Source organism: Ranitomeya variabilis, chromosome 2, assembly GCF_051348905.1.
Source record: "Ranitomeya variabilis isolate aRanVar5 chromosome 2, aRanVar5.hap1, whole genome shotgun sequence".
In the NCBI taxonomy this organism is placed as follows: domain Eukaryota; kingdom Metazoa; phylum Chordata; class Amphibia; order Anura; family Dendrobatidae; genus Ranitomeya; species Ranitomeya variabilis.
Genome location: NC_135233.1, coordinates 453,025,828 through 454,127,252, shown reverse-complemented (window position 1 = coordinate 454,127,252; position 1,101,425 = coordinate 453,025,828). Strand labels below are relative to the sequence as shown.

The 1,101,425-nt window shown below is 42.5% G+C and overlaps 3 protein-coding genes and 2 long non-coding RNA genes across 29 annotated transcripts; 2 read left to right on the top strand and 3 right to left on the bottom strand.

Moving 5' to 3' along the window:
* Window positions 1–29,555: 29,555 nt before the first annotated feature.
* Window positions 29,556–153,638, top strand: RASGRP2 (RAS guanyl releasing protein 2). Of its 2 annotated transcripts, none has more exons than XM_077287322.1 (17): window positions 29,556–29,676; window positions 83,585–83,713; window positions 90,770–90,872; window positions 94,246–94,296; window positions 94,394–94,525; window positions 97,957–98,107; window positions 113,472–113,645; window positions 114,430–114,546; window positions 117,584–117,865; window positions 122,622–122,699; window positions 128,803–128,916; window positions 140,156–140,271; window positions 142,662–142,803; window positions 147,017–147,053; window positions 148,481–148,639; window positions 149,489–149,555; window positions 152,164–153,636. In XM_077287322.1, the coding sequence occupies exons 2-16, from the start codon at window positions 83,644–83,646 to the stop codon at window positions 149,545–149,547; spliced, it is 1,785 nt and encodes a 594-aa protein (XP_077143437.1). In that variant the 5' UTR covers window positions 29,556–29,676; window positions 83,585–83,643; the 3' UTR covers window positions 149,548–149,555; window positions 152,164–153,636. The 2 variants fall into 2 exon arrangements, with proteins under 2 accessions (XP_077143437.1, XP_077143436.1); XM_077287321.1 differs by lacking the exon at window positions 29,556–29,676 and adding an exon at window positions 36,559–36,651 and having other exon boundaries at window positions 152,164–153,638.
* A 57,475-nt stretch (window positions 153,639–211,113) lies between these two features.
* On the top strand, window positions 211,114–1,056,592 carry NRXN2 (neurexin 2). Of its 24 annotated transcripts, none has more exons than XM_077287306.1 (23): window positions 211,114–211,376; window positions 435,297–435,390; window positions 481,600–482,919; window positions 504,913–504,930; window positions 557,385–557,414; window positions 574,940–575,241; window positions 581,455–581,478; window positions 613,810–613,971; window positions 615,756–616,227; window positions 626,909–627,292; window positions 631,395–631,598; window positions 640,752–640,778; window positions 643,333–643,452; window positions 646,859–647,246; window positions 670,961–671,151; window positions 691,732–691,905; window positions 719,380–719,499; window positions 870,669–870,850; window positions 901,811–901,982; window positions 905,487–905,576; window positions 960,053–960,375; window positions 1,040,305–1,040,383; window positions 1,050,315–1,056,592. In XM_077287306.1, the coding sequence occupies exons 3-23, from the start codon at window positions 482,178–482,180 to the stop codon at window positions 1,050,617–1,050,619; spliced, it is 4,509 nt and encodes a 1,502-aa protein (XP_077143421.1). In that variant the 5' UTR covers window positions 211,114–211,376; window positions 435,297–435,390; window positions 481,600–482,177; the 3' UTR covers window positions 1,050,620–1,056,592. The 24 variants fall into 24 exon arrangements, with proteins under 24 accessions (XP_077143421.1, XP_077143411.1, XP_077143420.1 ...); XM_077287296.1 differs by having other exon boundaries at window positions 1,049,730–1,056,592; XM_077287305.1 differs by having other exon boundaries at window positions 581,455–581,499.
* Window positions 318,927–319,757, bottom strand: LOC143809579 (uncharacterized). Its single transcript, XM_077292623.1, has 4 exons — window positions 319,745–319,757; window positions 319,597–319,654; window positions 319,438–319,521; window positions 318,927–319,236 (listed from the first exon to the last, which is right to left on the bottom strand). The coding sequence occupies exons 2-4, from the start codon at window positions 319,651–319,653 to the stop codon at window positions 319,021–319,023; spliced, it is 357 nt and encodes a 118-aa protein (XP_077148738.1). The 5' UTR covers window position 319,654; window positions 319,745–319,757; the 3' UTR covers window positions 318,927–319,020.
* On the bottom strand, window positions 921,406–927,968 carry LOC143806595 (uncharacterized). Its single transcript, XR_013221515.1, has 3 exons — window positions 927,844–927,968; window positions 926,984–927,136; window positions 921,406–921,861 (listed from the first exon to the last, which is right to left on the bottom strand). It is a non-coding gene; the product is annotated as an uncharacterized LOC143806595 (long non-coding RNA).
* Window positions 988,517–1,046,621, bottom strand: LOC143806596 (uncharacterized). The gene is made up of 3 exons (XR_013221516.1): window positions 1,046,332–1,046,621; window positions 990,961–991,034; window positions 988,517–988,608 (listed from the first exon to the last, which is right to left on the bottom strand). It is a non-coding gene; the product is annotated as an uncharacterized LOC143806596 (long non-coding RNA).
* Window positions 1,056,593–1,101,425: the final 44,833 nt, after the last annotated feature.

Sequence of the window (1,101,425 nt, the reverse complement as noted above, 5' to 3'; positions counted from 1 at the left end):
CCTCATGTACAATGACTGATAACACCTCTATATACAGTAGATAACACAGGATTCACCATTCACAATAGGTGACGTCACAGCTCCCCTCCTCCTCCTGTACAATGACTGATAACACCTCTATATACAGTAGATAACACAGGATCCACCATTCACAATAGGTGATATCACAGCTCACCTCCTCCCCCTGTACAATGACTGATAACACCTCTATATACAGTAGATAACACAGGATCCACCATTCACAATAGGTGATGTCACAGCTCACCTCCTCCTCATGTACAATGACTGATAACACCTCTATATACAGTAGATAACACAGGACCCACCATTCACAATAGGTGATGTCACAGCTCACCTCCTCCTCATGTACAATGACTGATAACACCTCTATATACAGTAGATAACACAGGATTCACCATTCACAATAGGTGACGTCACAGCTCCCCTCCTCCTCCTGTACAATGACTGATAACACCTCTATATATAGTAGATAACACAGGATCCACCATTCACAATAGGTGATATCACAGCTCACCTCCTCCCCCTGTACAATGACTGATAACACCTCTATATACAGTAGATAACACAGGATCCACCATTCACAATAGGTGATGTCACAGCTCACCTCCTCTTCCTCCTGTACAATGACTGATAACACCTCTATATACTGTAGATAATACAGAATCCACCATTCACAATAGGTGATGTCACAGCTCATCTCCTCCTCCTGTACAATGACTGATAACACCCCTATATACAGTAGATAACAGAGGATCCTCCATTCACAATAGGTGATGTCACAGCTCACCTCCTCCTCCTGTACAATGACTGATAACACCTCTATATACAATAGATAACATAGGATCCACCATTCACAATAGATGGTCACAGCTCACCTCCTCCCCCTCCTGTACAATGACTGATAACACCTCTATATACAGTAGATAACACAGGATCCACCATTCACAATAGGTGATATCACAGCTCACCTCCTCCCCCTGTACAATGACTGATAACACCTCTATATACAGTAGATAACACAGGATCCACCATTCACAATAGGTGATGTCACAGCTCACCTCCTCTTCCTCCTGTACAATGACTGATAACACCTCTATATACTGTAGATAATACAGAATCCACCATTCACAATAGGTGATGTCACAGCTCATCTCCTCCTCCTGTACAATGACTGATAACACCCCTATATACAGTAGATAACAGAGGATCCTCCATTCACAATAGGTGATGTCACAGCTCACCTCCTCCTCCTGTACAATGACTGATAACACCTCTATATACAATAGATAACATAGGATCCACCATTCACAATAGATGGTCACAGCTCACCTCCTCCCCCTCCTGTACAATGACTGATAACACCTCTATATACAGTAGGTAACACAGGATCCTCCATTCACAATAGGTGACATCACAGCTCACCTCCTCCTCCTCCTGTATAATCACTGATAACACCTCTATATACAGTAGATAACACAGGATCCTCCATTCACAATAGGTGATGTCACAGCTCACATCCTCTGCCTCCTGTACAATGACTGATAACACCTCTATATACAGTAGATAACACAGGATCCACCATTCACAATAGGTGATGTCACAGCTCACCTCCTCCCCCACCTGTACAATGACTGATAACACCTCTATATACAGTAGATAACACAGGATGCTCCATTCACAATAGGTGATGTCACAGCTCACCTCCTCCCCCTCCTGTACAATGAATGATAACACCTCTATATACAGTAGATAACACAGGATCAACCATTCACAATAGGTGATGTCACAGCTCACCTCCTCCTCCTGTATAATCACTGATAACACCTCTATATACAGTAGATAACACAGGATCCACCATTCATAATAGGTGATGTCACAGCTCACCTCCTCCTCCTGTACAATGACTGATAACACCTCTATATACAGGAGATAACACAGAATCCACCCTTCACAATAGGTGATGTTACAGCTTCCTTTCCCTTTAAGGTGGCAGGACCTTACAGAGTAAGCTATGAGGATCTGTCAGTCATGCTCCAGACTATTTTTCTTTTTAATTAAAGTTGCACAAATTTGATTCTTGGTAACTAATTTAGGTCTATGGCTCCGTCAGGGGGCACTTCTTAATCTGTTTTTTTTTGGACTTCAGACAGAAACCGTGATGGAGTCACGAACATTGGTTCAACATTAAGAAGGGAAAAGAAGGCTTCCCAAGTTGTCACTATGCCACAACCTTAACGACGCAAAGAAATGGAGGCTAAAAAGATGGAATATGGACATTGACACTAACGAATTCCTTATCAAATTTAATGTAAATAACCCTGGAGAAATCCGAGGGCTGAACCACAACTGAACGTGTAAAGTGAGGCTCAGATCTCATGTGTGGGACATGGGGAGGGAAAGCCAGTGAGAAGCTGCCGTGGTTAGGGTTAAGGTTAGGGTTAAGGTTAGGGTTAGGTTAGGGTTATTAGGTGCACAAAAGTTATTAGTAGCAGCGGCCACTTTAGTTTTGGGGAGCAGCTCCGTTGTGGCAGATTTCGCAAACTTCTGTCTGCCGCTGACAGCGGCTGATCAGCGGGGGTGCAGGGTGTCGTACCCCCTCCCAGATGACGTGAATGATGTCTATCAAAACGACAACTTGTTCGCAACAAAAGAAAAAAACAACAATCAGTCATACGACTATGTTAATGGGGATATAAAAAAGTTTTGACTCTTAGAAGATGGGGAGGAAAAAGACAAAAGCGCAAAAATGAAAATTTGCTGCATTTACAAGGGCATACAATGACATATCATCTTAATTTCATATTCCAGGATCCGGGAAGAGTTGTTACTGTCGTAGCCTTTTGCTGCAATTATTAATAAAACTGTTTTTTAAATGCAGGATGTGTTGATAATCGTTAATATTGATACAATGTATATCTTGGGGGCTTAGGAAGCGAATAAGGGGAATGTATCATAAGTAAAAGTCAGATAGAGAGAAGCTTATGATAATTCAATAAATAATTAATATTTGTAAACATTGTAACAAAGGGGAAAACATCAGATAAATCCCATCTTCCTACTTTATTTTACGTGTTTCTGCACCATCACCATTTTTCCGCAGCTCCACACTTGACCTGTACGCTGCCAATTCTCTCTCCCCTCCTGCTCAGTTTATTTAACCCATCTCCAACCATAAGCCTAAGGCCTCGTGAAGAGACAAAGTTACAGATCAGAGACACAGATTCCAGCTCTGACCTTTCCCATGAGCTATTAATACAGTCACTTCCCACACAGCGAAGCTCGGAGAGTCATTAAAGGGTTTCCTCCCCCTTGTTGATGCCCCTTCAAACTGTGGTAATTGCCTCCTGGGTGGTATGTACCAATTCATGCATAAGTTACATCATAGAAGAGAAAGATACAGGAAAAGTAAGTAAAATAAATAAATAAAAAACTGCGCTGGGAAAAGAGAACTAAAATAGAACTCAAAACGAGAAGAAGCACACAAAAGAAGAACCAAAACAAGTCAACAAGGAAAGGGTCAAGAGTCCGGTCCGATTCACTGCTGAACTTATGCCTATTTTCTGTCTATTTTTTTGCTTTTCGAGTTGTTATGAGCGAGTGTGCTGGGATAAGGTGTTATCTGAGCATGCTCAGGTGCTAACCGAGTGTCATCGGCGTGCTTGAAAAATGTGATCAAGTCCCCGCGGCTGCATGTCTGTATTGTGCTAAAATGTTGCAAAAAAGGTAAAGAAAAAAGTAAAACACATTTTTAATTTTGCACAAAATTCATGAACTGCTTGCGCCATTTTGAAGGATTTGGGGAAACAAAAAAGGCAACAAATGTCACAAGACAAAAAAGAAAAGTGACTTAAAAAAAAGAGTTAGATTTGGAAGGGACCTCCGCGGTCATCATGACCAGTCCTCTGCTCAATGCAGGATTCACTAAATCATTCCAGACTGATGTCTGTCCAGCCTCTGTTTGAAGACTTCCATTGAAGGAGAACTCACCACTAGAGATGAGCGGTGTTCGAGTCGAACTGTTCGCCAATTTCAAATTTGAGCTGTTTTGGGTGGTGTTCGAGTCGTTTGACGAACCCGAACAATTTGCTTAAAATTCGGCTGTTCGAGTTTCTGTTCAATAACTGTTCGTTCACCAAAAGCCTAGCTTGATTTGCCCATTAAAACTGTTTATCATTGTTAATAGACTGTTTCAGTGTATAGTGGGTGGGGGGGGGGGGATTGGGCGGGGGATAGATCTGTGCTGAAATAACGCCGATCTCCATTTTTTCTTTCTTTCCCGCATTTACAGAGGGGCGGTGCAGTCTCTCAGCTTATGAGCAGTGCACACACACACAGCAATGTGCAAGTGATGCACGCAAGCATGGGCATTTGTCATTGGCTGTGTATGTCACATGTCCTTGCCCTATAAGAATCAGCCATTTGCCCCGTCGCCACCATTTCCTCACTGCTGCAGCTTAGTGTTAGGCTGGTTTCACACGTCAGTGGCTCCGGTACGTGAGGTGACAGTTTCCTCACGTACCGGAGCCACTGACACACGTAGACACATTGAAATCAATGCATCTGTGCAGATGTCATTGATTTTTTGCGGACCGTGTCTCCGTGTGCCAAACACGGAGACATGTCAGTGTTCGTGGGAGCGCACGTATTACACAGACCCATTAAAGTCAATGGGTCCGTGTAAAACACGTAACGCACACGGATGTTTTCCGTGTGCAGTCCGTGTGCCGTGCTGGAGACAGCGCTTACAGTAAGCGCTGTCCCCCCAGCATGGTGCTGAAGCCGCCATTCATCCGTTCTCTCCAGCGCTCGCTGGGGAGAAGGGATGAAAAATCTTTTTTTTTTATGTGTTTAAAATAAACTTTAGGGCATCCTCCCCCTCCCACCCCCTGTGCGCCCGGCCGCCAGCATTAAAATACTCACCCGCCTCCCTCGACGCTTGCTCTCTGCCCCGCAGCTTCGCCTGTATGAGCGGTCACGTGGTGCCGCCCATTACAGTGATGAATATGCAGCTCCACCCCTATGGGAGGTGGAGCCGCATATTCATCAACTGTAATGGGCGGCACCACGTGACCGCTCAGTGCAGGAGAAGCAGCGGGGCGGAGAGCAAGCGTCGAGGGAGGCGGGTGAGTATTTTAATGCCGGCGGCCGGGCGCACAGGGGGTGGGAGGGGGGAGGATGCCCTAAAGTTTATTTTAACCCCTTTCTGCCAGCTGATGGAATAGTACGTCAGCTGGCAGATCCCCTGCTTTAAGGTGGGCTCCGGCAGCGAGCCCACCTTAAAGCCGCGACATGTCAGCTGTTTTGTACAGCTGACATGTGCGCGCAATGAGCGCGAGCGGAATCGCGATCCGCCCGCGCCCATTAACTAGTTAAATGCCGCCGTCAAGCGCTGACAGCGGCATTTAACTAGCGCTCCCGGCCGCGCGGCCGGAAGTGCTTGCACTGCTGACCCCCGTCACATGATCGGGGGTCAGCAGTGCATCGCCATAACAACCAGAGGTCTCCTTGAGACCTATATGGTTGTTGATGGCCGATTGCTTTGAGCGCCACCCAGTGGTCGGCGCTCAAAGTACACCTGCCTTTCTGCTACATAGAGGTGATCTGTATGTCACCTCTATGTAGCAGAGTCGATCGAGTTGTGCATGCTTCTAGCCTCCTATGGAGGCTATTGAAGCATGCCAAAATTAAAAAAAAAAAGTGGTTAAAAATATAAAAAAATAAAAAATATATAAAAGTTCAAATCACCCCCCTTTCGCCCCAATCAAAATAAAACTATTAAAAAAAAATCAAACCTACACATATTTGGTATCGCCGCGTTCAGAATCGCTTGATCTATCAATAAAAACAAAGGATTAACCTGACCGCTAAATGGCGTAGCGAGAAAAAAAATCAAAACGCCAAAATTACGTTTTTTTGGTCGCCGTGACATTGCATTAAAATGCAATAACGGGCGATCAAAAGAACGTATCTACACCAAAATGATATCATTAAAAACGCCAGCTTGGCACGCAAAAAATAAGCCCTCAACCGACCCCAGATCATATAAATTGGAGACGCTACGGGTATCGGAAAATCGCGCAATTTTTTTTTTTTTCTAGCAAACTTTTGAATTTTTTTTCACCACTTAGATAAAAAATAACCTAGACATGTTAGGTGTCTAAGAACTCGTAATGACCTGGAGAATCATAATGGCAGGTCACTTTTAGCATTTGGTGAACCTAGCAAAAAAGCCAAACAAAAAACAAGTGTGAGATTGCACTTTTTTTGCAATTTCATCACACTTGGAATTTTTTTCCCATTTTCTGTTACACGGCATGGTAAAACCAATGGTATCGTTCAAAAGTACATCTCGTCCCGCAAAAAATAAGCCCTCACATGGCCATATGGACGGAAAAATAAAAAAGTTATGGCTCTGGGAAGGAGGGGAGCAAAAAACGAAAACGAAAAAACGGAAAAAGCTCCGGGGGTGAAGGGGTTAAACACATAAAAACAAAAACAAAAAAAAGATTTTTCACCCCTTCTGGAGAGAACGGATGAATGGCGGCTTCAGCACCATGCTGGGGGGACAGCGCTTACTGTAGCTCTGTCTCTCCTGCACGGTCCGTGTGGTACCCAGGCGGCACACGGCTGCCGCACGTGTGCCACACGGATGGCCTACGTGAGCTCACGGACACGGATAACTCCGGTACCGATTTTTTCCGGTACCGGAATTATCTGGACGTGTGGGACAGGCCTTAGACAGCACCGCTGCTGCTGTGGGCGCTATACAGACTAAGAGTGTTTTTTGGAGCGAATTGTCAGAGAGATAGGTTTCGGGAGGAGTCGGGACTAGTTGTAATATCAGCCCTTTTCAGGGTAGGTTACAGCAGTTATTATTATTATTATTATTTATTGTTATAGCGCCATTTATTCCATGGCGCTTTACATGTGAGGAGGGGTATACAAAATAAAAACAAGTACAATAATCTTAAACAATACAAGTCATAACTGGTACAGGAGGAGTGAGGACCCTGCCCGCGAAGGCTCACAATCTACAAGGGATGGGTGAGAATACAGTAGGTGAGGATAGAGCTGGTCATGCAGCGGTTTGGTCGATCGATAATTACTGCGGGTTGTAGGTTTGTCGGAAGAGGTGGGTCTTCAGGTTCTTTTTGAAGGTTTCGATGGTAGGCGAGAGTCTGATGAGTTGTGGTAGAGGGTTACAGAGTAGGGGTGATACGCGAGATAAATCTTGTATACGATTGTGGGAAGAGGAGATAAGAGGGGAGTAGAGAAGGAGATCTTGTGAGGATCGGAGGTTGCGTGTAGGTAAGTACCGGGAGACGAGTTCACAGATGTATGGAGGAGACAGGTTGTGGATGGCTTTGTACGTCACAGTTAGGGTTTTGTACTGGAGTCTCTGGGCAATGGGGAGCCAGTGAAGGGATTGACAGAGGGGAGAGGCCGGGGAATACCGGGGAGACAGGTGGATTAGTCGGGCAGCAGAGTTTAGAATAGATTGGAGGGGTGCGAGAGTGTTCGAGGGGAGGCCACAGAGCAGGAGGTTGCAGTAGTCAAGGCGAGAGATGATGAGGGCATGGACTAGGGTTTTTGCAGATTCTTGGTTGAGGAATGAACGGATTCGTGAAATATTTTTGAGTTGAAGTCGGCAGGAAGTGGAAAGGGCTTGGATATGTGGTTTGATGGAGAGATCAGCGTCAAGGATTACCCCGAGGCAGCGAGCTTGTGGGACTGGGGAGAGTGGGCAGCCATTTACTGTAATGGTTAGGTTCGTTGGGGGGGTCGAGTGAGATGGGGGAAAGATGATGAATTCTGTTTTGTCCATGTTAAGTTTCAGAAATCTAGAGGAGAAGAAGGATGAAATAGTGGACAGACATTGAGGGATTCTGGTTAGTAGGGAGGTGATATCTGGTCCAGAGATGTAGATCTGTGTGTCATCAGCATAGAGGTGATACTGAAAGCCATGAGATTCTATGAGCTGTCCCAGGCCAAAGGTGTAAATGGAGAAGAGCAGGGGCCCAAGGACTGAACCTTGTGGGACTCCGACAGATAGGGGGCGAGGTGAGTTCATAGCACTGTTTGCCAGGCAGGTCTGAGCCAGTGCTGTGCAAGTGTTTGTCACAGCATTTGGTGTAATCTAGCTCAGCCAATCCTTTTGGGCTAGTAGCATTGTCTGATAGTCATCTGAGTAGCCCGCCTGTGAAGCTAGCTACACCGCCTGTGTATCTCAATTTTTACTGCATCTAACCCAGTAAATCGTTTTGGGGTTTTGGGCTTAGTAGCAGTGTCTGCACATCAGCGGTGTAGCCCGCCTGTGAAACTAACTACACCGCCTGTGTATCTCAATTTTCACTGCATCTAATCCAGTTAATAGTTTTGGGCCTAGTACCACAGTTTGGCCACTCAGTTCTGCTCGGTTTTCATCCATCGGTTGTTGTGCAAACAACTACAGATACAGAGTTGCCAATTAGTTAAGCACTAAAATGAGTGGCAAAAGGCCTGCTGCTGGTGGAAAGGGGAATAGGCGTGTTGGAAAGGGAAAAAAAGGTTGTGTCCGTGGGGTAGGTGGTAAAGCAACAGTAAAATCTGCAGAAGAAAGACCATCTTCCAGCCAAAGTAAGATGTCTACTTCTTTTCGTGGACAATCTGATATGATCCCTTTCTTACGACCATCGCTACAAGCATCGCCAAAAATTCCAGATGAGGCACAAAAACAGCAGGTGCTTGAACGGATATCAAGTGCTCGTTCAAGTGGGCTCTTCTCCATGTCAACTTCAACATCACAACTACTCCAGTCCTCAGAGTTGTCACCCCAATCGCACTTGCTTCCTCACAGCTCCCAAGTCTCCAGCTGTCCGTCTGAGCATAGGGTAACACACATGGTTGAGTCTGTAGGGCTGTTTACGCATACTATAGCCTGGGAATCAGAGGTCTGCTCCAGAGCTTCTGTGAATCCAGACGAGGAAATGATCTGCACTGATGCCCAGAATCTTTGTGAGTCGGATCCAGGCCCAGATGAAGAAGGTTCTGAGCATAATGCAGACCCTCGTTCCCAAACTGTAACTCCTGTTGGTGGAGACTGAGATACCTAATTGGAACGAAAACTTGACTTTTCGGTCGGGGCAGGAAGAGGTTGGCTCTGAGGACGACGGGTGTGAGAGCACACAGGATGATGATGACGAGGTTGTAGACTGTTGTGAATTCCGTTCTCGGGCTCCCTCCTGTGGTTGTGAATGGTACTTTGGTGAGTTCTGTCCTTGGACACCTTCTGGTGGCTTTGAGTGGAACTGCTGATCTTTGAGGTTGGCTTTCTCAGCTGCCCTCGTTTATTGCTGCTGCTGGCTTCCCTATTTAACTCTGCCCAGGTCGTTAGTTCATGTCAGCTATCAATGTCTCAGTACTGGTTCAGATCTCTCTTGGATTTCTCAGATGACCTGTCTACTCCAGCAGAAGCTAAGTCCTTGCTAGTCCATTTGCTGTTCATTGGTTTTTGAATATATTTCTCAGTACATGCTATGTTTCTAGTCCAGCTTGCTATTGTGATATTTCCTTGCTAGCTGGAAGCTCTGGGGGTGCAGAGCTGCACCTCCACACCGTGAGTCAGTGTGGAGGTCTTTTTGCACACTCTGCGTGGTTTTTGTAGTTTTTAATACTGACCGCATAGTTCCCTTTCCTATCCTCTGTCTATCTAGAGAAGATTCGGCCTCCTTTGCTAAAATCTGTTTCATTCCTGTGTTTGTTACTTCCCTCTTAACTCACAGTCAATATTTGTGGGGGGCTACCTTTACTTTGGGGAATTTCTCTGAGGCAAGGTAGGCTGCTATTTCTATCTTTAGGGGTATTTAGCTCTTAGGCTGTGAAGAGGCGTCTAGGGAGAGTTTGGTACGCTCCACGGCTATTTCTAGTGTGTGTGATAGGATTAGGGATTGCGGTCAGTAGAGTTACCACTTCCTCAGAGCTTGTCCCAGGTTTTCCATTTTAACCATCAGGTCATTTCGGGTGCTCCTAACCACCAGGTCCATAACAGTACAGCTGGCCCACAAAGTGTTAATGCATCTCAAAAGAGGGAAAAGAGAAGTTCTGAGTCAATTTTTTTTTTTTGCAGCTTGTTTTGTCTTTCTTTTCCCCTTAACCTCTGGGTGGTTCAGGACTCAGGTGTAGATATGGATATTCAAGGTTTGTCCTCTTGTGTGGATCAACTCGCTGCTAGGGTACAGAGTATTCAAGATTATGTAGTTCAGAATCCGATGTTAGAGCCTAGAATTCCAATTCCTGATTTGTTTTCTGGGGATAGATCTAAATTTTTGAATTTCAAAAATAATTGCAGACTGTTTCTTGCTCTGAAACCCCGCTCCTCTGGTGACCCCATTCAGCAAGTAAAGATTGTTATTTCTTTGTTGCGTGGTGACCCGCAAGACTGGGCATTCTCCCTTGAGCCAGGAAATCCTGCATTGCTTAATGTAGATGCATTTTTTCTAGCGCTTGGATTGCTTTATGACGAACCTAATTCTGTGGATCAGGCAGAAAAGATCTTGCTGACTCTATGTCAGGGTCAGGATGAAGCAGAAGTATATTGCCAGAAGTTTAGAAAGTGGTCTGTGCTTACACAATGGAATGAGTGTGCCCTGGCAGCAATTTTCAGAAAGGGTCTTTCTGAAGCCCTTAAAGATGTTATGGTGGGGTTCCCCACGCCTGCTGGTCTGAATGAATCAATGTCTTTGGCCATTCAGATTGATCGGCGTTTGCGCGAGCGCAAAGTTGTGCACCATTTGGCGGTGTCCTCTGAACAGAGGCATGAGCCTATGCAATGTGATAGGACTTTGACCAGAGCTGAATGGCAAGAACACAAACATCAGAATGGGCTGTGTTTTTACTGTGGTGACTCCTCTCATGCTATCTCTGATTGTCCTAAGCGCACTAAGAGGTTCGCCAGGTCTGTTACCATTAGAAATGTGCAGCCTAAATTTCTCTTATCTGTTACTCTGATTTGCTCATTGTCGTCCTAGTCTGTTATGGCATTTGTGGATTCGGGCGCTGCTCTGAACTTGATGGACTTGGAGTTTGCCAGGCACTGTGGTTTTTCCTTGGAGCCTTTGCAGAGTCCTATTCCCTTAAGGGGGATGGATGCTACGCCATTGGCCAAGAATAAACCTCAGTACTGGACTCAGCTGACCATGTGCATGGCTCACGCACATCAGGAAGATATTCGCTTTTTGGTGTTGCATAATTTGCATGATGTTGTCGTGTTGGGTTTGCCATGGTTACAGGTTCATAATCCAGTACTGGATTGGAAATCAATGTCTGTGTCTAGTTGGGGTTGTCAAGGGATACATAGTGATGTTCCTTTGATGTCAATTTCTTCTTCCACTCCTTCTGAAGTTCCTGAGTTTTTGTCGGATTACCAGGATGTATTTGATGAGCCCAAGTCCAGTGCCCTACCTCCTCAGAGGGACTGTGATTGCGCTATTAATTTGATTCCTGGTAGTAAGTTCCCTAAGGGCCGACTGTTTAATTTATCTGTGCCAGAACATGCCACTATGCGGAGTTATGTAAAGGAGTCCTTGGAGAAAGGGCATATTCGCCCGTCTTCGTCACCGTTGGGAGCAGGGTTCTTTTTTGTGGCCAAGAAGGATGGCTCTCTGAGACCCTGTATAGATTACCGCCTTCTCAATAAAATCACGGTCAAATTTCAGTACCCTTTGCCTCTGTTGTCTGATTTGTTTGCTCAGATTAAGGGGGCTAGTTAGTTTACCAAGATTGACCTTCGAGGGGCGTATAATCTTGTGCGTATTAAACAGGGCGATGAATGGAAAACAGCATTTAATACGCCCGAGGGCCATTTTGAGTACCTGGTGATGCCATTCGGGCTTTCTAATGCTCCATCTGTGTTTCAGTCCTTTATGCACGACATCTTCCGGAAGTATCTGGATAGGTTCATGATTGTATATTTGGACGATATTTTGGTCTTTTCGGATGATTGGGAGTCCCATGTGAGGCAGGTCAGGATGGTGTTCCAGGTCCTTCGTGCTAATGCGTTGTTTGTGAAGGGGTCGAAATGCCTCTTTGGAGTTCAGAAGGTTTCCTTTTTGGGCTTCATTTTTTCCCCTTCTACTATCGAGATGGACCCTGTTAAAGTTAAGGCCATTTATGATTGGACTCAACCTACATCTGTGAAGAGTCTTCAGAAGTTCCTGGGCTTTGCTAATTTTTACCGTCGCTTCATCGCTAATTTTTCTAGTGTGGTTAAGCCTTTGACTGATTTGACGAAGAAAGGCGCTGATGTGGTGAATTGGTCCCCTGCGGCCGTTGAGGCTTTTCAGGAGCTTAAACGTCGTTTTACTTCGGCCCCTGTGTTGCGTCAGCCAGATGTTTTGCTCCCTTTTCAGGTCGAGGTTGATGCTTCTGATATTGGGGCAGGGGCTGTTTTGTCTCAGAGAAGTTCTGATGGCTCTTTGATGAAGCCGTGTGCTTTCTTTTCTAGAAAGTTTTTGCCTGCTGAGCGTAATTATGATGTCGGCAATCGGGAGTTGTTGGCTATGAAGTGGGCATTCGAGGAGTGGCGACATTGGCTTGAGGGAGCCAAACATCGCGTGGTAGTCCTGACTGATCACAAGAATCTGACTTACCTCGAGTCCGCCAAGCGGTTAAATCCTAGACAGGCTTGATGGTCACTGTTTTTCTCCCGTTTCGATTTTGTGGTCTCATACCTTCCGGGATCTAAGAATGTGAAGGCTGATGCCCTTTCTAGGAGTTTTTTGCCTGATTCTCCGGGAGTCTCTGAGCCGGCTGGTATTCTCAAAGAGGGGGTGATTTTGTCTGCCATCTCCCCTGATTTGCGGCAGGTGCTGCAGGAGTTTCAGGCTGATAGACCTGACCGCTGTCCAGTGGAGAAACTGTTTGTCCCTGATCGATGGACTAGTAGGGTTATTTCTGAGGTTCATTGTTCAGTATTGGCTGGTCATCCTGGGATTTTTGGTACCAGAGATTTGGTTGCTAGGTCCTTTTGGTGGCCTTCCTTGTCACGGGATGTGCGTTCTTTTGGGCAGTCCTGTGGGACTTGTGCTCGGGCCAAACCTTGCTGTTCTCGTGCCAGTGGGTTGCTTTTGCCTTTGCCTGTCCCGAAGAGGCCCTGGACGCATATTTCCATGGATTTTATTTCTGATCTTCCTGTCTCTCAAAGGATGTCTGTCATCTGGGTGGTTTGTGATCGGTTTTCTAAGATGGTCCATTTGGTACCCTTGCCTAAATTGCCTTCCTCCTCTGATTTGGTTCCATTATTTTTTCAGCATGTGGTTCGTTTGCATGGCATTCCGGAGAACATTGTGTCGGATAGAGGTTCCCAGTTTGTTTTTAGGTTTTGGCGGTCCTTTTGTGCTAAGATGGGCATTGATTTGTCTTTTTCTTCAGCGTTCCATCCTCAGACAAATGGCCAAACCGAACGAACCAATGAGACCTTGGAGACCTATCTGAGATGCTTTGTTTCTGCTGATCAGGATGATTGGGTGACCTTCTTGCCATTGGCCGAGTTCGCCCTTAATAATCGGGCTAGTTCTGCTACTTTGGTTTCGCCTTTTTTTTGTAATTCTGGTTTTCATCCTCGTTTTTCTTCAGGGCAGGTTGAGCCTTCTGACTGTCCTGGTGTGGATTCTGTGGTGGACAGGTTGCAGCAAATTTGGACTCACGTGGTGGACAATTTGATGTTGTCTCAGGAGAAGGTGCAACGTTTTGCTAACCGCCGTCGCTGTGTTGGTCCCCGACTTCGTGTTGGGGATTTGGTTTGGTTGTCTTCTCGTTATGTTCCTATGAAGGTTTCTTCTCCTAAGTTCAAGCCTCGTTTCATTGGTCCTTATAAGATTTCCGAAATTATCAATCCTGTGTCATTTCGTTTGGCCCTTCCAGCTTCTTTTGCCATCCATAATGTGTTCCATAGGTCGTTGTTGTGGAGATATGTGGCGCCTATGGTTCCTTCCGTTCATCCTCCTGCTCCGGTGTTGGTTGAGGGGGAGTTGGAGTATGTGGTGGAGAAGATTTTAGATTCTCGTTTTTCGAGACGGAAGCTTCAGTACCTGGTTAAATGGAAGGGCTATGGTCAGGTGGATAATTCCTGGGTTGTTGCCTCCGATGTCCATGCTGCCGATTTGGTTCGTGCCTTTCATTTGGCTCGTCCTGATCGGCCTGGGGGCTCTGGTGAGGGTTCGGTGACCCCTCCTCAAGGGGGGGGGTACTGTTGTAAATTCCGTTCTCGGGCTCCCTCCTGTGGTTGTGAATGGTACTTTGGTAAGTTCTGTCCTTGGACACCCTCTGGTGGCTTTGAGTGGAACTGCTGATCTTTGAGGTTGGCTTTCTCAGCTGCCCTCGTTTATTGCTGCTGCTGGCTTCCCTATTTAACTCTGCCCAGGTCGTTAGTTCATGCCAGCTGTCAATGTCTCAGTACTGGTTCAGATCTCTCTTAGATTTCTCAGATGACCTGTCTACTCCAGCAGAAGCTAAGTCCTTGCTAGTCCATTTGCTGTTCATTGGTTTTTGAATATATTTCTCAGTACATGCTATGTTTCTAGTCCAGCTTGCTATTGTGATATTTCCTTCCTAGCTGGAAGCTCTGGGGGTGCAGAGCTGCACCTCCACCCCGTGAGTCGGTGTGGAGGTCTTTTTGCACACTCTGCGTGGTTTTTGTAGTTTTTAATACTGACCGCATAGTTCCCTTTCCTATCCTCTGTCTATCTAGAGAAGATTCGGCCTCCTTTGCTAAAATCTGTTTCATTACTGTGTTTGTTACTTCCCTCTTAACTCACAGTCAATATTTGTGGGGGGCTACCTTTACTTTGGGGAATTTCTCTGAGGCAAGGTAGGCTGCTATTTCTATCTTTAGGGGTATTTAGCTCTTAGGCTGTGAAGAGGCGTCTAGGGAAAGTTAGGTACGCTCCACGGCTATTTCTAGTGTGTGTGATAGGATTAGGGATTGCGGTCAGTAGAGTTACCACTTCCTCAGAGCTTGTCCCAGGTTTTCCATTTTAACCATCAGGTCATTTCGGGTGCTCCTAACCACCAGGTCCATAACAGTAGACCCCACTTACTGTCAACCCCCAGTCCGCCAGTCCATGAGGTCAGCAGAGGAGGTGGAGGAGGATGCTAGTGACGAGTCTGAAGACGAGGTAACGGTGCGCCTTCCAGGACAGAGACGGAGTACTGGAAGCACGTCAACAACTGCATCCTCAACCTCAACTGTGCCTCAGACCAGAAGTCGTGGTGGCTCTTCAGGTTGCACGGGCTCTAAGCCTTGCATAGCCTGGGCATTTTTTGACATCGCAAAGGATGACCCAACTCTTGTTGTCTGTAAGATTTGTCAACAAAATCTCAGTAGAGGCCAAAAAATCACTAGCTTGAGTACTTCATGCATGAACCGTCACATGGATATGAGGCATAAGTTGCAGTGGGAAGCTCACTGTGCTACAATGCGGCCTAGTGGGCCGGGTCAACCACCGTCTGTTTACCTAAGTACTATTTTTAACGGCATCTGGCCCAGGAAATCCTTTTGGGCCTAGTAGAATTTAGTACTACTCAGCAGCGTACACCACCCATGAAGCAAGCTACACCGCCTGTTTACCTAACTACTATTTTGTAACGGCATCTAGCCCGGGAAATCCTTTTGGGCCTAGTAGAATTTTGTGCTACTCAGCAGCGTACCCCACCCATGAAGCTAGCTACACCGCCTGTTTACCTAACTACTATTTTGTAACGGCATCTAGCCCGGGAAATCCTTTTGGGCCTAGTAGAATTTAGTGCTACTCAGCAGCGTACCCCACCCATGAAGCAAGCTACACCGCCTGTTTACCTAACTACTATTTTGTAATGGCATCTAGCCCGGGAAATCCTTTTGGGCCTAGTAGAATTTGGTGCTAATCAGCAGCATACCCCACCCTTGAAGCAAGCTACACCGCCTGTTTACCTAACTACTATTTTGTAACGGCATCTAGCCCAGGAAATCCTTTTGGGCCTAGTACAATTTGGTGCTACTCAGCAGCGTACCCCACCCATGAAGCTAGCTACATCGCCTGTTTACCTAAGTACTATTTTTTAACGGCATCTGGCCCAGGAAATCCTTTTGGGCCTAGTAGAATTTAGTGCTACTCAGCAGCGTACCCCACCCATGAAGCAAGCTACACCGCCTGTTGATCTAATTACTAATTTTTAACTGCATCTAGCCCAGGAAATCGTTTTGTACCTAATAGCATTTTGTGCTACTCAGCACAGTACCCCACCCATGAAGCAAGCTACACCGCCTGTTTACCTAAGTACTATTTTGTAACGGCATCTAGCCCAGGAAATCCTTTTGGGCCTAGTAGAATTTAGTGCTACTCAGCAGCGTACCCCACCCATGAAGCAAGCTACACCGCCTGTTTACCTAACTACTATTTTGTAATGGCATCTAGCCCAGGAAATCCTTTTGGGCCTAGTAGAATTTAGTGCTACTCAGCAGAGTACCCCACCCATGAAGCAAGCTACACCGCCTTCTTTCTTTCTCAATGTAACCCCTCGGCTCTGGGGTGTCCACTCTCCCTCCAGCTCTCTCCTTCTCACAGGTGGACTACCGCGTGTTTTCACACTGTGGCAAATCTTTTGGGCCCAGGCATAAGAAGTTGTCGAGGTAATGGATAATATGTGCCGCCTTACAAACGTCCATGACGACACATTCGAGGAAGCAACTAAACGCCTCAAATAGTGAGCAGGATATGGAGCACCCCATGGGCAAACAGCGATCTATGTAGTATGCTCCTTCACAGAAGCAGCCCAATGGGAGGACATAATTCGGAGGCACAGGTAGTAACTGGAACGCCCCCGCAATGTCTGTTTTGGCCATTAGGGTGCCCCTTCCCAACTTCTTGACCTGCCTGATTGCCTCGTCAAAGGAGGTACAGTACATAGTACTGTACTTGGTTCCACGTCGATGTTGTCGTTTACTGACCTGCCCCTTGGATATGACGGTGGATTAGTCTGAATGTATTGGGTTCATTTTTTGGCACAACTCCCAACGGGGGTACCACTACGTCTTCTAAGGAAAGTGTTCTTAATGGACCCGACGCCATTCTACCTAAAGATATTTATTTTTTTATTTTTTTGTCAAGACGTCTGGGTGTTGGTAGAGTAAGTTTAGATTTTTACTCCAGCCTTTCTTGATTTTAGAAGGGCATCACATGCCTATATCTGTGTCTCCTCCTCCTTTTACTCCTCCACTTCTTTTCTTTTCGCATGACTATATGTAGTTGAGACTTTTCCATGTGTTTGTTGTGTCTTCTGAGCAGTTTGTCAGCTTTTGGACAACTTTTAAGGTGTTTTCTATGTGTTTTCCATGTGTTTGTATGTGTTTGTGTTTGCCTGCCATTGGTTTCAATGGGGTTCGATGGTGTTCGACGAACAGTTCGTCGAACACGTCCCTGTTCGACGAACCGAACCGAACCCAAACACTAGGGAGGTGGTGCAGCGCCCCAGAGTCCTGGTCGTTGCAGTACTGTGGCTCCGCCACTATGGGGAGCTATGGTGCATCTGATGGCACTGAAGGAGTTCATCGGATCAGGTATCACAGACACCAATACATTTCACAGTCGGGCCTCCGGGGGGAGCTAAGGGTTCTATTCACTAGGCCACTCCCCACCATAGTGGGTAAACTGGGGGTCAGGCAGGAAGTTAGAGGAGAAAGCTGACTGGGTTGGAACCAGGCAACACCTTGTGGCAGAGGGTGTTGTGGGGGAAGATACAGTAGGGTCTCTGTCAGGGGTGGGATCCTGACAGAGGCTTGGCAACTTGAACGAACGTAACGGGACCGCGCCTGCTCCGGGTAGCGGCGGTGCCCAAGGAAGGATTAGAAGTGAGATAGATTGTGCTGAGTGAGAAACGAGATCACGCAAAAGGAGAAATACCTGTAGGAGTCGTGCTGTAAGACCGAAGCAACATCCTACTGAGGCGCACTACCGGTGGCCGGAACGCCGAGGGAGTATCATAACATTCAGCTTCAAGCAATACTCCAAACAGCGGCAGGACAGTCAGTCTAAGGCGGGCTGTCTAACTTTAATCACCTATGCAGTCTTGGGGGGCAACTTGTGGAGAGGGGCGACTCTAGGGTCCCGGAAGAGCTCCGAGCCTACCCGTCAAACGGGTGCCATCCCAACCAGAACACCAGGGAGGGACGGAGGATTAGCAGAACATCATCTAATCGAGTTGTGAGGGAACTTAAGAAACAGACACAACAGTTGTGGGGACTTTCTGTAAGCACAGCAGGGAAGGACCACAACACATAGCGCTAGAAGGAAGGCACAGATTTCCACCTGCTAAGAGAACTCTGGAGGTGCCATTGAGCCGGCCGGACTTGCGCAGCCTGGTTATCCGGATTCCGGACTGAGGACCTAGAGACCTTCAGTAAAGAGGTAAAGAGACTGCAACCTGGTGTCCTCGTTATTTACTGCACCGCACCACCACAGCATCACCACCATCTACATCTATCAGATACTGTGCGCCCTTCGGCAGGGTCACGGACCGGGGCCTCGCCACCGTGACAACCCCAGAGCAGAGACTCAGAGGCCCGGTACCGGGTACCCCTCGGCCCTGCGGCAGTGGGGGCGCTACAACTTGGCGTCACGAACAGGATCAACTTAAGCCTGAAGAATCAGGTCATGTGTGCCTTGGGACTGTGATTTGTTGTGCTTGGACTGTACTTTATTACAAAGGCTGGGCTGCGCCATTTACCACCAAAATCCGCCGCCATTGCAGCCCTGAGGAGAGCGCAGGAAAAGAAGAGGGGCGTGGAGTGGGCTTAGGCAAGCTGGAGAGCGCGAACAGCCATGGCCGCCCAGTCTAAATATTTCTGTGTCCTGAGGACGTGTCCGTCAACAGCTGAGGTCCGCCTCCTGATCCTGTTTGGAGGGTGGAGACCATGGAGACGGGGCCGCCCACGAAAAAGACCGCGGGAAGAAGACACTGGAGAAGGAGAAAAGATGGCGACACCGGGAACACCGCGTGGGACTGACCCGATCCAGCCTGAGGCTGCGCCACTCGACACAGCCCCGGATGCGCCGACGTTGCGGGGACTGACCCTCACGGAGCCACCGATGGGCCGACCCCCCTTGCCACCGTCTGAGGAGTGTGTAGCTGCAGCCGAGGCCCGCCGGATAGCACGCCGCTTGGAGGCTGATGCCCACGTGCTCGCTCGGCTGGGCCAGCCCACGGAGGTCCGTTTGTCTCCGGTGTCCCCTGCTCCTCCCAACCCGGCCGCGGCTGAAAGTGCGCTGCAGGTGCAGGGCCTGAAAATCATGCCAGAGGCCGAACACCTGCGGCGCTTGGTGGCTGCATGGCGAGACCGACCACAACCGGCAACCCAGGTTGATCTGACCTGCGTCGCAGAGGTCCCATCGTCCCACTGGGGTGTAGTGGTCTCCTTCAACCCCCGACATGGAAGAGGGGTTATACAGGAGATTGGGGAGCCGTTACAAGTCCACGTGGAGCGGGAGGAAGTAGAGCCCTGCGGAGGAAGGTTCGCTCGCGACCTGGAGTCAGGTGATGCCGTAACCTACACCAGGTGGAGGAGAGCAACAGGCGAAGCTGGCTGGATGGCGCGGGGCGTTCAGCGGTGCGTCGCGCTCCAGGCCGCTGCTGCAACATCCGAGGATGAACCTCCTGCTGCAAAAGCCACAGAACCTGTCCCTGCGGAGCGGCGGGGAACCCGGACCCACCATGTACCTTGGGGGCGTGCGGGATCATCAGCGAAAAGAGCATCGCGGCGAGGGATCCTGTCATTGCTGGGACCAGAACCGCTTCCTGGATCAGCAGCACGACCCGTTGGTCTGGTGAGGCCCGGAAGGAAACCACCTTCTTCCCCGAAAAATGAGTAAGCATGAATGCTTTGAATATGTACATAGTTTCTTGAACTGCTTGTTTGTTTCCTGATTTTTGCTGCTGAACCCGTCCAGGGTTAACTTTTAAAGGGATTCCTTGTTGACCCGGGATCCCTATTGTTTTGTTTGTTTTTTCTAAAGTTTTGCACAAGTTTCCAGAACTGCCGCAATCATGAACAGTGCATGATACAAACTTTTTGTACATAGTTTGCACCTTATTAAAGGTGCTCCCTACTGGTTTTACTTCAAAAAGGACTCTTTGTGAAGATACCACACTGGAACCTTTGCTGAGTACGGACTGGTAGCTTGAGAAGATATGCTACCTCATAGAGACTTGTTCCCCTCTTAAAGGGGATGTTCATTTGTTGCACGTAAATGGTGATATTGCTTAAAGACAGATAGCAATAATGTTTGATGAAAGAAAGTGATGATAATGTTTATATGAGAAAGTTGTATGTATCCAACCAGTTAATTGTAAAGAAATGCTGATGAGGTTCTCCGAAAGAAAGTGAAAGATAGAAGAAGGATGCAGTGGGCCCGTAGGGGTAGACGTGGTGTCCAGCATGCATGTTAGTGAGAAAGATAATGAGAAGGCTTAATGTTTGATAAAAGAAACTGTTTTGATAATGTTGATAGATAGTGGGGATAGAAGGTGAACCCTGAGTCCTCAGAGGAGTCATGTAAAAATGGCTCGGTGCTCTTAAACTGAAAGTAATGTTATGTTCTATACTGTGTATAGTAGTTGAAAAGGCAGTAGGCCCGGGCTGAACGGGGCGGTCCTGCATAGAAGGGAGAGGCAGTAGGTCTGGTGCCGTTAGGACAGGCGGTCCTGCAGATTTTAAGACGGAGAATGTAAAAGTTAAATTGCCTTATAATGTGATTATAAGAAGGTCTTTAGTGGATACAGAGTGTATGTCCTTAAAGGCAATGTTAAATTATTGTTCAACAATTTTACACTTAGTAGAATACCCGGTTGGGTAAGAAAAGTTATTTATAGCATGTTGCTATGATATCTAACCATGTTTGTAACGTTCAAGTGTCCTCACCTCCCATAAAGGGAAGCTCTGTTTAAGTATACTTAATGTTCTTGCACTCAACAAAACTGTATGTCTTTTTGCTAACTTGTATTGTTGTTTTCTTCTCAGTCCCGGAGTACTGTGTTTAACCAGGGGGGAGTGCAGCGCCCCAGAGTCCTGGTCGTTGCAGTACTGTGGCTCCGCCACTATGGGGAGCTATGGTGCGTCTGATGGCACTGAAGGAGTTCATCGGATCAGGTATCACAGACACCAATACATTTCACAGTCGGGCCTCCGGGGGGAGCTAAGGGTTCTATTCACTAGGCCACTCCCCACCATAGTGGGTAAACTGGGGGTCAGGCAGGAAGTTAGAGGAGAAATCTGACTGGGTTGGAACCAGGCAACACCTTGTGGCAGAGGGTGTTGTGGGGGAAGATACAGTAGGGTCTCTGTCAGGGGTGGGATCCTGACAGAGGCTTGGCAACTTGAACGAACGTAACGGGACCGCGCCTGCTCCGGGTAGCGGCGGTGCCCAAGGAAGGATTAGAAGCGAGATAGATTGTGCTGAGTGAGAAACGAGATCACGCAAAAGGAGAAATACCAGTAGGAGTCGTGCTGTAAGACCGAAGCAACATCCTACTGAGGCGCACTACCGGTGGCCGGAACGCCGAGGGAGTATCATAACATTCAGCTTCAAGCAATACTCCAAACAGCGGCAGGACAGTCAGTCTAAGGCGGGCTGTCTAACTTTAATCACCTATGCAGTCTTGGGGGGCAACTTGTGGAGAGGGGCGACTCTAGGGTCCCGGAAGAGCTCCGAGCCTACCTGTCAAACGGGTGCCGTCCCAACCAGAACACCAGGGAGGGACGGAGGATTAGCAGAACATCATCTAATCGAGTTGTGAGGGAACTTAAGAAACAGACACAACAGTTGTGGGGACTTTCTGTAAGCACAGCAGGGAAGGACCACAACACATAGCGCTAGAAGGAAGGCACAGATTTCCACCTGCTAAGAGAACTCTGGAGGTGCCATTGGGCCGGCCGGACTTGCGCAGCCTGGTTATCCGGATTCCGGACTGAGGACCTAGAGACCTTCAGTAAAGAGGTAAAGAGACTGCAACTTGGTGTCCTCGTTATTTACTGCACCGCCCCACCACAGCATCACCACCATCTACATCTATCAGATACTGTGCGCCCTTCGGCAGGGTCACGGACCGGGGCCTCGCCACCGTGACAACCCCAGAGCAGAGACTCAGAGGCCCGGTACCGGGTACCCCTCGGCCCTGCGGCAGTGGGGGCGCTACAACGGCTCATCTCTACTCACCACCTCTCGTGGCTGCCTGTTCCACTCATTGATCACCCTCACTGTCAGAAAGTTTTCTCTAATATCTAATCTGTATCTTCTCCCTTTCAGTTTCTTTCCATTGTTTCTCGTGTTTCCATGTGCAAATGAGAATAAGGATGATCCCTCTACAATATGACCGCCCTTCAGATATTTGTAGACAGCTATTAAGTCTCCCCTTAGCCTTCTTTTTTTGCAGGCTAAACATTCTCAGATCCTACACCACTTTTTACTTAGGACACACCACTATGCAACAAATTTTGCAGTCTAAAAACTGGTTAAATGTAAACTATCCAAGAGATAAAAAATCAGACATTGTTCTATAGATCTAAAGACACAGCCCTCAACCATCACGTAAGACTCACACTTGACTGTCAGGGAGGAGAGGAGAGGCAGCAAGCACTGGAGCATGGACTAGGAAGCACTGATGTTCTAACGCTGAACCGTGTGACTTGTCCTGGTGAATGTGTAGCATAGAATGGAGACGACGAGGTGGGGAATTGGCCGAATATGAGCTGCATCTGTTGTCGGTCATGGGAGAAGGTTGCTTAAGTGTCTCGCCATTGAGTTGCATGGTCTCTTCCTTTCTAGATTGTGAATGGGGTAGAAGGTTGTCTCCTAAAATGCAACCAGCAACTGCACAATATAGACAAAAGTATGTGCCCCGTGCACACTCCACCTACAGAAGTTTTTCTGACCTCCCATCCTGCATCCATAGACCTTTATAAGGAGTTGGCTCCTCTGCCACTATAACACTATAACACCTTCTGTTTTCTGGGACAACTTTCTACAAGATTTTGCAGGACGTTGTAGGAATTTTTGCCCTTTCGTCCATAAGATCATTTGTGAGGTCAGACCCTGGTGTTGGGGAGAGGTCAAACTCCAAATCTCCATTCTAGATCATCCCAAAGGTGTTGGATGGGGTTGAAGTCCAAGCTTTGTGTGGCCGGTTATATTCTTCCTCCAATCTCTCCATCTATGACTTTATGGAGATTGTGCATGGGGCACTGTCACGGGAACAGACAAGGGTCTTCCCCAAACTGTTCCCACAAAGCCTTGTCTTGTACTGAAAAATTATGATTTCATTTCCTTGGAATTAAAGGGAACCTGTCACCTGAATTTGGCGGGACCGATTTTGGGTCATATGGGCGGGGTTTCTGGGTGTTTGATTCACCCTTTCCTTACCCGCTAGCTGCATGCTGGCCGCAATATTGGATTGAAGTTCATTCTCTGTCCTCCGGAGTACACGCCTGCGCAAGGCAATACTGCCTTGCACTGGCGTGTACTCCGGAGGACAGAGAATGAACTTCAATCCAATATTGCGGCCAGCATGCAGCCAGCAGGTAAGGAAAGGGTGAATCAAACACCTGAAAACTCCGCCCATTTGACCCAAAACCAGTCCCGCCAAATTCAGGTGACAGGTTCCCTTTAAGGAGCCATGACTGAGACCTGAAAAACAAGTCCATAGCATTATCCTTCCTCCACCAAACTGTACAGCGGGCACAATGCAGTCAGGCGGGTAACGTTCTACTGGTATTAACCAAACTCAGACTCATCCATCGGATGCCAGATGTAAAATCGTGATCCGTCACTGCACAGAACACATCTCTTCCAGAGTCCAGTGGTGGTGGCTTTACACCACTCCATCCAACGCTTGGCATTGTGCTTGCTGATGTACGGCTGCATGCAGCTGCTCGGCCATGAAGAACATACTTGAAGTCTGGAGGAAAAAACTTTTATACACCCGGGTCGAGGGACCAGATATTATACACTGTGAGCGATAGAGCCCGAGGTTATACACCTGGGACAAGGGGCCGGATGTTCTGAAAACAGCCTACAATTTTACGACAAAAAAATAAAAATACAAATTTATTTTACCAAGATAACCCCATAATCCAGCTTGGTCCCCAGCAGCCAGGCATAGTACTCTCCACAGCTAATCATGTGTCACTCGTGTCTATTGTAGCCAACCAATGATTGGCTGCAGCTGCAGTAGTCACTTAGCGGCACATGAAAAATAAAGGCTGTATATAAAGAAATATAGAGACTGGTGAAGAACCAGGAGGGGTCAGGAGCGGACGGCTGCAGGGCAGACGTAAGGAGAGTTTACCTACCATTTTATTTTTAGATTTTGTTTTCAGATTTTTTTTTTAAGGCTGAATAACACATTTAATATGATAATGTAAATACTCTGCCGTCAGGATTACTGATCGTGGCCTCTAAAAGGATTAAAAAAAAAAAACAGGTGGGGAAAAAAAAAAGCTTGAAAAAATGTTCAAAATTATAAAATACTAAATAAACATGACAGTGACAAAATAAAGTTTTCTTTTGTTATGCAAAGAATCAAAACAATAAAAAATATATAATTTGTATTGACTGTAGGTGAGTGTGAGAGTGTAAGAGTTGTAATAGGGGAGTGTGAGAGTTGTACTACATGAGTGTGAGAATGTGAGAGTTGTACTAGGTGAGTGTGAGAATGAGAGTTGTACTAGGTGAGTGTGAGAATGAGAGTTGTACTAGGCGAGTGTGAGAGTGTAAGGCCGGGGACACACATAACGTATAAAAAAAACGGTCCGTTTTTCACGGACGAGAATCGCACAAATGTTTCAAAAACAGTGATCCGTGTGCAGTGCGAGGATGCGATTTCCTCGCATCAAATGATCCGTGTGACATCCGTATGGCATCCGTATGCCGAGATTTTCTCGCAAGCTTGCAAAACCGACATCTAATGGATTTATGTGCTCAAATGTTCGGGAAAACATATATACAGTATATATATATATATATATATATATATATATATATATATATATATATATATATATATATATATATATGTCATTGAGACACATATATATATATTCTGTATTTATATTTCATTCAGCGCGATATCTGTGAAAAGCCGGTAATTCAATTGCCGGCTTTTCATTTCTCCTTCCCAAACCCGACAGGATATGAGACATGGTTTACATACAGTAAACCATCTCATATCCCCATTTTTTTTGCATATTCCACACTACTAATGTTAGTAGTGTGTATGTGCAAAATTTGGCCGCTGTAGCTGCTAAAATAAAGGGTTAAATGGCGGAAAAAATTGGCGTGGGCTCCCGCGCTATTTTCTCCGCCAGAATGGTAAAGCCAGTGACTGAGGGCAGATATTAATAGCCAGGAGAGGGTCCATGGTTATTGCCCCCCCCCCCGTGGCTAAAAACATCTGCCCCCAGCCACCCCAGAAAAGGCACATCTGGAAGATGCGCCTATTCTGGCACTTGGCCACTCTCTTCCCACTCCCGTGTAGCGGTGGGCTATGGGGTAATGAAGGGTTAATGCCACCTTGCTATTGGAAGGTGACATTAAGCCAGATTAATAATGGAGAGGCGTCAATTATGACACCTATCCATTATTAATCCAATTGTATGAAAGTGTTAAAAAACACACACACACATGATTTAAAAGTATTTTAATGAAATAAACACAGAGGTTGTTTTAATATTTTATTGCTCTCTCAATCCATTTTCAGACCCTCGCTTGGCAAAACAATAAACACACAATATACATACCATCCGAGGATCTGTCAGGTCCTACGAGGTAATCCATCTGAAGGGGTTAACTAATATTACAGGCACAGCTGCGATAAACCACTCGCTCGTGCCTGTAATCCCCGGGTGCTGAAAGGAAAGCTGAGTGATCTATACTTACATTCAGTCGCGGTGATGCGCCCCTGCTGGATGTTCTCATGAACTGCAGCCTGGGAAATTTTTCCCACGCTCCAGGTCATATGAGGACATCCACCAGGGGGCGCATCACCGCGACTGAAGGAAATGTAGGTCAATGACCTACATTTCCTTCATTCGCTGGGGAATTACAAGCACGAGCACAGCTGCTTTTGCAGGGCTCCTGCTTGTAAATTATTTTAACCCCTTCAGATGGATTACCTCGTTGGACGTGACGGTTCAACAGAGGGTATGTATTTTGTGTGTTTATTGTTTTGCCAAGCGAGGGTCTGAAAATGGATTGAGAGAGCAATAAAATATTAAAACAACCAGTGTGTTTACTTCATTAAAATACTTTGAAATCATGTGTGTGTGTGTTTTTTAACACTTTCAAACAATTGGATTAATAATGGATAGGTGTCATAATTGACGCCTCTCCAATATTAATCTGGCTTAATGTCACCTTCCAATAGCAAGGTGGCATTAACCCTTCATTACCCCATATCCCACCGCTACAGGGAGTGGGAAGAGAGTGGCCAAGTGCCAGAATAGGCGCATCTTCCAGATGTGCCTTTTCTGGGGTGGCTGGGGGCAGATGTTTTTAGCCACGGGGGGGCCAATAACCGTGGACCCTCTCTAGGCTATTAATATCTGCCCTAATTCACTGGCTTTACCATTCTGGCGGAGAAAATTGTGCAGGAGCCCACGCCAATTTTTTCCGCCATTTAACCCTTTATTTTAGCAGCTACAGCGGCCAAATTTTGCACATACACACTACTAACATTAGTAGTGTGGAATATGCAAAACAAAAGGGGGATATGAGATGGTTTACTGTATGTAAACCATGTCTCATATCCTGTCGGGTTTGTGAAGGAGAAATGCAAAGCTGGCAATTGAATTACCGGCTTTTCTATAGAACACCGCTGCGTATTTCTCGCAATGCACACGCATGGTCCGTGTGTAATCCGATTTTTTCTCGCACCCATAGACTTGCATTGGCGAGTCTCGGCCGAGATACGCTGACAATCGCAGCCTGCTGCGAGTTCCCTCGGATCCGAAATACGGTGGAGAAAATATCGGATGATGGGAGCTGAACCATAGATTAACATTGGGCCGAGTGCTATGCGATTTTTTATCGCATAGCACTCGTCCGTATTACGGTCTAGTGTGACCCCGGCCTAAGAGTTGTACTAGGTGAGTGTGAGAATGAGAGTTGTACTAGGTGAGTGTGAGAGTTGTACTAGGCGAGTCTGAAAGTGTGAGAGTGTAAGAGTTGCACTAGGTGAGTGTGAGAATGTGAGAGTTGTACTAGGTGAGTTGTGAGAATATGAGAGTTGTACTAGGTGAGTGTGAGAATGTGAGAGTTGTACTAGGTGAGTGTGAAAATGAGAGATGTACTAGATGAGTGTGAGAATGAGAGTTGTACTCGGTCAGTGTCAGAATTGTACTAGGCGAGTCTGAGAGTGTGAGAGTTTTACTTGGTGAGTGTGAGAATGAGAGTTGTACTAGGTGAGTGTGAGAGTTGTACTAGGCGAGTCTGAAAGTGTGAGAGTGTAAGAGTAGCACTAGGTGAGTGTGAGAATGTGAGAGTTGTACTAGGTGAGTTGTGAGAATATGAGAGTTGTACTAGGTGAGTGTGAGAATGTGAGAGTTGTACTAGGTGAGTGTGAAAATGAGAGATGTACTAGATGAGTGTGAGAATGAGAGTTGTACTCGGTCAGTGTCAGAATTGTACTAGGCGAGTCTGAGAGTGTGAGAGTTTTACTTGGTGAGTGTGAGAATGAGAGTTGTACTAGGTGAGTGTGAGAATGGGAGAGTTGTACTAGGCGAGTCTGAGAGTGTGACTTGTACTAGGTGAGTGTGAGAATGAGAGTTGTACTAGGTGAGTGTGAGAATGTGAGAGCTGTACTAGGTGAGTGTGAGAATGAGAGCTGTACTAGGTGAGTGAGAGAGTGGGAGAGTTGTACTAGGTGAGTGTGAGAGTGGGAGAGTTGTACTAGGCGAGTCTGAGAGTGTGAGTTGTACTAGGTGAGTGTGAGAATGAGAGTTGTACTAGATGAGTGTGAGAATGTGAGAGTTGTACTAGGTGAGTGTGAGAGTGGGAGAGTTGTACTAGGTAAGTGTGAGAATGAGAGTTGTACTAGGTGAGTGTGTGAATGTGAGAGTTGTACTAGGTGAGTGTGAGTGGGAGAGTTTTACTAGGTGAGTGTGAGAGTGTGAGAGTTGTACTAGGTGAGTGTGAGAGTGTGAGAGTTGTACTATGTGAGTGTGAGAGGGGGAGAGTTGTACTAGGTGAGTGTAAGAGTGGGAGAGTTGTACTAGGTGAGTGTGAGAGTTGTACTAGGCGAATCTGAGAGTGTGAGAGTGTAAAAGTTGTACTAGGTGAGTGTGAGAATGAGAGTTGTACTAAATGAGTGTGAGAGTTGTACTAGGCGAGTCTGAAAGTGTGAGAGTGTAAGAGTTGTACTAGGTGAGTGTGAGAATGTGAGAGTTGTACTAGGTGAGTGTTAGAGTTGTACTAGGTGAGTGTGAGAATGAGAGTTGTACTAGATGAGTGTGAGAATGAGAGTTGTACTCGTTCAGTGTCAGAATTGTACTAGGCGAGTCTGAGAGTGTGAGAGTTTTACTTGGTGAGTGTGAGAATGAGAGTTGTACTAGGTGAGTGTGAGAATGTGAGAGTTGTACTAGGTGAGTGGGAGAGTTGTAGTAGGCGAGTCTGAGAGTGTGAGTTGTACTAGGTGAGTGTGAGAATGAGAGTTGTTCTAGGTGAGTGTGAGAATGTAAGAGTTGTACTAGGTGAGTGGGAGAGTGGGAGAGTTGTACTAGGTGAGTGTGAGAGTGAGAGTTGTACTAGGCGAGTGTGAGAATGTGAGAGTTGTACTAGGTGAGTGTGAGAGTTGTACTAGGTCACTGTGGGAGTTGTACTAGGCGAGTATGAGAATGAGAGTTGTACTAGGTGAGTGTGAGAGTTGTACTAGGTGAGTGTGAGAGTGTGAGAGTTGTAGTAGGTGAATGTGTGAGTTGTACTAGGTGAGTCTGAGAGTGTGAGAGTTGTACTAGTTGAGTGTGAGAGTTGTACTAGGTGAGTCTGAGGGTGTGAGAGTTGTAGTAGGTGAATGTGAGAGTTGTACTAGGTGAGTCTGAGAGTTGTGCTAGGTCAGTGTGAGAGTTGTAGTAGGTGAGTCTGAGAGTTGTGCTAGGTCAGTGTGAGAGTTGTAGTAGGTGAATGTGAGAGTTGTGCTAGGTCAGTGTGAGAGTTGTAGTAGGTGAATGTGAGAGTTGTACTAGGTCAGTGTGAGAGTTGTAGTAGGTGAATGTGAGAGTTGTACTGGGTCAGTGTGAGAGTTGTACTATGGCTTATTTTGGGACAGAGGAGGTCACTGCTGATACAGGCACTGAGCTGATTATTGAATTGTAGCTTGTGCCCTCAGGGTGTTGGTGTCAGTGTGACTGGCACAGGGCTGGGCACACACACTGGCTGCTGCTGTGTCTGCTGGGTGGCACTGGCTTTGCTCCTCACATACCAGAAAAGGATGTTGTTGTGTTGGGGTTAAACGCAATATGTTCATTATCTGTTGCTGTTTCCTGGCCAGATGCTGCACAGGGAGGAAGTGCAACTCTCATTCTACCACAGGAGGGGGAGGCTGGGCGCTGAAAAGTGACACAGAGGGGCAGAGTCCCATCACAAGCTCTGGGCTGAGGTAGGTACAATGCTGCTCTGCTGTCAGGCTGCATGCTGGGGGTTGTAGTCCCTGGCTGCTCCCCTCTGCTATGCCTGCATCCCATCACTGCTACATTCCTCTGGGATCCACTGTCTTTATGGCTTTCTGTGAGTTATTTGTACACAGATCTCTATGTGATACAGTTACACTAATATTGAGACAGTGTGTTATACACAGGCATTTCTTCTAGTTTAACCCTCGGGGGGCTGCTTTTTTTTTAAATTTAAATCTATATAAAACAACAGCTAAGACATGGAACCTGATGACAGAATTAACTCTTCTACATCACTAAACCTAGGTTAAAATTAGGCTGCGTTCACACTTTGCCAAAAAATAATAATAATAATAATAATAATAATGAACGCAACCTTTTTATTTTTACACAGCATGGGACACACTGTCATGTAGTTTTTTTGTTTTTTAGCCAATACATCCAGCAGAATGCGATGTATAAATGTGAACTGGGGCTTACTGGTAAAAAAAAAAAATTATAGTGGTATCAGAATTAGGGCTCGTGCACACGACCGTGAAAATCCGTCATTTTGACAGGTAGCACTCATCCCCGTGTTGTTCAGTGAGGCCGGTCATGTACGATTTGCCTCCGATTCTCGACCCATTTAAGTTTATGGGTCCGTTGCAAAAAATCAGACCGCACTCACGTGACCTCCGTGTGTGCTAAAATTTTCACGGTCTGAGTGAATGGAAAAGATGGAGAAATTTTTTTTTATTCTCTACATACGAGAAAGTTGGGTCGTATCCCTGTATGTGGTTGTCAAAAAGCCATGAGACGTGCAGCCGCGGGGACTCGAGCATATTTTTCAAGCACCCGAGCATGCTCAGATAACACCTTATCCCAGCACGTTCGCTCATCACCACTTCTTTTTATAGTTATTTTTTTTCTGATCAGTGGCACAAGTGGCAATACATTGGTGTAAATTCTTTGGCACCGACCACTGCTTCCACCACAAATAATATTACCCTGTACCTGCTGCTAGCTTTTATACTGGTCACAGTGGGAGTTACATGGATCTATGCTGTGAGCGCCAGCTAGTGGTGACCGTGGGCTTTCTGAATTGTGTCCTATGAAGGCTATTTATTTATTATTTATTTTAAAATATTTAATATAAAAATTAAGCAACTTTCAAAAAGGAAAAATAAAAACTATTGATTAATGCCAGGGGCACATGGTTATTCGCTAACCGTAGATCATTCGGACATCAGTGACTTTTCTTGTATGCAACAATCGGTCCGAGTTTCACCAGAGTTTTTTTTATCAGAGTTTCCTCATAGTTTAGTCAGTGTCAGTTTTTACCAGCAAAAATTGGTCAGAGTTTCATCAGTTTTCCTCAGATGAAAAAAACCAAAACAAACTGAGAAAAACTGACTTCTGAAGGGGCCCTAAGGTGCGGAATAATTAAATTGATGGGGTCTATTCTTTAGTATGATAGAATAGAATAGCTTAGCATTTGGTGTAATATGTTTCTCCAAAAACTATGGCACCTCTGAGGCTCCGACACAGATGTGAACCTCGTCTAAGATCTTGCGCTCCTTTTAGTCCACTTTTTTTTTTTCAGTGAGATATTGTGCTGATTTGGGGAAGGTCTCGCTTGACATAACTTTAGAAGTTTACTCTCTGCTCTTTTGCACTTTTAATTTGCTCAATTACCAAAACAAACATATATTTCTTGATCCTCTCTTTCCCTGGTAAATTTGTATTTTATGTGCGGGAAAAATGCTGAAAACTTAAGATAGGTTTTCCTAGATGGGAAAAAAATGCCTAAGGGTATGTGTCCACGTTCAGGCTTGCTTCAGGCTTTGGTCAGGATTTTATGCAGGTAAAATCCTGACCAAAACTGCACCTGAGGTCACTGGCAGGTCACCTGCGGTGTTCCTACGTGTTTTGCTCATTGTAGCAACATGCTGCGTTTTGAAAAAACGCACCACGCATGCGTTTTCGCGGCAAAAACGCATGCGTTTTTTAACGCATAGTGGAGTTGGGATTTCATGAAATCTCCTCCACTATGCTGTAACATCTGGACGCTGCGTTTTTGACGCTGCGGCCCAACGCTGCATCAAAAACACAGCGTTTCCTGAACGTGGACACATACCCTAAAGGGGAGGAATAGCATAAAGTAAAAAAAAAACCAAACCTTCCTTTACTAACTTAATAAGTCCCCCTGCGGCCTAGCGACATCTCTCTCCAAGGTAATGGTTCTTTTATTATTTTTTGGGCATTTTTTTCTGATCTGGAAAAAACTCCTGTATGTTTGACCGCTCACTATCTGTCATTTGTAGTGGACAGCCGGCAAACAACCCAAAAAGTTATAAGCATATTGACATCCAAGCCAACTGCCCCAAACGTGCAGGGACTGTCCCAACTAGGCCGGCGTCACACTAGCGAGTTTTACGGACGTATGAGCGCAGAAAATACGCATTGCACACGGCCCAATGAATCTCTATGGGGCAGCTCCTATCTGCCGTATATTACACATCCATAATATACGGCATGTTACGGGCATAGAAAATCTCAGCATGCTGCGTTTGTCAGCGTATTGCGCAAAAAATCCGCCAATGAAAATCTATGGGGGCGAGAAAATTACGGATTACACACGGACCATGCGCGAGAAATACGCAGCGGTGTTCTCTAGAAAAGCCGGCACTTCAGTGCGGTGTACAGTAGAATCACAATGACAGAATAGAATAGAATAGGTAGAATAAATGTGTACACATAGAATAGGTATATATATATATATATATATATATATATATATATATATATATATATATATACACATGTCAGTGAGACACATATATATATTTATATTTAATTCAGCGCTAGATAGCAGAAAAGCCGGTAATTCAATTGCCGGCTTTTGCTATCTCCTTCACAAACCTGACAGGATATGAGACATGGTTTACACAAGATATGAGACATGATACACAAGTGAACACTCGCAACCTCGTGGCACGCTGAGACTCCGTTACCCCGACGCGCGTTTCGCATCTGCTTCTTCCTGGGGGCGTCTCAGCGTGCCACGAGGTTGCGAGTGTTCACTTGTGTATCCAGGTAATATGTATTGCATCGGACATTGCTTCCATGTTTGATTCTCCATAGTGAGATGTGTTTTCCGGATTCCGGGTTTAATTTGCATGAGGTGCGGGTGACTACTGTGTGATCTGGCCATTGTGAGGCTATAAGGCTCAGGAGTATATTGGGTGCAAACTCATACAATATTGAATGTCGGGCAATTGCCCATTATAACTGTGGGATTATTTATTACTGCGTTATGATCCATCATAGGCCTCAGTATGGGGAGATAGGAATGCACAGTATATATTGGCACTTCTAGGGGCCTTACTGGCTAGTTAGTCTGCACTGTCACTTTAATTCAATTGCTCCTTGTGTTACATTGTATTTGGTGCAATACTAATTATATTAATCATGCATATTATGCAAGGAGATTGTGTTTTACCTGAACTTGCATAAGTCAATTTTCGCTGGTCTCTGTACTGGTATTAATATCTTTGATTGAGAGGCATTTTTTAAACTATGTGTATTTTATGTGTTAATAAAGGTATTTGTTAGAAATTCAACGCTTCTTGACTATGGGAGTCTAATAACTCTAGTGTCAGTATGTTTTCATTAAGTTTGAAGTGTTTCCCATTCTAGGTGTAGAAGAAATGGGTTGGTGCTTTGTGTTTATTATTTACTATATATATAATTGTCTAAGGGTTTTTCCATCTGTCTGTCTGTCTGTCCCGTTTATTCATTCGCTGATTGGTCGAGGCCGCCAGGCCTCAACCAATCAGCAACGGGCACAGCATGGCGACGATGATGTCATAATGGAAATGCCGCGTCTCTAATTGGTCGAGGCCGCCAGGCCTCGACCAATCAGCGACGGGCACAGTATCGACGTAGATGTCATAATGGTTGCCATGGCGACGATGATGTCATAAAGGTTGCCTCGACCAATCAGCGACGGGCATAGTCTGCCGCGAATTCTGGAATCATCATTGTCTATATACTACGAGGACATGCATATTCTAGAATACCCGATGCGTTAGAATCGGGCCACAGTCTAGTTATTACATATTCCTCTTTACTAATGTAACAAGTGTCTCTGTGTAAAATTTGGGGTCTCTAGCTATTAAATTAAATGGTTAAATCCCGGAAAAAATTGGCGTGGGCTCCAGCGCAATTTTCTCCGCCAGAGTGGGAAAGCCAGTGACTGAGGGCAGATATTAATAGCCTAGAGAGGGACCATGGTTATAGGACCCCCCCTGGCTAAAAACATCTGCCCCCAGCCTCCGCAGAAAAGGCACATCTGTAAGATGCGCCTATTCTGGCACTTAGCCACTCTCTTCCCACTCCCGTGTAGCTGTGGGATATGGGGTAATGAAGGGTTAATGTCACCTTGCTATTGTAAGGTGACATTAAGCCAGTTTAATAATGGAGAGGCGTCAATTATAACACCTATCCATTATTAATCCAATAGTACGAAATGGTTAATAAAACACACACACTTTATTAAAAAGTATTTTAATGAAATAAAGACACAGGGTGTTTTAATATTTTATTATACTCTTAATCCACTTGAAGACCCTTGTCACCTGAAATGAAGTTAAAAAAAAAACAACAATATTCCATACCTTCCGTCGTTCAGTATTGTCCCACGCTGTAAATCCATCTGAAGGGGTTAAATCATTTTACACCCAGGAGCTCTGCTAATGCGGCTGTGGTCCTGACTGTAAAATCTGGGGAATGAATGGAATGCAGGGGAATGTACTGTAGTTACCTCGAGTCGTGGTGATGCGCCCCCTGCTGGATGAACTCATATGAACTCGAGCGTGGGAACTTTTCAGAATATTTTCTCTCGCTCGAGTTCATATGAGTTCATCCAGCAGAGGGCGCATCACCATGACTTGAGGTAACTACAGTACATTCCCCTGCATTCCATTCATTCACCAAGTTTTACAGACAGGAGCACAGCTGCATTAGCAGAGCTCCTGGGTGTAAAATGATTTAACCCCTTCAGATGGATTTACAGCATGGGACAAGACTGAACGACGGAAGGTATGGAATATTGTTGTTTGTTTTTTTAACTATTTCAGGTGACAAGGGTCTTCAGGTGGATTAAGAGTATAATAAAATATTAAAACACCATGTGTCTTGATTTCATTAAAATACTTTTTAATAATGTGTGTGTGTGTTTTATTAACCATTTCGTACTATTGGATTAATAATGGATAGGTGTCATAATTGACACCTCTCCATTATTAACCTGGCTTAATGTCACCTTACAATAGCAAGGTGACATTAACCCTTCATTACCCCATATCCCACCGCTACATGGGAGTGGGAAGAGTGAGCCTAAGTGCCAGAATAGGCGCATCTTCCAGATGTGCCTTTTCTGGGGTGGCTGGGGGCAGATGTTTTTAGACAGGGGGGTCCTATAACCATGGTCTATCTCTAGGCTATTAATATCTGCCCTCAGTCACTGGCTTTCCCACTCTGGTGGAGAAAATTGCGCGGGAGCCTAAGCCAATTTTTTCCGGGATTTAACCCTTTAATTTAATAGCTAGAGACCCCAAATTTTACACAGAGACACTTGTTACATTAGTAAAGAGGAATATGTAGAAAAACAAGGGATATGAGTTGGTTTACTGTATGTAAACCATGTCTCATATCCTGTCTCCTTTGTGAAGGAGATAGCAAAAGCCGGCAATTGAATTACCGGCTTTTCTGCTATCTAGCGCTGAATTAAATATAAATATATATATATATATATATATATATATATATATATATATATATATATATGTGTCTCACTGACATATATATAGACTATATATATGTTTTTAAGAATATTTGAGCCGATGGATCCATGATATGTCCATTTTGCAAGCCTGCGAGAAACAAATCGCCGTGCGGAAGCCATACGGATGCCATACGGTTGACACACGGATAAATTTGTGCGTAAAAATCGCATCCTCGCATTGAATACGGAACAGTGTTTTGGGACAATTACTGCGTATTACGGCCGTAAAAAACGGACCGTATTTTCATATGCCTAGTGTGAAGCGGGCCTTAGAAACAATCATGACATCTGTCCAGAGATTAAAAAAGGCTTTGTCCACACAAACCCAACTTAAAATTGTTGGGTTTAGTTGAAAATTGGTGGCTGACTCAGACAGGAATAAAGGCAGAACTAAAACATCTCTGAATTTCCAACACCAAAGTTCATAACCATACCGTGGTCATCTTATGGGATAGTAAACCATAAACACTCAACATCTATGTTTAAATATCCTAATTCCCTTCAGCAAGGTGCGGTGTTACCTATATGTACCTCTGTCTGTTGGAAGTGCCAATAGTCAACTAGTTTCTTCTTGGAGGATTGATGTCATGAGCTCTTGTGTCATTTTAAGATAAGTGTATTCCCTCGTTTGTCCTCCTGCTTAGTGTTTAGTTGTAGTGGGGGCTGACTGGCGCTCACCCCGTCGCCTCCCTATCCAGGGTGTATCGCTAGGGGCAGTCAGGGATTCTGTTCCTGCTGAGCGATAGGTGCTTAACCTATTTAGGGACGTTTAGGGCAGACAGGGTGTTGTCAGATCTGCCTAGGGGTCTCCACTCCCCCCTTTCCTAGTGTCTGAGATTCCCCACCTTCTTCCCGTTATTGTGCACCTAGCTTCTCACCCAGAATGACAGCTACATGTCAATAGTGAATAAACTCCATAGAATGAAACTTGACTTGAACTTTAGTAATATTTTTATGTAGTCTGGCATTATATGAGAATTCTGATGCTGAAATAAAAATACTGACTTACCAAGATAAATTTTTCTTCTTTTCGGGTTGTCGCAGGGATTTGCTGTTCTGCAAACATGGACGTTTCTGTGACAGTTCTCATGATTTAATTTCCATGTCATGTCTATGAGAAGGTAAAATTCTAAGGGTAAGTTCCAATATCATTGGTGAGGAAGCAGAAAGTCTCATTGTTACCGCCTAGAAAAACTGCAGTCATGACCCGTACCCCTTTCCCGCTTAGGCTACTTTCACACTAGCGTCGGGAAAGACCCGTCGCTGTGCGTCGGGCCGACGTTCCCGACGCTAGCGTGGTCTCCGCCGCACAACGGGGGCAGCGGATGTATTTTTCCAACGCATCCGCTGCCCCATTGTGAGGTGCGGGGAAGTGCGGGGAGGTGGGGGCGGAGTTCCGGCCGCGCATGCGCGGTCGGAAAAAGCGGACCGTCGTGAGCAAAAAACGTTACATGTAAGGTTTTTTTCTCCCGACGGTCCGCTAACACACGCCCAAGCGTCGCAAAACGGACGCAACGTTTGGCAATGCGTTGCTAATGTTAGTCTATGACGAAAAAACGTATCCAGCAAGAACTTTTGCTGGATGCGTATTTTCGGCAAAACGACGCATTTGCGACGTATTGCAGTTAACGGTAGTGTGAAAGTAGCCTAAGTGGCACAGTATACACAGTGATAGAGAAAATGTCTTGGGTAGGAAGTTGTTCTATCACTAAGGTCGGTTTCATCCAACATTTATGGCTCCATTTTGGACCACAATGTATTGACTGGTCGTGGATCTCCTTATCTGAGCTTTAAGGGGTTGTCCAGACTTGAGGTTCAAGTCTTCATAACTGTAGATTTGAGGGAATCCTCTCTGTGTACACGGTGCGCTCTGTCAGGATTAGTCAGTGCCACAGGCGACATTCCGACTAGACGTGTTCATCTTTGCTCATTTCACTTGTAATGAATGGGGCCGAACACGTCTAGTGGGCATATGACCGCATGTATGCGAAATGCATATTTGCGGTCATGGGCTCGCTCGCGGTTGTGCTGGCACTGTAAAATCCTGACTGTGTGCACACTGGGTGCTATGAGGATTCACAAGACTGCAATCACATAGAGGGACTCCAGACTTGAACCCGAAGCATGGACAACATCTTTAACAGCCTCATATTTGCATATGAGGCTTTTGAGTCCAGGTCAGGAGACCCGCCTCCAGTCTGCACATTATGGACCTGGAATGTTTGATGTGTGAAATCAGCTCAATTTACTATATACTATACTATATACTATATATTCAAGGGATCGTGTACAGCACGAGACCACTGTAACGAGTGACCTCATTGGTCCTGTAAATGTATCGCATGTTAATTGAGAAGGAAAATAAACAAAAATGTGCAAAATCTACAAGTGATAAAGGGAACTTATTCTAATACTTTGCTTTATTATAAATCTAGAATTCTTAAGGAATAAAAACTATAAATAACAAAGAAAACTTTGTTGTATTAATTGTCAATAATAAAATTAAAACAGAGGAAAAAAATATATTTCCATAAAAAAAGGTAACAGGGATAACAGCCCTATGTGTCCTGAGAGAGAAAAATGCAAAATAATTTTAATAGTCCTTAAAATAAAAAGTTATGTGCTTCACACAACCACGTATGCAAAATATACAGTGGAATTTCTGGGTGGAGCGGATCTGCTTAAAAAGTGCTTTAAATCAGGACCATGGAGCTTTTTTTAAGGTGGTTTTGGACTAGAAAGTGGCAATGTATTCCGACAGCAGAGCCACTGGGGTTTTCTTTCACAAAACCGCTTAAGTAAAAAGCCTTTTTCCTGTAATGGCTCCTCCAGCAATTTTGTTTTAGTTTTTGCAGTGGCATCTTTTTCCTATATCGTCTAAACAAAGTCGCCCAAAGAATGAGTATGTGCCTTTTTTTAACTGCTCCAGGGTTTCAGAACTATGAAGCGGTTAGAAGACGTAACAAAAGACTGAACATGTGCACAGCAATGTCGTTTTTACATTGCTGTGGATTCTTACCATTTTTTTGAGAGTTTCACAATGCCTTTTCAGGCGGAATCATCCTGAAAAAGATGTCATGTACACACAGCAAAGAAGGGGAAACTCTTCAAATGCTGCTCGAAAACTCAAAACTTCTCAAAAACTTGGAGTTTCTGCTCAGAAGCTGCTTCCAAAACTTTGCAAAAATACTCTGCGTGCGTAAAGCCAAAGAGTAAGCATTTTCTGAAGCAGTTTCCACTAGAAAACTTGTTGTTGTTGACCTCCTCAAAAATTTGTTGTTTTTAACCACCTCAAACATTCGTTGTTTTTAACCTCCTCAAAAATCTGTTGTTTTCGACCTACTCAAAAACTTGTTGTTTTTAACCTCCTCATATTCTAAAAGTATAAAAGTAGCAGGACTATGGAAGAGATTTTGCAAAATCTCATCTGCATGCTGTAGAGAAAATCTGCAACTGTAAATTAACCGGTGCTGTAGAACTGAAATTCGCAGTATGCCAATTTTTGTTGTCGATTACCTCGCAAGTTTCAAGATACAGCAAATCAAACAGCATTTTTGACACTGCTTTTTCTCTGTGGAGTTTTCTCTGTGGAAAGTTGTGTGTGCACATACCCGCACAAAAGGCATGGCAGGGACCAGGGAAGTAAAATGGCACATATAATATGGTTTATTATTTTACCCTACTGGAACCTGTTGGGGGTTATCTCCAGCGTTTCGCATTATCATGTAAATTACACTTTTGAAACACTCGGCGTTCACACATACAAAGTAGATCATTGCTTGCAGAGTGACATGGCATTTTTGGAAACATGATTATTTTTATTAGGCTGGTGCATGCTGGAAATGATTCGAGTACGGCAATGTTTTGCTGTCATGTATTTGAATGGTAGGAGCAATCAGATTTAAGGCTTTGTTACACTTTTTAGCAACGTCTGTTTTTAGTCCGCAACAAAAAACCCCACTGTGAATTGTATAAATTTTTTCCTGTTTCTTGTGCCGTTCTGTTTGTTGACTCATGTTTTTCATCACACGTAATTTTATTTTTTCCTATAGAGAAGCCTTTGGAGTAATGCATGACACACACCCCTGTGTTTTCAGAAAAAATGGCCAAAATGGTGCAATAGTAAAAATACCAACGTGCGTTCAAGCTAACATTCGGCTGTAGCATTGTTAAAACATGGCAAAAAATGTAGGAAAATATACCCAAAAAAGCATCATTTTTCAACTATGTACAATGACGAAAAAAAATTTAATTTGTTTTTCACTTTTTTTGCCGTATTTTTTATCATTTTTAGGGTAAGTTCACACTAGGCGTTTTTTCTCCCACAGCAAAACCTGATCTTTTGGCAGGAAAGATGCTGACAATAGTTGGGTTGCCGGGTCAGAATCAGGAGGTTGGCGTAGGGACCAAATCATGAAGAAGGAGACTAGTCAAAAAACAAGCCAAGGCCAAAAATAAAAAATGTCCAGTAAGAAGCAAGTCAGATTATAACTGCTGCAGTGGACTGCAGGATTTCAGGAGTTTAAGTAGCTTGCAGTCCCACCAAAACCACAGAGCAGTTAACACTATATCTTTCAGTATCTATGTCAGAGACGACACACAACTAGAATTGTCGTCTGCATCAAGAGCGTGGCGCCATTTGGCAATTGAAACAGAGGCAGCAAAGGCAGGTACCGGTACAGATGTCCCCATTTTTTGTCTCTCTTTTTGTGACAAAAGCCATAGTGGTCAGATCATGGCTATAAATATGAACCACAGTTCAAACAGTCTTCTTTTAAAGAATATTTTTCAGTTTTGGTGCCTTTTTCATGTCTTTGGTATTTTTTTCCCCCAAACACAGCATGGCCTAAGTTGATTTATAATGATATAAAAGTTGAATTTTGATGTGGTCATAAGGAGTGTAGAAGAAGAGAGATAAGGGTTATGTACTGGTGTGCATAGAGGATGGGTTATGTACTGGTATACATAAAGGATGTAGAAGTGATAAGGTTAGAAAAAAAACCTGCAAAAATAATTTTTAGCCAAAACGACTTGCATTAAAAAAAATGCCCCCAAATGTTTTGAAGACCTGAAAAAACACTTTAATGTTCACCCATTTATTGAAAGCCCTCAATAGCCACCCAGAAGGATGAGCATTGCCGCCCTGACTGTATACATTACATAGTATAAAACTTGCTTATTTGTGCTGGTAAAATGTAATTTCATAGCTTTCATAATATACATTTTTTCTGGTCTACATCTGGTTTGCTGAACACCACAGTGGTGACTTTATACATGCACTGTGGTTTAGGACTAGTTTTTGTACCTTTTAAAGCTGTGAAGTAAAGAAAGCAGCGGCTCAACCGTTGAGTAAGCCAAAGTGGTTACAAGTGCAATTTGTATGACTTTTCCTGTTTAATCTTTCCTTACTATATACAGTATGTAGCAGTATATTGTCTAGTTCTTAAAGGATTATTACCAAAAACACAAGTTATTCCTCATCCACATGATAGTGGATAACCTGCTTACTGCTCTGGGTTCTGACTGCTGGGATCCCTGTAATCCCAAGATCAGGGAGAATAGGTCTTTTCAACTCTGTGTTGAATGGAGCAGATGTGCACATGCTCGATATTCACTCTATTTATTGGCTATGGGACTGCTGAAGAAAGCTGAACGCAGTCCTCTGCTATTGTCTACAGCCCATTGACAGTCAATGGAGCGGGGGTCTAGCGTGTGCATCTCTACTCTATTGAAGATGGGGCTCTCAGTCTCAGGATTCAAAATCCTCAATCCTGAGAACAATGTAGATCCCAGTGGTCGAATCCCCACTGATCAGCAAGTAATCCTTTTTCATTTAAAGGGATATTCCCAAAATAGTGTGCTACTGCCTATCTATAACTTGGTAGAGATAAGCAAATACATTCACAGGTTAGAATTCTGTGGCTGCTGGATGGAAACCCTGCTATTCGCCTTTTACTTGTCGGCATCTCCCACTCTTTCTTATCTGGCCTGGTATGATGTCAAATGTGAATCACACCACAACGATGACATCTGCCCAGACCAGTTAAAGGCCAGTCCAGGCTTGAATCTCTAGTCTGCATCACTCTATGTGACTGCAGGCTTGTGAATCCTCACAGCACGGACTGGGCGGCCATGTATCTGCTGGTATGCGATATGCATTCTACAGCCACATTCCGGCTAGACATGTCTGCACTCACTCAATTAATGCATTGAGGGAGGTTGCATACGTCTAGTCGGCATGTATCTGCGTGTATGCAAATTGCATATTTGCGGTCACGCGTCTGCCCGCCACTGTACAGAGTGACTGCAGACTTGAACCCCAAGCCTGGATAACCCTTATTTAAAAAAGGAACAGGTAACATTGGTAGGTAGTAGGTGATCTACAGGGCTCTCACCCAGCAGCCATGGGTTACTGACCTGGCCAAAGGAGAAGTGTCCTGCTAATCTGGTACGTAGTAGGTGATCCACAGGGCTCTCACCCAGTAGCCGTGGGTTACTGACCTGGCCAAAGGACAAGTGTCCTGCTAATCTGGTACATAGTAGGTGATCTACAGGGCTCTCACCCAGTAGCCATGGGTTACTGACCTAGCCAAAGGAGAAGTGTCCTGCAAATCTGGTGCATAGTAGGTGATCCATAGGGCTCTCACCCAGCAGCCATGTGTTACTGACCTGGCCACGGTAGAAGTGTCTTGCGAATCTGGTAGGCAGTAGGTGATCCACAGGGCTTCCATCCAGTAGCCATGGGTTACTGACCTGGTCAAAGTAGAAGTGTTCTGCGAATCTGGTAGGCAGTAGGTGATCCACAGGGCTCCCATCCAGTAGCCATGGGTTACTGACCTGGCCAAAGTAGAAGTGTCTTGCGAATCTGGTAGGCAGTAGGCGATCCACAGGGCTCCCATCCAGTAGCCATGGGTTACTGACCTGGCCAAAGTAGAAGTGTCCTGCGAATCTGGTACGTAGTAGGTGATCCACAGGGCTCCCAACCAGTAGCCATGGGTTACTGACTTGGCCAAGGGAGAAGTGTCCTGCGAATCTGGAACATCGTAGGTGATCCACATGGCTCTCACCTAGCATCCATGGGTTACTGACCTGACCAAGGGAGAAGTGTCCTGCGAATCTGGTGGGAAGTAGGTGATCCACAGGGCTGCCACCCAGCAGCCATGGGTTACTGACCTAGCCAAAGGAGAAGTGTCATGCAAATCTGGTACGTAGTAGGTGATCCACAGGGCTCCCACCCAGCAGCCATGGGTTACTGACTTGGCCAAGGGAGAAGTGTCCTGCGAATCTCTATAAATGACTGATTGCCTAGTTCTGTCTGCTGGGACACCCAAGGGACTAGAGAATGGGCCTCTGTAACCTTGCAGAATCCTGTTTTGAATGTAGCGGTGATGCACATGCTCGACCTCTTCTCCATTCATTGTCTATGGGACGTCAGGGAAACCCAAGCACGGCAGCTTTGAAATTAATATAAGCTGAACTGCAGGATCCGGGAGTGGCTACTACACAGTATACGCAACCATGATGCTCTGCTCCATACATTGTTAGAATCCAGCTACCGCCAGACCTGCCAACAGCCGGACAGTGCGTATGTCAACTGCTGGACCCCCACTGACCTAAGGGTCATCAATATCGTATTAGTGGACAACCCCTTTAAGGTCTAATCAGATTTATATACTTTACTATTTACATGAGATTAGGTAGTCTACTGAAGGAAGTTATCGTCCTATCTACAGAAGTGGCAGCCTCCCTTCCAGCCTCCATCACTAAGTGCGCACTTGTTGGTCAGTGGGATGAGTTGTTTTGTTCACGTCACCTCCTTACTTCTTACAATCTAATACTTAACACTTGTTTCTTTGGTACATTTTATGCAAGTCATATGAGCTACAGACTTTCGGCTTCCAAAACAGGAAGCGATAAATGGAGAGTATGCAGTTCACATGAATCCGCTGAACAGCAACTCAGCAGTAGCGTGTAAATTTATTATAAAAGTGTAACTTGATTACCGAGTCAACTGAAGTTTGTTTTTCAATTTTCAATCAGCCTCGATGGACAGATTTGGTCTCATGATTCTCCATCGATGGCCATATTGTGGACTGTACAGCTGGTCAGGCAGTGAGGAAGGAAGCACTAATAAGTGTAGGAGGAAAACCTGCCCCCAACATATCGGTTAAACTATAATGGACAATCCCTTTAAAAAAAAAAAAAAATTATTGTGGAGAGATATCAGTTTATACACTGAATCACAGTCAATGGGTGGCTTTTCATGCAGAGGAGCTCCAATGGCGAAGTTTGGCACAAATTTCTGATGAAGTGGCCATTTATTATCTATCACAGTTCATTGTGCGTCCAACAAGAGGAAGAAGAACTTGGCAATGATAGAACAAAAGGAGCTTTCATTTTTTTGGAGGTTTTAACAAGTTTTATACTTTAAAGGGAACCTGTCTGGTCGGATAGTGATATTAGTCTGCAGATATGGGGTTAATCTGAAAGTTAATAGTGTTCGAAAGGTGTCTGACCACCGCTCTGAAAGGCTATGCTCCCACCATGAGCTTTTGATGAGTTTTTGTTGTTGCAGATTTTCTTTAGCATTTCTGCACCTAATAAGTAAAATAAGTTACTTGCGTTTTTTGAAAATCTACAAAATTGAAAATCTTCCAAAAGCTCATGGTGGGAAAAAAATGTCAACAGCTTAAAAGGCTTGTGCTACCAACAAAGTACATTTTAATTAATAGATAGTAGAATAAAATATTGGAATACGGTAATATAATATGTTAAGTAAGAGCAGTAAAAAGCATATGACCCAATGGCCTAATTTAAATAAGTAATAACAAAGGATTAAAAAATGTTGAATAATGCACATAAAGTATGATGCAAACAAAAGTGCCCCCAAACACAGTATGATGCCCCCACAGAGAATTCCTCCACAGGACCCTCCACATTCATGATATGATGACCCTACTGTACCTCTCCTCCCTTAATTACCCCCGCAAAGTATGGTGATCTCATCACAGTATGATTCCTCAACTATAATCCTCACTCAGTGTAATGGTCCCCACATAGTCCTCAATACAGTATAGCGAGCCCTGCCTTGCCTTCCATACAGTATAATGGTCCCACGTAGTCCTCCATACAGTGTAATGGCCCCACATAGTCCTCCATACAGTATAATGGCCCCACATAGTCCTCCATACCGTATAATGAGCCCTGCATTGCCTTCCATACAGTATAATGGCCCCACAAAGTCCTCCATACCGTATAATGGTCCCTGCATTGCCTTTCATGCAGTATAATGGCCCCACATAGTCCTTCATACCGTATAATGGACCCTGCATTGCCTTCCGCACAGTACAATGGCCCCACATAGTCCTTCATACAATACAATGGGCCCTGCTTTGCCTTCCATACAGTATAATGGCCCCACATAGTCCTTCATACCATATAATTTGCCCTGCATTGCTTTCCATATAGTACAATGGCCCCACATAGTCCTCCATACCATATAATGAGCCCTGCATTGCCTTCCATACAGTATAATGGCTCCACATAGTCCTCCATACAGTATAGTGGTCCCTGCATTGCCTTCCATGCTGTATAATGGCTCCACATAGTCCTCCATACAATATAATTGGCCCTGCATTGCCTTCTATACAGTGTAATGGCCCCACATACTCCTCCATACTGTATAATGGGCCCTGAATTGCCTTCCATACAGTATAATGGCCACACATAGTCCTCCATTCAGTATAGTGGGTCCTGCCTTGCCTTCCATACAGTATAATGGCTCCACATAGTCCTCCATAGCGTATAGTGAGCCCTGCATTGCCTTCTATACAGTATAATGGCCCCACATACTCCTCCATACCCCATAGTGGGCCCTGCATTGCCTTCCATACAGTAATGGCTCCACATAGTCCTCCATACAGTATAATGGGCCCTGCATTGCCTTCTGTACAGTATAATGGCCCCACATACTCCTCCATACTGTATAGTGAGCCCTGCATTGCCTTCCTACAGTATAATGGCCCCACATAGTTCTCCATACCATATAATGGGCCCTGCATTGCCTTCCAAATAGTGTATTGGCCCCACATAGTCCTCCATACAGTATAATGGGCCCTGCATTGCCTTTCATACAGTATAATGCTCCCACATAGTCCTTCATACAGTATAGTGGGCCCTGCATTTCCTTCCATACAGTATAATGGCCCCACATAGTCCTCCATACAGTATAACGGGCCCTGCATTGCCTTTCATACAGTATAATGGCCCCACATAGTCCTCCACACAGTATAATGGGCCCTGAATTGCCTTCCATATGGTATAATGGCTCCACATAATCCTCCATACAGTATAATGGGTCCTGCATTGCCTTCCAAACAGTATATTTGCCCCACATAGTCCTCCATACAGTATAGTGGGCCCTGCATTGCCTTCTATACAGTATAATGGCCCCAGATAGTCCTCCATACAATATAATGGGCCCTGCATTGCCTTCTATACAGTATAAAGGCCCTAGATAGTCATCCGTAAAGTATATTGGGCCCTGCATTGCCTTCCATACAGTATAATGGTCTCACGTAGTCTTCTATACAGTATAATGGCCCCACATAGTCATCCATACAGTATAATAGGCCCTACATAAGGAAACAAAAGATACTTACCTCTGCTTTTTCCTCCGCTGCTCCGGTCTCTACATTACTTGGCACAGTGGGCGCATTGTAATGGCGTAATTCTGCCCGCTGTGCTGAGACATTAGATGCAGAGGGAGAATAATGGCGGAGGGAGCGTCAGCTGACGCTCCCTCCTCCGTCATTGCTTTCAACTGTATCAGCATCCAGTCATCCATACAGTATAATGGGCCCTTCATCCTGCATTGCCTTCTATATAGTGTAATGGCCCAACATAGTCCTCCATACAGTACAACGGGCCCTGCATTGCCTTCCATACCGTATAATGATCCCACATAGTCCTCCATACAGTATAATGGGCCCTGCATTGCCTTCCATACGGTATAATGGCACCACATAGTCCTCCATACAGTATAATGGGCACACATAGTCTTCTGTACTGTATAATGGGCCCGGTATTGCTTTCCTTACAGTACAGAGTGCTCCATTCAGTATAATGGTCCCCCATAAAGAAACAAAAAATACCTCTGCTTGTTTCTCCGCTGCTCCGGTCTCTGCATATTCTGATCCCCTGCACTACTTGGCACAGTGGGGGTGTTTTCATGATGTATTTGTGCCCGATGTGCTGAGACGTTAGATGCAGAGGGCAAATGATGGCAGAGGGAGTGTCAGCTGACGCTCCCGTCTTTATCATTGCTTTCTACTGTATCTGCATCCAGGGTACCGATACAGTAGAAAATACCATGCTGGGCGGGGGTATTGTCCGGCATCGCAGGCCCCACCTGGCGTCGCGGGCCAGATATACTTCCCCTTCAGGCCAGAGTTTGACATGTATGATCTAAACTAATATGTAAGCTTCAACTTCATAACGGATCAGCATGGAATGTTACATTAATTCTGCATTTGTGCAAAAGGTAATATCAGCATGATTTTATTTATTTTTGCTCTACAATTAGTAATTCCAACAGTGAACTGACAGTGTGGGAACGTGGGGTTGGCATAGAGGTGAAATGTTTTTGCAAACACGTCCTGATCTGGCGTCAGCCCAGTCATTCATGACTAACTTGAGTAGAGCTGTAAATGCAAATCGCCTTCCGAGATAGAAACAACAGGTTAGTGTTCGGAAAACTTTGTAAAAAAAAAAAAAAAGAAAAACAACAACAAACAATAAATATTTAAACATGTTTTTATACATTGTTTCTGTTGAGAGCATTTTAGCCACCGGAAGTGAAAGGTGCAGATTGGCCGATCACTTGATACATCTATTAAGTAGATTTATGAAAATGTGAAACTTATCTGGTGCAGTTATGGTGATGCCGGGTTGAGGTTGGGCTGCTATGGGGCGATGTGTTTGGCTTTCTTATCAGGACACCCTTGGCCGTGGCTCATATTGCTATTACAGCACTGTGCCTGACACTGCTATGAGAATATCATGGCTCTCTATTATGGGGACATAAACCTCATTTATTAAAGCAGTCTAAAAGAAAGACATCAACTAATCAGGGCTCAGGAGAATGTCATCAGCATTTGTCCTACTGTTTAAATTACGGTATGTTGCATGCATTTTTTATTTATATTTTTTTCATATCACTGTGTTATCTACTGTATATAGAGATGTTATCAGTCATTAAACATGAGGAGGAGGAGAGCTGTGACATCACCTATTGTGAATGGTGGATCCTGAGTTATCTATTATTATTTATTGTTATAGCGCCATTTATTCCATGGCGCTTTACATGTAAGGAGGGGTATACATAATAAAAACAAGTACAATAATCTTAAACAATACAAGTCATAACTGGTACAGTTATCTACTGTATATAGAGGAGTTATCAGTCATTGTACAGGAGGAGGTGAGCTGTGAAATCACCTATTGTGAATGGTGGATCCTGTGTTATCTACTGTATATAGAGGTGTTATCAGTCATTATACAGGAGGAGAAGCTGAGCTGTGACATCACCTATTGTGAATGGTGGATCCTGTGTTATCTACTGTATATAGAGGTGTTATCAGTCATTGTACAGGAGGAGGTGAGCTGTGACATCACCTATTGTGAATGTTGGATCCTGTGTTATCTACTGTATATAGAGGTGTTATCAGTCATTGTACAGGAGGAGGAGGTGAGCTGTGACATCACCTATTGTGAATGGTGGATCCTGTGTTATCTACTGCATATAGAGGTGTTATCAGTCATTGTACAGGAGGAGGAGGAGGTGAGCTGTGACATCATGTGTTGTGAATGGTGGATCCTGTGTTATCTACTGTATATAGAGGTGTTATCAGTCATTATACAGGAGGAGGAGGAGGTGAGCTGTGACATCACGTTGTGAATGATGGATCCAGTGTTATCTACTGTATATAGAGGTGTTATCAGTCATTGTACAGGAGGAGGAGGTGAGCTGTGACATCACCTATTGTGAATGATGGATCCTGTGATATCTACTGTATATAGAGGTGTTATCAGTCATTGTACAGGAGGAGGAGGTGAGCTGTGATATCACCTATTGTGAATGGTGGATCCAGTGTTATCTACTGTATATAGAGGTGTTATCAGTCATTATACAGGAGGAGGAGGAGGTGAGCTGTGACATCACCTATTGTGAATGGTGGATCCTGTGTTATCTACTGTATATAGAGATGTTATCAGTCATTGTACAGGAGGAGGAGGTGAGCTGTGACATCATCTATTGTGAATGGTGGATCCTGTGTTATCTACTGTATATAGAGGTGTTATCAGTCATTATACAGGAGGAGGAGGAGGTGAGCTGTGACATCACCTATTGTGAATGGTGGATCCTGTGTTATCTACTGTATATAGAGATGTTATCAGTCATTGTACAGGAGGAGGTGAGCTGTGACAATCTATTGTGAATGGTGGATCCTGTGTTATCTACTGTATATAGAGGTGTCATCAGTCATTATACATTATCAGTGTAATAATGATAATAAAGACTACCAAAAAGTGATCTGTACAAAGCTGGAAATGTGAGTCTAGTTTTAGACCTAGTGGCCAATAAAAGATTTATATATGTATGTACACTCACCGGCCACTTTATTAGGTACACCATGCTAGTAACGGGTTGGACCCCCTTTTGCCTTCAGAACTGCCTCAATTCTTCGTGGCATAGATTCAACAAGGTGCTGGAAGCATTCCTCAGAGATTTTGGTCCATATTGACATGATGGCATCACACAGTTGCCGCAGATTTGTCGGCTGCACATCCCAAAGATGCTCCATACAAGGCAGGATGGATCCATGCTTTCATGTTGTTTACGCCAAATTCTGACCCTACCATCCGAATGTCGCAGCAGAAATCGAGACTCATCAGACCAAGCAACGTTTTTCCAATCTTCTACTGTCCAATTTCGATGAGCTTGTACAAATTGTAGCCTCAGTTTCCTGTTCTTAGCTGAAAGGAGTGGTACCCGGTGTGGTCTTCTGCTGCTGTAGCCCATCTGCCTCAAAGTTCGACGCACTGTGCGTTCAGAGATGCTCTTAGGCCTACCTTGGTTGTAACGGGTGGCGATTTGAGTCACTGTTGCCTTTCTATCAGCTCGAACCAGTCTGCCCATTCTCCTCTGACCTCTGGCATCAACAAGGCATTTCTGCCCACAGAACTGCCGCTCACTGGATTTTTTTTCTTTTTCGGACCATTCTCTGTAAACCCTAGAGATGGTTGTGTGTGAAAATCCCAGTAGATCAGCAGTTTCTGAAATACTCAGACCAGCCCTTCTGGCACCAACAACCATGCCACGTTCAAAGGCACTCAAATCACCTTTCTTCCCCATACTGATGCTCGGTTTGAACTGCAGGAGATTGTCTTGACCATGTCTACATGCCTAAATGCACTGAGTTGCCGCCATGTGATTGGCTGATTAGAAATTAAGTGTTAACAAGAAGTTGGACAGGTGTACCTAATAAAGTGGCCAGTGAGTGTATATGTATATATATATATATATATATATATATATATATATATATATATATATATATATATATATATATATATATATATATATGTATGTATATATATATATACATATATATATATATATATATATTATTTTTTTCTTAACATAGTGGTATGGAAAATTGAAAAGAATCTTATCAAAATATAAAAAAATGCTATTTACGGTACATTAAAACCAATTTTAAACAACATGTCATTTTCTATTCAGACATTCTCTTTAAAAAGCAATGGAAAAGTGAATTCTGCGCTGTGATTGATTGTTATGTTGAACACCAGACAGGTTTTACTAGGAGGCACTGTGTCTGGACCTGTTATGAGGGCACTATGGCCGGGCTCTATGTCTGCCAACCATACATGTGTCATGGTAGACATCTGCCGATGCAATGATATCTACGCCGCTCACCTTTGTTGCAAAAGTGGATGGCGCTGGAGAAATCCTTTAGATAAGCCTGTTTATCTTAGCTCCTTCTAATACAACAGAAATGCATTCAGACATCAATATTTTGAGGAACACTATAACTGTAATGATACTGCACTAAAACAGGAAGGTTTGTCGATGTTTTTCACCTGTACAGTTCCTGTAGGGGAAGTTTGGTACATTTGTGCTACAGAGTCAGGTTGTTTAGCATGATAGTTTTGGCTTGTTAATCAATGTTAGTGTTTAGTAACTACACATAGGAAACCAAAATAACAAATACAGCCCAGGTCGTGTCTGAGCAGCTTAAGGCTGTGTTCACACCTCTGTGTTTCTTAATCCGAGTTCTGATGGTAAAGTACAGACTGACCGTTGGTCTTCTGACACAAACTCAACAATCCCATGTATGCTAGTAAGACTAGTGAGGTCATGTTGGGAGACCCGCGGTCCACACATCGCGGCCCAACTCTGACCTAACACTGCCCTGTGACTCAGCCTTGTCACCATCATCTTAATGGCTAACTCTTTAAAGGACAGCACAACCACCAGTCCAAATCACACTCATGACAGGCACTTCAGACAGTGTTATAGAATGTGTGACCAGTGGAGGCAAGGCAAGTATTTGGTGCCCCTTAACCCACAAACCTGAATCCCTTCCACAAGTCCAGTATAGTACCCCTTATCCCTCAAGCTCAAACCCCTTAACCCCAACCCCTTATTTCTCAAGAATTTGGCGCCCCTTAACCTACGAACGTGAATCCCTTCCACCAGTCCAGTATGGTGCCCCTTAACCCATGAACCTGAATCCCTTCCACCAGTCCAGTATGGTGCCCCTTAACCCATGAACCTGAATCCCTTCCACCAGTCCGGTATGGTGCCCCTTATACCTCAAGCTCAAACCCCTTAATCCCCAACCTCTTATTTCTCAAGAATTTGGTGCCCTTAACCCATGAACCTGAATACCTTCCACCAGTCCAGTATGGTGCCCCTTATCCCTCAAGCTCAAACCCCTTAACCCCCAGCCCCTTATTTCTCAATAATTTGGTGTCCCTTAACCCATGAACCTGAATCCCTTCCACCAGGCCAGTATGGTACCCCTTATTCCTCAAGCTCAACCCCTTAACCCGCAACCTCTTATTTCTCAAGAATTTGATGCCTCTTAATCTATGAACCTGAATCCCTTCCACCAGTCCAGAATGGTACCCCTTATCCTATTATTTTCTTTTCCATTAGGTCTATGACATCATGTGATTAAAAACTGACTAGCTGAATCCTTCTAAGCTCTATGTTGGAACAGGGAGCTGTAGCGGTGCGCCCCCCATCCTGTACTTCCTCCTTCCTCTCCTGCTGCTACTCGGGGTCCGTGCACTGCATGCAGATCCCCAGGCACTGTGCCTAGGGCGGTCTCCCTCCTCCTTAAAGGGTGGTTCCACCACTTTCATTACAGAAGTCTATTTTCCCTGTATGAGTCATCATTAGAACTGCAATTCTATGTCACTGAAAACACTTTGTAGTTGTATTGATGACTCGTGCTGGGAAAAGAGACTTCCATGTTTCTACATAGAGCTGACGGAGGTCAGTGGTGTGCGTATTTCCGGCCTGATGGCCGGAAGCGAGCGTTAAATGCCGCTGTCAGAGTTTGACAGTGGCATTTATCTAGTTAATAGGCGCGGGTGGATCGCTATTCCACCTGCTCCTGTTGTGGGCACATGTCAGCTGTTCAAAACAGCTGATGTAGCGCCCCCACTGCCGCAGGGCCGAGGGGTACCCGGTACCGGGCCTCTGAGTCTCTGTTCTGGGGTTGTCACGGTGGCTAGACCCGGTCCGTGACCCTGCTGAGGGGCGCCCAATAATAGGTGTGGATGGTGGTGGTAGTGCGGTGCAGTGCCGGTCACAGTAAATAACGAGGACACCAGGTTGCAGTCTCTTTACTTCTTTACTGAAGGCTTCGAGTTAGCCAATCCAGAGCACTGTTAACCGGGCTGTCTGAGACCGGCCGGTCCAAAGGCACATTAGGAGTTCCCCTTGACAGGTGAGAATCAGCGTCTACCTGCTAGCGCCTATGTGTTGTAGTCCTTCCCTGCTGAGCACCCCGGGATAGTCCTCACAACTGATTCTGTCTGTCTCTGATGTTCGTTCTCTCCGTCCCCCAGATGATATGGCTAGGACGCACCCGTATGACGGGGTAGGCCTGGAATTCTTCCGGGACTCTAGAGTCGCCCCTCTCCCACAGCTGCCTCCGTTGTCTGCTTAGGTGTTTAAGTGAGACAGCCAACCTATAATTGGCTGTCCTGCCGTGGTTTGAAGTAATGCTTAAAGTCTCTTACTTTCTCGGCGTTCCGGCCACCGACTGTTTGCGCCTCAGAAGGATGTTGCCTCGATCTTTCAGCACGACTCCTTCTGGTCCTATTGCCTCCTTGCTGTATTCCCGTTGCTCACTTGTTGCGTTGTTCTCTTAGGAGTCTGCCAGGATCCCATCCCTGACAGGTCCTCTCTCTAGCACTTCCCAGTTACTTCTCTCTGTCTTGCTGTCCAACCCCCAGTTTTACCAGAGTGTGAGGAGTGGCCTACTAGATAGAACCCCCCCCCCCCTGGTGGCCGGAGTGTGAAGTGTAGTGTGTGATACCTGATCAGGCGAACTCCCTTAGTGCAATCAGACGCAACATCACTCCCCTTAGCGGCAGAGCGACGTTACTGCAACGACCAGGACTCTGGGGCGCTGCACTCCCCCCCGATTAAATCCAGTACTCCCGGACTGGGAAAAGAAAAACAACAATACATGTTAACAGAAAACACACAACATTTTGAAATATTGTAAACAATTAAACATAACAGTGCTTCCCTCTATGGGAGGTGAGGACTCTTGAACGTTGCGAAAGTTAGGTCATGCACAGTTTATGACTCTCAGTTCAGTGGTTGAAACCGCGGGGACCCCGGGTAAACAAAGGGGTCCCCTTTTAGAAGTTTTTGGAGTAATTCACTGTCCATTACTCCTTTGTCCATTTTAAAACCTGCAACAAAAGATATGCACACAAACAATTGTTGACTAAATAGCAGCCCTCACTAATACCTCCAAGTTTTGTAGCGGAGGGGAGTTTGATTCTGAGTGCTGCGCGTAGACCTTCGCAGCGTAGGGGTTACTACTGGCCTAACAGGGCCCACTATGCTTGCTACTGCTGGTGTAGTGCACTGCCTTCTAGCTACACTTCTAGTGAGTCTGGGTAGCACTGGTAGGCTGGGGCTCTCAGGGCTGCTGCTAGCAACAGTGGGTACGGCAGGCTCGCCGATAGCAGAGGGAGGATTTGCCAGATCAACGGTCGGCACGGCATCTTCACGTAGGGCTTGTTGAGGTTGCGGGGCCGGATGATCTGGTACCACCATTGATTCTGGTGGGTTCGGCTGTTGGAACATTAGAACAGGTACCACGATGGCCTGATTTATCTGAGTCCATGACTGGGGAAAGTCACCAAGGACAGTGTGGATCATCTTCTCTGTTTCTACAGGTGGGGAGGTTCCTGGATCCATTTCCCTCGCTCTCAGTTTATCAGGGCAGGCTTTAAGGTGGTCCCTGGATATCACCGTCGAGGTCTCCCCTCCATCCTTGCTGATGAGGCAAACCTTCGTGTTGTCGAAATCGGATGGCAGGACAGTATACGGTTCCGCTTCCCATTGGTCGTCGAGTTTGTGTAGCCTCCTCTTTCGTTTGAGTACGTGCTCACCAGGTGGCAAGGGAATTGCAGGGGCATGCTGGTTGTAGTCCCTTTCCTGTTTTTGCCCGGCCTGGGCAAGGCTTCTTTCCACGCACTCCTGTACCTTGCGGTACCTTTGCCGCCTCTCGGTATCCCAATCGGCATCCTGCGAGGTATCCTCGGGGGTTAGGACCCCCATGTCCAGATCAACGGGTAACTTGCTAGACCTTCCTCGCATCAGGTATGCTGGAGTGCAGTTGGTGGAATTTACTGGGATGTGATTATATATGTCCACCAAGTCAGGCAACTTCGTTGGCCACAGGCTCCGTTCCTCTACGGGCAAGGTCTTTAGTAAGTCGATCACCACCTGGTTCATCTTTTTGCACATCCCATTGGTTTGGGGATGGTACGGTGTGGTTCTGATCTTCTTACACCCGTACAATTGGCAGAACTCTTGGAACACTTCCGCTTCGAATGCTGGTCCCTGATCGGTCAGTACCTTCTCCGGGTAGCCATGGGGCCTACAAAAGTACTGCTGGAAAGCCTTGGCGGCCGTCCTGGCCGTTAGGTCCTTGACAGGCACAACCACCAAAAATCTAGAGTAGTGATCCACGATGGTAAGAGCGTAGACATAGCCTGACCGGCTAGGTGTCAGCTTCACATGATCCAGCGCGACCAGTTCGAGCGGCCGCTTGGTGATGATAGGCTGCAAGGGAGCCCGTTGGCTGCCACGGTCCCTCCTGCGTAGGCTACATGGACCGCACTCTCGACACCACTTTTCAATGGCTCTCTTCATGCCAATCCAATAGAACCTCCCTTGGAGTAGCCTCTCCAGCTTCTTCCATCCGAAGTGTCCGGCTCCATCGTGGTAGGCTCCCAGAACCATGGTCGCATCTCGCCTTGGCACTACTATCTGCCATACCAATTCGTGAGTACGTGGGTCGATGCTTCTCCGGCACAGCTTGCCATCATGGATAAACAGTTTACTTCTCCCCTTCCACAGCTGTTGGGTCTCCTGTGGATCGTCTGGGCCGGGATGCAACCCTGCCTGCGTCAAGAGCTCTTTCACCCGACGGACCGCGGGGTCACCATCCTGGGTCTCCGCCCATCCATGGTGGGGCAGGGGATTCAGCATGGCATCCGGTTGGTTCTTGTGCCTGTTCTTCACATGATGGGAGTTCTGAGTGGCTTTGGGGCGATGGAATGCAGGCAGCTCCCCCTCTTCAAGTGCCTCCGGGTCTTCTCCCGTTTCTGGCAAATTGGGCATTCGGGACAGGGCATCGGCATTCGCATTCTTGCGTCCTGCCCGGTACTTGATGGTGAAGTCGTAGTTGGACAGTCGGGCCATCCACCGCTGTTCCAAGGCCCCGAGTTTGGCGGTATCCAGATGCGTTAGCGGATTGTTATCCGTGAAGACGGTGAATTTCGCTGAGGCTAGGTAGTGTTTGAACCTCTCTGTCACTGCCCAGACGATGGCAAGGAATTCCAGCTTAAAGGAACTGTAGTTGTCAGGGTTCCTTTCCGTGGGACGAAGCTTCCTGCTGGCGTAAGCGATTACCCTCTCCTGGCCTTTCTAGACCTGGGACAGCACGGCCCCCAATCCTACATTGCTGGCATCCGTGTACAGCACAAACGGTTGGTCGTATTCGGGGTAGGCCAGTACCTCTTCTCCCGTCAGTGCCGACTTTAAGCAAGTGAAGGATCCCTCCAGCCCCTCGTTCCAATCAAATGGGGTGTTCCTCCCCTTGGTCTTCTTCGATTGGCCCACCAACAGGTCTTGCAAGGGCGCGGCCTTCTTGGTGAAGTCCTTAATGAACCTCCGGTAATAGCCTACCAGCCCGAGGAACTGCCGGACTTCGTGGAGGTTGCTGGGCTTTGGCCAGTCCTGGATCACCGTGACCTTGTCGGGGTCTTGGGCCACTCCTTCGGCGCTCACCACATGGCCCAGGTACTGCACTTTAGGTTTCAGCAGATGACATTTGGACGGTTTCACCTTTAAGCCAAAGTTGGACAGGGCTTCAAACACCTCAGCCAGGTGCTTCAGATGGTCTTCGTAGGTCTTAGAGAAGACAATGACATCATCCAAATACAGCAGTACGGTTTCAAAGTTCTTGTGCCCCAGGCAGCACTCCATCATCCTCTGAAAAGTCCCCGGGGCATTGCACAGTCCGAAGGGCATGTAGTTAAATTCGCAGAGACCCATCGGTGTCGTGAAGGCCGTCTTCTCCTTGTCCGCCTCCGCCACGGGAACCTGCCAGTACCCACTGGTGAGATCTAAGGTAGAGAAGTAGTTAGCAGATTTTAAGGCAGCCAGAGACTCCTCTATCCTGGGCAGTGGGTATGCGTCCTTATGTGTAATGCGATTCAACTGCCTGTAATCAACACACATCCTCATTGTACCATCCTTTTTTTTAACAAGGACTAATGGAGCTGCCCAGGGGCTACAACTGTCTCTCACCACCCCGGCCTCCTTCATTTCTCGCAACATGTCCTTGGCACACTGGTAATGAGCTGGGGGTACAGGGCGATATCTCTCTTTTATGGGTCGGTGATCTCCCGTGGGGATGTGATGTTGGATCCCTTTCACCTGTCCAAAATCTAAGGGGTGTTTGCTGAATACCTGCTTGTACTCGTGAACCACCCTGTAGGCCCCCTGTTTCTGATGGGATGGGGTAGAGTCAGTGCCCACATGCAATTCCCGACACCAATCTTTCGAGTGCCCTGCAGAACCGTTGTCCTCCGCCACGTTTGACGGGACCAAGGGTTCAGGTGTCTGTATCACACTATTATTGACAGCGAACAGTTTGGCGAGCGTGGCATACTTGGTGAGGTGGACCTCTTCCTCCCCACAATTGAGGACACGTACGGGCACCCTCCCCTGGCGGACGTCGACCACCCCCCGGGCTGTCAGGATAGTAGGCCTATTGTCTGAATATACGGGTTCTACCAAGGCCTAGTAGTCCCTACCCCTGAGGCCTATGGCTGCCCGACACCATATTAACATCTCACTCCTGGGGGGTATCGCGATGGGGTTGGAATCACTCACAGTGACACGACCAATCTCACCACCAGTCAGCTCTACCTGCTGTCTCTGCATCAGAGCTCTGATTTCTTTTTGCAGGGCGCGTTGTTCACTGTGGCCAGCGGTTTCTGCTACTTGTTGCAACAAAACAATAACTTCTGCAAGACAATTTTCTATAACATTAGTACCGATAGTCATCATGGGATTACATTCTCGGCGGTCAATATCAACAATTACAATCCCTTGGGCTTCCAATTCCACCCGCCCCACCTTGATGGTGACCTCTTTATACCCCACTTGTGGCAACGGCTGACCATTACTAGCTATTATGGTGAAATCGTCATCGGGGCCAAGAGTAATATCAGTGTCCTCCCAATACCGTTTATAAAGCACGTAAGGCATAGTCGTCACCTGAGAACCGGTGTCCAGCAAAGCGTTCATGGGGATACCGTCAACCACTACAGGAAGAACTGGTCGCCCTCCAATGTATTTGGCTCTCCAATGCTGCGGGCCTGATCGTCCTACTCCTGGGGTTCGGCCCTTTGCCCCAGGGGTTGCTCGTTTAAAGGACAGTACCTTGCAAGGTGGCCCACCTGATGACAGCGGCGGCAGATGGGTCGTCCGTCCCGATGGAAGCGATCGTCGTCCCGGCCTCTGGTCGGCGGAGTCCTCCTCTGTCGCATCCAAGGGACATCCTCTGGTCTGGAGGCCAGCTGGATCTTCTCCTTGGGGGCCTCCTGTAGGGACTGCACCATCCGGGCCAGGGCAGCAACACTCTTGGTCAGCTCCTGCATCTGGAGGCGGAGTCCTGCAGGGGAGTCGTCCTCTAGGCTCTGGGCATCGGCCTCGGCGGCGACTGGGGCATCTGACGCCACCTCCTGGTGGTATGTGAGACCGGGACGCCTGGGAGGCACTGCACGGCTGGGCTGTTGCTCCTGCAACGCCTGGATAGCTTTATCCTTGAATTGCGCAAAAGTCAAGTCTGGATTTTGCATGGCCAGGAAGTGCAATTGGCCCCATTGGTGACTGCACAGGAGCCCCTCAATGAATCGCTCCTTCAGGAGTTTATCCACATCCTGCATGCTGTCGGGGTCACTCTGCTTAATGGCCCGCAGCGCCTCCTGGAGATTAAGGGCATAGTCCCGTAAGCTATCCTGCGGTCTCTGTTTGCATCCATAGAAAGTCAGTTTAATTTCTGTAGCAGTGCGGGTATCGAAGGTGGCTTTAAGCTTTGCAAAAACCTGCTGTGCAGTTCCGTTATCCGCGGCGGGCCAGGACTTTACTTCTCTCAGAGCTGCTCCAAAGAGTTGGCCGATTATCATATGAACCTTCTGAGGCTCGGTCAGGGGATAGAACTCGAGCAGGCTGCAGATTCCCTCTTTAAAATCAGTTAAGGTGTGCGACTCCCCGGAGTATCACGGGAGCCAGGCCGCCCCGGGCAGGTATGGCATAGAGAAGGGCATTATGGCCTTTGTGGTAGCGGCAGTGTCCGACTGGCTGATGGGGGCAGCGGGCTCTGCGGCCAGCGGTGGTGGTATTAGGGCCGCGGCTACATCCGCTAAGGGGACCGGAGCTGCCTCTGCATTCACGGCTGCGACCGCCGCCTCCGCTTCCCCTGACTCAGACATGGCTGTCCCTTCTTCCCACTAACCTGCTGGAGGTCGGAGTTCCTCTTCCGGGGTTGGCACTTTACCACGCTTTCTCGTTCCGCGCTTCTTTTTGACCGGTTCCGCCCACGAAGCTAAGGCTCCTCCCTCCGTGCGCGGCGATGGCGAATTGTGGCGGGAACTCTTGGCGCAATAACAATGCGCAGTCTTTGCAATAAGTCACAGTCCAAGCACAATAAATCACAGTTCCAAGGCACACATGACCTGATTCTTCAGGCTTAAGTAGATCCTGTTCGTGACGCCAAGTTGTAGCGCCCCCACTGCCGCAGGGCCGAGGGGTACCCGGTACCGGGCCTCTGAGTCTCTGTTCTGGGGTTGTCACGGTGGCTAGACCCGGTCCGTGACCCTGCTGAGGGGCGCCCAATAATAGGTGTGGATGGTGGTGGTAGTGCGGTGCAGTGCCGGTCACAGTAAATAACGAGGACACCAGGTTGCAGTCTCTTTACTTCTTTACTGAAGGCTTCGAGTTAGCCAATCCAGAGCACTGTTAACCGGGCTGTCTGAGACCGGCCGGTCCAAAGGCACATTAGGAGTTCCCCTTGACAGGTGAGAATCAGCGTCTACCTGCTAGCGCCTATGTGTTGTAGTCCTTCCCTGCTGAGGTCCCCAGGATAGTCCTCACAACTGATTCTGTCTGTCTCTAATGTTCGTTCTCTCCGTCACCCAGATGATATGGCTAGGACGCACCCGTATGACGGGGTAGGCCTGGAGTTCTTCCGGGACTCTAGAGTCGCCCCTCTCCCACAGCTGCCTCCGTTGTCTGCTTAGGTGTTTAAGTGAGACAGCCAACCTATAATTGGCTGTCCTGCCGTGGTTTGAAGTAATGCTTAAAGTCTCTTACTTTCTCGGCGTTCCGGCCACCGACTGTTTGCGCCTCAGAAGGATGTTGCCTCGATCTTTCAGCACAACTCCTTCTGGTCCTATTGCCTCCTTGCTGTATTCCCGTTGCTCACTTGTTGCGTTGTTCTCTTAGGAGTCTGCCAGGATCCCATCCCTGACAGGTCCTCTCTCTAGCACTTCCCAGTTACTTCTCTCTGTCTTGCTGTCCAACCCCCAGTTTTACCAGAGTGTGAGGAGTGGCCTACTAGATAGAACCACCCCCCCTGGTGGCCGGAGTGTGAAGTGTAGTGTGTGATACCTGATCAGGTGATATCCCTTAGTGCAATCAGACGCAACATCACTCCCCTTAGCGGCAGAGCGACGTTACTGCAACGACCAGGACTCTGGGGCGCTGCACTAACATGCCCCGGCTTTGATTCAGACTCACCGCCGGAGCCCACATCAAAGCGGGGGTTCTGCCATCGGACATACTATGCCATCCGATGTCAGTAAGGGGTTAAATGTTCACTGTTGTTTTAACAAAAATTTGCATAAATCAATAATGCAAGCAAATATAAGAAACTTTGTGGTGTACTATATCTTATTAGAGAAGTATTCTTCTGTCTCCACTTATGAGCCAGTCTCCTGAACTCCTCATTCACTTTGAATAATTGGTAAAGACAGTCTTGCTCAAGATAACACAGACGGCCATGTCACTGAGTAATCAGATGGTGAACGAAAGGAAAAGGAGGAGGATCAGCGTGAACTAGGCAGAGAGACTGATTGTGCTACTGCTTTTATAGAAAGTGTTTAATCTCATCCCAATGCTGGATTCACAGCTACACTGCTCTCATACTGCTGTATAACATTCTCCATATTGCTGCTGCTTCTGAACATGAGAGTAGAAATCCCTCATGTCTCTGTACACTTTGTATAAGAGACATCAAAGTGTTAACTAAAATGTTCACTGTTGTTTTAACAAACTTTGCATAAATCAATAGTACAAGCGAATGTAAGAAACTTTGTAATAAACCTTATCAGAGAAATATATTCTTCTGCCTTTACTTTTAAGACTCTTCTTTCTTTCCCCTTGCCCCTTATACTCATCTTTCACTGTGAAAAACTGTTAAAGTCAGTCCTGGTTAAGACAACTTAGACTGGCAGGTCTCTAAGGGATCAGATGAAGAGGAGAAAAAGGAGGAGGATGAGGAGAGAGGCATTGGTTACTGTTTTTATGGTAAGCAGCAATCTCTCATGTGTCTGTGTACACAATATGGGAGGCAGAGAGGCTGATTGTTGGACTGGTTTTATATTAAGTGCTTTATCTCACCCAACTGATGGATTCACAGCTATACTACTCACTAATGTTGCATAACGTTCTTCATGCTGCTACTTCTGAACATAAGACACAGGGGAGCAGGAATATGTCATGTGCTTGTATGCACTGTCTGGGAGGCAGAGAAGCTGATTGTTGTAGTTCTGGATTCACAGCTGTACTGCTCAGTACTGCTGTATAACATACTCCAGGCTTCTGCTTTTGAACATAATCCCATAGAATGTAAGTCCGTAAGGACAGGGTCCTCTCCCCTCTGTACCAGTGTGTCACTGTAAACCTGTTTACTGTAAATGATATCTATAACTCTGTATGTAACCCCTTTCTCATGTACAGCACCATGGAATTAATGGTGCTATATAAATAAATAATAATAATAATAATAAGACACAGGAGAGCAGGAATCCCTCATGTCTCTGTGTACATTGTATGACAGTCAGACAGGCCGATTTATGTACTACTTTTATAGTAATTGTTTTATCTCACCCAGCTGCTGGACTCACAGCTAAACTGCTCAGCACTGCAATATAACATTTTTCATGCTGCTGCATTTGAACATAAGACACAGCAGAGCAGGAACCTCTCATGTCTCTGTTTATGCTGTATGGGAGGCAGAGAAACTGATTGTTGTACTGCTTTTATAGCAATTGTTTTATCTCAGCCAACTGCTGGGTTCCCAGCTATATTACTCACTACTGCTATATAACATACTCCAGGCTGCTGCTTTTGAATATAAGACACAGGAGAGCAGGAATCCAACATGTCTCTGTGTACACTGTATGAGAGGCTGATTGATGTACTGCTTTTATAGTAAGTGTTTTATATCACCCCACTTCTGGATTCACAGCTGTACTGCTCAGTACTGTTGTATAACTTTCTTCATGCTGCTGCTTTTCAACATAAGACACAGGTGAGCAGGAATCCCTTATGTCTCTATCTACTCTGTATGGGACACATCAAAGCAGTAGCTGAAAATTACGGATAAATCGTGTCGAAGGCAAAAGTTTTGAAAAATGCAAGATACAAGTCATGTAATATCACTAATCCTCATGTACACACACGACAGCTTAATCTGAGACAGTCACCTGAAATGACACTGACGTTTTAATAACTGGTGCACTAGAAGAGGCTTCTTTTTACCAGCGCTGAATATATTAGGTGGACATTATGACAGGGAAATAAAAAAAATGGAATGGTGGTGATGAAACAAATACTAAACAGCAAGTACTAAACATATGAGCGCTTTTTAAATGATTCCAATTGAAAAATTGTTCTTTGCAAAATTTCACAGTAAATTAATATTTAATCAGTTTAGACGTAAAAAAACGATATGTGCTTAAATTACATATCTGGTAGCTAAGCAGTCGGTACTCTCGAGGCTAGAAATGTATAGTACAGACCAAAAGCTTGGACACACCTTCTCATTTAAAGATTTTTCTGTATTTTCATGACTATGAAAATTCTACATTCACAATGAAGGCATCAAAACTATGAATTAACACATGTGGAATTATATACTTAATAAAAAAGTGTGAAACAACTGAAAATATAATAATAATTTTATTTATATAGCGCCAACATATTCCGCAGCGCTTTACAAATTATAGAGGGGACTTGTACAGACAATAGACATTACAGCATAACAGAAATCACAGTTCAAAACAGATACCAGGAGGAATGAGGGCCCTGCTCGCAAGCTTACAATCTATGAGGAAAAGGGGAGACACGAGAGGTGGATGGTAACAATTGCTTTCGTTGTTCGGACCAGCCATAGTGTAAGGCTCGGGTGTTCATGTAAAGCTGCATGAACCAGATAACAGCCTAAGTATGTAACAGTACAGACACAGAGTGCTATTAACTGCATAAAGTGTATGAGAACATGATGCGAGGAACCTGATTATGTTTGTTTTTTTTTGAATGGGCCACACAGGGATAGTTAGGTTAATGCGTTGAGGCGGTAGGCCAGTCTGAACAAATGAGTTTTTAGGGCACGCTTAAAACTGTGGGGATTGGGGATTAATCGTATTAACCTAGGTAGTGCATTCCAAAGAATCGGCGCAGCACATGTAAAATATGTCTTATGTTCTAGGTTCTTCAAATTAGCCACCTTTTACTTTGATGACTGCTCTGCACACTCTTGGCATTCTGTTGATGAGCTTCAAGAGGTAGTCACCGGGAATGGTTTTCAATTCACAGGAGTGCCCTGTCAGGTTTAATAAGTGGGATTTCTTGCCTTATAAATAGGTTTGGAACCATCAGTTGTGTTGAGCAGAAGTCTGGTGGATACACAGCTCATAGTCCTACTGAATAGACTGTTAGAATTTGTATTATGGCAAGAAAAAAGCAGCTAAGTAAAGAAAAACGAGTGGCCATCATTACTTTAAGAAATGAAGGTCAGTCAGTCCGAAAAATTGGGAAAACTTTGAAAGTGTCCCCAAGTGCAGTTGCAAAAAACATCAAGCGCTACAAAGAAACTGGTTTACATGAGGACCGCCCCAGGAAAGGAAGACCAAGAGTCACCTCTGCTTCTGAGGATAAGTTTATCCGAGTCACCAGCCTCAGAAATCGCAGGTTAACAGCAGCTCAGATTAGAGACCAGGTCAATGCCACACATTGTTCTAGCAGCAGACACATCTCTACAACAACTGTTAAGAGGAGACTTTGTGCAGGCCTTCATGGTAAAATAGCTGCTAGGAAACCACTGCTAAGGACAGGCAACAAGCAGAAGAGACTTGTTTGGGCTAAAGAACACAAGGAATGGACTTTAGACCAGTGGAAATCTGTGCTTTGATCTGATGAGTCCAAATTTGAGATCTTTGGTACCAACCACCGTGTCTTTGTGTGACGCAAATAAGGTGAACGGATGGACTCTACATGCCTGGTTCCCACCGTGAAGCATGGAGGAGGAGGTGTGATGGTGTGGGGGTGCTTTGCTGGTGACACTGTTGGGGATTTACTCAAAATTGAAGGCATATTGAACCAGCAGATCTACCAAAGCATCTTGCAGTGGTATGCTATTCCATCCGGTTTGCGTTTAGTTGGACCATCATTTATTTTTTAACAGGACAATGACCCCAAACACACCTCCAGGCTGTGTAAGGGCTATTTGACCAAGAAGGAGAGTGATGCGGTGCTACGCCAGATGGCCTGGCCTTCACAGTCACCAGACCTGAACCCAATCGAGATGGTTTGGGGTGAGCTGGACCGCATAGTGAAGGCAAAAGGGCCAACAAGTGCTAAGCATCTCTGGGAACTCCTTCAAGATTGTTGGAAGACCATTCCCGGTGACTACCTCTTGAAGCTCATCAAGAGAATGCAAAGAGTGTGCAAAGCGGTCATCAAAGCAAAAGGTGGCTACTTTGAAGAACCTAGAATATAAGACATAATTTCAGTTGTTTCACACTGTTTTGTTAAGTATATAATTCCACATGTGTTAATTCATAGTTTTGATGCCTTCAGTGTAAATGTACAATTTTCATAGTCATGAAAATACAGAAAAATCTTTAAATGAGAAGGTGTGTCCAAACTTTTGGTCTGTACTGTATATTTTAATAAACTAGTGGGAAAACGTATCCAAGTAAATGATTGCTGCTTGGCAGTAGATACAGAAAGTAACAGAAGCACTACAGGAAAATAGATTGTACTGAATGTACTACTTGCTGTTTTCTACAGCCGTATGTAATTTATGAAATATGCCTTGTGTGTTATATACACTTGATAGTCTATATCAGGGCCACTGTTAGATACGTATACACCTAGAACAACCTTGGGCACCATGATTGGAAGCAGTGGTGCAAAGAGTGAATAGTTATGTTATACCTCTTGCTTCTACACTCCATGACACTTGGATCTCTAGGTAATATTAGTTATCCCATATATATTATTCTTACATCACATATAAAAGCATAGACTGGGATAATTAAGAGCAGAATAATAATATTCAATTTAGCTATGAAGGTAATATGTAGTCCCTGGCGATGTGTACCTGCAGCTACGTGGTTGTATGAAGGTAATATGTAGACCCTGGTGATGTCTACCTGCAGCTACGTGGTTGTATGAAGGTAAAATATGTAGTCCCTGGTGATGTCTATCTGCAGCTACGTGGTTGTATGAAGGTAATATGTAGTCCCTGGCGATGTCTACCTGCAGCTACGTGGTTGTATGAAGGTAATATGTAGACCCTGGTGATGTCTACCTGCAGCTACGTGGTTGTATGAAGGTAAAATATGTAGTCCCTGGTGATGTCTATCTGCAGCTACGTGGTTGTATGAAGGTAATATGTAGTCCCTGGCGACGTCTACCTGCAGCTACGTGGTTGTATGAAGGTAATATGTAGTCCCTGGTGATGTCTACCTGCAGCTACGTGGTTGTATGAAGGTAAAATATGTAGTCCCTGGTGATGTCTATCTGCAGCTACGTGGTTGTTTGAAGGTAATATGTAGTCCCTGGCGATGTCTACCTGCAGCTACGTGGTTGTATGAAGATAATATGTAGTCCCTGGCGATGTCTACCTGCAGCTACGTGGTTGTATGAAGGTAATATGTAGTCCCTGGCGATGTCTACCTGCAGCTACGTGGTTGTATGAAGGTAATATGTAGACCCTGGTGATGTCTACCTGCAGCTACGTGGTTGTATGTGCCGATTTATGCAAGTGTGTCCAAAAAAACGCAAAATATGGATCAGCGTAGATCTTCACAAATGTAGAGACTCGTTTTCTTTTAAGTTATGCGAGGAATTTACCCTTTGCTTTAAGATTTGGTATGATAATAATTGACTTAATTCTAGTTTAAAAATGGCTCACCACCTCTTCACTTTGTACGGCACAACGCTCAAACAGTTGCAATAAATACATTTCCTGATTACGTAGTCTGAGCTTAGCTTTTCACAATCAGATGACACAATAACATGGGAGAATCTCATCATAGGCTGAGCTGTCACATAGATTTCTTCTTTTTTTGCCCATGAATTTTATTTGGTTGCCAACTGTACAATTCAATACTGCAGTATTTGTCTCATTGGCTCTGTCCAACCAGAGCTGCCAATATTGGGCAACCTTTCAAATGACTTCCTCGGAGAGGAGCACCTTTAGTTTTGGCCCAAGTGGATGGCATCACTAGCGCTTCCATGCATTAGTTAGGTGCAGCTAAAGTTGCTTCTTACTTGTGTGTAAAAAAATACTTTCTAGAAAAGTCAGTCTTGAAAGTCAGACCAGATAGTAGTGTAGTCATGCCCCATGCTTCGAATCATTAATGGTGAACAGACGTGGTCAATATTATTTGGACCCTAGAATGTTATAACAAATCTTGGAATTTCACAAAGAAGTGCTACGGAACAACTATGTAACTTTAGAATATTTTAATAGCATGTTCAAATACATTACACAAAAAAAAGTTGATCGGTCAACATACATAAAAAGAAAAATAATAGATACCATGTCAACCTTTGGTAACAATAACAGCTTCCATACTTTTTTCTCACCATGTGTGAGCTTCTTGCACCGTCTGCTGGTAGTTTCTTCCACAACAGTACTATTAACTCTTTAAGGGAATCTGTCATCACAATTTAGTATGTTAAAATAAAGGTATGGCCATACTGGCGCGAATATACTGATTTAATAGGTACCACTAGGGAAGAAATCCGCATCCTGGTTCTTGTGTAATTCACATTAGAATTTTTGCTGTAATATTCTTTTGGGTATTATGTATTATGCATTTGGGTGGGACTGTAGGCAGGGTTTTCAGCTCTGCAGTAGTCCCTCTGCATTGTTACAAGCCTCCCTTTTTTTTAAAGTTCTTACTTACACCACCTTTGGCGCTGGCGATGCTTCCGCACATTCATGTCCTGGTTGTCTTGAGCAAAATGACAGTGCATATTCAGATTGACATCCAATGGTTTTCAGCAAAATGGCGCCGTAGCGGCGCATGTTTAGATTCAGACCTCAGCCCAATGACGAGCCAAGATCTCCATCTGCACATGCGCCGTCACCGACATTTTTCTAAAGATCATCGGAAGTCAAAATGCGCATGTCACACCACTGTCGTCATTTTGCAAATGATCATTGGATGGCAATCTACAGATTTGCCGCCACCAGCGCCATTTTGCTGAAGACCACCCCGGCAAGGGCAGTGCTAGTGCAAACTTTAAAAAAAAAAACGTTTGTACAAACGCAGAGGTGCCACAGGAGAGCAAAAAACACTGCCCACAGTCCCATTCTACATTCTGCCCCAATGCACGAAAAGGATATTGCACCAAAACGCCTAACGTGAATTAAACAAGAGCCAGGATGCAAATTTCTTCTCTACAGGTATCTATTAAATCATTATATCAGAGTCATTATGACCATACCTTTATTTTAACATACTAAGTCATGATGACAGGTTCCCTTTAAGTATTTCCTGGGTTCCCTTTCCCAATTGGAGATCTCGGTTTTCTGCTAACTTTTTTAATTGGATTAGAAGAAGGATTCATTGCTGGCCAGTTCACGATGGTGCGTTTTTTCTTCTTAACCATTACTTTTGGACATTTTTAAATCATCCCCCCAACATTATGGATCCTCCACCATGTTTCACTGTGGGTAGGCAGAACTTTTCATTATAGGCTTCATCTTGTCGTCTATAAACATAAGGCTGGTATGCATTATCAAAGAACTGTAGTTTGATTTCATCTATCCATAGAACATTTTCCCAGAAGGATTCAGATTTGTTATGTAACTGTTTGCAGTTTTTCAGTGTGTAATGTATGGTACTGGTTGAAATCATCTTTGCAGATTTCTCCAGCATGTTCTGAAGTTATTTGGATGTAGTATGTATTTTTGCCACATTTATAGCCAACTTTTCTTGCTTCTCATCAATGCTCCTCTTTAAAGGTTCTATACTGTTCCCTGGGTAATTAACTCCTTCATAACATTTTGATCCATGAAGAAAAGGACTATGGAGATAGTCTCTTGATACATTTAGACTGTTTGTAGTAATAACATTTCTAATCTGCTAAGACAACTCTCTTGTCCTTGCCATTTGGAGCAAGGAACACAGAGTAAAACAAATGTCACAACACAGCTGTCAGGTGACCCGGGACCAGGGGCTCTTCCCTTTCCCTAACACTCCCTGCTCCCCGGGATACTTCAGATGGTGAAGTTGCTGGGGCCTCGACCCTTGCCTCATCTCCTAAGTTAGCTCCCCGTCTGTTCTCTTCCCCCACCCAGGGAAGAGGGACGCTACTGTGCACCATAGTACACCAACCTGACAAATAAGGCAACACAGACAAGGGTTAACAGAAAACTCCAGGCATACAAAATATTCACTCACATATAACAGAGGAATACACTGGGACATGGAGGTAGGGGAATAAACCAAAATAGAGAAGTATAAGGAATTGCCACACATACAAACCAAGCAGTTGTCACTAATAACTCCTTAAACTCTCCTTCTCATAAGTATTCCACTCCCTCTCTTAGCCATGCAGCAAATGCTAGCTCTGACAAGGATTAGTAACAGAGCCCAGATTATAAAGGGAAAAGAAGTGGCTAACCGAGCATAGCAGTGAGCACAGAGATTTCCAACATGGCTAATTAGTCCCTGTTCTGCCTGAAGAAATAAACACATTTAAAATGAAGGAGAAGTGATTCTTCTTAGCGCCGGAGTGTGGAGCAATCGGACGCTGAAGTCTTCTGGCTCCACACTGTTGGGGTAACCCCATGACAACAAGGTTTCCTAAGCATTAAAAATCACCATTCATAGGCTTTTAAAGTCATCAGAGCGCTGGCAAGGTGGGGACAGATGAGTCTTCTATCGAATTAATAATAGGTTAATCTGATTTTGTCCTTTGCTTCAAACTGAACAGTGGGTACTATTAATTGGTACATTGTTTTCAATTTTATTTTTTCTCTGCTAAATTTTTATTATGTTATTTTAGTGTCTTCTCCTTTTCTGTATTAAACATATGAGTTTATATATATCCAAACAGTTTCACTAAATACTTCCTTTTTTAGGAGATTTATTACATTGTGTGCTTAATATTCAGAGGTGCCAATATTGTTGCCCGAAAATGTAACTTGCCAACTGGCATCTAGTTCACTTGGCGCCAAGGTCAGTGAGACTCCGTCTGCCTTGAAAAGACATTACTCAAACTTTTCACCATAACATGTCCCAAATAAAACATTTTCTAACCACTAAAACAATTTAATAAAGCTAGACAACCTCTTTAAGAGTGATCTCGATGCCTCCAAGAACATCAGACTGTATCTCCCGGACTATTATGTAATAAGTATAAGCCAACTACAAATCCACATAAAACTCATTGGTCTTTTTTTACTCCAGATGTCGATCCGGTATCGTTCTTGGAAACAAATATTCAAGTAAAAATGTTTCCTGAAAGTTGGCAACAACTGTTAGAAGAATCATTATTAAAGCAGATTTTCACTCAACGTCTATTGCCAGCTACTTGAGACGGAAAGATTTTGCCATGTGTTCCTTCATGTAATTAAAGCTGCTCCGAGTTTCGTAGCTTTTCGTTTTCTGTGTTAGGTCTTTATTTGTAGTGCTAGCATTGTGTAAATGTGTAGATATTTAAATATGTCTCCTATAAAGTATAATATAAGTGGCCATGGTTTTGCATTTCACACCATAGTGTTATATGGCTCTGACACTGCACTAATGGGACAGCCAACCATCTGGTACTCTTGTGTGTGTATATATATATATATATATATATATATATATATATATATATATATATATATACATAACTGTCCTATAAAATTATGGAGGCTGTAATTTGATTGAATAGTCAAGTGCCGCATGAAAAAGTGCAGTGAGTATTAAGAGGAAAAGTTTCTTCTTGTGGAGAGCAAAAAGTTGACATAGGGAGAATTGTAGACCATGCAATGATGCCTTGGAAATTAAAAAAGTCAATATCAAACCTTTAAGGAGCTTGGCCACATAACTTAGGATGAGAAACCAAACCAGAAAATCCATATTCAGACACGTGTTTCAGGGTGTTTGCACCTCATCAGTGCAAAACAGGAGAAATGGTTAGAGTGGCTGGGTGAGAAGGCCTATGACAGGAGGTCGAACAGGTAAAGGCTGCAACTGACATATAGTCTTCACTGAGCATGTGCTGACAGTCTGATCAGTGAGAATTAAAAGTCAGTTGCAGAGGGCACTGCAGCCGCAGGCATCGGTGATGTGAGGCAGTAGGATGGGAGAGCAGAAAATGGGTACTCAGCAGTGCATGGGTACGGGAGGAGATGACCAAGCATGTGTCAGAAAAACAGACTGGCGCCTTCTCACTGTACATAGGACTAAATCGCTATGAAATTTATGAAGTCTGCAAATTTTTGCAGTGTGACTGAGATCATTAAGCATTTTTTATCTGCAAATCTGACGCAGCAGAGATTCTCTTTCACTGGATCAGATGCCAATGTGGATCCTAATTTTTGGATTCCTTAACTTCTACAAGTCCTGTAAGGTCTATAGATCTGATCTTATTTACTGGACTTACTATACATCGAAGGAACTCTTCCAAGGTCTTCTCATTTCTACAACCACAAAGCCATAAGGAAGGACAGCTGGCACATGCACAGTGTGCACTCTTGCTCTGCCGATCACGGTGCACAGCCATAAGCTCGATCACTTGGCTGCCTGATTGGTTGATGAAAGGAGCTAGTCATCCAGGCTGTATGTGAATGTGTAGTTTAATCTCTGCACTGCCATTTATTGGTGGTATTGACCTTCTGACCCTGAGATTTAATCAATCCCATCACTCAACTGCACACTCTCTGCATTGTGACAATACCAGTTTCTAACCCTTGGCTAGAACCTGACCAGATTCTTGCCTTATCTTCAGACTTCATACTTGGTTTCCGTAATGTCTCTCCTGGTTCTGACCCATGTACACGTGACAACGCACCCATCCCTACTGTAACTTTTCTTCAGATCAACTATGGCTAACTTGTTTCTGACCCAAAATATTTCTGACTTTTCTACTTCTGAGGTAGAGTTCATCTTCTAGTCCACTTGCTTGATCATCATCCTGACACCACATGATGACTACTTTGTGGTTCGCTATGTAAGGAATCCATTACATTCTGCACTTCCAATTAGTCAAGGTGACTTTGGCACTCAGGTCTTCGTACAGTAGATACAGGTGAGCAATAGTTATATACATCATAATGAAGAGGTATGGTGGGGTAAGATGTGCCGAATTCAGCAGGGTATGCCAACCACTAATGGATAGAGTGCATCTTCTCAGTAGCTTGGGCCTCCATGACCCTCACCAGAAGTGCTACTCCAGGAACTGGAGTACATTTAGGGCATAAAGTAGGCCACTAAAGTGGTCTAGCTCGCGATCAATTCGACGGGCCAATGCCACCCTACTTCTTCCCACTTTGATGGAGTTTGCCAAGACTAATGTCAAAACGGCAAGAGTGGTAAAATTTTGCTACTTTTCATAGTTTTTCACGCTAGAAAACTGTCGAGAACACTTGGATGGATTGGCCCCTATGTTTTACCTAAATAGTTGTAGTTTTTCTCTATCACTATAAATATTGTAGTCCTTAGGTCACCGGAGCACTTCATCTCAGGTGTTCAGGTGTCCTTGCTGTGTAGAAGTGAGACTTCACGTTTTATAAGCCTCGCAGACTTATGGAACAATTAGAATTTCCATAACCATGGACGTTATTCTTACATTATTCTTTTTACAGTCAGTTACTTACGTACATTGTAATTTATTGAAGTGAATTATATGTTTCCTAACCAGTTAGTCTATTGACAGATGCAGTCCTTGTCTGATTAAGTGCTAGACTGTAAGGAGCTGCCATGAATGCAAGAAATATAATGGTTTGCGCTACCTTTATGCTACAATACAGAATTACTGTAATTAGGGAAAAGTTGAGATTTCGTAGCCTGCAAATTTTGTACAAAAGAATTTCACATTTACACAATTAAAATTATAACTAATCATTGCAATTATACCTTTTATATATTGGTTTTATTGATTGATATTAATACAATGCAATAGTGAGACCTGACTTTTCAATAAGAGTTTCCTATTACGGGTCAATTTGTTTAATTTTTGATCTCCATCTATTAAAATGTACGTAATTTCAGGCAACCTTTTAGAACAATCTGTCATTTGTGTGTACATGAAGAATAACACTATTTATATGACTTGTATCTTGAATTTGTATCTGTTTTCCCCTTTATTGCCTTGATCTTTAATTTTCAGTTCTCTCTGAGCTGGTAGGTGTAGACTATCTTCCATACGCAGTACACAGAAACAGAATGATTTCTGCTTCTTTCTCTTTGTAGTACATCTTCTAAAGCAATAACAACATAAAAGACAATATACAGCAGTACCAAGTTGTGTAGCTGTGAATCCAGCACTGAGATTTAACAGGTGTTGGATCTGTAGGGCAGTTCTGTGTGTGTCTTACTGTGCGGAGTGCTTGTTATGATAGTGTAGCTACTCACTCAGGAAAGTAGGTAACACACTAAAAACCGCAACTGACCCTGCAACTTCCTGTACAGACTAGAAATCTGACTGAAAGACCGACGATGACGTCATGTTTCTCCTAAAGAACCCGGAGGGCAGAGTGCAAATTACCTACAGAAGGGAAAGTTTGCTGAAATAGAAATAGATCCCAAAGTGAGAAAAACAAACCACGAGAAACAAAATAAAGGATTAAGTACATACCACTAGAGGATATGCGGCCTACTTCCTAAAAAGAAACATTAGATAGGTGCAGGGTAAAGAACATAAACTTCAGAGAGATAAACCCTAGCTGGTCTTTCACTGATTGGCTTAAACTACAGCAGTATGGCTGGACAGCCAAATGAGACTATCACCAGCAGGAGGAAAATATATAAAGTCGCACCCGAAAGGTGATAGGGAAGACAAATGAGTAAACGAAAACAGTTGTTACTCTAAAACGACTGAAGCAAGGGTAACCTAACCTGAACACCAGGAGAAAAGGTGTATCTGCTGTGACTCGACAGACAGAGATGCCGACCACAAAGCACAAGCTTAAGAGGTTAAACCCAGACCCATGACAATGCTCCGCTTCCCTACCCACCCCATAGAATTTTATTGGGGCTGTAATCTGACACCTCACTGTGCTGGCAGCCCTCTTTGAGATATTTTTCCAAAGTGCCTTATGAATTCAGATAAGAGGGGAGAAAGGAAAGAGAGGTGGCTCATAAATGGAGAAACAAACAGATTTCTTTGATAAGATGTATTATAAAGTTTCTTATATTAGCCTGTACTATTGATTTCTGCATTTTTTTTAAACCATTATGATAATTTAAGGATGATTGGGCATTGAAATTTCAACAGCCTGATTCTTTTCACTGTTGGAGGACAGTCGGGATCCCCCCACATACACACCAGATGGTGGGCCGGTCCCTGTATGTATTTTGTTCCTACAGGCTTCAGAGATAAAAATCTGATACTGTCACCATAATGAAGATTAAGATTTAGCCTTGTCACCAAGTAATGCGTGTCTACGGGCCCCTGGTGCTGTACCCATTATTAATATTTTTGGTTTCTAAACTATTAGTTTCTTCCAAAATGTTACTAGTTGTTATCCAATTATGGTACTTGCTCTTTATCTGACGTTCCAGATTTTTGGATTGTACAATAGAAATATTAGTTTATGAGTCATTGTTATAATACTTGTGCCTCCTGACTAAATTACGTGCACCAATGGTGCTCGTGGAACCCTGTTGACTATAACGGGCCTGAAGGGGCTCTGTAATTGTGTTCTTCTTTTTTTCCAAGAAATATGACGAAGCTTCCAATGTGGATGAAAATTTACGCCTACAGGCATAATGAAAATTTTACTGGGGGCAGAAATGTAGCTAAAATAGCAATCGGAGCTATACTCACCTGCTGTTACCTCTGTTAGTCTAGCACAGGCTACTCTGGTGAGCTACACCTGACCCGGAAGTTATTATGACTGTTCTTCTGTCACATGACTGCTGAGGCCAGTGATTGGTTGCAGCTGTCAGGTGATGAGACCATATATATCTGGTGCCATGCTGCAGCTAATCACAGACCTTAGTCCTCCTTTGATTTTAGAAAGATCACTTTCGAGAATGGTCTCTGCTAGATCCAAGGGGTTGACAGCAAATTAGTATGGCTTTGTTAAATCCATGACTCCTGTAATGGTTTTATGTAGCCGGACACAACCCCTTCAATTTGCGGTATCTAAGTGGATTGTTTCTAATTATGCATTAGATACAATTTTTCATGTAATATCATGATATATTTTCAATTTATGTATCCAAATAATTTTTTGTGTTAATTAAAATAAAAAGAAATGGATTTTTTACATAGTCCTTGCTATGTAGAAGTAAAAGTAGCGTAATGTAAAACCTCCTGTCTTAAAGGGAACCTGTCACCCCCAAAATCGATGGTGAGGTAAGCTCGCCGTCATCAGGGGCTTTTCTACAGCATTCTGTAATGCTGTAGATAAGCCCCCGATGTTACCTGAAAGAGGAGAAAAAGAGGTTAGATGATACTCACCCAGGGGCGGTCCCGCTGCGGTCTGGTCAAATGGGAGTCTCAGGTCCGCTCCAGCACCTCCTATCTTCATTCCATGACGTCCTCTTCTGGTCTCTGCACCACGGCTCCGGCTCCGGCGTACTTTGTCTGCCCTGTTGAGGGCAGAGCAAAGTACTGCAGTGCGCAGGCGCCGGGCCTCTCTGACCTTACCGGCGCCTGCGCACTGCAGTACTTAGCTCTGCCCTCAACAGGGCAGACAAAGTACGCCTGCGCCGGAGAAGCGGCGCGAAGACCAGAAGAGGACGTCATGGAATGAAGATGGGAGGCGCCGGAGCGGACCTGAGACGTCCATCGGAGCGGGACCGCCCCTGGGTGAGTATAATCTAATTTCTTTTTCTCCTCTTTCAGGTAACATCGACGGCTTATCTACAGAATTACAGAATGCTGTAGATAAGCCCCTGATGCCGGTGAGCTTACCTCACCATCGATTTTGGGGGTGACAGGTTCGCTTTAGAAGAATCAGAATTTTTATAGAATAATTATAATTTGTTGCGTACCATCCATGGATGTTATTCTTGCATTCATCGTTTCGATCGCAGTTTCCTCTTCTTTCTGTCAATCACCTACAAACATCATAATCCTCGCTTGAAGAAATGGAATAGTGTAAGAAAATGTAACGGTTTAACGCTATGTTCATGCTATAATAAAGAATTACTGTCATTAAGGGAAAAGGTGAGAATTCATAGCTTGTAAGGTTTATTGAAAAGAATTTCACACTTTCACAATTACAGTTATATCTACGTGAAGGGATTTCCTCTTCGACGGTAGATTTTTTCTAGTGATGTTAATACAATTTAATGCTGGATTTTTCAGTAGGAAGACCCCGGTGAGGGTAGACCTCTTACATTTTTTGGATTTCCATCTATTAGTACATATGTAAGTATGTCGTTATAGTACATGTAAATAACATAGGGTACTTAGTTAACACGATTTTTATAAATGAAGCGTAAGAGCCATCCTACCATGACAAGGTGTACCCAATCAGGACAGTCCTATCCTCTCATATTAAAACCCTCACCTTGTGTCACCTCACTATAATAATAATAAATAATAATAATCTTTATTTTTATATAGCGCTAACATTCCGCAGCGCTTTACAGTTTGCACACATTATCATCGCTGTCCCCGATGGGGCTCACAATCTAAATTCCCTATCAGTATGTCTTTGGAATGTGGGAGGAAACCTGAGAACCCGGAGGAAACCCACACAAACACGGGGAGAACATACAAACTCCTTGCAGATATAGACTGGGGTACAGCAGGACCCAGGTCCGACTGTTCAGACACCTAATCACGGGAAGCTATATAGATTAAATGCACAGTTCAGAAAGGGTGACCACGTTTCTGTTTGTACAAAGTACAAGAAACTACAGCAAAACCAAATAAATGAGCCGGAGCGTAAGTTGGTATACATGAGTATGTTCACACTGTGGCCATTTAATAGACAAAATCCAAGAAAAAAACAAATTGTCCAAATAACCTACAGCAAAGTAAGTATGGGTATACAGCAGATCGTAGTTCTTACATGTATACTGTTACTACAACCCGTTTCATTATTGAATTTGCTCCTGATTTTTGTTGAGTTTTGGATATGCCCCTTTTTTTGCACCAAATTTCTCTTTCCATTTGAAGTCTATTTTATATGTGGTCACTTTTGTTTGTTTGTTTTTTGCGTGCAGTTTAGGGTTTCCAGATTTTTTCGCCTGATTCATCATTTGCAAATTTTGTAACAAATTTACAAAATTTGTCACACACATGCTCCAGCCCCCCAGAGTGATTTTATGTTTGAAAAACAAGTGACTTTTTTGCTATAAAAAGATCACAAAAATAGTTAATCAGAATAAGTTACTATTTTTGACATTTTGCAAAACATGCCTCCTTTTATTTTAAAAAGTCCCAAAAATTGATAAAGACAGAAAAAATTATCGTTTTTAACTTTTACGCGAAATCCCTGAATTCATCCATATTGAAGAATTTGGTACAAAAGGCGTCAAACAATACCATAAGATTAAAAAAAGTGACTTTTTAAATTATGAGAATATGTCCTCAGTGAAACACTGTTAATAAAATTAATCTTCTTGCCCTCCCTCCCACAAAAAAAAGTCATTTACATTTCAGTTGGAATTTGGAAATGTTTCACCAGAATATATCTGATACTTTTTTTTCACTTTTTCAAGGGTTAGAAGACCATCTAGGGCACCACACACAAGTAGTGTATTTTTAAAGTATGTGGAATATAGAGAAAATGTGTCTTTTTCTTAGAATGTATATGTTATGGCCATACATTTTAGGCTAAATAGTGTGTTGTTGCTTTTTATTTTATTTTTTTGCAAATTTTCAAGGGTTAGAAGTTAAAAGACCATCTAGGGCATAGAACATGAGTAAGTTATTTTTAAAGCATGTGTGATATACTTCAAATACATTTTAGGTTAAATATATATTTCTTAATATTTTGATAAAGTTTTTTGTTTTTATTTTTCATTTTCCAAGTGTTAGAATTAGATGAAATATCATCTAGGGCACAGATTCAAAATAGTCTATCGGAATATAGAGGACAAGCGTATTTTTCCTTGAATTTCTGTGTATTTATAGCCATACATTTTATGCTATATAATGTGTATTCTTTTTTATTTGACAATGTTTTTTTTTTTTTTTTTAAATTTTCCAAGGGTTAAATGTTGAAATTACAATGTACGGCACAAATCCGCAATACTGTGTCTTAAAATAATATGGACTATAGAGGAAAGATGTTTGTTTCTTCCATTTTACATAACGTTATATTTCCATTTTTTGACATTGTTTTTTTCTACAAGTGTTAAAAGTTGAAATACCATCTAGGGTATAGAACACGGGCAGGGAATCTTTAAAGCCTGTGAGATATAGGTGAAATAATTATTTTTCTTTTAATCTTTATGTTATTTTCTATATATTTTACTTACTCATATATTGTGTTATGACCATACATTTTATGTTTAATGTTTTTTTTTGGATCATCTAGGGCACAAATCTGCAATAGTTTATCTTTAATAGATGTGAAATATAAAGGAAAAGCAACTTTTATCTCCAATTTCTGTGTCAAGGCCATACGTATTATGTTGTATGATGAGTTCTTGGTTTTAATTTCACTATATATATATATATATATATATATATATATATATATATATATATAACTTTTTTATTTTTTATTTTCCAAGGGTTAAAAGTTGAAAAACCATCCATGCAGTGTGCCTTTAAGGCATATGGAGTATAGATGAAAGAAGTCTTTTGCTTTGAAATACTGTGTTAGGGCTGTCCCACACGTCCAGATAATTCCGGTACCGGAATAAATCGGTACCGGAGTTATCCGTGTCCGTGTGCCTGGGAACTCACGGAGGCCATACGTGCGGCACACGTGTGCCGCCCGTATGGCGAGTGGGTACCACACGGAGCGTGTGGTACCCACGCTGCATGGTGCTGAAGCTGCTGAAGCTGCGATTCATATCCTCTCTGCAGTAGCGTTTGCTGCAGAGAAAATATGAAGAATAGTGTTAAAAATAATGATTTAGGTGTCCGCCGCCCCCCCACCCCCTGTGCGCCCCCCCGCTGGTTAGAAAATACTTACCCGGTTCCCCCGTCGGCTGTCGCTCCTTCCTGGTCTGGCCGCGGCTTCTCCTGCATGCGGTCACGTGGGGCCGATCATTTACAGTCATGAATATGTGGCTCCACCTCCCATAGGGGCGGAGCCGACTATTCATGATTGTAAATGATCGGCCCCACGTGACCGCATACAGTAGGAGGCGCGGCCAGACCAGGAAGGAGCGAGGGAGCGGGTAAGTATTTTCTGACCAGCGGGGGGGCGCACAGGGGGTGGGGGGGCGTCGGACACATGGATCTTTATTTTTAACACTATTCTTCATATTTTCTCTATAGCAAGCGCTGCTACAGGGAAGATATGAATACCGGCTTCAGCACCATGTGGGGGGGACAGCGCTTACTGTAGCGCTGTCTCCGGCACGCCACACGGACCCCAGACGGAGAATGTCCGTGTGAGGTCCGTGTTTTACGCGGACCCATTGACTCTATTGGGTCCGTGTAAAACGTGCGCTCCCACGAACACTGACATGTCTCCGTGTTTGGCACACGGAGACACGGTCCGCAAAAAATCAATGACATCTGAACAGATGCATTGATTTTTATGGGTCTACGTGTGTCAGTGTCTCCGGTACTTGAGGAAACTGTCACCTCACGTACCGGAGCCACTGACGTGTGAAACCGGCCTTATGGCCATTCATTGGTTTTATGCGATTTTTTTTTTTGACTATGTTATTTTTTTCCAAGGTTCAAAAGTTGAAATACCATATAGGGCATAAAACATGAGTACGATATCTTTAAAGCATGTGGGATATAGGTGAAATTATTATTTTTTCTTTGAAATCTTTATTTTATTTTTTACTTACTTAGATATTGTGTTATGACCATATGTTTATGTGAAATGTTTTCATTCTTTTATTTTATATTTTCATTATGTTTTTATTTTTTTTTTAATTTTTCAAAGGTTAGAATAAGAAACTGAAAGATCATCTAGGGCACAAATATGCAATGTGGAATTTAGAGGAAAGACGTCTTTGGCCATAAGCATCTTCTTTGATTCTCTCTCGTATCACTAGTTATTATCGTTCTATTTTCCGGAGCTGACAACTGAGATGACAACATTGTATTTACCCAGGCTCCTGCCTGTCAGTGTAGTCGCATAAAGGAAATCATTACCGCAGATCCGCGATGCTATTAGCGTTCAGTAAGGCACTTTACCCACCGGTATGATTGTCAATGGTCCTGTTAACAACAAAAAAAAAAAAAGAAAAAACTCTCGGAAGCTTTTTTATTGGTTTGCGGCAAATCATTCCGCGATCTGTATCTTCAGTCTTACGGATTGAATCATGTATCAATGTCATGAGACGTTGCCATGTCTGGGATATACTGCGACCTTCCGTTGGTCACGCTTATATGTCAACGCTATCCTGAAAGAGGAAGTAAAAGTAATTTCGGAGGCGGAAAAAGTTAGTGACTTTGCAGAGTTATTTCCATACATTGATCCATTGTGCCGCATTGTTTCGACACGTTCTTTATCACCGTATTCTTCGGAAAACTCTTGAGGATTTCTCCAGTGAATGAAGATCTGACTATTTTAGGATGTCGGCGGAAAATAAGAACCCATTTAAAATAGCTGTTCATTTCCTTAAATTATTGTATCTTTTCTCGATATTGTTAGTAGCGCAATAAACAAACTCATTCATCACTATTAATGCGAATTCCGAAAATACAGCACCAGATTCGTGTGCCGCGCAACGCTGGGAATCCTGACGACTTTGCTATATAAAAAATGTACAAAAGCCAGAGGGGAATTAATGTATATCATGTGAGCTGAAAAAAGTGCATAGAGCGGAGGAGGTGGAGAGAAGAATTAGGCTTAGTTCACATTGGCTTCCGTTTTTCTTTTTAATTTATGACAAACGCATTATAATCTCTTATCTTTCGGGTTGACAGATCTGTTATAACACATAAAAATCATTTTTTTCCCCCATGGACTTATGATGTGTCTGTTATGATGTGGTATTGTGACCATCAGAAAGCAATGGAAAAGAACGAAAGCGTAGGAGCAGAGGCTTATTGCTGTTCTTCATCAATGTCAGGACTGTCCATGATGGAGCGCCGTAGTCTCGGAGTCCTCCACATATATTGCGTCCGTACATAAAGATGCTCGCGTGTACATTAGGTCATTTTTATTAGTCCCCAATCTGCTCTTTGATTATCTCACATCCTGAGGACGACCTCGGACACTTGTTTCCTTCTTCAGTTTGGACACATTTATATCTTATACTGTCTGGACCTGGACATTAGCATATTATTTGTATTATTAAAAAAATATTATTAGAATAGAATTAGAATTAGAATTATTAGAAAAAAAAGGGAAAAATTAAATGGATTTTCATCACAGAGAAGATTACAGTAGATAACGCAAGATCCACCATTCACTATAGCTGGTGTCACAGCTAACCTCATCCTCCTTTATACTGTAGATCACACAGGATCGGCCACTTACAACAGGTGATGTCACAGCTCACCTGCTCCTCTTGTACATTGACTGATAGCACCTCTATATACATTAGAAAACAATGGATCCACCATTCACAACAGGTGATGTCATAGCTCACCTTCTCCTCCTCCTGTACAATGACTGATAGCACCTCTATATACAGTAGATAACACATGATCCACCGTTCACAATAGATAATGTCACAGCTCACCTCCTCCTCCTGCATAATGACTGATAACACCTCTATATACAGTAGATAACACAGGATCCACTATTCACAATAGGTGATGTCACAGCTCACCTCCTCCTCCTGTACAATGACTGATAACACCTCTATATACAGTAGATAACACAGGATCCACCATTCACAATAGGTGATGTCACACCTCACCTCCTCCTCCTCCTGTACAACGACTGATCTATATACAGTAGATAACACAGGATCCACCATTCACAATAGGTGATATCACAGCTTACCTCCTCCTGTACAATGACTGATAACCTCTCTATATACAGTCGATAACACAGGATCCTCCATTCACAATAGTTGATATCACAGCTCACCTCCTCCTCCTGTACAATAACTGTTAACACCTCTATATACAGTAGAAAACACAGGATCCACCATTCACAATAGGTGCTGTCACAGCTCACCTCCTCCTCCTGTACAATGACTGATAACACCTCTATATACAGTAGATAACACAGGATCCACCATTCACAATAGGTGATGTCACAGCTCACCTCCTCCTCCTGTACAATGACTGTTAACACCTCTATATAGGGTAGAAAACACAGGATCCACCATTCACAATAGGTGATGTCACAGCTCACAATAGGTGATGTCACAGCTCACCTCCTCCTCCTGTACAATGACTGATAACACCGCTATATACAGTAGATAACACAGGATCCACCACTCACAATAGGTGATGTCACAGCTCACCTCCTCCTCCTGTACAATGACTGATCTATATACAGTAGATAACACAGGATCCACCATTCACAATAGGTGATGTCACAGCTCACCTCCTCCTTCTCCTGTACAATAACTGATAACACCTCTATATACTGTAAATAACACAGGATTCAACATTCATAATCGGTGATGTCACAGCTCACCTCCTCCTCCTGTACAATGACTGATCTATATACAGTAGATACCACAGGATTCAACATTCACAATAGGTGATATTACAGCTCACCTCCTCCTCCTCCTGTACAATGACTTATAACACCTCTATATACAGTAGATAACACAGGATTCAACATTCACAATAGGTGATGTCACAGCTCACCTCCTCCTCCTGTAAAATGACTGATAACACCTCTATAGACAATAGATAACACAGGATCCATCAATCACAATAGGTGATGTCACAGCTCACCTCCTCCTCCTGTACAATGACTGATAACACCTCTATATACAGTAGATACCACAGGATTCGACATTCACAATAGGTGATATCACAGCTCACCTCCTCCTCCTCCTGTACAATGACTGATAACACCTCTATACACAGTAGATAACACAGGATCCACCATTCACAGTAGGTGATGTCACAGCTCACCTCCTCCTCCTGTACAATGACTGATAACACCTCTATGCACAGTAGATAACACAGGATCCACCATTTACAATAGATGATGTCACAGCTCACCTCCTCCTCCTGTACTATGACTGATAACACCTCTATGCACAGTAGATAACACAGGATCCACCATTTACAATAGATGATGTCACAGCTCTCCTCCTCCTCCTGTACACTGACTAATAACACCTTTATATACAGTAGATAACACAGGATCCACCATTTATAATAGGTGATGTCACAGCTCACCTCCTCCTCCTGTACAATGACTGATAACTCCTCTATATACAGTAGATAACACAGGATCCACCATTCACAATAAGTGATGTCACAGCTCACCACCTCCTCCTCCTGTACAATAACTGATAACACCTCTATATACAGTAGATAACACAGGATCCACCATTCACAATAGGTGATGTCACAGCTCACCTCCTCCTCCTGTACAATGACTGATAACACCTCTATATACAGTAGATAACACAGGATCCACCATTCACAATAGGTGATGTCACAGCTCACCTCCTCCTCCTCCTGTACAATGACTGATAACACCTCTATATACAGTAGATAACCCAGGATCCACCATTCACAATAGGAGATGTCACAGCTCACCTCCTCCTCCTGTACAATGATGATAACACCTCTAAATACAGTAGATAACAGTATTTTTGATTAAATATTACGCTAACGAGGTGACTGGTCCAATAGGTGTGCCCACACCAACTCGTCCACACCCAACTGACTGATGGGTCTCTCCTTACACACAGAGGTAATAACCTGTCAGTGTAGTTGAGTGGGTGAGGAGAAGAATCATGGACCTTCCTCTTGGCCTGGTACTTTGTCCTTGGTCGCGCTTCCAATTATATTTTTCTCTTAAATGCTGCAGCGTTCCAGAGTAAAACATAGATTTTGGTAATGTCGGAGACGGTCTCCGAGTCTTGCCCTTGGGATCCGGACATCACTAATATGGACAGGTTCCCTTTAGTGATATGAAATACTGCTGATGTCCCAAGAAACCCCACGGGATAAGAATTGAGGGCTCTGAAATGCCAGAGGAAGTAAGCAATGAAAACAGGAAGATACATCAGAGAAATCACAACTGACAGAGGAAGAGGTTACCCAAAATCTGGGAGGGGTCGTGTTACTGCATGTTTACACTTCACTTCACCATGTAAAAGGAGAAATAATACAGAATCTGTCGTACGAAACACTCGCGACTCGTCACTTTCTAAACTAAAGTTTCATGCAAAAATTAAAAGTAACAAAAACTTTTTTTTTACAACTTGATTGACAGTCCTTCATCAGTCCAAATCATCATTCAAGATCATTGCTGCAGTCAATGAAAAGGCAGAAATGGACAACTTGGATCTGGAGAAAGGCCATACCATTGATGAGATGATAGAAATCTGCATCCAAAACTTTGGTAAGTGCCCGAGTATGTGCAATGTTCGATTTCCTAGATAGAATGTAAGTTTTCTTCTTTCTTTTATGGTCTCTTTACTGTAACGGTTTTCGAAGATTAGCTCGTAAATGGAAGAATTAACAACTGCACTTCTGACTCGGAAAAATGATTTTTACTTATGTTAGTCGTTACCTTTAGTTAATAAATCTGCGATAAGTTTCAGTCTGCAATCTCAATTCCTGTATTCATTTTCACACCCCTAATTTGCAGCCTGATCCAAGATTTTTTTTTTCTTGCGGGAGTGTCTCTCCCAGGAATATAGGCTGGATCAGGTCTTTTTGTATCCAGGGGACTGCTGCCTTCATTTGCTTTTATGGATCAACACTAAGGGCACAGTTAGGTGGTCGTATAACTCCGGCTGAGATCAGACTGGCCGGCGGCACTACCCACCTGAGCGTGACAGCCTCATATATTTTTATGTAGCTGTCAGGCTTGGGTCGGAAGAGCCGCCGACCAGTCCGAGCATTGCCGTCCGATCTCGGTCTGATTTATACTGCTGTCCTAAGCAAAACTTCTAAAAGTCGACAGGTTTGCTCAAATTTGACCAGTAAATTTAAAAAGTGTCTGTTTGGTGTTAAAAAAAAGCTAATGTCTCTCAACCGTAATATTTTATGTTTTTTTATTAAATATTTTATCGGATTTTTTTTTTACCCTTTTCAAGCCCATTTCTAAAAATGTGCTCAGCCTTTAAAGGGAAAGGGGACATTGAATTCTGCCGCCAAGAGTTTTCAGTCAGTAGACTGACCGTATGGCAAAATTCACCGCAAACTACCGTAATTAACAAAACAAATAACATATTTAGAATATTAATCTTACCTGTTCAGCTCATTGTTTTTTGCGCCTTAGCATTTAGGGTGCATTTAGCACCAATCAGCTTTATTCAAGTGTTCTGACCCTTGTTTATCTGCCTTTTTACACAGACTGACAAAGAATGATTGGGCCTGAACGAGTGCTAATAGGTTGCTCATCCCCATACAGGGTCATATTGTCGGCAGCTCAATTCCTATACACACTTCAAAACTTCAAAAATTATGAAGAAGAATTATGATCTTTGTTTCAGTGTAAATGATCCAACTGTCCAACATTTTGCTCCTTTCTTGGGTGATTGCTGGCATGTTTACCCCTACAAACGCTCAGCGGCATTGCTAGTGTATGAACATGTGGATGGTATAAACACACTGTGTGTTACACACAAACATAAACACAAACTTTATGCTACACACAATGGATGTTACACACACATACATGTACTCTGCTACACACACTTACTGTATGCTACACACACCCCATGCTACCCCCACATACAATACATGTTACACATACATACACACACTTACTGTATGCTACACATACACTCCATGATTCTCCCACATACAATACATGTTACACATACATACACACACTTACTGTATGCTACACACACACTCCATGATTCTCCCACATACAATACATGTTACACATACATACACACACATACTGTATGCTACACACACACCCCGTGCTACCCCCACATACAATACATGTTACACATACATACACACACATACTGTATGCTACACACACACTCCATGATTCTCCCACATACAATACATGTTACACATACATACACACACATACTGTATGCTACACACACACTCCATGATTCTCCCACATACAATACATGTTACACATACATACACACACATACTGTATGCTACACACACTCCATGATTCTCCCACATACAATACATGTTACACATACATACACACATACTGTATGCTACTGTACACACACACTCCATGATTCTCCCACATTCAATACATGTTACACATACATACACACACATACTGTATGGTACACACACACTCCATGATTCTCCCACATACAATACATGTTACACATACATACACACATACTGTATACTACTGTACACACACACTCCATGATTCTCCCACATACAATACATGTTACACATACATACACACACATACTGTATGCTACACACACACTCCATGATTCTCCCACATACAATACATGTTACACATACATACACACATACTGTATGCTACACACACACTCCATGATTCTCCCACATACAATACATGTTACACATACATACACACACATACTGTATGCTACACACACACTCCATGATTCTCCCACATACAATACATGTTACACATACATACACACATACTGTATGCTACTGTACACACACACTCCATGATTCTCCCACATACAATACATGTTACACATACATACACACACATACTGTATGCTACACACACACTCCATGATTCTCCCACATACAATACATGTTACACATACATACACACACATACTGTATGCTACACACACACTCCATGATTCTCCCACATACAATACATGTTACACATACATACACACATACTGTATGCTACACACACACTCAATGCTACTCCCACATACAATACATGTTACACATACATACACACACATACTGTATGCTACACACACACTCCATGCTACCCCCACATACAATACATGTTACACATACATACACACACTTACTGTATGCTACACACACACTCCATGATTCTCCCACATACAATACATGTTACACATACATACACACACTTACTGTATGCTACACACACACTCCATGATTCTCCCACATACAATACATGTTACACATACATACACACACATACTGTATGCTACACACACGCTCCATGATTCTCCCACATACAATACATGTTACACATACATACACACACATACTGTATGCTACACACACACTCCATGCTACCCCTACATACAATACATGTTACACATACATACACACACTGTATGCTACACACACACTCCATGCTACCCCCACATACAATACATGTTACACATACATACACACATACTGTATGCTACACACACACTACATGATTCTCCCACATACAATACATGTTACACATACATACACACACATACTGTATGCTACACACACACTCCATGCCACCCCCACATACAATACATGTTACACATACATACACACACTGTATGCTACACACACACTCCATGCTACCCCCACATACAATACATGTTACACATACATACACACACATACTGTATGCTACACACACTCCATGATTCTCCCACATACAATACATGTTACACATACATACACACACATACTGTATGCTACACACACACACACCCCATGCTACCCCCACATACAATACATGTTACACATCCATACACACACATACTGAATGCTACACACACACTCCATGCTACCCCCACATACAATACATGTTACACATACATACACACACTTACTGTATGCTACACACACACTCGATGCTACCCCCACATACAATACATGTTACACATACATACACACACATACTGTATGCTACACACACACTCCATGCTACCCCCACATACAATACATGTTACACATACATACACACACATACTGTATGCTACACACACACTCCATGCTACCCCCACATACAATACATGTTACACATACATACACACACTGTATGCTACACACACACTCCATGCTACCCCCACATACAATACATGTTACACATACATACATACACACACATACTCTATGTTACACACACACTCCATGCTACCCCCACATACAATACATGTTACACATACATACACACACATACTGTATGCTACACACACACTCCATGCTACCCCCACATACAATACATGTTACACATACATACACACACATACTGTATGCTACACACACACTCCATGCTACCCCCACATACAATACATGTTACACATACATACACACACTGTATGCTACACACACACTCCATGCCACCCCCACATACAATACATGTTACACATACATACATACACACACATACTCTATTTTACACACACACTCCATGCTACCCCCACATACAATACATGTTACACATACACACACACATACTCTATGTTACACACACACTCCATGCCACCCCCACATACAATACATGTTACACATACATACACACACACATACTCTATGCTACACACACAGCCCATGCTACCCCCACATACAATACATGTTACACATACATACACACACCCACATACTCTATTCTACACACACACATTCCATGATTCTCCCACAGACAATACATGTTATGCTACGTTCCTATTTGCGTTGTTGTGCGCAGCGTCGGCGACGCACCGCACAACGCATGCATAACGCAGCGTTTTGTGACGCATGGGTTCATTTTTTTGACGCCAAAAAACTGCATCATGCAGCGTTGTCTGCGCCCTGACAGTTGCGCCAAAAATGATGCATGCGTCACAAAACGCTAGACAACGCATGTCCATGCGCCCCCCATGTTAAATATAGGGGCGCATGACGCATGCGTCACCGCGGCTGCACCCAACGCAACGCAAATGTGAACGTAGCATAACACATACATACACACAAACTCTATGCTACACACAATGTATGTTACACACACATACATGTACTCTGCTATACACACTGACTGTATGTTACACACACATACACACACACCCCATGCTATCCCACATACAATACATGTTACACATACACACACATACTGTATATTACACACACATTCCATGATTCTCCCGCATACAATTCATGTTACACATACACACACATACACTTACTCTGCTACACACACAGACTATATGCTACAAACACATATACACACACTCTCCATGCTACCCCATATACAATACATGTTACACATACATACATACACACACACTCCTTGCTACCCCCACAAATAATACATGTTACACACACATGCATACACTTACTCTGCTAAACACATCGACTGTATGTTACACACAGATATACACACAGTCCATGCTATCCCAACATATAATACATGTTAACATACACACACACATACTCTATGCTACACACACACTTCATGCTACCCCCACATACATGTTACCCATAAGCACACACACACATACGCTATGCTACACACTATGTTTCACACATACTGCAGACATATGTTATACACAAACTGTATATTACACACACACACATACTATATGCTGCACACTGTATGTTACAAACACGCATGTTACACACACACGAACACACTGCACTGCAAGTTTCAGGAACAAATGCGTGGAAATACAGCTGCATATAACGCACAGTACATTTTACAAATACACTGCTTGTTATACACACACTGTGTATTGAGAACACACACACACACGCTGCATGCTAGACACCCAGACACATTGCATGTCACACACACATTACATGTTATACACACACTGCATCTTACACACAGACACACGTTACACGGACTGCATGTTATACACACTACATGTTACACATATGCTGCATATTATACACACAAACACAAGACGCACGCACAGTACTGAGGATATAAAAAGCTCTCTCCTCCCCTTTAACGCCTCCGTACTGATATCACCAGGACCTTCCACATTTCTAACCTTGGAAACTGCACTGATAATATGGGACTGGCGTTATCACCTGTCAGCCATCCTGTATATATACCAGAATGATGAAGATGGCAGTACCTATTTAAAGGGATCAGCTGAAAGCAAGACCCGACACTGTGGGGATATAGAAGTTGGCGTGTCCACCAAGCCACATAAAGAAGCTATTTCTGGTCTCTTTTTAGTACCGGGCCTTCTCATCTCTCTATTAAAATAAATTGGATTTAGGGATTCCTATGAGAGTTATCAGAAATTCGGAGTCTGCAGTAAATATTACTTTGGTGTAGAGTAATAAAATGTCCCAAAAATAGAAGCAAAATTTGATGCAAAAAGAAGCCATGAAATATATATGTCTGGCCCAAATCTATCGTTTATCTACCATGCTTTACACTGCAGCGCGGTCCCAAGCAGTCTCTCATTTTCCGATGCTCCTGTATAGTCCGCGCACCACTTAGGACAGTGTCATGATGGGATCCATCAGAAGGGAAGCAGAGAAGAATGAGTTTCTATGATATCTTTAGTCCCTTCATTAATTTTATTTACTGGGACTCTCTGTAGCCTGCAGTGAAATTGTTCTGCTCAGTTGGAGAAGCTTTTTTTCCCCTCTAAACTGTCGTTCTGCTGCAGCCGAGTAATACAGAGCGCAGTGGACATATTTTGCTAGTGATGTAATTGCTTAGCCGAACTAAAAAAAAAATCAGAAAAAATATTTGCTTTCATGTGGACCATGCGGGGAAGCATATGCACTAACTTTATCCAGTGCCAAGATTCTGTGACATGTATACGCATAATTATACCGTACGTCATCACAGTACGGGAACTCCGGTTTAGAGATTATCTTGCAGAAAAGCTTTACTTACCGCCTTTACAAATAGGAATTATTGTCTTTCGGAATACAGATTCCTAAATAAAGGCGTAATTGCCTTGTACTATCCAATATGCTCCATGAAATCAGCGGCTGTTGGGGCCAGACGAGACCATACAGAGCGCGGATGGCCTTTAATTTCATAACAGCTTAAAGGAAGCAGGTTTTTGACACCTAATTTGAGAGAAGCATGATGTAGGGACAGAGACGCTGATTCCAGTGATGTATCACTTACTGGGCTGCTACATGTAGTTTTGATAAAATCACAGTTTTATCAGCTACAGGACAAGTAAATCAAATGCCCTGTAGTCCAACCACGCCCCCCATCACTGATTGGCAGATTGTGCACAGGAAGCTGCCAATCAGTGATGTAGGCGGGGTTATACAGAGCTCAGCATTCAGAGAACGGCAGAATATGCAGCAGCTAAAACAGGGATTTTATCAAAACTGTAGCAAGCAGCCCAGTAAGTGATACATCGCTGGAATCAGGATCTCTGCCTCTACATCATGCTGCTGTCAGATGGGACATGCTGATAGATTGATTTTAAAGAATTTGGGTTTAGGAAACCCATTGCAATCTCTGATTTTCTAAGACAACTCTACATGCAGGGATCACCTGTATGTTAGGCAATCTTATAATAATAATAATAATAATAATAATAATAATAATAATAATATTATAATCTTATTTTTTAATTCTTTTCTTGTTTAGACTCAGATGGGAATCCTAAAGATCGGGAACTGGTTCAGATGTTTCTCATGATGCATCCTTGGTACATCCCATCTGGGGATCTTGCCAAGAAGCTCTTTGCTCTATATCCTTTTAAAATATTTGATATTTTGCATTCTGATGTAACTTGTTTATTATTACGGAAACTTTAGAACTTTCCTAGTTGTATCACCTCTGACCGGTGATGCTCCTAACTTCTGATATCTGGATACATCCCTTATTATTTGAGACTTTGGAGCCATCTTTTGTTTTCTTAATTCCCTTGCTCCTCTGTGGCTGACAACTGACAACTTTAGCATCTTGATTTAAGAATAACTAACTCTTATAGATACTATAGAAGTGTGTCTGCAAAAGGCAGGAACGGTGATACCACTCATTGATAGACTCAATTGGAAGGTTGTCAGGAGAAACCGCTCATTGGACTTCAGTTTTTGACAATGTTCATACATCCGTTTTGTTATGTTTTTTGGGGAAGATAAAATAATGTCAAAAACTGATCTGTTGCATAACCATGGCATTGATTTTTATGTGGGTCTGTAAGGGTTATGTTATGTGTCAATTATGAGAATGGAAGAAAAAGTTTTGCATGCTGCCCTTTTCCTTCCATTCAAAAAAAATGGAAATGTAGCCTGATTGACAGATCCTCAGTGTCCCTCTTCCCTGCTGAGATCTCACACTGCTCAGTTCAAACTTCAGCTGCCTGTTAGGGTGGGTGGACGAATGTATGCATTTTGAATGAAATAGTGGTACTTAGGTTGACAGCTGGTGCACGTGTATGGCCACCTTTAATAATAATAATAATAATAATAATAATAATATAAAGTTTTTTTTTTCTTTCTGGAAACCCCTGCCTCTTGGCTGCAGTACTTTTTTGAAAAAAAAAAAAAAAAAATACTTTACTCATCCTCCCCAGTTCCAGAGCTAAGTCTTCTTCGCTGCTCCCAATGTCTGTTATTGTCTTCAGCATTGACGTCACGTCTAAAGAGCTTTACACATCCTCCACAGGTCCAGTGCTAATTCTCCTCCGCTGCTCCCGGTGTCTGTTATTGTCTTCAGCATTGACGTCACGTCTAAAGAGCTTTACACATCCTCCACAGGTCCAGTGCTAAGTCTCCTCCGCTGCTCCTGGTGTCTGTTATTGTCTGCATTAATGATGTCGCGTCGACAGTTCTTTACTCATCCTCCCCAGGTCCAGTGCTAAGTCTCCTCCACTGTTCCTTGTGTCTGTTATTATCTGCAGCATCGATGTCACGTCTAAACTGCTTTACACATCCTCCCCAGGTCCAGTGCTAAGTCTCCTCCGCTGCTCCTGGTGTCTGTTATTGTCTGCAGCATCGACGTCATGACAACGGCATTTAATCATCCTCCCCAGGTCCAGTGCTAATTCTCCTCCGCTGCTCCCATTGTCTGTTATTGTCTACACCATTGACTTCACATTGACAGCAGACAGCGCTGCAGCCAATATCTGAGCTCAGAGGCTGTGCTTAAATTGACTACCTTGAGCAGCTGATCTCAATAATTGGCTGCAGCATTGTCGACTGATGTCAGACAATAAAAGATCAGCAGAGGAGCCTCAGCTTTGGACCTGGGGAGGTTGAGTAAAGGATTTTTTTAATATATATATACACTGCTCAAAAAAATAAAGGGAACACTAAAATACCACGTCCTAGATATCTCTGAATGAAATATTCCAGTTGCAAATTTTTATTCATTACATAGTGGTATGTGTTCAGAACAATAAAATATAACAATTATCAATGTAAATCACAACTAATATCCCATGGAGGTCTGCATTTGGAATGATACTCAAAATCAAAGTGGAAAATCAATTTACAAGCTGATCCAACTTCAGTGGAAATGCCTCATGACAAGGAAATGATGCTCAGTATTGTGTGTGGCCTCCACGTGCCTGTATGATCTCCCTACAATGCCTGGGCATGCTCCTGATGAGGCAGCGGATGGTTTACTGAGGGATCTCCTCCCAGACCTGGACTAAAGCATCCACCAACTCCTGGACAGTGTGTAGTGCAACATGATGTTGGTGGATGGTGCGAGACATGATGTCCCAGATGTGTTCAATCAGATTCAGGTCTGGGGAACGGACGGGCCAGTCCATAGCTTCAATGCCTGCATCTTGCAGGAACTCCAGCCACATGAGGTCTGGCATTGTCCTGCATTATGAGGAACCCAGGGCCAACCGCACCAGCATATGGTCTCACAAGGTGTCTGAGGATCTCATCTCAATACCTAATGGCAGTCAGGCTACCTCTGGCGAGCACATGGAGGGCTGTGCGGCCCTCCAAAGAAATGCCACCCCACGCCATTACTGACCCACTGCCAAACCGGTCATGCTGAAGGATGTTGAAGGCAGCAGATCGCTCTCCACGGCATCTCCAGACTCTGTCACATGTGTCACATGTGCTCAGTGTGAACCTGCTTTCATCTGTGAAGAGCATAGGGCGCGTGGTGAATTTGCCAATCCTGGTGTTCTGTGCCAAAGCCAAGCATCCTGCACGGTGTTGGGCTGTGAGCACAACCCCCATTTGTGGACGTCGGGCACTCAGACCATCCTCATGGAGTCGGTTTCTAACCGTTTGTGCAGACACATGCACATTTGTGGCCTGCTGGAGGTCATTTTGCAGGGCTCTGGCAGTGCTCCTCCTGTTCCGACTTGCACAAATGCTGAGGTAGTGGTCCTGCGGCTGGGTTATTGCCCTCCTATGGCCCCCTCCACATCTCCTGGTGTACGGCCTGTCTACTGGTAGCGCCTCCAGTCTCTGGACACTATGCTGACAGACACAGCAAACCTTCTTGCCACAGCTCGCATTGATGTGCCATCCTGGATGAGCTGCACTACCTGAGCCCCTTGTGTGGGTTATAGAGTCCGTCTCATGCTACCACGAGTGTGAAAGCACAACCAACATTCAATAGTGACCAAAACATCAGCCAGAAAGCATTGGTACTGAGATGTGGTCTGTGGTCCCCACCTGCGGAACCACTCCTTTATTGAGTGTCTTGATAATTGCCAATAATTTCCATCTGTTGTCTATTCCATTTGCACAACAGCATGTGAAATTGATTGTCAATCAGTGTTGCTTCCTAAGTGGACAGTTTGATTTCACAGAAGTTTGATTTACTTGGAGTTAGATTCTGTTGTTTAAGTGTTCCCTTAATTTTTTTGAGCAGTGTATATACAAATTGAAGCCAGGGAAAAAAAAAAACTTTACGTGTCACATTTAGCAGAGGAAGGCGAGTGACAGATTATTAGTTTTGCATCTTGTATATCTATTCATATAATTCATATTTTCTCTCTATATCTTCCGGCAAAATCTTGCTTAATCAGGTTGCGCTGGGGAATTAATATGTGCAGTATTTTAAGTGTTAGATTTCGCACATTTCTCCTTTCATGCGAGTTCTCCCCCAAAGTGAAAAATCTATTTTCCTTGACCATTTTCTACTTCAGAGGCCGGCGATAATGCAGAACGGGAACGCATCTGTCACCTTGTCAGGTAGCCGCACATTTCACCGCCATTAGCATTAATTAAATGCTTGTTGTGTTTCCTCGGCCGGTCACATAACGCGGGATTATTTCTCTTGTATCCGCAGGTTCTGGATAGCGGAGTACCCGGCTGAGTTCGACTTAAATCCAGAATTGGGGGAGCAGATTCGGGATCTGAAGAGGGCCCTGGAAAACAAAGGGAACCGGCGGGAGAGCAGCCTGATAGACATTGAGAGTGTGTATGTAATTGTCGTCCTGAGATCAGGGAAAGTGTAATGATCACGTTTGTGTTGGCAACTAAAATGTATATAAGGGGTTCTGCAGGGGCGGACATATCATTGGTGCAACCACAGGGGCCCAAGAGGTAAGGGGGCCACTACCAGCCCCAGACTAGGTGGAATTGTGCATTATGATTAGCTGTTGGGCAGTAAGGGGCCCATACTGTTCTTGAACAGGGGCCCTTTTCCGTCTGTGTCTGCCACTGGCTTCTTGTGTCATGTCACAAGTCCTTCTGCCGGGATATTTTTGACAAAGTGGAAAGGTCCTTCATGCTGCCTGTTGGGAAACTGGCTCCTCTTATTTAAGGGTATTCTTAAAAATGGATGGGAACGCTAATTTGCTGCCATTAAAATGGAAGAGATTTTGAAAGGGATTGAACCAAATTTCAACGTTATCCCCCATCCTGATCGCTGGGGGTTCAACTTAAAAAAAAAAAAAATACATATCACATAAAAACCTCTATTTAAAGGGGTTGTCCAGGCCTGGAGTACCAACCTGTGACTGCAGACTTGTGAATCCTCACATCACAAGCGTGACGCTCTATGAGGATTCTCCCGTGCCGCTGTCGGAAGCGGGCGGTCATGTGATCACGAGTATGTGATTTGCATACATTCCAACTAGACTTTGTCCGGCCTCTCTCAATACACTTGCATTGAGTGAGGCTGATCACTAGGGTTGAGCGAAATGGATCGGTCAATTTCATAAGTCGCCGACTTTCGGCAAAGTCGGGTTTCGTGAAACCCGAGTCGATCCCAGTGTGGGATCGGCCACGCGGTCGGTGATCTTTGCGCCAAAGTCGCGTTTCGTATGACGCTTTAACCGCCATTTTTTCAGCCAATGAACGAGTGTGGGCAGCGTGATGACATAGGTCTCGGCTTGCTTTCTGCGGCATCACAGGGGGTGGGGGTATAAATGCCATCTTACTGGTTTGGATAGAGAGAGAGAGAAAAAAAAAAATCCCCATTGACTTGCATTGGGTTTCGTGTTTCGGTCGGCCCCCCGACTTTTCACAATAATCGGCCGATTTCACACGATCCGACTTTTGAGAAAGTCGGGTTTCACGAAACCCGACTCGATCCTAAAAAAGTAAAAGTCGCTCAACCCTACTGATCACGTCTAGTTGGCATGTGACCGCTTGTATGCAAATCCCGTGCCCGCTGCTCCTGTGCAGTGTGCGCGATGTGAGGACTCACGAGTCTGCAGTATGGTCTATAGAGTGACTGCAGACTTGTTGCCTAAGGCCGGACGACTTTTTAAATAATAGATCATTTTCTGATGATAGTTTCCCTTTAATTGCAAAGTTAGAGGATCACTTTTTTAAGGTTGTGTTCACACAATGCGATTCTACTACGTTTTTTTGTGGCGATAACACAGATTTTGTTTTAAACCAATTTTTGAAAATCATAGGAAAAGCGATGTGTTTTTACTGCAATTTTGGAAAATCACTGCAATTAAAGGGAGCGTTTTCGCTTTGTATGAACAGACCGTACGTGTATTTTTATACACTTATTCCCATATGTAACGGGATCTGTCAGGGTTCTCTGTATTTTCAGCTAGAATACAGGATGGAATACAGCCTAACATGACGAGATGAACAAAGCCTAAAAACAAATGAAACGCCCCAATATAGTGTAAGACCCACTGATGACATTTTAGTTCTTAGAAACTTAATATTGGTACTCACCATTGTGAAATCTCTAGCAGAGAATAGTGGAACAGGTTTCTTTTATTTTGCAATATTTTTATATGTTAGACCTTGTTCGCATAAGTCTAGGTTTTGTGAACTTTTGGTCAACGGGTGATCATGAGAAATTCGGAACTTCATGAGAGTTCCAGAATTGAGGGGAACGGACAGGATGCAAAGTGTTGTGGTGCTTTTCTGTGACTGCTGTCCATTCTTAATAAAAACCCTGATGTTCCTCTCGGGAATCGTCTCAGTCATCTTTAGAAGCTGCCGGCCTTTGAACTGATGGAAAGGTCTTCTTTATATAGAAGCTTCTATTCCTAGAGGCAGCCAGAAGAGTGGGCGAGTCACAGACTACGTCCTGTAAGGAACAAAAGCTAAACCTTCAGTTGTCTGACAAGTGGGTAACTTGGCACATACAGAGCCTGCAGACTCGTAGCCTAAGGCCGGTCAATACACAACTCCCGCCCACTTATTTATTTTATTCTCTTATATGGCAAGATAGTGCTAACCACTGAGCCACCATGCTCTTGATTGACGGTTTTATCATGCAACTAGGAGCCCATGCCACCGTCACTCAAGAGATACCAGAAAGCATATCAGTAATAAAATTTTCCACTGGAATACATACACAAACCAGAATAAAACTTCATTCCGACTCCTTTTGACAAGGGTTTTCTGGCTTTTTTTTGGTCCTTTAGTGATGACGTGATGACCAACAGTCATCTGATTGCGGTAGCCACTGGTGGTCGGGATGTCATCACTAACGGTCCTGTGGTGGCCTTCTGAGCACCAGTGCTGGAGCATGAAGCCGATTCCTGGGGTGTACATTACTTATTTTCTACTTTTATCCCGATGGCTTCCCTGGGTAATATTTTTTTCAAAAATTAAATAAAGTACCTTTAATTTTTACATTACGGTTACAAGTAATTTTTCTTTTCCTGTGTGCAGTTCTGCAGCATCTAGAAATATATTTTTGCCTTTTTTTCATTCTGCAAAGCTGTCTTGTATCCTAGGTTAGCAATTAAAAAAATTATCAATGCTGCCATGCAAGAAAATGCCTGTCTTTGATTTTGTTAAAAAGTCCAACTTATTTCTCTTTATGAATACTGTTCCATTTTTATGGATTGTGTGCGTGTGTTAGCATGATCTGACTTCTATACCTGCTCCTACGAGTTGGTGTCTTTTTAATTGTCTGTGCCCTTTGTAGAGAAATGACTATATACATATAGTTAATCAATCTCACCCGAACTCGTGTAGAATTAGGCCATGAATGAGTTTCAGAGGAATGCGAGAGGAGCGGCACTCACCACCGGCAATTTCAATCGCAGGGTTACAGACAGAGATATCAATGAAATGAGCAACAGCTTTTTCGCATGAGTACATGCTTCTTCTGGCTCACAGTGTGATCCAGAAGAAGCATGTACTCACGCGAAACAACTGTTGCTCATTTCATTGAAATTGCCCGTGATGAGGGTTGATTTTCTATGAAACCCATGATTTAATACATGTTTTAAGCCGAGTACCACAAAATATGCCAATTATAATCTGAATTTTTTTTGTTTGATCCCATGTTTCTTTGAATCGAGTGTGGTAGTAATGCCAGCGTTTTTTCTTTCTGGTCTCTGTAGAATAAGTCTTTTTTAGAAAAATGTCTATATGATGTAAGATGTTATGTGAATTATCTCATATTGTTTTATCTTACAGTCCTTCTTATGGCTGGAAAAGACAAGTTACACAACGAGGGCAAGGAAGTGGCCGAATAAGGAAAACTTCTTTGCTGTTTGATCACTTGGATCCTGCTGAACTGGCAGAACATTTAACGCATCTAGAATTTCACTCGTTTTCCAAGATCTTGGTAAGAAGACTTTCTTTGTTGCATTCCATGTGTGAAAATGAAATAACTTTTAACTCATCCATGATCGACAATCGCCATTAAGATGTGTAGAGAAATTTATTGCGATACTATCAGTGTTCAGTATTTCTTTTTTGTTTTAAGTTAAAACTTACTGAAAACACCATCGTTTATCAGTAGAAGTGTATTGTGATGCTGGTCATTCTCAAGACCAAGCCGTGAGTCAGAATAGTCAAGGAGTCCAAGTTCAGACAGAAGCCAGAAGGGGGCATCATAAACAGAAGTAAGAGACAAAGGCATAGTCAGGTATCGTTCCGAGGTCAGAAGCCAGGAGGATAGTGGATCAGAGGAGAAGGGGTTAAACAGACTGATAGTCAGAACAAGGTCCAAGGTCAGGCAATGAAAGATCTGCAAACAGAACGCAAGGCACAGAGACAAACCACACAATTGCTTAATGTATGTCTGGGAGTAACAGCCCAGTTAAGTAGCATGGCAATCATCTGGGACAATGAACACCTGGAGACAGTCAGCGCCTCCCAGCCTCAGATTGGTCGGCTGAGCTGTCAATCAACAGACTGACAGCTCAGCACATCACTGCACCAGACTGGATGACTGTACTGTGAATCAAAGCACCGAGAGCTTCGGCACGCCCCTGTACCATATTGCACGGCTGAGCTGTCAGTAACTGCATCCCAGACACACTGAGAGGTGGAACCGTAACATTTATCTGGTAGTCCTTCCTTATGGTTGTTGAACTTGTTATCCTCCTTACATTTCTGGCTAATAGGAGGTGGTGTCTTTATTAGGAAAACCCCTTTAGTAAAAAGATGTTCTAAAATACCATAGAGTTGGTTTGCCGGAAGCTGAACGATGAGTGTGCCATAACTGTGTGCTGATTTATTCATATACTTATGTGAGCTGACAAATAAAAAAAATTCTATTTAATCCAGATGAATTTTCCAGAGTACTGTTAATGCAATTAGCCCTTTGATCTAGTAGACCGTGAGGAGCATATGACTTTATTCCAGCTCCTGGAGGCCGGAGATCCTAGAATTTTGCATTAGGTCCCAGACATTTTTAATTTGACTGTCAGCACTGACAGACCAAAAGGCAATTCACCTGGGTAAGCGCATTTACATAAGTAGTAATGCCGGTGGGCTGAAATCACATAATAACCTCATCAACCACCTTTTTTCTTTTTAGAGCTAATTTCCTTTTTTATTACACAAATTAGTATAAAAAGAAATGCTGATGTTCTGTGAAGTAGGAGATGGATGGAGGTGAGGAGGTTATAGCTAGGACAGCATGGTGCGGTTGGGTGGAGGGTCACACATCACATTGCAGCTTTTGTAAAGTTTCCTGAATTCTAGTTAAGCTAATGATGAATGCAGAGGAAGCACAAGGCACGGTGTATCTATATTTAGGAGAAAGGGGAAGAGGAAGGATAAGGCCTTTACTATGCAATTCCTCCAATGTGGCACCACTTATATCGCCTGGATGTGAATGTTCATTGCTTTGACATTAAAATCATACGAATCTGTTCTTTAAAAGAGAATAAAAAAATAATAAAAATGTAATATAGTGTATATACAATATATATATATATATATATATATATATATATATATATATATATATATATATATATATTGTAGTACAGCCTTGTCCACACTGTGCATTGATGAGGCAGTGACACAGCAAAGTTCAAAACAAAACGTGTTTAATGTCCAAAAACTCACACCCAGATCGCAGCCGGGAAAACAAAGACAATCCGTGACCTGTTGCTGTGGGCGACTGCACCGCCGTGTACACTGAGGATGCCAGACCTTTTGGCTCCACTTTGCCCTGTGTTGCCTCATACTGGTTGAGCTTTGCAGAGCTGACTGCTCTGCCTATTTGCAAGACCAAAACCGACACACCCAACCCTCTGCTGCAAGGGTTTTTGCAATAACCTGTGGCCATAGGCCACATGGAAAACCCAGCCCAGGGGAGGAAATGGCTGTGGGCTGCGTTTTTTATCCTGGGTGGGACCTGTATCAATAGCCTCTTACCAGCCAGAGAATACCATCCCAAAGCTGCCTTCTTTAGCTTGGCTGGTTGTCAAAAATGGGGGGTCCCCACTCCAGTTTTTAAATTATTTATTTAAATAATTAAAAAAAAACAGTGTAGGGACTCCTCTAGTCTTGATAACCAACCTTGCTGAAGATGACAGCTGAGTGTTGCAGCCCCCAGCTGTGAGTTTTGTCTGACTAGTTATCAAAAATATAAGGGAACCCACAACAGATTTTTTATTTATTTATTCATAATGCAGGCGTCGGCTGATGAATATTCCCATCACCTGCCACCTGCTCTCGCTGTTATTAGCGGTAGCAGGTGTAGGCTGATGGGAGTAATAGTCCCATCAGCCGCCACCTGGTCTTGCTGTTATCGGTTGAATATAACTCTTATCATTCTACCCTGCTCTCGCTGATCCCCGGCAGAGCATGGGAGAATGATGAGAGCTGTCTTCAGCACATGGCGCCGGGGAACAGCGCTAACTGTGCCGCTGCTTCTGACGCCGGTACGTGTCACACGGATGACATCCATGTGTACGTGTGTGGTACGTGCTGCTGTTAAAAAACTGGCATGTCTGCATATTTTGCCCACGGACACATGGTTCATTGAAACATTGACATGTGCACAGACCTATTCACTTGAACATGTCTACGTGTGTAAGTGTCTCTGGTACGTGTGAAAACTGTCACCACACGTACCGGACACACTGACTTCTGAAAGAGGTTTTATATAAAGCTAATTTATTTTTAGCCAAGTGGGTGTGGTCCTCAAATCTTTTCTATGCCTGTCTTTTTAGGACTTAGCAAAGTTGTCTAAAAAGGTTAAATTGATGTCTAGGGAAGAGGGGGGGCCAATATCTCCGGAAAGGAAAAGCACAGGAACAAAAAATAAACAACGCCAGATTTAGGAGAAGAGCAGTGAAACAAAATACATATTTTTAGCAAGAGATCGGTCTTCTCTCATGTACAGAGGAACTAAGAGAATGTACAAGCAAAACGAGACAATATTTTGAATAAAACCCAATTGCAAAAAATATTTTTAGCCTAAAATACAAGCAAAAAAAGACAAAGTGTCCATATCCGATAAAGGAAAAATATATATCTTTGTACCATGTTAGCCGGAAGAGAGAGAAATATTAACATTTGACAGGTATCAGCCATGAGACATGCCGCCGCGGGCACTCGAACTTAGTTTTCGAGCACGCTGGAAATACTCCGTTAGCACGCTCAGATAACTCCTTATCCGAGGACGTTCGCTCATAACTAGTAATAATCAGTAATATTACTATTGTTCCAGATATGTGCTCAGGTTTTCCATTTTTCTAGTGTTTATGCTTTTTATTTCTAGCCGTGCTCGTGGGTGTCGAAGTGTTCAGTGTAGTGCAATAATTCACCGTTACTGTATGCACAGCATGGAGGACAAGATGTATGTGCTCACCACTGAAATACATTTGCTTTTATTTTATCGGAAGCTATCATTTCATGTTACTGTACTAATCCGATTTTTCATGGCGCGTACTCCGCGTGTAAACAGCTTACTCCACGGAACAATCTGTTAAACGGAATAACCAACTCTAGTCAGCTGCAAGCTGTCTTGTAGTTTTTTTTCGCACTTTTTTAAAGGTTTGCACTATAAGACATTTACCTTTCTTAACATTTGCTACTTTATTCCGTAAGCTTTTCGTGCTTCTTTCGATTTACGATCTGTAATAATTGTGCTCCGTACTATTGAGCCAAACTAAAGCCATTTACATTCAGAGGCAACTGAACACGTGAACGGAGATTGAAAACATCTCGTAGCAATTTCTCCCTTCATCTCTTCCTTACCTTTTATGTTATTTTTTCTTTTACGCTGTTAGAAATGGAGAAATAAATAAATGAATCCGCTCTGTGTATCTCAAGCTCAGGCACAGCCCCACTCATCCTCAATGTCCTGTGTGCAGCTGCAAGACAACTAACTGCAGCAGAAGCCTCCCCCCACTGCCATATCAGACCCAACCCCTTGAGTAAGGGGGCTGGTCTTCGACGACCACTAGCCCAAAGATTTTAAGGAACTGCTCAATTCCAGCTGATTTGGAGGTGGTAATGGCCTCCTTACCCCTTGGACCTCTAGGTTGCAGCAACGGTATGTCCTGCGTGCAGCTGCAAGACAACGAACTGCAGCAGAAGCCTCCCCCCACTGCCATATCAGCCCCAATCCCGTGAGTAAGGGGGCTGGTCTTCGACAACCAGCCACCCAAGGATTTTAAGGAACTGCTTAATTCCACCTGATTTGGAGGTGGTAATAGCCTCCTTACCCCTTGGGCCTGTAGTCTGCAGCAACCGTATGCCCGCCCTTGGCATCATAGAGTAATACCTCCTTCTCAGGACATCCGATGAGAGTTGGAGCTAATTGTCTATATGTCAGGCTAATAGAGAAAGGATTGTCTCCATGAAAGAAACCCTCGAAGGAGTCACAAATTGTAAAGTATTCACTCTTATCCCCTGATGATATGGCTTTTATCTCATATTTGGCAAACGGAATGGTCTTTGATCAATTTTTAGACTAAATTGAATAAATAATTTACATAGTTTTTTTTTTATTTTTGGGAAAAGGAGATAATAAACAAAAGGACATTTGGTGAACATAACAGCTTTTGAAGTAATTTGGAAAGTTGCCACCATAGACCCCAAATGCCAAAATAGTGTCCTTCTGGCACACACTGGGTTGGTAAGCGTCAGCAATCTATTTTTTGCTAGTGCAGTATAGTCAGCTGCGCTATTATATAAAGAGGAACACATTAAAAAAATACCAATTTATTTATTTTTTACAATGGAAATCAATGGCCGACATATGACATTGTGTGTTTATACAGTGGTGTACATTCTTAGGCTTTCGTCACTGGTATATGTAGGGGAATTCTCCTGATGTTGGGACCTAAAAAATAAGGGAATATGGGCAGATTCTAATCCAACAAATATCATCAGTGTAAAAAGTATTAAAAAAGCAAAACAAATAAAAAACTATTAAAGGAAATCTGTGAGCAGGATTTTGCCAACTCATCTGGGAGTAGCATGATAGAGGCAGACAGGCTAAATCCAACTATGTATCACTTAGTTTACTGGCTTTAGTGGCTCTGACACAATCAGAGTTTTTAGTTGTAGCCTGCAGCAGAGCTCAGAAAGCTAACCCCGCCCACACCAGGCTTTCTTTGTGCCTTGTCTATAGACAGTGAGCTGCTGATCATAAGAGGGGGCAGAGTTCGATGAGAGCCTAGTCACAACAATGATAATAACAAGGTGATAAAACCTTCAGCATAAATAAACAACATCACATAGCCTAATAAGTGACACATTGTTGAAATCAGTGTTTTAACCCCTATCTCATGCCATCCTCAGATTACATAGCAAAAACCTGCTGACAGATTGCTTTTAATGGTAGTTTTACCAAAAGCTGAAACAGTCTTTTCCATGACTGTTCAGAAACTTAAGCCAATCTTCTTAGTCTAAATGTTTTAACTTAACTTTTTGGGCATCAACTTCCTATATTGGTACACATTAGTCTAATGTTGGCCAAACCTGTCAATATCAAGAAGTTCAGATACAATTTAACATGTATGAGGTCCCCAGACAGATGACGGTTGGAGAAGTTAAGGATTTGGCATGTCCTATTTCGGACTGCTCATCCTTTTTGTTCTCCGTGATATAATCCACCTACAGATTTCTCTAATAGAGACCATTGGCCGAGCACTCCTGTGTATGGGAGAGGCTGCCAAGATAGCTATTGGGAGAGGCGACCAAGATAGCTGTTGAGAGTGGCGGCCAAGACAGCTGTTGGGAGAGGCGGCCAAGATAGCTGTTGGGAGAGGCGACCAAGATAGCTGTTGGGAGTGGCGGCAAAGACAGCTGTTGGGAGAGGCGACCAAGATAGCTGTTGGGAGTGGCGGCCAAGACAGCTGTTGGGAGAGGCGACCAAGATAGCTGTTGGGAGAAGCGCCCAAGATAGCTGTTGGGAGAGGCGCCCAAGATAGCTGTTGGGAGAGGCGGCCAAGATAGCTGTTGGGAGAGGTGACCAAGATAGCTGTTGGGAAAGGCGACCAAGATAGCAGTTGGGAGAGGCGGCCAAGATAGCTGTTGGGAGAGGCGGCCAAGATAGCTGTTGGGAGAGGCGGCCAAGATAGCTGTTGGGAGAGGCGGCCAAGATAGCTGTTGGGAGAGGCGGCCAAGATAGCTGGTCGGAGATGCGGCCAAGATAGCTGTTGGGAGAGGCAGCCAAGATAGCTGTTGGGAGAGGCAGCCAAGATAGCTGTTGGGAGAGGCGGCCAAGATAGCTGTTGGGAGAGACGGCCAAGATAGCTGTTGGGAGAGGTGACCAAGATAGCTGTTGACGAAATGATCTTACCAATTATTGTTTGGCCAACTGCCATCTAAGGTTCATGGAAAGTGGAGTAAGACTGTAGGATATTTACCAATTTTCATTTATTTTTACCACAATAATTTAGATATAAAAGTAGCTGTAAATGCTACCTATCCCCATACTAAGACTTAGCTGCCACAGGCGGTCCTGCGAATGTAAAGTTGGAAAATGAAGAAAAGTTGATTAGCCTTGTAGTGTTTTATAGTAAACCTTTAGTGGATTCAGCTTATACGTCCTTAGAGGCAAAGTTAAATTATTATTCAGAAGTTGCACTAAGTAGAATACTCGGTTGGGTAAGAGAAGTTCTTTATAGTATGTTATTTAAAATATTTAACCATGTTTGTAACGTTCAAGTGTCCTCACCTCCCATAAAGGAAAGCTCTGTTCAAAATTTACTTGTTATTGCATTTCAAAAAGTGTATGTCTTTTTGCTGACATGTATTGTTGTTTTCTTCCCAGTCCAGGAGTACTGGATTTAACCGGGGGGGAGTGCAGCGCCCCAGAGTCCTGGTCGTTGCAGTACTGATGCTCCGCCACTAAGGGGGGTGTTGGTACGTCTGATGGCACTGAAGGAGTTCACCTGACCAGGTATCACAGACACCAATACACTTCACAGTCTGGCCTCCAGGGGGAGCTAAGGGTGCTATGTATTAGGCCACTCCTCACAATCTGGTAAAACTGGGGGTTAGATAGGAAGTTAGACAGAAGCTGACTGGGTTGGAACCAGGCAACATCCTGTGGCAGAGGGTGTTGCAGGGGAAGATTCAGGGGGGTCCCTGTCAGGGGTGGGATCCTGACAGAGGCCTAGCGAACAGAAAGAACGTTACGGGACCGCGCCTGCACTTCATTGCGGCGGTACCCAAAGAAAGGACAAGAAGCGAGGTTTATTGTGAAGAGTGAGAAACGAGATCAACACAACAAGGAGAAGACACCAGTAGGAGTCGTGCTGTAAGACGAGGCAACATCCTACTGAGGCGCGTAGCCGGTGGCCGGAAACACCGAGGAAGTATTGTGCTCCAGGCCTTACTTCAAACCTACGGCAGGACAGTCAGTTATAGGCGGGCTGTCTCACCCAAAATCACCTAAGCAGACATAGGGGGCAACAGTTGGAGAGGGGCGACTCTAGGGTCCCGGAAGACCTCCAGGCCTACCCGTCATACGGGTGCGTCCTAGCCATATCATCTGGGGGACGAAGGATAACATCAGAATCAGTTGTGAGGGAACTTCAGAAACAGACACAACAGTTGTGAGGACTATCCCGTGGTGCTAAGCAGGGAAGGACTACAACACACAAGCGCTAGAAGGTAGGCACAGATTTCCACCTGCAAAGGGAACTCTGGAAGTGCCATCGGACCGGCCGGTCTCAGACAGCCCTGTTAACCGTATTCCGGATTGAGGATCCTGAAGCCTTCAGTAAAGAGGTAAAGAGACTGCAACCTGGTGTCCTCGTTATTCATCGCGACCTGCACCACACCACAACACCGTCACTCTCCACTTTCACTGGACGCCCCTCAGCAGGGTCACGGACCGGGTCTAGCCACCGTGACAACCCCAGAACCGAGACAGAGAGGCCCGGTACCGGGTACCCCTCGGCCCTGCGGCAGTGGGGGCGCTCCAGATATATTGCAGTTCTGTAACATAGAAAACTGTAAATGATTAACAGCTGCTGTAAAAAAAACAGATTGTACATGGATGACAAGTGAGAAAAAAACAGACTATAGAGGTTTTTGGATGAACGATTTTTTTACACGCTGTGTGAACTCTCAAGAAGATGTGACAACCCTGATAAGGATAAAACCGGGATTATCCATGTGAGTTCTTACCTGATATCATCTTTTTTTTGCTTTTTGCACGTCAAGATATCGTCTGAAATTTTCCTAAGTGTTTGGATAACGGCGGTCAGTAGAGACCATGACAACTCCAGATCTCCTCATACAGGCGCTTCTCACTAAATTAGAATATCATCAAAAAGTTAATTTATTTCAGTTCTTCAAAACAAAAAGTGAAACTCATATATTATATGGAGTCATTACTAGAGATGAGCGGTGTTCGAGTCGAACTGTTCGCCAATTTCAAATTCGAGCTGTTTTGGGCGGTGTTCGAATTGTTCAACGAACCCGAACAATTTGCTTAAAATTCGGCTGTTCGAGCTTCTGTTCGATAACTGTTCGTTCACCAAAAGCCTAGCTTGATTTGCACATTAAAACTGTTTATCATTGTTAATGGACTGTTTCAGTGTATAGTGGGCGGGGGATAGATCTGTGCTGAAATAACGCCGATCTCCTTTTTTTTTTTTCTTTCCCGCATATACAGAGGGGCGGTGCAGTCTCTCAGCCTATCAGCAGTGCACACACACAGCAATGTGCATGTGATGCACACAAGCAAGGGCATGTGTCATTGGCTGTGTATGTCACATGTCCTTGCCCTATAAGAACCAGCCATTTGCCCCGTTGCCACCATTTCCTCACTGCTGCAGCTTAGTGTTAGACAGCACCGCTGCTGCTGTAGGCGCTATACAGACTAAGAGTGTTTTTTTGGAGCGAATTGTCAGAGAGATAGGTTTAGGGAGTCGGGAGGAGTCGGGACTAGTTGTAATATCAGCCCTTTTCAGGGTAGGTTACAGCAGTTCATAGCACTGTTTGCCAGGCAGGTCTGAGCCAGTGCTGTGCAAGTGTTAGTCACAGCATTTGGTGTAATCTAGCTCAGCCAATCCTTTTGGGCTAGTAGCATTGTCTGATAGTCATCTGAGTAGCCCGCCTGTGAAGCTAGCTACACCGCCTGTGTATCTCAATTTTTACGGCATCTAACCCAGTAAATCGTTTTGGGGTTTTGGGCTTAGTAGCAGTGTCTGCATGTCAGCAGAGTAGCCCACCTGTGAAACTAACTACACCGCCTGTGTATCTCTATTTTCACTGCATCTAATCCAGTTAATAGTTTTGAGCCTAGGAGCAGTGTCTGCACGTCAGCAGAGTTGCCCGCCTGTGAAACAAACTACACCGCCTGTGTATCTCAATTTTTACTGCATCTAATCCAGTTAATAGTTTTGGGCCTAGAAGCAGTGTCTGCACATTAGCAGAGTAGTCCTCCTGTGAAACAAACTATACCGCCTGTGTATCTCAATTTTTACTGCATCTAATCCAGTTAATAGTTTTGGGCCTAGGAGCAGTGTCTGCACGTCAGCAGAGTAGCCCGCCTGTGAAACAAACTATACCGCCTGTGTATCTCAATTTTTACTGCATCTAATCCAGTTAATAGTTTTGGGCCTAGGAGCAGTGTCTGCACATCAGCAGAGTAGCCCACCTGTGAAACTATACCGCCTGTGTATCTCAATTTTTACTGCATCTAATCCAGTTAATAGTTTTGGGCCTAGGAGCAGTGTCTGCACGTCAGCAGAGTAGCCCACCTGTGAAACAAACTATACCGCCTGTGTATCTCAATTTTTACTGCATCTAATCCAGTTAATAGTTTTGGGCCTAGGAGCAGTGTCTGCACGTCAGCAGAGTAGCCCGCCTGTGAAACTAACTATACCGCCTGTGTAACTAACTATACCGCCTGTGTATCTCAATTTTTACTGCATCTAATCCAGTTAATAGTTTAGGGCCTAGGAGCAGTGTCTGCACTGTTATGACGTATAGCCTGGGCCAACGAGCTCAAGAGATGGGGCAAATCACGCTGCAGGAGTGGTCTCAGATCAGGGACCTATGCACCCTTCTGCACAGTTTTGAAATAGCAACGAAGATGTTTAGTGCTGACGATGCCATTATCAGCATTACCATTCCGGTGATTTACATGCTGGAGCACACCTTACACAGTGTTTGGAGGCAGGTGGTGGAACAAGAGGAGGAGGAGGAACAGGAGGAGTCATGTGCGGAAGGGATCATATCTTCAAGGTCAAGAAGGTTGGCAGCACCAAGGCGGCTGGCATTGAAGGCTGAGGGAGTGGGATTACCGAGGGCGCATGGTAGCAGCCAAACTGTTGAGGAAGGTGCAGGAGGCGAGGAAGACTCATCAGATGAGGGAGACCTTGATCAAATTTCTGTTGTGCGAGGTTGGGGGGAGAGGGCAGACGAAGGAAGCATGATTCTCACCTCGCCACCACCAAGACAACAAGGACTTGTTCCTGATGGATGCGCAAGACACATGAGTGCCTTCTTGCTGCACTACCTGCAACATGACCCTCGGATTGTCAGAATCCAAAGTAATGCCGACTAATGGGTTGCCACACTCTTAGATCCCCGGTACAAAAGCAAATTTGGCGAAATAATTCCTGCCATAGAAAGGGATTCACGCATGCAGGAGTATCAGCAGAGACTGTTACAGAATCTAACATCTGCTTTTTCACAAAACACCAGTGGTGCACGTAGTCAATCTCTGAGTTTTAACTTGCCAACCGTGGGACTATCGAGTCATCACTCTAACCGTAACAGTAACATCGTATCTGGTGATAACAACAATTTTTTCCAATCGTTTCAAGATTTTTTTAGACCATCCTTTGCAAGGCCACAGGAGACAAGAAGTCTGACGCACAGCCAACGCCTAGAGAGGATGGTACAAGAGTATCTCCAAGTTAACATCGATGCCATGACTGTGGAACTGGACCCTTGCTCATTTTGGGCTTCCAATCTTGAAAAATGGCCTGAGCTCGCCACTCACGCCTTGGAGATCTTGTCGTGCCCCGCAGCCAGCGTTCTCTCTGAACGTGTGTTCAGCGCTGCTGGTGGTGTGCTGACAGATAAGCGCACGCGGCTGTCCAGTGACAATGTAGACAGACTAACGTTCATCAAGAAGAACAAATCCTGGATCCTCAAGGACTTTTCTACCCCTGTGTCATCTTGGGGAGACTAAAAGCTTGATGATTTTTGAAAATCACCTCACCAACCATTTTAAAAAACTCTGGCGAAATTGATGCCACTTAAGTGGTGTCTGTGGCCGAATTTTTTGAAAAAATGGAGACTCTTTTATTTAGTCCCCTTGCTGAGTTTTAGATGACGTTGCCATCGTCAATTCCAGGTGGGTGGGGTCGTCTGCAGAGTTGTTTACTTATACTATGGCCTGGGATTCAGAGGTCTGCTCCAAAGCTTCAGTGTCTGCTAGTCAGCAGAGTAGCCCAGCCAACCACCGCCTGTTTACCTAAGTACTATTTTGTAACGGCATCTGGCCCAGGAAATCCTTTTGGGCCTAGTAGAATTTGGTGCTACTCAGCAGCGTACTTCACCCATGAAGCAAGCTACACCGCCTTTTTACCTAACTACTATTTTGTAACGGCATCTAGTCCGGGAAATCCTTTTGGGCCTAGTAGAATTTAGTGCTACTCAGCAGTGTACCCCACCCATGAAGCAAGCTACACCGCCTGTTGATCTAATTACTAATTTTTAACTGCATCTAGCCCAGGAAATCGTTTTGTACCTAATAGCATTTTGTGCTAATCAGCACAGTACCCCACCCATGAATCAAGCTACTCAGCCAGTTTACCTAAGTACTATTTTTTAACGGCATCTAGCCCAGGAAATCCTTTGGGGCCTAGTAGAATTTTGTGCTACTCAGCAGCGTACCCCACCCATGAAGCAAGCTACACCGCCTGTTTACCTAACTACTATTTTGTAACGGCATCTAGCCCAGGAAATCCTTTTTGGCCTAGTAGAATTTAGTGCTACTCAGCAGCGTACCCCACCCATGAAGCAAGCTACACCGCCTGTTTACCTAACTACTATTTTGTAACGGCATCTAGCCCGGGAAATCCTTTTGGGCCTAGTAGCAATTTCTGCTACTCAGCAGAGTACCCCACCCATGAAGCAAGCTACACTGCCTTCTTTCTTTCTCAATCTAACCCCTCGGCTCTGGGGTGTCCACTCTCCCTCCAGCTCCTTCCTTCTCACAGGTGGACTACCATGTGTTTTCACACTGTGGCGAATCTTTTGGGCCCAGGCATAAGAAGTCGTCGAGGTAATGGCTAATATGTGCCGCCTTACAAACGCACCATGACGACCCATTCGAGGAAGCAACTAAACGCCTCAAATAGTGAGCAGGATATGGAGCACCCCATGGGCAAACAGCGATCTATGTAGTATGCTCCTTCACAGAAGCAGCCCAATGGGAGGACACTACTCGGAGGCACAGGTAGTAATCGGAACGCCCCCTCAATGACTGTTTTGCCCATTAGGGTGCCCCTTCCCAACTTCTTGACCCGCCTGAATTGCCTCGTCAAAGGAGGTACAGTACATAGTACCGTACTTGGTTCCGCGTCGATGTTGTCGTTTACTGACCTGCCCCTTGGATATGACAAATGGTGGATTAGTCTGAATGTATTGGGTTCATTTTTTGGCACAACTCCCAATGGGGGTACCACTGCGTCTTCTAAGGAAAGTGTTCTGAATGGACCCGCCGCCATTCTACCTAAAGATATTTATTTTTTAATTTTTTTTGTCAAGACGTCTGGGTGTTGGTAGAGTGAGTTTAGATTTTTGCTCCAGCCTTTCTTGATTTTAGAAGGGCATGACATGCCTATATCTGTGTCTCCTCCTCCTTTTACTCCTCCACCTCTTTTATTTTCTTGTAGTTGTGACTTTTCCATGTGTTTGTTGTGTCTTCTGAGCAGTTTGTTAGCTTTTCGACACCTTTTAAAGGGACTCTGTCACCTGAATTTGGAGGGAACAATTTTCAGCCATAGGGCGGGGTTTTCGGGTGTTTGATTCACCCTTTCCTTACCCGCTGGCTGCATGCTGGCTGCAATATTGGATTGAAGTTCATTCTCTGTCCTCCATAGTACACGCCTGCGCAAGGCAAGATTGCCTTGTGCAGGCATGTACTACGGAGGACAGAGAATGAACTTCAATCCAATATTGCAGCCAGCATGCAGCCAGCGGGTAAGGAAAGGGTGAATCAAACACCCGAAAACCCCGCCCCTATCGCTGAAAATTGTTCCCTCCAAATTCAGGTGACAGAGTCCCTTTAAGGTGTTTTCTATGTGTTTTCCATGTGTTTGTATGTGTTTGTGTTTGCCTGCCATTGGTTTCAATGGGGTTCGACGGTGTTCGTCGAACGTTCGACGAACAGTTAATCGAACACGTCCCTGTTCGACGAACCGAACCGAACCCGAACGCTAGGGAGGTGGCTCATCTCTAGTCATTACAAGCAGAGTGATCTATTTCACGTGTTTCTATCTGTTAATATTGATGATTATGGCTTACAGCCAATGAAAACCCAAAAGTCATTATCTCAGTAAATTAGAATACTTTATAACACCAGCTTGAAAAATGATTTTAAAATCCGAATTGTTGGCCTACTGAAATGTATGATCAGTAAATGTACTCACTACTTGGTCGGGGCTCCTTTTGCACCAATTACTGCATCAATACAGCGTGGCATGGAGGCAATCAGCCTGTTGCACTGCTGAGGTGTTATGGAAGCCCAGGTTTCTTTGATAGCAGCCTTCAGCTCATCTGCATTGTTGGGTCTGGTGTCTCTCATCTTCCTCTTGACAATGCCCCATAGATTCTGAGTTTGCTGCCAATCAAGCACAGTGATGTTTGTAAACCAGGTATTGGTACTTTTGGCAGTGTGAACAGGTGCCAAGTCCTGCTGGAGAACGACATTTCCATCTCCAAAAAGCTTGTCGGCAGAGAGAAGCATGAAGTGCTCTAAACATGATTTCCAAATGAAATGCAAAATTTAATTTAATCTGAAAACAACACCTTGGACCACTGACAACAGTCCAGTTCTTTTTCTCCTTGGCCCAGGTAAGACACTTTTGGCGTTGTCTATTGGTCATGAGTGGCTTGACACAAGGAATGTGACATTTGTAGCCCATGTCCTGGATACGTCTGTGTGTGATGGCACTTGAAGCAATTACTCCAGCAGCAGTCCACTCCTTGTGAATCTCCCCCAAATTTTGAATGGCATTTTCTTAATAATCCTTTCAAGGCTGCAGTTATCCCGGTTGCTTGTGCACCTTTTCTACCACACTTTTTCCTTCCACTGAACTTTCCATTAATATGCTTGGATACAGCACTTTGATCAGCCAGCTTCTTTAGCAATGACATTTTGTGGCTTACCCTCCTTGTGGAGTGTGTCAATGACTGCCTTCTGGACATCTGTCAAGTCAGCAGTCTTCCCCATGATTGTGTAGCCTACTGAAACAGACTAAGGAACCTTTATAAATGCTTAGGAAGCCTTTGCACTTGTTTTTGTTAATTATCCTAATTTACTGAGATAATGACTTTTGGGTTTTCATTGGCTGTAAGCCATAATCATCCACATTAACAGAAATAATCACTTGAAATAGATCACTCTGTTTGTAATGACTCTATATAATATGAGATTCACTTTTTGTATTGAAGAACTGAAATAAATTAACTTTTTGATGATATTCTAATTTAGTGAGAGCACCTGTATGTAGTTGTCATCAGGCATCTTCTTGTACTTGATTGTTCTCTTTTTCTAAAATAAACAACTATCCATCCTCAAAACCGAGTGGCAAGAAATGATGTTGTTTTTTTTAATGTAGTTTATGTAGTTTTACATTTTTCATTGCATTGCTTCAGTATCTATAAAGCAGTTTACAACTTGTAGAGTTGAGAGAATATGTTTGGAATCGTTCTCTGAATCTGGATTTGCCATATTCGTGCCATACTGGTACCCTATTTGTGCCAAATTTATGTTTGACTATCAATTCCAAACATATTCGGAGATTTTTATTTCCATTGACTCCAATGACGTTCGGTTGTGTTTGGCGAATATTGCAAATACAATATGTGTCGCCGATAGTAATCGGAACCGAATTTTGAAAAATTTGCTAAACTCTATTTACGAGTCACATGGAATAAATAATAAATGTCTGATACTTGTTGCAGTTGGGGAGAGTATTGCACATGATTGTGCCATGTATGATTTTTTCCTTTGCACATGTCTTCCATTGCAGTTTCAAGATTATCACAGCTTTGTTCTTCATGGCTGCACTGTTGGGAACCCTGTGTTAGAAAGATTCATAGCCCTGTTCAATGGTGTTTCCCAGTGGATCCAACTCATGGTGCTCAGCAAACCTACCCCACAACAAAGGGCAACAGTGATCAAACAGTTCGTACAGGTGGCGGAGGTATGAATCGCAGCTGCATTGGGAGGATGTGTCTCATTGTAATCTCTTGGATTTGTGGAAGTTATCAGGTTACTTTAGAAGATGTCTACCTTACTTTGGGATTTTAGTTTAAGTTTAAAGGGAATCTGTCTGCAGATTTTTTTTAATGTAATCTGAAAACAGCGTAATATAGAGGCAGAGACCCTGATTCCAGTGGTGTGTCACTTACTGGCCTGCCTGGTGTAGTTCTGATAAAATCATTGTTTTATCTGCTACAGCTCTACCAGCTCTCTGAGTGCTGAGCTCTGTATAACGCCGCCCACATCATGATTTGCTTTCTGTTCATAGGTAGAAAGCTGCCAATCAGTGGTGGGGGCGGGGTTACACAGAACAGGTGGACAAGACATGAGTAAGCTAGTCCTGCAGTGATAATCTCCTGCTAATAAAACACTGATTCTATTGAACCAACAATGCACAGCCTAGTGAGTGATATTTTGTGGGAATGAGGCTCGCTGCCCCTACATCATATTACTCTCAAAAAACAAAAAGGGTTGAGCAACTGAATTCAAACTGCCCAACCTCATTAGATGGCCATTTTGTTATTATCGAAGGGTTCACCTGACTTTATATTGCTCTATTTATGGGCCGTAAGTCCCTTTAAAAATATATATATATATATATATATATATATATACAATATATATATATATATATATATATATATATATTATTTCTCATGATATTACACTTGTTTATTCCATAAGATGATACAATTGTAAATACTCAACCTATTTTCCTTCTATAGAGGCTTCTTGACCTACAAAACTTCAACACACTTATGTCCGTTGTTGGCGGTCTTAGTCATAGCTCCATTTCTCGCCTGAAAGAAACTCATTCACATGTCAGTGCAGAGACTACAAAGGTGGGTGCTAAAAATATCGCAATGGAGTGCTCCCTACACACAGAAAGGCCGGGCTCAAGTTTGCACCCCCCATTCATTCATGGTAAGAACTTGGCCCTCAAAGATGCAAACTTGATTTTTTTTTATTAATGAATGTAGTCCATGACAAATTACAACGTTTTGGTCAAAGATCTGACTATCAGATAAATGGACTGAAGAGAGAATGTTTATAACCTGGTACCTAGGACCGGTGCCATCTACATAGCGGGATCACAGCTTTACACAGAGCACCATTCTCCTACCATCTTCACGCTATTCTCAAAGTCTCTCGGCCATTTGTTTTCCTGATGATGAAGGTCGAAGCCTTGACTGAAACATTCTGATTTTATGTGGATTACAAAATTTAAATTTGCATCTTTAATTGAGAACCAAACTCTTCCCATAAATTTCCATAAGTGGTGGGACACTAATTGAGCACCGTTTCCTCAGGAGTGCACTTTTCTATTCAAGACTGCTGTCCCCTCGTTCATGATTCAATAGGGGGCTTCCATTCGAAACCTAGAAAAGTGGGATGCATATATGCCCCAATGGAACCATTGACTTCACCATTGACTTCACTTAGACAAAGGGAGTCCAAAAAAACTCGGACTCAGTTTCACCTTCTTATAGGCATTGTCTGTCTTTTTTGCCCGATACCATAGTGTAGATGGAAGCAAGTTGCACTGAGCAAATATTCTGGTAACATAATTGTTAAAGGGGTTGACCAGGTTTTCGTTTTTAGGCCCTTAGGTTAAAAAGTTAACAGAGGCAACTACCTGCCTGTTCCACCCAGTGTGAGAAAATAGTGGTGATTTACCACTCCTGTCGGCGATACAGCTGCTCTTTTCTCTTCTAGGCTGCTTTGTCTTTGGGGCATGACTTGACTTGACGCACTTAGGCAGTATGACTTCAACAGTCATTCCCCGTCAACAGTGCAGAGCGGACGAGAAGCCACTCCTCTGCTGACGAGAAGTCAGTGGAAGCTGCTGAATCGCTGGCAGAAGAGGTCGATGACCACTCTATGCCGGCAGAGATTGGCACCGGGCACAACACGCAGTTGGTTAACAACTATCTGCTTGTTAATTCTCAGGCACATTGTTAATAAAAAAATAGTCTCGAATAACCCCTTTAAGTGAAGCTGTCAGGAGCTTTATGATCACTAAACTAATTACATTGCTGGTTAGGGTGATTAAAGACAAGCTCAAACCTACCTTCCTGATTACAAATTGATATTCTGATACTGAGAAAATCAACTTTTAATTTTCATGTAAATGAAGCTGTTCCTCTAGGGCGGGGAGATTCCGGGCTAGTGCACCGATCCTCACAATTATTCGATAGCGCCACTACGTTGTGTCTGACTGCTGTCTCTTTAGTGCTCCTTATAACAGGGACATAGTGGCACGAAACAGCCAACAATCAATATCATGAGGGTCCCGTTAGGAGGGGAATAATGTGGAGGATTGATGCACTTGCCGAGTATCGTCCCACTTGTATCTTCATTTACATATAGAATTTTTTTTTTATCGTGTTAACCAGTAGATTGAAAAAAAAATCAAAATTAAGTCCTCACTTGTTGATACCTTTTAATGGATGGTGACAAATAGCAAGCTTTCAAGACTACTCTGGTCTCTTCACTGGGCATAAATGATATCTGATGAAGAGACCTGAGTAGTCTCAAAGAAAGCTTGCTATTTGTTACCATCTTTTCATTTCGCCAATAAGGTATCAACTAGTGAGCGCTCTCAATTTTGATCATTTTTCTCTTTTATATGAAAAATTCAAAGCTGATTTTCCCATTGATGGATTATTCATTTGTAGCCTTGTAGTGTGAACTTGTCTTTTACTGCCCTAATTACTTTGTTGACCCTAAAATTTCTTTAAAGTTCCCTTTGTTTTTGGGTTTATGGTAAAAAAAAATGAGTTTGATCCGTTAAAAGAATGACCATAATAAGATCAACTTCAGACGCCATGAAGACAACATTTGCTGCATCTTTTACTTTTTTATCCAACCCTTTAAAACTCAACTATTGAAAACAGATGCAACATTGTTCAAGGATATTGCAAACGCGACACTACGGCCTTATCCCTGCCAAATCATTGGGAATTAATGACATAGATAATGACCTCCAGCATTGATCTTTGCTGCCTACAAAGTGGATAGACAGTATCTGAGTGTGAGCTGTTCACTGACCCCCGTCAGTCACATGATCGGAATCCAATTGAACATCTTTTGGATGAACTAGACCATCACATGCAACCATTAGAATAAAGATGATTTGTTTTATAACTTACAAAAATGTACAGGAAAAAAAAAATTATATTGTCCACAATGGCCATTTAAAATCTCATCGTATTCCCATCATTGCTTAGGTTGCTAAGGAATAATATCCGACCTAATGTTAATACTGTTAAATTTCAATTTTAGGAATACATTTTATTTATTTTTTATTTTATATTCTAATTTTATACATTCTGCACATTTGCTCTTACAGTTGTTTTTAGTTAATTGTATAAATATATGTTAAACATCAATTTGGATGATTGTACCATACATACACACTGCATACATTACTCAATAGTTCTTTTAGACCTAATGGGAATGTTGTGTTTACTTCAAATTTCCATCTTTAAATGGATGTATAATCCTTTTATTTCAAACTCCATATACCAAGCCTGAGTGACAGATCTTCAGTGTCCCTCCTCCCTGCTGAGATCTCACACTGCTTGGTATAAGCTGCAGCTGTCAGTCAGGCTGGCTGGATGGGGACTTAAGAAACTGGAGCAATTTCATTCTATATCTGGACTCATAAAAGGCTTGTCTTAATATTGGGATGCTAGAGCCATGCTTAGATAACTTTTCATAGTTTGTACACAAGTGTCACCAGAGATCTATTTAGTAATTTAATATGAAATTTGGTGAAAGACCCTTTTTTAAAGATGTATATGTTGAAAGTCACAAAACCAACTGTGATTTTATACCTCCTTCTCATTAAATTCTTTCATTTTTTCCCATTACAAGGTGTACGATTCTCTTTTGGAGCTTCTTACCTCGTCAGATAACTACTCGCGATACAGGCGCAGGTTTGCATTTTGCGAAGGTTTTCGATTTCCTGCCCTCGGCGTTCACTTAAAAGACCTGATGGCGTTGCATGTAGCGCTGTCTGACTGGACAGATAAAGCGAGAGGTGCGATCAATGTCTCCAAAATGCGTCAGGTCTATAAAGTGGTTCACGAACTAACAGAAGCTCAGAGACGGGAACCTCCGGTAAAAGCCAATCCGGATCTTCTAAACTTGTTAACGGTAAGTTATTCTAAAAATGCAAAACATTTATTGAGAGAATAATGTAAAATCTGGTATCGTTGTAATTAATTCCTGTTTTATTTTTTTTTGCTGTTTTACTTAGTTTTTTTTTCAGTTTTTCCTTTAGTATAGGAAAAATCTACTGTTTTGATACCTGTGAACAATCCACGAGCTTCTTTATTATGAATGGGAACCTGACTGTTTCATGCTGCCCGAACAACGAGCTTCAAGAATCAAAGTCCGAGTCCGATATTTTTGCCTCGTATGTTTTATTCTGAAGCACTGAGACATTTCAGAGAAAGCATACTTTTATAAGTTGACGATGCCACCTGGGTAACTAAATTTGTAAAGGCTGCAGCCGATCAGTGGCCGCTGGTGATATGGTGGATACAGGGCTCAGAGTGGAGGATCGGCGAAAAAATGTATGCAGCATATTTCAGCTTTTTCTAAGTGCCCAGTAGTGGACAACCCATTTCTAGGATTTTTTTTTTAAACTAGTTTGTTCATTAGAGTCTCACTGTCTTGCATGTCAACTTCTTGGTTGTTGGGCGAGCGCGTGTTCCTGCTTGAATGCAATGAGTTGGTTGCATTATTTCGCCGCCCGCTTAGATGCATGTGATCCTGGTGCTGCAATACGAGCCAATATATAAAGGTTAGAAGATCTTGACCACTGTGTGTAGTCAGCCGGTGTTCAGAGGAGGATCTGGACTATTTTACATTCCAAGGACTCAACGAAAAAAGAATGAACGAGCTAACTTTTAACTCATCTTATAGCCCTCATTTGAGAAGAGGAGAGGTTGTCTGGGACGGGAACTATTGCGCATGTGCGACCCTGGCCAGACTGTATAGGAATAGTAGTAGGGTGAAATGATATGTGCATGAATGGCTATTTAGTTATTAAAGGGGCTGTCCAGGACTTTAATATTCATAGCCTATCTTTAGGATAGATCATCAATGTCCGATCGTTGGGGGTGCGATCAACAGTTCGGCCAGACCTGCTCAGTTACGAAGCTGCACAGCCCAGATCCGTCAGCAGAGCAGTGGCCCCGGCTGTGTACTGCACATCCAATATGTGGCGGATGTGCAATACCTAGCCATTGCCACCCTTCCGTTGTTGAAGCTGTGCAGCTCCGTAACTGAGCTGTTCCGGCCACCGCCATCATTGGGAACAACTGCACTCCCACTGATCAGGCATTGATAACTTATACTAAGGATAGGCCTTCAATGTTAATGTGCCGGACAAGATGGCACTTATTATTCAAGGTTTATCAAGTTGGTGTTAGTCCTCATGTGCATGGCAGAGTTGTACGAAGCTGGCTGTGCAGAACTACATCATGTCCTTGCAGATCTGTATTCTGGAGCTCTCCAAAAACTGCTGCACGGACACATTACAGACAGAACGCTGAAATCGAAGCGTCTGTCACTACCATATGCCGCCTTCACGGAGAACTCCATGAAGGTGGTGACAGATTCCCTTAATATGCTAGTGGCTTACTGTCTGTAATTTTTCGCTCTTGACGTATGCACAGTTTCCTGGACTGTTCCCGTCGTCCATTTCACTATTACATCCTCATACCAGGATCTCTATCTCTGTGATGAACATTATCATCACTACCATTGCTGAAGATCTAGGTATTGATCCTAGACCTACGACACTGGCAGACACAGACAGAAGAGGCCCCTGTGCAAGAACAATATATGGGCCCTTTACCGTCCAATAGCTCATCATAATGCACAATTCCACCTGCTTTGGAGGTGGTGCAGACCCCCTTACTTCTTGAACCCCTGTTGCGGCTTTACCAATGATATGTTCACTCATGACCTACGGGTCGCTTGCTCTTATGATTCTTTTCTCAGCTGCTGCAACAAATGGTTTCTCTAGGAGAAGCTGATTGCCGGCATCCGGCGGATGAAGACTAGTTGTTACCAAACAGACGTACATCGTTTGCATATTCCCTTCCTCTATAAGTGCATGTTTTCTCTGTGGTGTGGATTGATTTCCAGGGACTCCTGTGGTCCTTAAGAGCTTGTAGTAATGGAAAGAGGACGCGATTAGGCTTGACATGGCTAGTAGGGTGAAATATCAAGTGGGTGTCTAAACCCAACTTTTCTAGTCGGCCGTCTTGGCGAATAGTGAAGAAGGCGTTGAGAATGTTCTCACCGATGACCACACCATGTTTTGACCCCACGCTCTTTCCAGGCCTATTTCATGCCACCAAGAAACAGGCATTCCAAGAACAGGACTGGCTACGTGTAATGATGGAATATCAGGCAAAGGGCAATTTATGAAAAGGTTTGTTTCTTGGAGGTTCTCAGAGTTTTTTGAGGTGTCTAAGAGTTCGTCAACATCTCCAGGAGCCCGAGAGGTCTTTCCATTTTTGGATCTAGCTGGATCTTTTGGGAGAGTTGGCAAATAAGTCTTTAGCTAATGTTTTAGAACTTCCTATGGCTACAGATAGTGCCGTTAATACATTCTTTCAGCTGGATCATGCGGCATATCTGCCTTGTGTCTCGCTGCTCATCTTATTTATATCTTTCATGTGTCAGACACTGATAGTTCTTGAAATATTGTAATTGGGTAATTAAATGCTGTTTATATACCCTGCAATTTCATTTCACATCAAGCCTGCTGATAAGAATATGCTTGCAATGAAAAGACAAGACGGGAAAGTAAACTTCATTGTAGCCATTTTATCCAGGGAGCGGAAGAAAACTCTGGAGTTACAGAAACCGAAAGAAAGCACATTTTGCAAAACCTATTAAAGAGAATCTGTCAGCAGTTTGTATATAATCCGAGAGTAGCATGATGTAGGGTCTGAGACCCTGATTCCATCGATGTATCACTTACTGGTCTGCGTGCTGTCATTTTGATACAATCACAGTTTTCTCTCTGCAGATCTAGCAGTTCCCGGAATGCTGAGCTGTCTATAACATGGTGGCTTTCTGTGTACAAAAGGTGCTAATAAGTGGTGTGGGCGTGGTTACACAGAGCAGGATGACTAGGAGGCACAAGACACCTAGTCCTGTAGTGATAATCTCCTGCTGATAAAACACTGATTTTATCTAAACAGCAACACGCAACCTAATAAGTGACACATTGCTGGACTCAGGGTCTCAGCCCCTACATATTACCGTACTGTTCTCAGATTACATAGCAAATACCTTTTTGACAGATTCTCTTTAAGACTGGTATTTAATACTTTACTCTTAAGGCATGTGGACATGACGCCTCAAGAAAACGATGGCGGTATTTTCCCTGAAGTGTCTTTTCTGATTTAGTTTTGAAGGTCTTTTCCGGCAGTTTTGTTTTGTTTTATTCACATATAACATAGTGGCGTCTCCAAGGCAAGAGCTACCATAAGAACGGATCGGTTACTTCTTTTAGCGGCTTCATGGCTGTCGAAAAAAAATGGAACATATGCACAGCAAGTCGTTTGGACATTGCTGTGCATATGATCATTCTCTTTGTCTTTTTTTAGCACTTTCCAGTAGGAATCTACCTAAAAAAGAATTCGTGCACATGTACCCAAAATTTGGCATATTTGACACTAGCTAAGTCCGAATACCCACATCCATTGTACCCATTTTTGTGCTGTCTGGTTTTCTTAGGCGACGGACCCAAAGAGTTTAATTGATCCATAAATACATCTGTTTTAAGGTTGAATCCGTCTTTCCGATCTGTGAAGTTCGACAGATCCTATACTTATCCGTTTAGAAGCAGCCATAAAAGTTTATGGACAAGCTTTAAAAATGGATGAAAAACGGAGGATACACTTTTTACTTCAACGTTCCACCAGTGTTTCATCTGTTTCCAATTGATCTATTGCTACAAGTCAATGGATAAAAAAAAAGTTTAGTTTGCCTCCTTCAGTTTTTGGAAACGGACCAGAAGAAAACAGAGGCAACATGGATGAAGAAAGTAGGTAAAATAGAGGAATCATGAGAAGAAAACCCCCAAGAAAATGGCATTTCGAGAACAGGACTGTCTACGTGTAATGATGCAATATCAGGCAGAGGACAATTTATGAAAAGGTTTGTTTCTTGGAGGTTCCCAGAGTTTTTTGAGGTGCCTAAGAGTTTGCCAACATCTCTGGGAGTCCGAGAGGTCTTTCCATTTTTGGGAGCTAACTGAATCTTTTGGGAGAGTTTGCAAGTACTGTAAGTCTTTAATATTTTAGAACTTCCCATGGCTACAGATAGTGTCGCTAATACATTCTTTCAGCTGGATCATGTGGTACACGGATGAAGAAAGTAGGCAAAATAAAGGAAGCATGAGAAGAAAACAGTTCTTTTACAAGGATGCAAAAAAAAAAATGGAAACAGATGTGTAAGTGTCACCTAAAATGGAATTTATGCCAGCTACGGAGTGATGTTTCCAGCTTTCGGAATAACACTTTTCCTTTTAAATTAGCAAATCATTAATAAAGTTTAAGACGTGACAGATTGAGGTTGCCACCCAAATCTGAATGTGAAAAAAAAAACGCATAGTATTTTGAATGTATTGGTTAATAACTGTTGGCACCTAATAAATTAAGCCTGCTGTTTGATATTTTCCCTTGGCAAAAGCTCATTGGCAACGACTGAAACACAGAACTTGATCACATTTTCATTTATCTGGAGAAACTGTGGGAAATGTTCAAAACTGGTGGAAGATTTTATTAAAGAGCTCGGTGTGAAATATTGAAATAAACTTTTCGTTAGAAATAAAATATTTCATTGTTTTGATTTTGATTGCCCATTTTCTCTGCTTTTGTAGGTTTCTTTGGATCAGTATCGATCAGAGGAAGAGATTTACCAGCTGTCACTTCAAAGGGAACCAAGGGCACGTACATCGGTGAGATTTAGGCATAAGGATTGTATTCAATTAGATGTTCCTGTTGCACCTTTGAGATGTCCATGATGAGTTTTCATGTCAGCCTCCATGTTCCTGCTACGACCTCCAACGGTTCAATTGGACCAAATGTCCATCACCATAAACCCTTGTGAAGATCCAAATTCCTTTCATTGTGAATCATGGGTGGTTCGGAAGTTGTGACTCTAATACAAAGGTTTAAAGGGCTTGTCCATGCATTCCATGCTTGCCGTATTGCCTTGAATTGATCAAGACAATCTCATGAAGAAGACTAAAAAAAACGGGACAACATTTAGGCAAACTCTGCTAAAAAGTATTGGAAGTTTTTGGAAATTCCTGCAACGTCCCAATTTTGGCCATTGACATTTTAGTTAAAATTTGTCACATCTGGACTGTTATAACTAAAGGGTGTCTTAAATATGCCAACTTTGAGGTGATACAGAGCTGTAAAAATTAAGGGAGAATTAATTAAGACTGTGATTTTGTACGCCACTCTAAATCTAAAGGCATGCACTTCATAATGAATTTGGTGCATTTTTGGGCTGCATATGCACCAACTTGAGAAAAATGTCCTCAAGTTGTGGACCACACTAAATTTCTGTGCTACACCCTGTCCTGCTAAACAATTTTCAAAAACTTGGCTTCCAAAACACTAACCTTTTTTGTGAAAAATACACATTTTTAATTAATTTATTTTCCCAAGTCTTTGGGTTTTCTGACTACTAGAGATACCGTAATCGAAATTGAAGTTTTAATTCAGCAGTTTGATCAAATTTGGCCGGAAAACTCGATTCTCATTGAATTTATTTGATGCAAAACGAATCTGTCATTTTATGCTGTGGGGTTTGTTCAGATCTCGGAACATAATAAAAATTGGGTGAAGAATATTTTCTTAAAAATTAATTAAATTCTTATTAGCCCTTGCCCTGTATGTGAATCCCCATGCTTGGTCTGCCCAGTGTGGTCTTCATGCCCAGGCCACCAATCTTTCTTCATGCCACACGTCCTGTTGGGTCTTTGGTTCCTCTGGTGCCCACTAGGTGACGTGACATTATGAAATCATGAACTGGGGCAAACATCATGACATTGTATAAGGTCTAGGCCACATGGGACATAATATCATGAATATGTCATGACGTACGTCGGATCGTGACATCATGATCTTGGACGACTTACCGGGGCACTGGACTTGCCGAAGACCCTAAGGATCTTTGATGTGAAGAAGACCAACAATCTGCGAATGACTACCGGATGAGGACGACCAAGTCGGGAACAACACGAACAAGAGGCTAGGGACAGATGAATACTACTTTTTATTTTTTTAATACTTTCTTTTAAAACAAGCAAATTCAAATTTTGCCTGAAATTTGAGACAAATCCATCTTGACCCGACGCAATTCGGTCATCTTTATTACCTACAATTTAATTTTTTTTTTTAACTTTTTCTTTCCATAAAATGATACAGATATGCAGTACAGGTTTCTATTTGTCCACCAACCTTGCTTTGGTATCTTGTCCTGTAATCCTGTGAGCCCTGGTTCATATCTATCAATTTGCCACATGTAGAAAAAAATCTGAAAATCTCTGCTTTTTTTTATATTCAAGGCGCTCACACATAGCATTCAGCTCAGCGTGTATAATTTTCTCCATGATGTGAAACTCACACCGTGACAGAGACAATGCAGACAGTGTAAATCTCTGCCATTCTGCATGAAAACAAGAAGAACAGCCTGTGCGCCTGTAATGACATAGCATAGAAGAGACATACGACTGTCAGGTGTAATCTTTCATCCTGAAAGAAATCCACTGTTTGATCCACTGGAAGATAAAATAGAGAAAACAAAGCTTAGTTCAGCTCGTCTTTAAGGGAGAAAATTCCGCCCTGATCCCATGCTGGCACTTGGACAGATCTTTGGATCAGCATTGTATTGTGTTATATTCTGTGTGGTAGGAATGTATTTAGGCTTTTGTAGTGTGTGCCAATGCTACATTTTGTGGTTGTGCTTTTTTCAGTTTCATAACTGCCATTTTTCTTCATAGCTTGGAGGAATTTTTCAACCTGGTTTTGGTAATTTTTTTTTTTTGTCCTCAGAATCCCAAATCTTTAAAAAACAAATAAATAAATAAAAATAGACCTTTATTTCTATTCTTTTGTGTAATATATATATATATATATATTATTTATATCGATACTTATTTATTTATATTTATTTTATTTTTTTCAACCTGCTTTTGGTGATTTTTTTGTTTTGTCCTCAGAATCCAAAATAAAAAAAAAAAAAAAAGAATAGGCGTTTATTTTTATTCATATCTACACTGTGTTCCAAATTATTATGCACAAAGAGTTTAGGAGTGATAAGGTTAGAATTTTTTTGTTTGTCATATAAACTCATTGATGGTGATGTGTGTCAGGGCTCTTTATATCACTGAAAGCAATTGCAGATACCTGTGCAAATTAGTTTGGCAGGTGTGTCCAAATAAAGGCAAGACTACTTAAAGGGAAGGTGCCACCAGTTTTCTTGTAGTTTGTTTTTTTGTGAAATTAAGCTGAAAATAGTAAATAAAATGTACTAATGCAATGTTTGCACTGTTTGCAAACATTTCTATATGAAAAATATTATATATTTTCTTACAAATATATATATTGACCACTAGGGGGAGCATTTTCCGTTTTAGACCTCAAGCAGCTATAGTAAGACTTACCAGCTTTACTGTTAGCTGGAAAATTGGGGCAGTAACTGCTGACATCACCATTTCCTTCCCCTTTTGGGTGGTCTAATATCCCTGGGGCAGAATGAAGAGCAGCATCACAGGGCAGAGCCATTTTGTGTGTGACTGCCCTGTGATCTGCTATCACCAGCAGTTACTGCATCAGAAGCACAGATAGTTTATGTGGTGTGTATGGAGCAGCATTGTCTGTGCAGAGCTGTCTGTGACTCATCCCTCAGTAAGATAAGAAGGAGCTCCAGGTCTGCAGTGAATGGCCGGGCATTGTGGAGGGAGGGGAGAGATACATTGTATGGCAGAGACAGGTGTCAGGTGTCACCTCTCTCTGCAGGCTGGGAATGCAGCTTAATGGAGTGAATGGAGCTCCTGTGATAGAGAGTAAGTGGAGCTTGGCAGAAAGCACTGGGCTATAATAAAATGGCGGCTAGTCACACCTACAGCAGTGAGTTGTGCAGCCCACAGAGGCGTGCCCAGCTCACTGCTAACGCCTCTCCAATGTTAAAGATAGGGTCAGCGCCGGTCTATTATCTCCTATGTCCATGGGGTGCTGTAAAATGACACTGTTAGTGTCCTGCTACTGCTGCAAAACCAAGATGTCAGCCCCCAGTTCCTTCTTCAAACACATATAACACACGAAATCTGTTTCACATGCATTTAAAACTTGGTTATAGCTGCATGTTATGCTACATTACAGTGATTTATTAATGATCTACAAACGCGGTACCTTACCTTTAAGAAGGCTGTTCCACATTATTAAGCAGCCTACATTTTTGGCCAAAATGGGAAAGAAAAAGGATGTGTCGGCTGCTGAGAAGCAACAAATTGTGGAGTATTTAGGTCAAGGCATGACTACAATCAACATTGCCAAGACACTTCATCGTGATCATCGCACAATCAAGAAGTATGTAGCTGATTCCCAGCACACACGTGTGCGTGCTGATAAGGAAAAATTGAGGACCCTTTCCAACAGGCAATTGCGTAAGGTTACAAGAGCAGCTGCAAAAATGCCTTGTCATAGCAGCAGACAAGTTTTTGAAGCTGCTGGTGCCTCCAACGTCCCCAGAACAACAAGATGCAGGGTCCTTCAGAGGTTTGCAGCTGTGCGTAAGCCATCCTGTCGACCACCTCTATCCACTGCACACAAGCAGAAACAGCTCCAGTGGGCCAAACGATACATGAAGACTGACTTCCAAACTGTTTTGTTCACCAATGAGTGCTGTGCAACGCTTGATGGTCCAGATGGATGGAGTGGAGGATGGCTGGTTGATGGACACCCCATGGAAACACGGCTAAGGCGCCAACAAGGAGGAGGTGGTGCAGTAATGTTTTGGGCTGGAATCATGGGGAGAGAGATTGTCGGCCCCTTTATGATCCCTGAAGGGGTAAAGATGAACTCCATAATCTATGTGGAGTTTCTAAAAACACTTCCTGCCATGGTTCAAGAGGAAGAACCGTGATTTCCGCAGCAAGATCATTTTCATGCATGATAATGCACTGTCTCATGCTGCAAAAAACACATCTGCATCTCTGGCTGCTATGGGCATAAAAGAGGACAAACTTATGGTGTGGCCACCATCTTCCCCTGACCTCAACCCCATTGAGAACCTCTGGAGCATCATCAAAAGGAGTGTCTATGATGGCGGGAGGCAGTTCACATCTAAGCAACAGCTCTGGGAGGGGATTCTGTCCACATGCAAAACAATTGAAGCAGAAACCATCCAAAAACTGAGAAATTCAATGGACGAGAGAGTTCAGCAGCTTCTTTCGAACAAGGAGTCCTATGTGCAAATGTAACGTCACCTAGAATAAAGTTTTCACTTGAAAACTGTTTGACTTCATTTTGTAATAAGCTGATAATGCTTATAACTTCACAATTCACCATTTTTTTGTTCAATATAAAATAAAAAAGGTTGAAAACTCTGCTGTGCATAATAATTTGGAACATGCATTTTGAGTGTTTATTTTTTTTTTTTAAAGATACTGTTTTCATAGGCAGTTTGTTCCAAAACAAGCAATTATACTAGAATAGTAGATGACTATAAAATAACAATGACTGCAATTCAGATAGGTAATTTAGAGAAAATATGAGGAAATATTATTTGCATAATAATTTGGAACACAGTGTATACTTATTTATATTTATTTTATTTTTTTCAACCTGATTTTGGTGATTTTTTTGTTTTGTCTGCAGAATCCCAAATCTTAAAAAAAAAAAGAATAGGTGTTTATTTTTATTCTTTTGTGTAAAATATATACATATATATATATATATATATATATATATATATATATATATATATATATGGTATATACAGTACATATATACACACACACACACATACATGCTGTACATACATGCACAACTTGGAAGTGCACACAATTACTCAGATTAATATTTAATGAGGCCTGAAGATTTTTTTTTATCATTGGCACAGGAGTTTTGTTTTTTAGATAATTTAGGTCTTAATATTTTAAAATGAAAAAATAATAATAAAAAATAATAATAATAAAAAATATATATATATATATATATATATATATATATATATATATATATATATATATATATATATCTCAAATTATATCTCAAATGGAGCGCTTCATATTGGTAAACCAAGCAAGTAAAATGCAAGTAGGGCTGATGTATCTGGATATCTGTATCTGTAGCTGGATAATCAGATTTCCTGCTCCTTTCCACCTATGAAACCAACCGAGGGGCAAACTTCTGTGTAGCACAGTAAGAAAAAAAGAAACAGGAACTGAAGGGGCGCTGCCAGCGGGAGCAATCGGAGGGTTGCCAAAAATATATTATTTTTTAAAATTCGATTTAAACATGCCATGCGTTTCCAAACTGATCAGGTCTCATCATCCAACATAGTGGCAACATTTTTATTTTTTTTGCAAAACCTCTGAATACTCTCACTGGCAGCGCCCCTTCTATTCCTGTTTTTTTTTTTTCCTGTACTTTCCGTATATTAAAATGTATAACCTTTGCATTTAAAAAAAAGATAATGAATTAACTCATAATTAAAATACTATCAATAATACAATCGATACGCAAGGCAAGGTCCACCGGCCACAGATTACTTATGTAATGGGAGTCATCTTACCAGACGGCATCCAGCGCTCTTCTTTTGATTAGCTGGCCCGGCACGATGTCACACGTGCGTCATTCCACAATGATGATGTTGCACCAGTCCGGCTAATTGGTTCTGTTAAGTAAGAGCCAGTGCTCAGCGCTCCGATCCATCAGTCATGGAATACTGACGTGGCCGCCGGACCCGATTTTGCGAATTGTGGCACGCCATCTCTACTAATGATCCTAGTAATGTATGAGATTTCCATGCATCTCTTTTAGCAAGCCACTATCAAGTCACCTCCATCTCCATCACCTCCTTTGGAGGAATGGGCTTCCTTAAAAGCAAAACCGGACCAAGCTCTGTTGTGCCAACACATAGAGAAGATGGTGGAGGTAAGTCGATTATTAGGTTTTGCTGAACATGTCTACAAAACAAATAAAGCTCTCGCATTTTGGTTCTGGTGTTCATCTGAAATAAACATAATTATGACATATATCCAGTGTTTAGATGAGTTGGATATGTGGGCGATATGGAATGGGGGGCAGCAGTACCCTGCAATAGGGAACATGTCATCAGGAGCGGACCTTGCACTCTACTTGATGGCAGGACTCGGAAACCTCAGGCATGAGTATGACATGCCGGCTATCCTACCATGAGGCGTGATTGCCTTTCCCTGTGTAATCCACTTCATGATAGAACTGCCAGTAGATTTTGGACATGAGCAAGATTTCTGGTGGTCCTGCCATGATGTAGATTGAATGAAAGATGCCAGTCATTCCCAGGGGTCATGTAACAAGACAAAGCACTTCTGGAAAAACTGTGGTGCACAAGTAGGATACCGGATCCGACCACTATAATGTACAAAAAATTGGCATTCTTATTTGATGTGTTTGACAAGAAAATGTAATAATCGCAGTAAATCCAGAAACAACGATCATAGACTTTTCGGTCAAAATGAGACCTTCATCAATTTACTAAAAAGGCTTACAAACAAAATGTAAAAGAAAGTAAAATCAAGAAAGAACACCCTTCATCGTTCTCAGGGGTCATGACTAAATGATTGGGGTAAGGTCTACACTGGGGGAAGTGATGCCCTGCCGAACTAGTCCTGGCTCCTATATGTGACAAGTTGCATGGATGAATGGATGGATGGATATATACAGTGGCATGTAAAAGTTTTTGTAATTTTTAAAATGTAAAAAATTACGATATAATTTATAGATTTTGTTGCCTAAAATACAAAGAAAATGTGTGATCTTTAACTTGAGGCCTTTTAGAAATCAGTTCATCTTCAACTTGCTTAACTGTTCACAATAACAGTAATCTTGACCAGGGGTGCCCAAACTTTTACATGGCACTTTAAATGGATGGATGGATATATAAGTGGATGGATGGAGGGATATATGTATGTATGGATATATGTATGTATGGATGGAGGGATGTATGGATGGATTAATGGATATATAAATGGATATATAGATGGATGGATGGATATATAGGTGGGTATATGGATGTATGTATGAATGGAAGGAGGGATATATGGATGGATGGATCTATGGATGGATGGATCTATGGATGGTTGGATATATGGATGGATGGATATATGGATGGATATATGGATGATGGATGAATGAATAGATGGATATAGGTATGGTTGTATATATGGATGGATGGGTACATAGATGTTTGGATGGATGGATACATGTATGGATGTATGTATGGATGTATGGATATATGTATGTATGGAAGGAGGGATGTATGGATGGATTAATGGATATATAAATGGATATATAGATGGATGGATGGATATATAGGTGGGTATATGGATGTATGTATGAATGGAAGGAGGGATATATGGATGGATGGATCTATGGATGGATGGATCTATGGATGGTTGGATATATGGATGGATGGATATATGGATGGATATATGGATGATGGATGAATGAATAGATGGATATATGGATATAGGTATGGTTGTATATATGGATGGATGGGTACATAGATGTTTGGATGGATGGATACATGTATGGATGTATGTATGGATGTATGGATATATGTATGTATGGAAGGAGGGATGTATGGATGGATTAATGGATATATAAATGGATATATAGATGGATGGATGGATATATAGGTGGGTATATGGATGTATGTATGAATGGAAGGAGGGATATATGGATGGATGGATCTATGGATGGATGGATCTATGGATGGTTGGATATATGGATGGATGGATATATGGATGATGGATGAATGAATAGATGGATATATGGATATAGGTATGGTTGTATATATGGATGGATGGGTACATAGATGTTTGGATGGATGGATACATGTATGGATGTATGTATGGATATATGTATGGATGTATGCGTGGATGGATGGATATATATACGTATGGATACATATATGGATGGATATATGGGTGTATGGATGGATGTATGGATGGATGTATGGATGGATGTATGGATGGATATATGTATGGATGTATAGATGGATGGATTGATGGATATATGTATGGATACATGTATGGATGTATGTGTGGATGGATGGATAGATAAAATTCAAAAAAAGAGGCAGGACTCCATTGTTCCAATATAAATGTGCAGGGTTTAATCTACCCACATGTCTGGGCAACGTTTCAGCTCAAAGTGAGCCTTTCTCAAGCCTTGAGAAAGGCTCACTTTGAGCTGAAACGTTGCCCAGACAATGGAATGCTGCCTCTTTTTTTGAATTTTATGAAGTCTGGATGATTGGTGGATGGATTGTCTGGGGGCCTTGCACCTGAAGATAAGTATACTGTGCTGTTCCTTCTTTTTTTCTATATGGATGGATAGATATACGTATGGATGTATATATTGATGTATGTATGGATGAATGGATATATAGACGTATATATGGATGGATGGATATATGTGTGGATGGATGGCTGGATGGCTGGATATATGTATGGATGGATATATGTATGTATGTATGTATGTATGGATATATGTATGGATATATGTATGGATGTATGCAGGGCCGGACTGGGACTAAAATTCAGCCCTGGCATTTGAAGTTACACAGGCCCACTTGTCACATGGTGACTGTATAATATCTTTGTACACTTGTAGGCAGGGCCGGTTTTAGGCAAAGTGGGGCCCTAGGCAAAGTTTAAAATGGGTCCCCAAATGCTAACATATTGCACATCACACAGAAGCCTTTCTGTTGTATTTACGTGCGCTGAGTTCAGGCCGCTAAACGAGTTTGATCGACAATACTGAAGTTGTTCAACGCTTGTTTCCCGGCCTCTTTCCACCAGCTGAGGAATAATGATGAGACAGAACGATCACTAATAGATCACCATACAGTATCATGTTTTCAGCAGCACATCTACAGTTTACACTGGCAATGTGCTGCTGACAACAAGGCTTTTTGTTCCAGCAAAAACAATCCGAATATGCAGCATTTTACTTGTTTAGTAAAATACACCCCATAGTCCTCCATATATTATAATGTGCTCCATAGTCCTCCATATAGTATAATACACTCCCTATAGTCCTCCATATATTAAAATACACTGCTCAGTCCTCCACATAGTATAATACACTCCTCATAGTCCTCCATATAGCATAATACAATCCTCATAGTCCTCCATATAGCATAATACAATCCTCATAGTGCTCCATATAGTATAATGCACCGCCACAGTCATCCATGTAGTACAATTCACTTCCCATAGTATAATGCACCCCATAGTTCTTCATATAGTATAACGTATTCCCCATAGTCCTCGATACAGTATAATGCAGCCCACATATAGTATAATGCAGCCACCCCAGAGTATAATGCAGCCACCCCAGAGTATAATGCAGCCACCCCAGAGTATAATGCAGCCACCCCAGAGTATAATGCAGCCACCCCACAGAGTATAATGCAGCCACCCCAGAGTATGTAACCCCCATAGAATATAATACAGCCCACCTCCCCATAATATATAATGTAGCCCCCAATAGAATATAATGCAGCCCCCCATAGTATATAACGCAGCCTCCCCCATAGAATATAATATACCCCCACAATAGTATATAACACAGCCACATAGTACATAACATGGCCTCCCCCATAGAATATAATATACTCCCCATAGTATATAGCAAAGCCCGCATATTATATAGCACAAACCGCATAGTATACAGCACAGCCTGCATACTATAGCACAGCTCGCGTAGTAGATAACACAGCCCACACAGCAGTATTCAGCACAGACCACACAGTAGTATACAGCACAGACCACACAGTAGTATACAGCACAGCCCACGTAGAAGTATACAGCACAGTCCACACAGTAGTATACAGCACAGCCCACAGAGTAATATATACAGCACAGCCCACAAAGTAATATATACAGCACAGCCCACAAAGTAATATATACAGCACAGCCCACAGAGAACTATATACAGCACAGCCCACAGAGAACTATATACAGCACAGCCCACAGAGAACTATATAAAGCACAGCCCAGAGTACTATATACAGCACAGCCCAGAGTACTATATAAAGCACAGCCCAGAGAGTACTATATACAGCACAGCCCAGAGAGTACTATATACAGCACAGCCCAGAGAGTACTATATACAGCACAGCCCACAGAGTACTATACACAGCACAGCCCACAGAGTACTATACACAGCACAGCCCACAGAGTACTATATACAGCACAGCCCACAGAGTACTATATACAGCACAGAGCACAGCCCACAGAGAACTATATACAGCCCACAGTAGCATACAGCACAGAGCACAGCCCACAGAGAACTATATACAGCCCACAGTAGTATACAGCACAGAGCACAGCCCACAGAGAACTATATACAGCACAGAGCACAGCCCACAGAGAACTATATACAGCCCACAGTAGCATACAGCACAGAGCACAGCCCACAGATAACTATATACAGCCCACAGTAGTATACAGCACAGAGCACAGCCCACAGAGAGCTATATACAGCCCACAGTAGTATACAGCACAGAGCACAGCCCACAGAGAACTATATACAGCCCACAGCAGTATACAGCACAGAGCACAGCCCACAGAGAACTATATACAGCCCACAGCAGTATACAGCACAGAGCACAGCCCACAGAGAACTATATATAGCACAGAGCACACAGTAGTATACAGCACAGAGCACAGCCCACAGAGAGCTATATACAGCCCACAGCAGTATACAGCACAGAGCACAGCCCACAGAGAACTATATACAGCCCACAGCAGTATACAGCACAGAGCACAGCCCACAGAGAACTATATACAGCCCACAGTAGTATACAGCACAGAGCACAGCCCACAGAGAACTATATACAGCCCACAGCAGTATACAGCACAGAGCACAGCCCACAGAGAACTATATACAGCCCACAGTAGTATACAGCACAGAGCACAGCCCACAGAGAACTATATACAGCCCACAGCAGTATACAGCACAGAGCACAGCCACAGAGTACTATATACAGCCCACAGCAGTATACAGCACAGAGCACAGCCACAGAGTACTATATACAGCCCACAGCAGTATACAGCACAGAGCACAGCCCACAGAGAACTATATACAGCCCACAGTGGTATACAGCACAGAGCACAGCCCACAGAGAACTATATACAGCCCACAGTGGTATACAGCACAGAGCACAGCCTGTTGTGAATTTGCTTTTTGCTCCCTCTAGTGGTTACTAGTTTTTTGACTCTGGTTTTTCTGTCATTCCTTTTATCCGCACCTGGGTCGTTAGTTAGGGGTGTTGCTATATAAGCTCCCTGGACCTTCAGTTCAATGCCTGGCAACGTAGTTATCAGAGCTAGTCTGCTGTGCTCTTGTCTACTGATCCTGGTTCCAGTTATATCAGCTAAGTCTGCCTTTTGCTTTTTGCTATTTGTTTTGGTTTTGTATTTTTGTCCAGCTTGTTCCAAATCTATATCCTGACCTTTGCTGGAAGCTCTAGGGGGCTGGTGTTCTCCCCCCGGACCGTTAGACGGTTCGGGGGTTCTTGAATTTCCAGTGTGGATTTTGATAGGGTTTTTGTTGACCATATAAGTTACCTTTCTTTATTCTGCTATCAGTAAGCGGGCCTCTCTGTGCTAAACCTGGTTCATTTCTGTGTTTGTCATTTCCTCTTACCTCACCGTCATTATTTGTGGGGGGCTTCTATCCAGCTTTGGGGTCCCCTTCTCTGGAGGCAAGAAAGGTCTTTGTTTTCCTCTACTAGGGGTAGCTAGATTCTCCGGCTGGCGCGTGTCATCTAGAATCAACGTAGGAATGATCCCCGGCTACTTCTAGTGTTGGCGTTAGGAGTAGATATATGGTCAACCCAGTTACCACTGCCCTATGAGCTGGATTTTTGTATTCTGCAGACTTCCACGTTCCTCTGAGACCCTCGCCATTGGGGTCATAACAGTTTGCCAGGCCAGTATTAAATGTTTAATGCATTGCAGAAGAGGGATTATAAGAAAGAAGATTCTGAGTTTTTTTTTTTTTTCTTTCTCCTTCCCCTTTACCTCAGAGTGGCTATGCTTGCTGCAGACATGAATGTCCAGACCTTGATTACAAGTGTGGACCAGCTGGCTACTCGTGTGCAGGGCATACAAGACTATGTTATCAGAAATCCTAGGTCAGAACCTAAAATACCGATTCCTGAACTGTTTTCCGGAGACAGGTTTAAGTTTAGGAATTTCGTGAATAATTGTAAATTGTTTTTGTCCCTGAGACCCTGTTCATCTGGAGATTCTGCTCAGCAAGTAAAAATTGTTATTTCGTTCTTACGGGGCGACCCTCAGGATTGGGCTTTTTCGCTGGCGCCAGGAGATCCGGCATTGGCTGATCTTGATGCGTTTTTTCTGGCGCTCGGTTTACTTTATGAGGAACCCAATCTTGAGATTCAGGCTGAAAAGGCCTTGCTGGCTATGTCTCAGGGGCAGGACGAGGCTGAAGTGTATTGCCAAAAATTTCGGAAATGGTCCGTGCTGACACATTGGAACGAGTGTGCACTGGCCGCTAATTTTAGAAATGGCCTTTCTGAAGCCATTAAGAATGTTATGGTGGGTTTTCCCATTCCCACAGGTCTGAATGATACTATGGCACTGGCTATTCAAATTGACCGGCGGTTGCGGGAGCGCAAAACCGCAAATTCCCTCATGGTGTTGTCTGAACAGACACCTGATTTAATGCAATGTGATAGAATCCTGACTAGAAATGAGCGGAAAATTCATAGACGCCGGAATGGCTTGTGCTACTACTGTGGTGATTCTACACATGTTATCTCAGCATGCTCTAAACGTATAGCTAAGGTTGTTAGTCCTGTCACCGTTGGTAATTTGCAACCTAAATTTATTCTGTCTGTAACTTTGATTTGCTCACTGTCATCTTATCCTGTCATGGCGTTTGTAGATTCAGGTGCTGCCCTGAGTCTCATGGATCTCTCATTTGCTAAGCGCTGTGGATTTACTCTTGAACCATTAGAAAATCCTATTCCTCTTAGGGGTATTGATGCTACACCATTGGCAGCAAATAAACCGCAGTATTGGACTCAGGTTACCATGTGCATGACTCCTGAACACCGCGAGGTGATACGTTTCCTGGTTTTACATAAAATGCATGATTTGGTTGTTTTAGGGCTGCCATGGTTACAGACCCATAATCCAGTCCTGGACTGGAAGGCTATGTCAGTCTCAAGTTGGGGCTGTCGTGGTATTCATGAGGATTCCCTTGCCTGTCCCGAAGAGACCTTGGACACATATCTCCATGGATTTCATTTCTGATCTTCCGCTATCTCAGGGCATGTCCGTTATCTGGGTGATATGTGATCGCTTCTCCAAGATGGTCCATTTGGTTCCTTTGCCTAAGCTGCCTTCCTCTTCCGATCTGGTTCCTGTGTTTTTCCAGAACGTGGTTCGTTTGCACGGCATCCCTGAGAATATTGTGTCAGACAGAGGATCCCAGTTCGTTTCCAGGTTCTGGCGATCCTTTTGTAGTAGGATGGGCATTGATTTGTCGTTTTCGTCTGCTTTCCATCCTCAGACTAATGGACAGACGGAGCGAACCAATCAGACTTTGGAGGCTTATTTGAGGTGTTTTGTCTCTGCTGATCAGGACGATTGGGTGACATTCTTGCCGTTGGCTGAGTTTGCCCTTAATAATCGGGCTAGTTCCGCCATCTTGGTTTCGCCTTTTTTCTGCAACTCTGGTTTCCATCCTCGCTTTTCTTCGGGTCATGTGGAGCCTTCTGACTGTCCTGGGGTGGATTCTGTGGTGGATAGGTTGCAGCAGATCTGGAATCATGTGGTGGACAACTTGAAGTTGTCACAGGAGAAGGCTCAGCGCTTTGCCAACCGCCGCCGCGGTGTGGGTCCCCGACTACGCGTTGGGGATTTGGTGTGGCTTTCTTCCCGCTTTGTTCCTATGAAGGTCTCCTCTCCCAAATTTAAACCTCGTTTTATTGGGCCTTACAAGATATTGGAAATCCTTAATCCTGTATCTTTTCGTCTGGATCTTCCTGTGTCGTTTGCTATTCACAATGTATTTCATAGGTCCTTGTTGCGGCGGTACATTGTGCCTGTAGTTCCTTCTGCTGAGCCTCCTGCTCCGGTGTTGGTTGAGGGCGAGTTGGAGTACGTGGTGGAGAAGATCTTGGATTCTCGCCTCTCCAGGCGGAGGCTTCAGTACCTGGTCAAGTGGAAGGGCTATGGTCAGGAGGATAATTCCTGGGTGGTCGCCTCTGATGTTCATGCGGCCGATTTAGTTCGTGCCTTTCATGCCGCTCATCCTGATCGCCCTGGTGGTCGTGGTGAGGGTTCGGTGACCCCTCACTAAGGGGGGGGTACTGTTGTGAATTTGCTTTTTGCTCCCTCTAGTGGTTACTAGTTTTTTGACTCTGGTTTTTCTGTCATTCCTTTTATCCGCACCTGGGTCGTTAGTTAGGGGTGTTGCTATATAAGCTCCCTGGACCTTCAGTTCAATGCCTGGCAACGTAGTTATCAGAGCTAGTCTGCTGTGCTCTTGTCTACTGATCCTGGTTCCAGTTATATCAGCTAAGTCTGCCTTTTGCTTTTTGCTATTTGTTTTGGTTTTGTATTTTTGTCCAGCTTGTTCCAAATCTATATCCTGACCTTTGCTGGAAGCTCTAGGGGGCTGGTGTTCTCCCCCCGGACCGTTAGACGGTTCGGGGGTTCTTGAATTTCCAGTGTGGATTTTGATAGGGTTTTTGTTGACCATATAAGTTACCTTTCTTTATTCTGCTATCAGTAAGCGGGCCTCTCTGTGCTAAACCTGGTTCATTTCTGTGTTTGTCATTTCCTCTTACCTCACCGTCATTATTTGTGGGGGGCTTCTATCCAGCTTTGGGGTCCCCTTCTCTGGAGGCAAGAAAGGTCTTTGTTTTCCTCTACTAGGGGTAGCTAGATTCTTTGGCTGGCGCGTGTCATCTAGAATCAACGTAGGAATGATCCCCGGCTACTTCTAGTGTTGGCGTTAGGAGTAGATATATGGTCAACCCAGTTACCACTGCCCTATGAGCTGGATTTTTGTATTCTGCAGACTTCCACGTTCCTCTGAGACCCTCGCCATTGGGGTCATAACAACAGCCCACAGAGAACTATATGCAGCCCACAGTAGTATACAGCACAGAGCACAGCCCACAGAGAACTATATACAGCCCACAGCAGTATACAGCACAGACCACAGCCCAGAGAACTATATACAGCCCACAGCAGTATACAGCACAGAGCACAGCCCACAGAGAACTATATACAGCCCACAGCAGTATACAGCACAGAGCACAGCCCACAGAGAACTATATACAGCCCACATCTCTTCTCTTCCTCCCCTCACCTCCTCCGAGAATGGCCCCACAGTCCAGAAAAAAAACAAACTCTCCTCACCTCTCCTCGTGCCCAGCGTTGCTTCCTGGTTCCTGCTCCTGTCTGAGCAGCTGCAGTCTGCCCGGGACACAGCAGGTGCGTGATGATATGACGTCATCGCGCACCCGCAGTGTCAGAGGCAGAGCGGGGAATGATGGGAGAGGAGCGTCTGTAGACGCTCTCTCCTCCATCATTGCATTCAACTGTACCGGCGTCTATACGCCGGTATAGTTGAATGCGACGGCGGGGGCGGCGGATTGAGCGGCCCACCACTGGCACCGGCCCTTCTGGCATTTGCCAGAAGTGCCCTATGGCCAGTCCGGCCCTGGATGTATGTATGGGTGGATAGATATATGTATGTATGTATGTATGGGTGGATGGATGGATATATGTATGTATGGATATAAGTATGGATATATGTATGGATGTATGGGTGGATGGATATATGTATGGGTGGATGGATATATGTATGTATGGATGTATATACTGTATGGCTATATGTATGGATGGATGTATATACTGTATGGATAGATAAATCAATAGGTAAATGGAATAGGTACAAAGTGAATAGGTGAAATAGCTTTAATACCGTACCCTAATAGACAATTATAAGCTGTGTGTGTTTGCAAAGAAACCTTGGGCGATCACAAAGTTGTTGCTAGAAGTGCAGTTTGACATGACCTTAGACCTGTGGCTCTCCATTGCTTGCCATTAGTGGAGACTCACACAGTTTTCTATATAATCCATGTTCCTCCCCAGGCTTTTTAAACACAGCGCTCTCAAAATAAACTTAACTGTACAACCCAGACGCCAGTAGGATATTTTTTTTTACTTTTCAGATAATATTTTGAACAATTGAATTGAGAAGGAAATAAAAGTCGTACGTGGAAAAACTCTTCGATCTTCTATGTGGATTTTAATGTGATCAGTCCACACTCAAAATTAATTTTCTTTGTCACCAATTGTTACATTCTTCACTATGCGAACCAAAATTGTGTTTCTACTATTTAGCACCATTGGATTGTTTGCAGTGATACATTATGCTTGAAAGGATTAGTATCTTTGTTGCTCACATTTATGGCCAGTCCCTTTGTATATCCTATACTGTCATTTACGGTGACTTTTCAGAAACAACTGCTATGCGATTGTACATACACTTTCTGGCTATTATATGGCTTGTATCCTGCATTTATCAGCAGTATTCCCCTCTCCAGGAACTATGTCTAATTTTCAGTTGTCTCTTAGCTAATGAGGGAGACAAGTTATTACAATGTCTCCAATACAGAGTACACACAGACATGGGGAATTCCTGCTGCTCTGTCTTTGGTAGTACACATCCAGAAATTAAGCGCATAATGGAAGACATTAGACAGTGGTACTGAGCAGTGTAGCTGTGAATTCAGCACATTGATGAGATAAAACACTTACTGTTTGATAATAAAACAGTGATTTTATTAAAACTGATGCAAGCAGCCCAGTAAGTGACACAGTACAGTAGGTAGCATCCTGCTAGGCTGCAGTCTTTATTACAGGAGTGAGCATTGTGAGATTTTATAGCGCTCATTCCCGCACTGCCGACGATAGATATGAACATCAAATGTTCGTGGACCTAAACTCCTCTCTGAGTATTTTTTTTAGGATGTTTCCCATTTGGATAAAAGGAATAGATATTAAAAACAATTGTAATTTGTTAGTTTCTTATGTGATGCCCCATAGACCTCTTCACCTTCTTCCCTCAGTCTGTGTTTCGACTCTTTGATGAAGATGGTGATGGCCACATCTCCCAAGAAGAGTTCTGCAGTGTCCGGAGCAACTTTCCTTACTTATGTGCATTCGATGAGATAGACCAAAATCAGTAAGTGTGAGTTCACTTTTTTGGGTGAGTCGGGGGGAAGGAGAATAATAAAAAGGATTGAACGAAGCAGAGTAAGAGCAACATATGAAGAAACTGAACCTGTGTTCGGGAAGCGGAGTTGCTTTTAAGAGAGACACATAATACTGCATCTTACCCTTTACTAACCTTACATTACTTTGGAAAAAGGACCAAAAAAGAAGCGCCAATTTACTATAAGTATTTGTGAAAGTGTTCAGCGTGCAGCAATCTGTCTTGGCCGTTCAGCGGTGATGGAAGAGGTCACTTGATCTGTGATTTTGTGAATGAGGTTTCTTATGAATCACAGACCGTATTTCACACTCCTTCTAAATTTTAGTATCTGGTTGAGAAGAATTGATTTACCAGGTAGCGCACTTCATTAAAGAAAGGGATGATCAGTGGGTCCCGTTGGAAATGTATTTGCAGATTGTCATCAATTAGTGATTAGTGATTGTCCAGTGGTGGCTGTACTACAACCTGCAGCTGCATGAGTCCCTCAGCCTCTTTGTTCTGCCAGTTGTGGTCTTCCTAGGTGGACCGTCACCGATAATACATTGATGTCTGGGTGCCTTTGGAAATGTATTTGCAGATTGCCATCAATTAGTGATTGGTGGAGGTCCAGTGGTGGCTATACTACAACTTGCAGCTGCATGAGTCCCTCAGCCTCTTTGTTCTGCCAGTTGTGATCTTCCTAGGTAGACCGTCACCAATAATACATTGATGTCTGGGTGCCTTTGGAAATATATTTGCAGATTGTCCTCAATTAGTGATTGGTGGGGGTCCAGTGGTGGCTATACTACAACATGCAGTTGCATGAGTCCCTCAGCCTCTTTGTTCTGCCGGTTGTGGTCTTCCTATGTGGACCGTCACAGATAATACATTAATGTCTGGGTGCCTTTGGAAATGTAGTTACAGATTGTCATCAATTAGTGATTAGTGATGGTCCAGTGGTGGCTATACTACAACATGCAGTTGCATGAGTCCCTCAGCCTCTTTGTTCTGCCGGTTGTGGTCTTCCTATGTGGACCGTCACAGATAATACATTAATGTCTGGGTGCCTTTGGAAATGTAGTTACAGATTGTCATCAATTAGTGATTAGTGATGGTCCAGTGGTGGCTATACTACAACATGCAGTTGCATGAGACCCTCAGCCTCTTTGTTCTGCCGGTTGTGGTCTTCCTAGGTGGACCATCACTGATAATACATTGATGTCTGGGTGCCTTTGGAAATGTAGTTGCAGATTGTCATCAATTAGTAGTTAGTGGGGGTCCAGTGGTGGCTATACTACAATATGCAGTTGCATGAGTCCCTCAGCCTCTTTCTTCTGCCGGATGTGGTATTCTATCTATCGTAAAGAGTTGTCACTAGTGATGAATGATAAGGTGTTATCCGAGCATGCTCAGTGCTAACTGAGGGACTTCGGCGTGCTCAAATAATATGTTCGAGTCCCTGCAGCTGCATGTCTCCTGACTGTTTGACAGCCACAACACATGTAGGGATTTCCTGTTTGTTAGACAATCCCTGCATGTGTTGCTGCTGTTTAACAGCTGCAAAATATGCAGCCCCGGGGTCTCAAACATAGTATTCGAGCACGCTGCAGTCACTAGGTCCGCACACGTGCATGCTGAGATTGCACCTTATCCGAGAACATTCGCTCATCACTAGTTGTCTCCTTTCGACAAACATCTGCTCATAGTTATGTATAAAAAAAAAAATGAACTGAGCTTTACTAATCTTCTCCATATCCAGCATTGCATCTCTGTCCTTGCCCCGGTTTCTGCTGTTTGGCTGCAGTGGTGAAATAACATAGACAGCACTTCAGACAATCACTGAGCTCAATTTCTCCACCGATGTAGTCAGCACCAGCTCCTGAGCTCAGTGATTGGTTGCAGCACTGTTGTGTTGACATTACTGCTGCAGCCAAACAATCGAGATGTGGCTTCAGTGGAGACTCGTCTTTTCTTTTACATGTATCTGAGCCTGATCAGAAGTTTGTTGAAGAGGGACAACCCCTTAACAGGATTATAAATTCATCCTTTTTTATGCTTTTAGTATATTTTGGATGAAATAAACAACGTCCATAAATAACATCCAGATTTTGTTTGCGTCCCTCTTCATTTCACCCTCGCTCAGATAATGACATTACAGACATTTCCTCTGCCCTTAACAAATGTGTTCCTCCAACGTGAGATGTGTGGTTTTGGCTAGTAAGGGTAGCGCGGAGGTCCTGTTTTTAGTCACATCCCGTAGTTTCTTGTTTTTGCGTTGTTTATCTTCTTTGTGTTGTTGCGTTATATGCAGAGAAACGTGAGACTTCTCCACAGGTCTCGTCTACAGTGATGCTGCTTTTTCTTTTGTGTCTTTGGTGCAGGGATGGAAAAATCAGTAAACAGGAGATGACTTCATATTTTCTGAAAGCCAGCTCCGTGTTGGATTGCAAAATGGGATTTATCCACAATTTCTCGGAGAGGACATTCCTTCGACCTGTGTCATGTCAGCACTGCGGAAATCTGGTGTGTGTCTGTGCCGTAAGATATGTCAGCGAGAACGACGATGTAAAAACAACTCAGTTATGAAAAATACGTATCTATTTGGAAATATGGAAAATTTTTTAGAAAATTCTCCGTTCGTTATCAGTACATTCCAGTTACTAGTGGAGGAACTAGTGTACAGCCGTGCTGCAGTATCCAGTTATTCTTAATGACACCCTAAAGGGGTTGTCTGGCCTTAGGCTACAAGTCTTCAGTCACTCTGTGTGACTGCAGACTTGGGAATCCTCACATCGCACAGACTGTGCCGTGTGAGGATTCTCCTTTGTCGGGAGCGGTGGGCGTATGACAGCAAGTATGTCATTTGCATACGTGCAGTCACATGCTGACTAGACGTGCGTGGCCTCGCTCAATGCAAGTGTATTGTGTGAAGCCAGACACGTCTAGTCGGAATGTGGCCGAGAGTATGCAAATTGCATACTCGCGAACACATAATTGCATTACATTATATTTAACTGTCCTTATGCCTCTGTGGCTGATCCATCTCCTCGGTCCTCCACAACTGGTCTGTGGTTTCTTTCAGTGTTCCCTTTTTTGATGCTGAAGCCAGTGATTGGCCTTAGGCTGTTACAATGAGGGCCACACACATCACTGATGTCAATGAGGTCCGGAGCCTTCCTTCCCACCCCTTGTGACCTCGTGAGGCCATTGATTAGCCTTTCATGTCAAAAAGGGAACACTGAAAGAACCAAAGACCCGTTGTGGAGGACCGAGGATATGCAGCATTGGCGACATAAGGATGGGTGAGTGTAATGTATTTTTTATTCCCTTCCCTCCCCTCGATTTACTATACATTGGGGTCTTTTCTCTGCATCCGGAGCACTTTCCATTTGGAATGATTTTTGTTTGAGACCAAATCGAATCTGCTGGCCGAAGTGGGAGAATCTGATTGAAATGAATTTCGAGAGGTTCCCTGGTCTGTATTTACCGTACATGCAAGACACAATGAGAAACTCAACGGATTGTTAAAATCCTCCTAACTCCAGCAGCATTCTGACTAAACAAAGGCATTCATGCATAAAAACTGTCCAAAACTAGCAAAAAGCTTCAGTGTTGCCTGTAACAATCAACCAGTCCAGTTCCAGCTTTCTTTTCTTTCATTTTTTCTGAGAAAATAGGAAATTCAAGGAAGTGACATTGTCTTGTTAGAATAGATTGTATGCAAGGGATCCAACATTTACTTATTCAGAGCCAATAATTAGGAAATGGCAAAGAAAAAGTAAATAATGTTTCGCCCTTTGCTGTGCAACAAGATATATATACATACAGCTCTGGCAAAAATTAAGAGGCCACTGCAAAATGTTCAGTTTGTCTGATTTTTTCTCTTTATAGGTACAGTATATTTTTGAGTAAAATGTAAATTGTTCTTTTATTCTATAAACTTCTGACAACATGTCTCTGAAGTTCCAAGCAATAAACTTTTTATTTTTTTTCTGAAAAGGGGAAGTGGTCAAAATAACAAAAAAAAATGCATTGCTTGCAGACCTCAAATAATGCAAAAAAAAGTTTGTAATCATTTAGAAACAACAATACTAATGTTTTAACTCAGGAAGAGTTCAGAAATCAATATTTTATGGAATAACCATGATTTTTAATCACAGCTTTCATGCGTCTTGGCATGCTTTCCACCAGTCTTTCACACGGCTTCTGGGTGACCTTCTGCCACTCCTGGTACAAAAATGTAAGCAGTTCTTCATTGTTTGATGGCTTGTGACTATCCATCTCCCTCTTGATTACATTCCAGAGGTTTTCAGTGGGGTTCAGGTCTGGAGATTCGGCTGGCCATGACAGGGATGTGATGTTTTGGTCCTTCATCCACACCTTGGTTGACCTAGCTGTGTGGCATGGCACATTGTCCTGCTGGAAAAAACAGTCCTCAGAGTTGGGGAACATTGCCTGAGCAGAAGGAATCAACTGTTTTTCCAGGATAACCTTGTATGCGGCTTGATTCATACGTCCTTCAGAAAGAACAACCTGCCCAATTCCAGCCTTGCTGAAGCATCCCCTGATCATCACCGATCCTCCACCAAATTTCACAGTGGGTGCAAGACACTGTGGCTTGTACGCCTCTACAGGTCTCCATCTAACCATTAGACGACCAAGTGTTGATCTGGGGATGCTTCAGCAAGGCTTGGAACTTCGGAGACATGCTGTCAGTAATTTATAGAGTAAAAGAGCAATTTAGATTTTACTGAAAAATATACCTATAAAGAGAAAAATCAGACAAACTGAAAATTTTGCAGTGGTCTCCTAATTTTTGCCAGAGCTGTATATAGATAGATAGATATAAACCATAGAGTACATAATGCTCTAATTAAAAAAAGTCAAGTAGACATATTTAGCATTGTCATGTCCATAATAGTCCAGTCCATTAAAATATAAAATTATTTAAACCATTTGTTAAACGCCAGAATGAAAAAAAATTGTAACACTAGAGTTGTGTTTCTTTTTGCTCGCCGCATTTCCCCCATCCCCCAAAATACAAGAAAAAGCAATCTGAGCATCATATATTACCAATAAAAACGTCAGTGCTCTATGCAAAAAACTTGCCTCAACAGAGGTCCATGGATGGAAAAATAAGGAAAGGGCGACACAAACCAACTTATTTTTTTTCGAGAGTTAAAAAAAAAAATTTGCCCGCCAAAATCTATATAGAAGTAAAATACTAATTTAGTACTGGCAGGAATCATGTGATCAGGTCATTCTAACCTTATAACGTATATATGCTGTAGAAGCAAAAACGCCAAAAATGAATGGTGGAGTTGCAGTTTTTCACAATTTCATTGCACTTTATTTTGAGTGGTGTAATTTATAATTACAACTTATCCTGCCCAAAAATTAGCCCCCGTTCGGCTATGTCATTGGAGAATGACGTTTGCTCGGGGTCATGACGAGGTTAATAATGTGTGCAGTTTGTATTGAGAAATCTGGTGACAGAACCACTTTACGCGCTGTAGAATAGCTGTGATGTTACCGCTCAGGGTATAAGTAATAAGCTCACCTTAAGGGATGTGCTAATGACAGGGACAACTCTATCTAATCACCTTTTTGAAGGTAATGCAATGTCAGCTGCCGCTTCTTTCCCTGGGGTGATGCTTCTTCCGCCTGTATGTAGTGCAAAAGAGAGGTCTGCCACGCTCTCGTGATTGACTCCGAGAGACTACTCAATACAGAAGCGACAATGCATCTCGGTGTCCTACTCACACAGTCCTCAGATCAATACATGAACTAAATACACGTGAGCAGTTAAGTAGGTGAAAATCGCAAAAATGTAAGGTGTTACGAATTTTTAGAAATTTCTGGAAATTTTAACAATTTGCCATTCAGTTTGAAAATATTACATCAGCCAGAAAAGGATCACATGACATCAGGCTCGCCTGGGTAGGCTTCCCCATATTGCCTAGCAGGCATCACATGGTCTAGCGCATCCAATCAGGAGGGTGTCATGGTTAGGACAAGGTTAATATCCTGTGCTCTCAGGGTTAATGTTGTTAGCCTCTCTTTCAAGATGGGAAGCTATTTATGCTCACTCCTAACCTGGTATCCTTGTCAGCTATAGGTTTTTCTGCAGTCTGTATGCTTGACCTCTGAAGTGTGTGCTGGCTTGCTTAGTGTCTTGCTGTCACTTGCTTTATTTGTTTTCCTGGATTACTGACCCCTGGCTTGGCTTCTGACTATTCCCTGACTCTCCCTGTTGGTATCTTGTGATCTCTTGGCTACGACCTCTGCTTGATTCACTATTCTTTTATGCTTGTTCCTTCTCTGTTTCCTGGCATCTGGCTCCACCCCCTGACCGCTTCCCACTCTGTCACATAATCTTAGGTCCTTTTGCTTTTTTGCTTTACCTGATCACTCTGTCTCATGTGGAAGGTCCCGTTGGTGATCAAGTTAGTTACCCGGTGTTTGGTCCAGCTCCGTTGATGCTGGGTGCAGTTTCCCCTGCAGCATTAATACCGGGTATTGTGACAGAGGGACTATGTAGCCTGTATAAAAGCTAAGTCAGGGAATGCAGCAGCCTTTGTTTTATGTATTACTAATTTAGTTTATCTCTTTAATGAATTAATTTGTTCCAATTCACAGAAGTTCTTTTATGAATTAATTATTTTATTTTAGCGGTGTATTATGATCATCTGTTATTAACACATTATTTTTGTATTATCAAAACTTTCTCTCCCAGATACTCGGCTTATATAAGAAAGGACTGAAATGTCGAGGTAAGACTTAAAGGAGGAATATAAGATACCATGTGCCAAAAATGTGGAGCAAATTTCTGGCACAAAGTAAGCTACCGTAAATAGGAAGTGGTGTAAACTTAGGGACTGATTCATTAATGCTTGTGTGCTCTTTTTCTGGAGTAAAAAAAGGTTCCTATTTGTGCTTTATTTATTATTTAATTTGCTTGTTGTTTTTTTATTTGACGTTTTTTTTTAGTTGGGCATCGCAGGTGTACTTTTAGTTTTCCAGATATTTTTAGGCTAATTCATAATTTTCCACTTTTTTTTAAATGTTGTAAAATATTTGTACCCAAGTGGAGTACAGAATCTTTTTTTTAATTCATGTTTTTATGTGTTTATCACTTTGTTGTTTTTTTCATGTCTGCCATTGGGGGAAAAGTTTAGGCTTTCCAGTTTTAATTTTCTTGTTTCATCATTTGCAACATATCATACAGTTAATTTTTTTTTCACAAATGTACCCCATTTTACCCTGGAGATATTTTATGTATGTCAGATATTTTTTCAAAAAATATTTTGCAAACTTTTAGCAGAACATTCAATTTTTTGTGCCAACAAGTTGCAAAATAGGTTATAGACAAAAAAACAAAGAAGATTTTCGATTCTGTGCCAAATTCATGTTATTGAAGTCCACAATACGTAAAAAGTGTCTTCGAATGATGAATCGTGGACTCTGCTTTTAGAGGGTGATGTAGCCCGACATATGGCATCCAATCCTACTCGCGCTGCATAAAATTTGATATATTTCCCCATATAGAAATACATATCTATGAGAACTAGCATCGTCAATGCTACATATTTGGTTTTTCAGTATAGGCTCATCCAGATGTCTGTGCAAATCGGTCCAAGATCAGACCACAATGCATGGACTGGCCGCGAATCTCCTGCCCAGAGCACGTTTTCGTGTATTTCTATGGTCGGGAGAGCCGTCGCCAGTACGTGCATTGCAGTCCAATCTCAGACCGATTTGCACAGTCTACTTTAGCCCTTAATTTCGAGGTTTTTCGGGATTTAGCTATAGTGTGCAGAGGTAGCAGTAACACTCTGACCCTAGACCAGATAAGCAGTGGTAGGTGGACAACCTGTTACCGATTTTGTACCCGGGACTATGAACTTTAAGTTTTTCTTCAGCTGTTCATCCATAATAATAAAATTTTACAATATAAACTATCACAGCCCACATATCAATAAATTTCTAGTACAAATCAAAATTAATCTTTGTATCTTTGGTCACTGGGGTTAGGCTCATACATGATGATCATGTGATCGATGGTCCAACCTATTGGCATTGTGGGAAGACAGATGCAAAGAAATGCATATGATAATTGCAGACCCATAAGAGTTGATAGTTTATGGCACAAAAAATGAGAAATTTCTGAGCTTCTCTTTGTGATACTTTTCATTGGCAGCCTGTGGGGTCACTTGTCACAAGCACTGTAAGGATCGACTCTCTGTAGAGTGCAAGAAAAGATCGAAAAGTTTCAGCGAGAAGCGGGAAAGTTCTCACCAAGGACTGCATTTTTCCTTCACTCTTCCAAGATCATTTAAGAGATCCTCATTGCCACCAGGTATTTCATCATACTTAGCCCATATTATTTATTGCCTCCGTTATTTCCACATCAAAAACTACTCCAAATACTCCAAATATTCTTTGAATAGGGGAACTATCGAGTCTAAAAGGAAAACATAACTACAGTGCACATAGGGCAGTTTTCTTCATGCTTTTTTTCACATGGAAAAAGAAGAAATATGTAAATTCTTAAGGCATTCACAGCATGTGACAGCCACAGACAGGAGCCAGAGATCATTACCGGCTCACTCCTGGGCTTCTGTCAGTGTGAACACACAGGAATGTACAAAATATGTCTAATTTTTTTCTTCAACATTTTAGAGCTCATTAAAAAAAGATTATGTATTGTTTTACTCTAAAAAAAACTCAAAAAAGCAATAGAGTAAAAAAAAAAAAAAAAAAAGCATCTTTCAATTTCTGCCAGATCAAACGTTATGCGCCATTTTGATGAATCTGGCATAAAGTCCACCGACGAAAACAGAAAAATAAGACTTAAAAATGACTCATGAACAATTTAATTGATCAATCAAGGCCAGATGTTTGTTTTTAAAGTGACACTGCTGTTTTTGATGAAGTTTTTTCCAAAAAATGAGACGTCCTTCCTTTATATTTCCCATTCCTCCGGACTCCACTCCTGGCTTTGGTTCAAAAATCTGCATAAAAAAGTAACTTTTAAATTCTGACTTTTGCAGTGAATAAGCTTTATTCCTATAAAACTAGAAAACCCCTTTCACCTTGTCAACCTTGACTGTGGCATCATCTATTATTGTCCCTCAGTATAAGCTCATTATATAAGATGTATTCCGGAGCAGCTAATCACTCAAACATGTTTTTTTTTGTGGTCTAGAGCTGAAAGAAGAAGATCCGCAGGTGGAGGATGATGGAGTTTTTGATGATCATTTATAACCAGAACAGTGAGTAATACTATTGACAAGGAAATACAATGATTTGTGCAGTAGATGATTTCAGAGGAATATGAGAAATGTCCAGGATTTAATCTCATATAAAAACAATATAAATATACACTCCTATATATACAGTACACATACTCTCAGGCCAGGATTACACTGAAAGGTAAAACCTCTATATACAGTAGATAACACAGGATCCACCATTCACAATAGGTGATGTCACAGCTCACCTCCTCCTCCTGTATAATGACTGATAACACCTCTATATACAGTAGATAACAGGATCCACCATTCACAATAGGTGATGTCACAGCTCACCTCCTCCTCATCCTGTACAATGACTGATAACACCTCTATATACAGTAGATAACACAGGATCCACCATTCACAATAGGTGATATCACAACTCACCTCCTCTTTCTGTACAATGACTGATAACACCTCTATATACAGTAGATAACACAGGATCCACCATTCACAGTAGGTGATGTCACAGCTCGCCTCCTCCTCCTGTACAATGACTGATAATATTTCTATATACAGTAGATAACACAGGACCCACCATTCACAATAGGTGATATCACAGCTCACCTCCTCCTCCTGTACAATGACTGATAACACCTCCATATACAGTAGATAACACAGTATCCATCATTCACAATAGGAGATGTTACAGCTCACCTCCTCCTGTACAATGACTGATAACACCTCTATATACAGTAAATAACTCAGGATCCACCATTCACAATAGGTGATGTTACAGCTCACCTCCTCCTTCTCCTGTACAGTGACTGATAACACCTCTATATACAGTAGATAGCACAGAATCCAACATTCACAACAGGTGATATCACAGCTCACCTCCTCCTTCTTCTGTACAATTACTGACAACCCCTCTATATACGGTAGATAACACAGGATCCACCATTCACAGTAGGTGATGTCACAGCTCACCTCCTCCTGTATAATGACCAATATCACCTCTATATACAGTAGATAACACAGGATCCACCATTCACAATAGGTGATGTCACAGCTCACCTCCTCCTCCTGTACAATGACTGATAACATTTCTATATACAGTAGATAACACAGGACCCACCATTCACAATAAGTGATGGTCACAGCTCACCTCCTCCTGTACAATGACTGATAACACCTCCATAGACAGTAGATAACACAGTATCCATCATTCACAATAGGAGATGTTACAGCTCACCTCCTCCTGTACAATGACTGATAACACCTCTATATACAGTAAATAACTCAGGATCCACCATTCACAATAGGTGATGTTACAGCTCACCTCCTCCTTCTCCTGTACAATGACTGATAACACCTCTATATACAGTAGATAGCACAAAATCCAACATTCACAACAGGTGATATCACAGCTCACCTCCTTCTTCTCCTGTACAATTTACTGACAACCCCTCTATATACAGTGGATTACACAGAATCCACCATTGACAATAGGTGATGCCACAGCTCACCTCGTCCTCCTCTTCCTGTACAATGACTGATTTTTTATTTCTTTATTGTTTTTTATTCTTTATTGTTAATAGGGGAGAAGAGAGGTGATTCAAATTTTTTATATATATATATATATATATATATATATATATATACATATATATATATATATATATATGTACATAATTTTTTTAAATTAACTTTGCTTTTTAGTCCTCTCATTGGACTTGAACCTTCTATCATTCGATTTCATATAGTAAAATACCACAGTATTGCCAGTCTTCTATGAAGCTTAGAAGCTTCTTCCATGGAGCGCAGACTAAGATGCTAGTTATGAGAGGGTTCAGCAGGCCCCTGGGTGCCATGGTATTCCATTGGTTGCCCCACATTCGCGTCTCAAGTTGCTAATGGAGGCCAGATACGCGCATCGGTGATCGTGATGTGTAAATAGTTAAACAGCAGTGATCGTGACCATGGAAGCACATTTAGGCCACACAAGCTGCTCACATTAACATGAGCAATATACGGCGTGGTGTCGTGTTGAAAATCGGCTCCTGTGACGTGTTGATATTCCCTCGTGAAGGCCTCTTCATGGTTTGCCCACATGGTCTCCAGATTAATGTCTGGCTATCTCAGCATCAAAGCTGGACTCATTAATGAAGAGGATAGACTGCCATTTTATTTCCATTGCCTTCTTGCTCTGTGCTATGATGGCCTTTGAGAGCCGTGGTGTGAGGTCAATGGATAACTTGTAACTTGGGAGATTGTTTGTCTATTTTTTTGTACATTTTTTCATAATTTGCATTTCATTAACATGCCTATGAATCCGATCTGATCCAATATTGTTTTTATTGAGGGACGAGCACCTGTACAGCACTGAGTGGTTTTGAAGCTTCAGCTGTACCCATAATGCTTCACCACAGATGCATCTCTCTAGGAATTCTTACTCTAATGATACAGTCACACATTAAAAGTGTGTGAACATGAGCATTTGTGTTAACCAATTAATTATGTGACTTTGTTACAGATTATAATTAGTATACATATTGCACTTGTCCCATTCAATTAGACCTCCAACTATCCAACTATCCTCTCTATGTCTATGTGATACATTAATATTCCTTGTTTTATATTTTAGGTGGCTACATTTTTTAGTTGAAGTCATTGCAACGAAAAGTTTACTAAGAACGATCTTCAGAAACACTGATGTCTTATCTGCTCATTGCACAGCTCTTCCAATGTCATTGCTCGATGAAACGTCACAACTCTACCAATGGTATCTCAAGATGAAACGTAATGACTCTCCTAGTATCATTGCTTTGCTAGAGGAAACGTTACCACACTCCCATTGTCATTGCAAGATAAAACTTCACAACTTTCCCAATGTCATCGCTAGATGAAACGTCACAATTCTCTCAATATTTTCACCAAATAAAACGTCACAACTTTCCCAATGTCATCGCTAGATGAAACGTCACAACTTTCCCAATGTCATCGCTAGATGAAACGTCACAACTCTCCCAATATTTTCACCAAATAAAATGTCACAGCTCTCCCAATGTCATCGCTAGATGAAACGTCACAACTTTCCCAATGTCATCACAAGATGAAGTGTCACAACTCTCCCATTGTCATCGGAAGATGAAATGTCACAACTCCACCAATGTCATCACAAGATGTAACGTCACAACTCTCCTAATGTCATCGGAAGACAAATCGTCACAACTCTCTCATTGTCATCAGAAGATGAAATGTCACAACTCTCCCAATGTCATTACTAGAGGAAGTGTCACAAATCTCCCCATGTCCTTACAAGAAGAAACATCAAAACTCACCCCATGGCATTGCTAGCTGAAAATTCACAACTCCTCCAGTCTCATCACAAGAAGATACATCACAACTCTCCAAATGTTATCGCAAAATAAGACGTTACAACTCTCCCAATGTCCTCACAAGGTGAAATGTCACAACTCTCTGAATGTCATCGGAAGATGAAAGTTCACCACTCTCCCAGTGTCATTGCAAAATGAGACATCACAACTCTTCCAATGTAATCGCAAAATGAAATGTCACAACTCTCCCGATGTCCTCACAAGATGAAATGTCACAACTCTCCCGATGTCCTCACAAGATGAAATATCACAACTCCCACAATGTCATCGCAAAATGAGATGTCACAACTCTCCCAATGTCCTCACAAGATGAAATATCACAACTCTCCCAATGTCATCGCAAAATGAGATGTCACAACTCTCCCAATGTCCTCACAAGATGAAATGTCACAACTCCACCAATGTCCTCACAAGATGAAATGTCACAACTCCACCAATGTCCTCACAAGATGAAATGTCACAACTCCACCAATGTCATTGCTACAGTAGACGAACGTCACAACTCTCCCAATGTCATCGCAAGATAAAATGTCACAACTCCACCAATGTCATTGCTACAATAGACGAACGTCACAACTCTCCCAATGTTTCCTGATTTATCATAGGACAGAAGACTCCAATGACACTCAGAGTATTTCAGATGGAAGTCAGATAAAACATGTATAAATATGAAATGAGATGTACTTGACAAATCCTCATATAATAAATGTACAGATCTGCTTTGTCTCAGTCTTTTATTCCACCTAGAATTATAAGTATACGCTACAAAACATCAGAGCCCAATCTCTGGTTTCTATTCACTACTGATATTAATATATTACTTTTCATTTTATGATTGTCTGATTTTATACAAACCCCTAATGAAATGATTGAAACATAAAAAAAATAAAGACAAGGAAGGATGAAAATGAACAGAGCAGAAAATTTGTCTTTAGAAATAGGTGATTATATGGTATTAACTGCCAATAATAGAAAGCTCAGCTGCAGCTTTATTAAACCCTAATACTGTTTTCAGTAAAATTTTAATAAGTAGATTCTTCAGTAACACATCAATAATGTGATTGCCCCAATCTCAAAAAATAAATAAATAATTTATAAAATCAAGTTTTAGCATTTTTTTCATTCTGTTTCTATTTTTTTATTCTAAAGATCAGCCCAAGACCCTAACCTTAAAGGAGTTGTTCGGCCTTAGACTGCAAGTCTGAAGTCACTCCATGTGACTGAAGACTTGTGAATGCTCACATTGTGCACAGTGCACTTTGAGGATTCTCTGGGTGGGTACAGCTGAGTGTGGGCGGTGATGTGACTGCAAGTATGTTATATGCTTACATGAGGTCACAGACCGACCAAATGGGAGCGGCCTCACTCAATACAAGTGTATTGAGAGAGGCCAGTCTGGTTGGAATGAAGTATGCAAATCGCTCTGGTGCCGCTCATCACACTATGTGTGGATTCACAAGTCTACAGTCACATAGGGTGACTGCAAACTTGTAGCCTAAGGCCGGACAAGCTCTTTTACCTTCTACTATGCCAATCTTTGACAATGGTCATACCTTGCAAATGTATTGAAATCCCTTTTGGCAACCATTTCAGGAGCAGGCACTAACTTCTTGCAGGTCTTTGATTGGCCATACATATTAGACTTATGTCGGCCAAATTCACCAATATCAACAGGTTCCACCAATGATCTAATGTTTATGGGGGCGACGGCCAAAATGGTCTTTGGGAGTGATGTCATTAAGGTATGTCTGATTTTGGGTGAAGGCTTTCTCATAGAGAACTCAGGAGCACTCTGCCGAATGAGACCTCCTGTGTATGGAAAAGTTGTCTGAGATGGCTGTCAGCCAAAAGATCTTTTGTCTGACCGCCATCTAATGTGTATGGCCGGCACTCTCTTGAGTTCCACGTAATGTAAAGTTTTAGTAATAACATTTTTTAATTGTTATCTCAGTAGGGAAGTTTAAAACATATGGATATCTGGTGACTAAAAATAATTTTTGCAATTGGGTTTTATTAAATACCATACAAGCCTTTTGTACACTGATTAGACAAAATCCTGAGGGTTGGTGTTATTAGGCTGGGAGGGGGTAATATACATGATGCCTTCCCAGTCTATTAATATCAGCCAGCAGCTATCTGCTTTGCCTTATTTGGTTATTGAAAATGGAGGGGGAGCGTACATAATTTATTTTAGGGTCCATCCTTTTTAATAACTTGCTTGCTAAGGGAAATCTGACAACTATGGGCTGACTTTAAAAGCTGTGCAGCTCTATGGATATTAGCAATTTTGCAATCTAAAAATACCAATCCTCAGCTGTTTTCCCTCGGCTGGTTTTAAAAAGTAAGGGGACCACAAGTCAGTTTTTTTAAAACAATTATTTATTTATTTTAACTGTCCAGCCAATCACAGCCATACCATTACTTTACATGGCTGTGATGGAGCCATGAGTGCCCATAGCCTTAAAACTTGTTGATTGTCTGTGCTGCAGACTGTCAACAAGCTTTATTAGACTCCAGACCCAAACAGGACACCAGACATACAGTAAGAAGTCCAGTACCAGGCACTAGAAGTCTGATACGAACCCTGAACTTTCCAGTTCAGGTTTCCTCATCCCTAGTAAGTGATTGACAGTCTTCCCTGTATGAGCAACATTCTTAAAAGAAGCAGATTAGATATTAGAAAAAACTTTTTTACAGTGAGGGCGATCAATGAGTGGAACAGGCGGCCACGAGAGGTGGTGAGTTCTCATTCAATGGAAGTCTTCAAACAGAGGCTGGACAGACATATGTCTGAGATGGTTTAGTGAATTCTGCATTGAGCAGAGGGTTGGACACGATGACCCTTGAGGTCTGTTCCAACTCTTAACATTCTAGGATTCTATGATTCTATGGCTCCAATCATTGATTAGGTCTCCTAAGCATAGAAAGAACAGGGATTGAATAGTTAAAATACAAGTTAAACTAAATATTTTCCCACAATCCTATATATCAATCAGTTCAGCTTTTTCTGTTCTAAAACATTTTGCTGGCAGACTTGACACCATGTTCAACATGGCAACTTCTTTTTAAAACATTTTTTTTCAAGGGTCTTATAGATAGATGAGATAAGCGTGATGCATCAGATGGCTGACTTTGGATCACTGCAAGACGTGGTTGACCAGCTGAGTCCGGTGATAGCAATGAAAAGAAGGGGTAATAGTTTGGGCTGCCTTCAGCTAGTTTGACCTTTTTTCCAGTTGTACCGGAACACACTCTCTGCGAACAGTGGCACTGTATGAAACCAATGACATTTACGGAGGACATAGTTTCATCGCATATGTCCAATTACCGCATCACTAGGCTATAGCCAGAACAGATTTGAAGGATGACTGATTATCAGATCTGGCACCTTTCTTGAGTTGAACCCTTCTCAAGGGTGAGATTTACAGTGAGGAAAAATAAATATACTTTAAATGCCACCAGGTAGGCTCTGGTTACTGCCTTCGTTAAAATATTCTATGGGAGGATAGAAAACTAAAAAAAAGAAGAAAAAGAAAGAACTGGCTATGGTAGCCACTCAATATTTGAAAATATAAAAAAAATGTTGTTTAATTTACGACATTTCATATTCATAATTAGCAATTGTTTTTATTGGCAAGTAGTAAATGGAGAATTGAAAATGTTCAAAGAATAATATATATCGTGTACATGATGGGACACATCCAGTGAAATCTCATTGTATGAATTATATAATAAGTCCTGCTTTACAATGAATCTTTGCTAATAGATCATGAATAGGGATGAGTGGACCCGTGGAAGTTTGGGTTCTGGTACCCTACCTGGACTTTATTCCAAAGTTCAGTCCTGGTAACAGAACTTTATCTGAACTTCAACCAGAATCCGAACCCTATTGAAAACAATGAGGGCCCAAAATTTTGAGTAGGAAAATTCTCTCTTTCCCACAGATTTTCCCCGGAATTTCGAACATTGCAATGGACTTTAGGGAGAAATCTGTGTTCGGCGTTTACCACCAGACCCTAACTGTCCGGTACGGACCCCGAACATTTCGGGTTCGTTCATCTCTAATCACGAAGGCTGAAGGCACATTAAACTTCTAAAAATTCTTTGTATTCATTTTTGATCAGAGTCTTTTTTTATAAATCCTTCTACAAAATATGAATTATCTTGGTATTTACATCTATTTTAGCTTTAGCGCCCCAGACCAACCCATTCAAGCTTCTGACATGTCACTTTGATGTGTCAAAAATATAATTATTAACTTGGAGTGTTAGCAGCGACCTATTAGGGCTCAGTTTTTCTAGTACAAGCGCTACCCTTCTTTTAGCACTCGTACCTATAATAGTCTGTGGGGTTGTTCACATGTCTGATTTTTTCCCATGGACCGAGTAGACTGCGCAAAAGCACAGAGACTTGTTCAGTATCTATCCAAATGTCATATCGAACTGGTCAATTCAAGTCTTTAGACCCGTGAAAAAATTGGATAGTCCTTGGTCGTCATCCTTGTGCTGTACGTTTTTAATGGACTGTTAGATAGGAGAAGCTTGAGAAACTTACATCAGTTTGTTTTTTTAATCTGATAAAAACTGATAAAAATGGATGAGTCTCTGATGAAACTCTAAGGGCAGGTGCAGAGGACCGTTTTCTCCACATCCGAGAAAATTGGTCCAATTATGCTGACTGCTCAGAGTTTGATCAAAGTGTGATCCGATTTTCTTGGAGGTGGAGAGACAAAAAAAGTTTATCTTCCTTTCCTATAATGTCAGGCTGTGATAATCGGACCCGCTCGGATGTCATCCAAATGCCATCTGATTTTGTTCCACAGACCCATAGAGTTGAATGGGTGAGTGCTGTTTGATTCTCAGAGGCAAATTGTGCATGCTACAATTTTTTCTTTGGACCGACTCAGGAAAAGATGTTACATGTGCACGTCCCTATAGAATAACGTGCTATTGGTTAAAACAGTGGATAGCACTCGTCTGAGATATACGGTCGTCTGCCCAACCCCTCATGGTAATATCTGACACTGATCGAACTACGATGGCACTCTGATCAAAAATACCGATGAAACCTGGACCGTTTCTTTTTTTGCTTATGAGAAAAAACACTGACGTGCGAATGAGCCCTTAGAATGGCACAAAAAATATATGATATGATAGGATTTAAATTCATGCTTAATAATCAAATTCAATATTGATGATAACAATTTAAGGGATTGTTCAAATACAGAATTATTTCAGTCTACTATTACTTTAAAGTAAAGAATTATCACCTTAATTGAGACGCTACCCTATAGTCTGTTAACTTTGAGTGAAGCAGCTTCTGGGAATTTGATTTCCCCAGCCTGCTCTTTCCAGTTACCTAAATTGCCTTGTTATAGGATTGTTTAGCAATCTAAGAGATCCTCCTGTTTCTCACCCTTTACTCTCTGATTGACTTTCCTATTTAGGTCCTTAGGTCGCAGAACTTAGAATAGTCAGCAGTTGGCAGCAGGTGCGCTGCCGAGGATGTTGGACACGGTTGGTGTGATGAAATGTATGAGTACATCTCCATAGCCGAGGGACAATACCAGGAAGGCAGAAGTCAGCCAAAAGTACCAGATGGGGTCACCGATATAACCAGATGTAACGGTGGACTTTCTTTATGTGGTGAAAGGCAGGAAACTACTTTATAAAACATGTTAAACATTCTTCTAAAAAAAGCAGCACAAGAAGGTAAGGCCGTTCAATTAAAGAGGATCCATCACCAAATCAGGAGCGACCAGTTCTTGCCCTTATTTTATTCCCACTGCTCCGCTGAGTAATCCAATTTTTTTTTATTTAATCCACCATACAGTTACACAGATATGTACCTTTTTTATTTAGAGCTGATTTTTATGATCCTTACTAATGGGGCGTGGCTTACAGGGTAATAATCCAGAGGAGCCTAAAGACACGCCCCCAAGGAATCCCTTTTGGCAAAAAACATAAAAATTAGCCGAATACAAGCCTAACAGAGGTCTGTGCCAGTGAGTTACATCATTGCTCGGATCAATATCATTCCACTAATGTAGCTAAATTAGCTGGGCCGCTAAAAAATAATTGCAGAAATTAGAAGTTGCCAGTCCCCTCATTATGCTTAGAGGTCGGGCAAATTGGACATACTAAATCTGAACACTTGACCCTGCCAATGGAAAGAGGGAACCATACTTTCCGAGAGTAAAAATGTTTTTTGTAGGGATCATAACCAGAGATAAATGTACCGTAATAAAAATATAACATTTGGGCAGGTATATCATATTGAAAAGGTTTATACACCCTGTAAGGTCCAAGGTCAAATGTTGCTGTGATTTAAGCTGTTGCTCTGTCGCAGCTATCAGGGGATCAATATTTATAACAGAGAAATGTACTAGAGATTGTAATACCAAGGTATTTGAATTGATTGATGATATATGTATAGGGACTTCCAATGGTCGTGAGCGGGAATAATTTGTCAAATGTGGAATGAGAACAGATGTGTTCCAGTTTACTTTAAGCCCAGATAATGGCCCAATTCTCTCTAACAATCCTAGAATGGAAGCTAAGAAAAGACCATCAGCATATTTTCTGTTGTAGGCCCATGGAACAATGTCTTTATTATCTTGAGCTTGGAGATGTAGCCAATGCCACTGGTTTGATGACCATAATAAAAAGAAGAGGGGACAATGGACACCCATGCCATATTACCGTGCTTAGGGGGAAATGATTCAGATATACTGTATCTGAATTATTTTATTTCCTGGGTCTAGATGAATCATATAATAGCTGAACCCATGCACAAAATGTAGGGCCAAATGTCAGTTGGGTTAGGTGTGTTTCGAGTTATTACCACTCAACCAAGTGAAAGGTCTTGCATATTTCGAAAGACAATGCGAAACCTGGAGATGGATCATCCATGAATTCTGTCTGAATCAAGTGATTTACAAAAGAATAATGGGGCAATTGGAATCTGAAGATGAACAATCCTTCCCAGGCTTCAGCAGTACCACCACAGGAGGCATTCAATGTCATAAGATGATTTGGATGGTTGATATTATGAGCCCAGTAGTCTACATTTTTGGCATGTACCACAGTAGACACTGCCAGTGACTCAAGCCATGATGGGGCATATGCCATATTTTGGAATTATTCAGAGGGCCTTTAACTTTAACAATGGTGTATATTTAACATTTACAATTGATGGAAGCAGATCAGAAGAAGCCAAGGTCAAATTGTTGTAGAAAAAGTCTTTGTGCACAGTTGAGTAATAGGAAAACACTTGTTGGCCTGTGAATTTCCAGCACCAAACATTGGTTAGGTGGAGGGCTGCACATAAGGAGTTTAGGTCCACAGATGCAGCATCAGGGCCCCAACGCAGTCCACCGAAGCATCAGGGATTGCTTTGATGTCCCCTGTACAGTCAGGAAAAGAAGGAACTTTTGGGGAGGTAAGTTCCAGGAAAGCTGGAGCAAATAGAGGGTAAGTAAATAGGTCTATGAGTAAGAGAGAAACATTACTTAACGTCAAAATATATCTCTCAAAATTATTACATGCTTCCTCTGTAATTTGTAACTGGAGGCTCTGCAGAATATACTGTACTGCGTCTTTTAACATTCCAGGCCTGCTTAAGGATTTTCTAACCTTTTAGATGGGTCTCCTGCCAACTCATTATATGTGACGGTTGCTTGAGGTGGTTTGCACCATTAAAAGTATAGGATACAGTAGCCCATGGTGGAGGAGTTGTTTTCAAGAATGAAACAACGTTACTCAACGAGAAGCAACAAGCTTGATAGTTACATAATTTCACATGAGGCCACAGGTTTCAACAGAGGCACACATTTAGTTTCCAGAAATGGAATGACTGCGTGTACACTTGTAGCAGTCTGCTGGCAATGATCTCAGCAGCACTTCCTTCATTTTTGCACAGTGTCGGTGTCTGTTGCATTGAAGCATAAACAGCGCTGGTCACAGTCCCTTTTCACAGATACTTTTATCAATAGCAATATCCTGCAGTAGATCTTGCCTGGCAATTTGTGCACTCTTGTGGTCTGCCCCTCAGTTATTGCATTTCAGCTGCTAACACACACAGAAATTAGTCTCCAGCCCTTTGGTGTGGAAATCCACTTCACATTCAGGGATCAGCACTCATACTCCTTTTATGTGGAGATACTCTCAGTTAGGAATAAACCTCTATGCTCCCTTCTGCTGTGGGCAGTAATTGGACGCAGTCGCCAATTATGTAGCGTCTCCCTTCTGAGTGAAACTTATACAGCTGCAATAAGCCAGCTAGTCTCTAACAGACTTTTCACAAGAACTGGTACTATTCTTGGAAAATCATACTACATACAACTGTACGGTGGATCATAGCAGAAAAACACTATTTTCCCCAACTGTCTACTTCCTCTCACTTCCCAATTTAGTGTTTTCATTTTTCCATCTGTTAGGGGTTTTTTTTAGCAAAAAAAATTAAAAAGTTTATCTCTAATATTTATCTATGGGGCCTTTCTGTTACTACTGTATACTGTATACTAACATTGAGAAAAAAGTGGCTGACTTTAAATCTCTTCTTGTTTCCAGTTACTAATATTTTTACGTGATCTTTACATTATATGCATTATATGTTGTATAATTAAACGAAAATGAAAATTTGTGAACCTGGCATCCTCTTTGACTGTCTACACAAAGAAATGTATGCATATATTATAGGTTTAATTTTAAATAGATTTCTGTTATATTACTTTGGTACCCTTCCCTTAGAATAGATTATCAGAATGTGATCTGACCCCTGGCGCTCCCTAGCAATCACCAAAAGGTCCCCTTCATGGCAAGACAAAACTGAGCTGCTCTGCATGATCGGAGAAAGAGGGATTTCTCACTCACCTTCGTAGAACTTACATTAACTAGAACTTTCAATAAAATCCACCAAGGAATTAAATAAAAAGCCGACAGGTTTTTATGGCCACATTAACCATAAATAGTTAGCCACAATAGTTGAGGTCCCCATCTTCCACCATTGACCAAGAGTAACTATCTCCTGCTTCGTCTCCTTCATTCACATTCCATGGGTTGGAATCCACTGATCACACATTGGTTGTCTATCCTGAGGATCTACACTTCTCTTAGTCTTTCTGTTCTTGTTCTTAGTACCTGATATTGACTGACTAATGGAAGATGAGACAACATCCTATGATCATTATAGGTCAAGTAGGCAAAAAACTGTTTTATCAAACACCAACCCTCTTTGGTAACTAAAGATGTTCATACACTTTAGATATTATAGCTTTAAGGTGAACACTTGTTTGACAGACAACTGTCTATCCCCACACACCCCGACACCTGAACATGGAGAAAAGCATAGTAAGCCACTGACAGACACCTTTGATGAAAAGATTCTACTTCTTGGTGGAGAGTCGAAAGGTCAACCATACATTCGATGGTTGGAGGGTCCTGCTGAAAGCAGCTAGTTTAGCTAACTTTTTTCTAATGTGTATTGTGGGGTCTTCAAAACTATTCCTGATAAAGTCTGTGGATAGAGATGAGCTAACTGATCCAATGCCATTCAAATTAATATCACATTTTTTAAGAATTTGCTTAAAACAGTGGATTCAAACAATTTTTGATTTGAGTGGAATGAATAATTTAAATTGGCTGCTGCCATTTTACATATTACAGAAGATTGGATTAGCCAAAGGAAGGATCACATAACCTTGAATGGGCTTCCCCATAATCCTTGCAGCTATCACACTACATGGCACACCACAGCCAGTCAGGAGTTTCTATCATAGTAGTCTGTATAAAAGCTGGAGCAGGGAATACAGTAGCCCTTTTGTGGTGTATCTGTATAGTGAGAGGACATCACAGCTTTGCAATAGAGATAAGCAGAGAAAGATATAAAACACTGACTAAACTGTACAAATAGTGTGTGACAGCATAGCAGTGAAGAAGATTAATGTGGGAGGAAAAGAGAATTGTGTCATACGTGTGTTTTCAAGGCAATTAGCACCTTTAAAGTTCTTTAAATTTACCACAAAACAATTTGCCACAAATCCAAGTTTCCTGGGAAAATTTGGCAAAAAAAAAAATCACTTATCTCTTTCTATCAGTCATCGGGTTTTGCTCAGTGATGTCTCAGTACAGTATGTTTGAGGACCTCCAAAGTAGAACATACATCTCTTGTGGAAAATCTCACACTCAGATAATTATATCCATGGACTATGTTTAAATTTTTAATAAATATTTGCCGGCTACTTGCTATCAGAAAACTGTGAAGTAGGACATATCCTAATTAAAACTGAGACTTACTTTTCGACAAATGTTTTAATATTTAAGTACATTTTTATAAACGTGGGTTGTGGTGTGAATGTTGCTGAGATGTGCTTCAGGGAAGGGGAGGAATAAGCAACAAGCCTAAGTGAGAAAAATAATTCAATCTTGCACTTTTAGATCTTTTCACAGTTTACGAGAACATCTGGAAAGTTTATTTAGTCGGGGAACTGAGCTTCAAGATTTTTCTTTTGCATGTATTTAGACCACAAAGTAGAAATTAAATAGAGCTACAATTGCATTCAGTTGGTCTTGTTCACCATGGGTAGGATGTACAAGTTGACAATATTGTAGAAGTGCTTACAATTTTGAGTGACTTTCGTACAGTATTCTTCTGCAATTACATTCTAAAATTCAGTTGCAAGATCATGCAACTGCATGCGCAGGAATCCAGCTCTCAGACAAAGGCAGACTTCCCTTATAGAAGGCAGATATGTTTTATTACCATCTCTGCTTTCCTGATCACTGTATAAACAGTGCTGAAGGAGCACTGTGTACGCGGCACGGTGGCGCAGTGATTAGCACTGCAGCCTTGCAGCGCTGGAGTCCTGGGTTCAAACCCCACCAAGGACAACATCTGCAAAGAGTTTGTATGTTCTCTCCGTGTTTGTGTGGGTTTCCTCCGGGCACTCTGGTTTCCTCCCACATTCCAAAGACATACTGATAGGGAATTTAGATTGTGAGCCCCATCGGGACAGTGATAATGTGTGCAAAATGTAAAGCGCTGCGGAATATGTTAGCGCTATATAAAAATAAAGATTATTATTATTATTAAGAAGCACTGACAGTAGGGTTGAGCGAAACGGATCGTTCATTTTCATAAGTCGCCGTCTTTTGGCAAAGTCGGCTTCTCATGAAACCGAGCCGATCCCTGTGTGGGGTCTGCCATGCGGTACGCGACTTTCGCGCCAAAGTCGCGTTTCAATGACGCTAAAAGCGCCATTTCTCAGCCAATGAAGGTGGACGCAGAGTGTGGGCAGCGTGATGACATAGATCTCAGTCCCCACCATCTTAGAGAAGGGCATTGCAGTGATTGGCTTGCTTTCTGCGGCATCACAGGGGCTATAAATGGGCGTTCCCGCCGACCGCCATCTTACTGCTGCTGATCTGAGCGTAGGGAGAGGTTGCTGCAGCTTCTTCGGAAGCAGGGATAGTGATAGGCAGGGTACATAAAGCCACAAACCGCTTGTGCTGTAGCGATTTCCACTGTCCAACACCACCTTTTGATTGCAGGGACAGTGGAAGCTACATTTTTTTTCCCTCAGCGCTGTAGCTCATTGGGCTGCACTAGAAGGCTCCCTGACCCTGATAGCAGCGTTGCTGTGCCTGTGTGTACGCCGCTGTGCAAAACAACTGCTTTTTTCAAAGCACAAATCCTGTTTTTCCTTCCTTTCTGCACAGCTATCTTGTGTGTTTGTCCACACTTTTGTGTGCAGCAGTCCATTTTATAGCTGCCTGCCATACTTTTCTGAGATAACTGCAGGGAGATAAATATTGGCAAGTCTGCCTCCGTGCCATTGCTGTGTGTGGTATCTGTCTCTCATTGTGTGCCACTGAAAACACTGTGTAATACTTGGCCATTTTTTTTTTTTTTTTGCTAAATTCTCCCTTTTCCAAAAAAAAAATTAGTGGGAGATAAATATTGGCAAGTCTGCCTCCGTGCCATTGCTGTGTGTGGCATCTGTCTGTCATTGTGTGGCACCGAAAACACTGTGTAATACTTGGCCATTTTTTTTTTGGGGGGGGATACATTCTCCCTTTTCCAAAAAAAAAATTAGTGGGAGATAAATATTGGCAAGTCTGCCTCCATGCCATTGCTGTGTGTGGCATCTGTCTCTCATTGTGTGGCACCGAAAACACTGTGTAATACTTGGCCATTTTTTTTTTTTTTGCTAAATTCTCCCTTTTCCCCCCAAAAAAATTAGTGGGAGATAAATATTGGCAAGTCTGCCTCCGTGCCATTGCTGTGTGTGGCATCTGTCTGTCATTGTGTGGCACCGAAAACACTGTGTAATACTTGGCCATTTTTTTTGGGGGGGGGGGTACATTCTCCCTTTTCCAAAAAAAAAATTAGTGGGAGATAAATATTGGCAAGTCTGCCTCCGTGCCATTGCTGTGTGTGGTATCTGTCTCTCATTGTGTGCCACTGAAAACACTGTGTAATACTTGGCCATTTTTTTTTTTTTGGGGGGTACATTCTCCCTTTTCCAAAAAAAAAAATTAGTGGGAGATAAATATTGGCAAGTCTGCCTCCGTGCCATTGCTGTGTGTGGTATCTGTCTCTCATTGTGTGCCACCGAAAACACTGTGTAATACTTGGCCATTTTTTTTTTTTTTTTTGCTAAATTCTCCCTTTTCCCAAAAAAAAATTAGTGGGAGATAAATATTGGCAAGTCTGCCTCCGTGCCATTGCTGTGTGTGGTATCTGTCTCTCATTGTGTGCCACCGAAAACACTGTGTAATACTTGCCCATTTTTTTTGGGGGGGGGTACATTCTCCCTTTTCCAAAAAAAAAATTAGTGGGAGATAAATATTGGCAAGTCTGCCTCCGTGCCATTGCTGTGTGTGGCATCTGTCTCTCATTGTGTGGCACCGAAAACACTGTGTAATACTTGGCCATTTTTTTTTTTTTTCGGGTACATTCTCCCTTTTCCAAAAAAAAAATTAGTGGGAGATAAATATTGGCAAGTCTGCCTCCGTGCCATTGCTGTGTGTGGCATCTGTCTCTCATTGTGTGGCACCGAAAACACTGTGTAATACTTGGCCTTTTTTTTGGGGGGGGGGTACATTCTCCCTTTTCCCCAAAAAAAATTAGTGGGAGATAAATATTGGCAAGTCTGCCTCCGTGCCATTGCTGTGTGTGGTATCTGTCTCTCATTGTGTGCCACCGAAAACACTGTGTAATACTTGGCCATTTTTTTTTTTTTTTGCTAAATTCTCCCTTTTCCCAAAAAAAAATTAGTGGGAGATAAATATTGGCAAGTCTGCCTCCGTGCCATTGCTGTGTGTGGCATCTGTCTCTCATTGTGTGGCACCAAAAACACTGTGTAATACTTGGCCTTTTTTTGGGGGGGGGGGTACATTCTCCCTTTTCCCCAAAAAAAATTAGTGGGAGATAAATATTGGCAAGTCTGCCTCCGTGCCATTGCTGTGTGTGGCATCTGTCTCTCATTGTGTGGCACCGAAAACACTGTGTAATACTTGGCCATTTTTTTTTTTTTTTGGGTACATTCTCCCTTTTCCAAAAAAAAAATTAGTGGGAGATAAATATTGGCAAGTCTGCCTCCGTGCCATTGCTGTGTGTGGTATCTGTCTCTCATTGTGTGCCACCGAAAACACTGTGTAATACTTGGCCATTTTTTTTGGGGGGGGGGGTACATTCTCCCTTTTCCCAAAAAAAAAATTAGTGGGAGATAAATATTGGCAAGTCTGCCTCCGTGCCATTGCTGTGTGTGGCATCTGTCTGTCATTGTGTGGCACCGAAAACACTGTGTAATACTTGGCCATTTTTTTTTTTGGGGGGGGGGTACATTCTCCCTTTTCCAAAAAAAAAATTAGTGGGAGATAAATATTGGCAAGTCTGCCTCCGTGCCATTGCTGTGTGTGGTATCTGTCTCTCATTGTGTGCCACCGAAAACACTGTGTAATACTTGGCCAGTTTTTTTTTTTTTTGCTAAATTCTCCCTTTTCCAAAAAAAAATTAGTGGGAGATAAATATTGGCAAGTCTGCCTCCGTGCCATTGCTGTGAGTGGCATCTGTCTGTCAATGTGTGGCACCGAAAACACTGTGTAATACTTGGCCATTTTTTTTTTTTTGCTAAATTCTCCCTTTCCCCCCAAAAAAATTAGTGGGAGATAAATATTGGCAAGTCTGCCTCCGTGCCATTGCTGTGTGTGGTATCTGTCTCTCATTGTGTGCCACCGAAAACACTGTGTAATACTTGGCCAGTTTTTTTTTTTGCTAAATTCTCCCTTTTCCAAAAAAAAAATTAGTGGGAGATAAATATTGGCAAGTCTGCCTCCGTGCCATTGCTGTGTGTGGCATCTGTCTGTCATTGTGTGGCACCGAAAACACTGTGTAATACTTGGCCATTTTTTTTTTGGGGGGGGTACATTCTCCCTTTTCCAAAAAAAAAATTAGTGGGAGATAAATATTGGCAAGTCTGCCTCCGTGCCATTGCTGTGTGTGGTATCTGTCTCTCATTGTGTGCCACCGAAAACACTGTGTAATACTTGGCCAGTTTTTTTTTTTTTGCTAAATTCTCCCTTTTCCAAAAAAACAAATTAGTGGGAGATAAATATTGGCAAGTCTGCCTCCGTGCCATTGCTGTGTGTGGCATCTGTCTGTCAATGTGTGGCACCGAAAACACTGTGTAATACTTGGCCATTTTTTTTTTTTTGCTAAATTCTCCCTTTTTCCCCAAAAAAAATTAGTGGGAGATAAATATTGGCAAGTCTGCCTCCGTGCCATTGCTGTGTGTGGTATCTGTCTCTCATTGTGTGCCGCCGAAAACACTGTGTAATACTTGGCCAGTTTTTTTTTTTTTTGCTAAATTCTCCCTTTTCCAAAAAAAAAATTAGTGGGAGATAAATATTGGCAAGTCTGCCTCCGTGCCATTGCTGTGTGTGGCATCTGTCTCTCATTGTGTGCCACCGAAAACACTGTGTAATACTTGGCCATTTTTTTTTTTTGGGGGGGGTACATTCTCCCAGAAAAAAAAAAAAAATAGTGGGAGATTAAGATTGGCATTTCTGCTTGAGTGCTGGTCCTGTGGGTGCCATCTGTCTCAAATTATTGGGGCACAGAAAACCTAGTGTGTAACATTGGGCCTGATTTTCCTTTAAGTGTCAGGCACCTATAAAGGTATATATAAATCCTACAGAAGTTTGAGTTCACCTGATAAGTTGTTTTACAGTAACAAATAGCGTTACTTTGGTTACGTTTTGCAAACAATGAGGAAGTCTAGTGGAAGAGGTCGTGGCCGTGGGCGGTCATTGTCAGCTGGTAATGATGGTAGTGGTGGTGGAGCATCAGGTGGTTGTGGTAAAAGCAGTACAGCACCTAAGTCTCGAGTTGTTGAGCCAGGTTCGTTGTCTGGCTACACAAGGCCTCGAACGCTCTCTTTTCTGGGAGTAGGAAAACCACTTTTGAAGCCGGAGCAGGAGGAACAATTATTGGCTTTCATTGCTGACTCTGCCTCTAACTCTTTTGCCTCCTCCTCGGAAAGTGCCAAATGTCAGAGCAGTGCATCGTCAGTGGATGCTCCCGGTCAGGAACAAGTCGCTTCCTTGTGTCCTTCGCTAAAAACAACAGTGAAGGATGCGTCAGTCGACACAACAGGTTACTCCATGGAGCTCTTTACACATACTGTTCCTGGGTTACACAGTGAAACAGTTAACAGGCTATGCCCATTAGAAGTTGAATCGGACATGGAGTGCACAGATGCACAGCCACAGCCAGATTACTATGCTGTTCCTTTGACTCAGACCAGAACATTGCCCTCGCAGTGTACTGAGGCAGAATCAAAACCAGCGGAGACTATGGTGCTCCGTCACGAACGCAATACCACCGGCTTACACGGTGACACAGACGAAGTTGCACACAACATAGAAGAGGAGGTCATAGATGACCCAGTTGTGGACCCCGATTGGCAGCCATTGGGGGAACAGGGTGCAGGCGGCAGTAGTTCTGAAGCGGAGGAGGAGGAGCCGCAGCAGGCATCAACATCACAACAGGTTCCATCTACCGGGCCCGTATCTGGCCAAAAAACGCGTGGCAAAACCAAAACCAGTTGGAGGACAGCGTGGCCATCCGGTTAAAGAAGCTCAGTCTGCAATGCCTGAAAAGGTATCCGATAGTAGAAAGAGTGCAGTCTGGCATTTTTTTAAACAACATCCAAATGATCAGCGCAAAGTCATCTGTCAAAAATGTTCAACTACCTTAAGCAGAGGTCAGAATCTTAAAAGTCTAAATACAAGTTGCATGCATAGACATTTATCCACCATGCATTTGCAAGCCTGGACTAACTACCAAACGTCCCTAAAGGTTGCAGCACCCTCGGCCAATGAAGCTAGTCAGCAACGCTACATCCCTTCCCTCCCTGTAAGCCGACCATTTCCCACACCACCTGCAGTATCTGTGCAGCTTTCGTCGCCAGGCCAAAGCAGTCAGGGAATCACCAGGTTAGTAGTAGGAAACACTGCATGTAGGGCACCGGCAAGAATACCATCTCCAACCCTCTCTCACTCACCCATGTCCACCGGCACCACCGCAAGTTCCACGATCTCCAGCTCTCCAGTCCAGCTCACCCTACATGAGACTCTTGTTAGGAAAAGGAAGTACTCATCCTCGCATCCGCGTACACAGGGTTTGAACGCCCACATTGCTAGACTAATCTCATTAGAGATGATGCCCTACCGGTTAGTTGAAAGCGAAGCTTTCAAAGCGCTGATGGACTACGCTGTACCACGCTACGAGCTACCCAGTCGGCACTTCTTTTCTAGAAAAGCCATCCCAGCCCTCCAACAGCATGTTAAAGACCGCATTGTCCATGCACTCAGGCAGTCTGTGACTACAAAGGTGCACCTGACAACAGATGCATGGACCAGTAGGCATGGCCAGGGACGTTACGTGTCCATCACGGCACACTGGGTGAATGTGGTGGATGCAGGCTCCACAGGGGACAGCAATATTGGGACAGTTCTGCCTAGCCCACGGTCAAGGAAAGAGTTGGCTTAGGCGTTCGCCCCCCCTCCTCCTCTTCCTCCTCCTCCTGCAGAAGCGAGAGCTCGTCCACAGACCGCAGTCGCACATCCACTCCATCCGCAGCTGCCACTGTTGCACACCAGGTGTGCCATTATGGGACAGCTAGTGGCAAGCATCAGCAGGCTGTATTGGCAATTAAGTGTTTGGGCGACAACAGACACACCGCGGAAGTTCTGTCCGAGTTCTTGCAGAAAGAAACTCAGTCATGGCTGGGCACTGTACATCTTGAGGCAGGCAAGGTAGTGAGTGATAACGGAAGGAATTTCATGGCTGCCATAGCCCTTTCCCAACTGAAACACATTCCTTGCCTGGCTCACACCTTAAACCTGGTGGTGCAGTGCTTCCTGAAAAGTTATCCGGGGTTACCCGACCTGCTCCTCAAAGTGCGCAGACTTTGCTCGCATATCCACCGTTCGCCTGTACACTCCAGCCGTATGCAGAACTATCAGCGTTCTTTGAACCTTCCTCAGCATCGCCTAATCATCGACGTTGCAACAAGGTGGAACTCCACACTGCACATGCTTCAGAGAGTGTGCGAACAGAGGCGTGCTGTTATGTATTTGTGGGAGGATACACAGGCAGGCAGTTGGATGGCAGACATGGAGTTGTCAGGTGTGCAGTGGTCGAAGCTACAAGACCTGTGTCAAGTCCTTCAGTGTTTTGAGGAATGCACACGGCTGGTTAGTGCAGACAACGCAATAATAAGCATGAGCATCCCCCTAATGCGTCTGCTGATGCAAAGTTTGACGCACATAAAGGAGCAGGCGTCTGCAGCCGAGGAAGAGGAAAGCCTTGATGACAGTCAGCCATTGTCTGGTCAGGGCCGTGTAGAGGACGCGGTAGCGGGCGAAGAGGAGGAGGAGGACGAGGAGGATGATGGGGATGAGTACTTTTTTACTGAGGAAGCTTCTCCTGGGCCAACAGAAATTAGTGGCGTTGCAAGGCAGGGTTCTGTTTTTGTAAGGGAGACAAGTGACGTAGATTTGCCTGTAACTGCCCCTCAACCCAGCACAACCGCAGATTTGCCAACTGGAACTTTGGCCCACATGGCGGATTATGCCTTACGTATCCTCAAAAAGGACCCACGCATTATTAAAATGATGAGCGATGACGATTACTGGTTGGCCTGCATCCTTGACCCTCGCTATAAAGGCAAATTGCTAAATATTATGCCACATGAGAACCTCGAACAAATATTAGCAACCAAACAAGCTACTCTTGTAGACCGTTTGATTCAGGCATTCCCAGCACACAGCGCCGGTGATGGTTCTCACACGAGCTGCAGGGGGCTACAGGGCAGAGGTGTTAGAGGTGCACAGATCAGAAGTGGCGTTGGACAGAGGGGTTTTCTGACCAGGTTGTGGAGTGATTTCGCAATGACCGCAGACAGGACAGGTACTGCAGCATCTATTCAAAGTGACAGGAGACAACATTTGTCCAGTATGGTTACTAACTATTTTTCAGCCCTTATTGATGTTCTCCCTCAATCGTCATTCCCATTTGATTACTGGGCATCCAAATTAGACACCTGGCCTGAATTGGCAGAATATGCGTTGCAGGAGCTTGCTTGCCCAGCAGCTAGTGTGCTATCAGAAAGAGTATTCAGTGCTGCTGGTTCAATATTAACCGAAAAAAGGACTCGTCTGGCTACCCAAAATGTGGATGATCTCACCTTCATTAAAATGAACCACTCCTGGATTTCAAATTATTTTGCCCCACCTTTCCCGGCTGACACCTAGCTTTCCTATAAAAAGGTCTTGCTTGTGGACTGGTCTTACTGAGTGTTAAAATCTCTTAATTTGCAGCAGCTCTTTGACCAGCATACGACATGTTTACACATCCCCCAATGGGAAAACTCCCCCCACGGGGCCGTTGTCTCACTCTCGACACTTGGCGCAAGCACCCGTTAGTTACAGTGCTGTTTGTCAGAAGAGGTGGGTGTGCTCGCTTTTGGTCGACGGCACTGCCACTGGGTCCCTCATAGTACAATGTAGTGTCTCTGGCGGTGGTGGTGCGCACCCAACGTCAGACACACCGTTGTAACATGAGGGGCCCTGGGGCGGTACCGCCGGCCACAAGAGAGTCCCCCCCCCCAGCTCAAACTGTGCTCTACCACGTGCCAAATTATCTCGCACAGCTCCACCAATGTTTAGTCTATGCGCTGACATCATTCAATGCCTGGCACTGACAATCAATACCAATTTGTTGACATCTATGATGATAGTTACAGTAGTCTGGGTCAGTGTCCTATATTGACACCAGTAAATACTAATTTACTGCCAAATTACTTTGTCATAAACTCTGCAGATGAGCCCACCCCTGTACCTAAGCATGCCACCCTTTTTTTTATTTATAGTTGTTTTGCGAGACATTAACATCTATTTATTTTTTGGGAGTACTAACTGTGTCAGACACTTCTTGCAATACTCCTCCACTGACCACAATGCTGCCTGCCTGTGTATCCATGTAACCGATTTAAAACTGCCATGCCTGCCTATTGTTTGTTATTTTAGGCCTTTGATAGCCTGTCTGCGGCCCCTACTTGCAATACTCCTCCACTGACCACAATGCTGCCTGCCTGTGTATCCATGTAACCGATTTAAAACTGCCATGCCTGCCTATTGTTTGTTATTTTAGGCCTTTGATAGCCTGTCTGCGGCCCCTACTTGCAATACTCCTCCACTGACCACAATGCTGCCTGCCTGTGTATCCATGTAACCGATTTAAAACTGCCATGCCTGCCTATTGTTTGTTATTTTAGGCCTTTGATAGCCTGTCTGCGGCCCCTACTTGCAATACTCCTCCACTGACCACAATGCTGCCTGCCTGTGTATCCATGTAACCGATTTAAAACTGCCATGCCTGCCTATTGTTTGTTATTTTAGGCCTTTGATAGCCTGTCTGCTGCCTATACTTGCAATACTCCTCCACTGACGACAATGCTGCCTGCCTGTGTATCCATGTAACCGATTTAAAACTGCCATGCCTGCCTATTGTTTGTTATTTTAGGCCTTTGATAGCCTGTCTGCGGCCCCTACTTGCAATACTCCTCCACTGACCACAATGCTGCCTGGAGTGCCTGCCTGTGTATCCATGTAACCGATTTAAAACTGCCATGCCTGCCTATTGTTTGTTATTTTAGGCCTTTAATAGCCTGTCTGCGGCCCCTACTTGCAATACTCCTCCACTGACCACAATGCTGCCTGCCTGTGTATCCGTGTAACCGATTTAAAACTGCCATGCCTGCCTATTGTTTGTTATTTTAGGCCTTTGTTAGCCTGTCTGCGGCCCCTACTTGCAATACTCCTCCTCTGACCACACCAATGCTGCCCGTGTACCCCTGGAACCTATTTAAAAGTTCATAGAGCCTAGTTATATATTTTATTTACTATTAATAAGGCCATGATGGACTACGCTGTACCACGCTACAAGCTAACCAGTCGACACTTCTTTTGCGAGAAAAGCCATCCCAACCCTCCACCAGCATGTAAAAGACCGCATTGTCCATGCACTCTGGCAATCTGTGAGTACAAAGGTGCACCTGACAACAGACGCATGGACCTGTAGGCATGGCCACGGAGGATTACGTGTCCATTAAGGCGCAATGGGTTAATGTGGTGGATGCATGGTCCACAGGGGACAGCCTACTAAGTCTGTCTGCAGTCCCTAATTCAAATTGTCCTCCACTGTCTAAATCGGAGCTTCCACCTTCTGGCTTTCGGCCTATAGTATCAGAAATTAAACTGCATTTGGCCTTCAACTTTGGTTACGGCCTACTAACGGTGTCTGCCCCTGCCTGGTGTTTGTCCTCAACTGAATAAAGCTGAGCTTCAACCTTCTGGCTCTCATTAAGTGCTGTGTTTTTAAAAATTGGTGGTTAGGGCCTACAAACGGTGTCTGCCCCTCCCTGGTGTTTGCCCTCAACTGAATAAAGCTGAGCTTCCACCTTCTGGCTTTCGGCCTATAGTATCAGATATTAAACTGCATTTGGCCTTCAACTTTGGTTACGGCCTACTAACGGTGTCTGCCCCTGCCTGGTGTTTGTCCTCAACTGAATAAAGCTGAGCTTCAACCTTCTGGCTCTCATTAAGTGCTGTGTTTTTAAAAATTGGTGGTTAGGGCCTACTAACGGTGTCTGCCCCTCCCTGGTGTTTGCCCTCAACTGAATAAAGCTGAGCTTCCACCTTCTGGCTTTCGGCCTATAGTATCAGATATTAAACTGCATTTGGCCTTCAACTTTGGTTACAGCCTACTAACGGTGTCTGCCCCTGCCTGGTGTTTGTCCTCAACTGAATAAAGCTGAGCTTCAACCTTCTGGCTCTCATTAAGTGCTGTGTTTTTAAAAATTGGTGGTTAGGGCCTACTAACGGTGTCTGCCCCTCCCTGGTGTTTGCCCTCAACTGAATAAAGCTGAGCTTCCACCTTCTGGCTTTCGGCCTATAGTATCAGATATTAAACTGCATTTGGCCTTCAACTTTGGTTACGGCCTACTAACGGTGTCTGCCCCTGCCTGGTGTTTGTCCTCAACTGAATAAAGCTGAGCTTCAACCTTCTGGCTCTCATTAAGTGCTGTGTTTTTAAAAATTGGTGGTTAGGGCCTACTAACGGTGTCTGCCCCTCCCTGGTGTTTGCCCTCAACTGAATAAAGCTGAGCTTCCACCTTCTGGCTTTCGGCCTATAGTATCAGATATTAAACTGCATTTGGCCTTCAACTTTGGTTACGGCCTACTAACGGTGTCTGCCCCTGCCTGGTGTTTGTCCTCAACTGAATAAAGCTGAGCTTCAACCTTCTGGCTCTCATTAAGTGCTGTGTTTTTAAAAATTGGTGGTTAGGGCCTACTAACGGTGTCTGCCCCTCCCTGGTGTTTGCCCTCAACTGAATAAAGCTGAGCTTCAGTCTTAGGCTTTTGGCCTAAAGTATCAGATATTAAACTGCATTTGGCCTATTAGTGTGTTTGGGCCCTTAAATCAGTGTCTGCTGCTCCTGGGTTTGCTACTCCACTGAACAAAGCAATGCCGCCTGTTTAGTCCTGTTACCAATTTTGAACTGCATTTAGCCTACTTTATTCTTTGGCCCTATATCTGTTTCCTCCTCATCCTGCCCATTGCCCAGCCACTGCTAGATGAGTCTGCTGGTACATTGACCTAGACCACTACATTCCCCTTGCACTCTACACAGCCAGAATCTGACCCTGCTGAAAGTAAGGTTCCCCTTCCCGCATGTTATACCACCTTACACAGGGACAAAGAGGAAGGTGCAGATGAAAGTGCAGGTTCCTTCATCAGGTGGGGGGGGCATACTCGTTGGCGACGTCACTGGCACAGGGCCCCTCAGAGTACGCAAAAGTGTCGCTGCTGGTGGGAGGTGCCCCCGCCGTGCAAACACACCGCTGTACTTTGAGGGGCCCTGTGCCAGTGCCAATGCGAACAAGTGTGCCCCCCTGCTTGCTCAGGATCACAGCACTTGCAACGTTTAAATACTTACCTCTCCCTGCTCCACCGCCGTGACGTAGTCCACGATTCCTGGGCCCACTAAAACCTTGAACCAGCCCTACCCCCCACAACTTTTGCCAAATGACCCAAGTTCCATTGAACAACTATTATTATAAAGTTAATTAAGATTGACAAGCTTCAGAAACAAGAATGGATGTTTTTGGCATTAAAATGGGCACTGTAGGTGTTTTCCTGGCCTCCACTCACTGCCGACTATGCTTCCCCATTGACTTGCATTGGGTTTCGTGTTTCGGTCGATCCCCGACTTTAAGCGATAATCGGCCGACTGCACTCGACTCGACTCTGGACAAAGTCGGGTTTCACAAAACCCGACTCGATCTTTAAAAAATGAAAGTCGCTCAACCCTAACTGACAGTGCTTCCTCCGCCAGACTCAGTTGTCATGTGATGACTGGGTATCGGAAGGGAACAGAAGCTGCTGGTTCCTAACAAGCCCAGATCAGCTCTGCACTGCGGTCAAGAAGCTGAATTTGCTCTGCAACTAGAGTTAATATGTCAGCTTCAGTTACAGAGGGAATCAGATGGAAAAAAATGTATTATAAAGTTGTGATGCCTCAAAAGGCTTTTTATGACCTTATGTGTCGCAAACAATGTCGCAAATGGATTTGTGAACCCACTGTGCCACAGGTCCGGGCCTGCCTACGAAGGGGCATATATACATGGCTACCTGGTATTCACTGAAGCTCTTAATGGTGCAGGCAGTCATCAGGTACCACTCCTAGACAGATCCTGGTACTGCAGCTGCTGACCCAAGGGTTGACTAACATGGACTAGGGCTACATTCAGAGACACCGGTCTAGGACACTGAGTCAGGGACTGTGTACTCACTCGAGTACACACGAACAGGGGAAAAATGTTCAGGCACTGGCCGCACTGGGACCAGGGGTCTTTGGGAACAGGACTGGCTGCACCGAGACCAGGGGACAATGTCCAGGCACTGTCCACATGGGAAATCAGGACCAGAGATTCGGGTTCAGGATTCTGGCCACACTGGGACCAAGGGACAACATTAAGGACACTGGTCACACCGGGACCAAGAGATTCGGGTAAAGGTCTCTGACCACACTAGGACCAGGGTTTTGGGTTCAGGACCCTGGCTACACTGTGACCTGGGGACCTCACAACTGCACTGGTAGAAGACCACACTACCTAATGACTAAATGCATTGTTTGGCAACTCCCTAAGTGAGAGGGAGTCTTTGATACTGGATGGCTCCCAGCGATAGGCTGAGAGCCATCCGGCAGGTGAAGTCATTATACTAAATGCCTCTCAGCAACGGCTGAGGGCATTTTACTATATGCATGCGATGCCCCTTTAAGAGCATGGGAGCACGTGCACTAGGAACTCAGTACAGAGCAGGAAGCAGGGAACACCAGGGACCATGCTGGGGGACCAGGGTTGTGAGTAAGCTGGCGTCCCTGCATGGAGGGAGAAGGGGATGCCATGCAGGGGTGCTGGCCATAGTGCTACATTATGTAGAGCACAATGTGTTAAATAAATGACAAAAAATAAATCTCTGAAAATAGAAGTTAAAAATTAAAAGCAGTACTAAAGCCACTGTCGGTGCAATTCGCTGATTCTAGCTCCATACCTGTAAAAATAAACATTTGTCCAAAACAAGACTGACAACTTTCCAGTAATTCCAGTACATTCCGTAAAAATTGGAGGTGTTTTTTTCCCCTGTCTGTAAAAAACAATTAAGGCATCCTTGATATTTTGGAAGCTGAAGAAACGTAATTATTTTCACTGTAATTATCATAATTTTACAGTTTACAGTGAATGCAGCTGATGTCTTCATATCAGAATTATGGGCTGTAGACATGTATCACTTATATCACTTATATCATAATGATCCTTTATGGTTTTTCAATGTGTTGGTAAAAAATATTGTCTGTCCCTAATTTTTTGATAAGCTGTCCAGAAAAAATAAAATGTCAATTTGACAATGGTCAGAGGACCCTTCTGACCATGAGAGTTTACACTCTACAGGAGAGAGATGACCCCACTGACCATAAGAGCTTACACTCTATAGGAGAGAGAGAGGACCCCGCTGACCATAAGAGCTTACACTCTACAGGAGAGAGAGAGGACCCCGCTGACCATAAGAGCTTACACTCTACAGGAGAGAGAGAGGACTCCGCTGGCCATAAGAGCTTACACTCTACAGGAGAGAGAGAGGAGCCCGCTGGCCATAAGAGCTTACACTCTACAGGAGAGAGAGAGAACCCCACTGACCATAAGAGCTTACACTCTACAGGAGAGAGAGAGGACTCCACTAACCATAAGAGCTTACACTCTACAGGAGAGAGGACTCCGCTGGCCATAAGAACTTACACTCTACAGGAGAGAGAGAGGAGCCCGCTGGCCATAAGAGCTTACACTCTACAGGAGAGAGAGAGGACCCCACTGACCATAAGAGCTTACACTCTACAGGAGAGAGAGAGGACTCCACTAACCATAAGAGCTTACACTCTATAGGAGAGAGAGAGGACCCCGCTGGCCATAAGAACTTACACTCTACAGGAGAGAGAGAGGACTCCACTAACCATAAGAGCTTAAACTCTACAGGAGAGAGAGAGGACCCCGCTGGCCATAAGAGCTTACACTCTACAGGAGAGAGAGGACCTTGCTGGCCATAAGAACTTACACTCTACAGGAGAGAGAGAGGACCCCGCTGGCCATAAGAGCTTACACTCTACAGGAGAGAGAGGACCCCGCTGGCCATAAGAACTTACACTCTACAGGAGAGAGAGAGGACCCCACTGACCATAAGAGCTTACACACTACAGGAGAGAGAGGACACCACTGACCATAAGAGCTTACACTCTACAGGAGAGAGGACCCCGCTGGCCATAAGTGTTTACACTCTACAGGAGAGAGAGAGGACCCCACTGACCATAAGGCCAGCGTCACACTCAGCGTATGAAAATACGGTCTGTATTTTACTGCCGTAATACGCAGAAATGTTCCCAAAATAGTGATCCAGATGTTATCCGTAGGCAGGGTGTGGCAGCGTATTTTGCGCATGGCATCCTCCGTATGTAATCCATATGGCATCCATGCTGCGATATTTTCTCGCAGGCTTGCAAAACCGACATCTAATGGATTTATGTGCTCAAATGTTCGTTAAAATATATATACAGTATATATATATATATATATATATGTCATTGAGACACATATATACATATATATATATATATATATATATATATATATATATATATATATTTATATTTCATACAGCGCTAGATATCATAAAAGCCGGTAATTCAATTGCCGGCTTTTGCTCTCTTCTTCCCAAACCCGACATGATGTGAGACATGGTTTACATGCAGTAAACCATCTCATATCCCTTTTTTTTTGCATATTCCACACTACTAATGTTAGTAGTGTGTATGTGCAAAATTTGGGCCCTCTAGCTGTTAAATTAAAGGGTTAAATCGCGGAAAAAATTGGCGTGGGCTCCCGCGCAATTTTCTCCGCCAGAGTGGTAAAGTCACTGACTGAGGGCAGATATTATTAGCCTAGGGAGGTACCATGGTTATTGGCCCCCCCTGGCTAAAAACATCTGCCCCCAGCCACCCCAGAAAAGGCACATCTGTAAGATGCGCCTATTCTGGCACTTGGCCACTCTCTTCCCACTCCCGTGTAGCGGTGGGATATGGGGTAATGAAGGGTTAATGTCACCTTGCTATTGTAAGGTGACATTAAGCCAGATTAATAATGGAGAGGCGTCAATTATGACACCTATCCATTATTAATCCAATAGTATGAAATGGATAATAAAACACACACACATTATTACAAAGTACTTTAATGAAATAAAGACACAGGGTGTTTTAATATTTTATTAGACTCTTAATCCACCTGAAGACCCTCGTTCTGTGAAAAAGGAAAAATAAAAAAACAACAATATCCCATACCTTCCGTCGTTCTGGTCACGTCCCATGATGTAAATCCATCTGAAGGGGTTAAAGCATTTTACACCCAGGAGCTCTGCTAAAGCATTGCTCGTGGTTGTAAAAAGACGGGGAATGAATAGAGTGCAGGGGAATGTCCTGTAGTTACCTTGATTCGCGGTGATGCGCCCTCTGCTGGATGTCCTCATATGAACTCGAGCGTGGGAACTTTTCCCAGGCTCGAGTTCATATAAGGACATCCAGCAGGGGGCGCATCACCGCGAATCAAGGTAACTACAGGACATTCCCCTGCACTCCATTCATTCACAACATTTTACAGACAGGAGCGGGTGCATTAGCACAGCTCCTGGCTGTAAAATGATTTAACCCCTTCAGATGGATTTACATCGTGGGACTGACGGAACGACGGAAGGTATGGAATATTGTTGTTTTTTTTTTTTTTTACTTTATTTCAGGTCATAAGGGTCTTCAGATGAATTAAGAGTCTAATAAAATATTAAAACACCCTGTGTCTTTATTTCATTAAAATACTATTAAATAATGTGTGTGTGTTTTATTAACCATTTCGTAGTATTGGATTAATAATGGATAGGTGTCATAATTGACGCCTCTCCATTATTAACCTGGCTTAATGTCACCTTACAATAGCAAGGTGACATTAACCCTTCATTACCCCATATCCCACCGCTACATGGGAATGGGAAGAGAGAGGCCAAGTGCCAGAATAGGTGCATCTTCCAGATGTGCCTTTTCTGGGGTGGCTGGGGGCAGATGTTTGTAGCCGGGGGGGGGCAATAACCATGGACCCTCTCTAGGCTATTAATATCTGCCCTCAGTCACTGGCTTTACCACTCTGGCGGAGAAAATTGTGCGGGAGCCCACGCCAATTTTTTCCACGATTTAACCCTTTATTTTACAAGCTACAGCGCCCAAATTTTGCACATACACACTACTAACATTAGTAGTGTGGAATATGCAAAAAAAAGGGATATGAGATGGTTTACTGTATGTAAGCCATGTCTCATATCATGTCAGGTTTCTGAAGGAGAAATGAAAAGCCGGCAATTGAATTACCGGCTTTTCTATAGAACACCGCTGCGTATTTCTCGCAAATCACACTGCTGGTCCGTGTGTAATCCGCAGTGGCGTATCTAGGGGGGGGGGCAGCTGGGGCATGTGCCCCGGGCGCAGCCGGCAGGGAGGCGCAGTCGGGCCGCCTAATTCGGCGGTCCGCAGTGTCTCCCCCGGCGGCGGCATTCTGCCGCCCCCGGTCTGGGAGTCAGCTGTTCTCTGTGCCGACTGTCAAGCTGACAGCCGGCACAGAGAAGCTGCAGAGTGCCAGCTCCCAATGTGTGCAGAGGGGGAGGGGAGCCCCTGCAGAGTGGCTGCGGCGGGCAGGGAGAAATCCCTGCAGCTCCACTGCCCAGCGATCTGTCTTCCTGCTTCCTCTTGCTTCCTCTCACACAGACGCGCCACTGGATGACGTCATCATTCAGCGGCCGGCTGTGTCAGAGGAAGGCGATGGAGCTGCTGCGGCAGAGCGCGAGGAGAGGTGAGAGGTGTGTGTGAATGTGTGTGTGTGTGTATGTGTGTGTGTGAATGTGTGTGTGTGAATGTGTGTATGTGAGTGTGTGTATGTGTGTGTGTGAATGTGTGTGAATATGTGTGTGTGTGTATGTGAGTGTGCGTGTGTGTGTGTGTGAATGTGTGTATGTGTGTGGCTCAGTATTGGGTGTGTGTGTGTGTGTATCGCGCTGCAGGGGAATGTGCAGAGAAGTGAATGGCGTGTGTGTGGGGGAGGAGAGGGCAATGATGGGGCTGACGGGGAGAGAGCAATGATGGGGATGGTGGAGGAGGAGAGGACAATGATGGGGCTGACGGGGGGCATATGTCCTTGGGGGGGGGGCGCCAAATTGAATTCTTGCCCCGGGTGCCAGAAACGCTAGATACACCTCTGGTAATCCGTATTTTTCTCACCCCCATAGACTTTCATTGGCGATTTTTTTGCGCAATACGGTGACAAACGCAGCATGCTGTGATTTTCTACGGCCGTAGAAGACCGTATAATACGGATCCGTAAAATACGGCTGATAGGAGCTGGGCCATAGAGAATCATTGGGCCGTGTGTTATGCGTATTTTACGGATGTATTTTCTGCGCTCATACGTCCGTAAAACTCGCTAGTGTGATGCTGGCCTAAGAGCTTACACTCTACAGGAGAGAGAGAGAGGACCCCGCTGGCCATAAGAACTTACACTCTACAGGAGAGAGAGAGAGGACCCCGCTGGCCATAAGTGTTTACACTCTACAGGAGAGAGAGAGGACCCCACTGACCATAAGAGCTTACACTCTACAGTAGAGAGAGAGAGGACCCCGCTGGCCATAAGTGCTTACACTCTACAGGAGAGAGGACACCACTGACCATAAGAACTTACACTCTATAGGAGAGAGACGACCCCACTGACCATAAGAGCTTACACTCTACAGGAGAGAGAGAGGACCCCACTGACCATAAGAGCTTACACTCTACAGGAGAGAGAGGACACCACTGACCATAAGAGCTTACACTCTACAGGAGAGAGGACCCCGCTGGCCATAAGAGCTTACACTCTACAGGAGAGAGAGGACACCGCTGACCATAAGAGCTTACACTCTACAGGACAGAGGACCCCGCTGGCCATAAGAGCTTACACTCTACAGGAGAGAGAGGACACCGCTGACCATAAGAGCTTACACTCTACAGGACAGAGGACCCCGCTGGCCATAAGAGCTTACACTCTACAGGACAGAGAGGACACCACTAACCATAAAAGCTTACACTCTACAGGAGAGAGGACCCCACTGGCCATAAGAGCTTACACTCTACAGGAGAGAGAGGACCCCGCTGGCCATAAGAGCTTACACTCTACAGGAGAGAGAGGACACCACTGACCATAAGAGCTTACACTCTGCAGGAGAGAGAGGACCCCGCTGACCATAAGATTTTACACTCTACAGGAGAGAGAGGACCACGCTGACCATAAGAGCATACACTCTACAGGAGAGAGGACCCTGCTGGCCAAAAGAAATTACACTCTTCAATCTGTATTTCTTCTCTTGAATTTGCCTCTTAAAATTTGTTGGTTTCTGGAGTCGTTTTTGCATCTGCTCTCTAAACTTGTAATTGATTTTACAAATGCTTTCGATAAATGGGTTCTAATCGGAGAGGATGTAGTAGGGAATTACATACATAGAACATATCTAATACAACATTTTTTTTGCATTCGTTCCTTTCAGTCATGAGAGTGGTTGGATACACATGTGGTTGAGCAGATCCATTATCCATGATTCTTAGCTGTTACAATGTTTATTGGCGGAGTTTGGGCAACCTCTGTTCAGTCTGTTGATGGATTTCTAATCCAGGTCCTATTTCGGTGAACTGATTGTGAAATTATAAATAAGACAAGTATGATAAATGGAAGCTTCAGTGGTGATGATCCTAGGAAAGGTCTGTTGTATGATGTGGTTGGGTGGTGGTATGTTCTTATAAATATTACTTAGCGTGTAGTGGCTTCTGGTGGTCAAGTGGTTCCCCACTCTGGCATGGTGGAAGATGTACAAATGAGAGAATTCGAGAACAGCCTTGCTAACGAAGAATCAAATAACTTTGTAGTCACTGCTTTTTACAGGAAGCAACAAGCTTGAAAGTTTCAATAATCTCACAAGAGGAGGAGGCTTGGTATAAAGGAAAAGAGACTTGATGATTACCACAAAGCTTGGCTGTCACTTGCTACACTATGTGCAGCCTGCTTTCATCCTGGCACACACTCTCAATGCTTATCAAAGCCCTTCTTTCGGTCACCTCCCTATTTGGCAATCCTTCGCACTCCTGTGGTCTACTCTCACAATTACTACATAGCAATACTACAGGCTCAGGCACTGGTTGCCTTGTTGTCTTTGTCGTAGAAATCCCATTCACTCACAGGTATCAGGTGCGTATAACCTTGTGCGCATTAAGCAGGGAGATGAATGGAAAACAGCATTTAATACGCCCGAAGGCCATTTTGAGTACTTATGATGCCTTTTGGACTCTCTAATGCTCCTTCTGTGTTTCAGTCCTTCATGCATGACATCTTCCGAGAATATCTGGATAAATTTATGATTGTTTATTTGGATGACATTTTGGTCTTTTCTGATGATTGGGAGTCCCATGTGAAGCAGGTCAGGATGGTGTTTCAGGTCCTGCGTGCTAATGCTTTATTTGTGAAGGGCTCAAAATGCCTCTTCGGAGTACAGAAGGTCTCCTTTTTGGGTTTTATTTTTTCTCCTTCTACTGTGGAGATGGACCCAGTCAAGGTCCAGGCTATTCATGACTGGACTCAGCCCACGTCTGTTAAGAGTCTTCAGAAGTTCTTGGGTTTTGCTAATTTTTACTGTCGTTTCATTTTTCTAGCATGGTTAAACCTTTGACGGATTTGACCAAGAAGGGTTCTGATGTGACTAATTGGTCTCCTGCGGCCGTGGAGGCCTTTCGGGAGCTGAAGCACCGGTTTTCTTCAGCTCCAGTCTTATGTCAGCCAGATGTCTCTCTTCCCTTCCAGGTCGAGGTTGATGCTTCTGAGATTGGAGCAGGGGCTGTCTTGTCGCAGAGAAGCTCTGATGGCTCTGTGATGAAGCCATGTGCTTTCTTTTCAAGAAAGTTTTCGCCTGCCGAGTGGAATTATGATGTTGGTAATCGGGAGTTGTTGGCTATGAAGTGGGCATTTGAGGAGTGGCGACATTGGCTCGAAGGAGCTAAACATCGTGTGGTGGTCTTGACTGATCACAAAAATCTGATTTACCTTGAATCTGCCAAGCGCCTGAATCCTAGACAGGCTCGTTGGTCGTTGTTTTTCTCCCGTTTCAACTTCGTGGTCTCATACCTGCCTGGTCCGAAGAACGTGAAAGCTGATGCACTTTCTAGGAGTTTTGTGCCTGACTCTCCGGGAGTTTCTGAGCCGGCTGGTATTCTCAGAGAGGGAGTGATTTTGTCTGCCATTTCCCCAGATTTGCGACGAGTGCTGCAGAAATTTCAGGCGGATAGACCTGACCGTTGTCCACCAGAGAGACTGTTTGTCCCGGATAGATGGACCAGCAGAGTTATTTCCGAGGTTCATTCTTCGGTGTTGGTGGGTCATCCTGGGATTTTTGGTACCAGAGATTTGGTGGCTAGGTCCTTCTGGTGGCCTTCCTTGTCGCGGGATGTGCGTTCCTTTGTGCAGTCTTGTGGGATTTGTGCTCGGGCTAAGCCTTGCTGTTCTCGTGCCAGCGGTTTGCTTTTGACTTTGCCTGTTCCGAAAAGGCCTTGGACGCACATTTCCATGGATTTTATTTCGGCTCTTCCAGTATCTCAGAAAATGTCTGTCATCTGGGTGGTGTGTGATCGTTTTTCCAAGATGGTCCATTTGGTGCCCTTGCCTAAGTTGCCTTCTTCCTCCGATTTGGTTCCTCTATTTTTTCAGAATGTGGTTCGCTTGCACGGCATTCCTGAAAATATTGTGTCTGATAGAGGATCCCAGTTTGTGTCCAGGTTTTGGCGGACTTTTTGTGCTAAGATGGGCATTGATTTGTCTTTTTCGTCGGCCTTCCATCCTCAGACTAATGGCCAAACCGAGCGAACTAATCAGACGTTGGAAACTTATTTGAGATGTTTTGTTTCTGCTGATCAGGATGATTGGGTGACTTTTTTGCCTTTGGCCGAGTTTGCCCTTAATAATCGGGCTAGTTCTGCTACTTTGGTTTCACCTTTTTTCTGCAATTCTGGTTTCCATCCTCGTTTCTCCTCGGGTCAGGTTGAGTCTTCTGACTGTCCTGGGGTGGATTCTGTGGTGGATAGGTTGCAGCAGATTTGGAACCATGTGGTGGACAATTTGAGGTTGTCACAGGAGAAGGCTCAGCGCTTTGCCAACCGCCGCCGCGGTGTGGGTCCCCGACTTCGTGTTGGGGATTTGGTGTGGCTGTCTTCTCGGTATGTTCCTATGAAGGTCTCCTCTCCTAAATTCAAGCCTCGCTTCATCGGTCCTTATAAGATCTTGGAAATCCTTAACCCGGTGTCTTTTCATTTGGATCTCCCAGCATCGTTTGCCATTCATAATGTGTTCCATAGGTCTTTGTTGCGGAGGTATGTGGTACCTGTGGTTCCTTCTGTTGAGCCTCCTGCTCCGGTGCTGGTCGAGGGTGAATTGGAGTACGTGGTGGAGAAGATTTTGGATTCTCGTATCTCTAGACGGAGGCTTCAGTATTTGGTTAAGTGGAAGGGTTATGGTCAGGAGGATAATTCCTGGGTTGTCGCCTCTGATGTTCATGCGGCCGATTTGGTTCGTGACTTCCACGCGGCTCATCCTGATTGCCCTGGGGGTCTTGATGAGGGTTCGGTGACCCCTCCTCAAGGGGGGGGGTACTGTTGTGAACTCTATTTTGGGCTCCCTCTAGTGGTCACAAGCGGTACTGTGTAGTGTTGTCTTTCTGCAGGTTGCAGCATCAGCTGGTTCGTTATCCTTGGTTGGTTTCCTATTTAGCTCACCTGGATACTCAGTTCCTTGCCTGCTATCAATGTATTCAGTGCTCTTCAGATTCCTTGTGTCTACCTTGCTCCCAGTCTCTCCAAGACAAGCTAAGTTTTTGTTTGATCATTTTTTGATTATCAGTGTTCATTATGTTTTTTGTCCAGCTCGCTAAAATGTGATTTCCTCGCTTGCTGGTTGCTCTAGGGGACTGAGTTTCTCCCCCCACACCGTTAGTTGGTGTGGGGGTTCTTGAAATCTCAGAGTGGATATTTTGTAAGGGTTTTTTACTGACCGCATAGATTCCCTTTTCTATTTTCTTCTATCTAGTATTAGTGGGCCTCATTTGCTGAATCTGCTTTCACCACTGTGTATGTGCCTTCCTCTTACCTCACCGTTATTATCTGTTGGGGGCTTCTATATCTTTGGGGATTATTTATCTGGAGGCAAGAGAGGTCTTTCTTTCTCTCTAGGGGTAGTTAGTTCCTCAGGCTGGCTCGAGACGTCTAGGATTTTTAGGCACGTTCACCGGCTACTTCTAGTGTGTTTGGATAGGTTCAGATTGGCATCGGTGGCATCACAGAACTCCAGCACTCAGTCAGGTATTATTCCTATATTCACTTCAGACCTCAACGGTTCTAGTTGGCTTTCATCTTTAGGGGCGGTGTACAGCCTTCCCTTATATTCTCATTAATTATGTATATGCACTACTACTTAGAGCCTGGGAGTGTCTTTCCTCTGGTTTTTACTATTACATATGTCTGACTGCTTGTCTGGTTTCTGTGGAGCCATCCACCACTGGTGTACTCTGTCATATCCCTATTTTATTCTCTTGTTGTTTGTATTATTTTCAACAATATCCATAGTGTTGAGATACTTCTGCATGTATGCCGCTTGGGAACCATACTAGTAGTAGTATGCAAGAGCAACACCAGTGATACAGTATCTGGTTGGCGGGTCCTATCATCGGACCCTCGAAGTTTATAATTCCACATATGACGTTTATTTTCTATTTGTACTGGTAAAGCACGAATGGCGGTATTGAGAACTGTGTACATGGCAATCTATTTTACAATCTATTTTACATATAACTATAGAGGACGGCATACTTACTCACTTTGTGTTTTGTTATCTGGCAGAAACTGACAGCTTCTCCCAGAAATGACTGAGCACTGCGTTCCGTGAGTAGGTGTAACATTATCCGGAATACTTTTGAAAATCTCATAAAATGCCTTCAAATTTGGTGTAATTTTTATTATTAAAATATTTTGTTCGAAGCAACAACATCATGTAGTCATTTTAAAGTGCAACATTAGGCTATGTTCACACGTTGCCTTTTTGCAGCGTTTTTTTAATGCACATTTTTAATGCAAATTTTAAGCTGGGTTTCACAGTACCGGCAAAGTCTATGAGATTTCAGAAATCTCATGCACACACCTTGTTTTTTTTTCCAGATTGTTTTGTAAAAAAAAAAGCTGCGTTTTTTTCAAAATGCAGCATGTTACTTATTTCAGCTTTTTTTTCTGCCTTTTTAAAAGCACTGGGTGGGACAAAAAAGTTGCAAAAACGCAGGTATCAGGTTTTGCTGCGTTTTTAGTGCCAAAACCAGATGAAGTTGAATCAGATTATTTTTTGTTAACTAAACTTTATCAGCATGCACAAGAGACAAATGTACCCTGGCGAAAGCGCATTAAAAAATGCACCGAAAAAGCAGCAAGCAGTGAGCAAAATCTGCTTTTTTGATGCTTCTTTATTGCCAAGAGAGCAGTTTTTGCCCATTCATCAAGTTTATATAATGTTTACAATATTTTTATATTTTTTTTTTCTGACTGTTTAGCTAATAGTATAATTATTTTAAGTTTTTTTTCATGATTCTGGCTATGTGTATATAAATGGCAGTACTTAGTTGGCTTAGGCTTTGTTCGCATCTGCACTGTGGATTTCGTTTGTAAAGAAAGCTATAACATTATGATGGATACACCTCGCCAAACGATGTCCATCGGACTACGTGACTTATAATGGGGCTCATTGACTTTTGCTGAAAAGTCATTTTTGCAAGAAAGTTGCTGAATGCAGCAGTATTATTCCAATTAAAAAAGATGTAAGTTGCCATAGAGGCTTCTAATGGGGTCTCTAATGCAAATATGAGAGTAATAGTGAGCTTAGAGGTTATAGACGTTGGTTTTACATTTTTACATTGAAAAATTATTTTTACACGTGTTAGTGATTACCTTAATTTATAATGTTACACAGTTTGTCTGCAGTCATCATTCCTTCAATGCATATTTAGACACCCTAATATACCCTGATCAAATTTTTCATTTTTTCTTTTCTTGTGGGAGTGTCTCTCCCAGTAATATAGGCTGAATGCGAGCTCTGTGTGCATCCAGAGGACTGCTGTCTTCATTATCTCATATACAGTATGTGCACAGCTTCTATACTGCACTCATTTTTTACTATAATTCTGGAGTGAGCCCTCTGGCAGCTCCACTCCCAGTATCTTTTCTCTCCTTTGCCTCTTCTCCCCTCACAGACTCCTACAGACTACTCTGTCAGGAGCTGCAGAACCTCGTGTCTGCACGGCTCCAGCTCTTCTCTAGACTGATCTCCAAACTCCTCCTCCAGCCAGAATATATAGGGAAGCCACCCTATAAACGGGAGAAAATGGGAGAAAAGCGGACTCTAGCTGCTGCGAAACGCACGTCGGGACCCTCCATCCACCCTCCTCCTTGTTTCCACTCATCTGTTGGTAAGCGCTGCATTTCTTGCCATGCACTATTGCACCTTAGATGTTAGATAGACGGGTGTAACTTTATTCCCGATCATCTGGTTCATGCAGGCTGCTTCCCTGACGTCCATGTTTGGACGCACTATCTTTTCCCTGAGTTACGGTCTTTGGACCTTTATTTATTTATCTTTCCAGAGACTGAAGTGTATATGTGGGGTGGGGATAGGTGTGGGTGGGGTTCATAACAGTCTGCATTGTTTTTTTGGTGTTCTATATATTGTTGTGACATTTTACCTTTTCTATGATATATGTCATGAATCCCCAATGGCTAGGGATAGCACAGGACAAGCAAAGTATAACAAATATCGGACGAGCTCTAGGGTGATGGAACCTGGGCTGACCGCTGCCCTACGCCTGACAAACGCAACTAGAGATAGCCAGGGAGCGTTCCTACGTTGGTTCTAGACGCCACGCACCAGCCTAAGAGCTAACTAGTACTGCAGAGAAAACAAGACCTCACTTGCCTCCAGAGGAGTTAACCCCAAAGGTAGAGTTGCCCCCCACATGTATTGACGGTGAAATGAGAGGAAGGCACACACATAGAGATGATGTATATAGCTTTAGCAAATAGAGGCCCGCTGAAAACTAGAAAGCAGAATGATACAAAAGGGGACTGAGCGGTCAGCAAAAAACCCTAATCAAAAAAACCATCCTGAGATTACAAGAACCCATGTGCCAACTCATGGCACATGGGGAGAACCTCAGTCCACTAGAGCAACCAGCTAGCATAGAGACATTCTAAGCAAGCTGGACCAAAAACCAAACAACTGAAAATCAGCACTTAGCTTATCCTGAAAGATCTGGGAGCAGGGAGGCAGGAACCAAACAGAGCACATCTGAACACATTGATAGCCGGCAAGGGAAATGACAGAAAGGCCAGGTAAAATAGGAAACACCCAGCCTCTGATGGACAGGTGGAAACCAAAGGCCGCAACCCACCAAAGTCACCCAGTACCAGCAGTAACCACCAGCGGGAGCCCACCAACAGAATCCACAACAGTACCCCCCCCTTGAGGAGGGGTCACCGAACCCTCACGAGAACCCCCAGGGCGATCAGGGTGAGCTCTATGGAAGGCGCGGACCAAATCAGTCGCGTGAACATCGGAGGCGACCACCCAGGAATTATCCTCCTGACCATAACCCTTCCACTTAACCAAATACTGGAGTTTGCGTCTGGAAACACGAGAATCCAAGATCTTTTCAACAACATACTCCAATTCTCCCTCCACCAGCACCGGAGCAGGAGGCTCGACCGAAGGAACAACGGGCACCTCATACCTCCGCAACAACGACCGATGGAACACATTATGAATAGCAAACGATGCTGGGAGATCCAAACGAAAAGATACAGGGTTAAGAATCTCCGAGATCCTATAAGGACCGATGAACCGAGGCTTGAACTTAGGAGAAGAGACCTTCATAGGGACAAAACGAGAAGACAACCACACCAAGTCCCCAACAAGAAGTCGGGGACCCACGCGGCGACGGCGATTAGCAAACTGCTGAGTCTTCTCCTGAGATAACTTCAAATTGTCCACCACCTGATTCCAAATCTGATGTAGCCTGTCCACCACCACGTCCACTCCAGGACAATCCGAAGATTCCCCCTGACCAGAGGAAAAACGAGGATGAAACCCCGAATTACAAAAAAAAAGAAGAGACCAACGTGGCAGAACTAGCCCGATTATTAAGAGCAAATTCGGCCAGTGGCAAAAAAGCAACCCAGTCATCCTGATCAGCAGAAACAAAACACCTCAAATAAGTTTCCAAGGTCTGATTAGTTCGCTCCGTCTGGCCATTCGTCTGAGGATGGAATGCAGACGAGAAAGACAAATCAATGCCCATCTTGGCACAAAACGTCCGCCAAAATCTAGACACAAACTGGGATCCCCTGTCAGAAACGATATTCTCCGGAATCCCATGCAAACGAACCACGTTCTGAAAAAACAAAGGAACCAACTCAGAGGAGGAGGGCAACTTAGGCAAGGGCACCAAATGAACCATCTTAGAAAAGCGGTCACACACAACCCAGATAACGGACATTTTCTGTGAAACCGGGAGATCAGAAATAAAATCCATGGAAATGTGCGTCCAAGGCCTCTTCGGGATGGGCAAAGATAACAACAACCCACTAGCCTGTGAACAGCAAGGCTTAGCTCGAGCACACACTTCACAAGACTGCACAAAGGTACGCACATCCCTAGACAAGGAAGGCCACCAAAAAGACCTGGCCACCAAATCTCTTGTACCAAATATTCCAGGATGACCAGCCAACACAGAAGAATGGACCTCGGAGATGACTCTACTGGTCCAATCATCCGGAACAAACAGTCTTTCTGGTGGACATCGATCCGGTTTATCCACCTGAAACTCCTGCAATGCGCGTCGCAAGTCTGGGGATACGGCGGACAATATTACCCCATCCCTAAGGATACCAGCAGGCCCAGTGTCTCCAGGAGAATCAGGCACAAAACTACTGGAAAGAGCATCTGCCTTCACATTCTTTGAACCTGGCAGGTATGAAACCACGAAATTGAAACGAGAAAAAAATAATGACCAACGAGCCTGTCTAGGATTCAAACGCCTGGCAGACTCAAGGTAAATGAGATTCTTGTGATCAGTCAAGACCACCACGCGATGTTTAGCACCCTCAAGCCAATGACGCCACTCCTCAAATGCCCACTTCATGGCCAAAAGCTCCCGATTACCCACATCATAATTGCGCTCGGCGGGCGAGAATTTTCTAGAGAAGAAAGCACATGGCTTCGTCACCGAGCCATTAGAACTTCTCTGTGACAAAACCGCCCCCGCTCCAATCTCGGAAGCATCAACCTCCACCTGAAAAGGAAGTGAAACATCTGGTTGACACAACACAGGAGCAGAAGAAAACCGGCGCTTAAGTTCCCGAAAGGCCTCCACGGCCGCAGGAGACCAATCAGCAACATCAGCACCCTTTTTAGTCAAATCAGTCAAAGGTTTAACAATACTGGAAAAATTAGCAATGAACCGACGATAAAAATTAGCAAACCCCAAGAACTTCTGAAGGCTCTTAACAGATGTAGGTTGTGTCCAGTCACAAATAGCCTGAACCTTAACGGGATCCATCTCAATAGTAGAAGGAGAAAAAATGTACCCCAAAAAAGAAATCTTCTGGACTCCGAAGAGACACTTTGAGCCCTTCACAAACAGAGAATTGGCCCGCAAAACCTGAAACACCTTCCTGACCTGTAGAACATGAGACTCCCAGTCATCAGAAAACACCAAAATATCATCCAAATACACAATCATAAACTTATCCAGATATTCACGGAAAATATTGTGCATAAAGGACTGAAAGACTGACGGAGCATTGGAGAGTCCAAAAGGCATTACCAAATACTCAAAATGGCCCTCAGGCGTATTAAATGCGGTTTTCCACTCATCACCCTGTTTTATCCGCACCAGATTATACGCACCACGAAGATCTATTTTAGTGAACCACCTAGCCCCCTTAATGCGAGCAAACAAATCAGTAAATAATGGCAATGGATACTGGTATTTGACTGTAATCTTATTCAGAAGGCGATAATCTATACAAGGCCTCAGGGAACCATCTTTTTTTGCCACGAAAAAAAAACCTGCTCCCAGAGGGGACGAAGATGGACGAATATGTCCCTTTTCCAAGGACTCCTTAATATAATTCCGCATAGCAGTATGCTCTGGCAGTGACAGATTAAATAAACGACCCTTAGGGAACTTACTGCCAGGAATCAATTCTATAGCACAGTCACACTCTCTATGAGGAGGGAGCGAATTGAGCTTAGGCTCCTCAAAAACATCCTTATAATCTGACAAAAACGCAGGGATCTCCGAAGGAGTCGATGAAGCGATAGAAATCGGAGGTGCATCATTATGAACCCCCTGACATCCCCAGCTTAGCACAGACATTGTTTTCCAGTCCAGGACAGGATTATGAGTTTGTAACCATGGCAGACCAAGCACTAGTACATCATGTAAATTATACAGTACAAGGAAGCGAATCACCTCCTGATGAACGGGAGTAATGCGCATGGTCACTTGTGTCCAATACTGCGGTTTATTCATAGCCAATGGTGTAGAATCAATTCCCTTCAGAGGAATAGGAACTTCCAGAGGCTCTAGACTAAAACCGCAGCGTTTAGCAAATGACCAATCCATAAGACTCAGGGCAGCGCCTGAATCCACATAGGCATCGACGGAAATGGAAGACAGTGAAAAAATCAGAGTCACAGACAAAATGAACTTAGACTGCAGAGTATCAATGGCAAAAGATTTATCAACCCTTTTTGTGCGTTTAGAGCATGCTGATATAACATGAGCTGAATCACCACAATAAAAACACAAACCATTTTTCCGCCTATAATTTTGCCGTTCACTTCTGGACTGAATTCTATCACATTGCATAGTCTCAGGTGCCTGTTCAGAAGACACCGCCAACTGGTGCACGGGCTTGCGCTCCCGTAAACGCCGATCAATCTGAATGGCCATAGCCATAGACTCATTCAGACCTGTAGGCGCAGGGAACCCCACCATAACATCCTTAATGGCCTCAGAAAGACCATTTCTGAAGTTTGCAGCCAGGGCGCACTCATTCCACTGAGTAAGCACCGACCATTTCCGAAATTTCTGACAATATATTTCCGCTTCCTCATGCCCCTGAGAGAGGGCTAATAAAGCCTTTTCAGCCTGAATCTCTAGGTTAGGTTCCTCATAGAGCAATCCCAATGCCAGAAAAAACGCATCCACACTGAGCAACGCAGGATCCCCTGGTGCCAATGCAAATGCCCAATTCTGAGGGTCGCCCCGTAGGAACGATATAACAATCTTGACCTGTTGAGCAGGGTCTCCAGAGGAGCGAGATTTCAAAGAGAGAAACAATTTACAATTGTTCCTGAAATTCAGGAAGGTAGATCTATCTCCAGAAAAAAACTCTGGAATAGGAATTCTAGGTTCAGACATGGGAGTGTGAACAACGAAATCCTGTATGTTTTGAACCTTTGCCGCGAGATTACTCAGGCTGGAAGCCAAACTCTGGACATCCATGATAAACAGCTAAGATCAGAGCCATTCAAGGGTTAAGAGGAGGTAAGAAGCAGCTAGACAGCAATTAAGGGCTAGGCAGCAAAACTCTGAAGGGAAAAAAAAAAAAAAAAATTTTCCTTGAACACTTCTTTTCCTCCTGCTTCAGCCCAAACAATTAACACTTTGTGGGCCGGCTATACTGTCATGAATCCCCAATGGCTAGGGATAGCACAGGACAAGCAAAGTATAATAAATATCGGACGAGCTCTAGGGTGATGGAACCTGGGCTGACCGCTGCCCTACGCCTGACAAACGCAACTAGAGATAGCCAGGGAGCGTTCCTACGTTGGTTCTAGACGCCACGCACCAGCCTAAGAGCTATCTAGTACTGCAGAGAAAACAAGACCTCACTTGCCTCCAGAGGAATTAACCCCAAAGGTAGAGTTGCCCCCCACATGTATTGACGGTGAAATGAGAGGAAGGCACACACATAGAGATGATGTATATAGCTTTAGCAAATAGAGGCCCGCTGAAAACTAGAAAGCAGAATGATACAAAAGGGGACTGAGCGGTCAGCAAAAAACCCTAATCAAAAAAACCATCCTGAGATTACAAGAACCCATGTGCCAACTCATGGCACATGGGGAGAACCTCAGTCCACTAGAGCAACCAGCTAGCATAGAGACATTCTAAGCAAGCTGGACCAAAAACCAAACAACTGAAAATCAGCACTTAGCTTATCCTGAAAGATCTGGGAGCAGGTAGGCAGGAACCAAACAGAGCACATCTGAACACATTGATAGCCGGCAAGGAAAATGACAGAAAGGCCAGGTAAAATAGGAAACACCCAGCCTCTGATGGACAGGTGGAAACCAAAGGCCGCAACCCACCAAAGTCACCCAGTACCAGCAGTAACCACCAGAGGGAGCCCACCAACAGAATCCACAACAGATATAATAAAATGATATGATATCTTTTAGATATAATCATTTTGCTCTTTTTGTCCTCCTGCTGTTATCTCCTACAGACAACTCTGTCAGGAGCTGCAGAACCTCGTGTCTGCACGGCTCCAGCTCTTCTCTAGAATGAACTACCAACTACTACTCCAGCCAGAATATATAGGGAAGCCACCCTATAAACGGGTCTAGAGCTCCCCCTTCTGGCCTGGAGTCAGAAAAGTGTTGTGTGTACATGTTACCTGTTAAAGGGATCCTCATCGCTTCCAGGCATGGCATCACCCTCCCCATGAGGAAGGCAATACCATTGTAACAACCAGCTTCCTGGGGTGTTACACATGTCTGCAGTCTACAGGACATCACCTGTCTGCATGTGGCTTCCAGTCCCTGAGTTACCTTTCCGCATGCCGCCTTCAGTAAATCTGTTAATAGTGATGAGTGAGTCTACTCGTTGCTTGGGTTTTCCCGAGCACGCTCAGGTGATCTCCGAGTATTTGTGACTGCTCAGAGATTTTGTTGTCGTAGCTGCATGATTTACAGCTGATAGACAGCTTGAATACATGTGGGCATTCCCTAGCAACCAGGCAACACCCACAAGTACTCAGGCTGGCTAGCAGCCGTAAATCATGCAGCTGTGTCAACAAAAACTAAATCTCTGAGCAGTTACAAATACTAGGAGACCACCCGAGCATGCTCGGGAAAACCCGAGCAACGAGTACACTCGCTCATCACTATCTGTTAACAATCTCCAGTCTGCTATCCGTGTCCTGTGTGCCCCACCCATCTGCTGCATTGATGCCCGTGGCCCGGGTCACATAGGGAACTCCCCTTTTTATGACACTCTGCCCTCCCGGACACTGTGTATGCTTTCTCCCATCTCCACAGTGTAAAGATCTTTGTACAGCTCCATCCCCCTAATACTGCTATTTCTAACACTTGGAGAAGGAAAACTTGAAGAAGAGAGCCATCATGAGCAGGAATAGGAGCTCTGATAGATTTTGCATCATTTTTGCAAAGCATTTAGCTAGATCAAGAACTTACAGATTCTCTGCAGCAGCAAAAATTGTAGAACATTTGTAATGAAGATTACAACATATACAGTAGTTGACTTCGCATTTTGGATGCAAATGAACAATAAAAAAAAATCTGTGCAAAAGTTTACTTAGCCTTTAAGGTCTGATTACACTTGGAAAATATTTTAACACATTTTTAATATTTTTTAGTTATAAATTTACTCAATGAGAATAGTTTTTTGACAACTCCATTGTTAAATGTCCCTGCTCAAAGTATATATACAGTATATATGCCTTCCTGGTGCACAACTGTGAGAGCGATCACCGTGAACCATGAAGCTGCCCTTTGGGGACAGAAAACTCCTCTACGATGATTGGTCTCATGGAAAATATCCATTACATACGGAACGATTTTTCTATCCTCTGATGGTTTGTTGGCAGTGTGAGAAATATTCCTGTATAAACAGGACCCTTACAGATTGAGATGAAGTGATGATAGTAGGCGTCACTGCTGGGAGCTCCAGTAATCAGCTGCTATCTGTGCTGTGCAGTTTCCCTTTTTTTTACAGTCTTTCCACTAAAATCAATCGATGTTCATTGTCACTACTGAAGACTTCCTGCATCAATAGCTGCATTTACATGGGCCTCCCGATCAGGGCACCACTTCCATTAACGCTTAAAATGCCATTATAAAATATATATACAGTGCCTTGAAAAAAAGTATTCATACCCTGTGATATTTTCCAAATTTTTTCACGCCATATCTACAAACTTAAATATATTTTGGGGGGATTTTACTCGATATTCCATAACAAAGTAGCAAATATTTATGGTGTGTAAAGAAAATTTTACATAGTTGTCGAATTATTAAAAAAAAAAAAAATCCAAAAATTGTGAGGTGCATAATCAGGCACAGGAGAACAGGAGAATCCTCCGGTGGGCCACCACCCTCGTATATGAGCAGTACTTGGCACTATATACTTGCATCACTATGTACAGACAGAGGCGGCATCTTATTAATTAACAATCTAACCAGTTCCTTGTTATATAAATTTGTGATCCAGGATAATGTCACATTTGCATGTAGCTGAAAAGTGGGGCCCTGGAGCTGGTTACTTGTGGGCCCTTGGCTCCCCAGTCTGACACTCGGTGCATTTGCATTCAGTCAATACGTTGTAAAACCACCTTTCGCTGCAAGTACTGCTGCAAGTGTTTTCAGGTCTGTCTCTACCAGCTTTGTACATCTAAAAGCTGAAGTTTTTGACAGATCTTCGTTGCACCCTTGCTCTAGCTCAGTGAGATTGGATGGAGGTGACTGTGTTCAGCTTCTTGCCACAGATTCTGAATGGGATTTAGGTCTGGACTGTGACTGGGCCGTTCATACACATGAGTATGTTTTGATCTAAATCATCCATTGTAACTCTGGCAGGATGTCTAGGGTAATTATCCTGCTAGAAGATGAATCTACGCCCCAGTCAAAAGTTTTTTGTAACCTCTAACAGGTTTTCCTTCAAGATTGCTCTGTATTTATGGCCATCCATCTTCCCACAAACTTTGACCTGCTTTCTTGTCTCTGCTGAAGAAAAGCCTCGCTACAGCATGATATTGCCACCACCATATTTGACGGTGGGGATGGTGTTTTCAGGGTGATGTGCCGTGTTAGTTTCCCGACACACATAGCTTTTTGCATTTATCCCAAAAAGTTCTACTTTGGTCTCATCTGGCCAGAGCACCTTCTACTTGCTCACTGTGTCCCCTACATGGCTTTTTCCAAACTGCAAACAGGACTTCCTATGGCTTGCTTTTAAAAATGTCTTTCTTCTTGCTATTCTTCCAAAAAGACTAGATTTGTGTAGTACACAACTAATAATTGTCCTGTAGACAGATTCTTCTATCTGAGCTGTGGATTTCTACAGCTCCTCCAGCGTGACCATGTGCTTTTGGTTGCTTCTCTAATTAGTGCTCTCCTTCCTTGGGGTGTCATTTTAGGTGGACGGCCATGTCATGGTAGATTTGCAGTTGGTTCATACTCCAACCATTTTTGGATGATGGATTGAACACTGCTCCATGAGATGTTCAGAGCTTGTGCTATTTTTTTTTAGAACCTAACCTTGCTTTACTCTTTCCACAACTTTATCCTTGGTCTGGTGTGTTCCTTGGTTTTCATGATGCTGTTTGATTCCTAATGATTTCAAACAAACCTCTGAGGCTTTCACAGAACAGCTGTAGTTATACTGAGAATAAACTACACACAGGTGGACTCAATTTACTAATTATGTGACTTCAAGAGGTAATTGGTCACTCAGGATTTTGTTTAGGGGTATCAGACTACAGGGGGCTGAATACAAATTATCAGATTCATATTTTATAAATAGTTAGAAAACCCTGCATCATTTCCTTTACACTTCACAAACACTTGCTACTTAGCTGTCATATACCACATAAAATACCAATAAAATGCATTTAAGTTTGTGATTGCAGTGTGAAAAATGTGGAAAAGTTCACGGGGTATGAATACTTTTCCAAGGCACTATAGTTAAAATCGAAATTATACAACCTGCGTTGCAAAGTAGGTTCATCACCAAAATTTACAATCAATGAAACAAGAACAATCTAAATAGTTCAACACAACCAATATGTGGTTTTTCTACATTTATCACAAAATTCCACTTCTAATGATTCTTGCAGTTAGAGGAACATTGACTGTACTCCATGAATGTGACTGACAGAAGAAGCTGTCACAGGGGCTGCCACCAGATTCCTGAGAAGGCCACAAACCCTTGAATGACTGCAAATTACCTACAGCAGACTTGCTGGCAGCAGTACTGAGGGATCAGTTTGTACAGTGAGGTGCCTCCTAAATGTTGAAGGTCTCCACTCCAATTCCAAGATGTCAACGCTACTGACATACAAGCGCAAGAAAAGCCTGCTCTAATATGGTCAAAACCATATAAATAATCTGGTATTCTGTTCTGTGAAGTGATGAAGCAAAACTGGGACTTTTCAGGCACACAAGTTAATGATATTTCTAGAGGAGGAATCGTGAATCATACACTAAAAAGAACACCCTGCCTACTGTAAAGCATGGTGGTGACTTGGTGATTCCTACAAAGAAGCATGATGGGGACTCGGTCAGGCCTACACTGATGCTTAGCAGGGGCTCGGAGATGCATACAGTGAAGCATGATGGTGGCTTGGTGATGTCCACAGGGAAGCATGGCGGTGGCTCGGTGATGTCCACAATGAAGTACAATGGTGGCTCGGTAATGTCAATGGTAAAGCATAGTGGCGCTTGGTGATGCCTATAGTGAAGCATGGCGGTAGCTTTGTGATGAATACAGTGAATCATGGCTGTGGCTTGGTGATGTTCACAGTGAAGCATGACAGTGGCTCAGTGATGCCTACAGTGAAGCATGACAGTGGCTCGGTGATACTCTGAGGCTGCTTTGCTCCTTTTGTTGCTGGAAACCTGCAAAGTGTGAAAGGAAAGATGTATTCAATCAAGTAACAGGAAATTTTAAGAGAAAATGTCATGCCTTCTATGAGGAAGCTGAAGCTTGAGCGTCAATGGATCTTTCCACCTGTGTATCTCAATGTCCACCAAGACTTGGTTTCAGAAGAAGTCCTGGAAGCTTATAAGGACTGGGCTAAGAATCCTAAGGAATGCAGCCAGAAGCAGGTATTGGGCTATGCATCATGTTTGCAGCAGGTCATAACAGCCAGAGGTGCTCTGTTAAGTGCTAAGCGCACTCGTTATCAAGGGGTGAATAATTCTACACTGCAGTAATGAGTAAAAGTGACATTTTGCGTTGAATTTGGAAAAACCACTTGTATTTTGTGTTCAGCTACTTATATTGTTCTTGTTTTATTGATTTATTGCAATGTTTGCACATTTTGCTAATAAATCAATGCATTGGGGAATGGATACTTTGATTATAACTATATACAGTATATACAAACTATTCTGGTGCTCTGGCATAGTGATGATTGCCAGCAGTCATAGTCATTGGGACATCCTGTTGGCTATAAACACTGTGGAGAACTGAAATCACTGGGTGTCCTAGTAATGCACAGAGGTGATGAGTCCTCCTGGGCAGGCGGTATCCCACAATTTCCGGGGACACAGAGGAACGTCCTTTCCAACGTAGACAACCACCTAGCGGACACGTACTTGTGAGTATGTCCTGTAAAGCAGAGTCTATGGCTTACCCTTATAGGCCCTAAATGTGGGGACGTTTTATAATTGGATATCAATGATTGCAGGCAAAGTGGTGCTGTCTCCAGACATAAGATGTGACGAGTGTTTATCCGTGTGTCCATTGGGGGGCAGTACCATCCTAATTATAACCCAGACATATGGCTCTGTAGTGAGGAGTGGGCACCATCACATCTGTCTCTCCTTTATGCCCCTGTCCCCTTCTTGCATATGCCCGGCCTGTTATTTTTCTCAGTCTCCTCCACCCACTACCTCCACTCGCTCTCGCCTTCCCTCCCTCATTTTCTCTCCCTGACAGACATTCCCTCATGGATCAATACACCGGTTCTTCGCTTTGTCACTCTGAGTCACAATCCTGGTCTTATCATGTCCAGCAGCTGACAAGTCTCCTACCTCCCTCCTTAGCACCTTCTCTCCTCCCTGCTGCATCCATCCATGTGTCCCTCACCCTCTCACCTGCAGTGCGCTCAGTGCCGGGTACATGGGCAGCACTTCCCACATCCTAGTCCTCACACGAAGAAATATCTGTGCTGCCAGTGAGCATGCTACTGTTTAACACTGATAAGGGAATTATTGTCATTTAATGATCAATATTTCATTTTCACTCTGCCTGTCTGTGTATTTGATGGATTTGGTCCCTGCATAATGTCTCTCCTCATTGTGAGCATTACCTGCCATCCTCTCTGTGCTCTCCTCATCCCCACTCACATCTCTCCCCTGCCCGAAACAATGGTCTGAAGAGATCTATCTATCTATTTATTATCTATCTATCTATCTATCTATTTATTATCTATCTATCTATCTATCTATCTATCTATCTATCTATCTATCTATTATCTATCATCTATATATCTATCAATCTATCTATCTATTATCTATCTATATCTATCATCTATCTATCTATTATCTATCTATCTATCTATCTATCTATCTATCTATCTATCTATCTATCTATCTATCTATCTATTTATTATCTATCTATTATCTATCTATCTATCTATCTATCTATTATCTATCTATCTATCTATCTATCTATCTATCTATCTATTATCTATCTATTTATCTATCTATCTATCTATTATCTATCTATATCTATCATCTATCTATCTATTATCTATCTATCTATCTATCTATCTATCTATCTATCTATCTATCTATCTATTTATTATCTATCTATCTATTATCTATCTATCTATCTATCTATCTATCTATCTATTATCTATCTATGTATCTATCTATTATCTATCTATCTATCTATCTATCTATATATTATCTATCTATCTATCTATCTATTATCTATCTATCTATCTATTATCTATCTATCTATCTATCTATCTATCTATCTATCTATCTATCTATTATCTATCTATCTATCTATCTATCTATCTATTATCTATCTATCTATCTATCTATCTATCTATCTATCTATTATCTATCTATCTATTATCTGTCTATTATCTATCTATATCTATCATCTATCTATCTATCTATCTATCTATCTATAAACAAAAAAAGGAACAGCACAGTATAAATACTTATCTTCGGGTGCAAGGCCCTTAGACAATCTGTCCAATGATTATCCAAACTTCATAGAAATTTGAGATAAGGCTCATTTGTAGCCGAAATATCGCCCAGACATGTGGGTTGATTAAAATCCTGCACATTTTTCCACTGAAACAGTGGAGTGCTGCCTCTTTTTTGGAAATCTATCTATCTATCTATCTATCTATCTATCTATCTATCTATCTATCTATCTACCATCTATCTATCTATCTATCTATCTATTACACTGGTCAACAGCATTTTTGGTGCCAAAGATATTTCATCGAATTTAGGGTATTTTTGGGGTGCTGATTCTGAATATGCTATCAGTTTTGCCAGATTGGCTCAAGTTTTTGAGATTTTTGGTATCTTATTTATAGCACTTGTTGGTAAATGCGACGCATCATCTCATTAATTTCTTTGGATTAGTACTTGAACTGAGCAGTTCTCAATATAGTTTTGTGTTAATTAGTGTTCTAAAAGTTTGTTCATAGCTTGATTTTTGCACTAACTTTATGTTGTTGTCTGTTTTCCAGTGAAAAGCATGAACTCATCAAGAAGAAGTTGTCTTAACGATCCAGACTCATTCTGTTACATTTGTGGTGAATACACACTGCCAAAACATAGAAGAAACATAACAGACTTCGTAAAAAAAAGTGTATTTTGCCTATTTTGGGGTTATGCTTGGGGACCAAGACAAGTTTTGGGCACCACACATAGTGTGCAAAGCATGTATCGAATTATTACGAAAATGGAGCAAAGGACAAAGAAAAAGCTTCAAATTTGGTGTTCCAATGGTGTGGAGAGAGCCAAAAAATCATCATGATGACTGTTATTTATGGTAAACACAGGTACAGGCACATCTTCACAATGAGGGACAGGCCTTCTTGCAGATTCCATGTTACTCCCATTTTCGTTTCTTATGCTTATTGAATCCTTGCACTTGCACTGCACAGAAATAACAGTCATCATGATGATTTTTTGGCTCTCTCCACACCATTGGAACACCAAATTTGAAGCTTTTTCTTTGTCCTTTGCTCCATTTTCGTAATAATTCGATACATGCTTTGCGCACTATGTGTGGTGCCCAAAACTTGTCTTAGTCCCCAAGCATAACCCCAAAATAGGCAAAATACACTTTTTTTTACGAAGTCTGTTATGTTTCTTCTATGTTTTGGCAGTGTGTATTCACCACAAATGTAACAGAATGAGTCTGGATCGTTAAGACAACTTCTTCTTGATGAGTTCATGCTTTTCACTGGAAAACAGACAACAACATAAAGTTAGTGCAAAAATCAAGCTATGAACAAACTTTTAGAACACTAATTAACACAAAACTATATTGAGAACTGCTCAGTTCAAGTACTAATCCAAAGAAATTAATGAGATGATGCGTCGCATTTACCAACAAGTGCTATAAATAAGATACCAAAAATCTCAAAAACTTGTGCCAATCTGGCAAAACTGATGACATATTCAGAATCAGCACCCCAAAAATACCCTAAATTCATTAAAATATTTTGGACACCAGAAAAAAAATTTTTTTTTGTTGACCTGTGTTATCTATCTATAGTCTATCTATCGACTATTATCAATCTATCAGCTATCTATTATCTATCTATCTATTATCTATCTGTCTATGCACAAGAAAAGACTAGAAGCAATGGGATGAAACTGAATGGGAGGAGACACAGATTAGATATCAGAAAAAACTTTCTGACTGAGGGAGATCAATGAGTGGAACAGGCTGCCATGAGAGGTGGTGAGTTCTCCTTCAATGGAAGTCTTCAAACAGAGGCTGGACAGACATCTATCTGAGATGGTTCACTGAATCCTGCATTGAGCAGGGGGTTGGAGATGATGACCCAGGAGGCTCCTTCCAACTCTACCATTCTAGGATTCTATGGTTCATTCTATTATCTATCTATCTATCTATCTATTATCTATCTATTATCTATCTATCTATCTATCTATCTATCTATCTATCTATCTATCTATCTATCTATCTATCTATTATCTATCTATCTATCTATCTATCTATCTATCTATCTAGCAGTAAAAAAACAGAAGGCAGTACTCCAAAAATTGTTTCAAATAAGGTTGACTTTATTGGGTCCACATGGCGTGGCGACATTTCGGCTCCAAGCCTTTTTCAAGGCTTGAAAAAGGCTTGGAGCCGAAACGTCACCACGCCATGTGGACCCAATAAAGTCTACATGGCGTGCTGCCTTCTGTTTTTTGACTGCTATATATTGGCAAGTATGGATTGATTGCTGGGAGGCTGTGCACCCATCCAATATTAGTGCTGTTCCGTTTTTTCTAACTATCTATCTATCTCTCTATCTATCTATCTATCTATCTATCTATCTATCTATCTATCTATCTATCTATCTATCTATCTATCTATCGATCTATCTTATTCTATCTATCTATAGCTCTACTGTATCTTAAATCTTTCTCCCTTTCCTTTTTTCTCTTGCTTTTTTTGTTTTCTCATATCTATCTTTGTAACTCATATTTAATGCTTTCATTTTCTTTATTTTTTCCTTTCTTCCTTTTTTTTTCTTTCATTCCTTTTTTTTGCCTTCCTTCCGTCCTTCTTTTTTTATTTCCTTCCGTCTCCTAGGTTTTAATACTAGAGGTTAGGACCATCCCGATTGTTGTACACCTTCAAATTCAAAATGTTGTTTATTACGTCCCCTGTGCTATTTCTGTGCACTATTACGTTTACTTCTTTACTTCCAGCAGGGGATCTGCTCATTTTGTTTCTGTCTTTGGTTTCATCTGACTTTGTATTTTCTATTGCACACGTCTTCCTTCCTACCATCCTTTCTTCTCTATGTTATGACTATCACATATCTATAGATTTCTGTATTTTATCTATCATCTATCTATATCTATTTATCTATCTCATATATTTCTTTCTAAGTATCTATCGTTGTATTCCATATCTATTGCATATCTTTCTCTCTCCTTGCTCCTTCCACGTTCTCCTGGCACAGCCTCCACTCTCTCTTTTCATGGTACACACATTATTCTAGATGTTACAGTGTTACTGGCAGGTGTCTGGATCTGTCATGGGACAGGTTACAGGGTCTCGGAGGACAAGGGACACTGGCTGCCTTGGTGACAGTGTGAGAATTCAATGTACTGTGTAATTGTGACAGTGACAATATGGGAGGCATTCTGTGTGAGGAAAGAACAGATTGCTAAGTGTTTGGGGGAAGAGAGCGGCCCAGGCAGAGAGAACAAGGAACAGATGCAGTAAAAGATAGGGAGAGAGGAGGAAAGAGAAAGACAGAGAAGAGGGAGAGAGGAGGAAAGAGGAAGACAGGAAAGAAGGAGGGAGGAGAAGGAAAGAGGAAGACGGAGAAGAGGGAGATTAAAGAAAGGAGGGAGAGAGGAGGAAAGAGGAAGACAGGGAAGAGGGAGAGAGAAGAAAGGAGGGAGAGAGGAGGAAAGAGTAAGACAGGGAAGAGACAGAGAAAAGAAAGGAGGAAAAGAGGAGGAAAGAGGAAGACGGGAAAGATGGAGAGAGAAGAAATGAGGTAGAAACTAGGAAAGAGGAAGAGGGGGAAGATGGAGAGAAAAGAAAGGAGGGAGAGAGGAGGAAAAAGGAAGACAGAGAACAGGGAGAGAAAAGAAAGGAGGGAAAGAAGAGAAAAGAGGAAGACAGGGAAGAGGGAGAGAGAAGAAAGGATGGAGAGAGGAGAAGAGAGGAAGACAGGGAAAAGAGATAGAAAAGAAAGGCGGAAGAGAGAAGGAAATAGGAAGACATGGAAGAGAGAAAAGAAAGGAGGGAGAGAGGAGGAAAGAGGAAGACGGGGAAGATGGAGAGAAAAGAAAGAAGGGAGAGATGGGGAAAGAGGAGGACGGGGAAAATGGAGAGAAAGGGAAGAGGGAGAGAGGAGGATTGAGGAAGACAGAGAAGAGGGAGATAAAAGAAAGGAGGGAGAGAGGAGTAAAGAGGAAGACAGGGAAAGGGAGAAAGAAGAAAGGAGGTAGAGAGGAGGAAATAGGAAAAGACAGGGAAGAGGGAGAGAAAAGAAAGGAGGGAGAGAGGAGGAAATAGGAAGACATGGAAGAGAGAGAGAAAAGAAAGGAGGGAGAGGAAAGAGGAAGACAGGATGAAGGAGAGAAAAAAGGAGCCAAATGGAGGAATGAGGAAGACAGAAAGAAAGGAGCCAAAGGGAGGAAAGAGCAAGATGGGAAGATGGAGAGGAAAGAAAGCAGAAAGAGAAAATAAAGAAGGGAGAAGGGAGGGAAGAGGAAAACTGGGAAGAAGGGAGTGAAGGAAAGAGAAATAATGAACAAGAGAAGGGGCTTGGAGAAGCCAGCTCCTGCCTGATATGCACAGAATGGCAGACTATAAGCCTGTGTGGGAAAGGGAACCATACACACACATACAGAAATACACACAGATAGTCATACACACATTCAAACACAGATACACACACAAACACAAATATAGAGATGCACACACATACAGATTCACACACATATACATACAGATGCACACAGATACACACACACACAGATACACACACACATACACACACATACACACACACACATATACACACAGAAGCATGCACAGGCATATACACAAACATAGATACACACACACACAGATACACACACACATACACACAGATACACACACACACATATACACACAGAAGCATGCACACGCATATACACAAACACAGATACACACACATACACACATATACACACATATACACACACATATACACACACAGAGATACACACACAGAAGCACACACACACACACACACACAGAAGCACACACATATACACACACATACAGATATACACAAATATACACACAAATATACACACATTCATATACATACACACAGATACACGCACATATACACACATATACACACACATGCAGATACACACACACATACACACACACACATGCACACACATGCACACACATATACACACACACATACACACACAGATGCACACACACATACAGGTACACACACAGATACACATACACACATACAAATACACACACATATACACACACATACAGATACACACACATATACACACATATGCACACACATATACACACACATATACACACACACATACACACACACATGTACACACATACAGGTACACACACACAGATACACATACACACACATATACACACATACAGATACACACACATACACACATACAGGTACACACACAAATACACATACACACACATACAAATACACACACATATACACATACAGATACACACACATACATACACACAGAAGCACACACACACATATACACATACACACATATACATACACACAGATACACACACATATACATACACACAGATACACACACATATACACATATACACACACAGAAGCACACACACATATAGACACACATATAGACACACATATACACATAAATATACACACATTCATATACATACACACATATACACACATATACACACACAGAAGCACACACACATATACACACACACATGCACACACAGATGCACACACACATACAAATACACACACATATACACACACATACAGATACACACACAGATACACACACATACATACACACAGAAGCACACACACAGATACACACACATATACACACATACACACGCATACAGATACACATATACACACACAGAAGCACACACACATATACACACACATATACACACATACACACGCATACAGATACACATATACACACACAGAAGCACACACACATATACACATATATACACACAGATACACACACATATATACACACACATATACACACACAGATACACACATATACACACACATATATACACACAGATACACACATACACGGATACACACACACACACACACATATATACACACACATACACATATACAATCGCATACAGATACACACACACAGATACACATATACACACACACAGAAGCACACACACAGATACACACATATACACATATACACATATATACACACACAGATACACACACACATACACACACACATATATACACACATATATACACACATACACAGATACACACACATATACACACACATATACACACACATATACACACACACAGATACACACACATATATATATACACACACACACACACGGATACACACACACAGATACACACACATACACACACACAGATACACACACTTATACACACACACATATATACACACATATACACACACAGATACACACATATGCACACACACATATACACACACAGATACACACACACACATATACACACACATATATACACACACATGCACACACACGGATACATATACACACACATACACACACATACACACACAGATACACACACATATACACACACAGATACACACACACATATATACACACACATATACACACATATACACACACACAGATACACCCACACACATATATATATACACACACACACATGCACACACACAGATACATATACACACACATACACACACAGATACACACACATATACACACACACAGATACACACACATGCACACACACGGATACATATACACACACATACACACACACATATACACACACAGATACACACACACATATATACACACAGATACACAGATATACACACACACAGATACACACACACACACACATATATATATACACACACACACGGATACATATACACACATACACACACACATACAGATACACATATACACACACACAGATACACACACACACACATATATATATACACACACACATATACACACGGATACACACACACAGAGATACACACACATACACACACACACAGATACACACACTTATATACACACACACACAGATACACACACATATATACACACACACATACACACGGATACATACACACGCATATACACACACATATACACACACATATACACACACACAGATACACACACACACATATATATATACACACACACACACACACACACACACACATATACACACGGATACACACACACACACAGATACACACACATACACACACACAGATACACACACTTATACACACACACACAGATACACACACATATATACACACACACATACACACGGATACATACACACACACACACATATACACACATACAGGTACACACACACAGATACACATACACACACATATACACACATACAGATACACACACATACACACATACAGGTACACACACAAATACACATACACACACATACAAATACACACACATATACACATACAGATACACACACATACATACACACAGAAGCACACACACACACATATACATACACACAGATACACACACATATACATACACACAGATACACACACATATACACATATACACACACAGAAGCACACACACATATAGACACACATATAGACACACATATACACATAAATATACACACATTCATATACATACACACATATACACACATATACACACACAGAAGCACACACACATATACACACACACATGCACACACAGATGCACACACACATACAAATACACACACATATACACACACATACAGATACACACACAGATACACACACATACATACACACAGAAGCACACACACAGATACACACACATATACACACATACACACGCATACAGATACACATATACACACACAGAAGCACACACACATATACACACACATATACACACATACACACGCATACAGATACACATATACACACACAGAAGCACACACACATATACACATATATACACACAGATACACACACATATATACACACACATATACACACACAGATACACACATATACACACACATATATACACACAGATACACACATACACGGATACACACACACACACACATATATACACACACATACACATATACAATCGCATACAGATACACACACACAGATACACATATACACACACACAGAAGCACACACACAGATACACACATATACACATATACACATATATACACACACAGATACACACACACATACACACACACATATATACACACATATATACACACATACACAGATACACACACATATACACACACATATACACACACATATACACACACACAGATACACACACATATATATATATACACACACACACACACGGATACACACACACACAGATACACACACATACACACACACAGATACACACACTTATACACACACACATATATACACACATATACACACACAGATACACACATATGCACACACACAGATACACACACACACATATACACACACATATATACACACACACATGCACACACACGGATACATATACACACACATACACACACATACACACACAGATACACACACATATACACACACAGATACACACACACATATATACACACACATATACACACATATACACACACACAGATACACCCACACACATATATATATACACACACACACATGCACACACACAGATACATATACACACACATACACACACAGATACACACACATATACACACACACAGATACACACACATGCACACACACGGATACATATACACACACATACACACACACATATACACACACAGATACACACACACATATATACACACAGATACACAGATATACACACACACAGATACACACACACACACATATATATATACACACACACACAGATACATATACACACATACACACACACATACAGATACACATATACACACACACAGATACACACACACACACATATATATATACACACACACATATACACACGGATACACACACACAGAGATACACACACATACACACACACACAGATACACACACTTATATACACACACACACAGATACACACACATATATACACACACACATACACACGGATACATACACACGCATATACACACACATATACACACACATATACACACACACAGATACACACACACACATATATATATACACACACACACACACACACACACACACATATACACACGGATACACACACACACACAGATACACACACATACACACACACAGATACACACACTTATACACACACACACAGATACACACACATATATACACACACACATACACACGGATACATACACACACACACACATATACACACACACAGATACACACACACAGATACACACACACTTATACACACACACACAGATACACACACACACGGATACATACACACACACGGCATACGGTGAGCATCCAAGTGGAGCACTCAGCAGAGAAAGCAATGTGCCTATAAGACAGAGCTGGGCAGGGAGATGGTTGCCAGCTCCTCCAGGACTGACTGCCAGCTGCCAGGGACCTGCGAGTTGTATTGCTGCCTGTGTTTGTCTCTCTGTGTCTCTTTTCTATCTTTCTACCTTCTCCCTGCTTCCTCCTCTCCCTCCCTCCTCCCTTTCCCTCTCCTCTGGCACTCAGTCTCTGTCTCCCCAGCCCCCTGGTCCCCTCCCATAGGCCTCCCGGGCTGTCAGTCATGGCTGCCATCATCACAGCCCTCACTCGCTCCTGCTGCCTCTGTCTCTGGTGCTGAAAAGGAGCAGCCATAATCCCCCCTCCAATCCGGGCAGAGAAGCCCTGAGGTGGGCGTGGCCTGTGCTGGTCCTGATGCTGGCATAGTCTCCATTGCTGTGATACAGAGAGGTAGCAGCATCGCCTATTGTGAGCCATCTATGGGCCTGCACTCACTTCTAAAGGATCCATCCCTGCCAGACTGCAGTCCTTGTGTGGATCAGGTACTGTGCTGGGGATGGGGCAGCGCATGCATGGATGATGATGATGATGATGATGATGCATCTGGGGAATGACATGCACCTCTTGCATCATACTCAGTGATAGGGGCAGATTTGCAGGAAAGCTTTGTTAATTGCCAGACTCGAGATTACCTTGGCCATGTTGCTTTGGAGACTCAGGCTGTAGTATGGAGAAGGCTGTCTGCAGTGATGCGTTAGGCCAGATGCATCAGACCTTTCTGCAATGTTGTATGGAAGATCAGATTATTTCCAGCGGTAGGATGAAATATGTGTCATGTAGCCTGCAGGTTTACAGACGTGTCCAAGGGGGTGACGGCTACAAGACCAGATCCCCCTCATCCACTGTAGTGGAGAAATAAATGTGGAGATTTATTGTGGATTTATTGTGGATTTTTCTATGGTTGTTGTAGTACATCCCGCAGATCTGTTACATTAGATCCCAATATATAGACCTGGTCGATGCCAAACTGGGTGTAGTCAATGATGAACCCCCCGAACCCAGGTCACAAGCACAATTATCATGTAGGAAAGTTTATAAAAATAAAATCTGGAGGAAAATAAAGACACAAAGGGAAGGATGGAGGAAGACGAAAGCGGAACGTTCCCCGGGAATGATTTGCTAATGAAAACATATCGACTTGTGGATAGGAAGGACTCTGCAGAAATTTACCTTTGCAGCATACGGCGACCCTTCTGCAGGTCTACAGCGTCTGCTCCAAGGTAACATGGAGAATCAGAGGAACCTTCTGTGAATCGAGGAGAATGCAAAATAGTCAACACCTTGCTGTGGAAAGAGATTTGATATGGCTTTTTTTGTGGTTGGGGTTATTCACCCTGTGGGGGAGTGTGATGGGATTAGGGGTCAAATAACGTTAGGATGGGTGGTAAAAAAATCCGAGCCAATAGTGTGAAATGTGCTCGGCTGTCAATGTGTCTTGTGTTGGGCAGTCACATAGTCGCTTTATTGCTACCATGTACATACATACAAGTATACACAGATACACACATACATATATATATATACAGTATATATAAATATACAACATACACATATACACAGATACACACATACATATAGATATATACACAACATACACATGTACACACATATACACACATATATACAACATACACATGTACACACATTACACATATACACACATACATATAGATATATATACAACATACACATGTACACACATATACACATATATACAACGTACTCGTGTACACACATTACACATATACACAGATACACACATACATATATATACACAACATACATATTTACACACATTGCACATATATATATACACAACATACACATGTACACACATTACACATATACACACATACAGTATATACAACATACACATATACACACATTACACACATATATATATATATATATATACAACATACACATGTACACACATATACACATATATACAACGTACTCATGTACACACATTACACATATACACACAGTTGCACACATGCATATACATATTTACATATATACACACATACACATATACAGATACACAAGATCCACATATTTACACACATGCATAAACATGTACACACATTACATATATACATTTAGATATATACACACATATACAGATACACACATATTTACACACATACATACACATGTACACATATTACACATACACATTTACATACATACACAGATACACAAATATACACATATTTACACTCATACATATGCTAATCTATCTATCTATCTATCTATCTATCTATCTATCTATCTATCTATCCCATATCTATCTACCAGCTGTTATCTATCTATTTATCTATTATCTATCTATTATCTATCTATTTATAGCTATTATCTATCTATTATCTATCTATCCATCCATCCATCCATCTATCTAGACACACACTATCTATCTACCTTCCTAAAGGAGCTTTGCTTGCAGTCTGGCCATCGATCACACACATGTAGACAGACTGTGTCCGTGTTCCTTTTGCTTATTCTATGCTGTATACAGGGGTGATCTGTTATATATTGGGGGGTGATACAATTCATATCCCAGTAGGCGTCCATATAGATGGCCAATGTCAGCAGCCACACAGAGACGGGGAACACCAGCTTTCTAGTAGCATAGAAATGATGGAACATCTCTTGCCTCCAGTGAGGAGCAGGCCAGTGCACTGCAGAGGATTTCTCTATAGAAGCTTTTTCATTTTATGGGAGTTATTAGGGCTGAAGTTGTCGGACTTCCTACAGCTTTTTTGTTCCTTACTAGCATCTCTACAATAGTCCTAGCATTTGATGATTGCATTGGAATGTAGAGGCGAGTAACACCAGTCGTTTCCTATTCCTGTAAGCTATGAATATTGGGAAATTGTATCTGCAGATGACTTCACGGCCAAAAAAAACGAATTAGTGCAACTGTTGCATTTTAGACAATGAGGGTATATAAGAAGGTCAAGTCTGCGTCCACAGGCGTGAATGCTCCATCGTGTCACGCTGCAAGGAACAAAGGTCTTCATGTATTTAATAAGTATATGTTACATGTGCAGCATATTTATGCAAGAAGGGAGCTGGGAAATCATTTAATTTGCTGTTTTTCTTGTTTTTTTGCATTTTTCATCAGTGCATTGAGCATAAGGACGATGCAGAAGCCCCAGCGATTTCAGTTCTCTTGAAATCTTGCTTTTTCTGTGCTTCAAATGGCAATATCAGTGAATGGGATTGTGGTGTGCAATGCCGTGGACACAGGGGGAGCCTCCTTGCAGGCTCCATAAACAATTATATTAGGCAAGAAGTGGCAAATATCGCTATATATGGCAAGAATCCTATGCATTGGTGTTTTTGTTAAAAGCTAAGAGGAACTGGGATTTTTTTTAGTTATTTATGCAATTGCAATAGATTACGTGCCATAAAATATGAATAACCGAGACTTTTACGTTTCGTAAAATAGCTGATGATTAATGGCGTTTTCTGTCATTAAAACAGAAATCAGATAAATTGGGTTTATTTATTACATTTCGCTGTGACACCGGGGCATGGAAATGTTGCAGCTGTGATGTTTGACAGCCTTTGGTGCAGTTTATAGGGGGAGGCGGCAGTGGTAGAGACAGGGAGAGGGAGAAACATAGAAACATACGGAATGGGAGAAGAGGGAGAGAGGAGAGAGGAGAGAGGAGAGGGGGAGGGGAGAGACAGACAAACACGGAGAAACAGACATAGGAGAAAGAGTGGAGGAAGAGGAGGGAAAAGGGAGAGGAGCAGGAGAGAGGGCGGGATGGAGGTAGATAAGACAATGATGGCACATCCAGATGCTAAAGATTGTCCAGATAGAATGTTGCCATTTGTGTCGGTTAGAACATTTTGTTTATTTATCAGTAGAGTTTGTTTATAAACAAGATGATACATTAATAGATACAATGACACACAAGATTTGTCATTTGCTAAAACAGCAGGGACATTTTGCACATGCATTTGCCTTCCTCAGGTGTAAAAAGGAGGGATATGTTGCACATGCCTCTGCCTTGGTCAGGTGTGAAAAGGAGGGATATGTTGCACATGCATCTGCCTTGGTCATATGTAAAAAGGAGGGAAATGTTGCACATGCATCTGCCTTGGTCAGGTGTGAAAAGCAGGGAAATGTTGCACATGCATCTGCCTTGGTCAGGTGTAAAAAGCAGGGAAATGTTGCACATGCATCTGCCTTGGTCAGGTGTAAAAAGCAGGGAAATGTTGCACATGCATCTACCTTGGTCAGGTGTGAAAAGGAGGGAAATGTTGCACATGCATCTGCCTTGGTCAGGTGTGAAAAGGAGGGAAATGTTGCACATGCATCTGCCTTGGTCAGGTGTAAAAAGCAGGGAAATGTTGCACATGCATCTGCCTTGGTCAGGTGTAAAAAGGAGGGAAATGTTGCACATGCATCTACCTTGGTCAGGTGTGAAAAGGAGGGAAATGTTGCACATGCATCTGCCTTGGTCAGGTGTGAAAAGGAGGGAAATGTTGCACATGCATCTGCCTTGGTCAGGTGTAAAAAGCAGGGAAATGTTGCACATGCATCTGCCTTGGTCAGGTGTAAAAAGGAGGGAAATGTTGCACATGCATCTACCTTGGTCAGGTGTGAAAAGGAGGGAAATGTTGCACATGCATCTGCCTTGGTCAGGTGTAAAAAGCAGGGAAATGTTGCACATGCATCTGCCTTGGTCAGGTGTAAAAAGGAGGGAAATGTTGCACATGCATCTACCTTGGTCAGGTGTGAAAAGGAGGGAAATGTTGCACATGCATCTGCCTTGGTCAGGTGTGAAAAGGAGGGAAATGTTGCACATGCATCTGCCTTGGTCAGGTGTAAAAAGCAGGGAAATGTTGCACATGCATCTGCCTTGGTCAGGTGTAAAAAGGAGGGAAATGTTGCACATGCATCTACCTTGGTCAGGTGTGAAAAGGAGGGAAATGTTGCACATGCATCTGCCTTGGTCAGGTGTAAAAAGCAGGGAAATGTTGCACATGCATCTGCCTTGGTCAGGTGTAAAAAGGAGGGAAATGTTGCACATGCATCTACCTTGGTCAGGTGTGAAAAGGAGGGAAATGTTGCACATGCATCTGCCTTGGTCAGGTGTAAAAAGGAGGGAAATGTTGCACATGCATTGGCCTTGGTCAGGTGTATAAAGGAGGGAAATGTTGCACATGCATTGGCCTTGGTCAGGTGTATAAAGGAGGGATATGTTGCACATGCATCTGCCTTGGTCATATGTAAAAAGGAGGGAAATGTTGCACATGCATCTACCTTGGTCAGGTGCAAAAAGGAGGGAAATGTTGCACATGTATCTACCTTGGTCAGGTGTAAAAAGGAGGGATATGTTGCACATGCATCTGCCTTGGTCATATGTAAAAAGGAGGGATATGTTGCACATGCATCTGCCTTGGTCATATGTAAAAAGCACGGAAATGTTGCACATGCATCTACCTTGGTCAGGTGTGAAAAGGAGGGAAATGTTGCACATGCATCTACCTTGGTCAGGTGTGAAAAGGAGGGAAATGTTGCACATGCATCTGCCTTGGTCATATGTAAAAAGGAGGGAAATGTTGCACATGCATCTGCCTTGGTCAGGTGTAAAAAGGAGGGAAATGTTGCACATGCATCTGCCTTGGTCATATGTAAAAAGGAGGGAAATGTTGCACATGCATCTGCCTTGGTCAGGTGTAAAAAGGAGGGATATGTTGCACATGCATCTGCCTTGGTCATATGTAAAAAGCAGGGAAATGTTGCACATGCATCTACCTTGGTCAGGTGTGAAAAGGAGGGATATGTTGCACATGCATCTGCCTTGGTCATATGTAAAAAGGAGGGAAATGTTGCACATGCATCTGCCTTGGTCATATGTAAAAAGCAGGGAAATGTTGCACATGCATCTGCCTTGGTCATCTGTAAAAAGGAGGGATATGTTGCACATGCATCTGCCTTGGTCATATGTAAAAAGGAGGGATATGTTGCACATGCATCTGCCTTGGTCATATGTAAAAAGCACGGAAATGTTGCACATGCATCTACCTTGGTCAGGTGTGAAAAGGAGGGAAATGTTGCACATGCATCTACCTTGGTCAGGTGTGAAAAGGAGGGAAATGTTGCACATGCATCTGCCTTGGTCATATGTAAAAAGGAGGGAAATGTTGCACATGCATCTGCCTTGGTCAGGTGTAAAAAGGAGGGAATGTTGCACATGCATCTGCCTTGGTCATATGTAAAAAGGAGGGAAATGTTGCACATGCATCTGCCTTGGTCAGGTGTAAAAAGGAGGGATATGTTGCACATGCATCTGCCTTGGTCATATGTAAAAAGCAGGGAAATGTTGCACATGCATCTACCTTGGTCAGGTGTGAAAAGGAGGGATATGTTGCACATGCATCTGCCTTGGTCATATGTAAAAAGGAGGGAAATGTTGCACATGCATCTGCCTTGGTCATATGTAAAAAGCAGGGAAATGTTGCACATGCATCTGCCTTGGTCATCTGTAAAAAGGAGGGAAATGTTGCACATGCATCTGCCTTGGTCATATGTAAAAAGGAGGGAAATGTTGCACATGCATCTGCCTTGGTCAGGTGTAAAAAGGAGGGAAATGTTGCACATGCATCTGCCTTGGTCATATGTAAAAAGGAGGGAAATGTTGCACATGCATCTGCCTTGGTCAGGTGTAAAAAGGAGGGAAATGTTGCACATGCATTGGCCTTGGTCAGGTGTAAAAAGGAGGGATATGTTGCACATGCCTCTGCCTTGGTCATATGTAAAAAGGAGGGATATGTTGCACATGCCTCTGCCTTGGTCATATGTAAAAAGGAGGGAAATGTTGCACATGCATCTGCTTTGGTCATATGTAAAAAGGAGGGAAATGCTGCACATACATCCGCCTTGGTCGGCTGTTGCCCCCCCAATAGTTGTGGCTGCAGATTTGCTCCAGCGCGCTGTGACTTTCACCAGAGTCCGCCCAGCTGGCACTGCCTCTCCAAGCTGCCACCTTCCACAAGCCAATGCGTTTCGTTTGTCACCTCCCCTGCCCAGAATCAGTAGTGGTGACTCCAGATGCCAAATTGCAGTAAGATTTCTTTCTTTCTTGTTCTTTTTTTTCTTTGCACCCTCGTTAGCTGAATGTGTCAAGGAGAACACATTAATGAGTGAGACATCTTAGTATCCATGAGTGTGAATGATGCTGCTAAATCCCAGATTCACTGTCATTTTTACTCCTATTGCTTGCAGCAACCGGACAGACAGCCAGTTGCACCTAGGACCTCGGCCAAGTTGATTGGCTAATGTCCTGGGAACATTAAAAATGCTTGGTGGATATCTGAGCTGCTGAATTAGAAGCAATTATGTTATCATTTCTTTGCAATAATCCGTAGTAAAGGTCGTTTTGTGGAGTATAGTAACGTAAAGATACATTATTTCTTTCTAGAGCGTAAGGCTGCGTTCACACGGTGTTTTTTAATGACTATTTTGGAGAAGATCTACTCCTTAATCCTCCTGAAATCTCACTTTAAAATACTTGGAAAACTCTCCCTATTAATTCCTATGGGAAATTCACTTTCAGAAAAACTGTTCCAAAAACGGTTCAGTTTTGTGCAGCATATTTTTTGTGTGCGAATAAGAAGCTGCTCTTTATAGTACCAGTAAAAGTTATGAGATCTCAAAAATGTTATGTGCACACTTTTTATTTTTCCTGAATGAATTTGAGAACTTTAGCATCTATTAAATTTGTCAATTCTTTCAGTGTTTTTGCAGCCATTTTTTAACCCATAGAAAGTAAGGGCAAAAACTGCTGCCAAAATAGTTGCAGGACACAATGTTGTTTTGAACTTAGCACTTTTACTGCCAAGAGAGCAGGTTTTGGTTGCAGAAAAACAATGCTACAAAAATGCTGCATGGGTGCACACGACTTCATTTAGACGAAGCCACCGAGTTTTCTCAGGCAAAGCTGCCACAAGAAAACGCAGGTGGTCACTTTCCTATACTGTTAAGAATGAACATATCACTAGTTTAATCCGCTCCAATGTCATTTTGACATTGCTGTGCACTTTGTTAATTTTATTGCTGTACACTTTATTCATTTTATTGCTGTGCGCTTTATTAATTTTATTGCTGTGCACTATATTCTTTTTTATTGCTGTGCACTTTGCTCATTTAATTGCTGTGCACTATGTTCCTTTTTATTGCTGTGCACTATATTCTTTTTTATTGCTGTGCACTTTGCTCATTTTATTGCTGTGCACTACGTTCCTTTTTATTGCTGTGCACTATTCCTTTTTATGCTGTGCACTATATTCTTTTTTATTGCTGTGCACTTTGCTCATTTTATTGCTGTGCACTATGTTCCTTTTTATTGCTGTGCACTATATTCTTTTTTATTGCTGTGCACTTTGCTCATTTTATTGCTGTGCACTATGTTCCTTTTTATTGCTGTGCACTATATTCTTTTTTATTGCTGTGCACTTTGCTCATTTTATTGCTGTGCACTACGTTCCTTTTTATTGCTGTGCACTATGTTCCTTTTTATTGCTGTGCACTATATTCTTTTTTATTGCTGTGCACTTTGCTCATTTTATTGCTGTGCACTATGTTCCTTTTTATTGCTGTGCACTATATTCTTTTTTATTGCTGTGCACTTTGCTCATTTTATTGCTGTGCACTACGTTCCTTTTTATTGCTGTGCACTATGTTCCTTTTTATTGCTGTGCACTATATTTTTTATTGCTGTGCACTTTGCTTATTTTATTGCTGTGCACTATGTTCCTTTTTATTGCTGTGCACTATGTTCCTTTTTTTTGCTGTGCACTCTTCTTTTTATTGCTGTGCACTTTGCTCATTTTATTGCTGTGCACTATGTTCCTTTTTATTGATGTGCACTCTTCTATTTATTGCTGTGCACTTTGCTCATTTTATTGCTGTGCACTATGTTCCTTTTTATTGCTGTGCACTATATTCTTTTTTATTGCTGTGCACTATGTTCATTTTATTGCTGTGCACTATGTTCCTTTTTATTGCTGTGCACTAAGTTCCTTTTTATTGCTGTGCACTTTGCTCATTTCATTGCTGTGCACTATGTTCCTTTTTATTGCTTTGCACTACGTTCCTTTTTATTGCTGTGCACTGTTCCTTTTTATTGCTGTGCACTATATTCTTTTTTATTGCTGTGCACTTTGGTCATTTTATTGCTGTGCACTATGTTCCTTCTTATTGCTGTGCACTATGTTCCTTTTTATTGCTGTGCATTATATTCTTTTTATTGCTGTGCACTTTGCTCATTTTATTGCTGTGCACTACGTTCCTTTTTATTGCTGTGCACTATGTTCCTTTTTATTGCTGTGCACTATATTCTTTTTTATTGCTGTGAACTTTGCTCATTTTATTGCTGTGCACTATGTTCCTTTTTATTGCTGTGCACTATATTCTTTTTTATTGCTGTGCACTTTGCTCATTTTATTGCTGTGCACTACGTTCCTTTTTATTGCTGTGCACTATGTTCCTTTTTATTGCTGTGCACTATATTCTTTTTTATTGCTGTGCACTTTGCTCATTTTATTGCTGTGCACTATGTTCCTTTTTATTGCTGTGCACTATATTCTTTTTTATTGCTGTGCACTTTGCTTATTTTATTGCTGTGCACTACGTTCCTTTTTATTGCTGTGCACTATGTTCCTTTTTATTGCTGTGCACTCTTCTTTTTATTGCTGTGCACTTTGCTCATTTTATTGCTGTGCACTATGTTCCTTTTTATTGATGTGCACTCTTCTATTTATTGCTGTGCACTTTGCTCATTTTATTGCTGTGCACTATGTTCCTTTTTATTGCTGTGCACTATATTCTTTTTTATTGCTGTGCACTATGTTCATTTTATTGCTGTGCACTATGTTCCTTTTTATTGCTGTGCACTAAGTTCCTTTTTATTGCTGTGCACTTTGCTCATTTCATTGCTGTGCACTATGTTCCTTTTTATTGCTGTGCACTACGTTCCTTTTTATTGCTGTGCACTACGTTCCTTTTTATTGCTGTGCACTATATTCCTTTTTATTGCTGTGCACTATATTCTTTTTTATTGCTGTGCACTATGTTCATTTTATTACTGTGCACTACGTTCCTTTTTATTGCTGTGCACTAAGTTCCTTTTTATTGCTGTGCACTTTGCTCATTTCATTGCTGTGTACTACGTTCCTTTTTATTGCTGTGCACTACGTTCCTTTTTATTGCTGTGCACTTTGCTCATTTCATTGCTGTGTACTACGTTCCTTTTTATTGCTGTGCACTACGTTCCTTTTTATTGCTGTGCACTACGTTCCTTTTTATTGCTGTGCACTATATTCCTTTTTATTGCTGTGCACTATATTCTTTTTTATTGCTGTGCACTTTGCTCATTTTATTGCTGTGCACTACATTCCTTTTTATTGCTGTGCACTGTTCCTTTTTATTGCTGTGCACTATATTCTTTTTTATTGCTGTGCACTTTGCTCATTTTATTGCTGTGCACTATGTTCCTTTTTATTGCTGTGCACTATATTATTTTTTATTGCTGTGCACTTTGCTCATTTTATTGCTGTGCACTGCATTCCTTTTTATTGCTGTGCACTACGTTCCTTTTTATTGCTGTGCACTATGTTCCTTTTTATTGCTGTGCACTTTTCTCATTTTATTGCTGTGCACTATGTTCCTTTTTATTGATGTGCACTCTTCTTTTTATTGCTGTGCACTTTGCTCATTTTATTGCTGTGCACTATGTTCATTTTTATTGCTGTGCACTATATTCTTTTTTATTGCTGTGCACTATGTTCCTTTTTATTGCTGTGCACTAAGTTCCTTTTTATTGCTGTGCACTTTGCTCATTTCATTGCTGTGCACTAAGTTCCTTTTTATTGCTGTGCACTACGTTCCTTTTTATTGCTGTGCACTACATTCCTTTTTATTGCTGTGCACTATATTCCTTTTTATTGCCGTGCACTTTGCTCATTTTATTGCTGTGCACTATGTTCCTTTTTATTGCTGTTCACTATATTCTTTTTTATTGCTGTGCACTTTGCTCATTTTATCGCTGTGCACTATGTTCATTTTTTCAGGTGCATTCTGGGCAAAATCTGCATGAAAAAGACACCGTGTTCACATTTATTTACGGTATGTGCACACAGCGTCTTTTAACCTCGGGCGTACTCGCTGGGTTTTTCAAGCAGAAGACGCTTCTTTTTCCTGAAGCGTCTTTTTTGTTGATTTTTCAGTCGTTTTGCCTTTTTTTACTGGCATTATCCCGGTATTTTTTTTCACTCCAGTAAATAAAGAAGAAACTGTTAGCGATTTTTTTTAAAGGGGTTGACCACTACTAGGACAACCCCTTCTTGATCAAAATATTTGCCTCCCATAAAATAATAAAGCCTATACTCGCCTCCTGTGTTGGTGCTGTTCCTGCGGTGTCGGCACTCATTCTCCCTGGGGCACTGGTCCGGTTTTGTGACATGTGATTCCGGTGCCCAATCAGCACTGGTGTCACCTTCCTCACCTTCGGACACATCGAACATGAAGAGGAAGTTCGGGCTGCAGCTGATCTCGGACTTCCTGTTCATGTTCGATTTGTCCGAGGGTGGAGTCAGTGACGCCAGCGCTGATTGGGCGTTAGGGTCACATGTCACAACACCGCTCGAGAGCCCCAGGGAGAACGAGTGGCAACACCATGGGAACTTCGCTTTTATCGGGGCCAAGCGAGGGGTATGAGAATAGGGCTCATCCGGAGTCCATAAACGACTGACATAACTACTGGACCAGCGTCCTGCAAATGTATTCGCTCATGTTTAGTGGTGGCAGCGTCTAGCCTGAATCCTAAATGAGATCCAAATTAGATAATGTGAGCCACTGTAATGTTTTGTGACTTTTTTAATGGTTTTTCGCATGGTTTTACAGTAGACCTCAATGATTTGCATGATGTGGAATAGATAGATAGGTTTTTTATTATAGGGCATGTGGGATTGAAAATTTTATACTCGCATATTATGATATGCCAAAAGAAATAAAATGTCAAAAGAAATAATAGGGATTTGGGCAGAGAGCAAAGGCTAAATGTTTTATGGAAATAGTGAGAACTCGAAAAAAAAAAAGATTGCAAGGCTGTAATCGAGAAAATTGCTGGTTTTATTATGGAAAATATTTAAGGTTTGAGATAATGGGATTCATGTTCAAGTACATAAAAGTAAATAAATGCACATAGTAAATATGTCTACGGGCACCTTACGTGAGGTTTCATTATCCGTTTTAATGACACTAGAAAGGTGGTGTATATATAGAGGTATTCCCCAGTGGAAGAGGGTAGGTGAGGTAATAGCTGTGGTGGCTTTTTGCAGCTGACTGCTGTGTGCTGAAGATTTGCTAGCGACATTGCACTATGTCCCACGGTCTAATAGGCAGTCTATGTCCTGACGCTAATGTCCATGACCAATGACTTTTGGCCTGGTTGGCCTTCTCTCATACCAGTCTGTCAGATAGTAATCTGACCACCCAGATAGTAATCAACCACCCAACAACCTGCTCAGCAGTAGATGAGCAGGTTGTTGGGTAGTCGAGAAGGCACAGGAGGCAGTGGTGCAAAATTCAAGACCTATCCCTTTCTCTCCCATACGATGGCTCCTAGGAGTAATGGTTTTAGAAGAGTGGGCACCACTAGAGTGGACGCAGCCTTTTAAACTGGTTCATGGGTTGAGCTGGACATGGTGCAGCCTTTACAGCTCTCTCTTCTCCATCGTTGGTTGCAACGTCATACTTTTCGTAGAGTTTGGCTCTACCAACTTGAAACAGCTAAGTCTCTACTATTTTCGACCCATCATCACAGTAGATAGAGATCCTTTTTCGCCAACCTGTCTGCATCCTGATCAAGCCACTTCTAACCTCAAGTTTCATTTTGCCTGACCAATTCTGGTCCTCCACACATTAACGTCTAAAGAAGGCCTGCCTCTTATATGGCATTACTCCCAGTCATGTGCTAATCATTAACCCTAGCCCTCAGCTGAAAATAGATATTAGCACTCCACTTCACTATGTCTGAGCTCTTCCAAGGTAAGAGAGTCATATGTACAAGACCTATGTGTATTAAAGGGCTTTTTGTCCTCTAAACACAATTTACAAGTGATAGGGATAGCTTCAAAATGCTAAAATCAGACATTCTCTTCTTTCTTACCCATGTTGGTCCAGTGCTAGCCAATCTGGAAAAGCTCTTATATATTTTTATTTTCTAGTACCTGGAATGTCCTGTTTTATCCAAATTTACAAGAAAATTTTTGCACATTTTTTATTAAAAAAAAAGTCTAGATTCCTTCTATATTCTATTTCATTTGCTACCACTGAGCTGGGGTGTGTTCCTATCCGAGCGGTGGATCAGTGGTAACTTTAGCCTGGGTTAGCTGGATCGTACTTTATCTTCTGGCCATTCTGGTGGTCTTCACCAGGACTGGAAGCAGTGATGTCCTGTTCTTCTGTTGCCTGTAAGTGGATATCATAGTGTATCATTCACTAAATAGTAGCCAATTGTTAGCCCAAACCCAACTGGAAGGGAGAATGAGTTTGCCTTCATGTCTTACGACTGCTCCAAAAGACATTTACATTGTTGATATTTGCATGGATTCCCATAGATCCTTGACATTTTAAACATGTATTAATCAACTCGTTTCTGTACCAGAGACCAATATTTTATAGGAAAATTGACTTTTGTGAAGCGTCAAATCACAATTAAAAAAGGTTGACCAGCATTAGAAAAATGGATCTTTCGTATCTGTTCATAGGTTGTGGGCAATTCTGACCAGTTCCTGGTCCTTTGGCTTCACACTATTTACATCATACATATTGAACTTGAGACTAATTACACATTCTCTCTGTCCTTTTTGGCCCTTTTCGAGCTCAAGGTCACCCATTCATTATTGCTCAGAAATGAAATGGGATTGTGTCCACGCCGTGGAATCTGTAGCTGACAGAAAACTAATTTGACACTATAGGCATGGTATATTTATTATATTTATTTAGCATCTGATGTCATTGTGATTTATGCTGCATAAAAGCTTTCTTTAGATCTTGTTTAACATCGTTATGAGTTGTTCTCGGGGCCGGTGTTTGCAGTGTAATATATTTATTGCAGTCAATAATGGAAAGGAATCTCTCTCTTGTGTTGAAAAGTTAAGGGGTATTTACTAGTATTGATCAATGGTGCAAATGTACATTAAGCCGTAACATCAGTCAGCCCATTGACTTTATTGCTTAAAGATGACTATAGAAACGCCAAACCCACCACTCAATTGATGACCGAATTACACAAGAGTCAACATTACAGACCCATCTACTGAGAAGATGGAAAGCCAAAGTCCTCGGTCGTCTTCTGGTAAATTACAGTCTCAAATATGAAATCTGATTCATTTGGTTACTTTTTAAAATATACTATTTTTTATAATTTCCGACTTAAGGATGGTGTTGGTGCCAGTCTGTAGCATAGAAGGGGGGGGGGACCACCATTGCGAATTCCCTTGGTGCAAAATTCTATAAAGTGACAACATTTCTACCCCCACCCCCAATGCCACCTCTTTTTAGAGTGGCACAGAGTGGCAGTGAAATATTCAGGGGCTTCATTGACATCTAGGTTAGTACTACAGGTTGCTATGCAGAGCGCGCCATTGGAATTAACTTAAATAACAGAGCTCTCAGTATGATGAAATGAGCTTTGTCATCTCAGACTGGCTATGCAGAGTGCATCAGTCATTGACAAACTCATACAGACTACTGGGCTCTGCATAAGCAGAAAGTAAAATGAAAAAAACACTGTGCTCATTGTGTATTCTCTCATGAGGAAAGATAGAGGCCAGCTGGGGGAACAGTTACAAATTAAAAATATTGTCTCCTGTAAAAACAAACAAAAGGATTATAATAATCGCTCACATTTTACATAGCTTTTTTATCTCTAACTAGGGTTAGGGCTAGATTTAAGGATACCATGACAAACAGGGTTAGAGTTATGGCTAGAGTAATAACATAGTTTATTAACAAAAACTAAAAACTGTAATAAACAATAGAAAGTATAAAAATATAACAATTTATAACTTTAATCTTTACATTTTTTTGTCTAACATTCCAATGGTTAGGGGAAACAAAATACTTGCCTATCCACAAGCGCTCTTGCCTATCCACAAGCGCTGGCAACCCATGCTGCTCATTGATGCCAATGAGCTTGGCTAAGCATGGGCTGAAAGCTGAAAATAAAAATAGAGGTTTCCATACACATTAGACTTTGGTTGGTTGAACCCTCTGACTTCTGAACATGTAATGTATATGAGATATTTGGCTAACATTTTTATCTAATAGCAAGGAGAAAAAAAAGACCAGTCATGTATTTCTAAATACCCAATACTTTATTCTCTAATGAGAAGAGATAACTCTGACCAGAGGTGTCTGGTAGTGGTTTCCTGTCCCTTTCCCCATTGACAGCACATTCAGAGTTTGCCAAACCCAGAGTGCACTTGAATAACTGCAGCCTGTAAAATTAGTCCCTAATATCATTCATAATTGTTTCTGTAAGTATGTGAAATAAAGTAGTGATAATTTTTACAGTGGAAAAAAATAGGGCATCTTCACGCCCCCATTACGGTGCCAGGTTTTTCAACCCTCCTCTATACTTTTTATATGGTCCTTTGACTAATTCTCCACCTCCATGTGCACTACAATTCAGGTCTTTTGAAGAACAAAATCCTGAATAGATGCTTGCAGCCAATAACTACAAGAATAGATGCTGTAGCTGCTGTAGATTATGTATGTCATTGCATATTTCTGGGCTTACCAGTACCAGTAAAAAACTGAATACTATAGTCTTCATCTGAATTGGCTGTTTATAGGCTACGACTGATTGAGCTCAACATATAATTTAGGCTTGTTGTCCCTTAAAAAACGCTGTAACTTGGAAGGATGGGGAAAAAATCCTATTGATTGCATGGAAAGGATTACTACTGTATACAGATACTAGGTGATGTATTGAAGCTGATCAATTTTATGGGCGTTTTAAGGTGAGTTTGTACACAACATATAATTTAGGCTCGGTGTCCCTCAAAAAGGCTGTATCTGGGAAGGATACTGTAGATCAAATTATATAGGTTTGCGTGTAAACCAGAATGAACTTGCAATCAGTGGCATGGAGAGAAGCCAATCAGCCCACAGCTCCATCTATGTTTTCCGTCGTTCTAAGCCCCCGTTAGTGTGGACAGATCTTCATGTTCGGAATGAATTATGAAGCTTATTTGCACATAAATAGGAAAACCAGTAAAGAATTTCTCCTAACCATTTATACATCACCAGTATCAAACAAAGATATTTTTTGCCACTGTTACGATTACCACGTGTTCACAATAGGCACAAGGACAACTCTGTGACTGCAGCACAGTCTGCTTCGTCCTCGGATCCTTCTTACTTTTCAGCAAGAGCGCAAATCCTGGAGAGCCGACACAAAGCTCTAAGAACAATTAAGTTTAACACATCGTTATTACTAAAGATACATTCGTTGGCATTAAATGTTTGGAAACATCTCCGGTAAAATTCAAGGCAGGTTTCCCGCAGAGCAGCCGGTTTTTGATCCATTTGTTGGAGTGCGACCTACACATTGTAGTTCCATTTCACCACATATGATAACAGTGGTCTTATAGAAAAGTAACTGCGGACCACTCAAGGTAACATGGATACACTGTGTGATGCCAAGATGGCTGTGATGTGCATTATTTAAAGGGAATTTGATCCATTGTTAGAGTGTAGCTTTTATGCTACCTGTTTTTAGTTTTGACATATTTTTGTAGCAGACTCCTACTTCCTGATTTGTACTGACGACTTTTTCAGCGATCTCATTATCATCACAGACAGAATTATAATATAAGGTATCATATTTATATAATACAGGTTGACACTATTCACAATGTAAGGTATCATATTTACATAATACAGGTAGACACTATTCACAATAATAATAATAATAATAATTTTATTTATATAGCGCCAACATATTCTGCAGCGCTTTACAAATTATATGTAAGGTATCATATTTATATAATACAGGTTGACACTATTCATAATGTAAGGTATCATATTTATATAATACAGGTAGACACTATTCACAATGTAAGGTATCATATTTATATAATACAGGTAGACACTATTCACAATGTAAGGTATCATATTTATATAATACAGGTTGACACTATTCACAATGTAAGGTATCATATTTATATAATACAGGTTGACACTATTCACAATGTAAGATATCATATTTACATAATACAGATAGACACTATTCACAAGAGGTGATGTTCACAGCTCTAATCCTCCGCCCTCCATGCACAGTGACCTCTGCACAGATCACAGAGCATGTGTAAAAAGCTCTCCTAATGAAGATATTGAGTTAGATCTCGTTAATATAGTCCATGAGGCTGTTAAACGGCAGTCCAGACCTGATGGTCACCCCCATAATTAAGTAAAGGAATAAATCTGCTTTTAAATTAAGCAAAATGCTACATAGAAGCAAACCTGTTGGAAGCTAATTGAATTTGTTTCAATTTTTTTCAAAAATTAAAATCCTCCAGAATTTGCGTTTTTGGAGATTCATTTTCCTTGGCCGCCATTTTGCTTCATTTGTAGAGAGTAAAGTGGTAAAAATGAAAAGTATTCAGCTGACCGCTTGCGTGTCCTGCGTGTTTAAGTGTACTTACTACTTTAAGGTCTACTATCAAATCTTTTTTTTTCGGCCTTTTAAAGCCAAGTGGATTGTCGCTCCATTCTGCATGTTGAAGCAGGCAAGGGAGTTTAAGTCTTTGATAAAAGATATCATCGCACAGAAGACTGTTTTTCCCAATTCACATGCCAGTTGCTTTGCGAATTTTAACCTTTACTACCGAGACCTGATTTTTAAGAGGCAACATCAATGCCAGCACTTGACCGTTCAGGTTGAGTTCAGTCTTATCTTGCTTGTTGAGGAGAATCGAATTTCCCTTCCAAATCTGAGTGATCTGCTGATTTTATTCTTGGAAGATTCGCTCATCTCTAAAAAATATCTCATGGGAGGCATTACTGGATGTCCAGCCATTTGGATAATGACAACATGGGTACTCAAGTCCTCTCTATGAATGAAGTGTTAGTGTGCACGAACGACCATTACTCACTAGTCGGATAGCCAGTGAGTGGAATACCGGTATCCATTCACATTACCACCCCATTGACACGTAGGACTCACAGATCCTCGTTTAGCTCAAGCATGCTAAATAGGAAAGTCATGTATCCCATGCATCCCGGCTGAACCTACAATTAGGCCATACGACCATAGATTGACTCTTTCAAATGACACTGATCAGAGTTTGATCAGAGTGTCAGCACAGTGTGATCTGATTCTTTTGGATGAGGAGATGATTGAATAAAATTATCCATCTTCTCCATTGTGTCAGTGCGTGGAAAGCGGACCGCACTGAGATGTAATCCGCGTACAGTCAAATGATTTCCAGGTACTCATTGACTTGCATGGCCGAGTGCAATTCGAATACAACTTGGACATGCAGCGATTTAGAGCGGACCAGTTTGAAAAAATTAGACATTTGAAGGGGCCTCATAGAATAACATTGGTTCCAGTGACATCCAATGTTTTATCGGATGACACTTGGACAGAAAATACGGTGGTGTGAGCGAGCACTTAGATCGGAAAAACATGTTCAACTTTGTGTGTGGCCTCTTCTTTCTTCACAGAGGTGACCACCTCAACCACTGATTGGTTGACAGTGAATTTCCTGGCATTTCCTATAGCAATACAGTCAAAGAGAGGAAATAGAGACCAGCAGGGATTCTTCGGGAACCATGCGAAGCGGCAGAGGATCGGTGAGGCTGATAATTGCTATTTTCTTTTTTAAACCACTTTGTGCCTTTTGCCCAGTTCTACGACAATCAAAAATATCTTGACTATCAACGTCTATGTCCATGCAACATTAGAAGCCATTTAAAGACATGTTTTATTTATTTACTTATTTTTTGCAAAGGTCTCAAAGTGGTTTAAATGTTTAAAAAAAAACCCTAAAACAATACCCACCCATCTCTTGCCAATCCCATCACATTTCTTACCACTAGTCTCTGGTTTCTGGTTGATACAAATAATGCCTTCTCAGCCAATCACTGGTCACAGAGGTGACCCGCCCTGGCCAGTGATTGGCTGAGCAGGAATTGGATTTCCTGTATGTTATAGGGAACCTGTCACCAGATTTTCTCCATATACAATATGGCCAGCACCATTAAGGACTCTTTTACAGTATAGTAGAATGCTATTAAAAGTCCCAAATCCCCTCTGCAGAGCTCAAAAAAGACCTTTTATTATACTCACAGACACCGCTGCCTGGACCGATGGGCATCTCTGGTCTGGGTCCGGCACCTCCTTTCTTGCGATCACCATCCTCCTTCCCTGCTTCATGTGGATGATACATCCTACATGATCCACACAGTGTCCCTCATTGTGCTCCCGTGCAAGCGCACTACTCTCTGTGCATGAGAAAGGCAAAGATGACCTGGAAGTAAAGACGGCACATGCTCACTATAGTAGTTTGCTATGCCCTCGGCAGGGCAGGGAGAAGAGCGCCTGCGCAGGAGCACGATGAGAGACACTGTGTGGATGATGAAGGACCCATCAACCACACAAAGCAGGGAAGGACGATCATAAGAAAGGAGGAGACATGGGATTTAGACCAGAGACGCCCATCAGACTGGACCGCCCATATGGGAGTATAATAAAAGGTCTTTTTATGGGATCTACTGACTTTATTGGGAATGTTTTTTAACGGAATTCTTGTATGCTTTAAAAAAGGCCTTACTGTACTTTATAAGGGAAAAACCTGGTGACAGGTTCCCTCTACATCAGAAAGAAGCAGAGATCAGCGGTCATTTGGGAGTGTCAGGAAATTGGAGAGGTTAAACATTGCTTCTATTTTTGTTTAGCAAAAAATTTTTTTTACCACTGGATAACCTCAGCATATCACCACGTAGGAAACCAAGGGGGGGGGGAATAATCCGGCACTCCCATCCTGATTAAAATAGTAATCCCCCCTTGGTTTCTCATTGTGGCTGTTTTCACCAGCTGGATCGGCACCCTCCTATAATTACCAAACCACCCTGTACATTTTCAGGCAACGGCTGCAGCCCCCGGGACACCCTCCATATCACCACTTAATCCAGGATAAATATCGTATAACAAAAGTCCGTAGTGCTCTCCTGTCCAACCTACACTGTTTTCCAGAAATATGCTAATTTAATCTTTAATCTAATGAATTACTTATCTGCGATGACATTTTATGTAAGTGGGTGAGTAGTGTAAAATCATTTTGTGCGTGTGGTTTATTCCTACCCCGCACATTCTAAATGCTAAACCCCCGACATTCTCACTATTATTGGCACATCTGCTTCATAGGTGACTGATCCTTTATAAAATATCATACCCCATGATTGCCCCATGAGTTCCCAGCATTCAGCATCATCTGTAGGATGAGATAAATGCTTCTAGTAACTGTGGAATGTATTAGGTCTGACAATATGTGTATGGGTGTAAGTATACATAATAAATGCTGATAAATCTAAGGAGTAATACTAATATTTTCATGATCAATGTTTGCTTCCGGGCAGGAGTACATCATTAACGCATATGAGTAACACAAATGATGGTAGGTTCTCTTAGATGCCAAACTTGGCTGCGGTAAAAGTCTTATTCTTCCCTTCTGTTTTGTGTCTCGGAGAAAAATTGCCGCAGGAGCGGGAACCTTAAAGGGTGTAAGTTAGAGGTAGAAAAATGTATTACCGAGTCAGTAGCCATAGAATTGAGACACATTTAGGGATCAGCGATTTTATGACAAATAGGTTGGACATTCAATTTCGGTCATTATCAGACTTGTAATTTTAATCAGTGTCTAATGGCATTTGGAATTTCCGACGACAATGGGTTTATAGGTTTTCATGGTACATGTGTGGGAAAGATTCTATGAAGTGTATGGAAAATGCAGTATAAGGGCTCGTGCACATGGCCGTATTTTCGGTCAAACAAAACATCAGATCGCACTCGGACTAATGTTAATCTATGGGGCCGTACACATGGCATATTTTTTTTCCTTGGACTGAGACGGTTCAAGGTAAAAATTGCTGCATGCTCGAGTTGGATCCGATATTCAGATCGCACTCGGCCAATGCAAGTCAATGAGTCTGTAGAAATCATCAGACTGCACTCGGATGATAACTGAGTTCTCATTTCCACGGACTGACAGAATGGAGAAGATGAAAAAATATTTTTGTCCCATCTTCTCCATATCCCAAAAAATTGGAGGAAGCAGGGTGAAACGCACGTTGGGGCTCAGCTCATGTGGGTCAGCCAAACTGTAAGGTTAGATTTTCCTTTTGGTTATTCCATCCTCCATTCTAATAACTACTATTTTCACTTTATGAGATATTGCTCAACGATTAGCATATTTAGCACTTAGAGGATATATGCACTTGTACTTTATTGTGATATTAATTAGGGAGTTTTTTTGAGGTAATGTATTCTTTTTTACCATTGGTATGTATATTTCATTATTATAGTCCAAATATAAGGAAAAAAGATGAAGGCACTCACCAATCTTCTCAGGATTCAAAACTTTATTGAAAAAATATTCACGGGACCGTAGAAGTGCAGGCACAGCACGAAACGGCCGTCGTCTTGGTTCTCCCCTGCTCACACGAGCTGAGGCTCAAGTAGCTCTGGCCATGGAATTGATGTGAATATTTTTTCAATAAAGTTTTGAATCCTGAGAAGATTGGTGAGTGCCTTCATCTTTTTTCCTTATATTTGGACTACCGATGACTTTTTGTAGAAGTGCACCCTAAGCCAGGATTTCGAAGGCTGCTGTGTTCACTGCTTGATTGCAACACACCCTGTAGTAGTGGACATTAACCGTTGCAGGCAGTGCCACCCATTGCTTCATGTTCTTATATTTCATTATTATACTTGTATACTTACGTTTACTAATATATATAGAAATGATATGATAAATTGCTATATCATCTCCCATATTTTTCGATGGTGAATGAACTTCAATCCAATATTGCAGCCAGCATGCAGCCAGCGGGTAAGGAAAGGGTGAATCAAACACCCGAAAACCCCGCCCCTATGGCTGAAAATTGTTCCCTCCAAATTCAGGTGACAGAGTCCCTTTAAATCCATGCCACAATGGGTCAGAGCTATTTTGAGACGTCAGCAATATTTGGTTAGCGATTTTAATTTTGTGACTTCTATACATCACCGAAAACACCATACTGGTCCACAGACTTAAATTTTTCAGTAAGAAGTGGATTCTACATGATTTGTGATGTCATAATTCACTGATAATAATTGTTGTTCTGTTTGGGAACCATTCACTTGCTCGTAGACGCTGAAGGAACCCGTCTCTTTGTTACAAATGATGCAATTCAGTAATCCTTCAGGCGGAAAAAGCACACATAACAGCTGCATATTACTCTGCCCATCCTACTGTGTTTCTCGGAAAATCAACCATAGTTAAGGGTGATCAGAGCCATCAGCATCCGGTGTGACAAGTACTTGATTTCCCATCAGTAAATACCTTTGTGTAGCTTTTTCTTTAACAGCCCAAGACTATACATTCTGGTGAATTTTACTTGCTCAAAGGATAGAGATCATAAAAACATGCGAGATATAAGATCTGAGCGTCAAGTCACTGAACAGCAACACAGCATTGATCTTCTCTTTCATTTCTAATACTTCTCTGTTCTTAATGTAGCAGTCTCTAAGACAAAGAGCTGGCCTTTGACTGCTCTGTAATTTTTGCATGAAAGTGCCGACACTATAGGATCATGTGCTATGTGGTCATTAACCTGGTAACTTACCGTACTATACATGATATAAAGACTGCTACAACACTAAATGACAAGCTATTTGCTACTTTTTAAAGACTTTCATATAGTATCGTGTTGGACCTCCTTTGGCCTCCAGAACCGCAGTAATTTGTTGTGGCACAAATCCCGCTTGTAATGGTTCTGCAGGAATATTGGCCATGTGGACAGGATAACTTCTGACACGCTCTGAGCAACCTGTTCTACCTCATCCCAGAGATGCCCTTTAGGATTAAGATGTAAGGACTGTGAAGTCCAGGAAGCAAAGAATACCCTCAGACATGTTCCTCTAACCAATCCATGTGGATATACAACCCTTGTGGCATGGGTCATTGTCTTGTTGTCATTGGTTAAACATCTGGCAAGTAGGGATGTTCTTGTTTGGTCACAATATTTAGGTAAGCTCTACTGTCCGTCCAAACATCCAAGTATCCAAGGACCAAGGTGCACCCAGAAAACCTCCCATTATTACTCCACCACCGCCAGCCTGAATGTAATGGGTCATCCATCAACAGGTATTAGGGGAGCCAAAGTTTCTAGATCATTTTCCTTCATCATTACTCCACCTCCACAAACCTGACAGGAAGAGATCATCCATGAACAGTTGAGAGAGGGACGAGGTGTACAAAAAAACATTCCAAACTATTACTTCATCTCCAAGAACATGACAGGAAGGAGTAACCCATCCACAGGTATCAGAGAACAAAGGTGTGCCAACAAAACAGTGTCCCATTATTTCTCTACCTCCACAGGAAGAGATCATCCAACTACAGATCTCAGAGGAGCCAGGGTGTCTAAAAACATTTCCCCACCTCCACCAACCTGACAGGAAGGGATCATCCATTCACAGGTAACAGAGAACCAAGGTGTGCCAACAAGACATTCCCTCATCATTGCTTCATCTCCATCAACGTGACAGGAAAGGGTCATCAACCCACAGAGGACCAAGGTGTGCCAAGCAAACAATGCTCCACCATTGCTCTACCTCCACCAGCCTGAAAGGAAGGCATCAGCCATCCACAGGTATTAGGGGAGCTAGAGTGTCAAGAAAACATTCCCTCACCCACCAGTACTCCAGTTTCTTAGTCTGGATATTAAGGAATCATCCATCCATAGATAACAGAGAATCGGTGTATGTTAAGAAAACATTCTCCGTAACATTATTCCAACTGCACGAATCTGAACTGCTCACATCTTATAGTAAGGGTTTACTCAAATCCAACTACGTGTACCAAATTCTGACCATTTCCATCAGCTTGGAGCAAAAATATCTGGATCCATGTGACCAAGCAACGTAGCCTTTTGTGCTACTCATTGATATATTTTTTGTTATTTTATGCACCAGAATCGCCTTCCTGTTTCTATTAGACATCAATGGCACTTGCACTACTTATCTGCTGATAGAGCCCATCCATGGAGAACCTGTGTTGTATTCTTCTGCAATTTGCTTGATTTGATGAATAAAGTGGTTATTCAGTGTGTATAATCTATATCACACTCTAAATTATACATTTTACAATCTATACATATTCATACGTATCCATAGAAAAAAATTACACTATATCATTAATACTATATAGGGCATTATACTATTCTGCCTGTTACTTTATACACTAATTATACTATACTCCATATTAAAGGGGTTGTCCTGTCATATGATATCGATGACCTATCCTTAGGAAAGGTCATCAATATCAGATCAGTAGGATTCCGACACCAGCGATCAGCTGTTATTAGCTCCATCAGCTGGATGTAAACATTGAAGGAAACTGTACAGAACAGCTCCAATAAATGTATTGTGCTGCCATTGAGTACTAGAGATCAACTATTTCAAGATAATTTTTTAATAAGATCAACCCCCTTCAATCTCCATATATGAAAATACAAGCTAAATCCATGGGTATTTTCTATTTGTTGCTGCATTTTGAGTAATCAGCATTTTAATTCATATACAAATGAGGCATTAAGTGCTCTGGTAGTGACATAGAACTTTCCAAGCATCTGCCTCCTGAAAATAGTTCTCCACCCATTCCGAAAATGGTTCTACGCAATGTGTGCTCCATCCCCAGTTAGATTTTTCTCCGATAGAGATATGTGAATCTTCTCAAAATAGAATTTGCAAGTTTTGTAGAATTTTTTCCCCAAAAATTAGATTCATGGTGAATCGATTCACCACAAATTTCATGATCTTCAACTGCATATTGTATACGGGTAAACAGATGGGACCTGTTCTTCTGTGCTGTCACACACTATCTGTTCAGTTTATTCAGTGTTTTATGACTAAGATGTGAGCAGTGAAGTCTTCTCACTATCCAGAGTCACCCCAAAATGGCTGCATTTCCTGCCTCAGCTTTTATACAGGCTGTGATAGTGATTCCTGATTGGCTGTGCTGTGTTATTTGGTGTTTCAGCTGCACGGCATTATTGGGAACCACCATTCCCCCTTTTTAGTGATTAGCCCAAATTGAGTTCAAATTGTTTGAATTTTCCACGTTTAGCACATTTTAAAAATTCAACAAAAATTAAATTTTCATCAAATCGATGTCTTGTATTTGACCAATGCTTAGGACTGACTGTGGCCTACAAGAAGGTAGTAGAGGTTGGAATCATCTGCACTATATAATGCATTCCAGAAGTTATATTAAACATTATACCTTTTATATGAAGATCTGTTAGTTTTTTTCCCCATATTTTATACATCTTTGTAGAAAGAACGTCTCTGTTTCAAGACATTATCCCTTGTTTCTATTAGCAGTTATCCTTCGTTAATCGTTTTCGCTTTTGATACATCTTTAGTTATTATGCCTGTGAGTGGAGGTAATGGGCACAAGTTGATATAAAATATGTATTAATTACATAAACAGAGGATGTGGCACGGGTCCAGATACCTACATTTGGATCTGCACCCAGTGTACCATGTATAAATATCAGATAACGTAATATTTAATGGCTGTAACCCAGTTTGCTGTCTACGGCTACCATTACTGTTGCTATTCCAGACAGAAGAAATGTTTCTCTACATATTGTGAGTCTCTTTTACAACATCTTCTGGTTTATATTTTTTCCAAAAATTGAATTTCACCCCATGAAAGAAAATGAGGACAAATTTCTCCAATAGTAATGATATGTGCACACCACTTTTTTTTTAGACAACTGCGAATACGGTGAGTTTTTCAGGGGAAAGTCATCTCAAGACAAGCTGGTGCATATTGCCCTGAAGCATCTTTTTTTTTTTTTTAAATCGTATACACTAATGAATGTCCAAGTTGAAGTCGTCTGAAAAATTGACCGGTCCCTTTTTTTTACACCGCTTAATGTCTTTGGAAACCTGAGGTCCAAAGACTGAACACATGTAGAGCAAATGTTTTTTTAAATTGCTATGCATACGTACATTCGTTTGAATGTTTAGAGCTTTTTCTGGTGGTTTACTGAGCGTACCCGCCTGAAAAAGCTGATGTGTGCACATACCCTAAGGGTGCGCTTCTGTAAATGAGTAATTAGGGAGACCCTAGAACTGGAGCTAGGCTTTCATTCACCGGATTTAAAAGACTCAATATATAATATTGTCTACTTGTGTTTGGAATAGGCAAAGTGGAATGTTGGTGTCCACCCTCCTCCGATACTCAAAACCTTGGGCAAATGCCTGGATTGCCTTCCCCGATCTGTGCATTGGAAACTTTTTGGTAGAGAAGATATATATTTGTTTTTCGTCATGTTTCATAGGCATATGAGAAGATGCCTTTTGACCATATTTAATGATGTACAATAACAAATTGTATTGTGGTACCGTGTTAGCCAGAAAAATCGATGTGAATACTTTTCTGCCCAATGATGACATAAGTATTTTAGGAGTGATACCTTTATTGGCTACAATTTTCTGGTTAGCCAATAAAGGTATCACTCCTAGAATACTTCTGTCATCATTGGGGCAGAAAAGTATTAACATCGACCATATTTAATAAAATTTCTATTCTTTGAAACACATCAGTTGAATGGAGCAATTGTAGGGTGCCTGTGGACATTAGTGTGCCTCTTACTGGTTCTGATCTCACATGGAGAAATGCATATTTTTTTCTGTTGCATATCATAGGTATCACGGCATGCTAGGAGATGAATGAATATTCTTTGAGAATCTGACTACTCAGACCCCTCCCTTCCAAATCTGGAGTGGTGACCAATTATTCATTCATAGTCTATGGGAAAGCTGATCACACTTGCCACTATTATTCCATCTACCAAAAAAAGAGGGGTACTCCAAATTACAACAGTGCCAACAAGTTACATTGATACCAAAAATATCATGTTCCATCAATATCAAAAAGGTTCTTGCAAAATGTGTGTGTATCACTTCTCCAATTTGCAGCTTCAACTTTACGTTATTCTATCTTTACTCAGAAAACAAGGAATTGTCGTCAGAGCCCATCCAATCTTGTTCATCACCTGTTCTGTGCATCAGTGATGAAAATTATTGATAACATAACCCGTTTAACTTCTTTCGAAAATGGTACATATGGGTACGTCCTATGCCGGGCATGGGTTTGTGGAGAACACTCCGAAGCTGAGCACTCTCCTTGTAGGGCAGGTGTTGGCTGTGTTAAACTGCCAGCACCTGTCTATCACAGCAGCGATCGGAGCTAGCTCAATCTCTGTCAGTGGCATCATTATGGGGTGTCAACTCGGGGTCAAATCAGCTCCCGTAATGTGATCACGAATTGCCGAAGGGTCACCATTGCAGCCTAGAGTCTAATGAAGGTCCATGTTGCCACTCCAATGAAGCCTATGAAGCCTGGTAGAAGTGGGCAAATGATAATCAGTTCAAGCCCCCTAGGGAAGCTAAAATAAATAAATAAAAAGTTTTAAAAAATATATATATATATAAAAAAAGTTTAAGTACAAAATTAAACTTGGTATCACAATGTCTGAAAAAGTCTGATTTATCAAAATATAAACATGTTTAATTTGTAAGGTAAAGGCCATAGGGGAAAAAAAAACAGAATTGCTGTTTTTTTTGGCTGCAGAACCTTCTCAATAGAAATGTAATAAAAAGCAACCAAAACACTGTTTCTACTCCAAAGTTGTATCAAAGACTAAACCTAGTCACGGAAGCTCTCACGGAGTCCATCAACTGAGCAATAAATATGTTATGGGTCTCGAAAAATAGTTGCACAAATCATATTTTTTTTTTCTTACAAAGTTATACAAGATTGAGATCGTCGTAATTGTACTTACCGGCAGCATCGTGCTGACAGGTCATTTTTACTGCACAGTAAACACTGTAAAAACAAAACCCGAAATATAACAACGGAATTCCATTTTTCACAATTTTATTGCACTTAGAATTTTTTTTTTACCATATTTTATAACATTATATGGTAAAATGAAAGGTGTCATTCAAAACTATACACTAACAAATCCGATAAAAGAAGTGGATATTTTGTGTCCTCCAGAAAGTGAAGTTTTATTGAATTTTTCAAAAATAAAGTTACGGAATGAGAAACAAAAATACTCAAAATATCAGCAAAAAATGTGATGTAGTAGTTTTTAGTCATCTGTATGCCTGTTTGTGATCAGCTCTTCTTTGTGGCTAATGAAGAGAAGATCACCAGTTTACGACATCCATTTAGACATATGAAGCGGAATCATGTTTGTGAGACAACCCCCTATAATATAACCACTGTGTTTTAATTTTTTTTGGTGTTGGTTGACGTCTTAACGTCATCCGAGAACAAATCTTTGTGTAAGGCTTTAGACGTAAACCATTAAATCAATGCAAATTAAATAATTACACGCAGAGTACATTGCAAAAACATCAAATGCTTTGACCGTTGCGGAATATAAATTCCCATTGCTCATCTGTGCATGTCCATATTGTGCAAATCTGGAGCCAGAAGGTTTTTCGCTTTGACAACACATCTTTCATGGTTCAGCAGTGACCTGAGTGCTTGATTGTATTTGTTGACTGGGCATCATAACCTTCTCATAGTAATGACATGGAAACCGTACGACGCTCATCGTTCCGAATTTGTCAAAGGTCCTCTGGCAAAAAAAAAAAATACCCCCCCCCCCAAAAAAAAAAATCACAATGATTTGCAAGATTGCACCTTTCATGTCATAATCTGTAGCTGGAAGATTAAAATCTGGATTCAAATTGTTATTATCAGACACTTCCCACTTTTGTGTTATCGCCTACTTTTTGGACATAAAGCCAATTGCACTTATCGGTTTTCACAAACTAATTCCTCCAACTTCTGTGATTTAACAGTCTCTGAAAATAACTTGTATAAATTAATAAGTCACAGTCTCATCGCAAACAAAATATGCCACAATTTGATTACCAGCTCACCTACTCGTTGAGTCAAACGCCAACAGATAATTGTGCTGTGAAAACCTATTGGCACATTTACACATGTTGCACATTTCTCTCACTGATACTTTTCTGATCCTTACAGTGAACCTCCTGAGAAATCATCAGCATCCAAGATTGGACCTAACATGCTTGATAAGGGTTCCATGCTGCTTTTCGTTGAAATAGAGTAGAATGGATCCATCTTTGGTGCCAATTTTTCCTCCTTGCTGTAACTTTATTTTTTTCCGTTGATACAGATGTATCAGGGTTCGATTTTTAACGGCACATGCTGTAGTTTTTCTCATTACTATTTGAGGGTTATATCACTTTTCTGATCTCTATTTTTGGGGAGGTGAAGTGACCAAAAAACAGCGATTCTGCCATTTAAAGAGTCTTGTCTATTACTTTAACATTGATGTTCTATCCTTAGGATAGATCATTAATGTCTGATCGGTGGGGGTGCGACACCCAGCACCCCCTGCAATCAGCTGCTCTTGGTGCCGTCGGCTGGAAGTGCTCAGTTACAGAGCTGCTCCGTCTACAGATAGTGGCCGCGGCCGGGTACTGCACATCCGCCCCTTATTCAAATCGGGGGGCAGATGTGCAGAACTGGACCGTGGCCATTATTACTAGACAGAGTAGCTCCATAACTGAGCCCTTCCAGCCACCGCCGGCACCCAGAAAAGCAAATCGGTGGAGTTATAGATTCTGGCACCCCACCGATCAGACATTGATAATCTATTCTGAGTTAAAGTAGTGGAAAACCTCTTTATTTTTTATTTTCTTTGTTTTGGCATCCACATTATTGGATACATATTATATTATATTAGTCTGGACCTTTTCGCATGTTGCAACACCAAATATGTTATTTTATTTACATTCTGGGAATGGGAGTGATATGAAATTTTTTTAGGTTCTTAAAACCAAATATATATATTTTTTATTGCATCCTGATTGCTTGGACAATATATTGCAATACTACAGTTTTGCAGTGTATTGTAAAATTGTCTATCTCCTATTAAGCCTATGCTAGATCTTTATAGGTGTACAAATATGGCAGACACGGGAGCCTTCAGTAGGCTTCACAACTGCCATAACTACACTATCCTTGCTTTGCAATCATGTTGCATCAAAGGGGTTGGGTGATGGGTGTCGCAACATCTAAGAGGTGAAACTGCTGTAGTCGCAGCTAACTCTGATCATAGCAGTTAGATTCACATGTTGGCTGTATAAAGATCTCCTGCATTGGCTCCATAGATGCAGTGCACATATGTGCTGTAAATGTGCAGTGGATGAATGCTGATCAGAGTAAACTTCTTAGGCACTCTGGGTCTCGTCACTTCCTCAAGTTCACCGGGGTGGTGCTTGTGTCGACCTTTCTATGGAGCACTGTTTCTTTGTTCAGTATAGTCTCTCCTGCGTGATGTTACCCTTGAAGAATCCATCTACTATGTCTCCAATTCAGGTTAATAGGGATCATATACATGTTACAAATCAGTTCTGGAACACTATTAAATGACAGTGACAGACAGTAGTAAATGTTTATTGGAGTGACTGGACTTTCATAATCCCTGCAATATAAGAACTCATCCGGGAAGTCAAAACATACATTTAAAGATCAGACCCAGAACAGTAGTCTTTCTTAGAATTATCTAAGGTCAATATTAATAATATTTAACAATAATAAAAGGGCAAGGAATTCACAGAGTGAATCCACACCTATTGTAGCAATAATGGTCATGGTTCTGTGTAACTTGCTGTCTACTGACTGTTGTGTAGCGCCCCCACTGCCGCAGGGCCGAGGGGTACCCGGTACCGGGCCTCTGAGTCTCTGCTCTGGGATTGTCACGGTGGCTAGACCCGGTCCATGACCCTGCTGAGGGGCGCCCAATGAAAGGTGTGGATGGTGGTGGTAGTGCGGTGCAGTGCTGGTCACAGTAAATAACGAGGACACCAGGTTGCAGTCTCTTTACCTTTTGTTTACTGAAGGTTTGGAGGCACCCGATCCAGAGTACTGTTAACTGGGTTGTCAGAGACCGGCCGGTCCAACAGCACATCCGGAGCTCCCTTTTCAGGTGGGAATCAGTGTCTACCTTCTAGCGCCTGTGTGTTGTAGTCCTTCCCTGCTGAGCACCCCGGGATAGTCCTCACAACTTATTCTGTCTGTCTCTGATGTTCGTTCTCTCCGTCCCCCAGATGATATGGCTAGGACGCACCCGTATGACGGGGTAGGCCTGGAGTTCTTCCGGGACTCTAGAGTCGCTCCTCTCCCACAGCTGCCTCCATTGTCTGCTTAGGTGTTTAAGTGAGACAGCCAACCTATAATTGGCTGTCCTGCCGTGGTTTGAAGTAATGCTTGAAGTCCCTTACTTTCTCGGCGTTCCGGCCACCGACTGTTTGCGCCTCAGAAGGATGTTGCCTCGGTCTTACAGCACGACTCCTTCTGGTCCTATCGCCTCTTTACTGTATTCCTGTTTCTTCTCACTTTTTGTCCTTTCTTAGGAATCTGTCAGGATCCCATCCCTGACAGGTCCTCTCTCTAGCTCTTCCCAGTTACTTCTCTCTGTCTTCCTGTCCAACCCCCAGTTTTACCAGAGTGTGAGGAGTGGCCTACTAGATAGAACCACCCCCCCTGGTGGCCGGAGTGTGAAGTCTAGTGTGAGTGTTACCTGATCAGGTGAACTCCTTTAGTGCAGTCAGACGTAACATCACTCCCCTTAGTGGCAGAGCGACATTACTGCAACGACCAGGACTCTGGGGCGCTGCAGTTGTAAAGTGTAATCTGTCTCTAATAGAAAAAAAATACTGAGGTTAGATACAGGACACAGTGGCAGGTCTTTGTCTCCCCACAGGAAATAGGAGTGACCCTTCGTCTATCAACTGGAAGCAAGGTCAGGTCGGTCCATGTTTCTCTACAGAAAGTTGGTGTGACCCTTTGTCTCTTTACAGAAAGTAGGAGTAGGAATTTGTTGTTCTACAGGAAGTGAGGGTGAGCCTTTGTCTCTATAGAAAGCAGGGATGAGCCTTTGTCTCTTTACATGGAGTGGAGGTGGGTCTTTTTCTCAACAGGAAGTGGGGCGGGTCTTCGTTTTTCTACTGGTAGTGTGGTGGGCCTTTGCCTCTCAATTGGAAGCAAAAACAAGTCATTGTCTCTTTTGAGGAAGTGCGGGTGAGCCTTTGTCTCTTTACAGAAAGTAGGGTTGGGTATCTGTTGCTCTACAGGATCTTTGTCTCTCTATAAAAAGCAGGGATGGATCCTTGTCTCTCTACAGGAAGTGGGAGCAGATCTTAGTTTCTCTACAGGAAGTCGGGGCAGCCCTTTGTCTCTTCATGAACTGAGGACATGTCTTTGTTTCTCTACAGGAAGCGGGGGCAGGTCTTTGTTTCTCTACAGGAAGTGGGGGCAGGTCTTTGTTTCTCTACAGGAAGTGATGGAGAGCCTTTCTCTCTATAGGAACTGTGGGTCTTTGTATCTCTAGAAAAGAGTAGGAATGGGTCTTAATTTCTCTACAGTAAGTGGGGGCATGCTTTGTCTGTCTACAAGAAGTCGGGGCAGGTCTTCATTTCTCTACAGGAAGTGGAGGAGGGTCTTTGTCTCTCTGCTCCTGCTCTCCTGTCTTCAAACTAAATACAGGCCAAACAAATGGGAGAACCTTGAGTTCCGGACAGTCAAGCTTCTGAACAACAGTGAGAACAATGGGAACAAAGAAATTCAGTTTCAGCACCTATAGTGTTGGTAGAATGGTGATGGATAGGAGCTGCCCACCAAACAGGAATGGCAAGTTACAGAGAATGAGAATCAAGACAAATTCTGGACATAGTAGGCTACAGTAGTATGTGCACTGATACCAGTTTTTAACTGTTGGCAGGAAAGTCATGCTTTTTTAACACAACGCTTTAAAGTATTTTTATGAAACAATATATTTCATATTCCGTTTTCATATTAACGTTTTTGCAGAAGACACATGGCCCTACCAAGCTCTCCAGGTCTCTTTCGAGATCTTGTATTTAGTTGATTATAGGGGGCTTCCGAGTGAAGAATGGAGGAATATCCAAAAGGCACAAAGAGTATAGCCGGTTTTCGATTCCTATGTCAAGATTTATAAATTACACTTACTAATTTCATAATTTAATTTAGTTATTTTTAATTATTATTATTATTTTTTATAATTATTACTTTACGCTTGTTATAAAACGTTCTGTGACTAAATGACAGAACATCATTAATATGAATATACATAGAAGTTGGAGAAAATATATTTAGTATTCTAGCATCTAGCTATGTCCCTAAAGCGGAGCCACCCCGTAGGCATCTGCTTGCTTTTGTCCGTGATTATACAACATGTTTGAGTATGTGTTAACATAATAAACAGACCCAGCTCCGGCCCAGGAGGGCTGACAGTCTGCCCTACAGCAAGTATTTGTTGCTGTTCCACAAGTGTCAGCATATTAAGCAACAATCTGAAACAGATTTAAAAAAAATTGGGGAATAAAATAAAAGAAAAATCTCATATTCCCATCTGGTGACACTTCGCACAAATGAGGACCATAGGTGTGACATCAGAGGGAAACCAATATTATTTTCTCCAAACATTTCCAAGAACTCTTATTGACTTGTTTGGATTCTCTATTAAAGTGCAACATTTTATACCTGACAGTAAACATTTGAAGGTTAATATAACTTTTGCTGTCTTAATGCATTGAGATGAAACTGATAAATTTAGATACCAGTTGGCGTGGGAGGAAGATAAATGGCCACAGTTGGACATTGATTAGTGGGCAGTGACATGGCCAGCTTATATAATATAACCTATCGTTTTCTGTAAGTTTGTGTCATCAAGTAGAGAATATTGTAGAGTTCTAAAAAAAAAGGATCTTTGTCTTCGTCTCATGTGCAAATATTACCGTTTGACATTTCTGTATGTCTAGGTATATTATATGCACCATTTTTATCGAGCATTTAGATTTATTAGCTTCATACGTCTGAGATAGACATTAGATTTTCATCAGCAGATTCGGATTTAGCCTAACACCTTTGGGAATAGCCCAATGGAAAGAGAAATTGGACAGCTTGGATTTTTTTGCCTGCTCAATATAATTTCTCTACATAATCCCTAATTCCCCATATCATCTTTCAAGTTTTTCTGAAGGTGAAAATTTGCTTTAGAAAAAATGGGAAAGTGCTTTGTGTTAAGTGTTTGGTATTTTATGCCTATATTGAATATATATTATTAGTGGTATACTTTTTGCTTGGGCATTGTAATAATTTAAGATTAGAAATTAGTCAAAAGCTTGGCATTGCCCTGGTGTAGCGTCCACTTTAGTACTTCTTGGCAGCTGGACCAGGGCAATGTTTTTGGCAATTATTAGGCAATGCAACATCATGATGGCATGTGAGGCCAATGTCATGACGTGACTCGAGCTGTTACATCATGACATATTAGGGTTCTAGTAATAGCAAGAGGCCACCCCTGGATGTCGGTATTCAGGCGCTAGCAAAAGAAGTTCACACCGCCCTGGGACAACTGCCATGGAGTGCCAAAGTGGATGCTGGACCAAGATAGTGTAAATCTTTTTGCTCTTGTCTAACTAAGATGTATAAACGCATAGTCAGGGATACCTATAAGGATAAACCCTATCTGGAGAGTAAAAATTGCGGTCACAGAGGGTGCGACTGCACCAGACCTATTTTGGAGGGAGGCCCGCCGGCACCAATTTCAGCTGGATGTGCATCCTCAGATGGGGATTATTATTCCACAATGGGTACATCATACCAGAATGGGGGGACATACCAGGATGAGGACATTATACAAGAATGGGGGGTATTATACCAGGATGAGGACATTATACCAAAATGGGAGATATCATACCAGGATGGGGACATTATACCAGAATGGGGGACATTATAACATTTTTGGGGCATTATACCAAAATGGGGACATTATACCAGGATGGACGACATTATACCAGAATGTGGACATTATACCAGAATGTGGGACATTATACCAGAATGTGGACATTATACCAGGATGGGGACATTATACCAGAATGGAGGACATTCTACCAGAATGGCGACATACCAGAATGTGGAAATTATACCAGAATAGGGGAAAGTATACTAGGATAAGGATAACATACCAGGATGGTGACATTATTCCAGAATGTGGACATTATACCAGAATGGGTGACATTATACCAGGATGGGGACATTATACCAGAACGGAGGACATTCTACCAGAATGGACGACGTTATACCAGAATGGGGGAAGTATACTAGGATGGGGATAGCATACCAGGATGGTGACATTATGCCAGAATGTGGACATTATACTAGGATGAGGTTAGTATACCAGCATGTCAATATACCAAAATGGGGGATGGTATACCAGGATGGAGGACATTATACTAGGAAGGTGTCCAGTATGAGGGCATTACTACAAGAAGGAGCCAGGACATTGGACATTATTACATGAAGGGTGAACACATATGTCTTAATAAGATCTAAAATGCTATAAGTGCCTATACAGCTGACCAACATGTAGGGGGGCTCAGGTTCAAATTTACACAGTGGTCAGAGTTTAGTTACACCACTGACCCTACCATTATTATGCTTTAACATAGGATATAATTAACATTAAATAATACAAGTCAGCTTAAACTCTAACCTTTTGGAATCTACTTGTGTTTTGGGTGAAACCCTTCTTGCAATATTTCTTACATTTCTGATAGTTGTAGTTTCCACTTTGGAGACAAACATCTACGCCGGTGCAGCTCTCTTCATTCACTCTTCCAGGATTATCATTCCCGAGCATATGCAGCCTCCTCCAACATCGAGAACGCCATTCCACCATCGAGGGCTCCAGCGAAGGCACCATTCTAGATAGGTGGATGTCCAATCTATTAACAGACATATCCATTGAGGACTTCAACGTTGGCACCATTCTAGATAGGCGGTGGTCCAATCTACAGTATAAACAGACATATCCATTGAGGACTCCAGCGCTGGCACCATTCTAGATAGGCGGTGGTCCAATCTATAAACAGACATACTCGCACATATAACAGCACACTCACAAATAGGCACATACTCTTATTTGGACCCAAAACAATCATCTCACAGTTTTGTAAATGAAACCAATAGCATGAATAGCATGAAACAGTTACTTGCCAAAGAGTTGTCCTCTATTTCTTTCGCTTCCATTCATGTCTACCCTTTTAACACAGCGGCTCCTCTCAGATGTAAAAATTCTCCAACCCATGGAAAGCCCAAGGGAGCAGTTTTATAGCAGTTACTGCTCTTAGTTCCTCACCCGCCTGCTGGGGTATTGTGGCGCTTTCTCTGTGTTTCTTACCTACCGGCTGACACATTGGTTCGCCGGGTCACATGCCACCCTGCCCTTACTACCTTATTACAGTATCAATATTCCTTTTTCCATTGCAGTGAACATCGCGGTGATCGTCCATGTGTTGTTTCCTCCCCATCTTCCTCCAAGCAGGGTGACGTGGATGATCATGAGATGAAGACTGATAGCGTTGCTCAGATTCTAGTTAAACGCACCATAAAAAAGCAATGTGAACCTGAAAAAGATGATTTAATACTGACAGCTATAACGAGTGGAAAAAGGCAATTTTTTTTTTAAACATTTGGGCTGCAGCCGTTTACCTTCCAGAGTCTGACCGTCGTGACCGTAGATATTTTCATGTTGTAGATAGGGAGCAATCATCTTTCAAAACGATGGTGCAGCCATATAGAAACACTCGAGTCTCATAAAAAAATTATTTAAAAAGAAAGAAACAGTGGATAAGAAAGAGGAATTACAAAAATCATTATATCAATAAATGACCTTGAGGTTCGATTTGCATATAATGTTGTCTAGCACAAAAAATGTTAAGAGGAATTGATTTGATTAACCACCAAACACACTGACATTCATCTTAAGAAGGTTGAATTTCACAGGTATATGGTGAAGGCAGACACAGTTTATGAAAGTAGATTCTTACTGCTGTCCAAGCTACATGAAAATGTAAAATTCTTGAAAGAGAAAGTCTGGTTCAATAAAACCTTGATGCCAAGGCGGTGGTGCATGGTCGACAGGCGGGAAGAGAAATCATGCAAAAAATAATTTGAAGGAATGGAATTCACTAAGCTGCAAATATTCGGGAAGGCAGAAAAATGTATTCTGTTTAGGGCCAAATTGGATTTGAATGTTTTGCCCCCTTGATCATAGTGAATGCTGATCACTAAGGCAGAGAACCTGATTTTTAATACAACGCTCTTTGTGCATACACAGGATCTACTTTTTAATTGGTGGGTCAACAGCGTAGATGACTGAACCTTTTGAAATTTGAATTTGCTAACTTTGGCAAATTTTTCGCAAAATTTCAATTCATGGCAAATTAATTCCATTTGCCCTGTTGAGATGGTTTTAACTCTTAGTGCTCTCCACTTTTTTAAATGTGTCTAACGGAAAAGCAGACAGGAGAGCACGAGAGAGCGAGATTTAGAGAGCCTGCACAGCAGTTGATGCATCCAAAGTGCCGGATTACTGCCATCAGAAACACCAGGTATGATAATTCCTCCCGGTTGGAGGTGCTACACCATGTGATAGAATGGCTGTAAGATATTTTGGGGAAGACCTAGTAATCTGTAATTCAGGCAGTCTTCTCCAATGTGTAAAATGGTGCTGGACTTTTTGACTAATTTTTTGCATTCACTGGGGCCTGTAGATTTTAGGAAATTCTACTCAAATTCGATTCTCAAAGAACCGATTTAATCATCTCTTGTCAACATGGTTCTAAGATTGGTTGTATTTCTTCTCTCAAGAGTAAATGGAATATAAGGTCAGTGTTACACACCTATCCTTTGTTTCCTTCCCCTGGGTCCACTGCCTTGTGTTGTGCTCCACGTCGAGTTTTGAAGGTTGCCCGGCATGTATCAATGACATAATCTCCCTTGACTTATTTAAGGCCCATTGATACACACACCTGTGTCTTGGGATTAAGACTCTACTCCTATGTTTGCTGAACTCCACCATCTGTGCTTTTGTGTTTATGTTTGTGCTGGGATCCACTTCATCCATCCTGCTGCTCCTGAGATATCTTCACGTGCCAAGTCCTCACTGCTCACGTATCTTCCTGCTTGCTGCATCAACGCCCAGGGTCTGTGTGCCCACCTGGACCCAAGGCTTAGATGATCCTCCTTACCTGGTGAGTCCTTACACTTATGCGTCTACCGGATACTTTTGTCTGATATAAGCAACCGACGTCTAGATATAGCTCTTCTGCTAAAATGATTTTTATAGGAGTGGTAGACGAAACTATAGTTGGCATACTGTGTTGCATTTCTTCGCTTTGGTCAATTGCCCATTGTCATGGGCCCCTTGGTTCTGCTCTTGGATGACATCTGTAAGGTGCCTTAATTCACAGGGACATGTTCTATTGACAATTTATCTTTAGGATGAAAAACTAAAGCAATCATTCAGATATCTTATGTCACTGGTAGCAATTTTGCTGCCACAGAGAAGTTGATAACAATGAAAGATGGCAGCATGTTCATAGGTTAAAGAAGATGGCTCCTGGCAGCTTCAGTTTAGCTTTTCCATATTCTACTCAAAATATTATTTGGAGCAGGGAGATTATTGTACATTTCAAGAGGAGCGACGCAGTTTTCAGTGGGTCTTATGCCCAACTGCACTAGACAAATTGACACCAAATTTTCATAATCTCCCATGTAATGGTTTTAGGTTTTATCCCCAGGATTATAATCAGGTGTCATTTACATACGTTTGGTACCTTGGAAGCTTCAGATGCACATTTTCTAGACATGATACTGTGTAATAAAGTATGTTATGAACAAAAAAAAGTCTGTTCAAGTTTTACCTATGCAGGGAGGTCTGCTAAGTGAATTTACAGGGGTTTTTTAGGATTTCTAAAAATGTGCTTTAGAATAGTGATTGTTAAAAAAATATGTAAATCCCAGTCAGCCCCGACGGTCCTCATGTTCCTGCAGTAATGATGTCCCATCCATCAGGGACTTGACTGCTCAGAGGTCATGTGCCAAACGTGCAAACATCACCATTGAGACCAATAATTTACTGGAACATCATTATAGCAGGGACAGCGCTGACAATCGGAGCGGTGATGTTGGCATAAACATGGATTCAACAAGTAAAGAATTAGTTCTTAATTTTTTCCCTAGGAAAGATTTTTTTTTAAATCCCATAAAACAAGTTAAACTAGAATTACCCATCTCTATCCTATCAAGGAACAATTTTCCCTTTTAGAATGTAGGTGTATTGAGCTGGTGCGCCATATCTATTTTGCTATCTGTAACTGAAAGCGTAATGGCTTAATACAATGTCACACAGAATATTTTTATTGCTGATTTTATTCCTAAATACAAAGCTAATTAACTTTCTAAATAGTGTGTTCATTTCAACATTTTGACTATTTTGCTGCTGCAGTGTGTCTGTAAGTCCATTATCTAGCGGAGGGATCAGCAAATTTTCAGAGCTCCTGCTCCTATTAATGGCTCCCTGCTATATGATTCCCTTCTCTCATTGTTAGAGATAGCAGGAGGGAGATAGAAGGGATTGTATGCTGAGAAGGTGGAGTGGAGAAGGGTAAAGTTTCCACAGTCTCTTGGGGGGCAAAGATGAAAGGGAAAAAGTAAGGAGAAAAGCAGTTAAGGAGGAAATAAGTGCAGGATAGAAGCTGTGCTTCTGATGATATATGAGATGGTGAAGACAGCAGAACCTCACATCCAGCCTATATTACTAGGAGGGAAACTCCCAAAAGATGAAAAAATCAAACTTGGGATCAGGACGCAAACTGAATATCAGTAGGATGGAAAAAGAATAAAGAGACGACGATTGCAGACTGAAAGTGCAATTTTATTCGCTGGAAGGTAATCACTAACTTATGTAAGGTTTTCTAAGTCATAGGTATCCAAAGGGGTTGTCCAGGCTTGGCACTTAAGTATGCAGTCATCTGTTTTGTGACTGCAGACTTGTCAATCCTCACATCACATGCACTGTAAGGATTCTCCAGTGTCAGCACCAGGAGTGGTCGATCGTACGACAGCAAATATGCGATTTGCATACTTCCGGCCACATTCCAACTAGATGTGTCCGGCCTCACTAAATTCACTTGTCTTGAGTGAGGCTAGTTGGCATGTGACCGCATGTATGCAAATCGAATACTTGCAAAGACACGTCCGACTGCTCCCGCTGCCGGAGAATCCTGACAGCCCGCACTGTGCACGCTGTGAGGATTCACAAGTCTGCAGTCACAGAGAGCGACTACATACTTGAACCCTAAGCCTGGACAACCCGTTTAATATTTCTGACTGACAGTCTATAGAAGAATATGATGCGATAGTGCTTATACCCCAGTCCACATGATGTAGTCTACCCATGATGACCCCCATATTTAAAAAAAAAATACTAAATGGCTGGCTTTGTTATTATTTTTATATTTATTTTTTATATTACTATATTTTTATTTACATCTCCAAAATTTCGGATGTTTTTAAAGGAAAAAGTGTTTTTTTTTTTGGCAGAAATAGCGCATCAAAGTCAAGGGCTCGGAAGCACTTCAGCCGGTTCACCTTTATCCATCTGTATGATTTCAAGGACAGGGATATCCTTAGTGAAGAGCAAATCTGGTCATAATACACTATATCAAAAATGTTAGCATCTCCTTTTAGCTTCCCAGAGATGGATTAAAGAAGATTTAGGTCAATTGTACTCAGTTTTTAAAGCACATAAAACTGATAATTGTAATAGAATATACAACCACATACATGGTACAGTAACGCTCTAGTGTTCAGGATTAGGCTGGTAAGACTAAAAGCTCCGTGCCTGTTTTGAATTGTTCTGCTCTCAGCCATCCCTAGGTGAGGATCTGTATCCCCGTAGTAGCACATAAACAGGAACTTTATCCCTGCAGGGAGCATAAGAAATAAGCAAGCAATTAGGTGAGCTATAAAAGCGCGTCTTCCCTGTCCTGCTGCAGGTGGAACAGCAGAAATGTTCCGGGAGGCGGCTGCAGCAATTCTTCAGGATTTCAATGATAGGGAGAATTTTGGTGAAGTTTCCTCCTTCTACAAGCGTATTATAACTCACTATATGCGTAGCTTGATTTATTTCCTTTTAGTATTTTTTTGACCTCCGCACTCTCCTGTGCATTTTTTTTCTGGTTCTTTATTTTCACAAGTGTCTGCGCTTTGCTGCATTTTTCACTCACTGTATGCTGCATTTTTAACTTGATTTTCTTTTCGTATTTTCTTCACCCCCGTTCCCATGTGTGAAAACGCTGCTTTTTTTTTTCTGGCACATAATTTTTACAGATGTTTGCATTTTGCTTCATATTTATGAGTTTTCCCTTTTTTGATGCACTTTTGTTACATATTTGACGCTGCATTTCCCCCCCACTTTTTAGAGCAAGAAGTGTTGCTGTTCTCTACTGAAAAATAAATTTTTTACTTGAATTATTTCAGGCTTCTCCCATTTAAAAAAATACATAAAAACGCACAGTTCCAAAGCATCTTTAAAGGGTTTGTCCACTACTTAGATTACCCCTTTTTATCTCTATGTTTCTCTCTTGTAAATTGTAACACCTATCACTCACCTCTGGTGCCACCGCTGGAACAGCAGTGTTGAAAAAGGCTCTCCCGGGGATTGCGTGACATTGTTATGTCACACAATCCCTGTGGCCAATCAGTGCTAGCTTCACACTCACATTTCGACATACCACATACATTCAGAGGAAGTGAGAGAACATGTTTTCCTGATGTTTTGATTTGTCTGAAGGAGGGAAGAGTGAAGCCAACTCTGATTTGCCACAGGGATCGTGTGACATAACGTTACACAATCACCGGGACAGCCTGTGCCAACTCTGCTGGAACAGCGCCAGGTAAGTATAGCTGCTTATTTTACCAGGGGGAAACATAATGTTACGGAACTGCAACACAGAACTAGGATAGAAGGGGGAAAACTGACCCTGCACTGAGACTAGGCTGATACCCTACGATAGAGTGGGCGACCCATTCCTTACGAATAGACCCACCGACGATCCTAGGTTAATCTCAGCGAAGACCTATAGATTGGGGGAAGGGGTACCCTAAAAGATCTGAGGACTGGGTATAAAAAACAGGTCACCTCCTAATAGAAAACAGAGATGGCTGCAGAAACCAACTGAAAACAGAAACTAAGGATACCAGAACCAGAGGTGCCAGAACTGCATAAAATCCAGCACAGAAAGCTATCAAAGCACCTAGCCAGAACTCTAGCGGATTAACACTGTTGTCCAGCAAGGACTGGGAGGCAGGTGCTGGGTAATAAAGGGTGATACAATCACCTGACCTAAGACAACCCAGCACCAGGGGAAAAAGACCAGTTGCCAGAAAACCACAACAAGATGGCGCATGGTCAAAAACAAAACAGATTCTAACACATAGGGGTTGAGAAGGGGTTGTCCGAGAAGTCGAGAACCCCTTTAAATGCACCGCTTCGACCTACACTGTTGGCATAACTACCGGATTGCAGAAACAGCATAATGTTACTTAGTTGTATCTAAAATGCCTATATATTTTATGGGGATTCTACAAACAGCATAGAGCTGTTGTGCTTGGCTGTTTTTGTAAACCAGGACCAGAAGCAGTTATTTCCATTTTGACCAATTCAAGACAAAGATGGTAATAACCTTTTAACAACATTTCAAATTTTGCTTTAAAGCTACATGGACAATGGGGATGTTCATTGATTTTTATAGTAGAGTTTACTGGGCATGTGCTGTGAGCTGCGCAGAAGTCTCTGTGCAGAGAGGAGGGAGGAAAGTAGCTGTGACATTACCTATGGCAAAAGGAAAATCCTGTGTTATCTTTATTTAGAAGATTCCAGATTTTTCATTTAATACGCAATATATATATAAATTAATATATGTAATAAAAACCCCACTCTAAATATATCTTTTTATTATTCATTTTAACATATAAGCTAGATTAAAAAATAGATCATTTTATGATGACACTTTTTTTCACGTTATTTTAGTTTCCTTACTCATATCCATAGAAGGTATTGAATTCTGTGAAATAGGCTGTTATGTAATTCAGTAATTGCACCAAATTTTATTAGCCACACAACAGGTTTATTATTTTTAATATCGAGCACTTTGCAAAGAGTTGGGAACATATGGGCAGAATGACATAAAAAGTTAATTATAGACCGTGGGAAGTGAAAGCGTAGTTGCTAAATCTCATCCCAATAATGATCCTACACTGACAAAAGACATGAGCTCTTCAGGCTGAATTTTACATGATGGATAAACTAGCGGGAGAAGAAAAAACGTATCTATAGGTTTCTTTTTCCCTAAACTCCAGTTTTCGACATATGGTGGTTTTCTAAAACAGTATTCACTATAATGGTTTTATATTGATTCATACTGATTCGAGCAATAGGGACCATGTCCACACATGTTGTAGTCCGTAATGTAACCAGACCAAAACACAATGCTTAAAGGTGATGTCTACCTACGCAACAAAATTATTAAACAAAAAGTAAAAAAGAAAGAGACATGCTAAATTAATCGGACACAAAAAGCTGTATCTAAGGTAATATAAACCCAATCATGATGAATAAGACCAAGTACACACAGGTAGGTTCACAAAAAATAGACAGAAGTTAAATTGTACATAAACTCATATATACACAGGATTAGTAGCTAAAAGACAAAAAGGAGCCTAGTTCCACTCAGGTACAAGAAAAGTCAAACAAAAATATAAATGTATAAACTTGCAAACCTGAAGTATAATAGTACAAGCCAGGAAATAGAGCTCCCGTTGCACGTTTCGCATAACTCGTGTGCTTTGTCAGGGGGTCAGTAATGAAAAATAAAATGGCTCTGTTAATTGTCTTACTAAAAAAATGATATCATTTTGAGTCTATAGCTGTTATACAGACCTATGTATCTCAATGGTATTAGACTAGAAAAAAAGTTTTACCCTGTAAACAAACCCAGGACTAAAAACCCCACTAAATTAGTAAATCTTTATGAGTAATTAAATTATAAAAATCACACCAGTAAATACTCTCGATAATTAATTTTGTAATGTAGGCCAAAAAAGATCCATTATTTAGAAATATATGTACAAGACTTACTATTTTAGTAGGGTTTTTTTGTCCTGGGTTTGTCCTGGGTTTGATTTTTGCTCTGTCACTCTATGGTTTCTATAATAAATTTTTTGTGAGTTAATTTTTGATTTTTACCCTGTGGCGTAACTTGAAACTCATGGGCCCCAATGCAAATGCTCCAACAGACCTCCAGTTATTGCAAGATTTTTAATAGCATTGGTCTTTTCATATGGACCAAAGGGGTCTTTTGGGTTCCCTAGACTCCAGGGCTCGGTTGCGATAGAGACCCCTGCATCTATTGTAGTAATCCCCCTGCCTGCAATTATATTTTCCACCATCACTTATCTGTTTGGTAACATACAGTCGGTAGGTTAGTTAGGGGGGTCAGATAAAATAGACTTTGACTACAAGAGGTTTTTTTGTAGTCTGTCGCCATGGAAACACAAAGCTTTTCTCAGGCACTGTAGACACATGATGATATACCATTTTTTTTAATGAAGGCAGTTTGTAAAGCCTCATTTTTCATTCTAGGTGCAATAAACATTGATTGTAAAGGTTGACATACCCTTTAAATGCCACGCAGTAAGGCAATTGCTATATGGTAATGTAGTAGCGGTGGTTTCCTATTTTTTTTGGACTAACTAAGGATTTTTTTTTTTTGGTACAGTTTTAAGCAAGAAAAATCTAAAATAATGTGATGACTTGTCCACCATCATTTATTTATTTATTTTAATTATAATCCGCATATTTACATCCTAAATAGTAATTAATTATGATGATTTATGATGTAATCTATTCGAGCATGAAGGCTAGCAAAAAGATCGCATTACAAGTGGTTGGAAATGAATTGACTGTAAATGAGGGCTAGTGAGCGGAGACACTGACAAATCTGCAGAAATGGAGTCGGGAAGGCAGCAGGGTGGGATAGGGGAAGCCGAGGACTGGTAAAAGTGGAAATAAGCGAAGGGTCAAGAAACGGAGCAAGATAGTTAGGAAGAAAATTACATAGTAGAGATGAATACAAATGCAGCCGAGCTTTTACAGAAGATGCATTAAATGCTCATGATACATCCCCAGCTGGATTTCTATGACCATATTGCTGTCAGTAAATACCATATACAGGGATCGGATTGCGGCTTTATTTACTAGATGTAGAGATGATGGAAGTGTAGACTTCAGATGGATATTATTTGTAATTGTACTGCGCTCTGAAGTGCTTTAATTCCTCGTTAGTATTCAGTAAGCATTACCCAAGTGTTTCATTGAAAATATATGTGAAATTATGTCTTCATCATTGAGTTTTGACAGTCTATGCCCAGACGATAAAGGGAACGTCATATAGTCATATGCAAGTCATGGTGAAATGATGGGACTGGTATGCAGGCTCGGACTGGCCCATAGGGTAACAGGGAAATTCCCCGGAGGGCCCCGATGCAGATCTGGGCAGTACTTTGCATAATTCACTTGATTCACTCTGTACAGAAAAAATGCAGCATCTCATCATTCATTAATCAAACTACCCAGTGTATGTATTATTACATAGATATATAGGTAAGTTTGTGAATGAGAGTAGTGTGATATTTGTATGCAGGTAAAAAGTGCCCCCCCCAAGTCAATGTTACTGGTGGGCCCTTGGCAACCTAGTCCAACGCTGCCCGTATGGCTGCACCCATTATGGTTTCCTATGGTGAAAAGTATTACAATAGACCCTACAATACTCGGTCCAATATGAGAGCCACACTCTTATACATCTTCGTCTCCGATCCTTCAGCTCTAGGCCCACACTATACACATACACTATATCGATAATATTATAAGGGCTAGTCCACCTGACTAAATTATTGATCTGAGCGCAATCCAACAAAACATCAGATCACATTAGGGCTAATGTTAGTCTATGGGGTCAGACATGTCTGATATTTTTCTCAGATCTAGGGAAAAAAATCGCAGCATGCCTGAGTTTGATCTGACATTCAGATCACACTCGGCCATGCAAGTCAATGAGGGCTGGGAAAACTTCCAACTGCTCGTAGATGACATCTGAGTGTAGGTTGATTTTTACGGTCTGACAGAATGGAGAAGAAGGAGACATTTTTTTCTCCATCTCCTCATCATCTGAGATAATTGGATCACACTATGATCACATTCTGATCAAATTCTGATCAGAGTTGGATCAGGGTGTAGTGTTGAGCATTCCGATACTGCAAGTATCGGGTATCGGCCGATATTTGCTGTATCGGAATTTCCGATACCGAGATCCGATACTTTTGTGGTATCGGGTATCGGGTATTGCAACAACATTAATGTAATAATGTGTAAAAGAGAGAATTAAAATAAAAAATATTGCTATACTCACCTCTCCGACGCAGCCTGGACCTCAGCGAGGGAACCGGCAGCGTTGTTTGTTTAAATTTCGCGCTTTTACTTGGTTACGTGAAGTCCCGGCTTGTGATTGGTCAGGGCGGCCATGTTGCCGGGACGCGGACCAATCACAGCAAGCCGTGACGAAATTACGTCACGGCTTGCTGTGATTGGTCCGCGTCCCGGCAACATGGCCGCCATTAACCAATCACAAGCCGTGACGTCACGGGAGGCTGGACATGCGCGTATTTTAAAAAGCGTGCGTGTCCAGCCTCCCGTGACGTCACGGCTTGTGATTGGTTAATGGCGGCCATGTTGCCGGGACGCGGACCAATCACAGCAAGCCGTGACGTAATTTCGTCACGGCTTGCTGTGATTGGTCCGCGTCCCGGCAACATGGCCGCCCTGACCAATCACAAGCCGGGACTTCACGTAACCAAGTAAAAGCGCGAATTTTAAACAAACAACGCTGCCGGTTCCCTCGCTGAGGTCCAGGCTGCGTCGGACAGGTGAGTATAGCAATATTTTTTATTTTAATTCTTTATTTTACACATTTATATGGATCCCAGGGTCTGAAGGAGAGTTTCCTCTCCTTCAGACCCTGGGAACCATCAGGAATACCGTCCGATACTTGAGTCCCATTGACTTGTATTGGTATCGGGTATCGGTATCGGATTGGATCCGATACTTTGCCGGTATCGGCCGATACTTTCCGATACCGATACTTTCAAGTATCGGACGGTATCGCTCAACACTAGGGTGTGTTTTTCATAATCAACCTGATTCTCTCGTATGAGAAAATATACGATTGTGTGACCGTAGTCTAAAAGTATGTTAGTCTATGATATCTGGCACCAAAACGCTTAGTGAGGTTCTCAAAGAATGTGTTAAAATGCCCTCTGTTACATGCATTAAATGGCAGCCCGTCTTAGTCATGTGTCAGGATGGGCTGCATTATGACGAAACACAGATCCCAAGATCTCACTTACCAATATTGCCAGAAAAGAGTTGTGACAGGAGAAGAAATACATTTTCTGCTCAGCTGACTGAGCATGTAGGACTAAGGCTGGAGATAAAAATCCTTTGCGCTCATTCAGCAGAGTAGATGATTTATTTCTTCTCCTGTCTCAGCCCTTCATTGGCAGCTCACTGGTATGTTTACTTATGATCCAGCTCCTCTGTCAATTGAGACACAGGATTCAAGCTCTGTTTCATCAGACTGCAGCCCATCCTGACAAGTGGCTAGGATGAACTGCTGCTTGGATTATGTGACAGGGCCATTTAGTTACATTCTTGAAGAACCCTTTTAAATTCTGCATGGATTGAGCCTATTTTATATTGTATCTGGAGCGCCCCCACACCGCCGCAGGGCCGAGGGGCACCCGGAGCCGGGCCTCTGGGTCTCAGTCCTGGGGTTGTCACGGTGGCTAGACCCGGTCCGTGGCCCTGTCTGTCAGTGGGGGACGTCCGGTGCAGTAAGTGGTGTTGTAACGGTGCAGTTGTGGGGTGCAGGTCGCGGTAAATAACGAGGACACCAGGTTGCAGTCTCTTTACCTCTTTACTGGAGATCTCTGAGTCCTCAGTCCAGAATACGGTTCACCAAGCTGCGCAAGTCCGGCCGGTCCAATGGCACCTCCAGAGTTCTCTTCACAGGTGGAAATCGGTGCCTTCCTTCTTAGCGCTATGTGTTGTAGTCCTTCCCTGCTGTGCTTACGGAAAGTACCCCACAACTGTTGTGTCTGTTTCTTAAGTTCCCTCACAACTCGATTAAATGATGTTCTTCTAATCGTCCGTCCCTTCCTGATGTTACAGTTAGAACGGCACCCGTTTGTCGGGTAGGCCTGGAGTTCTTCCGGGACCCTAGAGACGCCCCTCTCCCGCAATTGCCTCCCAAGACTTCATAGGTGATATGTGTTAGACAGCCCGCCTTAGACTGACTGTCCTGCCGCTGTTTAGAGTATTGCTTGAAGCTGAATGTTATAATACTCCCTCGGCGTTCCGGCCACCGGTAGTGCGCCTCAGTAGGGTGTTGCTCCGGTCTTACAGCACGACCCCTACTGGAATTCTCCCATCGCTTGATCTCGTTTCTCACTCAGCACAATCTATCTCGCTTCTAGTCCTTTCTTGGGCCCCGCAGCTTCCCGGAGCTGGCGCGGACCCGTTACGTTCTTTCCAATGCCAAGCCTCTGTCAGGATCCCACCCCTGACAGAGACCCTACTGTCTCTTCCTCCACAACACCCTCTGCCACTAGGTGTTGCTTCGTCCAATCCAGTCAGCTTTCTGATCTAACTTCCTGCCTGACCCCCAGTTTACCCACTATGGTGGGGAGTGGCCTAATGAATAGAACCCTTAGCTCCCCCCGGAGGCCCGGCTGTGAAATGTATTGGTGTCTGTGATACCTGATCAGATGAACTCCTTCAGTGCCATCGGACGCACCATGGCTCCCCATAGTGGCGGAGCCACAGTACTGCAACGACCAGGACTCTGGGGCGCTGCACTCCCCCCTGGTTAAACACAGTACTCTGGGACTGGGAAGAAAACAACAATACAAGTTAGCAAAAAGACATACAATTTTGTTGAGTGCAATGACAATAAGTATACTTGAACAGGCTTCCCTTTATGGGAGGTAAGGACACTTGAACGTTACAAACATGGCAAAAATATCATAGCAACATGCTATAATTAACTTTTCTTACCCAACCGGGTATTCTACTAAGTGCAAACATTATTAACCAATAATTTAACTTTGCCTTTAAGGATATACACTCTTAGTCCGCTAAAGACCTTCCTATAATCACATTACAAGGTATTTTTAACTTTTTCATTCTCCTACTTTGGATCTGCAGGACCGCCTGTCCTATCGGCACCAGACCTACTGCCTCTCCTTTCTGTTACAGGACCGCCCCGTTCAGCCAGGGCCTACTGCCTTTTCAACTACTATACACAGTATAGAACATAACTTTTCTTTCAGTTTGAGAGCACCGAGCCGGCTCTACTTGGCTCCTATAAGGACTCACCCACTAACCCTTACGGGTTCACTTTCTGTCCTTAGTAACACATTACTAACTTTTCGATGGGGAACGCAGGGTTTACCTTCTATCCCCCCCCTTTTCTTATCAACATTATCAACTATCTTCTTTTCACAACATTAAACTTTCTCATTACTTCCTTTTACTTTTTCTTTCAGAGAACATTATCAGCATTCCTTTGCAATTAACTAATGGCATACATATAACTTTTACATGTAAATATTATCATCATTTTCTTCCATTGACATTATTGCTACCGGTCTTAAAGCAATATCACCATTTACGTGCAACAAATGAACATCCCCTTTAAGAGGGGACCAAATCTCTGTGAGGTAGCACATCTTCTCAAGCTACCAGTCCATACTCATCAAAGGTTCCAGTGCGGTATCTTCGCAAAGAGTCCTTGTTTAAGTAAAAACCAGTAGGGAGCGCCTTTAATAAGGTGCAAACTATATACAAAAGAGTTCGGATCATGCACTGTTCATGATTTCAGCAGTTTTTAAAACTTGTGCAAAACTTTTGGTAACAAAAACAAACAATAGGGATCCCGGGTCAACAAAGGGATCCCTTTAAGAGTTTACCCTGAACGGGTTTAGCAGCCCAACAGGAAACAGTAACTATTTACAGATTCATGGTATCGAGGTTTATTCTTTTAAGTCTGGGGGCGATCCCTGTCCCCCAGCCAACGTGGCACCCGTACTGGTAGTTGGTCTCTCAGATGCCATCAGATCAGCCGGTGCCTGGACTTGAAGGCTAATCCTGCTTGCGAGTTCGGTAGCCGCTACAAGACGTACCGTGGTGATGGGAACGAGGTCCGGCAAATCGGGATCAGTCATGATCGGGACAACAGGGGGCGCTTTCTCAGGCTCACACCGTCGAACGTTCCGGGCACACCATCCTTGTGCACTCCGATGGCGGGTGTAAGTCACCTGATCCCCTCTTTGTAACGGGTCACCATTTCGACTGCAGCAGGGGGTCTTCACATTATAGCTAGTGACAAAGACATCAGTTGGTAGCCCCGGTTCCTGTATGGAGCCCCATCCCCTCTTCGGGTGGTAGGCCAGTACAGTTCCCCGCTTTACCACGTCTTTCCTGCCGGGAGCAGACTTCTTACGTGGCGTGTCAGGTGGTTCGGTCTCGTCCCGATCTTTCCAGTGTTGGATCAGACATTGCTTATACTGCTCCCAGGTAAGTACCGCAAGGGTGAGGCCATCCTCCCGGGTCCCATCCGGCCCTGTCCAGGGGGTGTCCCACCGAAGGATCACCCCGTCTAGGCCCACACCTATGGGTTCTCCCATCTTGGTTGGTAGCGGAGGCACTAGCTTCCCCATCGCGTTGGAGGTGAGGATAACCCGCTCCACCAAGAAGGAACGATCATTGCCGGGGTGGGGAGCGGTCACGGGAGTGGGATCGATCAGGGGAGCCGGATCGGTCGGGAGAGCAGAATTGGCCAGGGGAGTAGGGATGTCGTCCATACCTGCACCTGATGTGATTCCACCGATGTCGCTCCGGTCCGTTGACAAGGACACTGGAATCGGCTGCAGCCCGGACCACGGCTCCTCCGGAGTCATCTCTTGACGTAACTCCGCCCTCCATGATTCCGTGACTAGGATAGGCAGGCTCGGCTCCTCCACTGGTGTCTCCAAGGAGTCCAGGTCCCTCACCGGCGGTGGACGCGAGTCCTCTTCTGATGGGTGAGGACAAACTGGAATCACCTCGCCGTTGTTCGGGCACCTGCTGTTCATCGTCGCTGTCCGGCATTCGGCGGCAATGCATGCATCTGACCCTGCCATTTCTCCAAGGTCGAGCTCCTCCTTCACCTCGTTCCCGCCATCGCAAGTCAGGGGGCGGTTCTCTGCTTTGAGGCAGGTCATCGCTTTGCAACAAGAGGCGCAGGGGGCGATCACCGTTTCTGGCGCCACTTTGGTAGTCTCCTCCCATGGCACGCCCTCCTGTCTCTCTGGCGTAGCAATGGCGGCGGTTTTTGGCGGGAACTTTTGGCGGTAAATGGCGCAGCACAGTCTTTGCAATAAAGTACAATCCAAGCACAATAAATCACAGTTCCAAGGCACACATGACCCGATTCTTCAGGCTTAAGTAGATCCTGTTCGTGACGCCAAGTTGGAGCGCCCCCACACCGCCGCAGGGCCGAGGGGCACCCGGAGCCGGGCCTCTGGGTCTCAGTCCTGGGGTTGTCACGGTGGCTAGACCCGGTCCGTGGCCCTGTCTGTCAGTGGGGGACATCCGGTGCAGTAAGTGGTGTTGTAACGGTGCAGTTGTGGGGTGCAGGTCGCGGTAAATAACGAGGACACCAGGTTGCAGTCTCTTTACCTCTTTACTGGAGATCTCTGAGTCCTCAGTCCAGAATACGGTTCACCAAGCTGCGCAAGTCCGGCCGGTCCAATGGCACCTCCAGAGTTCTCTTCACAGGTGGAAATCGGTGCCTTCCTTCTTAGCGCTATGTGTTGTAGTCCTTCCCTGCTGTGCTTACGGAAAGTACCCCACAACTGTTGTGTCTGTTTCTTAAGTTCCCTCACAACTCGATTAAATGATGTTCTTCTAATCGTCCGTCCCTTCCTGATGTTACAGTTAGAACGGCACCCGTTTGTCGGGTAGGCCTGGAGTTCTTCCGGGACCCTAGAGACGCCCCTCTCCCGCAATTGCCTCCCAAGACTTCATAGGTGATATGTGTTAGACAGCCCGCCTTAGACTGACTGTCCTGCCGCTGTTTAGAGTATTGCTTGAAGCTGAATGTTATAATACTCCCTCGGCGTTCCGGCCACCGGTAGTGCGCCTCAGTAGGGTGTTGCTCCGGTCTTACAGCACGACCCCTACTGGAATTCTCCTATCGCTTGATCTCGTTTCTCACTCAGCACAATCTATCTCGCTTCTAGTCCTTTCTTGGGCCCCGCCGCTTCCCGGAGCTGGCGCGGACCCGTTACGTTCTTTCCAATGCCAAGCCTCTGTCAGGATCCCACCCCTGACAGAGACCCTACTGTCTCTTCCTCCACAACACCCTCTGCCACTAGGTGTTGCTTCGTCCAATCCAGTCAGCTTTCTGATCTAACTTCCTGCCTGACCCCCAGTTTACCCACTATGGTGGGGAGTGGCCTAATGAATAGAACCCTTAGCTCCCCCCGGAGGCCCGGCTGTGAAATGTATTGGTGTCTGTGATACCTGATCAGATGAACTCCTTCAGTGCCATCGGACGCACCATGGCTCCCCATAGTGGCGGAGCCACAGTACTGCAACGACCAGGACTCTGGGGCGCTGCATATCCTACTGTGCATCCCTTCCTCACTGACACAAATTCACCTGCTGTCTACATGATGTAAGAGAAAAAGTGATTTTTTTTTATACATATGCATTTTTGGCACTTTTTTGGGTAGATGGGGATCAGCATGGGCACTCTGACCGGTCTGTTTGATTCTTTCAAACTCAAAATGAACCTTTTCAGCAATTTGCGCTATCATAGTTCCTAAGTTTGATCATAGACAGCCTTCTCTTCGCTCATACATTATGAAATCTTGGTTACCCATGGCCTGTCTCTGATTTCCTGGTTGTCCTTCCTTGACCACTTTTGGAAAATACTAACCACTGAATACCCAACAAGCCTCAATAACAATTGGCTCCTGTCAAAGTCTCTCAGATCCTTACGATTTTCCATTTTTCCCTATTTCCAACATCGACTTACAGTCTTCTTTCAACCTTAATAACTATGTAACTATGTAACCTCAAGATCTGAGTCTTCACTTGCCGCTTAACATATCCCACCCCTGAACACGTGCCATAGTCACGAGATAATAGATGTTATTCATTCCCCTCTCGGTGGCTTTGATGTTTGGTCTGATCGGTGTACATTGGTAGGCATATTAACAATAATATCATTTATCGAAACAGAAAATCTATGTTTGTTTGCATGATTGCCCTCTATACTAATGTATGCTCCCAAGCCAGTTATCCTGGTAAGTGATATGTCATCTGTATGCATCATTAACTCTGGAAAGTACTTGGAAAATATTCTGCTCAGTAATCCTGAAAAATAATCAAGGATGTCAAAGGAGAACGCTGCCCAGTTAGAGGTTTCCATTAGTTTGAAAGGATGCATGCACACATCATCGATGTAGACGTTGGCGCCTTACCTTTCTTTTAATTGTGACCACATTTATGAAATAACACAATTTATGAGGATGACAATTTGAGGTAAACCAGACCAGAGTTTAGGGGTCATCATTTGAGGGAGCCAAAGAGTAACCTTTAACACCTTGGCCCAGTCCACGGCTGGCTTCAGACCCAGTGAGCCCCTTTTCCCGTTTTATTTTTCCTTAACTTTTTTTTAATTTTTCCATCAAAATTGTGGTTTTGTAGGACACCATTCACTCTACCATATAAAATACAGAAAAATGGAAAAAATGTCAGTATTGTTTTTTGAGGATTCTTTTTCACTTTATGGTAAAAAAAAGACGCATTAGCTTTGTTCTACAGGTCACTATATTTATGGTAATGGCAGAGTTTCTAGAAATTTTGTCCTATTTCCTGTTAACAGTATAGGAAAAAAATAGAATATTTTTTTTAACAAATATGCAATTTTTAAAATTTGTTTTAGATTTTATTTATGTTTTGTGAAAATCATTTTTTTTTATAATTTTCATAATTTTTTACATTTATTTAGTAGTTCCATTAGATTACTTGCATCTGCGATAGCTTGTAGAATGAAAAACAATGCTGTAATATGGCCTGCACAGGCGCTGTATGAAGCTAGCCCGCCATTGTACCCGCTCCATACATGCACTGCACACCTCCACCATACATTGGCAGTTGATGACAATGGATATCTGTGCCAAGTGGACCCACCATCCTCAATGAACCCCAACACTTGCCTGGGTCTGCCGGATCTTGAGCCTACCGCCTTACTTAGTGTCTTAGCCCTTTGTCTGCTGACGAGCAGTGCATATGGACAAGGTACTCATTGGCAAAGAACTTGGCAGGTGGTGGCAGCGAGTAGTATATTTCAGGCGTGTGGACTTTGTTGGGATATAACTTATGTTAAGCTCGCGATCTGAGTGGACGATTTAGTGGAAATATACTTTATTTTTACAACCACTTCACATGTTATGAAGGTTTGAATGTGACTGTGCTCCTTGATAAGAAGCCTGTGGCCCAATGAGGTGCACTGTGACGAAATAATAGTCATTTGTGGGATTATGTATAAAGAGTAAATGATGGCTGCTCACTACATGATTACTAGGTGGGCTGATATATTTATGTCATGTTTCCTTTGTTCATTCATTCATTACAATCTACTTATCTAATGTACACACTGCTAATTATACATATAAGGATTACAATTTAAAAAGAACCTGTCAAAAGTTCATCAGTGGCCAGTGTTTGCTCTTGTTTTATTCCCGCTACTCTCCTGAGTATTTTGTTTTTTTCTTTTTTTAAATCCGCAATACGGTTCAAGAGATATGGACCTTTTTAATTTAATGCTGAAATTTATGGGCAGAAATGCAGAGCAACCTAAGGACACGCCCCCGAGGATCCTCAGAGCACCACCACCTTGGCAAAGAGCCTAAAATTGTGCAGATTGGGTACAATAAATAAAAAGGTTCCATATCTCAGGAGGATTTAACAAAAAGAAATAGCAAATAGCCACTTTTTGATCTGGTCACAGGCTGTTTACAGTACGGATTTTTGGTTATTTTTTACAGTCAGTGACAAAACTGCTGAACATAGTAGCTGCAGTGGACTCTGTGTCCCAGAAGTCAATAATTCAATTTTGGAGGACTGATGAAATGGCTCTGCCACTGCTGTAGACATGCACCACCATTTCTTTCACACAAGGGACTTTGGGACCCCTATCTCAGGATTGTAAGGGGTCACAATGACCAGAACTGCAAACTATCCTACATTTACTATCCTCCCAAAATACAGTTAGTGGAAAAAAAACCCTTTTAATGATCAAAGTTATAGAGAACTGGTCAATTTTAGGGCTTGTTTTGATCCTTCCTTTCAGACACTCGATATTCGATGAACACCGCTGCCTTTATGCAATGACACTATTGCAATAAATGATATGCCATGTTTAATTTTTGCATACATTTAAAGGGATTGTCCACTTTCACTTTTTTTTTAACCACATGCTCTAGGAACATCATGGAGGCTGAGTCAGACATCTAAGATCACTGAGCCCAGTGATTGGCTGCAGCGGTGACGTCCCAACTGCAGCACATGACTGGTGCAGCCAGTCACTGGAATCAATTGTATAAGACAGCTAAGCACCGTGATTGGCTACAGTCTTGTCATTATTGCTGTAGCCACATCAACAAAGATCGAGAGCAGTGGAGGTGAGGCAGTATTGGAGTACTACAGTAGCAAGGGGTAAGTAACGGCGATTTTGCTATTTTCAACCAAATCATTTCTGTGAACTAGAAGAAAAATTAAAGTGGACAACCCCTTTAACACTTTTTCTTTTATATTCTGTAGGTAGCTCCTTTTCTCCTCACACCCAATGCAGTGATGTTTTTCAGCCAATGGTTTTATGATGTGCACCCTGTGTGACTGAGGTCCAAATAACAGAAGTCTATGCTTTCTTAGGCTATGAGGCTTTTTCCTGAGATTTTGGGGCAGAAACTGAGTTTTGAGATTTGGAGGAGTATTTGGAAATTTTCCGGGCTCAGTTTTCTGAATCCTCATTAACTTTGTGTGCATATAGCCTTAGGCTACATTCATACTTTTGTTCATCGTGATTCTCTGTTCCCTTTTTCTGAACAGGCAAACCGAATTAATGTAAAGGACTGATGCAAATGCTAGCCGAGTGACCCCATCAATTATTGTAGAGTCCATCTGGGATCAGTTGCGTGTCCATTTTTAGAATGGAAGAAAACATTATTTATGATGAATCTTTTCTTTCCTTCTAAAAATAGACACATAGTGGAACCCAGACCAGCATTTCCACCGCGAGTGATGTCATTTGTGGGGACAGCACTAGTCTCTGCAAACCGGGTATTCGTTTTACAATGCACACTGACAGTGCGCTCTGTTGCTGTCTCGTTACTACTGATATTTGCCAGAGAAAGAGTGCACTGTCATTGTGAACATTGAAAATTGATAGAGCAGGGACCCAGCCTCGGAAACTAAGGTCACTAATGACTCTTTGTTTCAGGGTGATGACAGTGACTTAAGCCTCTGCCTAATGATGACGGTTTGCTTGAGTATGCATCAAAAAGAAAATTGTAAAAAAAAAAAGTGTAGATAGAGAAGGATAGGGATTTTTTAGATTATGGCATTTAATAGATAGAGATTGGGGAGAAAATTAATTTGCATTTCGGAACAACTCTTTTTTTCTGTTTTTTTTCTGAAATGGAACAGATATTTGAAACATCCTAATTTTTTTTTTTTTAAAAAGGGAATAAACTGGAAACTATTTTCTAAGGCTACTTTCACACTAGCGTTAACTGCATTACGTCTCAAAACGTCTTTTTTCAGAAAAAACGCATCCAGCAAAACTTTTTGCTGGATGCGTTTTTTTCCCATAGACTTGTATTGGCGACGTATTGCGACGGATTGGCATACGTTGTGTGCGTCGTACGACGGATGCGTCGAAATTTGGCGACACGTCGTCGGCAAAAAACGTTGCTTGTAGCGTTTTTTGTCTCCGCCTAAAAAACGTGTCACGACGCATCCTGCGGCATGCGTCGTTGGCTACAATGGAAGCCTATGAGCGACGGATGCGTCGGGACACGTCGTACGACGCAATGCAGCGCTGCAATACGTTTTTTTACACTGAGCATGCTCAGAAGCTGGATTTTGTTGCCAATTGGCCAGACACCCCCAAATCTATATAAACCTGGCCTGGGCCTTCAACCCCACATATATGGCCACGTACTTAAGTGCCATGTATATAAGTGCCACGTATATAGGTGGCACTGAAATATCGTGGCACGTAAATACGTGGCACTTAAATGCGTGGCACTGAAATATCGTGGCATTTACGTGAAATACGTGGCACTTCTGTACGTGGCACTTCTGTACGTGGCACCTATACACGTGGCACCTATACACGTGGCACCTATATATACGTGGCACCTATATATACGTGGCACTTTTATACGTGGCACTTATATACGTGGCACCTATATACGTGGCACGCATATACGTGCCACGTATATAGGTGCCACGTACAGAAGTGCCACGTACAGAAGTGCCACGTACAGAAGTGCCACGTATTTCACGTAAATGCCACAATATTTCAGTGCCATGTATTTCAGTGCCACGCATTTAAGTGCCACGTATTTACGTGCCACGATATTTCAGTGCCACGTATAACCACGTAGTTATAGTATTTATAGTACGTGGCACTTAAATACGTGGCACTGAAATACGTGGCACTATGACTGTCAGAAAATGTTCATTAAACGGTTAGGTGTGAGGTTAGGGGTAGGGTTAGGGTTTGGATCCCTTTATCATCATCCGTAGTTCATTAATCTGATGTATCCAGAGTCGCCTCCGTTGCTGCAGAAGCATCCTACGTCTTTCCGCTGCCGCCTCCTTCTCCCGCACTATGATATCCAGGCGATTCGTCTCAAAGATAACGTCGGTAACCAAGCTAGCAATCCTCACAAGAACACCTTTCATCGCTGCCACAAAACTAAAACCCTCAAAGATGGGCTGTAAAAACAGTAACTATATAGTTTTCCATATTTTCCAGTAGCCAATCAAATTTGCGAGCCTCCCATTTTAAAAACGGATCCGTCGTAAAAACGGATGCAACGGATGGTAAAAACGGATGCAACGTATGCAACGCATCCAGTATTTCGACGGAAACGTTTAGCGGATTTGCGACGGATCCGTCGAAATGCTGTATGCGTTGCATACGTTTTTCACTTTTTTTGACGCATCCGTTTTTTCGGTAAAAAACGGATTTGCGACGTAATGCAGTTAACGCTAGTGTGAAAGTAGCCTTAGTTGTTACAGCAGGTGATTGTACTGATAGATAGAAACAGGGACTATTGTGCAGTTATACAATTGTAAAAATGGACTGGCTAATGGGGACAAATCTTCTGAAATGCTTTTCTATAATGCTTTATACACAGATAACCGTTTGTCTGCAAACTGTGATAAACTAGTTGTGTGTACGGACAGGCAGCGCTCACACAACGGTCCGAAGAGAAGGAACACGCGGTATTCTAATGTCGTGTTTAAACAGATCCATTGATGAAGATGTCAGGATAAGTGCCTCTAAGTGCTGGTCTGAAACCATTGTGATAGATTAGAAGCTCTCCCCAACCAATTCTCACCTGTGTTTGTAACATTCGGCTTTTGCATCCATTATCGTCAGGTTTTGCATAGCAAAATAGCAAGTAGGAGATCCAAATGTAAAAACTACAAATTTGAATGTCACACAGTGAAGTATGGTTAAATTAATAAATTATTACATATCGGCATTTATTGCCGCATGTAAACAATACATTGCTCGTCTGCGCCACTTAATGGAAATATATCAGTTTTTGCTATTTCATCTGAAAGAAACGCGATGTAGGGGCCGAGACCCTGATATCACTTACTGGGCTGCTTTATGTAGATTTAAAAAAAAAATCAGAGTTTTATCAGCAGGAGATTATCATTACAGGACTAGTTGTCTTGTGCCTCCTAGTCCTCTGTGTAACCACACCCCCAACACTGGGATTTTTCTGCCCATCAGTGGCATGGGCGGGGTTATATAAAGCTCAGTATTCAGAAAAGTGGAAGATCTGCAGAAAAGAAAACTGTGATTTTATCAAAACTACAGCCACCAGCCCAGTAAGTCACACATCACTGGAATCGTAGTATTTTTGCTATCAAATTAGATAGCAAAAACCTGATGACAGATTGCTTTTAAATGGGTTTTTCCCCATTTCAGTAAATCCCAGTTCTCAGGTGCAGTTAGTTAATAGAAAAAAAGTTCTTTACTCTCAGTCCCCAGGTCCATCAGTCAATCTCTGTAGCTGCTCCCAGTGTCAGTTATTGGCTACAGTGCTGACTTCACAATGACAGCACTGCAGCTAATCACTAAGCTCAGTGGCTCTGAGAACATTTTTCTCAGAGCTGTGAAACCGTGAAACTCACTGATTGGCTGCAGCGCTGTCATCGTGACATCAGCACTGCAGTCAATAACTGACCTCGGGGGTGTCAGTTATTGGCTACAGTGCTGACTTCACAATGACAGCGCTGCAGCTAATCACTAAGCTCAGTGGCTCTGAGAACGCTTCTCTCAGAGCCGTGAAACTCACTGATTGGCTGCAGCGCTGTCATCGTGACATCAGCACTGCAGCCAATAACTGCAGTGGAGACTAAGTGGTAGACCTTGGTAAAGGTGAGTAAAGAGCTGTTTTTTTTTCTTCTTTTTTTTGTTATAACAAACTGCGCCCGAGGGCCTGAATGTTCTGAAATGGGCTATACATTTTTAAAAAGCAAGAATAATTCAGTCATGTCTTTTTTTTCACATTTTTTAGCACAAGGATTTTGTCTTTTTTTTCTGCCATACTGGAAGCTTTTGGTGCTGACCGTTATTCTCACGGCTTCCTATTTCATGGTCTGATCATGAATTGTCAATGTCAAATAATCCCACCTAGGTAAAAATTTTCTTTTTAAAGGGGGGAGTTTATCTTCTGCACTTCTTTTCTTTGCTGCCTATAAATTATTCAGGTACAAACCTGGCTTCTATGCTTTCTCCATCCCTAGACGGAGACCTCTGATTCATAATGCTTTAACTGGAGGGAATACATATCCCGAGCGCGGGTTATTGTGATCTAGAATTCTGATTAACAAGCCAGTGATATAGAGGCCAGAGAAAAGGAAATTAGCTGGAGAGAATCCCACTGATTAGAGAAGCTCGTGGTCCTACATGCAGGATATGAAACAAACCGCAGGTAGACACGTTATAGGTCCCGTTATTCCAAAAGCCAAAGTCTCTGAGCGTTAACTAGACATCAGCCTCCCGGTCTATCCCGGCGACCTACTACCAACCACCCGTAAAGGGAAAAAAAAGGTTGTCCTCCTCGGTCCTCAGTGATAGAGTCTCTTGAACAGTGACACTTTCTTTCCCTTTAGATTTCCTCCAAATAGTCTTTTTTTTGTACTTGTATTTGAAGCTATAAATCATTTTTGGTATTTTTTTTTTTTTTTAAATGTGGATTTTACAAACGTTTTGTTTTCTTGTACATTCAACTGAGCAAATACTCAACTTACCAATCCCTGCTGCTCAGGTGCTACCACGTGATGTGGTCCATGGTGATATATCATCTGAGAGGAGCTTAGAAAAAAATAGACAAGAGAGCTACAAATTCAGACTGTGCGAAATTTGTAATGAATCCTCATTACAAAAATATGATTTTTAGCTAAAAAATGCATACATTCCTAGAAATATTAATGGAACCCCTTTATGATCATCACTTTCATGTGCAACTGATAAAAGAGGTATTTTTTTACCTTCATGTCCTTTTTGTGATCCTTGTATTTATTTTCCCCACTGTTGGTCACAGGAACTGTGTACAAGGGGATCTCTTCACAGGACCTGGGATCAAATTAATGGTCTTGGACCCCTTTTGGTATTGCCCGCCGCTATGGCACATATGTCTTTGGCAACTGTGCTACTAACGTTTGTCTTTAAACCTTTGACCATATAAGTGTGACAGATTATGATCTTGTTCATACAAAGGGTTAAAATTAATCGCAAATGAAAAGGTAACTCCTTTCAAAGCTAATCATTTCCCTAATAATATGTTATCAGGGTACACCAACAAGGGAATGGATGCGTAAGAGCTTTGGGAACAGTCATGAACAATAATTTGTTTCTATGTAGCCATTATGTCACATTGTAAAGTTGTTTTCCCACATAAAGGAGATTTCCCACTATCATGAGATTCGTGCTCCCCAAACCATGAGCTGTATTAAATAATGACAAGCTTTCTTGGGACAAACAGCCATGTTGTACTTTGAAAGTTGGAAAAAACAATCTGAAAGGGTGGAGAAGAGTCACCTGGAAGCCTCCCAGCCGGTTTCTCCCCACCAGGCTCAGCATGATTGACAGCTCACTTGTTGTTGAATATAGGAAAAGATGTGTCAATCAGGCCAAGCTGCCGAGATGACCCTTCTGCCCATTCCAAGCTTGTTTTTGAATTATGTTCTCTCTGAAAAGCCAAAGTATTTCAGAATAAAGTATAGATATCTGTGATGAGCAGGTTTGGACTGGCCCACAGGAGAAGAGGAGAATCCTCCGGTGGGCTCCTGTGCAAAAGTGGGCCACCACCCTCTTATATGAGCAGTACTTGGCCCAATATACTTGAATCACTATGTGTCGACAAAGACAGCATCTTATTCATTTATCGATCTACCCAATTCATTGTTATAAATTTGTGATTGAGGATTGTGGAGAAACGAGGGTTAATGGGTGCTCTAGTCCACTGGCCCAGCTGTCTTTAGAAAGATCACATGGACAAGGGCTCATCCCACTGAATGCCGACCCCCTTTCTTGTGGGTAGAATACTACTCAGACAACACAGGGTAAGGGTAAAGCAGTGTGGCAATACTTTACTGAACCACCAACAGACAATAACATATATTACAGTCCCAGCAAGTCCATAAATTGTGCAAATTACAAAGTCTCTCCCTTCTGCTAGCTCGCTGGGATTAAAGCAGTTGTGACTTTGGGGCTTCCAGGGCCGACTACTCCCACCAGAAGCACCCCACTTTTGAAGAGCACCCAGAGAGGAGATAACGACAAGCTTAATAAGCTGACAGTACATGGAGGTACATGGCCATGTGACCTGATTGTCCCAAGCTGGCTTCTCTGAATATCTCCAACATGGCTTCTCTGAACATCTCCATAGGGCCAGGTGACCAGATAGTCCCAACCTGGCTTCTCCGATTGTCTTCATGGGGCCAGGTGACCAGATGGTCCCAACCTGGCTTCTCCGATTGTCTTCATGGGGCCAGGTGACCAGATGGTCCCAACCTGGCTTCTCTCAACATCTCCATGGTTTCAGTGATGGTCAATGTATAAGATCTGTATTCCTCCAGCTGGAGCCATGGTCCCTTAAGCTGACTTCCTGTAGAGTGTCTCAAATCTGTATCCCTCTGATTGGAGCCATAGTGTTCTGGCTGCTGTTCTGTAGAGTCTCTCTGCAGAAGACTAAAGGTCCTTTTTATACCCACATCTGTCATTCAGGCCATCATCTACAGGTCGGGGTGAAGCTGGTATGAGGTTAACTCTCATTGTTTGAGTATTTAATCAATCTGCATAGTTTGCCTTCACCTTTTTCAGGTCAATAAGCTACATTGACTTATACAATTGATAATCAACGTATTAGCAAACATTGATTGTTCAATGATCCTGCGTCCCTGTCCTCCAATGATAACAGACAAAAACCTGTAGGAACTGATATATGAGGTAAACAGCAGTCATTCAACAATTCACAAACATCAATTCAATCTACAAGAGTCATCGTTCAGACTCGTATGAACAATAGTCTTTGTCTCCTGACCTCCATCAACCCAAAGTATGAAGGTAGAAAAAGATTATCTCACTTTATCCTCATCTCCATTATTTTCAAAGTTTATATGGCCAACTCATACAATCAGTAGCCAACCATTTAGCCTCCTAAAAAGCTTGGCTTTAACCGTCATGAGTATGGGGCTTTACTAGCAACTTTGCTACATCTTATACTAGCTATTGATGTGCATCATAGAGGTCATACCCCTACTAATTGGACTTACCGTAAATGGAATTTTAAATCAGAATAGCATCAATGTCTTGAATGCATATTTACCAGGATTTCCAATTTCTTACAACTGTACCATACCCACCTTTTAAATGTGTTGTCCATCCCATCAAAATTCTTTAGAAACATCACATTCTGTAAGGAATACCACACTGATCTCCCAATGCTTCCATGCTGCCTTTTACTTGGTCCCCCACTCTCTTTGTTTGCCGACCTCCAATAATGATGATTATAAACACATGCATTTGCTGATGCTGCCATTCACTGCCAGCAGCAGACAACTCTGAGGTCACTTCTGAGGCCAGTCATTACTTGAATCATTTACATGTCTGTGTCGAAACATCAAGTGGTAGCACAGGAGCAGCAGGAATTGGTAAGGCGAGTGTTACACAGGTTGTTATTTTATACCACTGGACAACTGCTTTAGGTTCTATGACATTTTAAAAGCATTATTGCTGTGGTCCCCCTTTGGATCTTGAGCAGAGAAATGTTGAACCATAGAGGCCAGGTGTCCGTGGCAGTAAATCACAGACTTTATATAAACCGAAGAGAAAAATACGGAGTTGAAGTCCCATTTAAGGATTTATAAAATACAAATTTTATTAGTAAATTAATACATCACAATAAATAGAAACACATAACTGAAAACAGTGAGAAGACCTTCATAGAACACTGAAAAATAGCAGCAGTGAAACCCACTATAACACTGGCAGTATTGCTCATAAAGTGCTATTAGTGCATATTTACGGTAGAAGAGCCCACTATATTACCTCACTAGTGTGAGGGGATGTACCTGGACCCCACGAGGGAATCCATTAGCCCAATCAGCTCATATACCATCCAGCGCGGTAGGCATCACTCTTACCCATAAAAGAGCCGGTGTTAGGGGAGTCACCGCCGCAGCCCCAACGCACGTTTCGCGTCGGCTTGCTTCTTCTGCCAGTGTTATAGTGGGTTTCACTGCTGCTATTTTTCAGTGTTCTATGAAGGTCTTCTCACTGTTTTCAGTTATGTGTTTCTATTTATTGTGATGTATTAATTTACTAATAAAATTTGTATTTTATAAATCCTTAAATGGGACTTCAACTCCGTATTTTTCTCTTCGGTTTATATGTATGCTTTTGGAGTGTCCTATAGTGACTTATCCTGTTCTCCTATACGAGTATCTAAATCACAGACTTTAGTAGTGACATCAGTGGTAACAAGTATGCTCAATGCACTCACAAGACCAATCAATGTGATAAATACAGTTGTTTTTATAAAATAAGTAGACATTTGTTCAGTTTCTGTGACACCTGATTGCTACAGAGGCTCAAATTCTCTTTTGTTCAATTTAGGTTTCGAGCCAGTCTTCCCTCCAAGGAAGATGCTCATATCAAGGGCGTATGCCTGACAGAGGCTTAGGCACCAGCCAACTCTCCAAAAGCAATTATTTAGCCATCATCCTAAACGGAATGCATATAAAATCGACAAAACAGCCTAAACTATAGCAGATATAAAGAAACAATCAGGATAATAGACTTTGCAGGTTCAGTTTGGTATTAGGCCTTCTTCTACTTCTTATACTTCAAATCTTCAAGGTGTTATGTGATGATAAAGTTATTCAGTTTGATAAGCGTTCATGTAAAATTATTATATTATTATTATAGTACATTTTTTTTGTAGGGGCAGAGTATTTTCATTATTGTAATTTTTTCTTCTACTTAGAAAAACGCCCTCTGTTTGTGTGGGTAACAGTTACTCTCCGGCTGACTCAGTTCTAGGGCTGCAAGAATCAGAATAAACAATATCTTTGTCACCAAAATATTAATTCAAGTAATTTCATAAAGGCACATCCACACGGCTTCTCAATACATTGCATGCTGTTTTCCTAAATGATAACTCATAAAAAAGTATTAGTTTCAAATCCAAATGGGTTAATTCATTATATGATACTCCTCTCATCATACCAATGCACGGAAGGTCGAAAGCTTAAAACCCAAATTCGAATTTACTCTATATAAAACAACGGGAAAACGCTCTTGACTTTACATGAGGTAAAAACAACTCTGCCTTTTGGGGTTAGGTGGGTAAGTGAGAGACATTATTGATTACAGTTATGGATTTTCTGGGGGAGTATTGAGGATCTTATTGATTATGGGGACTCATGGATGATTTCTCATAACTTTTGACCAATCTCAACTACAGAATATCATAGCCTTTTTTAGGAAGCGATATTAGCATCTTATTTCTGTTCTACTTTTGCTCTAAATATTTCATTTTTGATTTTGTAAGAAAATCGTAATATTTGGCTTAAGATGGTTGTTCACTGCTCGAACAACCCCTTCACGATCCCCATGTTTCCCCCCAGTAAAATAATAACACCTATACTCACCTCCGGTGCCGATGCCTTTCCAGCAATGTTGGTACTAGCTCTCCCAATGTCATGCAATCCCTGTGGCCAATCAACGTTGGCCTCACTCTCCCCTTCTTTGGATGTAACTAGCATCTGGAGGACGTGAGAGCTACAGCTGCTCTCGTTAAGCTGCAGCTGCTCTCTTCCTCCAGATTCCTAAATTGTCCATAGGTGGGGAGAGAGAAGCTATCACTGATTGGCCATAGGAATCGAGTGACATAACAATGTCATGTGTGCCCCAGAAATGCCAGTGCTGACACCACTGGAATGACGCCAGCACCGGAGGTGAGTATAGGTGTTATTATTTTACCAGGGAAAAGAGTGATTTAGCAGGGGTCGTCAACTCATTTAACCATGTGACAAACATTGAGACTCAATGATGATACATAACATAGAGTAGGTGAAGATCTTCGTATTACTATGTTGTAAGTGTTGGTTTTGCCTCTGATGTTACGACACTTGTCTTTTTGCAGTGATATGCTGTGATAGTCTTTGGTGGTCACATATTATTTTTCCACATGTAGTGATTTACTTGTTGTTTAATATAGACTAAATAAAAAGTCATGTTTTAAAGAGGACCTTTCACTAAATCTTTCAAGTTGAATTGGTCACAGGATGCAATAGCAGCTGCAAAGTGGAACAAAACTTTTTTGTCTTTTTATTTTGTCTCTCCATTGCAGAGGTATAAGCAATCACACTATTTGGCACCTAATGAGTTAACTTTTGTTAAGTCTAGGTGGGTGTCATCAGAGAGTTTTCACTGGGGGCGTGTACTTCTTCTCCCTGTATGATTCGCTATCTGATAACACCGGCTTGGACTTAACAAAAAGTTAACTCATTAGATGCCCAAAACTTTGATTACTAACATCTCCTCAATGGAAAGGTGAAATACAATAAAAACAAACCAAAAAAAGTTTTATTCCACTCTGTAGTCATTATTGCATTTTGTGTCCATTTCAACATGAAAAATCTGGTGAAACATGCTCTGTAATGGTATGATTAATTCCTGAAATATCCAACGGCTGAGGACGCAGATGTTTGGCTCTTCTTCATAGATGTACTTGGAGTACTTTTATCATGATGTTGACATTTATAATGTAATTTTGGACATTTAAACGTCAAGTAAACAAAAAAACTACTTTTACTAGGGGCAATCTCTTGATACAGCAAATATTTCAATGAAGCAAGAACAAAAACGTTCCTTTAGTCTGTATGAGAAGACCATTTCTATAAATTACCTGTGATTGTTGGGGATAATTTACAAATTTTGATGTGTGACCCAAACACTTCAAATTACACCTCTGTTGACCCACCTTGATTTCCCACTTTTCAAAAAATATCCAAGAACATGATATTCTACATTCTCTTTTTTTTCTACTCTCTACATAAGGGGAATCAAAGGGATAAAGGGATCGACCAACCACAGACAACCCTATTAAAATGAGAGCCGCCATGGTGAATGGACGCGGCCAAGTTGTTCCGTTGAATTTGCTGGAGAAGCTCTGAAGCGGTTAGATCAGGGAATGCAGTAATGTATAGCAGCCAGAGTCTGTTTGTTAGCATCTCTTGGCTGTTCCCAAGTGAGATTATGTCAAGGGGGAAAAAATGAGAGAGAAGGAATCACAGAGGAAGAGAAAGAAAGTGAGAACAGAAGAGTGTCATCCACATCCATGCCATTCGATTAAAGGCCTGCTTGTCGTAGAGTTGATTGACCTTGGTACGCCATAGAAAATAACATACACTATACATTACAAATTGTAGTATAAATAATTAAAACCAAGCAAAACCATCCCAGCTTCATTATTGGATACAATTCTGTGTCCCCAGGCTTGCACTTGTACTTGGTTCTGTGATAGGCAATGTGAATTAATATTACGAGTGCCCACAACATGTTTAAACCCCAAGGCTGAGCCATACCGCCTACATTATTTTAAAAGATGTTGATAAAGATCAACGAGAAAAACATGTTAATAAGGGGGAGTATTAATATCAAAGCACAATTCCATTACTTTAAAGCTAAATTCACACAACCGTATAAAAAAAACATCCAACAAAAAAAAATGTATTGTCATTGGTGTGACATCCGTGTGACGTCCATTTTTATATTTCAGCAGTTAATAACATTTAAAAGACCAGATAAAATGTTCTATATTAAGAATTGGGGAAAAAACAACAAATATCCCACTCCTTTAGATAAAATATAACAATTGTGAGAATAATATTAAGACATAATGTTTAATAGTCCATGAGCCGGGCCAGATATCGGTACCACCCGGAGTGACTAATTTTCTTTGGTATTTTTAGGTAGATGCATGTCTGTAGTTTATTTTTTGATATGATAGCCCTTACATATACGTAGCTTATTAACCCCTTCAGCCCTAGGCCTATTTGTACCCAAGTGCCTAAGCCAATCTGACCTGTGCCACTTCATGGGCTAATAACTTTGGAACGCTTTCACCTATCCAAGCCATTCTGAGATTGTTTTCTCGTGACATATTGTACTTCACGTCAGTGCTAAATGGGAGTCAATATATTTTACCTTTCTATATAAAAAAATGCTAAATATTCGGAAATTTTGGAAAAATCGGCAATTTTTTAACTTTGAAATTCTCTGCTTTTTACAAAAATACTGATACCCCCCATAATAGTTATTAATTTACACTCCCCACATGTTTACTTCATATTGGCATCATTTTGAAAATGAAACCTTATTGTTTTACGACGTAATAGGGCTTATAGTTTTATGCGCAATTTTTCACATTTACAGCAAAACCCACTTTTCAAAGGACCAAGTCACTTCTGAAGTCACTTTAAGGGGCTTACATAACAGAAACCACCCATAAATTACCCCATTTTGCAAACTACACCCCTCAAGCTGTTCAAAACTCATTTTTAAAAACTGTTAACCCTTTAGGTGTTCCACAGGAATTTTAGCAGAATGAAGGCGAAATTTCAAAATTTCATTTTTTTTCCAGATATTACATTGTAATCCAATTTTACCTGCAACCTAGCAAGGGTTAACGGCAAACCCAAACTTGGTTACCCTAATTCTGCAGTTTATAGAAACACCCCACATGTACTCGTAAACTAAAGTATGGGCACACAGCACAGCTCAACACGGAAGGAGCGCTATGTGGTTTTTGGGTGGCGGATTCACTGGAAGAAATCTAGGGGGCCATGTCACATTTGAAGGCTGCCTGAGGTACCCCCACAGTGGAAACCCCAAAAAGTGACCCTATTTTGGAAACTACACCCCCAAGGAATCTATGAAGCACTTATGAGGCTTGCATGGAAAAACTTCCTTCCATGGCTAGAAGAAAACCATGCAAGGGACCTTCACCATCTGGATGAAACACTGAAGAACATCACAAACTTTCGCATCAGTGTGTCGCAGGGATCCTTCGAAAAGCTCTTGGATAATGAATCTTGCACACTTACCCTGAAGCTCTTTCAAGTTTATCTTGAGACCCTCAGAAATGAACAACTCTCAGCATTCTGGATGTCATACTTGGACATGGTCGAGACCATGCTGGCCCTGGTTCGAGCTTCAAGAGAAGGCAACTGGATGCTTCACCTAGGAGCAATCCGACAGATGATACCATGGTGTTTTGCCTATGACAAGGTCAACTATGCCCGATACCTAACCTATTACTATGCCACAATGTCTCGGCTGCCCATAGAACACCCAGAGGTCCATGAATACTTCATGCAAGGTGGCTTTTCGGTCCAGATCGGTAGCAAGAATCCTTTTGGACGAATTCCTGTGGACCAGACCATTGAAGAGACAATCAACAAAGACACCCAGACACCAGGGGGCACAAAAGGCTTCAGCCTCAAAGTTGGAGCTGTTTCCAGGTTCTACCTGACATCAGAGTACCGCAGTATGTACTTGAGGCAGCTGAGGGCCCTGGTAGGCCAACAATATACTGACTTCAGCCATTCAGACCTACAGGTGTCTAGGATTAGAAGAGATGAAGCCGATGTCCAATCTTTCGTTCAACTGCTGGAGACAGGTTGGGTGAACCCCTTCAACAAAGAGCATAATGGTGAACTTATCAGTTTGTCAACAGCGACTGTAGCACCACCAGATGTAGCCAAAGACCTTCAAGGGGCATACAGTATAGGAGAGGATGCATATCAAACATTCAAGGATGAGCGTTTGGGTACCGATAAGCCAACTACATTGTTTCATGACAAGATGACGAAGAACAAACTTAAAACGTTCTCTAACATCCAAATGAAGACACGCAGACAAGGTCTTGGCAAGGAGGTAATTTTGAAGGCTGACAGAAACCTATTTGGCCAGATGATACTTGTAGCTGAGAACAGAAAGCTACAAATGAGTGATGTCTTGACTCATCCCCTGGGTCCATTGCCATGGGCACTTGCCAATGGTGATGGGTCTATCCGCAAGACCAACAAGGCTGCCCTCGCAAGGGAGTTGGAGAGGAATGCTCGTCCTGCAGAAGTGATCCCCGAGCCCTCTGCAACCATCATTGATGGGATGAGCCTGGTTCAGAAACTGAAGGGAAACAATGCAACATTTGGCCAGCTAGCAGGCACAGCAATGAGTCGCGCTATCCATGAGGGTGCTAAGAGCAAGCGCATTGATATTGTCTTTGACGTCTACAAGGAGACATCCATCAAAGATACAGAAAGAGTCAACAGATATGAAGGCACAGGGATCCATTTCAAGAACATTCAACATGGGCACAACATCCAGCAGTGGAAAAAGCTTCTAAGTAGTTCCTCCAACAAGGCAAGTCTCATAAAGTTTCTGGTAGAAGAATGGAAGGCGAAACACCACAGGGAGAAGCTTGAGGAGAAGGAGCTGTATGTCACATGTGAGCAGCTCTGCTTTAAGATCACCAAAGAACAGTGGGAAGAGGCTGCTGACCTTAAGTCAAATCAAGAAGAAGCAGACACACGCCTCCTTCTCCATGCTCTTCATGCAGCAGAATCTGGTTACAAGTCGGTCATCATCACTTCGGAGGATACTGATGTCATGGTCCTGTGTCTGGGCATGTGCCACAAAATCCCATCCCACCTGTTCCAGAAATGCGGTACACAGAACCGGACAAGATTCCTGGATATCACCACTCTGAGCCGAACATTGGGAGGCAGCGTATGTGATTCATTGATTGGTATGCATGCATTTACAGGCTGTGACACCGTCAGTGCATTCGCTGGCCGTGGGAAGATGACGACACTCAAGCAGTTGAAGATGAACAAGACATACCAGGATGCCTTTCAGGAAGTTGGTCGTTCATGGGAAGTGTCTACCGAACTTTTTGAGAAGTTACAGGAAATCACCTGCCACATGTACCTGCCAACTACCCAAACAACTGAGGTAAACAGGCTCCGTTATCAGCTGTTCTGTGCCAGACGTGGAGTGGTAGAGTCAAGTCAACTCCCTCCTTGCCAGGACTGCCTTTTCATGCATGCACTGCGTGCAAACTACCAGGCTGCGATCTGGAGGAGAAGTCTGCAGAGCCAGCCATGGGTTGCAAACCCAACAGACTGCGGTTGGATGATAGATAACGACGGAAAGCTTGTTGTCAAGTGGATGCAAGGGGCACCAGCACCAGAAGCTATTATACAGCTACTGTCCTGCAAGTGTGTGCGGTCATGTGAACTTCCTCAGTGTACTTGCCTCAGCAATGGCCTGAAGTGCACAGACATGTGCAGATTACAGACATGCCAGAACAAGGGTACTGAAGACGAGCCAGTAGAACAACAGTCAGATTCAGAGTCCGATGTTGAAGATATTATGGAGTAACATATATATATATATATATATATATATATATATATATATATATATATATGCACATGACATGTTCAGTGTGTATTTACATAACTTGGATTAAATTTTGTTACAAATACTACATCTAGTCACTCCGGGTGGTACCGATATCGTCATATTTGGTTCTTGGCTCATGCTAAAATTCCTGTGGAACACCTAAAGGGTTAACAGTTTTTAAAAATGAGTTTTGAACAGCTTGAGGGGTGTAGTTTGCAAAATGGGGTAATTTATGGGTGGTTTCTGTTATGTAAGCCCCTTAAAGTGACTTCAGAAGTGACTTGGTCCTTTGAAAAGTGGGTTTTGCTGTAAATGTGAAAAATTGCGCATAAAACTATAAGCCCTATTACGTCGTAAAACAATAAGGTTTCATTTTCAAAATGATGCCAATATGAAGTAAACATGTGGGGAGTGTAAATTAATAACTATTATGGGGGGTATCAGTATTTTTGTAAAAAGCAGAGAATTTCAAAGTTAAAAAATTGCCGATTTTTCCAAAATTTCCGAATATTTAGCATTTTTTTATATAGAAAGGTAAAATATATTGACTCCCATTTAGCACTGACGTGAAGTACAATATGTCACGAGAAAACAATCTCAGAATGGCTTGGATAGGTGAAAGCGTTCCAAAGTTATTAGCCCATGAAGTGGCACAGGTCAGATTGGCTTAGGCACTTGGGTACAAATAGGCCTAGGGCTGAAGGGGTTAATAAGCTACGTATATGTAAGGGCTATCATATCAAAAAATAAACTACAGACATGCATCTACCTAAAAATACCAAAGAGAATTAGTCACTCCGCTTGGTACCGATATCGTCAAATTTGGTTCTTGGCTCATGGACTATAATGATTCCATATAAAAAACAACAAAAATGACGCCTAAAAAATAAAGGATAGATACTTCATCTTCGGTATAGGTCCCCATTTGTATAGTATGGAGATCTAGCATTCTTGTTAAAATCAAGTTCAATAGAGAATGATCGGATCTACCCTGCATTATGGAGATCAGAATCAAAGATTAAAGGACTTGTGTCGTGGAGTAAGTTGGACACTGACCGTCGTCAGACAGTTAAACATTTTCAATTGGGGCTATGGAGTTGTGGAATAAGGCAAGGGTCACACCAGCATATATTCTCCCGTCTGAGAGAATTGGGCCAATTATGCTATAATCACACTCTGATCAGAGTGTGATCAGAGTGTGATCCAATTCTCTCAGATGAGGAGGAGATGGAGAAAAAAAATTCTTCACCTTTTCCAATCTGTCAGTCTGTAAAAATCGGACTGCACTAAGATGCCATCCTAGTGCAGTCTGATGTTTTCCATGAACTCATTGACTTGCATGGCCAAGTGCGATCCAATAATCAGATCCAACTTGGGCATAATGTGATCTTTTCTTTGGATTGGCTCGGTCTGAGGAAGAAATCGGATTTGTGCATGACCTCATAGATTAACATTGGTCCGAGTGCGATATGATGTTTTGTCTGATCTCACTCGAACCAAAAATACGGTCATGTGCTGGAGCACTTAGGGTCAATTCTGAATGGAGTCAGAGTTGGTAGAAATGTGCTGATTACAACTCCAACTTCTAAATAAATATTATATTAAATGCTTGTAGCATATTCACTTTATTAGGAATAATAATGATGAAACACCTGATGCTCCATTTTACTACAGTAAGATTGTTAATACTAATTATAATACATGAGTCATTTATAAAGGAATCAGAGCTGGAATGAGAAAGTAGAAAAGTAGAGGAGTCGAAAGTTTGGCATTCCATCTTTACAGCCCTGTTTTCCATTTCTTTACATTTGAACTTTACTAGCCATAATAAGGTAATGGCTAGGCATCACATTGTTCATAGCCCATGGCAAAAAAAATGTAAAGATATCTCTAGTTGTTTTAAAGGGGTTTTCTGGTCAGGATATATTGACGACTTCTCCACTGGTTGTCCAGGGTCTGAAATCTGGTGCTTCCACCAATCACCTGTCCCAAGCCCCAGCTGAATGTAAACATATCGAATGGAGCTGCCATTACATCCAGGTGTTGGATGTCGGATCCTGACTAATTCTATGGTTAGGTCATCATTATATTCTAACCTGGACAATCCCTTTAATAATTGCCTCTGAAATTTAGTAAAACATGTTTCTCAGTGTAGAAACACTGAGATAATGGTTCCTGTCATGGTTCCCAATGGCAAGGGAACGTCAGAGAACATAAATAACAGAACAGCTCTTGGGTGATGGAATCTCGAGCTGACCGTGAGCTAAACCTACCACACAACTAACAGTGGCCGGGTGGCGTACCTACGTTTTATCCCTAGACACCTAGCGCCAGCCGGAGGACTAACTAACCCTAATAGAGGAAAAGACAGACCTGGCTTACCTCTAGGGAAATTCCCCCAAAAAGGAGACAGAAGCCCCCCACATATATTGACGGTGAGTTCAGAGGAAAAGACATACGCAGTATGAAGGTAGGTTCAGCAAAGCGAGGTCCGCTTACTAGATAGCAAGAAGATACAATAGGGAACTTCACGGTCAGCTGAAAACCCTATTAAAGTACCATCCCGAAATTACTTTAAGACTCATGTGTCAACTCATGACACCGGAGTGGCAATTTCGGCCCACAAGAGCTTCCAGCTACAGAAAAATAACATAACTGTGAACTGGAACAAAAATGCAAAACAAACTTAGGACTAAGAGTCCAACTTAGCTGATAGTAGTCTAGAAGCAGGAACATGCAACAGAAAGGCTCTGGTTACATTGATGGCCGGCACTAGAATAACTGAGCAGCAAGGCTAAATAGGATACACCCATATCCTGATGGAAACAGGTGAACAGAGAAAGTGAAGCACACAAGTCCAGTACCACCAGTGACCACCGGGGGAGCCCAAAAACCAAACTCACAACAGTACCCCCCCCTCAAGGAGGGGGCACCGAACCCTCACAAGAACCACCAGGGCGATCAGGACGAGCCCTATGAAAGGCACGGACCAAATCAGAGGCATGAACATCAGAGGCTGTCACCCAAGAATTATCCTCTTGACCGTAGCCCTTCCACTTGACCAGATACTGAAGTTTCCGTCTGGAAACACGGGAGTCCAAGATCTTCTCCACAACGTACTCCAATTCACCCTCAACCAACACCGGAGCGGGAGGCTCAACGGAAGGCACAACCGGTACCTCATACCTGCGCAATAATGACCGATGGAAGACATTATGGATAGAAAAAGATGCTGGGAGGTCCAATCGAAAGGACACGGGGTTAAGAATCTCCAAAATCTTATACGGGCCGATGAACCGAGGCTTAAACTTAGGAGAAGAAACCCTCATAGGGACAAAACGAGAAGACAACCACACCAAGTCCCCAACACGAAGACGAGGACCAACACGACGATGGCGGTTAGCAAAATGCCGAGTCTTCTCCTGGGACAACTCCAAATTGTCCACCACCTGTCCCCAAATCCGATGCAACCTATCCACCACAGTATCCACTCCAGGACAATCCGAAGACTCCACCTGACCGGAAGAAAAACGAGGATGAAACCCCGAATTGCAAAAGAAAGGAGAAACCAAAGTGGCAGAACTAGCCCGATTATTGAGGGCAAACTCCGCCAACGGCAAAAAGGCAACCCAGTCATCCTGATCCGCAGACACAAAACACCTCAAATAAGTCTCCAAGGTCTGATTAGTTCGCTCAGTCTGGCCATTGGTCTGAGGATGGAACGCAGACGAAAAAGACAAATCAATGCCCATCTTGGCACAGAACGCCCGCCAAAATCTAGACACGAACTGGGTCCCCCTGTCAGAAATGATATTCTCCGGAATACCATGCAAGCGAACCACATTTTGAAAAAACAGAGGAACCAACTCGGATGAGGAAGGCAACTTAGGCAAGGGCACCAAATGAACCATCTTTGAAAAACGGTCACACACCACCCAGATGACAGACATTTTCTGAGAAACAGGGAGATCAGAAATAAAATCCATAGAGATGTGAGTCCAAGGCCTCTTCGGAATAGGCAAAGATAACAACAATCCGCTAGCCCGAGAACAACAAGGTTTGGCCCGAGCACAAACATCACAAGACTGCACAAAAACTCGTACATCTCGAGACAGGGAAGGCCACCAGAAGGACCTAGCCACCAAATCCCTGGTACCAAAGATCCCGGGATGACCTGCCAACACAGAAGAATGAACCTCCGAGATGACTCTACTGGTCCAATCATCAGGAACAAACAGTCTACCAGGCGGGCAACGATCAGGTCTATCCGCCTGAAACTCCTGCAAAGCCCGTCGCAGGTCTGGGGAAACAGCAGATAATATCACCCCATCCTTAAGGATACCTGTAGGTTCAGAATCACCAGGGGAATCAGGCTCAAAACTCCTAGAAAGGGCATCCGCCTTCACATTTTTAGAACCTGGTAAGTATGAGACCACAAAATTAAACCGAGAGAAAAACAACGACCAGCGCGCCTGTCTAGGATTCAGGCGCCTGGCAGACTCAAGATAAATCAAATTCTTGTGATCGGTCAATACCACCACCTGATGTCTAGCCCCCTCAAGCCAATGACGCCACTCCTCAAAAGCCCACTTCATAGCCAAAAGCTCCCGATTACCAATATCATAATTTCGCTCGGCGGGCGAAAATTTTCGAGAAAAGAACGCACAAGGTCTCATCACGGAGCAGTCGGAACTTTTCTGCGACAAGACCGCCCCAGCTCCGATCTCGGAAGCATCGACCTCAACCTGAAAAGGAATAGTAACATCAGGCTGACGCAACACAGGGGCGGAAGAAAAGCGGCGCTTAAGCTCCCGAAAGGCCTCCACAGCAGCAGGGGACCAATCAGCAACATCAGCACCCTTTTTGGTCAAATCAGTCAAAGGTTTAGCAACATCAGAAAAACCAGTTATAAATCGACGATAAAAATTAACAAAGCCCAAAAATTTCTGAAGGCTCTTAAGAGAAGAAGGTTGCGTCCAATCACAAATAGCCCGAACCTTGACAGGATCCATCTCAATGGAAGAGGGGGAAAAAATGTACCCCAAAAAAGAAATCTTTTGAACCCCAAAAATACACTTAGAACCCTTCACACACAAGGAATTAGCCCGCAAAACCTGAAAAACCCTCCTGACCTGTTGGACATGAGAATCCCAGTCATTCGAAAAAATCAAAATATCATCCAGATACACGATCATAAATTTATCCAAATATTCACGGAAAATGTCATGCATAAAGGACTGAAAGACTGAAGGGGCATTTGAAAGACCAAAAGGCATTACCAAATACTCAAAATGGCCCTCGGGCGTATTAAATGCGGTTTTCCACTCATCCCCCTGCTTAATTCGCACCAAATTATACGCCCCACGGAGATCAATCTTAGAGAACCACTTAGCCCCTTTTATTCGAGCAAACAAATCAGTCAGCAGTGGCAGAGGATACTGATATTTGACTGTAATTTTATTCAAGAGTCGATAATCAATACACGGCCTCAAAGAGCCATCTTTTTTAGATGCAAAGAAAAAACCGGCTCCTAAGGGAGATGAAGAAGGACGAATATGTCCCTTTTCCAGGGACTCCTTAATATATTCTCGCATAGCAGCATGTTCAGGTACAGATAGATTAAATAAACGACCCTTTGGAAATTTACTGCCCGGAATCAGATCTATGGTACAATCGCAATCTCTGTGAGGAGGTAGTGAACCAAGCTTAGGCTCCTCAAAAACATGACGATAATCAGATAAAAATTCCGGAATCTCAGAGGGAATAGATGACGAAATGGAAACCAAAGGTACGTCCCCATGAGCCCCCTGACATCCCCAGCTTAACACAGACATTGCTTTCCAGTCAAGGACTGGGTTATGAGATTGTAACCATGGTAATCCGAGCACCAAAACGTCATGTAGATTGTACAACACAAGGAAGCGAATCATCTCCTGATGGTCTGGATTCATACGCATAGTCACTTGTGTCCAGTATTGTGGTTTATTACTAGCCAATGGTGTAGAGTCAATACCCTTCAGAGGTATAGGAACTTCCAGAGGCTCTAGATCAAACCCACAGCGCCTGGCAAAGGACCAATCCATTAGACTCAAAGCGGCGCCAGAGTCGACATAGGCATCCGCGGTAATTGACGATAATGAACAAATCAAGGTCACAGACAGAATAAACTTAGACTGTAAAGTGCCAATTGAAATAGACTTATCAACCTTTTTTGTACGTTTAGAGCATGCTGATATAACATGAGTTGAATCACCACAATAGAAGCACAACCCATTTTTTCGCCTAAAATTCTGCCGTTCGCTTCTGGACAGAATTCTATCACATTGCATATTTTCTGGAGCCTTCTCAGAAGACACCGCCAAATGGTGCACAGGTTTGCGCTCCCGCAAACGCTGATCAATCTGAATAGCCATTGTCATGGACTCATTCAGACCTGTAGGTGCAGGGAACCCCACCATAACATCTTTAATGGCATCAGAGAGACCCTCTCTGAAATTCGCCGCCAGGGCGCACTCATTCCACTGAGTAAGCACAGACCATTTACGAAATTTTTGGCAGTATATTTCAGCTTCATCTTGCCCTTGAGATAGGGCCATCAAGGCTTTTTCAGCCTGAATCTCTAAGTTAGGTTCCTCATAAAGCAACCCCAAAGCCAGAAAAAACGCATCCACATTGAGCAACGCAGGATCCCCGGGTGCCAATGCAAATGCCCAGTCTTGAGGGTCACCCCGCAGCAAGGAAATTACTATCCTAACCTGCTGTGCGGGATCTCCAGCGGAGCGAGATCTCAGGGAAAGAAATAATTTACAATTATTTTTGAAATTCAGGAAACGAGATCTATCCCCGGAGAAAAATTCTGGTATAGGAATTCTAGGTTCAGATATAGGAGCATGAATAACAAAATCCTGTACATTTTGAACCTTCGTAGCAAGATTATTCAAACCTGTAGCCAAACTCTGAGGATCCATTTTAATCAGGTGAGATCAGAGCCATTCAAGGATTAGAAGGAGAGAGAGAGACAAAGGCTGCAATTAGAGCAGAAATGCAACTAAGTCAACTATAGAGCAAGCTCAGAGGGAAAAAAAAATAAAAAATCTGCAGACTTCTTTTTCTCTCCTTTCTTCTGCCAACGGTTTTAACACTGGGCCGGCCATACTGTCATGGTTCCCAATGGCAAGGGAACGTCAGAGAACATAAATAACAGAACAGCTCTTGGGTGATGGAATCTCGAGCTGACCGTGAGCTAAACCTACCACACAACTAACAGTGGCCGGGTGGCGTACCTACGTTTTATCCCTAGACACCTAGCGCCAGCCGGAGGACTAACTAACCCTAATAGAGGAAAAGACAGACCTGGCTTACCTCTAGGGAAATTCCCCCAAAAAGGAGACAGAAGCCCCCCACATATATTGATGGTGAGTTCAGAGGAAAAGACATACGCAGTATGAAGGTAGGTTCAGCAAAGCGAGGTCCGCTTACTAGATAGCAAGAAGATACAATAGGGAACTTCACGGTCAGCTGAAAACCCTATTAAAGTACCATCCCGAAATTACTTTAAGACTCATGTGTCAACTCATGACACCGGAGTGGCAATTTCGGCCCACAAGAGCTTCCAGCTACAGAAAAATAACATAACTGTGAACTGGAACAAAAATGCAAAACAAACTTAGGACTAAGAGTCCAACTTAGCTGATAGTAGTCTAGAAGCAGGAACATGCAACAGAAAGGCTCTGGTTACATTGATGGCCGGCACTAGAATAACTGAGCAGCAAGGCTAAATAGGATACACCCATATCCTGATGGAAACAGGTGAACAGAGAAAGTGAAGCACACAAGTCCAGTACCACCAGTGACCACCGGGGGAGCCCAAAAACCAAACTCACAACAGGTTCCCTAATGTAAAAATTTGCTTAGTTATTTGTTGTACCCAGGAATCGATATGTTGTACATAGTTGTACTGCGCGCTATAGATTATTAGTAAGCTCAGTGTTTCTGTTTGCCTTCATGTTCTATGTTCTTTGATGGTGCATAATATTGCTGTATCTATTGATTGATGCTAGTCAGAAGAAAACAAGTATGTGTGGCAGGGTAATGCTGATGTTTTTCATCCTGTCTGATTTATATAGATTACGGTAAATGCTGATTTTTCTCTACTCCATATTCTGTACGTCTTTTATTTATACTTTATTAATAAAAAAGGAACCATCTGCACACTCACTGCCATATAAAATATGATAGATTTTATATGGTAGAGTATATTAGGATAAGTTATTGGACAGTTAATCTACTAGCATAGACGACATGTGCCTAAAGAATTTTGCTTATAACCTCCTTTGAAGACACAGGAAAAGATACTTTTAAATTTTGCAAATATGAACTATAACATTAAAGTGACTGTTTTATCCATTTCACCTAGTCCAAGCAGTACATCCTGACAAGGTCATGGCTCCACCCAATAGTTGCAAGGCTACAAGTCTTCTTCTCTCTGGATTACCCATTTTGGCCTCCCATTTTGGTTGAACAGAGCCAAAGATGAGGTCAGGCCAGGAGGTCTATTTAAAAGGAGATATGTCCTGCCTTGCTTTGCTAAAAAACGAGGATCATTCCTTCTGTGGCTCTTGTTCTTGCGTGGTTTCAACAACCTTTGAGTTTGATAAAGTTCCTGACCTTGCTCATGCATTGTTCTTTGGTTTGTCTGACTTCTGGTTTAATGAAATATATGATAGCAACCCTATTTCCCAATTAACAGATTGTATATATGTATATATAACTCAAAATATTTTACTCAAAAATAAGAGGGAATCAGGTGGCTACCAGAGAAGAAAAAGAGTGGCAAACCACTCAGGATTATACTAAACAAAAATACCATCATATGGAGAATCAAATAAATGATTAAAATAAAGAAAAATCACAATATATGTATAATATAAAATACGCCTTTATTGTATTTGGCAAAACATAGCACTAATTGTGCACATACCTGGAAATATTACAGAAATAGTTACAAAATATATATATAAAAAAAAAACGAACAAGAGGAAAAGGAATGTTATACAAACATCTGATTAAAATATATATGTATATATTTGGTCTGTACTGTATATATATACAGTACAGACCAAAAGTTTGGACACACCTTCTCATTTAAAGATTTTCCTGTATTTTCATGACTATGAAAATTGTAAATTCACACTGAAGGCATCAAAACCATGAATTAACACATGTGGAATTATATACTTAACAAAAAAGTGTGAAACAACCGAAATTATGTCTTATATTTTAGGTTCTTCACAGTAGCCACCTTTTGCTTTGATGACTGCTTTGCACACTCTTGGCATTTTCTTGATGAGCTCCAAGAGGTAGTCACCGGGAATGATCTTCCAACAATCTTGAAGGAGTTCCCGGAGATGCTTAGCACTTGTTGGCCCTTTTTCCTTCACTCTGCGTTCCAGCTCACCCCAAACCATCTCGATTGGGTTCAGGTCTGGTGACTGTGGATGCCAGGTCATCTGGCGTAGCACCCCATCACTCTCCTTCTTGGTCAAATAGCCCTTACACAGCCTGGCGGTGTGTTTGGGGTCATTGTCCTTTTGAAAAATAAATGATGGTCCAACTAAACGCAAACCGGATGGAATAGCATGCCGCTGCAAGATGCTAGCTTATTTGGCAGCATGACGAGTATCTAGCTCAAAATAAGTAGATTTAAAAGGGTTGTTTGAAGACTTTGATGATCTATTTGTTAGATAGGTCATCAATATTATATTAGTGGGGGATTGACACCTGGCAATCCTGTAGTTCAGGTGTTTTTCACATTACTGGGTTAAGAGATGATTGTTGGCGCTTCTAGAATTCCATGGAGAGGGTAGGAGCTAAAGGCAGACACTGACATTCTACTGCAGGTTCTTCTAAAACAACAGTTTAAGTTCTAGATGGAACTTTATGAGCACCAACTTTCATCTCTTATTTCAGTAATAGGAAAATTAATACTCGTTAATTAAAAACTTTTGAAAATGAAGGATTAGTCCAGGAGAAGACAGAAGCCGATATTATTAGTTTCTTATTTTCCCATGTAATATTGATTTACAAAAAAAAAAATTAAACAAATGTTACTCTTTAAACCTGAAAAAACCCTCTTAGTATGACTGAATTATCTATATTCATTTAGCATTTTTATGATTTTTGTAAAAATTTTTTGCTGTCTTTACTTTGATTATCCATTTGTGGACAAACCCATTATTAATACCAATAAGCAATGAAAATTTGCACTTTCCAAAAAATTGAAAGTATATTCAGAATGATCAGCTCCTTTAACCGTTCCTTGTAGGACATACTTTGCAGTCCGCTCACCATCCTGGTCGCTCTTCTCTGAACTTGCTCCAGTTTTTTAAAATGCGGTGCCCAGAACTGGACACAGTACTCCAGATGAGGCCTGAACAAGGAGGTGAAGAGGGGGATAATTACTTCACGTGATCTAGACTCATGGATCTAGATATGCTGTAGGTTTGTGACTTGTACACAGGATTGAAGGGAATACGTACAGATGAAGAAACTTGAGTAATGTGTAAGAAAATCTAGGTAAAATTTTTAGAATTTCCCCTATTTTCATGTAGCTACTAATAGAATGTGTTCTGATCGTTATAAACACAAACTAACTAAAATAATACTACACAATAAGGCTACGTTCACATTTGCGTTGTGCGCCGCAGCGTCGGCGACGCAACGCACAACGCAAACAAAAACGCAGCAAAACGCACGCTAAAACGCTGCATTTTGCGACGCATGCGTCCTTTTTGGCCGAAAGTTGGACGCAAAAAAAATGCAACTTGCTGCGTCCTGTGTGCCCTGACATGTGCGCCGCAAAAACCGCATGTGTCAAAAAACGCATCACAACGCATGTCCATGCGCCCCCATGTTAAATATAGGGGCGCATGACGCATGCGGCGACGCAGCGGCTCCCGACGCTGCGTCGCACAACGCTAATGTGAACTTAGCCTAAACTATGCTTTTATTGCCTAAATGGAGTAAATATCTACAGTGCTGGTCAGAAAAAGTAAATCAAGCCCTAAATTTAAAAATAAATACATGTAGGCTCCCAATCAAACATTTCCTTATGCAATATTCAGGAGGAATTTTGGACCATTCATCATTACATTTTGCTGTGTCTGTCAGCGTAGTGTCCAGAGGCTGGAGGCGCTACCAGGAGACAGGCTAGTACACCAGGAGATGTGGAGGGGGCCATAGGATGGCAGCAACTCAGCAGCAGGACCGCAACCTCAGCCTTTGTGCAAGGAGTAACAGGATGAGCACTGCCAGAGCCCTGCAAAATGACCTCCAGCAGGCCACAAATGTGCATGTGTCTGCACAAACGGTTAGACACCGACTCAATGAAGATGGTGTGAGTGCCCGACGTCTGTTGTGAATTCTGCTCTTGGGTTCCTGTTATGACCCCAATGGCAGAGGGTCTCAGGAATCAATACCAAGTCTGCAAACACAAAAAACGAGCTCATAGGGCAGTGGTAACTGGGCTGACCATATATCTAATCCTAGCACCACAAATAGAAGTAGCCGGGGAACGTGCCTACGTTGGTTCTAGACGTCTCGCGCCAGCCGGAGAACTAACTAACCCTAGAAGGGAAAAGAAAGACCTTTCTTGCCTCCAGAGAAAAGACCCCAAAAGTTGGATACAAGCCCCCAACAAATAATAACGGTGAGGTAAGAGGAAAAGACAAACACAAGAATGAGCTAGGAATTTAGCAAAGAGAGGCCCACTAGCTAATAGCAGAATATAGTAAGATGACTTATATGGTCAGCAAAAACCCTATTAAAATATCCACGCTGGATATTCAAGAACCCCCGAACCGTCTAACGGCCGGGGGGAGAACACCAGCCCCCTAGAGCTTCCAGCAAGGTCAGAAATCACATTTAGTACAAGCTGGACAAAAATAGTAGCAAAGCAAGTAACTCAAAAAACAAGAAGTAAGACTTAGCTTAAATTTGCAAGAGCCAGGACCAGCAGACAGGAGCAACAGAAGGATCTGATTACAACGATGCCAGGCACTGGACTAAGGATCCAGGAAGTTAATATAGCGACACCCCTGGACTAACGACCCAGGTGAGTGCCAAACAGAAAAAAGACAATCCCAGAGTCATACCACTAGTGACCACAAGAGGGAGCCAAAAAGTCTAATTCACAACAGTACCCCCCCCTTAAGGAGGGGTCACCGAACCCTCACCAAGACCACCAGGGCGATCAGGATGAGCAGCGTGAAAGGCACAAACTAAATCGGCCGCATGCACATCAGAGGCAACCACCCAGGAATTATCCTCCTGACCATAGCCCTTCCACTTGACCAGATACTGACGCCTCCGCCTGGAGAGACGAGAATCCAAGATCTTCTCCACCACGTACTCCAACTCGCCCTCAACCAACACCGGAGCAGGAGGTTCAACAGAAGGAACCACAGGTACAACGTACCGCCGCAACAAAGACCTATGGAACACGTTGTGAATGGCAAACGACACAGGAAGATCCAAGCGAAAGGACACAGGATTAAGGATTTCCAATATCTTGTAAGGACCGATGAAGCGAGGCTTAAATTTAGGAGAGGAGACCTTCATAGGAACAAATCGAGAAGACAGCCATACCAAATCCCCAACACGAAGTCGGGGACCCACACCGCGGCGGCGGTTGGCAAAACGCTGAGCCTTCTCTTGTGACAACTTTAAGTTGTCCACCACATGATTCCAGATCTGCTGCAACCTATCCACCACAGAATCTACCCCAGGACAGTCAGAAGGCTCCACATGTCCCGAGGAAAAACGAGGATGGAAACCAGAGTTGCAGAAAAATGGCGAAACCAATGTAGCGGAACTAGCCCGATTATTAAGGGCAAACTCAGCCAACGGCAAGAAGGTCACCCAATCATCCTGATCCGCAGAAACAAAACACCTCAAATAAGCCTCCAGAGTCTGATTAGTTCGCTCCGTTTGTCCATTAGTCTGAGGATGAAAGGCAGACGAAAACGACAACTCAATGCCCATCCTAGCACAAAAGGATCGCCAGAACCTGGAAACAAACTGGGATCCTCTGTCAGACACAATATTCTCAGGAATGCCGTGTAAACGAACCACATTCTGAAAGAACACAGGAACCAGATCGGAAGAGGAAGGCAGCTTAGGCAAAGGCACCAAATGGACCATCTTAGAAAAGCGATCACATACCACCCAGATGACAGACATGCCCTGAGACACCGGGAGATCTGAAATGAAATCCATGGAAATGTGTGTCCAAGGCCTCTTCGGGACAGGCAAGGGCAAGAGCAACCCGCTGGCACGCGAACAGCAAGGCTTAGCTCGAGCACAAGTCCCACAGGACTGCACAAACGACCGCACATCCCGTGACAAGGAAGGCCACCAAAAGGACCTAGCCACCAGATCTCTGGTGCCAAAAATTCCCGGATGCCCTGCCAACACCGAGGAATGAACCTCGGAAATGACTCTGCTGGTCCACTTATCAGGAACAAACAGTCTGTCAGGTGGACAAGAGTCAGGTCTACCAGCCTGAAATCTCTGCAACACACGTCGCAAATCCGGAGAAATGGCTGACAAGATAACTCCCTCTTTAAGAATACCAACTGGTTCTGCGACTCCCGGAGAGTCAGGCACAAAGCTCCTTGAAAGAGCATCAGCCTTCACATTCTTTGAACCTGGTAAATACGAGACCACAAAGTCAAAACGGGAGAAAAACAATGACCAGCGGGCCTGTCTAGGATTCAGGCGTTTAGCAGACTCGAGATACATCAAATTTTTGTGATCCGTCAAGACCACCACACGATGCTTAGCACCCTCGAGCCAATGACGCCACTCCTCAAATGCCCACTTCATGGCCAACAACTCCCGATTGCCAACATCATAATTCCGCTCAGCAGGCGAAAACTTCCTCGAGAAAAAGGCACAAGGTCTCATCACAGAGCAACCAGGGCCTCTCTGCGACAAAACGGCCCCTGCCCCAATCTCAGAAGCATCCACTTCAACCTGAAAGGGAAGTGAGACATCAGGCTGGCACAAAACAGGCGCCGAAGTAAACCGGCGCTTCAACTCCTGGAAAGCCTCCACGGCTGCAGGAGCCCAGTTAGCAACGTCAGAACCTTTCTTGGTCATATCCGTCAAAGGTTTAGCAATGCTAGAAAAATTAGCAATAAAACGACGGTAGAAGTTAGCAAAACCCAAGAACTTCTGAAGACTCTTAACTGACGTGGGTTGAGTCCAATCATGAATAGCACGGACCTTGACTGGGTCCATCTCCACCGCAGAAGGGGAAAAAATAAACCCCAAAAAGGGAACCTTCTGTACTCCAAAGAGACACTTTGAGCCCTTAACAAATAAAGCATTCTCACGCAAAACCTGAAACATCATCCTGACCTGCTCTACATGCGAGTCCCAGTCATCAGAAAAAACCAGAATATCATCCAGATAAACGATCATAAATTTATCCAGATACTTCCGGAAAATATCATGCATAAAGGACTGAAACACTGAAGGAGCATTAGAGAGCCCAAAAGGCATCACCAAGTACTCAAAATGACCTTCGGGCGTATTAAACGCGGTTTTCCATTCATCTCCTCGCTTAATGCGCACAAGGTTGTACGCACCACGAAGATCTATCTTGGTGAACCACTTGGCACCTTTAATTCGGGCAAACAAGTCTGACAACAAAGGCAAAGGATACTGAAATTTAACAGTGATTTTATTCAAAAGCCGATAGTCAATACAAGGTCTCAAAGATCTGTCCTTCTTGGCCACAAAAAAGAATCCCGCACCAAGAGGGGAAGAGGAAGGACGGATATGCCCCTTCTCCAGAGATTCCTTGATATACGAACGCATTGCGGTATGCTCAGGTACAGACAGATTAAATAGTCTTCCCTTAGGAAATTTGCTACCTGGAATCAAATCTATGGCACAGTCACAGTCCCTATGAGGAGGCAGAACACTGGACCTGGACTCGCTGAACACATCCTGATAATCAGACAAATACTCAGGAACTTCGGAAGGAGTAGAGGAAGCAATAGACACCGGCGGGGAATCACCATGAATACCCTGACAGCCCCAACTTGACACAGACATTGCCTTCCAATCCAAGACTGGATTATGAGTCTGTAACCATGGCAAACCCAAAACGACCAAATCATGCATTTTATGCAGAACAAGAAAACGAATCACCTCCCGATGTTCAGGAGTCATGCACATGGTTACCTGTGTCCAAAACTGCGGTTTATTTTCCGCCAATGGCGTAGCATCAATACCCCTCAGAGGGATAGGATTAACCAACGGCTCAAGAACAAAACCACAGCGCTTGGCAAATGACAGATCCATAAGACTCAGGGCAGCACCTGAATCCACAAACGCCATAACAGGGTAAGAAGACAATGAGCAAATTAAAGTCAAAGACAAAATAAATTTAGGTTGCAAATTACCAATGGCGACAGGACTAACAACCCTTGTTAGGCGTTTAGAGCATGCTGATATAACATGTGTAGAATCACCACAGTAAAAACACAACCCATTCTGACGTCTATGATTTTTCCGCTCATTTCTGGTCTGAATTCTATCACATTGCATCAAATCAGGTGTTTGTTTAGACAACACCACCAGAGGATTAGCGGTTTTGCGCTCCCGCAAACGCCGGTCAATTTGAATAGCCAGCGCCATGGAATCATTCAGACTTGTAGGAATGGAGAAACCCACCATCACATTCTTAATGGCTTCAGAAAGGCCATTTCTGAAGTTTGCGGCCAGAGCACACTCATTCCACTGAGTAAGCACGGACCATTTCCGAAATTTTTGGCAATACACTTCAGCTTCATCCTGGCCCTGAGAAATAGCCAGCAAGGCTTTTTCTGCCTGAACCTCAAGATTGGGTTCCTCGTAAAGCAATCCGAGCGCCAGAAAAAACGCATCAATATTTGCCAATGCCGGATCTCCTGGCGCTAGCGAGAAAGCCCAATCCTGAGGGTCGCCCCGTAAAAAAGAGATAACAATTTTAACTTGCTGAACTGAGTCTCCAGATGAACGGGGTCTCAGAGATAGAAACAATTTACAATTATCCCTGAAATTCCTAAACTTAAATCGGTCTCCAGAAAACAGTTCAGGAATAGGTATTTTAGGTTCAGACATAGGACTACTGGTAACAAAATCTTGTATGCTTTGCACACGAGCAGCAAGCTGGTCCACACTTGTAATCAAGGTCTGGACATTCATGTCTGCAGCAAGCTCAATCCACTCAGAGGTAAAGGGGAGGAAGAGAGGAAAAAAAAAAAATTCTGAATTTCCTTTCTTATATCCCACTTCTGCAATGCATAAAACATTCAATGTAGGCCTGGCATACTGTTATGACCCCAATGGCAGAGGGTCTCAGGAATCAATACCAAGTCTGCAAACACAAAAAACGAGCTCATAGGGCAGTGGTAACTGGGCTGACCATATATCTAATCCTAGCACCACAAATAGAAGTAGCCGGGGAACGTGCCTACATTGGTTCTAGACGTCTCGCGCCAGCCGGAGAACTAACTAACCCTAGAAGGGAAAAGAAAGACCTTTCTTGCCTCCAGAGAAAAGACCCCAAAAGTTGGATACAAGCCCCCAACAAATAATAACGGTGAGGTAAGAGGAAAAGACAAACATAAGAATGAGCTAGGAATTTAGCAAAGAGAGGCCCACTAGCTAATAGCAGAATATAGTAAGATGACTTATATGGTCAGCAAAAACCCTATTAAAATATCCACGCTGGATATTCAAGAACCCACGAACCGTCTAACGGCCGGGGGGAGAACACCAGCCCCCTAGAGCTTCCAGCAAGGTCAGAAATCACATTTAGTACAAGCTGGACAAAAATAGTAGCAAAGCAAGTAACTCAAAAAACAAGAAGTAAGACTTAGCTTAAATTTGCAAGAGCCAGGACCAGCAGACAGGAGCAACAGAAGGATCTGATTACAACGATGCCAGGCACTGGACTAAGGATCCAGGAAGTTAATATAGCGACACCCCTGGACTAACGACCCAGGTGAGTGCCAAACAGAAAAAAGACAATCCCAGAGTCATACCACTAGTGACCACAAGAGGGAGCCAAAAAGTCTAATTCACAACAGGTTCCCTCCGGTGGTTGTTGGTAGTAATGCAGTTGTCCCTGGGTTGCAATCCTGGGCAGATGTCCCAGCTGATTGCAGCTCTGACTGGGATATTTAGGTGTGCAGGATTCATTAGCCCTTGCCAGTTGTCCATTGTTCTTGGAGGTTTTGCATCTCTGTCTGGTTCCTCCTGCCTTGCTGCCAAATCAGCTAAGATAAGTGTCTGGTTTTGTTTCTGCAGCACACATGCAGTGTGCTTTACAATTCAGTACTATTCAATGTTTTTTCTTGTCCAGCTTAGACTGTGTTTGGATATTTCAGTCAAGTTGGATTCTCAGGAGATGCAGATATACATTCCATGTCTTTAGTTAGATGGTGGAATTTTTGTATTATCTGCTGTGGATATTTTTAGGGTTTTAATACTGACCGCTTAGTATTCTGTCCTATCCTTTCCTATCTAGCTATCGTGGCCTCTTTTGCTAAATCCTGATTTCTGCCTGCCTGTGTCTTTCCTCTAATACTCACAGTCAATATTTGTGGGGGGCTGCCTATCCTTTGGGGTTCTGCTCTGAGGCAAGATAGAATTCCCATTTCCATCTATAGGGGTATTTAGTCCTCCGGCTGTGTTGAGGTGTCTAGGATGTGTTAGGTACACCCCACGGCTACTTCTAGTTGCGGTGACAGTTTAGGGTTTGCGGTCAGTACAAGTTCCACCTACTCCTGAGAAAGTCTCATGCGGCTCCAAGGTCTCCGGATCATAACAGTACAACTGGCCAATAATGAGTTAAATGCATCTCAGAAGATGGGAAGAAAGAGGCATTTTTTTTCTGTAGCCTGCTTTGTCTTTTCTTCCCTCTTTTTCTCTGGGTGGCTGAGGAGTCTTGTGCTAGCATGGATGTTCAAGGATTAGCTTATCGTGTAGACCAGCTTGCTGCTAGGGTACAGGGTATTTCTGATTATATTGTTCAGACTCCAGTTTTAGAGCCTAAGATTCCTATTCCTGATTTGTTTTTTGGGGACAGGTCCAAATTTTTGAGTTTTAAAAACAACTGTAAACTGTTTTTTGCTCTGAGACCTCGATCCTCTGGTGATTCCATTCAGCAGGTTAACATTGTCATCTCCCTGCTGCGTGGTGATCCTCAGGATTGGGCATTTTCCCTGGAATCTGGGAATCCGGCCTTGCTTAATGTAGACGCCTTTTTTCAGGCTTTAGGATTATTATATGATGAACCAAATTCTGTGGATCAAGCGGAGAAGACCTTGTTGGTCCTGTCTCAGGGTCAAGAAGCGGCAGAATTGTATTGTCAGAAATTTAGAAAATGGTCTGTGTTGACTAAATGGAATGATGATGCTTTGGCGGCAATTTTCAGAAAGGGTCTTTCTGAATCCGTTAAAGATGTTATGGTGGGGTTTCCCACGCCTTTTGGTCTGAGTGATTCTATGTCTCTGGCCATTCAGATTGATCAGCGTTTGCGGGAGCGCAGAACTGTGCGCGCTGTGGCGTTGTCCTCAGAGCAGATGCCTGAGTCAATGCAGTGTGATAGGATTCTGTCTAGAACGGAACAACAGGGATTCAGACGTCAGAATAGGTTGTGTTTTTATTGTGGCGATGCTTCTCATGTCATTTCAGTCTGCCCTAAGCGTACAAAGAGGATCGCTAGTTCAGTTACCATCAGTACTGTACAACCTAAATTTTTATTATCTGTGTCCTTGATCTGCTCATTGTCATCATTTTCTGTCATGGCGTTTGTGGATTCAGGCGCCGCCTTCAACTTAATGGACTTTGAGTTTGCCAGGCGTTGTGGTTTTCCCTTGCAGTCTTTGCAGAACCCTATTCCTTTAAGGGGCATTGATGCTACACCTTTTGGCTAAAAATAAGCCCCAGTTCTGGACACAGGTGAACATGTGCATGGCGCCAGCCCATCAGGAAGATTGTCGATTTCTGGTGTTGCATAATTTACATGATGCTATCGTGCTGGGTTTTCCGTGGTTGCAGGCACATAATCCTGTGTTGGATTGGAAGTCTATGTCTGTGACTAGTTGGGGATGTCAGGGGGTTCATAATGACATTCCTTTGATGTCAATCTCCTCTTCTTCCACTTCTGAAATTCCAGAGATTTTGTCTGATTTTCAGGATGTATTCGATGAGCCCAAGTCCAGTTCCCTTCCACCGCATAGGGACTGTGATTGACTTGATTCCAGGCTGTAAGTTTCCTAAGGGCCGACTTTTCAATCTGTCTGTGCCTGAACATACCGCCATGTGGAGTTATGTTAAGGAGTCTTTGGAGAAAGGACATATTCGGCCATCTTCTTCACCGTTGGGAGCGGGATTTTTTTTTGTTGCTAAGAAGGATGGCTCCTTGAGACCCTGTATTGATTATCGCCTCTTGAATAAGATCACGGTCAAGTTTCAATACCCTTTACCTTTGCTTTCCAATTTGTTTGCTAGGATTAAGGGGGCTAGTTGGTTTACGAAGATTGACCTTCGGGGGGCATATAATCTTGTTCGTATTAAGCAGGGTGATGAATGGAAAACTGCGTTTAATACGCCCGAAGGCCATTTTGAATACCTTGTGATGCCATTCGGGCTCTCTAATGCTCCATCTGTTTTTCAGTCCTTCATGCACGATATCTTCCGGACTTATCTTGATAAATTCATGATTGTATATTTGGATGACATATTTTTTCCGATGATTGGGAGTCTCATGTGAAACAGGTCAGGATGGTATTTCAGATCCTTCATGATAATGCTTTGTTTGTGAAGGGGTCTAAGTGTCTTTTTGGAGTGCAGAAGGTTTCTTTTTTGGGCTTCATTTTTTCTCCCTCATCTATAGAGATGGATCCGGTTAAGGTTCAGGCCATTCATGATTGGATTCAACCCACATCCGTGAAGAGCCTTCAGAAATTTTGGGGCTTTGCTAATTTTTATCGCCGTTTCATTGCTAACTTCTCCAGTGTGGTTAAACCCTTGACCGATTTGACGAAGAAAGGCGCTGATGTGACGAATTGGTCCTCTGCAGCTGTCTCTGCCTTTCAGGAGCTTAAACGCCGATTTACTTCTGCCCCGGTGTTGCGTCAACCAGATGTTTCTCTTCCGTTTCAGGTTGAGGTTGACGCTTCTGAGATTGGGGCAGGGGCCGTTTTGTCTCAGAGGGATCCTGCTGGTTCCTTGATGAAACCGTGTGCCTTCTTTTCCCGTAAGTTTTTGCCCGCTGAACGCAATTATGATGTCGGCAATCAGGAGTTGTTGGCTATGAAGTGGGCGTTTGAGGAGTGGCGACATTGGCTCGAGGGAGCTAAGCACCGTATTGTGGTCTTGACCGATCATAAAAATCTGATTTACCTCGAGTCTGCCAGGCGGCTGAATCCTAGACAGGCTCGATTGTCCTTGTTTTTTTCCCGTTTTGATTTTGTGGTCTCATATCTTCCGGGTTCTAAGAATATTAAGGCTGATGCCCTCTCTAGGAGTTTTTTGCCTGATTCTCCTGAGGTCCTTGAACCGGTCGGCATTCTGAAAGAAGGGGTGGTCCTTTCTGCCATTTCCCCTGATTTACGACGGGTTCTTCAGGAATTTCAGGCTGACAAACCTGACCGCTGTCCAGTGGGGAAACTGTTTGTTCTTGATAGATGGACTAGTAGAGTGATTTCTGAGGTTCATTGTTCTGTGTTGGCTGGCCATCCTGGTATTTTTGGTACCAGAGATTTGGTTGGTAGGTCCTTTTGGTGGCCTTCTTTGCCACGTGATGTGCGTTCTTTTGTGCAGTCCTGTGGGACTTGTGCGCGGGCCAAGCCTTGTTGTTCCCGTGCTAGTGGGATGCTTTTGCCTTTGCCGGTCCCTGAGAGGCCCTGGACGCATATTTCTATGGATTTTATTTCTGATCTTCCGGTTTCCCAGAAGATGTCTGTCATCTGGGTTGTTTGTGACCGGTTCTCTAAGATGGTCCATTTGGTGCCTTTGCCTAAATTGCCTTCCCCTTCTGATTTCGTTCCGTTGTTTTTTCAGCATGTGGTTCGTTTGCATGGTATTCCGGAGAATATTGTGTCCGACAGAGGTTCCCAGTTTGTTTCTCGGTTTTGGCGGGCCTTTTGTGCTAAGCTGGGCATTGATTTGTCTTTTTCTTCCGCATTTCATCCTCAGACAAATGGCCAGACTGAGCGAACTAATCAGACTTTAGAAACTTATCTGAGATGCTTTGTGTCTGCTGATCAGGATTATTGGGTGGCTTTCTTGCCATTGGCCGAGTTTGCCCTTAATAATCGGGCTAGTTCGGCTACTTTGGTTTCGCCCTTCTTTTGTAATTTTGGTTTTCATCCTCGTTTTTTCTTCGGGGCAGGTTGAGCCTTCTGACTGTCCTGGTGTGGATTCTGTGGTTGACAGGTTGCAGCAGATTTGGGCTCATGTGGTGGACAATTTGGTATTGTCTCAGGAGGAGGCTCAACGTTTTGCTAACCGTCATCAGTGTGTTGGTTCCCGGCTTCGGGTTGGGGATCTGGTCTGGTTGTCTTCCCGTCATGTTCCTATGAAGGTTTCTTCCCCTAAGTTTAAGCCTCGCTTTATTGGTCCTTTCTGAGATTATTAATCCGGTGTCTTTTCGATTGGCCCTTCCGGCTTCTTTTGCTATCCATAATGTCTTCCATAGATCTTTATTGCAGAAATATGTGGTGCCCGTTGTTCCCTCTGTTGATCCTCCGGCCCCTGTGTTGGTTGATGGGGAGTTGGAGTATGTGGTTGAGAAGATTTTGGATTCTCGCTTTTCGAGGCGGAGGCTTCAGTACCTTGTCAAATGGAAGGGTTATGGCCAGGAGGATAATTCTTGGGTTTTTGCCTCTGATGTCCATGCTGCTGATTTGGTCCGTGCCTTTCATCTGGCTCGTCCTGATCGGCCTGGGGGCTCTGGTGAGGGTTCGGTGACCCCTCCTCAAGGGGGGGTACTGTTGTGAATTCTGCTCTTGGGTTCCCTCCGGTGGTTGTTGGTAGTAATGCAGTTGTCCCTGGGTTGCAATCCTGGGCAGGTGTCCCTGCTGATTGCAGCTCTGACTGGGATATTTAGGTGTGCAGGATTCATTAGCCCTTGCCAGTTGTCCATTGTTCTTGGAGGTTTTGCATCTCTGTCTGGTTCCTCCTGCCCTGCTGCCAAATCAGCTAAGATAAGTGTCTGGTTTTGTTTCTGCAGCACACATGCAGTGTGCTTTACAATTCAGTACTATTCAATGTTTTTTCTTGTCCAGCTTAGACTGTGTTTGGATATTTCAGTCAAGTTGGATTCTCAGGAGATGCAGATATACATTCCATGTCTTTAGTTAGATGGTGGAATTTTTGTATTATCTGCTGTGGATATTTTTAGGGTTTTAATACTGACCGCTTAGTATTCTGTCCTATCCTTTCCTATCTAGCTATCGTGGCCTCTTTTGCTAAATCCTGATTTCTGCCTGCGTGTGTCTTTCCTCTAATACTCACAGTCAATATTTGTGGGGGGCTGCCTATCCTTTGGGGTTCTGCTCTGAGGCAAGATAGAATTCCCATTTCCATCTATAGGGGTATTTAGTCCTCCGGCTGTGTCGAGGTGTCTACGATTTGTTAGGTACACACCACGGCTACTTCTAGTTGCGGTGACAGTTTAGGGTTTGCGGTCAGTACAGGTTCCACCTACTCCTGAGAAAGTCTCATGCGGCTCCAAGGTCACCGGATCATAACAGATGTCCACAGATGGGGGTTGTGCTCACAGCCCAACACCATGCAGGATGCTTGGCATTTGCCACAGAACACCAGGATTGGCAAACTCGCCACTGGTGCCCTGTGCTCTTCACAGATGAAAGCAGATTCACATTGAACACATGTGACAGACATCACAGAGTCTGGAGACGCTTTGGAGAGCGATCTGCTGCCTGCAACATCCTTCAGCATGACCGTATTGGCAGTGGGTCAGTAATGGTGTGGGGTGGCATTTCTCTGGAGGGCTGCACAGACCTCCATGTGCTCGCCAGAGGTAGCCTGACTGCCATTAGGTACCGAGATGAGATCCTCAGACCCGTTGTGAGACCATATGCTGGTGCGGTTGGCCCTGGGTTCCTCCTAATGCAGGACAATGCCAGACCTCATGTGGCTGGAGTGTGTCCACAGTTCCTGCAAGATGAGGGCATTGAAGCTATGGACTGGCCCGCCAGTTCCCAGACCTGAATCCGATTGAACACATCTGGGACATCATGTCTGGCACCATCCACCAACGTCACGTTGCACCACAGACTGTCCAGGAGTTGGCGGATGCTTTAGTCCAGGTCTGGGAGGAGATCCCACAGGAGACCATCCGCCGCCTCATCAGGAGCATGCCCAGGCATTGTAGGGAGGTCATACAGGCACGTGGAGGCCATACACACTACTGAGCATCATTTCCTTCTCTTGAAGCATTTCCACTGAAGTTGGATCAGCCTCTAACTTCCACTTTGATTTTGAGCATCATTCCAACTCCAGACCTCTGTAGGATATTAGTTGTGATTTACGTTGATCATTTTTAGGATTTATTGTTCTCAACACATTCCACTATGTAATGAATAAAGATTTACAACTGAAATATTTCATTCAGTGATATCTAGGATGTGGGATTTTAGTGTTCCCTTTATTTTTTTGAGCAGTGTATATCTCAGTTGGTCAATATTTTGATTCGATTTACAACAAAGTTATTAACCGCAAGCTAAGTGTCTATTCTTATGCTCTCAGGTCTCTTCAGACCCCACAGTATAATAAATATAAGTATTTTATTTTCTACATTTTAAGTTCATTATGTTCTTGTTATTAAGCATTTTTTAAATGTTACTTTAAACAAAAATCCATGCTTCATTAATGGGAGTCTGTTCATAGGTTTTTGCTATGTAATACACTAATCAGTGATGGAGGTGTGACTGGACCAGGAAGTACAAGAGACCTAATCCTGTAATGATAGTCTCCTGCTTGTAAGACACTGATTTTATTGAAACAGCAAAACACAAATGAGTAAGTGACACCTCGCTGGAATCGGGGTCTTTGCCCCTACATCATACTGCTCTCAGATTACATAGAAAACCCCGTGGACAGATTCCCTTTAATTATCAATGAAAACATACAGGAGGTTACAAAGGGTTCAGTTTCTTTTTCCTGTAACTGTAGGTAACATTTGGAAAACTGCAGGAGGTTCTAGATATGGTGAGAAATAAATATTTTGGGAACACGTGCAAATAACTATTTTGCTGTATTTTGGCTGGACAGACAAACATTTTTAAGCTGTTCATGGTATCAGGTGTGGATTTCTTGATGGATGGAGACCAGTGTGCCAGACAAATCGAGCCTGCGGGCTCCTGAGATGTTAATCCAGTTCTGCCTTTTAGATACCATAAACAACCAAAGCCATCTAGATGTACAAAGTATCGTTTGCAGATCATAATTTGTTGAGGTCCATTGTGTAGATTGTCAAAAGGGCAGCTGTGCTCAAGGCTGGCCCTAGCAAGGCATTTATTATTATTATTATTATACATTTTTATAGCGCCATTTATTCCATGGCGCTTTACATGTGAAAGGGGCAAATATAGACAAGTACAATAAACATGAGTAAAACAAGGCACACACAAGTACAGGAGGAGAGAGGACCCTGCCCGTGAGGGCTCACAGTCTGCAGGGGATGGGTGAGGATACACTAGGAGAGGGTAGGACAGGTTGTGCGGCGGTTCAGTAGGTTCAGGATCACTGCAGGCTGTAGGCTTGTCGAAAGAGATGAGTCTTCAGGTTCTTTTTGAAGGTTTGAAGGCATCCATGTATTCAGAGACCATGTTTCCCTGTCTTTGGTGTTTACATTGAAATTCCTCAAAGAAAGATGCTTCCCTATTGTCATTTATTTTCTGAGTTACTTAAGTGAGTCTGTTCAATGGTTTTCTGGAGTTCTCATGTCTGTAAAGATGAAAGACATCAATTATATGCATATTGCGATCATACTCTGATGTTCCACATTGTCTGATATACGTGGTGTAGGGTTATGAGGGCACCAGAGTGCTGGCAAGTTTGCTCAGGATTACAGTCTGCAAAAGGAAATAATATCCCTCTTGGCCGCCTATACAGCATGCAATTACAACAGTCTCCAGCCTAACAGTCCCGGACATCATCACAGATATACGGTAATGAAAGAGAAAGAAAATGCATGACAATGCCATGGGATAAGACCAGTCTTTTGCAAGTAAAATTGAATTTTTTAAGCTTTGACACAATGGTACTTTTACAGCTTTATTTCAATAAATATGGCTATATCTTCATTAGGTAAAAATTAATATTTACTTTAGGTGCAAATTAATAACCTAAAGTAAGCCAACTAATTTCATGCAAGTGTAAGATGCCAAAGTGAGGTAGTTGTCTGCGAGCTTCAGTCCCCACTCGCTTTGGCATGCAACAGACATCTTGTTTTCCTGTCCCGGTGTGCAGCTATGTGTGAGAGGCATCACACTTTGGGAAGTGCAGGCCTCGTCTTCCTCTGAGTCCAGGCATTCCTCTTCTGGAACCAGGGCAGCAATTAATCCAGGAGACACGAGGTTCATAAAATCAAGCAAATATTTGGTGACTAGCTGTATATACAATATTTACAGGCATATGTAGAGGATAAGGCCCAATGGGTTGTCAGCTTTCCCACATGTACCGGATACAACTTCAGCCAAGGCTCTCCATATAGGTGGCATGTCCCTCTCACTGGCTTTCCTAGCCCTAGGGAGTCTTCTTCACCTCTAGCAGTATGTCCAGATTGCAATACCTTCCGCCCCATGTAGTCTGAGTCAATATTTCCCTGTAGCTTCACAAACTGAGTGTGACCCAGGTCCCCGACATCCATCTCGGGGTTGCTCCAGGCCATTTAGACGGAATCACCACTACAGTTAGCCCTGTCTCAGCTAACTGCAGCCCCAGTGAGAATCATACCTTTATCACATACATAAACATCAAATACATGTAACCTTTGAATGCCAGGGAGCAGTCCATCAGCTCCCACCACTGCTACACAAGATCTACCAAACTCTTCACACACCGTGTGTCACTCTGTTTAATTTGGCACACCTTGTAATTGCCAAGATTGAGTTTATACTTAGATAGCAGGTGTACATATGGGCCAATATAAAGGGTCAGGAAAAGGGTGAACAAAAATGTTACCTATTTACTCATCGGTTTCACAACTTCTGTTCCCCATCGGGACATCTCCACAGCAGCTCCTTCTTGACCCTTTGTTTCTTTAGTGCTGCATCTGGTCATCTGCACAACAGCTCCTTCTGGCTCCTTCATTCTTTAATTACCGGATCTGGTCATCTGCAGAGCAGCTCCTTCTTGACCCTTCGTTCCTTTAGTGCCGCATCTGGTCATCTGCACAACAGCTCCTTCTGGCTCCATTCTTTAATTACCGGATCTGGTCATCTGCACAGCAGCTCCTTCTTGACCCTTCGTTCCTTTAGTGCCACATCTGGTCATCTGCACAACAGCTCCTTCTGGCTCCTTCATTCTTTTATTACTGGATCTGGTCATCTGCACAGCAGCTCCTTCTGGACCCTTCGTTCCTCTAGTACAGCATCTGGTCATCTGCACAGAAGCTCCTTCTGACCCCTTTGTTCTTTTAATACCGCATCTGGTCATCTGTAAAGCAGCTCCTTCTGGACCCTTCGTTCCTTCAATACCGCATCTACTCATCTGCACAGCATCTCCTTCTGGCCCCTTTGTACCTTTAGTACCGCATCTGGTCATCTGCACAGCAGCTCCTTCTGGCCCCTTTGTTCCTTTAGTATTGCATCTGATCATCTGTGCAGCATCTCCTTCTGGTCCCTTCGTTCCTTCAGTACCGCATCTGGTTGTCTGCACAGCATCTCCTTCTGGCCCCTTCAATCTTTTAGTACCGCATCCGGTTGTCTACACAGCAGCTCCCTCTGGACCCTTCATTCCTTTATTACTGCATTATTGATGTCATTATCCGGTAGCTTCACTCTGTGCTAAGCCATGGACGACGCCTGTCATGACGTCAGAGACCCACTTGGCACTGTGAACCCCGGCCCTGAGTGATGATGCGGAAAAAGACTATGTGCTAGTGATGCTGCAGGAACGAAAAGGAAACTGCCCAAAGGACCAGATATGTGGCTGCAAAGGCAGGACAAGTGAGCAGCAAGGTGAATAATTGCTTTCACCTTTTATTAATTATACTCTTGGGTTTCGAAAGAGCATAGTGGGGAACATTCGATTTACATTCAGTAGCTTTGAGGTGAGTCAAATTTGCTGGCAAAATTTGAACGAATCTCCAGATTAAAATTTTGACAGATTTGATAGAGTCTCAAATACAATATACTGTAAAATATCATTACTTGAAATAAGTGCATCAAATGCAAAGTCTAAAGAATTTACAGTAGAAGATGCCCAAATGATAGTTCAATGGTATTAGAAGTTAAAGGGAACCTGTCACCCCCAAAATGGCTGGTGAGGTAAGCTCACCAGCATCAGGGGCTTATCTACAGCATTCTGTAATGCTGTAGATAAGCCCCCGATGTTACCTGAAAGAGGAGAAAAAGACGTTAGATTATACTCACCCAGGGGCGGTCCCGGTGCGGTCTGGTCAAATGGGTGTCTCCGGTCCGCTCAGGCGCCTCCCATCTTCATTCCATGACGTTCTCTTCGGGTCTTTACGGCGCAGCTCCGGCGCAGGCGTACTTTGTCTGCCCTGTTGAGGGCAGAGCAAAGTACTGCAGTGCGCAGGCGCCGGGCCTCTGACCTTTCCGGCGCCTGCGCACTGCAGTACTTTGCTCTGCCCTCAACAGGGCAGACAAAGTACGCCTGCGCCGGAGCCGCGGAGTAAAGACCCGAACAGGACGTCATGGAATGAAGATGGGAGGCGCCGGAGCGGACCGGAGACACCCATCCGACCTGACCGCACCGGGACCGCCCCTGGGTGAGTATAATCTAACGTCTTTTTCTCCTCTTTCAGGTAACATCGGGGGCTTATCTACAGCATTACAGAATGCTGTATATAAGCCCCTGATGCCGGTGAGCTTACCTCACCAGCTATTTTGGGGGTGACAAGTTCCCTTTAACCCTTATAGCTATGTTCTTGGAGACTCCCCCACATTCATTTCCAAAAAATGTCTTCTTTCTGGTGGAATACCATCACTAAATCCTTGTCATTATATATGGCAGAACTGTAATATTTTGTCTCTTATGATCTTTTTTCCCCAAAATTCATTAGTAAGTTGTAGAACAAGAAGTTGACACGTTCAAAATAGTTACGCTCCGATGTCTCATGGTGTTCTCATGATAATAGTCACAATAATGCATATATTTACGCACAAGCTCACCAGCTTATTAAAAGTGTAGAAAGCATAAGTTGTAATAGTTGATGGTCCCGTATAACGAGGCGCACATTGCGTCTTACATTTTCGTTCCACATTTCCAAATCCTTCATACAGTAATGGTCGAAATATGGCATTAGCAATAACTGACACCTGAAGAATTACATTAGCATATTCAAGGATGTCAGTAAAATAAATGAAAGGTAGCTCCATACAAAGACTTCGCTAAAGCACAAAAGCAGGCCATGAAGAAAATGTGGACAGATTCACAGACCCATTGTATGTCACTGCCATATTGTTGTGGGAGGAACAGACAGAGTTCTTTCTCACTCTGTCATAATGCAAGGGGGAGAAGTCTCATTTATTTCTTCTATCACTGTGTGGGGGAGATAGAGAATAATAACTTCCTCCTAGCTGGCTGCTTCACGCTAAAAATGAAAAAAAAAACATATTCGAAATTTCGATTAGTGACTTTCTACCTACAAAGAGACCTTTTATTTCTATCAGCGTCCTCTCATAGCTTTCCGGTTATACTGTAGATATGTTTTCTTGCATGCAAACAACCACTTAGTCAACTGAAACATTCTTTTAGGCCAAAAATGCACTATTTCTACCGAGATAATAAATGGCATGGTGGAGGCTGGTATTACATGGGTATTGTTAAATAGATAGTAAATGGTAAAACTTCTACTTTCTAAGATTACGTAGCACAGTGACATAGAATGGAAGAGGTGAAGCTGATCATGATACTCATTTTATTGTTTCGGCTCTCTTCTCATCTCCATCATGAATATAATTCTTAATACAATGTAGTCCCTAGTCTCCAGCTCTTTCCATGAAGATGGCTGTCATTTGGATAAAAAACATAATGCCTTTTCCAGAATTTCTTACCACAGCTCCCAATGGAGCCCACAATAGAGATATGGACATAGCCTTAGAGAGGTACTTCAGTCGCTAATAATGCATGTGTAATACTAGCTCTGTCTGTAGTCCTCAGGCAGCTGTAAATGGGGCTTCTACAGACATGTTTTGTGCTAGTTACTCTGACTGTCAAGTCCAAGAGGAGCCTTAAGCTTTATTCTTGAATCCTTGTACTGGGATGTGGACTTACACATGGACCCTAGGTTGAGTCACTGGAGTAGCTGCTGGCTGGTGAAGCAGATTGGCAGGAAAATCAGATAGCTGAGTCAGAATTAGGAAGCCAGAGAAGGACAGAAACATGAGACAGTAGAAAAGGCTGAAATCGGGCTGAGGTCAAAAACAGGAATAACCACTAGAGCAGCAGGAGCTGAGCACTGAGGTGTGAACCAGAAAAAGAGCCCCTATAACTGGCAGTTGGGTCAGAGGTTCAGGAGTTTAAATAGAGGATAGCCCTGCCCAGCAGTAAGAGAGTCAATAATAAACTAGCCAGAAATTAACCCCAAAGCTTTCTGGTTGAGTGACACCACAAGCCCGAGGAATTAAGCAGGACTTCTGTGTTGTTTCCCCATTTCACCTGTAACAAACGTCCACGACAGAAGAAGAAAGATACTGGCACAGATGTTACTAAATGATGCTTCTCGTGTTATCTGATATCGTCCATTAATGGGGTAGGTCATCATCAATATTAGATCAATGGGGGTCCAACAACCAGTACCCCAACTGATTAGCTATTATTAGCTTTGGTGCCATCTTGACTCTGGCCACTGTTGGGCGCATACCTTCATACCCAACAGTGGGCACAACGCAGTTTGTATCTAGCTTGGTAGGACACATGATGGGAAGAGGACTATGACTGAGAACTGATGAATAACACTTGACTTGAAAAAATAATACTGTAAGTGATGAATTAGTAAATGTGAATACTGTTATAAGTGCACATTTATCTGCATTTAGAGGTGGCGAACACAATTGGCATCGTACGCATGGTGTATTACTATTTTTGACACGTTATGTGGGATGTACTTTATATAGAAACAGAAAACATGGTGCATATACATTTACATATCTAATATTGAATAAATTAAATGTTTAACTCTAGCATGCTAATGTAATCTGCTACAGAGAATCCCTGCTGCCACATCAAGGTTTGAGAGGAGATATTAAGTCCTTTAGTCACAAAACATGTACATGACCCACTTTGCGGCCTCTCCTGCCTGCTGTCTCCTCGCACAATCCCACGTTTGTTGAGGTCATGATGGTAGCGATTCTCCTCTAATGTCACAGTATGCTTCTTTGCTGGCTGCGTGGCTTCCAGGAGGAATGAAGATTGATTCTTCTCTTTGATAGTAAAAAGTCTGCAACGTTCCGATTAAGAGGATTGATTGACCAGGGGCAACGGCACATCTGAATTTTTCACTGTACACCTAGTCTTCAATGAAACTGCGCTTGATCGGTGTTAATCTCACATTGGTGGAGGCATGCATAGGAAAGTAGAGAACCGTAATAATTTATGTAATAAGTGCAAATAAAATAATATAACGATGGATCACTTCTGGGGTTAAATACAGAAATGTGTACTACTGACAGTAATATATCCAAATCCCATATAATATATTCATAATATATAACAGTAGTATAAATACTTTAGGCTACTTTCACATTAGCGTTTGAATCTGCAGCGTTTAATCCGCAAACGCAAGGACACGAAAAACGCATGAAAACGCGTGTAAACGCAGCGTTTTTAAAACGCTTACGGTTACCGCATGCGTCATTAAAACGCAGCGTTTACATGCTTTTGCTTGCGTTTTCTATGCGTTTGAGTTTTTTGTGCGCATGTCGCAAAATTTTACCAGAGAAAAATTCTAGATGCAAGAACCAGCCAATGGGACTACAGAGGGCGTGTATTATGTGAAATCTATATATAGACCCTAGGACAGCTGAAATCTTCAGATTTTGCTCCTGTGTCCTGTGAGAAGATGGATCTTCACATGGATAGCTATTACTTTAAACTAGATCTGAGCATCAAGATTTTTCTGGCATGTGCGTTTGCTTGGGAGCAACACCGAAACCGGGAAAGACAGAGAAGGACAAGGCGTAGGCGGTTTTGGCAACACCCCATTGTAGAACTGCGGGAGAGCCGTGGTACATATCACACCCTGTATGGCGAGCTCAATGAGAACCCAGAAAAATTCCCAGAATATACCAGGATGTCACAAGACTCTTTCCGGGATTTGCTTGATCGTGTCCAAGGAGCCATCCGGAGACAGGACACACAGCTCCGTAGAGCCATTCCACCAGCGGAACGTCTCCTGGTTACCTTAAGGTACGTAATAATTCTAAACAAAAGCTAACCAAAATTTTTTGCAGGTCTGATGTTTTTTTGCCTATTTTGTAAATTATTTATTCTTACTACAGATTTCTTGCAACTGGAGAGAGCTTGTCATCCCTTCATTTCCAGTACCGCCTTGGGATTTCCACGCTGTCCGGAATTGTTTTTGAAACCTGCCGGGCTTTATGGACCATTCTCCGTGAGGAATTTATACCCATACCCACGGAGGACATGTGGAAAGAAATTGCTGACAAATTTTGGACTGTTTGTGATTTTCCCAACTGTTTGGGTGCGGTGGATGGGAAGCACATCCGGATTACCAAACCAGCCAGAACGGGATCACAGTTCTTCAACTACAAAAAATATTTTTCAGTAGTTCTTATGGCAATAGCCGGTGCGGACTGTCGCTTCATTGCTGTGGACATTGGTGCTTTTGGTCGTGGCAACGATTCACAGACTTTTAAAACCTCTGATATGGGCCGACGTGTTTATGGCAAAAATTTTAATTTCCCACAGCCACGACCACTCCCCTACACTCAAGGCCCACCGCTGCCATTTGTAATGGTTGGGGATGAGGCCTTTCAGATGAGTGAAAATCTCCTGAAGCCCTATTCAAGTCGGGACTTGAACCGCACAAAACGGATCTACAACTACAGACTAACCAGGGCACGCAGAACAGTAGAGTGTGCCTTTGGGATTATGGTGTCCAAATGGCGCATTCTAGCAACTGCAATAAATCTAAAAATGGAGACAGTGGATGAGGTAGTTAAAGCCTGTGTGGTTCTCCACAATTTCATTCTGGCTAAGGAGCGACCCACCATAGAACTTGATGAACCTGTTGCCAACCCTTTGCCTGATTACCGTCATCACCCGCTGCGGTCAACAGTTGAAGTAGGCCACATGCGGGACCAATTTGCAGCGTTTTTTGATTCTGACATTGGACGTGTGCCATGGCAGGACAATATGGTGTAAAATGTACTGCTGGTTTCGGGTCTGCAAATTTATGTTTGGAATGTTAATGTTTTTTCAAATAAAATAATTGTGATTTACTTTCTTCACCATGTCTCCTATCTATTTCCTTAACAAACCACTTTGGGTTTTTGGGCTTAGGTTGTTGACGTGAGTCCTGTCTTGGTTCACCATTAGCTTTTTGCCGCAGACTGTATAGACGATGTCCGTTATTGTCGCAGTATTTGTCCAGTACTTAACATCAGTATTTGTAAGCCTAAACCAGGAGCGGTAGTTAAATTCTTTTAGTGGTGCATATCTGTTTAATGTACTTTTCCTCACATAGTTCCACTCCAGGTTTAGGCTTACAAATAGTGCTGTAAAATACAGAGCGAATACTGACAGTGTGATGGCAGCCTACACCAGAGATCTATAGTCATCAAGTCAGGTGTCTGAACTAATGAATTCATGATGCTATTTGCTCTTGAATTCATTTTTCCTGACACTTGTCCGGGTGAGTATAGATATGCCATGTACATTGTTCCTTCACTTTGTGTGAAATATATGTATATGTACCAATAAGATAAAATGGAGGTAATACAATGCATTTCTAAAATCAGCAGGTCAGGGGTCATAAATAATGTTTCGGATAAGAAAGGACCTGTTGAGTATAGTTGTGCTGTGTATTACCACCATTTTGTCTTCTGTGTGCGACCAAAAGTCACGGAGTAAACAGAAAGAACTGTTTTTGGAGAAAATACAAGTGTTATTTTTGGGGGCAACCTCATATCTCTCAACCAAACACACCAAGCTTCAGTGTTCTGCTAAGTAGGTACTGGAGGTTGGAGGTGGCCCCCAAAAATGTGTTTGACGCATAATTTGTTATTGGCGCATGCTGTGTGGTGACGGTGGCGAAATACACAATTAACCAAACCTTATTGGGGCAAAAAACACAGGTTTATTAAACACACACAAACCAAAAAATTAACTGCGCCTGCTTGGGGTTGAGTGCCGATATTGTGGGGTGTTGAGTAGTGAGGTCTGGCTTACTGTAGCCGACATAGGGGTGGCAGGAGAAGGCGCTATGAAACTACTGGGGTCAGGATATTCAGGGATAGGGCTAGACACATGAGAGGATTGAGACACACTGGAAGGGTGAGACAAACCAGACATTACAGACACATTGGGAGGTGAGGGGGGAGGGATAGCTATGGTTTTTTGTTTTTTTTTGCCTTTCCCCTTCCTTGTTTTGCGCGGGCACGTTGTCGTGGTGGCAGGGAACGCCAGGGCAGGGTCCGGCAACGGCAGTCTGGTAGTGGTGGTGCCAGAGAACACCAGGGCAGGGTCCGGCAACGGCAGTCTGGTAGTGGTGGTGCCAGAGAACGCCAGGGCAGGGTCCGGCAACGGCAGTCTGGTAGTGGTGGTGCCAGAGAACGCCAGGGCAGGGTCCGGCAACGGCAGTCTGGTAGTGGTGGTGCCAGAGAACGCCAGGGCAGGGTCCGGCAACGGCAGTCTGGTAGTGGTGGTGCCAGAGAACGCCAGGGCAGGGTCCGGCAACGGCAGTCTGGTAGTGGTGGTGCCAGAGAACGCCAGGGCAGGGTCCGGCAACGGCAGTCTGGTAGTGGTGGTGCCAGGAAACACCAGGGCAGGGTCCGGCGGCGGCAGCATGCTGGTGGCAGTGGAGGAGGCCCAAGCAGGAGCAGCAGTTGTCATGGTGGTGGCGGTGGGCTGACCCACTGCACTGGGCATGGTGGTGGTGCTATAATACGGTCCGGAAGTGTTTGGAATGGAGGTGGCCGTGCAGTGGTATGCAGCAGATGTCGGCATTGATGTAAAGCGTGACAGTGTGGGCACTGTTGGAAATGTCCCCACTGTCTGCTGAAAATACCGACTGCTGCATAGCCTGCACGTAAGCAGCATTGCAGGCCTGCATAACAGTAATCTGGAGCTCAGGACTAAGGTGTTCCGACATGCCCTGTTCTATCTGATTAAAAAAATGATGTGCTGGCCTCTGGAGGTCGGCTTTCACTTGGGCAAGGGCTGTGGTTACCTCCTGGATACGTGTGCTCATATGACTAATGGCAGTATCCAGTCGGTCACCCATCGCCTTGAGTCCCTCATGGAAGACCGAGCTCAAGTGCAAAAACTCGGGCATGAGTGACCTGTCCGCGGCCCTCTGCCGCTGCCGGGAGGAGCCCATAAAAAATTGGCTAGAGGCAGAGGACTGGGGAAGGGGAACACCTAATGGACCAGCTTCCTGGTCTCCAGGTTGTGTCTCAGGCCCACTTGCTGCAGCGCTGGAGGATGGCTGGGACGGGTCCGTGGCTGACTGATGAAGGACCGCTCCAGAACCTGGGCCAACAGTGGAGCTCCAAGTGCTGCGGAAAAAAAAAAAAAATATTACAAAACATTTACAAAAAGATAACTGAACAGTTAGATACACATTCAGATAGGGAAAGGTCACACTACTATTTGTAGTGAATTTTACATCAGAATTTGCAAGCCAGGAGTTCAACAGTAGGAATAAAAGTTTCATAAAACAACATGCTATACTTCTGCATGCATCGACCAGTCCTTGGGGATTAAAAAAACTGATGTAAACTATGAAGAGATGATGGAGACAATACAAGCCATATCTCTATACAAGGTATTGGTATGCCAAAACCTGGAGAGGAACTATGTGAGGGAAAGTATTCAAAGAACACGTACCCCACTGCTGCATCTATCAATCAATCAAGGTTTCGGATTACAAATACTGATGGGAAATACGAATTGACGACAGAGGACATACAAGCCTCCTGTATACTCACCAGGACAAGTGTCAGGAAAAATGAATTAAGGAGCCATTGGCATCCTGAATTCATTATTTCTGACACCTAACTTGCTGAGTATAGATCTGTTGTGCAGGCTGCCGTCACACTCTCAGTATTTGATCAGTATTTCAAATCAGTATTGGTATGCCAAAACCTGGAGAGGAACTATGTGAGGGAAAGTATTCAAAGAACACGTACCCCACTGCTGCATCTATCAATCAATCAAGGTTTCGGATTACAAATACTGATGGGAAATACGAATTGACGACAGAGGACATACAAGCCTCCTGTATACTCACCAGGACAAGTGTCAGGAAAAATGAATTGAGGAGCCATTGGCATCCTGAATTCATTATTTCTGACACCTAACTTGCTGAGTATAGATCTGTTGTGCAGGCTGCCATCACACTCTCAGTATTTGATCAGTATTTCAAATCAGTATTGGTATGCCAAAACCTGGAGAGGAACTATGTGAGGGAAAGTATTCAAAGAACACGTACCCCACTGCTGCATCTATCAATCAATCAAGGTTTCGGATTACAAATACTGATGGGAAATAATGACCAGCAACAAATTGCATTATACACCATTTTTTTTTTCTTTTTTAACCAATATACTTACGTTCTTCGTGCAAGGACTGGTCTCAAAAACGCAAGGATGCGGTGGTACTTGTATTTGCGTATCCTTGCTGCAGAACCACTTGGAAGCCGGCTCTCTTGGCGCAGGTCCTTGTTGAAGCGGTCCTTCATCGATCTCCAACGTGTTTTCACTTTTGACACTGTTGGCAAAACAAAACATAATAGTTAGGACAATGGTCTTTTGACCATGGTCACACAACTGTATGTGCTGTGAAAAAGTAATGACTTTCTCACATCATACACAGTTGTGTGAGCATGGCCAAGGTATTGACTACATCACACTGCATTGCGATACTTACCAAATGCAGAACGGACCCGAGCCGGGGCATTGGCCCAGCCATCCCACAACGCTGCGGCCACCTCATTCCAAAGCCTCCGGATCGTCACATTGTTGGCGTGCAGTGGATCCCGGGTGTCCCACAATGCGACTCGCTCGTGAACCAGGGAGATGAGGTGTTCATTCTCAATTAGGTCCTCATCCTCCTCTGGAACCTAACAACAAAAAGTACATTAATATAGGAGGCGTTCACATACGGAAGACAGAAAACAGAATCAGAGGAATGGCATGAATATTGAAGTAAAAAAAAACACTGGTGCTGAAGCAAAAGGGAAAGAAAGAGAGAAGTAGAAAGAAATGAAGATTCAAGAATTATAAAGTGAGGATACAATACACATTCAGCCAGCTATACTTACACGATGCCGCCGTGTTGCCCGGCCGTGACTACGCTGCTCCTGCCCAGTCTCCTGCCCAGTCTCTTCCGCTGTAGAAGAAGTGGTCTGAAAAAGGGAAAATATACATTGTCATATGTGTAGATGTGACAGTGAATACAATCTGAGGAGGTGAATACTCACTTCGCTGACATGTTCCCCTTGTGCAGGCCCAGGCGTTTCCTCATCAGAAGAAGACATTCTGATGTGTGCAGAAAGAAAGGAATGACAGAAATTAGGGCACATAGACACAGATTATAGAAAAGAAATGCATTGGATAGGATATACTCACATAGTTCTGAGGCTTGTTTGCTGCTCCAAGGGGCTGTGGGGCGTCTCGTCTGCAAGGCAGTCTGCTGACTAGTGACCTGCAAATGTCCACTCCCTCCCTTTATCACCTTGTATGTGGGGGGTGGCTTATCAGTGTCTAGACATGTTTTTCTCAATTGAGACGCATGCGTCGGTAAACGCAAGCAAACGCATGTACTGAAAAACGCATGCGTTTACATAGACTACAATGCGTTTTTTGGGCGCAAACCTTGCGCAATCAGCCGCATACGTTTCCAGGCGGCAAATTGACGCCTCTAAAAATTACTACATGTTGCATTTCCGCGCCAAGATGCGTCGTCAAACGCGGCAAAACGCGAACATAGAAAAACGCATGCGTCGTTAATGTTAAAGATAGGAATACACAACGCATGCAGATATTTGCGGAAGAAACGCTGCGGACACAACCGCAAATGTGAAAGCGGCTTTAGCAATCCAATACTTGGCCATTTACCTCCTCTTTCCTATCCAGACACTTTTTCAGGGGTTTTTCATACATGCAGTTTAAAGAACTATAACTTTTTTCTACTTTGGATATTCAAGTACTTTTTGCATCTTTTTTTCATGATACATGGGGCTTCATTTTAATGTCACTCTTATTTTACTTTTCGCTGATATTAGGCGATATCAGTGGAAAAATAAGCTAAATAAGTGTCTGTTTTCATCATTTTTTATGACCACTAAGGACTTCTACTATAATAAATTTAAAAATGTGTTCCCAGTTCTCTAACAAATATTTTACATAATAGCCTTTATTTTTTTTACAGCATTTGAATTGACAGTGGCATTTTTTAAATATATTTTACCTGTTATTTTGTATTTATTTATTTTTCAGTTATCTTACACATTTTGCCTCCCCCCCTCTCCATGAGGTCATAAAAGACCTTTGGGGGCATGTAAATATTAAAATATTTTTATTTTCATCTTGTTTCCCTTGTAACTGAGCCTGGTATATTAGCCCAAGTTACAGAGGAGAAGCAGAATGTTGCCTGCATATAAAAGCAGTCTTTGTCTCTTATGACCCACAAACCCTTGCTCCATCCCTATACACCTTTTTAGCGCTGTGTATAATCAATGGAAAAGGCACAAACTGTAGTAAACAGGCTATATGGATTGGCCTGTTTAAATTGGGTCAATTGGAGATGATATACACAATGCAGGGCAGCCATTTTTAAGTACAGGTTATACAAGCAATGATAGCTCAGATCAGACCTGACTTACCACCATTTTTTTCTTACTTGATCCATCCTCTTTGGATTGCTCATATAGTTACTACTATTGTTTGTTCTATGTTTCTAAGTATGTTTAATAAAATATAATTCATTTTATCTATGTGTATGAGTATTTTAATGAATACTTCAATTCATACGCAGGCTGTTATATGGAGTAAACCACTCCTTAATATTTTCTCCTTAAATATTAATGGAGAGGCAGGTAGCGACATGTCTCTACCCATATATAAGGTTGTATGCTCTTTGAATATTTGAGCATAGATTCTTCTAAGCAGCTGCCTAGCACTCTGAAAATGAAAATGGTGGAGGCCCACAAAGCAGGAGAAGGGTATAAGAAGATAGCAAAGTGTTTAAGTTGCCCTTTCCTCACTTTGAAATGTAATTAAGAAAGGACAGTTAACAGGAACAGTGGAGATCAAAATAAGGTCTTGAAAACAAGCAAAACTTCATTAAGAGCTACTCATAGGTTTGCTAGAGAGGCAAATCAGAACACCTGTATGACTGCAAAAGACCTTCAGAAAGATTTAGTAGACTGTTGAGTTGTGCTACGTTGTTCTACTGTTCAGAGACACCTTCACATTATGGCCTTTATGGAAGAGTCATTAGATGAAAACCTCTCCTGCATCCTCACCATAAAATTTAGCATCAAAAGTATGCAAAAGAACATCTAAACAAGCCTGATTCATTTTGGAAACAAGTCCTGTAGATCGATCGATGAGGTTAAAATAGAACTCTTTGGCCATAATGATCAAGAGGTATGTGTGGGAAAAAAAGGACACTGAATTTAAAGAAAAGAACATCTCGCCAGACATTAATCATAGAGGTGGATCAATCATGCTTTGGGATTGTGTTGCAGCAAATGGCACAGGGAACATTTCATGGGAAGAGTGAAGAATGGATTCAATGAACTTTCAATACATTCATTCAAATATAACACCACCTGTAAAAAAAAGCTGAAGTTGAAAAGAGGATGGCTTCTACAAATGGATAATGATCCTAAACACATGTCAAAATCCACAATAGATTATCTCAAAAGGCGCAAGCTTAAGGTTTTGCAATGTCCCTCACAGTCCCCTGATCTGAGCATCATTGAAAATCTGTGGCTAGAGCTCAAAACAGCAGAGGATGCAAGATGATCAAAGAGTCTCACAGAACTGGAAGAATTTTCCCAGGAAGAAATGGGTGAAAATCCCTCAAACAAGAATTGAAAGACCCTTGTCTAGCTACAAAAAGCATTTATAAGCTGTGATACTTGCAAAATGGGGTGACACTAAGTACTAACCATGGCCAAACTTTTGCATCAGTCCATTTTCATTTTTTGTAATTTTTTAAATGTGAAAAAGACAATATAGATATTGATAAAATACAAATTAAAAATGTCATCTATTACTTTAGCCCTTTTAGAGATTATTTCATCTTCAACTTGCTTAACTGTTCACAATAACAGTAATTTTTACCGGGGGTGTCCAATCTTTTACATGCCATTGTATATATTTTACTACTAGTTCAGTATTATGCATTTTTATGATTCTGCCCATGCTGTACGGGACATCCATGCACTGATTCTACCCCTCCATGCACTAACTTCCCAATGAAAAAGTAATCTATATGAACATGCTCAGCCAATCTGAGGAGACAGAGCTGCAGGGAGGAAGGATGAGGCAATGATGAGACACAATGAGATAGGAGGACATCATTTGGATGGGTTCTAAAGGGCCAAGAATTGTTAAAAAAAAATATATAATACTCACCTCTACCAATGCCCCAAGACTTCTTTTATCTTCAAAGTAGATTCGGCACACCTCCAATCAGCGCTGGAGATGCCAAAGACCACTCTGAAGATGTAATGGGCCCGGAGGCAGCTAGAAGAGTTTTGGAGGACCAAGGAGCTACACAGAGGACCGCTGACAGCAGGGCAATGGACTGGTCCTGGTTCCCCATGCCCTAAAGATCATGGGATCTCATAGAACCACAGTGAAACTCTTTGGAAGACTTTGCGGGAAGCAACTCAACCAAAGAGTTACAAAACAATCTGAAAGAAAATCTACAGGTTTCAATAGTTTGAGCTAAGGTCAGTGTATATTATGCAGAAATAAAAGATTTATAGGACAGCAGTGAGCAGAAACCACATAATCGGTGCATTACATTACTGCTCATCTCTAAGAAGCGGTTTGCGATCATGTCCTATAAATAAATAAGCCATAAAGTAAGCACAGATTTCGTCATATTTGGCATAATGACAACTTGCTATTACTAAAGCAACCATGAATTCTGCACCATACCGCGACACTCTTCTAGATGTAAGAAACACCATTTTCGTGAACAATATCAATTTCATATGACAAGGATACTAAACAATTACAACATCAAGAAATATTATTATTGACAACACCGATATCGAACGATAAAAATAACGCACGACAACAATATCCCTACGTAAATTGTAGTGGATGGTCAGCAAATAAAAGCATAGCAACAAAAGTGTATAAAAAGAAATTATTTTATATCTCAAACCAAATGCACAGTAAAAAATTGATAAAACAAAAATCATTACACGAAGAAACAAATATTTTTTAAGCTGATGGTCATTCACATATTATTATAATTACCACAAAGGAACCCTTCACACGGTGCCTCCTTTTTTGCCACATTGGTGTGGACCTCATCTCTATTGGAATGTCCTCTCCTTGGCATGGCCTACCTCTCTCAGAGACACATCCCTCAATGCCAACCTTCCCTCAGTCTCTCAATTTCCTTTCTTCCATCAATTTCCTCTCTATCTTCTCCCCCTTGTGTCCCACTTTGGGTTCATTATCCCCTACCTGTGACTTCACCTGTACATCTCCTCCACCAACCTGGATACACTATGTCTCACCTTGTGAACAAAGAACTGTACTCAACAATCTGTTTATTATGCCTACAAAGGATCATTAACACACTCTATTTAAATTACCCAGAGACATGTTGAGACATGTTGATCAGTTGTTATCACCTCCTATTAGTTGTGATACAGTGGGACATTTTTGTGCCTTCAGAAGCCTCTGTACTTTAAGAGGTCGCAAACATTGATATGAAGCTTCTCGATCACCACTTCTAGAGCTCTTTTACAAACTGAGCAAAGGCCTAACTTTTAGCTCTACAATACAATATGATATGCATCCATTTTTCGACATTAAATCTGCATATCTTACACAGAGGATGAGAATGATCATGGTGGCTCAGTGGTTAGCACCGTTGCTTTGCACCATTCTAATCCTACCAATGACAACATTTGTAAGAAGTTTGAAAGTTCTTCCCATGTTTGCATGGGTTTCCTCCAGGTTCTCTGGTTTTCCTCCACCCCCAAAGACATACTGATAGGGAATGGAGATTGTGACCCCCAATTGGGACAGTGATGATGTCTGTAAAGACCTTCAGAATATGATAACAAATTAATAAATAATAATACACAAATAAATAATATAAAGATCTTCAGGACTTTGTCATGCAAAATGGTTGCCAGTGGCAAACCACACAGCAACTATGGGAAGGCATATATTGAGAATGAGAACCCCTCCATAGCCGACAGGTGCCCACTATTTTACACAGCAGAGACCTAGATGTAACTATTGAAACTATATAGTTTCAAGCTAGCTCTGATTATAGCAATTTTCCTCCTTAGATGCTGTGCTGAATAGTGCATGGCATCCAACTGTTTATATAAAAAAGGAGGACCATCTGTCACCCCCATTATGCGCCCCAATGGTTTATTTATTATATAGTATGAGCCATAAAGAATATGATTCTTTCTTGTAAATTATTTAATTTCTCCAGATTCTCTTGAATACTGGCACCTGGTCAAAAAAATTGTGGAGTGTATATATAGCCAGCTTTACATTTAGTGTATGCAGATAATGAGTGACCTACCGGTACATCTGTTTCAAGAAACCCAGATGGATGTGACAGGTATAGCTAGAAATCAATTACTGATGCCGTAATTCCTCCAAGAAAATGGAAGTGTGAGATGATGAAAATAATTGCGATATTAGGGCTACTGATTCGGATCCGCGATGAGAAATCTCAGTTATTAAACTCCTAGGTCTGATTGTAGTTACAGAAGACAAGAGGGATTGTGTTGAATGCGCACCTGGCCCTTTGAAAATGCATTCAATGTGATTAGCGAGGTATCACTTTTATTACGGAGGAAGGTGACATTAAACATAAAGCAAGAAATTTGTCAAATACATCGTTATCTTTTGAATAAACCACAATTCTGGTTGCAACACTAATTGACAAGCAATCATTAAAATCCTTGTATGTGAATTAGAAAATAAAACATTTCAATTGGAAGCATCTTGTAATATGAGGAAAACTGTGGAGGGTTTAAGAGAATAAAATGTTCTCACTCTACTGGTAGCAGATGTCTCTATGTTTCTTTGCCTGCATTACTTTCCAGGCCCTCTAGCATCCTCTTCCATTACTTTCTCGAAAATGAATGAACAATTAATTACTATGTGTGCTGATATGTAACACTGAGTCATAGCGAGTTCCAACCATCCTCTGATGAACTAAGCCATCAATGTGCTTCAATTATTTTTCCACTGGCTACTCTGTTAATACGGTTTAATACCATGTGTGAAGTCGTTTAGAAGATAAAATACTTTCCCCTTCACTTATGGAATCTTTCTAATGCATTCTATAAAGTCTGTAAAAAAAAAAAAGACTGTGAGCCTCCAATAGAGTAGTGCGCTAAATCCTATTCCTGGTGTCCTTCTAGAAGAAGGGCTAAATTCTACTATCGGCTTATTTATGTGCTAGGACCCCAGCTGCTCCTTCATCCTTCCTACTAGAAGAATATGGATACTGCTCATGTTACAGAAGCTGAAGAGTGGGAAGAAGAAATGGGATGATAATCAGATGCCTTTTCGTAGAGAGAGAGAGATAGACTGGACCAGTCGTTCTTTCTTAGAAAACCCATGTAGCCCTGTTTTGATTAATTGAATTACATATTTTCGAGTGGGTACCAACTCTCTTTTTCAACTCAAATGAATACATTAAAAAGATTATAAGAATATCCTGATAGAAATATATATATACTCCTTAGGCGAGTAAAGCTCTCCAAAAGATCCCTTGCCACTCTTGCTTGTCCTTTAGGCAAGTAAAGATCTCAACGAGATCAAGTGCTTCTGTTGATTAGTTTTGCAGCTAGTTAAGTTCTCCACGAGAACCTACACTCCTAGTGACCATACTTTAGGCAAGTAAAGATCTCTACAAAATCATGTGTGGCAACCCTGGGGTCCAGTCGCCACAGAGGTGCTGCACCTCATACAGAGGTGCTGCACCTCATCCAGAGGTGTGGTATCCCACTCTCAGGTAAGAAGGGAGCACTACGCAGGACTCTAAGGCCGGCGTCACACTCAGCGTATGAAAATACGGTCCGTTTTTTATGGCCGTAATACGCAGAAATGTTCCCAAAATAGTGATCCGTATGTCATCCGTAGGCAGGGTGTGGCAGCGTATTTTGTGCATAGCATCCTCCGTATGTAATCCGTATGGCATCCGTACTGCGATATTTTCTTGCAGGCTTGCAAAACCGACATCTAATGGATTTATGGGCTCAAATGTTCGTTAAAACATATATACAGTCTATATATATATATATGCTGTATTTATATTTAATTCAGCGCGAGATAGCACAAAAGCCGTTAATTCAATTGCCGGCTTTTGCTATCTCCTTCACAAACCCGACAGGATATGAGACATGGTTTACATACAGTAAACCATCTCATATTCCTTTTTTTTTGCATGGTCCACACTACTAATGTTAGTAGTGTATATGTGCAAAATTTGGGGGCTCTAGCTTGTAAAATAAAGGGTTAAATCGTGGAAAAATTTGGCGTGGGCTCCCGCGCAATTTTCTCCGCCAGAGTGGTAAAGCCAGTGACTGAGGGCAGATATTAATAGCCTAGAGAGGGTCCATGGTTATTGGCCCCTCCTGGCTAAAAACATCTGCCCCCAGCCACCCCAGAAAAGGCACATCTGGAAGATGCGCCTATTCTGGCACTTGGCCACTCTCTTCCCACTCCCGTGTAGCGGTGGGATATGGGGTAATTAAGGGTTAATGTCACCTTGCTACTGTAAGGTGACATTAAGCCAGGTTAATAGTGGTGAGGCGTCAATTATGACACCTATCCATTATTAATCCAATAGTACGAAATGGTTAATAAAACACACACACATTATTAAAAAGTATTTTAATGAAATAAAGACACAGGGTGTTTTAATATTTTATTAGACTCTTAATCCACCTGAAGACCCTCGTTCTGTAAAAAAGGAAAAATAAAAAATCAACAATATCCCATACCTTCTGTCGTTCAGTCACGTCCCACGATGTAAATCCATCTGAAGGAGTTAATGCTCCTGTCTGTAAAATTTTGGGAATGAATGGAGTGTAGGGGAATGTCCTGTAGTTGCCTTGAGTCATGGTGATGCGCCCTCTGCTGGATGAACTCATATGAACTCGAGCGTGGGAACTTTTCCCAGGCTCGAGTTCACATGAAGACATCCAGCAGAGGGCGCATCACCGCGACTCAAGGTAACTACAGGACATTCTGGGGGCAGATGTTTTTAGCCAGGGGGGGCCAATAACCATGGACCCTCTCTAGGCTATTAATATCTGCTCTCAGTCACTGGCTTTACCACTCTGGCAGAGAAAATTGCGCGGGAGCCCACGCCAATTTTTTCCGCGATTTAACCCTCTATTTTACGAGCTACAGCGCCCAAATTTTGCACATACACACTACTAACAGTAGTGTGGAATATGCAAAAAAAGGGATATGAGATGGTTTACTGTATGTAAACCATGTCTCATATCATGTCGGGTTTGTGAAGGAGAGAGGAAAAGCCGGCAATTGAATTACCGGCTTTTCTATAGAACACCGCTGCATATTTCTCGCAAGTCACACTGCTGGTCCGTGTGTAATCTATATTTTTCTCGCCCCCATAGACTTTCATTGGTGATTTTTTTGCGCAATACGGCGACAAATGCAGCATGCTGCGATGTTCTACGGCCGTAATAATATGGAGCTGGGCCATAGAAAATCATTGTATCGTATGCAATCCGTATTTTCTGCACCTCTCATACGTCCGTAAAACTCGCTAGTGTGATGCCGGCCTTACACTCACATCCAACACACACCAGTTTAGTCGGGGCACCTGGGCATACCCTTAGGGAGGAAGGCCTCATCCCAGGCTGGATAGGAATGGGTGTTGGGAGTGGGTGGGGTAGGTAGAGTAGGGGAGGAGCTAATTAGGAGGGAAAGTGTGGAGGAGGGAGGAAGTGGAAGTGAGCAGACGTCCAGGTCTGCAGCTCCTGACAGACAGACAGAAGTGTGAAATAGAGACAGAAAGAAGCTCCAGAGGCAAGAAGGGGTCCTAGGGGCATGTGAAATGCAGAAGCCACCCGTGGGGCCCGCATCCAGACATGGAGGGTCCAAGTCGCAGTCAGGGAACTGTCCCCAACTTAGTGAGAAACTACAGGTCTAGCTAAGAAACCGGAGGCTGTGACTTTTGCAAGAAGCACAGACACATCCACCCATACTTCGCCAAAAAGGCAGCTGGATAGAATCAAGGGGACTCAGAGGATGTCGCCCGACCAGGTTTGTGGCTGCTGGCTTGAGACACTGTGGGTAAGGTGCTGGGCAGGAGAAGAGGAAAGCCAGAATAGAGAGACGGCTAGAGAAAGGCATATAAAAGGAGTCCTGGAAAGGTGTATCTAAATCTACCTGGGAGTTTGCTGGACCACAGACCCGGAGGACACTGCACACCTGGCTGGTTGCCATAAAGAACTGTAAGTAAAAATCTGGAAACTACACCTTGCTGTGTCCTTTGCATTATTCCAATCGCACCTGCCTGGCATAGCCACCACCGCCATCTTATATCTCAACACTACATCTGCCCTGGGGTTAGCTCTACCTGTGGAGAGTTGTACCAACTCTGCTGCTTCACCATCTGCCCCAGAGGATCTGAACTGCAGCCACCATCTCATTGCCGAACACGACGGGTGGCATCACAAACATTTCCCCACTATATTTATGGACGCCCAAGGCCACGGACTGGGTCACTGCTGCCGTGACCTTCCCCTTTAAGAATTGCCATGTCGGACCCAGTACCAGGTACCCCACGGCCCCATGGGCGCTCCACATGCTCCTCATGTGCTTGTCCATTTGGGGAGTAAAGATCACAACAAAATTATGCTCCTTTAAGTGCTTGTCCTTTGAGAAGAAAAGATCACTACAAGACCAAGTGCCTCTAGTTTCAGTTCTTTCAGAGAGTAAATATCTCCACAAGATCATGTGCCTCTAATGCTTGTCTTTTATGAAAGTATAGATGTCTCCAAAATCATATGTGCCTATAATGCTTCTTCTTTATTAGACTAAAGATGTCCACACAGTATCATGCATCTAGTACTTGTCTTCTAGGAAAGAAAAGATCTACATAACATCAGGTGCTTCTAGTGCTTATCTTGTAGGAATCAAAAGCTTTCAACCAGATCAAATGCCTCTTGTGGATTTTTACAAGGTCATATGTTTTTAGTAATTGTCCTTTAGGCAAATGGAGATCTCGACTAGATCATTTGTCTGCACACACAGATTTCCCTTTAGGAAAGAAACGATCTCCACAATATTATGTGCCTCAAGTGCTTGCTCTTAAGATGGATAAAGATCTCCTCTAGATAAGGAGCTTCTAGTGTTTTTCCTTTAGGCAGGTAAATTGTCAGGTGCAATTTGGACATTTTTCTCATCATTTGGGGGTCGTAGAAAATTATCAACTTGATATTTTGTAAAGAATTGTATCTCCGTACCTGAGTGGGCCCCATGCCCTCCTGTGTGGGCTCCAGCGGGTCACCCATCGCCCTTCACTGGCCGTGAGGAGCAGGGTGTCACCTTCGGGGGCGGAGCTTGAGGGGTGATCACTCAGTCCATTGCTGGGAGATGGGATGACACTACTCCCAGCGAATATACTGTGCAGGGACCCCAGACCCCCTGGTGCTAGCTGCTGCCCTCAGGTGCTGGATGCCGTACCTACTAAGGCAGTCAGATAGTGTGAATTTCCCTCCAGTCTTCTCTCCCTTCCTCCGGTGTCTCTGTTATCCGGGGTGAAGATTGGGGCGTTGCCCCAGCATGGTCAGGTGACTGCTGGGAGGTAGATTTAAACCTATTTCCTCCTTTTGTTGCAGATTATTCTCAGTTCTGGTGGGTGGTTAATGTCAGTGTTGCTGTGCTTCTTAGGAGGCTCATGCTTTGGTGCCTGTGTTTGTTTTCTCATTGTTAAACTTAGTTTATGCAGTTGCGCTGTGGATTTTTTGGCTCTGGTGTGTTTGCCCTTTCTGCTGTTTGTGTGGCCAGACACCAGGCGCCATGCTGCTCACCGCCTAGGAAGGGTTCTGCTAAAGTCCCCTTTACCAGGACCGGGAGGTGGGTGAAAAGTATACCTGGCCCTCAAGGGTGTACGGCAGTGCTATGGTTAGTGCCAAGTGTGACCGACACACTGCTCTTGCTTGCTAGCAGGAAGTCATTTCACCATCACCCAGCATCAGGGCCGGACTGGCCATAGGGCACTTCTGGCAAATGCCAGAAGGGCCGGTGCCAGTGGTGGGCCGCTCAATCCGCCGCCCCCGCCGTCGCATTCAACTATACCGGCGTATAGACGCCGGTACAGTTGAATGCAATGATGGAGGAGAGAGCGTCTACAGACGCTCCTCTCCCATCATTCCCCGCTCTGCCTCTGACACTGCGGGTGCGCGATGATGTCATATCATCGCGCACCTGCTGTGTCCCGGGCAGACTGCAGCTGCTGAGACAGGAGCAGGAACCAGGAAGCAACGCGGGGCACGAGGAGAGGTGAGGAGAGTTTTTTTTTTTTCTGGACTGTGGGGCCATTCTCGGAGGAGGTGAGGGGAGGAAGAGAAGAGATGTGGGCTGTATATAGTTCTCTGTGGGCTGTGCTCTGTGCTGTATACTGCTGTGGGCTGTATATAGTTCTCTGTGGGCTGTGCTCTGTGCTGTATACTACTGTGTGCTGTATATAGTTCTCTGTGGGCTGTGCTCTGTGCTGTATACTGCTGTGGGCTGTATATAGTTCTCTGTGGGCTGTGCTGTATACTGCTGTGGGCTGTATATAGCTCTCTGTGGGCTGTGCTCTGTGCTGTATACTGCTGTGGGCTGTATATAGTTCTCTGTGGGCTGTGCTCTGTGCTGTATATAGTTCTCTGTGGGCTGTGCTCTGTGCTGTATACTACTGTGGGCTGTATATAGTTCTCTGTGGGCTGTGCTCTGTGCTGTATACTGCTGTGGGCTGTATATAGTTCTCTGTGGGCTGTGCTCTGTGCTGTATACTACTGTGGGCTGTATATAGTTCTCTGTGGGCTGTGCTCTGTGCTGTATACTGCTGTGGGCTGTATATAGTTCTCTGTGGGCTGTGCTCTGTGCTGTATACTACTGTGGGCTGTATATAGTTCTCTGTGGGCTGTGCTCTGTGCTGTATACTACTGTGGGCTGTATATAGTTCTCTGTGGGCTGTGCTCTGTGCTGTATACTGCTGTGGGCTGTATATAGTTCTCTGTGGGCTGTGCTCTGTGCTGTATACTGCTGTGGGCTGTATATAGTTCTCTGTGGGCTGTGCTCTGTGCTGTATACTGCTGTGGGCTGTATATAGTTCTCTGTGGGCTGTGCTCTGTGCTGTATACTGCTGTGGGCTGTATATAGTTCTCTGTGGGCTGTGCTCTGTGCTGTATACTGCTGTGTGCTCTGTGCTATATATAGTTCTCTGTGGGCTGTGCTCTGTGCTGTATACTACTGTGTGCTCTGTGCTATATATAGTTCTCTGTGGGCTGTGCTCTGTGCTGTATACTGCTGTGGGCTGTATATAGTTCTCTGTGGGCTGTGCTCTGTGCTGTATACTGCTGTGGGCTGTATATAGTTCTCTGTGGGCTGTGCTCTGTGCTGTATACTACTGTGGGCTGTATATAGCTCTCTGTGGGCTGTGCTCTGTGCTGTATACTACTGTGGGCTGTATATAGTTCTCTGTGGGCTGTGCTCTGTGCTGTATACTGCTGTGGGCTGTATATAGCTCTCTGTGGGCTGTGCTCTGTGCTGTATACTACTGTGTGCTCTGTGCTATATATAGTTCTCTGTGGGCTGTGCTCTGTGCTGTATACTACTGTGGGCTGTATATAGTTATCTGTGGGCTGTGCTCTGTGCTGTATGCTACTGTGGGCTGTATATAGTTCTCTGTGGGCTGTGCTCTGTGCTGTATATAGTTCTCTGTGGGCTGTGCTCTGTGCTGTATACTACTGTGGGCTGTATATAGTTATCTGTGGGCTGTGCTCTGTGCTGTATGCTACTGTGGGCTGTATATAGTTCTCTGTGGGCTGTGCTCTGTGCTGTATATAGTTCTCTGTGGGCTGTGCTCTGTGCTGTATACTACTGTGGGCTGTATATAGTTCTCTGTGGGCTGTGCTCTGTGCTGTATACTACTGTGTGCTGTATATAGTTCTCTGTGGGCTGTGCTGTATATAGTACTCTGTGGGCTGTGCTGTATATAGTACTCTGTGGGCTGTGCTGTATATAGTACTCTGTGGGCTGTGCTGTATATAGTACTCTGTGGGCTGTGCTGTGTATAGTACTCTGTGGGCTGTGCTGTATATAGTACTCTGTGGGCTGTGCTGTATATAGTACTCTCTGGGCTGTGCTGTATATAGTACTCTCTGGGCTGTGCTGTATATAGTACTCTCTGGGCTGTGCTGTATATAGTACTCTCTGGGCTGTGCTTTATATAGTACTCTGGGCTCTGCTGTATATAGTACTCTGGGCTGTGCTGTATATAGTTCTCTGTGGGCTGTGCTGTATATAGTTCTCTGTGGGCTGTGCTGTATATAGTTCTCTGTGGGCTGTGCTGTATATATTACTTTGTGGGCTGTGCTGTATATATTACTTTGTAGGCTGTGCTGTATATATTACTCTGTGGGCTGTGCTGTATACTACTGTGTGGACTGTGCTGTATACTTCTACGTGGGCTGTGCTGTATACTACTGTGTGGTCTGTGCTGTATACTACTGTGTGGTCTGTGCTGAATACTGCTGTGTGGGCTGTGTTATCTACTACGCGAGCTGTGCTATAGTATGCAGGCTGTGCTGTATACTATGCGGTTTGTGCTATATAATATGCGGGCTTTGCTATATACTATGGGGAGTATATTATATTCTATGGGGGAGGCCATGTTATGTACTATGTGGCTGTGTTATATACTATTGTGGGGGTATATTATATTCTATGGGGGAGGCTGCGTTATATACTATGGGGGGCTGCATTATATTCTATGGGGGGCTACATTATATATTATGGGGAGGTGGGCTGTATTATATTCTATGGGGGTTACATACTCTGGGGTGGCTGCATTATACTCTGTGGGGTGGCTGCATTATACTCTGGGGTGGCTGCATTATACTCTGGGGTGGCTGCATTATACTCTGGGGTGGCTGCATTATACTATATGTGGGCTGCATTATACTGTATCGAGGACTATGGGGAATACGTTATACTATATGAAGAACTATGGGGTGCATTATACTATGGGAAGTGAATTGTACTACATGGATGACTGTGGCGGTGCATTATACTATATGGAGCACTATGAGGATTGTATTATGCTATATGGAGGACTATGAGGATTGTATTATGCTATATGGAGGACTATGAGGAGTGTATTATACTATGTGGAGGACTGAGCAGTGTATTTTAATATATGGAGGACTATAGGGAGTGTATTATACTATATGGAGGACTATGGAGCACATTATAATATATGGAGGACTATGGGGTGTATTTTACTAAACAAGTAAAATGCTGCATATTCGGATTGTTTTTGCTGGAACAAAAAGCCTTGTTGTCAGCAGCACATTGCCAGTGTAAACTGTAGATGTGCTGCTGAAAACATGATACTGTATGGTGATCTATTAGTGATCGTTCTCTCATCATTATTCCTCAGCTGGTGGAAAGAGGCCGGGAAACAAGCGTTGAACAACTTCAGTATTGTCGATCAAACTCGTTTAGCGGCCTGAACTCAGCGCATGTAAATACAACAGAAAGGCTTCTGTGTGATGTGCAATATGTTAGCATTTGGGGACCCATTTTAAACTTTGCCTAGGGCCCCACTTTGCCTAAAACCGGCCCTGCCTACAAGTGTACAAAGATATTATACAGTCACCATGTGACAAGTGGGCCTGTGTAACTTCAAATGCCAGGGCTGAATTTTAGTCCCAGTCCGGCCCTGCCCAGCATAACATATTTATCATGCTGTAAATTTTTTTTAGTTAACTCACCCCTACTTGAGCTGCTTCTCTATGGTGTGGCTATGTAGTCAGGTGGTATTGATGTTGCTACTCCCAACTGATTTTTCTGATTTGCATCGATCTGGAGCACAGTCAACTCTTTGCGATGAAGTTTGAAAATAAAACACGGAATGCATACACATCACAGGAGAGTCTGGAGGCATACACATCACAGGAGACATGGGGCACATACAGAGGGGAAAATAGGTATTTGCTACACTGCCGATTTTGCACATTTTCCTACCTACAAAGAATGGAAAGGGCTGTAATTTTTATTGTAGGTACACTTCAACTGTGAGAGACAGAATCTAAAAATAAAATCCAGAAAATCACATTGTATGATTTTTAAATAATTAATTTGCATTTTATTGCATGAAATAAGTATTTGATCACCTACCAACCAGCAAGAATTCTGTCTTTCACAAACTTGTTAGTTTTTCTTTGAGAAGCCTCCTACTCTGCACTCATTACTTGTATTAATTGCACCTGTTTGAACTCGTTAACTGTATAAAAGTCATCTCAATTACACTCCAACCTATTCACGATGGCCAAGATCAAGTCTAAGGACACCTGGGACAAAATTGTAACAAGGCTGGGATGGGCTACAGGACAATAGGCAAGCAGCTTGGTGAGAAGGCAACAAAAAATGGCACAATTATTAGAAAAGGTGAGAAACACAAGATGACTGTCAATCTTCCTCAATCTGGGACTCCATGCAAGACCTCACCTCGTGGGGTAAGGATGATTCTGAGAAAGGTGAGGAATCATCCCAGAACTAAATGGGAGGACCTGGTCAATGACCTAAAGAGAGCTTGGACCACAGTCTCAAACTTTACTGTTAGTAACACACTTCAATTTATTGTGGTCAGATGAGATTAAAATAGAACTTTTTGGTATCAACTCCACTTGCAGTGTTTGGAGGAAGAAGGATGAGTACAACCCCAAGAACACCATCCCAACCGAGAAGCATGGTGGGGGAAACATCATATTTTGGTGGTGCTTTCTGCAAAGGGGACAGGACCACTGCATTGTATTCGAGGGAGGATGTATGGGGTCATTTTGGCTAACAACTTCCTTCCCTCAGTAAATGCATTGAAGATGGGTCATGGCTGGGTCTTCCAGCATGACAATGACCCTAATCACACAGCCAGGGCAACTGAGAGTGGCTCCTTAAGAAGCATTTCAAGTTCCTGGAGTGGCCTAGCTAGTCTCCAGACCTGAACCCCATAGCCCCGGAGAAGATCTGTATGGAGGAATGGACCAAAATCCCTGCTGCAGTGTTTGCAAATTTGGTCAAAAACTGCAGGAAACGTCTGACCTCTGTAATTGCAAACAAAGGCTTCTGTACCAAATATTAAGTTCTGTTTTTCTATTGTATCAAATACTTTTTTCATGTAGTAAAATGCAAATATGTAAAAATCCTACAATGTGATTTTCTGGTTTAATTTTTAGATTCTGTCTCACAGTTGAAGTGTACCGACGATAAAAATGACAGACCTTTCCACTCTTCGTAGGTGGGAAAACGTACAAAATCAGCAGTGTAATATTTATTTTCCTCGATGTACATCACAGGAGACATGGGGCATATACATCACTGGAGCGACAGCGGACATATACATCACAGGAGACATGGGGCATGTACATCACAGGAGGGGCTGGGGACATAGACATCACAAAAGGGGCTGAGGTGTATACATCACAGGACGAGCTGAGGCTGTCGCTGCAGCCTTCTTTTGTGGGATGGGAGTGCAGAGCATGCTGACGCCGCCCACAAAGTACCAAGGCCAAGGTGTTGCTACTTTTGATATATTTCAGATTATCAGAGATAATGAATGAGAAAGATATCAATTGGTAAATTGGCGTAAATGATATTTAAAAAAAAATACTCAAATTATACGTGCATACTCTTGATAAAAGAAATCCTCTGAGCTGGAATTATATGTGCCTATGTGACTAGCTATTAGATTAAATTATCTACTGGCAATTTTCTGTTGTGAGGTCCATCATTGCATTTCACTATTATGCAAGCTGTAATTATTAGCAGATCACAGTTTGCCAGACATTTATGGAATACAAATACTCAGGTGGATATACTAGAGGACCGGCATGAAACAGCACAGAGTTGGACCCACATAATAATAAGGTTGGGAATAAACAGAAATGAGACTCGAATAATCAATAAACAGGAGATGGACACAACAATGGTTAACGTGCGAATAGAAGACCAGCATTAGAAGAAAAAAAAAACCTGAACGTCCAAACCATTGATGCAGAACTCGGTTTCTGGCTGCAGCAAGTGCTTGAATCAGTAGGAGTCATATTTTTTCTTAGGGCAAATCTTGGACATTTAGATGGCTGACTGCTATTAAGGTTACGAACCACCACTAATGTATTACAAAGAATAATGTTCCTGCCACTGAGAACTAGAAGAACAAATTGGCACATCGAGATACTCAGGCCTGCAAGGCTTAAAGACCTTAAATAATAATTGTAGCAAAACTGAATATTCCCTTGTTCCAACCAGCATTTATATATATTGGTGATCCCATAATTGGAGTAAGTTTGTGTTCACTGTCCATTACCGGTTGGCTGCTCACAAATCGCCCTCCGTAGGTTTTATAAAGCATGATAAACATCCCAGACCAAGTAATTTTTGGACAGAAAGTTATCAGTTACTCTTTGTTCACATTGGTGTTTTTTTTAAGAGAATCTGTCATTTTCTTAAAAGCTAATCAAGTTTAATACCTTGTAAAAATCCCAGAGTTCCCCTGATTCTGCCGCTCTTTTCCGTTTTGCGCTGCTTTACTAGAATGCAGAGATATTCACATTTGTTTGCTGCGTGAAATCTCTGGTTTCAGACCAAATGGATGTTTCTTCAGAGTCTTCTCTGGAGGTGTGTGCTTTCACTCCTCCCTCCCAGATGCTGCCAATCACTGCTTGGCAGCTTAGGAGACTGCTAGAGTGTGATACGGGAGGGAGGAGTCAAAGGGCATGCCCTCAGAGAGAACTCTGAAAAAGTGCTCAGCTGAACTGAAATCAGAGATTTCTCATATTGAGCTCCAAAAGCAATAAATGTGAATATTTCTGCAATGGAGCGACGCAGGGCAAAACGGAAAAAAGCAGCAGAATCAGGAAAGCTCAGGGATTTTTTTCAGAATTTAGTTGAATTTATTTGAGCAAGCAACAGATCAGGTTTAACTTTGTTTTTGTGCTTCAGCTCAGGAAGACAATGCCGGACATCTTATATGCGAAACATCAATGTCACCTGATAGACCCCATTGACTATGGGGAAACATAATACAACATACCCTAATATTATGACCTGTATTTCCAGTGGAAAGCTTCGAATCCAGATGTGTTGGAGCTTTTTTTGTACTTGTTACATTAAGAAAGCAAGTTTTATGTGTAATTATCACGCAACTAATTATTTTATTGGTATACTTAGCATTAGTTCATTTAGCTTGTCTAGCCTTGTTTTTCCCTTCCTTGTTTAATGAAAGGAGAGCTATTACACGGCTAGATCATATAATTTGATGACTGGATGCTGGGATGAAACATTTTTGTCTTTATCTGGCATGGATGCAAGTTATCATTAAGTGGCTAGTGATGAATTATGATAATCAGATGTAGTCAAAGATAATGGGACCGTACACACAGACAGTGGCTTAGGAAAGAAAATAGCATATTCATGCAGGCTGAATGTGTTTACTGACTGATTGCCACTTTTGGCCAGGGTACTGCTAAAATGAGTTGTCCAATTAAAAAAAAACAAAAAATAAGAAATATATATTTATTGTGTCTACACGCTACCAATGCTGTATGTAAAGGGGGCTGGCTGCTTCATTTAGCAGCCGACACAGCACTCTTATATGTAACAGCCCATGTATATTGACTGTCAGCCAGCCCCCTTCACATACAATATTGATGATGTTCCGATAAACAGCTGTTCTCTATCGAGCTCAAGCTGGAAATGGACTTATTGACATCTAGGACCAAAACAGATATCTACAGAGCAGAGAATCAAAATGTTGAAGAAGCACTGTGTACTTACAATTGCTCATTTTGCCTTTCTACCCATCTAATTATTCTCTTATCTCTTGTCTATGTAGATACATTTCCCTGCATGAATCATTCCCCTCTTCTACTCCTGATCCAGCTGTTGCCGCCTCCTCCCCTTTTGCAGAGACTCATGACTCATACAGAGAAAATTGACCTCCTGTTTCTACATAGAGCTTAGAAGGATTCAGCTAGTCAGTTTTTAATCATGTGATGTCATAGACCTAATGAAAAAGTAAAGAATTAGCTGGGTAGAAAGGCAACATGAGCAACTGTAAGTACACAGTGTGGACTACAATATATTAAGAGGATAAAAATTGATAGGAGTGCTTCTTTATTAGGCTGTATAATCTTCTATTTTTGCTATATTCACATAGGTCTTTAACTGCAAAAAAAAAAAATAGTACAGTTATACGATAAGTTCAGTGAAAAAATGTATAGGGTTATTTATTACAAAGTGCCAGTTGAATACTCAATTTTTCTACATTTGGGCATGTCAATAGTCCATTATCATCAAAATTACCTATGCTTGTAACTTAGCCTTTTTCCCCATAATTAATCTCAATACAGTGGTATAATTAATTGATATTAATTGCATCATGTTCATTTTGAGGTTCATAAGCCATCTTGGGAGCAGCGTTCTCTCTTGCGTTGTAAACCCTCCATACAAATACAGGCAGCCAGAAATGGTTCATGGCAGAGAATGGTGATCCATGCCAAATACAGAGACATTGAAGAGTCACTATTGAATCTTGTAACCCAATAGACAGGAAGGAGATATGGAATTTACTTGGGTAAAGAAAAAAAATTTGGAGGTAATATAAAAGACCAATATATAAAGTGATCACAAATCATTAAGTAAGAGAGTTCTTCGATCTTCAAAGTCCTGGCATCTACAGTTAGAATATGTGGTTTTCTTCGTGTTTTATTATAGGTAGAATTTAATTTAAAAATGTTAAAATAATTGTAGTAAATATCAGCTAATTCTTTCATGTCTTCTCTATGACATAGCCTGGATCATTTATTACATTTTTGTAAGCCTACATTTCCAGACTTTTTACCTATTTGGTATACTTTGCCCTTCAATTAACAAGATCATTAAATACGCAATGTGCAATGAACAATAAAATTAAACTCATGCATAAATTTCAGAACAAACATTCAAAACTGCCAAGAACACTAATTTGCAAATGGATCACAAAGCAAGACTGCCATCAAAGTACACTATATGGACAAAAGTACTGGGATACTTCCATATTACACCCACAGGATCTTTTAGGATATCACATTCTACATTCACAGCCCTTAATATGGAATTGGTCTTCTGTTTCCACATGTACACGTGGTAAAAATTGTTGGTACTCCTCGTTTAATGACGGGAAAACCCACAATGGTCACAGAAATAACTTGAATCTGACAAAAGTAATACTAAATAAAAGATCTATGAAAATGAACAAATGAAAGTCCGACATTGCTTTTCAGCCATGCTTCCACAGAATTAAAAAAAAAAATAAAACTCATGAAATAGGCCTGGACAGAATTGATGGTACCCCAGAAAATAATGTGACAAAGGGGCATGTTAAATCACGGTGTGTCCACTAACTAGCATCACAGGTGTCTCCAATCTTGGAATCAGTGAGTGGGCCTGTATATAGGGCTACAAATACTCACTGTGCTGTTTGGTGACATGGTGTGTATTGCACTCAACATGGACCAGAAGAAGCAAAGGAAAGAGTTGTCTCAGGAGATTAGAAAGAAAATTACAGACAAACGTGTTAAAGGTAAAAGTTATAAGACCATCTCCAAGCAGCTTGATGTTCCTGTGGCTACAGGTGCACATATTATTCAGAAATGTAAGATCCATGGGAGGGGGCGTGTCCTAGCTGGCCATGTGAGTGGACACAGGGAAGAGTGCTCCCGCTGCTAAAGGGACAAATATCCTGTGCAAACGTTGATTACTGGACTTTTTTGCCACAAACCGGTTAGCTGAAGGTCTGGGGAGCAAAGCGGTGCTGAGTGGTGGATCCGGCATCAGAGGCAATGACCAGACGGAGGCAGAAGGATGCAGGTCCTGGCGATGTAGGAGCCAGCCAAGATGGTGCCGAGGTCAGAGAAGAAGCTGACAGGGAGAACGCCGCATGTCAACGGCGTATGGAGGTGGCGGCGAAGCTTCAGCAGTATGCCAGAGTGGAAGCTGCAGAGGAGGCAGAGCAAGGAACCGGAGCTGGAGCTGATAAGGAGGAGGATACAGTCCTGGCTGCAAAGCATGAGGTACAGAGGGGGAAGGAGATAGGCAGCATGGCGGGGGCAGGATGGGGGCCTGAAGTCTTAATGCAGAAAGAGAAGCCGACCCTCAGAGATGTTGTTGTGTTGGTCTCCTCGTGCCAGCAATCCCTGAATTCCCTAGCCCTGCAGATGCAGGAGGTAAAAGGGGACACAGCACAGATTAATGCAGCCCTGCAAAAGATGGACAGACGTATGGGAGCGGTGGAGGAGAGGGTGAGCACAGCAGAAGACCACATAGTTAAACTGCAAAAAGCTGAGAAAAAGTTTGCCCAAGCAATATCAGAGCTCGCTGCCAAGAATGAGGATCTGGAAAATAGATCCAGAAGGAATAATATACGTATAGTGGGGCTGCCTGAAAAGACTGAGGGGAGAAACCCCACAGTTTGTTGAAAGCTGGCTGCTGGAGAAAATTGGGGGCACAGTGCTGACAAAACTATTTGCTGTTGAAAGAGCTCATAGGGTCCCGCCGCAGCCCCCTGCCCCAGGAGCGAATCCCCGTACCATGCTTGCCAAAATACTGAACTACAGGGACAGAGACATTATCCTCAGAAAGGCTAGAGAAATGGAGGATCTGACGGCTGGAGGTCAAAAGATTGCCATCTACCCAGATTATTCTGCTGCAGTTCAGAAACAATGGATGAAATTCACTGGGGTTAAGAAACGACTGAGGGAACTAGGAGTGCAATACTCTATGCTGTTCCCCGCAAAGTTGAGACTGGTGGCTTTTGATAAGACCCACTTTTTCTTGACACCAGAGGACGCTACCCAGTGGATTGATACTAATGCGAAAAAACTTAAAGGAAAGGGCGATTGACATCTCGGGGAGATCCGGACGGGAGTTGTTTCTCTGTTGCTGGAGGAGGGATTTGCGTTTAATGGCACATTGGTTAAAGGGTTGAGCAGCGGTTGAGGGCTCGGCTGTGCCATATTGAGTGATTGACCAGAGGGGATAGTAACGATTAATAAGTATGGGGGAGGTGGGTTATGCCGGGTACTGCAAATTGGTTTGGTAATTTCTCTACATGTTTATTTAAGTTGGAATGTTGGAAAAAACAAAAATTGTGGGAAATTCGGATTGTTACTGCAGCGGGAGGCGCATGGAGAGGGTTAAGTAAGGGAGAGTGTTCGCAATGGGCGGTGGAGCCCCACTCTTGATGAGAGGAAGAATGTGTTGTATTGGGTGGGTTAGGGGGGCAAGTTGGGAGTTGGTAGGGGGGGTGGGAGGGATTAGACAGCTCATACTAGGAAAAGTGGAGACTATGAAGGATCATGAGCCGTATGATGGGGGACCGCATTAAAATATTGAGTTGGAATGTAAGTGGCCTAGCGGATAAAACTCGGCGGGCGGCAAGTCTGCAGTATGTTCGACAACAGAGGGTCTCAATGATATGCCTGCTGGAGACACATTTAGTGCGGGAAAAGGTGGATGTATTGAACAGGCGCTGGATACAGAGGGCATACCATTCTACCTTCTCTATGTACTCTAGGGGTGTGTCGGTGTTGGTGCCTGTGGGAGTGCAGTATGAAGAGGTGATGGTACAGGAGGATGTGGATGGTCAGTATGTGGTGGTGCAATGCAAAATAAATGGAGTGTTGATGTGTATAGCGGCAATGTATATTCCGCCTCCATACTCAAGTAAGAAAATTAGAGAGGTGCTGGAGAGGGTGGAATGCTGTGGGGCCCGATACCATTTCTAATTATTGGGGATCTTAATAATATATGTGATGACTTTTGGGATAAAAATAAAAACTTTCAGAATAGGACAGTGGGACACATTACTGCGTTTGGGACTTATATTCGTGAAGTGGGTATGACTGATCTATGGAGAGTTAGGCATGTTGGGGAAAGGGGGTATTCATGTTATTCACCGGCTCATGGTACTCTATCCAGAATTGATTTGGCACTGGGCAACCGTCTGTTGGACACGATGGTAGGGGATGTGAGATATTTGCCTAGGGCCCTCTCGGACCATAGTCCAATTGAGGTGGAGTTTCTGCCGATGGGGACAGGGTCCGTGAACAGGAGAGAGTGGAAGATTCACCCTAACTGGCTGCACAGTATAGATCTAGATAAGATAAAACGGGAGTTGGTGGAATTTTTTGAGCTGAATGATGGGAGTGTAGATGCTCTTACTGTATGGGAAGCCATGAAGGTGTACTTAAAAGGGCTGCTGTTTAGAGACATTAGTAGATGTAAGTGGAATTCGAGAGAGGCAGAGAAGGCCGCAATTGATGGGTTGAGGGCAGCGGATGATGAGATGGTGACACTGGGTACTCCGGAAGCTGGGAAGTGATTAAAGGCAGCTCAAAGTCATCTGGAAGAAATTTTGCTGGGTAAAGCTGAAAGGAAGCAGGAATTCATGAAGCTGGCTTATTATCAGGAGGGTGAAACTGTAGGTCACATGCTGTCGCTGGTGGCTTCTGCACAGAGAAGTACTTCGTTTGTCCATTCTCTGGTTTCCGGAAGTGGTACTAGTGTCTCTGAGACTCCAGAGATTTTGGAGGTTTTTGCGGATTTTTACGAGGACCTATATTCCTCTCGGGTGGATGGGACGGTGGGAGACACAGTGGCGTTCCTTGAGGGACTGGAGCTCCCGAGGTTGAGTGATGCAGATAGAGAGGGCTTGGAGGCTCCTATCATGGAGGAGGAACTGGGTCGGGCATTACAGTCTATGGCTAATGGGAAGGCGCCTGGAGTAGATGGGTTTCCTGCTGAGATCTATAAACATATGGGGGAGGTGCTAATTCCCAGATTAAAGGCGGTCCTAGAGGAGGCTAAGACTAGGGAGTGTCTGCCTACATCCATGAGAGAGGCCTAATAGCGGTGATTCCTAAGGAGGGGATAACTTGGGGCAACCTGAGTCATATCGGCCAATCTCCTTGCTCACTATAGATGTCAAGATTCTGGCCAAGGTGTTGCCGATGAGGTTGACGAGTGTAATCTCCGGCCTGGTGCACCCAGACTAATCTGGCTTTATGCCTGATAGATCCACGGCAGTCAACCTACGGAGGCTATTTATGAATCTGCAGCTTAGGTCTGATAACTGTGGCCAGAGAGTTATTGCATCTTTAGACGCCCATAAGGCGTTTCGACAGTGTGGAATGGGGATATCTCTGGCAGGTGTTGCAATATATGAGGTTTGGCTCGCGGTTTGTGTCCTGGATTCAGCTGCTGTATTCGCAGCCGATGGCCAGAGTCCGGGTGAATGGGGAGTTATCACGGACTATACAATTAGCTAGAGGGACAAGGCAGGGATGTCCGCTCTCTCCTCTTTTGTTTGCTCTGGCTGTGGAGCCACTGGCTGCTAAACTTCGACAGTCTGACGAGGTGTCTGGGTTTAAATATGGGATGATTGAAGAGAGGGTGGCGTTGTATGTGGACGATATTCTACTGTTTCTAGCTGACCCGGTTGCTTCCTTGGGGGGCTATTGGGATTATTGAAAAGTTTGGCTCACTGTCAGGACTGACGATAAACTGGAGTAAGTCTATTTTGTTTGAAGTGGACGACGTAGGGGAGGAGGGGAGTGAGCCACTGGAGGATGGGCGACTGAAGGTGGTAAGTCAATTTAAATATCTTGGGAAATGGGTATCTATGCCGGTTACGGATTACATACATAGGAGGATGACTCCCTGGGGGCTTTGGGGAAATTGTATCCGACTATGTTATTGATATGTAAGCTCTGGGGTAGACTAAAACATATACGTGGGATTACGGGTCTGAACAGATTCTCCCCGCTGTGGCATAATAATAATTTAAAGGAGTTTGTGGCAATGGGGGTACTACCAGAATGGCAGGCCAAGGGGATTCAATATGTCTGTCAGATAATTGAGCAGGGAGAGTTGAAATCCTTTTCCCAATTGCAGCTGGAATTTGATCTCGGGTCTGCGAGGGAATATCAATATTTGCAGATGAGACACGCATTTGGAGCTCAGAATAAGGACGGAGGCATCAGAATTCAAAGGTATATAGTGTTAGAGTATGTGTGTGGTGAAGGGACTACTGGGGGGGTTATTTCCACTCTTTATAAAGACTTGCTGCACACTTTCCTGTTAAGGTTTCCAATACTGGCGAGAGCTAAGTGGGAGAGGGATCTGGGCCCAATGGAGAATGAAACTTGGGAGTCGGTGCTGGAGTGGGATCCACGGCTGTCTCTGAGTGAACCGTATAGGCTGTCACAGCTTTATGCAATACACAGAGTTTACAAATCTCCGAAGGTGTTATATAAGGCAGGCTTGCGTGATGATTCTGAGTGCCTGAGGTGTAAATCTACAGATGCTGATATATTTCATATGATGTGGACGTGTCCGAGATTGGCTGCTTTTTGGTTGGTAGTTTTGAGTTGTGTGGAAGGAGCATACATATGCACGGTGCCAAGGGACCCGATGGTGTGCTTGTTGGGGTGCGTGGATGAGATTGGAGTGGATAACAACCTGAAGACAGCTATTGCCAGATTGCTGTATATGGCCCGGAAGGTAATAGCGCGAAATTGGATTAAGGACGAGCCGCCTTCAAGAAGAGAATTCCTCCAATATGTGAAGCAGGGCCTGAAACTGGAAAAGGGGTTTTATCAGAAAAGAGGGAAAATTGAAATGTTCGATAAGCTGTGGTCTCCGTGGCTTGCCATGGGATAGGTTTGTTATAGAGACCAGGTGAATCAAGACCCTAAATTGGTGAAAACATAACACGTGGCCTATGGTCCTAACTGAGGGGATAGTCATCCTATAGATTTGAGTGTGGAGCTATTAAGGTGGGCTGTCTTATTTGGGGGGGGCGGGATAAGTTGGGATTGCGGGGTTCCGGGGTTCGTTTGGGGGGAAACTTTGTACTGAAAACAAGAATGTAACATGTCAATTGTAATGTTATTCTTAATACAAATTTATTTGAGTTAAAAAAAAAAGATCCATGGGACTGTAGCCAACCTCCCTGGTCATGGCCGCAGGAGGAAAATTGATGACAAATCAAAGAGACGGATAATACGAATGGAAACAAGAGCCCAGAAAAACGTCTAAACAAATTAAAGGTGAACTTCAAGCTCAAGGAACATCAGTGTCAGATCGCACCATCCATCTTTGTATGAGCCAAAGTGGGCTTCTTGGGAGACGACCAAGGAGGACATCATTGCTGAAAAAAAAAAAAATTAAAAAGACCGACTGGAATTTACCCAAACTACATGTTGACAAGCCACAAAGCTTCTGGGAGAATGTCCTATCGACAGATGAGACAAAAATTGAACTTTTTGGCAAGGCACATCAGCTTTATATTCACAGACGGATAAAATGATGCATATCAAGAAAAGAACACTGTCCCTACTGTGAAACATGGAGGAGGCCCTGTTATGTTCTGGGGCTGCTTTGCTGCATTTGGCACAGGGTGTCTAGAATCTGTGCAGGGTACAATGAAATCTCAAGACTATCAAGGGATTCTAGAGAGAAATGTGCTGCCCAGTGTCAGAAAGCTTGGTCTCAGTCACAGGTCATGGGTCTTGCAACAGGATTATGACCCAAAACACACAGCTAAAAGCACCCAAGAATGGCTAAGATGAAAACATTGAACTATTCTGCAGTGGCCTTCTATGAACCCTGACCTAAATCCTATTGAACATCTTTGGAAAGAGCTGAAACATGCCATCTGGAAAAGGCTACCTTCAAACGTGAGACAACTAGATCAGTTTGCTCTTGAGGAGTGGGCCAAAATACCTGTCAAGAGGTGTAGAAGTCTCATTGACAGTTACAGGAATCGCATGGTTGCAGTGATTGCCTCAAAACGTTGTGCAACAAAATATTAAGTTAAGGGTACCATCATTTCTGGCCTATTTCAGGAGGTTTTTTTAAAATTCTGTGGAAGCATAGTTTAAAAGCAATGTCTGACTTTCATTTGTTCATTTTCATTGATTTTTTATTTATTATTACTTTTGTCAGATTCAAGTTATTTCTGTGACCATTGTGGGGTTTTCTGTCATTAAACGAGGGGTCCAACAATTTTGACCACGTGTGTATAACAGCTCCCCCTTTTCTGGGAAGGCTTTTACAAGATTTAATCTATGAAAATTTTTGTCCATTCGTCCAGAAGAATGTGAGGTCAGACCATGATGTGAGATGAGAAGGCTGAGATCTTAGTCATCTCAAAGGTTGAGTTCAATGCTCTGTGTGGCTGATCACACCAAACACAACCAACCAACCATGTCTTTATGGGGCATAGTCACATTGGAACAGAAAGTGAACTTCCCTAAACTGTTCCCACAAAATTGTAACCAAGCCCTTATACAAAATGTATAGATGGGGGCTGGAACAAAGCACAGCTGGGTGGAGGCCCCCCATGACTGCTTTGAGCCGGGCGGTCTTTTTGAATAATGCTGCGGCTGGGGATAGGAGGATGGCAAGGGGGGGAGGAGTTAGGAAGGGGGGAGGTAGTAGGGAAAGTGCGGGAAAACCGCCATTCCCTACCTTAATTCAGGAAGAAGAGGACGTGCAGTATGGCGTCAGCGGAATCCATGATGTTGCAGCTGCGAGAGATGGCCAGGTCCAGGAGAGGGGGCTGGCTTGAGGCCCAGCTGGCATCCATCATCGGCGCTGCAGGAGGATCCGGGCAGAGCTCATGGGGCAGGAGGACCAGGCCCCCAGAGAGACTGTCTCCTGATTTCCCGGCGCGTGGCAGGTGCAGGCTCCGGAGCCCCTCCAGGGACCCTGCGGGTGGTGAGTCCGGCGGCGCTTCCCCCTCTGGCCGCTCCCGCTCCAGCAGGAATCCAAGCAGCCGGCCTCCAGGCACCGGGCGTCGGGCCCAGGACACCGCCGCTGCTGCTGGGAGCGCTGGACCGGAAGTGCGGCCTGCGCGATCCAGGCAGAGCGCAGCCACAGCTTCCTCCGCTCCTGTCGGGTCCCCCGCTCTCAGGGGGCGCGGGGCCGCCGCTCTTCCAGCCTCTTCTGTTACACCGGTGTCCAGAGGGAGAGCGGCCGCCGCTCCCCCTGCTCCCAGCAGACCCACAGCGCTCAGCGGCAGGAAGAGGCAGAGCAGCGCTGCCAGGAAGAGCAGCACAAGCAGGAAGAGCAGCACAAGCAGGAAGAGCTGCACAGCCAGGAGGAGCAGCACTGCCAGGAGGAGCAGCACGGCCAGGAGGAGCAGCACGGCCAGGAGGAGCAGCACGGCCAGGAGGAGCAGCACGGCCAGGAGGAGCAGCACGGCCAGGAGGAGCAGCACGGCCCGGAGGAGCAGCGGCAGCAGCAGCCAGGAATCCGGACCCGTTACCTGCGGCAAGCACCCACAGCCCATTACCTCCCAGGGTGCCTGCTAGGATGACCACGAGGAGTGCACAGGCGGCGGACGGTCAGCGGTCGGGAGATATTCTACGTCCCGCTTGTACGGAACGGCGCAGCAGAGGGAGAGACGCAGGCAGCAGTGTCGAGCTGCCTGATCGGGAGCGAAGAATGCTACACGACCGGGCGGGCTCACCTGGGTCAGCACACGGGGATCGGTCAAGGTCGCCCAGGAGGTCTCCAGAACGCAGAGCAGCGTTTACCCGTTACCCATCGGACGGTGGGGTGGCGGGGGACACGGACCATGGACGGAGGAGCGGGTCGGTGCAGCAGCTACAGCACGCTCGGGTCCCCCCTGGTGACGAGGAGGCCAGGGGCGCGGGCCTGGGGCAGAGAGGGCTAGCGACGCAGGAGTTCCAGCACGCTCGGGTCCCCCCTGGTGACGAGGAGGCCAGGGGCGCGGGCCTGGGGCAGAGAGGGCTAGCGACGCAGCAGTTCCAGCACGCTCGGGTCCCCCCTGGTGACGAGGAGGCCAGGGGCGCGGGCCTGGGGCATCAACGCGGCGACGAGAGGTTAGAGTCCAGCGGTGATCGTCGCGTGAGGTCGGAGCGCCAGGGATCCGGAGGTCCGGCTGGCGGGGACACAGCACCCGTGCAGCCTTGTGAGTATGCCTCTATGTCTGGTTTGTCGCCCGCAGGGGCCGGGTTGCAGGAAATTAGGAGGGGTCGGGTGGCGGTGTGTGAGGAACGGCAGAGGAGTGGGCCGATTGTGGCGGAGGTGCCAGGTATGCAGGACTTATTGCAGGGTATGTCGCAAATTTTGCGAAGATTAGAGGGAGGGTCGGCAGCTGGGGTTGCCGCATCGCCGGTTGAGGCGTGGTTGTCTGGTCGAGGGGTGGAACCCCAGGCAAGTTGTGGTTTGTTAAGCCCTGGTCAGGTAGTGGAGGTTGCATCGTCAGGTGTATCAGTTTCGGTTCAGACGGAGAAGGATAAGGGCGATACGGTCAAATTAGATGACAGAGCAAAAGGGGAAGTTTATGTGTGTTTTGAAGGGCCATTGGGAGCGCATTTAAAAAAGGAGGTGAAGGAGAAGATTTGGAGAGACGAGTATGTGGACATTTTTTCCCTGCTTCCGTTGGAAAAGTTTAACTTGGATAAAGGAAAAAAAGACGATAGCAAAAAGGAGGAGGAAGAAAAGCGGAGGTGGCGGCTAATTCCGCAGACGTTTTTGAACTGGTTGCAGGCATTTGCAATATTGGCGAGCGTAGTGGGGGAGAAGGCACCTGAGAATTGCTCGGGTTTGTTTTGCTATTTAGACTTGATTGGGGAGGCGCATCGTACATATGGCGGTCAGACGTGGCTGCGGTATGATGAGCAGTTCAGGCAGCGTAAGGCGGTAAGGCCGGAAATTAGGTGGGACCAGAAGGATATAGGCCTTTGGCTGAAGGTTATGGCCCCAGCCAGACACGGGCAGTCCTTTCATGGGTCCGGGGGTGGTGGCAGCCAGCAGTCGGGACACGGAAGCAGTAGCCAGGGTGCGCAGGGAGCAAAGGAGAAGTCTGGAACCTGCTGGCAGTTTAACGACGGGCAGTGTAAATACGGTAACACCTGTAAATTTAAGCATGTGTGTTCCCACTGTAATGGAAGTTCACACGGGGCTTCCAAGTGTTTCAGGAAGGGAAAAGGAAAGCCAGCTTTGGGTGCCGGTCAAGGGGGAGAGCCCGGTGAGGCTTCACGAGATGGCCCCCTTTCTAAATAGGTACCCTGATCAGTTGAAGGCGGGTATTATTTTTAATGGTTTTGCGGATGGTTTTAGGATTCCTCCCCCGAGTCACGAGGTTCCTTTTTCGATTAAGAATTTGCGGTCGGCAATGTTGCATGCCGAGGTTGTTGATGTTAAACTGAAGAAAGAAGTGGAGTTGGGAAGGATGTCGGGGCCGTTTTTAAACCCGCCGATTGAGGGTATGGTGGTTTCCCCGTTGGGGGTGGTGCCTAAGAAAGAGCCGAATAAATTTCGGTTGATTCAACATTTGTCGTATCCAAAGGGTCGGTCGGTAAATGATGGCATCTCCCAAGAGCTGTGCTCTGTTGAGTATACATCATTCGATGCAGCGGTGCAGTGGGTGAGAAGGCATGGCCCTGGGGCGCTGTTGGCAAAGACGGATATTGAATCGGCCTTCCGTTTGCTTCCGGTGCACCCGGACAGCGTTCCGTTGTTAGGTTGTTTTTGGAATGGTGGTTACTATTTGGACAGATGTTTGCCAATGGGCTGCGCCATTTCTTGTTCCTTGTTTGAGACGTTTAGTACTTTTCTGGAGTGGGTGGTTAGGGACGTGGCGGGAGTTCAGTCGGTTATCCATTATTTGGATGATTTTTTGTTTATCGGGCCGCCTGATTCAGCGGTATGCCGTAATACGTTAACGGCTATGTTTTGGGTTGCAGAGCTTTTTGGAGTTCCATTAGCGACGGATAAGACGGAAGGTCCTGCTACGGTGTTGAGTTTTTTGGGAATTTTAATTGACTCCGAGAGAATGGAGTGTCGGTTGCCGGAGGATAAGCTGGCCCTGCTGCAGCAGGAGGTTGATAGAGCTAGAAAGAGGAGGAAGCTGACTTTGAAAGAGTTGCAGTCTCTTTTGGGTAGATTGAATTTTGCATGTCGGATCATACCCATGGGCAGGATATTTTGTCGCAGGTTGTCGGTCGCGACGGCAGGTGTGAAAGAGCCGCACCATTTTATTCGCCTGAGCAAGGAACACAAAGACGACTTGCTAGTGTGGCAACGTTTCCTGTGCAACTATAACGGGCGGTCGTTGATTCAGCAGGAGGTCTTAACAAACTTTGATTGCGAGATATATACGGATGCAGCTGGTTCGGCTGGTTACGGGGCCTATTGCGGTGGTCGTTGGTGTGCCGGACGGTGGCCGGGCCAATGGAGGGAGTTGGGCCTTACAAAAAACCTGGTCTTGTTGGAATTGTTCCCTATCGTGGTTGCGGTTTCCATTTGGGGGGAAATGTTTGCTAACAGGAGGATTCGTTTTCATTGCGACAACATGAGCGTCGTGTCAGTGATGAACAGTTTGTCGGCCTCATCTCCCCCGGTGATTAAGTTGGTGAGGGAGTTGGTTTTTCGGTGCTTGGAGCTGAATGCTTGTATTTCGGCGGTGCATGTGCCGGGTGTGCAGAACTCAATAGCAGATGCATTGTCTCGTTTCCAGTGGGACCGTTTTCGGGAATTGGCGCCGGACGCGGAGATCTCGGGAGAGGAATGCCCTTTGCATCTTTGGAGCGTGATTATGGACGAGCGGGCCGGTTGATTCAGGAGTCTGTTACGAGACAAACATGGGCATCATACGAAGCATCTTGGCGAGTATGGCAAAGTTGGGTGTCGGTGTGGGGCCAGTTGGTGTCTGACGAAGATAGGATGTTGGCAGTGTTATTTTTGATCGGGAAGGCGGCCGAAGAAGGTTGGTCGATTTCGAAGGTAAATAAATTTGTTGCTGGATTGGCTTTTGCTTTTAAGTTGCAGGGGTTGGTGGACGCGACGAAACATTTTTTGGTCAGGCAGGCACTTAGGGGTTTTAGGAGAGGTAATCAGACGATTGACCGTCGCCGCCCCATTTCGTTTAGCCTTTTAGAACGGTTGGGTGGAGTCTTGGAGATTATTTGTGGTTCGAGTTTTGAGTTGGCGTTGTTTCGTCTCGCTTTTTCATTAGCATTTTTTGGGGCTATGCGCGTTGGGGAGCTGGTGTCAACGTCCAAAGTTAGAGCAGGGGGTTTGTTGGCGGAGGACGTGGAAGTATGGACGGGGGGTATCGTTTTTTGGATTCGGCGTTCGAAGACTGACCAAATTGGGAGAGGAAAACGTGTTGTGCTGGGGAGGGTTAACGGGTCTATGATGTGCCCTCGAGGTTGTCTGGAAGCGTACTGGCAGTTATGGTCAGGCAGATCCGGCCCTTTGTTGTGTCACGCAGAGGGGTCCTTTTTGTCACGCTTTCAGTTCATTGCAGTGTTAAGAAGGGGCTTGCGGGAGTTGGGCCTTTCTCCAGATTTGTTTGGGTCGCATTCTTTTCGTATCGGGGCGGCATCAGAAGCTGATAGTTTGGGTTTGGGCGCGGAGGACATTTGTAGGATTGGCAGGTGGACTTCCAATCGTTACTTAAGTTACGTCCGTCATTAATTTAGTGGTGTGGTTATGATTTTGTATTTGACCTCAGTGTTTTTTCTTCATGCATCTTGTTGCATGTGTGTCCCCTTACTTAGCCTGGATCTTCGGACATTCGTTCGTTCATTGGGGGGCGCTGCGGGCCGAGGTCAGGCCGGACGGTAGGCAACTGGGGTTTAGTAGGCGTCAGGTTGTCATTCGGTGGTTGGGGTATAGGGGGATGGTGTGGAGCAGGGCCCTTCCTGAATTTTCCAAGGCGGTTCATTTAGACAGACAACCTGACATTTTAATTGTGCATTTGGGGGGGAACGACTTGGGCGCGCGGCCTGTCAGGGAGTTGATTAGGGACATACGGTTTGATTTGTTGAGGTTGCAGGTATCATTTCCTGGGGTGTTGATTGTGTGGTCAGACATTGTGCCTAGGAAATGGTGGAGGGGGGCTAGATCTTTGAAGGGTATTAATAGGGCTAGGGTCAAGTTGAATAGGGCAATAGCAGGTTTTGTTTCCAGAAACGGGGGGATTAGCGTTAGACATTTTGAATTGGAGTCGGGGCTTGGTAACTACTGGTTAGAGGACGGAATTCATTTAAACGCGATTGGGATTGATTTGTGGACTTTGGCATTGCAAGAAGGAGTTGAACGGGCGTTGTTGGCGTTGGGGCACTCACGAGCCTGAGGTGGTCAGGGCTGTTCGTGTGTGGTGGGGGGGTGGGGGTTCTTGGAGTTGACGCTGATTGGTTGGGGGAAGGAATTGGAGCATAATTGCTGGCAATTTAAAATGTGGTGGGGTTGGATCTGGCATTTTTGGTATGGGCTCTGGACGGGGTTTTTACCCTGGGAGCTGTTGGTGGTTTTTTCTCTTCCAGGAACGGGATGTACGGTGCCCTCGAGCTGGTTTTCACGGCTGAGGGTAATATGGTGGTCGATCTTCTTTTGTGGGGTTTTGCCAGGTCTTTTTAGCTCCAAGAACCCTCCCCTCGAATTTATACTGTTGTATTTATGTTTATGTTAATTTTGTTAATAAAGGTTGGCCGCTGTGGCCAAAATATCCAAATGAATAATTGGTTATGTTTTATTTAAGGAAAGGGGTTGGGTCGGTGGGCAGTTTCTGGTGGTTAGGTTGCATACGTAGGAAAAGACCCTACTCGGCATACGCGGTCAAGATGGGGGCTGGAACAAAGCACAGCTGGGTGGAGGCCCCCCATGACTGCTTTGAGCCGGGCGGTCTTTTTGAATAATGCTGCGGCTGGGGATAGGAGGATGGCAAGGGGGGAGGAGTTAGGAAGGGGGGAGGTAGTAGGGAAAGTGCGGGAAAACCGCCATTCCCTACCTTAATTCAGGAAGAAGACCCACCCACCCTCCCTTGTTGGCTTGTGCTTAGGGGATTTTTTAATGGGGGGGTATTGTCGTGAAGAGTTTATATATCAATATGGCGGGGGAAGTTATATATATATGTATATATATATGTTTATATATGTATAAAAAAAAAAAAAAATAGGGGGTTTGGGATTTCAATTTGTATACGGGTGTTTGGTTCATTATTTACATTTTATTCGTTTATTGTCACAGTGGCAGTGGGGGGGTGGGGGTTCTTGGAGTTGACGCTGATTGGTTGGGGGAAGGAATTGGAGCATAATTGCAGGCAATTTAAAATGTGGTGGGGTTGGATCTGGCATTTTTGGTATGGGCTCTGGATGGGGTTTTACCCTGGGAGCTGTTGGTGGTTTTTTCTCTTCCCGGAACGGGATGTACGGTGCCCTCGAGCTGGTTTTCACGGCTGAGGGTAATATGGTGGTCGATCTTCTTTTGTGGGGTTTTGCCAGATCTTTTTAGCTCCAAGAACCCTCCCCTCGAATTTATACTGTTGTATTTATGTTTATGTTAATTTTGTTAATAAATGTTGGCCGCTGTGGCCAAAATATCCAAATGAATAATTGGTTATGTTTTTATTTAAGGAAAGGGGTTGGGTCGGTGGGCAGTTTCTGGTGGTTAGGTTGCATACGTAGGAAAAGACCCTACTCGGCATACGCGGTCATGTATGCTGAAGCATTAGATTTCCCTTCACTGGAACTAAGAGACCAAGACCGATCCATGAAAAACAAGCCTCATAACATTATCACTCCTCCACCAAACTGTACAGCTAGGTGGGTAACATTCTCCTGGCAGTCACCAAACCCAGACTCGTCCATCAGATGCCAGATAGAGAACTTTGATCCATCACTGCACAGGCCATTTTTCCACAGATCCATAGTCCAGTGGTGGCAGCTTTACACCACTCTATCCGGCACTTGGCCTTAGATGATGATGTAAGGCTGCATGCAGCTGTAGGACCATGAAAATCCATGCTGTGAAGCTCCCGGTGGGGGTATAGTTTTTGTACTGATGTTAATACAAGAGGAAGGTCGGAACGCTGAAGTTATTGGAATAGCAGACCTTGGACAATGTTTATTCATATAATGTTACATGGTCTTCACTTAGTGGCTGAGTGGCTACGGTTCCTTCCATTTTTTCAATAATATCACAGGTGATGGTGGATTATTTAAGATGAAATTAATGCCATGAACTGACATTACACCTGTGGCTCCTATCAGAGCACTACGCTGATATCAGTGGGCTCAGTAGATAGAGACATTCTTTCCCAGCATGCTACGGGACTGGATCTTATTCACATGTAGCAATGGGACTGAATGAAAACCTGATTTCATGACTAAGACTTGTGTCTCAATCCTTTTCTCCTTTTATTGTGTGATCAGAAGTAGAGTTGAGGGAATCAATTGGCGTCGCCCCAGTCCACTGTCCAGGTCTTTATTCTCTGTCTGTGGGTAGGAGCTGCATGAATTTACTTACTTTTCAGGATCCTAGGGTCAACCTATGATCATCTGGGCTAGCAAAACTTTACTTGTGCACTGCACGCTGCACAGGAAAGCAAATCAAAGACCGCAACGGGGAAACCAGAAGATCGGGAAATTCACATAACTCCTGTCTTTAGCCGGAGAACACCAACCTGGACCAAGGACCAGCGTTGGGTGAACCAATCTGCTCATTTATATCCAGAAGCTAATGTACAAGTATGAGCTTACTTCTGTTTAGTGTCTAGCAATGGTTGAGGAGAAGACAACCATAGGATGAAACTCCATTCTGTTGGAGCAGATTGGAAAGAAAATATGGTATAGGGTATACATTGTATGGGCATGTTGTGCACATCCATGGTGCATTTTCTTAGGAAAGGTCAGTAGCATAGTCTGATAACTTCCATAGATGTTAATGACACTCACAGGTATATTTCAGGTACTGATAATAGTCATTTTGTGTATGATATGACCGGACAGCAGTGACACCTCCTACCTTTTGCAACCAGTGAATAGAAATTTGTTCTTACGGTAAAACATCATCTGCCAAAATACTTTCTGCCTTCAAGAAGGGATACCCATATATTCTTTTATGATTTGTTAAATTTTATTTTATTTTTTTTCCAAAACTTTGTATGTTACAATGACAAAAGGTTTAGATAAGATTACACATTCTTTCAAGGTTGCTTATTTCCTTTAAATGTATAAAAGAGAGAAGAATAGTAAAATGCTTTGAGCAAAGAGATGTCATTTAGAAAATATATAATCATCCCTTCATGGTTATGCACTTTCACAAAGACTAAGTCATCATTGGTATCTATACCACAGAGTGATGTTTTCAGCTAAGATTGCCATGTGTGTATCTGTTTTCAGTTTCTAATTGTAACAATTTTCTTGGTAAACTTAGCTGTCCATGAGATGTTATTAATCTCATTCAATAGGATCTTTCAGAGCTATAAAAGTCAAAAGACATACATGTAATAAGTTGCAAAGGGCGACCAGGTAGTAAGAAAGTCCTAAAGTGATTAAATCAAAATTATGTACATACAGGACCATTATCATACGTCTCCGAAGGGTTTTCTCTGAGTATAGAGTGGATAATGAGGTTACGTTAAAGGTATAGTGCAGTGAAAACAAGTCATCATCTATATGTGCGATAAGTGTTAACTGGCTGATCGGTGGGAGTCCCACCGCTTGGATCTGCACTACTCAGTAGGTCAGAGAACTTTTACCCTGTTAACAAAATAAAATGTCAGACCACCGCTTCATTCATTCTCTATGGGGCTGCTGGAGAAGCCAAGGGCATGAAGCAGCGACCGAGCATGTGCACTGATGCTCCATACTAACAGGTGATTAAAATGCCCCTCTGACAATCGGTGCTAGTCCCACCGTTCTTACCCCCAATAATCAACTGGATAGCTGATAACTTGTTCTCATAGGACACCCCTTATAAGACTTTCACAGATAAAACAAGTTACCATATTGCTTTAGTTGTCCATATGCCACATTGAGCAATCATGTTATACATTTAGTGCATACAAATCTGGAGGGTAGACCGAGACTACTTTTTATCTTTATTGACAGCAAACCCATACAATAATTGTACATGCATAATGGTTTAATACCAATGGAATGTAGCAAGCATATTACTCATAGAACATCCCAAACTAGGGCTAATTACAAACACATTAATTATATAATAATGTCTACATGTAACTTAACCCCTTAAGCCCCGAGGGTGGTTTGCACGTTAATGACAAGGCCAATTTTTACAATTCTGACCACTGTCCCTTTATGAGGTTATAACTCTGGAACGCTTCAACGGATCTTGGCGATTCTGACAATGTTTTCTCATGACATATTGTACTTCATGAAAGTGGTAACATTTATTTGATATAACTTGCATTTATTTGTGAAAAAAATGGAAATTTGGCGAAAATGTAGAAATTTTCGCAATTTTCCAACTTTGAATTTTTATGCCCTTAAATCACAGAGATATGTCACGCAAAATACTTAATAAGTAACATTTCCCACATGTCTACTTTACATCAGCACAATTTTGGAACCCAAATTTTTTTTTGTTAGGGAGTTATAAGGGTTAAAAGTTGACCAGCAATTTCTCATTTTTACAACACCATTTTTTTTTAGGGACCACATCTCATTTGAAGTCATTTTGAGGGGTCTATAATATGATAGAAAATACCCAAGTGTGACACCATTCTAAAAACTGCACCCCTCAAGGTGCTCAAAACCACATTCAAGAAGTTTATTAACCCTTCAGGTGTTTCACAGGAATTTTTGGAATGTTTAAATAAAAATGAACATTTAACTTTTTTTCACACAAAATTTATTTCAGCTCCAATTTGTCTTATTTTACCAAGGGTAACAGGAGAAAATGGACCCCAAAAGTTGTTGTACAATTTGTCCTGAGTACGCAGATACCCCAAATGTGGGGGTAAACCACTGTTTGGGCGCATGGCAGAGCTCGGAAGGAAAGGAGCGCCATTTTACTTTTCAATGCAAAATTGACTGGAAATGAGATGGGACGCCATGTTGCGTTTGGAGAGCCCCTGATGTGCGTAAACATTGAAACCCCCCACAAGTGACACCATTTTGGAAAGTAGACCCCATAAGGAACTTATCTAGATGTGTGGTGAGCACTTTGACCCAACAAGTGCTTCACAGAAGTTTATAATGCAGAGCCGTAAAAATAAAAAATCATATTTTTTCACAAAAATTATCTTTTTGCCCCCAATTTTTTATTTTCCCAAGGGTAAGAGAAGAAATTAGACCACAAAAGTTGTTTTGCAATTTTTCCTGAGTACGACGATACCCCATATGTGGGGGTAAACCACTGTTTGGGCACATAGCAGAGCTCGGAAGGGAAGGAGCGCCATTTTACTTTTCAATGCAAAATTGACTGGAATTAAGATGGGATGCCATGTTGCGTTTGGAGAGCCCCTGATGTGCCTAAACATTGAAACCCCCGACAAGTGACACCATTTTGGAAAGTAGACCCCTTAAGGAACTTATCTAGATGTGTGGTGAGCACTTTGACCCAACAAGTGCTTCACAGAAGTTTATAATGCAGAGCCGTAAAAATAAAAAATCATATTTTTTCACAAAATGATCTTTTCGCCCCCAATGTTTTATTTTCCCAAGGGTAAGAGAAGAAATTGGACCCCAAAAGTTGTTGTGCAATTTGTCCTGAGTATGCTGATACCCCATATGTGGGGGTAAACGACTGTTTTGGTGCATGGCAGAGCTCGGAAGGGAAGGAGCGCCGTTTGACTTTTCAATGCAAAATTGACTGGAATTGAGATGGGACACCATGTCGCGTCTGGAGAGCCCCTGATGTGCCTAAACATTAAAACCCCCCACAAGTGACACCATTTTGGAAAGTAGACCCCCTAAGGAACTTATCCAGATGTGTTTTGAGAGCTTTGAACCCCCAAGTGTTTCACTACAGTTTATAAAGCAAAGCCGTGAGAATAAAAATTCTTTTTTTTTTTCACAAAAATGATTTATTAGCCCCCAGTTTTGTATTTTCCCAAGGGTAACAGGAGAAATTGGACCCCAAAAGTTGTTGTCCAATTTGTCCTGAGTATGCTGATACCCCATATGTGGGGGGAACCACTGTTTGGGCGCATGGCAGAGCTCAGAAGGGAAGGAGCGCCATTTGGAATGCAGACTTAGATGGATTGGTCTGCAGGCGTCACGTTGCATTTGCAGAGCCCCTGATGTACCCAAACAGTAGAAACCCCCCACAAGTGACCCCATATTGGAAACTAGACCTCCCAAGGAACTTATCTAGATATGTTGTGAGAACTTTGAACCCCCAAGTGTTTCACTACAGTTTACAATGCAGAGCCGTGAAAATAAAAAAATCATTTTTTTCCCACAATAATGATTTTTAGCCCCCCAAATTTTTATTTTCCCAAGGATAACAAGAGAACATGGACCCCAAAAGTTGTTGTCTAATTTGTCCCGAGTATGCTGATACCCCATATGTTGGGGTAAACCCCTGTTTGGGCGCACGGGAGAGCTCAGAAGGGAAGGAGCACTGTTTAACTTTTTCATCGTAAAATTGGCTGGCCTGCTGTGGACCCGGATGTACTCCCTGCAGTACCCGGATGCAGCCCCGTGGCCATTTTGGATCCGGGGACTGCAGGGAGGAGATGCTCGGTACATCGCCTTGTACCGATCGTCTCAGGGAAGCACGCAGGGAGCCCCCTCCCTGCGCGATGCTTCCCTGTACCGCCGGTACACTGCGATCATGTTTGATCGCAGTGTGCCGGGGGCGGTCCGTAACCTCTCCTGGCACATAGTGCCGGATGTCAGCTGCGATACTCAGCTGACACCCGGCCGCGATCGGCCGCGCTCCCCCCGTGAGAGCGGCCGATCGCATATGACATACTATCCCGTCACTGGGAATTAAGTCCCAGGTCACCTTGACAGGATAGTACGTCATATGGGATTAAGGGGTTAAAGACCAGTAGAGGCAAACTGCAATAAGTATAAACAACAAACACACAGAAAAATAGCAGTCAAAAAGTCCCAAAGTGTATAAATTTTATTAAATAGCAATATTAAAATCCAATAAGTGCAGGTACATTGGCATGGGTGAGGAAACAACTAAGTACCCTCAGTGGTCATGAGTAACAAACAAGGGCTGATAGGCTGCAACACTCCTACATAGCATAACCCATAAGCCAGAATATGGCCGATATCTATGGTGTAACTATACAAATAGCATTAAATAGTATTAATGGCAGAGGGAAAAAAGAACCCAATCATACATACCTACTGCATGCAGGAGTGCAGAGCCGACAGCCAACCCCGACGCGCGTTTCGGAGTATAAAGAACTCCTTCCTCAGGGAGCATGTGGAAGCCGATGCAAAAGGTGTGTATATTTATAGACCGCCCTGCATAATGGTTTAGGTCTTAAATTGCCAAATGTAATGTCGTTGGTTCCCGTTTCATGCAGCATTTGCTGCATATCCTGGATGTTCGTTTCTGCCTGTAACCCTGTGCACACTGCAATCTGACTGACTGATGAAGGTCATTGTACGACCAAAACGTTTCTTTATTTTTGGATTGCCTGCACAAAATAAAATTATCTGCTTACATTCACCTGAGTGCCAAGATTTCTACAAAATTTACATGGGATAGGATCCTACTTGGGCACCATCCACAGGAGTGCCATAATTACCATTTTTTATCATATTTTTGTTAACTAGAGATGAGTAAACCTTTGGAAATTTGAATTCACCAGCTTTGCAGAAGTTTCTGAAAAATTTATTTCACAGCAATTTGATTTGCTACAAATCCAAAGTTCTCAATTGCTCTGATGTGTTTGGCAGTCTGAGATCTCGCAGGCCTATATCCAAGTTATTGCAAGGTCTTTAATGTAAAAACAAGTTTAGTTTTCAAATGTCCTCAACATACATGGCCATGGGTGAGCTTATGGTAGCCATCCTTCACTGCTTTCTTGTCACACACAATCTTTGTAGTTTCTTCACTGTTTTATAGCTTCCTTTCCCTTTCTGGCTAAACTGTAAGCTCTGACGTTCTCTCACTATCCAGATTCAACACAAAATAGCTGCTGCATTTCCTACTTCTGCTTTTATACAGGCTATGATAGTCTCTCCTTAATGACTGTGATATACCATGTGATAGTGGTAAGGTGTTATATTGAAGCCTGCCCATGTGTGCCTGAGGTCTTGTGAACATTTTCACTCTGATACAATTTTCTGCATTGTGAAAAATAGGAGATTTGTGCAAATTGAATCACAAATTGTTCAGTTTCGCCACGTTTAGTAAATTCTTAAAAATTCAACACAAATTAGATTTGCACCGAATAAATTCTTTCATCTTTACTTGTAAATCATTTCCCACTGAATACAATTGAAAATGATCTTAATAACATAGAAAGCTATTGACAATTTGTCTTTTCTTATCTCTGCACTCATCTCCAGGATAGTTCTACACACATAACCTTCACTCTTCACAAGACTTTCTTCTCCTTTTTTTTGCTTCTAGCATTTTCTCTGTGATGCTTCCATGAATATCCCAAAACTTTATCTCATTCTCCCGGCTTTCAAAGAGAACTGAAAAATATACCTCCTCAGACAAGTTACTTAACCCATCCTCCACCAATCTTTAATACTGATCCACTTCCTCATAGATTGTAAGAAGAGATAAGAGAACCCGAACTTAAAAGTTTGTCATTCGTGCTGGACAGTTAGTGTCTGGTGCTAAACGCCGAACACGGACTTCTCCTGTTGCAGACTTCCTGGTGAAGTTTGTTGCAGAGAGAGAGAGAATGAATTTTAGTGGGGTTCTGGTTCAAGCTTGGGATAAAATTCTGATACCCAAACTGAACTTTGGAGTAAAGTTTGGGTTAGATACCAGAACCCAAACTTCAAAGGGTCCGCTTATCGCTAATCATAAGCAAAAGCTGTTATGTACAGGTCTTTCCTTTGGTCTTTACAACCTTTGAAGTTTGATGTGTTACATATTTATGCTCATTTGTTTGTCATGTGTGCATTTTTATGCTATGTAATAAAGGGAACCTGTAACTAGTTTTTTTCCAATATAAAGTACAGCCACCACCTTAAAGGCCTTTCTTACAGCATTCTTGTTTTCTGTATGTATGTTCCCAAACCCCTTTGAACACAAAGAAGACCTTTTATCGTACCCACAGATGGCGCGGTCCGGTCTGATAGGCATCTCTGATTTTGATCTGGTGCCTCCTCTCCTCCTACAAGTGTTGTCCTCCTTCCCTGCTTCATGTGGAGAACATGTCTTATGTCATCAACACAATGTCCTGCAATCACGCTTCTGCACAGGCTCACTTCTCTTTGCGCTGCTGAGGGCAGAGCAAAGTACTGTAGTGCATATGCACCAGCTTTACTTCAGGGTCATTGATGCTCTTGGCCTTTCCCTATGCATGCGCACTACAGTACCTTGCTCTGCCCTCCTTATGCACTAAAAGACTCAAAAGAGCACAATGAGGTCAAAAATACTCTGTTGTAAAAAAAAATCACAGTAATAAGCAAGTGCTAGTCAAAAGATGGAAAAAAACAGGGTATTTAGTTGATACGTTTTTTTTGCAAAAAAATGTATACTAAGCTGCTCCACCAAACGTCAAGGTATACCCATATAGACCAGTCCTAACTAATGTATATAATCCCTAACTGATGTATTTGAAAACCTGATCATCTGTATAGTACCTGAATAAGCAGGGTTCAGAGAGGGAATATCCATGTGGACCTGCTAGATGGAAAAGCTTTAGCGCAAATGACCCACAAAGGAGTGGTGGACTCCCCAGTCTTGTAGAAACAAGAGAACAATTATAGAACCAGAAACACATGGGCTACTTGCACATTGAACAAGTCTGTAGGAACATGTTCACACCACCAAGAAACTTGAAGACACAAGTTGCACTAACACAATTGGGGGACACTGTGTGGATGATGTAGGACACGTCATTTACCTGAAGCAGTGGGAGAGGAGGCATCGGATCAAGACACCCACCGGACCAGACTGTGTATAAGTCACACTGGGTGAGGAAGGAGCACGTGCACAACAACGAGGAGATGGAGGGGGAGCCCAAACACTAGGGATGAGGGGAGTAGAGACCCCTAGGCAGATCTAAAATCACCCTCTCTGCCATAAACATCAATATATAGGTTTTGCACCTATCACCGAGCAGGAACCTAATCCCTGCCTGACCCTAGCGTTAGGCCCTGGTTAGAGAGAGGACTGGGTAGCACTAGTCAGTCCCCACTACAACTAAAGACAGAGAGGGTAGACGAACGAGCTTGAGAAAACCCACGAGATGTCACACCAGCAATCCTACAAGAGTCTTCTGAAAATGCACTAACCGACTATTAGAACTTCCAACTAGACAGAGACAAGAGACAAGTGTACAGCACAGTATTTAAAGCCAAAATGACAGAGAGGTCAAAACGGTTTCTTCTCAGATAAAATAAGAATGCTGCAGCCAATCGTTGGCCATTGCTTGGCAAAAAGTCTCATGAAACGTCCTGCCGGATGTTGATCCAAGCAGACTGGATGAGGATACCGGTCACTATGGAAGAGTTACACCAGTCCATTATATAATTTTTTTTTTCAATTACCTGAGCCCATTAATAAGGCGTTGTCCAGTGGGGGCTTTTGGAAGTTTTTGGACCTATACCTGAACGTATATTTTTTTACCTTTGGAAGAACTTCCAACGCGCCACACACTTAGGAAGCTAGTATTGTTATGCTGATGGTTCTATAGAAACTAGTGTTCTGACATTCCTGAGATATAGTCTAGGTAATTTATTGGAGGGACTAGAAGCTGAATAATTCTTTGGCACGCCAACAATGAATTTCATAAAGTAATTACATATTCCTTACTAGGGATGAGTGAATTACTGTCATTTCTCTTTTTAGGACACTTTGCTAGAAATCCAAAAACAGTGTTGACGACACTATAGAACTTTATTGGCATAATTCACGCTTATTTTAGAAGCTTTTTAAGTCTGATTGAATTTTTCCATTGTTATAGTTTAGTGTACTCAATTCACGTCGTCTTCCAGAATCCAAGCAAGAGGAATCTTCATAGGAGGATGCTGATATTCTGATAGCGCTGCGGGTCACAAAGCCATTAAGAGTAGATCCCCTTCATTCTGATATAAAGAACCAGCTAAAGCTCCAGTTATTAATTTCATGTTAATACAGTTTTAATGTAACAATATTATTAGATCAGCCCACAATCATTATTATAAAATAATTATAACTATTATAATGAAAACTGACGGCAATGACTTAAGGATCTACATTGCTAAAATGGTCTTATTACAGATTCTTGTACTTACTATGGTGGATTTTTCAGTATTTTAAATTACTGTAAAGCGATTATTTTCTGTGCATATATCATGGATTTCAGAATACAATTAGATTGAATTCAGCCAAATAAACTAGTATACTTACCATGTCAGAATGGTTTAAACTCAGTCTCTGCCCATATAGCCCAATTGACAAGTCCTCAATGTCCCTCCTCCCTGCAGCTGTTAAATCTCCATCCACCTAGCCAAATTGACAAATCCTCAGAGTCCCTCCTCCCTACAGCTGTTAAATCTCCACCTACCTAGCCTGATTGACAGATGCAGTGTCCCTCCTCCCTGCAGCTGTTAAATCTCCACCCACCTAGCTAAATTAACAAATCCTCAGTGTCCCTCCTCCTTGCAGCTGTTAAATCTCCACCTACCTAGCCTGATTGACAGATGCACAGTGTCCCTCCTCCTTGCAGCTGTTAAATCTCCACCTACCTAGCTAAATTGACAAATCCTCAGTGTGCCTCCTCCCTGCAGCTGTTAAATCTCCACCCACCTAGTCTGATTGACAGATGGTCAGTGTCCCTCCTCCCTGCTTATGCTGAATAGCTCAATTGATAGTTCCAGTCTCCCTTCTCCCTGCTGCTAAGCAATCTCTGACCTCCTATCCTGATTGACACCTGCTCAATGTTCCTCCTCAGCTGCTGCTTCTCGAATCGTATACTGCTCAGTACAAGCTGCATCTGTCAGTAAAGCTGGGTAGACAGAGGTGGAATACACATAGATGCGAGAGATCTCTCATGCTTTAGGTCAATTCATAAAATGTGCATTGTAATATCAGAAATATTCAGCCATTTTGGTTTGGATTTTCAAAGGAATTACCATATCAGGTCTGATAGATCTAATTAGTTATGTATGCAGTTTGTATTGTGAAATGTGGTAACAGATCCACTTTAGCCAATAGAAACCGTGATCTACCATTATATAGTTAAAAAAATGAAACTATATGAACTATGTAATATATCTTAGCAGGGGGACACTGTATCTTTCTTACCTTCCAGTCAACAGTGGTTCACCTATCCCTTCTGTAGGTTATTTAAAATTGGTCATCAACCTCTTATCTGTCTAGAATGAAAAAGTATATATTAGACAGGGGGGGCATGGGGAGAAAGCTGCAGCAATGAAAGGGGAGAAGAGGGGTAGGAAACTGCAGCAATCCCAGTGGAAGAGAAGAGAGGAACGCTTTAGCAGTAATGAGATGGGCGTAAAAAGAAAGAGGAATCTGCAGAAGCAATCAGAGAAGATATGATGATGATGATGATGAAGAGGAAGGAGAGGAGGAAAAGCTGCAGCAATGAGAGGGAAGAAGAAGAGGTGAAAGCTGCAACATAAGAATGGGAGGAGAGGAAGAATCTGCAACAATGAAAGAGGAAGAAAGGAGGTGGAAGCTGCAGCAATGAGAGGAGGAAGTAGCAGCAATGAGGGAAGGAAAGGAGAACAGGAGGAAGCTGCAGCGATGAGAGGAGAGGAGGAGGATGCTGCAGCAATGAAGGAAGGAAAGGAGAACAAGAGGAAGCTACACAAATGGAAAGGGAGTAGAGGAGAGGAGGAAGCTGCAGCAATGAGGGAACACAAAGGAGAGGAGTAGTAAACTGCAGCAATCAGGGAAGGTAAGGAGAGGAGGAAGCTGCAGAAATCAGGGAAGGTAAGGGGAGGAGGAGTAAGCTGCAGCAATCAGGTAAGGAGAGGAGGAAGCTTCAGCAATCAGGGAAGGTAAGGAGAGGAGGAATAAGCTGCAGCAATCAGGGAAGGTAAGGAGAGGAGGAAGCTGCAGCAATCAGGGAAGGTAAGGAGAGGAGGAAGCTGCAGCCATCAGGGAAGGTAAGGAGAGGAGGAGGAAGCTGCAGCCATCAGGGAAGGTAAGGAGAGGAGGAGGAAGCTGCAGCCATCAGGGAAGGTAAGGAGAGGAGGAGGAAGTTGCAGCAATCAGGGAAGGTAAGGAGAGGAGGAGGAAGCTGCAGCAATCAGGTAAGAAGAGGAGGAAGCTGCAGCAATCAGGTAAAGTAAGAAGAGAAGGCAGCTGCAGCAATCAGGGAAGGTAAGGAGAGGAGGAAGCTGCAGCCATCAGTGAAGGTAAGGAGAGGAGGAGGAAGCTGCAGCAATCGGAAGGTAAGGAGAGGAGGAGGAAGCTGCAGCAATCAAAGGAGAGGAGGAGGAAGCTGTAGCAATGAGAGGAGGAAGCTGCAGAAATGAGGGAAGGAAAGGAGAACAGGAGGAAGCTGCAACAATGAGGGAAGGAAAGGAGAACAGGAGGAATCTGCAGCAATGAGGGAAGGAAAGGAGAACAGGAGGAAGCTGCAGCAATAAGAGAAGATAAGGAGAGGAGGAAGCTGCAGCAATGAAGGAAGGAAAGGAGAACAGTTGGAAGCTACACAAATGGAAGGGGAGTAGAAGAGAGGAGGAAGCTGCAGCAATGAGGGAACACAAAGGAGAGGAGGAGGAAGCTGCACTCATCAGGGAAGGTAAGGAGAGGAGGAATAAGCTGCAGCAATCAGGGAAGGTAAGGAGAGGCGTAAGCTGCAGCAATCAGGGAAGGTAAGGAGAGGAGGAGTAAGCTGCAGCCCTCAGGGAGGGTAAGGAGAGGAGGAGGATGCTGCAGCCATCAGGGAGGGTAAGGAGAGGAGGAGGAATCTGCAGCAATCAGGGAAGGTAAGGAGAGGAGGAGGAAGCTGCAGCAATCAAATGAGAGGAGAGGAGGAGGAAAAGGTAGCAATAAAGAAAAGAGATGAGGATGAAACTGCAGCAATAAGGAAAAGAGATGAGGAAGCTGCAGCAATGAAAGTTGAGGAGGAAAATGTAGCAATGAGGGAAAATAGGAGGAGAGAGCTGCAGCAATCAGAAGGGAGGAGAAGAGTAAGAAGCTGCAGTAGGTTCTCTTCCTAATTGAATCATTAGGCGATCTCTGCAGAAAAATACTAAAATTGGTTATTAATCAATCAATAGAAAAACAGAAAAACTTTTCAGCTCACCCAGTAGAAACATTCATCTGTAGTCCACATAATATCCGAGCAAGAAAAAACATCTCTGTCTGACGTTGAAACTTGTGCACATGGAAAGAAAAATCCAGCTCAAGGAATAAAAAGTATCACAAATTTATTTAAACATATTAAAATTTGGAAAACTGCTGGCAAGCGATAAATTACATCATTTGAATGGAAGCTACCATATAGTCGCTGGACGCGTTTCGAGCACAAACAGTGCTCTTAGACTTCAGCAACAAGTCAAAATGAAGTCTAAGAGCACTGTTTGTGCTCAAAACGCGTCCAGCGACTATATGGTAGCTTCCATCCAAATGATGTAATTTACCGCTTGCCAGCAGTTTTCCAAATTTTAATATGTTTAAATAAATTTTTGATACTTTTTATTCCTAGAGCTGGATTTTTCTTTCCATGTGCATTAATCAATGGATGACTAGTGTTGAGCGATACCGTCCGATACTTGAAAGTATCGGTATCGGAAAGTATCAGCCGATACCGGCAAAGTATCGGATCTCGCCGATACCGATACCCGATACCAATACAAGTCAATGGGACTCAAGTATTGGAAGGTATCCCTGATGGTTCCCAGGGTCCGAAGGCGAGGAAACTCTCCTTCAGGCCCTGGGATCCATATGAATGTGTAAAATAAAGAATTAAAATAAAAAATATTGATATACTCACCTGTTGTGAATTTGGTTTCTGGGCTCCCCCGGTGGTTTCTGGTGGTACTGCACTTGTGTGCTTCATCTCCTCTGTTCACCTGTTTTCCATCTGGATGTGGGAGTTTTCTATTTAGCCTTGCTCCTCAGTCATTTCTATGCCGGCCAACAATGTTACCAGAAGCCTTTCTGTTGCATGTTCCTGCTCCTAGACAACTATCAGCTAAGTTGGACTTGTTGTCCTAAGTTTGTTTTGCATTTTTGTTCCAGTTCTCTGTGATTGAATATTTCTGAGGCTGGAAGCTCTTGTGAGCTGAAATTGCCACTCTGGTGTCATGAGTTGATATTAGAGTCTTAAAGTAATTTCAGGATGGTATTTTGAAAGGGTTTTCAGCTGACCGTGAAGTTCCCTTTTCTGTCTTCCTACTATCTAGTAAGCGGACCTCAATTTGCTAAACCTATCTTCATACTTCGTATGTCAATTTCCTCTAAAATCACCGCCAATATATGTAGGGGCTACTGTCTGCCTTTTGGGGAAAATTTCTCTAGAGGTAAGCCAGGTCTGTATTTTCCTCTGCTAGGGTCAGTCAGTTCTCCGGCTGGCGCTGGGCGTCTAGGGATAAAACGTAGGCACGCTACCCGGCCGCTGTTAGTTGTGCGGTAGGTTTAGCTCATGGTCAGCTCGAGTTCCCATCTTCCAAGAGCTAGTCTTTTTGTATGCTTTATTACGTTCTCTTGCCATTGAGAACCATGACAGTTTGGCCGGACTTGCGACGGGTCTTGCAGGAGTTTCAGGCGAATAGACCTGATCGTTGCCCGCCTGGTAGAATGTTTGTTCCTGATGATTGGACCAGTAGAGTCATCTCGGAGGTCCATTCTTCTGCGTTAGCAGGTCATCCTGGAATCTTTGGTACCAGGGATTTGGTGGCTAGGTCCTTCTGTTGGCCTTCCCTGTCGCGAGATGTGCGAGGTTTTGTGCAGTCTTGTGATGTTTGTGCTCGGGCCAAGCCTTGTTGTTCTCGGGCTAGTGGATTGTTGTTATCCTTGCCTATTCCGAAGAGGCCTTGGACTCACATCTCCATGGATTTTATTTCTGATCTCCCTGTTTCTCAGAAGATGTCTGTCATCTGGGTGGTGTGTGACCGTTTCTCTAAGATGGTCCATTTGGTTCCCTTGCCCAAATTGCCTTCCTCATCCGAGCTGGTTCCTCTGTTTTTTCAAAATTTGGTGCGCTTGCATGGTATTCCAGAGAATATCGTTTCTGACAGGGGAACCCAATTCGTGTCTAGATTTTGGCGAGCGTTCTGTGCTAGGATGGGCATTGATTTGTCTTTTTCGTCTGCTTTCCATCCTCAGACTAATGGCCAGACCGAGCGAACTAATCAGACCTTGAAGACTTATTTGAGGTGTTTTGTGTCTGCGGATCAGGATGATTGGGTTGCCTTTTTGCCCTTGGCGGAGTTTGCCCTCAATAATCGGGCTAGTTCTGCCACCTTGGTTTCTCCTTTCTTCTGTAATTCGGGGTTTCATCCTCGTTTCTCTTCCGGTCAGGTGGAGTCTTCGGATTGTCCTGGAGTGGATGCTGTGGTGGAGAGGTTGCATCAGATTTGGGGGCATGTGGTTGACAATTTGAAGTTGTCCCAGGAGAAGACTCAGCATTTTGCCAACCGCCGTCGTCGTGTTGGTCCTCGTCTTTGTGTTGGGGACTTGGTGTGGTTATCTTCTCGTTTTGTCCCTATGAAGGTTTCTTCTCCTAAGTTTAAGCCTCGGTTCATCGGCCCGTACAAGATATTGGAGATTCTTAACCCTGTGTCCTTTTGTTTGGACCTCCCTGCATCTTTTTCTATTCATAATGTCTTCCATCGGTCATTGTTGCGCAGGTATGAGGTACCGGTTGTGCCTTCCGTGGAGCCTCCTGCTCCGGTGTTGGTTGAGGGTGAGTTGGAGTATGTTGTCGAGAAGATCTTGGACTCCCGTGTTTCCAGACGGAGACTTCAGTATCTGGTCAAGTGGAAGGGCTACGGTCAGGAGGATAACTCTTGGGTGACAGCCTCTGATGTTCATGCCTCCGATTTGGTCCGTGCCTTTCACAGGGCTCATCCTGATCGCCCTGGTGGTTCTGGTGAGGGTTCGGTGCCCCCTCCTTGAGGGGGGGGGTACTGTTGTGAATTTGGTTTCTGGGCTCCCCCGGTGGTTTCTGGTGGTACTGCACTTGTGTGCTTCATCTCCTCTGTTCACCTGTTTTCCATCTGGATGTGGGAGTTTTCTATTTAGCCTTGCTCCTCAGTCATTTCTATGCCGGCCAACAATGTTACCAGAAGCCTTTCTGTTGCATGTTCCTGCTCCTAGACAACTATCAGCTAAGTTGGACTTGTTGTCCTAAGTTTGTTTTGCATTTTTGTTCCAGTTCTCTGTGATTGAATATTTCTGAGGCTGGAAGCTCTTGTGAGCTGAAATTGCCACTCTGGTGTCATGAGTTGATATTAGAGTCTTAAAGTAATTTCAGGATGGTATTTTGAAAGGGTTTTCAGCTGACCGTGAAGTTCCCTTTTCTGTCTTCCTACTATCTAGTAAGCGGACCTCAATTTGCTAAACCTATCTTCATACTTCGTATGTCAATTTCCTCTAAAATCACCGCCAATATATGTGGGGGCTACTGTCTGCCTTTTGGGGAAAATTTCTCTAGAGGTAAGCCAGGTCTGTATTTTCCTCTGCTAGGGTCAGTCAGTTCTCCGGCTGGCGCTGGGCGTCTAGGGATAAAACGTAGGCACGCTACCCGGCCGCTGTTAGTTGTGCGGTAGGTTTAGCTCATGGTCAGCTCGAGTTCCCATCTTCCAAGAGCTAGTCTTTTTGTATGCTTTATTACGTTCTCTTGCCATTGAGAACCATGACACTCACCTCTCCGACGCAGCCTGGACCTTACCGCTGTGAACCGGCAGCCTTCTTTGCTTAAAATGAGCGCGTTCAGTACCTTCCATGACGTCACGGCTTCTGATTGGTCGCGTGCCGCTCATGTGACCGCCACGCGACCAATCAGAAGCCGTGACGTCATCCCTCAGGTCCTAAATTCCTAGAAGGGAATTTAGGACCTGAGGGATGACGTCGCGGCTTGTGATTGGTCGCGTGGCGGTCACATGAGCGGCACGCGACCAATCAGAAGCCGTGACGTCATGGAAGGCCCTAAACGCACTCATTTTAAGCAAAGAAGGCTGCCGGTTCACAGCGCTAAGGTCCAGGCTGCGTCGGAGAGGTGAGTATATCAATATTTTTTATTTTAATTCTTTATTTTACACATTAATATGGTTCCGATACCGATTCCCGATACCACAAAAGTTTCGGACCTCGGTATCGGAATTCCCATACCGCAAGTATCGGCCGATACCCGATACTTGCGGTATCGGAATGCTCAACACTATGGATGACTAATAAAAGTCAGGCTGCCAATTATCAACAGATAATAAAGACTTTATGAAAATATTCAGATGAATGGTTTGCGTTTGATCCCTTTTATATAATTAGTTGAAAGGAAAAATATATTTGCATCTTTGTTATCAGAAAGGATAGAAAATGTGTCAGCTACTAACAAAAATGTACATTTTCTATTTTTATAGATAAATTGTATTTTAAAAACTATTTGAATACTTAGTTTCACCACCCTTAAAATGCACTAATTGCTGCAAGATCGATACAGAGAGTCAGTCCGTATGTAGCCATGTCAGCCATTTTATTTATTTCAGTGTTCATTACATTTTTAGAAATATAATAATTTCCGGTAACTGACATAACAATAACCACAGGCATAAGAATATACATTAAAGATACATCTCATTGCTATCCAAAAGAGGGTACATGACGTCAGTATAAGATCAGCGTAATTACCAAATAGGAGAAGGCAACTCTGGAAAATATATTGAAACTCGGAAAAACGGAAAGAAAATTATAGGTTTAAAGGTGAGTCATGCTGCTAAAATCTTAACAATTCTGATTTAAAGGGAAGAGTCAAAAAGTCCAAATGAAAATAAAATAAGACAGAGAGAGGACATTATTAGGATATTGCACAAATATTCACAGTTGTATATGTCTCTGTCTTCTAGCAAAACACTTTTAAAAAAGTTTAAAGTGTGCAGAACACGCCAATACCATATTTTCTCTGGACCCCAATGTATTTCTAAACAGGAGACATGCAAATTGCCTGTTCAGAGGAAGAGGACTTGAACTCTAGTGCCAACTATTGGAAATAACTTTTCCCTTTGATCCCCTGATGCTGACAAATCAAAACATTATCAAGCCCACAAAGCAGTTCTCAATAGGTGTCTCTGTAATAATTATAGGGGATAACTCAGGAGACTCTTTGCGTGGAACAAGACAACTACAGGACACAGTTTAATAAGTGGTAAAGTCTATATTATCACACGGTGATTCAAACAGGTGCAGAGATAAACTCAAGTCCACAACACTTGCTGTAAATATAAAACGCAACTTAGCAGTCTTTCGGAAACTTCAGAGGAAAATGCAATCAAGCAGAAAGTCTATGAAGCACAGTTATTCTTGAGGATACTTGACACGAATAAATCCTTGTCTTAGTCCAAACACAGATAGATATGCTTATAAGGTAGTTCAAATCATATCTTAGCACAAGCAGGGAGGCCTGGGTAATAGTCTCAAGGTTTAAGCAGAGCAGCAAACAGCTTACATGTCCAGCAAATGCAGATGGAAGTAAACACGAGCAGCAGATGAAGGAGGATTACTGGAACTGGTGTATGCAGCAGGAACTCAGAGCAGAGTAGCAGGATCACCACACAGGTTCACAGGAGCAGGTATATAGCCAGGGAGTAATCAGAAGTCAGGAGCTGGATGCACGGCAGAATACTCTAGCACAGACTGAACGCTGGGGTGGAGTTTAATAGCAGGAAGACACAATGCACATGAGACCAAAGATGCCATCTTGGAAAAGGGCAGTAATGCACAAAAGGTAAAAAATGTTCAGAGTCCTGACATTACTCCCTCCTTAGAAGCGGCCTCAGGATGATCCTGGACCTGGTTTCTCAGGGAATCTCTGATGAAAACGAGAAATCTTCTGTTGGGCATTGATGTTTTCCACAGGTTCCCAAGAGTCTTCCTCAGGGGGATATCCCTGCCATCTTATCAGATATTGTAGCCGATTCCTGCGAATCCTGGAATCAATAATTTCCTCCACCACAAATTGTTCTTGCCCATCAATCACCACAGGCTGCGGAGGTGACACAACACATCCCTGGAAGGTATTAGGAGATACAGGCTTTAGTAAAGATACATGAAAAACTGGGTGTACCTTCATAGTCCTAGGCAGCTTCAGCCGGCAGGCCACAGAGCTCACAATACCGTTGATCTTGAAAGGGCCAATGAATTTCTGTCCAAGTTTTTGTGAAGGAACGTTTAACTTCAGATTCTTAGTTGCTAACCACACAGAATCTCCTACCTTGAACATGGGTGCAGGTTTACAGAATCTATCAGCCGATCTCTTATAACGTTCTTGAGCTGTGGTCAGGGATTCCTTCAGAACCTCCAGATTTTGTCTCATCACAGTCAGCCTTTCCTCCACTGCCGGAACCAGAGAATTAATTGGAGACCTAGGTAAAATACACGGATGATAACCCAGATTGGCAAAGAAAGGTGTAAATTTAGTGGAGGCGCTCTGAGAATTATTATATGAAAATTCGGCTAACGGCAGCAATTCCAACCAATCATCCTGGAGATGGCTGACATAGCATCTTAGATATTGTTCCAGCGTCTGGTTGGTACGCTCAGTCTGACCATTTGTCTGGGGATGGTAAGCGGAAGAGAGACAGACATTAATATTGAGTGCAGAGCAAAACCCCTTCCAGAATCTTGAAGTGAACTGTACTCCACTGTCAGAGATGATCTCATCCGGGACCCCATTCAACCGAAAGACATTCTGTATAACTTAGTTCACTGTATCTTTAGCTGAGGGGAGGCCGGTGCATGGAACAAAATGAGCAGCTTTAGTCAGGCGATCAACTACCACCATGATTGTATTCATGCCCCCCGATGTAAGCAGCTCCACAATAAAGTCCATTGATAGAGACCCCAAGGGCAGGACGGAACAGGTAATGGTTGTAGAAGATCCGTAGGTGCCACATGAGGAGTCTTGTAATGGGCACATACCTCGCAAGAGAGAACATAGTCCTTGGTATCCTTCAGGCAAGTTGGCCACCAGAAGAATCGGCTCAGGAACTCTTGTGTCTTCTGTACCCCCCTGTGACCAGCCAACTTGGAGACATGTACCAACTTGAGGATCTGCAGACGGATGACCTCAGGGACATAGATACGTCGATCTCTGAACCACATGCCACCCTTAAAGACAAGATTACTATCCACAGGTGGGTTGGCCAGAAATACATCACCGTCATAGGCCTCCCTGCAGTCCTTCCACAAGTCCTGATCGTGGATAACTCTGATGAAATTGGCATCAGATAGAATGGTCTTGGACGGGGCTCCAGGTACGGAATCCGCAGCATGGATTCGGGATAAAGCATCAGCCTTCCCATTACGAGAACCTGGACGGTACGAGATAACAAAGTTAAATTGATTTAAAAATAAGTTCCAACGAGCCTGACAAGGAAAAAGACATCTAGCGGATCTAAGGAACTCTAAATTGCCATGGTCAGTTAGCACGATGATCGGTTGTGCAGCTCCTTGCAGATGATGCCTCCATTCTTTGAAAGCCACAATAATAGTCAGCAATTCCTTGTCTCCCACGTCGTAATTCTTCTCTTCTGAGGTTAGTCTATGGGAAAAGAAAGCACAAGGATGTAGCAGACCCTTCTCTCCAGTTCTTTGGGAGAGAATAGCCCCCAAAGCATTATCAGAAGCGTCCACCTCCACAATGAATGAAAGTGTTGGATCTGGGTGTATCAACAGCGGTGCTGATGTGAAACAGATCTTAAGCCGATCAAAAGCTTCTTGAGCCTGTGATGACCACTTAAAGGGTTTTTGCTTCTTTGTCAAGGAAGTAATGGGACGGACAATATCAGAAAAATTTCGAATGAAGCATCTGTAGAAATTTGCAAAACCAATAAAACGTTGGACCTCCTTAACGTTCTTGGGTACCGGCCAGTCAAGGATAGCCTGAATCTTACCAGATTCCATGTTCAGCCCCTGGGGAGAGATGATATAACCTAAGAACTGTATCTCAGAACGATGGAACTCGCATTTCTCCGGCTTAATATACAGATAGTTCTCTTTCAGACGTCTTAAAACAGTTTTGACATGTTCTTCATGTTCCTGTAAAGAGTCAGAAAAGATTAGTATATCGTCCAAATAGATCACCAGTAACTGGTCCAACAAATCTCTGAAAATGTCATTAGCAAGGTGTTGAAACATTGCAGGGGCGTTACAAAGCCCGAAGGGCATCACAAGAGATTCAAAGTGTCCATACCGGCATCTGAATGCTGTCTTCCACTCATCCCCTGGACGAATACGCACCAAATTATAAGCCCCACGAAGATCCAGTTTAGAGAACACCTTAGCATGGTGGCTTCTTTCCAGTAATTCGGGAAGCAGAGGCAAAGGGTAACGGTTTCGTACGGTTACTTTATTGAGTTCCCGATAGTCAACACAGGGTCTCAGGGTCCCATCCTTCTTTTTTACAAAAAATATAGGTGCCCCTGCTGGTGAGGAAGAAGGACGTATGAAGCCTTTGGCCAGATTTTCATCAATATATTCCTTTAAGGCTTGAAGCTCAGGTGCCGCCAAAGGGTATACGTTACCAAAAGGAATAGCTGCCCCAGGAAGCAGCTCAATGGGACAGTCATAATGCCTGTGTGGAGGAAGCTGATCTGCATTCTTCTTGTCACAGATGTCAGAGAACTCTTTATATGCTGGAGGTAAAGAAAATACCTGTACATGTGGTTCCGTAGCCGTGGACTCAGGGACAGCTTCTGTTAATGGTGAGTTGCTCCTTGTTGGAAAGATAATCTCCTTGGTCTCCCAGTTGATAATTGGGTTCTGAGAATGCAACCAAGGAATGCCTAAAAATCACAGGAAAACGAGGAGAATAAATTAGCAGGAAAGAAAGTTGCTCCTGATGATTAGGCTCCAACAAAATTTCAAGGGGTACGGTCTCCTGATCCACAGGCCCAGAGATTAAAGGTGACCCATCCACTGTTTCCATGGTAATTGGAGAGTTTCTTTGCTGAATTTCAATACCATGTTCCTTGGCAAATGCGATATCCATGAAATTGCCGCCTGCACCAGAGTCAATCATAGCTGCACTGGAAATCCACTGTCCTGAACACAGGATCTTAATAGGGAGAGAACAGTGAGAGTTCTTTTCCTTAAGCTCCTTGGGAGGTGAAGTCATAGAAAGTGAATGGAATACAGCGTTTAAAGGCAGGCTACATTCAGAGATGTCAGATTAATCATCACAGTTGTCATACTCCCCTACTGCTGCTAGCACCTTGTTAGGACGTCTAGGACACTTAGGACAATTGATCAAGAAGTGGTCAGACTGGCCGCAGTAGAAACATAGACTTTCACAAAGGTGATGCGCCCAGCGCTCATTGATCTCGCGCCTCTGAACGGAATCAATTTGCATGGGCACCTCCTCCACCTCCTGAGAGGTTTTACCTGCAGGCTCTTTGGAAGGAAGGGAAAAGTTAGAAATACGGTTATATGCAGCAAATTTCTCCTGCCTACGCTCAGTAAGGCGAATGTCAATGCGCACACAATACTGTATAAATGTCTCTAGCTCTTGTGGTGACTCAGAGCGGGCTAGTTCATCTTTTATAATACTAGACAAACCCCTTTTAAAAATAGGCAATTGTGCATAACTGTCCCAATTTGTATCTACCGCTAATCTCCTGAATTCAGTGGCACACTCAATAACAGAACGTTTAGCCTGGTGTAAAGACAACAAAGCAGATTCAGCGGTTGCACGGCGATTAGGGTCATCAAACATTAATGCCATAGTGGCCAAGAAATCATCCAAGTTATTTAACCGTGGGTCACGAGACTCAATCATCGGATTCGCCCAGTCGAGCGCTCGTGCAGTCAGCAGCATTATTACACACAATACTTTGTATCTATCAGTAGGAAAATGGTCAGCATGCACATCAAAATATAGCATACATTGATTCACAAAGCCACAAAATTTGTCACGATCACCATTAAATCTGAATGGGGGCAACTTAGGTGGGCTAGCTGGTGGCGGTTGCCCAGAGGGTAAAGTCACTTGTGCAGCTATTTGCGTGCTTATGTCCTGAAAACCCTGTCCATACTGGGACTCTATGCCAGCAAGTTTGTTTTCCTGGGCTGCCATGCGGTTGCTTAAGTCCTGCAAAGTCTGTCCAAACACTTTTTGACTGTGTTCAAAGCTTCCAAACTTCTTTTGCAGACCTTCCACATCTTTCTGCAGTGATCACATTATGGAAAACACCTGCTCTAATCTGCTTTCTGCAGTCATTGTTCCAGCAGTCTCCTTTTTTTTATGGCTAGAGTATCCTGTAATAATTATAGGTGATATGTTGTGAATTCCGTTCTTGGACTCCCTCCTGTGGTCATGAATGGTACTTCAGTGAGTTCTGTCTTTGGACTCCCTCTGGTGGCTTTGAGTGGTACTGCTGATCCTTGAGGTTGCTTTCCCAGCTGCCCTCGTTTATCTAGGCTGGCTTCTCTATTTAACTCCACTCAGATCATTGCCTCATGCCTGCTGTCAATGTTTCAGTACTGGTTCAGATCTCTCTTGGATTTCTCTGATGACCTGACTGTTCCAACCGAAGCTAAGTCCCTGCTAGCTTATTTATTGTTTATTGCGTTCTGAATATATTTCTTAGTACTTGCTAAGTTCTGTCCAGCTTGCTATCATGATATCTCCTTGCTAGCTGGAAGCTCTGGGGGCGCAGGGTTGCACCTCCACACCGTGAGTCGGTGTGGAGGGCTTTTTGCACACTCTGCGTGGCTTTTTGTAGTTTTTTGTGCTGACCGCATAGATCCCTTTCCTATCTTCAGTCTATCTAGTAAGCCTGGCCTCCTTTGCTGAAACCTGTTTCATCCCTGTGTTTGTGACTTTCCTCTTAACTCACAGTTAATATATGTGGGGGGCTTTCTTTACATTTGGGGGAATTTCTCTGAGGCAAGGTAAGGCTTTATTTCCTATCTTTAGGGGTAGTTAGCTCTTAGGCTGTGAAGAGGCGTCTAGGGAGAGTTAGGTACGCTCCACAGCTATTTCTAGTTGTGTGTTATAGGATTAGGGTTGTGGTCAGCAGAGTTCCCACTTCCCAGAGCTTGTCCCGATTTCCAGTTTAACCATCAGGTCATTCTGGGTGCACCTAACCACCAGGCCCATAACAGGGATAACTCAGGAGACTCTTTGCGTGGAACAAGACAACTACAGGACACAGTTTTATAAGTGGTAAAGTCTATATTATCACACGGTGATTCAAACAGGTGCAGAGAGAAACTCAAGTCCACAACACTTGGTGTAAATGTAAAAAGCAGCTTAGCAGTCTTTATGAAACTTGAGAGAAAAATGCAATCAAGCAGAAAGTCTATGAAGCAGTTATTCTTGAGTATACTTGACATATCTTAGCACAACCAGGGAGGCCTGGGTAATAGTCTCAGGTTTAAGCAGAGCAGCAAACAGCTTACATGTCCAGCAAATGCAGATGGAAGTAAACACGAGCAGCAGATGAAGGAGGATTACTGGAACTGGTGTATGCAGCAGGAACTCAGAGCAGAGTAGCAGGATCACCACACAGGTTCACAGGAGCAGGTATATAGCCAGGGAGTAATCAGAAGTCAGGAGCTGGATGCAAGGCAGAATACTCTAGCACAGACTGAAGGCTGGGGTAGAGTTTTATAGCAGGAGGACGCAATGCACATGAGACCAAAGACGCCATCTTGGAAAAGGGCAGTAATGCACAAAAGGTAAAAAATGTTCAGAGTCCTGACAGTCTCTTAGACATGTTTTTCGCATACTGGTGCTATCTGTATAGTCTATGGGGCCATTCACATGTACGTGATTTTTCATGGACCGAGCGAGCTGCGGAAAATCAGAGACATTTCCGATTTTGATCCGAGGTCCGGATCAAAATCAGCAGTGCAAGACTATAGGTTCGTGAAAAAAAAAAAATCGGACCGTACTTGGATGACATCCAAGTGTGGTTTCAATTTTCATGGACTGTCAGAAAGAAGAAGTCCATGAGAAAAACTGATGACATTCGGATCAAGCTCTGATCTAACTGATCAAACTCTGATCAAAATAATTGGTCCTTTTTTCTCGTACATCTGAATAAAGCCTTATACTCCCAGTTGGCAAAAGGGAAAATTATCATCTTTATTTTGGGGGCAAAATTCACTACTTTCCATGGTTCCTCTTACTTTCCCTGTTGGCACCGTCTTTCACTGCTTGAATGACACCAGCATCGGAGGCTGTCAATGATGACCTGCCAAAATCTTATACATGAGCCACTATTTTGTTGGGGCTTAGACACGTGTTGTACACTATTAAGACATTTGCCAACACGTAGTAGAGTTGAGTAAACAGATTTGTAAAAGGTTTTGGTCCAACAGCCATGTCAGTAGTCCATAGCTGCCAGATCAGAGGCTTGAAAACCATTTTTTACCAGCCAACTTCTTCGGTTCCTCTTCTAATTAGTAGGCCTGGCATGATGTTATTGCAGCATGACAGGTGCATGATGTCCCTTTGGGCTTACTAATCAGAAGATGTGATGGGGATGATGGCAGATGGGAGAAGGTTCGTAGGACTCTGATCCAGTGGACAATGAGTATCGATGTGACTGTGGGACTAAGGATTTGCAAATCTTTTTGCTCAAATCTACATAGTAGCATACAGAGCATGCTTCAGCCAAAAAACAGCACATGTGCAAGATTTTGGATGGCAGCATGGATAAGACCCAACCTCAGCCCAGGCTAAGTGAGTTTTTTGCCACTGCATATTTTCGAAAAAAGTGCAAGTATTCTATTTTAATTAATGGGTGCAGAAAATCTGCAACATCCAAAACTCACCAAAAAACTCATCGTGGCATCGTAGCCTAAAAGTAGTTTTTTTCGGCAATGGCGAAACAGATCGTGACCAAATAGGTATCGTTAATTGCTGAACACGGACACCGCTACATCTTATCGCCTCCCTATTCCCTAATATGAAACTGACAGATTCCTTTATAGATTCTAAGCAATTTTGTGTGCAAATAAAAAAATACAACAAAGACAACATGTTTTTGCAAAAATATAAAATGCTGAATTAAAATTACATTTGAAGTTGTGAAAATTGTGGTGCCTGAATTAAATAGATGACATAGGAAAATTTAGGGTATACTAATCCAAGCGCTTCTTGCTTTCACTCTTATCCATCCCTCTTTAAATAAGAAAAGCACAGATAAAAGCAAAAAGAACAAGAAAAATAGAGTAATACAGCTATAAAAATATTTGGTGTCATAATAGTGCAGTCAGCCGTGTAGCTTTTGCCCCTTATAAAAATAAATCAACAAGCATTTTTTATGGCTCATTAACTCCTTCTTTCTCCTCTGCTGTCATCCATGACCATTTTCTCTTTAAATAAGAATGGATGAGAGGACAGTCTTCATGTGCACACACATCTGGGAATTTAGACTGTATGGTATATGATAAATATGGCAATACATGAGTACCCCAATTTCTTCCTGCCCAAGGAATGGTAATTGTCACATTTGTATTGTAGCATTTTTTGGAAAAAAATGAATAAAAATAAACTAAGAGCATGCCTGTATTGCATAAAAGGTGTACAGCCCGCACTGACTTTCCGGCAAGTTACACTGTAGCAAACAATTTTGCCACATAGTGGAGAATATTTATCAATGCTGTCCAATTGTTAAGCAGTACAGTCGTAGCCTAGTTAGTCTTAAAATGCGTCACCTATATTGCGCTGTTTGATAAATCTTCCGTATTTTAAGACTGTCTAGTTTAAATGGCTTGCTTTGCGCAAGAAATTTGCACCAACATTTCAACGCATTTTTTTGTGCATGGTGTCAGATGTCAGCCCACACCCTTTTACCTTTTTAATAAACCCCAACAGGCAAGTGATAAATTTGCATCATGCTAGGGTCACATGACCATATTTTCTCTCATCGGGTCGATTATGCTAATGACAATCTGAGTTTGATCAGAGTGTGAACCCCTTTTTCTCAGATGAGGAGAAGATGGCAAAAATGGTTTTTCTATCTCCTCTATTCTGTCAGTCCGCGAAAATCAAACTGCATCCAGATGCCATCCAAGTGTGGTCTGATTTTTTTGGCGAACCCATTGACTTGCATGGCCAAGTGTGAGCCGATTCACGAATGCAAATTGAGCATGCTGTGATTTTTTTCTCCTTGGACAGACTCGGACAAAGGAAAAAAATCAGACATGTGCACGACCCCATAGAATAACACTGGTCTGATATTTTGTCGGATCACACTCGGACTGAAAATACGGTCGTCTGCATGAGCCCTAATGGAACTGAATGGAATAAAACTTGATGTCTGGCCTAGATTTTTTTTCTAGCCCTCTGTATAAGAAGCTGCTCCTGTATCTTTTTATTTGGATGCCATTTAAGGAGCCATTTAGGTTATTTTTCATCTATATAATAACATAGTAAGAGAAAATAATGACGGACTTGTTAGACAGGTTTCCTTTTTCTCTTAACATTGCTACACTGTATGGATATAACCCTTATCATCGCTTCACACTGCCAAAGTCTAAGAGGATTAGTAGAGTCCTCGATAAGGCACACAGAGACCTCTAGATGTAGTGCACTATTGGACATACCACTAATCACAGCATTTAGCGTTACTGCCTCAGGCCGGTTTCACACGTCAGTGGCTCCGGTACGTGAGGTGACAGTTTCCTCCCGTACCGGAGACACTGACACACGTAGACCCATAAAAATCAATGCATCTGTTCAGATGTCATTGATTTTGTGCGGACCGTGTGCGGACCGTGTCTCCGTGTGCCAAACACGGAGACATGTCAGTGTTCGTGGGAGCGCACGGATTACACGGACCCAATAGAGTCAATGGGTCCGTGTAAAACACGGACCTCACACGGACATTCTCCGTCTGGGGTCCGTGTGGCGTGCCGGAGACAGCGCTACAGTAAGCGCTGTCCCCCCCCACATGGTGCTGAAGCCGCCATTCATATGTTCCCTGTAGCAGCGTTTGCTACAGAGAAAATATGAATGATAGTGTTTAAAATAAAGATCCATGTGTCCGCCGCCCCCCCACCCCCTGTGCGCCCCCCCCCCACCCCCTGTGCGCCCCCCCCGCTGGTCAGAAAATACTCACCCGGATCCCCCGTCGGCAGTCGCTCCTTCCTGGTCTGGCCGCGGCTTCTCTACTGTATGCGGCCGATTACACTCATGAATATGTGGCTCCACCTCCAATAGGGGCGGAGCCGCCTATTCATGAGTGTAAATGAGCGGCCCCACGTGACCGCATACAGTAAGCCGCGGCCAGACCAGGAAGGAGCGACTGCCGACGGGGGATCCGGGTGAGTATTTTCTGACCAGCGGGGGGGGCGCACAGGGGGTGGGGGGGCGGCGGACACATGGATCTTTATTTTAAACACTATTCTTCATATTTTCCCTGCAGCAAACGTTGCTGCAGGGATGATATGAATCGCAGCTTCAGCACCATGCAGAGTGGGTACCACACGCTCCGTGTGGTACCCACTCGCCATACGGGCGGCACACGTGTGCCGCAGGTATGGCCTCCGTGAGTTCCCAGGCACACGGACACGGATAACTCCGGTACCGATTTATTCCGGTACCGGAATTATCTGGACGTGTGGGACAGCCCTCAGGGCGCCGAGACTTTGGGTTTGTTTCTGACTCAGGGTGCTTATCTGTGTGGGGCTTTTTATGTTCTCAACTGTACTCATGTACAGTTTAATTAATTGACTCCTAATTAAAATATTTCTGATGTACAGAATCAGGCATTGACATTGGAGCTGGAATGTAAAAAAAATATGGAAATAGAATTATCTAATAGTTTGTGAGATATGAATAGATCGTTTACGGATTATGTAAAAAATAATGATCACTCTTTAAAGGCATTTCCTTTTTCAGTATTAACTTAAAAAATTAAGTATATGCAATGGGCATGTGCTTGACTTGGGACTCATGCACAACGTTTCTCCGCATCCTCTGGAGGTTTAGGCCGAGGTTTTGCCCTCGTACAGCTTGAATACTTTGAAAAAGAGCAGAAAAATTAGTACAAAATAAAAAGCACCATAATCTTTGAATTTAACAAAAAAAAATAAAAAGGATTACGGTACTTACGGGAATACATTAGATACTAAACATGACGAGTTCTGTGTAAGAAGCCTTATAAAAGGACTATGAAAAATGAAAAGAAAAGCTAGAGACCCATCTACAGACAGTAGTTTCAAGGTATAGAGCAGTGTTTGGCTGGATGAGTGGGATGTCCTTGACAAAAATTTGGGAGGAGACTGGCTCGCCCTTGGGGAGGTCAGCTAAGTTTGGAGTTTTAAGTCCTTTGAGCCATCAGAGATTGACAGCAGCATGTAAAAGGTTAACAGCAGCAAGGAATCTATCTCCAATCGCTCCTGTTACATGCAGATGCTGGCTGTAAAAAAGAGCCAGCATCTGCTAGGTATGGTGCAGGCTCAGCTCCTGAGCCCACATTATCTACCCAAACCTGCTGCAAACATAACAATAAATAATTTATCAAGAAGGAGTTAATAAAAATGCTTCATTGGAAACATATGCAAACTAGCTCATTACAGAGGAAGGAAACTATCTTCCACCTATCGGAGGTATCTCACTACCACTCAATGTCCGACTCTTAACCTCTTTATGACTGAGTGATTTTTCATTTTTGTTTCTTTGTTTTTTACAACCTTTTTTTCCAAGAGCCATAACTTTTTTATTCCTCTGTTGACATAGCCATGCAAAGGCTTGTTTCTTGCACAACAAATTTTAAAATGGAGAATGGGAAAAAAAATCCAAATACAGTGAAATAGTGAAAAAAGCAATTCCGTCATTACTCCTTTTCTCTCTCTTTTTTCTTTACAATGTTCATTATATGGTAAAAATTACATAGTGAGATGATTTATTTTCCAGGTCAGTGCAATCCTGACAATAGTAATCATGCATATTTTTTAAGTGATGAAAACAAGTCAGGAATTTGTAAAAAAAAAAAAAAAAAAAAATTGTGTTGTGTATCCTTTTTTGAGAACTGTAAAATACTAATGTTTTAATCGATGGAGTAGTGTAGGAGATTTTTCTTTTTTTGCATGGCAAGTTGCAGTTTTTATTGATACAATATGAATGTACCTACAATGTTTTGATCTGTTTTTATTACATTGTTAAGGACATGTGATGTATTAAGCAAACACTTATAATTCTGGTGTTTTGATTTTTTTTTTCTCTTTACTATGTTTGCCTTATGAGTTAAATAATTTTTTTGTACAGTTCTGACTATTTTGAATGCAGTTATTACAATTATGCGTTTTTATTTTATTTCTTTATTTTTAACTTTGCTTACAGAGCGGACCGGAAAAGAAGCCTCCGCTCTGTAGACGTGAAGTCATCAGAGGCAGCTGAATCTCTGGCAGGAGCGGTTTGTAACCGTGCTGTGCTGGGAAAGAACGGTGCCGTGCACAACAGTCAGGTACGATGAAATGACCTGCCCGTTAGTGCTTAGGTACATTTTTTGTTTTTATAAAGTCTCGGATATCCCCTTTAAAGGAGCCTTACAATATGACTATGGATATTTCCCCGAGCCAGAGACCCATCTACAAACCAAGACTCCATTAAGTAGTGATTGTATTGTAAGAGTGAAGAATTTTTAAGAAATACGGAATAAAGTTTATAAAACTCTTTTATTCTACCATTGGATCACTATATGAAATACAGACGGAACGGAAGATTTTTGATTTTGGAATTTTATTTTTCTTTCAGCTATTTTTTTTTAGTAGATTTAAATATTTCTGGAAACATCCATAAATAAAGAACTCACAAGAAAAAGCTAAAAAAGTTAGCATCAAGTTTGCAAAACACTAAAGTAAAGGAATCTGCGCAGAACAGTTAAATCTGAAATTTGCTTAAAAATGCCGCAAACAAATATTGTACTGCACGTAAAAACAACATTGCTGTGCGCAAGTTCAGTATTGCATTACTTCATTTAATTACTTCATTTAACTACTTCAGGGTTCGGAAACTGTGAAGCCAATTAAAAAAGCACAAGACCATAATTCTGTGGGCGTATTAATTTTTTAAAATTGAAAACACAAGAAAAAGCCTCTCGTGGCGGAAGACGCTACAAAAAATGATGGTAAAACTGCCAACGAAGCCACTTCAGGAAAAAAAATTGTCGACTCTTTCCTGAAGAAAAACCTTGGAGGCTTGGTTGTTGGAAATAAGAGGTTGTGTGCACATATCTGAAAAAAGGAAAGATTCTAGAACCATCTTTTGTTTTGAAAAAACAAATGTTTTTGTCCACTTTGAAAAGAAAACAGTGTGAACATAGCCTTGCCCTGTTTTTATTAATGTTTTTCTCAATTACAATTTTGTCATTGGCGCATTTGATGTGCCATGGATTTTGAGAAAATTTCACAAGACCAAAACTCTGCAAAAGCTACAAAGCACATTGCATCATGGCAGTTTTGAGACTTTGCCATGGTGGATATCGTTCAGGACTGTAAAGGATACGAGACATTGAGGAAGGGAAAGACCAGGCAAAGTTACGTGGCAGCTGCATGACAAACGCTACGTCTTTGCCAGGCTTCTGAATATAAATGGCTGCAGGCGCTGTTTAGTTGGTGAAAATCACACTTACAAGCCCTCATGGGGAAGTTTAAGCCTTTCTTTTGTTTGTATAGATACCATTGTGTTTATTACAAACTTCAATGTCTAAAACTTTAATCAATAATTACAAAGAGGTTCTCCCTTTACGGGAAAGTCAAGGATTAATACTCAGTTGTATAAAAGTAGGTAGGTCAGGCGGAAAAAAAAAGATCAAAATATGCTGCTATGATACAAAAAAAGGGTGTTTTGTGCTTCCAGATATCTCTGAAATGTGCATCCGTGGTATTCCAAAAAGATCAGCTACGTACAGAAGCCTAATTTATGGGCTAATTAGTGGTGTTAATGTATACATTTCGCCTTGGGCTGTAATACTGTTACATTAATTAAATATTAAACTGAAAATAGAAAAGGAAGTTTAGCGATTTAAATATATAGAGAATGAATATGAATAAACTATTGGGTGAAACAACGATATCCATGTAGAGATGAAAGAAGAAAATACTCTACAAATTGAGATTGTTAGTGCTCTGAAAAGCTAAAGAATGCCTTTATCAGTTTTTACGTAGAAAAATAAAGCAAAATGTTCTATAAAAAAAGTAAATCTACTATTATATATCACAAGTAGTGATGAGCGGCCGTGCTCGGATAAGGTGCTGTTCAAGCATCCTTGTGTGTTAAGAGTGTCTTCAGCATGCTCGAATAATGTGTTCGAGTCCTCACGGCTGTATGTCTCGCGGATGTTCGACAGCCTCAATACATGCAGTGATTCCCTAACAAACCGGAAATCCAAATGTGTCGAACAGCCACGAGACTGGAAGATATTTTTCGAGCATGCTGAAGTCGCTCTGTTAGTACACGAGCTTGCCTTATCCGAGCACGGATGCTCATCCCTAGTCACAAGCCATAATTCCTTCTTGCTCAAAACTGTTCATTATCTGACTGGAAGACAAATGGCTGCAGAAGGAGCCTACCCACCTTTGTAGGTGGAAGAAATGATCATTAAACTCCACTTCTCAAAGTAAGTCTTCACGAGCCAAAGATGTAACTGATCAGCAGGAGATCAACCCCTACAGGATTTCTACAAGACTGACTGTTTTCAGATCATACAGAAAATTCACTAGACAAACAATAAGTAATAATTATACTTTATTTATATTTTAGTTAATTTATATATTAATTTCTAAGTAAATGTTTCCCTTTAAAATTAGTGAATCGATCCAAGCAGGATCAAGTTTGAGTCGAATTTCCTGAAATTCAAAGCTCCACGCAAATTTAAATAATTGTTAATTCAATTTGCGGGGATTGGCAAAACGAAATGCCTGGCACCATTTCACGCACTGACAAAGACTCGGTGAGCATGCCAATTACATCAGGTCCAACCGTTCAACTTTTCCCATAATTCTCTGGGTGCTATCAGAGCAAGAACAAAATATAGGAATGCCGTTTTATGTTTGGACGGTTTAGGGATTGGAGCAGACAAAGCACACAATATAGGGATAGAAAAAGGCCTAAGACAATTGTGAAGTACCACTACAGTGCTGATGAAGCAGATTGAAAACAGGAGTCTCAGTCTGTGAATACTTATCCGAAGAGTCTACTGATATATAGGGAAGTGCTGTAGCTGTATAGTCACTCAGTGTGACTGTGAATTGATTGAGCTGTGATAACTGTAGTAACAGCACCTTAATAGCTGCTTTTTGTTTTACACAGTGAAAGCAAGGAGGGTCAGTATTAAACCCCTCATTGCTAATTTGTCAAATGACTAAGAAATAGTTGAATGCCGACTTTGATGCACCTATTGCTGATGCCAATTATTTAAATAAGCCATATCGCCTGCCTACCTATCTGTTCATTGCCTGTCTTCTACACTGTTTTGCTGCCACCTATGCAGAAGGGCATCTAACCCCTTGCGTCATTTCTACTGTAGTACTGCTGTTGGTGCTTCCATTGCTGGCCCTAAATTACACTTCCTTGCCAGCCCCAACTGAACTCTCCACCGTGCTGCTGCTGCAGTCACTGCACAGCCAAGCCAGCCACATTTTCCTTGCTGTCTGACAGTTTCATTGTGCTAGACAGTACTAGTGATGTTGGGAAATGTATGTTCTCAAGGGTATGCAAACACGAAACAGCTCCCAAAATATACTGCAGTAAAAGCACCTTAATAATAAGCACATATATATTTTTTAAATCTCCAAAATTACACCCATACACGCCACCTAAATATTGCTGTTGGTTACAACCAGTTACCATCAATTTGATAAGTTGAGTTCAATTGGACATTACTAAGGTTGTGTTTGTGCTGAAGAACTCAAAGGGGTGAGATAAAGTCCTAGGAGATCTCCAAGTGTTTCACACCTATTTTCAATGGAAATTAGAAGCTTTGCGTTATTGAGATTTATGGAAAATCTATTCATCGCAAATCAAAATTTTATAAACAAGAATTAGAGTAATTTGGATTTTTCGTGGCTTACCCAATCTGAACTGATCCATTCTCTTTCCTAAATTACACTTTTTTTTCCCTGTAGTACACCTAGTAATTGAAGATTGGTAATCATAGTAAGATTTTAGAGGTGTTGTCCGGAACGAACATATCAAAAGGTCCTCTTCAATATCAGATCGATGGGGGTCCGACACCTGGCACCCCACCAATCAGTTGCTCTTCCTTTATTAAGTGGCCGCTCCCGAATACTTACCATTTTGCACTGTAGTCCTGCCACTTTTAGAATCGTCATCGACCATCCACCATTTCGAATACTAAGTGTCTTTGTATGTGCCAAATAGGCCTTTGTGTTCCTCTAGACCAGTGGTCCCCAACCTTTCTGACCTAGAGAGCCACATTCTGCTCTGAGAGAGGGTCGCGAGTCACATCCACTACTGTCCCCCTGACAGTAGTGGCAACCAAAGCCACCATTACAGGTATAATGATAACTAAAGCTTTTCCACAGAAATCACCCCAAAGCTGTATACCTAGATCCAGAGGTCCCCACAATAACCCCATTTAGTATTCTCCCATGCAGCACTCCAACACACTGCCACATCCATCTTCAAGCACCTCCTCTGACAGGTAGAATCACCCTGTCTCCAGCGCACCATACTTAAATTATCTCTAAACCCCTAAGACCAGTATATAGGCATCCAGATCTGCACTTCTGTTTAGGGCTACTCACAAATTTCACCATTTTGAGATGTGCTCTTCATACCTGTTTGCTAGAACTGGAGCTAATTCACCAAGCTGGCAGACAGCCGAGAGCCACAATTCATGGGACCGCGAGCCACATGTGGCTCCCGAGCTATAGGTTGGGGACCCCTGCTCTATAGACACTAATGTCCCAATAGCAAATGTGACTGTACTACTCCTCCCCCTTGCTATGATCTGGTAGTCACCTTCAGACATGTTATTGTCATGTTTGGCTGATGTATCATTGGGAGTCACCATCAATTACTAATTTTTTAAATGCATTTACTTGACCAATCTCCTGGTCCTCCCAGGCTGGTGCTTCTTCAGTCCCCCACCAGTCTCTGCTTTCTGGATTGTAAAACAAACAATGCATCAAAGCAGCGATAAAAATCCATTCTAGAAACCTCTGTGTAAACATACCCCATGGATACATCTACTTAAAAACATTTTTATGAATACGGCAAATAAGCAAAAAAGACGCTTCAGGAAAAATAAACCCCAGAGTTTCTGGAATAGTCGTCGTCTTCAAAAACTCGGTGTCTTCAGCTGAGTTTAAAAGACGTTGTGTGCACATACAATTAGGCTTTGTTCACACATAGTTTTTTGAGGCAATCAAAATGGAAATCGATTCACATTACCTTTAAATAGAAAAGCCCTCAAAAACACTCTGTGTGAACATAGTCTAGGCGTAGTTTTCCTGCGTTGATTTTTCTCACTGCAAAATCTATGTAAAAAAGGTGTTTCAAAGTACTAAGTTTTTTTGGTGGGGATTTCTTTTTTTATTGCTTCAATTGATTCAGGAGTCAAATTTGCATTTTGTTTCAAGCAGAAATGCCTCAAACATTCACATATTGCTTTGTTTTCCATGTGGAATAAACCCTTGTGCACTGCAAGCATTTTTACCCTTGGAAATGAATAGGACACTTATTCATAGAATATTTGAAGTGGATTTTGTTTTGGATTTTAACTGTGAAAGTTCTTAGCAGTGAGGTGACCGGGGTTCATCGGCTGTGAACTCCGATGACCTCTCTCACATCAGCCCTAGACACTGCAGGAGCATAATTACGCTCCTGTGTCAGTGTGTTCCGGCTGGCTTGCTGAGCAGTCGCATCATGTCACCGCTCTACAAACCACCCGGATGTAGCAGAGCTGGAGTTCTTCATGGGACAGCATTACAAAGGGATTATAGGCGGACAGGTGAGGAAAATGGTGGTTTATTATTTTTTCTTTATGCAGTAATAAATGTGAAAAAAGAGGTAAGGGAGTATTTATTTAAAATGAAGGACTTTGTGTGTTTCTTTCAAATAAAGGACTTTATTCTGGCTGTGTATTTTTTACAATATGACTATGGGGTTAGTAATGGGGGCATCTTATAAACGCCTCTTCATTATTAACCCATTGAGTTTATCTAAGTGACCATAAAACTCTATTATCCCACTTGCTACCACACCAGGGCAAGTGGGAAGAGAGAGGCTAAGTGCCAGATTTGGCGCATCTTATGGATGTGCCATTCCTGGGGCAGCTGAGAGCTGATGTTCTTAGTCTTGGAGGGGGCCAATATCCATAGCCCCTTCCTAGCCTATTAATATCTGCCCGCAGCTGTCCTCCTAGCCTTTGCTGGTTATTAATTATAGGGGGGATTCCACATAATCATTTTGGGTGGGGTCACCCATTTTAGTAACTAGTAAAGACTTAGTAGACAGACGTGTGCTGATTTTAATATCCTGGGAAGCTCCATGTTTATTACCCCCTTCCCAGGCTATGAACATCTGCCCCCAGCTGTCTGCTTTTCCTCAGCTGGTTATTAAAAGTTAGTGGTACCCCATGCCATTTTTTAAAAACTATGCATATATATGCATATTCTATTGCATTCTGATGGTTGATGCTTTGTATTTACTGTACCCTGCTTATGAAGGTTTGGTTTTCCTATGAGATAGGTGCGTAAAAAACTCACAACACAAGCATGGTTTGTGTGCAATTTTTTTTTCAGTCCGATCTGAGCTGAGAAAAAAAATAGCAGATGAGCACTGAATCATTGAATAGCAATAGTCATAGAGCAATCCAATTTTTTAAACACAGATGAGTATGAGCCCTAATGGAAAAGAGGAGAATTGGCTGGGTAGAAAGGCAAAATGAGCAATTGTAAGTACACAGTGCTGTATAATATAATTGAAGTATATTATTATTAGACAGCGCAAATTAGATGATCATTATGGAAGACTTCTTTTTCTCCCTGTACGTTTTTTGTTTTCCAAAGGCTAGGGAAATAGATGCAGGTTAAGGGCTTCAAATGGACAAAAGGTATAAAATAAATGGAGTAAACACACACATACATATAATAAATAGTTACAAGCAGACCTTTATTTTTTTATAACCTTCTGTGCACTTTTATTATATTCAGTACTTTCAGTGCAGTTTAGCTATAATTTCTAGAGTTATCATTCAAGCATTTAACATTTGCTTTGTACTATGGCCTCTTCTGCAATGATCCCTTTATCTGTAAAACATTATACATTTTAGTCATGCAATTTTTATACTTCTCGTGAAATGCTTTTAAGCTCTGCAGCTCTCTGTCTATATATTTCCTGTTTAGTCTAAGCTATAATATATAATTTTCTGTGCTGCAGTGTTAAGAAATGCGGTTATTTAGAAGGTTGGTTTACTTGAGGTAATAACACAAAATAGACAATGTTTTCTGGTTATCATAAATCTAAAATCATGGCAGATACTGCTTGCACTGCTTCTGTTAATTGATTTAACTCGCGTGTCAGGGCTATAGACGACACTATTAGCTAATTAATAATGGAGATGGCTATCATTTAATAGCAGTATGAGCAATGTCAAACTTAAGACAAATGCTCATCCCTAAGTCTTCAGAGCATTTCAGCATTTTTATGCTGCAAACCTGAAGCTATAACATCAATAAAGTAAACATCAATTGTTCATTCTTAAAGGGGTGGTCCGAAGGCCAACATACTTGCATAAATCCCTATTTAACACTATAATCTAAACTATTTTCTAATACTCTTGCATATTCCTTATCCTTCCATAACTACACTATCTAACCGTTTTTCTTTTTTCCCCCCCACTTTCTTCTTGATGGCGCCTCGTTTCAGAATCCCAGTGCATGCTGAGATACATAGAAGCATCACCAGGGGGCCGAGGCTGCGGTCACTGCTACAGCCCCTACCCCATCCCTGAAATGAAGCATCACCAGTGACGCTCATTTCAGGGCTGGGCTAGTCCCTGCATGATGTGCACAATGACAGCGCACGCTCTGTGGCCTGCTCAGATGAGCAATAATGAGCAAGAGAGTTCGTTGTCAGAATATCCTGCTTACATTGACCAGCGCTGCCCTCACAAGCGATGTCACTGGTCTCTGCACACCAAGTATACTAACACCGCTCTGTTGCCCACTCATTACTGCTGATCTGAGCTGGCAACAGATAGCATGCTGTCATCTTGCACAATGTGCAGGGACTAGCCCAACCTCTGAAATGAGTGTCACTGACGATACTTTGTTTCATTAAGGGAGCAGAGTTTGCAACAGTGACCACATCATCTGCACCTTGATGTTGCTTTGAGTATCCCAGCATGCACTGGGATTCAAAGGAAGTGAGAAAAAAACAGAAAAAATGAAGGTAGTGCATTTAGGGAACGATAGGGAATTCTAAAATGCAAGTACATTAGAAAATATTTTAGATAAAAATTAAATATGGACTTTGGACCAACCCTCTTATAGTAACACTTATTTCAGGTTGACATTTCAGAATACGATGTCCTGTGTACATGAGGAATATCATTATTTTTAACCATTATTTGACTTGTGTTCTGCATGTTTCACTTTTCCCCTCTAAGGGCTCTATTTATAGTTTTCTGTTGTCTCTGAGCTAGTGAGTGGAGGCTAGCTGCTATGCTGTTTCCTACACACAATATAGCCAGAGAGATGAATTCTGGCTCTTCTTTCTTTGTAGCATAGATAACATTATAAAGCCATAAAGGAGCTGTGTGGCTATGAATTCAGCATTGGAGTGAAATAAACTTTCTATAATCTGCAGCACGATCTGCCTGTGTCTCCATGTTCTCTCACTGTACAGGATTTTAATAGAAACCATAACCTGTTAATTTTATTACGTTGCAGTCCATTTTGCTTTCCACAAGACAAATTGAGTTCATTTACAGAGTTCAGAAGCAGGGCAAGAGGAAGAAGTTGAGATAAAACTTGCTTATATTATTGATTTATGCAAAATATCTTGAACCGATAGTGACCATTTTAAAAGGTTCTCAGCTTTTTTTTTCTTGACAGAACACCTTTTCCTAATATTGAAAAGAAGTACCTTTGTAATATAAATTTCTACTTAGCTATATTTGATGACATGTATATGTGTCCATGTGAGCATCTTTTCTATACTTGTCGAACTCGGGACTATACATTGGAGTTTATTAACTCTGAAGTTTAACCCTAAACCACAATGGTTTTGCTTACAAAAAATATGAATATCAAAAATAACACAGAAAAATACGTGTCCCGGGGCATGTTTATATTGCTATTCCAGTTTTAGAGATCTGGAAACAATGCAGTGTTGGACTGGGGTCTTTTAGAGGCACCAGAGGAAATAATTACAAGGGTCCATAAGAACGTGTTCATCCACTATTATTTGTACCAAAACTTGTTTCTCAGTTCCAGAAAAAAATATCTTATGACAATTAAATTTCTTCTAGGCTATGTACACCTTCACAAGTGACTTCTTTTTATTGTTCATTTGCTTCCTAATTTAAAAGTTATACTTTCTAAATAGTGTTCAAGAAACATGTTTTTCAAAATTGCTACTGCGGAATGGCTATAAGTCCTTTATGTAGCTCAATGCTTTGCAAAAATGTAAAAAATCTGTTAGAGCTCTTTCTCATTTCTGACAACTCTCTCTGCTCTCCTATTTTATCACTCAGTGTTTGAGATAGCAGCAGGGACAGGAAGAGAGTTGAATACAGATCTACACACTGGATGGGTACTGCGAAATTGCTATAAGTCCTTTATCTAGCTCAGTGCTTTGCAAAAATGTAAAAAATCCATCAAAGCTCTTGCTTGTTTCCAATAACTCTCTCTGCTCTCCCATTTCATCACTCAGTGTTTGAGATACCAGCAGGGAGAGGAAGAGAGTTGAATACAGATCTTCACACTGGACAAGTGAAAAAGCATATAAAGTATCAAGATTATTCTAATCAGACTTTGATCAGAGTTTGATCAAAGTGGCATCAGTTTTTTTCCCAAATGTGGAGAGAAAAAGAAAAAAGTTTTCATGCTTTGTTTTTTTTGTCAGTCCATAGAAATCAATCCGCACTCGAATGTCAGCCAAACTTGGCCTGATTTTTTAAAGAAATTACAAACTTGCACTGCCAGTTTTGATCCTACACACTCCACAAGGAGGGTGTTATGATCCTGGTGGTTAGAACACATGAACTGACCTGATAAGTAAACCCAAAAATACGGACAAGCTCTGGGAATGTGGGAACTTTACTGACCGCAATTCTGATCCTATCAAATCACACTATAGGCAGCCGTGGAGTGTTCCTAACTCGGCCTAGACGCCTCGTTCACAGCCTGAGAAACTAGCTACCCCTAGAGAGAAACAAAGCCTCACTTGCCTCAGAGAAATTTTCCCCAAAGTGTAAGCAGCCCCCCACAAATAATAACGGTGAGTTTAAGGGGAAAACACAAACATAGAAATGAAAATAGGTTTTAGCAAATGAGGCCCACTAATAACTAAAAAGTCAGAAGATAGCAAGGAATCTGTGCGGTCAGTATAAAATACTACAAAAGTATCCACGCAGAGAATACAAAAAGACCCCCACACTGACTCACGATGTGAGGGGCGCAACTCCGCACCCCAGAGCTTCCAGCTAGCAATCAAATAGCATATAAGCAAGCTGGACTGAACTCATAACATACTGAGAAACATTTTCAAATAGAAATGAGCAAAAAAGGACTAGCATGAACTTAGCTTCTCCACGAGGAGACAGGTCACAAGGGAAGTCCCAGAGAGATCTGAACCAGTACTGAATACAACGACAGCAGGCAACAAGTAAAGGTCCAGATGGAGTTAAATAGGCAGCAGGCCTAGCAGGAAACGAGGCAGCTGGAGTCCAGCTACAGACCAGCCGTAACACTAAAAGCCACCAGAGGGAGCCCATGAACAGAACTCACAAAGTACCACTCATGACCACAGGAGGGAGCCCGAGAACGGAATTCACAACAGTACCCCCCCCTTGAGGAGGGGTCACCGAACCCTCACCAGAGCCCCCAGGCCGATCAGGACGAGCCAAATGAAAGGCACGAACCAAATCGGCAGCATGGACATCAGAGGCAACAACCCAGGAATTATCCTCCTGACCATAGCCCTTCCATTTAACCAAGTACTGAAGCTTCCGTCTCGAAATACGAGAATCCAAGATCTTCTCCACCACATACTCCAATTCTCCCTCGACCAACACCGGAGCAGGAGGGTCAACAGACGGAACCACAGGCACCACATACCTCTGCAACAATGACCTATGGAACACATTATGAATGGCAAAAGATGCTGGGAGGTCCAAACGAAATGACACCGGATTGAGGATTTCCAAAATCTTATAAGGACAGATGAAACGAGGTTTGATCTTAGGAGAGGAAACCTTCATAGGAACATAACGAGATGACAACCATACCAAATCCCCCACACGAAGTCGGGGACCCACACAGCGACGGCGATTAGCAAAGCGCTGAGCCTTCTGTCATGATCTCCATGGCCAGAGAACTAGCATAAGCCTCAATAGGAACAAGCTCTTGGAAGATGTAACTATACTGACCATGAACTAAACCTACCGCATCATCTAGAAGTAGCCAGGTAGCATGTCCTACTTTTTATCCCTATATGCCCAGCGCCGGCCGGAGAACTAAATAATGCTAGCAGAGGGAAATATAAGACCTGACTCACCTCTAGAGAAATGCCCAAAAAGGAGACAGAGGCCCCCCACATATATTGGCGGTGATATGAGATGAAACAACAAACGCAGCAGGAAAATAGTTTTAGCAAATTTGAGGTCCGCTTTCTAGATAGCAGAAGACAGAAAGCATACTTTCATGGTCAGTAGAAAACCCTAACAAAACACATCCAGAAATTACTTTAGGACTCTGGCATTAACTCATAACACCAGAGTGGCAATTCCTGATCAACAAGAGCTTTCCAGACACAGTAACGAAACTGCAGCTGTGAACTGGAACCAAAATACAAAAACAAAACATGGACGAATGTCCAACTTATCTAGTAGATGTCTGGGAGCAGGAACAAGCACAGAGAGGCTTCTGATAACATTGTTGACCGGCAAGCATCTAACAGAGAAGCCAGGTTATATAGCGACACCCAGATCTAATCAGAACAGGTGAACAGGGAAGATGATGTCACAAGTTCAATTCCACCAGTAGCCACCGGGGGAGCCCAGAATCCAAATTCACAACAGTACCCCCCCCTCAAGGAGGGGGCACCGAACCCTCACCAGAACCACCAGGGCGATCAGGATGGGCCCTATGAAAGGCACGAACCAGATCAGAGGCATGAACATCAGATGCAGTGACCCAAGAATTATCCTCCTGGCCGTATCCCTTCCACTTGACCAGATACTGGAGTCTCCGTCTGGAAACACGGGAGTCTAGGATTTTTTCCACAACGTACTCCAACTCACCCTCAACCAACACCGGAGCAGGAGGCTCAACGGAAGGCACAACCGGTGCCTCATACCTGCGCAATAACGACCGATGAAAAACGTTATGAATAGAAAAGGATGCAGGGAGGTCCAAACGGAAGGAAACAGGGTTAAGAATCTCCAATATTTTATACGGACCGATGAACCGAGGCTTAAACTTAGGAGATGAGACCCTCATAGGGACAAAACGAGAAGACAACCACACCAAATCTCCAACACAAAGCCGAGGACCAACACGACGGTGACGGTTGGCAAAAAGCTGAGTCTTCTCCTGGGACAACTTTAAATTGTCCATCACCTGCCCCCAGATATGATGCAATCTCTCCACCACCGCATCCACTCCAGGACAATCCGAGGATTCCATCTGACCGGAGGAAAATCGAGGGTGGAACCCCGAATTACAGAAAAACGGGGACACCAAAGTGGCAGAGCTGGCCCGATTATTGAGGGCGAACTCCGCCAATGGCAAAAAAGCAACCCAATCATCCTGGTCAGCAGACACAAAACACCTCAGATATGTCTCCAGGGTCTGATTAGTCCGCTCGGTCTGGCCATTAGTCTGAGGGTGAAAAGCAGACGAAAAAGACAAATCTATGCCCATCCTAGCACAGAATGCCCGCCAAAATCTAGACACAAATTGGGTTCCTCTGTCAGAAACGATATTCTCAGGAATACCATGCAAACGAACAACATTTTGAAAAAACAGGGGCACCAACTCGGAAGAAGAAGGCAATTTGGGCAGGGGAACCAAATGGACCATCTTAGAAAAACGGTCACACACCACCCAGATGACAGACATCTTCTGAGAAACAGGCAGATCTGAAATAAAATCCATCGAGATGTGTGTCCAAGGCCTCTTAGGAATAGGCAAGGGCAACAATAATCCACTAGCCCGAGAACAACAAGGCTTGGCCCGAGCACAAACGTCACAAGACTGCACAAAGCCTCGCACATCTCGTGACAGGGAAGGCCACCAGAAGGATCTTGCCACCAAATCCCTGGTACCAAAAATTCCAGGATGACCTGCCAATGCAGAAGAATGTACCTCAGAGATGACTCTACTAGTCCAATCATCAGGAACAAACAACCTATCAGGCGGACAACGATCCGGTCTATCCGCCTGAAACTCCTGCAAGGCCCGCCGCAGGTCTGGAGAAACGGCTGACAAGATAACTCCCTCCTTAAGAATACCTGTGGGGTCAGAGTTGCCGGGTGAATCAGGCTCAAAACTCCTAGAAAGGGCATCCGCCTTAACATTCTTAGAACCCGGTAGGTACGATACCACAAAATTAAACCGAGAGAAAAATAATGACCAGCGCGCCTGTCTAGGATTCAGGCGCCTGGCGGTCTCAAGATAGATCAAATTTTTGTGGTCAGTCAATACCACCACCTGATGTCTGGCCCCCTCGAGCCAATGGCGCCACTCCTCAAACGCCCACTTCATGGCCAAAAGCTCCCGATTCCCAACATCATAATTCCGCTCAGCGGGCGAAAATTTACGGGAAAAGAAGGCACAAGGCCTCATCAGCAAGCCCAAGGCCAGAAAAAACGCATCCACATTGCGCAACGCAGGATCCCCTGGTGCCAATGCAAAAGCCCAATCTTGAGGGTCGCCGCGGAGCAAGGAAATCACAATCCCAACCTGCTGTGCAGGGTCTCCAGCAGAACGAGATTTCAGGGACAAAAATAACTTACAATTATTTCTAAAATTCTGAAAGCTAGATCTATTCCCTGAGAAGAATTCCGGCAAAGGAATTCTCGGCTCTGATACCGGAGCATGAACAACAAAATCCTGCAAACTTTGCACTTTCGTGGCGAGATTATTCAAACCTGCAGTTACACTCTGTAGATCCATTATAGACAGGTGAACATAGAGCCATTCAAAGATTAGAAGGAGAGAGAAAAAAAAGAAAGACTGCAGCATAGACAGACTGGCAAGTGATCCAATTAAGAGCACACTAACTACTAGAGAAAAAAAAAAAAAAAATAAAAAATTTTCAGCAGACTTCTTATTTCTCTCTTTTCTCAGCCAAGGATTTTAACCCTTTAGTGGGCCGGTCAAACTGTCATGATCTCCATGGCCAGAGAACTAGCATAAGCCTCAATAGGAACAAGCTCTTGGAAGATGTAACTATACTGACCATGAACTAAACCTACCGCATCATCTAGAAGTAGCCAGGTAGCATGTCCTACTTTTTATCCCTATATGCCCAGCGCCGGCCGGAGAACTAAATAATGCTAGCAGAGGGAAATATAAGACCTGACTCACCTCTAGAGAAATGCCCAAAAAGGAGACAGAGGCCCCCCACATATATTGGCGGTGATATGAGATGAAACAACAAACGCAGCAGGAAAATAGTTTTAGCAAATTTGAGGTCCGCTTTCTAGATAGCAGAAGACAGAAAGCATACTTTCATGGTCAGTAGAAAACCCTAACAAAACACATCCAGAAATTACTTTAGGACTCTGGCATTAACTCATAACACCAGAGTGGCAATTCCTGATCAACAAGAGCTTTCCAGACACAGTAACGAAACTGCAGCTGTGAACTGGAACCAAAATACAAAAACAAAACATGGACGAATGTCCAACTTATCTAGTAGATGTCTGGGAGCAGGAACAAGCACAGAGAGGCTTCTGATAACATTGTTGACCGGCAAGCATCTAACAGAGAAGCCAGGTTATATAGCGACACCCAGATCTAATCAGAACAGGTGAACAGGGAAGATGATGTCACAAGTTCAATTCCACCAGTAGCCACCGGGGGAGCCCAGAATCCAAATTCACAACAGCCTTCTCCTGTGACAACGTCAAATTGTCCACTACGTGGTTCCAAATCTGCTGCAACCTATCCACCACAGAATCCACCCCAGGACAGTCAGAAGGTTCAACCTGACCTGAGGAAAAACGAGGATGAAAACCAGAATTACAAAAAAAAGGCGAAACCAAAGTAGCGGAACTAGCCCGATTATTGAGGGCAAACTCAGCCAATGGCAAAAAAAGTCACCCAATCATCCTGATCAGCAGAAACAAAACATCTCAGATAAGTTTCCAAGGTCTGATTCGTACGTTCGGTTTGGCCATTCGTCTGAGGATGGAAGGCCGAAGAAAAAGACAAATCAATGCCCATCTTAGCACAAAAGGACCGCCAAAATCTGGACACAAACTGGGACCCTCTGTCAGACACAATGTTCTCTGGAATACCATGCAAACGGACCACATTCTGAAAAAACAGCGGAACCAAATCAGAGGAGGAGGGTAACTTAGGCAAAGGCACCAAATGGATCATTTTAGAAAAACGATCACAAACCACCCAGATGACAGACATCCTCTAAGAGACTGGAAGATCCGAAATAAAAACCATGGAAATATGCGTCCAAGGCCTCTTCGGGACAGGCAAAGGCAAAAGCAATCCACTGGCACGAGAACAGCAAGGCTTGGCCCGAACACAAATCCCACAGGACTGCACAAAGGAACGCACATCCCGCGACAAAGAAGGCCACCAAAAGGACCTAGCCACCAAATCCCTGGTACCAAAGATCCCAGGATGACCCGCTAACACTGAAGAATGAACCTCGGAAATAACTCTACTGGTCCATCTATCCGGGACAACGGTCAGGTCTATCGGCCTGAAACTCCTGCAGCACCCGCCGCAAATCAGGGGAGATGGCAGACAAGATCACCCCCTCTCTGAGGATACCAGCCGGCTCAGAAACTCCCGGAGAGTCAGGCACAAAACTCCTAGAAAGGGCATCAGCCTTCACATTCTTTGAGCCCGGAAGGTATGAAACCACGAAATCAAAACGGGAGAAAAACAGCGACCATCGAGCTTGTCTAGGATTTAACCGCTTGGCAGACTCGAGATAAATCAAATTCTTGTGATCCGTCAAGACCACCACGCGATGCTTGGCTCCCTCAAGCCAATGTCGCCACTCCTCGAATGCCCACTTCATTGCCAACAACTCCCGATTACCAACATCATAATTCCGCTCGGCAGGCGAAAACTTTCTAGAAAAGAAAGCACATGGTCTCATCACCGAGCCATCAGAGCTTCTCTGTGACAAGACAGCCCCTGCTCCAATCTCAGAAGCATCAACCTCGACCTGAAAGGGAAGAGAGACATCAGGCTGACGCAAGACAGGAGCCGAAGAAAACCGACGTTTCAGCTCCTGAAAGGCCTCAACGGCCGCAGAAGACCAATTAGTCACATCAGCACCCTTTCTAGTCAAATCCGTCAAAGGCTTAACCACACTAGAAAAATTAGTGATGAAGCGCCGGTAAAAATTAGCAGAGCCCAAGAACTTCTGAAGGCTCTTCACCGATGTAGGTTGAGTCCAGTCATAGATGGCCTGGACTTTAACTGGATCCATCTCGATAGTAGAAGGGGAAAAAATAAAGCCCAAAAAGGAAACCTTCTGGACTCCAAAGAGACATTTAGAGCCCTTCACAAACAAGGCATTGGCACGCAGGACCTGAAACACCATCCTGACCTGCTTCACATGAGACTCCCAATCATCAGAAAAGACCAAAATATCATCCAGGTACATAATCATGAATCTATCCAGATACTCTCGGAAGATGTCGTGCATGAAGGACTGAAACACGGAAGGGGCATTAGAAAGCCCAAAAGGCATCACCAAGTACTCAAAATGACCTTCGGGCGTATTAAATGCTGTCTTCCATTCATCGCCCTGCTTTATACGCACAAGATTATAAGCTCCTCGAAGATCTATCTTGGTGAACCAACTAGCCCCCCTAATCCGAGCAAACAGATCGGACAGCAGAGGCAAAGGGTATTGAAATTTGACCGTGATTTTATTTAGAAGGCGATAATCTATACAGGGTCTCAGAGAACCATCCTTCTTGGCCACAAAAAAGAACCCTGCACCCAAAGGTGACGAGGACGGACGAATATGCCCTTTCTCCAAAGACTCCTTTATATAGCTCCGCATAGCGGTATGTTCTGGTACAGATAAATTAAAAAGTCGACCCTTAGGGAACTTACTACCAGGAATCAAATTTATGGCACAATCACAATCCCTATGAGGAGGTAGGGCACTGGATTTGGGCTCATCAAATACATCCTGGTAATCCGACAAAAATTCAGGGACTTCAGAAGGAGTAGAAGAAGCAATTGACACCAAAGGAACATCGCCATGTACCCCTTGACAACCCCAACTTGACACAGACATTGCTTTCCAATCCAGGACTGGATTATGAACCTGCAGCCATGGCAGACCCAACACGACAACATCATGCAAATTATGTAACACCAGAAAGCGAATAACCTCCTGATGTGCAGGAGTCATGCACATAGTCACTTGAGTCCAGTATTGAGGCTTATTCTTGGCCAATGGCGTAGCATCAATTCCCTTTAGTGGAATAGGGAATTGCAATGGCTCCAAGATAAAACCACAGCGCCTGGCAAATGACAAATCCATCAAATTCAGGGCAGCGCCTGAATCCACAAAAGCCATAACAGAGTAGGATGACAGAGAGCAAATCAAAGTAACAGACAAAATGAATTTAGGCTGTACAGTACCAATGGTGACAGACTTAGCGAATCTCTTTGTGCGCTTAGAACAATCAGAGATAACATGAGTGGAGTCACCACAGTAAAAGCACAACCCATTCTGACGTCTGTGATTTTGCCGTTCAATTCTGGTTAGAATCCTGTCACATTGCAAAAAACATAATCACGTTCCTCCATCATGTTCTCATACACTTTATGCAGTTAATAGCCTCTGTGTCTGTACTGTTACATACTTAGGCAGTTAACTGGTTCATGCAGCTTTACATGAACACCCGAGCCTTACACTATGGCTGGTCCAAATAACTAAAGAAATTGTTACCATCCACCTCTTGTGTCTCCCCTTTTCCTCATAGATTGTAAGCTTGCGAGCAGCAGGGCCCTCATTCCTCCTGGTATCTGTTTTGAACTGTGATTTCTGTTATGCTGTAATGTCTATTGTCTGTACAAGTCCCCTCTATAAGTTGTAAAGCGCTGCGGAATATGTTGGCGCTATATAAATAAAATTATTATTATTATTATTATTGCATAGACTCAGGCTTCTGTTCAGAAAACACCGCCAGATGGTGCACAGGTTTGCGCTCCCGCAAACGCCGATCAATTTGAATGGCCAAAGACATTGACTCATTCAGACCCGCAGGCGTGGGGAACCCCACCATAACATCCTTAAGGGCTTCAGAAAGACCCTTTCTGAAAATCGCTGCCAGGGCACACTCATTCCATTGAGTGAGCACAGACCACTTCCTAAACTTCTGACAGTAAACCTCTGCTTCATCCTGACCCTGAGAGAGAACCAGCAAAATCTTTTCTGCCTGGTCTACTAGATTAGGTTCCTCATAAAGCAATCCAAGCGCCAGAAAAAACGCATCCACATTTAGCAATGCAGGATCTCCTGGCGCCAGGGAGAATGCCCGATCTTGAGGGTCACCACGTAACAAAGAAATAATAATTTTAACTTGCTGAGCAGGGTCACCAGAGGAATGAGGTCTCAGAGAAAGAAACAATTTGCAATTATTTTTGAAATTCAAAAACCTAGATCTATCTCCAGAGAACAGCTCAGGAATTGGTATTTTAGGTTCTGACATAGGACTGCAAACTACATAATCCTGAATGCTTTGTATCCTTGTAGCAAGCTGATCCACACAAGAGGACAGACTTTGAATGTCCATATCTGCAGCTGAGTCCTGAACCACCCAGAGGTTAAGGGGAGGAGAGTGGCTAAACACACTGCAGAGGAAAAAAAAAAACCTCAGAGCTTCTCTTATCCCTCTTTTGCGATGCATTAAAACTTTACGGGCCTGCTGTACTGTTATGATCCTGGTGGTTAGAACACATGAACTGACCTGATAAGTAAACCCAAAAATACGGACAAGCTCTGGGAATGTGGGAACTTTACTGACCGCAATTCTGATCCTATCAAACCACACTATAGGCAGCCGTGGAGCGTTCCTAACTCGGCCTAGACGCCTCGTTCACAGCCTGAGAAACTAGCTACCCCTAGAGAGAAACAAAGCCTCACTTGCCTCAGAGAAATTTTCCCCAAAGTGTAAGCAGCCCCCCACAAATAATAATGGTGAGTTTAAGGGGAAAACACAAACATAGAAATGAAAATAGGTTTTAGCAAATGAGGCCCGCTAATAACTAAAAAGTCAGAAGATAGCAAGGAATCTGTGTGGTCAGTATAAAATACTACAAAAGTATCCACGCAGAGAATACAAAAAGACCCCCACACCGACTCACGATGTGAGGGGCGCAACTCCGCACCCCAGAGCTTCCAGCTAGCAATCAAATAGCATATAAGCAAGCTGGACTGAACTCATAACATACTGAGAAACATTTTCAAATAGAAATGAGCAAAAAAGGACTAGCATGAACTTAGCTTCTCCACGAGGAGACAGGTCACAAGGGAAGTCCCAGAGAGATCTGAACCAGTACTGAATACAACGACAGCAGGCAACAAGTAAAGGTCCAGATGGAGTTAAATAGGCAGCAGGCCTAGCAGGAAACAAGGCAGCTGTAGTCCAGTTACAGACCAGCTGTAACACTAAAAGCCACCAGAGGGAGCCCATGAACAGAACTCACAAAGTACCACTCATGACCACAGGAGGGAGCCTGAGAACGGAATTCACAACAGGAGGGTAAGCCACAAAAGGTCATTGCTAAAGTCTAGAAGCCAGCTGTTCACAGAGTGCTGTATCCAAGCATATTAGTTGAAAGTTGAATGAAAGGAGTGTGTCTTTAATTGCCTTCTGGACATCTGTAAACTCAGCAGTCTTCCCCATGATTGTGGAGCTACTGAAACAGACTAATGGACCTTTTTACATGCTTAGGAAGCATTTGCATGTGTTTTCGCTAACTATTCCAATTTACTGAGATAATGACTTTTGGGTTTTCATTGGCTGTAAGCCATAATCATCAACATTAACAGAAATAAACACTTGAAATAGATCACTGTCTGTAATGACTTTATAATATACTAGCTGTACTACCCGGCTTCGCCCGGGTTAATGACTGCTGTTAGCAAAATAGAATGTGTTAACAAAAATTTATTCTGCACACAAAAACCACAAAACAAATAGATAGAAATGTAATTATTAAAAGGCAAAAACTAAGCAAATAGAAGCATTTCACAACATATATTAGCTTTGTTATACTGAGAATGTCTTTGTTGCCTATATTAACCAATCAGAGCTCAGGTTAATTAACTGTAGCAAAATAGAAGCTGAGCTGTGATTGGTTGCTATTGGCAGCCTGATAAATCCCCAGCCAACAGGAAGCCCTCCCCCCTGGCAGTATATATTAGCTCACACATACACATAATAGACAGGTCATGTGACTGACAGCTGCCGTATTTCCTATATGGTACATTTGTTGCTCTTGTAGTTTGCTTATTAATCAGATTTTTATTTTTGAAGGACAATACCAGACTTGTGTGTGTTTTAGGGCGAGTTTTATGTGTCAAGTTGTGTGTGTTGAGTTGCGTGTGGCGACATGCATGTAGCGACTTTTGTGAGATGAGTTTTGTGTGGCGACATGCGTGTAGCAACATTTTGTGTGTTGAGTTGCATGTGACAGGTTAGTGTAGCAAGTTGTGTGCAGCAAGATTTGTGCATGGCGAGTTTTGCGCGTGGCGAGTTTTATGTGTGGTGCATTTTGAGTATGTGCAAGTTTTGTGTGAGGCAACTTTTGCATGTGGTGCAACTTTTGTACATGTGGCAATTTTTCTGTGTGTGCAAGTTTTGCATGAGGTGAGTTTTCCATGAGGTGAGTTTTGCACGTGTGGCGAGTTTTGCGTGAGCCTAGTTTTGCATATGGCGAGTTTTGCATGTAGCGAGTTTTGAGTGGTGACTTTTGTGTTTCGACTTTTATGTGGCGAGGTTGGTGTGTGTGTGTGGTGAAATGTGTGCTGAGGGTGGTATATGTGTTCAAGCACGTGGTAGTGTGTGGCGCATTTTGTGTTTGTGTTCATATCCCCGTGTGTGGTGAGTATCCCATGTCGTGGCCCCACCTTAGCAACTGTACGGTATATACTCTTTGTCGCCATCGCTCTCATTCTTTAAGTCCTCATTGTTCACATCTGGCAGCTGTCAATTTTCCTCCAACACTTTTCCCTTCACTTTTTCCCCATTATGTAGATAGGAGCAAAATTGTTTGGTGAATTGGAATGCGCGGGGTTAAAATTTCACCTCACAACATAGCCTATGACGCTCTCGGGGTCCAGACGTGTGACTGTGCAAAATTTTGTGGCTGTAGCTGCGACGGTACAGATGCCAATCCCGGACATACACACATACATACATACACACATTCAGCTTTATATATTAGATATACCTGTATGTAATCTCCTGTATATAGTATATACCTGTGTGTCATCTCACCTATATATAGTATATATCTGTGTGTCATCTCCTGTATATAGTATATACCTGTATGTCATCTCCTCCTATACATAGCATATACCTGTGTCATCTCCTCCTGTATATACTATATACCTGTAGGTAATCTGCTCCTGTATATAGTATATACCTGTGTGTCATCTCCTCCTGTATATAGTATATACCTGTATGTCATCTCCTCCTGTATGTAGTATGTACCTGTATGTCATCTCCTCCTCTATATAGTATATACCTGTGTGTCATCTCTCCTGTATATAGTATATATCTGTGTGTCATCTCCTCCTGTATATAGTATATACCTGTGTGTCATCTCCCCTGTAAATAGTATATACCTGTGTGTCATCTCCTGTATATAGTATATAGCTGTATGCCATCTCCTCCTGTATTAGCCCTCGTTCACACGTTATTTGGTCAGTATTTTTACCTCAGTATTTGTAAGCTAAAATGGCAGCCTGATAAATCCCCAGCCAACAGTAAGCCCACCCCCTGGCAGTATATATTAGCTCACACATACACATAATAGACTGGTCATGTGACTGACAGCTGCCGGATTCCTATATGGTACATTTGTTGCTCTTGTAGTTTGTCTGCTTATTAATCAGATTTTTATTTTTGAAGGATACCAGACTTGTGTGTGTTTTAGGGCAAGTTTCGTGTGTCAAGTTGTGTGTGTTGAGTTGCGTGTGGCGACATGCATGTAGGGACTTTTGTGAGATGAGTTTTGTGTGGCGACATGCGTGTAGCAACTTTTTGTGTGTCGAGTTGCATGTGACAGGTTAGTGTAGCAAGTTGTGTGCAGCAAGTTTTGCGCATGGCGAGTTTTGCGCGTGGCGAGTTTTATGTGTGGTGCCTTTTGAGTATGTGCAAGTTTTGTGTGAGGCAACTTTTGCATGTGTTGCAACTTTTGTGCATGTGGCAATTTTTCTGCGTGTGGCAATTTTTCTGCGTGTGCAAGTTTTGCGTGTGGCGAGTTTTGCACGTGTGGCGAGTTTTGCATGTGGAGAGTTTTGCGCGTGGCGAGTTTTGAGCGGCGACTTTTGTGTTTCTACTTTTATGTGGCGAGGTTGGTGTATGTGTGGTGAAATGTGCACTGAGGGTGGTATATGTGTTCGAGCACGTGGTAGTGTGTGGCGCATTTTGTGTGTGTGTTCATATCCCCGTGGTGGTGTGATTATCCCATGTTGGGGCCCCACCTTAGCAACTGTACAGTATATATTCTTTGGTGCCATCGCTGTCATTCTTTAAGTCCCCCTTGTTCACATCTGGCAGCTGTTAATTTGCCTCCAACACTTTTCCTTTCATTTTTTCCCCATTATGTAGATAGGGGCAAAATTGTTTGGTGACTTGGAAAGCGCGGGGTTAAAATTTCACCTCACAATATAGCTTTGACGCTCTCAGGGTCCAGACGTGTGACTGTGCAAAATTTTGTGCCTGTAGCTGCGACGCCTCCAACACTTTTCCTTTCACTTTTTCCCCATTATGTAGATAGGGGCAAAATTGTTTGGTGAATTGGAAAGCGCGGGGTTAAAATTTCACCTCACAACATAGCCTATGACGCTCTCGGGGTCCAGACGTGTGACTGTGCAAAATTTTGTGGCTGTAGCTGCTACGGTTCAGATGCCAATCCCGGACATACATACATACATACATACATACACACACACACACATTCAGCTTTATATATTAGATGAGTTTCACTTTTTGTATTGAAGAACTGAAATAAATTAACTTTTTGATAATATTCTAATTTTGTGAATGAAGATTGCAGAATTAAATGTTTTTGCAGTTGTCTTACCTAAAGATAACCACTAGCTCATGTGGAAATCATTTTTTTCTGCTGAAAGTTGTCAATATCAATGTAGTGGACCATACCTTTACGTTTTTTTTAATAAGTAAAAATATATATTGGATCATTAAGGTATTTGATTGTAACACACTGTCCAGATAACACTATATCTGTTTGTCTTAGCATTGCTTTATTGCATGTATAACTAAATTTTAATTGGATACTATAATCAGAAATGATGGAGGTTTTATTTCTAAGCTTTCACTCTTCATACTGCATTTTTTTTGTAGACAGCATATATGCATAATAGCAGAGATTCTCCTACCTGCTTACCCTGGCACATCTCATCCTATGCCTCACTGACCTGGGCGAATTATATTTCAAGCAAATATTCATAAAATGAACAAACAAGAACATCATGATTTAATAAAACCATGATTATGTGTATGTATCACACTGTCATGTCTCTTAATAACACATTGTAAACAGCAGATTAAAAAACGTCATTTCAATATTGTAGGTTTTGTGGTAATTCAACTCACATGTCGGTATGCAGAGGTAAAAAAATGGGAACACCATCTCTTTAAATCGTCAGTTGGTTTATTGTATTGCGGCATAATCCAACAAGAAGGGAAAATAAACGCCGCCTTTCTGGCTAAAACAGAAAACAACAACAAAAAAATACTACAACACAATCCATATGTATGCGGGTGGCACCCCGATCTGGAGCAATACAGGTTCAGACTCTCTTCAGGACACCAAACCACTGGAGAATCCTCTCTTCAGTGTTGCTGAACCAAGACTGCCTCTAGAGCTCAGTTATTTAAACCCCAGACCATGTGACTCTTTCCATCATGTGACTGACCACATGATCATGACATCACACAGGTCCTGTCAGGACTCTGCAGGTGGAGATAAAGTGGACATCCTCCCTTCCATTCTATGAAACCAGCCCAACATGCAACTTTAACTTAACCCTCACAACCCATAGCGTGCTGGAGGAAAATACTCTGGTTTGATATCACTGACACCATTAAGCACAGTGACACATATCTCCCCTCTATTAAATAACCAGTGACTTTGTCACAGTTTACAAACTCACTTTAAAGTCAGCTTACTCTAGTTACTTAGTAACTTAGTATGGTTGAGAGAAACCCCAGTTCATCAAGTCCATCAAGCTCAATCGAGGGATGGGAGACGATAAAGGGAAGGGGTAGAGATCCATCCATAATGTATACATTTTTTCCTCTTGATCCCAAGAGTAGAGGTTTTAGATCAACATTTAGACCAATTTTATACATTTACTTAAGTATTTATTAATGTTTTTCTAAAAAAAGCTTATGAGGCCTTTTCTTTGAAACTATTGACGGTTACCACTGTGACTATTTCCTCAGGCCAACTGTGCCACAGATTAATATATTGTTCACTTTAGTGGCAAGATCACGGTATACGGACTGTGCTTGCGGAAATAAAGAATCCTCGATGGTATAAAATGAAGGTTTTTATTACATCAACACGTTTCGGGACCTGGTACCTTGTTCAAGATTAAAAAAAAAAACAATGCTATGTTTGTTTTTTTTTAATCTTGAAAAAAGTACCTGTCCAGTGCTGAAACACATTGGCATAATAAAAACCTTAATTTTATACCATCAAGGATTCTTCAATTCTGCAAGCACAGCCCAGATACTATGATCTCATCACTAAAGTGAATTGCTATCTGAAATAATTCTTCCTCCAGCCACGGGGGCTGCAGCCACGGATTCTAGTGCTCTTATTGGTGTTGTATCCATGCACAACCACACCAGGTGAGCGCTACCATCACTCTCATCCTCTGTCACTTCTCTGGCAGGATTGCCTCATTGTGCGCTTCATTCCTATCCTGACCTCAAAAGATTAATTGTTCTTATATCAAAGAAGTGTCATATCATATCCTCTGGAGATTGAATCTTTTTTTCTCCAGGGGGAAGGAGTTTCTTCTGGTCTTTTGAGGAGGTTTTACATGGAACAGCTTTTGAGTAGTGATGAGCGAGTATACTCGTTGCTCGAGTGGTCTCCGAGTATTTGTTAGTGCTCGGAGATTTAGTTTTTGTCTACGCAGCTGCATGATTTACAGCTGCTAGACAGGCTGAATACATGTGAGGATTCCCTAGCAACCAGGCAAGTCCCACATGTACTCAGCCTGGCTAGCAGCCGTAAATCATGCAGCTGAGGCGACAAAACCTAAATCTCCGAGCACTAACAAATACTCGGAGATCACCCGAGCATGCTCGGGAAACCCCGAGCAACGCGTATACTCGCTCATCACTACTTTTGACCATATTTTTTGTATGATCCGTTTATGTATTTCTACAAGTTAATCATGTTACCCCTTATATGTCTCTTCTCAAGATTAAGCAAATGTAATTATTTCATCATAACCTAAGAACCTCCATGCCCATTATCAGTTTTGTGGCTCTTCTTTATACTTTTTCTAACTCCAGGGCATCCTTTCTACAAACAGATGCCCCAAACTAAACGGTTTCTTCCAAATAGGATCACACCAATGCTTTGAAAAATGGTTGTATTACGTTCCTGACCCGCCAGTCCATGCCTCTTATAATACATGGCAATATCTCGCTGGTCTTTGAAGGCGCTGATTGACAGCGCAAACTTCTATTTAGGCTGTGATCTACAAGCGCACCCAGATCCTTCTCTGTAAGTGACTCTCCTAGTTTTTGTCCCCCAGAACAATGTGTTGTCCTCATATTATTAGTACCCAGGTGAATAACTTTATATTTATCCACCCTGAACCTCATCTGCCAAGTGGATGCCAAACTCAATTTTTCTAAGTCAACTTGTCACTTTTGAACATCTTCCATAGACTGCACTATACTATCATCTGCAAAAATAGAAGCAACACTATTAATTGTATCTTCTATATCAATGGTAATTAAGCTGGGCAAAAGAAGATCAAACGCTAAATCTTGAGGTCATCACTAGTGATGAGCGAGTATACTCGTTGCTCGGGTTTTCCCGAGCACACTCGGGTGATCTCCGAGTATTTGTGACTGCTTGGAGATTTAGTTTTTGTTGACTCAGCTACATGATTTACGGCTGCTAGCGAGCCTGAGTACATGTGGGCCTGGTTGCTAGGGAATCCCCACATGTAATCAAGCTGCCTAGCAGCCGTAAATCATTCAGCTGAGGTGAAGAAAACGAAATCTCCGAGCACGAAAAAAGTTGGCACTCTAGATGAATAATTATCATATGCAAAAGGTTTATTGATGTGCATCCATAAAGGCAAGTCGAACATTTTCGGTCCACATCTGGACCTTCATCAGAACAAATATAAGAGATATGGTGCAGGGAGAAACGTTAATCATGTCTCTATAAATTCCAATATTACTAGTGTAGCCTGGATGCAGCAAGAAGTCCTGTCCACGTAGGCGCACGTGTGATGCGACCGGAGTCACTGGGTTAATGGCGCCATTTATATTCGTTCTGATGAAGGTCCGGATGTGGACCGAAAATGTTCGACTTGCCTTTATGGATGCACATCAATAAACCTTTTGCATATGATAATTATTCATCTAGAGTGCCAAGTTTTTTCGGATTTGGATTTGTTGGGCTGGATACCCTACTTGAGCACCTACTCTATACACTACTACGAGTGCCGTGTTGTTCTATTATTACAATAAATCTCTGAGCAGTCACAAATACTCGGAGACCACCCGAGCGTGCTCGGGAAAACCCGAGCAACGAGTATACTCGCGCATCACTAGTCATCACTTCTAACCAGACCATTCGGTCATCCACAATAACTCTCTTTGAGGCAGTTTTTGTTCCGATTACACGCCTTGCTTTCTAAACCTATTGACATTAATTTAAGCATTTATATTTGCAGCCATTTTTGCTTGATACATATTTTTATGGAGTTCTCGAAATGGAATGTTTTTTTACTAGATGCCAAGGTTCCTTCCAGTGAACTGCATATATATCTTTCTGGAAAAATATTTATTTTGATAAGAAAAATACATTATTGCACTTAGTAACCTAAAATTTTTTTCAACTGTATAGAAAGATAAGTTATAACTGAGCACCCTTACTTAGCTGTTTCCATATCTCCCATAGAGGGATGTAGAACAGCAGCGAGCATACTCGGCCACCTTACTAGACTTGAGCACATTTTTCAAATTTCGGTTCCGATTGCGATCGATGGTGAATCTTGTTTTTGCAATATTCACCAAACACAGCCGAACTTTATTGGAGTCAATAGTATTAGAAATGACCAAATATGTTTGGAACCGATCACCAAATATAAGTTTGGCACGAATAGGGTATCAATATGGCACGAATATGGCAAATTCAGATTTGACGACCGAATCCAAACATATCCGCTCAACTCTAATCCCTACCATACAGCTCCCCCGTTACATAGCAAATTGCTAGTTGGAACCCAATTTTTATATTGCTTCTCAAATATCCTATGTAAACATTTTACTCTCACTGCAACTGCTATGATTGCAGAAAACTTTTATTTAAGGATTGTCCTAATTTAGCAAGTTATCAACTATTAATAGTATAGATGATAACCTGCTGATCACTGGAGTCCTCCCAACAATGGGTCACTCACCAGTTTTGAAAATGGGGCCCATTCATTGTCTGGGGGAATGTCAGAGATAGCTGAGTGTTGTACCCGGTGGAGAGGTGATAATTTGCTAGCTTTGGATGATCCTTGGTTATATACACCTATACAGAAGGTGCTCATTTGCTTCCTAAATGCAACTTTCTAGGTAGTCCATATTAAAAATCTTCTACCGTTTTGCTGCTGAAAAGTATCAGAAAAGATCCTTATCTAACTAAATACTTTTACAAAACTAATACAAATCTATCAGAGCTCTTGATTCTGACAGCTCGGTGTGCACACCCATCTATTCTCTCAGTGTTATAGGTAGCAGAAGGGAGAAGAGTTAGTCTTACAGATCTGCTGTGGAGAGGAGAGAAAGTATCTTAGAGAAAGCATAAAAACAAGTCATAGATTAGCAGGAAGGGACATGGAGAAGATAAAAGTGTTGTCTTGGGTCTGTACTGATGCATCAAATCAAGTGATGATAGTCACAGTTCTTCACATCCAACCTGCATTACTGAGACCTCCCATCCAGCCTATATAACCGGGAGAGACACTCACACGAGAGCAAAATCTGAAACCTAGATCACGCTTTAAACTGTATACCAGGGTCTGAAAATGAGTGAAAGAATGAAAGAATACTAACTTAGTAAACTAATGGTAACTAACAACCGACATAAGTAAGAATCATTATTTTAGTGTCAAAGACGTCCATAGCCTTTATCATGTTCCCTGCTTTTGCTAGACGTGTGGCTGCTATTACTATGTAGACAGCAGGGGATTTGAGAAAGACCCCCAGACTCCCAGATAGAGCACAGAGGTAGAATGCAAAAAAACCAGGTGATTGCATATTTCTATGGATAGGAACAATATATTGTCATAGATAAATGCTTTATGCCATTTTATTATTCAATGGAAAAAGTAAACAACTTATGCAGAATTATACAAGCAAAAAAATCACAATACTATTGCTTTGTGCATAATTTCATCTATCACCAGGGTGTGAACTTCTGGAAATATAACAGGTTTCTATTGAATGTGCGCTACATTGTTATGTGAAAGCTTTCTTTACATAAAAGAAATGGGAAGAATGTTGTTGCCCGTCGTCACTTGCTCTCCTAACTAGTAAAATCTTTGCTAGAAATTCTTACTATTTTTATTAAATCACAAACTTACATAAAATTGAAGCGTGTCATGTAAGTCACAGCCGTCCTCTAACTCATGGACCCGCTGGTTTGGTGGATATTGATTTAGGGATGAAGATGTAGTTATGAACGCATTGTAAAGTAAAGCGTATGGCGAGAGCTTCTCCGGGAGTGGAGCGTACAAAAACCAATGAAGAAATAATGGGGAAGATTTTTAAAAGCTGCCAAAAGGAAAATTCACTTTGTCGCCCATCATTCAGCAACCAATCATAAAGCAGTTTTCGTTCCATTGCAGCGGTTTCAAAATTCATTTTACTACACGGGGTCCTGCGAGGTATGGGGGCCCATTTTCACTTTGAAAATAAGTAAAATTTTGCATTATGAGGAGCTATCGGACCACAAAGGGCCCATATATTGTTCTTGCATAAGTGCCCTTTTTCGGTCTGTGTCCACCATTGGTATATCCTTTTGGGTTAGGATTGTTATACTGAGGTTTTAAAGGGGTTTTCTGGTTTTGGAAAACTATTGTCCACTGATTGAAGTTTGTTTTAAATAGAAAAACTCTGCCTTATTCACTCGGCCCGGGTCCGGGAACATATATTATTAGAACATTATGGTTTTCTCCTGTGAGATATTGTACATATTTTATTTTATATTAGTTAAATGTTTGGCTTATTTACAAACATGTATAATAATAATAATAATAATAATAGTAATGATAAATATTATTATTAATATTAATAATTACATAATAATAATATAATCACATTAATTAGATATTATACCATTAATACTAATTATTATTATATTTAAATCATATGTTAAATTAATTATATTAATATAAATATATTATATTAATAATATAATAATTAATAATACTATAATATATTAGATCCTATATTAATGTAATAATATTAATAATAATAAATATTATATAACTAGATGGAGGCCCGATGCGATCGCATCGGGAGGGCGGTAATGTCACGATGGAGGCAGGCATGTGGCGCTGTTGTTGCCTAATGGCATCCTGTGATAATCTAATGACTTTTGCATCAGGGGACTCTGTTGTGAACTCTATTTTTAGGCTCCCTCTAGTGGTCACAAGCGGTACTGTGTAGTGTTGTCTTTCTGCAGGTTGGCTGCATCAGCTGGTTCGTTATCCTTGGTTGGTTTCCTATTTAGCCCACCTGGATACTCAGTTCCTTGCCTGCTATCAACGTATTCAGTGCTCTTCAGATTCCTTGTGACTACCTTGCTCCCAGTCTCTCCAAGACAAGCTAAGTTTTTGTTTGTTCATTTTTTGATTATCAGCATTCATCATGTTTCTTGTCCAGCTTGCTAGAATGTGATCTCCTCGCTTGCTGGTTGCTCTAGGGGACCGTTAGTTGGTGCGGGGGTTCTTGAAATCTCAGTGTGGATATTTTGTAAGGGTTTTTTACTGACCGCACAGACCCCTTTACTATTTTCTGCTATCTAGTATTAGTGGGCCTCATTTGCTGAATCTGTTTTCACCCCTGTGTATGTGCCTTCCTCTTACCTCACCGTTATTACATGTTGGGGGCTTCTATATCTTTGGGATTATTTCTCTGGAGGCAAGAGAGGTCTTTCTTTCTCTCTAGGGGTAGTTAGTTCCTCAGGCTGGCTCGAGATGTCTAGGAATTTAGTCACGTTCACCGGCTACCTCTAGTGTGTTTGGATAGGTTCAGTTTTGCGGTCAGTCCAGTTTTCCACCTCCCTAGAGCTTGTCCTATGTTTAGTCACCTTGCTGGAGTATTTGTGATCCTCAACCACTAAGGATCATAACAGTATAGCAGGCCAACAAGTGTTTAATGCATCGCAGAAGTGGGATTAAAAGAAGACCTGAGTACATTTTTTTTTTTGTGTGCTGCAGTCTGTCTAGCTTCCTTCATCCCCTTGAACTCTGAGTGGTTTTGAGCTCAGCTGCAGACATGGATGTTCAGACTCTGACTTCTAGTGTGGATCATCTTGCTGCACGGGTGCAACGTATTCAGGATTTTGTTATTCATAGCCCTATGTCAGAACCAAAGATACCCATTCCTGAGTTGTTTTCTGGAGATAGATCTAGGTTTCAGAATTTTAAGAATAATTGTAAGTTATTTCTATCTCTGAGACCTCGTTCCTCTGGTGATTCCGCTCAGCAAGTTAAAATTGTTATCTCCTTGTTGCGTGGCGACCCTCAGGATTGGGCTTTCTCTCTGGCGCCAGGAGATCCTGCATTGCTTAATGTGGATGCGTTTTTTCTGGCTCTTGGACTGCTTTATGAGGAGCCTAATCTTGAGAATCAGGCAGAAAAAACGTTGCTGGCCCTCTCTCAAGGACAGGATGAAGCAGAGGTGTATTGTCAAAAATTTCGGAAATGGTCAGTGCTTACTCAATGGAATGAGTCTGCCCTGGCTGCAAATTTCAGAGAAGGTCTTTCTGAAGCCATTAAGCATGTTATGGTGGGGTTTCCCACCCCTACAAGTCTGAGTGATTCTATGGCTTTAGCCATTCAGGTTGATCGGCGTTTGCGGGAGCGCAAATCTGCTCATCCTTTGGCGGTATTTTCTGAACAGAGACCTGAGTCTATGCAATGTGATCGAACTCTGACCAGAATTGAGCGACAAAGTCATAGACGTCAAAATGGGTTGTGCTTTTACTGTGGTGATTCTGCTCACGTTATCTCAGCATGCTCTATACGCTTAAAAAAGGTCGCTAAACCTGTCACCATTGGTACTATACAGCCTAAATTTATTTTGTCTGTCACTTTGATTTGTTCTTTGTCGTCCTACTCGGTTATGGCCTTTGTGGATTCAGGTGCTGCCCTGAATCTGATGGATTTGTCATTTGCCAGGCGCTGTGGTTTTGTCCTGGAGCCTTTGGAATTTCCTATTCCTCTGAGGGGAATTGATGCTACGCCATTGGCTGAGAATAAACCTCAGTATTGGACGCAAATGACCATGTGCATGACTCCCGTTCATCAGGAGGTGATTTGCTTTCTTGTTCTGCATAATTTACATGATGTTGTCATTTTGGGTCTGCCATGGCTGCAGGCTCATAATCCAGTTTTAGATTGGAAAGCTATGTCTGTGTCTAGTTGGGGTTGTCAGGGAATTCATGGCGATACTCCATTGGTGTCTATTGCTTCTTCCACTCCTTCTGAGGTCCCTGAGTTTTTGTCTGACTACCAGGATGTATTTGATGAGCCCAGGTCCAGTGCCCTGCCCCCTCATAGGGATTGTGACTGTGCTATAAATTTAATTCCTGGTAGTAAATTCCCTAAGGGACGACTTTTTAATTTGTCTATACCAGAGCATGCCGCGATGCGGAGTTATATAAAGGAGTCTTTGGAGAAGGGACATATTCGCCCATCCTCTTCCCCTCTTGGTGCAGGATTCTTTTTTGTGGCCAAGAAGGATGGTTCCTTGAGACCGTGTATAGATTATCGCCTTCTGAATAAAATCACAGTCAAATTTCAGTATCCTTTGCCACTATTGTCTGATTTGTTTGCTCGGATTAAGGGTGCCAGTTGGTTCACCAAGATAGATCTCCGTGGTGCGTATAATCTTGTGTGCATTAAGCAGGGAGATGAATGGAAGACAGCATTTAATACGCCCGAAGGCCATTTTGAGTACTTGGTGATGCCTTTTGGACTCTCTAATGCTCCTTCTGTGTTTCAGTCCTTCATGCATGACATTTTCCAAGAATATCTGGATAAATTTATGATTGTTTATCTGGATGACATTTTGGTCTTTTCTGATGATTGGGAGTCCCATGTGAAGCAGGTCAGGATGGTGTTTCAGGTCCTGCGTGCTAATTCTTTATTTGTGAAGGGCTCAAAATGCCTCTTCGGAGTACAGAAGGTCTCCTTTTTGGGTTTTATTTTTTCTCCTTCTACTGTGGAGATGGACCCAGTCAAGGTCCAGGCTATTCATGACTGGACTCAGCCCACGTCTGTTAAGAGTCTTCAGAAGTTCTTGGGTTTTGCTAATTTTTACCATCGTTTCATCGCTAATTTTTCTAGCGTGGTTAAACCTTTGACGGATTTGACCAAGAAGGGCTCTGATGTGACTAATTGATCTCCTGCGGCCATGGAGGCCTTTCGGGAGCTTAAGCACCGGTTTTCTTCAGCTCCAGTCTTATGTCAGCCAGATGTCTCTCTCCCCTTCCAGGTCGAGGTTGATGCCTCCGAGATTGGAGCAGGGGCTGTTTTGTCGCAGAGAAGCTCTGAGGGCTCTGTGATGAAGCCGTGTGCTTTCTTTTCAAGAAAGTTTTCGCCTGCCGAGCGAAATTATGATGTTGGTAATCGGGAGTTGTTGGCTATGAAGTGGGCATTTGAGGAGTGGCGACATTGGCTCGAAGGAGCTAAACATCGTGTGGTGGTTCTGACTGATCACAAAAATCTGATTTACCTCGAGTCTGCCAAGCGCCTGTATCCTAGACAGGCTCGTTGGTCGTTGTTTTTCTCCCGTTTCAACTTCGTGGTCTCATACCTGCCTGGTTCAAAGAACGTGAAAGCTGATGCACTTTCTAGGAGTTTTGTGCCTGACTCTCCGGGAGTTTCTGAGACGGCTGGTATTCTCAGAGAGGGAGTGATTTTGTCTGCCATTTCTCCAGATTTGCGATGAGTGCTGCAGAAATTTCAGGCGGATAGACCTGACCGTTGTCCACCAGAGAGACTGTTTGTCCCGGATAGATGGACCAGCAGAGTTATTTCCGAGGTTCATTCTTCGGTGTTGGCGGGTCATCCTGGGATTTTTGGTACCAGAGATTTGGTGGCTAGGTCCTTCTGGTGGCCTTCCTTGTCGCGGGATGTGCGTTCCTTTGTGCAGTCTTGTGGGATTTGTGCTCGGGCTAAGCCTTGCTGTTCTCGTGCCAGCGGTTTGCTTTTGCCTTTGCCTGTCCCGAAAAGGCCTTGGACGCACATTTCCATGGATTTTATTTCGGATCTGCCAGTATCTCAGAAAATGTCTGTCATCTGGGTGGTGTGTAATCGTTTTTCCAAGATGGTCCATTTGGTGCCCTTGCCTAAGCTGCCTTCCTCCTCCGATTTGGTTCCTCTATTTTTTCAGAATGTGGTTCGCTTGCACGGCATTCCTGAAAATATTGTGTCTGATAGAGGATCCCAGTTTGTGTCCAGGTTTTGGCGAACTTTTTGTGCTAAGATGAGCATTGATTTGTCTTTTTCGTCGGCCTTCCATCCTCAGACTAATGGCCAAACCGAGCGAACTAATCAGACGTTGGAGACTTATTTGAGATGTTTTGTTTCTGCTGATCAGGATGATTGGGTGACTTTTTTGCCATTGGCCGAGTTTGCCCTTAATAATCGTGCTAGTTCTGCTACCTTGGTTTCGCCTTTTTTCTGCAATTCTGGTTTCCATCCTCATTTTTCCTCGGGTCAGGTTGAGTGTTCTGACTGTCCTGGGGTGGATTCTGTGGTGGATAGGTTGCAGCAGATTTGGAGCAATGTGGTGGACAATCTGAAATTGTCACAGGAGAGGGCTCAGCGCTTTGCCAACCGCCGCCGCGGTGTGGGTCCCCGACTTCGTGTTGGGGATTTGGTGTGGCTGTCTTCTCGGTATGTTCCTATGAAGGTCTCATCTCCTAAGTTTAAGCCTCACTTCATCGGTCCTTATAAGATCTTGGAAATCCTTAACCCGGTGTCTTTTCGTTTGGATCTCCCAGCATCGTTTGCCATTCATAATGTGTTCCATAGGTCTTTGTTGCGGAGGTATGTGGTACGTGTGGTTCCTTCTGTTGAGCCTCCTGCTCCGGTGCTGGTCGAGGGCGAATTGGAGTACGTGGTGGAGAAGATTTTGGATTCTCGTATCTCTAGACGGAGACTTCAGTATCTGGTTAAGTGGAAGGGCTATGGTCAAGAGGATAATTCCTGGGTTGTCGCCTCTGATGTTCATGCGGCCGATTTGGTTCATGCCTTCCACGCGGCTCATCCTGATCACCCTGGGGGTCTTGATGAGGGTTCGGTGACCCCTCCTCAAGGGGTACTGTTGTGAACTCTATTTTTAGGCTCCCTCTAGTGGTCACAAGCGGTACTGTGTAGTGTTGTCTTTCTGCAGGTTGGCTGCATCAGCTGGTTCGTTATCCTTGGTTGGTTTCCTATTTAGCCCACCTGGATACTCAGTTCCTTGCCTGCTATCAACGTATTCAGTGCTCTTCAGATTCCTTGTGACTACCTTGCTCCCAGTCTCTCCAAGACAAGCTAAGTTTTTGTTTGTTCATTTTTTGATTATCAGCATTCATCATGTTTCTTGTCCAGCTTGCTAGAATGTGATCTCCTCGCTTGCTGGTTGCTCTAGGGGACTGAGTTTCTCCCCCCACACCGTTAGTTGGTGCGGGGGTTCTTGAAATCTCAGTGTGGATATTTTGTAAGGGTTTTTTACTGACCGCACAGACCCCTTTACTATTTTCTGCTATCTAGTATTAGTGGGCCTCATTTGCTGAATCTGTTTTCACCCCTGTGTATGTGACTTCCTCTTACCTCACCGTTATTACATGTTGGGGGCTTCTATATCTTTGGGATTATTTCTCTGGAGGCAAGAGAGGTCTTTCTTTCTCTCTAGGGGTAGTTAGTTCCTCAGGCTGGCTCGAGACGTCTAGGAATTTAGTCACGTTCACCGGCTACCTCTAGTGTTGTGAAATTGGATTTTGGGCTCCCCCGGTGGCCACTGGTGGAATTGAACTGGTGTGCATCATCCTCTCTGTTCACCTGTTTCCATCAGGATGTGGGAGTCGCTATTTAGCCTTGCTCCTCTGTCACTTCCATGCCGGTCAACATTGTAATCAGAAGCCTTTCTGTGCATGTTCCTGCTGCTAGACAACTCCCAGCTAAGTTGGACTTAGTCCTTGTTTGTTTTTGCATTTTGTTCCGGTTCACAGCTGTAGTTTCGTTTCTGTGTCTGGAAAGCTCTTGTGATCTGAAATTGCCACTCTGATGTTATGAGTTAATACTAGAGTCTTAAAGTAATTTCAGGATGGTATTTTGATAGGGTTTTCAGCTGACCATGAAAGTGCCCTTTCTGTCTTCCTGCTATCTAGTAAGCGGACCTCAATTTTGCTAAACCTATTTTCATACTATGTTTGTCATTTCATCTAAAATCACCGCCAATATTTGTGGGGGCCTCTGTCTGCCTTTCGGGGAAATTTCTCTAGAGGTGAGCCAGGACTATATTTTCCTCTGCCAGGATTAGTTAGTCCTCCGGCCGGCGCTGGGCGTCTAGGGATAAAACGCAGGCTACGCTACCCGGCTACTGTTAGTTGTGCGGCAGGTTTAGTTCATGGTCAGTTTAGTTTCCATCCTTCCAAGAGCTAGTTCGTATGTTTGCTGGGCTATGTTCTCTTGCCATTGAGAACCATAACAGTTTGACCGGCCTAAAAGGGTTAAATTAATTGACAGAGAAAGGAGAGAAAAGAGAAGTCTGCTGAAGATTTTATTTATTTTTTTTTCTCAGTTCTGAGTGTGCTTGTAATTGAATCTCTTGCAAGTCCGCCTATATTGCAGCCTTTCTCTCTCTCTCTCCTTCTAATCCTGGAATGGCTCTGTGTTCACCTGTTTAAAATGGATATTCAGAGTTTAGCTGCAGGTTTGAATAATCTCACCACGAAAGTTCAAAACTTACAAGATTTTGTTGTTCATGTTCCTATATCTGAACCTAGAATTCCTTTGCCTGAATTTTTCTCGGGGAATAGATCTTGCTTTCAAAATTTCAAAAATAATTGCAAGTTGTTTTTGTCCCTGAAATCTCGCTCTGCTGGAGATCCTGCTCAGCAGGTCAGGATTGTGATTTCTTTGCTCCGGGGCGACCCTCAGGATTGGGCTTTTGCATTGGCTCCAGGGGATCCTGCGTTGCTCAATGTGGATGCGTTTTTTCTGGCCTTGGGGTTGCTTTATGAGGAACCTCAGTTAGAACTTCAGGCGGAAAAGGCCTTGATGTCCCTATCTCAGGGGCAAGACGAAGCTGAAATATACTGCCAGAAATTCCGTAAATGGGCTGTGCTTACTCAGTGGAATGAGTGCGCCCTGGCGGCGAATTTCAGAGAGGGTCTCTCTGATGCCATTAAGGATGTTATGGTGGGGTTCCCTGTGCCTGCGGGTCTGAATGAGTCCATGACAATGGCTATCCAGATCGATAGGCGTCTGCGGGAGCGCAAACCTGTGCACCATTTGGCGGTGTCTACTGAGAAGACGCCAGAGAATATGCAATGTGATAGAATTCTGTCCAGAAGTGAACGGCAGAATTTTAGACGAAAAAATGGGTTGTGCTTCTATTGCGGTGATTCAACTCATGTTATATCAGCATGCTCTAAGCGTACTAAGAAGCTTGATAAGTCTGTTTCAATTGGCACTTTACAGTCTAAGTTTATTCTATCTGTGACCCTGATTTGTTCTTTATCATCTATTACCGCGGATGCCTATGTCGACTCTGGCGCCGCTTTGAGTCTTATGGATTGGTCCTTTGCCAAACGCTGTGGGTATGATTTGGAGCCTCTTGAAACTCCTATACCCCTGAAGGGGATTGACTCCACCCCATTGGCTAGCAATAAACCACAATACTGGACACAAGTAACTATGCGGATTAATCCGGATCACCAGGAGATTATTCGCTTTCTTGTGCTGTATAACCTACATGATGTGTTGGTGCTTGGATTGCCATGGCTGCAATCTCATAACCCAGTCCTTGACTGGAAAGCTATGTCTGTGTTAAGCTGGGGATGTAAGGGGACGCATGGGGACGTACCTGTGGTTTCCATTTTATCATCTATTCCCTCTGAGATTCCTGAATTCTTGACTGAATATCGTGACGTTTTTGAAGAACCTAAGCTTGGTTCATTACCTCCGCACCGGGAGTGCGATTGTGCCATAGATTTGATTCCGGGTAGTAAATACCCTAAGGGTCGTTTATTTAATCTGTCTGTGCCTGAACATGCTGCTATGCGAGAATATATAAAGGAGTCCTTGGAAAAGGGACATATTCGTCCTTCGTCATCTCCCTTAGGAGCCGTTTTTTTCTTTGTGGCTAAGAAAGATGGCTCTTTGAGGCCGTGCATTGATTATCGGCTTTTGAATAAAATCACGGTTAAATATCAATATCCGTTGCCACTGCTGACTGATTTGTTTGCTCGCATAAAGGGGGCCAAGTGGTTCTCTAAGATAGATCTTCGTGGGGCGTATAATTTGGTGCGAATTAAGCAGGGGGATGAGTGGAAAACCGCATTTAATACGCCCGAGGGCCACTTTGAGTATTTGGTGATGCCTTTTGGTCTTTCAAATGCCCCTTCAGTCTTTCAGTCCTTTATGCATGACATTTTCCGTGATTATTTGGATAAATTTATGATTGTGTATCTGGATGATATTTTGATTTTTTCGGATGACTGGGACTCTCATGTCCAGCAGGTCAGGAGGGTTTTTCAGGTTTTGCGGTCTAATTCCTTGTGTGTGAAGGGTTCTAAGTGCGTTTTTGGGGTTCAAAAGATTTCCTTTTTGGGATATATTTTTTCCCCCTCTTCCATCGAGATGGATCCTGTCAAGGTTCAGGCTATTTGTGATTGGACGCAACCCTCTTCTCTTAAGAGTCTTCAGAAATTTTTGGGCTTTGCTAACTTTTATCGTCGATTTATTGCTGGTTTTTCTGATGTTGTTAAACCATTGACTGATTTGACTAAGAAGGGTGCTGATGTTGCTGATTGGTCCCCTGCTGCTGTGGAGGCCTTTCGGGAGCTTAAGCGCCGCTTTTCTTCCGCCCCTGTGTTGCGTCAGCCTGATGTTGCTCTTCCTTTTCAGGTTGAGGTCGACGCTTCTGAAATCGGAGCTGGGGCGGTTTTGTCGCAGAGAAGTTCCGATTGCTCCGTGATGAGACCTTGTGCTTTTTTCTCGCGTAAATTTTCGCCCGCCGAGCGGAATTATGATGTTGGGAATCGGGAGCTTTTGGCCATGAAGTGGGCTTTTGAGGAGTGGCGTCATTGGCTTGAGGGGGCTAGACATCAGGTGGTGGTATTGACTGACCACAAAAATCTAATTTATCTTGAGTCCGCCAGACGCCTGAATCCTAGACAGGCGCGCTGGTCGTTGTTTTTCTCTCGGTTTAATTTTGTGGTGTCCTACCTGCCGGGTTCTAAGAATGTTAAGGCGGATGCCCTTTCTAGGAGTTTTGAGCCTGACTCCCCTGGTAATTCTGAACCTACAGGTATCCTTAAGGATGGAGTGATATTGTCTGCCGTTTCTCCAGATCTGCGGCGGGCCTTGCAGGAGTTTCAGGCGGATAGACCTGATCGTTGCCCACCTGGTAGACTGTTTGTTCCTGATGATTGGACCAGTAAAGTCATTTCTGAGGTTCATTCTTCTGCGTTGGCAGGTCATCCTGGAATCTTTGGTACCAGGGATTTGGTGGCAAGGTCCTTCTGGTGGCCTTCCCTGTCTCGAGATGTGCGAGGCTTCGTGCAGTCTTGTGACGTTTGTGCTCGGGCCAAGCCTTGTTGTTCTCGGGCTAGTGGATTGTTGTTGCCCTTGCCTATCCCGAAGAGGCCCTGGACGCACATCTCGATGGATTTTATTTCGGATCTTCCTGTTTCTCAGAAGATGTCTGTCATCTGGGTGGTGTGTGATCGTTTCTCTAAGATGGTCCATTTGGTTCCCCTGCCTAAGTTGCCTTCTTCTTCCGAGTTGGTTCCTCTGTTTTTTCAAAATGTGGTCCGTTTGCATGGTATTCCGGAGAATATCGTTTCTGACAGAGGTACCCAATTCGTGTCTAGATTTTGGCGAGCATTCTGTGCTAGGATGGGCATAGATTTGTCTTTCTCGTCTGCTTTTCATCCTCAGACTAATGGCCAGACCGAGCGGACGAATCAGACCTTGGAGACATATTTGAGGTGTTTTGTGTCTGCAGATCAGGATGATTGGGTTGCTTTTTTGCCTTTAGCGGAGTTTGCCCTCAATAATCGGGCCAGTTCTGCCACCTTGGTGTCTCCCTTTTTCTGTAATTCGGGGTTTCATCCTCGATTTTCTTCTGGTCAGGTGGAATCTTCGGATTGTCCTGGAGTGGATGCTGTGGTGGAGAGGTTGCATCAGATTTGGGGGCAGGTAGCGGACAATTTGAAGTTGTCCCAGGAGAAGACTCAGCTTTTTGCCAACCGCCGGCGTCGGGTTGGTCCTCGGCTTTGTGTTGGGGACTTGGTGTGGTTGTCTTCTCGTTTTGTCCCTATGAGGGTTTCTTCTCCCAAGTTTAAGCCTCGGTTCATCGGCCCGTACAAGATATTGGAGATTCTTAACCCTGTGTCCTTCCGTTTGGACCTCCCTGCATCTTTTTCTATTCATAATGTTTTTCATCGGTCATTATTGCGCAGGTATGAGGTACCGGTTGTGCCTTCCGTTGAGCCTCCTGCTCCGGTGTTGGTTGAGGGCGAGTTGGAGTACGTTGTGGAAAAAATCTTGGACTCCCGTGTTTCCAGACGGAAACTCCAGTATCTGGTCAAATGGAAGGGATACAGTCAGGAGGATAATTCTTGGGTGACTGCCTCTGATGTTCATGCCTCCGATTTGGTCCGTGCCTTTCATAGGGCTCATCCTGATCGCCCTGGTGGTTCTGGTGAGGGTTCGGTGCCCCCTCCTTGAGGGGGGGGTACTGTTGTGAAATTGGATTTTGGGCTCCCCCGGTGGCCACTGGTGGAATTGAACTGGTGTGCATCATCCTCTCTGTTCACCTGTTTCCATCAGGATGTGGGAGTCGCTATTTAGCCTTGCTCCTCTGTCACTTCCATGCCGGTCAACATTGTAATCAGAAGCCTTTCTGTGCATGTTCCTGCTGCTAGACAACTCCCAGCTAAGTTGGACTTAGTCCTTGTTTGTTTTTGCATTTTGTTCCAGTTCACAGCTGTAGTTTCGTTTCTGTGTCTGGAAAGCTCTTGTGATCTGAAATTGCCACTCTGATGTTATGAGTTAATACTAGAGTCTTAAAGTAATTTCAGGATGGTATTTTGATAGGGTTTTCAGCTGACCATGAAAGTGCCCTTTCTGTCTTCCTGCTATCTAGTAAGCGGACCTCAATTTTGCTAAACCTATTTTCATACTACGTTTGTCATTTCATCTAAAATCACCGCCAATATTTGTGGGGGCCTCTGTCTGCCTTTCGGGGAAATTTCTCTAGAGGTGAGCCAGGACTATATTTTCCTCTGCCAGGATTAGTTAGTCCTCCGGCCGGCGCTGGGCGTCTAGGGATAAAACGCAGGCTACGCTACCCGGCTACTGTTAGTTGTGCGGCAGGTTTAGTTCATGGTCAGTTTAGTTTCCATCCTTCCAAGAGCTAGTTCGTATGTTTGCTGGGCTATGTTCTCTTGCCATTGAGAACCAGAACACTCTAGTGTGTTTGGATAGGTTCAGTTTTGCGGTCAGTCCAGTTTTCCACCTCCCTAGAGCTTGTCCTATGTTTAGTCACCTTGCTGGAGTATTTGTGATCCTCAACCACTAAGGATCATAACAGGACTCATGTGCTTGATGCCTACGCTTATATGCATTGTTTTTGTCCCAGTGATGCTGTTGCTCTTCGAGTCTCATTTGCCCTTTGCTGTCTTTGATGTTGTGCCTTTGCTGCTTTCCTTTCAGTGTTATTGGTGTACTTTTTAGGAGAAGCCATGTTGGGGTTGATATTTGCTTTTTAAAGGGGTTTTCCCACAAACAAAAGTTAATTTTAAAAATTGTCTGTGTCTGACCGTGTACCAAACATACCACAGCTCCTGGGCAGGGGAGGAAGCAAAAGACAATACTGACATTACAGCAGGAGATCATCGCAGAGGATACATTTTGTGAGGTAAAATATTTTTTTGAAATCAGTCAGTAAAATAATTTACCACACAAAATTAATCCACTGTGATCCCCTGCTGTAATGTCAGTATTGTCTTTTGCTTCCTCTCCTGCCCAGGAGATGTGGTATGCTCTGTACACGGTCAGACACACTCACCCCTGTGTCTGACCGTGTACAGAACATACCACATCTCCTGGGCAGGGGAGGAAGTAAAAGACAACACTGACATTACAGCAGGAGATCATCGCAGAGGATACATTTTGTGAGGTAAAATATTTTTTTAAAAACAGTCAGTGAAATATTTTACCTCACAAAATGAATCCTCTGTGATCCCCTGCTGTAATGTCGGTATTGTCTTTTGCTTCCTCCCCTGCCCAGGAGATGTGGTATGCTCCGTGCACGGTCAGACACAGTCAATTTTTAAAATGAACTTTCGTTCGTGGGAAAACCCTTTTAATGTGACCGACTTCCTCTGCCTGTAGACACGTCGCGCATCTGCCGCCGGGATCAGCTGAATGATTCACTGCACCTGCGTGTAATTCGCTCAGGCGCAGTAAATCAGACCGCCACCATCTTTGTGTAGACAGATAGCGGCGGTCACATTAAAACTGCGCATGCGCTCCTCCTGTACAAAGATGGCGGCAGTGAATCATTAAGCTGATCCCGGCGGCAGCGTGTTCTGCAAATTCAGCGCGCTGATCGGGCATCAGTCGAACATCCCTTCGACGGCTATAAGCTACTCACAAATGGCACCCTTACAAAATCCAGCTGCTGCAGCATCTCAACAAGGAAGAGCCAGATCGGCGAGCTGAATTTGCAGAATGGGCAAAACAAAAATTGGAACAGGACCCTCAGTTTACACAGAACGTTATGTTCAATGATGAGGCAAATTTTTGGGGGTGGGCCATTTATGTGGATACACCTAGATAACATGGGAATGGTGACAGTTTTCTTGTGTAGGGTGCCTTGCTTTGAAATCTGCTGCAATGACCCAGGTACTGTGTTCACCAGACATCAACGCAATTTCTATCCGCTCCTCACGTGTTAACCTCTGTGACATGTCAATGGCTGTAAACAAAGAGAAACTTGTAAATAACTCATGAAAGAATAAAGTTATGTTAAAACCAAGCAAACCATTGTTTTTCTTGTGAAATTCTCAATAAGTTTGATTTGTCACATGACCCTCTTCCCATTGGAAAAAATAAAGTTGGATCCAAAATGGCCAACTTCAAAATGGCCGCCATGGTCACCACCCATCTTGAAAAGTTTCTCCCCTCTCATATACTAATGTGCCACAAACAGGAAGATGATATCACCAACCATCCCCATTTTATTTAGGTGTGCCCATATACATGGCCCACCCTGTAAATATGTTGTATTAATAATATAATTAATATTATATTTACATCCTATATTAATGTAGTAATATTAATAATGAATAATAATAATAATAATAATAATAATAATAATGTAATATCACATTCAAAATCTCTAAAAAGGAATATTCTTGCAGTGTATACCCCAGTCTAGACTGGCAGATATTTAATAACTGTCTCTAAATGCAGTATAATCCCCTGGGAAACATAACAACGAGGGACTTTGCCAGGCTGGATATAAAAGAAATATTAGTGTAAGATGAGATGCTCAGGACTCTTGTGTTCTCCTTTTCACCTTTCCTTTTTAAGAAATTCAACAGCTGTTTCCATAGAGTGAACTGATCTTCTAAATATTTTGTCCTAGATTAAAAAAATCAATCTTTTTTTAAATTAAAACTCGACATGCAAAGTGACCAAAAACAGCAATTCTGACATTTGTTTATTTATTTTTTTTTCATTTTTGCAGTTTCCCTATGGGTTAAATATTAGGCTATTTTATTAGTTCAGACAGTTTCACACGCTATGATACATGTATATAATTTTTTTTTAGATTGTATTTACATTTTGGGAAAAGGGGGGTGATGTGCACTGAATTTATATATTTTTAATGGTCCCGCTATGGGACTTGAAGCAGGGATCACTTGATCGGTTGTTGAGATACTGTAACATTGAAATGTATATTGAATTGTAGTGCAAGATTAATGATATCCTATGAAGGCGAACAGAGGGACCATCAGTAGGCCCCTGGGCTGCCAAGATAATGCCATTGGCATCCTGTAATCATGGTGCAGGTGAACTGATGAGGATCAGAAAGGACACCTTTCTCCATTTCTATGAATCACCACTGTCACTTTTGACAGAAACATCCAAAATGCCAGGGTCCACAATTTACAATAGGAGCTTTCTTCCTCTCGCTCTCTGCGCAGTGACCTCTGCACAGGTCACAGAATTGCCTGGAACACTCTCTATCAGTGTCTATGTACTATAGCTGCTGCAAAGCATATCTCTAAATGCCCCTACTATAGGTGATGCTTTCTCTTTAAAGAAGGAATCCTCAGGCAGATGACATTGCGAGAAACACCCGGTGTTCGCAGTGCCGAACCCAAAAAGTAACACCTATTTCCTGTTGAAGTCTATGTTCGGGGTCCGTGCCCGAACAGTAGGTGTTCGGTACCGACCCCAAACTTTACTGTTCAGGTTCGCTCATGTCTAGTCAAGAGTTAAAGAGGGGGGATAATTTCTGCAGGGACAAGAAACTTCTTGTTTCTACATAGAGCAGAAAAAAGAGAAGAATTACTGGGTAGAAAGGCAAAATTAGCAATTGTAAGTACACAGAACTATATAATATGATTACAATATATTAAGAGGATAAACACTTTGATGAGAGGAAGAAGAGGATGAGGAGGAGGAAGAGGAGGTGGAGAAGGAGTGCTATTATCATCCTGCTTTGGGTTTTCCACCAGACTACGAATCAGAGTTTTCAACCCTTCTGATTCCAAGAACATATTTTGTAATAAGCTAGGTTATAAATAGCTAAATAGGCTAAATGAACAATTATAAATTAGATAATGTGACAATTGTGGACTTTTATTTACCCATGTTATACAGTTTAAAACTTTTACAGAAAACGATTGTTCTAAGCATTTGGAGAAAAAAAGGGACTTGACTGCACAATCGCTGAAAATGCAAAAGCTTTCCTTCTTTACATTTTATTACAAATAGACAAGGTGCGTAACAATTAATAGTAACAAAAAAAGGCAAAAAAAAGCCTTCTGTAGTAATATGGGTAGATTCACGTAGAAGCCAGAACTCGTAGAACTAGTTTCTGACCAGTCCTTCCTTATGGAGCAGTCAGACGGCAGTATAACAAGGGCGAGGATCACATCGCAATGCTCGGACTGGCTGGCAGCTCTCCTGACCCAAGGGAGACACCTTGCATTTCTATGCATCTGTGACGCTCAGGAGAGCTGCCAGCCAGTCCAAGCATTGCAATGCGATCCTCGTTCTTCTGACTTCGCCCTTAGTCTAAGCCTTCAGAATAAGGACTGCACTGGTCAGAAACTAGTTACTTGGATGCCTGATTAGACGTATGCCCATTCTCCAACATTATTATATTTTTTAAATAAGTTTTGGTGTTGCTGTTTTGCCACTCATGATTTTAATCTGAACAATAAGCTTGCATTTTTTTTTAGTGCTGGCTTCTACGTGGGTCTCCCCATAGGAAAGGTGACCCTAACCTCTGGCGGCAATTTTATTCCGCATAGGAAAGGTGACCCTAACCTCTGGCGGCAATTCCATCCCAGGCTATGTCCCTTCTGATCCTGTGCCCATAGCCCAGAATGTGAACGGGGCTGGATGGCTGCTTTTTTTTAGTAGCAAAGCCAGCCTCTTTTTCCATCACGGGTGATCCAGAAAAAAAAAAAAAGGGACTGTTTTGACTACTTTTGACTACATAAATAAGCAGTCAGCTGGTCTTTTTTTTAACATACTGCTCCAGTTTTGGGCCGACATAAGAAATTATGTATTATATTGAGCACAGATCTACTGGGAACGGGCATAGGGTGGCTATCGCAGAGGATCGGATGGGGGAACCTGGCATAATTGAAACAAGTTATATGAGTTACTTTCAATTAATTGATTCTCTTTCCTTTCTATTGATACAATTTTGCAACAAATTATATTACTGTAGTTTCTATATAAGCGATAAAGCAAGAAGACCCTCAAATAGTCTTAGATTTTTATTAGATTGAAGCCCAGCAACAGCTATATCCATAAAGTCCAATAGCAAGGAACCCTATCCAAAGCTTAAAGTGGAGCAGATTACTCACTCATAGGGATTGCTGTAATTTCGGGGTGATTCGACAAAGAAAGAGCCATTAGTGTGTCTTCCAATGCCAATCTATGGCAACTTCAGCTAAAAGAATATGCTCTTGTATTAAATTGCTTCTTGAGAAGAAGGTATTATTTCACCACTTTACAAAGCACTTTTGTGGCTACATCTTGAACAGTCAGGTCGTTTTTTTGGTAAAAGTTCATAAAAGTAAGATAAGGGAGCTGGAAAAATATTTGGGTGTGGAAAATATGAGGAATGGCTGTCAAAAGTTATCAAACTGATGTGTAGAAACTGCAGTGGTAGTGGGTTTTTTTCTAATTCATATTTTAAAAAGTGGGAACTCGGATTGCAGGGTCAGAAAAAACATGTTTGCTTTCTTCCAAAAAACAGCGCCCTCTTTTCTACAGGTTGCATGTAGACCAATAAGTGACACATCACTGGAATAAGGAGAAAGAAGTAGAAAAATAAAATAAAGCAGTTTGTTAGTGTAGTGAAAGAATGATAAGGAATTTTTAATTAAAGTCTATTAGAAAATAAGATTAGATTACGAGATTAAAAAGAGTAAGATTTAGGAGTAAAGTATCACCCCTTAACCATTATATCAATTTAAGAAAAGTTTACCGCCGTCTGTATGACTTTTTTTTAACCTTAACTGGCTGCTACTCTCTTATTCTACACAAGTGAAGAAAAGTGAAACCTTCCTTAGACACAAAGGGCTTGATGTAGGTGGAATGAATTTGTGTAATGGACTTTAGCACTTTCCGGGTGACATGTTTAGAAGCAAAGTTTGGATACTGGAAGTTTGGATATTGGAAGTTTGGATATTGACAAGTTTGGATATTGACAAGTTTGGATATTGACAAGTTTGGAAGTTTGGATATTGGAAGTTTGGATATTGGAAGTTTGGATATTGACAAGTTTGGATATTGACAAGTTTGGAAGTTTGGATATTGGAAGTTTGGATATTGGAAGTTTAGATACTGGAAGTTTGGATATTGGAAGTTTGGATATTGGAAGTTTGGATATTGACAAGTTTGGATATTGACAAGTTTGGATATTGACAAGTTTGGATATTGACAAGTTTGGAAGTTTGGATATTGGAAGCTTGGATATTGACAAGGTTGGAAGTTTGGATATTGGAAGTTTGGATATTGGAAGTTTGGAAGTTTGGATATTGGAAGTTTGGATATTGGAAGTTTGGATATTGACAAGTTTGGAAGTTTGGATATTGGAAGTTTGGATATTGACAAGTTTGGAAGTTTGGATATTGGAAGTTTGGATATTGGAAGTTTGGATATTGACAAGTTTGGAAGTTTGGATATTGGAAGTTTGGATACTGGAAGTTTGGATATTGGAAGTTTGGATATTGACAAGTTTGGATATTGACAAGTTTGGAAGTTTGGATATTGGAAGTTTGGATACTGGAAGTTTGGATATTGGAAGTTTGGATATTGGAAGTTTGGATATTGACAAGTTTGGATATTGACAAGTTTGGATATTGACAAGTTTGGAAGTTTGGATATTGGAAGTTTGGATACTGGAAGTTTGGATATTGGAAGTTTGGATATTGGAAGTTTGGATATTGACAAGTTTGGATATTGACAAGTTTGGATATTGACAAGTTTGGAAGTTTGGATATTGGAAGTTTGGATACTGGAAGTTTGGATATTGGAAGTTTGGATATTGGAAGTTTGGATATTGACAAGTTTGGATATTGACAAGTTTGGAAGTTTGGATATTGGAAGTTTGGATATTGACAAGTTTGGAAGTTTGGATATTTACAAGTTTGGAAGTTTGGATATTGGAAGTTTGGATATTGCCCACGGCTGTCAGATCTCCTGAACATTTATGGAAGCAAATGAAATAGCGCCCTGATCGGTTCCTACTGGCAACGCCGACACTTTCTCCTTCCGACAGTTTATAAGCAACGTGGCTTTGTATGATCAAAATGTTAATATTCCAGCAAATGAATCACTTTCATGGTATAATCTCTTCAATGACGGAGATATGTTGGAAAGTTTCCTTCTGTAAATCAGGCACTTTGCATTTTATAATTCCTCGCTACCTTTAATTGACTTGATACATATTATTTTTTTTGGGTCATCTTAATAATTCTCTTTTTTTTTTCTAATTTTCTTTTCTTGAAATCCACATTGGGGCATATTTATCAATACTGTCATTTTTTTTTTTTTTTTTAAAGCGCTAAAATTAGGGTCCGATGCATTTTTTTTAGGTCACTGTTCTTTTTTCGCAATGTGGTATTTACATTTTTGTGCCAAATTCTTCAAAATGGTGCACAATTCATAACTTTGTGTAAAAAAGAAAAAAATTGAGTCTGATATTATTGCATTTACCTCTCGTTTTCTTTTTTTGTCTGCTTTTAACCCCTTCACGTCTGGGCCAATTTCCGGGTTTTTTTCCCTTCTCATCTTCCCAGAGCCATAACTCTTTTATTTTTCCATCCACATAGACATACGAGGGCTTGGGTTTTTTTTTTGCTGGATGAGTTGTACTTTTGAATGACACCATTCATTTTACCACATAGTGTACTGGAAAACAGGAAAAAAAAGATTGTGGGAAAAAAACAGCAATTCTGACACTGTTTTTTGGGAATTGTTTTTACGGTGTACATTTTGTGGTAAAAATGACCTCGCAAAATGATTTTCCTCATCAATTCCATTACGGCTATACCAAAGATGCCACTTTTTAAAATTATTTTGGTGGTGAAAAAAAAAATCAGAAGTTTGCAAAATATTTTTTTTTTCGGGTCGTGTTGCCATTTTCCAAGACTTGTAAAATGTTCATTTTTAGGTCAAAGGAGCTGTGTGATGACTTATTTTGTTTGCGGTGCGAGACAACAGTTTTATTAATACCATTTGGGGATAGATTTGGCGTTTTGATCGCTTGTTACAGCCTTTTTTATGAAATTGTGGTGACCAAAAAAAACATAATTTTGGATTTCTTGATTTTTTTTTCATTTACTGTGTTTACCTATTGGGTTAATTATTTTTATATTTGGATAGATCGGACTTTTCTGAAAGCAGCGACATCAAATATCTGTATTTTTTTTAAATGTATCTTTATTTTTAAAAAAAGGAGTGATTTGAACTTTTTTTTTCAGATTTTTTTTTTACTTTTCACTGTTCTTATTAGTCCCCTTAGGGGACTTGGAGATTCGATTATCTGATCGCTTTTGGTAAATACATTGATGCCACAGAATAGATATCACAGTCTCATTTGACGTCCCGCCGCAGACAGAGTTTCAAAGAAGCTCCGTAATGACAGGTACAGGGGTCATCATCTGACCCCTGGCTGTCATGACAATTCATCGGTAACCCCCGATCACGTCATGGGCGCGTGCACGTGTTAAATGCTGCAGTCTTGAACCACGTACACCATTTTTAAAAATTTGATGACAAAAGAAAAATTAAAAAATCAATGACCAAAACAAGACATAAAAAAGGAAGTGACTTAAAAAACAGCGAATCATGAATCGAGTCCCACATTTTTGTCTTTAATTTTTTGTGTGATTTTTCAACTAAAAAAATCCCATGTATTACTAAGTGTAACAAAAATTTCCCAGCGTCCATTTAATCACTGGCGAACATTTGCGCAAAACAATTTGATACATTTTAAAAAGTTGCAATCGATCAATTAGCCAAAAATATCTTCAAACCCCAAACCTTGCCCACAATTCCGAACGAAAAACAAAACGGGCGAACACATAGGAAATGGAGTTTTTAGGAGTTAAAAAAAGTGCACATTTGAAAAATAAGAAGGCACAAATGAAAAATAGGTGAAAAACACAAAAAAATAGACCAAAAAAGTCACAAATGCCATAATAAATAAGCCTCAAATGCCCCAAAAAGCGGAAGCAAAATAACTCTCTCCACTAACTTTACAGCATTTATTAGTTACTTTGACCCAAAAATGTGCAGAATTTTGTTTCTTTTTCATAAGCCCAATATTGCATGTTAAAATATGCCCCTTTCCAGTAAGCCACACCTCTTTTACACCCCTTTTGCTAAAAGGAGGGAGTTTTTAACATAAGGCTACTCTTTTGTGAGTATGTGGTGAGATGTTGATGTTGCAGATTTTCTGATCCTATTTGGCAAATTAGATTACCAGCATTCTTTTTTCGTTCTGTTTTTTTAGCACTTTTTTTCATATTATTAATATTTCCTTGTATTTGGCTTTGACGAAACTTTATTGATACAGTCAAGTGCGATCACACGCATTTGTATTGCATTTCCGTAGTGGAAACGCGCTAATAACTAACCAATTTTCCCACATCTGTTGCAAGTTTATGGGGAAAATCAGCACATAAAACTCAGCGTAACCGCGAGAGAAATTGGCATGTTGCAGATTTCAAACCCTCACACGGGTCGGTTTATGCAGCGTGAAAAAAAAACAAAAAACAGCAAAGCGAGCGGGAGATTTCTATAAATCCCATCCACTTTGCTGGAACTGTAAGATGCTGCGTTTTTTTGTACAGTAAAAATACTCCGTGTCAAAAACTCATGGTGGGAACTTAACCGAAGAGGATTTTTTATATGGAGAAAATGTCAGGGATCTGCTCTATAGAAAGAGCTCACAATAACATTGACGGACTTAGCACAAAATGCATTAAAAATGGTGCATGACTCTTAGAAAATTTGTCAAAAATGTAAAAATGAAGCAAAATACATAAAAAAATTAAATCAAGCAATAAATATGCACAAAGCGCACCAGACATCTTACTCATTTAGCCTATGTTCACACGTTGCGTTTTTGCAGCTTTTTTTTAAGGCAAATTTTAAGCTGCGTTTTACAGTACTGTGACATTTCAGAAATCTCATTCACACACATTTTTTTTTCCTGATTGATTTGGAAAACTTCTGCATTTTTGCAAACTGCAGCATGTCACTTCTTTCATTGTTTTGGCTAAAACACAGCAAAAATCGCATCTCATTCACTTTGCTGGCACCAGGATTGCAAGGAAGATGCTCCATATCTGCAAAGTGTGCACAAGCCCTAATCTTCCTCCTTTCAGCCGGTCCTGTGATTGCCTTGTGCTAATGTGATTTCCTCTTGATTTCCTGCAGGGGTGGACGAGCATATCGAGAGCCTAGAAGTCATCCATGCATTGTAAGAATAGCACTGAGCATCCAACGCCCTCGCATCTGTCTGACGTATCTGGTAAGGAACCTCCTGTGGCTTTTCTAGTTTTGTTGTATTTTTTTTTTTTTTTCGTGTTTTTAAAAGATCCATTTTTGATTTATCCATTTTCTAGTTTTTTACATTGTTGCAGGTTCTTTTGCTTCTAAAATTCTTCCACGTTCGACCACAGAAGCGGAATCCATGTGACCTCCTAAAAGTTACACTTCACTGAGCAATATGTTTCCACATGAAACCTGTCAGTTTTGCACATTGTTCTGCTTTGCGGTCTACAAAGTTTATTCGCTTGGGGTAGAAAGTGTATTTCGGAGTTTCTTTGGAGCCTTAAGATACCCTTGTGCCAATCCTAAGGAGGGTTAGGCTTGGGAACAACAAAAGGGTAAAAAAAAAAAGGTTAAACTTCTTCTTTTTGCAGCATACCTCATTTCCTTCTTTCTCTTTCAAACACTGCAGAGCTGTTTCAATGTAGCATGAAGGAGGATAGGACTTTGTTAATTAATTAATTAATTAATTAATTAATTATGCTCTCACTAAGGGCTCATTCAGACGTCGGTGATTTTTCTCATAATGCGAAAATCGGTCCAGGTTTCATCAGTGCTTTTGATCAAAGTGTCATCAGTGTCAGTTTTTACCCTCAGAGTTTTTAATCAATTTTTGCATTGAAGAATTTGATCCGAGACACCGATCAATATTGGACAATTGTCTGTGATTTTGTGTAAACCACTTGGGCTGAAGGAAAAAAAAATCTGATATGTGAACAGCCCCATAGACTATCATAAGTACGAGTGCTATCGGTAAAAAATACAGACAGCGCTCGTACAAGAAAAATGGACATCAGAATGAGTCCTATGTGTCAGTTTTTCTTTCTTCAGCAGAAAATATCAAACTGCTCACATCGCTGCAGCACCGTGTGGGAAGATAAGCACGCCATAGTGGAGCTGAAGATGAACAGGACTTCTGGAGTAGAAGCGAGTGTGAGGAAACAGTATGTGGGGAGCAGTGTACAGAAGGAGGGAAAGTATGAGGCAGTATATAGCAGGAGGGACCGTGCGAGGGTACAGTGTACCGAAGGAGGGACACTGTAGGGTAGCTACTGAGGCGGCCATCGTCCCAAGCCCTGTCACATGCAGGGGCCCACTGAGAGTCACTGCCGCTTTTTGATGAGGCAGAACACCGCACAGAGGAGAGCAGTATAATGCCGGCTCTCCTGCCTGATGGAGATCCTGCAGCTGGCAGCACAGTGGAGTCTCCTGCAGTGTATAATGCCAGCTCTCCTGCCTGAGGGAGATTCTGCAGCTGGCAGCACAGTGGAGTCTCCTCCTGCAGTGTATAATGCCAGCTCTCCTGCCTGATGGAGATTCTGCAGCTGGCAGCACAGTGGAGTCTCCTCCTGCAGTGTATAATGCCAGCTCTCCTGCCTGATGGAGATTCTGCAGCTGGCAGCACAGTGGAGTCTCCTCCTGCAGTGTATAATGCCAGCTCTCCTGCCTGATGGAGATTCTGCAGCTGGCAGCACAGTGGAGTCTCCTCCTGCAGTGTACAGTGCCGGCTCCCCTGCCTGAGGGAGATTCTGCAGCTGGCACCACAGTGGAGTCTCCTCCTGCAGTGTACGGTGTCGCTTTACTGTGACCTGTGGAGATTCTTCAGGGTTATAGTTTGGTGCATGCTCGGATTGGCTCAGGCATGCTGGGTCCTAGTGCCCACCGTGCATTTCTCTCAGACACTTCCTGGTCCTGTCTCACTGACTGCAGACTTGGTAAGTGGCATGTCATGATCACTGGGGGCTGAATGTGAAAGGATGTGGGGTATTGTGAGGGGGGGACAGGGCACTGGCGTTGAATAGGTCATATACATTCCCCCCCCCCCCCCCCCGGGATGTATATGACCTATTAATATGGGAATACAGGTGACAGAAATGACACACTGGTCCTGCCTGTCTGCCTCATATTAATGGTCTTGATGCTGAGAAATGTTATATTCTGTCTTTATGTTAATGATTTCTTTCAGGCTCCAGGGTGTGTGGTGCTGTAAGAAATCCCTGCTTCCTGTCCTCATTACAGTGCTATCCCCCTCCCATGTATCTCAGTTATGGCACCGGAGTCCTGCGCTCCCTCAGAAATACATCCCTCATCTTTTTGTGGGCGCTGCATTCAGGGATCTTCTGCCCTCCAGTGACCTCCGGTGTGTGCGCCAATAAGTTGCTTTCCCCCTTCCTCCCTACACAGTCATCACCATGTACACATGGTTCATAGCGACCAAATCATGGCAGGGAGCGCCTGCTGCATGAGCCCCCAATATCACTGGTGTTATCAGGCGGTCATGGACCCCATGTTTGCTATTTGCATGTGTTCACTAGAAAGGTTTGGTTTCTCTCAATAGAAGAGAATTGAGAGAAGCCGAAAGAGTCGTCACATGACTGCCTGCTGACATCAGCGATACTGGGGCCATTATTACTGTACATGGGGGGACTCAAGGGACATTATTAAATGCTAAGTGGGCACTTAAGCTTTATTGTTATAGGGGCACTCAGAGTATTGTGACCATCAAAGGTGCATATGGAGTATTATTACTTTTTACGGACAAAATGTGGAGGGCACTAGCACAGGGCATTAATATTTACTAGGGGGGAATTTTACGATCTAGAGAGCGCAAAGGAGTCATTATTACTATGTAAGGGGCACAATGGTGGCAGTATTATGTGGGGCGGTACTCAAAATCAAAGTGGAAAATCAAATTACAGGCTGATCCAACTTCAGTGGAAATGCCTCATGACAAGGAAAAGATGCTAAGCATTGTGTGGGTGGCCTCCACGTGCCTGTATGACCTCCCAACTGTACGCCTGGGCATGCTCCTCATGAGTCGGCGGATGGTCTCCTGAGGGATCTCCTCCCAGACCTGGACTAAAGCATCCGCCAACTCCTGGACAGTCTGTGGTGCAATGTGGATGGAGTGAGGCATAATGTCCCAGATGTGCTCAATCGGATTCAGGTCTGGGGAACGGGCAGGCCAGTCCATAGCCTCAATGCCTTCATCTAGCAGGAACTGCTGACACACTCCAGCCACATGAGGTCTGGCATTGTCCTGCATTAGGAGGAACCCAGGCCCAACTGCACCAGCATATGGTCTCACAAGGATCTGAGGATCTCATCTCGGTACCTAATGGCAGTCAGGCTACCTCTGGTGAGCACATGGAGGGCTGTGCGGTCCTCCAAAGAAATGCCACCCCACACCATTACTGACCCACTGCCAAACCGGTCATGCTGAAGGATGTTGCAGGCAGCAAATCGCTCTCCTCAGCATCTCCAGACTCTGTCACGTCTATCACGTGCTCAGTGTGAACCTGCTTTCATCTGTGAAGAGCACAGGGCGCCAGTGGCGAATTTGCCAATCCTGGTGTTCTGTGGCAAATGTCAAGCGTACTGCACGGTGCTGGGCTGTGAGCACAACCCCCATCTGTGGATGTCGGGCACTAACACCATCCTCATGGAGTCGGTTTCTAACCGTTTGGGCAGACACATGCACATTTGTGGCCTGCTGGAGGTCATTTTGCAGGGCTCTGGCAGTGCTCCTCCTGTTCCTCCTTGCACAAAGGCGGAAGTAGCAGTCCTGCTACTGGTTTGCTGCCCTCCTACGGCCCCCTCCATGTCTCCTGGTGTACTAGCCTATCTCCTGGTAGCGCCTCTGGACACTACGCTGACAGACACAGCAAACCTTCTTGCCACAGCTCGCATTGATGTGCCATCCTGTATGAGCTGCACTACCTGAGCCTTGTGTGGGTTGTAGAGTCCGTCTCATGCTACCACGAGTGTAAAAGCACAACCAACATTCAAAAGTGACCAAAACATCAGCCAGAAAGCATTGGTACTGAGATGTAGTCCCCACCTGCAGAACCACTCCATTATTGAGGGTGTCTTGATAATTGCCAATAATTTCCAACTGTTGTCTATTCCATTTGCACAGCAGCATGTGAAATTGATTGTCAATCAGTGTTGCTTCCTAAGTGGACAGTTTGATTTCACAGAAGTTTGATTTACTTGTAGTTATATTCTGTTGTTTAAGTGTTCCCTTTATTTTTTTGAGCAGTGTATATAAATGTCATAATTAAATGATAATTATGCACTAAACTACAACTCCGTCCATAACCCTGCCACTATATGACCAAAGCCTCGCCCCTGTCACACCTCCAACCCGACCCTGCCGGCCATGGAAGAATGGTCTTGATTGAAGCCGGTCACTGGTGCAAAAAAGGTTGAGGACCACTGCTGTAGGACACATGGCAGCAGCGGCTCAGTATTGGGGTATCAGGTGCTATAGGACACATATGGCAGCAGCGGTTCAGTATTGGGGTATCAGGTGCAGTAGGACACATATGGCAGCAGCGGCTGAGTATTGGGGTATCAGGTGCTGTAGGACACTTGTTATTATTATTTATTATTATAGCGCCATTTATTCCGTAGCGCTTTACATATGAGGAGGTGTATACATAATAAAGGACAAGTCACGACTGGTACATTAGGAGAGAGGACCCTGCCCGCGAGTGCTCACAATCTAAAAGGGATGGGTGAGAATACAGTAGGGGAGGGTAGAGCTGGTTGCACAGCGGTTTGGTCTATCGGTGGTTACTGCAGGTTGTAGGCTTGTCAGAAGAGGTAGGTCTTCAGGTTCTTTTTTGAAAGTTTCCATGGTAGGCGAGAGTCTGATGTGTTGGGGTAGAGAGATCCAGAGTATGGGGGATGAGCGGGAGAAATCCTCTATGCGATTGTGGGAAGAGGAGATAGAGTGGAGTAGAGAAGGAGATCTTGTGAGGATTGGAGGTTGCGTGCAGGTAAGTACCGGGAGACAAGGTCACAGATGTATGGAGGAGACAGGTTGTGGATGGCTTTGTATGTCATGGTTAGGGTTTTTGAACTGGAGTCGTTGGGTAATGGGGAGCCGGTGCAGGGCTTGACAGAGGGGAGAGTATGGGGAATAGCGGGGTACAGGTGGATTAGTTGGGCAGCAGAGTTTAGAATAGATTGGAGGGGTGCGAGAGTGTTAGAGGGGAGGCCACAGAGCAGGAGGTTACAGTAGTCGAGGTGGGAGATGATGAGGGCATGGACTAGGGTTATTGTAGATTCTTGGTTGAGGAATGTACGAATCCGGGAAATATTTTTGAGTTGAAGTCAGCAGGAAGAGGGAAAGGGCTTGGATATGTGGTTTGAAGGAGAGATCAGTGTCAAGGATTACCCCGAGGCAGCGAGCTTGTGGGACTGGGAAGAGTGGGTAGCCATTTACTTTAATGGATAGGTCTGTTGGGGGAGTCAAGTGAGATGGGGGAAAGATGATGAATTCTATTTTGTCCATATTAAGTTTTAGAAATCTAGCGGAGAAGAAGGATGAAATAGCAGACAGACATTGTGGGATTCTGGTTAGTAGGGTCAGGGCCGGCGTCAGCACCCGGGCAAGTGCCGGGGCCCTGGTGAGACAGGGGGGCCCACTCACGCAGTCATAGATTCCAATTTGCGCTGGCACACACTTCTCAGTCAGTGCAGGGCCAGGCACATCGGGGTTAAGGACACAGCCAGCAGGACATTGTGGGCGGAGAGAGCACGTTCTCCTGCTCTGCTCTCCCGCCGCTGGCTGCGTGCAGTGCTGAACTTATCAGGCACAGGCAGATTCCGGAGGAGCTCCTACCGGCGCCTGAGTGAGTGCCATGCTATATCGCTGTTACTGTATATTCTGACAGTCTGGGTGACCTGGGGCGGCCATGGGCTGGGCGGCTGCAGCTGACATATATATATACTACAGGAGGCGCCCAGCCCAGGCCCCCAGCACAGCCTGTATAGATACAGTGTATATAATATATATACAGGACAGGTGCTGGGGGCCTCGGCTGGGTGGCTGTTGAAGTATATACACTGCACAGTACCTCTCCCCTGTATATATACACTGCACAGTACCTCTCCCCTGTATATATACACCGCACAGTACCTCTCCCCTGTATATATACACTGCACAGTACCTCTCCCCTGTATATATACACCGCACAGTACCTCTCCCCTGTATATATACACTGCATAGTACCTCTCCCCTGTATATATACACTGCACAGTACCTCTCCCCTGTATATATACACCGCACAGTACCTCTCCCCTGTATATATACACCGCACAGCACCTCTCCCCTGTATATGTACACTGCACAGTACCTCTCCCCTGTATTTATACACCGCACAGTACCTCTCCTCCTGTATATATACACCGCACAGCACCTCTCCCCTGTATATGTACACTGCACAGTACCTCTCCCCTGTATTTATACACCGCACAGTACCTCTCCCCTGTATATATACACCGCACAGTACCTCTCCCCTGTATATATACACTGCACAGTACCTCTCCCCTGTATATATACACTGCACAGTACCTCTCCCCTGTATATATACACTGCACAGTACCACTCCTCCTGTATATATACTGTGGAATTTACAATAGCTACCACTCATGTAAGAAGTGAAATCTGGCATTGTACTATACCTATACTTCTCTGCTGTATCTGGGCATCATGAATCGTGGTATGTGTTAAAGGACGGGGGGGGGGGGCACTGAGACTTTCGCCCGGGGCCCTCAAAAACCTGGAGCCGGCCCTGAGTAGGGTGGTGATATCTGGTGCAGAGATGTAGATCTGTGTGTCATTGGCATAGAGATGATACTGAAAACCATGGGACTCTATGAGCTGTCCAAGGCCAAAGGTATAGATGGAGAAGAGCAGAGGCTCTAGGACTGAACCTTGCGGGACTCCGACAGATAGGGGGCGAGGTGAGGAGGTGGTGTGCAAGTGGGAGACACTGAAAGTCCGGTCTGTTAGGTACGACGAAATCCAAGATAGGGCCAAGTCAGTGATGTCAAGAGATGAGAGGGTCTGTAAAAGTAGGGAATGGTCCACTGTGTCAAAGACAGAGGACAGGTCTAGGAGGAGGAGGACAGAGTAGTGCTGCTTGGCTTTGGCAGTTAATAGGTCATTGGTGACTTTAGTTAGGGCAGTTTCAGTGGAGTGATGTGGCCGGAAGCCAGATTGAAAGTGGTCCAAGAGGAAGAGAGGTGGGTGGACAGTTCAAGATGGACGTGTTATTCCAGTAGTTTTGAGGCATAGGGCAGAAATGATATGGGGCGATAGCTAGATGCAGAGGATGAGTCGAGAGGGCTTTTTGAGGATAGGTGTGATTGAGGCATGTTTAAAGATTGAGGGGAAAACACCAGTAGTTAGTGATGGGTTGAAGAAATAGGTTAGAGTTGGAATGAAGACTGTGGTGAGGTTTGGGATGAAGTGGGATGGGATCGGGTCAAGTGCACAGGTGGTGAGATGTGATCTTGAGAGTAGAGTGGAGAGTCGATCTTCTGTAATGGTGGAGAAGTTTGTTTTGGAGGAGGAGGGCTGGGCAGTTAGGAGGAAGGGCTCTGGGGGTTGTTGACCAAAACTGTCTCTGATGTTATCAATTTTCTGCTTGAAAAATATGGCAGCATTGGCTCAGTATTCGGGTATCAGGTGCTGTAGGACACATATGGCACCAGCGGCTCAGTATTGGGATATCAGCAGAATGGGTAGTTTGCACAGGTTGGGCATAGATATAGACGGTGCAGGAAATGTTAAAAGTCAAATGTGTTGTTGTAATCTCTGCAGACGACTCCTGGCTGGAGAAGTCGACATGTTGGTCTGGGCCAGATGGAAAAGACGGGAAAAGGGAATGACTCCATAAGAAGGAACGTCAGCTGTAAGTCACCATCTATAACTGTGCTGTGATCTCTTATATGGTCTGCAGGACTGGTATCTTCCAATACATGGTCCTCATATAATAATATTAGTGTTCGTTTTTGTATATAGATGTATTTTCAGTCACAGTGCAGTCATCTGCTGATGTTCTCCTATGCTCACAATTGGAGTGCACCACGTAGCTGTAGTCAGGATTACCTGGTTAGGGGCCCACTCAGATTTTTCGTCCCCCCTAAGCGGAAACCCTAGCTATGCCTCTGAGGTACAGTATATAGAAGGAGGGACAGAGTGAGGACACAGTATGAGGTGCAGTAAACAGAATGAGGGACAGTGTGAGGGCGCAGTATGAGGGGCAGTAAACAGGAGGGACAGTGTGAGGGCACAGTATGAGGGGCAGTAAACAGGAGGGACCGTGTGAAGTCGCAGTATGGGAGCCAGTATACAGAGGGAGGTATAGTGTGAAGACACCGTATACAGAGGGAGGTATAGTGTTGAGACACAGTATGGTGACTGGGCATTGTGGAGGGCCACTGAAGATGGGGAGATACTGTAAGTGTATGGTGTCACTTATTTAATTCATACAGGTGGACGCTTTTGTGGTTTTACTTCACCAGTGGGGATGGTGTTGAGGTAATATTTTATCTGAGAGAATAGTGTGCAGTTCATGTATCATAAAAGGGGGATTGTTTTTGTGCAAGGAGCACAGTGAGGTGGAAATAATTATTTAGGGCACAGTGGATCGCCCCCCAAGGGCAGTGGGGTACTCGGTACCGGGTCCTTCGGTCCACAGGGGGATGTCACGGTGGCTGTCCCGGTCCGTGGCCCTGGGACGTCCGTATAAAAGGGAAAGGTCTTTAAAGGGATAGAGTTTATGTTCGTGACCGACGCTGCTTTAAGGGGTCCGCTGGGGTGATGTTATGGCAGCTAGATGGCATGAAAAGTATATGATGAAAATGAAATGTAATAGGATAGATTATTACTTACAAAGCGGATAGTCCTGGGTCCCCTCACCCCGATGCGCGTTTTGCCGACAGCTTCTTCCCTCGCCCCAGGAAGAAGCTGGCGGTGAAACGAGCGTCGGGGTGAGGGGACGTCAGGACTATCAGCTTTGTAAGTAATAATCTATCCTATTACATTTCAGTTTCATCATATACTTTTCATGCCACATTGCTTTAACCATCACTATATGTTAAGGGAGAGAGAAGGAGAATATATATCTAGTGAGATTAAAGGGTGATTGTGGGCATGGATCCTTTATTTGCCTGGATGTTAATTTGAACATAGGATATAATTGCTAATCCTTACATATTGCCCTTAAAAAATGGAGCTGAGATATGTTGTGGCACATTTAATATTGGTGGCTATCTGGAAGTATTATGATTGGCAGTAAATTATTATAATGATTTACAATTGATTTAGTGTAATTGATTACTAGTACAGGTGGGGAGGTTTTTCCTATTTAAGTATATCTGGCGTCCCCAGACGGCATTTTGCTTTTTTACTATTGTTGTTTTTTATTGTCAAATTGTGGCTTAATAAAATATATTGTTTTTTTGTTTTTTTTTTAAATATTATGTGGGATCTCTTCTTAGTCCCTTGCATTTAAGGATGCGGGACTTGGTTTTTTGCATTTAGATGAAGTGCCCTAATACTATAGGACATGAGTTGATTTGACTCCTCAGACTACTGTCTGGAACTCACTCCAGAACTCCTATCTGGAGCTCTGTCAGGAAATCACTTCTGTCTGGAACTAACTAACTTTCCCTACAGACTACCAGTTCTATATATATGGGGCGTGACCTAATAAATAGGAGCAGGAGCTGCCCCTGGTGGTCTGTAGTGTGAAATGTGTTGCATGTTTGTGATACCTGGATGCAGTTATCCTTCTTTGCCTCCAAACGTAGCATCACTCTTCCTGAGAGGAAAGCAATACCACTGCTACGACCAGGACCCTGGGGCACCGCACACAGCATGGATAGATATTTTTACCTAGAGGGCATTATAATGGCACTGTTATTTTAAAGGTCACAGATATGCTACCTTTTAACTGTTAACAAAAATAAACTAGATGACGTTAGAAAGCAAACTTTCCAGACTAAGAAGAGATAATGTTGAAAACTCCTAAGCTTGCTTTGTAACGTCCTCTATTTTAGTTGTTAGTCATTAAAAGACATCATATCTAAGGGTATGTGCACACGTAGAATGGTCCACTGCGGATTTTTCCGCAGCGGATTTGATAAATGCGCAGGGCAAAAACACTGCGTTTTTCCTGCGGATTTACCGCGGTTTTTGTGCGGATTCCACTGCGGTTTTACACCTGCGGTTTTCTATTATGGAGCAGGTGTAAAACCGCTGTGGATTCTGCAGAAAGAATTGGCATGCTGCGGAATGCAAACCACTGCGTTTCCGCGCGTTTTTTTTCCGCAGCATGGGCACAGCGTTTTCGGTTTCCCATAGGTTTACATTGTACTGTAAACTCATGGGAAACTGCTGCGGACCCGCAGCTGCGGATCCACAGCAAAATTCGCATCGTGTGCACAGAGCCTAAGAGAATATAGTTTTGTTTCTCTTCCTGACCATTTTGCTTTATAAATTCACATGGCAGAGACCGCGCTCTGCTCTTTGGAAATTACGTTGTTCTGTAAGTTGCAATCCACCGTCGACAGCAGAAATTACGGGCAGGGACATTGCATGTCGTTTATGGCCAATTAACTCAATGTTTTGCACGGCGGTGATGCACAACTAAAAGCGCGCTCATTGTTTACTGGTGATGATTCTTTCCCCACTGGTTGATTCTAAAAATTGCAATGTGATGAAATTCAACAATCTTTACATTACCGTTCAAACGTTTTAAGCAGGTGTGGGAAATAATGTTGCAATGTAAGAATATTTTAAAAATTAGAAATGCTAATTTATTTTTTATCAATTAAAATGCAAAGTGAATGAACCCAAGGAAAAAAAATTATTTGGTGTGACTGACCTTTGACTTAAACAGCATCAAAGCACCAATTCTTCTCAGTACGCCTGAACAATGTTTTTGAAGGAATTCTGCAAGGAGGTTGTTCCAAACATCTTGGAGAACTAACCACAGATCTTCTGTGGATGTCGCTTGTGCAAATCCTTCTGTCTTTTCATGTATTCTCAGATAGACTGGATGATATGAGATTTGGAGCCATTCAGACAACTCCCTGATAGTATTACATGATGAATGAAGAACTGCATGTATTCATGGAGCATTAATAAATGCACAAAGTTGAGGACCGTAAATGCAGTGGTCAGCCAAAGATACTTAGTGCAGCAGATGAAAGACACATCATGAGTACTTCCTTTCAAAATCGAAAGATGTCTAGCAGTGCCATCAGCTCAGAACTGTCAGCGACCAGTAGTACCCAGCTAAATCTGGCCAGAATAATTGTGGACAAAAAGCCATATACTTTAGGTTTGGAAAAAAAAAAGGCAGCAGATGCTCAGGACTGATGAGTCAATATGTGAAATAGTAGGTGTAACAGAAGGCAGTTTGTTCACCTAATGACTGGAGAGCAGCACAATAATGAGTCTGCAGGAAGCAGTGAAGCTCCGTGTATGTACATTTCAGTAAATGAAGTTGAGAATGTGGTCCGGATTAATGGTCTCCTCAATGCTAAGAAATCCAGATTCTTATCCATCATGTAATACCATCAAGGAGATGTCTCTTGGCCCCATATTTATTCTGCAACAGGACAACAACCCCAAACATCCAGCCAATGTTATTAAGAATGATCTTCATGGTAAAGAAGAACAAGGAGTACTGGAAGTGATTATCTGGCCCCCACAGAGCCCTGATCTCACCATCATCCAATCTGTTTGGGATTACATGAAGAGACAGAAGGGGTTACAGGTGTGTCAGAGGCTGCAGACCATCGCTCTGTAACTGACTGCGGAAGGTCTCAGCAGTTTGCTTTGCAGACTTCTTTCTGGTCCTTCTGACTCTAGGACCCAGTGGCAGCCTTCCCCCGGCTCTAGTTGACACACCTGGACTCAGGTGTTTATAACTCCCAGCTTGCTGCTGGGAGTTGCCGGTGATATTTCCATTTCCCCTTGTTGAGGCTTGGAGCTATAGCAATCGGCTATCTTCCTCTTTGGTGTTTGGAGGATGTCTGTGTTTCTGTTTGAGTCTACTCAAGCTAAGTGTTCCCTTTCTTTGTGTATCCCATCTGTCTTTAGTGGTAGTGGGGATTAACTAGTGTCATCCTGTCCTTCCCCTTCCCTATGCAGGGCTTACTGCTAGGGTCAGGCAGGGATTAGATATTCTGCTAGGCGATAGGTGCAGAACCGATATAGGAATGTTAGGGCAGACAGGGTGATGTTAGATCTGCCTAGGGGTCTCCACTCCCCCTTCCCTAGTGCTGGGTTTACTTCCCCTTATCCCTTCGTGCTGCACTTAGGTATTCCTACACTGTGTGTGACAGAAGGATTTGCTCAAGCGACATCCACAGAAGATCTGTGGTTCATCCTCCAAGATGTTTGAAACAACCTCCTTGCTGAGTTCCTTCAAAAACTGTGCAAGTGCACGAAAAACTGATGAAGGCAAAGGGCGATCAACAAATATTGATGTGATTTAGATTTTCCTCTTGTTCATACACTTAGTTTATTTTTATCAATTAACAAAATACAATTAACACTTCTAATTTTGGAAGCATTCTTACTGTAAAACATTTCTTCCATAACTGCCTTAAACCTTTACACAATACTGTATAAGCAACATAGGGTGGTGTAGTGACAGTTAACACTATGCAGCATAGCAACTGGAGCTTGTTACGTTAAAATCTACCATTGACCCCATCATCATTTACTGAGTCCTTTTAACCAGGGTGCAAAATTTGGTACTAGGGATAACCGTGCTATTAGCAGAAAAGGTGCAACAAGGCATAAAGTAAGTACAACTTCTAAAATTTCCTTACTGCCCTTCGTCTTTTGATGCTTTAAATTTATCTTTTACTGGCTGTACTGCAAGTGCCTACACCTACTTGTTCTCATTCTCTGGTTTCCTAGGTGTTTGTACTAAGTCTTTTTTTTTTCAGTACATCTCAGCTTCCTCATTTTCAGCAAAATTAAATTTTGGGATGGAAGCATCTGAGTTGAACTTTCCGGTAGGAATTTGTAAAGGAGTTTGCTTTTGTGGCACAAATGGCAAAGATTTTTAAAGGTAGAGAGGCTCGAGTCTCGGACCTTACTATGCTCCTGTACAAAGCCTTATCTGTCACCTTCTCCACCCCATGAGACATGAGACAGAAATGAAAGGTAGCCAGACAGAAAAACAAAACGGGGATGACCGAAACCCTCTATCATACAAAAGCACTAAACAACAATGGGGAGGAGGATAGGGACTGGGAGGAATAAACTAAATTGGGAAAAGGGGACCAGGAGATAAACGCACACATACTACAGTACACCACAACTACAAACTTCAACTACTTGGCTTTAGCATAAAGCACAGTGTCTCCTAAGAGCAAGGAAGCAGAGCTTTCACAGGCAGGACATAGAGAGTCTGGCCAGGTTTCATATGAATTGTTAAAGACCAGATAAGAAGCAGCTGAAATGGAGCTGCACGTTTTTGACCAGCATAGAAAGGGTCATTAACCTCTTCAGCACCTAATTGTGCTTTCATACAGGTTTTGACGGTCTCTACTGATTGACTTTGCTATGCCATGTAATAATTGCAAGGCATTATTATGTAAGCGTACCTGGCGCTGGCTAAATCTTCTGCATTGTGTAAAATGGTGATGGTCCTTTTAGGGGACTCGCATAACGAAAATTGGAAATTGTTTGAATTTACAAAGTCCATGAAATTCCTAAAAATGACACAAATCTGTTTTGCATCAAGTTTATTTCCTCCTCTTTAGTATGTTGTTGCCTTCTGTTGGGGTTTCCAAGCATGGAAGGAGTCATGTAGAAGTGCTGCGTTGACAACACTTGTGCCGTGAGCTGTAACTGCTAGTTTCAATTGCTTTGACTAGTGTGGGCTTTAAAATATTTTTTTAAATACTTGTCAATAGTTATAGAAACATTAGTGGTGTAGGGACGAAATTTTGAAAATGTATAGGATATTTATGTGGTATATGTAGACAATTTACATTTTTTTATTATGTGGTAGAGCAGAGAATTTGTCGTGATGCAGCTATATTGCACAGTGCAAATATTAAAAATTAGAATCTCATTTCTACCCACAACTGTTTTTATTAATAGTTTGAACAGATTCAGTTAGTTCCTGCTGACTTCCCATCCATGTGATAAATAAATCATCTGTGTAGCTGCAAAATAAATATATCTTGCTACTGAAAAAATGATAGTTTATGATGTGTTCTTTTCTTTTTTTCTTTTTTTAACTCCCCCATAAAGAGATATGCATAGCTCAGACTAAATCTGGTACCCATTGCTGTACTATGAATCTCTCGTCAGATCTTCAATTGAAAACTAAGAAAATTATTCTCTAAGATAAAATCTGATACTTTGGTGATAAAATGAACCTTTAGTGTATTCGGGATTTTGCTGTACAATTTTGTTGCATTGATATTTACTAGAATGTGTGTTTGTTCACATGTAAGATATTTTTATTTCCGAGAGAATTACTTTACATATTTTAGATATGTGAGATTTTTGTAATATAACGTCAATGAAATGGGGGGAGAAAACTAACGGGGTAGTTTTTATTGGTGGGTGGGATTTTTTTTTTTTTTAGGATTATTGTTAGCTGAAAAGGATAACTGTGGGACATACCAGTAGGTATCACTTCCTTCTCCCTCCTTCTATCTCCTCTCCTCTTATCTCTCCTTTCTTCTTTCTCCTTCTCTCTCACCTTTCTTCTTTCTCCTTCTCCCTCCTTTCCTCTCTCTTCTCCTTCTCCCTCCTTTCCTCTCTCATCATTCAGGATTCCTTCTATAAAACTTTGAATTCTTCCAGTTTTCTCATAGTCCATATGCGGGATTACTGGGCCACACGACATAATATTGTGTATCAGGCAATGTTATTTCTACCTGGTATATAATCTTCCTGGTTGAGGATCACTGTGCCCTCCCCTTGTCCTCTGGTTTTATTACACGGTCTTGTTTTTTTTTTTTTTTTTGATAAGCTAATGACAGCCTCTTTCTTTTCTGGTCAAATGGTATCTGTTGTCTGTATTTCCTTATGTTTTTGTAGATGTACAAAAAGTGTTGTAAACTAATACTGAGAAGCCTTTGAGATGAGCAGATCAATTTGAAGCAAATTGAATTTTACCTTTTGAATGTTTTGCGATTAATTTCTGGCGAATCCGGGAAAATGGCAGTTGATTATTGGTTTGGTTGACATTTTTAGGTTGACCTCTTGTAGTTGTTGCTAGTATGTTTTTTAGTGTTGATTGGAGGCCATTTTCTTAAAAATAGGCGGTTTTCAGCTAATTAACATTTATTTGAGTCCTAAATCTTCTTGACTCATAAAAGTTGCCTGATCCTACCGAGAAAATATATATAATCTCTTTTCTTTGTGGGATTGATGTGTGGACAGGGGAGCTCCAGACTCTTCCCAAATAGATGATATAGGGAGAGAAAAAAAAATGTTCAATTGGATTTTCAGCACTCAATCCTTTAGTATGAGGGCGGATAAGCCGTTCCTAGAGGTATCTGCTTTGCTTTCCACATTAAAAACGTATGAATAATCGGTTGAGCTGAGTGCTTATGTATTGAGGAGTTGGTAGGGATAGCTGTTGGTCAACGATAGCTGTTTGAACAATCTTGTGTATATGGCCAGTTTTAGACTAAAACGAGATTTCACAATATTTGTCCTGTTTTTTTTGTTTTTTTTTTTCATAAAAATCGAAGTCAAATTCATTAACTGGAGCTCAGCAGCCACAAGTTTAATATCTGCCCCAAAATTTTTTTAACAAATGAATGCAGTTTTGTAAAAGATTGTGAGGGGGAACAAATCTACTGTGGGTCAAAAGTCCTAAACATTGCTTTGTAGCTTGTACAGATTTTCTTTCTTACTTATTTCAAATTTTCAGCCTTTTTTTTTTAAATCCTATCATTTGGAAATACATTTAATCACGGCCCTTGAGTTTATGTATGGTCTTTGGCCACATTCATATGTTGTCATGTATGTAATTTTTTTTAATTTCACTATATATGCCCACAACATGTCAGTAGACCCTTATGGAAAGGGTCAATATATGGCATTTGTCCCCAACCTGTGGATTTTCAGCTGTTGTAAGACCACAACTGTCGGCAGCTTGAGAGTAACAGGAGATCGCTAATCTGTGGCTTCAACAGAAAAGGCTGCAATCAAGTCTGGCTGTGCTCAATCAGTTAAATATTCACTTTGGTCGATTGAGTAAATGCAGGAATATTAAGTTAGGTTAATTTGCTTATAATATGTTGCATAACCTAAATAAATTCAGAAGAAATTATAAAAATGTGTTATGTAATATTTCTTAAGGCGTTATTCCAAACAAAAACCCTTTCAGCCGGGTCCTGCTGCCTAGCCTTCAGACCTTTTTTGTGAGGTGGACTTCATCGTATACGGTATATTGTTTATGTGATTGCTTCGATTTCCTTCAGTAGCTTGACTATGGGGAAATGAGAAGCGCTGTATAACAACTACTGCTCGCTCCTGAAATCGTAGCCAGCGTAAATAGAAAAACGGCCTCTTCCCTTGGCAATGAGCCATAAAGAATGAGTAGAAATTAAATATTGAGAAAACAGTGGTAAATTGAAACATGAAGCTTTTCAATCCCTTTCTGCACTGACCTATTTTTATTACGACATGAAAATTCCTAAAATTTTCCAGATCAGAAAATCCATTGTGTGAGCCAAATATGCAGTATTCCATGACCAAAAGTCGATAGAACAGCTATGGGCAAATTAATAATGATGTCTTTGGCCAAGGTCTTCAAATCGAGGAACATTTCATTTCCAATGAAGACGTGGCTCGTACATAGTTTATTTTCTTTGCTAACATTCGGATGCGAAACCTAGATGATAAACAAGACTGAAGAAGAATAGATGCCTTCAAAATGTGATGCTGGAGAAGGATGTTATCAATACCATGGATGGCAAGAAGAACAAACATATCAATTTTGGAACAAACCAAGCAGGACATAAAATTTGAAGCAAAGATCACCACACTATGACATGCCTACTTCGGATACATCATACGAAGAGAGCAATCACTGGAGAAGGACATCATGGTCGGAAGAATAAAAAGAACAAGGTGAAGAGGAAGACCAGCAACCCAATGGTTTGATGCTATCAAGATAATGGCGGAGAAAACCCTGGTGGAACTAAGATCAATCTTTCTATGGATCGTTCATCCATCAAGTCGCCATCGCTCAAGATTGAGCAGAAGACCATTAAAAATTCCATAACATATGGTCAGAAGTAATGTCCACTACTCAACCTACAGTAAACATGTCTCTTAGACACCTGTTAATGTCCCCGTTTTTGTGACTCCTATGTGTGGTCTTACCCAAACATGGTTCACTGGTAAGTAGTGTTGAGCATTCCGATACTGCAAATATTGGGTATCGGCCGATATTCGCTGTATCGGAATTCCGATCCCGAGTTCCGATATTTTTGCGATATCGGGATCCATATTCATGTAAAAAATAAAGAATAAAAATAAAAAATATGGATATACTCACCCCTCCGACGGACCCTGGCTCGCAGCGGTGCAACCGGCAGCCTCCGTTCCTAAGAATGCAGTGAGTGTAGGACCTGCGATGACGTCGCGGTCTTGTGATTGGTCGCGTGACCGCCCATGTGACCACTCACGTGACCGCGACATCATCGAAGGTCCTTCACTCTCTGCATTCTTAGGAACAGAGGCAGACGCTTGCAGCGGTGACAGCCAGGGCTCGTCCAAGGGTGAGTATATCCATATTTTTTATTTTTATTCTTTATTTTTTACATGAATATGGATCCCAGGGCCTGAAGGAGAGTTTCCTCTCCTTCAGACCCTGGGAACCATCCAGGATCACTTCCGATATTTGTGTCCCATTGACTTGTATTTTTGTTGGGTATCGGTATCGGCGATATCCGATATTTTTTGGATATCGGCCGATCCAATCCGATACCGATACTTTCAAATATCAGAAGGTATCGCTCAACACTACTGGTAAGTTAACTGAAATGAACCTACCAGTAACTACTTCAATCTGGACTATTTGTTACAGAACAGACCTAGAATAGCGTTGTTACATGAAGAAAACAATAATGCAGGACTTCATGTACTTTTTCTACAAGGATCGTGAAAATGGATAAAATCTAATTCTGGAAAATATGAATTGATCAATTTATCTGTCCTATTTCCTGATTCCTTTATAATATTACATTGTGCTTTATCTAAAATCATAATAGTAAATGGACCTCTTTGACCCCATAAGTCTCATGTTCTTACTTTGAAAATCCATATTAGATTGGCTATAAAATCCTCATTTCTAATATGTGTTTTTGAGACCTACTGAAGCTGGACTCGAGCAATGCTCATTTTATTATATGACATGAGCTGGTATTTAGCACATGGATTTCAAAATAAGTACACCAGCCTCATCAGGTATACAAATTATTTACTTTTGTGATATCTCGTAGATAGATCTGTTTTTAAAATGTGCAAAAAATCAGTTGTATGTGCTGATAACAATTTCTTGGGAATGCACAATGGGAGAACTTAACATGAATCGCAACACAATAAAGGGGATTATAAATCTAATGACAAGTATGAAAATTTAATGGAGTTCAAGGAGAAAGATAAATATGTAGATAACATCAATATATACATATATGAATATTTCCGAATATGAATTAGTAACATATCTTTGCTGGTTTTTGTTCTCAACCAACTACTCCGATGTATTAGCGTGTCCTGCCTTACTACGCCATGAGACAAATCCATAGGGATCAATACTTTCATGCACCGCAATGCCAGAATAAACGCCAATACAGTGTGTCTGTGCTGTCAGTTACTAACAAGGAATGAACAATTTCTAATCGGCAGTAAAATAAATCTTCATAACGCGGAGTTCAGACATTGATCTAATCCAGATGAGAACAGAGTGGCAATGATGCACAATTCAATAATCCACAGATGGAAATACTCTACCTTTCACAAACCTAGTATGGATGTGGTGGTGGTAAGAAGAAAGTGTATGTACAAAAACAAATTCTTCTTAAAATTGCAAAGTGCTTGTAAAAATAAGCAATTTTTCAATTTACGCCCTGTTTAAAATTACTCTCTGTTCTTCAAAATGGGCATCAATGTTCAGCTTCCTGGTATTCTACCAAAGCCTATGGGGTTCTTCCAAAGCTGTCAATGGTCCATATTGCCCCCAACACCATGGCCTCTTGAAGAAGATGACAGTGGAGCAGAATAGCTATGGAAGTGGTGGGAGAGCCTAGGACAGATAAATGCGTTTTTCCTTTATGGATTTTGCTTTTGGGCAGGTATTCACCTTGGAGCATAATACATTTATTTTAATGGCTATCTGGGCACATTCGATTCAGACCGAGGTGATCTGGCTGAAATGAATTTCAGGAGATTCGACTCTAATAGAGTGTGGGGACATAAAAAGGAGCTTAAATGTATGTGGCCATTAAGCAAATCTAGTGCCCCTGATCGTAGAGAAAGGGCAGAATGAAGTAGACGTTGTCCACTTTTCTCTCCATCTTCATTTGATATTCTGCATTTGAAATGCATTTCGATGAGACTGAAGATGCCTCACATCTTTGTGTACTAATTCGAGGTACATAATGGCTCTTCAGCATGCAAATATTCATCGAAGTGTTCAGTGTGTTTGCTTGCTGTATTCATGACCTCCTTTTTCTCTGCACTGCTTCCTTGCTGGTATTCCAACACTGATTTTTCTGTATCACATTGCGGAAGATATAGCAATGTATTTATGCCGGTTTTCTGGCCGAACGCCATATTTATGAATCCCCTGTGCTGCAAGAAAAGAAGGCTGTGGCTTCAGAACTCATTTATCAGTCTTTTTAAGGTAGTACTCCAGTATTTTTTTTTTCTTAGCCCATATAATGGTTGGTTCCTCAGCAGTGACATCCTAGCTGTGCAGTTTTTCAACCAAGCTCAATTGTATTGATGCATTTTCCCTCCTTCACTATAAGCACTAGTGCCCTGTGATCTCCAGTGTGACCACCAGTCCACTACATTGTCACGGATGTATCAGAGGCTGCAGACAGCCGCACAGCACTTGGCTGCAGATGGTCTTGGTGGTTGGCTTTGCAGGCACCTTCTTAGTCCTTCTGACTCTTGGACCCAGTGGCAACCTCCCCCTTCCCCAGATCTAATTGACACACCTGTGCCTGGTTGTTTATAGACTTCCTGGCTGCTTCTGGGAATTAATGGTGATATTTCCATTTCCCCCTGTTGAGGCTAGGAGCCAGGGCTGCCACTAGAAATTTCGGGGCCCCATACTGGCAAAATTTTCGGGGTCCCCTTAAGACTCTGCCCAGGCTCCACCCCAGCCCCACCTCCAACCCTCGAACTGTCCACAGCACCACCGCTGTCTCTTGGAAAAACTCCACTTCTCACCAATCACACATTAACAGTTCCCATCCCCAGATCACACACATAGCCAGCAGATTTTGTTTTTTTAATCTGCCACAATGACAAGGTAGACTCTTTTGGCCGGGCCCTACTCTACTCTAACTTATTAAACATTTGTTAAAATATGCAATACAATTTAGGTATATTTTTATTTATTTTTCTATTTTTCAAATGACCAATAATACCACATACAAGGGACAAATACCACAGCACCATGTCCAGACACCACATTATCACCACATAGTGACCTATAATACTATCTACAAGGAATAAATACTGCCACACCATGTGCAGACCACATATTACCACCACAGTGACCGAACAATATCGCATACAAGGGACAAATACCACCGCAGCATGTACAGACCACATATTACCACCACATGGTGACCAACTACATACAAGGAACAAATACCAACACAACATGACCAGACCACATATTACCACCACACGGTGACCGAATAATAGCACGTACAAGGAACAAATACCACCACACCATGACCAGACCACATATTACCACCACATAGTGACCATATAATAGCACATACAGGGAACAAATACCGCCACACCATGGCTTGACAACATATTACCACCACATTGTGACTGAATAGTACAATACTGATCATTAATAAAAAAAATACTATCACCATAAGTGCCATTATACATAGAAGATCGGTACTTAGTATGCAGTGTCTGTGTACAGGTAATACAGTGGTCACCGGTGCCATTATACACAGGAGCTCTATATATAGTGTCAGTGTACATGTAATACAGTGATCACTAGTGACATTATACACAGGAGCTCTGTATATAGTGTATAGTGTACAGATAATATAGTGATCACCAATGACATTATACACAGGAGCTCTGTATACAGTATACAGTGTATGGTGTCAGTGTACAGGTAACATACTGACTCACCAGTGACGTCTCTAGTTGAAGTCCTTCATCTTTGCGTTTCTTTTTAATCCAGCGCAGACCGCCATCACTTCTTTCAGCCAGGACTCGTCTCTGCATAAAATAAAGGTACCTTCACACTAAACGATATCGCTAGCGATCCGTGACGTTGCAGCGTCCTGGCTAGCGATATCGTTTAGTTTGACACGCAGCAGCGATCAGGATCCTGCTGTGATATCGCTGGTCGTTGAACAAAGTTCAGAACTTTATTTGGTCGTCAGACCAGCGTGTATCGTCGTGTTTGACACCAAAAGCAACGATACCAGCGATGTTTTACACTGGTAACCAGGGTAAACATCGGGTTACTAAGCGCAGGGCCGCGCTTAGTAACCCGATGTTTACCCTGGTTACCAGTGTAAAATGTAAAAAAAACAAACTACATACTCACCTTCGCGTCCCCCGGCGTCCGCTTCCCACACTGACTGAGCGCCGTAAAGTGAAAGTGAAAGCACAGCACAGCGGTGACGTCACCGCTCTGCTGTTAGGGCCGGCGCTCAGTCAGTGCAGGAAGCGGACACCGGGGGACGCGAATGTAAGTATGTACTGTTTGTTTTTTTTACATTTTACGCTGGTAACCAGGGTAAACATCGGATTACTAAGCGCGGCCCTGCGCTTAGTAACCCAATGTTTACCCTGGTTACCCGGGGACCTCGGCATCGTTGGTCGCTGGAGAGCGGTCTGTGAGACAGCTCTCCAGCGATCAAACAGCGATGCTGCAGCGATCTGCATCGTTGTCGCTATCGCTGCAGCGTCGCTTAATGTGAAGGTACCTTAACACAGTTATCTAGAGCACTGCTTCCAGAGCACATTCCCCACTTTTTCCCTTTCTTCTACACTACACATCTGAATACAGATATTCACCCACCATTAATATATACTGTAATTGGTTATTATGCAACCCACCATTCCAAATATAAATTATATTACGCCACTGTGCCCCCACTATCTGTACATAGCCACTTTCCCCATTTAATATATAAATTAATTACCACCTGTACGCTTTCCCCCAATTTATTTCCAGTCACTTTATCCTCAACGATCCCACTATGTACCTCCCGCTCTAACCCTAACTCCGATTCATTATAGTTACATGCCCCTTCTGCCTCAATTCATTGTCATGTCTTCTCTCTCTCCCACCCTCTATTCATTATCAACTGCTCTTCCCCACCCTCAAAATTCATTATTTGCTCTCTCCACCTTCAATACACCATTGGCTCTCCCCACCCCACCTTCAATTCAATTGCTGTCCACCGTCCCTCACACTCACTTGATGTGCAGTCCCCATCACCCCCACTTCATCATTTGCAGTCCACCTTACTTCATCATTTAGTCCCCTATCCCCCCTTCACTTCATCTGCAGTCCCCCTTACTTTAACATTTGCAGTCCCCTATCATTTCATCATGTGCAGTACCCCCTCAAACACAATTCATCATCTGCAGTCTCCATCACGCCCACATCATCATTTGCAGTCCACATCACCCCCACATCATCATTTGCAGTCCCCATCACCTCCACTTCATCATTTGCTGTCCCCTATCATTTCATCATGCGCAGTGCCCCCTCAAACACACTTCATCATCTGCAGCCCCCTATCATTTCATCATGCGCAGTGCCCCCTCAAACACACTTCATCATCTGCAGCCCCCTATCATTTCATCATCTGCAGCCCCATATCATTTCATCATGCGCAGTGCCCCCTCAAACACACTTCATCTGCAGCCCCCTATCATTTTATCATCTGCAGCCCCCTCAAACACACTTCATCATCTGCAGCCCCCTATCATTTCATCATCTGCAGCCCCCTATCATTTCATCATTTGCAGCGCCCCCTCAAACACTTCATCATCTGCAGTCTCACTCCCCCCACCTCACCCATTTAAAAAAACAAAAATAAAAATGTTTTTTATACTTACATCAGTCGTTCCGGGCCATCTAGTGTTTCCAGCAGTGAAGCAACAGCTAGAATGGATGGGCTGCTGAGAGGACCTGACAGGAACCCCTACATTCTAGCACATTCACTACTGAGATTGCTAGAATGTATGGGCTGTAGTCAGGACCTGCAGGGAGCCCATACATTCTAGCTACAGCCGGGCAGGAGCTGCGCAGCCGACTAGGTAAGACGGCCGTGCACAGCTCCAAAACGGCTCCCGGGCCCAGCGCCGACGTGTGCGCCGCAGTGCACAGTATTTTAGTGCATGATGGGGCCCGATCAGTAGAAGCACAACAGTGGGGCCCCGGATCTGCGGGCCCCTCTGTGTACTGCTGCTGATCGGGCCCCATACAGCAGTAACGGGTGTAATGCCCTGATGGCGGCCCTGCTAGGAGCTATAGCACTTGGCTATCTTCCTCTTTGATGCTATTGGAAGATATCTGTGTTATCTCTCTGAGTCTACTCAAGATAACTGTTCCCTGCTTTTGTCTATCCCATATGTCTTTAGTTGTAGTGGGAATTGACTAGTATTAACCCTGACCTTCGCTAAGCAGGGTCAGGCAGGAATTAGGTTCCTGCTCAGTGATAGGTGCAGAACCTATATAGGGATGTTTAGGGCAGACAGGGTGAGTTTAGATCTGCTTGGGGTCTCCACTCCCCTCTTCCTAGTGTTGGGCTCCCTTTCTCTCATCCCTTCGTGTTGCACTTAGTCTTTCCCACAATGTATGTGACATGCATACTCTAATGTGAAAAAAAGACATCAGTCTGATGTTCTGTGAACTGCAGGATGATATCGTCACCTACTAAAGAGGACTATGCACTGGATTTTTTACCTTAGTTCCTCATTTTGTTGCTTTTCCACTAATTCTGGAACAGTCTTTCTTTTTCTCTTCTGCGAAAGTTATGCCCCTTCCTCAGGAATTAGCACCCAATATTCAAATTTTCCCTTTAACCAATTGGACATACAGCATGGAAATTCTCTTTGGATGTTTGCTTTTTCTCCTCTATGGTGCTGTCCAATAAAAACATGGATCAGTCATAGAGGGGGAAAAAGCAAATACACACAGGGAAGGTCACAGCTACAGCCTGGCTCGGTGTGCTCCTAATAGGCAGTTACTGTGTCCCTTCCTGCAGTTGGAGCACATAAGAGGAGAAGCGCTAGAGTGCTGGAACACTGGAAAAAAAATCACTGCATCGGCAGTTCTGCGCTGCTACTCTCTTGTAGAGTTGAGCAAATTTAGCAAAATTCGGTTAGGAGTACGATCGCCAGTGAATATTGTATGTTCAATATTTGCTGAACACAGCCAAACATTATTGGAGTCAATGGGACTACAGTTGAGCAAATATGTTTGGAACCGATCGTCAAACATAAATTCAGCACAAATAGGGTTCAAAAATGGCACGAATATGGCAAATTCAGATTTGGCGATGGTTTCCGAACATATTCACTCAATTCTACTCTCTTGTGCTTCGGTAACCAGAAGCGACATGGCAACTGTAGAGTGAGAACATTCTTTGACCTTCTCTGGGGGTGTTTGCTTTTTTCACCTGTATAACTGATCCATGTTTTTTTGCCTAGCTTCATAGAGGAGAAATTACCAATGCCCAAAGCGAAGTTCTCTGGTACATGCCTAGGTGGCTGAAGTGGAGAAATTGGCATATTGACTACTCTTTATTACCAGGGGCATAATTTTGGAACTGCCATTAGATAAGAGCAAGAACAATATGATGAGATTCTGCCCCCTATGCAAAGTATGAGGCATGGAGGAAAAAAATAACCAAGATAGGGAATGGCACATCAACTAAAACAGATATAAAAAAAATAACACATTTCTATTATTTCCTATAAAAGCCATACCTGACAACTGTCCCAAATTTTCCGTGACTATTCTGATTTTTCAGAAAGCGTCTTAGCAAATTTGTATTGTCCCAAGTGAAAATGGGGCGTGAATTACACAAAGCCCACCCTCAAGTGGGCATGTGTCAGGATTTGGGCGGGATTAAAGCCTAATTGCTTGGTAAGTCTCTATACACAAAAAGTGGTATAATACGGATATATAACTCTTTTTTTTTTTTGCTGGAGTGGCACTGTAAAAGACAAATTGATACACTTCTGGAATATGAGCGAGGAGTCTGCAATGAGGCCCCATAATAGACGAATTGGGTCGGAGAAGGAGTCAAATTCCCGCGAGACAATCTTTTACAGATGGGGCATCAATCTTCTCTGAATATTAATCTTTAACACAAAAGGAACATTAAATTCCTAATATATACGTGCATTGCACTCCGATCTGCACCTACATGTTTCAAGACATCTGGTACTGCAAGTGCAAAACATCCGATTCCTGGGCTTTGTAGTCCTGGATCCTACTTGCTTCACACTTTAGGATTGCTGGGGGATCCCCTCTACTATTCAGATCTGTAATCAAGAATCAGAACAGGTGCTGTTTTAATTTGATTGGATAATTAGCTTGTGAAAGCTAATTAAAACCATCCACCAATGAGGAGAGGAAGACTATAAATAAATCAGTCTCTCATTTACATAAGGCTCGAAATTAAAAGCTGTTTAATTAATATTTAAAATGTTCAACATGAAATTGGACAATACATAGCTTGTTGAGATAAGATCACTCTTGTTCTGCACCTTAACCATTTCAGCCGCTTACATTCATGCAAACTTTAACCTGAGACATGTAATATTGACTCCTGAGAAATGCTTAAAAATGTATAACTGCTCCTCTACAACTGTCCTTGTAACATGCACTATACTGAAAAAAATATTGGGGTCCATTGAATTCTGGTTTCTCATTCAGTTCTGTTGTCTCTGGTGCTTCACATCCAAAAATCTCATCCCCCTGGTGTATTGCATCGGGCCCCTTTCCCCCAGAATATCACATCCAGCCACTCGCTATACCGTCTGCCTTTACTAACACATGACAGAGCGGCCGGTGGTGCAGAGCTCACTGATACCAGCACGGTCCTCTAATAGGAGCCACCGGGGTAAGATGTCTATTCATGACATTTCTTCCTACTGAATCTTTCCCCATCACCTGTGAGTGATATTCTTGAGAAGTGGAAGGAACTGCAGCAACTTGGCCACGAAGTGGAGACCACGTAATGTTACAGAGTGGGGTGCCGAGTGCTCTGGAGCAGAGGGCAGAACAGTCACCAACAGTCTACTGACTCCATAACTGCAGAGTCCAGACCTCTTCCGGTATGAACATTAGCACAAACACAGTGCCCCCACCCAGAACTTCATGCAGTCTTACATCACCAAGCACAACGCTGAGTGTTGGATGGAGTGGTGTAAATCCACCACCACTGGACTCTGGAGGAAACGTGTTCTGTGCAGTGATGGATCACACTTCTCTACGTGGTGTTTGATGGTCGAGTCTAGGTTTGGTGAATGCACATTCACCTTTTTCTTTTTCGGAACTCTTTCCATGTCACTCTTTAGTTGATGTCCTAACCAAGAGGACTCTGTGACGCCTTCTCAGGAGCACTGTAAAAACATCGAATGGATGAGATATAGTTGGGCTTCCGTTTTCCTACAGATGGCTGGTATGTAGTTTATATTTATTGCCTTGGCCATCTATAAGTTACAAGTACAATGCACACTGTCAAAAATGTAGCCTAATATTATGGATAGTTATATCCTTGTACGTGCAATAGATTTATCCATGCCTCTAGGGACATCTGCAGATGTGAAAAAAATGGACTGGTTCTCTCTTGACAAGAAACTTCATTACACTAACCTCTTTACAATAATAATTAAATGAGGAATCATCTGGAGCGCCCCCACACCGCCGCAGGGCCGAGGGGTACCCGGAGCCGGGCCTCTAGTTCTCAGTCTCGGGGTTATCACGGTGGCTAGACCCGGTCCGTGGCCCTGTCCGTCAGTGGGGGACGTCCGGTGTAATAGGTGGTAGTAATGGTAGCGATGTAGCGGTGCGGTTGTGGGGTGTAAGTCGCGGTAAATAACGAGGACACCAGGTTGCAGTCTCTTTACCTCTTTACTGGAGATCTCTGAGTCCTCAGTCCAGAATACGGTTCACCAGGCTGCGCAAGTCCGGCCGGTCCAATGGCACTTCCAGAGTTCTCCTCTCAGGTGGAAATCTGTGCCTTCCTTCTAGCGCTATGTGTTGTAGTCCTTCCCTGCTGTGCTCACGGAAAGTAACCCCACAACGGTTGTGTCTGTTTCTTAAGTTCCCTCACAACTCGATTTGATGTTCCTCTGTAATCCACCCCTTCCCTGTATTCAGGTTGGAATGGCACCCGTTTGTCAGGTAGGCCTGGAGTTCTTCCGGGACCCTAGAGTCGCCCCTCTCCCGCAATTGCCCCCCAAGACTTCATAGGTGATATGTGGTAGACAGCCCGCCTGAGACCGACTGTCCTGCCGCTGTTTGGAGTATGGCTTGAAGCTGTATTCTAATCCACTCCCTCGGCGTTCCGGCCACCGGTATTGCGCCTCAGCAGGGTGCTGCCTCTTTCAACAAAACCCCTGCTGGTATTCTCCTTCTGCTTGATCTCGTTTCTCACTCAGCACAATCTATCTCGCTTCTAGTCCTTTCTTGAGTCCCGCCGCTTCCAGGAGCCTGCGCGGACCCGTTACGTTCTTTCAATGCCAAGCCTCTGCCAGGATCCCACCCCTGGCAGAGACCCTACAGTCTCTCCCTTCACAACACCCTCTGCCACAGGGTGTTGCTCCGTTCAATCCCGTCAGCGTTCTCTCTAACTTTCTGCCTGACCCCCAGTTTACCCACTATGGTGGGGAGTGGCCTAATGAATAGCACCCTTAGCTCCCCCCGGAGGCCCAGCTGTGAAACATATTGGTGTCTGTGATACCTGATTGGAGGAACTCCTTCAGTGCCATCGAACGTACCATGGCTCCCCTTAGTGGCGGAGCCACAGTACTGCAACGACCAGGACTCTGGGGCGCTGCACTCCCCCCTGGTTAAACACAGTACTCCGGGACTGGGAAGAAAAACAACAATACAGATTAGCAAAAAGACATACAATTTTGTTGAGTGCAAAACGATAAGTATACTTGAACAGGCTTCCCTTTATGGGAGGTGAGGACACTTTTAACGTTACAAACATGGTCAACATTATAAATTACAGGCTATGCATAACTCCTGTTACCCAACCGGGTATTCTACTTGTGCAAACTCTGGAACAATAAATTAACATTGCCTTTAAGAAACGTACACTCTTAGTTCACTAAAGGCCTTCCTATAATCACATTACAGGGCAGGGTAACTTCACATTCTCCTACTTTGAACCTGCAGGACCGCCTGTCCCTATGGCACCAGACCTACTGCCTCTCCTTTCTTTTACAGGACCGCCCCGTTCAGCCGGGGCCTACTGCCTTTCGCTACTATACATAGTATAGACATAACATTCCTTTCGTTTGAAGAACTCTGAGCCGACTCTACTTGGCTCCCTTAAGGACTCACTCTCTAACCCCTACGGGTTCACTCTCTGTCCTTAGTAACAAAGTAACTTTCAATGGGGACGCGGGGTTTACCTTCTATCCTCACCTTCATCATTACTTCTCTTACTTTCAACTATGCAGACCTCTACATCTACCCCTACGGGCTCTCTGCATCTTTTCTTTCTGCAAAACATTATTTAGATTTCACATTTCAACAAATTCAACACATATAACTTAGCATGTAAAACAGTTACATTTCTTTTCAAAGCTTCATTAGCACATTACTGTTCTATAACAGTATCACTTTCAAGTTCAGTTTCTCACATCCCCTTTAAGAGGGGACCAAGTCTTTCCGAGGTAGCTCGTCTTCACAGCCTACCAGTCCATGCAAAGGTTCCGGTATGATATCTTCGCAAAGTGTCTTTAACTAGAACCAGTAGGAAAGGTATCTTCACAAAGTGTCTTTGACTAAAACCAGTAGGGAGCACCCTTAAGAAGGTGCAAACTATTTACAAAGGAAGTTCGAATCATGCACAGTCCATGATTTCTGCAGTTTATGTAACTTGGTGCAAAAACTTCAAGAAAAAGAAAAAAACAAACAAAGGGGATCCCGGGTCAACAAAGGGATCCATTAACCCTGGACAGGTTTAGCAGCAACAAGAACAGTTAAAGCAACAAAGTAGCAACTATTTACATTTTTCATGGTTTCCGAGGTTTATTCTTCTTCCGGTGGCTGGGGCTCCGGGCCCCCGGCCACTGTGGTGCCAGTGTCCGTGGTGGATCTTCCCCGTGCAGTCGGACCACCTGATGCCTGAACCTGAAGACGAATCCTGGCTGCCAGCTCAGTTGCTGCAATAACATGGGCGGTGGCAATGTTGGTAAGCTCCACTACATTTAGTTCAGTCGCCGCTGAGGTAGTAGATGACACTCTCTCAGATCCACCTCGGCGAACGTGGCGGGCACACTCTTCCCGGGTACTCCGATGGCGGGTATCTCCTGACCGTGCAGGCTTCAGACCCCGGTTCACGGCTGATGCAGCGGGGGTTTGTCCCATCTCCTTCCAATCTTTCCATTGGGAAATCAGGCACTGTTTATATTGTTCCCAAGTGAGCACGGCAACGGCGTGACTTCTTCTCCAAACCCCATTCGACTTAATCCGGGGGGCCTCCCACCGGAGGATCACTCCCTCCGAACTCACATCTAGGAACTCTCCTATTGCGATCAGTGGCAGGGGTACCAGACCCTTCTTCATTTCGGAGGATGATGCCACCATTCCCGCCATGAAGAGGCGGCTACTGTTGTGAAGGGGGTCGGTCGCAGGAGCGGAATCGAACGGAGAGGCAGGGGTGTCTTCCGTACCTGCACCTGATGTGATTCCATCGATGTCGATCTGGTCCATCAACAAGGGTGCTGGAGTCGGCTGCAGCCCGGACCGCGGCTCCTCCAATGGGGTTCTCGGATTCGGCTCCGCTTGCTGTGGTTCCTCCTCCTCTAACTCCGAGGTCGGGATTGGTGGACGTAGCTCCGCTGTCGGGTCCGCAGGCTTCCGGTCCATCTTCGGTGAAGAAGGGCAGGCCGGAACCGCTTCTTCCTCGCTCAGGCACTCGCCGTTCATCATCGCTGCCCGATAGTCGGTGGCAGTGCATGCACCTAACTCCGCCATTTCTCCGAGGTCGGGCTTCTCCGTCGCCAGCCTCTCGCCGTTGCATATCAAGGGGTGTTTCTCTTCTGCTTTGGGGCAGGTCATTCCTCTGCAGCCAGAAGTGCAGGGGGCGGTAGCCATTTCTCGCGCCACACTGGGAGTCTCCGCCCATAACACGCCCTCCTTCCCCTTGGGTGTAGCAATGGCGGCGCCTTTTGGCGGGAACTTTTGGCGGCTAGTGGCGCAGCACAGTCTTGCAATAAAGTACAGTCTGAGCACAACAAATCACAGTCTCTAGGCACACATGACCTGATTCTTCAGGCTTAAGTAGATCCTGTTCGTGACGCCAAGTTTGGAGCGCCCCCACACCGCCGCAGGGCCGAGGGGTACCCGGAGCCGGGCCTCTAGTTCTCAGTCTCGGGGTTGTCACGGTGGCTAGACCCGGTCCGTGGCCCTGTCCGTCAGTGGGGGACGTCCGGTGTAATAGGTGGTAGTAATGGTAGCGATGTAGCGGTGCGGTTGTGGGGTGTAAGTCGCGGTAAATAACGAGGACACCAGGTTGCAGTCTCTTTACCTCTTTACTGGAGATCTCTGAGTCCTCAGTCCAGAATACGGTTCACCAGGCTGCGCAAGTCCGGCCGGTCCAATGGCACTTCCAGAGTTCTCCTCTCAGGTGGAAATCTGTGCCTTCCTTCTAGCGCTATGTGTTGTAGTCCTTCCCTGCTGTGCTCACGGAAAGTAACCCCACAACGGTTGTGTCTGTTTCTTAAGTTCCCTCACAACTCGATTTGATGTTCCTCTGTAATCCACCCCTTCCCTGTATTCAGGTTGGAATGGCACCCGTTTGTCAGGTAGGCCTGGAGTTCTTCCGGGACCCTAGAGTCGCCCCTCTCCCGCAATTGCCCCCCAAGACTTCATAGGTGATATGTGGTAGACAGCCCGCCTGAGACCGACTGTCCTGCCGCTGTTTGGAGTATGGCTTGAAGCTGTATTCTAATCCACTCCCTCGGCGTTCCGGCCACCGGTATTGCGCCTCAGCAGGGTGCTGCCTCTTTCAACAAAACCCCTGCTGGTATTCTCCTTCTGCTTGATCTCGTTTCTCACTCAGCACAATCTATCTCGCTTCTAGTCCTTTCTTGAGTCCCGCCGCTTCCAGGAGCCTGCGCGGACCCGTTACGTTCTTTCAATGCCAAGCCTCTGCCAGGATCCCACCCCTGGCAGAGACCCTACAGTCTCTCCCTTCACAACACCCTCTGCCACAGGGTGTTGCTCCGTTCAATCCCATCAGCGTTCTCTCTAACTTTCTGCCTGACCCCCAGTTTACCCACTATGGTGGGGAGTGGCCTAATGAATAGCACCCTTAGCTCCCCCCGGAGGCCCAGCTGTGAAACATATTGGTGTCTGTGATACCTGATTGGAGGAACTCCTTCAGTGCCATCGAACGTACCATGGCTCCCCTTAGTGGCGGAGCCACAGTACTGCAACGACCAGGACTCTGGGGCGCTGCACATCCTTATCCTCATTTGCACATGGAAACACGAGAAGCAATGGGATGAAACTGAAAGGGAGAAGATACAGATTAGATATTAAAGAAAACTTTCTGACAGTGAGGGTGATCAATGAGTGGAACAGGCTGCCACAAGAGGTGGTGAGTTCTCCTTCAATGGAAGTCTTCAAACAGAGGCTGGACAGACATCTGTCTGAGATGGTTTAGTGAATCCTGCATTGAGCAGGGGTTGGACACGATGAACCTGGAGGTCCCTTCCAACTCTAACATTCTAGGATTCTATGATAATATTACATGTTGAGTAGTTTTAGGTTAGGTTCAACTGAGTCCTGAACTTTGTAGCCTCCTAGTATTTACATGAGGATCGCCCCCCACGTAAGGGCAATGGGGTACTCGGCACCGGGTCCTTCGGTTCGGGGGGATGTCACGGTGGCCCGACCCGGTCCATGGCCCTTTGAGGAGCGTCCAATAAAGAAGAGAGTTTTTATGGTTTTGGGAAAGGTCTTTAAAGGGGTAGTGTTCGTGACGCCACCTGTGGTATTCGGTCAGGGTGACCGACGCTACTTAGGGGTCCGCTGGGGTGATGTTATGGCAGCTAGATGGTATACCCACAGGTGAAGTGTATCCCCAGGGCTTCCCAGAGTGTAGATGGTGGATGGTGTGAGGCGCAGTGAATAACGAGGACACATGGTTGCAGTCTCTTTACATTTACTGAAGGCTTCAGTGTCCACAGTCCTGGGCGCCAGATCACGGGGTAGGCAGAGTCCGGCCAGTCTGAAGGCAAATCCAGAGTCCCCTTGTCCAGGTTGAATGCAATAGCCTTCCTATGTGCACAGTAACACAGTAGGTCCTCACTTGCATAAGCTCTAATAAGGCCCTCACTGTTATTACTCTTCTCACTGTTCCCTGTGGTCGGATAGAACAAAACACGTATGACTGATGGCCTGAGGCTTTTTATAGGGACCCTAGAGACGCCCCGGCCCCCACAAGTTACCACCGTGTCTCCTGTGTATAAAGGTCGGGCAGCCAACGTAGAATTAACTGTCCTGCCAGTCTCTGAAGTAAAGCATAGAGCTCCTTACTCCCTCGGTATTCTGGCCACCAGATCGCGCACCAGAAGGATGCAGCTTCTCTCAGCCACTCTCCTCTCTGGTATCCACTTGTTGCTATGCCTTCGTTTCTCACTCACTGCAATACACTTCCTTTCAATGTCTCTTTCCTAGGATGCTGCCGCACGTGGGGCAGGCGCAGCACCGTGGACCCTCGTCCTCCTCAGACTGCAGTCTGGATCTGACTGGAACTCCCTCCAGCCAGCTCAGTCTGGAGACCTTTCTCTCTGTCTCCAGCCAGGAACTCTCTAACTTTCCCTCCAACTACCAGTTTTACCTAACTGTGAGGAGTGGCCTAGTAGATAGAACCTTTGCTCCCCCTGGTGGCTGGAGTGTGAAGTGTGTTGTGTTTGGTTGTGATACCTGGACAGAAGATCTCCTTTATTGCCTTCAGACGTAATATCACTCCCCCTGGTGGAAGAACAACATTACTGCAACGACCAGGACTCTGGGGCGCTGCACATGGACTAGGTTATTTCATAAATAGGGCTAGACTAGTGCATGATGTGATTTTTGAGATGGAAAATTGCCCACGTGCAAGAACATAAGTCCATGTTCTTGTGCAGTACTTTGTACACACAGCACATGGACCAAAAATATATTTGGTGTGAACATACTCTAACCTTTACTCTTTGGAATGGTCAGATCACTCCTGTTGCAGGCATCGTATTTACATTTATGCAGTATATATCATAGATACTGGAGTACTTCTGGTGGGCCAGTGATAATCAGTGCTCCACACTATAATCCATTGGTAAAAAGAAAGACTGGTAAGATCTTGAGTCTTTCGTGTTTCATTGCAGCCACTTGGTAGCTCTGCTTGGCAGCATCCAGTGATCAGTGCCTAATGGGATATAACCCAGTTATTTTGTTGTTTGTTGACATGAACACAAAGAAATCTACTTTTAATCCTTTGACTATGCTGAAAAACGAGAAAGCATAGCTGTCAATGAGTTGAATAGATGAGGGCGAGATAATATTTATAAACTTGTTGCCTCCCTAAATGTTTGGGTGCACATGTAAATGATCTGCCTCTGCGATGCTCTGTAAGTCAATTCTGTAAAGTATTTAGCATATTTTATGGTTGTATACAGGTTGCTTTTATTCTAGGACTTAGAAATATAATGAATATACTGTATAGAGAGGACGGAAGTTTTTATCACATTAAGCAGAGGTTGGAAATGGAGTTGACATCTGCAGTCTATAAGCTTTAATAGGACCATGGATTGTTCTTACAGGAGGTGAGAGTGTGATCAAAAGGATATTTAGTTTGGTTTTGTGTCTGTTACATTCAATAAGGAAGATAACAGGCTGAGGATAAGGTTCCAGAATCACTTTGCTACTCATGGGCGGTGCCACATTGTAAAAGCTCACTCCCTCATTGGTTGATGGGAACAAGGGGCGTGTCTCCACTTATTTCTTTAACCAGCCCATGCTGAAGTTTTCATTTTACTCTATTTTGAAGTTCTAAAAGGACCAGTTCTGCTCATCCTTTGTTGATGGAGGCTGCAGGTTAACATTATCAACTGTTTTCAGTAGCTGATTAAAACTCCATGAAAACATAGGGATTTATTCAGGGGTGGACATACCACTGATGCAAATTGTGTAGCCTCACAGGGGTCCAAAAGGTAATGGGGCCCACTTTCATCTCTAATGTGGGTGGAATTATGTGTTATGATGAGCAATCGGATGGCAAAGGGCCCATATACTGCTCTTACATAGGGGTCCTCTTCATTCTGTGTCCATCCCCAGATTTATTGTAGACCCAGGTAGATGCCTATTTATTCTGAGGCTGAAAATTTAAAATATTGTGAATATCTAAATACTGCATGGCAATGCACACAGCTATTAGTGCCATCACATGGCTGTCATACCTTCATTATGCCAATGGCAAGTACAAATTCTGTTTGCTGTGTAGTCTGGTTTCCTTCGTTCTACGCTCATCGAAAGATCAGATACCATTAATTGTGAGGAATATTCATTAACAAGAAAATACTATAATCTAGAATACACATACGAAAGTACCAGATGCAATGCCACATCCTTTTGACCCTTCTGTATGGCAGTCGCAGGCTTCATGTAGACTTCACCTTTCCAGAATGGTCAGATAATGGCTGTGGTAATGAGAGATGACGTTTTCAGCATAAGACTGCATTCACACATTCGTTACTGTCTGTTTCTTTTTTTCTTGGTGAGCACATGGACCCATAGAGTTTAATTGATCCATATAAATGTCAGTGTTAAATACTGATTTGTGTCTCCGGTCTCAAAGCGCTTCCTACGCTCATCTGTTTTGCAAATCGGACTCGGCCGTTCAATTCTATGGAGACCCGTATAAAACAGATGAAACCTGGAGGACATACTTTGGATCAGAACCCGCGAGCACACAATTGAAATTTGCGCAAATATCTAGAAGCATTAGGTTTTTATTTTTGGGAGCTTTAGTAATTGAATATATAGTTGTTATTACTCAGGATTATCTCCCACCCATGACATCAACCTTGATTAGGGTCACAATTGGAGGTGGCAACTCTACATATGGTAGCCTCAGGCAGATCACAGTGATGTCTTGGTGTCGGCCCATCTCCATTATGATGTTTCTAGTTAATTGAACAGGCATTAGACCCAATCGTCTTGCAAGACAATGGTAGCTTCAATGTGCACAACACAAAGTACAAGCAATCCCTCCTTTTTGGCGCCATACCTCCCCTTTTTATCTACTTCTCATTACTCCTCCCAGTATGATGAGGCATCATTATTCTGCCATTGATTATATCCACCACTCTCCCTCTCCCACGTAACATCAGGCTCTTTTAGAGCGTAGTTTGCCGCTAACTAAGAATGCCTTGAATGCCTGGATAAGACAAGAACACAAGAGGAACAAGGGGATCTTGACCCCAAGAATTGGGATCTCTGGTTCCCAGTCTTGAAGGGGGAATGAAGGTGCACATGTTCCGCCTCTGATCCATTCATTGTCTATGAGGCTGCTGGAAATAGAGAGTTGTACTTTGCTTTCTCATGAACAATGAATTAAGCGAAGATCAAGTATGCACAACTCTGTTCCATTCAAGACCGGCTCTGCAGAAAATGGGCAGCATTGTGTGTCTGCTGTGCTGGTTAGGTCACAGCATCAGTGCTGCCTCCTTTCACACTGACTGTGGGATTAAAGCTCCTTTCACACTGACTGTGGAATTAAAGCTCCTTTCACACTGACTGTGGAATTAAAGCTCCTTTCACACTGACTGTGGGATTAAAGCTCCTTTCACACTGACTGTGGGATTAAAGCTCCTTTCACACTGACTGTGGGATTAAAGCTCCTTTCACACTGACTGTGGGATTAAAGCTCCTTTCACACTGACTGTGGGATTAAAGCTCCTTTCACACTGACTGTGGAATTACAGCTCCTTTCACACTGACTGTGGGATTAAAGCTCCTTTCTCACTGACTGTGGAATTAAATATCCTTTCACACGGACCCGTAGAATTAAAAATAAATTATGTTGAGATCACTTTTTACATTACTATGGTTGTGTTTGTGTTAAAAGGGTTGGATACAGTCCTAGGAGACCTCAGAGTGTTACTGCACAGCCTTAAATTGCACTCAAAAATGTGTGTATCGGCATTCAAGGCTAATAGATTTGCTGCTGTTAAGAGACAGATGCCGGCTGTATTACACATCAGGTACCTGCCTGATATGCAGCGAGTTCAGCTCCTGAGCCCGCCATGTACAGTGCACATCCTTTTTATTCTACCAAAGCCTATTTAGGGAAACTTGCTTTATATTCGCCCTTTACATTGGCCCTAAAGTGGATATATATGAGGCTGCTTAAGTGTATCCTCTGTATAGAGCTACTGAATATGTTGGCATTGTAATATTAATGGGCAATAATAGGAATAAACTTCCGGAGAAAATTGAAGTGACAAAAGGAATGTTGTTGCCAATAATTCATATTTAGTAGCAGTATTTATGGCAGCCATAAATGACTATAAGGGCGCAGTCAGATGGGCTAAGATCAAACTGCAGAGCACGGACTGGCTGGCGAATCTCCCTACCCGAGCATGACGGCTTCATGTATTTCTATGCAGCTGTCATGCTCAGGTCGGTAGAGCCGCCGGCCAGTCCGTGCTCTTGCGGACCGATTTATACAGGTGTCTGACTGCGCCCTAATTGTTCTAACTCCAGCCAGAAAAAAAGTGTCTTCCAAAGTATCTACTGCAAATGTTTAGCTTTCACCTCTTGCTGCAGATTTGTATTTATGACTCCAAATTCTATCCTAATTATCTGAAATGTCGTTATCTTGATGTAAAGTTTCCCAGACGATTCTAATTCGTTGTCCAATGAATAAATACATACAATGGTAGATACGGCTGGCATATCTCCCTCTCTTTTTCTGAAACCTTTAGAATGTATTACAGTACATGCCGGATATCTACGATCTCCATCTTTCTATTTTACGTTGTGTTTCTATGACGGGTGTATTTATTGCTTTTCTTATATTCTTCCGTTTAACTGCAGTGTTTTGTACCCTGTGTTATTAATGCTACGGAACAAAAGAAACAGTATGAAGCGTGAAGTAAAGTAAAGCTCTGCTGTTTTCATTACAAAAAAAAGACAGGATCATTTTTCTCTTAAAGGGGTTGTCTCATGAAAAGTATTAATATTCCAGAATTCAATCAGACATGTGAAATGAAGATAATTTGCAACATACATTCATTAAAAAATAGTATCTGATTTTCTATTACCAGCACATTATCATTCGTGGCAGTGACTCCTGCAGTGTCTCCGATGGCCGGAATGTTGGGCCATCTTCTTGGTTCAGTGGTGGTGCACATGCTCAGTAGCTTCCCTGCTTTTGATGGGACTAGGAGGTGGATGTTGCTAGCCAACATGAGAGAGAAGAGAAGAAAGATTTAGGCTATGTTCACATGTTGCGTTTTTGCAGCATTTTTTTTTCTGCATTTTTTGTATGCAAATTTTCATCTGCGTTTTACAGTACCAGCAAAGTCTATGAGATTTCAGAAGTCTCATGCACACACAATGGGTTTTATTTTCCTGACTGATTTGGAAAACTGCTACGTTTTTGCAAACTGCAGCACGTCCCTTCTTTTAGCTTTTTTTTGCGTATTTGCAGCATTTTTTCACCCATAAGGACACAATGGGTAAGTGCAAAAATGCAGCAAATAATGAAGGTGTTTGGGTTTTGCTGCAAAATCCTAAGCAAGTTAAATCATGATTTTTTTGCGGGGGCCACTAAACTTTATCAACATGTACAAGACAACAAAAAAAGCAGCAAAAATGCAGCAAAACCTGATTTTGCAAGCACCTTACTGCCAATAGAGCAGGTTTTGCCTGCAGAAAAAAAATTGCAGCAAAAATGCAATGTGTAAACATTAGTCTTAGATAGCTTACATATAGATTCCAGGCAGATGATGGCTATGAGATCGGCAGGTAGACAGAAAGAAAGGTAGAAATGTAGACAGATACGTTAGAAAAAAAACAACAAACAAACAAAAAAATTCACCTAACAGACTAAACAAGTGTGAACAGGTGCCTGCTGCTATGACTGCATAATATATAAACAAAAGAATATAGTAGCACACTGTACGTGTGAACATTGACTATATGACATTTATCCTGCATTACTGATATTTAGTTAATACCTAAAGTGGGGGGTAGTATGCAAATATATTAAAAAACAAAAACAAAACAAAAATAAACCTCAGACAAACCACTGGACCAAACTAAAGTATTTACAACTAGAGAAATGCCTATATGTTTAATTAGTACTGGAACCTACCTGCCCTTAACATTTGTAGGCTTTTAGCCCAGGAGAGGCATGTTTGATGAATATTAGGTTTTAGGGTCTCCTCAAAGAAAGGTCCCCTTGTTGTGGCTGTTTTTCTCAGAAATTGGCCAATTCAGCGTAAGCACCATCATTTTGTAACTACAGTGTGTCCGTAAAGTCATGGTGCACTTTTAACCAGTCACAGGATGAATTTATAGTTTACATTTTGGCGCCCTTTCTCTGGCCCAATCATATCAGACCTGTTCATAAGGAGAGATAACAAGAACCAATCAAACAACACAAACTCATTTAAGCTGTTACTGAGCCCCCAGTCAGATTAACCCCTGATAAACTGGACTCTGATTAATACACTGCCAGGTCTGTGACCTGATGCAACCACAAGCTTATGCCAGCTGTGTGGTTTTCCATGCCAGTCAAGATGTGGACGGTACAGAGGAAAGTTCAGTGTGTTCTGCGGCTCGCTAAATTCAAATCCGTTACGAAAGTGCTATGTGAATATCGAAGTGTTTATAACGAAGCGCCACCACATAGAAATAACATTACTCGGTGGGATAAGCAGTTGAAGGAAAACAGCAGTTTGGTGAAGGAACCCCGTTCTGGTAGGCCATCAGTCAGTGACAAGTCTGTAGAGGCTATACGGGATAGCTACCTAAGGAGCCCTAAAAAATATCTGTGCATGCATGTGCTCGACAATTACACCTAAGCAAGGCTACAGTCCATGAGGTGTTAAAGAAACGTCTTCGTTTTATGGGGTACAAATTGCCGCTGTTGCATGCTATCAAACTGGAGGATAGACCCAAAAGATGTGCGTTTGCTACAGATATGCTTCATGAAATCAACAATGATGCAAGATTTTTGCAGAAGATTGTGTTTAGTGATGAGGCGACCTTCAATATCTGTGGACATGTTCATCGCCATAACGTTCGAATATGGGCTGCTGAATATCCTCCATGCCTACGTTGAGTACGAACATAACACCCCTAAAGTGAACGTGTGGTGTGGCCTGATAGGTGATAGGCCCATTTTTTTTTGTCGCGGAGCGGTCAGTGACAGCAAACCCGTATCGTGACATGTTGGAATTGTATGCAGTGCCACAATTTCCAGAAGGTGTCATCTTCCAACTGGACGGTGCTCCTCCACACTACGCCATCATTGTTTGTGAGTTTCTGGATAGACCATTCCCCCGGCGGTGGATAGGCAGGGGTTCTGTCAAGCGATGGCCACCACGATCCCCGGATCTGACACCCTTAGACTTTTTACTTTTGGGGTTATGTGAAGTAACATGTGTACATGGAACGTATCAACGACATTAATCACTTAAAACAGAGAATCACAGATGTTATTGACTCTTACACCAGACGTCCTTACCCGTGTGTGGCAAGAACTTCACTCTCGTTTGGAAGTGTGTAGGGCAACAAATGGAGCCCACATCGAACTGCACTGAATAGGTATGAAACTGGAGTTTTTCTTTTATTTGGAGCAGATTTCAAATTTCTATCGTTTTTTGCTGCTTTCCAGTGACTGGTGAAAAGTTCACCATGACTTTACAAACACACTGTATATTTTATATAGCAGAAATGCAGTCCAAATTTCATAGAATCCATGTCTGCATACATCTTATTGGATACAGAGTGCTGCTGTATGCTTTTTTTGTTTGTAGATGGATGAAAATGTAGAGAGACAGACGGGTAGTCAGATAGATGGGTACATATGCAAGATTGTAGATACATATGAGGCATAAAGCAATGATGGATGGAATCCCAATGCAAAATCTCAGTGTTATCAAAATATTGCAAGTCACTTATAATGCTAGCTTTCCCAAATATCGAGAGGGACCTATGGAGTTACCCCAGTGCCCTGGTGTCAGTGCTTTCTCTGCACCCCCATAAGTTACACCACAGACAGATAAATAGGATAGAAGGAGATAGATTTACCGTAATGTGCGTTAGAAATAAAAATGCTGAAGGATTCTTGAAATCACTGGTTAGTCACTTACCGGTACTCGCCTTTTTTCCTTTTCCAACATCCTTGCTCTTTCCTCCATTCCTCACTTTATCATCTTTCCAGCTCTCACTCCCTCCTGACAACCCTCCATCCCGCTCTCCTCCCTCCCGCTCTCCTCCCTCCTTCATCTATAATATTCGGCGTGCTGTTCTCTTCGAAATAATTAGCGCTTTTGCATTTAAGCAGATGAAGATTGGAGTCTGTATACAAATTACTTTTCTGTCAGTTACTTAGAGAGATCACGGAGGGGGGTGAGAAGGATGGATGGGAATTAATGTTGGATTTTTTGTGTGTGTCATGGGAGGGGTTATTCCCAGTGGAAGCAAAGAGGAGGGAACAAAAATCTCAGGAATACATGAAGTAGAATTCACATGTGGGAATTTACCATACATTTTGCACCTTTTAATTTTGGTCTATTTTGGGGGGAAATTTATACGAGTTTTTTTTTTAAGTGTTTTGCTTCTGGCTTCGTTCCTCATATTTTGCATGAAATTTATTAACTAATGTTTGATCATTTTGCTGCATTTTTAGATACAAGACTTTTGCTTAGAATTTATTTTTTTACTTTTTTTTTATGCCACTTCCTTACTGGTGAAATTTTGCAGCTCTTTGAAAATGTCAGGGATCCATCTCCTTGGAGCTGAAACTAAAAATTAAAAAGACTTGTAAGAAAATCACATCACTTTTAGGCTATGTTCACACAGAGCTTTTTTGATGCATAAAAAAAAGGGGTTTTCAAGGGGAAACTGCTTTTGGAAACATTCCTCTTTTGGCGAATTTGTGAAGGAGCTTTTTTCTAAACCTTTTTTTTTTTGCAGCTTTTAGATATCACAGTGCTTAGGTTGGAGAGGTTTGTTTCAGGATTTGCTTCGAGTAATGACTTTTTTTTTTCCACTAGGCTTTTCTCAAAATGTCAAAAAAAAATGCTGTTCGTAAGATTTAGACATTCCTCTTTTGGGGCATTTTTTTAGGAGCTTTTTTTTCTAAAGCTTTCTTTTGCAGCCTTTAGATATTACAGTGTCTAGGTTGGAGAGGTTTGTTTCAGGATTTGCTTCGAGTAATGACTTTTTTTTTGTTGTCCACTAGGCTTTTCTCAAAATGTCACCAAGAAAAAAAATGCTGTTCATAAGATTTAGAGGAATCTTTAAAGTAAAGTGGAAATAGAAATGTATAGGAAGAATCTTCTTACGTGTCCTTGGTGCAGTTTTTGAGGAGGATTGTGGAGAGGGTCCAATCCCCAAAAATTCTCAGAAAACGCCTTGTGAATATTGCCTTAACAATATGTCTATAAACTAAAATTCAAAAAATGTCCTTTGTGATAGATGTTTCCTTTGTGTTTTTTCTTTAAAGCTATTTTGTTTTGTTGCTGCTTTGACATTTTTTGTGAATAATTTATCGGTGTCACACAAAATCTGATAAATTTGGTGCTTTTTAAGGCATTACACTTAAAAGGGTATTCCCATCTCCATGATCCTCTCCCAATTTGTAGTAGGTGTAATTGTATTAGCAAATACCTCCAATTAGAAATGTAGTATAGTTCTTCTGATTAGCTATGTCATTTACCCCCTGTGCAGGGTATTACAGTTGCACAGGTATTCCTGGCTATTATGACCACTCATATAGTGACAGTTAGTTAGCGGTTAATGATCAGAACTGTGGATACCTAAGGTCCTGTATTGCCCTGCACATGAGGTAAGCGATAAAGCTTATCAGAAGAACTAAACTATATTTCTAATTGATGATATTTGCTAATATTATTACACCTACTACATATTGCGATAAGATCTTGGAGATGGGAGTAACCCTTTTTAAGTCTAGAAAAATTACTCCACTTTTTCATGCCAACTTCCTATGGAAATGAGTTTGTGACTTGTAAAAAAAAAATGTTGTGAGTCAGAAATATAACTAGAACATTTAAAAAATAATGCTTTTGACGAGCTCAAAATAAGTAACAGACTTATTTTGGTCTAAAAAGTAAAATGACACAAAAAAACATAAAAGGTGCGAAACAAATGATAAATTGCTTCCAAATTGCCAAAATTCCGCAACAAAACAAAAAATAAACGTTCCCCTTTTGTGTTATTTTTAGACACATTCATAAAAGCCGTGCACCATTTTACAGCATTTTGAGCCAAATTCGGGACAGTTTCATAGTTTTAGCTAGATTTATGACATTGCAGTCTTTAAAAATGTTGCACAAAATGTATTAAAAAAAAAAAAATCACACCCGTAGGGTGATCGTATAAAAAATAAAAATATAAAATAAATAAAAATCCGTTCTAGATTGAAGTTTTAAATCTGAAGACGTGTCAAGTTTATAAAACATTGTGTGAAACTTTCTGCAAATAATGACCATGCAACTAGAAGCAAAAGTGATTTAAAAAATCCTGTCTTTGTCATTTATTTTTTTATTTTTTCCTCCCACATTTGACACACTATTAGGCCGGCGTCACACTCGGCGTAAGACAATACGGTCCGTATTTTACGGCCGTAATACGGCCGAAATACGGTGAAATGTTCCCAAAATAGTGATCCGTAGGCAGGGTGTGTCAGCGTATTTTGCGCATGGCATCCTCCGTATGTAATCCGTATGGCATCCGTACTGCGAGATTTTCGCGCAGGCTTGCAAAACCGACATCTAATGGATTTATGTGCTCAAATGTTCGGGAAAACATATATACAGTATATATATATATATATATATATATATATATATATATATATATATATATATATATATATATGTCATTGAGACACATATATATATATTCTGTATTTAGATTTCATTCAGCGCGATATCTTTGAACAGCCGCTAATTCAATTGCCGGCTTTTCATTTCTCCTGCACAAACCCGACAGGATATGAGACATGGTTTACATATAGTAAACCATCTCATATCCCCTTTTTTTTGCATATTCCACACTACTAATGTTAGTAGTGTGTATGTGCAAAATTTCAGCGCTGTAGCTGCTAAAATAAAGGGTTAAATGGTGGAAAAAATTGGCGTGGGCTCCCGCGCAATTTTCTCCGCCAGAGCGGTAAAGCCAGTGACTGAGGGCAGATATTAATAGCCAGGAGAGGGTCCATGGTTATTGGCCCCCCCGTGGCTAAAAACATCTGCCCCCAGCCACCCCAGAAAAGGCACATCTGGAAGATGTGCCTATTCTGGCACTTGGCCACTCTCTTCCCACTCCCTGTAGCGGTGGGATATGGGGTAATGAAGGGTTAATGCCACCTTGCTATTGGAAGGTGACATTAAGCCAGATTAATAATGGAGAGGTGTCAATTATGACACCTATCCATTATTAATCCAATTGTTGGAAAGGGTTAAAAAACACACACACACATGATTAAAAAGGATTTTAATGAAATAAACACAGCGGTTGTTGTAATAATTTATTGTTCTCTCAAATCCATTTGCAGTCCCTCGCTTGGCAACATAATAAACGCACAAGATACATACCTTCTGATGTACTGTCAGGTCCAACGATGTAATCCATCTGAAGGGGTTAACTAATATTACAAGCAGGAGCCCTGCTATAATGCAGCTGTGCTCCGTGCTTGTAATTCCCCTGCGAATGAATGAAATGTAGGTCATTGACCTACATTTCATTCATTCGCGGTGAGGCGCCCTCTGGTGGATGTTCTCATGAACTGCAGCCTGGGAACTTTTTCCCACGCTCCAGGTCATATGAGGACATCCACCAGGGGGCGCATCACCGCAAATGAATGAAATGTAGGTCAATGACCTACATTTCATTCATTCGCAGGGGAATTACAAGCACGGAGCACAGCTGCATTATAGCAGGGCTCCTGCTTGTAATATTAGTTAACCCCTTCAGATGGATTACATCGTTGGACCTGACAGTACATCAGAAGGTATGTATCTTGTGCGTTTATTATGTTGCCAAGCGAGGGACTGCAAATGGATTTGAGAGAACAATAAATTATTACAACAACCGCTGTGTTTATTTCATTAAAATCCTTTTAAATCATGTGTGTGTGTGTTTTTTAACCCTTTCCAACAATTGGATTAATAATGGATAGGTGTCATAATTGACGCCTCTCCATTATTAATCTGGCTTAATGTCACCTTCCAATAGCAAGGTGGCATTAACCCTTCATTACCCCATATCCCACTGCTACAGGGAGTGGGAAGAGAGTGGCCAAGTGCCAGAATAGGCACATCTTCCAGATGTGCCTTTTCTGGGGTGGCTGGGGGCAGATGGTTTTAGCCACGGGGGGGCCAATAACCATGGACCCTCTCCTGGCTATTAATATCTGCCCTCAGTCACTGGCTTTACCGCTCTGGCGGAGAAAATTGCGCGGGAGCCCACGCCAATTTTTTCCGCCATTTAACCCTTTATTTTAGCAGCTACAGCGCTGAAATTTTGCACATACACACTACTAACATTACTAGTGTGGAATATGCAAAAAAAAAAAGGGGATATGAGATGGTTTACTGTATGTAAACCATGTCTCATATCCTGTCGGGTTTGTGCAGGAGAAATGAAAAGCCGGCAATTGAATTACCGACTTTTCACTAACACCGCTGCGTATTTCTCGCAAGTCACACTGCTGGTCCGTGTGGAATCCGTATTTTTCTCGCCCCCATAGACTTTCATTGGCGATTTTTTTGCGCAGTACGCTGACAAACGCAGCATGCTGCGATTTTGTACGGCCGTAGAAAGCCGTATAATACTGAACCGTAATATACGGCTAATAGGAGCAGCCCCATTGAGAATAATTGTGCCGTATGTTATGCGAGTTTTACGGACGTAGTTTCTGCGCTCTTACGTCCGTAAAACTCGCCAGTGTGACGCCGGCCTTATTGATAGCCCAAGATAAATTAAAGTGAAATAACTATAGGTAGTAATTAGTGATGAGCGAGCGTGCTGGGATAAGGTGTTATCTGAGCATGGTCGTGTGCTCACTGATTGACTTCTGCATGCTCGAAAAATAAGTTGGAGTCCCCGCGGCTGCATGTCTACCGGCTGTTTGACAGCATCAACACAGGCATTGATTTCCTGTTCAGACTATCCCTGCATGTGTTGCATCTGTTGAACAGCCGCGGAGACTCTAACATATATTTTTCGAGCATGCAGAAGACACTCGGTTAGCACGCGAACATGATCAGATAATACCTTGTCCCAGCACTCCCACTCGTCACTAGTGGCAATATGTTGGCAACTTTTTTCCATTTTTCTTTTTTGTATTTGTAATACCATATTGTGTTTTGTTTTCTCTAATGTTAGGATTCAGAATTGTGGTAAAGATTTAGTTCTCTATTGTAATTCCTTATAGAAATACCCAGGCCACGACTTCATGTTCTGTTAGTGCTTCCCATGACACCCGGCCCCTGCGGTACATGCCCCAGATATGCCCCTGGGTCACATTGTAGTTACTACCGAAATCCTAATATTCTGCTGAAAACTTGATGCCATGTATTTGTAACCTATTTTTGCTAAAATATTGCACTTTTGTAATAATACCACTTTTCTCTCTCTTTTTTTTTTTGCAGCAGTCAAGTACACCACTGTGCCTGAGACTTCATCCTAACTGCGCTCTCATCTCAATGAGACATTTCATTTCCACAGACTGTCAGACAGCGGAAGAAAAGGGGAACATCTGGTACCTTTAGTTAAGGTGGTAAAAAGACATAGGGAAAGTTCTAGAGCTCATGTAAGAGCAGAGGGGGGCTCTTTCATTACGACGATCGGACTGCACGTATCTCGTCCTTAGACCAACATTGAGGACCGGAATGTAAAGATAATTCCCCCCTTCTTTCTTTCCCCTTCCATCCTCCCCTAAAAACTTTCCCTTCCTTGTCTCCTTTCCCCCATTTACAATTTATAAATTCCCATCTTTTTGCTCCTTATTATTTCAACACCATTTATGTTTTTTACTCTCATTTTTCGGATCTGATTTTTGTAACCCTACTTTCAATAAATCTTCCATTTATATAATTGTCCTCCTTTTTGCATTATTTTTCACTAATCACCATGATTTTGTTTTTCCAGTAACCTTTGTACTCATGCCCATGTTCTATTTTCCACTTCTTGTGTATTCTCACTTTTAATTCCTCTTCATTCACTCTCCATGTGGTCCTTTCTTTGCCTGTCTTCCCTCTTTTCCCTTCCCCTCTGTTCCTTTTCCCTCCAATTTTATGGGGCCCCTGGTCAATGGGTCCGTTACTCTCGTCCTACGTTAGCGAGTGGTAATGGTGGGTGGGGTGAGGACCTCACTTTCAGGCTTAGAACAAATGCCAGCCGTGGCCTCCTCCTTTATCAAGATGATGAAGGGGACTGTGACTTCCTCGAGTTAGCTCTCGATGGAGGTAAACCACGGTTGAGGTTCTCCATCTCTTGTTCAGAGCCTGCAGTCGTACGTTTACCTCAGGTAGTATCAGATGGGATCTGGCATGGTATAGTAATTGGGGGTAATGGCCGGGAAGGCTGGTTGGCCGTAGATGGGGAAAGGGGAGCAGCTGAAGTGCGTTCAAAACGTAGAGAAACCATTCTTCGCAGTGACCTTTTTGTTGGTGGTCTCCCATCTGATCTACGTTTATCAGCTCTAACTTTAGGTGGGGCAAAATATGAGCCACCTTTTCTAGGTGAATTAGAAGGTCTAAAGTTGGGGGGAAGGCCAGCTCAGCTATTGGCCAGCCAAGGGATAGGAGGGACAGAAGAAGAGGAGGAGAGGGGGGAAGATCGGGAGAAGGTCCACTCATGTAGAGGAGCAAACCCCTGTCTTAATGGAGGAAGATGCAGAGATGATGCGGAGGGGGAAATACGATGTGACTGTCGGGACACTGGATACCATGGAGAAAATTGCTCTGAAGGTGAGCTTTACATCCTTTTTAACGGAGTTGTCAATCTTCTTATTGGGTCACCTGTCACTAAGATTGCACATTCCTTCATATTACCAGTTATGGATGAATTTGGGGACAATTTTCTTCTCTACGAAAGAATGTAATTTAGTCTAAAAAATATTTTTGCATTTGCGTTACAATTGTTGCACTTTCTTGGTTTTTGATTTGGCTAGCTTGCTTAATGAGTGATTCAATTTATATTTTTTTTTTCTGAAAATTATGAATCTGGTCTAATAGCACTACTCTTTAGCAATCTTTCACAGGTGCGGCCTACCGGAGGATCCTCCTGCTCCTCTGTGGGCCAGCCTGAGTCTGTTTATATTGGCTGCGAGGGATGTGCACAGCCCTTCTGATTTTGTTGCTCAGTTTCGGCAAAAAGCGAAATCATAAAATAAAACTAAAGATTCTCATTGTTTTTTGATCTTTCATTATCAATATGAAAAGATCTAATTCATTTTTTTTAGAAGTAATTACTTTTCTTTCCTTTTTTGGAATTGGGCATACACAGGTTGTTTGCTCCTAGTGCATGTCAGGTTTATGGTCAGGTATAGTTTATAGAATTTTTACATTTTAGGCAAATTTCCATTTAGAAAATCAGACCTTTTTTTCAATAGTGAATGTTTGTATGTAAACAAGCTTTTTTTTTATTATTCCATTCCACCTTTGCAGTGACTGATGGTATCAATGTAATAAAACTTAATGCATCCCTGAATTATTATAATTTTCATCATTACAGATCACAGTGAATGCAGATGATGTCCTCGTAGCTGATGATTAATGATTTACTATTAGGGACGAGCAAACTTGCTCGGTGATACTCGGATATCACTCGAATATCTGGGTGCTTGGATATGCTCGGCACTCAACAAGCATTGGCTGGTGCTCAGATTTGAAGCTCGAATCACTGACTCGCATGTTTTGCACCTATTACACAGCCAATAAGCATGCGGGGATTTCCTGCCAGTCACTGTAATGCCATAGCCACCTTGGTAGTGGCAATCTGTGATTGGCTGGCCGCATTGCCTCATCAGAGGTTATGAAAGGACGGCGCCACCACGGCTCACTGACACCATTCCACAGCTCAGGGACAGTTCTGATTGGAGGGAGAGAGCAATTATCCAGGCCTGTGTGTGCACAGTTTAACAAATAGGAGTCTTCTAGTGTTGATACTGGTGCTGATGCTGAACCATGATACTAATAGTCCTTATTATTATAGATATAGACAGACCACCACGGGAGACATATGTAATTGTCTGCCACACATGCTCAACATTATGGATGAGCAGAGCAGAACAATAGAGAAAACGGACACTCCAACATGCAAACCTTATAACCCAAGAGAAAAAGAGGAGTTCAAGTCCAAAGATTTTTGTATAAAAAGGGTATAATTTTATTACAACAATCCATATTGTATATCATTACATAATAAATACATTATAAATATCCATAGTCTTAGAAATTCAGCAGAAAAAGAACAGGTGAAAAGGATCAGTGAATGCGCCAGATATCACCACATATCTAAATGATAAGTGCAACGTGCGTTATTATTAGTCTGGGAAGAGAAATAGTCAGGAAGGAGAGGTAACATACACCCAGAGGTGCAGATGTATAGTCGTAGGGGGATCAGTGTCCAGCTATACCCTAACCTGCCATATCCGAGAACTCTTACCCATCATGTGGTGACCACTGGCACTCCACCGTGCAGCCCTGGTGGAGTGCCAGTGGTCACTACATGATGGGTAAGAGTTCTCGGATATGGAAGGTTAGGGTATAGCTGGACACTAATCCCCCTACGACTATACATCTGCACCTCTGGGTGTATGTTACCTCTCCTTCCTGACTATTTCTCTTCCCGGACTAATAATATTGCACGTTGCACTTATCATTTAGATATGTGGTGATATCTGGCGCATTCACTGATCCTTTTCACCTGTTCTTTTTCTGCTGAATTTCTAAGACTATGGATATTTATAATGTATTTACTATGTAATGATATACAATATGGATTGTTGTAATAAAATTATACCCTTTTTATACAAAAATCTTTGGACTTGAGCTCCTCTCTTTCTCTTGGGTTATATAGTCCTTTATTATTATTATTATTATTATTATTATTAGGGCTAATCTTGTGGTGTTCTGTTTGTATCAGATATCAGGAAGAGTGACAGAATACAGCCTCTAGGCAGGGCTTAGGGAATTGCAGTTCATTGCTAAATATATTAAATATAAAAATTTTCTGGATTCAATTAGTTATCCATAGAGTATTACGTGATGTGTTTTACATTTCGGTGGCATATAATACTCAAAAAAAGCATCAGTTTTTTTCTGGATTAAATTAGTAATCTATATAGTCTAATGTCCGTAGTGGGTGACAAGGAAACAAAGATGGCAGAAGGCCGTGAGACTACAGAGGGAGCAATCAGAGGAATATCGGAGACAGACCAAGCTGGCAAGACAGCAGAGGTGGTAGTAGCCTATGGTATGGAATCGGCCCCTTTCCCATAACCAGCAAGGCCTGAACCCAGGGCGCAGTATTCACCGCTGGGGTTCTTGCGGACTGCAGATGGGAGAGCCAGGATCCAGCAACTGGTGAGCAGACTGCGAGGCCTAGGCTGGTCGGAAGGGAGAAGAAGGTGAGCCAGGACCATGGCTGGAGACATGGTAGCAGGCCCGCTAGCTGCAAGGTTCCAAGAGATGGCATCCCAGGAGGAGGTTACGTACAATCGACACTGAAGGAATTTGGGACCCATCTTCACATCTTATTGAACCAGTGGGCAGTAGAGATGGAACACTTGCCTCGAAGGCTGCAAAAGCTGATGGCTGAAACAAAGATCACATTCCTCAAAATGGAGGGGCATTATCGCTGGTATTAGGGTGTATGTTATGATCCTAATGGCTGAGGATCACAAAACGGACTAGCTAAGTTTATGACATAAACACGAGCTCTAGGGAGGTGGTAACTGGACTGACCGCAAACCTGATGCTAACCAACACACTAAAGGTAGCCGGTGAACGTGCCTAAAATCCTGGACGTCTCGACGCAGCCTGAGAAACTATCTACTCCTGGAGGGAAAGAAAGACCTCACTTGCCTCAAGAGAAATCACCCCAAAGATATAGGAAGCCCCCAACAAATAATAACGGTGAGGTAAGGGGAAAACACAAACGTAGAAATGAAAACAGATTCAGCAAATGAGGCCCGCTAATACTAGATAGCAGAAGACAGATAGGGAACTGTGCGGTCAGTAAAAAACCCTATGCAAAATATCCACGCTGAGAATACAAGAACCCCCACACCAACTAACGGTGTGAGGGGAGAAACTCAGCCCCCTAGAGCTACCAGCAAGCAAGGAAATCACATATTAGCAAGCTGGAAAAGAAAACAAAAATAAACCAAGAAACATATGACCACTGATGGTCAAAAAATGAACCAAGCAAAACTTAGCTTCTCTTGAAGAGACTGATAACGAAGGACTGCAGGAGAGCTCCAAAATAGCACTGAAGACATTGACAGCAGGCAACAACTGAGAGTCCAGGTGAACTAAATAGGAAACAGCTACAGATAACGAGACAGCTGATCCAGCCTAGACCTGCAGACTGACACAAAGAACCACCAGAGGGAGCCCAAAGACAGCACTCACACAGTACCAGTTGTGACCACAAGAGGGAGCCCAAAAACAGAGTTCACAACAGTACCCCCCCCCTTGAGGAGGGGTCACCGAACCCTCATCAAAACCCCCAGGGCGATCAGGATGGGCCACATGGAAGGCACGAACCAAATTGGCCGCATGAACATCAGAGGCAACAACCCAGGAATTATCCTCCTGACCATAGCCCTTCCACTTAACCAAATACTGAAGCCTCCGTCTACAAATACGAGAATCCAAGATCTTCTCCACCACGTACTCCAATTCGCCCTCAACCAGCACCGGAGCAGGGGGTTCAACAGAAGGAACCACAGGCACCACATACCACCGCAACAAAGACCTATGGAACACGTTATGAATGGCAAACGACGCTGGGAGGTCCAAACGAAATGACACCGGGTTAAGGATTTCCAAAATCTTATAAGGACCGATGAAGCGAGGCTTGAATTTAGGAGAGGAAACCTTCATAGGAACATACCGAGAAGACAGCCATACCAAATCCCCAACAAGAAGTCGGGGTCCCACACCGCGACGGCGGTTGGCAAAGCGCTGAGCCCTCTCCTGTGACAACTTCAAATTGTCCACCACATGGTTCCAAATCTGTTGCAACCTATCCACCACAGAATCCACCCCAGGACAGTCAGAAGGCTCAACCTGACCCGAGGAAAAACGAGGATGAAAACCAGAATTGCAGAAAAAAGGCGAAACCAAAGTAGCAGAACTAGCCCGATTATTAAGGGCAAACTCGGCCAATGGCAAAAAAGTCACCCAATCATCCTGATCAGCAGAAACAAAACATCTTAAATAAGTTTCCAAGGTCTGATTAGTTCGCTCGGTTTGGTCATTCGTCTGAGGATGGAAGGCCGACGAAAAAGACAAATCAATGCCCATCTTAGCACGAAAGATCCGCCAAAATCTGGACACAAACTGGGATTCTCTGTCAGACACAATATTTTCAGGGATGCCGCGCAAGCGAACCACATTCTGAAAAAATAGAGGAACCAAATCGGAGGAGGAAAGGCAACTTAGGCAAGGGCACCAAATGGACCATTTTGGAAAAACGATCACACACCACCCAGATGACAGACATTCTCTGAGAGACTGGAAGATCCGAAATAAAATCCATGGAAATGTGCGTCCAAGGCCTCTTCGGGACAGGCAAAGGCAAAAGCAAACCGCTGGCACGAGAACAGCAAGGCTTAGCCCGAGCACAAATCCCACAGGTCTGCACAAAGGAACGCACATCCCGCGACAAGGAAGGCCACCAGAAGGACCTAGCCACCAAATCTCTGGTACCAAAAATCCCAGGATGGCCTGCCAACACCGAAGAATGAACCTCGGAAATAACTCTGCTGGTCCATCTATCTGGGACAAACAGTCTCTCTGGTGGGCAACGGTCAGGTCTATCCGCCTGAAATTTCTGCAGCACTCGTCGCAAATCTGGGGAAATGGCAGACAAAATCACTCCCTCTCTGAGGATACCAGCTGGCTCTGAAACTCCCAGAGAGTCAGGCACAAAACTCCTAGAAAGAGCATCAGCCTTCACCTTCTGCGAACCAGGCAGGTACGAGACCACGAAATCGAAACGGGAGAAAAACAACGACCAACGAGCCTGTCTAGGATTCAGCCGCTTGGCAGACTCGAGATAAATCAGATTTTTGTGATCAGTTAAGACCACTACATGATGCTTAGCTCCCTCGAGCCAATGTCGCCACTCCTCAAATGCCCACTTCATAGCCAACAACTCCCGATTACCAACATCATAATTCCGCTTGGCAGGCGAAAACTTTCTTGAAAAGAAAGCACAAGGCTTCATCACAGAGCAATCAGAGCTTCTCTGCGACAAAACAGCCCCTGCTCCAATCTCAGAAGCATCAACCTCGACCTGAAAAGGAAGAGAGACATCAGGCTGACACAAAACTGGAGCCGAAGAAAACCGGCGCTTCAGCTCCCGAAAGGCTTCCACGGCCGCAGGAGACCAATTAGTCACATCAGAACCCTTCTTGGTCAAATCCGTCAAGGGTTTAACCACGCCAGAAAAATTAGCAATGAAGCGACGGTAAAAATTAGCAAAACCCAAGAACTTCTGAAGACTCTTAACAGAAGTAGGCTGAGTCCAGTCATGAATAGCCTGGACCTTGACTGGGTCCATCTCAATAGTAGGAGAAAAAATAAAACCCAAAAAGGAAACCTTCTGTACTCCGAAGAGACATTTTGAGCCCTTCACAAATAAGGCATTAGCACGCAGGACCTGAAATACCATCCTGACCTGCTTCACATGGGACTCCCAGTCCTCAGAAAAGACCAAAATGTCATCCAGATACACAATCATAAATTTATCCAGATATTCTCGGAAGATGTCATGCATGAAGGACTGGAACACAGAAGGAGCATTAGAGAGTCCAAAAGGCATCACCAAGTACTCAAAATGGCCTTCGGGCGTATTAAATGCTGTTTTCCATTCATCCCCCTGCTTAATGCGCACAAGGTTATACGCACCACGAAGATCTATCTTGGTGAACCAACTGGACCCCTTAATCCGAGCAAACAGATCAGACAACAATGGCAAAGGATACTGAAATTTGACTGTGATTTTATTTAGAAGACGATAATCTATACAAGGTCTCAGAGAACCATCCTTCTTGGCCACAAAAAAGAATCCTGCACCAAGAGGGGAGGAGGACGGGCGAATATGTCCCTTCTCTAAAGACTCCTTTATATAGCTCCGCATTGCGGCATGTTCTGGTACAGACAAATTAAAAAGTCGTCCCTTAGGGAACTTACTACCAGGAATCAAATTTATAGCACAATCACAATCCCTGTGAGGAGGCAGGGCACCGGATCTGGGCTCATCAAATACATCCTGGTAGTCCGACAAAAACTCAGGGACCTCAGAAGGAGTGGAAGAAGCAATTGATACCAAAGGAGCATTGCCATGAATTCCCTGGCAACCCCAACTTGACACAGACATAGCTTTCCAATCCAGATCTGGATTATGGGCCTGCAGCCATGGCAGACCCAACACGACAACATCATGCAAATTATGCAGCACAAGAAAGCGAATCACCTCCTGATGCACAGGAGTCATGCACATGGTCACTTGAGTCCAATATTGAGGCTTATTCTCAGCCAATGGTGTAGCATCAATTCCCCTCAGTGGAATAGGGAATTCCAAAGGCTCCAGGACAAAAACACAGTGCCTGGCAAACGACAAATCCATCAGATTCAGGGCAGCACCTGAATCCACAAAAGCCATAACCGAGTAGGATGACAAAGAACAAATTAAAGTAACAGACAAAATGAATTTAGGCTGTATAGTACCAATGGTGACAGGTTTAGCGATTTTTTTTAACGCGCTTAGAGCATGCTGAGATAACATGAGTTGAATCACCACAGTAAAAGCACAACCCATTTTGACGTCTATGATTTTATCGCTCAATTCTGGTCAGAACTCGGTCACATTGCATAGACTCAGGTCTCTGTTCAGAAAACACCGCCAGATGGTGCGCAGATTTGCGCTCCCGCAAACGCCGATCAATCTGAATGGCCAAAGCCATTGAGTCATTCAGACTTGCAGGCGTGGGAAACCCCACCATAACATTCTTAATGGCTTCAGAAAGACCTTCTCTGAAATTTGCAGCCAGGGCACACTCATTCCATTGAGTAAGCACCGACCATTTCCGAAAATTTTGACAATACACCTCAGCTTCATCCTGGCCCTGAGAAAGAGCCAGCAAAGCCTTTTCTGCCTGGTTCTCAAGATTAGGTTCCTCATAAAGCAGTCCAAGCGCCAGAAAAAAACGCATCCACATTCAGCAATGCAGGATCGCCTGGCACCAGAGAGAAGGCCCAATCTTGAGGGTCGCCACGTAACAAGGAGATAACAATTTTAACTTGCTGAGCGGAATCACCAGAGGAACGAGGTCTCAAAGATAGAAATAATTTACAATTATTCTTAAAATTCAGAAACCTAGATCTATCTCCAGAAAACAACTCAGGAATAGGTATTTTTGGCTCTGACATAGGGCTATGAACAACAAAATCCTGAATGCTTTGCACCCTTGCAGCAAGATGATCCACACTAGAAGTCAGACTCTGAATATCCATGTCTGCAGCTGAACACAAAACCACCCAGAGATTAAGGGGATGAGAGAAGCTGGACAGACTGCAGCAAAGATAGAGAGGAAAAAAGAAAAAAAAAATTGTACTCAGGGCTTCTCTTATCCCACTTCTGCGATGCATTAAACACTTTTCGGGCCTGCTGTACTGTTATGATCCTAATGGCTGAGGATCACAAAACGGACTAGCTAAGTTTATGACATAAACACGAGCTCTAGGGAGGTGGTAACTGGACTGACCGCAAACCTGATGCTAACCAACACACTAAAGGTAGCCGGTGAACGTGCCTAAAATCCTGGACGTCTCGACGCAGCCTGAGAAACTATCTACTCCTGGAGGGAAAGAAAGACCTCACTTGCCTCAAGAGAAATCACCCCAAAGATATAGGAAGCCCCCAACAAATAATAACGGTGAGGTAAGGGGAAAACACAAACGTAGAAATGAAAACAGATTCAGCAAATGAGGCCCGCTAATACTAGATAGCAGAAGACAGATAGGGAACTGTGCGGTCAGTAAAAAACCCTATGCAAAATATCCACGCTGAGAATACAAGAACCCCCACACCAACTAACGGTGTGAGGGGAGAAACTCAGCCCCCTAGAGCTACCAGCAAGCAAGGAAATCACATATTAGCAAGCTCGAAAAGAAACCAAAAATAAACCAAAAAACATATGACCACTGATGGTCAAAAAATGAACCAAGCAAAACTTAGCTTCTCTTGAAGAGACTGATAACGAAGGACTGCAGGAGAGCTCCAAAATAGCACTGAAGACATTGACAGCAGGCAACAACTGAGAGTCCAGGTGAACTAAATAGGAAACAGCTAACAGATAACAAGACAGCTGATCCAGCCTAGACCTGCAGACTGACACAAATATCCACCAGAGGGAGCCCAAAGACAGCACTCACACAGTACCAGTTGTGACCACAAGAGGGAGCCCAAAAACAGAGTTCACAACAGGTGTAATCTGAGAAGTAAGGCAGGAGGATGAATCCCTTCTTTTGAAATGAACGGACCTAGGAGAGGCTCCTTAAGGCTTCTCAAGATGGCGCTACCTGTTGTGAATTCCGCTCTTGGGCTTCCTCCGGTGGTTTTAAGTGGTACTGCTGCTCCTTGGATTTAGTAGTCAGCAGCTGCTTCCACTGATTGTCTTTCTGGCTCGGCTATTTAGCCTGGCTCTATCCTTCAGCCTGTGCCAGTTGTCAATGGTTCCTGGTTGGATTCACATCTCTGCTTGGATTTCCCTGATATTCTGACCAGTTCAGCAAAGATAAGTCCTTGCTTTGTTCTTTTGCAGTCCACTTGTTGTGGACTTTATCTTTCTGCACTTTCTATGTTTTTTCTGGTCCAGCTTGTCATTATGTATTTGTTCGGTTTAGCTGGAAGCTCTGGGAAGCAGATTTACCCTCCACACCTTTAGTCAGGTGTGGAGATTTTTGTAAACTCTGTGGTGGATTTTTCTAGTTTTTAATACTGACCGCACAGTATTCTGTTCTGTTCTATCTATCTAGCTAGACTGGCCTCCTTTGCTACATCCTGGTTTCATTCTGCGTATGTCATTCCCCTCTCCACTCACAGTCAATATTTGTGGGGGGCTGTCCTATCCTTTGGGAATTTTCTCTGAGGCAAGATAGCTTTCCTGTTTCTATCTCTAGGGGTAGTTGGTCCTCTGGCTGTGACGAGGTGTCTAGGGAGTGACAGGAACATCCCACGGCTACTTCTAGTGTTGTGTTTAGCTCAGGAACTGCGGTCAGTACAGGTACCACCTCCTCCAGAGCACGTCCCATGTTGCTCCTAAACCACCAGCTCATAACAGTACAACTGGCCAAAAATGATTTAAATGCATCTCAAAAGAAGGAAAAGGAAGTTCTGAGCCATTTTTTTTTTCTGCAGTCTGTTTTGTCTTTTTTTTTTCCTCTTAATCTCTGGGTGGTTCAGGATTTTGGCGCTGGCATGGATGTTCAGGGTTTGTATACTCGTTTGGATCATCTTGCTGCAAGAGTACAGAGTATCCAAGATTATGTTGTCCAGACTCCGGCTTTAGAGCCTAGAATTCCAACCCCTGATTTGTTTTTTGGGGACAGATCCAAGTTTTCGAACTTTAAAAATAACTGCAAATTGTTTTTTGCCTTGAAACCCCTTTCCTCTGGTGATTCCATTCAGCAGGTTAAAATTGTCATCTCTCTGCTGCGTGGTGACCCTCAGGACTGGGCATTCTCCCTTGAATCAGGGGATCCGGCATTGCTTAATGTAGACCCCTTTTTTTAAGCGCTCAGATTATTGTATGACGAACCTAATTCTGTGGATCATGCAGAAAAGACCTTGTTGGCCCTGTGTCAGGGTCAGGAAGCGGCAGAAGTATACTGCCAGAAATTTAGAAAATGGTCTGTGCTCACTAAATGGAATGAGGAGGCTCTGGCAGCAATTTTCAGAAAGGGTCTTTCTGAAGCCCTTAAAGATGTTATGGTGGGGTTCCCCACGCCTGCTGGTTTGGGCGAATCTATGTCTCTAGCCATTCAGATTGATCGGCGCCTGTGCGAGCGCAAAGTTGTGCACCATATGGCAGTATTCTCTGAGCAGAGTCCTGAGCCTATGCAATGTGATAGGATTTGGACTAGAGCAGAACGGCAGGGATTCAGACGCCAGAATAGGCTTTGTTTTTACTGTGGTGATTCTGCTCATTATTTCTGATTGCCCTAAGCGTACTAAGAGGGTCGCTAGGTCTGTTACCATCAGTACTGTACAGCCTAAATTTCTCTTATCTGTGACCTTGATTTGCTCATTATTGTCCTTTTCTGTCTTGGCATTTGTGGATTCAGGCGCTGCCCTGAACTTGATGGACTTGGAATTCGCCATGCGCTGTGGTTTTTCCTTGCAGCCTTTGCAGAGCCCTATTCCTTTGAGGGGCATTGATGCTACACCGTTGGCCAAGGATAAACCTCAGTATTGGACTCAGCTGACCATGTGCATGGCTCCAGCACATCAGGAAGATTGCCGTTTTCTGGTGCTGCATAATTTGCATGATGTTGTTGTACTGGGTTTTCCATGGTTACAGGGACATAATCCGGTGCTGGATTGGAAATCTGTCTGTGACTAGTTGGGGTTGTCAAGGGGTACATAGTGATGTTCCTTTGATGTCAATTTCCTCTTCCCCCTCTTCTGAAGTTTTTGTCGGATTTCCAGGATGTATTTGATGAGCCCAAGTCCAGTTCCCTTCCTCCACATAGGGACTGTGATTGTGCTATTAACTTGATTCCTGGCTGTAAGTTCCCTAAGGGCCGACTTTTCAATCTGTCTGTGCCAGAGCATGCCGCCATGTGGAGTTATGTTAAGGAGTCTTTGGAGAAGGGGCATATTTGGCCATCTTCGTCACCATTGGGAGCGGGATTCTTTTTTGTTGCCAAGAAGGATGGCTCCTTGAGACCCTGTATTGATTATCGCCTTCTTAATAAGATCACGGTCAAATTCCAATACCCTTTACCTTTGCTTTCTGATTTGTTTGCTCGGATCAAGGGGGCTAGTTGGTTTACTAAGATTGACCTTTGAGGGGCATATAATCTTGTTTGTATTAAACAGGGTGACGAATGGAAAACTGCATTTAATACGCCCGAAGGCCATTTTGAATACCTTGTGATGCCTTTCGGGCTCTCTAATGCTCCTTCTGTATTTCAGTCCTTCATGCATGATATTTTCCGCAATTATCTTGATAAATTCATGATTGTGTATTTGGATGATATTTTGATTTTTTCCGATGATTGGGAGTCTCATGTGAAGCAGGTCAGGATGGTATTCCAGATCCTTCGTGATAATGCTTTATTTGTGAAGGGGTCTAAGTGCCTATTTGGAGTTCAGAAGGTCTCTTTTTTGGGTTTTATTTTTTCTCCCTCGTCTATAGAAATGGATCCTGTTAAGGTCCAAGCCATTCATGACTGGATTCAACCCACATCTGTGAAGAGTCTTCAGAAATTTTTGGGCTTTGCTAATTTTTATCGCTGTTTCATTGCCAACTTTTCCAGTGTGGTTAAGCCCCTGACCGATTTGACGAAGAAAGGCGCTGATGTGACGAATTGGTCCTCTGCGGCTGTTGAGGCCTTTCAGGAGCTTAAACGCCAATTTACTTCTGCCCCTGTGTTGCGTCAGCCGGATGTTTCTCTTCCTTTTCAGGTTGAGGTTGACGCTTCTGAGATTGGGGCAGGGGCCGTTTTGTCTCAGAGGAGTTCTGATGGTTCTTTGATGAAACCGTGTGCCTTTTCTTCCAGAGAATTTTCGCCTGCGGAGAGCAATTATGATGTCGGCAATCGGGAGTTGTTGGCCATGAAGTGGGCATTTGAGGAGTGGCGACATTGGCTTGAGGGAGCCAAGCACCGCGTTGTGGTCTTGACCGATCATAAGAATCTGATTTACCTCGAGTCGGCCAAGCGGTTGAACCCTAGACAGGCTCAATGGTCCCTGTTTTTCTCCCGTTTTGATTTTGTGGTCTCGTATCTTCCGGGATCTAAGAATGTTAAGGCTGATGCCCTCTCTAGGAGTTTTTTGCCTGATTCTCCTGGAGTCCTTGAGCCAGTTGGCATTCTTAAGGAAGGGGTGATTCTTTCTGCCATCTCCCCTGATTTACGGCGGGTGCTTCAGGAATTTCAGGCTGATAAACCTGACCGCTGTCCTGTGGGGAAGCTGTTTGTTCCTGATAGATGGACAAGTAAGGTAATTTCTGAGGTTCATTGTTCGGTGTTGGATGGTCATCCTGGGATTTTTGGTACCAGAGATTTGGTTGCTAGGTCCTTTTGGTGGCCTTCCTTGTCGCGGGATGTGCGTTTTTTTGTGCAGTCCTGTGGGACTTGTGCCCGGGCCAAGCCTTGCTGTTCCCGCGCTAGTGGGTTGCTTTTGCCTTTGCCGGTCCCTGAGAGGCCCTGGACGCATATTTCCATGGATTTTATTTCGGATCTTCCCGTTTCCCAGAAGATGTCTGTTATCTGGGTGGTTTGTGACCGGTTCTCTAAAATGGTCCATATGGTACCTTTGCCTAAATTGCCTTCCTTCTCTGATTTGGTTCCATTGTTTTTTCAGCATGTGGTTCGTTTGCATGGCATTCTGGAGAATATTGTGTCTGACAGAGGTTCCCAGTTTGTTTCAAGGTTTTGGCGGACCTTTTGTCCTAGGATGGGCATTGATTTGTCTTTTTCTTCGGCGTTTCATCCTCAGACAAATGGCCAAACTGAGCGAACTAATCAGACCTTGGAAACCTATTTGAGATGCTTTGTGTCTGCTGACCAGGATGATTGGGTGGCTTTCTTGCCGTTGGCCGAGTTTGCCCTTAATAATCGGGCTAGTTCGGCTACTTTGGTTTCGCCTTTCTTTTGTAATTTTGGTTTTCATCCTCGTTTTTCTTCAGGGCAGGTTGAGCCTTCTGATTGTCCAGGTGTGGATTCTGTAATGGACAGGTTACAGCAGATTTGGACTCATGTGGTAGACAATTTGACGTCTCAGGAAAAGGCTCAACGTTTTGCTAACCGCCGTCGGTGTGTTGGTCCCCGGCTTCGGGTGGGGGATTTAGTCTGGTTATCTTCTCGTCATGTTCCTATGAAGGTTTCTTCCCCTAAGTTCAAGCCTCGGTTTATTGGTCCTTATAAGATTTCTGAGATTATCAATCCGGTATCTTTTCGTTTGGCCCTTCCAGACTCTTTTGCCATCCATAATGTTTTCCATAGATCTTTGTTGCGGAGATATGTGGTGCCCGTTGTTCCCTCTGTTGATCCTCCTGCCCCGGTGTTGGTTGATGGGGAGTTGGAATATGTGGTGGAGAAAATTTTGGATTCTCGTTTTTCGAGGCGGAGGCTTCATTATCTTGTCAAGTGGAAGGGTTATGGCCAGGAGGATAATTCTTGGGTTGTTGCCTCCGATGTCCATGCCGCTGATTTGGTTCGTGCTTTTCACTTGGCTCGTCCTGATTCGCCTGGGGGCTCTGGTGAGGGTTCGGTGACCCCTCCTCAAGGGGGGGGGGTACTGTTGTGAATTCCGCTCTTGGGTTCACTCCGGTGGTTTTAAGTGGTACTGCTGCTCCTTGGATTTAGTAGTCAGCAGCTGCTTCCACTGATTGTCTTTCTGGTTCGGCTATTGTTGTGAACTCCGTTTTCAGGCTCCCTCTTGTGGTCACAGATGGTATTGTGTGACTTTGGTTTTTTGGCTCCCCCTGGTGGTTTGGTTTATTATCCTGCGGGTCTGCTGGATCAGCTGCCTCGTTATTCACCAGGGAGGCTCCTATTTAGCCCTGCTTCACTGCCACTTGTTGCCGGCTGTCAATGTATTCAGTGCTATTCTGATTACTCCTGATTATCTCGTTTTCTGCCTCTTCAGGATAAGCTAAGTTCTGTTTGAATATTTTTTGCTCATCTGCCTGCAATATGATTTCTGTATGATGAGTCTAGTCCAGCTTGCTAACATGTGATTTCTTTTTGCTGGTAAGCTCTGGGGTACGGAGTTGCTTCCCCCGCACCGTTAGTTGGTGCGGGGGCTCGAGCAATCTCTGCGTGGATATTTTGAATAGGGTTTTTTATTGACCGCACAGTTTCCTTCCTATTTTCTGCTATCTAGTATTAGCGGGCCTCATTTGCTAAATCTGATTTCATCTCTGCATTTGTGCTTTCCCCTTAACTCACCGTTAATATTTGTGGGGGGCTATTCTATATCTTTGGGGTCTTCCACTGAGGCAAGTGAGGACTTACTTTCCCTCCAGGAATAGTCAGTTTCTCAGGCCGTGACGAGACGTCTAGGATTTTTAGGTAACGTTCCACGGCTGCCTATAGTTGTTTGCGGATAGGATCAGGTTGCGGTCAATCTAGTTACCACTTCCCCAGAGCTAGTAGTCTGTTCAGTTACTTAGCTAGTCCGACCTGCGATCCTTGCCACTAGGATCATAACAGTACAGCCGGCCTATAAAGTGTTAATTGCATGGCAGAAGCAGGAGAAAAGAAGCTTGGAGATATATATATATTTTTTTTTTTGCTGCCGTGTGTCTAGCTGCTGTGTGTCTGGCTTCTCTCCTCCTCTTAATCTTGGTGTGGCTCTGAGTTCAGCTGCTGATATGGATATCCAGAGTTTAGCCTCCAGTGTAGATCATCTTGCTGCAAGGGTACAAAGTATTCAGGATTTTGTTGTGCACAGTCCTATGTCAGAGCCTAGAATACCTATTCCGGAGTTATTTTCTGGAGATAGATCTAGGTTCCTGAATTTTAAGAACAATTGCAAGTTGTTTCTTTCTTTGAAACCTCGTTCCTCTGGGGATTCTGTTCAGCAAGTTAAGATTATTATTTCTTTCTTGCGTGGCGATCCTCAAGATTGGGCTTTCGCATTGGCTCCAGGGGATCCTGCATTGCTCAGTGTGGATGCGTTTTTTCTGGCCCTTGGATTGCTCTATGAGGAACCTAATCTTGAGAACCAGGCTGAAAAAGCGTTGTTGGCCCTCTCTCAGGGGCAAGATGATGCAGAGGTGTACTGCCAGAAATTTCGGAAATGGTCGGTGCTTACTCAATGGAATGAGTGTGCCCTGGCTGCAAATTTCAGAAAAGGTCTTTCTGAAGCCATTAAGAATGTCATGGTGGGGTTCCCTACGCCTGCAGGTCTGAATGAGTCAATGACTCTGGCCATTCAGATTGATCGCGCAAGTGCATGACTCCTGTTCATCAGGAGGTGATTCGCTTTCTTGCATTGCATAATTTGCATGATGTTGTCGTGTTGGGCCTGCCATGGTTGCAGACTCATAATCCAGTCCTGGATTGGAAAGCAATGTCTGTGTCAAGTTGGGGTTGTCAGGGAATTCATGGCGACGCTCCTGTGGTGTCAATTGCTTCATCCACTCCTTCTGAGGTCCCTGCGTTTTTGTCAGATTACCAGGATGTATTTGATGAGCCCAAACTCAGTTCTCTACCTCCTCATAGGGATTGTGATTGTGCTATAAATTTGATTCCTGGTAGTAAGTTTCCTAAGGGACGACTTTTCAATTTGTCAGTGCCGGAGCATGCTGCTATGCGGAGTTATATAAAGGAGTCTTTGGAGAAAGGACTTATTCGCCCCTCCTCCTCCCCTCTTGGTGCGGGGTTCTTTTTTGTGGCTAAGAAGGATGGTTCCTTGAGACCTTGTATTGATTATCGTCTTCTAAACAAAATCACGGTCAAATTTCAGTATCCTTTGCCATTGTTATCTGATCTGTTTGCTCGCATTAGGGGGTCTAGTTGGTTCACCAAGATAGATCTTCGTGGTGCGTATAACCTTGTGCGTATTAAGCAGGGTGATGAATGGAAAACTGCATTTAATACGCCCGAAGGCCATTTTGAGTACTTGGTGATGCCTTTTGGACTTTCTAACGCTCCTTCTGTCTTTCAGTCCTTTATGCACGACATCTTCCGCGAATATCTGGATAAATTTATGATTGTGTATCTGGATGATATTCTGTTTTTTTCGGATGACTGGGAGTCCCATGTTAAGCAGGTCAGGATGGTGTTTCAGGTCCTGCGTGCCAATGCTTTATTTGTGAAGGGTTCAAAATGTATTTTTGGAGTCCAGAAGGTCTCTTTTTTGGGTTTCATTTTTTCTCCTTCTGCTATTGAGATGGACCCAGTCAAGGTTCAGGCTATTCATGACTGGACTCAGCCTACTTCTGTTAAGAGTCTTCAGAAGTTCTTGGGTTTTGCTAATTTTTACCGTCGCTTCATCGCTAATTTTTCTGGTGTTGTTAAGCCATTGACGGATTTGACCAAGAAGGGTTCTGATGTTACTAATTGGTCTCCTGCGGCTGTGGAGGCCTTTCGGGAGCTGAAGCGCCGGTTTTCTTCGGCTCCGGTCTTATGTCAGCCAGACGTCTCCCTTCCTTTCCAGGTCGAGGTTGATGCTTCTGAGATTGGAGCGGGGGCTGTTTTGTCGCAGAGAAGTTCTGATGGCTCTGTGATGAAGCCATGTGCTTTCTTTTCAAGAAAGTTTTCGCCTGCCGAGCGGAATTATGATGTTGGTAATCGGGAGTTGTTGGCTATGAAGTGGGCATTTGAGGAGTGGCGACATTGGCTCGAGGGAGCTAAGCATCGTGTGGTGGTCTTGACTGATCACAAGAATTTGATTTATCTCGAGTCTGCCAAGCGGCTGAATCCTAGACAGGCTCGTTGGTCGTTGTTTTTCTCTTGTTTTGATTTCGTGGTCTCATACCTGCCTGGTTCGAAGAATGTGAAGGCTGATGCTCTTTCTAGGAGTTTTGTGCCTGACTCTCCTGGTGATTCAGAGCCAGCTGGTATCCTCAGAGAAGGGGTGATTTTGTCTGCCATCTCCCCAGATTTGCGACGAGTGCTGCAGGAGTTTCAGGCGGATAGACCTGACCGTTGTCCACCGGAGAGACTGTTTGTCCCGGATAGATGGACCAGCAGAGTTATTTCCGAGGTTCATTCTTCGGTGTTGGCAGGCCATCCTGGGATTTTTGGTACCAGAGATTTGGTGGCTAGGTCCTTCTGGTGGCCTTCCTTGTCGCGGGATGTGCGTTCCTTTGTGCAGTCTTGTGGAATTTGTGCTCGGGCTAAGCCTTGCTTTTCTCGTGCCAGTGGCTTGTTGTTGCCTTTGCCTGTCCCGAAGAGGCCTTGGACGCACATTTCCATGGATTTTATTTCAGATCTCCCTGTCTCTCAGAGAATGTCGGTCATTTGGGTGGTGTGTGATCGTTTTTCTAAAATGGTCCATTTGGTGCCCTTGCCTAAGTTTCCTTCCTCCTCTGAGTTGGTTCCTCTGTTTTTTCAAAATGTGGTTCGTTTGCACGGGATCCCTGAAAATATTGTTTCCGACAGAGGATCCCAGTTTGTGTCTAGATTTTCGCGGACCTTTTGTGCTAAGATGGGCATTAATTTGTCTTTTTCGTCGGCCTTCCATCCTCAGACGAATGGCCAAACCGAGCGCACTAATCAGACTTTGGAAACCTATTTAAGATGTTTTGTTTCTGCTGATCAGGACGACTGGGTGACTTTTTTGCCATTGGCCGAGTTTGCCCTTAATAATCGGGCTAGTTCTGCTACTTTGGTTTCTCCTTTTTTTTGTAATTCAGGGTTTCATCCTCGTTTTTCCTTGGGTCAGGTGGAGTCTTCTGACTGTCCTGGAGTGGATGTTGTGGTGGATAGGTTGCATCAGATTTGGAATCATGTGGTGGACAATTTGAAGCTGTCACAAGAGAAGGCTCAGCGCTTTGCCAACCGCCGTCGCTGTGTGGGTCCCCGACTTCGCGTTGGGGATTTGGTGTGGTTGTCTTCTCGCTTTGTTCCTATGAAGGTCTCCTCTCCTAAGTTTAAGCCTCGGTTTATCGGTCCTTATAAGATTTTGGAAGTCCTTAACCCTGTGTCATTTCGTTTGGACCTCCTGGCATCGTTTGCTATTCATAATGTGTTCCGTCGGTCGTTGTTGCGGAGGTATGTGGTGCCTGTGGTTCCTTCGGTTGAGCCTCCTGCCCCTGTGCTGGTTGAGGGAGAATTGGAATACGTGGTGGAGAAGATCTTGGATTCTCGTATTTCTAGACGGAGGCTTCAGTATTTGGTTAAGTGGAAAGGCTATGGTCAGGAGGATAATTCCTGGGTTGTCGCCTCTGATGTTCATGCGGCCGATTTGGTTCGTGCCTTCCATGTGGCTCACCCTGATCGCCCTGGGGGTTTTGATGAGGGTTCGGTGACCCCCCCTCAATGGGGGGGTACTGTTGTGAACTCCGTTTTCAGGCTCCCTCTTGTGGTCACAGATGGTATTGTGTGACTTTGTTTTTTTTGGCTCCCCCTGGTGGTTTGGTTTATTATCCTGCGGGTCTGCTGGATCAGCTGCCTCGTTATTCACCAGGGAGGCTCCTATTTAGCCCTGCACTTCCACTTGTTGCCGGCTGTCAATGTATTCAGTGCTATTCTGATTACTCCTGATTATCTCGTTTTCTGCCTCTTCAGGATAAGCTAAGTTCTGTTTGAATATTTTTTGCTCATCTGCCTGCAATATGATTTCTGTGTATGATGAGTCTAGTCCAGCTTGCTAACATGTGATTTCTTTTTGCTGGTAAGCTCTGGGGTACGGAGTTGCTTCCCCCGCAATTGCTCAAGCAATCTCTGCGTGGATATTTTGAATAGGGTTTTTCATTGACCGCACAGTTCTCTTCCTATTTTCTGCTATCTAGTATTAGCGGGCCTCATTTGCTAAATCTGATTTCATCTCTGCGTTTGTGCTTTCCCCTTAACTCACCGTTAATATTTGTGGGGGGCTATTCTATATCTTTGGGGTCTTCCACTGAGGCAAGTGAGGACTTACTTTCCCTCCAGGAATAGTCAGTTTCTCAGGCCGTGACGAGACGTCTAGGATTTTTAGGTAACGTTCCACGGCTGCCTATAGTTGTTTGCGGATAGGATCAGGTTGCGGTCAATCTAGTTACCACTTCCCCAGAGCTAGTAGTCTGTTCAGTTACTTAGCTAGTCCGACCTGTGATCCTTGCCACTAGGATCATAACAGCTATTTAGCCTGGCTCTATCCTTCAGCCTGTGCCAGTTGTCAATGGTTCCTGGTTGGATTCACATCTCTGCTTGGATTTCCCTGATATTCTGACCAGTTCAGCAAAGATAAGTCCTTGCTTTGTTCTTTTGCAGTCCACTTGTTGTGGACTTTATCTTTCTGCACTTTCTATGTTTTTTCTGGTCCAGCTTGTCATTATGTATCTGTTCGGTTTAGCTGGAAGCTCTGGGAAGCAGATTTACCCTCCACACCTTTAGTCAGGTGTGGAGATTTTTGTAAACTCTGTGGTGGATTTTTCTAGTTTTTAATACTGACCGCACAGTATTCTGTTCTGTTCTATCTATCTAGCTAGACTGGCCTCCTTTGCTACATCCTGATTTCATTCTGCGTATGTCATTCCCCTCTCCACTCACAGTCAATATTTGTGGGGGGCTGTCCTATCCTTTGGGAATTTTCTCTGAGGCAAGATAGCTTTCCTGTTTCTATCTCTAGGGGTAGTTGGTCCTCCGGCTGTGACGAGGTGTCTAGGGAGTGACAGGAACATCCCACGGCTACTTCTAGTGTTGTGTTTAGCTCGGGAACTGCGGTCAGTACAGGTACCACCTCCTCCAGAGCACGTCCCATGTTGCTCCTAAACCACCATCTCATAACAGCTACCACCCCCAGGAGATCAGACTGTCCTTAGGGTTCCAGACCTCCTATGTGAGAGCAGTCGATGGTGCAGGTGACACAGGGGGCTGTTGCTCATTTCTACATGTTGGGGGCTCCGGCACTACCTGGAGCTAGGTCAATTATAGCCCAGGTACCTGGGCTCTAGAAAGCAGGTGAATTCAGTCCCCCAGCCTCTCAAGGAAGGAGAAGAATCGGACACCGAAGAGGATTACTGTATTACCTTTCTTCTGATTCTTCACTGGCTTTGCACTTTGTGCAAAGTCTTTATGAGTGTAGGAGTACATCAACTACACTTTCAAAATATTAGAATGAAGCATGCCAGTTGTTGCCTTCAAGGGTCTATGGATGACTGGATGACCCTCCGCATACTTTTTTCCTTGCTTTACACTTTGTGAAAAGCTTTTATGAGTGTAGAAGTACTATATTTTGTTTATAATATTTGAATGACACACTACAATTGGTGTCTTCAAGGGTTCAATGGTGTATGGATGACCCTGCTTGTAATTTTTGGCGGGCTTTGCACTGTATGCAGATTTATAGCTCAGTAAAAGTATAAATGAATTAACTTAGTATTATGGGTCAAATGATTTGTCAAATTAATATAATATTTTTAAATTTGAATAGAAGTTGTAACTTGAATTGAAGGGATTATAGTTTTTATTTTACATTTACTTTTGACATATGAATTGCATCGATGAAAATTGATTGCTATGGGGTTACAATTAGGATTACTCTTCCTTTCTTAAACGAGACTTCTCAAAAGAAATAAGGAATTGATCGAAGTTTAAAGAGGATCTGTCTCATTAATTCGTAAATGTCTTGCCTGGTGTAAATGTCGCTATTCTTCCGAATCAGGCTCTGTTTTTTTTTTTTTGTTCTTGCTCCTCTCCATTCCTGAGATATGGCCCCCTCTTCTCTGTAAATAAATGCTGTCTTTTTAGCATAGTGGGCATGATCCTCAGCTGTTCTATGGGCGTAATCTTGAAAATCACGCCCAGATGGCCAAAAAGGCTAGATTTATACACAGGGAAGGGAAGAGAAGACCATATCTCCGGAACAGAGATTCGCAGACTCAAAAGAAAAACAACACCTGATTTGGGAGAACAGCGGCATTTAGACCAGGTTAAAAAAACTTACAAATTTATGGAGAATGACAGATCCTCTTTAAGTGGACCAGACATAATCCTAGGGATTTGAATCATGTGGCAGTGCAGCTGTGGTTGTAAAAGTTTTTATTTTACTGTAATTTTACTAAAAACCTAAAACCTGAGATCAATTGAGAATACCTGAAAGCTCCCAGCATGTGGACTATCGCAGCTCTTCCCATTGTGTGCTGTCAGGCAACTACGTGACTGGTGGCCCTCCTCCTTTCTCCCGCTATCTGCCCATAATTCTATTTTTATAAACAACCGCCTCCTCTATCGCTCTATCTGTGCAACATTGCTTTCTCTCTTCTTTCATCATCTTTCTTTTTAGTCCTCCCTTCCACAGAGACTCTGTTGTGTTTGTTATTTTTTTCCTTTTTTTTTTCCCTCTCAATCACTTTTTGCAATCCGACCCCCTCCTCCCTGTTTGTGGTCCCTTGTGGATGTCACCAGCAGTGACACTGATTCTCAGCCTGGGGTCTACTGGTCTATTCATATCCATAGAACGGGAGGGGGGGATCTCCTCCAGGGGGCTCAGCTGGCTGGATGAACATTAGCCTGAGGTGGTGGTAGTCCAGGGGCAAGGAGGAGGATGAAGGTCAAAACAGCAAAACAGAACTGCGAGATACAGAGGAACGGAGTGTAGATGAAAAGCACATCGTAGAGGGGAAGTGATGACGGGGGGATTCATGTACATCGCTGTAAAACATTGCTGAAAGTATGAGAATTAAAGAATGAGAAAAAAAACGAATAATAGGCAAGACTGTGAACTAGAAAAATGTTAAGCCGCTCTTTGTCCTTCTATCATTGTAATTTTCTGCATCTTATCTCCTTTATTAATTGTAACACTCATCTTTTTTTTCCTCTCTCCATGTTTTCATGCAGAGGATCGTGTGATTGAAGGTGAGTAGCTGCTTGTTTAAATAATATCATATTATACTCCACAGGGATCGGTGATGGAAAGGGTTAGGTATCACTGTATAAATTTCATTTCCTCCCTTCCAGTCTCTTTCTCAGGTTCTTCTTCCCACCAGTCACTTTCCCCTCCAACCGCCCTCCTCTCCTCTCCTTTCCTTTCCTCTCCTCCTCTCGCCCCCTCCCTATTATCTTGCTTTCCCTGTCACCTGACTCCTCCGAACATAATAATGAGCAAGCATTATGCAAATTATGTTAATTAGACTTTAATGGGAGAGCACAGGACTGGAAATCAAGAGATGTTTAGGAGAAAAGGGAAATAAGAAGGGATGAGAACGACAGAAAAAAATGGTAAAAAAAAGGTGGTTGAATGGAAGAAAAACTGGGACCTAGAACACTAAAAATGAACAGAGAGTACTCGAGGGAATTAAATTAGCATTTTTGGTACTAAGATGGAAAAAAAAAAGTTAAAATATGCAATAGAAGAGACAAGAGATGGGGCGAAACAAGATGTAAAAGATAAATTCAAGTCAAGAAGTGAAGTTTTGGAAAGAAGCAGAAGAAGGGTTACAGTCCAACAAAAAAAAACCTTCCTCATTAATCATGCAGTAGCCTGAGGGCTTCCTTATGGAATAGAGAACTTGTTTCTAACATCACATTGCATAACCCTGAAATGTATGCATTATACTCTACGGCAAAGATTTCTGAAGAGTTAACATTTTGAGGTTCCTGTTAGAGTTCTCTCTCCTGACTCCACCATACTCGTGAACATTGGCGTCAGTGGTGAGAGTGGAGTGTGCCTTGGCCAGATGACTCTATTGTTGGTTTATCTCTGCTGAGAGCAAAAGGATCAGGTGTTAAAGGGAACCTGTCAGCACAGAATGACTGTGCAAACCAAGTATGGGTGCTCGGGGCACTCTTGGTGAGGTCATATCATTCCGCGCACCTTCTCGCCTACTTGTTTTCCATCTACCTCCACCCTTCTGTGGCTCTATAAAGACAGAGCTGTCAATCCCAATAGAAGGGGCAGAGATGGAAGGAAAATGAGCAGCACTGAACTGTTTAGCCTCTCCAAGCGTGCACCGAGCGCCTGTACTTGGTGTGAACAGTCATTCTATGAGGACAAACTCCCGTGACACACATTAGATAAGTCATAAAAATGCAAAAATTCCAACAAGATCAGCAAATGGTCCATTGTGTGTGGTGGGGCCTCCTGATTGTCCTCCAACAGGTTATATAAGGGGACATAAGGATCTGGCGGTTGAAAGTCAACTGCCTGATCTTTTTATTCAATGGAGAGATAAGCCGACATCCGATGTTTCTGGCAGCAGATCTCAGATTGAGGATACAGGAACGAGAGTTTGTGTTTCAGGAAGTTGGTAGACATTTATTACTATGCTTATATAGCACCATCTCGTTCCACAGTGCTTTCTAGATATTATCATCACTGTTCACATTGGGGCTCACACTCTAAACTCCCTATCAGTATTGTCTTTGGAGTGTGGGAGGAAACCGGAGTGCCCGGAGGAAACACACGCAAACACGGGAGAAGATGTAAACTAACTGTCAACCGAATTACCTTTCTACACACAGCTATCTAACGTGTGATTGGCATGCGGATGGAAAAGTTGATGGAAATTACCAATTTCGACTATAACGAACGATCGTCGGTTGGATTCATGGAATGAATGTTCGTAGTTGGACATTTTGGATATTTTCAGCCAATGATCTTTCCTCCCCACATTGAACCACTAAATACAACCTGTGTACATCATCCTCTGATGTAATCTTAAAGGGGTTTTCCCACAAACAAAAGTTAATTTTAATCAGTAGATCTTAGAATAATAATATTTTCCACCATTTGATGTGTTTAAATAAAATGTTCCTGTGCTGAGATAATCTTATAAATGTGTCCCTGCTGTGTACTGTGTAATGGCCGTGTCTGACCATACAGGAACATGGTCTGATCATACTGCAGCTTCTGAGCAGGGGGGAAGCAAAAGAGTATATAGACAGGACAGCATGAGATCTTAAATAATGATTTATTTGAATTATAACATTGTATAAAAACAAACAAGGAAATGCTTTGCTTCACAAAAAGAATCAGCTGTGATTCCAAAATATCCTGTCTGTATACTCTTTTGCATCCTTTCCCTGGTCAGGAGCTGTTGTATGATCAGACAATGTTCCTGTACGGTCAGACACGGCCATTACACAGTACACAGCAGGGGCACAGTTATAAGATTGTCTCAGCACAGGAACATTTTATTTAAACACATCCAATTGTGGAAATTATTATTATTCCAAGATCTATTGATTCATATGAACTTCTGTTTGTGGGAAAACCCCTTTAAGTGTGTATGGGGCCATTGCCGAATGAACGTTCATTCAGCCGACAATCGTTTATTCATCTGCCCACTTTCAGATTAAAAATCTCAAACTATCCGATCCTTATCTCCACCATTAGATGATGTTGAAAGTCGTAAGGACCCAGTAGACTTTCCGTTTTAGATTTAGTTAACTTTAATCTAATATTTATGGGGTCCTTTACCCACTGGATGATGTGTACATTTACTTTTCATCAATGTCTCTGGAAAATATAGAAACAGCTAAGCCACAAAACATTTTTTTTTCTAACTGCAGCTCAGGTTTCAGGGACTCTTTGTACCAGACTGAAAGGAATATTGAGATAGATGAAGGGTTTGCTTAGAGCAGTGATTCTGATGACAAAGCTGCCATAGAAACCACCGAGTGATTTGCATAATACATTTAGGATCTGATCATGAATCGATTTCAGGTTTAGAGCGCATTTCAGGCGGATCTGTCTCCAGATTCCAATGCGTTCATTAATTTAAAAAAAAATAATCATCCCAGACCTGACAAGGCTGGTGTACTTACTTTAAAATAGGTGATCTCTTGGACCTGCTGAGGCTGGTGTCATTTCTTTGAAAATTGACTGTGTCCTTTTTTTTCATTTTTTTTTTTCAAAGCTTTCCCATCTAATTTGAGTCTAGATTTAGCTGGGCTTATAATAGTCTATATCTTTTGATCTGGGCACCAGCAACAATCTGGATGCAGGTTTTTCTAATGCCCTTTATTCAATTAGCAGGCTTTTTATGCCATTCAGTAAGGTGAAGAAATAAATATATGGGCTATATACCATAATCTTCTACATTTTGCAAAGACATATTACTCATTTTCCATTGCATTGTAAACTCTTTTCTTCCTAGCCTTCCTCTGCACTTTTACCGCCCTGAATCATTCCTTCCTTTTTTTTTTTTTAAATTCTTTCCTTTACACCCCAATGGCTCTCAAGATCTTCCTTCTCCCATTTCCACCTCGCTCCTTCACATCCCCCGGGGTCTCTCTGTTTGCCATCTCTATGCTGTATTTTACAGATAAGAGTCAGATTCTCTGTGACTTTCATATGCTCTTCTCTGGACAATAAAAGTGGTTGTTCGTGTCCACACGGGAAGAGACTGCTTTCAGTATGGTAGGTAGATAGCCGGGAAAGTCTTCTATGTGCAAGATCCTCCATGAATGGTATTCAAGTAGGTTTTACAGTGCAGAACATCCGCCCAGGTTGTGAGGAGCGGTAACGATAAAAACCAATTACACATCTCACAAAAACATGTAACCGTTTGTCCGTCGAAGCGATGGATTTTACTGCTCTGAAGACCATTTTGGTATATAAATAAGTAAAGTATCACATGTTGACTCATCACACATTTTCAGGGCAATGTACTGTATATAGGTTTTAGCTATTTTACTTATTTAACTTGTTAATCCGGCCTAAATTAATGAGCATCAGAAATTATAAGCATTGGCAGCAGGATTATCACTGCACTAAGGCTAGCTTCACACTAGCGTTTGGCAAGGCTGCGGATGGTAGAATTCTTCCTCTGTGAAGCCTCGCCCACTGCCGCGCCTCTTCCTTCAGCTCCGCCTACATCTGCATGCGTTCTGCGTACCCTATCTTTAACATTGGGTACGCAGGCCATGCGAATGTATGCGGATGCCTCCGCATGCGTCATCTTGAGGCTGCGCTGACCTGCATCAAACGCAACATGTTGCATTTTGTTGCGGTCGGTGCAGCTTCAAAATGACGCATGTGGAGGCATCCGCATACATTCGCATGGCCTGCATACCCAATGTTAAAGATAGGGTATGCAGAATGCATGCAGATGTAGGCGGAGCTGAAGGAAGAGACACGGCAGTGGGCGGGGCTTCAAGGAGGAAGAAGGCTGCCATCTGCAGCCCTGCCAAATACTAGTGTGAAGCTAGCCTTAGTGATACAAAGGTGAGTGTTAACATCTGGGTTGTTGGCTGCTCACTTTATTCCCCTGTTTAACTTCTTTCATTACTTTAAATGGATTGACTTTAGCATTGATGGCCTATCCTTAGGATAGGTTATTAATAGTGAGCGAGTGTAAGGTGTTATCCGAGCATGCTCGTGTGCTAACCGAGTGTCTTTGGCGTGCTCAAAAACTATGTTCGAATCCCTGTGACTGTATGTCTCGCGGCTGTTCAACACCCGCAACATTCCCTAATAGTCAGTCCCTGCATGTGTTGCGGCTGTTCAACAACCGAGAGACATGCAGTCGTGGGGACTCAAAGATATTTTTGGAGCACGCCGAAGATACTCTATTAGCACACGAGCATGCTCAGATAACCTTATCCCCAGCACGCTTGCTCACCACTAGTCTTTAATGTCTGAGCGGTGGAGTGTGACACCGGGCACCAAACCAATCCCTGTGTTGGCGGCGGCTGGAACTGCTCAGTTGTGGAGCTGCATTGTTCCAACGACAGAATAGTGGCCGTGGCCAGGTACTGCACATCCACCTCCTATTGATTTGAATAGGTGGCAAATGTTCAGTACCCGGCCGTGGCCACTATTCTGTCGTTGCAGTTCTACAACTGAGCAGTTCTGGCCGACACCGGGAACAGCTGATAGGCACAAATACAGGATGTCGCACTCCCATCAATCAGACATCGATGACCCATCCTAAGGATAGGCCATCAATGTTAAAGTCCAAGACAACCCCTTTAATATCAGAGGTTTTTCTTTTTTACCTTATTACACCAGACTTTAGGCCTCATTCATATGTCAGTAATTTTTCTCATACATTAAAGAAAAGCCTTTTCTATCCGTTGCAATGTTAATCACGGACAGAACCGATTGCACAGTGATTTTCACGGACCCATAAACTTTTATGGGTAATTTCCATCCATGACTCAGATACAAAACTGACGTGCTTTGTTGCGGACACATGGTCTTCAAACAAAAGAAGAAAAAAAATAAAAAAAATAAGACCTGGGAAGAACAGTTCCATATAGAATTCGTATGTGAAAAAGGACGTCTGAATGAGGCTTTAAACTGTGGGTATTGATGACTACTTATGAAGACTTGTTGATGGGGGAAATAACTTACAACTAGTGTTGAGCGATACCGTCCGATACTTGAAAGTATCGGTATCGGAAAGTATCGGCCGATACCGGCAAAGTATCGGATCCAATCCGATACCGATACCCGATACCAATACAAGTCAATGGGACTCAAGTATCGGACGGTATTCCTGATGGTTCTCAGGGTCTGAAGGAGAGGAAACTCTCCTTCAGGCCCTGGGATCCATATTAATGTGTAAAAGAAATAATTAAAATAAAAAATACTGCTATACTCACCTCTCCGACGCAGCCTGCACCTTACCGAGGGAAGCGGCAGCGTTCTTTGTTTAAAATTCGCGCTTTTCTTTCCTTACGTGAAGTCCCGGCTTGTGATTGGTCGCATGCCGCCCATGTGGCGGCGACGCAACCAATCACAGCAAGCCGTGACGTAATTTCAGGTCATTCAGTATTTTAAAATTACGCTCCGGCTTTGTGATTGGTTGCGTCGCAGTCACATGGGCGCCGCAACCAATCACAAGCCGTGACGTCACGGGAGGCTGGACACGCGCGCATTTTAAAATGGGCGCGTGTCCAGCCTCCCGTGACGTCCCGGCTTGTGATTGGTTGCGGCGCGGTCAACCAATCACAAGCCGGGAGGCTGGACACGCGCGCATTTTAAAACGCATTTTAAAATGCGCGCGTGTCCAGCCTCCCGGTTTGTGATTGGTTGACCGCGCCGCAACCAATCACAAGCCGGGACGTCACGGGAGGCTGGACACGCGCCCATTTTAAAATGCGCGCGTGTCCAGCCTCCCGTGACGTCACGGCTTGTGATTGGTTGCGGCGCCCATGTGACTGCGACGCAACCAATCACAAAGCCGGGACGTAATTTTAAAATCCTTAAGGACCTGAAATTACGTCACGGCTTGCTGTGATTGGTTGCGTCGCCCATGTGACTGCGACGCAACCAATCACAAAGCCGGAGCGTAATTTTAAAATACTGAATGACCTGAAATTACGTCACGGCTTGCTGTGATTGGTTGCGTCGCCGCCACATGGGCGGCATGCGACCAATCACAAGCCGGGACTTCACGTAAGGAAAGAAAAGCGCGAATTTTAAACAAAGAACGCTGCCGCTTCCCTCGGTAAGGTGCAGGCTGCGTCGGAGAGGTGAGTATAGCAATATTTTTTATTTTAATTCTCTCTTTTACACATTTTTACATTAATGTTGTTTCGATACCGATACCCGATACCACAAAAGTATCGGATCTCGGTATTGGCCGATACCCGATACTTGCGGTATCGGAATGCTCAACACTACTTACAACTACAGATCTTTCTCTAGAAATTACTATTTTTGTTCATTCCAACTCATAAAAACTAAATTAAAAAAATTCTAAACATTTTACATATCCCCAAATAGTACCAATAAATACTCCAGAATGTTATGCAAAAAAACAACAAGCAATATAAATAAGTTAAAAATTTATGGTTCTCAGGCCACGATACAAAACAAACAAAAAGAGTAATAAAAAATATATATAAAGAAAATGATATAAATCAATGATCATTAGAGATGAGTGGATCAGGTAAAATTCTAATTTACTTACTCATGTGGATTTTAAATTTGCAGATAATTTACTCTCCAAGAGCGTAATGTCCCATATTGTTCTCTGGGATCTCAATAGACCCCAGAGCATAATAAATGTAAGGCGTAATCAAAACCCCAAAAAGCTTGCCACACCGTCCCCTTACATTCATCCATCTGTTCCTCGCCAAATTTTCTTGTTGTGAAATCGGGCGGGTTCTGCACAATTATGAAAAAGGTCATATTGTCACGATATGCGATGAGACCTTACACGCACATGTGCAGAGCCATCCTGAGCCTCATCAGAGCTGGAAGTCCCGGTCTAGTGTGAGAGTCCGACTTTGGTGATGTGAAAATGTGGTGAGGATTGGAGGGGTGACAGTGAGGAGCAGACGAGATGGTCTTGTGAATGCTAAGGGGGAGTATAAGGATTTTTTTTTTACCCTCTTGATGTTCCTTGTACGGTTTAGAATATGGACATCCCCCCCCCCCCCCAAAAAAAAAAGCATTTATTATGGAAAGGTAGTAAGACATAAATAAAACCACATAAACTTATCGCCATAATCGTGCTGACCCACATTATTTGTGCAGCAAAAAATCTAGAATCACACCCGTATAGAGTTATTAAAAATTGGGTAATGGCTTATATGTAGCGCAAAATGTTGCCAGTAATAAATACAACTTAAAAACTTAAAGGGGTGGTCCACTACTGAAAAATTCAATCAGTTATGTCTCCTCCCCAGTAAAATAATATTTGTACTCCCCTCCATCCCAGTGGGGTTGGCATTGTCTCTCCCGGGGATTGTGTGACATTGTCACGTGATCACTGCGGCCAATCAGTGTTGGCTACACTCTACTTTGGACAAATCAAGACATCCGGAGGAAGTGGGAGAGCAGCCGTAGCTTTCACCTCCTGCTGACTGGTTGTAGGGATTGCGTGACACAACAATTTTAGGCCATCGCTAGGAAGGCCAGTGCTGACACCACTGGAACAGCGCCTGCATCGGAGACAACTAAAAGTGGTTTATTTTACTGGGAGAAAACATATGGATTTTAAAGTGGTCGTCTGAGTGAACAACCAGTTTAATAACTAAATTAAAATATTATGGCTCCTAGAATTTGACAATGCAAAAAAAATTTTTTTTTTTCTTTTAAAAAGAATTTTTCATCCGAAAATGAGGAATTGTTTAAATCCAGATCTTTTGCTACATATTTATATTTTTTAATCATCATGTCACTTTATTATTTTATATATTACGTCGTGTTTAAGAAAACAAAATTGGTAAACTTGTAGTTGGTAATTGGGGCATTTTTAAGACTCATCCTTCTTGCCCTTTCAGTAGGCATTTTCATGAGGCTCCTTATCAGCAGAGGCAGGAATACAATGATAAGTAGAACCTCTATATGATGTCGTAGGGTTCCCTGCTCCTCCTCCCTTCACAATGGCTTTTGCACATGCTCATTAGATGCATCAATTAAAAAAACCAAAAAATATTTTTTTGACACACAAACCTGATTTAAACGATAGGTCATTTTCTGATTAAAGCTTTTATTTGAGGGGTTAACTTTGTTTTCTAAGTATAAAAGATCTTTTCTTTTTTTTTTTTTTTTTTAAGTTGCCTTATAATCTACAGATGATTAGCTGCAAGAACATTAGTTATAATTGCAACAATGTGTTTGCCATCCAACAAAATTGCTTTCATTACTGCTGAGCAATTCCTCCTCTAAAAGCAGTATTTTACTTACCGGTACTTTGCGCTAAATAACCTAAGATGCGCGGTTAGTCTTTGGGTATGTGGGGAAAAAAAGACTCATGTGGATGCACTTCATACCAAGTACTGGATAGAGTGAAGAAGAAAATAGATAAGTAATGGTTTGATAAATTCTTGCAGAAGAGTCAACATTTTCCACTTGTACGTTTTAACGTAAATTATTTCTATTTTAACCCCTTAACCCCTGGAGCTTTTTTCGGTTTTGCGTTTTCGTTTTTCGCTCCCCTTCGTCCCAGAGCCATAACTTTTTTATTTTTTCTTCAATATGGCCATGTGAGGGCTTGTTTTTGTGGGACACGTTGTACTTTTGAACGACATCATTGGTTTTACCATGTCGTGTACTAGAAAACGGGAACAAAATTCCAAGTGCGGTGAAATTGTCAAAAAAAGTGCAATCCCACACTTGTTTTTTGTTTGGCTTTTTTCAAACTTCCAAACTTTAAAAAAAAATTAAAAAAAATTGTTACCATAGCCCAATCGGCTCTGCTACGTGCAGGCGATGTTCAGATCGCCTCTATATAGCAGATTTACTCACTTGCTATGAGCGCTGACCACTGGGTGGCGCTGACAGCAAGCTGACACTCCAAGAGACCTCAGGTTGTCATGCCAACACACTGGTGACCCGCGAATAAGTGACAGGGGTCACCGGTATGCGTATTTCTGGGGCAATTGCCAGAAGTGCGATTTAAATGCTGATGACAGCGTTTGACAGCGGCACTTAACTGGCTAATAGCCATGGGTGGATTGCGATTCCACCGGCAGCTAATGCGGGCACATGTCAGCTGCTCAAAGCAGCTGACATGTCCCCGGAAAGATGTGGGCTCACCGCCTGAGCCCACATCAGAGGGAGGGAGTCCAACATCGGCACACTATTAAGCCCAATGTCGGTAAGGGGTTAAAGGCAATCTGGAATCTGAGAGCAGCATGATGTAGGGGCTGAGACCCTGATTTCAGCTATGTATCATTTAGTTTACTAGCTGCAGGAGTTGTGATTAAAATCACAGTTTTCTCTGCTGCAGATCCAGCAGTGCTCTAAACACTAAGCCTTATATAACTCCGCCCACATCACTGATTGGTAGCTTTCCGTGTACCCTCTATTGACAAAAGCTACTAATCCGTGATGAAGGTGGGGTTACACAGAGCAGGAGGACTAGGATGCATGTGATACCTAGTCCTGCAGTGATAATCTGCTGATAAAACACTGATTTTATTGAAACCACAACACACAGCCTAGTTAGTGACACCTCGCTGGAATCAGGCTCTCAGCACCAACATTATGCTGCTCTCAGATGACCGTAAAAAGTTGATGATAAATTCCCTTTTAATTAAATAATATCGAGTTTTGACAATAAGACTGATGGGCTAGTAGTAATCAACAAATAGTCACAGACGTAATATTATATTTATATAATTAATATACTTGTGTAAGAATATAAAGACAAAGTGACATTTTGAGAACACGCGTTTAGCATTTTATTACCGTACCCCTTTATAAAGTAATGTACTTACGCAAACGTTTCTTCTTACGGCAGCCTTTAGTGATTGTTAATGTGCTTTTTCTGTGGTGGCTTTATTCTTTTATGTCTCTTGTAGCTGAAGATCCCAGAGAGATTGAGAGAGAAAAAGCTTCTTCTTTTTAACCACTTCTGATCTTTTCATCTCAATCTCTTTATAAATAAAAGCTAATGGTTTGTTGGGATCACATGCTCAATTATACAACGGATTAGGTAAAAAAAAAAAAAGGAAAAAATGTTCAATGCTGTAATAAACATCAGGCTAGCATATTTAGTTAGCCATAATTTTATGAGCTAAAAGTGTATGGTTTTTTTTTTTTTTTTATTGTGGTTGGTGTTTTCTTTTTTTCTTTACATTTTACCAAGTAACTAAAATTTAAAATAATAAAAATAAACTATTTGTCCTGGAGAGAGAGAACCTCTAAAGACCTCAAAATGTATCATGTGCTAAACAACTGACGGAATAGTTTTTAAGTTTGTTATTAATGCCATGTTTTATGCATTCACGCATAGGAACTGTACCAAAGTAGCAAAGAAAAATAAGTGTGGATCTGAAATCATAGACGCAGCCCATGGACAACATTGGCACTGTTTTGAGACAAAAAAAATTGACCAATGCAGAATATTTATTCTTTAAAGACTTTTTTACTGTATAAGCAAATCGATGCTTCTGGTCATTTATTGTTTCATTTGCTTAAAGGGAACCTGTCACCATGTTTTCCCAATATAAAGTACTGCCCCCACCTATTAAAAGCCTCTTTTACAGCATACCAATAAGCTGTATGTAAGTCCCCAATCCCCTCTGCATAGTACAAAAAATAAGTTTTATTATGCCCAAATATTGTGCCGTATGGTCCAATTGGTGTTGCTGGTCTTGCTTCGGTGCCTCCTCTCTCGTTCCAAGAGCCGTCCTCCTGCCCCGCTTCATGTGGATGATGTGTAAGGAGGTTGCTTTCCCTGCTCCTTACCTGGAACCACTTAGGCTACTTTCACACTAGCGTCGGGCTCGGTCCGTCGCAGTGCGTCGGGCCGAGGTCACCGACGCTAGCGTTGTCTCCGCCGCACAACGGGGGCAGCGGATGCATTTTTCCAGTGCATCCGCTGCCCCATTGTGAGGTGCAGGGAAGTGCAGGGAGGTGGGGGCGGAGTTCCGGCCGCGCATGCGCGGTCGGAAAAAGCGGACCGTCATGAGCAAAAAACGTTTTTTGCTCCCGACGGTCCGCCACAACACGGCGCAACCGTCGCACGACGGTTGCGACGTGTGTCAATGCGTCGCAAATGCGTTGCTAATGTTAGTCAATGCAGAAAAAACGCATCCTGCAAGCACTTTTGCAGGATGCGTTTTTTCGGCAAAACGACGCATTGCGACGTATTGCAGTTAACGCTAGTGTGAAAGTAGCCTAAGTCAGACCGCTAGGTTGTCGGGGGGAAGACTTTCTGCCCTGGACAGAAGGGACCATGTTACTGCTGAGGGTAGAGAGGAAGAGAGGGGGGTGTGGTCAGAAAAAAGCTGGAGAGCAGAGCATGCCAGACAGAGGGGACAACGCACCAGAGAGAAAGCAGGCTGCAGCGCCGCGCTCCCCATGTGACAGAGTGCTCCCCGTGAGGGCACTGAGGCTGAGATACCAGCCGTAGTGAAGGCTGGATGTGAGAGTGTGGACTCGGAAGCCTCCATAATCAGAGAAGACGTATCCCCTTACAGTGACCTGAGCACGCAGCCCCGGTGACCGCACTGACAAGCCAGGACCCCTGAGTGTGACAAGTAAACTGCTTAGTGTGTGTGTATTCTTGCTGCAGAGAGAGAGACTGTCAGCCCAATATACAGAGACTTGCAGTAGAGTGGCCGTGTGACTTCCTGCTTTCAGTTTCACTTTGAGAATAGGCTGCAGAGACTTAACCCCGGAGTCTCCAGGAGACAGAGGAGAGACTTGAGGATCTTCATGCGCTGCTGGTGACTGTACCCACATTAGAATAAGGACCCTCAAGTCTGGACCTCCCTGGATTGATAAGTTACAAGAACATTCGTTAACCGTTGCAATTCCGCTTAACTGTTTGCTTTATCTCTATTAACCCCCTGTTTACTCCCTGCGAGGAGAATCTTACTCCTGTTAATAAATTCCCCTCAACAGTTGGTCTGTCTGTTCCGTGGTGACATACTCAACCCTGCACTCTAATACAGATGCATCCTATGTCAAACCCCAATCAAGTTCCTGTGCATGCGTAGTTCTCTCTGCCCTGCTGTAATGCGCATGTGCCAGGAAAGGTCAAAGAGCGTCATTAACCCGTAAGGAAAGCCAGTGCATGCACATTACAGTACTGTTATCATGCTGGGGGGTGTGGACCCACTATGCCAACAACTGGGCTTACTCTGGATGGGCATAACTAAGCAGCTACCTGATCTTCACTAGATCCTCTGATGGTGAGGTTAGGCTTGAGCTGCAGGTAGCCACCAGGTACCACTCCAAGGCAGTCCCCAGTACTGCAGCAGCTGACCCCCAAGGATCAGGAATGCAGGTCCAGACTCATAGTAGCAGGCAGGACAGGATCAGGGTAACTGGCAGAATGGATACCAGTGCGTATTCAGACAGGATGGGTTTAGGATCAGTTTATGGACAGAAAGGTTAATTTAGACTGGGCAGTTACAGGACCACAGGACAAACTCTGATACAGGGTCGCAGGATGGGTACAGGAACACATGACAGACATTGGTACAGGAACACAAGACAGACTCAGGACAGGGTCGCAGAATGAGTTAAGTAACAGGGACCTAATAATGAACTAGTGGGCTAAGACACATTAGATACTAAAGTTGCTCAGGCACCTCCACACAGGGGAGGGTGCCTTAAATACTTAATGCCTCCCAGCTGTAGGCATTAAGGAAGCAGGGAGCTCGCACGTGGCCTAAGCACATTCCCGAGAGACCTGCACAACATGCGTGAGCCCTGGAAGCTGCAGCAGAAGTCAGATTAGGAAACGCCGCTGAGCGGCTGTGAGCATGTCAGCGTCCTTGCTTGGAGGGAGAGGAACCATGCAAGGAAGCTGGGCAGAGCAAACTATACCTACAGAGGAGTGAAATTGAGGGACACCCTGTGGATTATGTAGGATACATCATCCACATGAAGCGGGGCAGGATGGCGATGCTTGTGACAAGAAAGGTGGCATCTAAACAAGACCAGTGACTCCCATCAGACTGGATCCCTATGTAAAGGAGATTGGGGACTTACAAGCAGCTTACTATAATGCTGTAAAAGAGATCTTAAAGGTGGTGGCCATACTTTATATTGGCAAAACCAGTGGACAGGTTCCCTTTAAGCTCAAAACTCATACGGATTAGTTATAACCATCTCATCCATACTTTCCTTTAGGCCATGTATTGCTAAATACAAAAAAATAAATAGAATTCCCAGCGCTGCCGATACATGGTGTGTAATTGGCACATAATGGTACGGAATGATCCAGTAGCGATCTTCTTGCAGTTTTAGTTGACCAGTACTCACGCTGATGCTGCTCAGCTGATGAGATAGTTCATGCATACATAGCCAATAGATATTGCAGTAGTACTTAACATAACTTCTTAGATTCTTTAATTCGGCATAAAAAGGTAAAACTAGAGGTCCAGCTCCTGGCCTTGTGGGACCATTTGTCCTTTTGTATTGCCCTTTTATATTCTTAATTACATAAAGTATCTAAGAGGATATGAGTGGCACTGCGATTTCTATTGATCTCGTATTGCTGATACATTTAGCTACCAACAAGTTTCAGCGGCTCTTGGAAAAATGATCACCACTTCCACTGCCATAAGTCAACTTAAAAGTGAAGCCTTGGTGCTGCTAAGGAATTTCCAATGTCTATACCACAAGAGTGAAGGATCTAATGGTCCCCGAACACACTAGACTAGTGTTTCCCAAACTCCAGTTCTGACGCCCCCCAACAGAGGATGCTTTCAAGATTTCCTCACTGTTGCACAGGTGACGGAAATATCATCAAGACATCAGAAACTGTGCAACTGTGTGGTACCAGAGGAGGGTCATAACATGTGGTGATAGGCAAAGTTAATATCCATGCTGAGGTCAAGGCATGGCAAAAATTAAAGGGGGTGGAGGTTTAATTTGGCACAAGCATAGATTACGGTAGAACTCTCTGCTGAATAGGGTGATTTGGCCAGTAAATCCCTATTCCCACATCCATGTCACATACAAATGAATTTAGAAGTGCTTGGACATTAACGCAATTTTTCAAATTTTTCACCATCACATAAAAATGACCGTGGTGTAGTGTTCTAACTTTGTCAAGGGATTTTACACAAACGTTGCATTAATCGTTTAGGAATTAGACATTTTTCACATAGTCCATCTATTTTCACAGACTGAAGAGTAATTGGATAATTGACAGATAAGCAGATTTGTGGTCCCTTGTGACCTGGTACCTCATTATTTCATGACCAATCAAGAAGATCATGTTTGAAGTTAATTTATTTTGTAGCTGTTCATAGGAAATCTTAATCTGCAGAGATAGCCGAAACTTTAAACGTGGCTAAAGGAATCAAGTATATTCTAACAAAGGAGGAAAGCAGTAGTGAACTCGGCCACGCGAAAAACCATAAACAAGCAGGAAAAAAAATAAAGTGGGTGACGACAGAATTTTTTCTCTACTTGAAAAGATGTCGTAAAGGAGCTTTTCTTCACCAAGTCGAGAACACTCTGAAGGAGTAGAAGATATCCTCATCAAACAACCTGGAGATGCCTTCATGAATGTAAATCCAGAGGCTCAAGATGTAAACCACTGGTAACGGTGAAGAGCAGTAAGGCTGGATTTCTTGAAAACCCTAAAAGCCTGGCCAGTTTTAGAAAAAAATTCTGCAACTTTGGATCGGATGCCTCAAATGTTTGGACTTGTGTTGCCTGAGGTGCTGACCAGTGGCATAACCTAAACCCAGTGGGCTCTCTATTAAGGCTTGTTAATTATCATAAGTCACAGTATTGGTATTTTCACATGAGCCAAAATAATTTTTGGGCCCCTCAGAACTCCAGGGCCTGAATGTGACTGCAACTTCTGCACCCACTGTAGTTTCACCCATGGTGCTGACTAGATGTTGGCCGATGAACATTGTGACATCAAAAGTCTATGCAGCACTGGGCGCCTAGACACATAGTGAAGATTGAGGAAGAAGATCGCATGTGATGCAGAAATAAAGAGGCTGAAATGAGCTGAACAGAAGATTGCTGCGGCCGCAAGACAAGTAAGCGGCAATGTTTGTTTTATTTTCTGCACCTTTTTCTCGACCCTTTAAAAATCAGCAAATTGGTGTTCAACTTTCATTTTGCTGAATTCCTACAAAGCGAAAAACAAGAATTTTGAATTCTGGAGAATCTAATATTTTTTTTAAAAATTCAATTTGCCTTCACCAGATTCACTCATTTCGAAACAGCATGAATTTTGAGATTTATAGAGTTATAGGTTCTACTCTGGTTTAGCAAAATTCTGCAAAACTGGTGGGACAGATAACAAATAGCCTAAAGAATAATTAGGCTGCTTTTGGAAAATTGTCTAAGCATGCTCTGTGACCCGTGCGGAGGCCATTGTGCAGGGAGGTGGAGGAGGTGAGCTGTGACAATTTTAAATGAATTCCTTGTCATCTATAGGTTTTCAGTATATGGTTATGGAGAAAGTGATCAATCAGAGATATGCTTTATAGCAACGACATAGACCCAGAAAAAGAGGCTAAAGAATGATTATAGACTTCTTTTTGGGTAGTTTTGTAGGCATGCTATGTGATCTGTGCAGAGGTCATTCTGCAGAGAGGCGGAGGAAGTGAGCTGTTATAACTATTGTAAACAGTGAGTCCTTTGTTATCTATAGATCGGTGATATATTTCATTCTAATCCTTAATTTATGTCTATGATGATAATGCCGTGACTGCTGAGAAGTTTTCTTTACAGGACAGAAAGTATCAGCTTATTATTATTATTATTATTATTATTATTATTATTAGGCTCAGTGGCCGGAGGAAAAACTGCTAATTTTCAGGTTTCTATTATAAAAGATAATAATATAAAAAAATTCAACAAAAATTTCTAAAAACATAAAATCCCGAGGGCATTTTTGATTATTAATTCACCATATCTGTTGTTATACCCCCAGAGACCTACATTGTATCAACTCTCTAGAAAATTGTCTTAACTGTAGAAGAGGAAATGATAACCAAGGACATTTCTCCTTGAAATATAAATGATGAAACAATAACATTTTTGCCGACCTCATAAATGCTGTCATACTTGTGTACTACGGCATTAAATATATACAGGAAGATATTTATAGGACGTGCATTATTCCCATGTCGTATGAAAAGCCTACAAGCCTTGATCACTCGTAGATGACACATAATCCGGATATTTTGATGGCTTTTAATTAGGCGCAGTAGCTCAGCTGGTAACTTTGCTGACTTTGACACATAGTCCAAAGCTGGAATGCCTGGTTCAATTCCTGTGTCAGCTCGTTGCATTAAATTTACTAACAAAATGTAGTGATCTGTGACTAAGTGATATTATTTCCACTTCTCTTAACTCACAGTTGTTGCGTTGCTACAAGACCAGACTAAGGATGCCAGTTCAAGATGTGCTTATGTATGCATGCCACCAGTACGTGGATGCCATATAGCAAGTCGATCAATCTTCTTCAAAACTTGACTCGAACCTCGATTATACTGCTCGGAATCAGCTTTAAAAGCCAATTATGAAGACTGTACATTATATGCTACATATGGCACAGAGTAGATCTACATTAAAACTCAGCAAATGTAACTTTCTAATCAACAAAAATTTCAATAAGATTTTTTTTATTTCATAGAATGACTTATGGTGGAGCTACTGTAATAAACGTGCAACCTGTGGGTCATTTTCTATGACCTAACCGTTAAAGAGAACGCCTGGAGGGAGATTATAGTAATTGAGTGCCTTGGAATAGTTCTATAATTTACGCTAATCGAAAAGGACTACAGATTTAAGGTACTGGCTTCTAAACTGCAGAAAACAGTACCATGTTATTAAAGAGAACCTGCCGCTCGAAATAAAGGCAGCATAAATCTGCAATGTTTCAGAGAAAGCATTCTTTGACTACTCTGGCCTCTTGGACAAGTCATCGGAAATGCATAGTTCCCAGCTGGATTTTCAAAGTATGCTTTCTTTGAAATGTCTAAAGCGATATTCATATAGCACAGGTTTTGTAGCAAGGCTGAGAACATATTTTACAGTGCTGTTCTCCCCACATATAAAAAAAAAGGCAAAGTTACAGTAGTGAAATACTCCCAAAAGCATTACATCACCAAGAAAAGGAATGGAGTAAGCCATAGGCTACCAAGCCGTAGTATAAAAAAATAATGATTCTAGAATTTCATTAAAAGCATGCTGAATATAAAAATAAACAAGAAATATCAAAAACGATGGAGGAGATATGGAAGTAGGCAAGGAGGGGATAGAGGTCCAACAAGACATGGGAGGGCATGAAAGAGAATCGCCAGGATACAGGAGAAGCACAGAACATACAGTTAAGTCCATATATATTTGGACAGAGACATTTTTCAAATTTTGGTTATAGACATTACCACAATGAATTTTAAACAAAACAATTCAAATGCAGTTGAAGTTCAGACTTTCAGCTTTCATCTGAGGGTATCCACATTTAAATTGGATGAAGGGTTTAGGAGTTTCAGCTCCTTAACATGTGCCACCCTGTTTTTAAAGGGACCAAAAGTAATTGGACAATTAACTCCGAGGCTATTTCATGGACAGGTGTGGGCAATCCCTTCATTATGTCATTCTCAATTAAGCAGATAAAAGGCCTGGAGTTGATTTGAGATGTGGTGCTTGCATTTGGAAGGTTTTGCTGTGAAGTAAACATGCAGTCAAAGGAGCTCTCCATGCAGGTGAAACAAGCCATCCTTAAGCTGCGAAAACAGAAAAAACCCGAGAAATTGCTAAAATATTAGGAGTGGCAAAATCTATAGTTTGGTACATCCTGAGAAAGAAAGAAAGCACTGGTGAATAGTGTTGAGCATTCCGATACCGCAAGTATCGGGTATCGGCCGATACTTGCGGTATCGGAATTCCGATACCGAGATCCGATACTTTTGTGGTATCGGGAATCGGTATCGGGATTAATATCAATGTGTAAAAGAAAGAATTAAAATAAAAAATAGGGATATACTCACCTCTCCGGCGGCCCCTGGACTTTACCGCCGTAACCGGGAGCCGTTGAATGAAGAAGAAGAATGCGCGCTTGAAGGGCCTTAGATGACGTCACGGCGCTCTGATTGGTCCGTAGCGGTCGCGTGACCGCTACGCGACCAATCACAAAGCCGTGACGTCACCTAAGGTCTTTCAAGGCTAGACAGGACTTTGCTAAAAAACATCTAAAAAAGCCAGCACAGTTCTGGAAGAACATTCTTTGGACAGATGAAACTAAGATCAACCTCTACCAGAATGATGGAAAGAGAAAAGTATGGCGAAGGCGTGGTACAGCTCATGACCCAAAGCATACCACATCATCTGTAAAACACGGCGGAGGCAGTGTGATGGCTTGGGCATGCATGGCTGCCAGTGGCACTGGGTCACTAGTGTTTATTGATGATGTGACACAGGACAGAAGCAGCCGAATGAATTCTGAGGTATTCAGAGCCATACTGTGCTCAGATCCAGCCAAATGCAGCAAAACTGATTGGTCGTCGTTTAATACTACAGATGGACAATGACCCAAAACATAAAGCCAAAGCAACCCAGGAGTTTATTAAAGCAAAGAAGTGGAATATTCTTGAATGGCCAAGTCAGTCACCTGATCTCAACCCAATTGAGCATGCATTTCACTTGTTAAAGACTAAACTTCAGACAGAACGGCCCACAAACAAACAGCAACTGAAAACCACCGCAGTGAAGGCCTGGCAGAGCATTAGAAAGGAGGAAACACAGCGTCTGGTGATGTCCATAAGTTCAAGACTTCATGCAGTCATTGCCAACAAAGGGTTTTCAACCAAGTACTAGAAATGAACATTTTATTTAAAATGATTTAATCTGTGCAATTACGTTTGGTCCCTTTTAAAAACAGGATGGTACATGTTAAGGAGCTGAAACTCCTAAACCCTTCAATTTTAATGTTAATACCCTCAAATGAAAGCTGAAAGTCTGAACTTCAACTGCATCTGAATTGTTTTGTTTAAAATTTACTGTGGTAATGTCTATGACCAAAATTAGAAAAATGTTGTCTCTGTCCAAATATATATATGGACTTAACTGTATGTGAGCTTAAAAAGGATAAATGCTGGGTCTCTAGTAGCTGTGTAATACACAGTGCCCACTAAATGCATGAGCTGCCGTAAAGTCACATTTGCTTACCTATATGTCTGGAAAACTGAAGCCCTCCTTGCAGCCCCTGACGCGCGTTTCGCGTGCCTGTATTTTTGAAGAGGTATTGAGGAGTGTCCTGCCTCAGACATTTAAATATGTGCCTACCAGATGACCCCAATGATTGCGGTGCGTATGCCCCAGACCCAATACACATGTAAAATCTCTTTGAAATATCACAGCATTTCATAGAAAACGTACAAGACTGCAGTAACGAAGCTGGTGTCTGATTCATGCTATTCTTGGGTCAGACTTCACAAATCTCCAGTCAGGTTCTTGTTAATTATTCTTTACGTGTAAAGAAAAAGTGATTAAGACATTGATTTCTGGAAGCTAAATTATGGATTGTCTGACAGATATTAGTATGTAAGAGAACCTGTAAGCTGATTTCATGCTGATCAAACTATGGGCAGTATGAATAAGAGCCTGGCTGCACAATTGCAGGCAGAGCGTTTCAGAGAAAACTTAGTTTAAAGATCCAGCCAGGGATCATAGGGAAAGCGGAGAAATATTTGGCACTAGCACCGGATGACTTCTTCCCTCTTCACTCTGTAACAGTGCTAGTCACTTGGTAGCGATATGAGGTATCACAGGAACCATTTCTATTTAAAAGCGAAGCTGGTTTATTTCATTGCTCATGAACCACATCACAAGAAAACTTAATTACAGGCCTTGTCCAGCAGGAAGTAAAGCGTAAAGTAAAAAGTCCATATAATAGTGTGTGTTGGCCTGCTTGAGTTAAAGTCCAACTTCTCATGCCTTTAGCAAAGGCACACAGTCCTGGAAATCTGCACACTTCCACACACAGCCATGTGTGAGACAAACGGGTCTCGTTATACAATGTGAACCACACTCTGGTGTTGAGCTATGGTGAGCAGTTGTCCTGCCCAGTTCTTCAGATGCTCACATTAAAACCCAGCCGTGACATGGCCGATTAACCTCTTAGTAGGATGTGTACTAGAGCATTACTCCAAGTTTTACATCACAGAGGACATCAAACCTCTGTGATGCATATCTCCCATCTACTATGTGTTGTTCGGCAACCACTTTACAACTCCAAGTGATAGACAAGTTTCTGCCATGTGTGTACTCAACAAGAGACCTATCAGTCACCTGGATCGATGCTGCAAAAGGCACTTGAAACCGTCTCTAAAACGTCAGCACGTTCCAGAAAAAAACATACCTGGCTGTAATCGCACAGACGGGCTCTGATTCGTGCTGCCCGAGGTTTGAACAGCATGAATCAAGTGATAGCGTCCTAATAAATATTATTTGATAGAGCACCAAAATATTTTGCAACACTTTACAATTAAGCGGGGCACATGTGCAAACAATAAAAGACAAAGTAGCACATAGTTCTACAGTTACAGGAGGAGTGGGGACCCTGCTCACAAACTTACAATCTATACGGAAATATGGCAGAGACATTAGCTAGAACGTGCTTGTCATATATGGTGAATGATCCGGTCATCAGCCAACAACAAAGTACATTTGCCAAGTTCTATTGGGTGCATGGAGGATGTGGAGACAAATAAGTAGGAGGTGTCAGATTTGGAGGAAAATTTAGAAAGCTGGAACACGGGAGTGTTCGATAAGTGAGGTGAGAGACTTGTCTAAAGATATGTTTTTGGTTTTTTTTTAACTCACAATTGAAAATGTGGAGACTAGGTATTAATCGGATCATCTGGGGTAGTGCATTCCAGAAAACTGGTGCAGCACGATACATGTCTTGGCAACAGAGGTGCAAGGTTCGGATTATGGAGGATGTTAGTCTTAGATCAGTTTCTGAACAGAAAGTATGAGTATGGTGATAATCAAAGATTAGAGATAAGATGTAGGGGTGTACAGAATTATGGAGAGCTTTGTAGGTGAAAGAGATATGTTTGTATTGTATTCTGTATTGAATGGGTAACCAGTGCAATGACTGGCACAGGGCGGAGACATCATTCTAGTGACTGAACAGAAATACAACCCGGGCTGGAATGATTGTAGAATTGGAGAGGAGAACTTTGGGTTAGAGGGAGCCCGATCAGAGAAAGTTGCAGTAGTCGAGAGCTGAGGATGAATAAAAGTCACAGGAGGAGTTTTTGCAGTTTCACAGTGAGAAAAGGGTCGGATTCTGGAGATCTTTACAGGTAGCATGAGCGAATGAGTGATTGGATATAGGAAATAAAGGAAAGTTAATTGTCAAATATGACCCCAAGAAAGCAACCTTTTAAAGGCAGATACTCTGTGACAGCATTTACAAAAGTACTATATATATCTTCCTAATTATTAGTGGCATTGAGTGCCATCACTTGATATAGCAATGAATGAGCTGAAAATGATTTGGTAAAATTATGGGTTGTCTAGAAGGCTTTTTTTTTTTTTTTTTCCTTTGAGGCTAAATTGGTAAATGTTGAACAAGAGGGAGTCTATCTTGTCTTCAAGAGGAAAGTTTAGCTTGACAGACACGTCTTTTTTTTTTTTTCAACTTTGACTATCCTATTTTATCTATTGGTATAATATCTTTCTATGCATCCATTGATCACTATATCTATTTATCTACATATTTATTTATATCTCTCTATTTTATAAAAAATCAAAAATCAAAACAAAATCATACTTCTACTTCTTGGCTGTTTAATTAGTGAGCTGAGCTTATAATCTTGAGGAGTGATTTAATATGTGACTTGTGAAATCACACATTAGCAAATTGAAGATTTCAAGACTGCAATAGCAATTTATCTGTCGTATTTGCATCTCTTAGCAGTTTGCTACAATTCCATAGAGAGTCTCTAAAATGTGTGCAAAAAGTGGCATTTAATTGCTCCACTTCAAGAAGCTCCTGTAATGGAATTGTGACAAGTGAAAAGTGAATTGTGCAAAATGTAACATGTTAAATGAATCAATCTTGTGCGATGTAATTGATACCTGCAGTCAAGCAGAAACATGGCACAGAAGTATATGGAGTCTTACATAAGGGACACTGGGACGTGCAATTTTGGAGCGAGTGAGTCATTGACAGGGAGATGTCAACTTGTTATTCTGCAGAATTATCCGCATAGTCCTGGATTAGTCACTATTACAGGGATCCCAAAAGGTAATCTATTGATCAGATCCATCTTTGGCTGATGGCCAAGGAAGTCCCTGCCCCTTGCTGATGTTGGCAGGACTTAGTGAGTAGTGATCTCAGCAGTTAGTGATTTTAACAATTACTGATCCAAATGGTTGCAAGGCAGAGGGGGAGGCTTCTGCTGCAGTTATTTGCCCTACAGCCAGACAGAGAACTATGAGGAGAAAGAGAAGTCTGAGTTCCTAAGATACACACATATATACAGTTGTTCAAAAAAGTGTTTGCCCCTTCCTGGTTTCCTATTCTTTTGCATGTTTTGCATGTTTGTCACACTTAAATGTTTCAGATCATCAAACAAATTTAAATATTAGACAAAGATAACACAAGTAATCACAAAATGCAGTTTATAAATGAAGGTCTTTATTATTAAGGGAAAAAAAATCCAAACCTACAGGACCCCGTGTGAAAAAGTGATTGCCCCACCACCACCTTAAAACATAAATTAACTGTGGTTTTTCACCTCTTTGGGAAGCTGAGTTCCCATTCCCTAGCCACACCCAGGCATGATTACTGCCACACCTGTTCTCAGTCAAGAAATCACTTAAATAGGACTTGCCTGACAAAGTAAAGTAGGCCAAAAGGTCCTCAAAAGCTAGACATCATGCCACGATCCAAATAAATTCTGGAACAAGTGAGAAACAAAGTAAATGAGATGTATCGGTCTTGAAAAGGTTATAAAGCCATTTCTAAAGCTTTAGGACTCCAGCGAACCACAGTGAGAGCCATTATCCACAAGTAGCAAAAACATGGAACAGTGGTGAACCTACCTAGGAGTGGCCTGCCGACTAAAATTACCCCAAGAGTGCAGCGACGAATCATCCAAGAGGTCACAAAAGACCCCACAACAATATCCAAAGTACTTCAGGCCTCACTTGACTCAGTTAAGGTCAGTGTTCATGACTACACCATAAGAAAGAAACTGGGAAAAATGGCCTAAGACGAAAACATGAGCAATATGTACATAAAGACTGTTCTGCCAGAAAACATCTTGATGATCCCCAAGACTTTTGGGAGAATACTCTGAGGACTGATGAGACAAAAGTTGAATTTTTTGGAAGGTGTATGTCCCATTACATTTGGCGTAGAAGTAATGCAACATTTCAGAAAGGAAACATCATACCAACAATAAAATATGGTGATGGTAGTGTGATGGTCTGGGGCTATTTTGCTGCTTCAGGACCTGGAAGACTTGCAGTGTTAAATGGAACCATGAATTCTGCGGTCTACCAAAGAATCCTGAAGGAGAATGTCTGGTCATCTGTTCATGAACTCAAACTGAAGCGCACTTGGGTTATGCAGCAGGACAATGATCCAAAACCCACAAGCTAGTCCACTTATGAATGGCTTAAGAAAAGCAAAATTTAGACTTTGGAGTGGTCTAGTCAAAGTCCGGACCTTAAAACGATTGAAATGATGTAGCATGACCTTAAAAAGACAGTTCATGCTCAGAAATCCTCCAATGTGGCTGAATTACAACAATGCTGCAAAGGTTAGTGGGCCAGAATCCCTCCAGAGCATTGTAAAAGACTCATTGTCAGTTATCGTAAAACTCTTGATTGCAGTTGTTGCTGCTAAGGGTGGTCCAACCAGTGATTCAGCTTAGAGGGCAATCACTTTTTCACACAGGACCCTGTAGGTTTGGATTTCTTTTTCCCTTAATAATAAAGACCTTCATGTAAAAACTTCATTTTGTGATTACTTGTATTATCTTTGTCTAATATTTACATTTGTTTGGTGATCTAAAACATTTAAGTGTGACAAACATGCAAAAGAATAAGAAATCAGGGAAACAAAATCAACTAAACAAAAAAAATAAGCAAGGAATTATTAGGATAACAATTTCTTAAAGGGAATTTGTTAGCAGGACTTCATACCCCAAACTATTTAGTTGTGTATATAGCTCTTTCAAAGACAAAAATACAATCCAGCAATACCTTTACATGACCTGTCCATTTCTCCGTTAATGAAAAATCATTGTTTGAATGGATAAGCAAATGAGGCTGAAGAGCTATTTGTAGATCTGAAGTCTGTGTCCCTCCAGCTCTATTCTCTCCCAGCACCTCTTCTCATTGCTTGACTGACAGCTCTTTTGCTTCAAGTCACACAGGATAGAGGCTGTCAGTCAAGCGGGAATAGGTGGCACTGGGCAGGGAATAGGGTTGGAGTGATAGGTTTTAGATCTACCATAGCCCTTCAAGCTCATTTGCATATCAATTCAAATGCTGATTTCTCAGTAACTGAGGATCCCGACTGGCCATGTTAAAGGGAACCTGTCATCCCCAAAATTGAAGATGAGCTAAGCCCAGCAGCATCAGGCGCTTATCTACAGCATTCTATAATGTTGTAGATAAGCCCCCTATGTATCCTGAAAGATGAGAAAAAGAGGTTAGATTATACTCACCTGGCGGGGCTGTCCGGTCCGATGGGCGTCACGGTCCGGTCCGGGGCCTCCTATCTTTATAGGATGACTTCCTCTTCTTGTCTTCCTGCCCCTGCTCCGGCCCAGGTGTACTTTGTCTGCCCTGTTGAGGGCAGAGCAAAGTACTGCAGTGAGCAGGCGCCGGGTCTCTCTGACCTTTCCCGGTGCCTATGTACTGCAGTACTTTGCTCTGTACGCCTGGGCCGGAGCCGCAGCGTGAAGACAAGAAGAGGACGTCATCCTATGAAGATAGGAGGCCCCGGACCGGACCACGACGCCCATCGGACGGTCCGCCCCGCCAGGTGAGTATAATCTAACCTATTTTTCTCATCTTTCAGGATACATTGGGGGCTTATCTACAGCATTACAGAATACTGTAGATAAGCCCCTGATGCCGGTGGGCTTAGCTCATCATTGATTTTGGGGGTGACAGGTTCCCTTTAAGTTGTTGCTGTACATCTCTTTGAAAGGGCTACAAGTATTTTGGAATGGGGAAACTCTGCTGACAGATTCCCTTAATTTATTTTTCCATATTGGGAATATGAGATAAAGGAAGATAAAATTAAATAGGAGATTAAGGAAGTAATTACTTAGATTTTTTTATTTTTTTGGATTGGGGAATTTTTAGTGTTTGCTTCTTTTAGATGCAAAGTCTTACCTACAGCTAGTTGTAATATCTAGATCGTAGAATCTGGTGCCATCTCGAACGCCTGTACAATACATATGTTTTCATAAGATGTATATTGTTTGGTGAACCACCACGTCTATTAGATCAAATGAGTTTACGCAGAGTCGTTACCAATTTAGAATATTTTACCACCAGCATATGTCCTGTTTCTGTCCCGAGGAACCTGGTACATGGAAACCTTTCATGAGCATGAAGTAGTTGTTGACCGGGCGAGCTACTGAGAAGACCTATTGCTCAAGGCTAGGGGAGAGTCAAACTTGGCCGTCTGGGCTTTTTATAATAAATTTGTGTATCTTCAGAGTGAAAAAGAGAGAACAAGTGTCATGATGGAAGACCACACGCTTGAGGGACGGAGGACTGAAAGAGCACTATGTACTTTGATGGTACAATTATTGAACAACCCTTGGCACAGTACAATAAACGTTACCCATGTGGTATGAGTGAATATTTTCTTAGGTCATGAAATAATCATATTCTTGCAACTTCACGGCAAGTATGACATTTTTTCTTATGTTCCATGCCGGACTTTGTCCCAAAGCTGATATTTTTTTTTTGTGCCCAGGAGCTGGCAGCGCCGTGCCTGATCTTTATGCATTCATTTTTATACTTGTGCATTACATGATTTTTTTTATATACTTTCAATTTCCCTTTTTATGATACAACAGTATAAACCATCATACAATTCGTCTGATAATAGCACGATTAACAATTTATTCAGCATTTCTAGGGTATAATATTGAATAATAGTCATACAAGCGAAGTTCTAACTTATTTATGTGCATGCTGCAGATTAGGTGTGCGCTGATTTATAAACCAGAAAGCAAATATCAATGGTAGAATATTTAATAATAATTTTATACTTTGGGCAAAATTAGATTAGATCACCGACTACTTTCGTTCCTTTTGGTCATCAGTCCCCGTTTTACATCAAAATGTTTTGCTCAGTTTATGATTCACAGTCTGTCCATGTAGAATGTCTTTGGTTTTATAGTCACATTGATCAGTTTTTTATGTTGCATTGCAAGGAAAGAGAAGGGAAATTTAGGACAAAATAAAATGTATCTGCTCATGGACAATCGCAACGTTTTATCGTCCTCAGCTCTGTTGGGATTACCTATAAGCAAGCTAGTCGAGAGTTTTTATATTGATGGCCTTTCCTTAGGATAGGCAATCAATATCCGATCGTTGCAGAGCTGCATTCGAATAAGTAGGGAAGGAATGTGCCCTGCAGTACCTGGCCGTGGCCACTAAGCAGTTGATGGCGCTGTGCAGCTTTGCAACTCCGGACATCTGGTTGGCACCAGGATCGTAGATCGTCGGGAGTGCTAGGTATCTCACTCCCACTAATCAGATAGTAATGACCTATTCTACGGATAAGCCATCACTATAAAAGTCACGGACAACCCCTTTTAAAGACCTGTAATGTACAGTACTGCGCAAAAGGTTTAGGCAGATGCAAGAAAAAATGCTAGACAGAATGCTGTAAGAAAAAAAAATAAAATAGTTTGCATTTATAATGAATGAACCAAATGCAAAGTGAATGACCAAAGCGAAAACTAAATCAGATCAATTTTTGGTTTGACTGCCCTTTGCATTCAAAACGGCACCAATTATTCTAGGTACACTTGCACAAAGTATGAACAACCAATTAATATCAAAAGGTAAGGGATCATCATTTTTAAGGATAGGTTGAAACACAGTTTTCAACTGAAACAAACAGCTGTGTAGGAGAGTTGAAACTGGCTGAAGAACAGGCCAACTCTGCTACAAAGGTGAAGTTGTTTAAAGGGGTTTTCCACTAATAGGACAACCCCTTCTTGATATAAATGGTTGGCCCCGATAAAGTAAAAAAGCTTATAATCATCTCCCGTGTCAGCACTTGCGGTCCCGGGGCCCTTGTTCGGTTGTTGTGACACGTGATCCTAGCACCTGATCAGCACTGGCATCACTGTCCCCGCCTTTGTATGAGATGAACATGAACAGGAAGTCAGAGATCTACTGCAGCCCGGACTTCCTCTCCATGTTCAATTTCCTGGAACGGCACCGTCACAGGAAGGGAGTATAGGCTGTTATATTTTATCAGGGTCAAACCTTTAGATCAAGATGGGTTTGTCCCAGTACTGGACAACCCCTTTAGGGCAGTTTCAGGTCACTGGCAAGAATAAGCAGAGCCACAAGACACAAGGTAGTTATACTGCATCTACTAGGTCTCTCTCAAGCAAAGACTTCAAAGCAGGCTGGGGTTTGAATATGCGATGTTTCATAGTATGCTAAATCTCTGCTTGCAGCCCAACTGGGTGTTACTTCACAGTTTTCTCTGGGATGTCTGATCTAGCAGACACTGCTGAGCTGTGATTGACAGCATCTGGGAAGAAAAGGTGAAAGCGCACGCCCCCCAGAGGGAAAAAAAAGCCCAATTGATCTACAAGCAGAGATTTCTCATATTGTGCTCCAAAGAAACAAATGTGAATATCTCTGCAATGGAGCAACGCAGCACAAAGTGGAAAAGAGCAGCAGAATCAGGGAATCTCAGGGATTTTTACAAGGTGCTTAATTTACTTTTTTGAGCACGTAACAGGTCCTCTTTTAAGAGTTGATGAGGAAGTTTTGGCTTCTAATTAAATATTAATTACATCTGTTGCTGCTTTTAGTTATTTTGCACACCACTGGTGTAGTGAAAGATTAATGTTTCATAACCAATCTCTGGAATCACTTGTTTTAGGTTTAAACTGATAAATCCAGTAAGCAAAATATTTAAATCTTCTGTATATTACATTGCAAAAGCGATGATTGCTTAAAATTAAAGCTTCGCTGAGTTTCAGAAAATACATTTATATAGTATATACCTGGTTATTAACATTTTAGCTTTGTATTTTTTTTGGCTTTGAGCTACACTTAAAATGTTGTAGTCCTTTGGGAATAAAATAAAGATGTTAGTATCTTCTCACTAGTAAATATTGTTATATGCAGGAAGCAAGGACAGATACACATGGCCAAGTAAATCTATGGCACAGATGACATGTTACAATTTTTATGGTCTTTCTTGAAAGATAAAACTTGTTATAGGAATTCTTTGATTGCAAATTAAATTATTTTTAAACATTTATTTTATTTGACTTTTTTTTAACAATTTTTGATATCACAATCCCTTTTTTGTTTATAAATGCTAAAATGAAATCGTGTAATTTTCACTCTGGCTAATAAACTTAATATTAATTTGACATTTTTTGGAGAGCGCACCTTTCAGCAGTTATCTGTCTTATAATTCCAGGCAAGATTAAAATGACAGATATCACCACCTATTATGTATATATATCATGATATCCACAGTTCACAATGGTTTATGATCACAGCTCCCTTCCTCTCCCTCCCTGCACTATGACATTTTCTATCTAAAGCCATCTATGGTACATGTGGCTGCGTGTAAAGCATATCTCTAAAATGTCATCAGCTTCCATAATCTAGTAAAGAAAGTTTAAAATTCTAATCATACAAAAAAATTGATAAATCAAAAGATAAAAAATATATTTCAATAGCTGGTTTTAATTGTCAGAAAATATATAGGCTATACATTCTTTTAAATGATAGACTACTCAGAAAAAAAAATTAAAAAGGTCAATCCAATGTTCCTGTAGAAGCTGGAGAAAATTGGAGGTAAATCCACGATACCAACGGTATCAAGTGCAGAAAGAGATCATAGAAATTCAAATGCGGTTTTTATTAAATCTGTTTCGAAGCACTCCTTCTTCTTCCTAAGGACAAGCCAGAGAGATCCAGTGTTCCTAACAAAAACATAATAGTCATTAATGAACATGTGAAACTTTGTAATACACCTTATCAGAGAAATCTGCTTCCTTCCCCACTTATGAGCCACTTCTTCCTCTACTTTCTGCCTCCTGAACTCCTCATTCATTCTGAAAAATAAACAGCTCAAATACAACTTGGTCTAAGGAAGACATTCTGCGAATACAATGAGGTATCAGGTTACAAATGTATGGATGCGGAAGTGGGTGAGATGTAATGAGCACTCAACACAGTGAGAAACCAGGAAGACACAGGCAGATCGTGCTGCAGCTTTCAGCAAATAGATTTAACTTCAGTGCTGGATTCACAGCCGCACTGTTCAGTACTACTGTATAATATTGTCTATGCAGCTACTTCTGTTTATGAAACGGAAGAGAAAAAAGAGCAGCAATCCTTATCTGTGTGCACTTATGGAGGATTATGATATCTGGTAACCAGTCTTCACCCATTAGTTCAGAGAGAACTGAAAATTAGAACACAAGGCTCTAGTGAAAAAAACTGGAGGAATAACTTTGGACAAGTCAAAAAATGGCCAAATATAGTGTTCATACACCACAACTTTTTCTGATAAGTCAACTGAAACTATTTCTATACACTTGATATTATATACGGAAGCTGCTGTACCTACTTTTGGAACAATATGAAATTCTAAAAAAAAAATAATAATAAAATAAAGGACAGCCTACTTCTTGATAGGTGAATTAGCAGCTTTATATTAGACTATGAAATAACTGGTTCAAAATCTACAGCTGAAACCCATGAAATACCGTCCCATGCAACCACTGACATATGATTTGTGGTTTGAAAAATGATTGCCAAGGATCTAATGGACATTCCTTTTGAAAACACCTTTTGCTGCCAGAGGAGAGGAGTTTCCTCCCAGCCGGACAAAGAGCATTATTTTTGCAGCAAGGTAGTAATCTTTGGAGTAAAACCGGGTTCACACAGAGATAACGATTGTCTTTACAGTGGCACGATCAGTCATGAACTATAGTTTTATCACTTATTGTTGAGCTTTTCCTGCATTTCACACTGGTCTAAACTGGCCCTAATATTCTGATTTTTGGAGTAGAATTCAATAGTAAATCGAAGTGACCGTCAACAAAGCTGGCAATCTTTTAAGTGCTACAAAATATGTTTTATATAAAATTACGTACTGAAGACACAAATATCTAGGATGTCAATTCTTGCAATAAAACGAAGCAAAAAATACCTAATAAATTGGCTGCTCTTAGCTATTCTTGCTATTTAAATGGCCACTGGTAGTTTGTGCTATCTGTTGGGTCCTCTTTAAGTATCCCAGGAGGTGATGGCAAAAGAAGTTTCCTTTGAAGGCATATCATCAGAAAATGACCTATTTGAATCAAGTTTTTTTTTATTTTTCTCAATCTGTATTAAATATTTTAAAAAATGCCATTTTGCAATTTTCACATTGATTTGTTTTTTTTTTTTTAATATTCTAACATTTTGCTTCAGAAAATGCACATGTACATTAGTCACAATGAACAGACTCTGACCCTATCTTTTCTATTGAAAAATCTAATGAGGGTGTGCAAAAATCATTGTGAAAGAAGGGGGAGCAGGGTCAGTTGTGATTGAAATTAGTGTGCAAGATTAATTATTTTCAAAGAAAAAGTCAAGTAGAAAAAGTTGATAACTTTTTAGCAGGTCCAAGTCTTGTGGAGTGACAATTGAGTAGGAGCATATATAGGAGTGGACGTAGCCCATTGAAGCCTTTAGGTTCAGGCTAATCACAGATGATCAAGGGTGGATGATCACAAGCTTGTAATCACAAATGATCAAGGGCAGTGTCCTGTCTATTTCACTGGTTTCCTGACATGACCAATGCCATGTGACTGCTGCAGTCAATTTGTAGCCACTGATCAGCTGCAGGTTACACCGTTTAGCTCTTGTGGAAGAAACACTATTCGTCAGTTCAAACAGACTTGTGAAGGCAAAGAGTGGTAAATGGTTGCCCAGCCAATTAGAAGAGTGTTTCAAGTGGTGTACCACAAAACTCTGTCCTGGCCCCGGTGGTGCTCAACATTTTTTATATATCATTTGGATAAGGGAACTGAAGGGAAACTAATCAAATTTGCAGACAATGCAAAGCTAGGAAGGATAGCTAAAGGTACCTTGACACTCAGCAACTTTACAACAAGAACGACAACGATCCGAGACATTGCAGCGTCCTGGATAGCGATCTCGTTGTGTTTGACACGCAGCAGCGATCTGGATCCTGCTGTGATATCGCTGGTCAGAGCTAGAAGTCCAGAACTTTATTTGGTCATCAGATCGGCGTGTATCGTCGTGTTTGACAGCAAAAGCAACGATATCAGCAATGTTAAACATGGAGCTAACGACCTGTGAGAACGATAAGTGCGTGACCGCTACGTCACAGGATCGCTCCTGCATCGTTCTGGAGCTGCTGTGTTTGACATCTCTACAGCGACCTAAACAGCGACGCTGCAGCGATCGGCTCGTTGTCTATATCGCTGCAGCGTCGCTGAGTGTGACGGTACCTTAACACTACAAAAGACAGAAAAAGGATCCAGAAGGATCTAGATAAGCTTGAACAATGGGCAGCGACTAATAGAATGGTATTTAACAGAGAGAAATACAAGATTCTACAAGTGGTCAAGAAAAACAAAAATTACATCTACAGAATTGGAGGCATAGAACTAAGCAATAGCATGTGTGAAAAAGACTTGGGTATACTAATAGACTGTCAAGTTTTGGGCACCACATTTTGAAAAAGACTTTGAAAAACTGGAGCAAGTTCAGAAGAAAGCTAATAGGATGGTGAGCGAACTGCAATCTATGTCCTACGAGGAGCAGTTAAAAGATCTGGGAATGTTTAGCTTGCACAAAAGAAGACTATGAAAAGACTTGAGAGGTGTCTACAAATATCTGAAGGGTTGTCACGGTGTAGAGGGATCATCATTATTCTGATTTGAACATGGAAACACGAGCAGCAATGGAATGAAACTGAAAGAGAGAAGGTATAGATTAGATATTAGAGAAAACGTGCAGTGTCACAGCAATACATGGAGCTGCACGCTCCGCTCCAGAGTGCCGGCGCCAGAGCTGGGTTTTCACCTGCGAGACTCGGCCATATCTCACGTATGTGTGATCCCGGCCTGAGGGTGATCAATGAGTGGAACAGGCTGCCACAAGAGTTGGTGAGTTCTCCTTCAATGGAAGTCTGCAAACAGAGGCTGGACAGATATGTGTCTGAGATGGTTTAGTGAATCCTGCATTGAGCAGGGGACTGGACACGATGATACTGGAGGTCCCTTTCAACTCTTATATTCTATGATTCTGTATAGAAGCAATGCTATTTTTCATTTCAAACAAAATTATGAAGGCTGTAAACAGTCATTAGTCACTGATCAACTGGAAATTCCAAATTCTGCTGGGGCAGAAGAACCACTGATCTTCAGTTCAAACAGAATTCTGAAGGCTGCAGCCAATCATTGGCTACTGATTGTCTGCAGCAGTGACCTTGTTTAAGTTAGGAGACAGTCAGGGAAAACGGCTGAGATGAGGAGCGGCACAGGTCTGTTAGATAACAAAGGACTTTTTTTTTAGTTTTTGCTTTTTTCTTTAATTTATTCACTCAGTTGGTTGTCATCAAAAATGCTTATGTAAAGAGCCAAGATAACCCTTAAGTAGTGGAAAAGAATAATAAATCTACACCTCAAGGGTGTAATTTACTCAAAGCGTGAATTAAAAAGTTTATACACTCTCTGTGCCAAAGTGGATTAGCCCTATTATTGCTGTAAATGACAGACAATCCCTTTAACTAATATCTGCAAATTTCCTAGAAGCGTGACGCGTTTCCGTCAGGTGATTAACTCCCTTCCTCAATTTATTGCAAGATTGATCTGCCGTAATTACAGATGGCTTGATCCGTTATAGTACAGTGGAAGCTTTAAATCTGTTTTTATTAGATAACACCCAAATTATTAAGACATGAATTCTGTGACGATCAATACGGAACACATTCCTGATGGTTGCATTGTGACTTTTCCTTCCGTGTGAGATATACGAGTATATGATGGCTTTGTGCTGGGCTTTACAGCTACCGATTGCTGTGCAGGAAATCTACAAAGGCGCATATCTCTTTACTGTTTCTAGGGTGAGCATTGTGTGATTGCAGAGGAAGGAGCAAATTCTTTACAATGTCAAACGCACTATTAAGTGTCCATTGTATCTGAAGGCTGATCCTCTCCAGAAATCTGACTTTTCATTTCACGTCCTAGTGTCGTGTGATGGTGATATACTATAGGCCATCCAAGATTAAAAAGGAGATTCTCTGGGTGCTTCTAAACCAAAGTGATGTCTAATTGACACTATTCGGTGTAGGGGCTACATAGATAAAATGTCTTCATTGGAATCTCAAGATAGATTATATATACAGTATATCTATATATATATATATATATATATATATATATATATATATATATATATATATATATATATAAACAGATGGATCCGCGCTGCAGTGATAATAAACAAGCAAAGATATACATGGGTGTATACTAAAATGCCTAAAAGGTGCTCCGCTAAATGGATGCACAGTGTGTCAGCAAAAATGAAAATACGGGGGTAAAGGTAATGTACGCCCCAGCACAGCACGCCAACCACCATAGACCGACCTAGATTGAATTAAAATAAAACCTAGACCAGAGATGTGAGTGTGCCCAGAAAACCCACATCAATAAATGAATTGCGGACTCACCGTAATATAGTTGTAACTCAATGTGTGGTAGAGGGTGTTGTCCGGATAAAGTGGCGGGGTCCGTCTGGTGGGTGTGCAGGCAAGCAAACGGTCGAGCAGGAGAGAACAGCCGCAGAGTAGCGTGTGTTGCGGAAGCTGCGTAGAGCCAGGGACAACTCCGGCCGGTAGCGTCCCTGGATACGAGCAGGAAAGAACAGAGGGAGGAGCTCGCTGGCACAGGGCTCAGCGTGTGACGTCACTGAGCTTGTGAAAAGTACGGGGTAACACAGGGACCAAACGACCGACGCGTTTCGAAGGAGCAGCGTCCTTCTTCATCAGGGTTACCGGTCCCTGCAGGTGCCCCGATATTTAACCTCCCAAACTGTCAATCAAAATACACAGACCGCCCATTGAGCCCGCTGCTAAGATGGTAACATGTGGAAATGACCGGCATCCTAGATCTGTGAGATGCAGCCAAAAATTATGGCCCATGAAACGGCCATGTATGAAATAAAGGGATATATATCATGGAAGTGCACATAGCATACGACCTGTACGGAAAGAACCTAACTGTGTTGGATTAATTGATCAGATTATCAAAATGGATCAAATTGCCACAATGAGGTGAACAAGAAATCTAAAACTAATCTTTAATACGTATTTAATTACAATTAATAATAGAAAATGACATTAGATAAATACTGATAAAAAATACATAAATAAATAAATAAAAGAAGGGCAAGTGGTATCCCTGCCACTTCTAGATAAAAATTAGACGAAATGAATTAAAGACAAAAAGGATAAAACGGGGTTGATAATAAACGGCCCAAATGTACCAAGGACAATGAAAAAGGGGAGGGGGATTGGGGTTAGGGAAGGAAAGGGTTAAAAGGCAAATATTTCAAGCCCATGGTTAAGGCCTTTGGGGGCCAGACTGTTCAGGGAAAAGATCCACTGAGATTCGGCCCTTGACATGGCTTTTATTAGGTTGCCCCCTCTTAAATTTGGTTTCACCTTTTGGATACCCCAAAAAACAATGCCCCTGGTGGATTTATCATGTTTTTCACTAAAATGACGGGAAAGTGGATGGCCCATGAACCCCTTCTGGATGTTAGTAAAGTGTTCCTTCACCCGGACCATCATGGGCCTTTTAGTGCGACCAACATAGAGTTTTTTACATGGGCACTCAATGGCATATATAACCCTGGAGGTAGAGCATGTGATGTTATCCCTGATATTATATTCGTTCCTATCGTCTAGATCGGTGAAAGTAGAACGGCATATTTTATGGAAGGATGTGTGCCGGCACCCATAGCAAAATCCGCAGGGTGTAAATCCTGTCTTGCTGCTGCCGGGAACCTGTTATATGTTTGTGCTTGGATGCCTGTTTTGTAGTGGGGGCTATAATGCTGCCCAGAGATTTTGCCTTTTTAAATACAAATCTTGGTACGGGTGGCAAAAGTTCACCTATAACTTTGTCCCCTTGAAGTACAGACCAGTGCTTATGGATAATGGACCTAAATTTAGTATGCCCGGCATGGAATTGGGTAATAAATGGTAGTTGACGAATTTGGTCGTGGATGTTCATTGGTTGATTAGTGGGCACACTCACATCTCTGGTCTAGGTTTTATTTTCATTCAATCTAGGTCGGTCTTTGGTGGTTGGCGTGCTGTGCTGGGGCATACATTACCTTTACCCCCGTATTTTCATTTTTGCTGACACACTGTGCATCCATTTAGCGGAGCACCTTTTAGGCATTTTAGTATACACCCATGTATATCTTTGCTTGTTTATTATCACTGCAGCGCGGATCCATCTGTTTTTAACTATTGCATTGCTCTATTGACAGTATCAGCTCCTTCTGTCCTGGTTCCTGCAGCGTAGTGATTCTTGTCAGGTAGCGCTGGTGTATTTTCTTATAATATATATATATATATATATATATATATATATATATATATATATATAATCAAAAAATTTCCCAATGTTATATGAAATTTGTTATTGCAGCAGATTACATCAAATATATTATAGTGAGGTTTTTTTAAGTATACAACAGCTTCAGGCTTTTGTTGTGGAGGGACTGTGTTGAGCAGATGGTGTGATGTTATCTGTTACCGATTCCTCTCTGGACTGTAATGTATGATCTCTGTTGCGCGGGATATTTCTGTATGCCTCCATGTTATGATGCAGATCAATGGTTACTATACTGTATAAACCAGCTCATACTCCCACAATGGCTGAGTGCTGATGATTCTACTGAAAGTTGAAATCTGCAACTTTCTTGATATACTGTACTTTCTATGTAATCGGAATTGGAACCTTAGTAGGTGAATAAAGAAAATAAACTATGATTTAACAGGCACATCCGCCCCCCCCCCCTCCCCCCCCCCAAAAAAAAAGCAAAAAAAAAAAATTCAACATTTTTATTCAAATATATTAAAAACAACTTATACGTTAAAACCTGCACAAAACAATCTGAACCAATAGAAATGGCAATCTAGGCTCTAATAATGAGACAATAGAATCGCCCATATAAAATATCAGTAAATATCCAAAAAAAGACCAACTGAGACCGTAGAGAACATTTGACAAACAAATGCAAAAATAATCAATAATGGAGAAAATAGCACAGCATCAAAAATCTCATGACAAAAGTGTAGTTTAACACATTAAATGGGTTCCAGTCCAGGAGAGAAAGTTAGAGGGTTTAAATAATAGAATCCTTCAGGGAGACTGAAGAATCCTCAAGTGTTTCGCTAAAATTTGGCTTCCTCAGGGAGTCCCTTTCTAAATTAGTTTTTTTTTTTTTTTTGCCATTCCTTGTTTTATATAATTTAGATGGCTAGAACTAAATGTATGCTCTTGGGAAAATTATTTTTTTAAGCCAATTTACACAAATAAATGATGAAATCTGGACTTTTGGTTTAGCAAAACATCTGCAATAAATTTTATACAAAAAATACAAAAAGTTGACTGATATTATCATTTAGATATTTGGAAAATTGTGACTTTTTTCATTCAATTTCTACTTCTGCATTAAATAAATAATTTCTTTATTAAAGACTAGATTGCTAAATTTGGAAAATCTGTAATTTTCCCACACCAATAAAAGACAAATCCTTAAAATAGAAGAAAAATCATCTAATCGGAGAACCTGCTAGAAAGACACATATAAATTAATCTGCCTACGGTACAGAACTGCTAGTCTGATTGATGTATACAATTTGGGTGTCTCGCTCCAAAACAGAATTGGATCTCCTGGTGACACAGATTTTAATGTAACTGGATTTCTGGTTTCTAGAAAAATAAAGTCACAAATGTTAAAAATTACGATAAAAATCCGTACTTGCACATTAATTTATTGAGCACAAGTGCTTTAGTAGTCACTCTCTGATCTTGTTGTGAAAGCTGTCACCGATCCTGGATGTAGTCACTGCAGCCAACCGGTAACCTCAACTGTCACATGCCAAACTACTGGCATTACTACTTGGTTATTGGTGTTTATTTTTCTTATTTTATTTTTTAACATTTTGTATATTTAATTTTTCTATTCTACTTATTTGAATCCTTAAATTTATGAAAGTGTCTGTCTATTTTCCAGATGGTCTAAGGTAGTGCAGGATTTACTAGTTTCGCAACTTGACCACCACTAAGGTAGTCTAGGGAGTGTTCTTGAGTTCTCCTCAACCTAGTTAAAAGTTGTATTATCTAAAAAGTTTATATGCTTGCATTAAGTCATTATAATGATGTTAGTCTCACTTAAAATGAAAAAAAAAGGTGGTATGCAGTCAGCCTCATTCTTTTCCAGCTACCTTTAAAATTTTTCCAATAGCAGTGAATCCTGCTTGAAGCTTTACAGGGGTTTTACTTGAGTTATTACACCCTGCAGACCAGGGTAAGTTACAAGGGGCCTGTGGAAACCCTGCATAGTGGATCATCTAGTGTGCTCTTTTGGAGGACCCATCCATAGTGGTTTCACCTACCAATGCCTGGAGAACATTGTCAAGAAGCAGATGATGAGTAGATAAAAGTAGCTGTTGAAGCTTTGGTGTAGTAGACTAAGATTGTCTTAACGATAATAACAAATCACTTGGCACTCAGATTTTCTTTGCAAGATGAGAATGAATATTCCGTTTATTTGTGCATCCAGTTCAAAGATTTAAACGTTTTCGGTCAATACACAAGACCTTCATCAGAAATATCTTTAACAAAACTGAAATACAGACAGAGCATCAGAAAATAGTTCATAACAACATTCACATGGTGCACAACCAAGAAAACAACGGAATTATAGTTATTATTTTTCAGATCAAATCCAGCATATATTAAAAGAAAGGTGAGCAACCGTGACGGATAGAACAAATCCAGGTAGCTGTTCTGTGAGTCGTGAAGATTCCAATTCCAACAAGCTGAAAGCTGTAAGTGTTGATAAGGAAGAGAAACCACTGCAGTGAAAGGAAGTAATAGCACTAATTCTCAAGTCCTGTAGAAGGACTCCACACGTGACTCAGGTCAGTATGGCCTAAAAGGATACTGGGTAGAGGACTTTCCGGATACTTGAACAAAGTGCTGTGCATACAGAGTGCCTAGTGACAACCTACAAAGAAGGTGTGACAAAATATGTTAATGAGCATTAGGTATCCGACTGTGGAGAAAATGTGGTAGTAGCCAAAGCACGCCAGATGAGTACAACGATATACGTGACATGATATTAAGAGACTGAAGGTAATAGTAGCAAGGTAGTATGCAATAGAGGTTGTACTGATGGAAAGAGAAAGAGGAATTAATAAGAGCAGTAAGGAAGAACACGAGAGCCATGTGGCAACCACAGAAGGGACATTATGCTGCTGCGCCGTGAGGTATAGGACTCGAGCTAGACCGTTAATCAGATAGTGAGTTTAACATGTAAAAACCAGAAAGTTACCTGGAAGCAATAAACAAGGGGGGTGTAAAGACCGAACAGCCTGGACAGGGTGAACCCGGGATGGAAATAACTCCTGGAGCGTCTAAGGGAAGAGTATACGCGTATTAACTCATACAGGTAAACAATGGAAAACCCAAAGTAAAAATGGCAAATGATATAAGTAGAGGTACCTCAGGGATCCTGGATAAGTGCACTGGGGAGTGGCGAGAACCCGCCGATATGGGTAATGCTGAGGAGAAAATGCATCCAGGACAAATCCCTTAGTACCATATACATGCATGGGCCAGCAGGGGTAAACGCTATGATATAACTGATGGTGATTACCTTAGGTAGCCAGGTCCGTGGCGCTAAGACAGGAGCTCCCGGGGGCCGCTGTGTACTGGCCGTGCTTCCGGGTATAAATGCAGAGTTTGACCGGGTCATGTGACCCGCCACGTCATTGCGGTCATGTGACCGCGGCAACCGCAGCTGCGCCTGCGCGTATGAGGCTCAGCCAAGCTCAATGGGCCAGAGTGAGCTACAACCTTAAGAGGGAGCGCACTATATGAACCCGCGCATGCGCGGGACCGGAGCTCATAAAGAGCTCATGAAGCAGGACTAAAACTAAGTCCTATGTGGGCTGGAGCAAACACTGTGGTTGAAAAGGGGGGGAAACGCAGCCCCACAGAGGGAGGGAAAGGCAAGAATAAAAGATTGATGGGACGAATAGTGGAAAGTAATGGAACAGGTAAAGAACCTGCGTAGTGGAAAATTAACAGTACATATATACTCTACCATCTAAAGTGCCGTGTACAGTCACCGGTGCCACGTGTGTGCCGTGAATTTAACGATTCTAAAGAGAAGAACAGATATAACAACATTAGTCAAATACATTTAAGAGCTTTGTACAAATATTACCATAATCAAGAGCTTCACATCAATTGGATATTAAACCAAACTATCTTAAAGGAATGCTGCTACATCATAGTCCCTATTTAGTCCCTTTGGCTCTAGGGTCTGCAGAGTAAAGATCCAGAATGCTTCCCTTCTTTTAAGTGTTTTTATGCGATTCTGGCCTCTCCTTAAGGGATCTATCTGTTCTAGTACCTGAAACCGGAGTTGGGAGATATTATGTTTTTTTTCAATAAAGTGGTGAGGGAGAGGAAGCTGAGTTTTTTTGCACCGGATGGTAGATTTATGTTGGGACACTCTGTCCCGAACGGCTTGCGTGGTCTCCCCCACATAGGCGAGGCCACAAGGGCATTTGATGACATAGATCACGTACGCGGATTCACAGGTATAAAAACCCCTGATCGGTAGGGCTTTACCTGTTTGTGGGTGAAATACTGCGGGGCCCTTTTGAACATTACTGCACTGTAGACAGTTTAGGCACGGGAATATTTTATTTATTTATTTATTTATTTTAAGATTGTCTTAACAGCAGAGATAGGACCGCTTCCAGAGTTCTGTGTTCTACCGCTAAAGGGGTGTGGGCTGAACTTAGACGTGCTTAGGTGATTGACTGTCTTGAGGTTTGAGGTGTGGCCTGAATGGGTCAGTCATTTTAATGTAGAATTTCAGAGAAGCTAGTTAATAACTTTCAGGAATTGGGCCAGGGTATGTAACTTACACAGAGCTATATTGTGCTGTTATCTGAGATGTAATTTGGCTGATCTGAGCTTCAGCTGTCTGTGATGAGGCATCATTTGATCTGAAGCTTATGTGAGGACCTCAGTAGCTTGCCCTTATATTTTATTTATTGAGCTGTTAACCATATCTTATAGAATGTTGACATATGTTATGCATATAGACTTACATATTTCATACAGCAGTCACCTATGCTTCTTAGGATCTATGCCCACATTCTCCTCCAAATGTAGGGATTCCACTCTTTGGTAGCGGTTGAGGTAGACACAGACAGCAAAGTCCTTAGTCAAACAAAGATTTATTTAACTTCATAAATCTTTCATTGAAAACAAATAGCCTCTTACCATCAAAACAGTATAAGATAAGATATAATAATCTCTGATATACGGGCTCACCCATTTACAATGGTCTCTAAGTTTAGTCAGTTTTAGATTCAACTGACCAACACGAGAGGTGTTTCCACTTCTACTACAAGACTGTGGCAGCTGAACTGCCTTTAATAGCCCCTATAATCCTTGAATTGGAGATATGGGAACAGCCAGTCCCACCACTCTCTTGTGGCCATTTGTAAAACCCGGACCCAAAATCCAGACCCATTAAAGGGAACCTGTCACCTGAATTTGGCGGGACCAGTTTTGGGTCATATGGGCGGGGTTTTCGGGTGTTTGATTCACCCTTTCCTTACCTGCTGGCTGCATGCTGGACGCAATATTGGATTGAAGTTCCTTCTCTGTCTTCCGGAGTACACCCCTGCGCAAGGCAATATTGCCTTGCGCAGGTGTGTACTCCGGAGGACACCAAATTCAGGTGACAGGTTCCCTTTAATAAAACCTCTTAGCCTCTTCCAGGCTTACATCACCAAAGTTAACCAACTTTGTAACACATCTCCCTTCCAGATGCCACCTTACAGTATTTACCTCAATATTTTTGAGCAAGGGACAGGTCCTCTTTAACTAGGGATGGTGAATAATTCTTGCTACAGAGAATAGTCGTAAAGTCACAAATTCCTTGATCTACCAAAAAAGTGTCATACTGATACTATTAAAAAATTTTAACGATGATCTTTTGAATGCATCTTCATTTGTGACTTATCTATCATTTATTTTTTTTAACCAAAAGTTTCAAAAATAGTTGAATTGTGAAACAGTCCCCTGAGTTTCCTATAATGATCGGCACGTATACAGAATATCACCATCAAATATATGGATGTAATATTTCAATATTATGATGGTCAAAGTAAAGGGCCCAACTAAATAATACAACAATTTATACCCATAGGTATAGATAAAAACAATATTTTTGCAGTTTTAATAGTAGGAAGTGAAGTAGAAATATGAAATAACAAGGCCCCAGTGGAGTGCCATTAATATTGTTTGACATTTTTTTTGCACACCTACTACTTTAAAATTGAGAAACTTGAAACAGTAGGAATACTATAGGGACCATCACTCATTCCAACACAATATCTACAATATCTACATAGTCAACCAATACAATAACAAGAGGTTATAAATTCTGCAAGCTTGGGAAGAAAGATTTACAGATATTTGACTTCTGGATCAAGGATTTCAGATCCTTGATTTAACTACATTTCAATTTTAGGATGAACATTTCAGGGTTTTTGGTTAACAAAAAGTTGTATTTTCCTTCTATTGAAAATATCCGCCTTGCCGAGAGACTTAAAATGTGACCCTGTTTTTAACAGATGATGGAAATGAAGGATCGGCGTAGATTATTCATTTTGGAATCCTTTTTAATGGAAAAAGAAACGGGGAAAGGGCCTTGTTACTTCAACTGCAGAATCGTTCAATTCAGCATATGCCGACCTTGAAATTCCGATCATTTTGCAAAATTAGTTTCAAACAGGCTTTATTCAGACTTTTTTTTTCCAAAGAATGAGAAATAAAAAAAAAAATGACACTATTTAAATCACATTTTTATGTTAACTATAATTGAAACTTATTTTTTTATATTTAAATTTCTATGGTAAAAGTAGACTGGTGCTTTCTGTTCTGTAGAAATCACTTGTCAGCAGTCTCATTATCATTACAAGTAGGATTATAATGAAAGGTAATGTCAATATATATGATTTTTTTTTATTTTCTCGAAATTTTTAAAAATGGTACACATCGGTCGTGAATTTTGTGCAAAATCAAAGCTATGGCCTTTACTAATTTTTACAACCTGTTGGTGAAAAGTCAAGTTTCTTAAGCATGGTTAATTTGCATAAAAATTCAAGACAGACATATATAGTTGTGATAAAATGTTTGTCCTCTTCCTGATTTCCTATTCTTTTGCATGTTTGTCACACTTAAATGTTTCAGATCACTAAACAAATGTAAATATTAGACAAAAATAACACAAGTAAGCATAAAATGCAGTTTTTAAATGAAGCTCTTTATTATTAAGGGAAAAAGAAATCCAAACCTCCAGAACCCTGTGTGAAAAAGTGATTGCCCAAAGAACCTTTATAACTGGTTGGGCCACCCTTAGCAGCAACAACTGACTGCAATCAAGTGTTTGCAATAACTGGCAATAAGTCTTTTACAATGCTCTGGAGGAATTTTGGCCACTCATCTTGGCAAAATTGTAGTATTTCAGCCACTTTGCAGGGTTTCCAAGCATGAACTGCTGTTTTAAGGTCATGACACACGATCTCAATCTGATTAGGGTCAGGACTTTGACAAGACCACACCAAAGTCTTAATTTTGTTTTTCTTAAGTCATTCAAAGGTGGACTTACTGGTGTGTTTTTGGATTATTGTCCTGCTGGATAACCCAAGTGCACTTCAGCTTGAGGTCACAAACAGCCAGACATTCTCAGCATTTTTTTGGTAGACCGCAGAATTCATGGTTCCATTTACCACAGCAAGTCTTCCAGGTCCTGAAGCAGAAAAACATCCCCAGACCTTCACCCTACCACCACCATATTTTACTGTTGGCATGATGTTTCTTTTCTGAAATGCTGTGCTACTTCTACTCCAGATGTAATGGGACATATGCCTTTCAATTTTTGTCTTCAGTCCACAGAATATTTTAATAAAAGTCTTGAGGATCATAAAGATGATTTCTGGCAAAACTGAGCCCTTTATGTTGTTGTTGCTCAGCAGTGGTTTTCATCTTGGGACTCTGGCCTTAACTAAGACAAATGAGGCCTGCAGTTCTTTGGATGTTGTTGTGGGGTCTTTTGTGGTGGTAAGCAGGCCACTCCTGGGAAGGTTCACCATTGTTCCATGTTTTCGCCATTTGTGGACAGTGCCTTTCACTGTGGTTCGCTGGAGTCCTAAAGCTTAAGAATTGGCTTCATATCATTTTCCAGACTGATCTATCTCAATTATTTTGTTTCTCATTTGTTCCAGAATTTCTTTGGATTGTGGCATTATGTCTAGCTTTTGAGGAGCTTTTGGGCTACTATACTTTGTCAGGCAGGTCCTATTTGAATGATTTCTTGATTGAGAGCATGTGTGGCAGTAATCATGTCTGCGTGTAGCTAGGGAATTCGAACTCCGCTTCCCAAAGATGTGATAAACCACAGTTAATGTATTGTTTTAAGGGTGGGGGGACAATCACTTTTTCATACAGGGCCCTGTAGGTTTGGATTTCTTTTTTCCTTAATAATGAAGAACTTAATTTAAAAACTGCATTTTGTGTTTACTTGTGTTGTGTTATAGTTGTCTAATATCTTAAATTTGTTTCGTGATCTGAAACATTTAAGTGTGACAAACATGCAAAAGATTGGGAAATCAGGAAGGGGCAAACACTTTTTTCATACAACTGTATAAATGGTAACTGAACTGTACTTACTCAAAAAAAAGTGTATATTTTTTTTAAAAGTCGCAACTGATGAATTAACTGAGAATATATTGATACCCGAAGATGCGTCCACCATTATGAACATAGTAAAAAAACCACAGGCAAACACGTATCAAATAGACTTTAAAAGAGTGTAAATTAATTGTAGAATAAGACACAAATGAAAAATAGGCAAGAAACACTAAAAACTTTACAAAAAAGCGCAAGTGAATTGGGTCCCATGTTTCTATTTTCCTCATATGCAGCCATATTTTTATTGTTCCAATGCATTAAAAATCATCTTTAATGATTGAAGCTCAACTGAAATATTAAAAGAAACAAAACAACTAAATCATTGTTTGTGTTTTTTGAGAATTTGGAAAAATTTTGCAAAAAATTAATACATAATGAGGTTAATAATTATAACTTCCAGCTTAATTGCTCAGGTCATCCCGCTGGTCTTCACTCACTTCCTGCATGATCATGTGCTGTACGTTATTTGCATGACCGCTGCAGCCAATCAGTAGATTTATACTTTATATCGTCACTAAGATTAGTGATGGGCTGCAGTCCTCATGTAATAAACAGCAGGTGGTTGCTACATGATTTATGTAGAGACTTTCAAGTACTATGGGAGCGGCTGGAGATTGAAGAGGTAAATATAGGGTTGGTTTCTTTATTTAACCCATACTCTACTTTAAACATTTGCAAGCCCCTTTTAAGAAGCCAATGCAAAAATGACACTGTTGACTTTGAGTTAAAAGATCAAACCCTATTAGGTTGCTTTCACACAAGCAGTTTTTGGTGCAGCTTTTTTTTTTTCTTGCATTTCTACTTTGCCAAGATACTAAAGTGTATGTAAAAGGAAAATCTGAAAGAAATAATTCTACTTCCCTTTTCTGATTCCAATAACAAACTATAGGACAAATGGCATGTGTAAATTCAGCCTTAGGGTTTTCTGAGTTAATAGAGGGGAGTCCCACATTTGGGATCTCCATCAATGAGCCAAAACAGAGGATATCCGAGCATTACTAAAACAGCCCACTGATTTCAGTTGACATTTTGCATTACTTTGATCTCCCATGGTGTAGCGCACACTGGGGGAATAGTGACTTCTTCCTTCTCTGACTACAGCTTATCACTGGTGGGATTCCACCAGGAGGACACCTTACGAACAAATTTACCAGTTTGTATAGTAGACAGCAGTTATCTGTACGTTTTGTCTACTTGAAAAATGTAATAAATAAATAAATATATAATATATATATAGTCCAAAACAGAAACTTTTTAATCTGCTTCGGTAACTATGAAAATCTCGTGCTGTCCAACACCGGATGAAAAAAAAAAATTAATTAGGTTGAATTAATATGAAGCCAAGTAATATTAAGTATTACCATGTGACAAGCAATTATTCTTTTTAATTAGACACTTATGGAGGAGGGAACAAATGGCATCTTCAGAACAATCTGTAAATTGCTACCCTGATGAAAATGACACAGCTTGGTGAGACATGCTGGTGCTAATCCTGGAGGTTCCCGTTATTGGTTAGTAAACGTAATGAAGAGTAACCTAGATGATGTCTACAGGTTACAGTCAATTCAGGATGTTGGTGCCCTCTGAGCACGTCCATCTATCACTGATGGGAGATGGAGAAGGGGCCATGGTGCCTTAGGCTGTGCTACAGGTTGGGCCATGAAAAACAATACCCCAATTCTTGCTGAAAGGAACAATTCTCCTGCTTGTGATCAGGTGACTTAATAAAATTGATGAATGATGTCATTGTACACCACATTTTCATGAAAGAATATTGTACCCACAAGCCGTGTACACGTACCCGAATTCAGATGTCGATTATGGGATTCTGAAATGGCTGTTGGTGCAGCTCGTGCAAATTTTCTGGATGCCAGTAACGATTCTACGAATTAACACAACCAGAGTTCACAGTTGTAGTGTGGTTGGAAAAAGACACGTGTCCATCAAGTTAATTCAGGGATGGGAAAGGTTTAGGTATGACCATAATGCATGATCCTACCTCCCTAAAGAACAAATTTTTCCTTCCTGATCTCCACTATTGATCAACTAGATCAACATTCAGGATAACAATTTTATACCTACAGGAGTATTTGTTATTTTCTACCAAAAAAGCATGTAAACATTTTTTAAAACAATCGACAGTACCCGCTCTCACCAGCTCCTCTCCTCTGGAGATTGATCCTTATCCCATCAGAAGAATGGAGTGACCCCTTGTGTTTACATGAAATTCCTTTTGAGCATATTTTTCCCTAAGGGCCATTTATGTGGTTGTACAAGTTATTCATTTCACTCCTTTAGACATCCTCCATGCCTCTTATCACTTTTGTGACTGTTCTTTGTACCTTTTTCTTGCTCCAGTATGTTATTTCTATGAACTGGTGCTCAGACATGAACTGTATATGCCAGATGAGGTCACACTGATGCTTTGAAGAGTGGTGGTTTGCACCTCTGTCTCTCGAGTCCATGCCTGTTTGTCACAGGTGTGTCAGATGCAACAGACAGTCGCTCTACATCTGGATGCAGAAGATCTCTCTGTTTGGCATTGCAGATGCCTTCTTTAACCTTCTAACTGTTGGACCCAGTGCCAACCTCCCTCCAGCTCTAATTGACACACCTGAACCTTGGTGTTTATAAACTCCTAGCCTGCTTCAGGGAGTTGCAGGTGATATTCACTTTTTCCGTTGTGAAGGTTTGGAGCTGGAGCTGTTGGCTATTCGTCTTTGTTGCTCTTGGAGGACGTTTGGTGTTATCTATCTGGAGCCTGCTCAAGCTAAGTTCCTCTCTCCTTGTTTGTCCCCCTTGTTGTTTTTAGTTATCAGTGGGGACTGACGAGTGCTTATGCCCCTTTCCCTAAACTGGGCCTAGCTCAAATGATTTACAGGGCTTAGGTTTCCTACACGGCGATTGGTATGGAACCAATTTAGGAATGGTAGGGTAAGCAGGGTGTTATAAGATCTGCCTAGGGGTCTCCACTGCCCCATTCCCTAGTGTTTGTGCTTCCTTCCCCTCATCCCTTCCTGTTACACTTAGTCTTTCCCACACTGTGAGTGACACTTTTATAATACATGACAATACCCTGCTGGCATTAGAAGCTGCTGATTGACACTGAATGCTGTTATGTAGCCTGTAATCTACAAGTACACAGAGATGCTTCTATTCAAGTGACTCGCCTAGTTTTACTCCCCCTAGAAAATATGGCGACCACATTTATTTTTAGTGCCCACATGGATATCTTTACATTTATCCACATTGAATCTCATCTGCCAAGTGGATGCCAAAACTCCCAGTTTTTCCAAGTCAGCCTGTAGCTTGTGAACCACTACATCTAACATAAGGTATCACATCTGGTCCAAATGGCCATTGATGATCTTTTCCAGTGTCCATCACATACTTATTTATTTCCCCTCCTTTAAGTCTTGCATTAATGATATTTGGTGGCATCAGATGAAATGATTTAATTACACATCACCGTGTTGTTTTTATGATATGATCCTTCTGGAATCTGTTTTACATTGATTTCCTTGGTCTTCTTCTCTTAATCCTCTCCTTGATGTCTGCAACATTGATGGGTGTCCAAACAAATGGTGGCCTGGTGTTTTTAAGCACTGTCCAAAGATCCTGTATTACAGCAGTTCCACACCAAAACATGTACTGCTTTATGCTAGAATAGGAAATCCAGATAATTACCAGCCGAACAATGGTGTGGTTCTGTGAATATTCCAATATGTACACTGGCCTCCACGATCACACTTCTTTGAGTGTAATATGGCATGACGTACAAACTCACCCATGACTTTTTTGCCCTCCAAAAAGATCCCTTTTGCGATGGGGAGGTTTCTGGCCACTCTGAGCTCACCATAGGACACACGCATTCGGGTTTGACAGTTGTAACGCTCCAGTCAAATATCCTACCAGCCAGTGTCACCGGAGCGGCAGGAAGGAGAAGATGGGCTTCATTAATTTCTTACACTGCTTTGGTAAAATAAAAGCTGAGCTCTGATGGTTAATTATTAGTGTCTAGTTTATTTCTTTTTTTTTTTTCCATGGTTCCTAAGGTCAGACGTTCCAAGAATGTTTCTAAATATCCATGTCATAATTAAAGGAACTTAAGCATGTCATATACGAAATAACGATCTAAACATTTACAGAGAATGCCATCTGCCCTCCTGTAATCCCGCAGTTTATAGCACCAGCTACTCTTTATCCCATAAATCCAAGTACCTGTTAATTAGAAGTCCTAAACATAAAGATAACCAATTTCACATAGTCCCATTGCTATGGTTATGTTATATAATGCACTTCAGCCTTTATTTGACTGTTAAATCACACAGCTGTAGGCTTTATAACTTTATTGCATGCCAGTACAGTATAATAACCTATAAAAGTTTTATTGAAGATGTTCATTCAGCGTAATGTAAAGATTATTTATATAATACCTGTTATGTTCTTGCAATACGTCCCAAGCTACGGCTGTATATTAAGTCCTGTAACGTCACCTGATGGTAAAAATTGGGGTGACTGCATATTTTACTGGTGCCCGGAATGAGATTCTGACATGTTTTAGCCATGGTTGTTAAAAATGTACCTCGAGAAAAAACAATTTAGCCATGAGTATTAATGTGTAGGAACTAGAGATGCTGGAATCAATTAGAAGCAAATCAAACTTCACAGAAAAATTCATATTTGGCAAAACTTTTTTTTTTTTTTCATTTTTGATTCACCCAAATGCATGGAAATGGTAGCTGGATTTTTCATAAAGCTGGAAAAGGTTTAAAAAAACATATGAAAGAATTATACTTGCCTTGCCACTTGCCTATCCCGCCACCTCCGCTTTTCACCCGGTTCCCTGATGATTAATTATCCACCGGCTCCATCTTCTTCTCGTCTGTCTTCACTCTTCAGCATCTTCTGCTCCGACAAGGCCAACCGCGATGTTATAGCATTGTGGAGCAGCGCACTTCATGACGTCAAGCATGCCAAAGCAGGATGACGTTGTTGGTCATTGAACATCATGATGTCAAGGGAGGTCTAGTTAGGGATCCACGCATCATGACGTTGTTGGTTTTTGCATGTCATGAAGTCATGGAAGATCTAGTCAGTGACCCATGCTTAATGAGGATGTTGGTCATTGCACATCATGACATCACAGGAGGTCTAGTTAGGGATCCACGCATCATGACGTTGTGGGTTTTTGCATGACATGAAGTCATGGAAGATCTAGTCAGTGACCCATGCTTAATGATGATGTTGGTCATTGCACATCATGACGTCACAGGAGGTCTACTCAGTGATCCACACATCATGATGTTGTGGGTCGTTGCACATCATAACGTCACATGAGGTCTAGTCAGTGTTGGAGGCACTGAAGAGTGAAAACTGAATGGAGCGAGAGCTAGCAGATGATCTGGTGTCTAAAGAGGTCTCTGAGCATAACAAATGTCTTTTTACTAGCAATTGAGGCACATTTAATTTACATTGATTATATCTGATGCAAAAACAAATACCCCAGGAAAATTCAAGCTATACTTTTGATCATTTCTGGAACTGTGTGTAGTTTTTCACTTGTAAACTTTTGTACAAAAAATGAGAGCATTCCTACCAGCCAAATTAATGATCACTTTGCCAACTTTGTTGTCTCCCATGAAAAAGTTTGTGAACATTTTTGTACCGCTTTTCCTGTCCATTTTATGGTAATTAATCCCTGTGACATAACCCAGCCCTTTAACTGAGCAGGAACTTGCCTTATTGAATCAATGCCTGTATCGTTAATGCAAAGTTGGTCATCTTATACTACTTATTTTGAGACGTGTTGAGCCAAGACAGAAAATAAATAGTATATTACGTAGTTGTGGATCTTACCTTGGTTTAGGCAAGGAGTATTGGTTGATGGGTGGAGTTTTTTTTCTTTTTTCTTTTTTTTTTTTTCTAATAAAAATTTATCTTAAGAAATAAAATAAAAATATACTTGTATGTGTGTGTATACCAAAGCGAAGAAATCACAAGAGCATACTGATACAAGAGCAAGAAGAACTAACAAATGTGTTGTCACCAGTAGCTAAAATACTACACATTAGTCAACGCAACAAACTAGAAAGACTACAATGTAAAGTTTTTTTGTTTTTTAAGTTTTCTTGAAAAGATTGAACAAAATTGAAGTTTGGCTCTATAGACAGCTGTATCACCTTTTTTTTTTCCATTGTTTAGTTAAAGATGTTGTGGTGAAAATTCCTGTTTAATTAATACAATGAAAAATCTTCAGTCATGTGATAATATAAATATATATATTTTTTTTATTTCACAATTATATTCACTTAAGTAAATATGTGATGTAGAAAACTAGATCCTTTTTTTGTAATTTAATGTTCTGACTAAACCCAAAGTGTGTGCCAATGCAAATATACTGTATGTCCTCTAAACCTGTATAAACTTCAATTTAAATAGGGCTGAATTGCAAAAACCAGACACAGCCAATAAACCTGAGTGATGCAGTTTCCAAAAAGAAAAGGGAGGCTTTTTTTTTCTAACCCCCATTTTCTATTTATTTTTCATTTCATTGGATGAAATGTTTATTATGTGTATTATCTGCTTTCTACGTTATTGATTTGTTTATATTATGTGAATATATTTAGACATCACTGATTGTCTTGCCCAGAATGTATTTAATTATGCACAGATATTTCAGAATTAATATATTCATATGATCGGTAATACATTTCTGTCTTATTGCTGCATTTATCACACAGTTAAATATCAATCCAGTGCATATTTTGTAAATGGTATACATTTCCAATTATTATTGTTGTTTGCTATAGAATGTCTAATGACCGTGTTCTTAAGAAAGCCGTCACTGACAATTGTTTTTTATTGACAGCGCATTGCACAGTGTTATGATGTGAACATGTCAAGTGTGCACTTATATGAAACAAACATTCAGGATATCTTCTTCCTTCTTTTATTTCTGTTTATTGTCAAAGTAACTCATAATGTATCTTTTGACAGTAGCTGTTACACTATTGCATACAACACTCGGCTTTCTTTGCCTTACGTTGTATTTTTTCTATGTGTGTTTCCATCCTACTGTATATATATGAATATATATTAAGAAAAAGCATTTGGCTCTTTTTTATTTTGTTGTTTTAATGTTTTAGATTTGCTTTTTGTTTTCTACTTTACCTCTTTATATATATATATATATATAAATATTTTATTATATTTACTTTTTCCCGATCCCCCTTCTTCCAAATGCTTTTTCTTTTTTCAATGAAACCAAAGCCAAAAAATCCATATCTCTCTCTTTTTGTTTCTGTTTTTTTTTGGCATCTCCCCCAATCCTTTCACTGATCCCTATCTATATCCACCCCTCACCCTTACCCATTTTACCCTTCCTACCCATAACTGGGGTGAGATGCCTGTCACAAATTAAAAAAAAAAAGTAAAAAAAGTAGAAAAAAATTAAATTCATCCCCTTGAACCCAAACTTTTAAATTGTGGCATTTAAAAACAAAATCCTTAGAAACTTTCTTTATAATTTTTAATTTATTTTTTTGTGACGTTTCTCTAAACTTGTCGTTTATTCGTTTTTTTTTTCTTTCTTTCCTCCTCTATCCCCCTTCCCACTCCCACTCTGTTCTGATTTTTAACCCATCCCCAAAAATCCGAAGTTCCAGCACATCTGACGTTAAGCAACCAAGGTACGGATTTAATCCACTTTTTTTTTCTTTCCCTATTCCTTGATTTATTTTCAACCCTTCATGCTGTCTCTCTCTTCCTCTTCTTTCAATATCGCATCACTTCTGTCATTCATATTCTATATCTCTCCTTCATATGTGTCTCATGCATCATTGGTTTCAATCACATTTCATTATCATGTATACCATTGGGGAAAGAAATAGGCTGTGAGTGTGTTTTATTGAGTTTATTTCTTTGTCTTTTCTTTTCTTTCTTTTGTATTGCACTTATCTTCCCCTAATCTTCTTTCCTACCTTCTCCCTTAACCTGCCTTCCTTCTCGACTAACCTTCCTTCTCCCATAATCTTCAGTCTCCCCTAACCTTCTTTCCTTCTCGCCTAATTTTCCTTCTCCTTTAACCTTCCTTCCTCCTCTCCTAACCTTCCTTCCTTCTTTGTTCTCCCTCTAACCCTCCCTCTATCCTTCTCATTCTTCTGCCCTAACCTTAGTTCCTTCTCTTCCTTGTCCCCAAACTTTCCTTCCTTCTTTGTTCTCCCTCTAATCTTACTTCCTTCTCTTCCTTCTCCCCGAACATTCCTTCCTTCTTTGTTCTCTCTTTAACCTTTGTTACTTTTCATTCTCCCCTAAACTTCCTCCCTTCTCTTCATACTCCCCTTAACCTTCCTTCCTTCTTTTCCTTGTCCCTTAACCTTAGTTCCTTCTCTTCCTTGTCCCCTAACTTTCTTTCCTTCTTTGTTCTCCCTCTAACCTTCCTTCCTTCTCTTCCTTGTCCCCTAACTTTCCTTCCTTCTTTGTTCTCCCTCTAATCTTCTTTTCTTGTCTTCCTTGTCCCCTAACTTTCCTTCTTTCTTTGTTCTCCCTCTAATCTTCCTTTCTTCTCTTCCTTCTCCCCTAACAGTCCCTCCTTCTTTGTTTTCTTTAACCTTTCTTCCTTTCATTCTCCCCTAAACTTCCTCCCTTCTCTTTATACTCCCCCTAACCTTCCTTCCTTCTTTTCCTTGTCCCCTAACCTTAGTTCCTTCTCTTCCATGTCCCCTAACTTTCCTTCTTTGTTCTCCCTCTAACCTTCCTCCCTTCTCTTTGTACTCCCTCTAACCTTTTTCTTCACTCTTTCCTTCTCTTCCTCGTCCCCTAACCTTACTTCCTTCTCTTCCTTGTCTCCTAACTTTCTTTCCTTCTTTTTGTTCTCCCTCTATCCTTCCTTCCTTCTCTTCCTTCTCCCCTAGCCATCCTTATCTTCTTTCTCCCCTAACCTTACTCCCATCTCTTCATACTTCCTCTAACCTTCCTTCCTTCTCTTCCTTCTCCCCGTGCCTTCCTTCCTTCCTTTTCCCCTAACCCTGCTTCATTTTCCTTTACCTACCTTCCTTCTACTCCTCCTCTAACCTTCCTTCCTTTCGTCCTCTCTAAAATAATTTCCTCTTTCTGTCTTCCTTCTTTACTTCCTTCTAAGGGATCAGGGAGGCAATAAAGGGAAACTGACCAAGAGAGGTGAATTACAAAGGAGAGAAAAACATTATGCAATAAACTAATGCAAAACAAAAATGAGCTATTGCAGTGAAAAATTTAAGAAAAACATCTAGAATTGCTAGCCACACATACATAGACTCCATAAAATATAATAAAAGATATAAACACAGGGAGAAAAAAATATTTTCTAGTTTATAGTATACTAAGAAACTACAGTATATATAACAAGTACTACCAAATTCTACTTTTTTAATTATTAATACTAACTATAAATGATAATCTCACAAGTAAGACATATATTTTTTGAGGATTTCTGGTTACTTTTAAAATACACTCCTAGTATTCAAAAGTGCCAAGTATTAATTACATGATAATTAGAGCTGATAATTGGCTTCATAACTTAATGGAAATGAAATGAAATGTTAAATTGTTTCTTAAGGGTGCAACTTGCAAAGCTGATGATATGTTATAAGGCACCATAAAATATCTATACATGCAGAATGCTTTAAATATAGTCTGTTAGGGCTGTCATCAATTAGATCCTCTAATGGCAGTAAGTGAATAAAATCTAGTCTGTCCACTTAATGGGCTAATAAAATCCAAATTGGAGGGGAAAGAAGTGACTTGATGTGAGTCACATGATCCCTCTTGACTATTGGGCTCAATTGAAAGGACTTCTGCTGAAAACACCTTCAACTTTCTTACATCTCACCTAATTGTGAGATTAGGCGCTGCCAATATACGATTGCATGCTAATATTTCTTTATGTATGCAGAAATCTATCTCATCGCATAGTATCTTTGGTTAAATACAATTTTTCTGATGTTTATCTATGGGTCTATATCTGTAGCTTTCAAATCCTGCTTTATTTTATCCTTAATGTCCGAATATAGACTAGTTGCTACATTTTTCTACAGAGTTCCAAAGTTTATTCATCCTTGGAAGAACTTTCCCAAATTTCTTTTTTAACTGTCTTTTCAAATTCAGGGGATGTTCTAGGCTAAAAAGGGGGTGGTGCTTATATTAACTCCATCCATAAATGGATAGTCATGGGTGGGCCTTGGTTATTCCTGGGCAGGACTCAAGGTTTTTTGGGTCTTTCTAGTGTTTGGACCTCAAATATCACTAAATTGACAACTGCAATGTTGATAACCAAGTCCTTGCATAAATATAGATATAAAATATCACAAGCTGGATTCTGTCAATATTGCTAAAAAGAGCATGGGATCTAAGGGTATGTTTGTCCATTATATATGTCTCACGGGTTTTAATCACCAGGATGTCACCTTTTAAGTCTATGTGAGAGGTTTGGAACTCTGTATCTGAACTTTAGCAATTGTAAAGAAGTATTAATAAATCAATTAAAACAAATATTAGACCTAACAGCAGTTCTTTTAAAAGTTGGAATTCCACATTAATTTTTTTTCCAAAGTTAGTACAAGTTCCTGTAAGCAAAGTAAGCTGGATCTGAAATACTAGAGTATTTTTGATGACTTTTAAAAAGATTGTCCCCTTCTTAGGGTTTGTTCCCACATAGCATCTCCATTGTGGACCTAAAGCAGAGGAGATACAGTGCTGGCATTTACCACTGCATTTATCATGGACAAGGAGAGGGAGCTGCACATTTCACATTCACAGGGTGAAATTCACACCTACATCTACAGCGTAAATTGACATGCTGCAGATCTCGAACTCTCAGCTATTCTTAATATACGCTGCAGATATATTTTGCAGCATGCACATGGGATTTATTGAAATCTCATGCACTGCACTAGCGCTTTAAAATGCATTTTGATTTTCTGGATGGAAATACGCCATGGAAAACCCATTTAAACATACAATATCCTTAGATATCCAACACCAATGATATTGTATCCTAACATAGAGGGTCTATCACTCTGTGTCCCCTTCTAAAAGTCTTGACTAATTCCATATATCTACAATAAGTGCTTCTGAGCTTTACAGAAGAAAATTTAAAGCAATTTGCCTGCAGATACCAGATGCTGCCAGTAGGGGCGCCCTCAAAATTAAATCATTATTATGGTTTCGGCCCCATACTATGGCTGATGTAAACCATGGCAAGTTATTACTAAAATTTAAGGTAAAGCAAACTGTTGTCCAATTCCTTTCCTAGGATTTACACATGAGAACAGGTATAGTGTACCAGTGCAAAGATATATAGACTACTTAGTAAATCAATTCCAAAGATTCTAAATAATAGAAAGGAAGGGTTGCTTTCTTTCCTCCTGCTCTCCTTTATCTCTCTTCTGATTTCCTTCGATCTTGGGTTTGGATTATGTAATGCACATACAAGTATTGGTTCACTGTCTCCGTGGTCATCCCTCACCTCCCACTCTGCATGCTGCGAGAAACGTGCGCGCTCTCATTCTCACGTACCCACCTGTCACCGGTTTCTTCATCATGTGCTGCTACTTGCATGTTCTGCTAGTTCTTCTTTTAGGACATATTGTACACACATGAGCCGGGGAATATTCTGTATCTGTGTATGTGAGCATGTTCGTATCGTTTGTCTGTCGAGTCAATGTCACCAGTGTTTTAAAACCCTTTTATACAGCATAGGCCTCTCTGATCATTGACAAACATCTCTGTAGGGGCTCACTCAATCATTTTGGTAGATGGCTCAAGATAGAGAGAGTCTATGATTAGCATTGTTGTAGGCTGACTACAAACATTGGCTTGTCTCAATCTTTAAAGGGCACCTTCCAGGAAAACTTTACTAATTAAGCTAGTGGCATGGCTGTGTAGGTCATCAAACAACAATAAAAATGATACCTGTCTTGTAGTAATCCGATGTGCCAGTGCTGAGATATCCAGCTTTGAAGCAATATGCTAATTTTCCTTGGGGGGCGTGTTGATGAACTCTGAGTGCAGTGACACGCCTCCTCCTCATTGCTGCTCAGACTAATTTGCATGTGACTTTAAAGCTTGATTTCTCAGCGATGGCACATCAGATATGTACAAATCTACTATCATTTTTATCGTAGTTCTAAGACCTACACAGCCATGCCACTCATTTAATTAGTCAAATTACCCTGTAACACTCCCTTTAAATTCTATGTCTGTGTTTAGTTGTGTCTAGCTTTTTGTCACGTACTCTTTGTTTGCAGTCATTGTCTCTGGTACAGCACAATACCAATGTTTGCCATGAATCAAGTATAAATATATTAGTTAAAGCTTTAGCGGGATATCAATTGTCTTATTGAACTGCTTACTCCTCCATATGTTTAAATGAACCATGTTGGCTGTGCTCAGTGAGGAACAAGATACTGTATGCGTGGGCCACAGAATATACAATGGGTATCGTTCAAGGAAAGCTCTACGTTTGGTGCAACTTCTGTATAATGCAATATATTGTATAGAGATGTAGCAGAGCTCAAGCTGACATTTTAATAATTTCTTTTGTGTACAGAGATAATTCATTCCATTAAGGTATCAGCTGGCTTACCTACAGTATAATGAAATACCACCGTGTTGCCGAATGACAGACTTAGCCCTGCTACATTTATATAGTGGCGCTAAAATGAGCTTTTCTTTACTATTGATCCTATGGCAATTTTGCTTGTTTTTTTGTTTTATAGCACTGAGCAACGTCATCTGGTTTTGGGGTCACGTACAGTGATTTCGGGTCATGTCTTTATTACTGCACCTGTGCCATGAAACCCAATGTCTGATTGACTTCTATGGTGTGAACTGATGTACATACATGTCCTATATGTAGGAAATAAATGTCTTGTATTGTGCATTTCTGTATTAAGAGCAATTTTAGTCTTTTCTTTTAACATGTACGACACCCTTTTGCTAGTTATTGAGAAATCGTTGAGACGGTGGGATGGTATGACTCCGTTGCAATCGTTCTACCCATTAAAGTAGCGATGAAATGATTCCTGGGTTCTAACATCGCCTCCCGGTTTTATAATAATGACCTGACCTCTGACCTTTTAATTCATTAAATTAATCAATGCGGTAATAGCTTGGTAAATAGACTGACTGATGAGAGTGAGAAAGAAGAGAATGGGACGCGAAAGGGAGAGCGAGACCCCGGAGAGACGAGAAGGGGGAGGGAGAGCAAGTAGGCGATACAGTGGCAATAATTATATACAGGGTCAGCTCAAGGACATGGGAGATATATAGGGCCAAGGACTTGATCCGAACAGTAAATGTGTGCACAAAGGAGGCTTATCTAAGATCCCTAAATTCTCATTATTTAAAGCCGCTGTGATGTCCTCTCCGTTCGTAATTGTCCGTCTGTACAATACAAAGATATTCTGCAAGTGTCACCATGTATAAATGCCTATTGATTTTTGGAGAGACAAGATCTAATTTTACAGATTATTTTATTTATTTATTTTTTAATCTGTACCACTGGGCGCAATCTCAGCGTCCCGACTTGGCATCGGTTGTAGAATATCACTGTGTCTGGCACGCTACGACTATACTTTGTTACTGAACATCGCTGTCTCCTGTGAATTATTATGGTTTTCAAGTTTTTACTGTAAGCGAGAGAATAGGTGCAGCACGAGAGGAGAGATTTACTAACGGGAAAGAAATTGAAGAGCTTTCTGGAAAGAAAAAAAAAGAAATGGCATTGTAACAATTAAATTGTCCAGTGGTAAATATTTACCTTATTGGAGACACACAAGTGGAGATTATTACTGAAAAGAATAGCAAGCAGAGAAAAAAAGCACAAAATGCTGAAACAAGTTTTAAAAATGAAGATCTTTTTCCATTTATTTGCCTATTGCTTTCGTCCGGTTTACAGATTTACAGCTACGTGCATCCATCATGCTGCCGCCTGAGCCACAGTTTAGCTGTTAAACTGTTTTTCTTCACCCTAGGACAATATCTAGTTTGCTACTGTAAGGACAAGTTCTGACCGCCATAGATTTTCTAATTCGAGCAAATCGAGCCAATTATTCAAATGACACTCTGATCAGCAAATTGGAGCACCTGGTGCACCCTTGGTGTGGCCGAAGTCTCAGTGCATTGTTCTGCCAACTTTGACTTTGTTGAATCACAGTTCAAGCACAGCCTGAACTGAAAGTTCTGCTGTGTACACACATATGAGCACTCTAGGTGCTGAGCGTGCTCATAGACATCCTCTGCTCCTGTCTGCTGCGGTCACTGGCTACATTGATTCGCTATGGACTAGTATAATGCACAGCTGCAGAAGACAGGAGAGGGGGATATATATGCACATGCTCGGCTCCAACAGTGTTTGTATGTGTGCACACAGCTGACCTTTCAGCTCAGGCAGCCTTTGCTCTGGGTAAATGAGTGGTGTCAATTAACAACGGTGAAGGGGTGGAATGGTGCATTGAGAGCTTGGTGACACCAAGGGTACACCAAGTCTCCTGCAATGGGAGATTTAAGGGCTGAGTATGTTATTTGGCTATTTTTATGAATCCTCTCATTTCTAGCAATTTCTTACAAATTAATTCCCAAATATTTTGGCACGGCAGCATGTGTATTGGTTTAGGCACGCGCATAGAGATAACCCCTGATTTACACACACACGCACGGACATGGGCTGAGCCCCCTTGACTTTTCAGTTGACTGAAAACCTTCTTTCAATGGATGGTGGAAATTTGTGCAGAGATCCATTCTCCACTGATCCTATCATGTTAGCCACCAAGAGTGTCGGAGCCAACTAGGGGGGTGTCCGTGCACCTTTTTCTATAGAAGATTCAGGTCAGTGCATGAATCTTGCCTTTATGTCCAGTGGACAATATTGTTTCTTTATGTGAGACTTAAGTGGGGGGTTAGACAGGCCTAGAAATTTCTAATGGCATATCTATAACAACTATAGATCAGTCCTGTTACCAAAATTTGCTTTTCAAGGAGAAAGGATTGACCCATCGCCTATCCCATTTAGATCATGTGAAGTCATTGTGACTCTCTAAATCTATGAGGACGGTACATTTTGGGCATTTTTCGCTTTCTTTAATTTTTTTTTGACCTACAGAATTGGCCTTGTCATATGCAAATGTGACAGACATAATGGATGATTGGATAACCACTTGAGCGATGTTCACACAAAGACTTTTTTTGGGTGTCACTTGGAAACCACTTCAATAATTGCTCCCATTTTAAGGAGTTTTTTTTTTCCTGAAGAAGCTTTGAAAAGATTTAGAAAATTATGCAAATTGCCTCTTCAGAGAGGAAGAGGACTAGAACTCCTGCGCCACCGATAGGAAGCGGCGATCCTACAAATTAATAGGTGACGCTAGAGTTCTAGTCCTCTTTCTCTCTGAAGATACAATTTGCATATTTTATTTCCTAGAGGAGCATGCATGGCTTACAAGTCTCCTCACTCTGACATGCCAGGCCTGGCTTGTCACACTCCATAAACAGAAACGTTACCCCTTAGAAGAGTTTTGGGAAAAAACCTTGACCGTACCTAATCTGAAGCATATCATGATGGAATCTGTTCAAAAATGTGACATACACTTTTTCTCTTTTTTTTCGCCATGCGTTTTTCGAAATTTCTTTACGGAAAAAAATCCCCTCAAAATACTCTTTTTGAACCTGCAAAATTGATTACGCATAGAAAAGAAAAGGAAGATTATTCCAAGAGTTGTTTTGAAGCATTTTTCAAGGATGTCTTTATAGAGGATCTTCTTTTGAAATGAATAGGAACATTTTTTGAATCTATTGGCTATGTTCCCAAAGTTTTCTGAGAAGCCCACTTTGCTGTTGATATACATATTCTTTGAAGCAGATTTTTAATAGGATCTACTCCAATCAAGGCACTCTTAAATTGAAAGGATTGTGGAAAACATGTTTCTGGAAAGAAATTCTTCCAAGGATATGTGCGCACAATGTCTTTTTCAGGTGGGTACGCTCTGTAACCCTCCTGAAAAAGCCTTAATTACCGTAAGTGCTAAAATGATTGTACAAATTGCATTTCAATGTAAAAACCACTTTCTGTTCATAAGTTCAGTCTTCGGCGCGTCTTTAAACTGACACGATGCAGCTAAAAGAAGTGACCTGACAATTCTTCATCCAACTTTCTTTAGGAAGCCAATCGCTAGTTATCCTGTACAATTGAAACAAAAAATAAAATAAAAGGCCAGAGGCCTGAAAAAGATTGAAAGGATACTACAGTAGATGCTTCAGGAAAAAAACAAAACACTGGTGTTTCCTAAAGAGTCTTCAGCTTGAAAAACTCAGCGGATATGAACACGTCTAAAATACTTTGTGTGTACATACTCCAAAACTCTTAAAAGAAAAAAAAACAAAAAACAATCCCCTCTTCCTTGCCACTTGAAGAAACACTGTAGGAAATTAAACACTCCTCCAAAATCTACCCAAAAAGTGGCTCTGTGCACTTGACGTCTTTTTCAGGCGGATTCCATCCATAATCTACCTGAAAAGGCACCGCAAAAGTGGCCATTAAAAAATATGTAAAAAAATGACATTGCGGTGCACATGTTCCATCTTATGTCACTAAATTGGTTAAAAGAGCGGGAAGCAGGAAAGCCCCCCACAGTCTATACTTTGCAGCATAGAGTGAAAGCCGCCATCACAAGAACGATGGTGAAGCCGCCTCAGGAAAGTGACCGTCAGCATTTTCTTGATGTAGTTTTGCTTGGAAAAACTTGGCGAATGTGCCAGAATCTAAATGATGCTGCGTTCACAAATCAAGTATTTCCTGAAGTGGCTTGAAAAACTTGCTTTTAAATAACTCAACAAAACTTTGTGTGAACATGGCCTTAGGGTATGCACACAATGTCTTTTTCAGGCAGGTGACCCTGCTAAATTTTTAAAGCGGTAGATGCTCCAGGAAATGCATTCTATTTTTTGGGGGTAATTTCTTGGACTTTTTTTCTAAGTTTTTGACTACCGACTTTGGTTTTTTTTTTTTTTTAGCGTTTTTCTAGTTTTTTTGCAACACCTTTCTTACTGCCATTTTTTGGCTTTTTTTCCATCCAACAATAAAGTAACCACTGGTGGCTTTTCCAGCAAAAACACTCTAAAAGACATCCGGGCATCTTCTGAGCCTTCTCGTTGACTTTTAGTATAAAGTATACAGCGTCTTCAGGGAGGAAAATGCCTGAAGAATATTTAGGTAACTTTTTTTTAACTTCTTGGCATCTTTGGAAACCTGAAGCGATTAAAAGACGCTCAAAAGATTGAACATATGAACAGCAAGTCATTTTCACATAGAAATGCTCGCGTTCAATATTCTAGCGCTTTTCTGGAGGGGTTTTGGAGCTGAACCCTGAACGGTCTGTGCACATGACTTCTTTTAAACTCATACGAAGAACCACCAAGTTTTTCAAGCACAAGACGCTTCAGGAAACTAAGGCCCTTTTGTATTTCCTTAAGTAGTTCCCTGACCATTTTTCCAATGGTTTTGGCTGACAATGTTTTTGTCTTTCTTAGGGTTTTCACATTGTTTTTGTGACTTTTTATACTGTGATTTTTGCAGTCGTTTCTTTTTATTCACTCCATTGAATAATTAAGAAACTACTAGCATTTTTTTAAGCAAAAGCTACAGCAAAATGCTCCAAAAAATGTCCTGGCATCTTTTGAGCCTTTCCATGGACTTCTATTGTAAAGCACACAGCATTTTCTGAATGGAAGAAGCCAGAAGAATGGTCAGGTCACTCATTTTAACCACTAAGGATTTTTAGGATCCTTAAGGGGTTAAAAGACATCCAAAAGACTGAACATGTGCACAACACGCAGTTTTTACACACAATTGCAAAATGTTCTCTCTTGACTGTTTTTGATACGTTTTTCAAGTGGTTTCCACCTAAAATAGATGTTGTGTGCACATACTGAGTTTTTTTGGTGGATCTGTCCAAAATTCCAACTCCAAAGACCACTTTGAAAACATTTGGAAAACACATCCTATTAATGTCTTCTGTTCATATGATGAGGGGTTTTTAGCAATTTTTTTTTCCCTGAAGAGGTTTTGAAAAAATCTACAGTAGAAAAAAAAAATGCATGTCACTTCTATAAAGTGGATCTTAATGGATTTGATCCAAACTACCCAATGTCACATCTAAGGCCATATGCACATGTTGAGTATTTGGTGAGGTTTTTTCATGTCTGTATTTTTAAGCCAAAATCAGGAGTGGAACAATCGGAGGAAAAGTATAATAGAAATACGTCACCCCTTCTGTATTTAAAACCCACTCCTGGTTTCGGCTTACAAATACTGATGTTAAAAAAACTCCCCAAACACTCAACGTGTTAACGTGGCCTAAAAGTTCTAAAAAAATGCTTAAGAGGAAAATAAATCCAAAACTCTTCAGGGGCTATGTACTGACTGAGTCTTTTTAATGAATTTTTCTTTTTAGAAGAAACTGAGCAGAAACCTCCAAGTTTTTTGACAAGTTTTTTTGAAGAAGATTTTAAAAACTCCTCCAAAATCTTGAAAAAAAATATTTTTCCAAAGCTATTTTTGTTTGAAAAACTTGTTCTTGAAAAAGAAAAACAAAAAAAACCAAACACATATCTGTTCTTTCCACTCCTCAATGTGTCACCACGATTTCATGCAAGGGATTTCCAACAATCATGTATTTCCCTGCTGGTGTGCTTGCGGGGGTTTTGCTCCGTTGCAGACATATATGGTACACATGATACATCCTCTCATTAAGGATGCTCGTAGCGTTGTGTATATGGATTTACAATCCCCTTGGCGAGATGTCACGCACGTTGTGCGCTCATGTAAATATCATTCACACGTGACGCCACGTATGACATGATTTATTTGTTTTTGCATGTGCCATTTGGAGTGACATGGTGGGGGAGGGTGTCATGTCAGCTTTGCTCATCTCTTCTGACGATTCCGGCAATGCACAATCCTATTTTTAGTGACATTTTGTTTTTGTACCATTTCTATTTTTTCTTTTTTTGCACCGTCATTGGCTGTAAGCATGAGAAGCACCTGCATGCGGCACGTATGTTCTTTTCATTATCATTACTATTTGACTTTGCTGGGAACGTGAAGAGACTGAATAAATGCAGTGTGATTAGCAAAGGAAACAGAAAAAAAAAAGTGATATGAGCTAATTTAATTTTTGTCCGCAGTTAAAGAGGAAATATTAGATTACGTTAAATTGCCCTACTGGAAGCCATAGAACAAACACAAAGCCATAAACCGCTCCTGATATTTATGTCTCCAAGAACAAGTATTGCATCACAAAAGCCAATCTTGAGGAATGTTCCTTGTTACCGTGGGACGGGATGCAGGAGGCTTAATTCCGCTGCTAGGATTTATGCAGCTGGTTGCAGGCCGTAGTGGCAGTTGCTATGGGAACAAACATTAAATGCATTTCCCCTTACACAGCTGTGAATATAAAAGTAACGTGAACATTACCGGGCCGTTCCTGCTCCAATGATCCCGGCTGGGCAGATCTTCCACTATTATTACATAGGTGATAAATACAGAAGCGCAAATGGATTTGTTACATCCCCATTACTGAGGCCGTTCCTGCTCCGTTGATCCCAGCTGGGCAGATCTTCCACTATTATTATATAGGTGATAAATTCAAATGAGAAAATCGATTAGTTATGTCCCCATTACTAGGCCGTTCCTGCTTCAATGATCCCAGCTGGGCAGATCTTACACTATTATTACATAGGCAATAAATACAGATGCGCAAATCGATTTATTTTCCCATTACCAGGATGCTCCTAATCTAGTGATCCCGGCTAGGCAGATAGATCTTCCATTATTATTACATAGGTGATTGAATAAATTAGTTACATCCCCATTGCCAGGCTGCTCCTGCTCCTCTGATCCTACAGCTCTTCCATTAAAATTGGGTAGCTCTTCCACTAGAATTACATAGGTGATAGAGATGAGCAAATTGATTTGTTACGTGAACATTATCGGGCTGATTCTGCTCCACTGATCTCGGGTGGGCAAATCTTTCGCGAATATTACATAGATGATGAATACAGATGCGCTAATTGATTTGTCATGTCTCCATTATTGGGCTGCTCCTACTCTGGTGATCCCGGCTGGGCACATCTTCCACTATTATTACATAGGTGATAAATATAGATGAGCAAATCGAATCGTAACAAATCAAATTTGTCACGAATTTCAGGAAAATTTGGATTTTTTTGAGATGGGGGTTAAAATTAAAAAGATATTCTCCAGGGCTAAGCTCACCACACACCTGTCTTGCTACCGCAGCTACGTGCCAGGTGCTCTGATCTTCAGTTTGGATCTTATTTTTTGGGTCATTTGATGCTTATTAGGCCTAATAGGGTCACATAAGGTGCAACATGTGTCAATTAGCGACTTGAGGCCTAGGAGCACCAGAAGGTCTAAAAACTGATGGCTAGAAGGTCCAAAGACCAGGAGTTAGAAGAAGTGAAGCAAAGACAAGGACAGTGTGGGAGCTATCGGGGAAGGACAGGTGAGGGTTGAGCCTTGGACAGCCAGCTGAATTAATTTGCAGGCTGGGAATGGGTTAAGAAATGAAAACTTTACCTAGCCTTACCCTTCATCAGCCTTGCTGCTGGCGTTCCCCACCCAGTCCTCCAGTCTTTGCTTCAGATCTTCCAGCCTCCAGGTCTTCCAGAATTGACTAGATAGTGAGGCCTTGTCTGCACCAAAGAACCGGAAAATTGGAAGGTCCGAAGCATGACCAGAGGACCAGTCTGAGATCTATGGCAGCAGGACAGGCGAAGAGTGCACCTCTGTCAGGTAGGTGTTCTCTTTAATATTTTTTAATCCCTTCCATCCCCACCCTTTATTATGAGGTGGGGTCTGGAGAAACCTCAGAGCATAGTAAACATCTTTTTGGAGCACTTTTGATTCATGGTAAATCAATTTGGTCAGACCCGGAACAAATTTTTAAAAATGTGCTCATCTCAAACAATAAATAACTAGCTGCAATAACAGATACAGGAAAAGTTATCGTAGCGAAAAACGGTCAACATGAGAGGTTTCCAAATGAACATTAGACCTGAACTGTTGATTTCTAGTGCGTAATCAAGAATATAATTTTACTTTCGTGCCTCAAATTGTGTCAGCCTTTATTTTTTAATCTTAGTCATGAGACTGTAAGACAAAGACATGCTAGAGCCTCATAGAGGCTCATTCATTATACATGGGATTTTAAAGGAATAATATATAGATTTCCCATTTTCCGCATCGATTATTCATTTTGCACCACAAAATAAAAATGGCATTGATCCCAATGGGCATCTCTCACATTCGAGCAAAAGTAAACCCCGTCTCTCTTCACAGCTGTGAGTCCTGAAATCAGAGCTCACGGACCAAATTGTAATAGACACTATATTAGAAGATAGGAGCGTGGCGTGTGCTCGATTCATTTAGTGATATTTGTTAAGAAAAAGAATTATAAAACCACTTGTGTCCTCTAGGAACTCGTTGCACTGCAAAGCAGATGAGATATTAACTAGAGTAGAAACCAAACGTCCTCGGCACGCCTGCACATTTCAGACTCTGTAGCCTGTCTGTTCCAATAGCATTTATACTGTTCGTTGCATATATACAAAGAGTCCTTTAATGATTCATATATACCATTAACACCGTACAGAATAATACGCAGAAGCAGACTTGACAATTTCACAAAAGGCGCTATAATGTGTCTCTGTAAAGAAACTGCATATCACAACCCATTAAAGAAGTAGTCTCATATATATATATTTTTATAGATGCGCACCCATTCCGGTCTTCCTAATTGACAGTTTGGACAAGCAACAGTAATGCCTCTGGGCAGAACTGTGAGTTCTTCGAAGCTGCCATATGCAACATCTGAGGCGTGCAGTAGCACTGAAGCTGGTTGGGATCAGGAGAATAGAGTGCGCTCCTGCGATCCTGAAGAGCCACCAAGCCCAATAAAAAGAGCTTCTAAGCACTGTGCACATTCGTCCACGTTTTCTGTTCATACATTGGTTTTGACACAGGGGCTTATATTTGCTGTTGAAATAAGCAGACAAGCAGCCCCCTTCACACATATTAAAGGGTTCATCTAGGACTATAATTTTTTTTATATTATGGGCCTAAAAACAGGCAGGTAGATACTAACAGATGCACCTACCTTCCTGTGGTCATTGACTGCTCCTTCCGGCGATTCAGCTGTTCCATGTTAATAGAGCAGCTCTTCCTCTTCTGGGCGTGACTGATGACATACTGATTTACAGGCGACTCCCCACAGTAAGGCTGCGGGGAGCCGGCTGTCAATCTGTCAATCAGCAAGACATCGGCAGTCACACCCAGTCAACAAAGCAAAGCGGATGAGAAGCTGTTGGCGGAAGTTGCTAAATCGCTGGCAGGAGCGGTCTGTGACCAGCAGAGATCAGCATCGAACATAACAGGCAGGGAGTTGCTAAATTGTGAAATTCTCCATGTATACACACATAGCTACTCATTTTAAAAAGTTACCTGAAACAGCAGGTTACTCTTTAACAGTATATTGTAGGAAAAATGAAAATAACGTGTGATCATGTCACCTTTACACACTCTGCAGTAAAATGTGTTCTCATTAACGGCTTTAGTTCAGAAATGTGAACATTCTGTAACTTACAGCTGTTATGATGGGCAGCACAGTATTCAATGTTACCCTGAAAATACTGACAACTAACATTTATAGTCAGTATATTCTGGTGACTAAGCAAATTGCTTTCTTAGAAATGTGTAAGAGCAATCTCTTTTCCAATATTAATGCCACGGTTCAAGAATGTAACAAACAGCAGAACATATAATAGAGGCACCATTAATATTCTACTTTTTGTAGTTTTTGCTTCTACACATGGTGCACGTAAAACCTAATCTTCTCCACCCCAGTTAGTATCACATTATAAAGAATGACTTGCGTATAGCAATATAACAGAACCAAACCACATCAACTAACTATTCAGAAAGCCAGATGTCATGTCCATTCCACATTATTGGGGCGAAGGCTACAGACATCTACTTACACAATCACGTTTCCATATCTCGAGAACATAAGCTTGAATGCTGCCAAACAAATTTTCTTTTTGGAGTGCAAAAGGTATCTCCAGAGGTCCCATTAAGAATGAACGCAATGGCAGTGGGCAGGTTTGACCATCGCTCTATTCACATGGGTCTTTTCAGAGTCCTGGTTCTCTGGGTGGGTAGAGGTCTCAACCAGGTATGGACTGGGACTGAAATTGAGCCCTGGCATTTGAAATCATACAGACCCATGCTGTCCACGTCCCCAAGAACCAGATGGGATATATTACTAATATTACCCTGGATGAAGGAAAGCAAGATTTACTACATGATCAATATTTCTAATGATACCTGCGACCTGCTGGGGTAACTGACGGAGTCCGCAACTTTGTGCTCAATCACAACTCTTAACAGTATGGGTGTTTTGAAAAAAACAATTCTGTTAACAGCGTAGCAGACAAGGCGTCCCATGACCAGACAGGCCCTTCTGGCATTTGCCAGATGGCCAGTCCGGCCCTGGTCTCAACTGTCGGATCCCTAGCGATCGGGAAGTTATCCCCTATAATATGCATAACTTGAATAAATATATTCTTTGCTTATATAACATATTTAAAAGGAACCTGTAACTTTTTGCGTGTAAATTGAGGGCATGATGTTATAACACTTGTTAACAACGCTTTACTTATAATAATCTAAATATGCCCTTATTTGAATCAACTATGAGTAAAAACAAAGTTATATATTGACTAGTACTATATTTAAAGTGCTCACCAAAAGTCATCTGGATGATATCAGGGTGATGAAGAGTCAGTGACCATACTGTTAGCGTGCCTAGTCTTCCATCATGGACATCACTGTGAACCGAGGGATGACAATCAAAGAAGACTGGATATGCTTACCAAATGGAACACCATGACTCTACACCAATGCAGCGACGGTCAGATGACTTTTACATACAGTGCACACTAATTTATATCTCCTTTCTCCATAATAGTGAAAATCGGAGTATTCAAAGAGGGGCAAGTTTGCAACAAATTTTTAACTATTGCTATAAAAGTTTGCCACCGGTTTAGAAACCAAAATTTTAGTGGTAGATCTTAGCTTTATAACATATAATCAGTTTGTGACACAGCTTGACATACCCTTAAGTTTTTAGTAGGATTGGCTGACACTGTTATAAATAATATGCTCTTGAATTGATTGAAACATTCTTAACCCATTGGTGCCAGGAGATATAAGCTGCCGCCAGAGATGTCTGGCCATAGCTTATCCCCCTTTTTCATTGAAATATACATGAATGGCCAACAGCTATGGTTCTTGTCTTTTTGGAGTATCGGAGAAATCTGGAGTACTTTTGTTAAATGAAAACCTATAGCCTGAGTAAATTAAAAAAAAAAAAGTCAAAGCATGAGTGACCGGCTTCAGAAACTCATGAACAAATTTCTATTTGAGCTTTTTCGAGTCTAGTGTGGAGTGAAACTTTACTATTTTTTTTCCCCCCATAAAGTCATCATTTATTTAAGATTTACAAATCCAAGGTTAAGCCAAAGTGACAGCATGCTCTGTCTACTGAGAATCCAACTACATTGACATTTCTACAAAAGCAACAGTTAAAATGTAAATTTGTGAACGACAAGGTTGAGTTGTGAATGTATGATCGTCGTGTGTTTGGAGAGGAATAAGATCATCGTCGAAAGAGAATTGGCCATTTCTGGAGCTTCACTTGAAGCATTTTTCTTGGGTTTGATGCTGCTTTTCTTGCATGATGACCAAGCTTTCTACAGCAAAATCCAATAATACAATTCCTTTTTTTGGAAGGGGATATTCCTCTCTTTCCTCTTGAAGTCCTCCTTTCCTGTGTTGTTTGTTCCTTCTTATGTATATATTATGTAATCTCTTTTTCTTGTTCTGTCTTTCTAGCTTTCTTATAATTCATCTCAACTTTTTGAACTTTTCCCTATCCTCGTTTTACTTTGCATCGTATCTTGCTCTTCATTTTTCTGTCCTTTTACTGTTTGACAATGATTATTGCACTATTGCATCTTCAGTTGACGCTTTTGCTGTTTTACGCTTTCACTTTTTTCTCTTATTTACTTCCTCCACATTCCTATTCCATGGTTTTTTTAGGAAAAGAAGAATATGCGGCTACATTCCGAGGAAACGAGTTCTTCTGTTATGACTTGTCCCACAGCCCAATCCAGAGCAGCGCAGATGAAATTACCCTCTCCTTTAAAACCCTCCAGAGGAATGGATTGATGCTCCATACAGGAAAGTCTGCAGATTATGTCAACCTTTCATTGAAGAGCGGTGCCGTGTGGTTGGTCATCAACCTTGGATCGGGAGCCTTTGAAGCCCTAGTGGAACCCGTCAACGGCAAGTTCAACGACAACAGCTGGCATGACGTTCGTGTCACGAGGAATCTGCGGCAGGTATGTCTTGAAGCTTTCTCTATAAGAAAATTTACAATTCCAGATCCTCATCCAGGTCAAATATGATTTATGCTATAGGTAGTCTATTTTAATCTTACATGTGGTTAGATATCTAATCCTATAGCTCCTGACCTAATGCAAAGTCCGTAAAAGGGCCTAAAAACTTTAGTTATGGTCTACTTGTAGACTATAGCCTCCATGCATTTGCATGTGGTAGACTTTTGTTTGTTTTTTAACATTTTTATAGAAATGAAGCCCCATTTTACAGAATTATTTTGAGTGGAATATATATATATATATATATATATATATATATATATATATATATATATATATATATATATATATATACGGTACATATAATATATAATATATTAGAAGGTCACATTTCCAAATAGATAAGGCAAAAAGAAAAGAAAGTCAACAGATGGGTTGAAAAGCCTCCGAAATTCTATATAGCAGATGCATATAGTCATCATTATCATAGATTGGAGCTCTTGAGAAACTGGTCAACATGTTGAACACATGTACGGAAGAGCTTGTTATAAATTGGGATCAGATGCTTTTAAAAATAGCAGGCCTTTCATCAGCGGACTCATATCCTGCTTTAGTGAACATTCCAGATATCTTCACCGATGTCAAACTGATTGTATCCAGAGTATTACATCAGAAGCTGCAAATATACTCAGATATTAAAAACTTCTATCTGATGTCCAGTAGTTTTCTATACCTGAAAGCAACAACAGATAGGGTAGTAGAGGCAGAAATAACATATGAATATATGAGAATGAAGATTAGAAGACCTATGAATTTCATATATATTAGGTAATGTAAATAGCATAAAATTCAAATATGTTATTAGATAGTCTACCATTCAGTTGGCTATATACATAACATAACTGTCGGTTCGTTTGGCAGACAACTATCTTTCCCAATTACCTTATACACAAGTTCTCGGCTCAGCCAAGTGTTTGTGTTTTCAATGGGATGAAAGGAGAAAATCACTGTAAGACTCCTCTGAAAACAACTTATTTCCCCTGAAAACAAAAATATTGGTAGTCGAAATTCCAACTGTCTGTTCCTTCTTGCCTCCAACGTCATCAGTCTTGAGTCTCGGGGAAGTCAGGAGGAACCAACCCTTCTGCCGACTTTTTTTTTTTTAGGGGATCAAAGAATTTTGGATGTTAACTAGCCAAATCTTTTGTTCTCCTGGAATATTAACATTGCCAGAGGTTTTTGGCAGCAACTTATCTCTCTACAATATCTTTTTGGCCATCAACACAAGCACTTACCCAATCCATGCAGATACGATCCATGTAGACATGATCATGAAGAAGTTGGCCGTTTTGCCCCAAGATAATTAAAGCTTTAAACGTTTTAAGTTCTTTGTCATCTCTAAATTATGAAACGCTTTCTATAACATTTGTATTTCATTTATAAAAGACAATGGCTAGATAGAACAGTTTTAAATGATATAGATGTAGTCTCATTATTATTTAAAAAAAAAAAAAAAAAACTGTATTGCTTTAAATATCGTTAAACAGGTTGGCCACCACTTTTTTTAATTAAATATCTGATTGGAGGGGGTGCAATAGCTGTCAACAGTGGAGGCCTAGAGTTTTCGGGTGCTGCCGAAACACAACAGGTTCACCATTTCTATTTTGGCCACGACCAAGAACTGCAGTGCCACCCCCTATTCAAATTACTAGGGTGTCTATCTGTAATACCCAACCACGGCCACTTTAATCTTCACGGACCTGCTGTGTTCCGCCTCTAACAACTGATCTGCGGAGATGATGGTTGTCGAAACCCCACCAATCAGATATTCATAGCGTATCGTAAGGATAGGCCATGATACAACAAAAAAGTGGTGGCCAATCCCCTTATTTGTATGCTTTTGTTGATGTGAAATTCTGGAAATGCATTGACAAGTAAATGTTAATTTACTAGAATTTTATATTTTGACCACAGGTGAATATGGTGAGATTAAGTTTTTTGTTGTGTTTTTGTTAAGTGTAATGTTTTTGGTTTTTTTTAGTCTTTTATATTGTTAATTGCAATTTTTTTTCACTAAACAAGAAGTAATTACTTAATCAAAACTCACTGGATTTCATGTCCTAATCCCGACATTAGCAAGGCACATGAAACTGAATGCGCACTGTTTTCACACAGAGCTTCCCCCAAAAGACGAGTGTTACATAAACTGGTTTTGTTAAGTGAGAAAGGAAAAAAATATGGTGATAAATGTCTGTACAGCCTTTAAACCATCCAGACATATAACCCATCAAATTGTGATCGCTGAAGGGGTTTTCCAAGTTAAGAAAATAACATTTCCAAAGTGGGGAAAATGGCATAGAAAAAAGACAGATTGCTTTCCTTATGATTTATAACCACCACTCCTTATTGGTCCTACTTTACCCCAGTGATGATTTTCCCGATTACCCAAAAGAGCACTGCGGCCAATCACTGACCTTAGAGGTACGCTCGACTGTCAATAAGGGCAGTCAGGGATGTCATCAATGTAAAATGATCAGGTGGTTACTGTGTCTTTTATTATTTTCAATCCAAATAATCCTCTTCACTGAGGAAGAGCGTCTCCAGTTCCGCCAATTGGAAGTATCAATTCTGTAGGTCAATATCAACCTTTTTAAAGGGGTTGTCCACTATCCTAACCTGGTTGGGGTCTAACAGCACTCTTTAGCGATTCAGCCAGCTTTAGAGCAGTGATAAGAAGAGCTTGTATGCTCTGCTCTCCTTGCTTAGACGATGGGCTACCACTAATATGCAGTTGCGGTCAATAACCTAGGCAACGAGCAGTAAACAAAGAAATTAACAATTAAAAATGTTTACATGCATTTTAACCTTAAATGTAATAATAAAATATGGCTATGTGCACACGTTCAGGATCTACGGCAGAAAATTCTGCTACAAATCCTGCTGCGTTGGCAGGAAAAAAAACACGTAAAATTTGCATGATGTCGCATTTTTGCTGCCATTTTGACATGCAGAATTTTCCCCACTAATTAGTATGGGTGAAATATGCTGCAAAAACGGCGAGATGCTTCAGATTTGAATCTGCTGCAAATCATAAACCTCATTCATTGCGTATTTTGCACACCAAATCCGTGTAGAAAAAAAAAAGCAACATGTGCACCTAGCCTGATCCTTTAAAGAGTCGTCCCCTTTTTGACTGGTTATAAAACAAGAATGTTATTTGCATATAGCTGTTTCGGGGTTCTTGCCCCTCATAAGTGCAAAGTTGGGAAATGGTTGGCTGGGTGAGAGGCATTTGACAGGGGGGAGTGGAGCGTGGGTTGATCTCAGGGGTTCAGTTTCTGCTAAAGGAACAACCAAGCTGGAGAGAATTGGGAACATGTTAATATTTCCTGGGAAATAAAACATATAAACAGTCTTTATGCCATGTCTCCCCCTTTGGCTATTTTATTTTCTGAATATTTTCTAAAATGCGTCTTGATGGAAACATAGAAAGGGAACTTGTCACTTGATGCATGCTGCCCAAACCATGGGCACCAAAAACCAGAGCCTGGTACATTTTTCTCTGAAACTCTCCAGCATTTCGTACAAAATAAAGACCAGACTAGTCCAGCACCTCGCCGTACGGTTCAAGTTGATTGACAGGTTTCTCCCTATGTACACACTTGGCAGAGACCTGTCAATTAAATGAAGCGAGCAGGACTCTTCAGACTGTTTTCTCTGAAATGCCGGATTGTTTAGGATAGTGTAGAAAGCTGGAGAGAAAGTGGCGCAATCTGGGTCTTATCTGAAGCTAAAAGCAGATTATGCTAACCTGATTCATTAGGGTATACGCTTAAAAATGTTATTCAGCTGCTGCGGATTCGCGGGTCATCGGACCGATTAGAAATATAGGATAGAGGGTTTGTGGCATTTTTCCGCACTGCTGAGGATTGAGGATATCAGATGCCAGGAGATATTCTCATTAGTGACTAGCGAACGTGCTCGGATAAGGTGTCATCTAAGCATGCTCTGGTGCTGAGTGTCTTCGGCGTGCTCAAATACTATGTTCGAGTCCCCCGCAGCTGCATGTCTTGTGGCTGTTCGACAGAAGCAACACATGTAGGGACTAACTGTGGCTGTCGAACACCCGCGAGGACTCGAACATAGTATTCGAGCATGCCGAAGTCACTTCGTTAGCCCTCGAGCATGCTCAGATAACACCTTATCCCAGCACGTTCACTCATTATCACTAATTATCATGCGTTTTTATTCTATTCGTTTCGAAGTATAACACACTTCTTCAGGAAGTAACCACCTAAGTTATATGGTTACTTCCTAAAGGAGTGCGTTATACTTTGAAACGCGTCGAATAGAACCGCATGATAATATCTCCTGGAGTGTTTCAGAGAGAGAAATACCTGGTTGCAATCATGCAACGACTTACTGATTCCTGCTGCCCGTGGTTTGGGCAGTATGAATCGAGTGACAGATTCCCTTTACGGAAATGATGCCATTAATGTCCAATTGGTGTAGAGGGTAATCTATCCACTGTAAAACAATGTGGCATTGCCACAAGGAAGCAGCATGGCACTTGTCCTCACTAGCTATGGATTCGCTCAGTGTATAAAAACCCAACTTTCAAGGTATAGAAAAAGAGAAGTGGACAGGAACAGCCACCCCATTTAGCTAGATCATTCGTGTCACTCCCAGTTGGAGATTAATGGCTTATCCAAACTCTATGACTTTGCGAGTCAACCTCTTTAGCTGTTGACATTGACGGTTGCAGACTTATTTAACATTTCACATAGACAAATATTTGCACTTTATCTTCAAACAGGTTGACTTCTAAAAGTAAATCATCATTTCTACTTTTTACCCTTTTCCTTTTTTTTTTTTTTTTTTTACAAAGAGTAGTCTACAGCGAGTTAACATTGTCTACACTGTTGTGTTTTCTTCCAGTCTTAACTAAACACATTAGTCAGATATCACACTGTATACACATCTCCCCTCCACCCCCAAAGTTAGTTTTAACAATATGAACTATTTAATTTCTGTAGACTATTCTATGGTTTGTTAGTTTTATTGCACAAAAGGGAACCTGAAAGGAATATTTTACTACTTAGACTAATAACATGGCTGTATAGGTCTTAGTACAGCAATAAAAATGATACCAGTCTTGTAAAAATCCGATGTGCCAGTCCTAAGAAATTGAGCTTGAAAAGCCATATGCAAATTAAGCTACATGTGCATTGGGGGCGTTGATGCACACGCATTGCATTGACACGCCCCCAGTGAGATTCCAGTCTAATTTGCATGTGGTTTCTAAGCTCGATTTCTCAGCACTGGCACATCGGATTATTCCAAGACAGGTATCGTTTTTATTGTTGTACCGGGGCCTATACAGCCACACTACTTGTTTCAGTAGTAAAATCCTTCTCACAACTTCCCTTTTAAAGGGGTTGTATGAGTTAAGGAAAGCATGGTTGTGTTATTCCTAAAGCTGTGCCATTTTTCTCCAGGAGCTGCCTAGTAGCGCAGCTTAGTCTTATTTATGTTTAGCCTATGGGCAAGCTGAGGTGCTATTTTTGGAAGGAAGCAGCCATGTTTTTCTTATAAAAGCCCCGATAAATGGTAAATCCTGTTTTAAAAGAATAGAATAAAATACTAAAGTTTCGTTATTTGTATATATTTGTTAGTATTGCTTCTAACCTCTGCATATAAGGGTATTCTAAATGTTTCCGCACTTGAAAATAACTCCTGCCTTTTCCTTCTATATAGCCTGAATTATTATTTATGCTTGAAGTGGTGATATTTTAAGTATTATACTAAAAAAAATACAAGAAAATTGTCCATAGTCATTCATATTTTACTTTTTGACTGTCTCTTTAGCCTTCCATAGTAAATATTTCTGTATCTAGCATCCTTAGTCCTCATTCTTTACACCCCACTCCCCTCTGTCCTAAATTTTCTCACTTGCTCCAATTTTTTATTTAATTTTTTTTTTAAAATATTCTCCAACTGGGAAACAGAACTGTCCTCCCTTTTTTTTCTAATGTTTAGCCTATATTAGAATAAAGCAGATAGGTGAATCATGGAAAGGGATGGGGCGGTGGGAAAACCTGGAGGACGAAGGAAAAGGGGAGTTCTCCTTCCTTCTCCGCCTCCGTTTGTATCATATCTTTTTTTATTTTTATTTTATTTTTATTTATTTTTATTCTCTTTCCACTCGTGATAAAGCATGCAGGCATCGGACATGCTCTGGTAAACAAACTCCATTACCTGGTAGATATCACTCCAATTGTACCCCTGGGGTTTATTCCAGCTCCTGTCTTCTGTTCCGTTCACAGCTCAAATACCAAAAGACCCTCAACCACTGTACCCTTTCACCTCCCACCCTCAAACTCTATTCTTTATAAAATCCTTATTACCTCTCTTGCAAATAATATCTTGTCTTGTTTTATATCTATAAATTCATTTTCATGTGCTTTTTCTTTATGTAACTTATTTTTTAATTTACTTTGACGTTTTTGCAAATATTTACAATTTATTTATTTTTATTGATTTGCATCCATTTTTATGTAACTTATATTTTTGTTTAGCATTTTTTCGTGTTAGTGTAAAATAATATATATATATATATATATATATATATTATAATGAAAAATGATAAATATTAATGTAAGATTCCACCTCCTTTATGATAGAACATCCAGATTACCTCTGAATTATAATTATGGATAACCAGAGGACGGTTGTGTCTGCTGCCTTTACATGCTCTTCTGGACATTTGCTTACTATTTTCTACGAATAGCCAACGTGGGTGTCAATGACTGATGGCGACCCACTGGTCATTTCAGTAATAGGCTGTATGACGGTTTGTAGGAATAGGGTGTCCCCATGTGGTTAATGTCATGTGTTGCAGACTGTATATAGAGGCATTCCATAGAAGTCTGAGTATTGGTGGTGACACCGTGTGGCCTTGGACAGAGTTGCGGAGCAGTTTCATCACATTGATAGATTTCCAGGGTTTATCATTTTCAGTATTGGGTATATGGGGGATGTGTTTTGTAGTCACTACCGTACACAGGTTATTTGCTTCGTGCTGCTGTGCAGCCAGTGTAAGGTATGCAGGGAACAGAACAATGAGAATAATAAAGAGATATTGTATGCATCCACCGTGGATAGACATCACACCAGTTTACGTATATAAATGACTGGTGGTGGTAGATCCAAGCGTGCATTTGAAAGGCTTCGGTTTAGGTCACGGGCTTGAGTGACATCATGTGGTGATTTTTGCATAGTGTAATTGCATGGAAACGGCAGCACACAGAGATGCTGCACAGTTAGCTACTATGTATTTCACCATAGGGCTCTCTGTTTGATTCTTTTCAGTCTTTTTTCTTTTTGACTTATTCATTTGATTTTTTGTTTGTTTTGCATTTCTTCATTTTTGCTCTCTCCTTCTTCCCTTCTCTCTACTCCTCTTCCTTACCGCTCTTCTCAATAACCTCACTGACTCATGCACATACTCTCCCGGCATTAAACACTGCTTACCGTATTCCTGGATGGGCTGATGTTGGAGGGTGGGGTCTCTCATGGCAGCCTTTTCACGTAGGCGGATGTAGGGTGTGGGGTTGGTAGGTTTTAACAATGATTCTCTCTTAATCTTGGACTAGCACACATAAATTTAGCACTATTCCCATCCCTGACCGTTTTGCTGTTTCTCTATAGGCTGCCATTATAGATTACCCTCCTTCTTAGACAATGCATGGTATAATTGGGAGGGGGCTGTAACAATGCACGATTTAACACCAGCCATTCCCTTCACATTAACCCTTCTTCTAACCTCACTAACATAACCCTTGTCCTCCTCACATGCTCTAATATCTCTCTTCTATATTCATCATTAGTAGCAAGACAAACGTTTCATTATCTTCTTTATTTTTGCAGCATATAGTAATTGTCTCCACAATATTTATTTTATCACACTTCTTTGTACAGTCATCTCACTATCTTCATACTATAGTAGTACAGTCATCTCACTATCTTCATACTATAGTAGTACAGTCATCTCACTATCGTCATGCTATAGTAGTACAGTCATCTCACTATCGTCATACTATATCAGTACAGCCATCTCACTATCGTCATACTATAGTAGTACAGTCATCTCACTATCGTCATACTATAGTAGTACAGTCATCTCACTATCGTCATACTATAGTAGTACAGTCATCTCACTATCGTCATACTATAGTAGTACAGCCATCTCACTATCTTCATACTATAGTAGTACAGTCATCTCACTATCGTCATGCTATAGTAGTACAGTCATCTCACTATCGTCATACTATAGTAGTACAGTCATCTCACTGTCTTCATACTGTAGTAGTACAGCCATCTCACTATCTTCATGCTATAGTAGTACAGTCATCTCACTATCTTCATACTATAGTAGTACAGTCATCTCACTATCGTCATACTACAGTAGTACAGTCATCTCACTATCTTCATACTATAGTAGTACAGTCATCTCACTATCTTCATACTATAGTAGTACAGTCATCTCACTATCTTCATACTATAGTAGTACAGTCATCTCACTATCTTCATACTATAGTAGTACAGTCATCTCACGATCGTCATACTATAGTAGTACAGTCATCTCACTATCTTCATACTATAGTAGTACAGTCATCTCACTGTCTTCATACTGTAGTAGTACAGTCATCTCACTGTCTTCATACTGTAGTAGTACAGCCATCTCACTATCTTCATACTATAGTAGTACAGTTATCTCACTATCGTCATGCTACAGTAGTACAGTCATCTCACTATCGTCATGCTATAGTAGTACAGTCATCTCACGGTCTTCATACTGTAGTACTACAGTCATCTCACTATCGTCATGCTATAGTAGTACTGTCATCTCACGGTCTTCATACTGTAGTAGTACAGTCATCTCACTGTCTTCATACTGTAGTAGTACAGTCATCTCACTGTCTTCATACTGTAGTAGTACAGTCATCTCACTATCTTCATACTATAGTAGTACAGTTATCTCACTATCTTCATGCTACAGTAGTACAGTCATCTCACTATCGTCATGCTATAGTAGTACAGTCATCTCACGGTCTTCATACTGTAGTAGTACAGTCATCTCACTGTCTTCATACTGTAGTAGTACAGTCATCTCACTATTGTCATACTATAGTAGTACAGTCATCTCACTATCGTCATACTATAGTAGTACAGTCATCTCACTATCTTCATACTATAGTAGTACAGTTATCTCACTATCGTCATGCTACAGTAGTACAGTCATCTCACTATCGTCATGCTATAGTAGTACAGTCATCTCACTATCTTCATACTATAGTAGTACAGTCATCTCACTATCTTCATACTATAGTAGTACAGTTATCTCACTATCGTCATGCTATAGTAGTACAGTCATCTCACTATCGTCATACTATAGTAGTACAGTTATCTCACTGTCTTCATACTGTAGTAGTACAGTCATCTCACTATCTTCATACTATAGTAGTACAGTTATCTCACTATCGTCATGCTACAGTAGTACAGTCATCTCACTATCGTCATGCTATAGTAGTACAGTCATCTCACTATCGTCATACTATAGTAGTACAGTCATCTCACTATCGTCATGCTATAGTAGTACAGTCATCTCACTATCGTCATACTATAGTAGTACAGTCATCTCACTATCGTCATGCTATAGTAGTACAGTCATCTCACTATCTTCATACTGTAGTAGTACAGTCATCTCACTATCTTCATACTATAGTAGTACAGTTATCTCACTATCGTCATGCTACAGTAGTACAGTCATCTCACTATCGTCATGCTATAGTAGTACAGTCATCTCACTATCGTCATACTATAGACAGTTATCTCACTGTCTTCATACTGTAGTAGTACAGTCATCTCACTATCTTCATACTATAGTAGTACAGTTATCTCACTATCGTCATGCTACAGTAGTACAGTCATCTCACTATCGTCATGCTATAGTAGTACAGTCATCTCACTATCTTCATACTATAGTAGTACAGTCATCTCACTATCTTCATACTATAGTAGTACAGTCATCTCACTATTGTCATACTATAGTAGTACAGTCATCTCACTATCGTCATACTATAGTAGTACACTCATCTCACTATCGTCATACTATAGTAGTACAGTCATCTCACTATCGTCATACTATAGTAGTACAGTCATCTCACTATCTTCATACTATAGTAGTACAGTCATCTCACTATCGTCATACTATAGTAGTACAGTCATCTCACTATCTTCATACTATAGTAGTACAGTCATCTCACTATCGTCATACTATAGTAGTACAGCCATCTCACTGTCGTCATACTATAGTAGTACAGTCATCTCACTATCTTCATGCTATAGTAGTAGTCATCTCACTATCGTCATACTATAGTAGTACAGTCATCTCACTATCTTCATACTATAGTAGTACAGTCATCTCACTATCTTCATACTATAGTAGTACAGTCATCTCACTATCGTCATACTATAGTAGTACAGTCATCTCACTATCGTCATACTATAGTAGTACAGTCATCTCACTATCGTCATACTATAGTAGTACAGTCATCTCACTATCTTCATACTATAGTAGTACAGTCATCTCACGGTCTTCATACTATAGTAGTACAGTCATCTCACGGTCTTCATACTGTAGTAGTACAGTCATCTCACTGTCTTCATACTGTAGTAGTACAGTCATCTCACTATTGTCATACTATAGTAGTACAGTCATCTCACTATCGTCATGCTATAGTAGTACAGTCATCTCACTATCTTCATAATATAGTAGTACAGTCATCTCACTATCTTCATACTATAGTAGTACAGTCATCTCACTATCGTCATACTATAGTAGTACAGTCATCTCACTATCTTCATACTATAGTAGTACAGTCATCTCACTATCTTCATACTATAGTAGTACAGTAATCTCACTATCGTCATACTATAGTAGTACAGTCATCTCACTATCGTCATACTATAGTAGTACAGTCATCTCACTATCGTCATACTATAGTAGTACAGTCATCTCACTATCTTCATACTATAGTAGTACAGTCATCTCACTATCGTCATACTATAGTAGTACAGTCATCTCACTATCTTCATACTATAGTAGTACAGTCATCTCACTATCGTCATACTATAGTAGTACAGCCATCTCACTGTTGTCATACTATAGTAGTACAGTCATCTCACTATCTTCATGCTATAGTAGTAGTCATCTCACTATCGTCATGCTATAGTAGTACCGTCATCTTACTATCTTCATGCTATAGTAGTACAGTCATCTCACTATCGTCATACTATAGTAGTACAGTCATCTCACTATCTTCATACTATAGTAGTACAGTCATCTCACTATCTTCATACTATAGTAGTACAGTCATCTCACTATCGTCATACTATAGTAGTACAGTGATCTCACTATCGTCATACTATAGTAGTACAGTCATCTCACTATCTTCATACTATAGTAGTACAGTCATCTCACTATCTTCATACTATAGTAGTACAGTCATCTCACTATCGTCATACTATAGTAGTACAGTCATCTCACTATCGTCATACTATAGTAGTACAGTCATCTCACTATCGTCATATTATAGTAGTACAGTCATCTCACTATCTTCATACTATAGTAGTACAGTCATCTCACTATCTTCATACTATAGTAGTACAGTCATCTCACTATCGTCATACTATAGTAGTACAGTCATCTCACTATCTTCATACTATAGTAGTACAGTCATCTCACTATCTTCATGCTATAGTAGTACAGTCATCTCACTATCGTCATACTATAGTTGTACAGTCATCTCACTATCGTCATACTATAGTAGTAGTCATCTCACTATCTTCATGCTATAGTAGTACAGTCATCTCACTATCGTCATACTAAAGTAGTACAGTCATCTCACTATCTTCATACTATAGTAGTACAGTCATCTCACTATCGTCATACTAAAGTAGTACAGTCATCTCACTGTCTTCATACTATGGTAGTACAGTCATCTCACTGTCTTCATACTATAGTAGTACAGCCATCTCACTATCTTCATACTATAGTAGTACAGCCATCTCACTATCTTCATACTATAGTAGTACAGCCATCTCACTATCTTCATGCTATAGTAGTACAGTCATCTCACTATCTTCATACTATGGTAGTACAGTCATCTCACTGTCTTCATACTATGGTAGTACAGCCATCTCACTATCGTCATACTTTAGTAGTACAGCCATCTCACTATCTTCATACTATAGTAGTACAGTCATCTCACTATCTTCATACTATATCAGTACAGCCATCTCACTATCGTCATACTATAGTAGTACAGCCATCTCACTATCTTCATACTATAGTAGTACAGTCATCTCACTATCTTCATGCTGTAGTAGTACAGTCATCTCACTCTATTCTCGCTTTCTAACTTTACCACACCCATTTGTACTGTTCTTAATGCACCTGGCTGCTGACTTTCAACCAGCACGGGGCTTCAGCATGCAATGACTGGACCTCCCCCTACCTCCATTAACTTCATTAACAGCATGCCTGACAATTTACTACCTCCCTGGCCACAGATACATGGCATCTGTTTGTCCATGGAGGTACTAATTGCATGATCCTACCCCCCTCCTGCATGTCCCCTCTCTTGTGATCTGTGACATGTTTAACTTAAGGTTTGATTACTAATAAACTGAAATCTAATTAATGACTTGTTTACTAATCAACATTTTTGTGTCTGGTCTGTTCCTCTGAGGGGGTCCACTAACTTCTCACTAATACTATACATCTCTCCCTGTACCTCCCTAACTATCACCCCCGTCCTTTTACCGCAAAGCTTCTCCCCCTTCCTAACTCTAACCTGTAACCGTAATCCTTTCCAATTATGGGGAGACTTTGGAAGGACACTGTGCTGGTGTATACATCTTTATTAACGTGGGTTCTGTTCCTATATAATCACTAGGGAATTTTGATTCAGCTACTGGTGCTACATTGATTTTTGCAGCTATTTTATCATTTTTGAATATTAAAGTAAATATACGATTTAATCTTTTATTACGTAAATATTTTATAAATGAAGTCTGATAAAACACGCAGCAGATGTAATTATCATTTCTCATTCTGTACAAAAAAATATTGTTCTTGCCGAATTTGCATTTAAGTTAAATTACCGTTTCAGTAAATAAAGGTTATTTGTGTCTTAAAATGATATATTGGCTCCTTAAAGGGTATCTTCCATTTCAACAAGTGATGGCATATCACTAGTATATACCATCCATAAATTATTGCTTTGGGACCCCAGCCAATCCTAGAAGTGTCGCTTCATCGTTGCATCCCCTTCACAGTATTTTCCTACACAGCAGAGCTCTTGACCACCTTGCTTTGCACAGAGTTGCATTGCAGTGGGTGGTTGGGAACTCCCCAATGTGGGGGGAAAAACCATGACAAGGAGGCAACATTGCTAAAATAAATCGGCTGATGTCCGTAGGTAGAACCCAAAATGATCATTAATGGGGCTATCACTAATCTCTAAGATATCACCTACCTATAGGATAGCTGATAAATGATCACTAGTGGTCTGACTGCTAGAACCCTCACCAATCCTGAGATTGGAGGTCTCAATTGCTCAATTAGAATTGCTCCCACCACATCTTCACTTTTTGTCTTTGGGCCTGACAGACATAGCCTATACTTTTCGGTGGCGGACATGGTTGGCCAATGTTCCGTTCTAACAGGATATTTCAGAGATCCAGTCTCGCAATCGGTGGATGTCCAAGTGGTCTAACCCCCAGTACATGATAGGTGATGATTTACTGAAATAGGACAAACTTTAAGTAATGGCATTATCTTAGTGATATGCCATCCCTTACTGAAATGTGAATACATTCTTCCAAGATCTCTGCTTGAAGTCAAGCAATTTGTACTTTACTTCCAGTGGATGGAATCGGTCCCAGTCAACAAGTCGTGTACCCCTGTGTTGTGAACTCTATTTTTGGGCTCCCTCTAGTGGTCACAAGCGGTACTGTGTAGTGTTGTCTTTCTGCAGGTTGCAGCATCAGCTGGTTCGTTATCTTTGGTTGGTTTCCTATTTAGCTCACCTGGATACTCAGTTCCTTGCCTGCTATCAATGTATTCAGGGCTCTTCAGATTCCTTGTGTCTACCTTGCTCCCAGTCTCTCCAAGACAAGCTAAGTTTTTGTTTGATCATTTTTTGATTATCAGCGTTCATTATGTTTTTAGTCCAGCTCGCTAAAATGTGAGTTCCTTGCTTGCTGGTTGCTCTAGGGGACTGAGTTTCTCCCCCCACACCGTTAGTTGGTGTGGGGGTTCTTGAAATCTCAGAGTGGATATTTTGTAAGGGTTTTTTACTGACCGCATAGATTCCCTTTTCTATTTTCTGCTATCTAGTATTAGTGGGCCTCATTTGCTGAATCTGCTTTCACCCCTGTGTATGTGCCTTCCTCTTCCCTCACCATTATTATTTGTTGGGGGCTTCTATATCTTTGGGGATTATTTCTCTGGAGGCAAGAGAGGTCTTTCTTTCTTTCTAGGGGTATTTAGTTCCTCAGGCTGGCTCGAGACGTCTAGGATTTTTAGGCACGTTCACCGGCTACTTCTAGTGTGTTTGGATAGGTTCAGATTTGCGGTCAGTCCAGTTTGCCACCTCCCTAGAGCTTGTCCTACGTTTGTTACTTAGCTGGAGTAATTTGTGATCCTCAACCACTAAGGATCATAACACCCCTGTGCCCATCACATGACATGACAGATTTCCATCCCCTGCAAGAGGACTAGAACTCTAGGTCCACCTATTGGAAGCAGTGACCCTAAAATTCAAGATCAACTCTTTAACAATCTTGGCAATATGATTTAGGAGAAAAGAACCAGATTCTCAGTCTTCAGACACGGTGTTTCGAGAAGTTGCCTGTCATCAGTGTAAAATATGAGATCTGATTTGGCTAGGTGAAAGGCTCTGGACTGTGGTCTAAGGGGTAACGTATCTCCTTATGGAGAGTGAAAAGCCAAGCCTGGCATGTCAGAGAAAGGAGACTTTTATAAGCCATGGGAAATTAAATATGCAAATTGTCTCTTTAGAGAGGAAGAGGGCAGATGAGGGGCAACATCCCGAAACATTGTGTCTGCAAATTGAGATACTGGTTTGGCTTTTATCCTCCTAAAGGTACCTTCACACTCAGCAACTTTACAACGAGAACGACAACGATACGTGACGTTGCAGCGTCCTGGTTAGCGATCTCGTTGTGTTTGACACGCAACAGCGATCTGGATCCTGCTGTGATATCGCTGGTCGGAGCTAGAAGTCCAGAACTTTATTTGGTCGTCAGGTCGGCGTGTATCGTCGTGTTTGACAGCAAAAGCAACGATGCCAGCAATGTTTTACATGGAGCCAACGACCTGTGAGAACGATAAGTGAGTCACCGCTACGTCACAGGATCGCTCCTGCATCGTTCTGGAGCTGCTGTGTTTGACGTCTCTACAGCGACCTAAACAGCGACGCTGCAGCGATCGGCTCGTTGTCTATATCGCTGCAGCGTCGCTGAGTGTGACGGTACCTAAGTCATATTGCAAAGCTCATTAAAGAGTCAATATTGACTTTTAGGATTGCTGCTTCCAATAGGTGGCGCTAGGTTTTTTGCCCTCTTCCTCTGTGCAGAGACAGTTTTGCATATTTCATTGCCCAGAGGAGCATGCATGACCTATAAGTCTGCTCATTCTGACATGCCAGGCTTGGCATGCCACTCTCTACAAGGAGAAGCGTTACCCCTTAGACTCCATCTCCTGCAAGTAAATAGTAGAAGTCCCTGAATCCAAATTCATGACTGTAACCAGCAAGCTTGAAAATCAGCTAGAATAACGCCTAAAAAATAAGCTTTATTTTCTGAAACTGTAATACTTTTTTTTAGTAAATTGGAAATACTGTATGATTGGTTGTGATGCTTGAAAGAGCGGAATGAAAAGTACTTGTAAACCTGCCGCTATTTCTGCATTGTATTCATTGATAAGTCCGTGCAGGATAAATAGTTTTAACAGATAAATGCAGGATTTATTTATTTTTTTGGGGGGAGGGGGTGGATTTTGGGTTTTCCTTGCCAAAGTTGTCCATAAATATTCGAATTTTAAAATCGACTGGCCAATTGATAAAGAAAAGATAAGTGACACAGCAAGATTTTTGCTTTGTGGATTTATGTGCGTCTAGAACTCTCCTATTAAATTTCCATTTCCCAGAGAAGTGCAGACTGCTGGACACTTCTTCTTAAAGCACTAAGATATTTGGGATGTGGTTAGAGTAAATATAGTAAAGCATGCCAGTGAAACTCATATAGGCTGGGGACTTTCACATGCTTCCCCTGCCATTACTGTAGGACGCTACAAAGTCAAACGGAAATCTGCAGAGTTAAGAGAAGTTCAAGAAGAGATTTGCTAACACCAAACTTATAGTTTTACAGTTTAACAGATCATCTGAAAAATATATGGATAAAGTGGTTAAAGGATATTACCAACACCTTCGGAAGCAACTTTTTTCCACTTAAACTTATGTATTTTGGGGCAAAAATATGTTTCGCAATGGTGTTTCATTAAAAATATTGTACCATTTAGTTTTTATAGACACTTGGTTGCTAGCGGTAGAATGCGTTAACTTAGAATCCATCTGCAAGCTCGTTTTGATGGAGCGTTTATAATTCTTTTATCTTTCGCTTCTTGAAGCTCCTCTGCGATGATTTACGACCACATCAAAGTTCAGCCAAACATTGATGTGGTTTATGATCATAAATCAGCACAGAAGAGTTAAGAAAAAAAAAGTTAAGAGTTACTAATTCCCGACTTAACCAGTGCTCTGACAGATCCTCAGTTAATTAATTTTGCAACCAGCGTTGTTCAGGGAATAAAAAGATTCTGTAAAAACCAAACGGTGAAAATTTTTTAATAAACCCCAATTGCAAAATTATATTTGTCCTCAAATACATGCATTTAACTGAAAGAAATAACAGTCCCAGATGTGTCCATGTAAGTGAAAATGGCCTTAAAGTTTACAAACAGCACTAAAATGTGCAGGAGGGTCGATACTATTGAGGATATAGTGAAAATTAAATATAAGGTTAAGCACAAAGACCGTCATGAAATATCTGGTACGTGGACATTAGTGACTTAAGTTGCTGTTACAATGTGTTTTTGTCCTTTTGGCTTCTTTCTATTGGAGAGCACTGAGACGGTTTTATAGATTGGACCGAGATCGGACCGCCATGCATGGAGTGACTGGCGGCTCTCCCCACCTGAGCATGATTGCTTTATAGAAATATATGAAGCTGTCCTGCTCTGGTCAGGAGAGCCGCCAGCCACCCCATACAATGCGGTCCGATCTCGGTCCGATTTATATGGCCATCAGACACGCCCTTAGAAAGGTTTTGGAATATATTGCCCAATGCAGTCCCAGATTCAGACACCACATACATTGTGTACGATAATACGATCTGGAGCGTGGAGCTGACATTGGATCCAATTAGTAGCCACTGGGGCTCATTTTCAGTAGGATTGTTCATAATAACCTCTTAGATATCACTGATGGTCATATCTGTGTAGCGATAATAATAAAAATAATCAAGCAATGCAATTAAACCCTGACGTGTTCTGTGCAGACCCTCAGAATAATTTCCTCTGGTGAGCCCAAGGAAACACGCTGTCTGAAGATAAGCTGATCACAGGGCGTCCTTCTGCCGCGAGCCCCCAAAATCAGCTGTAATCTGACATCTCGAATTCCATCCTGTGCTCTCCTATGGCTAATTGATGGGGTTATGAATGAGGGTCGTTTATCAACTTCAGATTCCCTAGCAGGGTAGTTGAAATGACAAGTTTTCTTGTTCAGAAAACTTTTTTTTTCTAATGTTTTATTAAGGCTTTATTCTCACAACGTGATCGAACCAATAAAAACAAAGAAGAAAGTTTTTACTACTTGAGGATTTCTGCCATTACCACGGCATCTAAGCTGTGATTACACTAGAGATTGGGTCCCGCTCATTTCTTGTTTGCAGAAGGCTGATGATAAAACCGATAGACATCAAATATGCATTAGTTGTCAGCTGATATAGAGATCTATTGTGAAAAGATGCACGCCGCCATCATTGCTTGCATTATCTGTCTTCTTTCGACTTTTTGATCACTTTGGATTATATTGTGGTCCACACTATGCCAGATAAAGCAATGAATAAATGTGATGGCTGACATTAGTTGTCAACTGTCACTTCTGTTCCATCTATCATTGTCATCCATGTAATAATAATCTGGGATGCATTTTTTTTTTCAGGACTGGAAAATGTTGCACGTAGCATTTCCAGTATTTTGCAAACACGGTCTATGGTCAAATAACGATTGGATGCAATTTTAGATTTATTTTTTTAATAATTTTCTCAAAGTTAATGAGATCCATTGTAGCACTAAAGTGAGGGATCACAGACAGGAACCAGACGCTCCCTTAGTTTTATAATATGGCAACAAGGACCTCACTAGTTTACGTTTCTGTGTGTAATCGTACTGGGAAATGTTTTTCAGGGAGTAAGCAGCATTTGACAATAAATATATAGCTGCCCATATCGGTTGGACAAAGGACTGAGCGCTTGACCAGGTTGTGTGTTTTCAAACGAAAGATGAAAAAGCTGCTGCCAGAATCATCTGGCAGTGGCTTTTCTCCATTAAAAGAGTACTGATCGGGTGTTGAATTCCAACTTCCGCTCCTTCTCTTCCCCCAACATCATCTGTTGGGAGATTCAGCAGGTTCTGAAAAAAAAATCATATGTTCGTCTGACTTTTGTCTAATATGTATGGTGGTCTTTACTAGAGTATGCCCATAAACAGAGGCTGGACAGACATCTGTCTGAGATGATTTAGTGACTCCTGCATTGAGCAGGGGGTTGGACACGATGACCCTGGAAGTCCCTTCCAACTCAAACATTCTATAATTCTATGATTCACATGGTAATGATGCACTGAAAATTCCATTGTGAAAATTATGCAGATTTTGCAACACGAAGAGCGAAAATATGACCCTTTAATTGACGTTTTAGGGATTTCTAATTTCTAGCTCGGGTAATTTTTTATTTTTTTTTTTGCGGCAGAGATTTCTTAAAATCTCATCCATTTTGCAGCTATTATATAATACTCGGTGACTCCACTGCAAATAATCTGCTGCAAACCTTCTGCAGCGGAAATGCTGCAGTAAAGTCTGCAGCGGTATTTAGTGCTGCAGATATCACTGCAAAAATGATGTCGTACAGTTCCATTTCACCCTTTCAAGTGCAAAGATGCATTGACATGCGCCGCATACATTGACATTAATGTGGGCTTGAAATCTGCACGTCTGGTCATTTTATGCTGCAGATATTATTTGCAGCCTGTGCATGGGATTTTTCGAACTCTCTCATGCACAATGCAGAGACTGTAAAACATGGCGGATTTCCCATCTGAAAAATCTGCATTTTAGCTTTGTGAGAACGTGTTTTTAGTCTTTTAAGAAAATGATGCAATAAGTTTTCCTAAATATAAAGCTAAGATGATGTACAGCAATAGATTTGCCAGAAGTATATACTGTAATATTATCTTGTGTTGACCGGCAGTTAAGTACTTGGAGATTTCCTTCCTAAAGATGGTTCAAACTAATTCTGCAAATACGTAACACAAATCATGGCAGCAATTAATTAAAATAGGATGTGATCATAACTCTCACCCCACCAGGAGGCGAGCGGGGTTCACACATAAAAATGTGTAATGTATATATGTTCTGTGTGTCTGGAGACTATTGCTCTAGATTGAACTATATATACACTGCACATTTGTATATCCCTTCATATTAGGCCAATTAGGCAATTGATTTTTATTTCATGCATTGAGTGTAATTGTTTTCAGTCTATAATGAATCTGACCAGTGTTTGGGTACAACCCTATGGGGCGGCTACCATGCGGTGGTAGTGTGACCAATGATTGTGAAACAAAATGAATCCTAAATTAACCATCGCCATTGGCAAAATTTTGGTTGCACATGCTACCTTTTCACAGTTGATGCCAGTGAGGTGATGAAAGAAAAGATCTTCTCTCCGGTGCCCCTTCTTGTACCACTTTTGTAGATTTTTTAGAGTTCTTGTTCTTTTGGAGTCGGTGTACATCTCCCTGTTGAAGCAGTGTACCAATTGTACTATTAGTTTCCTAATTTTTACATATAAATTGGATGTCGTACCCTCATTTTGTTCAAAAAAGGTTGAGCAAATAGATTTGCAGGACCATGGTCCAGGGGCTACATCGATAGTTTGATGGCCACCAGACCAGAGCCCTTTGATCCTACTACTAACTGTTGGTGCCTCTTCTGATTAGTACTATAGGCTACTTTGATGTAAACGTAATGGTGTATTGGGGCCTTTGAATCAGGAATCTTGCAGGTAGTAGGGGGTTTGAAGGATTTTGATCCTCTAGCAACGTACTACTACGTGGCCGCTAGACGAGGATCCTGTGAATTTTTTTTGTTCAACTCTAGAATTAACTAATGTTTGGCAGGAGAGACGTATTACAGCTGATCTCACAAAAGAGACTGCTGAGTGGTGGGTGAGTAGGCCACACTTGTTGGACGTGGCAGCACTTGAGAGAATGGAGTCCTGACAAAGTAAGATGGGAGTTAGTTGAGAAATACAGCAGAGGAAGCACCTACTAAAGTAGAAGCAGAGGGGTCCCGTACAGGGTAACCGTGACCCCGGAAGAAGTGATTTGGGAATATAGTGATGAGTGGCTCGAATTCTGGAGTGATTTTATTCACCAAACTGTGGGTAGTGTGGTAATGTCAATAGCTGAGTGGCGAAGGGATGCCTGAACAATGGGGAGATGAGAAAGCATCAAGGGAACTCTGGAAAAGTCCATGAAGTGTGTGAAGGTAGTCCTCACTGGGTACAGTGTGTAGATGACTACAATAGACAGACAGCACAGTTGATGGCACAGCTTGGCACACTGTCAACAGGGAGAGGTACACCAGCTCCAAAAGATCAAAATGCCAGTATATACACAAAAAGTCCTAAAACTGAGGCCTCATTCATACGTCTGGGTTGCACCTTTTTTTTCCGGATACAACATAATCCCAATATAATCTATGCTGCTGTTCACATGTCCATTTTTTTCCAGCAGCATGGATGACAAGGGCCAATACAAGTCAGTGGGTCTGAGAAAAACACGTACATCACAAGGATGGCATCTGTTTGCTGTCCATGTTTTAACACTGCAAAGTATAGGAGAAGCTGTAGTTACATAGGTAAAAAAGGACCCAAGGTGCATCAAGTTCACCCTTTACCCACTAATTATACATTTTTGTCACTGAATTATCTATAACCCACAATATTATTTGTACTGAGGAAATCATCCAGCTCTTTTTTTAAAAGCTGTTATAGTGTCGGCCATTACTACCTCTTGTGGTCAGCATTCTACAGTCTGACTGCTCTAACTGTAAAGAACCCTTTCCTATTTACCTGCCGGAATCTTCTTTCTTCCACCCGTAATGAGTGCCCCCTAGTCCTCAGTATGGTCTTTGGAAGAAATAAGTCATGTGCCAGTGTTTTGTGATGACCACACATATATTTATACATATAAACGAGATCTCCTCTGAGGCGTCTTTTTTCTAAACTACACAAGCCCAACATTTCCAACCTCTCCTCATGTGAGAGGCCTCCATCCCTTGTAATTATCTAGTTGCCCATCGTTGAACTTATGCTAACTTCTGAATATCATTTTAAAATATGGAGCCTAAACTGGATCCCATATTCTAGATGTGGCCTCACACAGCGATTTATAAAGGGGTAATACGATATTTTGATCATGGGATTTTCTCTCGCTTTTTATATGGGACTAAAGGTGCTGAAGCAGCGTCAACGGGTGTAAGACTATTTCTTCCACCACCTTAAATGCCCATGTATGATGCAAGTACATCGCTGCAGCATAACTGCAGGTAGACCAGTGCTGTACTTTAGGAAGGCTTGGTAGGCCTCATTTATCAAGTGTCTTTGCTGCCTATAGCAACCAATGAGAGCTCTGCTCTCTATTTGTAAATGGCTCTGGTAAAATAAAAGCTGCTCTATGATTGGTTAAGGATAGCAGAGACAGGTTTTTCTTTTAGACACTTTTTGAGAGATCGGCCTCCGTGTATTTTTTTAGCTGACCTTGGGAATTCCCATTAGAGTGATTTTGAAAAAAACTGTAATTTTTTGATCAGGAATCCTGGGCATTCTGCGGTGACTAAGTGCTCAGTCAGCTTCACGTTAAATTAAGTGGGGAGCACGTCTCTCCTGTCAGTAGGGGATGAATCCACAGATTTTACAATGCAATCACTCTGGTTTACCAGAAGAACAGCATTAGCCTCTGTCTTTAATGTTCTGCTGACAGAGCAGATCATTGCTGTAGAACACAGTGGTTTTCCGGTCAGCAGATTGCGGCTTTCCAAGTGACCCGTGTTACCATGCCTGGGGCTAGTGATACGACTTTAGGTACCAGTGTATCTGAATTCACAGAAACCCAGCATTTACCGGGACTACTGGGGCAAACAAACAGGGTGTGATCGGGTGCAGGGGCGGTCATATCATTAATGCAATCTGTACAGGGGCCCAAAAAGTAAGGTGGCCCATTGCCATCTCTAAAGCAGGTGGAATTGTGCCTTATGATGAGCTATTAGACAGAAAAGGGCCACTGTGCAAGAACAATTTATGGGCCCTTTGCTGTCCGTGTCTGCCAGCAATCGAGTGACACTGCCGCCAATCGGCCCTCTCTATCTGCAGCTTGTCCTCCATACAGTGCAGAGCTGAGGACCATGATAAAAAAATGCGACATATAGATTTACAAGAATTTTTCTAAATCCCTGATTTATATATATACGAGGATTAAGAAAAATTGAGATAGAGATTGTCCAACAATAGGGTACAAAAAGAAAAATCCTCTCTACTATGCCGGAACAGGCTAAGGAGATTGGCCCACTAGGGAGCATCAATATAGCACCCAGCCTGGTCTATCCCTGTACCTCCTTTATAAATCCCTAATGATCCAGTGAAAATCCCACCTCTAAATGAGGGATATACAATATTAATATACAGTATAGGCATCCTAGACTGTGTCCGTCCACACAGAATAATGCTATAAACGTAATCCCCATGTAATTATCCTGGAATAAATAAATCTATATATATGATGATGTATAAAACATGCAAGTAGTCCCTACAAAAGACGCGTATCTGAATAATCCACTGTTTTCCCTCCATTATGTAGAGTAGATATTCATCAGGGGACTTAATTATATGTCCACAATTGCGGAATAGAATGTGGTCTCTGGTGTGCAAGGGGGTCCAGAGAACAGGAATACGGAAAACTCCAAGAATGAGGCTCTGTAGCCCCACCATGAATGGAGTGGAGGTGCGCATGTTTGACCTCCGCTCCATTCATTGTCTATGGGACTCTGTAAATAGCCGAGCGGTTTACTTTCTCCAGCAGTCCCATAAATAATGAATGGAGCGGGCGTTCAGCATGTGCACCTCCACTCCATTAAAGGCAGGGCTCTACAGAGTTTCCTTCTAGGGGATAATTGCAATTTGGGAAAATCCATTCCTGCAAGTGTTTGGAGTTAGAATGCCATTGGCACTGCTCAGCTCGGAAGTGGCAGTGAGCGGCACTTTACAGCGCCGGATAACCCAATTCAGCACTAGACTTTCCCACACCAGCCCTGACATATAGAGACGAGCTCCTGCACGTGTAATGGCTCCCTCCTTCTCTAGATCTCTACAAGGCTGTTTATTTGTTTTATCTATATATAAAATACATCCTATGAGTTTTATGTGTACATTATAGAACAATTCCCACCCAGGAGGCGGTAGAATGATTCCGCTAGGTGACCTTTGGAATCATTTTAGGGCGGAAATTACAAATGGCTAAAAATATCTGCTTCATGATTCTGTATGCTGGTGATGTTTTACCTGAGACAAAGGGATGGTCAGTCACCAAAATGCGTTGTTTTTATACTCCTTGAATACCAATAAAATAATGAAATGAGTCCAACCGGCCATTGATATTATGCTCAAGAAGGTTAGTAGGTGGTTAATCATGTGAACTTCCCCTTCATTTATTCTTAAAGGGAATCTGTCATGGATAATTTGCTATGTATTCTGAAGACAGCAGGAAATAGTAGCTGAAACACAGATTTCAGCGATGTGTCACTTATTAGGCTGTGGGCTGTTGATTACTTACAATGAAGGTTTTATCACTAGTAGTCTATCGATGCTGTGACCACAGTGCACATGAACCCAGGTCTGACCATGCACCCTCCTGTGATAAGCAGTTCACTGTCAATAGACAATGTACATACAGACCCTGATGTGGGCAGGAACAGCTTTTTGAGCTCTGCTACATCTAAGAACTGTGATTGTCACAACTGCTGCACCCATAAAACACATCGCTGGAATCAGGGTCTATCTTCTTTGTATAATGCTGCTCTCAGATGACAGCAAAAGCTTGAGAATGACTATATATATATACTGTATGTATATACACATACATGCAGTACAGAGCAAAGGTTTGGACACACCTTCTCATTTAAATATTTTTCTGTATTTTCATGACTATGAAAATTGTACATTCACACTGAAGGCATCAAAACTATGAATTAACACATGTGGAATTGTACACTTAACAAAAAAGTGTGAAACAACTGAAATTATGTCTTATATTCTAGGTTCTTCAAAGTAGCCACCTTTTGCTTTGATGACTGCTTTGCACACTCTTGGCATTCTCTTGATAAGCTTCAAGAGGTAGTCACCGGGAATGGTCTTCCAACAATCTTGAAGGAGTGCCCAGAGATGCTTAGCACTTGTTGGCCCTTTTGCCTTCACCCTGCAGTCCAGCTCACCCCAAACCATCTCGATTGGGTTCAGGTCTGGTGACCATCTGGCATAGCATCCCATCACTTTCCTTCTTGGTCAAATAGCCCTTACACAGCCTGGAGGTGTGTTTGGGGTCATTGTCCTGTTGAAAAATAAATGATGGTCCAACTAAACGTAAACCGGATGGAATAGCATGCCGCTGCAAGATGCTGTGGTAGCCATGCTGGTTCAGTATGCCTTCAATTTTGAATATATCCAACAGTGCCACCAGCAAAGCACCCCCACACCATCACACCTCCTCCATGCTTCACGGTGGGAACCAGGCATGTAGAGTCCATCCGTTCACCTTTTCTGTGTCGCACAAAGACACGGTGGTTGGAACCAAAGATCTCAAATTTGGACTTATCAGACCAAAGCACAGATTTCCACTAGTGTAATGTCCATTCCTTGTGTTCTTTAGCCCAAACAAGTCTCTTCTGCTTGTTGCCTGTCCTTAGCGGTGGTTTCCTAGCAGCTATTTTACCATGAAGGCCTGCTGCACAAAGTCTCCTCTTAACAGTTGTTGTAGAGATGTGTCTGCTGCTAGAACTCTGTGTGGCATTGACCTGGTCTCTAATCTGAGCTGCTGTTAACCTGCGATTTCTGAGGCTGGTGACTCGGATAAACTTATCCTCAGAAGCAGAGGTGACTCTTGGTCTTCCTTTCCTGGGGCGGTCCTCATGTGAGCCAGTTTCTTTGTACTTTGTAGCGCTTGATGGTTTTTGCAACTGCACTTGGAGGACACTTTGAAAGTTTTCCCAATTTTTCGGACTGACTGACCTTCATTTCTTAAAGTAATGATGGCCACTCGTTTTTCTTTACTTAGCTGCTTTTTTCTTGCCATAATACAAATTCTAACAGTCTATTCAGTAGGACTATCAGCTGTGTATCCACCAGACTTCTGCTCAACACAACTGATGGTCCCAACCCCATTTATAAGGCAAGAAATCCCACTTAATAAACCTGACAGGGCACACCTGTGAAGTGAAAACCATTCCCGGTGACTACCTCTTGAAGCTCATCAAGAGAAGGCCAAGAGTGTGCAAAGCAGTCATCAAAGCAAAAGGTGGCTACTTTGAAGAACCTAGAATACAGGACATGATTTCAGCTGTTTCACACTTTTTTGTTAAGTATATAATTCCACATGTGTTAATTCATAGTTTTGATGCCTTCAGTGTGAATTTACATTTTTCATAGTATATGTGTTATATATATATAAATTTACATGGATGTCACATTTATTACTGATGTAGGTAGTGTATATGTGTGTGTATGTATATATAATATATATGTTGAGTGCATGTATGTGTGTGTGTATGTATCAAACCATGCCCACTCCATAGCGTCAGCGGAGTTATCGAAAGATGGAGAAATATCATGAGAAGAGAAATAAAAACGCAACACGTCAGAGAAATGTGATGGCGCTTTCTACAGCGAATGTGCTTAATAATAATGGTGACATTTATATATTCATGATGCTGAAAGCTGACAAACATCATCTATATAATTTGAGGAGAATGGCTTGTTAGCTACAGGGGAACTACAAGCCCCAGCAGTCACTCATACTATGCGCTCCACCCTCCTCTCATGTAAGAGAGCTCTCCTCATCAACAACCTCTATTTCACTCCTAGAATTGATCCCGTAATGATTTCTGGGATTTATAGTGTAACTGTCCCCGTCTAGAGTTTGTTACTGCATTTTCTTGTCTACAGTTCCCAGAAACCATTTGCAGCGCATGGATTTCTGGGAACTGTAGTTCACGTCTGCTGTTATCTAATGCGCAGAAGTGATTATTAAACTACGACTCCCAGCAATCATTGTGAAAACTGCTGGCTTTCCTCAGATTCTGTCCTATTTCTTGGCGGGAAATGCTCCTGAGGTGAATGACTTAGGCTACTTTCACACTTGCGTCGTGTGGCATCCGTCGTTTTGGACAAAAAACGGATCCTGCAAATGTGCCCGCAGGATGCGTTTTTTGCCCATAGACTTGTATTACCGACGGATCGCGACGGATGGCCACACGTCGTGTCCGTCGTGCACTGGATCCGTTGTGTTTTGGCGGACCGTCGTCACAAAAAAGTTCAATGTAACGTTTTTTTGTACGTCGCGTCCGCCATTTCCGACCACGCATGTGCGGCCGGAACTCCGCCCCCTCGGGGCATAGACTGGGCAGCAGATGCGTTGAAAAACTGCATCTGTTGCCCACGTTGTACGTCGGGCCGACGCAAGTGTGAAAGTAGCCTTATGTGAATGATAACACAGGTAGTTCTCACCTTGCCTTGTGGTGAATGCTGCTGATATTAATGGTTTCTGAGGTAAATGTCACCGTTATTGGTCTTTATTCGTGTAATCTGCCTAGAAATGTGAAAACACAACTGATATCATATGTTCTACCTGTGCTGTGAAGTGTCTGTTTCCCTGTCTGGTGGGCGGCTGAGTGACATCTTGTGTTAAAAGCCCCCCATAAATGCATCCTACAGCCCCAAATGCTGGAGCGCCCCCATTAACCCCTTCCCAATGCAGCCATTTTTAATTTTTGTTCATTTTACCATAAGATCTGAAAAAAAACGGAAAACTAATTCACAGTCCAGTGAAATGACTGAAAAAAAACAATTTTGCTGTTCCCCCCCCCCCCATTTATGACGTTCATTCTGTGGTAAAAATGACCGGGTGACACGATTCTCCGGATCGGTACAATTATGGCCATACCAAATGTAATTTTTTTTTTGTGGTTAAAAAAAAAAAAAAAAAAAGTCATTTTCTGAGACCTGAAACATTTTATATCTATCTATGAATATAAGTGTGCATGTGTTATATAAAAAATAAATAAATAAAGGGTGTGTGTGCGTGCGTGTGTGCGTGCGTGTGTGCTGCACACATCGGTAATAAATGTGACCTATCTGTATGATTTCTATTATATTATGTGACATATCAGCCAAAAACTAAACCAGTATTGAAGAAAAATACTCAAGCAATCCTGTGTTGTAAGGAGAATGCACATGGCCTGCATACTGTAAACGGCCATAATATCCTGGAGGAGCCAGGAGGTAAAAAACAATATATAGCACCACCTGGTGGTCAATGGCAATATTACAGGTTGCTAATTTAATAAAATAAGGTGTGAAAACAGAATTTGTACAAATGCATCAAGGTCTTTACTATTATTTTTTAGACTATTATACATTAGGAATAACTATTACTAATCCTTGATATAATTAACAAAATAAATGCTTAAAAAAAAACAAACCAATAAAGCGAAAAATAAAGAAGCTGATGTAAATTGCTTTGCATTGTTTCTGCATCTAGCAAAGATTATAAATATAGAGTCTTGTAGGGGAGCAATGTATAGCGGAAGCTCTGTATATAAACAAGGGTGGTCCGGATCACTCCTATAACCTTGGCCCCAAGTGCACATTATACACGGTTGCTATGGAGATAATTTATGTGCCGGTCCGTGAACTCGCCATTATTTTCCTGAAAACAATTTTTCTCTTTTTTTTTTTTTTTTCTTTTGCTCGTGCAGTAATTTGTAATTTCTTTGTTCTGTTCGTTTTTTTTTCTTTTGTTTCTGAAGCATTCCTCATAAATCAAATTGTGAAATGCGCCGCGCAGCTATCTGGCATCTTGGGCCGTATTTCACTACAAGTCAAGTCCCTTTTTTATCGACCTCATAGACGTTTTCGTAATTCAGCCACCTTCAGGTGTTATAAAATCCCGTCCCCCCAGAGTGTATTGTAAGTGTCAGAAGTATCAAGGTCTGATGTTCTCTATGATTTCATAAATATATCTGATAAGTGCTGACATATTCTAAGAAAGCTGCAATTATTAATATGAAAGGGTTAAACCAGCCCAGTCCAAAACGCGTCAGTCGACATTTACCTAATCTGCAATGACCCATGAGACCAGTTTATTAAATGGGTATCTGCTCTGGGGCTAATATGGCAATGAGCATTGGGTTGCACATCACGGTAATGGACAGTGCATCAACGAGGCCCTAAAATTACTACTGAACCACTGTAGGATTAACCCCTGAAGAGCCGCACGAAATTTAATTAGAAGGAACATGTCCTCAGAAACTGACCTATTGTTTAAATCAGGTAGTTATGTTACATGTATTTAAAGAAAAATTATATTTTTTTGTTATGTTTCTCATCCAAATAACAAAAATCAGAAATGTTTCTATTTTCATACTGGTCACTAGGCCTAATACTCGACTCACACTTTCTGACCTGTAAAGGTAAAGAAGACTTTACGGCAGTATCATGATCACAGGTAGGGTTAAAATGAAAGATAACACCCTCTATATACAGTAGATGTCACAGCTCACCTCTTCCTGTACAACGACTGATATCCCCTCTATATAAATTAGATAACACAGGATCCATCATTCACAATAGGTGATGTCACAGCTCACCTCCTCCTCCTCCTGTACAATGACTGATAACACCTCTATATACAGTAGATAACACAGGATCCACCATTCACAATAGGTGATGTCACAGCTCACCTCCTCCTCCTGTACAATGACTGATAACACTTCTATATACAGCAGATAACACAGGAGCCACCATTCACAATAGGTGATGTCACAGCTCACCTCCTCCTCCTCCTGTACAATGACTGATAACACCTCTATATACAGTAGATAACACAGGATCCACCATTCACAATAGGTGATGTCACAGCTCACCTCCTCCTGTACAATGACTGATAACACCTCTATATACAGTAGATAACACAGGATCCTCCATTCACAATAGGTGATGTCACAGCTCACCTCCTCCTCCTGTACAATGACTGATAACACCTCTATATACAGTAGATAACACAGGATCCACCATTCACAATAGGTGATGTCACAGCTCACCTCCTCCTCCTGTACAATGACTGATAACACTTCTATATACAGCAGATACCACAGGAGCCACCATTCACAATAGGTGATGTCACAGCTCACCTCCTCCTCCTCCTGTACAATGACTGATAACACCTCTATATACAGTAGATAACACAGGACCCACCATTCACAATAGGTGATGTCACAGCTCACCTCCTCCTCCTGTACAATGACTGATAACACTTCTATATACAGCAGATACCACAGGAGCCACCATTCACAATAGGTGATGTCACAGCTCACCTCCTCCTGTACAATGACTGATAACATCTCTATATACAGTAGATAACACAGGATCCACCATTTACAATAGGTGATGTCACAGCTCACCTCACAATTACTTGTAAGTGACTTAGTTAATTATTTCGGAATCAACTTAGGATAGGTCATCAATATTAGATAGGTGGGGTAACGACATCCCTGACTATCAGCTTTTTCCTGGTGCCAGCAGCGGCTGGATATGATCAATTGAGGAGCCATCAACTGTATAGTGGTCACAGCTGGTTACTGCACATTCGCCGCAGATTTGAATGAATAGAGGTGGATCTGCAGTGCCCCACTTTTACTCAATTATCAGTGATCCGAGTTTTCTAAAGTTTTGAACTGTCATCAAATTCATATATAGTTAAATTAATAGCTGCACTTTCTTTTCTATTTCAATACTCTCCAGACATTGCAAAGTTAGGGATTTTTGTAGTATACTTTATCTTTTTATTGTGTTTCCTTCTCTATCAATCACTATGCAGCAGCACTGTTTCAATGTCCATTTCATGCTCCTTTAGAATCTGCTTTCAATTGCTGCTGTGCAATATGTGTTCAATTTATTCTGAAATTAAGAAGCAGTCAGGCGGCCGTATGAATCTGACAGAGATCAGAATGCAGTCTACTTACTGGCCGGCGGCTCTCCCAATTGGAGGGTGACAGCTTCATTCATTTCTATGCAGCTGTGACACTCGGATTAGGAGAGCCTCCCAGCAATCTGTGCACTGTGCTACAATTTATACAGGTGTCTAACTGCACTCTTAGAGTAATGGAATTTCCCTGTTTTGACTCGGTGGGTGGGTATCGGAGAGGCTCAGACAACGGTATTCCCATACTTAAATTGTTTGAATAAAGTGATCAGATATTTACAGCAGCAGTTGAAAGCAGTTTCTAAAGGAGCATAAACAGGACATTGAAACAGAACTTCATCATGGCTTTTGGAGGTGGAGAAAGCAAAATATGGTGCTAAAGTATGCTACAAAAGTTTATAAGTTTGCCTGGAGAAGAATTATAGGGAACCTGTCACCTCTAGAAACACTATTTGCCTGCATATATAGTGGTAATATGCAAGTAAATAGCTTATTGGACCAGCAGCTACAGGGAGAAAATGAAATGTTGTTTTCCCTGCAGCTGCTTGCTTCCAGTCATTGGTGCAGTGCAGGGAGCTCTAACAGTCACACACTCGCTGCAGAGCTGGCTGTCTACTTACCTGCAGACTATATCTGCCGATAAGCATTTCTAGAAGTGGCGAGATCACTTTAAATAGAAAAGAAGAAAAGGTTTAGTTACTGCTTAATGACTGTGGAACATTGTACACAGAAGGAAAGACGGGCGCACCACCTCGTTTACTGCAGTTACCACTTAAAATGAACACATATACCTAAAGCCGTATTACTAATGCATAATATTTTTTCATGTGTTTCTATAGTTCCAGCAGCTTCACCTAAACGAAGGCTAGAGGAAAAACCCTGTGCTAGAGCAGGAGGGTATAGGAACTACACGTCTACCCACCGTTTCATCAAAATCCAGCCCCCTTTATGCCCTCTAGGCTACGTTCACATGTTGCGTTTTTGCTGCGTTTTTTTTCCGCAGGCAAAAACTGCTCTCTAGGCAGGAACAAAGCTGCTTCCAAAAAACAGGTTTTGCTGCATAGTTGCTTCATTTTTATTGTCTCTTGTGCATGCTCATAAAGTTTAGTGCCCCCCCCCCCCAAAAAAAAGATGCAACTTCCTTAGGTTTTTGCACCAAAAATGCAGCATAACCCGATACCTGCATTTTTTGTTGCATTTTTGCACTTACCCATTGCTTTCTATGGGGGGAAAAACTCCTGAAAGTGACATGCTGCAGTTTTCAAAAAAGTACTCGCCAATGTTATTTCATGGGGCCGTGCACACTTCCGATACTTTCCTTGGACGTAGCCTGTCCAAGGAAAAAAAATCACAGAAAAAGCATCAGACCACACTAGGATGATATCCCCAGATTGATGAAATTGAGAGAATAGAGAATTTTTTTTCCACTTTCTCATCCAAGAAAATCTCACTACGATCAAACTCTGATCAGACCGTGATTAGTATATTCACTTTGATTCTAAATGATGAGAAAGAGTCTGGTGTGACCCTAGCCTTAGATGACATCATACATTTCTGATAGGTAGCAAACAAAACCATTCAATAATCAGTGGGGTGCATCTAATGACATAAAGTTTTCCGAATATACGATAGTTGTACAAAAATATCAGACATAACAGATCGAACTTTCAGACTACTACAATCATTTGTTGCACAAAAGTTGATTGCTTGCCGCTACAAAAACATACAACGAACGATCCATTTGATAAAAAATTGTCTATTTAGTACTGCTTTCATCTAATGTACATGGGGGTCTTAAGCTTTTTTCATTATTATTATGTCGCTCCTTTGTAGCACTGAACAAAATGGTACTAATGTTATCAGAAGTGGCAGTCTGTACTCTGTTACTATAGAACAACTATGAGAATGTAATCTGCGGGTGCCATAAATCTCCTCCAAAGTCAAGTATAATTTGTTGTTAGTGATTTCATATGAGCGAAAAAAAAAAAATAGGTATGAAAGAATGGAGCGGATGGAGAATTGTAAGGGGCAATGGAGAATAGGGCGGTTGGAGAATGGTATGGGGCAGATGGAGGATGGTATGGGGCGGATGGAGAATGGTAGGGGGCGGATGGAGAATGGTAGGGGGCGGATGGAGAATGGTAGGGGGCGGATGGAGAATGGTAGGGGGCGGATGGAGAATGGTAGGGGCGGATGGAGAATGGTAGGGGACAGATAGAGAATGATACGGGGCGGATGGAGAATGGTACGGGGCGGATGGAGAATGGTACGAGGCGGATGGAGAATGGGCAGGATGGAGAATGGGCAGGATGGAGAATGGGCAGGAGGGAGAATGGAACGGAAAAGATGAGGAATGGAACGGGAAAGATAGAGAATGGAACGGGGCGGATGAAGAATGGTACGGGGCGGATTGAGAATGAAGCGGATTAAGAATGGTATGGGGCGATGGAGAATGGTATGGGGAGGATGGAGAATGGTATGGGGCGAGGGAAAATGGGGCAGATGGAGAATGGTATAGGGCGATGGAGAATGGGGCGGATGGAGAATGGGGCAGATGGAGAATGGTATGGGGCGGATGGAGAATGGGGCGCATGGAGAATGGTAAGGGGCGATGGAGAATGGGGCAGATGGAGAATGGTATGGGCAGATGGAGAATGGTATGGGGAGGATGGAGAATGGTATGGGGCGAGGGAGAATGGGGCGGATGGAGAATGGTATGGGCAGATGGAGAATGGGGCGGATGGAGAATGGGGCGCATGGAGAATGGTATGGGGCGGATGGAGAATGGGGCGCATGGAGAATGGTATGGGCAGATGGAGAATGGGGCGGATGGAGAATGGGGCGCATGGAGAATGGTATGGGGCAGATGGAGAATGGTATGGGGCGGATGGAGAATGGGGTGCATGGAGAATGGTATGGGCAGATGGAGAATGGGGCGGATGGAGAATGGGGCGCATGGAGAATGGTATGGGGCAGATGGAGAATGGTATGGGGCGGATGGAGAATGGGGCGCATGGAGAATGGTATGGGGCGGATGGAGAATGGTAAGGGGCGGATGAAGTGTAGTAAAATATGATTTAGATCTTTTTGTGTAATTGTGTTGCCACCAGTCATGTTTTTGTTATTTGGGGGGGTCAAAGCTGCTACTTAAAATGAAAACACCAGCACAGTGTTACTTTATCTGCTAACTGCATGTCCATGTGTTACTAACAGTGGCTGCAAAGCAACACATAAACAAAACGAAGCTGTGAACAGGTTCCTAACCACGTACTCCGTACGTCCGAGCTGGGTGTGCTACCACCCTAGACCATTATTGACAAAGGAATAACCACAATAAAGCCAAACTACACAACTGTACCTTCTCCCTATTACTAGGGCTTTATTGTAAGGAATGAATGGGAATGGGAAGATAACAGAAAAAAGCAACAGTATAACAGTGTTCTAGTATAGCAAAGGATACAAGTGTGGTGTTAAATAACTAAAAAAAAGCTGGTAAAATGAATTCAGGTACAATAAATTTATGTTTTTGTCTAAACCCTTAATATGGATCTGTCGCCAGATGTCACAAAACAAACTTCATACATTATTAAATAGAATAATTTTATGCCTGATGAGGCTGGTGAACTGACTTTGAAAATCCATGTCAGATTATGTTTTTTAAAGTTGTCAAAAGCTCTCCAAAAATGTTCCTTTCAATATTCAAATTATGCAGTCGTTCTGACCTGCAATGAGAAATAAGTTAACCAGCCTCACCAGGCTTATCAGATCTATTTAATAACGCATGCATGATTGCATTGTGAAATCTTTTGCCAGATCCGCTTTAAAATGACATAAACTAATCTTACCAATTCCACAGCCCTGGGTATATGACTCTTTTTTACTTTTCTGCTCCTTCCTAAATAGCTCGTATATACTAATAGGCACTATTAAATTTAATGTAGTCAGATTAAATTAATAAAATATAATACATTTATATTATTTAGCATTTCTAAATTCCTATGAAAGCAAATGGACAACAAGTTATGCATTAAAAACATATTCCTCATTTTCAAAATCTAAAATATCCATTTTCTTTTTTTTGGTTTATAATTAAAAAAAAAAAAAAAAAAAAAAATTACAGAAAAAAAAATGTAATTCCATTTATAGAGTCTGTCACCCCAATACTCAAACTAAATCACTCATTCAGACATATAGGGGACTCACTATTTTACATTAAAGAAAAGTACTAATTAGGGGTCCTCGCTGCACCCTTTGCATGGCCAATGACTCGGTGCACTGTCCCACTCCCTCAGTTAGCATCCTCCACACTTCCCCTTAGCCCGATTGAGAGCCCTAGCTTTGAGTGCTGATTGAATTTGGCCCTATGAGATTACACTGACACTGCAGGAGCCCAGGGAGTGTGCGCACATAGACAGTCAGTGTGGGTGTGCTTATACTCCTCTCTCCTGTCTGCACGTCCCCTGTGTGATCCTGTGTTCTGTGAGTGGCCACTGCAGACAGGATGAGAGCGCACTAGCACTGACACTTTGTGCGCTTGCACTTCTTGGGCTCCTACAGTGTTCACATGCTGCTAATACTATTGCAGTTTTGCTGCTTCTTCATGGCAAGGGATGAAAGGTATAATTATTTAATTTATCTAACTTTTACCATTTAATTGAACTTTTAAGACATTTGTGTATTTAATTAAAACACATTCTCCCTCAGATAGCGAGAAAAAACAAGGTATCCACAAGATAATAAAATGTACAAAATTTATTAGAAAAACTATATGAACATGAAATTTAGCAATGGATTCAAACAATACAGAGGAATCTCAATTAAAAACAAGCGGCAATGGGCAAAAATGAAAACGCAAACATTTCATAGCACCTGAAGTATACGGCTATTCCAATACACTCATGACCTTCAATATCCTAAAATTATTGCTGTAAACCTATAATGACCTAGGAAACATGTGAACTAACAGCAACACGGAATTGACTAAGGGATCAGGAAAAAAGCCGACAAGACTGCAATCCAAGGTGTAAACAAAAATTGTACAAAAACCCCCAAAAAAGTGCAATGTGCTAAAGATCAATTGTCATATTAGATCAAATGATCACTCTTTGGAGCGGTAAGGTGCGTACCTATAATAAATACACCTAAGATCAGCCTAGGAAACGTGCTAATTGCATGTCATAATTTGTAAAGACATATTTAAAGTGCTCAACCAGAGCCAAAACACTAGGCCATTATAGGTTTACAGCAATAATTTTAGGATATAGAAGGTCATGAGTGTATTGGAATAGCCGTATACTTCAGGTGCTATGAAATGTTTGCGTTTTCATTTTTGCCCATTGCCGCTTGTTTTTAATTGAGATTCTTCTGTATTGTTTGAATCCATTGCTAAATTTCATCTTCATATAGTTTTTCTAATAAATTTTGTACATTTTATTATCTTGTGGATACCTCGTTTTTTCTCCCTATCTGAGGGAGAATGTGTTTTAATATAGTTGTTATTGAGGTGTATATACATTAGTGTTGGATATTTGTTATTCATATTTGTGTATTTAAGTAGATCTTTTCTATTTAACTACATTTTAAAAATGTACAGAATTCCTGATCCAGCATTGTCACTTGCTGAGCTTCTTTTGATAACACTGTCCTATATATGGCAACTCTGCTAGTCCTCTCTTTTATGTTGTCCTTGATATTAAAGGAATTGTCCAGGCTTGGGATAAAAGACTGCCGTCACCCCATTTGACTGCAAACTTCTGAATTGATACATACTTTCGCTCACATTCCAACTAGACGTGCTCATCCTCTCGCAATGCAATTCTATTGAGAGAAGACTTGCACGTCTAGTTGGCATGTGACCGCAACTAGGCAAACCGAATACATGTGATTATGTGAATGCCCACTCTGAGTGGCCACACCGAAGAATCCTAACAGCATGCGCCCTGAATGCTGTCAGGATTCAGAAGTTTGTAGTCACTGGTGAATGACTGCAGACTTTTATATCAAGCCTGCACAACCCTTTTAATGCTATTCCTGCCCCTCACAATTGATTGGCAGCTGTCTATATATATGCACAAATGTACAAAGCTGCCAGTAAGTGGGTGGGCAGAGAAAATCATTGAGAAGACTAGCAGAACTGCAACAGAGATAAAGAAATTTTATCAAAACTACAGCAAGAAGCCCAGTAAGTGACACCGTGCTAGAATCTATGTCTCTATTTCTGATTTCTTGAGATTGAGAAGCAGAAACCTGTTTCTTTTTTTAAAGGGGTTGTCCAACACTTTAACATTGATGCATATCCTTAGGATAGGCCATCAATATCTGATCGGTGGGGGTGCGACATCCAGCATTGATTCAAATCATTAGGGATTGGATGTGCAGTACCTGGCCAGAGCCACGGTCGACTGACTCCTTTACTGACCAGTCCTGTCCACCGCAGACACCGTGAACACCTAATTGGGTGGTGCACCCCCATCGATCAGACATTGATGACCTATCCTACAGTTAAGCATGTCATTGTTAAAGTCCCAGGCAACTCCTTTAAGAATGATTTCAATACAGTCAAGATATATGGAAGAAGCTAACCTTTTTGGGCCTAGATACATTTACAGTCAACTGTTCACTCCCCAATGGTTCCGTAAGGCTACATTCCCACAATGAGTTTTTGGTGAGTTTTTTACTTCACATATTTTTTTTAAAAAAAAAGCAACTAACCTATCTTACTTAATGGATGTAGAAATGGTGCAGAAAATCTGCAACATCAATAACTCGCCAAATACTTATTGTGGGGACTTAGCCTTGACGTAGCCATAAAGCTGTTTTCACTACCATAAATAAATGGCAAACATGAAGACACGAGTCTTCAGAAAAACAAAAATAAACTAAAAGCACAAAAAAAAAGATAATTAAAAAGGGACAAATAATATGGTCTAATGATTATTATTATTAAAAAAAAAAAAGAACAAACAATTGGTTAGTACCTTAAGACTATATAAAGGCAAAATCTGCCTTTTAGGTTTTCTTTTTTTTCTAAATAGAAGACGTGGAAACCAATTAAGTCTCTCTGTTGGAATGAAAATAAAGTTTAGTAAAATAAAAACAAATGATATTGCTAAGATTTTTGACTACTTATGTATAGCTCATAAGATTCAAACAAATAAAATTATAAAAATGTACTTAACGCATTACCATTTAAAAAAATTATATAACGCATATTTAAAATATAGCAAAAAAAAAATCTAAACCCGTAGCATGTAGAGGTACTATCGGCTTACACAACCTTCAGCAACAAGAGTGAATGAAATAGACAATTAAGTCAACGAAGTCCATTAATGCAAACCTCAGTCATACCTCTTCTATGGAGCTGATCAAGTAAACTCCCTTGCCACTTTCACTGGATTTCCACTAAAACTCACACTTCTCTTTACGCCGATCTCCCCATTTTCTCCCTTCTTTTTTTTACCCCTTTACTCTCTGAGACCTATTTTTCATGGTCCACTTGGATCCTTCCCCAATGGTTTTTTTTCAGTAATTCTCAAACTCTATCAATATTGTATCAATCTCTCTATAGCTTCCCTTTCTTCCCACCTTTGGTGAAGAGCTGGTCTTGCCTCAGAGACAGAACAGACATGAAAATGGTGAGACATCAGCAGCTTTTTTTGCCTTCACCTAACTTTTGTCTTTTTACCCTCCTCTCCCACTTCCCCACTTTCTTCCTTTTGGATCTGTCTCTTTTCTTTATCCATTCTTCCCCACTTTCTCTGCTCTTTTGGCTTCTTCTTTCTCTCTCTCTCTCTCTCTCTTTCTTTCCACCCATTCAAATCAACTTCTAGGTCACCATTTCGGTTGACGGGATTCTCACTTCAACTGGGTACACTCAAGAGGACTACACCATGCTGGGGAGCGATGACTTCTTTTATATTGGTGGCAGTCCGAACACGGCAGATCTCCCAGGGTCTCCTGTCAGTAATAACTTTATGGGCTGCCTTAAGGATGTAAGTATGATAATAATAATGATTAAACACTGTGAAACAATAAAAAATGTGTAGTGTCCAAAGCACCAGACATGGATTAGAACTTTGTCAACTTTTTTTATTCCATCAGGTTAAATGACAAACGTAGAAGCAAAAAGTAGCGACGTTTCAGTCTGTTGCTTTTTGTTCTCATCTCTCCTTATAAAGACCATATGGCCAAAACATTGCTACATTGTTTTGCTACTATTTTTGTCTTTTAACCTTATGGAATAAATAAAAGATGACATTTTAATCAATTTCCAGTGCCTTGAAATTTGCTTGTTTCTGCAGCTGGGTAGATGGTCAAGCCAAGTTTGCACGGCTCTCCTTGTTGTCCATGAGACAGTAGTTATCTTCAACTTTGGCGTACAGGGGTTACCCGGGAATAATTTTCCTATCCTATGGCACATAGTGGCTAGCTACCTGCGTGCTCTGCCCTGCAATAATCTCTCTCGCCTTCGAGCAATTACGGACTGCTTTTGCCGGTGATTCTTCTGCTTCTGGTGAGGCCACATCGACAAAATAGTTCCTTCTTTTCCTCTCTGCTCTGTTGATGGGGCTGCCAAAGGAATGGTGCCGATAGCCATATATTCTCTCATCTGAGAGAATTGGGACAATTATGTAAATGACACTCTGATCAAACTCTGACCCGAGTGTGATCACAGTGTGATCTGATTCTCTCGGATGAGAAGACATCCCATTCTGTCAGTGGGATGTCATTCGAGTGCAGTCCGATATTTTCCACTCACTCGTTGACTTGCATGGCCAAGTGCGATCTGAATATCGTATCAAAACTTGGTCATGCAGCAATTGTTGCCTTGGACAGTCTCTATGGGGGAAAAATTGGACATGTGCACGTCCCCATAGACTAACATTGGTCCGAGTGTGATCCAACAAAAGATCGGATCGCACTTGGACCAATGTTAGTCTATGGGGCCGTTCACAGGAAGATATACTTGTCTGCACCTGCCCTAACTGTAGGGAACCAGCTGTCAATCAGCATTATGTCGGCAGTGACGCACATTGACAGAGCAGAGCAGCAGAGAAGGAACTGCTCTGTTGATTTGACATCAGAATGGGTGAATCGCTGGCAGGAGCGGTCCATGACCGCTGCGAACTTCAAAAGATCGCGAGCATTAAGCTTTATTAATAATAAAACTAGAAAACAAAGTAGTTCTTAGGCTTTGGCCACATCATGGGTAATGTGGCCAAAGATTATGTATCGCTGCTGCATTGCAGTACAATACAAGTGAATGGGGTCACATTGCATCCCATAGGGTACCATAACTGTGACAAGCAAGTAGCAAAAAATCAGAACCAGTTGGATTTTTTACTACTTGTCACACTCACAATGCAACCTCATTCACTTTTACTGCTTTGTGATGCAGTAGCGACATATCACGAGTCAGAAAGTCATCATGTGGCCCTAGCCTTGTGCTTACATTACAATGTAGGTGTGGGCCACTTAACAAATTTGCTGCCCATTTGAGCCATTTGTCATTAAACCAGCTCATGGTTGTAGCTCTCGGCTACAATATACAACAGTTTTATGGCACACATTTTAGTAAGTCTGTCATATGGTATTAGGATAAGTTTCTTAAGCAATACCCACTTTGCCCAAATGGGCAAAAATTCTCAAAACTTGTCTGAAATATCGAAGAATTGGTGGTTTTTCATTGTACAGTGCTAAACGACATAATGACTTCCACTGTCTACACTTTTAAAAATTAGGTATAAAGATGTATTTTACTTCTTTCTCACACTAGGTTGTGTACAAAAACAATGACTTTAAACTAGAGCTGTCTCGCCTTGCTGCCGATGGGGATTCAAAGATGCGGCTAAGTGGTGACCTCCTCTTCCGGTGCGAAAATGTTCCTTCCTTGGATCCCGTAACATTTCAAGCTACTGAAGCCTTTCTACGCCTTCCTAGATGGGAGACCAAGAAGGCCGGGTCGATATCTTTTGACTTTAGAACCACAGAGCCCAATGGTCTTTTACTTTTCAGCCAGGGGAGACCACGCACTGGTAGTGGACAGGCAGCTGCTGTTCCAGGATCAGTAACCACTGGAAGACCAGAAAGACCACCAAAAGCAGATTACTTTTCAGTGGAGTTACTTGAGGGGACATTGTATCTCCTGCTTGATCTTGGTTCTGGGGGAATTAAAGTGAAAGGAAGTCACAAAAAGGTCAATGATGGAGAGTGGTGCCATGTCGACATCCAAAGAGATGGCAGAAAAGGTTTGTGTTAAGTATTATCTAACAGAAAAAAAAAACAACTAAGGTTTTGGATGAACTAAACACTATAAAAATAAACTAACGTCATTCTCTAAAATATTCAGTACTTTCTAAGCAAAAAATAAATTCTAGAACAGAATTATTTATTAGTTGGTTGTAGTGTAAGAAGATTATTACAAAATTAAGGTTTTTTTTTGGGAGGTACAAAAGGCTCTATATATGGCCAACCTCTGCCTTAATTAAAATCGCTTACCCTAAAAAGGGAAAAGGGGGTACCATAATCAAATCGGGCTTTGGTCACGTTCACACGTTTAGTATTTGGCCAGTATCTTACATTAGTATTTGTAACCCAAAGCCAGGAGTGCTTCTATTATACTTTTCCTCTGATTGATGCTAATAATAATCTATATATATATATATATATATATATATATATATATATATATATATATATATATATTCCGCAGCGTTTTACAGTTTTCACACACTATCATCGCTGTCCCCGATGGGGGTCACAATCTAAATTCCCTATCAGTATGTCTTTGAAGTGTTGGAGGAAACTGTAGTACCCGGAGGAAACCCACACAAACACTGGGAGAACATACAAACTCCTTGCAGATGTTGTCCAAGGTGAGATTAGAACCCAGGACCCCAGTGCTGCAAGGCTGCAGTGCTAACCACTGAGCCACCGTGCTGCCCTGATTGATCCACTAATGGTTTTGGATTACAAAATACTGACCAAATACTGAATGTGTGAATGTGGCCTTTTAATTAAAAAAAAGCAAGGTGAATAATATTGCTTCTGAGGCAAAAAGAATATACGGTAAGTACATATTGTGAGTAGCCAGTTCCGACCTCTAGCCCGGAGTTCTGTTGCAGCCGGGCTTCAGTTTCATGGCTAACATCCTCACCTGGCATCTCCTAGGCGTCTGTTGCTTCCTAGTCCCCATAAAGTCATGACCATTTAGAACCAAGAGGTTAAGCCGATGGCAGTGGCTAGACCAGGGTGTCTGCTGTGACCAACAGATGGCAGTGACTAGACCAGAGTGTCGACTGGGAAACACAGATGGCAGTGGCTAGACCAGGGTGTCGACTGGGAAACAGATGGCAGTGGCTAGACCAGGGTGTCTGCTGTGAACCACACATGGCAGTGGGTAGACCAGGGGGTTGACTGGGAAACACAGATGGCAGTGGCTAGACCATGGTGTATGCTGTGAACCACACATGGCAGTGGCTAGACCAGGGTGTCTGCTGTGAACCACACATGGCAGTGGGTAGACCAGGGGGTTGACTGGGAAACACAGATGGCAGTGGCTAGACCATGGTGTATGCTGTGAACCACACATGGCAGTGGCTAGACCAGGGTGTCTGCTGTGAACCACACATGGCAGTGGCTAGACCAGGGTGTCTGCTGTGAACCACAGATGGCAGTGGCTAGACCAGGGTGTCTGCTGTGAAGCACACATGGCAGTGGCAAGACCAGGGTGTCGGCTGTGAACCACAGGTGGCAATAGCTATACCAGGGTGTCGGCGGGGAAACACACATGGCAGTGACTAGACCAGGGTGTCGGCTGTAAACCACACATGGCAATGGCTAGACCAGGGTGTCGGCTGGGAACCACAGATGGCAGTGGCTAGACCAGTGTGTCAGCTGGGAAACACAGATGGCATTGACTAGACCAGGGTGCTGGCTGGGAACCACACATGGCAATGGCTAGACCAGGGTGTCTGCTGTGAACCACACATGGCAGTGGCTAGACCAGGGTGTCTGCTGTGAACCACAGATGGCAGTGGCTAGACCAAGGGTGTCTGCTGTGAACCACACATGGCAGTGGCTACACCAGGGTGTTGGCTGGGAACCACAGATGGCAGTGGCTGGACCAGAATGTTGGCTGGGAAACACAGATGGCAGTGGCTAGACCAGGGTGTTGGCTGGGAACCACAGATGGCAGTGACTAGACCAGGGTGTCAGCTGGGAAACACAGATGTCAGTGGCTAGACCAGGGTGTTGGCTAGGAACCACAGATGGCAGTGGCTAGACCAGGGTGTCTGCTGTGAACCACACATGGCAGTGGCTAGACCAGGGTGTCTGCTGTGAATCACACATGGCAGTGGCTAGACCAGGGTGTCAGCTGGGAACCACAGATGGCAGTGGCTAGAGCAGAGTGTCGGCTGGGAACCACAGATGGCAGTGACTAGACCAGGGTGTCAGCTGGGAAACACAGATGGAAGTGACTAGACCAGGGTGTCAGCTGGGAAACACAGATGGCAGTGGCTAGACCAGGGTGTTGGCTGGGAACCACACATGTCAATTTGCTAGACCAGGGTGTTGGCTAGGAACCACAGATGGCAGTGGCTAGACCAGGGTGTTGGCTGGGAACCACACATGTCAATGGCTAGACCAGGGTGTTGGCTAGGAACTACAGATGGCAGTGGCTAGACCAGGGTGTCGGCTGTAAACCACAGATGGCAGTGGCTAGACAAGGGTGTCTGCTGTGAACCACACATGGCAGTGGCTACACCAGGGTGTTGGCTGGGAACCACAGATGGCAGTGGCTGGACCAGGGTGCTGGCTGGGAACCACACATGGCAATGGCTAGACCAGGGTGTCTGCTGTGAACCACACATGGCAGTGGCTAGACCAGGGTGTCTGCTGTGAACCACAGATGGCAGTGGCTAGACCAAGGGTGTCTGCTGTGAACCACACATGGCAGTGGCTACACCAGGGTGTTGGCTGGGAACCACAGATGGCAGTGGCTGGACCAGAATGTTGGCTGGGAAACACAGATGGCAGTGGCTAGACCAGGGTGTTGGCTGGGAACCACAGATGGCAGTGACTAGACCAGGGTGTCAGCTGGGAAACACAGATGTCAGTGGCTAGACCAGGGTGTTGGCTAGGAACCACAGATGGCAGTGGCTAGACCAGGGTGTCTGCTGTGAACCACACATGGCAGTGGCTAGACCAGGGTGTCTGCTGTGAATCACACATGGCAGTGGCTAGACCAGGGTGTCAGCTGGGAACCACAGATGGCAGTGGCTAGAGCAGAGTGTCGGCTGGGAACCACAGATGGCAGTGACTAGACCAGGGTGTCAGCTGGGAAACACAGATGGAAGTGACTAGACCAGGGTGTCAGCTGGGAAACACAGATGGCAGTGACTAGACCAGGGTGTCAGCTGGGAAACACAGATGGCAGTGGCTAGACCAGGGTGTTGGCTGGGAACCACACATGTCAATGGCTAGACCAGGGTGTCGGCTGTGAACCACAGATGGCAATGGCTATACCAGGGTGTTGGCGGGGAAACACACATGGCAGTGATTAGACCAGGGTGTCGGCTGTAAACCACAGATGGCAGTGGCTAGACAACGGTGTCGGCTGTGAACCACACATGGCAGTGGCTAGACCAGGGTGTTTGCTGTGAACCACAGACGGCAGTGGCTAGAACAGGGTGTCAGCTGGGAAACACACATGGCAGTGGCTAGACCAGGGTGTTGGCTGGGAACCACAGATGGCAGTGGCTAGACCAGGGTGTCTGCTGTGAACCACACATGGCAGTGGCTAGACCAGGGTGTCTGCTGTGAATCACACATGGCAGTGGCTAGACCAGGGTGTCAGCTGGGAACCACAGATGGCAGTGGCTAGAGCAGAGTGTCGGCTGGGAACCACAGATGGCAGTGACTAGACCAGGGTGTCAGCTGGGAAACACAGATGGCAGTGGCTAGACCAGGGTGTTGGCTGGGAACCACACATGTCAATGGCTAGACCAGGGTGTCGGCTGTGAACCACAGATGGCAATGGCTATACCAGGGTGTTGGCGGGGAAACACACATGGCAGTGATTAGACCAGGGTGTCGGCTGTAAACCACAGATGGCAGTGGCTAGACAACGGTGTCGGCTGTGAACCACACATGGCAGTGGCTAGACCAGGGTGTTTGCTGTGAACCACAGACGGCAGTGGCTAGAACAGGGTGTCAGCTGGGAAACACACATGGCAGTGACTAGACCAGGGTGTTGACTGAGAAACACAGATGGCAGTGGCTAGACCAGGGTGTTGGCTGTGAACCACAGATGGCAGTGGCTAGACCATGGTGTTAGCTGTGAACCACACATGGCAATGGCTAGACCAGGGTGTCTGCTGTGAACCACACATGGCAGTGGCTAGACCAGGGTGTCTGCTGTGAACCACACATGGCAGTGGCTAGACCAGGGTGTCGGCTGTGAACCACAGATGGCAATGGCTAGACCAGGGTGTCGGCTGGGAAACACACATGGCAGTGACTAGACCAGGGTGTTGGCTGTGAACCACAGATGGCAATGGCTATACCAGGGTGTCGGCGGGGAAACACACATGGCAGTGACTAGACCAGGGTGTCTGCTGTAAACCACAGATGGCAGTGGCTAGACCAGGGTGTCGGCTGGGAAACACAGATGGCAGTGGCTAGACCAGGGTGTCGGCTGGGAAACACAGATGGCAGTGGCTAGACCAGGGTGTTGGCTGGGAACCACAGATGGCAGTGGCTGGACCAGGGTGTTGGCTGGGAACCACAGATGGCAGTGACTAGACCAGGGTGTCAGCTGTAAACCACAGATGGCAGTGGCTAGACCAGGGTGTCTGCTGTGAACCACACATGGCAGTGGCTAGACCAGGGTGTCTGCTGTGAACCACAGATGGCAGTGGCTAGAACAGGGTGTCAGCTGGGAAACACACATGGCAGTGACTAGATCAGGGTGTTGACTGGGAACCACAGATGGCAGTGGCTAGACCAGGGTGTTGGCTGTGAACCACACATGGCAATGGCTAGACCAGGGTGTCGGCTGGGAACCACAGATGGCAGAGGCTAGACCAGTGTGTCAGCTGGGAAACACAGATGGCATTGACTAGACCAGGGTGCTGGCTGGGAACCACAGATGGCAGTGGCTAGACCAGGGTGTTGGCTGTGAACCACACATGGCAATGGCTAGACCAGGGTGTCGGCTGGGAACCACAGATGGCAGTGGCTAGACCAGTGTGTCAGCTGGGAAACACAGATGGCATTGACTAGACCAGGGTGTTGGCTGGGAACCACAGATGGCAGTGGCTGGACCAGGGTGTTGGCTGTGAACCACACATGGCAATGGCTAGACCAGGGTGTCAGCTGGGAACCACAGATGGCAGTGGCTAGACCAGTGTGTCAGCTGGGAAACACAGATGGCATTGACTAGACCAGGGTGTTGGCTGGGAACAACAGATGTCAGTGGCTAGACCAGGGTGTTGGCTGGAAAAAACTGATGGCAGTGGCTAGACCAGGGTGTTGGCTGGGAACCACAGATGGCAGTGGCTAGACCAGGGTGTTGGCTGGGAACCACAGATGGCAGTGGCTAGACCAGGGTGTTGGCTAGGAACCACAGATGGCAGTGGCTAGACCAGGGTATTGGCTGGGAACCACAGATGGCAGTGGCTAGACCAGGGTGTTGGCTAGGAACCACAGATGGCAGTGGCTAGACCAGGGTATTGGCTGGGAACCACAGATGGCAGTGGCTAGACCAGGGTGTTGGCTGGGAACCACAGATGGCAGTGGCTAGACCAGGGTGTTGGCTAGGAACCACAGATGGCAGTGGCTAGACCAGGGTGTTGGCTAGGAACCACAGATGGCAGTGGCTAGACCAGGGTGTCGGCTGGGAAACACAGATGGCAGTGGCTAGACCAGGGTATTGGCTGGGAGACACAGATGGCAGTGGCTAGACCAGGGTGTCGGCTGTAAACCACAGATGGCAGTGGCTAGACCAGGATGTCGGCTGTGAACCACACATGGCAATGGCTAGACCAGGGTGTCTGCTGTGAACCACACATGGCAGTGGCTAGACCAGGGTGTCTGCTGTGAACCACAGATGGCAGTGGCTAGACCAAGGGTGTCTGCTGTGAACCACACATGGCAGTGGCTACACCAGCGTGTTGGCTGGGAACCACAGATGGCAGTGGCTGGACCAGAATGTTGGCTGGGAAACACAGATGGCAGTGGCTAGACCAGGGTGTTGGCTGGGAACCACAGATGGCAGTGACTAGACCAGGGTGTCAGCTGGGAAACACAGATGTCAGTGGCTAGACCATGGTGTTGGCTAGGAACCACAGATGGCAGTGGATAGACCAGGGTGTCTGCTGTGAACCACACATGGCAGTGGCTAGACCAGGGTGTCTGCTGTGAATCACACATGGCAGTGGCTAGACCAGGGTGTCAGCTGGGAACCACAGATGGCAGTGGCTAGAGCAGAGTGTCGGCTGGGAACCACAGATGGCAGTGACTAGACCAGGGTGTCAGCTGGGAAACACAGATGGAAGTGACTAGACCAGGGTGTCAGCTGGGAAACACAGATGGCAGTGGCTAGACCAGGGTGTTGGCTGGGAACCACACATGTCAATGGCTAGACCAGGGTGTTGGCTAGGAACCACAGATGGCAGTGGCTAGACCAGGGTGTTGGCTGGGAACCACACATGTCAATGGCTAGACCAGGGTGTTGGCTAGGAACTACAGATGGCAGTGGCTAGACCAGGGTGTCTGCTGTGAATCACACATGGCAGTGGCTAGACCAGGGTGTCAGCTGGGAACCACAGATGGCAGTGGCTAGAGCAGAGTGTCGGCTGGGAACTACAGATGGCAGTGACTAGACCAGGGTGTCAGCTGGGAAACACAGATGGCAGTGGCTAGACCAGGGTGTTGGCTGGGAACCACACATGTCAATGGCTAGACCAGGGTGTCGGCTGTAAACCACAGATGGCAATGGCTATACCAGGGTGTTGGCGGGGAAACACACATGGCAGTGATTAGACCAGGGTGTCGGCTGTAAACCACAGATGGCAGTGGCTAGACAACGGTGTCGGCTGTGAACCACACATGGCAGTGGCTAGACCAGGGTGTTTGCTGTGAACCACAGACGGCAGTGGCTAGAACAGGGTGTCAGCTGGGAAACACACATGGCAGTGACTAGACCAGGGTGTTGACTGAGAAACACAGATGGCAGTGGCTAGACCAGGGTGTTGGCTGTGAACCACAGATGGCAGTGGCTAGACCATGGTGTTAGCTGTGAACCACACATGGCAATGGCTAGACCAGGGTGTCTGCTGTGAACCACACATGGCAGTGGCTAGACCAGGGTGTCTGCTGTGAACCACACATGGCAGTGGCTAGACCAGGGTGTCGGCTGTGAACCACAGATGGCAATGGCTAGACCAGGGTGTCGGCTGGGAAACACACATGGCAGTGACTAGACCAGGGTGTTGGCTGTGAACCACAGATGGCAATGGCTATACCAGGGTGTCGGCGGGGAAACACACATGGCAGTGACTAGACCAGGGTGTCTGCTGTAAACCACAGATGGCAGTGGCTAGACCAGGGTGTCGGCTGGGAAACACAGATGGCAGTGACTAGACCAGGGTGTCAGCTGTAAACCACAGATGGCAGTGGCTAGACCAGGGTGTCTGCTGTGAACCACACATGGCAGTGGCTAGACCAGGGTGTCTGCTGTGAACCACAGATGGCAGTGGCTAGAACAGGGTGTCAGCTGGGAAACACACATGGCAGTGACTAGATCAGGGTGTTGACTGGGAACCACAGATGGCAGTGGCTAGACCAGGGTGTTGGCTGTGAACCACACATGGCAATGGCTAGACCAGGGTGTCGGCTGGGAACCACAGATGGTAGTGGCTAGACCAGTGTGTCAGCTGGGAAACACAGCTGCCATTGACTAGACCAGGGTGCTGGCTGGGAACCACAGATGGCAGTGGCTAGACCAGGGTGTTGGCTGTGAACCACACATGGCAATGGCTAGACCAGGGTGTCGGCTGGGAACCACAGATGGCAGTGGCTAGACCAGTGTGTCAGCTGGGAAACACAGATGGCATTGACTAGACCAGGGTGTTGGCTGGGAACCACAGATGGCAGTGGCTGGACCAGGGTGTTGGCTGTGAACCACACATGGCAATGGCTAGACCAGGGTGTCAGCTGGGAACCACAGATGGCAGTGGCTAGACCAGTGTGTCAGCTGGGAAACACAGATGGCATTGACTAGACCAGGGTGTTGGCTGGGAACCACAGATGTCAGTGGCTAGACCAGGGTGTTGGCTGGAAAAAACTGATGGCAGTGGCTACACCAGGGTGTTGGCTGGGAACCACAGATGGCAGTGGCTAGACCAGGGTGTTGGCTGGGAACCACAGATGGCAGTGGCTAGACCAGGGTGTTGGCTAGGAACCACAGATGGCAGTGGCTAGACCAGGGTATTGGCTGGGAACCACAGATGGCAGTGGCTAGACCAGGGTGTTGGCTGGGAACCACAGATGGCAGTGGCTAGACCAGGGTGTTGGCTGGGAACCACAGATGGCAGTGGCTAGACCAGGGTGTTGGCTAGGAACCACAGATGGCAGTGGCTAGACCAGGGTATTGGCTGGGCACCACAGATGGCAGTGGCTAGACCAGGGTGTTGGCTGGGAACCACAGATGGCAGTGGCTAGACCAGGGTGTTGGCTAGGAACCACAGATGGCAGTGGCTAGACCAGGGTGTTGGCTAGGAACCACAGATGGCAGTGGCTAGACCAGGGTGTCAGCTGGGAAACACAGATGGCAGTGGCTAGACCAGGGTATTGGCTGGGAAACACAGATGGCAGTGGCTAGACCAGGGTGTTGGCTGGGAAACACAGATGGCAGTGGCTAGACCAGGGTGTTGGCTGGGAAACACAGATGGCAGTGGCTAGACCAGGGTGTTGGCTGGGAACCACAGATGGCAGTGGCTAGACCAGGGTGTTGGCTGGGAAACACAGATGGCAGTGGCTAGACCAGGGTGTTGGCTGGGAAACACAGATGGCAGTGGCTAGACCAGGGTGTTGGCTGGGAAACACAGATGGCAGTGACTAGACCAGGGTGTTGGCTAGGAACCACAGATGGCAGTAGCTAGACCAGGGTGTTGGCTGGAAACACAGACGGCAGTGGCACTTTATTGAGCTTGCTCCACTTCCGGACCTGCTGCATTCCCGCAATCCACACATCCGCCATTCGTGTCCAATCTGATGACTGAACTATGCTAGAGTCTTGCTTACATAACCTTTATGTTTTGTGTTTAATATACTTTTTATGATTTGATTTACTGTTCTATGACCATTTTCTTGGTTTCTGTGATAATTGTTTTTATTTGTATTAGGATAAGTAAGCTTAGAAGAGTGAATCATTTTTACAATTTTCATGCTGTGGAGAAAATAATCCAGTGAAGAGTCCCGGACGTTTTTCTTACATAATATGGTGCCACCTAGTGTTCAAAGTGAATATCACTATGCAGTTGTATCTATCGGTGTTTGCACATGCTCAGTGACTTTTCTTTAGTTCTCTGCATAGTTATACCTTGCTTTTTGCAGAGGAGCCAATAGAAAACTATTTCTACTGGCTGCTGTGCAGTGAACAGTGACTATGGATAGAGTGACTGAGCATGTGCAAACAGATGGGCTTGCACATTTTGCCCCATCTATGAAAAATATAACTCTTCACTGGATTATTTTTAATCCCTTCCCAACATCTGCTGTATATATTTGGCTCATGCTTGGTGCCAATGTATGGAGATGAGCCCACAATACACCTGGCAATCATCAGCTGTATTATACAGCCATATACTGATATAGTATATATTATATATATCCTTTTTTAAAAAAAACATAGGTTTGAATCACTCCATTTTCCAATGCAAAAATTACAAAATTAATATATTTAGTATCGCTATATCCACAAGAGTCCGATCTGTCAAAACCTATACTCATTTAACTCATATGTTAAACACAGTAAAGCAAAAAAAAATGAAACCACAAATATTGAGTTTTTTGGGGGGTCATCTCGCCTCTACCAATCAAAGCAAAAAAATTATATCAATATAAACTGCAACTCATGTCGCAAAAAAACTACCCCTCACACAACTCTATCAATGAAAAAATAAAAAATGACACAAAACATTTTTTTTTCTCAAAGTTTAACACTTTTTCTAAATCACTAAAATATAAAAAAAAACATAAATTTGCACTTGCTGTAAAACTAGTGACCTGAAGAATCATGTTGCCAGCTAATTTTTCTAATAATTATAAAAAATAAAATATTTCTTACATAATTGAAAGCAATAAAAAAATATGAAATTATGATTTTGTTTACTTTTCATCAATAAAAGAAGGCTTGTTTGTTTTTTTACATTTTTCAGTGCATTATATGGTAAAGTGAATTGTATCATTTTAATTTGTCCCACTAAAGCTAAGCTTTTGTATAGTCATGTTGGTGGAAAAAAAAAAAAAAAGTCATAGTTTTTGGAAATCGGGGAGGAAAAAATCTGATGTGCAAAAAAAAAATCTAAATTGATCACTATTGGAATGGGTGGATGGCAAATAAACCGCAAGTATTATTCATGTTTAATGATTTTTTTTACAGTGGATGTGATATGTAATAGACGACAAACCCCTTTAAACGCGTAGTCTGGCCAAAAATAACAGCCATAATGCGGACACAAAAATTCAGCAGCACTATGGCTATCTGTATAAAGTGTAAAATTTATTTATTAGAACTTTATAAAACTTTTAATAATCTATTACTATTAATGTGTTTTTTGCTGTGTACTCTTCGCCTTTACTCCTTTTTTTTTTTTTTTTTTGAACTCACGCTAAAAAAAGCATTTACTTTGTTCTCCTCAGGATCTATCTCAGTCAATAGTAGAAACACCCCCTTCCAAGTTGGAGGTGATAGTGAAATTCTTGACCTAGATGGAGAAATGTACCTAGGAGGTCTTCCGGAACCAAGAGAAGATCTCCAGCTTCCCCCTGAGGTCTGGACGGCCTCCCTTGGCTTGGGATTCGTTGGTTGCATTCGGGACCTTTTTGTTGATGGCAAGAGCAGAGACATTCGAAGGCTATCTGAGGTATCGGGGGCTGCTGGTGTAGCTCCCTTCTGTACACGAGAAACCCAGCGGCACTGTACTAACTCCCCGTGTAGAAATGGAGGGCAATGTAGGGAAGGCTGGAACCGCTTTATCTGTGACTGTGTGGGGACAGGATACCTTGGGGACACATGCGAGAGAGGTGAGTTATAATGTATAATTTACACATCATCATATTGGCTATAAGAACACTTTATAATCTCCAGTACATTGCTGTAAAAGTAGAAAATGTAATTATTAGTAATGAGTGAGTGTTCTCTCCATTGCTCGATACTCGATCGAGAATTGGGTACGCTCGTTAGTTGATTGAGTATAGCAGGTGGTAGAGTACCATTCTCGAGTCCCGGGCCTGACAGAGACATCTTCACACACACCCCAACCCCCCACCCTCCTGTTAAGGTCTTCCTGAAAATTGCTCAAGTTTCCCATTGACTTTCATCATACTTGGTGCTCAAATAGCACCCATCCAACCTGCTCAATTCGAGTAATGAGCCACTCAAAGCATTTCGGTGTCCGATCATCACTAGTAATTATGTTCCTCAGCGACTCAAACTATTCACTGAGAGTGCGTACAGAGATTTTTGTAGCTTGAAAAAAATTGCTTGAAAAAAATGCTCAAAAAGCTCTTCCTATTCACATCTATTGTAAACCCACTTTTAGGCCATATGTTTAGTCTTTTAAGTGTTTTTTCCACTTCAGATTTTAATAAATGCCTGGTGGGTAAAAAAAAAAGAGCGTGTGTGTCACTACTTTGCAAAAGTTTCGAACTAAAGTCAGCACGAAACACTTCTGGAAAAGGCGCTTTTAAAATGCTGCAAAAAACTCTTAAAAACGCAACTTCTCCAAAAACTCTTCAGAAAAGGAGCAGCTTTTCTCTGCGCAGTTTCTACTAGAAAACGTACCGATTTTGATCTAAAAAAACACTGTGTGCACATACCCTAATAATACTTTGCAAGCAATACGGAACACTGGTTAGGGATAACAAGATGGTAACATCTCTCCATGTAAATTACTGATGAGTACATGAGATTTCAGTAATTTAAAGGTATTGTCCAACCATTAAAATAATAGATTTATAAGGGATCAGACGTCAAAATTATGGATAGAATTGATACTTGCTTTCAGCGATCACACAACGCTCCATTCCCTTCCTTACCAGTCTTTGCTGCCTGGTCCCATCGTAACACACAAAAAATGCTTAGCCAATCACGGGCCTGTGCAGGTTAGTTCATTGACTAAATGGGCATTTCTGGCCATTTACCGTATGATGAATCGGTACCCGGAAGCAGAAACCAGCCAGAAGCGATTCAGCGCCAGAACAGGAGTTGCAGGAAATTGGTGAGGATGACTTATCTTATTTTATACCAGTCCTGGACAAGCTCTTTCATAACCATCTCTCTTAAGTTATCTTTAGATAGAAATGCCTTACAATGCTCCTTTACGCCTTAAGACCACTGTAAATAAGAGATGAAAGTTTTCTGAACTGGCCAATTTTGGTGGGACTGGACAACTGTTATGACCCCAATGGCAGAGGGTCTCAAAAGTACATACCAAGTCTGCAAACATAAAAAAACAGCTCATAGGGCAATGGTAACTGGGCTAACCGTATATCTAATCCTAGCACCACAAATAGCAGCAGCCGGGGAACGTGCCTACGTTGGTTCTAGACGTCTCGCGCCAGCCGGAGAACTAACTAACCCTAGAAGGGAAAAGATAGACCTTTCTTGCCTCCAGAGAAAAGACCCCAAAAGTTGGATACAAGCCCCCCACAAATAATAACGGTGAGGTAAGGAGAAAAGACAAACGTAAGAATGAACTAGATATTTAGCAAAGAGAGGCCCACTGACTAATAGCAGAATATAGTAAGATGACTTATACGGTCAGCAAAAACCCTATCAAAATTTCCACGCTGGATATTCAAGAACCCCCGAACCGTCTAACGGCCCGGGGGGAGAATACCAGCCCCCTAGAGCTTCCAGCAAAATCAGGAATCACATTTAGTACAAGCTGGACAGAAAATAAGAGCATTACAGATAACCAAAAAACAAGGAAGCAGGACTTAGCTTAATTTTGCAATAACCCGGACCAGCAGACAGGAGCAAACAGAAAGGATCTGATTACAACGATGCCAGGCACTGGACTGAGGATCCAGGGAGTTTATATAGCAACACCCCTGGACTAACGACCCAGGTGGGTGCCAAACTGAGGAAAGACAATCCCAGAGTCATATCACTAGTGACCACAAGAGGGAGCCAAAAAAGTCTAATTCACAACAGACAACCATCTGATGTGTGTTGGCTTTTTGACTCTCCCAATAGATGATGTTGGGGAAGAGAATGATCGGGCACTTAGAATTTTCACCCGGATCCCATTATAAGAGTTGACTGCTAGCAGCTTTCTCCTCTCTCCCCACGGAGACACATGAACGCTTGGCCGAGGTGAACATTCTCGAGTATGGGGAAGACGGTAGAGGTAGCTGCCTGCTAAATGAACACTTAGCAAACAGCTATCTCATGATTCGCCAGCTCTACTCGCCCTAATATTCGAGATTTCATGCCTAGTAGCTAATAGTTTGATATAACATGCACTGGTTATAATAAAAAAGTAATGTGCTGGAAATCATAAAGTCAACCTGCAATACTCAGAACAATTATAATTCGATACTGAATTTGCTTTTAAGGTTTTTAATGTTTTTGTGTCAATAAACTTCTACCAGAAGGAATAATTTCATAGTTATTGAGTTTGCGAAAGCATCATATTACTTCCCATGGTTGTCAAAATATATGATTTAATGCATAGATAGCATTTAACTCACTTATATGGCACAATTAAGTTGTACAATGCTTTACAGACCTCATCATCGCTGTCCCCATTGGGTCTCACAATCTTAATTCCCTATCAGTATGTCTTTGGAGTGTGGAAGGAAACCGGAGCACCCTTAGGGGATCCACGCAAACACGGGAGAAGATAGAAACTTCTTGCAGATGTTAGCCTTTGTACTCAGTGCCTTTGCCTTGCAACACTGTCAAGTGATCCAGCTAACTTCAGTGCAGTGCTTGCAAGCTCTAGAGCTTGCTGTCATTAACCCTATATATTACCCTGATTGCCATTGCTTCAGGGCATCGGGATGAGCAGGGTAAAGCACCAGAATTGGCGCATCTAATGTGATGGAAAAATTCTGGGCCTGCTACGGGCTTTTATTTTTTGGCTGGGGATGTGCCATTAACCAGAGATTGTCCCAGCCTTATAATAGAAGCCAGCAGCCCATTGCTTTATCTGTGCTGGTTTTAAAATATAGGGGGACCCCATGCTGTTTTTTTTTTAATTTATTTATGTAATGCGCCGACTACAACTATCATCAGTGTCACCAGGGAGACCAGGCGAGGATGAGGACAGTTGTAGTCAGCACCTGGCGCCTGGAAATAGCGCTAACTGTACTGCTTTTGCCAAGCCACTGGGGCATTTAATTCAAGTACATGTCACATGGATGTCCTCTGTGTGTCATCAGTGTGCACAGGTGCGGTACTTCCTCCATGCCGCCAGAAAAAAAAGGACATGTCTGCGGGATTTTCACACAGACACACGGTCCTTAGGAAAATCATGACGTGATTGCACCACCATTGAATACAATGGGTGTGTGTGTGTCCGTATTTGTGGTCCTTAAAGAACAGACTGCAAAAACGGACGTGTGAAGGGGGCCTCAAGGAAACCTTGAATATGCTCTACAGAATACCTTGTGAAAAGAGCCAAACACAAATCTTCTGTATTTACATAAGTTATATTGAACCAGTAACATGAATTTATGTATAGTCAGTGGGAGTCCAACAGCTGGGAATCCCCCACGAATAATGAGAATGGGGCGACCAAAGTCTTGTGTTAATGGAGCGGTTGTGCGCATGCATGAACATCACGGTGTATAGGACCTGTGGACGCACATGCTCACTCTGCCTCCATAGATTTATAGAAGTGAATGGAATGATGATCATGCATTCACTTAGGACTTTAGGACCCCTGTTCTTGTGATCTGTGGGGGTTCCAGCGTTTGGACTTTCGCCTACCTTAAATTTATCACTTATCTTGTGCTCCTGTCTAAAAAAAAAAAAAAAGTTGGCTATTTATTTTTGGATGTAATGACTCCCAACAACTTAACCACATCTCCTTTTTTTTTCTCCCTGACATCTTGAAACTGAGTCCTCGTCATTGGCATTCCTTATCTCATCCATTTCTTACACTCTTGGTTACAGAAGCAGCAGTCCTGAGCTATGACGGCAGCATGTATCTCAAGGTCCTGCTCCCCGGTGTCACGCATACTGAAGCAGAGGACGTCTCTTTACGTTTCATGTCCCAGCGAGCTTATGGACTTCTTCTGGCAACAACTTCCAAAGAGTCTGCAGATACATTACGACTAGAACTTGATGGAGGAAAAGTGAAGCTCACAGTAAACCTAGGTATCTATTCCAAGCCCCTTTCCCAAGAAGAACATGACCTTGTTAAGCCAATGGCTAGAGCCACAGAGACAAACAATTGATTTTGAGTAGTAATAAAACACAGCATCAAAGATCAGTTATTTAAAGGGAGTCTGTTAGCATAAAATGTTCTTGTAAGGTAACAACATTGCCAGGTAGGGCAGCGTGCATTAAAAAGAATCTTTAGTTGCCAAATGTGTGGCTAATAGGGAGCAGCGAATCATTTCTATGCGAATTGAATTCATATTGAATTTTTGGAAATTCACTAGACATGGTGAAATTGAACAATTATTTGCAATTCGATTTGCCTGGTGCACCTTCACACCATCAGTCATTTCAGCCAGAGATGCCTCCTGCTTCATGATTAACATCACTGGCTTCTTACAGACAACTCTGTCTTGGTTAAAATGCTGCACATGTCCTCAGAATAGTGGCGCACTGCCAATGACAACAGGCATACGGCCGCTATGGGGCCTGTGAGTCGGGGGGAGGGGTGTACTGCTAGCGCTGGCACCAGTTTCCCTCCTCCCGTCATCCTGGATGCCGATATAGTTGAAAGCAATGATGGAAGAGGGCACGTCATTTTTCCTCTGCATCTAAAGTCTTGGTGCAGCGGACGCAATTACATCACTACATGGTGCATTATTCTGTATGGAAGACTATGGGGAAAGCAGTATACTGTATTGAGGACTATGGGGAGGTACAGTTTACTGTATGGAGGACTATAGGGAGTGCAGTATACTATATGAACTATGGGGAGTGCAGTATGCTATATAGAGGACTATGGGGGATGCACTATCCTATATGGAGGACTATGGCGAGTGCATTATACTGTATGGAGGACTATGGAGATGCATTATCCTATATGGAGGACTATGGGGGATGCATTATCCTATATGGAGGACTATGGGGAGTGCATTATACTATATGGAGGAGTATGGGGAGTGCAGTATACTGTATGGAGGACTATGGAGATGCATTATCCTATATGGAGGACTATGGGGGATGCATTATCCTATATGGAGGACTATGGCAAGTGCATTATACTGTATTGAGGACCATGGGGTGTGCATTATACTGTATGGAGGACTATGGGGAGTGTGTTATACGATATGGAGGACTATGAATTGTGCATAATACTACATGGAGGACTAAGAAGAGTGCATTATACTATATGGAGGACTATGGGGAGTGCATTATACTGTATGGAGGACTATGGTGTGCATCATAGTATATGAAAGGCAATGTGAGGCTCATTAAATTATATGGAAGACTATGTGGGGGCCATTATAATATTTGTAGGGTTATGTAAGGGCCATTATAGTATTTGAAGGGCTATGTGGAAGCTTTTATACTTTATGAAGGGCTATGTGGGGGCCATTATACGGTATGCAAGCAGTTATAGAATACTAGATTGTGGCCCGATTCTAACGCATCGGGTATTCTAGAATATGCATGTCCCCGTAGTATATGGACAATGATGATTCCAGAATTCGCGGCAGACTGTGCCCGTCGCTGATTGGTCGAGGCAACCTTTATGACATCATCGTCGCCATGGCAACCATTATGACATCTACGTCGATACTGTGCCCGTCGCTGATTGGTCGAGGCCTGGCGGCCTCGACCAATCAGAGACGCGGGATTTCCATTATGACATCATCGTCGCCATGCTATGCCCGTCGCTGATTGGTCGAAGCCCAGGCGGCCTCGACCAATCAGAGAATGAATAAACGGGACAGACAGACAGACGGAAAAACCCTTAGACAATTATATATATAGATGAAGATTTGTGTGAGGTCCATCATATTGTTTTAAGGGCTGTGTGGGGGTGATTATACTGTATGTATACCGTGGAGTGATCATTATACTGTATGTAGGCCTATTATACTGTATGGAGGGCTGTGTGGTGATCACAGTTGGGGGATCATACTGTGTTGCGGGGTCACCATACTTTGCTTGGGAGTTTAGGTGGAGTATTGTAGGGTCATCAAACTGTGCATGTGGAGGGTACTGTGGAGGAATTCACTATGGAGTATCATATAGTGTTTGTGGGACACTTTGGCATTATACTTTATGGGCGGAATCATTGGCTTCAGTAGGAAGAAAATTACTTTGTAAAGGCTACAAAGTTGTGAGATATGCTTTTCTGTGACCGCGCTGAATATGTGGAGCCCAATTAGAACTTGCGCTATGGGGCCCATGATTTCTCTGTATGCCCTTGCCTCAGAACAATCTCCATTTTGACTTGGTTGTCTGTTCTGTGTATCTGCACCCCGATACTGTGAGGACAAGCGCTCGCACAGGAATTTAGTCAAGATCACGCTGGTCCAAGTGAAGCCGGTGCTGTCAGTCATGGCGTGGGGAGCAGAAATGTCAAGTCTGATTGTCAGAGTGAAATGAGCCAGACGTGAAGCACTGAGCAAAAAATTTTCATAAAGCTTAAAATTAAAGGCAACTAATGGTCTAACTCTTCTTGGGCTAAGTTGCCCTATTGCGCACTGTTAATACTTTGCAACAGAGTTTATATAGTGAATTAACAGTTTAATTCAGATAGCATGTATATCTCCGCTTTGTCATTTTGACTTCAGCCATTTTGACATGCATTGGGGAGTATTTAACAGGCATCTATAAGCTTTATCTCATGAGACATATATCTCTATTCAAGACTAGATCATTGGTGTGTAAACGCTGTCAGCTTAAAAATGAAGCTCTGCGGAATAGAATAATTGAGAAGCTTTCTTTTGTGGAAGAACATTGTCACCAGATAATTATTTCTTCCTGAATTACCCTTCTTAGAAGCGAGTCCCCATTTGGCTTGAAGATATCTAAATATTTATATAATTGCATGATTATAATTGTTGCCTTGTTTCCGGGACTATGGAGGAGACGTAGGTTGTTTCCACCAAGGATTCTAGAACCTGGACCAATTAACATAATGAACATAAGTGGCGCTACCACTCAGCCTGTTATCCAAAAAAAAAAGGAAGCCCTGGAATTTGGTTAAGGCTCCTAAACATGTTGGATTAATGTAGACTTATCCTTCTGACTTCGGTTGAATTGGCCGACCATCTGATGTTTGGAGGCCAACGGGATCTGCTTTGATAGAATATATCAAAAGAGAGACAGATAGGGCAGTGAAAAGTTAATGGGGTTATTATTACTTTTATATTGATGAACTATTTTAGGACTCGTACAGATGACCATATCTTCGGTCCGAATGCGATTCAATGTTTTGTCAGACCTCACTCGGACGGAAAATCTGGTTGTTATTCTATTGGGTCTGGCACATGTCCAGATTTTTTTTTCAAGTCTGTCTAAGGGAAACAAATTGCAGCATGCGCGATTTGCATCCGTAAATTGGATTGTATTCAGCCATGCAAATCAATGGGTCTATCTAAAAAAAAAATATATATCACACCACTTGGAAAACATGTGAGTGCAGTCCGATGATTTTTGCAGACTTCCAGAAAGGAGAAGGGGGAGAATTTTTTTTACATCAGAAAACATCAAATCACACTCTGATCAGAGTGCGATTAGCATAATCGGACCGATTTTCTTGGACATGAAAATACGGTTCTGTGACCCTAGCCTTAGGATAGGTCATCAATATCCGATCGGTGAGGGTGTGACACCCAGGAACCTCAGCGATATAGCGGCTACAGTGCGGTACTGACCAAACTACTCCCATTTATTTGAAAATGGGCAGATGTGCAGTACCCAGCCACAGCCTCTATATAGCTGAAAGAGCTTTGCTGTGCAGCTCCACAACTGATCACGCCTGGCCACTGGGAACAGATGATCAGTGGGTGTTTCTGCTGTTGCACCCCCACCGATCTGATATTGATGACATATCCCGAAGATAGGCCATCAGATAGAAAAGTAATGGTTAACCCCTTTAGAGGCTGAACCATTTGTTTTGAGAGGAAATAAGCTGCTGTCAGGGCCTCTCTCAAAAGATAAAACATGTATATGGATGAGTAGGCAGAGAAAGCTGTCTGTAAGCAAGTGTTCGACCAACTGCGATGTCCTCAATACGGCCAGCTTTAGAAGCAGATCAACCACTCCATGTCAATGGAGAGTCTATTATTGCGGGTTTGGGATCATTTGCGATCAGCTGATTGCAATGGGGCCCTCAGAATAGTACAGGAGGCGCTGTCCAAATGGAACCACTATGTGTTCATATACAATCTTATGCAACCAACTTAGCAAAAATGGATGTTACCTTTTTTAAAAAAGATTTTCCAGTTCATTTATAGACCCAGTTTTTTTCAGTTCCACGAAGGCTACATTCCCACAATGAGTGTTTGGTGAGTTTTTGATATTGCAGATTTTCTGCACCATTTTGCACCCATTAGGCAAAATAGGTTATTTGCATTTTTTTGAAAATATACAGTGTAAAAAAATCACCAAGAACTCATCTTGGGAACCTAGCCTCAATATATTATTTTTCGTTCAGAAATTAGTTCTGTTATCTCCAGTTGAGCACAGGATGGTATGGATGATGCTTGACTCAAGGGTGAACATACTGCGGGTGAAATAAGTATTGAACACGTCACCAATTTTCTAAGTAAATCTATATATAAAGATGCTATTGACATGAAATTGTCACCAGATGTCGGTAATAACCCATCAAATCCACACAGGCAAAGAGATCAAACCGTAGATGTGCATAAAGTAAGTTACATATAACAATGAGAAATGACACTGGGGAAAGGTATTGAACTCCTGAAGAAAGAGAGGTGCAAAAAATCCTGGAAAGTTCTGACACCAGCTGAAATCTATCAGTAATTAGAAAACAATCCTGTCACTTAGTGAAAAATATCAGCTGGTTCAACTAATGACCTATAAAAAGGTGTCTCATTACCAAGGTGCCACACAAGAAACATCTCATGATGGGTAAAACCAGTGAGCTGTCTCAAGATCTTTGCAACCTTATTGTTGCAAAGCATGCTTATAGCATTGGTTACAGAAGAATTTCTCAACTACTGAGGGATTACAGTGAGCACTGTTGGGGCCATAATCTGGAAATGGAAAACACATAATTTCACCATAAACCAACCACGACCAGGTCCTTTCAGACAGATGAGTAAAAAGAATTAACAGAAGGGTTGTCCGAGAGCCAATGGCCACCTGTGGAGAGCTACCAAAAGACCTGACATCAGCAGGTTCAGTTGTTTCAAGGAAAAGAATAAGTAATGCACTCAACCTACATGGTCTGTATGCATGCTCACCACGCAAGACTCCATTGCGGAACAAAAAGCATGGTGAAACGCGTTAAGTTTGCTCAACAATGTTTAGACAAGCCTGTGAAATAATGGGAGAATATAGAATGGTCAGAAGAGACCAAAATTGAACTCTTTAGATGCCATAATACACAACATGTTTAGAGGCAAAAAGGCACTGCATATCACCCCAAAAACACCACACCACCAGTGAAGTTTGGACTTGAGAACATCATGGTGTGGGGCTGTTTTTCAGCGTATGGCACTGGCAAACTTCATATGATTTAAAAAGTCTGAATGGACAAATGTACCAAAATATTCTTGATAAAAATCTGCTGCCATCTACCAGGATGATAAAGATGAAACCAGGTGGACCTTTCAGCAAGACAACGATCCCAAACACACAGCCAAGGAAACTCAATTGGTTTTAGAGACAGAAAATTAAACTGATAGAATGGCTGAGTCGATCACCGGACCTGAATCTGATAGAGAATGTATGGAAGGAACTAAAGCTTAGAGTCCATAGAAGGAACCCACGGGACCTTCAAGATGTGAAGAATGATTATGTGGAAGACTAGGCCAAAATCACACCTGAGCAATGCCTGTGACTAGTTTCTCCATACAGGAGGCATCTTAAAGCGGTCATTGCCAGCAAAGGCTTTTGTATGAAGTATTACATAAATTTCAGTAATCATGTTCAATACTTGTTCCCTGTGCCATTTTTCATTATTACACATAATTTATGGACATCTTTGGTTTGATTTCTTTGCTTGTGTGGATTGGATGGGTTTTTGACATCTGCAGAGAATTTCATGGAAATTGGAGACGTGTTCAATTCTTATTTCACCTGCTGTCTCATTGGTTCCATCCTTAATATACTCTGATCTGTGGGAATTTTGTGTATTTTATTATTACTTTGCATGATTTATATTTTAGACATTTTTAACTACACAAATTAATTAAATATAGGTGTTTGTCTCTGTGACTTTTGCCATATTACCTGTCGGCCATGCTTTATGCATTGAAGCGTGGCTGAGAGGTGTTTTATCAGTTTACTTCTTCTGTTAGTTTCCTCTCAGTGTTTGCTTTGCTGAAAAACCTTCAGACACATCTGGTCTGTCAGGCACGGAGTGGACATTTCAGAGTGACAAAGCCCTGCCCCACTATACTCTTCCTAGACTATCACCCATTAATTCTCATATTACGGCTATTGTGCTTCTTCACTTCTCACTTTTTTCAATTTCATTTTCGGAGCATTCATTAGATAGTCGACAAAGCGGAGAATTAATATTCTGTTGTGTGTAACAAAAGCAAGTGATTTATTTCCAAAAATTATATATACGTGCAAGCCCTGCTGAATTAGATGGGCATAAAGCAGAGCTGCCATTGTGCACAATTCTTCATGATATAGATCAGTTATCGGTGGATTTTCAAAGGCTTGAAGGAAACGGTTTAATGAACACTTTAACTTTGCTACATTGAAGATTTGCTACTTTTTTTTTCTACCAAATGAACCAGAACAAACCTCTTTTATCATGTTATCCATGTACAGATGTTTTATACATTTGTATGTGAGGCATGTTAGGTGAACCCTTATAAGTTTTCATTTTGAGAGATTATTTTGTTTAAATGTATAGACAGAGACCCCTCTTCCATGAATGCACTGGACTTAAGTAGTTGCTTTGCCCGGAGTATAGTCCCAAAGTTGATATCACTATAGAGATAAAATTGTGAGTACTTTTGCTGAGTACTATTATGAATACGTGTTTCTTTTAGGCTGTATTCCCACTGAACATTTTTGCTGTTGACCTTTGTCTGTGGAGCGAAGGTTCTGTAGTGATACCCACATTACAAAAAAGATATGGCGAAGCCAGAAAGGGTGAAAATTGCACCTACATCCGGAGCATAAATGGATATGCCGCAGATCTAAAACCCACAGCTCCTATCGGTTTGAGCTGCAGATACATTTTGCAGCACGTGCTGGAGATTAAAAAAAAAATCTCATGTTTCTAGGGTACAAAAATCCGTAGCATTTTTACAGTGCCACCAAATACATAACTTTATGTGATTTTTAGATGTGGATTTTTCACCTAGAAAATCCACTTAAAAAACTGTATTACCATACCCTTAGGGGAAAATGTATTAATATTGGCATTTAATTTGTCAATCTTTGGGGGATGGGAGAGTTATTTAGAATTTTGTGGCATTACAAAGTCATAAAGGTTGTTTTTTTGTAACACAGAAGATTGTGACTTTACAAGATACTTGGCACTTTTGAGAAGTTGATGGGAAAGTGGCTGCAGCAAGTAGGCAAATAAGTCTAAGCCAGAAAGTTACATAAAAGTTTAAATACTAATTCCAGCAGGAAAAATAGCTTAAAAAATGAAAAAAATAAATCATCTCTACACAGAAGTATTATCTCTACAGATGCACCAAATTTATTAAACACTGCAAATTTGGGCACATATAAGGGCAAAGCAACCTCCAGCAAAACTGACTTTAAAAACTCCTCTCGAGATAAATATACCCCTAAATATCTAGCCAGAGTGAGCAAAATTAGGTTCATTTATTAAGAGGTTCAACCCTGCTTTTCTGTCCAGAAAGTCAAATCTATGCCAAGCCCATGGGCTTATCAGACATAGAATATAGAAATATTTCAGGCATTGGTAGAAAAATAAAAGCCGCAAACTATTGAGCACATGGAGTGTGCCGTCATTTGTGATTTTAATAAATCATCTCATTAATATTTGGGAACCTCTTTAGTGCAGAGATAGAGGATTTTTAATGATGCCATTGTGGTTTTGTACCTATAGCATGGGTTACTGACTGTAAGAGAAACTTTTGAGGATGAAAGAGTGTTGGGTCTCAAAAAACTTTTCAAGGTCTACAGACCTCCAAAAGTTCTCTTCTCAATAGTCTTTACCACGTTTCAAAATTTTTCACAACTTTTCTGTTGTAATTGGAAAGGTTTGACCATCATGGAGATGTTGTTTTAACATATTTACTAATATTACAATAGATCATATCCTCATCTTCAAATCAAATCATTCATATTCTTCACGTTCTACGTACTTCAGAAAAGAAATGTAAGTGGGGTCTGGTTCTGCCTCTTTTTTGTCCATGTCCCCTTTTCCGTCGCGGTTGACGACATGTGGTGACCACAGCCATCAGCCCCAGATCAATTCCTTCTCTTCTGTTAAGGAGGTGGATTGGGTTGTTTCTGAAGGAGACCGAATGGGGGGAGCATAGGTCCCACCTCTAAGTTCAGTGGTAGATTGGTTTATGACCAGAGCATAATATGTTCTGAAATGACCTTTCAGCCTAGATGTATGAGCTTAGAGGGTAAATACCTCGGGACCACCCTCTTTCTTGTCTGCTGTTGGCTGTAGTTTGCAAGGTGGCCATTTCATAAAGGGCAAGTATGTGAAATCGAAGTATGGGAGTAAGTTTATGCAAATGAGATTTTTTGGGATAGAAATCATTATACTCCTCTAGTGCTGGTGCTAACAAAAGTGAAGGACTTGCAGAACAAATCACCAGATTAAATCTGTTAATTTCCATTTAAATGTAAAAATGTTACCAAAATTTTTGATAAATTGTTTTGCCAACTACTTCACATTTCACTTTTTGTTAGTATCGGTTTATGAAACCCTAGTGGGTTTGTGATAGAATAAATTAATCATTCAAGGGCACAGTTTTACCTTATCTTGACATGTGCAAAAAAAGCCTTAGTATCTTCCATAAACAATGACAAATTTTACCAAAATGTTTACCTTAATTAGTATACTGTAGTGTCAGTTATGAAATGGCCCCTGAGACACATGTATGTCCCCGGAATATGTGGGTGCTGAATTGTTCTGTCTGCAGAAAGATCTGAAGGATAACCCAGGCTGTCTCTTTCTCTTCCCCTCAGACTGTTTACGGATAGTATGCGGGCCCAGTAAGTCTCACGCTGTATCTTTGCTCTCACTATATGCTTTCTAACAAACCTGTTCTGCTCCTCACCCTCTTTCCTGTCTTCTCTTCAATTTCTCCTTTAGCTTTCTTTCTGTTACTTACTGTATCCTCAGAATTCTCTCTTTGACTCTTTGACACTAATTGTTTTTAGTCTTTTGTATTCCATTTGGAATAGTTTTTATGACTGTGATTTATCTGTGTTTTCTTTGTTTTTTTTTTCTAATATTTCAATGCTTTTCAGTTTGCTGTTGGTCCATGGATTCCGTTTAGCTAGCAATCACCAATATCACCAAATCAAGAGCACAATGCTCTTCTAATCTATAATTTAATACTTTTTTTATGTTTTTTTTTTCTATTTTTATATTCTGTGTAAATCCAACAATGGCAACATATCACACTACATTACATAACAATTAAAATTAAGTAACCAAGTTCTAATGCACAAAACTGAAGAATAGAAATGAAAAATTTCACACTTAAAAATAGCACTCCAGCAAATGTTTTGCACATACAATGCTCGCTTACCAGCAATATCCTAGGTGTGTACTTTATTTCATCCCATCCATTACATCTATACTTTTTGAACTATGGAATTATCGACCAATGTGTCTTGTGATCTCCAGTCCAATACCAGTCCAGCACACGCTCTACTGTGTGGATTGTAGTTTTTTCCTGTAAACTACAGGATGACGATATGAAAATATTACTATTTCTCGGGTAGCTCTCAGAAGCCTACTCTCTCCACAAAGGTTTACCTTTATTCTTTTGTTTGCCCCCCATGCAAGTTGACAAATAATGTCTGCATAATATAAGAGAGCGGTGATATGGTAGGTCAGTCTATACAGTGAGGAACTCCAAATAAACTAACTGTGTAAAATATCAGAGAATCATGACTAAAGAATCTCCAATATAGCATACTGCTCGCCTGTACCTTGTATTTTAAAGAACTGATGGGGAGAAACCTATCACAAGCAGGAGGTGAGGCATGCAGATGAAAACCATTGAATGAAATTGCAATGGCATATCAACATTACATACATCATACATTAAAAATCTACATTATTTTTAAATCATAGCCTATGCTGCACTGTATACATAAAATAGTTTTTCTCTGGCTGGAGTGCTGCTTTAAAGTGCAAGTTCAACATTAAGCAGATTATAGCCAATAGGTAAGAAATCTGAAACTAAAAGGATTATCTGATATTAAAAGGGGTTGTCGAGGATTAGAAGAGTCATATGTCATATCTATATAAATATGTTGCATGTAGCTGTGTAGGGTTGTATCTATCTGCACTGGAATATCAGTCACTGTCTATGGACAATTCAGTGGGACCATTTCTGGGAAAAAGTGTTTTATTTTTTCCTAGGGCTCCACAAACATTTAACTGACCTCTTCTGCCTCCACAGCCCCCTTTTCACTCTTGGTTGTATTTGTTGCTTCTGTACAAAAATCCTGTTATTAACGAATAGATATATTAATTCAGTCACATACAAACTCAGCTTCATCTGAAGGTCTTATGTCACTGACTGATTTATGATGAGCTGAAAGGGCAGAAGACGCACAAGGCAGAATCGCTCACTCCTGTGATAAAACAGGCAGGGGAATGTGTTGTTTCAGAAAAAAAGCAGCTATAAGCCCCTGCCATGACATCTGTATATTCATAAGTGACTTATGCTTCCTCCTCTAGCCAAGAGATATGCCATATCCCCTACCTTAACGTGGAGCAGCTTTGCATGGTCATACACAGCAAATAAAACAGTACATAGGCGGGGCACATTTATAAGAATATCTCGACACAGGAGTATTTTTTTTCTAACACATCCAAATGATGAAAATGTGCAATGTCTGTGGCACAACCCCTTTAAACACTTTTTAATTTTCTTCTATATCACTATTTATAATTAAAAAATATAAAATCTTTCTGTTTTCTCCCTGGCTGCAAAGTCTCATTATTATCAGATGCAGGATTATAGTTAGTGTATTGCTATTAGAATTACCCAGCTACTTCAGGCGATTGTCACAGTTCACTTCCTACCCCCTCCTTGCGTAATGACCTCTGCACAGATCACAGAGCATGCCTAGCGAATTCTCAAGTCTATTGTTTCCTGCAAAATGGCAAGATAAATGTCTCCATAATCTTGTAGAGAAAACAGAATAGAAAAAAAAATTACAATCAGAAAATAAAAACAATGAGATAAACAGAATGTTTCGCCAGCCAGTTTTAATGAATAAAAAAATTATTTAGGTGATTTACTTTCCATTTAAGTTCCGTTTCCTCAACTGGATCAAATCAGCAGCAGATAGAAAGAAACAGTTCCAGTACTTTATAATCAAAAATATAATTTATAGGTAAAACTGAACCTCTTTCACTGTAGATAATTTTGTACTAGGGCATCATGTTAGCAGCTACTTTTCTGCTGTTCACAAATTTGATTCTGCATATCAATTTGTCGCAGCTTCCATCACTCCGAGATATAGGTATGTGTTTAAAAAAATGCTAATGCATAGCTTTACACTGCATCCCTGCTCCTTTTAGGTAAGGGCCCAGAGACTTTGTTTGCTGGCCAAAAGCTAAATGACAACGAATGGCACACAGTACGAGTACTCCGCAGAGGGAAATACCTCCAGCTCAGTGTGGACAATGTCACTGTAGAAGGTAGGTGGAAATGTTTTTTCTTACATCTTTTTTTATTTAATCAGTTGAATTCGATTGATTTATTGCTGTCTGTGTATTTTAAATTAAATGAACTATGTTAGAAATGGCGGGCCTCATACAGGTGATGAAAGATGAGTACATTTTTTTTTTTTTTAAGTTTACGTTGGGTTCGATTAGTCAGAATCGGTCAAAAATTTAAATTTGGACCAAGTAGAAAGTGCCCCAAAACATTTGTGTTCTGAGGTCTCTCCAGACCCCATAGTATAATAAATGAATGGGAAGGGGTCAAAGGGAACCTGTCACTCCCCTCAGGCGTTTGTAACTAAAAGAGCCACCTTGTGCTGCACTAATGCTGCATTCTGACAAGGTGGCTCTTTTAGTTCGGGTCCCTGGCACTGCTGCGATAATTGCTTTTGAAATTTGTCCTTCATACCTGTGAAAACGTCCGGGGGCAGGTTATTTCCCCCTAATCCAGATGCCTCACAGCCATCACTCTTGGCCTCTCTTGCCGCCGGGCGCCGCCTCTTCCTTCAGTAGCGTCCCCTGCACCCGCACTTTTTTTTTCGGGCATGCGCAGTTGCGCTGCCCTTCGAACTTACAGCGCAGGCACCAGAGACGCTACTGAAGGAAGAGGAGGCGGCGCCCGGCGGCAAGAGATGCCATGAGTGACGGATGTGAGGCATCTGGACTAGGGGGAAAGACCTGCCCCCCGGTCTTCCAAAAGCGATTATCGCAGCAGTGCCAGGGACCCGAACTAAAAGAGCCACCTTGTCAGAATGCAGCATTTTAGTTACAAACGCTGGGGGGGGGGGTGACAGGTTCCCTTTAAAAAGTAAGGTTATCTCACTTTCCTTGTCACCACAGCTCCCCACCCAGTACTCCAGTCTTAGTTTTGGGTCTTCCAGACTTTGCATCTTCTTGGTCTTTGGATCTTCCGGCTCTTTGGTGGTCCAACTCGACCGGAGCCTGGAAAAGATCCAAAGACCAAACAGCAGAACAGGTAATGGGTGAGCCTAAAGCAAGTTAGTATAGTCTTTTTTTATTAATATCTTTTAACCCCTTCCCAGCCCATAAAAAAATCCAGCAAAATGGTGGTTGGCTCGCCAACATTTTGCTGGATTCGAGCAAATCAAATATTAAAATATTCCTATTCCAGTGAATGTAATGTTTATGAAAAATTCATGGCAAATTTGATTTTTTACAAATTGATTCAATCATCTCTACTAGAGAGGTTTCAAACTAACCATCGGCAGTCTTCGCATGTATACTGGCAGCAATTACTACAATATACACATATTGGGTTAAACTCCTATTTTCGATGCCATTAATTGTGTTTTCTCGCCATTGGAATTGATGGCATATCACTAGGATCTTTTGCAATTCTGTAATCAGTGGGAGACCGAATGCTGGGAAAATGACCAATGAGTTCTGCAGCTCCATCACAGCTCTTCTCTGCATTGCAGTGCTCCTGTGCACCAGATTATAGAGAACAATCTCCTTCCTCCTGAATGAAGCTGTGCTGAAGTTCCCTGTACAGTTGATGGACAGGAGCTCCACTATGCGGAGAAAAGCGGTGATCCTGGGTCCTTTGATCTCTTAAAGGATGAGGGTCCCAGACTTTGAGTCTCCACCTATCATCATGGAAAACACAGCAAACTATAAATGCATCAACAGATTAATTTGCTACCCAGATAGATAGACTATATGGACAAAAATGATTGGGACACATGATTTAATCTGAATTAATTCAGAATTTTCATTTAGTCCCATTATCCCCAGAATACAACATCCAGCCCATCACCCCCATTGTATAATATCCGGCCCCTTGCCCCCATTATATAACACCAAGCTCCATCGGCCCTCAGTGTATAACATCCAGCCCCTCACCCTGGTGTATAACCTTTGGCCCCCACCATGCCCTCTACCTTTACTAACATGTGACAGAACGGCCGGTGGTGCAGAGCTCACGGATACCAGTGCGGTCCTGTAATAGGAGCCACCGGGGTAACAAGTCCGTTCATGACATTTCTTCCTCCTAAATTTTCCCCCTTCACTTGTGAGTAATATTATTGAGAAGTGGAAGGAACCGCAGCAACTTAGCCACGAAGTAGAGACCCCATAAAGTTAGAGTTGGAAGTTGAGTGCTGAGGGGCTGAGGACAGAAAAGTCACCAATGCTCTGCTGACTCCGTAACTTCAGAGTCCAGACCTACCTCCTCTGATATTAGCACAAACACTATATCACCAAGCACAATGCCGAGCATCAGATGAAGTGGAGTAAAGCCACCACCACTGGATTCTGGCGGAAATGTGTTCTGTGCAGTGATTGATCACACTACCCTATCTTGGGTCAGATGGAGGAGTCTGGATTTGGTGATTCCAGGAGAACATTAACCCTTGACTGCATTGTACCCACTGTGTAGATGGTGGAGGAGGATAATGATATAGGCTTGTTTTTCAGGGCTCAGCCCATTAGTTCCAGTGAAACAAAATCTTTTTGCTTCAGCCTTCAGGACATTTTGGACATTTGTAGCTTCCAGCTTTGTGGGAGCAGTTTGGAGAAGGCCATTTTCTGTTTGCCACGATATTGCCCAGTGAGCAAGGTCCATAAAGACATGGTTGAACAGGACCAGATGGACAGAATCTGGATCTCAACCCCATCCATAAAATTTGGGATGAAATAGAACGGAGATTGTGATCCCGGCCTCTCCTCCAACATCAGTGTCTGACCTCACAAATATTCTTCTGGATGAAGGGGCAAAAATTTCCACCGATGTTTCCAAAATCTTATAGAAAGTCTTCCTAGAAGAATGGGAGTTGTTATATCCGCAGAGAGGCGACTCCATATTAATGTCTATGATTGTAGAATGGGAGGTCATAAAAGCTCCTCTAGAGGGATGTGTCTCAGTACTTTTGTCCATACAGTAGAGGATACTTCTCCCGTATCATCTAAGCTCTTTTCAGTGTATAAAGCTATAACCATTGTGAGAATCATGTCTTCCAGTTTATTATTGACCTAACCTCTAGTATTCTCATAATTCCTCCATAATACAGGATAATTAGGACATCATAGTATCGCTCCCATATGCATTCTACAGACCCGCGATAATTACTACATTGCCCTCTACAACTACTGAACCATACTGTTATAGGCATGTAATCATTGTTACCAAGTAACCAAGGAAAATCTTACTTTTACGATACGCTGAGCTCCATTTATTTAATAACTTGAGCTATTCTATAAAACTATGGAGCTTAACCGAGTCTTTCTATTTTCATGAATACCAATGCGCTTCCCTTATTAATAGATGTACGTGTTATACAGAAGTTGAAATTATGTGTTTTATCTACCATATATGTATTATTTCACATATAGACTATTAATTTTGTGCTTCTTGCTGTTGCAGGACACATGGCTGGTGACCATACACGACTGGAGCTTCACCATCTGGAAACGGGCATAATGACCGAACGCCGTTTCCTTTCGGCCCCACCTTCAAATTTCTTGGGTCACTTAACAGCTCTCCGTTACAATGGCGCCCCATATCTTGACTTATGTCAGGACGGTGAATTAGGCAGACGTTGTGAACTAAATGCTCGTGCCGGAGGTCTGCGTCCACTGCTAGCTGATCCTGTAGTATTTCGGTCGGGACCGGCGTACCTTGCCCTTCCTCGACTACAGGCGTATGCCTCCATGCATCTTCTCTTCATGTTTCGGGGACGGCACCCAGATGGGCTCTTACTTTACAATGGAGGTCAGGGGCCGGACTTTATTGCCGTGGAGCTGGTGAAGGGGTGAGTGACATTATTTGCTCAATACTATTGATACATTGACTTAAACGATGATGGCTGCAGAATGCGTAAACTAAGAATGCATCAGAGAGCTTATTCTCACTGGGAGTTTGTATTTCTTTTGCCTGTCTTTTTTGGGTCTTGAAAAACTGTTTGGGGTAACAAAAGCGCACACAGAGCAGTATCACCTGGTAAGTAAAGTAAAAGATGAGATTATGTACTTACCTGACAGTGTCGTGTGAAGGCGAAACACCTGTAGACACGTTTAACCTCTGCGGCTCTTCCACATGATTAATAGTAGAGGAGAATGACATCACATTGACTGCGTTGCGGGAAGAGAGAAGTATTTTTTTCTCCTAAATAGTTTTTATTGTCCCAATACATTTCGGCACTGGACCTTGCCTTTATCAAGGTGAAAAATCAAGTGTTACTCTGTGCCAAAACGTGTTGGTACAAAAAAGAACAATTTTGGAACACAAAAGGCTTCTCATTTACAGCAGCTTGTTCCACGTGATATCGTCCTTCTCTACTATTTTTCAGAGTCTTAGTTGATTTATAATCACATCAAAGTTCAGCCTACTTTGATGTAGTCTGGGAGTATACAGCTCGGGCAAAAATTAAGAGACCACTGCAAAATTTTCAGTTTGTCTGATTTTTCTCTTTATAGGTATATTTTTGAGTAAAATGCATATTGCTCTTTTATTCTATAAACTACTGACAACATGTCTCCACGGTTCCAAGCAATACATTTTGTATTTATTTTCTGAAAATGAGAAATTGTCAAAATAACAAAAAAATGCATTGCTTTCAGATCTCAAATAATGCAAAAAAAGCAAGTTCATAATCATTAACCCCTTCACCCCCAAGGGTGGTTTGCACGTTAATGACCGGGCCAATTTTTACAATTCTGACCACTGTCCCTTTATGAGGTTATAACTCTGGAACGCTTCAACGGATCTTGGCGATTCTGACATTGTTTTCTCGTGACATATTGTACTTCATGATAGTGGTAAAATTTCTTCGATATAACTTGCGTTTATTTGTGAAAAAAACGAATATTTGGCGAAAATTTTGAAAATTTCGCAATTTTCCAACTTTGAATTTTTATGCCCTTAAATCACAGACATATGTGGAGCGCCCCCACACCGCCGCAGGGCCTAGGGGTACCCGGAGCCGGGCCTCTGGGTCTCAGTCCTGGGGTTGTCACGGTGGCTAGACCCGGTCCGTGGCCCTGTCTGTCAGTGGGGGACGTCCGGTAGAATAAGTGATGATGATGGTGCAGTAACGGTGGTGTAGCGGTGCAGTTGTGGGGTGCAGGTCGCGGTAAATAACGAGGACACCAGGTTGCAGTCTCTTTACCTCTTTACTGGAGATCTCTCAGTCCGCAGTCCAGAATACGGTTCACCAGGCTGCGCAAGTCCGGTCGGTCCGATGGCACTTCCAGAGTTCTCCTCACAGGTGGAAATCAGTGCCCTCCTTCTTAGCGCTATGTGTTGTAGTCCTTCCCTGCTGTGCTCACGGAAAGTACCCCACAACTGTTGTGTCTGTTTCTTAAGTTCCCTCACAACTCGATTCACTGATGTTCTTCTCGTATTCCATCCCTCCCTGTTATTCAGGTTGGAACGGCACCCGTTTGTCAGGTAGGCCTGGAGTTCTTCCGGGACCCTAGAGACGCCCCTCTCCCGCAATTGCCTCCCAAGACTTCATAGGTGATATGTGGTAGACAGCCCGCCTTAAACTGGCTGCCCTGCCGCTGTTTGGAGTATGGCTTGAAGCTGTATGCTATTCCACTCCCTCGGCGTTCCGGCCACCGGTAATGCGCCTCAGTAGGATGTTGCTCCGGTCCTACAGCATGACCCCTACTGGTATTCTCCTTTTTGCTTGATCTCGTTTCTCACTCAGCACAATCTATCTCGCTTCTAGTCCTTTCTTGGGCACCGCCGCTATGCTGAGCAGGCACGGTCCCGTTACGTTCTTTCCAATGCCAAGCCTCTGTCAGGATCCCACCCCTGACAGAGACCCTACTGTCTCTTCCTCCACAACACCCTCTGCCACAAGGTGTTGCTTCGTTCAATCCAGTCAGCTTTCTCCTCTAACTTCCTGCCTGACCCCCAGTTTACCCACTATGGTGGGGAGTGGCCTAATGAATAGAACCCTTAGCTCCCCCCGGAGGCCCTGCTGTGAAACATATTGGTGTCTGTGATACCTGGTCAGATGAACTCCTTCAGTGCCATCGAACGCACCATGGCTCCCCATAGTGGCGGATCCACAGTACTGCAACGACCAGGACTCTGGGGCGCTGCATATGTCACGCAAAATACTTAATAAGTAACATTTCCCACATGTCTACTTTACATCAGCACAATTTTGGAACCAAAATTTTTTTTGGTGACAGAGTTATAAGGGTTAAAAGTTGACCAGCAATTTCTCATTTTTACAACACCATTTTTTTTAGGGACCACATCTCATTTGAAGTCATTTTGAGGGGTCTATATGATAGAAAATACCCAAGTATGACACCATTCTAAAAACTGCACCCCTCAAGGTACTCAAAACCACTTTCAAGAAGTTTATTAACCCTTCAGGTGTTTCACAGTAATTTTTGGAATGTTTAAATAAAAATAAACATTTAACTTTTTTTCACTCAAAATTTGTTTCAGCTCCAATTTGTTTTATTTTACCAAGGGTAACAGGAGAAAATAGACCCCAAAATTTGTTGTACAATTCGTCCTGAGTACGCTGATACCCCATATGTGGGTGTAAACCATTGTTTGGGCGCAGGGCAGAGCTCGGAAGGAAAGGAGCGCCATTTGACTTTTCAATGCAAAATTGACTGGAATTGAGATGGGACGCCATGTTGCATTTGGAGAGCCCCTGATGTCCGTAAACATTGAAACCCCCCACAAGTGACACCATTTTGGAAAGTAGACCCCCTAAGGATCTTATCTAGATGTGTGTTGAGCACTTTGACCCAACAAGTGCTTCACAGAAGTTTATAATGCAGAGCCGTAAAAATAAAAATCATATTTTTTCACAAAAATGATCTTTTCGCCCCCATTTTTTTATTTCCCCAAGGGTAAGAGAAGAAATTAGACCACAAACGTTGTTGTGAAATTTGTCCTGAGTACGACGATACCCCATATGTGGGGATAAACCACTGTTTGGGCGCATAGCAGAGCTCGGAAGGGAAGGAGCGCTATTTTACTTTTCAATGCAAAATTGACTGGAATTAAGATGGGATGCCATGTTGCGTTTGGAGAGCCCCTGATGTGCCTAAACATTAAAAACCCCCACAAGTGACACCATTTTGGAAAGTATACCCCCTAAGGAACTTATCTAGATGTGTTTTGATAGCTTTGAACCCCCAAGTGTTTCACTACAGTTTATAATGCAGAGCCGTGAAAATAAAAATTCCTTTTTTTTTCTTCACAAAAATGATTTTTAGCCCCCAGTTTTGTATTTTCACAAGGGTGTCAGGATAAATTGGACCCCAAACTTTGTTGTCCAATTTGTCCTGAGTACGCTGATACCCCATATGTGGGGGGGAACCACTGTTTGGGCGCATGACAGAGCTCGGAAGGGAAGGAGCGCCATTTGGAATGCAGACTTAAATGGATTGGTCTGCAGGCGTCACGTTGCATTTGCAGAGCCCCTGATGTACCCAAACAGTACAAACCCCCCACAAGTGACCCCATATTGGAAACTAGACCCCCCAAGGAACTTATCTAGATGTGTTGTGAGAACTTTGAACCCCCAAGTGTTTCACTACAGTTTATAACGCAGAGCCGTGAAAATAAAAATTCTTTTTTTTTTTCACAAAAATGATTTTTTAGCCCCCAGTTTTGTATTTTCACAAGGGTATCAGGATAAATTGGACCCCAAAAGTTGTTGATCAATTTGTCCTGAGTACGCTGATACCCCATATGTGGGGGGGAACCACTGTTTGGGCGCATGACAGAGCTCGGAAGGGAAGGAGCGCCATTTGGAATGCAGACTTAAATGGATTGGTCTGCAGGCGTCACGTTGCATTTGCAGAGCCCCTGATGTACCCAAACAGTACAAACCCCCCACAAGTGACCCCATATCGGAAACTAGACCCCCCAAGGAACTTATCTAGATGTGTTGTGAGAACTTTGAACCCCCAAGTGTTTCACTACAGTTTACAACGCAGAGCCGTGAAAATAAAAAATCTTTTTTTTCCCACAAAACTTATTTTTTGGCCCCCAGTTTTGTATTTTCCCAAGGGTAGCAGGAGAAATTGGACCCCAAAAGATGATGTCCAATTTGTCCTGAGTACGCTGATACCCCATATGTTGGGGTAAACCCCTGTTTGGGCACACGGGAGAGCTCTGAAGGGAAGGAGCACTGTTTTCCTTTTTCAACGCAGAATTGGCTGGAATTCAGATCGGATGCCATGTCCCGTTTGGAGAGCCCCTGATGTGCCTAAACAGTGGAAACCCCCCAATTATAACTGAAACCCTAATCCAAACACATCCCTAACCCTAATCCCAACGGTAACCCTAACCACTCCTCTAACCCAGACACACCCAACCCTATTCCCAACCGTAAATGTAATCCAAACCCTAACCCTATCTTTAGCCCCAACCCTAACCCTAGCCCTAACCCTAGCAATAACCCTAGCCCTATCACTAGCCCTAACACTAGCCGTAACAATAGCCGTAACACTAGCCCTAACCCTAGCCCTAACCCTATCCCCAACCCTATCCCCAACCCTAGCCCTAACCCTAGCCCTAACCCTAGCCCCAACCCTAGCCCTAACCCTAGTCCTAACCCTTGCCCTAACCCTAACCCTAGCCCTAACTCTAGTCCTAACTCTAGCCCTAACCCTAGCCCCAACCCTAGCCCTAACCCTAACCCTAGCCCTAACCCTTGCCCTAATGGGAAAATGGAAATAAATACATTTTTTAATTTTTTTATTTTTCCCTAACTAAGGGGGTGATGAAGGGGGGTTTGATTTACTTTTATAGCGGGTTATTTAGCGGATTTTTATGATTGGCAGCTGTCACACACTGAAAGACGCTTTTCATTGCAAAAAATATTTTTTGCGTTACCACATTTTGAGAGCTGTAATTTTTCCATATTTGAGTCCACAGAGTTATGTGAGATCTTGTTTTTTTCCGGGACGCGTTGACGTTTTTATTGGTAACATTTTCGGACACGTGACATTTTTTGATCGCTTTTTATTCCGATTTTTGTGAGGCAGAGTGATCAAAAACCAGCTATTCATGAATTTCTTTTGGGGGAGGCGTTTATACCGTTCCGCGTTTGGTAAAATTGATAAAGCAGTTTTATTCGTCGGGTCAGTACGATTACAGCGATATCTCATTTATATCATTTTTTTATGTTTTGGCGCTTTTATACGATAAAAACTATTTTATAGAAAAAATAATTATTTTGGTATCGCTTTATTCTCAGGACTATAACTTTTTTATTTTTTTGCTGATGATGCTGTATGGCGGCTCGTTTTTTGCGGGACAAGATGACGTTTTCAGCGGTGCCATGGTTATTTATATCAGTCTTTTTGATCGCGTGTTATTCCACTTTTTGTTCGGCGGTATGGTAATAAAGCGTTGTTTTTTGCCTCGTTTTTTTTTTTTTTTTCTTACGGTGTTTACTGAAGGGGTTAACTAGTGGGGCAGTTTTATAGGTTGGGTCGTTACGGACGCGGCGATACTAAATATGTGTACTTTTATTGTTTTTTTTATTTTATTTAGCTAAAGAAATGTATTTATGGGAATAATTTTTATTTTTTTTTCTTTATTTAGGATATTTTTTTTATTTTTTTTTTACACACATGTGGGGAATTTTTTTTTAACTTTTTTACTTTGTCCCAGGGGGGGACATCACAGATCATTGATCTGGCAGTGTGCACAGCACTCTGCCAGATCTGCGATCTGCTGTGCAGGGCTGCAGGCTTACCAAGTGTCTGCTCTGAGCAGACACTCGGTAAGCCACCTCCCTCCCTGCAGGACCCGGATGCCGCGGCCATCTTGGATCCGGGACCTGCGGCGAGGAGGGAGGTAGGAGACCCTCAGAGCAACGCGATCACTTCGCGTTGCTCCGGGGGTCTCAGGGAAGCACGCAGGGAGCCCCCTCCCTGCGCGATGCTTCCCTATACCGCCGGTACACCGTGATCATGTTTGATCGCGGTGTGCCGGGGGTTAATGTGCCGGGGCGGTCCGTGACCACTCCTGGCACATAGTGCCGGATGTCAGCTGCGATATGCAGCTGACACCCGGCCGCGATCGGCCGCGCTCCCCCCGTGAGCGCGGCCGATCGGCTATGACGTACTATCCCGTCGAGGGTCAGATAGGCCCAGGTCACCTCGACGGGATAGTACGTCTAAGGTCACAGAGGGGTTAAGAAACAACAATACTTATGTTTTAACTCAGGAAGAGTTCAGAAATCAATATTTTGTGGAATAACCATGATTTTAAATCACAGCTTTCATGCGTCTTGGCATGCTTTCCACCAATATTTCACACTACTTTTGGGTGACATGCCACTCCTGGTACAAAAATGTAAGCAGTTCTTTGTTTGATGGCTTGTGACTATCCATCTTCCTCTTGATTACATTCCAGAGGTTTTCAATGGGGTTCAGGTCTGGAGATTGGGCTGCCCATGACAGGGATGTGATGCGGTGGTCCTTCATCCACACCTTCATTGATGTGTTACATGGCGCTTTGTCCTGCTGGAAAAAAAAACAGTTCTCAGAGTTGGGAAACATTGCCTGAGCAGAAGGAATCAACTGTTTTTCCATGACCACGTATTATTATTATTATTATTATTATTTATTGTTATAGCGCCATTTATTCCATGGCGCTTTACAAGTGAGGAGGGGTATACATAATAAAAACAAGTACAATAGTCTTGAACAATACAAGTCATAACTGGTACAGGCGGAGTGAGGACCCTGCCCGCGAGGGCTCACAATCTACAAATAGCCCATTTTGGGGATTTTTCTGCCCCCACTCCGTCAAGCCCTCAACTTGTAACCAAGTCAAATTCCGCCACCCCCTACTTAACCCAAATAGGCAATAAAAACATAACACATAACATTCTTTGGAAAGTTTTGGCCACAGCGGCCAGTTTATTTAACAAACAAAACATAACTTATAATTATACAAAACATCTGAAAACCTTGAGGGGAGGGTTCTTGGAGCTAAAAGATCTGGCATCATATAAGTAGGCAAACAATGCCCCAACCATTTTAACCAACACCTTTTTACCCTCAGCTGTAACCACCAGCTCGAGGGCACCATGTAACCCTTTTCAGGGCAGACCAAAAAACCCCAAATCTCCCGAGGACAATCCCCGTCCAGAGCCCGTAACCACAAGCCAGATCAACCCCATCCAATTGACCTTCCTCCAATAGAACCTCACCAACTCCAAGAACCCCGCCCCCCGCCAACCACGAACAGCCCTGACCACCTCAGGCTCGTGAGTGCCCCACCACCGCCAACGCCCTCTCGACACCTTCCTGTAGTGTGAGCGCCCACAAGTCCATACCAATGTCATTCAGGTGCACCCCATCCTCTCTCCAAAAATTACCGGTCCCGGCCTCCAACTCAAAATGTCTCACTGCAATGCCCCCATTCCTGGATACAAACTTCGCCACAGCCCTGTTAAGTTTTATCCTAGCCCTGTTGATGCCATTTAAAGATCGGGCCAACCGCCATTGCCTCCTGGGCACTATGTCCGACCATACAGTGATAACTCCCAGATAAGAAACCCACAAGCGCAGAAGGTCGAAACGGATGTCTCTAATCAACTCCCTAACCGGTTTTGCACCCAAATCGTTCCCCCCCAAATGCACCAACAAGATCTCCGGAGCTCTATCCAGACGCACGGCCTTGGAGAATTCAGGCAACAACCTGTGCCATAACATACCTCGGAACCCCAACCAGCGAATCACTACAGCATCACGGCTAAAACCTAGCTGTCTGCCATCCGGCCTGACGTCCACCTGCAACGCACCCCAATACACGAACGAGTGTCCAAAAATCCACATCAGTAACGGGGGGAACCTGAAAAATAGAACAGCAATTGAATACCAGCATACTCAATAAAATCCAAAACAAACCTCTAGCGACGTACATAGGTCAAATAACGGTTCGAACTCCACATCCCAATTCGTTTAATCCCCTCCGCTCCTAAACCCAAACAGTCAGCCTCTGTAGCAGCCCCAATTCGAAAAGAGTGGGACCCGTACAATCCGAAATCCAAACCCAACTCTGCTAAAGCCTTCTTTAAAACCTCTGTGAACTGAAAACGCAACAAAAATGTCCCATCCTGGTGACAAAGCAACGGGCCTGATCTACCAGACCATAAGCCCCAATATTCCTCCAAGCAACGTTGCGGGCACATCAAACTACCATCCACCCTGCCTAACACCACCCGCTTACCTTTAGCATACTTATCAGTTTTGGAACGCCGAATACAAAAAGAAATACCTCCAGCCCAAAATTCCACGTCTTCTGCCGACAGACCTCCTGCTCTACGTTTGTTCGGAGACACCAGCTCCCCCAGCCTCAAAGCCCCAAAGAATGCCCAAGAATAAGCCAACCTAAACAAGGAAGCCTCGAAATGAGAACAACAAATTTTTTCGACTATGTCACCCAACCGGGTTAACGTGCTAAACAAAATAGGCCTGCGCTTGTCGACGCTAACCTTCCCACTGCGAAAACCCTTCAGAGCCTGTGTTATCAGGAAATTCTTGGTAACATCGGCAGCACCCTGTAGCTTAAAACTGAAAGCCAAACCCACCATAAATTTATTTACTTTGGATACTGACCAACCCCACTCAGTCGCTTTACCCAACAAAAACAAAACCGCCAGCGTCCTCTCATTATCAGAATCCAGTGCTCCCCATTGCCCCGACCAGCTTTCCCAAATTCCCCAAGCGGCCTTGTAAGCTAGCCACGTCGACCTCGAGATAGAGGCCTGAATTAACTGACCTCCTCGTCCGCAACAACTTTCCACAAATGAGAAGGGCATACCGCTCCTGAGGCCTCCGCGTCCGGTGCCAGCTCCCGGAAACGCTCCAACTGTGAACGAGACATCCGCTATAGAATTTTGCACACCCGCCATGTGTACCGCAGAAATGTAAGCATTCAGTTCCAAACAGCGCAACACCAACACCCTAACTAATCTAATCACCGGGGGAGAGGAAGAAGTCAGACTATTGATAATATGGACTACACTAAGATTATCGCAGTGAAACCTGACCTTCCGGTTTTCAAAGATGTCACCCCAAATCATCAGTGACACCACAATGGGAAACAATTCAAGCAGTGCAAGGTTTTTGTTTAACCCCTGCCGTTTCCACCCCTCCGGCCACAAACCAGCACTCCACCGACCTCCACAATACGCCCCGTATCCAACCGAACCGGCCGCGTCGGTGTAAATTTCACAATCAAAGTCATTCACCGTTTCCAACTGAATCAGTGATCTACCGTTATAATTTATTAAAAATCGCTGCCAAACAACCAAATCTTCCTTGTGTTCCTTAGTCAAACGAACAAAGTGATGAGCCGCCTTGATTCCAGCCGTCGCCAATGACAACCTGCGGCAAAATATTCTGCCAATGGGCATAATTCTGCATGCAAAATTCAAACGCCCCAACAAGGACTGCAACTCCCTCAAAGTCACCTTACGCAAAAGACTCAACCTGCATACCTCCTGTATCAACAACAAAAGCTTGTCCTCAGGCAACCTACATTCCATTTTTTCCGAGTCGATCAGGATGCCGAGAAAACTCAAAACCGTGCCCGGACCCTCCGTCTTATCTTTTGCCAACGGAACGCCAAATAGCCCCGCCATCCATTCCATAGTAACCAACAAATTCTTGCAGACAGCAGAATCCGGGGGGCCGATAAACAAAAAATCATCCAAATAATGAATGGTGGAAGGAACTCCCGAAACGTCCCTAACCACCCATTCCAGGAAAGTGCTAAACATTTCAAACAATGAACAAGAAATTGAACAACCCATAGGCAAACATCTGTCTAAATAAAACCCACCATCCCAAAAACAACCCAACAAAGGAATGCTTTCGGGGTGAACCGGCAGCAACCTAAAAGCTGCTTCAACATCCGTTTTAGCTAACAAGGTCCCTTTTCCATACCGCCGTACCCATTGTACTGCTGTGTCAAACGAGGTGTACACTACTGAGCATAACTCCTCATCTATGCCGTCGTTGACTGACCTGCCCCGCGGATACGACAAATGCTGAATCAGCCGAAACTTGTTCGGCTCTTTCATAGGCACCACGCCCAATGGCGAAACAATCATGTCCTCAATTGGCAAGGAACTAAATGGCCCAGCCATCCTCCCCAGCTTCACCTCTTTTGCTAACTTACTGCTGACCACTGCCGCATTTAGGTCCGCCGACTTCAAATTCCTAGTAGTAAAAGGAACAACGTGACTAGGAGCCGGAATACGAAAACCCTCAGAAAAAACGCGGAAAAGAATTCCCGCCTTTTCCTGATCCGAGTACCTACATAGATAAGGGGCCATCTTTTGAAGCATCACCGGAGTCTCCCTCTTGACTGCCACCCACTCCTGGCTTACCCCTTCCTTTCTTGAAACACTTAGACGCTCCATGGGAGGCTCCGTTGCAATGGGAACAAACGTGCTTAAATTTGCAGGTGTTCCCATATTTACATTGGCCGTCGGTGAACTGCCAACACGTCCCCGACTTCTCTTTTCCGTCCTGCGCCCCCTGACTGCCGCTGCCATGTCCGAATTGTTGATTGCCAGCCCCCCCACTCCCGTGAAAGGACTGCCCATACCTCACCGGGGCCATGACTTTCAACCAAAGTCCAATGTCTTTCTGATCCCATTTGATCTCAGGCCTAACCGCTTTCCTCTGACGGAACTGCTCGTCGTAACGCAGCCACGCCTGACCCCCATAAGTACGGTGTGCCTCCCCTATCGAGTCAAAATAACAAAAAAGACCCGAGCAGTTATCCGGAAATTTCTCGCCTATTACACTAGCCAGTATCGCAAAAGCCTGCTGCCAGTTAAAAAAAGTTTGCGGAATCAACCGCCATCTCCTCTTCTCTTCCTCCTCCTTCTTGCTATCGTCCTTCTTACCCTTATCCAAATTAAACTTCTCTAACGGAAGGAGAGAAAAAATCTCAACATACTCATCCTTCCAAATTTTTTCTTTTACCTCCTTCTTTAAATGTGCACCAAGTGGACCCTCAAAGCAAACATACACTTCCCCTTTCGCCCTATCATCCAACTTCACCGTATCTCCTTTATCTTTTTCGGTCTGCACGGACACCGACACCCCAGCAGACGACGCCTGTGATGACCCACCTGGCCTCGCACTGTCGCTCGCTACCCGAGATCCCATACTCCAACCGTGCAACCAGGCTCCCAGAGGCGACCCCCCTGCAGGCTCGGCCACGCCCCCTTCTAAACTTCTCAAGAAATGGGACACCCCAGCCAAAATATCGCTAATACCCGACGCCCCTGTGCCTCCTACCCCGCCAACATAAGCCGCCACACTCTGACTATCCCCACGCTCACCTAACCAACCCCCGACTGTGACAAACGAGACATGGACATATACTCACAAAGCTGCGCAGGTGCTGGGTCCCCGCCAGCCGAAACTCCGGATCCCTGCTGCTCTCCATCCGCCATCTCATTCCCGGAATCGCTCTCGCAATCGTTGTCTCGCAGCTCCAGGCCCGCGCCCCTGGCCTCCGCGTCACCAGGGGAAACCGGAGCATGCGGTGGTCCCCGCTCGCTCGAACATCGTCCAGACCTCGACCTGTAGCAGGCGGCCGTCTCCCGCACCCTGCTGCCAGCAGGCGCACTGCAGTCCTCTCCGGATCGATCGCCTGGCAGAGCCACGGGGGGCTGCCTGTCCTGCCGTCTGCTCTGCCTGTCATTCCCTGTGCCTGCTGCCCGTCCGCTTGCTGCCGAAGGCTCCGCTGTGCTTGTCCTTGCAGCCGTCGCAGCTGCCTGCCTCTTGTTCATCGCTGCTGGATGGGCCCCACTTCCCGAAGCTACGCCAGCGCTGCTGGGCCTTCTGCCTGCACGCGTCGGTCCCCGGCGCGCAGGTGCAGCTCGGGCTTCAGTTGCGGCCTGCATTTTCTGTGCGGCCCGCCTGGCCGCAGGACTCCTCTCCTCCACAGCACGCCGACGACCCGCGCCAGCAGAACGGGCGGCCGGATTCCTGCCGGAGGTGGTGCCGGGGCGAGGCTGCTGCACCGGTGCACCTAGCCTCCGCAGGGTCCCGTGAGGGGCTCCGTGGCCTCCGCCTGCCGCGTGCTGCTATCTCCGGCAATAGCCGCTCCGGGGGCCTGGTTCTTCTTGCCCTGCCGCTCCGCTGACCTCCGTCCCCCAGCAACAAGGCCAGCTGCTCCTGTAGCCATCCGTCTCTCCGAGATCTCGCCATATCCTGCAATCTTCCCACCAAGACTTCGACAGACTCCATGATAAGCGGAGAGGGAGGAGGGGGGGTTCCTTTCTGCGCTGCGATCTCCGTCCTAATGCCCTTTTCCCGCACTTTTCCCCCCTATTACCCGCCTTCAACCCACAACTCCTCCCTCACCCCCTTATACCAATCCCACCACCACATTTAAAAAATAAACACTATTGAAAGAAAAACCCTCCCATGGCAACGCAGTCATGGGGGGGTTTCTCTCAAGCTGCGCCCGTTCCACCCCCATCTGGATATCCTTGTATGCGGCTGATTCATATGTCCTTCAGAAAGAACAACCTGCCCAATTCCAGCCTTGCTGAAGCATCCCCAGATCATCACCGATCCTCCACCAAATTTCACATAGGGTGCAAGACACTATTGTCTTATACGCCTCTCCAGGTCTCCGTCTAACCATTAGACGACCAAGTGTTGGGCAAAGCTGAAAATTAGACTCATCAGAGAAGATTACCTTACTCCAGTCCTCTATGGTCCAATGCTTATGGTCTTTGGCAAACTTCAGCCTGGCTCTCCTTTGCGTCTCATTGATGAAAGGCTTTTTTCTAGCTTTATATGACTTGAGTCCTGCCTCTAGGAGCCTGTTATGAACTATTCTTGCCATGCACTCCACCCCAGCTGCCATTTGCCATTCCTTTTGTAGGTCACTTGATGTCATCCTGCGGTTGCTGAGTGACATTCGAATAAGATGATGGTCATCCCGGTCAGTGGAGAGTCGTTTTCGCCCTCTGCCGGTCTGTAGCTTTTTTGTTCCCAATGTTTGCTGCTTGACCTTGTTGTAATGGACTGCAGTCTAAGAAATTTTAAGGATGGAGGCAACATGACGCTCACTGTATCCCTCTGCTAGTAAAGCCAGAATTGAGCCCTTCTTTTCCTCACTCAAGACTTTTCTTTTGAACTCCTTTGGCATGGTTAAAAGTTATTTTTTCATTCCTATTACTTTTGGGATATTACTAGCACTTTTTTTTGCCATCCATATTGTCCTATTGCAAGAGGATTGTGAACACCACAGCAGTTTTCTTTATACTTTCCTTCGTTAAATAAAATTTGGTTCAGGTGATCACCTAATCAGAAGCACATTAAGTAGAATGAGGTGTACTCTGGTTGGAATTCACCTGACGCTGGAATGGAATGGCTGTCAGACATGTAGAGAAGCTGATTTTTATAAAACTGTGCAGTGGTCTCTTAATTTTTGCCAGAGCTGTACGTCGACAAAGAAATTCAGAACAAGACAGATAAGAGAATAGCAAACTTTATCAGGACAAGCTCGCTATTGGATTCTTAGTAAACTGATACTGCAGAAAGAAATATGCGGGGAAAGAAAAGCCTGTAAAAAACAAACGGTGCAAATTTTTCAAGTATATACATAAATGAGTTGACCCTAAAGGTGTCTATATCCTTTTAGTTATGTCCAGTAGCAAATCTGCTGTGTTCCATACCGGTTATCAGGTAACACATTAGCCTTTTTTGTATTACTGATGATGAAAAATCCAGAACTTTGTAGTGATCCCAGTGAGTACCTTGCATGATCTAAAGACTTGGAGAAATGTCGCAGGCGATGTACAATAGCAAGAACGAGATGGATGACCCAAGAGGGGCAAAGTAAAAAAGAAAAAACTTCTCCGCTCTGATATTTGTATCCAGCAATGACTTCTACAATTATTACATAATATTACGCCCCAGCTACTTTTAAGTATCAGGAATATTCTATTGTACGAAGTTGTGCAGGTCTCGATAGATGCACAGGGGGAGATTCATCAAGAGTGTTCGAAGGTGCATGAATTTATGAGCTGGTAAAAGTGTTTCAAATGTAGCAAAATTTATCAAAATTCCGAACACTGTGATACATTTTGTGCAATTTTCTGGACTTGATGAAATACACTTTTCCATCTGACTTGTTACTGCTACATTTTCCAGTACACGTCATTTGTAAGCTTGGTGCATTGTATGACTCCCTAGTCACAGGTTTACTACCAATTTTACAGCGTTCCACATGAGCAAAAAAAAGTACCCTATTCTCAGTCTACGGTCATTCTGGTGGCACTATATTTAATGAAGGAGCATTTTATACATTCTTAAAACTTGTATATTTGTGCACACACAAATTCTAAAACTCTAAAAATGGGCTGGACAAAATTGTTGGCACCTTCATCTTAATATTTGGTTGCACACCCTTTGGAATAAGTAACTACAATCAATCGCTTCCTATAACCATCAACAAGCTTCTTACACCTCTCAACTAGAATTTTGGAGCAATCTTCTTTTGCAAACTGCTCCAGGTCTCTCATATTTGAAGGCGCCTTCTCTCAACATCAATTTTAAGATCTCTCCACAAGTGTTCAATAGGATTTAGAGCTAGACTCATTACTGGCCACTTCAGAACACTCCAGTGCTTTTTTTCCATCCATTTCAGGGTTCTTCTTGAAGTATGATTGGGGCCATTGTTCTGCAGGACATAGGATGCAAACCCAGCTTTCTGACACTGGGCACTACATTGCAACCCAAAATCCTTTCGTAATCTTCAGATTTCATGATTCCTTTAACACAGTCCAGGCACCCAGTTCCAGAGGCAGCAAAATAACCCCAAAACATCTTTGAATCTCCACCATATTTGACTGTAGGTACTGTGTTCTTTTCTTTGTAGGCTTCATTCCATTTTCGGTAAACAGTAGAATGATGTGCCTTACCAAAAAGCTCTATGTTAGTGCAAAAGGATTTTGACTTGCCTACATTTTGGCAAACTGCAGTCTAGCTTTTTTATGTCTCTGTGTCAGTAGTGGGGTCCTCCTGGGTCTCCTGCCATAGCATTTCATAGCACTTCATAGCTATGACGGATAGTTGACGCTGACACTGATGCATCTTGAGCCTGCAGAACAGTTTGAATTTGGAACTTGATTTAGGCTGCTTATCCACCATCTGGACTATCCTGCATTGCAACCTTTCAACAATTTTTCTCTACTGTCCACGTCCAGGAAGATTAGCTACAAGGCCATTGGTTGTAAACTTCTTGATTTATGGTGTGCACCGTGGACAAAGGAACATCAAGATTTCTGGCGATGTACTTGTGACTTTGAGATTGTTAATATTTTTTTTAACAATTTTGGTTTTCAAGTCCTCAGGCTGTTCTCTTCTCCTTTTCTGTTCTCCATGTTTAATGTGGCAGACACAGACACACAATGCAAAGATTGAGTCAACTTCTCCCCTTTTTATCTGGTTTCAGGTGTGATTTTCATATTGCCCACACCTGTTACTTGCCACAGGGTGAGTTTAAACGAGCATCACATGCTTGTAACAAAGTTGTTTACCCACAATTTTGGAAAGGTGTCAATAATTTTGTCTGGACCATTTGGGGGATTTTATGTGAAATTATGTCCAATTTACCTATTTTTTGTGTTCTTCCAATACACACAAAGGAAATAAACATGTGTAATTGCAATCATTTTCTTGGAGAAATGCACTTTCAGCCATGACTGTATGTGTGTGTGTGTGTGTGTGTGTGTGTGTGTGTGTGTGTGTGTGTGTGTGTGTGTGTGTGTGTGTGTGTGTACCTATATATAATATATACATACACACACTGTGCTGATGCTCCTCATCTTCCTCTCAGAGAAATGTGCTCAAGACAATTAATTACACAGTTTGGCAAACAAGAAATTACGGCCCTTCAGGTAACCAGTGCTTTACTTGGATTTAATAGAGATTGACTTTTTAAGCAGTGTGATTATCGATACGTTCCAGCAGGGAGATTATTTGCTAATTTTGAGATGTGTGCGGTGGTCATGGAAACTCTTATTAGAGCCTGGAATTCGGCTGACCGCTATGACCTGGGTAATCGCTGTAAATTTAAAATGTGTAATTGTAGAAATGGTTAAAAAAAAATGTAAAAACCAGTTCGATGAAGAATGCTGAGATCTGCAGGCACGATGGACGTGTCATGGCCAGTTTGTATGAGGGAAATGAATTAAGGGTTTTACACAATGTGCATTTGTGTATCAGTGTGAGGATACATTTCCAGATACAATGTAGTTCATCTGTTTTTCCGCTTGCTGAATGTTTGTGCTGCCCACATTAAACAGCTTTGCCAGTCCCAACTGATAATAACGTGAACGGAGTATTACACATTATAATGTGAAGACATTTATGAATTAGATTTAATTTAAAGGGAGTCTCTGAGCCGAAGCAAACCAGATAAACTAAGCAGGAAGCCTTGTAGGGGATATCGCCCTATCATGATAGCAACTTTAGTGCTCTAATCGCTGCCTCCAATCTGCAGAAGCTGAAGTTAATTCACATATGCTAATTAGCATGTTCACTGCACCCTGGGTGTGGCCAAGAGGCTCAGTGCATTGTCCCGCCCACTGGGTTTGCATGCCCCGCCTCCCTCACTGGTTATTGACAGCACTGGGTTGCCAGGAGTAGCTCTGCCTGCAGAGTTAGCTCAAGCAAAAAAAGCATTTTCCCAAAAAAATTCGATAAAAAATAGATGTTTCCCATTTCCCAGTGCATTATGTGGTAACATTAATCATGTCATTCAAAACTATAACTTGCTTGCAAAAAAACAAGTCTTGTTACAACTTATCGATGTGAGGAAAAATCTAAAGAAAGGGAGAAGAAAAGGAAACTTCAAAAATTTAAAATTGTCCGGTCCTCAATGCCTCAATGGGTTAGACAGCACTTCTCCTCTCCTATATAGGGTAGTCAGTGGTTATCCAGAGTCAAAACTTCTGACAGACTCCCTTTAAGCATGGGGGATATACATACATGTTGCATTTTGAATGGTGAGTTGGATCGCTGGTTGGCCATGTCATTTAACAGCTCCCCTAGAAAGATCAGAAATTAGTGTTAAATCGAACTTTAAACAAAGAAGTCCTTTAAAGTGTCACTTTCTCAAGTAAAATTTTCTTTTAAGTATCTCATCCATATGTTTAACCCCCTTAGCGATGCGTCAATTGGTTTGCTTTGACAGGCATGGGCCTTCTGGAGGCCCCCATGTCTGAGATATAAAGTCTCTTATAAAGTCCTTCTTGTGACTGAGCTTTGTAGTGATAGTCTATTTCATAATACACTGCAATACTTATGTATTGCATAGGCAGGCAAGGTATTGCAAGTTCAAGCCCTCTAATATGTACACCCCAGGTCTTTGTATGGTATTTGCTATTGCTGTACATTTTTTTAAATGTATTGACATGTGAAAGTTTAGCAGATATTATATATATATATTGTAACAAGACTACTCACTTGGGTGCATTATGAGATAACACAGGAACTGTTTCTATTTAAAAGTCCGTCAGGTTTATTTCACTCTTCATAAACCGCATCACAGGAAAACTTAAACATAGCCCTTGCCCGGCACAAGGTGAAACATGAAGTAAAAGTCCATACAATAGTGTAAGTTCTCCCACACGTCTTCGAGTCCAGCTGTTTAGTCCTTTAGCAAAGACACACAATCCTGGAGGTCTGCACACCTCCACACGTAGACCATGTGTGAGACAAACAGGTCCTATTTTACAGTGTGCATCACACCCAAGGGTAGAGATATGGCGAACAACCGTCCCGCCCAACTCTTCACCTGCTCATAATAAATCCAGCCCTGTCATGGCCAATTAACCTCTCTTAGTACTTTGTATGCTAAAGCATTACTCCATGTTTATACCACAAAGGACATGCACCTCTGTGATGCATATCTCCCATACACTAGGTGTCTGGCAGCCACCTTACAGTGTGTATGCATGTATGTGTGTGTGTATATATATATATATATATATATATATATATATATATATATATATACAGTACAGACCAAAGGTTTGGACACACCTTCTCATTTAAAGATTTTTCTGTATTTTCATGACTATGAAAATTGTAAATTCACACTGAAGGTATCAAAACTATGAATTAACACATGTGGAATTATATACTTAACAAAAAAGTGTGAAACAACTGAAAACATGTCCTATATTCTAGGTTCTTCAAAGTAGCCACCTTTTGCTTTGATGACTGCTTTGCACACTCTTGGCATTCTCTTGAGATATATACTGTATATCTTATATATAACATATGTTATATATTATATATTAGTGTTTGTGTGTGTATATATATATATATATATATATATATATATATATATATATATATATATATATATATAATGTATGGTATTTTTTTATCCCCCCAAAGAATGGCCCGCAGTTTGAATTAATGTTTTAACTAAAAGCGTCACCATTTTTACATTTTATTGTTCCTGCTATTTTTTCCTTTTTTTGCTTCTTTAACAACCAGTAGGATATCCTCCCGAAATATATTCATAAATCGCTGTGCACGTTCATGTATAAATATAGGATCAGGTCTATTTTTTACGATAGCTCTACATTTCAATGCTTAAATTGTAGAAAGTGCCTAATGTAAAATAAAAAAACAAACAATATAATGATACAGAACAAATCCATCTCCCCCATAGTGTGCAAATGATGATTAACGCAGCGGTGACTCAGGCAGGTTCCTTCAGTGTAACAGAGGTAAAGCATGGGAAGCGTGAAATCCATGAATAAAGCAATGGTTCCAGCTCTGATAGGCGCCAAGATTACGACATTGCTTTTATAGCAGATCCATAGCGGCACCGACAGCGGAGCTTAATGTTCCGGATGAGCCATGACTACGAATAAAACACAGGAACTAAAACACTTTGAGATTTGCAGGAAACGTGACGTAATAATAATCCTGACATTCGTGAGCGCGGCCGTAAGTGCAATACTCATCCAGTCTGGGATTATTTCCGCCTGGCTAGGGGGTCTCTCTCCACCATTCACCACCATATCCGAAAAGTGCATTTACGTACAAATCCAGACCTGGGATTGACCATGTTTTAGTGAATAGGCTGCTGTGGGTGATATTTCAACTCGCAGAGTCGGTGCTCACGTCCTGCAGAGTTAAAGTGTATTCCCAGCAGGAATTGGGAACCCACAGCGCATGTATATTACATAGCGCTGTGCAATCCTAAAGCAAAATGGTTGATGCATTATACAGTATGCGAGTGTCTTACTCCCCCACTTAGTAATTAGAACTGTCTATTTCTGTACAATTTAAAAGCATTTTCCTGTTTGCTCCTTTCAGTCGCACTTTTAGGTCTCTGCAAATTGCAGCTTTGCATACGTAAAGTAGGCTGACCCCGAGATACATCGGAGCTCTATTATCGCCAGCTTCTAGGAGTGCCGCTAAATGACATCAGTATCCAGGTCCCAGCTCATCTATGTAATATTGCCTGTCACTAGTAATAAACAGTTATTGTGTCCTTGCAAAATACATATTAACCAGAGGAAGACAATGACGCCCATGTTAACACATTGATACATCTCATTTCCCTTAGAAACTATCCACAACCTGGAGGAAAAGTAGAAAAAAATAATAAAATACCAGCTTTGATAATGCAGTGATGGAAAACAACCTGCTCTTGTATTCGGCTTCATAGCGTGAGATGGGAATTCACACAAAATACAATTCCTATATTAATTTGGTTTATTCTTAGTTTCCAATTTAGATTTGGCATTTATCCGATCCATTACACCTCCCTATGGTCTTTCCCCTAGTAACACTTTATAAGATTTAATAGAGGTTTATACCGTTGGCTTTTACGGATCATAAATTCTACCTAGATATTTTTACCTCTGCACTGATTTTTTTTTTTTTTTCCCCAATGTTCGCTTTCTTCCTAATTATAAAATTCAGGAACCTAATAAATAGTATTCATTAAGAATTTCCTACCATTTTGCTGCTGATTGTCCTGCTGCCTGCAGGATGAATCTTATTTATTTATTTTTATTTATCTACAGTATTTATTTTTAAACAGATCATTTTTATAAAACAAAACCACTTTACATACAATTATCCTTTTGTTTTCACATTTTTATTTATTTTTTATTTGCTTATATATCGCCATAAATTCCGGACATCATCATCATTGTCCCCATTGGTTCTCACAAACCAAAATTCAGTATGTCTTTGGAGTGTGGGAAGAAAGGCACGCAAGAGGGGAGAACAAACAAAACTCCTTGCAGATGTTGTCCTTGGTGGGATTTGTACTAGGGACTCCAGCAAGGAAACGGTGCTAACCACTGAGCCACCGTACTCATAATTAGTCGTAATTTAAGTCACATTTATGGCATAACTTCTGGTGGTATTTTTGTTTGCCCTTGGCCAAACCAAGTCCTGTCTGAGCGCGACTCACTTTTTCATTTTTTTTTGAGTACTGACCAGGACTGGAATAAAACTACCAAAAGTTGCAAGATGATTGCGACACTTCTAACAGTTTTATGCCGGAAAGTACTTAATTAATTTTGCCCTTTTTCTCTAGAAAAAAGGAACAAAGACTGTGATGAATCTGGGTGTAAACGGGAAAAAACTTACTGATCAATGATAGAAATGTTTGGGGAACTTGATCAAGGATAGCTGGTATTGATAAGCCAAGATCAGAAGTGGAACAATCGGAGGAAAAGTATAATAGAAACCCGTCACTAGGGTTGAGCGACTTTTTATTTTTATAGGATCGGGTCAGGTTTCACGAAACCCGACTTTCTCAAAAGTCGGGTTGAGTGAAATCGGCCGATCCTATAAAAAAGTCGGGGTCGGCCGAAACACGAAACCCAATGCAGTGCAATGGGATACTATGGTTCCCAGGGTCTGAAGGAGAGGAAACTCTCCTTCAGGCCCTGGGATCCATATTTAAGTGTAAAATAAAGAATCAAAATAAAAAATATTGATATACTCACCCTTGGACGCGCCCTGGTACTAACTGGCAGCCTTCCTTCCTAAGAATGAGCACGTGAATGACCTGCGGTGACGTCACGGCTTGTGATTGGTCACGTGAGCGGTCACATGGGCGGCCGCGACCAATCACAAGCCGTGACGTCATCTAAGGCCCTTCACGCGCTCATTCTTAAGAAGGAAGGCTGCCGGAAAGAAGCAGGGCGCGTCCGAGGGTGAATATATACCTAATAGGAATATACTCACCCTCGGCTTCTTTCCGGCAGCCTTCCTTCCTAAGAATGAGCGCGTGAAGGGCCTTAGATGACGTCACGGCTTGTGATTGGTCGCGGCCGCCCATGTGACCGCTCAGACGACCAATCACAAGCCGCGACGTCACCGCAGGTCATTCACGCGCTCATTCTTAGGAAGGAAGGCTGCCAGTTAGTACCAGGGCGCGTCCGAGGGTGAGTATATCAATATTTTTTATTTTGATTCTATATTTTACACTTAAATATGGATTCCGATACCGATTTCCGATATCGCAAACATATCGGAACTCGGTATCGGAATTCCGATACCAGATTCAGAAGATCGCCGACCTCATGGCCGACCCCACACAGGGGTCGGGTCGGGTTTCATGAAACCCGACTTAGCCAAAAGTCGGCGATTTCTGAAAATGGCCGACCCGTTTCGCTCAACCCTATGCGTCACCACTTCTGAATTTATCACCCACTCGTGGTTTTGGCTTACAAATACTGATGTAAAATACTGACCAAATACTGAAGTGTGAACGTGGCCTAAGGGTAAAACTTGATGCATTACAAAGATAACTAATTTTATACTTGAGACACCAAAATGATATCCCTAACAAGGCCATGAAGGTATAACCATAACAAAATACCAAAGAGAAACACCCTCACACAAGAGCCAAAAAAATATATAAAAGTGTATAAATTTTATTGATACATACAAGACAAGATAAAAACAACAGTAAAGGTACTCAGGGCAGTAACCACCAGTGCAGCAGCAACAGTGGGTCACGCACAGGAAACAACCTCAATATAGACAAATAAGGCAGTAAAAAAACTACTGTAACAAAGGAGTCCAACTCAATATTACATAAATATAAGTGGGATGCAAAATAAGTACATGTGTAACATGACATCCATCAAAATAATTTGTTCACATAAATTATAACATATATCTGTACACATGAAACTTTATAATATACCCGTAAGGAGATAAGACAGTCAGCCAAACAGCCTAACAAAACGCTGTAAATACTGCATAAATGTAAAGTTGAAACATAATTACCAGGAGGAAGAACCCGACGCGCGTTTCGCACTGAAACCGTGGACCCCTGGACGAAGCATTTCAGTGCGAAACGCGCGTCGGGTGTGGTGGGTCCCCGGGTTCTTCCTCCTGGTAATTATGTTTCAACTTTACATTCATGCAGTATTTACAGCGTTTTGTTAGGTTGTTTGGCTGACTGTCTTATCTCCTTACGGGTATATTATAAAGTTTCATGTGTACAGATATATGTTATACTTTATGTGAACAAATTATTTTGATGGATGTTATGTTACACATGTACTTATTTTGCATCCCACTTATATTTATGTAATATTGAGTTGGACTCCTTTGTTACAGTAGTTTTTTTACTGTCTTATTTGTCTATATTGAGGTTGTTTCCTGTGCGTGACCCACTGTTGCTGCTGCACTGGTGGTTACTGCCCTGAGTACCTTTACTGTTGTTTTTATCTTGTCTTGTATGTATCAATAAAATTTATACACTTTTATATATTTTTTTGGCTCTTGTGTGAGGGTGTTTCTCTTTGGTATTTAATTTTATACTTGGTTTTAAAGTAGATCCTCCACCAAATATCACAATACAAGCTATTTTTTGTATTAAAAAGGTCTGGGACCTGATGAGGCTGGTGTACTTACTTTGAAAATAATGGCTGTAAAATCCTTTTTTTTTTTTTTTTTTGCACGTTTTCTTGCCCAATATTAAAATGAGAATTTTAGGACTCTTCTAAAAAAAATTCTTGTACTTAACATCAGGATAAGGATTTTCAAAGTAAGTACACCTGCCTTCTCAGAGCTAAGAGAACTATTTAATAATGGATGCAGTTTTCCATTGTGAAATCTGGTGACAGGTGTACGTTAATCCTGGATAAAGGGTGATTGTAATTACTGCCAGTGACAGCCTCGCCACCTTTATTAAACCCCGATAAAGCAGTAGGAAGTGTTGGCAGATCAATTACTTTATATTTTTATAATATCTAACCGCAGATGTGAGAAATGTCTCAATTCTTCTTTATCTACTACATTTCTACAGATATTAGTAAATCACCACGAAACCGGAGATCAGAGATGTCCAGGGAATTGAACGTTACATTTTGTTACATTTGTTACACCGAAGCAATGTTTTCTGTATCTATGAATAAATATTTATTGTTACGTTGTAGACTAAACCACATGCCTTTTTATTTGACTCCTCTAGGTATATACATTATGTCTTCGACCTTGGGAATGGCCCATCGTTAATGAAAGGCAATTCAGAGCGACTGTTGAATGATAACCAATGGCACAGCGTCGCTGTCTCCAGAGACCCAGGCAATGCTCACACTCTAAGGATTGATGGAAGAACGGTCACGCAACACTCTACAGGGGCCAGCAATCTAGATCTGAAGGGTGAGACACTGATGAACGCAGCAGAGTCACAAAATATTCCGTCCTCTTTGTGCACTTACTTATGTTTCCCCATTCTAAGTAAAGAATATCCTGATGACTATATACTGTAGTTTCAAAATAATAGTAGTTATTAATTAGTTATCATCAATTGTTGTTCAGTAATACATCCACCATACAGTATATACAATTTTTTTTTTAATACTTGCGCCATATATAAGTTTATCCTTCAAAAGAAATGAAATAACACAATCTGTATGGAAAACTATTACCTTAAATTTTTAATTATGAAATACATAGTTATTCTGTATCTATCGGAAAGAGGATAATATGCGGTTTTCTGGGGGTATGATCCAGAAAAATCCTAAAATCCTGTATTGAATGCAACTATGGTTCATGTTCTCAACCCCCACTCCATACATTGTTTATTTATTTATTATTCATTGCTTATATAGCACCATCATATTCTGCATTGGGGCTCACAATCTAGATTCCCTATCAGTATGTCTTTTGGAGTGTGGGAGGAAACTGGGAAACCCAGGGGAACACGGGGAGAACATACAAATGCCTTTCAGATCTCCTCGGTGTGATTTGATCCCAGGACCCCAGTGCTGCAAAGCAACACTGCCAACCACTGTGCCACCGTGCAGCCCTGTTTATGGAACTGCCAGAGAAAGTTGGGTACAGAACTCTATTTCTGGCAGTCCCATAGATAACGAATGGAGCAAAGGTCAAGTAAGTGCACCGCTACTATAGTCAAGACTGGGGTGCAATACTCCATTATCACAGTCACTGTGGGTCCCAGCTGTTGGACCACCACTAGTGATGAGCGAATATACTCGTTACTTGAGATTTCTCGAGCACGCTCAGGTGTCCTCCGAGTATTTTTTAGTGCTCGGAGATTTAGTTTTCTTTGCCGCAGCTGAATGATTTACATCTGTTAGCCAGCATAAGTACATGTGGGGGTTGCCTGGTTGCTAGGGATTTCCCACATGTACTTATGCTGGCTAACAGATGTAAATCATTCAGCTGCGGCAAGAAAAACTAAATCTCCGAGCACTAAAAAATACTCGGAGGACCCCCGAAGCGTGCTAGAGAAATCTCGAGTAACGAGTATATTCACTCATCACTAACCACCAGCTATCAGCTGTGAATTGGGAATAACTTGTCATTTAGGTAATAACCCTTTAAAAAAGGTTGTCCAGGACTATATATTGTTATTTTTCTTCTTACTACGGGCCTAAGAACTAACAGGCATGTACTTGCTAATTACCTGCATGCTGTACCAGGCGCTCGTCACACTGACACAGAGTGGTCACAGACCGTTGTTACTGCCGGCGATTCAGCAGCTTCAGCTAATGTCATGTTGAAAGAGCAGCGGCTTCTCATTCACTCTGCTGATGGGGTGTAGCTGATGACATCATGCAGATTGACAGCCGGCTCTCTACTGCCTAACTTCGGGGAGTCGACTGTCAATCAGCATGACATCGGCGGTCATGCCTCATCAACAGGGCAGCCCGGAAAAAGAAGAGCTGCTCTGTTGACGTGGTGCAACTGAATCACCTGCAGGAGCGGTTGGTGACCTCTCGGATCCAGCACCAGGTAGAACCGGCAGGTAGGTTAGCAACTAGCTGCTTGTTAGGCCCACAGTAACAAAAAAAATAGTTCTGGACAACTCCTTTAAAGGCCATTTTATATTGGCAAGTGCTCTGAGCATCAAGCTAGGACTTTGGCATCTCTCTGACAAACTCCTCTATAGTCAGTCTCTAGTAGGACTGTAAGCCATGTTGTTTCAGTCACTTTTAAAGTTACAAAGTAACACAGCAAATTAAAAAGCCACATCTTTCAAGCCTATTCTTGTATTTGCAAGACCGTTTTAGAGGGGAGATAATAGTTAGAGGTCTTGTCACCATGTCAAAAGTGTTCAATTTCTTCTCTTATTTTATTCCTGCTGTTCTCCTGATTATGACTTTTTTTTTAATACGCCATACAGTTCCAGAAATATGGGTCCTTTTTATTTGCTAATTCTTTTAGCTAATGAATTTTCACATTTTTTATATGCTAATTCTCCCAATCTTTACAAGGGGGCGTGGCTCAGAGTAATAATGCAGACACGCCCTCCCATAGAATCCGGTGGCAAATACCCCCTTAGTAAAGACCATAAAAGTTAGTACTAAATGCAAAGTTTCAGCTCACCCGCATGAGGAATTATCATGGTTCGGAGCAGTGACAGCATCTATGCCATGATGCAGGGAAGTTCAAAAAAGAACAAAAAAAAAACAGTCCAGCTCCACAATCACGAAGGTTTATTTATTTGAGTATGAATGACAAAAATCAGTACAGTATTAAAATATCATGAAAGATATGGATAAAACATCAATATGTTTCCGGTGACTACACCCTTAGTCATGATAATTAAAAGCTCCGCATCTCTGGAACCGTATGGCCGATTTTCAGATATCAAAAAACTCCATATTCAGGGAAGCAGCTGGAACAAAATAAGGGAAAATGATGGTCTTTCAAGGGGTTGTGGAAGACTGTTTTTGTTTTTGCTCTGTCGATGGGGTGTGACTGCCGTCATGGTGATTGACAGCTGGCTCCTCCAGTTAGGCAGTTGGGAGCTGGCTGTCAATCAGCATGACGTCGGCAGTCACAGAGCAGAGAAGAGGAGAAATCGCTGTTCTGTCAATGTGACGTCAGCGGAAGCCGATTAATCTCCTGCAGGTGCCGTCTGTGAATGCTCTGTGCTGGATGAGATCAGCGCCGGGCACAACAGGCAGGTAGTTAGCAACTACCTGCCTGTTATGCCAGTAGTAAAAAAAAAAAAAAGAGTCTTGGATAATCCCTTTAAGAGTTTAATTACTATATTCTGGCTACCTGCAGTAACCACTAGAGGCAGCCTACCGCACATTGCTTGTACATGTTCTCGAAAAGTGTTGGCTACAGACAGAATTTAATTACTTAATTCTATGTAAGTTATTTGGTGCAATATATGAGAAAGATGTAGCCCTGACCAAGTGCTCGCTACTCGAGTTTGCATCTGCTGCTCGGGTATGCACCATACACGGGCGATCCACACATGTTTATTGGCTGTCTAACATCCGCGAATCATATAGGGCGGAGACTCGAGCATGTGTTACTTGAGCACCCGCGATACTTAGTGCATAACCGAGCTCCCGATGCAAAGTGGACTAGCGAGCATGCGCTCAACACTGCTAACTACCTTGGAAAAAATACATATATTATTTATTTAATAGTCTTTTCTAAGGAATGTAGAACCAAATTAGACTTGTCATTGAATGGGGATTGGCCATTTTATAGCTCCTACTAACACGTTGCACACAAGCATCTTGCTAGTGTGTCTTTTATTCAATGTATCAAGGTCTGAGCTGTTTTCTATATCAGTGGCCAACATTTTCCTCTTGTCCACACACGGCACAACGTACAGACAAGAAAGTTGGCCGAGCAAAGCAGCGTGATTTTAGTAATGGCGCTATACTTTGCAAATAAAAAATCAGAGTAGAAATTCTTCTGACTTTTGCAAAACACAAAAGCACACGGAGTGGGAGTTGCGGGGGCCTTGAGGTTATATTTCCTTCGTCATTAAGAACGTCGATGAACGTAAATTTGTATATTCGTATAAGTAGTGTATGAAATGCCTCCAGACAGCTGACTCTATTGTGAAACATTAGATGGTTCTCATGTATAAAACTTTTTATGTAAGTCATGCAGACGCCTTTACTTGTTCCTTAATTATTTCCCAGGATATTTGTAAATACAATATTTGCAAACCGATCCTTTGATAATTCAGCTTGCATCTACGCTATCTGATCTTCTCAAAATAGTTTTCTTAAGAAGTCTTTTTTGGACTCTGTTTGTGGCATTTCGTTGAAGTTTCCATTAGTTTTTCTATCGCTGAAAAGACTAAAACTTCCTTCATCTGTTGCAGCTTACATCAAAAAAGTATAAACCAAAATAATAATTTACAAATTCAACTTTTTATTGTAAATTACTTCACATGAGCAATGTATATAGTCTGTAGTATATATTCTATATATAGTCTTTTAAAAGGGATTAGTGATCAGCGAATAAGGTGTTATCTGAGCATGCTCTGGTGCTAACCGAATGCCTTTGGCGTGCTCGAAAAATATGTTTGAGTCCCCGCGGCTGCATGTCTCATGACTGTTAGATAGTCGCAACACATGCAGGGATTGTCTAACAAGCAGGAAATCTATTCATATGTTGTGGCTGTCGAACAGCCGCGAGACATGCAGCCATGGGGACTCGAACATATTATTCGAGCATGCAGAGGGAGAAGTAGTGAGAGAGGGAGGCAGAGACACACAGAAATGGCACTTCTGTAGTCTATTAAGTGTTATGTTTTTATCACTCCAGAGCTGGATTCATACCTACAATGCTTAGTACTGCTGTGTATTGCCCTACATGCTGATGCTGCTTTTTTGTGTGCTAAAAAAAGATTGCAGAGCAGGAATCTTATCATGTGTCTGTGTTTGTTTGTTTGTCAGACAACATGGCAGCTACTCTCTGCCCCATAGCTCATAGAAAAGTGAAATCTAGAGATTTTTGCCAATTCATCAAGACCGGCATTTTTCCTTCTGGTCTTGATAGAGGAGGGGTCAGGGTCGATAGCGAGTCGCTTGATTTATTAAGAGGCACACACCTCTCCATGAATCTGGCGAGGCGCGAACTGGCATGTGCACTGACCATACACATTAGATTAATGTTAGCGAATGATGCCTTGGCCAATTGTTCGGCCGGCAGCATCTCAGACTGCTTTCCTGTACACAGGACAGCGCTCCTGTGTTCTCTATGAGACAGCCACCGACTGACGCATCGGCAATTGACTTCTCCAGGAGAACGATGTGATCGGCAGTCCGAAATTGGACATGCGCGATAGCCATCTCTCTTTACCATTAGTCGGCCGGTGACCTCATACACATTGGACACTTTGCTAAGTCTGTCGATGCCACCAGGTTCTGCTGACATTAATGTGTATGGGGGCCTTTATTCTAAAAGGTAATCTACAGTTTTGCTTTAATTACAAAAGACTGGAGATTACTACCATGACAAGTAAATTATTGTGCAATCCACCTTCCAATCAAGCATGTAAACTGGATTACTTATTTAATATAAAACATTCACATAAATTCGTTTTGAATTGAATCGATTTAGGAATTTGATGAACCTGACGAATTCATATTATTTGTGATTCACTTTACCTGATTTACCTAAAATGGCTGCTGCCATTTTATAAATTAGAGAAGATTACATTAACGAGAGAAGGAACACATGACCTCAGGCGAGCTTCCTCATAATGAAATGCAGCCATGACATCACTTGCCATAGTGCAACCATTTGGAACAGGCTGCTGAAAGCATGTATAAAAGTTGAAGCAGGGAATGCAGCAGCCATATTGAGAAGACGTCACAGCGCAGCAGAGATAGGGAGAGAGAGACCTAAAAAATGGTCAGACTATGCTGATGAGTGGGATCTGTTTTTCTCTGAGGTGGGGAGAAAAAAAAGTTTCTTCACCTTTTTAATTTGTGAAAATCGAACTAAACTCTGATGTCATCTGAGTGCGGTCCAATGTTTTTCACGGACTTGTTGCCGATTTTGATTTGACACTTGGATCAAGTGGAGACATATCGGATTTTTAGCCAAGGTAAAAATTGAACATATAGAACATCATGGGTATCAGTGCTATCTGTGAAAACCACCGATAGCATTTGTTGGATATAATCGGCCATGTGCACAAGTTATTAGGTTGAGTTAACACGTTGCAGCCGTGTTGCGGGTTTTTTGTGCTATTTGCTGTGATTTTCTACTCCATGGTTCCATTAAAAAAAAAAAAAAACTTTAGTTGCAACATGTCAACTGCACCTAGAAAAGACAATACTATCTCACACATTTTTTAGGGCAATTGGGGGCTTTGGGGTAATTTTCGATTTGCAGTGATTCGAATGTCCTGAGAAAATTTGGTGAATCTGGCAAATTTGGATTTTGAAATGATTCGCTCTTCTCTACGACTTTTGCAATTCGGCGATTATCCTCTTTGCTATGAAACCATAAAACCTTCTAGCTCGTGTGAAAACAGGAAGAAGAATTAGATTCCAAGAAGGATTTGCCTGGTGTAAAGTTATAGGGAAAAAACACAGTAAGGCTAGGAGTTGATAATCTGCATCTTGATATTTATAGATTTAACGAGATTATGGCAGCACTCCGCAGACTTTATTAGGTGACTGAGTGATTTATTCACTTGTCACCAGTCACAGACTCTGTGCATGATCTGTAAATCTAACGCTCGGACAGACTTTGATATTGCTTCGTTAGTGAAGGATGACACAAATGGATTGATTGATACAGTAAGTCCGTATCAATTGTACATCTCAGTCTCTAATATTCAACCCTGGAGAGCTATTAATGGCAAAGTAGGAAAAGAAGAATTAAGTGGGTTGTCATTTTTCTTGCCATGGATTGATTAAAAAATAATAATAAACAGAGGCATTCTCTCCTTCCAGCGCCCCCGCAGATCCATCGCACGCTGCTCTGGAAGTCTCCGCCATCTCCAGGAGCGGTATGTGCCCTATTCGTAAGTCATAGCATCAATTAAAGGCTGCAGCAGTGATTGGAAAAGAGCATTATCGGCTGTGCTGGATCCGCGGGGGCGGTGCGAAGCGAGTATCCCTGAGATTATTTTTAATCAATCCATGCCTAAAAAAAATGTTACCGTTGAACAACCCCTTCAATATTTATTTCCATTCCACCTAACAATAATGTTACATTTTCCAGTATTTACAGTACATATTTATATATTATTGTTATTTATTATAGCGCCATTTATTCCATGGCGCTTTACATGTGACTGAGGAGAGATATAGTTGGAACGCCCGCCAGGGCGGCGGGGTACTCAGTACCGGGTCTGGTACTCAAAGAGGATGTGTCACGGCGGCGGCGACCCGGTCCGTTGCCCCAGGTGCCCAAGTAAAAGGGACGGTCTTTAAAGGGGTTTGTAAGTTAATAAATGTTTGTGATGCCACCTGTGGTAATCGTCAGGGGTGACTGATGCTGCGTAAAGGGGTCCTCTGGGGTGATGTTGTGGCAGCAAGGATGGTATGGCTTCCCACAGGTGAAGCTGGGTCCCCAGGGCTCCCAGTGTAGTAGGGACAGGTGGTAGGTGGTATAAAAAGAAACGAAGGACACAGGGTTGCAGTCTCTTTACCTCTTTACTGATGAATTCAGGCAGCCACAGTCCAGGGTACCGGATCACAGGTACAGGTACGGTCCGGCCGGCTTGGAAGTGAATCTGGACTCCCCTTTACCAGGTGGGTTTGGAAGCCTTCCTACTAGTGCTCTGGTGTAGTCCCTTGCTGCCTTAGGCCTCACACAAGGTCCTCCTGTTTCTTCTCTGTCCCCCTTGTTGGTAGGACACTACCCATATGACAGGTAGCTCGAGCCTTTTTACAGGATCTCTATCATGACCCGGGCTCTATTTGCTACTGTGTCCTCAGGTGTCAATGGTGGACAGGTAACTTGCAATCTGCTGTCCCGCCGGTTTCTGTTTTAGGGCATAGTTACCCCCACAACCTCGGTCTTCCGGCTACCGGTATCTGCGCTCAGCATGGAGGAAGCCCAGTCGCAGCTTCTCTCTCCAGCTCTTCACTCTCCTTCGCTACACTTCCTCACTCAGTCTCTTTACAGACTGCTCTGCTTTCCTCTTTGCTCTTCCCAGGAGCTTCAGCACCTCACATGGCTGCAAGCCCCCTCTTTCTCTCTGACTCTGTCTCCTCTCTCTCCACTCTCCTCTCACAGACCTGGCTAACTCCTCCTCCAGACCAGAATATATAGGGAACCTCCCCTGAAACTGGGTTCAGAGCTCCCCCTTCTGGCCTGGAGTCAGAACAGTGTTGTATCTGCTGTATACCTGACAAAAAGGGTTCTTCCTCGCTTCCAAGCGTGACATCACTCTCCCTGTGAGGAAAGCAATGCTACTGTAACAACCAGGAACCTGGAGTGTTACATATACAGTGTTGTTTGCTTTTCTCTTGGTCAGCATGGGTAAAGGATTCTTTTTTTTTTTTATACACATTTAGGTGTTAGATGAATGAATACTCAATTGATCGACAACAATCGATCTTAACTTCATTATACATGTGCATGCTCAGTTTGAATGAGTCGTCCGCTGTTATCAATCTAGAGAATGGAGAAACGAGCAGGGGCTTACTTCCAGTAGAACAAAAGGACCGGACATTTGGTTTTTAGACTATGTTCACATGTCCAGTAATCATCAGTTAGAACAGATTCAGATTCAATCCGTTGACAAAAAAAAGTAGTGCAGACAACTTTTATGTTTGCATGAATAAAACTGATTTCAACTGTATTAGCTTTTTATAACATTGAAATCTGTGAAAAATGGATCTGTCAAATAGCCATCTTGTTTTTGCTTACTGGATCAGTTTCAAATAAATGATTACATGAAAGTTCACATGTCCAGTAGAATATGTGATATATTTATTTTTCCACCTCCGGTAAGCAAAACCAGATCCTTTATAAATGGAAGAAAAACGGATGGCTATTTAACAAATCGGCTTTCCATAGACTTGAATGTTTAAAAAAAAAAAAAAAAGTGGATCCAGTTGAAATAACTACTTTTTCAGGCGAACAAAAAAGTTGTGTTTGTCAACAGATTACTGATGGATCAATTCTAAAGGATAATTACTGGACATATGAACTTCGCCTTCAACTAGACACTTTTTTCCCCTGGTATCATCTGTTGGGAAGGGAGAATCATTATATCAAAAAACCCCTGAGGAAGCCTGTGAGGCGAAACTTGTTGGGGTGGCTATGTGAAGATTTTAGTTGCCAGTGTATATCTTAGAGAATAGAGATTCTGTTTGAGCCATTTCCAATCCATGAACTGCAGTCTTGGTGGATGTAGCATAACTCTGAAAATAAATCAGATTGATGAATGAATCATACAGATCCTAGGGATTATAATTGCTACAGAAATAACACAGGTACACTAGTGTGTTTTTAATTTATTCACCACTTTTTTTTTTAAAAAAAGAGTAATAATAAAGTTATGCTTTAATGCATTCCTTAATTAGGGTTTAATTACCCTCTGGGTAATCTGGTAATATGAATTTTTCATCCCTACAGGGGTGTACAGGTCCTTCTCAAAAAATTAGCATATAGTGTTAAATTTCATTATTTACCATAATGTAATGATTACAATTAAACTTTCATATATTATAGATTCATTATCCACCAACTGAAATTTGTCAGGTCTTTTATTGTTTTAATACTGATGATTTTGGCCTACAACTCCTGATAACCCAAAAAACCTGTCTCAATAAATTAGCATATTTCACCCGTCCAATCAAATAAAAGTGTTTTTTAATAACAAACAAAAAAACCATCAAATAATAATGTTCAGTTATGCACTCAATACTTGGTCGGGAATCCTTTGGCAGAAATGACTGCTTCAATGCGGCGTGGCATGGAGGCAATCAGCCTGTGACACTGCTGAGATGTTATGGAGGCCCAGGATGCTTCAATAGTGGCCTTAAGCTCATCCAGAGTGTTGGGTCTTGCGTCTCTCAACTTTCTCTTCACAATATCCCACAGATTCTCTATGGGGTTCAGGTCAGGAGAGTTGGCAGGCCAATTGAGCACAGTAATACCATGGTCAGTAAACCATTTACCAGTGGTTTTGGCACTGTGAGCAGGTGCCAGGCCGTGCTGAAAAATGAAATCTTCATCTCCATAAAGCATTTCAGCCGATGGAAGCATGAAGTGCTCCAAAATCTCCTGATAGCTAGCTGCATTGACCCTGCCCTTGATGAAACACAGTGGACCAACACCAGCAGCTGACATGGCACCCCACACCATCACTGACTGTGGGTACTTGACACTGGACTTCAGGCATTTTGGCATTTCCTTCTCCCCAGTCTTCCTCCAGACTCTGGCACCTTGATTTCCGAATGACATGCAAAATTTGCTTTCATCAGAAAAAAGTACTTGGGACCACTTAGCAACAGTCCAGTGCTGCTTCTCTGTAGCCCAGGTCAGGCGCTTCTGCCGCTGTTTATGGTTCAAAAGTTGCTTTACCTGGGGAATGCGGCACCTGTAGCCCATTTCCTGCACACGCCTGTGCACGGTGGCTCTGGATGTTTCCACACCAGACTCAGTCCACTGCTTCCTCAGGTTCCCCAAGGTCTGGAATCGGTCCTTCTCCACAATCTTCCTCAGGGTCCGGTCACCTCTTCTCGTTGTACAGCGTTTTCTGCCACATTGTTTCCTTCCAACAGACTTACCATTGAGGTGCCTTGATACAGCACTCTGGGAACAGCCTATTTGTTGAGAAATTTCTTTCTGGGTCTTACCCTCTTGCTTGAGGGTGTCAATGATGGCCTTCTTGACATCTGTCAGGTCGCTAGTCTTACCCATGATAGGGGTTTTGAGTAATGAACCAGGCAGGGAGTTTTTAAAAGCCTCAGGTATCTTTTGCATGTGTTTAGAGTTAATTAGTTGATTCAGAAGATTAGGGTAATAGGTCGTTTAGAGAACCTTTTCTTGATATGCTAATTTATTGAGACAGGTTTTTTGGGTTATCAGGAGTTGTATGCCAAAATCATCAGTATTAAAACAATAAAAGACCTGACAAATTTCAGTTGGTGGATAATGAATCTATAATATATGAAAGTTTAATTGTAATCATTACATTATGGTAAATAATGAAATTTAACACTATATGCTAATTTTTTGAGAAGGACCTGTATATGCTTATTGGTTGAATTCGGAAAGTCGGGAGGCACCTATAACAATTAGATGGCGATCACGTCCTGCTGATATTGGCTGGCTCGGATTACTTTAATCTAATTTGTACGGGGGGCTTCATATCTCCCTCTTTCTTTGGTTTAATTTGATGAACAGTCTCCTTTCATGCATCCAAGTTGAATTTGTGTGGAAAATAGAACACTTCTATCAAAAAAGGTCTGTGATCAGCTAAAGTGCCAAAATTGGAATTTAGCCGCCTGCTTAAATTTGACCAAGAAAATCGATTCACATAATTTTTTTTTATCCGAATCAAATGTTCCTTATATCTATAGATCCCAAAGCATAATAAACGTTACCGTTAGGGATGAGTAGATCTCCTCACGAAGCTCCAGGTCCGTGTTCTCTGGCCGTGGATGGGCTAAGTGAATGTCCTTACCCTTCAGGCTGGGCTTACGATTAGTTGATGATTATATGGGCTGGTGATGCACCACCTGTCCACCACATGCCACAAAGATGTCTCGCTAGGCTGGCGAATCAAACGCCAATTCTGTGAACTCGGAAACTCAAGAAATTCACGCATCTCCTGTCCATAGCCAGAGAACAGTGACCCTGGACCATGTACCAGGGTCGCATGAAGTGATCCGCTCATCTCTCATTACCATTATTATTCTTTTATTACTTCTGCAGCATAAAATCTTCTTTTATAACAAATCCTTTTTTTAGGAGATGGGGTCATCATATTCTGAGAGCTATAACTTTTTCTTTTAGTTATTTTTTTTTTTTTTCTGGAGTCCAATCATTTTCCTAGACTCAAGTCACTATCTCCACCATCTTGTCCTCCTATATTCTCATTGCCCTCCCTCCAGGTTCCTAGTTTAAACACTCCTCCAACCTTGTAGCCATTTTTTCCCCTTGGTCAACTGCACCCTTCCCATTCAGGAGCATCCCAAACCTACCATAGAACATGTAGTCAACAGAGATGTTGGCCCAGTTCTCCAGGAACCCCAAACTCTCCTTCCTACACCAATTCCTGAGCCATTTATTCACCTTCCTAATCTCCCTCTGCCTCTCTGGTGTGGCAAGTGGTACAGGCAGTATTTCAGATAATACTACCTGTGAGTTACTTGCCTTACGCTTTCATGCTGATTTCCTGAAATCAATTTTAACCCTAGAACGCATATTACATTTTTGCTATTATCTGCAAAATTACTTTAGCTAGAATTTTGAAACTCCAGGTATTCCTCAAGTATGTCGTTGTTGATAATATCCAGTTGTTCATATAATTTTTTTCATAGGCATTATGGTGTAACAATGCTTGTTTGGTAAAAACTACATCTGTACGAATTGGGGGCCTTTTAGGCCCCCGCTATTTTTATCATGTTCTCAGTAGTGTTTGTGTCTCGTTACTTTATTTGTACTCAGTAATGCTGGTGGGGGGGCCAGGGTGTGGATAATAACATATGAGGATGTCATGTGATTTTTGGAGGGAGTGATAAGGCCATGACATCACCTCCTTCGGAACACAGTAATGAGCTGTGTATAGAGTACTGAGGACAGTATACACTGTGAGCTAATTGCTGAAGGACCTGTGATAAGATAAGCTGTTGAGGAAATCTGATTCATTTTCAGTTTCTGTATCTAAGAAGCTTGCAAAGGCTAGAGCTTGTGAGCCACAAAATTCCAGAGAATTGTACACCACCTAAAAGTATAAAAGGTAAGAGCTGCTGAGGGTGAGAGGAAGAAGGGGGGACATTACACTTACAGTGTGTCACACACAAGCAAAGAGTGGACAACCCTGATTCTGTTCATTGTTTTTTCTTTTAGTTTGCTAACATCTAGTCAGCAATGGCACACTCTTCCTCCAAGTGTCTGACTGACCAAGAGATTGAAGCGATTATGTTTCAAAGCGATGATGAAAGTGAACTATCTTTGTCTGATGAAGAATATCTGCCACCAGCTAATCAAACATCCTCATCCAGTGATTCTTCTGATGATGAAGAAGTGAATCTAGTGGATCCTCAAGAAGTGATAAGCAGAACATCCAAAACAAATGTTTTTTGGGACAGTAATCCTACATTAGTCGGACGTACTCCAACACACAATATTGTGAGACAGGCTCAAGGAGCTGTGGGAAGTCCCAGTTACTTTACCCCTAAAGATGTATTCTGTACTTATTTTTCTGACAATATTGCAGAAGAGGTCCTATTATGTTCAAACCTAGAAGGAAGACGTATCGCTTCTGCAAAAAATAAGTCCTGGAAAAATATCTCAAAAGAGGAACTTTATGCATATATTGGACTTTTACTGCTGGCAGGGAGTCAAAAATCGTATGATGTCCCAATACGAGAATTATTTCTGGACCCACTTTCTGATCCACACTATAAGGCGACAATGTCAGTGGGCAGATATGAGGAAATTAGAAGAATCATTCGCTTTGATGATAAGCGAACTCGTGCAGCGAGGATTGAAACAGACAAATTAGCCCCTATCAGTTATATCTGGAACATATTTATCAAAAATTGCACAAAACTTTACAATCCTAGTACTAATGTTACTGTAGATGAGCAACTTGTACCGTTCAGAGGACGCTGCAAGTTCATACAATACATGCCCAGCAAGCCAGCCAAGTACGGAATAAAAATCTTCTGGATGTGTGATTCTGCAAATTATTATGGCATAAATGGTGTAATCTACTGTGGCAAAGAGGTTGGTGCACCAGTACAGAAGGATCTGGGGTCTGAAATAGTCAAAACTCTTGCTGTTCCAATATTCGGTTCAGGTAGAAACATTACCATGGACAATTATTTCACCAATGTTGAACTAGGCAATTTTCTGCTTGCAAAAGCTATTACACTTGTTGGTACTATAAAGCAAAACAGACGAGAAATTCCAGAAGCACTGAAACACAATTGTCAGCGAGCACTTTATGAGAGTGTCTTTGGATTCAATAACAAAGCGACTTTGGTATCTTACAAGGCGAAGAAGAAGAAATCTGTAATTTTACTCAGTACCATGCATCACGATTGCAGTGTTGACAGCAATGACAAAAAATTGAAACCAGAAATCATCCTGCATTACAATACAACAAAAGGAGGTGTAGATAAAATGGATGAGATGGTGGGAGAATATTCGTGTAAGAGGCAAACAAAACGATGGCCTGTAGTACTATTTTCAAATATGCTATGCTTGATGTAGCAGCCCTAAATTCATTCATTATTTATACAGAAACTCATCTGGAATTTCATGCACAGAGGAAGGACAGGAGACGCATATTCTTGAAGGACCTTTGTCATGAACTTGTAATGCCTCACATGATAGAGCGAAGCAACTTGAAATGCTTGCCAAAGCAAACTAAAGAAGCAATGAAACGGTGTGGCGTACAGTTTCAGATTATTCCAGAGCCAGGAGAAAGAAAACGAAAGCGTTGTTTCATGTGTCCAAGAAACATAGAGAGGAAAACTGAGCGATATTGTTCCACTTGTAAGGAAACTGTTTGCAAAGAACACTCTTCTGAAAAAATAACATGTCAGAATTGTTTGGAAGACTAATATAATAGAAAAGAAAGTTAGAATAAAAATGTAGCTGCAGCTAGTTTGCTATAGATTTCTATGCGTTTTTGTGTGTTTTCATGTCTTTGTGTGAAATTTGGGAAAAAAAAGATTTTTTGGTGTTTTCTGTGAAAAATTATAATTAAAATTTTGTCCACTATTCATATTTTATTGAGCAATTTTGAAATAAACTTGTGAAAGTTATTTAAGTGTGTTTTTCTACATTATGTGCATGGGGGCCTAAAAGGCCCCCAATACGTTAATATGTATATTTTTAACGTCATGCGTTCTAGGGTTAAGGGCCCTTTAGCCTTGTCTTTGGTTTCTACCTGCCCGATTACCTCTGGGTCCTCACCAGCCCCTCCCAGTAATCTATCAGCCTGATCTGTGATGTGTTGAACTTGAACGCCAGGAAGACAACACACAATCCCAGTCTTTGTGGCAGATTGCCCAGTCTGTTACCCTAATAATTGAATCCCCCACCACCAAAACCTGTCTGACCTGCCTTACGCTTCTTTACCCCAGGCTTTCATAGGACACCTCTTATTGCAGCATTCCTACCCCTGTACTGACTCCCCCCTCATCTACCCACTTAGAAAACATGATGGGTGTGCCAGACCAGGACTAGCATCCCTGACACTCTTCCCTCTTCTCCACCTTTTGGCTTTAGTGTCCTGTGCTTTCATGCTACCATCCTCCCCCACATGTACCCCAGTAAGCATCTGCTTAGTGAGCAGTAAACTCCTTTGCATATTACCAGTAGAGTCTTTTACATTTACAGCCGATATCTGGGCTTCCAAACACTCAACATATACACACAGCGGGGAGGACATTCCATTGGTGTAGCTGCACCAGCACCCGATAGGTTACTGGGTGTACTGTCATCTATAAAACAGTTTCCTACTATCCATTAGACTGCACAGAAGGGTATAGACGAATAATCGTCATAGTTCACAATTACTGGTTGATTGTTAGAGAAATAATTAGGTGCTTTATGATGAGGTATGGGATAGTAGGGCCCCATATACAGTTCTTGCACAGGGGCCCTCTGCTGTCTGTGTCTGCACCTAGCACCCTCAAACAACTGGCCATGTTCTGCATCCATGCATAAAAAAGTCCTTGTCTATAATGGAGCACATTTTACTAATGGAGATCACAAAGTCGAAGTTCACACTGGACAGCGTTTTTTTAATGCAAATTTTCAGCTGCATTTTACAGTACAGGCAAAGTTTAAGAGGCTTCAGAAATCTCATTCACACAGCTTGTTTTTTTTGTCACCAGAGTTTTTTTTGTGCTTTGCATTATTTTTTTTTTTTGCGCAATGGAGCATGTCACTTCTTTCAATGTTTTTTCAGAATTTTTCACCCATTGAAATGAATGGGTGGTGTAAACACGCTGAAAAAACGCACCAAAAACGCAGGTATCAGGTTTTTCTGCGTTTTTTGTGCCAAAACCTGATTATATAGAAAAGGACTTTTTTTTAACACTAAACTTTATTAGCATGCATAAGAGACCAATCTATCATGTCAAAACCACAGCAAAATACACAAGAAAAAACAAGGAAAACATGCTTTTTTTCTGCAGCTTCTTTCCTGCCAAGAGATCAGATTTTGCTGCAGAAAAAAAAATCACCTAGTGTGAACTTACCCAAACACAGGAATATGTACAAATAAATTCAATCAGTGAATTAGAACCACACTTAAGACAAACCAATCGCAAGCTCTTCGACTCGCTTTTTCAGATGCTTTTAAAGCTACCATACTTTCTTATCCGTAGCTGCAATTCACTGCACTGTTTGTGAAGGACTGCAGGCCTCAAGCAGTCGCTATTTAAAACCTCTCAATCTTAATTAGGTACTTCCACCTCTAATTAATTAGCCACGCAACACCTTTGGTGCTGATCTCTATTAACCTTTGTGATTATGCCTATACCTCAGAATATGTCCCTTATCACAATGTGATCACAATGAGATGTCTACAATGAAGACAGATATAACTACAGTAAGGTACAAAATTGCAGTGACCATGAACTGTGTATTACAGTTTTGGTCTACATTATGTCTACATTATCAATGTAAGGAGCAAAAGTTTGTCGAAACAACATTAATCATTTAGAGGAGTTCTTCTTTTTTCGAAAATGTTCTACCCTATTTGCAGTTTGTCAAATCATAACAAATAGAGATGGGCGAACCCGAACAGTAAAGTTCGGCATCCGTACCAAACACCTATTGTTCAAGCACGGACACCAAACAAGGACTTCACCAAGAAGTCCATGTTAGGCTACTTTCACACTTGCATCGTTTGGCCTCCGTCGCAATGCATAGTTTTGGGAAAAAAAACGCATCCTGCAAATGTGCCCGCAGGATGCGTTTTTTTTCCCATAGACTTGTATTGCCGACGGATCGCGATGTATGGCCTTACATCGCGTCCATCGTGCACTGGATGCGTCGTGTTGTGGCGGACCGTCGTCACGAAAAAATGTTCAAGGGAACGTTTTTTCGTACGTCGGGTTGTGCATTTCCTACCGCGCATGCGCGGCCAGAACTCTGCCCCCTCCTCCCCGGACTTTAGAATGGGCAGCGGATGCGTTGTAAAACTGCATCCGCAGCCCACATTGTGCCGAATTTTCACAACGTCCGTCGGTACGTCGCGCCGATGTTTAGCGACGGCCCCGTACCGACGGAAGTGTGAAAGAAGCCTTACTGTTTGGGTTCGGCCCCCCGAACACCGGGTGTTTGTCGCTCTGCATGTGCATGACAGTTCAGCAAACACCGCTTCTGATCAGCTGTGAAATCATTACCGCCAGTCAGAGACCCGCGGTACCCACTCTGTCAAATGACAGTGTGAGCACGCAGCTGTGATCAGAGGTATAAAGTTTACCACACCACCGGTCACTGGTGTCAGCTGATGGGACTACTGCTTCCATCAGCCAATGCCTGCTGCCGCTAATAACAGTGAGAGCAGGCAGCGGCTGATGGGAGTATTCATCAGCCGGCACCTGCGCTGTAAATATAAAAAAAAAATGGCATGGGTTCCCCTGTATTTTTGATAATCAGCAAGGCAAAACTCACAGCTGAGAGCTGCAACCCTCAGCTGTCAGCTTCAGTTCAAGAATAGAGGGGTCCCCATGCCATATTTTTCAATTATGTAAATAAAATAATTTAAAAAACAGCATGGGGTAACCACATTTTTGACAGCCAGCCTTGCTAAAGCAGACAGCTGTTGACTGGTATTCTCAGGCTGGTAAATGGCCATGGATATTGCCCCCACCCAGCCTAAAAATAGCAGCCTGCAGCTTTCCAAAAAAGGCACATCTATTAGATGCGCCAATTCTGGTGCTTTGCCCGGCTATCCCCGCTTGCCCTGTAGCCGAGGCAAGTGGGGTTTATATTTGTGGGGTTGATGTCACCTTTGTATTACTGATCCTATAGTTATATTGTAAATAAAGACATAGCCAGAATAAAGTCTTTTATTTGAAATAAAACAAAACACACTTTTACTTTTTTATTGAAAAATAACAAATACAGTTATATTCACCTAATGCCTAATTCCACTGAATCCCTCATCTCCTGTAACAAAACAAAAATAAAAAACAACAATATCCCTCACCTGTCCAACATTCTGGCCCATGCCGTAATCCATATCTGGGGGATATAACAGTTTTGAACCTGGACGGTGTCAAGATGCGACAGTTGAGGCTGAGAACCACTGGTGAATGAGCTGCTGCGAGCACAGTGTCAGTGACCAGCGGTGACATCATTGTGGTCATCTCTGGTCACTGAGGCAGCGTTCTCAGCCAGGCTGAACTGCGGTGACCTTATGAGATCTCCGCTAGCACCGCGAGAAAGTTTCATGGTGCAGAGGCGAGTTCACCTCAGTTCACATTTTTGTTGAATTTGAACTGCAGTGAACTCATCTCTGCATCGTGAGACAGCCGCTCCTGCTCTCACTGTTATTAGGGGCAGCAGGCGTCGGCTAATGGGAGTAGTAGTGTCCGAAGGTAAACTTTATACCTCCGACCACAGCTGCTGGCAGACGCTGTCTTTTGACAGCGTGGAAACCGTGGCTGTCTGACAGGCGGTGATGATTTCACCACTGATCAGAAGCGGTATTTGCCGCGCTGTCATGCACATGACAGCGTAGCAAACACTGGATGTTCGGGCCCCCCATTCTAGGGAATCTGGCCCGGGTACTGTTCTGGTATCTGAACCTGAACTTTTTGTAACTGTTCTGCCGGACCCGAACATCCAGGTGTCCGCCCATCTCTAATTATTATTATATATTATTATTTATTTATATAGCACCATTGATTCCATGGTGCTGTACATGAGAATGGGTTACATACAAATTACAGATATCACTTACAGTAAACAAACTAACAATTACAGACTGGTACAGAGGGGCGAACACCCTGCCCTTGCGGGCTTACATTCTACAGGTTTATGGGGAAGGAGACAATAGGTTGAGGGTTGCAGGAACTCCTGTGTTGGTGAGGCGGTATCTCCGGTAGTGGTGAGGAGGCAGCGGGGTCAGTGCAGGAAGTAGGCTTTCCTGAAGAGGTGGGTTTTCAGGTTCCGTCTGAAGGATCCGAATGTGGTTGATAGTCGGACGTGTTGGGGCAAAGAATTCCAGAGGATGGGGGATATTCGGGAGAAGTCTTGGAGGTGGTTGGATGAGGAGCGAATAAGTGTGGAGGAGAGAAGGACGTCTTGGGAGGACCAGAGGTTACGTGAGGGAAGATATCGGGAGATTAGTTCAGAGATATATGGAGGAGACAGGTTATGGATGGCTTTGTAGGTCAGTATTAGTAGTTTGAACTGGATACGCTGAGGGAATGGGAGCCAGTGAAGAGATTTGCAGAGGGGGGAAGCAGAGGAGTAGCGAGGAGAGAGATGAATTAGTCGGGCAGCAGAGTTAAGGATGGACTGGAGAGATGCAAGGGTGTTAGCAGGGAGGCCACAGAAAAGAATGTTGCAGTAGTCAATAGTAGTCTAATAGCAAACTATGTCATACTCTTTCCTCTGATTCATCAGTGAGTTTCTGCTGCTGCAACCGGTGTACGGAACTGACTGTGGCACTAACATTACACCGATAGCACAGCAACCAAGCGGTGATCTCAGCAGCTTGGCTCATGTAGATGGAATGCCCCTTTCAGCGCCTCGGAGCTCACTGATTGGATGGCATGCTGTTAACATGACATCAGCGCTGCAGTCGATACCAGACATGGGGAACAGAATGGATAATCGCTGGTGGACCCAAGGATGAGTACAGCTCAGTTTACCTAGGGCAGAACACTGTTTTGAAGGAAACAACCCCTATAAAGATATCCCTTTGAATTTTTTATGTGGTATTTTGAGGTGGTGTTTAATGCAGAACATTTTTCTTTTACATTTTCAGCATTTTGGGGGAATATGTAAATGACGGTGTGATTTTTATGTAACTTTTTATATGAGGATCTTCAAAAATATATATTTTTTCTTTATACTGTTTGTATTTCACACCAAACAACTCCTGTAAATTAATTCTTCAGATTATTATTAAATTTACTAAGCCTCCTTTTTTATATAGATATTCATGTTTATATTTCTTAAAGGGAACCTGTCACCTGAATTTGGCGGGACCAGTTTTGGGTCATATGGGCAGGGTTTTCAGGTGTTTGATTCCCCCAATATTGCCTTGCGCTGGCGTGTACTCCGGAGGACAGAGAATGAACTTCAATCCAATATTGCGGCCAGCATGCAGCCAGCGGGTAAGGAAAGGGTGAATCAAACACCCGAAAACCCCGCCCATATGACCCAAAACTGGTCCCGCCAAATTCAGGTGACAGGTTCCCTTTAATGTGTCATAGTGATCTATGCGGAAATTGCGTTTTTTTTTGCATTTTTATGCTTCAGTTTTCCACTGTACCCGGGCATTTATATGAGCCCCAGTTACAGACGGAACAACCCTCTAGACATCAATCACTGGCACAGGTAATCTGGACCCCATAAGATTCCAGAGAGACTCCCAGTGATCATGTGACTACAGGGATCAATAGAAGCATCAGCATTGCCCCTATGTTTCCTTTGATCTAATTAGTCAAATAATCTGATATTTGCGTATTTGTGTGACTTTTTAGTACTTATTGTTTGCTTTATAACCAATGTTAAGAACATCCAATTTAACTTTTTCTCCCCGACATGTTAATTTATGTTTCATTCCGGTTTCTCTTTCTTTTCTTTCTCTATTCTCATATCTAGGTGAACTATATATTGGTGGGCTGCCTAGGAATATGTACGCCACTCTCCCAAAACTAGTTGCATCTCGAGATGGTTTTCAGGGCTGTCTTGCCTCTGTGGATCTCAACGGTCGCCTTCCTGATCTCTTGGCCGATGCTCTCCATCGAGTAGGCCCTGTGGATAGAGGCTGTGATGGTAAGAGTGTAAAATATCTGAGAGTAAATCTTTATTCTGGATCTCAGTCATGTAAAAATTTTGTGACAGAATTGAAACAAAACTTTGGAAGAGTTTTTTTTGTTTTTTTTCCCCATACAAGCAGCTCCACTTTTGACTAAGACTTGTATCACAGCCCAGCTGGGATCCCTTGAGTGCATTTCATGATCCATATATATACCCCAATGTCCAGACTGACCACGAGTATCCTGACATGACTTTTTCAAGTAACTTTAATCTCAGTTAAGTAATAGGAAGTTTCTAAAACAAAGTAGATTTATTGGAAACCTGACATAAAAAGAGACAAAAATGCAATAAAATGCTTAGAAAATAATGCAAATAATGGAAAAACGCAAATAACGAACTTGACCAATGAATGTAGAAAATATGCAACTAAAAAACTCACTAAATAGTGATGGCGGGAACAGAAAATTTTATGCACAATTTTAATAATAAGTGGCACAGCACTCGAGAATTCTTGGAGATGGGAATGGAAGGTTCAGAATACTGAGGATTTTAGTTTTAAGTCTTTAGTAGTACGGAAGGCATGAGTAGGGTGGTAAACTGAGACGAGAGAGAAGATGTAAGGCGGTGCTGAACTGTGGAAAGCTTTGTGGGTGAGAGTGATAAGTTTATATTGGATTCTGTAGTCAATGGGTAACCGGTGCAATGGCTGGCACAGGGTGGAGGCATCTGTGTAGGGGTAGGAAAGGAATAGAACTCTGGACAGATTGGAGAGGGGAGAGTTTTTGCCGAGTCAAAGCTAAGAAAAGGTCGAATTCTTGAGATATTTTTGAGGTGTAGGCCACATGAGCGAGAGAGTGATCAGATGTGAGGAATGAAGGAAAGGTCTGAATCAAATAAGATCCCAAAACAGTAGGCATTTTACATCCATTGTTGAGACGTCTGTGCATCCAGAAGCCGCTTCATAAAAGGCTTTACTGTATTAGTGTAGAACATCGCATGTCTGATATGGTTCACTTCCGGAGGGAATAAAATGACACAAAGCATTGGAGTTCGGAGAGCTGTCTTAATTTAACAAGTTGTATTTTATCACCTGCCTCCGGGAGAGGTTCCTGAGACGTACACCCACATAACACAAGGCGGCTCAGACATTTTTTTTTCTCATCAACCTTTCCTTTTACTTCTTTCACTTTCATGGAATCGAGTCTCATGTCACAGAAAGACTGAACACCACATCACAGAAACACATCTTTAAATTCTAGGTTCCTAATTAGTTCTTGCATACAGAAGAGCTTTGCACATTTAGCTTGGTTTCACACCAAGGTTTTTTTTTTCTTTCGGAGGGAAAAATATCACATGCAGTTTTTGAAACTGAAGTTAACCCCTTCATGACCGTGGGATTTTCCGTTTTTCCGTATTCGTTTTTCACTCCCCTCCTTCCCAGAGCCATAACTTTTTTAATTTTTCGTCAATTTGGCCATGTGAGGGCTTATTTTTTGCGGGACGAGTTGTACTTTTGAACAACATCATTGGTTTTACCATGTCGGGTACTTGAAAACGGGAAAAAAATTCCAAGTGCAGTGAAATTGCAAAAAAGTGCAGTCCCACACTTTGTTTTTTGTTTGGCTTTTTTGCTAGGTTCACTAAATGCTAAAACTGACCTACCATTATGATTCTCCAGGTCATTACGAGTTCATAGACACCTAACATGACTAGGTTATTTTTTACCTAAGTGGTGACAAAAAATTCCAAACTTTGCTAAAAAAAAATAAAAAAAAAATTGCGCCATTTTCCGATACTCGTAGCGTCTCCATTTTTCCTGATCTGGGGTCGGTTGAGGGCTTATTTTTTGCGTGCCGAGCTGTCATTTTTAATGATACCATTTTGGTGCAGATACGTTCTTTTGATCGCCCGTTATTGCATTTTAATGCAATGTCACAGCGACCAAAAAAACGTAATTCTGGCGTTTCGGATTTTTTTCTCATTACGCCGTTTAGCGATCAGGTTAATGCTTTTTTTTATTAATAGTTCGGGCGATTCTGAACACGGCGATACCAAATATGTGTAGGTTTGATTTTTTTTTATTGATTTATTTTGATTGGGGCGGAAGGGGGGTGATTTAAACTTTTATGTTTTTTTTATTTTTTTCACATTTTTTGTAACTTTTTTTTTAACTTTTGCCATGCTTCAATAGCCTCCATGGGAGGCTAGAAGCAGGCACAACTTGATCGCCTCTGCTACATAACAGCAATCATCAGATCGCTGCTATGCAGCAGAAAATCAGGTGTGCTGTAAGCGCTGACCACAGGGTGGCGCTCACAGCTACCGGCGATCAGTAACCATAGAGGTCTCAAGGACCTCTATGGTTACAATACTGAAGCATCGCCGACCCCCGATCATGTGACGGGGGTCGGCGATGACGTCATTTCCGGATGCGGTAGTTAAATGCCGCTGTCTGCGTTTGACAGCGGCATTTAACTAGTTAATAGCGACGGGTGAATCGCGATTTCACCCGCCGCTATTGCGGGCACATGTCTGCTGTTCAAAACAGCTGACATGTCCCAGCTTTGATGCGGGCTCACCGCGGAGCCCTGCATCAAAGCAGGGGAGCTGACCTCGGACGTACTATCCCGTCCGACGTCAGGAAGGGGTTAAGAAATGGATTCAGGAAGGATAAAAAAAATCTGTGTTTTGCAACATAAGAACCTTAAGGGCTTGTTCACATGATCCTTTTTTCACTGCGGATTTTTCAGGTCCTTTTTTGGGAAAATCCGCAGTGAAAACCCGCGGTGCTTCTCTCTGCGGTTTTGTGTCCTTTTTCTACTGCGGATTCCACTGCGGGTTTCCAACTGCAGTTTCCTATTGGTGCTGTTGGAAACCCGCAGCGGAATCCGCAGAAAGAATTGACATGGTACTTCTTTTTTTCTGCAGGCAAATCCGCGCGGAATTGCCTGCGAAAAAAAGGATCGTCGGCACAGCGGATTTTGTTTTCCATAGGGTAACATTGTACTGTACCCTGCATGGAAAACTGCTGCGGATCCGCAGCTGCAAATCCGCAGCGGATCCGCAGCAAAAACCGCATCGTGTGAACATAGCCTAAAGAGGTTAATTAGAATTAAATGAGACATAACTGCTTTCTTCCAAAAAAAATGCTCTCCTGCCTACAAGTTGGGTATAGTAGGTACAGTATTGCAACTTTGATTTTGATTTTAATAGGACTTTGCTGAAAAATCAGACACGACCTGTAGACAGGTAAGGTGCTGTTTTGGGGAGAAAGCAAGAATGTGTTCTATTTCCGGATAACCCATTTAAAGGGAATCTGTCAGCAGGTTTTTGCTACCGCATCTGAGAGCAGAATAATGTAGGAAAACCAACCCTGATTCCAGCGATGTATCACTTAGTTTACTGGGTGCAGCAGTTGTGACATAATGAGAGTTTTTAGCTGTAGCATGAGGCAGAGCTCAGAAAGCTAACCTCGCCCACACCACAGCTGACAGTATACATTGTCTATTGACAGTGAGCTGCTTATCAGAGGAGGGGGCGTGGTCGACCAGGGCTCACATGAGCTGTAGTCCAGGCAGGGATAATCTGCTGGTGATAACATTTTATTGTATTGAAACAGCCCACAGCCTAATAAGTGACATCTTGAAATCTGTGTCTTGGCACCTACATCATAATGCCCTCAGATTACATCACATGGCAGATTCCCTTTAATAGGAATGCGTCATCAGAAAATTAATTATTGTTTCAATCAAATTTTTATGCTAAATCATGTATTTTTTTAGTTTGTATATTTTATAACACTATCTAGATCAGAAAAAAATAACTTTAAATTTTTATACCACTAGACATAATATTTGACTGCTACTTCATATTCTTCACATGGGCATTAGAAACAACAGACTGACAAATACCCTACTTGTTTTGGATATAAACATTATCTGAGCATGCTGTAATCTGGGCAAAAATCATTGTAAAGGAGGGGGAGAAGGTGAGCTATGATCATCTATTGTGAATGGTGGATCCTGTGTTATCTACTGAATATAGAGGTGTTATCAGTCACCATACAGGAGGAGGAGGTGAGCTGTGACATCACCTATTGTGAATGGTGGATCCTGTTATCTACTGAATATAGAGGTGTTATCAGTCACCATACAGGAGGAGGAGGTGAGCTGTGACATCACCTATTGTGAATGGTGGATCCTGTTATCTACTGAATATAGATGTGTTATCAGTCACCATACAGGAGGAGGAAGTGAGCTGTGACATCATCTATTGCGAATGGTGGATCCTGTGCTATCTACTGCATATAGAGGTGTAATCAGTCATTGTACAGGGGGAGGAGGAGGTGAGCTGTGACATCACCTATTCTGGATGGTGGATCCTGTTTTATCTACTGTATATAGAGGAGTTATTAGTCATTGTACAGGAGGAGGTAAGCTGTGATATCACCTATTGTGAATGGTGGATCCTGTGTTATTTACTGTATATAGAGGTGTTATCACTAGTGTTGAGCGATACCGTCCGATACTTGAAAGTATCGGTATCGGAAAGTATCGGCCGATACCGGCAAAATATCGGATCCAATCCGATACCGATACCCGATACCAATACAAGTCAATGGGACTCATGTATCGGACGGTATCCCTGATGGTTCCCAGGGTCTGAAGGAGAGGAAACTCTCCTTCAGGCCCTGGGAACCATATAAATGTGTAAAAGAAAGAATTAAAATAAAAAATATCGCTATACTCACCTCTCCGACGCAGCCGGGACTTCAGCGAGGGAACCGGCAGCGTTGTTTGTTTAAAATTCGCGCTATTACTTGGTTACGTGAATTCCCGGCTTGTGATTGGTCAGGTCGGCCATGTTGCCGGGACGCGGACCAATCACAGCAAGCCGTGACGAAATTACGTCACGGCTTGCTGTGATTGGTCCGCGTCCCGGCAATATGGCCGCCCTGACCAATCACAAGCCGTGACGTCACGGGAGGCTGGACACGCGCTCATTTTAAAATGGGCGCGTGTCCAGCCTCCCGTGACGTCACGGCTTGTGATTGGTTGCGCCGCGGTCAACCAATCACAAGCCGGGAGGCTGGACGCGCTCATTTTAAAATGGGCGCGTGTCCAGCCTCCCGTGACGTCACGGCTTGTGATTGGTTGCGCCGCGGTCAACCAATCACAAGCCGGGAGGCTGGACGCGCTCATTTTAAAATGGGCGCGTGTCCAGCCTCCCGTGACGTCACGGCTTGTGATTGGTCAGGGCGGCCATATTGCCGGGACGCGGACCAATCACAGCAAGCCGTGACGTAATTTCGTCACGGCTTGCTGTGATTGGTCCGCGTCCCGGCAACGTGGCCGACCTGACCAATCACAAGCCGGGAATTCACGTAACCAAGTAATAGCGCGAATTTTAAACAAACAACGCTGCCGGTTCCCTCGCTGAAGTCCCGGCTGCCTCGGAGAGGTGAGTATAGCGATATTTTTTATTTTAATTCTCTCTTTTACACATTTTAACATTAATGTTGTTGCGATACCCGATACCCGATACCACAAGAGTATCGGAATCCCGGTATCGGAATTCCGATACAGCAAGTATCGGCCGATACCCGATACTTGCAGCATCGGAATGCTCAACACTAGTTATCACTCATTGTACAGGAGGAGGAGGTGAGCTGTGATATCACCTATTGTGAATGGTGGATCCTGTGTTTTCTACTGTATATAGAGGAGTTATCAGTCATTGTAGAGGAGGAGGAGGTGAGCTGTGACATCACCTATGCTGGATGGTGGATCCTGTGTTATCTACTGTATATAGAGGTGTTATCAGTCATTGTACAGGAGGGGGAGGTGAGCTGTGACATTACCTATTGTGAATGGTGGATCCTGCTTTATCAAATGTATATTAAGGTGTTATCAGTCATTATAATCCTGTCTGTAAGGGTATGTGCACACGTCCGGATTTCTTGCAGAAATTTCCTGAAGAAAACCAGAAATTTTCTGCAAGAAATCCGCATTTTTTTTGCGTTTTTTTCCCGTTTTTTTCGCGTTTTTATAGCATTCTGCAAGCGTAATTAGCTTGCAGAATGCTAAAGTTTTCCAAGCGATCTGTAGCATCGCTTGGAAAACTGACTGACAAGTTGGTCACACTTGTCAAACATACTGTTTGACAAGTGTGACCAACTTGTTACTATAGATGCTGCTTATGCAGCATCAATAGTAAAAGATAGAATGTTTAAAAATAATAAAAAAAATAAAAAATGGTTATACTCACCCAGACGATCTCCTCAGCGGCGTCCGTTCCTTATAGATGCCGGTGTGGTTCAGGACCTGTGATGACGTCGCGACTTGTGATTGGTCGCGTGAGTCACATGAGCGGTCACGCGACCAATCACAAGACAGTGACGTCATCACAGGTCCTGAGCCACACCATCTATAGGAACCAAAGAGAGAGCATGCACCGGAGAGGCGGGAACACTTCGGGGGCCATCAGAGGGTGAGTATATCACTATTTTTTATTTTAATTCTTTTTTTTTTACCAATTATATGGTGCCCAGTCCGTGGAGGAGAGTCTCCTCTCCTCCACCCTGGGTACCAACCGCACATAATCTGCTTACTTCCCGCATGGTGTGCACAGCCCCGTGCGGGAATTAAGCAGATCAATGCACTCCTAGGTGTGCGGAATCCCCGCAATTCCGCATTTTTAATGAACATGTTGCTTTTTTTTCCGCGATGCGATTTTTTTGCGGAAAAAATCGCAACATTTGCACAAAAAATGTGGAATACCCTGTAAATAATAGGAGGCATATGTAAGTGTTTTTTTCGCGTTTTTATCACGTTTTTTATAGCGAAAAAACGCGGAAAAAAACGCGAAAAATCCTGAACGTGTGCACATGGCCTAATGATGTAGAAACTGCTGAAAAGTCATCTATATAGGACAGAAAGTATGACTATAGTAAAAGACCCAGTGTCCAGTGTTAAAATTGCAAGATTTCTGATTATTAAACCACTAGTGATATGATTTTTTAAAATAAATAAATGCATTAAAAGAGCATCTGTCACTAATTTTTTGCTGCCCTGATAGCAGCATGATGTACAGACAAAGACCACGATTCCAGCAATATGTCACTTATTGGGCTGTTTGTTCCAGTTTTTATAAAATCCAGGTTTTGCTTGCAGCAGATAGTTATTAAGGTTGAAGGAAGACTTTAAGTCCATCTAGTTCAACCCATAGCCTAACCTAACATGCCCTAATATGTTGATCCAGAGGAAGGCAAAAAAAACCCATGTGGCAAAGAGTAAGCTCCACATTGGGGAAAAAATTTCCTTCCCGACTCCACCTACGGCAGTCAGACTAGTTCCCTGGATCAACACCCTAACAAGGAATCTAGTGTATATACCCTGTAACATTATACTTTTCAAGAAAGGCATCCAGTCCCCTCTTAAATTTAGGTAGTGAATCACTCATTACAACATCATACGGCAGAGAGTTCCATAGTCTCACTGCTCTTACAGTAAAGAATCCGCGTCTGTTATTATGCTTAAACCTTCTTTCCTCCAGACGTAGAGGATGCCCCCTTGTCCCCGTCTCAGGTCTATGATTAAAAAGACCATCAGAAAGGTCTTTGTACTGTCCCCTCATATATTTATACATTAAAATAAGATCACCCCTTAGTCTTCGTTTTTCCAAACTAAATAGCCCCAAGTGTAATAACCTATCTTGGTATGGCAGACCCCCCAGTCCTCTAATAACCTTGGTCGCTCTTCTCTGCACCCGCTCTAGTTCAGCTATGTCTTTCTTATACACCGGAGACCAGAACTGTGCACAGTATTCTAAGTGTGGTTGAACTAGTGACTTGAATAGAGGTAAAATTATGTTCTCCTCATGAGCATCTATGCCTCTTTTAATACATCCCATTATTTTATTTGCCTTTGTAGCAGCTGCCTGACACTGGCCACTGAATACGAGTTTGTCATCCACCCATACACCCAGGTCTTTTTCATTGACGGTATTGCCCAGAGTTTTAGAATTAAGCACATAGTTATACATCTTATTACTTCTACCCAAGTGCATGACCTTACATTTATCCCCATTAAAGCTCATTTGCCATTTATCAGCCCAAGCTTCTAGCTTACATAAATCATCCTGTAATATAAAATTGTCCTCCCCTGTATTGATTACCCTGCAGAGTTTAGTGTCATCTGCAAATATTGAAATTCTACTCTGAATGCCCCCTACAAGGTCATTAACCCCTTCCTGACATCCGACGTACTATCCCGTCGAGGTGGGGTGGGCCCGTATGACCGCCGACGGGATAGTACGTCGAGCGCGATCGGCGGCGCTCATGGGGGGAGCGCGGCCGATCGCGGCCGGGTGTCAGCTGCCTATCGCAGCTGACATCCGGCACTATGTGCCAGGAGCGGTCACGGACCGCCCCCGGCACATTGACCCCCGGCACACCGCGATCAAATATGATCGCGATGTGCCGGCGGTGCAGGGAAGCATCGCGCAGGGAGGGGGCTCCCTGCGGGCTTCCCTGAGCCCCCCGCAGCAACGCGATGTGATCGCGTTGCTGCGAGGGTCTTACCTCCCTCCCTGCCTGCTCCAGACCCGGATCCAAGATGGCCGCGGATCCGGGTCCTGCAGGGAGGGAGGTGGCTTCACAGAAGCCTGCTCAGAGCAGGCACTGTGAAGCAGCCTGCACTTCTCGCAGATCGGTGATCTGTCAGAGTGCTATGCAAACTGACAGATCACCGATCTGTATTGTCCCCCCCTGGGGCAAAGTAAAAAAGTAAAAAAAAAAATTTCCAAATGTGTAAAAAAAAAAAAAAAAAAAAAAAAATATTCCAAAATAATGAAAAAAAAAAAATATTATTCCCATAAATACATTTCTTTATCTAAATAAAATAAAAAAAACAATAAAAGTACACATATTTAGTATCGCCGCGTCCGTAACGACCCGACCTATAAAACTGGCCCACTAGTTAACCCCTTCAGTAAACACCGTAAAAAAAAAAAAAGAGGCAAAAAACAACGCTTTATTATCATACTGCCGAACAAAAAGTGGAATAACACGCGATCAAAAAGACTGATATAAATAACCATGATACCACTGAAAGCGTCATCTTGTCCCGCAAATAACGAGCTGCCATACAGCATGATCAGCAAAAAAATAAAAAAGTTATAGTCCTGAGAATAAAGCGATGCAAAAATAATTATTTTTTCCATAAAATAGTTTTTATCGTATAAAAGCGCCAAAGCATAAAAAAATAATATAAATGAGGTATCGCTGTAATCGTACTGACCCGAAGAATAAAACTGCTTTATCAATTTTACCAAACGCGGAACGGTATAAACGCCTCCCCCAAAAGAAATTCATGAATAGCTGGTTTTTGGTCATTCTGCCTCACAAAAATCGGAATAAAAAGCGATCAAAAAATGTGACGTGCCCAAAAAGTTACCAATAAAAACGTCAACTCGTCCCGCAAAAAACAAGACCTCACATGACTCTGTGGACCAAAATATGGAAAATTTATAGCTCTCAAAATGTGGTAACGCAAAAAATATTTTTTGCAATAAAAAGCGTCTTTCAGTGTGTGACGGCTGCCAATCATAAAAATCCGCTAAAAAACTCGCTATAAAAGTAAATCAAACCCCCCTTCATCACCCCCTTAGTTAGGGAAAAATAAAAAAAATGTATTTATTTCCATTTTCCCATTAGGGTTAGGGTTAGGGCTAGGGTTGGGGCTAGGGTTAAGGCTACAGTTAGGGTTGGGACTAAAGTTAGGGTTAGGGTTGGGGCTAAAGTTACGGTTAGGGTTTAGATTACATTTACGGTTGGGAATAGGGTTGGGATTAGGGTTAGGGGTGTGTCAGGGTTAGAGGTGTGGTTAGGGTTACTGTTGGGATTAGGGTTAGGGGTGTGTTTGGATTAGGGTTTCAGTTATAATTGGGGGGTTTCCACTGTTTCGGCACATCAGGGGCTCTCCAAACGCGACATGGCGTCCGATCTCAATTCCAGCCAATTCTGCGTTGAAAAAGTAAAACAGTGCTCCTTCCCTTCCGAGCTCTCCCGTGTGCCCAAACAGGGGTTTACCCCAACATATGGGGTATCAGCGTACTCAGGACAAATAGGACAACAACCTTTGGGGTCCAATTTCTCCTGTTACCCCTGGGAAAATACAAAACTGGGGGCTAAAAAATAATTTTTGTGGGAAAAAAAAGGATTTTTTATTTTCACGGCTCTGCGTTATAAACTGTAGTGAAACACTTGGGGGTTCAAAGTTCTTACAACACATCTAGATAAGTTCCTTGGGGGGTCTAGTTTCCAAAATGGGGTCACTTGTGCGGGGCTTCTACTGTTTAGGTTCATTAGGGGCTCTGCAAACGCAATGTGACGCCTGCAGACCATTCCATCTAAGTCTGCATTCCAAATGGCGCTCCTTCCCTTCCGAGCCCTCCCATGCATCCAAACGGTGGTTCCCCCCACATATGGGGTATCAGCGCACTCAGGACAAATTGGACAACAACTTTTGGGGTCCAATTTCTCCTGTTACCCTCGGGAAAATACAAAACTGGGGGTTGAAAAATAATTTTTGTGGGAAAATAGTTTTGTTTTATTTTTACGGCTCTGCATTATAAACTTCTGTGAAGCCCTTGGTGGGTCAAAGCACTCACCACACATCTAGATAAGTTCCTTAGGGGGTCTACTTTCCAACATGGTGTCACTTGTGGGGGGTTTCTACTGTTTAGGTACATTAGGGGCTCTGCAAACGCAATGTGACGCCTGCAGACCATTCCATCTAAGTCTGCATTCCAAATGGCGCTCCTTCACTTCCGAGCCCTTCCATGCGTCCAAACGGTGGTTCCCCCCCACATATGGGGTATCAGCGCACTCAGGACCAATTGGACAACAAATTTTGGGGTCCAATTTCTCCTGTTACCCTCGGGAAAATACAAAACTGGGGGCTGAAAAATAATTTTTGTGGGAAAAAAGTTTTGTTTTATTTTTACGGCTCTGCATTATTAACTTCTGTGAAGCCCTTGGTGGGTCAAAGCGCTCAAAACACATCTAGATAAGTTCCTTAGGGGGTCTACTTTCCAAAATGGTGTCACTTGTGGGGGGTTTCAATGTTTAGGCACATCAGTGGCTCTCCAAATGCAACATGGCGTCCCATCTCAATTCCTGTAAATTTTGCATTGAAAAGTCAAACGGTGCTACTTCCCTTCCGAGCTCTCCCATGCGCCCAAACAGTGGTTTACCCCCACATATGGGGTATCAGCGTACTCAGGACAAATTGTACAACAACTTTTGGGGTCCAATTTCTTCTCTTACCCTTGGGAAAATATAAAATTGGGGGTGAAAAGATAATTTTTGTGAAAAAATATGATTTTTTATTTTTACGGTTCTGCATTATAAACTTCTGTGAAGCACTTGGTGGGTCAAAGTGCTCACCACACCTCTAGATAAGTTCCTTAGGGGGTCTACTTTCCAAAATGGTGTCACTTGTGGGGGGTTTCAATGTTTAGGCACATCAGGGGCTCCACAAACGCAACATGGCGTCCCATCTCAATTCCAGTCAATTTTGCATTGAAAAGTCAAATGGCGCTCCTTCGCTTCCGAGCTCTGTCATGCGCCCAAACAGTGGTTTACCCCCACATATGGGGTATCGGCGTACTCAGGACAAATTGTACAACAACTTTTGGGGTCCATTTTCTCCTGTTACCCTTGGTAAAATAAAACAAATTGGAGCTGAAGTAAATTTTTTGTGAAAAAAAGTTAAATGTTCATTTTTATTTAAACATTCCAAAAATTCCTGTGAAGCACCAGAAGGGTTAATAAACTTCTTGAATGTGGTTTTGAGCACCTTGAGGGGTGCAGTTTTTAGAATGGTGTCACACTTGGGTATTTTCTATCATATAGACCCCTCAAAATGACTTCAAATGAGATGTGGTCCCTAAAAAAAAATGGTGTTGTAAAAATGAGAAATTGCTGGTCAACTTTTAACCCTTATAACTCCGTCACAAAAAAAAATTTTGGTTCCAAAATTGTGCTGATGTAAAGTAGACATGTTGGAAATGTTACTTATTAAGTATTTTGTGTGACATATCTCTGTGATTTAAGGGCATAAAAATTCAAAGTTGGAAAATTGCAAAATTTTCAAAATTTTCGCCAAATTTCCATTTTTTTTGCAAATAAACGCAGGTAATATCAAATAAATTTTACCACTATCATGAAGTACAATATGTCACGAGAAAACAATGTCAGAATCGCCAAGATCCGTTGAAGCGTTCCAGAGTTATAACCTCATAAAGGGACAGTGGTCAGAATTGTAAAAATTGGCCCGGTCATTAACGTGCAAACCACCCTTGGGGGTGAAGGGGTTAATAAATATGTTAAAAAGAAGAGGGCCCAATACTGACCCCTGTGGTATCCCACTGCTAACCGCGACCCAGTCCGAGTGTGCTCCATTAATAACCACCCTTTGTTTCCTATCCCTGAGCCAGCTCTCAATCCACTTACACATATTTTCGCACGGAGAAAGAAAGCAGCAAGCAGTCCGATTCATATAAATATACAAAATTCTTTATTAATAACAAGACCAAGAGAAAACATGACAAGGGGAAGTCATCCGTGTGCAAATAACAGCATGCATTAATGAGGACAGAGTATAGGTGACTAAGGTATACAACTAACCATTTACTTGCCGGCAACAATCATCTCTACTACGTCTCCTGTATTAAAATACCCACATCTGATATAGTAAGGACTTAGTGTCCACAGAAATAACAAGGGAGCTTTAACACATCAGAGGATCCAAAATATACATACCGGTCAGTATAAGGATGTGTCAGGCTGGATTAGCACCTCACCCTCGTCCACCCCGACGTACGTTTCGGCGGATGCCTTTATCAAGGGGTACCCCTTGTTGATACTGGGTCATGAGGTTATTCCTCTTCAGATACTCCAGTATAGCATCCCTTAGAAAGCCCTCCAGAATTTTACCCACAGTAGAGGTTAAGCTTACTGGCCTATAATTTCCGAGTTCAGTTTTTGTCCCCTTTTTGAATATTGGCACCACATTTGCTATACGCCAGTGCTGTGGTACAGACCCTGTTATTATGGACTCTTTAAAGATTAAAAATAATGGTCTATCAATGACTGTACTTAATTCCTGCAGTACTCGGGGGTGTATCCCATCCGGGCCCGGAGATTTGTCAATTTTAGTGATTTTTAGACGCCGCCGTACTTCCTGCTGGGTTAAGCAGGTGACACTTAATGGGGAATTTTTGTTATCTCTGATCATATTGTCTGCCATGGGATTTTCTTGTGTAAATACTGATGAAAAAAAGTCATTTAGCATATTGGCTTTTTCCTCATCCTCATCCACCATTTCACCCAGACTATTTTTAAGGGGGCCAACACTTTCATTTTTTAGTTTCTTACTATTTATGTAGTTAAAGAATATTTTGGGATTATGTTTACTCTCTCTGGCAATGAGTCTCTCTGTCTCAATTTTTGCTGTCTTGATTTGCTTTTTACAGAATTTATTTAATTTTCTGTATTTATTTAATGCCTCATCACTACCTACTTACTTTAATTCTCTAAATGCTTTCTTTTTGTCACTTATTGCACCCCTTACAGCTCTATTTAGCCATATTGGTTTCCTCCTATTTCTAGTATGTTTATTCCCATACGGTATATACTGTGCACAGGTCCTATCCAGGATGCTAATAAACGTCTCCCATTTTCTTTGTGTATTTTTATGTCTCCGGATATCATCCCAGTTAATTGCACCAAGATCATCTCTCATCTGTTGGAAATTTGCCCTCCTGAAGTTTAGTGTCCTTGTCACCCCTCTACTACACATCTTATTAAAGGATACACGAAAACTTATTATTTTGTGATCACTATTCCCCAAGTGACCCCCAACCCTTATATTTGCTATGCGGTCTGGCCTGTTGGTTAATATTAGGTCTAGCAGTGCCCTCCTTCTTGTTGGGTCCTGAACCAGTTGTGAAAGGTAATTGTCTCTCACAGTTGTCAAAAACCGATTACCTTTGCTGGAACTGCAGGTTTCTGTTCCCCAATCTATTTCAGGGTAGTTGAAGTCCCCCATAATAAAGAGGGGGGGGGGGCTGTATGGGCGCAGCTAAAAGGAAGCCCCCACATGACTGTGTTGCCATGGGGAGCAGTGCAGTATCTTTTTGAAATTAAACAAGGGGGTCCCGGGATTGGTAGAATAGGAATGGGGGCGGGGATTTTGTGGAAAGGGAAGGGGGGGCTTGGAAAATGGGGGAAGGGGAATCAGTTGGTCAGAGACAGGCGAAGTGAGTGGACCTGTTGCCACAAGCTACTCACCATGGCCACCGTGGACAGCTTGGTCGCTCAGCTTCGCAGTGAGGCACGATCCAGGAGGGCCGGATGGCTTGAAGAGCAGCTCACTGGGCTGCTAGGGGGCAGCGGGAGCCAGGACAGCGGGAGCCAAGACAGCGGGAGCTAAGGCAGGAGGACCAGGAGGACGAGGCCGCCCGAGAGGCTGTCCCCCGACGTAACACCGCGTGGCAGGCGCAGGCCGCGGAGCCCCTGCGGGGGCTGGGGGACGCAGTGCAGCCACCTTGCCTGCCCCCCTCCAGCAGGAATCCACCCGGTGGCCCTGCCGGCGCGAGGCGACAAGGTGCTGCGAGAGCTGTGCAGGCGCGGCAGGACGCCGGCGCTGCACAGGATGTCAGGGCCGCACTTCCGGTCCGGCCTAGCAGTGGGCGCGGGGGTGCAGCAGCGCTGGGATCTACAGCGCATACCTGCCGGGGAGCTGCTCCAGCGGCGGCGGCGGCACCAGGGACAGAGCGAGGGAGGTGCCCAGCAGCAGTGGCATCATCTAGGAGCCAGGAGCCAGGAAGGACTGCGGCGGGTGCACCAGGACCTCAGCCGCACGGTGCACCTGGCTCTGGGACAGGACAGCAGAGCAGGATGTCGGCCAGGCCGGTGACATCATTGCGGCAGGGAGTGGGTCGCGGTCGCGCCGTGGGAGCGGCGTCCAGAGGGGACAGTCCGGCTGCGGCACACAGGGGACCCATGCAAGCTGCCAGATCCAGATCCAGCAGGAGGTCGAGGGAACGGTCGCCTTCGCCAGTCTCGGTCCCCCCTGGTGACGTGGAGGCCAGGGGCGTGGGCCTGGGGCAGATGAGTGGCAGCGACGACTCCGGGAACGAGCATCATGCAGGATTCAGGAAGCACGGCTGGTGGGGACACAGCACCTGCGCAGCCCCGTGGGTATATGTCCAGTCTTTTTCCGGTACCGGGTGTTTCGGGGTTAGTTGAGCGGGGTGGGGGTGGTGGTGAGGTTCCGGGTGTTAGAGAGCTTTTGGCGGGTATGTCGCAGATTTTGAGGAGATTGGATGGCGGGGTTGCGGATAGTGTGGGAGCGTCGCCCGCTGGGGCTTGGGTGTCGGTTGCTGGTTGTGGAGTAGGGGGTCCAAGCGAGATTGCGAGTTCTGGTAGCGGGACGCCGTCTTCAGCGGCTGGGGTGTCGGTGCAAACAGAAACGGGGAAGGGTGATACCGTTAAGCTAGACGATAGGGCAAAAGGCGAGGTCTACGTGTGTTTTGAGGGCCCGCTGGGAGCCCATTTGAAGAAGGAGGTGAAGGAAAAGATCTGAAAAGACGAATACGTAGAGATTTTCTCTCTCCTTCCTTTAGAAAAATTTAATTTGGATAAAGGAAAGAAAGACGATAGCAAAAAGGAGGAGGAAGAAAAGAGGCGTTGGCGCCTTATTCCTCAGACGTTCGTTAACTGGCAGCAGGCATTTGCCATTCTGGCAATTGTTATAGGGGAGAAATTCCCTGAGAATTGCTCAGGCCTTTTTTGTTATTTGGATGCTATTGGTGAAGCGCATCATACCTTCGGGGGCCAGGCTTGGCTGCGATACGATGAACAGTTCAGGCAGCGCAAAGCGGTGAGGCCCCGACATCGGATTGTGGTTGAAGGTGATGGCCCCGGTGTGATATGGGCAGTCCTTTCAAGGGGGCGGGGGGTGTATGATCTGGTGACCTTGGAGCCGCATGAAACCTTCTCTGGAGTCGGTGGAACCTGTACTGACCGCAAATCCTGAACTAACACCGCAACTAGAAGTAGCCATGGGGTGTGCCTAACATACCCTAGACACCTCGACACAGCCGGAGGACTAAATACCCCTATAGATGGAAATAGGAATGCTACCTTGCCTCAGAGCAGACCCACAAAGGATAGGCAGCCCCCCACGAATAATGACTGTGAGTAGGAGAAGAATAGACACACGCAGGTAGAAAACAGGATTTAGCAAAAGAGGCCACTCTAGCTAAATAGGAAAGGATAGGACAGATTACTAGGCGGTCAGTATTAAAACCCTTCCAAAAATATCCACAGCAGATAATACAAAAAGTTCCACAATCTAACTAAAGACATGGAATGTATATCTGCCACTCCAGAGAATCCAACAAGACTGAGAAAATACTGACACAATCTAAGCTGGACAAGAAAACACAAAGAATAGCACTGAATTGTGAAGCACATAGCATATGTGCCACAGGAAAAAAAAAACAGACACTTATCTTTGCTGATTTGGCAGAAAGGCAGGAGGAACCAAGCAGAGGTCCAACACCTCCCAACAACAATTGACAACTGGCAAGGACTAATGAATCCTGCACACCTAAATACCCCAGTCACAACTGCAATCAGCAGATACACCTGACCAGGACTGCAACTCAGGGGCAACTGCATTACCACCTACAACCACCGGAGGGAGCCCAAAAGCAGAATTCACAACAGGGGGGGTAGCAATCAGCAGTCAGGACAAGGTGGAGGAGGATAGGGGTCACAGGGGGCAAAGGAAAGAACGGGGACATGCTGGCAGTTTAACGACGGCCAGTGTAAGTATGGCGCCACCTGTAAGTTTAAACACATGTGCTCCCATTGCAACGGGGCCTCACATGGGGCTGCTAAGTGTTTCAAGAAATCGCGGGGTAAGCCATTCGTGGGTGGCGGTCAAGGGGGAGACTCTGGTGAGGCTTCAAAAGATGGCCCCCTATCTAAATAGATACCCGGATTATCAAAAGGCGGAGGTTATTAGGGATGGTTTTCTTGAGGTGTTTAAGATCCCTCACCCGACGCATGTTGTCCCCTTTTCTACAAAAAACTTGAGATCGGCTAGTTTGCATTCGGAGGTTGTTTCGGCTAAATTGGCAAAAGAGGTCGAATTGGGAAGAATGGCAGGGCCGTTTAGTTCGCTGCCTATGGCTGACGTAATTGTTTCCCCGCTTGGGGTGGTGCCGAATAAGTTCCGACTAATTCAGCACCTGTCTTATCCCAAGGGATCCTCGGTTAATGATGGGATTGCGGAAGAGTTGTGCTCCGTTGTTTACACCTCTTTCGATGCGGCTGTCCAGTGGGTGCGCAGGTACGGGCCTGGGGCCTTGTTGGCAAAAACAGACATCAAGTCGGCTTTTAGGCTTTTGCCAGTGCACCCGCAGAGCATTCCTTTGTTAGGTTGTTTGTGGGAGGGGGGTTTTTAATTGGATAGGTGTTTGCCTATGGGTTGTTCGATTTCTTGTGCATTGTTTGAGACTTTCAGTACCTTTTTGGAATCGGTAGTGAGAGAAGTTTTGGCTGTTCCTTCGGTCATTCACTACTTGGATGACTTTTTGTTTGTTGGTCCACCGGATTCTGCGGTGTGTGGTCATCTACTTGCTACCATGGAATGGGTGGCCGGACAGTTTGGTGTTCCTTTGGCACAGGATTATACGGACGGCCCCTGCAAGGTCTTGAGTTTTCTAGGGATTCTCATTGATTCCGAAAAAATGGAGTGCAGGTTGCCGGACGATAAGTTGCTGTTGCTTAAGCAGGAGGTGGGCAGGATCGGAAAATTGCGGAAGGCAACTCTGAAGGAGTTGCAGTCGTTGCTGGGCCGCCTGAATTTTGCTTGCCGTATTATGCCGATGGGCAGGATTTTTTGCCGCAGATTGTCCAGGGCGACGGCGGGAGTCCGGTCAGCCCATCATTTTATCCGTTTGGGTAGAGAGCACAAGGACGACCTTCTTGTTTGGCAACGTTTTTTGGAAAGCTATAACGGCAGGTCGCTTATTCAGCGGGAGGATCTCAATGCCTTTGACTGCGAGATCTACACGGACGCAGCGGGTGGAGTTGGTTATGGGGCCTATTGTGGAGGGAAATGGAGTGTGGGGGTGTGGCCTGAAGATTGGCGAAAGAAGGGGCTTACCAAGAATTTGGCGTTGTTAGAACTGTTCCCAATTGTGGTGTCGGTGTTTATTTGGGGCGACAATTTTAGGGACCGGCGTGTACGTTTTCATTGTGATAACTCGAGCGTGGTGTCCGTGATTAACAGCTTATCTTCTTCCTCCCCCCATGTAATCAGGCTGGTCAGGGAATTGGTGTTGAGATGCTTAGAGTTGAATGCATGGATTTCGGCGGTGCACGTGCCAGGCGTTCAAAACAATATAGCTGACGCTTTGTCTCGTTTGCAATGGGACCGTTTCCGGGAATTGGCTCCAGATTCGGAGGCGACAGGAGCGGCATGTCCTTTGCATCTGTGGCAGGTTGTTACGGAAGGGGAGGCCGACTGATTCAAGCTTCAGTGTCACACAGGACTTGGTTAGATTATACGGCGTCATGGGACATGTGGGAAGGTTGGTTGGCTCAATGTGGCCCAGCTGAGTCTGATGGCGATAGGACAATGGCGTTATTGGCCCTGATAGGTAAAGTGGTGGAATGGGGTTGGTCTGTGTCTAGGTTAAATAAGTTTATAGCAGGTTTGGTTTTCGGTTTTCAGCTGCAAGGGTTAAGGGACGTTACAAAGGACTTTGTAATACGGCAGGCGTTGAAGGGTTTTCGCAAAGGTAATGTAACTTTTGATAAGCGTAGGCCCATCTCTTTTGGGATGTTGCAGCGGTTAGGTGAGGCCTTAGTTTTCATTTGTTCTTCTCAGTTCGAGGTGGTACTGTTTCGGTTGGCCTTTTCTTTAGCATTTTTTGGTGCTTTGCGTTTGGGAGAATTGGTTTCCCCGAGCAGGGACAGGTCGGGTTGTCTTTTGGCAGAAGATGTGGTTTTTTGGGATGGTGGTATCGCTTTTTGGATAAGGCGTTCAAAGACGGACCAACTGGGCAGGGGAAAGAAAGTAGTGTTAGGAAGGGTGGATGGTAGCGGGATGTGCCCGCAACACTGTTTGGAAGCATATTGGAGTTTGTGCCTGGTCAGGTCAGGCCCTTTGTTACAACACCAAGAAGGGGATTTTCTGTCAAGTTTCCAGTTTGTAGCTATTTTGAAGAAAGGCTTGGAATATTGGGGGGTTAACCCGATTTCGGTTCCCACTCTTTTCGGATTGGGGCCGCGTCCGAGGCCGATGGTTTGGGCCTTGGGTCGGATGTGATTAAGAAAATAGGCAGATGGAGTTCTAATCGTTACCTGTCTTATGTGCGACATTGATTCGGCAATGCTGGGGTGTGTGTTTTGGCGTTTGTTAATTGTGGTTATGTTTTCCAGGTCGGCCCCCCTCCTTGGCTTGGATTGTGGGACACTCTTTCGTGTACTGGGGTGCCCTCCGGGCTGACGCTAGGTCGAATGGTAGGCAACTGGGTTTTGGTCGGGAGGCAGTGGTCATTCGTTGGATGGGTCGTCGTGGTATGTTGTGGCGTAGCTTGTTGTCGGAATTCTCCCGCGCCGCCCGTTTGGATCGCCCCCCGGACATCTTGGTGGTTCACCTGGGAGGTAACGATTTTGGGGCGAAACCAGTGAGAGAACTGATTCGGGATATCCGTTTCGATTTGTTGGGACTGTTGGTTTCTTTTCCTGGTATACTGACGGTGTGGTCGGACATTGTGCCACGCCGGAAGTGGCGGGAGGCCCGTTCCCATAAAGGGATTAACAGGGCCAGGGTGAAATTGAATAGGACGGTGGCGAGTTTTGTGTCTCGGAACGGGGGTATTGCTGTTAGATATTTTGAGCTGGAGGCCGGGGTCGGGAATTTCTGGAGGGATGATGGAGTGCATCTCAACGAGATAGGTATGGATTTATGGGCTCTCGGTCTACAGGAAGGGGTAGAAAGAGCTTTGGCGATGGTGGGGCACTCACAAGCCTGAGGTGGTCAGGGCTGTTCGTGTGTGGCGGGGGGTGGGGTTCTTGGAGTTGGTGATGATGCTTATAGGGTTGATCTGGCTTTTGGTTACGAGCTCTGGACGGGGTGTTTACCTCGGGAGCTTTGTGGTTGGTTTGCCCGAAATGGGTTACATGGTGCCCTCGAGCTGGTGGTTACGGCTGAGGGTAAATATGTGTTTTTTGGTTACATTTTTGGGTAGGCTCTCTGCCTATTATGAGCCAGATTTTTTAGCTCCAAGAACCCTCCCCTTGAGGTTTTTACATTTACAATGTTTACATGTTGTTATTTATATATTTGTTTGTTAATAAAATGGCCGCTGTGGCCAAATTATCCAAAAAGAAATTAACGTGGTGGTGTGTTTTCTTGGGTAGTTAAGCAGAATGGTTTTAAAGGGAACAGGGTAGTTGGGGTGGGGGATGTCTTACGGAAGGGATCCATTATTGGCTATACGCGGTCAAGAGGGGGGGGCTGTATGGGCGCAGCTAAAAGGAAGCCCCCACATGACTGCGTTGCCATGGGGAGCAGTGCAGTATCTTTTTAAAATTAAACAAGGGTGTCCCAGGATTGGTAGAATAGGAATGGGGGCGGGGATTTTGTGGAAAGGGAAGGGGGGGCTTGGAAAATGCGGGAAGGGGAATCAGTTGGTCAGAGACAGACGAAGTGAGTCCCTCCCACCCTCCCCTTTTTTGGTGGTAATACGAGGCAAACATAATCTTAGTTGAGGTCTGCGGTATGGTTTAATTTTTATTTTCGTGTTAAAATTTTCCTTGTCTGTTCAACTCATTAAAGGGAAAGAATTTTGTTATCATTGTCACAGTGGCGGATTGGCGGGGGGTGGTGTTCTTGGAGTTGGTGATGATGCTTATAGGGTTGATCTGGCTTTTGGTTACGGGCTCTGGACGGGGTGTTTACCTCGGGAGCTTTGTGGTTGGTTTGCCTGAAATGGGTTACATGGTGCCCTCGAGCTGGTGGTTACGGCTGAGGGTAAATGTGTTTTTTGGTTAAATTTTTGGGTAGGCTCTCTGCCTATTATGAGCCAGATTTTTTAGCTCCAAGAACCCTCCCCTCGAGGTTTTTACATTTACAATGTTTACATGTTGTTATTTATGTATTTGTTTGTTAATAAAATGGCCGCTGTGGCCAAATTATCCTAAAAGAAATTAACGTGGTGGTGTGTTTTCTTGGGTAGTTAAGCGGAATGGTTTTAAAGGGAACAGGGTAGTTGGGGTGGGGGATGTCTTACGGAAGGGATCCGTTATTGGCTATACGCGGTCATGACTTCTCCTTGAGTCGCAGCTTCATCTATTTGCTTTACGAGGATATTCTCCATTGCTTCCATTATTTTTGGAGATTTATAACAAACCCCTATCAGTAATTTATTATTTTTTCCCCCTCCCCTTATCTCCACCCACAGGGACTCTACATTTTCATTAAATTCACCTATATTATCACGCCGGATGGGTTTTAAGGACGATTTTACATACAGACACACCCCACACCCTCGTTTATCTGTACAGTCATTTCTGAAAAGGCTATAGCCCTGCAAGTTAACAGCCCAGTCATGGCTCTCATCCAGCCATGTTTCAGATATCCCCACCATGTCATAATTATGCTCCAACAACATTAACTCTAATTCGTCCATTTTGTGGGCGAGGCTTCTGGCATTAGTATACATGCACTTGATGTTCCTCTCTGTACCTCTATTCTTTCCTAAATTATTAACTGTTCTAACCCCACCCCCATGCCACCGCCACCCCCAACTTCCTTATTTGTGCCCAGGTCTCTATCTGCCCTATCTTCCCCTCCTATAAATTGGATACCCTCCCCCCAATCCCTAGTTTAAACACTCCTCCAACCTTCTAGCCATTTTCTCCCCGAGCACAGCTGCACCTTCCCCATTGAGGTGCAGCCCGTCCCTAGCGTAGAGCCTGTAGCCCACTGAGAAGTCGGCCCAGTTCTGCAGGAACCCAAACCCCTCCTTCCTACACCAATTCTTGAGCCACTTATTGACCTCACTAATCTCCCGTTGCCTCTCTGGTGTGGCACGTGGTACAGGCAGTATTTCGGAAAATACCACGTTGGAGGTCCTTGCTTTCAGCTTGCAGCCTAATTCCCTTAAATCATCTTTAAGGACCTTCCACCTACCTCTAACTTTGTAATTTGTGCCAATGTGCACCATGACCGCTGGGTCCTCACCAGCCCCTCCCAGTAATCTGTCAACCCGATCAGCGATGTGTCGGACTCGAGCGCCAGGTAGGCAGCACACCGTCCGACGATCCCTGTCTTTGTGACAGATTGCCCTATCTGTTCCCCTAATAATTGAGTCCCCCACTACCAGCACCTGTCTGGCCTGTACTGCTCTCCTATTTCCCTCCTTACTGGAGCAGTCACTCCTCCGGCTTTCAGAGGACATGCCTGGCTGCAGCAGTGCTACCCCTGTACTGGCACACCACTCATCCGCCAACTTAGCAAACTTATTGGGGTGTGTCAGATCAGGACTAGCCTCCCTGGCACTCTTCCCTCTACCCCGCTTTCTGAATGTCACCCAGCTACCTACTTCACTGTCCTGCAGCTCCATCCTACCATCCCCCCCCCTCATCTATCCTATTGAGCGTCTGCTCAGTGAGCAGAAGACTCCTCTCCATATTGTCTATGGATCTCAGTGTTGCCAGCTGCACATTTGTAGATGTAGTAGCTCTCGGAATGCTGAGCTCTGTATAACCCCGCCCACACCACTGATTGGCAGATTCCTGTGTACTCTGTGCCAATCAGTGAAATCTGCAATAAATCCTCAGCAAAATCAGTGACAAGTCTGCAGGTAAGGCTACTTTCACACTAGCGTCGTGCGCTGCACGTTGCGGTGTGATGTGCCGACGCAACGACGCTAGCGTTGTATGCGCCGCACAACAGGTGCAGTGGATGCTGTTTTTCAACGCATCCGCTGCCCCATTGTGAGGTGCGGGGAGGCGGGGGCGGAGTTCCGGCCGCGCATGCGCGGTTGGAAAAGGCGTTCTCGACGCACCAAAAAACGTTGCATGCAACGTTTTTTGGTGGCGACGGACCGACGCAACCGTCGCACGACGGTTGCGACGTGTGGCAAAGCGTCGCACTGCGTCGCTAATACTAGTCTATGGAGAAAAAACGCATCCTGCAAGCACTTTTGCAGGATGCGTTTTTTCTGCAAAACGACAGATAGCGACGTGCAGTGCTCGACGCTAGTGTGAAAGTAGCCTAACTGATGCTGATTTTACAGCAAAAAAAATGCAGCATTTTTTTCTCCTTCAATTTATGCCCGCTTCATATTAATTGTCTAGCTATCCAGGTAATTGGAGCCTTCTATTGCTTTCTGTTAGCCCGGCCTTGTACAGAAGTTACAGGAATACCCTTACTGATTTCTAATGAGGGAACACATGAAAGAACCGAAGGAAAATATAGACCTCGGTTATTTCTGCAAACACTGCAGACAGTTTTAGTGAAGAAAGGATCAGATTACATATACAAAATGAGATTGATCTCAACAGGGGACTAGTGCAGATAACACTGCAGCAGCGGATACTGTGTAATAGACAAGCGCAGTGTTTTTCCAGACAACTGAATGTACAGATAAGGGCATCAACATCAATGTAATTTAGAATATCAACACACTGCAAGAGACATTATGCGCTCCAGCTTATGACATAGTTGAAAAATGTTCTAAAAGTATTTTATTTATTTCTCTATTTTTCAGAGCACATGAAATCATAGACAGTTCAGAAGTCTTGCAATTTTCACTCTGTCCACTAGCACCAACACTAGACAGACAGACAGGATTACAATGAGGAAACACCTCTGTAGACAGTAGATAACACAGGATCCACCATTCACAATAGGTGATGTCACAGCTCACCTCCTCCTCCTGTACAATGACTGATAACACCTCTATATACAGTAGATAACACAGGATCCACCATTTACAACAGGTGATGTCACAGCTCACCTCCTCCTCCTCCTGTACAATGACTAATAACACATCTATTTACATTAGATAGCACAGGATCCACCATTCACAATAGCTAATGTCACAGCTCACCTCCTCCTCCTGTACAATGACTGATATACCTTCTATATATAGTAGATAACACAGGATCCACCATTCACAATAGGTGATGTCACAGCTCACCTCCTCCTCCTGTACAATGACTGATATACCTTCTATATATAGTAGATAACACAGGATCCGCCAATAACATTTATGTCACAGCTCACCTCCTCCTTCACAGTGACCCTTACTCAGATTAGAGCATTTCCAGAAAGCCCTCCTATAGAAGACAATGGGGGAATTTATTTTTGCCCATCACTTTTCAAGTATAAAAAACATGCACACCAGAATTATTTCATAATTTGCAATTTATTTTTTTTTGCTCCACTCAAGGCAATTTCTAAAAAAAAAAAAGTGGGCTGAGTTTAGCAGAAAGGTCCAGAGACATTCATGGGTTCAGAAAGCGACACAATTTAGAGTACAAATCCTTGGTTGGCATCATTTCGATTTTCTGGCACAGAGACAGTAAGAGTTGTGCCTGATAATTCAGAGGCGTGCGCCTCTTTATACATTAGGACAATGTTTCCTCCGTGTGCTTTTTATTTAGTCTGGCAAAAAGAATATTGGTTTTAGTAAATTTCACCAAATGAATCAGTCTGTCGTCACCAATGTCCATATGGCAGCTGAAAATAGGACATATGAGTCTAGTATTGAGCTTAGTACACACTGGTAAAATTAATATAATTCTCTTTTCTTTTTTTTTCTTAAATATAAATTGTAATATCAAAAATAAAAAAAGAAAATGTTTTTAAATCCTTTTTATTTAACATTAAAAAAACAAATTTAATCATTAGGTCATTGTCTGATGATACTGTTCCTCTAATGGCTCTTGTAAAAACAATATGAGGTTTCTTAAAGGGTTAATTAAAAATCACTGCACTGTAATTAATGGCATATGTCACCCCTGAGCCGCTCACAGACTGCACATTTCTGGTATATCTTGAAGATGTATGCCAGGAATGCATGTAATGTTGCACACATGGTAGACAGCTAATGTATAGATTATTCATTACTAGTCGTAACAATTACTTAAAATGGAAGCAAATCTGAGTGGAAATATACATAGAATTAAATATTACTGTGTTTCTGTTAAACTTAATAATGCTAAATTTAGTATTAATTAAATACCGCATTCCTGTGAAAATCTGGCATTAAAAATGGATGTAATATTCTTTGGTTTCGGGGCTTTTGCTTTGAACATAAATCATTGTAACTAGCTAATATGAGTAAGAGTCAGATTGGTAGACTGCTGAGACCCCACTCCGCCGAGATAAGGCACAACATTATTCCCCATGCGATGAACAAAAGACACAACACATCAGGATTTCTTTTAATAGATGGGGTCGGTAAGGGATGTATTAACTTTAGAAATTGTATATATTAAGGCAATATTGACCAATGCAACAAAAATGACACAGAGCTTTATGCCACCTGCCGGACTCCCAGCGGGAAAATCAGCCTTAGTTGCCAGAAATCAGTTTAAGGCTACGTTCACATTTGCGTTGTGCGCCACAGTGTCGGCGACGCAACGCACAACGCAAATGTAAACGCATGCACAACGCAGCGTTTTGTGACGCATGCGTCCATTTTTGCATGGTTTTGGGCGCAGAAAAAACTGCAACTTGCTGCGTCCTCTGCGCCCTGACGCATGCACCACAGTGACGCATGCGTCACAAAACACAAGTGCAACGCATGTCCATGCGCCCCCATGTTAAATATAGGGACGCATGACGCATGCGGCGACGCTGCAGCGCCCGTCGCTGCGGCGCAGAACGCTAATGTGAACGTAGCCTAAACTCTTCAATGTCCACCGCAGAGGAGACCAAATACCACTACACTGGACTCTGATTACTTCCTGTGGCCCCTTCTAGGCTGGCAGTAATGTCTCCGAAACAATGTTAAGATGAATAGGTGGTGGGGTACCTGAGCTCAAACACGAGGCATTATCACAATATCGGTCATTACCATAGATGAATTGGGACCGTAGGACAGAAGGTGGCACCATTGGGGCATGGGGTGCAGGGGATTCTCAGTACCAACCATCACATCTTGTGGAGGACGAGGAGGGTAGAACTATGCTGTCTGCAACTTGGGACTCTGTAGCAGGCTGTATCTGCACTGTATTGCTACAGGGAGCTGCCTTCTCCTCCACTAAATAGAAGCTACTAACCTGCCCTCCTGTCATTAATATGGCATTACATGGAGTCCTGCAATGACAGCGTTGCTCTCCTTTTGCAACCAACAATGCCTTTAGCCACTGCAACAAGTGCCGGGGGTAGAGAATGCGTGGAGTGGCAATCAATGCACCCACTCCAAGACCTTCTATTGGGACCAGAATGTAGGAGCTCAAGCGGGTGGATGCACCCTAGACTACCGGCTACCCGAGTACTTAAAGCAGGATTTCTCCTTGATTATTATGCTCTCAGGGGACATTAGCTATGGTAAAGGATTTTGGCAGTGGCTAACTCCCAGCTTACCATGCACACCACATGCATTGCCAAACAAAGCTTACAATTGTGTCATACATCTGCACAATGGTGCTTGTCAATGCAGTGAACAAGTTGACCTGGCATCCCCATTAAGAGAGGATTCTGATGTCGGAGATTCTCAGGACTGTCTCATGCACTTGTTTAATATATCCTAGCAGGTGCCAGAATACAAAAACGTCACAGGTTATTGTGTGAATGCAAAAAATAATTGTTGGAAATTGGATTTCCAAAAATGGGTCTTACAAGCTATAGTGTACAGCAGTAATATCAACAACATAAATCATGCATGTGCACATAACAGGAGATTAGCAAGGCAAGGGGTTGGTGGCTTCACTCCTATGGAGGCAGACCATCCAGCTGCTATGGGAGTTGGAAAGACCTGAATGGCCATGCCCTACATCTTCCTACTTCTGTAAGCCTGATCCTGTCTTCCAGGCCCCGTCATCCCATTTGGTCAGAAATGTCAGAAGATCCAGCTGGCAAACAACCAGAGAGAAGCAGTCTTCCGATGTTTCTGGCCAATCTCTCTTGTGACTGATCTTGACTTCACATATACGGTTTTTGAGTATTCTGGTCAAAAAGGGGCAGGTTTTATGTAGGCCAAACTCAAAGTTAACGTTCACGGTGGGTCAGGTTTTCCCCAACACTAGCGTTGTTAAATATGTTAACAGTATGTAAAGTAAAAGGAATGTGTGAATAAATATCAGATGTAATAAATGGTGCGGGAAAGAGCATGGGGATGATATTTCCAAAAAATTACCACTGTCTAATTTTCTTGTAGGTCCCAGCACCACATGCTCAGAGGAGTCTTGTGGTAACCTAGGTGTATGTCTACAACAGTGGGATGGATTCATATGTGACTGCACTATGACCTCCTATGGAGGACCCGTCTGCAATGATCGTAAGTCTACCAAGATCTTATATAAAAATGTATATCTCAAATAAAACCTCACATTAGTATCAGAGTATTTCATAGGTTCCATTTTCAACTTATGTTTAAAATGACATACACTATCAAGCATCCTGTGAACCATTGGTTTATCACTAGTAACACCTGCCTAAGTACTAGTTAAACACACTACAGTTCATAGACAACCATTAATGTAATTCTCACGAGCAGCAAAAAGGGTTCTCCAGGCTTGGGCTAATTTTCAGCAACCAGTGCAATGTTTTATGTCAAATCCTAACATGTGTAATACACACACCATTAGGATTCAGCTCTACTTGCCGTTTCATTGAGAGATTAAGTATGGGAAGCTAATTGGCGCATGATCACAAGTATACAGATTGCACACTTAGGGTTACGTGATGACAACTTGAAATGGCAATCGAAACTGAATCACGACACAGTTTGGATTCGGTATGATACAGTGTTTGCCCATAAATTTATACAGGCTGGAAAACCCCTGTAAACTAACAAAGCTGAGAAGATATATTAGCAAAGAAAGTATTTGCAAGATACAACCTAGAAAAATTCCCTGTGCACTGTGCATAAGATATAGATTATTTACGTACACACCCATGTGAACACTGAATATTTTACATGCGAGACCCCTTAGGCATCATGGAAACTTCAGAACCATAGGCACTTCAGGTAGCACTTTACGGTGGTTCAGTAGGCAGTATGGGGCAAAAATGTTATGTGGTTGGTGACTTGATAACAGAAAAATAACCCATCATATGGAAGATCACCCCCAAAAAAGAAACTTCTTACCGAATCAATGACAGTTGTGCATAGAAACTATGGGTATTCCAGTGTATGAAAAATAACCTGGAGCTTCAGGCCTTCATGGTTTCTCAAAACCAAAGAAATGAGACAGAACACGTGTGCACATTCACACTTTGGCCATTTTTCAGTATAAGCCACAAATATATACCATACAGCCCCCGTGACCATCACTGACTTCCCAAACATTAAGGGGGTTTTACGAGACTAAGTTTTATATCTTATGCTACGTTCACATTAGCGGCGGGCGCCGCATGCGTCATGCGCCCCTATATTTAACATGGGGGCGCATGGACATGCGTCGCACTTGCGTTTTGCGCCGCATGCGTCGCTGCGGCGCCCGCGTCCGGGCGCAGAGGACGCAACAAGTTGCATTTTTGCTGCGTCCAAAATCAATTAAAAAAAGGACGCATGCGGCGCAAAACGCAGCGTTGTGCATGCGTTTTGCTGCGTTTTTGTTTGCGTTGTGCGCTGCGGCGCACAACGCAAATGTGAACGTAGCATAAGTGTTACATATTTTTGTTATGCCTTATTAATTCGTGATAAGCGAATAGATTTGCACTACCTGTTCCGGTTCCCACTTTCTTACTCAGTGGCAGCCAGACCAGGACCATCGGCCAGCACTAGAATGCCAGCATATTGGGCGCCTCCTGTGATTACTGGGCTCCGGCAACATCATAATGCTGTGGAAAGCTAGTTCCGAGTCCTCAAGTGTTGTCATGGTGTACATCGCGTCATGACGTTGTGAGGCCATTATTCTGGCATTCGTATACCAGCTGAAGGTGTTCCCACTGCCCTGGTTGAGCTGGAGTGGAAGCCAGAGCAAGGAAATACACATTTTTTTGCTTATCTCTACTACTATTAATTTTACCCTCACAAGTCTTGTGATGCTCAGTCCCATTTTCCAGTGACGTATCAAAGCCATAGGTGATGCATACAATTCTCCTCAATTGGGCTTCCACACTGGTACATGTGTTGTCATAAGTAACATCATCTTTAAGGGCAGGCTGAAGCACATATGCTCAAAGTGCATGCGTGGTTCAAACTGTGCGCAGGCGTGAAGAGAAAGCACCTGACATGTTCGACATGGAGACTAAATCAGTGCATGATGTATGACACATGATTAAACAAGTAATCGGACGTTGAGCCAGAGGTTTGCGTGCAACAGCAGTACACCTGTGAAGGCATGATAAAGAGGAACCTGTCATTAGATTCATGCTGCAAGAACCATGACCTGCATAAAATAGTGTCTGGCTGCACAATTGAAGCCAGGTATGTTTCATTCTGAAATCCTGAGAAAACCATAGTTTGAAAAGCCGGGAACCATAGGAGGAGATGAGGCTTGTCCAGTGCGTGCCTGGGCCAAACTCTGTCCACCATGCTCCAGTTGATTAACACATTTCTCCCTATGTACACACGAGCTACCTGTCAATCAACTGGAGTGTTCTAGGGAGAAGTTGGGGTGGCACCGGACAAGTCCGGTCTCTCTCTATAGTCCCCAGCCAGCTTCTCCTTGCCACACTCCAGTTGATTGACAAGTAACTCCCATGTATGTTTCATGCTGCCCACAGTTCAGGCAGCATGAACCTAATGACAGGTTTGTCATCATCATGATAGATATATAAAGTGATTTAAAAAAACAACAACCTTGAAGTTCACCTGCCGTGATAAGTTCCCCTATATATAAGCAATTTACAAGTCTAGTAACCATTCATGAAGTTCTTTTGAAGTCAATCATAAGTACGTTAACAAACTGTAGAAGAAAAAAACTAAATAAGAAGACAACAGCAAAAACAAAAAAAGCATACTATAAAAAAAATTGTCCTGGGCAAAAATGAGAAATGCAAACTTCACACTACATATGGGCATTACATTTCTTGGGACCATTTAGACCCTTCTTTAAACATGTGCCCTACATGAATGCAAATGTCCATCCAGTCAATGTCTCTGATTTTTTTTCCAATTGCAAATTTCAGTACGGTATACTTTTATACTATGCATGAAAATCATAGTTATCAGTTCAGGCATCAGAGATGAAGATGTGCTAAATGGAATGGCTACAACACATTTAGAGGGATCCCAGACTTATGTGATTACAGACTTTCACGGCATATTTGCTAAATGTACTTGCCAAGCACTGTGTAATGCTAGCCCTCAAAGCTTGGATACAGAGCTACAATTAAATATATTTAGTATATAACTATGTAGAGATACATTGCAAAAGTCCATTCATAATTAAAGTAATTGTAATTATTCATTGTGGCGTCCTCGTAATAATTGGTATAAACCTTGGCTATGGTAAGTAGAACTTTTTGCACTTATAACAATGTAAACTTTGTATGGATGTCTTCACATGTCATGGATCTGCAAGATTTGACTTTGGCAGGTAGGATTTTTCAATACGATGCAGCTAATTCCATTGTATCTAGGATTATGTGAATCCATTGTTTTAATGGGGAAAAAAATAGATTGATCAAATCTGTCCTAATCTGCACTGAAGGCTTAGAATGAAACCTCCATCAAAGGTGTGAACAGGTCGCTACACAGTTTACCATAGAGAAAACTTAATGATTGTTCACCCGCAAAACTAAATGTGACTATACATTTTCCACATATAGTTGCTATAACCATTTCTGCCAATTGTACCGAATTTTCGGAGAATGTTCTGAATTTTGACACATAACTTCGTCAAATTTGGTACATCCCAACAGAGAGAAGTGGTATTCTTGTGTGGGAATGGGTGTCATCAGAAGGGCCGTGTTCATTCCCGGGCTGAGTTGGGGTAGAATTTAAATGTCCCTTTTCTCTCAAACAGTAAGTATGCTAGGTCTCGTTCCCTCCTGTCTACTGTCACTGCTGCTCTCTATCAAATTGACAAACCATTCTCCTCATATCAAAATGGCCACTAGAGCACTCTGGAAAGTCTAAACTTTGCCTTCATATTTTTTATTGGGGTGAGGTGGACTGGTGCTGATGAATACAGAGATGTTCCATGGTGGAAAACGGGATGGGAAAGAGTTGTTCAGACTTTCCACACTGATCTCGTGCCTCTGCAGGGGCCATTTTAGTGAAATGAAGAATGAGGCACCAATTGGATAAATGTAGGCAATTGAAAAGAGGGTACCGCAGTGGGTCAGATGGCACCCCACCAAGTACAGTGACTATTTATGTTAAATATATAATCAAATTCAGGTTTGGATGTAGAGGGTTGCTTTAATAATATAGTTCTTTATTGGTTGAACCCCATATGTCCTACTTCCAATCAAATATGTGTCATAAAGTTGAGATCTATAAAATTGTTTTAAAGTTTAACCAGTTAAATTTATTATTCTAGCATATTTGTTCAATTTCCTATGCCTGCCTTTATATTTACCTTTACCTGTCTTAATATTTGCCTTCCATTTCTAAAAATATGACATATTTATGTTCTGGGTCCATTTTATCAGAAAAGTTATTAATAAAACTGGTGTTTTCTTCGTTTTACTGGTACAATGTTAGATTCTGGATTTGTTTCACATGCCCTGCTCTCATGTACCGTAATAAAGTCAGAAGCGCCTTGGTGGATGGGAACTATTACGATCACAGTTCTCTTTCATGTTCTCTGACTAGGCTACATTAAAGTTGATTTTCTCATATGTGGATATGAAGTCCTGGAGTGCCTGTACATTGAAGAGTCTCACTTGTCCTAATTTCAGTACACTTATCATACATTTGTAGACTATTATCTATTTCATGTTCCTTCAGTACTACAGCTATTCCATCCCTTTGACTAGGTTATACACTTATTTTTTTCTCTTTACTTAAAATAACCTGTACATAAATGAAAGTCATCCGTCTACCTATGCATAAACAAATTGTTCAATTTATATTCATCCCTTTCAAGAACGAAAGATCCCATCTGAGAAGTAAAATTTATCAGTCAATTTTTCAAGAAATATGCCACATGGAGACCATTAATGTGTTTTAACAATGCAATAATAAAAAAATATTAAAGGGTTATTCCCAAGATAGTAACTTATTGCCAATAGCTAGTATAAGGGTAACTTGCAGATCGCCGAGATCCAACTGCTGAGACCCACAGCCATTCCCAAGAACGGGGATCTGGAACTTGAGAAAATTAATCTACATAGCCTCATCTAAATGAAGAAGAGGTTAAGCATGCACCTCCACTCCATTTGTTATTTATTGGACTGCTGGAGATAAAGGAACCCTGTACTTGGCTATTTCATGTAGTTCCTTAGACAATGGGGTCAAAGCATTCACATTTCCATTCCAATCAAGATGTTGCACTATAGAGCCCTGTTTCCTGTTTTCCGGAGCCCCGTTCTCTGCTTCACTGTGGGTCCCAGCAGTTCATGCCACAACGATCAGTAAGGAATCCCCTATCCAGTGAAATAGGAAAAAATTGCTACTTTGTGCAGCACCGTGACTGTAAATCCCCTTGTATGTATCTACATAATATAAAAGCATGATGTATTCAAATTCTTTCCTTGGCTTCCAGACCCCTACCTTCCCCACCCAGCTTTGCAATCTTAGTTCTTCAGCATGACCTCCGATGTAGCTGAAAATGTAAATTCTGTTTTATATCAAAGAGTGATATAGCTGAGAAGTGCGTGCAAGCATTAGCTGCATTTATAAAACTTTCCTAACTCACCCTAACTGTGTATAGAATCTCCAATGTATTCTATGAGATGCCTCCTGCTTGTAAGAGGTGACAGGGAGTAACCTATCAAAAGAAGGAGGCAGGATCGATTGCAGTCAATCTTATAGTCCGTTTTTCTCAGGGTTGCGTTACCGTGCCAAAATTCATTAAAGTGTGGCATAATGTTTGATTACACGAAATGTGATGCATCTTTAAATATAACACTTTTCTCAAGCTCCATACAGGGGCGAGAATTGTTTTTTGGCAACTTTTTTTTTAAATAAAAATTTACGATTCATAAATCTGTCTCAAACTCTATTTGCATAACTAACCATGTTCATTTTCCAACTACTTTTTATTTTAAAAAGTGTCAAAAGTACTGTAAAATAGCAAAAAGTCACAGTTTTTGTGCACATATAGAGTGAGGATTTATGCGACTTTTTGAAAAAACAAAACATTTTTAAAACGGTCTTGACACATTTTCCCCTTAGGTCTATGTCTAGTTTGACTTAATACTTACATTGCAATCATCATAAATGCTGGGCCCCTGTCATATTAGTATACTATGTACCCAACTTCCAACTGAAGTTTACATTGCCTGTACTGTGTAGGAGTGCGGACCGCCGTACCCCCTTGTACGTATCTCCATAATGTGAAAGCTAAGGCATTGATTTAAGTTTGAACTTCTTGTGATAAATGTTGCACATTCAATGAAACTATAAGACATATGGCAAGGATTTGGGAAAAGAAAGTGGTTTCATGTCGAGGTTACCGCGGTTTTCCCTTTTTGCCGCTACTTTTCTAAGGTTGCCATGGCGACCTGCACTGCAATCGCGTGATATGCTGTTTGAAGTACATTTCTTTAATACAGGTCATTCATTAATATGCATTTATTAATGTCAATACAACACAAACATCTTTGTCACAGTTAATTACGCTTCTTAATTACAGCATGATTTAGAGGCCCGGTTCATTCTTTTTGAAGGTTTATTAATTCATTACACAGCTTTTTATGTAACTGTAGAACATTGCCGTTTGGATACCATATATGCAAAGCTTTAGTCATGCATACAGTTCATGAGGCTTCATTGTCTTCATGATGTATAAGCATCATGAAAGGGCAATGTTAATATATGCAATATATTGGATGGCTCCTTATATGTGAAATTCAGCTGGATGGGGAAATGGTTGGATGGAAATTGTGAGTCCATGCATAGTACAATTTCCAAGAAAAAAAGTCACAAATTTTTGTGCAAAAGTGACAGGAACCAAAATGTGCTGTTTTTCATCACCATAAAAATGCACTGCACTTGATTTGCCATATTAAAAACTTGTATGCTTCCCTTCCACTTGCTGGCGGATTGTAGCAATGCATGGGAAGAAAGCAGGATGGTAGCAATGCATGGGAATGTTGGGTTGAACAATTAATAAAATGTTCACTTCACTTCAGTTGCCTACTCCTGGCCTAATGGATATTGATCAGGTGCGCACCAAAAGAAATAAACATATGACAACACACAGTCAGATGTAAACTCTCCTTGATTAATCTATGGCTCAGCTCCAAAAGGGCCTTTATTAGTCAGAACACAAGTTTATATATTTCCTGTAAGGGGGCTCGGTTAGCTCTAAAATGGGAGTGATCGGATGTATTCCATTAGTTAGTGGGTTGGGCAATGAGCAAGTCCATGGGTGGATCCATGAGGTCATCAGGGTGGGTTGGTCCATGAGGTCATCAGGGTGGGCGTCACTGTGGGTGGATCCATGAGGTCATCAGGGTGGGCGTCATCTTGGATACCAGCACATGGCATGCTGATACAGGAAATGGCGGCCATCTTTAGTGTCTCACTTTGATCTGAGAAAACTTATGTAAGGTTAAACAATACACGTTATGGGTCACTTCTCTCAATCTCTTACGTCTTGAGGTTAATTAAGTATTTGATCTTATGGCTCTCCTCAACAGGAAGAAAGCCGTATAGTGGAGGTAATGTGATGCTTTGGTAAACATTTTGGTACGATTCCTTTAGCCTGACATTTTATGTGGATGTTACTTTGACACATACTACATACCTACTCACATTGCATAGAACAAGTGCCCCAATTTATGACAACCGTATTCCCTAATGGCAGCGGTCTCATTCTGTAGTAAAATGCTTGTTCAGGAATGATTTAAGGAACACAACAAAAGAGATCACAGGGCAGTTTCCATCTTCAAAATACCCAGAAATGAATCTGATTTGAGCATTTATGAGCTGTGGTGGAGAAACAAATCCAATCCATGAAGACCCCCATCTTCCGCCAAGCTGATATCACAGGACATCTTTAGGGGGCTTATGGAGTAAGTCCTTTGATGAGACCCAGCTGTTTAGGTGGTGTCAGACTGACCTATACATGAATAAGTTTTAGTGTTCTGGATGATTGGTGTATATATATATATATATATATTTCACTTGCAATGCTGAACATGTACCACCCATGGGCTGCACATATCCACAGACATGACGCCAACATACTTGACACGTACTACCCACTTTTGAGTTGGTAACTTCTTGGTGATTTAGTCTTATCTTGGGCTCCATCATAACCTCCCATTTGATGTCTTTACCTCTTTTTAGACTATGAAATGTTGAATTTGCCAATATTGTTTTTAAAAGACCATGACAGCCCACATATACATGGATACACAACAAGCATGTACCACTGGTGAACACTGACAGAAAAGGGCCCCTGTACAAGAACAGTATATGGGTCCTCTGCAGCCCAATAGCTCTTCATAATGCACCTTGCCACCTGCTTTGGAGGTGAGATTGGCCCCCATAACTCATAAGCCCTTGTCTGGTTGCACTGATGACGTGTCTGCCCCTGCCACTGATAATCTGAACCGTTCTACTCATGTGATGGACGCCTACGTGCCGCTCACTTTCTGAACACGTTCCTCCCATATGATGAACTCATGACCCACGCGAAACAACCACTTACTTGGTGCATGCATCACCTTCATACCGGGTCAGCGACTTACGTGCACCACCTACATCCTAGACCCATACGAATCCTTACAAATCACAGCAATTACCTTCCATGAAGTTGCATTATGCTGTGGTTTGCTGTAACTATTCAGTGCCAAATCCACATAGAAAAACCAAAGCAAATCCTCCCCAGGTGTAAATATCCCGAGACTGAGTGTTTTACTGTTTAAAAGTGATGAGCAAATGAGTTATGGTGTTTTCTGAGCATGCTTGTGTGCTAACAGTGTCTTTGGTGTGCTCGAATAGTATGTTCAAGTCCCCGCAGCTGCATGTATCGCGGTTGTTCGACAGCAGGAACACATGTAGGGATTGTCTGTTTGTTAGGCAATCCCTGAATGTGTTGTGGCTGTCTAACACTATTCGAATACTCTTCGGGCACGCAGAAGACACTCGGATAGCACCCGAGCATGGAGGATTACACCTTGTCCCAGCACGTTCACTCATCACTACTATATAGGTGAGTGAGAGAAAAGTATATAGAAAGTCACAGAACTGAGTGAAGCTGATCCACGTCCTCGGCAGGTCATGCGTCTTCAGATCTGCATCTAAGGACTCAATCATACGTCAGTGATTTTCATTACTGATTTGGATCAGAGTCATCAGAGTTTGGTCAGTGTCAGGTTTTACCATCAGAATTTGGGCAAAGTATCATAAATTACTAGTGATGAGCGAATATACTCGTTGCTCGAGATTTCTCGAGCACGCTCGGGGGTCCTCCCGAGTATTTTTTAGTGCTCAGAGATTTAGTTTTTATTGCCGCAGCAACCCCCACATGTACTTATGCTGGCTAACAGATGTAAATCATTCAGCTGCGGCAAGAAAAACGAAATCTCCGAGCACTAAAAAATACTCGGAGGACCCCGTGCATGCTCGAGAAATCTCGAGTAACGTGTATATTCGCTCATCACTATAAATTACCCTTAGATGGGAAAAAAAACTGCTGGAAGTTTCTCAAGCTTCTCCTATCAAACGGCCCGTGAAAAGCGGACATAGCATGGATGGTACCCGAGTGCTATCTGATTTTTTTTTTTCATGGATTCATAGATTTGCATTGGCGAGACTGACCCAACACTCGGATCACTATCGGACTATTCTCCGTGCTTTTGTGCGGACCACTCAGTCCAAGGAAAAAATTTGTACATGTGAATTACCCCCACACACTATCATAGGTACAGGTGCTCTCCGTGGAAATCATAGATGTCACTTGTATGAGAAAAGCTGATGTCTGAATGAGCCCCCTAAAAGATATTACCCAAAAAGCTAGGGAGATAGTAGCTAAAACAAGAATAAGAATGCCTATAGTCTGTTGAAATGACTGTTCAAACCAAGCATGGGTGCTTCCTTGGCATAGGGGCGCAGTTCAGTGCACCTTCCCACTTGTTTTCCATCTATCTCCATCCTTCTTTGCCTCCTATGAAATCAGAGCTGTCAATCAAGGAAGAGGAGATGGAACTAGATGGAAAACAAATAAGTGGCACTGAACCATTCGGTTTGCACAGTCATTTTCTGCTGAAAGTCTCACTTTTAAAACTGTGATGTGGACAGATAAGAAGCGTAACTTTATGCTCCAATTCAAAATCAGAGAAAAGGGCATAATGAATTATATTCCCTATTGTTCACTTCTTTAACAGTTTTGCATCAGATATAATATCTGGTAAATCCAGCCCAGCGATTGCTATTCGCAGCATTCTGCCTTTTTTTTTTGCTATGCACACATTTTATTATATTTCCGGGGATCTCCTGTTTGCACACGTCTTATGTAATCCAGCAGCTAAACCCCCCATCCATCCTCTAGAAACTCGAGCCCAATTCTCCAAAGTAGTTTCGTAAAAGTGTATAAAAATGAGCACTCTGGAGACATCTGCTGGAGGAAAACGGCCACTTCTAGACTGACGGCGGGCATACGCGGAGCCACGGCCAAGTGCTCACAAATCATTTCTCTTAGGGATTTCCTCTACTTTAATGGCCTCTTATTTTGTACATTTTAAAAAGACAAATGCTATGACTCTAAAGACCAAATTATTGAGATCCCTGATGCAGCAAAAGTGACCGCAGCGTTATGAGAAACGGTTAGAATAGGGCAGAGCACTGAAAGCAACTTTGTGAGCAGGAAAAGCAAAAATAATATATTTTCATGCTTTTCTAAAATTATTATTTAATATTAATCAAGAGCAAAGAAAAAATGGTGGGGTGATGATGATGGGTGGAAACTCCCGTACTGAAACCGGCGTACTTTTTTTCTCGCCATAGTTATTGTTCGCTGTCATAATGTTCATGCTGCCTAAACTGGTTAGTCTTGCTGCAAACGTTAAATTATTTCTCTGAAATAAGAGAACATCTAGCTGAAAGATCGGGCTCTTCCCAGCGCTGCATAGCAACCTGTCAATCACCCGAATCAGCACTGGGAATAGCCGGCCAAGGACAGCAATGGACTTTTCTTCTAACTATATTTTTCTCTGGAGCTCCAGGCTCTGTTCAGGTTCACTTTTAACATAATACACATCTTCTATGTGACAACCGAAATCTGGAGTTTCTTTCAACACAAATATAACTTAACGCTCCCAGGCCCAATTGTAAAATCTGTAACTTGGCCACAATGCATGTGACTCATTTTTTTTAATAATGGAGTCTTAGAGGGGCTGTTCTGGGAAACCAAATTATCTATCTGAAAGATTGGGGATAACTTATTGATTAGTGGGGGTTTGAACTCAATGACCCGCACCGATCAGCATAACGGTGTCCTCGTATCGCCATTAGATAGGAGCATTAGTGCACATGTCCAACTGCAGCTTCATTCATTCTCTATGGGGCTGCTGGGAAAAGAAGCCCTATAGTGTTGGTGGTGGTCAAGCAAGCGCACGTTGTTTAACCAAAGAAAACTTTTACAGGACTTTTTTTTTTTTTTTTTTTTTTTTTGAAAAACAGAAAACTAAAAACAGCCCAGAAAAGTGTCTTTACTTTATCTGTTCCAAAATTGTCCACAATGTCTACTGCAATGTATACTGAAGCATTAAGATTTTGCTTTACTGGAGCTGAGGCCGACCCCCTAAAGAACTAGCCCATAGCATTATCCCTCTTTCTCCAAATTGTAGAGTGGCACAATGCAGTCTGGGGGAAACGTTCTCCTGGAATCACCAAACCCAGACACCAGACAGAGAAATGTGATCCGTCACTGCACAGAACACATCTCCTCCAGAGTCCAGTGGTGGCGGCTTTATATCACTCCATCCAACATTCGGCATTGTGCTTGGTGATGTAAGGCTGCATGCACCTTCTTGCCTATGAAGCTCCTGGCGAGGGTCCAGTGTTTGTGCTAATACCAGAGGAGGTCTGGACCCTGCAGTTATGGAGTCATCAGAGCGTTGGTGACTTTGCTGCCCTCTGCTCCTCCGCACTCAGCCCCCCCACTCTGTAACATTACGGGGTCTCCACTTTATGGCTGAGTTGTTGTGGTTCCTTCCACTTCTCAATTACAGGTCCTTCTCAAAAAATTAGCATATAGTGTTAAATTTCATTATTTACCATAATGTAATGATTACAATTAAACTTTCATATATTATAGATTCATTATCCACCAACTGAAATTTGTCAGGTCTTTTATTGTTTTAATACTGATGATTTTGGCATACAACTCCTGATAACCCAAAAAACCTGTCTCAATAAATTAGCATATTTCACCCGTCCAATCAAATAAAAGTGTTTTTTAATAACAAACAAAAAAACCATCAAATAATAATGTTCAGTTATGCACTCAATACTTGGTCGGGAATCCTTTGGCAGAAATGACTGCTTCAATGCGGCGTGGCATGGAGGCAATCAGCCTGTGACACTGCTGAGATGTTATGGAGGCCCAGGATGCTTCAATAGCGGCCTTAAGCTCATCCAGAGTGTTGGGTCTTGCGTCTCTCAACTTTCTCTTCACAATATCCCACAGATTCTCTATGGGGTTCAGGTCAGGAGAGTTGGCAGGCCAATTGAGCACAGTAATACCATGGTCAGTAAACCATTTACCAGTGGTTTTGGCACTGTGAGCAGGTGCCAGGAAGCATGAAGTGCTCCAAAATCTCCTGATAGCTAGCTGCATTGACCCTGCCCTTGATGAAACACAGTGGACCAACACCAGCAGCTGACATGGCACCCCACACCACTGACTGTGGGTACTTGACACTGGACTTCAGGCATTTTGGCATTTCCTTCTCCCCAGTCTTCCTCCAGACTCTGGCACCTTGATTTCCGAATGACATGCAAAATTTGCTTTCATCAGAAAAAAGTACTTGGGACCACTTAGCAACAGTCCAGTGCTGCTTCTCTGTAGCCCAGGTCAGGCGCTTCTGCCGCTGTTTATGGTTCAAAAGTGGCTTTACCTGGGGAATGCGGCACCTGTAGCCCATTTCCTGCACACGCCTGTGCACGGTGGCTCTGGATGTTTCCACACCAGACTCAGTCCACTGCTTCCTCAGGTTCCCCAAGGTCTGGAATCGGTCCTTCTCCACAATCTTCCTCAGGGTCCGGTCACCTCTTCTCGTTGTACAGCGTTTTCTGCCACATTGTTTCCTTTCAACAGACTTACCATTGAGGTGCCTTGATACAGCACTCTGGGAACAGCCTATTTGTTGAGAAATTTCTTTCTGGGTCTTACCCTCTTGCTTGAGGGTGTCAATGATGGCCTTCTTGACATCTGTCAGGTCGCTAGTCTTACCCATGATGGGGGTTTTGAGTAATGAACCAGGCAGGGAGTTTTTAAAAGCCTCAGGTATCTTTTGCATGTGTTTAGAGTTAATTAGTTGATTCAGAAGATTAGGGTAATAGGTCATTTAGAGAACCTTTTCTTGATATGCTAATTTATTGAGACAGGTTTTTTGGGTTATCAGGAGTTGTAGGCCAAAATCATCAGTATTAAAACAATAAAAGACCTGACAAATTTCAGTTGGTGGATAATGAATCTATAATATATGAAAGTTTAATTGTAATCATTACATTATGGTAAATAATGAAATTTAACACTATATGCTAATTTTTTGAGAAGGACCTGTATATCACTCATGGATGATGGGGGAAGGTTTAGAAGGGAAGAAATTTCATGAACTTGTTACACCGGTGGCTCATATTACTGGACCATGCTGGTATTAGTGGGCCACAGGGTTATACACCGGGGAGAGGGGCCAGATGTCATACATCACCAGGAGGTGATGGGCCAGATGTTATACACCAGGAGGCGAGGGGCCAGATGTTATACACTGGGGAATTGGAGACTGAAAGAATACATGAGTTCTATGATTGAGGTGGAGCATGATACACACTATGGACAAAAGTATCATTGATCCCCACTTATTATCGTGCCTTCAGTACTTGTATTTTAGTCATTAGTCACACATAATGGTGTGGAACATTGAACCTGCTAGTTTCTGACTCATTATACTTGATTGCACACGCTAAGTGATCTTCCCCTCACGAAGTTCTCCCCTCTCTACAGTAATCTAGACTGAGTGCAGTAGCAGCATTAGTTTTTCTGTCCATTCCTTATGCCAAGGTCTTTGCCCTAAACAATTTGCCAGGGCATTGGAAGTATTCTGCGCTTTTTATGTATGTTTGTCCTGAGGATTGAGTCGGTGTGACTCTGAAACGAGTTAACAATAAATCAGCATTTATCTATCGTGAATGTCATTTTTCCAGTAAGAACAGAACTTTTCCATTGCCCTGGCAAGTTTTTTCTGACAGTACCGTGCGGAAACTGCAGCATCTGAACGTTGGTCTGGTCTTTTAGTGGTTGTGTCACACACAACCCTATAAGGTGAGTATAATTACTAGGGTTGAGCGACTTTGACCTTTTTAAGGTCGAGTCATGTTTCGCGAAACCCGACTTTTTGAAAAGTCGAGTCGGGCGAAATCGGCCGATTACTGCGAAAAGTCGAAGATCGGCCGGAACACGAAACCCTATGCACGTCAATGGGGATTATATATATATATATTTTTTTCTCTCTCTCTCTCTCTCTCTCTCTCTCTCTCTCTCCCCTCCGTCCCAGCAAGGAAAATCTCGTGTTACACATTGCGAATCCCTACTGCGCACAAGCGATAAAATGATGATAGCCGTGCATGCCCCTAACCCCTATGTCATCACTCTGCCCACACTCCTTCATTGGCTGAAAAAATGGTGCTAAACGCGTCATACGAAACGCGACTTTGGCGCCAAGATCGCGTACCGCATGGCCGACCCCACACAGGGATCGGTTCGGGTTTCATGAGATGCCGACTTTGCCAAAAGTCGGCGACTTATGAAAATGACCGATCCGTTTCGCTCAACCCTAGTAATTACTGTTTATTACCGTTTTGTGTTTCTTGGATAAGGCCCTATTACGCTTTTACATGTTAAGTTTTTGCTCTGTGCCAGCTATTGACCTGGTTGCCTTTCACTTTAGAATACAATATAAGTTTATCACTGTCACCCAAGCCTCTCTATAGCTGCATCGCTCCACATCTCGTTCCTCATTTCTGACTACTGCTATACCCGTCTTTTAGATTTTGGTAATGGTCTAAGACTAACATCCTCCACAGTCCAAACTTCCAACTTACATCTCCAAAACACTTTTTGTGCTTCACCAGTTTTCTAGAATGCGTTACTCGAGGCAATCTGCTCAGTTCATAGTGTCTACAGCTTTAAATGTGCCCAAAATTCACATTTTAAGCACATATAAAATTCACGAATCTAAAGTTTGTCCGGTTTCCCCCCTTCTAAATTTGAATTTGATAGATGTTGAATTTTAACAAGGAAATTTGATGCAAATCGAATGTTTCTCATCATCCTTTGGGATTTCTACAGACCCACAAGTATAATAAACATCGGATGGGAAAAAAAAAGTACTCATCTATCCTGCCATCACAACAGACCCCTGTTTAGGCCTGCGCGCAGCTCCCTCAAGCCTCTCTTGTACTTTCGCACTTTTCACTCCTTTTTCTGGCTCTAAACATTTTAGCAAAACATCAGTTGGCCGCCATTTTGCTAAATTTTCCCAACATGAATCACAAAAAGAAAATTGTGATCTGTAAAATACCAGGAGAATTTAATGATTCTCAAACGATTTACCCATATCTATTGGCTGTTTCAGATGTCGTTGCTATCGGTCCGATGTCGGCACGCAATGCTCAGGCTGGCTGCACATCTCCTGACCCGAGCATGACTGCTTCATATATTTCTATTAGGTCAAGAGATGTGCGGCCAGTCCGTAGGACCAAATATCATGGACATCTGAGACAAGCCCTAATGATTATGCATTAGAAAAGGTGAAGAAAAGATGGCTAAACCTTACCATACAAGGATTTCTTTTAACTTTTTTGCCTTTTTTTTCTATTCTCCTCCAACCCTAGTTTTCCTTGTTTTTACAACAGCTTTCAATGCGCTTTTTAGCTTTATATCTTTATCTTCTCATTACGTCTACTTGCCTTGGGTTCAAACCATCTGCCAGTCATTCAATTAAAAATGAACATATATGGTCCAGCTGGAAGACGCCCTTATAGTATATTTCTGCCGTGCAGCAGTGGTCGTCGGTGCTTAGACTTTATTATTACAACCAAATAAACCTAAATCCCACATACCTAAAATAAATAAGCAGTAAAAAACCTTGTGACTGTGGTGAAACGATGTGTGGACTACACAGCATGGTGTCCAGTAAGCTGGCACTCCCGCATAATTTTCCAAGAACGCAGCAATCAATTTTCTGAGCCTGCTGAGTATCAGAGAATTGCTGATAAGTGCATTGCTGTGATTGCTCAGAGGCCATACAGCATCACAGACCCCATATCATAATCCACATCAACCTCACACACACAGCGGATATAATTCAAAGTGTCTAGGGTAGGAAACTATTGATAAGCTGGCAGTTCAGGACTGACCACATCACTGGTGAACTAGAGGTAGTCGCAGATGATAAATTCGGGGCTGAGGTGGCTCGGTGCATTCATCCAGTTTGATTCTCATTCTGTAAGAGTCGGTTTTCTCTCTGGACATCATTATGTGTGAATATACTGCTTAAATATTCAGAGCAGGCAGCAAATCATCAGCAAGTGATGCAGTACATTTCTGATAGGTGAGATACGGAGCATCTAGAAGTGAAAACTGCAATGGCTTCAGATTTATATTTAGTATTCTAGGATGCGGTAGCCAAACATCCAGCTATATAAAATAAATTACAACCAGGTTGTACCCCACTTCAGTTCATAGTTGGTAGGCTCTCCTGATGAGGTGGATCCTCCAAGCCCAAGGTCCAGGTGGGCACACGTGCCAGGGGTGTTGCTGCAGCTGGCAGGTGAGGTACACAGGAGACAGCAGAGATATTTGAGACCGCAGGAGTACAGGAGACTGAGGGACTGGAAGCCGCAGGCAGCCAGGAGACGTCTGGGAGACAGCAGACAGGTTGCAGAGATACTGAAGGCCACAGGCAGACAGGACCCAGGAACACTAAAGTCTTAATACCAAGACACAGGATTGTGTATTGGTAGGCCTTATTAATCCCAGGCATTTGAACCCAAGGGATCAGGCTGAGCCATCTGCAAAGCCCAATATGGAGAAAAACAAAGTTGTGGGAAGCAAAGCCCAAATACAGGTGCGTAACAATAGTTCAGATGAAGGAATTGTGCTCTGTATGTCTGCCTACTCTACAACCATTATCATACTTGCCAACAATTAAATTGCCGGCCCTCAGTGATGCCCCCAAAATGGCTTCTTTTGGGCAATGCTTAAATTAAATGCCTCCTCATTTGTGTTTTGGTTTGTAGGATATAAACTTGAGTGCTCAGTTTCTGTACTCATGGATCACTTACCACACATGAGAAATCACTCTCCAACTTCTTCCGCAGCGTACTAGCCACATCTTACTTTCTCCCTACCTCCTGAACTCATCGTTTACTCTGAAAAATAAAACAGCCAAAAAATCCATCTTGGTCAAAACAAGATGGACAATCAAATCAATGAGGGATCAGAATTCAACTGTCTATTCACATCTAAGGAGAGGGAGAAGCAGAGTGAAAGATACACAGAGATCTCTGCTGCTTTCTAGTAAGTGTTTTAGCTCAACCCAGAGCAGGAGACATAACTGCACTGCTCACTATAACTGTTTAATGTTAAGTCTCAATTCTGCTGCTGCATCTGAACATGTGCTGCTTAGGCTACGTTCACATTTGCGTTGTGCGCCGCAGCGCCGGCGCCGCAGCGCACAACGCAAACAAAACCGCAGCAAAACGCATGCACAACGCTGCGTTTTGCGCCGCATGCGTCCTTTTTTTTAATTGAATTTGGACGCAGCAAAAATGCAACTTGCTGCGTCCTCTGCGCCCAGACGCGGGCGCCGCAGCGACGCATGCGGCGCAAAACGCAAGTGCGACGCATGTCCATGCGCCCCCATGTTAAATATAGGGGCGCATGACGCATGCGGCGCCGCTGCGGCGCCCGCCGCTGCGGCGCCCGCCGCTAATGTGAACGTAGCCTTAGAGACTGGAGAGCAGGAATCCTCCCCTATGTCTGTGTGTGCTGTGGAAATGGAAGGGAGAAGTCTTAGCAGCTAGACTTCTCCCACCAGCTCAGAGACCACTACAATTTAGAAATAGAGCCTCCATAGGAAAAAATTGTGCAGAATACAAGTGATAGCCAGAAATGTTGCTATTCCTCCTGTACACGTTTAAATGATTAGGTTAATCGTGTTTTTACTCTTAACTCCGTGCTGGGTATATTTGCTGACATGACATTTAGGTTATTTCTGTACACTTAGCTCAGGGTACATGGCAGCACCATATTTAGAAAAAAGTCCTATGTGAGACATATATTCCACATGACACACGAGGGGTTTTATTCTCTCACTTCATTCATTAGAGGGTCTACATGCAACTGCTGACACATGCTCCTGTTCTGATAGCATTTTAGGCCTACACACACACAGAGGCTGACAGTGCTCCTCTTGGTTCCGGAACATGGACATTGGCATAGGATAAAGGCCTAAGGCCGGTTTCACACTTGCATTTGGAGCAGCTGCGGAGGGCTGCGGACTTCCTCCGTGAAGCCCCGCCCTCCGCCGCTAGCTCCGCCTACTTCTGCATGGGGCCGGCATGCGGCCTGTGTACCTATATTTAACATTAGGTACGCAGGTCGTGCGGCTGTATGCGGAGGCTGCCGCATGTGGCGTTTTGACGCTGCAGCTACCAGCGTAGGACGCAGCCTGTAGCATTTTTTTTTTTATCTGCAGCGTCAAAACGACGCATGCGGCAGCCTCCGCATACAGCCGCATGACCTGCGTACCTAATGTTAAAGATAGGTATGCAGGCCGCATGCGGGCGGCATGCAGAAGTAGGCGGAGCTAGCAGCGGAGGGCGGGGCTTCACGGAGGAAGTCCGCAGCTGCTCCAAACGCAAGTGTGAAATCAGCCTAACATGTGCTCCTATTCTTGCAACATCTTAGGCCATGATATTGACACGGACAGATGCAAACTTCAATTCAGGATTGAGGAAAAGATGGGTGAACAAACTTCAACTAACCTAGTGAGCTAATTATGGACAAATGGCTTAATCACTTTATAACTACACATATATTTTTTATTTTGTTGCAATGGTTCTTTTTAGTGGATAATCCAATAAACTACTACAATTTTTTATAAGCATTATTGTGACATTTTCTTTTGAGTATCGCATCTGGTAAGAAGTCCTGAATAAATAAATATACAAAATATGTATATTTAACACACACACACAACAGCTTATTCTGAAAAGTCACCAAAAATGAGAGATACACTTTTAAATGTCTATAATTCACCGGATTCCAGGATAGCGGCACCAGAACGGGTATGCCAAACACTTAGTCCAGAGGGGGTGAGCCAGGAAAAAAGCTGTATATCAGCCTGACAGCCTGGATTAATGGTGCTCTGCATATGTCCACATGTAAACATCAAACAAAGAAAAAGTATGCAGCACTCACCAAGGCATGTGAAATTTCAGTCCTTTATTGCATGGCTTTCATATCAGATGGTCAGGTGCATAGACATGCGGAGGGGTGCGAAGAGAGGACCTCACACCCCTCCTCATGCCTATGCACCTGACCGTCTGATATGAAAGCCACGCAATAAAGGACTGAAATTTCACATGCCTTGGTGAGTGCCGCATAGTTTTACTTTGTTTGAACACTTTTAAATGTGCTTTTTGTCCTGAAAAAATGTTGACCCAGAAACTGTCTGGTTTCCTGTCATTTATAAAACACATAATTGTGTATGATTGCATATAATATCATAATTAGATCCAATTTGTACCTTTACATTTCTATATTCAGATCATTTTGGTGGTAGTGCGTAAAAGAAAAGTAAAATATGTAGTCATGCGGGAAAAAAATAATTTTTCACATAGATTACATTAGTTCCTCTTTGATCATCTAAAAAGTTTGGAGGTTTTGGTTGTATTCTGCATTTTTTATTTCTACTTCTGGCTCTTCCAGCTCTCTACTATTAGTAAACTGTGCAGTCAGTACAAACAAGGCTATTGTGGTACCACAGTGATGTTGCCTTCCTCTCGGGGAGGGTAATGTCATGCCTGGAGACAGGAGGGATCCCTTTGGCAGGTAAGCTGTACATGCAACACATTCTGAGCTCAAAACCTGGTTTTAGGGGTGCTTCCCTAAATTTACATCCTGGTCTGGAGGAGGAGTTAGTTAGTTGGTCCAGGGAGACCAAGAGAGAAGGAAGTCTGGCAGAGACACGAGAGAATGATGGAGCAGAGAGGAGTGATTAGAAGCTTGAGGAGGGCTGTGATTAAGCCCCTCAGAGCTGAAGTGCAGAGGCCGGGCACCGGGAGCTCGAGACTGTGTGGAACTGCAAGTCCCACAGCAGAACCGGAGGGCATAGCACTATACGTAAATTGCCCACACCACGCCTGAGGTACAGCAGCATTACAGAGCCCGGGAGTCACCGTGCAAAGAGACCCCAGAGGAACGTCTCAAGCTGCCTACCATGCAGGCACTGTCCCAGGACAGGAGAGAACGAGGACCTTGTTAGGACACTACAGATAGCAAGGCACTAATAGACCAGCGCAAAGTAGAAGGCTCCCAAACTGACCTGTCAAGGGGGTTTCCACCTGTGTTCAGGCTGCCTGGACTCCATCTACATCTGTTGACGGTACCCTGGACTGTGGCCTGCTATCATCAGTAAACCAGGTAAAGACTGCAACCCTGTATCCTTTGTTTACTGGCAACCCACCATCCTTGCCCACTACACTGGGAGCCCTGGGGACCTCGCTTCACCTGTGGGAAGCATCACCATCTATCCTGCAGTAACATCACCCCTGAGGATCCCTTTAAGCAGCGTCGGTCCCCTCTGACAGAGAACCACAGGTGGCGTCACGAATACAGACTTTAATCACCAAACCCTTAAAAGACTATTCCCCTTTTAGCTTGAGTGCCCAGGGCACGGACCGGGTCGCAGCCACTGTGACATCCCCTTTAAGTGCGACCGGACCCGTTACCGAGTACCCCGAGCCCTGGCGGGCGACTCACTACGATTTCTAGCTTCTTAGTGCTTTTGTCTATTTAACAAATAGAGTTAATATACTTTTGCTTTCACTACCCTTGAAGGGTTTATCCACAACTATTTGCTTAGTTTTTAGGCTCATAGTAAAAAAACAAACAGGCAGGTAGTTACTAATTACCTGCCTGTTGTGCCCTGCACCAATCTCTTCTGGCATATAGCAGTCACATACCGTCCAAGCAGCTTCTCTTCTACTCAGCATTTTGACTGGGTGTGACCGAAAACATGCTGATTGACAGCCGGCTCCCTGCTGCCTAACTGCGGGGAGTCTGCTGTCAATCAGCATGACGTTGGCAGTCCCACTTCGTTTATAAAGCAGCCCAGAAGAGGAAGAGCTACTCTGCTGATATGGAACTGCAGAATCACCAGCGGGAGCGGTCGGTGACTGCTCTGAGCCAGCACCGGGTAGGACAAGTAGGTAGTTGCCTCTGTTCACAACTACCTGCCTGTTAGTTTTTAGACCAATAGTAAAAAAATAAATAGAATAGACCTGAATGGACAACCCCTTTATCATTGGAAAATGAACCAAAGTTAAAATCAAGTTTTTGTGTTAAATTAAATTTAAAAAAAATTGAACTCTTGTATTTTTCACATTGGTTACTGGAACATTGTTAGACCTTTTTACTTCCTATTGTTTCAGGAATCAACACATGTACATAGCCAGGGACCCATCAGTAACACTGACTTTGGCGGCCAACTGTTAAGCTACATGCAAAAAAAACCTGACCCTATTACACAAATATACTTATTCTTTGCTATAATAATAATAATCTGGGTAGTTTGTTTATTGAATGATTAAATGATTCCTTTGTCTGTAAATAGTTAATCAAGTGTATAGCTATTGCTCATTAGAAAGCCTCCACAGGGCCCCACCAGGGGATTTACCAGTTCTGTGGGCCAGTCCGAGTCTGTAAATAGGGCCAAGGTCTGACTATTTTGGGCATCTTTTGTATTAAAGTATCTACTGAACCTGTGCAAAAGTCATTTTGAAGGCGCAGGGTCAGATGTGAAATCACATACTGTATTGTGGATCCTGCGTTATCAGCTGTATATAGAAGTTTTACCCATCCTTGTAATCCTGCCTTTAATGATAATGAGACTGCTGAAAATTCTTCCCGAAAGGATGAGTGTCTGGCCAGTGTGAAAAATTGCAGGATTACTATTCTTTTTTTCATTTTTATTTTTTATATAAATATCGTGAGTTGAAAAGAAATAAAAATACTTTGCCAAAATGTTGTAAAAAAAATTCTACATGTAACACAAAAACAATAGGTCATTTGCTGATGATCGCTTCCCCTTGTGTTAAGAAGACAATGTTCACCATGTCCTGATCACAGACACCTTAAGCCAGATCTGTTTGTTGCCCGCCAATTTGGTGAAGAATCGGATGACCAGAAGTGGGTGGCTTTTTAATAATACGTAATAATTTGGCTTTCTTACCATTCAAATAGACTGGATATTTTTTTTCTAAAATTAACTATAAAGTGCTGATGCTAATTTACACTTGACTGTTGCATTTGTTTTTCACTTTCATTTTTTTTTTTAATTCTTATTAGAGGTTGATGCAGTCATAATGACAAGAGAAAACTGTTTGAAAATCCCCAAAGAGAAACTCTGCAGATACATTAATACTAGTAAAACATCTACACATACCAAAAATTAAAAATGCATAGAGTCCAGATGCCGAGAGTCCAATCATTAATGCTCAGTGTCTAAACCATCGGGGTAGCGTAATAGTATGTAAAACAAGAAAAAGACATAAAACAGTAATGTTGAATTTGTAATGTGATTATCCAAGTAGCTGAAAAGCTTTGCTAAGGATACAGATAAAGAAACATTGGTTAAAATAACTTTTTTCCAAATATTGGCTGTTAACGAATGAAGGAGTTTTGGTCACATTAAGCCCCATAGAGTTGCATCCATAAAATAAGTCCCTATAAATTATGTAGAGCCATGTGTATGAAATTATACTGGTCACCATTAGTCCATATCCGAAGTATGCTGCTGTTTCTGTAAATAGACACATAGTGTCACGTCTTGAGATGAGCGAATTCGAGCTTAAATTAGGGGTTTGGGCTAAATACCAAACACGGACTTCTACTGGTAGTCCATTGCCATTTTCAGAGTTCCAGGAGAAGAAGAGAAAGAGATTTTCCAGTTCAAAAGTTTGGATAGTCATTGTTTTCATTGGGGTTCGGGTTCAAGTTTGAGTATAGTTAATGTGCTAGGATGGGCATAGATTTATCTTTTTCGTCCGCTTTCCATCCTCAGACGAATGGCCAGACTGAGCGGACTAATCAGACCCTGGAGACATATCTGAGGTGTTTTGTGTCTGCTGACCAGGATGATTGGGTTGCTTTTTTGCCATTGGCAGAGTTCGCTCTCAATAATCGGGCCAGCTCTGCCACTTTGGTGTCCCCGTTTTTCTGTAATTCGGGGTTTCATCCTCGATTTTCCTCTGGTCAGGTGGAATCTTCGGATTGTCCTGGAGTGGATGCTGTGGTGGAGAGATTGCATCAGATCTGGGAGCAGGTGGTGGACAATTTGAGGTTGTCCCAGGAGAAGACTCAGCTTTTTGCCAACCGCCACTGTCATGTTCTCAATGGCAAGAGAACATAGCATCAGCATATATAGGAACTAGCTCTTGGAAGATGGGAACTGAGCTGACCATGAACTAAACCTAACACACAACTAGCAGTGGCCGGGTAGCATGCCTACGTTGATTCTAGATGCCCAGCACCAGCCGGAGGACTAAATAATGCTAGCAGAGGAAAATATTAGTCCTAGCTCACCTCTAGAGAAATACCCCGAAAGGAGACAGAGGCCCCCCACATGTATTGGCGGTGAATTAAGATGAAATAACAAACGTAGTATGAAAATAGGTTTAGCAAATTTGAGGTCCACTTACTACATAGCAGAAGACAGAAAGGACACTTTCATGGTCAGCTGAAAACCCTATCAAAAAACCATCCAGAAATTACTTTAGAACTCTGGCATTAACTCATAACACCAGAGTGGCAATTCCTGTTCACAAGAGCTTTCCAGACACAGTAACGAAACTACAGCTGTGAACTGGAACAAAAATGCAAAAACAAACATGGACAAGAGTCCAACTTATCTAGTAGTTGTCTAGGAGCAGGAACAAGCACAGAGAGGCTTCTGATAACATTGTTGACCGGCAAGCAACTAACAGAGCAGCAAGGTTATATAGCGACTCCCACATCTTGATGGGAACAGGTGAACAGAGAAGATGAAGACACAGTTCAATTCCACCAGTAGCCACCGGGGGAGCCCAGAATCCAAATTCACAACAGTTCGCGTGTAGCCGACATGGGGATGTTCAGTAGGTGTTTAAAGGGATCGTCCAGGCATTGGTTACAAGTCTGCAGTCACGCTGTGTGACTGCAGACTTGTGAATCCTCACATCACGCACACTGTCAGGATTCTCCAGGGTTCACACTGGGAGAGGCAGACACGTGACCGTAAGTATGTGATTGCATACGTATGGTCATGTGCCAACCAGATGACCGCAGCCTCGTGCTATGCACATATTGAGTGAGGCAGGATACAGTCTAGTCGGAATGTATCCAGAAATATGCAAATCACATACTTGAAGTCACATGCTCGCTGGTACCGATGAATCCCCATAGTGTGCAGTGTGCACGACGTGAGGATTCACTAGTCTGCAGTCACAGAATTACTGCAGATTTGTATCATAAGGCTGGACAACCCTATTAAGTAATTATAACATTGCCATCAGCACCCAACAATCTTGTTTTTTGGGGAAAGAATGTCATAAGAGACATCACCCCTCTATTTCCAACCTCTTAAATGCTGGTCATGATTGACAGAGCTCTGACTGCTGCGGGCGTTTCACTTGGGAGCCTGCTTTATATACAGAGCATGCACATCCACCATACATGTACAGTATGGAGAATGTCATCAATTGAAGCCTTGGCCATGGAACTTGTCTAGGTTCACCGGGTGTTTGTGCCAGCCTCGCTCATGGGCATTTTATATGGTTCGAAGATCCCAAATGGCACCTTCATGTTCTGCCCTAAAAGCAATGGCATTTTTTCTCCATTTGGATTTGTATGAAATCAGAAGAAATCTCCTTGGTTAAAAATATGCAAATTGCCTCTTCAGAGAAAAAGAGGACTTGAACTCGATAGCGCTACCTGTTGGAAGTAGCGATCCTGCAAGTCACAATCAACCCTTTAACGAGTCTTGCAATATGACTTAGGATAAAATGCCAAATCAGTATCTCAATTCGCAGACACGTTGTTTCGGGCTGTTGGCCCTCGTCAGTGCGAAGCATGAGAACTGATTTGGCTAGGTGAGAGGCTCTGGACTGAGGTCTAAGGGGTAACGTTTCTCCTTGTGGAGAGTGACATACCAGCTGGCTTGTCAAGGTAAGGAAGCTTATTCGCCATGCAATGCTCCTCTGGGAAATTTAATATGCAAATTGCCTCTTCAGAGAAAAAGAGGATTTGAACTCTATAGCGCCACCAGTTGGAAGAATATGCATTTTTACCTTTTCTGTCTTTTTTGTTCCTCTATTAATGTGTTAAAATAATTAGGCAATTAATTACATTAGCTATTATAATGCGATAAGGCCGATCTTGTGATATCAGAAGTGAGAGGATTCTTACCGACACATGGACGCAGATTTCCCGCCATGAATATTCATGGCTACACAACAGATGTGCATTTAAGAGACAGTACAAAGTGGAGGAGACAAGATACGTGCAAATGGTTTACCGTTTTGTTCGTCACACACCTGTTTAACATGCAGCTGTGTACTGAGGCTGTTCCGCTTTAAATTTAGAAGACATTTATTTTGTGCGTGATGGAGTTTTTCTAGCAGGAGGCCACTGGGGAATCACTTTGCTTCTAATTTATTCATGGGCTACTGGGAGATCTGTTTCACCAACATGATAAGAAGATCTTCTACGAACACTTTATTGACTATCTATAGTAGATTTTAATGGTTTATGGTCACCGGCAGCTAGATGTTTTGTTTTCTGCTTGGGTGGTTGAAGGATAATAAAGTTTAATTGTTCTTTAAAAATTATTGCATTGTTTTCTTGGCTACACTCTGTATAAAATAAAGGGGCACATTTATGATGGCATGATAAAAAGGCACAAATCTGACTTAAAATCTTGCACATTGTATGACTTTAAGATTATTCTTAATTTCGGAAGTGGTCACCTATCCACACAATAGGGGAACCAATCCGCAGGATAGGGCATAACTTTGCGATTGCTAGGAGTATGACCTCTGGAACTCCTATCAATTCCAAGAATGGAGCTGAGGTCCATCGTGTGCATTTCCTCTCCATCCACTCTTATGAGATTGCTGAAGACCAGTTGGGTGCAGTGCTCTCCTGCCTCCACTGGTCCCATTAAGAACAAATGCACATGATTGGCCAATACTTTGCTCCACTTCCGCAGGGCTCTAGCCCCGGCTTCCGGGATCGGCAGGGGTCCCAGTAGTCTGACTCCCAGTAATTAGCAACTTATTTGGATAGGGGATAGCTACCAAACTTGAGAATACCCCTTAAAGTAGTGTTCCCGAACTTCAATCCTCAAGAGCCACCGATAGGTCATAGTTTCAGGATTTCCTTAGTATTGCCCAGGTGATAATTGCATCACCAGGACAGGCAAGAATTCCATCACCTGTTCAATACAAAGGAAATCCTGAAAATATGATCTGTTGGTGGCTCTGCAGGACCGGAGTTGGGGAACACTGCCTTAGAGGAACACTCTACATATTAAGCTAACTTTGGCCAAACATGCCAATATTGACTGGGTCAACTAAGGGTCTAATGTGTACGGAGCCTCCCAACTCTCCCCATCAGATGGTTGGCAGAGAGAAGGATTTAGCTTGTCCAATTTCTGTTGGCCACTCTTTTTTTTGTTCTCTGGGAGATAAACCCCTGCCATAGTGGTCTGGCAGCAACTTTCTCATAGAGAACACAGGAGTACTTGACTGAGCCACATATGGCTGACTGCTATCTCTTCCGAGTTCCCCATACACATACTTGTATATGGGGAACTCGTTAGAAATAGCAGTCAGCCAAATGGTCTGATGTGTATGGGGGACTTTTTAAAGTGACTGTCAATTCGTGAGCAGAAAAATGATATATAAAGTCAGTACCTACAAGGAATGATTACCTACTATGTGTTTTCCTTAGTGCTTAATAATCTTTTAATAATCTTTATTTTTATATAGCGCTAACATATTCCGCAGCGCTTTACAGGTTGCACACATTATCATCACTGTCCCCAATGGGGCTCACAATCTAATTTCCCCACCAATATGTCTTTGGAATGTGGGAGGAAACCGGAGAACCCGGAGGAAACCGACGCAAACACGGAGAGAACATACTAACTCTTTGCAGATGTTGTCCTTGGTGGGGTTTAACCACTGCGTCACCGTGCTGCCCCACAGTGCTTGCTCCGTGGCTGCTTTTTACCTAAGCTCCATTAGGACAGTGCTGTGATCTGTGACTAGAGATTAGCTGCACTGCCTACAGGGAGTCTGAGCTAGTCTGAGACACGCCTCCTGTCTGATCATTGGCTCCGACTGCTGCTCTGTACCTCCCACTAGCAGCTCTTTCTCCTCTTATTGGATCCTATGTATAAGCACAAATAATTCTATAAAATAATACAAATTCTAATAATAACAAACATATTTTACTCCTTTTTCAGATCACACTCGCAATTAAACTGAATGGGTGACTAAAACAAATGCTGCCATATGGAAATCATGTATTTATCACCAATTTTTAATCCAAGACTTCAAATTATGAACATAGGAAGCTTTATTCGGTCTTGCTAAAATGTATATATTGTTGAGGTATAAAAACAAAATGCCTAATGAATGATGTCAAATATGGAGATTTGGATGAAAAATTGTCCATTTTTTATGGATGAATAAGAGATGATTTGACTTACGCTTTCCCGAACTCGGCATTAGCTTGATTTTTCCTTTTTTATTTTTCATCCTTTGCAACTAAGTCGGAGATTCTTCTGCTCTTTATAGTCAATGGTTGATGAAAAAAGGCTTTATTCATAGGTACTAATCATCAGTGTTGGTTTTCATACCTATCCAGGCTGTTAATTAATTAGTCTGCCAGTAAATCATGTCCAGCAAGGTGAAATTGAGGCGGCTGCTAGATCCAAACATCTAATTAGATTCTATAGATTTTCTTCTAATTCACAGAGACACGGCGCTATATGTCCTGCGAACCGTTTTCATCTTCCATGTTTAATAATATATGCCAGACGTCTAGATAAATGCGGCAGCAAACATCCTTATATTTAAGGAGAAATGAATCACTAATGGTAATAATGTCCAGAAAGCACTGCCCAATTCCTGAGATACGTGCTACTAAAGTATCTGTGGTAACGAGGCACTTAGCCCAGAACATAAGTGGTGCACTAGGTAATTTTCTACATGGCTTGTGTAACACGCAGTAATACATTTCTATTGATTAATGCAGCAGTTTTGAAATTGCTTGGATGTGAATAAAATGTGTTCTGGTTTACTAGTTCCTATGGAAAGTTATGGCTCTCGTGACTGGTGCCTTGTCTTGCTGCAGTGTCGGTTGCTCTTTTCCTATTGGCTTCTTTGTGTTTGTATGTGCGATCATTGGGCAGCATGGTGGCTCAGTGGTTAGCTCTGTTGCTTTGCATCTCTGGGGTTCTGGGTTCAAATCCCGCCAAGGACAACATCTACATGCAGTTTATATGTCCTCCCTGTGTTTGCGTGGGTTTCCTCTTAGTTCTCTGGTTTCCTCCCACATTCCATACTGCTAGAGAACTTAGATTGTGAGCTCCAGTGGGGATAATGACGATAATGTATGTAAAGCGCTATTTAATATGATGGTATATTGTTGCTCAAATGACACAGCATGGAATCCTGACATTCTCTCATTATGAAGAGCGATGTTTTACGCTGAAGCATCCGTTAGGTGGTCTGGGAGCATAAATCTGATGATGGGTTGGTGGTTACATAGCTATAACTTTATGCACTTAAAGTGATTTTGGTATTTTTTCATGAAAAGTAGGGCTTTATTTGAGTTGTGTTTATGTACAAAAGTCAGATCCATCACTTGATCAAGCCAGATTTTCATCCACTAAAAGAAAATAATGAAAGTCTTCACTGAATGACGAGTGGAGATTTTCCTTAGAAAGTTTCAATCCGGTGACTTTTCTATTGTTTTTTTTATTCATCCTGTCACTAGCCTCTCCATATATACACTTCTTCCAGAATTACCATATTTAGTTATAACCTTGCCTTATTTCATTATTGTTGTTATTTATCTTTAAAATTCATGAATAAATTACAATTCATGATAATTTTATGGCTCTATGCTCTTTGAAAGGGATCACCATTTCAGTCAAAGGAAGGAAGGTCCTTTATGATGAAATTGTATGGGCTGTACCACAGAAGTTCTTCACAGGAGGGGACAGAAACTCCTATCACATTTACTGATGATGACTTGGCAGCTCCTGTCACACAGTTATAATTATGGAAATAACTTATTTAGGAGACTATAGATCGAAGGCTAATCACATTGTTCCAAAAGCAGGCAGAGATGCTACTGGCTCAAGCTCCCCATACAATGCTGTAGTGATGCATCATAGAATTGTTAGCAGAGAATACACTAATAAAGAGACTATGGTGAGAATTCTTGCACTGTTACTTTTCTGTATTTTTTAGAAGCTTAGAGTATTTTAAAAGCTTCTTCTGTAGATGACTGAAGACAGTCAGAATTGTATCATTTATGTCTATGCAGAGGTCTACATCAGAAACGTTGAGCTCAAAGCTCTAGGGTATATTCATTTGCGGCAGGTCATTATTGCAGTTCAAGTAGCTTAATTTGTTTTATGTCATAGCATTCATAACGCAATAACCTCTACTTTGTCATGTGACATGTGAGGTAAGCTTACCAGCATAAACCCATCAACGTAAAATACTTTGTGCAGGACTTCTATATTAATGATCAATCCTTCAGGGTGCAGAATTCAATTCGGTGGGAGCTGAGCTACGGTTCCAGAGAGTGGCCACTACACAGTGAAAGGAGCCATACTGTTGCAGCTCTTTACACTGTGTACACACAAAGCTGCAATCAGCTGATCAGTTGCGGACCCACGTGTTGAACCTCCTTGAATCGGTCATCAATATCTAAGTCTTGGACAAACCCTTTCTGGTCACCAAAAACAAATTTAGGGATCCTGCACATGACTGTAGTTTTGGTCCGAGTGCGATCCAACAAAACATCAGATAGCTCTCGGACCAATTTGGGGCCATACACATGTCTATTTTTCAGGGAAAAATTGCAGTATGCCTGTGTTTTATCTGACTATCGGATCACACTCTGCCATGTAAGTCAATGAGTCTGTGGAAAACATCGGACGTTACTCGGATTACTTCGGAGTGCAGTACGATTTCCATCGACTGACACAATGGAAAAGATGGAGAATTTTTTTCTCCATCTTCTCATCTGAGAGAATCATACCACGCTATGATCACACTCTGATCAGAGTGTGCTTAGCATAGTCAACCCAAATATCTCAAATGAGAGAATATACACTTCGGTGACCCAAGCCTTAAAAGAGAAAATTTGGTAAAATTTTAACCCTTTGTGATTGATTTTTGGCTGTTCATTTAACAAGCCTATCTTGATTAATTGTTCACTCTTGTTCCAAAGTCAGATATGACTTGTTGTAAGTGCCATATGTTTTCTTCATTGAAATCTTGAGGTCAACCTGAGATCTACCCCTTACATTACTTAAATTCACCAGATTCTGCAAACTGTGCCTCTCTGGATGTTGTGAATCTAAGTTTCCCACGATGCTGTCATGCTGTTGAAAGAATACTGACTTGCTTATCACAGCAGTCAGAAATTGATGGCATCTAAAAGCAGTTTGATGGTTGCAAGATTGAAGAGCCAAATGGCTAAATGGTGGCATTTTGGCCGCAACATGTGAACTCATTCCTAATAGAAGATCTAACAACTTGGGTGGAGCAATTGGTAAAATGTTAGATGATACAGCACAGAGGACTGATTGCTAAAGATTATTCACACAGAGAACTTTATGGTATACAATGGAAGTGAAAGCTCCATGCTGAATCACCTTTGAATTATTCTTTGTCTGATTTCTTAGAATTGCTTTTACTTAGGCAGAAGGAGCCATTCGCTATTGTCCATGGCCTTCTAGAACACGGTATGACATATGTTATCATTAAACCCGTTCTGTGCAGAAATGTCCTCAAAGAATATAATACTAATAGAACAGATAGTAAACTATTTACCTTTTTAAAGGAATGTATAATTAGAAAATGACCTAATGTTTACCAGTTTTTTGTGTTTAATGTATTTTGGAAAAAATATATATAATTTTTTCATATCATTTATCAACATTTTTTTCTAATTGATGTTGTTAGGGGTTGAGTTCCCGCCTCTGCACAGGGGGAATCTCGGGCCATCTCCGCTGCGGTCTCCCATTCTTCTCCTGCCGCAGTGGAGCCTGCTCAGCGGAGACGTCGGTCCCAGCGTCTCTCTCAGTCTGACTCTGTGCGAAGGCTTACTGCTGCTTTTCCAGCTTCTGCCATTGAAGCCAGTGCTGGGCAGCGGCGAGCAGAGGCTTTTGGGACCAAGTCCTGCTTTTCCCCTTCTCAGCATGCCCAGGGTAAGATCTCTCATTGGAGATCGAGGGTCACATGCTTGGATACTACAGCAAAGCCCATTGGTTCTCCAGGAAGGTCCTGAAGGTGCTCATGCTCTGTAGCAGCCTCTCATTGGTCCTTCTAGGAAGGCCCTGTACTTGCTTCAGCTATAAAAGGTTCGCATGGCCGCACGACCATGCGCTAGTATCATTTCATGTCATGAGTTTTGCGCCAATGTGGTCACTCGTGTGTGTTTTCAGGGCCCCGGCTGAAATAAGCCACTTAGAATACCGGAACCTCCGGTGAGGAGATTGTGTGTATGGTTTCAGGGCCCCGGCTGAAATAAGCCACTTAGAATACCGGCTCCTCCGGTGAGGAGATTGTATGATTGCCTCCTTGACTGCATGACCACAAGCTGCTATCTGCTCAGCAGTTACTGTGTATTCCTGTGAAGTTTAACAGGACACAGTCCTTTCTTTATAGCGACTCTGTGAAGCAACAGAGTTCACTTCTACCGCCATATAGTGCCGCCATTTGCCAGCAGCGGGTTCTCTCCTGCACAGTGGACCCCGGGCTGCGAACGCACCAAATAACATCTCTATTTACTCGGTGCATTCCGCCAGCCCTAACAGTATACTAGCGCCAGGGTTTGGCTAGTAAATGACGGATGATCAGCGTTAACAGCAGTACATCCAGCAGCTGGAGGGTAGGTTGGCAGCTCTTGAGCGCACAACCTCAGCTGTGGATGTTACCGCAGTCGCTGTTCAGGCTGCAAGTGTAGCTGCAGCCAGTTTGTCCTCTGCCACCCCTGCTCCGACTTTATCCCATCTCCCGCTTCCAGATAAATTTGCTGGTGACAATAAGCTATGTTGGGGATTCGTTTGTCAGTGCTCCATACATCTAGAGCTCCTGGCTGCACGTTTTCCTATGGAATGGGCGAAAGTGGGATTTATTTTATCCCTTTTGTCGGGCAGGGCGTTGGGGTGGGCAACGCCGCTATGGGAGCGTAATGATCGAGTGGTGCAGAGTGCTCCTCTCTTCCTGGATGCTCTAAAACAGGTATTTTTGGGACCTCGTGTCACCCACGATACCGCGCACCAATTGTTGGCAATAACGCAGGGTTCGTCCATGGTCAGCCAGTTCGCCGTCCAATTCCAGACTCTGGTCTCAGAGCTGGAATGGCCAGATAAAGTCTTAATTCCGGTGTTCTGGAAAGGACTGGAACACCATGTGAAGGATGCCTTGACCACCAGGGAGATTCCCGCCACACTGGAGGAGCTCATTTCTATATCTACCCGCATGGACCTCCGTTTTAATGAGCAGAGGTTAGAGCGGACCCAGTGTGGGCAGAGGTTTCGGCTGGCTCCTACCTTCACCAGTCTTCTAGAATCTCCTGTTCAGGCGTCTGACACCCATGAGGCCATGGAGGTTTCTCGAGCGGGACCTAAGTCTCGGACCGCTCGAGTAACCGTGGTTTGTAAAGATTGCCAACAACAAGGACATTATGCCAATAAATGTCCACGGCGGTCGGGAAAGCGATCACTTCTAGTGACCATTGGAGGAGGTTCACTAGACACAGCGGCATTTTCCTCCAAGTTGTCCTTTAAAGGGACAATCACGTTTGGCTCATCCTCTCTGACAGTCGAGCTTTGTGTGGACTCTGGAGCAGAGGGGAATTTCATGTCCTCTGCTTTTGCTCTGCGCCATGCAATACCTTTGGTTATGCTTGCCAAACCGGTGACTGTTAGAGTAGTGAATGGGTCAACGCTTCCCTCACAAATCACACACCAGACTGTCCCTTTCACGTTGTCCATGTCCCCTTCCCACCAGGAGATTATTTCCCTTCTTGTTCTTCCCGATGGAATGGATGAGATTCTACTGGGAATAACCTGGCTCCGTTTCCACTCCCCACATATTGAGTGGACCTCAAGGAGGATATTGGGTTGGAGTGATTCATGTAAGGGCAGATGTGTGAGGGAGTGCGCTCAGGTTTCCACTACTGAGATACCCGCAGATCTCTCTTCGCTTCCCAAGTGCTATTGGTCCTATGCAGACGTCTTCTCCAAAAAGGCTGCGGAGACCCTTCCGCCTCACCGCCCCTATGACTGTCCTATTGATCTCATGCCTGGAGCTGAACCTCCTCAGGGACGGGTCTATCCCCTCTCTCTCCCGTAAACGGAGGCTATGTCGCAATACATCCAGGAGAATTTGGCAAGAGGGTTCATTAGGAAGTCAGTGTCACCTGCTGGGGCGGGGTTTTTCTACGTGCAGAAGAACGAAGAATAAAGGTACCTTCACACGAAGCGACGCTGCAGCGATAGCGACAACGATGCCGATCGCTGCAGCATCGCTGTTTGATCGCTGGAGAGCTGTCACACAGACCGCTCTCCAGCGACCAACGATGCCGAGGTCCCCGGGTAACCAGGGTAAACATCGGGTTGCTAAGCGCAGGGCCGCGCTTAGTAACCCGATGTTTACCCTGGTTACCAGCGTAAAAGTAAAAAAAACAAACAGTACATGCTCACCTGCGCGTCCCCCAGCGTCTGCTTCCTGACACTGACTGAGCTCCGGCCCTAACAGCACAGCGGTGACGTCACCGCTGTGCTTTCACTTTCACTTTAGGGCCGGCGCTCAGTAAGTGTCAGGAAGCAGACGCTGGAGGACGAGCAGGTGAGCATGTACTGTTTGTTTTTTTTACTTTTACGCTGGTAACCAGGGTAAACATCGGGTTACTAAGCGCGGCCCTGCGCTTGGTAACCCGATGTTTACCCTGGTTACCAGTGTAAAACATCGCTGGTATCGTTGCTTTTGCTTTCAAACACAACGATACACAGCGATCGGACGACCAAATAAAGTTCTGGACTTTATTCAGCGACCAGCGACATCACAGCAGGATCCTGATCGCTGCTGCGTGTCAAACGAAACGATATCGCTAGCCAGGACGCTGCAACGTCACGGATCGCTAGCGATGTCGTTTCGTGTGAAGGTACCTTTACACCCATGCATAGATTACAGGGGTCTTAACGCCATCACCGTTAAGAATAAGTACCCGTTGCCTCTGAATTCTGAACTCTTTGATAGGCTACGGGGAGCAAGGGTATTTACCAACTTAGATCTGCAGGGTGCTTATAACCTGATTCGCATCCGTGAGGGGGACGAATGGAAGACGGCATTTAATACCAGGGATGGGCACTATGAGAATCTGGTGATGCCCTTCGGGCTCTATAATGCCCCAGCCATTTTCCAAGATTTTGTTAACGATATCTTCCAGGATATGCTCTCCACCTTGGTCGTAGTCTATCTGGATGATATTCTCATCTTCTCTCCAGATATTGACTCCCACCAGAGAGATGTTGGCAGAGTCTTCGACCTCTTACGGGCAAATTCGCTCTATGCAAAGTTAGAGAAGTTTATGTTTTAGCAGGAGTCTTTACCTTTCCTGGGCTATATCATCTCTGCCCAGGGATTGGCTATGGATCCTGCCAAACTACAGGCTGTGATGGACTGGCAAGAACCCCATTCTCTTAAAGAGCCACTGTCACCCCCCTCCAGCCGTTATAAACTAAAAGAGCCACCTTGTGCAGCAGTAATGCTGCATTCTAACAAGGTGGCTCTTTTAGTTTTAGGTTCAAGTATACCCCCAAAAAAAGCGATTTGATACTTAGCCATAATTGGTGTCTCTAGCCACATAGGCAGGTCCTCTCTCCCCAGCTCGAAACGCTCCTCTGCCGTCACTCACATCTTCTTGGTCTTTCTGCGCCGCCCCCTCAGCGCTGTTTACGTTTTCAAACCGGTGCCTGCGCTGTGTAGTACTGTTCTGCGCAGGCGCAGTAAGCTCTGGCCGTCTGTCGTCCCAGCCCCGCACTGTGTTATGCATTATGCACAGTGCGGGGCTGGGATTCCAAAGGTGGGGGTCGCACTGCCCACGCAGGCGCAGTGTGAAAGCCTGGCTTGGACGGCAGACGGCCAGAGCTTTACTGCACCTGCGCAGAACAGTACTACACAGCGCAGGCGCCGGTTTGAAAACGTAAACAGCGCTGAGGGGGCGGCGCAGAAAGACCAAGAAGATGTGAGTGACAGCAGAGGAGCTGGCCAAGCTGGGGAGGGAGGACCTGCCTATGTGGCTAGAGACACCAATTATGGCTAAGTATCAAATCGCTTTTTTTGGGGTATACTTGAACCTAAAACTAAAAGAGCCACCTTGTTAGAATGCAGCATTACTGCTGCACAAGTTGGCTCTTTTAGTTTATAACGGCTGGAGGGGGGTGACAGTGGCCCTTTAAAGCGGTGCAGCGCTTTATGGGGTTCATAACTTACTATCGTCAGTTCATTCCCCACTTCTCAACTTTGGTAGCTCCCTTGGTGGCCCTCACCAAGAAGGGAGCAAATCCCAAATTGTGGTCTGAAGAGGTCTCCAAGGCTTTTTCTTCCATTAAGTCTCATTTTGCTAGCGCTCCCATCCTACATCGTCCTGATGCTGATAAGCCGTTTATAATGGAGGTGGATGCCTCATCCGTTGGTGCAGGAGCAGTCCTCTTCCAAAAGGATGCTCAAGGTCGGAAGCATCCTTGCTTCTTCTCCAAGACCTTCACACCAGCGGAGAGGAATTATTCCATCAGGGACAGGGAGTTGCTAGCCATGAAGCTAGCCTTTTCGAAGTGGGGACATCTTTTGGAGGGGGCTCGCTTTCCCTTCCAAGTCTTCACGGACCACAAAAATTTGGTTTATTTGCAAACAGCCCAGCGGCTAAATTCTCGTCAGGCTAGATGGTCCTTGTTCTTCTCCCGGTTCTACTTCACCCTCCATTATCTCGCTGGGGAGAAGAACATTCGTGTTGATGCCCTCTCTCGCTCCGTTGTATCATCTGAGGAGGAGGAAGGGGTGCCTCGGCTTATTGTCCCTTCTGAGAGCCTGAGAACCGTAGCTCCCGTTTCGCTAGAGTCTGTGCCTCCGGGCAAGACTTTTGAACCCATTAATTTGAGACCAGAGGTTCTCTCTTGGGCTCATTCGTCCAGGGTGGGTGGACACTTTGGGACAAAGAGGACATCTGAGCTGCTGGCGAGAACGTACTGGTGGCCACACATGGTCCGTGACGTCGGAGATTATATTCGGGCGTGTGTCTCCTGCGCCAAAAATAAGTCTCCTCGACAGCGGCCAGCTGGGTTACTCTATCCCTTGCTGGTGGCAGACAGGCCCTGGGAGATGGTCGGGATGGACTTTGTGGTGGGTTTGCCCAAGTCTCGTGGCTGTACCATCATTTGGGTTATCACCGATCATTTTTCTAAAATGGTGCATTTGGTGCCGCTTCCACGGCTACCTTCTGCACGGGCCTTGGCAGCGTTGTTCATAAAACACATCTTCTGCCTACACGGTATGCCGGACAAAATTGTCAGTGACCGGGGTCCCCAGTTTGAGTCTCGGTTCTGGAGAGAGCTTTGTCGTCTTCTCAGCATTGAGTTGAATCTCTCTTCCGCATATCATCCCGAGATGAATGGGTTGGTAGAGAGGGCCAACCAGACCTTGGTCACATATCTGCGACATTTTCTCAGCCAGGCAGGATGACTGGGCATCTTTGCTATCGTGGGCGGAGTTTGCACTGAACAACGCCATAGCCGACTCCACTGGACAAACTCCATTCCTCCTTAACTATGGTCAGCATCCGCGGGTACCTGTGCCTATGCCCGTGTCTTCCGCCGACTCCAGGGTGGCAGATTGGGCTGTGGAGGCACGGGATATTTGGGACCGCACTCAGGATGCCATTTGGGCCTCCAAGGAGAGAATGAGGTCCTCCGCCGATGCACATCGGCGTCCCGCTCCAACCTTTGCTCCCGGCGACTTAGTGTGGCTTTCCGCCCGTAACATCAGGCTGCGAGTTGAGTCCACTAAGTTTGCACCTCGCTACTTGGGCCCTTTCAAGGTCCTCGAACAGGTTAACCCAGTGGTCTACCGTCTGGCCCTTCCACCACGCCTGGGTATCACCGACACCTTTCATGTGTCCCTCTTGAAGCCCATATACATGTCCCGGTTTTCCGAGTCATCTGCCAGGACATCAGGTTCATCTACGGACGATTACGAGGTGAACGCTATTTTGGGGTGCAAGGTGGTACGTGGCAAAAAATTTTATTTGGTGGACTGGAAGGGTTATGGTCCTGAGGTCAGGTCCTTGGAGCCTGCTGAGTATATTCAGGCTCCGCAGCTCATTGCTGCCTTCGAGCGTAGCGAGGTCCAAGGGGGGGGTGCCCCAGGAGGGGGGGTAATGTTAGGGGTCGAGTTCCCGCCTCTGCACAGGGGGAATCTCAGGCCATCTCCACTGCAGTCTCCCATTCTTTTCCTGCCGCAGTGGAGCCTGCTCAGCATAGACGTCGGTCTCAGCGTCTCGCTCAGTCTGACTCTGTGCAAAGGGTTACTGCTGCTTTTCCAGCTTCTGCCATTGAAGTCAGTGCTGGGCAGCGGCAAGCAGATGCTTTTGGGACTAACTCCTGCTTTTCCCTCTCTCAGCATGCCCAGGGTAAGATCTCTCATTGGAGATGGAGGGTCACATGCTTGGATACTGCAGCAAAGCCCATTGGTTCTCCAGGAAGGTCCTGAAGGTGCTCAGGCTCTGTGGCAGCCTCTCATTGGTCCTTCTAGGAAGGCCCTGTACTTGCTGCAGCTATAAAAGGTTCACATGACCGCACGGCCATGCGCTAGTATAATTTTGTGTCATGAGTTTTGCGCCAATGTGGTCACTCGTGTGTGTATTCAGGGCCCAGGCTGAAATAAGCCACTTAGAATACCGGCTCCTCCGGTGAGGAGATTGTATGATTGCCTCCTTGACTGCATGACCACAAGCTGCTATCTGCTCAGCAGCTACTGTGTATTCCTGTGAAGTTTAACAGGACACAGTCCTTTCTTTATAGCGACTCTGTGAAGCAACAGAGTTCGCTTCTACCGCCATATAGTGCCGCCATTTGCCAGCAGCGGGTTCTCTCTTGCACAGTGGACCCCAGGCTGTGAACGCACCAAATAACATCTCTATTTACTCGGTGCGTTCCGCCAGCCCTAACAGATGTTTCTTGGTATTTGTTTTTTTTTTCATAAGCTTTTTAACAGGCATTGAAAAATGCCAGGAATAATGCATGAATGAAATCTACTCCCAAATATTTTGGTCTACTTCACTTTATCAGACAGGTCCCATTTAACTGATTTCTTGATTGAGAACAGGTGTGGCAGTAATCAGGCCAGGGTGTGTGTAGGGAATTTGTACTCCGCTTCCTTAAAATGTGTTAAACCACTGTTAATTTATGTTTTGGGTGGGTGGTAGAAGTTTCAGAAAACTTCAAAAATGTTACTCCAGTCTCTGAGCCATAGAGTTCTCTGTCTATATTTCTCTCTTGATCTTGGCTTACAAATAGTGATCCAAAATACATTGGGGCTTTACAAAATGCATGACACTAGATCCATTAAGGGGCACACGCCAGTTAATGAATTCTGCGCCTCTGTGCACAGCACAAGAAATGCTACTGGAGTAGCATTTTGGCTTAAAAAATGCTGGCAGATTTAATTAATTTGAATGGAGGGAGTGGCCATGCCACAATCCTGCTCAGATTCCTCTCCAATTTAGCAGAGCTGAGCCAAAGTAGCGTGAAAGCAATGGAAGTCGCAAATCTCGAATACAATTCCACGTTGCATAAACATGTTGCTAGTTTTCTAAGCTCATGTGTCATGTTTGTGCTGTAAAAGCTTTGATAAACCGGCCCAATTATCTGTTATCTGTATTTTGAAAGCCAAAAATCATGAGTGGAACCTATAGAGAAAATGTATAATGAGAAGGTTTACACTTGTTCTGTGTTTTGGGTTCACCTGTAAGGAGTCCTTTGAACTGTGCTGCTACCACCATTAAATAATTTAGATACATTGGCACCCCTTTTACAGATTGGAATCCATTAGACCCTCTTGGACTCCAGCAACAAATCAAGTGCATTTTATTCACATGGAAGCAATGAGATTGATGATGATAAAGCCTGTTACAAGTGATACAACAAAACTAGAAAGTAGATGTACAACAAGTTAATACTGTGAAATTTATCACAAGTAAGACAAATCTGCTGGCAAACACTTCAGCAGCACTTCCTTCATATAAACGCAGTCTGTTTGTCTCTCTCCTTCATAGCCCCTTTTGCACTCTTCTGGCAGAGTATCCGGCAGTGGTATCACAATTCATCACACAGAGGCACTTGTCTCTGGCTAATCTCTGATGTGGTATATACTGTATCTGTACACACAGGCCTCAACACACAGGCCAGTTGTGACAATCTTCAGTGAAGGAATAAGCTTGTGTTCTGCCCTTTGCAGTATCTATCCTTTGCACTTATGGCAGCTACTTCACCCTTTTGGCATATTCACTTCTCACTCACAGGAATATACCTCCGTTCTGTTCTATGTTGCCGTCCTTTCCCTCTCTCTGTAATGGTGACTCTCTCATACAGCTGGAATAATCTCTTCTTCCTGGGGCAGACTACAACCACTTCAGTGCAGGATGGAGTTTCTTACCTTCTTACCTGCTCCCCTATAGACCTGTTTCCTGGGATGGCACACCAATTAGCAAGTGTTACTCATCTCTTACGTATAAGCACTACTCAACCGTATGTGGCCAAAAGTCATGCCCACCTGCAAGGTCACCTTTTACCTAAATTTATTGCACCAGGAATGGAGTTATGGTAATGTTTGTTTTTGTTTTTTATTTTTTATTTTTTTTTTTACAATAGCAGATATTTCTCCTCTGAATTGCATGTTGTGACTGCTTCTTTGTGGATTTTCATGAAGCTGTATGACAGAAGCTCGCATCGAATAATGCAGTAATTTTTGCTTTTGTTTTCCAGACACCACAAAACAATGCTAATTACAGTCGCAGAATTATTTTTGTTTTCCTCTTTGTTGTGAGATTGATGATCACCCCCCCAAAAATAAGTTGTGCTCACATTTTTTGCAATATTCTATTTACCCTTGGATGTCACTGTTACTAGACTGTGCTAATAAACTACAGCATGATAGAAAGGGAGAAAAGAGTACTTCCATTTTAACTTTCAAGCTTGGACATCTCACCTATGGCGATAAATCTGCCGTCTACTTCATTAATCCGCTGAGTTCTGCTGCTTGGGGCTGATGTATATGGGCAGATTTCCTGCCTGAACAGGTCGATCGGTGCTCGTTTAAAGAGCCTTTTGCGCTGTTGATTCTTTGATCCCCATGTGTATTGTCTACAGCACATCTGTTGCTTACACTAGGAGATGTGCTGCCGACAAAACACTGAATTTTTTTTGGACTGCAGAAAAAGATTCGATCAAGATGGCAAACATTTGTTCGACAGCTGACTTCTGCCAGATTTACATGGCTCAGTGATCAGGCATGAGGGATTAGAAAGTAAAAGCAAATTTCTCAGGTTCATGGCAGCTATGTAAAGTATGTAAAACTGCTTGTAAGGGGGTTTTCGGGGTCTGTGTGCGGCGTCTCCGTTATAGTATAGTTTCACTTGCACTTGACCTCTTTGGATATCAATATTTTTCATTTATTTTGCTCACTTATATAGCATCATTAATTCCACAGCGTTTTACAGACCTTATCGGCACTGTCCCCATTGGGGCTCGCAATCTAAATTCCCTATCAGTATGTCTGTGGAGTTTTACAGGAAACCGGAGAACCCGGAGGAAACCCACGCAAACATGGGGAGAACATACAAACTTGGAAATGGGTACCAATATTTGGTTTGTCAATTTAGAGATCCTTCAGTCGCATCCCATCTAGGACCAAAAGCCACCCTTTTTGACAAAAGATTGAACACCCCAAAGATAAAGTAATTGCTAAATAAATTCACTGATGCTGTTTCTAAATATGTCTACTCTCCAGAGGTCACCCTCCAAGTTCCAGCAATCTGTTCTATTGCTGAAGCACTTTGGAGTCCTCTGTGTTATTTCCCCAAGCTTAGGAGTCCAGTGCATGCAAATAGCCCTAACCATTTCTATCTTCTTTCATTGATGGCTGACCTGGTAATGAGATGACTGCATTGATTGCCAGTTTTCTACCTATTAGCGGTGACTAGCTGAATGATCTGTGGGATGGTCCAACGTGAGTGGATCATGAGTAGGCCGAGTTGGTGTTATATGCTGTGAATATCAGGGAGTCAACTATCAAAATTATGTGTTTGAAATCTGCTTCTTTCTACAAATCGTCTCATTATGGCAGTTTGTTGAGGTAAAATGTGCTGACTAATTCCTTTTACGTTAGTTCTTTTCATTCAATCAGGACGTTTTCTCTTTACATCTACTGAACACAAATTTGTCCTTCAGACTGCCATGTCTAATCATTTTTCATCACTCCAAAGAACCTGGCAACTGAGGACAGATGATTTTGCTTCCTAAGAGATTCCTCACGTGGTAGACTTTCTGTGACATTGTGCAGCCCACGGCAGAGCATGTATTACTCAAAGGCATGCTTATTTCACAATTGCACTGTTAACTGTTCACATAGGCAGCTCTAGTGGGGCAAAACTATTTGAAACTGTCTTGACATGATAAAAACCTCAGGTTTCTCATATCATCCCGAGCCTCGCCTATCGCTACGGTAACTTTTAATATCTTAATATGCAGCAATAGTATTCCTGCGTATACAGTACATTACATAAAAACATATTCGGGATTATAGATCAAGAGAAGGACTTGGGCATTCTGGTTACAAGTTAGCTAAGTATCAGTACTCAATGTCATACAGGAAAGACATATATCTTTGTACCATGTTAGCCAGTAGAGATGAAAAATATTTAGAATTGAGAGTCCTCAGTGGTTGATGGTCTATGCCTGATGAAGAGACATGAGTAGTCTCGAAAGCTTTCAATTTGTTACCATCTTTTCAGTTAGCCATTAAAATGTATCAACCTCTGAGGACTCTCAATTCTAAATATTTTTTTACTCAATGTCAGGCAGCAGTTGCAAAAGCAAAGAAGATTTTAGGATGCATAAAAAGAAAGATAAAATCACTTGAAAAGTGGTCTCGATAAGCTCCTGGTCCAGGTGGGTACACAAACTCTGAGCATTGATAAAGCTGGCAGGATGGCATGTGAGGAGCGAGGACGTGGCACACATAGGAGTCATGGGATAATCAAGATAGATGAAGTGAAGAATGGAGGAATAGAAGTAGGTTAAGCATGGACTGCACAACAGGTGGAGCACAAAAAAACGAGAGTCTTGAATCACAATCCGAAGACAGAGGTGTGTGTCCTAATGTTCCTTAAGTAGGATAATAAGGATGATATCAGTGGGCCTAGTCGGGCAACCTGCAAATCCCAACGTGGATCCCAGCAGAGGACAGTGGACCGAGGTGAATGAAGATGTGCCCGGTATATGTGTGTAACAACATCCCTTCTAAGGCCACATCTTGAACATGGGATCCACTTTTGGGCTCCACATTTAAAAAAGGATAATGGGAAGTTACTCAGTCCAAAAAATGAAACAAGGTTATTACATGGTTTGTAAGGTCTCTTGTGCAGGGCCGCCATCACCACCTGGTGCACCCGGACAAGTACCGAGGAACTTAGCAAACATGAGGGTCAACTCGTCATCGGGGACACTGACATGCTATGGGGCCCTCCTCCTATGATGCTTTTAACAGTTTAAAAAACTTATCTCTCCCTCTTCCTCCGCAGCTCTGATCTCTTCCACATCTTCTGAATCTCTGATGTCTCAGGGCAGAGGGCAAGATGATGTCACTACGGTGCACTCTCTGCACTGAGCAGTGCAGCGGGTCAGAAGATGCGGAGGAGACTGGAGTTGAAGCCAGCAAGGAATGAGGAGAGGGGAGTATTTGATTTTTGATGTATGGAGCATTATATGGGTCCCATTCTGTATGGAGCAATATATGGGGCCCATTCTATATGGAGCATTATATGGTGTCCGTTCTGTATGGAGTATTATATGGGGTATTGGGGCCCATTCTGTATAGATTATTTTATGGGGCCCATTATTCTGCATAGAGCATTTTATGGGGCCCATTCTGTATGGTGCATTATATGGGGCCCATTATTCTGTATGAGGCATTATGAGGCCCATTATTCTGTATGGAGCATTATATGGGGTCCATTATTCTGTATAAGCATTATCTTGGGCTCATTATTCTGTATGGAGCATTATATGAGGCCCATTATTCTGTATGGATCATTATATGGTGCCCATTCTGTATGGAGCATTATATAGGGCCCACATTTCTGTATGGAGCATTATATGGGGCTCATTATTCTGTTTAGAGCAATACATGGGGTTTATTATTTTGTAAGGAGCATTTTAATTGGTCCATTATTCTGTAGGGAGTGCTATATGGGGTGCCGTTACTCTGTATGGAGCAATATATGGGGCTCATTATACTGTATGGAGTATTATTTGAGGTCCATTATTCTGTATGGAGCACTTTATGCTTTTGTTTTAGGCCAGTAATATATGTGATTTTATGGACATGGTATCTTCATTAACATAATATATGTGAAAACACTGATGGCTGGATGTTAGCACATGGCCATATACCTAAAAAAATAAAATCACATATCATGTTTACAAACGTACATGACACTCTGATTCTATGATCAATATTTATTACTTTAAGTATGTATGGAAAGAAAATTAGTCACAAAAAATCTAAACTACCCAAGAAAGTTATTAGTGTCATGAGTATATGAAGTGACCTGTGCTTAGTAATACATTAGGATTAAATTACAGATAAAGTATGAGCATAGTGCAGTAATATACATCAGTATCCTAGTAGCCAACAGTCCCTTGCTGGGACTGTCCACAGTTTTCAGAAAACAATGCAAACAGTGTTGACATGTCTAGGGCTGAAAATTGGTGGTGTTGACTTAAAAATCCCTGTTGTGGAAGTTTCCAACCAGTGTTGGGAGTTCCTAGGGGGTGGAACTTGAATGCCCCTATTTTACCAACACTGATCTTGATAGCTAAGCATTCCTAAAGTTATGGCAAGTTTGCAGTAGGATTTCCCTTTTTGGGAACTTGTAAACTGCATTACCTGAAATTCCATTATTTAATGCTATTCAAAGAATTTCAATTGTAAAAGTTTTTTTGTAGGGTCTATTTACCTCCTAAATGCAAAGGAAAGCAACTTTCTAAATAATTAATAATAAGACCTGACACCCAGCCTGTATTACTGGGAGAGAGACACAGACCTGACACCCAGCCTGTATTACCGGGAGGGACACACAGACCTGACACCCAGCCTGTATTAATGGGAGGGACACACAGACCTGACACCCAGCCTGTATTAATGGGAGGGACACACAGACCTGACATCCAGCCTATATTACCTGGAGAGAAACACAGATCTGACACCTAGCCTATATTACTGGGAGAGAGACACAGACCTGACACCCAGCCTGTAGTACTGGGAGAGAGACACAGACCTGACACACAGCCTGTATTACTGGGAGGGACACACAGACCTGACATCCAGCCTGTATTACTGGGAGAGAGACACAGACCTGATACCCAGCCTATATTGCAGGAAGGGGCACACAGACCTGACATCCAACCTATATTACTGGGAAGGACACACAGACCTGACATCCAGCCTATACTAAAGGCAGATACACTGTGACAATAGAAAAATCTGAAACTTGACTGCAAACTGCATATCATATCAAAGGGGTCTAAGAAACCCTAATTTTTAGGTGCCATCTAAGCAACATATTTTATATATGCCAGCTTTTATTCTGTATACACAAACATGATCTCCAAAAGACTTCACAGAAGCCTTCAGGAGCACTATACTAGTTTCCAGCTAACAGGCCATGTACGGCCTGGAGGTAGCCTTGAAAAAGTTGGGATTTAATCCCAACAATGGTTTTTGTACTGTACAATTTTGTTTGACTGCAAAAGAACGACGGCTTATGTAAATTTGCACGTGTCTAGTTTTTAAAAATGTTCTCAGAACTTTAGTGGTGTAAGAAAAAGGAATACACGCCTCAAATTTTTCTATTTTATTATATCTTTTCATGGGACAACACTGAAGATATGACACTTTGATACAATTTAAAGTAGTCAGTGTACCGCTTGTATAACAGTGTAAATTTGATGTGCCCCCTTAATAACTCAACACACAGCCATTAATGTCTAAACCACAAAAAAAACCACAAAAATGAGTACACCCCTAAGTGAAAATGGTCAAATTGTGCCCAAAGTGTGAATATTTTGTGTGGCCACTATTATTTTCGAGCACTGCCTTAACTCTCTTGGGCATGGAGGTCACTAGAGCTTCACCGTTGGCCACTGGAATCCTCTTCTACTCCTCCATGACAACATCACGGAGCTGGTGGATTATCATTGTGCCAAAGTGTCATATCTTCAGTGTTGTCCCCTGAAAACATATAATAAAATATTGACAAAAATGTGAGGGGTGTACTTTTATGAGATACTGTAAATGTCCCAATTATTTGGGATTCAAATATTGTGATAGGATTATTAAAAAATTGCCTTTAAATTCTGTTCTTAAAAAAATATATAATCCTCCTCAAGAACAGTGGATGTAGCGTTAGCTGGTGTTAGCAGCTGGTGGGTATCCAATATGTCCGTATAAATATATACAGTTGTTTTATACCTTGTGACTTTCTGTTAGGTGTTATAACAATTTGCTATGCTAATGTAAGTCATGAGTCAGAAATTTAGAGGGGAAAGGCAAAAATAGAGCGGAGAACGGAGTAGAACATATTGTGGGAGATGGATGTGATGAGGGGTAGTCGAAGAGAGGAATGGTGAGACAATACAAGCGATGAAGTGATGCCCTGTATGTCTGGTCTTAAACAGGAGAGCCGCTAAGCTCCGTACCGTCTTGGAGAATAGCGATTATTCTCTTCCCAGGGGAAGGATTATGTGACTTACGGTACAGTATGAAAATGACTGTAAGTTATATGTTACGGGGCTCCGATAATGACGGACAAAATGATGTTCCCGGCAGTGGTGGCGACAGGCAGCGATGTTGTGCATGACTGAAATAATACGAAGGACTAGTAAAATAATACTGTGCTGGGAATTGGTACAAATGGCACAGGTCATCCTTTCAGGGGTTAAATAATACTTTTGAGAGGGCATCGCAATGCTCTGTAAGGCCGGGCAGGCAGACAATGGAACTAAGTCATTATTTGAATGGCTTTTGAGAAATAGCAGTTTTGTTTAGCTCGGCGAGGATCTGTCAGCTTAGGGGTTTAGTGATGATCTGTGTGACTCTTCTTCTGGAAGATTGGTAAAATAAGAACAGCGTTTTTCCGCCTTTTCTATGAAAATATAATATTTAGCAAAATCATAAGCCAGTGGCCGGGTATTATTTTACACGCAATAATGCCGCTAGCCTGGTAAAAATACAGAACAACCTACAACCTTGTATTCCGTCAGTTAAAAGGATTTCTTGTGTATTATCGGAAAATGTTCCCACCGGTTACAACACTGCTTAACACATCCTAATAATTGGGATGCCAGAATTTTTATCATCCTCTCGTTGCCAAGGAAGAATCTCTTTGATGGCACTGTAAACTTTTCAATCCAACTAGTACTATTATCAAATAACCCTGGATAATGACTTATTAATGCGCTAAGGAGGTGACAAAATTAAAGAAAAGTTACCCTCATTGATACTCGCACTTGGGCACTGGAGGAATAAACTATTTCTGTGAACGCTGCTGCTGATCATTGGCTGCAGCACTCACGTTTTGATCCTATTGGATGTTGATCTTAACAGATCTGGAAGGTATCAATTTTTGTTATTTTTCTCACCTCCTTAGGCGCTTTAGTAAGACATTATTTTGATTTCTTACTTTTAATGGATATTTTCTACTGAAGTGTGGATAAATAATATTTCTAAGAACATTACATTGCAACGTCACCACCTGATGAATAAGAACAGATTAGGGTCTATTCGCACCTGCCTTTTGAGTGCCATTTCTCTTTTACATTTTAGGAACGAAAATCAAAGCATTAGGAAAACGGATCGCTTACAAAATGGATCCCAATGGAAGTAAAAAAGTCCAATTGTCCATTTAGGAATTGAACAAAAAGTCCTTCCTTTCAGTTAATGAGACTCTCCTGCTTCAGTTTGGACCAGTTTAAAACAGACAGGAGAAATGGCGCTCAAAAGACAGTTGTGAAGAATGACTACATGATGTTACCTAAATGCTGCTACTGTCTTGCACAAGCAGGCACCCATTGATCACTTTTCTAGGAAGTTCTTTTATATCAATAACTGACGGGTAGGGTTGCTGATCTGATTTTTTTTCTGCTCCAAAAATTACAGTCAACCAACAATTTTTTACTAGGAGCTATAAAATAATAATAATTGCAATCAAAATGATCTGCACTATTACCTCCAGTCTTTAAAAAAATAAATCAATCAATCACAGCATAAACTTAAATTGTCCAAAATTTTCTGGATGATTGAAAACCCCATTTTCGACTCCTTATTTCTTAAATGGAATAGGAACTTTTGTCAATGAAAGATGGATGAGTAATTCTTCCCCCCCATCCCCTTAGGTTTTGTTCACATATTGTAGATTTCCTGCATAATTTCTGTCCAATCTATGGGAAGAATTTGCAACAGATTTCCATATGCAAATTGTCTCTTCAGAGAGGAAAAGGACTTGAGCTGTACTGCCATTTATTGGAAACCGCAATCTTACAAGTCATTATCGACCCTTTAACAAGCCTTGCAATATAACTGAGGATAAAAGCCAAATCATAATCTCAATTTGCAGACATGGTGCTATGGGGTATTGCACCTCATCAGTACAAAGTATGAGATATGATTTGGCTGGTTGAGAGACTAAGACTTGGATTTAAGGGGTAAGGTTTCTCCTTGTGGAGAGTGACATGCCAGGTCTGGCATGCCAGTATAAGGAGACTTAAACGCCTTGCATTCTCCTCTGGGAAATTAAATATGCAAATTGTCAACAGATTTTAAAAAATTCACGCCCATCTGGTGGATAATTTCTGTATGGAAATTGATCTGCATTTTGGATATTTACATCCCCAATTCTTTGTAGGGATTTTTACAGTGGATTTCACACTCGGCAAGAAATTCAGCATAGATTTATTTTCGTTACTGATGGACAGAATAAACGCACCGATACTCTTATTGATTGGGTTGAGTGCTCCTTATCTAGCATCCCTCTGCATTGTCCTACATAGGACTGGAGACTTTGGAAACACATTGAGGGGGTAACATTGTTTTGTAAAAATGTACTCCATTTTGTGTTATGGACGTATACTCTTTGATTAAATACTGTATAATGTCATTTTTTGTTATTCCAATCACATTATCAATAGGCTAAGTAATTATTTAAAGTTTTGACTTTTCTAGCCGTTAGGTGCCTTAATAGGGGATAATAGGGCTTCGCCTACGTTGAGCAGAGGCGCCATTACACAATTTTATGGTCTTAGGTAGAGCAATTAGGTATTAGGGTTTTACAAGAATTCTGTAGGGGAGATCCTCTTTTCCCTCCTATTTAAATGTATAGTTTTATGATGTTTTTCATGATTCTATCCAATTAAGAGTTACTACTTTTTAAAGGGGTAATTTTTCCGTTGCTATACATATTTTTGGATACTTTTATATCGTTTATCCTATGTTCTCAGTGTTTTTTTTTTCTTCATCACTGCCAATTAATCGCCTCCTTTTTACATTGACGTTCAACTTTTCACATTCTTATGGATTAACAGCGAAAGTGTTACATTGCAACTTTGCACGACGTCCCTGCGCCTGCATGGTGCTGTCACTAATCCCGTCTCTAAGAACAAAGATGGAAAAAACTAGGAGATACGGAATGAAATGACATTGTCTTTTCACTGCGATGGCAGTATAATAGAATCCTCCAATTCTTAGACAATTAGCATAGGACAAGACGGTGAAATAATTGTGCTGATAATGTTTTTATCTCACCTAGAAAGGTAGTAAAAAATAGCAGGAAAGGGAAGCAGAGAAATCGTCTGACGTTCGGGAGAATTGGAGGTAAATGGTGTGCTCGCCAAGATTATGTCCACTGTCCATAACTAGAGTTGAGCGAATTTTTACATTTTCGGTTCGGATTATGATCAGCAGCGAAAATTGTTTTTAAATATTTGTCGAACATCATTTGAGTAAATGGGAGTAGTAATGACCAAATATGTTGGGAATCTATCATCAAATATAAATTTGGCAGAAATAGGGTACCAATATGGCACGAACATGGCAAATTCAGATTTGACAATTGATTTTGAACATATTCACTCAACTTTACCCAATACCATAAGACCTGGTGCCATATTCTTCTGCATTTCTTGTAAAGGGTGACTGTATAGGTCCATACAGTCTAATGATATTAATTTCCATGTGTCTCAACTATTGGTGCATTTAGACAAGACGAGGATCAGTGAACGAGCTTTCGTAAGAAGTCTTGTTCCTGATTGTTGATAATGCCTGCATAAAAATCATCATTATCGGCAGCACATCACGGTGTATAAATGATACTGTGTTAGGGCAGAGCGATCATAGTAAAGTTCTGTTCTCATCAGTATTCGTCAACCTGTGTAAACGCTCCTCGGAGCGCTTGTACGTATACAATCATCGTTGGCTAATGCGCCAAGATCAGCTCAGATGAATAAACCTCAACACTCAACCTCAACGCTTCCTGCCCCCCCCCTATGTGATGTCCCTAATGGTTCATTTAGAAGGGCCAATTTCAGCTTTTAACGTACACCAATTGGTCATGTACAAGTCGATCAGCACTCGTTTACTGGCATGTTTACACAAGCCTATGAGTTCTAATGAAGGCTGAATGATTATTCTGCCCATATGCATCATGCAGTTGGCAGCACATTCGCTGTTTACATGGGGTGATGTGCTGCCGATAAAGATAATTTTTATGCCAGTGTAGACGATCCAATTCCCAGATGTATATATATTTTCTTCGTTCATTGGATGATCATGGTCATATTACACTACTCGATAATCGGGAACCATAGGAGATGCCTCCACCTTCTAAATTCTTATGTCTGAATTAAAAAATATGTGAGCACTATGTGTGATAAAATGCTTAAAATAGGGAATTCCTTAAAACATCAAAGCAATAGTTTATAGAGTGCAATTATGCTCCACAGGGGAAAACATTTACAGATATGAGCTCTCTCCTAGATTGAAGGAACTTTCTCTTACAATTGCCACCTAGTTGAAGGTAGATATCCTACAAATAAAGGAAGTGATCAAGACATTGCTTATGGATTCCTATTTTACCTAAAGAACAAACCCACTGTAAGCTTATAACAAGAGAAAAGGAGAATAAATTAACATGCTAATACGAAGTACAAACTCATGGAACCTCTCAAATCTCCATCAAAACAAGAATGTTTACCATTAGAGAACAATTTACACCCAGGAGACGCTTTAAGGCTTACTTAGATGTTCATCCACATTGTTCCGTGATGGGAACTCAATGCATGGACTGGCCACAGCATTTCCGACCCAAGGGGGAACACATGAAAGGTGTCACGTTCAGGTCAGGAGACCCCTGGCCAGTCCGTGCATTGAGTTCCGATTTCGGACCAATGTGCTTGGACGTCTGAAAGATCCTTTACACGGTGCAGCTGCTTATTAATACCGATGAGTAATCGAACAATTATGTGGCAACAAGTCAATTCCTAAAAGTATGTAGAAACAAATCAAGGGTTCAGACCAAATGCCAAAGTGATGAAGATCTGTAATCCCTGTGAGTAAGACCCTAGAAAGATTATTGGAATCAGACGATGACGTGAGTACTTGCCAAAAAACTGATCTAGCATGTCCAAGGCCTCTAAATTTTACACTCGACGGAACACAGTCCAAATATTTCTCAACACGGAGCCAATTCTGTAGTTAAAAAATCCTTAAAATGACAGAGGTCAGAAAAGAATGACAAAGTTCTAAGAAAAGAAAATGAACATTGGACATTTGTTCACATTGTGAAAGAACAGTGCAGTCAAGACTAATGAAATTCCGTTAAATTCTGTGCAACTAGTCGTTTAGTGACGGGGACAACATGTAGCAGCTCATTTTTTCAAAAACCTGTAAAAGCTTCACTTAACCAAAAAATGCTACTGATCCCAATGTGATTTTTTTTTTTTTAATTATTGCAGAGTGCACATCAATCGTTACATTTGGCCTCACCCTTTTGATTAAGCGGAAAACTTATAAGTGGAAAATTCACTCTTAATTATTCCCTGTATAAGTTGGATCAATTTGTTTTTTTAAGGCTGCATTCACACATCCGCAACCATTTTTCCCCCAGTGTCATTCAAGTTGCATCGGGTTTTTTTCTAATCTTAATTTTTTTTTTTTTTTTATTGAAGCAGTTGGACTATCTGAACTTTTTTCATCTGTTGACTCTTAGCAATGAACCTGTTAAAAATGAATAAGACGCAAATGGAAACAGAATCTAACATGTTTTATGCAGATCTTCATAGACTTTAATGGTCAAGTGTGTTCTGCAAAACTGATGAGAATAGGACACGCTCTTAGCGTCACTGACAACAGACACAGATCTGTGTTTAAACATCAATAAAACTCTGTAGGATTCCACACCAAAATCCACTTCAAAATGCCTCCTATTCTGCTTTCAACCAGCTTCTCTATAATGTACATTTTGATTTTTTTTCAGATTTTTAATGCATGTTTGAAAAGTGACGCATTAATTCTTTTGTGCATATTTTCTATTGAAATATTGTTGCAAAATTCTCTTTTTGCTGGGTTTTTTCTCATGGTTTTTTATGAGGTTATTACCACGAGAAACTGCCAAAAAAACAACTTATTGCTGTATCCTTAAAGTTGCACGAAAAAGACGTATTTTTATAGAATTAGTTTTTACATGTGTATTTTTTTAGTTAATGACGATTAAACTCAACCCAGGGATTGGAAAATAAAAAACTAAAAGGACACATACGCAACCACAATATATGATCCAGTCTCTTCACACTTGATCCAAATTTTCGATCCAATTGACCAAACTTTCAGAATTATTCTTTTTATTTTTTTTATAAAAAGCAAATAATCTTATTTTTAAAACATCAACAGTTCCTGATGTTACCAACTCTAGAGGTAGACTATTCCACAAATTAATAATTCCCATGGTAGAGAAGTCTTGTCTCCTCTGGAGATTGAACCCGTCTTACTCCATTTGAAAGCAGTGACCCTAGTCTACTGAGGTGGATTTGCATGGAACAGCTTTTGACCATATTTTTTATATGGGCCATTTTTGTGCTTGTACAAATGAATCATGTCTCCTCCTTAGTCATCTCTTCTCAAGACTTATTAAATGTAATTATCTTAATCTTTCCTCATAACTAAGGTCCTCCATGCCAAGTATCAGTTTTGTGGCTCTTCATTCTACCTTTTCTAACTCCACTGCATCCTTTCTATAAACTAGTGCCCAGAACTGAACTGCATATTCACGGACAGGGTTGGAGTAATACTTTGTAAAGTCTTAGTTGTATCCCTTGAATCCATTCCTTTTCATACATGACAATATCCTGCTAGCCTTACAAGCCACTGATTGGCATTGAATGCTGTTATCATTGTGGGTTAGCAATCTAGGGTCTAGAGTTAGAGAATGTATAACTGGTGGAGAAAAACTAGAACTTAATGGACCTAAGTTTTTTTTCAAGCTATATAACTATGTAATTATGAAGGAGAGAAGAGTGTTGAGGATCCCCGAGCAGCCACAAACAAAAGTGATTCCAGGGAGTGAGTATAAAAAATCCCACTTTACTGCAACACGTTTCGCAGTAGTGTTTACTCCTTCCTCTGGCGTTGCTGCAAACAAAGGTTATTCCAGTCTGTGAGTATAAAAAAATTAAACTTTATTGCAATGCATTTTGGAGTAGGTTTTACTCCTTCCTCTGGCGCTGCTGCAAACAAAGGTGATTCCAGGCTGTGAGTATAAAAAAATCAAACTTTATTGCAACGTGTTTCAGAGTAGGTTTTACTCCTTCCTCTGGTGTTGCTGCAAACAAAGGTAATTCCAGGCTGTGAGTATAAAAAAATCAAACTTTACAGCAATGCGTTTTGGAGTAGGTTTTGCTCCTTCCTCTGGCACGGCTGCACACAAAGGTGATTCCAGGCTGTGAGTATAAAAAAAATCCCACTTTATTGCAACGCGTTTCGCAGTAGTGTTTACTCCTTCCTCTGGCACTGCTGCACACAAAGGTGATTCCAGGCTGTGAGTATAAAAAAAATCAAACTTTATTGCAATACATTTTGGAGTAGGTTTTACTCCTTCCTGAGGCGCTGCTGCAAACAAAGGTGATTCCAAGCTGTGAGTATAAAAAAATCAAACTTTATAGCAATGCTTTTTCGAAGTAGGTGTTACTAGTTCCTCAAGAGCTGCTGCAAGCAAAGGTGATTCCAGGCTTTGCGTTTAAAAAAAAATAAAAAATCAAAGTTTATTGCAACGAATTTCGGAGTAGGCTTTACTCTTTCCTCAGGTACTGCTGCAAAAAAAGGTGATTTCAGGCTGTGAGTATAAAAAAAATTCCCACTTTATTGCAACGCGTTTCGGAGTAGAGTTTACTCCTTCCACAGGCATTACTGCAAGCAAAGGTGATTGCAGGCGGTGAGTCTAAAAAAAAATAAATAAATTCACACACTATTGCAACACATTTCAGAGTAGGTTTTAATCCTTCATCAGGCTGCCTATTCCGAAATGCGTTGCAATAAAATGGGAGGTTTTTTTTTATACTCACCGCATGGAATCACCTTTGTTTGCAACAGCGCTCGGGATCCACCGCACTCTTCTCTCCTTCATTTTTCATGTCCTCCCTCCATTCGGTGTGAGCCCAATGGCCGGAGAAGAGAAGTAGGCATGATTGGAGTTATATATCAAGCTTTCATGGAGTTGTGCGGAGCACAACCAGCTCAAATGAGTGACCCATCATCTGTCTCGCCTCCACTTATTGCCAACGGTGTTCCACAGAGAGCACGCCTTTTCTTTCTCTTTGTAATTATGTTACTATTTAATCTGTGATTTACAAGTACACTGAGATCCTTCTCTACAACTGACTCTCCTAGTTTTACTCCCCTGTGAACATACTACGGCCACATAATTAATACTGCCCAGCTGCATAACTTTACATTTAGCCACATTGAACCTCACCGAGGATTTTGAAGTAGATTCTGCTCCAAAATCCACATAATAAAAAAAACTGTTAAAATACTCCTCAAATACTCTTAAAATAAGATCCTATTGATTTTAATGGAAAAATGCTGCGAATAACACAAGCAAAAGAAAATTAAGCCACACCATGTCCATTATAAAAGCATTTTCCCAGTAAAACCAATAGGAAGATTATTTGAAACACTTTTTTTTAATATGAATTTTAGAACTTCAAAATCCTAGTAAAAAATCCTGTGTGTGAATATTACCCTAAGAGGGAAAGGATGGCTATTGGAAAATTGCTGCCTACCATAGGTTCACGAAAGGTAAGACCTATGTCTTCTACTTATATATGCAATTGTTACAATAAGGGGGAGTACTAAATAATTATACATCTAATTGTTACAATAAATTATTTGCTGGCGGGATCTCTTTTATTGGTGTCTGGGGTGAACACTTTTTTTTTTTTATTGCTGCGCAGAAAAATTGAAGAGCTGTTTCCCATCACCTAACCTAACTAAGTGATTAGTTATCAACTGATGCAGTGGCTGCAGCTGCGCTTACAAAGTGGAGTAGTGCTGCGCCTCCCAAACCCGTCCGCACGGATGAAAAGCTATTTTGTCAGCTTTCTAGCTAGCTTGTAAGATTAAAGTTTTCCACCGTTAAGACCGTTCATGCTTTGGTTGCGATGTATTGTACATATTTATATATCTCGCATTTGGGACTTGTATGCGTTTTTTTTTTTGCATGTCTTCCATTTTTCTATTATCCGACGTAGAACATATTATGTCTGGTGAATTCTGCTAGAGAACAGACCTATTTTATTAAAATTGTGAAGGTCTGTGCTTGCGAATGTTAATATAAAATGCTCCTTTTAGCCAATACTGTGCGTATAATATGACTCTTAATCGCTCCCCCCCCTCCCCAATGCATTTCCTGTTTGTCGTACATTTTGACCATGATCAATATGAGAAGGCTCCTTTTAATGTCAAAGTGAAAAAAAAATCTAAGTGATCAATATTCCTTACAAATCATCAAACACAAAATAAGTGAATGCACCTTTTGTGGCAATCATAGCCTCGAGTATGTGCAGACACTAGGTCTTTTTTTTGTACCTTCCATTCCAAATGGGTTTTCAATCATTGTCAGAATTCCGCTCTGTTGCCTGATCGAGCAGGTGGTTACATGACTGTAGGCACGTGATTTCCATAGTCACGGTAACTTGCCAAATACCTTCTCCTTTTCTAGTCGGCACATGACCACAACCATGGAAATCGTACACATGTAGTCATGTGACCGAACGCGCGAGCAGGCAACAGAGCAGAATCCTGACAGTGTGCGCATCACACACTGTCAGGATTCAACAAACTGTAGTTACATAGAGTGATTGCAGGAATTTACCTGAAACCTCGAAAAAACCCTATTTAAAGAGGTGTTCCTATATTAATTTTTTTACCAAAAGTTTAACATAGTATGAATGAGCAAATCAAGTAATACTTAGCCTACCTATGCAACTAATTCTGCATCTGAGATGTAGTAGACTGCCATAATGGTACTACTACACAGTTCAGCCATATCCAGCACCAGACTTATGGAGGTTAAACAGTGTATTTTTGTTCAATTAATAAATTGACAACAGACTGTGAGCCTTTTGTGAATGTCCCTACATACTGACGGTGTCTGATTCATTGACAGTTCAAGATAAGGGGCATGGAAATATTGTAAGACAAGATGTAGAGTTTTTCAGATTTTATTTCTTCTCCGTACAACCCAAACCACTATGATGACTTCTCCTAATGACTGCAGAGCTTCTGCTTATACAATTTGCATTTCTACAGCCACTCTTAAAACTTTGTAGCATCACAAATATACACACAAATAGCCATTCAGTATGTACTTTATTTATTTTACTCCGTTATATAGCACCATTTATTCCACATTGCTATACAGACATTATCGGCACTTTCGCCTTCGGGACTCACAATCTAGATTCCCTATCAGCATGTCTTTGGCATGGGGGAGAAAACAGGAGAACCCAAAGGAAACCCATACAAACACGGGGATCTACTCATTGTAGATCTTATCCTTGGTGGGATTTGAACCCCAGACCCCAGCGCTGTAAAGCTGCAGTGCTAACCACTGAGCCACCATGCTGCCCATACAAGCAATACAATATGCTCCCTAGTGCAATGGTGGTTGGAACCAAAGATCTCAAATTTGGACTCATCAGACCAAAGCACAGATTTCCACTGGTCTAATGTCCATTCCTTGTGTTCTTTAGCCCAAACAAGTCTCTTCTGCTTGTTGCCTGTCCTTAGCAGTGGTTTCCTAGCAGCTATTTTACCATGAAGGCCTGCTGCACAAAGTCTCCTCTTAACAGTTGTTGTAGAGATGTGTTTGCTGCTAGAACTCTGTGTGGCATTGACCTGGTCTCTAATCTGAGCTGCTGTTAACCTGCTATTTCTGAGGCTGGTGACTCGGATAAACTTATCCACAGAAGCAGAGGTGACTCTTTGTCTTCCTTTCCTGGGGCAGTCCTCATGTGAGTCAGTTTCTTTGTAGCGCTTGATGGTTTTTGCCACTGCCCTTGGGAACACTTTCAAAGTTTTCCCAATTTTTCGGACTGACTGACCTTCATTTCTTAAAGTAATGATGACCACTCGTTTTTCTTTACTTAGCTGCTTTTTTCTTGCCATAACACAAATTCTAACAGTCTATTCAGTAGGACTATCAGCTGTGTATCCACCAAACTTCTGCACAACACAACTGATGGTCCCAACACCATTTATAAGTCAAGAAATCCCACTTATTAAACCTGACAGGGCACACCTGTGAAGTGAAAACCATTCCCCGTGACTACCTCTTGAAGCTCATCAAGAGAATGCCAAGAGTGTGCAAAGCAGTCATCAAAGCAAAAGGTGGCTACTTTGAAGAACCTAGAATAGAAGACATAATTTCAGTTGTTTCACACTTTTTTGTTAAGTATATAATTCCACATGTGTTAATTCATAGTTTTGATGCCTTCAGTGTGAATGTAGAATTTTCATAGTCGTGAAAAAACAGAAAAATCTTTAAATGAGAAGGTGTTTCCAAACTTTTGGTCTGTACTGTATATATATATATATCTACTATATAATTGTCTAAGGGTCACTTCCGTCTGTCTGTCTGTCTGTCACATATATTCATTGGTCGCGGCCTCTGTCATGGAATCCAAGTCGCTGATTGGTCGTGGCAAAACGCCCACAACCAATCAGCGATGCACACAGTCTGGAAGAAAATGGCCTCTCCTTACACCCCGCACTCAGTGCTCGGTGCGCGCATACTCCCCTGCACCGCTCACACAGGGTTAATGCCGGCGGTAACGGACCGCGTTATGCCGTGGGTAACGCACTCCGTAACCGCTGCTATTAGCCCTGTGTGTCCCCAATTTTTTACTATTGATACTGCCTATGCAGCATCAATAGTAAAAAAATGTAATGTTAAAAATAATAAAAAACAAAAAACCTGCTATACTCGCCCCCCTGTAGTCTGCCGAGCCGCGCGTTCCCGGCGATGCATTGCGAAATTACCCAGAAGACTTAGCGGTCTCGCGAGACCGCTAAGTCATCTGGGTAATTTTGCAATGCATCCTGGGAACGGAAGATGGCGGCCGCCGCGAGCGGCTCGGCGGAGCTTCGGTGGATCCCAAGCGTCGGTAACCGCTTCCTGGATCCAGGCACCAACGGAAGGTGAGTATATAACTATATTTTTTATTTTAATTCTTTTTTTTTAACAAGGATATCATGCTCACATTGCTATATACATGGGCTGCGCAATATACAACATGGGCTGCGCAATATACAACGTGGGCTGCGCAATATACAACGTGGGCTGCGCAATATACAACATGGGCTGCGCAATATACAACGTGGGCTGCGCAATATACAACGTGGGCTGCGCAATATACAACATGGGCTGCGCAATATACAACGTGGGGTGCGCAATATACAACGTGGGCTGCGCAACCATGCCACGTTCAAAGGCACTCAAATCACCTTTCTTCCCCATACTGATGCTCGGTTTGAACTGCAGGAGATTGTCTTGACCATGTCTACATGCCTAAATGCACTGAGTTGCCGCCATGTGATTGGCTGATTAGAAATTAAGTGTTAACAAGAAGTTGGACAGGTGTACCTAATAAAGTGGCCGGTGAGTGTATATATATATATATGTAAAATTTATTTTTTTCAAGGGGATTTAAAAATGTATATTTTTAAATCAAAAAAATAAATAATAAGTTATACATGTATATGTATATTAATAGGTAAAAAAAACAGCAATTCAGGCGTCGTCCTTTTAGATTGCTTTCTATTCTTATGTGGTATTATTAGGATGCTAATTTTATTCTACAAGTTGTAATAACATATAAATTATATATATAGTTAAACCGTAAAATATATATGCTCCAAAATGAAGCCGTTGAACAGAACGGCTCTTGCAACCAGAAACAAGCACTCCTATGGCTACATTGATAAAAAAAAATATGGCTTTTGGAATGCTATAATAAAAAAAATAAAATAAAAATGATTGGACCTTAGTGACTAAAATAGGACATTTTTCCCGGATTTTACTTTGATGACTCATCCTCAGGACAGGCCATAAATCTGTGAACGGAGGAGATCTTGCCCCTGGTTCAACAAAAAGAACTAGTGATATTTCTAGCTGGAATCCCTCAGCAAAGTGCCGCTGTTCTTGGCCGTGTAGTCGTGCCTAGTGTTACAGATAAGTCCATTCACCTGAATTTCTAATAATTTTTTTTTTATATTAGCTCCATGCATTTTTTTTCTGCTTTAATTCACAGAATAAGAACCATTGTTTAATTTACATTCATTCATAACTAGGACAGGTTGTCAGAAATGAAATGTATTATGTGACCCGTCAGGATTTTCATGTTGGGTCATTCTACTAGCTGTTATTAACTGATTTAATAGAAATCAAGGGGGCTTTGCTGAAATGAGTTATTTCAGTCATAATTGATATTACCAAGTTACAATAAGAATTTCTAAGATTGTTTTACGTCACGTCTCAGAATAGAGCACAGATTCCAAAGTCACATTCTTCTCAGTCTAGAAATTGATTTCTGATCTATTGTCTTTACTGAAAGAGAACCGATCATCACAATTTAGCACGTTAAAATAAAGGCATGGCCACAAGGGGGCTGTAATACCTATTCAATAGATACTTTTAGTGAAGAAATCCACTCCATGGTAGCTGTTTAATCAGCATTTGAAGTTTGGATTTCATAAGCTTCGGTGCATAGAGGTGGGACTGTTGGTAGGGTCTTCGGCTCTACCCCAGCCCCTTTGCCTGCCTCTGGTCTCTGTGTCTGCTTCCTTTTCTAAAGTTCACTCTGACGGAACTTATGCAATTCATTTTCCCGGCAGTCTTCAAAAAAAATAGCGCATGAGCAGATTGGTCTCTGGCATTCATAAATAAAATGGCGCCGGTGACGGCGCATGCTTAGATTGAGATCTCAGCTCATCATTGAGCAGATATGTTATTCTGCACATGCTCTGCCACCAGTCCCGTTTTATTGAAGACCATCGGAGGTCAATCTGTACATGTACCACCACCAGCACCATTTCACTGAAGACCACCGGAGGTCAATCTGTACATGTGACGCCACTAGCACCATATTTCACTGAAGACCACCAGAGGTCAATTTGCACATGTGCTGCCACCAGCACCATTTCTCTGAAGAGCACTGGAGGTCAATCTGTACATGTGCCACCACCAGCACCATTTATCTGAAGACCACCGGAGGTCAAATTGTACATGTGACACCACCAGCACCATTTCACCAAAGACCACTGGAGGTCAATCTGTACATGTACCACCACCAGCACCATTTCTCTGAAGACCACGGAGGTCAATCTGTACATGTGCCGCCACCAGCATCATTTTCTCTGAAAACCACCAGAGGTCAGTCTATGCATGCGCCACTACTACCAGAAGACCCCCTGTGAGATTGATTTCCACAAGCACTGCCCGCAGTGAGGATGTTGCCGGCGCAAACTTTAAAACAGGAGGAAGATACAAATACAAGAGGCAGGTGGAGGAGCCTGGGCAGGAGCCAAAAATCCTACCCCTATGCGCCAAAAGCTTATGAAATCCAAATTCAAATCCGGATTAAATGACAACTAGGATGCAGATTTCTTCACAAAAGGTATCTATTTAATCTGCATAACAGCGCCAATATGGCCATGCCTTTACTTCACCTTGTGAAATCATAATGACAGGTTCTCTTTAAAGTAAAAGGGCTAGCACCTCTTCTGGAAAGTTTTTATTAAAAAACAAATTTTCTTAAACCACCCAAGACGTGATCCTTAGGGTTATGACATCACAATTAGATTGACTAAAAATAAAATACAAATTACTCAGCTTGGTGAGTTGTGTGAAAGGGCACCAGCAATAATAGTTGGAATATGCAAAGCAGCTGCTGGTTGTCGGTGCCCAGAATGGTCACACAGGAACCAAAACTAGAGATAATCCTTATGAAAGAAGATAAAAATAGAGAAATACCAAGACTGAGTCTGAGCAGATGCGATGAAAATAAAGCTCAAATTTCCAAGCAGCAACGTGGTTTGAGACTGATAAAGTCCCTTTGTCAGGCAAATGGCTAATAGAGAGATTTGTGCAGTCAGAGGATGTCCAGTCTATTTTCAACATGGGCCTAGCAAATATAATAAAATATTACTATTTAGTATTCGGGTTCAGCCAGACACTGAAAACCCAAACAGCAAATAGCCTTGGTGACTTTTAAATAGCTTGTTAAAGGGATGCATGATTTTGATTCTACTAATGTTGCTCTCCACTTAAAGAGATTGTCTTAGTGTTGCATTTTTTGTTTTTCTTAAATCCGACATACGGCTCCAGAGATGCAAGGATTTTCATTTAGTGCTCATGACCTTTTATGGTCTTTACAAAGAGGGCATGGCTTAGAAGGTAATTATGCAAAAGCAGCCTAAAGAGACACACCCAGAAAATCCCCTGAGCCACGCCCTTTTGTAAAGATCATAAAATTATCAATTTGGGCAAACTAAATAAAAAGGCTTATATCTCTAGAACCGGAGGGCGTATTTTACAAAAAGAAAAAAATTAAATATGTAGGAGAGCAGTGGGAATAAAATAAGACCAAAAACCAGCCACTATTGACCTGGTAACAGGTCCCCTTTAACAGGGCCCTTTAACCGCCATGAGACATGCAGCTGCGGGGACTTGAATATATTGTTCGAGCACACCAAAGACTCTGTTAGCACCCGAGCATGCTCAGATAACTCCTTATCCCAGTATGTTCGCTCATCACTAGTCATCACCTGTTCTCTGTTTACCAGAACAATCTCCTGCCGCATTAAAAACAAAGTTTCCCCAAAGGTGGACGACCCTTTTAACAATTAAAGAACAACAGCCATTTGCATCCTCTTTGCGCCCAAGTACCGCTTTATCTGACCTTGACCGAAACCCGTAGGAGTTTTTTCATCACTGAAACTAATTGCCCTTTAATGAGTTGTTGTTAGACGGCATGGCAGCCTAAATCATTCTTAGCACGTGATGAGCGGTCTTTGTTATTTTAGTAACGTGTGGGGTGTTACATTACATGTTTTTGCAGCATTTTCATATAAAATAATCATATATTTCGCTTTTGTTCAGGCTACGGAACACATTCACATTGCAATAAGGTAACGTCGCGGCGCAATGTAAATGTAAAGCAAATCAATTGCGGAGCGGGTCAAGGAGAAGCGTAATGGAGAGTGATAGGAAAAGTAATGAGAGCGGTAGCTGTTGGGGCTGAGGATGTGAGAGCTGAGCAAGAAGAGATAAAAGGTTATACTCATTAAAGGTTTGGGTTTGCCACACAAGCCAACAACACGTGTAGCCTTTTCGTCCTGTTTTTGAAGACACGTTACACTTTAGCTGAGAGTTCAAAACATTAATTAATTCTAAGTTTGTTATATTAATTAAGGCACAAAAACAACTAGTAAAAATCTAACTTGAAAAATTAAAACTTTAAGGCTCTGTGCACACAACGATTTTTATACTCAGTCAAACACGAGTTTTTTCAGCAGAAGACGCTTTGGGAAACTCTGACGTTATTTTTTGTACTGAAGCGTCTTTTGTGTTATTTTTTTTTATTATTTCTGAGTGTTTGTTTTTCCAATGATTTTGGCCATCTGCATTTTTTGTTATTTTTTTTGTGATTTTTTTTTTTTTTTACTGTCATTTTCCAATCTTTTTTTTTCACTCCACTGAATAATGAAGGGACCACTAGCATTTTTTTTAAGCAAAAATGACAGCAAAATGCTTTAAAAAATATATGGGCGTCTTTTGGAAGTCTTTTGAGGTTTCCCATTAACTTGTATTGCAAAACTTTGACCATTTTCCAAGAAGAAAATGCCAGAAGAATAGACATGTCACTTTTTTGTCAGTTTTTAGAAACCTGGGGCAGTGAAAAAATCTTCAAAAGCCTGAACATATACGGTACATTTCTATTTCAATACCACTTCTTGTGCATATGTTCATCCTTTTGAGCATTTTCCATGCAGAAAAGCACTTAAAAAAACTTTTTGTGCACATACTGTAAGGATTTTAAAAAATCCTTTATACTCCCTTTACCGCTCACCTCTCCGGCTCCTCTGCTCTTCACCGTCGTTTGTCTGGTCCTCATCATGTATTTTTATCACCCCCATAAGCGTTGAAGTCCTCAAACCTCTTCATGCTCTGTCAGGACTTTCGGCTCTGTTGAGACCTGGGATGGTCCATCGCATGTTTGCCTAAGGTCAAGGTGCACATGATGTCCTGACATTATTACCTTACGCTCGCTTGTCCCAAACCCTCCGTGTTTTCATCAGAGCCAAAAGTCCTAGCCTAATACGAAGAGGCACGGAAATTTCAGTGCTCGCGGCGGTGATAAGAAGATGCCACCGAACTGGTGGTGATGAGTAGAGTTGAGCACATTTTTCAAAATTCAGTCCTGATTATGATCGGTGGTGGATATCGTTTTTGCAATATTTGAAGAACATCATTGGAGTCAATGGGAGTAAAAATTAGCGAATATGTTTGGAACCGATCATAAAATATAAATTCGGCACAAATAGTGTACAATATGGCACGAATATGGCAAATTCTGATTCGGCGACCGATTCCAAACATATCCGCTCAACTCTAGTGGTGAGGACCAGAGGTGAGCAGTAACGTGAGGATAAGAAATTTTTGTTTTGGGGTCTGGAGAGAGCCGAGAGCATGTAAGATGACATTAAGAATAACTTCTCTGCAAATCAAATTTCCAGGGAAAATTTGCACAAACAGGCGAATTCAAATTTTGCCTGATCCGCTCATCTCTAGCAATAATGCTTTGATATTTTTGATAAGATTTGCCAAAACATTTCATTACTAACTAGAAGATGGTCTTTTCTCAGGCTGAGTCGGTCTGAGGAAAAAATCACTGCATGTCAGAGTTTGAGCTGACAGTCACTTGGCCATCCAAGTCAACATGTCCATGAAAACATCAGACTGCACTCGGATGACATCCATATTCAATCCGATATCCACTGACTGATAGAATGGAGAAGATGGAGACATTGATTTTTCAGAGTTTGATCAGAGTGTTATCAATTGCTGAATTGCTGGTTTTTTTTTTCTATTACGCCTCCCTAAAGAGTAAAAAAAAAGTTCATCAAAAAGTTTTAAGTACCCTAAAATATTGCCATTAAAAAAATACAAGTCCTCTCTCGAGAAACAAAGCCCTTACTGCAATATCAATGAAAAACACAAAGTTATGGTTTTTTGTTTCGGCAACGTACAAATGAAGAAACTCCTACATGTCTTAAGGCTAAAGTATACACATAGAGGTGAAAAAGTAGACTACATAGGACACTGGTATTATTAACTCCATGTGGTTTGAGGGGCTATGTAGCAGAGGAGCCTCAAGAACCTATTAAGACACGTCATGACAGGTTTTGTAATTAAAGGGGTTGTCTCACAACAGACATTTATTTCTCATTCACAGGATACATGATAAATTTCTAATAGATGTAGGTCTAACCTTAGAGATTAAAAGGGTTGTCAAGCCTAAAACTACAAGTCTGCTATCACTCTATGCGACTGGAGACTTGTGAATGCTCACATTGCGTGCACCATGTGTTGTGAGGATTTTCTGGTGTCAGCGTCGGAAGAGGAGGGAGCGTGACCGCAAGTATGTGATTTGCATACATGTTGTCACATGCCAACTAGACTGTATCTGGCCTAATGCAAGTGTATTGAGCAAGGCTGGATACAGTCTAGTCGGATTGTGGCCGGAAGTATACAGTGCACTCAATGGGAGGAATCACAAGTCTGCAGTCACAAAGTGACTGTAGATTTGTAGTTTTAGACCAGACAACCCTTTTAACATCCATCTCCACAACTATAGTCCACCAGCTCTGTCTATTCAGGGCTGTAGGAGATCTGCATGCTGCCGTGCACCATGCGAATGGGGTTAGCTATGTTCTGAGCTCCCATAGCAGTGAATGGAAGAAGTGTGGCACATGTACGGCCTCCTGTCCTGTCCCTGCAGGCCAGGCACCAGTTGAAAAACGAAATTGGGACCCCAGAGATTCGTGCAGGTCCTAGAAGTGGGACCACCATCTATTAGATGTTTATTGCATATCTTGTGCTCTTCTCAACAACATCCCATCTGTATTCAGGGCATGAGAACCCTTTACGCGCAGCCCTACTTCAATAATAAAAAAAACAATAATAAAACTCTACATTGCAAAGACAAATTTGGCCTCATCATCTACAAATATCATTGGCGTCAAAGGCTTACAAGTTCACTGCGGCAGCATCATGAGGGAATACGATTCAGTCGTACATTTTTTATTTTATTTTTTTGCTTTTATTTATGATCAATTTATGTGTTTCTTACAAAGAGAAGATCTGAATAAACAAAGGGGAAATATTTTGGACTAGATTTGACAGCACAAGACAGTGTGATTTTTAGATATTCTTCAGTTTTTCTTAAAAGCTTTGCTCATGGAAAGCCGGAATCAAGAGGCGGACGATTCTTATTTGTCTGATTATACAGTATCACTAACACTTCAGTGATCAATGTCTGGTTTAACCCTTTTTTACACCCCAGTGAAATCTAATAGTCATATTAGTTTTCTTATTATTTTTATTATTATTTAACGGCCTCCAGCTCAATCTCGAGCCATGGTGACTTGATGGAGGAACGCTCTTGTAGGAAGATCGATCTTGTGTAAGCCTAGATAGATCCTCCAGGATTTTCTCCGCCATCATCTTGATAGTATCAAGACATCTGGTTGCTGGTCTTCCTTTTCGCCTTGTTCCTTCTATTCTTCTGACCATGATGTCCTTCTCCAGTCATTGCTCTCTCCATATGATGTGTCCAAAGTAGGCAAGTCACACCTTGGAGATCCTTACTTCCAGTGACAGGTCTGACTTGATTTGTTCCAAGATTGATTTGTTTGTTCTTCTCAACATCCATGTTTCAAAGGTGCTGATTCTTCTTTTGTCTTGTTTCTTTATTGTTCAGATTTTGCACCCATATGTCATATTATAGTGAGATATGATAGTCATATTAGACCCTTCATAAACTGACAGTTTTCAATTTTTCAATTTTTTTCCGTCATCCTACCATATGAGGTTTTTTTTTTTTCTTTTTACAGAGTTATAGTTTAAAATGAAACTGTTCATTTAACCTGAAAAATTAAGGAAAAAATCCAAATGTGTATAAAGTGGTAAAAAACAGCAATTTTAACATTATTGGTTTTTGTTTTTTTTTGAGGGGGTTGAGAGATCACATTTATGTTAAACTGGCCACATGGTTCTCCAGGACAGTACAATTACTGCCATACCAAACTTTTACCCTTTTTTTCTTTTTAATAAAAATAAAAAATAATTCAAATTTGCAGGAATAAAATAAAATTAGTTTGTGTTGCCATTTTCTGAGACCTGTAACTTTTTCAGAATTCTAACAATGGAGCAGTGTGAGGGCTCGTTTCTTTTTCATTGTAGCATTTTGAGGTATACACAGTATTTTGATTTGTGTTTTTATTTTATTTTTTGGACTTTAGAAATACCCTGGTTTAGGGAACCAGACGAAAAAAGAGACAAGTGCGGCACTTCCTCTGAGCGTAATACGTTTTTACCAACAGTAAAACAATTCTTTTAGTTGTGGTTCTGCTCACCTTCAATCGGTAAGAAATGCACGTTAAGATTCTCAAGGAATCAATTCTTTAGGCAACTCTTCTCCGTATGTTGTATAATCCAATAAGGTGCGCAGCTCACTTTGGAGAACTATGTGTTGATCCTGCTTCGGATCCACATAGGTGGCGAATTCAAAGGGAAAATAAACTCCACACCAGCACCAGATTTGCTTGGAGTTTATTTTCCCTTTTATTTTTTTGGAGGAAGAAAAGCGTTTTGGTTTGAAAACAGCAATTCTGCTTTTTTTATTACACTGTTTACCGTATGGGTGAAATGATTTGATAGATCCGACTTGTGTAAATGTGAAAATGAAAAAAAATCAACATATATGTTACTTTATATTGAAACTTGCAAAAAGGAGGTGATTCCAATTAGATTTTTTAATTAAATGTATTACAACTTTTTTAAAATTTACTTTTTAGTCTTCATAGGGGACTTGATTCTGTGACTGTTGGATTGCTCATTTTATATACCACAATACTATAAGAAATAGCAGTTTCTAAGGAAAATGATCGTCTCCTATGAAGCCCAGCCTGTGGCTTCCCGCAATCGCATTAGATTAAAAAAAAAATTCAATGATCAGAGCTAGCTCCAGTTGCTGCTGTTTGAGGCATATGCCAGCTATATAACACAGCTTGCACCCATTGTACATTGAGCGGGCTCAGTTACTGAGCCCGCTCCATACATCACAACACATGTTGGGAAAGGGTCAAGAAAATGAAAATTTCTTGAGCAGGGTCAGTTACTGAACCTGCTCCATGTAATGGCACACATGTTGGCAAAGGGTCCAGAAAATGTCCTGGTCAAGTATAGTATTTTGCTCTAATTGCTCCAGTAGAACCTAGTTCTCAATACAAGAGGGCGTTCCTACGGGTGGACAGCCTGCGATCAGCTAGTTATCACCCATCATATGGAATGGAGTAACCTGCTAAGATGTGAATAAACCCTTTCACTGCATTCACACCTATATCTTCACTGATTGAGTACACCTGTATTCACACTTGCTGTGTGATTTTAATTATATTTTTTAGCATAAACCTACTGAACATTAAAGTAAGGGAATCTGCTACATATGGAAGGACAGTTAGCAGTTATTCCTCCTGGTTTACCCATGGACCAGTAGAAAGTAGCAGCTATATGTCCTGTCTCATCATCAGCTAAGAGTGATTGGTACTGATAATGTTATTTTGGAATTATAACAATTAACATTGTTACACCGTGCAATAGAAAGTAACTGTCGGTAACTGTCCCCGATGTCTGACAACTAAACCCCACACTTATGAAACTTTCATAGTGATTGTTAGCGCATATTAATTCTTTCTTATATTTGATGAGAAGTTGTATTAACCGTATATAACCCTCATTATCATCCTCTGATAAGCAGATCTGAAGCCGCATGCTGGATTTTCTATTATTCTTTTTGACAGTGAACCCCTTACTGACTGCGGAGATCTGCTCAACCGAATCAATTTGTAGAATTCCCTGAACCATGAAAATATAATGCAGGATTCATTTACAAATTGGATAAACAAACATCTAAATCTATCTATCTATCTGTCTATCTCATCTATCTCATCTATCTATCTGTCTATCTCGTCTATCTTGTCTATCTATCTCATCTATCTCTATCATCTATCTAGCTATCTATTTATCTTTTATCTATTTATTTGTTATCTATTATCTATCTATGTATTATCTATCTATTATCTATCTGTTATCTAACTGTTATCCATCTATTATCTATCTGTTATCCATCTATTATCTTTCTATTATATATCTATTATCTATCTATTATCTATCAAATATCTTTATAATCTATCTATGTATCTTTTATGCATTTATCTGTTATGTATCTATCGATTATATCTATCATCCATCTATCTATCTATCTGATCAGCGACTGTCACCAATCACTATGGGAGCCGTAATCTCATTTTCCTGTCTTTTACCCAAACTAAACAACATTTCTCCACATATTTGAGAGAAAATAATCATTTATGATTTTTCAAAATGTTGCAAATTTTTTATTCAAATGTACTTGAGCACCTATTTTTTTTGTGTACAGTTTTAGACCAACTTATAACTTTTTAATGTGTATTGAGAGGATCGTGCAACATTTTCAATATATTTTTATTCAGCAAAAAATCCACTAGTGCAAGTGAAAAGACAAGGCAAAAAAATATCTTAAATGTTAACTACTTTTAACAGACTTTTACCTCACTCCAAAGCTGAAATCACAGCTACACTGCTCAGTACCGCTTTATAAATTCCTCCATAGCTCTGCCTTTTCTGTCTGTGTACTTAAAAATAAATGAAAATCAAGAATTCTTACTGGGTACTCTCTGTGTTTGGGAAAGCGCTTAGCAGCTAATATCCTCCCTCTAGCTTACAGTCAATTTTAAATTAAAGGGAACCTGTCATTACATTCTTGGGCTGAATGAATTACAGCTTGGTTGTACAGCCAGGTAGGTTTTTATTCTGAAATGATTCAGAGAAAGTATAGTCTGAAAAGCTGGCTTGGGGATATTCTCCATGTACATACATGGAAGATCTACCAATTAACTGGAGCAGGGTGGAGAAAAGTTAAAAGGACATCGACAGACTAGTCAGGTCTGAGTCTATCGTGCTCAGCTGGCTTTCCATATTGTGCATTTTCTAAAATGCTGGATTGTTTCAGATGAAAACATGGCTGGCTGCAGGTAGAGAATGCAATGAAGAAAATTGAGGAAAAATGCAGGAACCAAGTCATATAGTGGCCAGAAATTGTGTTATTTCTCATGTACACAGATTACTGCTTATTCTGAAAAATTACTTGAAAGCATAGATACTCTTTAAAGAGCCTCAAATGTAACTATCTATTAAGATAGTAGTATGCATTTGGAGCACATGAGAAAACCAAAGGAAGGAAGACAATCAGGTGAGGAAGAGACACCGGTTTTATTTAAAGAACCGGAATCAATCATTTTCCTCAACGAAAAAAAATTGACAAAGTTAATATTTTTGACTCCAGTGTTGATTTGCTTCTCTTTATCTACTTTTATGACTTGTGCGAAAACGCAATGTAGTTTTATGTGAAATTTACGCAGAAATATGGAAAATTCCGAAAGGTTCACAAATTTTTAAGCACCACTGAAAGAGATTGTGATATTATTTTGCAATATTCAAGCCTATAAAATAGTTGACAAATGCAAAGGAAAAGAATGCAATGAATGCAAAATGTGTTAGACTTAAGCTGTAATGTAAATGTTGCCGTTTGACTCTTTAGAGAATGTTCTAAATATTCGCTCATCGATATGAGACGGTAGCATTGATCTTCAGAGCTGCGTATTGGGCTAAATGGCCTCCATGAGAATATATAAAAAAGAGAATTATTCATGATATGCCATACCCCTGCTCCACATATAGATTAAGACCAGGAACATTTTACCCCCGATTCTGCATAATCATCTTGATCAAAATGGTAAATAAAAGTGAAACAGTAAATAATACAAATATTGTCATTTTTTCATCTTATGGTTACATTTGATTTTTTACTCCTTATTCTTCCTTATTAATGCATTGAGGATAATTGATTCTCTCTGTACATCAAATATATTAAGATTACTTCTCATGTTTGTCTCTGGCATTGATCATTTACCTTAAGATTCACACTTTTTTTTAATTGTGCCATAAATATTCCTCCCCTCTGACATCACGTCGTGTTAACGCCTCTAGAGCTCATTAATTATGCTGATAGGTTGGTGCTGACCTAATTCTTCATTCTTCTCTTTCTGAACATTTTCTTATTCATTACTTTCATCCTTATTCCTTCTCACCTATATCATAACCGTCTCTTTCTGCGTGGCAATAATTCCTGATATCCAGGCGGATCTATAGGATGATTGTGTGGGAGGAAACTGTCTCTTGGTTTTTCATAGAGGAGTATACTGGTGTGAAGGATCACAGGATGAGATCACCCCTCCTTCTCCTAAAATATATCCCACTGAATTATTTAGTTTCTTCCAGGTGTGGGTGCGCGTTAATAATGGATTTATCACTGTCCATCAATATTTTTTCTCTTTATCACCTTTCAACATTTTTCAGTTTTGCTTCTTCTGATTTTACACCCAGTTTTTCATAATTTCATGCTTGTTTTCATGATAATTTTTAGACCTTTGTAACCCTCAGTGCTGCTTCTTCTGCCTGATATTCCTAATTTTTATACCTTATTTTCCACTTTTCCAAATTAGCTCTATATGGCAGTACTACACAATTCTTAGACCTCTGTCTCCTTCTGTGCTGCATCTTCTGCCTGATCACATCCATTTCTATTCCTCCTTTTCCCAGTATTCCCTATTTAGCTCTCTATGGCAGTGTTACATCATTTAGACTTTTGTCTCCCGTTGAACCACATCTTCCGCCTGATCATAACTATTTCTATTCATTCCTTTTCCACTTTTCCCCATTTACTTCTATATGGCAGTGTTATACAGGTTTCAGACTTCTTTCACCCTCTCCACTGTATCCTCTGCCCCATCATCTCCAGTTTTATATAATTTTTAGACCTCTGTTCTGAATCCTTCTCCTGGTCATTCCTGTTCCTGTTTTTTTTTTCTTCACTTTTCCCTGTTTAGCTCTACATTGGCAGTGTTACATAGTTTTTAGACTTATGACTCACTCCGTGCTGCATCCTTCTCCCATTTTTCCTTCTTTTTGTTCCTTCTTTTTCCTCTTTTCCCCATTTAGCTCTATAGGGCAGCATTAGACCGTTTTTAGATCTTAATGTCCCTCTGTTCTGCATCCTCCACCTCATCGCCCCCATTTCCATTCCTTCTTTTTCCACTTTTCCTGAGTTAGCTGTATATGGCATTTTTATATAATTTTATATGCTGCATCCTAAACATGACCAGCCCTATTTCTACACCTTTTTTCCCTGTTTACCTCTCTATGGCAATGTTATATAGTGTTTAGACCTTGTCTTCCTCTGTGCCTTGTGATCATCCTTCTTTCTATTCCTACTTTTTTCCATTTAACTCTATGCGACAGTGTTGTATAGTTATTCCATCTGTTTTCCTCTGTGCTTCATCCTCCATGTGGTCATCCCTATTTCTATTCCTTTTTTTTCTTCACTTTTCACGATTTACCTCTATATGGCAGTGTTATATAGTGTTTAGACCTCTGTTCCTTCTGGTCATCCCTTTTTCTATTCCTTATTTTTCCCATTTAGCTCTGTGGCATCTCTATTTTCCTCTGTGCTTCATCCTCAACCTCATCTTCACCATTTGTATTCTTTTAGTTATATAGTTTTTAGATCTCGGACTCCCTCTGTTCTGCATCTTTCTGTCTGATCATCCCTCCTTCTTTTCCTTCTTTTTACACTTTTCCCCATTCAGCTCTATATGGCAGTGTTATATCTGGTTTTAGACCTCTGTCTCCCCCTGTTCTGCATCCCTCTGTCAGATGATCCCTCTTTCTTTTCCTACTTTTTACTCTTTTCCCCATTCAGCTCTATATGGCAGTGTTATATCTGGTTTTAGACCTCTGTCTCCCCCTGTTATGCATCCCTCCGTCAGATCATCCCTCTTTCTTTTCCTTCTTTTTCCACTTTTCCCCATTTAGCTCTATATGGCAGTATTATATATTTTTAGACACACGTCTTCTTCTGTTCTGCATTCCTCCAAATAATCATCCCTCCTTCTTTTCCCACTTTTCCCCATTCAGCTCTATATGGCAGTGTTATATCTGGTTTTAGACCTCTGTCTTCCTCTGTTCTGCATCCTTCCATCTGATCATCCCTCCTTCTTTTCCTTCTTTTTCCACTTTTCCCCATTCAACTCTATATGGCAGTTTTATATATTTTTTTAGACCTCCATCTCCCCCTGTTCTTCATCCCTCCATCAGATCATCCCTCCTTTTCCTTCTTTTTCCACTTTTCACCATTCAGATCTATATGGCAGTATCATATGTTTTTAGACCCCCTTCTTCCTCTGTTCTTCATCCCTCCATCTGATCATGCCTCGTTCTTTTCCTTCTTTTTCCACTTTTTCCCATTTAGCGCTATATGGCAGTGTTAAATAGTTTTTTAGACCTCCGTCTCCCTCTGTTCTCCATCCCTCTATCTGATCTTCCCTCCTTCTTTTCCTTCTTTTTCCTCTTTTATCTCTATATTTCCACTCTGATTCCCACACTGTTTGGGCTGCTGTCATTGTCTACCCCTTTCGTTTCTCGCCCACGCCTTGCCGTGCACTTTCCTCCTCTTCCTCTTTCATTCCCCCCTGCCCGCACCTGTCTCATTCCATGCTGTGTGCGCTTCTATCTCTTACCTCTCTCTGTCTCTCTTTTCTCTCTCCCTTTCTCGCTCTCCCCCTCCTTCTCTCTCTTCTCATCTCTCACCCCTCCCCCTCTTTCCTCCCTCCCTCCTTCCTCTTTCTCTCTGCAGCACACACAGGCAGATCTCTCTTTCTCTCTCTCTTTCCTCTGCTGTTGATTATTCTTATCTCGTTTTTTTTCTTTCTTTTTTTTTTTAATAAACCTCCTTTTGTTTTTTTATTTTTTTTGGGGGGGTGAAAGGAGGCATATAGGGTTTGGATAGTTTGCATTTTTTTTCCGGCTGAGGGTAAGGAAATTCTAGCAAGAGCATCTCGGAAAACACAGAAGCATCTGAAACGGAATATTTGTGTGGTGAATCTGTTTTTTTTTTTTTCTCTATGCCACAATCCTCCTTTCCTCCTCCATTTCTCCCTTTCGCTGTCCATGATGGTGAATTCTCTACAGCTTTACCGGATGAGATGTATCCATGCTGAGGGCTTTCTGAAATAAACCAGGGCACTTGTCTATTCCTCTGCTTTGTCATTTTTTTTTTCTGGATTTCTGCAAACACAAGAAGAGGAGGGACTGATTTTTTTGGGGGTGAGCCTTTGGGGGGGGAGATCCCCCCCAAAATAACAAGAATTTTTTTTGATCGTCTGCATTTTTTTTTTTTGCTTGTCACCTTTTAAATCTGGATATTGTAGGGAATCAATGGATGCTGGAGGAGGCTAATGCCCACAAATGTAACACCCCTCATTTTCTTCCCAGACAGAAGCTTTCTACCTCTCCATTTGGGCATCGGAGGGGGAGATAGTCTGAGACAGGCAATGGGGGTCAGCATGACATGCTGATTTGGGAAAGGAAAGGCTTGTGCTTGCCCTTTCCCCTGGCCCCCAGAGGAGCATCGGACAGCCCCCTGGGGGTCATGGCCAGTTTCGGCCACTGGGCTCGGACCCTTTTGCCCCTTGGCCTTTTGACGTTGGCCAGGGTCTCGGACACAGCACGGGTATCATCCAGCCTCAGTACCACTCACCATGTGCACCATTTCCATAACAAGCATGGAACAGTCCCTATCGCCATTAACAGGACCCCATTCTTAACAAGAGGGGGACATGGTGAGTATAATATTGTGACCATAGCATTCATTTTATGTTCAATTTTTTACAAAATTGGAATATTAGAAGCTTCATCTGGATGGTGTTGATCTGTTCTGTGTTTTTTTTTTTCTCCTACAATGCTGAGAACATGGGGTTGGATGTAGGGGCCACTGAACAGGAGACGGGGAGGATTAATTGGGCAATTTTAACATCAATCTTTTCAGGTTAAATAATGTACTACAAGGTTTTGCTGAATCCGAGGAGCCGCTTGGTATTTGTCTACTGCAGGTCGTTCTGCATTTTAGCAGGAATCATGTCCAGATTACAGCTGATACATCTAATCTTCAGATACAGATTTTGTGAGTGATATTTCCTCCGTCGGTGCAATGGTGCTGTTATCCTATTGCAGGTTCTGCTCGTCGTGATGTATTCTGTGCGTTGCATTGGTGTGAAGGATGGGGTTATGAAACGTTTCAGGACCTGTTAGTGCTTCCATTCTTGGGGTGGCAGAATGGTGAAGGTAATGTCATGGTGGTGCGAAGTCTATATAAGATGGATCCATGCTCCTTGGTGTCCATTTTAGAATGTATACATTGTGTTCTGGATCTTTTATACCAAGTCGTCGCTTCTCTTCATTCCATGTTATAGGGGATTGTTATTGCAATTAGGGCTTGGATGCAAATTACGGCCAAGCTGGTGACTGTAACGATGTTGCTGATCCCAATGAACTCCTCTGATCTCTCTCCTTTTCCAATCCATCCCATGGAGATGACAGTGATGTCTGTCACAGGTCTAGAAAACTCTTGGTGTTCACCTTGTCTTATGTTCTTTCATCGAAACCCCCCCTGAATATAATCGGTATATCTAGCTAGAAGACATCTACCTTATGATTGTAGAGGATCCACACTATATTGAGCAGGATAGTTATTGATTTCGACTGATGGGCGGCTCGAGCATGCTCAACTGGTTATAAAGCAAATTTGTTTGATGCTAGGGCAGCATTATGATATTTTGTTACTTAGTATCTTGACTTGCCAAGAAAACTACAGGAATTTCATAAGTGCCTCACTGCAGGAATTATGTAAGTGCCACCTCTACATGAGTAGTTGACACATCCCAATGGCTAAGAATAAATCTAGACCGTGCCAAGTAGAAGACAAGTGACATGCTCCAACAATGCAAGAGATCATTGACCTGATAGCTTTCCAAATAAATGTCTATGTGAAAATCTAGTCAATAGAATATTTGGTTTTGTTTATTTTAATTATCTTTTGTTTATATGATTTCTAGAATCGTAGTTCCAAATGGCCGTCTCTGTTCACACTGGTGTCATGGCTTCCTTTTTAGAAAAGCTACAGGTGAATCATTGAATTTATCAAGGGTCTGGTGTTTTTGTTTTTTGTTTTTTTTGGGGGGGGAACAATAATATTGCAAATTGTGTTATTCTTCCTATAAAAAAAAATGAGAAAAATACAAGTGGATCTTCATTAAGGGAAGCAGAAGCTGAGCCTTGATTTTTCTTTTTTTTTTGCTTGTTGCTATAGGCAGTATATTTTCTGGCTTTAGTCTTCAGCTCTGTTCACATCTGCATTGGACACTCAGGATCCTCTATTGCAGATACAGGCAAAAATGATTGACGGAAGAGCACAGTCAGCATGCTGCACTATTTTGACTGGGAGAATGATGGACACCATGTTAGAAACTGAACCAACCCTATTGTAGTTGATGGGGTCTGTTGGGCACTGTTGGTATCAGATGATGGGCCTGGCCCTGCCAGCAATTTGTTCTAAGACCATATATATATAAGGAAGGTTTAGCATTGAGCATGATAGACATTAGTCATTAAAAACCTTGCAATTTTTTTTTCTGTAATAAATAGTTACAAAGTTGTTAGATGCAGGGAGGTACGAGGCCTCACGTTTTAATGTTTTAACTATGTTTAAATAAAGTATCCATTTTATCCCTGGATGATTGTGCCGGAATCTTTCCCCATTTTTCGTCTAGTTACAAAGTTCTTAACATTGAAAGAAGACACGAGTTCATCGACTTCAACCAATAGTCTGAAGAAGTAGATTCTGAGGAAGGCAGAAACGTATGAGGCAGATGCAAATATCCCCATATTTTGGGAATATTCCTTCCCAACTACAGAAAATAACTGGAGCAGGTCTTATCGCAGAAAATGGTATCCGCAATCAGTAATATTATATTTTTCAAGAAAGGCATCTGGGCCCTTCAACTGCTTAAGTGAATCGACCATTACAACATGTTGTGATGCAGAGATACAAAGTTTCAGTGATTGTAGGGTAAAGAATCCATACAGTGATGAATTTATAGTCTTACTACCTCTACAGTAAAGAATCTAGTCTCACTGCTCGTACAGTAAAGAATCCAAAGTCTTATTGCTCATACAGTAAAGAATCCATAGTCTCATTGCTCGTACAGTAAAGAATCCATAGTCTCATTGCTCGTACAGTAAAGAATCCATAGTCTAATTGCTCGTACAGTAAAGAATCCATAGTCTCACTGCTCATACAGTAAAGAATCCATAGTCTCATTGCTCGTACAGTAAAGAATCCAAAGTCTCATTGCTCATACAGTAAAGAATCCATAGTCTTATTGCTCGTGCAGTAAAGACTCAAGTCTCACTGCTCACACAGTGATGAATTTTACAGTCTCGCTGCTCATACAGGAAAGAATCTATAGTCTCATTGCACGTACAGTAAATAATCCAAATTACCACTGTTCATGCAGTGATGAATTTATAGCCTCACTGCTCATACAGGAAAGAACCTATGGTGTCTTTGCTCGTACGGGAAAGAATCTATAGTCTCACTACTTGTACAGTAAAGAATCCATAGTCTCACTGCTCATACAGTAAAGAATCTAGTCTCATTGCTCACAGTCATGAATCTATAGTAACACTGCTTGTACAGTAACAAATCTATAATCTCACTGCTTATAGAGTAAAAAAAATCCATAGTCTCAAATACTGTAAAGAAGAACCTGTAGTCCCACTGCTTGTGGAGTAAAGAATATGTAGTCTCACTGATCTTACAGTAAAGAATCCATAGTCTCACTGGTCTTAAAGTGAAGAAGCGTTGCTCTCACTACTCGCACAATAATGAATCCATACACTCACTGCTCATACAGTGAATAATCTATAGGCTCACTGTTTGTATAGTAAAGAATCTAAAGTCTCCTGCTCATACACTAAAGAATCCACACTATAACTGCTTGTAGAGTAAAGAATCCATAGTCTGACTGATAGTACAGTGAAGAATCCATAGTCTTCCTGCTCACACAATCAAGAATCTACAGTCTCTGCTCATAAAGTGAAGAATCCATCGTCTCACTGCTCAAATAGAAAAGAATATATAGTCTCACTGCATTACTCATATTGTAAGGAATCTGCATCTGTGATATGATGAAACTTTCTTTCATCTAGATGTAGAGGATTGCAGGTCTAGTTGTAAAAAGAAAAAAGCATTAGAAACATCTACATCCTGTCCCTTCATATATTTGTACACTGTAATAAGATCGCCCATCAACCTACGTTTTTCCAAACTGACCCCCCCCAAGTTTGATAATCTGTGTTGGTTTTGCTGTCCACTTAGTTCCCTTAGTTGCTCTCCTCTGTACCCGCTCTAGTTCAGCCATGTCCTTCTTATAAATCGGAGACCATATCTAAGTTTTGTAAAGAGGCAAAACTATGCTCTCCTCCCGGCATCTCTGCCTCTTTTAATGCATCCCATGATTTTATGTGCCTTGGTAGCAATTGTCTGACACTGGCCGCTATCTCAGAGACCGTTTCCCCCAATGTTTCACTAGTTAGTGCATAGTAGTTCCGAGCTACAACAAGTGGAATTAGGCCGGGATCACACATACGCGAGATATGGCCGAGTCTCGCAGGTGAAAACCCAGCTCTGGCGCCGGCACTCCGGAGTGGAGCGTGCAGCTCCATGTATTGCTGTGTGGCTGCACGCTCCGCTCCGGAGTGCCGGCGCCAGAGCTGGGTTTTCACCTGCGAGACTCGGCCATATCTTGCGTATGTGTGATCCCGGCCTTAGAGTAATTCACACTAGTGTTTTTTCTGTGTATTTTTCTGTAGCAGAACCTGATTTCTTGACCGGAAAGAAGCTGTAGAAAATAAAGCAGTTTTTCCTTGTTTTTTTCGTCCGTTTTTCATGAGGTTTTTTTGTGCATTTTTTTAGGTGGTTTTAGCATTCTACAGTTGTCTCTTGTGCATGTTGATTAAATTTAGTGCTGAAAAAAAGCTCCTATTCCACAGAATCAGGTTTTGGCACCAAAAACGCAGCAAAACCTAATACATGAGTTTTTGGGGCATTTTTTCGGCATTTTTCACCACCCATTCATGTTAATGGGTGAAAGAAGGGACATGCTCTATGTCCAAAAAACCATGCAAAGCACAAAATACTACAAAAAAAAAAGTGTGTGTGCATGAGATTTCTGAAATCTCATAGACTTTGCTGGTACTGTAAAATGCAACTGAAAATTAGCATAAAAAAGCAGCACAAACACCCAGTGTGACTTTAGCCTTTCAGTGATGGGGAAACATCCTATTCACGTCCTTAGTTGACGTTCTTCTGGAAGCAGGAAATAAACCTTCCACAGTCCCAGGATTGTAGAGGTTCCAGTGGTAAAATACATATTCTGTATACTGTATGCGTGATATATATTATGTGTATGTGTGTATATAGTGTACTGTATGTATGGGTAAATGTATATAGGGAGCCTAGTGTTCTTCGGGGGAATGAGGAAGGAGCGCTCGTTGGAGTCTCATGGTGTGTGACATCTCTTTCTCCTTCTTCAGGAGTTCTGTACCGATGATGGCTCTGTGTATGTCACTTTGGATCTTGGTTGGCTACCTAGCCTATGTATAGAAGTTGGTGTTCAGGGTTCCCTTGATGGACTGATGCACAATCCTCAGGTTGAAGCAAGATGATGTCTCCTGGAGAATGGAGATATGCACCCATAGAGAATATAGCTGTGCCACAGAATGGCGCGTTGGGGGTGATGTACTGTGCTCCAGCCCCCAACCTTGTATCATGAGCCCAGAATGTAGGCGCAGATTACAGCATAGGATCGACAATATTCACATCCAGACATAATGACATTCTTCTTCTGCTACTTTCTTTTTTGCATAATGTTACTCTCCTTAGTCCTTGTCTACAGCTTTCTCATCTCCATTCCTTATTATACTACATCCTGTACAATGAAGGCTCCAGTCACTCTCTCATTGTAACCATCACATATATGTGGCCTTTGCAGCTATTCCAAGGACAGAGTATATTGCATAGATATAATATAATCTATTTTACTGAGAAAAGAAACAAGCAACAAAGTAGCGAACAATATTTTTTATTAGACATACAGTGGGGAAAATAAGTATTTGATACACTGCCGATTTTGCAAGTCTTCCCACCTACAAAGAATGGAGAGGTCTGTAATTTTTATTGTTGGTACCCTTCAACTGAGAGACAGAATCTTAAAAATTTTTTTTTCCAGAAAATCACATTGTATAATTTTTACATGATTAGTTTGCATTTTATTGCATGAAATAAAGTATTTGATACAAAAGAAAAGCAGAACTTCATATTTGGCACAGGAATCTTTGTTTGCAATTACAGAGGTCAAACGTTTCCTGCAGTCCTTGACCAAGTCTGCACACACTGCAGCAGGGATTTTGGCCCACTCCTCCATACAGATCTTCTCCAGATCTTTCAGGTTTTGGGGCTGTCGCTGGTAACATTGAGCTTCAGTTCCCTCCAAAGATTTTTTATTGGGTTCAGGTGTGGAGACAGGCTAGGCCACTGCAGGATCTTGAAATGCTTCTTACCGAGCCACTCCTTAGCTGTGTGTTTTGGGTCATTGTCATGCTGGAAGACCGAGCAACAACCCATCTTCAGTGCTCTTACTAAGGGAAGGGGGTTGTTGGCCAACATCTTGCGATACATGACTCCATCCATCTTCCCTTCCATATGGTGCAGTCATCCTGTCCCCTTTGCAGAAAAGCACCCCCAAAAGAATGTTTCCCCCACCATGCTTCACAGTTGGGACATTGTTCTTGGGGTTGAACTCATCCCTCTTCTGCCTCCAAACACGGCTAGTGGAGTTGATACCAAAAAGTTCTATTCTGGTCTCATGTGACCACATAACCTTCTCCCAGGCCTCCTCTGGATCATTCAGATGGTCTTTGGCGAATTTCAAACAAGCCTGGACTTGTGCTGGCATGAACAGGAGGACCTTGTGTGCCCTGCAGAATTTTAATCCATGACGGCGTAGTGTGTTACTAACGGTAATGTTTGAGACTGTGGTCTCAGCTCTCTTCAGGTCATTGACCAGGTTCTCCCATGTAGTTCTGGGCTGATTCTTGATCTTTCTCTGAATCATCCTTACCCCACAAAGCGAGATCTTGCATGGAGCCCCAGACCAAGGAAGATTGACAATCATCTTGCATTGCTTCCATTTTCTAACAATTGCGCCAACATTTGTTGCCTTCTCACCATGCTTCTTGCCTATGGTCCTGTAGCCCATCCAAGCCTTGCGCAGGTCTACAATTTTATCCCTTAAACAGCTCTTTGGTCTTTGCCATGCTGGAGAGGTTGGAGTGTGATTGATTGTGCAGACAAGTGTCTTTTATACAGGTAACAAGTTCAAACAGGTACAATTAATACAGGTAATGAGTGCAGGGTAGGAGGCTTCTTAAAGAAAAACTGACTGGTCTGTAAGAGCCTGAATTCTTGCTGGTTGGTCGGTGATCAAATACTTATTTCATGCAATAAAATGCAATTTAATTATTTATAAATCATACAATGTGATTTTCTGGTTTTATTTTATTCTTAGATTTTGTCACTCACAGATGAAGTGTACCTACGATAAAAATTACAGACCTCTCCATTCTTTGTAGGTGGGAAAACTTGCAAAATCGGCAGTGTCCAATACTTATTCCCCCCCCCCCCCACTGTAAGTGGCTGAACAACATTACAAGATGACACAAGACTACAAATGAATAGAACATGAAGGTCCACGGCATAGATGAATCCTGTGCAGACACTTTTGCTAAATTAAAAATGTTTTTTCACTTGCATTTCGTCTGTGCCGTGGACTTATTAAGTCTTATTCTACCGCTATTCACGAAACTCACTTCGACTGTTGAGTGCCCACCATAACGTCCTTTAGGGTTACAAATGAGGTTGGGGAAACAGATAAAATAAGTGAATATATACCGCATATACTCGAGTATAAGCCAAGATTTTCAGCAAAAAATTTTTGGGCTGAAAGTGCCCCTCTCGGCTTATACTCGAGTCATGATCGGTGGTGGGGTCGGCGGGTGAGGACTGTCATATACTCACCTAGTTCCGGCGCTCCTGTCGCTCCCCCTGCCCATCCCACGGTCTCCGGGTGCCGCAGCTCTTCCCCTGAGCGGTCACATGGGACCGCTCATTAGAGAAATGAATAGGCTGCTCCACCTCCCATAGGGGCGGAGCCGCCTATTCATTTCTCTAATGAAGCGGTGCCGGTGACCGCTGATAGAGGAAGAGGCTGCGGCACCCGGAGACCAGCTGTCCGGGGGAAGGAGCGGGACGCCGGGAGCAGGTAAGTATTACATATTCACCTGTCCGCGTTCCACACGCCAGGCGCCGCTCTGTCTTCCCGGCGTCTCTCTCTCCGCACTGACTGTGCAGGTCAGAGGGCGCGATGACGCATATAGTGTGCGCGCCGCCTCTGCCTGATCAGTCAGTGCAGAGAGACGCCGGGACGGGACGAGACGCTGAGGAGCTGCAGGCAAGAGAGGTGAGTATGTTTTTTTTTTTTTTTATTGCAGCAGCAGCAGCAGCACAGCTTTATGTGGAGCATCTATGGGGCAACGGTGCAGAGCACTATATGGCACAGCTATGGGGCAACGGTGCAGAGCACTATATGGCACAGCTATGGGGCAACGGTGCAGAGCACTATATGGCACAGCTATGGGGCAACGGTGCAGAGCACTATATGGCACAGCTATGGGGCAACGGTGCATAGCACTATATGGCACAGCTATGGGGCAACGGTGCAGAGCATTATATATATGGCACAGCTATGGGGCAACGGTGCAGAGCATATATGGCACAGCTATGGGGCAATGGTGCAGAGCATTATATATATGGCACAGCTATGGGGCAACGGTGCAGAGCACTATATGGCACAGCTATGGGGCAACGGTGCAGAGCACTATATGGCACAGCTATGGGGCAACGGTGCAGAGCACTATATATATGGCACAGCTATGGGGCAATGGTGCAGAGCATTATATATATATGGCACAGCTATCTATGGGGCAACGGTGCAGAGCATTATATGTGGCACAGCTTTATGTGGAGCATCTATGGGGCCATAATGAACGGTATGGAGTATCTATTTTTAATTTTGAAATTCACCGGTACCTGCTGCATTTTCCACCCTAGGCTTATACTCGAGTCAATAAGTTTTCCCAGTTTTTTGTGGCAAAATTAGGGGGGTCGGCTTATACTCGGGTCGGCTTATACTCGAGTATATACGGTAGATGTCAAGAAGTCACAAGATATTAAAATATATGTGTCAAAAGTTAATATAAACAATACAAGCTGCAAAATCCCAATATGGTCAATACTGCATAAATTGTAAATGCATTACAACACTAGTGGACTATGGGAAACATATAAGATATAGGTATAAGTGCAATGCTGATATGTAAAAATCAGACAGAGTAGTAAATAAAACAACTTAATACAGACACTGCATAATGAAATGATCCTGCGGTTTCCCAGAAGCGAACTCCAATACATGTTTCGCCTAACCTTCCTCAGGGAGTAGCATTATATAGTGTACAGATAGAAGGTGATCAGGTGCAATATTATGTGAATGGTCTCTTTTATTTGGGAATGACAGACTAGATAGAGTACCTGGGCATATCCTAGTGCAGTAACTTCCACTGTTCCAGAGTCCCAATCCCAGGGCTTGGTCTAATCGCCTAGTTTTTAATTCCATGCTGGTATCTGCAGAACTCTGCAATTTTTTTTTTCTTGTGACTTGACAACTTTTCCTGGTCAGCCATCTTTTTTTTTTCTAAAGCTTTCTCAATGCTTTAGGTTGTCATGAAAATAGCAAGAAAATATTGTGCCACTATGTAAGCAGGGTCGAATGTAGTTTTGGAGTAGTAATATATACCGGTTTAAATTTACACTATGTTTAGTGGAAACTTGTTATAAAATGTACTATGGTCTTTCCAAAAATAAATTATGGTAAAATATTACATGAAACCCTCAAAAAACACGATTCTGGGAGCAGTGGCATAACTAACTGGGCTCCTGAGCCCTGCTGCCACATAGGACGATGGCGGAACAATGAATGTTTTGATTGTTGAGGTTCCTATTATAGAATGTTATAATATTGTAGAAGAACGGAAATTGTGGCTCCCACTCATGCATAAAATTCAGAGACTTTATTTCCAACTAGATAAAAGTAACAGCATGAAAATGAATGGCATACTCCTATGTACAGACAACAGTCGTTTCGCACCGAGCAGGCATTTCTTCATGGTCCCCAATGCTTTTGATATACATGATATAATATGACCAGTGAAAATTCTTACCATAGTAGAGTAGAGGTGAATCGATTCACAGGATTCGGTCCAGCGGCCACATTAATAATCTGTGACTGCCGGACGGGAGCCCAACAATCCGCCTCCTATTTTACTGCCTCGCCAGCTCTTTTTTTTGAGTGGCCAGCTTGACGTGATGTCATTGCACATGTGACATTGCCCTAGGTAGAATCATCAAAAGAAAAGCCGCTTACTGGCAGGTAGGAGGTGGTTTACTGAGCTCCCGTTCGGCAGTCACAGACTACTGACACGTCTGCTGGACCGAATTGCGCCATCTCTATAAAATAGGAAATGTAATGTTTTCTACTAGTGGGAAAAAAAATATACTTTTGAAAGAATTTTTATATATGTAGAATTATTTTTTATTTCTGAACCAAAATATGTATTTTACCCATTTTTTACATAAATTGGAAATCTCGTCGTATAACCACTTGGTAGAGCGTTCAGTTCATCTTTGATAGCATGGATTGTGCTGTAGATGGCCCGGCTTCTTCACAGTTAAATGATAGCACAAAGCCAACCTCTAAAGCGTGGGTTCAGGGTCTTTATTGAAACTGCAACTGTCTACAGAGAATTGTCATGTTTGCCTTTCACAAGGCCATTATGACAGCTCCTAGCAAGACATGTATAATGCAAAATGCAGCAGGCTGATGTTGTTTGCTCGCACTAAATTAAGCCGGCGAAGTCTCCTGCTCAGTATAGGAGCAATATTACTCATCGTTTGCCATAATAAATCTACACCTTTGATCTCACCTAACATAGTGACCTCTAATATATCCTAAAAGCTTAATATAATTGCAATAAGCAGTGATCCAGTTATACATTGCACTGGATTCCAGCTTTATTGCAAGTTTATTGTTGCCTAGAATGTGTCTTCTGCAGAAATTATTCGCTGGGGATCCCTGCCGTAAATCTGGATCTGTCCAACATTTAATGGAAAGTAATTATAACATTATATCGTATAATTGCTATTTAAGCATCTACCTAATATTTTTTCTAACATGACTCCAAAGTGGAGGTGATTGATCTAGAGATTTATTCTGATTAGTTTCTTTTTTTTCTGGATCAACAAAGTGGAGAAAATGTCAGTATGTTGAGCTTTAGTATTCAATATGAAACCATTTAAAGGAACACTAAGCCTAGAAATTAATGTCTAAATTAAGGGAAGAAATATAATTTTCCCCACTGTTAGTCTGAAGCATTTCTTGCACAATCCTGAAATAATAAGTCTTGTAGAAATCTTGGAGAAAAGATCTATTAGTCTGTTGCTGGACAGTTCCATCTTTAGCTGGCAGCCTATTGATACCCCCCCTCTTTATTGTCAAGGGGCGGGGCTTAGTAATATTTCACCCTACTGCAGACAGAGCAGGAGAAGAAGGTTTCTGCTGCAACCAGTTGTCTTACAGCCAGACCCTCAGGCTATAGTTACATGACCGTTTTCTTTCCATCTGAGAAAATCGATCTGATTATGTTAATTAGACTCTGATCAGAGTTTGATCAAATTGGGATCCAATTTTCTTGGAGATGGGGAGAAAAATTTATCCACCTTCTCTATATTGTCAGTCCGTGAAAATCGGGCCACACTCTGATGTCATCCAAGTGCAATGTAATTTTTTTCACGGACCCATATTTGACATGAATCCAATTCTCAGAGGCAAAAGCCCCATAGAATTACATGGGGCGAGTGGTATCTGTCATAATGACAGATGGCACTAGTCCAATTTATGCAGTCGTCTTCACTAGCCCTTACAGTGAGGGAGAGAAGGGGAACATAGCAAAAATTCTGAGACCCATACAAAAAATTTCTTTATGGTTTTCCCAGTTCTTTTTTTTCTTTTGCATTTTCCATGGTTAGTATTCCTTTAATAATAGGCTAATGCTAGGTATATATGTCACTGTCAATATACAAAACAATTTAGGTTTAACCCCTTAACCCCCAGAGTTTTTTCGGTTTTTCGCTCCCCTTCTTCCCAGATCCATAACTTTTTTTTATTTTTACGTCAATATGGCCATGTGAGGGCTTGTTTTTTGCAGGGCAAGTTGAACTTTTGAACAACATCATTGGTTTTACCATCTCGTGTACTAGAAAACGGGAAACAAATTTCAAGTGCGGTGAAATTGCAAAAAAAGTGCAATGCCACACTTGTGTTTTGTTTGGCTTTTTTACTAGCTTCACTAAATGCTAAAACTGACCTGCCATTATGATTCTCCAGGTCATTACAAGTTCATAGACACCAAGCATGTCTAACTTCTATTTTATTTAAGTGGTGAAAAAAATTCCAAACTTTGTTAAAAAAAAAAAATTGTGCCATTTTCTGATACCCGTAGCGTCTCCATTTTTAGGGTTAGGGGAGGGCTTATTTTTTATGTGCCGAGCTGACATTTTTAATACAATTTTGGTGCAGATACGATTTTATGATCACCCGTTATTGCATTTTAATGCCATGTTGCGGCGACCAAAAAAATTTAATTTTGGCATTTTTACTTTTTTTCTCGCTATTCCATTTAGCGATCAGGTTAATCCTTTTTTTATAGATCGGGCGATTCTGAATGCGGCGACACCAAATATGTGTAGGTTTGATTTTATTTTTATTGATTTATTTTGAATGGGGCGAAAGGGGGGTGATTTGACCTTTTTCATATTTTTTTTAATTTTTTTATATTTTTAAAAACATTTTGTTTTTACTTTTGGCATGCTTCAATAGTTTCCATGGGAGACTAGTAGCTGCCATAGCCCGATCGGCTCTGCTGCATATAGGCGATGCTCAGGTTGCCTATATTTAGCAGAATTACCACTAGGTGGCGCTCACCGCAAGCCAGGACTGACAATCATAGATGTCTCCAGGAGACCTCAGGTTGTCATGCCAACACACTAAAAGCACAATTTAAATGCCGCTGTCAGCGTTTGACAGCCGTATTTAATTAGTTAATAGCTGCGGGTGGATCGCGATTCCACCTGCGGCTATTGCAGTCACATGTCAGCTGTTCAAAACAGCTGACATGACCCTGGACAGATGTGGGCTCACCGCCGGAGCCCACATCAAAGGGAGGGAGACCGACACTGGCATACTATTACGCCCGATGTCTGTAAGAGGTTAAAGGGAATCCTCCAGCAGGTTTTTTGATATGTAATCTGTGAGCAGCATAACATAGGACAAGGTAGTGTAATTCCAACGATTTGTCACTAGCTGCTCTGCTTGTTGCAGTTTTGATAGAATCCCTGTTTTACCTGTTGTAGCTGTAGCAGAGATCAGAAGGCTGAACCGTGTACAACCCCGCCCACATCGCTGATTGGCAACTTCCTTTGCACACTGTAAGCGAACTGCCAATCAGTAGTGGGGGCTGGCTTACACAGATTAGCTGGACTGTTGTGCATGTGAGCCCTAGTCCTGCAGTGATAATCTCCTGCTGATAAAACACTCATTGTTTTGAAACTGCAACAAACGGCTTAAGGAACACATTGGAATCAGGCTCTCTTGTACTGTATTATTCTGCTCTCAGATTAAATAGTAAAAACCTGCTGACAGATTCCCTTTAACTTCTATACAGTCAATGCATAGTCAAGTACAGTATGTAGTTAATGTAAATGTATACCCACCAATCATGCCACATGGACACTTTTTGGCCAATACCTATATGCATAGCATAATATTATTGGAAGTGGGCGGGAGTGAGTTTTTTTTAATTTTATTATTTTTTTATTATTCTAAATTATGTGAGATTATATCCCATTTTTCAGAGACCACCTAAGGTGTAAGTGAATAGATCGGTTCCCCCTTATTTCCTATGTCGTGCTATATAAAGAATATTATCACAGTGAAAGCACTCCGCATACAATAATTATAAAAACACTAATGGATTTTTTTTTTTATAAAAACTAAAAAGCAAAGATATTCTAATTGTGCTGCAACATAAAGTGGTGTAGACTAGTAAAGCAACCTAGGCCTGCTGAGAATCTGACACATTTACCTGGGTCTGCTGCTTTTAGTATGAACATCGCCCTTGGGAAGGTGAGCAGACCTCTTTTTAAATGCACGATGCTTATGAAAAATTAATTCTGCAGGGCCGAACTGCAAACAATGCATCCCAGCAGTGTGCATTTTTCTCTGCGCCCCACATTAAAAAGCCATCTGGTCTCTTTAGTAATAACAGAAAATAAAAGTAGAACCAAGGGGATCATTTTTTTTCTACTGGCTAATAGAGGAGAATTTCAACACCACTTATGCCTTTTTTTTTTTTTTAACATTTCTGATGGTTTGAGTACTGATTTCTATTTCTGTAGATCAAGCTATATTATTATTATAGGTTTTACCATGTTCTTTGTATATAACAAATACAATAATACAGTAATAATACAATTCTATAATAATAGACAGCACTGTTACAATTTCATAATATAATAAAGTGAGTGGTAAGAAACTTTGGCTGAGAAGGCAACGAAGCCTCACTTCATCTATAACCTTAAAATCCATGCAACCATAACGCTATGTGCACACATAGGCCATATATTCTCATAGTATGCTGCCACATGGTGCTCCATGCGGCCCTGTATTAGGAGATTATTCTCCTCTAGGACCAATGTTTCAAAGCAGAATGCCTCCATAATACAAAATCATTGGTGAATGCAGAAAAACTCACTATGCCTCCATAGGCAATTTAAGGCATTCAGAAGAAGAAAATAGTCCTAATAGGTGCCCAAATATATGCAGAGCCATAAAACCAAAAGCACTTGTGCTTTGGTAGAAGATTTAAATGAAAAGAAACATAAAAATACAGAATATTACAGGCTTAAAGAGTGTTTTGTTGATGGATCCATTTGCTTCGAATTTTTTTGTTTGTTTATATTTTACATTTTCCCAATTCTTTCATAGCAGCAAATGTGTTAGCAAAGGCTGACGGTGACATAAGGAGAGTCTATTACTAAGGGGGATGTGACACATTTCTCAAAAAGAAAAATACAGTAGTGCTGGGGTTGTGAGAAAAGGTAGGATGCAAAATGCCACCCTGCAATATATTTATATATTTTTTTCTTTGGAAATACATTTGATGTGTTGTTTATATCTAGTAACAGATAATGTGAGGAAGTAAGGGGGGGGTGTTTGACTCTCTACGGGAAGTGAGGGTGGGTATTTGTCTCTCTACAGGAAGTGAAGGCGTGTCTCTGACTCTACAGGAAGTGAGTGCTGTTTTTTCTCTCTACAGGAAGTTAAGACTGATCTTTATCTCTACAGGAAGTGAGGGCTGGTCTTTGTCTCTCAACAGGAAATGAGGGCTGGTCTGTGTCTCTCTACAGGAAGTGAGAGCTGGTCTTTGTCTCTACAGGATGTGAGGGCTGGTCTTTATCTCTCTACAGGAAGTGAGGACTGGTCTTTCTCTCTACAGGACGTGGGTGCTTGTCTTTATTTCTACAGGAAGTGAGGGCTGGTCTTTGTCTCTCTACAGGAAGTAAGGGCTGGTCTTTATCTCTCTACAGCAAGTGAGGGCTGGTCTGTGTCTCTCTACAGGAAGTGAGGGCTGGTCTGTCTCTCTACAGGAAGTGAGCTGGTCTTTATCTCTCTACAGGAAGTGAGGGCTGGTCTTTGTCTCTCTACAAGAAGTAAGGGCTGGACTTTATCTCTCTACAGCAAGTGAGGGCTGGTCTGTGTCTCTACAGGAAGAGAGGGCAGGTCTGTCTCTACAGGAAGTGAGACCTGGTCTTTGTCTCTCTACAGGAAGTGAGAGCTGGTCTTTATCTCTCTACAGGAAGTGAGGGCTGGTCTTTGTCTCTCTACAGGCTGTGAGGGCTGGTCTTTATCTCTCTACAGCAAGTGAGGGCTGGTCTTTATCTCTACAGAAAGTGAGGGCTGGCCTTTGTCTCTCTACAGGAAGTGAGAGCTGGTCTGTGTCTCTCTACAGGAAGTGAGCTGGTCTTTGTCTCTCTACAGGATGTGAGGGCTGGTCTTTATCTCTCTACAAGAAGTGAGGACAGGTCTTTATCTCTCTACAGGAAGTGAGGACTGGTCTTTGTCTCTCTACAGGAAGTGAGAGCTAATCTTTGTCTCTTTAAAGGAATTGTGGGTGTGTATTTGACGCTGTAAAGATAGTGTGGGATGGGCCTTTGTCTCTCAACTGGAAGCGAGGGCTGGTTTTGGCTCTACAGTAAGTGGGGGCATGTTTCTGCCTCTCTACAGGAATGCAAACATGGCTTTTTTTCCATAGAGGAAGTGAGAGTTGGTCTTAGTCTCTCTATAAGATGTCAGCACTGATATTTGTCTCTCTACAGGAAGTTAAGGTGTGTCTTTATCTCATTATATGAAGCATAGGCTTGTCTTTGACTCCCTACAGGAAGTGTGGACATGTATTTTCCTCTTTGAAACAAGTGGGGATGAGTGCTTTTCTCTTAACAGGAAGTGTGGGCTGATCTTTATCTCTCTACAGGAAGTGTGGTCATGTTTTTTTCCTCTCTAAATGAAGCATGGGACAGGCTTTTGTCTCTCTACAGGAAGAAGGCATGGCTGGTCATTTGTCTCTCTACAGGTAGTGAGGGTTGGTTTTTGCCTCTATACAGGAAGTATAGGTGTGTATATAACTCTCTAAAAGAAGTGTAGGGTGGGTCTTTACCTCTCAACAGGAAGTAAGAGCTGGTCTTTGTCTCTCTACATGAATTTCAAACTGGACATTGTCTCTCTACAGGTAGTAAAGGTGTGTATTTGCCTCTCTGCAAGAAGTATGGGCATTGCTTTGTTTCTCTGCAGGAAGTGATGGGCTGGTCTTTGGCTTTCTTCTCCTGCATACAAGCATAAAAGAGTCACAGGCTTTCTGTCCAAAGCAGACAAGCCATTATACAGGGTGGGCTGTTATGATCCCAATGGCAGAGGATCTCAGAGATTTCAGCAAAGTCTGCAAACATAAATACCAGCTCATAGGGAAGTGGTAACTAGGCTGACCGTATATCTGATCCTAGCACAACCAACTAACAGTAGCCGGGGAACGTACCTACGTTGATCCTAGACGTCTCGCGCCAGCCGGAGAACTAACTAACCCTATCAGGGAAAATAAGACCTCTCTTGCCTCAAGAAGAAAGACCCCAAAGTTATAGTACAAGCCCCCAACAAATAATAATGGTGAGGTAAGAAGAAAAGACAAACGTAAGAATGAACTAGATTTTAGCAAAGAGAGGCCCACTGACTAATAGCAGAAGATAGTAAGATGACTTATACGGTCAGCAAAAAACCCTACAAAATATCCACGCTGAATATCCAAGAACCCCCAAACCGACTAACGGTGAGGGGGGAGAATATCAGCCCCCTAGAGCTTCCAGCGAAATCAGGAATCACATTTTGTACAAGCTGGACAAAAATAAGAACAATGCAAATAAACAAAAATAAGAAAGCAGGACTTAGCTTATCTTGCAAGGAACCAGGACCTGAAGACAGGAGCAAACAGAAATGAACTGATTGCAACGATGCCAGGCACTGGACTGAGAATCCAGGAAGTTTAAATAGCAACACCCCAGGCCTAACGAACCAGGTGAGTACCAACCTGGGAAAAGACAATCCAAGTGCCAAACCACTAGTGACCACAAGAGGGAGCCAAGAAGTATAGTTCACAACAGTGGGCCATGTATATGGATACAGCTAAATAAAATGGGAATGGTTGGTTATAGCAACTTCCTGTTTGTGGCACATTAGTATATGGGAGGGGGAAAACTTTTCAAGATGGGTGGTGACCATGGCGGCCATTTTGTATTCGGCCATTTTGGATCCAACTTTATATATGGCGCACCCAGGTGTATCCATATAAATGGCCCACCCTGTACAATGGCAGGAGCAATGTATGCCTGGAAGTGAGGTGAGGGGGAAGTTCCCGTAGCTATAGTGCTGGCAGAAGGCAGGTGTAGAGGAATCATCCAATGAAAAGGAATGAATGGTTAGTTACAGATCATAAGAATAAAGAAAGTTCCTGTACTTATTAAGCTGGTATGTGCTTCAGAAGCAATTATAACTTCTTATGAGGGATGCGTACAGCAAGATTACATATATATATATATATTTTTTTCTTACAAAATTACATTTTAAGCACAATTATGGCAGTAAGAAAAATTAAAGATAAGCCTGAGTTTTCAGAACCAGGAGATGATAGAAAAATAATAGTAAGATCTGGAGATAATTTAAATATCATCCATTGTATTTATTTATCAGCCTAGTAGACTACTGTTCCCTTCTCGTTTGTGAGAATACCTAGTCTGCCTCCTTTCACCTTCTAATACAGTATACAATAGATGATTACAGATTGTGTTATTTCTAGATACGTATTCAATTACTGTGTTATTTCTTCATTGCTTAAATAGAGGATACTTTATACTTTCTTCAGCAGCCTAAATAGGCACGCTTCCATATGAATTCGATCGCATTCTCTGAAAAATAGACTAGATAACAGGGCTTGTTTGATATTCCATTCGGCAATTCACCAAGTTCAATAATTTCTATTTTCCTTGCTGCTGCCCGGTGTATGGGATATTCCAGTTCCCAGTCATTAATGTTTTGTATTAATAAACCCTTCTTTCATTTTTATCACTTGATCGTAACCATTATAAAAGCCGGAATATTGATATAAAAAAAAATGAAAAATTAAAAATGACCATTCTGTAGCTATTGCTTTGTACTTGATGCCACGCCATTATAGACCTGCAAAGAGCCATCTCAGAATTTATTCGTGCTTAATGCGGGTTATGGCTAGGAGTGTTTCAAGAGCAACCCTCTTCATAAGGTGCAAACAAGGTGATAACAGGCATTGGTACCAGTGCAATTTATACAAAATCATATGTTCTCTCCGGGCTTCGAGTAGAGCAATCTTCTCAGCATATTGCTAGGAGATTAAGCACCATGGTCAGAGATACAGCAAACAAATACGAGCAGATCCCCTGGGTACTGATCAGCTCATTCTTTTTGTGATAGTGTGCAGTACCATAAACTTCTTCATTACAATTAACATTAAAAAATGTATTCTATACAGGGTTCTATATATGTGTAAATCACAGAGATGTCATCATGCTGTGTGAACTCTTCACCTAGCTAGTTATTCTACAAAGACAGAAGTGCCATTCATTGAGGACAGACACTAGTGGAGCCTTTGTGGACAAACCTGTCGATTTACATATTGAATTTATTTACTGTGATGGCAGAATTACTCGTTAAGAATTTTTAAAGAATGGATACTATTTCTCTATGGAGGGACTTTTTGATGCATAATTGGATTCCTATATAAATCATTATGTGGGATATAATTGCACCAGCCCATCCACATCAATAACTAGTAAGTGAGGAAGGGAAGATGATTCTGTATAGATATGAATATAACTTTGTTCCCCTTTTGGTGCACATACTACTCTATTATGTCATCAAACTGATTTCCATTCCCTGAGACCAATCATTCTTTTTCAGTCACCACTTCCTATAATCCATCTAGGTGTCTCTGCTGATAGATGGATTAGACTTGACAACAGGCAGGTGACAGCAAGTTAGACATTACCTAGTGATCGGCAATTTGGATCAATTTTTCAGAGAAGGGGATGGGGGAGAAAATAAGATTAAAAAAAATGATTTGCAGAATGTCTATTTAGCTCATTAACTATCAAATGAGATAAAAGTACTGAGACTATTTCACTACATCATAGAAGGTGATTGTTTTGGTCCCATATTGTGTGAAGAACCTACACACTGAACTTCTATAAAGTTTACCCAAACTCCAGAATAATGGCAGCATGCATATAGAATCAAGGGAGATGGGCAGCAGTCCATAGCTAGTAATTGTATGGACTTTCTATTAATCCGACAACACTTGGGAACAGTAACTAAATTAGATGTCATGTCAGGATTATCATTAATTAAGCTACAATGTGGCCATCTTTCCTCATTAAGCCTTGGATTAGCCTCTCTGTAGCCTTAACTCAAGAAAAACACAAAATGAGCATATACCCTGTAATAAGTGAAGAAGTAAATTGTAATAGTGCATATAAATACCATAGGGTACTCAGCTAACAGTATTTTGATTAAAAAAAAAGTGTAAAATCCATCCTACTGTGACAAGGTGTACCCAATTGGGATGGTCCTATCTTCTAGTATTAAAACCTTACCTTGTGTCAGTCGACCTCAATGTAGATAAGGGAAGAGCAGGACACTTAATACTAGAAGATAGGACAGTCTCGATTGGGTACACCTTGTCTCAGTAGGATGGCTGTTATGGTAAGGTTTTAATCCTAGAGACAGGATAGGACTGTCCCGATGGGTACACCTTGACGCGGTGGGATGGCTTCACTTTTTTTTTTTAACAAAATAGTGTTAACTAAGTACCCTATGTTATTTACATGTACTATTGCTGTTTACTAATTTACTTATTACAGGGTATATGCTTATTTTGTTTTATTCTTGGGTTTTGTCTTTGAAATGGCCACAGTGTGAACGTGCTCTTATCCATTGCGCGTATATCAAGTTATGATCCGACTCACTTATTTTTTTTTTCTCTGTAGTCTTCGTTTACCTGGGCTGATAACACCCATAGAAATAATGCCAATAACAACTGCTGATGAGTGTTGATCAATGTATGAAATCATTCGGCACTCTATTAAACTGTTGGGAACAGAACGATTGTTCTGCATGCATCTTGTTGGCAGCACCTCCTCTGTGTAAACAGGAAAATTTGGTTCCAACAATGATAATTTCTTATCCTACATTTACAAATCAATCAGTTGACAAATGAGCATGCATAAGAACTGATGTTCCTTCTGTAATTGTCAGCTCATTTAAAGAGAATTCTAATCTTCAAGTCAAGAAGAGTTTTCAAAAATGGCAACACATACCTTACGTGACAACCACATTAGAAAAACAACAGAGGCATGACTGTCCTAAACAGATGTCTGGGCTTACTTTACCAAAAAAAGGCTAATTTTGGGGGCACAGCCTGATTTTCATATAATAAGAATTTACTTTGAAGACATCTATGATCAGAATTCTTTCTAATCAATGGCGTGATTCCTATTAATCACTGTCTCTCATCAAGAAAACCATTCCCATTTATGATGTCCAAGACATTCTGGCACCCAATTCTTCTTGAATTGACTTTTGGTCATCCATGTACAGCCCATTTAGCCAATTGGTATGGCTAAAGGATTTGGCTATGGCCACCAACAGGACTTAGTATTGTGCTGTAAGAGCGTAGTATCCGGTCTTACAGCTATTTTCCATCTAGTAGGCCGTGACACATATACTTCCACTGTTTTATGTGTTTATGTTAAACCAATGATTTTTATAGCACAGTGGGTATTGTAAGAGGGTTCCTTTTTCTTCTTAATTATTAGTGCCTTCAGGAAAACCAAAAAGCTATAAATTGAATATTTTCTAGCTGGCTATTGAATAGATCGCTTGACAGGATGAATGAGCTACTTATAAAAGTGTAGTCAAAAGTGAAGATTATTTTTCGATATGGTGGATAAAAAACAGACTTTTTCAGGCGGTTATAAAAGATGCCAATTAACAGAAACATGAATGCTGTCTTGGAATATTGGTTCATGGGTGATTCAAGATCCATGTAATAGGAAACAACTGACCAGTTGTCCCATATATAGGATGTATAACATAACGGCAGGAAGGAAATGATAAATGGCGCATGGAGCTCAAATTAAATAATAAGCTACGCTATCTGTCAGCAACCTGACATGTTGGGGTGTTTAGGGAATTCCTAGCTTGTAGTTTAGAAAGAAAGTAAGATTCAGCATCATTTAAGTATATTGTTTCTGCAGCCGTCTAATGAGAATAAATATCAGCCATTGTCTCCTTCGCCCCTTGAGTCAAGTGCAAGTTACCAGAGTGACTTAAGAAATAAGAGGCACAAGAATGAAATATAGAGGGAACTGGAACTGTAGCTACAAAATGACAAATTCTGAAACAAAGTGCCAAACTGTTATATTACAATAATGGTACCGGTCTCAATTCAATTCTGATAAACTACTTACGTAGGACTTGAGATGATCATGAAGATTCACAGGAACCTGGTCGAGCAGCTACGTCAATAGTCCGTGTCTACTGGTTTGGAGACCTGTGAACCTCTTCATACCTGCTGGAACCTTGGCACCTCTTCCAACTCATAGGCTTGGATCGCCATCATCATGGCCACGCAACACATGAATTATGTCACCATGATGTAATTTATGAATAAAAATAGGCACCAGGAATTCCGACAGGTAGGAGAAGGCTTTGCAACGATGACGTCAAGCCAAGCTTACAATACCATTGAGCCAGGTCACCAACTAACAATGTGGCTGCTCAACCAAGGTCCTTTCTGATCTTCTCTACATAGGACAATTCTTTAGATAATCAGACCCAAGAAGAAAAAAAAAACAGTAGTAGAATACGGCACTCCTTGGTAAATAAAGGTGCTCGGCTAGAACCTCACTCCGTCAATATCAAATAGTAAACATAAAACAAAGCCCCCAAATATCATATTACAATTATGGTAACGGTCTCGATTCCATTCTGACAAACTACTTGGGACTAAAGATGATCTTGAAGGTTTAGAGGAATCTGGTCAAGCAGCTACGTTGCTGGTCCATGATTACCAGTTTGGATACCTGTGAACCGCTTCGTATCTGCTGGAACCCCGGTTCCTCTTCCTAATCGTAGGTTTGGCTCAATGTCATTGTGGCGTCGTAATACATAAATGATGTCACACCAGGCATGTGTATCGGAAAGTGCCTGGGAATTCCGACGGTAGGAGAAGGGCTGTGCAATGATGACTTCGAGCCAAGCCTACAATGATGTTGATCCAGGCCACCAACTAACAACGTGGCTGCTCAACCAGGGTCCTGTGTTTCTTTTTGATCATCTCTTTGTAGGACCATTCTATAGATGGATCAGACCCAAGATAAAGTGTGAATCTTTCTACCATTGTAAATATTAACAAAGCTAAAACGCCTGTTTATAAAAGCTTACATGATGCGGGGAAGATGACAGTGATTCCTAGTTTACGAATAAGGTCATAAGATAAGACCATCTGTCTCCGACGACAAGATGAGAAAGGAAGAGATGAAAGGGAATGTTCAATTGGAAATGAAACAAATGAGCAAGTCAAACATCTCTTTCTCTCTCTCTCATATGAAAAGGCCACAGTGCTTATCGTCCATTTTATGGCTAATTCATGTGAGTATATTGTCCGCACTTGCACGTGCTACTCTCCAAAAGAAAGGTGACTGGAATAAATGACTCTGGAGATCATCTAAACATGAGCGTTATTGATTGCCTGGGTATTGTGAGCATGTTCTGCGCCCATCTGGCTGAACCCAATGAGACTTAATGACTTTTCAGAACAGAAAAGAGAGGCATGATAGTGTAATACTTCAAAATGGAAGGTTTTAATAATTGTCGGAGACTTCATTTTTAAGTATTGCACTTCACTGTGTTTTCAGCTGCTGTCTACTATAACGTTGAGGTTTTTATATCTACGTTCACTATTTATATGTGCAATATATTGGTCTACAGAATATTGACCATAAGATCTTTTATTCCAGGGTCTTGCTAGCTGGTTATTTAGAAAAAGCTTCACTAAAGATTGCCAATGGATGAGGGAGAAAGTGAAATGTGGCATTTAAAGAAGTTGTCTACCTTTTAAGTGATGTATATGGAGTTTAAAAAAATAATAATTTTTGCATTTGGATTTCATAACAAATTTGACATATTTTTGGCTTTTAGAGGCTATTTTCTTTACATTCTAATGTGTTAAGGAGTTTAGAAACCTATAAAAGAGTAATAAGCTCTCTTATCAGACTATCAAAAGGAGCTCACTGAAGAATTCCCAGTTAGCTCATTCTGCAGCCAGCCATAGAGATTGTAGCACAGAGGCTGTAGAAGGCAAACGGTGCCACGTTTTGAATGAACCCCAATTGCAAAAATGATTTCTAGCCCCAATACATACAAGTAAAAAAAAAGGTTCCCAATAGTGAACAACACCTTTAATGTAGAGTTAAGGAGACATTGCTGAATATAGGGATTGTTTTAAAGGTGTTTCATCCATTCAGCTGTCCATGCAAGCCATGTTGTAGAGCATATATTGTAACATAGAAGTGTGCTACTTATTAATAGGCGCAGGTAAAGCATACGAGCGTTCTAGCATTCTAGCATTCAGTTGGGCAAATTCCCACTGTCCTTTTTTCTTGTCTTTGAGGCCAGCGGGGGATCATATTTCATCCCTAAGTGCCTCTTCACAGGCTGCCCTGACCAGGAAAGCAGATTAATGGGGCAGAAGCCATACACATGACAGCTCCAAGTGCTTCACATTGCTTGCAGACTCAAGAATCCTAATCATCCCCTTTTTTGGCGGCTGTATCTTTGTAGTTTAGGACCATCCGATATTGGTTGAAACCAATTTACTTTCCGCAAGAAATGAAAATGTTCTTTTTCCATTGTTTAAATAATATTATTTAAACTTATTATTTATATATATATGGATACAGAAACCATTTTTAGCTATTGTTCAAGTTGCCATTTAATAACTGGTACTTTCTTCATTATTCTTTCTTCTTCTTTCTTCTTCTTCTCCTTTTCCTTCATTCTTCTTTTTCTTTGTTCTGCCATCTTCTCCACCAGCTCCTTCTTCTTCTTCTTCTTTCTCTTCATTCTTCTTTTTCTTCGTTCTGCCTTTTTCTTCTCCTTCTTCTCCCTTTTCTTCATTCTTCTTTTTCTTTGATGTTCCTTCTTCTTCTCCTCCTCCTCCTCCTCTTCCTCCTTCTTACTTTTCTCCTTCTCCCATTTCTTCATTATCTTATTCTTCGTTCTTTATTCTTCTCCTTCTTATTTTCCTTCTTCTCCTTCTTGTCCTTCTCCTTTTTCTCCATTCTTCTTTTTGTTTGTTCTACCTTCTTCTCCTTCTCCGTTTCTTCTTCTTCTTCTTCTTCTTCTTCCTCTTCTTCTTCTTCCTCTTCTTCTTTCTACCTTCTTTTCCTCTGTTTCTTCTTCTTCTTCTTCTTCTTCTCCTTCTCCTGCTCCTCTCTTCTTCCTCCTCCTTCTCCTCCTCATTCTCCTACTCGTCTCCCTCCTCTTCCTCCTCCTCCCTCTGAATTTTATTCTGAAAATTACATTTTTGCAATTAAAATAGAAAAAAACATAATGTCCAAGTCTTAGGACCCTACAAATGGACACTTCCTTACAATTCTACCAGCAGTAGTGATGTGAGACTTGCTTGCTTTCGAGACCTGATATATGTTGTTGGGAATAAACAGAAGGGTAATAACTGGTAAAAAATAATGTTAAAAAGAAAAACAAACTGGGATACATGATTCTAATAAGAATTTCAATGCTGTGCTACAATCTACTGGGTTGTGTTCTGCCAAGTACCTACAGAATGAGGACATATAAATCACTGCCACCACTGATTGTTGCCATCAATAAATTACAGGGGAATACTACTTAGCAAAAGGATGGAATCAATGAATTCTTGAGATGTCATTGGGCAGACATGCCATAATAAAAACAAATCATTCAACCAGTCAAGGTGCACAACCTTATGCCATGCTAGGTACTAGGTGTGTCCCTGGCAATTTATATGGAAGATGGAAGCAATTTCCAACTTACAATGGCAAAATAAACCCCTAAACATGGAAATAAGTCAACAACAAAAAGACTGTCACTAAGTAGACTGCATCTAATGTGCTTTCTGAATGTATGCTGTCTTTTTAATTATAAAGTAATCACTTATCATATGTATTAAGCCTCGTCTGGTCTGTTTAGGGAGATAACCGTTTTGTCGCCCCAAGAATTGCAAGATTTATTGTCAGTTGTGCTGTAATACGCCTTCTATCATGGGATAATAACTAATTAGGAGCTAATTTATCCTCTGTCATTGCTGAGTGTCTCTGCGTCACAAGATCTGACCGTCAAGTAATGATCACCCATTTGCAGCTCATTAACATTTGTTATTTTCGTGAAACTTTTAGTTTTTTACATTTCTTAAGGAGTATTTGTGTTGATATAAAATATCATCTATCCAGTGGATCATTGTTAAATTGGCGGGGGTTTCCAAAGCTGGTATCCCCAACAATTGCCTTGGCTTGTAAGTGTTGATTAGGGGGTCATGCATCTGCCCTACTTCTCAATTATAGAAAAAGTCCCCAAACATGTTAGACTAAAGGCATACAGATCCACTGATATTGGTGGGATTGGCTGCCTATCCAATGTGAATGGGTTTCACAAATCTTCTCTGACAGATGATATTGGGTCGGGCAGTGTAAATTCAAATGCCCAACCCTTCGATTCTCTGTGAGATATTGCAGTGGCTTTCTCCATCTATCTTTTAAAAACACATGAATACTCGGCCAAGCCAAACAAATTGGGAGAGATACAATTCCTCATCCAACAGACCTAATATAGCCATCAGTGAAGTTAGTAGAGTCCGATGGGTTCTGGTACAAAATTTGGACTTGGGCCCCCACCTCAACAGATGTATGAGCCCTTGTAGCATTCTAAATCCTTTGAAAACATTCGTGTTTGTGCCCACCACCCACATAATGTAATAATGTTCTCCATTCTGTACTAATGTTCCCCATCCTGGGCCCTTTCCTGGTATGATGTCATCCATCCTGAGCCCCGTCCGGTATTGATGTCCCCCATCCTGAACCCCTTCCAGTAATAATGTCCCCCATCCAGCTGAAATGGGTACAAGGATCAGCAGTCCCTCTTCCCGCACCGTCCGCAAAGGTTTCGATTGCAACTGTTACACCCTAATAGCCAGCGAGGCTCGTTTCGCCAACAGTTGAGTGCAGAGTTGAGCTTAATGATCTTTGTCAGCGCTATAGAAGGTCCATGAACAAGTCTCTCTATCATAAATGAATAGAGGAGAGAATGGAGGACAAAAGTTCTACCTTCTGGCAATTGTTAAGGGACCCAGCATCTGAACCCACAATGTTCTAATAATTATCACCAATCAAGTGCACCGAGATCCATTTTGTAGACCAGAATACTCCATTAAAGAGAGCTACTCACCAGGTCAAAAGTGGAAGTTTTTGCTGCTATTTTATTCCCAAGTATTCCGTTTTTAAATCTCCCATATGGTTCCAGTGATTCCAGAGCTACAGACCCTTTTATTTAGTGTAAACCTTTATGGCCTTTACAGAGGAGGCGTGGTTCACAAGGTAACAATGCAAATAACCTAAAGACACACCCCAGAGGATCCTGTAAGACACACCCCCTTAGTAAAGACCATAAAAATTAGCATTGAATAATAAAAGCCCTTATCTCTGGAATCATATGGCAGATGTAAAAAAAACAAAAGCATAATACTCCAGTAATCAAATAAGAGCAAAAACTGGCTACTTTCGACCTGTTAACAAGCCCTCTCTAAGTTCTTCTGTCTATAGGATACCCAAGGTGACTTTGTCATTTGAGAACATCTAGAAAAAAATGACTATACCTCCACCAGTTGTTTTTCGGTTACACCAGTTTCCCTTTAAAATGGAAACTGCACATGCAGCAAAGAGTCTCCGAGCAGGAGAATAATTTGTGATGTATGACGTAGGATATATCTGTTACTATGGTAATAAATAATGATGATGGAACACGGTGAATATGTGAGATACAATGTTCAATTCATACTGTATGTGTAGCACTTCATTAATCTCATTCCTAATATTTACAAGGAACATATTATCTCTCTTTAGTTTTCTCATTTTCTCTAATTTCCCAGTTTTCTTTTGCAAATATTCCTTAATACATCAAAACCTCCCTGAAATATGAGGCAGACATCAGCGACGTTACCTCCTAAGGTGCAATCGGTGACTGAGCTGTTTTTACGTAGTCTGTATGAGATGAGCTTTGGTGAAGCCAGGTAGGACCCACAGAGCCATATACACCCTACACACCCGGTGACCCAACTGGTATGCACTAAGCTATCGGCGTGTCTATGCTTCCTAGAGGTCGTGCATTATGTCATTGTAACGCTTACAGCTATGTCACGGTGTACGCCTATGGCACTCCCTGGAGGGCTGTTGTGTTACACTGTCAGAACGGGATGGATCCTGTAATTCTGTAAGAGCAGCAAAATACGATGAAAGGAAGGGAAGGGCAGGTAACATGGCAGAAAAATGAGTGGAAAAAATGAGAAACCTGGGAATCTTCAAAAATTAGAATTGCGGTACCATCAGATACAATGTATTTGGCCATAAAGCCTTGTGAAATACAAGGGCTGAATTGAAGAAAACCTTGAAGGACACATAGTACATAAAGCAAAAAATGTGTGACACAGTCTAATGGAGAGAAAAGGAGAAAGTACACAGGGGTTTAGAAAGAAAGTCAAGGAGGGGATGACGGAAGGAAGGCTTCATCCCGGAGGGAGAGTCATAGAGGTCAGATGAAGACTGCACTAAGTGATGGAGATTGGATGACTGTAAATATTTCCTGATCATGTTGCCTCCTACTTACCTTTCTAGATCTGACTTTAGTTTTTATTATTTTCTTTTTTGTTTTTTCTTTATTATATGAGATTATAATGCAAAACACAGCATTTTTTATAAGGTATACAGGATGCGTGCTATTTAGTTTGGCTATTTGCATAGTTTGGCTGCTTCCACACAGTAAGGCCTCGTTTAGCCATCCCGATTTTAGCCCACAAATGGTATCCGTGGTTTTCATGGATGGCACTCATGTGTGATAGTCTATGGGGTCATTCACAGGTCCACAGAAAATCCTGGAGATGTGTCCCCCTCTTTGTGTAATTTATTGTATGATATGGTATTATGATATGCACCTTAGCACTATGTATAGTATGCTGTATGGCTCATATAATACATGGCAAAGCTGAATATACTCTCTTATCATGTATGGTCCAATACCCATTAGGTAACAAATGATTTTTGAATGTGGCCTCTCGTAGTTTTACTTTTATAGGGTACCTGTTACATGAGTCATGCTGACCGAACCATGGTCAGCATGAATCATAGATTGTGTTTTATTATATAAAGCTGCAGAGTTACAAAGAGAGAAGGTCCCCATTGGCTTCTCCCTGTTCGTTCAGCTCTATGCGCATATAGGGAGACACCTGTCAGTTTAGCTGAGCGGCAAGGGAGAAGCCAGCAGGGAAAAGTCACCTCTTCCTCAACTGGGCTTTCAAGTATGTCTTTTTCTTAAACTCCACAGCAGTAGCTGGTAGAGATGAGTAAATTTATTCGAGAGGAATTGAACTCTACTTGAATGTCACAAAAATTAGTATTTTCAAAAATGCAGAGTTTTTTGTCATTGGGTCCTGCGTGGTTTCAGAAAAATGGACATTTTGCTACATGATAAAGGTTAAAAATAAAAGAATACTTATACTCCTTTAATGCTTACCTCTCCAGCCCCTACGCTCCTCACCATCCCTCATCCGGTTCTCATTGCATCTTCTTACTGTCACTCCCCTTACCACTCACCTCTCCAGCCCCTCCACTCCCTCCATTCCTCACCATTCCTCATCCGATTCTCGTCGCATCTGCTTAGTGTCACTCCCCTTACCACTCACCTCTCCAGCCCCTCTGCTCCTCACATCCCTCATCCGGTTCTCATTGCATCTGCTTACTGTCACTCCCCTTACCACTCACCTCTCCAGCCCCTCCACTCCCTCCACTCCTCACCATTCCTCATCCGATTCTCGTCGCATCTGCTTAGTGTCACTCCCCTTAACACTCACCTCTCCAGCCCCTCCGCTCCTCACATCCCTCATCCGGTTCTCATCGCATCTTCTTACTGTCACTCCCCCTTACCACTCACCTCTCCAGCCCCTCCGCTCCTCACCATTCCTCATCCGATTCTCGTCCCATCTGCTTAGTGTCACTCCCCTTACCGCTTACCTCTCCAGCCCCTTCTCTCCTCACCATCCCTCATTCGATTCTCCTTAACATCTTCTTACTGTCCCTGCGAGTACTGAAATCCCAGGTCTCTTCATGCTAGGCTAGAGTTTCTGACTCTGATGAGGCCCAGGACGGTTTTGCACATACACACATTAAGTCACAACCATTCCAGGCTGCATCAGAGACAAAAGTCCTAGCCTTGAGACAATGATAAACGATCGCAGACAAAAGTCCTAGCCGAGCATACAGACTTTAACACTCACGGTGGTGATAAGAAGATGCGACAAATACAGGACGAGCGACAGTGAGGAGTGTAGGGGTCGGTAAGGGGAGTATATGTATTTTTTTTTCCACTTATTTATTTTACTCATTTATATAGTGCCTTTAATTCAACAGCGCTTTACAGACATTACTGTCAGTGTCCCCATTGGCAAATTGTCTCTTCAGAGAGGAAGAGGACTAGAACTCTAGTGCCACCTATTGGAAGTAGCAATCCTAACAGTCAATTTCGACCCTTTAACAAGCCTTATCACATGACTTAGGATAAAAGCCAAACCAGAATCTCAATTTGCAGACACTGTGTTTCGCATCAGTGCAAAGTGGAGATCTGGTTTGGCTGAGTGAGAGGCATCTGACCGGGATCCAAGAAGTATCGTTTCTTCTTGCAGAGAGTGACATGTTAAGCATGTCGAGATGCTCCTCTGGGAAATATGCAAATTGTCTGTTGTGAGCCATTGGGGCTCACAATGTAGATTCCCTATGACTATGTCTTTGGAATGTGGGAGGAAACCAGAGAACCCGTAGGAAACCCACACAAACATGGGGAGAACATACAGACCTCTTGCAGATGTTGTCCTTGGTGGGATTAGAACCCAGGACTCCAGCACGGCAAGGCTGGAATGCTAACCACTGAGCCACTGTGCTGCTTTATTAGGTTTATTATGCTCTGGGGTCTGTAGAATAAGGAACAACTAATTTGCAGAGAATAATTTAATTGCAAAATTGAATTTTCTGGAAAAATCCACATGATCTGGTGAGTTTGAATTTGTCAGATCCGCTGATCTCTAGTGGCCAGTCTCTAATTTGTTCTTCCCTTGGTTTCTTCCTGCATGAATTAGCAGACCGGTTCCCTTTTAGCATATGTCTTTTATAATGCGCATTCCCTTATTCATAGTGCAGTCTACAGACTTAGTTATTATTTCACTCCAATGCTCCTATTGTAATACCTGGGCTCATAAATTTAAAACCGAGAAAGCTAATGTAATATATGGTCTTATGATACATCGACTCCATTATTAATAAAATATATCAGCATTTGCATGCACACAGCGGTGAGTGTGCAGGTATCTTTCCTCTCCTCCCCTTCTCTCTCTTGCTTTCTGCTTTGCATTGTCTTTCCCTTTCTCTCCTTGGTTTTTTTTTGTCTCTGTTGCTGCAGATAAAATAAGTACAGACACATTTTCAGCTTCCCACGCTGATAAAACCAGGCCACAGAAAGGGAGAAAGAGAAAATGAAGGCTTGAGAAAATGACATGGAGTGCCTAAACGCTTACATGGAATTTACATAATTTTTTTTAAAGCATTTAGAGACAAAAAAAGCAATAATAAATGCAGAGTCTGGATAATTGTTCATGACTACACAAATCTTAATGAATTTTGTTATTTTTTTGGTGATATATACATTGATGTCTATGTAAGAGAATTCATTAATTTGAATAGGGATTGTGTAATGCTCAATTTGCCCTGCGGGGGCACTGTAGGAAAAAAGGAACACATAGTTTAGAACAGAGGGACACTTTGTGATCAGCTTATTATAGGACCTTTCTTAAAAAAAAAAAATGAATTTATCAAAATTAAGAGCCACTTTAAAAATATATAAATTATCTCTTTGGATTGATTCAGGTCAGGAACTAATAACCAGAAGGGGAAAAAATATTAATGTCAATTTAATTACAAATGACAATCACAGGCTTCAATTATTAATACTGTAATTGATTATTATTAGTGATGAGTGAAAATACTTGTTACTCGAGATTTCCCGAGCATTCTCGGGTGTCCTCTGAGTATTTTTTAGTGCTCGGAGATTTAGTTTTTCTTCCCGCAGCTGAATGATTTACATCTGTTAGCCAGCATAAGTACATGTGGGGGTTGCCTGGTTGCTAGGGAATCCCCACATGTAAACAAGCTGGCTAATAGCTGTAAATCATCCAGCTGCGACGATGAAAACTAAATCTCCGAGCACTAAAAAATATTCGGAGGTCACCCAAGCGTGCTCGGGAAATCTCGAGTAACGAGTATATTCGCTCATCACTAATTATTAGGAATAATTTAAAGGTATGAAGAATATATAAATGTGATATCAAGTACAGTATTATATAGGATACATAGAATGAAAAAGACACTTGTCTGTTAGGCTCAGTCTTTCCCAGACCTAGCTATTAAATCAGGAGAACAGCAGTACAAGCCAACGGCCCCTCTAGGCAAATGTGGTCACTTATGATTTGTGGGTAAAACTACAGTTCTCTGATCCCACAAGGACAGTTAGCCAATTTATTTGGATCAGGTTAACCTTGTATTCTCCTATCAATAGTTTAATTTTCTTAGACTTATAGGGTAACTTTTGTTTTCATTATTTTTTTCATAAATTAACAGCACACGTGAACATAACGAACTTTGTAATATATCTTATCAGAGAAATCTGCTTCTTTCCCCTCTTGGACTAATAATTCTCAAAATTCCCAAATCACAGGTAAAATGTGTCTTCAGTGTATACAGATTTTCCTATTACTGAAATAGGAGATGGCAGTTAGTGCTCATAAAGTTCTATGTAGAACTGTAACTGTCGTTTCAGGAGTGGGAATTGTGTCCGCCTCTAGCTCCTTCCTCCTCCATAAAATTTTAAATGCAACAACTGTTATCTCCTATCTCAGTAATAGGAAAATCTGTCCTCACTGAATACAGATTTTACAGACTTTACCTATAAATTGAGAGTGAATGATCAATCATTCACTCATCTGTACATTTGATTTCCAAGATGAAAATTAAGACAAAGGTTACTCTTTAAGATCAATGTGCATTCTTTTAATTAAATTTTTTAAAAAAGCCCATCTAAATAAATAAAAATCTCAATATAACCGCTAGTTTAAAAAGAAATACACCTAACGCCTGAGGCTTGGCTTCATTGAAAAATTGATGAAAATATGCCCACCTTCCTTTTTTTTTTTCTGCTAAGAGAACAATGGAAGGCTGCTGCTCCAGCCGCTGCACTCACACCCAGCTGATGAAGAAGTAGATCAAGGTAGTAGAGAAGAAATGGTGGTGGTGTCTGAGAGTTGCCAAGGATATCACAATGAACCATGTGTTGAAGAAACATTTTTTTTTTTACATTACAAAGCGTTTTGGGTTTAGGTCAACTCCTTCTTCAGATATACCTTAAGGAGTTTATCCAGCTGCGAAACGCATTGTTTTTAAAATAAATGTGTTTCTTCAACACCTGGTTGATCTTGACATTCTTGGCGGCTGACGGACACCACCACCGTTTCTTCTCTACTACCTCATTTTTCTCTAAAGGTTAGTTGTCTTAGTGTGATATGGAAACAGATTCTCCATAACACCAATTTCTTAATTTCTTCAGTAATACAGCTGCCTAGAAAATTGCTGTCTAAAACATAACTTTTAGATTCTCCTAAAGAATAGAATAGGATAGAAATTACAGGAATGGTTTATGGTCGGCATCATCTTGGTGGTTTCAGTCCTTTCCGGACTTTTTTCGTGAACAAGGTCAAAGAGAAAACAAAAGGTTGGCCATCATAATTTGGATGTTTACTAAATGTTGACCTTGCAATGAAATATTTAGGAAAGTAAAAAAGAAATTAGGTGAAAATGAGGGAAGAAAGAAGAAATATATAGGTTTGTACTACAAAATAATTCACATTCTCCTTTCTTATTGAAGTTGCCCTTTAGTGGTGAGGAATCATCAAGGGAAAAAGTGCATAATAGCCAAGATTAGATAGTTGCATGTGGTCTGGTGGTTAGACCGAGAGGTGTAGGGAATTATTTTAGTCTTCATACAGCTGAGTTTGTCTGTAGAGGCTTCTAGAAGGTGAAGGTGATCACTGAAAAGAACTTTTTAAAGGATGGTATATTAGTGAGTTTTTCTATGTTACTAGATACAATCTTTCTACTTCTTTCTTTAAGACCTCTACATTTCACTCATTTAGTCTTGCCTCATTTGTAGTATTCATAATTGTTATTTTATCCTTTTAATAAGCAAAGATTGAATTTGACATAATACTTTTTTTTAGTGATGCCAGTTCTGTTGGTTGACCTTATGCGTCTTACTGTAATTGGATAACTTATAATGCTTTTTTTCCAGTCTGGAGTAGCCCGATTTTTTTCCAATAATTTTTTCCAATTTTTTTTATTTTTGTTTAGATTCATCTAGTTCAATATCTTCTATAAATCCTCTCCAGCACATCAATATCCTACATCAGGGGTAAAATAGTAGAATCTCCTTTTCCTTAGAAAGAAATATAAACAAATCAATCATTGATATTTAGGTAGCAAAATTATTTCACTGGTAAATAAGATTTCTTGATAATGCGGATTCTAGTCAATGAAACTAATTGGAACTCGACAAGTCGACCTCGACCTTTCGATCTGAGTTGTTGGAACCCACATCAATTCCAGGAATGGGAAAAGGCATATGCAGTACTCCAATTATTGTCTCTGCTCAGCTATCACAATGGACAACAAATGAAGCAGTGGTGCGCATGTGCCGCCGAGAGATATTGCAGCCAAAATAATCTGCATAAGTTTCTTCAGCTTCAAAAAAAATCACTGATGCCTTACATTTTTTTTTTTACAGTCAGGGCAAAATTGTCCCTTAACGTGTGCAATGCACAAGCCAATAATACACTCAACTCTTCTGTATAATATAATCTGTTTTGGAAACACATGCCTACAGAAATGATCATTGGCTTCCAATTTGGAAGTTGCTTAGGTTTTTAGAGGTAATGAATTTTGTCAGGCACGTCTGAGCTTGTGAATGAGCGGTCATCTAGTGGCGGGAGCGTCATAATCGCTCAGACGTCCAAGCTACTGGTATAATATAATGTGGGCATTCATGTGAATTTGAGCTAGAAAGGGTCTATAATTGGCCAATTACCCTATATTTTATATGAAAAAATATATATATATGATCCAATTATATGCAAGCCTTGCATTTATGAATTTTGAACTACATTATTACCATAAATATTATAGTTATAAAATGGGGTTCTTTACTTGCAAATTGTCCAATTTGTAAATGCCCACCAGCCATGACAAGGCGACCTTTTTTGTTATGGACCCTAACCATTTTTTTTTCATCAGACTTTTCTCTCCCAGTATTAAATGTTTGCAAATATCTTGGTACATAGAGAGATAGAGCGAGAGATAGATAGGAAGAGTAAGCCAGAGAGCATAATGAAAAATAGGAAATCTAAATCCCGCCATCTACTTCATTGGGAAGCTCGTCTAGGTTTCATCTTACAATGAAAATGTCGCTACCTTTTTTCCTTAAATACTTCCGCACACCCTCTCTTAATTTTTTGTCCTTTTCATGACTCTTTCTGCTCTGATAATGTCACGTAAAGATAATCATCCATTGACAGATGAATGGTAATACATAGTTTCTCTGTTCTACTATGTATACCGCAAATCACCTGCAGCTTTATTATTGTATAAATGCATATATAAATCTCTTTGTCTATCTAGACATTGCAAAAAAACGGCATATCCATCTGTTTGCAGATAAAAAAAACAAGGTGGACTTTATTCCATGCCTGTGTAAGCAGCAATGTTTCAATTCCACATGGAACCTATCAGGCATGGAATATAATCCACCTTTTTTCATCTGCAAACAGATGGAACGGCTTCCTTTTTTTGGCATATCTATAGTTTTATGGTCCAACGGTTGAGGATCTGGAGGCTTGCACCCGTGATATACTGAATCTCTGCTTCTTTTCATTTTTTCTTTGACTATTTTGCTATCGATCTTTCTAGCGATCGATTTATCTATCTGTCTATCTGCACACCTCAATGTTGAAATTGATATAGTAAGAAGGAAACCTTGTGGAATGATGGACATCACAGGATGGATAGATATGTTACTGATCTGCAAAGGATGAAAAAATGTAAACAAGATTTTAGAAACATCTTGATTTAGTCAGTATGGAGTATAAGCACCACCTTAGAAAATTTGGCACTTACAGCCTTGGCTGCTATCAGTGAAAACATCAATGGTTGTCTAAGGAATGTTCTGTCGCGCTGAATACACTATGCACACGAGTCATCAAGATCTACTGCTGGCAGCAGCTTTTGTAATTGCCAGCCAATAACATCCTAGATGTGCTCAATAGCTGCAGGCCAGGGTAGCATGATTAGGCCAAGCAGACTCCATCCTTGTCTTGGATGCAATGACAGACAGAGATTGGTCTTGAGACCACATGAGCTATGCCATGATAGACATTCTTGAGGGAATATCACACTGGTCCTACTCCTGAGATTGTGGTGTGGGTTGGCACAAAGTACAGTAGACGGGCACTTGTAGTCCTCATTCCAGGTACACTAATAGCTCAGCATTACATTGATTTGGTTGTGGAACCAATAACATGGCCATTTCTTATTCAACATAACACTGGGCCACATTTTGAACAGCAAGGTGGATTGCTGCTGAGGGGAAAGAGAAAAAAAATCTCTTTAAATCTTCAGCTTAGCGAATGTGAGCGAGCTGAGTGTGACCTGAGCGTAAATGTGAACGGCGGTAAGTGTGTGACTTGACTTGTGATTCAGTGACTTTCGATTCAGGGAGTTTCCAAGGGAGGAATTACTGAATTGCTGTCTGTATTTTATTAATACTTTGTATTTATTTTTTATTTAACGTTTCTGTGTGGAGCAATCCCCATTAGGAAATGTGCTCCACTATTAATGCCATCCAGTGCACATCTTGCCACATGTATGCAGTCCTTGAGCAGCCGGTCGAGGGTGCATACTGCTGTGTGAGATGTGAGCACGTTGAGCATTTGGAAGCCCAGATTCTGGATCTAAATGTGCAGCTGGCAACACTGCGATCCATTGACAATATGGAGAGGAGTCTTCTGCTCACTGAGCAGATGCTCAATGGGATAGATGGGGGGGATAGTAGGATGGAGCTGCAGGACAGTGGAGTAGCAAGCTGGGTGACAGTTAGAAGGTAGAGGGAAGAGTGCCAGGGAGGCTAGTCCTGATCTGGCACACCCCAATAAGTTTGCTAAGTTGGTAGATGAGGGGGGTGCCACTACAGGCTGCAGCCAGGCATGTCATCTGAAAGCCGAAGGAGTGACTGCTCCAGTAAGGAGGGAAATAGGAGAGCAGGGCAGGCCAGACAGGTGCTGGAAGTGGGGGACTCTGTCATGATCTCAATGGCAAGAGAACATAGCATAAGCATATATAGGAACTAGCTCTTGGAAGATGGGAACTGAGCTGACCATGATCTAAACCTAACGCACAACTAGCAGTGGCCGGGTAGCATGCCTACGTTGATTCTAGATGCCCAGCACCAGCCGGAGGACTAAATAAAGCTAGCAGAGGAAAATATTAGTCCTAGCTCACCTCTAGAGAAATACCCCGAAAGGAGACAGAGGCCCCCCACATGTATTGGCGGTGAGTTAAGAAGAAATAACAAACGTAGTATGAAAATAGGTTTAGCAAATTTGAGGTCCACTGACTACATAGCAGAAGACAGAAAGGACACTTTCATGGTCAGCTGAAAACCCTATCAAAACACCATCCAGAAATTACTTTAAAACTCTGGCATTAACTCATAACACCAGAGTGGCAATTCCTGTTCACAAGAGCTTTCCAGACACAGTAACGAAACTACAGCTGTGAACTGGAACAAAAATGCAAAAACAAACATGGACAAGAGTCCAACTTATCTAGTAGTTGTCTAGGAGCAGGAACAAGCACAGAGAGGCTTCTGATAACATTGTTGACCGGCAAGCAACTAACAGAGCAGCAAGGTTATATAGCGACTCCCACATCTTGATGGGAACAGGTGAACAGAGAAGATGAAGACACCAGTTCAATTCCACCAGTAGCCACCGGGGGAGCCCAGAATCCAAATTCACAACAGGACTCAATTATTAGGGGAACAGATAGGGCAATCTTTCACAAAGACAGGGATCGTCGAACGGTGTGCTGCCTACCTGGTGCTCGAGTCCGACACATCGCTGATCGGGTTGACAGGTTACTGGGAGGGGCTGGCAAGGACCCAGCGGTCATGGTGCACATTGGCACAAATGACAAAGTTAGAGGTAGGCGGAAGGTCCTTAAAAACGATTTCAGGGAATTAGGCTGCAAGTTGCAAGCAAGGGCCTCCAACGTGGTATTTTCCGAAATACTGCCTGTACCACATGCCCACCAGAGAAGTAACGGGAGATTAGGGAGGTTAATAAGTGGCTCAAGAATTGGTGTAGGAAGGAGGGGCTTGAGTTCCTGCAGAACTGGGCCGACTTCTCAGTTGGCTACAGGCTCTACGCTAGGGACCGGCTGCACCTCAATAGGGAAGGTGCAGCTGTGCTGGGGGAGAAAATGGCTAGAAGGTTGGAGGAGTGTTTAAACTAGGGATTGGGGGGGAGGGTATCCAATTTATAGGAGGGGAAGATAGGGCAGATAGAGACCTGGGCACAAATAAGGAAGTTGTGGGGTGGCGGTGGCATGGGGGGTAGGGTTAGATCAATTAATAATTTAAGAAAGAACAGAGGTACAGAGAGATACATAAAGTGCATGTATACTAATGCCAGAAGCCTCGCCAACAAAATGGATGAATTAGAATTAATGTTGTTGGAGCGTAATTATGACATGGTGGGGATATTTGAAACATGGCTCGATGAGAGCCAAGACTGGGCTGTTAACTTGCAGTGCTATAGCCTTTTCAGAAATGACCGTACAGATAAGCGAGGGGGTGGGGTGTGTCTATATGTAAAATCGTCCTTAAATCCCATCCTGCGTGATAATATAGGTGAATCTAATGAAAATGTAGAGTCCCTGTGGGTGGAGATAAGGGGAGGGGGAAAAAATAATAAATTACTGATAGGGGTTTGTTATAAATCTCCAAAAATAATGGAAGCAACTGAGAATATCCTCATAAAGCAAATAGATGAAGCTGCGACTCAAGGACAAGTCATTATTATGGAGGTCTTCAACTACCCTGAAATAGATTGGGGAACAGAAACCTGCAGTTCCAGCAAAGGTAATCGAATTTCACAACTATGAGAGACAATTACCTTTCACAACTGGTTCAGGACCCAACTAGAAGGGGGGCACTGCTAGACCTAATATTAACCAACAGGCCAGTCCGCATAGCAAATATAAGGGTATGTGCACACGTCCGGATTTCTTGCAGAAATTTCCTGAAGAAAACCGGAAATTTTCTGCAAGAAATCCGCATTTTTTTTTTGCGGTTTTTTTTTTTTCGTTTTTTTTGCGGTTTTTTTAGCATTCTGCAAGCGTAATTAGCTTGCAGAATGCTAAAGTTTTCCAAGCGATCTGTAGCATCGCTTGGAAAACTGACTGACAAGTTGGTCACACTTGTCAAACATACTGTTTGACAAGTGTGACCAACTTTTTACTATAGATGCTGCTTATGCAGCATCTATAGTAAAAGATATAATGTTTAAAAATAATTAAAAAAAAATAAAAAAATGGTTATACTCACCCTCTGCAGACAGCCAATCTCCTCAGCGGCGTCCATTCCTATAGATGCCGGTGTGGTTCAGGACCTTCGATGACGTCGCGGCTTGTGATTGGTCGCGTGAGTCACATGAGCGGTCACGCGACCAATCACAAGACAGCGACGTCATCACAGGTCCTGAACCACACCATCTATAGGAACGGAAGAGAGAGCATGCACCGGAGAGGCGGGAACACTTCGGGGGCCATCAGAGGGTGAGTATATCACTATTTTTTATTTTAATTCTTTTTTTTTACCAATTATATGTTGCCCAGTCCGTGGAGGAGAGTCTCCTCTCCTCCACCCTGGGTACCAACCGCACATAATCTGCTTACTTCCCGCATGGTGGGCATAGCCCCGTGCGGGAAGTAAGCAGATCAATGCACTCCTAGGTGTGCGGAATCCCCGCAATTCCGCATTTTTAATGAACATGTTGCTTTTTTTTCCGCGATGCGATTTTTTCGCGGAAAAAAATGCAACATTTGTACAAAAAATGCAGAATACCCTGTAAATAATAGGAGGCATATGTACCGTATTTTCCGGCGTATAAGACGACTTTTTAACCCCCGAAAATCTTCTTAAAAGTCGGGGGTCGTCTTATACGCCGGGAATCGTCTTGTACGCCGGTGTATATGGTGGGTGGGGAGGGGGAGTGATCCTGATGACGAGGGGGCGTCTCACAGGAAAGTGAGTAATCCCCATTACCTTATCCTAGCGGTGCAGCGTGGGGGTGTCAGTGCTGGGAGCGGCGGCGGCTGCTGTGTTGTGGTGCGGCGGCTCCTCTTCTGTGTGAGGCCTCTGTGCTGTGGGGTGGCGGCGGCAGCGGCGTATCTTTATCCAGTTGGGGCTCCTCCGGCATCTCCTTAGCCCTGGAGGCCCCGCCGCAACTCCATCGGTGCAATGTGGTGGCCTCCGGGAAAATGGCCGCTGCTCAGATTCAGATCTCGTGTCCCGAGATTTCGGGACGAGATCTGAATCTGAGCAGCGGCCATTTTCCCGGAGGCCACCGCATCGCACCTATTGAGCTGCCTCCGGGAAAATGGCCGCTGCATTGCACCGATGGAGTTGCGGCGGGGCCTCCAGGGCTAAGGAGATGCCGGAGGAGCCCCAACTGGATAAAGATATGCCGCCGCCACCGCCACCCCACAGCACAGAGGCCCCACACAGAAGAGGAGCCGCCGCACCAGAGCACAGCAGCCGCCGCACCAGAGCACAGCAGCCGCCGCCGCCACTCCCAGCACTGAGACCCCCACGCTGCACCGCTACGATAAGGTAATGGGGGATACTCACTTTCCTGCGAGACGCCCCCTCGTCATCAGGATCACTCCCCCCCCCCCCAAAAGGCACATATTCACCGGCCCTATAAGACGACATAGGGTGTATAAGAAGACCCCCGACTTTTAAGAAGATTTTATATTTTAACTGGTAAAGTTGGGGGGTCGTCTTATACGCCCAGTCGTCTTATACGCCGGAAAATACGGTAAGCGTTTTTTTCGCGTTTTTATCACGTTTTTATAGCGAAAAATCCTGAACGTGTGCACATGGCCTAAGGGTTGGGGGTCACTTGGGGAATAGTGATCACAAAATAATAAGTTTTCATGTATCCTTTAATAAGATGGGTAGTAGAGGGGTTACAAGGACACTAAACTTCAGGAGGGCAAATTTCCAACGGAAGAGAGATGATCTTGGTGCAATTAACTGGGACGATATCCTGAGACATAAAAGTACACAAAGAAAATGGGAGACGTTTATTAGCATCCTGGATAGGACCTGTGCACAGTATATACCGTATGGGAATAAACATACTAGAAATAGGAGGAAACCAATATGGGTAAATAAAGCTGTAAGGGGCGCAATAAGTGACAAAATGAAAGCATTTAGAGAATTAAAGGAAGTAGGTAGTGAGGAGGCATTAAATAAATACAGAAAATTAAGTAAATTCTGTATAAAGCAAATCAAGGCAGCAAAGATTGAGACAGAGAGACTCATTGCCAGAGAGAGTAAAAATAATCCCAAAATATTCTTTAACTACGTAAATAGTAAGAAACTAAAATGATAGTGTTGGCCTTCTTAAAAATAGTCTGGGTGAAATGGTGGATGAGGATGAGGAAAAAGCCAATATGCTAAATGACATTTTTCATCAGTGTTTACACAAGAAAATCCCATGGCAGACAATATAATCAGTGATAACAAAAATTCCCCATTAAGTGTCACCTGCTTAACCCAGCAGGAAGTACGGCGGCGTCTAAAAATCACTAAAATTTACAAATCTCCGGGCCCGGATGGGATCCACCCCCGAGTACTGCAGGAATTAAGTACAGCCATTGATAGACCATTATTTTTAATCTTTAAAGACTAAAGACGTATAGCAAATGTGGTGCCAATATTCAAAAAGGGGACAAAAAATGAACTCGGAAATTATAGGCCAGTAAGCCTAACCTCTACTGTGGGTAAAATCCTGGAGGGCATTCTAAGGGATGCTATACTGGAGTATCTGAAGAGGAATAACCTCATGACCCAGTATCAGCACGGGTTTACTAGGGACCATTCCTGTCAGACTAATCTCATCAATTTCTATGAAGAGGTACGTTCCGGACTGGACCAAGGGAACCCAGTGGATGTAGTGTATATGGACTTTTCAAAAGCTTTTGATGCGGTGCCACACAAAAAGTTGATACATAAAATGAGAATAATGGGGATAGGGGAAAATATGTGTAAGTGGGTTAAGAGCTGGCTCAGGGATAGGAAACCAAGGGTGGTTATTAATGGAGCACAGTCGGTCTGGGTCGTGGTTAGAAGTGGGGTACCACAGGGGTCAGTATTGGGCCCTCTTTTTAACATATTTATTAATGACCTTGTAGGGGGCATACAGAGCGGAATTTCAATATTTGCAGATGACACTAAACTTTGCAGGGTAATCAATACAGAGGAGGACAATTTTATATTACAGGATGATTTATGTAAACTAGAAGCTTGGGCTGATAAATGGTAAATGAGCTTTAATGGGGATAAATGTAAGGTCATGCACTTGGGCAGAAGTAATAAGATGTTTAACTATGTGCTTAATTCTAAAACTGTAGGCAAAACCGTCAATGAAAAAGACCTGGGTGTATGGGTGGATGACAAACTCACATTTGGTGGCCAGTGTCAGGCAGCTGCTATAAAGGCAAATAAAATAATGGGATACATTAAAAGAGGCATAGATGCTCATGAGGAGAGCATAATTTTACCTCTATACAAGTCACTAGTTCGACCACACTTAGAATACTGTGCACAGTTCTGGTCTCCGGTGTATAAGAAAGACATAGCTGAACTGGAGCGGGTGCAGAGAAGAGCGACCAAGGTTATTAGAGGACTGGGGGGTCTGCAATACCAAGATAGGTTATTACACTTGGGGCTGTTTAGTTTGGAAAAACGAAGACTAAGGGGTGATCTTATGTTAATGTATAAATATATGAGGGGACAGTACAAAGACCTTTCTGATGATCTTTTTAATCATAGACCGGTGACAGAGACAAGGGGGCATCCTCTACGTCTGGAGGAAAGAAGGTTTAAGCATAATAACAGACGCGGATTCTTTACTGTAAGAGCAGTGAGACTATGGAACCCTCTGCCGTATGAGGTTGTAGTGAGTGATTCGTTACTTAAATTTAAGAGGGGACTGGATGCCTTTCTGGAAAAGTATAATGTTACAGGGTATACAGTATATATTAGATTCCTTGATAGGGCATTGATCCAGGGAACTAGTCTGATTGCCGTATGTGGAGTCGGGAAGGAATTTTTTTCCCCAATGTGGAGCTTACTCTTTGCCACATGGGTTTTTTTTGCCTTCCTCTGGATCAACATGTTAGGGCATGTTAGGTTAGGCTATGGGTTGAACTAGATGGACTTAAAGTCTTCCTTCAACCTTAATAACTATGTTACTATGTTACTATGTATGTTACTGTGAGCAGCCTAAACGTGATACTATGGACTTACATGGCCGCATAGCATCCCCAGACTTGTCTCCCATCGAGCACAACTTGGAAGTCATTGGTTGGCAATTGTACAGAAGCTGCCAGCAGTGCATCTTGATGATTTGATACCCAAGTGCCTTCAATGTGGTAGAAGCTTCCTCAGAGGACCATTAATAACCTCATTGATAGCAGATGAGGCTGGATGTGTGGGAATATCTGCACATGGCGCTCATACTTAAAACTGAATGAATATTTTTTTTTTTATATTTTGTTTTAATAATTTTTTTTCTATTTATTAACATGTCCATCCACCCTGTGATTTCCATAATTGTGCAACTTTTCCTTCTGAGAACTGACAATGTCAATGTTGAGGAGTGAATCTATGTCTGTCTATTATCTTTTTATCAATCTATCGATATCATATCTAGGTATCTATAACTGAATGAACAGTAAATTGATGATGTATTAATGAGCACTCAAAAAATTAAGGTGACTGAGCTGTACAGAGTGAACATTTAAGAGCATACAGCATAAGATCTTTTTGAGACTTTTAGATAATTCATTTTTTTGTTTGTGCTTGGATAAAAAAAAATGTATCTATATTAGGACTAATGTAAGCTTTAATTATACTAAACATCTTAGTCTACCAGCTCTAATCTACTATGGAATCTGTCATCATGGGGGAAATGACATCACAGGGGAAAAGTCATCAAAGAGGAAGTGACATCATAGAGGAAGTGACGACATAGAGGAAGTGACACCATAGAGGAATTGGCATCACAGAGGACATGGCATCAACGGGGAAAATAAATTACAGGGGCAGTTATGTCACAAGAGAAATGACATTGTAGGGGAAAGAACATCACAAGGGAAATGTCATCATAGAGGAAATTACATCATAGAGGAAATGACATCATTGAGGAATTGGCATCACAGAGGTAATGACATTAAAGGGGAAAAGAAATCACAGGAGAAATGACATCACGGGGGAAATGACCTCACAGTGAAAACATCAAAGGGTAAATGACATCACAGTTGAAATGACATCTCAAGGAAATGACATCACAAGAGAAAATACATTACAGAGGAAATAAAATCACAGGTGAAATAGGAGAAATGGCATCATAAGGGAAATAAAATCCCATGGAAAATTGTATCATATCGGAACTGACATTGCAGGGAATATGGCATGACTGGGCATATAACAGCCCAGGAGGGGAAATTATATGAAAATGAAAATATCATTATGGGGAAGATTATACGAAAGAGGAAATTAAGCACTACAAGGTGCCATTTTAAATTACCGTAATAGGCTGGTAACATAATGGGTGGACGTGCCAGGATAAAAGTACCATATTGTTGCCAATTTCTGCTCTGTTAAACAGATTAGGGATCTAAACTAAATACCCGTCCCTATTAATGCACAACTCCCTGATGGGGTATTTGAAAATAGTCTTTCCCAACCAAATAACCCCTTTGATATCTGCATCCTTTAAGATACAGTATAAATCGAATAGTCTTCAATAGTTAATTGCGCCTAACCGTATACATTCTGCCTTCCTGTAGGCATGCCTAAATGTGTATAATGTTGTAGCAAACCTTTGAATGTCACAATGATTATTGAATAATGACTATCCGAGTGTAAATTGGTCGTCCACTTTGAACTATATCCTCTCATTCTTGTGCCTTTGTGTCTACAGGACTTAGGAATCCATATAAAGGACCCATTACAGGGAGAAAAAAAATGAGTTTGTCTATAGAATCAAACCAAATTACTGTGAAATAAATGTGTTAGGAACACCACATACCCTTCTGTCTTTATTGTGCCAGTAATAAAGTAAGGCGTTCATTGATTCCTTCAAGTACATGCCTAAATGACGTGATGCACAATTCTCCATGCAGATTACAGAAAATAAGGAAGATTTATTATAAAGTAAAGCGGGCAGACGTAATAAATGTAGGGCATTGTGCCTTGATCATGCTCGGACTCATTAATGGGTTTTGTGGTGTATCGGTGGCACTGTAAATAGGACATATAGTTAGTAAATAATGAACAGATATGCAACAGAATATACATCTGAGACTGCACATTAGGAAGGCTAAGTGGGCCTGAGTACTAATACGAAACTCATTTTGTATGGATTCAGTTTATCTGTGACTGCAGCCTATTCTCTAAACTAATTGTATATAGTATATAGAATAGCATTATAAGTAATAAACAATCCTCATACACCAGTGGAGCACACATCGCAATTAGGGGTAGTTAGAGCCACTGTCATAAACAACAAACTTTGCATAAATCAACAGGACACGTAAATATAAGAAACTTTATAATATATCTGTTAAGGGGATCACTAGTTGAGGTATATCCTCTAAGTCCAAGGTCCGAGTGGGTACACGGGCCACAGGTGTTGGTGCCGCAATAAGGTGAGGCACACAGGAGAAAGATAGCAGAGATACTGGAGAATTGAAAGCTACAGGCAGACAGGAGATGTCCTGGAGACCGTAGACAGGCTTCAAAGATACTGGGGAACAAGAAGACGCATGCAGCCAGGAGACGTCCTGGAAACTGTAGACAGGTTGCAAAGACACTGGGGAACTAGCAGGCGCGCAGCCAGGAGACATCCTGGAGACTATAGATAGGTTGCAGAGATACTGAGGAACTGGAAGCCGCTGGCAGGCAGAACTCCAGAGCACTAAAGTCTTAATAGCAAGGCACAGATATGTGTCTTGAAGGTCCATATATAGGCCAAGGTGAAAGATCACATTGGAGGACGCCGGGCTACTGGCAAAGCACGATGTGGAGAACAAGAAAGTTTAGAGGACCAGGGTGAAGGGAGCAGGGCTCAGACTCATGATGACAGATGTGTAATATTTTTTCAGAGAAATGCACTTTTTCTTCACTTTTGAGCTACTTCTTTTCCCACTCCTGCCTCTTGAGCTAATCATTCATTGAGAAATCCAGCAAAAATCTATCTTGCTCAAGACAAATTATAGTTGATGATTGAAATCTATAAAGGGGATGAGTCAGCAGAAACACACTAAAAGAGAAAGCATTGCTGCTGCTTTTTAGGAAGTGTTTTTCTTCCCCCAGAGCTGGATTCACAGTTACACTGCTCAACACTGTCCTCCATCCTACTACATCTGAACGTTGGATGCATAGAGACAAGATTACAGTAATTCCCTCATGTCTCTATGTGTGTGGTGTATGGGAGACATTACAGTAGCTAGTCTTCACCATATAGTTCATAGAAAAATGAAAATTAGAGATTGAGCCCACAGAAGTGAAAACTGAAAAAAAAATGTAGGCTACAAGTCCTAAAGTGGCCAAACATGTTATTCCTAATTTACACTCATAGCAGTCTATTATGAAATGACCGGTACACTTTAAAGTAAAGTAATCCCCATGCATAATTTATGGGATATGGACATAGAGTGGGGGTCTGCTTTGAGGACCTCCATCTGCTTTCTTCATCAGCTGTGCACTTTACCCAGCCTCCCTTGGTTGATTGACAGATTTCTCCCTTTGCACAGTAATAAGGAAAAAGTCAATCACTGTTAAAAGGGCAAGAGAGCCTGATTACCACAGACTCCTACCCTTATAGTAGACTCCTCGCTGGTCGATCACTTCAGAGATTAAAATGTAAGTTTTCAAAAGCCATGAGAAAGGGCAGCATCAAGGAGATGACATACGGTTACAGTTCTAACTTGACACCAACCTCAGCCTTTAGCAATAAAACTGATCTTCCAAATTACATCCCATCAATCTAATTTACATATTATAATGGCTTTTGGAATATTCAAAAAGAACATTAAAATAAAGTATGACACTGAAAAAAGCGCAGATGCAGAAGTAACCCTGGCAGTATAAGTGCGGTGAATGCTTTTTTTTATAGATTAATACGTCCTACTACTGTAACTGATGCACCCAACCATCTTCCCCCAGAAGTTACTGACATCATCACCTCCACAAGAGACGTCTGCCGCTTTCTCAGCAAGGAATCCTTTGAATGATGAAGGTCATTCTTGGAAATGACACATTTTTGTAAAGGTTTTCAATATAATTATTATTATACTAGAGTAAATTAATACAGATCAGACATAAACTGATAACCTCTCTAAATATATGTAGTGAATTAGTCTTAATGCTCTAAACATGGATTATAAGAAATATGTAGTTCTCCAACCACTTGCACAGACATAAGCCACTATTCCTATACCTTAAGAGGCTTCTATGACTTGATAGAACAGGCCGACGTGAAGGGATGTGGTCAGTCGGGAGAAGCACTGGGGGAACATGGGAAGTGGTTTGTAGAGATGTTTTCTTTCTCCTTGAAAAAGCTTCCAAACAATCAATATTAGATTTGCAGATCAATAGTTTTGATGCTGATATCTTGTCTTATTTCACATAACATATGTTCAATCTAAAATGTAAAAGCGTATGGCATCCTGTTAGCCAGTTGATTGATGTTTTATTGTTCTCAGTAAAAGAAAAAAAATATGAATTAATCGTATTATTATTTTTTAATGATGATGACCTGTCTTTTGACATAAATGTGTATTTCTTTTTTACCTTGTATAAAAGCCACCGTTCTCCTGAATCCGGCGAAGTTTTCCTTTTGTTCCTGTGCCTCTCCATTCCTGAGATATAGCCCCCTCTTCCCTGTATATAAATCTAGTCTTTTTAACCAAGTGGGCAAGGCCCTCAACTCTTCTATGGGGGTGTGTTCTTGATGACCACACCCAGTTGACTAGAAAGAGTAGACTTGTATACAGGGAAGATGAGGCCATATCTCAGGAACGGAGAGGCGCAGGAATAAAAGAAAAACAGCGTCTGATTCAGGAGAACGGCGGCATTTATATCAGGTACAAAAAGATATTTATGGCACGTGACAAGTGCTCTTTGAGAAAGTAATAGTTAATAATAATGTTTTGTTTCTTTTACTGAGAGCTGTAAAACGATTTATTCCAGCGCAGACAGAAGAAAGCCCTGTGCAAGAACAATATATGGCCCTTTATAGTTAACATTTTTCCATCTGCCTAGGAGATGGAAATTGGCCTCCTTATCTCTTGGGCCCCTATGGTATGTTCGCCCTTGTATTCCAGCTCTAATAATATAACAATGTGCGCAGTAGATTGCATTAAATACATGGAAATGAAATATATTTCTATGTAAGTATCACAACGGCAAGGTAAATGGATTAGTGTAAAATAAATTACAAAATGCATTACAAATGGTACAAAAACTCACAAATGGTAAATATAACATATTATATGGAATCCAATAAAAATGTAACATGTAGGATTGCATCCAATTATGCAAAGGAATAGCCAACATGGGCAGAATGGGACTGCCTGATCAAGGACTACTGCTGGGTCAGAGAAGGGGGCCCAGGTGTGTAAAGGGACTGTTATATAACTATATAACCTAGGTTAAAAAATCAAAAGAGAAATTTGAACCTTTATTTGGAGAATTTACCCCCACTATAGGGATATTATTTGGGTAATTCAAGCAGGACGGACATGCTGTTGATTTTCCAGTTGGAAAATGTGCAGCATGGAAAAATAGCAGCAAAGTGCATGAGATTTTGCCAAATATCATCCACACACTATATAAAAATCTGCATGGAAATTGACTTGCGATGCTGTTTTAACATCATGCCCACAAAATTTTCACAAAATCCATAGGAAAATCCATGACAAATCTGCATGTAACCCAGGTAGATTTTACCGTGGAATCGTCACGTCACAGATTATTTCCACTCGAATTATGTCTTTTGTGGCTGTGTCCTTAAGGTGTACTTGTCATTGAGTGCAAGCGGAAAGTTTACAATAAGAACTGTGAAATTTAGGAACAACAAGAAGTTCGTAAGACATAGTCTACATGATGAAAAAATGCCCGGAATGTGGAAATAGCATTATATGAATATCCTGTATATAGATATGCTATACTTGGAGCAGCTCCTACATTGCAGAAATTTGCAGTGACATATGACAAGTGAGGCATTGTGGAGTTTTTGTTTTTTTTCCTAACATTGTTGACATGCAGCTCAGTTTACATTGAGGACACCATTACACTCCGTAGCTAGAAGGGATGCTGCAAGCAATGACATGTAGGATGGGGCAGCTCTATAGAGACTCAAAATGACTCTTGTTTACTTGTATTTAGTGCTGAGTGGCGAATTCTTTCTCCAGCTCTGCTCTTCCTTCTGCCTGTTGCTTTTAATGGCTGGGAACACCGACAGGAAGGAGTAGGAGTGACGCTGGAACGTACAGCCCAGTTTAGAGAGAAACGGTCTGAAACCCTTTAATTTAAAATTTCATCTCGGACATACAGCTGCAGAAGGCTGGCGTATGACAGCTTTGTTTTTTGTATAAGATAGATCTTATAATTTACATAGGATTTACGTGCATTATTTTGGGAGTCAATTTTGTGCTATACCAACTGTTATGATTGTGTAAAAACTCATAAAATAGGTAAAACAGTAAAAAACTACAAATGACCCAGTTGGTTCTTCTACAGACTAGAGATTCTGGCCCGCAATCCCTAGGGGTTCCCACAACAGACTAAACAATGGCAGCTCGGACCTATGCTGCCTGAAAGGCCATAGAGCCCTTCACGTTCCTCCTAAGGAACCGTGAGGCAGAGTAGAGCGCAAATTACCTACAGAAGGGAAGGAGTGCTGAGACAGAAACAGATCCAAGAGTGAGTTAAAACAAACCACAAAATCCCAAAATGAAAAGGTAAGGTATGTACTGCTACTTCCTAAACAAGACACAGAAGATAGGTGCAGGGTGAAACGTGATGAGTAAATCTGCTGAAATTCAAATTTGGCTGTTCGCTCAAATTTAGGAAAGAAATGAGATTGGCTTTGAATTTATTCCATGTAACTCGAATGTACGCTATTATGCATTATTGATTCCAAACCCCAAAGTCTATTAAATATAAGTAAGAAAATCTATTTATAATCATTATCCAGCCCTCACCCATTCCATCATGCAACCCGACTCCACTATGGTCCGGTAGTCTTCATCATTTCCGCCACACCAGTGTGATCTTCACTAAGCCATCCTAGGTGTTTTCTGGCACCTGGTATTTTCTGCAAATTTTAATTTTGTACAATTCCGTCCGTTTAACCATACATGCCCGTAGGAGGTAAACAGAAAAAGCACAATATCCCCACTTCATAATAAAATCATTTTTTATTAGAAAATTAAAGATATTAACATGACTACAATACAAACTAGTTAACCAATACCTCAAATGTGAGGGACTATACAGCTACTGATCTCATTAAACACATTGGATGCCCGCAATCGATTAACAAATGGTAACTGGTTCCCTTTTATAATAATTAGTATCCCTAGGACCCATAGATATTAATATTATCAAATAAAAGCCATAATACAAATTTATGCAGCATATGGACAAGTCCCCCGATGGCGTTTCGTCCACACTTCTTCAGGGGGCGATGAAACGCGCGTCGGGATCGAGGGACTTGGCACTCATCTCACACATTGTAAGCATTGATTTGTTCATTTATTTACCTTAATGGCTATACTGGGTTTCTCTGCTTCCCGGTAATAGGAGTTAGATGTATGGATACCTTATAGATATGTATACTTGAACATTGAGTCTATAATAAGAGGACTATGTGTTGTCCATATGCTGCATAAATTTGTATTATGGCTTTTATTTGATAATATTAATATCTATGGGCCCTAGGGATACTAATTATTACACTGGTCAACAGCATTTTTGGTGCCAAAGATATTTCATCGAATTTAGGGTATTTTTGGGGTGCTGATTCTGAATATGTCATCAGTTTTGCCAGATTGGCTCAAGTTTTTGAGATTTTTGGTATCTTATTTATAGCACTTGTTGGTAAATGCGACGCATCATCTCATTAATTTCTTTGGATTAGTACTTGAACTGAGCAGTTCTCAATATAGTTTTGTGTTAATTAGTGTTCTAAAAGTTTGTTCATAGCTTGATTTTTGCACTAACTTTATGTTGTTGTCTGTTTTCCAGTGAAAAGCATGAACTCATCAAGAAGAAGTTGTCTTAACGATCCAGACTCATTCTGTTACATTTGTGGTGAATACACACTGCCAAAACATAGAAGAAACATAACAGACTTCGTAAAAAAAAGTGTATTTTGCCTATTTTGGGGTTATGCTTGGGGACCAAGACAAGTTTTGGGCAACACACATAGTGTGCAAAGCATGTATCGAATTATTACGAAAATGGAGCAAAGGACAAAGAAAAAGCTTCAAATTTGGTGTTCCAATGGTGTGGAGAGAGCCAAAAAATCATCATGATGACTGTTATTTATGGTAAACACAGGTACAGGCACATCTTCACAATGAGGGACAGGCCTTCTTGCAGATTCCATGTTACTCCCATTTTCGTTTCTTATGCTTATTGAATCCTTGCACTTGCACTGCACAGAAATAACAGTCATCATGATGATTTTTTGGCTCTCTCCACACCATTGGAACACCAAATTTGAAGCTTTTTCTTTGTCCTTTGCTCCATTTTCGTAATAATTCGATACATGCTTTGCACACTATGTGTGGTGCCCAAAACTTGTCTTGGTCCCCAAGCATAACCCCAAAATAGGCAAAATACACTTTTTTTACGAAGTCTGTTATGTTTCTTCTATGTTTTGGCAGTGTGTATTCACCACAAATGTAACAGAATGAGTCTGGATCGTTAAGACAACAACTTCTTGATGAGTTCATGCTTTTCACTGGAAAACAGACAACAACATAAAGTTAGTGCAAAAATCAAGCTATGAACAAACTTTTAGAACACTAATTAACACAAAACTATATTGAGAACTGCTCAGTTCAAGTACTAATCCAAAGAAATTAATGAGATGATGCATCGCATTTACCAACAAGTGCTATAAATAAGATACCAAAAATCTCAAAAACTTGAGCCAATCTGGCAAAACTGATAGCATATTCAGAATCAGCACCCCAAAAATACCCCAAATTCATTACAATATTTTGGACACCAGAAAAAATTTTTTTTTTTGTTGACCTGTGTTATAAAAGGGAACCAGTTACCATTTGTTAATCGATTGCGGGCATCCGATGTGTTTAATGAGATCAGTAGCCGTATAGTCCCTAACATTTGAGGTACTGGTTAACTAGTTTGTATTGTAGTCATGTTAATATCTTTAATTTTCTAATAAAAAATGATTTTATTGTGAAGTGGAAATATTGTGCTTTTCTGTTTACCTCCTACGGGCATGTATGGTTAAACGGACGGAATTGTATGTTGTTGGTAGCACATTATTATTGCTGGATCACTTGGTTGATTAAATTTTAATTTTGATAGCTCCTCTTGAATTTGGCTAGGAAATTCAATTTGCTACAGATTTATTACTTGTGAATCAATTCTACATTATTGCACATTATCTCCAGAACCCTTATCATAAAAATATGTAAAAATATAATTGCACTCTTCCAGCCCTCACCTGTCCCATCACGCAGCCCCACTTAGGTCCAGTCATCTTCATCTGTCCGATAATGGATCCGGTCTTCATTTATCCATCTTCGATGTCTTCCGGCATCTTGCAATTCCTGCAAATTGTAATTTTGCAGTTCCTCTCGAATTTGGCTAGGAAATTCAATTTGCTACAAATTTAGTCAATGTTAATCAAATCACTCATCTCTTCATCTCTCCGTTAAATGGTCTGGTCTGCACTAAGCCATATTTTTGGCAATTTTGAGTTTGCCAGTTCCACTCAAATTTGACTAAGAAATTAATTTTTCTATGAATTAATTCCAAAACGAGTAAAAATAAGCCAAATGTTGGTATAAGTGCAGTGCATAGGTGTGTGTCACACTGTAACCATTTAATAGATAGAATCTAAGAAAAAACAAAATGGGCAAATATCCTGTAGTACGTCAATGAACAGTAATAGTACATGTAAATAACACAGGGTACTTAGTTGACACTATTTTGATCAAAAAAGGGTAAAAGCCGTCTCACCGCGACAAGGTGTACCCAATCGGGACGGAACTCTAGTAGTTCATCTCACTATGTATCAGCTGACATCCAAATAGATAAGGGCAGAGCAGGAACTGTTCAGCTCCCTGCCCATTTAAAAAGCTATCTGTATCCCTTATCTATTTGGGCATCTGATGACATGTAGTGAGATAAAGTACAAGAGTTAGGTACTGTGCCGTTTGGGTTCACATTGTCTTGGTGGATGGCTGTTATTTGTACTGCTACTATTCATTTACTTATTACAGGTTATTTGGTGATTTACCATATAAATCAAATCTATATTATTGTACTATATTATCTACAGAACTCAGAACCTAATAAAAATATGTAAAAAGAAATTATACTCTCCCAGCCTTCACCTAACCCACCACACAGCCCCACTCCAGTTGAGTCATCTTCACCGCTCCAGTAACCAGTCAAGTCTTCACCAAGCCTTTCTCTACGTCTCCCAGATCCTGGAATCTTTGCGCCTCCTAGGTAGTGATGATATTTTGGAGATTTACATTTAGTTGCTTTTTTCACTATATTGGAAGATAAAGGTGCTGCCGAGTTGTTTTAAGGAATATATCAGAATCTACGTGCTTATTTATCCCTGTATGTGACTAACCACTATGGATGAATATCCAGTAAATCCCTTAGAAATCTTGTGATGTTGTTCTTCTTGATCTCATTGATGCCTTGCTAATAATTGATTTTCACATTGGAATGATGTCACTAAGGGCATATTTTGCCGAGCTGCCGATTTCAATGTTTAAATAGCCCCGAATTAAAAATGTAATATTTTATGTTTCCATATTTATGCATTTTCTTCGTTTTCATTTCTGTCCTTTCTGTTAGCGACAAGCCTTGTGTCTACCAATGTATCAACGAAACACCCACGTATCACAACCCCCACCCTCCATTTCTGCTAATAACTGAAATGCAGGTGTCCTAATTGCTACCTTTGATGACAGAAGCAGAAAATGTACAGCACGTTTAAATAAAAGAAGTTTTCTGAAACCGCATTGCATAAATACATGATGGCGCTCTTCTAGCCTTGAAGGAGATTTTAATAATTTTGTTTGGATCCTGTAATGTGCGGTTCGGTGTATAGGTACGATGTAATCATATATAACGGCAGATGCATTTAGGATAGCGGGGCTCCTGCGCAATGTAGCGCTAAAGTCAACGTGTGTGCACGTACTGAACTATGGCGCCATTTATAAATACAGTGTCTTCAATAAAATGGTGCCGATATCGCAGTATGCACACACATTGACTGACATCATTTTATTGAAGAATTCTACTACAATGTCAACATAGCAGTGCGCACGCGACGGCCATTGCTATTACCCCTTTGGCCAGTGAATGCACACTGCTGTGCTGAGGCTGTAGTACATTACTTTAATAAAATGGTGCTGGAGTCAGCGGGTGCGCATACCAAGATCTCCAGCGCCATTTTATTGAAGACATTGTATAAATGTACCAATAATAGATGGCAGAATATAATGATTCAAATTAGTTGAAAATCATAAAATAGTAATGAACAGAACTTAAGGGGACATATATTGTCCGAGCCACTTGCCAGTGACTTTCTCCCAAGCTTCTGAGGGGTCTAAAAGTTCTGTCCACCCTAGAATGTTACCTGCTGATATATAAAATAGTGCTCGTTAATCTGAAAAATGTTCAGAAACATTATGGAAAATTAAAATTTTTCTCTGTCCCTGTTATGACCCCAGTGGACAGGGTCTCAGAGGAACGTGTAAGTCTGCAAGATACAAAAATCCAGCTCATAGGGCTGTGGTAACTGGGTTGACCAAATAGCTACTCCTAACGCCAACACTAGAAGTAGCCGGGGATCATGCCTACGGTGATCGCTAGATGACTCGCGCCAGCCGGAGAATCTAACTACCCCTAGGAGAAGAAAACAAAGACCTCTCTTGCCTCCAGAGAAAGGGACCCCAAAGCAAGATACAAGCCCCCCACAAATAATAACGGTGAGGTAAGAGGAAATGACAAACACAGAAATGAACCAGGTTCAGCAAAGAGAGGCCAGCTTACTAATAGCAGAATATAGCAAGATAACTTATCTGGTCAACAAAAACCCTATAAAAATCCACGCTGGAGATTCAAGAACCCCCGAACCGTCTAACGGTCCGGGGGGAGAACACCAGCCCCCTAGAGCTTCCAGCAAAGGTCAGGATACAGATAGGAACAAGCTGGACAAAAATACCAAACAAAACAAAAGCAAAAAGCAAAGAAGCAGACTTAGCTTGAAAAACAGGAACCAGGATCAGAGGACAAGAGCACAACAGATTAGCTCTGATTTCAACGATGCCAGGCATAGAACTGAAGGTCCAGGGAGCTTATATAGCAACGCCCCTGAACTAACGGCCCAGGTGAGGATATAGGAAAAGACAGACGCTCCAGAGTCAAATCACTAATGACCACTAGAGGGAGCAAAAAGCTAAATCACAACAGTCCCCCACTTTCCTGGTTAGTGAGAGATTGTCAGCCAAAAATGACTGTTCAAACCAAAGACAGACACTCGGCTCACTCTTGGTGTGGCAGAGTATTTCAGTGCACCTTCCCTCTTGTCTTCATCTATTTTAGCCTCTTTTTTCCTTGATTGACAATAGGCACCTGTGCTTGTTTTGATCAGTAATATTGCATTGACATTTGGCAGAATTGCAAACACCACCACCTGGAATCCACCTGAAAAAGAACAGCAAAACCAATGCAAAAAAATGAACATAATGCGAAGCAAGGGTGTACTGAGCAACTATGCTTGGTTTGAACAGTCATATTGTGTTGACATATGGAAGAATTGCAAACACCACTGGCTGGAAATGCCTGAAAAAGCACCACAAAACCTCAGCAAAAAATTATCATAATGCCTAGCAACATAACAATGACATTGCTAGGCACATGTTCAATATTTCATCATTTCTGCAGGGTTCAGAAATCGTGAGGTGATTAAAGAAAGTAACACTTTAATTCTTCGGTTGTCTTTGTTTGGAAGCTGCCCACTGCAAAGCTGTTTATCCCAGCAGGACCAGTGAACCACCACTCCATACTGCTCCCGTCAATCCCTCCTCTATCCATGCGAAAATTCTAAATAGTCAAAATATCAGTACTTTAAACAGTTATAATAAAAACATAAAAAACTCTCATTTTATTCATATCGCAGAAATGTGATCCATGGATCAATAAAATCATATGATCTCTTCAGAATGTAGATGAATTCTTTTTTAAAGTGCAATTACACACAAGTTTACATTGGTGGTCATAAAAAAACAACTATATAGGCTTTTGATATGTAATCAGAGGTGAACATGAGGTCAGGGATGAGACCCTGATTGCAGTGATGTAACTTATTAGTTGTTCAATAAAATGTGTTTTATCAGCAGGAGATTATCACTGCCCGGACTGGTGCTCACTTGCATCTTTGTCTGACCACACCCCCGGCACTGATTAGCAGCTCACGGTAAATATACGATGTACCCAGAAAGCTGTGATGTGTGCGAGGTTAGATTTCTGAGCTTTGCTACATCTAAAAACTCTGTGTCACAACTGCTGCACCCAGTAAACGAAGTAACGCATCGTTAGAATCAAGGTCTTTTTCTCTACGTCATTCTGCTCGCAGATGAGGTAGCAAAAAACTGCTGACAGATTCCCTTTAATACGGGCCCCCATTTCAGCGGGCCTAGAAGGTATGATGGCGTCAATGTGCCGACATGGCTCTAATGTAAGGTCATCTAATCGAAACAATCATCAACATAGCGCATACACTAAGCATACAATTTACTAAATTTGAAGGTCTAATGAAGCCGGCCAATTAATGAATGGCTCCACCTAGTCATTTTGCGCTGGCAGACTCCTTTTAAAGGGGAGTGATTCCATTTATTATATAGTTTGCCACAAGAGTGTTGCCTTAACCTGGGTTACATCATATCATTTTGAATACCATTGTTCAGATGCCACAATGACGTTTTGTGTCTTTGGATGAAAATATGGTGGTGACACCTTTGCCCTAGTGCCAAATAATAGGTGGCTGATATCAATTAATAATGAGTTCTCCTTCAATGGAAGTCTTCAAACAGAGGCTGGACAGACATCTGTCTGAGATGGTTTAGTGGATCCTGCATTGAGCAGGGGGTTGGACACGATGACCCTGGAGGTCCCTTCCAACTCTAACATTCTAGGATTCTATGACCTCCATTTCTGGTTGACTGAAGTCATCTGTTTTGGCTTTACCTTAATTAAACAGAAAATGAAAATCCTTTTCCTTGGTGAACCCATCTCAAAACTTTGGTTCATGCAAATAAAAAGCCCATACATAGGAGCAGACTAACTAATCCTGTCCGGTGGTGGATTTAGCAGATCTTGCCGCATTTTTTATTTGCTTACGCCACTTTGTGGTTGGACTATTTTCGACAAGTATATGGGTAAAAAACTTGGGGCATACCTTTAATAAATCTGGTGCATGTTACTGCTTCTCGTTTGTAGACATTTTTGAAAATTGAATAATGACCCACAAAAACATTCTAAAATACAAACTAAAGGGGTATAGCAAGAATGCCAGTTTTTGTCACAATTTTGGTGCAATTGGATAAGTAAAACAGCTTTTTTTTATATATGACTCATGGCGCATCATTTACAGCTATGAACATCCTGGTTAACAGACCTCTATTCCCCGATCTGATTCTTTTTCGACATATATTCTACGGCTATTCCATGGCTGTGGAAGAAGTAATGTGTAATGCTCAGTATATATTACAGCGTTTCCAAGGGACCAGTGAATGTAATATGTCGGATCTGTGCTGACTAATTGGTATGGGTGTACCTATGCAATCCTTAGAGGGTCTGTAAATTCTGAAGCTGCTGCAGTTCAATGAGCAGATACAATATAACTCATTAGAATTGTACAAGATATTGGAACGCTGAGCAGAAATGTTCAATAACTCCTTCAGATGTTCTGCCATAACTAAAAAGGTTAAAGCAGATCTGCCACTACAACAACCGTACCGATCTAAGGTCACAACAACGTCAGGTTCATTCAACTCCTTTAAAAAAAACAAAACTTTTATTCCTATTTTCCCAACAAATATGAAAACCGTCCAAAACCCAGTGCCAGGCAGCTACTGCTAAGGCTGATAAAATAATGGGATGCATTAAGAGGCATAAATACTCAAAACAAGAACAAAGTTTTACCTCTAAACAAGTCACTAGGGTGAATTTGGCTAACTTTGGTGCTGACCATTTCTATGCTGGTCAAAAACATGCAGTTCCATTTCAGCTGCTTCTGATCTGGTCATTAAATCTTCCTATAAAACGTGGCCAGACCCTCTCTGTCTTGCCAGTGAAAGCTCTGCTTCCTTGCTCTTAGGAGATGTTGTGCTGAATAGGAGTTCCTTGATGCTATTGGAGATTTGTCTTCCTGTCCTGTGTACTCAAGCTAAGTGTTTTGGAGAGTAGTTGTAGTTGAGGTGTTCGGCTGTACATGTGTGTTTATCTCCAGGTCCCTGTGACCATTTAGTTTATTCCTCCCTGTCCCTTTCTTCCTTCCTGTTGTTGGGTGGTGCTTTTGTATAACAGTAGGTTTCTGTGATCTCTGTTTTGTCTTGTTCACATTGCATTTCTGTCCCATGCCTCATGGGATGGGGGAGTGGACAGATCAGAGTTTAACAGGAGCATAGCAAGGTCGGAGACTCGGGCCTCTCTACCATCAAGAGTACTCCTGGGACAGAGATAGTTAGGGTTCTAGTTCCAGGGACAGTTTGAGGACCATCTCCCCTTCCTAAGACCATCACAGCGTGGCATCTGCTTTGTTAATTTAACAGTCTGCCCACCCTCCCCCCTTGAAAACATGCAAACTGTCCAAGTGTTTTACTTATACACAGTCAGTGGCTGTAACTTGGCGCAGAGCTTATCCCGCTGTCCTGGGCGGTGCTGCAGTGGATGTGACACTGAACAAACCGATCTCCAATTTGTGGAGTAGCAGTCAGAAATGGCTTCTCAACCAAAGACCAGATTGCATATCTGCGCTGTAAACACTAAAGTAATGCAGAGAAGAGGAATGGAAAAAGTATTGCATGTGTCCATGCCTTTCTGCAAACTGTCAGCTCTCCCTAGTACTCCACTTCCCTTTTCTCCACCAAACCTGCTCACTCTTCTATTCAAAAATCCAATATTAAGCAGGGGTGATGAATGTAAAAGAAAAAAAAAAAGTAGTTACATTTTTACTCGCAACTGCTGCTGTCGCCCGACACAACCTGCCGCCTTAGGCACTGGACCTCCAATCAATCCAACCGATTAGCTTAAAAATACTTCAATAATTTTTATTTAAAAATTTCAAAGACATTCCATGTGCAATAAAAGCAGCAATTACAGCTTTATTTACGCATGTCAGACATAACTTTGCCCTTATTTATGGATGATCCAAGAATAAAGACAAAATTAAGTATGGATTCAACATTTTAAACATGTCGAAATAAAGATTGTGGAAGAACTATTAATCAGGACTGGGTAAAATATTTTTTATCTTTGCTGTTATTGATAAATCACAGCAAGTGGTATTTTCATGCTGAGGATTTAAAGTAGCCAAAAATAGGGTGATCTGGATTTTTCTACGTATCTATTGGACTTTCCAGTGCCTATTTTTAAATACAGCCCTGACCATAGACATAATGTAGAGGAAGACTGGCATTTTCGTATTGTTCTGCTATGTAGACTGCAAATTAATCCATTCCCCCAACACCTTAAGGAGTTGTCCAATTTAGAAAACCCAAACAATAATGTTTGGAAATCTGAGTTCACATTGGGATTCCATGTTCAGAATCCTCTTGTCTTGATCCAAGGTGACGGTGGCTACAAAGAGTGTTGTGTTCTCTTGAGGACCTGTCCTGTCATATATTACACAAACATTGACATCAATAGGCATTGGGTGCTACTTACGTTTCCATGTGGGGTGGTGGAGGACTGCAGCAGAATTGTACACATACTGCTAGGTTTCCTCAAAGATTACAGCTGATCATTGGGGTGCCCAACATAAGGGCAATTTGCAATGGGATTTTTGCCAGAAAAACCTTCTCACAAGTTGGATCGTCTAAAGCTGAAATTTGTTTTGCTGCTACTTCCTCCTGCGGCCTGGCAATCAAAAGTCTAAAAAAAAATATCTGATTTTACTCAGGCTTGGTAAAGACCATTTGAGGTCAAAAAGTTATTTGTTTTACAGGATTAATCTAATATATAAAGCTGAATGTGTGTGTGTGTATGTCCGGGATTGGCATCTGCACCATCGCAGCTACAGCCACAAAATTTTGCACAGTCACACGTCTGGACCCCGAGAGCGTCATAGGCTATGTTGTGAGCCGAAATTTTAAACCCGCACTTTCCAATTCACCAAACAATTTTGCCCCTATCTACATAATGGGGGAAAAAGTGAAAGGAAAAGTGTTGGAGGCAAATTGACAGCTGCCAGATGTGAACAAGGGGGACTTAAAGAGTGAGAGCGATGGCGCCAAAGAGTATATACCGAACAGTTGCTAAGGTGGGGCCCCGACATGGGATACTCACCACACACAGGGATATGAACACACACACAAAATGCGCCACACACTACCACGTGCTTGAACACATATATCACCCTCAGCACACATTTCACCACACATACACCAACCTCGCCACATAAAAGTCGAAACAAAAGTCGCCAGTCGCCACTCAAAACTCGCCACACGCAAAACTCGCCACATGCAAAACTAGGCTCACGCAAAACTCACCACACGTGCAAAACTCACCTCATGGAAAACTCGCCACACGCAAAACTTGCACATGCGGAAAAATTGCCACATGCATAATAGTTGCAACACATGCAAAAGTTGCCTCACAAAAAACTTGCACATACTCAAAACGCACCACACATAAAACTCGCCATGCGCAAAACTTGCTGCACACAACTTGCTACACTAACCTGTCACATGCAACTCGACACACAAAAAGTTGCTACATGCATGTCGCCACACAAAACTCATCTCACAAAAGTCGCTACATGCATGTCGCCACACGCAACTCAACACACACAACTTGACACATGAAACTCACCCTAAAACATACACAAGTCTGGTATTATCCTTCAAAAATAAAAATCTGATTAATAAGCAGACAAACTACAAGAGCAACAAATGTATGATATAGGAAATACGGCAGCTGTCAGTCACATGACCTGTCTATTATGTGTATGTGTGAGCTAATATATACTGCCAGGGGGGAGGGCTTCCTGTTGGCTGGGGATTTATCAGGCTGCCAATTTAGCTTACAAATACTGAGGTAAAAATACTGACCAAATAACGTGAGAACGCGGTCTAATACAGAAGGAGGTGACACACAGATATATACTATATACAGGAGGAGATGACACAGGTATATACTATATACAGGAGCAGATTAGACACAGGTATATACTATATACAGGGGAGATGACACACAGGTATATACTATATACAGGATCAGATGACACGCGTATATACTATATACAGGAGGAGCTGACTTACAGGTATATACTATATACAGGAGGAGATGACATACAGGTATATACTATATAAAAGAGGAGATGACACATAGGTATATAGAGGAGGAGATGACATACAGCAGGCATATACTATATACAGGGGAGATGACATACAGGTATATACTATATACAGGAGATGACATACAGGTATATACTATATATAGGAGGAAATGACATACAGGTATATACTATATAAAAGAGGAGATGACACATAGGTATATACAGGAGGAAATGACATACAGCAGGTATATACTATTTACAGGGGAGATGACATACAGGTATATACTATATACAGGGGAGATGACATACAGGTATATACTATATACAGGAGATGACATACAGGTGTATACTATATATAAGGGAGATGACAAACATGTATATACTGAGGGGAAAATGAGAGGTGTGAGGTGAAAATGAGGTGTGAGGTGAAAATGAAAAGGTGTGAGTGCAAAATGAGAGGAGGGAGGGAAAATAGTGGAGTGATCGGAAAATGACAGGTGTGAGGTCGAAATGACAAGAGTTAGGGGGGAATGAGAGGTGTGAGGGAGAAAATGAGAGATGTGAGGGGGAAAATGAAAGATGTGAGGGGGGAAATGAGAGGCGTGATGGGAAAATAAGAGAAGTGAGGTGCTATAACTAACCACAGATATTTACTATGCCCAGACAACGCCGGGCTCTTCAGCTAGTAGAGAATATTCCTGATGAATCATGCTGGTACCTCAAATTTTTATACTTGGATCAATCAGCAGTTTGGTGAAGAACTGCTCCAAGTTAAGCAGTGGTGCATGGGAATTTTATTGTCTTACTTTGTGAAGTGGACCCACTAAACCTAGTCCAAGTGGGTACATAGTCACTAGGCATCGGTGCAACTGACAGGATGGCACCTGGGGGTGAGGCAGGGGCTGGCAGGCAATTTTCAGCCTGGGGGGCAATCACAAGGCAGTGGCCCTCGAGTTGCGGTGGCCCTCCTTTTCCTTGCTTATATCTGGCCACTGCATTAAAGTAGCAGAGATAACAGGCTTTAAAAACAGGCTGGTACACAGATATGGGAACTGAACGGAGCTTACTACAGAGATATGTGAGCAGAACAGAGCTTACTACAGAGATATGGGAGCAGAACAGAGCTTATTATAGAGATATGGGAGCAGAACTGAACTTACTAGATTCAGAGATATGGGAGCCGAACTGAGCTTACTGCAAAGATATGGGAGCAGAACCGAGCTTACTACAGACATATGGGAGCAGAACCGAGCTAACAGCAAGGATATGGGAGCAGAACCAAGCTTACTGCAGAGATATGGGAGCAGAACGGGCTTACTACAGAGATATGGCAGCAGAAACCAGCTTACTACAGAGATAAGGGAGCAGAACCAAGCTTACTACAGAGATAGGGGAACAGAACCGAGTTTACTACAGAGATATGGGAGCAGAAACGAGCTTACTACAGAGATAAGGAAGCAGAAACGAGCTTACTACAGAGATATGGGAACAGAACCGAGCTTACTACAGAGATATGGACGCAGAACCGAGCTTACTGCAAAGATATGGGAGCAGAACCAAGCTTACTACAGAGATATAGGAGCAGAACCGAGCTTAGTGCAGAGAAATGGGAGCAAAACCGAGCTTACTGCAGAGATATGGGAACAGAATCGACCTTACTACAGAGATATGGGAGCAGAACCAAACTTACTACAGAGATATGGGAGCAGAACCTAGCATACTACAGAGATAAGGGAGCAGAACCGAGCTTACTAGAGAGATAAGGGAGCAGAACCGAGCTTACTACAGAGATATGGGAGCAGAACTGAGCTTACTGCAGAGATATGGGAGCAGAACCGAGCTTACTACAGAGATAAGGGAGCAGAACCGAGCTTACTAGAGAGATAAGGGAGCAGAACCGAGCTTACTACAGAGATATGGGAGCAGAACCGAGCTTACTGCAGAGATATGGGAGCAGAACCGAGCTTACTACAGAGATAAGGGAGCAGAACCGAGCTTAATAAGTCTACTACATGGAACCAAGTCTGCTACATAGAAACTGGAGCAGAACTGAGATTACAACATACATACAGTACCATAATCTAGATTACTACATTGATAGAATACCAGAACCAAGCTTACTGCTTAGATATGGTGCCATAACGGAGCTTACTTACAAACATACACACAACAATACAGCTACACAGTGCCTAGTACTATCACCACTACACAGAGAATACATAATATTATAATATCACCATTACCTCTACATGAAACTACATTCTATACAAAGACCAATGATGCCACCATACACTCCCTGACAGAAGTTATGTCGCTTATCCATGTTATGTAAATAAAAGCTTATAACCTGATGTTAAATTCATCCATTGGTTGTATAAGTTATTCTTTTGAAAGCTGGAACCTTCCAAAATGTGATTTAGGTTAAGAAAATAAATTGTTATCAAAGCAGAAATATTGATCAGTTAATGGACACAGAATGGTCAGATTTTGGCAAGACAAAATTTTTGTTGCCCACAGACAAATAATTAACTTAAAATACAAATATGTGTTGCATAACATTGGTGAATGAAGTCGTGGTGCTCATCTAGATTCTTTGGTTTTGTCTTCCAAGCTTCCTCTTTCATCCTTCATCTTTTTGCCCGGAGCAACTTTGTTGTAGAGATGGATGTATGAGATGGAGCACAATCCTGCTGCAGAATTTGACCTCTCTTATGATTTGGAATATAAGCGGTAGCTACTAGCTAATAGTTCTTGATATTTTAGGCTATTGATATTGCCTTCCACCTTGCAAATGTTTCGCACACCCCCATACTGAATGTAACCCCAGACCATGATCTTTCAACCACCAAATGTAACTGTCTTCTGGGTGTATTTTGGATCCATACTGGCCCAGTAAGTCTCCTGCAGTGTTTGTGGCAGCTGTGGTGTAATTCTACTGAAGAGAAATCCATCTTCTGCCACTTTCCAGTGTCCATCTATTTAGCAGGCTGTGGGAGTTTGCAAATACCACACGGTTTTTTATTTGCCTTTTGTTTAGTGCTGGCTTCTGGGCACTGATTCGACCATGGAGGCCATTTTGAGACAGAATCCTACAAACTGTTCTAGTTGACACAGGTAAAGGTTTAGGTGTGCACTCAGCCTTAATATGGCGAGGTGCTGGTGTAACGGACCAATGGCCCAGAATAACAGTAAAGGTTAAATTCACTGCACTCTCTCTAGGTTTCTTATGCAAAGTCTGGTATAAATTTATTATACATAAACTGGGAGCGTAAGAGAATATTACAGCATCTGATTTTTTATATACAACGTTTCAGCTCAACCAGAGCCTTTGTCACGTAATTGCTTGTTCCAGCGACATTATACACAGGAGCTTTGTATATAGTATACAGTGTATATAGTGTCAGTGTACAGGTAATACACTGACTCACTAGTGATGTCTCTAGCTGAAGTCCTTCATCTTTGCTTTTCATTTTCATCCAGCACAGACTGCCATCACTTCTTCCAGCCAGGACTCGTCTCTGCATAAAATAACACAGTTACCTAGAGCACAGCTTCCAGACCACATTCCCCACTTTTTCCCTTTCTTCTACACCATGTTCCAAATTATTATGCAAATTATATTTTTCTCGGATTTTCCTAAATGGTCGGTGCAAATGACAGTCAGTCTAATAAAAGTCATCACCCGAGTATACATCGAATGTTATTGGAGAAACCTCCCAATGATAACAGTATAATCTCCACAATGAATAAAAACTCAAAATGCACTGTTCCAAATTATTACGCACAGTAGAATTTCTAAACATTTGATCTGTTTTAAAGAACTGAAAATGCTCATTTGTGGAATTTGCAGCATTAGGAGGTCACATTCACTGAACAAAAAAGCTATTTAACTCCAAAACATCCTAACAGGCCAAGTCACATGTTACCATAGGAACCTTTCTTTGTTATCACCTTCACAATTCTCGCCTCCATTGAACTTGTGAGTATTTGGAGAGTTTCTGCTTGTATTTCTTCCCTCCCAGAGCTGCTGTTTTGATGTGAACGGCCTCCCACCCTCATAGATCTTTTGCTCGATGATACTCCAAAGGTTCTGTATAGGGTTGAGGTCAGGGGAAGATCGTGGCAATACCATGAGTTTATCTCCTTTTATGCCCATAGCAGCCAATGACTCAGAGATATTCTTTGCAGCATGAGATGGGGCATTGTCAGCATGAAGATGATTTTGCTCCTGAAGGCACGTTTCTGCTTTTTATACCATGGAAGAAAGTTGTCAGTCAGAAACTCTATATACTTTGCCGAGGTCATTTTCACACCTTCAGGAACCTTAAAGGGCCCTAACAGCTGTTTCCCCATGATTCCAGCCCAAAACATGACTCCTCCATCTCCTTGCTGACGTTGCAGCCTTGTTGGGACATGGTGGCCATCCACCACTCCATCCATCTGGACCACCCAGTGTTGCTCGACACTCATCAGTAAACAAGACTGTTTGGAAATTAGTCTTCATGTATGTCTGGGCCCACTGCAACCGTTTCTGCTTGTGAACACTGTTTAGGGGTGGCCGAATAGTAGGTTTATGCACCACAGCAAGCCTTTGAAGGATCCTACACCTTGAGGTTTGAGGGACTCCAGAGGCACCAGCAGCTAGCTTCAAATAACTGTTTGCTGCTTTGTAATGGTATTTTGGCAGCTGCTCTCTTAATCCAATGAATTTGTCTGGCAGAAAACTTCCTCATTATGCCTTTATCTGCATGAACCCCGTCTGTGCTCTGTTTCAGTCACAAATCTCTTCACAGTATGATGATCACTCTTAAGTTTTTGTGAAATATCTACTGTTTTCATACTTTGACCAAGGCATTGCACTATTTAATGCTTTTCAGCAGCAGAGAGATCCTTTTTATTTCCCATATTGCTTGAAACCTGTGGTCTGCTTTATAATGTGGAACATCATTTTTAAGTAGTTTTTCTTTAATTAGAATCACCTGGAAAACTAATGATCACATGTGTTTAAGATTGATTTCAGAGATCCATTGAGCCCTGAGACACAATACCATCCACGAGTTTATTTGAAAAACAAAACAATTAAATCTTTATGACACTTAAATCCAATTTGAATACTAATTTGGAACATGGTGTACACTAGACATCTGAATACAGAGGTGCACCCACAAACAATATATAATGGGTTATTATGCAACCTCATAGATTGTAAGCTTGCGAGCAGGGCCCTCATTCCTTTTGGTATCTGTTGATCTATGTGTTTACTGTTATGCTTAATGTCCATTGTCTGTACAAGTCCCCTCTAAAATGCAAAGTGTTGGCACTATAAAAATAAAATTATCATAATTATTATTAACCGACCATTTCAAATATAATTTATAATCCACCACTGTGCACCCACTAACTATAAATAGCCACTTTCCCCATTTAATATATAAATTAATTAGCACCTGTACTCTTTCCCCCAATTCATTACCAGTCACTTCATCCTCAACGCCCCCCACTATGTACCTACCACTCTAACCCTAACTCCGATTCATTATAGTTACATGCCCCTCCCGCCCCAATTCATTGTCATGTCTCTCACCCTCTATTCATTATCAACTGCTCTACCCCACATTCAATACATCATTTACTCCCCCACCCTTAAAATTCATTATTTGTTCTTCCCCTAGATCATCATTTGCTCTCCCCACCCCCTCTTCAATTGATCATTTGCTCTCCCCACCCCCACCTTCAATTAAATTGCTGTCCCCTGTCCCTCACACTGAATTATCATTTTGCAGTCCCTCCACTTTAATTTGAAGTCCCCTTACTTCATTCATTGCAGTCCCCTATCACCCCCTCACTTCATCTGCAGTGCCCCTTCATCATTTGCAGCCCCCTATCCCCCTTCCATTTCATCATGAGCAGTCCCACATCAGACACACTTCATCATGTGCAGTCCTGCAGTCCCCTTCTCCCACTTCATCATGTGCAGTCCCCTTACCCCCCGACTTCATCATGTGCAGTCCCCTTACCCCCCACTTCATCAAGTGCAGTCACCCTTACCCCCACTTCATGTGCAGTCCACCTTACACTCCACTTTATCATGTGCAGTCCCCATTACCCCCCACTTCATGTGCAGATCACCTTACCCCCCACTTCATCATGTGCAGTCCCCTTTAACGCCCAATTCATCATGTGCAGTCCCCCTTACCCCCCACTTCATCATGTGCAGTCCCCCTTACCCCCCACTTCATGGGCAGCCCTACTCCCCCTTCATCATGCGCAATCCCCCTTACCCCCACATCATCATGTGCTGCCCCATTCCATCATGTACAGCCCCACTCTCCCCACTTCATCATGTGCAGTCTCCTTTATCCACTAAACTATCATGTGCAGCCCCACTCCCCCTTCATCATGTGCAGCCCCATTCCATCATGTACAGCCCCACTCAACCTTTATCATGTGCAGCCCCACTTACCCCCTCACTCCATCATGTGCAGCCTCCTTACACCCCCCACTTCATAACTTGCAGTTACCCACCATTAAATTTATTTTATAAAGAAAACAAAAAATTTCTTCATACTTACCTCACCAGTCGCTCCCCTGCAGTGCCTCTCTGCTTCTAGCATCCGGGTCATGTTGGCATGTGCGTGAGAACACCATCGCGCATGCCCAACACCTAACCTGGAAGTATAGAGAACATGAAGGGAGCAGTAGCTGCGCAGCCATCAAGGTGACAGCCAAGCATAGCTCCTGGCCCCAGCGCAGACGTGTGCGCTAACTGTGATGCGGCTGTGTCTGCTGCCAGCCACGTCACAGTACAGCAGACATGGCTGTGCACAATTTGCTGTGTGGCTGTAGCCACCACCAGGCAGCCGGCCCTGAACAGCTGCTGGGGGAGCGGCCCGGGGGGCATTTGCCTCTTTGCCACCTGGGCCAGTCAGCCCCTGGGGTGAGGACAAGGTACACTCAGGAAACTACGGAGCAACTGGATGGATGAAGTAAAGTTAGCAAGGAAATAAGCAGGTTAGCACGGTGATCACCGGAGGTGTAGTACCCCAACCAAAGTCTTGAAACACAATCTAAAGACACAGCTGTGTGTCAATGGACCTTAACTAGGTCTAGGGAGATGATGTCAAAGATTCATGCCGGGCAACCTGCAAAACTCAACATGTAGCACAACAGAGGGGGGTGGACAGAGGAGAAGGGAGCAGAGACCGGGATACCCGGGACAGGCGTGTTACATTTACTGTATACATTTTAAGGAAATAAAGTTAGATGCATGTTTACTCCACATGTAGAATGGTGTAAAATGGCCTTTCTTACTTCTTCTAGACCTAGAGTTACATAGGAAAACCTGTGATCCTTGTAAGCCACAAGAATTACCACGTTAGCCCTTCCTCAGTAGTTCAATCATTCATGTTAGTCTTGGGTTCCTGGCCGTGCATGCAAGGCAGGAGGAGTAATCAATTGTCCTTGGTCATTCCCATGTCCTACTTAATAACTTATTTTTCTTTCTATTTCCCTCATCTTTACACTTCATTAAAGCTCTACTTTAGAAGACATTATCCAATCTAATGTTCTCCTCCCGAGCCCATGCCTCTTTCATTCCACCCTCTCTCTGATTTTATTCTTGTACTAGAGGTCATTAACTCTTAAGTTCAATCATGTATTCTTCCGCCTTTCTCATCTTGCTGCTGTCTTTTATTTTTTCTTTCTGTCTGATTTTTTTGTTTCTTTTTTTTTTATGTGTGCATTTTCTTCCCCTGATTTTCTTCTCCCACCACCTCCCCCCTTTTTTCCCTCCTTGCAAAATTAGAGCTCGTTATCATTTTTTAATTAAAGGCGAGCTTCTCTTCCCTCTCTTTCCTACATCACTGTGCTCACGACGGGGGCCACTAATTAACTGGGGAGAATTCTATTAGGTAGGGAGGTTAGCAAAAACTATTATGCCGAAACGGGAAAGAAGTAACAATTCCGTCGGCTTTTGTGTAGATGAATACAACTTTGTGGGTTTAAGATAAACCTTTTTAGAATGGAATGGCTGGCTGTTTGTTTTTTATAAATCAGCAATGTGTATGACTACAGTGCTTGGATGTAGATAGAACATAAATGGCATTACTATAGCAACTGTGGTTATTGATCTATGGCTGTATTCTTGCGTTCCATTAATCTGTCCCAGTCTGATAGTCTTAGTTTTGGTAAAATGAGCTCTTAAAGCTCATACTGCTGTTTAGGTGATAAACATAGAACACATTCATCTAACCTTGTCAGCTCCCTTATTAAGACACTACAAAAAAAACACTAAAACCAATTTCTTGATTATTGTAAACAAACATAAGCCGGGAGCCGTATGCTAACATAATGGCTTCTTTTAACGTCTGGCATCACACGACACTGCAGAAGTGGGACTGCAGGACATTGTCGTGTATGATTGTAGAATGATAATATCCGCCTGACTGCAGACTCACCCTGTAATACGTTATACTATGTAGCATCCTCGCGTAGTGCCTCCACTTCTGTAGGACATGCAATGTTAATTTGTATTCACCCACTCACTTGTATTCAGTGCATAATCTCTATGGGGCTTTGTAACATCTGTTTACAGCGATTTCCACAGCTGGATGGAGCCTTGGATGCGTAGGTGGAGGCAAAACCCGATGTTGCTTGCTGAAGGGGCAATGTACATGTGCAGGTCTCAAGTAGTTGGATGGGGGAAGGGTACAAATCTGAGATCTATTTGCTATTGCTTGACACAAATCGATACTATAAGCAAAGTGTGGACCCCATCCTCGTGGGCTACCGGTTCTCTGGGCAAAATCAATTTTTTTTAGCAAACCTCTGATGCTTCCCTCGGGGCTTATTTTTACTCAATATTGTTGAAATGGGATGAAATAGATGACAAAATACTAATTTGAGGGAAAATACTACCTGCTTTAGACTAGGGTTGAGTGACTGTTTTTCTATCACCCGAGAAAATCGGACAGATTTTGCTTATCACACTCTGATCAGACTCTCAGAATTTGATCAGAGTGTGGCCCGATTTTCTCAGAGCTGGAAAAAAAAAAAGTTTCTCCCACCTTTTCTATATTGTCAGCCTATGAAAATAGGACCGCACTTGAATGTCATCCAAGTACGATCCGATTTTTTTCTATGGACCCATAAAGTTGAACAGGCGAGTGTCATCCGGTTCTCGTAGGCAAATCGTGCATATTGCGATATTTTTTCCCCCTACCGACTCAGTCCCAAGAAAAAATCAGACATGTGCACGGCCCCATAGAATAAGATGGGGACAAGTGCTATCCGTCAAAATGACAGACAGCACTTGTCCAAATGTTATGGTGGTGTGCACGAGCCGACCACTGATGGAGCGATTTCAATAGTCTCTCCACTACAATGTTTCACAGTACAAATGTGACCATCATGGTCTTAATATAAATAAAACATATACTCTGCTAATGCACAAGCACCATTCTTCCGCACTGGTGGCAGGTGGGGTCTTTCATTGGTCTACTTGCTTCCTCTTCCATCAAATGACTGCTTCAGCTACTCATTAACTGCAGTGTTGGCGTTCCATCAAATCCAGAAGAGAGAGCTATGTGATGTGTTTAGTTACGACTGAAGCCAACAACTTATGTTATGACTGCAGCCAACCACGGACATCTCTTGCCAAGAAAGGACGCAAAAAGACTGGTGAGGGATACAGAAATGGTGTGGAGGAACACTGGTGGTCCGGTAGGTGACTATCTGTCGACAGGGGCAACTAATTAACTGGGGAGAATTCTATTAGGTAGGGAGGTTAGCAAAATCTATTATGCCGAAAGAGGAAAAAAGTAACAATTCCACCTTGGATCCATGTGTCCACCCCTATTAAAAAATTATAAAAATTATTTTGGGTCTTCTGGATATAATCTATTCATGTCAACTTTTCTAGAACACCCATGAGACTTCCACAAAAAAAGAAAACATCCCAGACTATCGGAGAAGTTGGCAAATCTCCTGTACACAGCTAAAACCACCTCCAGGAAAGCCAATCTCCCTTGCACAGCTAAAGTTTCTAGAAATTTTCTTGAGCATAACAATAATAATGGAAAATGAATGAAGGAATAGGCTTAAAGGGAGAAAATTGGTCTGGTAGACAAAGATGCCAAAATATTTTGCACCCAGCAGCCAGTCACATACCAGATGCTAATTCCTGAAAGTTGGCCAGTATGGTATAATTTTGCCTCCGTCTACAGAATTTGGAACAAAGACCCAATATCTGTTGTGTATCGGCCAAACATCCGCTCATATTTTACAGTACGTGTGATATGAATATATTTTCATTAGTAAAATGTGCCCATTTCAGCATAGAACATAAATATTTATATCATAATATTAAAATATTTCTTCTCCTGATACCAGATATTCATGTTAGGAGGAAGAGTAGCAGTCACCGGAGAGTTCATAATTAGATTTGCTGCAAAATGAATGTTTGTCAAACGATAGGGCCATGATGCTTTATTTCCTGATTTCCTCACTGCTGGTGGTTGCTAAGACATCCATTTTATTAGGATTAAGGATTTAGATGAATTAAGCAAATGGAGTGTCATGAAGGCTTGTATCTCTGTACAGAAGCACGAGGATTTTCAGTAAAAGTGGTAGTTGTGGGGCTTACAAGATGTTCAAAGAAGATTGCTAAAACTGAGCCATTATTCAAGGGAGATTTGTGGTTGTCTAGCTGAACACCATGAGCATAATCATACTGCACCTCCACTGGGCTGTACATGGAGGACTGTGCGTCCCATAACATGTGCACAATGGGAACCATTCCTGGTACTGGTTCATGTCAATATCTATCTTGTTGATATGCTTACAAAAGAAGCTTGGGATCTCTTTTAATATTTCCAAATGTGAAGCAACCTGACTGATGTCCTTTTCTTCATAGTCCTCATATCATCCATCTTCTCTATCTCTATGCTGTGTAATCCTTTAATCCTTGCCTAGGCAATAGTCATTATTCAATTAAGAATATGAATTCTTGCAATTTGCTATGAGCAAATTTTGCAAAATGGCGGCTAGTTGAGGCCAGTCGATCATTACCAGTCATGTTCCATCCTTTAATTGCTCATCTAACAGGAGGGTCAGCTGGCCCTAAGGCTACATTAATCTTTTTTGATTTCCAAACGTGAAGGTCTCTGTGGACTTGAATACCTTTTTTCATGTGTTCTATAACCGTTATCTTCTCTGTATGGTTTCTATACCTTTGTCCATTAGAAGGCAAGAGTCATTCAATTGACATTTGGGATTTCTCCATGAATTCCTTGGAATTTAGTCACACTGCACCTCCACCGGGACTGACATGAGGTAGAGTGTACACCACAGCAGAAATCCATCTTGGCAACAGAGCAGGAGGGTGATTGTTGGTGCTTTAGAGCCAAAAAAGGACTTGTGGCCCTAAAGCTGCATGCTTCTTTTCTTATTTCCAAATGTGAAGGTTTCTATGGAGAATTATGGGTCAACCTTATTTAGACCTCTTTGTCTCAGGCCCCATAGTAGCTGTCTTGTCTGTCTCTATAGAATGTACACCTCTGATCCTAGCCTAGGCAAATGCCAAAATTCGTTGAGCTTTGTAGTTTCCCCCCTAAATACATCCAGGATAATCACGTGGCATCTCCACTGGGGCGGACAGAGTAGAGTCTGCATCATAGCAGGTGCAAAATTGGAACCATTCCTAGTACCAGAGGCGTAACTGCAATTAGTGCATGGGTTTCAATCGCACCCAGGTCCTGGAGGCTAAGGAGCCAAAGAAATCCCTTTGGCCTATATGAAAAGACCAATACTATTAAAGTTTTGCAATAATTGGAGCTTCCGTTAAAGATTTTGCATTGGGGCACATGAACTTCAAGTTAAGTAACTGCCTAGTACTTCTTCATGCCACAATCCATCCCGTTAACAGAACAGTAGGAAGCTTGTTTGTTTTCCAACAAAAGACACCCTTGGACTAATTGTTTCTTGATTCGGACCCATCAATAGAGCTGCCTCTATTCAACCATGCCTAAGCAACATGCCTTTGTGGTCCTTAATAAACACACTGCATGGTTTCGAGATGTCTCTTATTGAAAATATTACTGGAATTATTCCTCACGGACTACAGTAATGCGATGTAGAATAAAGAACTTTGCTATACTTGTTACTAGCGGAGATGGCCGCTATTCTATAAAAGCAGGAACAGCAGAAAGCACAACCAGAGACTTGTCCTATTATCACCCTCGTATTGTTGTTCATTATTGGCCAATTGTGACTTATTGTAATTTGTTTTACTTTATAGAGGACGGCATAGGAAATCTTGAAATGTGATAGTTCCTCTCCTGTTATGACTCATGAATGCTCCTTATAATTGTTCCAGTAATTCAGCGTCTAAGATCAACCATTGTAAAAAAAAAAATAACAAAATCTCACAAATTAAGAATAAAAGGCAACCCCGTATCGCTATGTCACTTTTTGAAAGCATTTAGGTTGAGTGGGTAATAGTATAATGTTCAGACTGGAACAGCATGCATTTGTGAAGTTTACACAAAGGCAAAGTGATTCCCGGCTTCGGATGAAAGCCGTGCAAGAAACGACTGATAAGTTTACTTAAGAAAGAAAAACCACGTATACAGTAATGAATGGTCTAATTTCTATCTATGCAGCTCTGTAGATGTAAAGGCTCCTTTTAAAAGGAGTTTTCCAGGCTTTAATAATCATGATTAGAGATGGTGCAAATAGTTTCGCAGGACTTGGTCCAGCAGACAGGTCCGTAATCTGTGGTTGCTGGACAGAACCAACCTCCTACCTCCCAGCATCCATTGCTCTTCTTTTGATTAGCCGGCCTGGTGCAACATTATCTTTTGCAACATGATCCACATATGATGTCACGCAGGTTGTGTAATCAAAAGAATAGCCATGGATGGTGTCAGGTAGGAGGCTTTTCTTAGGGCTCCTGTCCAGCGACCAAAGATCATTGATGTAGCCGATAGACCAGATACTGTGAATCCAATCGCATCAACTCTAGTGAAGACCAATCCTTATAATTGGTCATCGATATCATATTAGTGAGGGATCTTTCTTCCGGCACTCACATCGATCAACTGACTAGAAGCTGACACCGCACTGGGCACTACGTTGTGGTCTTGGATGGTGCTGCAGCTTTCTTTGTCATCCATATGAATAGGAAAAAACTGCTGGACCATTTACGGTCACTACACAATGTATTCTGCTATGCCAGTTCTGGTGCATTGCCATTTTTCAAGTCAGCTTATCCTTAGGAATGTCGGGAGTCCGATCTCCACCAAATTAATTTTAAGGTCTCATGCAGATGACCGTATTTTTGGTCTGAGTGCAATCTGACAAAGGATCGCACTCGGACCAATGTTATTCTTTGGGGCCGTGCACATGTCTGACTTTTTCCTCGAATCGAGCCTATCCAAGGGAAAAATTGCTGCATGCATGATTTGCATCTGATATGCGGATCGCACTAGGACATGCAAGTCAATGAGTCCGTGGAAAAAAATTGGACCTCACTCAGATTACAACCGAGTACGGTCTGATTTTCCCAGACAGATGGAATGGAGAAGATGGAGACTTTTTTTCCCCATATTCTCATATAAGAAAATCGTGTCATAATCTGGCCATACTTTGATCAATCACTTATCAGAGTTTGATCAACATAATTGGACAGATTCTCTCAGAAAATACTTTTGTGTGACTCTAACTTAATGATAGAATAATCAATATTATAGTTCCAGAAAATGCCTTTAAAGTTACATCTAGGGATAAGCAATTTGAGTTATGCTGCTATGGTCTAGTGTTTAGTCCTCCTCAACAGCCAGTCTTTACTTTTGCATCCTATATACCCAGACCGACATCCTTGATGCCTTTGGCACATACTATCATGCCATACACGAGGATGAAAGAAAATATGGTCATGTGACCCTAGCCTAATGATGGATCATCACTATTGACGTTTCAGAAAATGTCTTTAAAGTTACATCTAGGGATGAGCTATTTGAGTAATGCTGCTCTGGTCTAGTGTCTAGCCGAGTCCTCCTCGATAGCCTGTCTTCACTTCTACACTCAACATTCCCGAACCGGCATTCTTCATGCCTTTGGCACTTTCTTTTATGATGCCGAATGAGGTCTAGTCACTAAGTAAGAATGGGTACTAACGAGTAGAGTTGAGTGAATTTGTTCGGATTCGGTTCCGAACACGATCGGCTGAGAATGTTGTTCTTGTAATATTCAATGAACACAGCCGAACGTCATTAGTCAATAGAAGTAGAAATTACCGAATATGTTTGGAACAGAACATCAAACATACATTGGACACGAATAGGGTACAGATATGGCACGAATATGGCAAAGTCAGATTCGGCGACCGATTCTGAACAAATTTGCTCAACTCGCATTTTCTGGCCTTTTACTTTTATTGTATTCATCCTTATCTTATCCTCATCCTTATCATCCTTATCACTGAAGCTCCTGCAACCCTCAACCTATTGTCTCCTTCCCGACCATCCTGTAGAATGTAAGCCCGTAAGGGCAGGGTCCTCGCCCCTCTGTATCAGTCTGTAATTGTTAGTTTGCTTACTGTAAGTGATATCTGTAATTTGTATGTAACCCCTTCTCATGTAAAGCACCATCAAATCAATTGTGCTATATAAATAAATAATAATAATAATCTTTAAGGATATGAGCCTTGTCTTTACAGAAGTTCATTGTTCTTACCTCTCAATAGGTACATTTTGTTAAGTGATTTATGTTTCTTCCTTTATGACTATATTACACATTGTATTCTTTTCCCAGCACATTGACAATGAATTATTAATTATGGCTCAGTAATGGATGTACCTTCAGCTTCTCTCCTCTTCTCTTTTAGCTGGTACCACATATATATTTGGAAAAGGGGGAGCACTGATAACATACACTTGGCCTCCAAATGATCGGCCAAGTACAAGAGCTGATCGGCTTGCAGTTGGCTTCACCACACAGCAGAAGGATGCAGTCTTACTTCGAGTGGACAGTGCTTCTGGTTTGGGAGACTACTTGCAACTTCACATAGTAAGAAAATATTATTTTTCATATATTGATAATGTTACTGCTTTTACCATGTATTGACTGTCTCTCTCTCTCACTGTACTGCCCATTTTAAATGGTCACTGTTGTCCTAAAAATCTTTGCAAAAATCAAGAGTGCAAACATCTATAAGAAACCTTTTGCAATATGTCTTTTCAGAAAAATTTGTTTTTTTCTCCATTTATGAGCTACTTCTTTCCATGCTACCTCCTGAACTCATCAAACCACTTTAAAAACAGCTCAAATCTACTTAGTTAAAGTCTTCAAGTCATTGAGGTGTCAGGTTACACCTCCTACTATAATCCATGGAGAGGGGGAGTTGGAAGGAGGAGTGAGAAGCACACCGCGCAGTGAGAGACAAAGCATGCACAGGCAGATTATGCTGCAGCTTCTAGCAAAATTTACTTTACTTCAGTGCTGGATTCACATCCACACAGCGCAGTACTGTTCTATAACGTCTTCCGTTCTGCTGCTGCTTCTGTTTATATGCTATAGAGACAGAAGTTCAAGAATCCATTTCTGTGTGTGCTGCGTATAGGAGACATAATAGCACCTGGTATCCACACAATAGCTCAGAGAGAACTGAAACGAAAAAAGAGCCTATAGAGGAGAAACCTAATCAAAAATGTAGAATTTGAGTCATATAATGATGTTATCATTCATGCAAGTTCCGAAAAGCTAGCTGTAATGACAGATACAATTTCTTTCAGTTCTTTGTTTAATTTATTGGATGCCATGACTGAAGTGAAAAAGGAAACATATTGTAAATGGGAATATTATGGATGAGGGGGAGAGAAGGTGACAAATGGTAAATTATCATCTAGATGACAACTATCTGGGACCAAAAATGACACTGACAACCATTACTGCCTTGAGGACTAAGAGAGCTTGTCCCATCCCTGTCCCGATCTTCCATTAACATGCAGCTTAAAATATCTAAATATGCATATTTACTGTGGGGCGGATCAGCCACCGTCAGATAACTGCTGACATTTCTGTAATATGTACGGTATAGCTGGCTTAAGACACAACTAACCAAATATAAGCGGTTATAAAAGATAGTGATAGCTGGAAGATTCTTAAAAAAAAAAAATCCTTTAATATTATTAATATTATTTCCCCATGAGCAGATGTATCTATGAATTACCAGACTTTTACTTAAGTATGGTTAAGTTGAACATCTGTGCGGTTTGGAAACTACAATGTCTAGATATACAATTTCTGTAGAAGAGATTTACTACATTATCTTAAGTGTAACTGAACTTTTTGATATTTTGGAGATGCTTAGATAGCCTCAAAGCTAAAACCAGGAACACTCCTCTCCTGCACAAGCATATAGCGGTGTATAAGTCTATAGACTTTCCTTCTAGCTCGTACGTCGCCATGCATTTACCGATGCAGGAGGTGAGTGCTTCTCATCCTGTTTAAGTGATCAGTAGGGGTCTCCGAACCCATCAACCACTGATCTACAGGACTTTTAAGAGGCTGCAATATATTAAAAATCTTCTAAAAGTTTAAGACCTCCTTCAGAAGTCTGAAATTGGCTATTTTTTATCACTGAGCTGGATCAGATTTTCAACAGAATTTGGTCAACGTGGCAGTTTTATCCAATAGTAATTTTTTGTATGCCCAAAATAAAAATTGAAAGTTGGCCTCATTCACATGTCCGGTTATCTCACGTACGAGAAAAATGGACTAATTATTTTGATCAGACTTTGATCAGATTTGGGTCAGAGTTTGGTCCGAGTGCTATAAGTTTTCCTCGTACATGGAGAAAAAAAAGTTTCTCCCCCTTTAACAGCTGTGACAATCTGTGAAACTCAGATTGCAATCGGATTCTGTCCAAGTTTTTTCACGGACCCATAGACTTGCATTGTCGATTATGATCTGACACGTGGACTTGTTTTCGCGGACCGTTCAATTCACGAAACATCACGGACATGTGAATGGTCCATAGACTAAACCGGTATGAGTGATATCCATGAAATCCCCGATTAGCACTCGTATGAGAAAATCAGACATGTGAATGAGGCCTTAGTGTTAAAAATGGACAACACATGGACTATACATTGATGTCAATGTGAGTTGTCACTGATTTTTCTCTGACCCACAAGCTTCTGTGGATGACTTTGTTTCGAAACCTGGATCAGAAAGGATATGTAAACAGCTTCATATACTATGGTGGGTGTTTGTTCTAGCCGTGAAAAACACAACTACAGCATTTACGTGAAAAACAGAGGAGACCTAAAACAAGTGGTTTGCATTTTTCCTTTTACCAAGGTATATTTCTTTCCTGTATCCTTTTTTATTCTCATTTCTTTCAATAAACTACTGCGCATCTTTTTCCACTTCTCCCAAGACTTTCCAACAACAGTTTAGTAATATTTATTTTAACAAAAATGCAATTACAGTCACAGCTAAATTGCTTGTTGATGTACCATTTAGTAGTATCTATGAATATATGCCTGGCAATGTCCAAGCAGAACTTGATGCCTGCCAAGAGTTTACGGTTATGATGATCACAGATGGGTTTGTAGACGGGGCGTTGGTAAAACTACCTATATTAATAAAGTTCAAAAGGCCAATTGTACAGCAATTTATCATGCCGTTTAGTGGATCTGTATGTGGAGGTTTATCTTTATTCTAGAATGAAGCATTTGTGCCCTAAATCGTGGGAGAGATCGAGCCTTGTGCATAGTTCAAGTAGAGAATTTAATCACTCTAATTACTTCACCCCTTAATGAATCACCCCCTAAGTGTTTATGTAAATTTTGCAATAATTGCCTGATTAACTCGAAATACAGTGATATGTAATAAGCAGTTGGGATATGGGAATGGATATGGGAATGAATCATGGTACAAATGAATTTTAACTACGTATTTTATGATTTTCATAATAAATGAAAATGAACGTGAATTTTTGCCATCATGATGGCAAATTAGCTTCCAGTATTAGCCATAAAAAATTATTTTAAGAATTTGAATATTTTGTGGCAGCATGAGAGGTATCTGCTTTGCTGAAAATTTACAGGATATAAGAACGGTTTTGCCTTAAAGCCAGCAACGGTGTGTGTGTGCCAAAATGTCAGTATTCATGAGGATGCAAAAGTTTACATTGCCACTGGCAGAAGAAAACCAGCCCTTGTTAAATTTGACTTAAGTGCATGAATGCACCTTGTGTTTCGCATTCATCTAACTAAAATTTTTCATTTTGTGGATGAGCTTTACTTTTTTTTTTATAAATGAGCGTAGATATAGATCACGAGTTCTAAGAATAGTAATGTGCTTGGTAATAATTAATCACATTGTCTATAATGTCTCTTAGCCCAAAATACATAAGGCCCGATTCATCAAGACCGGTGTTGTTTACGTCTGTCTTGTTGAGGGGGTGTGCTGAAGTCAGACGTTCTTGATTCTTGAAAAGATGCATGATTTAACAAGTTGTGGCACCCTGCCCCATCTTGCCCAATTTCTTTATGCAAAAAAAAAAAAAAGAGCCGGAGTATAAGTTGGTATACGTGCAACGTGTAGGAACATGTTCACACCAGGCATTAAACAGACAAAACTTAAGGGAAACAAGCTTTAACACTTTCTTTTACATCAAAAACAATGTTTACCACGTCCCCTATTTTATGTATATGAACTATTACTTTGTACTTACAGCAGGGTTTTTGTTCATTTTTGTTTCAATCTTAGGTTTTGCCATTTTGTTTATGCTGGGAAAAACTGGCGTGACAACGCCAAGAGTTGCAAGGTTTTTGTATTTTGTTTTTTTTTGCACCTAAATTTGGCGACTTGGCAAAGCTTTTACACCAGAATTCTGGCATGATAGCTTTGATGAATCAGACCCATAGATTAAATAAAAAAATGAGAATAGTGTCACCAAGAGCTGCCTAATCCAATGTTTAAACACAGGTGTTTGGCGACGCTGGGATATTTGTTTGCAAGCTGGGTCTTACAGGCTGAAAACAAAAAACCTTTTCTGACCTGTATTTGTAAGAATTGTCTCTGTTAGAATTGGTTGGGATACCATAAAAACAAACCTGATGTAGAACCCTCCAAAATATCTGTTGTCAAAATCAAGTCTCTTATTCTATGTAAAAAATTTTAGAATTGAGAGTCCTCAGTGATTGATACCTTTTAATGGCTAACTGAAAAGATGGTAACAAATTGCAATTATTCTATGTAGGAACTCAATTTTTTTGTTTCTTTTCAATGAGAATTTGGTTTGTGACTTTGATATCGAAGCGTCATCACAAAAATAAAATATCTACAGTATTGTCATGTTACTTTTTATTGTTGATTCGAAAGAAATTTTCAAACAAATGAAAAAATGACTTTTTGAAATTATTTGGAAATTCAGAGCCATGGTTTCTGAATGATGAAAACTTAAATAAATAGATAAATATTCCCAGAAATGGCTGTCTAGCCAAAAGTTTTTCGAGGACACAAGTTCCTTCATCCAGAAAATCATAAACATCCTAGAAGAGGATCCAAAGGACTGCAGGTTCTTTAACCTCGGATAATGTCAGTTTAATTCATAACTTTTATAACAAAAATGTCTCCACAAAATAGAAATGATGGGGGGAAAAGCAAAGCAAGAAACAAACCTATCAAAGAGTATTAACAATTCTGTAAAAGCGAACAAGCTAAATTTCCCCAATGTTATGTAGAAGCTTGAATTAAAATTACTGGATTATTTTTGATTTAAAAAAAAAATATATATATATATATATATATATATATATATATATATATATATATATATATATATATATAATTCTAATATTGGAGGGGGGCACATACTTTTATGATATCTGCAGGTTATTGTTTTGCTCCTTTAAGGGGTCTTTCCAAAATTATAAATGTTATCACCTTTGAATGCAAGGGTCTCAACAATCTTCAGAATGCAAAACAATATACAGAATGGATAGTTCAAGTACTGCACAATCCTTTAACCCCTTCCTAATTGAATGATTTTTTTTTTTTTTTTTTCTCCCAAGAGCCATAACGTTTTATTCTTTTTCTATCCACATAGCCATATGAGGGCTTGTTTTCTGTGGGACAAGATATAGTTTTGAATGGTACTATTCATTTGCAGTGGAAAACAGGAAGAACATTCCAAATGATTTAACAAACACACAAAACTGTTTTGGGGGGTTTGATTTTACAGTATTCATTGTACAATACACAAATACCTGGCAGTGTGATTTTCCAGGACAGTTTGAATACAGTGAGATCAAACTTGTATATTATTTTTTTGTTATTTATCTGTCTAAAAAAAATTCAACAATTTGTCAAAAAAGAAATGTTGCTGGTTTATGATACCTGTAACGCTTTAATTTTTTGGGTTGCTGGAGCTGTCTGAGGGTTTACTTTGTGCCCTGAGCTATTGATTTTGATACAATTTTTTTATATACATGTCATTTTGATTACTTCTTATTGCATGCTTCCATTTTGATTTTTTTTTCTCATTACGCCATTTATCGATTGGGTCAATTAATTTTATATTTTGATCACAGCCAACATCTCGCATCAATGATGCAAGCCTAGTTTCTAAGCCTGCACCAAACACTGGGTCCCGACATGTTACGACATTGTATGTGGGAGTTACATTTTTTTTCCTAGATAACTAAGTTTCAAGTCACCGGCTGTGCAGGGAACTTTTTATTCTAGTTGCCCTTAGAGCTGGTGTTTGGGAACACCACAGTGCAGGCAAGTTGCTAGAGTTGCCTTTTTATCTTGGATCTATGGATTAGCGAGAGTTCTAAAGGTTGGTCATGTTGTTGTTACATATGCCATAGAATTATATGATGAGAATATTCCTTTAGATAAAAGTAATGTATGCATTCACTTTGACTAAAAATAAATTTAGTTTCCAAAATATCAACCATTTGGTCTGACATAATGTTGGACTTGCCAACCTTCAAAACTTTAGAAAAACGAGGAGGTCTTCCAATACAAGAACATTTTTTTCTTCAAGGGAATCGCTGATCTTGAGTGAACTTTTACTCTAGTTGTCAAGAAAACTCGAGGGAAGACATAAGTCTTGTTCAAGATCCATATGATTGTAGATCCAGACTGAGAGTTAAGGAAATGGAAGAAGAATATGTTAATGTCGGCATTGTGAAAAAACGCTGTGGTTATGTCTGGTCAGCTCTTTGGACATTAAGGATATTTGTACTCAGGAGCCCTCCTCTAGGGAAATCTTGATGATAAATGGAGCGATCTGCCAGTGTCTCCGCTACTATATATTTTCGGTTGGATATGTCATTTGTAGGTTCCCATTTACTGCACTGCATCTCTCTTTACATGAAAATGGTGGAAGTGCTAAGAGCAAGCAAGAGCACACGGGACATTTACGTTGCAAACCACCAAAATCCGAAAAAGGTACATTTTTTTGCAAAATTGCTGCAGTTAAGCAAAAGGTAAAATCAATGGTAATATCCATATCGCTAGTGAATTTGCACTGTAGATATTCTCTGCAGCGAGTGCATAAAAGGTCTTAAAATCTCATTCAGCCCTATTCCTCTAATGTGCAGCAGATGTCCACTTTCCCTAATAATGCTACCATTTCCCTGAAATCTAAAGTGAGAATTCGCCACATTCCCTGAGCTGTGAAAGCCTCGACATGTGTGCCCTAGATTGCATGGGATTTATCAGTTGTTGTGATAGATGAGCTGTATGCTATCTCTACATCTAACATATAAAGAAGGTTTCTTGGAAGAAGCTCATACGCAAATTGATCCACAGGGCTGATTATGGATCAGATCTTAGAGTAACACCATATTACACTGCTTATTGGATAGATACGGTCTACAGTACATGAAAGGACAAAATATATATAAACTTGAGCTGTTAATATAAGTATTCATATGTATGGAGATGTATATACCGTGGGGAAAATAAGTATCTGATACACTGCCGAGATTGCAAGTTTTCCCACCTACCAAGAATGGAAAGCTTTGTGATTTTTATCTTAGTTACACTTCAACCACCTTTTAAAAAATCCAGAAAATCATTGTTAGATTTTTGCATAATTAATTTGCATTTTATTGCATGAAATAAGTATTTGATAGAATAGAAAAACATAACTTAATATTTGGTACAGAAACCTAGATTTGCAATTACAGAGGTCAGACGATTCCCGTAGTTCTTGACCAAGTTTGCACACACTGCAGCAGGGATTTTGGCCTACTGCTCCATACAGATCTTCAGATCTTTCAGGTTTCGGGGCTGTCGCTGGGCAACTTTGAGTTTCAGCTCCCTCCAAAGAATTTCTATTTGGTTCAGGTCTACAGACTGACTAGGCCACTCCAGGACCTTGAAATTCTTCTTATGAAGCCACTCCTTAGTTGCCCTGGCTCTTTATTTTAGGTCATTGTCATGCAGGAATATTCAATCCTCTTACTGAGGGAAGGAGGTTGTTGGCCAAAATCTCACGATAAATGACCCCATCCACCCTCCCTTCAATATGGTGCAGTTATCATGTCCCCTTTCAGAAAAGCACCCCCAAAGTATGATGTTTCGCCCACGATGCTTCCCAGTTGGGACAGTGTTCTTGGGGGTTGCACTCATCCTTCATCTTCCTCCAAACATGGCGAGTAGCGTTTATACCAAAAAGTTCTATTTTGGTCTCATCTGACCACATGACCTTCTCCCATTCCTCCTCTGGTTCATGCAGACGTTCATTGGTGAACTTCAAATGGGCCTGGACATCTGCTGGCATGAGCAGGGGAACCTTACATGCCCTGCAGGATTTTAATCCATGATGGCGCAGTGTGTTACTAATGGTAATGTTTGAGACTGTGGTCCCAGTTTTCTACAGGTCATTGACCAAGACCTCCTGTGTAGTTTTGGGCTGATTCCTGACCTTTCTCAGAATCATCCTTACCCCACGAGGTGAGATCTTGCATGGAACCCCAGACCGAGGAAGATTGACCGTCATTTTGTGTTTCTTCCATTTTCTAATAACTGCCAACAGTTGTTGCCTTCTCACTAAACTGCTTGGCTATTGTCTTATAGCCCTTTTCATCCTTGTGCAGGTCTACAATTTTGTCTCTAGTGTCCTTAGACCGCTATTTGTTCTTGGTCATGGTGGAGAAGGTTGGAGTGTGATTGAGTGTGTGGACAGGTGTCTTTTATACAGGTAACAAGTTCAAACAGGTGCAATTAATACACGTACTGAGCGCAGAGTAGGGGGGCTTCTTAAAGAAAAACTAACAGGTCTGTGAGAGCCAGAATTCTTGCTGGTTGGATGATCAAATACTTTTTTCATGCAACAAAATGCAATTTCATTGTGTAAAATCATACAATATAATTTTCTGCTTTGTATTTTTAGATTCTGTAGCTATGATAAAAATTAAAGACCTCTCCATTCTTTGTAGGTGGGAAAACTTGCAAAATCGTCAGTGTATCAAATACTTATTTTCCCCACTGTACATAGATGTTTCTGGAAGTTCTCTGACAATCAAAATAAAATAACTATCATAAGGGTGAAACTTCATGTTATTGTTATTGCCAGTGTTTTCCAAAACCAGTATTGTCTTCTTACAGACAACAAACTTCATTAAAACTGTTAATTAAGGATGGACTAATTGATTCTAACTAATCCAAATTCAATTACAATTTGTGCATTCTAGCAAATCCAAATTTTGGGGAATTCCATTTGCAAGAATTCAGGAAAGAGGTTGTCAACATTTTCTTGGATTCATATAGACAGTGAAAGGGTTTTTAAAAAACAAAACAAAAAAAAAACCTCACATGGCCCATCATCTGCCTCTGCTACCACACCTCCCCATCAGTTCTGCATTGACTTCCTCTAAACCCATTCTCCACATCATGATGTCAGAACGTACATAGAGGTCAAGCCAGTTCCAGAATCGTAGAGTGAAGAGGAGACTGGTTCCGGCACAGGGCATGGACCTAAGAAGACAGCAAAGCCCCAGCTGAGATATGCGGCGGCAGGCATAGTTGAGGACTTTGGTGATTTTTTATTAAATTGTTTTTATCCCTTTCTGACTATTCTGTTTAACATGCTTTGGGGTCGGGAGACCTCAGAGCATAATAAATGGCTTTTTTCATGGCAACTGGGACTCATTTCCCAATGTGAGAAAATTTATAAAACTTGAATTATGGCCGATTCATTCATCAAATGTAGATAGGTATCTGGTTTAGTGTTAAGGTGGACAATCAAGTTAAGTTGAAGTGTGTCAATATTTGGACAAGCATTGCACAAACCATCATATGGTAATGATCATTATTAGTGATGAGCGAATATACTCGTTACTCAAGATTTCTCGAGCATGCTCGGGGGTCCTCCAAGTATTTGTTAGTGCTTGGAGAATTTGTTTTTCTTGCCGCAGCTGAATGATTTACATCTGTTAGCCAGCATAAGTACATGTAGGGATTCCCTAGCAACCAGGCAACCCCCACATGTACTTATGCTGGCTAACAGATGTAAATCATTCAGCTGCGGCAAGAAAAACTAAATCTCCGAGCACTAAAAAATTACTCGGAGGACCCCCGAGCATGCTTGAGAAATCTCGAGTAACGAGTAACGAGTATATTCGCTCATCACTAATCATTATACCAACATATTTTAGTCCATATTGGTCATTACAGTCATTCAAACTGACATAGGCAAAGGACAAAGACAAAACAAGTGGTGCTCCATAGAGTGGAGGTTTTTGATAAATAAAGTGACTTTGAGGGTAAGCGGGAATTATCACTTTATGCTTACAAATGGTACAACTTAGTCTGAAAGCTTGTAAAGAGTCACCCAATTGCTGCTCCTTTGATGGCAACCTTAAGTGTAGTAGAGAGTGGAGGAAGCACTGGACGTTGCTGGAAAAGATGACGGGTCATACTGTATGTAGTAGAATGGTCACTTTATTGAGGCCATGTGTTTCAGCCCCAAGAAGGTGCCTTTATCAGGTGTTCATATAGTAGCCTCAATAAAGTGACCGTAGATTTTACCTATGAGCCATAATTTTTTCCAGCAGCACAAAGTGATTCCAGGTTTTTCCTTTACACCCTGTAGATGAAGGATAGACCTTATATTTTGAAAATATTGCTGTAGCATGTTTTTGCAAGGTTCTGGTATGAACTAGTGACTGTCAAAAATTTTGAACAGCTGACTTCTCTCCAGATAATGCCAGTCTGTCATCAATTGACAAAAAGCATTGTTCAGTGAGATCCAGGAACCAGGGCACCAGACATCCACCTTTTGGCAATTTTATTAGTGTAAAAAGATGACAACATTTAGGCCGCTTAGGGCCTTTATCAAGCCATAGAAAAAAATATATGCAGTTGACCAAATCGATTGTCCAGTTTGGATAAAATTGGCCATTTTGATCATCTTTACACCATTATACATGGCAACCCTCACCCTTAACAGTCTGATTGTTGAATGTCTCATCCTGGCTTGGAGCAACTAAGATTTTTGCATGTTATCTCAGTTGTTCAGCTGCAATGTATCCGACTGATCCTTCATCAGAGAAAGTCCTCTCCTGTTTGCAGATTGGACATTTTTTGAAGTTACCATAATCGTTCTATCTGCCTGTAAAAGAAACAACTGATCTTTTTCCAAAAAGAAAAATGTATTCACTGAAGTGGAAAAAAAGTTCCCGGTAAATTTAATATGTTGTCTGTCAATTATTTTGATGAAGACGTAACAGTAAACTGATAAGCAAGTTCGATATGTCTACACTTCAGATTTGATTGATGCATTGTCTGCAGTCGTGTTGTTAGTGGAAATACAACAGCAACTAATATGTCAAATGACAATTAGGTTATAATGCATCATAGACATTGGGGAACCTCGAGCTTTTAAATACTCCTAACACGTAATATGTCAAGGACAAAACCAGACTAATAAAATTAAGTCAAATAAATCATTGAGTTATTTTGTCAACAGTCGACACCCATACTGGTATTACTGGTAGGAAAATGTTACATAAATATAAATGGATACTTTTCCATAGTTAAATAGCATAAAAATAATAATTATATAATAAAAATTAAACTTTTTTTTTTTTTACTTCTATACATCTATTTTTGGCAATTTTTTTCAGTTGGGTTCCATCAATATTTTTGCACCATTTCCTGCAATAGTCACTGTGCTGGCTGCAGAGTGAGTTGATTGAGTATCAGTAAGATTGTCTTATGATGACAGTTCATAAATCATCTTTTCCTTCTTCTGAGCTCCTCTCAGCTGGTTTACACAATGTTCAGATCAACTTTCATGTGATACTGTTATAAACACCACTATGTTCTTTCGGAAGTCTTTGACCAGCCACCAGATGATGGCTTTGCCAAAGCACCTGACAGGGCTGGCACCATTGTACAATACTTTGGGAATGTTTTGATGTTCGTTCATTGTTATGCCATGTATTAGTGTTAGTTTTGGTTAATAGGGGATGGCTTTATAGGGTGCATTTTTGGTGCATGTAACGTTAGTACCTTGGTTAAGTATCGATGCGCTATATACTGACATTAATTTTGGCCACCAGTATGTCAGGCTCTTTTAATGCATATTGTAATTATTCTGCTGTATGAAATGTATAATACTGTCCAGATACTATTATTTCTTTACAAAAAAGTAATGACTCCATGGCCATTATTGTCTTACATGGTACAGTTGCACAACTGGAGCTGATACTATTTTTATCCAATATCTTTGTGAATTATTATGTAACACTAGTGTCTGAGTCTCTTCATGGCGCACTACCTCCCCCCGTCAGGGACGCTGACTTACTCGCTGCCCCGACCGCTCTCCGGCTGCTGTGTCTCGGAAACTGCGCATGTCGCACAGGTCTCCTGGCAGCGTGCTAAAGGCACGTGCTCCCCACATCTTAAAGAGCTTTACCTGTACCAGTACCTGAACCTGAAACCGCACCTGCGGTACCTGAAACTGAAATCACTCCAATGGTACCTAATCCTGATGCCACACCTGTGGTACCTGAACTTGAATCCGCTCCAATAGTGCCGATCCTCAAACCGTGCCAAAAAACGCTCAGGTTGTGCCTGCACCAGAACCCGTGTTTAAGACCCGCATTATCTATAACTGCACCACTGTTGGTTTCGCCTGAACCAGCTCCAATATCTGTACCATCAGAATCCTGTCCTGCCTTGGACTCCGGGTCTGTGTCCACTGTCCTGACTCTTGGAGTCAGCTGCTATGGTACCGGGATCTGCCTTAGGGTGGCATCTGGCATCCACCTGTGGCTCAAGTCTATCTCCACCATCAAGGACTCTAATGAAAACCCAGGTGTTCACTTAGATGTGCACCTCCAGGTTCTCCCTGGTCGGTGGCGCAATGGCTTCATAATCCACCAGCGTGACAAATTATTTCTTCCATTTGGAATTTGTGGATGCAGTGATATTTGTTTCTGCATTTTTGTTGTTGATGCCATCATATATATCCATTGTGGGAATCCTTTTTTTTTTTTTTTTTTCTTAAAATCAATGTCATTCATGTGATTCAAATTTTTCTAGTGTGACGTTATAGACTTGTGGTTTTGGTAGGAGTTGGTATTTGTTTTCAGTGCAATAACTAATTAGTTGTCCACAAAAGATGTTCTACAGCAGTATCTGGAAGGATGACTACGGAATAAATTAGTAATGCATGCATTTATCCTGTTTTCCAGATTGGCTTATTTTACATATATGTAAGCCAGAGCTGTGGATGAAATGCTGTTTGTGAATCAGTCATTGCTGCTCACGCTGACTAATAAAGGGAAGTCTGCCATTAGCTTAATTGTTGGACAGATGCTGCAGAAATGCATAGAATAGTGGCCAAACGCAAGAGTAGACGAGCACTGTGGGGTAGAGGAAGATTGGCATCCTCTTTGTGTCTGTAACAGGATCTGCTTTCTGATTGGACGGTGACAGTGGGCATTCTTACCTCTTGGGCCTCTGTGCGGATGCACATTTTGCACCAATAATATGTCCATCCCTGTCTTATTCTGCTGGCCCTTTGTGTGTAGCTGCACATGCTCAGATGTACATCAGTTTAAAGGGGAATTTCACTGGATTTTTTCATTTAAACTGAGAACCACCTCCAATTGGTACTACTCAGTTGATTCTGTAACAGGTTTTATTTCTCTTCTGTGTGCGTTTGTTCCAAAGTTATGCCCCCTTGTAATAATGATGCAACCAACTGAGTATGTTCCATAGAACTTCTCTGTGGGCGTGGCCATGTTTTAATTGGCTTTCTACAGGGAAAAAGTAAACGCCCACAATGCTGTTCTGTTCTGTAGTATACATTCAGTTGGTGGAAGGGACAGTATCCACCATTATTACCAGGGGGTATAACTTTGGAGCAGAGGGGCATAGAAGAAAAAGAAAAACTTTCAGAATCAGTGGAGCAGCCCAAATTGGAGGAACTATTCAGCATAAATGAAAAAACCTAGTCAAAGGTCACCTTTAATAGATGATTGAAAAAAAAACAACATTCATCTCAAATGTGTGAATTAAAGGGTTTGGTCACATTGATTTTATTTGAATAGAGGTGTTAGGGACTTTACTTTCTGGCACTCACTAAGTATGCCATGTTCTCCTTCCTCCCAGACAGCACAGCTCTCATGTTTTCAAAATGTCCGCTTTTGGAGGAACACGTGACAAGACTTCCTCTTCCTGTTGGAAAAACAGCTTTTAATTGGAGGAGGCTGATGGTCAGATTTGGTCACATGATCCAGAATACAGGAGAGCTGTGGTGTCTTGGAAGAAAGGAGGAGGAGAACCTGTAATACCTATACATTTGTAAGTGGCACAAAATCAGGTCCCCAACGAATCTGTAAAATAAAAAAAATAAAAAACCGACAACCCCTTTGGTGGATGGGAGCAAGAATGGAGTGCATTGAAGGGTTGCAGGCAGAATGAAACAAAGCCTCTCAGTGAGGGAATAACTACTTCACCCCACTCTGTCTATTAATAGTGCGTTGACCTAGTGCAAGAAATGACTACGAGGAGAGAAGTCGGGCAATATAAAATCCCTGCACTGAGACAACTATGGAAATTAATATTAGGGATATGGTTCCGAATCTGCTGATGGTAGATATGCTCCAGTCGCCTTTCATATTTTATAGATGCACGGGTGTATTGCCGCATAAAATTATAACGGCAAACTGCAGTTGTGCAGAATTATATGTAGCAATGTGTATCCCGTTATTACAATCCAAGGAAAAATTAATATGGTAATGAAGTCTCTGACGATAAAATAACACACAAGAAAAAAAACATAAAATCATTTATAGCATGTTAGCTACTGATATTGTGAGAGCAGAGCTAAGTCCAACAGATTTTTCTTCTTCTAAATGTCCTTATACATGTCGACCGTAACCATGGAAACAAATAAAATGGATATCCCTGAACGAGTTCACTCTTTACATACCGGCCTCAAGATTTTTTTTTTCCTAGCTAAATTATATTTAATAAAGCTTGATCTTTTTTTTTTTTCTTTTTTATTACCATTAGATGTTTTTTTTTTCTTCAAATATCCCTTCATAATGAATACTACTGATGTAATTTGCTTTCTTTCCTTTAATCATGCCTATAAAGCATTCCAGTTTCCATTATAGGCCTGATTTGTGGGCCAGTCAAGGTTTCCAGTGACTGACAGAGGGAGCCTCTGATCCTAAAATCAGTAATATGGCAAAATTATTAATAATAATATTAATAAATAATAATAAAATGAGAAAAAGTCACCCAGAGTAAATTGAATGGAGATTGGAATTCAGTGCAAGGACAGGCCAGCGGCTCTCCCTACCAGAGCATGACTGCTTCATGTATTTCTATGCAGCTGTCATGCTTGGTTCGGAAGAGCCGCCGGCCAGTCCGAGCATTGTGTTCCGATCTCGGTCTGATTTATACAGCCTTCTGACTGAGCTAAGACATTCATATTTCACAGATAGAAAACATATCCTTTATAATCCGTGGGACTGTTCACATGTCTATTTTTGATCCAAGTCATGGTCAATGCAAGTCAAGGGTGTCCATGAAAAAAAAGTATAGTATATACGAGCCAGCCATGTGCTGTCCGTTTTTTTTTTTTTTTGCTTTTTTTTTTACTGTTTAATAGGCAGAAGCTTTGACTTTTTTTTATTTTGAGAAAATCGATGCAACATTGATGGTAAAAAAGGAAGCACAGACCAAAAACTGATGAAAATCTGATTCGGCACCCAATGAAAAAGAAAATCTGATGTCTGACCCATCCAGGTTTGAACTTCTGAAAGTGTCCAAGACATCGGAAGGATATCCTTTGAAGGGGTTGTACCAAGTTTGGATGTCATTCCTATCAATAGATATGGGATAATTTTTCTATTCCTTGGGGACCTAACTGATCATGAGAATTGAAGTTCCATGTACCATGTCCACACCTCTGCTCCACTCATCCTTTTTGAGACCACCAGAGATAGCCGAGGGAATCTGTAGCCTGTTTATTGCTATCTAATCTTAGAATAGCATGATGTAGGGGCCGAGATCCTGACTCCAGCGATGTATCACTTACTTATCTGCATGATGTCATTTTTATAAAATCACCGTTTTCTCTGCTGAAGATCTAGCAGTGCTCTGAAGGCTGAGCTGTGTTTATTCCCACCCACACCACTGATTGGCAGCTTTCTGTGTTCACTGTGCATAGGCTGAAAGCTGCTAATCAGTGGTGGGGGGTGGGTTACACAGAGGATTTGACTAGGAGGCACGAGACACCTAGTGCTGTAGTGATAATCTCTTCCTGATTAAAATTGTGATTCTATTTTTCTTTAAGCAACACACAACCTAGTAAGTAATAAATAATTGCAATCAGGCTTCAGTCCCTACATCAAGCTGTTGTCCGATTGCATAGTAAAAACTTTTTTACGCATTCCCTTTAATAATTAATGGAGTGGATTAAGAATTAAGTGGATCCATTCACATGGGGCTCCGGTTTTCAGGATTGATATGAGGCCCAGTGCTTGTACCCCCACTGCTCTATTCGAGCCCCATTCTTTGGATCGAGGTTAGATGAAAACTTCAAAGATTGCAATAACCCTTAAAAATTTAACATTTGTAACATCTTTATCTCACATTTATAAATCCTATCTTATCATAGAACTCAAAATTAATTTACCTTGTAAAAATCCCCCAAAATCATCAGTTTATGAAAAATTATGGCTCAACAAAATAGGTTCTTTCCAGAAAAAAAAAAATCCCATTTTACAAAATAATATTCATTGCCCTTGAGGAGCCGTTTCAACGGTATGGCATTTTGGATGGAATCAGCACTTAGCTTTTTCCTGCCTTCTTCATGAAAGTATTTATCTTAAATTGATGGGTATAAAATATTACTCGCTCTAATTAGCAAAATCTTTGACTTCTTTCATGTTAGATTTAATTCTAGATATACGATAAAGATGGGAAGAAATTTGATTCTTTTTTTTTTCAAATGATATGCATTGATTTCAATGCCCAGGGCACAATTGGGGCCAAAGAACAAGTAACTTGGCCACGACGGCATTTATATTCTTAAATTATTTGCATTCACACTTATGAGTACTTAGAAAATGGTCAGTCAATACACTCCTCTTGATGATGGCACACTTAATGAAACAATCAAAATATTTAAGTAGGATGAGTTCGAGACAAGTACTGAGAATACCAAGGAGGTTCTTGATTGAGAAAAAAACTGAGCTATTGTGTTTTATTTTTTTTTTCTGATTTATTCGTGATGACTACTTAAGGGGCTGTTGAAACATTGCTCGCTCCCATCCAAATTCTCGTAGCAGACTTGTAAAATTGAATTGTTCCACATTTTTAAATTGCAATTTCTTAAAAAAAAAAAAAAAAAAAAAAAATATATATATATATATATATATATATATATATATATATATATATATATATATACAGTACATGCTGTTTCCAGCCAGCTAACGCTCGGCATGTTCATTGCTATCTAATTAACGCTGCTAGTGATTAAACTAAAGTAAATAATGACAACATTCAATAGCGCTTACGCAGGTGGTAAATTAACTTAAAATGAAGTTAATAACAATAATGATAATTAAAAATCAGAATAATACTAATTAGGGTTGAGCGACTTTCATTTTTTTACGGTCGAGTCGGGTTTTGTGAAACCCGACTTTGTCCAGAGTCGAGTCGAGTGCAGTCGGCCGATTATCGCGAAAAGTCTGGGATCGACCGAAACACGAAACCCAATGCAAGTCAATGGGGAAGCATAGTCGGCAGTGAGTGGAGGCCAGGAAAACACCTACAGTGCCCATTTTAATGCCAAAAACATCCATTCTTGTTTCTGAAGCTTGTCAATCTTAATTAACTTTATAATAATAGTTGGGCATTGGAAATTGGGGTCATTTGGCAAAAGTTGTGGGGGGTAGGGCTGGTTCAAGGTTTTAGTGGGCACAGGAAACGTGGACTACGTCACGGCGGTGGAGCAGTGAGAGGTAAGTATGTCAAGTTTGCAAGTGCTGTGATCCTAAGCAAGCAGGGGGGCCCACTCATTGGCATTGGCACTGGCACAGGGCCCCTCAAAGTACAGCGGTGTGTTTGCACGGCGGGGGCGCCTCCCACCAGCAGCGACACTTTTGCGTACTCTGAGGGGCCCTGTGCCAGTGACGTCGCCAACGAGTATGCCCCCCCCACCTGATGAAGGAACCTGCACTTTCATCTGCACCTTCCTCTTTGTCCCTGTGTAAGGTGGTATAACATGCGGGAAGGGGAACCTTACTTTCAGCAGGGTCAGATTCTGGCTGTGTAGAGTGCAAGGGGAATGTAGTGGTCTAGGTCAATGTACCAGCAGACTCATCTAGCAGTGGCTGGGGAATAGGCAGGATGAGGAGGAAACAGATATAGGGCCAAAGAATAAAGTAGGCTAAATGCAGTTCAAAATTGGTAACAGGACTAAACAGGCGGCATTGCTTTGTTGAGTGGAGTAGCAAACCCAGGAGCAGCAGACACTGTTTTAAGGGCCCAAACACACTAATAGGCCAAATGCAGTTTAATATTTGCTACTGTAGGCCAAAAGCCAGAAGGTAGAAGCTCAGCTTTATTCAGTTGAGGACAACACCAGGCAGGGGCAGACACCGTTAGTAGGTGGGAACCACCAATTTTTTTAAAAACAGCAGTTAATCAGAGCCAGAAGGTAGAAGCTCAGCTTTATTCAGTTGAGGACAACTTGAATTAGGGACTGCAGACAGACTTACCAGGCTGTCCCCTGTGTGGACCATGCATGCAATACATTAACCCATTGCGCCACAAAGGACACGTAACCTTCCGTGGCCATGCCTTCCGCTCCATGTGTCTGTTGTCAGGTGTACCTTTGGACTCACAGATTGACAGAATGAAAGGACAATGTGGTCTTTAACATGCTGGTGGAGGGGTGGGATGGCTTTTCTCGCAAAAGAATTGTCAACTGGGTAGCTCATAGCGTGGTACAGCGTAGTCCATCATGGCTTTATTAATATTAAATAAAATAAAACAATAGGCTCTATGCACTGTAAAATAGGTTCCAGGGGTACACGGGCAGCAGTGGTCTGGTGAGTGGAGGCCTAGTGGAAGGAGGGACCGCAGACAGGCTTCGAAGGCCTAACACAATAAAATGGGCTGGCTGTAGGCACTTTATAATTGGTTACAGGGGTACACGGGCAGCAGTGGTCTGGTCAGTGGAGGCCTAGTGGAAGGAGGGTCAGCAGACAGGCTTCGAAGGCCTAACACAATAAAATGGGCTGGCTGTAGGCACTGTAAAATAGGTTCCAGGGGTACACGGGCAGCAGTGGTCTGGTGAGTGGAGGCCTAGTGGAAGGAGGGACCGCAGACAGGCTTCGAAGGCCTAACACAATAAAATGGGCTGGCTGTAGGCACTGTAAAATAGGTTCCAGGGGTACACGGGCAGCAGTGGTCTGGTGAGTGGAGGCCTAGTGGAAGGAGGGACCGCAGACAGGCTTCGAAGGCCTAACACAATAAAATGGGCTGGCTGTAGGCACTTTATAATTGGTTACAGGGGTACACGGGCAGCAGTGGTCTGGTCAGTGGAGGCCTAGTGGAAGGAGGGACAGCAGACAGGCTTCGAAGGCCTAACACAATAAAATGGGCTGGCTGTAGGCACTGTAAAATAGGTTCCAGGGGTACACGGGCAGCAGTGGTCTGGTGAGTGGAGGCCTAGTGGAAGGAGGGACCGCAGACAGGCTTCGAAGGCCTAACATAATAAAATGGGCTGGCTGTAGGCACTTTATAATTGGTTACAGGGGTACACGGGCAGCAGTGGTCTGGTCAGTGGAGGCCGATTGTAATGAGTGTCTGCCAGTTAGTAGTCAAAAACAAAAAATAAATGTGAATGTCTCGCATTAAAACAAAACAAAAACACTAAAGGGTGCAATCATTAGGTTCAGGGGTGGGATCCTCTGCGTTGTTTCAGACCTACTAATTTAGCGCAAAGTATTTACTGTGGTAAATAGAGGACACTGCCCCTGACTATGTTAAGTACCATCATACATGTCAACACAATGGTATTGTCAGTGGCAGGTATGGAAGGATGTCAGCGCATAGACTAAACATTGGTGGAAGTGTGAGAGATAACTGTGGAAGTGGTAGAGCAATGTTTGACCTGGGGGTGGGTGAACTCTCTTGTGGCCGGCGGTACAGGCCCAGGGCCCCTCATGTTACAACAGTGTGTCTGACGTTGGGTGCGCACCACCGCCAGAGACACTTTATTGTACTATGAGGGACCCAGTAGCAATGCCGTCGACCAAAAGCGAGCACACCCACCTCTTCAGACAAACAGCAGTCTCACGGGTGCTTGCGCCAAGTCGCGATACCACGGCCCCGTGTGGGGAGTTTGGCCATTTAGGGAGGTGTAAACATGTCGTATGCTGGACAATCAGCTGCAGCAAATTAGACATTAGAAAAGTAATTCACAGTAGTCCACAGGCAAGAGCTTTTCATAGGAAAGCTAGGTGTCGGCCGGGCAAGGTGGGGCAAAAGATTTCGAAATCCAGTTGTGGTTCATTTTAATGAATGTTAGATCATCAACATTTTGGGTAGCCAGACGAGTCCTTTTTTCGGTTAATATTGAACCTGCAGCACTGAATACTCTTTCTGATAGGACACTTGCTGCCGGCAAGCAAGCTCCTGCAATGCATATTCTGCCAATTCTGGCCAGGTGTCTAATTTTGATGCCCAGTAATCAAATGGGAATGACGGTTGAGGGAGAACATCGATAAGGGATGAAAAATAGTTAGTAACCATACTGGACAAATGTTGTCTCCTGTCACTTTCAATTGATGCAGCAGTACCTGTCCTGTCTGCGGTCATAGAAAAATCACTCCACAACCTGGTCAGAAAACCCCTCTGTCCAACGCCACTTCTGATGTGTGCACCCCTAACACTCCTAGTCTGCTGCCCCCTGGAGCTCGTGTGAGAACGATCACGTGCGCTGTGTGCTGGGAATGCCTGAAGCAAACGGTCAACAAGAGTTGATTGTTTGGTTGCTAATATTAGTTCCAAGTTCTCATGTGGCATAATATTTTGCAATTTGCCTTTATAGCGTGGATCAAGGAGGCAGGCCAACCAGTAATCGTCATCGTTCATCATTTTCGTAATGCGTGTGTCCCTTTTTAGGATACGTAAGGCATAATCCGCCATGTGGGCCAAAGTTCCAGTTGTCAAATCTCCGGTTGTGATTGGTTGAGGGGCAGTTTCAGGCAAATCTACGTCACTTGTGTCCCTCAAAAAACCAGAACCCGGCCTTGCCACGCAACCAATTTCCAGTGCCCCCGGGAAAGCTTCCGCATTAAAAATATACTCATCCCCATCATCCTCCTCGTCCTCCACCTCCTCTTCACCCGCTACCTCGTCCTGTATACTGCCCTGACCAGACAATGGCTGACTGTCATCAAGGCTTTCCTCTTCCTCTGGTGCAGACGCCTGATCCTTTATGTGCGTCAAACTTTGCATCAGCAGACGCATTAGGGGGATGCTCATGCTTATTATGGCGTTGTCTGCACTAACCAGCCGTGTGCATTCCTCAAAACACTGAAGGACTTGACACGTCTTGTATCTTCGACCACTGCACACCTGACAACTCCATGTCTGCCATCCTACTGCCTGCCCGTGTATGTGTATCCTCCCACAAAAACATAACAGCCCGCCTCTGTTGGCACAGTCTCTGAAGCATGTGCAGTGTTGAGTTCCACCTTGTTGCAACGTCTATGATTAGGCGATGCTGGGGAAGGTTCAAAGACCGCTGATAGGTCTGCACTGCATACGGCTGGAGTGTACAGGCGAACGTCGGATATGTGAGCAAAGTCCACGCACTTTGAGGAGCAGGTCGGAGAACCCAGGATAAGTTTTCAATAAGCACTGCACCACCAGGTTTAAGGTGTGAGCCAGGCAAGGAATGTGTTTCAGTTGGGAAAGGGAGATGGCAGCCATGAAATTCCTTCCGTTATCACTCACTACCTTGCCTGCCTCAAGATCTACTGTGCCCAGCCACGACTGCGTTTTTTGTTGCAAGAACTCGGACAGAACTTCCGCGGTGTGTCTGTTGTCGCCCAAACACTTCATAGCCAATACAGCCTGCTGACGCTTGCCAGTAGCTGGCCCATAATGGGACAACTGGTGTGCAACAGTGTCATCTGCCGATGGAGTGGTTGGCCGACTGCGGTCTGTGGAAGAGCTGTAGCTTCTGCAGGAGGACGAGGAGGAGGAGGAGGGGGTGCGAACGCCTACAGCCAACTGTTTCCTAGACCGTGGGCTAGGCACAACTGTCCCGAAATTTATGTCCCCTGTGGACCCTGCATCCACCACATTCACCCAGTGTGCCGTGATGGACACATAACGTCCCTGGCCATGCCTACTGGTCCATGCATCTGTAGTCAGGTGCACCTTTGTACTCACAGATTGCCTGAGTGCATGGACGATGCGCTGTTTAACGTGCTGGTGCAGGGCTGGGATGGCTTTTCTGGAAAAAAAGTGTCGACTGGGTAGCTGGTATCGTGGTTCAGCGTACTCCATCAGGGCTTTGAAAGCTTCGCTTTCAACTAACCGGTAGGGCATCATCTCTAACGAGATTAGTCTAGCTATGTGGGCGTTAAAACCCTGTGTACGCGGATGTGAGGATAAGTACTTCCTTTTTCTAACCAGAGTCTCATGTAGGGTGAGCTGGACTGGAGAGCTGGAGATCAAGGAACTTTCGGGTGTGCCGGTGTACATGGCAGACTGAGAGACGGTTGGAGACGGTATTGTTTCCGCCGGTGACCTAGATGCAATATTTCCTCCTACAAAACTGGTGATTCCCTGACCCTGACTGCTTTTGGCTGGCAAAGAAACCTGCACAGATACTGCCGGTGGTGCGGAAAATGGTGGTCTTACAGTGACGGAAGGGATGTTGCGTTGCTGACTAGCTTCATTGGCCGAGGGTGCTACAACCTTAAGGGACGTTTGGTAGTTAGTCCAGGCTTGAAAATGCATGGTGGTTAAGTGTCTATGCATGCAACTAGTATTTAGACTTTTCAGATTCTGACCTCTGCTTAAGCTAGTTGAACATTTTTGACAGATGACTTTGCGCTGATCAATTGGATGTTGTTTAAAAAAATGCCAGACTGCACTCTTCCTAGCATCGGATCCCTTTTCAGGGATTGCAGACTGAGCTTTAACCGGATGGCCACGCTGTCCTCCAACAGGTTTTGGCTTTGACACGCGTTTTGGGCCAGATACGGGCCCGGCAGATGGAACCTGTTGCGATGTTGATGCCTGCTGCGGCCCCTCCTCCACCTCCGCTTCTGAACTACTGCCGCCTGCACCCTGTTCCCCCAATGGCTGCCAATCGGGGTCAACAACTGGGTCATCTATTACCTCCTCTTCGAGCTCGTGTGCAACTTCGTCTGTGTCACTGTGTCGGTCGGTGGTATAGCGTTCGTGGCGGGGCAACATAGTCTCATCAGGGTCTGATTGTGGATCAGTACCCTGAGAGGGCAATGTGGTGGTCTGAGTCAAAGGAGCAGCATAGTACTCTGGCTGTGGCTGTGCATCAGTGCACTCCATGTCAGAATCTACTTGTAATGGGCATGGCCTGTTAAGTGTTTCACTTTCTAAGCCAGGGACGGTATGTGTAAAGAGCTCCATGGAGTAACCCGTTGTGTCGCCTGCTGCATCCTTCTCTCTTGTTGTAGTTTTTGCTGAAGAGGACAAGGAAGCGACTTGTCCCTGACCGTGAACATCCACAAGCGACGCGCTGCTTTTACATTTACCAGTTTCAGAAGAGGAGGCAAAAGAGCTAGAGGCTGAGTCTGCAATGTAAGCCAAAACTTGCTGTTGCTGCTCCGCCTTTAAAAGCGGTTTTCCTACTCCCAGAAAAGAGAGCGTTCGAGGCCTTGTGTAGCCAGACGACGAAACTGGCTCCACAGCTCCAGACTTAGGTGGAATATTTTTATCCCCACGACCACCTGATGCTCCACTACCACTACCATCATTACCAGCTGACAATGAACGCCCACGGCCACGACGACCTCTTGCACCAGACTTCCTCATTGTTTTAAAAACTTAACCAAAGTAACTTTATTTGTTGCTGTCAAACAACTTACACGGTGAGCTATAACTTCAGTATGATTTCAATATCCCTTAACAGGTTGGTGAGACCACAAGGAAAATCAGGCACAATGTTACACACTCTGTTTTCTGTGGCACCAAATCACAGAGATGCCACACACGCAGGACTGTCACTCAAGCACAAATGTCAATATTAATCTCCCACTGTTTTTTTTTTTTTTCTTTTTCAGGGAAACTTTAGAAACCAAATAATAAAAAATAAATAGGCTTTCTATGGCCCACTGAGTGAGAGATGGCACACACAGGAGTCAGGAGTGGCACACAAGCAGAAAGGGCAATATTAATCTCCCACTGTTTGAATTTTTTTTTTTTTCAGGGAGACTTTAGAAACCAAATAATAAAAATAAATAGGCTTTCTATGGCCCACTGAGTGAGAGATGGCACACACAGGAGTCAGGAGTGGCACACAAGCCCTGAGGCCAATATTTTTCTCCCACTGATTGATGTAGTGATTTTTTTTCAGGTAGATTTTAGAACCCAAATCAAGCAAAAAAAATAAATAGGCTTTCTATGGCCCACTGAGTGAGATGGCACACACAGGAGTCAGGAGTGGCACACAAGCCCTGAGGCCAATATTTTTCTCCCACTGATTGATGTAGTGATTTTTTTTCAGGTAGATTTTAGAACCCAAATCAAGCAAAAAAATAAATAGGCTTTCTATGGCCCACTGAGTGAGAGATGTCACACACAGGAGTCAGGAGTGGCACACAAGCCCAAAAGGGCAATATTAATCTCCCACTGTTTGAATTTTTGTTTTTTTTCAGGGAGACTTTAGAAACCAAATAATAAACATAAATAGGCTTTCTATGGCCCACTGAGTGAGAGATGGCACACACAGGAGTCAGGAGTGGCACACAAGCCCTGAGGCCAATATTTTTCTCCCACTGATTGATGTAGTGATTTTTTTTCAGGTAGATTTTAGAACCCAAATCAAGCAAAAAAAATAAATAGGCTTTCTATGGCCCACTGAGTGAGAGATGGCACACACAAGGATGGCACTCTAGCAGAAATGCCAATCTTAATCTCCCACAAAAAAAAAAACAGGGACTGTCCTACAATTACTATCTCCCTGCAGTAATCTCAGCCAGGTATGGCAGGCAGCAATAAGGAGTGGACTGATGCACAAATTAAATAAAAAGTGTGGACAAACAAAAAAGATAGCTGTGCAGAAAGGAAGGAACAAGAGGATTTGTGCTTTGAAAAAAGCAGTTGGTTTGCACAGCGTCGTACACACACAGGCACAGCAACGCAGCTATCAGGGTCAGGGAGCCTTCTAGGGCAGCCCAATGAGCGACAGCGCTGAGGAAAAAAAAATTTAGCTTCCACTGTCCCTGCAAACAAAAGGTGGTGTTGGACAGTGGAAATCGCTACAGCACAAGCGGTTTGCAGCTTTATGTACCCTGCCTATCACTATCCCTGCTTCTGAAGAAGCGGCAGCAACCTCTCCCTACGCTCAGATCAGCAGCAGTAAGATGGCGGTCGGCGGGAACGCCCCTTTATAGCCCCTGTGACGCCGCAGAAAGCAAGCCAATCACTGCAATGAACTTCTCTAAGATGGTGGGGACTGAGATCTATGTCATCACGCTGCCCACACTCTGCGTTCACCTTCATTGGCTGAGAAATAGCGCTTTTCGCGTCATTGAAACGCGACTTTGCCGCGAAAGTCGCGTACCGCATGGCCGATGCAACGCTGGGATCGGCTCGGTTTCATGAGACGCCGACTTTGCCAAAAGTCGGCGACTTTTGAAAATGAACGACCCGTTTCGCTCAACCCTAATACTAATACATTTTATTCACAGTGTAAAATCAAAAGCAAGCTGGATTTGTGTGGTAATGTGTGGGGACAGAGCCTCGTGTGGTAATATGAGGATGGAGCCTCGTGTGGTAATGTGGGGGGACAGAGCCTCATGTGGTAATGTGTGAGGACAGAGCCTCATGTGGTAATGTGTGGGTACGGAGCCTCATGTGGTAATGTGGGGGGAAGGAGCCTCGTGTGGTAATGTGTGGGGACGGAGCCTCGTGTGGTAATGTGTGGGGACGGAGCCTCATGTGGGGGGTGGGATTATGTGAGGTAATATGGTGGGGGGCAGGATTGTGTGGTAATGTGGTGGGGGGGCGGGATTGTGTGTGGTAATGTGGTGGGGGGCAGGATTATGTGTGGTGGTGTGGGGGCGGGATTATGTGTGGTAATGTGGTGGGGGGGCGGGATTATGTGTGGTAATGTGGTGGGGGGGGGATTATGTGTGTTAATGTGGTGGGGGGGCGAGATTATGTGTGGTAATGTGGTGGGGGGGTGGGATTGTGTGTGGTAATGTGGTGGGGGCGGGATTGTGTGTGGTAATGTGGTGGGGGGGCGGGATTGTGTGTGGTAATGTGGTGGAGGGGTGGGATTGTGTGTGGTAATGTGGTTTGGGGGCGGGATTGTGTGTGGTAATGTGGTTGGGGGGCGGGATTGTGTGTGGTAATGTGGTGGGGGGGCAGGATTGTGTGTGGTAATGTGGTGGGGGGGAGGTATTGTGTGTGGCAATGTGGTGGGGCGGGATTGTGTGTGGTAATGTGGGGGCGGAGCTACTGTGCAGGGGGTGGGATTAGCAAGTAATCATGATGCCATATATATATATATATATATATATATATATATATATATAATATATATACATACACACACACGCACTCATATATTTATTTAAGTCTAAGGTGCTGATCAGACGCATGCATTCCCCGGAAATTTGTATTAGAAGCATTTACTGCTTCCCATAACTAACCTCTAGAAATGCATAGCTTTTTTATGTTTTTATTAATTAAATTAGAAAATGGAACGTTTGTTTTTTCAACTTGTTTTTGTCTTCTGATTTAATTTTTACTTCAATTTTTTTTTGTATTTTATTTTTGAGGCAGCTGTGTGATCTGAGCTTTTGATAACAGAATTCAGAGACGTGCCTCACAGACAGTGCAGCCTCATTATTATTATTTATTATTATAGCGCCATTTATTCTATGGCGCTTTACATGTGAGGCGGGGTATACATAATGAAAACAAGTACAATAATCTTAAACAATACAAGTCATAACTGATACAGGAGAAGAGAGGACCCTGACCGCGAGGGCTCACAATCTACAAGGGATGGGTGAGGATACAGTAGATGAGGATAGAGCTGGTCGTGCAGCGGTTTGGTCGATCGGTGGTTAGGTTACTGCAGGTTGTAGGTTTGTCGGAAGAGGTAGGTCTTCAGGTTCTTTTTGAAGGTTTCGATGGTAGGTGAGAGTCTGATATGTTGTGGTAGAGAGTTCCAGAGTAGGGGTGATGCGCGAGAGAAATCTTGTATGCGATTGTGGGAAAAGGAGATAAGAGGGGAGTAGAGAAGGAGATCTTGTGAGGATCGGAGGTTGCGTGCAGGATAGTACCGGGAGACGAGGTCACAGATGTATAGAGGAGACAGGTTGTGGATGGCTTTGTATGTCATGGTTAGGGTTTTGTTCTGGAGGCTCTGGGTAATGGGGAGCCAGTGAAGGGATTGACAGAGGGGGAGGCTGGTGAACAGCTTGGGGGACAGGTGGATCAGTCGGGCAGCAGAGTTTAGAATAGATTGGAGGGGTGCGAGAGTGTTAGAGGGGAGGCCACAGAGCAGGAGGTTACAGTAGTCGAGGCGGGAGATGATGAGGGCATGGACTAGGGTTTTTGCAGATTCTTGGTTTAGGAATGTACGGATGCGTGAAATATTTTTGAGTTGAAGGCGGCAGGAAGTGGAAAGGGCTTGGATATGTGGTTTGAAGAACCTCAAGAAAGGACCCGACTCATTGATTTCTATGGGAGCATGTTCTGAGCATGCTCTGTAATCTATGCAGAGGTCATTGCGCTGGGAGGGATAAAGAGATGAACTGTGATCATCACCTACTGTGAAAAGTTGATCTTGTGTTATCTATGTATAGGTGTTATCTGTTCTTGTAACCCTGCCTGTGATGATAATGAGATGATTTCTGAAAACTACACAACAGGAAGTGTCATCTTATTGTGAGTTTCAGTGGTCAAATTTAAATTTCAGGATTCAGATAGTCATTTAAAATAAATAGTTGCACACAAAAGTTTTATTTAAAAAATGTGACCAATAGGGACTTTTAACCTTTTTTTTGCAGAAATATTGTAATTTAGATTGCTACGAACAACCTGTTATACATCATTATTTTGACCAGCTAAATAAAAAAAATGCTATTGTCTTCAGAAATTAGGATAATTGCACTTATCTGTTGGCTCTTGATTCTTCTTAATTATCCATAAGAATTGTTGGTTTAGTGCCAAATTCATGGTTCCTCAATAGTAAGAAGTAGTTTTGGCCCTGATTACCAACATAATCATCTAGTTTGTATCATATTCCTTGTGCTATCCTTAACACTTGTCTAATATATAGATATTATTTTAGGATCAACCTTCTGTTTATATTTTGCACATAATCAGCCATAACACCGAGGTGAAATTAATAACTCTTAATGTGTAATTACAATAGCACCTTTCAAGTACTGTGATGTATTAGACAGAAACTGAGCATTCAGTTATTGAAGTCGATGACTTGGAAGCAGAAAAGTGGCCAAAATTAAGAATTTTTGACAGTGATCAATTTGGGATGGCTAGAAGACAGTTCAAAGTATTTCCAACATAGGAGAAGTGATCCTGAAATGCAGTACTAGTAATGATCAAATAGATTCTAGGCTAATCAAATTATTCTCAATTTTTTTGAAATTCATTAAACTCGGCGAATTTGAACAATTTGCAATTTGATTTGTGTAAATCGCAAAAACAAAAGGTTATCACTTTTTTCACAAAACACATGATTGCAAGAGTCACATTAGTCTCACATGAATTCAGGTGTGGCCCCTCTGCATAATGACTTGTAGTTATCGCATCACATGGTATAGCACAGCCAAAAGGAGAAGCATAGCCTGTATAAAAGCAGAGATGGGGAATGCAGCAGATATTTTGTAGTGAATCTAGATAGTGAGATGATGCTAAAGCTCACAGCCTAGCAATAGAAATGGGAAGAAAAAGCCATAAAACACTGATTAATCATTACACATAGTGTGTGACAAGACAGTAGCGATAAGCAGCTACCATCTGTTTATCTATTGTTAGATATGTTGAGGTCACTTTGACATTACTAAGGTTGTGTTTCTTTTAGCTGGTTTGAAAAAACATTCAATACAGTCCTAAGGAGACCTCAAAGTGTTGCAAAAGTATTTTCAGGGCAGTTGAAGGCTTTGCAATTCTTGAGATTCGCTGTGAATCGATTAGTGTGAATTGAATGTGTTTGAAAGAATTCAACAAGATTCACATCTTAAACAAGAATTTGTTTAATTAGTGTCTGTTAGTGATGAGCGAACATGCTGGGATATGGTGCTACCCGAGCATGCTCTGGTGCCAACCGAGTGTCTTTGGCGTGCTCGAAAAAAAAATTAAACTCCCCACAGCTGCATGTCTAGCGGTTGATCGACAGCCATAACACATGCAGGGGTTGCCTAACAAACAGTATTTGATCAGATCGACAAGGTGAACAGCAGTGTGAGCAGCCGCTTCTTACCTCAGCACTCCTGGTATCTCCAGTATTAGATCAGATAGACAGGGTGGACAGCAGTGTAAGCAGCCTCTTCTTACCTCAGCACCCCTGGCATCTACAATATTAGATCAGATAGACAACGTAGACAGTTTTGTGAGCAGCCTCGTCTTACCTCAGCACCCCTGGCATCTACAATATTAGATCAGATAGACAAGGTAGACAGCAGTGTGAGCAGCCTCTTCTTACCTCAGCACCCCTGGTATCTCCAGTACTAGGTCAGATAGACAGGGTGGACAGCAGTGTGAGCAGCCTCTTCTTACCTCAGCACCCCTGGCATCTACAATATTAGATCAGATAGGCAGGGTGGACAGCAGTGTGAGCAGCCTCTTCTTACCTCAGCACCCTGGTGTCTCCAGTATTAGATCAGATAGACAGGGTGGACAGCAGTGTGAGCAGCCTCTTCTTACCTCAGCACCCCTGGTATCTCCAATATTAGGTCAGATAGACAGAGTGGACAGCAGTGTGAGCAGCCTCTTACCTCAGCACCTCCAGTATCTCCAATATTAGATCATATAGACAGGGTGGACAGTAGTGTGAGCAGCACTTTCTTACCTCCGCACCCTTGGTATCTACAATTTTAGATCAGATAGACAGGGTGGACATCAGTGTGAGCAGCACTTTCTTACCTCAGCACCCCTGGTATCTACAATAGTAGATCAGATAGACGAGGGTGGACAGCATTGGGAGCATCCTCTTCTTACCTCCCCAATCCTGGTATCTCCAGTATTAGATAAGATAGACAGGGTGGGCAGCAGTGTGGGCAGCCTCTTCTTACCTCCCCAATCCTGGTATCTCCAGTATTAGATCAGATAGACATGGTGGACAGCAGTGTGAGCAGCCTCTTCTTACCTCAGCACATTTGTGTAACAAGACAACTACTATTTTAATGTACTGTGGTGGTTACTTCCATAGACAAAATAAGTGTTATTTTATAATCACAGGTATAATGAAATTTTTTTTTAGTTATTTTCCTATTCTTAGAGACCCCCTTTAATTACCGTAAGACTTCTGCACTAATTCTCAGGAATTAAATATAATCCGACCTTCAGATCTCTCCGGTTTCCATTGGTTTAAGGATCAGGAACCATGTGGCCAACTTTCAATAGTAGTGAACTTGTGAAAGGCAGTAAATTGTTATCAAAAACCAGATTGTCATGCATATTATGTTCATCTGGTTGAAAGCATTTTGTCAACATACTCTATGCGCATGAAACAATTTATCTAATTTACTGATTTTATGATGGAAACCTCATTCTAGCATAATCTAAATTCGACAAACCTAAATATAGATTCATCAACGGAAAAGTGATTGAGAAGTGGTTCTCTAGCTAGAAAAAATGTAATTTATTTTCCCAAATTGTCTTTATGTCTCCTAGTAAAACTCAACTGCAATCTTGAAATATATTGTGAAAAACGTTTCATACAAACGATATACTGATTTACTGGAGATGTTGATTCACCCCCACAGCGGCTGAGCCTGATCCAAAATACCGCACAATGCTGCATTCAATCATGGATCCACCCCTATATTTACCATAATTGTGGAAACAGCCCTTGCCGTTGTGCTACCTGACATAAGAAAGTTTTGTTGACAACCATAGTCTTGAATTATTGAAATATTCGTGAGATTTTTTTCCGCGCCTGCCCTGTTGAATTAATGTCATAATTCTGTTTTACATTTCTGATTTTATTTTCTGCATTGTAAACATATATTTTTTTTCTCCTTTTTTTTCTAGGACCAGGGCACAGTAGGGGTGATTTTTAACGTGGGCACAGATGATATAACTATCGAAGAACCAGGGGCCCTGGTGAGCGATGGAAAGTATCATGTGGTGCGATTTACTCGTAGTGGGGGTAATGCTACCTTGCAGGTGGACAGCTGGCCAGTCAACGAAAGGTATCCTGCAGGTAAGGAGCATAGTACTAATAATTTGCATGGAAAGTACTTCCTCTGAGGTTCCATGTTGTGTAATAGTCAAATGAGTCTTTTCTGTTGACTGATTTTTTCCCAATACTACCATTGTTAGCATCACATAGCAATAAGATTGGTATCCTTTAGGATCAATGCAATTGCCGTAAATTATGACTACTATGTAAGTATACAAAAGTATAGAATGCTACATTCATAATTGCAAAAAATTACTGCCCAAATATGAAGTGACAAAAATTAGCACTACACACTTGGAGATTGCAAGCAGATCCACCAGGAACCGAGAAACCGAATTTTCATATCTAGATAACCTCAATGAGATCACCCTAAGGCTAGGATCATACGGCCATTTTTTCTCCGTCTGAGAAGAAAAGTCCAGTTAGGTGTGATCAGTGTAGGATCCTTTTTCTCTGAGGAGGACAGAATAAAGAAAAGTTTCTCCATTCTGTCAGTCCGCGAAAATCGGGCCTCACCCGGATGACAATGTTTTACATGGACGCGTAGACTCGCATTGCCAATTTTAATCCAACACCGAGATCAAAATTGAAGATGTCAACTATTTCCTCTAATCACTCAGTCCAAGGAAAAAATTGGATACGTGCACAGTCCCTTCAGTTTGAGTACTATCAGGCAAAACTGTGGCTAGCACTCGATCTAAACGTTTGTGTGCATGAGCCTTAAGAGAGAGAAGGTTCTTACCCTACCTACGATCCCAGCGCTCAGTTTCTCCTCTTTGGTACCATTCCTGCTTTTTGTCTCCCCTATTCTTTATGTCTATCTGCTAATGTGGGCTCCAGTTTCGTTCCCATTTGGTTGGACACTTTTCCCTAGTCCATTCTGAAAACTCCCAGACATCAAAAAAAGTTTGGTTTTTTTTTAAAAAAAACTGATTTTGTGATAATCCTTAGATTAGAGTCATAGCATTTACAAGGTCGTCATGGTATATACACATGTAGATGATCATTTAGGACAATCCTTGTCTCACCCGACTTTCTTAGCTCATAGAATCGTAATTTACTTGCACTTGAATTTACAAATAATCCATTGGATGAGTTTTCTCCTCCCATTAAGCTGTGTTGTATAATTTGCTTTTTTTTTTTTTGCTAATTGGGAAAAATTAAAGGATCGGAGAGATTGCTATGTTATTTTTTTTTATTATTATTATTACTAAGGTATATGTTTGAACCTTGAATGAATAAACAATGAGAAAATATGACGTAACAAAAAAAAGTACTGATAAACTTAGTGCTAAAATCGACTGGTAATTTGAGTCTAAACTGTCCCAACAATCCCTTTAACCAATTTCTAAACAGAACTAACTAGAGCTTAGCTTTTAATCCATTCTGCCCCCATTACAACCACATCAGTTCTAGACTGGAGAAATAGAATTGGAATGCAAGATTTGGGAAAAGTGATCTGTTTATTTGCCATATATTTTTTCTGGAATAAGTTGACTATTTCATGTTCTACCTGGTTTATATGGGAGTCGTACCATGGACTCTGCTGTGTAGAAATAGTAACAAATTCTATAAACTTTGCAAGTAGCGGTTCACAAAGCAATTCATAATGGGTGACATTTATCAAAGCTAGTACAAAGTGGAGGAGATGTGTCCATTCAGATTGATGCTTTTATTTTTAAAGCGGAAATGTAGTTTTAATTTTCATTAGTGCACATGAAAATAAGAAATTTTTATAATAGATAATAGTGGAGAAATTTACTACTTTCCTCTCATGGATTGATCACTCATTCTCAAAACTCTCAATTTTCGAGTAAAATCTGTCTTCGGTGAAGACAGATTTTGCCATTACTGAGATAGATGACAGTTGGTGCTCATAAAGTTCTATGGAGAACTGTAATTGTAATTTCAGGAGAACTTGCAGCAGGATGTCCATATCTGCCTCTAGCTCCTCCCCCCTACATAGAACTTTATGAGCACCAGCTGTCATCTCCTATCTCCGTAATGGGAAAATCTATTCACTGAAGATAGATTTTAACCATAAACTGAGAATTTTCAGAATGAATTATCAGTTCAGGAAGAGAAAGAAGCAAATTCCCCTAATAACATACAGTATATAATTTTTTTTCTCATTTTCATGTGTATTATTGATGTATTAAAATAAAATAAAACCAAACGATGATTACTCTGAAGAGGCAAAACAAAAAACGGTATTTAATGGGTTAATGTAGCTCTCCTGGTCTTTGCACCAGTTTTGATACTTCTCAGTGTTTATGTAGTTGGAGATACCCAGCTAGGCAATGTCATGTCACTAAAAATATATTGTATTTATTAATGGCTAATGATTGAGAAAATTGATTTGTGAACTGCACATTTTAAAGATTGCAAATTAACTGGCTCTTTTCTGAGCAAAGTTTATTATTTTATTTATTATTTTGTTTTATTTTATATAATTATTATTATTTTATATTATCATCACCATTATTTTATTGATTATACATTTTTTTAATTTTATTATTATTAGTTTTAAATATATTATTATTAGTTTTAAATATTTTATTAGTTTTAGAAGTAGTAGTAGCTTTAATTATTGTTAGCTGGCTCTTTGTTTACTTTTGCATGAAGATTAATCTCAACTTTTCAGCACTGGTAAATCTGGATTTGTTGCACTTCTTAAAGTTCAGGAAGATGTAGCAAAGTGTCATCTCGATGCCTTGCATAAGTCAAGCATGTTGTTCATTACCCTCTGTCCATGACTCCAAGATTTATTTTATGTCCTTTGCTGCCTTTTTCAACACCATGCCTGACCCCTTTGACTATTTCCTAATCATGGAAGCGTTCCTCCTTACCTACTTTGTCTTTTCTTTATTCTGCTCCCCGATAGCTTTGATTTCCCTCTGAAATGACAACCTTCCATTATTTCTGAAGAAAGTCATTGACATATTGAAGTTTAGAGTCACTTCTCTATTGCAAATACAGAAGTAACCTACTCTGAAAGCAATTGGTAGACTCGCCAGGAAAATTGTAATCTTCGATCATTTCGAGAAAGTCTTAGATCTTCGCTAAAAATCCGATGGATGAAACGAGCAAGAGTAAATATTATGATAATGGACAACAAAAATTTCTCAAAGTCATTTACCGGTGACATAAGTAATAGTAACATAATGGTTTCCACGGTTCCAATTGGTCTTTGATATGTTCATTGATCCCAACAAGTCAAGTGGTTGACAACCGTTGTAGGCTAGTGATGGTAAACAAGTGGGATAGTAAGCTAAGACGAGTTACAAATGAGGGTGTAAGTATCCTAATATTCACTCATTGGTTTCCCAGATTTTGCAATCCATGCTATTTCTATTGACTTTGCGCAAGTGGTTTCCGTAAATGGGGGTAAAATGGGACTAATCTCCTTAAATCTCTCTTAACCATTTTCTAACTATTGTAACTGTTCCATGAACTGTTAACCTCTAACCTTTCGCCTTTCAGATTCTAATGCATCTAATGTTCTTTTATTAAAACTCTATAAAGGGAACCCAGATAGTGAAAGATTGGCGCTTGCCCGTCAGCGCATCCCATACCGCCTGGGTCGTGTTGTAGACGAATGGCTGCTAGACAAAGGTAATTTTTGTGGGGATTGGGAGGATGGTTTAAAAATAAAAAATGGTGGAGTGAGAAGGCGAAGAGAATTCTTTGAAAAATAAAACTGGTAAAAATGATCTATAAATCACCTAAACATTATCAGAAAAAAAAGTTGTCTTCTTCCCCTTTTACGCTGTATTATTTTTGTCCACTCTTTTTCATAAATCACATTATGGGAACCGATGTTGTAGATAATAGTAAATTCACATTTCAATGGTCCGTTGAAGACATTTACATTCATTGTGAATCTTCACTTATTTTCTTTTGTGTTTTAGTGATTTTTCATTCAGCTGATTTCATCTTTAAGAGTCCAGTTTTCACATATAAACCATTCATCTGAGCAGTAATTGGGCTATTGTAATAGGTAAAGGAGATTTATAAATATTTATCCAAAATAGGGTCAAATAAAATAAAAAAAAATACTAACTTCTTCAATCCAATACCACTGCTCTGGTGGTTCCCTTCCCATTTCTGCTAACTCCCTGCAACAATCGCATGACGTATATCATTCACATTCCAACAGTCTTCAACTGTCAAGTGCCATACTTATTGAGGAGACCAGTAATTGGCTGCAGCGGTCACAAGAATGATGTACGGCACACGACCACTGTAGAAATAAGTAGAGACTCTCTAGGACTACTGGAGTGGTCAGTATAGGTTTTTGTTCTTTATTTAACCCTTCTGGAAACAACCTTTAATGTATCAAATCCTAGGTGTTAAGTAAACTTTCTTAGCTTTGGTTTTTGAACCTGAGAAAGTGCCATTCCGGGACGAAACGCGTTGGTGCAATAAAAACCTTAATTTTTAACGAGTATTCTTCATTACTAGAGCAGCCATGATATTTTTACTAAAATAAAGTAAACTTACTGTGAACACTTTTTTAAAAATTTTATCTGACATACGCAATATTTTAGAGAATTTTTTTAAAGAAGGCTGAGAATATTTACCTGCTATGGAAACTTGAAGTCATTCATAACATAGGCTTTTGTTCTTTTAGTTGAAAATTAAAAAAAAAATATTGACTGGTAGAGGGATTCAAAGAGTAGAGAACGACGGTCACAATTCTACAACTTCCACCCATTAACATACAAAGGGATTCTGAGCTTTTTATAATATAAATGGCCCATATGTTAGAATTAATATAGATATTACATTGTATATTTTGTTTCATATAACAATAGCAGTTAGGAAGAAATCCGATCTTTGCTAAATATTTAAAATAATGACAACTACCAGCAAAGATAATAAACAAGCACAACAGCATGGATTTTATATAACATTTATAACAGGAAAGGTCTCTGTTGGATAAACCATGGCAGTGTCTTTTGTCTGTCCCCATTATGTAAACCTTAACATTTACAGCTCTTATTTCAGTGAACATTTTTTTTTCTTCTTAAGATCATCCCTTAAAGCTATAGAGAAAAAAAATGATTGATTTCTAGCTTCAAATCAGCGCCTTACTGTAAGCAGACTGAGACTTGGTAACTCGCTCGGACGGGTGTTGACAGACATCACAGACTGGCTAAAGGAAGAAATAACATCTTTATAGTGGTATGAAACGTCAAGTGAGATTTACTAGAACCAAAGCCCATCATAACTTTATTTTGTTCCAGTGAGCTGGTAAATTGGCTGGAACATCCCATTTCTCACAATTGTTTGGCTCCAGTAACTCTGCAGTAACACTAGAAAAAACTAAATATATTCTAAGCAATTGGGAGAAATCCTTTGTTTAAAAACAGTTCCCCAAAAATCCTTTAACCAGAGTCTGTCAGCAGCTCTTTGCTATGTAATCTAAGAGCAGCATGACGGTTGAGACCCTAATTCCAGTGATGTGTCGCTTACTGGGCTGTGTTTTACTGTTTCAATAAAATCCGTGTTTTATCAGCAAGTGATAATCACTACAGGACTAGGTGTCTTCTGTTTCCTAGTCCAACCACGCCCCCAACACTGATTTCTGTAAATACACAGTGTACACAGAAAGCCACCAATCAGTAGTGTGGGCAGGATTATACACAGAAAGCCACCAATCAATGGTGTGGGCGGGGTTATTCACAGCTCAGCATTCTGAGCACTGCTGGATAAACAGCAGACAAAACAGGGATTGTATCAAAATGACAGCATACAGACCAGCAAGTAACACGTTGTTGGAATTGGGATCTCAGCCCCTACATCATGCTGCTAACAGATTCCATAGCAAAACAACTGCTGACAGATTCCCTTTATGTAATACTTTTTCATGCATCATATACTTTTGCTCATGCATGAATGTCTATAATGATATTGTCTACAGCAGGTTGATACCTAACATTGTCTAGCAGACACCTTATATCCCGGAGACTACCCTACTAATACCTGTACACGACTATATTACCATGCTGAAAAAATACCAGCTAACCTTGACAAGCTACCGTAAGGCTGTAAGATTAGCTTGTCTCACCAGATTCTGATTTGTTTCGCTCTAGACATGACATCCTATAGAATTGACATTCTACTTCTCAGTAGCATTTGATCCCATGGTTAACCATGATGTCTAATGGGACACCTCATCTTCATGTCTGAGGACTTTAGGATGAATTAGAAAAACTAAATTGGCCTTAATGACGGAATATTCAGGAAGACTTTTTCTTTCTAGTAATGACAACTATGTCCACAGTATGTCCTTAGAACATATAGAATGTGGAAGGGTAGGGATGCGAAAATCGAATGCCGAGCTTAAGGTCACCTTCCATGCTCGGCTGGTTACTTTCTACATTCCTTAATTCATTTCCTCGTTCAATTTGCAGAATTCTGGAATGTGTAAACCCGTGAATATTAGTTTTGCTGAATCATACGGCTTTGTTTGCATATGTCAGATGGTCTATTTATCAAGCAGGAACATTCTATTGAAAGTGCTGAACATCTAAGCTTCTGCCTCCTAGTAAATAGACTCTGTGCAGTGTGGTGGAAATACGCGTTAGTGTTGCTATTGAATTAACTGATTGTATAACCTGAGCTGATCACAGCAGTTTATAGCGAATCGCCACGGTACCTGAGTTAGGACCAGAACTTGCCTGCAGTAAAGATTAGAATGGAGCTGACGGACTATATGTGCTAAAGGTCGACTTCTAGAAATGGGATTATAGCCATGGGCATCTCTACTAGAAAAATAACAACACATATATAAAGATGATGACAACTGGAGCTACTGTTAATATTGTATAATAAAATAGATATAAATCTCCTGGCTATTTACTTTCAATACCAGAAAATTACATTTCCTGTAGAATTGGAGCATACTGGGCTCAGAGACTTCTACATGCCTTCTCTGGGCTCAGAGATTCTACATGCCTTCTCTGGGCTCAGAGACTTCTACATTCCCTCTCTGGGCTCAGACTTCTACATTCCATCTCTGGGCTCAGACTTCTACATTCCCTCTCTGGGCTCAGACTTCTACATGCCCTCTCTGGGCTCAGAGACTTCTACATGTCTTCTCTGGGCTCAGAGACTTCTACATTCCCTCTCTGGGCTCAGATTTCTACATGCCCTCTCTGGGCTCAGACTTCTCCATGCCCTCTCTGGGCTCAGACTTCTCCATTCCCTCTCTGGGCTCAGAGACTTCTACATGCCCTCTCTGGGCTCAAACTTCTACATGCCCTCTCTGGGCTCAGACTTCTACATTCCCTCACTGGGCTCAGACTTCTACATGCCCTCTCTGGGCTCAGACTTCTACATGCCCTCTCTGGGCTCAGACTTCTACATGCCCTCTCTGGGCTCAGACTTCTCCATTCCCTCTCTGGGCTGAGAGACTTCTCCATTCCCTCTCTGGGCTCAGAGACTTCTACATGCCCTCTCTTGGCTCAGAGACTTCTCCATTCCCTCTCTGGGCTGAGGGACTTCTCCATTCCATCTCTGGCTCAGAGACTTCTACATTCCCTCTCTGGGCTCAGACTTCTACATTCCCTCTCTGGGCTCAGACTTCTACATGCCCTCTCTGGGCTCAGAGACTTCTACATGTCTTCTCTGGGCTCAGAGACTTCTACATTCCCTCTCTGGGCTCAGATTTCTACATGCCCTCTCTGGGCTCAGACTTCTCCATGCCCTCTCTGGGCTCAGACTTCTCCATTCCCTCTCTGGGCTCAGAGACTTCTACATGCCCTCTCTGGGCTCAAACTTCTACATGCCCTCTCTGGGCTCAGACTTCTACATGCCCTCTCTGGGCTCAGACTTCTACATTCCCTCACTGGGCTCAGACTTCTACATGCCCTCTCTGGGCTCAGACTTCTACATGCCCTCTCTGGGCTCAGACTTCTCCATTCCCTCTCTGGGCTGAGAGACTTCTCCATTCCCTCTCTGGGCTCAGAGACTTCTACATGCCCTCTCTTGGCTCAGAGACTTCTCCATTCCCTCTCTGGGCTGAGGGACTTCTCCATTCCATCTCTGGCTCAGAGACTTCTACATTCCCTCTCTGGGCTCAGACTTCTACATTCCCTCTCTGGGCTCAGACTTCTACATGCCCTCTCTGGGCTCAGAGACTTCTACATGTCTTCTCTGGGCTCAGAGACTTCTACATTCCCTCTCTGGGCTCAGATTTCTACATGCCCTCTCTGGGCTCAGACTTCTCCATGCCCTCTCTGGGCTCAGACTTCTCCATTGCCTCTCTGGGCTGAGAGACTTCTCCATTCCCTCTCTGGGCTCAGAGACTTCTACATGCCCTCTCTGGGCTCAGAGACTTCTCCATTCCCTCTCTGGGCTGAGAGACTTCTCCATTCCATCTCTGGGCTCAGAGACTTCTACGTGCCTTCTCTGGGCTCAGAGACTTCTACATTCCCTCTCTGGGCTCAGACTTCTACATTCCCTCTCTGGGCTCAGACTTCTACATGCCCTCTCTGGGCTCAGAGACTTCTACATGTCTTCTCTGGGCTCAGAGACTTCTACATTCCCTCTCTGGGCTCAGATTTCTACATGCCCTCTCTGGGCTCAGACTTCTACATGCCCTCTCTGGGCTCAGACTTCTACATGCCCTCTCTGGGCTCAGACTTCTACGTGCACTCTCTGGGCTCAGATTTCTACATGCCCTCTCTGGGCTCAGACTTCTATATGCCCTCTCTGGGCTCAGAGACGTCTACATGCCCTCTCTGGGCTCAGAGACATCTACATACCCTCTCTGGGCTCAAAGACATCTACATGCCCTCTCTGGGCTCAGACTTCTACATGCCCTCTCTGGGCTGAGAGACTTCTCCATTTCCTCTCTGGGCTCAGAGACTTCTACATGCCCTCTCTGGGCTCAGAGACTTCTACGTGCCCTCTCTGGGCTCAGACTTCTACATGCCCTCTCTGGGCTCAGACTTCTACATGCCCTCTCTGGGCTCAGACTTCTACATGCCCTCTCTGGGCTCAGAGACTTCTACATGCCCTCTCTGGGCTCAGACTTCTACTTGCTTTCTCTGGGCTCAGAGACTTCTATATGCCCTCTCTGGGCTCCGAGACTTCTACATGCCCTCTCTGAGCTCAGAGACTTCTACATGCCCTCTTTGGGCTCAATGACTTTTACATGCCCTCTCTGGGCTCAATGACTTCTACATGCCCTCTCTGGGCTCAGAGACTTTTACATTTCCTCTCTGGGCTCATGGATTTCTAGATTTCTTTACCGGGCTCAGAAACTTGTACATATTCTCCCTGGCCTCAGAGACTTGTACATTCTCTCCCCCCCCCCCCCCCCCCCCCCCGAGTTTAGTGACTTTCACATTTCCTCCCTGGGCTCAGACACTTCGGCATGCCCTTCCTGTTGTCAAAGACTTCTACATTTTCTACCTTGAGCCCAAAGACTTCTACATTCCCTCAGCAATTTCTACATTTCCTCCATGAGCTCAGAGACTTCTACATTCCTTCAACGAACTCAGTTACTTCTACGTTCCCTCCCTGGGCTCAGAGACTTCTACATTCTCCACTGGGCTCAGAGACGTCTACATTCCTTCCATGATCTCCGTTACGTCTACACTCCCTCTCCTAAGCTCAGAGACTTGTACATTCCCTCTCTGAGTTCAGAGACCTCTTCATTCCCTAAATGAGCTCAAAAGGCCCCGTCTCACATAGCGATTTACCAACGATCACGACCAGCGATACGACCTGGCCGTGATCGTTGGTAAGTCGCTGTGTGGTCGCTGGGGAGCTGTCACACAGACCGCTCTCCCCAGCGACCAACGATCAGGGGAACGACTTCGGCATCGTTGAAACTGTCTTCAACGATGCCGAAGTCCCCCTGCAGCACCCGGGTAACCAGGGTAAACATCGGGTTACTAAGCGCAGGGCCGCGCTTAGTAACCCGATGTTTACCCTGGTTACCAAAAAAAACAAACAGTACATACTCGCCTTTCGGTGTCCAGGTCCCTTGCCGTCTGCTTCCTGCTCTGACTGAGTGTACAGTGAGAGCAGAGCGCAGCGGTGACGTCAGCGGTGCTCTCACTTCTCACTGTATGGCGGCAGTCAGTGAGAGCAGGAAGCAGACGGCAAGGGACCTGGACACCGAAAGGCGAGTATGTACTGTTTGTTTTTTTTGGTAACCAGGGTAAACATCGGGTTACTAAGCGCGGCCCTGCGCTTAGTAACCCGATGTTTACCCTGGTTACCAGTGAAGACATCGCTGGATCGGTGTCACACACACCGATTCAGCGATGTCAGCGGGACCTCAACGACCAAAAAAAGGTCCAGGCCATTCCGACACGACCAGCGATCTCACAGCAGGGGCCTGATCGCTGGTACGTGTCACACATAGCGAGATCGCTACTGAGGTCGCTGTTGCGTCACAAAACTAGTGACTCAGCAGCGATCTCGCTAGCGATCTCGCTATGTGAGACGGGGCCTAAAGACTTCGACATTCCCTCCTTGGAGGGCACAAGTAAAATACATTGCTGTTCAATCTGATTAAAATCCTTTTCCATTTGTGTAAAAAAAAAAAACATGGAAAATTGAGGACATAATGTGTACATGCGATGATAAAGTATGAAATGTACATGGGATTCAGACTACCGACTACTGACTATTAGAGGGAACCTTTCAGCCAGCTCTTGTTTATGGAAGTAGGTTACTGACCTTGTAGGCGCTTGTCCCCCAATAAATATGATACCTTTTCAGTGAAAATTGGATGTGCTGGTGATAATAAATCTAAAAATCATATAAATCAGGCTGGAAGTGCACTGAGGGTGTGTTCATGCACTTCTCCTGCTTCTCCCAAGTGCAGTGACACGCCCTCAGTGCACTTCCAGCCTGACTTACATATGGCTTCTGCACTGATATCTCATGACTGGTACATCGGATCACTACAAAAAGGTGTCATTTTTATTGGGAGACAAGTACCTATTCAGCTGTACCACTACTTTTATATTTAAAAACCGCTTTCTTTTAATAGACACAAGTCTGATCCGACATATGTACATCTCATCTCATAGATTTACAAGGTGATATTATAATCTGTGCTTACGATCTGATAACCATTGCTAATTTAATTGAATCATTCCTCAGTATGTGATGCAATTTCACCTTCTGCATTTCTTTTTACATTCATTTTTTCATCTTCCCGACTCATTTCCTAAATACGATGTATCAACAGAAAATGTAACGAATTCTCTTTTCCTTCTCATTCCTTGAACACCTAAATTTCAGGTATACTTATATATAAATCTCCCTACATTTATATATACGTGTACACATTGAAGTCTAACCTAAATTTAATCATCTAATAATTTCTGCTAAACGGCTCATAAACTTTTTTTTTTTTTTTTTTTACTTGCGTCATTTGTTTTTTTTTTATTAAATATATATATGAAAATCCTAGGAAAGAGTGAGAGAGAATCTAAAGATTTTAAACATACGATTAAACAAAAAAAACGTTAAAGGGACTAATATTAAATAACTTCAAATGCAGGGAATTGAATTAATTATTTTTAACCCTTTGCTGCAAATAAACAATGAAATCCTCCAAAAAAAAAATCGGGTTAGGGATATGGAATTCTGCTGATGTTCATAGCAAACATAGTAATATTTTGGACCTGATAAAAATGGAACCACTGAAATATGATTTTTTTTTTTTTTTTGGGGGGGGGGGGTTATTCTATGTAGGCAAGATGTTATATGGACCACATGATTCATCTTCCGTTTTCTTAATTTATCACGAAAGATATGGAATAAGATGTCATAACTCGTTATATGACGGCTAGTCAAATTAGTGTCCTGGCTCTCCCTCGATGGCAGAAGGATTGGACATATGAAATTTCAATATGCTTGATCGTTTGTTTTAGATAAGAGTGCACGAGTGGTATTGGCAGAAGTAGAGAAGAACAGCTGTCACCCAACAATATAAAATTGATGGCTATCTCCCTGAAAAATAATTGATAATGTCATTTGTAGGCTCTAAATTTTTACTCTCAGTTCAAACAATCCCAAAATTTATGATTCCCTTTTAGCACCGTGTAGTTTCTAGGTCTAATAGACTGTTGATTCGTTTTTTATAGGGGGAAATCACAATCTGCCGCCTGATACAGAGCTCCAAATTTCATGCATAGACACAGCGTTAAACAGTAATATTTTTTTTATTTATTTATGATAAATAATTATCCTCCAAGCATTGTAAAGTTAAATTATTTTTTGTCATATATTTTGTTATCTTCTTTTGCTCCCTTCATTCCCAAAACAAGTGCTGCAGTACTGATTCAATGCTAAGCACATGGTCCTTTAGAAGCTGCTTTTAACCGCTGCTCAGCAAGATCTGTATACTATTTTCTAACAATCAGGGTATAGGATTTGTCTGAGCCTTTTTGCTCTCCACTTCCCTACTCAGACAAGGGAAAGTCTTATACTCTGTTTAAACACAGTGTATGAATCTTTGCTGAGCAGCCATCGAAAGGAGCTTCTAAAGGAGCATGAACTGAGCAGTGAAACAGCAGTATTTGGGAGGAAAGGAAGGTAATGAAGTATATTTAAAAAATGTAATACTTTGCAATGCCTGGAAGATGATAAAATAAAAAAAAGTTAAGGTTAGTTACTGTTAAATAGATGCCATTTTGGTTGTCAGATGGCATCAGTAAGGAGAGTTTATGAGCTTAGTTTATATACACTGAGCTCAATTAGAGCATAGTATGCAGTTGCTCCCTCTAGTGTTCAATGCCGACAGCCAAAATAGTATCTTTCCTTTCCAAGCCCAGAATTTTGAGTTTTATTTCTGAAAAGTATATGCATGAATGTATAAAGATATAATTTAGAATTAATTAGCGTAGACCTATACACAAATGAAGCCTTTCTCAAAACGACAAAGATATCACAATGCCGAAAATTGTAGGTCATCACCTAACCATACAAATTCAATGGCTTTGTGGTAAGTGTTAAAGGGACTCTCAGCATTTTTTTCTGTGTGATTTGAGAGCAGCATAATGTAGGGACAGGGACCCTGATTCCAGCGATGAGTCACTTGCGCAACTGCTTGGTGTAGTTTTGATAGAATCCTTGTTTTTGCTGCTGTAAATGTAGCAGTGCTCAGAGTTCTGAGCTGTATATAACTGCGCCCACATCCTTGATTGGCAGCTTCCTGTGTACATTGACAGCAAGCTGCCGATCAGTGGTGGGGGTGGGGTTATACAGAATAGCCTGACCTGCCTGCACGTGACGCCTAGTCCTGCAGTGATAATCTCCTGCTGATAAAACACTGATTTTATTTCAACTACAGCACACAGCCTAATAAGTGATACATCGCTGAAATCAGGGTCTCTGTCCCTACTTTATGTTGCTCTCAGATTAAATAGCAAAAACCTACTGACAGATTCCCTTTATCTTTCTGATACATTTATTGTGTGTTAGTTTAAGAAAGGCAACATCTGGAGTGGTAAATGGAAGAAGCTGTAATAAAAATATAGAATTTGTTAACAGTTGGTTTACTCAGTTGAAACCGATATTTCATATTCTTTATCTCAATGCTTGTTTTTCCCTATTATTATGCTCTTTTATTACAAACCACTTACACCAGTGCTTTGCGCTGTACATAATGGAGCATGCTGTATAAATGGAAAACGCCAAGGTAGTTAATTGAAAACTCTTGATATTGGAGCAATAAGCCACAGCCATAAAGTAAAATGTTCCACTGGAATGCTAATCTTTGATTATCTCCTCCTTTACTCCAACCCTATTAAATCTGGTCTGATCAACCATCTGCATTGACAGAGATCACCTCTCCTAATTGTCAGCATCACCTGAATAAACTGAATCCGACCTCCGATATGATATCTTAGAGGTCAATGAACAAATGACGGTTGCCTTTTATTCCGTTCTTTGATCTATGATCTTTTTATACAAGTTTTATGTTGCCCTTTACGTGCTGCGCTTGTTAAGTTGCTCATAGTGCATTGCATACAAAGAAACATTAAAAATTACAAGCTGAGAAGCGGCCGGGGTTAGGAGCATCACTATAATTACAGTAATGCAGTCCCTGCACCCATACCGTATATATATAGTTATAATTTGTCCTTTAGTATGTTCCGTTATCTATGTAGCAGTGATTGCTGCTTTTATCTCCAATAAATCTCCATGGGAACTGTGAAACAGGTCAGCTCCGAGAAGCACTTAAGTAGCAAGCGATGTCTGGTAGAAGCGGTCCGTTGTAGGAACGATCCCTTTTAGGCAACGATATAGGATAGTCAAGAAATCCTTCTTCCCCCATCAGGGCTTCTTATATAATATGCATTTTATTTTGACATATTAATACAAAATGCACAAGTCATGTAATGTTGCATATATTTTATATTCTTTACTTATCAATCGAATATTTAGTAGGAAATCTGCAAATTTTAAGGACTGATACTGAACAGTCACACTTCGATGTATATTTTCCTGCCAAAAATCCAAATATGAAATTTGGATTTTTGTTGAAGATGTGATTGGGGGAACGCAGCAGATCCACATGAGGATTTGATGGGATTGATTTTTTTGCCATTTTTGCAAGGTATCAATATAAAATAAATGTACAAAATTTATAGGGACCACCCCCAAGGATCTTTAAAGAGTAACTTTTTTAAAAAAAACAGATCAATTAGTGAAATGTTAAATGTTTTTATAAGTGAAGGCCCACTGCTGATTAGAAAATATTAGGGGTTTAAACGCTCAGCCAAGCTAGCTCTGCTCTACTCCGAGATTCAAGGTGGACACCAAGTTTATGGAGTCAGACTTTAGTGTCGGAGAGAAAATCTCCTTAGTGATATGTTAAATGTTTTCATAATCAAAGGCCCACTGCTGATTGAAGAAAGTAGGGTTTGAGACGTTCAGCCAAGCTCTGCTCTTCTCCGAGACTCAAGGTGGACACCAAGTTTTTGGAGTCAGACTTTAGTGTCGGAGAGAACATCTCCTTAATTTTAGAAATCATTGGGGTTTCATGACCTGGACTGCTTAATGTCAAAAGTTTTTAGACATGCAACTACTCTTGAACCTATTGAAGAACAGTGTGCACCATGAATATGGTCAACAATATGGTCTGTTGCTCCATAACAAGTCTATTGGAGAAGATGTAAACTTGAAGCTATTTTGATTTTGAAGACAACTATACAATTAGAGGCTTTTAGGGGTAAAGTAGAGCCCCAGTACAACAGCTACATAAAACACAGGTTGAATTGAGATTTGATACATCCATGTGTATGAAGCCTAAACATGAGGAGGCAAGCAAAGTGTATCTTATTTGTCTGTTTGAAAGACGGTTGCACATTTCCAAATTCGAAGGCAACTTCATTTCGGAAACTTCCAATTTGGAATTTTAAGAAAACCTAAATTCTTTTTAAACTGGACAAGAAAATGAACCATCAACAGAATTCCAGAATTAAAAAAAAAGAAATCCACAATTCTAAACGCAATATGGAGGAACTTAACAACTAAAAACTAAAAAAATGAAATAAATAAAGACTAACCAAAACCTAAAATAATAATTGAAAATTTTGTAACCAATTACTAAATAATATGCTAACCAATAAATTGCTGCATTATTTTCTTCTAATGAGACGTGAACTACTCCCACTCCCAATTGGTAAATAGAATATTAACTACAGAGGGTTAAAAAAATGAAATTCATTCATAAACCTGTTTCAATAAATGACGGTAGGTTTGGCCGGTAAAAGGCAGAAAATGGGAGTAGTACCGATTCTTTGGATGTGAAGTCCCTTTAACATTTTCTGCCTGGAAGGATGAAAATTTTGGTAAGGAAAATTTACACACACAAAAAGGGGAAAAATGATTGTCTTGGTGCCACTGATTCCTCGTTTTTATCTGTTCCGAGATATGATTTGCGTGAGTGCAGACGAGTGGTTCCTACTGGTGATGGTGGCATATGGGAGAAGTGAGGTGGAGAAAAGTTAATGCCTCTGTTATCTATAGGGAACTACATAAGCGAATTTGTATATGTGGCAAGTGAATTGGAGAGCAGATAAATATTCAGAACCTACATGTCAAATATTCTTCTAGCAAAGTGTTCGCTGTCTCATTTACTGTAAGGAACTTGCCCATCTGTCTGGAAACTTTCTCCCTTGTGAAAACTCTTGGCTCTGCTTCTGATTGAGAAGTGCTGACTGGTTCTTTGCGAGCTCCAGCGGTGAAGCTGCCATGTTTATAAATGTTTTAAAATATACTATATATACCATAGATGTCAACTTTTCAAAATTACTTCCATGCTGCTTAACTTTTTGTGCCTAAGCCTAGCATGTATTATAGCGGTTCGGAAACCATACGGCACTGCGGTCTCCGTCATGCAATGGTTACCGAGCTCCTTTATGTCATTATAATTTGCATTTAAATTAATCGTGTTAAATAAATGTGAACTTCAAAGGCCCAAAGTGTGGAAATGGAGGAGTATGTTCCAGCGGCACTGAAAAGCCGGGACATTTCCATGGGCAACATTTTTTTTATTATTAAGCACATTTTTTACATTTGGGATTGTACTTGGATCTTTGGTCTGCTGGTAACCAAGATTTCAGCTAAGAGATTTTATTTATTTTTTGTATTATTGTTTTTTTGTTTTAGATTTTTTTCTACTTTCTTTTGGGCTGTTAAGACACAGATTTATACGATTAATTCACCCTTTTATCCTTTTGCAAAATTTAGGAGAGGCATTTTTCCAGGGTTTTACCATCATTTATTACTTTCTGAATGATCACAAATTCAGAACATGCACTGAAAAGTTTTATCTGCTATACAATCCACTGCTTCTTTACCCGACACAGACTTGTTTTAGGTTCCTCCCACTTAAGATGCATGAAGCATGTTAAAATTGCATAAGGAATCATGCTGCTTCAGGAGGCAGACAAGAAAAACTATGAGCAACATATACAGGAACAAGTAAGATTGTGAGTAGTGTGTTATCTGCGGGCTAAGATGTATAAAAATGGGAATAATTGCTAAAACTAGCCATACACAGACAACTGTTGGTCCTTAATTTGGCCCATAGCTAGGTCTCCCAACTCCCTCGAACAATGAGCCAAATGATCATGTGTTGGGACCGAGGAGAAATCTGCTGCCAGACTCCTCAGGTAACGGCTTGTTTCCCCTTTAAATTAAACGACCAGCCACAAAATTCCAACAGTCCAATCTTCTTCTTCCCCAACAAATAATAAACGGATGCCCCCATATGCATCATCTGGTAAAAATGAAATGGGCAGGTTGGACTGCTTTTTCACCTAATGTGTATGAAGGTTTCTAGCCAACAGAGAAGGTCATTATATAGAGTGGCTTGTATGTTATTTTATGTGTTCTATATGAATGTGGTATCTCGTAATTGACCACAGATGGAACAATCATACCGTTAGTCTGAGGTTTGTATGGATCATACATATCTTGACATGCGCTGAAATTTATACTGTTTAAGTTATTTTGGCACCTGGTCTATTATCGAAAGTGAATACACTTTGGTAGGTTGATTAGATAACAGGAAATGAGCATCAGAGATTTTCCAACAATTCCTTAATTGTGTAAACTTTAAAAAGTTACAAACGTGACATGGCAAACTTTATAAAAATGATGCAATAAAGGAATTTTGAGGGAACTCTGTTGTCTTGGAAGCTCATTTCCTGTTATTGAATCGAACAGCTGGAGTGGAGGGTTGCCTCTAAGAAAAGCACATAGTTGTAGGAGTTGTTGTCTTTGTAGGACTTGTTGTCTTTGTAGGACTTGTTGGCATTGTTGGGCTTTTTGGAGTTGTAGGATTTGTTGTCGTTGTATGACTTGTTGTAGGAATTGCTGGAGTGGTAGGACTTGCTGGAGTGGTAGGACTTGCTGGAGTTCTAGGAGTGGTGTCAGGATTCCAATGTAGAACTACTTGGTTGAGTTGATATAGGTCCAGTGCTTGTGCTTCTCTAGCGCATATTCATGTGTGGATGTGAGAATGGTGTTCAGCATTTGTATGTGAACGCTATATAATAGTACATACATAATACATAATACAAATGAATTTTAAAGATAACGATGCAATCATTCTGAAGCCACTAGTTCATGTATCATTGGACAGGTTTCAGATCATTGGGTTGCAGAATTTTCACTACTTCTGCAGTAGCACCCGACAATCTTCAGAGTAAAATATGTGGATTGTGCTGCTACAGAAGGAGGAAAAGCCAGAGGCATTAACCAGGGAATCTGCAAGCATCTCAGTTCCTGACTCAAGCACCTGTAGTGTTGTCTAAAAACATCAGAGACATGATGTATTCCTGGTCTGTAGCTCCTCAAGACATTCTTGTGGAGCTCTATGTTTACTTTTCTTGGGGAACACTTTGCAGTCAAGCAGATTTCCATGCTGCGGATCTTCATAACTCTCTCCCTCTTTTCAACATTTATTGGGTGAAGAGTTTGGTGTAAGTTTTATTTTGTGACGAACAATTGCTTTATGTATTGTTTAACATGATCTGTGTATAATTTATATATTGTTTATTTATATATTGTTATTGTTTTATATGTTGTTTTTTTACATTAATGATCTGCATAGGTTCTTTATACATATTGTTTTATACGTTGGCTTATATTATCTGCATTAATATATTACGTAGAAAAATGTGTTAATTGCCTTAAGTATTAAAATATATTGTTTGATTGCTTTACTGCTTTACCCCTATTTTTACTGTTTTATTGTTACTTTCCATATTTTATTGTTTTCCTGGTTATTTTTCTTCAAGCCTTTTACACTACAACTCAAGCCATGTTCCAATTTGCCAACATGATTCGATGACACATTGTATAGTCTGACATTTCACACAAAATGCATCATTTAACAAACTGTTCCGGACTACATTAACTTTCTTTCTAAGGCTAGGTTCACTTCTGTTCTCGTTATTTCTGGTTTTCTGTTCCGTCAGAAAACAAAAAATAACCGCAGTGGCAGATCTGGTTTCGATGGCCCTTATTGAATGCCTATGATGCAGATGTGAACACAACCTTACCTTTAGGTCTTGGTAAAGTATAAGTAGAAAATATCCACTTGACGAACATTATATTTTTTGAATATGGAAACTATGAATTCTCGTTTGAACACAACAAAAAATGGAAATAAATAAAAAAGGATTATCGACCCCCATGTGGACCAGTAGGGCTGTTCTTCTGATCTCTTGGATGAAGTCTGTTGATCAAACATCTATTCTTAAACATTTAGTGATTACTGTTCCTTTTTAATCTTAGCTGAAGGTTCACTTTATATATTAAGTGGTTATTTAGGATTGAATATCTATGAAACATATCGGTACATACAAACCGTCGAAGAAGATGCTGCGGTATAGTACACTGGGAGAGAGGTGCAACTTTTTGGCATTTTCATAAGTTATTTATTCATTCACATAATGAATTGTTACTTTGTAGGTGAAGTCAATACGTTGATGCAAAAAACATAAGTAGTTGAGAGCTAGGTTTAAATATAACCTACTATTAGAGTAGAGTAAAAAGATTTGTAAGACCCTGGTCCACCATTCGTGTCAGTAACCAGTAGCCATTAGATCAGACCCTTACGAGTCTCTTCCCACCTGCCAGCACCACTTCTAATTAGTAGGTCCAGTGCAATGCCATGCATGGTTTAGACCGCCGTGATGGAGTCACGCCAGGACTACTAATCAGAAAAGGTGGTGGAGATACTGGCAGTAGATGAAGGCTTCCAGGGACCTGTAAATCTATATGCTCAACTCTACTTACCACCTTCCAGCCTTCCAGAGAGGACAGCGTCACGTCTCATCTGTTTAGTTAAACATTTATAAACCAAATGGGTAAATCTTTTTCCAAGTTTGCATCTTGCCATCTGTAAGAATGTAGAAATTAACTCTTTAAATTGTTTGGAAAATAAAAATCAATCACTGTGTGTTGATTCAACCAGAAAGCCAGCCAGCGTGTTGTATAATTATCACATATCTGAAAAATCACTTTGCCTCGGTTCCAATAAATGGACTAATTTTCTTCACAATGCTTTCATAAAGTAGAAATATATTTTAGCAACTATTTCACAAAATTCAATTTTGGCTTATTCGCTAAAACGGTTGTCTAACTTCCCAAAATGAGTGTTGCCATTTATTAATGTCAATCATTTCTGGAAGGTCCCGTCATTTCCACTTATGGTGCTTTCCTCTTAAGGCCCCGTCTCACATAGCGAGATCGCTAGCGAGATCGCTGCTGAGTCACAAGTTTTGTGACGCAACAGCGACCTCAGTAGCGATCTCGCTATGTGTGACACGTACCAGCGATCAGGCCCCTGCTGCGAGATCGCTGGTCGTGTCGGAATGGCCTGGGCCGTTTTTTGATCGTTGAGGTCCCGCTGACATCGCTGAATCGGTGTGTGTGACACCGATCCAGCGATGTCTTCACTGGTAACCAGGGTAAACATCGGGTTACTAAGCGCAGGGCCGCGCTTAGTAACCCGTTGTTTACCCTGGTTACCAGCGTAAATGTAAAAAAAACAAACACTACATACTCACCATCTGATGTCCGTCAGGTCCCCCGGCGTCTGCTTCCCACACTGACTGAGCGCCGCAAAGTGAAAGTGAAAGTACAGCACAGAGGTGACGTCACCGCTGCGCTCTGCTCTCACTGTACGGCGGCACTCAGTCAGAGCAGGAAGCAGACGGCAAGGGACCTGACGGACATCAGATGGTGAGTATGTACTGTTTGGTTTTTTTGGTAACCAGGGTAAACATCGGGTTACTAAGCGCGGCCCTGCACTTAGTAACCCGATGTTTACCCTGGTTACCCGGGTGCTGCAGGGGGACTTCAGCATCGTTGAAGACAGTTTCAACGATGCCGAAGTCGTTCCCCTGATCGTTGGTCGCTGGAGAGAGCTGTCTGTGTGACAGCTCCCCAGCGACCACACAGCGACAAAACAGCGACGCTGCAGCGATCAGCATCGTTGTCTGTATCGCTGCAGCGTCGCTGTGTGTGACGGGGCCTTTAGAGCACATGAGCAGATCTGTGTGTGATGGGGGTATGATTACTGCTCATTTAAATAAGAAAGCCAGGCCCCTTCTCAAAGAAGAAAGCTGGCTTTGCTATAGAATTGACCAATTAGCCAGCTCCCTTTACAGGCAGCACTGGTGACATGCCCTATTTACTGAATGCTGCCCTATATCAGGGACAAACCGGGAAAAAGACCTGATGGGATCCAGGAGTGGAGCGAAAGATTGGGACAGCTTTCAGATATGAGCTACATTACTAAGTTGTATAACGCGTGATTTGGGCACAATTAACAACTATTTGTTTTTCGCTGAACAACTTTAAAGGTTTCATCATTTTTAAGGTTGAAGGAAGACATACTGTAAGTCCATCAAGTTCACCTTATAGCCTAACATGTTGATCCAGAAGAAGAAAAAAACCACGGGGAAAATGTTAAGAGCTCCATATTAGAGGAAAAATTACTTCCCGCCTCCCCATACAGCAATCAGACTTGTTCCCTGAATCAACATCAGATTCTAGTCCCCATACCCTGTAACGTTATATTTTTCAAGAAACGCATCCAGGCCAGGGTTCATTTGTAGGCTAAAACCATCATGTTGGTTAATTGTGTTCCTGTTAGGTCTAGGTTTTGTTCAGTGGATCATTTTTCACATATTGTCATGTAATCCGTGCCAATACACAAGGAATTTACTGTAGAGTTTTAGTCTTGAATTCTACAATACCTTAGATTTCTCAGTAGCCAATTTTGTTAAATTACAAAGTTGTTTTTGAAAGATTTGTCTTTCCACATATGTCTCAGTTTACAATTCAACAGAGCAACAGGAAGGATGTTTCTTCAAGCCGGTTGTCTACATATGATCAAACAGATGTCTTTGTTTGTGAATTTTTGGCAATGCATTTGGACCAGAATTCACGTTAATACTGACAGAGCACAAGGAATCTCAAACTGATATACAGAAGTACTACATTGAAAATGTCTTTATATATAGCTATTCTGAAACTGTCTGGTACTAGTAATTACTGCTACAGAAGGGATGTTTTGACTAATTAAAGGAAACCTTTGAACACATTTTTTCATATGGAAGTAGCGTTATGACTGTGAAGGCGCTTGTCCCACAATAAAAATGATACCTCATCTGTAAAAATACGATGAACCAGTCATGAGAAATCTAGCATAGAAGCCATATGCAAATAAAGCCTGAAGTGCACGGGGGGGGTGGTGTCAATGTTCCAAGCGCATAGACACGCCCCCAGTGCACTCCCGGTCTGATCTACATAACATTCCTCAGCTAGATTTCTCATGACTGGCACATCAGATCTCTACAATAAAGGTGTAATTTTAATTAGGCCGGTTTCACACGTCAGGAAACTGTCACCTCACGTACCGGAGCCACTGACACACGTAGACACATTAAAATCAATGCATCTTTGCAGATGTCATTGATTTTTTGCGGACCGTGTCTCCGTGTGCCAAACACGGAGACATGTCAGTGTTCGTGGGAGCGCACGTATTACACGGACCCATTAAAGTCAATGGGTCCGTGTAAAACACGTACCGCACACGGACGTTCTCCGTGTGCTGTGCAGGAGACAGCGCTCCAGTAAGCGCTGTCCCCCCCACATGGCGCTGAAGCCGCGATTCATATCTTCTGTGCAGTAGCGTTTGCTGTAAAGAAGATATGAATAATCCATTTTTTTAGTGGTATTTTGTGTTTAAAATAAAGCTCCATGTCCCCACCCCCTGTGCGCACTGTTATGGACCTGGTGGTTAGGAGCACCCGGAATGACCTGATGAGTAAACTAGTAATCGGAACAAGCTCTGGGAAAGTGGGAACTCTGCTGACCGCAAACCCTACTCCTATCACACAAACTAGAAATAGCCGTGGAGCGTACCTAACTCTCCCTAGACGCCTCTTCACAGCCTAAGAGCTAACTACCCCTAAAGATAGAAATAGAAGCCTAACCTTGCCTCAGAGAAATTCCCCAAAGGTAAAGGCAGCCCCCCACATATATTGACTGTGAGTTAAGAGGAAAGTCACAAACACAGGAATGAAACAGGTTTTAGCAAAGGAGGCCAGACTTCACTAAAATAGACAGAGGATAGAAAAGGGAACTATGCGGTCAGCACAAAAGACTACAAAAAAACACGCAGAGTAAGCAAAAAGACTCCCCACACTGACTCACGGTGTGGAGGTGCCACTCTGCACCCCAGAGCTTCCAGCTAGCAAGGGAATATCATGATAGCCAGCTGGACTAGAAATTAGCAGTACTAAGAAATATATTCAGGAAGCAGTAACAACAAATGAACTAGCAAAGACTTAGCTTCTGCTGGAGTAGACAGGTCCTCAGAGAAGTCCAAGAGAGATCTGAACCAATACTGAAACATTGACAGCTGGCATCAAGTAACGATCTGAGTGGAGTTAAATAGGGAAGCCAGCAAGCAATAAACGAGAGCAGCTGACAAAGCCAACCTCAGTGACCAGCAGTTCCGCTCAAAGCCACGAGAGGGAGTCCAAGAGCAGAACTAACCAAAGTACCATTCATGACCACAGGAGGGAGTCCGAGAACGGAATTCACAACAGCGCCCCCCGCTGTTCTGTAAATACTCACCCAGCTCCCTCGTTGGCTGTCGCTGCTTCCTGTCCTGGCCGCAGCTTCTCCTGTATGCGGTCACGTGGGGCCGCCGATTACAGTCATGAATATGCGGCTCCACCTCCCATAGGGGTGGAGCCGCATATTCATTACTGTAAATGAGCGGCCCCACGTGACCGCATACAGGGGAAGTTGTGGCCAGGGCAGGAAGCAGCGACAGCCAACGAGGGAGCCGGGTGAGTATTTTCAGAACAGCGGGGGGGCGCACAGGGGGTGGGGACATGGAGCTTTATTTTAAACACGAAATACCACTAAAAAAATGGATTATTCATATCTTCTTTACAGCAAACGCTGCTGCACAGAAGATATGAATCGCGGCTTCAGCACGATGCAGGGGACAGTGCTAAACTTTAGCGCTGTCTCCTGCACGCTCCGTGTGGTACCCAGTACCCAGAGGTACCAGAATTATCTGGACGTGTGAGACTGGCCTTAGGAAGCAAGCTAGGAAGCAAGCTCCTCTACAGCCGTGTCACTACTTCCACATGGCAAAAGGCGATGACAGATTCTCTTTAAGGTTATTTATAAGAAGTAGTATTATAATTTAATTCTATAATTTGGTCATTTTATTATATTTTTTTCCTTTTGTGAAGCAGAAAAGAGGAATAGTTGTTAGTTGATGTAATTTCTCTGCTTGCCCAAATTCTTATAGACTTAGCCACTATAACGTAGTGTTTTTCTCCTATACTGGTTGTTTTAAGAATTGGTGGCCAATAAGGAGTCCATGTTTTCTAGCTATTTCTCATTTAGCACTTATGATCTATTTATTATTAATGCATGAAATGTGTTTTATCTCTTTCTTATAATACATGATGTTAAAGACGAGAGAAAATACTGTAAGTGGGTACAGCTCATGGTTGTAAATGATGAATAAAGCTAAACACAATAGGATCTGCCAGATTCAGTGATGGAACTATCACTGGATCAGCTATAGCATGTTACCATATTAAAAAGAAGTCCCCCTCCAACGTTCAGATACCAAAATCAAACATGTACTGGAGGCCTGAGGAAGGGCAGAAAAAAAGGGGTCTTGACCAGGACTTGCAAATAGGGTTGAGTAAAAGGATTTGCAGGAGCTTAGTCCTACAGTCATGTCAGTAGTACATGTCCACCAACTCAGAGTCCTTCAAACCACTTCCTAACTGCCGGCATTCCTAGCACCTCCTCTGATATGTAGGCCATGTGTATCATCCAGCAATAACAATGTTGTAGCAGGTCTACTAATCGGAAGTGGCACAGGGGATAACGGCAGATGCATGGCGGACACAGACAGAAGAAGGCCCTATTGCAAGAACAATATATTAACCCTTTGCAGTTGAATAGCTCATCACCTGCTTTGGAGGTGGAAATGGGCCCCCTTGCCTCTTGCGCCCCTGTCCGGTTGCACCAATGATATGTCCACCCCTGAGCAGGTGATAGGAGGAGGTTCATAGAGTCCTGGTTCAAAATCCGGACCAATGTTCTTCGAATCTTTTTGCTGAACCCTGCAAAGAATACATCAACATTACTAGAAGTCGGTTTATGCAGTAGATGTCAATGACATTGGATAGGCTATTTTTAAGCAATTGGAAAAGTATGGCTGCAGTTCTTCACCTTTGTGCATAGGTTGTGTAACAAATTGCAATTGGGCTCAATTTGCTTGAAGCTGAGCTGCAACACAAGTAACAACCTATGGATAGGTGTGAAGCTAATTGGGAAAGGAAGCAGCCAGATTTTTATAAATCATGGTCCCCCACCCCTTCAAGGTCCCCCACCCCTTCAAGTTCAGTAAATTGGTATTCCATTATGTGCATTTATTTTTTGGTCCCATTTCTTCTAACAGGCTTTACTAAGATTCGGGCATAAAACTGTTTGAAATATCGCAATGCTTTTGAGCAACTTATAGAAGATGAAAAATTTTACAAATCTATGCATTTTTATCCCAGTCCTAACCAGCTCCGTTCCCTTTTTGGAAATTGAAAGGAACTTTGGGTGGGGCCTGGCTAAGCACCGTCAAAATATTTGTCATAATATACACCTAAAGAGTTGTGTACATTTTTGGAGTCCATTTTTCAGGCTGGCACAAGGCAGCTCACAGATGTGCAAAAGTTCATTTAGCGCCATCCGCCTCTCAAATTGGCTTTATGCTTTCAAATAAGTATAGCCCAAATGATTGCAAACATGTACAATAACAAACACAGATAGCACGCACCCTCCTCAGGTTCAGCACCGGTGCTCCAATGCCGCTTCAGTCTCTGTGTTTTGGCGTGTTAGTAATGAGGGAGTTCTCAGCAGGGCAGTCCGCTCTATGGCATCCACCTTTTTTGCCCATTGTAGCACTTTCAGCTCTTAGGAAAGTCGTAAATGGCACAGTGTATGTTAATGATATACTGTATATGTATTTTGCAGAACTCAGCTATTTTTAGTATTTTCTGCAGTAAGCTAAATAACACACTAAGACAGAGACCTGGATCATCATGAAAAGAATTATTCAGCGTCTAATGTTATAAATCATTTGTACAATTCCAAAAAAAAGTCTTTAAAGAGGACCTTTCACAAAATTATTCATGTTGAAGTAGACAGTGACACACAATGTAGTAGGTGATGCAGAACAGAATTAAATGTTTCGGTTCTTTTTTTTTTGTATTTGGTCTCTCTGTTGCAGAGATATTAGCAATCAAAATATTTGACACCTAAATAGTTATTTTTTCTTAAGTCCAAGTGGGCTTTACCAGAGAGATTTCACTGGAGGAGGTGTGTTCCTTCCTCTTTTTGATATTTACAAATCATAAGCAGGCAGAAACACAGTAGAAAAAGAAGAGAGTGCCCCATAATAGCATTGACCACCAGTCTCCTCTCCACACTGCCATGTAAAGTTACTGAGTTCATAATCACACTCAGGTCTGCTGTGCTCCAGCACATGTAATCACTCTGAAGTGAGGAGAGCAGACTGTGTCATGTCTCACACTAAGCCTGTTCTAAGCTATTGTGGGGCATCTACTTTTTTTTTACATTGCATGTGGATGCCTGGTTATGATTGGCAGACCTGGCAGCACTATGATAGGAGAGCTACTAGAACTTTTAGTAATGAGACTGACAGAGATGAGAGCTAAAAGCTGTCAATTAATCACACTCAGGTCTGCTGTGCTCCAGCACATGTAATCACTCTGTAGTGAAGAGAGCACTGTGTCATGTCTCACACTAAGCCTGTTCTAAGCTATTGTGGGGTACATTCTTTTTTTCCATTGCATGTGGATGCCTGCTTATTAGTGATGAGCGAGTATGCTCATTACTCGTGTTTGTCCGAGCACGCTCGGGTGGTCTCTGAGTATTTTGACGTGCTCGGAGATTTCGTTTGTTGAAGCAGCTGCATGATTTGTGGCTGCTAGACAGCTTGAATACATGTGGAGGTTGCTTAACAAACAGGTAATACCCACATGTATTCAAGCTGTCTAGCAGCTGCAAATCATGTAGCTACGTCGACATAAACTAAATCTCCGAGCATGCCGAAATATTCAGAGACCACTCAAGCGTGCTCAGAGAAACTCCAGTTATGAGCATACTCACTCAATACTACTGCTTATGATTGTCAGAGCTGGCAGCACTATGAGAGGAGAGCTACTAGAAGTTTTAGTAATGAGACTGCCAGTGATGAGAGCTGAAAGCTGTCAGTTAATCACACTCAGGTCTGCTGTGCTCCAGCACATGTCATCATACTGCAGGGAGAAATGCAGACTGTATGTCAATGGTATTGTGGGGGTGTACTCTTCTTTCCTCAGTGTGTTGCTGCCTGCTTATGATTGGTCAGGATCTGAAAGGTATAAATGCACTAATATATGGGGCTATTAGTCTATTGGCTCATTGAAGCCACTTTCACATTGCCGAATCTGCATCGTTTTTTGCAAGGCAAAATCAGGAGTGGACCCGGAGGGCAGAATAATTACTAGTCTTTCATTGTAAATTGTTGTTTCATTCTTGTTTTCAGGTTATAAATACTGATATTTACTACTGACCAAAATACAGTCATGTGAATGTGACCTGAGCTTACTGGCTTAGTATATATGTCATAGATACTTTTAGTTTACACTGTAATTTTTCTGTCATCATAAAAAGGAAATCGCCACTCCATTTACGTCCTGTTGAGTTTCTGTAAAGCTAGTGCTTCTACTTGGCAAAAATATCAAAAAGCAGATTTGTTATATAAAACAAGGTATAAGAAATATAAATTTAAGACTATCGAAGTGTCGATATAATTCTTACAATTACACAGTTCACTGCTCTACCCTAATAAAACATGGCTAATGAAGAAATAGAAAAAATAGCAAGAGAACATAAGACAATAAAAACATAGAATAGTGACATGTTTAAAGAGAAATTTTCAGTGGAGTTTTAATTTTAAACCGAGTTTCATCTCCAATCGCCGCTACTACTATTTATTTTTGAACAGTTTTTCTTTTTTTTCAGTTCCAAAGTTGTGATCCCTACTTAGGGCAGGTTCAGATGAGGGTATTTTCGATCAGAATTCAATCCAACAAAGCATCGGCTCTCATTCGGACTAATGTTGGTATATGGGGCCGTGCACATGTCAGATTTTTTTCCTTTGATCAAACTGTCCGAGCAAAAAAAAAAAAAAAAAAATCATAGCATGTCCAAGTTTGATCTGATATTCAGATCGCACTCGACCATGCAATTCAGTGAGTCCCTGGAAACCATTCGACTGCACTTAGATAACATCCAAGTACAATCCGATTTCCACGCAGTCACAGAACAGAGAAGATGGAGAACAATTTTTCAATCTTCTCATCTGAGAGACATTACGATCACACAGTGAAGAAAATCTGATCTGAGTGTGATTGGTGTCATTTGCATAATCGGCAAAGAGGATCAATGGCGTCTGCACCTGCCCAAAATACCTATGGTGTCTGCACCTGCCCAAATAGTGGTGAAAGTTTTTCCTTCAACCATGTGGGTGTATACCACAAAACTTCTTCATGAGGGTGGCTGTGTTGTATCGGAAAAGAAAAGGCAAATGCCCACTTAGAAGTTCTATGCTATGTGCCCAGTTGGCCGAAGGGAAATTTTCCAAATGCGCATAACTTTGGCACAGAAAAAAAAACATTTCAGGATCAGCGGCAATTGGAAGAGGTACTCAGTATAGATTTTAAAAATCCAACAAAAAGTCCAGTTTGATATAGGCATACAGAAGAGTGAGCAATCCGAGCCTTCTAGCCGCACCGCTGATCGGAGGAGAGCTGCTGACTGTCGGGTCACTTCTCAAGCATCAGCCACACATTCTTATCTCAGAAACGTATTAGTAGTCAACATCCACCCTGAACTCTCACATTTATTATAGTAAGTCAGATGTAAAGTGCCTTCTTCTCATGACATGACTTTATACTCACATCTTGACTTCTACTATAATAAACAGAAAGCTGAACTCTAAAAAATGTAGTTTCAAAATTTCAATGTTTTCTTCTTCTGTTTCTACATTTTACTGCATGAGGTCTGCTGAGATCACACAATATATTTGTAGCTTTTGGCTTGGTTTGTCTTTCTCTGCCATGTAATCCTATTCATGTAGTATATAAAATGTAAATCAGGGCTTCTCAAATTTTTGTCACCGGGCCAAACATGGTGATTCCTTAGAGGCCATAGTTAGGAATGACCGGACCGGTGGAAGTTCAGGTTCTTCTACCTGGTCTGAACTTTAGTTCAAAGTTCAGTTCAGATACTAGAATTGTACCCAAACCTGAACCCGAACCCCATTGAAAACAATGGGGACCCGAACTTTGGAGTAGGAAAATTCTCTCTCTGAACATTAAAACGGACTTCCAGGAGAAGTCGGAGTTTAACACCGGACGCTAACTGTCTAATACGAGCATCGAACTTTTTAATTAGGGTTCTCTCATCTCCAGTCATAATCCAACCCAAAGATGGCAAAATATCTCACATTTTTTTTATATATGTCACATGCACCGAGAATGACATGGCGAATCATGCTGTCAGGCCATTTTTACTACTGAACCAATGTCGTAAAAACAAAACCTTAAAAAAAACACAGTGGTGGAATTTTTATTTTCACCATTTCATCTCTTTTTTAATTATTTTCTTGATTTTCACTATATTGCATAGTAAAATGGATAGGGTATTTCAAATCTACAGATTATTTTGTAAAAAGATAAGCCCTCGTACGGCTATGTCGGTGGAAAAATAAAAAAAAGTTATGGCTTTTAGGAAAAGGGGAGAGAAAAATGCAAACATAAAAACGAGCATTGGCTGCAGAAGCAGGGGTTAATGGTCGTGCAATTTGTGCACAACCCTGCAAACATTAGCAATATGCAGTCAGTGTGCGCTCATATTCTTATAATCCATTTGACAGCCGCCTCAGCTGTCATGCGCGTGGCACCCGCAATGTGGGATCCTACCCTGAAGGTATTCATTCTTCACGCCATAATTAAATTCATTGCCTTTTTGTGTTCATCCTGAAACATTTACTTACATACATTAGAGTATCATCTTCCTGGCTTCCTTAAGTGCTTCAGAGCCTCACTTTCTATTCCAATAAAATTTGTTTCCTGCAAAGAAGGGTGATGTGCCGCAGAACCGGAGGAATAAACCAGTCCGTCCATGGTCACGTACCACAAGCTCTAGCTATAAAAGTTAAAGAAATGTTTATAGTAAAAGTCAAAGAAATCATATAAGTCTCAAAGGAGAAAATCATATAAAGGCAAGAAAAACCCATTATATAGTGGATATCAATCACTCTGTGCTGGAGAAAGGGAGCAGTTGCTTCAGAAAATACATTAAACAAGAAATACAATGCCATATTTAGTAGAAAAAAAGCAATGTGATTCTCCCTGCCCTTATCCGGCATTCAGTCTGGTCTTCCATGGCAGCCAGTCTTATCATCAGTGTCCGTCATCCTCCATTGTGGATGAATGACACTTGTGAGGCCCCTCTACCCTGATCCAGCATCCAGTCAGGTCTGCGTTGGCAGCCAGTCTTACTATCCATGTCTGGCATCCTTGACCCAGCATCGTTGGTGACTCTGGCACTTATTACACCTCACAACCCTGATTCAGCATCCAATCTGGTCCTCCATGGTAGCCTATCTTACCATCCGTGTCCGGCAACCTTGACCTAGTATTGTGGAGGACTGTGGCACTTATTAGGCCCCACAACCCTGATTCAGCATCCAGTTTGATCTTCCATGGCAGCTAGTCTTACTACCCGCGTCCGACATCCTCAATCCAGTATCATGAGTGACTCTGGCACTTGTTAGGCCTCACAACCCTGATTTGGCATCCAGTCTGTTCTTCCACAGCAGAATATCATACCATCTGTGTCTGGCAACCTTGACCTAGTATTGTGGGTGACTCTGGCAATTATTAGGTCCCACAACCCTGATTCAGCATCCAGTCTTGTCGTCCATGGTAGCCAATTGTACCATCCGTGTCTAGCATCCTCCATCTAGCATCATGGGTGACTCTGGCACTTATTAAGCCTCACAACCCAAACTTTGTATCCAGGCTGGTCCTCCATGGCAACCAGTCTTCACATCTGTGTCCGGCATCCATGACCCATCATCGTGCTTGGCTCTGGCACTTATTAGCTACAATCCTGAACCAGCATCCAGTCTGGTATTCCACGGCATTGTGGGTGACTCTGACACTTACTAGGCCCCTCTACCCTGACTCTGTATCCAGTCCAGTCCTTCATGGCAACCAAGTCTTACCATCCATGTCCAGTATCCTCGACCCACCATTGTGGGTGACTCTCCCACTTGTTAGGCTTTGCAACACTGATTTGGCATTTAGTCTGGTCCTCCATGGCAGCAAGTGATCACATGCTGTGTCCAGCATTCTCAACCCTGCATTGTGGGAGACTCTGGCACTTATTAGACCCTGCTAACCTGATTCAGCATCCAGTCTGGTCCTGAATGGCAGCAAATGTTCACATCTGTGTCCGGCATCCTCAATGTAGCATCGTGGGTGACTTTGGCACTTACAAGGCTCCGCTATCCTGATTCGGAGCGCAGTCTGGTACGAGGATGCTAAGTGCAAAAGTGAAGACCAGCTGCACCTGGACTGGATAACAGGTCAACTTGAATAGAATTGTTCATTTCTTGTATTTAGTAAAGTCTTAAGGGGGTCATAGAACGAAGTCCACCATTCTGGCTTTCTCCCTAATTTTTTTCTTTCAAAAAGTATAAAATAACATTGAGAAGTGTGCACCTCACCAATCCTTCACCGTATCCATGCAAAAGCTTCTCGAGTCCCCGATTCTGCTCATTGAGCTCTATTAATGAGTTATTTGAATGTTACGTGACCACTGTAGTCAATCACTGGCTGCAGTGGTGGCCACAGTAGCTGCTATAATGTTAGCATGTCATCACTGGTGTTGAGATGGAAGTGTGACCCCACAGAAGCGGTGGCATGCTAATGAAGGTGCGTTACTAGGAAATTACTCAGGTTTTTTAGAACATTTTATGTTTTTGAAGAAACAAAATCTAAATTGCCTCCTTAAACAGTAAGGGAGGTTCCAGATTCTTTTGACTTGTCCCAGCCATATAATACAATATTTCAGATTCAGCAGCCAATGTGGAGGAGATGTGTTTCAGGGTAAAACAGTCCCCCGAGATTACAGCTAATAGGGGCTTACAAAATCACCATGTTTTAGAAAAAGGACTTTCTTGGAGCATCTAGAGGTAGAATCACAATTTTGAAAATAGAGGATCCCAGTGGAGCATATTATGTATCATGTGATAAAATTACCATTAGATGTATTTTCACACTTATTCATTCCTGCTAACTGTGTGTTGCTCTAATGAGTTGGTTATCGGTTTGTTGTAATTTTTATCACAGATATTTATTGTGATAATTATTCACTTTTATTTGTTTCAATACATTACGCATCTGGCTCAATATAAAAATAAATCAGGCTGGTAGATTATAATATAAATCTAACTCTACAACCCTCGAAAGTGGATCTGTCAACAGATTTTGCAATAAAAAAAACATACATTATTACGTAGATCTTTTAGACCTGATGAGACGGATTTACTTACTTTGAATATCCATGTCAGAATGGCTGTAAATCCTTTGTGAAAGTTTCTCTGCCTAATATTAAAAAATGCATTTTTAAGCTTTAGCTAGATTCCTAAAATATTCATCTTAAAGAAGCACTCCTATCAGTGTATAAGTTATCCTCTTAATATATTGCAGTCATCATATTCTACAGCACTATGTACTTACAATTGCTCATTTTACCTTTCTAGCCAGATAATTGTTCTCTTTTCTCTGCACTATGTAGAAGCAAGAAGTCTCTTGTCCCTTCATGAGTCATCACCCCATTCAACTCCTAACCCAGCTGCTCTGCTCCTCTCCCTGCCATAGACTCTTGCAGAGAAAATTGACCTCCTGTTTCTACATAGAGCTTAGAAGGATTCAGCTAGTCAGTTATTAATCACGTGATGTCATAGACCTAATGGGAAAGAGAAGAATTATCTGGGTAGAAAGTCTAAATGAGCAATTGTAAGTACACAGTGGTATATGATGACTGCAATATATTAAGAAGATAAACTTTGATGGGAGGTGTGCTTTAACAGTCATTTTGTGCAGTCAGATTGTGCAGGCATTCTAATATGGCTTTTCAAAGTAATTACACCAGCCTCTTCAGGTCTAAGGTATCTATTTGATAATACATACAGTTCTTTAAAGTGATGTCTGTTGACTGATTGCTTTCAAGAGAATCTGTTCAGCAAGTTTTTGATATGTAATTTGAGAGCAGGATGATGTAGGGGCAGAGACCCAGATTTCAGCGATGTGTCACTTATTGGGTTGTGTTTTGCTGTTTCAATAAAATTAGTGTTTTATCAGCAGGATATTATTCGTAAAAGACTAGGTGTATCATAACTTCTGATCCAGCCATGCCACACCACTGATTGGCAGCTTTCTGTGTACGCTGTATATTGACAGAAAGCAGCCAATCAGTGGTGTGGGCGGAGTTATACAGAGCTCAGCATTCTGAGCTCTGCTAGACCTGCAGAAGAGAAAACAGGGATTTTATCACAACTGCTGCACCCAGTAAACTAAGTAATACATCCTTGGAATCGGGGTCTTTGTCCCTAGATCATGATGCTGTCACATTACATAGCAAAAAGTTGCCAACCGATTCTCTTTAAATGTACGTGGAATACATTTTTGTATGGTGGACCACACAGAATTATAAAAAATATATATATTTTTTTTATTAAAATTGGTGCACACTTTGCAAAATGTGTAATTCATAATACAGTGCATAAAAATAAAACTTAAATCAACTTTGCAAACCTTCTGACTTTAAAGTCCTGCTGTATTAGATAAACATGCCTCATTATTATTTTATATTTCCCAGTTAATTTTATCAATATATATCTTTTTATCTGATAGTACTCTAACAACCATTGTACTCTAGTAAAGAAAAAGCTGTTCAGCTTTAATTTATGCCTCCGGTTATTGAAAGGTGAGTCATAGGAGCCAAGCTAATACATCTCTTCATACTATGTGGTGCAACCTAAAAGCTTGATTGATGGCACGCTGCTCTTACGAGCACACCGTAAAGAGGAGTTCCACTCAGAATGGAAAATTTACACTAAATTATTCAAGTCAAAACAATTTCTAATATACAATAATAATAATGATGATGAAATAGCACTTCTCGCCAGACCTATGCGCAATTAAATAAATTCGTTTTTTTTCCAAGTTTTCAAGTGGACAACAATTTATAGACATAAATTTTGTATATGAACGTTAATAATATAAAATTGCAGAAATAACCAAAATTAGAAGTGTAAATATAAAATCGGAGTCTTGATTGCCAGCTACGTTATGGGTAGAGCATGGCTGCAGCAAGGGCAGTGTCTCCGTTTCTACAAGGCTGACAACTCCGATAATTCTTCACCCTAATTTTTCGCCTCTCTCTGCCCTGTTAGTACTCACCTAGGATACTCACAGAATCGGTGCTGAGGCTGCTGTGATCACAGCACCTATAAATGTTTCTGCCGTTCATGAGTGTGAAGTAGGAGACTGGAAAAGCCTTTGGCGGAAGGTCAAAGAAGTAAAGTATCCTCTTAATTGGGTTGTCCAGGTTTGGCGTGAACGTCTACAATCACTCTATGGGACTATAGACTTGTGAATCGTCACATTACTCACAAAGTGTACTGTCCGGATCCTATAAATATTGACTTTAAGGATTCCTAATAGGGGATGACCTATAAGTCTTCCTACTGGTCTCCATAAGGGGAAAAATTACTCCTTACACCCTTTGACAAGTCACAGATTTAAAAAAATATATATTTCTCTTCCATATCAATCCTATCATTTTGTTGGCTTTGCCAGCAGCTGCCTGGCACTGGTCTCTAAAGTTCAGTTTACCGTTTCCTTTCATCCAATGTTTCACTGTTTATTACATAATTCTACTTTTTTTTTTCTTGAATACCCGCACATGAAAAATCATTTACTATTTCTCCGCCCAAGCCTCCAACTTTTACAAATCCCTTTGTAATATTATATTATCCTCTTCTGTATTAATTGCTCTGCAGAGCTTAGCATCTTCTGCAAATATTACAATTTTCCCTCTGTTAAGTCCTCTACAAAGCTATTAACAAATATATTTCAAGGAACGCTAGAAAGGTAAAACTTGTATTACTCTGCGCCTTAAAGTATCACATTCTTTTTTTTTCATACCATCCGTATGTTTATGATTATTCTCCTTTACCCTCCTCTTTAGTGGTTGAATAGCAGAGCAGCCTTCTATTTGGGGGGATGCAGAACTCACGCGGTACTGTATGCTTCATTAGCACAGATGTATGGAATCTCGAATAATGGGTCTCATTTGCATATTTCACAGCATTTTTCTGATTTTCAATTCCGGTTATATTTTCCTTTTTTTAATATTGGAACATGATTCATTCTTATTACCAAGAATGTGAAATGTGTGATAGGCTTCACTTTAATGATATCCCTATACATACAGAGACGTTTCTACTATGTAAATTATACAGTGAAATAATATATTACCATAACATGTTTATAAAAAGAGAGTTTTAAAGGAATATCATGCCTAGGAACATTACTGTATATAAAAAATATATATATATATATATATATATATATATATATATATATATATATATATATATATAAAAGGCTGCTTTTTTTTTTTTTAATCGGCACCACTCCTAGGCATAGGTTGTGTCTGGTATTGAAATATTTATATTTATACATTAAATATACAACAATATATATTAACTAAATTACAATATTTATATAAAATTAACGTATTTATATGCTAAATATCATTATATTTATATATTAAATTATAATATAAATACATTTATATATTACATATATCACAATATTTATATAGTTCTATATTAAATATATCACAATGGTTATACATTTATATATTACATGTAACACGATAGTTATATATTAACTAGATCACTATATATTACATAAATTACAATATGTATACATTACATATCACAATTTTTATGTATTTTTATATTAGTAACTTGCAATATTTATATATTACAATATGTATATATTAAATATAACAGTGTTTATATATTGAATATACCACTATATTTATATATTACAATATTTATATATCAAATATATTACTATATTTATATATTAAATTACAATATTTATACATTTATATATTGGATATATCACAATATTTATGTATTAAATTGTAATATTTATATCTAACATATGTCACAATATTTATATACCAGTATTAAATATATTACAATATTTACAAAAAAAAAGCCACTGAAGTTATTTTTATTCAGTTTTTGGAGAACAGAAATAGACAGAAATAGATCCAGCAGGAAGAAGACATGTAAGTTATTCCTTCATACTTCCAATTCTTTTTAAATCAAATTTTGGCTTTGGCTCAAAAACTGCATAAAATAAATTGCAGTGGTGCTTTTTTTCCGCAAAAAAACTTGACAGCTTACTGATGTTTAAGGCTCAATTTTGCTGTCTCCTGTATTTATATAAGCATGAAGGGTCTGCAGTTGCCCTTGACCTTAATCTTCACAATCTTTGCATACGATTTTCTTAAACATTATTCATCATAAACCTTTTTTGACAGTCAAGAATGAAAAGACATTAAAAAACCCAACAAAGATAAGTTTAGCTGAATTCTCAGTCACTGGAATAACAAATTATACAGGGAAATAAGCCAAATCCTGCAGGATGTGTATGCACAAAAAATTGGCTATTGGCTAGTTGTTGGTGGGGAGCGGTTTTGGTCACATGGCCAGGTGAAAAACGTTTTTAAAATTAATAAGATCATTATTTCATTAATAGTGAAACGGTTATAAAGTAGTGACCGACATGCTGATTTTAGGGTGTCATATATGTTGTCGTTTTTTGGGGTGGTCACCTGGGCACCCACTTGCATGTGTTACGGCTAGCGGAACTCACCAAATATATAGATTTTATTATGATAGATGCGTTCGCAGCCCGGGGTCCACCGTGCAGGAGAACCTGCTGCTAGCAAATAGCGGAACTAAAGAGCGGTGTTAGCCAACTCTGTTACTTCACAGAGCAGCCGTGAACTCAAAGCACTGCGCCCTGTTAGACTCCACAGAGGCACAGGCTAACTGCCTAAACAAGAGCAGTCAGTGGTCTTGCATGCACACAAAACTCCTCGCCGGAGGTGCCAGCATTCTAAGGGCTTATTTCGGCCAGGTCCCTGAATACCCAAGCATACAAACTCCTCGCCGGAGGTGCCAGCATTCTAAGGGCTTATTTCAGCCGGGTCCCTGAACACACTCATACAAGACCACACTGGCGCAAAGTACATAAATAAAGAGCAATACTAGCGCATGGCCGTGCGGCCATGCGAGCCTTAAATAGTTGCAGCACGTACAGGACCTTCCTGGAAGGACCAATGAGAGGCTGCCACAGAGCGTGAGCACCTACAGGACCTTAGCAGCAGTGTCTGATCATGTGACCCTCGATCTCCACTGAGAGATCTTACTCTGGGCATGCTCAGAACGAGTCCCAGAAGCGTCTGCTCGCCGCTGCCCAGCACTGACTTCAATGGCAGAAGGAAAAGCAGCAGTAACTCTCTGTACAGAGTCAGACTGAGCGAGACGCTGGGACCGACGTCTCCGCTGAGCAGGCTCCACTGCGGCAGGAGAAGAATGGGAGACCGAAGCGGAGATGGCCCAAGATTCCCCCTGTGCAGAGACGGGAACTCGACCCCTAACAGCATATTGGTCAGATATATGGGCCCTTGTAGTGCTTTAGATCCAGTAAAGATGTCCCCACTCCCCAGTCCTGGCTGCTTACAGTAAGACTGTGAGAACACTTTGCGTTTTTGCTGAATTGCAGATTTTTCATGAAACCTGAAGGGATTCCTGATGGCGGCAAAGTGAATGAGGATCCTGATGTCTCATACATTCGAGGCTTATTTGGGACTTGCAGATTTAAATCGGCAGCATATCAATTCTTTCAGCGGTTTTGCTGCATGTTTGACCCATACTAATGAGTGGGGAAAAATCTGCACCAAAAACACACGTTTTTGCATTTTTCCTGCCAAGAGCTGCAGAAATTTCTGCACTAAATACTTAACATGTGCACATACCCTAATAGTCCCCCCCCCATCTTGGGCCCATTCCAGTAATAATGCCCCCCATCCTGGACCCATGAGATAACATTTTCTCCCATCCAAATTTCCCAATCCTGGTATAATGTCCCCCATCCTCATATAATGTCCCCCATGCTAGTCCCTTCCATTCTTCTCCAGCACCTTTATAAAAGGCTCACCCTTTCTGGTATAATGTCTCCCATCCTGGTATAATATCCCCCATCCTGGTATAATGTCTCCCATTTTGGTAAAATGTCTCCCATCCTGGTATAATGTTTTCCATCCTGGTATAATATCTCCCATTTTAGTATAATGTCTCCCATTTTGGTATAATGTCCCCCATCATGGTATAATATCTCCCATCCTAGTATAATGTACCCCATTCTGGTATAATGTCTTCCATCCTGGTATAATATGACCCATCCTGGTATAATGTACCCCATCCTGGTATATTTCCCATGCTAGTATAATGTCTCCCATTTTGGTGTAATGTCCCCCATCCTGGCTTAACATCTCCCATCCTGGTATAATGTCTCCCATCCTGGTATAATATCTCCCATCCTGATGTAATGTCCCCAATCATGGTATAATGTCTCCCATTTTGGTATAATGTCTTCCATCCTGGTATAATGTCTTCCATCCTGGTATAATGTCCTCCATCTTGGTATAATATCTCCCATCCTGGTATAATGTCCCCCATCCTGGTATGATATCTCCCATCCTAGTATAATGTCCCCCATCCTGGTATAATGTCCCCCCTCCTGGTATAATGCCCCCCCTCCTGGTATAATGTCCCCCATACTGGTATAATATCTCCCATCCTCGTATAATGTCCCCTCATCCTGGTATAATGTCCCCAATCATGGTATAATGTCTCCCATCCTGGTATAATGTCTCCCATTTTGGTATAATGTCCCACATCCTGGTATAATATCTCCCATCCTAGTATAATGTCTCCCATCCTGGTATAATGTCCCCCATCCTGGTATAATGTCCCCATCCTTGTATAATGGCCCCCTCCTGGTATAATATCTCTCATCCTGGTATAATGTCCCCCATCCTGGTATAATATCTCCCATCCTCGTATAATGTCCCCTCATCCTGGTATAATGTCCCCAATCATGGTATAATGTCCCCCATCCTGGTATAATGTCTCCCATCATAGTATAATGTCTCCCATTTTGGTATAATGTCCCCCATTCTGGTATAATATCTCCCATCCTGGTATAACGCTCCCAATCCTGGTATAATGTCTTCCATCCTGGTATAATGTCTTCCATCCTGGTATAATGTCCTCCATCCTGGTATAATGTCCCCCATCCTGGTATAATGTCCCCCATCCTGGTATAATGTCCCCTCATCCTGGTATAATGTCCCCAATCATGGTATAATGTCCCCCATCCTGGTATCATGTTTTCCATCCTGGTATAATATCTCCTATCCTAGTATAATGTCTCCCATTTTGGAATAATGTCCCCCTTCCTGGTATAATGTCCCCCATCCTGGTATAATGTCCCCCATCCTGGTATAATATCTCCCATCCTCGTATAATGTCCCCTCATCCTGGTATAATGTCCCCAATCATGGTATAATGTCCCCCATCCTGGTATAATGGCTCCCATACTAGTATAATGTCCCCCATTCTGGTATAATGCCCCCAATCCTGGTATAATATGCCCCATCCTGGTATAATGTCCCCCATCCTGGTATCATGTTTTCCATCCTGGTATAATGTCTCCTATCCTAGTATAATGTCTCCCATTTTGGTATAATGTCCCCCATCCTGGTATAATGTCCCCCATCCTGGTATATCTCCCATCCTCGTATAATGTCCCCTCATCCTGGTATAATGTCCCCAATCATGGTATAATGTCCCCCATCCTGGTATAATGTCTCCCATCCTAGTATAATGTCTCCCATTTTGGTATAATGTCCCCATTCTGGTATAATGCCCCCAATCCTGGTATAATATCCCCCATCCTGGTATAATGTCCCCCATTCTGGTATAATGTCCCCCATCCTGGTGCAATGTCCCCCATCCTGGTATAATGTCCCTTCATCCTGGTATAATGTCCCCAATCATGGTATAATGTCCCCCATCCTGGTATCATGTTTTCCATCCTGGTATAATGTCTCCTGTCCTAGTATAATGTCTACCATTTTGGTATAATGTCCCCCTTCCTGGTATAATGTCCCCCATCATGGTATAATGGCCCCCTCCTGGTAAAATATCTCCCATTCTGGTATAATGTCCCCCATCCTGGTATAATATCTCCCACCCTCGTATAATGTCCCCTCATCCTGGTATAATGTCCCCAATCATGGTATAATGTCCCCCATCCTGGTATAATGTCTCCCATCCTAGTATAATGTCTCCCATTTTGGTATAATGTCCCCCATTCTGGTATAATGCCCCCAATCCTGGTATAATATCCCCCATCCTGGTATAATGTCCCCCATCCTGGTATAATGTCCCCCATCCTGGTATAATATCTCCCATCCTAGTATAATGTCTCCCATCCTGGTATAATGTCCCCCATCCTGGTATAATGGCTCGCCTCCTGGTATAATATCTCCCATCCTGGTATAATGTCCCCCATCCTGGTATAATATCTCCCATCCTCGTATAATGTCCCCTCATCCTGGTATAATGTCCCCAATCATGGTATAATGTCCCCCATCCTGGTATAATGTCTCCCATCCTAGTATAATGTCTCCCATTTTGGTATAATGTCCCCATTCTGGTATAATGCCCCCAATCCTGGTATAATATCCCCCATCCTGGTATAATGTCCCCCATTCTGGTATAATGTCCCCCATCCTTGTGCAATGTCCCCCATCCTGGTATAATGTCCCTTCATCCTGGTATAATGTCCCCAATCATGGTATAATGTCCCCCATCCTGGTATCATGTTTTCCATCCTGGTATAATGTCTCCTGTCCTAGTATAATGTCTACCATTTTGGTATAATGTCCCCCATCCTGGTATAATGGCCCCCTCCTGGTAAAATATCTCCCATTCTGGTATAATGTCCCCCATCCTGGTATAATATCTCCCACCCTCGTATAATGTCCCCTCATCCTGGTATAATGTCCCCAATCATGGTATAATGTCCCCCATCCTGGTATAATGTCTCCCATTTTGGTATAATGTCCCCCATTCTGGTATAATGCCCCCAATCCTGGTATAATATCCCCCATCCTGGTATAATGTCCCCCATCCTGGTATAATGTCCCCCATCCTGGTATAATATCTCCCATCCTAGTATAATGTCTCCCATCCTGGTATAATGTCCCCCATCCTGGTATAATGGCTCGCCTCCTGGTATAATATCTCCCATCCTGGTATAATGTCCCCCATCCTGGTATAATATCTCCCATCCTCGTATAATGTCCCCTCATCCTGGTATAATGTCCCCAATCATGGTAGAATGTCCCTCATCATGGTATAATGTTTTCCATCCTGGTATAATATCTCCCATCCTAGTATAATGTCTCCCATTTTGGTATAATGTCCCCCATTCTGGTATATCTCCCATCCTGGTATAATGTCCCCAATCCTGGTATAATGTCTTCCATCCAGGTATAATGTCTTCCATCCTGGTATAATATCCCTCATCCTGGTATAATATCTCCCATTTTGGTATAATGTCCCACATCCTGGTTTAATATTTCCCATCCTAGTATAATGTCTCCCATTTTGGTATAATGTCCCCCATCCTGGTATAATGTCCCCCATCCTGGTATAATGGATGCACATCCAGTTGAAATTGACACCTGTGGGTCCCCTCTCCTGCATGGACCCGGTTGCGGTCTCAACCTCTGTAACCGCGATCTTTATGCCCCCGAGTTTGAAAGCCACTTATGAAGACCAATTCCCTAACAAACAAATGTGCAAAGTTTTAGAACTTTTCATGCATGATCACATATATAAAGAGTATTACTTGTCACCACTTATAGGGTAGAAAATCATTTTGCAGTCATGCAGGTTTTTGGGGTCGATTTCACAGAGCTCTTCGAAGCTCTCACAGACCCACTCACCTCTGCTCTTTGCTCTTCCAGTATCTTCTTCTTGCCCTAGTACCCAGATGGTGCGGAAATTCACAACCAGCATTAGGCGACATTTTTTTTATTTTCAATCCCAGTATTCATCACCATCTAATTAGAGAAATGCCTCTTATGACAACTGTGCACTTATATCTATGAAATTCTATGCACATTATTTCAATACTATAAGATCTGTCATTTCCTACGGTTTCTCGACAGAGGCGTTCACGGTATACATATGTTCATGTACTTTTTGACAGAAGGCAATCTGGTAAAACTAAAGTAAAAAAAAATGGCACTAATAAATAGGTATAATAAAGCCATATGACAGTTCTTATGCTGGAACCTAAAAAGGTTAGATAACAGATTCTTGCCATGTCTGCTCCAGTATTTGACTGGGAGTGTTGCCACCTAGGAGCAGTTGTACAAGGGTAAGACACACATGGCATCTCCCTTGTAGTATGTTCCCGGCTGTCAAGATATATTTTTTTTCTTTTTGCTTCATTTTCAAAAAGTAAAGAAGACCATCAGGGCGAGAATTTTTTTTATGCAGCTCACAGCACAACAGACGTACAAGCGGAAGAACTCCCTACTTAACTAACATAGCTGCCAGCTCTGCAGCTCATAAAATTAAAGCTGCATCAATAATTGACCTCAAGCCCTACTATATATAGGACAGAATGGATTCTTATGCAAAATGCAATCGATAATGCTTGAGATTAAGGGCATGGTTTGTAGCTTTCCATAGGCAATTATAAAATGGTCCTCCGCAGTTCCCAAAAAGTCTTTGTTGCCCGATGATATATTATATCCACTATTCACGTTTAGCTGGATCTAAACAAAGACTTCTTTCAGTGAGTCTTTCTAATTTTCAAGGGAGGCAGTCAACATAAAATGCCTGTTGGAGTCAACCACAGGCGCTCGGTGCACCCTTGGCGTGGCCAAGTAATTTGGTGCACTGTCCCATATACTTGTGTAGCATCCATCTTTGAACCTCCTCTTTCTTGATTGAAAGTTCTGGCTTTACGGGAGTCAGAAGAAGGATGGAGATCAATGGAAAACAAGTAGATGGAAAGGGGATCGGAGTTGTGTGGCCACATCAAGGGTGCACCAAACATCTGTGTTTGGTTTGCATAGTCATTTGGGGGTTGACATACTCCCTATTTTCAGTTTACAGCTGCACTTCATAGAAGTGCACTGTTTTACCACAACGGAAAGGTCAGGATTCATCAAGACCAGCGATTTTCTCACTGATCTTGATTTGTTGGCGTGTTGAATTTAGACGCTCCAGATTCATTAAGAGGTGCATGCCTCTTAATAAATCGGGAGAGTCTCACAAGTGGCACGCACCTTGATGAGTTGTGGTACAAATCTAATTCCAGTCTGGGACCGGAGTAAGATTCCTGGCATAAGAAAGCCACAGCTCATGAATTAGGCGAGTTATGGCATCACGCCCTAGTTGCGCGCCTCAGCTCCACGTGCTTTGATGGACAAGGGCGAAACGGCAACATTTTTTTAACAACCTGAAGTTGCACAAAAATCTGGTCACTTACCAAAGTGTTTTATTCCAGATTACTGACAATAACACTGTGATGAATTAGGATAAAAATATTTTTGGGATTAGAGATGTAGCTCAATAGTTAAAAGGAATTTACAATTTTGTTAAAATTTATGACAACGCCTCACTGGAATCCAGTAAGGATTTGCCACTTGTATGAGAGTTCATAAAATAGCCAAACATGATTATCCTGACTATAAGCCATGTATGTCCGCCATAGGACAGCTTCTTTAAAATTGGGATGATGTGCTACAGAAAGTCTCCACGTAACCACCTTTTTTAAATGGCCACATCACTGAAAATGCCACAAAGATAAGGAGCATAAGCTACTAAAAATCCAAGGGTTTGCTTACCCAGAATTATTTTTACATGGGGTAAAACTATTTGAAAATTTTGGATGCACTTCCCATTGATATTAGGCTACTTTCACACTAGCGTCGGGAACAACCCGTCGCTGTGCGTCGGGCCGACGTTCCCGACGCTAGCGTGGTCTCCGCCGCACAACGGGGGCAGCGGATGCATTTTTCCCACGCATCCGCTGCCCCATTGTGAGGTGCGGGGAGGTGGGGGCGGAGTTCCGGCCGCGCATGCGCGGTCGGAAAAAGCGGACCGTCGGGAGCAAAAAACGTTACATGTAACGTTTTTTTCTCCCGACGGTCCGCTACCACACGCCAAAGCGTCGCAAAACAGACGCACCGTTTGGCAATGCGTCGCAAATGCGTCGCTAATGTTAGTCTATGACGAAAAAACGTATCCAGCAAGAACTTTTGCTGGATGCGTAGTTTCGGCAAAACGACGCATTTGCGACGTATTGCAGTTAACGCTAGTGTGAAAGTAGCCTTAATGGTAAATCCAAATTACTGTTCATAGAGCAATTTGTTACCACGCCACAGAAAAAAGAAGTGACATCTCGCTAAACTTCTGATCGCACTGAACTTGACATTGAGGTTACAAGGCTGAAACACTTGCTGAAAAAAGTGCTTCAAAAACTGCATCAAAAGCCGTGTGAGAACTGAAAACCACATGAATTTCTGACTTGCAAACATACTCAAAGGCAGCCAAATCTAACGATTGTCTTGAAGGTCATTGTTTTTGACCCCAGAAATTAGAGTCTATTCCATCCATTACTATACATCTCATTATGTGATTTTTGGCACAGACTGAACTTTCAGTTCACCGACAAAGGCGCCTTTGGTACATTTTTCTTCTTAGGTGCAAAAAAAACCATGAAAAAGGACCAAGAAACTTAAAAAAAAAAAAAAAAAAAAAAAAAAATTTTTACAGGCAACAGAGTTTTTTCATGCAGCTTTGTAACAATAAATGTCATATAGAGGGCCATATCTCCAAAAGCGCATTCAACAAGAGCAGGATGAGGTTTAAAAAAATAGCAAAAATACATCACAAACTATAATGCAAAATGAACGAAGAACTTCATCATTCCCTGTTGTCCAATGGCAAATAATTGGCTTTAAATTCGTACAAATAGTTCCCTTCTCTCCCAAAATGCATCAATAAATCTGTCAGCAAAAAGGCTTTAAGCCAGTGAATCATACCTACAATCCTGAAAGTTAAAAGATTATTATGTTTATTATTGTTTTTCTCTGTAGCTAGTATGCCTGTCTAGTCTCTTTTTATTATGAATCATGTTCCACTTTTCTAAATGAAACCAACAATGAGAAAAATTGAATTTTTTTGTGCGTGTGTGGTTGCCATGTCAACATCAAGGGAGGTATATACGCCACTCAAAAAAAAACAAAAAAACGTTGACACTTAAAATCGTGTGTTAGATCTCGGTGAGCGAAAGATTCAAATTGAAAATCTTTACTAGTATAAAAGTGTATAATTCGTTGAGAAGAAAATGGTGTAACAATGGTCAATGGAAGAGACGATCCTTGGTCAAGGGCTAGATTCCAAATTGTCCCAAAAATCATAGTAGGAAATTGAAATCACAGATGGATCCAATTTGCGTGAATTTTATCATAGCGACTCTTATTGTGACTCAGTAGTGAGTATGGCGCCCATGTGCCTATTTGCTCTCCAGACAATGTTGGGGCACACTCCTGATGAGACGGCAGATGGTGTCCTGGGGTATCTCCTCCCAGACCTGGTTCCGAACACTAATGAACTCCTGGACACTACTTGTACTCGATGTCTTACAGCTTCCCAATTGGATTCAGGTCTGGGAAATGTGAGGGCTAGTCAATGGTAATGATAACGTAATCATCCAGGCCCTGCCTGCTCACTCAGGCCAGGCATAGTCCTGCATCAGAAGGAACCCTGTCCCCCCACTGCTTCAGCATAAAGTCTGGCAATGGCTCTGAGGATATCATCCCAATACTATGAGCGTCAGGGTACCATTGGCTAACACATGGAGGTTTGTGTGACCACTTGAAGATATGCCACTCAGACCACCAATGACCCAACGGCAAACAGGTCATGCTGGGCGGTGTTGCAGGCAGCATAACTTTCAACATGGTAGACTCTTTCATGTCTGTCACATGTGCAGTGGGAACCTATCTTCATCTGTGAAGACAGCAGTGTATCAATGGTAGAATGACCAATCCTGGTGTTCTCCGGCTATGAGCACAGGTTCTACTACAGGTCGTTGGATCTTCATGCTACCCTAAAGTAGTCTGTTCCTGACAGTTTGGTCAGAAACATGTACACCGGTAGTTAAATTTAGCTCATTTAGTAGGGCTCTGGTAGGGCTACTCCTGTTTCTCCTAGCATAAAGGAGGTGATATCTTTCCTGCTGCATTGTTGATGCTCTGTCCGGCTGTCCTCGCATAACCGTTTCTGTCCTGCTATCTGCTCCATTCTGCCGAGACTGTGCTGGGAGGCAGATCAAAGCTTCCTGCCGCGTCATGTATAGAGTTACCATCCTTTTGCTGATTGATACTGTTTAACTTTTTAAAGGCATGTGTCAATAATGATGTGAGTGATTTACAGTCATGGCCGAAAGTGTTGGGGCACTTAAGTGTTAAAGGCACCCTTGAAATTGTTCCAGAAAATGAAGTATTTCTTCCAGACAATTATTGCAATTACAAATGTTTTGTTATACACATGTTTATTTCCTTTGTGTGTCCTTTGTTGCACACCCTTTAGAAAAAATAACTACAATCGTTTCCTATAACCATCAGCAAGCTTCTTCCACTTGTCAACTGGAATTCTGGACCACTCTTGTTTTCAAACTGCTCCAGGTCTCTCATATTTCAAGGGTTCCATCTCCGAACAGCAATTTTAAGATCTCTCCACAGGTGTAAAATGGGATTGAGATCCGGACTCATTACTGCCACTTCAGAACTCTCCAGCGCTTTGTTTTTATCCATTTCTGTGTGCTTCTTGAGGTATGTTTGGGGTCATTGTCCTGCTGATGATCCATTACTTAGAATGCAAACCCAGCTCTCTGCCACTGGGCACTACATTGTGACCCTAAATCTTTTGGTAATCTTCAGATTTCATGATACCTTGCACACAGTCAAGGCACCCAGTGCCAGAGGCAGCAAAGAGCCCCAAATCATCTTAGTACCTACAGTCAAATATGCTGCAGGTTCAGTGTTCTATTCTTTGCAGGCCTCATTCCATTTTTGGTAAACAGTACAATGATGTGCTTTACCAAAAAGCTCTGTCTTGGTCTCATCTGTCCACAAGACGCTTTCCCAGAAGGATTTTGGCTTACTCACATACATTTTGGAAAACTATAGTCTAGCTTGTTTATATCTCTGTGTCAGCAGTGGAGTCATCCTGGGTCTCCTGCCATAATATTTTATTTCATTCAAATGTCGACACCTTAAGCCTGCAGGCTAGCTTGAATTTCTTAGGACCTTAATTGGGCCTGCTTATCCACCATCCAGACTATCCTGTGTTGCAACCTTTCATCAATTTTTCTTTACCATCCACATCCAGGGAGATTAGCTACAGAGCCATGGGTTGTAAACGTCTTCATTATGTTGTGCACCATGGACAAAGGAACAACAAGATCTCTGGACATGGACTTGTAACCTTGAGATTGTTGATATTGTTCAATAATTTTGGTTCTTAAGTTATCAGAGTTTTTCTCTTTCAGTTCTCCGTGCTTAGTGTGGCACACAGACACACAATGCAAAGATTGAGTCAAATTCTCCCCTCTTTACCTGGTTTCAAGTGTGATTTTCATATTGTCTACACCTGTTACTTACCACAGGTGAGGTTGAACGAGCATCTCATGCTTGAAACAAAGTTGTTTACCCACAATTTTGTCTAGCCCATGTTAGGGGGTTTGTGTGAAATTATCTTCAATTTGCCATTTTTTCTCTGTTTCTCTGGGGGGTTTTTTTGTTGTTCCAACACACACAAAAAGAAATAAACATGTGTATAACAAAACATGTTTAATTGCAATAATTTTCTGTGAAATATACACACACATATATAGATCCATAACTAAATATTCAAATAGTACATCCTATAATAACATGGCTAGAAACCATAAAAATTACCCAGTTCCCCCCAAAATAAGAGGAATATAAGGAGGTGGAGTACTCCTGTAGACTAAAGCAAAAAGAAGAGCGGTTGGAGTAACCATAAACCACCGAATATAATAAATCTCATATTTTATTAAGACACATTAAAAACAATACATAACGTATCGGTGAGGTCAGTAGTAAGAGATACCAAGAAAGGGGAGAGCTATTAATATACAATATCACCCATGAAAAACAATGAATTGATATTGGCCCATATATTTAAAAATAATAGATATAGGGTATATTATATGGCTATAGTGTGATAGCAATGTCAATAAAATAAGCATTATCACAACAACCCTATAGTATGGTGAACAAACAATTATATGGTATAATGAATGATGATATTAAATAAATGAATATGCATAGCTTAAAACATCACAAATCATAAATTATATAGGGGTTTAATAATCACAAATGACAAGAAAAAAGGAAGGGAATGCATTCAGTATTTCAAACCGAAACCCATAAATATGACCTATATAGTTCAAAATGAATAATATTCAAAGCAAAGTGCTAGATTTATCCAGGGTGTGTAAGATAAGCACTCCCCACACTGCCCCGACACTCGTTTGGCCTTGTTACTTTCTCAAGGGGATGTGCTATGATGTAATGTCCTGCCCGTTTATATATCCCAGCAAATGGCACAATTAAGCAGCACATGACTAATGCGTGCAGCACCATATTGGTAAAACTGCCGCCATCATTAAGTCGCGTGCATGTCGGATTCAATATGACCCTGTGACGTCCATGACATGCACAACGCATTATAGATGGCTGGTGCAGAATGCCACTGCGCTTATACTCACTGCGCATGCGAACATCGGCAGCCATTTTTTAGTATTGTTTTACATATGGCCCAATATTGTTTATTTGTTTTCCATGGGTGATATTGTATAATGATAGCTCCCCCCTTTCTTGGTTCCTCTTACTACTGACCTCACAGATGTGTTATGTAATGTTTTTAACAAATTTTTTTTATAGTCGGTGGCTTATGGTTACTCCATCCTTCTCTTTATGTATAGATCCATATGAGGATTATATATATATATATATATATATATATATATATATATATATATATATATATATATATATATATATATATGTGTGTGTGTGTACATAATTAGTCCATTAATAAGTAGAATAACACATTCAGAAATGATAACACAAAAACCTATCCGGAAAATAATTCAAGACAGGCCACACGAATGTATAGTTACAATTGTAAATTTTATTATAACAAAAAATGGTAAAAACCTCAACCATAAATACACATAGTATGGAAAGTACCTCCGATCTACCACAGGTCTAATGAAAACCCATATAAATATCTACATGTCGATATAAGTATATTTCTTTCAACATGACATTAAATGGCTATCTACCATATAAATCAACAAAAGTAGCGGCAAGTAATATCACAAGAGACTACAAATAAAGTGCACGGTGCATACATATAGCTATAAACAACTACCGTTGTAACAGAGGCAGTCAGTGACCGTTACCAGGGCTGTACCCCTGATTATACACAATCACCTATGTGAGGCAAATATTAGATGACCCATAAAAGTATCTACATGTCGCTATAAGTGCATTCCTTTCAGCATGCCATTAAATGGCTATCTACCATATAAATCGACAGAGTAGCGGCAGATAATATCACAGAAGGCTACAAGTAAAGTGCATGGTGCATACTTATAACTATGAACAACTATCGTTGTAACAGAGGCAGTCAATGACCAATATCAAGGGTGTGCGTACGCCCCTGGAAGAAGAATATTCATCGAAACGCGCGTAGGGGTTCCCAGGTCTCGTGTCACCCATTCTGGTAAATATACCTGAGGTCTTTTGTAACGGTGCTGCTGAGTATTCCACCATGTTTAGGTATACGAGTTGAGCATATCAGTATGATTTCATGTCAGGGTTTTCCTCGGCAATGGTTCAGTAGCGGCTCATTTAACATTTCCTTCACATAGGTGATCCTGTATATTTAGGTGCACACCCTTGATATCGGTCATATATATATACACACACACACACACACATATACACTGCTCAAAAAACTAAAGGGAACACTAAAATACCACATTGTAGATATCACTGAATGAAATATTTCAGTTACAGATCTTTATTCATTCTGGATTTGGAATGATACTCAAAATCAAACTGGAAAATCACATTACAGGCTGATCCAACTTCAGTGGAAATGCCTCAAGACAAGGAAATGATGTTCTGTTGTGTGCGTGGCCTCCACGTGCCTGTATGACCTCTCTACAATGCCTGGGCATGTTCCTGATGAGGCAGCGGATGGTCTCCTGAGGGATCTCCTCCCAGACCTGGACTAAAGCATCCGTCAACTCCTGGACAGTCTGTGGTGCAACGTGACATTGGTGGATGGTGCGAGACATGATGTCCCAGATGTGTTTAATCGGATTCTGGTCATGGGAACGGGAGGGCCAGTCCATAGCTTCAATGCCTTCATCTTGCAGGAACTGCTGACACACTCCAGCCACATGAGGTCTGGCATTGTCCTGCATTATGGGGAACCCAGGGCCAACCGCACCAGCATATGGTCTCACATGGGGTCTGAGGATCTCATCTCGGTACCTAATGGCAGTCAGGCTACCTCTGGCGAGCACATGGAGGGTTGTGCGGCCCTCAAAAGAAATGCCACCCCACACCATTACTGACCCACGGCCAGACCAATCATGCTGAAGGATGTTGCAGGTAGCAGATCGCTCTCCATGGCGTCTCCAGACTCTGTCACATCTGTCACATGTGCTGAGTGTGAACCTGCTTTCATCTATGCAGAGCACAGGGCGCCAGTGGTGAATTTGCCAATCCTGGTGTTCTGTGGCAAATGCCAAGCGTCCTGCATGGTGTTGGGCTGTGAGCACAACCCCCATCTGTGGACGTCGGGCACTCAGACCATCCTCATGGAGTTAGTTTCTAACCGTTTGTGCAGACACATGCACATTTGTGGCCTGCTGAAGGTCATTTTGCAGGGCTCTGGCATTGCTCCTCCTGTTCCTCCTTGCACAAAGGCTGAGGTAACGGTCCTGCTGCTGGGGTATTGCCCTCCTATGGCCCCCTTCACGTCTTCTGGTGTACTGGCTTGTCTCCTGGTAGCGCCTCCAGTCTCTGGACACTACACTGACAGACACAGTAAACCTTCTTGCCACAGCTCGCATTGATGTGCCATCCTGGATGAGCTGCACTACCTGAGCCACTTGTGTGGGTTGTAGAGTCCGTCTCATGCTACCACGAGTGTGAAAGCACAGCCAACATTCAAAATGACCAAAACATCAGCCAGAAAGCATTGGTAGTGAGATGTGGTCCGCACCCACAGAACCACTCCTTTATTGAGGGTGTCTTGATAATTGCCAATAATTTCCATCTGTTGTCTGTTCCATTTGCACAACAGCATGTGAAATTGATTATCAATCAGTGTTGCTTCCTAAGTGGACAGTTTGATTTCACAGAAGTTTGATTTACTTGGAGTTCTATTCTGTTGTAAGTGTCCCCTTATTTTTTTGAGCAATGTGTATATATATATATATATATATATATATATATATATATATATATATATATATATATATATATATATATATATATATATATACATACTAGATGGTGGCCCAATTATACCGCATCGGGTATTCTAGAATATGTATGTCCACGTAGTATATTGCCCAGCCACGTAGTATATTGCCCAGCGACGTAGTATATCGCCCAGCGACTTAGTATATTGCCCAGTGATGTAGTATATTGCCAAGTGACGTAGTATACAGCACAGAACCACGTAATATATTGCCCAGCCACATAGTATATTGGGCAGTCACGTAGTATATTGCCCAGCCACGTAGTATATTGCCCAGCCATGTATGTCACAGGTTAAAAAAATAAACATATACTCACCTTCCGCAGGCGCGATGTAGTTGTCGCCTGTGTGGGGTGCAGGCGGCAGCTTCCGGTCCCAGGGTGTGATGACGTCGCGGTCACGTGACCGTGACGTCATGGCAGGTCCTTCTCCCAGACCATCCTTGCCACCAGAACGTGCCGCTTGCATGGACCAGCCGGAGCATCGCAAGGAGCGGGAAAGGCGGCGGAAGGTGTGTATCTAATGATTTTTTATTTTTTTATTATTTTTAACATTAGATATTTTTACTATTGACGCTGCATAGGCTGCGTCAATAGTAAAAACTTTGTCACACAGGGTTAATAGCGGCGGTAACGGAGTGCGTTACCCGCGGCATAACGCGGTCCGTTACCGCCGGCATTAACCCTGTGTGAGTGGTGACCGGAGGGGTGTATGCGGGCACCGGGCACTGAGTGCGGGGAGTAAGGAGCGGCCATTTTCTTCCAGATTGTGCGCGTCGCTGATTGGTCGTGGGCGTTTTGCCACGACCAATCAGCGATTTGGATTCCATGACAGACAGAGGCCGCGACCAATGAATATCCGTGACAGACAGAAGGACAGACAGACAGACAGAAAGACGGAAGTGACCCTTAGACAATTATATAGTAGATATATACACTCACTGGCCACTTTATTAGGTACACCTGTCCAACTTCTTGTTAACACTTAATTTCTAATCAGCCAATCACATGGCGGCAACTCAGTGCATTTAGGCATGTAGACATGGTCAAGACAATCTCCTGCAGTTCAAACCGAGCATCAGTATGGGGAAGAAAGGTGATTTGAGTGCCTTTGAACGTGGCATGGTTGTTGGTGCCAGAAGGGCTGGTCTGAGTATTTCAGAAACTGCTGATCTACTGGGATTTTCACGCACAACCATCTCTAGGGTTTACAGAGAATGGTCCGAAAAAGAAAAAAAATCCAGTGAGCGGCAGTTCTGTGGGCGGAAATGCCTTGTTGATGCCAGAGGTCAGAGGAGAATGGGCAGACTGGTTCGAGCTGATAGAAAGGCAACAGTGACTCAAATCGCCACCCGTTACAACCAAGGTAGGCCTAAGAGCATCTCTGAACGCACAGTGCGTCGAACTTTGAGGCAGATGGGCTACAGCAGCAGAAGACCACACCGGGTACCACTCCTTTCAGCTAAGAACAGGAAACTGAGGCTACAATTTGTACAAGCTCATCGAAATTGGACAGTAGAAGATTGGAAAAACGTTGCTTGGTCTGATGAGTCTCGATTTCTGCTGCGACATTCGGATGGTAGGGTCAGAATTTGGCGTAAACAACATGAAAGCATGGATCCATCCTGCCTTGTATGGAGCATCTTTGGGATGTGAAGCCGACAAATCTGCGGCAACTGTGTGATGCCATCATGTCAATATGGACCAAAATCTCTGAGGAATGCTTCCAGCACCTTGTTGAATCTATGCCACGAAGAATTGAGGCAGTTCTGAAGGCAAAAGGGGTCCAACCCGTTACTAGCATGGTGTACCTAATAAAGTGGCCGGTGAGTGTATATACACACACACACATACAGCAGATTTTCTGATTGATCATAACTGCAGAACACCTCCAAATTTTGCACAATTTTGTCATAGGTCAAAACAAAGTTTAGCGACAAGGCAGTAAATAAATCTAAATTGCAATTTATATTAATATTAAGGTTATATAAAGATCATTTAGAATTAAATCTTTCAGCAAATGTGAAAAGACTCTGCATTCTGCTCCATACTCTAACCGAACAGTTAAAGCGTCCTGATAATATTTGCTCAGTTATTGTCCAGAGAATTATTATTCCACTTGAATGAGAACATATTTCATTTGAATCAAATGCTACATTAAGTCAGTGTGAAGCAATCTGCCAGCTGCTGATGAACTACATCTCCCATGGTGCTGGCAACAGCTGGGGTGCTGAATATGACCCATCTGAGTTAAATTTATCCAAGACATATAGTGTGTGCAATGGTGGTAGCGTCATCCAGAAGAACTACACAGATCAGTGCTTCTCCAATATATGAGCTGCGACGCCAAGGTCCGGTGACCCATTTGTAATGTTGTCCAATTAATATTAGAATCATTTTACATAAAACAGTACTGGTTCCAGATAGATGATACCACACATCAACAGTACCATGTAATATAATAGTACAAGAAGATTCATGTGTGGTGTAAGGATGACAAGTGTTAGTAAATATACAATATAATATTTTTCAGAGCTTACAGTATGTAGTTTCTTAATGGGGTCTTATGATCTTTTATTTTTAGGAGCACGCCGCTCCGCTGCCTCCGGGCTTGCTGCTTGCCGCGTAATGCGTGCTCTTGAATGATTGACATTTGAACCAGTGGCATGGCTGCGCTTGTGACCTGAACTGTGTAGTCTCTGATGCTGCAAGCAGAGGCAGTTTTTTTTCTGCAATATCAAATTAGCTCAGGAGGACTGAAGCAGGCTGCATCCATAGATCAAAAAAGAGCTAGCACTCTATATAGAGGAAGTTGTCCACTACTTGGACTTGTCATAACCCTCACTTGGCCCTCATAAAATAATAAAGCTTATATTGACCTCCTGTACTGGCACTGTTCCCGCGGTGTCGGCACTCGTTCTCCCTGGAGCTCCCATGCTGTTATTGTTACACTTGACCCCGGTGCCCAATCGGCTCTGGCGTCACTGTCCACGCTTCCTGTCGAATTTAATATGAAGCGGAAGCCAGGGATCAGCTGCAGCCCGGACTCTGTTTATGGTCGATTTGGCTGAAGGCGGAGTCAGTAACGCCTACGCTGATCAGGCGCCGGCATCACATGTCCCAACAGCCGCACTCTACCCCCCGGGACAGCGAGTGCCGACACCGCTGGAACTTCGCCAGCATGGGAGGGGAGTATAAGCTTTATTATTTTATGGGGGACAAAAATTTTGATCAGGAAGGGTTTGTCCTCATAGCGGACAACCCCTTTAAAGAGATTGTAAGCAATGGATTGCTTGCCTAGGACATTGGCCACCGCTGATAGACTGTAGAAGTGGCGGGTATCCTTTACAATGAATAGTAATGGCGAGAATAAAAAAAATTCTGCATTCATGAGAACAGAGGATTTTTTTTAAGGTATTCTCCCCTAAAAGTATTCTTCTAGGAAAGAACTTTTTTATTTGATGATTTAAACGTCAAAATGTTAGCATACAGCACCAATGGCTCCAGTCCTCGTGTAGTCCACTGTGCCAAGGACGCCCTATCTACAAATAATCATGTGGTGAATGTCTTCATCTTGGCCACATCAAACTCTGGAAACTCCATAATTCCAATTAAGTTATCCTAAAATCTTAAGGGGGTTAACTAAGACCAGGATATTGATGACCTAAGGTGAGCTCATCAATATCAGATTGATGGGGGTCTGACACCTGGCACCCCCCACTGATCAGCTTTAAGCCCCCGGAGGTAATCAGGGTATGGATCCAGAACAGTGCCATACATTCTGTGGTGGCCATTCTCGGGTACTGCAGCTTGGCTCCTATTCGCGTAAAAAGCTGAGCTGCAGTACCTGAGTTGTGATGTTCTGACTGTCTACATATTGCAGGTACAAAACCTGCAAACTGTTGATCAGTGGGGGATCCAGGTGACCTATTGACCTATCTTAAGGACAGGTCATCAATCAATAGAATAGTCCTGGACAACCCCTTTAAAAAGTATTTCATGACTGTAATTGAGAAATTAAAGGTAATTAATTACAGTTGATGAACGTTCATTAGATGAGGTGATGACAACACATGGAGAACAACAGCCGGCATGCAGGTGAAGGATAAAGTTTCACCGTCGCAGCCATTGTAACGGCGTACAGATGTAGCAGAGCTCAATGTGTCATTTAATCCTTCTGTATAGTGAAAGAATAGGAAAGCACAGCTTGCGAATTGCCCCTCCTTTGCCTTCTGCTCTGGGCCAATTTAGCTGTGAACCATAGAGTTTAGTAATCTGAGGCCGGCCAGTTACGAGGGTTAAGCCTATTTGTGAGGTTGTAACACTATGCCTCGAATAAGTCACCTGCCAGCTCACAGATGGTGGGCACAGCGGTGAAGTGGGTATGCGTGCAGTAGAAGTCCAGTCATACGTATTATCATACAAGCAGACATTATTAATACAATTATTTTGATTATTATACTGTTTTGCTTTGGTAGGTTTACTTGCAGTCCTATGTAAAAATCAACAATTTGTAGTGCTAAACAACAAACTGTGACACTGAACACGTAGGCAGAGACCTGTCAATCCAGGACAGCGGGCGGGGAGAATCCACCAGGGACCTGCCTGTCAATAAACTAAGTTTTTTCTGACACGCCACAGCTCACGTTCCCGTTAACACTCCTCCATCTGCAAAAATAATTTTGGATACCAAATCTGGTAATTTTTAAGAGATGTCCACTTGTACCCAAAAGTCTCAAAATTTCCATAGAGACAAGTTTCTTGCATTAGTAATCAAGAAGATCGAAATTTTTGAAAAATCAAATTCACCAAATTAAGTGAATTTTTCCCAAAAATTTGATTTGCGATGAATAATTTCACCGTTAATCACAGCTACTTCTATAATCCTGAAAAGGCCTGAGGTCTCCTAGGACTGTATTTCACCTCTTTCAAGCCTGAGTAAAGACAAAGTGGCCTGCACATGCAGTACATGACTATGGGTAAATGCATGGTAATTGTTCCTCACTCCTGTTTTGTCACACACAATATCTATACAATATATTTAGAGTTTTGGGGGATTTTTTCTTTTGGCTTTCTATTTCTATTGTTACTTTGTGATTGAGCGGTTATATCCTCTCACTAAACAGATACAGTACAAAATGGCTGCTGCATTTCTTGCTTCAGCTTTTATGCATTTATATATTTGGCAGTGCTATACTGTGTGATGTTATAGCTGAAAGGTATTATGAGGAAGCCTGTCCAGTCACGCCTGAGGTCATATGAGCCTTCTCTGCCTCATGCAATCTTCTGCAATGTGTAAAATTGCGGAGGGCATTTTTGTCGATATGCACCAACTGAATTGAAAATTCTTCACATTTACAAAGTCCAGCAAATTTCCAAAAAGTTGTGCACATATTCAGTTTGTACTGAATCGATTTGTCATTATTATGGTAACTTGATCGATGGAGATAATGGATAGATTTATTGGTTATTGATGATCAATTATCATTGGAATTAGAACTGAGAGATATTGGCCAATGAAGAAATGTGGTTTGGGCAAATCATTCTTAATAGTGATGAGCGAATGTGCTGGGACAAGGTGTTATCTGAGCATGCTCGGGTGCTAACCGAGTGTCTTCGGCGTGCTCGAAAAATATGTTCGAGTCCCCACGGCTGCATGTCTCACAGCTGTTAAACAGCCACTCCATGCATGTGTTGCTGCTGTCAAACAGCCGTGACACATGCAGCCACGGGAACTCCGACATATTTTCTATTTTATTATTCTGGAATGCTCTGTAGATGTTTTCATAATGAACACCACAAAATGTTGGATATTTTCTACTAACGGTACATTTATATTTGCTTACTAAAACATATACATAATAATACATTCAAAATAGACACAAAAAAAGAAAGAAAACACAAACAGAACACACTTACCCTCTTTTTCCCATTATTTTGCCGTTGACATGTAATTTATTAATTAACAGATGTTTATTGCCCATACAATAGAGAAGAACCTTTGAATATGTCTTATCAGTTGCAATAGAACTTGATGAACCTCCCTTCTCACTAACCAGGTCGGCAGCTCACCATCTTCAACAGCCAGGCGGTCATCAAGGTTGGAGGAAAGGACCAGGGACGTCCGTTCCAGGGTCAGATATCGGGCTTGTATTACAATGGCCTAAAAGTGCTGTCCCTCGCTGCAGAGAGTGACCCCAATGTCAGGACAGAAGGCAATCTAATGCTTGTTGGTGAAGTTCCATCAGTCATGACCACAGAGACTACAGCCACCACACTACTGGCTGACATGTCTACCACCATAATGGAGACAACCACAACCATGGCCACCACTACCACAAGAAAAGGGAGATCCCCGACTATGAGAGACAGCATCACACAGGTAAGAGCAAGATGACATGCAAAGTCAAGTGTATCAGCATGGAACTGAATTGTGGAGATTCCTGGGTGGTGGTAGATGCCATTTGGCAATTTCCTTCTTTGCCCACTGTAATCCAGCCTGGTTTACAACTTTTTCATATGAACAACACAACGTCCATATAGTGCTTAACAGGGTTTTCTACATTAATGTATCTTCAAAGTTACCTTAGGGTAGGGATGAGCAATTAGATTCATGCTGCCCTTGTTTGTCATCCAGTTAGGTCCTACGTTGAAGTAGGTCTTCACATCTGGAGCACCCCTTGGCATCATGACATCACGTGAGGCCTACTACCACAACATCATGACATTGCAGTGCACTCAAGATGCCAAGTCATAGATGACCAGCAAAGAAGACCGGCTTCCATTAAGGACGTTAATGTCAATTAATGGATATCAAATTGCTCACCTCTACTTAAAGGTGTTATACAAGACTGAATTAGTTTTTACTTTGAGCCCAAAAAATGAACAGTTAGGTAGTTGTTAACAAGTCAGTAGACTACCTGTCTATTCTATCCAGCGCTAGCTCAGATCAGTCACCAACCACTTCTGCTGGCAATTCAGCTGCTCCACATCTTCTGTGCTGCTCTGCTGATGTCATGCTGATTGACTGCTGGCTTCCTGCAGTTAAGCAGAGTGGAGCCAGCTGTCAATCAGCATGACATGGGCAGTCGCGCCTCATCAACAGAGCAGAGCTGCTCTTCTTCTTCTGTGCTGCTCTGCCGAAGGGCGTGACTGACGACATCATGCGATTGCCTGCTGGATCCCTGCAGTTAAGCAGCAGGGAGCCAGCTATCAATCAGCATGACATAAGCAGTCAAACCTAGTCAACAGAGCAGAGCTGCTCAGTAGACGTGATGTCAACAGAAGCCGAAAAATCGTCAGCAGGAGCGATCGCTGACTGCTCTGAAGCGCCAGAGATCAGTGCACAACAGACAGGAGCTTAACAACTATCTGCCTGTTAGTTCTTAGGTCCACAGTAAAAAAAAAAATAATATAGTTCTGGATAACTCTAAGTGTCTGTACTGATGAATTTATAGAAATTTTCTATTTAAAAGTGGCAAACCCCTGTGAAGACATAAATGACTGAAAATCATATAAAAAAGATAATTAAATATAAATACATATATATATATATATTTAACAAAGCAGAAGATATGTTACTGAAATGCATTTATGAAGCAAACTAAGCATTGAATGGCCATATGGCGCTTACTATCCTGGGTAATGGTATGCAATTTGTATCAATATCAATTAAAAGAAATTGAGCAAACATATGGAAAATCTACGGTTTTATGTATGTGAGCTGTCATATTTAGGACAATTATTTATAAGAAAGGAAATGTCATAAGAAAAGGAAACGGGGTGAATAATTTGCAATTCTGAATTGAACTCTCAATACTCGTTCATTTTCCTGTCTGCTTTCCACCTTTGCTGTGTGATGGATATAAAGTCACGACGAACATTAAAGGAAAAGCAAGTAATAAATATTTTGAAACATTCAATTCTTTTGTTAGTAATCAGAGGTTAAAATGACAAATTGCCTCTAAAAAAAAATAGTTACAAATTATGTGTCGCGGCTGCCAATCACAATCCGCAATAATTTTGTTATTAGCGCAAGTAAGAAAAGGAACTACATTTTGATTGGCTGTTATAAAGCCCTGGAAAAACTATGGGCTTCCAGAAAACAGGAAGAACTTGGTGACAACGATGCTGATGTTTTTCTCAAAGGTGACCTGTAACTTAAACCCATAAAATATCAACGCAGGAATAAGATTTATAAAATAATTTTGCATGTAGAGCCTGTCAGAGGCATTCTTTTTTGTACTTAAATGCGTCTACATTTGGCTAAAAATAATTTTTTACAATTCGTTCCATTAAACATTTTGCAGTTTGCCTTCTGCAGCTTCTCTGTTTCGTTGTCAGTTGTTAAGAACCACATGAAAGTGACAGTTGAGCTGTACTTTGATGTGGTCATAGATAAGCTAAAAGGAGCTCAAAAGAAAAAAGGTGAGAGACCTAAACTCTCCTGTCAGAACGAGCTTGCTGACGGATTCTCTACTAACTACACCTTACATTTTCAGTTCTCACTATGTGTAAACATAGGGTGGCATAGATTTAAAGAAACAGCGTTAACCATTTTCATTTTCTACACTTCACAGTTCAATACTGTATTTCAAAGTATAAACTACTCTTTTCAATAGCACAGTATTTTTAGGTCAATCTGTGCTGATTGCTTCTTACTATTTTGTTATAGTGCTCAAAGCTCTGGTTTTCATAGTATATAGTCCCCTGTCTAAACATAAAGCAATCATTAATTCGGCCATCACTAGAGGGGGCTAATGAGCTCCCCGCATACAGTGTTACCACTCAGGTCTATGTATAAGTAGTATGCAGGTAGTTCTTTAGCTCCCTCTTGTGGTTGTAGATTTCTGTGCAGGAGATATTTATGGGGGAAAAAAAAAGAGTTTCTGTTGCTATGATAGTAGAATATAAGTAGCTGTCAAAGTCTTTCCTGAAAGCACAGGATGTCGGCACTCAATTTCCATTGCTGGAGGAGTCAATTTTTCCTCATCTGTATGACTGTAATTTGACACAGGTTGAATGTAGTCTAGATAACTGGAGATATTTATAGAAAATATCTCATTCCCTTACTCCTCCTCTCTGTCTAATAGCTCAATTCAGGTTTACATGAACTAAAGGAGAAATGTGACAGATTGGATCCTCGGAAATCCAAGCTCTCTCAAGCCCTTTAGTTTAATGCTGCCATACTATATGGCAGAAACGTAGACCCTGCACTAGAAATGAGCAAATCTCTCGAAATTTAATTCTACCAAATTCGATTTGGTCCCAATGAATTTGGTTGGAATCGAAATTCCCCCGATTGTCGTGAGCAGGGGAATTAAAAAATCAAAGAGGTTGTCTAGGATTTTAACATTGATGGCCTATCCTTGGGATAAGCCATTAATGTCTGATCTGTGGGGGTGCGACACCTGGCGTCCTCGCCGGTCAGCTTTTTCCAGAGTCGGCAGTGCCCGGAACTGCTCAGTTATGGAGCGGAACAACACAGCTTCATCAACTGGATAGTGGCCGGGGCCAGGTACAGCACTATTCGCCTCTTATTCAAATCAATTAGTCATAGATGTGCAATTTCTGGCCGCAGCCACTATTTTGTCGATGGAGCTCGGTAACTGAGCAATTCCGCCCAACAATGGGAACAGCTGATTGGCGAGGGTGCCGGATGTCGCACCATCATTGATCAGACATTGATGACCTATCCCAAGGAGAGTCCATCAGTGTTAGAGTCCTGGACAGCCCCTTTAAAAAAAAAAGCTCATACTTACTTTCCTTCACCTGTTCTTACTCTACCTCAGCTCCACACTGGTCTTCTGTTCTCCACTCCATTCCAGTACCAAGGTCAATGATTGTCCTCACTCTGTCATGTGGAGGCAATACACATCACGGTCATCATTGCCCCTCCATTTAGCTATGTGAGGCCAATCACAGACATTAGATTGACCTCATTTAGCCACATAACCATTTGAGGCCAATCCCTGGCTCCAGCACCAGATTGGAGTGACGGGAAACCAGCGTGGCACGGAGGACTTGGGAGCTTCAGTTTTATATTTTTTTCATTTTCATGTTAACATTTTGTTGGATTTGTTCAAATTGAATCCCCAAAAATTTAGGTTTTGACAATTTTGAATTTTTTGGGGCAAATTGAATATGAATTTAATTCCATACAAAACTATTTGCTCAGCTCTTGATTGACGCTACATGACGTGCATCATTTTATTGACGCTCCACCCTGCTGTTACGGTAACCTTCTTGAACATCGGAGGACCTTCCTCAGACTGTTGAATTCTAGGCTGAAGAGCGGGTGGACGCTAGCCGGTAGCAGTTGCACTAGGTGTGGCCATGTAATCCTTGGTAGACTTGACTTAGACTCTGACATCACAGTCTGGGCGTACTACAGATCCGGCGTGCCGGTGACTGCGACATGAAGAAATTCTGCACGTATGGTAAAATGGAAAAAAATTTTTTAGAGATAGTGATGAGCGAACCTGCTGGGATAAGGAGTTATCCGAGAGCTCGAAAAAATATGTTCGAATCCCCGCGGCTGTTCAACAGTCACATCACATGTAGGAATTGCTGAACAAACCGGTAATCCCTGCATGTGTTGTGCCTGTCGAACAGCCGCGAGGCATGCAGGTGCGGGGACTCAAACATATTTTTTCGAGCATGCCAAAGACACTTGGTTAGCACCGGAGCATGCTCGGATAACACCTTTTCCCAGCACATTCACTCAAGAGTCATCACTAGTTAGAGATGATGATTTACCAATGAGATCTATGACAGGAGTTACCTAACGTTATGACCTTATTGTGCAATGACAATCGGGACATTCTTATATTCTGTATACATTGTATTGTAAAGCAAAAAATGCACTATTTCGTCTGCAACCCGGGGTATTTCAATCTTGCAAGTAAATGAAAATTATCTTTGTATAATAAAAATGAATGTAACTTCTAAATTTATTTAGCATTTCAATTTAAGATCTTTTTTTGCTTTCACTAAACTTTAAAAATGGCAACTTATGAATTTACTGACCTAATACTGAAAATACAAATGACTGTATATTCGAGTACAAGTTGCCGTCATTCTACTAATTTTCTGTTCGCACAAACTAAACATTTCTGCATCTATGGTTATTTTTTTTGGGGGGACAAAGTGCTCACTTCAACAACATGTGACTAGAATAGTCACCAAGGGTGGTTTGCACGTTAATGACCAGGCCAATTTTTACAATTCTGACCACTGTCCCTTTATGAGGTTATAACTCTGGAACGCTTCAACGGATCCCGGTGATTCTGACATTGTTTTCTCGTGACATATTGTACTTCATGATAGTGGTAAAATTTCTTTGATATTACCTGCGTTTATTTGTGAAAAAAATGGAAATTTGCCGAAAATTTTGAAAATTTCGCAATTTTCCAACTTTGGGTATTTATGCAATTAAATCACAGAGATATGTCACACAAAATACTTAAGTAACATTTCCCACATGTCTACTTTACATCAGCACAATTTTGGAACCAAAATTTTTTTTGTTAGGGAGTTATAAGTGTTAAAATTTGACCAGCAATTTCTCATTTTTACAACACCATTTTTTTTTAGGGACCACATCTCATTTGAAGTCATTTTGAGGGGTCTATATGATAGAAAATAACCAAGTGTGACACCATTCTAAAAACTACACCCCTCAAGGTGCTCAAAACCACATTCAAGAAGTTTATTAACCCTTCAGGTGTTTCACAGGAATTTTTGGAATGTTTAAATAAAAATGAACATTTAACTTTTTTTCACAAAACATTTACTTCAGCTCCAATTTGTTTTATTTTACCAAGGGTAACAGGAGAAAATGGACCCGAAAAGTTGTTGTACAATTTGTCCTGAGTACGCCGATACCCCATATGTGGGGGTGTAAACCACTGTTTGGGCGCATGGCAGAGCTCGGAAGCGAAGGAGCGCCATTTGACTTTTCAATGCAAAATTGATTGGAATTGAGATGGGACACCATGTTGCGTTTGGAGAGCCCCTGATGTGCCTAAACATTTAAACCCCCCACAAGTGACACCATTTTGGAAAGTAGACCCCCTAAGGAACTTATCTAGATGTGTGGTGAGCATTTTGACCCATTAAGTGATTCACAGAAGTTTATAATGCAGAGCCGTAAAAATAAAAAATCATATTTTTTCACAAAAATGATCTTTTCGCCCCCAATTTTGTATTTTTCCAAGGGTAACAGGAGAAATTGGACCCCAAAAGTTGTTGTCCAATGTGTCCTGAGTATGCTGATACCCCATATGTTGGGGTAAACCCCTGTGTGTGCGCACGGGAGAGCTCGGAAGCGAAGGAGCACTGTTTTACTTTTTCAAAGCAGAATTGGCTGGAATTGAGATCGGACACCATGTCGCGTTTGGAGAGCCCCTGATGTGCCTGAACAGTGGAAACCCCCCAATTATAACTGAAACCCTAATCCAAACACATCCCAAACCCTAATCCAAACACATCCCTAACCCTAATCCCAACGGTAACCTAACCACACCCCTAACCCTGACACACCACTAACCCTAATCCCAACCCTATTCCCAACTGTAAATGAAATCCAAACCCTAACCCTAACTTTAGCCTTAACCCTAGCCCCAGCCCTAACCCTAACACTAGTCCTAACCCTAACCCTAGCCCTAACCCTAACGGGAAAATGGAAATAAATACATTTTTTAAATTTTTTAATTTTTCGCTAACTAAGGGGGTGATGAAGGGGGGGTTTGATTTACTTTTATAGCTGTTTTTTTAGCGGATTTTTATGATTGGCAGCCGTCACACACTGAAAGACGCTTTTTATTGCAAAAAATATTTTTTGCGTTACCACATTTTGAGAGCTATAATTTTTCCATATTTTGGTCCACAGAGTCATGTGAGGTGTTGTTTTTTTGACACGTTGACATTTTTATTGATAACATTTTCGGGCACATAACATTTTTTGATCGCTTTTTATTCCGATTTTTGTGAGGCAGAATGACCAAAAAACAGCTATTCATGAATTTCTTTTGGGGGAGGCGTTTATACCGTTCCACGTTTTGTAAAATGGATAAAGCATTTTTATTCTTCGGGTCAGTACGATTACAGCGATACCTCATTTTTATCATTTTTTTTATGTTTTGGTGCTTTATTCTGAGGACTATAACTTTTTTATTTTTTCTTTGATGATGCTGTATTGCAGCTCGTTTTTTGTGGGACAAGATGACGTTTTCAGCAGTACCATGGTTATTTATATCGGTCTTTTTGATCGCGTGTTATTCCACTTTTTGATTGGCGGTATGATAATAAAGCGTTTTTTGTCTCTTTTTTTTTTTTTTTTTTTTACAGTGTTCACTGAAGGGTTAACTAGTGGGACAGTTTTATAGGTCGGGTCATTACGGACGCGGCGATACTAAATAGGTGTACTTTTATTGTTTTTTTATTTAGATAATGAAATGTATTTATAGGAACAATATTTTTTTTTTTACACTATAACATTGCCCCAGGGGGCATCATGTTATAGTGTAAGATCGCTGATCTAACACTTTTCTGTGCACTGTGTCAGATCGGCGATCTGACGTGCACAGCTCCAGGCTTCCCGGCGCCTGCTCTGAGCAGGCGCTGTGAAGCCGCCTCCCTGCAGGACCCAGATGCCGTGGCCATTTTGGATCCAGGCCTGCTGCAGGGAGGAGGAGGTAAGAGACCCTCAGAGCAACGCGATCACATCGCGTTGCTCCGGGGGTCTCAGGGAAGCCCGCAGGGAGCCCCCCTCCCTGCGCGATGCTTCCCTATAATGCCGGAACACTGCGATCATGTTTGATCACAGTGTGCTGGGGGTTAATGTGCCGGGGGCGGTCCGTGACCGCTCCTGGCACATAGTGCCGGATGTCTGCTGCGATAGGCAGCTGACACCCGGCCGCGATCGGCCGCGTTCCCTGCGTGAGCGCGGCCGATTGCATATGACGTACTATCCCGTCGGTGGTCATGCGGGCCCACCCCACCTCGACGGGATAGTACGTCCAATGTCAGAAAGGGGTTAAAAAATAAAGTGAATCATAACCCAGAGCAGATCCAAAAGATAGAAAAGATAGAAATCTTTCCAGTAGGGTCTTTTTCATTTTTTTTTTCCACTCCTAAAATTTGGCTTATAAACACTGATACAAAATAATGAATGGGCTGAATACGACTAAGAGATACTATGTGTTGGATCCATTTCGGTCATATATGTAGTAAATACAGGAATTATTCACAATTACATGTTGTTGAGACGCATGAATATTGTAGTAACTGTTTTGTAGGAATCTAGACAACTATTTGGTACATTTCTTGAACATTGTAGGAAAGCAGAGGACTGAGACAGGGATAAATTCTATGGGCAGGACGGTGGCACAGAGGTTTGTAGGCGCAGGTGCTTCTCACAAAATTAAAATATCATAAAAAGTTAATTTATTTCAGTTCTTCAATACAAAAAGTGAAACTCATATTATATGGAGTCATTACAAACAGAGTGATCTATTTCAAGTGTTTGTTTCTGTTAATGTTGATGATTATGGCTTACAGCCAATGAAAATCCAAAAGTCATTATCTCAGTAAATTAGAATAATTAACAAAAACACCTGCAAAGGCTTCCTAAGTATTTAGAAAGGTCCCTTGGTCTGTTTCAGTAGCTACACAATCATGGGGAAGACTGCTGACTTGACAGCTGTCCAGAAGGTGTCATTGACACACACCACAAGGAGGGGAAGCCACAAAAGGTCATTGCTAAAGAAGCTGGTTGTTCAGAGTGTTGTATCCAAGCATATTAATGGAAAGTTGAATGGAAGGAAAAAGTGGGGTAGAAAAAGGTGCAAAAACAACTAGGATAAGCACAGCCTTGAAAAGATTGTTAAGAAAAGACCATTCAAAAATTTGGGAGAGAATCACAAGGACTGGACTGCTGCTTGAGTCATTGCTTCAAGAGCCACCACACACAGACATATCCAGGACATGGGCTACAAGTGTCGCATTTTTTGTGTCAAGCCACTCATGACCATTAGACAACGCCAGAAGCGTCTTACCTGGGCGAAGGAGAAAAATAACTGGACTGTTGCTCAGTGGTCCAAGGTGATGTTTTCAGATGAAAGTAAATTTTGCATTTCATTTGAAAATCAAGGTCCCAGAGTCTGAAGGAAGAATGGAGAGACCACAATCCAAGCTGCTTGACGTCTAGTGTGAAGTTTCCACAATCAGTGATGGTTTGGGGAGCCATGTCATCTGCTGGTGTAGGTCCACTGTGTTTTATCAAGACCAAAGTCAGCATAGCCAAGAAATTGTAGAGCGCTTCATGCTTCCCTCTGCCGACAAGCTTTTTGGAGATGGAAATTTCATTTACCAGCAGGACTTGGCACCTGTCCACACTGCCAAAAGTACCAATACCTGGTTTACAAACAGCAGTATCACTGTGCTTGATTGGTCAGCAAACTCGCCTGACCTTAACCCCATAGAGAATCTATGGGGTATTGTCAAAAAGAAGATGAGACACCAGACCCAACAATGCAGACAAGCTGAAGGCTGCTATCAAAGCAACCTGGGCTTCCATAACACCTCAGCAGTGCCACAGGCTGATCACCTCCATGCCACGCCGCATTGATGCAGTAATTGATGCAAAAGGAGCCCCGACCAAGTATTGAGCACATTAACTGAACATACATTTCAGTAGGCCAACATTTTGGACTTTAAAATCATTTTTCAAGCTGGTATTATAAAGTATTCTAATTTCCTGAGATAATGATGTTTGGGTTTTCATTGGCTGTAAGCCATAATCATCAACATTTACAGACAGAAACACGTGAAATAGATCACTCTGTTTGTAATCCTCATTTCTTTGTGTTCTGTGTATCGGAGACGTCAAAAGCAGCAAGTCTACACTCACTAGCTCAGAGACAACTGATCACTACAGATGGAACTTGCAGAAGGTGAAAAAAATGCAACATTCAACATCAGCGGCCATTTTCGCAGAGGCCACCGCATTGCAGCACTGAAAATGCAGGGGTTTCACAAAATGTCAGCGTAGCCCCTGCACCACAAGCACCGCCAAATACTGCCACACCAGTCTGGGATGGGAGTAATATCATTGCCCTGCAGCGTCAGACCACTGAACACCCCCTCTTCCCAGCCCAGGGCCGGAAAAATCGCCCAACTCCTGCTGCCACCACACTCCTGGTAAGTACATTCCGACTATGACGCACCCCTATTTTCCCCCCAAAGTACGTCTCATAGTCCGAAAAATACAGTAAATTCTCTGAGTTTGCCCTGTAACTCTGCTGTTTGTGGCATCCTGCTAATGTGAACTGGTTCCTGCTGGTGCAGATTCTTTACAATCCCTCTGTTTGATCCCACAGGAACATTTTTAGCGACAGCAGAAAAGTTTTATGCCATTTATATAATTCAAAGAGAAACTTTTGTTTCAAATGAGTCTTGTCACCTGCAGACCAAAATTAACATTTTAGTACAGTTTACCCAGCAAAAAACAGCCGGGAATGGGGCTGAAAAGTGTTCGTTCGGGCCACAAGCCAGAAGACAAAGGTTGTCACTACCCTTATGACACTAAGGAGGAATGGAGTAGTCTTGGGCACGGAGCACCCCACAGTGAACTGTAACAAACAAATCTTACATTGAAGATATTGTCCTTTCCGATCGTGTCATCCAATTGTCCTTAGTTATATCTCCAGCTGTTTTGCTTTGTACTCACATTTGCTTATTATTAATACATTTTATAACATCACAGCAGTAATTTGTAGACTTGAAATGACTGCAGATTACGGCAACGATCCACTAGAAAACAAAACGACAAACACAATGGCTGAAGACATCAACGTTATATGGTCTGTCAGATGTATTAAGCAGCCAAAGCCTATTCTGTTCAGTGCACGGCTGCAGAAACCATAAGAGCTGCCGCGTCGGCTCCCCGTAGGGCCACCACCACCAGCAAATATTCCTATAATCTGTATACCCTAAATAGGCTCTCATCTCTATTTGAAAACATTACTTAATATATTTATATTATATATTTTTACAGGTGAAATTAAGTTCTTTCTTTCTTGTACAGAGCTCAAATACCCTACTTCTCTTTATACAGTTATATGAAAAAGTTTTGGCACCCCTATTAATCTTAAGCTTAATGTTTTCTAAAAATTGTTTTTTTTGCAACAGCTATTTCAGTTTCATATATCTAATAACTGTTGGACACAGTAATGTTTCTGCCTTGAAATGAGGTTTATTGTACTAACAGAAAATGTGCAATCTGCATTCAAACAAAATTTGACAGGTGCATAAGTATGGGCACCTCACCAGAAAAGTGACTAATATTTAGTAGATCCTCCTTTTGCAAAAATAACAGCCTCTAGTCGCTTCCTGTAGCTTTTAATGAGTTCCTGGATCCTGGATGAAGGTATTTTTGACCATTCCTCTTTACAAAACAATTCCAGTTCAGTTAAGTTTGATGGTCGCCGAGCATGGACAGCCCTCTTCAAGTGATCCCACAGATGTTCAATGATATTCAGGTCTGGGGACTGGGATGGCCATTCCAGAACAGTGTAATTGTTCCTCTGCATGAATGCCTGAGTAGATTTGGAGCGGTGTTTTGGATCATTGTCTTGCTGAAAGATCCATCCCCTGCGTAACTTCAACTTTGTCAATGACTCATGAACATTATTGTCAAGAATCTGCTGATACTGAGAGGAATCCATGCGTCCCTCAACTTTAACAAGATTCCCGGTGCCGGCATTGGCCACACAGACCCAAAGCATGATGGAACCTCCACCAAATTTTACTGTGGGTAGCAAGTGTCTTTCTTGGAATGCTGTGTTTTTTTTGCTGCCATTCATAACGCCTTTTTGTATGACCAAACAACTCAATCTTGGTTTCATCAGTCCACAGGACCTTCTTCCAAAAAGAAATTGGCTTCTCCAAATGTGCTTTTGCATACCTCAGCCGACTCTGTTTGTGGCGTGCTTGCAGAAACGGCTTCTTTCGCATCACTCTCCCATACAGCTTCTCCTTGTGCAAAGTGTGTTGTATAGTTGACCGATGCACAGTGACACCATCTGCAGCAAGTTGATGCTGCAGCTCTCTGGAGATGGTCTGAGGATTGTCCTTGACTGATCTCACCATTCTTCTCTGCCTTTCTGATGTTTTTCTTGGCCTGCCACTTCTGGCCTTAACAAGAACTGTACCTGTGTTCTTCCATTTCCTTACTATGTTCCTCACAGTGGAAATTGACAGGTTAAATCTCTTAGACAGCTTTTTGTATCCTTCCCCTGAACAACTATGTTGAATAATCTTTGTTTTCAGATCATTTGACAGTTGTTTTGAGGAGCCCATGATGCCACTCTTCAGAGGAGATTCAAACAGGAGAACAACTTGCAAGTGGCCACTTTAAGTAGCTTTTCTCATGATTGCATACACCTGGCTATGAAGTTCAAAGCTCAATGAGGTTACAAAACAAAAAAAAGTGCTTTAGTAAGTCAGTAAAAAGTAGGTAGGAGTATTTAAAACAAGAAAATGATAAGGGTGCCCATACTTATGCACCTGTGAAATTTTGTTTGAATGCAGATTGCACATTTTCTGTTAGTACAATAAACCTCATTTCAAGGCAGAAACATTACTGTGTCCAACAGTTATTAGATATATGAAACTGAAATAGCTGTTGCAAAAAAAACAATTTTTATAAAACATTAAGCTTAAGATTAATAGGAGTGCCCAAACTTTTTCATATAACTGTATATAGGTATAAAGGGAATCTGTCAACAGGATTTCACCTCCCCCAAACAAGTTATATGTACATGTAGCTCTTTTACAGACAAGTCCAGGAATACTTTTTCATGACCAGTCCATTCCTCTATTACTGAGAAATCAGAGTCTGAATTGTTGTGCAAATGAGACTGAAGGGCTATGGTAGATCCGAACCCAACATCACTCCAGCTCTATTCCCCGCTCAGCGTCACCTTTTCCTGCCTGACTGACAACCTCTATATTGTGTGACTTTGGGCAAAGGAGCCAACAATTAAGCAGGAGGCAGTGCTAGGCAGCGATTAGAGCTGGAGTGGCACAAACTTCTGATCTACCATATTCCTTCAGCCTCATTTACATATCAATTAAAACCCTGATTTACCAGTAGCAGAGGAACGGACAGGCCATGTGAAGGTATTGCTGGACTTGTCCTTCAAAGATCTAGACAAAGGGGGGGAAAGGGTGACAAAAATGTGAATTATAAATTAATGTTTAATTTTTAATTCACATTTTCTTCCCCCTTTTCCCCCTTTGTCTATCCTACCTCAGTTTTGTAAATTGTCCTATGAGATCTGATTTTGTTCTGTCTTTCAAAGATCTACATGCACATATAAATAATTTGGGGTGTAAAATACTGCTGACAGGTACCCTTTAATGGGAATCAGTCAGTCCCGAAACGCATTTTAAACTAACCACACAGCCATGTAGAAACCTTAACCCCCATAAAATTCAATTCTTAAGTTTATTAATATGTCTCTCCATTCTGCTGAAAATCTTCATTAAACTATTATACTGATTAAGGTGCTTGGTGCATCTTTGGCATGGCCAGGTTTCTAACGGCATCTTCCCACCCCTCCAGATTTGACATGACTCTGCCTCACTCCATGGTGAATGTCAGCCCTGTTTTGCCTGGAGCAAGTGCTGTCTAAAGAGAAAATTCGGACATGCGCTCATACATGAGTGCCGGAGCGCGCTCTTGCACACAGTCGTCTTTCCTCTGTGCTGCGGCCGCTCGCTGCACGTGTAAAGGGACGGATTAGGAGAAGGCTGCGTGCCAATGCATGCCCGAGGGCAAGCCAGTGCTGTCAATCAATAAAGGGGATGCAAAATCAGGGGGTGGAACGGTGCACTGAACACCCTTAATAGCATATTTGATTTTCAGCAGAACGGAAGGGCAGAGTAATAAAGTAAATAATAAATTCCAGTTACCTACAGCTATTACTAGTGTGAGATCCAAACCTGTGGATGCAGCCACTGATCATGGAGCTTCACTGATCAGTAAATTCGTTACTTGTTATTCATAAACTTGTTAATACTTTATATCCTACATTGTGCACAAAATAATCGCGACACTTTAAGGCTGGGGTCACACGACAGTATTTTCTCTCATCCGAGAAAACCGGGTAAATTATGCTAGTCACACTCTGATCAGAGTTTGATCGTAGTGTGATCCAATGTTCTCAGAGGAAAAGATGGAAAAAAAAAATAGTTTCTCCATCTTTTCCATTCCGTCAGTCTCTGAAAATCGGACTGTACTCAGATGTCGTCCAAGTCAAGTCCCATATTTTCCACGGAATCGTTGAGTTAGCTGAGTGCGATCTCATAGTCAGGTCCAACTCGGGCATCGCTGTGACTCTTTCCTTGGACAGTCATGGTAGGAGAAAAATAATCGGATATGTGCACGGCCCCAATGGTCCAAATATGATCCGATGTTTTGTTGGATCGCACTCGGATCAAAAATACGGTCATGTGCATAAAGAAAGAAAACCATAAAGGATGAGCAAGTCAATGTCGAACTCCTTACTCCGAATCAGCCTTTGGCCAGCAGGGACCTGCCTACTATTCTTTTACAGAGGTTTTCCTTCTAGAAATGTTTTGTTCCTACAGTCATGAAACCCTCATATATCTTCTTCTTTCCATTAAACCAAGTAATAGAATGATGACCTGTTACTAAGGAACATGCTTGTCCCAGCAAATAGCATCTTAAAATCTCAAGTGTTCACTTAATCGCTGGAAATTTCTTTGCAATCATACTGCTCTGTACTTGATATTTCTAGGAAGGAGCATGTCATAGACAGATGTGTTTCTTCACAATATTGTTTTTTCATTAACCTCAGATCCTGAACCCTTCAGAAGCTGCAATAAGGGCGTCATCGCTCGCCTTTCTACATCTTCCAATGACAGTGATATACAGCATGTTTTTATTATATACAGACGGTGCAATTATTAATCTAGACAGTACAATCTATACACTAAGATACATGGCTGAAAAATGGAAACTTTCACAAGGCTAAACCTTTTCCCAACATCTGCCATATCGGGTTCAGGCTTATGAAGCGGGCTCAGGAGCTGAGCCTGCTTCACACACAGCAGGTGCCAACTGTATCACACAGCAAGAAAAAGTAAATTCTAATCACCCCCTTCTTTTTTTCCCCATTTAAAAATGTAGAACTCAATAATAAACATATTTGGCATCAAATTATAAAATTATTTAACCCATTAATGAAAAAGAATCAAAAAGCTAGAATTGCCTTTTTTATTGCAGCTACTCCCACCAAAAATGGACAATAAAAAAAAGGATTAAAACAGCATATTTATTCCAAAATGATACCAATAAAAGTGTCTGCTGTCCATGCAAAAAGCTCTCTCGCAGCTAAATCGATGGAAAAATAAAAAAAAAGTTACGGGTCTGAGAAAATGACAGCATAAACCATATATCAGTTTCAAATTGCCGTAATTCTACTGCCGGGGAAAATCACACTGTCATGTAATTTTTCCTGAACAGTGAACGTCGTTAAATCAAACCATCCAAAAATGGTAATATTGTTGATTTATCATCATTTCACTGCATTTGGAATTTTATTTCCTTTTTCCATTACAATGTATGGTAAAGTGAATGGTGTCAAACAAAAATACAACTTGTCCTGCGAAAAAAAACAAGCCCTCGTGTTGCTATGTCGATGGAAGAAAAAAGGTATGACTATTACAAGAAGGGGAAGAAAAAAAAATGTCTGTGAAAGAAAAGGGTTAATTTCTTCATTGTTAATTAACCATTTACAACCAATAGCTGCTCTCCCATGTGTAATGATGCGCTGTATGTGCAAGGCTTGTAGCTCTTCATAGGGCTTTCAAGGACAAGCTTTGCACAAGCCAGTCCACTTAGCAGGTCCTAAGAGATCCCTGGTCTTCACCCTTTAAGCCTCATACATGTATCTGGAATTACGGAGGGCCCCTTGGGTTACAACCACAGAGTTGTTGCTGATGGTGCGAGCTGGTAGGGAATAATCATGCTGGGTTAAAACCAGTAGGCAAGGTCAAGAACACAACCGTGAGACAGTTGATTAAACAAATATATGAGCCCATGGTCAGGATTCAGGAACTAATAACCAGGAGTTCCAAAAAGCAGGCTTACAAAATCAGCATGCCAGGGTAAGTAACAACTTATATCTAGCAGCTTGTAACTAGCTGCTGGGAGTTTAAATAGCATGTGGCACCCACTCAAGGATCACCGCAAATAGCTGATTACATCAGCACTCTGCAGTAAGACAGATTCCCTGGTTGGGCAGAACTACAAGTCCCAGCCACATTCATGGTAAACTGGACAGTGCCTGCATCCTCTACTGCCATCTTCAGTTAAAATACAGCGCCGTCTAGCGATTGCAGCAGAAGTTGTAGGAGAGAGTTTAGACACTGACTTGACACCATGTTACTCTCCATTTTAGAAACTGCCCACACATCTGCTATTATAATTTTAATAGATGAATTGCTGTAGCATATTGTGAGGAACGATACACCTTCTACCCTCTCAAGATGTCCCCCAAGAACTTGGTGGAAATGCAATTTTGTAGCTACACAACGTACAGCGAGAGCTATATAACAATGGTGAGGGCTGAAAAGGGAAAGTAAGTGGTAAAAATGAGGTTTCAGGAGGGACTCCTGCAACGATGAAGATTTAACATACTTATTTTGCTGCCTTCTCTTCAAAATATCGTTGTGGTATGCTGCTTTACATGGTTAGTTGATGCTCCTTTAGAAGACAATGAGAGTGGGAAAATTATCTTCTCTAGTCCCTATTCAGGCAGGGGACATTCTGTTACACTCTTTGGAAACAAAGTATGGATCCTTGCTGGGCAGCAGCTGAAAGCATCTTCTAAAGGAGCATGATCTGAATATGTGAAACAAAATGTATGTATTATCTTTGGAAGAAAAGGAAGCAAAAAAGGTAATGAAGTATAGTTTGACTGAAATAGAGGAAAGTCGACCCTCAGGAGGTCCTACCTGGAAAAGGATGCCCCTGTCTTCACTTATCCTGGGGGGGAGTAGAACAACCAGTCCTTTCGGGAGCTACATTCCTAAATCCTGTATCCGTTCCTCATAGGACATGGTTCACAGATCGGTCACCATTCTGGTCGCTCTTCTCTGAACTTGCTCCAGTTTGTTGATGTCTTTTGTAAGAGAATCTATGGCCGCCTGACCCTAGTCTTAGAGCCACATTCAGCTCGGAGAAAGGGTCATGAGCCACATCGAGCACCCCACATCCCCAGCATTGACACCCAAACTCCATTACCCATATAATGACAGCCATAGCTTTACCCTCAGAAGGTACACCTTCCTTATAGGTACTATGCTTATGGTACATCCAGACTTTCTCGCATCAAGCACCCCCACTACTCTATCACATCCAGCTTGAAGCACCCCTCTATCCTATCTTCAGCTCACCATATTTATCTTCTCATAAATGGACATCTAAATCTGTTCTTTTGCACAGGGCTATTCACAAAAGTCACTATCTGCAGACCTCCACCAAAATTGCCGACAGCCGCGAGCCACACAGCATAGGCCTGGAAACCACATGCTGTGGACTCCTTCAGTGAAAAAAAAGATGGCACTAGGATGCAATAAAGAAGGCAACAGCGTGAAATCCTTTTTTTTTTTTTTTTTTTTTTTTTTTTAAATTGGAGGAGTTTGATCCACAAATCAGACCAAAATGAAAGTCTTTTTGCATTCAGTCCAGGTTAAAAAAGAACTGGACATGTAAATATGCCCAGAGACTGTAATGGTTACCTGGTCTAACACAGGCAGAACACGTACGAGAAAGACTGAAATCTGAATGAGGCCTGAGCAAAATTTCTAATTAAGGAATTTTATTCTACTGCACACAGCACGGGGGGTATTACCTTACTTCAGACTGATGGAAGAAAAATTGAGTTGGCAGACCAGTCATCGAGAATAGAAATAAACATATATAAACCCAGTGTAACAAATATGTCATTCAGATGCCTTTATATGAATCCTTGACGGAGCACATGCTGACATTTCCCTCTGAGAAGTAAGACAACACGCAAGCACACCAGGGATCCGATGTTAGAACACACAGAGCTATTACAAAATACATAATCTTGGGAAGAGAGCAGCAGAATCACAAGAGCTTTGACGCTGAAGTAATGGTAATAGAAGACCCGGTCAGTGCAGCATGGTTTTCTTTCCCTTAGAATTGGACTACACCTTTCTTGACTTAATCCCATGGCAGGTTTCAAATCCCTCAGCATACATGATCAAAGACTAGAGCATTATATTATCAACCCTGAAAACCGTATCCACAGCGATTCAAGGCAGATCAAGCTCTCTTAGAATTCCACTTGAAATTGAAGTTTTCCAGAACTCAAATTTTTCTTGCAATTCGACTTCAGCTGGTCATCATTTTGCTTAATTATTTTAAGTTACCAAAAAATAAGCATTACATTCACTTTGCCCCTTACCTGTCCTGCTGGCTCGCTTACGCAATCCAACTCAGTCTTCGCTCTTCAATTCATCCAGTAATGAGTAGGCACCAAGTGATGTCATGACGCTGCTTGATGATTAGTGAGTGCCAAAGAGTGAAGACGGTGGGACTAAGCGAGCCAGCAAAGGATGGAGCTGCAGCACCACGACAGGAGCAGGGTGATGTGAGTATAACATTTTATTTATTTCCTAACTCCTCAGTCTATTATGTTCTAGGATCTGGAGAGCAAGGGAACAGCACTATGGTATTCGGTGAGATATGCACAGGCACAAAGTTTTAATCTCAAAACAGAATAAACCTTATTGTCCTTCATGAAACTTTTTAGCTCCATAAAATAAAAACAGCCTTTCTTCAGCACATATAAATAGCTAAAGCAGTCCTTTCTTCAGCACACATGAACAACCAAAGCAGTCCTTTCTTCAGCACACATGAATAACCAAAGCAGTCCTTTCTTCAACACACAAATAACTAAAACCGTTATTTCTTCAGAACACATGAACAACCAAAGCGGTCCTTTCTCTGGCTAAAGCAAAGTAAATCAAAACTGTCTCACAAACCTGGTATTATAGGAACGTCTACAAAGTATCCACCAGCTATGTCTTTCTCCAGTTCCAACACAACACACTCTACTGCGCTAAGCTGCCTGTTATTAGGCCTGTAAGATGTGGACTGGGGTATGGGAGCAATCTTTCCCACCCAGGCTCTTTTGGTTGCTCCTAAATCCTGGACCCAAAATCCAGTCAAATAAAACCATTCTCAGTAACCTAGTACCACTGATACAGACTTCCAAATCCAATTTCGACAGATTTTTTATTATCCGCCATGTGATCTTGATTTGATATTGAAGGAGTAACTTCAAGCCATAAAGCCTTCTAAATAACGGAGACATCCTTACCGGGTAATCTGGTAAATTTTAGAGTAAGACAGACCTAATCTCCCTCATTTTATGACAGTGGGGTTTTCCCACAGTAACACCGCCGTTCTCCTAACCCGTGATCTCTGTGGTTATATATTTTTTCTAAGCTCCCATACCTGCACTGTTAGAGTCCCTCTAACAAGATGTTCTACCCCCACACAAGTTCTCCTGCTCTCCCTCCTCCCGCTCTCCCTCTTTTGATATGCAGAATCTGTTCCCCCCCTCAGGTCACATCCTAATCCCAGCACAAAATGCTGACAGAGCCGTCTAGGGGTTGCCATGGTGATGGCGCAGTAATTACCCGGGTTGGGAGAAGCCGCTGAGAACCGAGATGTATTTATTTATTTATTTTTTTCTCTCTTTTTCTCGAGCTCAGTGCAGTTGAAATCCTTTTTTAACCCTTTGATATTTATCTCCGAACCCTTGCAAATGATGCCAGATTTATCTTCTGAGTCAGATATCAATGAAGTATTCCTGTCGGGCTGGGATTATCGTGTCAGGACTCGCATTGCCTCTTGCAGGCCACGTGAGCATTGTTTAAGATGCCAGTTGTGTTATGTATTAGCCTAATTAATTACATCCGTCAGGCTGGAAAAATGGTAATAATAGCTCCGAAGCTGGAATTACATTATTTAATTCTGTCATTTATTAAGCGGCAGCCATAACCAGGTGTTATGAATTGTTATAAATGGGGGGTGTCCACCTTTGGAGAATTGATTTTATATACACTTAAGTGCATGTAATTGGGGATAAAAATCACTTTTGCTCTTGGGTGACATTAAACCTCTTGTACCGTTTGCCTTCTACAGCCCGTGTGTTACTGGCTGCAGAATGGGTTAACTGAGAATCCGTCAGTGAGCTCGTTCTGACGTCTATTAGGAGAATTTTTAACTTTGTGTCTTTTTTCTGAGCTCCTCCATGCTGATTTGTGATCACAAACAGGGGCGCAACCATGATAAGTGCAGGGGTTTTAATTGCACCTGAGCTCTGGAGCCTAGGGGGTCAAAAAAGTCTCTTTAGCCTACATGAAAACACCATTACTATTAAAAACTTGCAATAATTGGGGGCTCAGTTAGAACTTTTGCATTGGGGCCCAGGAGCTTCAAGTTACTCCACTGACCATATTTAATGTGAAGGGGAACAAAGAGCTTATTAAAGGAACAAGGTGCAACATGTTTAAGGTAACCCAAATACAAAGAATACTTTTAGCCCCTAATACATTTATTTAAAGAAGCACTCCTCCTCCTATCAACTTTTTATCCTATTAATTTATTGAGATCATATTATACAGCACTGTGTACTTACAATTGCTCATTTTGTCTTTCTACCCAGATAATTCTTCTCTTTCCTCTGCTCTATGTAGAAGCAGGAAGTCTTTTATTCCTGTATGAGTCATCCCTCTCTCCAATTCCTGTCCCAGCTGCTCCGCTCATCCCCCTGCCAAGGACATTTCCAGTGATGCAGGGAAAAGAGACTTCCTGTTTCTACAAAGAGTTTAGAAGGATTCAGCTAGTCAGTTATTAATAATGGAAAAGAGAAGAATTAACTAAGTAGGAAGGCAAAATGAGCAATTGTAAGTACATAGTGCTGTTTAATATGATGATTGCAATATATTAAGAGGATACGATTTTTGATGTGAGGAGGAGTGCTGCTTTAGGTAAAAAAGGGTCATATTCTATGTATAAATAGATAGATAGATGATAGATAGATACATAATAGATAATAGATAGATGGATAGAATGAGCTCTTTGCCCTAATTGTAAGGAGTTCGTCAATTCAAAAACAGTCATCCAAAGGAGAGTTTACATTATCCACTCATTTTTGCATGTCCCAAGAGCTCCCTTGGGTTCACCCTTTCACCCCCTCTATATAGGGGTCTGGTCTTTGCTGTAGGGGCTCCTTGGTTGCATCCATAGAGTAACTGCTTGCCAGTGCGAGTTCATGGAAACTGTTGAACATGCCGGGTCAACACCAAAAGGACAGCACCAAGAACCAAAATCAGACCATAAAACTGTAGTTCATGGTAACGAAGTTAAAGTTTACAAGGTCATGAAAAGTTTGAAACTGCATCTTTTTCTTGTAGTAAAAAACTTCCATTTTTCAAGGGTAAGACGCTTTAGAAAATGCTCCTTCTTTCTAGCTTTTTCTCTGCATTTTCTTATCCTGAACATTTTTGTTACTGTTTTTTGGTCATTTTCCAAAGCGCTTTGTCAAGGGTTTTTTGCAGACAGCCTTTTTGGTTAACTTTTTTCCAGTGTTTCTCTGGATCTTTTTTGTAGCCATTTTTCTGCATTTTTTAAATCCGTTAAGCAATCAATAAACGCTTATAATTTTTTGTGGCAAAAATGCTTAGAAAATGCTGAAAAAATGCCCAGGCATCATCTTAGCTTTCCCATTGACTACTTCTTTTTTTTTTTCTTAAGGAGAAAACGCCTGAAGAATGTTCACATTACTTCTTTTAGAACTTTGGCGTGTTTGAATGCCCAAATGGTTTAAAAGATGCTCAAAAGCCTGAACATGTGAACAGCGAGTTGCTTTCCCATTGAAACAAATAAGATGATTCTTTTGAGAGTTTTAGAGTGATTTTTCCTGTGATTTTATGAGCAAAAAATGCCAGAAAAAGACAAACTGTGAATATTACCTAAGAGTGAAATCTTAATAGAGCCTCTAGCAGAATAAACGGGAACAAAGGAGAGTCAATTGTAGATGTCGATCCACATAAAGATCATCAGAGAGTATAGAAAATACAATAACTGATGATGACACCGGTACCAGAAGTACCGGTCCTCCTTAAAGAGTATGGCCAATCTGTAAGACTTTTTAAAACGCTAACAGAACTATCACTCGAGTTGGCTTTATGGGAAGAACCATCCCGTTACCACCAGGAGCACAGTGACAAGAGTTGATAGTGGAGTTAAAATCCTAATGTTAACGACACCATCTTTCTAAAAAGTTGGTGAGAGTGCGGTAACTTAAGAAAAGTCACACATTACTATGCAAATATGGCGGGTTCTTTTTTTGGAGCAAAAAATGAGCAGAAACTCCAAGTTTTTCAGAAGTTTTGAGTCTCTGAGAAGTATTTTGGAAAGTTTCCACTCTAAAAACACCTAAAACAAAACCTCAGTGTGAATATACCCTAAAGGTATATACAAACAAAATTTTTTTGGTGGGTGGAAGGGCCACCAGGGTTTTTTAGGTGGAGTCGCTTCAAGAAAATAGCGATGGTCTTTTTCCTAATGGCTTTGCTGTTGTTTGTTTGGATACCTCACCGACAGCCTCTTTTCTCTACATTTTCCATTGCAGTAGCAAGCAGCTTCCTAGCAGAAGCCTCCCAAATAATGAGTATGCTACATCTTTCAACCGTTTCCAAACCTTGAAGTAGTTAAAAGTAGCAAAAGACTGACCATGTGCGCAGCAATGTCGTTTTTACATTGCTGGGGCAATCCAACTGAAAATACGTGATGAGCACATACAGTGCTATGTGCACACAGAGTTTTTCAAAGAGTTTTTTTGGTAGCAAAAACTAAGCGCAAACCTTCCTAATCCTCCTCCAAATCTCAAAACTCCTCAAAAACTTGAAGTTTCTGCACAGTTTCTGCTCCGCAAACTCAGCAAAATGATTCTTGGGGCGATTCATCAAGACCTTCAAGTCTTCATGAGGGGGTGTTTTGGAGTGGACTCTCATGGTTGAGCCTCTTAATGAATCATTCTAGGCTCATCGTGGCATGCAAAGTTATGCATGCCTCCCAACAAATCTTACTCCAGACTCTGCTGGACCACTTGTCATGAATTTGAGGAGCACGAGTCAACCCCATCCCATCTCCTCATTTTGTAGGAGCTGGGGCAAGAATAGCGTGAAAACCAGAAGTTGCATTTTACTGCACCAAAATAATTGTGACTTTTTAAAGCTTTTTTTACACCAGAAGTCTGGCACAAAAAATGTTGGATGAATTTCTCCCTTTGTGATGACATACCCTTAGGTGTTAGGCTGTTTCTTATCTTGATGGTCCTCGCTGCTCCAGGGCAGATGTGATTGGACAGCAAAGACCATAATTGGACAAGGACCATGATTCATGACTGTCATGGTGGATCCGTGTCACTTGGACCCCATGTTGCTTTATCCGAACATGCAGGTAACCAGATTATCTAAGTAAACCGAGTAAATTAAATATTTCAGTAAATCTTCTTAATACAACTCGCAGCACTCTGCATTAAGCCTCTTTTGATCTGAAAAAGTTACAATGAAGTATCCATGGCAAAGAGCTTGTTTTATGCGGTGTGGAAAAAGCTCCAAAATATCAGCTCTCCATAGCCGCGATACTTTAGAAACACAGTACGTTGTGATTGATCACAGCACGGCTCTGTTACATTGAAATAATTTCTGATAGGATTAACAAGTCCAAACATGATATTGTAATAGCGTGAATTCCCCCGAATAAGTAAAATCAATGTAGTCTGTAGATTATCAAGTGTGCGACTCTCAGGGGCGTCAGACGAGGTTTAAACAGTCACTTTTTTTTATCATTGGAGCAAAGTGCAATTGCTCTCGGCTTCTGACTATATAATGACATTACTTCTAGAGTTTCTGAACTGATTGGGATGGAATATTCTCCTGTGCGTAAACTAAACACAGGATGTTTTTTTGTGCCATTTTTGATTAGCAGCTTTTAGACAACCATCATGTTTATATTTATATGTAGCATTGTAGCAAAAAAAATGAAAAAAAAAGTGAATAGGTTTGTTTCTGCAGACTTTGCATGCTTTTTTTTAAAGCTGATCGATCCCCAAATTTTACAATACAACCTACATATGTTACTAAATAGATCTCTCAGATAAGGATGATTGATGTATTCACTTGAAAATTCATCTTCAGAATGGTTCAATTTCTAACCACCTAGCCGGTTTGACAGCTCCTCAGTGGCCCTCTTACCCTGCTGCTGAATCTCAGCCTCCACCGCTGTTTATTGACGGCTCCTCAGTATTCTTCCTCCCTGCTGCTGAGATCTCACTTTTCAGTACAAGCTGCAGCTGTCAGGCTGGGTGGGTAGGAGAATGAATGTGTTTCCATTTATGAGATCTCTCAATCTATAGCAGCTCTCATCTTAATATTCATCATTCTTAGATTCTTCCTCCCTGCTGCTGAGATCTCACTTTTCAGTACAAGCTGCAGCTGTCAGGCGGGGTCGGTAGGAGACTGAATGTGTTTGGATTTGAGCTCTCTCAAGCTATAACAGCCAGGGCCGGCTCCAGGTTATCGTGAGCCCCGAGCGAAAGATTCTCAGTGGGCCTCTTTAGCACATACCACGATTCATGATGCACAGATACCCCAGATAAATATAGGTATAGTACAATGCCAAAGATTTCACTTGCTTCTTATATTACATGAGTGATATATGTTGTAAATTCTACAATATATCAGAAACTGGATAGTATAGTCCTCCACACAGTATTATGGGCACCCCATAGTGCTCCATACAGAATAATGTGCCCCATATATTGCTCCATACAGAATAATGGACCCCATATAATGCTTCATACAGAATAATGAGCCCCATATATTGCTCCATACAGAATAATTCACCATGTAATGCTCCATGCAGTATAACAAGCCACATATATTGTTCTATACAGTATGAGCCCCGTATATTGCTCCATGCAGTATAATGGGTCCCATATAATACTCCATAAAGGATAATGAGCCCCCATAGAATGCTGCATACAGTATAATGAGCCCCATAGAATGCTCCATACAGTATAATGGTCCACATATAATGCTCCATAAAGGATAATGATTCCTATAGAATGCTCCATACAGTATAATGAGCCCCATATAATGCTCCATACAGTATAATGGTCCCCATATAATGCTCCATAAAGGATAATGAGCCCCATATATTCCTCCATATAGTATAATGAGTATTGATTAGCGAATATACTCGTTGCATGGGTTTTCCCGAGCACGCTCGGGTGGTCTCCGAGTATTTGTGACTGCTCGGAGATTTAGTTTTCATCGCCGCAGCTGAATGATTTGCGGCCATTAGACAGCTTGATTACATGTGGGGATTCCCTAGCAACCAGGCAACCCCCACATGTACTCGGGCTGGCTAACAGCTGTAAATTATGCAGCTGAGTCAACAAAAACTAAATCTCAGAGCAGTCACAAATACTCGGAGATCACCCGAGCGTGCTCGGGAAAACCCGAGCAACGAGTATATTTGCTCATCACTAATAACGAGCCCCATAGAATGCTCCATACAGTATAATGGGGCCTATATAATGCTCCATACAGTATTATGGGCCCCATGTAATGTTCCAAAAAGGATAATGAGCCCCATATATATCTCCATACAGTATGAGCCCCATATAATGCTCTATACAGTATGATGATATCAATAGTAGTGGATTCCATAGCTGTTTTTTTCCTGAGAACGTGGGATATCAACAATAGTGGATTCCATAGCTGGGTTCTATCCTGAAAATGTGAGAGATCAATAGCAGTGGATTCCATAGCTGGGGTTCTATCCCGAGAATGTGGGATATCAATAATATTGGATTCCACAGCTGTTTTTATTTCCTGAGAATGTGGGATATCAATAGTATGGGATTCCATAGCTGGGTTTTATCCTGAGAACGTGGGATACCAATAGCAGTGGATTCCGTAGCTGGGATTCCATCCCGAGAATCAACCCGTTTGCAATTGGAAATGAATAGAGAGAGACAGGCATGAGCAGTCACGTCTATGTCCTTGACAACGTGCCCCATTTTTGAGATTGATGAGAGTGCCAGTGGCTGTACCCACCTTGAACTTTTATGACATATTGACAGCCCCTTTACGCACAGATTGTCAATTAATAATAGGTGATAAGTTGCTGATTGTAGGGGGTCTAACTGCTGGGACTTTATGAATCTTAAGAATAGGGCACTTCAGTCCCCCGTTTCAATAGAGTGATGGACTTGCATACATGACACCAATTCCTTCATTGTCTGCAGGACTCTGCTATCTCCATCAATCCCACAGACAATGAATAGAGTGGTGGTACACATTATTATTATTATTTATTATTATAGCTCCATTTATTCCACAGCGCTTTAAATGTGAGGAGGGGGTATACATAAAAACAAGTACACTCCCTGACAGAAGTTATGTCGCTTATCCATGTTATGTAAATAAAAGCTTATAACCTGTCGTTAAATTATTCTTTTGAAAGCAGAAACCCTCCGAAATGTGGTTTAGGTTAAGAAAATAAATTGGCATCAATGTAGAAATATTGATCAGTTATTGGACACAGAATGGTCAGATTTTGGCAAGACAAAAGTTTTGTCGCCCACTGAAAGTAATGTGATATTTAAACAAATAATTAACTTAAAATACAAATATATGTTGCATAACATGTGTGAATGAAGTTGTGGTGCTATTAGAGTCATATTTAATATTTTCTGTGACTTCCATGAGCTTGAAGGACTGCGTCCATGTGATTCAACAATGATTCATACAATTTATTAATGAAGTCATCAGGAATAGCAAAGAATGCAGTCTTACATGCCTCCCAGAGTTCATCTAGATTCTTTGGTTTTGTCTTCCAAGCTTCCTTTTTCATCCTACCCCAAACACGCTCAATGATGTTCATGCCTGGTGACTAGGCTTGCCAGTCCTTGAGCACCTTGATCTTTCTTGCCTGGAGGAACTTTGTTGTAGAGATGGATGTATGAGACGGAGCACCATCCTGCTGCAGAATTTGACCCCTTTTATGATTTGGAATATAAGAGATAGCTAATACTTCTTGATAGTTTAGGCTATTGATATTGCCTTCCACCTTGCAAATGTTTCACACACCCCCATACTGAATGTAACCCCAGACCATGATCTTTCCACCACCAAATTTAGCTGTTTTCTGGGTGTATTTTGGATCCATACGGGCTCCAGTAGGTCTCCTGCTGTATTTTCGGTGGCTGTGGTGTAATTCTACTGAAGATTCATCAGAGAAATCCACCTTCTGCCACTTTTCCAGCGTCCATCTGTTTAGCAGGCTGTGGGACTTTGCAAATGCCACACGGTTTTTTATTTGCCTTTTGTTTAGTGCTGGATTCTGGGCACTGATTCGACTATGGAGGCCATTTCGAGACAGAATCCTACAAACTGTTCTAGTTGACACAGGGACTTGAGGTGACCAGGCCTGTTGGAGCTCTGCTGCAATGGAAGAGGGGCTTGCTTTGGATTTTCTAACCAACAAACGTTGCTCCTGAGCAGTTGTCTTACAGGGTCTGCCAGACCTGGGCTTGTCAAACATCTCCAGTCTCTTTTTAAATCTTTTTTTAATTCTTTGTACTTGACGCTAAGACACATTAAAGGTGTCAGCCACCTCTGCAAGTGGATCTGGTCTTCAGCCTCTTGATAATCCAGGCTTTGGTCACAGGGTGGATTTTTGGCATGTTGTCAGAGCTCAAGTTGCAATTCAAGTGAAGGTCTGGGGTGCTGGGTTCCTTTTTATACACACACTAATTAACTGATCATTTACTGAGCACAGGTGAGGATGTAAACTAGGATTGGGTGCATTATATCACCAGGCGACAAAACTTTTGTCTTGCCAAAATCTGACCATTCTGTGTCCAATAACTGATCAATATTTCTGCATTGATGCCAATTTATTTTCTTAACCTTAACCACATTTCAGAGGGTTTCAGCTTTCAAATGAATAATTTATACAACCAATTGATGAATTTAACGTCAGATTATAAGCTTTTATTTACATAACATGGATAAGCGACATAACTTCTGTCAGGGAGTGTACAGTACAATACAAGTCACAATGGTACAGGAGGAGAGAGGATCCTGCCCGCTAGGGCTCACAATCTACAAGGTACACATCCTCAATAATCATTATCTCCAAATGGAGGACTTAGCCATAGGGATAGGATAATTAGTGATAATTAGCCATAGGGATAGGAAGATAAATCCATAATACACTGAGGATTGTACAGATAGTGAAGAATATTAGTGAGTCAGGAAAAGACTATAATACAGATGTCTTTGATATAGAGGGAGATAGGAGACCTACCGTAAGTGTCATACACATCTTTTCAGGCCATTTGGAAGCTCTGGAGTTCTTTTCATTTCCTACAAATGTATTCTCTGCTAATCGAATTTCCTGGAAAAAATAAAATTTCAAAAGATTGCTCTCTCTTAACTAGTGATGATTGAACGTGTTCGGATAAGGTGTTATCTGAGCATGCTCGGGTGCTAACTGAGTGTCTTTGGCGTGCTCGATTACTAAGTTACAGTAACTGCGGCTGCATGTCTCACAGCTATTCAACAGCCGCAACACATGTAGGAATTGCCTAACAAACAATCCATTCATGTGTTATGACTTTCGAACAGATGTGAAACATGCAGGCGAAGGGATTCTAACAAATTATTTGAGCACGCCGAAGATACTCCGCTAGCACCTGAGCATGCTCAGATAACACCTTATCCCAGCACATTCGATCATCACTACCTTTAACTTAATTTCTTATAAAACTTAGATTTTCTTCAACGAGTTTCAAAACAAGTATTGTTTGTACACAGTGTAGGACTGGCGTAACAAGGGCCCACCAGAAACATTGACTCTGGGGGCCTGCTGTCCAGTTACAGGCAAATATTACATTACCCTCATTTACAAATTCACCTCCTCTTCTATATAATAATATGCTAGGTAGTTTGTTATAGGAATGAAGAGCTGCTGGCTTGGTCTATACATGGAGAATCCAGTGTACTGTGTCAACTACTGCTCTTTTAGGGTGGTGGTGGGCCCACCGGGGAATTCTCCTGCACTCCAATCGGCCAGTCCAAACCTGCTTGTGCGGATAGTTCACCAGCTTCTGTTTGTGCTATGGTCTCAAATGAAAATGAATATAGCTGGCAGCCTTGTGTATATCAGCAGGATGGGAGGGGTACTAAACAGGGCATTGTATAAATATACTGCGGAATACATGTGTGCGTTTTTGTTTTAATCTCTGGAAATCTAATGTAAAATAACAAGCCCCTTTATACAGAACTATTATTATGAGTTTATTACTGTTTTATGCTATAAATATTGTCATATCCCATTTTCCACTGTGGTTTTGTTGACTGTAATTCCATGAAACAACTATTAATTAGAAGCCATTCAAGTAATCCGTTTCTAGCGGCTGACTGTTAATCTAAAACGCAAGTAAAGAACTTCATTTCCTGTTGGTTTCGTTTCTTTTATACATTTGTTTTAGATGCATATTTAATTTGTTCTGTATCATATCTAATTGAGTTTTCTCATCATTAATAGCAAATGATTTTTATTTTTTATTTCTTTTACACTTTCATTTAATTATTGCTAGAATTTTTCTCTGCCCGGGGTAACATATTCACTATTTTCATGTAACAATTAAATATGTTACTAACTTGTTATGATAACGAGCAAAAGCTACATGTCTAGAAAATGTTATATTTGTAAATTAGTGTCAGATCGCCAGCAGCGGGACATTCATAAATGAATTTTAGATCAGTTTATACCAATGGAGCCTGTGCACATGATGGATGCCATACTTCATCGCTGCAGAAAACATCACGCTGAGCTGTATGACGGCCACAGAAACTATTATATATCCCACAGTCACTAGTTTACGAAACCGGAATGGATGGCAATTACAAAGATCATATGATATGCCGGGCACTAGACCACTGCCAATTTTTTTTAGACGCAGCCTTGATAGATGAAGCCCTGTGCAGTAATCCAGTTATAAAAAAATATCAATATTTTTCTGCAATGTGACTAAGGAGTTTTTAGAGAAGAGTTATTGAAATCCTGTGGACATTCCAAGTCATAGTAAACCATGAGAATAAGCTTAAAGAAGCAAAAAACTATATTAGAGATAAATAAAAGAAAAATACTTAAAATACTTTATGCAGAATGTATCTAGTCTTGCTTGGTCTTTTGATAAATATACGTCTGACAGCTTTTGGATAGCAGTAGTAGACTATGGGCAGCTCGGTGGTTGACCTGCAGTGATGAGGTTGTGGGTTTCAATATGATTTCTTGTTGTTTTCCCCATGTTTGCATTGACTTCCCCTGGATACTCAGTGCAAAGTGTGAGATCTGATTTGGTTAAGTGAAAGGCTTAAGACTGGGCTCTAAGGGGTAACGTTTCTCCTTGTGGAGAGCAATAAGCCAGTGACAAGGCGATGAAGTCTCCTCACTCTGACATGCCAGGCCTTACTTGCCACTCTCCACAAGCTGAAATGTTACCCTTTAGATCCATAAAAAGAAAAACTCCTCAAAAAATACTGGCAGGCAGGACAGCATTTCAAGCTCTAGACGCTAATGTTGGTGTCCACTTGCTAATTCTCTTCATGATTCACTTGTTTCTGGAAGTCGTCATGATAAATGGCCAGTGTTATCAAAGATCAACGATAAAACTAATGTTCGCTGTTGATCATCAATTGAGATGTTGTAAATATAATTGTTGGTAGCGGTAGTAACACTTACACAAGGTGTTGCTGCCTAGCACCCCGTCAGGTCCTGGTGGTCAGGGATGTAGACCAAGTTGCCCAAGACTCGTGCTCCATTGGGAAAAAAAAATAAATTCTGTGTTAGGGTCTGTAGATTAACTCTAGTCTTAAATTACAATAACTACACAGACTAAATATTATAAGCAAAACAGGATTTAAACTTACCGCCATGCCATGACCGGAAAACACCGCCATACCATGACTGGATAACACTGTCATAGGCAATACCGCCATAACAAGATTGGGTTACACCGCCATACCATGACTGGGTAACACTGCTATATAGTGACTGGATAACACCAACATACTGTGACTGGGTTAAGCCACCATACCATATACTGGATAACATCGGCATACCGTGACTGGGTTACATTGACAATGACTGAATAGCACCACTATACACCATCATAATGTTACTGGATTATACCATGACTGGATAACGGCGCCATACCATGACTGGATAGCACCACTATATGGTGACTGAGTAACATCGGCATATCATGACTGGGTTACACCTCCATACTATGACTGGATAACACTGCCATAAAATTACTGGTTATCACCGCCATACCATGACTGGATAACACCATTATATGGTGACTGGGTAACATCGGCATATCATGACTGGGTTACACCTCCATACTATGACTGGATAACACTGCTATAAAATTACTGGTTATCGCCGCCATTCCGTGACTGGATAACAGCGCCATACAGTCACAGGTTATCACCGCCATACCATGACTGGATAACAGTGCCATAAAATCACAGGCTATCACCACCATACTATGACTGGATAACACCGTTATATGGTGACTGGGTAACATCGGCATATCATGACTGGGTTACACCTCCATACCATGACTGGATACCACTGCCATAAAATTACTGGTTATCACTGCCATTCCGTGACTGGATAACAGCGCCATACAGTCATGGTTTATCACCGCCATACCATGACTAGATAACACCCCCATATAGTGACTGGGTTACACTGCCATACAATAACTGGATATCACTGTTATATGGTAAGTGAATAACATCACCATACAGTGACTTGATATCATTGCCATACAGTGACTTGATGGCACCACCATACCATGACTGTACAGATGACTCTTAAGTCTACCTCTCAGGTCCAGACATTACATCTCTGCAGTCCAGAGTCAGAGATATCCTCCAAATTCTTAAAATTCAACACAGACAAAACTGAACTAACCATCTTTCCTCCATCCCATGCATCCCCATACCAGACCGATCCATCACAATTAATGACTCCACGCCCTCACCTACCTCTAAGTCCGCTGCCTGGTTGTAACCTTCGACTTTGCTCTACCCTTTAACCACAAATCTAAGCCCTTACCACCTCCAAAACATTTCTCAAAATTGACTCGTTCCTCAACTCTGAGTCAACAAAAAATGTAAGTACACCCTCATCATCTCGCGCCTCTACTACTGCCAATTTCTTCTCTGTGCCCCCCCCAGATCCCTTCAATCCAATCTCAACGCTATTGTACAACTTTGAGATTTCTGAAATTACACCTACCAGATGTTTCAGATTAGTGCATGAAAACAAATAACTTCCAAAACAAAAAGTTTTCTTTTAGAAGTTGTGAGAATTTTTTTTTTTACAGTTCTTCAAATCCCAGCATTCTATCATTCGGAATTTGAAGAGCATTTTTATTTCCGTGACATTTTGGTACTTTTTATGTGCCTCTTACATTTGCTCTTCATATTTAAACTGTTCGAATCGAGATTACTGTATTTTGTATGTTTAGTCATAAAACAAAAAGCCTCCATAATTTTGACAAAAATGCCTCCTGCTACACCCCTTGGCCTGTGATATAATTTTGCTCTTTTCTTTCCAAGCGTACTATTAATCTACAAGTGCTTTAATGTTGAAAATTAACATTCCAACTACAACCTCCATGTTGAATGAAGCCACAATTGAGAATTCAGTTTTATATGGAAATCTGTGTGAATCTAATAGAAAAAGAAAGCGTGCCATATCCTATTGGACTCAACGTTGCAGAGTTATTCTCCCCTTGAAGCAGCGCATATACAGAGTACAAAACAGCAGCGTACAGTGTGCGCATCTCAATATAGTGCATGAGGCTTTATACCGCAGTGATATGGACTCGTGAAAGAGGAGTAAGACTAAAATGATGATTACGATATAACAAATCAATAATGAGTGAGCAAAATTGGCAACACTCTGTTTAGTATCAGGTAAAATGTAAAAATTACGGCAAAATTATATGGCTAAAAATACAACTAAAATATAGTGTTCATATAGGAGAAAGCAAACAACTGCTGTCAAACTTTAGCCAAATATTCTAATTCTTTGGAAACTCCAAATATGACAAAATCCGCGTTATGCTGTCAATGCAGATAACTCAGATTACATATTTTATATTGGCTTACTTGCACTTTTGCAGTTCTTAATCTTGGATATTTTGATGAATAATCACTCTCGGTGGGGGTTGTCATGCTGTTAAACAAAAATGAATATCCTAAAATGTTCAAAAATGTGTGTGTATATATTTATCTATCGCTCTCTTATTTATAACGTGTATATACTGTATATTATATATAAAACAATAGAACAATAAAAGTGTTAATATTGGCTACCATGCACAGGTTTCGCTCAAGACACTCCACTTATCAGATCCGGGGGGGGGGGGGGGGTAGGGGGGTAACCCTGGCCTTCATCCTTTATTCCCTGTAGAGAGATCTGGATTTAAACTGGCCCCTGGTCTGGGAACACAGGAATAAGCTGCTGTTGGATGGTGCAAGTTGTCAGGAGTGGTCCGAAAGCTGGGTCAGAACCAAAAGGGCAGAAAAAAGTACAAAATTGGAATATTTAATAATAGTCAGAAACACAAGCTGAGGTTAAACAGCTAAACAGACTAATCCAGAGGAGCAGAAGACGATATCTGGCAATTTCCAGTAGTAATCTGGAAGCTTAAGTAGGGTGCAGTGCTCTCCAATTGTCCAGAGCCGAAAGCTGATAAGTCCAGCTGGATAGCACACGCACCCATAGTGCCAGACTGGAGAAAACTGCAGGTCACAGCCACCCTAATCTACATGGCTGGACAGAGCCTGTGCCGTGCAGAGCTTCAGATTCAAACATCTCTTCTACAACCCCTGGCAAAAATTATGGAATCACCGGCCTTGGAGGATGTTCATTCAGTTGTTTAATTTTGTAGAAAAAAGATCACAGACATGGCACAAAACTAAAGTCATTTCAAATGGCAACTTTCTGGCTTTAAGGAACACTAAAAGAAATCAAGAACAAAAAGTGTGGTAGTCAGTAATGGTCTGTGACCGAACTGTAAGAAAGCGCCTAAAGGAAATGGGATTTACATACAGAAAAGCTAAATGAAAGCCATCATTAACACCTAAACAGAGAAAAACAAGGTTACAATGGGCTAAGGAAAAGCGATCGTGGACTGAGGATGACTGGATGAAAGTCATATCCAGTGATGAATCGAGAATCTGCATTGGGCAAGGTGATGATGCTGGAACTTTTGGTGCCGTTCCAATGAGATTTATAAAGATGACTGCCTGAAGAGAACATACAAATTTCCACAGTCATTGATGATATAGGGCTGCATGTCAGGTAAAGGCACCGGGGAGATGGCTGTCATTACATCTTCAATAAATGCACAAATTTATGTTGATATTTTGGACGCTTTTCTTATCCCATCAATTGAAAGGATGTTTGGGGATGATGAAATCATTTTTCAAGATGATAATACATCCTGCCATAGAGCAAAAATTATGAAAACATTCCTTGAAAAAAGACACATAAGGTCAATGTCATGGCCTGCAAATAGTCTGGATCTCAATCCAATTGAAAATCTTTGGTGGAAGTTGAAGAAAATGCTCCATGACAAGGCTCCAACCTGCAAACCTGATCTGGTAACAGCAATAAGAGAACGTTGGAGCCAGATTGATGAAGAGTCCTGTGTGACACTCATTAAGTCCATGCCTCAGAGACTGCAAGCTTTTATAAAAGCCAGAGGTGGTGCAACAAAATACTAGTGATGTTTTGGAGTGTTTTTTGTTTGTTTTTCATTATTCCATAATTTTTTCCTCAGAATTGAGTGGTTCCATAATTTTTCTCCCCTATGCTTGGTTAAAAAAAGGAACCATTACTGACTACCACATTTTTTGTTCTTGATTTCTTTTAGTGTTTCTTAAAGCCAGAAAGTTGCCATTTAAAATTACTTTAGTTTTGTGCCATGTCTGTGATCTGCTTTTTTTCTACAAGTGATCTGCTTTTTTTCTACAAAATTAAACAACTGAATGAACATCCTCCAAGGTCGGGGATTCCATAATTTTTGCCAGGGGTTGTATCTCCAGCGGCACCAGGTGACAGAAGACGACGTCTCATGAGCAGGTCGTAGTGGAGATGTCACATTAACGCTTAACAAAATGGCAAAGGGAGTGAGAAATCTACAGTAAATCACATTAATATTTACTGGCCGCCCTTTGCCTTCATCAATTTTTCTAGGTACTTGTATTTGCACACAATTATAGAAGGAACTCGGCAGGAAGTTGTTCCAAACATCTTGGAGAACTGACCCCAGATCTTCTGTAGATGTCACTTGCACAAATCCTTCTATCTCTTCATATAATCCCAGACAGACTGGATGATGTGAGATCAGGGATCTGTGGGGACTGTATCATCACTTCCAGGCTCCTTGTTCTTCATTTACGCTGAAGATAGTTCTTAATGACATTGACTGAATGTTTGGGGTCATTGTTCTGCTGCTGAATAAATTTGGAGCCAATCCGATGCCACGTTGATGGTATTAAATGGTGGATAAGTAAACATTGAGGACATCATTATCATTAATGCAAACAAAATCCCTTACTTCATTTGCTGAAATGCAACCACAAACTTGTAAGAAACCTCCACCATGCTTCACTTTTGCAGGAAGAAATTTGTTGACCTCATGAATGAAATGGCAAATGGGTCATCCAGAACTTTAAAACACATTCTAAAAGAGTGGTGCGGTGGGGGAAAAAATGCTGCTCACATATTGGACTGGCGACACTTCTCCATACTCTGCATTATGTCCTTCACTGATCTCTTGGTTCCTTCTGCCTCAATGGTGGGGCGGTGGAGGACCTAACATGACTGCTACAGCCAATCAGAAGCCCTGATCATCCACAGCCTTCACATTCCATCTGAGTGTGAAGATTGACTGCAGTGGCCATATTGCTTCCCCTACATGAAGAAGCCAGGAGACCTGCAAGGCGACATTGTGAGAAGTATGGAGGAACAACTTTAACCCCATTTAGAATGTGTCTTATCCCTTTAAATGACATATTAACTGATGATAAAAATGTTCCCAAAGTTTCACATTGTCAGTACACAACATAGAGCATTGCCCGCCCGTGAATTAGTATGCTTCTGGAGCCGCGTTGCAAGGGTTTTTGTTTTGAAATCTGCCTGCTGCTATTTTAAAGACCGTGAAGATAACTGATCGGTTATTGTAGGCGCAAACTGCTTAATTATTTTGGATTTATTGAAACTCTGAAAAAAAAAAAGAAAAACCATTGTCACATTTTGCAAAACATTATATTGATATGGTAATAAAAATAATTGTCTCAGGATTGCAATACGCAATAATTCATCAGGGGCAGCGTGCCGTCCTTTCTTTTCAATCTTTAAAAGATATTTAAAGGGATTGTGTAATTAATTGAACTACTGATCATTTGCATTTAAAAATATACTTAAATACATAATTACCTAAGAAAGACCATGTGAACTTAGCTTTAAAAGGGGTTGTATATCCTCTACTGTCTTCGAGAGCTGACCTCTGCCCATTCTCCTGGTTCCCTGCTTGCTGGGGGAGGTGTGCGCCTGAAGATTGAGGGTATGTGCACACATTCAGGTTTGTTCGCGTTTTTTTCGCGTTTTTTTGTGATAAAAACGCTATAAAAATGCATTAGCCCCTTCATGACCTTGGGATTTTCCATTTTTCCGTGTTCGTTTTTCGCTCCCCTCCTTCCCAGAGCCATAACTTTTTTATTTTCCCATCAATTTGGCCATGTGAGGGCTTATTTTTTGCGGGACAAGTTGTACTTTTGAACGACATCATTGGTTTTAGCATGTCGTGTACTAGAAAACGGGAAAAATTTCCAAGTGCGGTGAAATTGCAAAAAAAGTGCAGTCCCACACTTGTTTTTTGTTTGGCTTTTTTGCTAGGTTCACTAAATGCTAAAACTGACCTGCCATTATGATTCTCCAGGTCAGTTTGAGTTCATAGACACCTAACATGACTAGGTAATTTTTTGTCTAAGTGGTGAAAAAAAATTCCAAACTTTGCTAAAAAAAAAAAATTGCGCCATTTTCCGATACTCGTAGCGTCTCCATTTTCCATGATCTGGGGTCGGTTGAGGGATTATTTTTTGCGTGCCGAGCTGGCGTTTTTAATGATACCATTTTGGTGCAGATACGTTCTTTTGATCGCCCGTTATTGCATTTTAATGCAATGTCGCGGCAACCAAGAAAACGTAATTCTGGCGTTTCTAATTTTTTTCTCGTTATGCTGTTTAGCGATCAGGTTAATGCTTTTTTTTTATTGATAGATCGGGCGATTCTGAACGCGGCGATACCAAATATGTGTAGGTTTGATTATTTTTTTATTGATTTTGAATGGGGCGAAAGGGGGGTGATTTAAACTTTTATATATTTTTTTATTTTTTTCACATTTTTTTTACTTATTTTTTTTACTTTTGCCATGCTTCAATAGCCTCCATGGGAGGCTAGAAGCTGGCACAACACGATCGGCTCTGCTACATAGCAGAAATGCAGGTGTGCTGTGAGCGCCGACCTCAGGGTGGCGCTCACAGCTGCCGGGGATCAGTAACCATAAAGGTCTCAAGGACCTCTATGGTTACTATTCAGAAGCATCGCCGACCTCCGATCATGTGACGGGGTCGGCGATGAGCTCATTTCCGGCCGCCCGGCCGGAAGCGCCGGTTAAATGCCGCTGTCTGCGTTTGACAGCGGCATTTAACTAGTTAACAGCGGCGGGTGAATCGCGATTTCACCCGCCGCTATTGCGGGCACATGTCAGCTATTCAAAACGGCTGACATGTCTCGGCTTTGATGCGGGCTCACCGCGGAACCCTGCATCAAAGCAGGGGATCTGACCTCGGACGTACTATCCCGTCCGAGGTCAGAAAGGGGTTAAAAATGCATACATTATGCATCCTATAATTTAGAATGCATTCTGCATTTTTGGGGGGTTTTTCCGCAAAAAAAAAAACGCATTGCGGATAAAAAAGCAGCATGTTCATTAATTTTGCTGATTTTTCGCGTTTTTCCCGCTATTCAATGCATTGGAAAAAACGCACAAAAAACGCATGCGGATTTCTGGCAGAAATGTCTGGTTTTTGTCAGGACATTTTTGCAAGAAATCCTGACGTGTGCACATACACTGACAGTTCAGACCAGCGGCATGGTTGCGCCTCTGGTCTGGACTGTGCACTCTCGGATGCTGCTAGCTGAGGCAGAATGAGAGGAGCACAAATAGCCTCAGAGCAGCGCTTGCAAGGTCCAAAGCATAGAGCATGCTAGCACAAGCTGCTTGCCTAGGAAACCAGCCACCTCTGAAACTGCAAGGGTGGCTGGTGACCTAGGCAATGTGCAATACATAGTAGAACTAAAAATCTTGTAGAGCATTTTTAATAGGCAGTAGATTTCAAAGTTGCTTGTTTTTTTACAAGCACTTTGCAATTTTACCTATTTATTAAGATGGGACACTTGTGGTGCATATAGACTTAAAGGGGTTGTCTGGTCTTAAGCTACAAGTCTGTAGTCATTCTAAGTGACTGCAGACTTGTGAATCCTTCCATTGCACTCTGTGAGGATTTTCTAGTGCCGGCGTCAGGAGTGGGTGGTCATGTGACCATACATATCATGTGACTAGACTGTATCTGACTTCGCTCAATACACTTGTGTCACGGGGTCCTTCTCCGGTATCACACAATCAACAGAGCTAGAGTATAGTAAAGAATTCCAAGACCTTTATTTAGGCAAAAATATGAAAGGTCCATATACGATCCACCACACAAAGGATAAAATAGTCCAGAACACGAATGCAGTTCAGTAACAGGATAAAAGTCCAACAATCCAGCAGACAGAGGATAGCATAGTCCATATACTCCTCTTTCTCTCTGAGATGCTGTCTTCCCATCATGGTTCCATGCAGGACTGACCTGTCTCTCACCTCCCTGATATTTAAAAAGCCCCCTCCTCATGCACAGGTCAGGGGGAAGGTCTCAGGGGCTCATTGTTTCAACAAGCTAGGTCAACATGTCCTTAGTATATTAGCAAACAGTACGGTACTGTGGAGGCTGATATCAGATGGCAGCAACAGCCATTCATCAATTCATCAAATAACTCCTACAAGAGAACACCATGAAAATAAGTAAAATAGAAATATACACAAAAATGATACCCACATAGCATATCACACCATCACAACCTCTAACCCCTCATAATAAGTGAGCACGCTATGAGGTCTACATAGACCTCTGGCCTGCTCACTTTAGTCCACATTGCTCAATAGTTTATAGTTTCTTGTACAGTGGCAGGGGTTGCAATAATCATGAGCACTTGACCATAAATTCCCGGGTCCTGGTTTTATGGTCATACCAGGCTTTTTGACTGGACTGGGCCGTTCGCTGATGTTCATTAGCCAAGGTAGCTAGCTGGGCGAGACGGTCTCTGAACTCTAGAACATAGGGAATGATGGGCATTCCGGTATCTGCGATATCTCCCTCCAATTGTTCTTTCAGAAGAGTGAGAGGCCCGCGGACCTTCTGCTCCCACAAAATGACTTTGTAACTCCCCAATGTCATTTCCAAGGAGGATATCTGATGGAAGTCCTCCCATAACTCCAATCCAACACAGTTTTTCTCCAAAACCATAATCCAAACGTACCAAAGCTCGCTGTATATATTTGGGGATACCCCCCGCCAGGACAATGGGAATTCCCGGGCCCAGGTGAATTGCCTCAGGTCGAACCACACAGTAGTCAGCGATAGTCAGGAATGCCCCCGTGTCTCTAAATCCCGACACTTTGTGTCCATCAATTAAGACATCCTGCAGGTGGCAATGCTGTTGCTCTATATTTCTGATGGACAAAGGCTTGAGTCCGTACACTCCAGGAGGGGTATCTATGGTGCAGTAGTCGGTGGTCCACTCTGGTGGGGGTGGTGGTAGCTCTTCCTCAGGCGGGATGGAGTGCACAAGATGCACTGGACGAGGTGGGGCTGCATGGCGCTCCCTCCGAATCCTTGAGGGACAGCCAGACTGCAAATGTCCAGGTTGCCCACACCCATAACATCTCCTCTCTGTGATACCCCCAGGTCATGGTCGGAACTGTTGGGGCCCAGGATTGTGAGGTGTGATTGTCATCAGCTTGCAACTAGGTGGAAGGGCAGATATAATCGGAGGGGGACGGGGTGCGGGAGAAGGCCGTGGTTCATTGTCCAGAAGGCTCCTTCAATGCGATTGGATAGTAAAGGCTTCATCGGCCAGGGCTGCAGCTCTATCCACGGTGCATGCTCCCGGACCCATTCCCGTACCTCTGCGGGGCACTTGGCAAGAAATTGTTCTATAAGGAACGCCTGTATAACATCTTCCACAGTAAAGGCGTTTTCTGCTTCCAACCATCTCCGACATGCCTGGGACATCTTATGTGCATACATCCTAAACTATCCCCCAGTGGTTCATGGGAGGTCTCAGAACTTGGCCCTATATGAGTCTGGGATGATAGTATGGTAATCCAGGATAGTCTGCTTTACAATGTTATAATCCCGATTCCGCTGTGAGTCAATGGTTCGGTAAGCCTCCGCCAGGCTACCGTTCAGGAGTCCCACTAACAAACGCATCCAGCCAGAGTGGGGCACCTCCATCACAGCACACTGCTGCTCAAAGTCCTTGAAGAACCCCTCCACATCTCCGGAAGCCTCATCAAATGGCTTAAACTCTGTTCGGGTGATCCGTACAGGCTCCCGAATCGTTGGGTTTACATTCCACATTTACTCCCTCTTTCAAGCTCCATTGCTTCTTGTCTCCACTGTTCCCGGCGGGCAGCCTCCTCCTTGTACTCCTGAGAGACACCTGGGCCCAGAACCGCCATCTAATCTTCGTAACACACCACCCACTGGCTTTTTGGGGTGTGGGTCCTCATCTCCAGTGCTCGTCCTTCAGACCTATGGGAGGAGGTGGCCGGGCTGGCACCCACCAGTAGGTCAATTAAGGCCTCTTTAGTCAGTCCCTGGTAGTTCAGGCCCAGGTCTCTGGCTCTCTCCTGTAAACTGGATACAGTCCAATTTCTGTACTCACTCTGTGGGTGGTTCTCTATTAGGTTACGCTTTGTTGGTCCCACCGCTGCCACCAGTTGTCACAGGGTCCTTCTCCGGTATCACACAATCAACAGAGCTAGAGTATAGTAAAGAATTCCAAGACCTTTATTTAGGCAAAAATACGAAAGGTCAATATACAATCCACCACACAAAGGATAAAATAGTCTCGAACACGAATGAGGTTCAGTAACAGAATAAAAGTCCAACAATCCAGCAGACAGAGGATAGCATAGTCCATATACTCCTCTTTCTCTCTGAGATGCTGTCTTCACATCATGGTTCCATGCAGGACTGACCTGTCTCTCACCTCCCTGATATTTAAAAAGCTCCTTCCTCATTCCCAGGTCAAGGGAAGGTCTCAGGGGCTCATTTTTTCAACAAGCTAGGTCAACATGTCATTAGCATATTAGCAAACAGTATGGTACTGTGGGGGCTGATGTCAGATGGCAGCAACAGCCATTCATCAATTAGCAAATAACTCCTTCTACAAGAAAACACTATGAAAATAAGTAAAATAGAAATATACACAAAAATGATACCCACATAGCATATCACACCATCACAACTTGCATTAAGCAAGGCCGCGCACGTCTAGTCGGCATGTGAATGCATATATGGAAATTACAATCTTGCAGTCATGCAACCGGCGCTGGTAAGGGAGAATCCTCATAGTGCGAAGTGCATGCGCTGTGAGAATTTGTAAGTCTACAGTCACATAGCATGACTGCAGACTTGTGGATAGGACAACCCCTTTAACTGTACTTCGTCAGCATATGAAGCAGGCTCAAGAGCTGGGTCCTCAACACACGGCAGATACCGGCTGAATTATTCACTGTTGCCAGTGCCCATTGCATTGCCACACACCCCTGTGAAATGATTGTATGCCGCCATTTATTTATCATGGCAGTTGGTGGATAAAGATATGTTGCCCATATGGGGTACTAAAAAAATAAAGAAAAATTTAAAAAGTTATTTTTCAAAATATATAAAGTTTCAAGTTACTCCCCTTTTTTCAATTAAAAAATAAAGACATTTTGAAAAAAAAAGAAACGTTGGTCATTGCCATGTCTGAAAATGCTACAACTGTGAAAAATTTGAGTCAAGAAGTCTGTCATAAAGTATATACAAAAACTAATTTTATTAGTACAAAAATGTGATGTAAATCACAAAATAGTCTATAAAATGAGTCATTAGAAAAATATTATAGGTAATAATAATAATCTTTATTTTTATATAGCGCTAACATATTCTGCAGCGCTTTACAGTTTGCACACATTATCATCGCTGTCCCCGATGGGGCTCACAATCTAAATTCCCTATCAGTATGTCTTTTTGGAGTGTGGGAGGAAACCGGAGAACCCGAGGGAAACCCACGCAAACACGGGGAGAACATACAAACTTCCTTGCAGATGTTGTCCTTGGTGGGGTTTGAACCCAGGACCCCAGCGCTGCAAAGCTGCAGTGCTAACTTCTGAGCTACTGTGCTGCTAAATGAAGAGTCAGGAGAACATCACTCGTTCCCAGTAAATGACCAGTAGGATCAAGTTCATAAGGCAACCAGGCCTTGCTGTACAATGTAATGTGCCTATAGGTAGGGGACATTATAGTATAAGGTCACAGACTGATCCTTACTCATGTCGGTCACCGTGATGTCTCCTAACTGCCAGCCCCTATTCGCATTTCGCATAGGCTAATAATATTATAATAATTATTATTATTAGCAATTGATGATGAAAGCTATAGATGTTTCATGCTATAGTTATATTGTACTGATGGAAATGTCCAAATGGAGGGAAAGCAGAGGATGTGAATAAGGGGAAGGGGGAACTTTTTGACACTTTATATTCCCCTATTGATCCAAGTAAGGCAATAATAAAACACAACGATCTTTAATCTGCAGGGAAAAAAAAGGAAAGATTTCCTTTATTATCCCAAGTGGAGACGGGATCAACCTTCCAACTAGACAAGAGTCCCATAGATACTTACAATTGCATTTCCCTTCCCTGTGGGGGCTTGCATGGGCTCATACGTTACAAAGATTTATCACATACGTACTAGAACGGCGTTGCGTTGGAACATGACTTTAGCCAAAGCAATTTGTCATTTCGCACCTGAATTTTTCTAGGGCAGGATGCAAAATAGGGCTGATATTGACTCAATATCCATTTCTCTTTCTAGACATACTGTACATAGTTGATCAAGGGCATTACATTATTTGTGATTAAACATTCAAGTGAATCAGATGCTCTCAGAGAAGGTAGCGGTGAGTAATGCAATAATGATGCGTATAACCGATATAGCGGAGGTCTTATGTAACACAGTCATTGATTGCTTTATCGGAAACCATTTTACTCCTACAGAAGAATACCCACTTTTTTGTGTCCTATTAAAAGAGCCATATGGAGAATTTTAAACATACAGTAGTAGTCACAGAAAATAATGACCATATGGAAGGATCAGCATTGATTAACGCGTTCTCATTGATGCAACATGTCATGTTTCATTTACGGGAACACAGCAGATTCCCTCCTTTTGTTCTAGATGGGTAGGAATAGAAACATTGAAGTCTTTTGCTAATGCCTCTGCATTTTTAGAAAACAAACCTATTAATGCCTTGTAAAGGTTAGGACACAGAGGAGAAATTGAGGTGTGGGTGGATATTGGGTCAGTAATGCATCATATGACTAACTCAATTAAAGGAAACCTGTCACCATATTTGACACTGTAGTGTAAAGGGGTTGTTTAAGACTTTAACATAATGTCCAAGGATAAGTTAGGAATATCAGATCGGTAGGGGTTTGACACCACCATTGCTCAGCTGATACCTGGAGCCGCATCTGCCGGAAGTTCTCAGTGTACATGTGACACTAGTCACTACTCACTGACAAGCCGTGAGGCAGGGTAGTCATACGTTCCAAGAGAGCACGTAGTAAACTAAAGGGGAAAGACAAATGCGAAGTCTCGTCCCGGTACGACGTCAGAATACTAAAAAGATAGCAGATCAAAGCAAAGGGACTGGGCAAACGGATGGTCAGAACAAGGTCCAAAGTCAGGCAGCAATAGAACGCAAACCGAGCACAGGAATACAAAGCAAACCATCAAGCAAATGCTACAACTGGCAGAGATTTGGGACTGACTGCTTAGCTAAGTAGCTGGGTAATCACTTGGAACAGGAAACACCTGAAGGAAGCTCAGCACGTCCTAGCTCAGCTGTCCAATCTACGACTATTTATTAAATTACTGACAGCTCAGCACTCCCCTGCACTAGATTGGACGACTGAGCTGTCAGTCACTGTGTCAAAGACACACTGAGCGGAGGAATCGTGATAGTATGAAACTAGAAAAGCACAGTGCTGATCAATATGTAGTGGTCGCTCAGCTCCTATTCATGGGAACGTCAGCTGCAGTACCCAGAACGGCCACTACACAGGGTACTATGCTGTGCTGTTTTTGCTCTATACAGTGTCACCAATGGTCATGGCTCCAGGTATCAGCCATTTGGTGGGGGTGCTCAAAGTTTTCTCCCCACCAATCTACCATCGATAACCTATTTTAAGTTTAGGCCATCAATATTTTTATGGTTATGTGCCAGTTACTTATGAATTTTCAATGGTTTTCAAAGATCACAGCATTTTCCTCTTTTTGAAGGAGGGCTTATTGCAGAATTGGAGGTAAATGTCAGTCTGACAACAGACGGGCCACTCTTGTCAGGTTAGTGTTTTTCCTGTCGTGTGCCATGACCTGTCAGCTCTTACTCTTGACATGGAAGCAAAAAGCTCACGTGTTTCTTCTGACTGTCATTATTATCATCAATATGGTTAGATAAAGCTGTCATTTTGCTGAAACCTTTGCAAGGTGCATTTTAGAGTGATGGACAAGTAGTGTCCTTCTAACTGGTTCATCGCCCAAAATTGAGCAGAGCGGCTGTCAGATCTTCTGCCTGTCTTAGCGAATAATTGCAGTGTCCATAAAATAAGAATTCTGGAGCATTTTGTCTTGACCGATGTAGCAAGTTTTAGTTTTATAGTCACTGTTAGTGTAGCGTACCAATGCCTATACACTTTGTATTAGAACCGCCGAGTTATACAATGGCACAGAGCCACAAAGCTTGCTACAAGACGGCTCTAACATTTACCAAGTTTGAAAGTCTGTGTTGTGCTTTTCCTCTGACTTTTCATGCTATAAATTCCTAAAATAAATAGTAATGTGGAAGTTACCAGTTGGGATGTGTCCTTGCATGCTCCATCTAATCAGGTCTGATAGTTGACTGACACACCTCTTTGACAAGGACAATAATAACAATCAGATGTATATTTAAAGGCAATCTGTCAGCTCCATCAGCCCCGGCCTTAAAGAGAACATTTCTCCAAATTTCTCAGGTTGAACTGGACCCATGATATAATAATGACTGCGAAATGGAATAAAACTGGGTTTTTTGTTTGTTTTTTTATTTCTCGCTTTTCTGTTCTGCGGAGATACTAGCATTGCAATCAAAGTAATTGGCATTTAATGAGTTAACTTATGTTAACTCCAAGTGGGTGTTATCAAATAACAAATCCAACAGGGTGAAGAGGTAAACGCCCCCCAGTGAAAGCTATCTGATAACACCCACTTCGATTTAACTAAAGTTATCAGATAGCTTTCACTGGGGGGCATTTACCTCTTCTCCCTGTTGGATTTGTTATTTGATAACACCCACATGGAGTTAACAAAAACTCATTAAATGCCAATTACTTTGATTGGTGGAATAGAGACATGTTGGCAATTTAGGGGGGAGGGACAGCTGACCATTTCCCTGTAAATGCGCAAATTTCTAGTAAGCATAAGAGGAATGGCAAACATCAGAATTATAAGAAAAGATGCCTCGAAATTAATTTTCATAGGTAATGCAAGTATTTATTATAGAAGACACGTCAGAAGAGATAACAGATCTTACTGAAAGACTACCTGTCACTTGCCATAAATGTACAAAAAAATTCACTTGGTACAGATGGTACTGTTCTCCTGAATCCCAGATTGTTTTTCTTCTGTACCAGTGCCTCTCTGTTCATGAGATATAGCCCCTCTTCCTTATGTGTAAATCTGGTCATGTGAGCATATTGGTCGGGATCATCCACTATTCTCTGTGAGTGTATTTGAGGACCACACCCACTTGGCTAACAAGACTTGCTTTTTTTAACCAGTAAGAAGGAGACCTATCTCAGGAAGGATGAGGCTCAAAAAGAAAAGGAAAAACATTGTTGCATTCAGGAGAACAGTGACATTTACACCAGGTAAAAAAATGACATACTAGTGTCAGGTCTACCTAAAGCCCATACTTTTACCAGCCTAACATACTTATTAGTAGTAGAATTAAAATTAATGCCACATTATTGCATTTTTTTTTAATCTCAACCTCTAATATCTGATGGCATGACAAGGCTCCGTCTTCCTACTTCTTCTTTGCATCATGGGTGGTTCTCTGTGCCCCGTAACCACAACTGTATGTTTCACGTATGGTCGGTGTGGTCACCAATTTAAGGCGCCATTGACGGGAGGTGTAAATTGGTATTAAAACGCCCAACAGGGAAGATTTGAGTGCAAAAGTGTGCGACGTGATTGGGCATTCATTTGTTTTTGCATTATGGAAAGACAGTTTTGCAGACAACATACTTTCATATATTTCTATGGCTTTAGTGTAGCTTTTTTTTTCTAACATGAATATGTAATATTCATAAGTTACAGCTAAATTGCACATGATTTTTTGTCATCTGATCAGTCCCCTAATATGAATATGTAAATTATTTACATCGTACATTTATCTAATGTCACGGATTCTTATTGCTTTGATTTATATAGTTATGGTAATAGATATAGAAAACGCAAATGGACAAATAGTGTTATAAATATAGGTTCTAAACCAGTTTCAAAAGCCCTTTAAATTCTTCCAGTTGATGATGAAATACTTCTATATCATTCCTAAATCCCTAGCTGTAATATTGCTGCTCCAGATATTAAACTTGTAAACTTGCCAACAATATCTGTAATGTATTAGGAAGTGCTCGGCGCCGTCTATTGTTCTTTAAATTGTGTTTTACAGTATAAAAATTACCAATATAAATGTGCATTTTGATTTAGCTATGCAAGTTTCCTATTCTTTCTCTGAATTCTGGAAATGGAACATCCTATTTTCCTTCGCCGACTCGTTGTTCTAAATAACAAATTATGTTTCAATATGGATAATGCTGGGAAATCTACTGTTCTGAGAATGTACGGTATTAATATATGCATTTGGAAGATTTACTATTCAGATTGAGGCAGAATACTAGACTACATGCAGTGTGCCACATTACACGTTTTAACCAAAATTTGAGCCCCGTAGACACAAGGGGGGAGAATGGGTGTTGGTTTGGGGGAAAGGGTGTGTGGCTTTTGGTGTAAAAGTTAAGCCAGAAGTGATATAAAGTCAGACAAAGGTGTCTAAAGATGAAACAAATTTATCACACCGTATGAGCCACATGGCCCATCTAGTCAAACTTTACAGAGGTTGTCCACTAGTTTAACATTGATGTCCTATCCTTAGGATAGGTCAACAATGTCTGATCGGTGGGGGTGCGACACCTTGCTCCCCCCGCCAATCACTGTTCTCCTTGTCGGTGGAAGTCAAACTGCTCAGTTACAGAGCTGCACAATATAGTGGCTGCGGCCGGGTCACTATTCCATGGACAGAACTGTGCTGAGTAGCTCTGTCACTGAGTAATTCTGGCCACCTACACAGGGAACAACTGATCAGCAGGGTAGCAGGGTGTTGCACCCCCACTGATCAGACATTGATGACCTAACCTAAAGATAGGCCATCAATCTTAAAGTAATAGACAACTTCTCGTAGATAGTATTTGTAGATCTGTAACAAGATGTTTGATCTATGATCCCCAAGAACAGAGGTTTGGGGGACCATCTGGCAGACCTCATTTGTCTTATACTCTGCTCATGCTTTGTGTGTTACCCATTTCGGCCATAATTGCTCAGAAAGTTCTTGGCATACATTGTGTCTGTATATTTTCGCATATATTGGCAATCGGCAGCACGGTGGCTCAGTGGTTAGCACTGCAGCTTTGCAGCGCTGGGTCTTGAGTTGAAGGACAACATGTGCAGAGAGCTTATATTTTCTCCCCGTATTTGTGTGAGATTCCTTTTGGGTTCTCCAGTTTCCTCCCACACTACAAAAAACATACTGATAGGGAATTTACATTGTGTTCCCCAATGGAGACGTTGTTGATGTCTGTAAAGTGCTGTGGAATTAATGACGCTATCTAAGGAGGAAGTGACATAAATGGTCAGTTCAGTTAATTTATATGGCGTAGCTCAGTATACCTTTTTTTTCGTATGAGACTTGCATATACAGTGGCATACAGTGGATCATAAAAGCTTATATAATGCAGTTCTGAGGTGTGGACATATGACCTTCTAATATAGGGATCAAGCCATCATAGATAGGCCCTACATTCACATTCATGAAGTCTACATCACCATAGATCTTTAATAATGTTGTAAGAGGAGGAGTAATTGCCAGTTCTCCCAGTTGCTAATGTCCTGCTTCCCAACCAGTGCCAGATTTTCATTTGAATCTACTAAGACTGCAGTGTAAGAGACGAGATGTGGAGCAAAAGTTGAGGTCAGGTAACGAACAGAGAGAATGGTCGTAATGAGAAAGACCAGTGAAGAGGGTTGTGCACCGCAGAGGCAGGGATAGCAGACATTGACTAGGCTGCTGAAGAGTAAGGTAGAAGTTCCCTTGCCTTGTCCTTGAGTAGGAGAGATGAAGAAATGCCCACTATGTGAACCAAGCTGATCACAACAGTCCTGATGAATGTGATGTTAGTCATAGCTCTCTGGCTAGTATATGAAGCCAAAGGTTGGCAGCGGTATAGAGCTTACCCAAGAGAGAAGCCAAGCCAGATTCTGGTAGAAGACAAAAACCAGAATAGGGCTGTCATGAGGCCAAGTGAGATGGTTGGTTGGTGGCGCCTTTCAAGGCTGCCTTGAAGGAACCAAAAGTGGCTTGTGTGACAAAGAGAAAATATGACTGCTGAGAAAAACGGTGTGAGAAAATAAGGGCTCACGAAGACCAGTGTGAAGGGTGTAACAAATAGGAAGGTGGCAGACTGCAAGTGGTGGTGCAAGACCGGACGCACAACATTTCACTGTCCAGTGGTGGAAGTAATTTTTGTTTCCTATTCGTGCTTTGCAACACTTCAAGGTTTATTGCCTCCATATTGGACAAACGAATTTTAAATTCAAGCAGTGTTTGATCTGGTGTCTTGTTGGGAAGCTTGTTTGCTCTCCACCATGGGGAGATTGCCATAGCCTCCATCTTCTTACATAGTAAAACATTTATCACAGACGAGTAAGACTTTGGCCTAAGTGATTAACTTTAGAGATACTTTTCAAGCTCCGTTAGAATCTATTTCTATCTCTTCCTCTCTGTAGGTTTAATTTCATTTGATAGAACCCTATTCACTGACAGCTGATTAGCATAACCTCCTATGGATATAATGAGAGGCCCTGATTCCTAACAATCTGTAATAGGCGCGGTTTATCTCCTCCAAGTGCGTGGGTTGGTGAGATGCAAACCTCTTCTTCAGTTACATGCAACATTTAGGCCACATTTCTACCAGGAGCATTTCTTGAATTTTTCATCTTGCAGATTTTCTATACCTATTAGGTAAATTAGGTTACTTGCATTTTTTTCATTGCGTTATCGCATTTTTGACTCTGTTTTTTTGTTTCTTGTTGGTATGTCATCAATGCAATTTTATGGAGAAATTCTGCACATAAAGCTCAGTGCACCTTCAAAAGACATTAACATGTTGTGGATTTCAAAGAACGCACTGCAGGTCTGTTTACGTAGTGTAAAAAAATAAGAAAGCACAGGGGGCATCAGATTTCTATAAATCCCAATGACTATACTGGAGCTATAAGACACTGTGACCTTCTGCAGCGAAAATGCCTAGAGTCAAAAATGCATCATGGGAACTTAACCTTACTGGCAGTTTGATTTGCCAACCTGGCAAAAACATAGTCCCGATTTATCAAATTTGGCAATGTTCACACCGGTCTTGATGAGGGTGCGTCTTGGGTTCATTAAGAGGAGCAATATACTTTGCCACTGAATATACAGTATACCATGTCCCCTGAATTTACAAATTAATGCACTGTGCTCCATGAATATGCAAATATAGCATACACCCTGAATATAAATTTAATATACTGGGTCCCCCAAATATATGGTATATACCATGACCCCTGAATATGTAACACACCCAGGCTCGGACTGGCCCATAGGGGAACAGGGGAATCCCTGGTGGGCCCCTGTGCAGATCTGGGCCCCCAACCTTACTGTATGGGCAGTACTTGTCATAATTCACTTGCCCCACTCTACAGAAAAAAGCAACATCTCATTCATTAACCAAACTACTCAGTTTATTATTATATAGAGATATAGGTAGATTTGTGAACCAGGGTCATGTAATATTTGTATGGAGGTGAAAAGTGCAGCCCCCCCCAAAGTCAATATACAGTTAATGTACTGTGGCCTATGAATATACAGATATAGAATGCCCCCGAATATATAATACTCTGCGCCCCCGAATATATAATACTCTGTGCCCCCTGAATATATACTTTGTGCCCCCTGATTATATAATACTCTGTGCCCCCTGAACATATAATACTCTGCGCCCCCTGAACATATAATACTCTGCGCCCCCTGAACATATAATACTCTGTGCCCCCTGAACATATAATACTCTGTGCCCCCTGAATATATAATACTTTGTGCCCCCTGATTATATAATACTCTGTGCCCCCTGAACATATAATTCTCTGCGCCCCCTGAATATATAATACTCTGCGCCCCCTGAATATATAATACTCTGTGCCCCCTGAACATATAATACTCTGCGCCCCCTGAATATATAATACTCTGTGCCCCCTGAACATAATACTCTGCGCCCCCTGAATATATAATACTCTGTGCCCCCTGAATATATAATACTTTGTGCCCCCTGATTATATAATACTCTGTGCCCCCTCAATATATACAGTAATACTCTGCGCCCCCTGAATATATAATACTCTGCGCCCCCTGAATATATAATACTCTGTGCCCCCTCAATATATAATACTCTGCGCCCCCTGAATATACGGTACATTACAAAATGAATATAATGTTCATCATGTCTAAGTAGAAATAAGGCTTTCATAGAAAAAAAATGTGTCTACAGTATCTGCATTGCAAGAAGCCATGAGCGCTTTCCTGACAGCCTTTTTTTTTTTTGTCTTCCTTCCGGCCGCCATTTTTTGCCAAGGTGTTGCAGCATCCTTGGAGGGTTTCAGCGACACCCTGGATCACTGTGATATTGGATCTGAATACGTTCTCAGTGTAGTTGTGCTCTGTAACACTAGTTCCTGGGCACCTCCACAAATAAACGGCCATTAATACAGCAAAGGACCTGCTTCTCTATGACGTCCGCCTTGGGTCTCTAAGGAAGTGTCTGCAGCAATGATCAATCCTTCTTCATGCACTTTATGGTCTCCTCTCATTAATACCTTATTTCGGACAATTATTGTGACTGGATATTTCAGACAATATTGGTCTTCACTGCAACAAATTTGTGTACATATTTCTTTTTTACTTGCACTTATTAAGTATAAACTGCGCCCAAGAGGCGTAATTATCTGTAAGAGCAAATTTTCCACAGACATCAGTAAGGCTGGCTGCAATTTTCTGTTTTACTTGGACAAAATATGACTGCGGAGAACGTCTCTTTCCATAAGGCGAAACTATTATGTGGTGTAAAAACAGAAAATAGTAGATGTGTCATATATAGGGGATGGGTCGGAGAATCTGATAGGTGAGAAGAATAAGAAAGATGTCACCCTCTTATCTCATTTATCAAAACTGTCAAATGTTGTCTATTGCAACCAGAGCACAGCAGATCACCTGGGGTTCACAGCAACCAGAGCGCAGCAGATCACCTGGGGTTCACAGAAACCAGAGCACAGCAGATCACCTGGGGTTCAAAGCAACCAGAGTGCAGCAGATCACCTGGGGTTCATAGCAACCAGAGCACAGCAGATCACCTGGGGTTCACAGCAACCAGAGCATAGCAGATCATCTGTGGTTCATAGCAATCAGAGCACAGCAGATCACCTGGGGTTCACAGCAACCAGAGCGCAGCAGATCACCTGGGGTTCATAGCAACCAGAGCACAGGAGATCACCTGGGGTTCACAGCAACCAGAGCACAGCAGATCACCTGGGGTTCATAGCAACCAGAGCACAGCAGATCACCTGGGGTTCACAGCAACCAGAGCACAGCAGATCACCTGTGGTTCATAGCAACCAGAGCACAGCAGATCACCTGTGGTTCATAGCAACCAGAGCACAGCAGATCACCTGGGGTTCACAGCAACCAGAGAGCAGCAGATCACCTGGGGTTCATAGCAACCAGAGCACAGCAGATCACCTGGGGTTCAAAGCAACCAGAGCACAGCAGATCACCTGGGGTTCATAGCAGATCACCTGGGGTTCCTAACAACCAGAGCACAGGAGATCACCTGGGGTTCACAGCAACCAGAGCACAGCAGGTCACCTGTGGTTCATAGCAACCAGGACACAGCAGATCACCTGTGGTTCATAGCAACCAGGGCACAGCAGATCACCTGGGGTTCACAGCAACCAGAGCACAGCCGATCACCTGGGGTTCACAGCAAGCAGAGCACAGATCACCTGGGGTTCACAGCAACCAGAGCACAGCAGATCACCTGGGGTTCAAAACAACCAGAGCACAGCAAATCACCTGTGGTTCATAGCAAATCACCTGTGGTTCATAGCAACCAGAGCACAGCAGATCATCTGTGGTTCATAGCAATCAGAGCACAGCAGATCACCTGTGGTTCATAGCAACCAGAGCACAGCAGATCACCTGGGGTTCAAAGCAACCAGAGCACAGCAGATCACCTAGGGTTCAAAGCAACCAGAGCACAGCAGATCACCTGTGGTTCATAGCAACCAGAGCACAGCAGATCACCTGGGGTTCAAAGCAACCAGAGCACAGCAGATCACCTAGGGTTCAAAGCAACCAGAGCACAGCAAATCACCTGTGGTTCATAGCAAATCACCTGTGGTTCATAGCAACCAGAGCACAGCAGATCATCTGTGGTTCATAGCAATCAGAGCACAGCAGATCACCTGTGGTTCATAGCAACCAGAGCACAGCAGATCACCTGGGGTTCATAGCAACCAGAGCACAGCAGATCACCTAGGGTTCAAAGCAACCAGAGCACAGCAGATCACCTGTGGTTCATAGCAATCAGAGCACAGCCGATCACCTGGGGTTCACAGCAACCAGGGCACAGCAGATCACCTGTGGTTCATAGCAACCGCAGCACAACAGACCATCAGTGGTATCCAGAGAACAGCAGATGAATTGTGGCTCATAGCAACCAGAGCACAACACACCGACTGTAGTCCATAACAACTATAGAATAGTGGATCAGCTGTGGCTCCTAGCAACCAATCATAGCGCAGCAGATCGATTGTGGTTCATAGCAACGAATCAGAGCACAGCAGACTGACTAGTCCATAGCAACCAGAGAACAGCAGAACAACTCTGGCTCACCAATCAGAACAGAGCAGACTGACTAGGGTTCATAACAACCAGCAACAAAAATTCAACTGTGGGGTCCATGGTAAGCAGAGAACACAAAATCGACAGTGGTGTCCATAACATGTAGAGCACAACAGACCAACTGTAGTCCATAGCAACCAATCAGTGCACAGCCAACTAACTCTTGTTCATAGCAACCAATCAAAGCATAGCAGACAGACTATGGTTCATAACAACCAATCAAAGCAAAGCAGACCGACTATGGTTCATAGCAATCGCAACCAATCAGAGCACAGGATACCATTTGTAGTCCATAGCAACCAATTAGAGCTCAAGAACCCGACTGTGGTCAATAGCAATCTATAAGAGACCTATTTTGATTTATTGATCTGCCCTATAGAACACTGCAGACCCATGGTCCATTATAACATGCAGTTTCCATTCATGGTTTTTAGCACATTGGTTTACTTCCGGGGAGAAATGCACTTCAAGAAAAATAGGGCTTGTTATAATTTTATGCTGTTACATTATACTCTGTATTTGCCTAAGCTTCCGCTGTGTAGTGAGGAAAGTATTTTTTTTTTAAAGAAAACTAAATGTAGAAAGTCCAAACTTTTGCAACTTTTGTCATTTCAAGACCAGCAATGCAACATTTCTTAAAAAAAAAAAAAAAAAGTGCATAGGGCTAAGAGGAAGGGGGTAGTGCCATGATAATTTACCACAAAATGTGGTGCAAATTACTAGCAGAAATCTCCTCTTGCTCACAGCTGGCGCATCCACAGGATATGGTCACTCAGCATAAGGTTACCTTACGCTCATGCAGCATTTGGGTCCTAATCTTAGAATATAAGTCAAGAAATCCTCCAAAAGTACATAGCTTGTGTGTCTAAAGTATTTTATTGGCCAAATGTATGCCCTAAGGATTCCTTTTGTTATATGCTTGGTCAATAAAGGTATAGCCGTGCCTTTCAACTTCTGTCTATGCAAATTAGCCCTCTCCTGGAAAGAAAAAACCTCACTAGTGCCCCCTAGTGGAGGTAGCTACCCTATGAGTTGCTCTCTAAACCTTACAACTAGTGTTGAGCGATACTTTCCGATATCGGAAAGTATCGGTATCGGAAAGTATCGGCCGATACCGTCAAAATATCGGATCCAATCCGATACCGATACCCGATCCCAATGCAAGTCAATGGGACGAAAATATCGGAATTAAAATAAACCCTTAATAAACTTGTAGGTTCATTCTACATGAAGGAAAACAACTAAGAATAATGTAGGATGTATTGGGGGACGTGGCGGAGATATTAAAGGGACAGAGGTTTAGCCCAATGTAATAGAATAGCAGGATTTTTTATTTTTTTTTATGAAGTTCGGCGTTAGAAAGAATTTGACTATGTTATTTTTTTTTTTTTTTATGTCAGATATTGATGTTTCACTACTTCCACGCCCTTCACCTTCTTTTTTACTTCTCCCACGCTTTCTTCTTAACCCCTTCCCGACCTGTGACACAGCGTATGCGTCATGAAAGTCGGTGCCTTCCCGACCTGTGACGCATATGCTGTGTCACAGAATGATCGCGTCCCTGCAGATCGGGTGAAGGGGTTAACTCCTATTTTACCCGATCTGCAGGGAGAGGGAGAGTGGTACTTCAGCCCAGGGGGGGTGGCTTAACCCCCCCGTGGCTACGATCGCTCTGATTGGCTGTTGAAAGTGAAACTGCCAATCAGAGCGATTTGTAATATTTCACCTATGAAAATGGTGAAATATTACAATCCAGCCATGGCCGATGCTGCAATAGCATCTGCCATGGCTGGAGACCCCGATCTGCCCCCACCCCAGCCCACCGATCGCCCCCCCAGTCGTCCTTTTTGCCCCGATGTCCGTTCCGCTCCCCTCCTCCCTCCTGTCGGCTCCCCCGGTCCTCCTGTCCGCTCCCCAGGTCCTCCGATCCCCCCCCCGTGTTCCGGTCCCACCCCCCCATACTTACCTAGCTCCGATGTCCCTCCCGGTGTCCGGCCGTCTGCTTCATGGGCGCCGCCATCTTGGAAAATGGCGGGCGCATGAGCAGTACGCCCGCCGAATCTGACAGCCGGCAGATTCGTTCCTGCACATTTTGGTCGCTGTGATAAGTTCTATCACAGCGATCAAAATAAAAAAAATAGTAAATAAATCACCCCCTTTATCACCCCCATAGGTAGGGATAATAATAAAATACAGAAAATATAATTATTTTAGTTTTTCCATTAGGGTTAGGGTTAGGGGTAGGGTTAGGGGTACGGTTAGGGTTAGGGGTACGGTTAGGGTTAGGGGTAGGGTTAGGGTTAGGGGTAGGGTTGCACTTAGGGTTGCACTTAGGGTTGCACTTAGGGTTGCACTTAGGGCTAGGGTTGCACTTAGGGTTGCACTTAGGGCTAGGGTTGCACTTAGGGCTAGGGTTGCACTTAGGGTTGCACTTAGGGTTGCACTTAGGGTTGCACTTAGGGCTAGGGTTGCACTTAGGGTTGCACTTAGGGTTGCACTTAGGGTTGCACTTAGGGTTGCACTTAGGGCTAGGGTTGCACTTAGGGTTGCACTTAGGGTTGCACTTAGGGTTGCACTTAGGGTTGCACTTAGGGCTAGGGTTGCACTTAGGGTTGCACTTAGGGCTAGGGTTGCACTTAGGGTTGCACTTAGGGCTAGGGTTGCACTTAGGGTTGCACTTAGGGTTGCACTTAGGGCTAGGGTTGCACTTAGGGTTGCACTTAGGGTTGCACTTAGGGTTGCACTTAGGGCTAGGGTTGCACTTAGGGTTGCACTTAGGGCTAGGGTTGCACTTAGGGCTAGGGTTGCACTTAGGGTTAGAATTAGGCTATGTGCACACGGTGCGGATTTGGCTGCGGATCCGCAGCGGATTGGTCGCTGCGGATTCGTATCAGTTTTCCATCACGTTTACAGTACCACGTAAACCTATGGAAAACCAAATCCGCTGTGCCCATGGTGCGGAAAATACAGCGCGGAAACGCTGCGTTGTATTTTCCGCAGTATGTCAATTCTTTGTGCGGATTTCGCAGCGTTTTACACCTGCTCCATAATAGGAATCCGCAAGTGAAATCCACACAAAAAACACTGGAAATCCGCGGTAAATCCGCAGGTAAAGCGCAGTGCGTTTTACCTGCAGATTTTTCAAAAACTGCAGAAAAATCCACACAAATCCGCAACGTGAGCACATAGCCTTAGGGTTGGAATTAGGGGTAAGACTAGGGTTAGGGGTGTGTTGGGGTTAGGGTTGTGGTTAGGGTTGGGATTAGAGTTAGGGGTGTGTTGGGGTTAGTGTTGGAGTTAGAATTGAGGGGTTTCCACTTTTTAGGCACATCAGGGGGTCTCCAAACGCGACACGGCGCCACCATTGATTCCAGCCAATCTTGCGTTGAAAAAGTAAAATGGTGCTCTCTCCCTTCCGAGCCCCGACGTGTGCCCAAACAGTGCTTTACCCCCACATATGGGGTACCAGCGTACTCAGGAGAAACTGATCAACAACTTTTGGGGTCCAATTTCTCCTGTAACCCTTGGGAAAATAAAAAATTGCGGGCTAAAAAATTATTTTTGAGGAAAGAAAAATGATTTTTTATTTTCACGGCTCTGCATTATAAACTTCTGTGAAGCACTTGGGGGTTCAAAGTGCTAACCACACATCTAGATAAGTTCCCTTGGGGGTTTAGTTTCCAAAATGGGGTCACTTGTGGGGAGTTTCTACTGTTTAGGCACATCAGGGGCTCTGCAAACGCAACGTGATGCCCGCAGAGCATTCCATCAAAGTCTGCATTTCAAAACGTCACTACTTCACTTCCGAGCTCCGGCATGTGCCCAAACAGTGGTTTACCCCCACATATGGGGTATCACCGTACTCAGGAGAAACTGGACAACAACTCTTGGGGTCAAATTTCTCCTGTTACCCTTGGGAAAATAAAAAAAATCAGGGCTAAAAAAATTTTTTTGAGGAAAGAAAACGTATTTATTATTTTCACGGCTCTGCGTTATAAACTTCTGTGAAGCACTTAGAGGTTCAAAGTGCTCACCACACATCTAGATAAGTTCCCTTGGGGGTTTAGTTTCCAAAATGGGGTCACTTGTGGGGGGTTTCTACTGATTAGGCACATCAGGGGCTCTGCAAACGCAACGTGATGCCCGCAGAGCATTCCATCAAAGTCTGCATTTCAAAACATCACTACTTCACTTCCAAGCCCCGGCATGTGCCCAAACAGTGGTTTACCCCCACATATGGGGTATCAGCATACTCAGGAGAAACTGGACAACAAATCTTGGGGTCAAATTTCTTCTGTTACCCTTGGGAAAATAAAAAAATCAGGGCTAAAAAAAATTTTTTTGAGGAAAGAAAACGTATTTATTATTTTCACAGCTCTGCGTTATAAACTTCTGTGAAGCACTTAGGGGTTCAAAGTGCTCACCACACATCTAGATAAGTTCATTTGGGGGTCTAGTTTCCAAAATGGGGTCACTTGTTCGGGGTTTCTACTGTTTAGGCACATCAGGGGCTCTGCAAACGCAACGTGACGCCCGCAGAGCATTCCATCAAAGTCTGCATTTCAAAACGTCACTACTTCCCTTCTGAACCCCGACGTGTGCCCAAGCAGTGGTTTACCCCCACATATGGGGTATCAGCGTACTCAGGAGAAACTGGACAACAACTATTGGGGTAAAATTTCCCCTGTTACCCTTGGGAAAATAAAAAATTCAGGGCTAAAAAAATTTTTTTGAGAAAAGAAAAAATATTTTTTATTTTCATGGCTCTGCGTTATAAACTTCTGTGAAGCACTTGGGGGTTCAAAGTGCTCACCACACATCTAGATTAGTTCCTTGGGAGGTCTAGTTTCCAAAATGGGGTCACTTATGGGGAAGCTCCAATGTTTAGGCACACAGGGGCTCTCCAAACGCGACATGGTGTCCGCTAATGATTGGAGCTAATTTTCCATTCAAAAAGCCAAATGGCGTGCCTTCCCTTCCAAGCCCTGCCGTGCACCCAAACAGTGGTTTACCCCCACATATGGGGTATCATCGTACTCAGGACAAACTGGACAACAACATTTGGGGTCCAATTTCTCCTGTTACCCTTGGGAAAATAAAAAATTCTGGGCTAAAAATCATTTTTGAGGAAAGAAAAATTATTTTTTATTTTCACGGCTCTGCGTTATAAACTTCTGTGAAGCACTTGTTGGTTTAAAGTGCTCACTATGCATCTAGATAAGTTCCTTGGGGGGTCTCCTTTCCAAAATGGGGTCACTTGGGGGGAAGCTCCAATGTTTAGTCACACAGGGGCTCTCCAAACGCGACATGGTGTCCGCTAACGATGGAGATAATTTTTCATTCAAAAAGTCAAATTGCGCTCCTTCCCTTCCGAGACTTACCATGTGCCCAAACAGTGGTTTACCCCCACATGTGAGGTATCAGTGTACTCAGGAGAAATTGCCCAACAAATTTTAGGATCCATTTTATCCTGTTGCCCATGTGAAAATTAAAACATTGAGGCTAAAATATTTTTTTTGTGAAAAAAAAGTACTTTTTCATTTTTACGGATCAATTTGTGAAGCACCTGGGGGTTTAAAGTGCTCACTATGCTTCTAGATAAGTTCCTTGGGGGGTCTAGTTTCCAAAATGGGGTCACTTGTGGGGGAGCTCCAATGTTTAGGCACACGGGGGCTCTCCAAACGCGACATGGTGTCCGCTAAAGATTGGAGCCAATTTTTCATTCAAAAAGTCAAATGGCGCTCCTTCCCTTCCGAGTTCTGCCGTGCGCCCAAACAGTGGTTTACCCCCACATATGAGGTATCAGCGTACTCAGAACAAATTGGACAACAACGTTCGTGGTCCAGTTTCTCCTTTTACCCTTGGGAAAATAAAAAAATTGTTGCTAAAAGATCATTTTTGTGACTAAAAAGTTAAATGTTCATTTTTTCCTTCCATGTTGCTTCTGCTGCTGTGAAACACCTGAAGGGTTAATAAACTTCTTGAATGTGGTTTTGAGCACCTTGAGGGGTGCAGTTTTTAGAATGGTGTCACTTTTGGGTATTTTCAGCCATATAGAACCCTCAAATTGACTTCAAATGTGAGGTGGTCCCTAAAAAAAATGGTTTTGTAAATTTTGTTGTAAAAATGAGAAATCACTGGTCAAATTTTAACCCTTATAACTTCCTAGCAAAAAAAATGTTGTTTCCAAAATTGTGCTGATGTAAAGTAAACATGTGGTAAATGTTATTTATTAACTATTTTGTGTCACATAACTCTCTGGTTTAACAGAATGAAAATTCAAAATGTGAAAATTGCAAAATTTTCAAAATTTTCGCCAAATTTCCATTTTTTTCACAAATAAACGCAGAAATTATCGACCTAAATTTACCACTAACATGAAGCCCAATATGTCACGAAAAAACAATCTCAGAATCGCTACAATCCGTTGAAGCGTTCCCGAGTTATTACCTCATAAAGGGACACTGGTCAGAATTGCAAAAAACGGCAAGGTCATTAAGGCCAAAATAGGCTGGGTCATGAAGGGGTTAATTATCCTCATCATCAGCTTCTTTGACATCAACTTCTTCACCTTATTCATCTTCTTCTTCATCTTCTACCTATTATTTTTTGGGTTACATTGTTCATATTCTTTTTATTTTACTATTATCTTCATCATATTCAACTTCTTCATCATATTCTTATTTGTGACAGGCATTCCCGTAGTTGTTATCTATAAAAGTTTGAAGATTACACCTTCCGTTCTGCCTGTCACAAACCAGTTACATTTGTCCGCGTTCAGTTTGGCCTGCAGCATCAGGCTTTATCCAGGGGCACCACGAGGAGGAACGGACTCACCCCCATACACTGCTTAGTCTTCTTCTGCTTATAATTTACATAATATTTTTTTGCTCTGATATTTTGTGTTATGCTTAATGTCCTTCTGCTCTTTGTTCTGCAGCCTCTTGTTCTTCTGCTTCTCGGTCTTCCAGGTCGTCGTCGTCTCCAGGGTCGTCGTCTCCGGGGTCGTCGTCATCGGGGTGGTCTCCGGGGTCGTCGTCATCGGGGTGGTCTTCAGGGTCATCGTCTCCAGGGTCGTCGTCATCACGGTGGTTGTCGTCTCTGGTGTCGTCGTCATCTTAGGGGTGTTCTTCCGGGTCATCGTGTTTAGTCTCTTGAACTTGGAAATGTAGCAGAAGGTACAAGAAGGCTGAGAAAATGCCGAGAACCAGCTGATGGAACTGGAACTCGGATGGCTACCCGAAGGTCCAAGAGCCAATGGAACTACCGAGGACCAGCTGACGTTACTGGAACCCGGTTACTAAGCAGGAGGTACCCGTGCCTGAAAGCACTACCAAGGACCACCTGACGTTGGTGGAACTCGGATACCCAGAGGGAGGCACCTAAGCCAAAGGCTCTGCCCGGAACCAGCTGACGGTACTGGAACCAGGATGGGGAGCAGAAGGTACAAGAGCAAAAGACACTGCCGAGAACCAGCTGACGGTGCTGGAACCCGGATGGGTAGCCGAAGGTCCAAGAGCCAATGGAACTACCGAGGACCAGCTGACGTTACTGGAACCCGGTTACTAAGCAGGAGGTACCCGTGCCTGAAAGCACTACCAAGGACCACCTGACGTTGGTGGAACTCGGATACCCAGAGGGAGGCACCTAAGCCAAAGGCTCTGCCCGGAACCAGCTGACGGTACTGGAACCAGGATGTGGAGCAGAAGGTACAAGAGCAAGTGTCTGCGTGGCTTTTGCAGGACACGTTGCCGGCTGCACAGCAGGGGAACAGCTGGCGGTGCTGGACCCCACTGACACATTGGCGAGGTGTTTGGCTCTGTGCAGCCAGCACTTCCGGACAGCAACGAGCGGTGTTGTAGCCCGGGCTCTGCAGGGGGAGCAGAGTGTAGGCCGAAGCCTACTTGAACCAATTTCAAAGGTAACCTTTAACCCCCCCTCAGGGGTTAGAAAGTAGAAGAGCCACAGCTTATGCAGCAGTAGTGCTGCACAAGTCAAAGGTTGCTCTTTTAATTTCGCTCCTTGCACACGCTGAATGAAACACGTATAACATTTAGCCCTTTATACAGTCAAACTGTGTTGGAGGCGCGAGTTCCCTTTGTAATGAGACGCAGCACAGATGTCAAGAATCCCACCTTGGTGCTGGGTGCAGCCTCCTGAGCGTTGTTATTTGCTGTACAGGAGTCTGCGCTGTCGTGTTATCCCCTGGCCTAGCGCCGTTAGCGCTGCCCATCTTCTGACCTCATTTAATGTTGGCCGGTGCGGTTCGCGATGCCCATGAATCACAGCCCCGCAGTGTATTGACATAGTTTAAACACTGCGGGGCTGGGATTCATGGCCTGGCGCAGTACATATGTTCGCCTCTCGCTTGGGTTCTTACACCCGCTTCAGACTATGCGGCGTCATCTGATCCCTTATCGCATGCCACGGCCATGAAGCCGCACAGTCCGAAGAAGGCGGAAGGAGAGGAGGGACAGGCGAACTGATGCACTGATCCTGCCCATCAATCACACCCTCGCAGTCCCAATAAATAAGACACCGAGGGGCGTTGTGTGGGTCAGGGCGGCCGCAGAGGCGCAGGCAGCCAAACCATGATGCCAGAAGACGGGCAGCGCTACCAAGGGGGTTGCAGCGTGTCATTACAAAGGAAAGTCACACCACCGGGACGGTTAAATGGTCACACAGAGGACACATTGCAGACGTGTTTTCAGTTCCACATGTGCGAGGAGAATACGTTTCTGAGCCACCTTGCACACATGCAGCATTACCGCTGTACAAGGTGGCTGGATAACGTAAAAACGCCTGGGGGAGGGGGGACAGGTTCCCTTCAATTTCAGTTCTTGTGTCTGCGTGGCTTTTGCAGGACACGTTGCCGGCTGCACAGCAGGGGAACAGCTGGCGGTGCTGGACCCCACTGACACATTGGCTGGTGTTTTTCTCTGTGCAGCTAGCACATCTGGGCAAAAACTGGCGGTGTGTTAGAGCCCAGGGACAGCAGGAGGAGGAGCAGGAGGAGGAGGAGCAGGGGGAGGGGAGTGTAGGCCGAAGCCTGCACAGGCGGCAGCTTTGGGTGTGTTGTGTCTGCGTGACTTTTGCAGGACACGTTGCCGGCTACACAGCAGGGGAACAGCTGGCGGTGCTGGACCCCACTGACACATTGGCGAGGTGTTTGGCTCTGTGCAGCCAGCACTTCCGGACAGCAACTAGCGTTGTTGGAGCCCGGGCTCTGCAGGTGGAGCAGAGTGTAGGCCGAAGCCTAATTGAACCGATTTCAAAAGTCACCTTTAACCCCCCCTCAGGGGTTACAAAGTAGAAGAGCCACAGCTTATGCAGCAGCAGTGCTGCGCAAGTCAAAGGTTGCTCTTGTAATTTTTCTCCTTGCACACGCTGAATGGAACACGTATAACATTCAGCCCTTTAGACAGTCAAACTGTGTAATGGAGGCGAGAGTTCCCTTTGTAATGAGACGCAGCACAGGTGTCAAGAATCCCACCTTGGTGCTGGGTGCAGCCTCCCGAGCGTTGTTATTTGCTGTACAGGAGTCTGCGCTGTCGTGTTATCCCCTGGCCTAGCGCCGTTAGCGCTGCCCATCTTCTGGCATCATGTAATGTCGGCCGGTGCGGTTCGCGATGCCCATGAATCCCAGCCCCGCAGTGTCTTAACATTGTTAAAACACTGCGGGGCTGGGATTCAGGGCCTGGCGCAGCACATATGTTCGCCTCTCACACTCGGGTCCTTACACCCGCTTCAGACTGTGCGGCGTCATCTGATCCCTTATCGCATGCCACGGCCATGAAGCCGCACAGTCCGAAGAAGGCGGAAGGAGAGGAGGGACAGGCGAACTGATGCACTGATCCTGCCCATCAATCACACCCTCGCAGTCCCAATAAATAAGACACCGAGGGGCGTTGTGTGGGTCAGGGCGGCCGCAGAGGCGCAGGCAGCCAAACCATGATGCCAGAAGACGGGCAGCGCTACCAAGGGGGTTGCAGCGTGTCATTACAAAGGAAAGTCACACCACCGGGACGGTTAAATGGTCACACAGAGGACACATTGCAGACGTGTTTTCAGTTCCACATGTGCGAGGAGAATACGTTTCTGAGCCACCTTGCACACATGCAGCATTACCGCTGTACAAGGTGGCTGGATAACGTAAAAACGCCTGGGGGAGGGGGGACAGGTTCCCTTCAATTTCAGTTCTTGTGTCTGCGTGGCTTTTGCAGGACACGTTGCCGGCTGCACAGCAGGGGAACAGCTGGCGGTGCTGGACCCCACTGACACATTGGCTGGTGTTTTTCTCTGTGCAGCTAGCACATCTGGGCAAAAACTGGCGGTGTGTTAGAGCCCAGGGACAGCAGGAGGAGGAGCAGGAGGAGGAGGAGCAGGGGGAGGGGAGTGTAGGCCGAAGCCTGCACAGGCGGCAGCTTTGGGTGTGTTGTGTCTGCGTGACTTTTGCAGGACACGTTGCCGGCTACACAGCAGGGGAACAGCTGGCGGTGCTGGACCCCACTGACACATTGGCGAGGTGTTTGGCTCTGTGCAGCCAGCACTTCCGGACAGCAACTAGCGTTGTTGGAGCCCGGGCTCTGCAGGTGGAGCAGAGTGTAGGCCGAAGCCTAATTGAACCGATTTCAAAAGTCACCTTTAACCCCCCCTCAGGGGTTACAAAGTAGAAGAGCCACAGCTTATGCAGCAGCAGTGCTGCGCAAGTCAAAGGTTGCTCTTGTAATTTTTCTCCTTGCACACGCTGAATGGAACACGTATAACATTCAGCCCTTTAGACAGTCAAACTGTGTAATGGAGGCGAGAGTTCCCTTTGTAATGAGACGCAGCACAGGTGTCAAGAATCCCACCTTGGTGCTGGGTGCAGCCTCCCGAGCGTTGTTATTTGCTGTACAGGAGTCTGCGCTGTCGTGTTATCCCCTGGCCTAGCGCCGTTAGCGCTGCCCATCTTCTGGCATCATGTAATGTCGGCCGGTGCGGTTCGCGATGCCCATGAATCCCAGCCCCGCAGTGTCTTAACATTGTTAAAACACTGCGGGGCTGGGATTCAGGGCCTGGCGCAGCACATATGTTCGCCTCTCACACTCGGGTCCTTACACCCGCTTCAGACTGTGCGGCGTCATCTGATCCCTTATCGCATGCCACGGCCATGAAGCCGCACAGTCCGAAGAAGGCGGAAGGAGAGGAGGGACAGGCGAACTGATGCACTGATCCTGCCCATCAATCACACCCTCGCAGTCCCAATAAATAAGACACCGAGGGGCGTTGTGTGGGTCAGGGCGGCCGCAGAGGCGCAGGCAGCCAAACCATGATGCCAGAAGACGGGCAGCGCTACCAAGGGGGTTGCAGCGTGTCATTACAAAGGAAAGTCACACCACCGGGACGGTTAAATGGTCACACAGAGGACACATTGCAGACGTGTTTTCAGTTCCACATGTGCGAGGAGAATACGTTTCTGAGCCACCTTGCACACATGCAGCATTACCGCTGTACAAGGTGGCTGGATAACGTAAAAACGCCTGGGGGAGGGGGGACAGGTTCCCTTCAATTTCAGTTCTTGTGTCTGCGTGGCTTTTGCAGGACACGTTGCCGGCTGCACAGCAGGGGAACAGCTGGCGGTGCTGGACCCCACTGACACATTGGCTGGTGTTTTTCTCTGTGCAGCTAGCACATCTGGGCAAAAACTGGCGGTGTGTTAGAGCCCAGGGACAGCAGGAGGAGGAGCAGGAGGAGGAGGAGCAGGGGGAGGGGAGTGTAGGCCGAAGCCTGCACAGGCGGCAGCTTTGGGTGTGTTGTGTCTGCGTGACTTTTGCAGGACACGTTGCCGGCTACACAGCAGGGGAACAGCTGGCGGTGCTGGACCCCACTGACACATTGGCGAGGTGTTTGGCTCTGTGCAGCCAGCACTTCCGGACAGCAACTAGCGTTGTTGGAGCCCGGGCTCTGCAGGTGGAGCAGAGTGTAGGCCGAAGCCTAATTGAACCGATTTCAAAAGTCACCTTTAACCCCCCCTCAGGGGTTACAAAGTAGAAGAGCCACAGCTTATGCAGCAGCAGTGCTGCGCAAGTCAAAGGTTGCTCTTGTAATTTTTCTCCTTGCACACGCTGAATGGAACACGTATAACATTCAGCCCTTTAGACAGTCAAACTGTGTAATGGAGGCGAGAGTTCCCTTTGTAATGAGACGCAGCACAGGTGTCAAGAATCCCACCTTGGTGCTGGGTGCAGCCTCCCGAGCGTTGTTATTTGCTGTACAGGAGTCTGCGCTGTCGTGTTATCCCCTGGCCTAGCGCCGTTAGCGCTGCCCATCTTCTGGCATCATGTAATGTCGGCCGGTGCGGTTCGCGATGCCCATGAATCCCAGCCCCGCAGTGTCTTAACATTGTTAAAACACTGCGGGGCTGGGATTCATGGCCTGGCGCAGCACATATGTTCGCCTCTCACACTCGGGTCCTTACACCCGCTTCAGACTGTGCGGCGTCATCTGATCCCTTATCGCATGCCACGGCCATGAAGCCGCACAGTCCGAAGAAGGCGGAAGGAGAGGAGGGACAGGCGAACTGATGCACTGATCCTGCCCATCAATCACACCCTCGCAGTCCCAATAAATAAGACACCGAGGGGCGTTGTGTGGGTCAGGGCGGCCGCAGAGGCGCAGGCAGCCAAACCATGATGCCAGAAGACGGGCAGCGCTACCAAGGGGGTTGCAGCGTGTCATTACAAAGGAAAGTCACACCACCGGGACGGTTAAATGGTCACACAGAGGACACATTGCAGACGTGTTTTCAGTTCCACATGTGCGAGGAGAATACGTTTCTGAGCCACCTTGCACACATGCAGCATTACCGCTGTACAAGGTGGCTGGATAACGTAAAAACGCCTGGGGGAGGGGGGACAGGTTCCCTTCAATTTCAGTTCTTGTGTCTGCGTGGCTTTTGCAGGACACGTTGCCGGCTGCACAGCAGGGGAACAGCTGGCGGTGCTGGACCCCACTGACACATTGGCTGGTGTTTTTCTCTGTGCAGCTAGCACATCTGGGCAAAAACTGGCGGTGTGTTAGAGCCCAGGGACAGCAGGAGGAGGAGCAGGAGGAGGAGGAGCAGGGGGAGGGGAGTGTAGGCCGAAGCCTGCACAGGCGGCAGCTTTGGGTGTGTTGTGTCTGCGTGACTTTTGCAGGACACGTTGCCGGCTACACAGCAGGGGAACAGCTGGCGGTGCTGGACCCCACTGACACATTGGCGAGGTGTTTGGCTCTGTGCAGCCAGCACTTCCGGACAGCAACTAGCGTTGTTGGAGCCCGGGCTCTGCAGGTGGAGCAGAGTGTAGGCCGAAGCCTAATTGAACCGATTTCAAAAGTCACCTTTAACCCCCCCTCAGGGGTTACAAAGTAGAAGAGCCACAGCTTATGCAGCAGCAGTGCTGCGCAAGTCAAAGGTTGCTCTTGTAATTTTTCTCCTTGCACACGCTGAATGGAACACGTATAACATTCAGCCCTTTAGACAGTCAAACTGTGTAATGGAGGCGAGAGTTCCCTTTGTAATGAGACGCAGCACAGGTGTCAAGAATCCCACCTTGGTGCTGGGTGCAGCCTCCCGAGCGTTGTTATTTGCTGTACAGGAGTCTGCGCTGTCGTGTTATCCCCTGGCCTAGCGCCGTTAGCGCTGCCCATCTTCTGGCATCATGTAATGTCGGCCGGTGCGGTTCGCGATGCCCATGAATCCCAGCCCCGCAGTGTCTTAACATTGTTAAAACACTGCGGGGCTGGGATTCAGGGCCTGGCGCAGCACATATGTTCGCCTCTCACACTCGGGTCCTTACACCCGCTTCAGACTGTGCGGCGTCATCTGATCCCTTATCGCATGCCACGGCCATGAAGCCGCACAGTCCGAAGAAGGCGGAAGGAGAGGAGGGACAGGCGAACTGATGCACTGATCCTGCCCATCAATCACACCCTCGCAGTCCCAATAAATAAGACACCGAGGGGCGTTGTGTGGGTCAGGGCGGCCGCAGAGGCGCAGGCAGCCAAACCATGATGCCAGAAGACGGGCAGCGCTACCAAGGGGGTTGCAGCGTGTCATTACAAAGGAAAGTCACACCACCGGGACGGTTAAATGGTCACACAGAGGACACATTGCAGACGTGTTTTCAGTTCCACATGTGCGAGGAGAATACGTTTCTGAGCCACCTTGCACACATGCAGCATTACCGCTGTACAAGGTGGCTGGATAACGTAAAAACGCCTGGGGGAGGGGGGACAGGTTCCCTTCAATTTCAGTTCTTGTGTCTGCGTGGCTTTTGCAGGACACGTTGCCGGCTGCACAGCAGGGGAACAGCTGGCGGTGCTGGACCCCACTGACACATTGGCTGGTGTTTTTCTCTGTGCAGCTAGCACATCTGGGCAAAAACTGGCGGTGTGTTAGAGCCCAGGGACAGCAGGAGGAGGAGCAGGAGGAGGAGGAGCAGGGGGAGGGGAGTGTAGGCCGAAGCCTGCACAGGCGGCAGCTTTGGGTGTGTTGTGTCTGCGTGACTTTTGCAGGACACGTTGCCGGCTACACAGCAGGGGAACAGCTGGCGGTGCTGGACCCCACTGACACATTGGCGAGGTGTTTGGCTCTGTGCAGCCAGCACTTCCGGACAGCAACTAGCGTTGTTGGAGCCCGGGCTCTGCAGGTGGAGCAGAGTGTAGGCCGAAGCCTAATTGAACCGATTTCAAAAGTCACCTTTAACCCCCCCTCAGGGGTTACAAAGTAGAAGAGCCACAGCTTATGCAGCAGCAGTGCTGCGCAAGTCAAAGGTTGCTCTTGTAATTTTTCTCCTTGCACACGCTGAATGGAACACGTATAACATTCAGCCCTTTAGACAGTCAAACTGTGTAATGGAGGCGAGAGTTCCCTTTGTAATGAGACGCAGCACAGGTGTCAAGAATCCCACCTTGGTGCTGGGTGCAGCCTCCCGAGCGTTGTTATTTGCTGTACAGGAGTCTGCGCTGTCGTGTTATCCCCTGGCCTAGCGCCGTTAGCGCTGCCCATCTTCTGGCATCATGTAATGTCGGCCGGTGCGGTTCGCGATGCCCATGAATCCCAGCCCCGCAGTGTCTTAACATTGTTAAAACACTGCGGGGCTGGGATTCAGGGCCTGGCGCAGCACATATGTTCGCCTCTCACACTCGGGTCCTTACACCCGCTTCAGACTGTGCGGCGTCATCTGATCCCTTATCGCATGCCACGGCCATGAAGCCGCACAGTCCGAAGAAGGCGGAAGGAGAGGAGGGACAGGCGAACTGATGCACTGATCCTGCCCATCAATCACACCCTCGCAGTCCCAATAAATAAGACACCGAGGGGCGTTGTGTGGGTCAGGGCGGCCGCAGAGGCGCAGGCAGCCAAACCATGATGCCAGAAGACGGGCAGCGCTACCAAGGGGGTTGCAGCGTGTCATTACAAAGGAAAGTCACACCACCGGGACGGTTAAATGGTCACACAGAGGACACATTGCAGACGTGTTTTCAGTTCCACATGTGCGAGGAGAATACGTTTCTGAGCCACCTTGCACACATGCAGCATTACCGCTGTACAAGGTGGCTGGATAACGTAAAAACGCCTGGGGGAGGGGGGACAGGTTCCCTTCAATTTCAGTTCTTGTGTCTGCGTGGCTTTTGCAGGACACGTTGCCGGCTGCACAGCAGGGGAACAGCTGGCGGTGCTGGACCCCACTGACACATTGGCTGGTGTTTTTCTCTGTGCAGCTAGCACATCTGGGCAAAAACTGGCGGTGTGTTAGAGCCCAGGGACAGCAGGAGGAGGAGCAGGAGGAGGAGGAGCAGGGGGAGGGGAGTGTAGGCCGAAGCCTGCACAGGCGGCAGCTTTGGGTGTGTTGTGTCTGCGTGACTTTTGCAGGACACGTTGCCGGCTACACAGCAGGGGAACAGCTGGCGGTGCTGGACCCCACTGACACATTGGCGAGGTGTTTGGCTCTGTGCAGCCAGCACTTCCGGACAGCAACTAGCGTTGTTGGAGCCCGGGCTCTGCAGGTGGAGCAGAGTGTAGGCCGAAGCCTAATTGAACCGATTTCAAAAGTCACCTTTAACCCCCCCTCAGGGGTTACAAAGTAGAAGAGCCACAGCTTATGCAGCAGCAGTGCTGCGCAAGTCAAAGGTTGCTCTTGTAATTTTTCTCCTTGCACACGCTGAATGGAACACGTATAACATTCAGCCCTTTAGACAGTCAAACTGTGTAATGGAGGCGAGAGTTCCCTTTGTAATGAGACGCAGCACAGGTGTCAAGAATCCCACCTTGGTGCTGGGTGCAGCCTCCCGAGCGTTGTTATTTGCTGTACAGGAGTCTGCGCTGTCGTGTTATCCCCTGGCCTAGCGCCGTTAGCGCTGCCCATCTTCTGGCATCATGTAATGTCGGCCGGTGCGGTTCGCGATGCCCATGAATCCCAGCCCCGCAGTGTCTTAACATTGTTAAAACACTGCGGGGCTGGGATTCAGGGCCTGGCGCAGCACATATGTTCGCCTCTCACACTCGGGTCCTTACACCCGCTTCAGACTGTGCGGCGTCATCTGATCCCTTATCGCATGCCACGGCCATGAAGCCGCACAGTCCGAAGAAGGCGGAAGGAGAGGAGGGACAGGCGAACTGATGCACTGATCCTGCCCATCAATCACACCCTCGCAGTCCCAATAAATAAGACACCGAGGGGCGTTGTGTGGGTCAGGGCGGCCGCAGAGGCGCAGGCAGCCAAACCATGATGCCAGAAGACGGGCAGCGCTACCAAGGGGGTTGCAGCGTGTCATTACAAAGGAAAGTCACACCACCGGGACGGTTAAATGGTCACACAGAGGACACATTGCAGACGTGTTTTCAGTTCCACATGTGCGAGGAGAATACGTTTCTGAGCCACCTTGCACACATGCAGCATTACCGCTGTACAAGGTGGCTGGATAACGTAAAAACGCCTGGGGGAGGGGGGACAGGTTCCCTTCAATTTCAGTTCTTGTGTCTGCGTGGCTTTTGCAGGACACGTTGCCGGCTGCACAGCAGGGGAACAGCTGGCGGTGCTGGACCCCACTGACACATTGGCTGGTGTTTTTCTCTGTGCAGCTAGCACATCTGGGCAAAAACTGGCGGTGTGTTAGAGCCCAGGGACAGCAGGAGGAGGAGCAGGAGGAGGAGGAGCAGGGGGAGGGGAGTGTAGGCCGAAGCCTGCACAGGCGGCAGCTTTGGGTGTGTTGTGTCTGCGTGACTTTTGCAGGACACGTTGCCGGCTACACAGCAGGGGAACAGCTGGCGGTGCTGGACCCCACTGACACATTGGCGAGGTGTTTTTCTCTGTGCAGCTAGCAGTACCGGGCCCCAACTGGCGGTGTTGGAGCCCAGGGTCAGCAGGAGGAGCAGGGGGAGCGGAGTGTAGGCCGAAGCCTGCACTCGAGCAAGTTGAAAGGAAACCTTTAACCCCCCCCCCCCCAGGCGTTTGTAGCTGAAAGAGCCATTGTGTACAGCACTAATGCTGGAAAAGGTAAACTTAGCTCTTTTAATTATGGTCCTTGCACATGCGGAACCTAACAGTTATGAAATGTGTCCCCTCACAGCGTTAAACCGTCCGGTAGGTGGAACTTTCCTTTGTCGTGTGACGCAGCACAGCCATCATTTTTACCCCCTTGGCGCCGTGCGCCGCCTCCTCAGCGTTGTTTTAATCTGTCCCGGAGCCTGGGCTGTTAGGTTAGCCCTTGGCCATGCACACATTTTGCGCTGCCCGTCTTCTGACATCATTTGGTGTCAGGCTGGCTGCGCCTGTGCGGGTGCGCTGGCCGAGATCCCGCCTCGCAGTGTCGTCTAATGTAATCCCACCGCGGGCCTGTGATCCGTGCCCGTGCGCAGTGCATATCCTCTCCTCTCACTCCCCTCCCTACGGCTTTTTCAGACTGTGCGGTGTCACGGCCGTGGCATGCTATTAGGGACCAGCTGACATCGCACAGTCTGAAGAAGCCGTAGGGAGGGGAGTGAGAGGAGAGGATATGCACTGCGCACGGGCACGGATCACAGGCCCGCGGTGGGATTACATTAGACGACACTGCGAGGCGGGATCTCGGCCAGCGCACCCGCACAGGCGCAGCCAGCCTGACACCAAATGAGGTCAGAAGACGGGCAGCGCAACATGTGTGCATGGCCAAGGGCTAACCTAACAGCGCAGGCTCCGGGACAGATTAAAACAACGCTGAGGAGGCGGCGCACGGCGCCAAGGGGGTAAAAATGATGGCTGTGCTGCGTCACACGACAAAGGAAAGTTCCACCTACCGGACGGTTTAACGCTGTGTGGGGACACATTTCATAAGTGTTTGGTTCAGCATGTGCAAGGAGCATCACGAAAAGAGGCACTTTTTCCCTTTGCATCATTACTGCTGCACAAGGTGGCTCCTTCAGTAACAAACGCCTGGGGGGGGGGGGGGGTCAGGTTCCCTTACATTTAACTTGTTGTGCCTGCGTGGCGGTCGCAGTACACGTTGCCGTATACACAGCAGGGGAACAGCTGGCGGTGCTGAACCCCACTAACACATTGGCGAGGTGTTTGGCTCTGTGCGTACAGCACTTCTGGACGGCAACTGGCGGTGTTGGAGCCCAGGGGCAGGTGGAGGAGGAGGAGGTTGGAGGAGGTAGGAGGAGGTAGGAGGGATTGCCACACACACAGCAGGGGAACAGCTGACGTTACTGAACCCCAATAACAGAGGAGGGACTGTTGACTGTGCGTACAGCACTTCTGGACGGCAACTGGCGGTGTTGGAGCCCAGGGGCAGGTGGAGGAGGAGGAGGTTGGAGGAGGTAGGAGGAGGTAGGAGGGATTGCCACACACACAGCAGGGGAACAGCTGACGTTACTGAACCCCAATAACAGAGGAGGGACTGTTGACTGTGCGTACAGCACTTCTGGACGGCAACTGGCGGTGTTGGAGCCCAGGGACGGGTGGAGGAGGAGGAGGTTGGAGGAGGTAGGAGGGATTGCCACACACACAGCAGGGGAACAGCTGACGTTACTGAACCCCAATAACAGAGGAGGGACTGTTGACTGTGCGTACAGCACTTCTGGACGGCAACTGGCGGTGTTGGAGCCCAGGGACGGGTGGAGGAGGAGGAGGTTGGAGGAGGTAGGAGGGATTGCCACACACACAGCAGGGGAACAGCTGACGTTACTGAACCCCAATAACAGAGGAGGGACTGTTGACTGTGCGTACAGCACTTCTGGACGGCAACTGGCGGTGTTGGAGCCCAGGGACGGGTGGAGGAGGAGGAGGTTGGAGGAGGTAGGAGGGATTGCCACACACACAGCAGGGGAACAGCTGACGTTACTGAACCCCAATAACAGAGGAGGGACTGTTGACTGTGCGTACAGCACTTCTGGACGGCAACTGGCGGTGTTGGAGCCCAGGGACGGGTGGAGGAGGAGGAGGTTGGAGGAGGTAGGAGGGATTGCCACACACACAGCAGGGGAACAGCTGACGTTACTGAACCCCAATAACAGAGGAGGGACTGTTGACTGTGCGTACAGCACTTCTGGACGGCAACTGGCGGTGTTGGAGCCCAGGGACGGGTGGAGGAGGAGGAGGTTGGAGGAGGTAGGAGGGATTGCCACACACACAGCAGGGGAACAGCTGACGTTACTGAACCCCAATAACAGAGGAGGGACTGTTGACTGTGCGTACAGCACTTCTGGACGGCAACTGGCGGTGTTGGAGCCCAGGGACAGGTGGAAAAGCAGAGGAACACAATGTAGGCCGAAGCCTGAGAAAGTCGAAAGGGAACCTTTAACCCCCCCCCAAGGCGTTTGTAGCTGAAAGAGCCAGCTTGTGCAGCACAAAAGATGCAAAAGGAAAAGGTGGCTCTTTTCATCATGCTCCTTGCAAACACAGAACTAAACACTTATAAAATGTGTCCCCTGCAACCGTAAAACCGTCCCGGAGGTGGGACTTTCCTTCGTAATGTGACGCAGCCCAGCCGTCATTCCTACCCCCCCGGCGCCGCGCACCGGCTCCTCAGCGTTGTTTTATTCCGTCAAGGAGCCTGCGCTGTTATGTTATCCCGTGGCCAGGCACACTTAGCGCTGCCCGTCTTCTGGCATCATTTGGTGTCTGGATGGCTGCGCCTGTGCGGCCGCGCTGGCAGAGAGCCCGCCTCGCAGTGTCTTCTGATTTAATCCCACTGGGGGCCTGGGATCCATGGACATGCGCACTGCATATCTGAACCTCCACCTCTCACTCATCTCCCTATGGCTTCTTCAGACTGTGCGGTGTCACGGCCGTGGCATGCTGTTAGGGACCAGCTGACACCGAACAGTCTGAAGAAGCCATAGGGAAATGAGTGAGAGGTGGAGGTTCAGATATGCACTGCGCATGTCCATGGATCCCAGGCCCCCAGTGGGATTAAATCAGAAGACACTGCGAGGCGGGCTCTCTGCCAGCGCGGCCGCACAGGCGCAGCCATCCAGACACCAAATGATGCCAGAAGACGGGCAGCGCTAAGTGTGCCTGGCCACGGGATAACATAACAGCGCAGGCTCCAGGACGGAATAAAACAACGCTGAGGAGCCGGTGCGCGGCGCCGGGGGGGTAGGAATGACGGCTGGGCTGCGTCACATTACGAAGTAAAGTCCCACCTCCGGGACGGTTTTACGGTATCAGTGGACACATTTTATAAGTGTTAAGTTCTGCGTGTGCAAGGAGCTAAACAAAAATAGCTACCTTTTCCTTGGGCAGCATTACTGCTGCACAAGGTGGCTCTTTCAGTAACAAACGCCTTGGGGGGGGGGGGACAGATTCCCTTACATTTCAGTTGTTGTGTCAGCGTGGCGGTCGCATGACACATTGCCGGCTACACAGCTGGGGATCAGCTGACATTACTGAAACCCAATAACACTGGGTCGTATGTTTTGACTGTGCAGACGGCACGTCTGAGCCTCAACTGGCGGTGTTGGAGCCCAGGAATTTAAGTTCAGGTGGTAGAAAGATGAACACAACAGGAGACCTGGATAACGTATACAGTGACCTAATTATTCAATCAGGAGGAGGAGTGGCAAATTCCGGCGAGATCCAGGCCTTGTTCATTTTCAGGAAAGTAAGCCGGTCAACGTTATCGGAGGATAGTCGCATGCGACGGTCAGTTAGTACACCACCTGCAGCACTAAAGACACGTTCCGATAATACACTGGCCGCAGGGCAAGACAGCACCTCCAATGCATACTGGCTTAGCTCTGGCCATGTATCCAGCTTTGAGACCCAAAACTTGAAAGGGGAAGAGCCGTCTGGGAGTACAGCAAGAGGGCAAGACATGTAGTCTGTCACCATCTGACGGAACCGTTGCCTCCTGCTGACTGGAGCCGTCTGTGATGGTGTAGACTTTTGTGGCGGGCACAGAAAACTGTGCCACAGTTCGGCCATACTGGTCTTGCCTTGGGCAGAGGCACTGCTTCTGCTCCCTCTTTGTGCAGAGCCTCCACCACGGCCTGGACGCACTGAGCTGCTTTGGAATGCACTAGCAGCACTTCTCTCAGTTGGAATGGAGAAGATGATGGAATTGACCAGTGTGTCTTGGTACTCCCGCATTTTTCGCTCCCGGTTCAACGGTGTGATGAGGCTTTCTACGTTGTCCCGGTAGCGAGGATCGAGGAGGGTGAACACCCAATAATCAGACATGTTGAGAATGTGGGCGATGCGGCGGTCGTTTCTCAGGCACTGCAGCATGTAATCCACCATGTGCTGCAGACTGCCAACTGCCCAAGAAACGCTGTCCCCTGCTGGAGGCGTGATCTCTGCCCGCTCGTCATCACCCCACCCTCGCTGTACACACTGAGTACTGGACAATTGTGTAACTCCCTCCTCTGGACGGATGTCTTCCTCCTCCATTGACTCCTCCTCATCCTCCTCACAAACGGTCCCCTGCCTACGCGTTTGTGAGGAACCACGTGGCGCTGACTGTCCAGAAGATGATGGAAATGGTGAATCCTCATCCTCCACCTCTTCCACAACATCATCCCTTAGCGCTTGCAGTGATTTTTCAAGCAGGCAGATAAGGGGGACAGTCATGCTGACTAGTGCATCATCTGCACTCGCCATCCGCGTGGAATAATCAAAGGGACGCAAAACCTGGCAGACGTCATTCATAGTGGCCCACTCTGTGGTTGTGAAGTCTGTACGGCGCTGACTGCGACTTTTTTGCGCCTGAAGCAGCTGGTACTCCATTACAGCTTGCTGCTGCTCACACAACCGCTCCAACATATGTAACGTGGAATTCCACCTGGTAGGTAGGTCACATATGATGCGATGTTCCGGCAGGCGGTGTCGGCGCTGCAGAGCCGCAATGCGCGCTTTTGCCGTGCTGGAACGCCGCAAGTGAGCACACTCTAGGCGGACCTTGTGCAGCAGTGCATCAAGATCCGGATAGTCCCTCAAAAAGCTCTGCACGACCAAATTGAGCACATGTGCCAGACATGGGATGTGAGTGAGGTTGCCGAGGCCCAGAGCTGCCACCAGATTTCGGCCATTATCACACACTACCATGCCTGGCTGGAGATTCGCTGGCACAAACCACACATCGCTCTCCTGCTTGATGGCATTCCAGAGCTCCTGCGCTGTGTGGCTACGATTCCCCAAGAAAATTAATTTCAAGACGGCCTGTTGACGTTTGGCCACGGCTGTGCTCATGTCGGTCGTAACAGGTACACGTTCATCACGGGTCCATGTGGAGGTGGACTGTGACGGCTCCTGCAGCGATGATTCTGAGGAACTGGTGTAAGAGGAGGAGTCAATGCGTACAGAATGGATTCCTGCAATCCTTGGAGTGGGCAGGACACGTCCTGCGCCACTCGCACGGTCTGTACCCGGCTCAACGACATTAACCCAATGGGCAGTGAGGGAAAGGTATCGCCCCTGTCCATGTTGACTGGTCCACGCATCGGTGGTGAGGTGGACCTTGCTACTGACGGCGTTCAGTAGCGCGTGTTTTATGTGTCCCTCCACATGCTTCTGCAGGGCAGGGACGGCTTGCCTGCTGAAGTAAAAGCGGCTGGGCACTTTGTACTGTGGGACTGCCAATGACATGAAGTCACGGAAGCTGTCAGTCTCCACCAGCCTGAATGACAGCATTTCCAGTGACAGAAGTTTGGCAATGCCTGCAGTCAGAGCCTGTGCTCGTGGGTGGTTTGACGAGAAAGGCCGCCTTTTCTCCCATGCCTGTACTACCGATGGCTGTAGACTGGGCTGGGAGTGTGTGGATGACTGGGAAAGTGGCGCTGCGGGTGGAATTACAGCGGGTCTCTGGACAACAGGGGCAGAGGTTCTTCCACGGCGATCCTGGGAGGACGCCGAACCAGCTGCGTGTGAGGTAGAGGAAGAGGCAACACGAGCTGAAGAGGTGGTAGCTGCCGCTGTTGGTTGGCCTACCTCTTCAGTGTGTTTTTCTAACTCCGCCGGGTGCCTGTTGCGCACATGTTTCCACATGTTGGAGGTATTGAGGTTGCTGACATTTCGACCTCTTTTGACTTTTTGATGACACACGTTGCATCTGACATAGCAAATGTCATCTGCAACTGTGTCAAAAAAGGACCAGGCACTGCAAGTCTTGGGAGCGCCCTTTTTGGCTTTTGGAAGAGACATGCTCCTAACGGGTGCCAAAGCGGAGGCTGCAGGATCCGCAGTCTTCCCCCTCCCTCTCCCTCTTTGGGCCGTACGGGGAATCTCTTCCTCAGAGCTGCTCCCACCACCTTCCTGTCCCTCACGCCAAGATGGGTCGAGGACCTCATCATCTACACTACCCTCTGCCCCCAACTGCTCCTCCTGGGTAGTCTCAGCAGCAGAGCACGCACCAGTAAGTGGCACCTGAGTGTCATCATCAGCTGATGCGGCCTGCGATGTGGTGACCGGAGCCACTGGCCCACCCGCCTCTTCAGAGGAAGACAGAAAAAGCTGTTGGGCATCACTGCACCCTGCCTCTTCTTCCATTTCTCCAATGCTGCTTGGCTGGCCCCCTGTTTCCAAGCCAAGAGATTCAGAGAACAGAAGTAGAGACGGCTCCTGTCCTGGGCTCTCTGTCTGCCTGGGCAATTTGGCAGGTGGTGAAGAGACAGATGGCTGCTCTCCAGTGCTCTGTGTCTGAGAGGATGTGGCACTAATGGAAGTTGATGCATTAGCTGCCATCCATCCGACAACAGCTTCAATTTGTTCTTCACGCAGCAGCGGTGTACGGCGCTCGGACACAAAGCTTCGCATGAACGACTGTTGCCTGGTGAAAGTGGGTGCTGATGAGTCACCGGTGCCCGCAGCAGGCACAGAATCCCCACGTCCCCTCCCTGCTCCGCGACGGCTCCCACGCCCCCGTGCCTTACTCACTGCCTTCTTCATCTTGGTTGACTGATAAAGATAAGCAGAAAAGTACTAACGGATTTGTGTGCTTATTCCTGAGCAACTCCTCCTAACAGGTATAAGAAGCACTAATTATCTAAAGTGTGGACTAGACACAAATATGAGCTAATGTGGCCTACAGAAATGTAAAGTGGTGTAACTGGTGTGTTTGGTGAACTTTATTATTTATTTATTTTTTGGGGGCTGAACTGACAACAGATAGAGCTGCAGTCACACGGAGACCGTGCAGACAGACGTAAACGGCGCTACAAGGCCCAAAAACCCTCCTCTACTTTATCCTATGTAGTGTTTTTCCACAAATTAGCTGGAGACGGGTGGAAAGACACTAATAGGATTTTTTTGAATAAATTAGCAGCAGACTACACTATTTTGAAAAAAAAGAAAATTGATTTGGCGGTATGACGCAGTGAAAAACCCTGAGCTGGAGACAACCAGGCTATAGCTGCTCACAGATTACAGGGCGAGCTGCAGTCACACGGAGACCGTGCAGACAGCCGTAAACGGCGCTGCAAGGCCCAAAAACCCTCCTCTACTTTATCCTATGTAGTGTTTTTCCACAAATTAGCTGGAGACGGGTGGAAAGACACTAATAGGATTTTTTTAAATTAATTAGCAGCAGACTACAATACTTTGAAAAAAAAGAAAATTGATTTGGCGGTATGACGCAGTGAAAAACCCTGAGCTGGAGACAACCAGGCTACAGCTGCTCACAGATTACAGGGCGAGCTGCAGTCACACGGAGACCGTGCAGACAGCCGTAAACGGCGCTGCAAGGCCCAAAAACCCTCCTCTACTTTATCCTATGTAGTGTTTTTCCACAAATTAGCTGGAGACGGGTGGAAAGACACTAATAGGATTTTTTTGAATAAATTAGCAGCAGACTACACTACTTGGGAAAAAAAAAAAAAAAAGGAACAGTATGAGGCAATGAACCACCCTCCCTGAACTGAATACAACCAACTATGGATGGCCTATGTGGCTGCACTCAGACTGGAGACTGGGCTGCACTCACACACACACACACACAGACCCTGCAGATCGCTGTGAAAACAGCGCTACAAGGCAAAAGCAAGGTGAATAGTAGGTGAACACAGCGGTTGCTAAATTAGCCTTTGGAAAGCACAAAGAAGCAAATCGCTATCTCTAAACTGTCCCTCAGTCAGCAAACAGCGTCCTGTCACTAACTGAATTCACAGCAGAGTGATCGCAAAATGGCGCCAGCGACTTTTAAACTGCATCATGACATCATTACACCAGCCAATCACAGCCTTGCCAGTAGTTTCATGCCCTCCATGCTAAACAGGATGTGCCCACACTTGGAATCAATCTCATTGGCTGAATTTCTGCTTTTTGAATCTTAGAACTTCCGATTCCGGTATCCGATACGCGGCAAGTATCGGAATCCCGGTATCGGAATTCCGATACCGCAAGTATCGGCCGATACCCGATACTTGCGGTATCGGAATGCTCAACACTACTTACAACATGATCAGAAATATTAGCCAATCCTGGCACTTATGTAATACTGCCTGCTGTTTGGGGGTATGTGCCCCTCATCAGTGCAGATCAGAGGTTCTGTCTTTTCAGGAAAGAGCTAATATTAATGTTTTTCCAACAGAGCATAGCCAGTAGGACTCCATACTCTGCACACTTGAGTATTGTAATCTTATCCTAACATCATGTACTTATTCCTGCTCAACAGAATCCGAACCAAGAAGCAAATGAGATAACTGTTGCAACAAATAAAGTCAGTCAATTAACAATGTTTTTTGCTCCATGATGGGAAACGGCAACATGATAAACAAGTAATAAGAACCCGTTTCCTATTTGTTTCCTGCAGAATTCGGATGACCTACTTGTAGCCTCCGCTGAGTGTCCCAGTGATGATGAAGATTTGGAAGAATGCGAGCCCAGCACTGGTAAGACTTAATCTAGTAACCGACAGAAATTACATAGAGGGAATTACCTAGAAACAGGCAAAATGTGAAAGTAGGGCAATGCAGCAAATTGATCAATTTAATAAGGATATCAGGAGGGGTTTCTTAAATTTACAGAAAATGCACAGGCAGCTAGCTAATTGAAGAGGAATTCAGGAAGCCTATGTGATAGGTATACTACATAAAATATGCTACTCGATTTAGATATGTGTACTTGCTTAAAATGAGTGCATAATCAGTGTTAAAACTAAGGAAAGCGCCTTGTAGGGGAGTCTGCCCTAAGAAAAATCATAGTTTTGCTGTTTAATTGCAAACAAATCATCCTTTATTAGAATATGTCAATTACTGGCAATGTGCACTCTAGGCATGGCCGAGCAGTTTAGTGCCCATTCCCACCTGTATTTTAGGCATCTTTGCCTTCCACTTCACTTCTTTACAGGAGCCAGAACGGTCTTCATTGAAATCTCACGCATGCGCTAAGTTTTGGTGCAGCTTCTCACCTATATGTCTTCCAGCTATCTCTGCGCCCCTCATCACTGGCTAGCAGCGCCTGCCTCACAGTAACCCGCTATGTTTCCTATGAAATTTTGTTCAAGCACAGAGCAGCCTTTATCTTGAAGTCTGCTAACATTACATTCTGTACATGCGCCGGGATGTTGACAGTCAGAGCATTCTGGGTTGTGCAGACCACTGTATTTTCAGTCGGAGTGCCACCCGTCAAAACATTGGCTCACACTCAAACCAATTTTATTCTATGGTGCCATGCACATGTCTGATAGTCTGTCCGAAGAAAAAAAAATCACAGCATACCAGACCTCGGCCATACAAGTCAATGGGTCCATAAAAAAAAAAGAAAAATCTGACATCTGAGTGTGGTCCGATTTTTACAAACAGACAAGAATGGAGAAGATGGAGACATTTTTTTCCACATCGAAGAAAATCAGATAACACTAGGATCACACTCTGATCAGTGTAATTAGCATAATTAGACTGATTAGCTCAGATGAGAGAAAATACTGTTGAGTGAACGTAGCCTTCATGAGATCTTAGTAAAGACTGTTCTGACTCCAGTATGTACAAGAGGAAAAATGTCTGGAAGGCATGTAGGTGGGAAAGTGTACTAAATTGCTCGGCCACGCCAAGAGTGCACACAGCCAACACAAAAGTACCATTTTTTTTAAAGCAAAGTTCCTACAAGGTGATGTGCTTAGTTTGACCAAGGATTATGCACTGACAGACATCCTTTAAGGTATAAGGAGGTATATGGTCTTGTGAAAACAAATTCAAAATTGAGATGATATGGTTTCACGTGATAGTTAGTGTAATTAGCGTAATAACAATATTTAATATGTCAAATATTTTTAATTAGGTAGAATTTTTTTTTAATGCATGTATTTTACAGTAAAAATAGTTTTTGCAATTGGGTTTAATTAAAAGTTTTGCACCATTTGGCTTTTATAGCCACTTTGTTTCCTACGTTGATTTATGACCATATCAAAGTCCAGGTCAACTTTGATGTGGTCTGTGATCAAATATCTGCAGAGAGGGGCTTAGAAAAAGATGGATGTAAGATTTACAAATTCTCCATCAGCACAAGCTCACAACTGGATTCTACGATAACTCATTCTGTAGCCAGCAATGTGCAGGGTAAAAAAAGTTCTGTAGAAGCTAAAAAGGTGCTACAATAATTAAAGTAAACATGTGATGTGATTCATTCTGCCCAAATTGCAAGAGGTGATTGACAGGTCTTTTCCATAGCGAGAGACATGTCAATTTGCTAAAGCAGCACTGGGAAGAGGCGGCCAAGGGTGGAGCCGGACTAGGATCTTTAAAGTATATATCTTCTCTAAAAATGTCAAAGCATTTTAGAGAAATATATACTTGGCTGCAATCGTGAAGCCAGGCTATAATTTATGCTTTCTGCGGTTTAGGCAACATTAATCTAATGACTGGTTTCCTTTAATGAAATAAAATGGCAAAAAATATCTTTAGCCCAAAATACATAAAATTAAAAAAAGTCTCCATATATATCTATATAGCATAAAATAATAGGGCTGAAATTCCTAAGTCAAATGACAGTTATCAAAAACACTTGCAATGATAGTTTCAAGTTTTCAGTAGCAATGTAGTTTCCAACAAAATGGGGCCCGTTTCCAAACTCTTCCCATCTAATCTTTGATACCGAATTTTAGGGTCATCATGGCCATCACCCATATGTACTGCCTAAATATGAAGAGTAGTGTTCATGGGAAATCTTTAAATATTGTCATTTACCGGCGTGGTATTATAGCGGCATACTCTAGGTTCTAACTGCAAAAAGTGACATTATCACAGAAGAATAAGAGCAATTTATATAGAGAATATAAGTAATTTGACTTGTTGAAAGGCACTTAATTAAAACTATACTATGATTGCCACTTTAGAAAACAGCAGCATGGTTTACGATACCATATAAGAGTCTTCACATTTTGATGAAAGCAAAGGAGTGAGAATAGAAAGCAAAATGAAAGGGTCGACTGTAAAAAGTTTAAAAAAAATAAAATTTTCAACTGTGTAGATTATACAGTCATGAGAAAAACTAAGTATACCTGTTTTGTATTCTATGGTTTTATGTATCAATACATCATTTAAAAAAATACTAACAACAGTGTATGACAAATTACACCATGTCAACAATTATTCAAATCTAGGCCAAAATGTAGAGTCAATAGGTGAAAAATAAAGTACCTTATTCCTTTAGTGCCTTCATTGGAATAAAGAAGGTACGTAGCAGCCAGGTGCCGTTGATAAAATGCCATTGATTAATTGTTGATCACCTCTATAGTAGCAGAAGTTTAGGCAGTTTGTTGGGCTCTAGCATTCAGGCATGTGTTAACACAATGCCAAGAAGGAAAGACATCAGTAATGATCTTAAAGGAACCATGGTTTCTTCTGCCCCTCAATCTAGGAAGGATCATAAGACCATTTCCAAAAAAAATGGAGTCCATCCTTCTACATTGAGAAAGATTATTTACAAATGGAAAATGTTCAAGAAAGTTTACAATTTATCCAGAAGTGGACATTTCAGCAAATTCACACCAAGGTCAGACTTGGCAAGTCTCAAAGTAATTGAAAATACCCAAGAGCTATAGCTCAAACTCTAAAGGCTTCAATCAGCTTGTTAAATGTTCAAGTTCATGAGTCCAATTTGAAAATTACTGAACAAGTATGATTTGCAATAAGGGTTGACAAGAGTAAGCCCCTTCTTTCTAAAAAATAACATGACAACTTGGCTAATGTTTGCAAAACTTACATCTGAACAAAGACGTCTGGAAAAATGTCCTTTGGACAAACAAAGCCAAAGTGAAGTTTGGCCATAATAATGTATTGTGCTATATTTTGCAAAAAAAAAGCAAACAATCAAAGCATATCAGCACAAACACCTCATATCAACTGACAAGCACAGTGGTTAAGGGGTGACAATTTGGCTTTTTTTTTTCAGCCATAGGACCTGGGCACTTTGCAGTCAATATTAAAGGGAACCTTTCACCCCCAAAATCGAAGATGAGCTAAGCCCACCAGCATCAGGGGCTTATCTACAGCATTCTGGAATGCTGTAGATAAGCCCCCGATGTATCCTGAAAGATGAGAAAAAGAGGTTATATTATACTTACCCAGGGGCGATCCCGCTGCGGTCCGGTCCGATGGGTGTCGCAGTCCGGGGCCTCCCATCTTCTTACGATGACGTCCTCTTCTTGTATTCACGCTGCGGTTCCAGGGCAGGCGTACTTTGTCTGCCCTGTTGAGGACAGAGCAAAGTACTGCAGTGCGCAGGCACCGGGAAAGGTCAGAGAGGCCCAGTGCCTGCACACTGCAGTACTTTGCTCTGCCCTCAATAGGGCAGACAAAGAACGCTGGAGCCGCAGCATGAAGACAAGAAGAGGACGTCATTCTATGAAGATAGGAGGCGCCGAACCCGGACCGCGACGCCCAACGGACCGGACCGCCCCTGGGTGAGTATAATCTAACCTCTTTTTCTCATTTTTGAGGATTCATCGGGGGCTTATCTACAGCATTACAGAATGCTGTAGATAAGCCCTTGATGCTGGTGGGCTTAGCTCATCTTTGATTTTGGGAGTGACAGGTTCCCTTTAAAGTATTCTAGAGTTAAATGTGAGGCCGTCTATCCAAAAGGTAATGATTGGCCAAAACAGGACAATGATCCTGAATATACCAGCAAAATATACATCATAATGATTGAAAAAGAAAAGAATGAAAGTGTTGCTATGTCCAGTCAAAGTCAACCCAACTGAAATGCAATGAATGCCCACAAACAAACCACAAATGAATGCCCCCATCCTCAATGAACCTGATTTTTGTCAAATTTAAACTGAGTACTAGTGACGAATGAATTTGCTCTGACAAGGTCTTGTGCATGCTTGGGTGCTAACCATGTGTCTTCGACGTGCTCGAAAAATATGTTCGAGTCCCCACTGCTGCATGTCTCGTGGCTGTCAGACAGCCGCAACGCATGCAGCAATTGCCCAGCTGCGGTGACTCGAACATATTTTTCAAGCACGCCAAAGACACTCTGTTAATACTAGTGATGAGCGAGTATACTCGTTGCTCTGGTTTTCCAGAGCACGCTTGGGTGGTCTCCGAGTATTTGTGACTGCTCGGAGATTTAGGTTTTTTTGCCGCAGCTGCATGATTTGCGGCTACTAGACAGCTTGATTACATGTGGGGATTCCCTAGCAACCAGGCAACCCCCACCTGTACTCAGGCTGGCTAGCAGCTGTAAATCATGCAGCTGTGTCAACAAAGACGAAATCTCTGAGCAGTCACAAATACTCGGAGACCACCCGAGCGTGCTCGGGAAAACCCAAGCAACGAGTATACTTGCTCATCACTAGTTAGCACCCAAGCATGCGCAAGACCTTGTCAGCGCACATTCCCTCATCACTACAGAGTGCCTTCTCCAATTGGTGTTGCTTCACCGATTCTGGAACAGTTTTACTTTTTCTGCTTTCCTCCTTTCCAAAGTTATGTCCCTTGGTAATATTGATGCAAATTTTCCCTTTGACTAACTGGGTTTATACCGCAGAACTTCTTTTTGAGCATGGATGTGCTCTGATTGGCCAGCATCACAAGAGAAAAAGCAAACACCCACAGAGAAGTTCTGTGCTATACACTCTTTTGGTTGAAGGGAAAATTTGCTTCTCTGTTTTCCCGGGGGGCATAACTTTGGAATGGAGGAGAACAGAATAAAAAGAAAAACTGTTCAAGAAGGAGGGGAGCAATGCCAATTAAATGAGGTATTCTGTTTACATTAAAAAAATAAAGCGTAAGATCCTCTTTAATCAAGGTTTTAAAGAAGAGTTGACTAAAATTTCTCCAGAATGATGTAAGTGTCTTAATCAAGTCATACAGAAAATGATTTCTTCAAGACATTGCTGCGAAAGGCAGGTTTTACAACCTATTGATTCATGGCCATGGGGTGTACTTAACTTTTCGTTGGCTTAGTTTTTGTTAAATAAATAATGGCAAGGTCTACATTTTTTATTATGTCCTGATACGTAAAACCATAAAATTCATAGATAGAGGGTTACTTGATTTCTTTCATGACTGTAGATGTCCTGTATCCCGATACAAAAGAATCCACAGTGCAGCACTATATACAACTGCATAATGTATCACTGAATATTCAATAGACACCTCATATTAGTATATGTAATGTAGCAGCACATAGCAATATCCAAAGTAGTTCATACCAGCTAAAACAGTTGCCTACTGACAACAGTGTGTAGACAGCACTGTTTTGGGGGTTTTGCCACTCATCAGTACAGAGCATGATACTGGTTAGGTGAATGAGATAGCTCTGAAACAGCTCAGGGGGATACTGTCTCTGATTAAAGAGAACCTTTCACTGGATTTAGGTTTAAATTCAGTACCTCTTCCAATTTGCGCTGATCAACTGCTTCTGGAACAATTTTTCTTATATCTTCTGTGCCCCTCCAATCCCAAGTTATAACCCCAGTAATAAAGAGCTCCCAATATGTGAATTGTCCCTCCAACAATCTGGTCTTTTCTGCAGAACTTAGGTGGGCATTTGCTTTTTCTTTTCTGTGACATTGGCCAATCAGAACTCGGCGATGTCATAGAGGGACAAAAGCAATTGCCCACCAAGATTACTCTCATTTGACCATGCTGAGAACTCCACAGTTGCCACATCCCTTCCAGCTATCAGAGTTCTGGAGCACAAAAGAGCAGAAGTGCTGAAGAGTCAGAGTCCTGAATCTGGCTGTCTTAGGCTACTTTCACACTAGCGTCAGTAGGGGCCCGTCGCAGTGCGTCGGGCCGACGTACCGACGCATGCTGTGAAATAAAAGCACAACAGGGGCAGCGGATGCAGTTTTTCAATGCATCCGCTGCCCCATTGTAATGTCCGGGGAAGAGGGGGCGGAGTTCCAGCCGCGCATGCGCCGTCGGAAATGGCGGACACGACGCACAAAAAAAGTTACATGGAACGTTTTTTGTGCCGACGGTCCGCCAAAACACGACGCATTCGTCGCACGACTGATGCGACGTGTGGCCATACATCGCAATGCGTTGCTAATGTAAGTCTATAGGGAAAAAACGCATCCTGCAGACAACTTTGCAGGATGCGATTTTTCTCCAAAACTACGCATTGCGATGTATTAAAAATGACGCTAGTGTGAAAGTAGCCTTAAAAGCAATGAAGTGTGTTGCTTTTCTCCTGTGCTCCGGCTCTCCAGTGCTGCTGCTCTTTTGCTCAGGAGCTCCAGTAGCAGGAAGGTATGCAGCAACTATGGAGTGAGAACACGCTGAACAAGGCTAAAACTGTGACCTTCTCTGTTAGCACGTTTGGTTCTTCTCTTCTAGAACACAGCTGTATTTTGATTGGCCTGCATCATAGAGGAGAAAAAGAAAACGCCCACAAAAAGTTATGTGCTTGATGCAAAGTTAGTTGAAAGGAAAATCTGCATATTGTCCACTTTTTTTTTTCTTTAATACTGGGGGCATATCTTTCGAACAAACTACTGACCTGACTGCTGGATCAGGTCCTGGGAATCGATTTACACCACCTCTACTAATGATCTTTGCCCTGATGAGACCATGCTCATAAAAATACTCCAAAACAATTTAGTACTTTGTAATTTAGTCTGAAGTAGAAGTCTAATATTAGGACTATAAGCCAGTATAAAAATTGCATTTTTTCCAATCAAACAATATGAAAAACAAAAAGAAAAATAAGTTAAAACACACATTTAGCATACAAACTTGATTTAAACAATATGTCATTTTCTGATGACACATTCCCCTTTAACTGAAGTCTTAAATGTATTTTTATGTTTTCTGCTTTCACTACCAGCAATTGATTCTAGAAGAGCTTTTTGCAACCAATAATTTGGGAGTAAAAGGATTTGTGTTCAGTTAGTAGTTACGGTATATATTTGAAGTATTACGTGTAGTTATGCAAACAATATATTACATTTTCCCTATGGAAGTAGTTTATATATAAAACACTTTATATATAATTACAATATGGCATGACCAACCATGGATGCATTTTGTTCAATGGATTCTTAGTAAGTGACCCTTGTGACTTAAGTACCTGCAGTTCCAAGCCTTGGCTTATGGAATTGAAATAAAATTAGCCCAACCATTCTAAAACATACTTATTTCTGCAGATTCATTATAGTAAACGGAACAGAGGCTTTCCAGTTTCAAGTTTTCTTTTTTGTTTGGAAAACTTTAGCTAGTTTAGTTACTAAGGGAAAACTTTTTAAAAAAACTTTAGTTTAGTTACAAAGGGAAAGGGTTTGGAGATAGAGGGTGAGTAAGTGAAATTGGAGTTTAAAGAAATAAACAGAGCCGAATACTTTAGAACATTATTGAAGTTTAATGAAATGTTCTATAATTGTTATACAAAAAAGATGTTTTTTGTATTAAAGGCCCGCTTTATTTAATGGGGTGTTTGTCTCCCTTACCCCCTTTTCAATAGTTTCCTTTTGTTTATTTATTTTTTTGCTTTGCTTTTAATTTTTCTTTTCATTTTTGTAACATAATCTCTATATAATTTGATTGTTCATGGTCATAATTTTTAAAAAAAAGTCTTTCACAGGTCAGCATATCTTATAGAGGTACGCTCACTAAGCTATGCTAGGCCTAAAACATTTAAAACGATTTAAAAAAAAAAAATCATATTTTAGACATGATGTTTGGATGACATGAATGAAAAATTTTAAATATAAAGTGACCGTGAAACAGTAAAGTAAATTAAACAAGAAAAGTGTTTTTTTTTACCCAGAGGTTTCACAGTTTCTTTTGTAATTTTTTTTTGTCTTCATGCTAAAATCACATGTGGCCAATTGTTTGATGTAAGTTGTCTAAATATTCTGAATCAATTTTATTTGATGAGCACAGAGCAGCTGAAATAAACAGTATTTTTTTGGTAGATAATTGGGAAGAACTGTTAAACGGTGGGAGGTATATTAGGAAAGAAAGTTGTGTTCTATTTAGAATTAAAAGATAGGGCTTTTATGGCAGAATTTAAGAAAAGCATTACTGTAGAAGAATATTTAAGGGTAAAAAAATAGAAAAAAATCTGAAATATATATATTGGAAAAATAGAAAGTTTTGGAAAGAAAAGTAGACATTAAAAATATAATAAAATTATAAGATAAAAGAATTTGGTACAAATAACAAACATAAGAATAGGATGGACGTGTGTGGGATTTTTTTGTGGAACCACACAGTTTTACATAATTTAGAAAAAATTAATTTATGGAGAATTGCAAATTTTGAAACAATAAAAAATAATGTAATAAAATAGTTTAAGCTTCTTTGCATATTGATATAAATTACTGGGTTGGTTGAGTCATAAAGCTATGTATTTCTCCACTTATACAAGGAGACATTTATGGTTGTAAAGATATATTTATATAGATATATGTATATTTTTAGGATAAAAAAAAGTTTTAAGCTGAGTGAGGGAAAAATGGCACAGGAAATAGAAAAAAATTATGATATACTATAAGGGAGTATTACTCATAAAAAGGGAAGATAAGGAACTGAGATTTTAAATAGTTACTATTCAGTCTTTCATTAGCTGTATTCAACATAATGATAGCTCAAGATGTTTAATAGATAGTGAACGTTGTATGGTAGAGCAATTCTGGGTTATGCTAGCGTCATCTAGTAGTTTTAGATATAGAAGGGAGTGGAGTTAGCAGATAGCATTGTGTTGACTGTATGTTTATATTCTGAGGTTTTTACTCACACAATATTCTTTGCTGTTTTCTCTGTTTTTTTGTCTTGTTTACAGGAGGGGAGTTAATATTACCCATAATAACCGAAGATTCCTTAGATACCCCTCCCATTGCTACCCGGTCCCCCTTTGTACCTCCTCCCCCCACCTACCGAACTGTCCTGACACTGGACACCACCAAAGATTCCTTGAGTGTTCCTTCCAACTTGAGGCCACCATGCCCTTCTGAGCAAGAGGATAGTGATTGCGAGGAGGGAATAGAGGTCTCTGGTTATGCCTCAGGGGAGGTATTTGAATCAAGTTTCCCTCCTACTGATGATGAGGACTTTTATACCAGTTTTCCATTGGTAACTGATAGAACCTTGCTATCCAGACCAGATACTGCAGCACGGAGACCTCCAGGTTCTCGGCCAAATACAAGGACAGGAGGTTCAACCTCCTCTCCTTATGACCTTCTCACCTCCACCACATCCCCAGACCTTGTCCGGAACATCCCTGCTGGCAAAATGAATAACAGGGAGCCCCCAAAACCCAATATAGACCAATATCCCCATATCCCTACCTCTTTCCAGCTGGATAAGCTGAACAAACAGAGGTTTCCACCTATAACTTCTTCCCCTAATTTCCATAATTTCCCTACAGCGAATCCTACAGGCTCAGGGGAGAAAGGGGCCCCCGGAGCAGTGGAAGTTATCAGGGAGTCCAGCAGCACAACAGGAATGGTTGTGGGAATCGTGGCAGCAGCTGCTCTTTGCATCCTCATTCTCCTCTACGCCATGTACAAGTACAGGAACAGGGATGAAGGGTCCTACCAGGTGGACCAAACCCGGAACTACATCAGCAATTCAGCGCAGAGTAATGGTGCTGTGGTGAAAGAAAAGACAGCGCCTGCCACTAAAACCGTTGGTAAGAGTAAGAAAAATAAGGACAAGGAGTATTATGTGTGAAAGTATAGAATGGACTCTCCCAAATGTGGGAGTATGGTTGGGAAACATCTAACCAGCCATTTAATGGAGATACCAGACTGACCCCATGCTGTGACCAATCATTGACTAAGCAAAAGTGACTAAGCCCCAGGTCAACAGTTGGCTGTCACCTTAATCAACTATTCAAATGCTTAAACAACTGCCAATTGTTAAAACCCAATCAAGGGTTATCCAGACATTAACCTTTGGTCAGCCATTTGAATGTCAAATTAGCCAATCTACTGTACTGTATCTACAGTAACCAAGAAAGCATTCATGGACATATCCACTGTTTATCAAAATCATCTACCAGTGGATGAACACCAACCAGTCTTCTATTAATTGACCATGATCTGACCATCTGATGAAACAATCCAGTGTCCAATTTTTCAACCAAACTTTTTACTTTAACCTTAATGAGGAAACCCATCTCTTGCTCATTCCTGCTCATATCTTCCTTCTCCTGTTTTAAAGGGAAAAAAAGCCAAGATTCACTGAGCTTTATGTTGGCAACTCCTGAAAAAAGTATAAAATAAATTAATAAAAGACCCAAAAACTTGGTTCCTGTCAAAACTATGGTAGAACTGAGAAAGGGAACGGAGAATGGAGATCTCCTTTCATGGACAAACATGCTGAAACTAGGAGAGATGGTCAATAATAATCAACTATAATCCTTTAATAACATGGAGCCATTGAGGGGAGAGGATGGTAGATTGTTGAGAAAACCACTTTTAGAGACAAAGACTCATGAAAAAAAATGGAAGAGGGCTAAAAAGACTGGCCTTGGTTATGCTCTCCCCTCCCTTATCCTCATTGCCCCTCAAATTCCTCTATGCCCTCCTAAAGATCAAGGTTATTTCTATTCTGGTTTGTGTGGTGTTGTCTTGGTTTTTTGAACGCTGAGCCGTGCGTTTGACTTCTTCGTGGACTTAATCTACTGCCCCACACCCCCCTCAAGAGATCAAAAACCCATTTTATCACCCCAGGCTTTCTCCACATACCCCTTTGAAATAAAATGGACTTGTAATAAGGGGTTTTGGGCAACTGGGGCAAAGAGAGTATCAGAATATCAATAAAGCAAATGTTACGGCCTTGTATAAGAGTGTTGACATTTTCATGGAGAGGTACAGTCTATGCTTCAGAGTTATCCTTCCACTGTTCTCTACATTCAGTTTAGGTCATACTTTATACTTGTGTACTAGGCGAACAATTAGCATTACATTTAGGGTGGATATGTGCGTTTTATCAAATTGCAGACTAAATTAGCATTAAATACTGAGGTGTATGGTAGTAAAGAGCAATTTTTCGTTTCACCTCCATTTGAAGGTTACAAATAATATGATGCATTACATATCATTTAAAATTAGTTTACCATAGATAGTAATTTATTAAAGGGGTATTCCGTTATACAAAACTAATACTATATCAAAAACATATAATCACCTGCAGTCCTTATTATCTACTTCTAGCTATCATTTTAGTCTACTCACCTTCCTCTGTATTCCCCTGGCCACGGACTAGCAAGTCTCCACCTTCTTGGGCACTTCATATTTGCTCCCTCACAGCTGAGCCTCTCGTATCAGTTCCCAATTAGCCACGCCTTTATTTGCTAGGTCTGAAACTGAGCATGTTCAACCAGCAAACAGTGGAACTACAGGTCATAACTAGTGATGAGTAAGTATGCTCGTTACTCGAGTTTCTCCGAGTATTTCAGCGTGCTCGGAGATTTAGTTTATGTCGACGCAGCTGCATGATTTGCGGCTGCTAGACAGCTTGAATACATGTGGGGATTCCCTAACAGGCAATCCCCACATGTATTCAAGCTGTCTAGCAGCCGCAAATCATGCAGCTGCTTCGACATAAACAACCTCCGAGCACGCCGAAATACTCAGAGACCACCCGAGCATGCTCGGAGAAACTCGAGTAATGAGCACACTCGCTCATCACTAGTCGTAACCCATTACAGTGAGTTATTAACATCCTATTCTGGGCCAGTAAGTGGTAACTGAAAAGAATATTACATATTCGTTATTTTTACTTTGCACCACTTTCAGTAGAAGTCAGATTTTATATACTGGAATACCCCTTTAATTTATTCTTCATTTTAGAAGTAAAGTAAAACTGATTGTCTTGCCTTGCAACAGTATGTACAATGGTCAGAGTCATGCGCTCTGTCCCATAGGCACCTGTAAAGATCTCTTCACATGTAAAGATCATATTGTTTCTAACTTAAAAGTGGTTTTCCGCTATATTTAGGAATCTACCTTGGCTTAAGAAAAAGAAAACCCTTGAATCCGCTTCCAACTCCAGAGAGGCCGCTCCATTGGTTTCCACTGGACAGGGAGCAATGATTTCTCAACTACTAGTACTTTGACCCGCTAGTCAATCCGTGGCTGGGTTGCCAACTTGACTTTTTAATTTTTCTGGACAGCCTTTCAAAAAAAATAAAAAATTGCAAACAATATTTTTTACAGACACATTGTAACAGCATAAGAAATCATGATTATAAGTGACACATATCTACAGCCCATAATTCTTATTCATCATTGTAAAGTGTAAAATAATGATAATTGCAGTCAAAATGATTTGTATCAGTTTAAAAAAAAAAAAAAAAATCACGGACCCCTTAATTTTTTTTTACCGACAGGGTAAAAAAAAAAAAAAAAGTGCTCTTTTTTTTTTTTTTTTACAGACTGTTCTGGAATTTTTGGATGGTTGGCAACAATGGTCAGAATACTGCTTTTGTTCCGATGGACACCAATGGCGCAGTAGCACTTGAGCAGGGAGCGGATTCCTGTGTTTTTTTCCTTGCACCTCTGTAGTTTCCCATTAACTTGATAAATACAGCTGAAAACCTCTTTAATTGGAGATAAAATAAGCTACATTGTCTGCTGAAAAACTATTGAAAAAAAATAATTAGTCCTGAGCTAATCTGCAGACGACAGACTGGGAGATAAAATATAGTCAACATCGATGGCGGAAACTCACCTAGAGATACACTATGGAAGTTTAACGTTACGTTTTTAATAATTGCCAATAGCAAAATGGGATCAAACGGTGAAAAATAAAAAGTTTGATCTCAGTTTTGAAAATAGAAAATGTGGCCAAATCCAGTGTTATAGCAGTATAATGCATAGGATTCATTCATAGCAGCCTTCTGTCTGAAGACGCAAGGCAAGAATGGTGGAGAAGGAACCTTGATGGCGAAACAAGACAAAAATAGGCAGAAGTGATGGATCTTTGTCTTTTTTTTACTGCTAAGGATATATTCACATGTGGCAGGTGTGTTTCAGAAATCCCTGAAAATCTCGAAATTTCCCATTAATCGGAATGTGGCTTACTGTAATCAATATGCACGATGCAGAAACAATGACTTTCAGATGAATGGAACTGATTTGCAGTTTCAGAAATGTGCTACGTGTGACTGTACCCTATCTGTTCCATGTTTCTATGTTTTTACAACACTCAGGTGGATAAAGGAAGCTATATTACAGATTATATATTGAAGAACTGCAGTTTATGCAGTTCTCGGGGGGGGGGAAATCACTTCTAATGGTATGACTAAGAAAAAAACGCGGTTTAATATTGTCTCTTAAAGCCTCTGAAGAACAGTGTATGAATACATCTTACAACGATTCCACTATTAAAGGTGCACTTTAAATTGTATTATTTACAATTAAACAGATTGTATAATGACTATCGAAATGTTTTGTATGTTTGTCGAAAATGTCATGTGCAAGGAAAACTTATTTTAAGGCTAGAATTCTGAAGATTCGTTTGCTCTGTTAAAGAGTAGCTAAACTTTTTTTTTTTTTTATAATTATTAATCTGGCTTTACCAAGTTATGAGGGATATACTCTATTATTTTATTCTGCTTCCTTCTATGCTTTTTTATCTGCCTGGTACTAGTTTTAAGAAAAAAAAACAACTAAAAGCTCAATTACTCTTTAAAGAATTGGAAAGAATTCTAACACCGTGGGATAGTCCTAAAATACAACTTTCTATTCTTTGAAGAGTATGTTCACTCCTGACAGATTTATCATAGACATTTCAGGAACTGTCCAATCTGAATTGAGGCTTGAAAAAAAATCAAGTGCTTGCCCCCGAAAATAACCCCATATACATAAGTGGAAATAATTCTCAGTTGTGCAAAATATGCAGCAAATCTGCTACGTTGGAATAATTAATCTCTTATTAGAATATATTTTATCACTTTTTGATTGTGAGGCCATTTGGGATTCCACTTTAATTGGCTGCGTAAGGCAATACACGTAGCCAGTTTGTTTTTTGTTTTTCGCCAAAGCCAAATTGTGTAAGTCCTCTGTTATTGTTCCCATTCCTCTTAAAGGGAATCTGTCAGCAGGTTTTTGCTACCTCGTCTGAGAGCAGCATAATAGACAAAGAGACCCCGATTCCAACAATGTATCACTTAGTTTGCTGGGTGTAGCAGTTGTGACACAATCAGAGTTCTTAAATGTAGCATGAAGCAGAGCTGAGAAAGCTAACCCTGCCCACACCAGGCTCTGTATGTACACTGTCTATTGACAGTGAGCTGCTTATCAGAGGAGGGGGTGTGGTTATACTACTTGGCACGAGGCAGCTAGTCAGGGTAATGATAATGTCATGGTGATGAAACCTTCATTGTAAGTCAGCAGCAGCCCTCAGCCTGATAAGTGACACATCACTGAAATCTGTATTTCAGCCCATATCTCCTGCTGTCTTCCGATTACATGGCAAAAATCTGCTGACAGATTCCCTTTAAATCCTGACTTTATAAAAAGTGGATGACATTTTTGAGCCAGAGATGCTGTATGATTGGAAAGCAAAAATGCATTCAAGCTTATTGTGTGACATTTTCTTAAGCATATACAGAAAAATGGTTAGTCTTTAGCTTGACCGGTAAACATCTGAATAAATTCAACTGACGATTAACACGAGCTTCCGCAATGCTAAAATCATAATTGTCACCAGATTTCACTATATAAACCATTAATATACTTTACTAAATAGAGATTGTAGACCTGGAGAGGCTGGTGTACTTACCTTTAAAGTTAACATTCAGTCACCACCCGCCTAGCCTAATTTTATGCTCCTCAGTGCCCTGCACCACTCACACCTAACTGCTGCTGCTGAATTTCTACACACTTAGCTTCCTCAGTGTCCCTCCTACTGCTGAAATCTCACATTGCTCAGCACAAGCTGCAGCTGACAATCTGGCTGGGTGGCCAGAGACTGAATAAATTTGGACTCACGACCCATTTCATTCTTTAGCTGGAATCGTAAAATACTCCTCTTAATATCATGAATATAGAGCCATTCTGAAGTATAATTTCTAAGTAAGTATAGTGGCCTCATCAGGTCTAAGATCTATTTAATGTGATAAGCAGTTTCTATTGTGAAATCTGGTGATCGATCCGCTTTAATAAAAAACGATATGTAGATATATATGATATACTCTACAGTTTTGTATGTAGAGAAAAAAGAACAAATATTGAACTGTATTAAACATATTGTGAAATGATGCCGAACATTTATGAAAGAAGGGATCGAGTAAGGCCAGATAATGGTTACACTGCTTTGGTTTTTAAATAGGTAAAATCAGCATTTGATTTTACTGAAGCCGCCGTATTACCCATAAAACCGTGTGGGAGATTGCTACACGCAATGTAAAATGTTGCACACATATTTATATATTTATGTGCGCAGTGATTTCTCAGCACCAGTTTTTCTCCAAACTACCACGCCGGTTACAGAAGTGAAGGTAAATGTGAGCATAACGACAGCCTGGCTTCTCTGTGTATGGGCCACTACGATGGACACCAGACAACAATACTGTTTGCAATCCTGAAGAAACTCCAGAGGGGAGGGAAGGAATTATACAGAATAAGAAAACCATGTATACAAGAAGTTTATTTTTATTGATTGCTGATTATTAAACATGAAATTACTAAACATCATGCAAGCCAGCGAAGTTAATGACTTGATTGCAAAAAAATATTTATATGCACATACATACACTTCTTATTCTACCATATGATAGAGAAAATACAATTTAGGAAATATGAAATAGAAAACACTATATTTGTGCTATGCAGTCGGTATACAATTTGTAACCAATGTAACATGAAATGATTAATTTACTTGTTATAATTACATATTGGGGTTTGGCCCTTCTGGCTTTTACTGTCCCTCATTATTAGCACAGAATTTATTCAAGAGTGATTTCCCCTTGATGTGATCTCCAAATTATCTACAGCCTGTTTTTCTAACCCTCCTCGAGACTGTAGATGCTCTCCTCTCCATGCTCTGATCTACTGTGTGTAACATCCTCCCCTTTCCCTTCTGCTACCCCTAACATTCTTCCCTTTCCCTTCCCTACCTCTAACACTGAGAGAAGGAATGTGGAGATCTTAGAGATGTCAGAACCTGACTTATTTTACGCTCTTGAACATCCCATTCTAGACCACACAACCGATGGTGCCTTTGACACAATGACAGGGTGTTTGATTAGTCAGTGCAGCAGTTGAGTGCTAGAGTGTTCACCGCATAAATGACCAATTATTTAAACTTGCTCACATCTTAGGGCCCTGGTATTTGTTTGCCATGGTCTTGGGCTGCATTTTATATGGAGTAAGAGCTTTAGTATTTATTTTTCATTTTAGTATTTTTACATTCACCTGCACATAAGTCATTTTTGCCACATCCCACTGCTTGAAAAATACAGATGGTCTTTTTATAAAATAACCAGTAAAGTACAGCAACCTCTACCGGGATCTAGGGCGTACATGTGTTGCAGTCACACAAGGAGCCTAGGAATCCCCAAAAGTTCTCTTTGATCCATATGAGAAGACCACTACTACTAAAGACCTTTGATAGTTGGGGGTCCAAGAGCTTCAAGTTATGTCAGTGAAGGGTTTTTCACAGCCATTTAAAATTTGGCACAGCGCTGGGATCGTTACAAAATAAAAAAGTGTAACCACTCAAATATGCTCCATTCAACCACTGAATGGCTGCACTGTTTAGGTGGCTGATGAAGACCTGTCCCCAGGGCCGGCGTTTGGCACAGGCAGACCAGGCAGACGCCTGGGGCCCCCACCAAGAAAGGGGGCCCCCTACTTCTGCAGCCCCTGTATGAAGTGCCCAGAGGGTGTACAGCAGTGGCGCCTCTCCCAAACCCCCCTGGAGACCCCCTCAGTGCTGTGATTTACTCATGTGGTCTGTGCTGTTTGCTGTAAGATCAGGTTTCACAGTCACAGCAGGGATCAGCATGGGCTCTGACCACAGTCACTGCTTGTAATTTGACAGATCGACCTCCCGTCACTACTGTCTGGATGACACAAGACAGGAATATTGTCTGCTGAATCAGGGCATTTATTATATAGAAATAAATGAATTCCCACGTGAAATAATAAGGGTAAACCATACACATATAGTACAGGTGTGCATAGGAATCAGCGTTTTTGGTGCATTTTTTTTGCAGCCAAAGCCTGCTCTCTTGGCAGTAAAAACACTGCTTTCAAAACACCCATTTTTTAGGGTATGTGCAGAGGATCTGGAAATGGCAGCCCTTTGGATGCCGTGGACATGTGCTGCGTCCAAAGTGCTGCCATGTTTTGAACACAGGTGATTCCGCGTGTGTTCATTGAACCGTGCGGAATCACCGCGTCCTATACATTGCAGGGGTGAGATTTCTCTGGTGGAGACTCACGTCTATGCCATATAAATTGGCATGCTGCAGCCTGGACAGATGCGCCGCATGTCCGTCTCTGCAGGTGAGGTGCAGGTGCCAGTGCACGCACAGTAGAGATGGAATTTCTTGAAATTACATCCACTATATTGTAACATCTGGCCGCTGCAGGTTGGACGCTGCACAAGTACACAGCAGCCGACCCGCAGCGTTTACTGACTGTGGTCACACACCTTTACAGCTTTTGCGGTTTGTTTTTTACAGTTTGCATTTTGTCTACAGTACATGTTTAATAAAGTTAGTGTTATTCACAAAAAACGCAGCGAAAAACAACGTTGCCACATTTGCAGCATTATTTAAACTTTTTCATTGCTTTCTACGGGTGAAAAAAATTGCTGAAAGTAGCGACACGCTGCAGATTTAAAAAAGGCTGCAGTTGTGAAATTCAGTCAGGGGAAAATAAAAGGGTGTGCAGGAGATTTCTGAAAATCTCAGTTTTTGCTTGTGCTGTAAAATGCTGAAAACTTCTTATTTGCAGAAGAAAAAGCTGCAAAAATTCTGCATATGAACATGGCGAAAAGCTGCTTTATAAAGTGCCAGCAAAACATAGGAGATTTCCGAAATCTCCTGCAGGCGCTTGTTTGTTTTCTGACTGGATTTCAGAACTGTAGCGCTTTTTAAATCCCCTCCGTTTTACCGGCAGATTTACCCCAGATTTATCGTGGAATTTTCAACAGCGTTTTTACCCCTGCGGATTCCTATTATGGAGCAGGTGTAAAATGCTGCGGAATACGCCCAAAAAATTGACATGCTGCAGAAAATACAATGCAGCGTTTCCGCGCGGTATTTTCCGCTGCATGTGTACTGCGAATTTTGTTTTCCATACGTTTACATGGTACTGTACAATGCATGGAAAACTGCTGCAGATCCGCAGAAAAATCCACATCGTGTGCACATACCCTGAGAAACACGTCACCACTTCGGTGTTTATCACCCTCCTGGTTTTGGCTTACACATACTGATGTGAAATACTGACCAAATACTGATCGTATGAATGTGGTATAAAACATACTGTAGACAAAGCAAGCATCCTCACTCCAAAAAAAAGCTGAAAAAAGTGTGAAGAACACCACAAAACAAGCTGAAAACAGGTGCTTTGAACGCAACATTTTTACTGCTAATAGAAAAGGTTTTGGCTACTGAAAAAAAATGCTGCATGTGAACATAGTCCTACTCTGAAACGCTATGTCTATCTGTGGTGTTACATAGGACTGCAGGTGACATCTACTACATTATCTGTTCTCAGAGAGTTAGCACTGTGTTATCTGAAGAGTTAAAAAAAAATTAAGAGGGGGTTGGGGGCAACTCTATGTCTTGGGCCCCCAATCTTTTCTGACTCTAGCAACGCCCCTGCGTACAGCTAATAGAGGTAGACCCGTTGGCCGATATAAGGCCCCTAAATATGGGGGCCATAGTGCAATGTTATCATTTGGGGCCCCCACTTTAAATTTTTGCCTAGGGACCCACTTTGTCTAAAACCGGCCCTGCCTGTCCCTTGACCTGCAGTCAATCAGTGACTGATGGATAGGTAGTCATCATATCTATTACCTGTAGTGAGTACCACTGGTGGAGATTTTAGTGGTAAATAATAGTTACTTCTTTATTTTATAAAGATCCCATCTCTTTGCAGAATATTAAAAAAAGCAGTGGAAAACCCACTTTGGATTCCGGGAGAGATGAGCAGTTCAACCATGCTTCCACGAAAAGTCATTCCCGCTTTTACTTTGTCCAACGACTTGAATATTACCCTTATGTCCAGTTTTACATCTTTGTATTTGAATTAAAAATTATAGCATCGGATAGAGGGAAAGAACAGTTTACATGTAGAGGGTGTCTGTGGGATCAACCCTTTTAAACAGTCTATATGGGCATAAATATAGAAAGTTGAACAAAATAATATCTGGATATCTGTGATCCGATGTCAAAATACACATTTATATTAATATGGTAATTGAACTGTTAAGATCTATGGGTGGGACATAGATCTTCCCGATAATCTGCCTCTAGAACCTTATTTTAAATAAATGAGGGTGTTACTAGTGTGAGACATGTAATGACTGACAGTCTGCTCCCCTGATCTACATGTCTCACCCTGGTAACACCTCCTTTCAGTTAAAATAATCTCTGGAGGTAGCTTCTCAGGCAGATCTAAGTCCCTCCCATAGATCTTAACAGGTAATTTACATATTAGGAAAAATATGCATTTCTCAGGAATAAGACATTGGATCGCTGATATCACAGTATCATTTTATTCATCTTTCTATGACCTACATGCCCATGTAGACGGCTTAGTAGGGTTGATTCTACTGACAATTCCTATTACTTAAAGGGAATCTATTAAGTTTAACAGCTTTTGCTGTAGATTTATAGAGAACCCAGCCAATTTCTGTTTTTCTACATTTCTCAGGAGAAGCTGTACCATACTTTATGGTAGGGGAAATACATAAATCAAACTCACTAGTGTTATCAAGTCCCACATTATCTCAATGCCGGTACGGTGTGTGTATTATTGTTGTTGCTGTAGCAACAGCTTATTCGCAGCATGTGTATTGTTTGCTATGCGGCTTATCTCTTGGTGATATTATTATGTTGTTATTAAAACACAAATACAAAGACAAGGAGAAGACGGGAAGAGATGCGCCAGTATAGACACTTAGAGAGAGACATGTTCTGATGGGTTGCCGTGCTTTTAACATTTGCCAGGAGCGAATACGACGAGTTTGCGGTGTGACATTTCTGACACTTGGAGGTCAGAATGTGACTGCAAATTATCTGTCGTCAGAGTCTGAGCTGTGACTGTCAGAATTTGGAATGGAAAGTGGCAAAACGTAGCAGAAAGCATGAGCGCTTTATGGCGGCAGCAGTTCTTCTTGTAGCGGATTTAAAAGGAATGAAAAATATAAAGGAAAGACTTGGATCCGGCAGGAGGGAGAAGTACACTTCTGATTCTGACTAAAAACACTGCATAAAAAATTATAAAGGCATTTTCCCTTTAAAAAAAAAAAAAGCTATGTGATTAAAGGGGATGTCTGGGCACAACATACCGATGACATATGCATGGCATAGGACATCAACATTAAATAAGTGGGACTCCAACACGCAGCAGCCCCACCGAAAAGCTCCGGGAGCAACCAGATGCAAAACACAGCTCCATTCAATATGTAGTGGACGCTACCGGGTACTGGAGAACAACTCATATCAAAAGACTAGGAACTGTTTTGTAGTAATCAGTCACAGCCACAACACATTGAATGGCGCTGCACTTTGTAGCTCTGTTCAAAGCTTATTTTTGTATGGTCACCTTTGTAGCAAATAACACTTAATCGGCGGGGGTGCCGTGTGTCAGACACCCACCGATCTCATATCGATAACCAATCTTATGAGTAGGTCAAAAATTTGTTGTACCCGAAAAACCCCTGTAAGGAATTTGAAGAATTATTAAAGAAAATCTGTTAATAGGTTTTGATAAATCATCTGAGAGCAGCATAATGTAGGAATAGAGAACCTAGTTCCAGCGATGTATCACTTTGTGTTACAACTGCTTCACCCAGTAAACTATCAGAGTTTTTAGATGTAGCATGAAGCAGAGCTCAGAAAGCTAACCCCGCCTACTCTTGTCTATTGAAAGTGAGCTGCTTATCAGAGGAGGGGGCGTGGTCAGACCAGTGCTCACATGAGTTTTAGTCCTGCAGTGATAATCTCCTGCTGATAACACGCCTTGTATAGAAACAGCACACAGCCAAATAAGTGACATTCCTGAAATGTGTGTACCAGCCCCTATTTCATGCTGTCCTCTGATTACACAGCAAAAAAACCTGCTGACAGATTCCTTTTAATGCAAACACATTAATAATTCATGTACAGTAAGGGCAACGATTGAAAAAAATGTCCTTCTTGTAAGGTTGAAAAGATAAGTCAGCAATGTAAAACTTTTTTTTATGCAAAAACTAGCAGTGTCCCCTTCAGGCAAGCTCGTCAGTCACATATTTGGTGGGGAATTTCTAGAAATAAAATTAGTTTTTACTGTGCCAAAATAGTGGATGAGTTAATTTAATCTCATTCGCATCCTGCATTTTTTTTTTGTGAGCAGAATTCACATTGGATTTTGTTGTGTTATTTAAGTCTGCAGTAGGCCAATTTCTGCTGCAGAAACATAGTTTTGGTCCATATTTGACTTACTCATTTCAACTGGAAATCCAAATCCGTAAAGTAAAGCACTGACCTGACATTGTTTTGTGATGTATTCTTTTGTGTGATTTCACAAAAATATACACACACTGTAAAAACACATGGATAAAGTGTGTGGACTTTAGATGCTGAAATGTTGCAGATTTCAGACGAAAAATACACAAAATATGCATCAAATACGCAATATGTGAACCAAGCATTAAAGGGAATGATATAGCATTTAAATCATATTTGTGTTACTTGTAATGTTTAAAGATCTTTGTTTAAATGTTTAATTTGTTTTTAATATCACAATTTAAAAAATGAGCAATATTGCAATTTTTTACACTGGCCACTTTAGCTTTAAGTGTCATGCTTCCTGAAAAGTCATGACATATTTTTATCAGGCTCCTTATCATCGGAGACAAGGTTATAATGATACCTTTAAACAACGCTTATAAAACAGGATCCACCATGGGTTTTGTCATAGTTCATCTTGTTCCCTCTCTCTTCCCAAAACATAAGGTTAGGATCTATTCATTGTGACTATGTACCTATGTTGTTTCCTGAAACAGAAAGAGTCGTTAAAAAAAGCCCCAATGGCCAGAGTGAAAATTGCAGATTTTCTACTTTTCTTTATTACAGATTGTGATGTGCAAGAAATAAAAACACTGTAAAGTAAAAAGAAAAAAACATGTAACACAAAAACCTGATTTAAACAATAGGTCAGACTCATTTTCTGATGATCCAAGCCAAAGGAAATTAAAAGGTGGCACTTCATGAACAACAAACAATTCTTCTTTATTCAGGGTAGTGAGTACATGGATGCAGGGGACAGGTACAGCGGCGGACGACGGCCGTTTCGCGTGGTCAGACGCTTCAACGGATCCAATACCAAAGAATTGTGTGAAGAGTCAGACCATAAAAAAAAGAGTATAATGTAAATAGGTCCATTATTTTGGAACAGTTTGGTGGAGTTCTAAAGTCACATTACACGGAGGAGCAGTGGGAATAAAATAAGAGCAAAAAATGGCCACTTTTGACCTTGTGACGTGTCCTCTATAATGTTGTATCAAATTTATATCAATATTCTGTGACAATGAATTTCTTAACATACTTTTGTTTGTTCTGCCACTCGGTATTGATGCAAATGTATATGCGGTAAGCTTCTAAGCTATAAGTGATGGCTGCTGGAAACCAGGATTTCATTATTAAACTGTAGGACTAGGCAGAGGATTTGGAGCTACAATATAAATCTCTGAGCACTAAAAATATAAAAACAAAACAAAAAATCCCTCAGTTCAGTATGTTGGACCTAGCAGACAGCAGGAAGTCTGTACTGCAAAGTTCTTATTGAAGCATCACATTGAGTCTGGATGCTGGATACATATGCCTAAGAAATGGAGCACCGGGTTCTGCCTGCTACTCGATCTGCAAAGTCAAAGCATACTAGCATATATGCAACATTTGCAACTGGAGGTACACAAAGGCTGACTGGAGAATTAGAGAGCTAGAAATGATCAGGAAAAAAGGCAAATAAATTATTCCGTATATTGGAAGTAGAATACACTAGTACAGGAATATTATCTAGTGGTGTACAAACTCTGGTAGCATGATAAAACCATAATAGGACTAACTCGGTACAGTAAAAGTTAATCTGAAAGTAAAATGCACAAGCCCTTTAACTAATGGTCTTAGTGTCTGATCACATAGGCTAAATTGTTGAAGACAACTTCCAAAGCTATTCTGAAATAAATCACAGAGACCATAGCGGTAGCAAATCTTCAACAAATTAAATGGCTTTTGGAGTAAATTTGTTTGCCGATTTGTCATGATGGATAGGAAAAAATAAAACACTTTACTCAAATGCAGGTTCCTTTGCCACGCCAACCTTCTGCAGATTTATTTTATGTTATAATTTATAAAGTGTTCTATTCTTCTTAGAATTTCACGTTTTGTTGTGGATTACCTGTGGATAGGCAGCAAAATTCACAACACATGAGATTTTCATTTATCCCTTGATTGAAATTAAGGAAATCTACAATTATTTGAGATTCAATCCGCCACAAAAATTGACATGATGCACATTTTACCTACACCATTTGCTGAATTTGTGGAGAATTAGAATTTTCATCAGTACATGAATACAGCACCAGACTTATCATCATTACCTGAAAACAGCTGAAGAACCAGAATCTATACAGAAGTATAGCACTGAAATCATAATCACTACACCACCACAAGAATAAAGCACCAGATTCATCATCAGTACATGAATACATCACCACAACCACCATCATTACATGAATATAGCACCAAAACCAAAATAAGTACATGAATTCAGCACCAGAATCACCATCAGTACATACATTGAGCATCAAAATCACCATGACAACACTAATACATCACCAGAACCATAAGAACATGAATTCAGTACTAGAACATCAGAATGAACATCATTAAATTCATTAACAACTAGAAAGATCAGTACATGAATCATAACCATCACCAGTGTCCAAGTACAACAGCAAATCATCATCTGTACCAGAATACAGCATCATAACCACAATCAGTACAAAAAGCAGCACCAAAACCATCGGCATATGGATAAAACAGAGCTGTCATTAGTACCCGCTACAGCTTCTGAACCAACATCAATATGTATTTAAATACAGAAAACACCAGAGAAATATTATTCGGTACATAAGTATAGCAATTAGTAATGAGTAGTGATGAGCGAGTGTACTGGTTGCTCGGGTGGTCTCCGAGTATTTGTTAGTGTTCGGAGATTTAGTTTTCATCACCGCAGCTGAATGATTTACAGCAACTAGGGGTTGCCTGGTTGCTAGGGAATCCCCACATGTAATCAAACTGGCTAGTAGCTGTAAATCATTCAACTGCGGCGATTAAAACTAAATCTCCGAACACTAACAAATACCTGAGCAACAAGTATACTCGCTCATCACTAGTAATGAGCAAATGTGCTAGGATAACGTGTTATCTGAGAATGCTCGGGTTTTATCCAAGTATCTTGGGCAGGCTGGAATAAATTGTTTGAGTCCCTGTGGTTCCATGTTCTGCAGCTGTTAGGCAATCCTCACATGTGTTGCAGCTGTCTAACAAACCGGCAATCCCTGCATGTGTTCCGGCTTTCTAACAGCCGCAAATCATGCAGCTGTGGGGACTCAAACATTATTCAAGCACATTTCAGATTCTTGGATAACACCCGAGCATGCTCGGATAACACTTCATCCAAGCATGCTCGCTCATCACTAATAGCAATTCAACCATCATCAGTACATGAACACAGCACCAAGATAGTCATCAATACACAGAGCTCCAGAACCACCATAAGTAAATGAATAAAAAAAACAGAAAGAAACATTGGTACATCAATACAGAACAACATTCATCATCAGAAATACAGCACAAGAAAATTATCAGTACATGAATACAGCAAAAGAAGAATCATCACTGCACCAAAACCAACATCAGTGCATGAATACAGTACCAGAACCATCAGTAAAAAAAATACAGGACCAGAAGAATAATCAGTGCAAGCAAACTGATCAACATAAATACACCACCAAAGCTATCATTACATGACTTCAGTACCAGAACCATAATTAGTGCATAAGTGCAGCTCCATAATCAATTTAAGTACAAAAGTACAGCACCTGAGTCCACACCAGTAAATCCATACTGAACAGAATATCAGTACAAAAATACATCAAAGTCTGTACATAAATACATCACTTGAACCACGAGCAAAAGATAAAAAACAGAACCAGAACTAGAAATTGAACATGAAAACAGCACAACTATAAGCAAGAATGCTCTTAGTCTGAACCATCATCAGTACATAGTACAAGAATATAAAGTTAGCACTGTCATTAGTACATGACTAACGTTCCAAAACTAATAGCACAAGAATACAGCATGCGAGTCAACATCAGAAATTTAATTAAGCACCAGAACAAAGATCAGTACATCAGTACAACACCACTATCAGTACAAGTACAAAACCACAGTCAGTATACCAATACAGCACGAAAGCCACCATTAAAACATTAACATAGCACAAGGACCTTCATCATTACAAGAAAATAGCAGCAGAATCATTTTCAGCACATGAATTTGGTTCCCAGACCAACACCAGTACAATAATAGCAGAACCATCATCCGTACATAAATACTGCATCAAAACAATCACCACTATATAAATACAGCATCAGAACCATGATCAGTGCATAATTCAGGCACCAGAACCACCAAAAGAACGCAAATACATCACCAATTTAGTCATCAGTACATAAATATAGCAATAAAACCATCATAGGTACATAAATACAGTAAAATAAGCAATAATTAGTACATAAATAGAGCACCAAAAGTAACATCACTACATGAATGTAGAATCAGAACTATTATCAATACCGGAATACAGCACCATAACCTACATGAATACAGCACAAGAGCAACAGTCAGTACATTAATACAGCAAAAAGATCAGCACATCAATGCTGCACAAGAACCATCATTAATGCATGAATACTGCACCAGAACCAATAGCTTTACATTTATGCAGCAAAACAACCACCACCAGAACATAAAGACCACTCTAAAACCAACATCAGGACATGAATAAAGCCTCAAAACAACCATCACTACATAAAAATACCAACAGAACCATTATTAGTATATTCATATAACACTAGAACTGTTATAAGTACACTAGATTGTGGCCCGATTCTAACGCATCGGGTATTCTAGAATATGCATGTCCCCGTAGTATATGGACAATGATGATTCCAGAATTCGCGGCAGACTGTGCCCGTCGCTGATTGGTCAAGGCAACCTTTATTACATCATCGTCGCCATGGCAACCATTATGACATCTACCTCGATACTGTGCCCGTCGCTGATTGGTCGAGGCACAGGCGGCCTCGACCAATCAGAGACGTGGGATTTCCAGGACAGACAGACAGAAAAACCCTTAGACAATTATATATATAGATGAATACAGCACCATAATCAACATTAGTACATGAGTACAGTTTCAAAACTAACATCAGTGAATGTAGCACCATAACTATCATTAGTAAGGGAATATAGAACATGGACAACCATCAGTACATACACAGATCACCAAAATCATCAGTACATGAATATAGCATCAAAATGTCTTCTTTAAATGAATACGGTATCAGAAACAACATCAGTGGATAAAAAACTCCAGCAACACCATCAGTACAAGAGCATAATTCCAAAACTACCATTAGTACATTAACACAGCTCCAGAACCACTATCAGTACATGAATACAGCTCCAGAACAACAATTAATACATGAATACAGCTCCATTGCCACTACCAGTACATGTCCAGGCAAAGGATATAACATAATAAAGATAAGTACCTTTCCATGCATTTTGCTTTATCATTTATGCCTACCAACAATATTCATTCTTGACTGTTTCACTAAATCTTGGTAGATAAACTTCAGCACTAGTGATGAGCAAGTATGCTCGTTGCTCGGGTTATCCCGAGCACGCTCGGGTGGTCTCCGAGTATTTGTTAGTGCTCGGAGATTTATTTTTTGTTGACGCAGCTGCACGATTTACAACTGCTGGACAGCCTGAGTACATGTGGGGGTTGCCTGGTTGCTAGGGAATCCCCACATGTAATCAAGCTGTCTAAAAGCCGTAAATCATGCAGCTGCATCAACAAAAACTAAATCTCCGAGCACTAACAAATACTCAGAGACCACCCGAGCAACGAGTATACCCGCTCATCACTATTCAGCACTCAAAAATGTGATTAATGAAGAATGTTTTAATCGAAAAGACCTAGTAGCCGACTAAAGTTCATCCAAAGAAAAACAGATAATATTCATATGATGTTTCGGCTTGGCAAGAAATATCTGTTATGGGTGTCTCCATAAGGTATCAGAGAATGTAAGGGTCCAGGAGTATTTACATGGTTCTGTGGGGCACCATGTAAATGCTCCTGGACGCTTACATTCCCTCAGATACTATATGAATATTATCTTTTTCTTTGGATGAACTTTATTTTGAGTGCCGAAGTTTATCTACCACGATTATTCTATTAAATACTTCTGAGCACCTCAAACTTCACAGTTGAGCACTCACTCTCTGCTGATTTTTTTCACTAAATCTATTAGGGTGACTTAGGGTTACCTAGGGACAGTCGACGAGGAGTAGGGGTGCCATTATCATAAATAATTTAGGGTGCCAACCTCCACGGTAATGCAGGACTTAGTATAGGTCTACCTAAGGACATTTAGCCTCTTGAATATTTTAATGCATATCTAATTGAAATAAAAATAGACATTTTAGAAACATGATGGTTCCATGAGCTTTAAACAATTCTTGTTATACAGCTCTAGAGCCACCATCAGTACACAAATACAACTCCAGAATCACCACCAATACATGAATACAGCTCCAGAACCATCATCTACATGAATACACAGCCAGAAAACCCATTGGTAAATGAATTCAGCAACAGAACCACCAAAACATGATTGCAACTATAGAACTACCATCAGTACAAGAATACAGCTGCAGAACCAACATTAGCACATGAATATAGCTTTAGAACTACCATCAGTACATGAATAAAGCTCAAAAATCACCATCTGTACCTAAATACAGCTCCAGAACTACCATCAATACAGCTCCAAAACCACTAGCAGTACATGAATACAGCAGCAGAACCCTCACCAGTACATGAATACAGCTACAGAATCACCAGTACATGAATACCGCTCCAAATCCACTAGCAGTACATGAATACAGTAGCAGAACCCCTACCAGTATATGAATACAGCTACAGAATCACCAGTACATGAATACAGCTCCAGAACCACCACAAATACATGACTACAGCACCAGAACCAGCAGTACAAAAATATAGTGCCAGAACCACCATCAGTAAGCGAATAAAGCACCAGAAGCACTATCAGAACAAGAAAACAGCTCCAGAACCACATCAGTCCATGAATATAGCTCCAAAACTATCATTCATACATGAATTTAGCACATGAACCACCATCGGTAAATTAACAGTTTCAGAACCACCATTAGTACATAAAGCTACAAAACAACCATAAGTAAATGAATACAGGGCAATAATCACCAATTGTACATAAATACAGCTACAGAACCACCAATACATGAATACATCTCCAGAACCTCCAACAATACATTAATAAAGATCCAGAATCTTCACCAGTATATGAGTACAGCACTAGAGCCACTATCAGTACAATAATACAGAGCCAGAATCGCCATCAGTACAATACAGAGCTAGAACCTCCATTAGTAAATGCATGCAGCTCTAGAATTCACATTAGTATATGAATATAGCTCCAAAACCACCATCAGCACATGCATACAGCTCCAGAAACACCACCACTACATAAGTACAGTGCCAGAACCACCATCAGTATAAAACTACAGCACCAGAGCCACCTTCAGTAAATACAGCACCAGAACTACTATCAGTACATGATTAAATCTCCAGAACCACCGTCAGTATAATAATACAGCTAAAGAACCACCATCATTTACATAAATATAGCACCATAACCATCAGTACATGAATATAGCTTCAGACCCACCATTAGCACATAAATATAGCTCAAGAATCACCATCAGTACATGAATACAGCTCAAGAATCATCTGTACCAAAATACAGCTCCAGAAGCACCAGCACCACATAAATACTTAATTAGAACCAACATTCATACAAAAATACAGCACCCGAGTCACCATCAGAAAATGCATAAAGCACTAGAATCAATATGAGCACATGAATCAAGTGCCAGGACTTCCACTAATACGTAAGTATAGCTTCAGAATCATAAGTACATGAATACAACACAACAACAATCATTACATAAATACAACACCAGAACCATTAGTGCCTAAACTCAGTACTGGAATTAATATCAGTACATGAATACAGCATCAGAACTGACATCAGTACATCAATACAGCACCAAAAACATTAGTACAAGAATACAGTACCTAAGTAAACAACATTTAATGCATACATTGTGATTCTAAACATTTAATGCATAAAGCGGTATAACCAATATCAATACACTAATATTGCGCCATAACCAACATCAGTACATGAACCCAGTTTAGGTACACAATACTAGCACATGAATGCAACTTCAGAACAGCAATAAGTACATCAATGCAGTGCCAGAACAATTATCAGAATATGAATAAAGTACCAGAGCTATCATCAGTACATGGATACAGCACTGGAAGGATCATCAGGGCACAAATACACCAGGAGCAACATCAGTGCAATAATTTACAGCACCAGAACCAACATCATTGTAGGACAACAGCATCAGCTATGATATCAATACAGCATGAGAACTATCAGTATATTTAAACATCACCATGACCTTCAATGAATGAATTAATCGCCAGAACTTATAGTACATGAATAAAGCACAAAAATCTCCATCACTACAGAAACAATGCCAGAGCCAATATCAGTATAGGAATCCAGCATCAAAACCATCTGTCACAATGTGACCAAAGCGGTGTGACATGACCTCATGATTGGTCGGTCACCAGACAGCACAACACCAGGGGACACCAGGGAAACTTTAACAATGGTGGGCCCTGTCAGTAAGGAACGGGGAATGGACACCTCCTGGACTCACCTGAGGATGTGCCCTGTGCTTACTAACGTCCCTATATGGGTTCTTTCAACTCGTCGCCGACCAGGATATCTAAACCCTCACTTGCCCTGCTCCTATCCCTAAGTAGGGAATTGGCAAGTGAGAACACTGGTCCCACCGCTGCACTAAGACAACACAAGGTAAGGTAAGACAGACACTGAAAGGGACAGGGTACTAAAAATACCACACTTAGCTTTCTGCTGCAAAGCACTGCACAGCAAGATAACGACACCTGATAAACCGAACACAGCTGTAGAACCACTGCTCCCAGAAAGCTCCTTCTCTCAGCAAAGTCGCTGCAGAATGAACTAACACCGACAGTCAGCTGGTGCATCAGGTGACCTTTTGAAGGATGTGGGAGTGGTCACCACCGACAACAGCTGACCAGCAACAATGCAATTACACCAGCAGGCCATTGGGGAAAAAAATAACACTGACAGTAACCCCCGATGGCCTGAAAGGAAAAAAGGTTTTAATCTGCCACAGATCCAAAAATGGATCATGACAGTACCCTCCTTTCAATGAGGGGCCTCTGGACCCTCAACACTGGATCTCACCAGAAAACAATCTACGGTGAGGACATCTAGAAATCACCAGAGTTCACTTCGGCAGTCACCTGACCCTCAGGTTTACAGCGAACGCAGCATGATGGAGAGGACAACGTAGGCACCACAAATCTCCAAAGTGCCGACTTGTGGAATTAATTGTGTACGGGCATTATTAGGGGTAACTCCAGCTGGTAAGTTCCCGGGCTGAGAATGGCTGACACCAGATACGGCCCGATTACCCTAGAACTCCAGATTCCAGCACCACACTTCCAGCTGATGTTTTTGGTGGACAACCATACGTATTCATTCACATACAGGTCCGGACCCAAACGTTTATTTTCATGCATGCATCTGCCACAAGATGGTGAACTCTTTACAGAACTGACAACAGAGGCATCCCCTTGTGTCACCTAACTCACATCCCCACTATGCACAGAGGGAACCACCACCCTCCCCTGACCCCTCCTCTTAAGAAGGCAATGACACACAGGGTTAGGTTGAGGTGAGGGTAGAGTCGCCCCTACTCCCTGGCAGCACCTCTGCTGCCCCCACTGAAGAAGGGGTAGGTTGTAAAAGGACGGCAGAGATCGTAGTTCCCGGGCAGCAGTCCATACATGACTGACCCCAGCTGACTACTTCCCTGGACCACCAATCTATGACCGGGTTGTGTTTTTTCAACCAAGGAAGTCCTAAGACCATGGAAGTTGGCATTCTCTCCAAGGACGAAGCACGACAGGGACACTTCATGACAAGCCCCTATACGCAGATGTATATTGTCTACGACTTGGGTAACCCTCCCCTAGCTGAGTGGGGCAGAGTCAGTAGCCTGGACGCTTAGGGATCTTGCAAGCGTCCTACTCATCAGGCCATGGGTCTGGACAAAATGAGCATCCATCAAATTGACTCCTGCTCCACTGTCCACCAGCACCGGAATATTCTCAGTTACCCCACCAACAACCACCTCAGCAGGTAAGGTACACTGAGACGAGAAAATGGAGGAAATATACACACCCTGATTGCCTCCCTCCACACTACCAGGGGGATGCGGCTCTTTAGATGGTGCAGGCAGCTACTTTGGCGCGTGCTGGGTAGACATTGATAAAATCTATTAGGGTGACTTAGGGTTACCTAGGGACAGTTGACGAGGAGTAGGGGCGCCATTATCATAAATAATTTAGGGTGCCAACCTCCACGGTAATGCAGGAATTAGTATAGGTCTACTTAAGGACATTTAGCCCTTTGAATATTTTAATGCATATCTAATTTAAATAAAAATAGACATTTTATGTAAAACATGATGGTTCCATGAGCTTTAAGCAATTCTTGTTATACAGCCACCATCAGTATACAAATACAACTCCAGAATCACCACCAATATATGAATACAGCACCAGAACCATCATCAGTACATGAATACACAGCCAGAAGGCCCATTGGTAAATGAATTCAGCACCAGAACCACCAAAACATGATTGAAATTACAGAACTACCATCAGTACAAGAATGCAGCTGCAGAACCAACATTCGCATATGAATATAGCTTTAGAACTACCATCAGTACATGAATACAGCTCAAAAACCACTAGCAGTACATGAATACAGTAGCAGAACCCCCACCAGTACATGAATACAGCTCCAGAACCACCACAAATACATGACCACAGCACCAGAACCAGCAGTACAAAAATATAGTGCCAGAACCACCATCAGTAAGCGAATAAAGCACCAGAAGCACTATCAGTACTGGTCTGCCCACAGTAAAAACATGACCCCACTCCATAGCGAACTGCAGGCAACCCCATTTGGGAACCAACTCCTCCCACATGCATGGGTTTATCTGCCTGCTCAGGTGTGTTTCTCCTAGCAAGGACTACAGGGGGCACATTTGGTGTATGCCTCTCCCTCAAACATCTATCCACCCGGATGGCAAGGGACATGGAGGCCTCCAATGACCTGGGGGCAGCGTACTGCACAAGAGTATTCTGCAACCTTGGGGACAGACCCTGCTTAAAATGGCTCCTAAGGGCAAGGTCATTCCACTTTGTGTCAGTGGCCCACCTCCTGAACTCTGAACAGTACTCCTCAGCCGGCCAGCTCCCCTGCTTGATTTTACGGAGTCGGGATTCCGCCAGGGAGACGCCATCAGGATCACCATACACCAGAGCCGCAAAAAACTCATCCACTGACCAATCGGCAGGGAGAAGGCCCAGGTTTGGGGATCACGCTTAAGAAGAGAAACGATGATTTCCACCTGTTGTTCCTCACTCCATGATGAACGAGGGTGGAGCATGAAGTATAGCTTGCAGGCCTCCTTAAAAAACAAAACATTGTCTCTCCCTCCAGAGAACTTGTCAGGGAGAGATATCTTGGGTTCTGGTTGTGCCTATACCTGAGCCGAGGCCCAGAACACCAATAACTGCCGCAGCTGCTGCACCACCTCACCACAGCTCCTTAAGCTCAGTGATGAGAATCTGGAGCAGTTGGGCAAAGGCCTGCATTTGGGCCATGGCTATGCAGAAAAAATTTGATGGTCGGTGGTAATGTCACCATCTGATCGAAGCTGTGTGACACGACCTCACGAATGGTCAGTCACCAGACGGCACAACACACCAGGGGACACCAGGGAAACTTTAACAATGGTGGGCCCTGTCGGTAGGGAACGGGGAATGGACACCTCCTGCACTCACCTGAGGATGTGCCCTGCTCTAACTAAAGTCTCTATATGGGTTCTTTCAACCCGTCATTGACCAGGATACCTAAACCCTCACTAATAGGAATATACTCACCCTCGGACGCTCCCTGCTTCTTTCCGGCAGCCTTCCTTCCTAAGAATGAGCGCGTGAAGGACCTTAGATGACGTCGCGGCTTGTGATTGGTCGCGTGACCGCCCATGTGACCGCTCACGCGACCAATCACAAGCCGCGACGTCACCGCAGGTCATTCACGCGCTCATTCTTAGGAAGGAAGGCTGCCGGTTAGTACCAGACCGAGGGTGAGTATATCAATATTTTTTATTTTGATTCTTTATTTTACACATTAATATGGATCCCAGGGCCTGAAGGAGAGTTTCCTCTCCTTCAGACCCTGGGAACCATAGTATCCCATTGCACTGCAGTGGGTTTCGTGTTTCGGCCGACCCCGACTTTTTTATAGGATCGGCCGATTTCACTCGACCCGACTTTTGAGAAAGTCGGGTTTCGTGAAACCCGACCCGACCCTATAAAAATAAAAGTCGCTCAACCCTATAAGACAATAAGCCACAAAATGCAATGCTCAGGGAGATAAAATGAGGAAAGAGGACAACTTTTCACATGGTGACAGGATCCCTTTATGTGACGTTCTACCTCCGCATGCTGAAAGAGTCCAGAGGAGACATGGATGAGTTACCAAAGCAGACAAATAAAATAATAATACATGAATAATCTCTGTACCATAACTTGCGATTTTGGGAAATTCCTGTCAGTGCAATAGTTAGGTGTGTGCTCACCTTGAGTCTTTGTGCAAAAAGCACGCCATAATAATTGCAATAATTGTGTGGAAGCTGCCGAGTAATTTTGTGGAGCACAGCAGGGTCTAATCATAGAAAAGCCGCCGGTAGATGCACTGAAAAAAATGCAATTAAAGGTTTGTCAATGAATCTGAAAAAATTCAAAAACACTGCACCAATCCATCATTACATCTAATTTTAACAGTTGCCACAATTACACTGTTATCTATCATGTAGTTGTTTGAGCAATTAGGTGGAATGTTATTTTTTTCTGTGTGACGTAAGAGTAATCAAATGCTCTATCCTTCTGCTCCATATATTGCATGCTTTTAAAATACTGAGGAAGGCAGCTTTATAGCGTTCTGTCATTTCACAAAACACTTGGAATGTTTGGGGATTTCTTACATCATTACAATGCTCGTATATTTTATATTGTAGTCTAATGATTCCTGACTGTAGGTTCAGCCGCTCAGTATGGATTTATTCCTTACTGGATACCAAGGGTGGCAATCTTTTAATCACCCCCACATTATTAATATACTCTCAATCTATCGCTCTCCCTGTTTGTTTTTTATTGACTTTTTTTTACTATCCATTACTTACAACTACTAATAACTGTGTTACATAGTTCCTTGGATTGATAAAAGACGGGACCATCAAGTTCAATATTTCTCAATAGATTATGCATTCTCTATCGCTAGATGATTTATTACCCACAATGCCATTTGTTATGAGAAAAGCATTCAGCTCATTATAAATGCTGTTATAGCATCCCCCATTACTACCTCTTGCGGTCGGGAATTCCACACTCTAACCGCAAAGAACCCTTTCCCATTTAAATGCCAGAATCTCCTATCCTTTACATGTAATGAATATTCGCTGGTCCTTATTAAAGGCTATATTGACCTCACATGTATTTAAGCATGTAAATAAAGTCACCATTGAGGCCTTTTTTTTTACGCTAAACAAACCCTGATTTTTCTAATCTCTCATTAGAAGACCTTTCAACACTTTTATTAATCTAGGTTACCACCATTGAACTCATCTCTAGCTTTCCAATATCCTTACTAAAATGTGTAGCCCAAAACTGGATCCCATATTCAAGATGTGGCTTTTCAAGGGATTTACAGAACTACAGGGTACTATACTGGGATCACTGGTTTTTATCTCTCTTTTGTAAACCTTATTAGTTTAGTCAGATCCATCTATGGTCTAACAAGAAGCTACAGGTTGAACAAGGTATGGAAATACAATATTTTTCAAAATCAAAAAGGCACAAGACAAGGATGCATTCTCTATTCTTTACAACCTCTATCTAGACTTAAATTCAAGCGATGGGGAGAAAATAGGCAGACGAAGAACCATCAGCAATCTGAGATATGCAGAGCAGATGATACAAACCTGCTGGTAGAAAACAAGGAGGACTTGAATAAGCTAATACTGAAGTTGAAAGAAGAATACGAAAAGATGAGACTTCACCTGAACATCAAGACAACCAAAATCATGACTGCTACCAAGGAGCAAGTCCACATATACATCAACAATGAAGAAATCAAAGTGGTCGACAGCTTCGTTGAAGATGGGACTTCACCTGAACATCAAGACAACCAAAATCATGACTGCCACCAAGGAGCAAGTCCACATATACATCAACAATGAAGAAATCAAAGTGGTCGACAGCTTCATTTTCCTTGGGCCCCTCAATCACATTGGAATTTTGACAGCAGAGATCAAGTGTCGAATATCACTGGTGCAGGCATGCAAGGCAAGCATGGGTCAAATATTTATGTGCAAAGATGTCTCAGTTATGGTCAAGCAAACACTGGTCACTGCAATTGTTTTCCCAATTGCAATACATGCCTGTGAGATTTGGCACTCACAAAACAAGACATAAACAGGATCCTTAGAACAGAGCACATATTAATACTAGTAGGTCAAACCCAATACCCAGTGGTGAGGGGGGCTATATTAGCATGGGATACTCCCATAGTTATGACAACACACAGAGGAAACAAAGGAGCAAAAAATCATCCCATATAAAATATATCAAAAAGTTTATTCAAGAGATATAGCTCAAAGACAAGGTTACACAAATCATACAAATAGAGAAAGTGGATAGTTGATTAACACAGGTGTAAAGCATAAGGTCCCAAAAGTACAGTGGATGGGGGAAACAAAAAAATGGCAACAAATCTTATAAAGTGCCAGTGCTTATGCAGAAAATACTCCCATACGGACAAAAATACTAGTTCATAAACCACATGAATACAAACTATGTGAAAAAAGATTATAAAGTGCCACTCAAATAATGATGTGTGTATCACTTTAAGGGAGCAAAAACTGCAAAAAAATCATGCCACATTCATTTCTTACCCATTATATTCACCTGGGACTGAATGCTGTCAGCACCAACGCGCGTTTCGAGTGGGCTTCCTCGGGGGGGCTGTAACTCACTGTGTGCTATTCTGGTTCTTTATAAGACAAAGTGGATAGTTGATTAACACAGGTGTAGAGCATAAGGTTCCAAAATTAAGTACAGTGGATGGGGGAAACCAAAAAATAGCAGCAAATCTTATAAAGTGCCAGGGCTTATAAATACTCCCATATGGATAAAAATACTAGTTCATAACCGCGTGAATACAAACTGAAAAAAAATTATAAAGTGCCACTTAAATAATGAGGTGTTTATCACTTTAAGGGAGCAAAAACTGCAAAAAAAATCATGCCACATTCATTTCTTACCCATTATATCCACATAGGACCAAATGCTGTCAGCACCAACGCGCGTTTCGAGAGGACTTCCTCGGGGGGCTGTAACTCACTGTGTGCTATTCTGGCTCTTATATAGGGATCTCCATTAACATGTTTAGTAGTACGGTGCATGCGCAGTGACCCACGCCCCTGCAGTTGCATCATATCCGGTCTCATCCTCAGTACAGCCGGGTTTGGGAAATTTAATATAGCCCCACTCACTGCTGGGTATTGGGTTTGACCTACTATTATTATTATGTGCTCTGGTCTTAGGATCAGGTTTATATCTATATTCTGTGTCTTCACAGCCACCATATTTGAACAGATGGACTACAGGAACCGTGAAAAGGCGTGGCTAACCCAACTTGACAAAGTTTTTAGCGATGGAGGTGTAATTTTAGATAGTAAATCCAGAGATATTAATGAAACCACCCAGAAATGTAAAGATCTATTAAGTAACCGTACAAGGCTGTGGTGGAACAAGGCACTCCTAGAAAGATATGTTGCATGTGGCCTGATCCCCAGGAGACTCTGTGTTCAGGTTTTCTCCTCTTTCCCCATAGAGGAAGAAACATTTAAATTAAATTGGGAATAATTGGCATCCAATTGCTCTAAGGGGTTTATGGAGCTGCTAATTAAATCTAATGAGACAAAACTAAAGGATATACGTAGATATCGAACTGGATGGCTTGCAAAGTGAACTAAATGGCCTATTGACCCCTGATACACTGAATAAATTTAATAAAGAACTAGAGAAGGATCTTGAAAAATGGGAAAAGGACATTGTTTCTAGTAAAACTAAAAAGTATCAGCGTGACCTAACAGATAAACAAAACAATCGAGTATACAAATGGAGAAAGACGAATTTGAACAACAGACCTTCTATACTTGCTCCCTCGGTTTCATTTTCATACGTGTCTTCTACTGAAGATAGATCCCAAAATGGGGACACGACCCACTCGAAATGAGACAGAAGATTACACCTTAAAGATAGTACTACTCCAGAATAATACGATTTGGGAATAAACGCAAACTAACATCATCACCTCAAAGGGATAAAAAACCTAAAAATACGTTAGAGGTAATCAATCTCTCTTCTCAACACAAATTGAGGTATTGGGGCTAGGGTTGCCTTTTGCTCCTTGCAAGAACTATGAATTTTTTCACAGTCCTGAAGAACCTACATCTCTTCTCTAGGAAGCAGATTCTGAGAAAATTGTACTTCAAACCTTCTACAGAGCCAAATTTGGACAGCATGGTGGAACAAGATGCAATCAATGCCCTGGAGGAACTGGCGGCAGAGTCTGACCAGTCTGTTGCAGATATTTTTCCACCACCTTTAAATTTACCATGTTCCCTCCCTTGTATTTCTGTCCACAAAAGGAATTTTTTACAAAACTGGTGGCGGAGGATTTAAGGGGTATCAACAACTATAGAAAGAAAGACAATCTGACAAATTAACAACGTAAGGCCTTAGGGTACTGTCACACAGTACAATTTTCGTCGCTACGACGGCACGATCCGTGACGTCGCAGCGTCGTATGATTATCGCTCCAGCGTCGTAGACTGCGGTCACACTTTGCAATCACGGCGCTGGAGCGATGCCGAAGTCCCCGGGTAACCAGGGTAAACATCGGGTAACTAAGCGCAGGGCCGCGCTTAGTAACCCGATGTTTACCCTGGTTACCAGCGTAAACGTTAAAAAACCAAACAGTACATACTTACATTCCGGTGTCTGTCCCCGGCATCTCAGCTTCTCTGCACTGTGTAAGCACCATAGCCGGAAAGCAGAGCGGTGACGTCACCGCTGTGCTCGCTTTCCGGCCGGCAGGCGCTCACACAGTGCAGAGAAGCTGAGACGCCGGAGGACAGACACCGGAATGTGAGTATGTACTGTTTGTTTTTTTAACGTTTACGCTGGTAACCAGGGTAAACATCGGGTTACTAAGCGCGGCCCTGCGCTTAGTTACCCGATGTTTACCCTGGTTACAAGCGAACACATCGCTGGATCGCTGTCACACACAACGATCCAGCGATGTCAGTGGGTGATCAAGCGGCGAAAGAAAGTTCCAAACGATCTGCTACGACGTACGATTCTCAGCAGGGTCCCTGATCGCTGCTGCGTGTCAGACACTGCGATATCGTAACGATATCGCTAGAACGTCACGAATCGTACCGTCGTAGCGATCAAAATTGCACTGTGTGACAGTACCCTTAGATGAGTTAAAGGCACTTGAAGAGGTTGTCATAAAACCTGCTGATAGGGGGGGAAACGTGGTAATTTGGCCGGTGGAGAAGTATGAGAGGGAGGCCTTCAGGCAGTTACCAGATAGAGATACATATACACCTCTCTCCTCCAATCCTCTTCAAGCATTTAAAGAGAAATTGGTTACCATCTTGGAGATAGCATTTGAAAGAGGCATAATCTTGAAGAAGGTTTTGGAGGTTTGATAGTTAAATTTCCAGTGGTTCAGATTTTCTATCTTCTTCCCAAGGTCCACAAGGATCTTTTTATCCACCGGGGCATCTGATTGTCTCTGGCATAGGAGGACTATGCGATCCCATCTGTAAATTTTTGGAACATTACCTAAGACCACAGGTGGAGACACTGTCCTCCTATGTCAGGAACACTACGGACGTCGTGAGGGGTATTGAAGGTTTACATCTTGAGGGTGATATGCTGCTTGTAACAGCAAATGTATAATTACTTTACATATGTATTAGACACGAAGATGGCCTGCAGGCTGTCCAATTTTTTCTTGAGTCTAATAATCTAGATGCAGATTTGAGGGGTCTGGTGTTATGACCCCAATGGCGAGGGTCTCAGAGGAACGTGGAAGTCTGCAGAATACAAAAATCCAGCTCATAGGGCAGTGGTAACTGGGTTGACCATATATCTACTCCTAACGCCAACACTAGAAGTAGCCGGGGATCATTCCTACGTTGATTCTAGATGACACGCGCCAGCCGGAGAATCTAGCTACCCCTAGTAGAGGAAAACAAAGACCTTTCTTGCCTCCAGAGAAGGGGACCCCAAAGCTGGATAGAAGCCCCCCACAAATAATGACGGTGAGGTAAGAGGAAATGACAAACACAGAAATGAACCAGGTTTAGCACAGAGAGGCCCGCTTACTGATAGCAGAATAAAGAAAGGTAACTTATATGGTCAACAAAAACCCTATCAAAATCCACACTGGAAATTCAAGAACCCCCGAACCGTCTAACGGTCCGGGGGGAGAACACCAGCCCCCCTAGAGCTTCCAGCAAAGGTCAGGATATAGATTTGGAACAAGCTGGACAAAAATACAAAACCAAAACAAATAGCAAAAAGCAAAAGGCAGACTTAGCTGATATAACTGGAACCAGGATCAGTAGACAAGAGCACAGCAGACTAGCTCTGATAACTACGTTGCCAGGCATTGAACTGAAGGTCCAGGGAGCTTATATAGCAACACCCCTAACTAACGACCCAGGTGCGGATAAAAGGAATGACAGAAAAACCAGAGTCAAAAAACTAGTAACCACTAGAGGGAGCAAAAAGCAAATTCACAACAGTACCCCCCCCTTAGTGAGGGGTCACCGAACCCTCACCACGACCACCAGGGCGATCAGGATGAGCGGCATGAAAGGCACGAACTAAATCGGCCGCATGAACATCAGAGGCGACCACCCAGGAATTATCCTCCTGACCATAGCCCTTCCACTTGACCAGGTACTGAAGCCTCCGCCTGGAGAGGCGAGAATCCAAGATCTTCTCCACCACGTACTCCAACTCGCCCTCAACCAACACCGGAGCAGGAGGCTCAGCAGAAGGAACTACAGGCACAATGTACCGCCGCAATAAGGACCTATGAAATACATTGTGAATAGCAAACGACACAGGAAGATCCAGACGAAAAGATACAGGATTAAGGATTTCCAATATCTTGTAAGGCCCAATAAAACGAGGTTTAAATTTGGGAGAGGAGACCTTCATAGGAACAAAGCGGGAAGAAAGCCATACCAAATCCCCAACGCGTAGTCGGGGACCCACACCGCGGCGGCGGTTGGCAAAGCGCTGAGCCTTCTCCTGTGACAACTTCAAGTTGTCCACCACATGATTCCAGATCTGCTGCAACCTATCCACCACAGAATCCACCCCAGGACAGTCAGAAGGCTCCACATGACCCGAAGAAAAGCGAGGATGGAAACCAGAGTTGCAGAAAAAAGGCGAAACCAAGGTGGCGGAACTAGCCCGATTATTAAGGGCAAACTCAGCCAACGGCAAGAATGTAACCCAATCGTCCTGATCAGCAGAGACAAAACACCTCAAATAAGCCTCCAAAGTCTGATTGGTTCGCTCCGTCTGTCCATTAGTCTGAGGATGGAAAGCAGACGAAAACGACAAATCAATGCCCATCCTACTACAAAAGGATCGCCAGAACCTGGAAACGAACTGGGATCCTCTGTCTGACACAATATTCTCAGGGATGCCGTGCAAACGAACCACGTTCTGGAAAAACACAGGAACCAGATCGGAAGAGGAAGGCAGCTTAGGCAAAGGAACCAAATGGACCATCTTGGAGAAGCGATCACATATCACCCAGATAACGGACATGCCCTGAGATAGCGGAAGATCAGAAATGAAATCCATGGAGATATGTGTCCAAGGTCTCTTCGGGACAGGCAAGGGCAAGAGCAAACCGCTGGCACGAGAACAGCAAGGCTTAGCTCGAGCACAAGTCCCACAGGACTGCACAAATGACCGCACATCCCTTGACAAGGAAGGCCACCAAAAGGACCTGGCCACCAGATCTCTGGTGCCAAAAATTCCCGGGTGACCTGCCAACACCGAGGAATGGACCTCGGAAATGACTCTGCTGGTCCACTTATCCGGGACAAACAGTCTGTCAGGTGGACAAGACTCAGGCCTATCAGCCTGAAATCTCTGCAACACACGTCGCAGATCCGGAGAAATAGCTGACAAGATAACTCCATCTTTAAGAATACCAACAGGATCAGCGACTCCAGGAGCATCAGGCACAAAGCTCCTAGAAAGAGCATCGGCCTTCACATTCTTTGAACCTGGTAAATACGAGACAACAAAATCAAAGCGGGAGAAAAACAATGACCAGCGGGCCTGTCTAGGATTAAGGCGTTTAGCAGACTCGAGATACATCAGATTTTTGTGATCAGTCAAGACCACCACACGATGCTTAGCACCCTCGAGCCAATGACGCCACTCCTCAAATGCCCATTTCATGGCCAACAACTCCCGATTGCCCACATCATAATTTCGCTCGGCAGGCGAAAACTTCCTAGAGAAAAAGGCACAAGGTTTCATAACAGAGCAACCAGGGCCTCTCTGCGACAAAACGGCCCCGGCCCCAATCTCCGAAGCATCCACCTCAACCTGAAAGGGAAGTGAGACGTCAGGCTGGCACAAAACAGGCGCCGAAGTAAACCGGCGTTTCAACTCCTGGAAAGCCTCCACGGCAGCAGGAGCCCAGTTAGCTACATCGGAGCCCTTCTTGGTCATATCCGTCAAAGGTTTCACAATGCTAGAAAAATTAGCGATAAAACGACGGTAGAAGTTAGCGAAGCCCAAGAACTTCTGAAGACTCTTAACTGACGAGGGCTGAGTCCAATCAAGAATAGCTCGGACCTTGACTGGGTCCATCTCCACAGCAGAAGGGGAAAAAATGAACCCCAAAAAGGGAACCTTCTGTACACCAAAGAGACACTTTGAGCCCTTGACAAACAAACAATTTTCACGCAAAATTTTAAAGACCAACCTGACCTGCTCCACATGCGAATCCCAATTATCAGAAAAAACCAAAATATCATCCAGATAAACAATCAAAAATTTATCCAGATACTTCCGGAAAATGTCATGCATAAAGGACTGAAAAACTGAAGGCGCATTGGAGAGCCCAAAAGGCATCACCAAGTACTCAAAATGACCTTCGGGCGTATTGAATGCGGTTTTCCATTCATCACCTTGCTTAATGCGCACAAGGTTGTACGCACCACGAAGGTCTATCTTGGTGAACCACTTGGCACCCTTAATCCGGGCAAACAAGTCAGACAACAGCGGTAAAGGATACTGAAATTTGACAGTGATCTTATTTAAAAGCCGATAATCAATACAAGGTCTCAAAGATCCGTCCTTTTTTGCCACAAAAAAGAATCCCGCACCAAGAGGGGAAGAAGACGGACGAATATGTCCTTTCTCCAAAGACTCCTTGATATATGAACGCATAGCGGTATGTTCAGGTACCGACAGATTAAACAGTCTTCCCTTAGGAAATTTACTGCCTGGGATCAAATCTATAGCACAGTCACAGTCCCTATGAGGAGGCAGTGCACTGGACTCAGACTCACTGAAGACATCCTGATAATCAGACAAATACTCCGGAACTTCCGAAGGCGTAGAAGAAGCAATAGACACAGGCAGGGAATCCCCATGAATACCACGACAGCCCCAACTTGAGACTGACATAGCCTTCCAGTCCAGGACTGGATTATGGGTCTGTAACCATGGCAGCCCTAAAACAACCAAATCATGCATTTTATGTAAAACCAGGAAACGTATCACCTCGCGGTGTTCAGGAGTCATGCACATGGTAACCTGTGTCCAATACTGCGGTTTATTTGCTGCCAATGGTGTAGCATCAATACCCCTAAGAGGAATAGGATTTTCTAATGGTTCAAGAGTAAAACCACAGCTCTTAGCAAATGAGAGATCCATGAGACTCAGGGCAGCACCTGAATCTACAAACGCCATGACAGGATAAGATGACAGTGAGCAAATCAAAGTTACAGACAGAATAAATTTAGGTTGCAAATTACCAACGGTGACAGGACTAACAACCTTAGCTATACGTTTAGAGCATGCTGAGATAACATGTGTAGAATCACCACAGTAGTAGCACAAGCCATTCCGGCGTCTATGAATTTTCCGCTCATTTCTAGTCAGGATTCTATCACATTGCATTAAATCAGGTGTCTGTTCAGACAACACCATGAGGGAATTTGCGGTTTTTCTATCACATTGCACCGAATTAGGTGTCTGTTCAGACAACACCATGAGGGAATTTGCGGTTTTGCGCTCCCGCAACCGCCGGTCAATTTGAATAGCCAGTGCCATAGTATCATTCAGACCTGTGGGAATGGGAAAACCCACCATAACATTCTTAATGGCTTCAGAAAGGCCATTTCTAAAATTAGCGGCCAGTGCACACTCGTTCCAATGTGTCAGCACGGACCATTTCCGAAATTTTTGGCAATACACTTCAGCCTCGTCCTGCCCCTGAGACATAGCCAGCAAGGCCTTTTCTGCCTGAATCTCAAGATTGGGTTCCTCATAAAGTAAACCGAGCGCCAGAAAAAACGCATCAAGATCAGCCAATGCCGGATCTCCTGGCGCCAGCGAAAAAGCCCAATCCTGAGGGTCGCCCCGTAAGAACGAAATAACAATTTTTACTTGCTGAGCAGAATCTCCAGATGAACAGGGTCTCAGGGACAAAAACAATTTACAATTATTCACGAAATTCCTAAACTTAAACCTGTCTCCGGAAAACAGTTCAGGAATCGGTATTTTAGGTTCTGACCTAGGATTTCTGATAACATAGTCTTGTATGCCCTGCACACGAGTAGCCAGCTGGTCCACACTTGTAATCAAGGTCTGGACATTCATGTCTGCAGCAAGCATAGCCACTCTGAGGTAAAGGGGAAGAAGAAAAAAAAAAAAACTCAGAATCTTCTTTCTTATAATCCCTCTTCTGCAATGCATTTAACATTTAATACTGGCCTGGCAAACTGTTATGACCCCAATGGCGAGGGTCTCAGAGGAATGTGGAAGTCTGCAGAATACAAAAATCCAGCTCATAGGGCAGTGGTAACTGGGTTGACCATATATCTACTCCTAACGCCAACACTAGAAGTAGCCGGGGATCATTCCTACGTTGATTCTAGATGACACGCGCCAGCCGGAGAATCTAGCTACCCCTAGTAGAGGAAAACAAAGACCTTTCTTGCCTCCAGAGAAGGGGACCCCAAAGCTGGATAGAAGCCCCCCACAAATAATGACGGTGAGGTAAGAGGAAATGACAAACACAGAAATGAACCAGGTTTAGCACAGAGAGGCCCGCTTACTGATAGCAGAATAAAGAAAGGTAACTTATATGGTCAACAAAAACCCTATCAAAATCCACACTGGAAATTCAAGAACCCCCGAACCGTCTAACGGTCCGGGGGGAGAACACCAGCCCCCCTAGAGCTTCCAGCAAAGGTCAGGATATAGATTTGGAACAAGCTGGACAAAAATACAAAACCAAAACAAATAGCAAAAAGCAAAAGGCAGACTTAGCTGATATAACTGGAACCAGGATCAGTAGACAAGAGCACAGCAGACTAGCTCTGATAACTACGTTGCCAGGCATTGAACTGAAGGTCCAGGGAGCTTATATAGCAACACCCCTAACTAACGACCCAGGTGCGGATAAAAGGAATGACAGAAAAACCAGAGTCAAAAAACTAGTAACCACTAGAGGGAGCAAAAAGCAAATTCACAACAGTCTGGTGTTGGAGTTGTTGTGGTTCATCCTGACATGCAAGGATCGTTTCTTTCTACAATGTAGAGGTACAGCTATGGGGGCAGCGTGCGCACCCTCGCAGGCCAGCTTGTTTTTGGGTTATTGGGAGAGAAACATCTTCCCCGACGATGTACACACAGCCCCCCAGATCCTTGGATGGTATAGATATATAGATGACATCTTGTTTATTTGTCAGGGCACTGCAAATGACTTGAGACACTTTACGTCCGGTTTGAGCCACAATGACTCCAACATCAGGCTTACCTATACATACCTTCATGAGGAGATCTCCTTCATAGACATCACAATTAAAACACAAAGTGATGGTGTATTACATGCGGATGTATATAGGAAGGAGATATCACTAAACTAATTTCTGCATGCACAAGCGATTCATTTAAATTCCACCATAAAGGCAGTACCTAGAGGCCAATTCCTTCATATGAGAAGGATTTGTACATCAGACTCATCATTTGAGAGAAAGGCTGTGGACATTAGGGAGAGATTCCAGAATAGAAGATACAGTAACATATGTATCACAAGGAGCTGTGTTAGAGCTAGAAGAACCCCCAAAAATGAATTACTGCTTCCTGGTAGGAAAAAACTTGGGATGGTGCCATACGCTTTATATCGACGTTTAATCACCAATGGGATGCCATTAGAAAGATATTCCAGAAACATTGGTTGGTTCTACAAACTGAACCTGTGTTATCCATAATCATTCCTAAGTCACCACTACTAACAGCAAAGAGGAGTAACATCTTGAAAGACATTCTTGTTAAGAGTCACTATGTTCCTAAAAACCAGGATCCATTCAAAGCAGGTAGACAAAAATGGGGATGTTACCCATGTGGAGATTGTCTAGCGTGCAAAAATCACATTAGGGACATAATAGCGGCAAGGAATGTGGAAGATGTTAGTACTCTGAGAGAGAGACTTTTTCCCGGATTTGAAAAGCCTTCCGGGCATGCTCAGAGGGGAAAAACGTCATATGTCATACGTCGCTGGATTCCTGTGTGTGACGGTCAGCGACGGATCCTGCGTCTATAGGCTTCCATTACAGCTGACGACGGGCAGTGTAACAATTATAGTGGTACACTCAGGAATCTCTTGGCTTGAGACAAATAAGGCAACAGAACCAAAGTGCAGTGTAAAGTCTGTATTATTCAAATAAACACAGGTGCAAGGCGTGAGCAACTTCAAACCCAGCAAACAAGATGATATCAGGAGAAGTGCCTTAGCAGCTCTGCTGCAGGCAGAGTCAGTGTTATATGCACAAACGTGGCTGCAGCATGTGCACAACAGTTCAAGTAAATAGCAAACAAGTTCCTTTTTAGGAGTAGTTCATTAGCAGCTCTGCTGCAGGCAAAGTCTTATGGGTGTAGCACCCTCTGTGGTGAAGCAGATAATAAGACACAGTTCATACTAGGCTTGGCAGTCACTAGAAAAGAGTCCAGAAGCAGTGCAGAGCTTCGAGTCCAGAAACAGACAAACTGGCAGTGGATACCAAACTAGATTGGCTATAGCAGGCAGAGCTTACGTGTCCTAGCAGGCAGGAGAAGATTGCAGATAGACACAGACAAAAACAGCTTGCAGTACAGAGACCACTGAGAGCTGAGCAGGTTTGCTGAGGTGGTGGAGCCGGAGTATCTGAAGAGGAAAGTCTCTTGTAGCACAAGCCAGGAATTCTAGCAGAATACACAAGCAAGGAGTTGAATGTGAACCAGGGTTATAAAGACAGGGAAGGCGGATCACATGAGCAGAAGCGAGGCAGCAGACGCCATCTTGGAAAAGGGGCGAAAAGTACCACAAATGAAACACTGAATCCAGAGTCCTGACAGGCAGCGCAGGATGCGTCGCTGACCGATTTTCCAATGTGCAGAAAAAACGTTCCTATGAACGTTTTCACTGCACGACGGACCGTTATTTTTCGCCTCATCCAGTGCACGATAGATGAAACAGATGGCCATCCGTCACAATCCGTCGCTAATACAAGTCTATGGGAAAATGCAGGATCCTGCAAATTTTTTTGCAGGATCCTGCACTCGCAAAAAACTACGGATTGTGACGGAAGCTGAAAAACGCAAGTGTGAAAGAGGCCTAACTCGGAAGAGCTACAAATGTGGGGGATTGATAGAGTTCACCTGGGTTTTAGGGGTGGTGATGCAAAACAATTACTAGCATAGCGTGAATGCCGACTATGCTGACTATGGCACCAGCAGGCCTAAATGAACATTTAATTTTGTTTCATTTCTATGATCATATATTTCCAGATTTATTTTTAATTTTGTGTGTTGTTCTTTATTGTAGTTATATTTAGGTCTATTGATTGTGGACTGGTTCTATTGGATCCTTACTCCATGCATGCTATGACTTTCTGGCCGTTGCACAGCAACTGGAGAACATGTTGGACCTAAAGGGATCTTTTATTCAATACTGGAGGCTCTTTCTCTCTCTAGGTCTATGTGATTACTGTTAATGTTATTCCGTATCTCTTTCCAATGAGATTGATTTATCACTTTATTGGCCTTTGAAATGCCTTTGTGTATTTATGCATGCATTTTGATTTATTTTATTTATTATTTATTTATATTTACTGATTAGGTATTTATTTATGTTTGGGTTATTCACTTATGTTATTGCATTTTACTCCTAGTTTGTTATCTTTAATATTTAGAATTTTTATCATCTTCTGGTTGATAGGTAGAGCAGTCCTTTATGCACTGTGACTGTGTTTATAACCTGATGCACTATGTCTATTCATGCTTATTCCTATATGACTTGAATAATCGCACATTATATATTAATTATGCTCCTCCTCCCATTCACTTTGCAGGGTTATGTGTATTATTAATTTTTATGCACTGTCACTTTAATTCCAATGTTTGATGTTAGTGCTTCATTGTGATATAGTTACATGAAGTGATTTGCATGTCAGAGCATAAGATCACCATTATGTATCGCCATTTTCATTATGCCACCTGTATAGATTACTTACCATGGAATAGAATCAGCGCAAGATATATTGCCCTTTTGCAATATGTTACGTATTGCTTTTGCCAGTTTTAAAGATGGTGCCTTACATGTGAGTGCACATGCCCTGGTGGGTGTGACCCAGTGGAGCTGGTTAATGACGTCAGAGGGGATTTCCCCCACCCGGCCATATTGAGGATGAGACCAGATGTGATGCAACTGCCAGGGCGTGGGTCACCGCGCATGCACCATACTATGAAACATGTTAATGGAGACAGTGAGTTACAGCCCCCCCGAGGAAGCCCACGCGAAACGCGCGTTGGTGCTGACAGCATTTGGTCCTATGTGGATATAATGGGTAAGAAATGAATGTGGCATGATTTTTTTTGCAATTTTTGCTCCCTTAAAGTGATAAACACCTCATTATTTAAGTGGCACTTTATAATTTTTTTTCAGTTTGTATTCACGCGGTTTATGAACTAGTATTTTTATCCATATGGGAGTATTTATAAGCCCTGACATTTTATAAGATTTGCTGCTATTTTTTGGTTTCCCCCATCCACTGTACTTAATTTTGGAACCTTATGCTCTACACCTGTGTTAATCAACTATCCATTTTGTCTTTTTATATGATTTGTGTAACCTTGTCTTTTTGAATTATACCTCTTGAATAAACTTTTGTGATATATTTTATATGGGATGATTCTTTACTCCTTTCTGTCCTCTGTGTGTTGTCACAAAACCAGACTCAATCGATGCCTTTGAGCCGTGGAGCTGAAGAACATTTCTACGAACGCCATGGTCAACTAGAATCACCAAAAAAAAAATAGGTTTTTGATAATAAACCCAGAGTTGTCTCTAGAAGGCAAGATCACCAGACAGAAACTAACCTATTTTGGAAGTGTGAATACAGCACATTCACTAGAAAAGGAGATGCTACTTGAAATGGTCAGTGGTAAAAGGAAGACGAGGAACAAAGGCCCTTTGGCTCGATACTATAAAGAAATAAATAGGAATGAGCATCAAGCAATTGAAAAAAAAACTGTGGAAAACAGGGAGGCTTGATGACAACTTGCCTACAGAGTATCCAAGGGACTGACACGACATGGGCAGAATCAGTCTTATTTTCTTTTGCAGCTGCTGCTTGACATTGAGTAATGCTACTTAGGTTCATTGTAACCAGTATACCCAAATTCTTCTTCTGTTCTGTAGTCGTTAGTATATTTACATCTATTGTATATGCGACAATACGATTACTCTACATTTATCAACATTAAATTTCATCTGCCATGTGTTTGCCCATGCACATGAAGGGGAGGTGGTATTATTGTTGTTCCCTTTTTCTCCCCTACCCCTGTTACATAGTTACATAGTTATTAAGGTTGAAGGAAGACTTTAAGTCCATCTAGTTCAACCCATAGCCTAACCTAACATGCCCTAACATGTTGATCCAGAGGAAGGCAAAAAAAACCCATGTGGTAAGAGTAAGCTCCACATTGGGGAAAAAAATTCCTTCCCGACTCCACATACGGCAGTCAGACTAGTTCCCTGGATCAACGCCCTATCACGGAATCTAGGGTATATACCCTGTAACATTATACTTAACCAGAAAGGTATCCAGTCCCCTCTTAAATTTAAGTAACGAATCCCTCATTACAACATCATACGGCAGAGAGTTCCATAGTCTCACTGCTCTTACAGTAAAGAACCCGCGTCTGTTATTATGCTTAAACCTTCTTTCCTCCAGACGTAGAGGATGCCCCCTTGTCCCTGTCACCGGTCTATGATTAAAAAGATCATCAGAAAGGTCTTTGTACTGTCCCCTCATATATTTATACATTAACATAAGATCACCCCTTAGCCTTCGTTTTTCCAAACTAAATAGCCCCAAGTGTAATAACCTATCTTGGAATTGCAGACCCCCCAGTCCTCTAATAACCTTGGTCGCTCTTCTCTGCACCCGCTCCAGTTCAGCTATGTCTTTCTTATACACCGGAGACCAGAACTGTGCACAGTATTCTAAGTGTGGTCGAACTAGTGACTTGTATAGAGGTAAAATTATGTTCTCCTCATGAGCATCTATGCCTCTTTTAATGCATCCCATTATTTTATTTGCCTTTGTAGCAGCTGCCTGACACTGGCCACTGAATATGAGTTTGTCATTCACCCATACACCCAGGTCTTTTTCATTGACGGTTTTGCCCAGAGTTTTAGAATTAAGCCCATAGTTATACATCTTATTACTTCTACCCAAGTGCATGACCTTACATTTATCCCCATTAAAGCTCATTTGCCATTTATCAGCCCAAGCTTCTAGTTTACATAAATCATCCTGTAATATAAAATTGTCCTCCCCTGTATTGATTACCCTGCAGAGTTTAGTGTCATCTGCAAATATTGAAATTTTACTCTGAATGCCCCCTACAAGGTCATTAATAAATATGTTAAAAAGAAGAGGGCCCAATACTGACCCCTGTGGTACCCCACTGCTAACCGCGACCCAGTCCGAGTGTGCTCCATTAATAAACACCCTTTGTTTCCTATCCCTGAGCCAGCTCTCAACCCACTTACACATATTTTCCCCTATCCCCATTATTCTCATTTTATGTAACAACCTTTTGTGTGGCACCGTATCAAAAGCTTTTGAAAAGTCCATATACACTACATCTACTGGGTTCCCTTGGTCCAGTCCGGAACTTACCTCTTCATAGAAGCTGATCAAATTAGTCTGACATGAATGGTCCCTAGTAAACCCGTGCTGATACTGGGTCATGAGGTTATTCCTCTTCAGATACTCCAGTATAGCATCCCTTAGAATGCCCTCCAGGATTTTACCCACAGTAGAGGTTAAGCTTACTGGCCTATCATTACCGAGTTCAGTTTTTGTCCCCTTTTTGAATATTGGCACCACATTTGCTATACGCCAGTCCTGTGGTACAGACCCTGTTATTATGGAGTCTTTAGAGAAGTTGTCCACTACTATAACTTTTTTTTTTTTTTCATAAATCTTGCTATTATGTGCCACTGAAAACATCCACTGTGTTTATTTTAGCAATATTACCTTTTATCATGCTGTAGCAGCACATCTTTAGTGCTGGATTCAGCTCTCATGGGGTTAATCGACAACTTCCTTTCTCCTGACTTACTGTGCTCTAATACTGCAAGTTCCATGATGCATTGCACTCGCCTGTAACTCTGCACCTGGCACACCCACTCCAAAACACAGCCCAACCCCTCCCTCCTCTCCCTCTCTATCTTCAAAAAGATTTGTGATGTCATTTCTGTCCAACCTCCTCTTTTACATTTGTCCAACCCACACTCCATTACACACAGATAGATAGATAGATAGATAGATAGATAGATAGATAGATAGATAGATGAATACATACAGATATATCTATATATCTATTTCCATAGATATGTCTATATCCATGTTTCTAAACCCCTTCACCCCTGGAGCTTTTTTGTTTTCGTTTATCGCTCCCCTTCTTTCCAGGGCCATAATTTTTCCGTCAATACGGCCATGTGAGGACTTATTTTTTGCGGGACAAGTTCTACTTTTGAACGACACCATTGGTTTTACCATGTCGTGTAACAGAAAATTCAAAGTGCAATGAAATTGCAAAAAAGTGCAATCCCACACTTGTTTTTTGCTTGGCTTTTTTGCTAGGTACATTAAATGCTAAGGCTGTGTGCACACGTTGCGGATTTGATTGCAGATCCGCAGCGTTTTTTGCCGCACTGAATTGCATCAAATCCGCAGTGTAGTGCACAACCAATGTAAGTCTATGGGAGCCGCAGACTTGTGCACATGCTGCGGAAAAGGCCACACCGAAACGCAGCTTTTTTTTCTCGCAGCATGTCACTTCTTTTGTGCGTAACTGCAGCGTTTCTGCACCTTTAGACTTTCATTGAGTCGGGCACATCCGCAGCAAAACCGTAGATGTAAAAAAGATCTGCAGTTTAGATGCGGATGTGGGTCCGAGAAACGCTGCAGTTCGGGAGGAGGGAAGTGTGTTGGGCGGAATGTGGGCGGTGACTGTGTGCGTGTATGTGTGTGCTGGGTCTGCGGGCTGTTCGGATGTGTGCGGGGTCTGCGGGCTGTTCGGATGTGTGCGGGACTGTTCAGATGTGTGCAGCCCTGTTCAGATGTGTGCAGCCCTGTGCGGGACTGTTCGGGTGTGCGCGGGGCTTTTCAGGTGTGTGCGGCGCTGTGCGGGTGTGTGCGGGACTGTTCAGGTGTGTGCGGGGCTGTGCAGGGGGTCTTTTGAGGTGTGTGTGCAGGCATCATCTGATGGGACTACAAGTACGCAGCATCCAATCTGCAGCTCATTCGGATGTAATCCGGACAGTGGACACACACCCTACGCAATCCATACATCTATCAATAGATATATCTATCCAGATATATCTATAGATAGCAGGGCCGGACTGGGACTAAAATTCAGCCCTGGCATTTGAAGTTACATAGGCCCACTTGTCACATGGCGACTTTATAATATCTTTGTACACTTGTAGGCAGGGCCGGTTTTAGGCAAAGTGGGGACCTACGCTTAGGCAAAGTTTAAAATGGGGCCCCAAATGCTAACATATTGCACATCACACAAAAGCATTTCGGTTGTATTTACAAGTTCAGGCCGCTAAATGAGTTTGATCGACAATACTGAAGTTGTTCAACACTTGTTTCCTGGCCTCTTTCCACCGTCTGAGAAAGAATGATGGGACAGAACGATCACTAACAGATCACTAACCGATCCCCATACAGTATCATGTTATTAGCAGCACATCTACAGTTTACACCGGTGATGTGCTGCTGAGAACAATGATTTTTGTTCTGGCAAAAACAATCTGAATATGCAGCATTTTACTTGTTTAGTAAAATACACCCCATAGTCCTCCATATATTATAATGTGCTCCACAGTCCTCCATATAGTCCTCCATATATTAAAATACACTGCTCAGTCCTCCACATAGTATAATACACTCCTCATAGTGCTCCATATAGTATAATGCACCGCCATAGTCATCCATGTAGTACAATTCACTTCCCATAGTGCACCCCATAGTCCTTCATATAGTATAACGTATTCCCCATAGTCCTCAATACAGTATAATGCAGCCCACATATAGTATAATGTAGCCACCACCCTACAGAATATAATGCGGCAACCACAGAGTATAATGCAGCCACCCCACAGTATAATGCAGCCACCCCACAGAGTATAATGCAGCCACCCCACAGAGTACAATGTAACCCCATAGAATATAATACAGCCCACCTCCCCATAATATATAATGTAGCCCCCCATAGAAAATAATGCAGCCTCCCATAGTATATAACACAACCTCCTCCATAGTATATAACCCAACCTCCCCCATAGAATATAATATACCCCCACAATAGTATATACCACAGCCACATAGTACATAACATGGCCTCCCCATAGAAGATAATATACTCCCCATAGTATATAGCAAAGCCCGCATAGTATATAGCACAGCCCGCATAGTAGATAACACAGCCCACACAGTAGTATATACAGCACAGCCCACACAGTAGTATATACACAGCACAGCCCACACAGTAGTATATACAGCACAGCCCGCACAGTAGTATATACAGCACAGCCTGCACAGTAGTATATACAGCACAGCCCGCACAGTAGTATATCCAGCACAGCCCGCACAGTGGTATATCCAGCACAGTGGTATATACAGCACAGCCCGCACAGTGGTATATCCAGCACAGTAGTATATCCAGCAGAGCACGCACAGTGGCATATACAGCACAGCCCGCACAGTGGTATATCCAGCACAGCCCGCACAGTGGTATATCCAGCACAGTCTGCACAGTGGTATATGCAGCACAGCCCGCACAGTGGTATATCCAGCACAGCCCACACAGTGGTATATCCAGCAGAGCCCGCACAGTGGTATATCCAGCAGAGCCCGCACAGTCGTATATCCAGCATAGCCCACACAGTGGTATATGCAGCACAGCCCGCACAGTGGTATATCCAGCAGAGCCCGCACAGTGGTATATCCAGCACAGCCCGCACAGTGGTATATACAGCACAGCCCGCACAGTGGTATATCCAGCAGAACCCGCACAGTGGTATATACAGCACAGTCTGCACAGTGGTATATACAGCACAGCCCACACAGTGGTATATCCAGCACAGCCCACACAGTGGTATATCCAGCACAGTCCGCACAGTGGTATATCCAGCACAGCCCACACAGTGGTATATCCAGCACAGCCCACACAGTGGTATATCCAGCACAGCCCACACAGTGGTATATCCAGCACAGCCCACACAGTGGTATATCCAGCACAGCCCACACAGTGGTATATCCAGCACAGCCCGCATCTCTCCTCCTCCTCCTCCCCCCGAGAATGTCACAACAGTCCAGTAAAAAAAAAAAAAAAAAACACTCTCTTCACCTTTCCTCTTGCCCGCGTTGCTTCCTGCTCCTGTCTCAGCGGCTGCAGTCTGCCCGGGACACAGCAGGTGCGCGATTATATGACGTCATCGCGCACCCGCAGTGTTAGAGGCAGAGCGGGGAATGATGGGAGAGGGAGCGTCTGTAGACGCTCTCTCCTCCATCATTGCATTCAACTGTAACGGCGTCATAGACGGATCCGGCAAAAAACAGATGAAACGTGTGGCCATCAGGCGCAATCCGGCGCTAATACAACTCTAAGAGAAAAAAATGGATCCGTTTTTTCAAAACTCGCCAGATTGTGCCTCACGGCAAAAACCTGATGTGAAAGCAGCCAAATATATGGATAGAAACATCTATGTATCTATAGATATATCTATCTATAAATATATCTATAGATAGATATATCCATAGATATATAATAGAAAGGCCGATGTTTCTAAGGCTACTTTGACACTAGCGCCGTGCACTGCACATCGCAATGCGTCGTTGTGGAGAAAAAACGCATCCTGCAAAGTTGCCAGCAGGTTGCGCCGTGTTTTGGCGCACCGCCGGCACAAAAAAAGTTACATGTAACTTTTTTTGTGCGTCTAGTCCGCCATTTTCTACCGCGCATGCGAAACGCAGCCCCCTCCTCCCCGGACCTTGCAATGGGGCAGCGGAAGCGTCTTAAGACTGGACTAGTATGCGTCGGTACGTCGGGCCGACGCAGCGCGACGGCCCCTTACCGACGCTAGTGTGAAAGCAGCCTAAGGCTACTTTCACACCTGCATTTTTAGCAATCCGTCTTTTTGGGAAAAAAACGGATCCTGCAAACGCAGGATGCGTTTTTTACCCATAGACTTGTATTAGTGACGGATAGCGACGGATGGCCACACGTCGCGTCCGTCGTGCAACGGATGCGTCGTGTTTTGGCGGACCGTCGGGACGAAAAAACGTTCAAGTGAAAGTTTTTTTGTCGGTCGCGTCCGCCATTTTCTACCGCGCATGCGCGGCCAAAACTGCTCCCCCTCCTCCCTGGACTTCAGAATGGGCAGCGGATGCGTTGAAAAACTGCATCCGCTGCCCACGACGTGCACAAATTTCACAACGTGCGCCAGTACGTAGGCCCGACGCATAGCGATGGACCCGTACTGACGCAAGGGTGAAATAGGCCTTTATGAGTGTTTAATTTAATTAAAAAATGGAAAAAACAGCATGGGCTCCCGCGCAATTTTCTGCGCCAGAGGGGGAAAGCCGTCGGCCAGGGGCCAATATTTGTAGCCTGCTATGAATATCAGCCCACAGCTGTCTGCGTAGCCTTTACTGGCTATTAAAATAGGAGGACCACCCCAAAAAAAATGACGTGGGGTCCCCCTATATTTTATAGCCAGAAAGGCTATGCAGACAGCTGCAGGCTGATATTCATAGCCTAGAGAGGGGCCATGGATATTGGTCCCCCCCCCCAGCTACAAATACCAGTCCGCAGCCGCCCCGGAAATGGCGCATCTGTAAGATGCGCCAATTCTGGCACTTAGCCCCTCTCTTCCCACTCCCGTGTAGCGGTGGGATATGGGGTAATAAGGGGTTAATGTCACTTTGCTATTGTAAGGTGACATTAAGCCGGGTTAATAACGGAGAGGCGTCAATAAGACGCCTATCAGTTATTAATCCAAAAGTAAGAAAGGGTTAATAAAACACGCACACATTAGGAAAAAGTATTTTAATTTTCTTCATTTCACCATACTTACCATACTTCAGCGACTGCAAAAAACGTAAAATAATAAACTGTATACTACCTGTCCGCCGTAGTCCAATTAATAACGAGTGTCCCACGACGATCTCCCCTATAGAACAGTGACATTGGGTGATGTCACTGCTCTATAGGACCCTCAGTGACACACTGACAGGAGACAATGGCTCCTGCAGTGCATCACTGAGGTTACTATAGTTCAAAGTCTCACTTTATGGCAAAAAGCTGCCTGGGAAAATTTCTCATACAGCAATGGCATAAAGTGAGACTAGGGACTATTTTCTCACAGGGGCGTAGGAATACATTGTGGGGAATACATTGTGGAAGGATACTGTCACGGGGAGACAAGGAGGGAGAGAGCTAATAACCCGGGCCCCTGCAATTTCCCTCAGACTAGGGAAACCCTGTCTGACCCTCTACCTGAAGTTTACACTGAAGGTGTGCATGTCCAGGCCTCCACCCTCACCCTGACTCCTGATTCAGCCCTAGACTGAACACTACCGCCCACCACCCAGTGAATGCAATAGACCAATACCCACAGTTATAACAAACAAGGAATACACTCACTCAGGAATACACTATAAATGTGCAGGGCAAAATAAATACAAATATAGGAAGGAGTAAATAAGACAAAGGAAAATACACCATCAGCAACGATTCTCCAACAACCAGCTCTCCACTCCGGACCAAGATAACTACGGATAAGACAGAAGCTATAATCGGTGACGCCCAAAGATCAGGAGAACTATTTAAAGGAAATGGGCATGGCCCAGCTTCCAATCCGAGGATCAGATAAATTAACCCCGGAGCAGCCAGACGAAAACTAGCCGACGCCAATGAGCAAACAGTGGTCAAATGCGGAATTACCGCTGTCTATCAGACGACCTGGTCTGAACAGTGTCCGACATGACAGTACCCCGCCTTCTACGAGGGACCCCAGGGCCCTCACGGCTTATAGGACCCGGCTTGTCCGGATGGCGACAATGAAAACACCTGACCAGCCGATCCGCATGAATGTCCGAGGCTGGTACCCAGGACCTCTCCTCAGGCCCATAAACACAAAAAACGGAGACTCCCCAGACGACTCCTGGCAGTGATTATTGATGGCAAACTCAGCCAAAGGAAGAAAGGTAGACCACTCCTCCTGGTTATCAGAGACAAAGCAGCGCAAGTACTGCTCCAAATTTTGGTTCATACGCTCGGTCTGGGGCTGCTGTTCGCGCATTTGAATTTCTCAAGAACAGTTTTGTTTCAGCCCCCATTCTTGTGCAGCCAGACGTATCTAAACCCTTTGTCGTGGAAGTCGATGCGTCTGAGGTTGGTGTGGGGGCGGTACTATCTCAAGGCTCATCCTTGAGTGGTTTGCGTCCGTGTGCCTATTTCTCCAAAAAACTGTCGTCCGCTGAACGTAACTACGATATCGGCAACAGGGAGTTGTTGGCTATTAAGTTGGCCTTTGAGGAATGGCGACACTTCTTGGAGAAATAGGCGCACGGACGCAAACCACTCAAGGATGAGCCTTGAGATAGTACCGCCCCCACAGCAACCTCAGACGCATCGACTTCCACGACAAAGGGTTTAGATACGTCTGGCTGCACAAGAATGGGGGCTGAAACAAAACTGTTCTTGAGAAATTCAAATGCGCGAACAGCAGCCTCAGGCCAAATGGAGAAATTGGTACCCGTTTTAGTCATGTCAGTTAGCGGTTTAGCAATGATAGAAAAATCCTTGATACATTTCCTATAGTAGTTAGAAAACCGAAGGAAACGCTGAAGTGCTTTCAGGTTATCAGGACGTTCCCAATGCAGCACCGCTTGCACCTTAGCGGCGTCCAAATTAACCCCGGAGCAGCCAGACGAAAACTAGCCGACGCCAATGAGCAAACAGTGGTCAAACGCGGAATTACCGCTGTCTGTCAGACGACCTGGTCTGAACAGTGTCCGACATGACAGATACCTTCCTCCCCTCATTGTGTTCCTGGAGCCCCTACAGAGCAGTCGCATCAGCAGATGCTCCTGCTCTCCACGGGAGATCGTCGTGGGACACTCGTTTTAATTGGATTTCTGCGGATCAGGGAGTATATTGGTTGTTTATTATTTTAATATTTTTTACAGATGACAATGGCTTCGGGGATCAAGGTGACAAGTGATGGTGAGTATGTACTCTATGTTATATGTACTGTATGTATGTATGTTGTATGTATGTACTGTATGTGGCATATTGCATGTCACATGTTGCATGATGCTGCATGTCATCGCATGGTGCATGTCGCAATGCGTCACATGGTGCATGTCATCTCATTGTGCATGTCATATGTTGCATGTTGCATGTCATCGCATGTTGCATGTCCTCGCATGTTGCATGTCGTCGCATGGTGTCGCATGTTGTCGCATGTCGTCGCATGGTACATGTCGCATGTTGTCGCATGTTGCATGTCATCGCATGGTGCATATCGCATGTTGTCGCATGCCGTCGCATGGTGCATGTGGTCGCATGGTACATGTCGAAGCATGGTGCATGTAGCATGTCCTCGCATGGTGCATGCCGTCGCATGGTGCATGTCGTCGCATGGTGCATGTCGCATGTTGTCGCATGTCGTCACATGGTGCATGTCGTCGCATGGTGCATGTCAACGCATGGTGCATGTCGACGCATGGTGCATGTCGCATGTTGTCGCATGGTGCATGTCGTCGCATGGTGCATGTCAACGCATGGTGCATGTCGCATGTTGTCGCATGGTGCATGTCGTCGCATGGTGCATGTCGTCGCATGGTTCATGTCGTCGTATGGTGCATGTCGCATGTTGTCGCATGGTGCATGTCGTCGGTCGTCACATGGTGCATGTTGTATGTTGCATGTTGTCGCATGCTGCATGTCCTTGCATGTCGTATGTTGCATGTTGCCACATGTCGCATGTTGTTACATGTCACATGGTGTGTGTTGTATGTATGTATGTATGTATGTACTGTATATGTGTATTTATTTATTTTTTTTTTACATTCAACACATTAGCCGGCTGATGGGACTACTACTGTCCCATCATTGGCTAATGTGCCACTCACTGTCACTGTAGCAGGCAGAGCCCGATGGGACTTGTAGTCCCATCGGACAATGCCTGCACACAGAGAGACACACACACACCAAAGACGACCCCACCCCCCGCAGCAGACCCAGCACATACCGGCAGCGGCAGCAGAGCCCCGGCATCGACCCCACATACCGGCGCCAGCACGTAGAGCCCCGGCACCGGCCCCCACCCCCACATGCCGGCTCAGAGCCCCGGCGCCGGCCCCCACATACCGGCGCCGGCACGCAGAGCACCGGCACGCACATACAGACCCCGGCGCCCGCACAATCAGATTCCCTGCCTAGCCCCGCCCGCCCCCAGCACAGCCCCGCAGGCAGCCACCAGCCCCGCCCACAGCCCAGTCACTCTTGATGAGTGACTGCTGACTGTGAGGCTGGATCACGCCTGCTGCTGACAACACGTCAATTTCCAGAGTATGGAAATTGACGTGACGTCGGCGGAAATAAGCGGCGGCTGCAGCCTGGGGTTCACGTGACCGGGACTCAGCCGCCGGAATAGCGCCGCTCACAGGCGAAAACGGCAACGGAAGGTATTTGAACAATTC

Bases quoted from the DNA above. Each gene is read 5' to 3' on its own strand.
- RASGRP2 (XM_077287321.1), top strand. From the start codon at position 83,644: ATGGACAACTTGGATCTGGAGAAAGGCCATACCATTGATGAGATGATA. The intron at 142,804-147,016 runs GTGTGTGTCTGT...TTTCTCTCCCAG, and splicing joins GTCAGCACTGCGGAAATCTG to ATACTCGGCTTATATAAGAA. The intron at 148,640-149,488 runs GTATTTCATCAT...TTTGTGGTCTAG, and splicing joins GAGATCCTCATTGCCACCAG to AGCTGAAAGAAGAAGATCCG.
- LOC143809579 (XM_077292623.1), bottom strand. From the start codon at position 319,653: ATGTCTTCTTCTGATGAGGAAACGCCTGGGCCTGCACAAGGGGAACAT. The intron at 319,522-319,596 runs GTGAGTATTCAC...TCCCTTTTTCAG, and splicing joins AAGGGGAACATGTCAGCGAA to ACCACTTCTTCTACAGCGGA. The intron at 319,237-319,437 runs GTAAGTATAGCT...TTTTGTTGTTAG, and splicing joins GGGCAACACGGCGGCATCGT to GTTCCAGAGGAGGATGAGGA.
- NRXN2 (XM_077287295.1), top strand. From the start codon at position 482,178: ATGTGGTCCTTTCTTTGCCTGTCTTCCCTCTTTTCCCTTCCCCTCTGT. The intron at 581,500-613,809 runs GTAGATATCACT...ATCAACTTCTAG, and splicing joins TAAACAAACTCCATTACCTG to GTCACCATTTCGGTTGACGG. The intron at 870,851-901,810 runs GTAAGAAAATAT...TTTTTTTTCTAG, and splicing joins ACTACTTGCAACTTCACATA to GACCAGGGCACAGTAGGGGT.